Source organism: Pongo pygmaeus, chromosome 4 (assembly GCF_028885625.2).
Source record: "Pongo pygmaeus isolate AG05252 chromosome 4, NHGRI_mPonPyg2-v2.0_pri, whole genome shotgun sequence".
NCBI classification, from domain to species: domain Eukaryota; kingdom Metazoa; phylum Chordata; class Mammalia; order Primates; family Hominidae; genus Pongo; species Pongo pygmaeus.
The window spans coordinates 7,358,663-8,512,095 of NC_072377.2; the positions used below are offsets into that span (position 1 = coordinate 7,358,663).

General features: G+C 39.9%; 4 protein-coding genes, 1 long non-coding RNA gene and 1 other non-coding gene across 23 annotated transcripts; 4 read left to right on the forward strand and 2 right to left on the reverse strand.

Annotated features, from left to right (window-relative positions):
- Positions 1–36,048: 36,048 nt before the first annotated feature.
- Positions 36,049–54,695, forward strand: LOC129037255 (uncharacterized). Its single transcript, XR_008502764.1, has 4 exons — positions 36,049–36,398; positions 42,420–42,519; positions 49,701–49,827; positions 54,081–54,695. It is a non-coding gene; the product is annotated as an uncharacterized LOC129037255 (long non-coding RNA).
- Positions 54,696–58,677: 3,982 nt separating this feature from the next.
- ADCY2 (adenylate cyclase 2) lies at positions 58,678–489,308 on the forward strand. 5 transcript variants are annotated; one of them, XM_054487682.2, is made up of 26 exons: positions 58,867–59,317; positions 77,224–77,421; positions 183,109–183,270; positions 289,588–289,737; positions 351,907–352,055; positions 357,017–357,128; positions 359,823–359,950; positions 367,944–368,102; positions 368,923–369,055; positions 370,432–370,608; positions 374,091–374,134; positions 378,376–378,456; positions 385,772–385,841; positions 388,394–388,491; positions 405,088–405,172; positions 407,394–407,459; positions 418,867–419,004; positions 428,141–428,260; positions 434,400–434,569; positions 445,916–446,000; positions 451,197–451,355; positions 463,831–463,977; positions 466,118–466,225; positions 478,553–478,667; positions 482,169–482,293; positions 488,497–489,308. In XM_054487682.2, exons 1-26 carry the CDS (start codon positions 59,108–59,110, stop codon positions 488,647–488,649), a joined length of 3,342 nt encoding a protein of 1,113 aa, XP_054343657.1. In that variant the 5' UTR covers positions 58,867–59,107; the 3' UTR covers positions 488,650–489,308. The 5 variants fall into 5 exon arrangements, with proteins under 5 accessions (XP_054343660.1, XP_054343663.1, XP_054343661.1 ...); XM_054487684.2 differs by lacking the exon at positions 407,394–407,459 and having other exon boundaries at positions 58,868–59,317; XM_054487685.2 differs by lacking the exons at positions 463,831–463,977; positions 466,118–466,225; positions 478,553–478,667; positions 482,169–482,293; positions 488,497–489,308 and adding an exon at positions 455,432–458,359 and having other exon boundaries at positions 58,678–59,317.
- A 4,000-nt stretch (positions 489,309–493,308) lies between these two features.
- CFAP90 (cilia and flagella associated protein 90) lies at positions 493,309–519,878 on the reverse strand. 2 transcript variants are annotated; one of them, XM_054487693.2, is made up of 6 exons: positions 519,759–519,878; positions 517,318–517,509; positions 513,188–513,301; positions 512,712–512,985; positions 497,251–497,367; positions 493,309–493,822 (listed from the first exon to the last, which is right to left on the reverse strand). In XM_054487693.2, exons 3-6 carry the CDS (start codon positions 513,208–513,210, stop codon positions 493,643–493,645), a joined length of 594 nt encoding a protein of 197 aa, XP_054343668.1. In that variant the 5' UTR covers positions 513,211–513,301; positions 517,318–517,509; positions 519,759–519,878; the 3' UTR covers positions 493,309–493,642. The 2 variants fall into 2 exon arrangements, with proteins under 2 accessions (XP_054343668.1, XP_054343667.1); XM_054487692.2 differs by having other exon boundaries at positions 512,712–513,301.
- FASTKD3 (FAST kinase domains 3) lies at positions 519,821–530,876 on the reverse strand. 4 transcript variants are annotated; one of them, XM_054487689.1, is made up of 7 exons: positions 530,805–530,876; positions 528,482–529,943; positions 527,734–527,819; positions 524,654–524,828; positions 523,417–523,486; positions 522,986–523,100; positions 520,992–521,373 (listed from the first exon to the last, which is right to left on the reverse strand). In XM_054487689.1, exons 2-7 carry the CDS (start codon positions 529,917–529,919, stop codon positions 521,281–521,283), a joined length of 1,977 nt encoding a protein of 658 aa, XP_054343664.1. In that variant the 5' UTR covers positions 529,920–529,943; positions 530,805–530,876; the 3' UTR covers positions 520,992–521,280. The 4 variants fall into 4 exon arrangements, with proteins under 4 accessions (XP_054343666.1, XP_054343664.1, XP_054343665.1 ...); XM_054487690.2 differs by having other exon boundaries at positions 530,196–530,852; XM_054487691.2 differs by lacking the exons at positions 520,992–521,373; positions 530,805–530,876 and adding an exon at positions 519,821–520,002 and having other exon boundaries at positions 528,482–530,798.
- Positions 530,877–530,948: 72 nt separating this feature from the next.
- Positions 530,949–563,658, forward strand: MTRR (5-methyltetrahydrofolate-homocysteine methyltransferase reductase). 10 transcript variants are annotated; one of them, XM_054487695.2, is made up of 15 exons: positions 530,949–531,001; positions 532,596–532,749; positions 535,204–535,357; positions 537,084–537,201; positions 539,805–540,183; positions 545,041–545,163; positions 548,154–548,307; positions 549,070–549,158; positions 551,646–551,826; positions 553,891–553,933; positions 555,247–555,433; positions 558,257–558,375; positions 559,393–559,485; positions 559,594–559,776; positions 562,449–563,658. In XM_054487695.2, exons 1-15 carry the CDS (start codon positions 530,970–530,972, stop codon positions 562,591–562,593), a joined length of 2,154 nt encoding a protein of 717 aa, XP_054343670.2. In that variant the 5' UTR covers positions 530,949–530,969; the 3' UTR covers positions 562,594–563,658. The 10 variants fall into 10 exon arrangements, with proteins under 10 accessions (XP_054343670.2, XP_054343671.1, XP_054343673.1 ...); XM_054487696.2 differs by having other exon boundaries at positions 530,956–531,051; XM_054487698.2 differs by having other exon boundaries at positions 530,963–531,051; positions 532,602–532,749.
- Positions 563,659–655,263: 91,605 nt separating this feature from the next.
- Positions 655,264–655,426, forward strand: LOC129037758 (U1 spliceosomal RNA). The gene has a single exon (XR_008502980.1). It is a non-coding gene; the product is annotated as a U1 spliceosomal RNA (small nuclear RNA).
- Positions 655,427–1,153,433: the final 498,007 nt, after the last annotated feature.

The window sequence follows — 1,153,433 nt, forward strand, 5'->3', positions numbered from 1 at the left end:
GCAGGAGACCAGAGTGGACATTGTGACAGGAAGTAAGGGAGAAGAGCCCAGAGTGAAGGACAGTAGATAGGAGCAGGGACAAAAACAGGACATTGTTGAGATGTCAGAAACAGTCTCAGGGAGGCACCTCCTCTGTACACAGAGCTATAGGAGACCAGCGCATACTAGGCAGGTCATGGCCACGCTTCAGCAGCTTTGACCTGCAAATTGTAATATCTCTTATGGACACAGAAAGCAGAACCAAGTGCATCCCATCTAGTAATAAATACTAAATGCTGCCTGCAGAGTTAGGGGCAGGCCAATGAAAAAGTGCCCCATGAAAGAGCCTCCCTCTAAAAATGGCCCACTGCAACATCTAGAGGAATATCTGAAATAACAGTTAACATCCTAAGTTAGAAGGTCAACATACAGCCAGCTGGTTCTGGAGAGCACAGCAGAACAAATTAAATACAACCAATAATTTTAAAAATATAGCAGAGATGACAGAAAGATAACTAACTCAATATTTTAAATGGGCAATGTATTAGTTCATTTTCACACTGCTATGAAGAAATACCCAAGACTGGATAATTTGTAAAGGAAGGAGGTTTAATTGACTCACAGTTCTGCATTGCTGGGGAGGCCTCAGGAAACTTACAGTCATGGCAGAAGGCAAAGGAGAAGCAGGCACCTTCTTCACAGAGTGGCAGGACAGAGTGAGTACAAGCAGGGAAAATACCAGATGCTTATAAAACCATCAGATCTCCTGAGAACTCACTCACTATCACAAGAACAGCATAGGGGAAACCACCCCCATGATCCAATTATCTCCACCTGGTTCCACCCTTGACACATGGGGCTTATGAGGATTGCAATTCAAGATGAAATTTCGGGTGCAGATACAGCCAAACCATATCAAGCAATGAGCTTGAGTAGACATTTCTCCAAAGAAGACATACAAATGGACAATAAGCATATGAAGAGTTTCTTAACACTTTTAGTCACTGGAGAAATTTAAATCAAAACTGCAATGTGATACCACTGCATATTCATTGGATGGCTTATTAAAAAATACAGATAATCACAAGTCCTGACTAGTTTGTGAATTTGGAGCCCTGTGCATTGCTTGTACGAATATAAAATGGTGTGGCTGCTGTGGAAAACATTCTGACAGCTCCTCAAACTATTAAATATGGAGTTACCATATGACCCAGCAACTCGCTCTTAGGTGTATACCCAAAAGAAATGAAAATTTGTACACAAATGCTCATCATAGTATTATTTATAATAGCCCAAAAAGCAGAAATCATACAAATGTTCCCCAACTGATGAATGGATAAATATCACATGGTATATTCATAGAACAAAATATTACTTGGCAATATAGATGAATGAAGAACTGACGTGTGCTATAATGTGGACAAACCTTGGAAACATTAGGGCAAATAAAAGGAACAGTCACAAAAGGTCACAAATGATATTATTCCATTCATATGAAATGTCTAGAATAGGCAAATCTTTGGAAACAGAAAGTAGTGACTGTCTAACGGAGAGGTTGGGAGAGGTTTTTGACGGGAGGAATAAGGAAGGAATGATACTAATGAGTACAGGATGTGATTTATTTCTGGGGTTATAACAATGCACTGGAATTAGATTGCTGTGATGGTTGGATAACTCTGTTAACGTGCTTAGAAGTAAGTGTTATACTTTCAGTGGATGAACTGAATTGTATGGTAGTGGATTATATCTCAACATCCTGGAGACAGAGAGAGTGAGAGAGAAAGAGAGAGAGAGAGAGAGAGGAAGGCAGAGAGTGAGATGGAGAGAGAAGATATTCCTGAATTGAAGAAAGATCTATGTGTGCATCGTTAAAGGAGATCACAGCATTCTAAAGGAAAAGTGAAGAAAGAAAATATTCATGGCTAGATAGATCCTGTGTTCTTTTTCTGAATTACAAAGATAAAGAAAACATTGTGCAAAAATGTTTCAAGGAGACAAACCAGAATGGCCCTTGGGTCTTTGCCTTGCCTCTAAAGACTCTAACATGTAATAAGAGTGTAATGCATATAACATGACTGGAGAAGTGGGATTATACAGCAAACATTTTGCATTCTCTTCTTTGAACTAAAATTATGCTGTTGAATATGTTCAAGTCTAAATATATTTATCTATAAAAGCATAAGTCTTTTTAAAATAAAGGCAACTCCTTTCTTATGACAGCAACTTGGGTTCATCAGCAGTGATTAGAGAGCACAGATAAGCAAACAGGAGAGATGTCATCTCTCAAAGACGGAACCCTGTGGCATTCTAAGGATCCTCCCAGTGCAGGGTGCCTGATACCACCTGGAATATGCTGCACAGTGCGTAAGGCCCAGCATCCAAAATGAAAATTCAGGCCCTCTAGTTCAAAAGTTTTGAAGATGGCCATAGCAGAACATTTAATCAAGCTTGCTGCCCTTCTAAGTTCAGTGCCCTGTGCACTGCACAGTTCTCATGCCTGGGAACTCATGTCCTGCACCTAATGAACAGTTAATATGTGTTTGCTTAAATGGATTAATAATGGATACATTCTAAGAAAACTTAATTCACTTGTCTTGTATTCCTAGTCAAGTCAAAAGTTAACAATCCCTAAAATAAAAGGATGTTCCACCTTACTACTTTCTTCCTCTTTTAAAATGAAGCAAAACACATATTTAAGTAGAGTGAGTGGGAGTTTAAATTTATCCTCATCCAATGCCTTTCCTGAATATGCTTGTATCAGGACTTTGACACACACAGGACCTGCAGACCTAACACTTGCTGATGATCGGCCCACGTTGCCACAGTGAGTGCCTGGTCATGTGCATGGCATCCTTTAGGCAGACACCAACTCCTCATTGTCCCAAATAGCAGAGTTCCCTTCCTTTTCCTGGCTGCATAATATTCCCTTGCACGTGTGTGTATATGTGTGTGTATAATATATTTACCATATTTTCATTATCCATTATCTGTGGATGGACACCATTTCTATGTCTCATTTACTGTGAATACCACTTTATTGTTTACTTGAAATTTGGTAAGACAGCAGATTTTATGTGTCCTCATCATCACACACATAGGAAGAGTGCATACAAATCATCACATTGTACACCCTGAATATATACAATTTTCATCAATTAGATATCTTACAATAAAAAGTTTAATAATTAAATAAAAAACATTTCCTGCATTGTAATGTCTCTGGGACCAGCACAGAGCATGGCTTAGGGAGAAGCTCACGTAAAACACTTATGGATTGAAACAGAATTCATCAGGTGCAACATAAAACTGCTGAAGAGATAAGTAATGCTTTCCATTTTCTGCTCTCACTTGGAAAACACTAGTGAGAGGGCCAGACAATGACATGAAATATAGGAACTGCCCTGGTGGAAAAGGGACCTCAAATAATCATTCATTTATCATCCATTCCATTTACCATTTTATCCATTCCATTGCCATTTCATAATAGGAAATTCTGTAGAAACAGAAAGTAATTACTGGGTGCTTAGGGCTGGGGGAGAAAAATGTTGAGGGAGAATGAGGTTTCCACTCATGGGGAAACCCAGATTTCAGACCTTTCAGCTGTGTGGTGGGGCTTCAACCTCCTTATTATAAATTTCATGTTTTGGATCATCTCTTATGCATCTGTGCTTTCTGGGAGACAGTATCCCTCCCTATTGGCAGCAATGAGCTCTGTGGCCTCACCCTTCCTTTGGTCTGACAATGGAGGAGACAGATGTCTGCTCAAAACAGAATGGCCATGAAGATACAGCTCTGCTGGGAGGTTGGGCTGACCATTTCTCAGTAGGCAGAACTTGGCTCAATTCCTTCCCTCTCAGATATCACTAACAATGCTCCACAATATCTTCAACAGAGAAGTGTAGGTGAAGAAAGACTCTCATCATTGAATTTTTTTCAAGTAATTACTGTGGACTAATTATACAATTGTTTAGTGCCTTAGTTTTTCCCTCCTCAGCATGTGTGGATTTATATTGGTGCTAATTGCATCCAGGTGTTCTAAACACCACAGTTAAGCACAGGCAAAGAGAAACTAGAAACACATCAAAATCTGAAGATATATTGGGGCAGAATTCATTGAACATTTTCTATTGTTGTTGGCTTAAATGACTCTATCTTCAGACTTGAGTGTTTTTTAATGTTAATAACTGAAAAATGTTTTCTTTTTCCAGTGTAATCTTGAAATTTCTAAAAATTGGGTTATTATCTTGCAGTTCTTGATAAAGAATAGAGTCAGAAAAACATAAACTAAGTGATATGGTTTGGCTCTGTGTCCCCACCCAAATATCATCTTGAACTGTACTCTCATAATTCCCACATGTTGTGGGAGGGGCCTGATGGGAGATAATTTGAATCATGGGAGGTTTCCCCCATACTGTCCTCATGGTAGTGAATAAGTCTCATGAGATCTGATGGGTTTATCAGGGATTTCTGCTTCCGCATCTTCCTCATTTTCTTTTGTCACCACCATGTAAGAAGTGCCTTTCACCTCCCACCATGATTCTGAGGCCTCTCCAGCCATGTGGAACTGTAAGTCCAACTAAACCTCTTTTTCTTTCCAGTCTCTGGTATGTCTTTACAGGCAGTGTGAAAATGGACTAATACAGTAAGTTGGTCGATCCACTAATACAGGAGTGGGTCGTTGATGAAAAGATACCCGAAAATGTGGAAGCAACTTTGGAACTGGGTAACAGGCAGAGGTTGGAACAGTTTGGAGGGCTCAGAAAAAGGAAAATGTGGGAAAGTTTGGAACCTAGAGACTTGTTGAATGGCTTTGACAAAAGTGCTAATAATGATATGGACAATGAAGTCCAGGCTGAGGTGGTCTCAGATGGAGCTGAGGAACTTGTTGGGAACTGGAGCAAAGGTGACTCTAGTTACGTTTTAGAAAAGAGGCTGGTGTCATTTTGCCCCTGCCCTAGAGATTTATGGAACGTTGAACTTGAGAGAGATGATTCAGTGTATGTGGCAGAAGAAATTTCTAAGCAGCAAAGCATTCAAGAGGTGACTTGGGTGCTGTTAAAGGTGTTTACTTTTAAAAGGGAAACGAGCATAAAAGTTCAAAAAATTTGCAACCTGACAATGCGATAGAAAAGAAAATCCCATTTTCTGAGGAGAAATTCAAGCCAGCTGCAGATATTTGCATGAGTAGTGAGAAGCTGAAAGTTAATCCCCAAGACAAGGTGGAAAATGTCTCCAGGGCATGTCAGAGACCTTTGCAGCAGCCCCTCCTGTCACAGACCCGGAGGTCTAGGAGGAAAACATGGTTTCATGGGCAAGGCCTAGGGTCCCTGTGCTGTGTGTAGTGTACAGGCTTGGTGCTCTGCATCTGAGCTGCTCCAGCCATGGCTGAAAGGGATAAACATAGAACTCAGGCTGTGGCTTCAGAGGGTGGAAGCCCCAAGGTTTGGCAGCTTCCACATGGTATTGAGCCTGTGGGTGCACAGAAGTCAAGAATTGGGGTTTGGGAACCTCTGCCTAGATTTCAGAAGATGTATGGAAATGCCTGAATGCCCAGGCAGCAGTTTGCTGTGGTGGGGGGACTCTCATGGGAAACCTCTGCTCGGGCAGTGCAGAAGGGAAATGCACAGTTGGAGCCCCCACACAGAGTCCCTACTGGGGCACCGAATAGTGGAGCTGTGAGAAGAGGGCCACCATCCTCCATACCCCAGAATGCTAGGTCCACCTACAGCTTATACTGCGCACCTGGAAAAGCCACAGACACTCAACACCAGCCCATGAAAGCAGCCAGGAGGGAGTCTGTATCCTGCAAAGCCACATGGGTGGAGTTCCCCAAGACCATGGGAATCCACCTCTTGGATCAGCATGACCTGGATGTGAGACCTGGAGTCAAAGGAGATCACTTTGGACCTTTAAAATTTGACTGCCCCACTGGATTTCAGACTTACATGGGCCCTGTAACCCTTTGTTTTAGTCCATTTCTCCCACTAGGAATGGCTGTATTTACCCAATACCTATACCCCTATTGTATCTAGGAAGTAACTAGCTGGCTTTTGATCTTACAGGGACTTGCCTTGTCTCAGACGAGACTTTGGACTGTGGACTTTTGGGTTAATGCTGAAATGAGTTAAGACTTTGGGGGACTGTTGGGAAGGCATGACTGGTTTTGAAATGTGAGGACATGAGATTTGGCAGGCCCAGGGGCGGAATTATATGGTTTGGCTCTGTATCCCCACCCAAATCTCATCTTGAATTGTACTCCCATAATTCCTATGTGTTGTGGGAGGGACCTGGTGGGAGATAATTTGAATCATGGGGACGGTTTTCCCCCTACTCTTCTCATGGTAGTGAATAAGTGTCACAAGATCTGAAGGTTTTGTCAGGAGTTTCTGCTTTTGCATTTTTCTCATTTTCTCTTGCCTCTGCCATGTAAGAAGTGCCTTTCACCTCCCGCCATGATTCTGAGACCTCCTGCCATGATTCTGAGCCTTCCCCAGCCATGTGGAACTGTAAATCTAATTAACCTCTTTTTCTTCCTAGTCTCTGGTATGCATGTCTTTATCAGCAGCATGAAAACAGACTAATATACTAAGCAAAAACTGGCACACCCAGAGCGAATAGGAGAGCTTAGTTTCTAGAACCATATCCCCTGCCTCCTCAGGGACAGGTCTCTTAACCAATCTGCAGGGCACCTGTTAAGGGTTGAAGTGTGTCCCTTACAAAGGTATGCTGAAGTCCTAACCCCTGGTACTTGTGAAGGTGGCCTTTTTGGAAATAGGGTCTTTGCAGATATAATAGGGTTAAAATAAGGTCATTGGAGTGTCCCTAATCCAATATGACTGGTGTCCTTACAAGAGAAAGGAAAGAGACACAGACACATGGGGAGAACACCACATGATGGCAAAGGCAGAGATGGGAGTGATGCATCCACAGGCCAAGGAATGCCCAGGTCAGCCAACGGCATTGGAGACTGAGAGAAAGGCCTGGAGCAGACTCTCCCCTAGAGCCTCAGGAGAGAGCATGCCTTGCTGATGCCTTGATTTCTGATTTTTCACCTCCACACTGGGAGGGAATGTATTTCTGTTCTGATGAGCCACCCAGACCGTGACCCGTTGTCACAGCAGTCCCAGGAGATTAACACCAAGAGCCTCTTCCTGGCACAATTATCAGAAGCTGCTCAGAGGAAAAATTGGGTTTTAGGTAAACTTTAAATAACAATCTTAGCTTGATCTTTTTTTTTTTTTTTTTTTTTTTTTGTGATGGAGTCTTGCTCTGTTGCCCAGGCTGGAGTGCAGTGGGGCAGTGTTGGCTCACTGCAAGCTCTGCCTCCCGGGTTCACGCCCCTCTCTTGCCTCAGCCTCCCGAGTAGCTGGGACTAGAAGTGCCCATCACCAGGCCCGGCTAATTTTGTATTTTTAGTAGAGATGGGTTTTCACCATGTTAGCCAGGGTGGTCTCCATCTCCTGACCTCGTGATCTGCCCGCCTCGGCCTCCCAAAGTGCTGCGATTACAGGCATGAGCCACCACCCCCGGCCTCAGCTTGATCATTTTTTAGGGCATTCCAGATAGCAATAATAACACCTTCCATTTATTGACCATCTTGTGGCAGGAATCCTTTGAGCACTTCCCTACTTCCCTAGAGTTCTTTCATGAACCACATCAGCAGCTCTGGGTATTGCCATTTGCAGAATTGAGGAGGGTATGGGAAGCTGAAGTTCGGGGACATTACTTTGCTGTGAATTTGCCATCAGAAATGGTGGTGTCCAGGATTGTATCAAAGCCATATGGCCATGAGGGTTTTGCTTTGGGTAAAATTGGGATAACTTTTAGAGTTCTGTAAAATGGGAGGATGAATTGGACCTTCCTCCTAGGGCGAGGCTGGATGAGTTTCCACATCTCAGGACACACAACAGGCTGGGCACAGCCACTGCTGGGTAAAGGCTGCCACTGATATTATTTGTATTATTTTGTTTTTATTATAGTTGTCGTCTTGTTGCTTGTCTGTGCTTCTGAAATTACAGTTAAGTGAGCATCCAAAGGCTCTTCTCAATCCCAAAGCCCACCCCTCTGCTTCTGCCCTTCAGGTGGTGTCAGTGGAGCACTGCGTGGTTAGGACTTTCAGCCTAAGAGACAATTGATGAAAGTTAATGGACACTTCTTTGTTATACAACACGACTAATGTCAATGGCAAACAAATCACTGAAAAACAATGACCAATAAACCCAACTGAAAGATTTTTCCATTGAAAATAAAATCAACAATGCCTAATCTACTTGGATTTCAAATGAAGTCATAATTGCTTTTTGCTGAGACTACTCCAGTTACCCAATACCCTGCACCAGTACTGATTAAACAAATCTATGGACTTAAACTTGGGAATTAGTGAAGGGCTTTTCTTCGGGCAAAAAATTGTACAAACAATCCCTAGGATGTTAATCAATGAAACAAATTAACAGTCATGAGCCCAGGCTCAGAACCTGGTGTACCATGGATTCAAACACTTGCTGTGCCACTTGGCTTCAGATCTTGAACAATTCACTGAATGTCCCATGTGCCTTACTTTGCTAATCCCTATAATGGGGATGATGATAGTACCTGTTTCATTGGATTGTTGGGCAGATTGTGTGAGTGAATATATATAAAATGCTTAGAACAGTGTCTGGCATGTAACAAGTAGTCAAAACAGGGTTGACATTATTATTATTATTTAGATGTTTTGCAAATTACTAGTTTTGTTTTTTCAAATATCTATTCTTCTAAACACTTTTTTTTTTTTTTTCTGGTCAGGCACAGTGGCTCATGCCTGTAATCCCAGTACTTTGGGAGGCCAAGGCAGGCAGATCACTTGAGGTCAGGAGTTCCAGACCAGCCTGGCCAACATAATGAAACCCCGTCTCTACTAAAAATACAAAAAAATTAGCCAGGTGTTGTTGCGGGCGCCTGTAATCCCAGCTACTCTGGAGGCTGAGGCAGGAGAATTGCTTGAACCCAGGAGGTGGAGGTTGCAGTGAGCTGACGTCGTGCCACTGTGCTCCAGCCTGGGTGACAGAGCAAGACTCTGTCTCAAAAAATAAATAAATAAATAAAAATAAAATAAATAAGCACATTTTTTCTGCATATTCCTTAGAGATAATTGAGTTATGAACTGGGTAAGACTCCAGACGGAGCCCAGTTGCACCTTTGCTTCATCTATATTCCCCTTTTCACATGTCCCCCACACCCCTGCTAGGATGATTGAATATGACAGAGAGACATGGCTCCCTCATGCCTGTGCTTTAGAGAACTAGCTCATCCACTTCACCCATGGCCTCACTGAACTCTGGGCTGAGTAACTAGTCCTCTAGGGTTGGAGGACTAAAGCCCAGAAGTGGGCACCTAAAAATAAAGAGGAGATTTTCTGGTGCATTCTCTTCCACCAATGTTCTAATGCAAAGTCTATCAGGAAATCTAGGTTTATATATCTCTGAAGAGTGTTTATTCAATTTACCAAAAAGAATACAAAATGTATAGTAAGTTCTTTCTAAAATATAAGTGTTTCCATTATCTTTGATGTATGAGTGAATAAAACATTGATTTAGACAATGAGGCATACGCCCAGGAAATGGAAATACAACATTGGTCTGGGGAAGGGATTAATATTTATTGATCACTACTATGTGCCAGACATTTTATATACAACTTATTTCAATTTCAATTTCACATCAACCCAGTACAGTAGGTTTGACACCAATTTTTTTAAAAAGAGCATTTATTCTCAGAGTTGTTGAACAATCTGGACTGTATTGCATGGCTGAGTAGTGAGTTAGAGTGTCCATCACTTCATCTGGGGCCCTCTTGCCCTCCCAAAACCCAGCCCCCAACAGCCCGTCCCACTGAGCAGCTGGAGTCCATCCTGTAAGGCAGCAGGCTTTTCACATGATTGCCCCACTTATCATTTACTTTGCCTCTCTTTAAATTGTACCAGATTAACAGCCAGTTAGTCTCCCCAGGGCCTCCCCAGATTCCAAGTAGATCCCTCTGGCAGCTCTGCTGTGCTTGGCATTACCAGCGCTCTCTGAGCTGAGACTCAGCCTCTTCCTCTTAACTTGTGCAGCCAAAGTTCTCTGCACACTTCATCGGCAGGTTCATCTTCTCAGTGAAGCCTGTAGAGATGGGAAACAAGTAGATACAAAATCACATATGAATTTAGATTTTTTTTTTCTAAAGCAATAGGAAAATTTACTCCTCTATTTTTCCCATTTACCCCTCACTTTAATTCTGTTTTCCCTTTCTAAGTTTACACAATAAGCAGCTAATCCCACTTGCTCTCTCTTTTGGGCCTGGAGTTCCTTAGGGCAGCTCTCTCACCCCACAAAGGAGCCAGGAGTTCTCTGGCTGCCTCCTTCCTAAGCTTGGAGGGTGCATTGCCCTGCTTTTCTTTCTATGTGGATGCTGAAATCTTCTCAGCTGTATCATGGTTGAAAGCTTCATTATTCCTTTTGCCTGTAAGAAGAGCCTTAGATTGAAACAGAATATCTAATTACATTGGAAGGAAAAATATCGACATTCATTTATAAAATATCTTCCTGGTAGCTTCCTAGACAGACATTCCGTTTAATGAACTAGAGAGCTACTAGCTTCCCTCCCATCACTGCAGAAATTGTACAGGTAAGATGCCAGGGCTGGCAGAGTTAAGAGGCAGTGGTTATGTAGCTCTAGTTTCCTAACATACTCGGGCTATGTTAGAATAAAAAAGTCTTTGAGGTCTGGTGCTGGCTGGGGCAGGGGCCAGCTCTGATGAAAGCACGCTGCAAGCTTCAATAGAGAAACAACAGGGGCCCGAGCACAACTTCAGAAAGCAGTTGCAAGGACTACAGATATTTCCTTTTTTTTTTTTTCCAAGTTTGAGGATTGAAGCTAGAGCATCTGAACTTCAGGAAAAGAAGGACCAGCGCAAGGAAGGCTGAGATGATTTCTGATGATCATCAGAGCAAAGGAAGTGCTGAGCAGTGAATGAGGCTGTCTTAGTTCTCCCACTTGAGCTTGAGAGCAGCAGTCAGGAGCTGTCTGCATCTCCTTTCATTCTCCTTTCATTCAACGTTATGTAACAGTCCCTCTAAAAGGGAAACTATCTACCTAGCTACTGAATTAATTGATATCCTTGAAGCCCTGGGGGAACCTCTGTGGGCAGCCATGTTGCTGCCTCAAAATTGGAAGAATGAGAAATCACTCAGGGGAATATAATTTTGTATTGTTCTTCATGAGACAGGAGAGAAGAAGGGAGTGTTGGGAGTTCTGGACTGGAAGAAATGTGTGTAACTAAATATAGTAATTGCATTATTCAGAACAGGCTTATGCTGCAGTTGTATTTATTGCTGCATGAAATTTTTTTTTCTATAAGATTGAGCCTATATTTATAGGATCAAAGTCAATAATTTTTTAAAATTATTATTATCACAAAAGTATTGGGAATGCCCTTGAACTTGTTATATTTTTAAAAGTGTAAAATTGCATTCTGATTCTGACTGAAATTAGTGGGCTCAGGCACTCACTGGGGGCTATGGAAAATACACAAAATACACACAAACTTCCATACAACTTTTAAAACAAACTCAGTATTGATAATGAGACTGCTTCACTAGATAACACAAGCAAAAGTATGGGTGTGCTAAGATATTCAGAGATTTAGGTCAGTCCTCAGGCAAGACAGCAGAGTAGGTTCTTCCTGGTATCTATTTTAAGAATCTAGCAGCAAAAGAAAATGGTAGAACCATTAGGGTATTCTTCATGGACGGTTGGCTGTGAGAAAATAACGCTGTCAAGGCTGTGCTTTGCTAAACAAGTAGGCTTCCGTCCACGTGTGCTCCACACCCTGATGAAAATGATCAGAGTTCTGCCTTGACGAATGGCAGCCATTCCGTTTCTATTCCATTGAAAGGCAGCCCCAAAATGGCATCTATTGAAGAAATCAATGAAAGAATGGTGTTTTTTTAGTTGAACTATTTATTGAGATAATTGAACATTCACTTGCATTTGTAAGTAACAATATAGAGAGCTCCTCTCTACCCTTTATTCATTTTCCCCCAATGGCAACACTTTGGAAAATTATAGTGCAGTTATCACAACCAGGGTATAAGACATTAATACAATCCACCAACCTGACCCCGATTTCTTGGTTTGCTTGTATTCATTTGTATGGCGTGTGTGTGTGTGTTTAGTTCTGCATAATTTTATTACGCATGTAGGTTCCTGCTTCCTGCATGCACCAGCACAGTCTAGATATCTACATACAGAACAATTCTGTACGGCTTTTCCTTCTTTTAAAACCACACCCGCCTTCTGTTGGCTCCACTCCTAACCTCCCAGGGCCTAAGTCCTGGCAACTACTAATCTATTCCTCTGCATTTCTAACATATTGTTATTTCAGAAACATTGTGCAAGCGGAATCATATAGTATGTAAACTTTTGGGGATTAGCTTTTTTCACTCAATGTATTTCCTTAGAGATTCATCCAAGTTGTCAGGTGTATCAGTAGTTTGTTCCTTTTACTGCTTCATGGTCTGTGATCTGGATATATCATGGTTTGTTTAGCATTTACCTTCGAGGAACATCTGTGCTGCTTCCAGTTTGGGGCTATTATAAATAAAGCTGTGATGAACATTTGTGTGTAGTTTTTGGTGTGAACATAAGTTTTCATTTCTCTGGGACAAATGCCTGTGGGTGCCATTACTGGGTTATTTTGTATTTTCATGCTGGGTTTTATAAGAAACTGTCAAATTGCTTTCCAGATTGTACCATTTCACATCCCCACCAACAATGTGTGAGTGATCTGGTTTCTCTGCATCGTTGCCAGCATTTAGTGTTGTCGCTATTTTTTATTTTAACCATTCTAGTAGGTGTGTAGTGATAACTGATGATGGTTTTAATTTGCATTTCCCTGATGGCTAATGATGTTGAGCATCTTTTCATGTGGTTATTTGCCATCTGTATATAATTCTTGGCGAAGGTCTGTAGGTATCTTGCCCATTTTCAATTTGGATTGTTCAGTTTTTTACTGTTGAGTTGGAAAGCTCTTTTTATATGCTAAATATTAGTCCTTTGTTGGACGTGTGGTTTGCCAAGATTTTCTCCCAGTCTGCCACCTGTCTTTTCATCCTCTTCATATGGTTCCTCTTAGAGAAAAAGTTTTTACATTTCACAAGGCCTCATTTACCACTTTTTTTCATGGATTGTACTTTGGCAGCAAGTCTAAGTACTCTTTGCCTAGATCCCAAAGTCTCCTATGTTTTGTTTTGTTGTTGTTGTTGTTATTTTTTACTAAAAGTTTTATCGTTTTAGGGTCTACATATAAATTCATGACTTATCTTGACTCAATTATTGTATGAGATATGAGGTTTCATTGCAGTTCCTGTTGTTGCCTATGGATGCCCAGTTTCTCAAGCACCGTTTTCTGAAAAGGCTCTCCCTCCTCCCTTCTTCTCTCAATTGTTTTCATACCTTTGTCAAAAGCCAGTTGAGCATGTCTGTATGTGTCTATTTCTGGGGTCTGTATTCTGTTTCTTCAGTCTATGAAAGGAGAGCTTTAAGAATTGTTCTGAGACATGAAAAGCCCACTCAGTTCTGTTGTTTGTTTGTGTCCCTTGAATAAGCATGCTCTGCACTTTTATTTTCTCATATGTATGCTAACTTCTATGTGTGTTTGGAAATGAAGATGATACACGAGCTAAGAAGAAAGTACTTAGGCAGATAATGAGGGTACAGAGTCCTCAGTAAGGTTTTCCTTTCAATAAAAAGCAGCCCCCAAGTCATTTTCTTTTCTAACAAAGAGCAGCCTGTAAAATTGAGCTGCAGAAATAGACAAGCAAGCTGGAAGCTTGCACAGAAGAATGTTGGCAGTTGTGCCAATAGGAATATACAACCTGTGAATAGGCATGTTCAAAACGGTGGCTCCATTTTCTCTTTTTGCCAGCCACATGTACAGCAAGGAGCAGGGAAGATGGCACTAGCCAAGCAGAAAGTCCATTTGCATAATAAGCAATGTCACCTGAGCACCATGTCAATGTCACACCTGGTGGAACCAATATGTGGGCCCTACGTAAATCAGACACTGCCCCCTCAAGCCTGCCTATAAAGTCTGCTGTAGTCCACCACTTTTTCCTTTTCAGACACCCCTCTCTAACAAGAGAGACAGAAAGCTGCTCTCCTCTCTTCTTTCTTCTGCCTATTAAACTTTCTGCTCCTTAACCCACTCCATGTGTGTGTCTGTGTCATTAATCTTCTTGGCAAGAGACATTGAACCCCAGGTATTTACCTCAGACAAGAATGCCACTTCAAAGACACACACACCTACCCCTTTACATATATACATGCATATAAATACACACATATATATTCAGGTGTGTATGATATACACACACACATATGCACATACATCACACACACATATATATGTATATCTATATAATTAAAAATATAAAACTCTCGTGTAAGTTAATTAGAGTAAAAACTCATCACATCATGAGTTGCCTATTAAAGGTTTATGATTTTCTTATTTAGAAATAAATTTTCCAGGCCAGGTGCAGTAGCTCACTCCTGCAATCCCATAACTTTGGGAGGCTGAGGCAGGCAGATTGCTTAAGCCCAGGAGTTCAAGATCAGCCTGGACAACATAGTCAGATGCCATCTCTAAAAATAAAAATAAAAAATTAGCTGGGTGTGGTGGTGCACTCCAGTAGTCGCAGTTACTTCAGAGGCTAAGGCAGAAGGACAGCTTGTGCCTGGGAGGTCAAGGCTGCAGTGATCTGTGATCATGCCACTGCACTCCAGCCTGGGAAACAAAGTGAGATGCTGTCTTGGAAAAAAAAAAAAAAAAAAAAAAACAATAAATTTTCCTACGTTACACTTAGAGTAACAAAATTTAAGTTGTAATTCACTCTACTTGTACCTAACATTAATTTTATAATTGTTCTGTCCCTATTTCCTTATTTTTTACTGTCATAATAATAATGGCTAGTAGTTGGGGAATAAGAGTTTTCTTAACTCAAGTTATACATTTTGAAACTTAAGTGAAACTTAAGCTGAGCACCTATTAATCATATTTTATGTCCAAGGAATGGAATTTCCCTTTCTTTTTTCAAAATCGAATTGAAATTTAAAATCTGATAACAAATTGATTATGAGCAGTGGTAAATCAGATTCATATTTTGTGCTGAAAATTATATGAATATGTGTGATTATAAGATATAAGGGCATAGACACACATACACATTTACTTAAGAAAAAAGTCATTGGTTCATGATGCCAATACTTGTTAAGACTGCAAAAAATATTGTCCCTTGAGAGCTGAATTAGTGAAATCCATGTAGAGGTTAGTTCTCAGCACAGTTCTCCTAAATGAGGGAATATTTTTCAAGTCAAAGTAGAATTCTTAGTATATTTTGGACTAAATATGAAAGACAAATATAACAAAAAAAAGTCATTAATAAATCTAAAACTGAATTATTTGTGTGGGATTCCAAAAAGTGAGGATTTGAAGCTTATCATATCCCCAGTATTTCCAATGGAGCAAGCAACCTGATGAACAAAAATTATGTATATACATATACCTTATATTATGAGGAGAGAAAGAGAGAGACAGAGAGAGAAAGGGAAATATTAATGCATTAATGCATTAAATTTTTAGGTTGATCACACTGGTCATTCAAATAACACTTTATTTCCTAATTTTCTCATATTATGCACATGAAATAATCTTACAATTTCTATTGATTTCCCTTTAGCACCGATGCCATGGAGAAAATGTGTCTACCCCCAACTCCCGCTAACAAACATGGTCATTTATTGGCCAGTTTAGTTCCCATTTTCAGTTAATAACTTGGCTTTCTTGTCTACACGTCAGACCCTTGTGAAGGTTGTATAGTTGTTGCTGTGAGTGGATGCCCTTCAACCCTAACTACACGCACAGAAATCAATTTCTGCACCCACAAAGCTGAGGATAAGACCCTGGGCTCTGGCCCCCTCCAAGGCTGGGTACCTTGGGAGACCTGCCCTGAAATCAGCTGACCATGTCATAATTGTCATCTCATCTCATGCCTCTTGGTCACTGCCACACAGAGTATACTCTGTAGTGAAGGAGAAAATAAAAGGCTGTAGAGAATCAGAGCCTAAACTATCTGGTAACCATCGAAGGATATTTAGAATTAATGCGCTTGTACACCTGATGTCTACCTCTTGTTGACTCATCAGCTTCATCTTGTTTATTTATCTATTCTCCTGCAAAACAACTTCTCACAAGAAAGGTTGGCAGTCTGCTGTAGACTTCTTGGTCCATTTCCTTTTGCATTGGTAAACTTTGTTCAGACTGAATGGAACTTGCTGCCTAGAACATTTTGCCTTGATTAATGCCGAATAACTATGTCTCTTACAGAGTTGCAACTATCCCAACTCTATCTACAAATACATCTTTACTAAAGTGTTATTTTTTTTTTTACTGGATATAATTCTTAATAGACTTTATTTCTTAGCACATCTTTCGGTTTCCTGCAAAACTGATCAAAAGGTACAGAGATTTCCCACGTACCCACTCTGCCCCCACACCTGCACAGCCTCCCTCATCATAAAAATCCCCCACCAGGATGTATGCTTGTTAAAACTGGTGAACCTACATCAACACATCATTAAAAGATTATAGTTTACATTACAGTTCAATTTTGGTGTTGTACATCCTCCAGATTTGGAAAAATTTATAATGACCTGTATTCACCATTGGAGTGTCATACAGTGTAATTTCACATTGCTGTGGTGTTCATGAGCATGGTTTTGTATTTTACAGAAGTATCGGTGTTTGGCCTAAAAATGCTTTGTGCTCCGTCTAGTCATCCCCCACTTCCCCCAACCCCTGGCAACCACTAACCTTTTCACAGTCTCCATAGTTGTATTTTTCAGAATGTCACATATTTGGAATTGTACAGTAACCAGCCTTTTCACATTGGATTTTTTCACTTAAACATGTGTTTAAGTTTCCTCCACACCTTTTATAGCTTAGCTTGATAGCTCATTTCTTTTTTGTGTTGAATAATATTTCATTGTCTGGATGTACCAGAGTTTATTTACCCAGTCACCTACTGCAGGACATTTTGGTTGCTTCCAAGTTTGTCGGTTATGAATAAGGCTGTTGTAAACATCTATGTACATGTTTTTGTGTGAGAAGAAGGTTTCAGCTTGTTGGGATGATCAGACCCCAACACCAGGCCATGGGGGCTACGAAGTCCATTGGAGTCAAAGGAATGAGACAAGACAAGTTAAGAGTGAAAGTGGGTCCAGGGGGCCAATGCTAGTATGGAGGCTGCAAAGGTCCCAAGTTCTGGGAGACCACACTATTTATTGGTGATCAAACAAAGAAGCAGGCAGTGAGGACATGGGGGTCAAAAGGAAGTGGTGCATCAAGCATTTGATCTATAGTTGTGTCAGTTTAGCATTTTCTTTGAAGCATATGGAACATGTTTGGCTACTCAAGATAATGGGGAACATGTCCTTCTAACTCAAGATACAATTGATTTATGATCCTGGGAGAGCAAGAAGCAAGGAGCCAGCAAGTCTGAACACATTCCAGAGACCACGAGGGGTTTTATGCCCTGAGCCCTGGATTCCATCCAAGCCACAAGGGGTTTAATGCTCTGGGCTTAGATTGTAGTGTGGCAGGCCAGCCTTCCACCCTTAAACATAGAGCTTGGTGTTCCATAGGCCACGAGGAGTTTTAGACCCTGGACCCAGGACATGTTCCAAGACTCTTTTTATATTATGTCAAGACTAGCAAGTCCTGCCTCAGCTCTTCTACCAACACAGCTCCTTTGGGTAAATACCAAGGAGCATGATTGCTAGATCATATGGTAAGGGTATATTTAGCTGTGTAGGAAACACCCAAACTGTCTTCCGAATGGGCTGTACCATTTTGCATTTCTCCAGCAGTGTCTGAGAGTTTCTGCTGCTCACATCCTTGCCAGCATTTGGTGTTGTCAGTGTTCTGGATTTTGGCCATGCTAATAGGTATGTAGTTGTATCTCACTGTTGTATTAACTTGCATGTCCCTGATGACATGGGATGTGGAACATCTTTTAATAAGCTTATTTGTCACCTGTATATCTTCTTACATTAGGTGTCTGTTAAGATCATTGGCCCTTTTTAAAATCAAACTTTTTGTTTTTTATAGTTAAGTTTTAAGAGTTCTTTATATATTTTAGTTAATAGTCTTTCATCAGATATGTCTTTGCAAAGATTTTTTCTCAGTCTGTAGCTTGTCTTGTCATTCTCTTGATAGTGTCATTCACAAAGCAGACTATTTTAATTTTAATAAAGTCCCATTTATCAATTCTTTCTTTAATGGACCATGCCTTTGGTGTTGTGTATAGAAAGTGATTACTGAAGCACTGGTTATCTGGATTTTCCATTATGTTATTTTCCAGGATTTTTATAGTTTCACGTTTTACATCTAGATCTGTGATCCATTTTGAGTTAATTTTTGTGAAGACTAGAAGATCTATGTTTAGATTTATTTTTTGCATGTGAATAACCAGTTGTTCCAGCACCACTGGTTGACAGAGAGTACCTTTTCTCCATTCTATTGCCTTTGCTTCTTTGTCACAGATCAGCTGACCAAATTTATGTGGGTCTATTTCTGGGATCTCTGTTCTATTCTACTGATCTATTTGTCTGTTCTTTTGCCAATACCACACTGTCTTGGTTACTGTGGCTTCAAGTCAGGCAGTGTCAGTCTTCCAATTCTGTTCTTTATTTTTTTTCTTTTTTTTGAGACAGAGTCTCACTCAGTCACCCAGGCCAGAGTACAGTGGCGCGATCTTGGCTCACTGCAGCCTCTGCCTCCTGGGTTCAAGCGATTCTTCTGCCTCAGCCTCCTGAGTAGCTGGGACTACAGGTGTGCACCACCATGCCTGGCTAAATTTTTGTATTTTTAGTACAGATGGGGTTTCACCATGTTAGTCAGGATGGTCTCGATCTCCTAACCTCATGATCTGCCTGCCTCAGCCTCCCAAAGTGCTGGGATAATAGGCATGAGCCACCACACCTGGCACCCCAACTCTGTTCTTATTCTTCAATATAGTGTAGGCTATTCTGGGTCTTTAGCCTCTGCCTATAAACTATAGAATCTGCTTGTCTGGATAGAATTCCTTCAAATTTTTCAGTTTCCTTATTTTGCAAAAACTTATTTGGTTTTTCTTTCCTTCAGGTGATATTTTTGTTATGGTGAAATCCACGGCTCTGCTATTAAAAATGTGGTCTACAGATTGTTGGCTCCCATGAATCATTTGTTGCTGCTCCATTACATAAGTGCAGAAAGTGACAGCAACCACATGGAAGGTTTTATAGTAATTTAACATTGCTGTGGCATCCATAAACATAGTTTTGTATTTTACATAAGTATCAGTCTGTGATCTATAGGAAATTAAAATTTTGGCCTTTGTGCACAAATACTGCAAAAAAAGCATGGTTCTATGATACTATTTTTAAATTAGTTACTTGAAGATTTTCTCAAGCAGCTGGGAATTTGCTTGTGCTAACATCTAAAAATATAAATTAAGTGTTATTTTGATGTTTTAAAATTTTATATCCAGTGAAATCTCTTTGACTTAAACTATCCATCAATATGTAGATGTTTGGACAAAAATAATGATTATGATATCAGAGATTTAAAATGAAAAGTCTTATTTGTCTCAGTCATAAACATTTCTATTAAATGCATTAATTTCTTTTTTATCAACGCTACTGAGTAAGCATATTTGGATAAGGATTTCGCATCACCTTCTGGACTTTGATTCTCTCCACTGAGTATAAGTAGCACAGGGGAGAAGAACATATCTGTATTAATACTAGATGGTTTCCTCAAAACTGCACTTCTTAGAAATCATCTTCATTATTTTGCTCATTTTTAGATTAGCACTAAAAACTCAGTAGAAAAGTCTTACATTGGGGAATCATAATAGTTTACTAAAATGTCATTCACCAGACAATATTTTTTCATTGTACAATAAACGTCAATTCAGTAAGTTTGTTATGAACTCTTGGTGTACCAGAGAATCATTCAGTGTGCTATAAGAGATTACAAAGAAGTCAATGATACTATCCTTTTCTGGAGAGATGACATACACAAACAAAAATGCTAATTGCCAATTAAGGGACCAATATGAAAATGAAGAAAAGCAAAGGTGGTGTAGAGGATATACTTCCATGCTGCAAGACCTCAGAGCAAGGGAAAGAGCCTTCCAAAACAGAGTTAATTTAATAGTTTACTTCTATGTCCAGAATCTTCATCTTGGACTTAAAAAGACCTGCAGGATTTGATTTGACAGGGGGAGAAGAGTTTAGAGCCATCCAAAATGGATTTTAGAAGTAGGAGATAGGACAAGACTGGAGTTTGGGGATTTGAAAGATGCCTAATAGAATAAAAGCTGTTTATTTAGAACTAAATGTGGAGGGGAGGGGATGAGGAGTAAAAGAAAACACTGGATTGTTGTCAGGTGTGTTTAATGATAACTTGGATGTTAAGATGGGAGCTTTTGGCTTTGAACCAAAAGCAAACAGGAAACTTCTTTGGTAGAAAAGCAGCAGAATAAAGGCAGTAGGTAATACTCTATACAGTCTCTATATACACTGTGTGTGTGCACTTTCCAGCCAAACCTTCAGATAAAGATGAGGTTACAACAGATTTAAAATTCTAAAGCTCTTGAGCATGAGTCAAGAGTCACTGATAAAGACCCATTTGTCAATTTCAATTGCCCGGGAACAGTGTGAGAAGGATAGTCAGAACTCTGGGGAAGTGTATTTGTTCTCCATCAAAAGAAGTCAACTATATAATTATCACTCCACAGTTTCTAATTTGTGATTAAAGGTATGTATAGTTGATCTTACTTCCTGGAAAACTAGAGAAGAAAATAAGGGAGAAATGGAAAAAGAAAAGGAAAAGAGAAAAAAGAAAGAAGAAAGAAAGAGAAAAAAAGAAAGAAGATAGAGGGAAAGAAAGAAAGAGAAAGAAAGACAAAAGGAAAGAGAAAGAAGGAAAGGAAAGAAAGAAGAAAGGAAGGAAGGAAGGATGGAAGGAAGGGAGGAGAAATTATTAAGTATTAATACTTTAATATGGTATTAAGTATTACACATAATTTAAGAATTATTTAAAGTATACAGGAAGATGGGTGTAGGTTATATGCGAATACTTTGCCATTTTATATAAGGAACTTGAGCGTTTACAGATTTTAATATCCGCAGGGGACCTGGGGCCAATCCCTGTGATACCAGGGGATGACTGTACACTGCAATGTTGTTAGCATAGCATACAGCCTATCATTGTAAAGTTTACCAAATTTTCCAGCACTATGAGGAAATATCAGCTATAAATACAAGCACATTACTTTATGTAGGAATTATACTCAAGAGTAAGAAGTTATCCACTTTCATGCCATCTATGCTGAAGCCCAGAGAGAGTTCAGGACCTAAATTCTTTGCCCTAGAGAAGGCAGCTCTTTGACAGGACATCTTGGGTATCTGAGGAAAGAATGGGAAATGGGATAGAATTGTTAGGTGCTGCCAGATGACTCGGGGAGGCCAAGGTCACACATCAGCTGCCACCAGTGCAAGCGGGAATGGACCATAGGTGGAGGTAGGACAGCCGCCATATTTGAAGAATTAAAGACCCTGGGTCCAACTGTTGCTCTATTACAATATTTCCTTGATTAAACAATACTTCAGACACCCAGTTTAAGTATTGCTCCTGGAACCATTCATTAGAATAAGTATATACCCGCATTTTATTACATCCTGCAGTGTATCTGCCTATAGAATCAGAATTTTACATCCTTAGTACAAACCTTGGCGCCCTGCACCACTAATCTGGGTCTGACCACAAAGTTATCCACATTAGGATGTTGCTCTATAAATTCAACCTTTCTGCAGCAACTGTCTTCCTGTGCAACTGAAAAGGTTTTAAAAATCTCAAAGCATCTGTTGGGTATTTTCTCTAAAAAAAAAAAAAAAAAAAAAAAAAAAAAGAGCATTTTCACACTTCCTCCTCAAATCACACAATTTGTCTGTAGAATGCTACATAATTCTTGCTGTTGCCTTATACCTGCTTTTAACTGAGGCCATTTTTAACACACTGCTTTGTGCTTATAGATCCTACTAGCTCAGCAGTTTTAGAAGAATATATAATAAAACAAGTAGCAAGGGTTTAATGCATTTACTTCTCTCCAAAGGTTTTCCACATTGGTGACAAAAACGCTGTATGCTTTAGTTAATGAACATAAATTGAATAAAATGAAACCACTGAAACACTCTGACAAGTATAGAGACACCAACATAGGAAGTCTTGCAATTTTCGCATTGTCCTTTCAATAAGTTTTTACAATAGGAAGACATTTTCTCACCTGATTGGAAGCTCATCTGAAGTATCCATTGATTAAGTTACCTTTGGGACAGTTCTGCTCTTCTGCCTCATGGTAATTGCCATATCATGCAAGATGTAAGCAACGTGCTGTTCTGCTTTCCTACGGAAGCAGGGAACACTGGCTGTAGAGGATGCAGGACATCCTCTAGGCACATTGCAGGTTCTCTGCCTTTCTCTGCAAACTTGGAGTGCATAGAACTTTCAGTACTGGCACTTTCTAAGGCACTTGATGGCCTTTGTAAAACAAAGAGAAAACACAATGTGTATCTTTTAACTCAATAAGGGTAGGTAGATTTTAAAAATAATTTAAACATATTATTTTATCTGTACTATTTGAAAAGACATTGTACTAAGTAATAATTCAAGGCTAAACATTAAATCTATAGAGTTTCCTAAAAGGGATTCCTAGAAAACTTCTAAGAACAAAAGGAAAATAAAAAGCATGCGAGAAGCACCACATGACACATTAATTATTGGCAAATAAAATAAACATAATAAAACTTCATTCTACCATTTTAATGTCATGGGCAAAATCAGTTTCTAAGAAATCCCACGAATCCATAGACATGTTCTTTTGGGCAACAAAGGAATCCTATTAAAAATGAAGGCATTAACAAATCCACATTCATTGGTAGAGTGGCTCACACATCTTCCATTTCTACTCTTATTTCTTCTGGGCATTGACAATTAAACTAAATTCTTTCTGTAAACTTGAGTTAGTAGCTGGGCTTGAGGGAAAAAATGCATAACATTACTCTATAACACACAATTTTGTTGGTCAGCCTCCATTTTATCAAATTATTATACATCCAAAACTTAAAAGAATACCATCTAAACAAATTTAATACATTCTCTATTTTCAAGTATATTTGATAGAAAATGCTGGTGATATTAAAGACCTGACCTGGTTTGGAATTGAGAAAGGGAGTAAAGCATGCATGGTCAAAGGTCTAAGAAAGATACAGAAGTTGGAAGATGTTAGGGAGGCAAGATTGTCACAGTAAGAGCGCCGGCTTTGAAGGTGGAGGAGCAGCCTCTGAGCCAAGGAATGTAGGGGGATTCCTGCTCCAGAAGCTGGAAAAGGGAATCGATTCTCCACTAGACCCTCCAGGAGGGTAAACCCGTCTGACACCTTGACGTTAGCACAGTAAGACCCATGTCAGACTTCTAACCTCCAGAGCTGTGAACTAAGCAAGGTGTGTTGTTTTAAGTTCCTGAGTTTGTGGTAATTTATTACAGCAGCCATACGATGCTAATACATCAACCAAAACCAGAACATGCGAGTGTCTGAAAAACGAATTGCTGCCTGACTACCTTCATCAAAGAAACACATACACTTTTCATTGAATCGCTGAAGAAAGGAAATTGTTGAGAAATGTCTAGATGGGATTGTCTTTTGATCGTAAGTCCCATGTGACCCAGACCTGAGACAGTGGTGCCCTGACTTGTTCCTGGTCACTGTGTTTGCTATGGGTATGGTGAGGGGCCCAAGCCAGCCAACCATTCCGGTCAGCGAGACTTAATTGCCACACATTTGCTTGTGCCATCGGGGAAGGGGAATTCTCTCTGTAGTTGGATAGCTATTATGCTAAGATAGATTGTAAGCCTGGAGAGGGGGAGGAGTAGCCATCCGGAGACCTCTAAGGGAGAACCTAAGTCCTTCTGAAAATGAAGCCAACACCAAAGAAAGCAGAGCTGAGAAGGGAAAAAAGAGAGACTGAGATGATCCCGAGGATTTCATCTATGCCCTTGAGTCATGTCTTGGCAGACTCTTAGACACTCCAGTTCTACGGGCCAAAACATCTCCTCTTCTCATTTTACTCGCAACTAAGACTCCTCTGTGGGAAAGAAACAGTTTTCTGTTTTCTTTCCTTTTCTCTTTTCTACTTATATGCACACCATTGCTGTCAGGGTGGGCATTCATGTATACAAATTGACCATTCAAAAAGATGGTGTAAAATAAAGGCACCTAAAAAACCCCCAAAAAGTCAGCAATGGCCCTCTAACCAAATGTTTATTAGAAGAAGCCTGTGGTATTTAAAAGGATGAATATAACCCAAGAGATGAGTCCAGAAGTAGTCCAGACCCATCAGCACTTCAGAAAGGCTGAGAAACAACAGCAAAAAGCAGTGGAAACCACAATTTTTGCTGTACATAACTCTAAGCTTCAAAAAATGCTTTCTGTTTATTCTCCAATTCAGTAGAAGGTCCCTCTCTGGGTTATAGATAGGACTATATCATTATCTTCATTTTGCAGATGAGGAAACTGTTGTTTAAAGACATTATTTGACTAGGTTATTGATCTAAGGCTGTCCTTGTGTTAGGCTTTATACCTGGACTCATTCCTGACCCCAAACTTTCCAAGGCTGAAACTTGTTTTCTACACTGGTGACAGTTCTTTGCACCACACTGTGTGCTATCTTAGTTATTTTTTTCCCTGTAACATAGGTGTGCACTGAGTTCCCCTGGAAATACTTGGACAGGGAAGATACCCTGTATAGGATGTTTCTTCGACAATCGACGTTTAGAATAATGTGGTGTAGAATCAAATAGAATATTTATGTTTAGTGTTTCCTTAACCCAATAAGTGCTGAACTGCAAATCAATAGAAGAGGCAGCCTGTTTCAGAATGAAAAGGAAGGGTGTTCATTTGTTTTACCACCTGCTTCATTGTGACACAGTTTGTGGGCCAGACTGCAAACAAGACCTGTCAAAATCATGCATTGTTCTCTATCCTCCTTGGCTCCATGGTGGATTCCACCTAAGTCTCCCATCCAATTCCTCGCCAGGATTACTGTGTTAGATAGAGAACTTAAATGCAGCAACTCCTTGGTGTCTCAAATACTGAGAGTGTGGGTTGTATAGGTTTTTCAAAAAGTGAGGGAAGTTCAATTTAGAAAGGCTTCAGAAACAGAGGCAAATTTTCACTGTGTTTACAACAGACATAAAGCATGACCCAAATTCATTTACTGATGAATGAGCTTGAATGTCATGAACTTCAATTACTTCTGTAGAACAGGGGCAAGAATGCTTTTCCCATCTTCCTCCTAGATGTTTGCTTTGAATGCATGTTTCAAACACTGAAAAGAATTATATAAAATTAGCACCATCAATAGTGTTGATACTGTTATGAGATGCTATTTGAAAAGGGCAGAGAGAACCAAATGAGTTTGCATAAACTTTCAGTACTACAGATGACCCTCTTTGAACAAGAAGGCCATTTGTCTTCTACATTGGGGACATAGTCCTACTGATGGGAGCACAAAACAGGGATTGTTCTTCTAGACAAGAGAGCTTGTTGACTGAGTCCAAATGTAAAGAAAGCTTTTTTAATAGAAGAATAAAATGCACAGAAGTTGATTAAAGTCTGGATTCTTTCCCTGGCAGGAGTTAGAATAATTTATGCATTTTCCCTCTAAAGTTTCCTGTCTGATTACACCGAGGAGAACAAAGTCATTAAAGGCAATTACTATGTTAATAGACAAGAGATTGAGAATGCTGAAGGTTGGGTAAGTCCATCTTCCTGTCACACACAGTAGTTTTCCCTTCTGCCTGTAGGTTTCCAAATGAATATGAATTGATAATCAGCATGTTTCATATTCATAATGCAATCAAAATGCATATTTGATTGAATGCCTCATTTAATAAACCAAGAAAATATTCATAACAGTTGTGATAATTAGGGTTTTTTAATTTTTATTGAGGTATAATTACATATAGTAAAATGTGAAGATCTTAAGTGCATACTGTGATGTTTTTTAAAAATGTATGTACCCTTGGAAACAACATCCAGTAAAGACATACAGCACTGCCTTCAACCTAGAAAGTCTTTCATGTTTATTGGCATATATTCTCTTTCCCATATCTAGAAAGACCACCATGCTGAACTATGTTCCCATAGATTAGTTCTGCATGTTCTGGAGCTTCATAAAAAAGGAAATGTCTAGATATCATATCTAAGTCTGCCTGCTTTCATTCAGCATAGTATTTCTGGTATTCATCAATGTTGTGTGCACCACTAGTTCATTTCTTTCTACTGCTATTATTCCATAGTATGAATATATCACAATTTGTTTATTTATTCTCCTGTTGATGGATTTTTGGATTGTTTAACATTCTTGCTATTGTAAATAAAGCCGCAATAAACACTAGTGTACAAGTAGTTTGTGTAGGCATATGTTTTCATTTCCGCTACAGAAATACCTTAGAGTTAAATTGCTGGATCATAAATAAGGTAGGTGCACATTTAATTTTATAAGAAACTACCAATTAGTTTTCTACAGAAGTTACACCATTTTGCATTCCTACCAGTGAGCATGAGACATCCAGTTGCTCTATGTCCTGTCTGGCATTTGGTGTTGGAAGTCATTCAAATTTAAACCACTCTAGTGTCTGTATGGTGGTTTTAATTTGCATTTCCATGATGACTAACAGGGTTAAACATCTTTTCATGTCTTTTATAGTCATATTTATATCTTCTTTTTTGGAATATCTGTGAAAGGAAAATAAATTTTGGGACTCCCAAATCACTAAGGGAAAGGGAAAAATCAAGCAGGGAATTGCTTAGGGCAAACCTGCCTCCCATTCTATTCCTAAAAAAAGGTAGCTAGTAAGATAACAAAGCGACATACCTCCCTCACAAGGAATTTCCTCCTGGACAAAGGACAGACAGAACTCAAAGTCATCCCTCTGTTCACTGAGATAAATGCATATGCGATTGCCCCCTTTGGAAAGGCTAATCAGAAACTCAAAAGAATGCAACCATTTGTCTCTTATCTATCTATGACCTGGAAGCCCCCTCTTCGCTTCCAGTCATCCTACCTTTCCAGATGGAACCAATGTACATATATGATTGATGCCTCATGTCTCCCTAAAGTCTACAAAACCAAGCTGTGCCTAGACCACCTTGGGCACATGTCATCAGGTGTGTCATTGGCGTGTGTCCTTAACTTTGGCAAAATAACCTTCCTAAATTGACTGAGACCTGTCTCAGATATTTGGGGCTCACATATCTATCCAACTCCTCTGAAAATTTTTACTGGATTGTCTGTCTTACTGTTTTTGACATGTAGCAGTTCTTTATGTAATTCAAATTCAAGTCCTTTGTCATATATAGGTTAGGAACATTCCTCTTAGTCTATGATGCGCTTTTTTTTTTTATTATTTTTTAACACTCTTTTGAAGAACAGAAATTTTTAATTTTCATGAATCCAGTTTACTTTTCTTTTTTTCTAATAAAGTGTTTTGCAATCTCTCTGAGAAATGTTTGACTACATATATCACAAAAAGGATTCCCCTCAGGTTTTTTATAGAAAGTTTCAAAATTTTAGCTTTTATGTTTCATCTGTAATCCATCCATTTCTGTTCATTTTCAGGTTAGGGATAGATAAAGTTTCAATTGTTTTTATACGAATAACCAGTTGTTCTAGTATGATTTGCTAAAAAAGACTTTCCTTTCCCTCATTGAATGACATTGGCACAATTGTCAAAATTAATCTTTCTGCATATATGCAGATCTGCTTTTGGACTCTATTCAGTTTCATTCACCTATCCTGAAACCAGATCGCACTATCCTGATGACAGGGTAACTGTACAGTACTCTTAAAATGAGGACTGTGCGCGGTGACTCATGCCTGTAATCCCAGCACTTTGGGAGGCTGAGGCGGGCGGATCACGAGGTCAGGAGATTGAGACCATCCTGGCTAACACGGTGAAACCCCATCTCTACTAAAAATGCAAAAACAAAATTAGCCGGGCGTGGTGGTGGGCGCCTGTAGTCCCGGCTACTCAGCAGGCTGAGGTAGGAGAATGGCGTGAACCCGGGAGGCGGAGCTTGCAGTGAGGCGAGGTCGTGCCACAGCACGCCAGCCTGGGCGACAGAGTGAGACTCCGTTTCAAAAAAAAAAAAAAAAGAGGACTGTGGACTGTGCATCCTCCAAGGTTATTCATTTTCAAGGTTGCCTTGCTTGTTCTGAGTTCTTTACCTTTCAATGTAAATTTTAGTATTGATTTTGGTGTTTGTTATTATTTCCAAAAGAAGTCTTCTGGGATTGTTAAGACGTATTTTAAAAACTTCTCTCCTTTATACTTACCTTCCAAACTACTACAGCAAAATGGGGATGGGGGGGCGGTTAAAACAACAGTTCTCACAGTGTTATACGAGAAAAACTGGAGACTCCAAATTTTTCTTAATAATCCAAAATCAGTATTTGGTTTCTCAATGTCATGAGTATACAGAATATAGAAAGATCATTGTTATGGTTTCAGATTTTACATTGCAATTAACCTTTAAAGAATTACTATATTTTGAGATTTGATGTGGTAACCAAAAAGACTATTTACAATTATCTGAGAAGGCTATTAAAATATTTCTCCCTTTTCCATCTGTATATCCATAGTAAGCCAGATTTTCTTCATATATTTCAACCAAAATGACATAACACAACAGATTGAATGTAGAAGCAGATATGAGAATCCGGGCATCTTTTATTAAACCAAACATCAAATAGACTTACAAAAATTGAATCAATACCACCCATATCACTATTTTTTTGGTTTGGGAAAATATACTTTTCATTAGAAAAAGTTATGTATACATGTGATTGGCTTAATAAGTTTAAATAAATGAATACATGTTTTTAAATCCCTCTGTTTGAATTTCTCATGTAATAAAAACTGATAAATAAAACCTACATCAACCACAGCTCATGTGATTTTAAGCATATTTTGACAATTCTTGAGCAAATTCTAAAATATAATTTTCTCAGAAACCTATCTCTATGTATTTCATTTTGAGGAGTGGTATTATATCAGGTTAGAAAGCAATAACAATGACTCTCGTTTTAGATACATTCATTCCTTCATTCCTTTAGTTAGCACAAATTTTATGTATACATAATCCATCTTCTAGAATATGTGCTTAATTCAGCAGAAGGTATACATAATTGGACTAATTTAATCCAAAGTAACATTTTTTATAACTCTGAGTAAATACAACCAGACAGGTCTGAGTATTTCTTTGTGTTAAAATGTTTGTACCCAAAGAAAAGAGTTCTATTTTTTTTCCTTCAATTTCTTCTCTGATAGTTCTTTTCAAGAAAAAAACTAGATATTTAATTTAATTCATGGATTCTAGAATAGTTTGGATATTTTAGAAAACATTTGTGTATTCGTACCAATGACAATTTCATCTCTCCCATCTCTCCCATCCTCCAAAACTGTAAAAACATTAGCCATAAGTACTCTTGTTATGGATTCATTTATTCAATGAACACTTATGGAGTGATGTGATGGAATTTGTCTGAAGGCTATCTGCATTCAATAAAGTAACTGTGAAATTCTGTCTAAAATAAACATTTCTTTTTTTAATGCAAAGAAAACTTGGAAAAACTAAACCATCTAGTACGTACGTGGGTTTCTACGAAGTAAATTCCACTCCTATTTAAAATGACAACTCTACCTTTTCATTTTGAATCAACATCCTACACAAAATTATATCCTTTATCCAGATTCATATGTTCAAAGTCATACTCTTCATACAACAGAAAAGCTGTAAAAATGCTCTTAACATTTTGTGCAAATCCAACTTCAACTTTAAAAAGAAAAATCTAAGATATAATAATTACTCCCACACAAAAATGATGACAACAGGCTCTGACATATAAATAGGTTATAAGCTTGGGTGTCCATGTGCCTTGAGAGGCTGATCTTTGTCAAAGAACACAGCCACTTCCCTCACCAAGGCGAGGGTGCACAGGCACCTTCTCACATTCAGAGTAAAGAAAGCCTAGTGCTTTGGACCTAAGACATAGATAAGGGTAATGGCATACCTGATACATCACATTAAAGACACAGCAAGAGAAGAGGGTGGAACCACCCCATGGAGGCCAGCCTTAGAACCTACACCCCTGCAAGAGGATGGCAAGTATGGGGATGACGTCAGCAGAATTACTGCAGCACTGAGAATGGTGAGAAAGACAGAGACCTTAGAATCCCCTTATATAGTTTGGACGTTTGTCCCCTCCAAATCTCATGTTGAAATGTGGTTCCTAATGTAGGAGGTGGGCTTGTGGGAGGTGTTTGGGTCATGGGGGCAGATCCCTCATGGATGGCTTGGTATTGTCCTTGCAGTAATGAGTGAGTTCTTGCTCTGTTAGTTTGTGCAAAAGAGCCCGATACCTCCTCCTCTCTCTCTCTTGCCCTGTGATATGCCAGCTCCTTCTTCACCTTCCACCATGATTGAAAGCTTCCTGAGGCCTCACCAGAAGCCCAGCAGATACTGGTGCCATGCTTGTACAACCTTCAGAACCATGAGCCAAATCAATCTCTTTTCTTTATAAAGCTACCCAGTTTCCTGTATTCCTTTATAGCAACACAAAAATGGACTGACACATCCCCGGTGTAAACCCCTGAAAGAGACGGAAATGGTCATCTAGTCCTCGGGTGGGCTCATTCAGTGATAGACATTCACACTGCCACAGCTCTTTTCTTAGGTGTTGGTTTTCACTGGCCAACTTAATTGTCCTTTAGTTAACTTTAAACCTGCCTTCATGTAATGTCCACCGATTCTTCCTTCATGAGATAAGAAAACAGTCACTGGCATATTCCAGGGTCTGCTTCCCTAGAAGGTGGCCAGGGAGCAAAGTTGGATGTGATTTATGAGTGACCATTCCAGGATCAGCCACAGTCACAACGGGAAATAAACCATTAACCTATTTCCAGTGAAAAGGGACTCAGAATTTTACTTTTGCCTTTGGAAGAATAGAAATATAATTGGTCCTTCTGAATTAGATCATCTGGTCCTCAACAATGTTAATAGTTCATGCCGCCTCCCTTGGGTCTCTCTTAGGTTTGGTGGAGGAAGATTTAAGAATAAAATGAACAATTCAGTTTTGCCTAAATCAGACACAGTAAACTCCTCGTGCAGCTGCCCATGGTTTGGCCCCAAAGGAGCATCTTCTGAAAAACGATGGAAGGAATGCTTGGGTTTTGCTTGACTTCATTCATAAATGAAGACGTTCCCACCCATTGTCTTTGGTTCCCGTTACTTATTTATGTAATGTTTAAAGGTGGCCAGACATATCGATAAATACATACTGGCTCAGGCTGATTTTCCGTAAGAGGAATTGTGGTTGGGGAGCAGGAAGAGGGGCAGATTCACTAGCAGGAAATCACCCTGAAACCTCCTCAGCTACTTACTAAGAAGATGCACTGAATCCACATGTGCTGTGTTCTCACCCATAGGTACATGCAACATGGCTCATGCCGCAGGCTCCTTGCTGTTTGTTCAGTCAGTAGTTGTTGAGAGCTAGGGTGTGTCAGGCACTAAGATAGGCAGGGAGGACAGGGTAACAAACAAAACGCATAAATAAATGTAATGCTGTGTAATACTCACACAGTGCTTCCACAGACGCCAGGCATTCTCCCAAGCACCTTATGGATTTCAACTCACTTGATCCTTGCAAGGACTCTATAAAAAGGGTACTGTGGCACAGAAAGAGTCAAGTGATGTGTCCAAAGCCACATATCTAATCAAAGATGGAGCCTACAATTTAGTAGAGTGGCTTTCAAATGTATTTGATCTCTTACCCAGAGTTAGAATAGCTTTTACATCATGATTCGGTATACAGGCACGCACACATGCACACACACACACACAAACACATGCACAATTAAATACATGTATCTGGAATTAAAGTGTCACCAACAATATGTATTTTACTAAGTGCAGTGTACTGTCATATTTTCTATGCTCTTACAATGTATTCTAATGTTATTAAAAGTATCTGTCCCCATTGACTAAACTGATGTCAAGAGTCCCTCCCTAATAAGTCACAAACTGAGAGTTTAAAAATCACTAATTTTGTGGTAGGATCCTGGAGGGACATTAAAAGGATGGTCACAAAACAACTGTAATTTTTTAAGTGTGATATAGAAGCTCTAAGGATGGGGCTGGGAGTGGGAAAAAGAAAGGTCCCTCTGAGCCTAGGAATAAAAGGCAGGAGTGACTGGTCTGGATAAAGCCTGGAAGAGCTTTCTAGGGTTCTGTGACCAGTAGGAGGGGCCTGCGCACAGGCTTTGGGAGAGGAAGGAACTTGGTCCAGTGAAGAAACAAGAGAAGGCCAGCGTGGCTGGAGAGAGTGGGCAGCCGTAGTGGGGCATGGAATGAGGCAGGAGAAGGAGGCAGCCCCAGGTTACAGGAGATTTTGAGGCCATGGTAGAGTCTGGCCCGGAGTGATGAGCTCCAGAAGCAAGTCATTAGGGAAGGGTGTACAGAAAAATGAGAAGGCAGCATTGAGATGATCCAACTGGACCTTGCATTTGCTTTGTGCAGTACCAGTCATGCTTGGGCCTCTGTGCTGTGCTGTGTGTGGTAAGCACTGTGGGGGTCTCTCTCCTAACAGCTGCACCCAGCCCCAAGCTGCTGAGTTTGGCAGCTGATGGGTCACAGCTGCCGTCTTCTCTATTTATGGCCTTCTGCAGGACAGGGACTGTCTTGTCTTGGAGACCACATATCCCTCTTCCCTGAGCAGGTAGGGCATCCAGCAGCCGATGGCCAACCACCATGGTGTGTCAAAGACTGGCCACCTGGCCTGATGCAGGGTAACTGTGGTGCAATTTGTGGACCTGCATCTAGGGAATCTGACTCAAAACATGCATAATGGGCCAAGGTCAGTGGCTCACACCTGTAATCCCAGCAACTTGGGAGGCTGAGATGGGAGGATCATTTGAACCCAGGAAGTTTGAGACCAGCCTGGGCAATATAGTGAGACCCCATCTCTAAAAAAAAAAAAAAAAATTAGCCAGGTGTGGTGGCACACCTGTGGGAGCAACTACTGAAGAGGCTGAGGTAGAAGGCTTGCTTGAGCCCGGGAGATCGAGGCTGTGGTGAGCCATGATCATGCCACTGCACTCCAGCCTGGGTGACAGAGTGAGACTTTGTCTAAAAAAAACAAAACAACAGCAGCAACAGCAACAACAAAAACGCATAAAGACTGATAAGGCTAGACGAGAAACTGGCCTAATATTATGAACAGATATGATTTGGAATTTGATTAAAATGTGCTTTCTTTACCTGAATTTTGCATTTTGACCAGTTCTGACTTTTGCACTGTTACAGAGCTAGGAAATTATTATTACTATTTCAGAGATACCAGAAATACCCTCTCTGTTTCCTAATGTTTTCTTAATAAACCCTCCCATCACCACCCTGAATCGGAAATTCTCTCTACCATAGGGCCCTTCGCTACTTCCACCACCATGGTCTCCACCGTCACCAACTTCATCGCTACCACTGTCACCACCATCATTATCACCACCACCATCACCATCACCATCACCACCATCATTACCACCATCACCACCATCACCACCACTATCACCACCATCATTATCACCACCACCTCCACCATCACCACCACCACCATCACCACCACCACCACCATCACCACCATCACCAACACCACCACCATCACCATCACTACCACTATCACCACCATCATTATCACCACCACCTCCACCATCACCACCATCACCACCATCATTACCACCATCACCACCATCACCATCATCACAACCATCATTATCACCACCACCATCACCATCACCATCACCACCACCACCACCATCACCACCATCACCATCACCACCATCATTATCACCACCACCTCCACCATCACCACCACCACCACCATCATTACCATCACCACCATCACTACCACTATCACCACCATCATTATCACCACCACCTCCACCATCACCACCACCACCACCATCATTACCATCACCACCATCACTACCACTATCACCACCATCATTATCACCACCACCTCCACCATCACCACCACCAACACCATCATTACCATCACCACCATCACTACCACTATCACCACCATCATTATCACCACCACCTCCACCATCACCACCACCACCACCATCATTACCATCACCACCATCACTACCACTATCACCACCATCATTATCACCACCACCTCCACCATCACCACCACCACCATCATCATTACCATCACCACCATCACTACCACTATCACCACCATCATTATCACCACCACCTCCACCATCACCACCACCAACACCATCACCACTACCACCATCACCATCACCACCACCACCACCATCGCCACCACCATTGCCACCACCACCACCACCACCACCATCACCACCATCACCACCATCACCAACTTCGTCACTACCACTATCACCACCATCATTATCACCACCACCTCCACCATCACCACCACCACCACCACCACCATCAACACCATCACCATCATTATCACCACCACCTCCACCATCACCACCACCACCACCACCATCACCACCACCACCAACTTCATCGCTACCACTATCACCACCATCGTTATCACCACCACCTCCACCATCACCACCACCACTACCACCATCACCACCATCACCAACTTCATCGCTACCACTATCACCACCATCGTTATCACCACCACCTCCACCATCACCACCACCACCACCACCATCACCACCATCACCACCTTCATTACCACCACTACCTCCACCATCACCACTACTTCCACCAACACCACCACCATCATCACCACCACCACCATCTTCATTACCACCACTACCTCCACCATCACCACTACTTCCACCAACACCACCACCATCATCAGCACCACCACCTCCACCATCACCACCACCACCACCTTCATTACCACCACTACCTCCACCATCACCACTACCTCCACCAACACCACCACCAGCACCACTACCTCCACCAACACCACCACCATCATCACCACCACCACCTCCACCGTCACCACCACCACCACCTTCACCATCATCACCACCACCACCACCACCACCACCACTACCTCCACCATCACCGCCACCACCACCATCACCACCACCACCTTCACCATCACCACCACAACCACCACCACCACCACCACCTCCACCATCACCACCACAACCACCATCACCATGACCACCACCTTCAACACCACCACTACCCCACCATCACCACTACCTCCACTATCACCACCACTACCAACACCATCATCACCACTACCACCTTCACCATCATCACCACTACCACTATCATCACCATCACTACCTCCACCATCACCACCACCACCACCATCACCACCATTACCTCCACCATCACCACCACAACCACCATCACCATGACTACCACCTTCAACACCACCACTACCCCACCATCACCACTACCTCCACTATCACCACCACTACCAACACCATCATCACCACTACCACTATCATCACCACCACTACCTCCACCATCACCACTACCTCCACTATCATCACCACCACCCCCACCATCACCACCACCACCTGTACCACAACCACCACCACCTTGCTGATTGGTCTTCATCCAACAGAAGACATGTTGATTTTTCTCTCAAGGCCTCACATTAAGAGACTCAGAGAATGACCTGTGATATGATATAATTTCAGGGCTGGGTGACTAAGTCTGAGCCAGATGCAGGTGCATCAGTAAAGGTCATATGCTCTACAGAAAGGGAGATGGCCTCACAGATGCAGAGAGAAGCAAAGACTTACAGTGGCTATGACCTCAGAAAGGAAAAGAATGTTGTGGTTCTTGGTTCCTGATAGGCCCCTCAAGGCTGAACCTCCTTACATGTTGGAGCTTTAAAGATACAGCTGTATCAGGCCAGGCGTGGTGGCTCATGCCTGTAATCCCAGCACCTTGGGAGGCTGAGGAGGGAGATCGAGACCATCCTGACTAACATGGTGAAACCCCATCTCTACTAAAAATACAAAAAATTAGCCGGGTGTGGTGGTGTACGCCTGCAGTCCCAGCTACTCGGGGGGCTGAGGCAGGAGAATCGCTTGAACCCAGAAGGTGGAGGTTGCAGTAAGCTGGGATTGCGCCACTGCACTCCAGCTTGGGCGACAGAGTGAGACGCCATCTGAAAAACACAGCTGTATCAAATCTGCTTGTGCTTTAGCCATCTGAGAGGTGAGAATCTTCTGTTTTTGTTATTTGCAACCAATTCTTAAATAAGTAACAATGTCAAATCAAAATAATCATAGCATATTATTAAAACATTATGAAAATACGTGGAGATATTAAATTTATTTAAGATATAAGCTTATGTAGCAATATTTACGTGGACATCACCCTTGCTTCTTATATCCAAACCAGAAAATTCATAGAGTTGACTTAATCGAAAATACAGAATTTAAATCTTCATCTATTATCTTCAAAGTAAGGTATTAAGAAAGAATAATCCTATGATTCCCTCTCTTTACTAATTTATAGTATATTGCATGATGAACACATTTGACTCTCAAGTCAACAAGGAATGAAAGAGATTATGCTGATACAGTGCAAACATGTTCTTACTGCAGCCAAAGCTAAATTGGCTGGGGAGAAATTGTGGATGATCATAAGTAAAATATTTCTTCCTTCATACTTAAAGACGACAGAGAAAGAGAAAACACTGTAAAGGCAGCAAGATCATCATCTTGCACTTAATAAAGCTGAAAAGGTTCAGCTGCTGCTTCCAGCAGAACTCAAAATGAAGAAGTTATTTGTATCTTATTTTTCTTTAGCTCTTTTTACCCTATACCATACAGAGGTGTCGGCCACAGGGGAATGTCCAATGAATCATCTTGTTATGTTGCAGAACACAGAGGGCTTCTCTAGATTTTTTTAAATGTTTTTTGAGAAATAAAAGAGCGATATTCCCGACTCTTTCATTACTTCCTCACTGAGAGTTAACACATTTAATTTCTGCTTGACAGCTGGGCATGGATTAAGTGTGTTAAGCAGTTAATCCCTTATCTTTCAAACCTAGAGATTTCCCCAATGGCATCTCAAAGATGTGCTTACAAGGCAATGTATATTTCATTAGTTACTTACTGAACTGGAACTTGGTTCCCTGAAGGCTGTTACCAGGTGTTTTACCAGGTGACCAACATCAAAAATGACTTATTTCTCATTAATTCTCAGTAAGCAGTTGAAGCAAGGCCCTGATATGTTTAAATGATGTGTCTATATTGGCATAAATAACGAATATATTCTTGTTATTGTTTCTAGTCCTTGACTTAACATCAGAATGCTTTCTTTTTTTTTTGAAGATTTTAAAAATATATTATAAATGGAACACATAGTCATTTCAGAAAATGTGGAAAGTAAAAAAAAAATTGTATGCATAAGTCACCAATACTTCCACCATCCACAGTTTATCACTTTTTTTTTTTGAGACGGAGTCTCGCTGTCACCCAGGCTGGAGTGCAGTGGCGCGATCTGGGCTCACTGCAAGCTCCGCCTCCCGGGTTCACACCATTCTCCTGCCTCAGCCTCCCCAGTAGTTGGGACTACAGGCGCCCGCCACCACGCCCAGCTAATTTTTTGTATTTTTAGTAGAGGTGGGGTTTCACCATGTTAGCCAGGATGGTCTCGATCTTCTGACCTCATGATCCGCCCGCCTCGGCCTCCCAAAGTGCTGGGATTACAGGTGTGAGCCACCGCACCCGGCCCACAGTTTATCACCGATAAGGTTTCCTTGTGTGCTTACCTTAAACATTTGAAATAATGAGTGATCAATATTTTAACTATTCATTTAATACTATGGAATAATTTTCCCAACTTTTTTGAAAACATGAACATTAGGGATAGCTTAGCTTAAGTGCTCATCTCATACTATCCTTTTAGATACTGAGTAACCCTAAATGTGTGTACTTTGATTGCACTTGTACAAATTTCAGCAATCGTGCTGATTTTCAATAGATACATTATATGAATCATGTGAATAAAATTCAGTGATATCTTCACCAAGCAGAAAACGATGTCCTCTGGCCTCCTACAGTTCCTAGGATACCTGCCTCAAGCCAGCTCACCCATCCACAGCACCACTAAATATCTAATGTCCTGAAACACCAATTCCTATGGAAACCTCACCAAATGGACAGTGAAATGGGAGGATGATTAATTAAAGATTTTACTTCTCTGATGCCTGAGATTTTTCTAAACACATTTCCTCTGTTGTTTTGTTCTAGAGTGAATTCTTTTAGTGCCTGAGACTACATTGATTTATGTGGCTGATGTAAACAGGCACACACATCCAATTCTGAGTCTCTTTCAGGAAATACACAAAATGTATACTACATTCCTCTTCTCATAGATGTAGCTTGATTTTTTTTATTTCTAGTTTTATTATAGTAGCATTTCCCCATTAGCCTTCAGCAGGAAATGACAGTGTACTTTTAAAATAACTTTATGTGTTAAAAGGATTTTGGTTGAGATAATTTAGAATTAAGAAGGAATAAACATATTTTGTAAATGTAATGTTCCAAAAGCCGTCTTTGGATCCCAGCCTAAAAGGTTCTGATTCTTATCACAAGCACTCTTTTTTCTTTCTTTCTTTCGTTCTTTTTTTTCTTTTCAATCCTAAGATAATATCTTTCCATCTTGCTGGTCTTGGGATGCAGGTTCTATCAACTTTAAAGACAGGGTTCCATAATACAGTTGGTTTGAAATATTCAGGGCAATGACCCTGCAAGGCCAGTAAGAACTGGCCTGGGTCTTCCTTGCCCTGCAGAGGATGTGGCTGGATACATCAGAATGATAGCTTCAGGGGCATGAGCCTGCCTGGCTCATTCTCTATATTTCTCTGATAAGGATGGGGCAGAAGAGGAAGTCAGATCAACAAAACCTACTTTTGTCAGATCATGAGCTACTGCTAGATGCTTCACGTACCCATGAACTTACTTTATCAAACACATCCACTTATAATTGAGGTTCAGAGAAGTTAAGACATGGCCCCAGGCCATTACAAAGAGTGGAGCAGCATCAGGGCTGAGTCCATGTACTTAACTCCAAGCCCAGGACCTTCCACTCTTCCATCCCTCCTCTCCAAGGTCATAGAACCCAACCCCTGCAACCTGCCATGGCCTCCTCCCTTGCCTGTTAATTCTTTCCTTGAGCTGTTCACTTGCAGCTTTCCCACTTGGACCACCCTTCTCCGTGTGAATGCACGTTATCTCCAACACCTTTACCTTTAGTTTTGTGTCAGCTTCTCTTTCAGTCTTGCCCAGCTCTCTCAGAGTGTTTCCACTTTCTATTGCCTTCTCTTTTTATTTCCCTTTCTTCCTTCAGAATACTATTCTTCTGAAAGAGCAAAATTAGTTACATCAGCAACCAAGTGTAAAAACAGTGTTATCAATAATATAATGACATTAAAAATATCCTCAATCAGGCTGACACTTGAATCCTCCTTTAGGAGTCCCTGGAGGTCTCTTGACCAGGGCACAAAGGCAATGCTTCAGACCTCTGAGGAAATTTTCCACAAGATGGGGTTTGAGATGGGACAGGTGACAAGAACTTCTTGGGGGAGAGAAATAAGGAAGGGAGGAAAGAGAATAAATAAATGCACAGCTTTAAGTTTAACTTCCTCTTTGCTTTCTCTCTGCCTCACATTGGCGCTCATCCAGGGCTTGTTCTCTTCCTAGCATTAGGGGGGTGACCTTCTCCCATCTCCTAATCACTGTCATCTCCCTGCCTTCTTGCAAAATTTTCTTTTCTCCCCAGTTGTCAGTAGTTCTATGCAAATTCTTCTCAGGAAACAATGGTTACATGTATACACTGCAGACACAAAAATATTGGCCAGACACATGCAGAGAGTGTAGCCCTATTAAGAAAGGGCACTATTCAAATATCTTGCAGAAAATCTAGCTAGTAAATGTTCACTGATGATCATGTTTCATGAAGTAGAATGACTGGTGAGCTGAGTGCTGCATCTGCCTGGATAGCCTCTTGTCTCACTCAGCCATGAGGCATCTTTCTCACTCCCCATTGCCGGCATTCAAGAAGCATATGATGAATCATGTTCTTTTCCATCATTTCAGGGCTGACATTAGTCAACAAATAATCAGAACTGAGCACTAACACTGCAGGCCCAAGTTTATGAAGACACAAGAGTAAGTTCTGACCCACAATTGGAATGATATCTTATGGGAGGCTCCGTGGTTCACATCAAAGCACAAATAAGGCAAGTTTCATCTCATTTCATCCGATTTTCATAACATTGTGAATTCATATCTTAATAACTTCAGACAATTTTCTCAAATATGTATTATCTTAGTCATAAAGGGAACAATGAAAACATGTTACTGGATATGACGCAGAAAAACAAATCTAAGTAACTGCACCATTAGTGATAGGTTACATACAAAGAGAGACACTGTTCATTTTCTAATAAAGTGTAGCAATTCATATTGCCTTAATTGGACACTTTCCAGGTTCTCTGTTTTTCCTAAGTTAGGTTATGCAACTAAACCCACCACTCCAGGGAGATGAATTACAATCATTTTAATAGGGGAGTATAGGCTGACCTTGGAGTTCTCTAAATTGTTCAAAGTGAACAGGAAGTAATTATAATGGGCTGCAAGTACACTCAGGGAACTTACAAAATGCTGTTGAAAACTCACACTATAGCTATTATATGATAAGATTTACTGCTTGGTCCTTCAAACTTCAAACTTCTATCAAATTAACAAATAACATTCTTTAAAGAAGAACATCAGGAAGATAGTTCATGTATGATTCAGGTAAACATTATCAAATGCCTGTACACAAACGCACACAAAAATCGTGGCACAACATATGGGATGAGTAAATAAAACCACAGAGGAAATGCGTGCCTACATTCACACCTGCCATTCTGTGGGAGGTCTTCAATGAAAATGACCACCAAAGAACTACCTAGAAGAGCCCTGAGAACATTGTTCCTCCTCTCAGGAATGAGTGGGGATGCTCAGTACTGTGTGTAAGCTCCTGTTCCAAGGCAGAGTGATGAATGGACAGCTGCAGACACTCATTCTGGTTCACCATGTGTCTATGTTCCACTGGAGGATCCGTGGCCTCAGGGACATCTGGGCAGCACTCAGGATGGGAGGGGGTGGCTCTATGTCCCAGGAAAGGAAGAGGTAGAGGCCTTTAGAGTTTGCTGTACCTGGGGCTTATGTGAAGCGCGTTCTCCCACTCACAGCCTCTAGCTGACCTAGGTTTCTGAGGCTCCCAAAACAAAACCTCTGGAAAGAATGGGGCTCTATCCTCAGAATTCTGAGATTCTGGAAGGTAACCATACTGAGGTGGAGAAGAGGCATGAGAAGGAAAGAGAATAAATCAGAAAGTGAGAGAAATACTCTATAGGATTGGAGTTTAATGAATTGTGGTATGCACTTGCTAGAGTATTTTACCTATTTAATTTTGACTAGAGACCTATGACTTTATCATGTGAATAACTTATACTTTAGGCCATTACCTAGCACAACTAAATTAAATATTTACTTCAAGGTGAGATTTGTTGGATGAATATTTAATGATAGGAGCTTTATTACTGAAAATTATGTCATTTTTTATCAACACTGATCTTTTAGCTTTGTATCTATTACTTTTTCATTTATTTTAGTATCTATAAGAAAGATGTATTTTATTTTTATTTTCACACATTGTGTATTAAACTGAACATTTTATATGTTCCTACTGTCTATTTTTTATTTTCGTAGAGATGGAGTCTCCCCCATCTTGCCCAGGCTGGTCTCGAACTCCTGGCCTCAATAAATTCTCTCACTTTGGCCTCCCAAAGAATTGGGATTAGAGATGTGAGTCACTGTGCCAGGCCCTCAGATCTTCCTATTCTTAACAGTGCTTTTACTATTACTTTCCTACCCGTACCATAACTTGATTTCAGATCAGAGTTTCCAATCAGAAGTTAAAATGTCATATTGAACTATTTTCAATACAAATGTTTGTGAAATATAGGAAAAAAACATGGTCTAAGAAATTTTGAAATGAATACATATCCTAAAATATAATTTTAAAATGTTTGATATTATATATACCACAGTCAAATTTGGCAATCCTTTAAATGATATATTAATGATTTTGTTGTTTTAGAATAATTTTGTCTGAATTTATTTCTATATAAATATTCCATCCTACAAAATACTTCTTATTTTTTTTCACATACAGATCTTAAGTGTGCAATGCAATGAGGATGGAGCAATGTATACACCAATCAAGGCAAAGAACATGTCCATTACCCCAAAAATTCTCTTACACCCGCTTCCAGGTGATGCCCCTGGCAACCACGGGTTTGGTTTGTAGCATCAAGACTTTACCTGTTCTTGAATTTCAATATATGGAACCAGGCAGGAGCATAATTAAGCTCTTTTTATTCACAGTTCTTGAGATTCATTCATGCTGTTGTTTGTATCAGTAGTCCGTGTATTTTTTAAATTAGTGAATCATATTCCATTGTATAAACATACCACAGCTTCTTACATTATTCTGTTGATGGACGCATGGCCTCTTCCAGTTTTGGTTGTTATGGGAAAAGCAACTGTAAACATTCTTAAGGCTTTTTGTGGGCATTATTGTTTGTTTTTGGTAAATACCTACTAACAGTGGAATTGCTGGATCTTAGGGTTGGTGTAAGTTTACATTTCTCAGAAACTGCTGAACTGCTTTCCAAAGTAACATTTTGCATGTAGGAGAGTCTTAATTCCTCCACAACCACTCCAACATTGGGTGTATTGATCTATTTGATGTTAGCCATTGGAGTAGGATGAAATGCTTTTTGTGAATGTAATTTTGGTTTAGCTCATGAACAATGGTATTGACCATATTTTCTTGTGCTTGGTGGCCACTGGTATATTTTCTTTTTGAAACATATGTCTAAGTATTTTGCCTATTTAATTTTGATTTTTTTTCTTTTTATTAAGCTATAAGAATTATATAAATTCTGGATCTATGACAATCCTCAAGTATACATATTGCAAATATTTTCTTTTATAATGTGGTTTACATTATAATTTGTTTAATCATATATTATGAACAGAATTTTAAAAAAATCACATCCAATTAATCATATTTTTCCTTTTATGTTGAGTCCATTTTGTGGACTAAATATCACTGCTGCTGTACCAAAGTCCTGAGGTTATGCTCTAATATTTTCCTCTAGCAGCTCTCTAATGTTAACTTTTATATTTAGGGCAGTGATCCATCTTAAATTAATGTTTTAGTGATTTGTTATGTATTCTTGACAAAATGAGCCTTTTAATATGTTTTTTAAGTCTTTCATAATCTCTGGTAATATTTCTAATCTTGAATTCAATTTTGTCTGATATTAATCTAATTCTACCAGCTTCCTTATTCTTACTTTTGTATGCTATATCTTTCCTCCATCTTTACACAGTTCTTTATCTGAGATTTTAGATTATGTAGCTGAACCTGATTTTTTTATCTCATCTTCCAGTCTCTGCTTTTTAACTGGAGTATTCAGTCTATTTATATTTAAGGCAATTACTGATATGATTGGTCATAGTTCTTCCACCTTGCAATGCATTTTCATTTTGTCTCATGTGTCATTTATTCCTTTGTTTCTCCCTTCCTATATTATTTTAGGTTAGATTATTGCTACTAGAATTCCAATTCAATACTTTGATTGAATTTTGTTTCAATATTTAGTTCAACTGAAATCTGTACTTGTACTGAATTAAAAGTAGCATAGTAGAAATAATCCAAACCAAATGAGAAAAATATTTTAAATTATACTTTTTTAGTTATACATTATATTTCTTCTTAGTGGTTATTTTAGGAATCAAAATATGCATTCTTAATTTATCACTGTCTGTTTAAAACTATAAATATTACTTCACATACATTATAAAAGCTGTCAGTGTATAAATTAACCTATCTACCTGTGTTTTGCTAGTGTCATAATTTTTATAAAGTATTTGCTATAAACTTCACATTACAATTAAATAATTTTTGCATTAAATATCTAGTTTTCTCTTAGATAAAATAACAGAGGAAAAAATACCGTCTTTTACGTCTGCCCACATGTTTCTTATTTTATTTTTATATTTTTGAGGAAGTCTTTCTCTGTGGTCCACGCTGGAGTGCAGTGGTGCAATCTCAGCTCATTGCACCCTTCGCCTCCCAGGTTCAAGAGATTCTCATGCCCCAGCCCCTCGAGTAGCTGGGATTACAAGTGTGTGCCACCACACGCGGCTAAATTTTGTATTTTTAGTAGAGATGGGGTTTTGCGATGTTGGCCAGCCTGGTCTCAAACTCCTGGCCTCAAGTGATTCTCCGCCAGTTACCTCCCAAAGTTCTGGGATTACAAGCTTGAGCCACCCTGCCAGTTGCATCTACCTACATATTTCTATTCTTTCGTGTAAATGTACATTTCCATCTGATATCATTTTCCTTCATGCTGAAAATGTTTTATGGTACAGGTCTACTGGTAATTAATCTTTTTCAGATTTTATTTATCTTAAAAGTCTTCATTTCAAATTCATGTTCTGCTTGATATGGACTTCTCAGTTAATGAGTCCGAGTCTGTGTGCATGTGTGTATATGAGTGTGGAATGCTGATTTCCAGAGTTGTGCATTATTTTCTGGTCAGGGTTGTTTCGATATATCCATTCTGCTTTCACAGAAATCATAACTCTTAGAGCACTATTTAAAAATATTAACAATTCAAGATAGCATAAATCAACTTTTATTATTTTTTTTCAAATTCATATACTAGGCAGGAAGTAAAAAGAGAATTAAATGTACATTTGAAACAAAAGTATATTTGTAAAAAATCTTACATTTACTAAATTATAACGCCAATGCAGATGGCCATTAAATTAATCCTTACACTGGAATTGGTATCCAGTTAACAATAATTCTCATCATTATTTATATTGGCCTAAATTCATTTTATCTTTGCAAAATAAAATTATGGAATTCTAAAACCAATCATTAGTTGATAGGGAAGGTTGCCAACAGAAAACTATAATTCATAAATACAAACATTTTATTATTAAGTATCATAATATATCATTTATTTGGTTTTAGGTGAATAAAACAAGTTACCCCAGGTTTCTCTGCATGTATGAAAGAAAATAAAAATGTTATGACAATACAAAATATGGATGATCACTACTATTTATTCATTTTCTCTAGTGCCATTGGTGTCTTGATTCTGTAATCCAAACTCTCAAATTAAAACGGATGCTTCACATTTTCTAAAAGTATTCTTTTTGGGGGTTGAAGAGTGTTTACTCAGGAAACAGCCTCACAATGTTACGCATATTATATCTGTATGATGGATAGATCCCATGAAAATATGTCAAGCTTCGCTGGCAGGCAAAAACATATGGTAAGGGTTAGACATTTACCATGTGTGAATTTTCTAAGAATAAGTGGTAATAAAACTAGATCTGCTGTCAGTCAGCTATTCGGCATTCCAAAGGATAAGTGCACATTAAATTCATGGTATTATATTCAGAATTTTAACATAAATAGCACTCCCATAGAGTAGCATGATAATGTTTATTGTTTGCCTATTTGTGGTGGTCACGCTTATTAGATTTGGTCCAAGTGTCTTAAAATATTGAAATTGGAAAATCAGAAGTCATCTTGTCCAGTCTATATCTATCACAGATCTCATTCTTCACATTTACTAACTCCCTAGAGAATCTGTTACATCTTAACTAGCAGAAGGAGAAAAGTTCTTTTATTGTACCAAGATGTATTTCTCCTAATTTTCAAATTATCATTTTAAATTTTATCTCATTGAATCTTCTCAGATAAGCTTCTTTCAGATGTTAGCTCAGAGCTCAATACCAGTTCCTACTGTATATCCACTATTTAGATAAATGATGAGATCACAAGCCTGAAAATATTTCAAAATAGCTCTTTAATTTTACTAAAATTAAACCAGAAGTTTTTTTTTTTTTTAAATTTTTCCTCGAAACCATGTGCCACTGTAACCCCAGAAGAGGTAAGGATATACATTGCTAAAAACAAAGAGAACACTGATTACTTTTTAATCTTAAAATTGACCTTCTTGACTTCTTTAGCAAAGCAATGATTATCAAAGTCTTTGTCGGGAGAGAAATGACTATTATAAATTTTTTTATCTCCTCTGGGATGGACACAGCAGCTTGTCAGTTTAACCAGAACTTTTCTCTTTTTCCTTGCTAACTCAACCAATATTGATTTTGTTTAGGCATCTGCTCAGCACAGGCTCTGGAGAGGCAGGCTCCAGGGAGTGAATCCTCATGGATATTGGCATTATGGTGATCTCATTTCTCTTCCTATGATTGGCTGGAAGATATGTACATGGCTTTGTTCTGGCCAATGGCTACAGGCAGAATTCTTCTTTCTAAAATGTCCTGGAGGCGAAAACCCTTTTGTTCCCATGACATTTCTATTCAGAATTCTGTTATGGGAGTACAGGACACTTCTTGCTCCAGTGGTTACTTGTACCCAACAGGTGACAAGCTTAGGGAAGAGTAGTCATTGTGCCAAGGATGGTACAGCAAAGTGATGAATGGCCCTGGGAATATAGGACCTCATGGAGCCACCTCCAGACATCTTGTTGGATGCAATTATTAATTACCTAGATAATTGAGTCTTGGGTGGTCAGGAATCCTCTTCCTTGATGCTGAAAGCCATCCTAACCACTACTGCACTTTTAGCACATCAAAAGGCAGGCCTGCAGACACAGATCTAAGAATTTCATTGAATTCCAAGGACAGAGAAAAAGAACCTATGAAGAATAGGAAGTGGAAAGCCCCAGACTGGGTAGTAAGAAGAAAGAAAGGAGGGAGAGCTAGGGAGGATTTGGAAGCGGGGAATGTGTTCTCTTAGAACCTCCATAGGAGGAGGCAGATGTTAGAAAAATTTAGGACATGTGTGATAGTCAAAACATTCAACAACCAGTATGGCACGGGCACAGCCCTCAGTGTGGACTCGTGTCTTGTACTCACAAACGGTGCTGTATCAGAGCAGCACCAATAGTGCCTGGCAGGCTAGCAGGGGGAGAATCGGTTTGCTGCTGAGAACCTATCCCTGACCCCCACAACACACACACCCAATTTTGTGGCATGGACATGCCTCAAAAATCCCTGCATGCCTCTGATTGTCAAGAGGCCCTGAAGGCAGCTGGGGTGAGAGCTAGCCATCTTGCCTGGGTCTATCAGGGTGCCAGGCAAAGTTACCTTAGTCAAGGGTGATGGAAAAGAGTCCGTGAGAGCTGATGGAAGTCTGGAAAGACTGGAGTGCCACCAGACCCTGACTGGGGTAGCCACAAGTTACACTGTCCATCAGCCAGTGCTAATGCAATGCCCAGGGCAGACACACTTCAGAAGCCACTGGCACAGTGAGCCTTTCTGACAAGTGAGGATCACAGAAGCCCCTGGGTCTGAAGCTAAGATTCCTCTTGCATAACGAATCTCCCCTTCCCCTCACTCCTAGGGGACACTTTGGTTAAGTTTGGGAAGGGTGGGCAGATCTTGAAAGTGGAGCTGCTGCTTTCAACTCAGAGATTGGGTTACGTAAAGGGGTTATATAAATATAACCCCATTATATAAATATAAATATAACCTTTTTTATATAACCCAATCTCATAAAAATACAATCTGTATAATTCAAGATAGTGTAAATAAACCTTTATTCGTATTTTTCAATAATAATATAACCCAATTAATCAATAATAATAATGTATAAGAATCGGTAATAATAATATAACCCAATCTTACATAAATACAATCTGTATTCATACAGATATATCAATATATAATATATAAAATATAACCCCTTTATATAACTCAATCTTATATGAAACAATCTATAACACCATATATATGGGGTTATATAATTTATCTGTATATAAATTTTTATAGATATATTTATATATAAATACAAATTTATATACATCTGTATATAAAGGGTTACATAAATATAAATATATAATATTTATATTATATATAAAGGGCATTATACATGTATATATAATAAGAGGTTATATATAATTATAACCCCTTTATATAATGCAATCTTATATGATACACTCTGTAACCCCAGTTACAGATTATATTAGTCTGTTCTCACACAGCTATGAAGAAATACCCAAGACTGGGTAATTGATGAAGGAAAGAGGTTTACTTGACTCACAGTTCCACATGGCTGAGGAGGCCTCATGAAACTTACAGTCATGGCGGAAGGCAAAAGAGAAGCAAGGAACCTTCTTCACAAGGTGGCAGGAGAGACAATGCGTGCCAAGTAAAGGCAAAAGCCCCTTATAAAACCATCAGATCTCATGAAAACTCACTTACTATCATGCGAACAGCATGGGGGAAACCGCCCCGGTGATTCAAGTACCTCCACCTGGTCCCACCCTTGACACATGGGGATTATTAAAATTCAAGATGACATTTGGGTGGGGACACAGAGCCAAACCCTATCACAGATCCCGATGGATGGCACTGCACTCCAACAACTTCTTCTCCTCCCTACCCCAGAGATGGGGCTCTGTGAAAAGCTGAAATCACTTATAGAAAAATAAAGCTCAGATGAGCTCTACTTGAGAAGTGTGTTGCTGGGAAGCATTTTTTTTTCCGAGTTACAGTATCAAAAGAAAGCTCCATCAGGCACACTGTGCAACACAGAGATTCTGAGCCCAGGTTCTGCTTGGTTACTCTTATTGCCATGCTCTTAGTTCCTCACCATCATTTCTTAGAGTTCATTTCTGAAATTAAATACACATTCTAAAATAATCAAGTCTAGATTTTGTATGTGCTCATTAATCATTTTAAAATTTGCTATGTTTTAATTATCTTTAGTTGCTTACTCCCACTATTATTTAATTGAAATTTATATTCCACCTATTTTTAAACCAGTTGGAATTATCTTTTTAATTAAGCACTATTTGAAATAGAACAATCAGAGGACTGCCATCAATCCACTAATCCTTCTTGAGAATTGGGTGGGGTATCAATCAATCGTCAGTAAATTAAAAAACAGAAAAGCTTCCAGATGGCTAAAAGAAGCTACAAAACTCAAAGGATTACAGGATTACATATGTATAAAAGTAAAAATAAGTAAATTAATTAAACAAGATCATGAATGTGGAGTATCCAGTCGTCTGAGCAGCTTAAACAGTGTGGTCCTTTCCCTAAAGGACTTATACTATAAGAACTTGTGTAAGAATATTATAAATTATTCTGGGGCAATGATCAAACAGAAGGTAAATAGGCACAAGTAATCATCTTTTAAATGCTTTAAAACATTTTAGACATTTCAATGGTTTATTCATCTAACAATCACTGAATTGAAAGCGTTGAGTGGAACAAGTATCCCTTCTGCTTCTGGTTATGGTAACCTATTTAATAAGAAACATACCTGGACAATAGCAGTTCAGCATTTCTTAATACAAATCTCCATGGTTATTTGTCTTGCTCTGTTGCCCAGGCTAGAATGCAGTGGTGCGATCTCAGCTCACTGCAGCATTGACCTCCTGGGCTCAAGCTATCCTCCCACCTCAGCCTTCTGAGTAGCTGGGACCACAGGCATGCATCACCCTACTCGGCTAAGTTTTGTGGGTATTTTTGTAGAGATGGGGTTTCACCATGTTTCCCAGGCTGGTTTTGATCTCCTGGGCTCAAGCTGTCTGTCCACTTCACCCACCAAAAGTGTTGGGATTACGGGTGTTGAGTCCCCTTGCCCGGCATAAGAGCCCATTCTTAAACTTTGGGCTCTAAAAGAAGTCTAAGTACCAGGCTAAGTACAAAAATCATTTTATAAACTCCATTTTGCCCTTTTGTTTAGATGTAATTCACTGAAACATGACTGATAGACCCCGAAGAAGAAAAGGGCCGAATATTATTTGGGTCAAGAATACTTTACTCACAGGAAGCAAAAACATTCTGAAAGGTTCCAAATGAAAGAAGACATCTGATGGGCAACGTGTGAATCACTGGACTAATCTGATTTTGTTATGCACTTACACCTGTGATTCCTGGTGTCAAACTTCTCAAGTCCTTTATCCCTTGAATTTTCCTGTAAAATACCATTGAAAGAGGGAAAGAAGACGGCTAGTGGATACTTTTCTACACCATCAATGTAGAGGGTTGGCAACAAGGACTTAACAACTTAGATTTGTAAAATTTTGTCCAAAACAGACATAATTGTATTATTTGCAAATTTAAAGACTAAATGTAATTACATACTTTTCTCTTCATATAAAAAAGTAAACGCATCGCTGTAACAACACATAATTACAAACTGTACATCTTAAGAGTAGATACTTTGCACTCTAATGAAACTTGATATAACGTAATTTGAATCAATACTGAGCAACCTCCAAGCCTGATATATATTTTCTATATTTTAATCTAGATATTTTAATATTAATATCTTTAAAATTTCTAAGTGTATATTTTTTAAATGTTTAAGATAAGTCTTCCATTTGTTGGCTCCTCGGAAGAATATATTTAGAAGAACAGCTCCCTGCAGCAGGGAGACAGATTTTTTTTTCCCCACGTGTTAGTTATTAGACCGTAATGCAATAATGAGGGTCTAGGTTGAAGATTGCTTTTTTATTCCTTTAGCCTGCTGAGCATGAAAATGTCTTCAACGTTTCTCAGTAACAATGTAAATACAGCTTGTCTTGATAGAGTTGGCACATTAACCATATCTGGTCATTTGGAGGCAATTGGCCACATAAGCCCAGCAACCTTCCCTAAACATTGTCCCAGGAATCACGTTGTACTGAAATAGGAGATGAGAGAAGTACATTTCAGGTGGCTTATGTGCAGGAAAAAGCAGATTCTGTCTCTTTCAGGAAGGTTCAATTGATTATTCATTTGAAATATCAATTATTACTCTGACAGTATTTTCTTAACTAGTTTTTATATAAAAATTTAGTCATTATTTATCTGTGTATTCATCTTATTTAAAAAACCCCAATGTTTAGAATTCCTTGTTCATAGTGATACAAATGATCATGCTTTTTAAATAATAAAGAACAAAATGAGCCTGCATGCTAGTCATCGTTATAATGCATTACTAAAAAGATGTACTCTCAAAATGTCTTTTACTTAACCCTCCCAGTACCCAAAATATTGCTTAACAATAGTGGCTTGCTATTTTAGGAGAGTAATCAGGATTGAAATAGTGTTATAATCAGCTAATGGTGCTGAGAGTGGGTGAAGGAGGGAGGTCAAGGAGAGCCCCAGATGTAGATGATGAGAATCAGCTCTCTGCACAAGGGAAGTGGAGGCTGGTGGGTAGGTGAGAGTTGGTGTGGGTGGGTGTGGGTGAGGGGTGCCGTTGCAGACAAAGGAAGAAACAGGGATATAGGTCCAGAAATGGGGGTGGGAGTAGGGTGGTGGCAGAACCTTGAGAGGCTCCCTGCAATTATTTCTGGAGCCTAAAGCAAGAGGTATAATGGCATTAGAGGGTTAAGCAGGGCAGCTGCAAGCAGGAAGGAGATGATGGGGGAAGAAACTGGGGGAGACTTGAGAAAATACTGGGTAACATTGGCAGGAACAACAGTTGTTTGGATGTGGGCCAGTGACAGAGTAAGAGCAGGACAATCCAAGCCTCCTGGAGCCAGGAGAAGGTTTGTTGGGTTCAGACATTGAGTTCAGTTTCAGACTTGTCACTTATGAGAGCTGAGGGTGTGGCTGGGGTACTATTTGGAAGAGAAGTGCACAGTTACTTAGGCATGAAGATACTCATATGTATCGTGTCCTGCAGCACTCAAATGTGCTACTTAAAATATTTATTATGGTTTCTTTTTGAAGTCTTCCATTTAATAGCAAAAAATCCTGAATTTATTATAGGGAATCTGTAACTCAGTCCATGAATATGGGGCCTTACAGCATTTGAAATTAAATTTAGAAATATTTCACATTTTACAAAAATGCCAGGTGTAATGAACAAACAAAATCCAGCAAACAGCAAGCCTATTCTGAGCCGTCGTTCTTCTTACTACCCCCTACACTGGTCTTCACACTTGGCAGTGTGGCCATGCAGGGAGCTCACACATTATACTGCATCCTACCTCTGCCTTCTTGATGTCAATGTCTCAACACAGTTAAGCTGCAAAGAGGATGAAATTCTTTTTTTTTTTTTAGATGGAGTCTCACTCTGTCGCCTGGGCTGGAGTGCAATGGTGTGATCTCGGCTCACTGCAACCTCCACCTCCTGGGTTCAAGCGATTCTCCTTCCTCAGCCTCCTGAGTAGCTGGGATTACAGGCCCCTGCCACCACGCCTGGCTAACTTTTTGTATTCTTTTTCGTAGAAACGGGTTTCACTATGTTGGCCAGGCTGGTCTCGAACTCCTGACCTCATAATCCACCTACCTCGGCCTCCCAAAGTGCTGAGATTACAGGTGTGAGCCACTGTGCCTGGCCGAGGACGAAGGTTTAAATTAACACTTTATAAATCCTGGGAGACTTCATTGATATTGCCCAAGATGTATTACTGGCAACACACATGTTTTGCCCAAGATTTGTTGCTGGGAACTCACAGTACTAGATGCCATTTTCTCTTGATAAAAAATCAACCTCAATGATATTTTCTCCAGATAATCTCTTTTCCTGGACACATTTATTTTATCATTATTTCTTCAGTATCTCACCTTTTATGTACTGTTACCCTTTGCTCTATTGGTCAAGTGGAACTGGTAGCAATAGAGGTTCAATCTTTCATGAAAACCTTGCCACTTTAAAATTTGAAAACATCATGAGGTTTTTAAAGATATAGTGGAGGGTACTGTTTAATATAGTATAACAGCAAACATATAAAGACAACCTCTTCAGGACCTGGAAATATTTTTGTCAAATGAAGTTTTGCTTAATCTACTGCCATTACTCATCAATTGAACTCAGTTTTTAAAAGAATGAAGTTGTCTGTGTCTTTCTTGATTTATTCATTCATTCCTCTAGCACATACTTATTAAGCACTTATTATGTGTTTTGCGAATTTCAGGTAAGAAGACTATAATGAACAAAAGAAACAAAATCTTTTGCCTTGACAGAACTTACCTCTTAGTGAGGGAACACAGGCCACGTTAATATAAAAGTAGGATTTGTGGGTGTTTACTAATTGTTATGACACACCACTAATACTTTTTTTCTTGCTTTATACCAAAGGAAATAGTACTTATTATTAAATAATTAGACAAAATTCAACAACCTTCTTGGTGCAGTTCAATTTTATTATATTTATATATTTTTAATTGGATGCAAACATTTTTTTTCCTTTCAGTCTAAAAATATTGATTAAAATCCATTCCTTTACCCAGCGGTGGTACAAACATGTTTGAAAGAGTCTTAGAAAAATTGGTCCATTTTTTATTTTCTTACTTTAAACATAAATCAACTGAAGCTTGGAGATCTTATGTGACTTCTCCAAGGATGTATAGTTGATATCAGAGATGGAACAAAATCCAGTACATTAAGGAAGAAATTCTGAGAATATTCACAATTACTACACTACAGTGTGGAATAAGACTAGAAGTGAACTTGATTTATTTTCAAATTAAAAAAAAAATCATGAATCAAAACATGTGAAGTGGCTTAAAATCATACGTTGGTTGAATTGAATGAGAAAGGTGAAATTGGACAAAAACATGCATGAACTAAATCTTGGCATGGTTCCATAGAGTCCATGTCTTGTCCCTCAATAAACATTTTTTTTTTAAATTTTAGAGCGTAATTAAGTTACTCCTTAATGACTATTTTAAGGGACACTTACAAGGGTATAAAAATAAAAGCCAAGGTATCCGAACTTTCCATTTACGTAAGCTTGCTAAATAAGCCCCTCTTCCTGCACCTCTCTAGGCAACTGATCCTGAGCACACGTCTCCATGGTGGCATGAGTCATTGCTTTTTAGATCACATTCTCCGAGCAAGAGCCGAGAAATCGATATCTCTCACAAGGTTGTAGACGTGCTGGAAACTGATTAGTCATTAACCTATTGTCACTCCTCCCAGCGCTCATGGAAGGAGTTGCAGCATGTCAATGGATTTTGAAAGAGTACCAGGATTAAACTTCTCCATGGCAGTGGGCATTTGTGAAAGGTCTGTTCTGAAATACCAGTACCATCTTCTCACATGTTAAGGGCCAAAAATCTCAGTAAGTCACTCCAAATCAGGTTTTACAGATCATTTTTTGAAATATTGATTCTGGTATTGTCCCTGAAAATTTAATTTATCAAATAAGCCAATTAAGTAGGGTCTTTTAAAGGCATGTAGGGACAATTCAGCACTGGATGGACAAGAAAACGAACATATTAATCTTACAGTCAGCAACGTTTTGTTGATGCTTTGGAAACTGAACTGCAAAGAAGTACTTAAATGAACTGAAAGAGTTAATTTGACTTCTAAGAGCCATAAACTGGCTTGGGTTGGGTGGATTCTGTATTCCCAGACTCTGGTTCAATAAAAATGTAAATGTTATCTGGGTACACAAAGCATATTTCATGGTGATAATGAATCTGTTGACATACCGTTCATACTTTATTATATAAATTTTAGTAATGTATTTGCCAGAGAGAAAAATGAATACACAGGGAAAGACTCTGTGCTCAGCTCTACAATCTGCCCCGGGTTGGCTGGCACACGTTCGCTTCTGACCTTGGCGCAGTTTGCTGGGCTGCCTTGATTTAATCAATCAGAGCCCTGTGGATGTTGAGAGGAACATGACGGCGTCATTGACTGAGCTAATCTAACTGGATTTGAAATAGGAGCTAGAAGATGGGTTATTTTTAAACCAAAACCCACTGATGCATAAACCTATCCTGCAGTGTGATTGCTTAGATTTATAATCGATTAGGTGTGTCTTAGTGTGTATGTAATCCCTGAGAGGTGACCACATTAGGAGGGGATAGGTGGCTTGAGTTCACAGGCAGAGGAGGCCTTGTCCTTTGGCTGGCCTGCCATAGGCTCTGCCTGCGGGCCCAGACTGGAGTGCTGTTTGGTGTGATCTGTTACCAGCACGGGCTTTCTAATTTGCAAGGCCGCGAGCAAAATGGACATGCAGAACCTTTTGATCAAAAATGTTGAAGAATTTCAGGGAAACTTAAACCAGCTGAACCTGAAACCAGCTGCACAAGTCACAGATCCAAAGTCAGCCTTGCTTGCTGGGTTATGAGGATAGAGGGCTGCCCTCTAGCGTTACAGGAAAGAAGAATTCTGCTTCCTGATGTTTGCTTTTTATTTTTTCTCCCACAGGCCCAGTTAGAGATTCCCCAGTAGGTTTCTTTTTGCCACAAATAAATTGCTACAGAGTAAATATATGGGAGAACCCCTTGCTCTCCACGCCTTACACTTGGAGTGGCAGCCTTGCTACCCAGAGACACAGAAATGAACCAGAGGTCTCCTTAGGGTCCCTTTAGTTTCAAGAGTCCACATTCCACGCTCCTGGCTTTGTACTAAAGGACATTTTTCATTTTACTTCATATGGCCTGTAAGTTATTATTTTGTTTCTTTTTTTCTTTTTTTCCTTTTTAAAATAGAAACTGTTGTGGAGAACTTTTTAAAAGGCATACTTAGCGCAATCGATTCTAAAACATGAATACAGAAACTGTGATGATCGTACTGTTTCACTTTTTTTTGTATTAAACATAAAGCAATGACAGAAGCCCCCATAAAAATAAGCATCGAAACAAAACAAAGATCAAACAAAGTCTCAGAGAAGCCCTGACATATTCTTGATTTTTATATTATTTTCCTTCTAAGTCCTGTGTCTATGATGATGAAATTTAAATTGTAGTGTTCAGGAGGAAAGGAGGAGTAGGAATGTTGATTTTTGTTCCTGTTTCACTTCTTGTAGCCTTACTTTTCAAAGTAAATTGGAAACTATTACAAGGGTCCCAGGATCCCTGTCTTTCCCACCCCCTCACCCTGCCCCCTTCATCCAGCACATGGTAGGCACAAAATGTTAGTTTAATAAACTAATGGAAGGATGAGTGAATTTAAAAAATTCAAAAGGATCAAGGGCAAAATAATCTCCATGTCATTACATTGTAACAACATTTCTTAAAAGTCTTAAGACTCCCTTTACCATACAGAGAATATATATATGGTATAGATACTGGATATTTAAAAGATTCCACTTCCCTACTAGGAAGAAGGAGACAGTAATTAAGCATTTCCTTTTCCTCATAAGTTTTTCAGCTCTTTTCGCATAAACCTAAATGACAGATTATTTATTTTTTCTTCCGTCTTGAGTGGGTGAAGGCAAACATTTATCAATACAAGGGGTAAAGAAGAAGCAAGGATTGGAGAGAAGATGAATAATTAGTCTGTTGCTAGCACAGGAAAGGACTGGAAATGTGCAACTCTGCCCGCCCCAGAAAGACCAAGCACACAGCCGGAGGAAGACAGAACCAACACAATAGAAACTGTGTCCAGCTTCCCACTCAACCGTGTTTCCTTGGAAGGGATTGGGTTCTGGATATTTATACCGCGGATTCATCAGTGTTGTCTGTCATGGAAGCTTGCTCTCAGAACCTTCAAAAACCTAAAATCTGGGAGTATAGTAATCACATCCTGAGGTTCATAGCAAAGCACTGAGCCCAAAGCATCCAGCCCAGTGAGGTTTGGTGGGAGGGTCTGAGGTTGAAATTATCTGGGTTACAGTCACAGGAGGGTGTTGGAGTGGAGGGCAGGCAGGACAGGGTGGGGACAGCAGCCCATAAACCCTGCAGGGAAGAGAATTTCTTTCTGCTGCTAGGGCAGGATGACCCAGGGTGGGAGGTGAGCCTTGGGATCTACAGGAGGCTTCAGGGGGACACCCTCCCACCCATTGCCTCCTCCTCCACTCCTTGTTTCCAGGTCCTCAGAAGGAGGGAAGTCCAGGGACCAGAGAGCCTGGTGGGGCCGGACCTGAGGTCCTGCACGCAGCCCTGGGCCCAGTCTCCTCGGCCACCTCCCTGCCTCTGGTCTCTATGAGCTCTGCGGGTGAGCTGTGCAGCTCCTGAGACCTCATCCTTAGGCTCCGTGGGCACTGACTGATGCTAAAATGAAAACCTCTGGAAGGATCCGTGCCCGGCCTGGCCCTGTGCTCAGGGTAACGCAGCTACCTAGCTTACAAGCCCTCTGCCAGCGAGGAGGACAGGACAGCCAGGGAGGCGGGGCATGGGGCATTCGAGAAGGTTTTGAGGTCTTAGGTGGTGACAAAGGCCGAGTCCTGAGAACTGGTCATCTCCTGGAAGAGATGAAAAGTGCATGGAACAGCCCTCTGGGGCTGCCCTCTGGGCTGCTCGCCGGTGGCACGAGAAGGGAGGGCTCTTGTGCCTTGGATTCCTTGGGGTGAGGCTTTGGGGGAGGAGGTGGGATTTGGGGGCTCTTTGGGCCGGACCACACTCGAATAGGAGGAAGCTTCCAGAAGTGTGGGTTCCTTTGGTGATAAGTGATGAAGCCCCTTCGGCCCCCAGGGCGAAGGCCAGCGGCCTCCGCTCCCACGCGTGTCGGGAGGGGACACTGTCCCTGATGACATCCGCCCCCACAACGCTCCTGCCAGCTCTCTAGCGCCTCCTGCGTCCAGTCCCTCAAGGTGACAGGGAGGGAGCTACTCCCAGGGCCGACCCGCCCGCCCGCCCCCGCGCCAAGCCGCTCTCCCCGGCGCCCCTTTGCCGCCATCCCCGCTCCGCAGAGGGGCTCGGCGAGGACCACGACAAGCCACGGGGCACCTCTGGAAACCTGTGTTATGACAGGCTTATATGGCACCTCCAAAGTATGACTGAAGCTGAGCGTGGAGGGCGCAAGGGAGGCTGCCCCCGCGAGGCCGTGGCGGGGGCTCCCAGTGCAGTCACTGCCGCTTCACTTCCACATGGTACCAGTCTCCAGTTAGGTCCCCTGGCGTTTCCGCGCCCTGCCGCCCTCTCAGGGAGCCCCGGCCCTCTCAAGAGAGTGGAGAGGGTGGGGGAGCCCTCAACCCTGCTACGCTGAGGGGAAGAAGGGCTGGACGGCAAACCGGTGCCCACCGCGGGGAGGCGGGAAGGGTAGGAAATCCTCTCCAGCTCCCCAAAAGAGTGAAAAGGAGGGAGTCCCCCGCTGTCCTCTGACCCGCGTACTAAAGGAGGGACCCCCCGGGTCCTCTGATCCCGGCTGCGCTCTGTGACTGTGGGGGAGGGTGGGAGCAGGCCCCGCAGCCCACTAAGGGGTGGGGGGAACAGGAGGGTGGCAGCGTCCCTGCCCGCTGAGCTTGAGGTAGTGGAGAGGAGCTTAGGAGCCCCGCGGTGCTCCGAGCAAGGTGGGGCGGGGGAGTGGTGGGGGTAGGACTCCCTCCCTCCACCCCTTAGGCTGTGTTCTCACTTCGTAGCGGAGAGGGCTGTCCCTCCCACCCCACCCCACCCACGCTGCACTCGGGATAGGGCAGAGGAGGTGGACGACCCGGTGGCTGAGTGTGGGAGGGCGCCGGGCGAGGACGACCCCGGGCCAGGGCGCAGCGGGAGCCCCTCAGTCAGCCACTCCCCCCACCGTCCAGCCCCCGCCGTCCCCAGCCTGCAGCCGGGCCGTCGGGTGGGGGCTGACACCGCCCCTGCACGGAGGCCGGCTGCGCGCGGGGCGGGGAGCGGCGGGCGGAGGGCCCCGTGGAACCCGCCCCCTCCCGCGCGGTGGCGGTGGCGGTGGCGGCGGCGGCGCCGGGAGCTGCCCCCGAGGCCGCCGCCCGGCCCCCGCCCGCGCGTCTGCGCGCCCAGCCCGGGGCGCCGAGCTCCGCCCGCGCCGGAGGCCCCTGCGCGCAGCTCCGGGTGCCGGCAGCCGGGCCGGCCGAGGCGGTGCGGGGGTGGGACGCGGGCGGCCGCGGCGAGCGGCGCTGCCCGGGCCGGGCGCGCACGGCGGGCGCCCTGTGAGCTGCCCCGATGTGGCAGGAGGCGATGCGGCGCCGCCGCTACCTGCGGGACCGCGCCGAGGAGGCGGCGGGCGGCGGAGACGGGCTGCCGCGGTCCCGGGACTGGCTCTACGAGTCCTACTACTGCATGAGCCAGCAGCACCCGCTCATCGTCTTCCTGCTGCTCATCGTCATGGGCTCCTGCCTCGCCCTGCTCGCCGTCTTCTTCGCGCTCGGGCTGGTGAGTGGCCTCCCCGCGGGTCCAGCGCCGCGCCTTCCCGGGCCCCGAGAGGACCCCGGCCAGCCGAGCCGCGTCCCGCTCCGGGCTGCTCCTCGGCCCGCGGCAGCCCCTCGGCCCGCGGCTCCCTGCTCCTCCTGCTGGCCCGCGGCCCGGTGGGCTCTGGCAAGGGCTGCGGGCGAGAGAAAAGTTTCCTGGGAAGGCTCTTCCCAAAATAAAGTTCCCGAGGTGTTCACCAGGTGGACGCGCAGGGCGTGTGCTTTTTGCATCTTTGCGCACCCGCTGGCAAACTGCGCTTTCCGCCGGGCACCGCTGCCCGCAGCGCTCGAATAGGTCTTTCCCGAATCAGCCCTGGGCTTCCTGGGCGAGTCGCTGTCTCCTGCCCGGTTCCACTGGCATGGCCCCACAGTTGGCATTTTAGTTTGAATTGGGCGTTATTGAACTCTGCAGAAAGCCTGCCTTGGGAAAGTGGTAATGACAAGGAAAATGAAGAAGAAAAATTAAGTATACATCTTTGCCTTTAAATCTGTATGCATTTAGCCCTTTAGCCCGATAGACGGAAAGTGATGTGGTGTTGACTTGTGAATCAATCTTTCATCTCAGAGCCTACAGTTAAGAAGCGTTTGGGATGGACGATTGCTTTCCCGTTTCTAAAGAAGTAACGTGTTTAGGGTTTTGGACAGGTTATTAAAGTGGATTTCATCACTAGGAGTATAATGCAGCTCAACAGCTGATGTCAGTTTTGCCAGTTTATATTTTTCAAGCAGAAATCCTTGGCTCGCTCCCTTGAAAAGTGAGGGGAAGTCTGTAGATGGCGATAACTTCCTGTTACTGATCTCTGAGTGTGTGGTTCAAACTTTTGCACTGCCTGTGACATGCATGTGCAGATTTTGTGCGAGGCATTGATTATCCAGTGAGTTTTTTTTTTTTTTTTTAGTCAGTGGTTGATCTGTGAATGTCTCCACTGGGTGATGTATTTTGAGCTTAGAATATAAGTATGTGCCTATATTTATACGTGTCCACCACCAAAGAAGTGGATTTTGCTTATATTTCACCATGCATAAAATAGGTATTTGGCAATTTGTTTAGGATATCCGGAGCCAGATGGTGTTCAAATGTTATGCATGGGAAGAATTGTTACCATCATGTTTTTAAAAAATAAAAAAATTCCCCCACACCGCTCAATGGTAGCTGTCTACTGATTGAGTTCAATGAGGTAAGAATAGAAAATAGAATGTAGGAGGCCATGAAGTCACAGATCACACACTGGCTCTTGTACTATCAAACCTAGAGCAGAGAGTACCTTTTGATCCCTGTAGTCTAGATACGAGTCCGGAGCAACCCTTACTCTCTCCACATGTAACCAGCCTTCTATGCTCTCTGGAATGGCATTTTTATCTCTCTTTACTACTTTTAGGAACAAAAAGGACTTGGGGAGAGACTTATGCTCAGTCTCACGGGCAAGCAGGATCTCTAAAGTCATCTACTTATTGTTTTTTACTTGCCAGGAAGAAAAGAAAGATCAGAGTTTTCCTTTGGAAATCTGTTCTGCTGGGGCATTTCGGCTTGTGATTCTCTTGAACCTGTAATTCAAACCTGCTCTGGTTTGTTCTCTTCTAAATGGAAAGGAGCAGGTGATGACCTATTTATAGCAGCATTAATATATTTAAACACAAGTGTAAAGTTCATGCTTCCCCTGCACACACCACTTTGTTTTCTGTGATGGAGAATTCTAATCTCTTAAATCTCATTGATAGAGATTCTTGAATGGGTCACGCAGAGATTTAGCATTATTGGGCTTAAAGCACCCTTCTTTGAATTGTCTTTGTTCTTTATATTTGTGTTTCTATATTCAATTCCTTTATGTTCCATTTTGCTTGGTGCATCTGTGGTAGTGGTATCCTTTTCAAAACGTTTTCCAAGCATCTCTACTTGTCCTTGATAAATCAATCATTTTCATGCTCCTCTTGCCTTCAGCTAAATCATTTTAAGCACAAAGTGGGCATTTCCCACAGCATGGCTGTCACCTATGGTGAGGCCCAGAGAGAGTGAAATGAATCCTGTTCTTGGCCATACCTAATTCATGGTCTCATGTCTACTATGTGCACCCTTCAAAGAAATAAGCTGTGCAGAAATGTTCCAGAATCAGGGAGGGTTACTCAGTCTGATAGAAAAGCCACCTTCAGGCAGAGACCAGCTGCAGGACCAAGTCGGAAGGAGCTATGCCTAGGAGAAATGTGCCCTGTGTTCTGAAACTGGACCTGAGTCGGGACTGGGATGATGTTGGGCTCTCAACAGCCTGTTTCTATTTTGATTTTAGAAACACCATAACCAGCATCTCTGCTTTCCAAAACATGTTCTCCATCCAGATAGTCAACGATGGCTGGGGTAGGGGCATTTGAAGGTAGAATAGGGCTAAGGTAAAGCTGTGTTCATGTAATTAGAGATGAGTTCATTTCTTGGGCTGGCAGGGCTTCACTTCAGAGAGGTCTACCTCGGGAGGTGGGAATGTCTGCTTTGGGACCCTGCCAAGGTTTCCACGCTGGAGCACTTTACTTGAATAGCTGGGCTGTCATGCAATTCAGGAGCTAAGCAGATCTATTTTTGCTGCCTAAAATCTTGGACAGATTCCTTTTTTTCCCCTTGAATCTGCCTGATTTTGATTTCCATTAGACTTTCATCAGTTCTTATACAAGTTTGGCAATTTTCTTAAAGCACATCCCTAGCCTCCTAGAGCATTTGGACTACAAAATGCTCTTAGCATAATGCAAATACATAGAGTTTTTTTGCTGTATGTAATTGCCTTTGTAGAAGTGATTTGGAATACACACTAAAAAGAAAAAAGCAAGCTTCATTTTGATTTAATATTTCCCTAATTGATATTGTTCACAAAGTGATTTCATTTAATTTCAACCTTTGATCAATCCTTGATTCTGCATTGTTGGCCCTAAAGTTAAAGTAATCCTCAAAGTTTTATATGCTGTAAAAGTAAATCCTGAATTGAAACTTCACAGTCTTGGTTAATTGATTATTTACTACATGAAAATTATTAAGTAGTTTTAATCCCATATTTGTGAAGAATTATTTGAAGACATGAAACTCAGTAAATATAAAATTTGATGGCATGTCTTGAATTTAGTCTGTTTAATAATATGAGTAATAGTTTCTGCTGTTTATCATGGAGAGTATTCATGAAAAATCTGATTAATAATTTTTTCACCATCAGCTTGTTGAGTGCCTACCAAGTGCCAGGAATGGCAATAATGCTGGGCATGGGGAACAAAATAAACTTGACCCCGGCATCAGAAAACTTAGAACTAATGAAATGAAATTTTAAGTCGTAAGTCTTATCATGTCACTTGGTTTTTAATTTTTTTTCTTTTTCTTTTTCTTTTTCTCATTTTTTTTTCTCTTTCTACTTTGTTTTTTGGAACTGGTTTTTATTACTGAATGCACGAAAACCCTTTTTCAGAATTTAATACTCTCATTTATTATATCCAAAATCAGCCAGCTGTTTTCACAATTTGCCTGTCAGTGTTAAGAAAGGTTGATATAATTTTTTTTTTATTTTGTCAGAATACCAGCTGGCTCCAGCCAGATTTGTTTTGGCTAAAATTTATGATTAGGAATAGTCAATATTTCAATATAAATGAAAAAATTGTATTCCATAATTTAAGTAGTCAGAGAAATAAAGTAGATTTTTTTTAAAAGTTTTTTTTAGTATGATACTGAAATAAGGGTATGCACTTTTATTAACTATAAATAGGTAATATATGTGACTGAGAATATGGCCCACCTTGTTTCTTTTATGGTGATGTAATGAGCTAGATATTTAAAACAATAACTAGAGGTATTTTTATTATGAATCAATTTTCCAGCATCAGATATTTTTTCGAAGGGCAGATTTATCAGTGAGGTTCTTTTGTCTGTACATCGAGAAAGAATCTTATTTTTCCAAAACAAATTAACATAGCTAATTATTTGTAGAGGCCAACCAACTTTATTATTGCAGACAATCTTTCAGCACCCCAATAGGTGGAAGAATCACCTCCTTCCTTGGGGGTTGAAGGATGGGAGGGCGGACAAATGTGCCCAACATCCCCTCTAAGAAGCAGGAAATTCTGTGCATGGTTTCTCTAGTTTCTCTTGTGGAAGGGAATAGAGCATGTTCTTAGGTATTGCAGTAAAGGTAACTAAAGATTCATCTTTTTATGTATTTCTATACATGCAGGAAATCTTACTCTGCAGGTGCTTGTAATTTGCAACCAGTAATTCTCTAAGTCGTTTTAGTTATAATTTACTTGTGGTATAACAAAGGCCAAGGAAAAACTGTAATTTTCTGCAGGAAAGATGGTTGCAATTTAGAGGACTAGCCAAAAAGGATTTGGAAGCATCCTTTGGATATTGAAATGTATGATTAAATATATACATGGCACCTTCCTTTCCCATTTTGAAAGGACAGTGGAGTGAAATAGTTGAGAGCATCTGCCTGTGTGGGAGTTGTGGCTTTGTCCATTTCCACTTCTGTAACCTTGGGAAAATTGTTTAACCTATGTCTCAGTTTCCTTGTTTGTAAAATGGTATGGTACCTGCCTTGTAAGCTGATGGTCTCAATTAGTACATGCAAAGCCCTTAGAACAATGCCTGGCATAAAGTAAGCCTCCAGGCCTGTTAGCTGTTGCTAGGTCTTTGTAGCTGCATTTTCACTGTTACTGTGAAAGAATACTCTAGTCACATTGCATTAGAGCCAGAAAGGTGCTCATTCTACAGATGACGAAACTGAGACCCGGAGAAGTGAACTCATCTCTTCAAGGTCATGCAACTGCTACGCTGTCACAGGGTCACAGGGAGTTTGACTTTCCCTGGGTTACTTTGCTAGAGAAGATTGAAGGTCTAGAATTCCCAGCGCTGGTTTTGGAAAATAGCAAGTTTTCTTGTTGAAATTTCTTACTGATATGAACAGCCTCAATCTTCATTCTGTGTAACGGAGTTACCCTTTAATGTTTTTCTCTTCCAGAGTTAAAGGAATTCAGTAGAGATGCTTCCTCATAATTAATTCACTGACGTGCTGGCATTATTTATTTTCATTATGCTAAATGTCCCCAGTGTCTTCCCCATCAAGTGGAGCCTCTAATGTGGCTATGCTTTTGTTGTCTGAGAAGTCCTGGCATATGCACCATGGGTGTGAGAATCATTCCTATTAAGCTGTGATTCTTACTGATAATTTAAAACCGAATATTCTACTAAAAATGGAACAACACTGTTAAAGCTGCAATATTCCTGTGTTGAAGGTGTTTTGTGTGATATATTTCATGAGAAATTGTTAGTGACAGGAGAGTCTGAGCTGGATGTTGGGCATACTCCACTGGTATATGGGTTCTTCCTACCACTTGATATTGACATCGAGACAATTCATTGAACCTGACTGATTTCTTCCTTCATTGAGTATTTAGAGCACCTGGGTTGGGGGTGCAAGCACTGTGATTGACATCACCCTGGATGGCACTCCACCCTGAACTGGCTCACCCCTCGCATGTCGACATGATCCCTTAAATACTGTTGATTGCTCTAGGGCAAGCTATCATCATTATCATTATCATATCTAAGGACCATAAGAGCTGAGGGCATTCACCTCTGACCCTCTCCACTTTCTGGATCTTCCTGACTGCCTCCCCTAATCTTAAAGTCTCTTCCACATCTCCGTGCCTTATATCCAAACGTTTGGGAGGACAGAAAAGGGTTAAGTTAGCTCATGGGTTTGCTCCATTTGACAAAATTAAGCCTGTGCTAAATCTTCAGTCCTTTTTTGGTATAAGGATGCGATAAAAAATCACAAGGGAGTGGATGAAGAGAGGGTTAGGAGAAGACTTTGCTTGTTCAACTGTTTTTGGCAATGTTAGACATAGTTCCTTTGGTTCCCTCTTTTTGCTTCTGCTTATACTTCTATCTCCAGGAGCCAGATGCAGGTGAGAGTGGGGTAGATACAGTAAGAAAAACCTCAACCCAAAAACCATTGTGGGCAGCTTTCCCAGCTAGTTTTCTGACTCTGCCCAGAGTTCTAGAACAATTGTGCCAAGACAAAGAGAATGAAAACACAGACCTGACCATGGCTCATAGAGATGTGTAAGGCAGATTGTATCTCAGAGTTGAACCAAGTCACTTCTGAAAAGCTTGATGCTGGAAATGGGAAATTTCAATTATAGGACAATTAAAATATGTTGAGTAAATAATTTATTGCATTTGAAACATATAGACAGAAAGTATAATACAATTGTTTCATTTTAAAAGATTGTAATTCCGAAGATTTCTCAAGATGGTCATTATTTTCTGGGAGAGTCCTGTGAATAAATCAGGTCTCTAGGGTCATCACCCCATAGAAAGTTCCTGGTAGAAAAGATGGCAGATCAGCACTATTGTAACGGGAGCCCTGCCTGCAAGATCTTGGAATTATGAATTCTACCCATTTATATCAATGTCCTTTGCTGTCTCTCAGACATAATGATGCTGGGGTATTGCAGCTAGGACAAGCCAGAGCTCAAAGGTGCTGGTTTTTATTCCTGTGTGCTTACTCCCAACACTGAATTATTTTATGTGTGTGTATATGTGTGTGTGTTTTTTTAGTGTCCTGTATTTTTTTTTTAGGTATATAGAGAAAAAAAGAGCAAATAATTAAGATATCAAGTTACTAATGATCTGTGGACATTATGAAAGAAACAAAATTTTAGACTAGTCCATTACTAGAACTAATTAAAGTTATTAATGTTAAAAATTAAATACAGAGATCAGGTTAATGTGAATAAAACAGATAATGAGGAAATGTTAGCATAGTTCAGACGTATGGTCAACCTAATGTCTAACTCTTTCCCATCATTGACTTGCAGTGAATTCAAATACACAACCTCCATGCTCTTTGGAATTAAATTTTAGGTGCATAAAATAGAATTACTCATTTGATTAATTTGATTAATATTTGATTCTCAGGCATAATCCTCATTAATCTCTATGTGGCTCATTTATAGTAAAATAAATTTTCATGAATCCATTTTGAACTAGAATATCTCTAATAGCAAATTTCTTTCTATATGCTCAACTAATTCCATTCTACTCTCTATCCTCAAATGTAAACTTCATATTGAAATTGGGTTTTATCATTCTTTTTTTTTAAATTTTTTTAACTTTTATTTTAGGTTAAGGGGTACATGTGCACATTTGTTATTATAGACAAACTCCAAACACCACATGTTCTTACCTGTAAGTGGAAGCTAAATAATGAGAACAAGTGGGCACAAAGATGGGAACAGCAGACACTGGGTTTTGCCATTCTTTTACTTGTCTTTTTGTTCGTTTTATCATATATAGACATATACACATAAATGATATATATGTGTGGTGTGTTATAGAAATTGAGATTCATTTACCTATTTTTTCCTTGTGGAGAATCAATTGCCACTGATCCATTTCAATTACTTTCTTCACATCCGTCATGTATCAAAATTCTACATATGGTTGGTTGGTTATGGGCTGTTCTGCCCCATTGACTAAGTTTTTGTTTTGTTTTCTTTTTATCCTTTCAATGCTACACACACACACACACACAATTACTAAAGCTCCGTAATAAGTATTGTTGATTTGTTTGTGGGGAGAGTGAAACTTCTGCTTCAGTATCTTTGATAGTAGTAAGATTGTCTAGTATTTCTAATTTTATTTCTTGGGTCAGTTTCAATAAGTTGTTTTTCTAGAAATTTTTGCATTTCATCCAAATTCTCAAATTTAACTACATTCTCATTTTGATAATAATGTTCTCCTTTTGATGTTTTACATATGCTTTATTTTTGATTTTTATTTATAATATTGTTTTTATATGCCTTCATGTATAATCTTACCAGATGTCTTTTTAGCTTTTTCAAGAACCATCCCTCTTTGTTTATCTTATCCATTACTTCTTTTGTGTGTGTTTTTATCTTTATTATCTCCTGTTACGTCAGTCAGAACATATTAGATTATGTCATGGAAACAACTCCAAAGTCTTCCTGGATTAACACAACACAACAAAGGTTTATATTTTGCTCAGGATACACGGTAAAGATGATTCAGTAGAGGGACTCTGCTGACAGTCCTGTCACTCAGGGTTTCAGGATGAAGGAGGGCACATCCCACAACACACTTCTTTCCTAATTGTTGCACCAAGGAGGAAAAGCTTGCTTCCATGTCTAACTACTGGCGATGAACACTTTCCACATGAAAGTGACACATCACTTTCATTCATTTTTTATTGGCCAGAGTAAGTGTTCTTAGTTGTCTTTGGTTGCCTTAAAAACCGCCTTAAAAACCACCATAAAATTTAATGACTGGAAACACCACCAACATCATTTATTTTCCTCCTGAACCTGCAATTTGGGCACATTTGCCAGTGGTGGCTCTTCCTTGCCCCATGCATCGGCTGGGGTGGTTTGAAGGCTGGGGCTTGCCTCCCTTGAAGGTTTGCTCGCTTCCCTGTCTGGTGGTCATGCTGGCTTGCAACTGAGATTCAGCTGGCACTGCTGGCCAGAACACCTTCATGTGACCTCTCTACATGATTACTTGACTTTCTCTTGATATGGGAGCTGGTTTCAAGAATGATCATCCTAAAAGAAAAAGATGGAATTGCATGACATTTTTATGACCCTGTCTCTCAAGTCAGGGAATTCTGCCATACTCTATTGATTGAGGCATCATGAAGACCCTCTCAGGTGGGTGGTCAGTCTAAGGGGATAGAACCTAACTTGATGAAAGGAATGTCAAGCATACATGGGATGAAATGTAGATTGTCCCCATGTGTGGAAAATACCATATGCCTGGAAGAAGGGTGTATCAATTAACTTGTGCTGTGTAACAACCAAAAACTTAACAGATTTGAACTACTCTTTTTTTTTTTTTAGCTCATAATTATGTGGGTCAGGTCTTGGGTCTTCTGACCTAGGTTTCCCAGTTGATCTCTGCTGATCTGTCTCATGTTTGTGTGCTCTACTGGCAGGTTAGTTAATCACTGGATTACTCAAAATAGCTACATTTATGTGTGTGGCCAGTTGGCAGGCTATCCACCATGGCTGTTGAGTGGGGTACCAGGTCACTCGGCTGTCTCCTCTCATTTAGCAGGCTAGCCTGAGCTTCTTTGCATGGAGTTCAGGGGCTTGCAAAGAGCAAGAGGAAAGGGGCAAGCCCTACTGCCCAAGTCTTTGTTCAAGTTATTGCTTGTGCCATGCACCTGACATTAGATTGGCCAAATGGAGCCACATGGCTAGAGCCAGACTCAGTGTAGGAGAGAATTACACATGGGCATGGATACAGGGAAGGGGATTATTGCAGCCAATTGGGATTTTTAAAAAAGCCATAACAGAAAAGCAAACTAGAATGCTGAGCAACCCTAATTACTACAGCAGTCCACCTACCTGGTCACCCAATATATAGTTTATTCCCATTTATTTATTTATTTATTTAGAGACAGGGTCTTGCTCTGTCATCCAGGCTGGAGTGCCATGGCACGATCTCAGTTCACTGCAACTTTGACCTCCCTGGGCTCAAGTTATCCTCCCATCTCAGCCTCCTGAGTAGCTGGGACGCAGGTGTGTGCCACCGTGCCCTACTAAATTTTTTTTTTCTTTTTTTTTTTTTTTTTTGTAGAGATGGAGTTTTGCCATATTGCCCAGGCTGGTCTCAAACTCATGGGCCCAAATGATCTACCCACCTCAGTCTCCCAAAATGCTGGCATTACAGGCATCAGCCTCTGTGCCAGACCAATTTATTCCCTTTTTAAGAAAATATACATACTCCCTTTTTTAAGAAAATATACATACTCCCTTTTCAAGGGAGATGACCCTAAAGTCTTGTCTGTGAAGGGCAGTAAGCTCAGAATCTAGGATCTCTAAGGGAAGGGCACTCTTTTGTTCCAAGGGACCAATGAATGGTCTTTTCTCCATCAAGCCTGGGTGTGGCTTCTGTGATCTGGAGATCAGTGGTCTAAAAAGACTTGTTATCCGCCATCTACCCAGCCACCTCATACACCTAGGATAACCACAGCAAACCCTTCTGCTGTCCCAAAAGAAGAATGAAACTCATTGGCCCTTGGTTCACAGCAATTCTACGTCCACCTGGGCAGGCAGGGTGAGGGGCCCTGGCACAGAGACTGGAGATTCTTCTTCATTAGAACCAGACTCTTGTTTAGGAGATAGTCCCCTTTTCTTCTGTTTTATGTGGCCTTTGAATCTTCCCCTGGGAGGTCCTTCTTCTTTGTTTACCATCCTCTTAGCTACATTTGAACTGAGTATTTGGATATTACCTTCTTGGGGGCTGAGTGACTTTCTCACCTCTTGACTGCCATAGATAAGAAGGCACAGTTTCTCTTAAGTCTAGAACATCCATAGTTCAGGTTAGTTTTTTTTTGAGGAACACAAATCTCTCAAAACTTATTCAACCTCATAATATCAATAGTCACAGCCAGAGTTCTTTTCAAGACATGCTTCTTGAAAGGTTTGCTATTTTTCTCTGCCTTCTCATGCTATGTCTATCTCTCTCTCTTTCTCTCTTTCAGCTTCTATGTACTTTAAGCCCGTATGGGAAACACACTCTGAGTTTACTTTTCCCTGTGCCATTTTGTTCAGTTGAAATAATTTCCTGGCACCACACTCTTATTTAGAAGTTAACTTCAAGGCACCTTTATCCATTTGGTTTTCAACAATGTGTTATCTGAGGGTCGGATGAACTCCAACAGTGGTGGACATCGCAGATTGCATGGTGACTCTGTGGCCCATTGTCAACATTCAGACCATTCTAAGGTCTGGTAACAAGACAGCAATTTTTTCTTTCTCAAAAGAGGAATAATTATCTGCACAGTTACTCAGAAGTCTTTGTAAGGCACTGGTTTGGGTGCAAAAGTCAGAACGTTCAGGGAAATCTGAAGACAAACATGTTGTATTAGCCGTTTTCACACTGCTATAAAGAACGACCTGAGACTGGGTAATTTATCAAGGAAAGAGGTTTAACTGACTCACAGTTCTGCATTGCTGGGGAAGCCTCAGGAAACTTACAGTTGTGGCTGAAGGGGAAGGGGAAGGGGAAGCAAGGCATGCCTTCTTACGGTGGCAAGAGAGAGAGAGAGAGCAAGCAATGGGGAACCGCCAAACACTTTTAAACCATCAGATTTGGGTGGGGATACATAGCCAAACCGTATCACATGTCTAGTCAGCCAAAGGGTGGCGAAAAGGGTGGCGAAAAGCTTGGTGAAAAGGTCGATGGGCATCTGTTGCTTCTGTGTATCCGCTGACTCTGTGCTTCAGCAGCCAGTGTCTGCTGGGCCCCCATTCATCAATTGGCCACAAGTTGGGAAGAAGAGCAGGACATAGAGCCAGGGAGAGTGAGGATGTGCAGAAGCTGGCCTGGGACCCCGTGAGTGTCCATCGTCATGTCTGACCATGAAGACTTGCTTCACTGTTGCCTCAAAATTCTGGCACAGATTGTGGCACAAATTTCTTTTTTTTTTTTTTTTTTTCGAGACTGAGTCTCGCTCTGTCTATTCGGCTGGAGTACACTGGCATGATTTTGGCTCACTGAAACCTCCGCCTCCTGGGTTCAAGTGATTCTTGTGCCTCAGCCTCCCGAGTGGCTGGGTTTACAGGCATGTGCCACCATACTCAGCTAATTTTTTGTATTTTTTTAATAGAGACGGGGTTTCACCATGTTGGCCAGGATGGTCTTGATCTCCTGATCACGTGATCTGCTCACCTCAGCCTCCTAAAGGGGTGGGATTACAGGCATGAGCCACCGTGCCTGGCCCCTTCTGTTCAGTTCTAACCAAGAACTCTAGAGGGAAGGGGATTCTGGGAAAGGTAACAAACAGCAAAACTGACACCTAAGCAACTCAGTTCAGTATTTGAACTTGTAATTTTCCCACCAGACACCACTGTTACCACACACTGCAAACGTTGATGTGCACTGTTTTCATTATTCTTTAAAAATTTACATTAGGTGGCTATTATTATTATTATTATTATTATTATTTTGAGACAGAGTCTTGCTGTGTCACCCAGGCTGGCATACAGTGGCACAATCTTGGCTTACTGCAACCTCCGCCTCCCGGGTTCAAGCGATTCTCCTGCCTCAGCCTCCTGAGTAGCTGGGATTAGAGGCATGTGCCACCATGCCTGGCTAATTTTTGTATTTTTAGTAGAGATGGGGTTTCTTCATGTTGGCCAGTCGGGCTCGAACTCCTGATCTCGGGTGATCCGCCCACCGCAGCCTCTCAAAGTGCTGGGATTACAGGCATGAGCCACCGTGCCTAGCGAGGTGGCTATTATTAAAAAGTAAAAAAACAAAAAAACAAAAAACAAAAAACAAGAACAAAAAACAGATTCTGGTGAGGTTGTGGAGAGAAAGGAACACTTTTACACTGTTGGTGGAGTGTAAATTAGTTCAGCCATTGTGGGAGACAGCGTTACGATTCCTCAAAGACCTAAAGACAGAAATACCATTCGACCCAGCAATCCCATTACTGGGTATATACCCAGAGGAATATAAATCATTCTATTATAAAGACACATTTATGTGAATATTCATTGCAGCAGCATTCACAACAGCAAAGACACGGAATCAACCCAAATGCCCATCAATGGTAGACTGGATAAAGAAAATGTGGTACATATACACCATGGAATACTATGCAGCCATGAAAAACAACAAGATCATGTCCATTGCAGGGACATAGATGGAGCTGGAGGCCATTATCCTTAGCAAACTAATGTAGGAACAGGAAACCAAATACTGCATATTCTCACTTGTAAGTGGGAGCTAAATTATGAGAACACATGGACACATAGAGGGGAACAACACACACTGAGGCCTATCCGAGGAGGCAGGAGGGTGGGAGGAGGGAGAGGATCAGGACAAATAACTAATGGGTACTAGGCTTAATACCTGGGTGATGAAATAATCTGTACAACAAACCCCCAGGATTCAAGTTTCCTCTGTAACAAATCTGCACAATTACCCCTGAACTTAAATGTTAAAAATAAAATAAAATTCATATTATGTTTTACTTTTCATTCTAAAGGTTATTCAGAATTGTGCTTTTTATCTTATATGTGGTAACTTTTAATTTACATTTTTGTGATGAACTTTTAAGGTAAATTATGCTGTAATCAAAGAACATGGGTCTGTGTGATAACGTTTCTTTGAAATCTTTGGAGGTTGCCTGACACATGATTTTTATAAATATTCCATATGCACTTCAGAAGAATATTGTTCCACCTAATGGTTGCGTGTGGAATTCTGTATTTTTCAGTTAGGCCAAGATTACTAATTATGATGTTCGGATCCTTTAACATCTTTTCTTGTTTGCATTTTTATTTTATTTGCTTGGCCTATCAATAGCAAGATGGGGAGCTGAAATTGTCTGCTTTTAGTAGATTAGTTTACTTTTTTTCCTCTGATTTTATAAATTTTTGCTTTATACAGTTTGAGGCTATTTTATTAGTTTTATAGATGTTTAAAATTATTATAATTGCCTATTTATTCCTTTCACACCTCATGGTAAAATGGAGTATGACTATGTATGTAGATAAGAATAAAAATTGTCTATCTATCTATTTATCTGTATACATATGAAAAAATATATCTCCACACATCCATTTGTAGTCAAATGTTTATCAGAGCTAAAGGCTGATTTCATTTTTCCTAGTAATTTTGTGGTATACCTGTGACATACGAAACACCCAGAAGCCACACCAAATCTGGATGACTGCATGTGAAGAAGCTGGCTGAGGGACATTCGGCTTCTCCCACTGAAAAATCACAGCAGAAAGTGATGGAAATTGGTTTCTACCTTTGGTCTTGCTAACTTCAAAGCATTTCACTAAAATATAATTTTTTTAATTAAATAGAAAGGCAATATTTTAGACTGTCTTTTACCACCTACATACGAAATAGTACTGTTTAACAAAAAAAAAGAAAAAAGAAAAAGTACGTTGAAAAGAAAGAAAATACAGATAAGCTGTTACTGCATGGAAAAACATCTAAGAAGCAAAGGAGTTGTCACATAGGGAATAAAAGTGATGGGTATTTAATAGGCCTAGCAATTAGAAGCCATCTGAAATTACCAGAAAATGGATGGAAAATGAAGGGATAAAATGCTTAGAGTGGAAGGAACCCATTATCATCACAGTGGATGATACCATAGTCAAAATCTCCTGCTTTAAAGGCATTTTCATGCATTTCATTTAGTATGCATTATATGGTAAATTTTATTTTACCTTATTAAAGCCATTTTAAAAAAGACATTTTAGTATATTTCAGGTAATATTAAAAGGATTTTAGTACATTTTATTTAGTTTGCATTATATGGTATTTTTTTCCACAAAGGGAGGAGGGGTTAGGATACATAGGAATATTTAATTGGGATTGATGATGGTTTTAATGTTTTAGTTTGCTTATTTTAAGCTAGTCTGTCTGTTTTATATTCTAATGTTTGAAAACAACTCAATCAGAAGAACATGGCCTCGGGGTGTACCTTGCTGGCTTCCTTCCTTTCTCCATCTGCTGGGAGCTGGACAGGAGAGAGGAGGAGCTGTCATCCTAGGTCTGAGGGTATCTCTTTATTCCATTGACTTAGCCTAAGAAAAATGCATGATGCAGGCAGGCAGGCCAGGGAAGACTGTGGCCTGTAAGCTCGTACATCCTTCAGTGAATACTTTTCGGTTCTTCCCATGACACCCTCATGCAAGGTTCTCAAAACGCCTTCAGAGTTAGCATTCAAAGGCAGATACAGAACAAACTAGTGGCTGTTCTCTTCCTTGAAGAGTCTCTGTTTTTCAGTGGGCCCAGCTTTTGCAAAGGTTAGGGTCACAGGCCTCACAAGCAGCAGCTGACTGTCTCAAGCCGTTGGCCATCTGAGCCTCTGGCTCACCCTCCGAGGTGGGGGTGTGTGGTCTGAGGATGATGCTCCTCCTCTGCTGTGCAGAACCCACCTGCTAATGTCACCCATCTGGTGAGGGCAGGCACACCACCAGCCATCGAGGATCATGACCTAGATTAGGACTTCAGAGGTCGAAGTCCTCTTTATAGTTTGCAACTGCATTGTCATAAAGATGTATGTAATCTTTGACCCTAAGAGTTTGTGCGTTTTTGGCTGCTCTCATTTTGAAAGAAATTTAAACATTTTTGCAGGACTCTAAGAGGGTTGTAGGACCCAGACACTGTGCTCACTGTGACGAATGATGGAGAAGTCACCTGCAGCCCTGACAAATCACATCTCAGGGATCTGATTTTTAAAAAAGAGAGAGAAAAAATAGAGAGTTTGCAATTTAGAACCAAAATCAACATCAAGTCTTACACATACTTTACCCAGAAAAATAAGACATTGGGTCTCTGTCTTGTTGACAGAGAGATCCTTTAAAAGAGAAGCACGGGAAAGCTCTTACAGGTCATTCTGTTTCTCCTCTGCTTCCTGGAAGGACTATATCAGCATCTTCTTGTTCCCTGGTTCCCTGCTTTACTAATTGTCACTTTACAGTCATGCATATTTTTGCACGGTTTTTCAGTCTTTCTGGAGATCTAAGAGCCAGTAAAGTCAATGATTGTTTCGTCCCTGCTGGGATAATGAAATGACTGGAAAAAAAAGTCATACTAGGAAATAGGTTTCCTGATTATTTACTGGTTAGTTTTCTGTCCACAGCTCAGTGAGGTTCATTTGGGGAGGTTTAAATTAAATCAGTTTTCATGGCTCCATGTGTGTAGTGATCATCATCTCAGATTTGATGTCCTCAGATGACACACTGTCATGTCCCACGTGTCCATTTGTTCATGGTGTCTGAGTGCCAGGGAGTGCTCGCAGCCTGGCAGACACCTAATACCCTTTTGCAGTAATTGTAAACTGTGTCTGAGGGTAAGAGTAATAACTTAGGCACTTAATCGTGGATAAAAATAGCAGTGGAGGGAGAGAAAAAGAACATCTCATTTGATCCACTTGTTTTCTGCCAATTCTGGAAACACACACTCTTTTGGCCACGGCAACAACTAGCCCCATTCGGTTGATCTCACTGTCTACTGCAGGACCACAGACCCACAGGCCATCCCCGGCTGGAGGCCTGTCTCACCCATCAGCTGGACAATCCATGGCAGCCCTTCTCCGTGCCTCAGTTTCGTCAGCTGTAGAATGGAACTAACACTAGTGCCCCCCACCCTGCCTGCCCCCACCAGGATGGTTGTTGTAAAGATTAAAGAGGTTAATATATGTAAGCCTGCTTAGCACAAGTAGCACTTAACTAGCATTTACCATTCTTGTTGTTCCTCTTGCCTCTTTCCCGGGCATCATTTAACATACATAATTGTGGGAGAGAAAGGGAAACGATGTCAGTTAAGAGGGCTTGGATGCTTGTTTTTTCCCTCCTTGGGAACCAGGACCGCGTGTGGATTTTTGGCTGGTCTGCTCTGTTTCCCCATCTCCCTGTGCTTCGTTGCTTGGTATTTGCATGGAGCCATTTCCAGTGTGAAGTTAGAGCTGCCAATGGGTGGAATGAACCTTGTGCCCACCTGTAAAGAATAGAGATCACCAGACAGACAGTCCCTTTGTAAGTCCCAGATATGGTCCCAGCCTTGGGTTTTTTTTTTTTTTTTTTGAGACGGAGTCTCGCTCTGTTCGCCCAGGCTGTAGTGCAGTGGCGCGCTCTCGGCTCACTGCAAGCTCCGCCTCCCAGGTTCAAGCCATTCTCCTGCCTCAGCCTCCGGAGTAGCTGGGACCACAGGCGCCCGCCACCACGCCTGGCTAATTTTTTTTTTTTGTATTTTTAGCAGAGACAGGGTTTCACCCTGTTAGCCAGGATGGTCTTGATCTCCTGACCTTGTGATCTGCCCGCCTCGGCCTCCCAAAGGGCTGGGATTACAGGCGTGAGCCACCGCACCTGGCTGGTTTTTTTTTTTTTAATAGAAGTGTCTATGGATATTTCTGTAACTAAACATGTTTGGGTGAGGATTAAAGAACTTAACACTGTGTTCTGTTCCATAGTAAACGCTGCCCATAGCAAGCTTCCAGCATAATGTTTTGCAGAAGCTGAAGCCTAAGCCCAGGCTTGTGTAATCAAATGAAACATAATGTCTGTATGTGGAGTTGAACTTGTGTAGAATGGAAATAGTGGGTCTTTGTCATGTGGTAAGGAAGAGATAAATAAAAAAAAAATTGTGTGCCAAAATAAATGTAAAGAAATGCATTAGTAAGAAGTGAATAATAGATGCCCATTTTCTTTTTGCTTGTTTCTTTTTGCCATGTTTGTTATTTTATTTTCTCCACCTCTCTTGAGAGAGAAATAACAAACATGGCGCCCTCCTCTATGCATTTCCCGCTCCCTCACTTTCCATATTCAACACTTTCTGACCCTTTTCTATTAACCTATGATCCCATCAAAACATTAATTGCCGTGCATTAAAATAAAAGCTCATCACTTTAAAGACAGATAATTTTAAAAGAAGTTTTTTAAATAAAACATTTAAAATCCATTTGGAAGATAGTTTTCTAAGGCCAGGGTATTTCTGCTCCTCTCATTTAGGGAGGGAAGTTGGTTGTCTTATTTTCTCCTGGCATTAATGTGTTCTTACGTTCACTTCTGAATAAAATCCATTTCTGCATTTATCAGGGAAGATGCAACTTTGATGAGATATTGTTTGTCCTATTTTAAATATCCAACATTGGATTATCTATTTAGAAAAACATGCTTATTTATTATGAAAGTTGAATTTTAAATGTTCAAACTGTTCTACTTTCAAAACAATTTCTTAAACCCAATATATTCTGACATTGACAAGTGTTGATAACATTTTAACAACATAAATCATTGGTATCACAGTGTCTCTAAATGGTAACTTTTCCATGTATTTTTTTCTCTCCTCAGGAAGTTGAAGACCATGTGGCGTTTCTAATAACAGTTCCAACTGCCCTGGCGATTTTCTTTGCGATATTTATCCTGGTCTGCATTGAGTCTGTGTTTAAGAAGCTGCTGCGCCTCTTCTCGTTGGTGATATGGATATGCCTTGTTGCCATGGGATACCTGTTCATGTGTTTTGGAGGCACTGTCTCTCCCTGGGACCAGGTAAGGTGTGAAAATATTTTTTGTACTTCTTTTATGTCTTGATTTGTGACATACTTAGTTCTGTAAACAACTTGGCTTTAAACTATAAGGAGGAGTCCTATAACTGAGAGCAGAGTCTGTTTTTTTCAATTTATATTGCTAAAATTTATTTTTAATCAACAAATTATAATTGTGTGTATTATGGGGTACAAGGTATATGTATTTATATCTGTATGTATGTGTATATGTATATATATGTGTGTGTATATATGTGTGTGTGTATAATTGGATACATACGTGTTTAATATAAAATTAAATCTAATTATATGCAACATGTCACTTCCATAGTTTTTTGGTGAGAAGCTTTAAAATCTACTCTTTAAGCAATTTTGAAATATGCAATACATTATTATTAACTATGGTCAGCATGTTATGCAATGGATCACTGAATCTTATTCCTCCTGTCTAACTGGAAGTGAAATAAGCCAGGCACAGAGAACAAAGGCTTTTGAAATAGCTGTCTTTGACTCATGGTCAAAGTCACTCTGTCCCCATTTTAGCAAACCCATCGTACCACAGCCAAGGAGCTGGCCGGGGCCTCATACTGTCACTTGTTTGGGATAGCTGAGCTTCAATTCTGTCCGTAGCCTTGCTTTACATCTCGAACCACAGTTTCGACAATTCAGTCCTTCTGTTTCCGGAGTGCCTTGTCTAGGCTTCCTATTTCTCCAGGTGCCTGCAACCCTCCAGGACTGGTTGTTGTCCTTAAATTCCTTCTCAATTACTAGAATTTTCCTACTTAAAGACCCTTCCTACTTCTTTGACACTGATTTTCCCTCCAAATGGTCACAAGCTATGGAAAGGGTGGCTTCAGATACCTGCTGAAAAACCCACATTCATTCATTTTGCACCTGTTGAGGCTCTGGGCCTCAGGTCATATCCTGAGGAGAGTGTTGTCTAACTATTGGCTTTTTTCTGTAGTGCTGCTGCTATGTGGGTGGCTGCTCCCAGCATATTCATCTGACAGCATGATAAATGGTGTGTTGTCTAGGGGACAGGCCTAGGCTGAGATGTGAGCTACTAGTTTAGAGCTTGTCAACCAAGACATGGAGTTTTGAAGCCATCCAGGGAGAGGGTGACTGAGTAGCTGAGAGGGCTGTCACAGGGTTGGTGGGGACATTGAGAGCCAGGGGTGTGCCAGGAACAGGATCTGGAAAGGAATAGAGGAGCCCTGATGGGGAGAAGAGAGCCAGTGAGGGTACACTGCTGTCGAGGTGAAGCAGGGAGGGTGTCCAGGGTTTCCAGAGGGTGTGGACAGAATGGCTCAAATGCCATGTCAAGGGACAGAATGCTGTTGGTGTACCTCACTTGGAAAGAGCCCAAAGATGAGCTGGACAGTGGGTTCTGTTGGTAAGTAGTCATGTGACCTCTGCCAAGCCATTATTCTCTTTATGCCTCCATTTCTTGTGCAAAGGGAGGAGGCTGGACTAAGTGAACTCAAGTTAGTCTTTATGGCTCTAAGAGGACACTGTCATAGTGGACACAAGACCCGGCGGGCGCCATCACCTCTCCTTTATCACTCTCCCACTAGACCCCCTTGGAGGGCTGGGCGCAGGCCCCCATGCTCTGTCTGGCTTCTTCCTCTCCCTCACACTCCCCGCTCTCTCCTTCACTCTCTGTGCTCCTGATGCCACTTACACTCTGTCCTTCCCCACTCAATTAGAAATCCTGGCTGATACAATTAGACAAAATACTACATAACAGTAAGGTAAACATGAGACGGAGAAAGAAAATTCTAATTATCTGCAGATGACCATACTATCTATACAAATAAACTGGGAGTCTCAGATCAACTAACAGAACGCACAAGAGAGCCCACCATGACTGCAGGATTAATATAAAATCAATAGTATTCTTATGCATCAACACTGACCAATTAGAAAAGGTAATTGTAAAAATTACTGTTTAAAAATTTTCTCCCCCAGCAGCCTAGACATCCTGTTGCGTGCATACTGGTGCCCAGGTAATGTAAACAGGAGAACAGTTAAGATCCTGCTGGTCTGTTGCCTGGATCTGGTGGTCTCTCCTTGCACCAAAGCCATCTTGTTTTAATGTTACAGGTTTCTAGGAAGACTTACTATCTGGAAGGCCAAGTACCTCTTCTTGTTCAGAATGTTTTTAGCTCACTTTTTCTTACGGATCAGTTTGTCATGTTCAATGAAAAGTCCATTTGGGTTCTGGATTTAAATTATATTGAATTTCTAAATTTTTGTTATGAAAGATATTTAAAGCCTAAGAATTAATAAAAGGGTAGTATAGAAAACATCCAGAAATATGCTCTTTTTGTGTTTCGTCTTTTCATCAAATGGCATGGCGTGTCTCTCAAAGAATTCTGATTACTTTTTGTGTCCTTCAGAGACTCTTTTTTTTCTTCATAAAATCAATAATAATTTTCGTTAGACTCAATCTTAGGTACCTAAAGTCTTTTTGTTGTTTTATAAACAGAATTTTTAAAATTACCGTTTCTAATTGGTTGGTGTTTATATATAAGAATACTATTGTTTTTATGTTGACCTTACAGTGTCAGTGGGCTCTTCTGGGTTCTGTTACTTGATCTGAGACTCTCAATTTATTTGTATAGAATTTCCTTTCTCCCTTTCATATCCTTAATTTACCTTATTCTGATGTAGTATTTTGTCTAATTATTTTAGCCAGGATTTCTAATTGAGTGGGGAAGAACAGAGTGTAAGTAGCATCAGATGTTTAACTTGATGGAAACATGGAAGATTCCAGTAATACAATGTTTGCTTTATCATTGTTACTATTTATAATAGAACCAATTAATCAGGATAAGGTCCTTTTGTCTGTCTGGAATGTTCCTGTCCACAGGTTGCATGTCCTTAGAACGATCTTTCCTAACCCCATCTGTCACTTCATAAGGCAACATCACTCACCTTGCTTGAGTGTTTCCGTGACACTTAGGGCAACTTATAGAACCTTAAATTACAGGACACACCCCTCTCTTTGTTTATTGATTGTCTGCTGCTGGAACATAAACTTCTGGGCAGGGACGTGACTGTCTCTCCAGTGTCCTATCCTTGCCCTTAGCAGAATGCTGTCCAGCCATTGGCAGCCAGTAGCTACTCATTTCATATGTTCATTGACAGATGACTGTATTTTCATCTTCAGGTTTGTTGTTGTTATTGTTTGTATTTTAACCTTTTTTGCTGCTGTTGTTTTATAACTGTATTTTGTTTTTTTGACACCATCTGCCTCCTTTTAAAAATCTCCCCAAGGATCATAAACATGCTTGTATCATAGTCGTTTTCTCAAGACTGACTACTCTCAGGTGTTGAATTTGTTGGCCAGATTTCTTGGTTTTAGCTCTCCCTGTGTACCTTGACATTTTTACTTTTACTTACATCTTGAATTGGAATATATTCACCTCTGCCCCTAATATAGCCCCAACCATTCAGTGGTTGTCTTTCCCACGCCACTGGGGCCCTGGATCGTGAGTGTATATGAGGCTCAGCCCGGGTATTCCATGTTAATTTTCAGGTTGGGAGGCCAGCTCAACCTGTGGCCTGGGGATGTTTCTGGGAGGAGCACAGCTGTGTCTGCTCGGCCCTCTCACCCAGGGCGTGATGCTCGGAAAAGGCCACAGCCAGGCTCAGTGACTGTAGCTATTTTTGCCCAGTATTCCCAAGCCAGAAGCATTGGCAGGGTGTGTGCCTCATGCGGTAGACCGGCTCACACCTCTTGGAGAGACATCGAGTCCTGCCCCTCCTAGAGGCTGAAGTCCTGCCCAACACTTCTAGCTGCCCCTGTCCATTCTATGGGAATGGGGATTTAAAATGAAATTAAAAACAAAAGTATACCTTCTGGGTTTTTTTTTTTTTTTTTTTTTGAGACTGAGTCTCACTCTGTCACCCAGGCTGGAGTGCAGTGGTGCGATCTCGGCTCACTACAACCTCCGCCTCCTGGGTTCAAGCAGTTCTCCTCCCTCAGCCTCCTGAGTAGCTGGGATTATAGGCACATGCCACCACACCTGGCTAATTTTTGTATTTTTAGTAGAGACGGGTTTCACCGTGTTGGTCAGGCTGGCCTTGAACTCCTGACCTCATGATCTGCCTGCCTTGGCCTCCCAAACTGCTGGGATCACAGGCGTGAGCCACTGCTCCCAGTCCTGGTGTCTTTTACTACAGACTTCACATATGTACACCCCTTAATTAGCCATTAGGAAGTGTTGTGGCAGGTTCACTTTGCTTAAGAAAGCAGTGTGCTTAGGAAAGCAGGCTGCTTTCAGTATCCTTTAGAATAGAATGGTTCCCACTGGAAGATGGTTAATTAACAACATAGTTGTAAAGTGATGCAGGAATGAGCCTGCTGTGCAGTCAGAGGGAACAGTCTATGCAGGACCACTCTCACTGCTGATACTAATTGCAAGCTGGGGGGTTTCCAGGACTACCCAGAGATTGGACAATTTTCTAGAAGAACTCACAGAACTTGTGACAGCTGTTATCTCTGTGATTAGGGATTGCTACGTGGGGAGAATACAGACGCACTTTGGCAAAGAGAAGGGCCCGGGAAATCCACCAGACGTGGAGCCCCTGTCGTCCTCTGTCTGTGGAGTCATGGCTGGTGCTGCTCTCCTACAACCACATGTCACAATAGCCAAAGAGAATTATCTATTGCCGAAGCTCAACTGAGCCTTTGATGTCCAGAGTTCTCCACTGGGGCTCAATCACGTCCTGCCTGCACAGCTGACCTTTAGTCTCCAGCCTTCCGAAGGTGAGGCTGACACTTTTATTCTCCAGCCCCTCTGGAGGCAGCACTGACATCACAGGGCTCTAAGTTCCCATCATAAACCACATTCAGACTGTCCTGGGGTCTAAGCCCCCAGATAAATAAACATACTCTTCTCGGGCAGGACATTCCAAGGGCCTAGATCACCTTCCAGCAGTTGAGGGCAAGGCCAGACCTCGTATAAGGTTAACTCTAAACTGTACAGTGGCTTGAGTGTAGCTCACAGTCAGCAACATGCACGAAGCACAGACAGCTAGCACGTGCATGGTCTGGACCCAGTGCCAGGCCCTGTTCTGAGTGCTTCCCTTACATGACTTCACTCGTTCGTTTATGAGCGGGGCACCATCCTACCCCAGCTTTCCAAGTGCAGAGACGAAGGCACAGGAGGGAGGCTGAAGTACAAAGGAATTTGAGCCCAAGGGGTCTGCCTCCTGAGGCTGGCTCTCAGCCAGGAGACCTGTGCTTCTCAAACGGGAGCGATTGCACCCCCCGGGAACATGTGATTGTGTCAGGAAACATCTTCCATTTGTCACAGCTTGGCGGGGTATGGGGGAATGCTACTGTCATCTTGCGGGCAGAAGCTGGGGATGCTGCTAATCACCATACAATGCACAGGACAAAGAATTGTGCAGCCCAGTGCTGAGCCTGAGAAGCCGCATATCACCCAACATGGCCTCTCTGTAATGCCTTTTAAATAACCAGCTCTTAAGCCCTCAGTGAGTGGAATTGTATGAAGTTGCCACGGCACGACTGAAGAGTGATGTTGGCAGTTTTGATCAGGAAAAAGGAGTGATTTTTCAGTGTGTGCCCCTGAGAAAGTATAGGCAGCAACAAGGGTGGGGACCCTGGGGGTGGGTCAACAACCTGGTTTGGGAGGAGTCACTGGGAAAATAAGGAAAATGGAGGGAAAAAGACCCCAAACCTTCAAGAGATTTGCCCTCACAGGTTTTGACTGTAAGGGGTGGGGTTTTCCAAACATCGTTATTTTAGTTCGGCACAAACCACCCCCATCCCGAAGGTTCCCTCTGCTCTGTGCTACTGGCACTCAACCCAGCTGATGCCATTCCACGTAGCTGCCTCCCAGATGAAAACTCTTTTAAAACAATATAACCTCTGAGTGAGGTCTGCGCAGTAACCTGCAGAGTTTCTGGCTCCAGGAGTTCAGGGCAGCATTTGCATTTGACAGGAAAGTCTTTTTGGCCTGCCTCTTGCCTGACTGCCTTGTGAAACGCCTTTCATTTGTGCTTCCAATTCCCCATTGATAGAGCTGTTAGGATGGCTGTGAGGGTGATGCTGCAATTGTGTTTCATTTTTCTGAATGGTTTAAAAATACATGAGCATGTTGAACTCAAAATTAGCAGAGGAGTATGTTTTCTCTGTCCTGGTGCATCTAGTAAGTGGGATCATTTTTATTTTTAAGAAATCAGTGGCAGAGTGTATGGGGTGTATCTTTCTCTCTCTGTCCAGCTCAATTACACAACACAGCAAGGATCTCTACCCATAATTGCTGTGGCACCCACCAGTCCCACCGGAAGGAACAGGGAAGCTTGGAATTCCAGAATGTGTTTATTGGAGTCCTGTCACTGATTTCAAAAAGAGCAGTCATTTGTCCCATGGGTAGACATTGGATCTGTTTCTAGTGCTGCTGTAACTAAGCCTCTTTCAAGTTGTGTTCCATGGCTTAGAACAAATAGAAGATATTTATTGTCTCAGCTCTGGAGGTCAGAAGTCTGCAGAAGTCTGAAATCACAGTGTCAGCAGGGCTGTATTCTTTTGGAAGACTCTAGAGGAGAATCCTCCCCTCCCTCTTCCATCTTCTGGTGTCACTGGCATTCCTTGGCTTGCAGACACATCACTCCATCTCTGCCTCCGTCTTCACGTGGTAGCTCCTCTGTGGCTCTTCTCCTCTTTTTATGGTGACACCAATCATATGGGATTACAACCATCCTAATGACCTCATCTTAATTGGATGACATCTGCAAAGACCCTGTTTCCAAATAAGGTTACAGTCACAAGTACTGGGGTTTAGGACTTGAAGCTATCTTTTCAGGGGACACAGTTCAACTCCTAACTGACAACGTTCCCTAAGTGGGTGCTCTCTGATAGTAGGACAGGCCTTTCCATCTTGTGGAGTGCTGCTCTGAGGTTCACTCCTCCTTCTTAGATTTGGAAATTGCTCTTAATGTCGGCTTTCCCTTAACCTTCAAATCCACCTTGAAATTAAATGTGGGCTATGAAAGTTTTGAGGCTTTTATCAGGTTGGTGCAAAAGTAATTGGGGTTTTTGCCATTATACAAACCTGTGTCTCTAAGGAATTAGAGACGTTCTTGTGTGTGAATGTCATGTTGAAACAAATCAACACTCATGAATGTAAAGAGAAAATAACTGGTCCAATCACATTGCTGTGTAAATAAACAGAGTGCTGTCAAGTCATGTTAGCATGCTAGACGTTGTTGATTTATCTCTGCCCTTCCTGTCATGGAAGTGTTTCTTGTTGGTTCTTACATTCATGACATTGATTAAATCCTTCTTGCCTGTTACATTAAAACAAACAAACAAATAAAACTTTGATTCACTTTGTAAACTCTAAGCTTTTAAGTGACGTTTTATTTAATGATTTTGTTTTTCTTTCTTTTTTTTTAAATTGAGAAGGGGGTCTTGCTATATTGCCCAGGTTGGTTTTGAACTCTTGGCTGCAAGCAATCTTCCTGCCTCAGCCTCCCAAAGTGTTGGGATTGCAAATGTGAGCCACCGTGCCCAGCCTGTTTAATGATTTTCTGACAAGCATGGATCTGCTTCATCTCAGCTGATAATTACTGACTTAGGACCCTCCTCTGAGATGGTTTTTTTTCAGGCAGGTTGAATTGCCTGGAATGTCTTCTGCTCATTCATGGGCTTAAAGAGTCATCAGTGTGGTCAGGAAGGATAGGAAAGCTGACCCACATTTGCATCTGACTCCAGCTTTCTGCATTTCTCTTGTACTAAAGCTCATTGAATAGAGTTCAATAGAAACTTCTATTCCTGACAACCCCATTTCAGCCTTGGCAGGGAGACCATGCTGAAGTTATTTTACAGATTTGTTAAATTACCACCAACTCGAAAGGCTAACATTTTTCTCTACAAGGAGAGACTTTCTTTGTCCTGTTACCTAAAAGGATGTCAGACATTCAGCATGTGCATGTGTGTCCTTTCTTACAAAAATAGGACATCAGTGTGCAAACATCTTTTTTTATTGAAAATGAGCAAAAATAAAAGAAAATAAAGGCTTCTCTTAGTCTTTGAACTGGTGCGGAATCCTTTTGCTTTTCCTCTAGTGCAGTCACTTGGAATGTGACCAAAGAATGTATTTACCACTGGAAGAACTGAGTAGCATATGAATGAAAGTAGAAAAATGCAACCTAGAAAGCCTGTCTCTGTGCACCCAAGAAACTCTTCTCTGTGTGCTGCTCTGTGCCAGGATGATTTTTCAGTGCAGGCATTTGGACTTACTATGAAGAAGCACACACCTGAGGAAAATTAAACAGTAATTAAAATTATTTCCATTAACAATAAAGATGAGGATATGTTTTTGTTGTTTAATAACCATGCTTATCCTGATGACACCTGTGCATTTGAGGGAAGTGCAGCTGAGCTGGGCTCAGCCTGCAATGTGTTTATTGGGAGACCTCCATATTTCTGGCTCTTTGGAGCAGAGGAGGCATTTCTGAGTTATCCCTACTGTGAGTTCCCAGCCAGAGTGTTGAGAAACCAAACTGGCTGATGTGGTTTGGCTCTTTCCCTACCCAAATCTCATTTTGAATTGTAGCTCCCATAGTCCCCATGTGTCTTGGGAGGGACCTGGTGGGAGGTAATTGAATCATGGTGGATCTTTGCCATGTTGTTCTGGTGATAGTGAATACGTCTTATGAGATCTGATGGTTTTATAAGGGGGAGATCTCCTGCATACACTCTCTTGCCTGCCACCATGTAAGACGTGACTTTGCTCCTCTTCTGCCATGATTGTGAGGCCTTTCCAGCCATGTGGAACTGTGAGTCTATTAAACCTCTTTTCTTTGTAAATTACCCAGTCTCTGGTATGTCTATATTAGCAGCGTGAGAACAGACTAATACACTGGCTGTGCCTCGAGCTGAGGATTTACCCTAACCCTCACTTGGGCCTTCCTAGACCTGATCTTCCTTGAATGGACAATTCTGTTGGTCATTCTGGAACATTCTCTCTGCTCATTTTCCCTGTAGTGCTTTTCTTAAGAGGAGTATGGGCTCTGGTACTGAAAATTGGCATCATGACTAAACTGTCCTCTGGCCTGCACACAGGCTTTGTGATTCTCCTCCCACCCCCACCTCTACAGCCAGTGTGTGTTAAGGAGTCCGATGTAAATTGTTTGGATAATGGATACCCTAAAACCCTGATTCACCACTGTGCAATTTATGCGTGCAACAAGATTACACTTGTACCCCATAACTTTGTACAAATAAAAATAAATAAAGACTGTGTGGTCTTTGAGACATTTTTGCTCGCTGCTCTGTTCCCAGTGCACAACACAGCACCACACACGTAGTGATCACATCGCAAAAATTGTGGGAACAAATGAGTGTACAAATACTGCATCTGTGCACTTGCCCCTTCTACCATAGAATGATCAGAGTCACTTCCAAGGTCCTCCAGTAGCAGGCACCATGTGGTTACTTTGCATACACAACTTATTTGATCTGTATATCCCTGTGAGGTAAATATATTATCACTTGTATCTTGCTGATGAAAAAATTGAAGGCCAGAGAAGTTAACCAACTTCCTCAAAGTCACACAGTGAGGAAGAGGACCAGAATTTGGACTTGGCATTCTGCCACCATCACATGGAATCTCCAGATGCCCACTGTCGTTGGTGACTAGGGTGTCCCCCTCCTATTGTGCCCTGGCACATGACAGATTATTGTGTGATGTGAAAGGGACATATTTGTGAGTCTGGATTGTTCTATTTGAACCACTTTTGGGTTGATGTTGTTTGGAAAAGCTTCATGGGGAGGGAGCAGTTTCTGCAGAGATGCCAAAAATATGGTACTCTCACTGTTTCGATTTGCCAGATGATATTTCCATTTGGAAGTATTTTTCACTCCTCACATGAATCAATAAGAGAAATAGCACTAACTTGGCCCAAGGAATAATAATAATAGCCCATGTATGTATTAGGCAGCATTACTGTAGGGGAATCAACTAAAACTGAAATTCTACTTTCTCCTAAAGAGATTTATTATACATAGGGTCCTTATAATTGTACCTCTTTGTGCTGGTTTTCTCATCTGGGTCTGCCCTAGCTCCTATATGCCTGTCCTTGGCCCCATTCCTCCCTGTAGGAAAACCTCATCAGGTTCAAAGGGCACTGGAAGGGCATTCACCAGGATGCCACACAGGGTTCAGTCCAGCCACTTGCCAGCTTCTCCCTGTGCGGTGCCAGCCGTGGGTCCTGTGACTTCCCTTGAAGCCTGCCCAGTGCTGCTCACTGTCTTGAGAGCCCCAGACCTGTGTGTGCAGCTCTCAGGGCATCTGGAAGAGCCTCCTAGGGAAGGCAACGCAACGGCGCAACAAGGAGGTGTGAGTGGGGTCTGGGATTTGCAGTGTTTTCCTGAATGAGCTGGACTTTTACAAGGGAGGAAAAATGTTCTCTGAGTTTCCCAGACATCTATTTTTGACTTAGTTTCAATGGAGGTGTTTTCAATGGCAGCTATCTTACGGCTTCTGCATCATCTCCCTTGTGTTTGTCATGGAATTCCAACTACTTGAGCATTACGTCTTGGATGCTGTTGTTCTATCCCAAGAAACATTCTTAAGAGAATTTGTGACGAATACAACTTCGTCTCCATCAGAATAGAGCTGTGTATATGTACCCATGCAGGCATGCAGAGAACCTGCTGGAATGTAAGAGAGTGAATTATAGACTCCAGGCTAGAGTAGCAAATTCTCAGGAAAAAATAAATTCAGAGTTTAAATTATTTCCTATGAAAAGTTGCTAAGCAACACTTCACTAAACTCTGGTATTCTGTATTTCAAATATATTTTTTCTTAGCAGCAACTAATATTATTTTCACTCAAGTCGTAAAGGGAGGAGTAAAGTACACACCTGCAAATCCAATAAAGGCATTTGCCTGCTGGAGGCTTCACAGTAAACTTTTAGATTCATGCTGAATAAGTATGGGGGAAAGCAGTTGAATATTTTATACCATCATGGTATTTTTTTCTTGCTCTCTACATTTGCAGTGCTTTGTTAATGTGTGTTTCTCGTTGGAACTGTAATTTTCATATTCGTAGAATGAGTTTGGGTATTAACAGGTACTGTAGATTTTAATTAACTCATTGCTGTACCATCAGCTTCCCATCAGGCCCAGCCTTTGTGTCATCTTGCTCACAACTGGTATTCCCAACCCCCAGGCGAGAGACAAGCATGTGACTCAGAGGCGAGGTAGTGAAGTCCCTGGAGGAGTTGCCAGAGATGAGGTGGAGAGGCCCCATCCTGCATAAGGAAAGTCCATTTCATTCTTTTAAACACTGCTCTGGCCAGACAGCTTACCTTCTATTTTTGTCCAAAGATTACTGCCCTCTAATAGGAGTTTTAGCCAGAATAAAACATTTCTCTGAGTTAAAAGTGAATATTGAGTTCTCATCGTTTACTTTTTAGAACTATTTGGCCTTTGTCTTAGTCCATTTTGCTGCTATAACAAAATGCCACAGACTGGGTAATTTATAAATAATAGAGATTTATTTCTCTCAATTCTGGAGGTTAGGAAGTCCAAGATCAAGGCATCGGCAGATTTGGTGTCTGGCGAGAATGGCTTTCTGCTCCCAAGACAGTCTTGTTGCTGTGTCCTCACATGTCAGAAGAGATGGAAAGACCAGGCAGCTATCTGAGCACTCCAAGGGTATTAATTTCATTTATGAGGGCGGAGTTGTCAGGGCCTAATCACCTCCTAAAGGCCCCACCTCTTAACACTGTTGCACTGGGGACTAAGTTTCAACTTGAATTTTGGAGAGGACATAAACATGTAAACCATGGAAGCCTTGGATTGGAGTTTGTGAGTTTGTAATCATTTCCAGATCTTAGCTTCAGCACCATAAGCATGGAGATGTTGGTATTTCTCTCTGCTTGTGGAACATGCCTGGGTCTCCCCCAGGAGATCTAGAGCTGCCAGCACTGGCTTCTACCCTCTGTAATGGCTTTGAGGTCATGGCTCCTCTTGCCATCTCTAAAGAGTGTGACCCAAATGAGGAATGGCCATGGGAGGCTCACCAGGTGCAGAATTTAGGAGAGAAAAGCTTTGCCAAGAGTGGTGAACAGAGCTAGGATGCTGTGTTAATATGCCACTTTGCAGTATTTGTGGTTGTCTGCTGCATTCGTGTCCCAGGGCTGCCAGAATGAAGTACCACAAGTGGCTGGCTTAGAACAACAGAAATGTCTCAGTTGTTGAGGCCAGAAATCTGAAATTAAGGTGCAGTTCCATGCTCCCTCCGAAATCCTGGAAGAATCCTTCTTGCGTCTTCTCAATATTCTGTGGTTTGCTGACAGTCACTGGAGTCCCTTGGCTTGCAGCTGCGATACTCCAATCTCAGCCTCCCTTGTCACATGTTTTCCTCTATGTCTCTGTCCTCACATGCCAGTTTCTTAAAGGACACCAGTTATATTGAATTAGGAGCCCACCTGTATTAGTTCATTCTCATGCTGCTGTAAAGGACTGCTCAAGACTGGGTAATTTATAAAGGAAACAGGTTTAATCAACTTACAGTTCTGCATGGCTGAGAAGGCCTTAGGAAACTTACAATCATGGCAGAAGGTGAAGAAGAAGCAAGGCACCTTCTTCACAAGACAGCAGCAGGGAGAAGTGCAAGAGGCTTATGAAGCCATCAGATCTCGTGAGAACTCACTCACTATCACGAGAACAGCATGGGGGAAACTGCTCCCATGATCCACTCACTTCCCATCAGGTCCCTCCCACAACACGTAGGGATTATGGGAACTACAATTCAAGATGAGACTTGGGTGGGGACACAGCCAAACCATATCACCACCCCACAACAGTATGATGTCATCTTAGTTAATTACGTCTACAATGACCTTATTTCCAAATAAGGTCACATTCTGAGGTTCTAGGGGGTTAAGCCTTTGGCATATCTTTGTTTTGGTGGGGAAGGGGACCAAAATTCAACCAGTAGCAAGTACCAAGGAAGGAACTCAGATGTGGGAATTGTGAGAATTTTATTTCTACTTTTCCATTTGCTTTGGAGTATTTGAAGCCCCAGCGGACCTAAAATTCACATCTAGACCTAGTCTGTATGCAGAATCCACTCCATGTGGCATGGCTCCTTGTGCTAAATGCAATTGTGGAGCCCCTTGTTCAAAAATTATTAAGCATTTGGGAGGCCAAGGTGGGCGGATCATGAGGTCAGGAGATTGAGACCATCCTGGCTAACACGGTGAAACCCCATCTCTACTAAAAATACAAAAAATTAGCCAGGCATGGTGGCAGGTGCCTGTAGTCCCAGCTACTGGGGAGGCTGAGGCGGGAGAATGGCGTGAACCCGGGAGGCGGAGCTTGCAGTGAGCCGAGATCATGCCACTGCACTCCAGCTTGGGCGACAGAGGGAGACTCCATCTCAAAAAAAGAAAAATTATTAAGCATTTAAGAACAACAACTACGGAGCGTTAACCAAAGGCAGGCCCCCTCTAAGACTGAGCCCTGCGAGGCTGCACAGGCCACACCCCAGGGAGCTGGGCCTATCTGCTATCATGCAGAGGGCAGGGGTCGGGGAGCTGAAAGGTGATTTCAGCTTTCAGGTTTTAGGTTTGAGAATCTGAGGACCACTTACATTTTCTGTATCATGACTTTGCTTCAGGCAAAAAATTCATACTAGCAGGAGGGAATCTCCAGCCATCTGAAACACAGGGAATGCTGCTTACCTCAGAGAGAATCAATGAGAAAAGTAGAGGAAACAAGGCATAATTTTTAAGTGGCTGCTTATCTCTGTTTGGGGGAAAAACACCAAAAACTATCTTAAGCCAAAGATAAGAGTTTTTTTCTGCTAAACACATGTCTTTTCACTCCATGATACATGATTTATGACCATTTTCATTTGCTTAAGTTCAGCTTCCATTTTAAAGAAAAGCTTTAGTTCCCAAGTTTCCATTAATACATACCACTCTGTGTACTGGTATAAATTATGTTAAATTGAATTATTTTTCAATAAGCTGAGTTTCATAATTTTATTGTCCGATAAATTCAAAGCTGAGATTAATAAGTATTCTGTTAAAACCAGTGAGGGGATAATTTCATTCCCAAGTAGACAGTGTTTTGTATGTCCGTGTTCAAACATGATGCAGAAATTGAGTCCTGATTTACCTCCCCACCTTGAACAGCTAAAAAACAGGACAAAATACTTGAAACAATGGCTTTAAGACACTGGTCAAAGGATACTATGGGAAATTGACCTTGATAAGAAGGGGAACAAAAGAAGTGAACTCTAGGGATTGCTCCAGTTTCCTTTCGGGAGAGAGTCCGTGGGCTGTGACACAGGGAGGGGACCCAAACAGAGCCCAGCTAATTGCACTGAGTTGAGGAAACAGAATTCTGAGTTTGGGAAGACAAAGGTGCTGAAATTCTCAGGATGGAATACCAAGAGGTATGAGAAGAGTTGCACAGACAGAGAGAAAGAGAGAGCTCTAGCGATTTGTAGAGGGTCCCACCAATTCATCAGCAGAGTACTGACAGGCACATGCCTAAGAGCAATCTACTGAGGCCAAAGAAAAAAGCTCCAGGAAAGAGCAGGTGAAATAATTTCTGGTACTCACACAGGCCCTGAAAGAGCAGGTTCAGTGAGAAGGGGACATTGCCTACTGATAAAGGAATTAGTACATCAGGAGGAGCTAACAGTTTCAAATACCTGTGCCCCTAGTAAGAGAAGTTCAAAATACATGATGTAAAAATCCACGTTTACTCAGAGATTTTAGTAGCCATTTCTCAATAACTGCTGAGACAAAAAGAAAGAAAATGAATAAGGATATAGGAGATTTGAAAAGTCACTTTAAACAAATTGACCTAATTCATCTTTATAGAACACGTCCCAACAATGAAGAGTGTGTTTTCTTTGAAATGCATGTGGAACATTTATTTACTAAGATAGACCATATTCTGGGCAACAAAGTGTTGCCAAGTTTAAAAGGGTTGTTATCATACAAAGTATGTGCTTTGGGCATAATGGACTTAAATTAAAAATCAATAACATTAAAAAGTCTGAAAAATTAATAAATAATTGGAAGTTAACCAACACAGTTCTAAATAACCCATGAGTCCAAGAAGAAATTAAAGGGAAATTAGAAAGTATCTTGAATTCAATGAAATGAAAACATGATGTATCACGATCTGTGGAATGCACCTAAGGCAGTGCTTAGCAGGAAAGTGATAACATTAAATGTTTATGCTGAAAAGAAGAAAGGACTGAAATCAGTAACTTAAACTTTCACTTTAAGAAAATGGAAAATAAATTAAAAGGAACAGAAAACAACAAAATTGGAAGCAGGAAAACAATAATCGATGAAATCCCAACTGGTTCTTTGGGAAGGTTAGTAAAATTGGTAAAACTCTAGCAAGACTGATTGGGAATAAAGATAGAAGATAAAATGATTGATATTAGGAATATGAAAGGGGTTATTGTTATAGGTTCTACAGACCATAAAAGTTTAATAAGGAAATATTATGAACAAAGCTGTCCATTAAATTTCACAATATAGATAAAATGGGCAAATTTATTGAAAAGCGAACCAGTAAAACTCATTCAAGAAGAAATAGATAAATGAAATAGCTCTATATGTAGAAATAATTTGAATAAGTAGCTAAATATCTTCCTATAAAGAATGCTCCAGGTCCAAATGGCTTCCCTGGTGAATTATACCAAAGCTTAAAGAATAAGTAATCTCAATTCTACAGAAATTCATCCACAAAATAGAACAGGAAACATTTCCCATCTCATGTCATGAGGCCACCATTACTCTGATAAAAGCAAAGACATTCCAAAGAAAGAAAACTACAGACCAGTATCTTTCAGGAACATGGACACAAACATTCTAAACAAAATTCGAATCAAAATTTATCAAGTGATTACCACATTTAATCTAGTAACACATATATATCTATATGTTCATGTGTGTGTGTGTATATATATATTATATATATATTAGATATATATATAAAGGATAGCATGAACAAATGTAGTTTATCTCAAGAATGCAGAGTTGGTTTAATATTTTAAAATCAATTTTTATGATTCACCACCTTAAGGATAATTTCAACAATGGTGCACTGTGTGTCACCATTTCAGCAGATGCCAAAAAGGCATTTTGTATTCTTACATATTGGAATCATCCTGTTAGAAATGGAAAAAAAAAACATTTAATATAAACTCAAAAATAGGAAATACTTAGAAGTAAATTTGAATAGATATGTGCGATTTCTCTACACAGAAAACTGTAAAGCGTGGTTGGGAGAAATTAAAGAGCTAGATAACTGGAGAGAGATTCTGTTCATGGATCCAATGACAATGTTAAATCTTAATTCTCCCCAAATTTAACCAACAACAAATGTTAATTCTCCCCAAATCTCCCCAAATTTGATCAACACATCCTGAGATTCAGTGCAATCCTAATTGAAGTCCCAGCAAGCTTTTTCATAGAGAATAGGAAGCTGGTTCTAAAATGTATATGGAAATGCAAAATACCCCTTAAAATTTGAAAAAGCAGAAGATGGAGATCTTACCCTACCAGGTTTCATGATTTATTATAAAACTATAGTAATCAAGATAGCATGATATTGGTATAAAAATGGACATTTAGGCCAATGGGATACACTAGGCTATCCAGAAATAAGTCCCATGCATATGTGGTCAATTTATTTTTGACAATGTTCTAAGCCAATTCAGTGGGAAAAGTATAAGCTTATCAGTAATAGTTGCTGAAAAAAAAACAGATGGTTTTGTGCAAAAACTAAACTTCTGCTCTTACCTCACACAATGTATAAAAGTTAACATGAAATGGACCATAGATGTAAATTTTAGATTGAAAATTATTAAACATCTAGAAGAAAACATGAAGAAAGCTCTTAGTACCCTTGTGTTAGAAAATGATTTCTTGAATATGACACAAAAAAGGTGGGAACTATTAAAAAAAAACCCTGATAGATAAAATTTTATGAAGGTTGTTTTGATTTGACCAAAATTAAACACTGTTACCATTCAAGGGCATTGTTATGAAAATGAAAATGCAAACCACAGGCAGGAAAAAATAGTTGCAAATAATTACAAAATCTGACCAAGGACTTTTACTTAGGATATATAGAGCAGACTGACAACTTAATAAGACAAATAACAACAAAAAACTAGCAAAACCTTCAAAACATACTTTATCACAGAAGACAGATGGATGGCAAATACTCACATGAAAACATGCTCAGTATTATTGATAGGGACAAGAGGCAGGGAAATTCTGGGCAGAAGAGGGTGGGTCCCTGGTGAGGGCCCCACCCTCAAGCATGAAACTGTGGCCCAAAGTGAGAACATACATCCCTGTTTTCTCGCTGGAGTGTTGCCTTTTCCAAAACCACCCATGACCACCCCACCTCTGTCCTGTGCCCATAAAAACCTCAAGCTCTACTGGCAGAGAGAGGAGAAGCAGCTGGATGTCAGAGACTAGCATTGAACGTTGGAAAGAAGTGTCTTGACTTCAGAGGGACAGCTATCTGACAGTGTAGCTTTGGAGAGGAGTCCAGCTGGGGATGGCTGCACTCTGGGGGAAGATTACTTTTCTTCTCTGTCCCCTTTCAGCTCCCCTTCCCACCGAGAGCCACTTTCATTGGCAATAAAATCTCCTTTATTGACCATCTCCAATTTGTTTGTGAGACTTCTTTCCTCCTGGGCGCTGGACAAGAATGTGTGTGTGGGTGCAAAAGGCTGTAATACTGACCTTCCACTGAGCTGTTAATACTAAAGCTGTCCGCAGATGACAAAGCTAAAAGAGCACTGACTGTAATACTGCTTCTGGGGCTTCAGGGGTCGTGGGTTACCCACTAGACGCTGCTGCAGGGCTGGTACAGAGTTTGTTCCTGCCAGCACCCAAAAGCATTCACCCTGGCTCCTGGACCCGCTCACCTTCGTGCTCCATCCCAAGAGGGGTTGAGCGCAGCAGGTTCGAGTGACTGGAGTTCACCCCAGCTGGCATGGAAGTGACTGGCAGTTCCGGAGCCCACACTTCAGTTCCTGCCCATGAAGGGGTGAGGGAAAAATCCTGCTTCATTCTTAACTATTAGGCAAATGCAAATTCAGAGCCCAGTGAAGTACTGCTACATACAATTTAGATTTGCTAAAAGTCAAAAGCTGGTTGTACATAATGTTGACCAAGACATAGAGGGATGGGGTACAATGGGCACAAGGACACTTTTGGGGTGATGGCTGTGTTCTTTATCTCAATTGTGGTGATAGTTTCACAGGTATTTATGTATGTCAAAACTCATCAAATTGTACACTTTCAGTGTGTACTGCTTATTGTACATCAGTTATACCTCAGTATGGGTGTAAGATGGTGTATAGGGTTTTGTACCATACAAAGAATGTTCACATTTTTCATTTCCGGCTATTAACACATGTCTTCAACAGGTGTTATTCACATGGCAAACATGAAACAAAACAAGGCTGAGATACAAAAGAGATTTGATGACTTGCCAAAAAACATGTCCAGGCTGGAAACCACTGCTCCTTCCTTCTTTGCATTCAGATATGCTCACTCCATCACTCTTGGCCTTCCCTCTTCCTTGCCTTTATCAAGGATTGTGAAGTAGAATAAAGTTACTGAGATGGTCTAAGAAAATGGCAGTATTTCTATTTTTATCAAGTTTACTTAAGGAGGAGACGATTCCTTGGGCAAACACATATTTTATTAGTTTTTTTAAAAACATTGTAAAATCAGTTGCTGAGTTTTAAAAAAATTCAGTCTCTCTTCAACGTCTTTAACTTAAAAAAACCGTACATGGTTTGTGTGTGTGTGTGCGCACACCCACATACAATGCCTAGGTCACCAAGCTGTATTTCTTTAATATTCTTGAGATGCAAAAATTACTTTTATCACAGTTTTTACTTCCTGATGAGGGACGTAGCCAAAGAACGAAATATTCTAAGAAGCATAAAAACCATAAAACACATTACTCCAAAAATTGTGGAACAGTTAGATAACTTTTGTTTTTGTAAGCAGATAAGCCAAATTCCTTGAAGAAAGAAAAAAAAATGGAAGATTTATTTTAATAAATCAAATAATAGAATTGAACTGTATTGTATTGGCCCAGATACAAATAAAGAGACCTTGGGAACAGAATGGAGAGCTCAGAAAGAGACTTGTTTATGTGGCGGGGTGAAATTAAAACAGTGAGAACAGGAGGGAGTACTTGATACATTTAAAAAATTAATGAAATAAATTAACGAAAGAAAAAATTGGCTATCTTTTGGAGAAAATCAGATTCCTACTTCTGTCATGTCATGTCTTCATGTCATACAAATTAAAAATTCGTTAAAATACAAATTAGTTAAAAATACAAATTCTAGGTGGATTAAAATCTAAATAAGAAAAGCAAACTAGTAAAGTTTTCAAAAAAGTGCAGAGGGAAATCTCCTCATGACGTCAATATAGGGAAGAATTTCCTAAATATGCATGAAAAGCAAACATTTTAAGTAAAGAAAGAATGATGACAAGTAAATGCAAAAGAAAAGACCCATCCTAATTAGTTCTGCATATTTGCAGCTACCCACTGGTCTTACACGCATGCATGGGACTCCTGGAGACGTTTGTTCCTGTCAGCATTGTCTATTATAGGAAAGGAAAGAAAGGAATAGCCTAAATGGTAATCAGCTGGGAACTAGATAAATCGATTTGGCATTTTCATCCAATGAAATGTTAAGTTAGAGTCAAAGGAATAAAGTACATCTGCATATATCAGATGATGTCCCATATTCTTTTAACATATGGGGCATAGTTTAACTGCAGATATAGTACGCTGTGTGTGCTGCATTCACTGCCTTGCATTCCAAGCCACTTTCACCTTAGAGACAGCTTTGAAGAAGATGGGATTCACAGGCTGGATATGACATGGATACTTCTTTCTTTATTGAAAATTGGAAGCCACCCAGGTCAAGTGTAGGACATATAAACTCCACATGCTCTTAGGATGTGCACACAAACTCTAAGTGCCATCATAGGCTGTTTAATAAATGCAGAAGCATGCTTTTGTAATTGGGAGCATATCTACCTGCTAGTTTCTGGTGTAGCCTCTGCAGGCTTTCCTCTGACTATTTGTGAGTTTCACAGGGAGGAAAAGGGACCTAGCCCATGCAAGATGGAAGTGGGATTCTACAAAGTGTGTCTCCCACATTGTGGTTATAAAGAGCCAATGGTCTCAGCCAAGACTCTTTCAGCGTCTGTGCTGTGGGAGGCCTGCATGGGTCCAAAATCTCTTTCCTAGCTTTATAGGGAAGATTTGAGAGTGGTGAATTAATTTACTTTCATCTAAATGCCAATTTATTATTCAATTGCTATTAAGAGAATGCTCCTATCGCTAACCAAAATATCTTCTTTCTGGTGTTAGGTTACCTGGGAAACCCATTCAGTCGGGTGTGTTTTGAGGATCAGATCAGAACAGAGGGGATTATGTGCTCTCCTTGTGTGTTTTCTTCAGGCTACAGCAGAATCCGAGGAGTATCACTGTCACACTATGTGGTCGCTATGTTGTGCCGTGGTCTTGGGCTATGTTATGTGAAGATTCTGTGAGATAAGTGTCAGTGCTTCTCCAGCATTCTCAAGTGAACTGATGTAAGCTCACTTACGTTAAATTTGGCCCAGGGAAGGGAATGAATGTTTTTGGAATACTAGCATTGTGCTTAGCCATTTGTGGAAAACCTGGGCTTAGTTTTGGCTACGGCTTTTCTTCTCGCTGCCTGATGCCTCTTCACTCATGACTTAACACATCTGCCAGTGGGAGAACCTATCCTTTTAGTCATATGACATAATCAGAATTTCCAGCAGAAAAGCCCAGCAAGTTCTAGATTCTGTGGCCAGCAGGGACAGTTCAGGGCATACAATAGCTCATTTCTAAGTGCAGGAAACACTCTCATTGCATATAAGCTGTTAATTACACGAACATACTTTTCCTTAAGAATCCAAAAAGATTTCTTATAGTTCCAATTGGAAAATCATGGCCCTGAGAGTAGTTGGAGAATGTGTTGACTATTAAAAGAGCAGCTTAGGTTTCTTTCTCATTTTGAGCCAAACTCTATTTTGAGTATAGGACATTGTCCACGTGTGTCAATAGTAGGACCAAACAGGACTCAACTTTACTCACAATGCTGGGATGTTTACGTTCAACAGAATTTAACATCAGACTTGGGCATTTGTAGCTGTTAGACATGAACAAAGTTCTCAGATAACTGAGCGGTTTTTTCCCACCCAACAGTGACTTTGTAATGGTGCACTTCTGTAGAATGAAGGCACTGTAAAATTTTAGAAGCCTTCAGAAACCTCAACATTTTAACCTTGGTTTTTGAGTAGAGTCAGAATGGAGTGAAAATATAGTCAGTTTCCATTATTTGCAGGTTCCATATTTGTGAATTTACCTACTCTCTGGAATTTCTTTGTAACTCCAAAATTAATTATTGGTGTCATTCACAGAGTTCAATGATAATTAATCAACACTATATTAAATACAGTATCTTTAAACAGAAGCACACATAAAACAAGGTTCTGCATTGATTTGCTGATGAAAATATTGTGACCGGGGTGCATAGGAATGTAACCCTGTATTTAATTGATCAGTTTTCTCTAATTCAGTGTCCATGGCAACTTTATAGACATAACTACCTCAAGTAAAAAGAATTGACCATACCTTAGCTTGGGAGAAGTGAACAATGGCAATATCAATAAAATAACCTATGGAAATGACATTGCAGTTGCTGACTTCACATTCTATCTCTATCGTTGCTTTCTCCACCTTCATATCTGATGTACTGAAACAATATATGCCTTGGCTTCGATGTCTCTGTGAGTTGTGTTTTTGTCCCACTCAACAATTTAAACCCGTTGTTGACATATAGTAAACCCGTGATTGTATTAGAAAACCTGAAGAACAGGTCCATGCGAAGGACTGAGGAATTTCAGGATTAAAATTCTGAGACAAAGATCCCTAAGTCTGCATGTCTTTGATAAATGATCCCTGGATGTTGACAGTGACCTTCGCTCATCAGCCACCAGTGCCTTTGGCAAGGAATTGCCTGCAGGTGGCGGATCAGGTGACGCATGATCGCGGCACTCTCATGGGCTCCTGAGACAGCCATGTAAAGAGAGCCTAAGGATAACATGCCAGGCGTGTGCAGCCTGTTTGGGACACTTTTGTGATGGGAGTGGGTCTGATCCAGATAAAACCACTGCCTCTTCCGCAGGGCGTGTGCTGGGGAATCTTTTGATGTCAGGCCAGCTGAACTTGTTGGAGCCGAGCCGCCTTCCCCATGCTGAGTGGTGTGAAATCAGCTCCACCTTCACAAGGGGCTGTTTCTGTCCCTCTGGTGGTATTTAAGGAGAGAAGGGGCCCTCTAAAGGGGCCACTGGGATCAGGCCCAGCTCTGCTTTGCAGGCACCAGCTGTGGGGCCAGTGCTTCCCTCCATCATGCAGAAGGTTGCAGGAACTCAGGCCAGGAGGTGTCATTAGGACATATTACAATGTGCTGGACAGGACTTTTACAAAGTGCTGATGTTCCACAGCAGCTCATGCATGTAAGGGATTGGCTTATGGGTGCTCAGCCTCCCCTGTGATCTTTTTCAGCCCCCTCAAGCTACTACAGAGCTATGTAAAATGATGGTATTGGCTTTGCAAACCCAACTTTAAGACATGTTCCAGCCTCCCCTCCTGAGACAGGCTACCCAAGGCCCCTGCAGGAGGGAAAATTGGGGAGCCACAGACCACATGTGTTATTGCACACTGCTGTGAGGAGTATGGAGTGGAAGTTAAGAGCACAGGTCTGCAATCCACTGAACTAGGCCACTTTCAGTGTCACCGTGTGCACGTTACAAAGACCCTGGTCAGGGAAACCACTTGTCCTCAGTTTCCTCATCTATAAAATCATAATCATAACAGCAGCAGCTCAGAGGGCTGTGGGAGATTTGCAAGGATAGTTCTTAGCACAGTGCTGGGCACAGCATGATAGGTACTCAGGACATTTTAGTGATTGCAGTGAGTCTTCCAGTGTCCCAAAATATCTTTTCCTGAACTCTGAATGTGGTACAGCTCCTTTGTTCAACAGGTGCGTAATAAAGATACTGATACCAATGGGATCTAGGCTGCATTTGAGTAACTTTTTAATTAGCAGTTTGAACAGTATTTCTTGTGCAAAATTTATGTGCTGAAATCAGAAAGCACAAGAAGAGTATAAACTTCTGCAGTAATGACAGCGGTGTGCAAATTTTGAATGAAGCACAAGTCTCAGAATATCCCTTTCCTTTGTTCTTCTGACCCTGTTGGCAAGATTTTTGTGCTCCTGTGGTCTGGCCACCATTTCTTAGGCTAAACCCTGTGCAATGATCATCTTGATAAGAAGAGAAAAGAAATGTGTTGGCATTTTCATATAACTCAACTCACTGATTACAATCTATTTATTTCCCTTTTGTGTGGTGCCTGGCTGGCTAGAGGCATTTCTTACATTGTTGTAAACGTCAACTCCATTTCAGCCAAGAAGGTCCACCGGAAGATTCCAGATGGAAGGGTGATGGACAAGATATTTTTGAAAGCCTCAAAACTGACTCCTGTTCTCCTTGTTAGGGCATTGTGCTTACCCACTATTATTTATTTCAGTTCAACAAGTAATTATGGAGAGGCTAGGCCCTGAAATTAGAGCAGGAAACAGAAGGAATGAAACCTCTTGCTCTTATGGAGCTTACACTCTACCAGGAGAAGGAGCAAACATAACATGCAACGCATCAGTAAGTTATATACTTGTTGGAAGATGGCGAGTATTGCGGGGGAAATAAGCGAATAATATGAAGGAGACTGCAGTGCTGGGGTGGGGGTACCAATGATGACTTGGATGATGTGGGAGCCCAACGTCCTATAAAGAGACGGCCTCAGGGGTGTGGCTGTGGTTTAGGGGGACAGCAGGGAGGCGTGAGTGCTGGAGCAGCAATAGCCAGAAACACTGAACTCTGAGTTTGGTTTTACTGCTTGCCTGCTGTATGTGACTTAATTTCTTTGAGCCTCAGTTTCTTCATGTGTAAAATGGGCATAATGAAACATCACAGGTCAGTTTCCAGATTTGATGGTTAATAAATCCTTTAGTATTTACTGCATGTGTCACAGAGAAAATGCTGAGTGAACAGTCGGAGGTTCTGTTAGGAGCAGCAGGGTGGCATTTGTAGGGCCTGATTCTGCCATGGGCTGTGAGGCTCGCCAGCTGACGTGAGAACCCTCAGGGTCCCCTGGGTTGAGAGAGGACAGCAGCAGGACACAGCACGTTGAGCAGTGCTCTCAGGCCAGCTCACCTGGGAGCAACACAAGGCTCATTTCCTGTCTTTTCTCTCCCACCAATGCTGCAAAATATACCAGCACCTGGACACTGTGAGTGCATTTCTCTGTTGTTGGTGTGACCACAGAGGGAAAGCAGAATTAGGAAGACATCATTACCATGAGATAGACTTTCTTACGTATGATCTATTTTTTTTAAGAAAATCATTTTATAAAGAAGTAGAGTGTATTAGTCTGTTCTCACACTGCTAATAAAGACATACCCACTACTGGGTAATTTATGAAGGAAAGAGGTTTAATTGACTCACAGTTTTACATGGCTGGGCAGTCCTCACAATCATGGCTGAAGGTGAATGAGGAGCAAAGACACGTCTTACCTGGCGGCAGGCAAGAGAGCTTGTACAGGGGAACTCCCATTTATAAAACCATCAGCTCTCATGAGACTTATTCACTACCATGAGAACAGTATGTAGGGAGACCACCCCCTGATTAAATTATCTTTACCTGGTCCCACCCTTGACACTTGGGGATTATTACAACTCAAGGTGAGATTTGGGTGGGGACATAGCCAAATTGGGTTAAGATACACACACACACGCACACACACACACAAGTATGTGTGTACATATACATTATGCATATTGTAACCTCATTAATAAGTATTAACTATTCTCTATTAGAATGCTTATAATTTATTAAGTTCATATCAAACAAAATGGAATAATGGTAACTACTATCAATGAGAAAGTGTCACGGAGAAAGTTCCAGAGTCCATATTTTATACACAATCCATCTGATTGTAGGAGACATTGTGGAAGAGTCCAGGGCACTTCATGTCATGGATGAGGATGGAGAAGAGCAGGAGGAGCTAAGCTGGCTGCAAGTTTTGAATGTGGCAGAGAGGAGAAATGGGAGACACAGGTGGGAGGGAGTGAAGGAGTTTACCACTCTACAGGTGAAGAATTCCGGGGGTGAGAGGAGAGTTCAGAGCTCAAGAGAAAGGTTGGTTTAAAAGTAAACCTGCGATTGTTCCAAAGCTGTGGAATAAGATGGGTGAGAGGTACAGAGAAGAGGGGTGGACAGCATCCACATCACAGGAGAAGTTCCAGCTATGTGTAGTGACTGTGATGTCAAAGATGAGAGAATTTAAAAATGATGAGAATAATGACAGATGTCAAGAAGTCCTAGGTCTGAGGAGAGGGTGCTTAGGATTGGCTTAAATTCAAGTTGTTATAATAGAGTGGACATCTATCCAGTCAAGATGAGGATTTTATCATGCATTACTTTTATATTTATTAAAAATGAGCCCTCACTTAGAGATCGCATTAAATTATTTAGCAAAGGATGTTCTTGGTTCTCTTTCACAGGGAGCTAGATGATTCACTGAAGAAATGCACTGTGCGCACTCAGCTTTTATGATTATGTTCTAAAATGTTTAATTACAGAAGCCTTTGAAGTATTTTTTCCCTAAGCTACTTTAAAAAAAAATCTTTTCATTTTGCGTTTCAGAGTTGAAACATGCATTTTTGCAGATGAATGATTAACGGGACCTATTTTATACTGAACATTTTGAGTCTAGGCCTTTTGTACGCACAAGCTACATGGAAACAGCATTCTCTGTCCCTTATTCAGCCTAATTCAGCCCTTCCAGAGTCCCCCAAACACCACCATGTTGCTTTATAGGAGGAAACACAGTGAAAGATCCGCTAATGAGGATTAAAGATGCTAGTGATCCTTCATGGTGAGAAATTTCTTAGAGATAGGAAAAAACCTAGGAAGCAGCAGATGATTTTCAAAATGTGAAAAACAGAACTTATGATACAAAAGAAATCAATAAATGCTGACATATAACCGTGTCGGATAAGCCAGAAAAAGGGCAGTGTGGCCCAGGAGTTGAGCAGAAGAGGCAGGCACATGGAGGGTTATGAGAGGCTGAGCCAAAGAGCCCACTGGAGCTAGAACAGCCCTTTGAGGTAGAAGATGCTGCTGTGTCCACGTTACAGGAGAGAAACCCAAGTCATAGGAAGTCAGTGCAGGCAGGGAATGGAGCTGCAGAAATTGAACATGGTTTTGTACCTTTGGAGGATGTGAGCTCAGCCAGAGGCTATGGTCAGGGTGTAGAGGGCAGGATGGTTTTGGAGATATGTTCTTAGGAAGAAAGGAATTTTGAATGCCTAAAAAAAAAATCAAGTGACTGAGGGACACAAACTTCTTGACTTCTGGGGATTTCCAAGGTTTGGAGTTGAGGTGTCCAGCAATGTCTGGTCAACTGTTCACTGAGAGCAGTTTGGCAAGACTGATGCATGGGAGACGGGATGGAATTGCAGCAGCAGCTATTGTCACAACCTACTTCCTGATGGCTGAAATCCCTAAACTGGGGTATAACAAGTATCAATTGGTGCCTTCGAGTGAAGATGCTTAGCTGAGTGATATTGCATGTTGTATTGATGAAATTCAATTATTTTTAGTGGTTTCCAAAAAATAATCAGTCAATGTATAAGTTAATGGACATGTACACAACATTTTCTTGACTTGATGACTAGAATGATAGCGTGCTGGTAAACCACCTGTCAGAGGAAAAAAAATAAGGAAAAAAAGCCCTGATTTATAGTGGTTGCTGTTTTCCAAGGCATAACTATGCCCCCATGGTTCATTTCAAGCTGCCACTGGCTCCCAAAATTCTTATATAACCACCATGATATTTGTGATGGTTAGTTTTATGTATTAACTTGGCTAACCATAGTACCTCGTAATTCAATTAAACATGTGTCTAGGTGTTGCTCTGAAGGGATTTTGTAGATATGGTGGCACATCTCTAATCAATTGACTTCAAGGAGGTGGTTCTTGAAATTCTGGATGGGCCATCAGCTGGAAGGCCTTAAGAGCAAAATTGGAGGCTTCCCAGAGCAGAAGACATTCTGCCTCAAGTCTGCAGCCTCAGCTCCTGCCTCAGTGTGTCCGGTCCACCAGCCTGCCCTCGTCATGTTAGACTTGGCAACTGCCACAATTACATGAGTGAATCCCTTAAACTCTCTCTGTTTTTCTGGTATAGGTCCTATGGATTCTATTTCTGTGATAGGACCCTGACTGATACACCATTATCACACTTAACAAAACTAACAATGTCTTCTTGCTATGACACAATCCAGTCTATATTCTGATTGCCCCAGTTGTCTCAAAAACATCTGTTGTTTGCATTTGGTTTGATGTAGTCAAAGTCCACATTAGGGATATTAATTGCATTTGCATGTTGTGCCTCCTGTGTGTCTTCTCATCCAGACTAGTGTCTCCTCTTTTGTTCCTATCCAACTTGATTCCTCTAAATTGCTCATCTTACAAACTCTGTCTTGGGTTGTGCGATGCCTCACATTCTGGATTTGTCCATTTGCTGTCTCCTTGGGCTTTTAGCTTGGGTCTGGGTCTTTGTGCTGAATACATTCTGTAAACTGAGCGATACCTCTAATGGCTTCATTAGATTTGGTTTAACTTTTGTTTTTTGGAAGTGAGGACACAAATGCTGCCCTGGTGGTGTGTGTTCCCACTGGTTGTGATCAGGAGACATAGTGTGTCTTTCTGTCCCAGTCTTCCTGGGACTGAGATAGATCAGTGGACTCAGAGGGTGACAAACTGATGCCTCCACTGCTCCCTCTCTCACTGCCCTTTCATTTCCTGGTTTTATTTCTCACTCACCCTGGTTTGAACTCATTATTTCATTTGTTTCCCTTCTTTTCTTGAAATTATCCTGTAAGGAACTTTCACTTATGAGTAGGGCTAATTAGTTTATCTGAAATGAAACTTGAATAGGAAAATAGGAATAAATTGTTATCTTTCTCAACAACTGCTAATTTTCAGAGTAAGGAATCTGTGCCCTGTTACTCAGTGATTAATTTTTCTGGGGGGGTGCTTTCTTTTTGGAGAGCATCACATAAACTCTTGGATTGATACTCCTGAATATTATCCTAAATGTTTTTATGTATTTGATGTGTTTCTATCAGTTACAGCCATTATTTTTGATGCTCAAATTATCCCTTCTTTGGCTAGTCAGAGCCCCATGACGTTCACTTCTGCATCCTTGGACACAGCCTGTTAGTCTTCCTTAGCTTTTGGATTTCTGCACAACAAAATACCCCTGACACACCCTCCATCTTTCCTTTTCCACAGCAGGGATGGGAATGGTGTTTAAGGAGGGCTCATTGCTCCATGTCATTGTTTTCATGTATTTTTAGGAGACAGAACTAGAAACGAAGTGTTTTTGAGGAGAAAGAGACCATGAGTTTATGCTGACATTTCTTATTTAAATTTGAAATTATGCGATTGGTACTTCATGCCAATCTTATGCCTGAATATACCCTTACATTTAAAAATCTATGTACTCAACACCTTTAAATAATTATTTATTCTTGTTTTATTCTAGAATACATATGTGAGCACATACACATATTTATATATAATATACATTTTTGAAACACCAGTATTAACACTAATACTATGACCACTGATTGAGTGTTAAGATTTTTTTGTTGCTGTCTCCATTCTAAAGCTGCCTTTCACGAAATACATACGGTCAGAACATTGTGTTCTGACATCCCTTGGAACATTTTCTTGGTGTTTTTGTGATTCTTCCTGATATATAGTTGTGTTGACTTTGTTTTAAATTTTCAGCAGTTTTCATCTGTAAAATTTAGTTTGACTTTTTGGATATATAAAATGCATAATTCCAAACTTATAACTATATGGCTATCTATGTATAATCTCAGAGAGATTTCAGGTAAATCTTCCTTATATCTGCTCTTTTTGTCCTGTTCTCTTCAAGCCCCTTTTGGTGGCCAATTCTGCTGGTTTTGGTTTTTATCTTTTTTTTCTTTTTTGAGTCGGAGTCTCGCTCTGTCTCCCAGGCTGGAGTGCAGTGACGGGATCTCAGCTCACTGCAAGCTCCGCCTCCCGGGTTCACTCCATTCTCCTGCCTCAGCCTCCCGAGTAGCTGGGACTGCAGGCGCCCACCACCACACCCATCTATTTTTTTTTTGTATTTTTAGTAGAGATGGGGTTTCACTGTGTTAGCCAGGATGGTCTCGATCTCCTGACCTCGTGATCCTCATGCCTCGGCCTCCCAAAGTGCTGGGATTACAGGCGTGAGCCACCGTGCCCAGGCTGTTTTTATCTTTTTAGTTACTCCTTTTTTTTCCTCCTAAAGGATATTCTAGAGCTAACACTCTGTATCAGTATATAGAGCTCATTTTTTGGCTGCATGTACTGTTTATCTTAATTCATTAATCATTCCAATATTGATTGACATTGGAGTTATTTTCAATCTTTTAGCAATGCTACAATGAATAATTTTTTCCATTTTTACCCGTGTATCTTTGGGATGGTCTCTAAGGAATAGGATTTTTAGGGCAAAGGATGAGCATGATATTGCTAGATATTGTCCATTTCCCTCCCCTGGGCTTGGACTGCTTTTCTTCCCCACTAGTGCCTAACAGTGCCTGGGTTGCAGCTTGCCAATCAGGAGAGTACGTTATCACACAGTTAGAGATACGACATCCCAAGGCAGATTTGATTTGCATTTTGTTTGTTATAAGTGAGCTTGAGCAGCTTTCCATGTGTCCAAAGGACATTTGAATTTTTTCTCCTCTCCACTGTTCGTTCATGGTCTTGCCCATTATTGGATTAGGTTGTTCTCCAGTTTTAAGAGTTCTTTATTCATAGGGATATTTGTCATTTACCTTTGATTTAAGTTGCAAAGATTTTCCCCAGTTTTTACCTTGTCTTTTGCATTTTGGTGTGATGTTTTGCATATAAGAGTTCTATTTTAAGTTTTTATGTAGTTAAGTAAATCAATCTTGTAGTGTGTTTGGAGACATATTTAGGAAGTCTGTTTCCCCTCACCCCCACTGCTGGGTTATAAAGCAGTGCACTTTCATGAGCTCAGTTTTACACTTAGATTACTGATTCATGGGGCATTTGTCCCTGTGGAAAGTGTGACATGCATATCCAGTGTCATCTTTATCTATGTGGCTACCCAGCTGGCCCAGCGCTGTTTACTGGAAGGTCACCCTGCTTTCCTGTGCTTCATCTCCACTTGCACTCAGGTCATTTCATCGATTTCATTTTCTTCTGTTAGCCTCTGTGGGTGCCAGGACCACTCTGTTTTATTTTTGAAAATTATATGTTTAATATCTGCTAGATCTTTTATAATATTACACATTTTATAATGGAATTTCTACCCTCAGAAAAAAATTAAAACATGTAGATGTTTTTATGGGGATTGCATTAAAATTATAACTAAACCTAAAGAGAAGTGGTGACTTTGTGATCTCATCCAAAAACATTACATTTTCCATTTATGCATGTCTACATGAATCATTCTTTCAGGAGTGTTCTAAGTTCCTCATACAGGTTTAGCACGTATCTAATTTCTCTGCCTAAGCATTGCGTTTTTTGTCATTCATTCATTCAATTATTTTATTATGTAAAAGATATTTTCTGACACTGTCTTCTCTTTTTTTCATATTTTTGTTTTAAATTGGGTTTATTGATTTTTCTCTCTTAAATTCATGTTCTGCTATTTGAAAGAATCCTCATATTGTTTTCAACAGTCTTTTAATGCACTTTTGAATCTTCACACAGTTTTATCTGCATATAAAGATTGTTTTATGTCTTTTCTCCTTCAATTCCGGTGCTTCTAATTGCTTTCTCTTGTCTCATTGCATCGTCTAATACATCCATTACCATGTTTAATAATAGTGGCGACAGTTGGCATCTGTGCAGTTTTTCTCACTCTAGTAGGAATCTCTCCAGTGTTTCCATATTAAGTAAGAGCTGGCATTTGGACTAAAATTTTTATATTTACATAATTACATTCAATGTTAAGTAAGCATCCATCATCTCCTCTTTTGCTGGGTGTTTTTATAAAGAATTGTTGTTGTAGTTTGTTAAATGCCTTTTGATGTTTTTGGAAATGAATTTCATAGATCGTTTAATATCAACTGTATTTAAGAAATTTGATTGTTCGTTGTAGTCTCTGGCATTATAAAGCACCTGTATTTGTTTTCTTTTAAATAATTTTTATCCTAAATTTCATGATGTGTGATATCAAATTCTAACTTCAGATTATATTTTATTGCTTTTGCCTGGTAATTTCTTTTACATTTCTTTGTTTTTAAGCTTTCTGGGATATTTCAATTGTCTTTGTTGCTTGAGGCCAAGAATTCAAGACCAGCCTGGGCCACAGAGCAAGACCTTGTCTCTGAAATAAATACATACAAACATACATACATACATACATACATACATAATAAATGTTAGTCTTTGGTATACAGAATAGAGTTATTGTATTGTAACCCGAAAGTCTTGTTTTAATAGGTGAGAGAGGGCCATTTGCGTTTATCGATGCAGTCAGCATTCTTGGTCTCAGTTCTGCTGTGAGTGAACACACAATTGGATCCATACCCACATGTGTGCACAGTATAGATACATAGTCTTGCCATGTGGTCTATTTGTTTTGCTTTTGTTTTATTTACTTATTTTAAAAGGGGAGATGGTTTCTTTTGGCACTTAGAACTATATTTTTCTTTTGCTGTTGCCTTCTGTGAATACTCTTCTACAATGTTCTTCTACAATACCTCTTTGATAGGACTATTGGCTTCCTGCTCTTATAAGCACTACCGAAATTAATGAGTATCCACAGAACCCGCCCTTTCATGTTAAGTTCATCCTTCTGAAGGATGCTGCTTGTTTTGTTAGCTGCAGGTGACGTATGTGTTTCTTCACTTTTGGAGCGCGTCACAGTTATGCTGTCTGTCATCACTCTTTCCCTCAGTTGGTCATCTGGTACGAGGGCTGAAGTTAAATAGGCTCAGTGCCCACCACCCGACCTTACTCAGAAGCTTGTTCTGGGGATCCTTCCAGAACAAAATCCCCCAAGCTCTTCTGCAACTCTGGGATTTCTCCTGTGGTCTCACCTCTAATTTAGGCTCTTGATGTCTCTGGTCTGGACGGCCCTGCACACTGAGGTCTAACTGCCTGCGACCCTGCCTGGCCACGGCTATTTCTGCCCCTCAGAGGAAAGGGCTTGCAGCATCATCTGGCAGTGGGCATCATCCTGGCAGTGGGAGAGCAAGTGTCTCATAGGGATCCCTTCACTTCAGAATCTGGTTCAGGGAATTGAGAGCTTGGACCTCAGGGCCTGTCCAGCTCTGTGCTGGTACAGGGTGACTTCCAGGTCTGGTCAGGTAATCTCCAGACCTACCCCCACCTTATGTGATTTCTGTTTTTCAGCTTTGTTTGTCTGCCTTTCTTGTAGCAGAAATGTTCATTCCCACAGCCTGCAGCTGGGCAGTGAGTGGGAAGCCAGGGGGTCCTGCGCAGTGAAGAGGTCGAGAGGCAGAAGGAGGCTCTTCTGAGAGTAGGAAGAGATCGGCACAGTGGGGAGCTGGATCCTGCAGACAAGGGGCTTCCAGGGCCAAAGGTGGAAGGTGCTATTGTACCAGATCTCAGCAGAATTTCTTGCACTTACAGTTGGCTTAATGAGGAGGCTGGAGGGAAAATCCAGAAGAAAAGTGTCCAAAAGGCCGGAGCAGAGCCTGGGGAGGGAGCAGGACCTAATGGGGCTGCAGAAGCTTTTCCTGAGGACCTGGGGCTTCCTGCAGAAGGGAGGGGGCAGCTGCAGAGCTTGGCCAAGACCTCCACAGACACGGGGACCAGAGGGTGTCCCCTGAGGAGGCCTCCTAAATATCTTGGCACAAGCACCCCCTGAAGTTGCTCTGCTTACAACAGCCCCTCTTGTGTGCAAACCCTGTGTGCTCTCTGGGGACACCTGGAACTCTGGCTTCTTCTAATCCCACAAGACCCTGAGGTAGGGATGGGGTATTTCTGGTCATTGCTTCCCTCAGCTGCAGCTCTGGAGCTCTTTCAATATGAAGAGCTAAGTACTCTGTCCTACTTGTCTCAAAGGAGTTTTCAGGAGAATACTTGAAAGATGCACAAGGGTCTCTGAAGTATGTCGTGTGCCAGACCCAGGTCAGGTGCTGTCTGTCCTTTTCCCTCGTGCTCAGAGTTTCTGGTGCAAAGAGATTCTCCCCTGAGTCTCTCTCTGTCTAGCAGATGGCTCTGACTTATTTTATGTAAGGCCTGTAACAGCTGTAGGTGTGTTGGTGTTGATCAGATTCATTCATTATTTTTTTTTCATCAACTTTTAAGTTCTGGGGTACATGTGCAGAATGTGCAGGTTTGTTACACATGTGAACATGTGCCATGGCAGTTTGCTGCACAGATCATCCCATCACCTGGGTTTTAAGCCCAGCATCCATTAGCCGTTCTTCCTGTTGCTCTCCCTCCCCAACCCCCTGACAGATCCTCGTGTATGTTGTTCCCCTACATGTGTCTATGTGTTCTCATCATTCAGCTCCCACTTATAAGTGAGAATGTGTGGTGTTTGGTTTTCTGTTTCTGAGTTTGCTGAGGATAAAGGCTTCTAGCTCCATCTGTGCCCCGGCAAAGGACATGATCTTGTTCCTTTCTGTGGCTGCATAGTATTCCATGATGTATATGTACCACATTTTCTTTATTCAGTCTATCATTGATGGGCATTTTGGTTGATTTCATATCTTTGTTATTGTGAATACTGCTGTAATGGACATATGTGTGTATGTATCTTGATAACAGAATGATTTATATTCCTTTGGGTATATACCCAGTAATGGAATTGCTGGGTCAAATGGTATTTCTGCTTCTAGATCTCTGAGGAATCACCACACTGTCTTCCACAATGGTCGAACTAATTTACATTTCCACAACAGTGTAAAAGCGTTTTTTTTTCCCTCTGCAACCTTGCCAGCGTCTGTTGTTTTTTGACTTTCTGATAATCGCCATTCTGACTGGTGTGAGACGGTATCTCACTGTGGTTTTGATTTGCATTTCTCTAATGATTGCTATCTTCTCAAGTTCAGATTCTCATGAAGCAAATCCATCAATTCATTCAATCCAGAACAACCAATTTTTCTTTTAAGAAATGTTGTCCCCCAAAATAGACTGAGAAACAAAAACATGATTCTCCTTAAAATGAGTACTTGAAATGTGTTTTCGGTGTATTCGGTACTATTTTTGATACTTGGGTGAACAAAAGAGCATCTCTGCCTTACCTTTTCCTATGCAGAACTCTATCAGCCTGGTACTTTTTAGTATAAAACAGAACAAGAACAACCAAGAGGTGGCAGCTTCACTTTCAGGCTGTGCTACTAAATATGAATAGCCAAAAAATACGTAAAAATAAAATGGAAAATCTGTATTCCCCTATTGAAATAGTTAATGACTCACTATAGGAGCTGGAAAGAAAAGGAGTTGATTTTCCACACTGGCAACAGCCAACTCCATATACAGTATAGGCACACCTCATTTGATTGTGCTTTGTTCTATTGCACTTCTCAGATACTGAATTTTTTACAAATTGAATGTTTTTGGCAACCATGTGTCAACCAAGTCTATTGGTGCCATTTTTCCAACAACCTGTGCTCACTTACGTCACTGTGTCCCATTTTGGTCATTGTCACAGTATTTGAAAAGTTTCATTATTATTGTATCTGCTATAGTGACCTGTGACCCGTGATCTTTGATGTTATTTTAAGTGTTTTGGGGCACCACGAACCGCAGCCACATTTGACAGTGAACTTAATACATGTTGTGTGTCTTTTGACTGCTCCACTGACCGGCTGTTGTCCATCTCCCTCCTTCTTCTCAGGCCTCCTTATTCCTAGAGACACAACAATATTTAAATTAGGCCAATTAATAACCGTACAGTAGCCTCTAAGTGTTCAATGCAAGGAAGAGTTGCATGTCTCTCACTTCAAATCAAAAGCTAGAAATGATTAAGCTTAGTGAGGAAGGTATGTCTTAAGTCATGATAGGCCAAAAGCTAGACCTCCTGCAGTAAACAGTTAGCCCAGTTGTGAGTCCAAAGGAAACGTTCTTGAAGGTAATTAAAAATGCTACTCTAGTGAACACATGAATGGCAAGAAAGCAAGTCTTATTGCTGATACAGAGAAAGTTTGAGTGGTCTGGCTAGAAGATCAAACCAGTCACAACATTCCCTTAAGCCAAAGCCTAATCCAGAGAAAGGCCCTAACTCTCTTCAGTTCTGTGAAGGCTGAGAAAGGTGAGGAAGCTGCCGAAGAAAAGTTGGAATCTAGCAGAGGTAGCTTCATGAGGTTTGAGGAAAGACATCATTTCCTTAACATAAAAGTGCAAGGTGAAGCAGCAAATGCTGATCCATGTTATCTGAATGACCTAGCTAAGATCATTGATGAAGGTGGCCACACTAAATGACAGATTTTCAGTGTAGACAAAATAACTTTCTGTTATAAGAAGAGGTCATCTAGGACTTTCATAGCTAGGGAGAAGTCAATGCTTGGCTTCAGAGGTTCAAAGGCTAAATCTCTTATTAGGGACTAACACAGCTGATGACTTTAAGTTGAAGCCAATTCTCATTTACTATTCTGAAAAATCCAAGAGCCCTTAAAAATTATGTTAATTTTATTATGCCTGTGCACTATAAATGGAACAACAAAGCCTAGAGGACAGTGTATCTGTATACAGCATGCTATTGGAATATTCATGAACTACATGAACTTAAAATATTACTGAATATTTTAAGCCTACTGTTGAGGCCTACTGCTTAGAAATACAAAAAGATGCCTTTCAAAATCTTACTTCTCACTGACAATAAGCCTGATCACCCAAGAGCTCTGATGCAGATGTACAAGGAAATTAATATCATTTTCATGCCAGCAAACACAACATCTGTTCTGCAGCCCATGATTCAAGGTGTAATTTCAACTTTCAAGTCTTATTACTTCAGAAATACATTTTATAAGGCTATAGATGCCATAGACAAGGATTCTTCTGTTGGATATGGGCAAAGTAAATTGAAAATCTTCTGGAAACAAGTCACCATTCCAGATGCCATTAAGAATATTCATGTTCATGGGAGGAAGTCAGAATGTCGACATTAACAGGATTTTGGAAGAAGTTGAGTTCAACCCTCATGGGTAACTTCGTCTTTGTTCAAGGCATGGAGGAAGTAACTGTGGATATGGTGACAGCAGCAAGAGAAATGGAATCAGAAGTGGAGCCTGAAGATGTGAACAAATTGTTGCAATTTTATGATAAAACTTGAATGGATGAGTTGTTGTTTCTTATGGATGAGCAAAGTAGTTTCTTGGGATAGACTCCACTCTTGATGAAGACGCCATAAACATTGTTGAGATGACAACAAAGGATTTATAATATTACAGAAATTTAGTTGATAAGGCAGTGACAGGATTTGAGAGGATTAACTGCAAATTTGAAGGAAGTTCTAGTGTGGGTAAAATGCTATAAATTAGTATCATATGCTACAAAGAAATTTTTTTTGAAAGAAGGAGTACATGGATGTGGCAAACTTAATTTTATTCTTATTTTGTTATGTCTTTATCCTTTTAAAATTTTTTTATTTCAATAGCTTTAGGGGTACAAGTGGTTTTTGGTTAGATAGATAAGTTGTATAGTGGTGAAGTCTGAGATTTTAATGCACCCATCACAGAAGTAGTATACATTATACCCAATATGTAAGTTTTTTTGTTCTTTGTTTTTGTTTGTTTTATTGAGATGGAGTCTTGCTCTACTGCCCAGTCTGGAGTGCAATGGCACATCTCGGCTGACTGCAACCTCTGCATCCCAGGTTCAAGCGATTCTCCAGCCTCAGCCTCTCAAAATGCTGGGATTACAGGAATGAGCCACCGTGCCCAGCCCCTGATGTGTAGTTTTTTCAATCCCTCATCCTCCTCCTGCCCTCCCCATTTCTGAGTTTCCAATGTCCATTATATCTCTCTGCATGCCTTTGCACACTCATAGCTTAGCTTCCACTGTATGTTATAAGTGAGAACATACAGCATTTGGTTTTCCATTCCTAAGTTACTTCCCTTGGAATAATGGCCTCCAGTTTTATACAAGTTGCTTCAAAGGCATTATTGCTTTCTTTTTTATGGCTGAATAGTATTCCATGGTGTATGCATATCACATTTTCTTTAACCACTCATCAGTTGATGAACACTTAGGTTGGTTTCATATCTTTATAATTGTGAAATGTGCTGTGATACACATATGCATGCAGGTATCTTTTTGATATAACTTCTTTCCTTTTCCATAGATACCCAGTAGTGAGATTGCTGGATCAAATGGTAGATCCACTTTGAATTCTTTGAGAAATCTCCATATTGCTTTCTATTGAGGTTGTACTGATTTATATTCCCATCACCAGTGAATAAGTTGTTCCCTTTTCACCACATCCATGCTAACATCAATTTTTTTTGACTTTTTAATAATGACTATTCTGGTTAGGGTAATGTGGTATCTCATTGTGGCTTTAATTTGCAGTTCCCTGATGATTAATGATGTTGAACATTTTTTTCATATGTTTGTTAGCCATCTGTGTATCTTCTTTTGAGAAATGTCTATTCATGCCATTTGCCTACTTTTTAATGGGATTATTTGTTTTTGTCCTTGTTGATTTGAGTTCCTTGTAGATTCTGGATACTAGTCCTTTGTTGGATGCAGAGTTTGCAAATATATTCTCCCATTCTGTGGGTTGCCTGTTTACTCTGATGATTATTTCTTTTGCTGTGCAGAGGCTTTTTAGTTTAGTTAGCTCCTATTTATTTATTTCTGTTTCTATTGCACTTGCTTTTGGGGTCTTTGTCATGAATTCTTTGCCTGAGCCAATGTCCAGATGAGTTTTTTCTGGGTTAGCTTCTAGAATTTTTATGGTTTCATATTTTAGATTTAAGTCTTTGACCCTTCTTGAGTTTATTTTTGTATAAGGTGAGAGGTGCAGGTTTAGTTTCATTCTTCCACAGGTGGCTATCCAGTTTACCCAGCATCATTTATTAAACATTGTGTTCTCCCCCTGATTTATGTTGTTGTATGCTTTGTTAAAGATCAGTGTTATTGTAAGAAATTACCGTAGCCACCCCCACCGTCAGCAACCACAGTTCTTGTTCCTGGCGGTGAATCCCTATGTGTCTGCAGCAGCCTCAATTCTTGCCTCCTCAGAAGAAAGGATTCGACTGAGGAGGCAGAAGGCAGAAGGAAAGACCAAGGTAAATTTTAGAGCAGGAGTGAAATTGATTAAAAAGCTTTAGAGTAGGAAGGAAAGACGGGAAGTATACTTGGAAGAGGGCCAAGTGGGCGACTTGAAAGACGAGTGCATGGTTTGACTTTTCGACTTGGGAAAGTATACGTTGGCATACTTCCGGGGTCTTGTGTCCCTTCTCCCCTGATTCTTCCCTCGGGGTGGGCAGTTTGCATGCACAGTGGCCTGCCAGCTCTTGCGGGGGGAGCATGCACAGTGTGTTTACTGGAGTTGTACTCATGCTCACTTGGGGTGATCTTCCCTTACCAGCTGAATGTCCCTAGGAGGTCATATACCAGTTAAATTCCACCATTTTGCCTCTTAATGCACCTGTGTGAGCCCACTCACCCGACTCCTGAGATCTTATGAAGAAGCTGATGATCACCATGATCACCATTTTCAGGTTTTTTCTATCTACAGGGAGACTGCTTTTCCCTGGTGCTGGCTGCAACCAATTATTATTTTAGAGAGAAAGTTGACAACTGCCTGAACATCACCTGAGGGTCACCTGATATTTCTAGTTGGGTGGGGGGTGCCCTCTCCTGCCCTGTTCATGTCTGACCAGTTGTTTTCTGTAGCACCTTGAGTCAGCGGCTGTCAACATTGAGGCAAGACCTTTCATCAGCAAAAAGATTATGACTTGCTCAAGGCTCAGTTAACGGCATTTTTAGCAATAATGTGCTTTTAAATTAAGGTATGTGCATTCTTTAAGTAGTGCTATTTAGACTATAGTATAGTTTCAACATAATTTTTATATGCACTGGGAAACCAAAAAATTGGTGCGACTCACTTTATTTCGGCATTCTTTTTATTGCAATGGTGTGGAGCCCAACCTACAATATTAGTGATGTATGCGTCTATTTACTTTTCAATTCCCAATGGAGAAAACAGTTTTCAGATGTTTTCTAATTTAAAGATAAATTTATCCTTGATTCCTATCTTGCTGCCTCTTCCAAATATTGGTGAACACTTCTTTTTTCATATAATCTGGCAAAAGATTTTTATAGAAGTATTTATTCATGCAATGTTATAAAACAATGTTTTGTTGCAAAAATTATAATGTAAGTACCTTAACATGCAATGAAGGAAACAAAACTCACAGAGAATTCCAACTTTCAGAGTTGACACTATGCTTGTTTTGGAAGTTCCTATGGGATGTTTATGATGTATTTGAGCTCATATTCTATCTTCAATTTAGTAGCTTGCCTTTTTCATATGTGTTTAAAATTCTTTGTAAGTGTTAATTTTTTGTACAATATACCTAACTCTCCTTTGGTTTTTAGATATTTAGGTTATTCCAAATATTCTCATTATTATAATCATGTTGTGATAAATGCCCCTCATGCATAGAGCATTTTTTATGTGCTTTTTGATAGTTATTTTTTAGTATTGAATGTAAAAGTGAAGTTGCTGGTCCGAAAGAGTGTTTATATGGCTATAGAGTAGACATCCAACAGCATTGCCAGAACTTTCCACATTCTATACCCCACCTGTGAAATTGGGTTTTCTTCTTTTCTCCCTACACAAACTTAGCGTACTGCCATCTTTCCTAGGTTCTCTTTGTGTGTTGTATGTTGTAATGAATGTCAGCTTGAAGGATACAACAGAAGGATAAAATTAGCTAAGTCACCACAGTTAGACTTACGTTGCTGTCACTGTTGATATTTTGTTAGTAAAGAGAGGCTAGACTTATGCTGCTGTGTGAAAACACAAGTTAGATTTAGGTTTAAAAGTCTGTCTGAGATGCTGGTCAGTGATCACATACTGTTCCACTAAAATTTGCAACACAGCTGATGAAAGTCTCCTTAAACTATGGACATTTGAGGGAAAAGTTCTCACTAAATGTGATATCACACATTATCATAGGGGATCAAAATTATGTGATTACCTATTCAATCAAAAACATAATCACAAATGTACATAATTTGTTTTAAAATATCACATATATATTATAAAACATGTAGGAATATAATGAATATAATAACATAAAATGTACGTATTATAATTCTATATTTGTTATATTACATATGGTATGTGTATATATACTGTATATATTATATAACAAATATATAATTATAATACATACATTTTATGTTATATCAATTATTAACATAATTATGTTATTATAATATATGATATACAGTATGTATTATATAAAAATATATAGATATATACTATATATTATATAACACATATATTCTTATACATTATTATAATATATTATAATGGCACACTACATATTTATAATAATGTATTATGTACATTGTTATAAAATTGCATAATATATTATAACATATTAATGCATTTATATAATATATAAGCTATATAAGTTATTAGGAAAGCATAGTAGGAATAAAATTTTAAATAAAAATTTAAATTTTAAATTTTAAAATTGTAAATAAAAATTTTATCTGCCACTTTCATCTTTAAGAAATGAGGCCTTGAGATAAACTATTTTATAGTGTCTGTAGGAAGGAAAGTAGTCCTATTATATAAAAATGGTAGTTGCTTTAAAATTATTCATTACCTATATTTATAGTTTATAAAATAATGAAATTTAAAACTGCCTTAAATTGGACTAATAATCATGAGTTTGAAATGAAAACAGAATAAATAATGTTCATTTTAAAAGTAAAAGTCAGTTTTCTAAATTATGAATTTGGTATTGATTTAAACGAAATGAATTTACATTGAAGAATTGTATATCTTTAGGGATTCAGTGTTCAGTGATGATCTGTTGGATGCACAGATTGAAGGAGACTGGATAGAAATAGCTTCCTGTGCCTCAAAAAAAGTCAGGAATTACTGCCAGGAAAACTCAGAGCTTCAGAGAGTGCAAATATATTTAAGTTATTGAAGTAAGACGCTTGAAATGAAAATGTGTACACTCCATAAACCATGGATGGCATCAACAACATGAATACTATCTGAAATATTATTGCAATCAGGCTCAAGAAATAAATGTTCCACTTGCTGTGATTTTTAAAATTTAAATATTGATTGTATATGGAAATACTGCTTATTCTTGCTGTAATATTTAATGTGATTCATATTCTTTACACTTTTAAAAAAGCTTTAAATAGGATCATAAACTGTTGTATTGGGGGTAATTCATGAAGTGTTGATGACTGTAGGAGGAATAATCTATTGTTTTCCAGTTTAATGTTCATGTTGCCCAGCATGTCTCCTTAATGAATATAATTCCTTTTTTATATTAAAATCTGATAGGACTTCCTACTCTAATAGGGGTTTTAAAAGAGATGTGTTTATTCTTCTAGTTTTATAAGAATAGGATTTTGTAAGGGAGGGAATATTTTATTCTCATTCCACTTGTTTGTAGAAAACAGTGATTGTCAATGTGTGGAGCCAACACCAATAACTTGATTAGCAAAAGCTGGGAACTTGTTGGAAATGCAAATTCTCAGGCTCCACCCCAGAACAACTGACTCAGAAACTTAAGAGGAGGTCCCAGCAATCTGCGTTTAACAAACTCTACAGATGGTTCTGATGCACAGGACAGTTTGAGAACCAAGAATGTTGAAATTTTTTACAGAATGTCCCTACTTGAAATTTACTATACTCATCTGCATTGATGCTTCAGGTTTTAGGAAATAGATTGAGGTTTTGGATGAAAACCTGCCATATCAGTTAGCTTTAGTACTATAACAAACCACTCCAGAAATTAGTGGTTAAACAAGCATGCGGGCTTCCCAGGTGATTCCTCTGGCCTGGCTGGGCTTCCTTGTGCATGTGGTCAGCTGCTATTTAGCTGGGGGCTGGAGAGCTCGGGGTGCCCTCAGCTGCGAAGCCCGGTCTGCCCCATCTGTGGCCTTTCTTCCTGCAGCAGGTGGCTCCAGGCTCTTCCAGGATTCCTAGAGAATGAAAGGCGCATTCAAGGCCTCAGAAGCCACCTGTGTTCCTTCTGTCCTTTTCTGTTGACTACCCCAAGATTCAAAGCCAGCCCAGCGTCAAGCAGTGGTGGAAAGGACTCCACCTCTTCAGGGGAGGGGATGCAAAGTCACACCCTAAAGGGGAGAATGGGCATGGAGGGGATAACATTTTTGCACACAGTTGCCCACACCTGCAGATCAGGATCCAGGCCAATGCCCTATTGGCTAAGGAATTCTGGCCCTCGGTTCTGTAGTCCATTCAAATCAAGAGTGGGGACCAAAAGGCTTCCTCATTTTTCTCTGAAGCTGAGAAGTAAGAGGCAATCAGTAAAACAGAACACAGTGTGTTTGCAGTCACCATGTCGTCCTGTTATCAGTGAGGATGGCAGTCACCATGTTTGCAAAAGTAAAATAAATCTCAAAATTTGATGAATAATAGCAGACAAAAAAAAAAGTAGAATCCAGTACAAATATATGCCTTTTATTTCAAGCATAGTTTCCTCACTTTTGGCCCTGGATTTCCTGTATGATTTCTCAAATGTATTATTCTAAATGATGACCTGCATACTTTTGTGTAGAGGTTTCTTGGTTTTACATGTCCTCAGGGATACTGGGGGAATGGTGGTATATAATAGTCATGAATAGACTTGAGTAATGGATAGTACTCTGATAGGATTCTGCTGCTGCTTACATTATAACAGCATGGTAAGTAAAAGAACAGAAAAAGAGTGGGAAAAATATATTCTTGATTAACGAACTTTGGGCCAAAAAATAATAGAGTCCTTTATCTTATTTACAAATACAACAGTTTTGAATAGTTCATGTTATACTTTAAATTATTAATGAGAATAATGAACAGTTTTGTAATGTATAATGAGGAAGCAATATTAACTTGCATTAACTTGCAGTTACTTAGTTATTTAGATAAAGCAGTTATTTGCAAATCATGATCAGATATATTTAACTAAGATATAATTTATATTTTTAGAGATGCTCTTTTATTTTTCCCTCCAATATGCGTTTAGGAAAAATAAAACATGTATTCTGTGATATTGTCAGTCTGCTCTGAACTTCAGCTTTCTCGTTCCCAAGTTCTAATCATTTCCAGCTGGCATATGTTAATGGCGTTTCTGTCTAACATTGTGGCTGTCTAAAAGAAGTACAAGAAAAAGTCTCTTCCCACAGGGAGTTTGATACCATGCAACACAGATATCACCATTATCACACAATTGTAAGGCAATTACAGAAGTCAAGACAATATGGCAAAGACTGTTTACCTAAGACTCGATAGTACACAAAACAAAGAACACATGGGCTGTTTGGCAGTTATGTGGGGTTGACTTTAGCCTGAAAAAAAGTGTTCTGATTGAAGTAATGGCACGTCACACAAGAAGGGCTGATAGAGGGCTGCTCATTAGGATGGCTACTCCAGGGACTGGCCAGAATGACTTTGGGTGGTGTATCAAGTGGCCATTGCCACAATTATGCTGTACAACCACTTGCCCCAAGACCAATGGCTTAAATCATGAAGATGCGTTTTTCACTCAGATCTGTGCGTTGGCTGGGATTTGGTGACTGTCAGCTGCCCTCACTCTAGGCTGTAGGTGGGTGCAGATCTTCTGACATAGTTCTGTTTTCCCCATGGACCGGGAGTTCCTTGGGGGATGACCACAGGAAAAGGACCAAGCCAATTCTGCAAGCAAATTTAAGCCACTGTTTCATCAAGTCCACTAGCAATGCATTGGCCACGGCAAGTCACATGGCCCAGGCAGACCTCAGGGTGCTGGAGTGTTCTCTGCCCATTGAGGGAACTGGAGCAGAGTGAACACTTGCCTAACCCAGTTCAAAGGATTGTTTAAGTAGGACGAGAATAGTCACGGGTGTCTTGCAGCTGTTGTTTCTTTTCACGGATGTGCACAGGTGAATGTAAGGTTTATTGTCATTTCACATTCTGATGGTTAACATCAAACCCATAGCTCACGTTTTGAAGACACTTTTGAGATTTGCTTTTCCTAGTAACTCGCCTCCAAGCAGTGGGTCTTGTTTAGTAGTGACGATCTTGAAATGGCTAAATTTCTTCTAAGAATAGTATTGGCAACTTGAAGAGTAGTTGGGATCAGTGTATGTTCTTGCCTTAACTCCAAAATTAAATGGGTTATAGTTATTGTTGTGTATATTTGGTAATGTACATTAAAAATAAAAACCTCTAGACATGGCACATAACATTAGCAACATATAACCTTAATAAGTCAAATAAATGAACTATCTAGCAGTTTAAGAGGTAATTTTTTTTTTTTTTTTTTTTGAGACGGAGTCTGGCTCTGTCGCCCAGGCTGGAGTGCAGTGGCGCGATCGCGGCTCATTGCAAGCTCCGCCTCCCAGGTTCACGCTATTCTTCTGCCTCAGCCTCCAGAGTAGCTGGGACTACAGGTGACTGCCACCACGCCCGGCTAATTTTTTGTATTTTTAGTAGAGATGGGGTTTCACCGTGTTAGCCAGGATGGTCTCGATCTCCTGACCTTGTGATCCACCTGTCTCGGCCTCCCAAAGTGCTGGGATTACAGGAATGAGCCACCGTGCCTGGCTGTTTAAGAGGTAATTTTTAAACATTTTTTTTGCAAAGTGAATATTTAATCCTATTACATCTGCTGGGCTGTGTGCCTTCTAAAATTCTACTTAGCAGAATTGATAAGCAGGGATCATTTAAAAATTAAACAACATTTTTCATTTAATTAATTTATTTATTTGAGACAGGATCTTGCCCTATTGCCCAGGCTGAAGAGCCATGAGGCGATCACAGCTCACTGTAACCTTGACTTCCTGGGCTCAAGTGATCCTTCCACCTCAGCCTCCCAAGTAGCTGGGACTATAGGTCCATGCCACCATGGATAAACAAGCAGCTTTTATATACAGTGATAAAATGCTGCCAACATACACTTGGCTTTTTTACTATAGTTTTTTTTTTTAAATTTTTTTCAGCTGAAATATAAATGTAAATGTTCAGTGTTATCTAAATTAAAACTCTTGAGTTATGATCTTTGGAAATTTATACTTAATGTCCTAGGAGCATGGTATTAATTCAGTAGCTGTGGTTGATGTGTTTCTTACAAGCAATCTTCAAAATGAAGGTGTCAAGAAGAACCTGAATGTGGGTTCACTTGGGGTTGGTTTTTTCTTTTTGTACACTAAATGTCTTAATTTGTTTTTTTGTGGACATGGAATTGTACACATGAGTATGTATTTCTTATGGGATTATGTAGAAACTATTGTAACATTCTGAGCCTTTCTTCCTTTAGACAAAGGGCAGGGAGGAGACACAAACTTGCAAGTAGTTGGACGTGGTGATGGGAGTGGCCTGAAATGGGGATGGACATTATAAGTTCTTTAAGTTTTGTTTCTATCATTCGAGAGTAGGTTCCTCTGCATTTACAAGAAAAGCAATCTCAGCCACAGTTGTTTATATAGGAGAGAAGTCTGTCTCTGTCTCACATCACTCGAGTCCAGAGTTTGGAATCCTGAGTTGGTAGAGATCCTTCATGGCCCAGCAGAGGCCTGGCTCCTTGCTGTCCACTGCCCCCATTCCCATCATGTTCTCAGGGGCAGCTGGTCTGAGGCCACCACAAGGCATGACACCTGGGGCGAGGGTTCTCTCTGTTCTTTTCAAAGAGACTTCCAGGAAGAAACCTTACAACCTTAGAGACCTGTCTGTCTCTCATTGGCTGAATTTAGTCATATGATCGTATCTATGGGGAAGGGACTAGGGAATGTAGTTCTTTGGCTGAGTTAGCAAAGAAATGAGCTTCTTTTTCTTTACTAGAAGGGAAGGATTAATACTGGAGGCAACTGGCAAGCTCCGCCTCAATGCACATGGCACAGTTTGTCTTTAGAGAACATTCTGAATGTGTAGTTATAGATGCCTATTGTGATATGCATCAAATCCCAACATTTTAGGTACATTCAGAGTGCATAATAATTGAGTATAATATTTTGCCTTCTCATAGCTTTTATTTATTTTATAAGCTGCCTTGAAGCTATAATTCTGTTTCCACATATGTGCCTTTGGCACATCTTAGAATCCGACATAGTTTCCCAGCCAATCAAACCATGTTTTTAAAAAGAGCTGGGAATTTCATTGAGCCACTCTTTTGTATGGGGCTCTTTATGGAAAAATTAAATTTGGTTTTAAAGAAGGAAATTCCTTACAGTTTTGGAGTAGAAATTTATTAGATAAATCTTCAAGTTAATCTTCCTTGTGAATTTGAGTGATGAATGCTGGTTACACTGTCCAAGCAACTTTAAAAATGTTTCGGTTTTATTTCTGAACTCACATTTGAAATATTACTTGATTGCTAGTGACAAAAATGATTTCTGTTTAGATCTCATATTTAAGCATCTATGATAATGAAAACACTTTAAAGGAAAAGTCCTATCATTCTTGAGAGTTTGCAACATTGTCAGAATCTCCCTGAGAAGGAATGCCATGGAGGGCAAGGCTGCTTTCTTGTCTATGATTTGATCTGTTGGTGAGAAGTGAGGATGACCACTTTTCCTGTCGGTCGGTTTATGGTGTCTGCACATTTTGATAGCAGATCATTGCTGTTCACTCTTTCTCCTTTAAATAGAGCAAGTGGAGTTGTCTACAGAATGCAGCCTGAGTATTTGATTAGGCCTAATGTGTTTTAATTAACAGCAGCAGAAGAACCCAAACACTGTCTCTTAGTGCGTCTAACCTTATTATTTTCAAGTAGCAGTTGAATAACACTTGGAAAAGAGTCATCAATCTCTCAGACTAATTAATGGAAATGTTTAAAAAATACTGGCAGATGAAAGTAATAAACATGTCAGTCCCCAAATTGTGTTTTTCAGCCACTGATTGATAATGCTAGGTCAGTCGCCAAGTTTTAATTTCTTGATTAAATGGCATTCCCAATACTGCTATCTTCTTGACATTGACTAAACTTAATAAGTAATGTAATTGACACTTCATATCTCTTACAGGAAATACTTCCTCTCATTATTAAAAAATGCAGAGTGTTAAACATAGCTACCAAAAATTAAATCATTTGACATTTTATTAAGGAAAACTTTTAAGACAATAATAGTAACTGATGGCAGTTATTACCAAAAATACCTAAAGATTTGGAACTACCTTTTGAATTGTTAAGGTGGTGACATTATATCCAGTGTATTTTTAGTATGTGATTTGCTTTATTTTAGTTCTTTTTGAGTGTCAGGTGCTCATTCGTGGTGTAAATAACAATTCTCTGTTAGGCAGGTTTCCCTATTTGATCACGTGTGTGGGTTGGATTAGAAAATAGACATTAAATAAATTGATTGGTATCTGTGGCCCTTGTCCTTAGCAGGGTGGATTCCTTCTGAGAGGATATTGCAGTGTCCAGAGAATGAAGGGGTTGAGCAGATGAGACCTCCCTAGCTGATGCAGCAAGCCTGAAAGGAGAGGGGATGAATTCCAGAGATGCGTCAGAAAGGGGAGTGGCATGGAGGGCTTTGTGATACTTGGATAGGTTTGGGCTGTCCATGAACTTGAGATTTATTTATTTATTTATTTATTTTTTTTGAAAGTGATGTTCATTTTGAACTGATGTTCAAATGAACTGATGTTGGCTGATGTTTTCCTTGGAGTCAATAGCAATAGTGTTTTCTTAAAAAAGTTGTTTGAATAAACATGCCTATAAAATTGGCTTTTGAAACCAAATACAGTACCTATGCCTATTACATGCCATTGTTTTTTGGTTTCCCCACATCAAAGGACTGCTAACGTCTTTTAAAATCTTCATGCTATCATTGTGTCTCTGCTAACACTGCCCCTCAATTCTGTGAGGATTTATTCAGTGTCCATTACACAGTCATGAGGAGGACAAAAAGAACAATCGTTCTGTGGTGCATGCGGTGTAGTGGTGCTCACCACAGGCCTGGGATGTGTTTCTTTTTTACCCTTGTGAAGTAATTATTATAAGTCCTCTCCTTTGCACTTGAGGGGACTGTCACCCAAAGAGGTGGTGTAATCAAGCTCTTTGCTGTTGGGGCTCAGATGTAGACCCAGATCAGTTCAATTCCAAAGCTCAGATTTTTCAACTTGAAGCTGTACTGTTGTTTCTCATTCATCACATGGATGGGCTTATGCTGAGAGCACAAGGTGATAGATAAAAAAAAAAAAAAGAATGAGATCGTCCTGAAAAGGAATGTGCTAAGCATGTAAATGTCTCTATAATAACATAGTAAAGAAAATATAAAATTATTTACTCTTACCCTCCAGAAAAATTCATGGCGGTTGAAAGGAGAAAGAGAATTAATTTGATTGAAAGATTAAAAATGTTTCTTGGAGACAGTGGTTTAAAAGGTGGGATAGGATCACAGGAAGAAAGGACAAATGCTGGGGGAAGTAACAGCAACAGCAAAGCTACAAAGAAAGCAATGGAGGATGACTTAGGGGACGGGTCCTGCGTTCTCCATTTTGGCTGCTGTATTTTGGTGCGTCTTATATAACACCCAAGTAAGTTTGTATTTTATTTGGTATCAAGGGAAGCCATTGGAGATTTCGAATAGAGAAATGGCATAAATCAATAGTTTTTTAGGAAGTTCATTCTACAAACTGTAGATTCATTTTATTTTTCTGTTGGTACTAGTTACTTCCCCAAAATATCCTGTGTATTTTGTGTGTGTGTCGTCTACCCTTTCCTCTTCATTGTAAGCTGTTTGAGGGCTGAAGCTGGGTCAGATCAGGCATGCACCTTGCCTGTTGTCCTCCAGCACACACACTCTCTCTCTCTCTCTCTCTGTCTCTCTCTCTCTCTCTCGGAGCTCTGCGCTGCTGTGTAAGTTGTCTGATTACACTGAGAGCGCCATACTGAAGGGCAGGAGCTCTGATTCAGAGTCTCAGCTGAGTGCCTCTTTCCACCCATCCTATAAGGTGCCAAACATGTGAGTGAAGCTGTTCTGGACCATCCAGACCAGCCAAACCATAGGTCAGAGTGCCATCTACTGACCTACGGCAATGTCACATGGAACAATAGGTTCTCCCAGTTTGGCCCTGCCCAATTCCTAACCCGCAAAATTGTGAGATAACCATTGCAGTTTGAAGCCACCTAGATTGCGGGTAGCTTGTTATGCAGCAGTAGATAAGGGGAACCAATAACATCAGTTCACCTCAGCTTAGGGCATGGACCAGAGCTGGGGTGGGGTGCAGGGCTCTCTGTTACACTCGATATGCAGTCAAAAAAGTAGTTGATTGAACATTGGATGTGAAGGAGTCAAAATGACCAAATCTAAATGACAAGAGTAGGTGGTGGTAAGAGGAGATTTTAGGTGTGAGAAGTTGATGGGATATTGTGTTGACAATATTAAATTGATTAAAATCTTGATATCCCTTTGGATGTCGAACTAATGTCACAGAATTAAATTTATGATCTTTATTAGTCCATTTTCACACTGCTGATAAAGAGACTGATAAAGACCCAAGACTGGGTAATTTTTAATGGACCCACAGTTCTATGTGACTAGGGAAGCCTCACCATCATGGTGGAAGGCGAAAGGCACGTCTTACATGGCAGCAGGCAAGAGAGAATGAGAGCCAAGCGAAAGGGGTTTCCCCTTATAAAACCATTAGATCTCATGAGACTTACTACTACAAGAGCAGTATGGGGGAACCACCACCATGATTCAATTATCTCCCACTGGGTCCTTCCCACAACACGTGGGAATTATGGGAGCTACAATTCAAGATGAGATTTGGGTGGGGACACAGCCAAACCATATCATTATCTTTCCTTCTAAAGGGAACTTCCTTCATATGGTCTCCTTCATCTCACATAATGTCAGCTGGAGGTCTGTAGTTGCCTGGGTCAGACACCTGGGAGTGCTCCCTCCTGAGTCTTTTTTCTCACATCCCATATGGATGCTTCCTAAGTCCAGTAAGCTCCACATTAAAGCAGAGTCAGTATCCACCTTCCTTGTAGTTCGAAGTAAGCCACTTTCTCCAGGCTGTTAGTTTCATTTTCTCCTGTCCCTAAATCCCTTCACAAGCCTCCGTCTAACTCTGTGCTTCTTTGATTCACAGCGCGTGCACAGGTGTTGCAAGCTATTGGTAGAGGCTCTGCAGAGCAGGTATAAGGTGTATTTGGGATGAAGTCCCTGAGAATGCAGACACCTATGGTTTTTCAGATAGAAGCTACTCAGATCCTTTTTAATTACCATGTTTTTATTTTTACTGAAGTGTTACTTATATGCTGCAAAGTGTGTGAATGTTAGGATGACAGTTTTACAGCTCAATGAAATTTTACATATGTGTATGTATAGATAGATCTATAAATATATACCAGTTCTAAATTATTTTGGAATAAATCCTCCTTTCTCTTAGCTTAGAATATGTGTAATGGGGCTGGCTGGCTTGCCCAGAGAGTTTCACTGAAGAGGGGGTGTTACATTTGCATGTTTTTTGACCTATGCTTACTGAAAGGTCAATGAAATTTGGGGAAAGAAGATCATAGACATCCAGACATTCTTCATTGATATGTCATTGGAGAAAATCTTAGAAAATAAAAAGTCTATTTTCTACCTTCCAGATGACGCCAACTCTATGAGTCCTACCTCTTTGAAATAGCTTTTCCTCCTTTTAGAACTAAGAATCTTTATTAGGTGCCATAATGAGTAAAACACTTTAAGATGAAATTCTTTATTACTGCTGCTATGATAAATTATTAGCAATATAAGACAAATGTTTATCTATGACTGCTTTGAATATTAACTTCAGCTATATCTTGTATATTTTTTTCTTAGTAAAATCCTCCAGATATGCCTCCAAGTTTTCTTTTTGTTATAACCTCATGTGGTGGCCTGTGGAATATTATTTTTATTTTTATTCATATAGTTCCAGACTTGTTTGTACATAGCAACTAATATCTACAGAGCATTTTCTATGTGCCCAACCCGCCCTAGATCCCTTACACATTAACTTATTTATTCATTTCAGCAGCTCTAGTGAGAAAGGTGATATCAGCACCCCTTTTTACAGGTGAAACCGAGGCACAAGGTGTTAAGTGCTTTGCCAAGGCCACACTGCCAGTGCATGGCAGAGCCTGCTTTTAAGCCCTGCCAGGCCAGCTCTAGAGCCTCTGTCTCTAACCACTGTGCTATCCTACCTTGCAATGAGCATTTGGAAGAGAAGGGAAAACACCACAGTCCCCCTAGGAAGCCACAGACTGGCTGCTAGAGCCCATCATTTAAGGAGGCTGGTGAATTTAATGAGTTTCTCTTGACTGTATTTTCAAGGTAAAAATGTAAATAATAGAGTCCACATCATTTCAAGTTGAATCAGGGCCAACTGTAATTTAAGGAATGAAAAAAAATAATAGCAAGTAACACACACACCATGCTTTTGTGTGCCCGACAGCATTCTCATGGAGGACTTTTACTTGCTCAATCCTCACACCCACCCCATGAGGCACAGACAGTTCCTGAATTAGGATTTTTCAGCTTCATGATGGTGTTAAAGTGGTGTGCATTTAGTAGAAACCATCCTTCCTTCATGATGCTGGGCAGTGCCAGCATCCTGATCAGCCTGGTCAGCCACGCATTTTTGAATTAGGATATTTTCAATTTACCATGGGCTTATCGGGATGTAACCCCATTGTAAGTGGACAAGCACCAGCCCTTGTTTGGAGATAAGAGAGAGCTTAAGTGAATTGCCCAAATGCCAGCCAGTTCATGACAAATCCAGGCTGCTAACCCAGATAGTGGCTTTGAACCTGTGCTCTTAACCGCTCAGCTATCTTGCCCCTTAAAACAACAATGGCAACAAACATGTTCATAACTTACAGAGAAGCAGAACTCTTGGATGCTGATAGCCCTTGAGGCATCAGCCAACTATGTTTTTATCCAAGCTCCCTCTTCTACACTTCCAGGCAATTGCCCTTTCTCTGCAGGGTGCACGAGTCCTGACAAGTGCTTAGTGTCCAGGAAGCTTTGGTGATTACTGTCAGCATTGACCGCCATGGAGAAGGGTCCCCACGTGACCATGGACGGGCGGGCCGTTTTGTGCATATGTGCAACTTGTGCTAAGTGGCCTTCAGAGTTCTTATGACTTTTTAATCCAACTTTGAATCCTCAGATTTCTGCCTCTGGAAAAAATTCTGTGCTTTGGCAGTGTTTCCTGATAAATGGCTTTTGTGGAGAAGGAAATAATTTATAGGATCTTTCTAACAAAAATAAGTGGAATTTTCAAAGAAACACTTTTATTTTTACATTCATTTGTATTTAAAACTCCTTTAGAAGACTGTCGTATTCCTCTCTCTCTATAGTCTCTTAGAGGAAAGGGCATATGATGAAATAAATCATTGCTGCATGGATATTTCCTTAATGATGTTTTCTAATGCATATTGGGAAATAGTTTTTCTAGAACTTCATCCTGACATTTCAGTTGGTTAAATGATAGTGCAAATTGCTCGAGAGAAGTCCAGATAAGAATGAATGTAGATTAACAAAAATCTCGCCACTTTATGCAAATAAAATGAAAAGAAAAACTACTGGTTTGTAAACCATAATTCCATAAGAAGAACAGTCAAATTAACTTCCCATTTTCTTTAAATGTTATAAAAATATCCATGAGTGATCTGTGTGTGGTATTGATTATAGAGACTGTTATAGTTGTCCTTCAGGAGAAGAATTTAAAAAAATCAATCCCTTCCTTATAAGTTTGTATGATCTCAGTTTAATCAGAAATAGAGCAAATAAATCAGTAGCCTTTTGAAGAACATACTCGGGAAGGATCAGATTTGATGGGATGGGATGATATTGGAATTAAAATCGCAGACAGGGCATGAGAGACTTACAGAAAATGAGGTGTGAATATATGAATGAAGGACTCTTTGTGAAGTGCTCTTTGAGGAAAGAACAGTGATGGACTTGGCTAGGCCAGGACATTCCTAAAGAAAAGCTGCCCAGTAGGAGAGAAGAAAAAGCATTCTTAAATAATTTGGGCATATTTCTTATCAATTTGAGAGCTAAATGATAGATCAAATATATTCATTTGTATTGCCACTGAAGGTGTGATTCTGTGATTGTTTTTTTCAGTTTTATGGAGTATAATTATTAATTTTTTTGCGATTATAAAATTTGGTTAATACTATGTCACCAATCACAAAAGTTTGTTAGCTGAAAAAGGAAGAGGCTAATGGTGGGTGGGTGGGAAATTATTGCTCTGAATTTGTATCTTGCTGCTTAGCTAAAACCTTCCTATTTATCTGCCAGGTCTAGAAGTTAGCATAAAAGGCAAGGGCATAGAGGCTGTGAATTCACTCTATTGAAAAAACTCTATTACTTTGTGACTTCAGGCCAGACATTTAAACTCCTCATGTTTTCAAGTCATTGGAAACCAAATGCTAAAATGACTGTTTAAATAACACCTTCAAAAAATGTTTGAGTATTTCATGTCCTGGAAAGGTTATGATGTAATTTTTCAACAGCCTTGTAAATTCATGCCAAAGCTGTATCACTCCACAGTATTTGATTAACCCATATTGTCCTTACAAGGTCAAGGCAGAAGAGTGGTCAAATCTGCCTTCTTCTTTACTTTATTAGAGTAATGTAGCCCTAAGTGAGTGGTTACTTTTATGACAATTTCCATTTTCTGGGAACTTTAATAAGTAGCATTCATTTATTTCTTGATTATAAATGTAACCTAGGCTTTTTTGCAGAAAATTTATAACCCAGGCAAAAGACCAACATTAAAAAAATAAAATGACCAATTATCTAACCAGCCATTCCTAAGTACTAGTAATTTTTTAGTGTTAAGACGCAGTAGTTTCTGCTTTATACAATATGTGTGACTGTATGAGTACATTCATTTTTATACATTTAAAACTGTGATCACAAAATTTATTTATAATATATGATTAATGTTCTATTCATTATAGATGATAATCTTAATAATATTCTTCTGACATGAATGGCTCTATCCTATTTGTCATAACCTAACAGTCCTTTATTGTGCGTCACCTAACTTCCAGTCTTTTTCTAAACCTGCCTATATATATATATATAGAGAGAGAGAGAGAGAGAGAGTATATATATGTTTTATATATATATCTCCCAGATCATTTCATAGAATAAAATTCTGTAAGTGCTATTTCTAGGAGAAAGAGCTTGCACATTTTTTTTAAGCTTTGGCTTTAGTTTTATTTCATTTATCCTATTCTGATGTTTGACATTTCAAATCCTTTCTTATTATTCTATGGTTTTTTTGCCGTTCATTCTAGTTTATTTTTCATGGGTCACTTGAGAAACATTTTTCTCCAAATTCCTTTATAAGTTTTATTGCCATTGCAAGACAGCTAAAAGTTAATTTGGGAATAATAACAAATTCACAATAATAACTCTTCCTATATAAGAACACAGTGAAACTTTTTATTTATTTTTTTTATTTACTCATTCTTTTTTTCTGATTTGGTAAGGCTCTCAGTATAGGATGATGTGACGGGTTCTTGTGTACAGAATGGGAGACTTTGTTGGGTGACGCTGTCCATGGGCAGCTCTTTCCTGGAGTGCTGGCCCCTTCCCTCGCTGCAAAGAGAGCAGAGTCCCCGTCATCTCAGCTGCAATGTTCTGTTTAATTTCATGCTCTCAGGGCTGAGGAGAAATCCCTCTGGGTTTGAAACCTTCCTGTGAAATCACTGCAAAATGTGGTTATTGTTCCAACCTCCTGCTTCTGCCTGGAGTGACTTCTAAACCCAAATCTTTACACAGACATCATACATGCACACCCATACAACATACACATTCGCCACACACCACACATACATGCATCACACATACATATATATGCATACATATACAATGCGGGTTCATTGTTTTCTATATGTACTTTCTATAGGTTTTCATTCTGTTTCTCTCCAGACCCATGTTATTCTCAAAATTTGCATGAGGAAATTTTACCCAAATTTTCTGTCATCAATGATATTATTAATTTTGTGCATATTTTAAATAATTGGCCAACTTAACTTTATTTATTTGAAAACTTGTTCACTTATTTTGGTTAGTATTCTGAAAAGATAAGTCTTCATTGACTTTCCAATAGTTTTATCTCATGATTTTTTTTATCATCTCATTGGTTTGCCTAGACCTTAGAGAACAATAAATAGCACAACTGCTAGTGGTGTTGCTGTGTTGTGGTAATTTTTATGGACATGCCTCTAGAATTTCGTCAAATGTGACTAGGATAGTGGTTGTTGATTGTAATTCAATATACAGATTCTTTAGTGTTTTTGTCTCTCAGGGCTCACTTGTTATTTCTGCATACATCTCAGCTTCTTTCTTTCTACATTTTGTTTAGTTCTTTTAGAATTATTTTTATTCCTTTTTTCATAGATGGCTTTTTCATGGATTGTAGTGAAAGCACAAAGTACGTATTATGTAATATATGTATTAGACAATATAAATTAGACTATAGTTTTAATTATAACTAATTATATGAAATTATATACATATATTACAATTAATATATGCATATATTATATATTATATACGTTAGACTATATAATTGTATATTAGACTATGTATATACAGTTTTAAAAACTACTATGTATATATGTGTGTGTGTGTATACAAATATATATATACTTTAATGGCCCAGAACATATTTTATTTTGATGAATATTGCTTCCATTGGTAATTAAAGAAAGAAAGTATAGTCTACCATTATTGGATGAATTGTTCTGTAAAGGAATTAGGGTAAGTTGGTTGATGGTGTTTTTTCAGGTTTCTCCTCGTTACTGATTTTCTGTCTACTTAATATATTAATTATTAAGACAGAGGTGTTGATTTTTCCAACTATGATTTGAGTTTATTTGAAGATGATCTATAGCTTTTGCTTTATGAATTTTGAAGCTGTGTTGCTAAGTGCATGCATGTTTGTTTCTTATGCCTTCTTCATGAATTTGCTCTTTTATCAGTAAGTAATGTCCTTTTTTATTATTAATAATATTCCTCATTCCAAAATATACTTTGTCTGACAAAATATAGCCACTCTAGTTTTCTTTCAATTAGGGTTTATCTTTTTTTAAATTTTTTAACTTTTACCCTATCAATGTCTTTATATTTAAACTGAGTTTCTTATAGACAGCATACATCATGTTGGGTATTACTTTCTTATCCAATCTGTCTGGCTTTTAATTAGTGTGTCTAACCATTTTAGAGTGACATAATTATTGGAAAGGTTAAAGACTACAATTTTGGTAACTGTTTTCTATTTGTTCTTATGTTCATTTGGCATTTAAAAGTCCTATCTGCCTGTTTCTTGATTATTTTTAATGATTTTAAAAAATCCCCCCTTTTGGCTTATTATTTATACCTCTTAACATTTTTGGTGGATACACTTAATTATAGTCTACCTTTAAATAATTTTATTTCCCTTCATATGCATTTAAGGCACTTATAACAATATACTCCCAATTTCCCCCTCCCATTTTTGTGCTATTTTTATATATCTTATTTTTACCTATGCTACAAATCTACAATATGTGGCTATCTTTGTATGATAAAATAAATTATATTTTAGAATTATTTTAAAAGGTAAAAATATGTTTATGATTATATATTTTACATTTACTTTATTTCTGGAGATCTTCATTTGTTTGTGTAGATCCAAGTTTCTGTACTGTAGCTGTGCTGGTGATAAGTTCTATATGTTTTGCTTGTCTGAAAAAAAAAGTGTCATTTTTCCATCAATTTGAGAGACATTTTCTTCTGTATATATTCTGATTTGACAGCTTTTTCTCTTCAATATTTTAAAGATGCTACTCCATTGTTTATGTTCTTACATAGTGTCTAACAAGGAGTCAGGTGTAATTCTTCTCTTTGTTCCTCCCTCTGTAATGTATTTTCACCTTCCCTGGAGGCCTCTTTTTGTTTTTGTTGTCTTTTTTTGTTTTGAATTTCAGTGGCTTGAAATTGATGTGTTTGGATTTTATTTCATTGTATTTTCACTTATCCAACTTGGTTTTCTCTGAGCTTCTTGTTTGGATTTACATCTTGACATATTTCATTATTTGTAGAAGAATTCTCAGCTATTATTTCTTCTGTCCCATTCTTTCTGTCTTTTCCTTATGGGATTCTGATCACATAGGTTAGGCTGCTTGGTATTGTTGCACAACTCTGGAATGCAATGTTCTATTTGTTTTTCTCTGGCTTTCTTTTCCTTGTGCTCACACAGGATTAATTTGATTAACCTATTTTGATTTCACTGATTCTTATCTAAACTTTCTTGAATCCACGCGTGAATCTATCAAAGGCTTCTTAAACTCTATTTTCAAATTTTTATTTCTAGCATTTTAATTTTTCTCTTATGGCTGCTGAAATTGTCCATATGTTTATGGATTTTGCCTACCTTTTCCAGTAGTCTTTAATATATTAATCATAGACATTTTAAATTCCCTTTCTGATATACATATACAATATATGATGCAAGGGAAATATGCATATATATATATGCAAGTATATATATATATGGTTTATCTTTTATCAATTCATTTTCCCTTGCATTTTTATGTGTCTCATAATTTTTGTTTGAATGTTAGGCTTTATGAATAGGACAGCAGAGACTGAGACAGATCAAATTTATGCCTAGAAATTAGCATACCTCTCCTTCAGCTAGGCTGTTAGTTATGGAGGACTGAATCAATCTTGCTAAGAATTCTGCTTGGTTTGGGTTTTGTCTTGCAACTTCAGTACACCACATTCTCTAACTTTAACTTGTCCTTAGGGTGTGTTCTGATTTGTTGGTTGGTGAGTTTTTAAAGTGTTATACTGGTTCCTGCTCCACTCTCAGCTTTAGGCTTCTCCTGTGTACCCTTTCCCCCAGAGAGGGTCTCTGTGTTTACTCCTGCCCTTCCTGAGTTGGTTTATACACTGCTCCTACTTGTTACTCAGACTTGCAAGCCCAGTAGTGGGTCTCAGAGGAGGGGGATTCTCTGTTGTACTGGCCTTGCCTCAGTAATAGACAGCCTCTGTGTTCCCGGAAGCCTGGGATGGGTTTCTCAGTGGTCCTGCACCTCCCCCAGCATAAGGCACATTCTTATAATCTGGACACAGGATGCCTTCCTGCCCCTTCCCCAGACATAGAGGGTGTCAAAGTCCATTTATGTTGTTCTAAAGGAATACCTGAGGCGGAGTATTTTGTAAAAAACATAAGTTTATTTGGCTTATGATTCTGCTGGATGTACAAGAAGCATGGCACCCACATCTTCTGGTGGGGGCCTCCAGCTGCTTCCAACATGGCGGAAGGAGTAGGAGAGCCAGCATGTGCAGACATCACATGGTGAGACAGAAGCAAGAGAGAGTTGGGGGAGGTGCCAGGCTCTTTTGAACAAGTAGCTGTGGTGGGAACTAATAGGACAAGAATTCACTCATTATCTCGAGGACTGCACCAAGTTATTTTTGAGGAACCCACCCTCATGACCCAAACACCTCCCACTAGGCCCTGCCTCCAACATTGGGAATCAAATGTCAGCATGAAATTTGGAGGGGACAAATATCCATATCATATCAGAGGGCTCTTTTAAAATACCTTTACCTTTCTCCCAGGTGTAGTAGATCTTCACCTGCACCCTGGGAATGACAGGGTATCATGCCTTTTCTTAGCAATTTAAGGCCTTTACATGAGAAAGGTCAGTCCTCTGTTTCCTTTCTGCAGTGGTAGGCATTCTCTTCTCCCTGACTTGAACTATCAGGAGAGATTTCAACCTCTCTCTGTTCTAGCTCCCAACCTTTCTTATGAATGCTTGGTGGAGGCCTGTGGAGAAAAGCCTGTAAACAGGAATGTGCTCTTCTTGCATCTCAATTCCCAGGGTTCTCTCCTTTCAGGCTAGCCCTTGGTCTTAGCAGTTCATTAAAGTTGCAGCTGACATCTTACCTGCCTGCATGGTGGCCCTGTCTTCCATTCATTCAGCCACAAATGAGTCAGTATTCATGCCATTCTCCCCTGGGAAGCACCTGTCTTTCTTAAGATTTTAGGCCAGTTCATTGCTGTGACCTCAGCTCTCTGAAGAGTTCAAGGAATGATATGAATTTGTAAGTTATCATGCTTTTTCTTTGTGATAGGCTGGGAACAATGCTCTTTACAGGTAATTGCATTCTAACCAGAAGCCAGAGCTCTTACTTACTTAACTTTACATTCTCAATCTATTCATTAACTCATTTGTTGAACAAAGCAAGATTGAACATGTAGGAAGCTAGGTACAGAGCTTTCTCACGAAGATACTGCATACAAGGATAGACTTGGCCCTGCTTTATGGTGCTCACAAACATATAAGAAAATAAAGCAATAATGCAATGAAGGGAAAAATGGGAGTGCTCTGAAGGAGATTAACAAGATGCTGTAATAGGGAGTCAAAAGGATCTGATGTGGGAGTGGGAGTGTACTGGACAATGCTCTTAAGGAGATGAAATGGTGCAGAAATCTGAAGGCTGAAAAGAAGCAAGGCTTAAGAGTTGTGGTTGTGGCAGTTTTTGGAAGGGATTTTGGAGACAATTTTCCAGACAGAAGATATCAAAGAAACCCGGCGAGGAGACTGCTAAAGGAATGAATAAAAGGCCACTGAGCCGGGCAGAGAGACCCCCTGAGGAGAAGTGCAAGACAGGGGTGGCAGAGCCAGGTTTTGTAGCTTGTGGAGGTAGTGGAAAGAAAGAAGCTTGGGTTTTACTGTAAGCACACTGGGAAGTGGCTAGTGGATTGTACAAGAATTCACGTATCAACTGGGATCCTAATGGAAATAGATAACACCTCTCTGGTGGGGTGGTTGGAAAGTGTTAATGAAGCCGGTGTTAACAAGGCCTAGGCCAGTTTAAGAGAAAATAACTCGGATGATGCGGCCCCCAGGCCAGCCACAATGGGCAGCTGTTACCAGCCTAGCCTGAGTGGGGAAGGGTATCCCTGGACCTGGGCCACAAGCCTCCAGAGAGCTCCCGGGAGGCGTGGCTTTGGCGGGAGAGTCGCTGGCCTGGGTGACCCAGCAGGGGTGTCCTCCCACCTCCTGCCTGGGCCTCTGGTGGGAAACCCCATCGGAAGCCAACATGGAAAGGAACCCAACATGGAAAGGAACCCATTGGCCAGTTCTGACAGCTGCTTCTCCAGCACATAGGTGAAGTGCGGAGCACGGATATGAAGAGAAAACCAGAAATGCAAAGACCGGAAGTGCAAAGAAGATCAGAAGTAAAGAGAAAATCCCAAGTGGGCAGCAATGAGGCGAACAAGTCCTGAATCTCCTCTGAGGGGTCACTGTATCCATGGTCTGGAGAATGGAGAGGGCGGATGTGAAGTCAGGAGCAGGGAGAGGTCCTGTGCTGGAGGACAGGGAGAAACTTGAGTTTTTTGTTTTGTTTTTGTTTTTCTTAGATAGAGTTTCTTACTTGTTGCCCAGGCTGGAGTGCAACGGCACCATCTCGGCTCACTGCAACCTCTGTCCCCCAGGTTCAAGAGATTCTTCTGCCTCAGCCTCCCAAGTAGCTGGGATTACAGGCACGCGCCAACACGTCTGGCTAATTTTTGTATTTTTAGTAAAGACGGAGTTTTGCCACGTTGGCCAGGCTGGTCTCGAACCCCTGACTTCTGGCGATCCACCCGCCTCAGCCTCCCAAAGTGTTAGGATTACAGGCATGAGCCACCGCACCTGGTGAGATGTATTTTTAAAGGAGAACAAGCGTGACTTGTTGAATGAGATTTGAAGGGTGAGGCAAAGTCAAGAGCAGCTCCCAGGCTTTGGAGAAGGGCAGAAGCCTGCACTCCTTTCCGAAATGAGGAGACTGTGGCGGGACTGAGTTCGAGGGAGAAAGCTTCAAGGATATTTTGGAGATCTAAAGTCTGAGTGGACTTTGGAACAGCCAAGTGGAGATGTCATACTTCTAATATATACATTCTTCTAAGTAAAAAAATCTTCTCATATATGAATAATGTATTTAATGAGAACTCATTTTTGAAGTTCACCATAGTTTTTCAACCCGTTGGTACTAATAATATCAGAGAGGAGGAGACAGACAGTGACAGCACGAAAAGAAATACCGCATCTTCCTGTGCTCTGACACTTCTGGTATCACTGTAAGCCCAGGAACTTTAAAAGTACTTCTTGAAAACCCATTTTAGCACTGAAAAAATTCTCCACATTCAATGAATCTGCTAAAGCTTGTTCCATATTTAGTAGGAGACATCTGGATGGGGGTAAAAAAAAAAGTATGAATGTTGGAGCTTGGGGCTGGGTGACTGGGTGAGACCCCCCAGGAAGCCGGCATGGGTGGAGAAGACCCAGCCCACAGGCCAGGCTTGGTGGATCCCCCACGCCTGGACATCGCTGTGGGAGGACATGGAGCAGCCAGTGAGGTAGGAGGAAAACGGTGTCCTGTGAGGAAAGTGTGGGGAGTTGGCGATGCCAGAGTGGTCAACAGAGCCTGACACTCCTCAGGGACTCAGGAAGAGAGTCAAAATGTAGCCCTGGAACATGTATGTGCCCTAAACACTGGGAACTGGCTTCTTCTAGGCCTCTTCCCTTTGGGTGTCATCAGGAACCGTCTCAGTGTAAGGCCACCAGTCTGCTCCCAAGTTTAGTTCCCAGTGACCTACAGATGGAGACCCCTGAAGAGATCCAGATTTCCCAAAAGCTGCTTCTCAGAGCTGATTCCTATGGTTCTGTCTTGTCTACACAAGGATGGACAAGATCAACAGCAAATGGATGATCTCCAGAAATCTCTTCATTTCCACATTTCAAAAAGTTCCACTGCTCACATTATTCTCTTATTTATAAGTCAGTGTCTTGTTTTCTAATATATAAGCAAAAATATAGTGCATCTAATTGAGAACATTTATGAAGTTCACTCTTTTTGCTTTTTGCAACTCAGTAATAATATCAAACAGGAGTAGCCAAACTTTGGAGGAGCAGAAAAAGAAATATTGTGTCTTGCTTTTCTTTGACACCTAGAATATTACTTTGTGTCCAAGAAACTTAAGAGTACTTCTTGAAAACCATAAAATTTTAGCTCTGCAAATATATTCTCCAGCATCAATTTATCTAGTAAAGCTTGTTCCACACGTAATATTACCTCACTCATGTTCTTATATTTATATTTATCTCCACTTTCTTCTGTGTTTCCTCTAATGATAATGGATTATAAAGGCAGAAGGATCCTTTTGCAGAAAAGGCTTGATTTTTTTCTTTACAAAGAGACCCCCATTAAAAGAGCCAGGCTAAATCAAGAGACAGAAAATATTGAATTTTTAAATGAAAATAGAAAAGCTATTTAATATCCTTAATTCTAGCCTAGTTTCTCATATGCCCTCACTATGTGCTTCAGAGTATTGTCTGCATATTCTGGAACTGTCAGTTTTAAAGGAATACATAGATGAAGTGGTGCATTCATTTATATTCTACTTGCAGAATTTTCAACCTTGAGTTGGAGGGTAAAATAGAAATAGAGGAGCTCTTCTCTAGTTCAACATCTAGCACCTGCTGTCAGTCACATAGCAGGTGCCAGAAAACACAGCACCTGAGAGGAAATCTCTAAGGTTGCATACTTCTATTTAACACCTTAAGTGTGCACCAGAGACAGCTCAGGCCGTTCCTAAAGGCCCTGGTATTTTTCTTTAGATAACTTTTAAAGATTTGCTCTTATCCAGTCTTCAGTTTACATGCATTTCTGTGTTTTTAGATAAAATACCTTTGTGTAAAATATTGTTTGAGGCGTAATCAGAACTAAGGCTAGAGAATTGAAACCATCTCTGGGCGAAATTAACTGATGTGAATGGGGATTGAACCCGTCATCATCGCCGTATCACTGCTCTGCTCTTAACATCTAGTGATTTAAATAAAGCAACAAAAATATTTAATTACATCAGATATATGCATTTACCCTGGTGGCAGTAATTATTTTTTGTGAATGGACACAGCTGTGAACCTAGGGGCATTTACTTCACTGTATTTAGTCTTTTAACCCATATGGTGTCTGGAAGATTTAAAATAACCAGAAAGAATTTCTTGACTGACTAAATGAATATAAAATATTGGCTGATATAAGTGACAGTGGTGTGGTATTTCTGTAACTTTGTACATTTACTTTATCAATATTCTGGACTCAGGGCCTATTTATTAATATCTCCTTCTGGGGTTCTGTGAGCAGTTATAATCTACTGCTTCCAGGTGAGCAGGGTTGTCTTTGTGGGTTCTCTCTCTGAACTGTTGGGTACACTCTAGGCCTAGTTGACTGATAACAAAAGGGTTAACAAGGATCTGGATTCTGCTAAAACAAACATGTAAACTAATGTGGCCATTAACTAGCATATGCAATTGAAGCAGCATATGAGGAAATGTTATTCCATATAAAAATAGTGCCACCTTTTACATTAATTTCTCATATGTGTACTTATACATTTTTGTGTATACATAAGAGTGTATATATAAACTCTATAATTACAGAATATACTTAACATACCAGAAACTCAAATATCTGTTGAATGAATATTGTATCTTTGCTGTTTAATAAATGTTTATTGAACCATTTGAATGAAAGGGGAAACATATTTGATAAGGTAATATTGTTTTGTCAGCTAATGTTTTATGGTAAGGCTAATCTTTGAAAGCACACAAAGGCACCTCTATTTGTACAGGATTACTAAACTCAACACACACTGATGATGTTTTTTTAAAGGGAAAGTTCCTGGCCTGAAAAACAATTGATACTGAAAGTGTGTTTATTTTTCACTGATGACACATTAGAATCATCTAAAGGGATGATAGATTTTACATTATGTATTAGAGTCGTAGTAAAACACTAATCCTTCTATATGACCACAACTGCATACAGGACATTTAGTAACAGTCTGTGATCCAGCGTGAATGTGCGTGCTTTTAAGTTTAATTTGATAGTTTGGCATGTCATTTATACAAGTAAAATGCCTGAATTTAGAATTAATAAGCTCTTATAGAATTAAATATTTATCTTTTATTTTATAAAGGCATAACTTTTTATCGCTCATATTATTGTCAGTGTTTGGATGATTAAAACCTGGCAAGAACCATAGATTTGTGATGTATTATTGGTGATATCCTTGGAATCGAAAGTAGATTATTATATACTTGGTTCATGAATTATAGTTCATGCACTGGTGTGTTTAGGGGTTAAAATCCAGGATGAGGACGTCTGGAATAAAAGTATAACTTCTTAAAAAGGGGCACATTTGAATAAGAGTGATAAGATTATAAATAAACCATGGTGTCCCAGAAACATTGTACTGGCTCATTCTTTATGATTCAGATGCTGGGATCATAAGGTTATTTACTCAAATGTAAGAAGAAAATCCAACAACTGTCTCAAGAGTTATCTGATTTTAGCTACAGTCTCACAGCTTAGTAAATCTGTTCCATCAATAATAAAATGGAGCAATCATTTTATTTTAATTTTTAATTTTTGTGGGTACATAGGTGTACATATTTATGAGTTATGTGGGATATTTTGATACAGGCATGCAATGCATAATAACCACATCAGGGTAAATGGGGTATCTATCACCCCAAGCATTTATCTTTTGTGTTACAATCAAATTATACTGTTAATAGTTATTTTAAAATGTACAATTGAAATTTTTTTTACTATAGTCACCCTGTTGTGCTAGCAAATGCTAGGTCTTATTTATTCTTTAAGTAATTTTTGTAACCATTATCCATACCCACTGTCCCCTAAATCCCCCCAGTTACCCTTCCCAGCCCCTCGTAGTCATCCTTTTACTCTCTAGCTTCATGAGTTCAATTGTTTTAATTTTTAGCTGCCGCAAATGGGTGAGAACATGCAAAGTTAGTATTTCTGTTCCTGGCTTATTTCATGTAACATAATAATAACCAGTTCCTTTAACAAATGTACTAGAAAAAAACAAACCACCCCATTAAAAATTGGGAAAAGGACATGAACAGATACTTTTCAAAAGAAGACATGCATGCAGCTAATAATCATATGGAAAAAGCTCAGCATCACTGATCGTTAGAGAAATGCAAATCAAAACCACAATGAGATACCATCTTACATAAGTCGGGATGGCTACTATTAAAAAGTCAAAAAATAACAGATGCTGGCAATGTTGCAGAGAAAAAGGAGTGCTTATACACTGTTAGTGGGTGTGTAAATGAGTTCAACCATTGTGGAAGACAGCGTGGTGATTCCTCAAAGACCTAAAGACAGAAATACCATTCGACTCAGCAATCTTATTACTGGGTATGTACCCAAAGGAATATAAATTGTTCCATTATAAGGACACATGTATTGGAGTATTCATTGCATCACTGTCTGCAATAGCAAAGACACTGAATCAACCTAAATGCCCAACAATGATAGACTGGATAAAGAAAATGTGGTACATATGCACCATGGAATACTGTGTAGCAATAAAAAAGAATGAGATCATGTCCTTTGCAGGGATATGGATGGACCTGGAGATCATTATCCTTAGAAAACTAACACAGGAACAGAAAACCAAATACCATATGTTCTCACTTATAAATGGGAGCTGAATTATGAGAACACATGGACACATAGAGGGAAACAACACACACGGCACACACGGGGGCCTATTGGAGGGTGGAGAGTGGGAGAAGGGAGAGCATCAGGAAAAATGACTGATGGGTAATAGGCTTAATACCTGGGTGATGAAATAATCTGTACAACAAACCCCCATGACACAAGCTTACCTATATAACAAACCTGCACATGTACTGAACTTAAAATAAAAGTTGAATTAAAAATAGTAATGCTTCCAAAGATTGCTTCCAAATCTTGGCTATTGTGGATAGTGCTGCAATAAACATGGGAATGCAGATATCTCTTTGGCATGTCAATTTTATTTTTGGGGGGTATATACCGAGGAGTAGGATTGCTGGATCATATGGTAACTCCATGTCTAGTTTTTGAGGAACCTCTATGCTGTTCTCCATAGTGGCTGGACTAATTTATGTTTTCATCAGCATTTTACAAGGGTTCTCCTTTCTCCACATCCTTGCCAGCATCTGTTATTTCCTGTCTTAAGGATAGTAGCCATTTTAACTGGGGTGAGATGATATATCATTGTAGTTTTGATTTGCATTTCTCTGATAATGAATGATGTTGAGTATCTTTTCTGTTTGTTGTTGTTGTTTTGAGACAGAGTCTCACTCTGTTGCCCAGGCTGGAGTGCACTGGCGCGATCTTGGCTCACTGCAAGCTCCACCTCCCGGGTTCACGCCATTCTCTTGCCTCAGCTTCCTGAGCAGCTGGGACTGCAGGCGCCCGCCACCACGCCCGGCTAATTTTTTGTATTTTTTGGTAGAGACAGGATTTCACTGTGTTAGCCAAGATGGTCTCGATCTCCTCTCCTCATGATCCGCCCACCTCGGCCTCCCAAAGTGCTGGGATTACAGGCATGAGCCACCACGTCCGGCCTATGTTGAGTACCTTTTCATATGCCTATTAGCCATTTGTGTGTCTTCTTTTGAGAAATTATTCAAATCATTTGCCCATTTTTCAATTGGATTATTAGGTTCTCTCCAATAGAGTTGTTTGTTATTCTGGTTATTAATTCCTTGTCAGAACAGCAGTCTGTATATATCTTCTCCCATCCAATGAGTTTTCTCTTCACCATGCTGATTGTTTTGTGTGTGTGTGCAGAAGCTTTTTAACTTGATGTAATTCTGTTTGTCCATTTTTTTGCTTTGATTGCCTGTGCTTGTGAGGTATTACTCAAGAAACCTTTGCAGTGTCCTGGAGTGTTTCCCCCATGTTTTCTTTTAGTAGTTTTATAGTTTGAGGCACTATATTTTATTTCTAAATTTATTTCTAAGGTGGTCCAATTACTATAGGAAGTTAGTCTGAGATGAAGTTCTGAAAATCATGATTTATAGTGAATTATTATAGCTCTAAGTCTGTTAATATGTGTATTTTCCCTCCTGACTCAGAAATGGTATAAGATTTAAATTTTCAGAAAGTATTGATCTGGGGTTAGATGGCATCTCATTGTGGTTTTGGTTTGCATTTACCCAACAGCGACATTGAGCATTTTTTCCATAAACCTGTTGTTCACTTGTATGTATCCTTTTGAGAAATGTCTACTCAGATCTTTTACCCAATTCTTATGGGATTATTATTATTTTATTTCATTTTTTGCTGTTGGGTTGTTTGAGTTCTTTGTGTATTCTGGATATTAGTCCCTTGTCAGATGAATAGTTTGCAAATATTTTCTCTTATTCTTCAGGTTGTTTCTCACTCTGTTGATCATTTCCTTTGCTATACAGAATCTTGTTAGTTTAAAATAGTCCTATTAGTCTATTTCATTGTTGCCTGCGTTTGAAGATGTGGAGTGAACTCTTATGTACTGTTGGTGGGGACTTTTATGTACTGTGGATGTAAATTAGCACACTCATTATGCACAACAGTATGGAGGTTTCTCAAAAAACTAAAACTAGAACTACTATACGATCTAACAATCCCACTACTGGGTATTTATCCAAGGAAAGGAAATCCTAATATCAAAGAGATACCTGCACCTTGATGTTTATTGCAGCACTATTCATAATAGCCACGATATGGAATCCACCTAAGTGTCCATCAGCTGATGAATGGATAAAGAAAATGTGAGATACATATATAATATATATATGTATATATGTATATATGTGTATATATGTATATATGTATATATGTATATATGTGTATATATGTATATATGTATATATGTGTACATATGTGTATATATGTATAATGAAATGCTATTCAGTCATAAAAATAATGAAATCTTCTCATTTGCAGCAACATGGATGGAACTGGAGGTTCAATGACATAAGCTAGGCACAGAAAGATGAATACCACATATTCTCACTCTTATGTGGGAGCTAAAAACATTGATCTCATGGAGTAGAGCGTGGAATGATAGTAAGCAGAGGCTGGGAAGGGTGTGAGGGAAGAGGGATGAAGAGACATTGGTTAATGGGTACAAACATACAGTTAGATACAAGGAATAAGCTCTAGTGTCCAGTAACACAGTAGCATTACTATAGTTAACAGGAATTTATTATATATTTCTTAATAGTTAGAAAAGAAGAATTAGAATATTTCCAACAAAAAATGACAAATGTTTGAGATAATACATATCCTAACTATCCTAATTTATTATATATTATATCCATGTATCAGAATATCACATGTACCCCATTACTATGTATAATTATTATGTATCAAAAAATTTTGAGAGTGGTCATCTACTGGGACCGTGATTCAAGAATCTGCAGGTTAGGTAATCCTTCAGAGAACATGCTAGCCTTTCAGTGATTGAAAACTGCAGTACATAAAAAAAATGCATTTCATCTTAGAGGGACCAGTGGCATTTGTTTCATTATTAACCAGAGTACTGAAAACATTTCATTTCATGAATGTCATGTAAAAATGTGAGAGGGTCACCAACAAATTAAAGTAATACATTTTGAAAGCTTCTTCACGTTAAGACTTTTCTGTACTGTTCTGACATGACCTCGGGTGTTTGGAGCCCAGGGAGATGACATGGCATGGGAGTGCCGGGTGGAAGGTGCTAGAATGTGCCATTGAGTGACATTTTACAGGTGCTGCCTTGCTGGCCCTGTCCATGGTCTCATGCACCCCCACTGGAATACACCTTCTGTACCTCCTCTCCTTCCTCCTATGAGTGGCCTCCTGTTTCCATCTTTTCCTTCCCAAATCTGGTTCAATACACAAAATGTGATTCAGTTGTCTTTTACTCTATCAAGCTTTACTGATCTGCAGTTCTCGCTCTTAACTAATATTAATAATTTCCAGTATTATTTGCTTGCATATTACTGGGAAATTTACAAACATTTTTATGAAAATCTTATGTTATTGAGCTCAGATTGATATTATCTGATTATCAGATAATATTGATAGACCAGATTTTATCTTTCAAAGGTGAGGAAACCCAGGTTCCAAGAAGTTAAATGATGCTCCTGTAAGACATCAATATTTACTTTAATCCACCTGTCAATTGATGAAATAGTCTTCCTCTTGACAAAATATAATGTTAAATCAATTATAATGTCCCAAGCTTTTATTCTACTTATATACTACTGAGTTGAAAATATGATTATTGGTGCTTTGAGAGGTCTTCTAAGTGACCAGCTAAATAAACAACAAATATACAGCATTCAGAATTTATTCATAATGTAGTAATACCCAATTAGAAAATGGATTAGGGAAAAATAATCAAATTTGCAAGACCTACAAGGTTTTTAAGGAATGCACTTTATAACAAATGTGCATCATCTTCCCAGGGAAAATAATGAAATCGTGTGAGTGTGCCTGTTGACCTAAAAGAAGCCTTGAATGAATGGAGCACTGCTGCAGAGAGACCGAAGCTCCATTACCCTTCCTGGAACTGCCCAGAAAGTAACTGCATTCAAAGGACAATTCCACGTCTTCTCTCCTCTCTGTGTCTATTCTCACTCCCAGATGATGACTTTGTTTCTTATCGTATGCCACTGGAAAGGTTTAAGCAATCTGAAGAGCTTCCACCACCACATCCAAATAACTACACTTCTATCCTCTTTCTTCCTATCGTGAACTATGACGTGCCTGTGGCTCTCCGATCTTGGGCCAGCTTCTCTTGGGCACCAGTTTTCAGGTATTCTCAGCTACCCAGCTGTTTTTGTTTTCCTTTCTCTTCTGCATCCTAAAAATCTCTCTAGATGTTTTCCTTCAGCACACTTACGTTTTACTTCTTACATGTTAAAATTCAGCACTTCAGACCCGATTTCTCATAAACGGCCATCCCATTCTTCTCTTCTCATTGATAACAAACTCTTTGAAAGTATCGTCTATGCTCCTTGGTCCCAGTCTTCCCTAGACCCCACGCCAGTCTGGAATGGATGACGTCAGAAAGGAGGTAAGAGGAGACAGAGGAGAGCACAGGTCACAGAATGAGCCCATTCAGCAAAACTGCACTTAAGGTCATCTTGACAAGGTCACCAGTAACTTACATGTCACTAACTAAATCCAGTGGACCGATTATCAGCCCTCTTTATACCTGCTGTACACAGAGAGTTCCTTTCTCCCTCTGAAACTTGAATAGATACGCTATGCAGACATTTAAAACTTTTATAAGTCTAAGTAGAAAACATAGACATATAAAGAATTTTAATAAACTATCAATTGGAAAAAGTACGTGAAAGTTATCTGAAAGGCAAAAGGTTAACATTCTTACATATAAAGAACTTTTTATGTTTAGTAATAAAATCAAAATAAAATAGACAAAGACATGAATGTAAATTTTGTGGAATAAAAAAAATGCATGAAAAAATTAAGTTTAGTTTCACCAATAATAAATAAATTCAAACTAACATGTCAGGGATATGACATGCTTTCAAAACAGGAAGAATTATAATACAAAGCAGAAGAGACACGCACATATATTGCTGATGGAGTGAAGGTTGCTACAAATTCATGAAAAGGATTTTGGTGATTTTTTTTCATATGTCTTAAAATGTGCATTTCCTTTGACACATCAGTTTCACATCTGGTGAACTATCCTAAGAACATAATTATATAAATATGCAAAATATATAACTGAGTCTTCATAGAAGCATTCTGCAGTAGAGAAGCACTACATTTTAAAAAACTATGGCACATTAGTATAAACTATGATATAAAGTTTTATTAACATTCTAGTTGTGATACATCATTACAGAACAATATATGTAGTGCAATCTTGTTTTTGTTCTTTATATTAGAAAAACAGATAGAAGGAGAAATATCTAGATAATAAAAGGAGTGATCTATGGGTATGGATGTTAGAGATATTTACAGTGATAATCCCCCTCATTTGAATCTTTTACATTTATTTTAATAAATATCTATTATTATGAAGATAAAGTAATAAAATAGAATAAAACACGGCATTCTTTTAAGGGAAAGTTCTGAGTTTAAATCCAAGGTGAAAATATATGTGATATTATTCATTACGAACAAATAAGATGAGAGAAATTGAATGAGTTCCTGGGGAAACTTTGTCTCTAGGGGGCAGGTGGGCATTCAAAGTGTGCACTGCCTGACTCTCGCTATCTCTTCATTATAGTGCTGTTGCAAATTTTAAAGAGTTTCATGAAGTATCGTAATAGTCAAAGTTTATACACAGACATGATACACCTATGTGAATGGGCACACAAATATACATATATTTCCATGCTTATACACACAGGAGTTAACATGCACACACATATATATATACATACACGTATTTCTAGTTGAGTCTTCTGGCACATCCCTGATACTTGGTTTATAAACTTTCTGTGTGAGTTTCTCCAAGTTATTTTTAAAATGAATTTTAAGGGCAGTTAAAACAAAGCTTTTGTGTTAGAAGCTGAGAGTTTCAGACAGTGTTTAGGGAAGGGCAACACCCGCTCTTTGCAGCAGGGGATAGCTGCTTGAGCAACGGTGAATGTCTCCGGCACCTCTAGGCTGATTGTCACTGTGGAAACAGACCTTGCTTTATAGGAAATGGGGTAGGGTGCCTGAAGTATCATGCTTAGCTTCACCTTGCTCACGTAGCAACTTCCATCTCTTGCCTCCATAAATTCTGGCATTTTACAAAGAGAAATTTACACACAAAAAAATATATATTGACTTTGGAGTACATACTGCCATTGGAGCAAGCTGACTTGAAGGTAAAATGAGATCGATCAGAAGTTTATTGCCTGTGAGCTAAAATTGAGACAGTGCCTGGCAATGACTGCACAGGTCCAAGGTAGGCAAGTCAGAATAAAGGGGCATGTGCGTTGGAGGTCAGGGTTCCTTGATAAGGCCAGTTCCTGGAAGGGAATGGCCTCAGTCTCCCATGTGGTGGAAGACAACATGCCTCTGGGGACCAGACACCATGCTAAGGTGGCAGTGTCATGGACACAGGCTTCCTCTCAGTGGTTTCCAAGCATTAGTTCGAGTTCATGACTGTGAATGAAAGATCTGTCTTTCAAGATGTCATAAAAAGGCTACATGTGTGATTGCTTAGCCTGGGCTGTCAGGAAAGTATTATGGTCCTTGATATGACACAGCTGTCCACCCATGCTGGATCTCTGGAATTCAGATTCACCCCTTCTCCAGACCATCACAGCCAAGTGCCTGCCCAACCTGTCAGTCCCAGTGCCTGCTTGTCATGCTGTGGGTCATACCCTCCACATTCTCGGAGGAGCCTTCTCTGAAATGACCCCCACCATCACCACTGCCACACCCAAACGTGAAGGTCCACATTCCTTTCCCAATGCTGTTTGTTACCATAGCACACTGTTTTCCTTTTATGGGCCTCATCATAAACAGATAACCTATGTCTTTGGTTATCATTTGTTAAAAGAAAGTCTCCTCTTCCTGTCCAGAAGCTTTGTGAAGGCAGAAGCAATCTCTCCTTTGCCACCCAGAGCCTGACAGAGTCTAATACAGAGAGAGCTTTCCATTGTGGGTGAGGAGACCGCTGATGAGCCGTGTTGGATCTTCTTCATGTACTCAGCCCCTAGATAACACATTTGGTTTGTTCAGTGGCAAAGCACTTGGTTCCCCATAAAGTCATTATTTTCTTCCCATTTTCCCAATGAGACATTTAAAATGTGTTGCCTGAGGTCATGGTGCTGGGAGAAGATGAAGATTATTCCACTTTTGATGAGAATAACCCATCTGACATGAAACCATTTAAAATATGGTACTTTTGAGTCATCATCTAAATTGATTTCTTTGTTTTCTTTCAGGACCAAAATATACGTTCTTATGTGACAAGTTCAGACTGTTTATTTAGAGATTCTTTTATTGGAAAGCTCTAAGTGGTGTAGGTGAAAACTTGTGTATTCAAAACACACATCATTAAAAGGGCTTTTTAATGTTTGGATTCCTACTGAAAGGAGAGAAAAAAACATTGTGATATTAATCATAAAAGTTAAAAGTAACCAAGTGGTCTTATGGTATGGTTTGGCTGTGTCCCCACCCAAATCTTACCTTGAATTGTAATAATCCCCATGTGTAAAGGGAGGGGCCAGGTGGAGATGACTGACTCATGGGGGCAGTTTCCCTCATACTGTAATATGGTGGTGAATGAATCTCATGGGATCTGATGGTTTTATAAATAGAGTTCCCCTGCACAAGCTCTCTTGCCAGCCACCATGTAAGACACCCCTTTGCTCTTCCTTCGTCTTCCACCATGATTGTGAGGCCTCCCCAGCCGTGTCGAACTGTGAGTCCATTAAACCTCTTTCCTTGATAAATTACCCAGTCTTGGGTATGTCTAATACATCTTGACTAATACATCTTGCTAGGATTTCCAGGAGGTATGTGGGCTTGGGGATCACTGACTCCCTCCATCCCCCTGTCGTGTGGGGAATTCCTTGTGCCCCTGTCCCTCAAGCATATTTCTAAGGGACTTGCACTTCTCCTACTTAGCTCTCCCTCAGAATTTCTGCTTCCATTAAATTTTTAACCCTCCTGTATCAAGGCTGCATTGCATAGTGGCTTTTCTTTTGTCTGCTCATTTTTTAGGGGCAATGGAGAGAGTATGACACACGACACTGGGGAGCACGTTGAAATGGAAGTTAGGTGATCAAAAGGGCCTGACCACTGATGGGAATTTCTCCCAAGGCCCTTCCCACGAGGCCAGTGTCCTGAGCACCCTCGCCCCTAGATCCCTTTGCCCATTTCTTCTAGAATCCCAAAGCCCCTCATCAGTGCCCAGCCCACAACACCAAGATTCCTGGGAGAGGTTAAGCTGTGAATCTCCTCCTCAGGCTCATCTGTGGTCCAGACCTGCCTGTGCAACCCCAAGGGACCCATGAATGAGCCTCCCCTGAAGAACGAGTCATCTGTCCCTCATCAGTAACTGACACGTTGACATTGCTCTAATGTGAGCTGACTCAAATAGCTGAGTTCTGCCTTCTCCCCAGTTTACCATTTCTGTAAGAAAAATATGCAAAACACAGACTTGCCTGCCCTGCCCAGAGCACTCCTGAGGCCCGGCTCTCCCACTCCCATTTCTACTGTGAAACATGCATCTTGGGTGTCTCAGATACCCCCCTTTGTTGCAAACTTTCTAAAATTATGCATCTGAGTCTCTGAGGCCTGTTAGCAGAGTCCTCACAAGAAACATACAAGGACAAGTAGGACAGCAGGGCCCCTAGCACTCCTAGGAGGCACTCGCCAATCCAGGGACTATTGCACCCTCCACTTTCTCCTTTCTTTTTGACATACTTACATATTGAGTGTTGCAGTTTCCCTGGTTCACCTTGCCACTCAGCCCTTCCTTGGGTTGCTTCTTCAACTGGGGCTGTTTTCTTTTTCCTCATCTCTTGGCTTATCCTGGGGCCACTGCTGGGTCATCTTGGCATGATTCTATCACATCCCTGTGCCTGGCTAGGCATATGGTAGTGAATGAGTCTCATGAGATCTGATAGTTTTATAAATAGAGTTCCCCTGCACAAGCTCTCTTGCCTGCTGCCATGTAAGACATTCCTTTGCTCTACCTTCATCTTCCACCATGATTGTGAGGCCTCCCCAGCCATGTTGAACTTTGAGTAAATTAAACCTCTTTCCTTGATAAATTACCCAGTCTTGGGTATGCATCTCCAACCCCAACTGGAGGAGGGACATTTGGACTGAGAGTACCCAGGATGTAAAACATAGAATATCCTCAATGCAGTGCCCTCTGCACTTGCCTTTGCTATTTCTGCTTCAGTGTGTGTGTGTGTGTGTGTGTGTGTGTGTGTGTGTGTGTGTGTGTGTGGTGGGGTGGTGGGAGGTTCACTCTTGGAGACCCGGGTTAGCAGACCTGAGCTGTCCTGTGATGACTTAAGATGGGGTGACTGATATGGAGACTTGAGCTGCGTATAGCTTCAGCATTAGAATGCTATCCTGTTATTCCTGATTTCTGTGCTTTTTGGTGAATCTTGAATACAGATTTAACATTTCATTTAATGCAGAAGTAAAGACTCTAAGGAATGTAGTGGTAAAAATGATCATTCTTGGTGGGCTGGGGTACTGTTTCTGAGAAGAGGCAATGTGCTATGTGATTGGAGGTTCATTATTACTATGACAGTAAGAAAGAGTTTTCATAGATTAAAATATACATAATTGACATTTGTTCTTTTTCCTTTTACAACTAGTAGGTGTTGTTTAATAAGAATAGCTTCTATAAGAGTTGTTCTTTTATTCCATTAATACCATGGTTTATATCTTTAAGAAGTTACTTTCCATAATATTAAATGGAACTGTTTTCAAAGGAGAGTATTTAACTGTTTGTAATTCATTGCAAGCTGATTACTGTGTGCCTCACCCACTCATGACCCCTGTAGGATGAATAGGAAGCAATGCATGAACAGAGATATGCCTGCCACTGAGAGGTAGAACGGCCTTGATGAGGTGAATTTAGCACTAGACATTAGGAGCAATGAGGCCACAGAGGCTTTAGCACATACACAGACATGGAAATTCTCCTAGTCTGATTTTATTGTCCCAATCTGAAAAATAAATGTAAAGAACAGAAATGTACCTTATAGGTAATCAGCACATATACTTCAAAGGCTGTAGCCAGTAAACACACACACACACATACACACATGCATGCACACACACACACACAGGCACACCATCATTTTGGGGATGGTATTGCCTGATAGATGGTTGAGTGTCTTAAATCTACTTGGTTTAGGGTATACCAAGCAACCTTTCCAAAGGCCACCTGAACAGACATGTCACTTAACTGGAAATTTAGAGAAAACCCATTAAAAATGTTATAAATCACAGTCACCCTAAGTCAGGTGTCTGTTAAATAATGGTGTCATTTAATATGATACAAGTAAGAAATAGAAACTTTGAAAATGAAATATATGTAATTGAGGACATAAACTTGAGGGAAAGGACGATGCTATTGCATTAAAAAATAACATGCTCCTTACAATTAAAATACTAGTAAGAAAATTACAAAGTGCACAAAATTAGATTAATTATGTTATGTGGCCATCCAGGAGGTACAAAATTAAACAAGGGAAATGCCTAACTATAATTGATAAATGGTAGCTGAGTGTTTTACTTGGTTTATCAACAAATTATAATTTTATCTATTTAATAACTTGAATTCTATGATACTCAGGATGTATTCTCACATATCTGTGCTTGGTTCAAAAATGATCTAATTAAAAATAATTTTTTTTTTTTGAGATAGAGTCTTGCTCTGTTGCCCAGGCTGAAGTGCAATGGCACCATCTCAGTTCACTGCAACCTCCGCCTCCTGGCTTCAAGCCATTTTCCCTACCTCAGCCTCCTGAGTAGCTGGGATTACAGGCTCAAAATGATGTATATATTTTTTATCACATTACCTACTTTCTTCCATTTATCTTTGTGTTTGTAAGAGGACTTAGAAACTAATAAAAATGCTAATTATATAAAATTGATCCCTGGTGAATCTCATAAGGGAACAAGTTAACCCATTATTATTTTTACTTTGAATAATCATTTTTTGTTCTTTTCTTTTTGTGCATTATGTATAGAAAAACAGTTTATATAATTTTGGTAGATAATTTAAAACATAAGCCATTGATATTTTTAGGTCTAAAATTGATGTTAAAATGACTACTTTATGTAACAAATAAGTTATAGCACCTAACTGGGTTGTTGACATCATATTATAATATGAAACTAATTTTTTATATTCTTAATGTTTATCTTTCTTTAATGATTACTATTTCCATTTGGGAAAATTTAGAATGTGTTTTTTAAACCAAACAAGTTGTTTTGTTTTATTCATCTATCTATTACTATATTCTGTTTCCATGTTCCACATTGTGGTCATTTATTACATTTTAAAAAGAACTAACTGAACTTCCTGTGTGTGCCAGGCTGTCTGTTGCACAGCACTGAGTAACACAGGGGCTCTGCCATGAAAGAGCACAGGTGTCATGGGGTGGAGGGCACGTGGGCCAGGGTGCCAGGTGCTGTAGATGTCTGCTTCTCAGCAGCAGGGATCACCCTGCTGTACTGGACTTGGGTTTTGAGTAGGAAATTATTGACCAGGTTGAAAGGGCACGAGGGATCCTAGAAAGGGACCATCACAAGGATGGAGGTGAGAAGAACACAAATCACTGTGTCATGCTGTGGCCACAGGACAGGGTGTATGTTGGTCAGTGACATGTTTGGAAGAGGGACCACAATGGTAGGTGGAGGTGCGATTGTAAAGACCTGTAATGTCACACCACAGGATGGAATTTTTTGCATAAGCATTGATTAATCATCCAGTCTTTTTGGGGCATTGGAGGAATGTGATCATATCCATGTTTTAGCAGTTTTGCCATGGGGAAGTTAGATTGCAGGATGTTAAGACCAGCCCCTGGGAGTTCAGTTAGACAATGACTGTAATAAGCCTTCAGAAGATGAACAGATATTAAAGGAAGGACTGTAGGAGTCAAGAAAGGGAGCCAGAGGCAATGGATATTTGGAGAATTGAATCATCAAGCTGTCAGATCTTATAGATCAGTCAGATGTGGGAGCAACTCTGAGATTCCTAAGTTAAACACCGGGGAGGAAGGTGGTGCCTTTAACAGAGATTTGCATCTGAGAGGAGAAAAAGGCCAGAGGAGGGAGGTTAATGGAGTGGCTTGCAGAGTCCAGTTTGGGGAGGTTAATGGAGTGGCTTGCAGAGTCCAGTTTGGGGAGGTGAAGGTGTTATAATAGTAATGAAGGGTAAGTAGAAGACACTATAGTTCTGGAAGTCAGAGGAGGATGAGCTGCAGTTATAGATCGGGGCTCTTCTACCTGCATTCAGTGGTGCAGTAGTGATGCTGTGGCTGTGATGAGACCCCTGCTAAGGAAAAAGGACATAGTGAGGAGCTGTGAGGGCCTGGGCTGCATCCTGAGTTCATGGCCATTGCTCTTGTGCTCATCCGGGGTTCTGAGCTACGTCCTGGGAAGAGTGTGTCTGTGGGGAGACAACTTGACATCCTCAGTGTCTCAGGGCAGTGGCTAATGGCAAAGAGATTGCAAACCATTGATGTAAGAGAAGGTCAAGGAGTTAAAAAATGAAGAAAAAGAAAGCAGAAGTAAAGTAAGAGGTATGGGAGGAAAACCAGGAGTCAGCACTGATCTGTAAGTTTGGAAGGAAAGACAGTGAAGAGAAAGCCTGGGTCCATCTCTCCAAGAGCAGTCAATGAGGGCATGGGCAGCCTTCCAAAAGGTTCTCAGCAGGGCTTTGAGGGTAGCAGCTCTTCTATGCATGGAGTGGCAGGAAGATGAGTAAGAGGAAGTGAGTGCCTGTTACTCCTCTAAGGAGAGGACAGTGGAGTGAAGGAGAGAGGAGAGCGGGTATCGGGTGCCTTTATATAGAAAGGAAGAAACATGAGCCTGTTTTTAAACTGTAAGGATCTGAAAATTGACACAAACATGGATGGACAAGGAATAAATAATTGTTGGAAGTCTGTTGTTTAAGGCTGGAAACGATGATGTCTACAATGTGGGGTTAGAAGGGGATCCCTTCCCAGAAGATGTGAAGACAGTAGGCATGCAGCTTTGGGATGGCAGGAGTGTGAATTTGAGGAGATTGGCTCTTACTGTCTTCTGTTTTCTTAGTGGAGAGAGATAGGACCACACATAGAAAGTGATGGAGGGATAGTAGTGGAGCTGGGAGCTTCAGGAGTTCAATCATGGGATACAACAACTGCTCTGAGGTACACAAATTGTTGCTGATTCATCCTAAGCAACAGAGGAAGTCTTCCATCTCTAGCATCCCTGGCTAGGGGAAGGCAGGTTGAGGCAGAAAGGAAATTGAGTCAAATAAGTGCAAGTCTGTACCCCTGGCCCAGGTCCATAAACCCAGCAGCCAGCCCTATAACACTCTCTCCCCTGTCCAGGTGGAAACCAGAGGAGGATCCTCTGGAAAAGCCGAGCTGCAGAGAGGAAAGGTCCCCAGGTCCCTCCTGCTCTGTGCGATGTAGGCTTTGTTGTGCCTCAGCAGTCAAATACGTGCAGACAGGGGCCCCTAGTGATGAGAGGCACAAGTTGGTGCTGAGCTCTGGTGCTGAGATGCACCCTGCTTTGCTGGCAGGCTCAGGTGCTTTTTACCATTCGGTTCACCCATCCACGGGAATCACCTGCTTCCTGCTGTTGCCCTACCTCCAGCTCAAGCCTCTGCAACCCAGTCTCACCAGGGTGGGCAATCTTACTAAAACTCCAGTGTGGTCAAATCCCACCCCCTGCTTGGAACCCTTCTGTAGCTCCTCATGCCCCTGATCAATTCTAAACTTCTTGCTGAAGCTCATGAATCTGCAGGTGCTTTGGCCTCTCCTTCTCTCTCTGCTCTCAACTCTACGCTTTCCCTCCCTCCGCATATGCTGCACTCTACTTTGAAGTCTTTGCATGGAACATTGTGCTTGTTGTAGTATTTTCCCTGTTATTCAAAACTGAGCTGTGTACTTCTTACATGTGCTCAAATTTCACCATCCTTAACCCATCCTAGTGAGCAAGATCTGGATCCTGTTTCCAAGGGCTCCTCCAGGCCTGGCAGATGGTGGGGGCTCAAGGCTAATGGGAGTGAACTCTTTAATTAGTGTTAGTGATTACGGAGGCAGAGACTCTCAGCTCTATTTTAATGTCACAGTAAGGACTTGGTAATGCTCTTGTAGGTTTCCAGCAAAGTGTGAATTGCCTGGAGACCTACCAGGGTGTCAAGTAACAGAATTCAACAAGGTGTTAAGAACAAGAAAAAGAAACAGACTTCATTTTGATTAGTTGAACTTGTAGGTTTGACTAAACTTTGGACAGTGGAAAAGGTGTTGTAACTGTTGGCTCCATCCTTCCAAACCAAGCTTCTCTGAGAGAACACTGGACCAGCTGCCATGTTGTGGATGTGCCAGTGGCTGTACCCAAGGCTTGGCCACACCCCATCTGGGGAATTGTCCAGCTTTTCCTCATCTCTGCTGTCACTTTGCTTTTACCATTTCTTGCTCAGATTTTCCGTGTCTCAAAGATAAAACGAAACTCAGGAAAACCCATATTTAATATCCTGGTGACTATCTTTAGTGCAGTCTAGTCTGTTAGCCATGTTTAGGTGCCTACACATGTATGTTAGCCCTAATCACCCCTGTGCCTCACCTACATGTTCTGCATCTGACTTCACTCCCGAATATGCTCTAAATAAAAGGAGTTAAATTGGCTTCGTGGGAACTTGTGCCCTTGTTCCTTGTGTGCCAGGAAACACCTGTATCTCTGTGTCAGGAATCTCGAGCTTCATTACATCATCAAGCTCTTTTGTTTGGAAGACTCTAGCCTGCTACCATGAACTCTTAAGATAGGATAAATTAATTAGCTTTGGAAATTAATGCTATAAGCATAAAAGGGGATATTATTGCAGAAGAATAACAGACCTTAATATCAGAAATTTTGCTTTGTTCCCAGAAAATGAATCTAAATCTATTTGCAAAGGAGGATAGTTATTTTTACACAAAATGACCTAAAATGAGTATATTTATGAATTGCTTTTAATCTTGAGGAGACTAAGTTATTTCATCTGTTGGTAATAAAAATTTCTTCTTAAATAGTGTTTTATTTCCAATGCAGTTGGTCTCATTACAAGTAAACCTGGAACAATCATACTGTACCTTTTTTCCCTCTGGAACGTTATGCGAGTATGCTAAATCTGAACATTTTGACATCCTTATCTAAAAATAGTTTGTGAAATACTTTTCATTTCTTAAATTTAGAAATAGATTTGGAGGCACTTTCAATGAATTATTTAGCCAGTCAGTGGAAAGTTTTCATTTTAGAAAAAGGAGTAATCACGTAGAAGATGACTGAATTTATAAAAATAATTTTCTTTCACGCCTACCAATACATGTGTGTTCTTTCTCTGCAAAGTAACCCATTGTAAGTGCAGTTCTCCTAGGCAAGCACTGAAGGGTGGTTGTTGCTGCTGCATAGTCCAAGATTAAAGTGTGAATGGCCTGTTTAAAATGTAAGAACCAAAGATTAGAACTATCAGAGGTTGTCTAAGACTTATGATTTTTCATTAAATATTTGATTTTGAAGGCAAACAACACACCATGCAAAAGGACATGCTGAAAAATAGTTCTGATAAGTCCACTCTAATTTATAGGGGAGAGACGCTTAGTAAGATAAAAAATCAAAAGAAAATTTCATGTACACTTTATAAAATGTTTATATAAACAACAACATTTTAATAAAAATCGCTAACTCCAAATTCTTAGGAATGTAACATTGGAGGAATTATCATTAAGATGAAGACCAAAGAGGGTGTGTGCTCCTAATTCTGTTGGGTAACACTGTACTTAACCAAGCTGGTTGAACAAGGAGAAAAATGAAAGTATACAGAAAGGGTAAGAAAAAATGATCACTAATTGTGGCTATTACACATTGACCTTGATATATAATAGCTGAATGAATTTGGCCAGGTTATTTAACCTCTCTAAGCTTTAATATTTAATTTTTCAATTGAGAATATTAATACCATGTACTTCACAATTTTGTTGTTAAAATAAATTGGATAATGCATATAAGATATTATTTTACAATAGTTGACAGAGAGTATGCCTTCTGTAAATTTTAGTCATTTTTAGTATTAGCTCCTGATAAACGAGAGACTCAATTGAAAACCACTAGCATTAATGGAGAGATTAATTATGTTAGGAGTGAAGCTTGACTACTTTCCAATATATAAGGAACAAAAAGTTAGCAAATATAATGGGGCAATAACTTTATTTACATTAATAATATATCTAGGAATATTTTATATGACTATATCAGCAATAATATATCTAGGAATAAACATAAGCAATGGTCAGAATTTCCTTGGCATTAATCGTTTTATGTCAGTTTTCTCAGGTACTTAATTGACCCTTAAATATATAGACTCAGGTCCTTATTAATTTCCCAACTACACTTGAATTGTTCAGAATTTCTTGAAGAAAACTATAAAACTTTAAGGAATGCCATAAGAGAAGCTATCAATGCATCCAAAGATAAAGCACATTCCCACTTATGAAGATGCAGTGTTCTTCAAAAAGTATCAAATTCCCATCTTTAATCTCTCAATTGAAGGCAGTCTCAACCAAAATACACATGTAAGTATGGGAAGATTAATCACATGTCACTAACAATATGGAAGATACACAAACGAGAATAACCAGGGCAGTTATATAAGCAGATCTGTAGAGAATTACTTGAATTTTTGTGATATTAAAATGTATAAAGTTTATAATTAAAAGAATAAAAATGGATAGCTGGAACAGAAATAGTTTCAAGTATAAATGCATCATTTCAAATCAGTGGGAAATTAATTTGAGTCTTCAAAAAAAGTGTTAGCTAACCATTTGGGAATAAAAACAGGAAATTACAGTTTCCAGTTTCAGTATTCTAGTGTCAGTAATATCTAGTTGAGGCGGCCTCATAATCTAAATTTTTTCATACATCCCTCCAAAAAAATTGCATCAATAAGGAGAGCAAATGAAAGCATCCAAGAGTCGTTCATAATTCATCCGTAATGCGGAGAGAGAAATTAGCAAGCACCTATGTAATTTTTATGTTGAGAAATCAACTTTCACGTACAAGCTACCAGCAGAGCCAGATATGGAAACCATGCTCAGGTGGAATTAGGAAGAAATTGCACAGAAAAAAAAAGTTGCCTGAACTAAACAATCTTCTTAGTGAAACAATTTACTTAATTTGGCACAAGTTTCTTATATTTATTTAACCAGTTACCAGTCTGTAGACAACACTTTGAGTAGCACCAGACTGAAGGACCAGAATTATCTAAGAAGAAATGACTGAAAAATATAGACAAAAGGACTTAGGATGTCCATTGAATAAGTGAATATACTGAGTTCTGCAGTGTATTCATTGAAACTGGAAGCATAGGTGAACATTTACAGTGTTTTCTAGCACACCTTCATTTTGTAAAACAAAAACAACAATAATAGTAAAGACAATATTATCTCTTTTCAAACTTTATTGATACTCTAGATCTGAGAGTAAAATGAAAGTAGAGACAAGCATGGGAGAACAGTATATGTAAATGTTATTATTTCTGAAAATATAGAGATAATCAAACTTATAAATGGGAGTAGTATTGACAAGGATATAGAGTAAGTAAAACTTTATTTTCGTTTTTTTTTTTTTTGAGATGGAGTCTTGCTCTATCACCCAGGCTGGGGTGCACTGCCACGATCTTGGCTCACTGCAAACTCCACCTCCCAGGTTCACGCCATTCTCCTGCCTCAGCCTCCCAAGTAGCTGGGACTACAGGCACCCGCCACCACGCCCGGCTAATTTTTTGTATTTTTAGGAGAGACGGGGTTTCACTGTGTTAGCCAGGATGGTCTCAATCTCCTGACCTCGTGATCCAGCTGCCTCAGCCTCCCAAAGTGCTGGGATTACAGGCGTGAGCCACCACGCCCGGCCAAGTAAAACTCTTATACAATGCTTTTGATAATGTAAATTGATTCAACTACTTGAAAAACTGTAAATTAGTATCTACTATAGTTCAACATGTGCACAGCCTACTGCACAGCAATTTCATTCCTCAGTTTATATTCAACATAAATGTTAAAATATATTCGTCAAAGATATGTACAAGAATGTTCACAGCAGCACTGTGGTAGTAGTTTAAATTAGAAAACTACCTACATGTCCACTAGCAGAAGAACAATGAAATAAAGTGTGCTATATTTACACAATGGGATGCTAGACAGCGATGAGAATGTAGCAACCATAATGATTACATTCAAAGACATGGATAAATCTCATAAGTATAATGTTGGCCAGAAAAAGCCAAGCATAAAAGGATATATGTTATATGAGTCCATTCATATAAATCTTAAAAACAGCCAAAATTATCCATGGTGTTTGAAATCAGAGAGTTTTTTGTTGTTGTTGTTGTTGTTGTTTTTGTTGTTGTTGTTGATGAGATGGAGTCTCGCTTTGTCTCCAGGCTGGAGAGCAGTGGCGCCATCTCAGCTCACTGTAACCTCCGCCTCCCAGGTTCAAGCAATTCTCCTGCCTCAGCTTCCCGAGTAGATGGGACTACAGGCACGCGCCACCACACCCGGCTAATTTTTGCATTTTCAGTAGAGATGGGGTTTCACCATGTTGGCCAGGATGGTCTCGAGCTCTTGACCTCATGATCCACCCATCTCGGCCTCCCAAAGTGCTGGGATTACAGGCGTGAGCCACTGTGCCTGGCCGAGTGGTTTTTTTGTAGGGTAGTTGCTGGAGGGAGAGGGGCACAAAGACAGGTTTCTGGAATGCTTGAGATATTTTGTTTCTAGGTCCTGATTATACAACTGTGTTCACTTTGTAAAATCCATCTTCCTGTGCAGTTAGAAATTTTGTACTTTTGTATTTTGATGCCACACTTTAATAAAAGGTTCACAATTGAGAGGAAAAGAGAGAAGAAAAATAAAGTGAGTTCTTTCATCATTGCTTAAGTAATAAATGAGAGTCAAAGGATATAATTTAAAGCTAACAAAGCAAATAATACATACCTATTTAGGAACAGAGCACTAAAGAAGTACATATATGTGGGTGGATATATATATATATATATATAAAATGTTACCACTAAAAAATACAAAATATATATTCTAGCTACAAATAAGTATAATGAAAAAGCAAAGAAAACTGCCCATATAGAGAAAAAACACAGTAAATACAGTATTATATACACAGTAAAATTAAGATAAACTGCTTGGCCAAGTTGGAAACTTTCAGTCATATCATTAAATGTAAATGAGCTTAACTCACTTATAAGAGAAAATTTAAAAAACTACAAAATAAAACTTAACTCTATGCTTTTTACAAGAGACTCAAAGTGATTCTGGAAGGCTAACAAAGAAGAACTCTCAGTTGTCTCCTATGTTTTGTTCCTTTCACATGCCTCATTATTGTGGGATCATTTGTGTTTGTTTTTATGCACTTACTTGCACTGTAAGAGGCTCACAGCTGATCTTGGATGTTTCTTGCCCCAGTCCTAGAATCAGCCATTTCTCCAAGGAGAGTCAAAGCTGGAAGTATTTGAACACCATTGGGTTATAATCATGAGTCCACACTGAAATAAACAAGTGATTAAATAGATAAATGAGGAGGACTGTCAACTCTTTCCTGCAGAAGAATTCCAAATAACTCATGTAGATACTCTGTTTTTAAGGAAGGAGAGCAGAACCGCTCACTCCTTAAGTATGGGCTTCACAGGGTAACTTACTACCAAAGAGTACAGTGGAAAGTGAGAGGAAAAAGGATAATTTACAGTGGAGAACTCTGACAAGCATTACCTCAGCCCATTAACCAAGGTCAACACCAACAGCAAAAACTCATGTTGACAGTGTGTCCCCATGCTATGATGTGATGAGAATGGCATTTTACCCAGGTAGTCTTTCTCCCTCAAACACAAAATCCCAGTAAAATCAGAAGAAAAAACACCAGACAACTTTCAGTAGAGGAATATTCTACAAAATAGCTTATTAGTGTTCCTCACAACTGTAAAGGTCATCAAAAACAAGGAAAGCCTGAGAAATTGTCAGGACCAGGAGGACAATCCGGAAACATGACAACTAAATGGAATGCAGTTATTTCTAATAAATATTTACATATGTGTTTCTCAGCTGTGGCCATAGAAAGTGAATGGAAAAACGTGGCACCCTGGGGAAAGGTCACTCCACACACCTAGCTCCTGCTTAAATATTCTTCCCCTTAAAGAAACTAGGATCCTTGCAGAAGTTCTTGATTTAGGTCTGAGATGAAAAAGCATTCTTTGAAAATGATCAACACAAGCTTCATCAACAGGGAGAACTGCGTCTCTGAAGTGGGTAAACACTTCTAAGTTCGTCAAGTGATTTCACAGTTGGAATGATGGTGCAGGGTTTCTGAAAACGTCTTTACGAGTGTTTTTAAGGATGACTTTCAACATCTTTTTTTTGTTCGCAAGTAACAGCTACAATTTAAATAAAAGCTTTTTTTTTTTTTTTAAAAAAAAAAAGGTCTACATTTTCTTCCTTCATTGGACTTCCTGCTGAGGCTGTTGACAAGATGTTTTGTTTAGTGCTTATTCTATTCTATGCTTCCATATGAAGCAAGAGGAATACAGAAGCCAAAGTCAAACTTGGCTGCTTTCCCTAGAGGTCCTAAGCACACATGCACAGCATGCACTCGATGGAAACACTTAAGCATGCAGAAGCGTTTCTAAAGATTAACAACCTTGAGGCATAAGACGGTGTCATTCAACAAAAGAAATTATTAAGATATTGATGCTTTTCAATCAGAATCATGGATCTTTTTCAATGTCAACTTTTTTGACATTTTTTAGTTACATTTTTAAATGGTGTAATCTGGCTTGGGAAGAAGTTTAGTTTTGATATAGAATAAAAAATCAGAAATAATTTTTAGGAAACTCAGTGGGTGAGAGACCATGAGGAATGATAGTGACATAGGAGTAGATGTTTCCTCATATCCCATCAAAAAATAATGAGATTTCCATCCCCCCTAGTAACTTCAAGTTATGTTACAAAGAAAAAAGAATGTTGCAGGGGGCAGTGAGTGGAGACTTTTGAAGAGAGAGGGCTCACTTGGCCTTGAGTCCACCTTCAGCCTTGGTTGGCCTGGAAGTCCAAGGGGCGTCCACCAGGCAGGGAGCCTGCAGGATCAGTGGATTATTTGCTTCCTCCTCCTGCCCTCAGGCTAGGTCCAGTAACAGGAGGACCTACACCCTCGTCATTTCAACACCCGGGCATCGCACTAAATGGTTCCTTCACCCAGATGCAGAGAGTCCCTTTCCTAAGCTGGGGAAATACTATTCACGGTCAATGGGAGACTTTCAACATGGCTGATCTACCTGGGAAGGAAACCAGACACAACCACGCTGTACCCTGGAAAAGGAACTAGGGTGGCGGATGAATTAAAAGCCGCTCTCTGGTCCTGATATGTGCCTTGTGCTTACAGAGCAGTGTTTACATCCACACTTCTTCAAAGACAGCAACAATGGTGAGAAAAAAGGATGTGATCCCTGATGAAAACGACACACACCAAATGCAAGTGGGACTCTGCCCTCCCTCTGCCCAAGCACACTATGCTATTTACTTGGTAGCAGTCCCCAAATTAAGGCAGGGCAGCATTAGAGGCTGTTTCCCACTGAGCCCCACATATGAGGCCAGGGAGCAGCCCCTGCTATGGGCACTTTCGTCAGCCAGTGATGACCAAACCCCTCCAGTCCAGAGAGTGGAGAAAGCATCCATCGTCTCACACTGCCTTCCTCACCTTGAAGCCACCTCTTACTCCCACTGTGGACCAGGACAGAGAGGCAGGCTTCGGGCTTCCAGTTTCCTCAGCGTCACAAGGCCCTCTTCTTTGCTTCCGGCCTGATCTCTTAGCCCTGATGGCCAATGGTACCAAGAGAAAGAGGTGGGCTTAACGAAAAAGGAAATTAAATTTGGGGGTCATTCAAATATATGTTCATTAGAGATTACTTAGTGGAATCCTCGTGTTCTGCGAATTCATGGTTTTACATTTCTCTTCCAGGATAATTTGCCCATACATTTTTCTAGCAGCTCCTTTGAAGCTTTTCAGGAAAAGTGTGAATGACCCTGATACTAATATAGCTTTTCCCAATACTGTGCTTGACACGAGTAAAATCACCCAGCGTCCTTGGATATCAGTAGAGCAAAATCGTTTCATGTGAAGAATCTCCAGCACGATGCTTTGCAGGCATCGTGCCTCTCCCTAGAAAGTTCTTCTTGAGGCAGTTGTATTGATATGGTATTGATATAATATGATAAAGCTGTTGTCCTTCTGAGTTCCTGTGGCACTCCCTGTGGATAATCTGCAACTCCTGTGCCTTTGTGAGAGCTGTTTGTCTGGTGCCTACTGCAGCCCCAGCTCCATGAGATTGAGATACATTTTCCTTTGCTCCCCTTGTATCCAGCGTGGAATGCAGAGCTGGGCACACAGAAGGTGCTTGATAAATATGGTTTAATGAATGAAGAAATGAAATGACGTTTGATCTCATTGGACTTCATCTTTACCCAGAGTATTTGTTCCTTGATTTCCCCTGAATTCATGTCAGTCTCATATAAGTCTCATATAAGTGCTTTTCATTGTCAGTCTCATATAAGTGCTTTTCATTGTTCTAACACTCTCTTCTCAAGATTTTAGAAGTGCCTGAGAAGTATGCAGTGAATTAGGTATTAAATTACTTGGCCATTCAAGTGCATCACAACAGATGCAGAGGTAAATGTTTATAAGTAGAGGTGACGATGAGAAACCAATCGCTCGCACCCCTACCTCTGCGTACTCTTTCAGATGATTATTAATATATTTGAACTTTTTAAGTAAGACAGGCTTCATGTTAAAGTCATGGCAGTTTAATAACTGCATGTGAGTTTTAGGCTGAGCATAGGGGCAAGAAAGCTGCCAGACTCCCAGGTTTTGACCCACATGCTGCCGCCTGCCGTTGGGGGGATCTGGACAAGGTGCTTCACCTCTGGATTCTGTTTCCTTATCCATTAAATAGCTCATAGGACTATCGCACAGTTATGTCAGCTGTGTCGATGACTATTAACATAGAGAGGAAGAAAGCATGGCCCACGCAGCTGTGGTGAAATGGAAAAGTGTTTCAATAGTAGAGATCAGCGCCAGTGTGCATGTGGGCACTCATGCAACAAGAGCACATTGCATGGACACCTGGTTCAACCCACAGTCAAAGACAAGTCTTTAACATCATTTAACCACTTTTTAAAAAGAAGGCAGGGGTGGCATTTCAAGGAGAGAGAACAGAATGCAGGCAGGAAAGCACAGGCTTTTTCGAGAGCAGCAGACACACCCGCTCACTGTCCTGGGTTTGTCCTTTGCGGGAGTTTACTGCCGCAGAAAGCAATCAGTGAAAGGCACGTTTCGCTGAGGTTTTGGCTGTGCTCCTGATGTAGGTGTGCTCTTATGTGAAGAGCTATTTCAGCTGCCCTGGCTTCTGGGATTGAGAAAAACACCTGGTGGGCTTCCAGAAAAAATATCAGCCGAAGGCGTTCTGACTCCTAGAGCTTCATGTTGTTCCGGGTGTGGGTTAAATGTGTGCCCATGGCTACCTCTTAAATGAAGAACCTGTTTGTGAAATGACAGAGCGAAAATCCCTTAAAATCCAGAAAAATATAAAAATAAATAAAAATAAAATGGACCCAGACACAAACCCAAATATCAAATGTTACAGAATCTACAATACAATATTCCTTTTGATAAAACCAATTGAGTCTGTTTCAACATCTGCCTTTTTAAAGGGATAGAATTGTGAAAATATGCAGAGTGTGAAATTTTCCCATTTCTCTAGTTAACGTTGGACTCTGGGACATAATGCCTATGAAGGCAGGAATTTATATACACCTATTAATATTTAGGTAATAGTCAAGTCATTATCACCTTAAAAATAAACACTGTTCAGCAAGAAGTACCATGTTTTCTTACTTTGAAGTGATTTCTTTGTTTCTCTCTCTTTTTTTTTTTTTTGACAGGGTCTTGCTCTGTTGCCTGGGCTGGAGTGCAGTGGTGCAATCTTGGCTGGTTGCAGAGACAGGGTTTAACTGTGTTTCCTAGGCTGGGCTTGAACTGCTGGGCTCAAAAGATCCGCCTGTCTGTACCTCCCAAAGTGCTGGGACTACAGGTGTGAGCCACCATGCCTGACCAAAAATTGCAGCCTTATCATTATTATTATTTTTTAAAGTATACTACTGCATTCAGAGGAAGAGAGGGTTTATTTATTTTTTTAAGACAGGCTCTCATTTAGTCACCCAGGCTGGAAAGGAGTACAGTGGCACCATCACAGCTTACTGCAGCCTCAGCCTCCCAGGCACAAGCGATCCTCCCACCCCCGCCTCCCGAGTAACTGGGACCACAGGCGCACACCACCATGCCTTTCTGTGGCTAATTTTTGTGTTTTTTGTAGAGATGAGGTTCCATCATGTTACCCAGGCTGGTCTCAAACTCCTGGGCTCAAGCAACTCTTCTACCTTTGCCTCCCAAAGTGCTAGGATTATAGGTGTGAGCCACCGTGCCTGGCCTGAAGTGATTTTAAAGTAATGCAAAGCCTGTTAAGGTGTGTAGTTTTTATTGGTTTTCATGATAGCAGTGATTGAATCTCATTGTTTTAAACAGCATGGTACATGTTATAAGGGTGTTATAAACCTGAAACTTAATCCTGGGTGTAAATAAGGCTTAGAAAGACCACGTCCTGTGCAAACCATGGAGTCCCATATAAATGCGAGGGAACTGCTGGTGCAGTAGGCAGTGGTGCTTTAATTATTGTCAGGCAGTGGACTTGCTCATTAGAGGCCCCATTTGCACGAACATACAGGGGAGAGCACAAGGATTCAGGCAACCATCCTCCTGATGGGTTGGAGCCGAGGACTGTGCAGGAAGATGTTATGTAATTCAAGAAAGCCCCACTGAGCCAACGCAGATGCTAAAATAATTCGTGTTCATAGCTCACGGATATGCATCTTTCCTATTGAGATTGTCCTCTTTCAGTAAGGAGAAAAGCAAACAAAGGCATTTAGAACTTGGAGGGTCTTTTTGTGGTAAGAGCCCATTCTACAATACACTGCTCCACTAGATGCTGATTTATGTCGTTGTTGAATACACAAGTATAAAACGGAGTCCCAAAACAATATTTGTTTTTAAATGAATAATTCACTCATTTTCCCTGCATGAGCTTTTCTCATCTGAAGCGCTGGCCTTTCAGATTAAATAAATTTAATGTTTCAAAAGAATATGGACATGAATATTCATAAGGACCAAAACAGTGAATATAAATAAAAGCCCTTTTATATAACATTTTATTTTTTTTTTATGAAGACCTTACCTTTTTTTTTCCCCCCACTTCTGAGATGGTATAATTCAAAGCAATTTTCCAGGACACCATTTCTTCTACAAAGCCAACCTGTTATTGAGGGCGTGATCACTTATTTTCCAAATTGTTTCATTCATCACTATTTTCCTTTACATAAATAGAAATAAGGTAGTATTTGCCAATGGCATCGTCTATTAGCCATAGATTCAGCCTAGCATGGTGCCAAACACTCAACAAAGTGTGTAAACAGTTGGAAGAATGCCAAAAATGAAGTTAAAAAAGATCATGTACCTTCAAGAATGTATAACTAGTTTTTACATATAAAATATGCAGACTATTTTTAGATGTTTTTATATATAGGCCAGTGATTTAAAAGTTAAAAACTGTCATACATACAACACTTATGTTATTATATACTGGATAAACAAGCAGCAAAGATTCCCTTATCCCCAGTCCTTAACAGTAGGATGAAACAGCTGGCATTTGAACAGAAGAAGAAAGATAAATAACAATGAAGGCCATAGTTACCATTGCCCGAGAAAAAAATGGTTTAAGAAAAGCCAGGGCACTGTGATATTTGATTGATTAATTGTTTAGATGGAATCGTCAGTGTATTCCTAGTTAAGTAATTCCTAAGTCCAAGTGTATTGTTTTATAATACTAGCTACCTAAGTGCTGTAACTTTCTCTTTGAACACGTGGGCTTAGAATAAATCCTTGATTTAATGGCAGTGTATTGTATAATTTGTATCTGAATACTAATGAAAGTGAAATTGGAGTAATTGCGATAGAAAGGGGTAAATGTGTGATGCGTTGTTCTTTTTTGCTCTGTCGCCCAGGCTGGACTGCAGTGGCGCAATCTTGGCTCGCTACAAGCTCCGCCTCCCGGGTTCATGCCATTCTCTTGCCTCAGCCTCCCGAGTAGCTGGGACTACAGGCACCCGCCACCATGCCCGGCTAATTTTTTGTGTTTTTAGTAGAGACGGGGTTTCACCGTGTTAGCCAGGATGGTCTCGATCTCCTGACCTCGTGATCTACCTGCCTTGTTCTTGACTGATGTCTACACGCCGAGTTACAGAGGTGGGGATTTCTTCACATGCGGGAGGGCTTGTGTTCTTCTGGTGCAGATCGAAAGGGAGCCAGGCAGAGATAAAAATGGTAACAAAGCCACTTTTGTAAAAACCTAGGGTAGAAAGTTACTTACTACCTTCTGAAATAAATGATTAAAAAATCAAAAGATACATTATTTTCTCCTAATTATGTAACTAGAAAAAATAAGAAGGAGACACTTTCTGATAAACATAACTTTACCTGGTTGCTTCCAAATAAACTTTCTTTCTTTGCATTTGATGAGAAAGGTAATTTTTAAGGAAAAGGACCTCCTGGTGTTGGAATGAGGTGTTTTTGTTAGGGCAGATGGATTCTCAAGGTTCTGTGTATTTTGAACAACGTGAATACCCCGTGTACTGAGTGAGCTTACCTCATGGTGTTCCATTAACCTTCAGGGATTATGTAGGAATAATGTTAGACTTCAGCAGATCATGGCCTCTTTTTACTTTGCCTTATGACTTTAGGCGACTACTTAATCCCTCAGTACCTTGTTTTTCCCAATGTAAAATTAAAAAAAAACTTGCCAATAAAGCCTGCTTATAAAATATTTTCAGGTAGACAAAAGATCAATTTTAAGCTGGACAATTTTTTTTTTCTATATACGGAGAGATATTTGTGTAATATTTCACTATTTTCAGTTCTTCTTCTGATGTTTCTAAAGACTTTATCATACAATTCAAAGAGCTCGGGAAGCCTGGACATTATAGGTAAATGGCTACCTTAGAAACTGTGTTTACCAATTACTTTTCCAATGGGTTAACATTTTGCTTAAGTCCTTCTTTGCCAGTCACCAGCATAATTACCAATTTTAACGTTTGTGTTACAGTAGCATCTTACTTCTGACAAAAGTTATATTAGTTAGGTTTCTGCTCAGATAAAGAATACTGAATAACAAGCCCCAAATCTCAGTGGCTATTGCAATATAATTTATTTCATATTTCACACCCGCTCGTCTTCAGGTCGGCTGAGTTTGTCTGATCTCTGTTAGCCTTCTCCACAAGCTCAGCAGGAAGGATGAACTCCAGAATTTGGTTTGGGTCCAGATCTGCTCCATGTGTATTTGACCCAGGACTCAGTTGAAGAGATGTGACTTTCTGGACCACAACTGTCTCATTGTGGAAAGTCAGAGCTCCAAGATGGCTGTCTAAAATATGGACTGAGGCTTCTAAAAGCCTCAGTTCTGAACTGGCAAGGTGTCTTTGCCACCCATATTCCATTACTCAATGTGAGTCACACAGCCAGGTCTATGCTCAGGTGGGTAGGGAGCACACTTCACCTGCCAGGTTCCATGGCCAGGTGAGGAAGGAGAAGGAACTGTGGTCTGATCTGGCATTCCACCACATCTTCTACATTAGGGAACCGAGGAAAATGCAAGGAAGGGGCCATTGTGTTTTCATCCTCATGTTGGCCAAGAAAACCGCCTCCAAAAGAAGTCTTTCACAATCTGAATAGGTACTGGGGGACACAGGAGTACTATGTGGGAACGGTGCAATATTATTCCAGGCCCAAGGAACAGAGTTTGCTTTAACTATGAAGATAGAGATGATAGCCCACATTCAGTCATAAGACAGTCATTTGTTAATTATTGGTAGAAAGTTTGCAGACTTTAACTAAACAAATTAGGCTTTCAGAGAGATCCTGAAGTTAATAATGTTTGTGTTAGGGAAAAAAAGAAGGTTTGGGAAATCAATGGACAAGTTTGGAAATAGGGCTTCACTCTGGGAGACTTCAGAGATCTTAAGAGCAGGGACCTTGTTGCTATCTCTAATAGCTAAGAAAATGCATGTATATTGTAGAGTTAAAACCAGTACTGGTGAATAAATGAATGCATGCATGGTGAATGGAGAGGGAAGATGACACATATGGCATATGGATAGTCACAGCAAAAGGAGGAATCAGGATTAGGAGAAGAGGAGGAGAAATGGGGCCAAAATCCATAGCCACCGTCCTTTTGCCCAACGTAGAGGCTGAGGGTTCAGAACAGATGAAGAGCTGGAGAAGACAGTCAGCCATCTGTATTCCCTTAGGACACCCATTTTTTTTTTTAATGTTATATCCTACTATTCTTTTTCTCAAGCTTTTTAAAATGCATGACATACCTCCTACCTATTTTAAATTTAAAAAAGCACAGTGAAAGTTGTTGTTTTACCTTTGATTCCATCATCAATCTCTCTAACTCTGAATAACATTTTCAGAAGAAGAATGAAAGCTACCCAGTGATTCTTGATTTGATCATTACTCTTTTGAAGCCCTGGCTTTCCATCAAAGAACATAATATGTATTCTTTTGCTTAATAATATAATATTTAAAGAAATATTTTCACATTCTATAGAGTTGATATTCTAAGCCTAAGGTAAATGTATGGTAAAGATAAAATCTTTTATACAATCTAGTCATCGACATGTTCCTGAGCTTTTATCTTGAATTATGATCATAAAATGTTTTATTAAATAGTATAAAATGAATTTCCAAGAATTTCCAATTATGCTTTTCACCGTAAGAAAGATGGCATTCTACTTAAAATGGTCAGGTATTGAATAAGAGATATTATTTGGTGATGCAAACGGACAGTTTGGTTACCTTTTCTGAAACAAGGGCTGTCCGTCAGTAAAACTGAAGTAGCAGAATGGGGTAATGATGACACAGAGAAGGTCTGAAAAAGGCCAGAGTCTCATGTCCTCTGTAATTTTTGATGTGGTCCTTTTTCTTATTAAGTAGAAATGAAATTTAAAGGAAATATATATTTTTTCAATGGTTTTTATTTTAAAATCAACTTGGTTTGGAGGTGTCAAGAAATAGAAACTAGTAACCAAGTCAAAAGATGCATAATTATTCTTCCTAGTTCACTGATTCATTGATTTAGTCAACGTTTATTTAGCACCAGACTTTGAGTAGAACTGCATGGCAGAGCTGAATGCATGATCCTTATCTGGTTGGAATATTGGAAACTCCCCTGCAGTGGCTGTCACTATAGCAAGAGTAACTCTGATCACGGGACTCACTGACAACCCTTCGGAGCAGTGTGGATCACTGGCACAGCACCTGGGAAGCGGGGTTACCGTAGAGTCTGATTCAGTCAATTTAGGGTGGGGTCCCAGAGAGTATATTCCTAACAAGCTCCCAGGCGTGGCTAGGCTCAGGCCCAAGCACCATACTTGGTGTTAACAAAGATCTTGAGCTCCACAAAATCAAATAGGATGCAGGGTCATTGTTGTTCCAGGGAATCATGGGAAGTACTGAGGATGCTGGTACCTCCCACTCTCTCAATGGACTGGGGAGAAAAGGGCAGATGGTGCATCTCTCCAGGTAAAAGTCATGAGACCCAGGTTAACAAATGTACAGAACATACAGTGGATGCAAAGGAATTGATTTAATTTTCATTACTTGTTCTAAGGTGGTTTTACTTACTTACAGTGTGCGTGGGTCTTTTAGTGAAGAACATGGTATGAAGAGTTGTGATACTCTGCTTTGTTACTGCAGAGAGGTTAAGATAAGCAGGGATAAAATGACTGCCATTGAGGTGCTGCCTGAGGCACTAGGGAATTAACACATGTGTGCAGCACCTGACACATGCCCTGGACTTCCATGTCGCTGAGAACCTGCCTCTGCTCAGTCAGCCTCCTTGGGGCTTCCCTACTCATAACCTTCAAGTGTTACTATGCCTGAAGTGTTTCCTTCCTTCTTTCAGCAAATCTTCATTGAGGTTTTTTAGGTGCTGGGTAGAATTCGCAGATGCAGGGACCCATCCCAACAGTGTCCTTGTCCCCATAGAGCCTGCATATGTATGGGGGAAGACAGAAGATAAAAATTTTCAAAAATATAAAAAAAATTAAAAATGTAAAAATAAACATTCTAATTGCAATAATGACATAAAGAATGTAGGGGCCGGGGCGGTGGCTCACGCCTGTAATCCCAGCATTTTGGGAGGCCAAGACGGGCGGATCACGAGGTCAGGAGATCGAGACCATCCTGGCCAACATAGTGAAACCCCGTCTCTACTAAAAATACAAAAAATTAGCCGGGTGTGGTGGCACACACCTGTGGTCCCAGCTACTCAGGAGGCTGAGGCAGGAGAATTGTTTGAACCTGGGAGACGGAGGCTGCAGTGAGCTGAGATCACACCACTGCACTCCAGCCTGGGCGGCAGGGTAAGACTCTGTCTCAAAAAAGAAAAAAAAATGTAGTGTGATTAGCAAGAAAGAAAACGAGGGGTTTTTTAGATAGGGAGATCAGGGGGATTCTCTCTGGGGAAGTGACAATTGAGTGGTAAGCTTGAATGACTAGAAACAGCCAGCCAAGGAAAGATTTGGGGAAGGACTTTGGGGCAAAAAAACAACCAGTGCAAAGGTCTTGCGGTTGCTCAGGGACCAGCAGGAGGGAGTATGAACATGGCGGTGATGGGAGTTGGTAGGATCGGAGACTGGAGATAGCACCAGGACTAGATCATGAGAGATCCTTATTGGCATGATAAGGACTTTGAATTTATTCTAAGTGTTACGGAAAATCATTGAAGGGGCCAGGCGCTGTGGCTCACACCTGTAATCCCAGCACTTTGGGAGGCTGAGGTGAGCAGATTACTTGAGGCCAGGAGTTCAAGACCAGCCTGGACAACATGGTGAAACCCCGTCTCTACCAAACATACAAACATTAGCCAGGAGTGGTGGTGCACACCTGTAATTCTAGCTATTTGGGAAGCTGAGGCAGGAGAATCATTTGAACCTGGGAGATGAAGGTTGCAGTAAACCAAGATCACGCCACCACACTCCAGCCTGGGCAGTAGAGCATGACTCTGTCAAAAAAAGAAAAAAGAAAAGAAAACCATCAGAGGGCTATAAACAGAGGAGGATTACTGTTATCAGATTTAACTTTTTAAAATATTGCTTTGACTTCTGTGTGGAAAATCCATTCTAGGGGACACTGGTGTAAGAAAGGCTATTTGGATGCTGTCGTAGGAATCCAGGGATGATCATGTGATTTGGATGATGTTGTAGCCACAGGCAGGAGGGAGTAGATGGGCTCTGGATGTTTTTGTAGGGATGGGAAGAATGAGGAAGAGAAAACTATTAAGAATAGTTCCTAGGTTTGGGGATTAGGGGTTTTATTAAATGAGATGGGAGAAAGTACAAGAAGGACAGAGATTCATTGGAGTTGGGGCATAAAATATTCCTTGTGAAAATTGCGTCCACATATTCCAGGCCTGTTTTGATAATCTAGAGTCTCTGTGTCATGTCTTCCTGTAAATAATATTAACAATTTGGTCATAAGGTCTGTGTAATCCACTATGGTATATGAATGTGGGAATTAGGAGTTAGACCTTAGAGCTGAGCCAGTGGAGCTCAGCCTGCAGCCCCATGTGAAGTTCTGTGAAGCATGGGGAAGCCAGAGTCATTGAAAAGAGAATGGAATCTAAGAGACCTGTGGAAGCATCTGGAAGCATCAAGACCTGAACTGTTGCTGAAACCTGGTCCAGAGATCCAAACCTCTGTAGAGGAGATGAGGAGATGCCAGACTGGAGACACAGTAGACCCTTTCTCTTGGTTGTATACTTGTGGGTCCGCCTGGGTCTTTGATATGGGATGAGGTGGTTTCTCAACTGAACCAGAGCTGGGATGTGATGGAATTTCAGTGGGGAAGAATATGTGGAAAATACATGTCACACACACACACACATACACACACGCACACACAGATCTGGGGAGAGAGGAGAAGGGAAAAGAAGTTAAACTTGAGAAATAGGGAATCATAAAGAGATACCCAAAGAATCTGTAACACTGACAGTTTAGCGTTAGACATTGGGATGGATGAGGTTTCCCCAATTAAACAGAAGATGCCCTTACACAGTTTGTGATATTTATATGAAAAAAACTTGTGACTCAGAGTAATCCTTATGTGAAGTATTATCAAGGAACAAGATAAGAAAATAATCATCTAGGTGAAAACATGTTTATTGTTTTGCAGATTTTGTTATCGAAAATGTTAAAGTACATTTCCACTATACAGCTTTCTAGTTATGTTTCCAGAAAGTTTAAACAATGTTCCTAATTAGTAAATGGTATCAAAGTCATCAGTATTCTCAGTCATCAATTCTTTGAGATATAGATGACATCCAATGAGAAAACATTACTTTGAACTTAGAACTTACCATTAAGAATGCTCAATTAGATTAATATGTTTAAGAATTCTAAATTTCCTTGGACTATTTTTACTAAATTTTGGCATTTCTAGTTGTATTCTGCAACAACAATGAGATACAATGTATAAGAACTATACCCCGGTACTATTGTTGGAATTCCTATGGCTTTTGGTAAAATCTGTCTTTGAAAATTAAGTTACTACTGTAAATACTATGGTATTTCTAATTTCTTAGATATTTTGGAGAGAAAAATGGTATTAATTGCTCTGCCTTTGGTTATAAAATACATTATGTTCACTGAGATGTTATTTCCTTTAATGTTACTAGCCTAACAAAAATAGGAAGTATTTCTCTGATGGTGTGTTCTCCACAGAACCACTGTGCTTTCTGTAGCTAATCTTGATTAGCTTGCTGATTCTGCTTGCTTATACATTCCAGGGAAGAATGCAACAAATGGAAACACTCCATTCATATATTAGAGTTGAGTGTCATTTGAAAGAGAAAACCAGAAGCTTCATCTTTTAATCTATGATTGGCATATTTGGGAATATTTTGGCCTGTCATTGCACTCTGAAAGAAATACTGAGCCACACTGTGAAAGTCCATGGGCCTTGAAGCAGAGGCCTGAGACAGAGTGGAACCCTAATAGACCTGATGTGTGTAGAATCAAGTCAGGACCTATCCATGACTCTGGTCTACATTTGCTTAAGCTGTACCTCAACTCTTCTCCATTTTCATAGTAATTTTATGTCCAAAAAGTAAAAATAGAATATTTCTATCAAATTAGTTTGGACTTATAAATTGTAGGTAACCTTGATATTATAGACACTTACCTTTCATGTCTGACTCAGGAATGGAACATGGGATGTGAAGTGGGCAGAAAATACTTGAGATCTAAACCCTGGTTTCATTACAGCATAAACCTGATGTTATGGGTTGAATTGTGTTCTCCAAGAAAGATATATTGAAGTCCTAGCCCGCAGTACTCGTGAATGTGACCTTATTTGAAAATAGGGTCTTTGCAGATGTCATCAGGTTAAGATGAGGTCATACTGGATTTAGGCTCAGTCCCAAATCCAATGACTGGGGTCTTTATAGCAAGAGGGAAATTTGGACAGAGATACATGGAGAAGAGAACGCTGTGCGGAGGCACAGACACATGGGAGCAAGGCCATATAAGATGGCAGTGGAATGATCAGAGGTTGCTCAGGATTGGTGGGAGCCACCAGAATCTGCAATAGATTCTTCCTTAGAGCCTCCAGGAGGAACCAACCCTGCTGACACCTTGATTTTAAATTTTTAGCCTCCCAACTGTGAGAGAAAAGTTTTTTGTCGTTTAAAGCCACCCACTTTGTGGTAATTTGTTACAGCAGTCTTCAAGAAGCTAATGAACTTGACGCATGATCTGAAGAAGCCATAAAATCATTGGAGCAGCTCGTCTTCCAAGTCCTATGCTTTCTGCAGCCTGCCTTTGAAGAGATGGATTAAATGGTCCCTTCCACTCTACTGTTGTTTGACTGCACAATTATGACACTGCCTCTTAAAAAATTCAGCTCAGAATCTCATTAGCACAAGGAGCTCTTACTGCACACTCACCCAGGGGGTTATGCCCACCCTCTAGAAAGAAGATGAGCTTGAGCTTGGTTCCACAAAAGAGCTTTCTTCATGAAAAAGTGGTGACAGTGTTCATGTTCTCCTTCCCTAGTGAGTTTTTGTTGTATCAAACTCTTCAAAAGTGGCCTTCTTTGGAAGATCTTATGTTTTGGGGAAGGCAGGAGCAGATGTGCTTAGTCAAGAGAGTTGAGTGGGGGACTTGCAAGGGGCCAACTTCTCTGGGCTGAGAACACGGGCTGCCCAAACTGAGGCTGCTCCTGATTCAACCCAGTATCTGCTGTTGCCTGCCATAGGCATCTGACAAATGTCTGTCCAGTTGAGTGTTTCAGTGTAATTGATCTACTAAATAGAGAAATGGTAATTTGAAAATTAGCATGTCTATAGCTAATGGCGAGTCCAGTTGGAACAAGGAGGATGTTGGAATGTTTTTAGAGATGCATTTGGTGAGTAGATGCTAATGAGGTGGTCACGGCTTGGTTCATATTAGGATGTATAATAGTCTTTCCTGCACACAGCAAATATTCATGAAGCATCTACCATATGTGAGGTACTGTCCTGGGCATTGGGGTCTTGGCTATGAGTGAATCAAGTTCCTGGTTTTGTCACTATGCTTACCCGTGTCAGGGTAGAAAATTAACAAATAAATGGGGACTTTAAATGCTGTGAATAAGTAAAGCCAATGAAGAGGACTAGAGGGTGTGGGTGGAGGCAGGGGAGGGTTTTCCATTTCGTGCAGGTGGTCTGAGGCAAGCTACAGGAGGTTTTCATCCAAGGGAGAAACACATGAGACCTGTGCATTCAGAATCATGCATCTGGCAGTGGAATGCTGTCTGGGTTAGAGAAAGGATGGTGTTGGAGCAAGGAAGAACTGAAGGAGCATTACTGCAGCAGTTAGACAAGGGCTCCCATCCTGCCAGGAGGGAGAGCATCAGTGGGGAAATACTAGAGTCAAAGATGGTGCACCCATCTTTGGAATATTTTGCAGCTAGTAAAAAGTAAATAATGTATTTGTGATTATAGACCTGGAAAGAGGCCCATGATGTATAGTTAATTGAAAAAATGCAAATGGCAGGGTATTATATATAAAAGCACCCAATTTTTATAAATATGACATCAGTAAGACATCCCATGAGTGCGGGTATGTGTTTCTGTAAACTTGGTATCAGTCAGGACCAGCTGAACTGTGCTTAGGAATTCCGGGCTTAACATCACAAAGGATTGTCAACCACTCACATGAACACAGGTTTGTGTGGGTCAGCTGAGAGACTGTGCTGCTCAGTCTGGGTCTGGGGACCCAGACTGGGAGAAGCCTCAACTCCGTGTTTCCATGGTTGCCAAGGAGGCAAGAGGACATGGCTAACAGTGCATGAGCTTTTAAAGTTTCCACTCGCCCCTCACCTAACTGAAATGACAATAGTGAAATGCAATTATATTACATGCCCAGAAGGAAGAAAGCAATAGTTATTTGTAAAGAGTCCTGATGGTTACCCGAGGCTTGGAGAAAGGCATGGAGTGGACACGAAGGAGGAAGGGTACACACTCTGTTTCCCTTGTTTGAAGCAGTGCAAAGAGGGAAAGAGGATAGAACTGTATTTCCTAACAAACAGAAATGCCAGGAACCAGCTCAGTGAGGTCAGGATGGAGAGAAGCAGACAGACAGAGACAACCCACTGGTCTGGAATCCTAAAATGAGAAGACCTGTTTTTGAGTGTGGGTGTGAGGAGAGAATTTTCAAAGGTGGATTTCAAGGATTTGCACCTGGGTTATTGGAGACAGAGCCATTATGGGCAGACTTGGGTTATCCTGCAAGACAAATAGGTTTAAGAACATAAAGAAGCTCTTGGTTGATTTGAAACTTGTGGAGCTTGAGATGCAAGTAGAAGATACATAGGAAGATAGGCATGTCTTGCAAAAGGCAAGTGCAGAGCTGGAGTTAAGAGACACACTTGAAACTGTTTTATTGGAATGAGTGCTGATGCCTCAGCTATTGGGCAAACTTCGGGTTTCTGCGCAGGATCACAGGAATGAGATCCCTTGCTCTGCCCTCTTTAGCCTCTAGACAGAGGTGCATCTAAGGGGAATGTCATCCATGGGGAATGTCCCCATGGTAACATGGAAACCCAAGAGATAGTGTTCGACTCTCTGGAGCTTTTTACCCACACATTCTTTACATGTGCCAAATCCATTTTAGTTTTACATATGGCCCTATTTGAAGTTGCATTGGAAAGCAGGCTTAAAAAAAATGAGAACTCTTTGAGATTAATAAGAAGTGAAGAACATTCTCCCTGTGGGACTCAAAGCTGCAGTTGAGTTTCTTCCTCCCTGTCCCGCCTGCCGAACACCCCCCAAGCACCACTAGCCAAACTCCTGAAATGCTACCACGGAAACCTCTGATTTGATTTAATGCAATTTGCGCAATTGACCCTTGAAAATTAATTTTGCCATCTCATAATGAATACTTAACAGGGACTCCTGTATTCGGAAAACTGAAGATCTGTTTTCCATTTGGTTCTTGTGGATAAGCCTTCCACAGACGTCCATTTCAAGGCTTGAAATATTTGCAGAAGTATATTTTAATGGAGATGGTATTAGAATTTTAAAGTTATCCAAAATTAAGCTACTCAAAAGTTATGATAATTTTAAAGAAATGCTAAAGGTTTTTGCATAGAAGCAATATGTAATCATAAAAGAGAGGTTCTCTTTTGTAATTGTCAACTCTGGTACCTGAAATTATTCATTTAATACCTGTTATGGGATATAAGATTTTACATAAATGTTATGTGTAGAAAAAACAGTATCTTAATCAAACATACTTTCTGTAAATTAGGAGGGCAATACAGAGATTCCAAAGTAAATTTCATTTGCTCAATAAGCTATAAATACACAACAATTGATTTTCCCGTTCCTAAAGAAACTTTTCTGATAGCTCAGTGGTTCTCAGTCAGATTCGCTGGAGACCTGGGAAGGGATCTGCACAGCACACCACCAGTGTGTGCTGTTGGTAGCTCTTAGTGGTTTTGGAAGATGATTTTGGGGCTAGAACTCATGCATGTTCCTTCCTTGGGAAGATGAAGTGAGGGAGGTTCCCCAGCCTGCTGTGTAGATAGAGCATCGCTTACTACTAGTCCCTCCAAAGGCATGCCTGATATGTCTTCCCAGCCAAACTTTGCATTTTTATACATAAACGGTCTAAGACAATAGTTTTTGCCTTGGTTTCACATCCCAAATATGGAATGGAACAAGTGGAATGCATATGATGCTAAATAATAATGCTTTACTGAAAAAACCTTCAGAGTCTTTATTTTTAAAGAGGTGAAAGAAAAAATATTTACCAGAGAAAAATATTGCTATGGCAATGTGTTCCCCCACAGTTTTTGGCCTGAGGGCCCTTTTAAATATAGATTGAATGGGAGGAGACGGGGGCATGAAGCAGATGGTCCATGCCCAATCTGGGCTTCCTGATGAGGATTCCGGGTCATTTTTCCCACTCACAGTGGGTTTCTCCTGGCTGTCGTCCCGAGACGGCTGGACTCACAAGAATTAGAGAAGGTGCTTCAGAGTCCACCCCGTTGTCTCCTCACAGTGAGAGCAGGTGCCCTTCTCTCAGGACACAGACTGTGAGATGACAGCTGCATGCATGACCATCTCTTCTGCTGGGCCCTGAGGGCCCTGAGAGCTGGGGCTCTGTCCTGCACCCTCCACCTCCAGAACCTGGCTGCATTCACAGGAGCTTCACACAGGCTTGCAGAATGAATGCTTCTTCAGGTCGGAGTGCCTTAACAAGCATTCATTCAGCAAGCCTATTCCAAAAAGCTTGGAGTGCCAAATCGAAGAGTGCCTTTTCAGGACCCACATTTATTTTTAGACTATGTCTCCTTAATCTTTCCTGTGCTCTTTTGTGTATGACAATTACACAAATACAGCTGATCAGACACCACCCTGGAATAGTGAAGTGGTGACAGATGGTTCTTTTCAGGTTGTAATACGTGGTGCAGATTCCCAGGAGAGAAGAAGCCTGGTTTTCTCCCAGGCTTCCCTCTTTAAATCCGTCGGGAGCCCAGCTCATTGCCCACATTCTTCTCAGGAGCTCACATCCAGACTTGGTACCAGAAGCGCTGGCATGATTGCACCACGTCCTTCCAGCTGTGCAGCGCTTGAGCGTCCCCTTCAGGTGACACAGGTCACACTGTGAAAGTGGGGCATGCTTTCCTTAGCTTCCCTTCTGCTTGGAGTCAAGAGCTGCATGGGAAGCTGGCCACATGTCCCATTCCCTATTTCCCTGACCTCAGTCCCTTCCAACTGGATTGTTCACCTTTTGTCCTTTTTGATGTTCTTCTCTCTCTGCTCCTTTTGTAATGAAAATGATCTTTTTTTATTACCTACTAAACCATTTTCTTTTTCATGCCAAACATTTCTTTGAGAGGTTTCATGTTGATTGTTTTGATTAAGCTGAAATTCACACAACATAAATTACCCAATTTAAGGTGGCATTTCCAATGTTGTGCAACCAACACCTCATCTGGTTTCAGAGAAGTTTTCATCATCCCCGAAGGAAACTGTGCACCTAGTCAGCAGCTACTCTCCGTTCCCCAGCCAGTCCCCTTCCCCCAGCTCCTGGCAACCCCCAATCTGCTTTCCATCCCTATGGGTTTACTTATTCTGGATATTTGATGTAAATGGAATCATACACTATGAGGTCTTTTGCCCAGATTTTGTTCACTTAGCATGTTTTTGAGGTTCTCCTGTATGGTAGCATGCATTCGCATCTTGCTCCATGTTAAGGCTGAATAATAGTCTATTGTGTGGATATACCACATATTGTTTATTCATCCTGTGATAAACATTTGTGTTTCCACCTTGGGGTTGCTTGCTAGGAAAATGATGTTATGAAATGGGTGTACATTTATCTGTTTCAGTACCTGTTTTCAATTCTGTTGGAAATATACACAAGAGTAGAACTGCTGTGTATGTTTAACTTCTTGAGGAATTGCCACTCTGAGTTCCCCGGCAGCTGAGCCATCCACAGGCTGTTTTATTTTGTTTGTTACATACCTGTGCTCTCAGCATCTGCTTTCACTAACTCCCCTTGATGACGCCTGACCCTCCTCCATGGGTCTCTACCCTGTTCACCCCTGTCCCCAATGATGCCTGTCCCTCGTCTGTGGGTCTCCCTTTGCAGTTTGCTAGGTCACTTCAAGAATCCTCAGTGCATGTTCTAAAGCAAAGATACAGAACCCTGATAGTTTAGGACCAGCTTTGCATCCATACTCATGGAGTGGTTTGGATACCAAAGTGAAGTCCCAAAATTTTTAAAACAAACTTTTCTCCATCACAACGATTAGTCTGTTATTGTAATCCAGTGGACTTATTTGCATCGACTGCCCTATTTTGTCCATAGATTATTTCTAAAATGAGCACGTCTCATGCTGTTCTATGCAGCCTTTAATGGGATCGAACCAGGAGGCCCTTAGAAACCAGAATATTTGGTGACTCTTATTGTTCTTCTTCTCTGCCCGTAGGTATCGTTCTTCCTCTTCATCATCTTCGTGGTGTACACCATGCTACCCTTCAACATGCGAGACGCCATCATTGCCAGTGTCCTCACCTCCTCCTCCCACACCATCGTGCTTAGCGTCTGCCTGTCTGCAACACCGGGAGGCAAGGAGCACCTGGTCTGGCAGGTGGGTGCACCTCCACATCCGTGGAGAATGACTTTCCACATCCCACCAGGGGGTGAGGCAGGTGCTGCTGGCCCATTCATGGTGTATGTAGTGTGGTACCTGCAGCTGTTCCCTTTCTGCCCCTTGAGGCTGACCGCCTGTAACACTGAGGAGCCAGCCCCACTCCACTGCCATTAGTGGGATCCACAGTCACTTAGCAGTTAGCAACTGTAAAAGTAATGTTAGCAGGAAAGTTGGATGTGACAATTCTATTTTGCAATTGCTGGGTGGTGGTATGATTTTGATGATCAAAAGGTGTTCTTACATGTTATAATTCAATACTCATATTTATAGTAAAGTAACTTATACGATTAATTTCATAGTTTGTTCCCACCTTTGCTCTACCTTGATATTCAAAACTGTCTTTACAAAGATAAACATTTTCTTCATTTTAAAATTTTCTGTCAGGTCTATGAGCATTAAAAAAATAAAGTAATTCTTTAAAATGTTACAACAACAAATTTTGCCTTACTAATAAATAGCATTTCAAAGAAGCCATTCTATTTAATTAGTTACAAGCATTTTAAATGCTGTTTGATTTCTAATTATGTACACCTATAAACATGAGGGTGATTTGGAGCTATTCTTAACATTCTCTGTTTTACCTATTAAAAGCACGTTTAATTTGCTCTGTGGAGATCAACTGCAACAAATGCAGCCATGACATAAAATGCAGTGGGGCTGAGAAAATTGCAGTTGTGACAGCACTGTGCCATTCTAAAGGAACTTTAGGCACAGGTCACCTAAGCCCTGCTGGGTCTGAGAAACCAGTTTTTCTTTCACTTGATGTGCTCTTTCATTTGGAAACTTGAGGTGGAAGTGAAGGCTCACTCTTGGGTCTATAGTAGTCTCTCTCAGTTGGAAAGCTTTCTGGGGATCACTTTTTTCAATGCTTATTTCCTACTGCTTATCACATCACATTCATTAAGAGTAGCCAGGAAAACCTGCATTCATTAGGCATCTTTTGTCCACACTGACTGTAGAGGCAGTGGCCTCTAATTTTACACAGTGGGCTAGAGTTTCACTATGGCTTGTTTGGATATTACTAAGAAGCGTCCACTCCCAGGAAGAAGAGGAAGGCCATATGGCTCCTCTCTGCATTGCCTTTGACACATGCTAGGAACCAGCACCACCTGAGACAGACAGAGGCCAGCCAGTAACTAATCCAATGAGAGAATGAAGGTGGGTGTTTTATGTTTATATTTAAATGACAAAGGTGGTATGTATTCAAGGTGTGCAACATTACGATTTGCTATATGTATGCATTGTCTAATTGTTGTCACATTCAGATTAATGAACACATCTATCACCACCCATGCTGTACATTACATCCCCAGCATTTATTCATCTTATCACAGAAAGCGTGCATCCTTTGACCAACTTTTCCCCATTTCCCCCAACCCCTAGCCCCTGGAAACCACCCTTCTACTCACAAGAACAATCTAGCCTTGCCTGGGATGAAGTGCAAGAAACACTCCTGTGGATACAATCTCTACCCCAGCCTTCACTTCCTGTTTCTGCACTTCAGAGCCTCTCCTGAGGGTATCTGTGGGGCATTTCTCCTTTCTCCTATAAATTCCACTCTTCCGTCTTCTCATTTATTTGAGCTGTTAAGCTCAACATTAGGCGTTCACATATGGGTCAGGGTGGTGGGCATGTTTTTGCAGTAGAAATGAGAAAACAGCCGGGCGCGGTGGCTCACGCCTGTAATCCCAGCACTTTGGGAGGCCGAGGCGGGCGGATCACGAGGTCAGGAGATCAAGACCATCCTGGCTAACATGGTGAAACCCCGTCTCTACTAAAAAAAAAAAAATACAAAAAATTAGCAGGGCGTGGTGGCGGGCACCTGTAGTCCCAGCTACGCGGGAGTCTGAGGCAGGAGAATGGCGTGAACCCAGGGGGCGGAGCTTGCAGTGAGCCGAGATCACGCCACTGCACTCCAGCCTGGGCAACTGAGCAAAACTCCGTCTCAAAAAAAAAGAAAGAAAGAAAAAAAATAATGAGAAAACAATTTTCTCAGCCACTTTATATGCTGAAAATAACTGTGGGAAATCCCTTCTCACATGAGCAATCAGACACTAAAACATGCCATGGCTCACAGCACCTTCACTATTTGGGGTACCCTGGAACACATCCCTTGTACTTATCCTTTCTGCTCCTTCAGGAATAAATGAAGTGTCTGCTGGTGCAGATGTAATAGGAGAAAAAATATTTCAGAAGAAGAGGTTTTAATACCTGTCTGTAAGAATCAAACAGGGTTAAAACAAAAAAGGGAAAAGGAAGGTGCTGCATGAAGAACTTTGTGTATCGCAGGTCACTGAATACTATATTCTTTATTGAGCTGGGTTTTTTTTTTAAGCATTTTTATTTTCCTGCATTGGTAAAAAAAAAAAAAAGAGGGAAAGATGGAACCTTAAATTTTTATTTACTCAGTTTCAAAAACCGACAAAGAAAAATACATCTTATCAGCAAACAGCCAGAGATGGGATAATTCTAAAATAGCATCAAGAATAAAAATGCTTCACTCCATAGTATTTTATAAAGGAACAACACCCAAAAGAACAGAATAACATGAAGTCCATTTCCCATTTTCTCAGAAACAATTTCACAGTAATTCCAAGAGCTGGGAAAGGTGGAACACGAGAACAGATTTGAAATGGGAGGTTTGTAGGTAAACATCACAGTAATGAAGAAAGGAGCTTTCAGTACCCTTGGCCACTGTTGGAAATATAACCTAAAAATACCACTGGTTTGAGGTTCCAGAAAAACACTTTATTGAATTCTTTTTATGCATGGTGTATATAAATTAGAATGATACAAATTTGGTGGTTGTATTGCTGCAGTGTAATTGTTGAATGTAACACTGTGTAAAATAAGGATACTGGCCTGATATGAAGACAGAGGTTGCCCACAAACCATAGTCAGTATCACCCTGCCTTCTAAGCCATCAAAGGAAGGAAGAGTGCATTTTGTTTAGCACAGATCCATATTAGGAAGTTTTTGTTTCATTTTATTTATTTGAACATTGGCAATCCACTGATAGCACGTAGAACTTATCTGTTAATCAAAATATTCACTTAAGATAAATCCATGTTCTCCTTCCCTGTTGCATAAGGGAGTTCATTGTTCTTGGGAAATTCATTTTACCGGCATTTGCCTTGAAGTGGAAGGCATTCTCAGGCTATGATATATCACCTGATTAAGGAAATTTAATTAATAACTGAAAATTATGGATGGTATTCCTTAACACATTTTCAACCTGAAGTGTAATCACTAATATATTTTGTAACTTTTGTTTTGAAACAATTACAGACTTACCAATAAGTTGCAAATAGAGTACAGAGAATTATTATTTTTTTTTGCTAAGCCATTTAGAGGTAAGTTGCCAATCTGATGCCCCACCACCCCAAAAGCTTTAGTGTGTATTTACTACAGTACCATTCTCCTACATAACCACAAGACACCTGCCAACACTGGGAAGTCCACATTGCTCTATGACTTCCATCTGATGCCCGGACCCTATTCAAGTTCCTCCAGCTTTCCCAACAATGTCTTTCATCACAGAAGGACCTCGCTCAGAAGCATGGCATGACACATGGTAATGTGTTCTCCAGTCTCTTTGATCTTCTACAGGATGGAACAATTCTTTAGTGGTTCTTTGGCCCTATGATTTTAACACTTTTGAAGATTGCAGGACTGTTATTTTGTAATATGTCTTTCAACTTGAGTTTGTCTGATGCTTCCTCATGAATAGATTCCGGTTCTGCATCTTTGGCAAGAATCACAGAGTGATGGTGGGTGCGTCCTCCCGGAGCGCAGTCAGGGCTGTATGGCTTCTCTTTGTCTCCTTACCTATGGTGTTCACTTGTATGATGGCTCTGTCCATCCAACTCTTTTACATAGAAATTACTCTTTTCCTCTTTATAATTAAGACATATTTTGTGGAAAGGCACTTTGAAACTAGGCATATAACTTGTTTCAATTTATTTATTCATATCTATACAGTCTTGTATTTTCCTATTTTATTAAATCGATTATACACCATTAGCATCACTATTTTATTTATTTATTTATTTATTTATTTTTTAGAGATGGAGTCTTGCTCTGTCGCCCAGGCTGGAGTGCAGTGGTGTAATCTCGGCTTGCTGCAACCTCCGCCTCCCGAGTTCAAGCAATTCTCCTGTCTCAGCCTCCCGAGTAGCTGGGACTACAGGCACACGCTGCCATGCCTGGCTAATTTCTTTTTTGTATTTTAGTGGAGACAGGGTTTCACCATGTTGCCCAGGCTGGTCTCAAACTCCTGAGCTCGGGCAATCTGCCAGCCTTGGCCTTCCAAAGTGCTAGGATTAGAGGCATGAGCCACTGCACTTGGCCACCGTCACTATTTATTTTGATGCCCACATCGTCTCTGCTTTGTGCAGTGGGCACCTCTTCAAGCTGGCCTCTGTGTCCTCTTGACACATTCCCACCATCTTTGGAGCCCTTTCTTGCTTTCTAGTGGAACAAGATCTTTCTGGCTGATCTTATTCCTGTTTGCTCCAGGCCTAAAATCAGCCCTCTCTGATTTTAGGGTCCTGATTCTGATGAAAGAATCAGGAGGCCTGACTTTTTTTCTTATTCTTTTTTTTTTTAGTGAACAGCATTTAGAGGCATGATCTAGGCATTAGGTGTTGGGTGTCACTGCACCAAGGTGAAGTCCACACATATTTACATCTACATTATAGATGTGTGTGTGTGTGTGTGTGTGTGTGTGTGTGTTTGTATATACTAATAGTCATGACTTCACAAGGACATTTCCACTTCCAAGCAACCATAGGTTTCACTTCAGTTTTTGCCCTTTCAATTGCAGCTCCCTTGACCAACCGTAAAAAATATCTAGCTTCCATGATTTATGATAGATTTCCTTTATTGGACCAATTTGTGTCTGTAACCAGCCTCCTATTTCTGCTGCCATCCCCTCCTCATGCACAGTTGCCTCCTCCCTTGGCTCCTGCTCTGATGCCTGTACCCAGCTTGTACCCTGAAAGCATGTCCCCCTCCCTTGCCCAGGCTCTGACACCCCACACATGTGTGGATCCCCTCCCCTGTCCCAGCTCTGATACCCCTTGCGTGTGTGGCTGCCCCTCACCTGGGTGTCCTCTCCCCTGTCCCAGCTCTGACACCCACGCGTGTGGGGCTGCCCCGTGCCTAGGTGTCCCCTCCTCTGCTCAGGCTCTGTCCCCCTGCGGTTGGCTTTCCCATTCTGGATGCGCCTCACACCCAGCTTTGTCATCTTTGGATGAATTTGGCCTCCCCCATCCACTGCTGGTGCAGATGCTTCCTTACGGGGCCTTGTCTGATGGCTTTAGGCCTGAATCATGCAGGAAGGAAGGAGAAGGACAAGAAGAAAAGGGAAGGCTGGGAAGGGAAGCAGGTGGTAAAATTGGTTCACAAGTACAAAAATGCAGGTAGAGAGAAGGATAATTTCTAGTGTTCGATAGAATGGTAGGGAAATTACATACAACAACAATTGTATGTATTTTACAACAATTCATTATATATTTCAAAATAGTTAGTAGAGAAGAATTGTAATGTTCCCGACACAAAGGAAGGATTAAGTTTGGAGGTGAGGGCTACCTTAAGTACCCTGATTTGATCATTACAACTTGTAAACAAGTATTGAAATATCATATATACCCCCAAAATATGTACAACTATTATATATCAATAAAGAAAAAAAAAGGGAGAAAAGGTAGAACAAGAAAGAGAACTAACACATTTTGAACACAGCAATTATTAGTGAAAGAGGAAGAGATATTTTTAAGTCACTCTCTGATTTATTTCATACTGTTCTCTGCAAGTTTTTAAAATAATTGTTTTTTCTTTGTTATCCTAACTGAATTTTGAAGAAACATTTTTCTGGAATCTGGGATTATGAAGACATGCTGGAATCCCTTAATGATGAAGGGAAGACAATATTTAATTATCAGAAAACTTAAAGAGAAGCAGTTTTATATTAGCCGCGTTAAGAATATATCATTTCTATACAATACATTTAGTGTAAAAACCAAAAGCCCTTAGTAATTCATGATTAACTAGAAAATAAAAATTTTACTTATATCATAGGATAACATGCATTTGACTGTAAGTTCCGTGATAGAAGCAAGGAGTCTTTTTTGCTTACCATCATATCAAGGCAAAGGGAAATTAGGACTAGGAAAAGAAGATGTGAAACCCTCCTCTCCACCCACCTGATGTTGTGGCGGCTGCCTCCTGCCTGGTCCCCAGGGGTGGTGGCAGTGGTGCAGCCCTCAGAGGATATCAGAGGCTGGGATCGTGCCTTCCAGCCAGGCTCAGTGGGTCCAAAGGTCAGGAGCCTTGGTCCAGCCCAAAGCTTGTGCGTGTTTAGTGCTTATTTCATCGTACATATACATCGTGCCTGTTCTTCATTTGCTGTACTTTTGTAGGTTAGTATCACTGTTGGCATAATAATGAGCCAACCTCAAGGAATTTCCATATATTCCTATTTATATATCATGATTGCACTTTGTATTTGAAACTCACTTTTCTTACATTTTTATTTCCTTGCTATTCATAGCACATTCTGAATTTTCATTTCATATATCTTTTATTTTCCCTTGAGAGAGAGGGTAATTTGAATATAGATTTACTTAAGCAAGCCAGTTATGCAAGAATCCATATTTATTAAAGAAGCAAAGCTAAGGAGTGCTTATTGATTTTATAACAGGATTACTTATATGTTAGATAAATTTTATAGGACTCGTTTACACTGTGGATGCTTTAATATATTTAAGTTGTGATACAATTTGAAAAATTTTAGATTGCACCTAATACAGCAAATCATCTATACCAAGTGTGTAATCAATAGCAATGTGGATTTGTTACATAACTGAGTCTTTTGAAGTATAATTCAGAAAGTGTATATTGGAGTCTGGAATTAAATTGCATTTAGGATCTAATCTGAGAAGCTCAAAGGAAAAACAGCAGGTTACCAGCTGCCCGGTTTCTGGCTGTGGGAGAGACTAATTGTTAGGAATCTGGATCTCTGTTCTGACTGTTTGTCTTCAGGGAACATAGGGTATTAATTTTTTTCACAGGAAAAGAAAAAGGAGACTGTACCATTGTCCATTCTGTATAGCATGAAGCTATTGATTGAGTAGAATCCATCTCTTAGGTTTAGCAAGCCATTGCTTACCTGTTTCAAAGGCATTAAAATTGGAAGGAATGGGAGTAAGGATTGGGAGGAGCTAAAAATAGGAAAGTGCCTAATGTGACTAAATCCTAAAGCAAATCTAAATGCATTTCTCATCCCTGCTTTCCTTTCTCCTCCCTGGTCCCTTCCCAGGCCTGACACCTATACCTTGGTAGAGTTTTGGTAGGGCCAGTGGACAAAACACCAGCATTAACATTTAATGCAGGCCATCAGACTTTAAAAATGCACTGGCAATTTCTAGAACAAAAATACAAGAAAGTTAGAGACATAGAACTTTCATGTTGGTAACTAACAATTTGACTGTAATGGTAGAATGAGACCTAGGTTCATTTTCAGCATTTTGGAGCTGTTTTGTGGAGGGCATTGAGAGAACAGAGGTACAGGGAAGCCCTATCATAACATGAATTTCTCTTGGAGATTTGATCAAATGAGCACAGAAAAGAAGAATTTATTTAAAAATGAAAAGTGACAGCCATCAATTAACTGTCTCTATCCTCTTCTTGATTCCATCATCTGTACCATGTATTCTGTTTATTCTAAGCAATGGGTTTATGTCGAATATGATACTTTACTACAAGTTGATTAAATGTTGGCTAGAGGCACCACTCACTAATGTTTCACTTGGCATCTTGGCAGTGATTTTTCTCTTAATTTCCCCAATCCTTGCATCTTTGGTCCATTACTTACAAAGATAACGAGGCTCTGCTCATTCCAAATGTTTGTTTTTTAGGGAGGGAGTAGTTTGTGAAAGATACTAATTCTAGGCATCCACTAAACCACCAGCAATCAATCTTCGAAACTGTGTAAGACAATGAGAAAATCAGCATCCCCAATGCGAGTCACACAGGACAGACTCCTCCTATGTTCTTGCAGCACAGAATGATGAATCTACTAAGTTATATGAACTGAAGAGAATCATATATCTGCAGCTTGACTTCAACAAGAGCACTGCTCTGGTTCTAAGAGATTCTCTTTAAAGAGTAAGGAGAAACCCAGTGAGTTGGTGCCATGGAAGGAGGATGTACACATCATCACTTGGAGACAGTCCAGGGAGAGACAGAGCTGGGCTGATCCTAGTTATCTGTAAAACAGAAATGATTATCATGGCCTCTTCCTAGGGCAGCAGGAATGAGGAAATGAGGGATAAATGAAAAGGACTTAAGTGGGCCTGGTGCATAGTTAGTGCTCAGAAGCATCAGGTATTAAAGATAATAACTACTTGATGGTAGACCACAACGTTATTATGTTTTCAGAGTGCAACAAGCTGGGCAGGCTGGGAGCAGAGGGAGGGGATGTGCTTTCTGTTTTTGCAGCAATAATCGCAGCATTCTTTCTTTGAGAATAATGTGCATCAATTTTTACCTCTCCTAGGAGATGAGAGATCCCAGTGGCCAGACTCTGGGCTAGTTATTTTTGAAACCCCTCTCAGCATCTCGTGAATGTCTGGACATGGAAGTGAGTGTGGGAGGGTGGGAAGAGCAAGCATTTTGTCCTCAGGCAGAATCTGGGTTGGCTTCTGCTTCTCCTACTTCACAGCTGTCTGCAGTGAACATGGAAGTAGATGTCCTAGGTACCCCTCAAGTAAACATTGGCTTCCTGGCCATTGAGAGTGTTGTCTGCAGCTGGCTTTCAGCCATCAACTTCTTTGGGGAATGCTTGAAAACACCTGCCAGCCTGAGGTTGTGCCCCTGTGAGGGTGGCCCACATCCGTGACTGATAGAGTTGAAGGTATAAACTCCTTCCATTTTGATCAATTGCAGGCAATTCTGACAGCCATTTCAGCTCCAGGGTGTCTGTGAGTTTGCTAGTTGTTGCACTTGCATAGCAGGTTAGCTTCTCCCTGTGCCCAGCACCACTTCTGTCTTTCCCTACAGGAACTGATCCTGAGGGCACTCCCTAATAAACACAACCTCATTTCAGAATCTGCTTCCTGGAGAACCCAAGCTGCAACACTGCATGAGCTTAGCCTAATTCTTTAGCTTGCTCAGTTTTCAAATCTGTAAAATGGCAGCAGCGATGGCCAACTTCCTTGTTTGGTTGCTGGCCTTGGTGCTGATTAGATGTGATGACCTCTAAAAAGAACCTGGAATCAAGCTAATCTGGTGCTTAGCCATCAATGAGTAGTAGGCAGCAGCAGCAGCAGTAATGTATTTTGCTAAATTTGCATAATTTTAGATAAGTTTTTAGAAACTGGATGTAAAAATGCTTTGGGAAATATGTTCATAATCAAAACCCAAATGACCTATGAATTGAGTAAGGCAAGAGTTGGATCATACATGTGTAAGACTGTCAGAGCCCAAGTCTGGTTCTGATTGACTGCCCTGACACTCAGGCTGGAAGACCATGGCATGATCATAGCTCACTGCAGTCTTAAACTCTTGGCCTCAAGCGATCCTCCCAGCTTGGCCTCCCAAAGGAGGAATCTTGGCTGGGATTGTAGGTATGAGCCACTGCTGAGAAGCTATTTTAAATGACACATCTCAGAGCCAAGTCTCCCAGTCCCAATACCTCATCCAGATAACTATCTATCCAAAAAACAACTCTGATCACTTCACTCTCTGCCTGAAATTCCTGGTGGCTTCATCCTCTGAGGATGATTTCATTCATCCTCAGAATGAAATCCTGGTTCCTCTGTGGACCCTTCAATAGCCTCAATGTACCTTCCTAGCCTTGTCTTCTATTCTCCCTGCCATGGGAGCCCCAACAGTGCCATGCTCATTCTCGTCTCCACGTGTTTACACATGCTGTACCCTCTGCCCAGAGTGCCTTTCCTACCCCTTCCCTGCCTGGCAAACTCCTATTCAACCTTCAGGACTTGGCTCACAGGACTGGCTTCTCAGGCTGCAAGGAGCTCCCATAGCACCCCATACATGTACAAATATCCCTCAGTCATGGCTGAACTTCATCCTAGCAAGATACTAGAAGCCTACGCTACACTGATGAGTGCAGTTAGAAAGTTCTGCTAATGCCTGAGGGTCTGAGCTCCTGAAGGTTAATGGAATAGCAGGCTTTGAAAACCCTTGAGACACAGTTCCTCAAATCACTCCTTGGCATAAATAAGGTGGAGAAATATAACAGTAGGCATATGGAAAGCTGGTTATCTTAGATTATCATGCCACTCTTTGTCTAGAGTGTTTTGTTTCTTAGAGAAGCCCACTTCTGCTACCCAGACGACCTGGAGGTCTGCCGTTTTCCTCTAACTCTGACCAGCTTCATGGTACCTTGATAATATGGATCTGACCATGCTACATCTAAGTTTTGTTGTCTTGAAGAAATGCACTTCTATAGCTCCATGTCTTTGAATCTCTTCTACCACCCCCCAGATGAGAAATGGTATTGGTTTCCAAGGGCTGCTCTAACAAATTACTACAAACTTGGATGCTTGAAACAACAGAGATTTATAAATTCTGACATTTATTATCTCACAGAAATCAAAACCAAGGTGTTAGCAGGGGTGGTTCCCCCTGGAAGTTGTGAGGGAGACTGCTTTTGTGCCTCTTTCCTAGCTTCTGGTGGCAGCCAGCAGTCCTCAGCATGCCTTCGCCTCAGTCTTCATAGGTCCCATCTATGCCTCTGTCTTCACATGTCCTTCTTCTCTTTGTCCCTGCATTTTCCTCTCTTCTGTCTCTTATAAGGACACGATTGATTGTATTTAGGGGCCACTCTAAATCCAAGATGATCTCATTGCAGCATACTTAATTACTTCTGCAAAGACCTTATTCCAAAAGAGTCATATTTTGAGGTTTCCAGTGGACATAACTTTTGAGTGAGTCTACTTTTCAACCCAACACAGATACCGATACCCACAGTTGGACCGCGCTTGTATTTCTTTCCCTCCATGGGTTATTGCAGACTGTTCCATGCATTCTTTAAGGCTAGAGAGTCTGTGGGGTTTCCCTTCTCTTGCCTGCTTAGGCATTACTAAGCTCTGTAGTGTACAACATATGAAGATAGCTTCTTGGTAAGTATTTATGGTAACATAGGAAAATAAAGCAAAACTACAAAAATTCAGAGTGAAGAAACATATGGGAATTTCACCCTTGTTGAAACAAAACTATCATCCGTAGAGCAAACGGAGAAAGCGTTCTTGCCGGATGATTGCAGATAGGTAAGGCAACTGAACTTCTATTCTTGATACTCCTTGCCTAGTTTACGAACAGGTGATATGTTCACATTAAAGAGAAAGAAAGAGAGAGAGAGTTTCATAGGATTTTCAGTGCATACACTTTTCCTCTAGCCACTTGTGAGTTCTCTCATTGTTTGTAGAAGTTTTTCATTTGATCCCCTTAGGTTTTCTGGGTAAGTAGTCACATCATTTTCAAGTAGATTTCCACTTTACATATTTTAAAACTTTCTTCTCTTTCCAACTGCTTTGCCTTGTTCCTCCAGGAAGAAAAGAATTATCAAGGCAGTCATAGTAGACACATTTGTCTAATTTTTTATTTAGTAGGACTAATGTTTTCCCTTTAAGCTGTCTCCTAGCTTTTGGGTTAGGTTAAATAAATGTTATAGTGTGAAGGAAGTAGCCATTGGTTCTTATTTAGAGACTCTTTTGTTTTTGTTTTTAAGTGTAAATCTAGAACTATATCAAAAGACTTTTTAAAACAAATCATTCATGGACAAGACTATATGATTTCTCTCCTTTTGTAACGTGGAACAATTCTTGGATTTTCAGAATTCTCCTCAATAGGTCATGTTGTGTTTTTCTTTAATTTGTGGCTTGATCCTTTTGAGCAATAACTCATTAAGGATTTTGCATATATCTCAATAATAATAATAACAAACACTTATGCAGCTCTGGCCATGAGTCAGAGATGATTCTGAGTGCTTTATTCATGAGCTTCTTTAATCTCAAATGTTTTTATATACACATATATATGTGTATATAAACATTTGATATATATACATATATGTATATATGTGTATATAAACATTTGATATATATACATATATACACATTTGATATATACATATATACATATATAAACATATATGTATATATACATGTATATATACACATATATACATATATGCATATACACACTATATTAAATATTGTTTTCTATTTTTCCTGTGAAAATATTTCTGTGTAGACTCACTTTCTCTTCAGGATGTTGTTTTTGTCAAAGATATTTTCTTATAAATGCAGTCTCTTTCATTCAAGGTTTAAACTGTATTTCGTAAAGTTGAGTAATCTCTTCTCAATGTTAATTCCCTCTGTATTTGTGCTTGCTTTTGCCTGGTTAGTTTCTTATTTTTGGGATTTGCTCTTTCTCTATTGATTCATGATTCACCTGGCTGATGATTTGTTTGTTTTATTTCTCCAAGAAATGAATTTGGGATATATTTATTATTTTTATTGTTTTACCATTTTTATCTTGATTTTTTAATTAATGTTTTCATTTTGGTTCTCTTTTGTTCTGTATTTCTAACATCTTAGGTTAGATGCTTAACACACATTTTTTTCTCTCCCATTTATTTACATAAATATTGAGGCTATACATTTTTCTTCAAAAATGACTCTCCCTCTATGTGTCTGATGTGCTCATTATCATTATTTTCTATATATTTTGCTAATTTGGTTGGGATTTACTTTTCACATAAAGAAACCTGTATTTTATTTTCAGGCAATAGGAGATTTATTTTCTGTTTGTATTATTAATTTTAGTTTTACTGCATTAAGATTAGAAATTGTCTATGTCCTTTCTTTTTGTAAATATGTTCTTATAATATGAACTACATGTTGGTACTACCATTGCTGCTTATTTCCGCCGTTAGCGCCAGAACTTACTGAGCATTCATTGTGTGTGAATCCCCATATCACGTGGTGCTCATCAGTCCTAGTGGTTCCCATAGCCAATGGAGATGCTGACTGTGGGATCTTCGTGCTGCTGAGATAGACTGTCTCCTACAGATATTCCTTGATAATGTCATTTTATCTGGAGTCCAGCCTCCTGAGTCTCCTGAATCCAGCAGGGGCTCCTGCCAGCATTCATACCATTGTCAACTCATTGACTTGGCTTTCCTACCTCTGGGCAGGCCCCTCACTTTGGACAAGCACATCTCTGCTCCCTACTGACACCTGCCTTCTAATCTGTGTTCTCTTCTAATGTCTTTTCTTGGCTTCTACTCCTGGGCACTGCTAGCTTTTGGTAGCCATCACACCCATGTTGGTGGCTGAGGGTTCTGTCAATTATGTAATGTTGTTGGAAACATAAATTGCATGTGTGTTTCTCATTTTCTTTGGTGTTCTGAATAATTCCCACGTGGAGAAGAGGAAATGTTGTCTTTGTGTGTCTAACTGGAAATGGTTTTTAACCTTTTCTTTAGTTTCTTAAAAATTTACTTTTTATGCCATGTCTGAACCTCAAACTCTAGACTGAGATATTAAACATAAGATGAGAGAGGGATGAAGAAAAGCAAAGATAAAGAGAGTGAGCAGAGTTTTATCATAATTTAAGATACTCTTCTAAGATCTCTAGCCATTGGCTGGTTTATTTGGTTTAGTAGAAGTTTAGCAGGTTTGAGTCTCAGCGTTGTTTTAAGGACTCATGCAGCTCAGCCTGATGTTCTAATCCCTGGGCATTCCTGCTTTCTTTTCCTCTTTTGAATTGCATCTGCCAGAAGACAGACTTGTTTCTGGGCAGACAAGAAGCAGAGCCAAGGCAGTGGCAGTGTCAATGTCCCTGGACTTAAGTGGCTAGTGGTAAATCACTGATCAGAAGATAAAGGTTGACGTGGTGGGGGCCTCCCCCTGTTATGTTCCTGCTGTAACCTGCTCTTGGTTATTATTAGTTTCTACAGGACCCCTCGTATCATAGTCATATCATATTTCACTCTGCTTATTTCTATGTGTTTCCCACCTCTCCTTCTGTTGCACATTCCCTGGGCCTTGAGATGAGCTTCTGAGATCTTTGGCAGAAACCAAAGCTTTGCTTTTGTTTGTTTGTTTGTTTTAGAGATGGAGTTTTGCTCTTGTCACCCAGGCTAGAGTGCAATGGTGCAATCACAGCTCACCGCAACCTCTGTCTCTCAGGTACAAGTGATTCTCCTGCCTCAGCCTCCTGAGTAGCTGGGATTATAGGCACCTGCCACCACGCCCAGCTGATTTTTTTGTATTATTAATAGAGACGGGGTTTCACCCTGTTGGCCAGGCTGGTCTTGAACTCCTGACCTCAGGTGATCCACCCGCCTTGGCCTCCCAAAGTGACCAAAGCTTTATAACAGTTTTATTTGCAGTGAGTACACATAGTATTAAATGGATTCATGCTTGACTAAATCTAGAGTGCTTGAATAAATGCATCACTCTAATGCATGATCAAATGTAGACAAATAAAAAGCCTCCAGGTGTCTTCAGAATCGCCAAACCAGGGCAATAATGAGCAGTTCTTTCTTGTTGCACTCACCATCTCTAAGCATGACAGCTAAATGTAAAGTAGCTGAGTTAGTGGCATCCTTTAAAGGTAATCATGAAAAATGACCACGCCTCCGGCATCCTCAAACTTTGATGTTATTCTCTTGTTTTCTTCAAGATGAGTGAGATCCATACATGGATTTACATGTCTTTCTGAGCTCTTCACATTTATACTATTATAGAGGGATCGGAGGGAGGATACGAAGGTGATTGAAGCAATAAGAAATCGGATATGCAAAGAGAAGTTCAAAGATCTGGGATTTCTTGTCACTGGCAGAAAAATGAGCTAAGTTTGAACTGTTGCTAATGATATTAAGCTGACCCATAGAAAGCATCGTGGCTTGTGTGTGATTCCAAGCAGCCCCCGCAATGTTTGTCTCTGGAACAGTAGAGATCACCTAACTTTAGCTATTTAACTAGTCAGAGAAGGTCACCATTTTGATTTCCTATTAATATAGAATAAAAGGCATTTTCAAAAATACTACAGGAGACGCTGAGGGCATTAATTGGAAGTAAACTGTCTTACACCTAGCTCAAGAAGTTTTGTCAGTGCAGTATTTTACTGCTCCAAGCTGTGGCTTATAAAACTCTGATGTAAGGCTTATTAACAGGTTAAAGACTGTGTTTCTTGATTTAGTACAAAGGAGTTTCTCTGAGGCAAAGCTGAGCTTTCTTCTGGCCAATCCTCCAGACTTTCCCTGCTGAAGATTATCCAGACCCTTATGGGGTGGAAGTCCTATATTGCAGACATGGGGGTGCCCCCAGTGGAACACATTTCCACCCTCAGACCAATCGTGTAGGGCAGATTTGGCCATTACAGTACTGGAGATGATAGTCGTTTAGACAGGGGTGGATGGATCCCAGCTGAGAAGAAGAGGCGACTTGAAAGCCCTCACCTGTGCAGGTAGAGTGCACCACTCATCACTGTCATCCCCCCACACATGCCCCAGCGTCGGTTCAGGAACAATGGGGTCAGTTGATTCTCATCTTGATTGATTGCCTCCCTTGAAGAATTTTCTCGGATGACTTTAGGAACTGGGATCTTACCCATGCAGTACCTCAATATATCATTGCAAATTAGTTTCCCAAAATTTTTAGTTCTTTTTGTTGCTTGATCTTCTGTATATCAAAACCCATTCTAGATTTTTGACGCAACTGGAGTTTACCTTTACCTACTCATCTAGCAGTGTTTTTCATTCTCAGCAAACTATCACAAGAACAGAAAACCAGACACCACATGTTCTCACTCATAAGTGGGAGTTGAACAAGGAGAACACATGGACACAGGGAGGGAAACATCACACACCGGGGCTTGTCAGGGGGTGAAGGGCTAGGCGAGGGATAGCATTAGGAGAAATACCTAATGTAGGTGATGGGTTGATGGGTGCAGGAAGAGTTTTTTTTTTATAAATAAGATTTCACATTGATCTAACATATTTAGAGTAAGAACAGTCATTTCTAAACAAAATTTGACTTTAAGTAATCAATGAATCACAGTTATTTACTGTCTTTAATTCTGTATCCTATGGAAATAAAAGAATTTTGTGGATTTTGATTAAAAGTCTCAGTGAGTGTGTAGAAATTTTATTCTGGTTTTAGATTCTTATAGGAAATCTTACAAACTATTTTGAACTTACATTTTGGACCAATTTAAAATTCTCATTTCTTATTTACTATGTTTTAAAATCTAATATTCATAACATCTGCAAAGTAAAAACATTTCCATTTAATTACGGGACTTTTGATTTATACATAATTTAAAATTCATTTTTATTCCTGGCTCCAGGTTTCAATACGTGTTTGTCTTAAGTGTTAGAAAACTCATTGTCTCCGCTTCAATGTCCCATAAGCTTTCAAATTAAGCATTTCCCAAAGTCAACTCGTATTTTCCTGCTCAAGTGTCCTCCGTCTCTGTAGATGGCACCACCATCCTCTGTACTTCCCAGCCTTTCAATGGAGACTCACTTGTCACCTCCTCCATCACACTCACCCCTCCATCTTGTTAGGCGCCAGATTCTGTTTATTGCGCATTCTTTGCTCTCCTCCCAAGTCACTTTCCTGCTTTTCATCCTCTGCCCCTGCCCTGGGTCAGAATGCATCACTTAACTGCCTGGGGAGCTGCGGGAACCCCCAGCCTCATCCTTTGCTTTCCAGGTGCTCATTCTAAAACTGAAGTCTGCCTTTATAATCCTTCAATAGCTTTTTAGTACCTGCGGAACAACGTAGTCCACATCTCTTGGTGCAGCATGCAAGGCCCTGTAGGACATGGCCCTGAAGCCTCCACAGCCTGGCCCCTCCCTTCCCTCGCATGGATTCTGAGCTGTGCAGATGCTGGGCTCCTCACAGGTCCCGACTGTGCTTGGCCGTTCCTCTTCTCGCTGTTGCTAAGTCTGTTTTATCTCCATCTGGGGCATGCCAGCACTGTCACCTGGCCAGTGCCTAGGTGTCACCCACAGAAAGTCCTTGATAGCCCATGAGCCCATCCCAGAAGCTCACATTTGAGCTCTCAGAGCAGTCATAATTCTCCTCTCACCTGAGTAACACTGGGTTCTCTTTCCTGACTCCATCTACCCTGGGAGCTCCGTGAGAGAAGGAACTTTGTCTTTGATCTCAGGTACATAGCAGATAATGCTTACTGGTCAGACATAATATAAAATATTTTTTGTTGACTCTCCCAGAACAAAAATACATGTTTCCCTTTTTCAAAGATAGCATGATCCATAATAGAAACAGCTTTAATTTTGGAGTCAGGAAGACTTGAGCTCCAGTCCCAGTTCTGCATGAATTGGTTGTATGAATTTTAGTAAGTGATTTAGCTTCTCTGGCCATCTGTTTACTTATCTGTAAAAGAGGACCAATAATGGAATATGACTGAGGATTAGGGATTGGGAGTATGTAATTCCCAGCTAAATGCTTGGCTCATGTTAAGTGTCCAATAAACAGTGGCTGTTTATTAGGTTATGGCTTTCTTTCTCTCTGCCTTATTTTTTGTTTATTTTTCGGTAACACACACATCATCAGCCTTTAAGGTTAGGAAAGAACTTCTGCTTGAAATATTTAAATGGGAGAAAACATTTAAGTTTTCTCATTTAAACTTTGACATTTTAAATGTTAATACATTTAAACATCAAGCAAGATATCCCATAATGGTTTTCTAGAACAGCTAATTGATGAATCATATAAACCTTAATGGGAAGAAATGCAACATTATGTCAATTAGATCAACAGTTAAATGTCCAAAACTGCAGAAACCATTATGTAGCATGAAAGGCAAGCAAAAAGAGTAGTTCACTGGTTTTCAAAACAAATTTTTTGAATATAAATTTCTTTTTTCTTTTTTTTTTTTTTTTTTTTTTTTGAGGCAGAGTCTCACTCTGTCACCCAGACTGGAGTGCAGTGGCATGATCTCAGCTCACTGCAACCTCCGCCTCCCAGGTTCAAGTGATTCTCTTGCCTCAGCCTCCTGAGTAGCTAGGACTACAGGCACATGTCACCACACCCAGCTAATTTTTTATCTTTAGTAGAGACAGGGTTTCACCATGTTGGCCAGGCTGGTCCCAAACTCCTGATCTCAGGTGATCCACCTGCCTCGGTCTCCCAAAGTGCTGGGATTACAGGTGTGAGTCACTGTGCTCAGCCTTTTGAGTATAAATTTTAGCTACATTGTATTTTTACAAATCAGATTACAGTTTTGATAAGTCTGTCTCTTGTTAATTAAGATAATTCGTTACATTGATGTCAATTGCAAGTTCATTGAGCTATCCAGCAGACATATTTTAAGCAACTGCTATATTCCAGTACTTTTTAAAGGACTACCAAAATGCGTGGGATTGAAAAAAAAAAACCTCATGCACCTTAGCATCTACTAGGAAACCTGTGTTCTTAACCTCCAGAAATGTGGATTCACTACAGTTTGCAGACAGTAACTGCTTCCTGTATAATAGAATTGTTCACTAAATAATTAGCCATAGTCAAGTCATGTATACTGTACCAGATTCTGCATTTAGAACCCAGAGGATGCCTTAAAGTAATATTGGGCCTTTCCAATCACTCAACTATGAAGTTGTCAATAGGTATTTCGAGTGAGATTATGAGCAGCAATGGAAGGCTTGTGCATGTTCCAGAACAGGGACTGACAGTCATTTTCTGGGAAGAGTCAGAGAGGAGACATTTTCAGACTGTGGGCCATCTAGTGTAGGTGGCTGCTACTCAGCTTGGCTCTAGGAACAGCTAAGGACAGCACGTCAGCAAATGGTGTGACTGTTGGCCAACAAAACTTTATGTACAAACATAGGCAGTGTTCAGGCTTGGCCCATGGGTCTGCTCTAGGATAACAAACCGTAATCGTATTTCCACTTTCAGGAGAATAATTTATCACCCCACAAAGTCCTTAACTGTCTGCTGTTAAAATTATGTTACTAAACACAGTTAATTATTGTTTCAAAAACTTATAATATGTAACTTCCAAAACAACTCTTTCTCTTGAAAATATGCCCCCCACAACATGGATGGAGCTGGAGGCCATTATCCTTAGCAAAGTAACGCAGGAACAGAAAACTGAATACCACATGTTCTCACTTATCAGTGGGAGCTAAATGATGAGAACACATGGACACATAGAGGGAAACAACACACGCTGGGCCCTCTCAGAGGGTGGAGGGTGAGAGGAAGGAGAGGATCAGGAAAAATAACTAATGGATACTAGGCCAGGTGATGAAATAATCTGCACAACAGACCTGCATGGCACATGTTTACCTATGTAACAAACCAAAAAAAAAAAAAGAAAGAAAGTATACCCTCATCTGTTTGTTCTTTGAGTCTAAGAATAAGCTCACTTGTGTTAAATCCCTGGTGGATGTGAGGTTTAGTTTTTATCTAATTGGTCTCAACACCTCCACTCTGGCTGTAAGATTTTTATCCTTTTTCCATCTCTAATTTCCGCAATACCCCAAATGTGTCTGAACATCCTCTGCTGGATTTTAAGCAGATGCTTCGGATTTCATGAAGCACATTTACATTTTTCGACACTGTGGAAGTGTCTGGGCAATTTAGGCACACATGCCATAATTTTTCAGCTTGCAGGGCACTGTTAAATATTTCCCCAAAGAGTCTCCAAAGAGCAGAATGAATATTCAGAATATTCCAGGACACACTGGTGAGCATTTCTCCCAGTTCATGTCCCAGCTGGGGTCTGCATTGGAAGAAGACAGGCTCCTGTCAGTGAAATAAGACTGCTCTTTATTTTACTAAAGCATTGCTGACTCATAGTGCTTCTCCTGCTTTCCCACCTTCTATTCTCTCTTTTGAATTTGGTCCGGATTCAGGGGGTGGGAGCAAGGGAAGATCAGAGACTTCTTAAGATGAAAAGGCACTCGAGGACTTCCGTCCTGTACTTTGGAGTTGTCATAGCAGTCTGCTTGTTCAGCCTCAGGTTTCACTCTCTCAGCTGAGAACGTTCTCCTAATGCTCTGCTTCCCATACAATGGCCTGCCTATAGTCAACCCTCCCGACCAGTGTGCATGATCTCGGCACAGAGTATCAGTTACTGGAGCCATTTACATTTGCATCAGCTTCAGTTTCTCTCTTCATGAAATAAGCAAGTGATTTTAAGTGACTTAAGCTCCTGAGTCACAATCTAGTTTCATGGGGTCTTAAAAGACCCTTGAGTTATTTTGTATAGAATATCTGAAAATGTAGCCTGCAGGGTTTTCATGGTCTGCCCAAAGCTGGTGTCTAAAAATAAGATTTAAGCTGACTGGCAGCATGAGAAGTGCCCAAATCAGCAGATGGTGTGAAATGCAAGACTTGTGAAATGAAAATATATTCACCAGAATACACATCCTTTCCCATTTATTAAAGGTCTGATGGGAACACATGCTCCTAGTAGACACACAGTGGGCTGTTTAATCAGGGGAATGTCGGAGGTAGAGGGTGTCTGTCTTTGAGCAACATTCTTGATGAGCTCACACACGAGCTCCCCAAGGACAAGACATTAGTGTAGCTGGGAAGGCTGTGTCACCTGGGGACCTGGCCCCAATGGAGCAGGTGGCCCACAGTGGTCAGGTGACCCATATTCATGTGAAGGGGAATTTTCAGGTACACCTTTCAGGGGTCACCCTTGGTTCTAACTGCCCTGCATTTTAGATCAAAGGCTTGTCGGGTGACGGAGGAGATGCTGGGAGCCCCTCTAGAGCAGCTAGTGATGTCACAAGTCTGGAGGAGATACTAAATCTGATGGAAATAGAATACAGAGTCCAAAGAGATTTCATCCAGTTAGAACACGTGACAAATTGTTGAAGATTAGAACAAAAATAATAAAAATACATGTAAAACAAATAATATAAACTCAAGAGCCTCTATCTTAATGTTCTTACTATGAAATGCAACTATTTCCATGAAATGGATGGATAATAATGAGTGGGTTAACATTCACTCATTAGTTAGCTTTGAGCTGACTTATGTTAACTAGCATTTACTTTTCCAAGCACTTTACACATCCTGACTCATGTGATCGTCCACACTCTACACAGCATGACACGTCGCCCCTTCTACTTCAGAGGGAGTGGCCAAAGATGACTCAGTGGCTCAGCTTGTAAGTGGAAGATGTAGGATCCGAACTTAGGCAGGCTGGCTGCAGAGTCCCCCCCCATCAACCTACTCTCCTGATGTTCCAAATGGTCCAAATAGGAGACTCAGCTTTCTCAGAACTCATGTGTTGAAAGTAAAATGTTACATGATTTACGTGTAATGGCACGTAATCATGTAACTTTTTAATTTAAACAGTAAATTAACTGTAAATAAACTGTAAATTTACAGTAAATAAACTGTAAATTAAAATCATGTAACATTTTAATTTAAACATTTAAACAGTCTTTAATGGCAGACTGGGGATGAGTTTTATTTTTGTCACAGGGTCCATAACTGGGTTATACTTTACAAGAAAGACAGGTAAAATATTACGGAAAAAAAATGGGTCTCTTCAAGGCCATTGAGGCATTGCCGGTGTCCCTGATTCAATTATTTTTGTGGAGCCCTGAGCAAATGCCCTCATATTTAAAATGAGGAGTTTGGAGAAAATGATCCTGAGCTCTGTTCCAATTCTGTCCTTTCATGATTTGCTAAACAAAGTGTAGTGCATTTATGTAAAAACTGTGTAAAAAAGGAAGACGGAAGAAACTCATGGTCCACTGAGAAGTGAAAGGCCTGTGGTAGCAGTATGGCTATGAAATGATAGCACCCTGGCATTTGCTGCGCAACAGTGCTAAGAAACTGCATTGTTGCCCTCAAGGCCTTCAGCTGATTTGGTGAGGCCTACCTTCATTATCAAGGGTAGCCATTTTTACTTAAAGTCAAACTGATTGTAAATGTCAATCACTTCTGCACAATACCTCCACAGCAACACCTAGATAATTGTTTGAGAATAATTAGGTAGCATAGCCTTGCCAAGTTGACACATAAAACTATCACAGTCCACCCCTTGTCAACTGGACACTCAGGCACATCCACTTTAAACCATTTCTCTAGACAAAGACAGTAACAAAGCCATGTTTCTTCATAGCATGAAACAACTGCCCTGCATACTACTGAAAATACACTGACATCCCCAGAGGGGTGTGCAGACTCTTTGGAGTGCTGTTCACTTTTTTATATCCTGTAACTTAAATACTGTGCTATCATTAATGCATCCTATGTTATATGATAAGATGATAAAAGAGGAAATAAAAATATGCATATATATGTTTATGTATAGATATATACAAACACGTACAACACGTATGTGGAGTACAATCTTCTTACAAGGTATCAAGCAAATTTTTATTACATTGCTTGGTGTACATCACATTCAAAGGCATCATTAAAATAAATATGTTCACCATAATGCTATTATAGTACAGTGTCTTAAGCTAATTGATATTTTAATCTAATTAATATCTTAATCGATTAATATTTTAATTAATTGGATTAGTATTTATTTCAATATTTTGATTTACTTTGTTTCTTTGAAAAAATAAATCTTCTTGTATTTGAGTTGACCCTTTTAGATCAATTAGTAATATGTAAATCCTAAATTTTATTTTGGCTCTAAAATGCTTTAAACCTGAAGTGAGTTCAGCTGCCAGTCCTAGGTTCCCCAACAGTTATTGCGTCCCTTCACACATGTGAAACTGATGAAGGTTTTATTAGGTTGGTGCAAGAGTTATTGCAAAAACCACAATTACTTTTGCACCAACTTAACAGAGGTGCATATCATGTTAGATCTCTCTTCCAAAACCAAGGGAGAGATGCACTCATAAATAGCAGGGACAGAGATCAAAATGTCCCCATTGGCCGGGCGCGGTGGCTCATGCCTGTAATCCCAGTGCTTTGGGAGGCTGAGGCGGGCGGATCACAAGGTCAGGAGATTGAGACCATCCTGGCTAACATGGTGAAACCCTGTCTCTACTAAAAATACAAAAAAATTAGCTGGGAATGGTGGAGGGTGCCTGTAGTTCCACCTACTCGGGAGGCTGAGGCAGGAGAATGGCATGAACCCAGGAGACAGAGGTTGCAGTGAGCCGGGATAACGCCACTGCACTCCAGCCTGGGCGACAGAGCGAGACTCCGTCTCAAAAAAAAAAAAAAATTGTCCCCATTAGGCCCAAGAGCAAGTCAGCTCCCTAGCACTTAACCCTATCCTTTCCCTGCCCCACTCTGGGTTGAGCCCCTTCCCCATGACAAAGAGCCCACCCATCAGAACATTAGCTCCCGATGGAAAAGAAACAGGCAGATCCTGCAGAGCTATTGAAGACCAGCTGAGGCCAGGAGGCAGCATTGGTTTCCAAAGCTGCTATAACAAATTACCACAAGCTTGGTGGCCTGAAACAATACACATTTTAGTGTTGGACGCCAGAAATACAAAGCCAGTTTCATTGGGGTAAAGTCAAGGTGTTGGCAGGGCTAGTTCCTTCTGGAGACTTTATGAGAGAATCTCTATCCTTGCCTTTTCCAGCCTCCAAAGAAAGGCTGCTGCGTTCCTGAATCATTCCACCCCTTTCTTCTATCCTCACATCTCCGATTTCTTCTTTCATACTCCTGCCTCCATCTTACGAGAACCCCTGTGATTAACTGGACCCACCTGCGTCATCCAGGATGCTCTCTCCATCTCAAGCTCCTGAGGTTCATCACGTCTGCAAAGTCCCTTTTGCCATGGAAGGCAGCATCCACAGGTTCCAGGGATTAGGATGTGGATGACATTGGAGGGCCCATGGCTCAGCCCACCCCTGGGGATTAGAACGTGGACATCTTGTGGGGAGATTGTTCTGCTCACACTCAGGCCCATACCCTCCTGGGAGGAGAGGTGAGTAAAATAAAGGAAAAGAGTGGGAGAGAGTTTCCAGGGAAGTCACTCCTCCTGGAGACATGAGAAAAGGGAATCATGCAGAAATAAAAAAGAAATGAAACCCAGGAGAAACCTGCCTGTCCCCACCTGACTGACTCCCACGGAGAAAGCACAAGGAACCCTGAATGTTTGATGGGTATGCATTGGGGCCAGGCCTGGGCCTGCCTGCCCTGAGTCCATCCATCAAGCAGCTGGCTTCCTCTGGGCTAGCAAGGAAGAGGGCTGCAGAGACCAGCGAGAGAGTGAGCATAGGAGCAAGATGGGAGCCATAGTCTGTGGAGCCTAATCTGGCCAGTGACATCTGACCCATCACTTTTGCCTATTCTGGTCATAAGAAGGAGGTTACTGGGTCTCACCCTTAAGTGGATGGGATAACATCAGAACACAGATATCAGTAGGAGGTGGATCTTGGGCACCATCCAGGAAACTGGCTGCGCAGATGCATGCCCCTCCGCTTGGTGTCCTCAGGCATCCCTCTCTACAGTGCTTCTGGGAACCATATTGGATTTACCAGGGTCAGTATCCACTAATGTGGTGCCTTTGGTTTCTCTCCTTTCTACAAGGAAAAGAAAAATAGTTTATTAGGGAACCTGTTTCCTACTGGTGAGTGTTTGAGTGTCCTGGATACTTAAAAACCAGGGTAAGTTTCACCTTCCTGTTAATGAAAGAGCTGGTTATGGGAGGATCTCTGTGCCTGTGTGGCCAAGGAACAAGCACCCATTGTGCTCTTGACTCGTAGAAGTTTCCAGTGAACGAACACTTTGTCCAGACCTATCCTGCCCCCGCCCCAAAGTCACTGCTTAGAAAAGGGGTTTATTTCTACAGTGTTTATTTTTAAAGTGTCTACGATTCTGTGCTTGGAGAAGCTGGCCTGTCCTTCAGAAGGGCAGTTAGTTCTTTCTGAAGGTCATTCTGACAGTGACATGGCAGTCCTTCAGCATGCGGTCGGTGGGTTACACGCCAACCGATAAACAGCCCTTTTGCTCCTTCCTTCTTTCCCACAGTTGCACTTCCTAGGTAATCCCTTCCCTATGGGCAGTTCAGCCATGGTAACTGGAGGCTGGGAGATTGAATGTACTGTGAGAACCACCACAGGTTTTCCAGGCAAGGTGTCTGCACTGGGTGTGTGCAGACGGGGATCACTGCAGACCAAACATTTGAAGAAATTTCTTCTTCCTAATGATCATTTTCTAGAACTATTGACAGAAATTCACTTCTTCTGTCTTAGGAAGCCCTCCCTTAAAGATAAGCTTCTTCCCTCCCATCAGTAACTCCTTTCATGTATTTGAATACTGGTGCCATACAGCCCTCCTTTAGGGGACACGAAATGTTTTCAGAAAAGTACCCTAATAAGGTTATGTTTTCTTGTACTGATTCCTATGGTCCTTTCTTTACAAGGCAGAACAGAAATCCAGTTCATCTAACGCTTTCTTTTAGGTATTTATTTTCCCAGCCATGTCCAGAGTTGGCTTTGAATGAATGGTAACGCATGACTAAATACATCGATGATAATAGAGATGGTGACTGACAACAGTATTTATTCAGGGCTTCCTATCTGGAGCAAGCAGTTTTCAAGGTGTTTGACGTTTTCTGTTCTGTTAAATCTTCGTAATAAGATCCCTACCTCCTTTTTTCTGGTGTGAAGACCGAGCCTGGGAGAGATGAAGTGACTGGCCCAGGGCACACAGTGTGTAAGTGGCAGAGCTGGATTTGGGGGCAGGCATGTAGATGCCACCTTCTGCACCCACAGCCAATGATTCCCCTTTTCCCAGAGCATTCAATCAGGCTCCAAGTCTGGGTCATTCCAGAATATACCATGAGGCTCCACACTTGCTTCCTTCCCTCACTCCTTCACTTAGATCTTGCAAAAGCAGGCTGGATCATGTGTTATGCTTAAGATGCACAACCTGCTAGACTAAAATCAAAATGCCTTTGCAGGGCCGTCCGTGGGCTGCGCTTCTCCAGCTCGCCTCTCTTTCAGCTGTCTTCTCCTTCTTTCGTTTACAGAATGCACCACACCTCCTCCAATGCAGCATTTCCTGGCTCCTTCTTCTTCCTTGGGGCTCAGCTTTAAATTGTCACCTCCTTAGAGAAACCTTACTTTATGGCCCAGGCAAGTCCCCATTTTCCTTCTCCTGACCCCATTTGGCATTCACCATATCAAGTTTACATCATTATTTGTTCAGTGTCTTTCTTCCCATCGTTTTTTTAAAAGTTCCATGGGTATATGAGAGTGGGATCTACTCTCAGAATATGCTACTCCTGCACACTCCCAAATGGTGAATACCAGAGCTGCTGCTACTGATGAGGAACTACACATAAATAGGATGTTCCTCAAGGGAAGGCTGGGGGTGTCACAACACAAGTGGGTAAAAGCAGGACCCACAGCAGAGACTTCTGGCTTTCTTACTTGATTTATTCTCTCATCCAATGCTATGGTGCCTGGGCTTCAATACGGACTCAGGAAATACTCTGTGTCTCTATGAATTCATAACCTAATGGACAAGACAGACATACTTGGATAATTACAGTAGTCCCCTTTCTTTCCCTGCCAATGAAATTGAGCACCAGGCCTGGGTGGCGTGGGTGGAGAGGCCCTAATGCAGTCCAGGAGATCCTGAAAAGCTTCATGGTGCAGTCATAGGTATGGGTCTCACATCCTGTCTTTCTTACCTGAGGACACACGCTGACAGACGGGCGTGTCCGGGGAGAACCTGCCAGGTGCCCCTGGTTCAGATGCAGAAAGGTGGGCTTTCTGGGAATTTCTTACAACCTTTCAGAATTAAAGAGCTTCTGAGCTTGCCTGTCTCCTTGTTTCCTGTGTTATCAATGGCATGCCTGGCATACCCAGTTCCAAGCAGGTGATCTTTAGCTGTGCCTCTCTCAGAGTTGACACGCAACGTTTTGTAGTGAATAGGTGTGTCAGCAGGGGCCGACCTGCTGTCTACTTTCAGTCACTTCTCCCATGATTTCGTTTTTGACAATGGAGCTGCTCCTCCCCACACCCTCACCATGTCAGACTTCTTGCAGAGGGACTATGCAGTCGTCCATCCTGGAGGGACTTTCCCACAGCTCACTGCTTTCCACTGGTGAAGCCCATGGACAGCATTACGCTATTTCCTATGCTCTGAGATTCAGGAGTCTTAGTTATGAGAGTGGCCCCAGCACGCTGCTCCTCCTTTATAAATGCCTCCTAGTTTCTAGGAACCCCATATTCTCCCTCTGGGATCCATGCAAGTTAAGATGAAACTGCCACTAGTTCCATTGACACCTGCCCATCTCAGGGCTGAATCTGAGCAGCATTTGTGAAACTGTTTTCTTTTCTGTATAGGGCCAAATTAAACAAACATATCTTGTCAGTTTTGTCTGGGAAGTGCAAATATTAGCTACTGAAGTTTGTATAGGTGAACTATTTCTTTTTAAATTAATTTTTATCTTCAGTATAAAAAGAAAAAATAGCATTATCTACTTAAAGTAGTCATGAAGGGTCTACTTTGTAAAAATATTTTTATATATTACTATAGTATAGATAACATAAATTTATATGTTATAAATTGTGTGTATATATATGAGTGTGTGTGTGTACATGTATATATATCATAATGTAAAAGCCAATAATTTAAAACTGAGTGAGAAAATAAAATGCCACATAGAAATCATTGTAAGAATAAAGATTTGTAGCGAATTTTTTTTAGAACAGCTGGTAGAATGAGCATGAACCTGCATGTCATTGTGTTGTATGTCTGTGTCTGCATGAACAACTTCTATTTCAGTTTTGCACCAGCAGCTCTAATTATTCTGTCCCTTCAAGAATAAGCTATTACAATCTCAGTGTTTGCCAGTAACTTTAACAGTTGTTTTCTTAATAGCAGTGGATCTGAAATGTTTTTTCAGGCTGAAGTGCTCTAATCCCTGAAATATGTTGAAAGTGGAGTCCAGTCGACACAGTATGTGCATACTTTAGGCCCTGAAGAATCTTCTTGGCAGCTTGCCTAGAACCCCAAAGCCATCTGTAATTTGCATACAAATGAACATTGTGAAATTAAAAATAAACATGCAACCATAATATTTACTTGTCTGCCTTTGTTTCTCACTCTGGGAGGAGAGATAGTAGGCTGAGTGCATTCATTTGTCCTAAAACCCTAGGGCTGAGTTGTTCTTACTGCATCTGCAGTTAGCAGCAGATAATTACAGGTGGTGTTTTTGGAGGCGAGGATAATGATACTGAAAAAACAAGTTAGAAAGACATTCATGAAGCTGGTAGTGTTACATAACTGCTATAGGCTCTGTCCTGTTCACATTTTCTTCTAGTTCTTACAAGGGACCATCAGTGCCATGAAGTTGCATATGAAGCAGGAGTGGCGAGGTGATGCTGCTGTAACAAATGACCCTGAGATCCCTGTGACTGACAGCAGAGCTGCTTTCTGTTGCTACATTAGGTTTCTGTTGTGGATAGTGGGCTGCAGTTCTCACACCATCCTCTTTCCTCCAGATCCCTGGCGGAGGCAGCACTCCCATCTGGAGCATTGCTGGGCTCATGGCAAATGGAAGGGAGATGGCAGAATCCTGTGATGTCCCTAAAGCTTCTGCTCAGAAGGGGCTCTGGTCACTTTCACTGATCATACTTTAGCCAAACTTTGTGTCAGCTGGGCAGGAAAATGTAATTCCTCGAATAGGAAGGGGATCACAAGTCACAGGACCATGGCTGAAGAAAATGGGATGGGAAGGTATCACCCTCTCAAATTTTCTCTGCATTTTAAGACACTTTCACAAGCAAGTGCTCATTTGCTGTGGACCTTGGCTTCACCACCACTTGAATCTGAAGAGTTCTCTCCCTGAGATTATGACTCCTTTGGCTAAATTTTGATAGTCTTGTTTTAAGTGCCAACGTTTGTTTCTCATTTTTAGGGCCCTACGAAGTAGCCCGGATATTTTCCCTTCAAAAATTCTCATTGTGCAGGAACGTGAGATGCAGTCCCCCAACAAGAGGCCAGGCAGCGTGTGAGTGCTGGGATGTAGCCCTAGGTCATACCTGGAAGTAGCTTTCTCTAGCCACTATCCACAGGATCCTGGATAGACCAAACTTTCTGTCAGCTCCTGCTTCAGATAAGTCTATTTCCAGTACTTGCATGATTTATTTTTCTCACAGCTTCCCTCTTTGGAATTCAGAATGTTCTCATCTAGTGGCCCAACAACTGGCTGCTGTGTCTCTCCACGTGGTTTTCCTGGGACCCCAGAGATATTCTGCAAATAGAACCCTGAGGTCCTGTTTTGGCATTCCAGCCTTCCAAAAGTAAGAATACAGATTAATCCTCACCCACTATGGCCCTCTCTAAAATTCTCTCTACTGAATTGAGTGGTTCACCTTTCACTCAAATGACAACTAGGAACTTTTTCACTATTAAAATTGGAACCCAAGCCTTCTTTGTTTTGTGAATTGATGAAGAAATTTTTTTAAAGAACAAAACACATCTTGATTTTTCTATAAATTCCCTTTTACTTATTACTGAGAAAGTTAACCATTAACAGTCTACTGGGTCTAAAAATCCCTGTCCCCAGAAGTATCATTAAAGAAGAAGTATGAGTCCAGAATGAGCATCACTGTGGAAAATGAGACTTTGACTCTCCCATTGTTCCGTGGGAATATCTCAATGGCAGTGACCCTGAAGTGAAAATTGCATCATATGAAGAAGTACTTTGGATAAACATTTCTTCTCTAGACATCTCTGTCAACTTTGGGATGACCAAGCCTGTTGTCAGGACCCCATGAAATGTCTATGTCCCTCTTGGCCATGAACTGTATTTTCTCCTGCCTTCTATTATTCTGGAAGAGTGTTCTTGCCCCACAGCCAGCATCCCTGTGTCTTGTCTCCCTGCCTCTGGGCCCAGTCCACTCCCTGCATTACACCTTGGTGGGCTGTCATCACTTACCTGAGGCAGCGCCCATCCCAGCATGGTATCCCACGCCCTTCATCCTCACCTATGCGGTTCCACTCACACTCAGCATCTCAGCCACACTGATCTGCTTAGAAATGCCTGAGCCACCTGCTCCCTGGGGCCCCTGGAATCTGATAGTGGACACTCCATGGCATTCTCTCTTGTCTCTGTACCCTTCTTTTCTCACAATTTCTATTCATCATTTTAAAATCAGCTTGAGAGTCACTTGACTTAAGAAGCATTTCTTGACAACTCACAAGGAGAGCTAGGCCTCCCTTCTTCCCTTCCTTCCTTCCTTCCTTCTCTTTCTTTCCTTGACCTACACATACCAAAAATTCAAAATATTCTGCAAAAGTTTTAACCTTCTGATCTTTGTGTTCAAGGGTCATAATTGCTTTTAATGAATAGAGCTTCCTTGTCTTCAAAAATCAGTCTTCCCTGCATCAAATTTCACTCTCTTGGTAGCTCTAAAAATCTTATTTGGGGTTGGGAGATGCAAAGGAAAGAAAACTATTCTGAGTTCATGACAGTTAGGATTCAGAGCCTGCACTATTTATGTTCACAATTCTTTTAATTCTCCTGACAATCGATAAGGTTACTATTTTTGTCCCATTGTAAATATTGACAAACTGAGCTTCAGAGGGTTGAAATGACTCAACCAAGTCTCCATTGCAGGCAAGCGTCAAGATCAGTGTTCTTATTTTGCATTGTCCTGTAACTCAGTAGACACAAGCTTCCATCTAAAGACTCAAAAGTATTTAGAAATAATATCTATGATTTTCCTTTAAGAATACATTAATAATTTTATCAATGTGTTCTTTTACTTATTCCAAATATTTAAGAAAGTCTACAGTGTATCAGGCACTAGTGATTCCCAAGGGTTGAATTATCAACCTCCAAAGGGTTGAACAGCCAACACTGATATCCAAACAAAACCAGTATCAGTCTTATCAGCAATGGCAGATTGTATTTTTGTAGGAAGCTTATTTCAAGAGATGGCCATAGATCTTTTTTATCACATATTACTGGAAATGTTTCTTTGAATGTCCAGTATGTAATTATTAACTGGTTGAAAAAGATTTGGAGAGACGTACAGAGGTCACAGATACCTTTGAAAGCCACTCCATAACTAAACCTTGTCTAAACTTATGCCCAATATCTTTTTCTGTATGTATATGCCTGTGGGAGATGTATTATTTGTTCATTGTGTATACTTAATTTTATTACCTGAACAATATGTCAGCTAAAAATAATGAAATCAGTACAGAGTTGTGCCATTTAATTAAAATTACTATCAATGGCTTAATGAGAATCCTATAATATTTGGAAGTAGATTTTTAATAGACCTATTGATTGGAAAGAGTAATAAATTGGTCATAATTGCTTTCAGTGAACAGAGCTTCCTATTAGGTATAGAAAGGGTTCTTTCATGAAACCAGCTGAAGTACTAGGATAAACTTCTTCAAATAAACTGACTTGTTAAGACAGTGGAAAACAAACTTTTCTCCTTAATCTACATTTTAATTACATTGTTTTTAAAAACATCCATCTGAAAATGAGGGCCTGGGATTCTGAGTCTTTCATCAGTGAGAAGCAGTATTTTGATGGTTGACAGACTCTTTCAGCATCTCTGCACATGCCAGGACTAAGGAGAAGCCGTCTTTCTTTATTGCAAATCTTTTTTTTTTTTTTTTTTTTTTTGCTGAGGGAATAAAATCATCCACATACTATATTTAAGAATATTAGAAGAAATTTGATCTGTTGTGCCTAACTTGTTTGGAAGACTTTGAATACAGTAATGTTAGTCTTTTTAGAAATATTTATTGAACACAATACTTCTTAAAACTGTTCAGTGGCAACTTCTTCCGATCCCCAAAAATCACTTTCAGGTCATTCAAGTAAAATGGTAGAAAGAGCTCTGAAGAAAGAAGTGTTAAGTAGATTCTCATAATATTTTGTTATTTTGAATTATGAATGTACCAAATAACTTGGCCTTATTAACTTTTAGGAGATCTCAGCATTTTTTAAAAAGGCTATATTTTTTCTTAGGTTGCCATTTTGTACTAAAGCTTTAGAACCTGTATGGCATTTTAAAATATTTTTCTGATAATACATTATTTATTATTACTCTTTTTAAGTGGGAGGACCTTCTATGGCCACCCTCCATCCTACTAGTAAAGAAAAAGGCTGCTGTTGTGCTGGTCAAGCCTGGGGCTTTAAACTGGCCACTCAGGGGACAGGTTAGCTATTGTTTTGTAGTCTGACCACTTTTTGTTTCTTTCAGTGCCCTTTTCCTTTCTGGAAAGCCTGATAATAAGACCCAGACTCACACAAGTTCAGTATTCTCAACAGATGCTTAAGCCCAAAAACATGCTGGTAAGAGAAGATGGCCACAGAACCGTTTAAGTTAGCATTTCAGTGTTAACCCACAATCTCTGTCCTCATTAGGGAAATGTTCCATATCTTGACTGTTCTGGTGCCTAAATAGGATCCCAGATTCATCAAAACTCATCAAAAAGTACATGTAAAGTGTTGCATCTCATTATATGTGAGGTTAACCACAGTGGCGTTCACTGCAGTCTTCGGAGGAGCGCAGTTCTGAAGGCTGCTGGCCTTTGACCTGGCCCGGTGGAAGGCCCTTCTGGGCTTTCTACTTAAGTTAAAGAAAAGGCTTGAGCGTCAGTTGTGCAGACTCAACTTGTGTTAGGAAAATCTGGGCCTTCTTTTCAGGCTTCCCAGAAAGGAAAAAGAAAGAAAAAGAAGGAAAAAGTGGGCAGACTATACAAAACAATAGCTCACCTGCCCCCTTGCTTCCAGATGGTCTTAAATTAAACTAAAGTCAGTTGGGCCTGGGTAATGATTTTGAGAAGCATCACCAAGACCCTGCAGACAAGCATGACATTGCTGCCGATAAGCTGAGGGGACAGAAGCAGGGAGGGTGTGGTGGCTATTAACTGTGGGGTGCCCCAGGGCATGGCGAGAGGGCCTCACTCCCACTGTGCATGAACCCTGTGGTCAGGGACTGAAGGTCGCTCTCTCCCCAGCCAGTGCTTGGGAGCACCCAATCCTCTGATTCAATCCAGAGCACCTAACCCAGGGTGTTCCCAGTGGGACACAGAGCTAGAAGCACGAGAGTGACCTCTATTTCCTTCTTAATATGGAAAGGAAAATATGAGGGAATAGCAAACATGTTAAGGTTAGAAAAATGAGTTCTTGCTGGAGTTACTTTGAAAATCCCACTATGGCATGAATTATTTAAGAAACATGGAGGGCTTAGAAGTTACACAAGTGAAAATCAGCCATTCAAGCATCTTGTGTCTTTAAAAAAAAGGGCATTGGAGAAAAAGGGCAGGTTTAAATAAACAGACAAGCAAACAAATAGGAATTTGTTTATTAGTGATTTCACTTCTGAAAGTAGTTATGCTAAGGCCAGCCAAAGAAAAGAAAATGATTAGTCAAATGTTTTCAAATGTGCTTAAATTTAGATTTTCTTTCAAACGAAAAGTAAGTAAATAAAGGGATTTGTCTTGATTTTTCAATAGAGGCATTAGTTATTCTGAGCACTTTTGTCCCACATGAGAGAACTTAAGGGTTCCAATGACATTCTAAACAGTAAACATACTTTTGCATTTTAACCATAATGGGGACAATATGCTATTCTTAATAAAGAAGTGGTTATTTGGGAGCTGGAAGTACATATTTGATTTTAATTATAATCAACAAATGTTTACTTGCCATAAATAAGAGTCTGGGTGGGGTTTGGTTGTGCATTTCCATATTGTAGTTCTTTTAAAAAAATATATGTACTAAGCTCTTTGTAAGCTCACGAGACTGCAGATTTGATCATTTAAGGCCAAAAAGCATGTCTGTTCGGTGGCCAGATCAACTTCCTTTAATCATCAAGTTTTTTGTTTTGTTTTGTTTTAAGTTCCAGTGAAGAGGGTCTTGGGTCAAATCTGCGTTGTTTTGCAGGTCAAGTGTCAGGCTCTGGCTAGAAATTCAAGCCTAGAGCACATGGTTCATGATAGATTTCATAGGATCTAGGAACCTTCTGAAATTCTGTGAAATATTTTATATATATGCAAATGTCTCAACAGTTTTTGTTAGCTATTCATAGAGGTAAGTGACTATCCCCAGAATGTGAAGGAACGGGAACTATGCTGTTTCTTTGCAACCTGGTCCTCTCTCAGCTTCCCAGGTGTCATCCAAAATGTATCCTTTCCACTTCCCCACAAGATGCTTGAAGGAAGGAAGTGGCAGTTTCATAGTCAGTTCATCCTCAGATCAAAAGTCATGCCTTGTTTATGCCATTAATACATGAGTGGGTGTGCACTGAATTTATCAATGTCCCTTTCTATATTTGAACTGTTTTAAGATACATCTTGACAATCATGTATCCAACTTACTGTTATATGATGACCCTGTTGAATCTGCATGTGGCCTACAAGGATCTCTTCCTTGGAAAGTTTTATTGTACAGGGAGTTAGATGCATCTTGCACTCAGTTACCGCCATTCATTTGTTCAGCAAATATCCATTGAATGCCTGCTACATATTTGAATGTTTGCTTTCAAGAACCTATTCTAGTAAAAATTATGAAAACTTAAGTGGCACTTGATATTTATGTTTTGCAATATTTGTGCTTGTTTGTGTTTTGGGGTAGAAATGGATTTTTGGCAAATTGTTCAGATCTTTAGCTTTTACGTTGGTGAAAGTTAATTCGTGGTATAATTTCCATTGCTTAACTCTAGATAGAACACAAATTTTATTTGTTAACTGTTTGTATGTTACAGGTATTTATTTAAGTATAATTGTATATGCCCGTGGTCAAAAAGCACTTTAAATACACAGGAAGCTAATTTGAAAGATGAACTTAAAATGAGAGCGTTAGGTACTTTCAAAGCATGTATAATTTGTTTTAGGAATATGGCATTCCCATAACTTTAGGCTCCATTTGTATCTTATAAATTTATGTGGTTGCACCATTTGCATGTATCTTTTCATGTATCTTTTTGAATTATACATATCTTTTCATAATGAGACTTAATTTTAAATTCTAATTCATCTCAGGAAAATCAGTGATCTCCCTTCTTTTACAGACACATATGTGAGCACACACATACACACACACACACACACACACACACACACACAGAGACATGATTCTTGGGTGATAATCAATAAAATTCAAATGAATAAAACAAAAACTTTGCATTATATCTCGTGTTATAGACCTGTACTGCACAATATGGTAGCCACTAGACAAATGTGGCTATTTAAAATTAAATTTAAGATAAAAATGATAAAAAATTTAGTTTCCCAACCACATGTGCCACTTATTTGTGGTGAGCGGCTACCATATTGGGTGCTCAAAGAATATAATTTATGTAACCCACCGCCAATAGCTATGGATTTAGGTAATTCCCACTATTTCAATATTCTAAATAATTCTGTAATGAACAACCTTATATATAAATTTTTACACATATTGATTGCATCTCCTTTGTGTGCAGTAATTCATTCATCAGTCAGTGAATAGTGTAGAGAAGCCATTGTGTCCCTAGAACTGCTCTACAGGAATAAATAAAAAATAGTTGCAGATCTGTGGTACCATGAGACTTATGTTCTGGAAAATAAACAACAGAGTGAAAAAGAGTGAATGAATGAACAGTAAATTTGTGAATAAATTTGCATCACAAGAGTTCTTACTAGGTATGTATTAGTTGAGCCATTATTATGATTGTAAACATCTGTTCTCAGTATGTCGTGCTTTAATTCTGCCAGTGGTAACTTTTTTCATATGGGAAGTTTCAACATTATATGTTTTTGCCATTATGGCTTATGCTTTTGTGAGAACTTTAGACCAGGGGTCCCCAACCCCTGGTACTGGTCCATGGCCTGTTAGAAACTGGGCCACACAGCATCAGGTGGGCAGCAGGCGAGCTTGCTTTACTGCCTGAGCTCCACCTCTGTTAGAACAGCAGCAGCATGAAATTCTCATAGGAGCGGGAACCCTATTATGAACTGCACATGCAAGGAGTCTAGGTTGTGTGCTCCTTGTGATAATCCAATACCTGATATTCTGAGGTGGAACAGTTTCATCCCGAAACCAACCCCGCTGCCCCCCTCATCCGTGGAAAAATTGTCTTCCACAAAACTGGCCTCTGGTGTCAAAAAGAGTGGGGACTGCTGCATTAGACCCAAAGAGCACCAACTACAAAGAAACGATAGATCATTTTAGTTCACTAAAATTTAAAATTTTATTTGTGCAAAGATGCCATTTTAAAAGTAAAGAAACAATCAGGACCAGGAGAGGATTTTTCAATGAATACAGCTGATGAAAGTTATCTCACCTATAAATCATGAAGCAAAAACAGTTTATATATATATACAAACTTTATAGATATAATATACATAATAATCATACATATATATGTGATATAGATATGTAAAACTCATATATATGGAAAAGAGATGGCATTTTTAAGTGAGTGTATCTAAATGACAAGTAAACAGGGGAAGAGATGCTCAACCTCCTTAGTAATCAGAAGAATGTACATTGAATAACAAGGAGGTATAATTGCACAACCATGGGACTGGCAACATGTTAAAGTCTGACATACTTGAAATAGCCTCACAACATGTTTGTTTGTTTGTTGTTTAGCTTTTATTTTAAGTTCAGGGGTACATGTGTAGGTTTATTATGTAGGTAAACTTGTGTCCTGGGGGTTTGTTGTACAGATTATTTCATCACCCAGGTATTAAGCCTAGTACCTGTTAGTTATTTATCCTAATCCTCTCCCTCCTCCCACCCTCCATCCTCCAATAGGCCCCAGAGTGTGTTCCCCTCTTTGTGTCCATGTGTTCTCATTTGGCTCTCAGTTATACGTGAGAGTGTGAGGTATTTGTTTTTCTGTTCTTGTGTTAGTTTGCTAAGGATAATGGCTTCCAGCTTCATCCCTGTCCCTGCATAAGGACACGATCTTGTTCTTTTTATGGCTGCATAGTATTCCACAATGTACCACATTTTCTTTATCCAGTCTACCACTGATTGGAATTTAGGTTGATTCCATGTTGTTGCTATTGTGAATAGTGCTGCAATGAATGTACATGTGCATCTGTCCTCATAGTAGAATGATTTCTGTTCCTTTGAGTGTATACCCAGATACCCAGTAATGGGATTGCTAGGTCGAATGGTATTTCTGTATTTAGGTCTTTGCAGAATTGCCACATTGTCTTGCTTGAACTCATTTACACTCTCACCAACTGTGTATAAGCATTCCTTTTTCTCCACAACCTCACCAGCATCTGTTTTTTTGTTTTGTTTTGGTTTTGGTTTTATTTATTTATTTTTTTTTTGAGATGGAGTCTCACTCTGTTGCCCAGGCTGTAGTGCAGTGGTGCAATCTCGGCTCACTGCAACCCCTGCCACCCGGGTTTAAGTGATTCTCGTGCCTCAACCTCCAGAGTAGCTGGGGTTACAGGTGCATGCCACCACGCCTGGCTAATTTTTGTGCGTTTAGTAGAGATGGGGTTTTGTCATTTTGCCGAGGCTGGTCTGGAACTCCAGGGGTCAAGCAATCCACCTGCCTCGTTCTCCCAAAGTGCTGGGATTACAGGCATGAGCCAATGTGCCTGGCCTGTTTGTTTTTACTTTTTAATAATAGCCATTCTAACTGGTGTGAGATGGTATCTTATTGTGGTTTTGATTTGCATTTCTCAAATATCAATGATGTTGAGCTTTTTATTATATGATTGCTGGCTGCATGTATGTCTTCTTTTGAAAAGTATATGTTTGTGTCCTTTGCCCACTTTTTAATGGGGTGGTTTGTTTTTTCTTGTACATTTGTTTAAGTTCCTTATAGATGCTGGATATTAGACCTCTGTTGGATGCATAGTTTGCAGAAATTTTCTCTCATTCTATAGTTTGTCTGTTTTCTCCATTGATAGTTTCTTTTGCTATGGAAAAGCTTTGAAGTTTAATTAGATTCCATTTTTCAATTTTTGCTTCTGTTGTGATTGCTTTTGGCATCATTATCATGAAATATTTGCCAGTTTCTATGGCCAGAATGGTATTGTCTAGGTAGTCTTCCAGGGTTTTCATAGTTTTGGGTTTTACATTTAAGTCTTTAATGCATCTTGAGTTAATTTTTGTGTGTGGTGTAATGAAGGGGTCTGGTTTCCATCTTCTGCATATGGCTAGCCAGTTATCCCAGCACCATTTATGGAATAGGGAATCCTTTCCCCATTGCTTGTTTTTGTCAGGTTTGTCAAAGATTAGACAGTTGCAGGTGTGTGGTCTTATTTCAGGGTTTCTATTCTGTTCCATTGGTCTGTGTGTCTGTTTTTGTACCAGTACCATGCTGTTTTGATTACTGTAGCCCTGTAGTATAGCTTGAAGTCAGGTGACATGATGCCTCCAGCTTTATTTTTGGTTAGGATTGCTTTGGCTATTTGGGCTCTTTTGGGGTTTAATATGAATTTTTAAATAGTTATTTCTAGTTTTGTGAAGAATCTCAATGGTAGTTTAACTGGAATAGCAATGAATCTATAAATGGCTTTAGGCAATATGGCCATTTTAATGATATTGATTCTTCCTATCCAGGAACATGGAATGTTTTTCCATTTGTTTGTGTCATCTCTGATTTCTTTGAGCAGTGTTTTCTAGTTCTCCTTGTACAGATCTTTCACCTTCATAGTTAGCTGTATTCCTAGGTATTTTATACTTTTTGTGGCAATTGTGAATGGGAGTTTGTTTGTGATTTGGCTCTCAGCTTGACCATTGTTGGTGTATAGGAATGCTAGTGATTATTGTACATTGATTTTATATCCTGAGACTTTGCTGAAGTTATTTATCAGCTTAAGAAGCTTTTGGGCTGAGACTGTGGGGTTTCCTAGATATAGGATCATGTTGTCTGCAAACAGGGATAGTTTGAATTCCCCTCTTCCTATTTGGATGCCTTTATTTCTTTCTGTTGCCTGATAGCCCTGGCCAGAGCTTTTAATGCTATGTTGAATAGGAGTGGTGAGAGAGGACATCCTTTTCTTGTGCTGATTTTCAAGGGGAATGCTTCTGGCTTTGTCACATATGAAGAAGCAAGAAAGACCATACTGCTGTTGGGGGTGAAAATGAAAAAGCCTACTTCAGAAACATAAAACTTTTATGAAAATTTGGAGCAGAAATGGCACTTGCCTGTTACACCTGGAAAGACTAGTGAGTTCTCCCAAGGAGACAGATTTTAGAATATTTATTTCAGCATCATTTATGATGGTAAACAACTGATAACAACTAATAAGCCTCCATTGATAGGAAAGTGAATAATTAGTTGTGGTTTATTCAAAGACAAGAGCATTAATCAGAGATTGATGCCATGAACTAGATATATGTGCACTAACAGAGACGGTTATTCAAAACAGCAAACTGAGTAAAAATAGCCCATTGCTGGAAACTGGGTAAATGTCAAGATGCCATTTTGTAAAATTAAAACATAGAGAACAGTCCTGCGTTTTGTTTATGATGAGATCCACATAAGGTGAATGTGTGGAAAGAGACTGGATGCCAGTTGCCTCTCTGGAGAGAGGGATGCTAGGTGTTGCTCACTAGCTGGTGATGGTACTGTGTGGTGTGTCATTTTTAAAGATGGTATTATAGCAAGTTTAAGGTGTTTACTATATTATTTTTTCTGTACTCTTCTGTCTTTTGAATGTTTTCAATTTTAAAAAGCAGTTAAAAAATAGTAACAAATGTTCTAGTGCAAGGGAGAAAATGCCACTTAAAAATGTCTTTATCTCATATCTACCTTGAAATAACTGCCTGCCTTTTTTTTTAATGGTGTTGACCCTTTATGCACATGTTTGATATTCATGTTATCATTTTGAGCTTTATTTTTTTGAAATTTGTGGTGTTGAGACTTCTGCACCAGCCTCAATTGAAGGTGTTCACATATGTTTCTTATGCAGAACAATAATGTGAAAAAAGTCTGTCCAAATTCACTAACAGATTTTTTTTTTGAGACAGATTCTTGCTCTGTCACCCAGGCTGGAGTGCAGTGGTGCCATGTCAGCTCACTGCAACCTCCACCTCCCAGGTTCAAGCGATTCTCCTGTCTCAGCCTCCTGAGTAGCCAGGATTACAGGCATGCACCACCGTGCCTGGCTAAATTCTGTATTTTTAGTAGAGACAGGTTTCGCCATGTTGGCCAGGCTGGTCTCGAACTCCTGACCTCAAGCGATCCACCTGCCTCAGCCTCCCAAAGTACTGCGATTACAGGCATGAGCCACTGTGCCCGGCCTGCTTATTCTTTCTTCTTAAAAATATGTTCGTAGTTTGTTTTCATTGTTGATATTTTGATCCCACATACTTTTTTTTTTTTGTGAGTCCAGTTTATTGAGGTATAATTTACAGATAGTAAAAATCATACTTCTTTTTATTATTATTATTATTATTATACTTTAAGTTTTAGGGTACATGTGCACAATGTGCAGGTTTGTTGCATATGTATACATGCGCCATGCTGGTGTGCTGCACCCATCAACTCGCCATTTAGCATTAGATATATCTCCTAATGCTATCCCTCCCCCCTCCCCCCACCCCACAATAGTCCCCAGAGTGCGATGTTCCCCTTCCTGTGTCCATGTGTTCTCATTGTTCAATTCCCACCTATGAGTGAGAACTTAACAGTTCATAAGGAAAGGTTACGATTATGGTTAAGCATGACCTGAAGACACATGCTTGCATGCTTGGGCTCCTTCTGAAACTTGATACTATTTAGTGATTTTCATTTTTTATGTTTCTATTTTTTCAATGCTTTTAACAGATATATTCAAACATTGTCATGAATTGTCTGACGGCAGGGATCTGTTCTGAGAAATGCATCGTTAAGGCAATTTCATCATTGTGTGAACATTATAGCATGTACTTACGCAAACCTAAATGGTGTAGCCTGCTACACACCTAGGCCGTGTGGCACAGCCTCTTGCTCCTAGGCTATAAACATATGCAGCATGTTACTGTTCTGAATGCTGTAGGCAGTTGTATAACACAATAGTAAGCTTTTGGGTATCTAATCATAGAAAAGGTACAATAAAATACAATATTATACTTTTATGAAACTATTGTTGTATATGTGATTTGTCATTGATTGAAACTTTCTTATGCAGTGCGTGGCCGTATAAAATGTGAACTTTTAGAATGTGAAGACAAATAATAAATATGTATCTTTACAGTAATATTAAAATGTATAAATAATTTCCGAATGCACGTATTTGCAAGGTGTTGAAACATGGTTATTGTAACATAATGGAGAATGCCTGCTTTAGCTATTACACAAGTTATATGTTTGGCATCTAAGAAGATACATGTCACTGTGTTGGGGACTCATTCTCTTTTAGGAATAAACTGTTCATATTGTTGCCATGATGCCATTGCAGCTACCTTTATGCCTTGCTGTCTTCCCTCCAACCAGACTGAATTATTCAGATTCTCCAAGTTGCCAATTTTGATTAGGTCTAAGCTAATTTTGATTCTCTATAATACTAAGTCTTCACACTCAGGAATATCATATTGCACATTTAGCAATGTATTTGCGTGATGTTTTCTGTATACATCCATAGACTCCGTAGTATGTATGTAGGCCTTATACATTTCTTGTTAATTTCTGAGTGTTTTATATAGTTTTGTTGATTCTGTGAATGGGTTTATAATTTTTAAAAAATTATGTTTTTAACTAATTATTGTTGATATATAAGAAAAACTCTCAATTTTAATATTTGGAGCTTCTAACAAGTCAACTACTTGAACTTTTAGTAACCCTATTGTTTTTGTTCTGTTTTTTCCACATAGATGAACATGCCTGTGAATTATGACATGGTATAATTATATTATCATTTATAATAATTTTTAATATTTATATCCCTGATTTTATTTTTTTATTTACATCTATGTATCTGATGAAGTTAAACTCTGGGAAAGATATTAAATAAAAGTGGTGAGAGTGAGCATCCTCATAGCATCTGATAATAATGGAAGGGACTCTCTTACTTATCTTCAGTATGATCTTTGTAAAATTTTATTTACCATGACAACTCATTGTTTAGGGCCATTGTTGCACAAAATGACTAGTGTCGTTTTCTGTGCTGAACAGGAAATGTAGTAGTCCTTTATATTTCACTTAAAGAGTTTACACAAGTAGTTTCTTTGAATCATTTCCATCCTGGAGCATGCGTGCACAGACACACACGTGTACACAGACAGACATAGACAGACAGACACACACATGGCTTAGTAGTGGGAAACAGATGACATTGGTGAGCACAGGTTTCAAAATAGCAAAGGCTGTTAGTTTAGCTAGAAACTACAAGACTTTAAGTTTTTACAAAATGCCTTCCTTTTCTTTATTCTCAGTGGGTTTATGAACTGTTTTCTAGACTGAGCCTGGGACTCCAATAATAAGTCATCAGATTTTCTTTTCTCTGTTTGCTAGAACCACCTTTGTAGGGCAATATTAGGTTCTCATTTCAGTTAAGGAAAATGGCAAGACATTCTTATTAACTACATTTCCTTTATTTTATTTTTTTAAATTCTGTATCTCAGGTTTAATCAGCTTATTTTGCTATCCTGCTCATTGTTTTAAATGCATTATATTGGTCTTGTTCTCATTCCTGATATCTTGGAGACAAATTTAGTGTTTGATCTCACCATATTTGGGATCTACTTATGAAAGAGGTGATCTCTGATATTTATTTTTAAGAAAGTAGAGTTAAAAGGAATTAGCAAATTACATGGTTTTAATGGAACCAACATGAACTTACTATTTATGAATGCCACTCCATCTGTATCCTCTGTCTTTGTGACTGGGGAAATCCTCTATTTTCCACAGTCCTCTAGGGTCCAGCAATATAGAACTTCACAGCAGGTGAGTAAAAAATAAAATATGCAGAGGAAACTAGCGATGAGCATACCCTGCAAAAGAAAGCTGCTGATTGTACCCTGAGGCGCCCCTGAGTCCACAGTAGCTTCTCAGAGCCTGGCAGGCTCTGGAGACTTGGGCTATGAAGATCTGCTGCAAAGCCACTCGTTTTTTTGGAATCACTTGCTTAATTCTTAAGATCAAAATGTGCGGGCTGCATGTATTGCAGTCTTCCTGATAACACATTCATAGCAGTCCTAATCATGAATATGGAGTAGAGTGGAACTTCATATATAGAGCTTTCTATTACCTAGACAAAAGGTAGCATATCCCTGTGAGGGTGCACCTTGGGTCCTCCTGAAAAGCACAAGGCAGAGGCATCATAAATGAGAACATGGGAGCTTTATAGCTTTTTAAGGCATCCAGTGCTTACTTTGCAAGTTCCTGGCCTCAATTTTACTTTCTATCTTAAAACATACTGCTGTTGGTTCTCTTCACGTCCTAAGTTTTAGGGGAGTAAGGACCCTTAGTAACCCTGCAGCACCTTACCTGTTGTTTATGTTCCATAAATATTGATTGTGTGAGTGCGTGATCAAATAGGCTGGATACTACAGTTGACTTAAACAAAGACTCCTCTTGCTTTTATCATAAGTACCATCCCAATCGCTTCCCATATGGAAATTGCACATTTAGACTAATTCTGGTCACATGCAATGCTTATGTCCTTATTCTTATTTGATTTGCAAGTGAATTTAATTAAACAGATCGTTTGTTTGAAGATTAATTCTGTAAAATATAGTCTTTGTAAATATATTCAAGACCTTCTTTTCTCCCCTTGAACATGGTAGCTTTAGTTACTTAGATAACACCTTTCCCCCAAAAGCAGTTAACTAGGGTTAGTTATCTGTTGGTCTAGTGCTATTTCTTCCTATTCTGTGAGCCACCATAGCCATGCAGCATGAGGACACATTTATATGCTAGGTTAAGGAGATGACAAATTTAATATTCTCTTCTTATTGTAATGAGGGATGTATTACGATATGAGTGATGTACTTACTGAGAAGTTCAAGGGATTCATCGTGATCTAAGTGCAAACAATAACCATGGCCTACTACAGGGTTTCCAGCATGCTGGGCACTTTTCTTAGCCCTCTGCATATATTAACCCATTCACTCCTCACAGCAGGCCTGGGAGGCATGGAGAGCGTGACTGATTCATTCCAGGCCACCCAGCTGGCAGGTATTAAAATTGGAAGCCCGTCCTGTGTGCCATGTCCCTGCCTGTGATCTTCATAGTTGCATCAGGCTGCTTCTGCAAACTCGAATCGCTCTCTGCTCATAGTTATTGTTTCTCTAGATTATGAACTAGTTTTTCCTGCACCTGAAATGCTCATCCTGCCACCCTGCCTGCTAAGGGCCTTGGGCTTTGAGGAAAGGTACATTATAAATCACTTGGGTCCCAGGCACCGCCACTACCTAACAGAGCTCAAATAAAGCATAGTGAATGTCACCCCAAAGCAAGCAGAAGGTTTTTTTCTGTTCTTGAGGATTCACAAAAATAACAACCTAATGGTGTACAAGACTATTACCAAGAGATAATGAAAAAGCATCATTGGAGACCACAGATCATGATGAATTCAAGAACACACATCATTACATAAAGGTTTCTCTAAGGTTTATGCAAATTTCCTAGCAGTCATGCACATGTAACAGTCATCACTTTATTTATCACTTAACAAATAGAAATGCTGAAGCAGGTGGATGTGAACTTGCTCATCTCCAGGCCACTCAGAGCCTGGAATAAACGCACATGGGCTGTAAAGCCCTCATGCCGGTGGCCCAGCTCACGTGCTGGACTAGAAGGAAAAGTTTCTCCTTTCTCCTTGCTGGGCTCCTTCAGGGTCGGTCTTTTTACCTTCAGAAGTTAATTGCAAATTCACTTGATATTATTCAAGAGCCTTTCAAAGCACACATAAATGAAACGCTGGGCAACTCATTAAGACATTTATCAGAAGTGCTTTCAGTTTCTTTTCAAAGCTAGAGAAATGAATGCAGAATTGAGTAGTTCTCATTAGACTTATCTTTCTTATGTGCTAAAATAACCGCAGAACTTACAGACACCCTTGGTTGTAATAATTTTTATGGCCTCCGTTTTAATATCAATAGGGAAAAAATGAAGCCTCGGTAAACACTATTTTGAGCCGCTTATTTTCTCCAACATCAGTTTTCTTCTCAAGATTTGGAAACAGATTGTGGCAATCCCAAAGTTCAAAAAACAAAGTCATGCTCACACAATTGTAGTTTGAGCTACAAATAAAATTGATTGTAGGCCAGTGGCTGTCTTAGCACAGAGTCCAGGGGGCATGTGGCTATATAATAACATAGACCAGTATCTGCCAAATGTGTTCACAGACCCAAGTCTTTGAGGACACCTCTACAGGCAAAGAGCCTGTGTCCAGATGGTTTTGGGGGATGGCCACATGCTGTCTGCTCCTCTAAGAAACCACATTGCCAAATGACAATTAACAGCCCTTAGAATCCCAGAGCACTGAGTCCTGAGCAATCCAGCTTTTCCCAAATGTATTTGACCATGGGAACTTTTTCCATTTAACATCTAATAGTATCCCTAGTTCTCAGAAACCTGCTTTGAGAAACCTCACTTAGCTTTTTTCCAAATGAAAGAAAAAGTAAATCTAGTTTTATATTCAAAATAATAAGCAAAACTCACTTTGCAAGAAGGATTTTTCTCTTGGAGCAAGTGAAACGACTATGCAAGTGTTTATCAGGGAGGAAGAACTTGGGTTCAGCAAGGAATTGCACCAAGATGGGTCAGCGCATTCTGAAGGCAGCTATCAAATACTCATGTGCGAAGATGCCTTTCCATCAACATTAAGAGAAGGGGACACTGGGCTGGGCACAGTGGCTTAAGCCTGTAATCCCAACACTAGGAGGTCAAGGCAGAAGGATCGCTTGAGCTCAGGAGTTCAAGACCAGCTCGGCAACATGATGAGATCTTGTCTCTACAAAAATAAAAAAATAAATAAAAAAAATTAGCCAGGCATGGTGATGCATGTCTGCAGTCCCAGCTACTTGGGAGGCTAAGGTGGGAGGATCGCTTGAGCCCAGGAGTTTGAAGCTCCAGTGAGATATGATCGAGCCACTGGACTCCAACCAGGGTGACAGAGCTAAGAACTTGTCTCTAAAAAGAGAAAGAGAGAGAGAGAGAAAGGGACATTATTCTTATGAGTAACAGACTCATAGAACACTCCCAAACTCTGTTTCTTCTAAGTGTGTTTGTAGAAATAAGCCCCACTCTGTAGATGTCCGCTTCGCAATAGCCAGGAGGCTTGGTGTCATGAGATGGCATGGCATAGAGGGGCCAGTTCTTTCTAGGTGAGATACTAAATGCGTCAGGTTATGGGACCTCAGATTCCTCAGTGGCAAAACAAACAAAGAAAAAACAGAATTAGTAACTGTATGGTTGTCCAAATGTTCTGGGATTTTGCCAGTGAAATTGCAAAGTAGCATTTGGAACTTTTCAAATATCATAGTGTTTTGGCCTGGGGGGAAGTATTGAAATGGCTAAGAAAATAGCAACTGTTCATTATAGTTTATTTCAAGTCTGTCTTGACCAGTTTCAAGTGACTTATTTGTAAAATGCATTTTAAAATAATTCTAAGTAGATTATATTGCCAATTCATCACTTAACAGATACCTACATTTGTGAGATTCTTTTCAATCTGTGTCTATCATTGGCATAGTGTTTACTTAGAGATAATCATGATAGAAATATAATTTGTTCTCCACTTTTTGGATAACAGTTTAGATAAATTTTTGTATGTGTCTAAATCACTTCTTGCTTACCATTTTATTGCTGCAGGCTTTGATTTTTTAAAGGTTTTCTACTGTATTATCTTTGAATTGAAGGGCAGTAGTTCTTGCTGCTTATGTATTTTGAATTAGCTCCCTAGAACAAGTAGAATTAGTTTAAAAGACTTCTCTCTGGTTTCTGTTGATCAAAGCACAATAAACTTATCTGCAGTGGATTTTAGCATTTGCTTATTTTTTTTCCTTAAAATGATAAGTTAAAACTGATACTTCAGGAATTTATGTCCTTTTTCCTTTAATTACCAATGAAGCTGACATTTTCTTCAAGGGCTGTGTTCTTCTTTGTAGTTCATATTGTGTAAACTTTGATCTTCTGGCCTTCTTTCTAGCTGTATAGCTTCCTTTGTTTGTGTGAAGTATAAATTTTTTCTCAATTTTTCAGCCATGATGCAATGGACTGGGCTTGAGTCAGGGTTAATATGGTTGTGTTGAGTTTAGCTTTATTTAAGCAGTTTGGAAATTCAAACTTTACCAATCATATTTATTTCTGATGTTTCTCAATTCCTGTTTAGTCTTGGTTTTCTTGGGATTCACTGTATAGAAGTACATAACATTTATATAATTGCCTCATTTCTGTATTTATTCAACACACATTTTCTTATTTGGTCAGCATCTATGAAAGAATTCACTATGTTAGATCACAGAAACACAAGAAAAATCTAACCTACACTGAATTATCAAAAAACAGTGGATGTACAAAGCTGAGATGCAACAAAGTGCTCTTTCTTCCTCTCTTTCTCTCTCTCTCTCTCTCTCTCTGTCAGACGTCTTCTGTCTTTAACTGCCTTCTTTTTGTGTGCTCACCTTTTTCATTAGAGCTGGTTCTATCCCTTTAAGAGAAAACAACATTCTGGGTTTTGTTTTTAATAGTTTGTGATCTGATTTTTAGAAATATTTCACTTTGTGTTCATTTGGCACTCAATGTAGTATGGAATGAGAACTCAAAATCAAACTACAGCTTTCCTTTTATTCACACACATTTCTCCAGCAGCATTTATTTCATAGCCAGTTCATGTCCACATGGTCCTGGCGGTCCTAATTGATATTATATTAACTGATTTAAATATCTTGGGCTCTGATCTTTGGCACTCCAGCCTTTCAGTCTTGATACGGTTTAATCAGATGCATACCTCTTAATTAATCCTTACTAAGATATATTTAAAAGAAAGTTGAGGAAGCACATGGTATTATCCTTAATGTTGGTAAAATAATTAGCTGTTGACAGCCCTTGTTTTTTAAAGTTATTTCTCTTGGGTCATGGAAATTTTGTTGTATGAGTGCTTTGTGTCACTTCCAGAGGTGTTCCATAGTTTAATGGTGGAATTTCTCACTGGGAGTGAAAACAGAGTCCAAGATGGGAGGTGTTGATGCATGACCATAGTGTTGGCTTCTAATAAAGGCTATGGTTTCACACCAGATAGGCTGTTTGATGCTGCTGCTACCAGAACTGGAATTTTCCCCTTCTTGGAGATAAAATATGGGACTTTAGAGTTTTCTAGTTAAATCAAAAAATTCACCACCTCTCCTCACAACACAGTGCATAACCAAGGTGAAATTTTATTTCATTCTATTCAACTGACAACAGTTCTATAAAACGTCTTATTCTTTCTAGCTGCATAGCTTTCCTTGTGTGTGAAGTACATTTTTTTTCTCAGTTTGTCAGCCATGGTGACATGGATCTGCATGAGTCTAAGTGCACATCTGTAGACTTCCCATCTTTTCCAATTAAACTGGGCAGTAAAACCTGCAGTGTCTGTACATGGGCTGTTTGTCAAATAGACTAACGACTATGGTAGACTGCAATGTGCTACTGAAACAGAAGCTATTTTGCATTAAGAGGTTGATTCTACTTAGTAGCTATAGACAAAGAGCTCATTATGCAGGTTCCATATGGTCTCATGGAGGGACAGAGAGGGAAATGAGCAACCCAGTTCGGTGTGAGGGATGATGTGAGCAAGGCACTACGGACACCAAAGAAAGAGCTTTTCAACACCTAAGCAACACCTAAGGCAGGTGGGGATGGTTCCAAAGCAGAGGATACCACAGGACAGAATCTGGATAACAGAGAGATCTAAGAATGCAGGTATGTTCAGGAATCTCACACCTGCTAAGGGCGGGTTGACCTGGCTGTTGGATGTGGGTGAGTGCTTGAGGCTTGAAAAAGACTTGGGCCAAATCATGAAAAACACACATAGTTCATCACAAATAATTTGGCCTTCGTTATGGGCACTAAAGAGATAATTGCCTTAAACAATGTAAGGATATGATCCAGGATTGCTGAGGAACATGCCTATTCATCTGTCATCTACACACTCCACAGCTGCTGCCCTAGAGGTTTATTTAGGGTTCTTCAGTTACCAGGGTACTCCAGTTAGTTAGCTCCCTAATTTCCTTCCAACCCTAGGTCACCAAGCCACTTGGAATATACAAGACTTTTTCATATTCCATTTGCCTAACTTCTTGCCTAATCATTTCTCTGAACTGTGGTCTCAATATGACTCTGACTTCCTGAGCTCCAAGCCCATAGTTGAAATGGTGAACTGCTCAGGCTTAAGAGAGACAGAAAGATTGGTTTTCTGCCTTTGGAGAAGGAAAGAAGACTGATGTAATTGACCCAACTGGGGTTACTGAGCATTGAATCTCAACTTAATTTAGCTGTGCTGTTTCAGTCCTCTACTCACACGTGTATGGGAAAGTTCACTGTGGTTTGAAAATGAAGAATTTTCAATGGATAAACATTAATTAATTATTAAACCATTAATAATCTCGAACGTGCAAGGGACCTTACATATCTTTTAAACCAGTATCATTGATTTTCTAAAAGGAAACTGATTGAATGACTAGATTAAGGTCACACAGTTACTGTAAGTGTAACCCTATGACTTCTGCTTGAAAATTTCACTTAAGCTTTTCCCTGAATGATTAAATTTCCAATCAGATCATAATTGGGATTTGTTGAGGGGCTGTGACTACAAAGTCTGGCAGTCACATATTTCTGGGGCAAAATGAAAACATAGAAGATCTTAGATCAAGCCACTGGTTGGTGCCTTGACTTTTTGACCAGAACAGCTGAACTGTGTGTTAAATATCATCATGAGAAACTTAAATGGACCAACCAAAATATTTTAACATCCTATAATTTTGTTGTAATAAATGCAGTTTAAAAACCTTTTTTTCTTCAACATTTCATATAACCACTGCAATTTAAACTTCTGTAAGTCTATGCAACATTGATCAGGCATTCCCTCTTAATTCAGTATGACCTGAGAAAGTGAAGCAACGTTTTGTCACCTCTGAACATGGGTAGGAGTGACTAAAAGTGGACCAGAAATGAGGATGAGATGAAGAAAAAATGCAGAAAAAAAGAAGATAATACATAGCTATGTAAGCTAAGGAGTAGTCAAGGGACAAAAAAAAAAAAAAAAAAAAAAAAAAAAAAAAAAAAAAAAAAAAAGGCTTGTGTTTGGGAGTAAAAAAGCCACAAAGAGATGTCTAAATATATTTGAACTCCACACTACAGAATTTCACCCTCCCTTCAAGAATGTGGCTTCTAGAAACTTTCTTTCAAGTCACAATAAATTTATCACAATTCAAATATTGTATTGGTTCAACTTAATTTCATGGGAATAAAACTCTGATACTATTTATTTATGTTTAAAATTGTAACATAGAAGGGCACTGACATCTGTCCTTGGCTGTTGTCAATGTTCTTTCATTATGAAACCCTAGGCCTTCAAGTTTGCAAGATTGAGAAACACTCTCCTTGTTAATGCATTGATTGTTGATTCTATCAGAAATAGGCTTTGCTGATATGTTATTAGAGACTTACTATAAAAATTGGAAGCAATAACTTACACTTTGGTAAATATATGCTATGGGATTTTTTTTTGGTATGGAATCTATTAGTCACTGTTCTCTAGAGAAGCAGAGTCAATAGGTTCTCCAGATAAACAGAAGCAGTATATATTCTGGATATGTGTCAGAAGAGATTTATTATAAGAATTGGCTCAGGCAGTTACGGAGGCTGAGAAGTTCCATGATCTATCATCTGCAAGCTGGAGAAGCAAGAAAGCCAGTGGTCCAATTTGGTCCAAAGACCTGGAAACTAGGAAGCCAAGGGTGTTAAGTCCTGTTTGTATCCAAAAGCCTGAGAAGGAGTTCTGATGTCAAACAACTGGAGGAGATGGACATTTCAGCTCAAGGGGGAAGAGAGAATGAATTTGCCCTTCCTCTGCCTTTCTGTTCTGTTTGGATCCTCAGTGGATTTGGTGACACCCACTCACATTGGTGAGGGTCATCTTCGTTACTCAGCCTGCTAATTTCAGTGTGAATCTCTTCCAGAAACACACGCATGCACACACCTAGAATTAAAATTTTGTATAGTTTGTTGTTCCGTATTAAGGATTGTATTAATTATTGCTATGGCCAGAATTGTGTCACCTCTCTCAAAGTTTTTTTTTTTTTTTTTTTACTTTTAAGTTCATGGGTATATGTACAAATTTGTTACATAGGTAAACATGTGTCATGGGAGTTTGTTGTGCAAATTATTTTATCACCCAGGTATTAAGCTTAGTACCTATTAATTATTTTTCCTGATCCTCTCCCTCCTCCCACCTCCTACCTTCCAATAGGCCCCAGTGTCTGTTGTTCCCCCTGTATATCCATGTGTTCTCATCATGTAGCTCCTACTTATAAGTGAGAACATGCAGTATTCAGTTTTCTGTTCTTGCATTAGTTTGCTAAGGATAGTGGCCTCCAGCTTCATCTATATCCCTGCAAAAGGACATGATCTTATTCTTGTTTATGGCTGCATAGTATTCCATGGTGTATATATACCACATTTTCTTTATCCAGTCTATCATTGATGGGCATTTAGTTTGATTCCATGTCTTTGCTCTTGTGAATAGTGCTGCAATGAACATATACGTGCATGTGTCTTTATGATGGAACAATTTATATTCCCGTGGCTCTATACCTAGTAATGGGATTGCTGGGTTAAATGGTATTTCTATCTTCAGGTATTTGTAGAATTGCCACACTGGTTGAACATTGTCTTCCACAATGGTTGAACTAATTTACACTCCCGTCAACAGTGTATAAACGTTTCTTTTTCTACACAAACTCACCAGCATCTGTTACTCTTTTGGCTTTTTAATGGTAGCCATTCTGAATGGTGTTGGATGATTTTTCATTGTGGTTTTCATTTGCATTTTTTGAATGATCAGTGATGTTGAACTTTTTTTCATGTGATTGTTGGCCACATGTATGTCTCTTTTGGGGGAGTGTCTGTTCATGTCCTTTGCTCACTTTTTAATGTTTTTTTTTTCTTGTAAATTTGTTTAAGTTTCTTATAGATGCTGGATATTAGACCTTTGTCAGATGCATAGTTTGCAAAAATTTTCTCCCATTCTGTACGTTGTCTGTTTACTCTGTTGGTGTGCAGAAGCTCTTTAGTTTACTTAGATCCAACTTGTCAATTTTTGCTTTTGTTGCAATTACTTTTGGCATCTTCATCCTGAAATCTTTGCCAGTGCCTATGTTGTGAATGTATTGCCTAGGTTGTCTTCTAGGGTTTTTATAGTTTAGGGTTATACATTTAAGTCTTTAATCCATCTTGAGTTAATTTTGTTTATGGTGTAAGGAAGGGGTCCAGTTTCAGTCTTCTGCATATGACTAGCCAGTTATTCCCCACAAAGTTTATTTGTAGAAGTCCTAACCCCCAGTCCTCATAATACGACTATATTTGGAGATTGAGTCTTTACAGAAGTAATTAAATTTAAACAAGGTCTTTAGGGTGGGCTGTAATCTGATATAACTGGCATCTTTATTTGAAGAGGCAATTAGGACACAGACACACACAGAAGGAAGACCATATGAAGACACCAGAAGAAGACGGCCATCTACAATCCAAGGAGAGAGGCCCTAGAAGAAACCAACTCTGCCTACACCGTGATTGTGGACGTCTAGCCTTGAGAACTGTGAGAAAATAAATTTTTGTGATTTAATCTACCCAGTCTGTGGTACTTTGTTATGACACCACTAGCAAATCAATGCAATAAGGTTTAATATAAGTTTTGCTCTTATCTGAAGTGAAGCTTGTTTTCTTTAAAATTCACCTTTTGAAATTAGTGATATAAGATAACAAAGCACACGGTAAACATGCAAATTCATGTTCAGATGAACTGTGAGAGAAGGATTGAAGGTGTTTTCTGTGGAGGGTGACTAGGGGGTGTCAGGAGTGTGTGCTCACATATTTCACAGGCATGGATGCATGGTTCTAGAAAGATAGACACAGGGGAAAAGATGTATATTTGACTACATGATTACTTATGTACATTAAAATTATTCTAATCAACAATACAAGTTACATAAAAAACTGGGAAAACATTTGCAGCCTCTGGGATACGGGGTTGATTTTCTTAATGACTTAAGAAATGTTTCCAGCAGATTCCTACAACAAGGTAATGGGGCAAGAGGCAAAAAACAAACCCATGGCAATGGGCATGGAGTAACTGGCTCTGTCGCACATACATATAAATACCATAGCTAACAGATGCAAATATCTTATTTACAATGTTTAAATTAGAGCATCCTTAGGCAAAGTGGCAAAGCTATGTGATGTCTAAAGTTGATGAGACCCATACAAGTGGATTCTCTCATATACTACCTATGACCTTTAAATTAGATCCCAGATGTAGAGGACAATCTAGTAAAACATAGCAATGCTTTTCACATGGAGGACATCCTTTGAGTCACCAGGGAAGCCTATAATCATGTATCCAAGAAGTTCCAATGAATGCATGCAAAAATTTAGTTTCTAAGAATGGTTATTGGATTAGAATGGCAAAGATTAGAAAGAATTAGGTGTCTGACACTAGGGAGTGGGTTAGAGACCTTTTTTTTATACCCAAATAAAATAATATAAAGACAGTGAAGACCAACAATATGAGAAAATTCTTATATTATTGTGTGAAAAAAACAGGTTTTAAAATGATAGCAATAGTACAATTCCATTTGTGTAAAGAAAGTGTCTGTGGCAGGGTGTGGAGACTCATGCCTGTAATCCCAGAACTTTGGGAGGCTGAGGCGGAAGGATCACTTGAGGCCAGGAATTTGAGACCAGCCTGAAAAACATAGCAAGATTTTGTCTCTATATAAAAAATATTTTTAAATTAAAAAATAAAAAAGAGAAAAAGTCTGTATTTTAATATAATCTTTGGAAGGATGCACATTGAAATAAAATCAATTATTTTGAAGTGGTGACATTATTGGTGATTTTTTCTTCTTTTGGATTGTCTGTTTCCCATGCATTAAAATAAATGAAAAAAACACAAAACTGTTTTTAAAAAACCTCAATTTTAATTTATTTAAATGTAAGAAAGATGTTCAAGAAACAGTAATGTATGATTGCTTAGGTTTCATAAAGATGATGATTTAGAATTTTTGAAGTGCAGTGCTTTTGCATTCATTTTCCAGCAGTTTATTCATTCTTTCATTGGTTCATTTTTTATTGGTTCCTTTTTTGTTCTTGTTTTATTGATTTAACTGAAAATTATCTCTTATTTTAAATATTCTGAAGATTTAGGACTTCCTTGGTCCTAAATATTCCGCAGTCGTAGATACTCTCTTGCTGTGCATACCTTTGATAAAGCCATTCATTTTGTATTTACTCTTTTGGAAAACTGCCAACCTTACATATCCAATTATGGATCAGTTTTTTAAAGTCATTTAAACTGTATTTTTATATTCAAATATGTACCATCGACCAACCTTAACAAAATGTTCTAACACCAATGCTAAAAAAAACCCCTGTAATTTACTGTAAATAATCAAGTTTATGAGAAAACAAAATCTGCATCTTTAAAATGAATTACCTCTAACATAATATTGCTGTTTTTCAGTAATTAAGAAATATTAAGCCTGTCTGTGAATGCGTGTGTATGTATGTCTGTGTATTTTTGGCAACCGGAGATACTTCTTTTCTATTTTCTAAAGCAACAAGGAAGGATTATTTAGACTGAAATATTTTGAAATTGGTGCTCTGGCTAGGTATGATGTTCTGGGTTTAGACTCCTCTACCAGAAATCTGTGTGTTTGGGCATCCTCTGCCTTCCCTCCTCCCAGCCCCCATTGGAGCGGAGCCGAAAATGTTTTCTTTCTGGCTCATTGTGCTGCACACAGGCCCTCCCAGGAGGCGAGTAGCAGTAACAGAGCTGTCACAGGGCTGCCACAGATGGTTCTGTGCTAAATCTTCAGCCTCGGTTTATGACTCCTTGGGGGAGGGACAGGGTTGGCTGGAAAGTGTATTCATGTAAACTCCAGAGATGCTCCAGTAGGTGAACGGGCAGAGGCAAGCCCGTTAATTACAGATGGAAAATGCTTCCCATTCCTCTCTGTTGCATCTGTGTTTTTCTGGTTGGCATTTGGAATGGACAGGACAGTGACATGCTAGATGTTTTAGGTGAAACAGGCTTATACAAACTAAGGCAACTTTTCATGATACCTTATGTAAAAGCTGGTATTATAATCCAAGAACTGCAGGGGCTCTTGGGTAAGTAATAACAACAGGCCCTTTGAAAGTGCTTGCTGTGTGCCAGACACTAGACAAGGCAATATTATTCAACATATTATTTTGTTTTAAATGAACCAAACTGTACTGTTTTTTCTTTGCAGAATATGAAACTGAGGCTCAGATAATTTAAATAACTTGCTTAAAGGTCACAGAGCTTGTAAATGAAGATAGAAAATGAACCATTTTACCCACATCCCCTTCCCCACCAACACCACTGTTAAGAGCTTTCCTGACTAGAAATTTATTCTAAGCACATCCCCAAACATTAAACAGAACTTGCTTAATAAGTAGAGCTAGCAACCTATTTAAAATTGGCAGACTATTTTAAGGAAAATACATGTGCAAGTCTGGTTTTCCTGAATAGACTTATCTTTACTGAAAAGGTAACTTTTTTACATCATAGCATTGCTTAATGTATATCTTAATTAAGCAGTCCCAACATCTCAAGATACTCAATTCCTTCCCCCCTGATTTGCCCTGAATATGATTCTGTTTTCATTTAGTTTGTGATACGAAGATTGTTAGTTTCTCTATTATTTTTTCATAGACTATTGGATATACCAAACATTAGTCAGTCTCTGCTACCCAGAGAAATGTGGTTGTTAAAGTATTCCAGGGTGGACAGGGAAAGCCTTTTAAAGAGGTGACATCTTATTCACACTGCAGGATCAGAAAGAGTCTTTCAATTTTAATTTCATATCAGATATATTACCAAAAAACGTAAGATAGTCTTAAAGCATGTGCATGAAGCTGTTCTGTGGTCTGTAGAGGACTTTAAACTGGATTGATCGATTTATAATGCACTAAAAACAATTTTACTATCCATCAAATTTGCAACTTACATATGTATATGGGATTTTGATACTCATATAGCTGGGATAGAGATGTATTTTAAAAGGCAAGGGTGTGTATGATTTGTACCCAAGGAATAAAGTAAGTTGATAGTGAATTTGGCACTGGGGGTGGAGCCAACAGCTGGGAGAAGTGGTGAGCCTGGCTCCAGTCATAAGTCCAAGAACAGCTGATGAAACTTAGGAGAAGACTGTCTCATGACATTCTAAATACCCTCTGTGTATGCCGTGTCCCCTAGACTAATTTTTTAGAATTACCTGTGTTAATGATAATAATAATAAGAAATCAATGACAACAAAACTTACAAAATTCAAGGGCCGTAGTTTACCTCTAAAACAGGAGAAAAGGTGAAATTTTGGGTTTGTTACTTGACTCCCATTGACCAGCGAAAAGAAAAATGTTTGGTTAAAAGCACTTACAGTTTGATTGCTGACAAGAGTAAAAGGAAAGTCAAATTCTGGGGCCCATCATGGAGCGAAATGGGCAACAGAGAAGGACAAGAGATTTTCCCACCTCTTGGCTTGGTCTTAACCCTGTAACTGTTATAGCTAAGGCAGGAGGGCTGGTGGGAACATACTTACCTGCGTCTCTCATAGGCACCATCCTTAGTTCTCAGCAAAGGCATCATATTTTCTACAGAGCTCCCTCCAGCTATCTCAAATAAAAGCCAACAGACTGAAGGCTCCTTGCTGTGTATTTTGTGCAACCTTGCAAAATTTATATGAACATAATATTCATTGTTGGAAGATACATGAAAGGAGAATGCTTTTAATGTGGATGACTTGGTGTTTTGCTTCTTGGCATGTAATGTCTGAGAGCACTTTGAGAAATTCCAGCCAGAGGAGACCTTCTGAAATGTTAACTTTGCATTGATGTGGTGCCAGTGGTCAAATTGAAACAGAAGTCTTGAGTGTGTTTCCAGTGCTTTTTTATTGAGAAAGTTACATAAATACAGCACGGAGGTTTCCCCAGTGTAAACACTTAGCTCTTTATTCTCACTGTTTCCACACCCTGAAATATCTTTCACACCTTCCTATTTGCTGCCTAGGTATTTTTAAAAGAGAAATTATTCTTTTTAGCAAGTTTTTGTTTGTTGATGTATTTTGCATTTTGTTGTTATGGTGGTGGTTTAGGTATTTTTGCAATAAATTTTCTGTTTGTTTATCTGATTTCTGTGAAGAAATAAAATATTTTGGAATTGTGGGCATCTTATTTTAGGAGCTTACTTTTACCTAACTCCAAAGTAGGAGCTGTCTTAAAGCTAGGAGGCTCCTCTGTATTTCTAGTTTTCATATTTGAACAGTCAACGTGCCAACCCATGGTGCCTGACATCCCCTACTCCCATTCCTGATGCTCCTTGATGCTCCCAACAGAGTAAGTTCCTTGCAAACCTGTGGTGGGAGGTCTTTCATGTTGGGCACACAGCCACTCTGAGTCCAAATACGGTCCATCCTGGTTGGCTAGTGTGAGTAATGGGAACCCTGACAGCGTGCTGGGTTAGGACTAGGACAAACAGAGAAGAACTCCACGTAAGCCACTCAGACATATCTCCTATCGAATTGAGAAAGTCATTGTCTTTAAATATAAAAATCTCATCTTGGAATGATAAGTCTTAGGAAAGTCATTTATTCTCTGTGTCTCAGGCTCTTCATTTTTCCAGTGGGGTAATATAGTTTCACTTCCGTCAAGCCAATCATTCTATACCTAGCAATACATATCCTGGACAAAATATAAAACAAAACCACCTGAAGGCACTGGAAAGTGACCCAAAAGAAACAGAGCTACATAGGAGTCAATTCTTAAAGGAGACAAACAGCACCTGGATGACCTTTCTCTTTTTATAGATTTTGGCCTTAGGGGAAACCCCACTCAGTGCCAGTTGGGATGGATAAAATTTTAAAAAGGAAATCTATGTTTTCCCTGGATTATACTACTGGAAGAGAGAGTTCAACATCACTACAGTAGCTAAACATGAGGGAAAACCCTAAAAAAAAAGAGATCCACAGAAAGAGAGATAACAGCCAATACTGCATATAAACTCGACACCTGAGACTGGCTGTTGAAATAAGCATGATCCAGCCAGCATCCCAGGAGCACAGATGAGAGGATAAAATAACAGAATGGAGATTTCAGCTGCTGCCCGCTGTGGGAGAGACCAGATACAGAGTTTGACTCCTACTAAAATGAAACAAAACAATCCATATTCTCCAGAAGAATGTGACAGAATGTAAGGTCTCTATAACATGTCATTCATAATGCTTGGTCTACAATTCAAAATTAAAAGAAATAAAAGGTAGCTTGATGGGGATGGCATTGAATCTATAAATTACCTTGGGCAGTATGGCCATTTTCACGATATTGATTCTTTCTACCCATGAGCATGGAATGTTCTTCCATTTGTTTGTATCCTCTTTTATTTCATTGAGCAGTGGTTTGTAGTTCTCCGTGAAGAGGTCCTTCACGTCACTTGTAAGTTGGATTCCTAAGTATTTTATTCTCTTTGAAGCAATTGTGAATGGGAGTTCACTCATGATTTGGCTCTCTGTTTGTCTGTTATTGGTGTATAAGAATGCTTGTGATTTTTGTACATTGATTTTGTATCCTGAGACTTTGCCGAAGTTGCTTATCAGCTTAAGGAGATTTTGGGCTGAGACAATGGGGTTTTCTAGATATACAATCATGTTGGACTGTAAACTAGTTCAACCATTGTGGAAGTCAGTGTGGCGATTCCTCAGGGATCTAGAACTGGAAATACCATTTGACCCAGCCATCCCATTCCTGGGTATATACCCAAAGGACTATAAATCATGCTGCTATAAAGACACGTGCACACGTATGTTTATTGCAGCACTATTCACAATAGCAAAGACTTGGAACCAACCCAAATGTCCAACAATGATAGACTGGATTAAGAAAATGTGGCATATATATACCATGGAATACTATGCAGCCATAAAAAATGATGAGTTCATGTCCTTTGCAGGGACATGGATGAAAGTGGAAATCATCATTCTCAGTAAACTATTGCAAGGACAAAAAACCAAACACTTCATGTTCTCACTCATAGAAAGGAATGGAACAATGAGAACACATGGACACAGGAAGGGGAACATCACACTCTGGGGACTGTTGTGGGGTGGGGGGAGGGGGGAGGGATAGCATTAGGAGATATACCTAATGCTAAATGACGAGTTAATGGGTACAGCACACCGGCATGGCGCATATATACATATGTAACTAACCTGCACATTGTGCACATGTACCGTAAAACTTAAAGTATAATAATAATTAAAAAAAAGAAATGAAACAAGGAAAAAGTGACCATGTTAAAAAAGAGACAATCAGTGGAAACCAATGGGACCATTACACAGAATCTATAATCAGCATGCAAGAATTTTAAAGTGGCTATAACTATTCACAGTATCAAAGGCATGGAATCAACTGAAGTGGCCACCAGCAATGGATTGGACAAAGAAAAGGTGGTATATATACAGCATTGAATTCCACAGAGCCATAAACAAAAACAAAATCATATGTCTTGCAGCAACGTGGATGCAGCTGGAGGCCATGATCCTAAGTGAATTGACATAGAAGCAGATAAGCAAATACCAAACATTCTCAGTAATAAGTGGGAGCTAAACATTGGGTATTCATTGACATAAAGATCCTAGGAGCTACTAGAAGGGGAAAGGAGGAGGACATCTGTTTAAAAACTAACTATGGGTACTATGCTCAGTACCTGGGTGATGGGATCAACTTTACCCAAACCTCAGCATCTTGCAATATACCCACATAAAAAACCTTTACATGTATACCCTGAATCTAAAGTAAAGTTAAAATTACTTTTTAAAAAAGAAATTATAATCACTCTAAAAATGTAAAGTGGTTATAATTAAGTTTTTAAAAAGGAAGCAAAAGAAAGTAGAGTGAACAATAAGACATAAATTTAACAGAGAAATAGAAACTATAAGAAGGAACCAGATTAAAATAACTGGAAATCTAATTTGCAATGTTAATATATTAATGAGTGAGATTAACAACATATTGGAGATGACAGAAGAATAGTATTGCACATAAGTAGGACCACTAGAAATTATCTAATCTGAAGAACAGGGAGAAAAATGATTTTTTTAAGACAGCAAAGGCTCAGTAATCTATATGACAAAAAGCCTAACATATTTGTAATGGAGTCACAGAAGAGGAGTGAGAGAGTACGGAGAAGAAAATATATTTGGAGAAATAATGGCTAAATTTATCCAAACTGTGGGGGAAAATAAAAATACAGATTCAAGAAGTTTAGTAAATGCCTGGCTAACTAAATACAAAGAACACCTCTACCAGACGTGTCATGGTCAGATTGATGCAAACCAAGAGAAAATCTCAAAGATAGCCAGAGAAAACTGACATATCGAAGGGAAACAATACGAATGACTGTTGACACTTCATCAGAATCAGTGAAGCCACAATAGAGTGCGATAACATTGTTAAAATGCTAAAAGAAAACAAACGTGTTAGACCACAGCTCTAACTCTAAGTGAAAATATCCTTCAAGAATTAAGACAAAATGAAGGCATTTTAAATGAACAGTAACTGAGAGCATTATTCACCAGCAGACATGAACTGTATGGGAAAGTAAAGGAATTCCTTCGGACTGAGTTTAAATGATGGGAAGTTGGATTGCCAGGAAGGAAAAACAACATTTGGAAATTGTAAAATGTTTGTAAATATTTAAAAAAAAAAAACCTGTTTTATCTTAATTTAAAAAACACATATGGAAGCTTAAGATGGATGTGATAACATCATGTTGAAAAATTTGTAATATTTGCATTGTAATACATGACAGGGATAGTATATAGTGTATGTGTACACACATACAAACACACATATATTTCATATATAGTGTATACTGTATAGTAGAATTGGAATGAACACATAGAGTTCCAGGATTCTCATACTATATTAGGTGTATAATATTAATCCTAAATCAACTTTAATCACTAGAGCAATCACTTGAGTAGTAACGCAAAGAGGTATAGCTGCAAATCCAAGTGATTAATTGAAATGGGGTTAAAAAGAATAATTTACAGAAGGAAAGAGGAAAGTAGAGAAAGACGAACAGCCAGGCATGGTGGCTCACACCTGTAATCCCAGCACTTTGGGAGGCCGAAGTGGGCGAATCATGAGGTCAAGAGATTGAGACCATCCTGGCCAACCTGGTGAATCCCCATCTCTACTAAAAATACAAAAAAAATCGCTGGGTGTGGTGGCACGTGCCTGTAGTCCCAGCTACTCGGGAGACTGAGGCAAGAGAATTGCTTGAATTGCTTGAACCTGGGAGGCGGAGCTTGCAGTGAGCCGAGATTGTGCCACTGCACTCCAGGCTGGTGACAGAGCGAGACTCAGTCTCAAAAAGGAAAAAGAAAGAAAGAAAGGAAAAAGAGGAACAGAAACACATAGGATGAACATAAAATAACTAGTAAAATATTAGCCCTATGTGAATAATTGTGTTGAATGTGAGTGGACTAGAAACACTGACTAAAAGACTGATATTTTCAAAATAGGTAAAAAGCAAGACCAAGTTATATGTTGCTTGCATGAGGTGCACTTTAAGTATAAAGACATGGGTTAAAGATAAAAGGCAACAAAAGATAACCAGGCAAACGGGCACTGTAAGATTGGAGTAGCTAGGTTAACATTATTTAGAATAGGTTTCAAGACAGATCATTATCAGACATTTTACAATAATATCATGCTGCATTCATTAGGAGGACATAACAGTTGTGGACATGTATGAGCTTAAAGTATATACCTGAAAACAATGGTTAAAATGAAAAACAGTAAGAGACAAATCCTCTTAAAATGAACCAGTGATACTTAGAGAACAAAATAACACCAGTCTTACACAAACCATTTCAAAAATTAAAAAGGAAGGAACTCTTGTCGACTCATTTTATGAGGCCAGCATAACCTAGATACCAAAACCTAACATAGATAGTAGAAAAGAAAATGACTGACCCATATTCCAGATGAATTTATACACAAAATTCTTACTAAAATCTTAGAAAATAAAATCCACCAATATATACAAAGGATAATATATTTTGACCATATTAAGTTTATCCTAAGAATAGTTTAACACATGCACAGAACAAAGGAGAAACTCTATATGAATATTACAATAAATGGGAGAATTACATGGCAAAATTTAACCCTCTTATATGATTAAAACACTCAGCAGTTTAGAAGAGAAAGTAGAAATTTCAAACTGAAAAAGGGCATATATGAGAAAAATAAAACTAACATTTTACTCAATGGTCAAATATTAAACACTTTTCCTCTAAAGTCTGGAACAAGGAACTTCTATTTAATATTTACTGCAGGGCATGCAAATGAAGAGAGGCCAGAAAAAAATGGCATAAAACATAGCAAGGAACAAGTAAAACTGTCTTTTTCGTAGAAGATCAATTATGTATATAGAAAATTCTAAGAATTTGATTAAATAACTAGTAGAATTAATATGCAAGTGTAGCAAGGTTGAAGAATACAATGTCAATGTACAAAAATCAGTTGTGTTTTATATATTGGTAGGAAAAAATGTAAAATAAAAGTAAAAATCTAATTTCCTTTACAGTTTTTTCAAAAATTATAATATCTAATAATGAATTTAAGAAAAGACAAATTAGATCTCTACATTTAAAATTACACATTTAAGACATATTTAAAAAGACCAAAGTTAACAGAACAGTGTACTTTACTCATGAATTGGAAACCTCAAACACATTAGGATGAAAATTTTCTCAAGATTGTTGTACATAGTGAATCAATCTTAATGGTAAGCTCAACAGTCTATTTGTAGAAATTTATAAACTGATTATAATATTTATATTGAAATACAAAGGACTTAGGGTAATCACAGTGATCTTGTAAAAGTATAACAAAGTTAAAGTATTTAACTTTGGTTAGCTTTGCTAATCAGGATACAGTGGTCCTAGCATAAGGATCCACCAATAGATCAATGTCCCATAAACCCATAAAAAGGGACTCAAATTCAGCAGTCATCAAGGAAATGCAAATTGAAACTAGAATGAGATAACACTACCCACATATCAAAATGACTCAATTTAAAAGAATGACAGCACCAATTATTGTCAAAGCTATCGGATAACTGGACCTTTTATATATTGATGGTAGATGTGCAAAATGGTATAGCCATTTGGGGAAAAGATCTGGCAATTTCTTTCAAAATGAATCACACCTGCTCTGTGACCTAGCAATTCAACTTCTAGGTATGTACCCAAGAGAAATAAACACGTGACCACATAAGCTTGATTCCAAATAGCAAAAACCAGGAGCAGCTGAAGTGTCCAGGAACAGAATAATGGCTATACAAACTATGAAGTATTCATACACTGGAATACAGCTGAGGAGTCAAAAGGAACAAACAACTGTTACATGCAACATAGATAAGTCACGAAAACATATGCTAAGTGAAAGGAAGCCCAATGCAAAGTGTACTGTGTGATTGTTTTATATGAGGGTAAGACTGGATGAAAAACAGCAGAACAGTGTTTGCCTCTAGGAAAGAAGGAAAGGGAATAACTGGGAATGGGGTGATTTCTTCCATAGTGGTAATGTTCCACATCTTTATAGGGTTTTTCTTTACTCTGATGGATGCATTTGTCAAAAATTATTAAATGGTACTAAAGACCTAATGTAAAGCATAATTAATAATATTGGATTGAGGAGGTGATTATAGTCCTAAAAGGCACAATCCCAAAAACAATGATAGCGAATGTTGAAATCCTGAAGGATCAAAACCCCAAAAATATCATTTTGGAAAAAATACGTTTTAAAGATATTAGTTTATATTCCTAAAAGGGGGTTTACTTGAGAACATATAAAAACATGGCAGAACACTTCATAGGTCACTTTGCACAATAAAATAGGCAATAATCTGCATATTTTTGCATAAATATTCAGGTATAATAAGGACACTAGTATGACTGTAATAGTTTTGAGCAGATGAACTGTGTTCATAAAGAAATAGATCAAAGAGAAGAATGTATAGACACATATCACTATGTTTGGAGATTGTGTGCACCCAGCTTTGTAACTGTGGTTGTCTGAAATGCCGTGACGAACAACCAAAGTCTTTATGTAAAAATGTCTTTTGCTGAAATTGATAAAAAATTATGGTGGGTCACCACCACAGTTGCCCAAAGAGCTGAGATCTTGTAAAATTTTTATTTATCACAAATGTAGGTGTACAAAAAGATCACATCTTCATTTATGGAGAAAGTTTCAACATTTTTACAAATATATCAATACTTATACAAAAAGTTAACTTTGTGATGATGCACTTTTGTGGACGCAAATTTGCCAAAATGCGTGAAATGAATTAGAACTCTCTAAAATTCTCTACACTGTTTATACCTTCGCTATTGAAAGTGATGCAGAGATGAAATACACAGCATCACAAACTGTAAAAATAATGCTGACAACGTAAAATAGTGGAAAAAAATGTTTTCTAAAAAGAAACAACTGAAAATCTAAAAATAATGTTTGACTTATGAAAAAGTATATTACAGGGGGCTATGGGCACGACATAGTGTATAAGAGGTGGCCAGATTTCACCATCATTAACTATATTTAGAAGTCTTGCATCACAATGAATAGCTGCTTTTTTTCTTTTAGGACCTGGGGCTCCTCTGAGAATATGTTCACATTCATTTTCTACGTGGCAATTTCAATTTTTTTGAAATTCTTCTATGATTTGGTCAATATACATCAAGACGAGCATTCCCTGTCAAATTCTCCCATCTTCTGTGCCATGCCTCTATGTTGTTTTGTGTATGTGGAAATCCATTCCACACGTATTCATCCACAGACCACGAATTTAGTGGAAATGATAATGGTGATAGAATAGCAACATCTTGCATGTCCCTTTATCCTAGCAGGCACATATTATTTTCAATCCAGTCAGGAACTTCACTGGCTTCTTCAGGCAAATGTGGTTTTAATTGATTAAATGCTCCTGGAATGTCATCAACTGGAATGAATGCTAATGCAGGCAAATGACACGTTTAAACTGAAGTTTTCCATAGTTACTGTATTTCATAGCCAATCTACAAATCTGAATTTTCTCTCAAATGCAAATAAAGACAATAAAAAGTTAATAGTTCCACCTAACATGATGCAACTAACATAATTTTCCTACCTACAACCCAAAATACACTAATCCCTTCCCCAGAATTCAGCTTTCAAGATTTCCACATTTAGCATTATGGCATTCAAGTTTGTGTCTTTCGGGATTATTATCCAAACCCATTGGATTGCACACCAGAACTTTGCTAAGAGTAGCATTTAGGTGTTCTTACCACCAAAAAAAGGTAACTATGTGAAGCAATGGCTGTGTTAACTTACTCGACAGCAGTCATCATTTCGCGATTTGTATGTACATGGTGAAACACCACGCTGTACTCCTTAAATATATACAGTTTCTTGAAAAGAGTTAAAACGTAATTATATGCACAATTTTACCTCAAAAATGAATCACAACCAAATTTTCAACTCACTCAATGACGTGCATGCTGAAGTGTGTAGGGGTAAAGTGTCCTGATCTCTGCAAGTTACTTTGAAATACATTAAAAAATAAGATAGATCAAGAGACGGAGAAGTAAGTAGAGGAAAAGATACATGATAAAGCAAATATAACAAAAAAAATGTTCATTGTCAACCTCTGAGTGTTCACTATTCAATTCTTGTTAATATGTTGGAACATTTTCAGAATAAAATATTGGGGAGAAATTAACAAAATACTCAATAGTAGTTAAGAAAATTAAAGAAAATGTGGGTAATAGTAATGAAATGGGGGAATTGCTCTAATGAGTCTTATGAGAATTGAATAAATTAGTACAGGAAAACTGGTCAGAAAGGCCCCTCGCCCACCAGAAGCACTCTTCCCCACTCCCTCTCATCGTCAGTATTCTTAGCACATCGGTGCCCACTGTTATAGGTCAGGTTGGCAGCCACGGGGGAAAAGGAGAGAGTGGAGGGTGAAACCAGGGCTGCTCTGATTCATGAATCGCTGCCCTTGGCATTTCATCTCTTTAGCCTCCAACCAGCTCTACAAAATAGATGATGTCCCTGTTTTTACCTGGAGGCTCTAAAAATTATGCAGCTTGATGGCAAATTATGCAGCTTGCCTAGTAAAAAGGAGAACCCAAGTTCTTTCCAGGGCTTTCTACTTGCCCTCTTCCACGGATATGTTGAAAAACATTAGATCATCCCTTCTCATGCTAAGAGGAGTTATCCTAACATAACAGACCAAAAAATATGTTATTGCTGAACCCCAATTATGTGGATGTGTTCCTTTTTTCTTTTTTTTTTTAATCATGTAGGGAAAAAGGGCCCAGGGAAATTGAGGGAAAGTGATGTACTGCTACGTAACTAAGTAATGCAAAATTGACTTTTTTTTGAGACGGAGTCTCACTCACTGTGTTGCCCAGTCTGGAGTGCAGTGGTGTGATCTCAGCTCACTGAAACCTCCACCTTCTGGGTTCAAGAGATTCTCCTGTCTTAGCCTCCTGAGTAGCTGAGATTACAGGTGCCCAACACCACGCCTCACTACTTTTTTTGGTTGTTGTATTTTTAGTAGAGACCGGGTTTTGCCATGTTGGCCAGGCTGGTCTCGAACTCCTGACCTCAAATGATCCACCCACCTTGGCCTCCCAAAGTGCTGGGATTATAGGCATGGACCACTGTGCCCAGCGTTTCAAAAAAAAAAGAAAGAAAGATTCCTGTAGGTGTTTGTTCTCCTTTGTCCTCTGGTATATTTGCAATAAATTACCATGCTACTACGAAAATCTTTCAACTGCAATTATCAAAGATTAAATTTTCTTAGTTGGCATTCTTTTAAAAGCAACCAAGAAAGTATTCTTCTTGATAACACTAACAGGGGCTGTTTCAAATCTGTGACTTTTTTATGCTGACTATCACAATGTTTTAAAACTCGAGTTCTCGTTTAGTGAAAATACATCATTCATTTCATTGTTTTCTTAACACACAACTTGTATTCTAGTAACTGGTAAAGTCAAATTCAGCCAACTTGGCTTATATTTTTCCCTGTATCATGACTGGTAGGTAAGATTAGCACTATATTTAGAAAGGGAAAGTAATGTACTTGTTTTATTTATCTCGTTTTCCTTTTGTTCTGGCAAACCGATATGATAAATTTGGATTAATCCGTGGCAAGCTGATCATGGCATTTAAAGGTTGAGAAAAAAATTATACTAAATTATTGATGTGGAAACTCAAGCCAGAATGGTAATTTTTTAAAACAGCCACTTTCAAGGTCCCAACCACATTACCAGGCCTGTCCTTTCTGTCAGCTTCTCCCACCTTCATCCATTCTCATCCTCCTGTCTTCCTTTCCAGATCTCAGTGCAGGCCTATGTCGACACCAAACGATTCTGTGTCAGTTCCTGAGTTCTGACAAATGTGAGGGAAAGGAACTACGCAGTTAATTCAACCCGTAACATTTGCTGCAGGTCTTCATTTTCGAATAGGAGACAAGGTCATCTAATGAGCCGCTGACAGGAACCCGCCGTGCGTCTCGGGGATGTCTTCAGGCAGCTCACCGGCTGTCTTTAGCTTGCCCAGACAGGCCCGTGATAAACTCATCAAGAGTGGCTGAGAAAGGCCTGCAGCAGGGTGGTGGTGTAAGTGTGTGGACTGTGGTAGGTGAGCCTTGGGGAGTCCTCTTTAATTTACGGCAAAGGCAAGTGAAGGTCATTTGAGTGGAGCTCCTACATGGATCCTATTCTATGTCTGTGTCCATGTTTATATCCGTCGCCACATCTTCGTCGTCTATCCCTGCAGATCTCTATTTGTAGATGCAGTATCATCTCATTTATCTATCTGTAGAGATAGTATTTATGTCTGTACATAGACACACAGGTATATAGATAGATAGACAAAGACATAGATATAGGTGATATAGATCGTTTAATCCCCTAGTTTACAGGTGAACAGTTTGAGGCTCAGATTTGAAGAGAGTGTCTAGAGTTATAGACCCAGTGACAGGTGGAGTCAGGTCCAAACCCTTTCCTGCCCAGGCCCGAAGTGCTGGCTTTCAGCTGCACAATACCATCATTCACAGGACTAACTTCAACTCATCCCTTGGGACTTAAGTCAGGGATCACCTGCTGCAGGGTGTCCCCACTCGCCCTGCTTCATTCCCGAGGTGGCATCCCTCCTCCCAGGTGATCACTTGGGGATCCTTGTCTAATTGCTGTCCAGTGGCACTAAGCAGTGTCATGAGTTTGATCTATTTATGTGGCATCTTCCCTACTCTGTTGCGAGATGCTTGATGACACATAGCATTTTCTTTCATTTCAATTTTATTTTTACTTTAAGTCAAAGCATTGACATCTATTATAAATATCATACATGATGTAGTAAAAAAAATTAAAACAGTCTTCCTTCTCAACGACCAGTCTCCCCCAGAGTTCCACAGTTGATGGGCTCCTGTACCTTCTAGGGAACAGGTGGGATTTATCTTTCCATTCCTTGAATCTTAGGTAGGGCCAGGTGCCTGAAATGTGGTAGCGGATTAAAACCTGCCTGGATTACTTCACGGATGAAGCCCTTCGTCTTTAATTAAGAACAAAGTTATATTCAGAATGACAGCAATCAATTTAGAAAATGATTCCTATTTATGTTATGGACAAGTAAGGGAAAGATTTGGAGAAGGAGCAAATAAAAGAGAACATAAACACAGGGTCGTAGAAGAGGATATGGAAACATTGAGAGAACCGTCATTAGGGGTTCAGCTGCCAGAAGTCTGGGACTGCTGATGTCTCTTCTTCTACTTTCCCATTAAAATGACCAGGACAGGCCAACAGTCTTATTAAAATTATTGTGTCAATACTAGCTAATACAATTCGTCAAGAGAAAGAAAAAAGCTGTAAGTATTAGAGAGACAGTATAAATTTATTATTACTACTATTACAATCCGTTATTGTTATTGCAAATAATATGTTGATACCAGAAAAACCCAAGAAAATTAAGAAAAGTAATTAGAAGCAATGTAAGAGGCTGATAAGCTTTCCTTATTTCAGTAATATGGTTATAAAAATATCATAAAAGAAAGGATTCTATTAGAAATGTTTTTAAAATGCAATGTTTTGGAAAAAAATAATGAGAAAAATAGAAAACATGTACAAGAAAACTAAAATTCTTTCCTGAAACACATAAAAAAATCCACATAAATAGGGAGTGTGGACATACCATGTTATTGGGTGGAAATAGTACATATTACAACAAGACCAATCTTTGCCAGATTTATTTATAATGGTAAAAATACTAATCAACAGCCCACTGGGCCTTTTTTGGTAATTGGATAAAATAATGCTGTATTTTATTTTTAAAAGTAAACCAGACATGGTATCTGAAAAAATGCACCATCAATTATGGGTTAAGAACCAGTGGCTAGATCAATGGACTGTTGCCACTGATGGCAAGCTTTTTCTGTAAAGGCCGAGACAATACTTACATTTTCAGCTTCATGGGCCAAACTACTCATCTCTGTTGTTTTAGCACAAATGCAGCCATAGACAACATGTAAATGAGCATGGCTCTGTTCCAATGAAACTTTATTTATGTACACTGAAATTTGAAATTTATGTAATTTTCATGTGTCACGAAACATTATGTTGCTTGGGAATTTTATTTTAATCATTTAAAAATGTAAAAATCATTCTTAGCTCTTGGGCTGTACAAAAACAAGCTGCAGGACTGATTTGGCCTGTAGTTTGTAGTTTGCCAATCCCTGGAATAGATCAAAGAGCAAAGAAACAGATAATACGACACGTAAGTAAGGAAAATATTGTAAAGGAGGAAAATAAAAGTTATCCGATAAACAGGTATTAGGAGTTGGCTCCATCACTGAGGGAAAAATTTATGTTAAACCTTCACTATCCAAGGTTAATTTTAATCACCTTAAAATTAAGAGTGAAGTGCAGCAGGTAAAACTAACCGATTTGCAAGGCACTGTAATGGTCCTTAATAGCCACTTGATAATTGCACAATAACCTTGACCATTACAAAAATTAATAGCATTAAATTGCCTTATTCACCCTAATTTATTTTCTAAAGGGTTTGCTAGTGTCTGATTTTTTTTAGACTTTAGTAAAAGGCTAGGGAAAACAGATGAAAAACATGCACTGTAACCAACAAAAGAAAAATGATTCCAATTTTGTTTTTACAAAATATACATAGACAAAGTAAAAAAGACTGGAAAGAAATAAACAATGTCCACTGGCAAAAAAAAAAAAAAAAAAAGATAAAAGAGAGAAAGAGAGGAAGGAAGGAAAAGAAAGAAAGAAAAAAGAAAGGAAGAAAGAAAGAAAGAAAAGAAGGAAGGAAGGAAGAAAAGAAGGAAGGAAGGAAGGAAAGAAGGAAGGAAAGAAAATACATACCAGTGAATATCTAATTTTGTAGTGAGGAAGACATTTCTAAGTCTAAAAGGGACTCTCTCTGGGCCCTAAATTCTGCACCTGTTTTCCTGAGTGTTCCTCCTGTTTGTCCACTAAATTTCAAGCATCTGTGAAGGGTTTCCCTCTTGCTGCCCCATGGCACAGAGATGGGCTGTTGGGGGTAACCAATGATACAGCACTCAGGAGCTCACAGCACTTTTCATTATTTGTGCATCCAGAGGAAACACTACTAAATCCCCTTTTTCCTCTCCCAGATACATTAAAGCCATCCAATGAAGTAAAGCCTGGGTTATGCAACGTTAAATGGGTCCTTTCACAGCTGATTCCAAAAGGCCTCTTGGTCATGAACTGCTTCATCCTTACCTGTCTATTTAGGTGTTAGCCACAGGTGGCTCACAACCGTGTGGCCAACACTGGTACGTCTGGCTGCTGAAGAAATCCAAATCCCATGGCCAAGCAAGGATTTAGGCTCCGTCTGCTAAAACCAAAATCAAAGCCGACAGGAGCTATTGGAAATGAGATAAAATGAAATGAGTCACTTGGGGAGTCACCGCACTTCAACTAAGTGCAAAGGACGAAAAGGAGTAATAAGGTAAAGAGAGGTATAAGAAAGCTAAATTTGGGACACTTGCAAAAAAGTATAGAATATGGGGATTATTAATTGATATTGTAAATCTTTTAGTTTTGCCATCTAATTTCATTTACTCAGATAATGATAGAAGCTTTTCTTGACAGATGTAACAGAGAACAGAATAAATTGGAGACATACTGCTGCAAAATTAGATTACATTTAAATGTTGGCTATTCTTTTTAAAATTCTGTTTTTAAAAATAGTTTTATAATCATGTAAGTCATTCTAGGATCCTTATGTTCTCTTTATCCAAAGCCATATTTAAATATCAAGACTTTTGTGCTTGTTTTGATTTAGGGGAAAAAAATAAGTGGTTCACTTGTGACCATGTTAAAAAAAAAAAGCAAGATTTTTCTCTCTGTAGATAACTTAATAGTTTAAGTGTGTTGCCTGTTTTTTTGTCATCAGAAAAGGTGAAATATTACACAAAATTATTTGACAAGACCATACAATAGTTTCATAATAATACCAAAAGTAATGAACATTATGGTGTGGACAAAGTCAGCCCACAGGAATCCATGATGTAAATGTGGTTATGTTTAATATATAGAGAAAAGGGTCCAGTATGTTTTTGCTTCTAGGCATTTAGAAAGTTTGGTATTAATTTATCTTAACCATTAATATAGTCAAGACTCTTATTATTTATTTCTGTAATTGGTTTTTGAAATATTTTAACATTAGAAAAATAAATAATATTCAAATGGAAAAAGTGGTTATTTTCCAAATCTGTGGTATTTTTATATTTTAAAAGTAATTCAGTTTTATCATGATTTCATACACATCTTCAAAATTATAGTAGGCAAATTTTGGAATGATTTTGTTTTTAGCTTTTGAAATTGCTCATGTGATTACTGGTGACATTATTTAATTAGAATAGTTTATGGATTTATACTTAATTCAATTGATCACCGTCTAAAGTGTACAGTTTACATTTTTTAAGGGAAAGTAAAATATTTGTGGGTTGATATACCTATGTCAGAAAACTCAGAGACAGAGCTTTTTTTTTTTGGCTTTTTGTGCAGTGAAACTTCTTTATAACTTACTACTCCTAAGATGATACTCTTGCAATTTTTGTATAACACCACCCTTTCGGTGTAGGTTCTATGAGAAAGTTTAAGAAAGTAATGATCACATTTATAGTTCTGCACATGAACAGGACAGGTGATGTGAACATACAGTCAGGAAACAAGTTGGAACCTCCCATCCACAGGCTACTTACCATGAATGAGTCTTCTGAGGCCTTTTATTTTAATTTGATCATTTCCAAACTAGGTCTAATATTTAATGTCTCTTATCTGTCTACCTCAAAGTACTAAACATACTCATTTTGATCATGTTGATGGTTATACAGCAACGGTGTAAGTCTCCATTCTTCCTATAATACTCTCTCTAGGACTAGAGAGTTAGAAGGAAGAAGTGGGGTACCACGTCTCAGCCATGAGCCCTCAAACCAGGAGAGCCAGGTGTTCCAGCTCTGGGCAAAAACCCCGGAGGGCAATCCACGCATAGAATCAAACACACCTAGATTAGAAGTCATTGGATGTTATGTCTCTTAGTTTTTGCCAAGGACTAGTAAAAATGGTATTTCATTTTAATTTATTTGCATTTTCCTGGCTGCTGGTGAGACTGGGTTTCTATTTATATGTTTACTGGCCATTTGGATTTCCTTGTCTCTGAAGTAACTTTTTCAATCTTCTTATCCATAGCATTGTTTTCCTTTTCAATTTGTAGAAGTTACATATTTAATAGGAATGTTTAACTTTTATTTTTAATATGTGTCACAAGTATATTTATCCAAACTTGGCATTTTTCTTTTGCCTTTGTTTACAGTGGCATTCACTACTCAATTTAAACATGCGGTATGCACATATGGCTCTTTCCTCTTGTTGCCTTTAGGTTTCAGTCTTGTTTAGAAAAGTATCTCCCATTGCCAATATTGCAAAGAGGGTCTCCTAAATAGTCATTAGTATATTTTTGCTTTTTAATTCAAATATAATTCATCTGGAATTCATTTTTAAATATTATGAAAACAGACCCTAGAAATGTTTTCTTTCACATGGAAGCTGATATCGTTGGATGAATAAAAAAAGATTCTATAGTAAAAAAACTGTTTGTTATTAATAATGATGGGTGAAGTAAATGAGGAATAGATTCAAATAGAATGTTTCAGCACCTATAGGCAAATAAAATATAATTCGATTGAAAGAAAATAAAATCTGGAGACATGGCAATGGAGACTCCCAGTGGGAAGTCGTAATGCCCAGCAGTGCCCATTCTTTCCTACCTAATGCACTAGGGGAACTGGAAAAAAAAAAGTTAAAATTTACAAAAAATAAAAAATCTTGAGAACATATAAGAAAACGATAAGATAAGTAAAATAGTAAGGAAGACCTTCCTTCCATGTAATGATAACATACTGTGAAATCAAGGTTGGTATTGATGCCAAAACAATCATCAGTTAACTATTATCCTGTCAATAAACATAAACAGAGGAAAATTCTGAAGGAGAGCAGTTTTGGAATAAATTAAATTTGAACAAAAACTGGGCTTCATCTTGTACCAGGCAATGAAGAAAACCCTCCTTTAACTGTGTAGAACATGAAACACCCCCCAGCCCACTACAGCACCTCCATTAAATAGTAATGAAGTATGACTTATTTCCTTCAGAAGACAAAACTTAACAAAAAAGAGAATTCCTCCTGGGATTGTGTGATTTACCATGTTATACGTGATAGAATGCATAGCCTGAGGTTTTATGTTACTCACATTTTATAGGTAGATATTTTTGGCACCAAGCCTTGTATATCTGAGAGATAAAATGCAGATAGGTTTGGGGACCAATAGCAGGAGGGAGAGCTGTGGAAGCAGCTGCCCAGCGCCCTCTGGGGGATGAGTGCAAATCGAGGAAAACCTTGAAGGAGTGAGGTTTTAGAATGAAGTAAATTTGAACAAAAATTCTGGGCTTCATCTGGGACTAGGCAGTGGAGAAAATCCTACTTTAATTATATAGAGCACCAAACACACCCACGCACAACCCACGCATAAAAGTACCTCTATATTATTTCAGTGTAAAGTGTGAAACTAGCTCATGAACAGGACATGTGACAAGAAAGTGAACTTGTCTTGCAGGAGTTTTAATTAAAGAGGTTGTTGGCTTGATCCTGGCCAAGGCCATTCACATGCAAACAGAAAAGGCGTGGAGTCTGGGATCTTCCTCTGCCAACCCCACGAGCATATTCATTTCTCTCCTCCTATAATGTCACACAGGACTTTGTTACCAACAGGGATGGAGCGTAGGAGAAAGAAGGAAAGGATAGGACGAGAAAAGAAAAAAAATAGCCAAAATCTGCTAAAACTCACTCAAAAAGAAAAGACTGGGACTGTCTTTGTTATGGAATACTGACCCAAACAGATACATATCCATTCAAAAATATCCATTCAACATAGACTAGCTAAATGCCCCCAGGCCCTTTTTCAAGATGTTGGGGAAAGCTATACATACCAATGATAAAAACTCTGTTCTGATGACACGTTCTAATTGGGGGAAGATGAGACAATAGACAAACGTGAAAAAAAAAAACATGATGGTACGTGATACTTCTATAAGAAGAAAAGTAAAGCAGGAAACGCTATACAGAGCTGGAGAGAGGAGATGTAAAAGTGTCATTTGAGCTGAGAACTGAAGGATGCAGATACTTGGGTTAAGAGAACTCTAGGTACAAACTGCAAGAAAACCAGTGTACAGTACAAGACAAAGCAAGCCAGCCCTGAGATTGGAGAGGTGGACATGGGTAGACCACAAATAGCTTCGGAGGCGTGTTAAAGGCGCTGACTTTTGCTCTGGGTTGATTTGAGAAGAATTATGAGTAAATGAATGACATGGTCTGACTTTCATCCAATCTGGCACTGGTTACAGTGCCGAGATGAGACAGGTGGAGACAAGGACAGGGCCTCAAGGGCAGTTTAGAGGCCACTGCAAATCCAGACGAGAGGTGATGGTGGCTTGGACCTGGGCATTAGTGATGGAAGTGGTAGGAGGTATTCAGTATGTGAGCTACACACATTGAAATATCTAAATACACCAACCAATCAGATGTGGAGAATGAGAGAGAGCCAGAGGCAGCTCATAGGACCCCAAGGTTTGGGGGATGTTGGGCAAATGTGTACCAGGTCAACCTTTGAAAGTAAAGGAAGCTGAGAAGCTCAAATGCCATTCGAGAGAAAGCCCCAGATGTTTTCTAGCTTTTGAAACAATAAACAGTATTTTGCTGAAATGTCCCAGTTTGTAAGTAGCCAGGAACTCTTGTGTGACCCTCTCCGCAGCACCTTCCTTGCACATTGCAGTCTGTAATTAATTATTGACTTAATTAATGAGTTTATGCATTTGTTGTTATTGTCCCCAACCAAAACATAAATCTTGATGAGAGCAGGGGACTTGTCTGTCTTGTCTTCAATAAAATGTTTGATGAACAAATGACCAAATAAATAAAACTTCACCAGGTGGGTGGGATTTTCTATGTTTGGGAAACATTCATCCAAAAGAAAGGATATAAAATTATGAAAGAAAAATATCCAAAGCTCTTACGTAAAGAGCTGGCCCCGTTAGCCTCTTAGACTAACATCATGAACCTTATTTCATAGCAGGAAGAAAGATTATGTCTAAGGAAGAACGGAGCCTCAAGGCCAGCTTCAAAGGACAGAGTCCAGAGCCTGCTTTTAAATGCTATCTGTTCATGCTTCTCTAAGCCAATTATTTGACATATTGGTATATCATTCTAAATTGGTTTGCCTTCCCTTCCCCTTTTAATCTGTTTTCTTTGTCCTTCAAGGCAAAGTGCTTTACAAAGGGACAGTGGTTTTGTTCATTATCTAATTTTAATTATCCCCTTATAATGACTACATTGCAACAGGTACCCAAACACCTGATCACACCCCAGTGCAAGTTCTTTGAAATAAAGTAGGAATAAATTTTAAAACAACAGTGTTATTATTAAAGAGTGAGTCAATACTAGCTTCGCCTTTCTTAAAATTAAATAGCACATTCCTTATTGGCCATCGCTAATTTGGGAGCATTTATTTTAATACTTATATACTGTATTAATATTTTAATGAGTCATTACCTGTAAACCTTTGTGTTAATGTTTAAGCCTTAAAAATATTTTGGAGCATTTAAATCTATTTTTTCCAAATATACATGAAATGATATTAGTTCCTGGCTTCATTTTTAAAAACATAGCATGAACCTTCAAGGAACAACCATCCTGTTATTTTCTTTTATCTCGCATATCTTCTTGTTGGAGAGAGAAATTCCTCTCTAATGTTCAAAACTTAGGAGTGTTTGACATCTCCTAAGCTCTGGTGTCTCTACATTACAAGTGACTTAATTTTTAAATATACTCATCTCTTAGTAGCCAAAGGAAATTTGTTACCAGACCCCCCACCTCACAGATACCCAAATCTATGATGCTCAAGTCCCTGATATAAAATGGTGTATAATTTTTGCATACATCCTGTGCACATCCTCCTGGATACATTAAATCACCTCTAGGCTGTTTATAATATCGAATACAATGTAAATGCCATGTAAATAGTTGGCATACTGTATTGTTTAGGGAATTATGACAAGAAAAAGTCTGACATGTTAAGTACAGACTCAATGTATATCTTTTAAGAAATATTTTTGATCTGCAGTTGGTTGAATCCACAGATATGGAACCCATGGATATGGAGGGCTGACTATAGTAGCAAATTATATAGACATATGAGAAATTTTTTATGGTGATGCTAGTTTAATATAATCCTTTCTTAGCTTCCTCCAAGTCTAGCGACACACTGTCTCCAGAGGCCTTCTGCAGCAAGATATCTCTGCAGGAACCCAGCCCTGCTTAGGAAGTCCCCTCCCCTGCAGGGGTGGGGCAGGGTGGTGGACAACACCCTATCCTGTGTCTACCAGCACTGGCTGACTTGAAAGCCCCCCTTTAGCTTCCCCATTTGGGGAAATGTTTTTATATATTGTTAAAAGAAAAACTTTAGACAGAATACATTTAACAGTTTATTTGAGCATCAAAGGATTCATGAATCAGGCAGCATGCAGAACCAGAAGAGGTTCAGAGAGTACCACTCCAGCAGTGTGGATCATGAGCTTTTTATGGGCTTCACTCAGAACTAAGACAAAGAAGATACAAAATTACAGCTGGATGGTTTCCAGCTTCATCCATGTCCCTACAAAGGACATGAACTCATCCATTTTTATGGCTGCATAGTATTCCATGGTGTATATGTGCCACATTTTCTTAATCCAGTCTATCATTGATGGAAGCTGGAAACCATCATTCTCAGCAAACTGTCACAAGGAGAAAAACCAAACACCGCATATTCTCACTCATAGGTGGGAATTAAACAATGAGAACACTTGGACACAGGAAGGGGAACATCACACACCAGAGCCTGTCGTGGGGTAGGGGGAGGGGGGAGGGATAGCATTAGGGATATACCTAATGTAAATGACGGGTTAATGGGTGCAGCATACCAACATGGCACATGTATACATATGTAACAAACCTGCACATTGTGCACATGTACCCTAGAACTTAAAGTATAATAATAAAAATAAATAAAAATCAAAATTACAGCTGGATAGGAGAAGTGAGTGCTAGTGTTCTATAACACTGCAGGATGACTGTAGTTAACAATAATATATACTTTCAAATAGCTAGAAGGAATGTATTGGATGTTCCCAACACAAAGAAATGATCAGTGTTTGAGCTGATTGATATGCTGATTACTCTCATCTGATCACTATACATGATATGTATCAAAACATCACTATATGCCCCACAAACATGTACAATTATTATGTGTTGATTTAAAATGTTTTTAATTGAAAAGAAAGAAAATATATATAATTGGTTACAGTGAAGATCCTAGATAGGAGTTAGCTGGTGGTTTCAGATTGGTCAAGTCCCCAGTTTGGTTTTGCTGTTTACAATTGGCTACAGTTTCCTTACCAGGAACTAAAAGCTCTGGAGCCATTCTTGTCTAATGGCCTCTTAGTTAAAAGCTTTTAAACTATGTGTGTGTGCGCGCGTGCATTTAGAAAATTTTCAGTAGGTATTATTTAAATTCTCAGTAGCTGTTATTTAAATTCTCTGCAGATATTATTTAAATCCTCAGTAGATGCTGTTTTGCACTTATATTTTGCTTTTCTTTACCGAGGAATTTATTTATTTTCTGTCTCTTCCAGTCTTCCATAGTGAGTAAGCTATCATAGTTCCTCTTGCAGGTACAAAACAATTTTTTAATGTTCATTTCTCAAATGGATAACTAGACACACAAAATGATAACAGCCTTGCCAATGGATACTTTTTGATGATAACCAAATGCCCGATCCAAAAACTCCCCCCGACCAGTTAGTCCACCTCTGGGGTATCAGAACCCAAGGCAATACGAAACTCCAGGTCCACGGGAATAAATATCTCCACTGTTTCCTCACTAACAATACAGTCGTTATTTACAATGGAGTGATCCAATTACTTGAGTGATTAGTTTGTCAAAGGAGTTGTCTTCTAGTGAGTTGAGAAAATGTGAACAACGAAGAAATACCTAAAATGACAACAAAATTTCTAAAAATTAAGAGTGTAATTCCCTCATCGGAGGCAAGTGAGTGGGTGGCTGAGCTGGGAGCTCTGGAGTCAGGCTGTGCAGTTCCCTGGAGATCCCCGGGGAGGTCACCTCACACCTTTATCCTCACATCTTCATCTTTAAGACGGGAGTTAAACCCGTTAAATGAATAAATATATATACAGAGCTGGAAACAGTGCCTGGCACTCAGTAAAAGCTGCATCTACCCCACCTGTGTTGTTGCTGTTGCTACTATTGTTATTGTAATTATTTTATTATTGTTATTAACTAGTACTCATGGAATTAGATGCCACAGACAATGTAATCTCAAGGTTGGGGCCTATACTGAATCAGTAAATTAGAGTAGTCACTGTTTTAAAAAATTTAGTCGTCATTTCATTTCAAACAGGAATTAAGAAGGGCTACATACAAATGATACAGCCAAGTTAAACATATTTCTACAAGTAAGAAAGGGAGTCCAGGAAAACTAGCGAATGAGGAAGTACAGCTCCATGAGCCACTTTTTGAGCTCCTGTAAGAACCCAAAAGATTTGTCTCGGGTTGCAGGTATCCAGGGAGCAAAATCCAGAAATTTCTATTTATCTTGGTCTTTTTTTTAGCTGTCTGAAGGGCAAGGAAACAATATTAGGCTTTTACTTGCTCCCTCTTTGCTCTGCCAGCTGCTATTTCTGTCTTATGCCTGAAGGCAGGAGAAGGAACGGCAGCAGGGCCAGGGTGAGGCCAGGGCTGCGGTTTGGGCTGGATTCAAAGCAAACGTTCTAGCCAGTGCAGGCAGAAGCTGCACAGAGACCTCTTTGAGAAGTTGGGCACCGCAGGCTGCGCCCAGCTGGGCCCAGAGGCCCCCTCTCCAGGGAGCAGAAGGTTGAGCTGCAGTGAGATGCTTCTAGGCCTCTGCTGCTTACAGGGTTTGACCCTGCCATCCATGATGCTTCCCTTCAGGAGCAGTAGAATACGCAGGATAAAGAATGCAGTAGTGGCGGGGCGCAGTGACTCATGCCTGTAATCCCAGAACTTTGAGAGGCCAAGGTGGATGGATTGCTTAAGCCCAGGAGTGCAAGATGAGCCTGAGCAACATGACAAAAACCCGTGTGTATAAAAAAACTTTAAAACTCAGCAGGGCATGTTAGCTTGTACCTATAGTCCCAGCTACTCGGGAGGCTGAGGTGGGAGGATCACTTGAGCCTGGGATGTTGAGGCTGCAGTGAGCCATGATTGCATGATTGCACCACTGTACTCCAGCCTGGGTGACAGACTGAGACCCTGCCTCAAAAACAAAGAAAAAGCAGTAGTAGCGTAGAGCTGGAATAGATATTCATTCATTCATTCTCACCCACTCACCCCATGATAATTCATGGAACACCTTCTGTGTACCTTGCCCTGTGCTTGGGGATGGAAAAATCCTTGCAATGTCTTAGTGGAAAATTCTATTGAAGGAGCTTTCCTCTCCAGTCAGCAATTCAGCCCCCAGCCAGGCCCTGGAACATGCCCAGCACAACGTATACATAGGTCAAACACTACATAGAACACATAAATGTACATAATTATTAGTGGTCAACTGAAATACAAGATATGCATGGTGTGGTGGAGTGCATGAGAGAGGCCACCTTTTGCAGCTTGGGCTGGACTGGGAGCTAAGAAGCTTTCGTCTTTTTGTGCCTCCTGTGCTGAGTCCTACAGTCACTTCCGTAGTGGCCAAACGTTAGAGAAAGGGAAAGGTGGGAGCGGGAGCAAGGAGGAGGGCAAAACCTCGAGGCCAGACTCATGGGTAACCTCACCTTAGAAGCAAGGTGGCTGCAGGGTAGGGGTGAGCCTAAATATGGACTTCTAGAGAAAGCCTGAGTCCCAGCATCAAGGACATCCTGTACTATTTTAAGAAGTTCACACCATACTTGACCTTGTAGGTTCTTAAAGTATGGCTCATGGGCTACCAGTAACATAATCCCCTTGGAGGTTAATTGCAATGCATATTTTTGTACTATATCTCAAACTGATCAGAATTTTCTGTGGGGGGTTCTGGAATTTTGTATTTTAAACACACATCCTTAGTCTTCATTATACATAGGGTAGTTGGAGGGCCTGACCTGAAGGCAGTGGAGAATTGCTGGAGAATTCGAGGCAGAAGGCTGCTAGGTGTGGGTGCTGGGGGTTTGAGTTGTTTCCAGTGGACACATGATAGGATTGTACTTCCCAGCCCCATTGCACTCAGGTGACTTGATTTCCAGTGAAACATGAGCAGCAGTGATGTGTGACACCTCCCGAAAGAGCCACTGCATCGTCTGCCCTCTGACAGTGATTGTGGACACCTGCATTGAGATGATGCCCATGTCAGCCTGGGTCTCCCAGGTGCCTTCATTAAGCAGAGTTCTCCCCACCCTCTGTTGGAATCCATGGTGGACTTCAAAGTTGAAGGAGACGTGGACATTTTTTGTGTGAAGATGCTGAGATCTGGGAGCTGCTCATTGCCACAGCATTGCCCCACATGTCCTGACTGAGGCAGGTGGTCTTGCGCTCATTTGCTGCATTTTGGTGACTTCTGACAGATGGATTTGTGTAGGGACAGCCAAGGGGCAGAGATTTGTGCAGGGACAGCCCCCGGGGACAGATGGATTTGTACAGGGACAGCCCAGGGGCAGCTGGATTTGTGCAGGGACAGCCCAAGGGCAGATAGATTGAGTAGGGACAGCCCAGGGGCAGTAAGAGTTTTTTTGTGAGAATCCAGAGTTGATTGAGAAATAGAGTAGGAGAAGCAGGAATGAAGAGGGGGAGGACACAGATTCAAGAGATATTTTGTGAACAAAACTGAGAGCTTACTGATTGTTGATGAGTGGTGTGGGAAAAGGATAGGTCAGGAAGGAATGTCCTGTTGCTAGTTTGAATGATTGGGTAGTGGGAGGAGACACCAAATGCATAGAGAGAATGGAGGCAGCATAACTTCAGGGAAGGAAGATGGGGAATTCCTTTTGTCCATATTCTAGAATGTGCGTGAGGCCACCAGGGGGATATCAGGCAGCTGGCTATGATTGATCATCTGAATTATGGAAGGAAGGGAGTCTGGGCTGGAGACACAGATTTGGGGGACATTACACTGTGGGGGATTGTATCAACCATGGGAGCCAACACAGTCACTTAGATGAAATCTTGTGAAAGTAAAGGCGCGATCCTAGAGGGTTTCAAGGTGTGTGGAGCTAGAGGAGCAGAAGAGTCACAAGGAATCATCAGTGAAAGAAGATCTCAAAGTGCAGTATGGAAAGAGATCGCCAAATAGGAGGAAGGAATTACAAATGTCAAAAGTCTCCAAGAAACACAGGAACAATGTATATAAAGGCTTAAAAATACTCCTGGGATTTGGCAATTGGAAAGGTTGTCACTGACTTCATCGTGCATATAAAGGAATCCCAGTGGGCAGTGAGTTAAAGGGTGGAAAGGGAGGAAGGAGCATAGACCACATTATCAGCAGGCGGGCAACACAAGGAGCACCCAGGCCGTTTGTTAAAAGCAGGTTCCTGTGCTGGGTCCTGGGATGCTGACTTGCTGGGTTCTATGTGGGATGGACTTCAGGGTTCTGCAAAGCTTCCCTGAGGAAATATGGTGCACACTTGAAATTGGAACTGACTTCTCTTTCAAGAAACTTGATAGAGATGAAGAGGGAAGGCATGGAGTGGAATCTGGAGAAATGCAAGCATCCCCTTCAGTGGCCGAATCAATGGGAGAGAGGGAAGGGATGGAGCTGTAGTGAGGCTCCAGAGGAAGTTTCTGGGAGGGGTGTTGGGTCAAGATGGAGAGGTTGTCCTTGAACAGGAGGGCACAGTGGACTGGAGAAACTGGTATGGACATGGCTACAAATGTAATTGGAGCCATTGGCAAAACCTTGAGGAACTAAAGGATGGCCTCAGTCTTCTAGAAGTAGAAAGCACAACTATCTCAAGGCACAAAGGCAAGGGCTGAGACAGGGGAGACTGGAGAGGATCTGAGATGGTCTCAGAGGGAGACGGTCTCAGAGGGAGATGGTCTCAGAGGGAGACGGAAGTGAGAGGAAGGCTGTACTTAGTGACTTGCTGGTGGTGCTGAAAGCATGCTGAGATTGGAGACCATGAGGCTGGAGTGACTCAGTCTTAACATCCGTGGGGAATCCTCTGGAATTGTGCTCTGAGTAGAAGAATGGATAAGACAATGGCATCCATCAGTGATTCATGACTGGCTGGGCACAGTGCAGGTGGTAACCAGGGGTCTGGTGGGGGGTAAATTCAGACCATCTGTGGTGAGTTCCCATTAAATAGGCTGATAGATTAGCAGAAAATGGCAGGGCCTGGGGAGCTAGGTCACTGTGAAGTTTAGAGTGAAGCCAGGCCATAGGAGGCTGGAAAGGAAGAATGGATGATAAGGAATCGGAGATTTCTGAGAATAGGTTCATGTAATCAGAAAGTTCAGAATTATGGCCTTGGCAATTGGGATGAAGGTCACTGGTGTTACAAATTTTCAAGAATTTTTGGGTGGATTATGTTCATGAATTTTGAAATCCTTTAAAATCTCTTGGAAGCTGGTACCATGGAGGCCTCTAGACTAGTCTCAAAGCCTTCAGTGGATGATGTTGGAATTGGAATTCAGGATGACTGACTCAGTCCCGTCTTTCCCAGGGTGAAGGATGGAGACACGTGGTCAAAGCCTTTGCGCAAGACTCAAGGCCAAATTCCCCTCATTGTCCCTCAACACCTGATCCAGGTTTTTCTTTTGACAGTAGTTTTTGAGGCCAATTTAATATTAAGTTATTAATAGCTCAATTTTAAACAAATATCGTGATGAATTAAAAAGAAAAAAAAACTGTGGAAGAAATTCAGGAACAGCCAACTCCATCACACTTGCATGTACCTCAGGCCTCTGTATGGGGCAAAAGTCAGCTAAAGGGACATTTGAAATATCTGGTACTAAGATTTATGTAGGATGGTAACTTTTGTACAGACTCTAGAAGTTCACCTGTTCCAAACTCTCACCTTCAAGTCATGGTCATATTGAAACTACATGGAACTAAGCCCCAAGAGGCAAGCTCAGTTTGCCTTAAAGAGAATAAGAAACTTCTTAAACAATATGGCCTTCTGCTGAAGGAAAATCACTCATTTAATGAATGAGACAATCTACACCATTATCCAACACAGAAACCTCAGGTCTGTCATCATGTTCCTTCCAGACCCTTCATTCTTCTCTTCACTCTGTTCCAAGCACCCCGTTCTCTCCTTCCCTTCCTTCCTTAGGTGTCATGCCTTCCCGCATTTCCCTCCTGCTCCCTCAGCAGTGATGCATGCTGCGTGCATCAGAGTATCCATTGCCTAGGGCTGCTGTAATACATTACTACAAACTTGGTGACTTACAACGTGACATTTGCTCTCTCATAGTTCCAAAACCCAGAAGTCCAAAATCAGGGTGTCAGCAGGGCCATGTTCCCTCTGGAGGCTCTATGGGAGGATCTTCCCTTCTCTCTTCCAGCTTCTGGTGACGCTGGGTGGTCTGTGACTTGTGGCTGCATCACTGCAACCTGTGTCTGTGTCTTCACATGGCCTTCTGCACTGTGTTTTCTCTTCTTAGAAGGACATTTGTCATTGGATTTTGGGTCTATTCTAACCTATGATGATCCTATCTCAAAATCATAAACTTAGTTACATTTGCAAAGGTATAATTTTTTCCAAGTAAGGTCACATTCACAGGTTCCAAGTGGACATAATTTTTGGTGGAAGAAGGGAGTCACCATTCAAACCACTACAATCAAAAAATGGCAATTGAGCACAATCTGCTTTGATGCCCTCCTTTGGTGATATATAACTCTCTTAACCATATAATAACTCCCTGAGGGAAAGAATGTGTCTTTTATTTCTATGGCTCTTTCTTGAATGTTCCACCAGGTACACTCCAGGATGTCTTTCCCATTTCAGCTGGATTTGCCTCTTCTCAGCTTGCAGACCTTCATGCACAGGGCAGCCTCACTCCTACCTTTCAACATTTTGCTCAAGTTCTACCTGCAAGAAGTCTCCTCTAGTTGGTTCCACACAATGCTCCATTCACCTCTCCCCCTTAAATTTCTCTTGGCATTATTCCCTTCATAAAACAGCTAACTTTTCTCAGGTTGGTCTGAATTCCTTCTCTGACTAGTTTGCCAGTTTATTTAAGGTATGCCGCATACATAGCTTTTGTAGGTGGTCTCAATTTATTCATTTGCTTCACACCAAACTCACTGAGCAAACTCCATGTAACAGAAGCTTATCCTACAGCATAGGCAAGGCTGTGTTTACTGACTCAATTGGGCTGTCCCAAATATATGAGTCAGCCTTGTATTTGGCTCCAAGAAACAGAATACCAGACTACAGAGGATTAAACAAATGGGAATTTATTTGCTTCACGTGAAAGGAAGTCCAGACATGGGGGCTGCTGGCTTTGGTCTGGCAAATTAATAAAATCAGGACTGATGTCTGGAGGAGCCCATTGGCTTTGCTGTCACCCTCATAAGGAGGCTGCTGCAGATCCAGCCATTTCATCTGCACTCAAGGCAAGCGGAATAAGTAGCAAAGTAGAAATGTCCCATGAATAGTATCTGCTCTTTTTTATTAGGACATTAAAAGCTACTTACACAGAGGCCGTTCCTTCCTGAGGCTGACTTCATTCACATCTTGTTCCATCACCCTTTCCAGTCACAGGAGAGCCTGGGAAAGCCAATGTGTGGATGTTCAGCGTCTGTAGTGGGAGGTAGCCAGGTAGAAGGGGTGGGACAGGTCTTGACGAGCTGATCAGCAGTGTTTCCTGACTGTGTTGCCAGAGCCCCTACAGGGCTTCTGCCACCCAGGTTGTGCTGGTGTTCACATGTCCTCACTGCCCCACCTCTTACTGGCATCTCCTCCAATGCCAGAATTGTTCAGAACAGCTGTTGATGTAGTAAGCAATAATTAACTCCCAAGTTGATAAATCACGTGGCTGCAGAATTTTTTTTCCTTGAAATATACAGGTGAATGCTGCTTAGAATGTGGTGCTGTAACCACCTCCTCGGACAGAGAGTGTCCATGCAGCCATTTTGAAGCTACTGTTGAGCCTGAGGAAGGGTGTTCTTTAGACGGGAAACTCACCATACGTAGGAGCATACCCACAGATGTTCTAATGACTGGTGTTACTGGAGTGTGTAGAAGACACCGTCGTTAGGGCCAGTGAAGGTTCCAGTATGGCATCTGCTTTCAAGCAGGAGAAAATTCTGGGGTAATGCTCTTTCTTGATCTCGGTGTTGTTTATGTGGGTTTATTCACTTAAAGATTTATCAAGCCAGACACTTAAGATATATGTACTTTTCTGTTCATATGTTTTACTTCGATAAAAATGTACTTCAAAAATTGGATTGGAAAATAGAAAAATAAATGTGGCCCAGGTTTGGATATGGAAACATTTTTTTTAAAGGGAGAGAAAATTCTGACTGAGTGACGATGTTCCCCTTTGGGCTTATGTCCAATGGTGATGTGGAGGTAAAAATGAAAGGGAAGCCTGGAAAAACACAACTAATTATGTGGATATTTTATCTGCATTAACTATTAATGCAAAATTTAATTTATGCAAATATTATGTAAGAGATTATTTTACATTTAAATCTAAATTTGGTCCATGATCATTTAAATGCAACATTTATTATTACTGAAGGCTCTACCCGGGCACCTTCTTGCAGGCTCTGAAGTGTGATCCCCTCATTAATCCAAACTTTATCAGATTTGCTAACCCAAATGCTATCATACTCAGCAAACAAAAGAAACAAGAGAATGATATGTCACATCAGAATACTCATTTAACTAGTTCTCACTTGATGCTTGTTATTTTTCATTTATCATTGAAGCTATGGAATATTTGCTATTTGCTTTCAGAACGAAATGTATACATACACTATATGTATAAATGCTATAATTCCAAAAGAGTGCATTTTTAAAAATATTCCTTTAGAAGTTACAGGGAAACCTGTCCTCCCAAGAGTATAATCTTTGATGTCATGTGTCCATACTGTCTTCCATTCCATTCCCACCCCTGTTCTTAGTTCACCTGTTGCTGTGGGTCTTCTGAAATTCCACCTGCCCTGCACACACAGGGCACCTGAGCCTGGGCCTCAGCTGTCTTTCTTTGAGCCCTTTGATCCTGTTCTGCCTTCGCTTCCCTCCCTTTTTGTCCCACACCACCTCAGCTTCATCTGAGTTTACTTTCTGGTTCTCTTAACTGAGTTGCTCATCTCTCTTCCCTATTCAGTACAGCAGCCCTCCTGATGTAGCGGAAGGATGACTTTCTTTTGGTTTAAAAAATTACACCAGGTCTCACATTTTTGTCATTCCTGTGGAGGAAGCTCATGCTCATTAGCATCAGCTATTATTCATTCATTATTACATTCTCAGTTCTTCTCTCCACCTGAACTGTTTCTTTGTTCTGGATCTGGAAGAATTCACGTTTAGTCATCTGCTTCTTATCTGACATCAGTTTCTCTGTTGGTAGTGCACAACATATTCACTTGGGGAGATTTATGTTTTAAAAAGTAATAACCCACTGACACTCCGGAGTGGGCTCCAGGCGCGTGTGCATCTTTTGCAAGTGCCAAGTGATTCCACTGCACAGCCTGCTGCACCCCTGAGGAGCCATGAGCTCTCATGAGAAAAACACCTTGGTGGAACTTTATTTTGCCTTTCCAATAGCTAACAACAAATCAGAATATGTATTTGCGTGGCACTTACAATCAATGACATGATTTAAAATATTACAAGTCTTTGTTTCCCTAACGAGAGCATAGTTTATAAATGAAATTTGCATTTATATATGATGGTGATGTTTTTATTTGATTCATTATAGTTGTAAGCATTGGTGAACTTTATGTGCAGAATTGGCTGTAACTTAAATATTACCAAATGAGAAAGATACATAAGTTAAGAAGGCCATATTTAAATCTGTGGCTAGTGGAGTCATAAATAAATTGGTATTAATTTGGTGAATGATGTGATCACACCAAAGATGTATCTCCTGGGGAGGCCTGTCAACACAGGTAGCATCCATCCTCTTGGGAGAGGTCACTCTTCTGAAGGAGTGGCCTTCAGCCTTGAGAGCTCTGAAGTATGATCCTAGGAGTAATCCATCCTTTATCAGACTTGGGATGCTGATTAGTTTTAACTACTTAGCAGGCAGAAAAGAATTAATTAATTACAGGCACAAAATGCTAATTAATTAAACTCAGAATGCTAATTTGTTAATTTATCATGAGGAATATGACTATCCGATAGACCAGACAGTTTATGAAACTACTTCTTAAATTGTCTCTATAGTAAGAAACCACCTTATCCAAAGATCACCTGTGAGCAGGGAGATAACACAGTTGGAGGGCTGATTTAAATGCTTAAAACAGGCTGGGTGTGTTGGCTCACACCTGTAATCCCAGCACTTTGGGAGGCCAAGGCAGGCAGATTGCTTGAGCTCAAGAGATCAGCCTGGGAAACACAGGGAAACTTTATCTCTACTAAAAATATAAAAGTTAGCCGGGCATGGTGGTGCATGTCTGTAATCCTAGCTACTTGGGATGTTGAAGCATGAGAATTGCTTGAACCCAGGAAGAGGAGGTTGCAGTGAGCCGAGATCACACCACTCCCCTCCAGCCTGGGCAACACAGTGAGACTCTGTCTCAAAAGAATAAAAATTAAAGATAAATGCTTAAAGCAGTATTTCTAGATCTTTTTCTATTAGACTCCCTCCTAAGGAAACTCTTTAGATATTTTTATTCCTACCTGGCCTCTCATGAAAATCTAATGCCACAGGTATATTGCGTATCTGTTTATGTGATGTGTGCATTTTTGCCCTCCCCAAGAACCATTGTTTCCCTCTCGGGGTACAATGACCTCTGTTGAGAATGCATAGTTTAAGACATCAAACTCTGAAAGCCTAAAGTGTATGCATTTCTGCTAGAGGGGTGAGCCAGCCATATGGACCAGGTACTGAAGTCTGCTGACAGGATACCTTCTCTTCTAGACAGTGCCGTTTTTTTCCCCCTAAGAGACAGGCCTTTCTCCATGTTTCCATAATTGAAATCTTCACCACCCACTTCCCCTTTTTTATGCACATATTCTTTCTTTAGATATTTTAGTTTACCCAACAGATCAGACTCAAATCTGGCCAGTCTGGGAAGGTTTCATTCCCTTTCAGGTGACAAAACATAGCTTCATGGTTCCAGTTTAACTCTGATAGGATAAGCTCAGGTCCAAATTCTTCATGTCTCTTCTGAGTATCATTTTCATGGATTAACTGAAGGGACGGCAGGTATATATCAAGGCATAACCCTGATATTCAGGGATGATATTTTACGAAGCAATTACAAAGCTTTCTCACTAAACAGGAGAGGCGGAAAAGTAGATTGAATTGATTTAGGGCAAAAACTCACATTTTAATATAAGCCCATGAGGGCAGGGCTTTGGCCTTTTTAAAAAGTTTTCTTAAAATTATAGTTTCTATACTTTGAGCAGTTTGGGGTACATAAGAGGCTGTCAATAATACTTGTTGAATGAAAGAATATATTTTCATTCAATACATGAATTAGGATATTTCCAATTCTTAGGTACTGAATCATAGGTATATGTGGGATTTTATTTATCCATTTAATAAATACTTATCAGTACATGTCCCAATAAGTTCTATATGGATTACCCAATCTATATATAGGGGAATATAAAACAGGTGGGATCTTGACCCTCAACAAACATAGAGCAGAACATGAAAGGCAGACAATAAGCAGATGGAGAAATGCAAAACATTTACTTTTGGCAAATGATGTTGGGGAAGTATCAGGGAGTATTACTCTACTGATGTTGGAGAAGTATCAGGGAGTATTACTCCAGTGATATTGGAGACATATCAGGAAGCTGTCCTGGAGAATAGCAGGAAGGCATTCAGAGAGTGTGCCCAGGGAGCCCCTGACATACAAGCCAGGAATGAGCAGAAGGAGTTCCACACAGGGAGAGAGCCAGGCACGAGATTGCCAGGCAGAGAAAAGTGCGTGTGCAAGGCCTTGAGCCTGGCCAAGTTGGAGCACCCCAGAGGAGGGCTTCGTGCCTAGAGTGGAGCTGAGACAGGGCATGAATGGAATTTGCAGATGCAGACAGGGGTGGGTTGTATAAAGAATTTAGGGTAGGATACTTTCATGAGAAACATATTAAATTGGAGAGGCCTAATTTTCTGTGTCTAGTCCTCAGAAGAAAGATGTAGGCTAGAGGTATATCTTTGGGCATTGGTGTTACTTCGATGGTGTTGAAGAAGTTAGGTATATGGATGATGCTGCAAGGGAGAACTTGGGGGAATTTAAAGAGAAGTAGACCTGGGCAGTGCCCTGGAGATTGCCAACATTTGAATTAAGGCAGTGGATTCAGTGAGATGGGCTGACCCCAGGGTGCATGATGCCAGGGCAGCTGAGGCAGGCTGGGATTCTCCATAGGAGAAAGAGCCCAGCTGCTGCTGAGAGAGACACTCAGGAGTGAGGTCAGGAGAGAGTAGGTAGGAGACATTGGGTTTGGCAAACTTGAAGGTAACTGATATTCTTGCCTAGAGTAGTTTCGGTGGTGCCTTGGGTTGCTACATGAAATGGATTCAGGAGAGACAGGGATCAAGAAATAGAAAGAGCTTAAGTAGACAAGTCTTAGAGGCTCAGCTGTAAAGGGAAATGAGAAATGGAGAAGATGGAAGGATGTGTGTGTTAAGGAAGGGTGTTGTTAGCTAAGGAGTAGGCTCACTGGCTGTTGGGAATGATTCAAAGAGGGAGAGAGGGATGCCGTAGCATTAAGCAGTCAGGAGTGAGTTAGCACAGTGGCTTAGACTCCCTGTTGCCTGGAGACAATTGATAGAGTGATGGTCCAGGCCTATGTGGTTTTCTTATGCATTGAAGTGGAGTTAAAAAGTGCTTTTCTTGCAAATTATGGAATTTGGTTGTCAAATTTGATCTAAATAAAGGAATTTTTAAATGCATAATCTAAAATCAAACTGGTTTTCTTCATTTCTGTTCTACTCCCAAGTGATTCTGATGCCAGGCATGGTTTTTTTTTTTTCTCATCAGCATCTTTCACTGCAGTGATTGCTATAGAAATCCTTGAGGTGTGAAAACTGTTCCTTGTAGCAAGCACAGAATTTAAATGTTTCTGTTAGGAAAACAACTTATAGGGCCACCTGACTATGGGAAGCTCTGCACTCTGTATCTCTCCTCTTTCCAGTGTAAAGATGAGTTATGAGGACACTCTCTCTCCTTTAAACTGTGGGTAAACTCTTTTGCTGCTTTTATTTAATGTTATATGTGACATAGCCTTATTAAATCATAAGAAATATATTAAATGTTTCTCAAGTAGTTAAATAATGAGAAAAGTAGTTAAATAATGAGAAGATAAATATCATTCTGATCTGTTAAAGTTCATTTTATATATGATACAAAAAAACTTCATTAGTTGTTACCTAGTGTGCCCACTCTTTATTAAGGTCCTTAAAAAATTGGTACCTCTGGACTAATAGTTTTAGTCTTGATTGTTAAACATCTAATTGTTTTATGCTTGATTTTTTAGTTGCAGGTTTATTATGTAATATATCCACTGGAAAAAATGGAAATGAATATTTTTAACATTTTATACTCATTCTTCAAAATTCTAGTAGGCTTGGATGGATTTCTATTTTATTTCTAGCTTGTAATACCTCTTCACACCATCAGGAAGCATGTTAATTCATCCCAGAAATGCATTTAGACTTGGGAACAGTGGAGAGTTTATTTTGACCATGACAGTTCCAAATGAGGGTTGGGGGTTTATCTCTTACTTTCTTTATAAGCTGAAAAAGTGTGTGTGAAGCCCACCATATGGAAAACACTGTCATGCTTCCTAAGAGAAGTGTACCCAGTAAGCATAAGTGTGTAATTTTTTATAAATCACAATGGTTTTGTTAGGCAAGTAATCCAAAGCTCATCTAGGCACAACAATGAGATGATTCTAGAAGTTGGACCTAGACTCAAATTAATGTGGCAGAAGTTTTTTCTTGTACTATCCAATGCCTGATGACATGGGATAAGTCTCAGAGTAATAAGGGGTGCGTGAGACGTCTTATTCCAGAAAAGCAAATTCAACTGAAAAGAGTTGTTAGCAATACACAGAGCTCTTAATCGAATGTTTTCTTTTTCCCTAAAACATAATAGTTTCCATTTTTTTTATTCTTAGAAGTGATTCTGAATTTCTCACAGTTGGATACCAGCAAGAAAAAAAAGGGCCTAGATCCTATAAAAAGGAATCATTTCCCATTTAGAAGTCACCTAATTAGGTATTTAGAACATCATGCACTATAAATAGGAAACCTCATGTTATTTCCTCAAGAAAGACAAGTCTTTTTGCACTTCAGTGAAATGACAAAATAGTCAAATATGTGGCTTTTTGGTTTTTATGCAATGCAGATACAGGGTGTCTTTGTTTGGGCTTCCCAGAAGCAGGCCCTGAGATAGGGATAAGTTGAGGGGGTGCCTAGCACAAACCCTGAACCATAGTGAGGGGGACAGGATAGGGAAGGAGGAAGCTGAGCAAACGAGAGTGATGGTTTTGGGTGAGGCCTCACCACAGTCTGATCTCGTGGGGGGCACTGGAGTTTATTCTACCTTGAAGCAGGAACACTGCTGTATTTGTCAGTCATTGACTATATGAGGGAATGGCTGATGACGGGAGTCGTTGGCTGCTCTGGGAGGGGACAGGGAAGATGGGAGTGAAGGGTGAGAAGGAGGGTGGTTAAAACTAAGAGATAGCTCCAGTCACCCAAGGGCAACTGCTGGATAAGATTGCACACGAGGCTGGTCGCGGTGGCTCATGCCTGTAATCCCAGCACTTTGGGAGGCCGAGGCGGGCGGATCACAAGGTCAGGAGATCGAGACCATCCTGGCTAACACGGTGAAACCCCGTCTCTACTAAAAATACAAAAAATTAGCCGGGTGTGGTGGCGGGCGCCTGTAGCCCCAGCTACTTGGGAGGCTGAGGCAGGAGAATAGTGGGAACCCGGGAGGTGGAGCTTGCAGTGAGCCGAGATCGCACCACTGCACTCCAGTCCTCCAGTCCTCCAGCCTGGGTGACAGAGCGAGACTCTGACTCAAAAAAATACATATATATATTTATATATTTATATGTATATTTATTTATATATATAAATAAAATATATAATGTAAATTATGAGTTAATGGGTGCAGCACACCAACATGGCACATGTATACATATGTAACAAACCTGCACGTTGTGCACATGTACCCTAAAACTTAAAGTATAATTAAAAAAAAGAAAAGATTGCACACGAGAGCTGTTAACTCATAAGCTGAGCTCTGAGACAGGCACACTGGAGAAGTCCTAGGAATCCCAGGAAACCAGAGATGGAGAAGGCACAAATAGCTCAACTACAGAAATGCAGGCTGATATGGTGTGTCCTGTCACCAGAGCCTCTAGTATAGGGGCAGTTATCACCTAATGAATGACACTTCATGAAAGGAAGATATTCTGACACCAGCTGGTGGCACTAACCATCCTGCATTAGGGGAGACCCCACAAGTTAAGGGCTCAGAATTCCACCAGGCTGTCCTTCAGATGCCAGCCATGCTTGGCAGGGGGGTGGGGGTGGGGGTCCCCAGGTCACCTGCATTTCTAACCAACTGACTACAGATTCCAATTTCCATGACCTCCCCTGGCACATCAGTGTGTTCATCAACCACTGAGCTTTGGTGTACAAAGTTTTTCTTGGGGTTTCATCTCATAGGCATGACTGACTGAATCATCATCCATGTGATTGAACTCACTTTCCAGCTCCCTTCCCCAGAGGTTAAGTTTGTGTTATGTGGCTCAAAGCCTGACTCCTCTAATCACACAATTGTTTATGCAGATGATCAGCCATCCTGAGCCTCATCTTATCTTGTAGGATAAACTCAGGTATAATCCAAGAGGCTCACCAATAACAAAACCATTCCTATTACTCAGGATAGCCCAAGGATTTAATCTTCCAAGAAATAAAAGACAAAAACCAGTCATATTATTTACTATACAAAAGAATATGCCTCCTTGAAGAGTAGGCTTTACGTTAAAGTTACTTGTAGACAGAAGAGAACTCAAGGAGGTAACCCAGAAAGCACTGGGAGGACACGCTTTGAAGAATTAATATAACTCTAAATTTGGCCAGTTTGAGCAGTCAAAAACACATATTTAATTTACTTAATATTATCCATAGTCATCAAAGCTAATTCTAAGTTGACACAAGATGAGCTTCACGCATCTCATGAGTGTCAACAGAGACCCCAGATCACAATGAACAGAAAGCAAAATTGTTTGAGTAAATTTGTGAAAGGAGGTTATGTTGAAATATCTCACATCTCATTTTTTTAAAGTTTGGTCAGGCCTCCTACGATTAAGAACCTCCATCTCTCTATCCCCTCTGAGTGGCCCATCTCTGCCTCTGTGTACATCTGCCCCGTCCTTCCTTTCCCCAAAGCCAGCTTCTTGGTTCACCTTTCTGTCTGTACAAAATTTCATTACAGAATTCCCAAAATGGTAACTTCAACTGCCAGGTTACCTGGTCTTCATCTTGGTGCCCTCAACCTCTAAGACTCAAACCTAATTTCCTGGAGACAGAATCTGATCAGCCCAAAAGTCCACCTTTGGTTTTGTTAGCTGTGATTTTGCACAAGGTTGAGGTATTGAACTTGGGATGGGTGGTCCCTGTTTGCTGCTCCAGACCCATAGTCACTCTTCTCACCCTGCTGTCCTGTGGAAGTGAATGTGAAGCACTGTGTCACCAGCTCCTTTGCCCTCTGGCTTCAGGTTGGGTCAGGCAAGTGGGAGGCATGGCCAGGGGACTGCAGGGCAAGAGGAGAATGAGGTCAGGGATTGAGGCTGTAACAGCCCGTGTGCTAGGACACAGGTTTGCAGTGACTGCTTCCACCAACTCCTGTTGGGTAGCTGACTCCCCAGCAGTAACACCTTTCTCCAGGTTCTAGCAACATCTCCCTCCCTGTATTAGTCTGTTTTCTTGCATTGCTATAAGGGACTACCTGAGACTGGGTAACTTATGAAGAAAACAGGTTTAATTGACTCACCATTCTGCAGGCTATACAGGAACCATGGCTGAGGAGGCCTCAGGAAACTTGCAATCATGGCAGAAGGCGAAGGGGGAGCAGGCACATCTTCACATAGTGGAGCAGGAGAGAGAGAGAGAGAATGGGGAGGTGCTACACACTTGTAAACAGCCAGATCTCATGAGAATTCACTATCACAAGAACAGCAAGGGGGAAATCTGCCCCCATGGTCCAATCATCTCCCACCAGCCCCCTCCTTCAACACTGGGGATTACAATTCAACATGAGATTTGGGGGAGGACACAAATCCAGACCATATCACTCCCCTTGCCTCCTCAGATCCGTATGTGGTAACGAAACTTCTGTTGCTATCCCTGGGGTACTTCTGAATGCCTTGTTGGTTTTCCAGCCAATAATTTTTAACTGTCACTTCATGTGACTTATAGCTCTTTCTTGCAAGCCATCTTTTTCAAGTGAGAACTTGAGCAAATCTGGACTCATGGGGTATGTTAGATGGCTACTTCTTGCCTCAGAAGAAGAAAAATGAGCACAGAAAGGAAGTATCTGCTACTATCTCAAAATTTTTGGAAGAGAATATAGATAGCAAGTTCATCATAGTTTTAATAACTATTTTATTTAATTAATTTGTATATTTATTTACTTCATCAGAACTTTAGTTCTTTGGTGACGTGGTTTTCAGACTGTGTTCCAAGGCACCCAGGGGCACTCCAGGATATTATAAAATTTCAAGGGAAATACAAAGATGCTCAGCAAACTACTCTTGAGATAGTTCATAGTTTCAACATTAGATCATGCAGCATTCCTTTGTTGACATCATGTCTTTGCAAAGCTGGGTTTTTGTTGTTGCTGTGAGCAAAAACCAGTACGATGCAGATATTAAGATGCAATGGGATATGTAGGTGGCAGTATTGAATCAGAATCCATGTTCTGTAAAGTTATGCAACACTCAACAGACACATTGGCCACTGATCATCATTAGTATTTCACCATGATTATTTAAGAATGAAATAAAAATATTATATCTTATTTTCATATATGGTGGTGCTAGTGGTTTTTGCATCAAGTACTAAGTTGTTTGGGCATAATACTTAAGTTGCTATGACCTCACTAAGTAATAAACAAAACTCCTGGGAATTTCCTTCAGTCTGGTAACATGATAAAAAAAATTAATGAGTATTATGAACCAGGAAAACTCAGGAACCTCTGCATTAGTGGTTTTATTTTTGCAATTAGTTTTATAATAATGTCAGAAGAAGTATAATAATGTCAGAAGAAGTTTATCACCAGTCTTCCTTCAATCACAAGCATTTGTATGTTCTTATATAGAAAACTAATGATGATCCCAATGGCAGAAATTTCATAGCCCTCACTCTGAGAACCTAGTGGCTGCAATTAAAATCTCACTTCTCCAGCTCATGAGAAGCCTGCCTTGCATCATCTAAATTGTTTGTTTGCTTTGTTGAGTTCTATTGTTGTCTTATTTTATTGCACTTATTCTAATGACATTGATTTATTTAGGGGGAGAGTACAAAATTTAATTGATTAAAAATAAATGCTCAGCAAATGTTTTGTGGAATGACTAAAGGGTATTTAATGAATACCCCATCTTGGTGCACATTAAACCATCATGGGTATTACATGGAATTTCTGCAAAAGAGCTACCAGCCCCAAATGTCTAAGGCTTGCCCATTTTGACATTCCAGTAGATTCTCTGGTGATGTGTAAATAAAATGTCTTTAAAACTTAATGTCATATTGTGATGGACTGAATTGTGTTCCCTCAAAATTCATATGTTGAAGGCTAACCACCTCAGAATGTGACTGTATTTAATCATAGGGCCTTTGAAGAGGTGGCTGAAGTAAAATGAGATCTTTAGGGTGGGCCCTAATGCAATCTGACTGGTGTCTCTATAAGAAGAGGAGATTAGGACACACAGAGACACCAGGGTTGTGTGCTCACAGAGAAGAGACCCTGTGAGGTCACTGAATTTTTGTCCCCTCTGAAACTCATGTTGAAGTTTAATTGCCATTGTAACACTATTAGGAAGTAGAACTTTTACGAAGTGATTAGGTCATGAGGACTCTGACCTCATGGGTGGGATTAACACCGTTATAAAAGGGAGTTAATCCCTTTTATTCCCTTTGATCTTTTGTGTTCTGCCACGGGAGACAAAGCATTCCTCCCCTGCAGAGGCTGCTGTGTTCAAGGCTCCTTCCTGGAATGAGAACTGCCAACCCTGCCATCACCTTGATATTGGACTTTACAGCTTCCAGAACTGTGAGCTGGTAAATTTCTATTTTGTATAAGTTACCCAGTCTGTGGGCTACTGCAGCATAAAATAGGCCAAGTCACAGCAAGAAGGCAGCCGTCTGCAAGCCAAGGAGAGAGGCCTCGATCAAACCTAACTACAACTTGGCCTTGGACTGTAGCCTTCAGAACTGTGAGGAAATAAATGTCTGCTGTTTAAGCCACTCAGTCTGTGGTATTTTGTTATTATTATTATTATTATTATTATTAGCAGTAGTAGTCATAGTCATAGCATACTAATGCACATATTTAGCAAAGCCCACTCCTTTTGATTGTGGTCTTTGAATGCTATTGACTGGGAAAAGCAGCTGCAGTCTTGTCCACTTGGGAAAACGTGAGATGTCACTTGGTGTTTGGGGCAAAAATAATACATGTTCTCTGACAGAAATTTACAAGAAGTCAGAGTATGGTGCCAATGGGTTTAAAAATTTGTCTTTGCATTCTTACAGAACATGGTTTTCAGGAAAACATACACCAGGAGAGGAAGGAAGGTGGTTGTGGTAACCCCAAGAGTACACTGTGGGGAGAGTGCTTTTGAGTACCTTTCAGTCTTTGATTCTATCAAGGGAAGCAGCGGCCAGGCATGCCCTTTCCTAATGAGTATGATTAATGAAACAACTAAAGTTTCGTTTGTAATAGAAAAGTTTTTGTTCTCCTCTTCCCAAATGGTTTCAGTGATGCATCCTTTTATAATTACATTATGACTTTATGCAGAATATTTTGGTCACACCAAAAAGGACATTCCAATTCAAAGTAGGCCTCGTGAATCACAGCACTCAGTATTTTTCTCCTTTATTTGGAGTCCATGACTGTTTCGCAGGATTTTGCAAGCTGTCATTTCCTTACGGATGTGCTTACTAATATCACGTTTAAATCCCCAGGTGAGATTGGCCGTGGCATCCCTGCGTTGTTATTTCTATACCTCTGCGCAATCTTGTCTCTCCATTGTCTTCTTACGTTTGATGTCAATGTTTAGGCCCATATCCTTTCATCAGGTGTTTTCTGATTCAGTCATAATCAGCGGGGCGCTCTGAACTTTTTATGTGTAATTCCAAATTGACCTTCTATTGTATAGATTATAAATGGGGCTATAGGTAGGTCACAATGCCAGTTGCAAATGTGATAGCAATGCAACCTTCTCCTTGTATCCACAAAATACATTTTATCCCTTCTTGTGTGCTATGGCAATAGAAGGGTAATACTCCACATGTTCACCCTAAAATGGAGTATTATTTTCTCCTAAACTAAGCTGCATAAGTCAGACTCTCTAATAGCCTTGGTCATGCTTTTAAATAAAACTAAATACCTGTCAGCTTTTAAATTTTTAAATGAGTGGGTGTGGACCACATGTGTCACCTATTAAGTGGTGGTGAATGAAGAGAATTAGAAATGGTGTTTAAATGAAGCAAAACTTCATTGATTCAGATTAATTAGAGAGATGATCTGTCTAAATTAATGAAAAGTCTGAATTAGAGTGTGTTAAAATTTCTTTTTTAAGCATTTAAGTCCACAGAAATCACCAGAACCAGGCAAAGTGTATATTGGTTGGTGCAGATCCTTAGGAGAGCTGATTTAAGACTAGAAAAATTGTTGTTTTAATTGGTGTATAATTTTATGTTTCTAAGTTTTTGAAAAGCATTGAGATGCAGCACTTAAAAATGTGTCCTCCTGTTGTGTCATTACTTTGGGAGACAGGGTTTGGGAAGACACAGAGACCAGCATTTTTAATAAGCCTCTTGGAAGATCCAGGACCATTCAGTAATTTGGGTTTCTGAAATAAGCAGGTCAAACATCTTTGGAATAATTAACACTCACTCAACTATCTGAACTCAAAAAGACCAAAGAGATAATGACTTCTATAGGTATCAGTGGCGATGTAAAGTTTAGGTAATCATTGACTTGTTGCCTGACCAAATATCAGATGCAATTATCCAAACATCAGGCTGGGTCAGGAGACAGTGTTTTGGCTGTCTGGACAGAGACTAATGCTCATAAACATGCTTTGTAGTCTATAGGTGCTCTCGGAATTGGGCTTGAAGCTGTGTTGAGACAGAAGGTAGTAGGGAGAAGATCTGGTAGTGTTGCTTTGCAGAAATGGTCTGCAGAATAGGTCAAGGATGAAAAGGAAGCATCTGCCCTATTTTGGATGCAAGCAAAGTGGAATATGAGTTTTGGTGATAGTGATTCTCTCTGCTTTAACTTATCATAAAGGACTAAGAAATCTCCTGTGGAGAAATGGAAAGCTCTGTGTAACTCTTTAAAGATATTCCATCATAGAAATTGATGACAGTGTTCCTTTTTCCTTTTCCATTTTTATCTTTGTAACTTCCTCATACAGCTCACTTGTTTCATCTTCTCTTTTCCCGTAGTGGAGAGGAGTTAAACCCTGAAGCTAAGATTGTTCTGTGTGCTTGAAATCAAAGACAGAATGGACAGAAGAGTAAACAGGGTGACAGTACCCTCCTCTGCAGAAAATAGGGAAGCCATAAATCTTCATGGCTTGTGTTGTTTTCTTCTATGGAGCCCTGAGTATTGGAAACTCCGTGCTATTCCCTTTTCTCTGGTTCTAAGCTATAATCAAGTGAATCTTCTCCCCATCAATTTCAAGTTTGCAGTCACTGAGCTGAGAAGTACAAGTCTGGATTTCTGCATGGTTAATTCAGCTTTCTCTTCTTGGAGGGAAACTGTGTTCTCAATGAATTAATTTGTGGGAGGAACTTTCTATCACGATCTGAAGATCTTCTAGGCTTATCTCTTCCAGTTGGCTTTTAAAGAGTTGCTGGAGCAGTTCAGAGAGGAGCAAAGAGCCCTCCAAGCTGCCATACTCTAGTTATTAGCCAGACATGAGACCTATCTACTTATAAGACCCTTTAGCCCTTCAGTCCAAATATATCTGGAAAAATAACATGATGCCTGCTATTCAAAAAGACTTAATAGCAACAGATGTGGTATAAAAAGAATAAAGAAAATAATAATCATGACCAACAGTACTATCTACTTTGTAATGGAAACTTCCATGGGAAATCAAATTGCATTTGACTCCCAATTTTTGGTTCTAGTCTTTTAGCCCAAAGCCCTAATAACATCCATTGTTGAGAAAGTTGGTGTTTCAATCTTCTTTATGCCTTACTGTCTGACTCCACTCCTCCTCATTTGAAGGGACTTCAAATTAGAAGATCCTAGCACATGTTCTAAGGATCACTGGATGTCATTAACCAAAGCACAGTGTTCCTGATTGTCACTAAATGACTGATAAAGAGCAGAAACCCTGAGGCCACTGCACATAGCAAATTTAATTCTTAGAGGGCTGTGAAAAATGCTAAGGAGATGGGATTGGGATTCTCTGCAGCCATGTCTGAGAGATCAGTTAAGGAAAACTATACCTGATCATTTTCTCCCCCAGGCAAGAGCATTGCTTTCTGTAAGCCAAATTGGATGCTTATGAGATGTGAGCTTACTGAATATTCATTCCCAGCTCTCTTCATCATGTCCTTGTCTTCCCTTTTATTTTCCTTTGACTTATAATTGGTGTTTTTGCATATTTGTGATCTGCTTTGTTTTAAGCTGATGACCTGTGTCAAATGCTATAACTTTTCTCCTTTGACACTGTGCAGTTAGTTCATAGAAAAAAAAAAAAAACAAAACTGTCATTAAGTGATGGCCTTTCCCTCATTACCAGGAGCCTGGCTTTGCCCTCAGCCTGCAGGGTGCTGCCTGGTGTCTGCTTGGGCCATTTTAGTTTGCCACCCCAACATGAGGTTAAGAATTAGAATAGTAAACTCTTTAAAATGCATAATATATCAAAGCCAGAAGGAGGGATCTGAGTGGTCGCCTAACTCATGTGATAATTTCTCAAATGTTTAAAGACAATGACCTGATACCCTTAAATGTTTTCTTCCCAGGTGAAATAATCCTCAGAGGGGTCACACTTGTGCCTCATGACCTGGGTGAGAGCAGCCTGACCCTCCCCTCACTCTCCTCTAAACATGCAGAGATGCATGAGCTGAACCAGTAAAGGCTCCATGGGCGTATGGTCTCCAAGAACTTAATGTAACTTTAAATGATGAAAGCACTTTACAGCATAAACACAAATGCTTTATAAAGAAAAAAATTAGTTTCTTAAAAAATAACATGTGTCTCTTTAGAAATTCCTCAGAAACACCTTCCCCGTGCCCTAGAGGGGGTTGTGTGTATGGTGGAGAAATCTGACTGTATGCGTATGAATAGGGGCTTTGTAGAATATACAGGGACAATCCGGAGAGCCTCTCCCAGCCTGGCGACAGCCCTCAGGTCACTTAATTTTTTGTACCTTTTGTTGCCTCATCTATAAGATGAAATAATAAAAGAAGTCCATTCTCCTGATTGCGTTGCTCTCTGTACTTTTAAAGGTGAAAAGATAGACGGTATATTTAGAAGGGCTACGGTGGTCATTATGAAAGGAGCAAAATAATAATAATAATTTGCTAGTAGACACCACCCTTCCCAGAAGTACAGGATTCATTAATTTGTATCCTCTGAGAAGCATGTGAAGTGTTGACAAATCACCCCACATTTACATCAAGAGAAGATGGGGTGCAGCGCAGACAGCAAGCCTCTGTGAGGATGTGTGGGCACAGTTCCACTTACGCAGATTCCAGACCCCGTGCATGCTCGATTTCAAGACCTGGTTTTAATCTTCAGGGTAAACCTTGACTGCTATTATTACCTTAAATAATTTATTTTCCTCCTAAGACATCTCTGGAGGCCAAGTTCCTCTCCTGTTTTCTGACAGATGTGAAGGTAGCTAAATGAAGCAAGAAGGTAAAAGGAGACATCAAGATGGTATGATGCTATAAAACAAACTCAACATTGTGGAAATAGGATTGTTTGTCAGAGGTTCTGCTTAACAGTCTTCTGTAAAATAAAATGCTTTGATATTACTTTTGAAAAGAAAGTTGTAACCTAATCACTTCCTCGCAGCCCTAGGTCTTGTATAAAGTCATTCCATGTATGCATCATTTTAAAAGAAAAATTATTTAGGACATCAATTGTATTTGTAAATGTGTGTCATTATCAAAATGCCAAGGTCAATTCAATTAACCTTAGGATATAGGGATGAAACCGGGTATCAGGAACAGGCTTATAATTTGATAAGTTTTCCATCAGAAAAGACATATCATATTCTATTTGACATTAAAGCCCTACGTTGTATATTGCTTAAAAGTTTTCCTTTGAATATATAAATTAAAAATCAGTAAATGCATTCTTTCGCATTATCTACAGACAAGAGGGGTTCAAATTACATTTGTTGGAAGCAATGCAGCATCCAGAATGAATGACTCCAAGAAGGTTTTTCCTTAGCTGCCGTGGCAGTGCAAGTGTGCCAGTAGAATGTGGCAGTCGGAGAGCATTGGCTGGAAGACAGGCAGCAAGAAATGCAAAGCCTCATTGCTCTCCAGGGGGCCTCCTCTTGCTTGGGATGAGCTTCTGTTGTCAAATGTTTGGAAACCTCTCAATGGACAAGAAACGTTTGCCTGGTCAGGTACACTGGCTCTGTGCACAGGGCCAGGCAGCACAGCGGGGAGCACCCTGAATTCAGTCTACTGTTAGGATTCTGCCACAGAGGGGGCACTACCCTATACAGGCTGCCCCAACGTGGGGGAAGAAAAGCCTATGGCAATAAAGGAAAAAGCTGTGACACTCAAGGCCAACTGTTCTGTTACAACAAGGCCCTCTGAGCCAAGAGAATTCAGAGGAAATAAGTGGGGAGTGGGATTCTAGGAAAACAGGACAAGGCAGCACTCACATTCCAGAGGATAGAAACTCATATTGGAGCCTCAGTGTCGGTATCAAAGTACCCCATTTCTATGCCCTGCAGAGGAAGCCCAGGGACAGAAGATGGCTTCATTCAGTTCTGTTGCTTACACTTGGTTTTTATTTTGGAGGAATGTACTCCCTAAAATGTTGACGGGTTTGCTTTGAAGGCATTTTCTGAGGAGGAAGAGAAAAAGCTCTCATGAATAATCACTGAGTTGTTTTTATTATTATTTCAGCTACACCTAATAAGGAAGGAGTTAGCATTTTCTAACACTGAGCAGCATGGTTTGCGTTGGCTTCTCTCATTTCCTGCATTCTTTGGTGCACTGTTCTTCAAAGCATATCCAGCAATGACAAGGTCTGAAGAATTTTTAGCAAAGCAGATGGTCATTTTGCAGAAGCAAAGTATGGCAGGACTTAATTGACAATGCACCATTGGACATGGTGCTGAAATCAACTCCTGTTCAGCTAGTGGAGGGTCCCCTCTAATCAGAAGCCAGGAAGGTCATCCGGGCTTTCCACATGCTCCAGGACTGACATTCTCAGAAGAGGTGATGCGTCACAGTATGGCAATAGGAAGGAAGAGAGCCCTGTGATGCTAGAAAATCTGTAGAAGTAATACTGAAGACTGCCACATTGCTCCGAAGTGCTGGGCTGCTACACCTGCTTACACACAGACTATGAGCACATAGGCCTTCCACACAGAGCACGTGTGTTACCTGCATATCACCTGCACACACGTCACTCAAGCATGCATTTCACACACAGATTACACACAAGTTATATGCATGTATGCACACCACATGCATATACCACACACAGATCACACACACAGAGCAATTCCCAGTAAAGATTTTAATTATCCATACTAATGTGGAGGAGATAAAATATAGATGCATAACTGGACATTATGGGGGTTAGCTGTGAGAATGTGGGTGAGTTTTAGGAACTCTCTGGCCCCAAATCTCTGTGAAATGAGTGAGTTACATGGAACAGCATTGAAGGCCCCTTCTAATCTGCATCATTCTGGACCCCGCTTCTATTGTGCATTTGCATTTATTCAGAGAGAAACTCATCACATCATTCTTTTAATTTCTAACTCTGTCCTCTTTTTTCTCTGTTTCCCAAACATTTATTTTGCAGGACTTGAGGAGGCTAATAATTAATATCACTGTTTTCCTCCTGTGTTCAGAACCCTTTGAGAGATAGACCAAGGCATTGGGTAGATAGAGAACAAAATGTCACCTTATTACACTTACACCTATTTGGAGAGTACAGTTAAGAATAAATGATCTTGCTGATTATCCCCTGAGTTTACCCATCTTTCCCTACAGCCATCTGTCCCCAAATCAAGGTCTTTCCCAGCACAGGGGCAAGTGGCCCACTAGGTCCACTGCTTGGCTGAGAATGCAGAACATGGAGATGACCACCCACTTCAGGGAGGAAGACCCTGCTTATGGGGGAGGATGGGGTAAGATGCAGAGGGTTCAAGATGCAGAGGGTTCATATCCTTTTCCCAAACCCTCAAGTTAGACCAGTTTATCCTGCTTTCCTTGGGAGGAGTGACCTCCCCCACTGCATAGAGAGGGAGGACAGCTATGATTCTCTGTTCAGTCCTGTCACAGGGAACCTTGAAGATTTAGGAATAAAATTCCCATAATGGGTTCCAGCCACTCCTGCTCACCACGTTGGATGATTAATGTGATAAAGTGGTCTGTGTTATGGGGAGATTCTTAGGGAGGAGCATAGGATATTTGGAACTGATGCCACTGACTTGTTATTAAAGCCACTACTGACCTGTCTTGGTGAGAATACAAGTCATGTGGAAATGGAGGGTAGAGTGGATTTTAACCAGATATGTCTGTCCACTCACAGATAGACCTGTAGGTCTTGCCGTGAACACACAAGAGCTTGCTCTATGTAAATAGTGTGTTACACTAAAAAGACCATTGCCATACACTGTTGATGATAATGTAAATGGAACATTTCCTGAGAGCAATTTTGCAATACATATCAATAACTTAAAAATACTTATGGCTTTTCAGTAACTGTGTCTGAGGAAATGATCAAATAGGAAGCCAAAGCTTTATACATGAGGTTGACCACTATAGCATAACACAAATGCACAGAATATTAATAAGTATTGAACAATATGGACATATCTAAAGGATGATACAGTCACAGAACTGAATATTATCTAAGCATTTAAAATGCTGTTTCTACAGAACTTATATAAGCTAAAAAATATTTTATTAAATGTTAAAGCAAAGCACAAAACTACATTCAGAATGAACTGAAGCTTCTTGGAACAAGATAGAGGTCTTGACAAAGTAAAGTATGCCACCAATTTTGAAAATACAGAGGAAAATGGAGTAGGCAGACAAGGCCATATGGACAGCAGAGTGTTCTGCTTGGGCAGGACAATTAGAGATTATTTTTAGTTTGTCTTTATATCTTTGTTTTTCTCCCAAATTATATGAACATGAATTGTTTTAATCATTAAAAGAATAATGAGTTATATGTTTTGAAAGACTACCATATTTCTACATAAACAAAAGATAATGGGTGAATGTCACTTATCCAGGCTCAGCAAATGCAGTTTTGGTGTGAGGGCAGTTTGTATTAGTCACCTAGTATCGCAATAATGCTGCATAACAACCATGAAATCTCAGAGGTACACAATAATAGACTGCAGGTTGACTAGGGCAGCTCTGCTCCATGTGTCTCTCATCTTGGGACCAGTGGGCTACCCGGAAGTGTTCTTTTCCTAATGAGGTGCAAGAGAGTGACCTGAAAAACAAAAGGTCTCCTAATCCTGGGCTGGATCTGGCTCATGGTTATTTCTGTCCACATTGCATTAGCCAAAGCAAAGCAGATCTCATGGCTAAGCCCAAAGTCGAGGGAGGGACTGCAAAGTCATCTACCAAAGGGCATGGATCCAGGAAAAGGGCAGAACTCTTCTGGAGATTGATGTTTTCTGTTAAGCAAATAAAAATGATACATTGGAAACAGAAGTAAAATTAACTTCCTGCAGTTATCTCTCTGAAGACTGTTGCTAATGTGCACTTTGTTTTGATTGTATTCACAAGTGAGAAACAGTTACCCTGTTGAGCAGCTCTTTCTGTCTCTTTAGATCTTGGCCAATGTGATCATTTTCATCTGCGGGAACCTGGCGGGAGCCTACCATAAGCACCTCATGGAACTTGCTCTTCAGCAAACGTATCAGGACACCTGTAATTGCATCAAGTCCCGGATCAAGTTGGAATTTGAAAAACGTCAACAGGTAATGCATGGTTCATCTTACATCCACATTACTTTAGGCATTATTAAAATGATGCTGTTACTATTAATGTTGAGTGTGGTTCATTCATTCATGAGCTTCAGAAAAACCAGAGAAGAAACCCTGGGCTCTGCACCTGGGGAGTGTCTTAGTCTGCTTAGTGCTGCTTTAAAGGAATACCTGAGGTTGGGTAATTTACCAAGAAAAGAGGTTTATTTGTCTTATGGTTCTGCAGGCTGCACAAGAAGCCTGTGCCATGTCTACTTCTGGTGAGTGCCTTTAACTGCCTCCACTCATGGATAATGGGTAATGTGCAGGGATCACTTGGCGAGAGAGGAAGCAAGAGAGAGGCAGGGAAGGAGGGGCAGTGCCAGGCTCTTTTGAACAACCAGCTCTCATGGGAGCAATAGAGTGAGAAATTCCCTCAAACTCCCTTCCCAGGGAGGGCATATATGTGTCCATGAGGGATCCACCCCCAAGACACAAACACCTCCCACCAGGCCTCACCTCCAACACTGGGGATCAAATTTCAACATGAGGTTTGGAGGGGACAAACATCTAAACTGTAATAGAGAGTTATGATCAAAAGAGCAAAGACTGCATCTTCCCCATGCAGCCTTCAGACCAAGGGACCCAGGATCACCCACAGCCACATACGCCAACCATCATCAACAAGTGGCTGGGGAAGTCAAATAAGAACAGTTCATGAAGATGCTCACTTCTGGTTAGTGTTTGTGACAAGCATTTGCACCAGCAGAAGTATGAGCCTCCCCCTCCTCGCCCCCTCACCGCACTGTGCCATCACAGCACTTCCTACAGCACCTGTTGTCCACATAGGATGAAATGTTGGAGTCTTCCTCAGGGAGGTGATTGAAGAGTCTGGGGAGGATCCAGGTGTCGTTGTTAGGGGCATCCTAGGTTGATTGTTGTGGGTGACACAAATGCACATCAGGGAAATGTATAGACTGCAAGGAAGCATTACAGAAAACAAACAACGGAGACAATAGGAGATGTGCGGGGACCAAGATACACCAAGGATGGTGGAAAGCAGGCACAACAGATGTACCTGGAGAAGAAGCCATAGAGGGGCCCTGGATTTGCTGTGCTTCACTCCGGGTGATGGCAGATATCCATGTGAACAGCTGTGTGTTCCTGGGTTTGTGTATTTCTCACTGGGAACCCAGTCTGTAAAGCTAATAATTAGCATGGCTGGCCATAAACACTGTGCTCCCCCTCCCTGTGGGCCTTCATCACATTACCTAAGCTCTTAGCAGTGTTTGGCATATCATGGATCCTTAATTATTGTTTGTGAAGTTGTATTGAGTTAGTTCACTCTATAAAATTTCATCAAAGTGTATTGTGGTGGGAGCAAAAAATATATCCTTTAAATTTTGGCACTAGTCCTTTGTCTGTGTGTGGACTGCTGAATGGTAATCACATTCTTTTTTGAAAACAGGGATCCAGGATATTAGTTCATTCATTCAACAAATATTTAGTGAACACCAAGGCTGTGGCAGGCATGGCTCTAGGCACTGGGATATAACTGTAAACACTGCCTTTGCATTGGTATGATTGGCAAATATTATGGTTTCTTTTTAAAAAATACATTTTGTCTTACCACCTGTATAGCAAAGGTATTCAGGAACCGATGTTTTTGTTTGTTCTAGATGTGTGTCATATTCTGAATTCAAAATTAAGAGACATAGTTGTTAACTTGGGACTATTATCCAGTTTATTCTTATATACCTATTTTCAGTAATGTTTTACATCTGGGTTCTAGAAAATTCCACAGTTTCGACAAGTAGCACTTAGCATTCATGGGTGGTCCTGCTGTAGTGCATGCTACAGGGTTCAAATGTTTTCGGAGAGATGGTTTCCTTTCTCAAGCAGTACAGACTGGAGCAAGTTGGGTCCTACAGACATGTTTAACTTTTTTTTCATCAGCTCTGTAATCTCCTTCAAAATAGCACTAAAGCTACAGAGAACAGAAATTCCAAGTAGATGGATTACATAACCTAATATTTTTAGGAACAGCTTTGATAAAAGCAGTTTCAGGTCACTGACCTCACCTGCACATCATATTTCTCTGAAGAGGCCTGAGCAGCCGAAAGCACATGGCATCCCTTGCCACAGTGAGCTGAGGGTTAGAGGAGCCACACTGACCTTGTGGAGCTCAAGAACTGGACCATCATGGGAGACATTAGAAAGACATGCATCTACTAGTTTCAGAAAAGAAGCCAGTGATTCTTTTAAAAATAAAGAAAGTGAGAAGAAAGTTCTTAAAGAAATAAGAACTGATATTAAATATGTTTAATAGAATACAACTTTACATCTCAAGAGCATTTTGTCACCATCGTTGGAAGTCCATTTCCAGAGTCTACTCCTAGAATGCAGTACCTTTCTTGTTAGGGCTTCAGAGAATATGTGTCTACGACGAGATGTGTTTGTACTTTTCTCAGACCAGCATGTAATTAAATGGGAAGAAGAGATTATCTTGGTTTAAAAAAAAAACATCAGTAAGATATAATCTGATAGATTTAAGGAAACTAGTAAAAACTGGCCAGTGGCAATGTGTGTGACCTTCATAGAAGGGAGAGGCCCCTGAGACACTGAGGCCCAGTAGGGCCACTGATCAAATTCAGGTTTGGGTTCCATGTGTCACTTCCTGCTTGCCCTGCACCACAAACCACCTTTCGCTTCATCCACAGTCACTGTGGCAAACAGTAATGTCCTTCAAAGTTCTTCATTCAGGAAGGATATGTGTTGACCAGCCAGAAAACAGTTTCAGTCATTGTTTAGATAAATAAATAGCATCCAATTTAATGTACACATTAGCAGCTGCGTCAGAGAGAGCTGGTGCTCCCAGAGGTTGAGAGGCGGCCACCTTGGGAGTTCCTTGGCCTCGTTTCACAGCCCCACTCTCTGCTGTCCTTCCTCTTTGGAGAGGATGCAGTGGCGGGTTAGCCCAGGAAGCCGTCCCTCTTCACCCAGGATGGGTGGCGGGGTACTGAAACTATTGGGACCTGTCTAAATATTCTGAAATATTTTCAAAATTGCAAAACCCCATGCTTTCTTTTCTTCAAATTTTGTGGTATTTTTCAGATGCAAGTGAGATGAATTTCTAAAGACTAAAGCCCATGCTTGAATAAAGTGGCTATTTGTACTATAAGATTTTGAGGGAAGAAGGAATGAAAAATGTTGCTAGAGATTTTCTCAGAGTTGTGTTCTTGCCCTAAAAGTGTTCTTATTGTGAACAATAAAAATCATGACTCTTTACAAGGTAGGGAAAATAATGCATTGCTTTGGAATTGAGGCCAGCTTTAGAAACTGAAGGTATTCACCTGTCTCGAGTTTTGACTTTTGTCTTAAGTTTCATATCCCACAGTAAAATCCACGGCTGTTTCCTGAGCACCGTGTAGTGTGGCAGATGGCTCTTATCAGACCTGAGAAAACATATATTCAGTGAGTGTTGCTCTCTGGGGTATGTAATAGGCTCTTAGGAATTAATGAGAGCTGGATTCACAGCAAAACAAGAACACTGTTTGCTAACTGCCCAGGCAGTTGAAATAAATGCTGTTTCCGTAGGAGTAAAAGCCAGGTTTGCTATTTCATAGAGGGAGAATAAACCCTCTTTAATTTATATATTGTCTTTGTTTTAAAATAATTTAACAAATGTTTATGTGATTTACTTAATCTGAACCATTCTGTGGATGAAATATGACAGAACATTCCTTTTAGTAAAAAATACTAGTCAAGCGAGGCTCAGAGACCCCAGGCTATACCTGGATTCTGTGACTCTCTGTGGGGGTTAGTGAACCATTAGTCTTTCTGGCTGTCCTTGGATGCAAAATTGTTTTCCTCTCTGCAGAATTTAGTGGAACAAGAAAGTGATCCTTGGGTGGTCATGGCTGGGTAGATAATGACAAATTTACCTATTTTTAATCCTAATGTGATAGCAGGTATTATAATGGCTTTATTGAATGCATTTTATGGCTCATTTGTTTCACAAGGTGAAGAGTTTTTGAAGTTTTTCTAGATTTGGGCTGCTAAAATTTGGAAAAGCAAACAGAAGCAAGTACTATTTCTTTAAGTTTTTATAATATCCCGGGTAGTTTATGTAGTACTCTGTGTGTACTGTTGTATCAGACTCCTATTGCTGCTGTAACAAATTTCCACAAATTTGATGGCTTAAAACAGAACAGATTTTTTTATCTTACAGTTTCAGAGGTTACAAGTCCAAAATCAGTCTCACTGAGCTGAAGACAAGATATTAGCAGGGCTATTTTTTTCTGGAGATTTTGAAGGGAGAATTCATTTCCTGGCCTTTTCAAGCTTCCGAAGGCTGCTTGCATTCTTTGGCTCCTAGATCCTAGCCCCTTTCCACCATATGTAAAGTCAGGAAGATAGACTCTTTCAATGCTTTCTCTCTCTCCTTCTTTGTCTTTTTTTTTTTTTTTTTTTTTTTTTTGAGATGCAGTCTGGCTCTGTCACCCAGGCTGGAGTACAGTGTCATGATCTCGGCTCACCGCAACCTCTGCCCCCTGGGGCTCAAGAGATCCTCCCACCTCAGTCTCCCAAGGAGGAGGGACTACAGGTGTCCACCACCACAGCTGGCTAACTTTTGTTATTTATTGTATTTTGTATTTGTTTTGCCATGTTGTCCAGGCTGATCTTGCACTCCTGAGCTCAAGCAATCCACCCACCTTGGCCTCCCAAAGTGCTGGGATTACAGGCATGAACCACTGAGCCCGGCCTGTCTCTGACTTTTGATTCTGCTGTTGCATCTTCTTCCTTTCCTCTGACTCCAACCCTCCTGCTTTACTCTTACGGCTTCTGTAATTACACTGGACTAACCAGGCTAATCCAAGATAACCTCACCGTCTCAAGATCTTTAATTTAATCACATCCACAAAATTCCTGGTTTGCCATGTAACCTAACATAGTCCCAGATTCCAAGGATTAAGATGGAGATACTTTTGTAGGACCGTTAGTCAGCCTGCCACTCTCCGTCTTCTTTATTCCTATAGCAACTCTAGGACCTAAGTCCTTTTTCCCATTTAAACCGAATAAAGAAACTGTTCACATTACTTGGCCCAGATCACTCAGTGAGTAAGTGTAACTTCCAGGGCCCTTCTGTCTTTCATGTTGATTTTGCATGGGTTTTCTGGTCTGATCTCTGGGAATGTTAACTGGAGATTTTCCGGGACATGAAGGACTCTTTGATGGAAGTCCTACAAAGAGTAGGAACCACTTTGAGCAACTTTAAGCATCCGAAATGGTATCCTGCTAAGAAGGCAGTCCGTAGCTGTTCTTCCATTGAATTCTCATGCACTAACATGAAGCAACAGAAATCAGCTGCCGTCCTACTCCCTCTGTGAGGCATGGGGAGGGTCTGATGCCAGCCATGCCATCCCCAAAGATCCCTCCAGGGTCAGCTTTCTTCTTCCTGGAGGCAAGAAGATTGAACAGAGGAGTCTGCAGCTTTGTCTGCTTGGACATGTGGTGGTGAGTTATTCAAAACAGTCTTTTACCAACCCCATCTCTGCATGTTCAGTTTACCTTTTGCCAATGAAATGGACCTTACGAGGACTTATCAATGACAAGACTAATTGTTTTACCCAATTGTCTTAACCTGAGTTGTTACATGGACTTGAGGTGAGGCATCTCAACAGTTATGTACTTTTTCATAAAGCCAAGCTGGACATTAATAGTATGAGAGGAATTCAAGCCAGTGAGACTTTCTCACTGCAGTTGCTGAAGAATTAAAGCAGCACATTTTAATATAAATGTCATGCCTGAGCTTTGAGGTGCAGGGCTGGGGGATGCGCCCAACAGAGAGAGCCTAACAGGAGAAACACACATCGTGCGGCAGGTACAGTTTGGCTCAGATACAAAGGCCCCTTGCCTGGGTTCTGACATCTCAGACCATTAATTAAACTCTCCCACACCGCCCGCTTATGTTTTTGAGATCTCCACTTTTCATCTTTTATTAAATCATTAGTTGTGTCATTTTTTTCTTTGGTATCTCTTCCTTGATAAAGAGGCTGTAACTTCCATCCATCTTGGTCATCACATTTTTTTCATTCTGTAAATGATTAGTATATACTTTTCTCTTTGGCATCTCTTCCCCAGTGCAGAGAGCATAGCGTAAGCCAGTGTTGGTTATTGCTTTTATCTCAGCTTTCATTAGTGAAACATTAAATGATGTGGAAGACGACACATACACTTTACTTGAAAACTGAAAAAAAAAATGAAGAGCTGAGATGTTATAAAAGGTTCTCATCACAGTGTTTGCTATTCCAATCCATCAGAATGAACTTTAAGAAATATTTTCAGTTTGTACCACACTGTATTATATTGGTTACTTAAATTCTCATGAAGCTCAGATGTTATGCCTCACTGAGAAATTCCAGTACAAGATGTTTCAGGATGCTACAATTTTGCCATGATGTTTTTGGATGCTTTTAAATGAGAAACGAAAATTAATTCCAGAAAATTGTCAATAATCCTTAAATCAAGTCTGCAGTATTTTCTGAGAAGTCCTTTAGTTAGAATGGTTGAGATCACTACATATTTGAGAAGATTGCAATGAAGATTGTGCTATGACTGTGCAATCAACCTCCTTTAAGGAGGAGTCAACAGTTACAGATCCAAGATCCAGGGGGAGGATGAAGGAACTCTCAGGAATCACTGTCTAGTCTTGATGCCTAACAAAGAATATAAATGCAGGCCATTATAGGGGTTTACAAAAGCCACATTAGCAACTATTTGTTCATTCTTTAAAAAAAAAAAAAAAAAGGACATTTTGGCAGGGCGCGGTGGCTCATGCCTGTAATCCCAGCACTTTGGGAGGCCGAGGCGGGCGGATCATCTGAGGTCAGGAGTTTGAGACCAGCCTGGCCAACATGGTAAAACCCTGTCTCTACTAAAAATACAAAAATTAGCTGGGTGTGGTGGTGAGCACCTGGAATCGCAGCTACTCTACTTGGGAGGCTGAGGCAGGAGAATTGCTTGAACCTGAGAGGCAGAGGTGGCAGTGAGCCAAGATCACACCACTGCACTCCAGCCTGGGCAACAGAGCGAGACTCTATCTCAAAAAAAAAAAAAAAAAGAAAAAAAAAATAGACATTTTGCTTTAAAGGAAAAAATAAAAATAAAAAAGAATTATAGCAATTAATTAAGCAGAGATTCTTTTAATGGTTAAATATTTGCAGGTGTCTATTTACATCATGGCAGTAGAGAAGCCAAATGATAAAATTAAACCTTCTAGAAGTTTCCTCTGTATAAGAAACTTGAGCAAGACCTCCTGCTCATGTCCACAGTGAAGAAGCAACTCACCTGTCTTGTTGAAGAAACACCTGGAAACAGTTATATTACTCCAGATTATCACAAGCAGATTTTTGTTGATAATACTCAAGAAGCCCCCACAACCAGAAGTCGTGTACTAAGGAGAGGACCTGATTTTGATGTTTCTGAGAGCCCTAGAATTTTCACTATTTCCTGGGGACTGCCTATTTTTAATACTCTGTGATATGGTACTTTGACGCTAGTAAGAATGTTTAATAGGCAAAGAATAATCTAGTGAAAAGATTCAAGAAAATTTGACATCACTTGATAACAGTAAAATAAACCCAATAAAAAGCAATTCTAAAATTAGCCCTTTTGTTTCATTAAACATTCTTGTGATATTTGTCACATATAGAAACAAAACTCAAGTCTTCTGTGATTGCCGTCATTTTTCTTCCTGCAAATGTAATCACAGATAGGCCACTATGCCTTTTAATGGGGGGGAAAGGCATTTTGAACTTACTTTCATGGGGCTGACTTCAAAATGTTGAAGTTACTGATCGTGCATATTTAATAGTATATTACCATGAGCATAGTTGCAGATACATATACCTCCTATGGCACTAGTGATGTGTTTACTGAACCGAGGTATCCATATATATGTCTTCAAATGGTATTATTTTTGGAGATTTTACTTTTGGGGTTATCTGAGTGCTGTCAAGATTTTAGGAAATTTTATCCTAGAACTTCTGTAGAAGAGTACTTTAATGTATTTACGTATGATGGGCCATTTAATATATGTGTGTTACTGGATGTGAAAATTCCTCCTGAAGACTAACGCTGTCATAAATGTGGACTATATGATGCACTCAGAATGCAATGCAAGAGGCATGTGAGATAATGATACTCACATAAACCCATTCATACCCTTTTCAAATTGCATAGTATTTTTACATATGTTCTTCTGTTAAATACAGGATTATACAAGATACAGAAAAGCCCTCTTCTCCTATTTATCAAATTTACAGTTTTTTTTTTTTTTTGGCTTGTTAGGTGCTGGCGATTTTCCCAGGTTGGGGAATGCAGAGGTAGCCAAGACTAGAGGTACCTGTTCTCTTTGTGCTTAAATTCTAATAGCAGGGGACAGACTGTAACTTATCAAACCCATAATTTCATGAGAAGATATAACAAGATAATGTGACGAAGCATGGTGGCTGGAGAAGACCAAGAGGCCTGTTGGAGAGGCCAGGCAGGGAGGCTTCTCTGGGGATGTGATATCTAGGTTGAAATACGAATTGCTGAAGCTCTCAGACCTAGGAGGGCCTGAAGAAAAATGTTTCCAGCAAAATAAATGGGAACTACCAAGGTCTTGAGTCAGGAGCCAGGTGGCCTGTTTGAGAAACATAGGGGTCAGTGGGACAGTTGGGGAGAGAGAGGCAGGAGCCAGACTACACGCTGGGCCTTGGAAGGTGGGTCAAGGACTTGGGATGTTATATTGAGTGGGAAGTCACTGAAGGGTTTTGAGTAAGATAGCAACGTAAACTGATTAACATTCTTAGAGGATCCTTCTGGCTCCTAGTAGGGGATGGGTTGGAGAAGGGATGAGTGTTAGGAGGTGACTCCTTAGAAGCCATGGGATACTATCGCAGCAGTACAGGCTGGATACAGGAATAGCTTGGGTGAGAGTGGACAGATTTAGGACATATTTTAAAATTGATTTAGTATGGGTTACTTTTGGATTAGATGCTGAGTGAAATAAAAATAAAATAATGAAGAGAGCCTTCTGGGTTTTGAGCTTGCATAACTGGATGATGGTTGGTGTGGCATCTAACATTTCAACATCTTGGTCACATTATTTATTGGGAGGTAAGGTACAGTAGAAATCCAGAGTTGAGTTTTTAACAGCTAATTTCAAGATGCCAAGCCAGCAGCTGTAAATAAGATCTGGAGTTAAAGATGTGAACTTGAAAGGCATCAGCATATAGTTGCTATTTCAAGCTACAGGACCAGATGAGATGCCCCAAGGAGAGAGTGGGATTAGAAAAGATAAAAAGTGTCCAGGACCAAACCTCAAAGCACACGAACATTTGAGCAGGAATAGAGGAAGATGAAGCCCAAGTCACTGAGAAAAATCAACCAGTTATATAGATGATTTGTTTTTTCCTAATTTAGTCTTGAGTTCCCTCTCATGATAGTGGCTGTAAACTCTAGCCCTGCCCTGACGGGGATCCTGGGGATGTGGTTGTGGGTGTTTCCCATATGCCTTTCATGGAATCCTTCTTTGACCTCACAGATGGCCTGATTCCTAAGTGTCCAACCTGTGGCCAGGTGTCCCTCTCACGGGAAGCTTGTTTATCCTGACACATGCCCTTGTGGCTCTCGTCTGACCTGTGTCCAGTTTATTCCTACGGAGACAGCCACTCTCCCGGAGAGCCCTGACCAGGAAAGAAGTTAGGATGGGGTAGAAAAGGCAACTCATCAGAACCCGTGAAATGGCAGAAGCAGTTTATTGTTTACAGATCTGGATAAGAGAGGGCACAGCACCATTTGCAGGGCCAGCAAAAAGCAAGGAGCCATCCGGTACACACAGGCTCAACCAGCAGCTGCAGAACAAGAGACAGAGGGAGCTCTGGGCCAAAGCCTTTATTGGGGTTCAGGACATTATGCAATCGGGTTTCTAATTGGTGGGTTTAGAACAAGCGGGCACATGACCCTATGGGGTCATGCTGTGACTGAGAGAAGGTCAGTGTGGGTGGGATACCTGTGCAGTCTATGCAGGGTGTGGGGATTAGTAGGGTGTATCCAGCTGTCCCACGGGGAGGTGGTTACCAGAAGGCAGTGTACAAGGCAGATGTCTTGATTGACCACCTTGAGAAACTGCAAGGAGGTGGGGGAATGGAAACTGTGTCAAACATGATTAGGCTTTGCCTGAGTAAGACCAATCTAAATTTAAAATTGATCCCAAACCAACAAAAAATTATAAGAATTCACTACAATAGGGGAAAAGCCAGAGAGAATTGTTCAATAGAAGACAAGAGAAGAAGGTATAAGTGGGATAGTGGCCAACATAGTCACATATTGAAGAGTCATAGTGAGAAGAGGGTAAAGAAGTGGCCGCTGGTCTTGAACAAATGGTGGTCACCAGTGGCCTGGACAATACGTTTAAGTGAAGCAATCGTGCTAAAGTGACTGAGGTTGGGTGAAGAGGAGACAGGAGGTGAGGAAGCCATGAAGTGAGTTCCCACAGCTCTTCTGATGTATGTAGCAGGGAAGAGGAGCCAAGAAATGCTGAGGAGTTTGTTCAAGATTTTCTATGCTCATGGCATAAATCAAAGTTGTATAACATATCTTAATATGGCATCTTTGGTAATACATTTTAAATTGCCTGTTAATTATTTCTAATTTATTACATTACATAGTTTTCCTAATGTGTTGTATTCTGAATCATTGATTCTAAGGAAGGGATGGGCACAAGGGTTGGTTGATTTTTATAGAAAGGCAACAGTTGGGGCTGGGTGCGGTGGCTCAGACTTATAATCCCAGCCCTTTGGAAGGCCAAGGCGGGCGGATCACCTGAGGTCAGGAGTTCAAGACCCGCCTGGCCAAAATGGCGAAACCCTGTCTCTACTAGAAATACAAAAATTAGCCAGATGTAGTGGTGAGCGCCTGTAATCTCAGCTACTCAGGAGGCTGAGGCAGGAGAATCACTTGAGCCCAGAAGGCGGAGGTTGCAGTGAGCCAAGATCACAACACTGCACTACAGCCTGGGTGACAGAGTGAGACTCCGTCTCAAAAAAAAAGAAAAGAAGAAGGAGAAAGGCAACTGAGTTTGCTGCATTACATTCATTACAGTTACTAAATAATCACAGCTGTAGTCCATTGTAGCTAATGTTCTGGTAATAGCTACTAAAAAGGTTTTAATCCAAATAGAAACAAAGGAAAAGTTATTTAAAAATAGGCAAATAACCTGGAAAGCATGAAAAGGAATAAAATGTCAACAAGATTTTAGGTAAAATGAAAAGAATACATTAAGACAGAAATTCAAGCCTCTACTAAGTTTAACTATGTTTTAGAAGTATATTAAAGCAAAAATATAAAATTAAATGTTAAAAGTAAACCAACTGATCCTCTAGGCAAAGGAATCTGCACATATCAGTGCATGTCACGTTATAACCATATTCCGGGAAAGAACTGCTATCCAGAGCTTGAGAGTTTCAAGGTTGGGCAGTTTAACTACAAGCACAATCCTCATTATAAATATGGTAAAAGCAAGAAGGCTAGGAGCTTCTCCTCCAGATAAACATCAGTCAGCAGCCAGTAGAATTATTAGAGCTGAAATGCAAAAATAAAAAAGCCACAGGTGGCAGCTCCAGCCATCATGGGTTAAACGTGAGAAAGCAGCAACAGATATCCTGAGCCTTTCTCACTGCTGTGCTGTGGACTTGGGCACCTGGTGATTGAGCAGATTCAAGGCGACAGGAGGTTAGCAAATCGTGTTTGGCCTCCAGATGGAATTTTCTTTGTTATCATATATTTTTGTGTGTGTGGTCCTATTTTCTATACCTTTCTGGCTCCTCGTGAGGCAGATTCTCCAGGAAATTAAGACTTTATTTTCTAAACCAGTAGCATAGAATAAAAACAGGAATATTTTATCATTGACTATAGAATGAGTTCAGAGCCATCTGATAGAATTTGAGGCTCAGCAGCCCGCACCTATGACCTCTGCCCTGAAGAAAATGACCATCCCTTGGACAAGGTTTACTTAGTAGTGTGGACTCTGCCATTCTAGTGTGTTTCTGTTCCTCCGGGGCAGGAACCAATGATTGGAGGAAGAAAAGTGCATTTGAAAGAAAGAAAACACACTCCCGGCATGAGGCATGATGCCAATGATGAAAGAAACAAAACACACTCCCAGCATGAGGCCAATGTGTGTAAGTGCCTTGCAGAAGTCTTAGCACAGACTCTTCCTGTGACTCTGCCAGTCCAGGGATCACTGGAATGCAGCAGCCATTTCAGCAGACATCAGAGAGTTTGATCCTGGATGAAGTGACTCAGAGATTCATTTCCTAGGGTCATCAGCTTCCTAGCCAGCCTGTTTAGGGCCCATATCTGCCATCCGAAAACCAGGCTCTGAAATCTTTGGCGGTGATACAGTTTGGCTCTGTGGCCCCACCCAAATCTCATCTTGTAGCTCCCACAGTTCCCATGTGTTGTGGGAGTGTCTAGCTGGGAGATCACTGAATCATGGGGGTGGGTCTTTCTCGTGCTGTTCTCATGATAGTGAGTAAGTCTCATGAGATCTGATGATTTTAAAAACAGGAGTTTCCCTCCACTGGCTGCCATCCATGTAAGATATGACTTGCTTCTCCTTGCTTTCTACCATGATTGTGAGGCTTCCCCAGCCACGTGGAACTGTAAGTCCATTAAACCTCTTTCTTTTGTGAATTGCCCAGTCTCGGGTATGTGTTTTTCAGCAGTGTGAAAATGGACTAATACAGGTGGCAATGGCTATTATTTCATTATTTTTCTTTAGAGTATTAGAACCTACTACAGTGCCCTGCATGGAGTAAGTGAGAACATATACTCTCCAAACACCAACTGACAAAACACAGAAATATGTTCTGCACTAGCTTGCTCTTTCTCTCTTGCTCTCTCTCTCTCTGAGCAACCTTCATAATATGTATTAATCCATACATATAATTAATTATAGAAGTATGGGCCTGGGAGGAAGAATAAAGCATTGTAAATCTCTGCTCTTTATCCTTGCTTGGTGTTTGAAGTTTCAAAATGACCAAGAGTCCACTGCACAGCAGTGAGAAAGGCTCAGGACACCTGTTGCTGCTTTCTCACATTTAACCCAAGGAAATGGCTGGAGCTACCACCTGTGGCTTTTTTATTTTGTAATAATTAGTTATTATCAGTAGTCCTAAAACCATGTCTTCCAATACTTTGTACTCCTCATCATTTATAGCAATCCTTGGACTCTTGGGTTATTCTTACACCATTTAGTGTCTCCATTCGAAATCTCTCCCTCTATCTTTTCTAAATTCTATGCAGGTTAAATGCAATTTTTGCACACTCCATACCTCATGACTGCTCTGGATGAGCTCAGGTATTATTGCATACACCTTCTTATTCATTATGAGGCTAACTTATATCATCATTCACAAAAGTAATACTTGGTCATCTTGAAGCTTCAAACACCAAGCCAGGATAAACAGCAGAGATTTACAATGCTTCATTCTCCCTCCCAGGCCTGTATTCCTCTAGTTTCTAGTGTAATTTTGGCTGACATATTTCTATGAACTTGAATTATTTTAGCCTTATTGTTATAGAAGTGATTAGTCTCCTTCCAGTAGGGAATGTAGACACGGAACTTTTTTGTGTTATGAAAGATGCAATTTTTATGTCGAAGATAAAACACAAGCTCAACATCATCCCAGCCTGTTAAATTAATCCAGATCTGAGGAAGAACAAGCATTTAAACTAGTCTTTATTAAAACACTTGGCTGAGGGATACGATTGTGACGACAGTTTGCAGGGTAATGAATCTTTAAAACAGTGTTAGATTTTGACATTGATAAGTACAGTACTTAACATAATTATTATTCCAGATTTCCACTGGTGAATTTTATTAACGAGTCAAGGAAAAAAATGTTTAGAGGAATACTTACTAGTGGCCATTGCAAGGAGTGGATCAGTACAAAAAGGCAAATGTCAAACCACAGATTCTACCCTTTAAAGAGGCATTTAGATCATGATCAAAATCTGGGCTCAGAAGACATAACAATTTTATATGAGTGGGCCTCTTGAAAAGATATGAGTGGAATTGTGAATGCTTTATTGAAAAACAGAGGAAAATTTTTCCACTATAGAGCAATGTACTTCATCAGCTGACAGAAATGAACATAAAATGATCAGATCATGTACAACTGAATTCCCATGAGACTAATAGCAGACTTGACTTTTTAGCAGGAGAAATTGGGGGCCTCTTTTCAACATTCTTAAAGAAATTCCAACAAAGAATTTCATATCTCACCAAACTAAGCTTCGTAATCAAAGGAGAAATAAAATATTTTCCAGACAAGCAGGCACTAAGGGAATTCGTTACCACTAGACCAGCCTTTCAAGAGCTCATTAAGGGAGTTCTAAATGTGGAAATGAAAGAACCATACCTACTACCAAAAAACACTCTTAAGTATATTTTTTTAATTAGAATTTTTTTTTATTTTTTTAAATCCTTTTTCTTTGTCTACAGAGACTGTGGTAGGATTTTTTTTTCAGATTTTCAAATGTATTTCTTTAGCCTTCCCATTCAGAAATGTTGGATTTTTCTATTTATGAAAATATGCCATTAAATCCATCAGCATGCTTTTAGTGTTTTCTCTGCACTTTCTAAATAATTTAAATGTCTATTCTAAAAATTTTATAGGTTAGCATGCTGTAGCAAACAGATTAATTTTTTCAGCATGAATTTTACCTGATTATAAATAATATCCAGGAATACTGTTGGGATGTACATTTATCTTGTATCCAGACACTCAGTAAATTCTCTATTCACTCTAGTGCTTTCTACCTGAGCTCATATACATTACTCTTCCACAAACTACACTTTTTTGTTTTCATCCCCTGAAATTTTTATATTTTCTGATATCCAGAGATACCAAAGCTGTGTTGAATGACATTATTCTATGGAGCACATTTGTTATGTCTGTGTTCACAGGAAAGGCTCATTGTTTTGGTTTCTTTTTTTTTTTTTCCACAATAAAATTTATAACACCTTAACAATATTTTGGTGATTTTTTTTTCTAGCTTCTTTAAACATTTATCTTTTAATCCATAACATTTTGATTGCCTTCTAAATCTAAACATAGTTTGCTCTTTGGAGAAATAAATGTAGTCCATTTTTATTTGTGGTAAGAATTGTTATACCATATCTAGTGTCTCTCATTCTGTTTCCTGATACTTAGTGTTGTTTCCTAGTCTTTCTAAATTTTATTTTAGTTTTTTTTTAATCTCAACTAGTGAGGGAATAATTTTTTAAAATAATAATCACATTCTATTGTGTGTTTTCTTTTAAAGTATTATTTTTAAGACCTCTTTTCTTTTTCTGGCATGTCTTCTGAGCATCTTAGAATACCTTACCACATTTTAACAATATAATTATTTTTTATTAAATGGCTCCAATAATGCATGTCTGTGTTATCCCTTGCTGATACACATTCCAGTTTCTCTTATTTTAAAATAAATAAACTAAAAAAGTTATATTTTCTTAAATATCTCACAAGTAGTGTCTTCATTCTTGATTCCTTTCACTCACCACTAAATTTCTTGAAAAAGTAGTTACTTTTCTTTTTTACCTTTCCTCAATACTTACCCACTTCTTAACTTTGCTGTTGAACTGCCATCTAAATTCACCATTCAACTGAAAACACTTCCTAAATTTAAAGGCATTTTCCATCCTCCTCCTTGATTTCCTCAGTGTTTCCTTCTGCTACCCACATTTTTGTCTACTTGGGGAAAAACTATTATTGAGGCATCACCTGGTACCAATTCAGTTCTCTGACTTCTTTTTTCCTCTCCATGTCCTTTGGAGACACCATTTCTATTCCCACCCACCAAACACACACATTCTCTAGGACTCTGCACAGGGGCACATTTTCTCCATATTTATGTTGGCCAGCTTTTAGCTCATCGCACATTTTTAGTCACCCTGTCTGGATTATTGGCTTTCAATTCAGTAATTCCTGTATCTTGTCTTGAGTTTCAGATCTATATTTCATTAACACCATAAACTCAGAATGTTCAAACACCATTTTTGCCCAAATCCCATTCTTCAATCACCCTTTCTATTTCTGTGTATGACTGCACCTTTTTCTCTCCCACCCCAACTCGAAACCTCCCTTTTTGGCTTTCACTTTCTCTTCTTGTCCCCCATAACATTAATTGCTCTGTTATATAGTTCTTCGTACATATTGTAGTTTCTATTTGCCATTCCCAAAGCTACACCCTTAGCTTAAGTTTTCATACACTCCACCCCACCAAATTCTTGCCATACAGTAGTATCATATTAATCCTCCCAAGGCACGGTTAGTCTCAGAACAAGGCTGAGTCTGTTAACACCCTAGTTAATAATGCAGTGCCCTTAACTGATGTTCTTCTTTGAATCGTTTGTTGAGAGGGACTATTCTGTCCTTGTTATGAGCATGGCTGTAGTTTCATGCTCTTTGGTTGTGAATCCTTAGAAACCCTTGATAACTGTGTGTGTGTCCTTAGGAAAGTTACTTCATCATTCAAGTCCTTGGTTTCCTTATCTGTAGAGCAGAGATAATGACATTACCTGCCTTAGTCAAGTTGTGGGCATCTTACACATTTTTATAATCACTCAAGGTGCATGTGCTTATTAAAGATATATATTTTTTGAATTGCAAATGGCCTAAAGAAAGTCCATGGAAAGTAGCCAGTGCTTTATATCAGGATAGATGGATGGCTGAGGCCTAAGTGGTGTGTTCCTGGATTCACTGGAAAGTTTCAAAAAGTGATAATAAAAGCGGAGCTGGCATTTGCACCTTCAAAATCCTCGGAAAAGAAAGCTGGCCCAATCCATAAAGGCCAGGATATACTTTTTCAGCCAACAGACAATGAAGAAAGAGACACTGAAGAGCAGTAAGATTAAAGGACATTCAACCTTCATTACCAATGAGACAATGTCCAGTGTGGTATAAGAACTTTGGGAAGGAGGAAGACTGGTTGGATCACCAGGGTACCAGTGAGTGAACAAATTCCTAATCAAATACATAAATTTCTGCCCAGTAACATGTTTATCCCCATTCTTCTTTACGTCATTATTTACAGACATTTGTTTATGTTGAAAAAAATGAGGAAATGATAAGATGCTCCCCTTATGAGCCTGAGTCTTCACTTATTCAACAGGCTTTCCAAATAACCATGCTAGACTCATTGCTGTGCTGCTACTATTTCAGTGTTAGGGATAAAGAAAGGAATCCTAACAGCTTCTAGAGAGAAAATAACTAGGTTATCTGCCATGGGACAAGAGTCAGATTTGCATTTTGCATAAACAATACCAGTTGTCAAAAAACAATAAAGCAAACATCTTAAAAATACTTAAGAAAAGTATGTTGCACTTCAATTTGTATGCGAAGTCAAACTACTATTTGTAAATAAGTTTAAAACAAAGACTTTCAGGCAAATGTGGATTCAGAAAATGCAACTTCCGCACGTCTATTATGGCATGGCATTAGTGGATTTCCTCCAGTGAAACAAAAATGAATTCAAACAAAAGAGAAAAAAATTGGGATTTTTAAAAAAACATCATAAGCAAAGAAATGAGTAAAACCTGATTAAGACTAAATAATTGTAGTTACCTAATGTAAAATAACACTGTTAATTAAAACAGCAAGAATAACAAAGCCAGACATTGTTTTTAATCAAATGATTTTACCTTGAGAGGTATTGAGGTAATGGACATATTTTCTAGGAGAACTTATTATTTATATATATAAAGAAATATATATATATACGTGCATATACACATATTTATATAAATAGTTTATCTCACTGCTTTAAATCACAGTAAATGCTTTACTTTTAATTTCACACAGCTTTAAAGGAGAAAATTAGATTTTTATATTCATCAAAGAGGATTATGGGTTAATAAGCTTAAAAGACTCTCTTATAATGGTAATTCAACATTCAGTGTGAAGGAGAAAGGCATAGTTTATACAAGGACAAGACCTCTCCTTGAATGATGCAGTTCAGTGCTCTGAGCCTTCACTATTTTCTTCCGTCTATGTGCAATAAAATTTCCATTTTAGGACCAGGTAAATAATGCTTATTACATTTAAGCTGTGAAAGCCAGAATTCCCTGAAGCACATCGTACAGCTCAGCATTGTTGGTGTTTGTGTTTTCATAGCATCTTTCATCTGAGGGAACCAAGTTCTGCATAAATATACCGAATTTCACATTCCATAAAATGATCCCATATTGTTGTATTATCACCAGCAAGGCATAGGGTGGAGAATTACTGGGTTTTCGAGAAAAGCTTGAGCAAATGGGCAATTTCGGCCATGATCTTGAAGGCCAGACTCAAGGACAGGTTTTATTCGGGAACACTTGGTCTTGGGATCGCCTGCGTTCGCTGCCCCATATTCCAGCATCATCCTCTGATGTGTTCAGTCTGAACGAGTTCCCCATAAAAAGTTATTGTAAGAAAGTTTTGTGCCCTGAAGAAAGGTGAGACCTTCATCCTATTCAGGATTCCCTCACTGAGCAGACTCTTTCCTTGTCCTTCTTTGGAGGTGTGCGAATGTGCCTTTCAGCTTCTAACACATGCCTTTCAGCTCTGCCTTATATGTGACCAACCCTGGATTTTTGGTTCTGTTCATTTGGGATTTTGTTCTGCTTGTTTGTTTGGTTGATTTTTAACACTCTGTGCCTCAGTTTCCTGACCTGTAACATGTAAGTAATGATAATATCTGCCCCAGAGGATTCTTCCTGAGACAAATAGGAGGCATCAGAGACACAGAGCAGGCCATGTCAGCAATGATAATATCTGCCGCACAAGATTCTTCCCGAGACAAATTGCAGGCATCAGAGACTTAGAGCAGGCTTGGCAGCCAGCACACAGTTTACGTGGGCCCTGTGTGCTTGCAGAGGTTCAACCCGTCTCCACCTGCTTTCCATGACCTGTGAATGTATGGTTTTGCACCAAAATTCACATATCATATACACCTCAGAAATAGCCCTAAATATTTCAGAAAAGGTAGCCTCAAAGGAAGCTTTTGGAAATGTTCAATGCTTGTTGACACAGCTTAAAAATTAAGAAAATGGCAACTAGAGGAAGATCAACAGGTACCGAGAGTGAAGGTTATAAACCAGCTAGTGTGTTGCCAAGCATTTGGCCTCTTACTCTTGCCTTCTCTTCCTTCTTCACCATCATTTGGCAAAATTTAGAAATTCAAACATCTACAAAGACTCATCAATCCTACCTGCTGTAGGTCCAACTGTCCTTGACTTTGATGTTTCCTAATGTTCTCTTTTCCCCTCTGTATTGAAATATTTCAGACTTGAAGTATAAAGCAAAAGAACAAATAAGCGGACCTTCTCCTTTTCTTCCTCCGTCCGATTAAAGGAGCCTGGGGAAAAGGTGCAATGCCAAGAGGGATTTAAATGTGCTCTGGACTTCAGTTTCCTCCTGCGTAAAATAAGGATTCTAGAGCTTATCATAATAGGTTTTCTTCCAGCCTTAATAGTCCATGAGATTTCACATTTTTCTGGTATTATTTTCAATCTATTAGAAGCCTTCCAAGAAAATTATATGACTGGTTGTCTTTTTTTTCTTTTCAGTTTTACTGTATCTCCAATTTTGACTGTAATTTTCAGGTATTTTCTATGAGTCCTTTCACTCTTTCCTATCTTTTCTATCTTGTGGGCAGAATGTTCCATTCTTATGGCACATTACTCACATCCTAGCTAATTATTTTCAGTAACTGTAAATACTCATGTGTGCTCATTCTAAAAAACTCTTCAGAGCAAAGCATAAGAATGTAAGTTTCTTAAGCGAAACTTCTTTGCATTTATGGGGAAGAATAGTATGACATGATGGGAAAATAGGATTTTGCCATTAAGGTTTGCCATTAAAGGTTCTACCATTAATATTATCAATTGCAGTCCAAGAACTTCACTACTCTTCATACTAGTGTTTCAAGTAATAAGCACTCACTACGACAAATGTCATGGTAATAGAAAAAGCCAGGGTCTCCTAATGATTTAAGAAAGCCTTTGCCAAGTAAAATCCCTGGGGTTAGAAACACTGACTTACTGTGAGAATTAAAATATATAAATATGTATACAATACACCAGTCTCAGGTCATAACATCCAGAAAATATTAACTATTGACAAAATGAATTAAAACCATTTTGTTTCATTTAATATAATTTTGATAAGCAAAAAAAGGCATTATTTTAAATTTGTGAAGTGAGTCATTTCTTTCATTGTAGGCAAAATAGATTTTCTGTCACATTCTGAAAACTAATAGAATTGGAAGAAGGTCTTTTGCCCATGGTTATGGCTTAGGCAAACAGTGATAGCTCAGAAGATAAGCTATAGAACTTAGTGGACATAAAACCTGTCTCATAAATTTAAGAGCTCTGTGATAAATCACTTCTTCAGCTAAGAAAATGCTATCATTTTTACATCTTCAGGGTTACATAGTGGGATCCACTTTTAGAGATATAGCCTCACTAAAAGAATTTCTTTGTTCTTTTTTCTAACAATATGAAAACTTTTAAAATATGAAAAACATAAGTAATGCCATTTTCCTGCTCTGCTCCTCATTTGGGTAACAACTGAGTAAAATGTTTCCCTTTATCTCCTAGAACCACAAATATTGTGTTGATGTGAATTGGAACATTGATATTAAAAACAATTTCCGTTGCTTGCATTCTGATTTGCTATAAGATTAAGCCTGGATATTTGAACACTCTGGACATTGCGTTTATTTATGGATGCATCATCAGTTTAGAGCAAGCACAGTTGAGCTCTCAATGTTCTTCATTAAACATGGTAAACTTAACAAATTCTAAGAGTCTGGAGGATCTAAACAGCTTTTACTAAGCTACCTATTATCATGTACATTTCTAGAGAGAGAAAGAGAAGAATGAAAGTACATATTTTGTCTTCTGTTTATTGTATTTATGTGGGAGAATAAAAGCTGCAGACCACAGCACGCAGTGCTTCAGAGGGAGAGGACTTGGCAGGATGCCTTGCTTGCCTGACCCCTCTGAAGGCCAGAGTGTACCAGGGCTTAGGTCTCCGGTCTGTTCTCTGCCATTCACCCTTAGGGATCTCACCCATTCTCACTGCTTTATAACCATCTACACACTAATAACTCCATAGCTCCTATCTCTGCCCTGAAATCCAGACTCAAAGTCCAACTGCTTAATGTAGTCTTCATTTGAATTAATGAATATCTCAAACAAAACATGACCAAAACAGAGCTCTTGATGGCCTCCTAAACCAACTTTCCCCCTCTTTACCCTTCTAGGTAAATGATCCTCCATTTACCCACTTTCCCAGGCCAGAACTCTAGGAAGAGCCATACTGGACTTTTTCCTCTCACTCCTCGTATCCAAACCATCTGCAAATGGCCCCAGATCTACCTTCAAAGTAAACCCAAAGATGCTATTCTTTCCCCCTTACCATCCTCATTGAAGCCAGCATTCTTCTCCCTGGACCTCAGCACTCACTGAATTGTCCTTGTTCACACTCCTGCCTACCTAGTCTATCCATACACAGCAGCCACATTGAGCCTTTAAAATAGTTCATTAACTGGCATTACCCTCATCTTAACCCCAGGGAGTGAAACCCAAAGCCGTCACTTTGGTCACAAGTCCATGTGCAGGTACACACACACACACACACACACACACACACACACACACAAATGCACATTCTCCTCCTCATCACACTTCCTTTATTTTACTGTTCCTGAGTGTGCAGGCTCAGAAATGAAAACTGTCTAGAATGACGGCCGCCACTATGAGGCCATTGGTGTATGACAGCTGCCATTGCCATAAATATTAATTTATATCCTTTGGTCTTTTGTACCTCATGAGAAGAATTAGATTCGATTAGGTAAAATTCAGGGATAGTAATGTCTTAAAAAATACTTTACAGTACCAACTACATAAGTGGAATGTAGATTTGAGTAGCAGAAGTGCGCCTCCAGACACAGGATGGAGGAACCCCACAGAGGCCTTCCTCCTTCCTGAGCCCACTGCGTGGGAGCCTCTGTGACTTTATTTTCTATGCTCCTGCCCCCTGGACAGTGGCTTGCGATTTCTGTATATTCCAGTATTGCTGCTGCTGTTTTTCTAAATGAAATAATGAGGACAGAGTGTGAACTGTGATTTTCTCTTAAAAATTTCAATTCTTTTGAGCCTCATGGAGTAAGGGTCAATTTAAAACGAAAATAGAGTTGAACAAAGACATGTTTTCCCCATATCCTAACAAAATGGAATTGAGCAAGGTGGGATGGCTTCTGGAACAGAAATCATTCTCTGTTTGTAGGGTGGTTGCCCAGGGAGTAATGTTTGTATAAAAGGGTGCTAATTTACTGACAAGACATTGCTCGGTGGTTAGGTTACCACTCCTTGGTGACTTGGCAGAGAGGAGGCCTGTGGAGAGGAATGGAGCCTGGGATTCATCCAGCAGCTCTGCAACTCTGCTTCTTCTAGATTATGTAGCTGCCTGCATGATCAGTGGCAGGTACTCATCCCAACCCAGGGGTCCTAATTTGAAACCCAGCATCAAAGCATTCTTCTTTAAAACTGTTTGTCCAGCAAGTGTATCCGAGGTACCAAAGATAGAGGAAACAATACAAAAAAGTGCAATTTGTTTGATGGCCAGTTCTTCTAGTAAATTTTAATTTCATGTCTGTATTAGTCAGGGCTCTCTAGAAGGACAGAACTAATAGGATAGATGTATATATAAAGGGGAGTTTATTAAGGAGTATTGACTCACACAATCACAAGGTGAGGTCCCACAATAGGCCATCTGCAAGCAGAGGATCCGGGAAGCCAGTCTGCATCCCAAAACCTCAAAAGTAGGGAGGCCAACTGTGCAGCCTTCAGTCTGTGGTCGAAAGTCCAAGAAAACCTGAAGTCCGATGTCCGAGGGCAGGAAGCAGGAGAAAAAGATGAGGCTGGAAGACTAAGCCAGTCTAGTCTTTCCATGTTCTTCTGCCTGCTTTTATTCTGGCTGCACTGGCAGCTGATCAGATGGTGCCCACCCAGATTGAGGGTGGGTCTGCCTTTCCCAGCCCACTGACTCAAATGTTAATATCCTTTGGCAACACCCTCACAGACACACCCAGGAGCAACACTTTGCATCCTTCAATCCAATCAAGTTGACACTCAGTGTTAACCATCACCTTGTCCATTAATGAACATCTCTTCCCACCTTCACCTTTATTTATTTATTTATTTATTTATTTATTTATTTATTTATTGAGATGGAGTCTCGCTCTTTCACAAGGCTGGAGTGCAGTGGCACGATTCTGGCTCACTGTAACCTCCGCCTCCTGGGTTCAAGCGATTCTCCTGCCTCAACCTCCCAAGTAGCTAGGACTATAGGTGCACACTACCACGCCCAGTTAATTTTTGTAGTTTTAGTAAAGACAGGGGTTTCACCATGTTGACCAGGATGGCCTCTATTTCTTCACCTTGTGATCCACCCACCTCGGCCTCCCAAAGTGCTGGGATTACAGGCGTGAGTCCCCGCACCTGGCCTCACCTCTTTTAAAAATCACTTTAACCCTACTGAGAGTTCCAACCCTGAGCAGGAGATATGCCAACGTTTATCACAGACATAAAAACCGATCAACATAACTATTAACAGTACAAGTTTTAAATCATTCCCTGATTATAGCTATGGGCACTTCCTTTACCTTTCCCATTAAGTAGTGACATGTATAAAAATGAGTCCTTTATATTACAGGAGAGCAAGAGAACAGAAAGAGAGAGATCAATAGGAAAGATTGATACAAATTGCTATTTTTCTTGCTGAACAAAAACTCAGTTTTCAAGTATCAACCATAAAAAACGTTTTCCATTGATCTTTTTTAAAGCATGGTCGTATAGTAAACATTATAACAACAATGCAGACAACTATCCCTTTTATCTACTCTTTAGGGTATGATGCATTTTGGATATGCTATTTAAAAACTGACATTGTATTCTCTGTATAATTGTTATCAGTTGAATAATGATTCCTTAATTTTATATACAAGGTCTATAGAATTCCTTTTGTCAGGTTAACCTCATTTTACACCAGGAGCGCAAAGCTCAAAGATGTTGAGTGTATGGCTCTTAGTGAGGTGAATGCAACTGATCTGACACTGATTTTACTTGGTTAAACACGTGCTAAGTCAAGCTGTTAATGCTGGGCATAGGTTCTTCATGAGTGCCTGGGGTATTATGCTCCCTTGCCTTCTACAAAGAGACCCTCTCTTGCTCTGTGGCGTGCCCTGACCAAGACACACTGACCTGTCACTATTACATACATTTTTCAGTGAGCTCTGTGAAGAGAGCAATAAAATATCATCCAGAAGGAGAAGAAACATGTAGAAAAGGAAAAAAAAAAGATGAAGAAACAAGTTTTAGAATGGACAAAAGGAGTAAATTCCATGATGCTGAGTTGTTTCCATGTTACTGTATGCTGGAAATGATGTTGTTTTGATTTCATGAATCTGTTAACCCTGTGGGTGTAGACAGGGAGGGCTCACATTTCAGTGCAGAATGCTGGTAGTTCTGTCAACAGGAGTTAGATTTTATGCTAAGTGCAATTTCTAAGAGATATAGTTTCAAAATACTTCCTTTTCTGTCCCTTTGCTTTTGCCATGACAACTCTCATACCCTAAGCAGGCAGTGTGGACTCTGGAGCCGGCCAGCCTGGGCGTGGGTTTCACTCTTGTGAGATGTCAGGCAAGTCGCTCTTTGTTGAGACTTTGAAGATGTAAAAAGTCATGATGATAATCATCCCCATGCATGCTGCAGTGTTAGGGAGGATTAAATGAGTAAAAAATGTGAAGACGGCTAACACGGTGAAACCCTGTCTCCACTAAAAATACAAAAAAAAATTAGCCAGGCGTGGTGGCAGGTGCCTGTAGTCCCAGCTACTCAGGAGGCTGAGGCAGGAGAATGGCATGAACCCAGGAGGCGGAGCTTGCAGTGAGTGAGATCGCACCACTGCACTCCAGCCTGGGCGACAGAGCGAGACTTTGTCTCAAAAAAAAAAAAAAAAAAAAAAAAAAAAAAAATGTGAAGAGTTTGCTCTTTTCCTGGCACACAGAGCTTAGAAAATATTAGGTAGTTTATTACAAATATTTTATCTTGATGTTGGCATCTAAAACAGTGAGGATACTGATCTAAATGAGAAATATTTGCTGATTGATTTAAACAAAAATTGCCTTAGATAACCTTCTGCAATTGACACTTTTTTCATGTTTTATGAGTATAAAATATTATTATGTGGGTATTTCCCTATCACAAAATATCATGAGCTTTCAAATTCTTATTACTCCTGGGGGAGGAGTCAGTTTGGGGGCAGATTAAGAGTTCAGTTCTAGACTTCATTGTGAGGAGTTTGGTAGAAATCCCAGAAGAGCTGTTGAGAAGACCAGTGGAGCCACACGTCTAGAGGTCATGGACCTGGGCTGGGCCAGAGATCCGCATTTGAGAGAAGCCAGCAGAGCAGTAGCATTTACCACCCTGAGGCTAGGCACAGTCACCACGGGACTCCTGACATTCAGAGAGCCAGGAGATAAAGAGAAGTCAGGAAAGGGCCTTGGGAAGAGATGGCGCATCCAGCGAGAGGAAAGACAGGTGAGCATGGTGTCTAGACAGAGACAGCCCAGTAGACAGGGTTTCAGGAAAGAAGAAGGCAATGGCCTGTGTCCTAACAAGAGGAGCTCTAGTGGGGTGGCGGGGAGAAGCCTCACTGCAGCACAGAGGCCAAGAGGGAAAACAGGATCGAGAGAAGGTTATTTTAAAGATGAGGGAATGAGCAGCATGCCTGTACACTATGGAATGACCCAGCAGAGAAGGAAACATGGATGTTGTAGAGAGGTAGACTGTTGGAGCCACATCCTTGAGTAGGAAGGAAGGGACGGGTTCCTTCCATGAAGCTCTGACAGGAGCAGGAGCAGATGTTTCCCCCTTAGAGGAGGGATGTAGTGACATAGGCGGAGATGCTGGCAGGTGGTTGTTTCTCCTGTCTTTTATTCGAGTTATATGTGTTTCTGCCTTCTCATTTTACAAGTTTATCATTTCCTCATGCTCTTTGACTTACTCCTTTTGTGTCTCCAAACACCGCACCTTCCTTGCCTCCACCCATGCAAACACAGAGGGGTGGGAAACGTGGGCAGTTAATAAACATTGCTGCCACTGAAAATGTGAATGCCCAGAGGAGTGTGCATGCCCAGGACTGCTGTCAATATTAAGGGGAAGCAGCCTAGGACATCTCGAAATACTGAAAAGGAGGCCGAGATCTTGGGACATGGAAATCCCCGTTTAGGGGAAAAAATGCAAATAAGCATTGCCTACCTGGAGAGTGGCACCTTCTGAAATGCATACCTAGAGGATGTGACTGGCTGAAACATTCATGTTTCAAATTTTAGATGCCCTTTGAGATCCCCGTTAGGTTTTAGACACTGAGAGATCTAGAAATGTTGTTTCTGAGTTTGGGGTGGATAGCTCCCAAGGCTTTTGTCACGGAAGTCGTCCTGAGCAGGCATTTCCCATGACTGAGGGCTGGGACTAAGGAACCAACAGTGACTGTAAAGTGGTTGTGTAGGAAAGGGGCTCTACGTTCATGGCACTTTACCTGGTTGTGTTACTTTGTTGCTTGTGGTGTTACTTGTGAGTGTCTGAATGTTTTTAGGACTGTATTAGTCAGGGATCTTTAGAGAACAGAAGCCATAGGATATATACAGGAAGAGATCTATTGGGAAGTGTTCACTAACACAATTGTGGAGGTTGGGAAGTGCCAAGACCTGCCTTCTGCAAGATGGAGGCCCAGGAAAGCCAGTGGTGTGACCCAGGCCAAATCTGAAGGCCTAAACGTCCGGGATGTAAAATCCCAGCTCACGAGCAAAAAGACCGACGTTCCAGCTGAAGCCAGGAGGCTGGAAGCCAAAACAGGGACTAATTCCTCCTTCCTCCACCTTTTGTTCTCTTCTGGCCCTCAGTAGAGATTGGGCAGTGGTCGCTCACACTGGGAGGGCAGTCTACTTTACCGAGTCCATCGATTCAATCGCCAGTCTCATCTGCAGACACCCTCACAGACACATCCAGAAATCATGGCTCATCTAGGCACGCCGTGGCCCAGTCAAGTGGACACATAGAATTCACCATCATGTGGCCCAATTAACAGAACTATAAGAAAGTACATGTTTTATTTGTCAGAAGTAAATGTACAATTAGAAAGATGGTGTAGGAATTGTGGGGAAGCAAAACAAAGCCCTCACCCATCTGCATCTGATCACCTTTTGAAACACCCGAGTCTCCACAGCATGGGTTCTGGAGCTCAGCTGTCTGGACCCAGATGATTCTTCACCACCTGTGAGCTGTGTCGTGTAAAATGAGGGTATTTGTGACGTTAACATGGAAAGCAGTTAACACAGCACCTGTCTCATAGACACCTCTCCTCAAACATGAGCTGTTATGTTTTTTTCATTTTCTTTTCTTTCTTTTTTTTTTTTTTTTTGAGAAGGAGTTTCACTCTTGGTGCACAGGCTGGAGTGCAATGGCGTGACCTTGACTCACTGCAACCTCCACCTCCCAGGTTCAAGTGATTATCCTGCCTCAGCCTCCCAAGTAACTGGGATTACAGGCATGTGCCACCATGCCCAGCTAATTTTGTATTTTTAGTAGAGACGGGGTTTCACCATGTTTGTTGGGCTGGTCTCGAACTCCTGACCTCAGGTGATCTGTCTGCCTCGGCCTTCTGAAGTGCTGGGATTACAGGCGTGAGCCATGGTGCCTGGCCAACTGCTAGTGCTGAAACACTTCCCTAGATGACTTGCATTGATCCTATGCTGATTCTACTCTTTAAAATTTTTCAGGATTTTTTACAACAAAATTAATCAATTGATTCCAAGTAATAAGCACTCTGGGAAGATTAATTGGGAAAATTCACTAAATGACATTATTGAACAGAAAGTCTATATAGAGCTATAAATGCTTTTTAGTCTGTCATGTCAAAGGGGCCCTGAGGGCCTTCCTCCTTGTCTGGGTAGCTGAGCAGCCAGTTGTCCCGTCCCCACTCACAGCACTTGAACCAGAGTACAGAATTCTATATGGCAGCATTTCATCATCTCATTACATAAGCAAAGTGGGAAGGATGTGAGGGAGTGCACTGTGACTCAGGCAGATGTGCGATTGTAATCCCCCTGAAGGGGGATGACAGATCCTGAGTTCAGGTATAGTCCCTAGGAATGAAAGCATCTGATTTTAGAGTCTGCAGTCTTCTATGACTGAGCTGTCAAATTCTGAACACATAGTAAAGGTTGAGTATCCAGAATCCGAAAATCCAGAATCTGAAATGCTTCCGAATCGGAAACTTTCTAAGTGCCAACATGATGCCACAAGTGGAAAATTCCACACGCCAGTGCTTAACACAAATTTCATCATGTGCAATTATTAAAATTGTATAAATTATTAATATTGTACAAAATTATTTTCGAGCTATGTGTATAAGATGTATATGCAAAAGTGGATTTCATGTTTACACTTGGGTCCTATCCCCAAGATATCTCATTATGTGTATGCAAATATTCCAAGAACCAAAAAATTCTGAAATCTGAAACATTTCTAGTCCCAAGCATTTTGAATAAAGGATACTCAACCTGTAATAACGTGCTCCCCGAAATGAAGGAGTTTGGAAAGTGTAAGTCCACTGGAGGGCTGAGGAGGCAGGGTGCTGGATAGTTGAAAATCAGTGAAGCTCATTGAGTCATTGAGTGTCTGCTTCCTTTATCACGCATACTTTTCTGTGTATGCAGAATGTGTAGATTAGGGCAATGTGTAGATTAGGGCAAAGTCTTCTACAAACATGGGAATAAATATGTGCTATGATGCTGTCTTCCCTGAACATTAAAGTGACATGAAGTGATGATCAGGGTTAAATATGTCACAGTGGCTCTCCATTCCCAAGCCAATGCTATTCTTGCCTCCTGTATCTTTCATCTCTGTCTGTGCTCCACCCCCACACCATCTCCCTGCCATGCACACATGTGTACACATGCCAGGACACATTTTTAATTTTCAGTGCATAAACAAAGTACTTAATAGGGGTATGCTCTTTCATTCTTTCCTGCACTAAGGGCGAAACACACGTGAGGGTTAATCACCTACGTTCGCAAATCAAGGACCAAAAAGATGTGCCTCCCCCGCAATAGAAATGTCTCCTCAGCATGAGGTTTCCAGGGGTCACAAGTGTCTGTTCAGATATGCACAATCCAGACCTTTGCTTTTCCCTCTCAGCTGAAATTTAGATGCCCAAATTCCCAGCAATTAGTTCTCCTGAAAAGCCATAAGAACCAGGCAGAGGAGACAGCTGTGACTGAGGACGGAGGCAGCTCCCAGCTCCCACTGAGGCTGATGGATGGGAGGGACCATTCATTGGCAATGAGTGTCCCGGACCCCAGACCGCCAGGTGCAGTGACATCTCTGCCTTCCTCAGGTCTCCAGTGGTGAATGCAGGAGTCCCTCACCCTTCAACATGAACCCTCTTCTAGGTTCAAAGAGGCAGATATCAAAGCTGGTCAGCCAAAGACTTTTTCTCAACATGGAGATCTTCAGTTGTATCCAACCAATGCACTGCACTGATGGACTGTTTTGAACCCCTGCACACTGGGTGGAGAATATCTCTACCTTTCCTGAGCTGAAGTTTCTGTTTCCATATAGCTGCTGTCCTCTCCAGGTTTTTCTCATGAACCAATTCCTTGAATCCCTTCTCCTGAAGATTTGTCCACTCTTGGGTTGTGCAGTTCTTTGACATGTTCACTTGCTTTTTTTCTATAAGTTTTTGTTTCTCCTTTTCACCAGTGAAGAGAATTGTGTGTGTGTGTGTGTGTGTGTATATATATATATGTATACATGTATATATATGTATATATGTATATATATGTGTGTGTATATATATATATATATATATATATATATATATATATATATATATATATATTTGAGATGGAGTCTCACTCTGCTGCCCAAGCTGGAGTGCAGTGGCGTGATGTCGGCTCACTGCAATGTCTGCCTTCTGGGTTCAAGCAATTCTGCCTCAGCCTCCCAAGTAGCTGGGACTACAGGCATGAGGCACCACACCCACCAAGAAGTGTATTTACTGCATTGCTTCTGTAAAAAGCACAAATCTAAGGAAGCAGAAGCATTAAATTGTATAAATCTTAAGTGTATTAGTAAGGGTTCTCCAGAGACACAACCAATAAAATGTGTGTGTATATGGAAAGAGATTTCTTTTAAGTTTGGTTCACACAATTATAGGGGCTGGCAATTCCAAAACCTGCAGGGTGGACTTACAGGCTGGACCGAGGGAAGAGCAGATACTGCAGTTCAAGTTCAAAGCCCGTCCACTGTATCCACTGTAGTATTCCTTCTTGCTTGGGGGAAATAACTCTTTTTCTTTAAAGGCCTTGAACACATTAGGAAGAACAATTTGATTTATCACCAATTTAAATGCTCATTTCATCCAAAAACAACTCTTATAGAAACATCTAGAAAAATGCTTGACCACAACATATTTGGGCACCATGGCCCAGTCAACTTAACACATACAATTTACCATCACACTGAATTTTCTTGGTGATTTGGTTTAAAACACTAAGATGCAGTTTATGCAGAGTCTTTTGAAAATGAAATATTTCAATGTGCTAATACTCAGATTCTGAGATGAAAGAAACAAGAAATGCTGTTGGCTAAAACTTTACAGATGTTTGCTTTTCAGCATAGGTATGGTTTTCCTTATTTTGCAGCTGTTCACTCTATTCAATCCAGTTCCAGTTAAATAATGTGTAACTTAACTAATTACACACATCTCTCCAATGCAGTGCAATTTAAGATGAGATTTGGCATAAACCAACATGTCTTCTTTGTGTGTATGTGTGAGTGTGTACATTTGTGTTCTATTTATCTTTATAGTACCCAGATTGCTGTACTGTGTTGGTTATTTCATTGTGTTTCACCAGCTTTCCAATGGAAACAGAAACAGTCTGGTTAAATTGACGCCAAACTTATTGTCTCTTTCTCTGTAAATGTGCTGAAAACCTCTAGCAATTGGTGTTGAAACCCACAGCTCTGTGGTTTCTGAGAGTTATACTTGCCAGTTAGTCTTCTTATGTCCATAGCTTGTAACAGGACATTTGTGGGACCAGGAAATTGAGTTACTAAGGATAAGTAATACCTCTGCTGTGAGCCGACACCACCAGAATGACCCAAGTTACAAGAAACAGTTTCATTATTCTTGTGCAATTTACATGAAAGTAGAGATTCCTAGGAGTAGTTGGAAAACTCGACTTTGCATTTAGAACTGTGGCCCAGCTACACACAACTGTCCAGGTACTTGGCGAGAGCCTCCATTTACATACTACCTGCTTTCCAAACTGGTGTGCATAATAAATTGGCTATAACCAGATGACCTGTGTAAACACAGTAATAAAAGATGGAGCTACTTATGTAAGTGGGAACACCAAATACAATATATTCTTACTTATAAGTGGGAGCTCAACATTGAATGCACATGGGCACAAAGATGGAAACAATAGATACCAGGGACTGCTTGAGAGAAGGTGGGAGGGGCCATGGGTTGGAAGGCTACCTATGAGGTACTATGCTTACTACTTCCATGAGTGGATCATTCGTATACCAAGATTCACCCACATGCAATTTACCCATTTAACAAATCCGTACACGTACACCCAGAACTCAAAATAAAAGTGGAAAAGAAAGAAAGAAAAGGATGGAGGGAGGGAGGGAAGGAAGGAAGGGAGGGAGGGAGGGAGGGAGGACTATGAGAAAGGAAAAGGGAAGGAGAGGCTATATTGAGCTGCTCAGATCCTTCTCTGAAGAGTGAGAGAGGCATGGGCAGGACAGGGTTGTTGGCTCTGACTTTGCTTCCTTTACATGTGGATTAGTGAGGCAGTCAGGGTTCTTCAGAGAAACACAAACAATGGCATAGGTGTATATATAGAGAAGGAAATTTACTTTAAGGAACTGGCTTATGTGATCACAGGTGCTGGCAAGTCTGAGATCTGTAAGGCAGGCCAGCAGGTTGGAGAGTAAGTTAAGAGTTGATGCTGCAGTCTGGAGTCAGAAGGCTGGAGACATAGGCAGAATTTCTATTTTACAGTTTGGAGGTAGAATTCTTTCTTCTTCGGGGGACCTCAGTCTTCACTCTTAAGTTCTTCAGCTGATTGGATGAGTCCCAACCACGTTGTGGAGGGTAATCTGCTTTACTTAATCTGTCAACTAATTGTAAACGTTAATCACATGTTAAAAAAAAAACTTTCACAGTGACATCTATACTACCATTTGCCCAAACAACTGGGCACAATGGCCTACTGAAGTTGACATAAAATTAACCGTCTCAGCTCAGAAGCAGGGAAGGGTAGCTATGGGAGGTGAGGAAAGATTCTTGTACATGCTGCTGGAGGCAGAATCCAGTGTCCCAACACCAAGGAATGTAGAAACTCAAAAAATCTTCACCTCATGACTGGCTTCCCTAAGTCCCTAGGCAGTATATTTCCTTATTTGTAAAGTTTTTTAAATTTTCTTTGGCTACTTGAAAACCAACAAGGGTGATTTGGACAGGGGTATATATCTCTAAAGCTTGGGGCATCAAACTGTTTTGACTGTGCACACCTATGGGTAAATATTTTTAACCAGTCGTTATATATATTTGCTTATTCATAAATTATATGTGCTAATACTTACATAGATCATAAATCACAAGTTAAAATTAAGGGTAGACAAAGATTTAAAAAATACTTTAAAAGATCTACTTTTTAATAGCTCAAAAATACTTTAAACCTTTAATATTTTTGGTAAGAGTCTTATGATGGAAAATGCATACTTGGCAAAAGGGAAAAAGAGGGAGAAAAGAACCACAAGACAAACAGAAAACAGTGAACAAAATGGCAAAGGCAACCCCTCCCAATAAATAATTATATTAAATGCAAGTGGATTAAACTCCCAATCAAAAGGTATGTTTAGGAAAATTTTAGTTAACACTTTGCAATCAAATACTTGTTACAAAGTTTGGTTTATCCCAACACTTGGTTTTAATGGTCAAATAAATGATTCAATGATGCAAGGCTCAGTGACCTGGCTTCCAAATCACGATACTCACTTCTCAATCCTGTTCACACTGACATGGAAGTTTTGATAAAATTCAGCTGATCTGTCTCCATCTTTCCTGATGTCAGTCAGTTCTGGAAACTCAACCAAAAAATATTGTATTTTTATTTTTAAGCAAGTGGATTTAAGACTCATTGAATCTTTATTTGGAAGATTTTTAACTGAATTTAAAAATTCTTTTCCTAAGGTATATCACTGTGTGGATATGAGAGTGTTTAGAGTGTTTTTGTCAAGAAAATCACATAAAAAGACATTTCTAATTGCATGCTTTTCACAGATGATATCTCCATAGCATGTTCTTTTAAATAGATCATTTCTCACCTCATCTCTATTTTATTTTGAAAGCAAAGTTCCTTTTGCTGTGCAAGGTAACATATACACAGGTTCTTGGAATTCAGATGTGAATGTTTGAGGAAAGCCATTATTCTCCTTACCACGCATAGCCTCCTCACTTTTGTTAATCACTGTCGCTCAAGGGACAACATAAAAGTTATTGGTACAGCACACACAAACACCAAAAGAAAAAAATAATTTTTAGATTTTAGGGAGACAATACTGGGGTATAAAGGATAACAGAACTCCTTAGTTTAGGATATCAGCATTTCCCAAGCAAGCAAATGTGCAAAATTTAGCAGCCATCAGTGTTCTGGAAGCAAGGGACCATTGGCGAATATACCTCTCCTCATTTCAAGGTCACAGGCAGAAATGCAACTGAGACTCCTTCATCCAACTGTTGCTAGTGCAGATAACAGCTGCTGCCCCCTCCATGGCACAGTGGCCACCAGCATGGAAGAAGCCTGGTCAGTCTTTTCCCAGCCTTCCCAGCAGACAGATGTCCTCCTGCCTCTCTCTGCACGGCCAGCCTCCTGCCAGCCCAGCACGGCAGCACTACCTTCAGTTCTATTTTTAATTTATAGTGTTGGGACCATGGATGTTTTAGTAGCATTTCACACAGCTTAGAGCACATTTTGAGTTAGGTCTAGAAAAGCATTGCCAAGAATACTTATTCTCTTACCCCCAAAGCCACCACGGTTTCCTTCATCATCCTTAGCCTCGGTTACCTGGATGCTGTTGCACACAGACCACCCTATCCTGGTTGTCAGCCTGCATAAAGAATCTCCTGAAAGAGATTTTCGTGAAAGGACTTTACAGAAGGCAGCAAGAGCACAGAGAAGTTCTGGGTACACTGCCTTTGGCATGCTCAGAAGCAGGTCCAATCCTAGCACGAGCAAGGAAATTGATAGAACCACAACAGTTTACCCAAACCATCGTCTGTTTAAAGAGTGGTATGAGGTCTTCACCCCATGCCTGCTTCTTTATGTCTGCAGTGAAACTCATACATTCATTTTGAATTAGCAATTGATTGTCAAACATCTGTTTAGTGTTGGATTAAGTAGATATTAGAGACCTAATGGAGAAATCCAGCAATCCAGAATCAACGAATATATCAATCTGTTTATCTCTTGGTTTTTATATCACTAGCAGAATTCTTAATTCTACTACTAAGCATCTATTAAATTACTACAGTAGACAGAGTTAGGTACATACCTTCTAGATTGATACAGATTTAGCCACACCAAAAAAAAAAAGAAAGAAACTCTACACCAGCACCAACTCATCACCCAGGCACTCCACATAAAGCATAAATGGCCCAGTGAAAAGCAAATTCCAGGAAGCCCCAGGCACTGACCCTATTCACACCTAGCATGAGAGTCACCCCATGTCTCTGGGTGCACTTTTGTATTTGGCATCCTGCCCATTGCAGCACCTCCCACTGGGGGGCCTGGAGCCTGGTACCCAAGCCTCAGTGCCCACCAACAGACCTCAGGACTGTGCACTGTAACTGAGAAACTCTGAAGATATTCATGGCTTCTGCATTAGTGAGCTTGGGAATCTCATGTTGGAGGAAATAAGTTAAGGGTGTTTATTTGGGTACTTTGGAAGAGCCTGGAATGTGGATTACTTAGGGCCTGCCACTTTCATGATCCTGATCATTGAATCTTGTTTCTTCTGGAAGACCAGCCAGAGCCCTCCATAGATGGATCCCTGTGTGAGGCTGTTGGACGAAGCATATTTGGTCAGGCCCATAGGCTTGGGGTTGGGATTCTAGCAAGTGGGGCCCTGAGATTAAAGACAAACACCGGAGGCCAGGCACACCCTCTGCAGAGTTTTGCATAGCTCAGAACTCTCTCTTGGAAGGAGGTTCATGCTCTGTGCTATACGGGAAATTTTCTTTAAACTGGGAATTGCAGAGGTCAGAAAGGTATCTGAAGCAACTGAACAAGTTCAAGCTGGAAGAGGATTTCCGAAGTGCGACTCTTTGGAGAGGCCATTGTGTAGATCCAATGCCTAAAATACCCTTTGCATTCCTTGGAGCTCAAGCTGGAAGCTTCCGGGTTTAGCATGACAAAACCCTACAAACTGGAAGTGGGTTTTCAAGGTAACACTAGCAGTTTCTGTTTATAGAAACCATCAAAATTGAGGTTAAATGAACATTTCAAAAGAACCTGTTTGTAAAGCTTTCTAATAAAAACATTTAATGGCAAAAGATGGGACCAAATAACCTAAAGGACATAGCCACAAACTGTTCAATGTGAAAAACATGTGAATTTTCTTTCTCTTAGCTGAATTGAAAACTCATTTTAAAAATTTTACTTCAACTCTAAAGAACTATTTTTTTACAACTTTCACTTTCCTCCAGTAAGACTTTCACTTTCAGAGAGTGATGGTAAGGGAGGACTTTCCCTTTAGGAACGGAAAGGAGACACTCCCTGCTGGGGAGCACTGGCTTGACAGGCTTGCCATTGAGAACTAAGCTCTGATTTTTTATCTTGCCCAAGTTCCTATCTAAGAGGTCTGGGGAGTCATGCCCTACAAACCATAAATTCTCATCACATGGGTTTTCTTTGACCATGTATATCATGACTTACTTTCCAATCTGAGCATAACGAGGAAGAAAATCAAAATGTTTTACCCCAAAATATATTTCCTTGCCATACCTTGAAATTGCCCTGCAAAGTCTCTTGTGGGAAAAATCCACCTTCTATAGAGAATCCCCATTTTTTCCTTCTTCCTTTCCAGATCCAGGAAGTCATCAACTAAGAGACAGGCACCCTTTTAGGTCTAATAAGAAACATTTTACAACCTGCCCTCTCTCTGAAGTCTGCTATCTGAGAGATTCCTCTGCACAATACAACTTGGTCTCCATAATCCTTTACCTCAACCTCAACATTCCTTTCCATTGATCCCAGGTCTTCAGATAAACTCAAACCAATTGTCAACCACAAAATGTTTAAATTTACCTATAGCCTGGGAGCCTCCACCCCCTCCCACTTACTTCGAGTTGTCCCACCTTTCTGAAGCAAATCAGTGTGTTTCTTAAATGTATTTGATTGATGTCTCATGCCTCCCTAAAATATATAAAACCAAGCTGTGCCCCGACCACCTTGGGCACATGTTCTCAGCACCTCCTGAGGGCTGTGTCACAGGCCATGGTCACTCATATTTGGCTCAGAATAAATCTCTTCAAATATTTTACAGAGCTTGACTCTTTTCATCAACACCATTGTCCTTTCCTTCCCTTCTTTGGCTGCATTTAGAGGCAGCAGTGATCACAGCTGCCTCCTGGATGTCCCAGTTGTCCATCTGGATGTCCACCAAGATAGTTTCCCAGATAACAGCCAGACCTTTCGATCCAGCCGGGGCTGGCCTTTCCCATTGGGAACTCAGCAATGTAATTTGTCAGCACCCCAAACACGCACCCCACTCTTGCACCAGGCTCACAGACACTAAGGCATTGAAAGCAGAAAGTAGATTATCTATGAATTGATGTTGAGCAGTCCGACCTCACCCATGTGAGACTCTCCCCTTTGCAGGTCAGTTATCTTCATCATCATGCCCCACCAGCAGAAATAAGATCAAGTGGAGCTTTGGGACGCCTTGTCGTGACAAGGTCACACCTGGACATGGATGATGGTCTTGAGCCCACCTGGCCTCTCCTGGGGCCTTTCCTTAGGTCATCGCTGGAGAAACACTGGCCGTTTCCTTCTCCTGCTCTTTTTCCTTGCATTTCAGCTGCTGCCTGGCCACATGATATTACTCTTTAAGATATCTGTTCTGGGTCTATTTATGTTTTTTTTTTATTTAATTCTTTTTTTTTTTTTGAGACAGAATCTCACTCTGTAGCCCAGGCTGGAGTGCAGTGGTGCCATCTCGGCTCACTGCAAGCTCTGCCTCCCGGGTTCACGCCATTCTCCTGCCTCAGCCTCCTGAGTAGCTGGGACTACAGGTGCCCGCCACTACGCCTGGCTAATTTTTTGTATTTTTAGTAGAGACAGAGTTTCACCATGTTAGCCAGGATGGTCTCGATCTCCTGACCTCGTGATCCACCCGCCTCAGCCTCCCAAAGTGCTGGGATTACAAGCATGAGCCACTGCGCCCAGCCCTTATTTAATTCTTAGGAAAAAAAATCTCTAATCACTTTGTCCAAATTCTATGACAGATAGGAACCACCTCCGTATATCACCGACATGTTAAAGAGGCCATTTCCTAGGCTGCCAGGAGGAAAGGAACTAGCATTTATTTGTGCTCCTGTTACACCAGGACCATTTCGTCACCCAGGCTAGAGTACAGTGGTGCGATCTCGGCTCACTACAAGCTCAGCCTCCCAGGTTCACACCATTCTTCTGCCTCAGCCTCCCGAGTAGCTGGGACTACGGCGCCCGCCACCATGCCTGGCTAATTTTTTATATTTTTAGTAGAGACAGGGTTTCACCATGTTAGCCAGGATGGTCTCAATCTCCTGACCTCATGATCCGACCGCCTCAGCCTCCCAAAGTGCTGGGATTACAGGCGTGAGTCACTGCGCTTGGCCGGGTGGAGTTTTCTTTATGGGGCTGATGATGATACTGAGATTCCCATACGTGAAGTCCAAGATTGCACAGCTGTGTATAATTTCTGCATTGGGATTTCAGCCCCCATTATCTGGTTCTAAATGCCCAGCTCTTTCCCACATTGGGCCTCAGTGCCAGTGCTGGCGGTGCCTCTGGCTCTGTGATCAGCTGATATTGCCCTCCTGGCTTCCTGCCTTCCTGCTCCATCCTTTCCCACTGTGGGTCAGGGTCATGGATTCTATTCCCTAGCAGTTGGTCTTCCCTCCGTGTGCTTGCGTTTTTCCCTGGAACATAACTCTTACAAAACAGCTACCAAGGTAGCTGGTTAATTACTAGTCTCAGCTTCATGCCCCAGTTCCTCTGCATAGACTAAGGACTCCTCAGGGATGGGTTGTGTTCTAGGCATCTGTTTGTCCTCAGTAGCTAGTGCTGTCCTGGAACCTGATGGGATAGTCCAATGTATATCAAGAGATGGATGGATGAAGAACGGCAAGACTCATACTCGGGTAAATAAAAGAGCATTCAGAGCATATGAGCAAATAAACTGTCTCACAAGCTGTCAGAAGGGGAGAGGATTACTGCAGCTACTTCCAGGCTTTTCCACTTTCCTGATGAGGGAAAGTGCAAGAGTAAACAAATAATAGGTGTCTCGGCGGGGATGACTGACATGTCTTGGAAAGGAAAGCTTCATGTTCTTTCTTCAGTTCTGCCTTCAGGCTTCAATATGTAGATGTTTTGCAAAGGTCACGTGTTCCACTGTCAAACCATCAGAAAGTTTCAGGCTAAAGAGACCTCAGAACAGGAGAGCCAGCATTCTTGGTACCTGTTCATCTGGTTCCAAACTCCAAAAGATATCTACATTTTTTTGAGTAACTGTTCCTCAGTATTTAAGATGTGTGATTCATTGACTTTTCTTAATACTTTTAACATGATAATATTCCCTTCCAAGCTCATAAAATAACATGTCAAGACTTGTTCAGGAGTGAAAAGACCATTCTGTCTGTCGGAATGAATACATTCTACACTGATGTGGGTAGCACAATGAGGTAACCATTGTATATGATAACAATTTTGTGTATCATCTTCCACTAACTAAACTTAACTAAATTTTTATTGCCTGTAAGTAATTAAATCAATTAAAATGAAAGTATTCCATAGTTGCAAAGGATATTGAAGGTGAAAGCAATGCTTATTTAACCTCCCTCCCTCTATTAAGAAGACGTTCTAAGCGTTGATGGTGTAGACATGGGTTCTGCTCACTAGGATAGTATCAGGGATGCAGAGATGATGCCATGGTGATCTGGTGTGACTTCTCTAGAACAATGATTTCTTCTTTGCTGACAGCTACCTGTCTGTGCCATTTCAGGTAAATGGGCTACTCTCCTGGAGAATAAGACAGGAAAAATGAATTGTATGATCCCTCTAGATTTCAACACAAACAACTCCAGTGAAAAATTAGTGAGGATGAGAGGAAATATTTTTTCTACAAAGTATGTGCTTCATTATTTAAGTTGTCTGAAACTATGGTGTGATGATGTGTCAATTTGGGTAGGCCATGGTACCCAGATATTTGGTCAAAGACTAGATGTTTTTGTGAAGGTTATTTTTAAGATGAGATTACCATTTAAATCAGTAAACTCTGAGTAAATCAGATTACCCACTATAATGCGGGTGAGCTTCATCCATTCAGCTGAAGGCCTGAAGAGAAAGACTGAAATCTCCAAAGGAAGAAGGAATTCTGCCTCCAGGCTACCTTCAGACTGCTCATCTGCCCTATGGAATCTTACCTTGCCAGCTCCTGCAGTCACATGAGCCACTTTCTAAAAATAAATGTTCTCTCTCTCTCTCTCTCTCTCTCAATAGACAGATAGACAGAAATGGACACATCCTATTTTTTCTGTTTCTTTGGAGAACTAACAATACACATGGGTACTTCAAAGATCACTAGAAATCAGAAGAATAACATGGAGAAGTTAAAAACAATAAGCACACATTTGAAAATACTGATCTAGAAAACAAGAGTTTTTGTTTTTTAATATAAATATGTTTATGTGGGGAAAAATAATTGATATGAACAGAAAGGGGTTTTTTTAATGGTGGAGAGAAAAGAGTATGGCATTAGTTGTCTTATAGCTAAGACATTTGTCAGACAAAGGTTTTCTTGTCTTTCATCTTCCAGTCATCTGAGATCAGCTTGGCATCAGAAGATGCCAGCTGCTCTGAAATTCTAACCCAAAGATGTGAAGTGTGATGAGGATGTGATGTTGCTCAACAACCTGTTCAGTCTATACTAATTTTGGAATAGCCTGAAATCCACCATAGCTCCAGTCTTTACTAATTTAAGAGTAGCCTAGAATCCATGTCTACTCCACTATTTTCCTGAAACATAATTCTATATTGAAATGTGCCTGATTCTAACTGCACCCAGTATGAGGAGCCACAGCAGGCAGCCATCCTGGGCCCAGTGGTGGGAAGCAGTGCACCTTGTGAATATTGTGGGAATCACCTGAACTGCTGACACTTCTAAAAAGGAGCAAATGAACAAGAATTAGAGGGAATACACTGGTAGGAACAAAAGGAATCAAGAGTATAGATGAGCCAAGTCCAAATTCCAATAGAGTAAATAGCCAAGAAAAGCAGAAGGAATATCTCTTCCCCTCTAAACTAATAAATACTTACCTGGGTCAAAGGGTGGTGAGAAGCCAGACAATCTAGGACTGTCCAGGTGTGTGAGTCTAAGCAGGAGTTCCCAGATGGACATGGTGGGTCAGAGGGCTGAGTTTGTACACAAAGCTCAGGAGACCATTCAATGGGAGAACTGCAAATCAAATGATATGGGGAGGATCTGGGTGCATTGGGATCACAATGAGAGATGAGAATCCAGATCCCAGAAAACTTGGTATCCCTGGCCAAGGAACGTGCATTTTACCATTCAGATGGGTGGTTTTCAGTTTACGTGGCATTGGTTAGTGGGTCATGAAATCAATTCAGTGGGTTGCAATTTGCATTTTTACAGAATAGACTAGAATAGGAAATGTCAGTGAATTTCATGTAGAAAAGGTAAGTTTTGGTGGGGGGAACCAGTTGCTCCAGTTACATCTCTCACTATTTATTATCAGTGTGTATGCACAGGGTTTTCTTCCAGTCCATCAATCCTAATCACACAGGTCAAAAGCCACTGCTGCCGGCAATGGGGAACCACTGAAGAGTTTAAAAGTGAAAGCAGCAGGGTTAGCTTTTGCATTTAGAAAGATACTGTTGTTTCAGAGAGAGGATAGATGACAGGGGCAGGGTTATGTAGAGGATGGCTTTGGGATACTGTAGCTCTGCCACCCCCAGGCAATGTGAGCTTAGGTCAGTCATGTTCCTCAATGGTTCGTGGGCATAGTAACCATTCCCACCACATGGGCTGTCTGTGTTTCTTATGGCCCAGCACATGGTGCCTGGCACAGGGTAACCACTCCAGACAGATGAGTTGTCACCAATGTTATTTTTTCATTTACTTAATGTTTTGGGATTTAATGTATTTATTTTCATTCATTGCCCAGTATATGAAAAACACTGCATAATCAACCTAAAGATAGGCCATGTGGACTATGAGACCTGCAAACACTACAGGGAGGCATGGCACTGAGGGCCTTTCAGTGGTGAAAAGTGGTGGTGCCCCTCCCACTTTTCACTCTGCCTCTTTCCAACCAGTTTGATTATTCCATGTCTACCTAGTTTAAGAGACTGTGATAGCCCAAGCCGATGGGACTGAGCTTGTGTCTCATAATAATATCCATTTTCTCAATATTGATTGAGTGGATATTTTGTGTAAAGTATTTGATCATTTAAAAAATTGTTATATTTATTTTTGTGACAAAATGTACATGGAATGAATGGCTTTATTCAACACCTATACTACTATGCTATTATTTAACCTATTATTTAACCTTATGACAGAAAACTAAAACTTGGTTTATATACTAGGAATATGTGCTCAATGGTACATGGAACATGTGTACACATGTGTGTTATAAAATAGCCATCCCCAACCTTTTTGGCACCAGGGACCGGTTTTGTAGAAGACAATTTTTCCACAGATCAGGGGAGAGGATGGTTTTGGGATGAAACTGTTCACACTCAGATCATCAGTCATTAGATTCTCATAAGGAGCATGCAACCTAGATCCCTCCCATGCACAGTTTACTATAGCGTCCATGCTTCTGTGAGAATCTAATGCTGCCGCTGATCTGACAGCAGAGGCGGAGGTCTAGCGGTAATGCTCACTCACCCACCACTCACCTCCTGCTCTGCAGCCCAGTTCCTAACAGGCCAGCCAGTCTTTGGCTTGGGGGTTGGGGACTCCTACTCTAAAATGAACTCTATTGATCCCATATCTGCTATTCCATATCCCATGTGATAACTTTTCTAAGATTCCATCTCTGGGTAGTGCTTTATTTCTTCTTGATGAAATCAATCTTTAATGTGATTTTAATTATTTTACAGACAGATGTTAGGCAAGAGAGGAATTTTGCAACTAGAAATGATCATGGCCACTTCAATTCTTCAGCTATGAACAGCACGCCTATTTGTATTTTAAATCCAATCTTGCATCTTCTTTATTTGTATAACAAACATTAGAAAACATTTCGATTGATCTGGTTTTCAATGGAATCATATTATTAAAATTTTGCTTAAGATATGTGTCATAATGGGAAAAAAAAGTTAAGGTATTTCCCAACTTTTTCAGCTGGTTATTTGGGGCATTTCACTACAAATTTTGGCAATTTCCCAAAGGCAAAATGCTACAAATTAAAATTCAGTAAAAAAACAAATATATTCAGTGGTTTTTCTACTTAATGATCACTCATGGACAATGATGCTCAAGTGAGCATGGGATAGTCAACAGGGAAACGGAGGAGGATTTATGTTTAGTATTAATTACACAACTGAGAAATAGTTCTCTCCATCAAAGAGCTGCCTTGGAAACTTCTTATTGTTCACTATGAGTGTGGTGGAGACATCCGTGACAGCATATGAATCAAACTAATTGTAACTCTTACTTGGTTATGAAAAAAAATGACATGTGCGTTCTTCTAAATTAAGTCTTTCTCACACAAATTACTGGTTGCCACCGTAAATCAAGCAACATGTGTTCTGAATTCTGACTGCTAGAGAATTAGCTATTGAGTGGGGAAATGAGATACTTTTGTTTGCAGCTACACTCAAGTTGACTTTTTTTTTTTTTTTGGCTTTATCTAAAAATACAAGTTGCAGAAGTATTGACTCACCAGCTTCTACAGCTGTTAGTCCGGCCCCTTCATTTTCAGGTGAGGAAAATGATGCCCAGGAAGGTTAGGTGGTAACCTGGAGTCTCATTCAAATGAGTGGGTGAGCTCAGACTTGAATTTCCATTTTCTGGTTTTGGTGCAGTGACTTTTGTGCTCTCTGATGGCTACCTCAGTAGCAAGCAGTCACCTAAATTCAGACGTGATCAGGTCCCTGCATAAGCCCATATACTATCAGGACACAAGGAGGTGGTGGGGTGGGATTTGATTCAGACTCTTGACTCCAAAGCTACCACACTCTCTTTCTCAGCTGAGAACTCAGTGATAACTTGAAATTTATTATTTTCTAAAAGATCTATTGTATGGCTTTTATTGCAAGGTACAACATGTTAAGTAAGCTGTGAGTGTCAAATTATGGAGACAATAGTAAAAACGCCCTTTGGATGAAGGATATAACCTTTATTGTCCTTAATTCAATTGTCAGTGACATTTTTAATGTGTCTGCAATGCCTTTAACTTTGAGACTTTTCAAGGGAATTTTCTCTGTACTGGGAGTCATCAAACTACAGCCTGTGGGTCAAATCTGGCCTGCCACCTGTTTTTATGTGGCCTGAGTACTAAGAATGGTTTTTATATTGTTAGATGATTCTTTTCTTTTCTTTTTTTTTTTTTTTAAGAGACAGGGTCTTGCTCTATCACCCAGGATAGTCTAGAAGGCAGTGGTGCCATCATGGCTCACTACAGCCTCGACCTCCTGGGCTTAAAGGATCCTCCTGCCTCAGCCTCCCGAGTAGCTGGGATTACAGGTGTGAGCTACCACTTCTGGCTGATGTTTTAAAAACTAAATATATGTATTTTATTACAAATGAAAATTATATGAAATTGTTTATTTTTCATAAATCAAGTTTTATTGGAACACAGCCACACTCATTCATTTGCACATTGGCTATGGCTGCTTACAGTCTACAGTGGCAGAGTTGGGTAGTCATGGCAGAGAGGCCATGGTGCTCCAGGCCTGAACTATTCACTTATGACCCTTTACAGGGGTGGTGTGCCAGCCCCTGCTCTGTTCCACCTGAATGGAGGCTCGAAGTTCTGGGATGTCATCCCACAGTGTTGTGACTCTGCCTCTTTCCTCTGAGGCTGGAGACACTATAGTATCCCACACCTCACAGAGGACATGCCTCCTTGGAAGGGTCAGGAGTACAATATCATGTAATTTTATTAACCAAGTTACTTCATCACATGCTTAAGCAAAACCGAATTTTATAAACTTACAATGATTGGGTGCAGTGGCTCATGCCTATAATCCCAGCACTTTGGGAGGCGAAGGCAGGTGGATCACTTGAGCTCAGGAGTTCAAGACCAACCTGGGCAACCAAAAAAAAAATACAAAAAATTAGCCAGGTGTTGTGGAACATGCTTGTGGTCCCAGCATCTCGGGAGGCTGAGGCGTGAGAATCACTTGAGCCAGGATGTGGAGGTTGCAGTAAGCTGAGATTAAGCCACTGCACTCCAGCCTGGGTAACAAAGTAAGACTCCATCTCAAAAAAAAAAGCCTACAATGTGCACGAAACCTGATGTGATAGCCTGTGTTGAACCAGCTTCTGCACCTCAGCACTGTGGGCATTGGAGTTGGGTACTTCATCAAGGTGGGGTCTGCCCTGTGTACTGCAGGATGCGTAGCAGCATCCCTGTCCTCTGCCCACTGGATGAAAGTAGCCTTTCTCCAGGCTCTGCCCAACATCCACTTGTGTGGGGAACAAAGTTGTCCCTGGTTGCAACCACTGGTTTAGAGTGAGGCCCTGCAGGAAAGCCAATAGGCAAGAGGTGGGAGACAGGGGAAGCTGAGACCCTGACAACACGTAGTAGCCAGAGGCCTTAGAGCAGGACTGGACAGTGAGTTCATGAAGGGCAGCCTCCAGGGCTGTTGTATCCTGGAAGCTGTTTCCATTCTTTTTGAGGCATATCTGTGAGGCCACTGGAATGTGTTCTGGGATTCCTACCCCCCGAGAAACTTACATTGTCAGGGTACCTAAGCACTCTAAGTTCTTTACACCCATGTGTCCAGTGGGAGAAAATGATCAACTGGAAGATGAACGAGGAGGAAGGGCTGTTCCCTGGGTTCAGCCGCCCACTAGCAGGGGCCCCAGAGGGTAGGGTCCAGTCTCAGCATGTCTGTCTTCAGCTGTCCCTAGCTTCGGTGTTGGATTCACCCGCACTGCTCCCTCCTGGCCCCCACGGTGTCACCTGTTGCACTTGTTGTGGTAGTAGTGGTGGAGCTGTTTTCTGCTTCATTTGGGATCCAGTAGGAGCATCGTTCACATCTTACCCCTTTTCCCGCCGTATGGGAGGCGATTCAGTGGTTTCGGTGTGGGGTGGGTGCAGTTTACATACTTAGTGCTCTATCTGCTTTGTGGCGGGGCAGAGGGAAGTATTGGTGTGGGGAGGGAGCCCACAGGACAGCAGGGCTGGCTTTCTCCCTGTGTTTGGTTACGCGCCATTTCGAGTTTGCTCACCCCCTGAGGGGAGCAGATCTCTTGCCATGGAGAACAAATTTGGGGTTCCATCCATTCCTCAGCCTGGAAGGCTTCATTTCTAACCAAGAGAAGCTGTTCCATTTTATTTATTTTTTTGAAAACTTTCTCTGTTTCCAATCAAGCAATGATTTTCATCATCCTTAGGTCTGAAATTGAATATGGCTGTTAGCCCCACTTTGTGGGTATTCAGAAGAATTCTCTGACTTTGTCGGTTCCAAGCCGCTGCTTGGAGGGGTGGGGAGGATTAAAAGTCAAGCACACCTTCATCTTATGCTCAGCTCTGGAATCTTCTTTCTCCTCTTGGCCACTGATTTTTGAAGTTTATAATACTGAACCATGACCTTTTTTGTGTCGTGGCTGTAGTGGTGAATTTCCTTTGTTGCATTTTAGAAATGTTGGTCTATTTTGGCCGGGTGCGGTGGCTCACGCCTATAATCCCAGCACTTTGGGAGGCTGAGGCGGGTGGATCATGAGGTCAGGAGATCGAGACCATCCTGGCTAACATGGTGAAACTCCGTCTCTACTAAAAATACAAAAAATTAGCTGGGTGTGGTGGTGGGCGCCTGTAGTCTCAGCTACTCGAGAGGCTGAGGCAGGAGAATGGCATGAACCCGGGAGGCAGTGGAGCTTGCAGTGAGGCGAGATAACACCACTGCAGTCCGGCCTGGGCGAAAGAGCGATACTCTGTCTCAAAAAAAAAGAAAAAGAAAAAGAAAAAGAAATGTTGGTCTATTTTGTTAGGTATTGTATAGGGAAGTTCTGCCCAATCGTTTTAATATGACACTAATATTTGGCCACCCATATTCATATCTTTATGGTTATCAAAAAATGGAACCATAATTATTGATCATTAAATAAGTGAAATAAACATCTGGAAGTGCAAAGAATGTGTAAATAAAATGCATTATTTCTGCCTGCCCTTCCCCCACCAAATGATTTGGAGGGCAACTGGGATGACCAATGTAAGTGAAAGAGTTAGAGAATAATTAAGTGACAAGGGGCACTACTGACTATGCGCCATCCTAATTCAGAGAAAAGAAGGATGCATGTAGGCTTGAACTTGTCAAAAGAGACTTTGTGCCTGTCGAGGCTAACATATGAAGGTTTTCTGCAAACCAGGCACTGTTCCATTGTAGATATTAATTCCTTTAACCCTGCGACCCTACCATTGTGGGGCAAGAGCAGATTTTAAAGGAGAAGTAGGAACAAAACCAAACAAAATATATCAGGAGAGACTATGCAGGGAAGAATCAGCAGCCACAACTCTCTAGAATGTTAATGAAATGGTGGGCAGGTGTGTAGGTGAGACTGGATCCAATTATGAACTTCATGGACATGTTTAGGCTTGAGGTTCTTTTAGCAGTAGTAGAGGACACCAATGAGTTTACTAGGTAATTGATATCGTTGGTATTATGTTGATAATGTTAGCAAGTTAAGACTAGCAAGTGTATAGTTTTCCCGATAAAGAACATTTAGTAGCTACAGGAGAATATTTGTGAATTCAAGTATATGATGTTTTTGAAATAATTACTTTGAAAGTTAATAGATACTTCTGTTTTACTTTTCAGATGTGTTACTTTAAAACAAGATACTCTATTCTGTAGCTTTGCAGTATTGGGTAAATGATGAGTGAGGATCAGACATTTGATGTCAGTTTCAGTCTTGAATCCAAGTTGCATAAAAAGCCTCAGATTCATCTACTGAATTGAGAGTTTTGAACATTTCTTTTAAGGATCTTCTGCTCTGTCATAATTGCTTATATCATATGCAAAGAACATCTTGCTACAGGTAGTGCTATGGTATGCTTTTATCAGCTAGCAAAAAGGTATTTTAGTAAAATCACTAAATAGTCACTAAATAGAGAACAGAACAGTCCCAGATATTTCAATGGATCACTAAAGGATGAATCATGAAACATACCTAAATGTCATTTCATTAATTTCCTTCTTTCTTTGTTCAAAATTGTTTATTAAATCTTCTCAAACCTGTCTAATTTTTGTTTACTTTAAATTTCTTGACAAAACGTCAACATGAATTTAAAAAAAAAACACTTTCTGAGATAATTCATATGGATTTACGTCTACAACAGTCTTAAAATAAACTGAAAGTGAGTCACTGCATTTGTAGACAGCTGCTTCATTTCCATTGTCTGTCTTGTTTGTTTTAAGGCATTTCTAAGAATTATTTGCCAAATGTTAATTTGAGGTAGAAGCCACAGTGTGAGCTGAGTGATAATAATTTGTGTATTCACCCTATGTCCTCCTAGAAGGACCAATCCTTCTGTGTCTTATCCTGTGGAGTTTCAGTCCAGCCTTGGCCATATGTTTGGACAAGAATGAACAGAAGAGAAATATATTGAATATAGAACTGGCCACAAGGTGAATTCACAGAAATTCAAACTGGAATTTAGGTAGCTGAAACTGGACTTGAAGTTGGAGTTTCTGTATTGCCTGCTCTCAGGGCCCCTTATGGAGAGGACCTGAGCCCCCAGATTCACTGTAGAAATTATTTAACCCAGCCGGGTGCGGTGGCTCACGCCTGTAATCCCTGCACTTTGGGAGGCCGAGGCAGGCGGATCACCTGAGGTCAGGAGTTCGAGACCAGTCTGGCCAACATGGTGAAACCTCATCTCTACTAAAAATACAAAAAATTAGCAGGGCTTGGTGGTGCGGGCCTGTAATCTCAGCTACTCGGGAGGTTGAGGCAGGAGAATCGCTTGAACGCAGGAGGTGGAGGTTGCAGTGAGCCAAGATCACGCCACTGCACTCCACCCTGAGCAACAAAAGAGAGACTCCATCTAAAAAAAACAAAAACAAACAAAAAAAAGGAAATTACTTAACCCTTGGTTCCGCCAAGCCTTTGGAACCATGAATGTGGGAGGAGCCTGTCATCCAAGCTGTGGCAGATGGAAAACGTGAACGGTTCCTCTCCACGATTGAATCTGGGAGGGCTTGGGACTTGCGTTGACTAACAGGAAATGGGGTAGTGACTGTGAATTCTGGAGTCCTGGCCTTATAAGTTCTTGAAGATCCTCTCTCATTTTCTGGGACTGCTGCCCTGAGAACACCATTAGGGAAGCCAGTCCAGCCTGGCAGAGAATGAGTCTCCACATGGAGAAGACCCAAAGTCCCAGCCCATGGCCAGCAGCAACGGCCAGAAAGACACGTCACTGGGGCCAGCTTGTAGGGTCAGCCCACCCTCTAGCTGAGCACAATCATGGGATTGTTGACAGCAAAACCAGGAGGACCCAGTACCTAGCCACCCAGCCCACTGAATCAGGAGAAAAAATCCATCATTGTTGTTCCAAACCACTAGTTTTGGGGTGATTTGTTTTGCAGCAATAGATGATTGAAATATTAATGCTTCCTAAACCAAGCCAGGCTTGAGCTCAAGTCAGTGTGGGTGCATAGCTGGTGAGAATAACACATTATTTTCCTTAGAAATCTCTGCGTAAGATTTAATATTTTACCAGACTCAGCTTTATACATGTCAGTTTAGTACTCTTAAACATCTGTTTACTGTTTGATAAATATTTTTGTTGGCATGACAAAGTTGAGAATTCCTGAGTTTGTTTATGCTAATGTACTTATTCAAATTAATCAATAAATATTTTTTAATGTAATATAGCATTTTCTCATTAGCCATGACTTCCATTTCCATGCTGATCTTGATTTCTGTGTCCTGGCAGAAAACTTGCCTTCTTTTCACTTTGGCAGGGCTGCAGTTTATAAGTTATTCATTCCCTTTTTGGCTCTTCCACACTGCATTCTGGGCCACATGTCTTCCGTCATGGCGTGTAGCTGGAGTCAGCCACAGGAGTAGCCTTCAACGATGTGATTAACATGAGTGCTTGGACCTGTACCTGCAGAATAACAAAAAGGAGAATGTTGCTTCATCAGCCCTAGAAAGATCAGATATCAGAAGACCTTTGAGATACACATTGGAAAGAATTAAAATACTCTTCCTTCTCTGCAGTTCCCCTGGAAATCTATGCATGGATATCAATAATGCATATTGTGATAAAATTGAAAGAGAGAGATGTACACACACACATAATATACATAACATATACATATATATTTATATACATCTTCCAATCATTTCTTCTAATGGAGAAAACACATAGGTGTTTAACAGTAACCAAAAATAGAATTCAAAGTGTATTTACTTTTCTGCTGTCACCCTCAAGGATGTCTTACCATTTCCTTCTGACACTTTATTGAATGGGAGACACCTAGAACTGAAAGAGACAGCAGTAATATACCTCATCATTTCTCAGGCGAAAGGTCAAGAGGTTATGTAATTTACCCATTGTCCACTTAAAGAGTGACAGAGCTGAGGCCAGAATGTTCTCCTGGCTTGTGTCATTGAAAAATCAGATTATTTAATGAGTTTCTCAGTGAAAATCTTATTCAAAGTGTAATGAGGCATTCGGTCACACAATCATGCATTCACTCCTGTATCCATCCAACAAATGTTTATTGTTTGTCTTCCTATGCCAGGCAATGGCCTCTGTGTTCTGTACTGGGAACAAAATATTGAAGAAGGCACAGTCTGGGCTCACTAATGCCTATGCTTGAAGTAAACAGGTGACTTTGGCAGAGTTCAGGGGCCATTAGCAAGGTGAATGTTGACAACTAACACAGCACACAGCACCTAGCCTAGCTGTGGGTGGGGAGGGCATCCTTAGGGAGGAGGTGGTTGAAAGTTTGTCTGGAGAATTGGTGGGAATAGCCTTAGCAAAGGAATGGGTGGAAATGACGTGATGGAACCAGCCATCCAGGTCCCAGGGGGAGCTTGCTCCAGTGCGGGTCTGAGGCTGCAGGTGATTCGGAAGAGCTGGGTTGCAGGGTCAAAGAAAGGAGGAGGAGGAAATAAAGAAGGTGGGATGCCTGGGGTATATCATATCTTGTAATATACTGAAGGGCTTTGGCCTTGTCCCAGGTGTTAGAAGCCTTCAGAGCTGGAGCTGAGCTTATTTGACTGCTTCCCATTTTAGAAAGACCCCCACTGCAGAAAAGAAGGTGAGGGAAAAGGAGGACAGGAGGAAGGAAGCCAGTTAGGAGGTGATTCTCTGGGTGACAGAGGTTGCTGAGAACTGGGCAGAGCAGTAGGTTGAGGAAGGGGCAGGTTCTGAAGTGTGAATGTCAGGAGCCTGCTTCACTGGATGTGGACTGGTAAGAAGGAAAGAACAGTCAGGTATGAAAGCAGGTTTCTGCATGGGCAGCTGGGCACCTGAGCAGATACTGACTGCACTAAGATTATAAACGGAGGGATAGCTTTTGGAGGGAAGGTGACAGTTTTCATTTGTAAACAGCTGCATTTGAGTTCTCTGCATGTGACAGAGACCAATGGATTGTCTCCCAGTACTCGTTGTCTTCTTCTTCCTCTGTTGTAAGACGATCTCTGTGGCTGGGTATGTCTCACCCAGAATAGAGATATGTCACTGCATCCCTTAGTGCTGGGTATAGCCAATGGCATGTGAGAAGTGATGGTGTACATCCTAGTGATATCCTGGATAGGTGCCATTCTGGAGTGACAGGGGCAAGACAACAATGAAAGTGATGGGCCACAGAGTCCAAGGTGGAGAGGAACAGAGGTAAATGAAGGGGAAGAGTATAGGGGAAATTAGTTAGGTTAAAAGTCCAGAGGAGAGGTCTTATATTTAGAGGAATGTTTCTCAACCAGAGGGAGACTGCTACACCCACCAGGAAACAGTTTTCAATGTTTGTGAGCAGTCTGGATTGTCATAAAAGGGGTTGGGGGTCTTGCTGACATCTGGTGGGTAAAGGGTACTAAAGTCTAGTCTATGTCTCAGTCTGTTGGACAGATGCTGCTAAATATCCTGCAGTTTGCACGTCAGCCCCCCACAGCAAAGAGCCATGTCTCTCAAAATGCCGATAGTGCTGAGGGTGAGAAACCATGGTTTAGAGTATAGGCAAATGCGGTAAATGTGTGCAGTGAACTCGCAAGTCATTAAGGAATGGCAAGGGCTGTGGTAAGCTGTACAGTGCATGACCTATCTGAAGGGGTTCAAATTCTTTAAACATGTACACATAACTATGCACTCTGCAAGCTGATCAGAGTACATCTGACTGACCAGGCTCAGCTCACAGGCTGCCATTTGCCTTTTTCTGGACTTAAAATTTTGACGAGTCTTAAGAACTTACATACTCAGATTCAGTAAGCGAGTGAGAGAACACACCCAATCAAGATTTCCCAATGCATTACATAGATAAAGTAAACTTGAGTTTTCATCCTATGTAACTTGCAAGGAAATGCATTACGTGATTGATTTCTTAAATTCTGTAAGCTCTAAGCCATGGTTTATTTTTGTCAGGTAGTGGGGCACATGACAGCCTGTTTTTAGCTAATATTTGATGTGATTTCCTCCAAAGACAAAGCTATTGGTGGAACTCAGAAGGAGGAGTCCCTGAAAGAAAATCTGCATTCTAATTACTAAGAATGCATTTTCTAAAGACAAAGAGAAAGCTTAAACAATACCATGTGCCAGCAACATAGGTACACAAATAAGATATGTATGTGTAGAAAATTGATAGCCAAGCAAGCTACAGCAGAAGAGCACCTTTATTTTTGAGTTTGAGCAGCAGTCATTGAGTTACATTTAATAACATTCCAGGATCATGACAGGCTTTCAGCTTTCTGATGTGATGACTTCCCTGCAGTTGCCTTTTGCATCTTTAATCCTTATCTGAAGAAGCTCAGGACATTGCTTCATGAGCAGAGTGAGAATTAGAACAGTTCTGCAGCCTTTCTTTCCTCACTTATTATTCTTTCCTGAAAAGTTGTTATGCAGAAATGACGGGTACATCTCTTGGTATCAACTACATCAGTGCCCACAGGGACAATTAGTGTTTGAAGACAGGCACAATATTTAAAGGTTGTTATCTGCTGGGTTGTATCTTTGGAGGCTTTTCTGTGGGGGCGGGCATGGAGCACTTAATTTATCAGAACAAATATGCAGAGATGTGGACATCTGCCTCAGTGCGGGAGTGTCCTAGGCTCACCTTCCCAAGCATTCACAGCAGAAAATGTATGTGACCGCTTCAGGATTCAGTCATGTGTTCAAGAGAGAAATGCAGTGCAGTTTTTTCCAGAAACCTCCCCAGTTGACACTATTTTCAAAGGAAGCCTTCTGATATTGGCTACAATTTTGCTCTGGGCCCCAACTCTCACTCAGGAGGTGCTTCCAGCCTGGACTGGCTTGGCTTGGTGGGGAGAGATTGGGAGTTTGCCGACAGTGTGGGATACTTGTGGTACTCTCCTCAAGAGCAGTTTTGCTTTGGGTTCAAATCTCCGATTTCAAAAGCGTTAAAAAAAAGGGGGCCATTGTCCCCACTGAAATAAAAGAAAATCAGTCATGCCCTAAGCCACTTCGGTATGGAACGATTGCTCTCCTGTCCCCAGCTGGAGCTATGTTATTTATTCTTGCACCTATTTATGTATTGTCTCTTTTTCCTGGGTACAGTTTAGCAAACTGGTTAAGAGCCATTAACCACGAACTACTTTCCTCCCACTGGTTCTAATCCCAACTCCTCCACCTCCTTACTTTGGGTTGTTTAGCAAGCCGTGCAACCTATTTGGTCTCCAATTTCTTCTTCATAGAAATGGGAGAAATAATAATATCTACAACATTAAGTGCTGAGAGAATTAAGCAAGACAATACTTACAAATTGTTTACATGTGGAACTGATACATGGAAAATGGTTGATAAATATTTGTTGAGTGGAAGAAAGAATATTGAATTAAGAGCACAGTGTCTGCATGCAAGTAGAGCAGTTCTAAAATCGCCTGGGAATAATAGGAGAGGGTGCATTTCTGTGCAAAAGAAGAGACCCGTTTTTTCAGTCAACAACTTTGAACACTGCAAACATGAGTTTATAGACCCCCTTTAAGGTGAAAGTTAGCAGAGCTATTTCAGGGTCTGGTCTCCCCTCCCATGGCTTTGCCCCCTTCTGTTGCTCATCCTCACCCCTTCAAGCTTCTCTTATACTCATGATGGTTTTATAAATTCGAGCTTCTAAGCTTGGCAGCACAGCCTACTCCAAAAGAGAACCGTGAATGTGGGAGGAGCCTGTCATCCAAGCTCTGTTTCTCTTCACGACTGAATCTGGGAGGGGCTGATTCTCAAGGATGAAGGGAAGTGAGCCCACAGTTTCAGCATCATCAGGGAGGGAGCTGGAGTCTGTGCCCCTCCGAACAGATCATAGTGTTGCCTCCCTGAGTTTAGGATGGTGATGCCATGCTGCCAGCATTCTTAAGGATGGGAACCAGACTGGCTGATTAATCCCCATTACTTTTGCATCCAATGAGAATTAAAACTTTGACTGGAGAATATAACAACAATAATCTGCATGTAGGATAACATCTGCCACGAAGTAGAATGAGTGAATTCTCATGACTCCAGCTTTTAGTTAGAGAAAATCTTTTAGAGACATGACCTCTGGTTTTTATTTTGGAGGAAGAAATGCACATTAGTACAAAGTTGTCCCCGTACTCGGTGGGATCATTCCTGCTCTGTGTAATTCTGACACCCCTGAAATGACCACATTCTTAGCCTTTTCTTCCATGGACTGCAAGGCAGACAAGTGGGGGTTACCAGTGTGGGCTTCAAAGTCATGAGGTCCCTGCCCTGAAGACTCCTCACAGGTGGAATGGCCTTGCCAAGGCTCAACCTCCTCTTACTCTAAGTGAGGGAAAAGAATCAGCACTTCACAGAGGGGCTTTCCAGAGCTTTTGCCCTGAAGCTGCAGCTTGTGAGTGCACCATGTGAGTGAATGAGCAACCTCTCCCCAGGTCAGAGCAGCTGAGAAAATCCTAAGCACTCAGGGACGGAGGACATAAGTTGGTGTGCACATACTTGCATGGATTTGCATATGTCTCAAGAGCTAGGGTAAGTGGTGATAAAAATGGCCCCCGAATCAAAGTGGCTGGCAACAATAGTGGTTTCTCACTTGTATTTGTCCACTGTAGGGGGACTGCCACTTTGCACCATGAACAGGATCCAGGTTCAAAGTCACTATCTGTGACACTGCTGGTCCCAAAGAGGAGGGAAAGGAAAGCATGGTGAGGCCCATAGTGGCTCTTAAGGCTTTTGTTAGAAGGAGCACATATCACTGCTGCTTACATGTCACTGGTTCTACCAAGATACATTGCCTCCCAGGGGGGCACGGGAGGGAGGATCAACACATTTCAGAACGATAGTCCAGTCCATTGCAAGTGTAGCACATACATAACTGCATCATGTGTCTGTCATCTGTAGCATAGAGTTGCTCTGAGGGATTGCATTTGAACATAAAAAATATTCCATTTTGCTCCTTGGGACCTTTCATCAAATCGATACCAATGTGCTACCACTTTTTCCTTCTTCTTCTTATCTCCTTCTGTCAATGATATTATCAGCATCTCCACCTTGTCCTCCTCCTCAGAAGAAATCCAAAGGCTGGCTCCACCACCTGCCTGGCCTTCTGTACCTTATGTTGAGGGTTTTTGGCCAATGCCCAGGAGCGTGGTCTGCCTTCACCCATTCTCTCCCCAGTGTGCCTCCACTGGCATTGCCTGTGTCAGGCTGGATGGCATTGCTTACCTATGGATGGATACTCTTTGAGAGGCAAGTCACATCAGACTTGGCTCCCCTCTTGAGCATTTTGCTTTTTCACTTCATGATGTGTGAGTGTGGCAGTCATGTTTGCAGGACAAAATTCCCCGTTGGGTTATTTTCTCACACTGGTGCTAATCCGTGCTTGCTCAGGCTTTGCAGGTGCACCAGCCTGCGGGGCTTGACTTGGGTGCTGGTGTGCCACGAGGTGCCCTGTGCCTACTCCAGAGAGCACAGCTGCAGCTCTCATCTGATGACCTCCATAGAGTCTTATCCAAGGATTGAATATTTTTCCACCTTTTGAGTGATTCTCATTTCCCTAGAGGCTCTATTTTAGAGAATTGAATTGACTGTTGATGATAAACAGTTCCAGTTTAGAAATACCAATTTACTGTCATCAGTGACCATAGACATACTTTATAATTTGACTTGATTAGCACTTTCTTCTCTAACCGTTAACTGAAGAGTCATCGCATGTGAGTGATAATTTCATTCCTTCCAGCATCTTTTAACAGTGTACTCTCTAAAAATGTTCTGGTCATCTCCTTGAACCTGCAAATCCAGCTGGATGGAAAGAGCTGGCTGTGAAGCTGGAAGACGAGTTCCATCCAGTCTCAACTTGCAGGTGACGACCACCTGGCTTCAGTCCCTCGGAGCCACATCTATGTCTGTTGTGCCTTTTTTTTTTTTTTTTGTCAAAACATGTTTAAATCTAAATGATATTATATGTGACCAGGGTTTGTTAAGTGAAATAAGATATTCATGCAAGGAAAGCACTTGCTGTCTTATAAAAGGGTCACCTGATTTGCTGAAATGCCTAGTGATTTTAATACACAAAACATTCCAGTTTCCTAGGCTTGAAAGAAGTAGGCTGACTTTCCCTCTGCACACAGATGTGAAAACACGGGCCTTTAAAGTCGCTCCTCAGTAATCTCAGCCCTTCTTCATCCTCCTCCCACAAGTCAGAGACACTGCAAGGAACATACGGCCCAGACTCAGCCTCCTCCCTGGGTGCTAGTTCTGGATCCCACTTGGAGTCTCCTTGCCCTCAGGCCATCTGGACTTGCAGTCTTCACCACTGTGTGGGGATTTGAGCACTTTGGTTCTTTCCTCTGCATGGTGCTAGTGGTTGGGCACTTGGGTGCAGCAGGATGTAGTCATCTCTAAGATGGTGGAAGGTAAGTTCTAGAAAGGGCCTCCCATGGTTCTTTGAAGAGCTGCACCCTTACATGGACATGGAGGCCTTCAACTCCTTAGCCCAGGAGACCTATTGTCCAGATGACCAAGCTGGGCCTCAAAGGCTGACCGATTTAATTGAGGTGGCAGAGAAAGGATGGAATCCCATCTTCTCCTGCTTCAGAGCCATTTCTACTATCCATCCCATGTGAATATGATGACCAGTTTTTTTTGGTAAAAGTCAGAGAAAGATAAAGCAAGATCTTTCAAATAGTAAGAGTGAGAGTTTTAATTGATTGATATGAAGCAAAAATTCTACTGAGGGACCTAAGAGAAAAAGCTGAATTTTGTAATGGGAAACAGCAACAGTAGCAGTTGTTGGGAGAACAGGGTGATGAAGGCTGAGGCTGGAGGAGGACCATTATTGTCTGAGACTGGGAGACGTGGAGCCTCCTGCAAGGGAAGATGCGTGATAGGAGCTGGGGGAGGTGCAGCATAGGCAACATTTTGTGATGATGGACAACTAGCTTTTTGATACTGGAGGACGTTATTAAATGATTTCTGTTTCCTAAGTACACGGGTGAGGGAGCCACAGGTGGCCCAATGGCTGCTTAGGGATCTGGTGTTTGTCCACTCTGTTAGCTACTTTCTTTTAGAAGGAGAAAAACTTACAACATCCTATATGTTTATCCCATTGATTTAGCATCCTGATGTAATTGAAATTGAATTTAAAATAAGAATTAAAAAAGAAAAACTTAAAGATTCATATGAAAGGAGTGTTTCATTGTTATCCTCCCATTTGGAAAGTAAAGGAGCTTTAAGTATCTATTACATGCATGATTTATTGAAGGAACAGGGTATAGTATGTATTTCTATATCTTAGCTTAAAATTTAAGTACAAGTCTTCTTTGCTTCAATTGGATTTTCCTACCAATTGAAATAGTCTAAAAAGAAGACATAAAATATAGTTACAATGTCTGCCTTGCTTCATTAGTTTAGAAACACTTCAGAGCTCAGATTGTTCTGAACTTTGATCACCAGTACATTGAAATTTACTAAATTAACTCTGTATCTCTTATATCAGACATAATTTAAAAGAACAAGTTCTAAGAAAAATGTATTGCTAATGAATAATAATTGGAGGTTTAACAAAGGGATGTGTTAAATGGAACCCCCAAATCAAGGGCAAGTTATTAATCAGACAACCATTGAATATGCTGGAATTAGACAAATTCTCAGTAGTTGCATGAGCTTTACTAGAAAGAGAAAGAAGTAATAACCAGTGTGCATCAATCAGTTTAATGACAACTTAATTTTTCAAAAGTATCCTTAAGGAATTTCTCTAACAAACTTGGGAAAATAATGTAGCTAAGTTGTACCCAGTATATTAAGCACTTAAGTGTGTGTGTTGCTTTCAGATAATTTGGCAGGGCACACAGCTACATTTGCAAAATGCTAAAATATTAATGGAAGTATTAACATTGTCAGATTTTACAAATTGGGCTGAAATTTATCATGTATGCCATAATAGTGGTCTTTTCCTTCAGATCAGAACATTTTTAAAGAGGAGAAAGACAAATTTAAAAGGAGTCTTGCTTTACCACTTTTGAGCTCAGGCTTTTTTCGGAAACTCATTCAATTGCCCAGCACTGTGATCACCTAGAGGGCATATGCACACTCAAAGCATGGACCCTGAGCTGTCACCAGGTGCGGTGCTATCTACCATCCACCAGTGGTGCCAGCATTGAATGATAGGGGAAGGCGTGAGTTCTTTTATTAGGCTAGGTGGCAGTTACCAACATCTTCATTTCAGTCTAAATTCACATGGATTCTTTAACACTTCCAACAAAAGAAAAAATTCTTGTTTTGTACAACATATGAAGTTTACTTTCTGTATTTTTTAAACCACCTATTAAGTCAGTCATTCTTCTACATTTGGGTCTAAAATAAAGATTTTAACTTACATTTGGTTGTTAAATGAGGCTCTGGGTGTGGAAAAGGATTACTATATTTGATTCTCTTTTTTTGATCCTAGAATCTGTATCTTTCAGGAAGGACCGGCTCTGTGTGATTTGGGGTTTAGCATAATCTTATTACAGAATATAGGAGGAGGAAAGACGATGCTTGGAAAAGTCTGTTAGATTTACCACAAGCAGATCCTAAGACAAGGGTCTGGGTACCGTAATTTAGTTGGGAAGTGGTTCTCTTTAGCAGGGTGAGGGTGTGGGACCATGAGGTCCACTCCCTCCAAAGAGGGAGGTCAGCTCATGAAAGGGGCCGATGGTGGAAGCAGGGCTCAGTCTTGCCTGGGACTCTCTGAGCAATGTGCCGACCATGCTCAGATTTCTCACTGAGGGATGTTGATGCAAAAGCTGGAGTATTTATTCGTCAGCTACCTCTTCATTAGCGGACACACAGGAAACCATACATTCAGGAAGGAACAATCTACAGTGACCCCCAAGCAAGGAAGAAGCGAATATGAGTAGGATATTGACAGCCTCAGCTATAGATAGCTAGAAACTCATGTAAACACTGAGAAAGTTGACTGATTGTTTTAAATTCAATGGAAGATGGTATTGAATCCACGTACACACAGGTTATCATCATAAGCTCTGCTAATGGAGAGTTATGTACACTGAGCACCTGTGGCTTGATGCATTTCATCTTGTCTCAGCCCTTGACTCATTACCCATCAGAAAGAGTACAAAATGGGTTTTAACCTAATCAAGCCAATCTTAAGACATCTCTGTAGATGTACAGATGCTACTGGAATTTCTAAATAGATAGCCTAGATCCAGACCCATAATTATTTATAGTCTACATGTTAATATTCCTTATCACTGCTTTAGAAGTTAACATTTGTTTTCAACATCTACTTGCTTTGATTATGACAGATTCAAGGGGAAACCTCAAAGCCACATGCCTCTCTTCTCCCATCAGGGGCTCCTCTGTTCATGTCTGAGGATATGACCAGACAGATCTCCTGATTTTTTTTTTTTTTTTTTTTGAGACAGAGTCTCGCTCTATTGCCCATGCTGGAATGCAGTAGCACAATCTCGGCTCACTGCAACCTCTGCCTCCTGGATTCAAGCGATTCTCCTGCCTCAGCCTCCCGAGCAGCTGGGGCTACAGGCGCCTGCCACCACGCCCAGCTAATTTTTTTTATTTTTAGTAGAGATGGGGTTTCACCATGTTGGCCAGGCTGGTCTCGAACTCCTTACCTCAGGTGATCTGCCCGCATCAGCCTCCCAAAGTGCTGGGACTACAGGTGTCAGCCACCACGCCTGACCAGGTCTTTGATGTTTGTGGATGGAAATTTCACACTTTCCTCACCAGCTTTCCTCTATTGGTATGAATAGACTTTAGATATTATAACTCCTTTGTATGTAATATTTTGGTCTCACATCCAATTATTCCATCTATTAATCAATAAACAGAAATAATAGGAAGTGGCCACCCACAGGGTGCCTCACTGTAGTGTACACTGAGGACCTGCAGAAATGGAATTCAGTGGAGGCAATACTAGCAGAACTCAATCCCTAAACTTACAGGACAACTTCTATCTGCTAAACACTTCCATGGGCACATCACGAGTTTGATTACCTTTAGAGTTTCCCAAAGGTCTAACCATTTCATGAGTCACAGAGGCCAAAGCATAGAGAAATTGAAGACAAGTGGCAAGTTTATGCATTTTGGGGATGAGTAGCCAAAAGTGAGTAGATGATGGAGTAGTTCTTTATATCAAGACGATGAAAGCTAGAAATAGAAGCACATTAACTTAGTACAAACCCCCTGGTTTTTTCAAGTGGGCTCTGAGACGAGAGCTGGATCAGGCCATGCCCTTTCAAAAGCGCTAATGGTAAATCAAAGGAGAATGCGACAGGGTCTCTGGTATCATATCATTCATAACCAAGGCTTCAACACACAATGCACTTGCTGTCAGACGAGACTAGATGGACAGGCTGGTGTTTGGAGGAAGCTTAATGCCTGACTCTTGGGAAACAGAAGGGCAACTGAAGCAGAGCAGTCTCTGCATCCTTCTTTAATTTACCATTAGTGCTTTACAAAGGGCATGGCATTTATTGGTCAAAGATGGATACTTTCTGAATAAATGAATAAGCGAATGAATGAATGAATGAATAAATGATCAATGCTCAGTTATGCCAGTACATGGAGAAACTAGCTTCTATACACTGAGCTTCCCCCATGACCACATACTGTGTTTTCTGTTGCCTTTGCCCTTGTCTTTCCATGGAGGGATGAGCCGGGGGGAGGATCATCCCATCTGCATCAGAGTGAACTCCTGACCCACCCTTAGCTCTCTCAGTGGAAGTTTCCAACAGCCACCAAAGTGATGTGCACTAGGAGTGGACAAAGAGATAGACACCTGGCCCTGTGAACCTGGAAGCAAATCCGAGCTTCCCCTCCTCCCCTAATCCCTCATCAGCTTACCAAAAAAAGAAAAAGAGAAAGAGAGACAATGTGATAGATAAAGATGTGATAGATAAAGTGTTTCATTGAACAAATGTTTGTTTATCAACATTGAATATCAGTTGCTAAACTCTACAATAGCTAAAGAATATGATGATTTCTAAAATGTATTAACATTAAAATTCTCCAGGATGGCTATATGTCCTGAAGATTACCCTTCTGTTAGGCTTTTCCTCCAAAAACTATTGTGTATTTTCATTGAGGAGAATGAGAAAATGCCACTCTAACTAAAATAAGTTTATGTTAAAATGAGTACAATATTGTTTACTAATATTTATTGTTTCCTGGACTTACTGAATATAAAGACCAAAAGTACTCAAAAAGCTCATATGTTATCATTTCCTTGTGTTCCACCTGTAGTTTCTTATGGATGACATTTTACAGAAGCTAACATTTCTGACTCCATTTTTATAATAGCTTAGAATTACTAAAGAGGATTAGGTGCTTATCATAGAGGAAATGAAATTTTTGAAAGCGTTTATCTTATTTAAGAAATGTGGAATAGGTGGAATATCAGCTGTCTTTCTTAAGTGCAATAAAGCTAGTATTTTAGCTCAGAAATGAACATGCAGGCGAAAATGAGTGTTTTCTATCTCAGACTGACCCGTGGTTTCTGAAATTTTAATATTGTTTCGGCTTTGCTACTTTAAAATCAAAATAGATTAAAAAATCTTTAGGGAAATAACTTTGCTTTCCTTTATTCTTCATACTGAAGAACACACACTTAGAATTCAATAAATAATAAATAATATCATGATACAGTCTGACCTTAGAAAATCTCTTTTTATTCCCAATATGTATTTCTAGAATCTATATTTTAGCTTCCAGGAAAGAATTCCCAAATTGGCCTTCCTACAAATCAGTGAGGATCTCCAATGTTATTTGGTCATCCCCCGAGGTGTCTGAGAGACATTTGTTCCTCCTTCCCCACCTTGTACAGGAGCGGCTTCTGCTCTCCCTGCTGCCGGCCCACATTGCCATGGAGATGAAAGCCGAGATCATCCAGAGGCTGCAGGGCCCCAAGGCGGGCCAGATGGAGAACACAAATAACTTCCACAACCTGTACGTGAAGCGGCATACCAACGTGAGGTATGACGCTATGCTTGCTCCTTGGCTGGTCTGGGAGTCTGTTTGCCTGACTGGAGACATTTTGCCTGGGATCTCACACCTCATATCACCATCTCTCCTTTGTGACAGTGGATCCTTTGCAGGGGAAATAATCACACAGATTCTGCCATCCCACTCACCTGTTCCTGCCTCTCGGGGCCTTCACATTAAGATGAGAAAATAGGATGCTGTTTGCTGTGTTGGATTGAGTTGTCCTTCACAGCCCTGGCTTCTGTAGCCAAGCATCCATCACAGAAAGGAGTGAGGGGGACAGCGGGGTCTTCATTCTGGAAACCCCGTGGTCAGATTGCAGTAAGATTGGAGGGAGAGTCTGTGGGATCTCCAGGCACAAGACTGAGTCCTCCAAATAGACTTTGCAGGAGCAGGGCCTCTGTGAAGACAACACATCCCAGGGAAGCTGGGTGTTCCTCTCTCTACCAGCATGATGAGTTTCTCAGGTCTGGAAGACCAGTGACCAAAGTCACAGAACACTGATGTGCACCTTAGTTAATTTACCATGAAAGTTACTGCTTTTCTGAGACTGGTATACTCATATCTACTTCTCAGGAGTCGTTCTGGGAATTACAGTGCCTAGAAAACTAACATGTTATCATCATGGGATTATAGTAGGGAAAGAGATTGATGTGGGGCTTCTGTCTCCCATGAGCTCTAGAGAGAAATTGTAAGGAGGCCTCACTTCAGGCTGGAGAGGATCGTCCCTCCCATTTCTCTCCTGCTTCTGTCTCCGAGCCACAGCAAAGTGAGGCCCACCCAGACCATCTCGACTTCTGTGCCCCTCCCATTCCCAGTACCACATCTTTCGGGGGTTTGTTCTTTCATCCACTCAGTATGTTAATACACTGCTTTGCATTCTAGCTGGGAGTATGTGTCCATTCTTGCACTGCTATAAAAAAGCTACCTGAGACTGGGTAATTTATAAAGAAAACAGGTTTAATTGACTCACAGTTCTGCAGGCCTTACAGGAAGCATGACTGGGGAGGCCTCAGGAAACTTACAATCACAGCAGAAGGTGAAGGGGAAGCAGGAACGTCTTACGTGTCCAGAGAAGGAGAAAGAGAGGGAAGGGGAAGGTGCCAAACACTTTTAAAGAACCAGACCTCGTGAGAACTCACTCACTATCATGAGAACAGCAAGGGGGAAATCTACCCCTCTGGCCCAATCACCTCCCAGGCCTCTCCTCCAACACTGGAGATTACAATTCGACATGAGATTTGGGTGGGGACACAAATCCAAACCATATCACTGAGTTATCGCCATAAGTAACCTGTGCATGTATCTGACCTCATCTGTTATGTTTTGATGGTCTTAGTTTAGTCATTAGAGTTTTTAGAAGAGTGAGGCTGCTTCAGGTCTATGTTTTTTGAAGCTTGTTAATAAGAAACAAATTTAACTGTTACTTAAAGACATTGCTAGGACAAATCTCATTTGACACCAGATTTTAGATTAGCTATATAATACCCAAGCATACACAGATGTCAGTGTGATATAGGACATATCAGGAAGGAGGTAACAGATATGTTATGAATGGCATTCATATGTGTATGAATGGCATTCATATGTGTATGAATGGCATCTAAGGAAGCACAACTGGATGGATACATGATAGTAAAAACTAAATACATTTAAAGAAAGTTCACACATGTTAAGGAGTAAAATTATTTAAAATACTGGCTTGCCTTCAGGTTTGTGAGCATTTTGCCTATACGATTATAGAAGAAACATTTAGTTATCTAAGTGTATTATGCTATTAATGGCTCTTTCTAGCCTTAAATGTCTGAAATTCAGCAATGCCCCTCCCATCTTGGGAAATATTTTTAAGTCACTTTTTGACCACTCAAGTGTACCTGACCCCTTGGCCTTGTCCTCCCACTTAAAGAATTTTCCCATCCCTTTGTCTCATGACATTGCATTCCCTTAGTTTTCTTCTGACAATCTGTTTTGTTCTTTTCTTTTCCCTAAATCAAGTCTCTCCTGTAAATGAGAATATGTTGGGGGTTCTCTGTTACCTCCTCTCGGTTTCTCTCCAGTCCTCTTCCAGGACTTTAATTCCCACCTAAATGATGCTCATACACAGGCCTCAACCATAGCTTTCCATACTCATGTACTTAACGTGCATCTAAGACACCACCATCAAGCATAGCACAACCAAAGTTGGACTACTTATCTTCCCCTACACACTTGTTTTGATTTGCACAAACCTAGATTTCTGAACTCTATTGCTCAGCCAGAAACAGGATCTTCATTTTCAATGCTTCCCTCTCCCAGACAACCCCCGCTACAACATCAAATTAGTGACAAATCTAGTTCATTCTTCTTCCTATCTCCCATGTCTGTCCACTTCTATTTCACCACCTTATAGACCTTCAGTGGGGCTTTCCAGGGTTCCAAGGATATAGTTGTAACTGAACTGCCTGCATCCAGGTTGCCACAGCAGGAGTGATGTTTCTAAAGTGGCAATATGGTCAGGTTCTACGAGGCGTTTTTCTTCCTCTATGGTCCTATAAGTACACGTGCTTTCTCTACCATAATCCTTTGCAGCTTTGTACCTTGCATCACAATTGCCTGCTTTTCTTTTTTCTTTTCTTTTCTTTTTTTTTTTTTTTTTTTTTTTGAGACGGAGTCTCACTCTGTCACCCAGGCTGCAGTGCAATGGTGCAATCTCGGCTCACTGCAACCTCCGCCTCCCAGGTTCAAGCAATTCTCCTGCCTCAGCCTTACAAGTAGCTGGGATTACAGGCACCTGCCACTGTGCCCAGTTAATTTTTTTTGTACTTTTTAGTAGAGTTGGGGTTTCGCCATGTTGGCCAGGCTGGTTTCGAACACCTGGCCTCAGGTGATCCACCCGCCTTGGCCTCCCAAAGTGCTGGGATTACAGGCATGAGCCACCACGCCCGGCCACCTGCTTACTTTTTAAATCCCTTTGCTGTAAAATAACCTCTGGACCAGCTTAAGCTATCTACAGGTAGCCTATCTCAGAGCTGCTTTGTTCACTGTAAGTTTGAGCACAAGAAGCACTGTGGATGACGTGAGCAAGAAGGAAGTGGAGTCAACTGCCCATCCACACATGCTACCTCCCTGATACTGCTTTGAATCAGGGACTCTTTCTCTGAGCGAGCATCGTTCATCCTTCCTCTTGCACAATGGCTCAGCACTTGTGATCCCTGCCACTATAAATCAGCATGGAAGAAATAAGGATGATTTCTACGGGATCATCTGAACAGAGTGGAGGGTAAAGCTGCCCTAGAAACCCTGATTTTCCTGTAACCATCAGAGGTCTCCCACAGGTCGTGTCCATCAGCAGAGGAGCAAGTATTTCCTCTAAGGTGCAGCCACACATCCTGGGCTTAGCAGAAGGAGCAGAGTATGGCCAACAGCAGAGTCCTGCCCTGCTCTGGCTGAGACCCTGCTGACTGGTGCCCCTTTTTATACATTTTTTATTGTTGTAAAATATGCATAGCATAACATTTACAATTGCAATCAATTTTAAGTACACAGTTCGGTTAGATCACAGACACTTACGTTGTTCTACAACCATCAGTATTATCCATCTCCAGAACTTTTTCTTCATCCCAAACTAAAGCTCCGAACCCATTAAACAATAACTCCACACCTCCCCCTCCCCCAAGTCCCAGGAAACTGCCATTTTAGTTTCTGTCCCTATGGTTTGACTATACTGTGTGCCTCATATATGTAGAATCATACAGTATTTGTTCTTTGTACCTGGCTTATTTTACTTAGTAGAATGTTTTCAGGAGTTTCGGCACATGTCAGAATTTCATTTCTTTTAAAGGCTGCCTGATATTCCATTGTATGGATAGACCACATTTTGTTTATTCATCCATCTGTCGATGGACATTCGGTTTGCTTCCATCTTTTGGCTGTTGTGAATACTACAGCTATGAACATTCGTGTACAAATATCCATTCAAGTTCCTGATTTCAGATCTTTGGATATATACCCAGAAGTGGCACTGCTGAATCATATGGTATTTTGTTCAATTTTTTTGAGGACCGAACATATTGTTTTTCAGAGTGGCTGCATCATTTTACCTTCCCACCAGCAACGCATGTGTACTCCTCCAGGTTCTCATCCACAACCATTATTTGTATGTTTTGTAAGAGCCATCCTAATGGCTGGGAAATAGTAGTTGTTTTTGTTCCATGGGACATCTTAAGGCATACATATTCACTTTGTGAATCTCAAACCACCTGCAGAAATTTAGGCTTCTTTATAAGACCTTGATACAAATCAGAAACATGTTATTGTGTAGGAAAAGTTGCAGTGCGCACACAGGTGCTGTGTTTTCCTATTTTAAACACATAAAAAGCTCTGAGGAATCTCACACTCGCCTTCCCTAGTGTGTACATCCCGTGAAGGGAGCTGCTCTGTCATTTCCTAAGAGTGACCTTCCCGGCCTCCTCACTGTCCAATCTGCCCCTACTCTTCTCTCTCATAACACTGTCTCGTTTTCCTTTGTAACCCTTTTTATGATTTGTGATTGGACATTTGTTGATGTTCACATTTGTTCAATACATCCTCCCAGCTAAATTCTGAACGTCAGGAAGATATTCCATGTCTGCGTCATCCTGGCAGATAGGAAGGACTCCAGAATCATTTAAGTAATCTTTTATAAAAAGAGGATTATTTTTCCAGTTTCTTCTTTGACTCAATACAAACAGAATTTTTAAAAATTATTTTGCTGCTTCACTCCCCATCTTAATTACAAAAGTTTAACCTCAAAAAATGCTTAACAAGTTCAAAAAAATGTTTATATATTCTTAATCTGAGAAAATGACATCTTACTCATGAAAATATAAAGTGTAAGCAAAATTACATGATTTTAGTGGAAAAATTATTATTGCTTTCTTAAAAAAATGTATAAACTGGAAAACTCTGTCTCCTCACCTCCTTTCTTCCCACAGCATCTTATACGCTGACATCGTTGGCTTTACCCGGCTGGCAAGTGACTGCTCCCCGGGAGAACTAGTCCACATGCTGAATGAGCTCTTCGGAAAGTTTGATCAAATTGCAAAGGTGAGTATTATGGATCCTCTTCCTCTCTGAAGATTTCTAAACTCTTGGTTTCGTTTTTCTTCATCCACCTATCAATAGTTTACTTTTTCATAAAAGCATCCTTTAGGAATGTTGTTTGTAAAAGTTGTTGGATTTCTTTGCTATTGATCTTTCATAAGCCTCAAACCTGTCTCAGGGATGAAAAAACGCCATGGCATATCATTATCACGTTTTTGTCTATTTTAAATCTTCCCCCTATGTATAATTCAGCACACATATAATAAATACATTCCAGGCAGTGAGATTCCATTTGCAAATCCCTCTACATGGTATTATTTTAAGGTGCTCTTTTAGGCATTTCCATGTCAAAGATCTGGTAGAATCATTTCCACTCCTCTAGTTGCCAACATCCTCTATTCCTATTGTTAAGCAGGACCCTGGAAGAGCTCCTGAAATAGAATGCATATCTTCCATGCAAAGCCTTCACTTACTCTTGTCTCATTTTAATCCTTTGATTCTTGTGCCACTTAAACAGAAATGGAAGTTTAGCATCTTCCATTCATATGCTCTTCATGGGAAATTTCACAGACAGGAAATGACATGAAACTGTCTGAAACCACACTAGACCCTGTTATTTATTAGAACTGCCACAGTTGCTGGTGGCAATATCAATGACAAAAAGTTTCTTCCTGCAAGCCCTGTACTTCTCATTAAATGTTTCTGGTCAATTCTCTCTTTGAATTGTTCCCAAGAACCACAACAAAAATGCTTCATTATGCCTACTAATATCAGTTATTTAGCTATGGAAGAATAGATCCTAAATTTAGTTCACTGTGTGATTTAGATCACTTTTAAACAAGACAGAACATTCCAGCGGAGTCTCTTCGGAAGAAATCTGGCTTGCAGATGTTAGCGTGATCATTCTTGGGCCAAACTCCCCAAGGTTTTTGCCTTCTGTAGTTCCACTGACCATGACAGCTCTCGCTGGAGATTACAAAAAATCAGTAAAAGCACAGCTCTGCTTCCTTCCTTTACCAAGCCAGAGGAAGGGGGTGAGTTTTGTGGGTGTTCATTTATAAGAAAAGAAAGGTTTGAAACTTAAATGATGCCTTAAAAGTTTGAATTAATAAAAGGTCATTTTTGTTGGACTACCTATTCATGTTAGGAAGAAACGTTTCAGTCTTGGCTGGGAACAGCATAACTCCAGTGTTCAGATGACATTCTCTTCTCTACAAGCCTGTCTCGGTGAACAAATTTCCCCTTCTTAGAGGATAAGGGCCCACCCAATTCCAGTTCTACCTCGTCTTAACTAATTAAATCTGCAACAGCCCTATTGCCAAATAGGTTCACGTTCACAGGTATCAGGACTGACTTTAACGTGAATTTGGAAGGACACAATTCATTACCCATAACAGAAGTACTCAAGATGACTTCCTCTAATCACTGGAACAAAGGAGTATACACCCTTGGCTGACTATCAGCCATTGGTTTATCCATCATTGGTCAGAGGGACAGTGTGCCTTCGACATGAGTTCATGGCTCACAGTTCAATAACGGGGGGTTATTGTCGGCAAACAGATACCCCAGTGCACTGAGTACTATGTAAAGCACATAACCTTACACTAAGGAACTCAAAACCATTGCCATTCGCTGTTAACTGTCATGTTTTCTAGTCTCAGAATATCTGTTTAGGAAGAATGGGAGGGAAGCTTGATTAATATGTAATGGTTTGCCTTTTTCTTATTTATGATATTGTCATCAAGAATTACTAAGCACATCATCTGTAGTACTATAGATACATATGAAAGTACATCCTGGCTTATGCACTATCAGACAGGGAAAAAATATGCAAAATATTCAGCAAATCTAACACATGCTTGAGAAGATGTGTTCACTTGATTATTTCAAATTTGTTCAGTTTATACATAAGCCTATGTTCATGTTAGAGAAAAAAATGCCTGCATTTGGTACATCTTTTTTTGCTTTTCTTTTTCTTTTATTTTACTGAAGAGTCTGTAAGCTGCATCAAAGGGTTAGAAACAAATATAGGATCAACATGTATGAATGCAGTTAATCTAAATATTAAAATATAAATACAAAATTTAGCCCAGAAAATAATGAGGTAGTCAAATTTTACATTAAAACCATCGAGCCTAAGATGAGAATTAAGTTTTAAATTACTTGGCAGTATTGAATGGCAGCTCATTAGGTGTGATGATGTCTATCAGAAGCAACATATCTGCAGGTAAGAATCTGCTTTGGATTTAAAATAAATAAAAGAAACCATAAGCACAGTAGGGAAGGACTTGAGATTTCTAATTCATACTGAGTGCTGGTCATCATTTTCTACTCTGAAAGACTCAGCTGGGCATAGAATGTTTTATTTCACCCTTAATGTTTGGAGCTGCTCAGACTAAAGAGATTGGCCCCGTCACCATCATTCTCTGCTTCTATGAAGTGTAAATCATTCCAGAACATTCTCCCTTCTTTCTCATTTTTCCCTTTTTCTTTCTTTATTCCTCTTTGGAAATCGGCATGTAGGGGAGGGCAGCTCATTCTGGTTGAGTAATGAAGGGAAGCCCAACTGGTTCTCATTGCTCTCTCCAGACGCCCCTGAAATGGTGTAAGCAAAGCTGGTGCTTGATGATATTACATGAATCTAGATCATTTTGCAAGTGCTTAATGCAACTGAAATTCTGTAATTTATTCTTCCAGGAGAATGAATGCATGAGAATTAAAATTTTAGGAGACTGCTACTACTGTGTATCTGGACTCCCTATATCTCTCCCTAACCATGCCAAGAACTGTGTGAAAATGGGGCTGGACATGTGTGAAGCCATAAAGTAAGTGGACTGCTTAGTAAGCATTTTGTTATATGCTTTAAGTTCTGGGGTACATGTGCACAACGTGCAGATTTGTTACATAGGTATACATGTGCTGTGCTGGTTTCCTGAGCCCATCAACTCATCATTAACATTAGGTATTTCTACTAATGCTATCCCTCCCCCCACCCCCTCCCCGACAGGCCCTGGTATGTGATGTTCCCCTCCCTGTGTCCATGTGTTCTCATTGTTCAACTCCCACTTATGAGTGAGAACATGCGGTATTTGGTTTTCTGTTCCTCTGTTAGTTTGTTGAGAATGATGGTTTCCAGTTTCATCCATGTCCCTGCCAAGGACATGAACTCATCGTTTTTTATGGCTGCATAGTATTCCATGGTGTATATGTACCACATTTTCTTCACCCAGTCTACCATTGATGGACATTTGGATTGGTTCCAAGACTTTGCTATTGTGAACAGTGCTGCAATAAACATATGTGTGCATGTGTCTTTATAGTAGAATGATTTATAATCCTTTGGGTATATACCCAGTAATGGGATTGCTGGGTCAAATGGTATTTCTAGTTCTAGATCCTTGAGGAATCACCACACTGTCTTTCACAACAGTTGAACTAATTTACACTCCCACCAACAGTGTAAAAGTGTTCCTATTTCTCCACATCCTCTCCAGCATCTGTTGTTTCCTGAGTCAGGAAACAACAGTAAGCATTTTTTTAACTGTCTAACAATTTGGGGTTGTAAATCTCACCTGTGACTATTTCTGTTGTTCTGCCTACTGGCATTAAATACATTATTGTGCATTTAAATATAATTGTGCAGAAACCCATTTATTGGGATGTGAGTAACGCAATGGAAAGTAAGACTTCATTAAGTGTTTAGTATTATTTTTGTTTGTTTGTTTGCTTTTGAGATAAGGTCATGGTCTGTCACCCAGGCTGGAGTGCAGTGACAAGATCACAGCTCACTACAGCCTCTACCTCCTGAGCCCAAAGCAATCCGCCCACCTCAGCTTCTCAAGTAGCTGGGACCACAGGCAAGCACCACCACATCCAGCTAATTTTTGTATTTTTTGTAGAGACGGGGTGTCTCTGTGTTGCCTAGGCTGGTCTTGAACTCCTAGGCTCAAGCGATCTGCTTGCCTTGGCCTCCCAAATTGTTGACATGACAGGTATGCACTGCCTGACCCAGCCTAGTATTGTTACTATGAGCCTTAGATTACAGTGAAACTGAGTTGGAAATCTATAGGGAAGGACAGTTTTGTTTGTTTCAAAGGTGATTTTTAAAAGAAATTTTGAACGTCTTCTTTGATCTTAAGGTGAGAGTGTGCACATTATCATCTTTCCAATTTCTGACAAATTCTGTGGCTTCACACACATTGTAAGGGAAGAGGTAGTTTTTACAAACAGACTGCAGTTAATGTAAAAACCAATACAAAAATATTTTCATTGAGTCAAAAATGCTCCGCTCTGTGAATTTAATTTTAATTTGTATTTGTAACGTATGTTTTCTGCATTGTATCTGTAATTTTTTTCACTGTGATTCCAGAGAAGATTTGCTTACCTAGAATAATGATATCATTACCATTGACTGCTACAAGGTAAAAATATAAGGTAAAAGGGTAATTTTTATTACCAGCATCACAATTATAGTAGCAATACCTTCTTTAGTAATGCCCTTTGTAGAAGCCACAATATTCTTATAAATAATAAAGCCTTTTGTTTGCTGACTGCATGATTGCAATATTGTACTTCATTGGGTTTTTGATTGTCCATTTTGGTCAAATTATTTGACCTTATCCTCAACTTTTTTTTTTTTTTTAATCTGAACAGGGTTGGAATTGTGAGCTTGATGTTCTCATTCCTTGTCTCAGGATTAAAGTAGAAAGGGCTTTATGTGAGAATACATCAAATCCTGTTGTCACTGTGTTGGTCATGTGCTGAAGCGACTAAAATATTAACAGGTGACTTCCCCAGCATGGTCCTGGGAAGATTAATGCCCCCACTCCCCACCCCCTCACACCCACCGCGCGCACACACACACACACACACACACACACACACACAGCCTCAGCCAATGAGATGGAGAGACCCGCATGTTCCATATTCACTAGCTCCGTAGCAAACTCCTGCATGCTTCTGTCGGACAGATCAGAAATGGGAGGGAAATGAAGTCGATGAGGGAGTTGAGATGGAAAGAGTGGTTAGTGTGAACTCAGTTTCCTATACAAAATGCATAGTGTGAGACATAGCCATAATTGCTTCTTCCCATAAGTAAATCATATGTACTCTCTGATATATGAAAAATAGTTTTTAGCTTTTTTTCAAAAGTAACTACTTTTAATTCTATGGATCTAGATGTAAGTGAATCTAATCAGTGGAACTATTGGATTGAAAAAAATATTTTTTTTTTTTCAAATTTGTAACCTGCCGCTGGTGACAACCTCAATGTTGGTTTCAAACATAAGGTGAAATGAATACTATTGGAGGGAGGTATTTGTTTTATTTCCTTTTCAATTAGTTGCGGAAAAGAGTCTTACGAAGGGCAAAATTATGTGCATCAATAACACATTGGATTAAAGAATCCACCCATTTACTAAAGCCTTGTTTCTGCTTTTGAATGAACTGTTTCCAGTTCCATAATGTTTGAGTTATTCCAATGTCTTGAAGATGTTTTAGGAGAAAGAATCCTTACATTACATGCACTGGCATGTCACCAGTTCATTAGAAATACTATTACATTTTTTACTGTGATAAAATATGTATACCATAAATCTTACCCTTTGAATCATTTTTATGTGTATATAAAAATGTACAATGATACATAAAAATATACAGTTATGTGCAGTGATGTTGAGTAAATTCAAAATGTTGTGTAACCATCACCACTGTCAACTTCCAGAACCTTTTTATCACCCCAGACAGAAACTCTGTACCCATTAAGCAGTAACTCCCCATTACCCCTTCTCCCACTCCTGGCCATCTCTATTCTACTTTCTGTCTCTATGATTTTTACTATTCTGGATATTTCATGTAAATGGAATCATATAATATCTTTCCTTTTGTGTTTGGCTTCTGTCACTCAGCCTAGTGTTGTCAAGGTTCATTTTTGTGGTGGCATGTGTCAGCACCTTTTGATGCTTTTGATGACAGCATAATATTCCCCTGTGGGTATATACCACATTTTATTTATTTTTGATCATTGATGCATCAGTAATATCTTATGTGTGCAGAATCTCAGTAATGTCAACAGGTTTGAGGGACCTCTCCCAATTCTTGCTGATCCCTCAACTCAATCCTCAAGTCAGGCAATGGCTTTGCGTCCCTGTTACCTGCCACTTCCAGTACAAGGGATTCCACATTCTTCCTCTGTTTGTTTCATGTATAGTAGACAAGGTGATCAATAAAATGGTTATTATGGTCTGAGCATGGTGGCTCATGCCTGTAATCCCAGTGCTTTGGGAGGCCGAGGTGGACCAATCACCTGGGGTCAGGAGCTTGAGACCAGCCTGTCCAGCATAGTGAAACCCTGTTTCTTTTTTTTTATTATACTTTAAGTTCTAGGGTACATGTGCACAACATGCAGGTTTGTTACATATGTATACATGTGCCATGTTGGTGTGCTGCACCCATTAACTTGTCATTTACATTAGGTATATCTCCTAATGCTATCCCTCCCCTCTCCCTCCACCCCACGACAGGCCTCAGTGTGTGATGTTCCCCTTCCTGTGTCCAAGTGATCTCATTGTTCAATTCCCACCTATGAGTGAGAACATGCAGTGTTTGTTTTTTTGTCCTTGCGAAAGTTTGCTGAGAATGATGGTTTCCAGCTTCATCCATGTCCCTACAAAGGACATGAACTCATCCTTTTTTATGGCTGCATAGTATTCCATGGTGTATATGTGCCACATTTTCTTAATCCAGTCTACATTGATGGACATTTGGGTTGGTTCCAAGTCTTTGCTATTGTGAATAGTGCCGCAATAAACATATGTGTACATGTGTCTTTATAGCAGCATGATTTATAATCCTTTGGGTATATACCCAGTAATGGGATGGCTGGGTCAAATGATATTTCTAGTTCTAGATCCTTGAAGAATTGCCACACTGTCTTCCACAATGGTTGAACTAGTTTACAGTCCCACCAACAGTGTAAAAGTGTTCCTATTTCTCCACATCCTCTCCAGCACCTGTTGTTTCCTGACTTTTTAATGATGGCCATTCTAACTGGTGTGAGATTGTATCTCACTGTGGTTTTGATTTGCATTTCTCTGATGGCCAGTGATGATGAGCATTTTTTCATGTGTCTGTTGGCTGCATAAATGTCTTCTTTGGGAAGTGTCTGTTCATATCCTTCATCTGCTTTTTGATGGGGTTGTTTGATTTTTTTCTTGTAAATTTGTTTGAGTTCTTTGTAGATTCTAGATATTAGCCCTTTGTCAGATGAGTAGATTGCAAAATTTTTCTCCCATTCTGTAGGTTGCCTGTTCACTCTGATGGTAGTTTCTTTTGCTGTGCAGAAGCTCTTTAGTTTAATTAGGTCCCATTTGTCAATTTTGGCTTTTGTTGCCATTGCTTTTCATGTTTTAGACATGAAGTCCTTGCCCAGGCCTATGTCCTGAATAGTATTGCCTAGGTTTTCTTTTAGGGTTTTCATGGTTTTAGGTCTAACATTTAAGTCTTTAATCCATCTTGCATTAATTTTTGTATAAGGTGTAAGGAAGGGATCCAGTTTCAGCTTTCTACATATATCTAGCCAGTTTTCCCAGCACCATTTATGAAATAGGGAATCCTTTCCCCATTTCTTGTTTTTGTCAGGTTTGTCAAAGATCAGATGGTTGTAGGTGTGTGGTATTATTTCTGAGGGTTCTGTTCTGCTCCATTGGTCTATATCTCTGTTTTGGTACCAGTACCATGCTGTTTTGGTTACTGTAGCCTTGTAGTATAGTTTGAAGTCAGGTAGTGTGATGCCTCCAGCTTTGTTCTTTTGGCTTAGGATTGACTTGGCGATGCGGGCTCTTTTTTGGTTCCATATGAACTTGAAAGTAGTTTTTTCCAATTCTGTGAAGAAAGTCATTGGTAGCTTGATGGGGATGGCACTGAACCTATAAATTACCTTGGGCAGTATGGCCATTTTCCCTGTTTCTACAAAAATACAAAAATTAGCCAGGTGTGGTGGTGCATGCCTGTAATTTTAGCTACTCAGGAGGCTGAGGCAGGAGAATCACTTGAACCCAGGAGATGGAGGTTGCAGTAAGACAAGATCACACCACTGCACTTCAGCCTGGGCAACAGAGCAAGATTCTGTCCAAAAAAAAAAAGTTTATTTTGTTATACCCCCACCCGCATGAAAGGGCAGCAACAGAGAGAACATCTCAGCACGTTCCAGGAATTGTTTGTTCACTTTCATCCTCTCTCCCGTGCAAGGATGCACATTTCCATTCCTGTTCATTGAGCCATGAGGTGGGATGGGTACCAGACAGGAATTTTCATTTTTTAAGCCGGTGAGGGGAACATGCACACCTGGCACTTGGGTTTTTGCCAGATGGTCTCAGTGTCATAGGAACCAGCAGCATGAGTCCCAGACAGCTGCCTGCTCTTCCCTCTGTGTTCACACCTCCACACTTAGCAGCACCTCATTCCCTGCTAGCCCAGGCACCACTGCAGAGGCACTTCAGCTGCAGTTTTGGAACATTTCCAATGCTTAGAAACATTTCTTTTTTCTGCCATGAACATGTAAATTATTTTTAATCAAGTAATATTCAGGACCTTGATTTTATAAGGGATTAAGCCTTCTCTTAAACTGTACTGCTTACCTACTACTGTTGCAAGCTTTAAGCAATGACTTCAGCGTTTTTCTACAGATCATATAAATTGCATATACATGCAACAAAACATGTGGCTAGTTGGATGGGCGCGGTGGCTCAGACCTGTAATCCCAGCACTTTGGGAGGCCGAGGCAGGTGGATCACGAGGTCAGGAGATCGAGACCATCCTGGCTGACACATTGAAACCCCATCTCTACTAAAAAACAAAAAATTAGCCCCGCAGTTTGGCGTGCGCCTGTAGTCCCAGCTACTCGGGAGGCTGAGGCAGGAGAATGGCATGAACCCGGGAGGCGGAACTTGTGGTGAGCCGAGATTGCGCCACTGCAAAAAAAAACAACATGTGGCTAGTTGATTCATTTGAACCCACGGTCAACTCATTTTTAAAAGAAGACAACATGGAGACGGTTTTAATGTTTTCACCAGTCAGCTCGTTAAGGAGTTCAGCTCTGTCAAATGGACAATCTGAGACTCCTTTTTTCTGCTTCCTTGGCTCTCTGCTGGCCTATTTTGGTAAACAGAAACGTCACGTGGTTGGAAATGTCCTCTCAACAACATAAAATGTTAGGAACAATTATGGGTTCTCTAACGAATTTTTCAGAATCATCATTGCTCAAAGACAGAAGCACAGTACATTTTTCAAAAATGACCTTGGTCCATTAGTAAACTTGTATGAAGTTGTGCTGTTGCATTGGGCCTTGAACCCTTTGAGAGGTAAACAATCCACTTGGAGGAGATTGTGTCCACCCAGGCTGAATTTCTGCTGAGGGCCAAGATGGAGACAGACAGGGAGTGCTAATTGCCCTCAAGGCAGTTAGAGGACAGAGGCAGCAAGGCTGCCTAGACCAGCCTAGAGAGGAGAGCACAGAACGCCTTTCTGAATGGGGCTGTGTCTGAGCCCGGAAGAACAATGCCAGCTGGCCACATGACACCAAAGAGAGGCTTGGGGGCATGGGGAGCAGGAAGAGGAGTCATTATAAGCAAAGTCTGGAGGAAGGGACGCCCCAGTGCTCGCACAGCCACAGCCTGCAGATACAGGGCAGAGGGGTGGGGGTGGGTCTCCTTGTCCTGCTGATGCTCTGGCTCGTTTTGTGGGGCGGGAAGGAAAGGTTTGGATGACTTGCATAGAGCCAAATGGGTAGATGGCTTTTTTGCAAAAACAAGAAAGGAAGACAGTGAGGGAAAAAAAGGAAAGGAAACGGGAAGGAAAATATCTTTCTATATTCTTTTTTCAGAGTGCGATTTATTTTTATATCGTGGGTCCATTTCGTTTGATCATTTTTAGCATGCTAAAATGGTATCATTATATCATTTAAGCATGACATACATGCCTATGCCATTTTGAGATGTTAATGATTCGTTTCACTACGATTCACAAGTAGTGGTGTCTTTCTTTGATTGTGCTGCAGTCGGCATCATTGCTTCCCTCCACATTGCCTCTTGGGGTAATTCTTCAGATGTAACTAGAAACATCTTCCTGTATACTTTTTTTGCAATACTACTTTAATGTATTCAGCCAGCAAGAACAAATAAGCATTGCCAAGCATTTCCATTTTTTCTTCATTGAAGTTCATCATTTTTCTCTGTTAATGAGTTGGTGATAAGGTCCTAAAAAGTATTTTTTCTCTTTTCGTTAAAGAATGTGCACAACTGGAAAGGCTTAATGTCGTGATTATTTTGCTAAAAATTCTTATGTAGGCTAAAATCATTATTAAGCTCACAAATGAGCTATATTGTTCTCTTGTTAGCAGAAGATATTCATTGGAGAGGTACATTGTGCTAAGCACTAAAATTGCAAACCCTGTTTAAGACTGTTTCTGACATTACAAGGCAATGTCACGTGATTCTAGTATGAAAATGCAGACATGTGCCAGCACATGGTAGTTGCTTGATACATATTCATTGCAGAAGTAAAAGTTATAGCCAAAATGTTTTGTCATCACTATAGTCTGGCCTGATCTGGCTTTAATAGCAAGAACATTGGTCTAGTCTGGAGTGACTGGAAGGAAAAACCGTTCTTAGCTCAGAGGAGTGATCTCCTCCCATAGGAAGGTTTATGGTCATTTCCGACAGTTTGAAAAATTCTGAATAATAAAATACTGCGAAAATTGGCCAAGAGTTAAAGGAAACAGTGGATGTTACTTGATCATAATCTTACTTCCCTTTTCTTTAGGAAAGTGAGGGATGCTACTGGAGTTGATATCAACATGCGTGTGGGCGTGCATTCTGGGAATGTCCTGTGTGGCGTGATTGGTCTGCAGAAGTGGCAGTATGATGTGTGGTCACATGATGTGACCTTGGCCAACCACATGGAAGCTGGAGGGGTCCCTGGGTAAGGCCAAGCATTGGATTTCTTTCTTCAGGCAGGCAGCACTATTAGGAATGACAGATTATCAGCCTAATGACGGAGTGCTCAGTTTTTGATCACTTCTGTTGCTTCTGTTGGTATCATGTTACTCATGCCCAATGGTCTCTTATGTTAAGCAGATAAAGATGAGTTCTCAAGTCCCTACACCATGACCCCTATTGTCCATAGTTCAAAGACTGTGAATATCAGACAGTAAATTACAAACTTTTACTTATTTGCAAATGTATGAATAGAGATCTGATTTAAAGACGTTTTACAAAACAGTACAGATATGGCATCTGTCTAGAACTGTTGACCTCTAAAACCATTATATTAAAATAAGTGACTACAGCATTCTTCTCTGGGGAGAATAACATATTTCAGTCAAGAGAATCTTTATCAAGGGCTATAGTTTAGAGAAGCAAGAGAGCAAGCACTGAGAAAGAAAATCTACATTATTATACAGATTAGCATACTTCCTAAAATGCCCATGACATACATTTCAAAGATATTCTCACAAAAATTCAAGATAATCAGTTGTATTTGCTGTAATTCACCACACCCACCGTGCAGGTTTCTGTGAGTGCAGAGAAGCTCCAAAACTAGTAGTGCACGACCTCTAAGAGCGTCTTTCCAAAGCAGTGGTCAATAGAATATAAACTTTAATTGCGGTCAGTGCTCCTAAGAACATGTAGGTTTTCCTTCATTTGGTGGATAAATTATTTCAGAAATCATGAGCAAATAGAAACCTTTCTTCACACTTATCCTTTTATGTCTTGACTGTGATTTTAAAATGCAATTTCAGACGTGTTCACATTTCTTCCGTCACCCTGGAGCACTTGAATGGCGCTTATAAAGTGGAGGAGGGAGATGGTGACATTAGGGACCCATATTTAAAACAGCACCTGGTGAAAACCTACTTTGTAATCAACCCCAAGGTCAGTATCATTTTAAGAGTCTACGATGAAAAGGGAGGAGGAGCAAATTATTGATATTCATAAGTGTTTTTAGTCAATATCCAATATAATTCTTTGCTACTCTTTGTCCCCAAAATATTTTAAATGCATATGGTGGTTTAATTACGGAAGATGTTTTGTAATTATGAATTCAAATACTTATTAAATGAGCAGTTGAAATGCATTGCTTGTCTGCAGGATGAGGGTGTTGATGCAGGTTGCTAGTTCAGGCCGTCATGTGTGTTAGTTGGTGTATTCCTTGGTGGATGCTGCATCTGAAAGCCTCTCAGTGGGCACAGCTGTTGACACCTGTCAGTTGGGAAATTAAATAAAGAGAAAATGATTGACTTAGGACTTTAGAAGATAAAAATCCAATTAAGTAAAATAGGATGAACATATACAAAAAAAAGAAAAGAAATATTTGAAAGATTAACACATAAATATTACATCAACATGCTTGCGAGATTGTCTGTATGCATAAGCATATTTACCTTCCGTAACATAAGAATATCTATTGCCTGGAAGATGATCCACCCCATACAAACAGTGAGAAAAACTATCTCTTATTTCATTCACACCACATTTAGGCCAGATCAAGGGGCTTAGAGTTCTCATTTCCTTTAACCCTTCTCAAATTCCTGCCAAATGGGTATTATCACTATTTACAGATTAAGAATCTGAAGCTTTCAGGGGTTATGTAATTCTTCCCAAATTACACAGCTGGTAAATGGTGCAAATATCAGCAAGAAAGACCTCTGAACCATGAAAACCAATATCATAAAATCAACAAGATCAACTTTATGGACATTTACTTATGGTAGCATCTGGGAAGCCCCAGTTTCACCTTTGAAGACAAACTTTCAACTAGCTTGATGATCGATCTGGAGATAGATGTGTGGCAAGCAGCAGGAACTGGGAGGTGATGGGCGGCGGAAGGCTCAAAAAATACATGTACAAAGAACATTATGTTCAGGTAAAGAACACCAAAACACGATGTTTGGGGCTATGTAGCATTAGAAACAGCTACAGTTATCACTTTAGAAAAACACAACCATCAAGAAAAAGCTAGACAGGTCAGCACATTCTGTTTTAAGAATTTACTTAATAAAAAATGTCCATTAACATGTCATTATTTTTTTCTAAGTCTCAATTACATGTATGTTTTGCTAGCTGAAAAAAGATTCCCTCAACTTAAATAGTGTGTTCCCCAGTAACACTGAAGGAATAAGGACAGAAAACACAGAGGGCGAATAGAGGGCTGTCAGGAGGAATGACCCTAGTCCAATGAGGTTGATGGCAAAAGGATCATGTGTGGCCCTGTGCTGTGCCAGGTGTGATGCTTTGTTTCTCACCCCAAGGGAGAACGACGGAGCCCCCAGCATCTCTTCAGACCTCGCCACACCCTCGACGGAGCCAAAATGAGGGCCTCGGTCCGCATGACCCGGTACTTGGAGTCCTGGGGGGCGGCCAAGCCCTTTGCACACCTACATCACAGGGACAGCATGACCACAGAGAACGGCAAGATCAGCACCACGGTATGCCCTCCCCTGCCTCCAATGCCTGAGCACTGGGGGAAAGCTAACTTCCCAAAACCAAAGGCTGGGCATCTCCTGCCAAAATAACTCCTGTCTGTAAGAAACAAACTTATCACCTTCTTCTTCTCAGAGAGGCCCTTATGAACAACCATCAGGGTATGAGTGAGCTCCATGCCGACATTGCTAAGGGTTCCACCCTAGCGTGATTTTGCATTATAGCTTCATAACCCAAGACAGTGCTATTTACAACTGATAGTAGCAATTAAATACAACTATTTATTAATTGAGGGGTTTTTTAAGAAAAACTTTTATCATGAAGTAGAAAGCCTTGAGATTCTTAATAAAAAGACAAAGGCATGATGCCCTTGGAGTTTAAGTAGTATCATCAAGCCCATTTCTTCATTGCCCAAATATCCAGGCTGTGTTGGCAGCAGTGGATACTATCTTATTATGGTTGCATGTTTCCCTGCAACTTCCAGCATATGAGAAAGCACTGAAGCTCCTTACACCAGGGACATCTGCGATAAGATGGCTGCAATGGAGAAGGAAAATAGAAAGGCCCATAGGAGGAGAGAAAAGTAAATACAACCAAGCACTTAGGATAATCCCCATAGTATTTTTAGATTTTAAAACTATCTGGGGGTAAAATTTCATGTATAATGCTATTAACTGTGCTAAGGATGCAGTTACAGCTTTTTAAAAATATAATATTACATAATTCTTATTGTCTAATGAGAAAGAACATGCCAGTTGTCAGGTGAAAGTGGAGTTTTTCAGTCGCCCTGGGCCCCCACCTGTCCCAAGGTCTCAAAGTGACACTCCCATGCCCAACAGGCAGGGGCTCAGCATTTATGTTTTGGCTTACTTATATTTCTTCTCCCAACTTCTCTTCATCTTTTTTCAACTAAAAGTAAATGTGACTATCAGACGGAAGACCATGACCCATCAAACAATCCGTAAGACTGCACAAGTCCTAGCACTTGCATTTTAACAGCAAAGGAGGGACCATAGATAGAAAAACAAATAAATGAACAAGATCATGTGAGGTGCTGATGAGGACCATGAGGAAGATAAAACTGAGTGATGGCATCCGGAGTAAATGGGATGGCCACTGCAGTAGGTCAGCTGAGGGAGTCTCAGAGGGAGAAATGAGTGAATGGGAAGAGGAGGTGGCAGAAGAACAAAGTCAGTGGCGCAAACATGAAAGTGAGTGTGGTGTCCCCTGGAGACAGAGAGGAAGCTGCTGTGGCTGGAGCATCATGAACAATGAGCAAAGGGAGGTCATGGGGTGAGATGCACCATGGTAAAAGTTTATATTGCATTCTGTGTGCAATTGGAAGTCATGGAGAATCTTAGCAAGGGAGGGTCATGATATAATTTAGGCTTTGGAATAATGGAGCAAGAGTGCAGGGGTCCCCGGTGAGAAGGATACCCCCTTATGCTAAGAGTTTAGCAGTGGAAGCAACGAGAAGCAAATTCAGGGGCTAACGTGAAAGTACAGCCAATAAGACTTGGTGATGGATTGGATATGCATGAACATTAGGAACAGAGATGAATCCAAACTTTTTGGCCCCACAGCTGGAACAATGATGATGCCATTAATTGAGATGACAAATACAAGGGGGAAACCAGATTATTTAAGATGGAAAATTAAGACTTTTCTGCTGGACATCTTCTAACCTATAGTTAAGTGCAGTGAGGATGTAGATGGTTGGATCTGCAAGTCGAGAACTCACGGGACAGGTCCAAGATGGAGGCATGAATGTGAACGTCATCAGGTTGTAGATGATATTTGAAGCCATGGGACTAGATAAAATCATCAAGAGGAGAACAATCCAAGGTGGGAGGCCTGGGGCATCTGGGGCCTTCCAGCATTTAGATCTGTTAGAGAAACAGCATCCTAGGACTCCAGTATCCAACCAGTGAAAGCCTATGTTTCTGTCACTCATGAAAAACGATAATTTGGATAAGTTAGCCTCAGTCTTGCTAGTTAGTGTTATGTCTGATAACTACATTTCCCATTGGGATTTATTGTACATCAGCAATTGGTTGGTTGGTCGGTTGGTTTTTAAGGAATAAGAATCATATATAAATACTTGAATGTGATTTCCTGTGCTGTTTTTCATGTGTTCCTGTGGGGAAAAGGCTTAGTTTTCCAGGTATATTGTTGTTGTTGTTTATTTCTTATCAGCCTTTATTGTCTTAAGACTTAAGAGTGACTGTCTCTTTTATTATCTGAGCGTAGGATCCAGGAATGGTTTCAGTCTGACTTTAATCTGGTGTTATGTGTTGATGAAGATGCCTTCTTCAAGATATGGCCAGAACTGTTGAGTGCCTCAACTTCAGAAAGTTGTTTATAAAAATCAAAGACCTCTTGAACGAACTCTATTTTCTTAACCATCTGGTCCCACCTGTTGTAGATTCAAAGCCAGGCTTGGATTGCCTTAGTAGCAGTATAGCATACTTTAAGAAAGTCTCAAGTGTTTGGTGTTGCATTAAGCCCAAACCACTTTGACTTAACTGTGTGTCTCACTCACTTTCAGAAAGACCTCATCGGAGTTTTCACTTATAAATCCCAGGGTCAAACAACTGACATTGCCGAAAGTGATTCCTTTATCTAATCCCCTATGCAGAACTCCATTCACTCTTGATTCAACATTGATAGAGCCCTTGAATAATATAGTACTTTACTGTATGGAATGAAACTTGGAGCTCAATTACTTTTTCAAAAAAATCTTTCCTTTCCATAGGCTAAATCCATATCCTAATATAACCTTGGAAATCAAAGCAGCAAACCAAAGTTTCTTTGGAGCAGTTTTGTTCCAACTTTTATTTTCATTCCCACTATAAATGTGTAAAGGCAATCTTTCCTTAAAAGCCTATTATTGAATATTTGACAGTGGCTTTTCCACTGATAAATTCTGTCTCTCTTCCATTTCTCTTTTGGGAACTACCAGCACCCCTTTGCTGATTTCTTCATTTTGTCCGATGGTTTGTGATTTCACATACTTAACCAACGGTGCTGTTTCTTAACACCCCAGTTCAGTGATGGGGATGACTACAGATTTTGTGGTTATATTTTTGTTCTTTCTACAGCATTTTCTAATATTTGTCTGATACCAAAGTCCATTTTCACATGGTTATAGGTTACTGATGGTAACTCTGATATCAGTCCCCAGCAGGCCACTGTTTGAAATCAGATCTGATAATAGCAGGCTATAAATCTTAAAACTCCAGACAACAATCCTGATGCTTCTAGCATCCAGAGTTTAGAGATTACACCAACATTCCAAAGATAAACTGAGTTTACACCTTGATTCACATTTAGGATTAAGCTCTTTTTCTCTACACGAGTAATTAATTATTTGTTACCTAAATGTTACTGTCCATGATAAAAGAGGAAATATGTTTCACCTCATTATCATTGCAACATTCTTCTTGAAACATGTTTTGACAATTAATAATCTTTTTTCTCAATATAGGATGTACCCATGGGTCAGCATAATTTTCAAAATCGCACCTTAAGGTATGGTACCTCTTTGACTATCTGATTTTTTAAAGCTTATTGCTCTTTATTCATTTCTGAGAGTAATTATCATCAATTATGGTAATTTCAAAGGCTACTTCTGAAAGAGCGGCTCCCCCTGAAAAGCCCTATTAAATTGCTTTCAGCTTCTAAAAATAGAATCATTGGGGTCTTATTGTTAGAATTGAGAGAGGGAGAAGGAAAACACCACCTGATACTCATTTTAGAATGTTAAACTGTTTTCCTAAAGTGACTCTTCTTAATATTAATGTGTGGTAAAAAAAAAGAATTGTCTTAAAATGGGTATGTTGCTTAAAATTACATTTTTCTGCCTGTAATCCCAGCACTTTGGGAGGCTGAGGCGGGTGGATCACTTGAGATCAGGAGTTTGAGACCAGCCTGGCCAACATAGCAAAACCACGTCTCTACTAAAAATACAAAAAAAATTAGCTGGGTGTGGTGGCATATGCCTGTAATCCCAGCTACTCAGGAGGCTGAGGCATGAGAATCACTTGAATGCGGGAGGCAGAGGTTACAGTGAGCCGAGATCGCACTGCCCCACTCTAGCCTGGTCGACAGAGTGAAACTGTGTCTCAAGAAAAAAATTACACTTTTCTGTTGAATTCTAAAGGTAAAAGCAAGATAAATCCAGTCTGTCTATAGTGAAATAAAGCGTTACCCACTTTGCTCAAAAAAAGAGAAAAGCTTCCCACAAATGTCTCCAGGCGCCCTGTCACAGCCACTGTAAAATCCCAGGCACTAACTCCTTTTTTCCCATGTTCCTCTATCTTTCGGGCTCAGAGTTTTACTTTAATTTTGGTTTGGGAGTTAATCAAATCAATATTAGGACATTTAGATAACCAGTGTAAGATGTAGTTCCAAACCCTAAGCCAAGCTTTCTTTCTCCCCAGAGAGGTCAATTTATTGGAGCTATTGATAGTTTTATAGAAACTAAGGAAAAATATGAGATCTGACCTATTTTCTATAGAAAAGGAATTGTATCCAAGTAAAAATGAAAAATAGGTTGTAACCTGCTGAAACAAGGCAACAGGGCACGTTAGCCCAGGATCCTTCTAAGTAGCTGTTGGAATGAGCTCTAATTTGGACTTTGACATTTTAACATTGAGATGTAACATTCATAGTCTTTATGTTATGAGGATAATTTGGTTATTGAGCTTTTGAAGCATTATATTTAAGTGGCATATACTGTAATAAAGAGAACTTAAGCTAATTTGAGGCATACTGGAGAGCCCATAAGACACCTGGAGACCGCACGGTGCCTCTGGCCAATAAGATGCTGACATATCTATGAGCAACTGACCACAGAAATGTCACCGACTTCCTTTCACTTTATATTCACAGTCTCTTCTGTTATCTGTCTCTCCCTTCCAGCAATCCTGCTTTAAGAGTCTATTTATAGAAGTTACAGTGGGTAATGTGTCATGGAAGCCCAGTATTACGTGGGGCAGCGTAATCCAGGATGAGTGCTGTCTGGAAGTCAATGATAAGAAGCTGTTGTTTTTATTTGCGCTAGGCTATAGAAACTCTAATTTGGTCTCTGCAGCATTACTGCAAGGCAGAATCTGTTGCCATTATCATTTTAGAAGGGAAGAAGCTGAGGCACAAAGGGATAGGAGAATGCCAGAGTCACATGGCTGGTGGAGATGAAGCCAGCATTTGTGCCCAGGCTCTGTGACTGCAGAGCACAAGTTCCTAACTGTTCTTCAGGCTTGCCTGCTTTACTAAGGGCCTCTTCCATATTTATTCCATTTGTCTCTGTAGTCATTGATCTTTGGTGGCCTCAAGGTCTCCTGGAGAGAACCCCAGTTCTGAGTCAGACTTACCCAGGATGCCCAGGCACTTCCGGGCTTTGTAACGTGGACTGCCTCATAATACCTGTCTGAGCCTCCAGCCTGGCCCACACACTCCTGTCACATGTCCCTTCCCATGCCTGCTTAGGCCTATCAGCTCAGGCAAGGTGTTGGCACGGGTCTGGGGAAGGAGCCAGGGAAACAGAAAGGAGATGTGTTGGACACAGGGGTTGGGGTCCTAGAGCAGTGGGAAGGCCAGTGGTGGAGCCCAAGGGAAGGCATCAGGATGGGAAGATGAGAGATGCTGGAAGTCAGAGGGAGAGAGTCCTGGAGGCAAATGAAGACTCCTGGTGGGAGGATCGTCAGCCCCAGGGAACCTTATCCTCTCCATGGCAGAGGTCGCAAGACTGCAGAGACAAGAAAAGTGTCTGTATGTCAAGAATTATTGTCCGGATAATCAGTGAATTCAAATAATGCAGAAAGCATGCATTTATTGGCTACTTTGCGTGTCACATTTACAGCATTGAGCTCTCTACAGGCATCATCTAATCAAATCCTAAAACAGGTTAACAAAGGCAATACCATTGTTAGCACCAGACAAAATATCAAAGAATTACATTTTCCTGTAAGACTCAACATTCTTACACTGCTCCTTCTTAGACTTTGCAGAAGAGAAAGCCATCAAATTGAAGTCAAGAAGCTCAAGTCTAGATGTGGGACTGATAAAAGTTAAATGAAGGGTCTAAGGTCCTACAGGTCTCAGTTATAAATGAGAATGTGCAAGCCACACTAGTTGCTTGGTAAAGGGTTCCTTGCTTTTTCTTTTTTTTTAAGGAAAATAAAAATTAATTTGCCTTCTTCAAACAACTAGGAATTTGATATGCTAAAACCTCTTAATTCAGTTGGCTCAATATCTCTGGGTGGATCACTTAATATCATTCATTTTATTTTTTTAACCAAGACTGCTCTCAGCCTGTTTGAAGAAGACAGGGCCCGAAGGCACAAATCCACAAACTTAGGATGATGGAATTGGAAAACTCGTCCATCTCATTAATGATAATTCTGTGAGATTTAATTACAGATAAATGTGACTTTGCATATTTAATGCTATTCTTATCTATATGTAGAGGAAATTCTGAACTCAGAAAAGTGTGATTTTTATTCCAGATTAGATGGTCTATTCATTTGTAATCTAATAAGCCATAACACAGAGAATTCATGCCTAAATCATGATGTAGGCATAGGCTTGTTCAGGCTAGCAGGCTGTGCTTTTAATCTTTGCAGTGGATATTGAACTTCTAAGAATAGGTACTATTTTGGTTTTCTCCTGACATCATTCTCATGCAAATTGTCAAATTAACCTTGGAGAGCTCTTACTATTTGGCACAATTTATTCAGAAAGTATCTTATATTATGGCTAAAGGTTATTTGCTTCTGCAACTAAGTGAGATGGTCTGCAAATAAAAGTGGAGTTTTCTGTGAATAGTACTTTGAAAACTGAGGAGCATTTAAATACATACGATTAAGCTTTGGTATACCTGAAATAAGACTGTAATTCTGCAAATTTTTGAGAGTCGACCAAGGAAAACACGAAAAAGGAATGACTATTTTGTCAACCAAGCCACATTTTTACAGGGGAATTTCTAGAACCAATGTATTCTTTCATAAAATAAAGTTTATGAAGGCAACAAGTCAAAAGCTAATACATCTCCTAGGAGAGAAAGTTACTTTATCTCAAATACCAAGTATATATCTTTCAGTGTTGCCTTGTAAATGCCTAGTAAATTTCACTGTGAGTGAATAAGGAAACATCTTTACCATCCCAAAAACTTTAGTTATTCACTTAATCCAAAGAGTGGCTGGATGTTAATAGAGAAGAGCCTGCTCATAGGCTGTTGTTTCTTTTTCTACTTGATTGACCGAATTAAACAGAGCTTTTGACATCATAGAAAAATAGGCTTACTGACACAGAAAGACAAATTTGGCATGTTCTCACTCATATGTGGGAGCCAAAGAAGTTGACCTCATGGAGGTAGAGAGTAGAATGATAGATACCAGAGACTGGGAAAGTTGTGTGGATGGGAGATGGGTGGGTACCGAGAGGTTGGTCAGTGGGCCCAAACTTTAGTTGGATAAAAGGAATAAGTTCTAATGTTTGATAGCAGAGTAGGGTGACTGTAGTTAGCAACAATGTACTGTGTAATTCAAAGTAGTCAGAAGAGAGAATTTGAAATGTTTCTAAAACATAGAAATGATAAATACTCAAGATAATGGATTCCCTAAATACCCTGATTGATCATTGCACATGCATGCAACAAAATATCATCTGTACCTCATAAGGATGTAAAATATTAAGTATCTCTAAAAAATTGGCTTAATATTTATTTTACTAATAATATCCTTACCCATAATATTCTGTTTTTCATATAGAACCAAGTCACAAAAGAAGAGATTTGAAGAAGAATTGAATGAAAGGATGATTCAAGCAATTGATGGGATTAATGCACAGAAGTGAGTACTTCTTTCTCTTAAATTATCATTCATCTTTTATTATGTTCCAAATGTATTTTATCATAGGCTCTGCAATAGTCACCATGACAAAGCCAAGTTTCTGAGACCATTCATTCATTTCACTTCAGTTGTCCCTCAGAATAGTTTTTGTTAAAAGTATTTCTTACATCTTTTTAAAAAATATTTAATTCCTGCCTAGAAAATATTCCCAAGTTGATTGCTGATAAACAACCTGAGGTGTAATTGGAAAGAGGAAAATTACAGCACGATGTGTCCAGCAAATAATATTTTTAAAAGATAGATTCTATATGGGAAAATCTTCAGATTTTAGCATGTGATACTATCCATCCAAAATGCATCTGTTCTTATTACAAAATTAATGTTGAGGTACCTGTGTTCTAAATCCTGGAAGAGAATTAGCATTGGTGAGCAATGAGAGGAAGACTGATGTTGGGGGCACAAAATGTCATTTAGCTTCTGAGGCCAAGAATTGCTGTTATGGTTTTAAATGGTCCAGAGTTGTGGGAGGGAAACAATTTGAAGAACGTGATGGCCTTCTCAGCCTGGACAGAATGACTGCGCTCATCACCCTTCGTGTTCTCCTTGGGTACGTGTGTCATAACTGAACCCATGGAGAGCAGAAGGCACATGGCTCAGTATGGTGCCTGGCGCACGTCAGACATTCCATTCCTGTTTGTTGAGTTGAACTGTAGTGAAAACATCAGGAGGTCCAAATGAAAAGCCTTCACAGAAAAGCTTCCATCCTTATGGAGACCTATTTAATTTTTATCATGAAAGCTGACTCTTAAAAAGTGTAAATGATTTTCACCTAGAGTTCTTTGTCTCTAAAATTAAGTTACAGGGCCTCAAATAGTGCATGGCTTTGTGAAATGCATGCCTGTTTTAGTTTTTTTTTTTTTTTTTTTTTTGGGGGGGGGGACAGAGTCTCACTCTGTCACCCAGGCTGGAATGCAGTGGCACGATCTCAGCTCACTGCAAACTCCACCTCCCGGGTTCACGCCATTCTCCTGCCTCAGCCTCCCAAATAGCTGGGACTACAGGCGACCGCCACCACACCCAGCTAATTTTTTGTATTTTTAGTAGAGACGGGGTTTCACCGTGTTAGCCAGGATGGTCTCGATCTCCTGACCTCGTAATCCACCCATCTCGGCCTCCCAAAGTGCTGGGATTACAGGCATGAGCCACCGCTCCCAGCCTTAGATTGTTCCTTGTAGGTATTTATTATTGAATATTTACAGGGCTTATGAAAGAATCACATGAGTGTGATATGTGTGTCTATGGTGGGTGTGTGCCTTTGTGTGTGAGTGTGAGCGCATATTTTCTAAGCAATAAAGCATCTCGGTCAGGCAAGAGTTGCCATTCGGATGTGCTAGAACGCTGAATTATCACCTGTCTAGATCCCCTTCCTGTGCTACAAGTAGGTGAAGCCTTCTTCCTGTCCCAGAGTGTCCAAGGCCCACAAGCAGCACCAGGGCCAGTGCTCTGTTTTGCCTGGCACTAGGGTCAGTGTGAAAAACAACCTCACCTCTGCCTCAAACCGTACACACACTGAGAAATAAATAACTTCCTGCAATCTAACAGCAGCTAAAACCTAGGGAGGCACCTGATCTCATAAAATATAGGTGGGAGGACGCATTCATTCAAGCAGAGGAAATAGCATCTGATACTGTGTGACTCGCCAGAATAAGACACAAGATCAGAAGAAAGAGGGAATCTTCTTATTTGACAAAAGTTAGCAAATAATGATAATAATAACGTTAATATTTTAAAAACTAATTCCTAAAGTTAACCTCAGCGTATGTTCACACAGGACACCTACCTTTTAAAATTATTTTTGTATGCACCTTTTAGAACATTCCTACCAAACAAATCATCAGAGAGTGCCACCATTGGCATTGCTTTATTGTTGTTAAAGTTGCTTTTAAATTGTGTGTTTGCTTTGTGTCATTTAGTATTTAAATATATGTTTAGTTAATACCTTATGTTTTAATGTAGTTTTAGTCCAAAGTAATGCTTAGTGCTGGTGTAACTGCTTATGTTGTAATTTTCCCAACATGTTTCAGAAATCGAATAGAGAAAAGTGTGCTGTACTCAAAAAATAAAAGGGAAATTTTTCAAATGGAAGCTCTTATGCATATATTTTTTATTAACCTCAGTTACACTTTGTTATGCCTTACTCATTAACTCCTCTTGTTCTTTGACATGAAGTTCTTCTGATCTTTGAATTTTCACTTGAGGACTCAACTGGGGCTCCAGGCTTGATGTACCATTCAGTTGTTTCCTGCTATTGCCATAAAACAGTGATTTCTATGCAGATTTTTGCTTATTCATTCACTGATATATTGAACACGCATTTGTTTAAAGATGACTGATGTCACCATCTGCTCAGCCTTTCCCCAGTGCATGCCATGGTGGTAGGGAGCTCCCTGGTGTCTTGTCTTAGAAGGACTCCAAGGACACTCATACTATCAGATCAGGACCCCACTCTTATGACCTCATTTAACCTTCATTTCATTCTTAGAGGCTCCATCTCCAAATACAGCCACACTGGGAGTTAGGGCTTCAAAGATGAACTTTGGTAGGGGACACAAACTTGCAGTTCATAACAATAAGAAAGTGGTCTTCTCATTTAGTACCTCCTTTGTGGCAAGGACTTGCATTCCCATATTCCTCAATAAATCTGGGTGCAGGTGTGGGTGTACCCAAGCCCCTCTAGTAAGCATAGTATTCAGAATTTCCTGTATTTTCCTTAACCTCTTGACAAAAGAAAAAAAAAGACCTTAGTATAAATAAATAGAGAATCACTTATTGTGATAACCCAGGATGGGGTTGACTTTCTTCATGCCATAGACCACTGGGGTCAGGAAAAATGTCAGGAGGCCCTAAATCAAGCGCACACACATTCCCTCTCCCTTCTCTCCTCTCCTCTCCCCTCCACTGATCTTGTCTTTCTCTGTAGTTCCAATCCCCCCAAGTAATAGTTGACCTAATCAGCGCACACAAATCTATTCCCTTCCAAATATCCAAATCACATTTATCAATCTCCTTGTTTTCTACAAGTCAAAATATTCCCAAGTCAATTGCTAATAAATAACCTGAGGTGTGATTGGAGAGAGAAAAAATTACAGCATGTGTTCAACAAGTCACGTTTTTTTTTATTATTGTACTTTAAGTTCTAGGGTACATGTGCACAACATGCATGTTTGTTACATATGTATACATGTGCCATGTTGGTGTGCTGCACCCATTAACTCGTATTTACATTAGGTATATCTCCTAATGCTAACCCTCCCCTCTCCCCCCACCCCACGACAGGCTCTGGTGTGTGATGTTCCCCACCCTGTGTCCAAGTGATCTCATTGTTCAGTTCCCACCAATGAGTGAAAACATGTGGTGTTTGGTTTTCTGTCCTTGTGATAGTTTGCTCAGACTGATGATTTCCAGCTTCATCCATGTCCCTACAAAGGACATGAACTCATCCTTTTTTATGGCTGCATAGTATTTCATGGTGTATATGTGCCACATTTTCTTAATCCAGTCTATCATTGATGGACATTTGGGTTGGTTTCAAGTCTTTGCTATTGTGAATAGTACCGCAATAAACATACGTGTGCATGTGTCTTTATAGCAGCATGTTTTATAATCCTCTGGGTATATACCCAGTAATGGGATGGCTGGGTCAAATGGTATTTCTAGTTCTAGATCCTTGAGGAATTGCCACACTGTCTTCCACAATGGTTGAACTAGTTTACAGTCCCACCAACAGTATAAGAGTGTTCCTATTTCTCCACATCCCCTTCAACACCTGTTGTTTCCTGACTTTTTAATGATTGGCATTCTAACTGGTGTGAGATGGTATCTCATTTTGGTTTTGATTTGAATTTCTCTGATGGCCAATGACGATGAGCATTTTTTCCTGTGTCTGTTGGCTGCATAAATGTCTTCTTTTGAGAAGTGTCTGTTCATATCCTTCGCCCACTTTTTGATGGGGTTGTTTGATTTTTTCTTGTAAATTTGTTTGAGTTCTTTGTAGATTCTGGATATTAGCCCTTTGTCAGATGGGTAGATTATAAAAATTTTCTCCCATTCTGTAGGTTGCCTGTTCACTCTGATGGTAGTTTCTTTTGCTGTGCAGAAGCTCTTTAGTTTAATTAGCGTCCATTTGTCAATTTTGGCTTTTGTTGCCATTGCTTTTGGTGTTTTAGTCATGAAGTCCTTGCCCAGGCCTATGGCCTGAATGGTATTGCCTAGGTTTTCTTCTAGGGTTTTTATGGTTTTAGGTCTAACATTTAAGTCTTTAATCCATCTTGAATTAATTTTTGTATAAGGTGTAAGGAAGGGATCCTGTTTCAGCTTTCTACATATAGCCAGCCAGTTTTCCCAGCACCATTTATTAAATAGAGAATCCTTTCCCCATTTCTTGTTTTTGTCAGGTTTGTCAAAGATCAGATGGTTGTAGATGTGTGTATTATTTCTGAGGGCTCTGTTCTGTTCCATTGGTCTATATCTCTGTTTTGGACCAGTACCATGCTGTTTTGGTTACTGTAGCCTTGTAGTATAGTTTGAAGTCAGGTAGCGTGATACCTCCAGTCACATTTTTAAAAGATATATTCTATATGGGAAAATCTTCAAATTTTAGATACTATCCATCAAAAATGCATCTGTTCTTATTACAAAATTAATGTTGAGATACCTGTGTTCTAAGTCAGTAGTGGGAGTGGAGGCCACCTCAGAAGATTCACAGAGGTGATTAAGTGTGTAGGAAAAATATACGCTTCTTAATTCTGAAGAGAAGGTGAGAATTAGGCCCATCCATCAGTGCTGCAAGGGAGAAGCCACAAGCCAGACCCAGTGTGCTTTGGCAAAGGGAGGCAAGTGTGTCCACTGGTGGGGACTCAGTCGTGTCCCCAAGCACAGATCTAGTGCTGGGGTTCACGAAGCACCACATGGGTTCTGGGGACTTAAGGCAAGGAAGCCTGATCCCAAGCCCTTGCCGTCCACCTGCAGGTCACAGGCCATGGAAACCTAGACTGGGTACATGCTGGCTGAACTAGTAAAGGAGGTGCTGGTTTTATTTTCACTTCCTTAATTTCACTCTCACTCCCAAGCTGACATTTTCCAGGAGCATTTATAAACTATATTTTTTTCAGTAAAGGAAATATTGTTTTTAGTAAGTTATCTGCATATATTATTCATAGTTTGATAAAGACACCGTTCTGAAAGTGTGTATGGTTAAAATTTATCTTAAGTTGTATTTTCTGCTCATTTTAATGTTAACCAATCTTTGATTCCTCCATCTAGTCCTGTGAAATAGAATAATAGTTCTGCAGCTGGTACGGTTATAAGAAATACCAAAAAAGTTTGTTTCCCTACAGCTTATACTCTTGAATCAAAGAACTATGCAGCCATAAAAAAGAATGAGATCCACCAGGTGTGGTGGCTCATGCCTGTAATCCCTGCACTTTGCAAGGCCGAGGTGGGCGGACCACCTGAGGTCAGGAGTTCAAGACCAGCCTGACCAACATGGAGAAACCGCATCTCTACTAAGAAATACAAAAATTAACTGGGAGTGCTGGCATGCACCTGTAATCCCAGCTATTTGGCAGGCTGAGACAGGAGAATCGCTTGAACCTGGGAGGCAGAGGTTGCAGTGAGCTGAGATCACACCACTGCACTCCAGCCTGGGCAACAAGAGTGAAACTCCATCTCAAAAAAAAAAAAAAAAAAAAAAAAAAAAGCATGTCCTTTGCAAGGACATGGATGGAGCTGGAGGCCATTATCCTTAGCAAACACAGGAATAGAAAACCAAATACCACATGTTCTCGCTTATAAGTGGGATGAGAGATGAGAACACATGGACACATAGAGGGGAATGACACACGCTGGGGCCTGTTGGAGGGTGGAGGATGGGAGGAGGGAGAGGATCAGCAAAAATAACTAATCGGTACTAGGCTTAATACCTGGGTGATGAAATAATTTGTACAACAAACCCCCATGACACAAATTTTACCTATGTGACAATCCTGCACTAAATAAAAGTTTTTAAAAAAGAAGTATTTTTATTGTTCTCACTTTTAATGGCAGTCAGTCTAGAATAAATTACTGACTTCCCTGCCCCAGTCCAAAGTGCCCTGCGGATGGTCTAGTTCCTGGGATGTTCAAGCTAATCATGGTGTGTGCCTGGCAGTGAGAGTCTTCCAAATTACTTGCTTAAAACAGATGTTTAAAAGTCAGACAATGTGGTACAATGCATACTTCCATATAATTTTTATTTATTTGTCAACAACTGAGAGATGCATAGTATTTATGCATGCGTTTTTATGTTTGCATCAACCTATTCTGAACGGATTGCTAATTATATTAGTATTTTTATCAATTTTTTAAAAACTCTAGACAGGCGCGGTGGCTCACGCCTGTTATCCCAGCACTTTGGGAGACTGAGGCGAATGGATCACGAGGTTGGGAGTTCACGACCAGCTTGGCCAACGTGGTGAAACCCCATCTCTACTAAAAATACAAAAATCAGCCAGACGTGGTGGCACGTGCCTGTAGTCCCAGCTACTTGGGAGGCTAAGGCAGGAGAATTTCTTAAACCTGGGAGGCAGAGGTTGCAGTGAGCTGAGATCATGCCACTGCACTCCAGCCTGGGTGACAGAGCGAGACTCTGTCTCAAAAAAAAAAAGAAAAAGAGAAAAGAAAAAACTTTATTCAAGCATGACTTTTACCTTCTAGAAATGAAAAAAAATGACAATGAAAGTATTTTCGCTAAGTCTGAAAGAAGCAAAACCTTCTCACCCAAATCTTAAAAAGCACGCTGATGGTTTGGATGTTCTGTGATCTGTTGCCCTCTAGAGCCAACAAAAAAAAAAAAAAAAAAAAAAAAAGGTGCTTCTCTAGGAACTAGATCCTTAAGGAGGTGAAACCACTGTGTGATTTTGGAAAAACATTAGGGAATCAAATTATTGATGTCTTTACTCCTTTAGACGACTTATCTCCCTTGTTATTTAATTCAGATCCCTTGAGTTTCAATTGATATGACAGTTGGTTTATAATCTAGAATTTTCCAAGGAGGGAAGTGTGTGATTAGGAATATTCTATTTTCAGATCCTGTTAGCAGTATCCAGATTCCATATCCAGTTAGTTGGCACCACATGTTGTTTTTTTTTTTTTTTTAAAAATGCTGTTCGGAATGATACACAATAAAGGAAGAAGAGTGCAAGTCATTTTAAAAAATAGTTCCAGATGTTTGATTGGAGATTCAGTTTTATGATGTGTTGGTCCTTTCTATTTCTAGGCAATGGCTCAAGTCTGAAGACATTCAGAGAATCTCACTGCTTTTCTATAACAAAGTACTGGAAAAAGAGGTAAGCTTTTTTCTTCTTCAAAATCATCAATCGGGTTTTCTGAAATTTGAATTTCTTCATGAAATTGTGCTCATGTTTTTTATATGTGACATTTAAACTGCCTCTGACTATATTCGAACTCCTTCTGGCTTTTCTGGTGGTTCTTTCGTGCATATATTGCTTTATTGTATTTCTTGTTACCAAGTTTCTATCTTTGGTCAGTCACCATTCTCAACCCTCTCGATAGTAAATGGTATCTGCAATGTGTGCGAACTATCCCAATTAAATGAAAGATGTGGGAAATAATATCTACTCTTCTCAATGTGAAATTCTCTCAGAAAAGTCTTAAAAAAAACAGAATCCTTCTTGTTAAATCAACAATGTCTTTACACAAATTATTTTAATATTTTGACCAAAATATGAGCTTTACATTCAGTGCTTTTTCCGGATAATTAGAACTTTTAAGCTTTATTGCATCTAAATACTTTCATATTATGGCTCTTAAAGTAAGAGCTATTTCAGGCACAAATAAGTAAGCAGACATTTAGTTTTTACATGTCAAGCTATATATGGGTTTGCTAAAATGAATTCAGTTAATTGTTGCAGAAAGGACAACCATTCTTCTAGCTCAACTTTATTTTATTCGCCTTTTGTTTTTTGTTGATCTAGAGAAGGAACCAGACTTAGAAGTAATTTGCATCATCCAACTATACAATTACAGGCCTAGTTTGAACAAAAGTTACATTAATGGTAGCATTCGCAGCTCTGGTATTAAGATTATGTTGATAAAATTTAGTGCATTATTTTATGAATATCAAATAGAAATATTAAATATGATAATTCCTTCCAAAATCTATGGACACACCAAAAGTTTTTTTTTTTTTTTTAATGTTGGTGGTCAAGAGGATCTATTTTCTACTGCTAAGTAGAGGACTCTGACCATTGACTGCAGACAGTTTACCAAATTGATGCTTGTTATAATGCACTACTATTGACCACCTTATCCTTAATAACTTTAGCAAATATTAATGGCTACTTATTGCTTAGCTGCTACATTATTTCTGTCCTGATAGAAGTCCATTTCTTTGTTAATACCACAAAGAAATTCCTACTCATATCTCTGCACAAAGGCCTGAAGAAGTTAAAAGATAAAGATTTAATTGAGTGCATAGAATGCAATCACATTTCAGCAATGATGCTAAAGTAGCTTCTTCATGAGCATGGAAATTATGCTGGCTACTAAGTCACAAAATATACCCCCCAAAATTCTAGAAACAGAAAGTGATCATTTAAAACTGCAGCTTTACATTCCCCATGTACACATATTTGCGGATGCCAACTTTAAAGCAAATTTTAGAGAGCAGCAAGACTTAAGCTCAGTTTTTGTCCATCTATCCCCAGTCTGCCCTTCAGAGAGTGAGGTAGAGCAAAAGGTCACAAGAGCTATCAGAAGAGAAATCTCTGGAGACCCCTCAGAGATCCCTCATTCAGCACTAAACCAGGGAGGCTAAAATCCAAGAAATACATATGTGTCCCTACAACTTGGGAAAGTTTATGCAAATGTAGCCAATGCAAACTGACAGTATTTTCAGGAGGTTTCAATGGCATTGGCACAAAATTTTATTTCCTTTAATTTTACCATACAACCTTTCGTAAGGCAGTTGAGCCTCATGGTTGAGAGTCTGAGTTCAGAGCCTGGTGAAGGTCCTGGTTTCCCATGCACTGTATCTCACTGATTGTAGTCAATTGTTCCAGTCCACAGTTTCTTCATCCAAAAATAGGGGCTGTTGTGTGGGTTGAATGATTAGTACAGGGAAAGCAGGGAATGCAGGGCACTGTGCTGAATGTGGCAGGGGTCATCATCAGCATCGTAACTATAGCCCTATCTGGAATTTTTATCCCACCTAAGTCAAGCAGGGTCAGCCATAGGTAGGCAGCTAATGCTGGTCAGCTTATTCATGGCATGGGAAACCATGTGGGCCCCCTGCTGAATGCACTGAATGAGAGAAAGGAAGGGGAACCCATTGGCTAGGCTCAGAACAAGCCAACTAAGAACCAAGTTGGCAAACCTTTTTGGTCTTGTAACTTTACCCATCACCTCTCAATAGCATTAAGACAAATAATAAAATACTAAAATAAATGAGTATGTCTTGCATTTCCTCAGTAGTATTCAAAAGCAAAACAGTATATGAGAAGTCATGCCCTTTCCCTCAGTAGTCATAGACAACAGACCCTCATGGGACCCAGGGCACAGGCACGATTCACAGTTCACTCACTCAACCTTCTGGTCAGGTGCCTCTCTCCTTACTAGAGAGATTCAGTTACTTATAGATGGGTTCGAGAACAGTTCCACTCATAAACTGTGGTCCTTGGAAGTCACTCCTTCACAGTTCGTGTAGGGGAAGGAAAAACTCATTGCTGAGATGAACAGGCTTTTTCCTTAGCTCACGTTGGCTGCAATCTGCACAATTTCTGAGTGTGGTGCATGCTGTGGGTACAACTAGGCTGCTGGGCACTGTGTGCAGCTCTTCTCTTGGAGAACTGTCACTCACAGTTTCCTTTCTCCCCCTCAGTACCGGGCCACGGCACTGCCAGCGTTCAAGTATTATGTGACTTGTGCCTGTCTCATATTCTTCTGCATCTTCATTGTGCAGATTCTCGTGCTGCCAAAGTAAGTACTTCTGGTTTCCATTGGGATTCTCACTTGGAGTGCCTTTCCACTGGAGCCCAGTTATATTTAAAGGTGTGAAAGGATGCCAATGTTTAGACAGAGGGGTGATTTAACATGTCATGGTAAAGGGAGAGTAACTCAGGACCTCGGAGGTTAAGTGGCCCCCATGTGTCTTCCTTAGCATAATGTTGGATTTTCAAAGTGGACATGTTAATTCGAACTTCTAGAGATTTAAAAAAAAGTAATTTAACCTTCTTGTTTTGATGTTGGTATTACTCTGATACACAGTCTAGGAAATGTAGCCCAATAAACTTTAGCGACAAAGAGTGCCATCCCCAGATGTGGTTTCTAATAAACAAATACCATTATCTTATATTGAAAGGGCATGACCTTTCACTATAAGACACACTTTGCCCACCCATCCATTTTGTCCAAGTTCTGTGTGTTTCACGGCCCTCTCTTCTCTGAAATCCACTCTGCAGCCATCTTTGATTGTTATAGGTCAGGGTTCAGCCGACCTCTCCCCGGAGAGACGTGGGTGCAAATGGGAGAATCTGAGCAAACCATATTTCATGCTTCGAGGTGAATTCCTTCTGGTTCCACTTAACGGTGAAAAATGAATGCTTTATGATCCCTAGGTCATCTTTCTCTTGCACCTTCTTAATTAGTTCAAGACCAATCAGGTGACTTTCTTCAAGAAAGCTAATTCTCATTTTACAATCTAAAGAAAATTCTTGTCCTTCTTTTAATAACTGGGGATATAGAAAGAAATTTTAAGATAGATTTTTTTTTCCTTCTGATCATATATTTTTTTCTTTCTTAACCTATTTTGTTAAGGTCAAAGCAACCATTTTCAATCTAGTAGAATTCAGTTATGTGCTTGCATTTAACTCTCACGGTGCAGCCAGCCTTTGTGGGCAACTCAAACTGCTTAGATTGAGTAGCGCTTTGTCTCATGAACATGCTGAGCAAACTACAAAGAAGTTGTCTGTTTCTCCGCCTCTGTACTTCAAAGGATTTTCTTCTGGGCACTGAGCCAAATAGCCAAAAACCACTTTTGAGATACAAGTGGTTTTTGATTACATAGATGAATTGTAAAGTGGTGAAAGTTTTGTTCATGTATGTACACTTCCTTAGCAATGTGCTCCCTTACGGAAGGGGTTTCCAGTAGACTTCTCTTCCCATGAATTGGAGGTGTAATACATAGACCAAAGGAGCCCTTCTTCAGGACTTACAGAATCTTCAGTGAAATTTCCCAATGTTAACATATCAGTTTTCCATTCAAACAAATATTAACAAATTAAGCTCCTTAGTGTCAGGCCTGTACCATGGTACTGGAGAGAAACAGCCATCCCAGTACACACTGGCTTATAGACTGGTAGATCAGAAAAGCATTTTGAAAGCTACATATGTGAAATAAATATTACCTAGGGAATGGGTCCTTATTGTTACTCTTACATAGATAGATTCATTAATTTTTCTACATCTTCCTATTGGACGAGCATTTCTATATTCTCTACATTATAAGTAATACAGGATCTGTCTCCTACTGGGAGGTGCTGGGGGTGGGGAGAGTGACTGGGGGCATTTTAAAAGATGCCTCCAAAGAAGACAAAAAGACTTCCAGGAACCAGGAAAAACATTTCATGGGATTTCACTTTTAAGAAACACATCCTTGTCATGTTTTTGCTGGCTTGGCTTTGATTTTCTTGTCTTTCTTCTGTGGTGTTGCATCTTTATGAGGACCCATGGACATTCATTCTCTCAAGCTTCATCACCCATTATTTTTGTGGGTGCACACAGGTTGCATTTGCTCTAAGGAAAATCCACAGCCTCATCTAATGGAGCCCCCAGACCTGCACTTGCTGTAACAGCCTCAGGCTTCTTGTTCTGTGACTTCTTCATTTTTCTTTCATGTGAATATCTTCATTTTTTTCTTTGTCTTTAAAAAAATCTTCCTAGGAAGTATTTCAAATATACAGAAAAGTACAGAGTATGATATAATAAACACACACGTGTCCACAATCCAGACTTTTGCAAATGTTTACCCTGTGTGCTCTTTACTGTAGACACAATTTTCCACCCTCTAGACTGTTATTATTTGGGTATGCTTCCTTTAAACAAAACCTGGTTTTATTTTGGTTTTATTTATTCGATTTGATATCTTTCTTTATATTAATCTCTTCTATATTTATTTTGTCATCTGTATTTTGATTTTATAACTGATGTGTGTGGACCCACTTCTACCATTTTATTTTGTGTTTTATTTACCTTGCTTTTCTTTGGTCCTTTTTTCTCTTTTTTCTGATTTCTATTGGATTGATCAAGTTCTTTTATTCTTTTATTTTTTTATGGTAAATTAAAAGCAACTTTATTAGAAAGTAAAGAAATAAAAGAATGGCTACTCCATAGGCAGAGCAGCCTGTTTATTCTTTTATTTCTTTTACTGGTTAGGAAGTAGATATATATTTTTCATTAAAGATTACTATTAAAGTTCATAGAATATACATCATGTATATTTTTCTTTTAATGATTATCATTACAATTTCAATACATATTATTTATATTAAAGAATAAAAATATATAATTATTTACAATATGTATTGTATATTTACATGTTTTTAATATTATATATTTTTTGTCAATATCTTTTGGGATAGAAGTGGTTTTTGTTACATGGATGAATTGTAGAGTGGTGAAGTCTGAGATTTCAGTGCATTCAGCACCCAAGTAGTACACACTGTACCCAATATGTTGTTGTTTATCCCGCACTCCCCTCCTACCCTTCCCCCTTTGGAGTCTCCATAGTCCATTGTGTCACTCTGTGTGCCTTTACGTACCCACAGCTTAGCTACCATTTATAAGTGAGAACATACAGTATTTGGTTTTCCATTCCTGAGTTATTTCACTTAGAATAATGGCTTCCAGCTCCAACCAAGTTGCTGCAAAAGATATTATTTCTTTTATTTTTATGGCAGAGTAATTTTCCATCGTGTATGTACACTACATTTCATTTATCCATTCATTGGTTGATGAATGCTTGCGTTCGTTCCATGTCTTGGCAATTGTGAATTGAATTTTAACATTTATGCTTAATTCAATACATTCTAAAGTTATTCATAATCTCATTTCAATGTAATGATTTCCTAGGATTTTAGCTCTGACAGTAATTATAGTCAGTGTTTATTTAAACCTGCCACATTCTTTACCAATTAATTTGCTCATCAATCCTTTTTAAAAATTATTCATTTCTTCAAATTTATTTATTTATTTTTTTGGTGATGTATATGATTTGTTAGGGTTTTTGGAGGGGGAGTCTATGAGTAACAATAGCTGCCTTTTTTGTTTATATTAAAATTTCTTTATCTACTTTATTTCACAGTTCTTGAATAATAGTTTAACTCGGCATATAATTCTAGGTTAACTTTTATTTTCCCTCAGAATTATGATGGCATTACTCTGTGGCATTACATCTTCTATTTTTGTTAATGAAGTATTTCTGTCAGTCTCATTACATTCCTTTCTAGGGAGTCTGTCTTTCCTCTCTGAGTGCTTTTAGGTATCTTTTTTGCTTGGGGGTCGGGGGGCGGTATTTTCACTATATTGTTGCCATAAGTGTATTTATTTTCATCAACCTAAGTGACTAGGTTTGATTTTTCAATCTGAGGACACATATCTCTGCTCAGTTCTGGAAAGTTTTCTGCCTCTATCTCTGACATGTTGCTGTTGATTGTCTCGATTGTCTATTCTTTCCTCTGGAGTTCTTGTAGCTGCATATTGTGTTCTCATCCTGGGCTCCAGGTCTTGTCATGTTTCCTCCCAGTTTCCACTTTTTTATTTCTTTGGTCTGCATTCTGATAAATTCTTCACCCAACATTGAGATTATAATCTTTATGATTATTGTTTTCATACCTAAGAAGTCTATGTTGTTTGTCTATGTTGTTCTTAAAACCTAACCTTTTTGTATATGTAATTTTATATTTTGCCTGTGGAGTTTTGTTTTGTTTTCCTTGCAGATTTTTTTTTTTTTTTTTGGACAGAGTCTTGCTCTGTCACCCAGGCTAGAGTGCAGTGCAGTGGCACAATCTCAGCTCACTGCAACCTCCGCCTCCTGGGTTCAAGCAGTTCTCCTGTCTCAGCCTCCCGAGTAGCTCGGATTGCAGGCACCCAACATCATGCCTGGCTGATTTTTGTATTTTTAGTAGAGATGGGGTTTCACCATATTTGTCAGGCTGGTCTTGAACTCCTGACCTCAAAGATCTGCCTGCCTTGGCCTCCCAAAGTGCTGGGATTACAGGCATGAGCCACCGCGCCTGGCCTACTTGGAGATTTTAAACATATTATATGGAAATATCACTTCTTTTATACTTTTTGTTATTATTTTGAGATAGAGTTCTGCTCTGTCACCCAGGCTGCAGTGCAGTGGCACCATCTTGGCTCACTGCAACCTCTGCCTCCCAGGTTCAAGCAGTTCTCCTGCCTCAGCCTCCCGAGTAGCTGGGATTACAAGCACCTGACACTGCACCAGCTAATTTTTGTATTTTTAGTAGAGATGGAGTTTCGCCATGTTGGCCAGGCTGGTCTCAAACTTCTAGCCTCAAGCAATCTGCCTGCCTCGGCCTCCCAAAGTGTTGGGATTACAGGTGTGAGCCACTGTGCCTGGTGGAAATTTTATTTTATTGTGTTCCTTAGGGTTGATAAATATGTGATTCTGCCATTTAGTCTATCTGTTAAGTCTATCCTTGTATTATCTGTAATTTTGTCTGTATGTTCATCAACAGCAAGGATTTGGGTCCATGGTAGTCTTGTATGTTCTGAGTTGTAACGGCATCACTATGGGATAGACTTCAGTGTATCTTTGCCAGATATCTCTGGGATTCACCAATTCAAGTCAAAATATTTTATTAAATCCTTAGACTAAGGTTCCTGCATTAAGGAGGTCGAGTGAATTTGGGTCAACACCTATTGGCATGGAACAAGATTGGTAATCCCAATTTTCAAAACTGACCTTTTCTTTATGGCCCCAGTCAGATGGTTATCTTCCCTAAAAATTACCAGACTGGTGGAGAGGTTTTCTGTTTCTTGTTTTTTGGCGGGACAGCCCTTCAGGGCCCCTGCCTTTATTCAAGAGTTCAGTTCTAATTTCATATTAGTCAAATGCCTGGGAGCATCACCTTCCTTGGGTAGATACCAATCCTACACCAAAAGCAGGTATTAGCCCCTGGTTTCTCCTGGGCCATTTAGCATCAGCACCTCTCAGCAGTCTGCATTTGAATACCTTCTATGTACTAGGAATCTCTTTCTTGCCTATTATCTCATCTCTTTAAAGAAACCATTTTGCTGTATTTTATGAAGCATTTTTGTTAGAATAATGGTGCTTCTCACTTCTGCTGACTTGTTTTCTTAACTCATTAATTATACTTTTGCTTTGTTTCATTTGTTTAGCTTTTTTTGTGGTAAATTGCCTCATGTGTTTTTGAAAAAGGGAAAGAAATAATTAAATGAGTGAGTAAATGAATGAATGAATAACTAATAATGGAGAAATATGTTAGCTGGAAAGGACCAGTAAAGGGAGGTGTTTTCCTGAAAGGGAGCCCAACATCATCCTTATTCAGCCTATAATTGTTGAATCTGGCTCTAGTCTCAGAATTTGAATAGATAGAATTAAATTATTGGTTGACTCCTCTTTTTGGAGCTGCTCTCTCACTCTGTCTGCCCTGTAGTATAACTTTATCAGAAATGTGAGCTACCTTCAAAGACCAAAAATGATCAAGTATGAATTGCTTTTTTTGTTTTTAAGTAGTTTCATTCATCTTATCTGCCAAACTAAATGGATTATGTTTAACCAGTCATGAGGGCAATTGTTAAAACAAGGATGAATTTTTTTCTAGCACAATTTAGGTAAATAACGTGCATGTGTTTCATTAGCCCAAGAAAAACTAAAAATAATGATGTTTTACTTAAGAAAAATTAATAAACCAAATTATAATGTTAAATGTCTTAGAATTATTATTTCTACTCAGATCTCTAATATCAGTGTCATTACTTATTTCAACACTCAATACTAGAGGTGGTAAAACGTGTTCAAATCCTGGGATAGGTTGTACAGAGTGATGTAGACAAGTCTTGCTGCTGGATTAGATATAAGGAGTATGAAAAAGTAAGTTTTGCAGGGTTTTTAATTTTGTTTTATTTTGTCCTGAACAACTGGAAAAAATGCTGCCATTTACACAGAGAGAATCCTGGGGCAGGCACAGGTTGGGGAGGGACAGCAAACTCAAGGGCTCAGTTCTGGACATTAGATACATGTGTGTGTTACACATCAGGTGCTGGAGTTTCACACAAAAGGGAGTATGTGACCTGTAGAATTTATAGAACTTCCGTTGAACCCCCTATAGCTCCTATAGATTCTACAGAGCTGGGTGGAGATACAGTCTGAAAAACCCACACCTATGTAGTATTTAAATCCAAGAGATGGGATGAGCTCCCCCAAGTAGAGGGTATAGGAAGAGAAGACTCTGTACTTTCTGGGGAATACAGTGTGTCTGAAAATTCAGATCTTCAGCCCTTGTCATTGCTGTAAAGGTAGAACTCTTCTTACTTGGCCAAAGATCATCTCTTTTTTCTTTCCCACATCTCAGAACCTTCAAGTGTCCAGAACATCTCAAAGCTAAGTCCTCTCATCAGAGAAAAGCTACTGTAATGGTGATGAATATTTCAATTCCATTTCCTCCTTTCAACTTTTGATTCTTTCTTTCTTCTTTTCTTTTTTACTGAATTCCCTTTCACTTTGAAGTTCTATCATTGAAAAAAGAGGAATTTTTATTTCATGCTAACTTATAATTAAAAGAAAAGTTTGCTTCCTTTGGTTCTTATCATCCTGACTGAATCCCACGCCACAGATGTGAGTGGAGAGCTGATGAGAGGCTTGCTTTAGGGAGGAAGTAAGGGAAGTGAAGTCAACCAGGAGAGAGTCCGTGAAAGTCATGACATTCAATAGAATGCCAAAGACTCATTATTTACCCAGAGAGGTGGCTTGTAATTAATACATTTCGTAGGCTTTTTGAGGGGAATGTGTGTCTCCACTGGACTTATCTCATCAATAAATGTGTTTCTTATCCCTGTCAGGGCCACCTTTAAGCAATTCATTGACTGGGAAAAAAAGCAGAAAGGAAGGAGGACCTTGTCCAAAATCATCCTCTTCCATATTCCATAACAATGTACTTGAGTAAAGCACCAAAGTCAAAAATGAACACTAAAAGTAATTTTTCTTGCCTCATGACAGGGAAGACTCAAGTTTGCTTTTCAGTAAGTACGTAATAAGTTATGCTTCAGGGTTAAAAAGAAGCAGTTTTGCAACTGGGCTGTTAATTAAAATTGATTAAGTTACACCAACATCTTGGTATACTTAATGGACCTGAACATGCTTTTGACAGAACAGGCAGGATAAGTGGTTATAATTAAGAGCATTTGACCAACCGTTACTTTGTCTCACAGTATTTCTTGTTCCCTGGTGTTTTAGTCCATTTGGACTTATCTAACAAAGGACCATAGACTGTGCAGCTTAGCAGCAATAGAAATTTAGAAGCCATGGTTCCAGAAGCAAAAGTCTGACATCAGGGTGCCAGCATGAGTGGGTTCAGGTGAGGTTTCCCTTTCAGGTTGCAGACTACTGTCTTCTCCTTGTATCCTCACATGGCAGAAAGAAATAGCTAGTTCTGCAGCCAGTTCTCATAAGGGCACTAATGCCATTCATGAGGTCTCCACCTTCATGACCCAATCACCTCCCAAAGTCCCCATTTCCCTAATACCATCACATTGGGGGTTAGGAATTCAACAGATAGATTTTGGGGGACAGAAGCATTAAGCCCATAAGAACTCAGATGGAAGAGAGGTCCATCTGAACATAAATGCCAGTATGCCACAGACTAGAATACTGAAGAGCCTGAAGTTGAGCATATTGGTGAGAGTTTGAGCCACCCCAAGTCTGAATCTCAGGTTGTCACATACTTTTCTATATACAAGACCATATCACCTACAAATTAAGATAGTTTTACTTCTTACTTTACAATCTGATGCCTTTTATATTATTTTCCTGCCCAGTTTCCCTGGTTAAAGCCTCCAGTACAAAGTTAAATAGAAGTAGCCACAGCACACATCCTTTCTTATTCAATCTCAGGAGAAAAGCATTCAGCCTTTCACCATTAAGAATGATGTTAGCTGTGAGTTTCTCATGGTGACCTTTTATTAAGATAAGGAAATTCCATTTTATTAATAGTTTGTTGAGTGTTTTCATTGTGAAATAGTTTGGATTTTGTCAAATCCATTTTCTGCAGCTATTGAGATGATAATGTGTTTTTTCTTCTATTCTATTAATGTGATCTATTAATAGGTTGACTGATATTCAGATATTAAAGCAACCTTACATTTCTTGGGTAAACCCCACTTGGTATTGATATATAAACCTTTTTACTTGTGGCTGGATTCAATTGACTAATATTTTGTTAAGGATTTTTGTATCCACATTCATAAGAGATACTGATTTCTACTTTTTTTTGTGATGTCTTTTGTATTGGTGTCAGGGTGATACTGGCTTCAGAATGAGTTAAGAACTGTTCCCTTCCCTTCCATTTTATGGAATAGTTTGTAAAAAATTGATATTAATTCTTCTTTCAAAGTTTTGGGCCAGGCATGATAGCTCACACCTGTAATCCCAGCACTTTCAGAGGCAGAGGCAGGTGGATTGCTTGAGCTCAAGAGTTTGAGATCAGCCTGGACAACATGGCAAAACCCCTGGGCAAAGGGGCAAAACCCCATCTCTACCAAAAATACAAAAATTGGCCAGGCATGGCAGCACAGGCCTATTGGTCCCAGCTACTTGGTAGGCTGAGGCAGGAGGATGGCTGCAGCCCGGGAAGTAGAGGCTGCAGTGAGCTGTGATTGCACCACTGCACTCCAGCTTGGGTGACAGAGCAAGACTCTGTCTCAAAAAAAATTTAAAAATTAAATGAAAGTTTGGGAAAGTTTATCAGTGAAGCCATCTGCACATGACTTTTTCTTTGTAAGTAGATTTTTTTAATTACTAAGTTAATCTCTTTACTTTTTGTAGGTAAGCCTATTTATATTTTTCATTTCTTCTTTAGTCAGTTTTGTGTGTCACAACATACTCCTAAGAATGATCATCCCTGCTTAAATGGGCATGTCATACATTACAGCAAATCAAAAACAGATAGTCAGCTGTATTAGTAACACTGTATTCCTTTATCAGCTCTTAATAGATTTTGACATTTGAGGAAGGAGTAAGCAGTGGTCATCAGATACATTCACAAAAAAATGTTAACAACTCTTCTGGGATGCTCTTCGCTGTGTCCAGCATATTATTATAAAATAGGAAGAGTCACATTTTAACACCCTTATTGTTTTTCAGGTCTATTTGACCTGACTTCAGAATGTCTCTGTCAACTCTCTTCATAGTGGAATAATTATTCAAAAAAAAGAAACATTGAAGTGCATTTTAGGAAACAAAGGCCTATATAATTCATTGTAGTACAAGAATCCATTATTTAAACTCTGATTCACAAAAAAAACCTTATGATTTGTTAGTAGATTAACACATAATTAATCTACTCTAAATCAGTTGATATGTGTTTAATTGAAGGCCAATATAATTCCATAATCCTTTGTTCCATTTATAAAAAAATTAGAGCATGGCATAACCCAAGGAATATATACATATTTGCTCAATACTTCTAATGATAAATACTTCCAGTAAAAACTTTTTTTTTGCTGTTTTCAAAAGAAAAAGGAAGGAATTTAGAGAAGTCACTGTTACAGTTCTTCCCTAGGTTTCTACCTAAATATTAATGATATTATAGTGCCCAGAGAAAGCTTTATCTAGTTAATGGATTAGGCTCCAATAAAGAAAACAAATTGCCTTAGGTATTTCGGAAAGGGAATTTAATAAAAAGAAGTATTTACAGAATGGCAGAAAAGCTGATAAACCAAATAGGGGGTAGTATACTAGCCATGATATTAGCAACAGAAGAAACCTCCTACCACTTCTAGACTTGTAAGGAAACAGGATAGAGATGTTGTTAGCAGAAACCCAGGCTCCAGGGCTTTCTTGCAGATGGTAGAACCATGCAAAGCTAGAGCTAGACGACGGTAAGGTGTTGTCTGACAAGGATCTGGAACTTTAGAAAAGGCAGGAGTTGCAGGCCACTCAGAAAATGGCTGCTAAGTAGAGAGTAAGAGAAATACCCAATCTCTTTCTTTCCATTGCCTTCCAGTCTCCCACCAGTTCTCATAGGCCAAACTAGCTAGAAACATTTGACAAAGAGTCTGAAATGAAGTCTCTAAGAGATGGATAGAAATATACCTGAAAGCAAACAAGAAATTACCAACACACTTAGTGACAAATTTTCCTAAATTTGTTAAAATCCATCACTCTCCAAAGGCAAGAATCTCTATGAACATCAAGCAGGATAAATATGAAGGAAACCACATGTGGCATATTATAGTCACACTTCTGGAAACCAAAGGAAAAAAGAAAGAAAAACATTAAATGCATCCACAAAAAAAGACAGAATAAATGGCTGCCTTCTTATCAGAAATGATGGAAAGCAAAAGACACTTGAAGATCTGTAAACCACTGATAGGAACATGATCAACCCTGAATTAAACATTCAATTCAAATATTCCTTTTCGAAGTCGAGATGAAATACATTCTGCAAGTAAAAAAAGAGGGAATTCATCACCAGCAAACCTACAAGATATGCTAATGGAAGTTCCTCAAGCTAAAGTGAAATTATGTCAGAAGGAAACATGAATCTAAGGAAGCAATGGAAAGTATTGGACATGCTTACTTTATGAGAGAGTATAAAAGACAATGTATTTATCTTTCATGTCTATAAAAGACAACAGGTGATCTGATGCAAAAACAATGACATATGACATATACTGAGAATTCTTATGAGAATGGAGTTAAATTATTGTAAGTGTCATGTATTTTTTGAAGTGGCACAATATTAATGCCAAATAACTAATGATAAGTTAGTAAAGCATGTATTAAGCCTTGAGCAATCACTAAAAATAAATGAAGTATAGCTAAAAAGCCAAGAGGAAATGAAAAATACTTTTAAATATTTAATTAATAAAATGACAATAATGGAAGAACAGAAAAACAAAAATAAATGAGACAAATATAAAACAGATAGTAAAATGGTAGGTTTGAAATAGTAGCAACAAATGTAACAGACCACACTATACAAATAAAAGCAATGGGGCAAATAAACAATAGATAGCCAGAGGGTAAGATTAAATTCAAACATTATAAATCGGAAAGGACTAAACACTCCAAAAGAAAGTATAACCAAGCCACATACTCTCTACAAGAGATGTCCTTTAAATACAAAAGTTAGGTAGCTTGAAAGTGAAAGGATGGAAAACATATGTGATGTAAACAATAAGCACAAGGAGGCTACTATACATATATTAATATCAGACAAAGTAGTTATGAAGGCAAGAAATATTAACAGAGATAAATATAGATAGTAAGTAATGATAAAAAGGTCATTTCACCATGAGGCATAAAATCATAAAATGTGCTTATACCTAATAACAGATCCATAAAATACAGATATGAAAGCACTTAAAACCATAAAACCATCTTATGCATATCTGACAAAATCAAAGAAAAAAATGAGACAAATCTACATCATAATTGGATATTTAGTATCTCTTTTCTAGTTCTTATTATGCCAATAGGAATATATAGGAGGTCTGAACAACATTATCAACTTCCTAAAACTAATTGATGTTTCATAAAACACTAAACTGAATTGAAAAATACTTGTTTACTTAAAGTACACATGGAACATTAACCTACAAAGATATTACTTATACTAGGCCATAAATCATCTCCATAAATTTGAAAATACAGAAACAAATATGAAGACAAAAAAAAATATAATCTGATGTCTAACCACACTAAAATCAAATTAGAAATCTTTAACAATAGAATATTTTAAAATATCCCCAAATATTTTAGTGTTAAACTATGTGCTTCTAACCCAGGAGTCAAATATGAAATACAAGAAAAATGTAAAAATGTTTAAATATCAAAATGTAATGTATCAAAATGTGTGGAATTGCAATTAAAGCAGCAATTAGGGGGCAATTTATAGCTTTAAAATGCTTCAAAATTAGAAAAGAGGAAAGAGTTGAAAATCAGTTGTCCAAATTTCCATCTTAGGAAGCAGAAAAAGATGAGCAATTTAGAATCAAGCAATTAGAAAGGAATAAATACTAAAAAGAAGAAATCAATAAAATAGGAAACCATCAGTAGTGAAAATTAATAAAGCCAAAATATGGCTCTTTGAAAAAGATTTTGAAAATTCCTAAACCACTAGCAAGACTGATGAAGAAAGAGAAACAGGGAGAAGATCACAAAGCACCCAAACTAACAATTTAAGGGAAAAAAGAGGACTCAATACAGACTCTACAGATATTAACAGGATATATATGAAATGCCATAAATTACTTGAGGCCAAACAGATTTACAATTTAGATAAAATGAGTTTCTTGAAAAGACTATTTACCAAAAGCTGAAACATAATAGAAAATTTAACTGTGCATGTATCTATTACATTTATTGAATTTGTTTTAAAAATTTTTCCCACAAAGGAAACTTCATACCCAGATTATTTGTGTGTGAATTCTACCCAACATTTTAAGAAAATAAGATAGAAAGAATTGGTCAAATATTAACAAATTTTATATTTGTGAATGGATAAAATGTCTTATTCATGGAAAGAGGCTAAAAGATTGGGGCTACAAACCAAAGGCCACATCTACATCATGTGTAGGAAATCTAGCTGAAATAAAATGAGAAAGTTTGGAAATAAAGAATATAGAATAGCTATTCCAGGAAACAGCTTATAGAATAAAGGACATATCAATAATATAAATTCCTGACAATAAAGAATTCAAATGAAATGTATTCAGCATTTTAAAAAAATTTTATTATGATTCAGGCACCAAAAATTTAACAGTCATAAATATTTATGCACCTCAGAATCTCTTTGAAATAAATAAAGTAGAAAGTGTTAAAATGTTCAAATACGTGGACAAACCTACACTCCTAGTTGGAAATGTTAATATATTCTAACATTGACAGATCAAGTAAGCCAGCCCATTAGGGATTTGACTAACTCATAAGTTTCCTTCAATAGTTATATTTAGAGAAACACTTTGTTACCAGCATAAAAAATACATATAATTTTCAAAAATTCGTAAGACATAAAAGTTGAGCATATTTATCACATCCCAGAAGAAAAACAAATTGTCAAAGTGAAATAATAGAGGCCACAATCTCTGATACAATCGAATTAAATTAGAAATAACAAGAACCAACCAAAAATAATATTCTTGTGGAATTTAAAATTCAGACTTCTGAGTCACTTTTAGTATTAAAAGAAAATGGAAATTGAAAGTGTAGCTTTTTAGAAAAGAGTTATAATGAGTAGCTATGAATTAAAGGTTGTGGGATTTGGCAAAAGCCATAACTAGTAGAATATTTATGTCCTTAAATGCACTTGTTAGAAAATACAAAAGATTTTCTAATAAATGACAATCCAAGATAAAGCATATAAGTTTAAATAAGGAAGAAGAAAGGAATTTTTTAAAGTTGAATCAGAAACTAATTAACATAGAAAAAAAGAACAGACCTTAATAATAAACCAAGAACTTATTCCTTGAGAAGATCAACAAAACATGCAAAACCTCACAAATCTGATCTAAAGAAAATAGCATTAAGCATAAGAAATTACAAATATGGAGAGTTTTTAAATTATAAGAAAATGTTATATAGAATATTTTACATCTGAAAATCTAAATGAAATAGATAATTTTCTAGGAAAATTATCAAAATTTACTCAAGAAGCAGAACCAATAAACATGGCAGAAATGTGACATGTCTATTTCTAAAACAGAACCTGGATCAGGAATACAATTGGGTAGACATAAATCCAGACACCATCACTTAATAGAAGTACAACTTTAGGAAAGTTATAGAGGTATAACTTAGGCAAGTTCCTCAACTTCCCTGTGTATCAGTTTCTCTTGCAAAATGAGGTAATAATACTAACTACTATATAGGATTATTGTGAGGATAAAGTGAACTATATATGTACATATATACATAGCACTTGGCACATAGTGAGTACTCTATAGATGTCAGAATGTAGCATCAGCACCACCACCATCACCACCACCATTATCCTCATCACCATCCCTATCACCATCATCATCACCATCACCATCCCTATCACCATCACCATTACCATCACCCATCATCATCATTATCATCACCATCACTAGCCTCATTATCATCATCATCATCATCACCACCATCACCATCACCATCATCACCATAACCATCCCTATCACCATCACCATCATCATCATCATCACCATCACGATCAGCATCACCATCATCATCACCATCATCACCATCATCATCCTCATTATCATCATCATCACCATCACCATCACCATAAACATCATCACCATCACCTATCAACATCACCTTCATCACCATCACCATCCTCATCGTCACCATCACCATCATCATCACCATGACCATTATCATCACCATAACCATCCCTGTCGCTGTCACCATACCATCATCATCCCTATCACCATCACCCATCATCATCATTACCATCACCGTCATCACCACCATCATCACCATCACCATCCTCATCATCATCATCACCATCCCTATCAACATCACCATCACTATCCCTGTCACCATCACTGTATCACCCACTATCATCATTACCATCACTGTCATTATTATCATCATCATCACCATCATCATCATCATCAGATAATTTTATACTTGAGTTTTATCAAACCTTCAAGAAGATATCATTCATTCAGTATTTAAACAGTTTGGGGCCTAAAAAAAAAAAAAGACGAAATGTTGTTTCTAAACTCAGCCTTATGAATCTGGCATTACCTTGACACCGAGAAAAAGCTAGGAGAGCATAATGCCCAAAAAAAAAAAAAAACCTGTCAGAGCTCCTTCGTAAAACAGAAGAGAAGATAGCAAATCAAAGCTCAGCAGATGAATCACTGTGGTCCCCTTTAGTCATGAGGATGATGGCAAGCGCCCTCCATAGTTCTGAGATGTGGACTGGCACTCCTCCCGCTGCTGCAGGATCACATCTTACTCATCTTTGTGTCAGAACAGCCTAGCATGAGCCTGGCCCATGAGACTAGTCAACAATCTAGGTGTATTTGGTATATACACACCCTCCCGCAGAGTCTTATCATCACTCATAAAATCTGAACAAATATTATTATCAAGCCAGGTGTTTGAAAGCCTGTGAATCATGTCCAGGACATGACTCAGTGCCCATAAAGTCATTAATTGGGTCAGGTCCAATTGTTGGTTTGAACTCAAGTTTTTGTAGATGTTGTTTGATGTGTGTCCCTGTGGTCACCTCTCTTAATGGAGTAGGTATCTGAGATAGAGAGTTGAGGGTGGCTTCTCATCATGACAGCATCAGGAGCTTTACTCAGGGCACTAACTGCTCAATTTGTTTCTCTTTCTGTGGGGCTCACAGGAGTGCACCTGCAGGAGGATGTCAGCTTGTGGCTGGCTTATATCTGGTTCTTCCATCCCATACGTCGTTTCTGGATGTTATTCCTCTTCTTAGCCAAATCCTCTGTTTCTTCACTGTCTCTAGCCAACCTCATTGGCATGAGGTTCCATTTTGGTCTCAGACACCATACAACCTCTCCTTGGATGTTCCATTTGCATTTCATCTTTGATGATTCACTGTGCTTCAGTCCTTTTTATACCTCTGAAACTTCTATCCTTGGATTAAACTAACTTTTAAAAGGCTTTGAATTATTTAATTATTTAAGGGACCTTTCGGATACATATACAATTCTTATAAATAAACCTGTAATCTATCAGTAGCAGGATTTGCAACTCGGTAGGCATGTTTTTCACATGATCATGGATGCTTTTGAGTTCATTGGCTCACTCAAGCATGTAAAAAGCCTCGCTACACGTTTTGCTGCATCTATGTTGAACAAAATAGGTTGAATCCGGTTTCATGAGATTGGGGAGGGTGAGGACTCAATGTCTCCTGGGTCAACAGGAACAAGGGTGGAACTTGAGGACTTCCAGGCTATCAAGGTGAGGCTGTCCTTAAGGCGGCAGCTGCCAGGATCTCACTGGCAGTGAAGAGGCCACCGAGATGGGGGATGTGGCCAAGTGCCACATGAAACTGCCAGGAACATGGGCAAGTCATTTAAAAAGATTCTTTATCCTTCATAAAGAACTGATGCTTATGAGGCAGTTTTATTGAGTCAGAATAAGTTAATTGGCCATCGCTGTGTGGACCCTTTTCTATGGACATGTGTGTGGCATTTTAGCTCCATTTTTATTTCTCAAAAATTTAGTGAGGATTGCAGTCCGCATTTAATAAAGTCCTCATTAACCCAAAAGTATTACTGGTAGCTTTCCAGAATGAGAGAAACGATCTCCACCCTGACTTGCTGCTTTTTGTTTCCCGGTAGAACGTCCGTCCTGGGCATCTCCTTTGGGGCTGCGTTTCTCTTGCTGGCCTTCATCCTCTTCATCTGCTTTGCTGGACAGCTTCTGGTAGGTATTCAAATGTGGCGCTTCTTTGAAAAGTATGCTCATTTCATGAAAGCTGATTTCTTGCCTAAAACTTTCCAAAACAAGGAGTTTATTGCTTTACCACTTCAAGAACTCCAGATCTCAGTTAAGGAAACACGCACCCTTCAGGTCTACAACCAAGAATATAGACTGGGACAGCTCATGCACAACCAAGACACGAATACGAAGATGATTTAAAACGTTCGATGTCACATCAGAAGTTGCATTCTTGCTTATTTGGTTCTGTCAATATATTTTTTTCATTTCCTCTAAGTTTTCAGAGTATTTATAGCAGCAAATGCAAGTATAATACGAGACTTTCAGCGTACAGGAGAATTAAAACTAACACAGGAACAGAAAACCAAACACTGCCTGTCCTCACTCATAAGTGGGAGTTGAACAATCAGGACACATGGACACAGGGAGGGGAACATCACACACTGGGGCCTTTTGTGGGGTGGGGGAAAAGGGGAGGGATAGCATTAGGACAAATACCTAATACATGCGGGGCATAAAACCTAGATGACGGGTTCATAGGTGTAGTAAACCACCATGGCACATGTATGCCTATGTAACAAACCTGCACATTCAGCACATGTATCCCAGAACTTAAAGTAAATTTTAAAAAAAAAGTAAACCTAATACATTGCTACATCCACTTTCAAGCTATAAAATGTTGGAGTAGTTGAGGAAAGCATATGTTAAAATATCTTTTATTAGTGTTTAATTTAAGCCAATCAGGTTTAAATGCTAGTTCTGGATATACAGATTAAATCTAAAATTGAAAGTCTAAAGCAAGTGTTGCTAGCTGGCCATAGGTCTATGAGAGCATCCTAAGAAAGCAAACAATGGAATAGAAGGCCGTGAAGATAAGCCACTGTTTCGTTTTGTTCAATGGAGATGAGCTGGGACAGACAGGCCACTCTGAGCTTCTCAACAGCTCTCTTCCTTGCCCCCATGGGCATTCTCAAGAGAAGCTTCAGAGATTTTTTTTAATAAGACTTTTAACATGATAATTAATAACCTATTATAAAAAATAAATAGAAATGTTCTTTAAAATATTTTTCAATGGATGCATTTTATGTGAGTTCTACAGTTACAGACTATAGTCTAGATATTTTCACATTGTCAAAATTGATTTCTTTTGCTGGTTAGACTGTAACAAACGCATTTAGAGACACTGCCAAGGAAGCCTCCTGAGGTTTGTGGTCTGTCTGTTACCTCTCAGGACTATTGTGGCTTCTATGAAAGAATTTTTTCTCATTCTGCATGGGTTTACAGTTTGCATCTGTGGCTTTATTGCAATGTTGTTTTGCTTTTCATAAAACACTACTACTGCTAGCAACAACATCAGGACAACGCAATAGTGGGCCTCTTAGAATCCTCGTCCTCCCTTCAAAAGCTCTGAAAAGCGGCAGTCCTGACCCCCAAGCTGTTCATTGCATTCCAGTCTGATGTGCTGAAAGCCTTTGGCCAAAGCTGGTTAAGATTCCAAAGCTTGTCTCTGTCTTTCCGCAGTCGACTGTAAGCACTTTGCCCTCTGTGCCTTATACCTTTGCAAACTTGTGTGGATTTTGTTTACTGTATGATAGTTTAGATGTTTCAAATTGTATTGAAAGCTCTTCCAAAAATGGGACTGTGGTTTCTGCTTTACCCAAATGCACACATAGCATCTCGATTCTCTGAAACCCCCTGAAGACATTGTGGGTTGTATAGAAGAGGGAAGACCCTTGGTTAATATGAATCCACTCCAAAAGGCCCTGATGGAACTCTTTGGCAAAGTTTGAAAATGCTTATTGTAGAAAGAAGCCTGGTTTTCTATGTTCCTGGAATCATCCCTCAGGTGGAAAGGCACACAGGCTCCCCTGCTGTCTTCCTTGCCCCCATAAATCTCCTGAAGCCCATTTCTCAGGTTTCCAAAATAGGAACCATCATTGGTGGTTCCACTGGAATTCCCAACCTAGTTCTAAGTAAGTCAGTTCAGATCATTGTGACTAACTAGCCATATTTATCATTTTCTATCCCAGGGAATCTGGTCTTGGATATGGGGGCATGATATTTAGGGTATCAAGCTGACTTTTTTTCATTCTACTAAGTTGTTATATTAAAGAAACATAGAGCTGGGGGCAGAAAAAAATATCTCAGGAACAACTGTGCTGCGTCTGTGGGAAAGCATTGCTCCTCTCTGATGCCTCCCTTTCAGCCTTGCTGGAATCCCACGCCCTGCTGCCGCTGCCATAACTCCTCCTGTGGTCAGCCTGAAGCCCCGGTAAGCTGTCAAGGTGACATCCACAGCTCTTCCTGCCCTCCCATCCCTGGAGCTTCCCAGGACCCTGGCCTCCACAGGCCACATGCTAGGAAGTTCGTTTTGACTCCGTGGTATCACAAAGGGAAGATTTCAAGGCTACAAATAAATTGGTGCTTACCTCCTTCTCACAAGAAGCCTGGATGGTGTCAAAGTGCCCAGGAAGCCTAAATGTGACGACACTGGGTCTTCCCAAACTTGATTCCATAAGATCCGTGAATGAGGCTCCCCCTAGTGGCCAGCTGCAATTCCTCCTCCTTGGATGTAATCCCTGAAAAAAATCAAGAAGGAATTCTTTTCACTTTAATAATAGGTCCTTTTTTACTGTTTAAACCATTCTGTAAGGATTTTTTTTAATTTGCAACATCAAATATATTGGTGTACAGCCAATTTAAGAGGGCTTAAGTGTACTCTGCACTCTGCCATCCAAATTCAGTCAAAAACTGCTCATCACAAATATTCCGCAGTGGTGGTGGAGAAACATTGTCGCTTCCTAAGTGCTCCTTCCCTGGCTTCTTAATAGCTTCCCAGTTGTGTAAGGTGTTATATTGATTTGCATTTATTATGAATTAAATACTGAGTTTATTAAAGAGTACTTAATACCCAAAACTTACCTTCCATTAACATATGGTAACTTTGTGAAAACTTCGATGCCAAAGGCAATATTTGTGCTCTAATACCAGCTTTCAGTTCTCCGTATGAAGAATTAACATAAAATATAATACTTCATAAAGGAAGCTGAGGAGAGGTCAGCCTGGCTAATGTTTTCTTCCAAGAGCTTTGCTTCTGTCATTCTCTGTTGCACAAAAAGCGTAGTGCCAATAAATCAAATTGATTGCTTGTTTTACAACTGGCCTTCATAAAAAGGTAGAAAAATATCGAAATAGGCAAAAAAAAAAGGGTGATAATGATGAATTGCAGATTTTTTTTCTGTTGATAGAAAAATCATACAGCTATTTGTTCAGTGACATGTTCTCAAACACATGGCAGGCATTTCTTTTCTGTGATCATTATTTCTGTGAGAAGCCCAGCCCTTGCCTCCATCGGCCCCTTCACTCCCACCTGAGTCATGTCCCATGCCGGCTCCCTGCTACCCCCACATTGCCCAGGTCTCAGTTCTTGTGCACGTGGGTGGGCCCAGCCACCGGGCACCTTCCAAGAAACCTTGAAACTGCACCAACTCCTGCACCAAGCCCTGCTTTTTACACCGTGGGACTGACAATCTGTGTCACGTAGCTTAGCCTCCATCGCATAAGATCTCACTGAGACCTCTAAATTGTTTCTGTTTCCCCTTGAATGTATAGCGTTCCTTGTACTGTAGCGTTTTTATGGGGTCCTTTCTTACTTTCTCCTCTCAGCCGGCTCTGGTTAGCACTCCCTCATCTCATGGAGGCCAACCTTTCTCAGGCTGAGTTAGGTGTCCCCTACAGAACCTTCTCCAGATGTCCCAGCATGGGGACAGGCTCTATGTGTAAATGATCGTGTGGATGAGAGGAGGAATGAGAGTCAGTGGCCTTCATCACACTGCATCAAAATGCCTTGTTCACATATGCCGTGATTCCTTGACTCTGACGTGCCTCCAGCTGTCTCCTCGGTTGGAAATTATCGTCTAACTTTCATAATCCAACTCTGAAGAGCCCGCCTTTGCACCACCAACTCCCCTCGTGCTGGCTGGCCGGGATTCCCATTTTGCATTATTACTTTTATTCTTGTGGATGGAAAGATCTTCAGCAAGTTCACTGCAGCCCTGTTTTGTTCCTTGTACTACTTTGGGCACTTGAAACACAAGATACATATTTAATATCAGTCTGCTCGAAGAAATGTTGGGTTGCACCCAAGTGCGGTTTCCTGGCACCACTGCTCAGAAAACGTTCCACCCCCATTCTCACCCCAACTGGACTCCTTCCGAACTCAAAGCTCTGAATCCAGCTCACAGTCACGGCATCCTGCTCTGCATTCTGGCAGGTTCCCAGCCTCTGCATCTGGGCCTGGCATCCTGATGTTCTCGCTTGTTGGATCTCCTTAGACACCTCTGCCTCAGGTGCCTTCCTGGGCCCACATAGCAGCCCCTTCATCTCACCATTGCCAACTATTCTCAGGCAGAGAAAGATGTGCCCTAAGGGACCTTCTCCAGATGCCCTAGCAGGAGGGCAGATTCTATGTGTAAAGGAATGTGTGGATGAGAGAAGGGATGGTGAGTCAGTGGCCTTCATCACACTGCATTGAAATTTCTTGCTCACATTCACCATGATTCCTTGACTCTGAAATGCTTTCTACATCAGATGCTACTTAGCACTACAGAATTTAAAACTCAAGAGCTGAGAGAGAACCTAGAGATAACCTCACCCAGCCTCTAATTTTGTGAATGAGGGACCCAGGACTCCAAAGTTGCCATCCACTTAAGTGAGTTTTTATTTCCAATTATTTAAAATAAACATTTCCCCCCACCCTCCAACACACACACACACACACACACACACACACACACAAAATGCTGAAGAGGCTGTAATCAGGCCTCTTGAGGAAGGAAATGGAGGCTTTGGAGTAGAATCAGGAACGCAATGACTACGAGGTCTGCAAAGGTTTCCTATTCTTGGGTAAGAACCTTTGGAATAAATCCAAACTATCTATGATGGGCAAGATCCCAATGAGTGGTTCTGATTCCAGCCTCATCATAGTTTATAAGTAGTAAATGTTATATTAAAAATACCTGCTCACTCTGCTAGGTACTTAGCTTCTACTGACTCATTTATGCTCACAAGAGCCCTTGCAGGTAGTATCTATTTGACAGTTTAATAGAACGGGGGCTCACAGATGCTACATAACTTGCCTTCCCAGTAGTATATAGCAAGTAGATGTTGGAGCCGGAATTGGAATCAAGCCTTGGAACCTTATAGTAGAGGCAGGTTGCAGAGGGTGCCAGGCTGTGTATGGGGTGAGTCACAGGCAGACGGTGCCCAGCACTAGGCAGGGATGCCCATGTTCATGGACATGGACCAGCATGGCACCAAAGTTGCCTTGTGGTGACTGCTCAGCACCCATTGATCAAAATCACATTGGTAAGTCATGGTAACCTCACATAGTACCTATTCCTATTCTTCTCTACTCTAGTTTCCTAAAATATGTTTTTCAGCTGTTGGTCCCATTTATTTAAAACTAGGTTCTGGGCAAAGTGTAAATTCATCTTAAAAGACATTTGGTAATTTTTTAAAGTTAATTTATAGTTGTATTTAGATTAAAATAATCTAGTAAGAAAGTACTCACTATTATAATAATACTTTACAAAATGTTTTATACATATAATAGTCCTTCAGAGTATTTTCAGACATTATTTTATTTGATAATGAAAATAATCCATTTTATCTAGGCAGAAGCTAAGACTAGAATAAGAGATTCAAGTTCACATTTTCATTACAATTGGCAATTAAAAATAGTACTAGTTGTCATTGTAGCAGTAATAGTAATAAGTGCACATTCACAGTCAGATTTAACTTTCTAAACTACCTGAGGCAGACTTACATTTCTATGATAAATACAAGAGAGTGACTCTAACCAAAAATTCCACCAAACAAACCAACCCCCAAATCACCTTTAGAATGCATATGCTGGATACGGCAAATGAAAATTCCAGAAAATATCAGAAGAAATTTTTCTCTCAGTGTTGTTACCTTCTGCTTTCGATAGCAGAGATAATACGATGCCAGCCCACCAACGTTCTTGCAGGCAGAGATAAAAGTGCAAATACAGAGGTCGCCTTGGGAAAGGGAAAGTAGGTCATACAGCTAATAGAAAAGCTTTCTACCCCACAGCGGTGTTTTTCCCTTGAAGTCTGTTTTCTCTCCTGTCAATATCCCTCCACCATATTTTATTTTTGGTTAGTATTTGCCTGGTGTTCCTTGTTCCATCTTTCTACTTTCAGCTTTTCCTTGTCAATGAAAAGGATATAGGTTTTAGGTGTGTCTCTGGTGAACAGCATGTAGCTCTATGTCCTTTTCTCTGATCCAAACATCTCTCTCTCTTATTTGACAAGTGTGATCCATTTACCTGTATTATAATTATTACTAAAATCTTTTAAAACCCAATTTGTATCTTTTTTGCTTCTACTTGTTTTTCCTTTCTGCCTTCTTTTGGACTCCTGGAGTTTATTCTCTTTTATTCTCTCTAGTGACTTCGAACTTATATACTCTAGTTTGTTTTTTTCAGTTATTACCTTAAAACACATAACATGTACACACGATTAACAAAGTGTATTATTAATAATATCTCCACTTTCTTGTTGAACAATACAGGGACCATACTCTGAGTCTGGTAATTTTTCTCATCTTCCATACTAGCATGGTTTAAATTTTTCTAAATTTAAACTGCTCAAATTATTCAATGTTTATTCCTGTTTTTGTTAAACAATGTATTTGTTTACATTTTTTTCCAAATACCATTCCACCTTTCTGGACTCAGTTTCCATATTACTAAAATGCTTCCTTTTATAATCCTTCCCATGAGGGCTTGTATATAATATACCCACTCAGATTTTGTATTTTAAAAAGTCTTTATCTTTTCCTCATTGTGATTATTTATAATTTTTTCTAATATTCTGAAAACAGGATTCCATAATTTCCTGGCCTGTGTGGGAATGAGATTAACTCTCCTGTCCATCTAACTGTTGTAGACACTTGGTCCCTTATCTCGGTGGGAGTTTTTGTAGGATTTGCTCTTTGTATCATGGGCAGTAGATTCTGTGTGTCAAAGTGCAGCCTGACTTTTATTTTTGAGACTCAGCTGTGTATTCTCAACCACAGACCTCATAATCTGCTCTAGGTCTGCAACGTCATTGTCCAATATCTCCTTGTGTTTTGTCTCTTCCCTGGTCTTTCTGTTCTGCTTTTTTCAAACTTTTATCAAAGGTATGTTGAATCTCTTCATCATATCCTCTGTGTCTCAGTCTCTTTTTCCTATTTTCCACTTCTTTATCTTTCTGTGCTATTTTATGGTTTATTTCCTGAGATGTTTCTTAGCCTCTCCCATTCACGGGCAGTTCATCCAGTTCCTTAATAACCATTTAGTTTCTAATTTCAATATCTACATTTTCATCTCTAGAAAGTTTGTGTGGCTCATTTTAAAAAATACTTGTTATTTTTCCTTAACAACTCACTCATTCATATGGATTATAATCCCTCTTTTGTTACTTTAATCTTAATTTAGAAGCTATTTCAGGTTGTTGTCGTATCTGCAGATCTCGTGGTGCTAATTCCACTACTTCTAATGTTTTTTGACTCTTCCTCACATGGTCCATTGCCTTAGGTACTTTATAATTTGGTTTTTATTGTGAGGTTATGTTCAGGAGGAACTGCCCCAGCCCCCAGATGGGACATCCCTGCATGCTGTAGTCTAAAGTATCATTTACCAGCAGTGTCATTCTTGCTTCTGCCATAGCCCCAAGGATTTTCTCTGGTTTTGACCTAATTAACAACCCTTCAATTTGGAATTCTTGTTATGAATCAGGTAATGTAATTTCAAACCCAGCACTTTAGGGTTTGGATTGATCCTTGGAAGCTTATTGATACTTCCCTGAGCTAGTGAATTGGGCTCTTCTAGACTTCTTTGTACAGAAGGAATAGCGGTTTGAGGCTCTGGATTATATTCAAGAGTCTTAGTTGCAGCTGCCCACGTTTTGCTGGCCCAAGGAAATATCTTCTTTTCCCTATGGGTGTTAAAAGCTCACCCCCTAAGTGCCATAGCCTGAGTCCTGATCCAGAACACTCCTGGACACACCCCACAGCCTCAGTTCCTTTATCACTGAGCTCTCTCTTTGTTTCTGTGCCCTGGTAATTTCCCTTTGAGTCCATCATTAAAAATAGTAAACAGAATCAGCACGTATTTGATGAGTTCCTACCATTTAACAAACACTATACTGGCCTCTGGGAAAACAGAGACAAGTGCGATGTGGTCACTGTCCTCAATCAGCTCTGCATTTGGCCAGAGACAAGCATGTCAGCAAAAATGATGCAATGTGGTACCCAGTGGAGCAGCAGTGCAGGGATGTGGCTCACCCAGGGCGAAAGGAAGAAACAGGTTGATTTTGTAAAATATGATTGATTGGCATAAAGAAGTCTTCCTATGGGAAATTAAAGGACAATTAAATAATCAAAATACACATCACAGTCTTTGTGACATTAAATGTTACAAGTAATTATTGCTTCGGCTTGTTCCTGCCATTCAGAATGACAGTGCTCAGCTAATTAAAATGCCAAAGTAGATGTTTCTTTAGGCAAATACACAAAAGTACATGTTTATATGGAACATGAAACCACTATATTTTCCAAGCAAGATTTTTAAGATGGATTTTGTTTTTCCAATAATAATAGTTTGCTTCTCAGCCACTCTGATATCTTTATAAATTTTCTGCATTTTTTTTCATTTTATTAACTTCACTTAATATGAGCTTCTACTTCTCTTCAAGTGTCTCATCTTATTGTTAAAATGGAAACTAATGAAACTGTAAATGAAGTCTACTTTTATCATGATTAAGTTAAATTATGAAGAATTAATTTTAGAGTGAAAAATTTAGATTTAACTTAATTTGAGAGACTACCAGTTGTTTCCATTGCAAGTGGATCAAAACAAGGGAAGAAAAAGAAAGGAAAAAGAGGGAAGGAAGAGAAGCTGGCTGATATTTTTGGTGGAGCATGTATGAACATTTTGTTTTTCTGAGGAGGATCTGCATGTACTGGATTAAGAACATTGGGATTCTTCCCACGTTTTTCCTACCACACCCCACTGCTCGTTGTCCCATCATCAATTCTGTGATAGGATTTTCCTTTTTTTTTTCTTTTTCTGAGACACAGTCTTGCTCTGTCACTCAGGCTGGAGTACAGTAGTGCGATCTCAGCTCACTGCAACCTCTGCCACCCGGGTTCAAGCAGTTTTCCTGCCTCAGCCTCCCTAGTAATTGGGATTACAGGCACCCGCCACCACACCCAGCTAATTTTTGTCTTTTTAGTAGAGACAGGGTTTCACCATGTTGGCCAGGATAGTCTCAAACTCCTGACCTTGTGATCTGCCTATCTCAGCCTCCCAAAGTGCTGGAGTTACAGGCGTGAGCCACCGTGCCTGGCTAGGATTTTCCTATAAATTTATATTTCTTCTTTTATTACATCTCCCACTACATTTAGTACCAATCCCTTGTTTGTTAGTGGATGAATGTGATATTCACATCCAAGTGCATTTCTAGAAGGTACACGGTGAGCTCACTATAAGTAAGAGCCGATCATGGGGTTCAGTGAGATGATCAAGTAAGGGAGGAAACAGATGTGGTTGAAATTATGCCAGGAGTTAAACCAAAGATCAAAGCAAATGACTCTACCAACTGGGCTCACAGCAGGCATTTTCTCATTTTCAGTTAATAGTGTCTTCCAAATAAAGGCCAAAATATTTTTTGAGATGTTGTCATTTATAACATTTAATTAGGATGGTCGGTATTTTGATAAACATTTTTCCACCAGGGCCTTTAATACTTAATCAGAAACAGGATAAACTGAAGCCAATGATCATATCAAGAGCCAAGTTGTAATTTTTCTACAGAGCTACAAACTGAATCAAGGGTCTCCATTTTTCTTAATCAGATTCCTTCCGTTTTAGGATCTTAGTCTTGTTTCTCCTCTTATCCCCATCATTCGTTTCTTCTGCTCCCCCTACCAGCTTGGTCCTCCACTTCCTCTTTCATCACTGTCATTGCATCTGTCACCTCTCTGTTCTCTTCTACTTTCTTGTCCTTGCCAGCAGCAATGCCTACGAATTTTTACACTTCAGAACAGGTTTACTTACCTTGTCACTGCTTGGTGACAAGGAAAGATAGCCGCCTGTCTCCCTGACCTCTGGAACAACACATTTGGCGTAAGTTTTAAAACAATTGTGAGGGAGAACTTTGAGGTGTTCATAGAAAATGCATGGGTGAATAATTGAACCAAGTGCATCCTGAACCTGCTGTGCCAAACCCATGTCTGCCAAACCCCCATACGTCTAGTAAGTAGCTGCAAGTGCTGCCGATTCGTCATTTTGCCTGGCATGTCACACGAACAGAAAAAAAAATCCTGCCTATCTGCCCAGGTCTGTTTTAGTAAATTACTAGCCTATGAGCAGAATATAACATATTCCTATTAGATAGCATATTTGACAAGATTATCACCACGTATTTTTCTAAATCTTCAAACACAGTAACTTGTTTTAATTTTGTAATTTCAAAAATTTGTCTGTGTAATAACTAGATAATATTTTACCTAATTGACAGTGATATGCAATCTTAGCTAGATGTACATTTTCCCCTGAAGTCATAAATGTTTTAAATGTTCTGCTGTTAACATTTTCATTATCATATCTATTGATAATTTCACAAATATAAGAGCATTGATTTTAATAATTTTCTCTTAAAGGTACTAATTGTAGTCAGTCTGGATGTGAATATATAAATGCTGTCTTAATTTGTGAGAATCAAACCAAATGCCATTATCTAATGGAATCTGAGCTAGATGAGCATATTTCATTTGAAGCTCAGCTCTTCATATTGTATTATAGGTTGGTGCAAAAGTAGTTGCGGTTTAAATGTAATGGCAAAAAAAAAAAAAAAAAACTCAGCTGCTTGGGAGGCTGAGACAGGAGAATCGCTTGAACCCAGGAGGCAGAGGTTGCAGTGAGCAGAGATCGTGCCATTGCACTCCAGCCTGAGTGGCGACAGAACAAGACTCCGTCTCAGGAAAACAAAAACAAAAACAAACAAACAAAAAAAACTTTCTTCTATGGAACACAGATTTGACTGTGTTTTGTGATATTAGTATTATTAGAAGTAGCATGTATTAAACAATAATGATAACCATTCGTGGGTGGATGTTTAATGATAACCATTCGTAGGTGGATGTTCTCTGGCTACCTGACCGTCTAAGATGCTGCATGTTCAGAGCATTAAGGGACATCTTACTGCATGACAGATTTACTGCCATCACCAACCCCTATCCAAACCTGCTCTTGAGTAGAAGCGTCAAGTACAGATCTGGTTCTTCTGTTGCCCGTGATCAGATGCCCTGCAGAGCTGGGCCCAGGGCGCCCCCTGCCGCCAGCCAGCAGTCCAGCTCTGGGCAGCCTCTGCGGCTGAGGGCAGCACTGGCTCAAGCTCCCTGGTAGGTACTCAGAGAAATGAGACGAGGGCGCAGGAAAATCAGCCCAAGAAGTGAACCCGGAACCTGGTCCTGTGTCTCCCTCAGGGGGGCATGTGCGCTGTACACAAACATTCTTCATCTTTTCCTATCAGGAGCTGGAAGGAAGAAAAAAAAAAAACATGGTGGAAAGGAGTAGAGAGGAGGAGATTTTGTTGTTGTTTACATAGATATAAAGCAAATAGGATTTTGGTCATTAAAATGTTTCTAAGAAATATTGTGTTTTCTTCATTGAAATAACAGGAAGAGCTAACACTTGTAAGTCCTGTTGCACACACCTTCTCTAACTCGTTTAAACCTCTGCAAAGACAGAGGAGGCAGGTACTGTTATTATCCCCGTTTCAGAGAGGAAGAAACTGGGACCCCATTTCAGAGAGGATCATTAACTTGCAGCAAGTTTCCCAGCAGTAGAGGTTTGAAGCTAGGCCATGGCTGATTCTTTACCCTTCTCAACTCCTCTTTCCTGTGTTTAGATGATCATTCAACTGTTGTATCAACATTGAACATACAGCAATGCTTAGGGCAACAATAATTTTAGGAACAATACAAAAAGAAGATGTGAAAGAAGTAGAGAACTAAAAGCGCAGCCTATTTGTGCTGTTCAGGAATATTCTTTATTTGAATTTGAATTTCACAGATGTCACACCAGCTTTGTTTGCCAATAGGTTAACTTAGTAGTATCGATCAAAGGGCATAATTTATGTTATTCCTTCTTCTGAATTTCTTGAAATCATCACCTTTTTTTGTTTCCAAGACACATAGCCTTGGGACCACAGTCTCGTTAGTGTGAAGATAAAAATGTCAATCCCTGGGGGACTTTTACGTCCTGCTTATCATATCAGATAATGTATGCAAATTATGCCCACGCAGCATCTGCATAGGCAGAGTTGATGTCACCCACAGTTCAGTGGAACTCTGTGTACTGCTCCACACTCATACCTGGGAGAATATGGTGAGAATAAGGTGAGGATCCTTGGAAAGGTGGCCCTCAAGATGGGTGAGCTCACGCACTGAGACCCCATGGTGAATGGGGAGCAAATGCTGGCTGTCCTTCCCCAAAGATCTCAATTCCTTCTTGTATCATAAAAGCTTCCCCAACCCCCACATGTACAGCAGCATATTCACAACAGCCAAAAGGTGAAGCAACTCAGTGTCCATTTTATGAATGGATAAAAAAAAAAAGTATGGATTCATACAATGGAGTTTTATTCAGGCTTTAAAAAAGAAGGAAATCTTGGCATAATGCTACAACATCAAGATCCTTGGGGACATTATGCTGAGAGAAATAAGCCAGTCACAAAAGGAGAACTACTAGATGGTTCCACTTATACGAGGTCTTAGAGTAGTCACAGTCGTGGAAACAGGAAGGGGAATGGTGGTTGCCGGGGGCTGGGAGGAGGGAGGAACGGGGAGTTGTTTTTCCATGGGTATAGGGTTTCAGTTTGGTAAGATTGAAAACCCTAGAGATGTTACACAACAATGTGAATGTGGTTGTCACTACTGAACTGTACACTTGAAAATGGTTTGAAGGGCACATTTTATATTATGTGTTTCTCAACACTGTTAAAAATTGTTTGGAGGGAAAAAAGGAGCTTCTCTGTGTGGGAGAAAACCCCCACAAGACCAGACGAGATCACACAAAGCCATCATACCTCATGCCTGAGATTTTCAGACACCGTATTTGTGAGTTCAGGCGCCAAACTAAGTCTGTGGCCTGGGCTGTATTCTTGTGATCTGCTAATGCAGCATTAAAAGGTTTAGGAGATGTGTTGATCTCTTTCCACATAAATCAGCTGGATAAATGATAGCTTTCATCATAGCTGTGATCAGAGACCCAACACATCCCCCAGGGTGATTTAATTAACTGACATTTTTCCTTTGAGAAAGGAATCACTTAAAAACATAATTTCAGGTCTGTTTTAAAAGACATACAAGCACATTGTACCTTTGTCATAGGCATTTAATTTGTTCTCAATTGGTAGCAATGATGCCAACATAATTTTAATAAGGTTTGTGACTTTGTATGGGTCCCCAGGGGAGGATAGAATCTACACGTTTAGTCTGTGAACAATGTTGGTGCTTCTTGTGGTTGTAAACATTGTCATCAAGAAACTGGAGAGAAGTCATCAACTAGCAATGCTTCTCTTTTTCTTTCTCTTTTCTCCTAGCAATGCAGCAAAAAAGCCTCTCCCCTGCTCGTGTGGCTTTTGAAGTCCTCGGGCATCATTGCCAACCGCCCCTGGCCACGGATCTCTCTCACGATCATCACCACAGCCATCATATTAACTATGGCCGTGTTCAACATGGTAAGTCCCAGAGCATGGCCCTGTTCAACTTGGTAAGCCCCGGACCATGGCCGTATTCAACAGGGTAAGCCCCGCACCATGGCCGTGTTCAACAGGGTAAGCCCCGCACCATGGCTGTGTTCAAGATGGTCAGCCCCGGGGTGAGTCAGGGCTCACAGGAGGCAGGGCGTTCTTCCCTTCTGGGACCTGTCCTGTGGAATTTTGGAAACTTGCATTTAGCTCCTTTGCAACACCAATTGCTGCCTATTAAATTTAGCATCTCATGGCTACAGCAGTCATTTCTCTAAGGAAAGGGATGCTTTCACGGAGCCAGCTTGAGAGACTGGGCAACTCCTTGGAGCAGTTCCTCACTTCCTTGCTCACGGTGGCCACTCAACAGGCTATAGAAGTGACTGCAATGTCTTAAGGATAGTCATGAGGGACAAAGGAACCCTCAAACTAAGGAGAGTGCAGTGTCCTGCCCTGGAGTTTAAAAGACGCGATTGCAACACTGTGCTCCCCGTCTCACCAGCTGCGCGACTAGAAAGACGTTTTCATTGAACTCCGCAGGCTCCATTTTCACTTCTTTGAAAGTGGGAACCAAGACTTCTCTACCAAGGTGGTTCTGAGAATTCAATGAGCCAATGTTCCCACCACACTTAGGACAGTCCTGGCCATTTTGTAACTATTGAACCAATGGCCACTCTGACTATATCAGTCTCATCAGTGCTGGTTATCTCCCCACAATAGACACTTGGTTCATCAGGGTGCTTTGAGACACGCCCTTATTGTTCTCACAGCAGCAGCAGCAGCCATAGGAGATCTGATGCTTCCTGTAGTGGAGGCTTCACTCACTGTGGGAAATGCAGAGTGTTAGGAGATATAGTCCTTGCCTTCCAGGGACCCAAAGCCAGGTTGTGGTGACAGACCATATGTTATTTCATAATAATAACATCGTTTTTATAAGGTAGAAAGCATTCATGCAGCAAAATGTAATATTTACTGTATATAAAGATGTGTCTGGTACGTGCTGGGTGCTCAGACCCCAAAGACAGTTCTCTGTCTTCCAAGAGTAGAAGTAGGAGACAGACAGCTGGGTAACCTCATCATCAAGTCGTTCTGAAATGAGGAGGCGAAGACAGCAACACAGGCATGAGGGGAAGGGAGAGCAGGGCCTGCTAGATGGAGTCCTGCAGGGCGGAAAGGAGGAGACTGCCTCACCTGGAGGAAGTGAGGGGCAAGGGCAGGTGGATGGAAGGGGAGAAAGAGGGATGTTTGGATCTGGGACAAGAGCAGAAATTCATATTAAGAAGTAGAGAAAAACAAAGCTGAAGAAGTGGATTAGGACCTTCAATGTTTACGTGGGGTCAGTCCTCCAGGTCACGCTAGAGATCATAAATTCCTCTCAAACACCTGCGATTCAGGTGAGGGTGACGCCACCTGGACCCCAGATGGGCCAAGCACTAGCATCAGGGGTGGGATGGCCTCTCCATCGCTTTGTGTTGCCTAGAAATTGATCTTAGGGACTCCTGCAAAGGGGCCTTCAGAGAGAAGCTGTAGCTTGTCCTCCCTACTGTCTAGAGGTGAATGTGTGCGATTCCCGAAGGTTTTCCTGTGTCATGAGTTTGGGGACAAGTATGCCAGCAGCCCTACCTCACCTGCCTGTGTGCCCCAGCTCCCTCTCAGGAGCTCCCCAAGAAAGAACATGAGGTCAGCCCTGATGTGGGGCTCCCCAGGCATGCGGGCCACTGAAAGTTGCCACCACAGCTACCTCCTCCAGCCACCCGCTCAGCCTCTGGAGCAGCTAGTTCAAAGGCTCATCTGTTGCTGGGGAAGGAGGGGCTCAGCAGGCAAGTCCATGCAGGCCACAGCCTCCCAGGGCTAATGCAGGCCCTCGGCTGGCAGTCCCCTGTGGAGAGGTCCTGACGGGCCAGGTCCACCACTGGAAACCCTCCTCCTGCCCTTCTGTAAGATGAGCGGTGGCACAAAGTGGGTCTCCCCTTCTTCCTGGATGTTTGCATCACCTGAGGCTCATTTTCTGCTGCAGGGATCATGAGGCCTCCCTCTGGGGGAAGAGGCCTCCTCTTCTAGGTCTCAGGCGTGCCTGGATGGTGAACGTCATTTATTTCCAATTAGGGCTTAATCCAGAGTGAATGGGAAACAGCTGAAGAGGGAAAATGTGCCATGTCTAGACAACAAGCAATTCCCTGGGGTACCACTGGGCTCCAGAAAGATAGAAACGCCAGGGCTCAGGTGGAGACCTGATCCATTCATCCACCCGAGGCACCTGCTCATGGGAGCCAGACTGGCCAGCCGGGGGATTCTGCCTGAAGAACAGGGTTGGGGAATGGGGGCAGTGGGGAGTGGTGTTCTTGCTGTGGTCCCAGAGCTTTCTTCAGGGGAAAGCCTCAGGGCGGGGAACTCAAGATGAGAGATTTAGGACAGGGAAAGGAGAGGCTTTCTTGAAAGATCCTTTCTGCAGACACACCACGAGCCACAAGAATGCCTCAGCTCTCTGCATAGGCAATTTCCTAGATACTGCAAGGATGTGAAGAAATCACAGGGGGGGAACCTGGACAGAGAGAGAGGCAGGCAAGGGGCACTGGCCTGAGATGCCAGAAACATGAGTGTGTTTTCTAAAATGGGTTTTTTGGGCTCGACTTTGTAACCTGCATTTATGCATTAGTCCTGCTATTCCAAGATCCAGCTCCCTGGGAGAGCACACTGCCAAGCACCAAGTGGACTTTGGTAGGTGAAAGCTGCGAGAGAGACTGGGTCGGAAGTTGACTCCGTAGCCAAGGGGCTGAGGATGAAAGCACACTTGAAGAGGAGCAGGGTGCACAAGCTAAGGTTCTGATTTACTCAGAACCCTCAGGTGACTGACATATGCCCATAAAATTAAGCCTCCTCCTGGCCTGTCAGGAGTGTGTTCACCGTGCATGCAGGCAAATTGAGCACACTTCCTGAGAGTTGACCTTCACTGGCCAGTAGCAGCACATATGAGTTAGGGGACAATACATTTAACATCATATGCACACACTTAAGTGTGAGATCATCTTTTTCTTTTCTGTTATTATATAAATTTCAGTTGTGGAACATGATGTTTTGATATACATATAAATTGTGAAATGATTACTATAGGCAAGCAATTTAACACATCCGTCACCTTCCACATAGCTTCTTGTGTGTGTGATTAGAGCACCTAAAATCTACTCCCTTAGCAAATCTTGAATACAACAGAATATTATTAACCAAGTCCTTCAGCTGTGAGTTAGAAATCTAGATGCATTCATCCCACATGACTGCAGCTTTGTACCCTTTGACCTACATCTCCCCATTTCCTGGCGTCCCCAACACCTGGTAACCACCGTTCTACTGTTCTACTCTCTGTTTCTGTGTATTCAACTTTGTTTTATTCCACATACGATATCATGCAGTATCCATTTTTCTGTACCTGGCTTATTTCACTTAGCATAATGTTCTGCGTATCCATCTATGTTGTTGCAAATGACAAGATTTTTCTCTTTTTTAAGGCTGAATAATGTTCCATTGTGTATGTGTGTGTAGTGTGTATCAAAATTTCTTTTCTTTTCTTTTTTTTTTTTTTTTTTTTGAGATGGAGTCTTGCCCTGTCATCCAGGCTGGAGTGCAATGGGGTGAACTTGGCTCACTGCAACCTCCGCTTCCCAGGTTCAAATGATTCTCCTGCCTCAGCCCCCCAAGTAGCTGGGATTTCAGGCACCTGCCACTATGCCCAGCTAATTTTTGTATTTTTAGTAGAGATGCGGTTTCACCATGCTGGCCAGGCTGGTCTTGAACTCCTTACCGCATGATCCACTGCCTCGGCCTCCCAAAGTGCTGGGATTACAGGTGTGGGCCACCATTCCCATCCCAAAATTTCTTTATCTAATCATCCATCAATAGACAGATTGTTTCCATATCTTGGATGTTATGAATAATGCTAGAATGAACTTTGAGGAGATCTTTGTTTTTTTTCACATGCCCTAGGAAAGTGCCTTCCATTCGTTAGTTATTAAATGAAAGAATGAGTGAATGAATAGGTAAGCATACAGCCCTTTAAATAAGAAACCATTTCTTTTTGTAACATCTAGTTTGACCTTATAAAACCAGGATTTATCACCTAATTCTTAAAGACGATATAAATGAGAAACAAATCTGGTTTGGAAGCTAACTCTATTTTGTATAGCATAATTAGTCATGATTGACAGACGGTTCAGTCACTGTCTATAAATGTTTGACAAGCTGATCATTTAGGAGGAGACATTCTTTCAACAGTAGCTACGATCCTTTAGAGAGAGAACAACTGCCTTCAGTAACAGAAATATGTCTTCCAATGTTGTTTTCCTTCCTCCACAGAAGACACATTAAAAGTATGATGAATGACCCTTGAGATGTATTTCTTTCTCAAAAATCATTCATCACACTTTTTAATACTTTTAATGTGCCTTCTGCAGATTTTCCACATACTAAGCTGCCTTCTGTAGCAGTAGGAGCAGGAAATAAGCTAAATTACCTTCCCCCACTTTTCCTGTCTATCGATTAATGGGGAGAAGAAATCAGAGCTGCTCAAGCACTGAATTCCTCCAAGAGTGCAGACTCAAGCACTGAATTCCTCCAAGAGTGCAGAAAAATACCATTTGTGTTGATACCTGGTGCCATGAACCACACGGGTGCTCCTCTTGTACTTATATCAAAGAAAAATCATAAAACTGTAGGAAAGTTGATGTTAGGTACAGAGAGGAAGTAACATGACCTAGCTGTAGAGCCTTGTTTATAATGTCTTATTAATCACAGAAGAGGCAGGACTTGTCCATGGGGTTCTGCCTCTGGCCACACCTGAGGATCTGCAGATGCCCTGGGCTCCTGTGCTCTGACTGTGTGAGGCAGAGGCAGTGCACGGGGCCACACACAGGTGGTGCTGATGCAGCACTCAGACTCCCCAGGCAGACAGGCAGGTTAGGAGGGAGCACCTGTGCAGGGCGGTGCAAGGGAAGTGGACTCCTGTCACTCATGTCAGGAAGGTGACACCTTCTGCTGAGGACGTGAGTGAAACCTAGTCTTTACCTACATGCAGTTCAATGGTCCCAGGGTTGTTTCTGTCTCTTTTTACCTAGTCCCACTTTAACCTGTCCATCCTGGAGCAGTTTCTAGTTAAAGGAGTACAGCTTTTCATGTTTTTCTCAGTATTTTTTTGTTCTGAACACATTTTGCAGACTGATGGAGCCCCATCCCCAAGTAGTATTTCTATTTCTCAGTTGTTAACCCAGTGAGACTAATCCAGGCATCAGACTCACATTTCAGCAAGAATAACAGTTCTTTGTGTTGGTGGAGATGGGGGGCTGTGGGAGTGCATATGCTTTAAGTCACTGGGAAGAACATTTAATTTGCTCTCAGAAAACTTCATCGTTTTAAAGTCATAGCCTCAATCATGTCCTCATGTATAGCACCTGTGATTTTTTTAAGTTTTCCCTTTGAGACAAAGAGTGCTTTCATTTTCTTTCTTTGTTTTTTTTTTTCTGTTTCTAATGTATTTTTTTTTTTTTTTTTTTTGAGACGGAGTCTTGTTCTGTCGCCCAGGCTGGAGTGCAGTGGTGAGATCTCAGCTCACTGCAAGCTCCACCTCCCGGGTTCACACCATTCTGCCTCTGCCTCCCGAGTAGCTGTGACTACAGGCGCCCGCCACCACGCCTGGCTAATTTTTTGTATTTTTTAGTAGAGACGGGGTTTCACTGTGTTAGCCAGGATGGTCTCGATCTCCTGACCTCATGATCCACCCACCTCAGCCTCTCAAAGTGCTGGGATTACAGGCGTGAGCCACCACGCCCGGCCTCTAATGTATTTTTTAATTATGTGAAATATATATAACATAAGGTATATTATTGAACAATTTTTAAACATACAATTTAGTAACATTAAGTACATTTGCAATGTTGTGCGACCATCACCACCATCTATCTCCAGAGTGCTTTTCATCTTCCCTACAGCACCTCTGTCTCCATGAAACACTCACTCCCCATCCTCCCTCTCCCCAGCCCCAGGTCACCATTGTGCTGCTTCCTATTTCTATGAATTTGCCTATTCCAGGGACCTCACATGAGTGGAGTCACACAGTATCTGGCCCTCTGTGTCTGGCTCCTTGCCCCTGGCATCGTGCCCTCGGGTGTTCCTTTTCTTCTGGAAGCCCCAGTCCCTCTGCAGCAGGTGAGCCTTGGTTTGCCCTGCGTTTTTCCAGCCAGTGGCAAGCGCCCTTATTAACTGCCTCTCTGTCATCGCCTGCCATGACTCTGTACCTCAAAGGGGAGAGATGCATTAGGAGTAACATGTGACCGCTTGAGGCTGCCCTGACCTGTCTCTGCTGTTGACTGGGTGGATGGGCTGGTTCATCTCGAGGCTCCACGTCAATTTCCAGTCACTGATATTTATTCCCAGCCTGAATTTTAATGACCCTTACAAGAGCCAGGGTCAACGGGAACAGTGTGTTCAGAGAACTGGCTTTTTAAATCTCATTACTCATTGGTATTGAATGCCAAAATGTCCGAGTCAGTTTTATTTCCAATGAATTGTGCGATTTTAACAGGATATCTTAAACACTCGATGTTTATCCATGTGATACCAACACCTCAATCAAAAGTGGAGAAAAACAATTGGTTGTCCATGCTTGTTTCATATATAGTGTTTTTTCCATCTTAGTCTCCAGCTGGCTGTTGAGAATCACTTATGAGTGGCCGAATGTGCTGCCATTTTATTCCTGACGTTTTGAGAATGTCGTCACTTGATTCCTCACAGCATTTTGCAATTTCTTCTGAGAAATGTCCAAGAAATTTACTATAAGTAAAGCATATATAAATCTGTGAGCCACCCAGACAAGGCGTTAGCCATAGTTAATTAGTAGTCTAGTCAGGTAGACTTCTAATTCCCACCAAATGACAAACACAATGATGTCATCAGGCATAAAACAATACTAAAGCACCTGTTTACTATTTAATGTGATTCAAAAAACGTAATTCTGATATATTTTAAATTGCCTGAGAAATGTAAAATTTGCCAGTAAACTAAAAATATGCAGTGTTCATTAGCATTTTATTTAGGATGTTTTGAACAGAATGATGACATCATTGTCCCAATTGTGACAAAGGATGTAGAAAATTAAATTGGGTCCAGAGAAGAGCTCCCTAAATCATTATGATGCTAAAAATATTTTCAGTGGAGAAAGTTGGGGCAGTTTTACCTGGAGGGAAGGTAGGCAAGGGATTAGTAACTCTCTTGAGTATTTGACTGGCTACAATTAGGGAATGACATGAGTTTGTTACTTTAAAATGCAACGAAGACAGAGGAAGGGAAGCTGATTCAAAATTGTAGTATGATTTTAGACAGAATGAAGAGTTTCTTGAATTTACGGGTAGTTGATATTAATAAATACTAGAAAGACATAGCAGAAGTGGGTTAGGAAACGTGTGTAGTGATTGGAGTTTTCTCTTGTACTTCAAGTTCAACCATCATATTTATTGCAAAATCTCCTTGCAAGACACATTTTTCACAAAGTAAACTACTCATTCATTGTGTGTCAAGAATGCAACACTTCATTTTACCTAGTTTTTTGCCTATAGGTGATATAACCAAGAAGTTTTTGTTAATTATTTTAAGATCCTTGGCACTTAAGACTAGTAACACCAAGCTAAACAATCTCCTTTTGTTTGCCATTTATTGATTTTTTAATATTTAAATCAATTGAATTTTTGGTCTATCAAATCTAAATCTAAATCTGTACCCTTTTGGAGCCTGATGTTTGCCAAGCAATTATTCCATTTGTTTTTTTTCTAATCCCTGGTATAAGTTTTTCCAAAATGTTAGCACATTTGTAGTTCAGCCAGGGATGTGACGATTTTTACAAGTTCTTTCATCATACATAAAGAAATCTACTACGTTTCTTTGATGCTTAAATCAGCATTTTGCCAAATTTAATCAAATGATATAATGGGCAGAAATACCGCATCTCGTATCTCTATTGACTATGAGAGGAATGTTCCCAAGAATAGACTAAGTAAATGTCTTCTTATCTGTCCAAATAAATTAGTTTAGGTATTTGACAAGAACTATGCAATCCAGAGAAATAACTCCACAGAAACAAACAAAAGCAACCATAGAAACTATAGGGAAGTTTTGCTTTTTAAACCTTGAATGTGTATGGTTAACCCTATGCAGAAAACACAAGCTGTTTAATAGGTTTGTGGATGAGATTAATTTCTTTCAGTAAAAGGAGTGGGCTGAAGTCATGATTCTCTGGTTTGTTTCCAGAACATTCCTCTGACCCTTAGCCACATGACAGAAAAGTGGCTAATCCTTGGGCATTTAGTCTGTGTGCAGCTTCTGTAGGACAGAGAGCGAGTGAGCGAGAGAGAGAGAGGATGAGAGAGATAAAAAGAGAGATACAAATTTCTCCTGCCTTGCTAACAGGTTGATACTGTCCTTCTGATGCTTATAATGGTGACCATTACATAAGAGCTAATTATTTTCTCAGCATTACCTTTTTTGTTTTTTTAGTTTAAATTCCCTTTCCAGAAGTCCTGAAAACATCCATCCTTTTAAATTTTTCACCCCTTATGATCTGAGTTGCCAAGCACTCACAAATAATAGATACAAATGTCCAGGCTGGTGATTGCATTTTGCCCATAAAATTAATTTTCATTCTAAACATCAAAAATTCATAGGACTGTATTGACTCATTTAATGTTTGAGCCAAGATGGCAAAGATACTGGGGGAAAAAAACATTCTGAAGGCTCCGATTTGATGGTAGAGAGGTGAATGTATACATGGTGATATTGGCTTCAAAGGTGATATCGGTTTCAAATGTAATTCTAACCACGCCCTCTGCCCAGAGCTTTGTGTACTTTTAATTTACTGTTTGATAGAGGTGCCTCCAATTCCTTTAATGTGAATTTTGAAGTTCTGGAATTCTCTATTGAATGTATAGGACAATAAATTGTTAACTACTTATTCAATAGAAATTCCCGAGTCCACATAAACAATCCTGTTTACTGTGCATAAGGAACACAGAATTCATAAAGTTAGCACCCACCTGCTAGTTATTTAATTTAATTTGCACTAATTCATTGAAAAAAAACCTTCTCTTTGCAGTTTTTCCTGAGTGACTCAGAGGAAACAATCCCTCCAACGGCCAATACAACAAACACAAGCTTTTCAGCCTCAAATAATCAGGTGGCGATTCTGCGTGCGCAAAATTTATTTTTCCTCCCGGTAAGAACATTGCAATTATGACTGCTTTGGTGGCTCTCCTGTATGCTCGTAGTCTGTATAACATATATCCTTTAGTCTCAGATCTGTTCTAGACTTTGCATTTTCTCTCTGGTATCAATCCCTGAGTGGTCCTGAATTAACAAATGTCAGCCTCTGCTAGAAGTCCAGGCCCTTGGGGACTGGCTAAACTTACATCTGAAAACTTACAATGTTATGGTCATGCTTTCACCAGTAATGTTTCCTTCTTCTCTTAACCACTACAGCATTTCAAGCATATTTCCTACCATATGGCATTCAATTACAAGGCACTATGTTTCTGGGTTTCTTACTTAGAGACATTGCTAATTGTTCCAGTGAATTAATATTATCCCCCTTAAAGCTGTGATAAAACTACCCACATCTCATTATCTTCCCTCTTCTTTGGCAACATACGTTGCCCAGTGATTCTATTCCCTAGTAATTCTTGTTAACTGACTCATCTTAACCAGTGTCACAAAGGACCTAGGTTGAAACTTCAAAACTTATTAACACATTAGTCTTCTAAGTGGAGAGTTAAGTCAGTTATTTACTGCTTAACAACTTTGTTCTTCCATAAATCGTTTTTGAAAAAAAAGTTTTGCTACTGTCCTTTTTACTTTCCGAATAATTATCTGAAAGTAGTGCAGATTGTGCTCGTTTAGTTTCCATCTCAAATAATGGCTTTTGAGAATGCTAAGTGAACTATTTTGGGGACTGAAATTGGTAATTTAATATGTATGCTTTCAAAATTCCTTACCAAAATTTTTAACTCCATTAGCTATGGCAATAAAGTGGATTTATTTTCCTATTCCTCCTTCTCTGATTTGCTTCCTTGATATTTTACTCTGGTCCTTTTTCCCTTCCCACCATTTAATTTCTTGGTAAGCTCACAGCTCCGTGCACAGATAGAAGTGGCTTCTGGGCCGGGCACGGTGGCTCACGCCTGTAATCCCAGCACTTTGGGAGGCCGAGGCGGATGGATCACGAGGTCAGGAGATCGAGACCATCCTGGCTAACACAGTAAAACCCCATCTCTACTAAAAATACAAAAAATTAGCCGGGCGTGGTGGTGGGTGCCTATAGTCCCAGCTACTCAGGAGACTGAGGCAGGATAATGGCATGAACCTGGGAGGTGGAGCTTGCAGTGAGCCAAGATCGTGCCACTGCACTCCAGCCTGGGCGACAGAGCGAGATTCCATCTCAAAAAGAAAAAAAAAAAAAGAAGTGGCTTCTGGTGTTCTTTCCTGGAGGCTTCTGAGGCCTTGACTAGGTCATGGGCGAAGATGACCAAGGTCCAAAAGCAATGTCCCCATGGGCTTGGGAAGAGGGGGGTGGTATAGGTTCATCCCCTACCCAGAAGATCCTGCGCTTCAAATTAGGTGTTATCATAAACTCCAGTGAGGGCTAGGTGTTGACTTCTCTATTTAGTTATGTGAAAAGTGAAAAGCTGGAGTCAGTGTTAGAGTTTATTGACTGTAATCTCACTGTGGGCCATTTGTGGGCCATTTGGAGGTCTCTTTTTTAGAGAAATATTTAAATTAACGGTGTGGCCTGCCTCTTCCTCCTTGCTCCAATGGTGTTAGCATCCGTATGATCCATAGGCTGGATGCTGGGAAGAGAGTGCACTGACCCAAGTAGTCCCCCTTTCGCATCCACGTGGCACTTTGAGTTGAAATTTTTAACATGAAGATGCATTTCGACAGGAAAAAAATGTATAGCTGCAATATTTTTTTAAATCTCTCCTTCCACTATGTTTGAGCTGAACAACTCACCACACTTGGCATCACTAAAAGAATAAGGAAATCATTATGAATTTCATTTAGGTAAATCTATATAATATCTTATTTGCAATCAAAGAAAATTATTAAAAACTTAAAGTGGGGAAAGGCAACATTTATTCAACCTTTAAAGATTCTGAAAAAGCACACAATAGGGTCTCTAAAATCTAGGTGGGATTTAGTAAACGGGCTACTATCTTTCCAATAATGAGGCCTTGAAGATCCTGGCCAGCGTTGCCAAGGAAGCCCCAGGTCTGCATGGACTGGCTGCACAGAAACCACATTGTGAACTCACGGGTTTAGCAGTCCCCGAGGAGCCTGGAGACATCCTGGCTTCCTCCCTAAAGGATCCCAGGGAACAGTAGAATAGCCGTTTTGTGGGTGTGTGCCAAACAGGCGTCATTTCTCTCAAACCCCATGTTATGTGATGCCTGAAGTTGACCAGCAAGCTGAGAAGTATGCCCAGTTCACTGCTGGTGGTGGTATAAAGTGATATAACTCTTCTAAATGGTAATTTCAATAGTTATCAAAAAGCACAAGACAGACTACTTTTTACCCTGTAACACTAATTTTGAAAATTAATTTTAAAAGTGAAAAGGTTTACCAAAAATGTGTTTGTGCATGTGTTTACATAACATCAACAAAAAGAAAGCAAAAGAAAGAAAACCTAAAAATTTGAAAATGCAAATTTTAGAATACATTTTATTGTAACACACGATAAGATTATGCTTAACCACCACATAAGACATTTTTAAAAAATTAATGACATATAAATGCGTATTCATAATAAATTATTCATTGAAAAGTATTGTTTTAAAAAATACAAAACAGTATGATTATAATTTTTTAAAATAATACTACCAATAATAAGTAGCAAGAAAAAGGCTGGAAACACATATACAAATAATGAATAGTGGCTAAAGTGGATGTTGGGGATTATCAGAGACCCTTATTTTTATATATATCCTTTCATATATTTTCCAATTTTTAACATCTGGTGTATTGTTTCTGTAGCGGGAAAACATAGTCCTTTTAAAATACCCAAATTAGCCATAAAGATCTTTGCCATGTAAGTTGTTTTTACCACAGCAGGCACTTGGTATGCATTACGTCATTTCATCCAAAAATGACCCTGGTGAAGTAGATATTATTGGGATTCTCGTTTTGCAGGTGAAGAAGCCAAGACCCAGAGACTTTAGTGTTAATAAATTACTCCCGATAATGGTGGCTGTTACCTTACTATAAAATGCAAGTTGGTTTCAATGATTATGTCAAAACTGATAAACATTACTAGCAATCAGGTTACCAGTAAGTACACTCCGATAGAAGTCAGTTCAGTATCCTACTGCCAGAATCGCTGACCATCTCGAGCCTTCCCTGGTCGGCTAAACCGTGGAGCCAGGACAGGCTCCCAGCCTGGCATCCTGCAGTGTTCTCTCCCACACATCCCTGGATGGCTATTTGCAGGTTCCCAACCTACCTTTTTATGCCAGATCACCTCTTGCACAGTCTCCAAGCATTCTAGAAAGCCATTTAACAGAAATGGACTAAAAGTATGCTTCCCATTACCATACATATTTTAGTAGTTGTTCTGAAATGTGAAAATAAAAATTTTAAAGCTTAAGAATGAATTTTGAAATGTGAAACCTTAGCATATTTTATAGGTGTTGACACCTAGTTCAAAGGTTCAAACTGTGAAAACCTTTAAAATTTTACCCCAGGTCCCCACACACCAAACAATCCACATATACCCATTGATACATACACACCCTCTTATAAGTGGTTCCTTATTCTGCTCTCTCCTTCGATTAGGCTGAACTGGTTGATAACTTTCATTTAACAGTGGTTTTCAAGCATAATTTTAGAAACAGAGCTGTTTCAAAAACCAAAACTTACAAAGGACTTTAGTTTATAGTAATAATAGCAGAATTTGCAAGCTTCTCATGGACTAGGCTGTTCTAAACTCTTTTGTTACTTAATCTTCGTGAAAATTCTCCAAGATGGGTGTTATCATCATCTTTACTTTGAGTGACTCATGGAAGACACAGGATTGCCTTGTTAAGATCAGCTGCTTTGGAGAATCCGATGGGACAGGATCACTGAATAAGAGCCTTGCCCCCACCAGTTCTTGGGGCAATTTCCCGGGTTTGAAGGAGCAGTTTTAAAATACTCAAGACTATTGATTAAATGGCTACTAGGTTATAAATAAGGGCTTCTCAAACTCTTTGTGAAGGCCCTTTTTTCATTTTGCTTTGTTTTGTGTTTTTAATTTCTAATCTATGACAGACTAATGCTTTTGAAAAATGTAATGGTGAATCACCAGCAAAATGAACTAAAAAGGAAGCCATATGAAATGCAAGCTCATATTTCATTATATTCAACAGAAACAAGCTTACTCTGCCAAGTTTCTATCCACATTGTGTACCTGTCTTGCAGAACTCACTGCTGTACTTTGAGTGGTCTTGTTCTAAGCAACATGGAGCATTAATGTACCTTGTATCAGAGTCCTCAGACCTGCCCTGAAGTAGATACTTAGTAACTTCTCTAAGGTGACAAGCGCAGAACTCTCATAGAAATAAGGTCTCCTTTCAAAGAGCATGCTACACCCCTCTTCCCTCTGAGATGCTGCCTGTCCACCTGTTCACAGCTCTGTTGATTCTATCATTTTACTACATTAACCCACATCATCTCTTCTTTTCCTTTTCCTGTTCTCTGTTGTGGGAGGGCATGAGAGGCAGAAGAGTGGAGACGACATCAGGCAATTGCAGCTAAGAAACTGTGCTTACAACACTCTGTATTCCTTAAAATGCTGCCACCTGAAATGAAGGGTGGCCTTCACATTCTCATGCAAAGGAAGACTTTAACTCTCTAAAGAGTGACCTAGTTGGTGTGTAATCCAGTGCGAGGTGCTGGTCTTCCTTTTGAAGCCACAGTGCCAGGTCGAAGTCCTTACTGATGGGATTTCTACTCATTCCTGCTTGAGTGCCTCCACTCAAACATGCCCCTTACAAAGAGAAAGCCTGCCATATGATCACTGCAAGCTCCTATTTCCAACTTTTCTTTCTTCCTTCCACAAGAACAGGACTGTTGAGCTAATATCAGTAGCCTTCCACATAGCTTAATGTAGATGGCTTTAGCTGAGGAAATCAAAGGAAGAGTTCAAATGACAAAACTAAGCAGTTCTTACCAGGCTTACTCAATATGATGAAATTAAAATTGAGTAGTTTAAAAGCTGGGCTATTTTTAAAGACAAGGTTTAAAAAACATCAATAAGATCTATGTTTTATTAAAAGTCTTAATTTTTTTTGAGTGTTGTCTCTGTTCTAGGAATGCTGAGATAGAAACACAAACCCTTGTTCACAAAAACCCCATGATGTAGCAAATAAAGCCTTTCTGAGGATGGCACCTGTTTCCCTGCAGTGAGTCCCTCCTGGCGTGCAGGACTCTGGGCTCTGTGCATTACTTTTTTATCTCTGTTGTTTTCAATGACCTACAAGGAGAATATGATTACCCTCATTTTACAGTGTCATGCAGACCCTGTGATATAAGCATGTTAGGTCACTGGCTGAAAGTAAGTGAGCTAATGAGTTAGTGAAGGGTTGAATTCAGAGCTATCCAAAGCCTATCTGAATGGTGCCTGCCGTGGTAAATGGTGAGGAAATGGCTCACCTGGGGCAGGCCTGCCTTCAGCTTGCTCTGCCCTAAGATAGAAGATACCAGCTCTCTGGCTCCCACTTGCTTCTTCCACTTTCTTCTGGTGCCTGTCAAACTCCTGGGGGATTCATGACTGACCCTAGTCAAGGCTTTTAATTTAAGTCCTTCTGTTTTAAATAGGCCCTCTGACACACAAATTTCTCTTTTAATAAAATGTCTGGGCTTCCTTATGCTTTTAACAGTGTTATCTGTAATGATTTATATTCTCTTAATGAATTAAAGAATTGAAAGGCCAAAAGAGATTCCATAGACTTAACTTACATTTAAGGAATTTATAGGAGGCCACAATGTTTTCATTTTCAAGAAATAAATAACACTGGCTTATAATGATGTGTCTTCCATATAAGTTTTTTTTTTTTTTTACAATTTATTTCTAAAAAGTGGCAATATACATGCTTCTTTTTATTTATCATGCAAGGTTGGGTCGGAAAACTTTGGATGATTTTTTTTTTTTTAATTTAATGTATCCAGGCATTGACCACTGGGTCAAAGATAAGAAACAAGCCTCTGTCTTCACAGCCAGCTTATATGTTGACCAAATGAGATTGGCGTTGGCCCCTGATTGTAATTGTTTCAGCATTTCTCAGAAGAGATCCTAAGTATTTGTCTGGTGTCCTTCCCTGTTTCAGTACTTTATCTACAGCTGCATTCTGGGACTGATATCCTGTTCCGTGTTCCTGCGGGTAAACTACGAGCTGAAGATGTTGATCATGATGGTGGCCTTGGTGGGCTACAACACCATCCTACTCCACACCCACGCCCATGTCCTGGGCGACTACAGCCAGGTCTTATTTGAGAGGTGAGCCACTGCCTCTTCCTTCTCTTACTTTAGTTCTTTCCCAGCCTGTGGATAGCATGAGCGTGTGTTGAGTAAATGCAAGTTAGCGATGTCATTGTCATTGATAAATCATTCTGAGAGAATTTCTTTGAAGTGATGCTTCAGAAAGATAATATGTGTTTTTGTTATAGATTACATCTGATTATGTATTCCCAAACACACACAGAAGATGTGAAGTGGTTTGGAGAGAAGAACTGTGTTATAACTGTACTATGCTGATAAAAGTAATCTGAGATTGTCCACCTCAGCACTGTTGACATTTTGGACTAAATAATCCTCTGTTGTGGGCGCTGTTCTGTGCGTGGTAGGTAGGGTGTTTAGTGACATCCCTGGCCTTTACCCACTGAATGCCAGAGTCTCTTCTGCCCCAAGTCATGACAACTGAAAATGTCCCTAGAAATTGCCAAATGTCCTCAGGAAGGCAAAATGGCCCTCAGTTCAAAGCAAAATATTGAAAAAATAAGTAGCTGTATTCACAAGTTACAGTGTTACATTTTTCACTAGAGATTTTCTAAAATACTGTTATGGGGAAGGGGAACTATCAGTCCTGAAAATTCTTTGTTCTATGGAGAAATTGACTTCCAAGAAAATATATGGTTGCTTTAGGTCTTTCAACCGTAAGCCTAGATGCAGCAAGAATGATTCTATCAGGTGCACTCACTCAGGTTTATAACTGGTTTCCTGCTACCAAATTACTTCCATAAGCTTATAATGAATATTTGTTTGAAAAAAATTGTTTTAATAATTATGATACTCTCCACATCACATCTCAAAAACAAAACAACATTTTGTAACAAGTGTTAGGTTTATTTCTGAACCCACCAGATGTCAAAGTATTTTCTAGGAGTGTTTTGCACTGTCCTCCATCTTATTTCTATATTTATTTTAAAATATTTAAAATATGCCTTAAATATTTGCATTGATTTATTACTCCAGAAAGTTGTTTTGTGTTGACAGTACATGGCCACCTATTTCTCCACTGGAGACCCGGTGTTAGGAATGGCAGTCATCGCACTGTGTAGACATTTCTTACCAATAAGAACCTTTGCAGAAGGTGCAACCCATTCTTTTCACCTAATTTAATTTTCATTATCCTCCACACAATGAAACTCTACTAATCTGTAATCAAGCTTAAGGCAGTGGAGTTGCAAAAATGCATAATTGTGTTTATGATTCCTTAGCCAAAATGAGAAGGGAAGTTAATTTTCCAATAAATTGTCAAAATTGCCAACTAAACATGTTTTACTATTGCTCTACTATATCCAGAAAGCCTGTGTTGTATTCCTAAATAAATGTAGCATTATTGATTTTCACACGCAGCTGATAACGCTACTAAGTTTCCCTTTATTAAATTTAAAGCACCTGAATATGTTATGCATCCGAAGCAAAAGAAGAAATCAGATTAGCAAGTTTCTGGTGTGGAGAGAATTGCTTCTGGGGACCTCAGTGAGGCGCTTGAGGAGATACGCAATCTCTGAGTGGAACCCTAGCAGCAGGAGACTAGTTATCAGGTTGAAGAAAAGGAGTTTTGCCTTTAGATCACATTCACTGTATTAAAGGTATTTTGTATTTGCGCTCAGTTTGTCTTTGCAATGACCTTGAAGCTAGGGAGACTGACTTGAGAAGCCTCAGCGACTTGCCTTCACTTCCATCAGTAAAGCCAGCATCCTCCTCGGGGGCACACACCTGTCTCTCACTTCCTAATTTTTAAAAAAAATTTTGTGGATACATAATAGGTATACATATTTATGGGGTACATGAGATGTTTTCATACATCTTGCAATGTGAAATAATCGCATCATGGAGAATAAGGTATCCATTCCCTCAAGCATTTATCCTTTGTGTTACAAATAATCCAGTTACACTTTTTACTTATTTATTTATTTGAGGCAGAATTTTGCTCTGTCGCTCAGGCTGGAGTGCAGTGGCACAATCTGGGTTCACTGCAACCTCTGCCTCCTGGGTTCAAGCTATTTTCCTGCCTCAGCCTCTCTAGCAGCTGGGATTACAGGTGCCTGCCACCATGCCCAGCTACATTTTTTAAATATATATATAGATATATATCTATCTATATATCTATATATATATATAGATATATATATATCTATATATATATATAGATATATATATATCTATATATATATATAGATATATAGATAGATATATATCTATATATATATTTAGTAGAGACGGGGTTTCACCATCATGTTGGCCAGGCTGGTCTCAAACTCCTGGCCTCAAGTGATCCACCCACCTCAGCCTCCCAAAGTGTTGGGATTATAGGCGTGAGCCACAGTGCCTGGCCTCTTTTAGTTTTGATTGTTTGTTTGTTTGAGATGGAGTCTCACCCTGTTGCCCAAGCTGGAGTGCAATGGCATGATCTCTGCTCAATGCAACCCCCACCTCCCAGGTTCAAGCAATTCTCCTGCTTCAGCCTCCTAAGTAGCTGGGATTACAGGCACCCACCACCATGCCTGGCTGATTTTTGTATTTTTAGTAGAGATGAGGTTTCACCATGTTGGCCAGGCTACTCTTGATCTCCCGACCTCAGGTGATCCACCTGCCTCAGCCTCCCAAAGTGCTGGGATTACAGGCATGAGCCACCGCACCCAGCCTTTGTTATTTTTAAATGTACGGTTAAGTTATTGTTGATTATAGTTGCCTTGTTGTGCTATGAAATAGTAGGTCTTACTCATTATTTTTTACTACTTCCTAATTTTCATCAGAAGTTCTGGCACTTCTTGAACTGATCCCTGAACAGGCTGCACAATATTATCAGAAGCATCTTCAATGGAAAGATGAGTCTTACTGATGCAATAGCAGAAAAGCATAATACCTCAAAATCAATGAATATTCTATGATGTCCACTTAAAACTAACCCCACATGGGAGACCCTTAAGAGTGGGAATTTAGAAGCCCCCCAATTTCTCCAGCCTCATTGCCTGTTTTACGTAACCCTGTGACTCGTGCCAGAGGTAAAACCAATCAATGTCAATATTTTCTTTCTCTTTTCTGAGATGCAAGAGCTTTTCCCCATCAAATAATTGACATCAGTTTTCTCATCCTTTGCCTTGCTTATTGATGCTGACACACACTTCCCAATATGAAAGTGAGATCCTAAAAAAAAAAAAAAAGCTGTGTAGCATGGTGCCTTGAGAGTGAACATCACTTAATCCAAAGCCAGAGGTGCCCCTGAGGGCGGGAGCTGGCTCACAGGACGGCCAGGCAGCATTGCCTTTTCTGATTAAGCCCATCTGTGCCATTGAAGTCACGGCATTTTGTCCTATCCCTTTGGTGACCTGTCTCTGGGCACCACATTCTTGCCTCATTCTTACTCCTTGCCTTCTCTCTTCTGTTCTGGTCTGCTTTCTGGGACCCTTGCTTGGCTGTGGCAGGTCAGTGTCCTTCCTGTCCACCCAGGCCCCTAGACCTGCTCCTCATTGGCCTTGAGTGCTCCGACGACACTGTGATGGTTAATGTTAGATGTCAACATGATTGGATTGAAGGATGTCTAGATAGCTGGTAAAGTATTGTTTCTGGGTGTGTCTGTGAGGGTGTTGCCAGAGGAAACTGACATTTGAGTCGGTGGACTGGGAGAGGAAGACCCACCCTCAGTGTGATGGGCACCACCCAATCGGCGGACAGCGCAGCCAGAACAAAGCAGGTGAAAGAAGGTGGGATAAGCTAGCTTGCTGGCTCTTATGGTTTTCATCTTTCTCCTGTGCTGGATGCTTCGTGCCCTTGAACATCAAACTCCAGGTTCTTTGGCCTTTGGACTCTGGGACTTGTACAGCAGTATCTCCAGGGTTCTTAGTACAGAAGGCTGCACTGTTGGTTTCCCTGGCTTTGACGCTTTCGGACTTGGACTGAGCCACTCCCAGCATCTCTCTTTCCCTGCTTTGCTGACGGCCTGTCATGGGGCTTCACCTTGTGATCCGGTGAGCCAATTCTCGGTAATAAACTCCCTTCTATATATATATATATACATCCTATTGGTTCTAGCCCTCTGGAAAACCCCAACTAATACATAGACCTCCCTCAAGCTTCTGGCTTTCACCCCTTGGTGTGCCTGAGGACCAAGCAGCTCCTCTGTCCTGTTTCACCCAGGAAAGGTGGAAGGTACCCATCCTGGATGAAGGGGACATGGCCTTTGTTGCCTGTTAACCCCTTTTCTGTGATATACACATATGGGCTGAGGACTTTAACACACTCTTCTGAATCACGCAGAAGAGAAGATCTCAACCAAATACCGTGGCTTATGAACAGTGCCTGCAACTGTGCCTGGTGTCTAGTACTCAAAAAACATCTGTTGAATGAATGAACAAAAGCACGTCATGCTCTCAAACGATGGGAAGAGCCTGACACCGGCTTCCTGAAATCTCTTCGCCTCACCTGCTTCCCTGAAGACAGAGTCTATCTCCAGATCACTGAGGATGTGTCTTTTAGTATCCATATCAGGTTCTGTTTATATCTTTATATTTCAAAGGAAAGTTCAGGGAGGGCATCTCTGTTTAAAGGCAGTGCTGGCCATCTTCCTCTATACTTTGTCCTGCGTATGACTTCATCATGGCTCCTGTGGCGAGGCCTTTTCAGAACGAACTTGGCATTGCTCATGGGCAAGGCAACAAGATGTTACAAACCAATGGAGTTGGCAGAGGAAAAAGGAGAGGTATGCACTAGAAAAACTTCTTATCAATGAATAGTTAAGAAAATGGTATTTAAGACATTCTTACACATTCAAGAGTGTGGAAAGTAGACTTTTCAGGAGGAAAAAAAGACCACTCAGAGAGAGTGTGCCATTGAAAATCCATTAGGAAGGACGTCAGGAGGAGTGACCTGCTGGGACGTGATTCGGATAAGTCGCCTCCTGCTGAAGGTAGCTCGGGAGTTTCTCAGATGTTTCCTATTCTTTGGTGCTCACAGTAGTCCTCCATATTGTCTGTGAATTGATCAATAATGGTTGTGGTTCCTATCTATGACACTGTCTCCCAAATCCCTTAGCCAGAGCTGTTGAGACACCAACTGCTCTTCAAGGTGATGGTGATGTTAATAACAACTGATGTTGCTGGAAGCTGTTTTTGTCTCAAAGACACTTATCCTTCCCATGACAAAGGCTTGCTACTGTGTCTGCAAGAAGTTGTCAGATTTTTCCTGAGTTTTTTTTCTTGCAGAACTGAAAAGTCTCAAGGGATGGGTGTTACTTCACTTGGACCAAGCCATTATGTTAACTCACCTGGAGGCTAGAAATGTACCTTTAATTCTAGAGACACATGTACCTTTAATTCTAGGGACATGGAGAATTAAATGTACCTTTAATTCTAGGGACATGGAGAGCTTGAACAAAGCAGATAACTAACAAGGATCCCTAAAGACCAATTAGTTCTGTGCTGGAACTTTAGCCCAGTAAAATAAGTACTTTCTGGAAAGCACATAAATACGGTGTTTAAGCAGCAGTGATAAACAGTGCTTAGCCTCATCCAGAAGCTCTAGATTGCAACTGGCTGAAATGTCTGCAAAAGTTTACCTTCCCAGCCTTAGCAACAGCCTCCTATCAGGAAGAGCACTGGAGATGCTCGGACTTGCACCTGTCATTGAGATGCATGAACTAAGCACCTTCCTTGTATTTTTCTGCTTTCCTTGATTTTCCCGTGTCTCATGGAAATCCCAATGGCTGGAATTTTGGATATTGCGATGTATTTTGACAGTGTCCTAACGAGGGATTGATTGATGATGAACTGAAGGAAAGTCTTGAGGAAGAACAAGAAAACCGATCCCACACAGGAAAGGTCAGGAAGAGCTGCAGGCCTCACCCTGGGGCAGATGGTCTGTGGATATTCCCAAGAACCTGAAATTGTTTTCATGTCTTTTCTTTAAATGAAGAATATATTTCAAATTTGCATTCCAAGCCATAATATAGTCAAGTTAATATTGAAAATATTTTCAATTCCTTTCAGATTTACCATCTCTTTCCCCACTCTGCCTGTTTCCTGCACCCTATGCCATTTCAGAAAGTGAGGAGCACAGCATGCTTTTCTGTGCCTGATACCCACTATCAGGGCAGCAGGGAGGGAAGCAATCCCAGCTGCCTAACTTTAACAACAAAGCAAGTCGTCCTAGGGCTATGCAGGGTCTAACAAGCTTCTTTTCCTTCTATAAAGAGCAACTGTTAGTGAACTACTTCTCTATCTGACCTAAAACAGAAAATGTCCTGTGGTTTAGACTCATCTGCAGGAAGAAACTCGATATTTAGGCTCTTTTGTTTTGTTCTGTTTGATTTTAGAATGGGGGGAGGGATTCACAGGGCCTGTGGCATAGACTCCACAGAATGTGCAATGCTTCTAATCATCAGTTCTTCCATGTGATGCTAAAGCCATGCCCAGCCCAACCACATCAGATCGCACTGAGGTAGCAGTGGCTTCCGACTTAAAATCACTCTTCTTCACAAAAGGAAACCACAACTGCATTAATCAGGACACATGATTGTCTCCACAGCAAAGGGCCAGCACTCCCAATCCAACCCCCCAACACACACACACTTTCGTCATCTCTTCTGACCTGCCACTGCCTCCGGAGCTCGTTTCTAAGCAGGAGCCTATTCCTTAATTTGTGGTTCTGCTGCAGCACTGGCATGTCTGGCTTGGCATTTATGAACACAGCTCTGAAAAAATGGGAGCCTTTGAGCCATCTGTCCCTGGAGGATGTTGGGCCATCTTTGCTGCAAGTTCACATGGCATTCTGGTCCATCTGTGTCCAAGCCAGAGAGGAGAGAATGCCCAGAAACCCCTTAGGGAAGATGAGCCATTTCCAAGCCAGCACAGTCATTTGTCCACTCATTTATTCATTTTCACAACACACTTGTATTGAATGCCCTTGATATGGAGCATGGGAACCCTGGCTGAGCTGTTGATCCCATACTTTACCAGCCAGCCATGGGCCAGGAGGAAGGTACTGCCTCAGTGGCTCAAGTTTGGGAGAAGAGTCCAAAGAGGAAATCCACAGGATCTGCAACAAACACAGCAGGAGAGGGCACCATGAAAGTAGACCGAGTGTGTCTTAGCAATTCCCTGCTGCTTCTCAAGTCAGAGTTAGATGAAGATTTTCTGACAAGGCATGGGACTGACTTATTTTGCCTTATGCATCTTAACCTCAGATTAGTTTTCTGGGGTGTTTTATCTTGTTTTACGCAGGACAATGTTGTCTTCTGGCTCTGTGATTGAGGTCCCAATCCCTTGCTGAGTGAGGCTCAGTGAGCAGACTCGTCCTTGTGGCATTATCAATTCGGACAAGACATTTGCTTTCTGCATCGTTTGACATTGACGATTCCTGAGGATTTGGGGGTCACTTGTGGACAAAGCCAGGCATTTTCTAACGTAATGGTGTAACCAGAGGCAGGAAAGAAAGACAAAAGATAGATTAGCTGAAGACCATGAGGATATTGTGTGGGTAAAGGGGAAGGAAGTCATTGTCTCCTTGTTAGCCTGGTCTTTATGAGCCGTGGCCCTCAGTGATCAGTGAACCAATTTTTTTATTTATCCCAATTAGTGACCTGAGAAGATACGATTTTACCTCAGCTAACCACTGTTAACGACACAACAGAAATTAGACTCCTTTGGGTACTTTTCTTTTTCAAAATATTCACCCACAGAAATGTAAAGTTTTTGAAGGTGGGATAATGTTTGTGTCTATGTGCCTGGACTGCTTTCCCTCCTGAGAATCTTGAAAATGTCCTTTTTTACTCCATCTGAAGTGTCTGCCTTAAGGTTAGAGGCTGGTTCACTAAGCAATTCCTCCATCTCCCTCACCAGTACGTTGGGGTGTGGTGTTCTTTTGGACTCCTGAAACTTGATGAGCAAAATGATTACTCCATTAACAACCTCAGGCAGAGGACCAACTGCAGACACCTGTGTGGCACGTGAGCATCTGAGTCCCCAGTGTCTGATTTTTAGATATGAAAGGAAGTGTGTTCCATCACATTTTGGCTACCATTGTTGTGTTGGAAATCATATAGTTAGAAACTTTCTCAGTTATTTTAGCTGTATCTTCTCTACTTCATAACTCAATGACGGTGCCACCCTAACACATGAGAGTCCAAAGTAGATTTCATCCTTAAAACATAAAGGAGAGAGAGAGAAAGAGAGAGGGAAAGAGAGAGGGAGGAGAGAGAGCTCATACCCAACTAGCTGTGCAGCTCATATTTCTCTAAACAGCTGACGTGATTGGTGGTCTGAATTGTGTCCCCCAAAATAAGATATAAAGCTTCAGTCCCCAGTGTCTCAGAATGTGACCTTATTTGGAAATAGAATCATTGCAAGTGGAATTAGTTAAGATGAGGTAATGCTGAAGGAGGGTGGCCCCTAATCCAGTATAAGTGATGCCCTCCTAAGAAGATGGCCAGGTGAAGAGACAGACACACAGGAATGCCACGTGATGATGAAGGCAGGGATTGGAGTCACGTGGTGGCAAGCTAAGAAAAGCCAGTGATGGCCAGCAAACCACCTGAAGTGAGACCAAGGCAAGGAAACATTCCCTAAGAGTTTCAGAAGGACATGGCCCTGAGAACATCCTACTGTCAGACTTCTAGCCCCCACAACTCTGAGATGATACATTTCTGTTATTTTAAGTCACCTAGTTTATGCTATCTCATTATACCAACTCTAGGAAGCTAATTCAGAGATCAACACAACTAACTACTCTGCCAGAAAGATGTCCTGGGATTTTAATGTACCTCTCCCTGTCTCCCACCATGCTCCATGCTCCTCCTTCTCCCCGCCTTTCCCATGTACACACAAAGAGTGAGGTGATCTAGGAACGGATCTACGGTGGAGAAATGTCACTGAAACCATAGGGGCCCTAACAGCATCCATCCACAAGTGGCCCACACAAGAGAGAAGTCCTTCAGTAGAAGCTGGCAGTTCTCTTTTGCTAACGGAATGAAAGAAGTCTTCAGAAATCCAAGTGAAATCCAGAAAAGCCAGATGGAGTCCCTAGTAGTTGTCAGAGAACTTCAGAAGAGAAAAAGGTGGCCGTGTTTTGGTGTGCCAGTTGGCTCTGTGGGCTGCTGGTGCCTCGTGATTCCTGGGATCCATTTAGGTCTGCACTTTCAAATCCACTCCCCAGTCCTGCAGGGAGAGCCTCTGCTGGTCTAGCTTCCTCCAAGCTCCCCCTCCACCCACGGCTATTCCTCAGGAAGACTCAAGATCTGGGAGATGGGTGAGCAGGGTATTTCTACCCCCATAAACCAAGATTCAAATGCATTAATGTGAGGACTCCCCAGACAGGATTTCTCCCAATAGGTTGCTTGTGTGAATTTTCTGTCTGATTAACTGAAAACCCAGCCAGGTCTTGAATTGTCTAAGAGGGTCCTACCTATGTCTCTGTCAGTGAGAGGGATCTAAGCTGGCTCTGTATGTTTGGGGCATCTGGTCCTTTAGTTAGAAATGCAAAGGGGACTTGCGTTCTGATTTGTTGCACTAATGAAGCTCCTATAAATCCTGGCCTGAGATTTACTCTTAGTTTAGGAATTATGGGGGTGGTGGGTAGAAGAAGGGGATGTCATAGATGCTTTCTCTGGCCCCTTGGAATTGTAAAGTAATGTGATGTTCACAAAGCAGCATGCCAATTAAAAACTCAGCCTACACTAGCTTCTTAGGATGTTGTTAGCTGTGTGGTACCACTTTCACTATTCAATATAGCATGAACATGGTCAATATAGGGTAAAAAGAGTTTAAAATTCATGAAAGTCAGAGTCAGAATTGGTTTTAAACATCTGCACCCATCGGTCACTTCAGCTGTGCTGTTGGACACCGCAATCATAGGCTCAGGAAGGAGCAACTTCATCTTATAAAATCAAAGCCAGTGAAACAAGAAGGCAGCACTGCTCCCCAGCGTCATTCTCAGAGAGAAATGGTGACCTCCTTAAGTTTCACGAGCTCAGATTCCTCCAGCCGCCGCAGGTTTGGTGGGGAGGAAAGAACTCCTAATGCAAGCACAACCTTATTGGAGAGTTCTCTGTGGCTCTAAGCCCATAAGCCACTGGGACCAGGCAATTCTCTTTCCTCATTCCTGCAGGAATCCACCTTTTCTTTGCGCTTGAGTCTTTCATTCTGTTAATAATATTCTCCAGTTTGTGTTTCCTTATCTTTTTCTCTAGTTTCTTAGCCCCACCCCACTCCCCTAACTTATCATTCTGTAATTAATGTTAAAAATCACAAGTACCATTTGGAAAGAGTTTCCTATGTGTCAGGCTCTGTGCCAGGGATATAAATATTTAATGTAGTGGCTGAAACAGCCTGCATGGTAGGGGTTGGTACCCACCTTTGACTGATGGGGAAAGTGATGTTTGAAGGGGTTTATGCAAGGTCCTGTAGCTCAGGATTGAAACCCAGGCTCTCTTGCTTTAAAGCCCGCCTGGGCTTTTTAGTACTACACCAAAGCCTCTTGTTATCTCATTTGTCCTTGAACCCCCCACAGAGAAGCTGGAAAAATAAAAAAAGCAAGGACAACACACAAGCAGAAAGTGATGACCTGCTGTTTGTAGTTGATCAAATGCTATCGATGCTGCTTATGTGACATGGTGTCCATGCATTATCCACTTTTATTTTTCGAGTCTTAGTTACAGTCCTATGTGGGAAATGTTCACATGTCAGCATTTGAAGGATGTGTGGTTGTTCACTGCCTGGAATGTGATAGTGAGGATTGGGGGAGCCCACCCAGTGTAGTGACATCTTGGCAGGGATGCATGACTGATGTCATTTATTATCAACTTGAACCTGAGGTCACTCGGGCAGTGTACCCAGAATTTTCATCTCTGTTATGCCTTTGTGATACAAAATCATATGAAAGAGTGAATAAGATTGGATGACTGCTTGAAAGTTATATGAAACTGTGTAATTCAGCTTGCAGAAATTAAGTTCCGTGCTTCATGTTTATACCTCACGTGATTACTCATTTCAAGCATACTGTCTCTTTCCGAGAGTAATGATGAAAACATTGAAGAAACCATAGATCCAATTACCCATATTGATCCCAGAAGTATAAAGAAAATGTTAATATTCTTGTATGTCTTCTTTTCATATTTCGTATAGCTTGATATAAAGTAGGAAGTCTGTATGATTTTACTGTGCTCTCAAAATAGGGATTTTTGTTTTGTTTTAATGCAAGCTGGGTTTGGAAGGAGATTTGAAACATGTGTTTGGCTGGTATATGATGTAGACAGGCACTAGAGAATCTGATATTTGTTGATATTCAAATTCTAAGTCCTGTATGCATGTTGTTTTGTTGCGTTGTTGTCTGTCTGTTTTTTAATAGACCAGGCATTTGGAAAGACCTGAAGACCATGGGCTCTGTGTCTCTCTCTATATTCTTCATCACACTGCTTGTTCTGGGCAGACAGGTAAGAAGTCTGTTTATACATATGTATGTATACCTTCTCTAAAGTGCTGTATTAATAGTGCTTTGCTGTGCATTGTAGTTAACCTTCTTGGAAACAGACATCTAAGAATCAGAATCATCTTATCACTGAAGTTAAAACTAGTTAGTACAGGGTGTGGATGCTTTGATATAGACAAAAGGAAAAATATCTTTCTTTTTTTCCACAAAAGGCAAATGTTATGAATGGCTGAAATTTTAATCAGTTAATTTCCTGTTAAATCTCAAAACAAATTTTGTAGGTTTTGTAAGCCTACGAAAGTGTTCCTTCAATAACTGACACTATTTGAAAAAAAAAAAAAAATCTCCCCTTGACTAGGGCTTTCATTTGCATTTCAGAATATGTAGCACACTTGTTTGAACTGGGCCTGAATACCTTTGCTGTCATTTGCAATCATTCCTAGAAATATGATCCCCTGTTAAAAAGTTTTATTTTGCAATGCAAATGAAACTGTTCTTCCTTCTTTGGTCCCTCCACCCCTTCTGGTCTCCCATAGAGGCTGTGGGTGCAAGATTTTTCAAGACAATTATTCTTCCTCTGCCTTCAACAAAGACAGTTGCCCAAAGACTACAAGACTCATCTGAAGCCAAGCACCTCTGCCTCGTCCACAGTCTGTTTTAAGTTCTATGAAGGGTGGTATGAAACAAACAAAAAACAATGATTTATGTATTTGGAAAGAACCCATGAAGAAGCAATGCCAATTCAATTAAATCTGCCCAATATCTAAGAGGTACACTATATACTTATGAGTTTGGGTCTGGCTTCCAGTTGGCTTCCAGTTCTCCCCACCCAAAAGCTGTTAGTAATTGCATAGACAGTTGGACCGAGTCTGGATCTGGCTGTCAGGCCAGCAGTCCGGGACAACTGTCCTCCTCTAGCTTCCTAAGCAATGTGAGCTGCAGCCTCCCTAGGAGCTCATGGTGCAGCCCTCATCCATCTCCCTAGCACCGAGCTGTCCTGTCCTGCTGCAAAGCTGTTTGAGGTCCCTTCTTCCCACCCCACCACCCCTCTTGCATTTTCTCTGTTCTGCATTCTTCAGCTTGCAGTTTTGACAACCTGCAACATATCCAGTTCTTTTTCCCTGGTTTCTCCTGCAACCCATTTTTCTTTTCTCACGACTGGCCATCTTTCTGCTCTCACTCATATGGCAGGCATGCTCTCCCTTGAGTACCTTATAATTTAGATGTGAGAGAATTGCACTTCCTTGAATAATATCACCTAGATGATCATTTCTCAGAAAACAATGCAGCCATCTCCTCTGTGGGATCACCTGTTTCTCCATTTCGTACTGGAGATGCTTTTTCCTGCTAGAATCATCTCTCAGATTCCTTCACAGCAGCAAATTTTAAGAACCTAGTATCAAATTAAATTATCCCAACTTTGTTATTGGTCATTGAGATGATACACATTCAGTACCACTACATAATTATGGTTGAGTCCAATGGCTGACAGTTGATCCATTACCCTCTAATTAAGATGAATAATCAAAAGTGTTCAATATTATGATTGAGCACTAATTTTACACAATTGGGTTGATACCAGTCTCATAGGGAGTCATTCCATTTTTGTCTTTAGTGTAGCAAAAAGTAATATTTACATCTAGAGGCCTAGAAAAATTATTACTCCCTCTAAAGGATTTACCATTCTTCATAACCATTCTTTAACACCAGCTATAAATCACCAAATCTATATAAGACACTGTGGGAAATACCAAGGTGAGCCAGGAGGCTGACCTGCAATCCAAAATCATTGAGTGAATGATTTACTAAGGCCCCAAGTCTTCTGGGTAAGAACTTTGAAGTCTGTGATACAGTGCTTTAGTACTCCCTTCCCCGAAAGGAGGGGAGGTATATCACAAAACACTCCATATTGGAAATAAGATTTTTCAAGTGCCATAAGTCAAGCATTCATGGCCTCAGTTACTGTATTTCCTGACTGGTTTATTAAATGATAGTATATGCATTTTGCAACCTATTTTCATTGTTATTTGTCCTGCTCCATGACCATCTTTTTTGAAATGATGGAGATAAGTTTGCTTTCTGAGCAAATCAGTATACTAAATATTGCTTTAGGTGTCTAAGTAGCCTTGAAGAAAACATAACACATCTCTTGTGCAACAGGTACAGTACTACTTGCTGTACTAAAGTCTAGTTTATGATAGATGTGATAGCCAACTCAGGGGTCTCTTTTGAAAAAGAAAGAAGCTTAGTGTCTCAGCAGAGCTTAAACAGCAGCACATTGAGGTGGGATACATTTATACTATAAAACCAGGGGACAGTCTACATGACCTCAGAATGAAGCTGTTGTTTTGTAGGAAAGCTTAGAACCCAAGCATCTACAGGGTCACCAACTGCCCTGTACTCCAGCCCAGTGACTGGTTCTTCTGCCTATGTAGAAAGATGTGAAGCCCTCCATTCCTCAGGTTGTTTTCAGAATCAGAAAATCTCAGAACTGCCCTTGAGGCTGTGCTAGATGAGAGCCCCAGCAGGGAGGGTCATGGGGTCCCAGGCATGTCCTGGAGGATTCGCCCGGGCTCTTCCTTCTGTCTCACTCATTGTTGATAGAGCCAATGAAAAGCAAATTCGGTGTCTCTTCATGGGATCTGGGCCCCTGAAAACCTGTAGAGTAGCCCCAGGCAGAATCCGAGAGGTGGGTGGCAATCCGAGGGATGGGAGGCTCTTGAAGCTGAGGAAGCCTGTGTGTCTCTCCCTGTTCCTCCCCTGCACACAGAATCCTCTGTCTCCTCCGCAGCACTGCCCTCCCCGAGTCACCCAGGCAGGGGCTTCATCCTGGCCTCTGCTAGACACTTGTGCATGGCCTCCCGCCGTGTCTCTGAGTCAAATCGCCCCCTCCTTTCTCTTGTAAGGACACCCGTCTTGAGGTTTAGAGCCGACCCTAGATCCAGGATGATATTATCCTGAGATCTTTAACTGAATCACATCCGTAAAGACATTATTTCCAAATCAGGTCACATTCGCAATAACAAGGGTTAGGACTTGGAACTATCTTTTGGAGGATTATTATTCAATGCATTCCATTTGATTGGGGATTTTTTTTTAAGTCTTTTTTGAGGGAGCCCTTCATATGAGCTGCTAATGTGCCAGCAGCAGTGTCTAAACGAGCCTCTGTTTAGACAGAGGATTCTAAACAGATTGCATTGCTTGGGAAGGTGATAGATGATTGATAGATGGATAGATAAATAGAAAGGTAGGTAGGTAGATAGATAGATAGATAGATAGATAGATAGATTCGGCAAAATGTCATTTCGGTTCAGTGCAGCTGGTTCCAAAATACTCTGATTATTTTTAGTAGACTTACAAAATGCTTACCTGTTATGCAATAACAATGGCTCTGAAAACCTGAGCAACATCCTAGCATGGCGCACGGAAACCTTTCATGCTCACTTGGGTTGGACTTGCTGCCTTAACTGCTCCCTTGGAGGTGGTTTCATCTCATGCTTCACTTTTGTCTAATTTGAAGTGCGCACCTGTGTTTTCTCAATGCCCCCACCACTGGTTGCATCTATAATTTTAGTTTGAAGCCAGACACACCACTGATTTATTTTTTTAAAAATCCATTCTTCAAGTCAGAAGGCTTTTCTAGTCAATGTAGTGCATAATTTCTATCAGTCCATGGTGTGGAAATTCTGGCATGAATGTGAAACTTTAAATATAAACAAACTTTTATTTTTGGGGTTTTGTTTTTGTTTTTTGAGACACAGTCTCGTTCTGTTTCCCAGACTGGAGTACAGTGGCTCAATCTCGGCTCACTGCAACCTCCACCTCCTGGGTTCAAGTGATTCTCCTGCCTCAGCCTCCTGAGTAACTGGGATTACAGGCGCACACAACCAAGCCTGGCTAATTTTTGTATTTTTAGTAGAGACGGGAATTTGCCAGGTGGGCCAGGCTGGTCTCAAACGCCTGACCTCAAGTGACCCACCCACCTTGGCCTCCCAAAGTGCTGGGATTACAGGCATGAGCCACCATGTCTGGCTAAATGCTAAATATAAACAAACTTTTAAAATATCTTTTTGGCAGTTTTTTGAAAATACCTTACTACATGAGATAAACATAAATGCCACACCAGAGGAGGAGGAGTTTTCCTAATGTATGGCAGATAATTTGAATCAAACATAACTAATGAATGACCATTGTTCTTTCAAATTTCAAAATGTGGATTTTAAATTTTTTTAATTCCCATTTGTGCGTGAGAGGCCATCTGTGTGCATGTGTGTGTGTTTTGTTTTACTTTGTACTGTCATTGGTAGAATTAGTCAACTCAACAAAGCAAACCAAAAACTCGCAGTTAGCTCTTCTTTGCATTTATTTGTCAATAAGTGACTATCTGTGTGAAATATACACTCTCCACTAAGCCCTTCTATTACAGGAGGATCCATTCAAGACTATTTCATTATATTAAATTATTTACATCATAGGAGGCATAAAATGATGCCAAGACTCTTTGTCAGTAATTGGGCCTCTCCATTCCTACAACGTTAGTAATAACTACTTTTAAAATACATTATATTTTAATACATTATAAAGCATGAACACAGGTTTTTACTAACAGGCACTATCTTAATTAATATCAAAATGAACTTTTCTCTAAATGTAACGAATGGCATTCTGTCAGAACAGCACAATCCCAAGTGGAAAAAAAGTCCATATTTTGCAATGATTACATAATTGTACAATTTGTGTTAGGGAAAAACTAATTTACAAATGCTAAAGGCAAACTGCCATAAACGAACAATACAGTTTTTATTCAAATCATCAAAAAATGCACTCTCTCTACAGAGGTATTTTTCATTTTTCATTTATTCATCATTTATATTCTACAATGCCTCTTTTCAAAAAATAATTTAAGCCATCTTTTAGTAGCATAACTTTGCAGGAAGCTTTAATGGCACTTTGAATTTAAGCCTCCATATAGCTGATTTCCCTGTGTCTGAGGCTGGTTCTTGTTTTTTGCAAATCCATGTCAGAGGTTGACTGAAGGACATTTCAGGGACACAGAGGGCTTTATAGGGAGGGTGGAAGTTCTGTTTGGGGGTTCTTTTTTCAGTTTCATTTTGTTCTTTTTGTTTTCTCTTTAAAACCTCCACTCTCTGGCAGGACAAGATGCCTATTGTTTCTTTACCTCTGTGTCCTCTTGTAACAGAATGAATATTACTGTAGGTTAGACTTCTTATGGAAGAACAAGTTCAAAAAAGAGCGGGAGGAGATAGAAACCATGGAGAACCTGAACCGCGTGCTGCTGGAGAACGTGCTTCCCGCGCACGTGGCTGAGCACTTCCTGGCCAGGAGCCTGAAGAATGAGGTCAGACCAGGGGGGGCTGGGGGCTGGGGGATGGGGCTGGATGCTGTGATGACCTGGGTGAGGGCTGAAAGCTTCTTCAGTGACATAAAGGCTGCAGTACTTCGCACATCTGAGTGTTCAAAATGGCCAAGATTGGCTTGAATTGTTCAGTTTTCAAGAAAATATTGATTGGTTGTAGAGATATCAGTTGAGAATAGTGGGTTAGAATGACCTCTAAAAGTCTGAGTTTGGAGGTGGATTCATTATTAGAGATTTTTTCCCCAATCATGTAAAGTTCTGAATGTCTATTATGAGGCACTAGGATCCCAAATATGCCTCCAAAGAAGCCACTGCTCTCTCCCCAGTGTGGGAAGAGGCCTGCCTTACCAGCATGCAATGGAGGCTCAAACCAAGAGGCAGCGTTAAACCATGCCTTCCACACGCCCCCTGTTTCCCCACACTCAGCTTCCCTGAGAGCCTTCCAAGGCTTTTAGAATTTCAAAGATACCAGATACACAGTGAGTGTGACAGGATTTAGGAGTTATCTACGCAAGAGCAGACCAAAGACCTGAGTCCATCCGTTAGAGTGGATGGAAATGGGAATTTCATGGAGTGTTTATCCGAATGGATTAGCTAGAGTTGCAAAGACTACAATGTCAGTTAAATATTGAAATGGGTTTTGAAGAGAGATGTTGTGAGATGTCTTTAATATTGTATTGCTGAAGTGCAAGAGAAAGCAGATGTGTCTACATTTAGACTTAACGTGAGAAGGATGTATCTGAGCATCCACAGGATGCAAAGCCCTGCGCTCAGTTCTGTGGTGTTTCGCAGATGTCTGAGATGTGTCAACCAAGAAGTGTCTGAGACAGGTCTCAGTCAAGTTAGAGGTTTATTTTCCAAGGTTGAGGATGGTGCCCAGGAAAAAGAAACACAAGTTACACTAGGATTCTTGGCCTGTGCTTTTCCCAAAGAGAGTTCTGAGGACTTCAATACTGAAAGGGGAAAGGGTGGACAGTAGGGGAAGGAGGAAAAGGAATAAAAAGAGAAATGGGGTAGACGGGAGGTGGTTACATTCTTGTGAGGCTTGATTAGTGCTCATTGAAACCACATTTTCCATGTGAAAAGAGAGGAGTCAGAAAAGCCCATTATGCCTTCCTCTGCTTGAGCCAAGGGATGATTTCTGGTCTGGTCTTTGTCCAGTATCTGTGAAGATCAGCTATTAATTTGCATTGCCAGGATGAGAGTCAACAGAACTCTGTTTTCTGGTTAGTTTTTTTTGCGGGGTGTCTATTCTGAAAGATTTCAGGGCCCACAAGGAATTCTTTCCTGAGCAGTTGTGAGGGAGGCCACCTAGGGTGCTCTGTGGCCCTTCTATGTTGCAGCCATCCATGTGGGAACAAAAAGCAGGTAGTTTCTTGCATGACCCAGTTCCCAAGCTTAACTTGTAGTGAGTTTGGGGTCCTGAGATTCTTTTTTCAGAGGTGTAACCCCTGTTCTTAGGACATTTTCACTGAGGTGTGGGAGGCATGCGCAAAAGAGGCGGGGGTCACCTGTAGATGGATGAACTCCTTAATGGATAAGCTCAACCCAGATGATACCAGAACACAAAGCAACCTGCAGTGAGAAGCCTTGGAACAGTATTTTTCTGTAGCGGATTTGAAGTTGGCATTAAGAAGAAGGTGCCAGGTGGCAGATGAGGTGCTAGACATCACCACTCTCATCTTCCCGGAAACATTCAGGGCACAGTGGGTCTTCCAGGGCTATACAACAAGTCTCATGGCCCGCTGGCTTTCCTGTCTCTTCTCCTGGTGTTTATTACATTTGGTGGGTTCTTCAGCACCTGATTTTCCTATTGATCACAGGTAATAAAATCACGATGTCTATTAAAGGGCCCTCTGTTCTCGTTAACAAGGGTCTCCAGCCCATTTTTAAATTCAGCAAGGTCCCCATGTTTCCCGTGCCCTGTAGCCAGGCTGGTGGTGGCCCAGGATACAGAGATGAATGGGATTAGGGTGGCCTCATCCTCCGTGGGCGCCTCCTGGGGATAGGATCCTGTTATCTCCAAGGACACGGGGGTGTAAATATGGTACTCCAGAAAGGCTGCCACCATGAGGAAGTGGCTTCTGAATCTGGAAAGAAAGTGCTAGAAACTAGCTGGGAGAAGGGGGCCAGGGGGAGAGAGGAACAGGGAGAGAACATTTCAGGCTCCAAGGGGCTACTTTTCCACAGGTGCCAGGAAAGTGCCTAATTCAAGACCTGAGAAGAGCCCACTGGAGCAGGCAGGAAGAGAGCAAAGGGAGATGAGTAAGGGAGCTGAGGCCGGGCACAGTGGCTCACGCCTGTAATCTCATATTTTGGGAGGCCAAGGTGGGTGGATCACCTGAGGTCAGGAGTTCAAGACCAGCCTGGCCAACAGGGAGAAACCCTGTCTCTACTAAAAATACCAAAAAAAAAAAAAAAAAAAAAATTAGCTGGGCATGGTGGTGGGTGCCTGTAATCCCAGCTACTTTGGAGGCTGAGGCAGGAGAATTGCTTGAACCTGGAGGTGGAGTTTGCAGTGAGCCGAGCTCGCGCCATTGCACTCCAGCCTCAGCGACAACAGCGAAACTCCACCTCTAAATAAATAAATAAACATCTTAAAAAGAATTTGAGAGCTGATAGGAGGGTCCCTTCCTGGACATGGGCTCAGAGGAAAGCTCTGGAGCTTGAGAAGCTCTGTGAAGGTCTGTGGGGAGCACAGAAGGTACACTGGCCCCAGGGTTCAGCCTCACAGCCCTGCAGAGCCCTGTCTCATGTCCTGACAGCCTCCCTGGGCCAGACCTCCAGGAATAGCAGGTTCTCTCTGCTCTTTCTTGTTTGCTTGGCTTATTCTAAGCAAGCATCAGAATACAGTTATCCTCCTTGGAAATAATAAGGAAAGGCAAGATGGGGAAGGAGAATAAAACCTAGAGCTACACAGTGTGGCCTCAAATCTTACTCCCAACATTGTCTGTTCCTGTGAACATGAGCTGGTTACTTCCCTGTCCGAGCCTCACCGTCCTCATCCATAAAAGAAGAAGCATGGTGCCTTGCCTTCCAGTTGCAGGAGGCAGGCTGAGGGACATCTGCATGGTGCCTTCGCACTGCAGCCCCCCAGGTGAGGCGGGCATTTCACAGAGGTGTGCACGGCACCCACATCCACACAGGTGGGATATGCATGAGAGGGAAGACAGCAGCGAAGTGCGGGTGTTCGCAGCTCACAGTGAGTCCTCCATTTCCTTCGTGGCCCTGCTGTGTACCAGGGACCTTCATGCCACTGCACAACCCTCTGGTGCTCCTGAGGGTGACGTGACATTTTCCTCCAAGTTTCCTAAGGAGTGCTGCTGTTGGGTTAAAGACACACAGTGTCAGCTGGGTGCGGTGGCTCAGGCCTGTAATCTCAGCACTTTGGGAGGCCAAGGCGAGCGGATCATGAGGTCAGGAGTTCAAGACCAGTCTGGCCAACATAGTGAAACCCCGTATCTACTAAAAATACAAAAACAAGTTAGCCGGGCATGGTGGTATGTGCCTGTAATCCCAGCTAGTAAGGAGGCTGAGGCAGGAGAATCACGTGAACCCGGGAGGCAGAAATTGCAGTGAGCCGAGATCGTGCCTTTGCACTCCAGCCTGGGCAACAGTACGAGACTCCATCTCAACTGCAACAACAACAACAAAAAAGACACACACTGTCTCCTGTAGCATTCACCACCCTGCGAGCTCCATGGTGTAAGGCTGAGTAGTGGGGCAGGCAGCACGGCCTAACAGGAGCCCAGAGTGGGGACTCAGGACCTGGGCTGAGCCCTGGTTTTGGCACTGCCTCACTGCAAGGGCAGCTCGGGAACTTTCCAGGAACAAAGCAGGAATGGGAACATTTAGATGAAGCCAGCTCTGGGCTTTGTTTCTGTATTTGTCAAATAAAGAAGGTGAACCCCTTGGGGGTGTCATCACAGCCACTGTAGCCCTGTGTGTACATGGGGACCTGTCTTTAAGCATTGAAATAAATCCGCCTGCAGATGATCAGTGCCTGTTCAAAAAGCTTCCAGTTGCAGCACCTGAAGATGGTTCCTTTCTTCATTCAGGAAATACAGGGTCCTCAAATCTACACCTGACTGGGGGCAGCCTACAGCCCTGTAGGAAAATGAAAGAGCTTGGTTTCAGAGCTCTTCAGACTTGGACCAGCACGGATGGCTCCACGTTCCGTAACAGGCATGCCAAGGATGTTTGGATGATGCTCAAGGCCAGTGATTCCTGCCTGGTAGGCTTGCAGTCTCGCTGCTGACCTGACACGGTTCTCTGGAAGGGAGAAGAGTGGACACTGAACCTTAAATCAGAGCATCATCATTCCCACTATGATGCTGGGAAATGACATGATCGTGTCATTCTGCTCAGCTGGCGGGCTGCAGGGTTCTCTGTATTTAATCACACAATGCAGATCTTCCTTTGGCTGTAACATTTCAAATTTTACTCCCAATTTCTGTCTAAAAGGGTAAGCAATGGGGGTGATGGCTACTCTAGCAGCCATTGTAAGACTTGGGGACTAAACTATAAAAAGGAGCCCCCAGTCCCCACCACAATCAGAGCAGCCACATGCTGTCTCCTCAAGGACCCTGTACTCCCCCAGGGGAGGTTTGCTAGCCAGTTGCAGGAACAGTGAGTGTGGGGAGATTCTGGAGGCTTCAGTCCCCATGGGAACAGCACTGCATGCAAAACACAGCCCACACAAAGGGCCTGAGCAAGAAAGAGAGGCACCAACCCCCTGCCAAAAGTTCTCAGAGTTCCCACAGTGAGTCTCAGAAAGGGAGAGTTTTGTTTGGTTCTGAAAACACATAATGAGGGTGTTATAAGGAGAGCCACCTGCGTGCATAAAGCATAGCAAAGTCGTGCCCCTCCCTTCTGTGGAATGTCCCCTATGGCCGTTGGACCCTGCTGCCCTAAAGTAGCCTCCTCACTGGACAGAAGAATCAATTTCCTTGACCTAATGATGTAATATTAACCTTGCAATCCCAGACCAGGTGGGGCTAATATTGTGTGGCCTTGCACAGCTGAATGATAACGGTGCCCATGCTGTTTAAGAGTGTAGCTATCATCAAGGTTTCTGTCCCCTCTACAGTGTCAGGACCAAATACTGACATCCTGCCTGAGCTCTTTCCCTCCCTAAGGTTTCCCTGAGCAGAAGCCCTACCCCTTACTGAACCTGCATGGCAAAGTGTGGCTGATGCTGGGACCAAAGAAGTCCCTGCAGACAAGAGCAGCGCTTCTGAAAGTGAAGGACCACCTGCAGCACCTGCTAAACAGGCTATTCCTGGTCCCCACACAAGCCTTCCTTGACATCCTGGGCCCTGAGAGGTGACTGAGAGCAAAGCATCTGTCCCAGCCCTGGCACCTCTTGGTTGTGGGGCCTCAGAGTCCTCTCAGAGACCATTACCAATTTTTGAAGCAATAATTTAGATGAAGCTCTTAGAACTGTGCATGGCATGTAGTAAATACTGTTAGCTATCTTTTAAGCAAATATCCCAGATTCATGCAAAACTTAAGAATCACTGCCCCTGGGAATTGATCAAAAGCTTTCAGAAAGGGCTCCTGCCCAACATTTTTAGAGCCCGAATAAAGTGGAAAACAAAACTCAATGTAATCACTTCGCTCCCGTTCCTGGCATTGGATAAAAAGCACTGTGGGCAGCGTCTGCTTTCCCAGCCCCCTCTCAGCAGGGTGGGCCAAGCCCTGATGCTGAGTGCTCAGTGCCTCTGAATGCAGAGGTCCCGGGGGAGGCTTCTGGGGTGTGGGGTGGATGGGAGCAGGCCCTCAGCCCCTTTGTGTAGGTTACCCCGGCATCCACCACACTAATCCATTTCCACTAAACTCTTGGTGATACTGCTCTGTGAGTCTTCTGGAAATAACACAGGAAAACAAGACTTTGGCAAAAGCAAATATAGCTATACTTCACCAATATTGCCGGTTTGGTTCCAGACCTCTGCAATAAAGTGAATATCACTATCAAGCAAGTCACAAATTTTTGCTTTCCCAGCACATGTGAAGATTATGTTTACACTATACTGTATGTTTTAAGTATTCAATAGCATTATGTGTAAAAAAATGTACATACCTTAACTTTAAAATACTTTGTTGCAAAAAATGCTGACATGGACACACAAAATGAGCACATGCTGTTGGGAAAATGGTGCCATTAGACTTGGTCAAGGGAGGGCAGCAGCAAACATTCACTTTGTGAAAGACGCAATATCTGTGCACTGCAATAAAGCAAGACGCAATACAACAAGGTCTACCTATAAGCCAAAAAAAAAAAAGGACTTGAAGTCATGTTTTATTTCCCTGCATGGGATCAGCTTATACCTGCATCCTTTCTGACTTAACTAGTGAAATACTTCATGCATAAACAGGATGGGAGCTGCTTCCCTGCAGAATCACTGCCCTGAGGATGAATGGCCTCCTGGGACCAAAACCGACAGGTCAGGACTCTGGGAGAGACCAGGCAGGCAGTTCCATTCCTCTCTGTGGCACAACCTGTGGTTGCTGATGACTTTTTGAGTCCGGGGCAGGGCGTCTTTGGATAGCCTCCACTCCATGGCTTCTGGAACAATCCTTGGAAAATGGCACAGCTTATGCCAAGACCTGCATTAACACAGATCATGTCATTTTTGCTCTCCTACCCACTGCATCAATGCACAAAGGAAATTAATTTCCCTTCAGAAATAGGGAGTCAAGAATGATGTAATCGCTGTAACAATCAATTCTGAAAAGGTTTTATTTCAATGGAGAAGTGCTCATAGGCCTGTGCTCGGGCTCATGGGCATAGGGTTGGCTGCCTGTGTCTACCCTGGCTTTGCAGTGCCTCTTCTTTCTCCTGGGCACTTGTGTTACTTAAAACTTCCTGAAGCTTCTCCATCAGCTGCTAACTGTCATGGCCAGATTCAGCCCACACAACCCTCAGGCTCATCAGGAGAGTTCTGTGCACCCAGATGGGAGCCTTCTCTCTTTCGGAAGCCTGTTCTCCCTACCTCTGTGTGTGGCAGGAACATTTCTGAAAAGTCCCTTCAATGGGCATCAAAGCCAGTTCTCATCACTTGGGGAGAAGACTGCATTTTGTCACCAAATCGACCACGTGCCAAGTCCCCGGGTGGTAGAGGATTGTGAGCCAGACAGCCTCATTTGGAGAGAGCCAATGCCTGATCAAAACAAGCCACATGAGCCATGGATGCCACCACAGAAATTTGGGAAATGCCCCTCATGTGCAAACAGCACCTCCCTTTCTGCTGGGGAGAGCCCTCCCAGTGACGACCGGGCAGATCACTCAACAGCGCTGAGCTTTAAGCTCTATGCCCATGCGTCCTCTGCAGGAGGGTCAGGCTAGCATGCCCCTGGGGTTTCAATAGACATTTCTGTACTTTCTAGTCATTTGACTCCCCTGAGTAAATTAGGCATTAACTGACAGTTGGGGACACCAGGTGCTTAACGGTTCCCACGTCGGTCAACTCAGGAAACGTGGAAGATCCAAAGCTTCTATGCAGCCCAAGTCAGTGAGACAAAGCACCAGTCTGGTCTGGAAGGTGGGAGACCTGAGCACCGGTGGCAGCTCTGAGTGTTTTCTAGAACACTCCAACCCCCATGCCCACCTGGATGAAAAGCCCCAGACGTCTCCACACCTGGGCCCACGGCACCAACTGCGCTTTATTATGTTTTCTTGATTTTCTCTGTCTCTCCCACCAGACTTTATGCTCCTTAAGGGCAGGGCTTGTGTTCTTTTTCCCTGTGTCCCTAACACCTGGTATGAAGCCTGGCACACAGCAGGCCCTTTGATAAGGCACATGTGTGTGTAACAGGGTGTCAAAGGGAATTTCAGCCTGTGACACTAGGAGACACTTGCTCTCTTATTCCAAAGGAGGCATTAAACAGTGTGCAGAGCTTACAAATGCCTTCTTTGACCTGCAGGGAGCTTATGAATTGGCCAGAAGACTAGAGGTTGAAAGAGGGTTTGGGCAGAATGTAGTGGGGATGAGCCCCCTCCGAGAGGGGAAGGTGGGGATCCCCCCTCACCTCCAGCCTTGTGAACAGGCCAGAACTGCTCAGCCTGGCAGCACCCCATGACTTGAGTCTCTGAGTGGTCCTGGGAAGCATCTCCAACTGGGGGACACCGATAGCAGGCAGGTTCTGATACTTGGAAATGCTGAATGCAGGTGCTGATGGAGCATCTGGGCACACAGGGTGGGGAGCTGTGGTTTGGGACATGGCTGGACTGTCAGTTGTTTGGACAGCAAAGGGTGCTCAGTGTTGCCCAAGGATCAAGCAAGAAAAAGAGAATTGGTGTAGGGTTGTTTTAGATCCAATGTTACAAAGCTGCCTGGGGGACGGAGGGGAGGCAGTGGGAGGTGAAGGCACCTCCACAGTGAAACTCGAAGAAATAGCCCAAAAGCCTGGACCTGAGAGGGTAGTGAGGAGCAGGAGGGACGTGCATGGCCTCCATCATGGAAGACTCAGGGTTGGGGGGATGTCCAGGGATGGGCGAAATGGCAGGGAGTCTTCCAAAAACCCATGAAGACATCCACAGGAGGAAAGCCAGGTTTGAGTATTCAGGGAGCGGGATGCAGCTAATAGGAAGCTGTCCTGCCTCACAGCCTCTTCCTCCTTCCCCTGTTCTCCATTCTGGATGGTTTGGAAAACCCAGCTAGCAAGTTAGGAAGAGGGGAGGTGGAAGGAGTGGTGGAGAGAGAGTAGAAGCCAACTGATCCCCCTTCTCCACCTGCAAAAGGCCCACACTGGGGAAGAGCACAAGCCATAGGTACAACGAGGGCAAGAGTTTTGACTATTTCTTTTTTTTTTTTTTTTTTTTTTTGAGACGGAGTCTTGCTCTGTTGCCCAGGCTGGAGTGCAGTGGCACAATCTTGGCTCACTGCAAGCTCTACCTCCCAGGTTCACACCATTCTCCTGCCTCAGCCTCCCAAGTAGCTGGCACTACAGGCCCCTGCCACCACGCCTGCCTAATTTTTTGTATTTTTAGTAGAGACAGGGTTTCACCGTAGTCTCGATCTCCTGACCTCGTGATCCACCTACCTCGGCCTCCCAAAGTGCTGGGATTACAAGCATGAGCCAATGTGCCCGGCCGAGTTTTGACTATTTCTTGGACTGGGGCCTCTAATTATGGATGAGAGGACGTTGCATTACACACAGTGACATGCAGGGCCAGAGTAGTCCCGAGTGTTCATCCAAGATAGGGAAGATCTAGCCACACTCCAAAAACTGAAAGGGGTAGTGGCCACAGAAATGCAGTTGCTTTGTGATTATCTTTTCATGCCTTGAGCTCGTTCAACAGAATGGTTACATGTGAATGAGTGTTGAGGAGACATCTAAACTCACTTTCAATTCTAAAGCTCAGTAATACTTTTGGGTAGCTATATGCTGACATGGGTCACCCATTCTAGACCTTGAATTCCAAATTATCTTCAAAGGCTGCCCACCTGCCCTACTCCAGCCCCCAGGTCCTCTGGAAGTCTAAGACAATCTCAAGTCATCTACCAGTCAGCATGCAATCCTCTCTGGCCCCAAGCCCAATGGAACCACATGAGGGAACCTCTCACGAGTTCAGTGCATGGTTCTCAGCCCTCCAAGTTTCACAGGCTCCAGAGAATTTAAGAAGCCTAGAAGTTTCCCTGGTTTCCCAGTAGTTATAGTCTTATGGAAGCCCTGAATCTGAGGACCAGGTGAGCAGTGACCTGAGCTCACCCTGGGCATTCCCTCAGAGCTTCCAAGTGACCACTCTGCCAAAGAAGGTGGGTGATCAGTTTGTAGTCCAAGCTCTCCAGAAGCATTCACAGCCTGCAGAGAATGCAGGGATTGGTCCTGGCCCTTCCCCTCAGCCAGCTGAGAGCCTTGGTGGCAACCCGAGCTCCCCTGAGCTCCATTTCCTCATGTAATCTGTCATTCTTACTCAAGGCTGCACAGCAGAATAACCCAGGGAACTTTCCAAAACAATGCCTGTGCTTGGAGCCCAGCCTAGGGGATGAGGGTCAGTTGGTCAGTGGGGAGGCCCAGGCACCTGCCCTCTTGGAAGTCCCATTAGAGATTTTCCCGTGCAGCCCCATTTTGGTCCTGTGTAATGAAATGACATGTCAGATCCAAACTGCCCATCAGTTCAGTCTTGCATTTCATCATCTCCAACTTCAAGACACCCTTAAAGACTCCAGAGGAAAAGACAAAGGTAAAGTGACAGGACCCGCAAGTGTCAGAGGCCCTGTGCTACCCCCAAACCAAGCAGTGAAGCCCATGATCATCCCGGAGACTTGATAAAGTATAAAGTGTAGCATTTACAAGGGTGGATTCTACTGTCAGACTTGATAACTCCAGCCTTGGGCAAGTAATGTAACCACTCTGTGCCTCAGTTTCTTTATTTGTAGGTGGAAAACTCTAGTACCAGCCTCATAGGGTTGTAGTTGTGGTGAGTTCATACACGTAAAGTGTTCAGAGAGGTGCCCGTCCTACCATGTGGTGAGCACTCAGTAAGTGCTAGCTATTATCGTGCTTATTCTTGTCATCATTATCATTCCCCAAAGAGCACTCTGGACAGTGTCAGCAGAGAGTGGGGAAATGCAGGATATAGAAAATATGTCCTCGGCCAGGTGCAGTGGCTCACACCTGTAATCCTAGCACTTTGGGAGGCCAAGGTGGGTGGATCACAAGGTCAGGAGTTCGAGACCAGCCTGGCCAACATGGTGAAACCCTGTCTCTACTAAAATAAAAAAATCAGCTGGGCATGGTGGTGCACACCTGTAATACCAGCTACTCAGTAGGCTGAGGGAGGAGAATAGCTTGAACCCGCGAGGTGGAGGTTGCAGTGAGCCAAGATCACGCCATTGCACTCCAGCCTGGGCAATAGAGTGAGACTTTGTCTCAAAAAAAAAAAAAAAAAAAAAAAGAAAGAAAGAAAATATGTCCTCCCCTTGCTAGATGCACCCTTTTCCTCAAGCACAGGGACGTCAGTGGAGTTTATACCACTTTTATAAAACTGACATTTTTAACCCACACAAGATCCTAGGGGGTTCTCATCCCTGTTCTCTGACCCCCCGGCTGCTGTCAGCATTGCCAGCACTGTGCCTTGGCTGTCATAGGCTGCCTACCGAGGATATGAGTGTTCACAAAGGCAGCTTTGCAGAGAGAGAGAAAATACAATTCTGCACAAGAAACCAGCACAATCATATTGAGCACAAAATAGAAAAGAAAACCTTGATTTCATTGTTCATGTACTTTGTACAGATCTTGAGGCAGTAGTAGGGATTATAGAGTGGCTGGTCCTGATAACCAGAAAAGGAAAAAGTCCATCTTTTTCTCAAAACTGTTGTGACCTTCAGTTGGGTTGCCCTGGCTCTGATGGGTTTGTGACGGGACCTCCCTGGGGAAAGAACAGTTCCTCTGAGGTGCCACCAAACCTTGGAGTTATGATACTATTTAAGTGCTTGCTCTCTGTAAAGGAGTTCATCTGGGTACCCCAAAGAGCAGGGCTTACTGATAATGTTCATGTAGAATGGATTCCCTCGCCCTGCCAGACACACAGGAAGCACCAACCATTTTTCCCTCCCCTCAGAGGGCAGCCATCTTGTTTAACAGAACTCTCCTCACCTTTCCTGGACAAGAAAGCGTTTCCCATGCTGCGCTGCGTCCACAGTGTCTCCGGCCAGTCTGCCTGTGTCAGGGCCATCTCGGGGGTCTGAGGAGCCCTTGCCAGTGGAAGGGCAGATCCTCCACACCTCGGACTAGCCCCCAAGACCACCTAACAACTCTTCCTTTCTGGAACCTTCATTGAATTTGAAGGTGTCACTGTGTTGGGAAAATTATGGAAACACCTTGAAATTGTGTTTACAAGACATTGCAATTTAACTCATGTCTATGGATAAAGAACTATGAGCTTCTTCCTATTTAAAAACAAAAGAATATCCTGAATAAATATAGTCAGTGTCTAATATAATATAAATAAGTAGACTGAGGAGCTCTATTGGTTCTTTCTGGTGTAATAAGAAGTAACTTGATGAATTCCATGTGCTGTTTTCAGGAGACACTGAAGAGGAAAATTCATCAAGACTCCCATCCAAATACTATAGCCATAACGAGTTATTTCAGGACAATCTGAGAGTTTGGGAAATTATTTTGTTTCCCTTCAGTTGTTTAAAGGACACTTTTTACTAAGCCAGAACTCTGTGGTCTCTTGTCATTGTCTCAAGTCAATATGACAGAGAGGTTTAACTGGCAAGGCACCTCTTCTTAACTGGTAGTGGCCTGAATCCAGCTCATTAGAAGCTTTCCCCTGCGAGCAGCGGCAGCGTGTGGATTGGGCCGAGGCTGGGGTGGGACAAGTGGAGTAGGCATTTGGGTGATGTCTGTGTGAATCCCGGCATAAACAAGCCACTTGCCTGTGGAGTGTTTCTGTCTAAAGGTCAGTCTCCTAGTGATCAGCTCTTGCTTTTCTTCCAAGCAGGAGCTATACCACCAGTCCTATGACTGCGTCTGCGTCATGTTTGCCTCCATTCCGGATTTCAAAGAATTTTATACAGAATCCGACGTGAACAAGGAGGGCTTGGAATGCCTTCGGCTCCTGAACGAGATCATCGCTGACTTTGATGATGTAGGTACTGAGAGTTGCCCTTGAAGGGCAGGAGTACACCCAGTCTCACACCTGTGCACTTGAAGTTACTTCAGGATAGTGGCCTATCCCAAAAAAACTTGTCCTTTGGCATAATTTCTGGCAGATGGCATTAAAGCCTTTTGCTTTATTTAGGTCTCTGACTAATTTGAGGTAGACAAATACATTGTATTTTTGAAGCTGGTATGACTGCTAGGAACAGCTACCAAAATCTGTTAAATCAAATGTGTATCCAGTGTGCTAGTAGATTCTCTACAAAGGCTTGAATTTGACGTAAAATACTTGCCCATCCTTTTCTACATAAAAAGATAATGAATTGTAATAGACTATTGGTGTGTCTGTGCCTACTTCAATGCCTTTGTCAGATATCAACTTGCACTATGCATGGATGACATTTTATTGAAAATACAATCTGTATGGGGGGATAATACAACATACTTTAGAAGGGACAGAGTGTCTGTTTTAGAATTTGAAATAGGTGTCATTTTTCAACTTTCTACATAGAGAAGAGTGTGTTCTATTTCCCAGTAAGAACAAACGCCCCTCTGGTTTAAGGATATTGCAGCCACACTATTCTTATCACTATCTTGCAAAATAGAAGAAAATTGACATCTGTCCAGGAGCATGTGTTAATGATGATTCATGGAATTTTGAAATACATGATGAGATTACATAACACGGTGGTTTCAGGCAAACCTCCTAAATGTCTTGTGGGCCCTGTGCATTTTCTCTCACCACCATCATCACTGTGAGGTCGATGCTAGATATTCATGGTGACGTCATGACCGCCAGCGATTACCACTGTGATCTTGGGTGCATCGTGACAAACAGCGGCTGGGGGTCTCAGCTGCTCCTCAGTGAAATAAACATTCCCCAGTACTAACGGGTGAGTGACAGTGGATATGTGGATAGGTGATACAGGGATTTGCTCATCTGTCTTAAATTATTAGATATGTAATCCTGGAGGAATCTCCTCTGAAATCAAGAGATCCAAGGGAGGGGCAAGAAAACGCTCTTGGTCTCCCGTCAGTGCCATTTGAGCCCTGCCCTCCTGAGTGGGTACAGACCTTCCAGGGTGTCCTTCACGTGCAAGCCCATTCCTCTTCCTTCCTACAGCTTCTGTTCTTATCCCTGCCTTTCCTCCATCCCAGCTGAAAGCCTAACTCAGCAGACTAAGGAGGAGTCAAGTGGGATGCTGATAACTAATTCCAAGACAAGAAATAGTAGGGCTCGGGCCAGCTGTGCTGGCTTGTGCCTGTCATCCTAGCACTTTAGGAGGCCAAGGTGGGAGGATCGCTTGAGCCCAGGAGTTTGAGACCAGCCTGGGCTACATAGGGAGACCCTGTCTCTGCAAAAAAATTTTTAAATTAGCTGCACGTGGTAGTGTATGCCTGTGATCTCAGCTGCTTGGGAGTCTGAAGCAGGAGGTTCACTTGAGCCTGGAAGATGGAGGCTGCACTGAGCTATGATCACACCACTGCACTCCAGCTAGGGTGACAGAGCAAGACTCTGTCTCAAATATATATATATATATATACACGTATATCATATGGCTCCTCTTCTGTCTTGCAAACAGCAGCCTTCTCACTTCTCTTAGGCCTCCCATGGAAGGGAGAAAGAGAGAGAGAGAGAGAGGGAGAGCTGGCTTCTCTTGCTAATATATGTATTAGGCTAGGGCTGATGACAACCATTTAGATCTTTATTCCATCCACCTGAAGCACTAATACTTGATCATAAATAATTCTGACCATGCAAGAAAGAGCTCACTCATCGAATCATAATTTTATATTTATGCCTTTCAAATGCATAGTCAGGAAATTTATTCAAGCCCATTGTCATTTGCATCATAATTCATCTTGGTTCCTTCACTAGCGAAGTTTGAATGGTAATTCGTGTTCCTTGGAAGTAAATCATTATGCTGTACTTTCCTCCAAGGACATGTGCTGTATGAAATACATGAAGTTTTCATTCCTGGAAAAGCCCAGGGCCCAAGGGTGCATACGCAGTGGTTGAAACAAGTCATGGCATTACTGTGAACCAGCATTTGAGAATGTCTCTATAAAATGCTCAGCTTCAGGTCAGCATCCAACTGAGTAACTGGATGGTTGTCATTGCTTCACAGCTTCTTTCCAAGCCAAAATTCAGTGGAGTTGAAAAGATTAAGACCATTGGCAGCACATACATGGCAGCAACAGGTCTGAGCGCTGTGCCCAGCCAGGAGCACTCCCAGGTAAGACGTGTTGGCCACTTAATGACACAGGTGAGCCTCAGCCCCATTCACAAACCACCCCCGGACCAAAACAGCCATGAAATGCCCCAAGAACTGTATATTTTTTACAACCTAAAGCTCAGAGTCAAGGTCCTATGAGAGAAGATGAAAATTCCAGACTTCTTAGAGCCAGAGAATCTGTTCACAGAACTCCTTCTGCTGGCCAACAGGAGAAGAAAAACCAATCAGTAGCTGCTTGTTAATACAGATAAATACTCAATGAAGTAGAAGATGAAAGCTAGTTATTTGAAGGAGACTCAGTAAGGATGGATCCAGGTCTTTTGATTTAAAAGAATATAGTCAAGGCCGTGTGCAGTGGCTCACATCTGTAATCCCAGCACTTTGGGAGGCCGAGGCGGGTGGATCTCTTGAGCTCAGGAGTTCGAGACCAACCTGGGCAACATAGTGAAACCCCGTGTTTACCAAAAATACAAAACAAAAATAGGCAGGTGTGGTAGCATGCACTTGTGGTCCGTGTTACTCGAGAGGCTGAGATGGGAGGATGGTTGAGCCTGGGAGGTGGAGGTTGCAGTGAACTGAGATCGCACCACTGCACTCCAGCCTGTGTGACAGAGTGACACCCCATCTAAAAAATGAATTAAAATAAAATAATGTGGTCAAAAAACAAGTTGGCCACATGGAAATTTCATTGAAAATGTCATTTGGGCAAAATTGAATATCTTCAATCAACTAAGGTTTTCGAGATTTTCTCGTGTGTGTGTGTGTGTGTGTGAGAAACAGAGAGAGAGAGAGACAGCATGTACGTAGACATGCTTGTGTAACTTGTGGGAATATTAGTAGGGGCTTGTAAAAAAGACCTCCTTTCCCCTCAGGACAGTGGCCTTTGCTGTGGAGCCTGCCCTCTGCTGGGCAGACCACAGAGAAACTGCACTTAGCAGAACACACTTTCTGTGGACAGGCAGGTTCTCAAAGAGAAGAAGGGCTGAGTTCCATGTATGAGCCCCTCTCCCATAACCACCTCCCATGGGAAGAGTGAGAGTGGGGAGAGAGGCAGCAGGCACCATAACAGAGCTCCCTCTTCCAGGAATATCAGGAGAGGGTCCTAGTTTCCTGCTTAACATTCATGCATTCATGGGCAAAGAGTAGAACGTGGATAGACGTCTGACTCAAGATGGAACCCTAGCATTCTTCCAGTTAATTGGAGTGATATGTATTCCATTGGTTCTCCTCTTCAGGTGGTTGCCTTCAGATTATTATTTTTTAACGAGTATGCATTACTTCAGTAATAAAGAAAATAAAAGAAACAAGCCATAAAAGAAACCCCAGAAGAACCTTGCCTTTGAATTCTGAGCAACACCCTCTCAAGCCATCATGGAGTCTGTGGCCAAAGGAAAACTGTTGTACCCTCTGCATGGTGTTGTAGATTTTTAATGGTTAGGGTTTTTTCCAGAACATTAAAGTGTTAAAAATTGAAAAAAAATGTAAAATCGAGATATTAAAATATACAACATTCTTTTAACTTTAAATATTCTATTTATAACCCAAACCAGAACTAATTACAATTTTACTTTCCTGGCTTTCATGGAAACAAATATATGCTTCTCCAGTGCCTTTAATGTTCTGGAAAACATTGGCCATTAAAAAAAATAACATTAAAATATGTATAGAAACAGGCATTTTTCTTATTGCCTCAGGCTCTAAGATGCTCAGCACAACACTGTCAGGACCTATCTGTCTTAGTCTGCTTGGCCTGCCAGGCAGCATACCACAGGCTGGGTGGCTTAAATGACAGAAATTTATTTCTCACAGTTCTGAAGGCTGGGAAATTCAAGACTGAGGTGCTGGCTGATTAGGTGTCTGCTGAGGGCTCCTCTTCTGTCTTGCAAACAGCAGCCTTCTCACTTCTCTTAGGCCTCCCATGGAGGGGAGAGAGAGACAGAGACAGAGAGAGGCTGACTTATCTTCCACTTTAAAGAGGGCACCAGTTCTGTTGGATCGGAGCTTCATTCTTATCAACTTAGTTGACCATAATTACCCCCTAACAAAGCCCTGTCTTCAGTACAGTCACCTGGGAGATCAGCACTTCAACATATAAATTTTAGGGAGGACACAATCCTATCCACAGCAGTGTCTTTATTAAAAATTTCATTATTTTAGTTCATCTTGAATTTTTCTGCATTGATTTTGATTTTTTAAAATATTGCACTAGGATATTATTTCTCATGATTGCTGAGCTTTTTTCTCCTTCTGAAGTTTCACTCCTGGGTGAGTGCCTCACTTACCTCATCCTCATCCAGCTATGACTTGGAGGCTTCTCCAGCTCATCTAGTGAGGGCCGTCAGGAGCACTTCACCCGATCACATCCACTCCAGCCCTTTGCTCTTAGACAGCCAACTACCAATCCTTTGGCAGGGCCTTGGAGTGGGAGATCTTTTGAGGCACTACCACGTGAAGACCTGTTCCACATTCAGTTTCACTCTACAGCCCATTACTCTACAGCCCAGGGTGCATGTCTGCCTGTTCTTTCTGACCCTAACTCTGCCTCCATCAGACCCAGTCTCCTGGATCTTCAAGAAAAGTATCCAGGTCTTTTATCTTCCTTTCTGTAGCCACACTTTATAGACTAAGAGTTTGTATCCACTGCCTTTATCTTTCACCTTCTACTTTCTCTCTACGCCTCCACAATCCTGCCTCACGAGTGCCATCAGGAATTCTACTCTCGATGACCAAAAAAACACTTCCAGATTCCAAAACTCCAGTCCAATCACATTCTCTGAGTATTCGTCCTGGGTGACGCCCTGTCTGTGGGTGGCCGTTGCCTTTGCTCAGTAATCCTCCCTTGGCTTTTGAGCCCTCCCATTGTCTGGCCCCAGCCTGCGGTCCCTCTCTTTGGGACATTGTAATATTCTTTCCTCAACCCCTCTTCTCCATCAGGGACCTCTCCTAAGACTTTATCCATCCCTTCTGCACATTCTCTCTCCACCAAAACCTCTATCTACTGTCTTGACCATTGGGACAGACTTGGATCACTTCCAGCTTCCTGTAGACACCCTGCTTTCTAACACTAGTGCCATTTTCTTCTTGTCCTCCCCACTTTGGAAACAGGGCTCCAACCCTCTGCCCCAGCTCCATGCCCTGACCCATCCCCTACTTCTCCCTACAGTCTCTACACCAGCCCTGAAACATGCATGTGCTTTTGTGCAGACCAACCTGGGTTCTATCCACATCCTTTCCAGGTAAGGTGCACCCATGACCTGTAGCAGCACCAACTGTGGTGGTTGTTACAGTGGTTTTCACAGACAGCCCCAAGCCTGCTGTGTTTCTGGGGTGGGCTGGGGACCCCCATTTCCACTAGTTTACCCAGGTGATTCTGATGCTCACAGAAGATTCCCTGCCTGGTCAAGGAGCCTTTCAGAGTCTCATCAGAATGCCAAGGCTCCAACTTTCATAGAAGACTTTCCTGTGCCCCGACCTGGGGAGCTTTTCCTCACCTGGCTGTCTGGGTCCAGATCTTATTTCCTTTCTTCACTGTTTGCTCATTTTCAACTTTCCTGGAAGTGTGTATATGTTTCTTAGCCACCATCCAGACTATAGCAGGTGCCATGTGTTATGCAGTGGCCTTCAAAGTCCCCAGCAGGACCTTTAAGTGATCACCCGTGTTTGTTCAAGGAGTGATTGCACCTGTGCCCACTCCACCTCCCAGACAGTGTTTAGCTTCCTTCACTGTTTTACAAACCTGCCACTTCCAATGCAAACCCTCTAATTTCTTTCCCTGACCTTGAACCTTTACTGAATGGCTCCTGAGCCCTTACAACAAGCCTAGGAGGTAAGCAGTAAAACTCTTTGCCCATTTTAAAGATGGAGAAACTGAGGCACGGAGCAGTCAAGTAACTTTCTCCATGTTCTAGGGAAAACAAGTAGCCATAGAGTAGGGCTCAGACCTGGGTGTATCTGTCTGTCCAGAGCTCTGCACGGCAGCCTCTGGTGCTGCCTCCTGTTGTCCTTGGCTCACCTGCCCCTCCACCAGCCCCCACCCTTTCCTGAGCATCCCTGCATCCCTACATTTGTGTCTATCCTATTCACTCATCACTGCTCCGAGCCCTTTAGCAAATCCCTTCCCAGGAGCCCCATTCCTCCACCCTTAGCTGCCCCAGCAATGAAACTTGTCTTCTTAGTTATCTTTGAATGGCTTACTGACTTCAAACCCAGCCACTGTTGTTAACACATTACTGTTTTCAGGGTAGAGTTGAAAGAGCATGAATATCAAATGAAACTGCTTATTACTTACTATTATAGCTAAGTGTTCTGCACTTCTGTTACCTTATGCATGAAATGGTGATCACGCCCGTTGCATGAGGCTGTTGAGAAGACTATATTTAACATGCAAAATACTTAATTGACTCCACGGGCATAGTAAGTAATAAAAATGCTAACAGTAATAATAATATAGTTGTGGTTTGTACTGTGTTTTGCATATTGGTACCATTGCTGCCTCAAATAGAACAGAGATAAGGGTTTTGGGACATTGAAATATGATATGTAGTCATATGGAGGGAAATTCTCTCAGTACTGTATGTGCTATTTATGATTAGAGCATTTAATTAGATTCTTTATAAGGGCATCCTAGAAATATTTTGAAGTGCAATGAAAGGAAAGTTCATTACAATTGATTTGGGGAAAATAACATACCTGATAAATATTCATGCTAATATTAGTTACTTTTATAAGAAATGAATGTCACTTTTACCTTTTGTAACGTGCCCAAAATGGGCTTAAGCCTTTGCTTCTCTAGTTATAAACAAAATATTTTCTATTTATTGTTTAGCCAAATCTTTAGTCTGGCAACAAAAGATATTCAGTTTGCAAAATATATGGGGTAACCCAAGGAATAATGTCTTTTTCTTAAATCCAAAAAGAGGCAAATTATCTGGGTAATAGCCTTTTGAAATTTAGCCTTTATTTGTAATTACCTCGGCATTTTCTGTTTGCAGTAATAACATACTTACCCATGGAGAAACACGTGCATAGAAGTATATTAGCACCTAGTGAGGCAGGGCTTTTGTGCCTGGCTCTGTTTTTCCTCATTTGTAGTTTTTAAATGAAATGATCCATTCCAATTTTAAGCTTAAGTCAACAATGTGGCTAAACGGTTGAATTACATGTAAGAACCGATTGTTGTTTTTAAAAGAAACAGGCATTTGTCAAGAAAGGAAATATTAAACTGGAAGTGGGCTTTCATTCATTCCCTGAGCACACTCCCTGAGGTGTAGACACCCTGGCTTGGATTTAGTGGTCGGTAGAAAATGAGAGTTTGCCCATCTCAATGGCCCTTCGTTTTGCCCTCAAGACCTCACTCTCTTCTGAGCCTCATACCTGCAGCCCCTGCTTGTTTCTTTCCATGGACTTTAGAGAAAACTGGTGGCTGTGGTATGTTCTCCTTGACTTGTAGAGTTGTGCTTTTTTTTTTTTTTAAAGGATATTTTGCCGGAAAATGATCCAGGTACTCCTGAAAATTGATGGGTTATCTACCTGATTGGTGGGTTATCTTCCTGATTGATGGGTTATCTACCTGATTGATGGGTTAGCTACCTGATTGGTGGGTCATCTTCCTGATTGATGGGTTATCTTCCTGATTGATGGGTTACCTACCTGATTGGTGGGTTATCTGCTTGAATGGTGGGTTATCTACCTGATGGGTGGGTTATCTTCCTGATTGATGGGTTATCTACCTGATTGGTGGATTATTTGCTTGAATGGTGGGTTATCTACCTGATTGATGGGTTATCTACCTTGTTGGTGGGTTATCTGCCTGATGGGTGAGTTATCTACCTGATGGGTGGGTTAACTGCCTGATGGGTGGATTATCTGCCTGATGGGTGGGTTATCTACCTAGTTGATGGGTTTTCTGCTTGATTGGTGGGTTATCTACCTGTTTGGTGGGTTATCTTCCTGATTGATGGGTTATCTACCTGGTTGGTTGGTTATCTGCTTGAATGTTGGGTTATCTACCTGATTGGTGAGTTACCTACCTGGTGGTGGGCTACCTGATTGATTGGTGGGTTATCTACCTGATGAGTGGGTTATCTACATGAGTTATCTACCTGGTAGGTGGGTTATCTGTTTGATTGGTGGGTTATCTACCTGATCTTCATTCTGATGACAACAGCCAGCTGGAGCATAGAAGCAGCTGTTCATTAGACTGGGAGTGTTCTCCACTACCGTAGTCCACACCACTCCCTGTTGCCTCATTCCTTCTGCTGCACTCCAGAGCCTCACCTGTTCCACATCTGAGGGGCTTTTCAGATGTGGAAATCTGCCCTAATCAAAGATTAGAGATAACTCTGATCTTAACAAGTATGTAAATAGTTTTGATCTTTTTCAAACAAATTTTTCTAGGAACTGAAGTCAAAAACAAAGTTTAGGGAAGAAAACTTTCATTCTGACCCATGCTTTGATTGTAGTATTGCTGTAATATGCAGTACCTCTAGCCATCACTGACAATTTCTAACAGGTTGACACCCATTTCCCCCAACAACCTGGAAGGAAAGAACTTGCACTTCTGGAACAGACGGAGGGGAGAGCAGGGGAGCAAGAGGAAAGGGGAGCTGTTCTCCAGCAAGGTGTCAACACTGGTGCTGCTTCCATTCTTAAAAACATCTCGGCTGGGCGCGGTGGCTCACGCCTGTAATCCCAGTACTTTGGGAGGCCGAGGTGGGTGGATCATGAGGTCAGGAGATCGAGACCATCCTAGGTAACAAGGTGAAACCCCGTCTCTGCTAAAAATACAAAAATGAGCCGGGCGTGGTGGCAGGCACCTGTAGTCCCAGCCACTCGGGAGGCTGAGGCAGGAGAATGGCGTGAACCCGGGAGGCGGAGCTTGCAGTAAGTCAAGATTGTGCCACTGCACTCCAGCCTGGGCAACAGAGCAAGACTCCGTCTCAAAAAAAGAAAAAAAAAATCTGAGTTTTTGCTTTCTTTTCAATTATTTTATTTTTTAAAACAATTATTTTATCCAAATATTATCTAAAATAAATATATAATTTTATTTACTTATTACATCTAAACAAGTCCAATGGCAGGCCTGGGTTTGTGGGCTGAGGGTCATCACTAGTTCATAAGCACGACCTCCTGCTCCACTGGCTCTTGCTGAATTTGCTCCATTATTCTGCTCCCTCCATCCCCCAAATCAGACCCTAGGCTCCATCTGAGCCACCTCTGAGATTCCTACACTCACCCTCCTAGCCTATTGGCAAAACTGAGCTGACAAAGCAATGAACAGGAAACATTTGCTGTCCACATCCACTGACTCCCGAAGACTGCTCCGAGTTAGGACCGCCCGGCTCACCTGTTAGGACCTTTATGTGGCTGCTGTGTCATCCAACAGACATTTTCTCTACTGACTGAGCCAAGTTCCAGGTACATGCTGGTGACTGCTCTCAGAGTTTTACAGTCTGGGAGTGAACCGGGAGTACAAACAGCAATTCCTGTGTGAGGTGGGCACAGAGAATCTGGGAAGATTAGAGAGATCCTGCCACATGGACCGAAGAGGAAGCTAGGAGTCATTCAGAGACCGTCCCTGCCAGTGTCATAGTAGTCAAGGGGTCCATTAAAACTAATAGCCCCAATTTCCTTCACTGGTAAGAATCGAAAATAGATTAGGTCTCTGTGGAAATGAAAAGCAAAAAATCCTAAGTCTGTGTATTTTTGTGCAAACCCCAAAGCTGTCATGATGTGTCAGAAGAAGAGAGAAATTTCCTTCTGCTCTTATGCTGTTAGCAGGAAACTCAAAACTGAAAGAAAATGAACTGTCCCTCTTCACTATACATACAGAGAATCTCAAAGACACTTAAAAGGTCAGGCACCTTGGTCGTTGTTAAAGCTGTAAGTAAGAGGCAAAAGTACCACACTTAGCCATAAAACAATACTAGTATCTTCCTCCTAGATGGCTGTCATGTCAAGCAGAGTGACATGCATCTCTACACTATCACGAAGGAGACTAAGACCCAAGACCCAGGGATGCAGGCTGAATGCATTGCTTGTATCCATTTATTCAATCTTAACTGAAACCTAATGAGGTAGGGAGTTGGCTGGGTGCGGTGGCTCGTGCCTGTAATCCCAGCACTTTGAGAGGCCAAGGCAGGTGGATCACCTGAGCTCAGGAGTGCGAGACCAACCTGGCCAACATGGTGAAACCCTGTCTGTACTAAAAATACAAAAAATTAACCAGGCATGGTGGGCACACAACTATAGTCCCAGCTACTCGGGAGGCTAAGGCAGGAGAGTGGCTTGAGCCTGGGAGGCGGAGGTTGCAGTGAGCCAAGATGGTGCTAGTGCACTCCAGCCTGGGGTACAGAGCAAGACTCCATCTCAAAAAAAAAAAAAAAAAAAAAGAAGAAAGAAAGGTAGGGCGTTATTGTCCCATTTAACAGGTGAGGAAAACTGAGGCCCAGAGAAGTTAAATGACTCTACCAAGGCCACACAGCTAATGATTGCAGAAGCTGGAGCTGAACCTATTTTTGCCTGACGCAGGCAATATTCCATTGGCAACCCTCTCCCAGGTAAGCTGATTATCACAGTATGCAGTTTTTTATGCTCGGCTGGGAGAAGTCTGATGAGATCTCCTTGAAGCCCGTCAGGAGAACAGAATGCTCCTTAGATAACAATCCCCATTTATCTTCCAAATCAGATACAGGGAAACTTGAACACCAGAAGTTTTTCAGCATAGAACACAGGGCCAGACACATAACAAATGCTCAGTGAATATTTATGGAAGGAAGAGGGAGAAGAGAGTACAGAAGAGGAAGGTTATGTTTATTTTAGCCTAAAAAATTACCTCGGTTATTACCAAACAGACACTTGGGTTATAAAATCGTCTTGGTAAACATGCATCTACTTTAAGCAATGTTCCTTGCTGGTGAAACTTCCAAAACAACCAGTTTATAAAATGTGTTTCAGGGAACTGAGTGAGTAGTCTCTCTGTGTAGCTGGAAGCCCGTTAAATATCTGGGGATATATAACATAAATTATTCAGATCATAGGAGAAATAACTGCTTCATACTGCCATCAGATATTTATCGAGACCCAACTTATGAAGACTTGTTGAAATGAATGAGTTCTTCTAGAGACTGAACATAATTTTTTCTAGGGTTTGCTAAGCCCAAATGAGTTACTGATGTTGAATTAAACTTCATTCCCAGAACTCAATCTCTTCTTTTATTACTGACGTCACTTAAAACCTCCAGTTTAAACCAACTGTGTGAAAACAGATTGGGCAATAATTTCTCAAGGAGCGGAGCTTGTTTGCTGCACCTTGGTTTGGTAAAAAGCAAAATCATTTCTCCCATGGCAAATATGTCCTCCCTACTTGGACAGCTGTAATTTTTACTACACAAGATTTTGCTTGTTGATTTAACAGCTTGTGCCTCCTATTAAGGAGCACGATGTTTTCCAACTGACTGCACAAGCCTCCAAATCAGGTTTTCCCCATAAGTCGTGAGACAAAAAAATACTAGTGAGCTATGATAGAAAAGACTAACTGTTCTTAAGAAATGACTTCTGAAATTCCACCAAAGTTAGCTGACAGTCAACTTTGTAACTCCAATTTTGTGGTTATATGGTTTTTCTCTCATGACTCTAAGTTGAGAATTTACTGCAATAGTTCTATTTCCTTTGACTTTTTCTGGAATGATATAATTCACCTGAGGATAGGAAGATGTCTTTCCCTCTTGAACAGAGATTTAATTCTTCTTCTCCATTCATATTTATACTGTTTAGTGCAGTGATTCTCAACTGGGAGCAATTTTAATCCTCCCCCGACCCCCCGGAGCATTGTTATTGTCAATGGAGACATTTCTGGTTGTCACAATGGGAGGTGAAGGATGCCCCTGACGTCCAGTAGGCAGAGGCCAGGGATGGTGTTAAACATGCTGTGATGTGCAGGACAGCCCGCAGAACAGAGAATAACCCAGTTCAACCCAGTTCAAGTGTCCATGGGGCCAAGGTTGGGAAACCCTGCATTACTGCAATCCCCGTGCTCACTCCTTATTAAACACTGTGTAGAGCGGATGAATAACCCCTCTTCATTTTCCTCTCCCCTTTAGCTACCACCTTGGTAGTAGCTTTTCTCTACCTTGCTGTCACCTTGAATAGGTGCTTATGTCTACAGTCTCCATCTATCTTCTCACCCATCCCTTCTGAGTCACTGAGAGATGGGCTTTCTCTTCACTTTCCGTAGAGGATGCTCCCCCAAGGTCAGCAGGTGGCTCCTCTTTGTCCCCAGACCCTTCTTCATCTCTGATTTACCTCCCTTTGGGCTCCAATGCTCATCTCAGAAGTCACTGCCTAAGGCCCGCAACAGCCCCATGTTCCGTTTCTCCTGGTCTCTCGGCTGTTTCCCAGTGTGCCCTGCTGGTTCCCTCCCCCCGACCCATGTCCTAGCCGAGGGCATATTGCCAGCTCAACCCTCTACTATCCTATTCTCCTTTCTTCTCTTGGAGCCCTCACATGCTGTAGTAGGCACATTATGATCCTTCCTGGGTGCATGCTCTTCAAATGCACAGTGGTCACCTTTGACCTTCCACCAAAACTTAATGAGTCCATGTCTGCGTTCCTCGCAGCCATTTCCTCTTGGTGATCCCACTGCCAACCTAAGTATAGTCATTCAACAAGCATTTATTGCGTTCTTCTTCTTTGTCAGGGACTTTATTCTGCTGTGGAGACACAGATTAATAGAGCAAGGTCTCCACCCTGGTGGAACTCACAAACCAATGAGGGATGCCGACTTGAAAAGACACAAGGCACTGGCTTCCGTGCTAACACGGACGTCCATTCGGCCAAGCAGCCATGCCCAGCAGGCCTGGGACCGCATGTCAGTGAAACCCCAAAGGCCCAGCAGCTCACCAGGCAGGCTGGAACAGAAACCGTGCTCCACACCACTTTGGTGCCCAGAATCATTAAGTATTGGGGGAGCAGGAACCTTCAGGACGTTTAAAGGAATTAAATGAATTCTATGCATATACTAATAATGTAACAAAAAATAGAAACTTTTAAAAAGGTGAAATTCCAAATATAAATATAGTAAGTGCTACAAATTCATGTTAAATATAAACAGGTAACAGGAATGGTAAACAGAAATTAATAGGAAATCTGCATAGAAATATTCACTTCTTCCCACTGGGAAATCTTCAGGACTTCTCTCCTTCAGCTCTGTAATTCCCTCGTCCTCGTGGGATGACACAGCCCTCAAGGACGAGTAAATGAGGAAATTGTTACCCTGCATATTAGTTTGCTGGGGCTGCCCTAACTAAGTACTGCAAACGGGGGACTTAAACCACAGAAGTTAATTGCCTCGCTGTTCTGGAGACTGGAAACCAAAGATCAAGTCGTCAGCAAGGTTGGTCTCTCCTGAGGCCTCTGTTCTCCCCGTTTCGGGGCTCTTTCCTTCTTCTTGTGTTTTCACACGGCCTTCCCTTTGTGGGTGACTGGGTCCTAACTGCCTCTTCTTAAAAGGACACCAGTCATATTGGATTAGGGCCCACCCTTATAAGCTCATTTTATCTTAATCACCTCTTTAAAGACCCTATCTCCAAATATGGTCATATCCTGAGAGACTGGGGTTAGGACTTTAACATATGAACTTGGAGGGACACAATTCAGCCTAAAAACCTCCATTTCAAGGCCTAAGAGGGCAAATGGAGGGGGATGTTCCCAGAACTAGAGAGCGCTGCAGTGCAGAGACAGTAGCTGTCACCCGGGGCAGTAGCGCTTGTCCTCCGTGAAGACTGACCCCTGTGGAAAGCCTGCGGTGAGAAGGGAAGAGGAGGAATGAGGCCCCAAACCTCCTCCCCGCTCTCTTTTTCCACGGCACCTCTCACTGGGCAATCTCCACTGGCAGCCCAAGGACAAGGAGCGGGCACCCCCTAGCGGTCAGGCCACCAGAGCCAGAGCCCAGCAGAGAAAGGCAAAGGCCGGCTGTGGAGGGGAAAAGAGGGAAGAAGGCGCCAGCCCCTCCTCAAAGCCAGCTTCCCTTGGTGATTTCTGGACTAATACAATATAGGTTCCCCGTAATCAGCCTTAGCCTGCATGATGCGTTTGGCCTGAGGGGGCCTGAGACACGGAAGTCAGTGTCTTCTAGCACCTAACGTCTCCCCTTGTCCACACAGTGCTTCCTTGAGATGGGATTTGATTCTTATAGAATGTCTGCAGTGCCTTGTAGCATTAGAATTTGCCAGCGTTCCTTTCGGCCTAAAGCTCAGGTTTGGGACAAAGGGGAACAGTTTCCAGCTGTGATGCTCTAACTTCCATCTACCTGTGTGTGTTCGTTCTCAGGAGCCCGAGCGGCAGTACATGCACATTGGCACCATGGTGGAGTTTGCTTTTGCCCTGGTAGGGAAGCTGGATGCCATCAACAAGCACTCCTTCAACGACTTCAAATTGCGAGTGGGTACGTTCTGCAAAGAGGTCTCAGTTTCAGTTGTGTGGCAAAGATGTGGAATAAGGAGTAAGTCATAGGAGATATTGATGATCCTTTCAGTGTTGGAGTAGAACAATTACAAATGCATCCCATTGCAAGACTGGATGACAGAAGGAAGGACACTTTTGAACAAATTAGAAAAAACCCCCCTTTGGTTGGACCTAGGCTACCTGCACTCAGTCAAGGTCCTGTCTACAAACACGGCACGCACAGCCTTGAGCCGTCCTGCATTGCTGATTCACTGTGAGACATCCACTAAGAGCTGCTGCATTATTTTATGGGCTGTTGCCAATGAAACTGGGACCTGCCACTAACTATAAGATACATCCATATTTCAGAGATGTAAAAATATTTTCTTTAAAAAAGTGGATCTTAGAATTGTTGCAATACAGTTCCATCTTCCTGGGGCCACAAGCTGTAAGAACACCAAATGTGTCATAGGTTCTGAAACAGTGACAGCTTTTCAGATTGTGTTCAAATCCTAGAGAAAAAAAAATCCAGCTTTCTTTATAATATTGTTAAAAAATAACCTTTAGGCCTGGTGCAGTGGCTCATGCCTGTAATCCCAGCACTTTCGGAGGCTGAGGTGGGAAGATCACTTGATTCCAGGAGTTTGAGACCAGCCTGGGCAACATGATGAGACCCCATCTCTACAAAAAATAAATTAGCTGAGCTTGGTGGTGCATGCCTGTAGTCCCAGCTACTTCAGAGGCTGAGGTGGGAGGATTGATTGAACCCAGGAGGTTGAGGCTGCAGCAAGCCATAATAGTGCCGCTGCAATCCAGCCTGGGTAACAGAAAGAGACTCTGTCACCAAAAAAAAAAAAAAAAGTAACGTTTACTTGGTTGAAAACAAAGGCTTCCTGATTTCTAAATTTTTAACAGACTTTAAGTTGATTTTTTTTTAGCATGTTTCATTACTTGCCTTTTACAAATTGTTGTTTTTTTAAATGTGTGTTTTAAGCCATCAAGTCAACACACAGCTGGGTTGCGATGTGTGCAGTTACTTGCAACCATTCAGATTTCTAAGAGCTTCCTTGACCATTTTATGGTTTTCTTGGCAACACATTTTGCTTCTTCTGAGACTCAGTTTATATAAGAGCAGTTCAGGCAGCAAATTCTATCTGAATGGTCTTTAACGCTCTCTTACATACAAATTTCAACTTTAAAAAGAAATCTGAATATTTAAAGCCATTTTTTTCCTTTGCTATGGGTATGTCCTGAATTTCATATAAATCTAAAATATGTTACATCTCTTTCACAAATGAGATGTGTTTCTCCACTTGTACTATTAGTTGTCAGTGTTTAATCACATTTTTCTTTTTTTTTTTTTTTTGAGGCAGAGTCTTGCTCTGTCACCCAGGCTGGAGTGCAGTGTCACGATCTCAGTTCACTGCAACCTCCACCTCCTGGGTTCACATGATTCTCCTGCCTCAGCCTCCCAACTAGCTGGGATTACAGGCATGTGCCACCACACCTGGCTAATGTTTGTATTTTTAGTAGAGACAGGATTTCACCATGTTGGCCAGGCTGGTCTCTCACTCCTGACCTCAAGTGATCTGCCCACCTCAGTCTCCCAAAAGGCCATATTTTTCTTTTTACTTTCTCAGTTCTGTGCATAGTAAACCCCTCTCGGGGGCTCTACCTTACACAAAGATGAGATGACCACACCAAACATGGGCATGTCCCTTTGACCCCAGAGACTCTACACTGTTTTGACAGCTTGGAAAATGGGCTCCTCAAATGTTGCTACTATGCCTCTTAAAAAAAAAAATGTATTACATGGGCATATTAGTCAGGGTTATCTAGAGGGACAGAAATAATAGGATAGATGTATATATAAAGGAAAGTTTATTAAGAAGAATTAACTCACACAGTCACAAGGCGTGGTCCCTCATTAGGCCATCTGCAAGCTGAGGAGCAAGGAAGCCAGTCCGAGTCCCAAAACTGAAGAACTTGGAGTCTGATGCTGGAGGGCAGGAAGCATCCAGCACAGGAGAAAGATGTAGGCTGGGATGCTAAGCCAGTCTAATCTCTCCACGTTCTTCTGCCTGCTTTTATTCTGGCCATGCTGGCAGCTGATCAGATGGTGCCCACTCACATTGAGGGTGGGTCTGCCTTTCCCAATCCACTCACTCAAATGTTAATCTCCTTTGGCAACACCCTCACAGACACACCTAGGAACAGTACTTTGCATCTGTCAATCCAATTAATTTGACATTTAGTATTAACTATCACAATGGGAGAATGACCTCTTCTATTATCAAACTTACGGAGACCAAAATAATATTGCCCTGCACTGCAGCATGGGACCAGAACAGCTATTTGCCAGTCACATGTGCTACATCCAAAGTGCCATTTTCCTGGTCTAGATTTCAGTGATATTGTTCAGATTCATGTGAACTACTGAATGGACCTCCTTCCAGTGGTGTTTATTGACATTAAATGCCTACTTTACCCTGATTGTCCAATAACTGATAAAGTCTATACCTCAACCCCATGTATCAGCCTTGTTAGATTTCTAAGGAAGCCCGAACTCAACGTTTCACTTGGCCTTTGAGTCTTCCTTTCCCCAGACCCTCAGTCTCTCCCAGGAGGGGGCTTCCCTGCTTGACCTCCATGCACTGTGACATCCAGAGGCAGTTCGGGGATAGCAACGTGGAAGAATAATATTGCCAACAAAAGTGATGGGACAAATAATGAGGCGAATTCACTCCTAGCATCCTTTTCAGCGTATCTAACTGTAGAATCAGTTGGAACCACAAATCGAGCACACATCTACACTAACTAGAGATGGCCCTGTTGCCAGCAATAATCAGTCCAGGCTCTTCCCCACCCCTAGAGCTGCTGACCAAGCAGAGATGAACAGTGGCCAGAAGAAAAGCTGAGCTGACAGATGCAAGACTGGAACCGCAGGCCAGTGTCCAGCAGCTGACCCCTGGGTGCTCTGACCTGTGCCAGAGCTGGAATAAATTATTTGAGATGCCTAAACTGGAAGTGTGTTTTCCTGAGTATGCCACAAAACCAAAGGAGAATTTATTTCTTACCTCTTTTGTACCTGCAAAGGTACTGCTTGGAAGAGTATTGGGGCTGTTTCCTGACCTAACTTTCCATTGCAAAAGGGAAGCTTTGGCCTGGCGTGGTGGCTCACTCCTGTAATCCCAGCACTTTGGGAGGCCAAGACAGGTGAATCTCCTGAGCTCAGGAGTTTGAGACCAGCCTGGGCAACATGGCAAAACTCTGTCTCTACCAAAAATGCAAAAAATTAGCCAGGTGTGGTGGTGTGTTCCTGTAGCCCCAGCTACTTGGGAGGCTGAGGTGGGAGGATTGCTTGAGCCTGGGAGGTGAAGGTTGCAGTCAGCCAAGATTGCACCACTGCACTCCAGCCTGGGTGACAGAGTAAGACCCTATCTCAAAAAAAAGACAATGGCTATAAGATGAATCTTGCTAACTCAACTCTGATGTGGCACAGGTATTAACCATGGACCTGTGATAGCTGGTGTGATTGGAGCTCAGAAGCCGCAATATGATATCTGGGGCAACACCGTCAATGTGGCCAGTAGGATGGACAGCACTGGAGTCCTGGACAAAATACAGGTAATGCAGTGTGTGGTCTGCGCTGCCTTCATCAACCATGTCTGTTCTCTTGGGAACCATAAATAAGTATAATAAGGATACTAATATATTAAAACAAAGGAAAAAAGTAAACCTTGAAATTTACTTAAATCTTTTGGAGAACAATTTTTGGGGAAATGTCAGTTTCTGTATTGACTGTTAACAACAACAACAAAATTCTAACAATATAAAGGCAATTGCATCTGTGAAAACAAATGATCCAACAGCAACCAGCATGATGGCACAACAGCCCTGAGCATTCGGTACAGGAGTGGTGCCCTCTTCCACCTTTATTACTTCTCCTGGTGCCAATACCTTGAAAAGGACTTTGCAAATGAGAGGGATCACATGCAACCAAAACCAGATACAACCCCTCACCTTCTTCTCTCAAGCTGAATTGGGAGGAGGGGAAGTGGTAGGCTTGGGAGAGGCGGGAGATGAAATAGAAGGTTGATATGAATGGCAGCTCTGGAATCCACCCAAGAGGGAGAAAGGAAGGTCTAACAAATGAAAAGCAGTGGTTAGAGAGAACTAAAATTATTTTGTGTGACTATTTCCGTTGTTCATTAAATCAATTATAATCATGGTTAAAGTAACTATATTACAATAGCACTAATAATATCATAGTTTTAAAAGTATTTTAACATCACTGAAAAGATAATAGAAAAAAAAATCTGTTATTAGAACTATGCTGAAACTATCACCCAAGTTACAAAAGAGCAGTGGTTCTGCCCAGGTTGACAGTGACAGAATCAAGGAAGAGCAGGAAGAGAAAGAAGGGAGGCTACAAAGACAGAAGCTCTGTCAAATCTGTTCTTCAGTTTGCTCCGCACCCACATCTTGTGCTCCTCCCACGTGCTGATTAGGTGCTGTGGCTACAGCATGAGCAAGTCAGACTCAACTTTGCCCTTGTACAGCGAATGTTCTCTTGGAGACGACCGTTATCCACCAGAAGTAACGGTGGTGCCACTGCAAGTGTGACTGTGCTGGAGGACTTCAGCTGGCCTGTGTGGCTGGGGAAGGCTCTGGAGAACTCGATTTTCAGACGACAGGCTGTGTAAGAAAGGTGTGGAACTGGAGACAGTGTGTGAAGACCGCCTTTTCAGACATGAAGTGAGCTGATGGCGCAGAAGGGGAAGGGAGTTCAAGGCTGCTTTCAATAATTATCCTGAACATGGGCAATGCTCACAGGAAGAACAGAGTGAGGGGACCAGTGAAAATAAAGGTGGTTTGAGGTTCCCCCAGTGAAGGAAGGAGATTGGAACAGTGTGTGGTTGGAGAGTGGGCTCACAGCTGAGTAGCAACATCTGCAGCATTAATGGACAAAAATGAAGAAGGAAGGGTGCAAGAGTGGAAACAGGAAGCTATGGTTCATTCCAGTATTTGGAAGAAAGAAGGGGATCTCAGCTAAGAAAAGAATCATAAGAAGATGAAGAGGTGCATGTCATTACATTTTAAATCTACCATTATACTCTTGGTAATATATGTAGAATGGTATACATATTCACAAGGTTAAGATGTAACTGTAAAGCCATTTTGTACCATGGTTTGGAAATTTTGCTTAAACTGTGGTTAGAGATTACCTTTTTAATTTTCACCATTCAACCCACACCCAAATCCACTTAATATATTTTGGTTAATACTAGAATTTCATTCAATTTTACCATTATTACGCCGAGAAGCTATCCTGAAGCTTGCTATCATAGTGACAAAATGGCACGCCAATGTAATATCTGTCCCCCTCAGAGGCACAAACATCTAGCAACACAGAAGGTGTTTCAGTGAAGAGCTTGGAGATACCAAGGTTTTATGGTCCTTCCTTACCTTCTTCAAAATTCTGCTTCTATTAATAGCTAGAAATTAGTGAAATTCAATCTGCCTTCCAGTGAGCTCATCAGTGAGCTGATCATCAGCAGCTGGAACACGTACACCTGATTGTGCACAGTTCCAGACACCCAGAGAGAAGGGCTGGGATCTGCAAGTGAGAAGCGTGTGTGCACGTGTGTGTACATGCATGTGTGTGTGTGTCTGTGCTGAACACTCTATTTGTCTCACTCTCACAAAGCAGTGGATTCACGTCTCACTCCCATTATGTTACATTCTGGAAAATGAATTTCTGCTAAATGGCAAATTTATATGAAAGTCACCGGACTCTCACAATAGGTTTATCATGGTGGCCTTCTGGGCTTTTGATGAATCCCTATAGTGTGTGTCTCAGCTTAGCCAAGACACGCAAATAGCCTTGCCTCCTAAAATTGACTGCACAGACTGGCACCGTCCTTTCCTCTTTAAAAGACCGTCCCCTCCATTGTTGTCAGAATGGGCTTTTATTAAACCTCAACTTACCTGCCTTTCATATTTACCCCACCTCGTTCATTCCTGTGGTCTTTCTAAAGGATATCTTTAATTTTTGTATGGAATGGAGGAAACATTACTTCTAAGTGTCTGCCTTCTTTTATTTAGATTGAGTCAACACTTGCTACAAAGTAAGTAAAAGTCCAACAAAGAGAAGGAAGAGATAAAAGAAAACTAATGGGAGGTGGAGAGGAAATATTCCAACCAAACTGGCCATTGCCAAGGATCTGCTCACGAGATCAGACTTGGAGTGAGTTTCCAACACCGGCTCCAGCTGCCTCCCCTCATGCTAGGGTGCAAGACGAGGCTCTTCTCCCTGGGGCTGCAGCTGTGGTCATCATCTGTGGAGACTGCTCAGTTGCCCAGCCAGAACAAGAATCGTGGGGCGTTTTGGCAGCCTAGTCTAATCATTTCCTGATGGTACCAAGGCTTCCGGGACTTTCTGCATAAACATCGCTAGCCACTTCCAATGCCCAGGGATGCTCCTACAATCCTGGACAACCCCGGGTCTTATCTTGGCAGGGAAGAGAGGCCTGCCCCTACCAAGGACTCACTTTCCCACCTGCAGGCCAGCCCATGTCCCCAGCACAACACCCGGAATACTCCGAAGATTTATGGCAGTTTTTAATATGCTTTCTAGCTCCCCTAGCAGCTTTTAAGCACCTGGGATAAGTATCAAAAGCAATTTGAGCGAGGCAGGTCATGGAGAGTGTTCCCTCTTGGAGATCGTAAATCTCCTAGGGGTCGATGTTTGAAATGAGTTTGAGCTCATGTGTGTCTCAAAGAGGATATTGGGCTTCATAAAGCTCCATGTGACTCAGGGCAGGTCAGCCACCTGCACCTGCTCCATGACTTCTGATCCCTGGAGGGAAACAAGACAGGTTTCTGCCTGTCAGTAGGGAGCCATGTTTGTAGACCTGTGTTTGCTTCCTTAGCACAGAAGCTGGAAGGGCTGCATTTGGGTAGGTTTTTAATCCCGAAGGTGTGGCTCACTTCCCCACTCCAGTAAGCTCTCTTTTCCATTTATGTGCAAAAAATAGTAGTGAGATGCCAGGAAAATAAAAAACGATGCCCAGACCATTAATAAGCTTCTCCTAGGCCTGAGGAACGGGTTCTTTTTATTAAAGAGCATTTAACTCCCAGCATGCTTTCTAGCCTGGAAACCCCAAGAACAGCATAGCAAGCCCACTCTGCAATGCTGCGGGCTTCTCCTAGGCCTGGAGGCATAGTAACCAGTGCGCATCGAGATGGACAGCTTCTTCCTCCCGGTTTCCCATTAATCATGCGGTGCTGATTGGCGGGTGGTTTGGCATTATGAACACCCATGGATAGTTTTAAAATGCCAGTGACATTAGCACCAGTAAATACCTCAACAGTTAACCCCCAAAGTACCAAAAGATTGGTTTGTTCTCTGTGTGGAAGGCCACTTGTCCAATGACTGCAGAATTTGCAAACCTGAGTTTCTTGGTTTTCTTCATCTTCTTTCGGTTCTTATCCAATACACAAAGCACTCCCTGGGCTCCTGCCCTCCTCTTGGGACTTGGGCTGGACCAGAGCAGCAGGACATGGGCATCTGGCACCTGTGCTTCCTTTTCCTTTCTGCTCTGCTCATCAGGGTCCTGAGGACCCACATGTGGATCTTGTGCTAGGGGCTGTCCTTCCATGACATTGCAGAAGGGTGGATGATTCTTCCATAGCCCGTCCTTAAGATCTGTGCATGGAGGATTCACCCTGGTTCTGGGTGTCCCTGGATGCTGTCCTGGGCTCTCATGAGCACAGCCCCTCATGGTTTCCTTGCACTTCTGCCTCTGCCCCAACAGCGGCGTCTGTCCTCAAGGCCCCTCTCAGTCTCCAAGTCCAAGGAGGCTGGAGCTTTGCTATTGACATGGCCCCCACCTTTGCACCTTCCCCAGGACACACCACAACCAAAATTGTGCCATAACAACACTGCTGTGTGCCATAACACTGCTATGTGCCAGAACAACGCTGCTGTGTGTCGTAACACTGCTGTGTGCCACAACAATGCTGCTGTGTGCCACAACAACGCTTCTGTGTGTCATAACAGCGCTGCGGTGTGCCATAACACTGCTATATGCCAGAACAACACTGTTGTGTGCCATAACACTGCTGTGTGTCATAACAGTGCTGCGGTGCGCCATAACGCTGCTATACGCCAGAACAACGCTGCTGTGTGCCATAACACTGCTGTGTGCCATAACAACGCTGCTGTGCGCCGTAACACTGCTGTGTGCCACGACAACGCTGCTGTGCGCCACGACAACGCTGCTGTGCACCACGACAACGCTGCTGTGCGCCATGACAACGCTGCTGTGTGCCATAACACTGCTGTGTGCTATAACAACACTGCTGTGTGCCGCAACAACGCTGCTGGGTGACATAACAACAAGGCTGTGTGACATAGCAACGCTGCTATGCGCCATAACAATGCTGCTGTGTGCCACAACAACACTGCTGTGTGCCATAACAACGCTGCTGTGCCACAACAACGCTGCTGTGTGCCATAACACTGCTGTGTGGCTTGCAAGCTGCCCAGCCCTGCCACACCTGCCTGGCACAGGTTTGTCACTCCAGTGCTGGAGGTGGCCAGGGTCTCACAGGTGCCCTTGTTGCAGCCATGCCAGCTGCTTTCTCGGATGAAGTGGGAGGAGATTGCTCCTTTGTGCCTTTTTCTCATGGTTCTAAAGCAGCATTACCAGGGCTTTCTGTCTGCCCAAACTCAGATACCTGCTAGGGGACACTGGGTGGAGGAGCAGGTAGCCAACAGAGGGGTCTTCCCTGGCCTCAGAAGCTGAGGCCTCACCCTCAGACCACGCCTATGTGCCTCACTGGTTCTCTGCTTTTGCAGCTCCTCCACACTCAGGCAGCCTAAGCCCAGGCAGGTGCGGGCCCACAGTCCCAGACAGGGTGTCCCAAGGAAGGCGCAGCACACGCGGAAGCTGAGAGAGCCAGTACGGAACAGTGCATCTCCACTGAGGAGGAAGCCGTCAGAGCCAGCAAGTTCACGGCCATCTGACCCACAGGGCCTGGACATGGTTTGGCTGCCGGGGCCCTCGCCTGTCGGTGCAATGGCAGGAAATAAGTCGTCCTGTCAAGCCAGCGGCCTGCAAGAGGGGCTGCCCTCCTTAGCCCCCCATTTCAATGCAGTGAAGCGAGGAGACCTTTGAGACTCGACTGGGAGCGTCATGCTCATGAGGACACCAGTGCAAATTCCCACAGTTCTTTCAGTTTTAGGTCACTTCACTCACAGGCATCAAACCTGACAGACGCGACCATTTGCAGGGGTTGACAGTGTTCAGTGCTCCTTCTCAGGGTGTTCCTCCCATGGACACTGAAATCTATGATTAATGTTTATTATTTCATGAAAGGACATTCATGACAATGTATAAACATCATCCAGAATCCCACCACTCCAGCCTATTTTGGTTTACTCTTTTTCCAGGTCTCTCAGTGTGAATACATAACATCACGTGGTTGAAATCATAGCCTGGATCCAGGCTCAATTCCTTTTCTGGGTGAAATGGTTCGACATTGTCTCATCCATGATAGCATCATGGTGGCACCGTAGTTTACTGGAGTACTTGAATTTTAGGTTGTTTCCAGTTTTTCACTATCCCAGCGCTGAATTAAACAACATTGTCCTTTACAACCTTTTTTTCTTGTGGATTACTCTCACTTTTCTACTAACTTCTCAGGAGTGGAATTCCTGGGTCAAAGAGCATGGTGCTTTTTTTAGCTCTTCATCCTTGAGTCAGATGGGTTGTATCAATGTATGTACTAAGCCCATTTTCCCATGTTCCTGTGCCTTCTAGGTTACCGAGGAGACGAGCCTCGTCCTGCAGACCCTCGGATACACGTGCACCTGTCGAGGAATAATCAATGTGAAAGGAAAGGGGGACCTGAAGACGTACTTTGTAAACACAGAAATGTCAAGGTCCCTTTCCCAGAGCAACGTGGCATCCTGAAGAGTCACCTTCATTTTGGCAAGAAGACTGTATTTTCAGGAAGGTATCACACACTTTCTGACTGCAACTTCTGTCCCTTGTTTTTGATGTGCGTGCTGTCTGTCCTATGGAGCCTCTGCAGACTCGTTCCCATGACCCAGTGGCATACCGTTTGGTGTCTGATGTGTGCCCAGATTGTTCTGCCACTTGCACTGTGCTTGCTCCCAAGCAAAAGGGAAAAGAAGTGCGCATGATAGAAGAAAAGTGTTGAGAGAACTAACAGAGGAGAAAGGTGAAACACACACATTCTTAAGGCAATAAAACTAGGGGGTGTATATTATCTTCTGGTGCATGTTCTTTTCTGGAAAATACGGTAGCTCGCCAACCGCATCTGCTGGTCTGATATTCAAACACACAGTATTCGTGAATAAGTTGATTCTGTCCCCCACACGGAGTCTCTGCTCACCCATTGTCTCATTGCCAGTGGTGTCCAAGGGCCCCCGTTGGGACCCACGGCTCTCTTCCCTCTGCTCCATGTGTCTCATGCCAGCAGCACGTCGCCATCCATCACCAGAATTAGTCCTCACAGCCTAGGACCAGTTTTGTATCAAACTCGTCTGATGTTTTGATGCCATTTGTCTTTTGTAAAGTTAATTCATTAAAAGTTTTATGTACTTTGATTTACAGTGCCTGTATCTTTTATTTTCCTGTCTTCTTTCTCCTGTGATTTGCTCCAGAATTAAAGTTTGTTTTCCATCCATTCTCCCTTTTGACACAGTTGTTTCAGAAAGAGCTCTCCAGAAGCCAATACTGAGATATAATTCAGATTAGGACGCAGTGTGTGATGCAGATAATTGGCTACTCAGCTCCTGGAAAGCAGGCAAGCATGTTGAATGTATCTAGTGGTCTGATTTTAATTTGGGCATCTCTAGAGAACGCTTTCAGGGAAAAATACTTTAATAGTAAAAAGATTCTCTGCGAGCAACAGTGCCCCCTCCGTCCACTACGCTCCTGTCTACAGGAATGTTTTGCTGGAGCTAACAGACATAGACTGCAAAAGAATAATTTGGAACCAGCTATGCAAATCAGTCTCACAATAGCGTGAACTAACCGAGAGAAGTACTAAGTCCCACAAACTGCCTGTTAAGTCTGAGAAGGCTAAAGAAGACACACAGCCAACGTTCATGCATTTTTAAAGACAGAAGGCCTTGAAGAATTTGTTCTTGTAAATCCAACACAAGTTGTTTGGTACTTTTAACATAAAGAAATCATACTTTGCCAAATAGTGAAAAGTAGAGCAATCGTGTGTAATCTAATGTTTAAAAGCAAAACTGCAAATTGTAGCCCAGTTGGTCAAACTTGTTTTCTTTTTATAACTCATGGCAGGCATCTGTAAGAGGTAGAGGACCCAGATGATCTCTTAGGAAGCCTTTTCTTCGTGGGAACTCGAACTTGAAGCACAAGTTCCTGGTTCAAATCCCGGCTCTGATTTTTTTACTGGCTGTGTGACTTTGAACACATCTCTTAGTCCCTCTTAGGAGTACTTTCCTTATTGGCAACTCATGGAATCACTAGTGATTAAACGAGGCAATGACTGTGAGAGAACCTGGCAGGTGCCCTGTGGCACATTCACAGCACGGGCGCAGCTGCTGTGCCAGGACTGTGACTCATTCCCAGTAAAAGGCACTTATCGAAGCTGATAACCGTCCTTCATCACCGAAGTATGAGTAGAGCATGACTTATTTAGTATTCTGCCTCAGTGGGGATTTTTTTGATCCTGTAATCACAACTCGGCATTGGCCTTAATATACCTAAATCTCCAAAAACAGTGATTAAAGCAAGAGAATTATTACAAGGGCTTTTCTCTTTCCTCTAATCGAAATCTGGACTAGTCTGGACTAGGATACCATAGTGTTTTCGTGAGCTCAAACTGGCCTTGGTGTAAAATGTGTAAGGATGAGCAGCAGGCATACCTCGTGGGTTCTTCCTCCGTTACATCCTGCTACACTCATCCACAGGTCACCTTAGTTCACCTACCCTGAGTGAACACCCGCAGCTGGGTGGGTGGCCCACCAAGTTCTCATAAACAGAGTCCCTCCCATTCCCCCACGGGGTGCACTGAACTTGGGTTTGTGCTAAAAAGAACTCAAAAGGAGAACCGTGCTCTCCCAAAGCCATATCACCAGTCTTACCAAACAATAGGCTTTTAAAAGCATTCAGAGTCATTGTCAGAATCCACTGTGGGAAGCTCTGTGTGCACCTGGGCCCTTCTAGGTGTGGTCCCATAGCAGCAGCCTTAGCATCCCCTGGGAACTTATCAAAAATGCAAATTCTCGGGCCCCAACCTGAAGGAGGACCCTGAATTTGAGATCCCTGGGGCGGGGGCCCAGCACAATTGCTGTTTAGTGAACAGGTTCTCCAGGTGATTCTGATCCCTGATCAAGCTTGAGACCTCCCTCCCTCCCCATTGTTTTTGCAGGTGAGGAAACAGGGGCAGAGTAATTCAGGCACATGTGTTCAGAGTTCCACAGCTGATTAGCAGTTGAGGCCAGGCTAGAATGGAAAACTGCCTGTTTCTTGAATCTGAAAGAGCATTATTCCTGGTCAAAGCTCCTTAAAGCTCTGGGCAGCTAAAAGCATCCCTTTGAGCAAAAATGCCAGGCAGAAAACTGGCAGTGCACCTCTCATCAGCCCAGGTCCCAGTGCCATTGGTTTAAGGAAAAAAAATCTCTCCCCAATGCTCTCCTTAACCTTTAAGTCTTACAGGAAGCCTTTCATAGAAATTGCCTCCAGTCCAGTTGCCTAAAAACCCCAGTGTTTTACATATCTGTTTGTTTAGAAGTGTCTAAGTTTTGTCATCAATCCACGATGTTATTCTTCCTTCCCAACTCACTGTGCTCCTAAAGGCAGCAACCATTCCTCTTTCCTTTCCTCTGGATACCAGGTAACATCATCAGGCCGGGTGCAGTGGCTCACTCCTGTAACCCCAATATTTTGGGAGGCCAAGGAGAGAGGATCACTTAAGCCCAGGAGTCTGAGACCAGCCTGGGCAACATAGCAAGACCCCATCTCTACAAAATATAAGAAAATGAGCTGGGCATGGTGGCACGTGCCTGTAGTCCCAGCTACATGGGAGGCTGAGGTGGGAGGATCACTTGAGCCCAGGAAGTCCAGAACGCAGTGAGCCTTGATTACACCACTGCACTCCAGCCTGGGTGACAGAGTGAGACTCTGTCTCAAAAAAGAAAAGAAAAAAAAGAAAAAAAGAAAAAGAAACATAATTGCCCAGTGATGAAAATTTGATAAACCAAAACAATCCATTAATATAAGAATATATTATGTGTGATGACTTTAACAAGCATTCATGCATTGGCTTTAAATGATAAACATTGAGATACCAAGAGAAATACACTTAATTTTCTCTTACGGCCTAACAAATGTGAGATCTTTTGAAATCTTGGCCAATTACAGCCCTGCCTTTTGAAAGTCAGTATGTAGTAGAAGGTGAAGGGAGTAAGGTCTGACTTAAAGTAAATGAAAATAATTTAGTTTGACTTTAATTTATTACAGTCACTTACAGATGCCTTGTCTTTGTTGAAATCAAGTCTGAATAATGAATAATTTATAAATATTTCTATAACCCAAACTTTATATATTTTCTATTATGTTACTATAAATATGGTATAATGCACCCAAAGGCATTCGAAATAAACTACTGCCATTTGTTTGAAATAAATAAAAGACACCTACACTGAAAAACTGTTTTCAAAAAAATAAAGAAATATTTAGGAGTCACTCAGCCTTGAAATTGCTGGAATTCAGTGTCATTTATTTTTAGAGAATCCTTTTTGCATATTCAAAACAATAAAACCAGTGATGGAGCAATCAGTATTGAAATTAATTAGGCCACCTGCCCATTCACTGCTAAACTGTGGGAAATTTAATCATGGTAGATGAGAGATGATTTCTTCCAAGGGATCCATTCATTAAAAATGTAGCTGATACTTTAATACTTGGGTAAGTTTCAAATTATCTCCAAAAGTAAGTATTTCCAACTTAGGTTAAAAGCGACTGCTTCCAAAAAGAAGACTGTTTAAAGTCAAGTCATTGCTGTGATGGCGGGGCACTGGGTGGGACATGCACTGGGTGCCTGTGTTATGCCTGCGCTCCAGCAGCTCATTGCCTTCCGCATGAACTCTTCTAGGTTTGGAAATTCCACTTTAAAAATGAGGAAATGTCTGCTCATATAGATGATATGACTTGCCCTAGAACACAAATCTAGAAAATGCAGCAACCAGAATTTTACCCGTTTGTTGAACACCGAAATCTAGTCTCTTCCCATGACTGGCCCCCTCTCTCTGAGCAGTAATAGTGAGCATTGCTGGCCACCAGGGCCACCCATCCTTACTAGGGCTCCTGGTCCCAACTGCACAAAATTCTGTTATTTGTGATTCAGACCTCTGGAAAAACAAAAATGGAATTTCTAGAGTTCAATTGTGCCAAAAGACAATTGTCATTACATCTCCTCTTGGAGAAAGGAACATATCAGGGTTGTTTGTGTTACCAGGCAGCAGGAGTTCCCCTAACTCTTGGGAAAAGTAACTGCACCTCACTCCTGTGACTGCCTCCCCAAAGAATCCTGGCAAATGTAGAGCCAGTGAACAGAAACCAACCCAACCATTACCGAGGGGAAACAAAGTTTTCATTTTATTCAGGTGCTCACAATGAATCGGTCTTCAGATTCATTTGATCAAAAATAATTCCAGTTGAAAATCATCACATCAGAGACTCTTCACATGTACCAAAGGTGTTGTTGGTCAGGCTCCTAACCCCAGCAACCTGAGGGAGGCTGCTAAAGTGTTCATGTGTCCCACTGTAGAGATGCAACACAGGCATAGCCAAGCTCCTAGGTGTCATGAGAAGGGGAAAGCAGGCTCCAGACGCCACTTTCTCTCCATGCAACCTTGCCAGCCCACAGGGTATCATGACATGCCCTGTGGGCCACAGGGATGCTTCAGGCTGGAGCAATGTGCCCAAAGCCGGGTTCCTTGAGGCTGGGGATGTCGTTCTTCCTGTAGAAGTCAGCCTGCACGTGGTTGGCGTGGCCAAAGTCCCGGTTTAGGGGCTCAATGGGCTGATTGATGCGCTTCCCATAGACAGAAGACGTCAGCACTCCAACCCGCCTCTCCTGTTCCTGGTGAAAGTTATCAAAGCACATAGCACCACTGCATTCGCCAGCACAGCTCACCCGTGCATCCATCAGCCTGGGTCCTGGGAGCTTTTCCTGCCTGGGTCCCGCCACGGTAGACCAAGAGGGAACTTCCACGCTGAAGCCAGGGCCTTCACAGGGAAGTAGCCTATGGCGGGGAATCATGGAATTTGCTAGAAGGCTGGCTGGTGTATTCATTGGACATGTTGGGAAACTGTGCCGGACCATTTGCTCTACCTGTTTGTCCCTGTGCTCTTCCTGGTCATTTCCCAGCTCCTGCTGCTGCTGGTCTCTCCCCACCACCCAGATCCTGGCTCAGATGTCCAGGTCCTCCCTGGCCCCTCCCCTCCCCAGCTCCCTGCTCATCCCTCTCACTTTCCCCATCTTACATCCTCACATGGCTTCCTCTTCCCACATACCACTCATCACTACCTAGAATTTGCTCATCATGTCTTTTTTTTTCTTTTCTTTTGAGAAGGAGTCTTGCTGTCGTCGCCCAGGCTGGAGTGCAATGATTAGATCTCGGCTCACTGCAACCTCCGCCTCCCAGGCTCAAGCAATTCTCCTGCCTCAGCCTCCCGAGTAGCTGGGATTACAAGCGTGCACCACCATGCTCAGCTAATTTTTGTATTTTTAGTAGAGACGGGGTTTCACCATGTTGGCCAGGCTGCTCTCAAACTCCTGACCTCAGGTGATCTGCCCACCTCGGCCTCCCAAAGTGCTGGGATTACAGGTGTGAGCCACCGCACCCAGCCCATGATTTCTTTGCCTTTTTCTCTCTTCCTTCAGGAATGGCAGCTCTGAGAGGGCTTTTTTCTGAAAAACTACGTGCCACAGTTTTCTCCTGAGGAAAACACTAACTTTGCATCAACTTAGAATGCACACATGTGCTGGTTACAGTGGCTTGGTAACTAAACTTGGAAGAAGTGTTTTCATGTGTGCAATTTCAGCTCTGCAAGACCAACTTTTCTAGAAAAATTATGAAAGCCAGGACTCAGAGGTTAAGCAGAGACTTGTTTTATCTGTTGAAGGGAATGTCTTAGCTTTGCTGTCCTTAAATTGTTAAATTCTAAAGAACCAAACAACAATATCAAGAAAAATACACAATGACATGACTGAATAGAGGGAACTATAATAGTACGTTAGCCTTAGCTTCTTGGCACAAAAAGAGGAGAGCTGCATAAAGAAAATTACATAAAGCAGCTGAGCACAATATTAAATATATATGTGTATGTGCACACATACACACACATGCATGTACACACATATGTACACTCATGTACATGCATACAATATACATATGTGCATGATATATATACATGTATTCACACATATATACACACATAATATATACACATCCACCTACATATGCACATATGCATGCATCTATTCACACATTTACACACATTCACAAGCAGGCACACACACATGCACACACATATACACACATATATAATAGATACACACATACACACATGCATATACACAAACACATGCACACATATATACACATAGGTACACATATGCCCACACACAAACATATGTACACATATACAAATATACATATCTGTATATACATATACACACATATATACATACACACGTACACACATGTATGCCTATATACATGCATACACATATACACAACAGTCATGTGCCACATGACATTTTATTCAATGATGGATCTCATATATGACGATAGTCCCGTAAGGTTATAACATTAAGTTGGTGAAAAAGTAACTGCTGTTTTTGCCATGAAAATGTCAAAACCTAATAGAACTGCAAAATTCCTATCACCTAACTAGTGTTGACATAGTTATCACCTAACAGTTATGACGTAGTTATCATGTCATAACTGTTGTCATGTTGTAGCGCAACACATTCGTCATGTGTTTGGGTGATGTTGGTGAAAATAAACCTACTGTGCGGCCAGTCATATAAAACATAGTACATACAATTATGTACAGCTCCTAGTACTTGACAATAATAATAAATGACTGTTACTGGTTTATGTATTTATTCTACTTTTTATCACTATTTTAAGAGTGTACTCCTTCAACTTATTTTTAAAAGTTAACTGTAAAACAACCTCAAGCGGGTTCTTTAGGAGGGATTCCAGAGAAGACATTGTTAGCCTACGAGATGACAGCTCCATGCGTGTTGCGTGACATCGCTTTTGAAGACCTTCCAGTGGGACAAGATGTGGAGGTGGAAGGCAGTGATACTGATGATCCTGACCCTGTGTAGGCCTAGGCTAAGGTGTGTGTTTGTGTCTTAGTTTTTAACCAAAAACTTTAAAACCTTAAAAAAATTAAAAATAGACACCTTATAAGATCTAAAGAAAAAATATTTTTGTACAGCTGTACAGTGTGTTTGTGTTTTAAGCTAAGAGTTACTACAAAAGAGTCATAAAATTTTTAAAATTAAAAAGTTTATAAGGTTAAGAAGTTACAGTAAGCTAAGGTTAATTTATTATGGAAGAAAAAAATTTAAAATAAATGTAGTGTAGCCAAAGTGTACAGTGCTTATGAAGTCTACGGTAGTGTACAGTAATGTCCTAGGCCTTCACATTCACTCACCACTCACTCTCTGACTCACCCAGAGCAACTTCCAGTCCTGCAAGCTTCATTCATGGTAAGTAAATGATACATAAGTGTATTATTTTTTATCTTTTATACTATATTTTTACTGTACCTTTTTATGTTTAGATACAAAAATACTTACCATTGTGTTATAATCATTAACAATATTTTATACGGTAACACGCTGTACAGATTGGTTGCCTAGGAGCAATAAGCTGTAGCATATGGCCTAGGTGTGGAGTTAGCTATGGCATCTAGGTTTGGGTTAAGTACACTCTGATGTTCACCCAATGACAAAATCGCCTAGCAGTGAATTTCTCCGAATGAATTTCTCAGAATGAATCCCTGTTGTTAAGCAATGAATGACTGTACATACACCGTCCCACCACACACACACACACACACACACACACACACGTACAAGCATACCTCAGAGATATTGCAGGTTTGGTTCTAAACCACGGCAATAAATATCACTATTAAGTGAATCATACAAACGTTTTGGTGTTCCAGTGCATATACAAGTTACCTTTACACTATACTATAGTATATTGAGTGTGCAATAGCATTATGTCTGAAAAATGTACAGATCTTAATTTGTAGATACTTTACTGTTAAAAAATGCTGACACAGAGATATGAAGTGAGCACACGCTGTTGGAAAAATGGCACCAATAGACTTACTTGACATAAGGTTGCCACAAACTTTCAATTTGTAAAAAAATACAGTATCTATGAAGCCCAATAAAGTGAAATGTAATAAAACTAGATATGCCTGTATAAAGTTTTGGTAATCTGTTGACAACTTGTTAATATTCTGTCTTAATATTACCTCTTCATTAACACGAAGTCCCAGACTTTTTGCATGTTCTCTGTCATCTCGGTGCAACTTCTGATCATAATCTAGGCGCCTCTTAAAAACACAATCATAGAGGGAAATAATTCCTGTCTAGGAAAAAAAAGAGAAAGAAAGCCATGGGTTAATTTGAAGGCTGGGTCATTGAGGCCCGATGGAGCACAGATGCCAGTTCTTTCCCAAGGGAGTCTGGAGGTGCATGTGGTGAGTATGTGGTAGGAAAGGTCACCTCACCAAGCAGAACCAGCTGTGACGTGGAACAGGGAGAAGCCCAGGCCTCACCAGCAAGAGAAGGTTGCTAAGAGGCCCAGTATGAAGCAGGGACATTTTCATGGCACTTCTCAACTTTCCCCTCCCTTGTTGAGAGAGGTGGCTCCCCAAGCTGTCTTGCTGTCTGACTACATTGCTAGAGCTCAAACTTTAAAATAAAAATGTATCTTAGTCCATTCAGGCTGCTATAACAAAATACCATACAGACTGGGTGACTTATAAGCAACAGCAGTGTATTTCTCACAGTCCTGGAGACTGTGAAGTCCAAATTCAAGGCCCTGTGAGATTGGATATCAGGTGAGGGCTCAATTTATGATTCACAGATGATGTCTTCTCCCTGTATCCTCATATGCTGGAAAGGCAAACAAGCCCCCTCAGGCTTCTTTTATAAGGGCACTAATTCCATTTATGAGAGCTCTACCCTCAGGCCTAATCCCCTTCCAAAGGCCTCACCTCCCAATACCACCACATTGGGAGTGAGGCTTCAACATATGAATTTGGGGAGACACAAACATTCAGACCATAACAAAATGACATCTCTAAGGTTATATATGTGTGTACTTTTCCCTCATTTCTACTTGTCTTGTGTTCTCAAATTTTCTATAATAAGCTTGAGCTTCTTTGAAAAACAAACAATACCTACATACTAGGATAATGAAACTTAACAGGAGTCACCCTTTAAGTTGCTAGTGCAGGAGCCAAGGGCAGATGTTTTCTCTGCCTTCTGAAGGTTGCCTGAAAATCAACTGACAGAAGGGAGATTAAAAGAAGAAAGGGCATACACATTTTTATTAATGTGCATAGGAGACATCTCAGGGTGATTACCCCACCACACCATGGGCTACAGATGCTTGTATAGCCTTCTTCATACGAGAAAGGAAGATGGGGAAATGCGGATGATTTTAGGGAGGTAGTAAGTTATTTTTAGGGGGATACAATGGGCTTGGAGAAGATACAATGGTCTGGGAGAAAGTCTGTTTGGCCCACAGAGCAGACGATGGTCTGTGACAAAAGTCTGTCCAGGTGTCTTAACAGACTTCAACCTGTCTTCCCATGACATGAATGCAGCTAATGAAAACTCACGGAAGGTACCAGGGGTCATTGCTTTCTTCTTTGGTGAGTCTAGACTTTAGGCAGATAAGCGAACTTTAGAGATCAACTTCATCAAGTGCTTTGGGAGAGACAAACCATTGAGAGACAAGAACCAGGGGCGGGGGTAGGGGATGGTCAGAGAGACCTTGAGCCTTCTTCTTGAGGCCAGAGTGTCAGAGTGGCATATTTTGGTGTATTGGTTCCTGAACTCTAACACTAGCCGAGTGTCAGAGTAGCATATTTTGGTGTATTGGTTCCTGAACTCTAACACTAGCCAAGAGTCAGGCTGTCTATGTGCAAACCCCTCTCTTGAGAGATAAAAGTATTTTTTCTTTAATCATATGTGATAAGTGTAACACTTGGTAATCCATATATATATGAATACGTATATTATATATAATATACACGTATATATCATACATATGTAATTTACATACACACACAGCTCTGATGGATTAGAAAATGACCCATTAACAGAGCTATTATCTGTATTATCTCCATTTTATCATCCCAACTTTTTCTGAGTACAAAAGAAAATCTTCCTTGTTCGGTATCTAGTAAAAGAAAAAAGAATGCATGTGTTAGCTGGTCTTTAATCTTCACCTTGTAAGTGAGGCTTGTCATTTATGTTATTCCAGCTGCCTTAAATCTTCCAGCAGCAAACTCAGACATGTCTCTGTGGAATTTGGGAGCATTAGGTCTCTAGCTTATGCTTGGTTGGTTTTGTTTTTATTTTTTTCCCAGACAGTGATGCTAGAATGATTCCCTCCAACAGAAGGATACAGAGGTGGAAGTAGGCAGTGAAAAGGATGAAAGACTTACATGTAGTATGTTGGAAAACACGTAATGCCCACTCACACTGACTGCAGGAACTTGGCACTCTGGCCAGTAATGGGAATAACTAGAGCATAACGTAGTTTTGGCCAATCCTTAGCAAATCATTCATAGATCATCTGTCATGTGCAACATGCTGTGCTCCTGCTGAGGGAATTTAGAAGATAACTCAGACGTGGCTACTGTCCTTACTCAATGAACCATCTAGTAAGGAAACAACATGGTCTTTAAGAATTATTACTTTAAGATTCATAAGAATTCCAACAGCAACATGTGTAAGGCCCCTGGCCAGCCATGGCAGGGATCCTGGTGTGTCTTAGTTCAGAGTCACTCTAATCGGCTTGAAGGAGGAAAGCAACCTCCAACCAGGAGCTGTGGCTTCTGCCTCTGTGCCTCTGCTGGCCATTTTATGAGTTCGCCAGACACAAGCATCTCTTATCATTGTCTTCAGTCTCGCTCAACTTCTGGACGTGTTCACGTCAAACCATCCTGGCCCTCATGTCTCCTGATGGCAACCTACCCTATAGCTATGTACCCATAGAATTTTTTAAAAGCCTGAATCAATGGAGAATTGATAAGCCATTCAACATTTAGTATTGTGACAATTGGCTAGTTTTTTGGGCCTTCACGTCACATTATAGCCAAAAGTAAATTCTGGATGATGAGAAAAATAAGAGAAAAAGAAAACCCATTAGAAAACTCATACACATGAAAACAATAGGAAAAATGTCAGAAAATATCAATCACTTTGACTACATACAAATTAGACATCTGCTTATCAAATAAAATGAAAACTTTAAAACATTTTAAGACATGATAGAGAAATCTCGATATCTTTAATATCCATAACAGAGGCAGCTGTTGGTGCAGAAGCTAATTTGCTGCTGGCCTGCAGAGGCTAAGCAAACATTTTTGGGATGGGCCACCCAGTAACACACAGGAAGCCCAAGTATACCACACACATTCTGCAAGGATGAGGGAGGATAAATTCTCCAGAGTAAAAACATTGCCATCCAGACCTTTCCTTTGAGATTCAGAGCCACTGGCCAGCCAATAGCATGGTCTCCATCACCCCCATGCCACTCCACATATGCCCAATATTTTAAGGGATTCAATAGTAGCCAGGCTTTTGCTCATCATCTAGCTGTTCTATTGCCTTTGGAATCCCTCCTGACCTTGCTGACCCCGTTCCATGCATTTTGGGGAGAACAGCTGCAGTGTCCAACATGAAGACCTAGTCTCTAGAACTGAACCCCTGGGAGAAAGCTACACCCACGGCCAGGAAGCACTCTCTCCTCCTGCACCCTGAGAACCTTGTGGCAAAGTGGAGTTGTCTGGTGGCCCCTCAAACCCTATAATGCTCCTTGCAGGTGGGCAGCCACCCTCACCCAGTGTATTAGTCTGTTTTCATGCTGCTGATAAAGACATACCCAAGACTGGGCAATTTATAAAAGAAAGAGGTTTAATGGACTTAACAGTTCTGCGTGGATGATGTGTGGGGAGGCCTCACAATCATGGCAGAAGGTGAAAGGCACTTCTTACATGGTGGCAGCCAGAGAGAGAGCTTGTGCAGGGAAACTCCCCTTTTTAAAACCATCAGATCTCATGAGACTCATTCACTATCACAATAACAGCACAGGAAAGACCCACCCCAACAATTCAATCACCTCATACTGGGTTCCTCCCACGACACATGGGAATTGTGGGAGTTACAATTCAATATGAGATTTGGGTGGCGACACAGCCAAACGATATCATCCAGGTCTGAGGGACAGCCCCCCGAGTGGGTGGCACGAACAGCAGGGAAAATAGATCCTCCAGTGGCTGCCTGGTCTTGTATTTTCTTCTGCACAGTGCTTTTAATCAGGTCCAACCCTCCTGAACTGAGTGAGCCCCTACTGGGGTGCTTGGATTATCCTGGGAGAAAAACTCTGAAGAAGGAAGAATGGACTTAAGAATAGAATGAGAATGCAATTACTGTTATCAGAATGAGAAAGGATATGTTCATTCATTTTGTTCCCTATATTAAGAAGTCCAGTGTAATATGCAACTTCACAGAGAAAATGCCTATTTCTTCTCATTCTAATCAGGTCTCCTAAAACACTATAAAAGTAACCACTATGAGCAGCCATGCCTGCCTCACAATCCCTGGATTAGTTGCCAAAAGTCTTCTACATCTTAGTGTTTACTAGGACTCTCACTGCTTGTGGGTGTGGAGTGATCAGAATCTTAGCAAGCTTATTTTTGTGCAGATTTTGCATATTCAGAACTTTCCAGAGTAAAAGTGAATTTTTCTATCATTGAAAAATAAGGACCAAAAAAAATAAATTCATCAGCAGGCAGGCAGCCTCGCTTTGAAATGTGACTATCCATTTTCAATAACTAATCAAACTGAAAATCTGCCTTTTCCCTGGATTTTAATTATTAATCTTTCTTTTTTTTCTTTTATTCTTGTATGGCTTGAAGCAAAATGATACTAATAAAAACCAAATGGGATTTAGATGCTATCATAAGACAGAGTTGCTGAAATTACTGAAATTTTGCCATTAAAATCCCTCAAGGAATTGTCTGTTTCACAGATGATGTTCCCTTAAAAAAAAAAAAAAGAGAAAATACCCATTTTTTACCTTGTGGTCTCTCCCTTTGTGTTTTGAATGTTGTTAAAATGTAGCATGGCCTTAGCCTGCTCATGGTGCTTGATCACCTACCCTCAGTTTCCCTCACAGTGACCTCCACCCCGATCCTGAGAAATTGCTCTGGTCCACAGGCCTGGGCGGATGCCGTGGGTAGAGTGGAGGCCTCCAGTTTTCAACCTCCACAGCACATTAGGCCTACTACTGTGCAAGACACTATGCCAGGCTCCAGGACAGAAATGGGGAGTCCCTACCTTAAAAGAGCCCACAGACTGAGAAGAGAAATTAACCCATTAGTTATGAACCACAGAAAAATATAAATGGAATAAGAGAGGTGTGCACAAAGCACAGTAGCAGAAAAGAATGAATGATGGGCAATTGCTTGGGCCGGGGGTAGGAAGTGCAGGTGACTGAAGGTGAGACGGGAGACCGCACCACACTGCTGTAGTTAGAACCACTGCCGAACAACCTCACTGGATGTGATCAGCTGACTTGTGTCCTCCAAGCATTCACATGTTGAAGTCCTAACCCCCAAGAACTCTGAATGTGACCTTATTTGGAATAAGGTAATCGAAGATATAGTTAATTAAGGTGAGGTCATCCTGGAGTAGGGTAGACCTCCAAGCTAATATGACTGATGTCGTTATTGAAAGGAGAAATTTGGACATGAACATTCAGAGGGAAGATGATGTGAAGAGACACTGGGAGAAGATGGCCGTCAACAAGCCAAGGAGAGAGGCCTGGAACAGAGCCTTCCCCTCACAGCCCCTAGAAGGAACCAATCCTGCTGAATTGCAACAAAGCAAAAATCGACATATAGTATCTAATTAAACTTCAGACCTCTGCACAGCAAAAGAAACTATGAACTGCATAAACAGACAACCTACAGAATGGGAGAAAATTTTTGCAACCAATGTATCTGACAAAGGTCTAATATCCAGCATCTACAAGAAACAAATTTACAAGAAAAAAAAACCCCGTTAAAAATTGGGCAAAGGACATGAACAGACACTTCTCAAAAGACATACATGTGGCCAACAAACATACGAAAAAAAGCTCAACATCACTGATCATTAGAGAAACGCAAATCAAAACCACAATGAGATACCATCTCACTCCAGTCAGAATGGATATTGAAAAGTCAAAAAACAACAGATGCTGGTGAGGTTGTGGAGAAAAAGGAATGCTTATACACTGTTGGTGGGAGTGTAAATGAATTCAACCATTGTGGAAGACAGTGTGGTGACTCCTCAAAGACCTGGAGGCAGAAATACCATTCAACCCAGCAACCCCATTACTGAGTATACACCCAAAGGAATAGAAATCATTCCATTATAAAGACACATGCACATGTATGTTCAATGTAGTACTACTCACAATAGCAAAGATATGGAGTCAACCTAAATGCCCATCAATGATAGACTGGATAAAGAAAATGTGGTACACATACACCACAGAATATTATGCAGCCATAAAAAGGAATGAGATCACATCCTTTTCAGGGACATGGATGGAGCTGGAGGCCATCATCCTTAACAAACTAACACAGAAACAGAAAACCAAATCCCGCATGTTCTTACTTATAAGTGAGGGCTAAGTGATACAAACATAGGGACACATGGGGGGCGGGCAACACACACTGGGGCCTGTCAGAGGACGGGAGGTGGGAAGAAGGAGAAGATCGGGAAGAATAGTGAATGGATGCTGGGCTTACCACCTGGGTGATGGGATGATCTGTACAACCCACCATGGCATACGTTTACATATGTAACAAACCTGCATATCCTTCACAAATTAAAAGTTGGAAATTAGAAAAAAAAATCCTGGTAACACCCAGCTTTCAGGCTTCTAGCCTCCAAAACTAAGAGAGAAGAAATTTCTGTTGTTTTAAGCCATCAAGTCCATGGTACATTTTATGGTAGCCCAGGCAAACACACTTGGCAAGAAGTAGCCATCATGCCCCATGACTCCTCCCAACCTGAGAAGCACTCTTACTCCCGGAAGTTGCACACACTCTCACACAAATAACTGGGGTAAGTTTTTGAGCAAACTGGGGCCCTAGTCCTTTATTTTCTCCTCCCTTTCAGACTGTTTAAAGCATTAATTCACTCTCCACCATAAGGTTGGACTAGTAAGTTCTGTAAGAAAGAAAAAAAAAAAAGAGAAAAAAATTAATACCTTTTGTCATGTAATTGTGGCAGGGGTAATGCTATGTGCTCATCAAACATACTACCTCTTCCAGAACAAGCAGAAGATGCATTTCCCAGTTTCCCTCACAATTAGGCTGGGGCCAGGAATGTGGGTGACTCCAATAAATACTACTTCTAGTCCTGGTCCATAAAAAACTCCCAGGCAGCCCTCCAAACCCCCTCTCCCCACTCACAGGCTAATAAATTCAGAGCATCCAATAAATGACTCTAAAGTCCCAAAAACTTCTAGGCCCTAGTAATAGTGAAACCATGAAAAAGAAGGCACTTGGATTTCCAAGCAATTGCACTAAGAGCCTCCCTGGAGAAACATAAATGTTGGGCTATGAATGAGAAAAAAGTAAGCCTCTATGATGTCATGGTTATTTTGTTAAGCCTGTTGGTGCACTATGTTTAACAACCCACTTTCTGGAGAAAAAAAAAATCTGATTTGTAGTATTTGATGATTTCTGTGGTGTAAATACTTCGATCATGGTCAATTTTAGGCTACCAATTAAATGCAGAGCTTAGAAGAAATGCTAACAGTTGGCTTTTGTGAGTCATATAAGCCAGCTCCAGCACACCGGGGGTTAAGACTCTTTGGGTTTGGGGTGTGTTTCCATAGCACATCCTAGCCCACCTTGTCTGATATGCTAATCAGCCTATGAGTGGGCTACCTCATTTCCTGTCCTCAGAAGCCACAGCACTATGACCTCCTCATCTTGAGGCTTTCCGTGAGTTTGCTTGTCCAGGGATAAACGACCTACTTTTAAAACTGAAAACCCCCAAGGTGATCCAAAACAGTTTCCTTTGATTCATCAGGGCCTCAATTTACTTCTAATAAATCCAGAGCATCTCCTTGGAGGTTTGGTATTGTGTGAAGCTTAATGAGGACATTTTCATTAATTTTAACAGCATTCAAAATTCTGTATCTCTGAGGACTGTTGCTTGCGAAGGACACAATGTTAGGTATTTTTGAAAAGACAATACTCAACTATTCTCTTTGGGTTTTTGTTTTTTCCTGTGGAAAAGATTCTGTGTCCTCTCCTGGTACATTAATATCGCAAGTTTTAGAAATTCTTATGCATTTTCAAATAATCTGGATATTTTACCATTGGACTGAAGTCAAGATAATTCCTCCCTCTGATCTTGTGTCTGTGTCAAATTCTAAGAGTGTTCTGACTCAGAGAGTTCTACATTCATCTATGTGCTCAACTTGTCACCAGTTGGAAATTTGGTGATTGTGGAGTCAATTGTTTTTCCTCTTCCACTGATACCAGCTCCCTACTCACCCCATCACCCCCAGTCCAGCAATTCACAACTCAGGAAGAAACAGTGATCCACAGGGGCTGAAACTCGAATTCAATCTTACATGTTCCTCTTGGTCAAAGTCATTGGGAAAAATGTCTCTTCTTGTGTCATTTGCTTGTACCCCTTAAAAGGGGGTGATTTTGAAAAACTAAGATATGTTATTAAATGAAAAGGGCAAGCTGCAAATATATGTCTAAATTTGTGTGATCTGTGTGTGAATATGTTCTTGTATAAAAAAAATTAGATACGTATCTTGACAAACATGCACTCAAGGAAAAGACACAGAGCACATGCTCACACAGGAGTTTTGATTCATTGGAACATGGATCCCTCACTCGGTGTTTCATACCATGTGAAACGTCTCTGCTAGAACATGCCTGCCTCCCCTTTCCCTCATTCCTCTCTCATACATGGGTTTGCAAGGGAAACTGGGTTTTGGGCTCAGCCCCCCGACCAACCCCTTTTTAAGGAGCTACCTGCCCTGGAGGAAGATATTCAGCCCCATTCCCCCAAGCCCTGAGTTTTCCAAGGGCAGGTCACTGGATAGTGAAAATGCAACTAGAGAAGTAGAGAAGAAACTATAGCCCGCTGCCGTTGTTGATACCAGAGGAGGAGAACGAGGACAGGGATAAGCAAAGCAGCAGATAATCCAAACCAAAACCCCCTATTTAGTCTAAGAAGCAAATTTTGTAAATCGGTGACTTATCCCTTTGTTTTAAAAATTGGCTTTCCGATTATTCATTCCTCATTTGTTCATGCAACAGGTATTTATGGAGTTCCAACTATGAGACAGGCACTCTTTTGATTGCTGAAGACATAGCTGTGATAAAGGTAAATCATTGTCCTCACAAAGCTCACATTTAGTGGGAGAAAACAACAAGATAAGTAAAGAAAATACTTAGCAGGTTAGATACTAATAGGCAAAAGGAGAAAAATAGGCAGGGAGAAGGAAAGAGGGATCCATGCAGAGAGGTCATAATTTCACTGGGCCAGTACAAATTCTTTTGGAAAGACATGTAAGCTTAAGAGTCTGCTGGATAATGGAGAGTTGCCTAGATATTGACAGGCAGATCAGCAACAGAACTGAGTTCACCTTCCTCACACAGCCCCCTTGGAGTGGCTGAGTGTGTGTGGTAAAGGTGCTTGGTTCCTAAGCAGACATGATCCATAGAGGGAGAACCTAGGGAGGCTCATATTGAGCACTGTCTGTATACTGACAGGCCCTTCGGAGATTCCCCTTTGTGCCCCTGGACAGTTAGCATGTGTATTAGTCCATTTTTGCACTGCTATAAAGAACTGCCTAAGACTGGGTAATTTATAAAGAAGAAGATGTTTAATTGACTCACAGTTCTGTATGGCTGGGGAGGCCTCAGGAAACTTACAATCATGGCAGAAGGCAAAGGGGAAGCAAAGACCTTCTTCACGTGCTGGCAGGAGAGAGAGAAAGAGAGCAAAGAGGGAAGTGCCACTTTTAAACCATCAGATTTCCTGAGGACTCACTCACTATCATGAGAACAGCAAGGGGGAAACTGCCCCCATGATCCAATCACCTCCCACCAGGTCCCTGCCTCGACACGTGGTGGTTACAATTGGAGATGAGATTTGCGTGGCGACTTATTGCTAAACCATATCAACATGCATCTGTATAAGGTGCTTGGCTGCATTTGGCAAACGGAAATTCAGTGCTCAGGGAGGTGGAGTCCTTGATGCATAAAGAAACAGTCAGCTTCTGTCCCCAACATACACAGAGAAGAAAAGCCAGCTAATTCCACCAAACCTAAGGTGGGGCCTTTACAGCAAATCCTCACTCGGGACAGAGCTATCCACAAGCCCCCTCAGCATGAGGGAAAGCGGATTCTAAAACCAGTTATAATTGCTTTAAATGCAGCTCTTAGACTTTGAGGAATTTAATCAAAACCTTCATAAAATGGCATTGTCCTTTGACTGCTTTTTCATTTCAGCGGCAGAAATGCTGCACAAGGCAGAAGAAGAAAAAAGTAATTGAAAAAACACCGTTGAACGGAATCTGCTTTGCTGCCGCAGGAACCATATTTTATGGGCAAAGCCCACACTACTAGAACTCTCTAGGGAGCAGTACAGGAGCCGATCACATTTTTGCTGGCAGCTTTAGATGACAAATTTGTCTTACAATTCAGAGGCATTACTGGGGTTTTAAATAAGTGTGCAGCCTTCAGTGAATCCACTCTGTGGGCTCCCTGAAGGGAGCTTCTTCAGAGGATTAGAAGCCACAGATTGACACTCACATTTTGCCTTCACCTGTGTTAATTTCTGACAGCAAACGAGGGTCAGGGATATGAGGTTTGCCACTGGGATCCAGCACTTAGTGAAAAGAAGCTCTAAATAATCACTAACAAAAGCAAATCATAATAATAGCTATACTTACATTGGGCTTACTATGTGCTACTTTGCATTGATTAATTAAAGTCATTCATATAAGACCTCTATGAAGTTGGCACCATTTGCCTTAAAGGTGGGTAGAGTGAAACAGTGTGTGTTAATATGGCAGGTCCACATGGCTGGTCAACATGGAGCCAATATTTTTACCCAGGATGACTCAGCCTGTGCTACCAACTAATCAGTACACACACTACTGTGTGCCACACAGAAATAAACTAAATAGAGTAGTCCCATCAGGCTGCTATAACAAAATACCCATACACTGGGTGATTTATAAACAACAGATGTTCATTTCTCAAGGTTCTTGAGGTTGGGCAGTCCAAGATCAAGGTGCTGGCAGATTCGGTGTCTGGTGAGGGAGCTTTTTCTGGTTGCTACATGGCATGTTCTCATTGAGTCCTCACATGCTGGGAGGGGCGAGGGAGCTCTCTGGAGTCTCTTTAACAAGGGTGATAATACCATTCATGAGGGCTCCACCTTCATGTCCTCATCACTTCCCAAAGGACTGCCTCCTAATACTGTCATGTTGGGGGTTGTGATTTCAATGTATGTATTTGGGGGGAACACAAATATTCAGACCATAGCATTGTCTTAAGGACTAATTCTGTACTGTTTTTACGACTCAGCTTGATTAGGGCCTGAAATTATTCTTCCTCTTACTATTATTATTATCTTTGGGAGACAGAGTCTCACTCTGTCACCCAGAGCGGAGTGCAGTGGTGCAATCTCGGCTCACTGCAACTTCAACCTCCTGTGCTCAAGTGATTCTCCTGCCTCAGCCTCCCGAGTAGCTGGGACTAGAGGCATGGGCCACCATGCCTGGCTAATTTTTGTATTTTAAGTAGAGATGGGGTTTCACCACGTTGGCCGGGCTGGTCTTGATTGAACTCCTGATCTCAAGCGATCCACCCTCCTCGGCCTCCTAAAATAGAGCCTGAAATTATTTACAGTAAATTTAGGTGTAACTGAGTTCTCTAGAAAACCTGTGATGCAGAATTTACCCTCTTTATTCCAAATAGTCTCCAGGTCAGAGAATCAGTTTCTTTGGTCCTGCAGCTGATTAAATCCCAGTTCATATCATCCTGAGGAGTGGATTATTTCCATTGGTAGCTATTTGTCAAATGGGCTTCAAAATGCTTTTGTTATTCTTGTTGCTTTCAAGGCTGTTTTAATTTAGATGTTAACATTTATGTAGCATCATTTTCTTTTGCGTGGTACTAAAGGCCTCAGGACTTGAATTTGTTTGTGACCTCAGTTATCCAAACTGCATGGAAAAAAATTGTTTTTTCAAAAATCCACTTTGCATTAATTTGTTCTAAGTTCCATACCTACCTTCCAGAAGGTAGTGATACATTACAGCAGCGGGTGGGAAACTTTTTCTGTAAAGGGCCAGGTAGTAACTGTTTTGGGCTTTGCAGGTCACATGGTCTCTGCCAAATCTACACAACTCTCTGCGGTAACCACAGACACGCAAACACATAGGTATGAGACTGTGTTCTAGGAAAACTTTATTTATTAAAATAGGCAGCTGGCCAGATTTGGCCAAGGAGCCTCGGTTTACTGATCCCTGCATTAAAGGGACAGATTTCTGGCCCACTCCCAGCGGACCTCCTTCCAAGTGATGGAGTCCCAGTCACTTCACACTTCGGGCATCTCTCTGCCCTTTGGTTAATTTGGTCCCAGGAAGGTGGAGACGTTAATTAGACTGGTAAATGCAAGAATGAACTATGCCTGCCAGGATCAATTTCACCGCCTTTCCCTAGGCAGTAGCTGGCCCACAAGGGATGCAGATTCTGCTCTTTTTCCTGGTGCCCCCATCTTATTTACAGGACCCCTCAAATGGCATTATTACCAATGTTTGTATTCTGTCCAACAGCCAGATGAATTTTATTTCCTTTCAACAAAACAGCATAGAACAAGTTAACACAACAAGGCTGCTTACTTTTTCAGCTGTTTATCTCATGCGGTGCATTACTGCTATGCATTAATCATAAACTGATTGGCAGTCACATGAGTATTGCATACTTAAAATGTAAAATTCATTTAATAAATGAGATTATGTATAGGTAACAGTTCTTTCAAAATATATTGCTCCCAGGAGGAAAAAAATGAAGTCCCTGGTGGCAATGAGATTGGGAACTTACCATTCCCTCGTGTTTCCCTCCTGTCTTAATATTCAGAGGATAATCGAGCCTGGGAGAACAGGCAAACAGGGCTGCAGAGACAGATCTGATTGCAAATGTCCCTTTTCCCCCGTCCTTGTATATTGCTCAAAGCCAAGCAGAGAGGAGCTATCAGATACCAGAGATCCTCCTGGGAACAGGCTGAGGTTTATGGCTGCCGTATTTGCCAGCTGGGGCTGCACAAACTAAGTACCATGGATGAGGTGGCTTAACCAACAGAATTCATTGTCTCACAGTACTGGAACCAGAAGTATGAAATCAAGCAGTTGGCTGTGAAGGAATGCCCTGTTCCAGGCCTTTCCCTGAGGCTTGTAGGCGGCTGTCTTCTCCCTGTGTCCCTTTACATCATCCTCCCTGATGTGGTTTGGCTGTGTCCCTACCCAAATCTCATCTTGAATTGTAGTTCCCATAATTCCCACATGTCCTGGGAGGGACCGTCTGGAGATAATTGAATCATGGGGGCAGTTCCTCCCATCCTGTTCTGGTGGTAGTGAGTTAGTTCTCACAGGACCTGATGGTTTTATAAGGGTCTTCCCTCTTCACTGTGCACTCATTCCTCTTCATGCTGCCACGTGAAGGACATATTTGCATCCCCTTCTGCCATGATTTTAAGTTTCCTGAGTCCTTCCCAGCCATGCTGAACTGTGAGTCAGTTAAACCTCTTTCCTTTATAAATTACCCAGTCTTGGGTATGTCTTTATTAGCAGTGTGAGAAAGGACTAATACATGCATGTCTGTCTCTATATATCCAAATTTCCCCTTTTCTCAAAGACACCAGTCATACTGGAATAGGGCTCATCCTAATGACCTCATTTTAATTTGATTATCTCTGTAAAATTCTATCTCCAAATAAGTTCACATTCTAAGGTACTGCGGATTAAGACTCCAAAACAGAAATTTCAAGGGGACACAATTCAACCGACAGCAGTTGTCTAAACCAGAAACACGATTGCTTCTGTTGGTGAGGCTGTCCAAGAGTGCTTACACTTTATGTGTGGCATGCAGGCCAGTGTGTGCTAACCCAATCAGAAGGGGAATTTATTTAGGGTCTAGGATTGCGGGGGCGGGAGTGGGGGAAAGGAAGGATGCATTTTCTGGGAACACCTTATACACCATGAGGAAACGAACTCCTTCCACCTAGACACCTGGCTAATCTATATCCTCTCTAGCCACTCAAGCCACCAGGACAGCTAGAATTAGAAAGGCCTGTTCCAGTTACGCCTGCAGGCTGAGGGTCCTCAATGAATGCTCCTTTTCAGTAATGACTCCCCTGCCTCTGCATCCTGAGCAAGACAAACTGGGGACATTTAGGCACAATGGTGAGAAGAAAGGAGTAGATGACCCTCAACTGGCTTTGAATTTGCTACTTTTCCTGCCTTTGGCCGCTGGTGGGAGACGCAGGGTGCCCAGTGGCCTTTGCAGTCTCGCAGAGCCTATCCCAGGAAATGCACGGGCCGGTGTGGCCAGGACAGAACAGAGGGACCACTCTCAGTCCAGCCCTCCCTGCAGGCGGCTCGCCAGCTATTCCTTCTGGTCTTCGGTTTGCAGGAGGGCAGACGGTTTCCCGCGCCCTGGACCATCCGGGCGTAGACTCGGCGGCAAGGCCTTGTTTCCTTGCTACCCTGGGCCTGCCGCAGACGGACCCCAGAGGGAGCCGCGCCCAGCCCGCTGGGCCGCCCGGGCTTCCCGCGACCCCCTCCAGACCCCGGGCAGAAAGAGCGCCCTGCTGTCCCGACAGAGCCACTGTGCTTTTGAGGGATCCTGACACCTAGTGGCTCCCGCTCCCTTCGCCGAAGAGCGCCGGGTCCCATCTGAGAATTCCCGCGACCTCCAGCCCCTGATCGCAGCTGAGACACCCATTCGCGCACCCGGCTCCTCCCACATCCTCGTTCCCGGGGCGGGGTTCAGCTGACCCTGGTAGTCGCCTTAGCTGTACTCTTTGGGGTCCAGGCGCCTCGGGCGGGAGCTCACCCTCCCTGTCTCCCCAGCTGACCCTGCCGCGCCCCCTCCATCTCTGCACGCTCCCACCCGGCCCCCTCCACAGGCCGTCCAGCCCCGCCCCTCGGAGCCCACCCCTGGTAGTGAGGCCCTGCCCCCAGGGTCCCTGCCCGAAGGTGCGCTCCTCCTCTAGGGCCCCTCTAAGCTGTGAGGTCTGTCCTCGATCCCTAGCGGTGCGGCCCCTCTCCTCCCAGGGCCCCTCCTTGCTGTGAGCTCCTCTCCTGTCCCCGGCGGCGCATCCCTGCCCCCAGAACCCCTCCCCTAAGGTGAGCCTCGCCCCCAGGCCTCCTCCCTTAAGGTGAACCCCACCCCCAGGCCCCGCCCCTAAGTTGAGCCCCGTCCCCAGGCCTCTTCCCCTAAGATGAGCCCCGCCCTCACGACCTCTCTCCGAGGGAGAGCCCCGCCCCAAGACCCTTCCGCTGGGGATCTCCTCTCCCCCGCTCCTTCGCGGCCGCCCGCCCATGCCCAGCCGCCCAGCCTTCCGGTCTCCGCGCCGCGTCTGCGGTCCTCACCCGCGCCGGGCGGTAGTAGTAGCTGTGCTCTTTGGGGTCCAGGCGCCGCGGCGGGATGTAGCTGAAGGCGGACTGCGCCGAGACGGGCGGCTGCCTGGGCTTGCCCCGCAGCGTGGACGCGGTGGTCTCCTCCTCGTCGTCCTCCATGCCTCCCCCGTCCAGCGCCCCCTCCTTGGCCGCGGTCCGTCCCGCCCGCCCAGGGGCCCAGTCGGAGTCTGCCGGCTTCAGGTTGCTCGGCCCCAGCGTCCAGTTCGCGTCTGTGTTCGGTCGTTGCCTGGAAACCGCCACCTGCCCTGGCGCATTCCCGCTCCAGGGTGGAGCGACCCTCCCCTCCTCCCTCCTGGCCCCTCGACTACACCCGGGGTGGGGTCTCTCCTTCCTTCCTCCTCGGGAGGAGCCCGGCTGGGAGACGCCGCGGGGACTACCCATTTCCAGCCCGCTCACCTTTCCCATGCAGCAGCCCCTGCTTCACTCACTGATCACTCCTTCGCGAGACCATTAGTGACTGAGCACCTAGCGCGTCGTGTGTCAGGAGCTGGAGATCGAGCGTTGAACGGAGCAGGCCTTGTCCACAGGGAGCTTACAGTCGGCTGGACAAGACAGATGAAAGACATGAAGAAGCCAAATGACTTGCCGAGGCTCCAGGGCAGCGCTGTCCAATAGAACCATGATTAGGGCCACGTGTGTCGTTTCTTATTTGACTCAGTAAGTCCAAAACGTTATCATTTCAACAAATGGCACTAGCTGCCTTTGAAGCGCTCGGTGGCCACGTGTGGCTAGCAGTTACAGTATTGGCCAGTGCAGGTGTAAGGCTGCATGAATTTACAGAATCTGGCAGAACTCAGCTGCTGTGGACAGGGCTCTTGCAATCCTTTGCCAATGTGGTTACCTTGGCCCTTGATCGGAATGCTGGGTCAATACCTGCGTTTCGTTTGTTGAAAATGTGTTAAGCTGTGTACCCGTGATTGGTGGGTGCATAGCCAAGAAAAGTTAAAAAAAAAAACAAAACAAAAAACCATGATGACCAAGGCTTGGGAAATGCTTTAGCCAGGGTGCCTGGGAAGGCCAGCCTCGCTGAGGAGGTGGTGTTTGAGATGAAGCATAGCAATAATGAGAAGCCAGTTCTGTGAGTCTGGCAATCCCTTCCAAGCCGACTTGGTCCTCTGAGGCAGAGGCAATCTTGTGTTTGAATGGCAGCAGGAAGTGGGGTGGTGTGGCCTCATGAAGCCAGAAACTGGTAGGAAGTGAAGGTGAACAGATAGGCGGGGGCCTGATGGAGAGATCTTACAGACCATGGAAGGAGCAGTGCCTTGCCTTCTCCCCCACCCCTGCAACTAGGTAGGAATCTCTTGTCTGCCATTCTATGATGCAGGCTGGTGGCTTACGATGCCTCTCTCATTCTGAGGCACCTGGTGATCCACTTGTAGAGGTCTCCAGAGTCCTAGAGATCCTTCTGGGCAGGATTTAAGACATCCCGGTGCCACCACGCTTTTTCTCGCTTTTTTTATTGACATCTGTTTCTCTCATGGGTCCCCATGAGCTTCCTGAGAAACCCATGTGCCTTCTTTGTCCCACTAACACATCTTTTTGCTCCATGGGCAGGCAGAACATGAGTCAGCCATGAGTCAAGGGTCAGACACCTGCCCACCATGTCTCTAAGCCCCAGGGGACCTAGCAACCTCACTGGAGCCACTTGGAGAGGGTGACATATCCCTGGTGCTTGGAGATGGAGCACCATCTCTCCTACATGTGAAGTGAAGGAAAAGGGGCTCTTATTTTTCTCCCATGGGCTGAAGTCATGAAAGGCATGACTCATACTTTTTTGGCCTCATTAAAGCAGCAGCCAAATATGTTTTTTTTTTAAGCCCTTATAATCTACTGCCTCTCTCGACCTCTCTCAATGTCTCCAAAGACACAAGAGAGGTCAACTAATGGTCACAAGATTTTGTAAGCTTTGCATCGGTGACCCGGTATCATACTTTGGAAAGTGAAGGTACTTGAAACCAATTATCTTGGGAATTCAGCTAAAATTGAGACTGAGATAATTTCTTAGTAAAAGAAATAAGTAAAGTTGACACAGTTATACAGATGTGAATCTGCTAACTTCAATTTCAGTAGGTGACATTTTGTCATGTCCTAGACCAAGAGCTCTTGAAGGCAAGGCTACCTACATCTTTTTCTTCTTGGATGGAGATATGGTTAGGCTTTGTGTCCCCACCTTAATCTCATCTTGAATTGTAATCCCCATAATCCCCACATGTCAAAGGAGTGACCAAGTGGAGATAATTGAATTATGGGGGCCGTTTCCCCCATGCTGTTCTTGTGATAATGAGTTCTCACAGGATCTGATGGTTTTATAAGGGGCCCCTTTTGCTAGGTGCTTCTCCTTCCTGCCACCTTGTGAAGAAGGTGCCTTGCTTCCCCTTTGCTTTCTGCCATGATTGTAAGTTTCCTGAGGCCACTCCAGCCATACTGAACTGTGAGTCAATTAAAACTCTCTCCTTTATGAATTACCCAGTCTCAGGTATTTCTTTATGGCAGCATGAGAACAAACTTATACAGATGGCTCAAGTCTGGCATACAGTAGGAACTCAAACATTTGAGTCTGAGACAAGGGCCTGAGTTTATTTGGGAGGTAATTCCAGGGAACAGGAAAGAGGGACCAAGAGGAGTAAGAAGCAGGAGAGACACCAAGGATGCACTACCCAGGTCACTGCTGAGGGCAACTGGTGCATGGCCATGAACGTTTCTGAGGGGCCTGGAGAGGCCTTGAAGAATTGACCCAGAGGATCAACATGGAGGCGTGTTTCATCACTTGCTCCTGTCTGCTCGGTGGAGGCTCACTCCTTCAATTGTTGACTCCTGAACTTGTACGACCACTGCCCCAGGGCCTCACAGTCTCCCCTGCAGTGTCTTGCCTCCTTGGTGTCCGAGGAGCCCTGGGGCTGACAGCAAAAGACAGGGGCATGTACTGGAGGTGAGATGCTTCTTTCATGAGGTGAGTCATAGCCCCACGGAATGGTCCACCAGAGATGAGGGTGGAATGAGATGTGAGGCCCTGAGGATGCAGGGCAGGTTACCAGAGACAGATGAAACCATGGGCAAGGCAGACTTTGGCAATTTTGATTATTAAGAGGCTTTAGTTCCTTTTTTTCAAAATACTCTTTTTAAAAAAGTATTTTCCTATATGATCTTATTATATATTCCCAGGTACATGAGTGGAATATAAGGTCACAGAGTCATACATTTAGGCTCCTCATGTCTGTACTTGTACTCAAAAGTTCTGTGCAGGAGAAGGGGAGGATGAAAGAAGCATGAAAACCTTCCTCTCAAAGGAGGCAAATTAATAGAGTAAGGACACACACTGGGGCTGGGTTAAACATAGTGTATTAGTGAGGGTTCCCTCAAGGGACAGAACTAATAGGATTTATATATATCTATGTAAAGATATATATTATATATATTTTTTATATGGGAGTTTATTAAGGAGTATTAACTCACGTGATCACAAGTTCCCTGTATTAGTTCGTTTTCACTCGCTGATAAAGACATACCCAAGACTGGGATGAAAAGAAGTTTAATTGGACTTAGAGTTCCACATGGCTAGGGAGGCCTCAGAATCATGGCAGGAGGTGAAAGGCACTTCGTACATGGCGGCAGCAAGAAAAAGTGAGGAAGATGCAAAAGTGGAAACCCCTGATAAAACTATCAGATCTCATGAGACCTATTCACTACCACGAGAATATGGGGGAAACCACCTCCATGATTCAAGCTATCTCCCTCGGGGTCTCTCCCACAACACATGGGAATTATGGAGATTTGGGTGGGGACATAGAGCCAAACATATCAGTCCCACAATCAGCCATCTGCAAGCTGAGGAGCAAAGAGGCCAGTCTGAGTCCCAGAGCTGAAGAACTTGAAGTTTGATGTTCAAGGGCAGGAAGCATCCAGCACGGGAGAAAGATGTAGGCTGGGAGGCTAAGCCAGTCTAGTCTTTCACGTTTTTCTGCCTGCTTTTATATTCTGGCATCATTTCCAAGGCATTCAAGCCAAATTGAAGCAAGTCTCTGGATCTGCCCTTTGGTTTAATAGGAAATACAGCAGATAGATACAGAAACAAGTTAGACAACACCAAATCAACAGTGTGGGATATTCTGCAGGGCAATTGATCTAATTTCTCCAATAACTCAATGACATGAAAACCAGGTGAGAAAGAGTGGCAGTTAGAGACATAAGAGACTTCAGTGGTACAATCTCTAAAAGTCATATGTGGACTTTGGATCCTGATTCAAAAACATCAACAGTTAAAAAATATTTTTGAGATAGTACAGGAAATTTAGAATATAGACTAGACATTAAATGATGACAGGGAATAATAACTAATTTTGTTATTTGTAACAATGGCTGAATGGTTAGATAAGAAAAAAATGCTTATCAGTTATAGATGAATACTGAAGTATTTAGGATAAAATAATATGATAGCTTGGATTTCTCTAGAAACATTCCAGTGGAAAAAAAAAAGAAAAAGTTAAAGAATAGATGAAACATGATTGGAAAATTATGGTAATTTTCATGCTGAATAGAGGAACTTGCAAACTTATTATACCTTTTTTTTAGAGATGGGGTTTTGCTCTGCCCCTCAGGCTGGAGAGCAGTGGCATGATCATAGCTCCTGGCCTCAAGTAATCCTCCTGCCGTGGCCTCCCAAAAGCACTGGGAATACAACATGAGCCACTGAGCCAGCTTTTCTTTCAATTCTTATACTTTTCTTTCAATTCTTATGTGTGTTCAAAATTTCCTGTAATACAAGCAAAAACAGTAGGGTTATTAAAAGAGATTGTTTCTTGTAAACATTAGAACCCGAAATATCAGCTCCACCCACACACTCTGAGCACTCTGTATCGGAGACTGTGGGACTGGGAGGGAGATGTTTGCTTTTTCTGGGATGGGATTACAAGTACTGGATGAAGGCAAAATTTCTTTTGATGGAGCCCAACGTGGGGGGAACATCAACATAAAGGCAGGTTTCCTGACTCGTGCAGCAAGGGAGACTGCACACCACAGGAGCCTAGAAACATCGAGTCAAACACAGGACTAGACAGGGCTGTTGTAGGATTTGGGGAGGGGTGAATTCAGGTAAAATTTAATGAAGCTGAGCTGCAGAGACTCAAGCACAGCAAGTTAGTGTGCCAAAGAGTTAACAGTAACCCTGACCTAAGAAGCCGATTCAGGTCCCTCAAAGGGAAGAGAAATGTGGAACGTTGCATGCAAAATTCCCATGTCTAGAGCTCTGCAATTGAGGGGGATATTGAAGCTACTTCTCCATTGGTCAGATTGGCCCATGTGGCTCAGCTCATATAGACAACAGTTAGATGTTCCATTTTACTGATCTGATTTCAAACAACAAAGGCTTTAGAGAACAAAGTTTCTTAGCACTATGTCCTTGATGATAATTAACAAAGGCAGTTGTCAAAGGCTCACAGTGGCACCCCTAGAAGTCCTGACCAGCAAGTTAGCTATGTTCCTTCTTATAGACCATGCCTTACATGAACCTTCACCGCAAGCTGTACGATAAAGTTTAACTGAGAATGAAGGAACACGTGTACCAATAACAATAATCGCATCCGATGTTCACTGAGTATTTACTATTTTCCAGGAATTGGGCTAAACAGCTTACAAGATGTGTCTCATTTCACTATCTACACTAAGTATTTGGACTCCAAATGGGGGTGGGTATATTCCCAGTTTGGGAGATCTCAGCCCTAAGGGGATAATTTGCCTGGTTCCTCACTGAGCCAAGACCCCTCTCTGGATTTGCGCCCATCATCTTCTGGTAGGTATACTTTTTTTTAAAAAAAATTTTATTTATTTATTTATTTTTAGAAGGAACTGACTGCTTCTGTTTTCCCAGAATTCTATCAAATATTTAGCAAGTGTCCACATGTACCCAAGCGATACACATTCCTTACATAGAGGAAGGTAAGGAAAGGTAAAGAAGACTGCCTGTGTTGTTCAGGCAGAACTGTCACCACACTCTTCCACAGCTCCTGCCTGCCTGCCATCTATACACACACTCACAACACACACTCACAACACACACTCAGAGAGGATCCACTCTCCCCTCCAGAGATCTCTAGTTTCAACTGCTGCAGCCCAATCAAAGTCCTGAACTTTGGTGCCCCCTATTGATAGGCCCAAAGACTATCACTGTTGCTGCAAGGGTTGTGCTAGTAAGTAAAACAATTTTTTTTCACTCATTTTTCTTGCTTTGCTTTACTTTTGAAAACAAATGTAGAAAGGTTATGCAATTATTAAAAATATTATCAAATATATAATTGCAAGAGCCATCATATTGAATATGTAATTGCAACTGACACATTCAGATCACTTTTGTTTGTACAGGTATAGACATACAAATGAATTCATCAGCATGAGAATTCAGTTTAAAAGGACTTAGCTTTATGATTCGACAAAGCTTGTCAAATTCGCTCGTTAGTGACACCAGCAACCTTATATCTATTAGCCTAAATTATTTTCATGTACTTCAGGATTAAAATTTGAACAGGGCCAGAGGCAGGTCTAGCTTCCCTCCCTGGGCTAACCCTGTATGCTTTACACTGGGTGTTCCAGCCATTGACAATTGCGCCCCTAGACCCTGCTCTCTTCCTTCTAAAACTCAGCTTACAAATCACTCTGAGGCTCTCTCTCACTGCCCAGGGGGGGCTTGAGGTCTCTGTGTTCCCAGAGGCTTGCCTGTGTGTCAGGGTGCCAGAGGCCTCACCACTCCCGTCACCTGCTCACTAATCTCACCTGTTTCAAGCCCCTCAAGGGCAGGGGCTCTTTCCTATTTGGCCCTAGAGCTGGAGCATTGAGTGTGCCCAGCGTGATCAGAACTGTGAGTGTCTGCTGAATACGTACGTGAAGAGGGTAGGGGACAGCCAAATGAGACAGGCTCAGCAGAGGCTGTAAGTGAAAACTGCAGAAGGAGGAGCATCTGATTCTGATGAGCAAACAGGGAAATGCTTGCAATGGATGAGATGGACTTACATCAACAGCAGAGGTGAAGAATGCTTGTGCTGTATTTTTCTTCATAGCATTTGTAACAGACCGTCATTACCTCTTCGTGTGGCTCTTTAATTGGTTAAGTCCCTTTCTGCTCCTTAAACTGTATGCTTTTAACCTCACACCACATTTCTGGGTTGAGTTTCGCACCAAGAATTAGCTGAGTCATAGGGAGAGGTGTACAGCACAGTGACGGTGGACCAGAGGCCAGGGAGGGAACCTGAGTTCACTAAAAAGGCAGAAAAAGACACAGGACTGGATATCAGCTGCAAGGAGGTGTGAAACGGGTTTCTGAGGCCTGATATGATCTGGAACAGATCTTAGGCTCAGTGTCAGGAATGCCTGTTTTAAGTCATCTAAGAGCTGTGAAAAAGTGTAAATCAGCTAATTACCCAGATTTCAGAGAGCTGTGAGAATCCTTCCAAGCCAGGTCCCAAATGAGCGGCAAGGTCAGCTGGGTACCCGGATACATCAGAATCTACCGTGCTTATCTCCTGCTCAATCTCAATTTGCTTCCATTGCCTCTCTCTTTCTTTGTAATTGGAGACAAAAAGTGATCTTAGCTCATCTAGTTTCTATTTCCTGTTCTAAAGATAAGTAAATAGACCCAAAAAGCTAAAGTGAAGTAAAAACCATGATGGGGCAGACGTTCAGACTAATATCAGCTAACTTGCACTGGTGTGCTTACTCTGTGCAAGGAACTTTTCTAGGTGCTTTATGTAATTATCATCTCAACCTGTTACAGGTTCAATTGTGTCCCTCCTCCCTCCTTCAAAAAATACACTCTGCTACTGCAGTCGGCCCTCTTTTCCTCTTCTCCCTTGAAACTGTAACCTGACTGTGATGAGGCAATGAAGGATCTGCAATGAACTAATGACAATTTAATTCAGTCTTGATTTATAATTTAGAAGATCCCCCCTCTAATCAAACACCTCCCCAAAAAACCTACCTAAATTGCTTTTCCATTTCTCTAAATGTTTATTAAAAAAAAGTTTCCATACTAATATATCTTATTAACTAAAAGATTGTTTCTGCATAATTCTATAATATTTATATCCAAAGCACTGTACTCTATTTCTCATTGCTCCTTTTCCTTACGGTAAATCTCACTTCCACTCACAGCCTACAAAGAGATAAAATTTCCTCCTTACATCTGTTAGAAAACAAAAGGTCTCTAAAGAGCAAAATATTTTCATTTAGCAGATAACTATGACAAAATACTTAAAAATAACATTTATTCATTGAATTCCTTTACTGCACATGATCAATTGTTTGATGTACAAAAAGTATCTATGACACTAGCATTAAATTAAAATTAATTTTAAATTTTACCACAATAAATGTATACATAGTATAAGGAAAACTATAGATGCTTTCAGATCACCAGTCTAGAACATATTCTGCAAAGTGACTAATTCACATTATATTTTTCTTTTAATACTGAGTTCCATAAAAATGCAAGTTCTTTCATTTTTTTGAGTTCTGAAGTCAGTATTCATTCTTGTGACTAATGAACAGTGTTTTGAGAAAACAGTTTTCTTTGTAAATATTCCACCAATTCACGTCTTGATTTTAGCATCCCAATCTCATGATAGGGGATCTGTAAAGGTAGAAAAGTAAAACTGGTCAAGATCCTTCAAAATCTGAGGTTCCTCTGGCTATTGGTTACCTTGTTTGTTTCTTACACGCTTCCCCACAGCGGAATGTAAGCTCCTGAAGGCAAATATCCCAACCAGCTTCTCCATCCTGTATCCCTAATGTCTAGAACAGTGCCTGGCACTGAGAAGGGGCTTGGTAAATATTTGATGAATTAATATGTAGAATATGCAAATAAAAATTAAACATGATATCTTGTTCTCCAGGAGTTCACAACTTGGGTGGCAATATAAATATAAAAAACAATAAATATAAAAAACAAGCTGTAGGTTGGTGATCTAGTGCTAAGAGGGAGTGGGCATTTCATTAGATGAGGGTGGGGATGCTGACAAACTGCTGGAAGGTAGGTATTCAGAGAGCTGGAGGATGCAGCAGGGACAAAGAGGGAATGAAGAGAGAGACAGCAGGAGGCGCAGCGAAGGAGAGAGTCTGCTCAGCTGGGAGCAGAGGGGCCAGGTAGTAATCACGTGCCTGGAGCCCGGCTGCAGGCCAACCATGGAGGGTCTTGAATGTTAAGATATAGAGAAGTTTTTACTTTATTCTGTAAGCAGTAAAGAAACAATGAAGGCTTCTGAGTAGACACTGGCATGATTAGTTTTAGGAATATTCAGCTGGGGATGTGCAAGATGGAGAAAAAAGTCAGCAGATATGAAACCATAGTGCTGCCTAGTACTGACAGCTTAGAGAATTAGGGCAGCTCTCATTCTCACGCACTGCTGAGCCCTCACATAAGACCTTCTTCCATTATCTACAGTGAAAATACTTAAAAGGTCTTAAATATTAAGTGTTGGTGAAGCTCCTTCTTTTAATGGATTATCTTGTCCATTTTTATTTATTAAATCAAGGAGAAATTAAAACAGAACATATATTCCAACAATTGAGTAATTCTAAAAGCAGGGTTAAGCATAGCTTATAACGAATATAGGTATGCCCCACTTTTGAAAAATCAAAGCTCTGAAAATTCTGTATTTCAAAATATAAGTCAAGAGATTTAAGCCGAATTAACAACGTTGGGATTTAAACTAGACGTAAGATCGGTGGTCCACTGGGCTGGCAGACCAGTTAGTATTGTAAAAGCAAATTAAAATGGAGCCTGTGCCTGAAAAATCCCTGAGCAGACCAAGCCAGTTGGGCCTTGAAAATAACCTTAACTTTGCTTAAAGTGCAAATGTTAAGCAAAATTTAACTTGGGCTATTCCTTGTAAAACTTCTACTAGAGAAAAACAGAACTTAAGCTCAACCAATCAGAAGCATCTCACAAACTAAAAATTATATAACTAGGAACTTTCCACAGAATAGTTCAAACAAGGCAGCAACAATATGTAACTGTAACCAGTCAAGTAGATTCTTTGTGTACTTGCGTTCTTCCTATAAAAGCCTCCCTCTTGTGTTCCCAAGCCATTTCGGGTTTTGTGCTGTCCAATTCAATAATTGCTGTCTGATCAAATTCTTTAAAATTTTACTGTGCCTCAGATTACTTTTTAACAGTAACCGGGAAAAAAAAATTTGAATTAGGATTTGCTTTTGGGAAACAAAAAAAATAGGTGAAACCGTACCTGAACAACTTGATAACCAAGTAACTGTAGGTGTCTTTGTTTAATAGCTTCTTTTCCCAGTAAGTGTTTGCTATTGGAGCAAAACCTTTTTGGACCATCAATACATAGTGCTATCCTGAAAAATAAAAAAGGAGAAAAAAACTTAATTTTTAAAATAATCCAAAATATTTATTACATATTTTAGTTGCCAAAGTTTATTTGGGATTTGGCTATTACTATGTGCCAATATTATTTTCAAATGAATCATGAATTTGATCTTATTAATATTGTTTATAAAATATTACAAGGAATTTCCCAACATGGTATTCTGAAATGTAGTATTTTAAATTCCAGAATCATATCTATTTTATTCACCTTCTTGAGAAAAAGATACCACTGCTTATTAGCCTCAACAAGTCTTGTAATGCGAAAAACACAACATTTTCCTGTACCTTTTATGGATATCTTCATTAACTGTGGATGGCAATACAAATCCTTCTTCATCTAATTTAATTTCAACATCTGGTGAGAGAAGAAAGGAAAAATTCCTCGTGTGATACCCTCACAAACACTATCTTCCTGTATTCATTCCTTTGCTTTGCTTTGATTCCTTCCACATTGCATTGATCAATTGGACTGAAGGCTGCAAAGTAACGACCACAACCAAACAATGGTGAGAATTTTAATTGAATTGGCTTTATGATCAATCAAGTCAGCCTTAAATTAAGAAAGCTCAACAACGCTAAACCACAGAATGGGTTCTGAAGTTATCTGGGGTATGACAAGAACCATGCATGGTTTCTCTTTCCCCTTATAATAGGTGGCAGAGATCCTTCAGTCCAGACTGTGAAGAAAACCCTTGAGTTAAGCCATTAGACATCTATGCAACTCATAACTTCCATCATTCCAACTTGCAGTGCCTCCATGGTAAGTAAAGAAAGCATGCCACACCCAGACACCTGGTCTGCGAGCACAGAAGCCTTCGCTGTCCTTCCCCTCTGGTAAACTGCAGTTCCTTTCGTAAAGAGAAGAGAAGTGACCATCTGAAGCCTATGAACTGCTGTCCTTTATGAGAAGGCTTTCTTCTACTTATCAAGTTAGAAGAACTGTAAGGACGGAAGACTTGGAGTCTCTAGTCAGTGCTGTCCAGGAGAAGTTTCTGTGATGTGGAAATCTTTATAATGGCGCTGTCCAATTTGGCAGCCATGAGCCACATGTGGCTACTAAGCACTTGAAATGTGACTGAGGAATTGAATTTTCTTAAACTTTCAATAATTTAAATTTAAATAGCCACATGGTCTAGTGGCTACTATATTTGGACAGTACAAGCCTAGGTTATAGTAGTAGCTAACAATTAGTGAACATTTCCTACGTTCCAGGTACTATTTTATTTAGACCTTAAATAAGTCTTTGAGGTCAATATTACTATCATTTTACAGAGGAAGAAGCAAGCAGAAAAAGGTTAAATACTCTGCCCAGGACATTCTGCTACTACATGGCTAATATTTGAGACTTAAACCCAGACAGTCTTGACTCAACAGCTCTGCTGCTAACCCCAACTTGCCTTCAGGGAAGGGACCATTCCATTTTGCATTTCCAGAGAACTTCTATTGCTTCTAAGTCCCATATATCTCCAAAATCGAACAGGATGCTTAGGTTTAAAACAACAAAACTCCTTATACTACTTACCTATTGTATAACAATAGGGTGTCAACACTTTTGGAGCAAAATATAATCTTGCTCCTAAAAGGTTAGTCAGCCCGATCTTCACATATCTATAAAGCTGAGAATCCACAGGGGTCTCCAGGGAAAAGCATGGGGTAAGAAATGACTTCACTTGATATTTAGAAAGGAGTTTTGGACCCTAAAAAATCATAAGTGCAAACGTGAGAAAGAAAAATAAGATATAACAACAGAAAATAAATTGAAGGTTACCTAGGTAGAAAAGTTTGATATAACATTACTTTATAGGCATGATACTTTTCCAGGAATTGGGACAGGCATCTCTCTCAAAATGACAATGCAAACTTCTCTTGTTACAGTGCAAGTCTAATAGTTCAAAATGTCTTTTATATGTGTTTTTACAGTAGTCACTGGTTACCATAAACAGAAAAAAAAGTAAAGAAGGAAGGTAAAACGGAGTGAGGAGGGAGTGAGAAGAAACATAATAATGCTAACAGTTCAAGAAACATTTTTAGAACTGAGAATTGTCCCAAGGGTCTTAAGTACACACAACTAAAGTTTTCAACACAGGTTTAATTTCTCTAATCTGAAAATCCAAAATCCAAAATGCTCCAAAATCTGAAACCTTTTAAGCACAGACAGGCTGCTTAAAGAAAATGCTCATGAAGCATTCTGGATTTCAAATTTTTGAATTAGGGATGCTGAACTGGTAAATATAATGAGAATATTTTAAAATATGAAAAAATCTGAAAGCTGAAACACTTCTGGTCCTGAGCATTTTGGATAAGGGATACTCAATCTGTAATGGAAAACGTGATATAAATGACATTCCAATTTAGGAAGAAAAGGATAGCAATATAATAAACGATGCTGGAGAAAATGGTTATTTATTTGGAAAAGAACTAAATTAAACTTCTGTTATCCGTTACAGACTCTAATAAATTCCAGGTGTACAACATGTTGACTATAGTTAATAAGAATGACTGCATGCTTGAAAATGGCCGAGAGTACTTTTTTATTTTTATTTTTATTTTTTTTTGTTTTTTTTGTTTTTGAGACAGAGTTTCACTCTTGTTGCCCAGGCTGGAGTACAATGACGCGACCTCGGCTCACTGCAACCTCTGCCTCCCGGGTTAAGCGATTCTCCTAACTCAGCCTCCAGAGTAGCTGGGACTACAGGCGCATGACATCATGCCCGGCTAATTTTTTGTATTTTTAGTAGAGACAGGGTTTCACCATGTTAGCAAGGCTGGTCTCGAACTCCTGACCTCAGGTGATCCACCCGCCTTGGCCTCCAAAAGTGCTGCAATTACAAGCATGAGCCACTGCGCCCGGCAAGAGTACATTTTAAATATTCTTACCACAAAATAAAATGATAGGTATGGAGGTAATACACATGTTAATTGGTTTGATTTAGCCATTCTACAATGTATACATATTTCAAAACAACATGAACACAATAAGTATATACAATTTTTATTTGTTAATTAGAATACATAAATAAAAATTCAATTTTACTTTTAGATCAAAGATCTAAATAAAATTTAAAAGATATTTTTAAAAATGTAAAATATTCATGCTCTTGAGACAGGAAACTCGGAAGTCATAAAAGACAGATTCAACTACAGAACATTTAAAAATACATCATAAGTAATATTAAAAAGTAATACGAGTACAAATCAGGGGAAAATATGTACAACATTCATAATAGTTAATATCTGTTTTACAATGAGTCCTTAAAGACAAACCATCCAACAGAAATAAATTAAGGTGTAGAAAGGCAATTCAAAAGAAATGTAAATGGCCAACACATATTTGAAAATATGCTAAACTTCATTAATGCTCATTAAAATGCAACTTAAATATATGATATGATATCCTCTTTCATGTAGTTGAGTAACACAAATTAAAGAGACTACTAACACACTGCAATAGAAGTGGAGGAGACATGGCCACCTTCATTCATTGCTGGGGAAATGTGACATCAGTAACTATTAGGGAAAAAAAATCTGCCAGTATCCATCAAAAATTAATCCAGTAATCACATTTTTAGGAATCTAGTTTATATATGAAAAAAACCAAAAAGGCTCTAGTATGACAGGATTTGCAAGAATGTTTATTATAGCATTCCTGATAGAGACGAAAGTTGCAAAAAACCTCCAAGTGCATCAATAGTAGAATAAACACCATGAAATATCATGCCTTTCTAAAAAGAATGCATGTGATCTGTATGCACTGGCCTCAAGGGATGGCTATGATATACTGGGCATAAAAGCAAACTGTACTTTGATTAGTCAGTCTCATTCCTTGAAAAGAGAAAAAAAAAAGACAGTGTTTATGTATCTGTATACATTTGGGTGTAGAAACTGCTTTTAATACTGTTCCTTTAGAAGTGGTAAGAGATTGGGGTTAACTATTATTTATCTTTATATAACTTAGTACTGTCTAAGCTGTTTTAAAAAAGGGGTATTTTTCCATTCTTATTACCTTATTTCAAAAATCAGATACTCTAAACTATGATTCAGAGTCAAGTAGAGAGAAGCAGAGAGAGAATGTCATAGTCTGGTGCGCTATTTCTGATTCTACATACGGAATGGGATAGATAATAGGATAAATCTTTATAGGTCTTTATGGGAAGAGCGAACTCTAGATAAACTAAACTCTATTAGATAAAAGTGAAATTTCTGGCTTGGCTTAAAAATGTACTGTACTTGCAAATAATTTAGGTATTTGTTCAGTCCAGACATTCACACTTTGGTAACAAACAGCTATGGGAAACCTAGTAGTAAACTTAGTACTAAAACCCTGTAAAACCTTCAGAGAGAATGGAGAAATACTGTAACTCACATGCCTGCAGCACTTGATAAAACCTCCTAAGAAATCTTACACAGCAGGAAATTGTTCCTTCAAGAACAAGAACACAAAAATGGGGTCCATTTATCAAAGAAAAGCCTATCTGGTGGCAACTGACTCCAAGTAAATGAAATTCTGCTTTTTCAGGTTATTGAGACAGATCAGAAGTAAAGGAACTTAAAAGGAAACTGCACCCATGGGGAAATAAAGGCACATATAGTTCATGCTTTTACCTCATAGAAAGGGCATTCCAGGACTGAGGCTAAGAAAAGTTGGGTCAGTTGTGCCCGACTCAATCTGTCCAAATGAGATTTTTTACCTGAAACAGAAAGCATCCCAGTCATAGTTATGTCTGAATTGAGGTAGGTATGAGAGAACATCATGAACATTCAACATCAATTTACACACTCCAGACAGAAGTATTCTATTTTTAAATGACACTATGAAATGAACTTGTTAGAATTAATTATGCCCTCCTCTTGCCACCAATGAAATTGACTTCCAAGAACCCAAGCTCCTAGCTACAGAATACAATTAAAAGAGATAAAATATGTTCACAGAATTAGTGGAAATTTCCTTTAACTATGGAGTTCCGGAAATTTGACCTATTTGGGTGGCCTTGAATTAAGATGAATAATACCATCCTCTCAACAACAACAACAACAAAAGATACAGTTGCTCACTCATCAAAAGTTCTAACATGTTAATGTGGCTATTTCCACTGCCATTACCATATCTCCTAAGAATGCTGCAATTTCTCAGATAAGGCAAAAGTCAGTTTATCTGAGACAGCTTTCCTCCCTCTACACGATTTCCTAGCATGCTTTGTGTTTATGCCAGCATCTGTTAACTTCAGGTCTCATCTTCAGATCACTGTGGAAGAAAAACTAAAGGCAACACACTACCTTTATATGTGACTTGAAACCACTGCCAGTTCAAAGGTTACTTTTTTCCAACTGTCAGAATTTATAACCAACTCACCTTGCAGCCGTTGAAGGAAAAAAGGATTGAATATTTTTGCCATAAAGTTGACTGGATGGCATTCATTAAGTGAACATGAATGAAGAAGTTTCAATAATGTTTTGGGTGGAAAATAATTGAAATGAGTGAATAGCACGTTTTCCAGCTTTCTAAATAAAGCAGAGGCATTTGGTGGCAAATAATTGAGTTTCCCAAATGGTTCCATTAATGCAGAAATCTGACTAGGTGAAAATTTTTCTGTTTGGCAAACAAAAGTTTCTGCCACTGCATTGAGGATGGGTTTTGAAAGAATCAGTTCTCTACTGCAGTACTCCATGACTCTGCAGACAACTTCAGGATCCAACGTGAGGCACGTCGCAGCTACACGATGCCCTAGGGCTTTTGTAAAAAATGTGTCATGGTGCCCAAAATATATGAACGCCTCCAAGACTCTCCTAAGCTCCTCGTTAGTGAAATGTGGGACATGCCTCACGACATATTTGCTCAATTTTGTAATCAGAGGAAATGCTTGACTTTGATCAAGAACCACCAGGGCAGTGAGCATCTGGCTAATCAATTTAGGACTCAGGTTGGAAACTACTGAAAGGGAAAAGTTGTTTATCTTATTTAAAAATGTTTGGTGTTCATCCACTTTTTCAGTACATGCCTGCAAGATTCTATAAAGGGCCACAATATCCTCTGGGGTAAATGTTTCCAATTTTTCACCTTGCAGTTGATTTATAATGAGTTCTAGTGTCACACAACCTGAACTGTGCAGTCTAATCAGACTTTCCCCAAGAATACAAAGATTGCAAACTTCCATGCCACCTTTTTTGAGACGATTTTGGCATTCTGCCACCAGGTTCAGTAACAGGCTACTTTGAGGATCCACATGCAACAGAATCAGAGCTTGCAAAGCAGTCACCAAACTAGTGTTTGACAGCTGTGAGGGCTCCTTTTCAAACTGGAAGCATAAAGCTTGAAAGATGCTATTCTCCAGTATTTCTTTTGGCAGCCCTTGGTCACCATCCTTTTTTTCCACTTCACAAATTCGTTGTAAAGCTCCTGCTGCCATAGTGTCAGGCAGGGTTTCCATCGTGCTTATAAAACTTAGCACTTCTTCTGATGAAGTCAAGTTGCTCAGTCTCTTGTAAAACATCTGACTCTCCTCATTTTTAACATTTTGTTCAAGCCTGTCGCAGTCAGATACTTGAAAGAACACTGGCCCACCGAGTGGATGAAGGTCATTTCCATTTTTCGAATGAAACTTTTTACAATGGGCATGATGGAATCTCACCCTGAAAGGCTCAGGTTGTCGTGAACACAACCAAGGGCACAGACGCTCCTTGACTACCTTGTGAACATGATTTAGAGGTTGATTTTTTAAAGCAGCCAGAGCTCTATGCATCCGAAAATCAGATAAACGATAAAGGTTCTTCCTCAAGGTGATTAATGCCATACCATCAGATTCTCAATTTGATAACTAAATTAAAAAATTTAAAAAGACATGGTTAAATACGTTAAGAACATGATTGACCCAACATCAATGTTTATGAAACTACAAACGAGTATCGAGTATCTGAAAAAAAAAAAAAAAAAAAAAAAAAGGATGGATAACATATAAACAGCAGAGGAGCAAAGTCTCTGTATCCTAGAGTTAGAAGAGTGGCTGACATTGAACAATAACAATCGCTATTACTTGCTAAACACTGTTGTAGGTATTCTATTAACTTACACAGATTCAGTACCTTTACCATCATTTTACACGAGGAAGAAGTTGAAGCGCACAAAGTTACTTCGCCCAGTTTATGCAGGTGGTTAAGTGGCAGAGCTAGGGTTCAAACTCAGGCATTGTAGCTCTTAATGGTGGCCCTTAAACGTTGGTTGAGGGAAGAAATTGCAATTGGATAGAAATCAAACAAAGAACAGGTAAAGTGGGCAAAATTAGGCGAGGTTAGAGCAAGGCAAGGGTAAAAACGCGCTGGAAAGGCCCTAAGCTGTTGGTTTCCCCTCGGTGTCAGGAGACGGTTAGTGTTGAAGGAAAGGGTCTACTTTGTCAATGGAAACAAGGTAGGAAAAGAAAAAGCAAAACATAGATCAATGAAGGGAGAAGGTGGGGCGGCCAGTCCAGATCTAAAGACGCCGCGGGGGGATTTGGCAACACGTGTGTGCAGGACAGACAAACGGGAGGCCCCGCGGCGCGTCTTCCTAGGAATGAAAGGGATCCGTGGGGCGAGCACCCCCAAACTCGGCGCCCCGGGGGCCTGCGCTGAGACACGGGCCTGGCGGCGCAGCCTGAGGAGAAAGCCGGCCAGGTCTGACGCCCAGCCGGACCAACACCTACCGCGCTCTGCCGGCCAACCACTCCGGGTGGTCGCGGAAGCGCCTGGGCATCGTGGGCTTCCGTAGGAAACGCGGCGCGGGGCGGGGCGCGAGCACGGCTCACGGCGGCGCAATGTGATTGGCCCAGGTCCCCTTCGGAACTTTCTATTGGTCCTGGGTACCGAGCATGGGCGCTACGACAGTGCGCGCTGGCGCAAGGTTAGTGGAAGTCGCGTTGTGCAGGTTCGTGCTCCGCTGGCGCGGCGTAGGTGAGCTGCCTGTTGGCTACGGTTCCCGGATTCCGGCCGCTCGCCGTGCACTAATCTCCTGGGAGAGGCGGCCCGGGGCGGGGGTGGGCAGCCGGCTTGCGCGCGTGGTTCCCACGCCTTTCGGGCTCCGGGGGTCGCCGCGGGCTCGGGCTCGGCCTCGGCCTTTGGCCTTTGACCTTTGGCCTTGGTGTCCTCGGGAGCGTGTCCCTGGGCTCGGCGTCGGCCTCTGCCCGGGGAAGGCCCCTGAGCAGTGTGGGGTCTCTCCTCCTGTTCTGCCTTTGGTTCTAGGCGCTTTCCAGGCCTAGGGAAACCGCACTCGGGGACGCGGGGAACTGGGGAACATGCCGGGTTGGGGCGGCGCGCTCCGGGGAACCGGGGACGTTCCGAGCGCCCACCCGGCGGGACGCGGCCGTGAGCTCTGCCCACCGCCTCCGCGCCGCCCCCGGGGCTGCTGGGGCCCGGGCCTCCGCTGAGAGTCGTGGGAAAGTGGTGCCGGATTGTGGGGCGGTAGCAGGGGTGAGGGGTTGATTGATCCTGGGAAGCCCTCAGGATGTGTGTTTCATGGGAAGTGATAGAAATTTTAGCTGTAGTAAGGTTTTCATTATCGTTTCCACCGTTTTCTGTGAGCTGTCAATGTGTAGTGTTTTCATATTGTTTATTCACTCATTCAGATAACTTATCGAGTACCAGTTTCATGCCAGGTGCCGTTCTGGGCGGTTCATTCACCAAAAGCCAAGATTTTGGTTTGGGTTTCAGTTTAAATCTGTCTCTGCAAATTGACAGCCCACAAGTTTTAGCCGTTAGATGAGTATGGAAAAAAAATCTGTGAGTGTCGTTTGTTTTACTACTGCTTATCTCTTGAGGAAAAACGTGTGTTAGCAAAATGTTTAAGTGGATTGGAAATATTTTTTCGTTGTATGCATCTGTATGTATATACGCCCATACACTCACATATTTTTGATTTGCATTAAATGATGAAGGAGAGTGTGTGCTTCAGTTACCTTTGGTACTGTGATTAGTTTGTTTAGCATTAGGATCAAATAAGAACCAAGAATCCTATCATTTTAATATAGTTTTTACTTTTATCTTTTTTTAAAAAGAGGAAACCAAAAGATATTTAAGACTGTTGTGAATGATACTGTGGTTCAAGTTTTGTCCAGGTTCTTGGCTTGTGCCACATGGTTTTTTAGGTAGGTGGTAATAGTCTCATTTTTAGGATAAAGGTGCTGTGGTCACGGATCATTTGGGGAGCTTGTCTACAGGGTTGCAGTTATGAACCACAGATTCAAGCCCAAGTAGTTCCGAGCCGATCATCTGATTTCTGAGCCTTGGAATTAGAGTTTCATTCGTAAGCTCTCCTTAATTTGATGAATTCTTATTTAGGCTCATTTGAGATTAGCGCTAAAAACAAATTTAGAAAAGGCCATTTCATATTATGTGTGGGTATTGTTGCATTGTTTCTTAAAGCTTGAAGGAGAATTAATATGTTTAGGTTGTTACTGCTTCATTAAAAAGAGGGTATCTCTTTTTTCCCCATTTTTCAGTTTCAGTGTTACATGCCTTGAAGTGATGAGGAGGTTTCTGTTACTATATGCTACACAGCAGGGACAGGCAAAGGCCATCGCAGAAGAAATATATGAGCAAGCTGTGGTACATGGATTTTCTGCAGATCTTCACTGTATTAGTGAATCCGATAAGGTTAGAGCCGTTACAGTGGATTTTACCGTTTTCTGCTTTGAAGAATTTTGGTTGGGAAGTGATATTTATGAAACAATGAAAGGACACTAAATACCACCAGATAGTCTTTGTTTTTTAACAGAAATGTATTTGTTCAATGGTATAGTAAGATATCACCAGCATTTTTTTTTGTAATATAGAAATGTGCAATTGAATTAGACTAAATGGTCTCAAAAATTGAAACCAGAACTCCTTAACTGTAAATGACTGAAGTAGCATGTGCTCTGTCTGTTTCACAGGGTGGCTGTGAGAACAAGTGAGTGTGTGTTTGCCTGCTCAGGTGTGCTTTCCACCTCTTGAATCTCAGTGTCCCACTTTTTTCCCCAAAAGAAAGGCCTGCCGTTCGTGTTAGAGTTCCTCCTGATGAAGGACTGCCTAGATTCTTTTGTGAAATAAAATTTAAAGTAGTAGTATAAAGATCTGGAAAAAACTCAGCTGCTTCTTCAGGGACTAGTTGTTTATGTTCATTCTCTGCAGAAGTTCCTACCTTAGGGTATATGCAACTTTACCATCTTGTGTTCTTTTATTTAGTTTGCTGCTTCCAGATTATACTATTTCAGACAATTCAGGCCATAACAGTTGGCAGGGGCTTTATACCACAAGATGATTTGCCAGCCACTAAGCAGTTAAAATTCACTTCAACATTTCAGAGACTGCCCTGCCAGTGCTCTCTCACCCAAGTGCACAACCCTCTCTGGCCTTTCCTGAAACTCTAGTTCAGAACACTAGACTGTGTGCAGCTCAAGTGAATTATAAACCCAGCTCATGGAAGGAGACTCACCTGGTTCCTTTATGCAGCCCTGCCATGATAACTCTGGACACCAGAGAAAAGGGAGCTTCCTAGAGGAGACTGCCAGTCAGCAGACTCTGTCATTCTGCAGTAACTTAAGTTCACATTGCAATGCCACATGATGAAGTATCTGAATCTGTTACTTTGAACAAAACCAGAGCCATCAGTATCATAAAACTAGTCCTGATTTGGCCCCTTGTGGTTGACCTCGGTAAGTTGATCAGCAGGTGTTTTGGCAGTCAGATGAATGGTGAATTTTTTTTTTTAACACCAAGTTAGTCATGCTGTTTATCCTCCCTGGCTGATGGTTTCCTCTCGCTGTTCATAATCTAATCTCCTTCCCAGTTCACATAGTCCTTTTCAAGGTACTGACATTACTTATACAAACTGTGTATGTAGAGTTTAACACACAACTTATGTAGAGTCTTGGAAGCATTAAATACTTCGGTAAAAAGTTAGCTCAAGTCATTACCTCTTTTATCAGTGTGAAAAATAAGGTGAATTATTTGGAGCCAAATTCGTTGGTGTTCATGGGCAGTAAAGCTTGTGGAGTCTTATAAGTAAGACAAGGAAGTGTTCTATTTGAAATACTTAAATTTACACGAGAGTAAGAATAAAGAAACTTGATTTGTAAGAGTTTATAGCTCAGCTTATAGCTAATGATATTCTCAGAGTTAAGACAGTGAAATGCTCTACATGAAATATTTAAACTTACGTGAGAATAAGAATAAACTTGATTTGTAAGAGTTTGTAGCTCGCTTATAGCTAATGATATTCTCAGCTCTCTGGAAACCTGAGGGAATGAGCGGTTCTTGATCGCCAGGTCCCTGATTTAGAAGGGGTAACACTTTTAATTTCCCAGTTTTAAAATGCCCTGTTGTCCCTCTGCCTTAGTGTCACATGCAGTCACATGGCTGGTTTTATATTTTGCTGAAGATTTCAGAGCTGTTGTGTTTTTATTGCTGTCTTTCTTTACCACAGTATTCTACTTGTTGCTTCCTTGTCTTGGCATTCTAATCCTGAGTGCTTATGTATCAGTTCTCTTTATTTCCGAGTCTCCCCATCCCCATTTTAACACCTCTTTCCTTGCTTTTTTTTACTTTCTTATGAAAAGACGTTTTCACCCAGTTAGCTGCTGTTTCTCCTTGGCAGCTCATCACAGTGCCTAGGTGCCTCATCTTGGCTCTTAGCAGTGCTGATTTGCCTTGCAGATTAGAGCTCATGTTAATGTTTGGCCCATGACTCAGTGGCAAAGAGTTGACTATATTCTGTTTCCTCTCATTTTCTAAAAATGAAAGGCTGGGACTAGATGGAAACCTGGGATGGGTACTGTCTGTGCCTGTCCCTGTCTCTCGTACACAACATGAAGAGAAAGACGTGTTAATTCCCCCCAGCCTCTTGATGAGCATCAACAAAACAGACGCATGGTTTCCTTGAATGACATCCTGCGTTAGGCAAATTGATTAAGCTGAGAGCACCTAGTCACTGGACTGGTCATCTCAAAAAAACTGGCAAGGAGGAAAATTGAAATACAAGACAGGAAACTAAGCTGATTGCTTTGCTGTTGTGTTAAATCAAGAATGCATGTAGTCTTAGGTCCCTGACTTGATATCCTTGTTTCGTAGTATGACCTAAAAACCGAAACAGCTCCTCTTGTTGTTGTGGTTTCTACCACGGGCACCGGAGACCCACCCGACACAGCCCGCAAGTTTGTTAAGGAAATACAGAACCAAACACTGCCGGTTGATTTCTTTGCTCACCTGCGGTATGGGTTACTGGGTAATGGACTCTCTCTTCTGATCTTACTATAGTATACTATTGATATCTCTGGTATCTAAATTATCTTTCAGAACTATGAAGTGTGATCATATAGGTTTTGTTTTTCTTATGTAAATATTATGTATATGTATATATAAATGTATGTAATGTGCTACCTTTTCTGAATCTTCCCGAGACTTTACCCCAGAGCCACACCTCTGCAGAACCTCTTGAGTAGCATTTTAATTAAGGGTGCACCTCAGATGCAGCCATGAAACATTTTCAGAATAGCAGTGGCTGGGCCTCATCCTAAACCTACCGAAACAGTCCTTGAAGAAGCAACCCTTCATGCCATTCCTCTGTTTAGAAAAGCAGAACAAAACAAAACACTCCCAACGATTTTGATAGCTTCTCTAAGAACAATTCTCCCAAAATGAATGATTTTTCATTCCCCAGCTACACATCAGGATTAGCTAGGGGAGTTTTTATTAAATTCTATGACTTAGGCCCACCTCCAATGATTCTGATGTAATTATTCCAAGGTAGGGCCCTGGCATCGTTATTTTTAAAAGCTCCCAGGTGATTCTAACACGTATCCCTGGTGAAGAAAAACTGACTTAGGACTCTGTGAACCATAGTTTAAAACTGTTAAAGGATCAAAAGGACCAGATCAGCACAATATGATACCAGAGGGGAATTGAGGGTCTGCATTCCTGACTTGTGACCTATATTGTTTTATCTTTGAGGATTTTTTTTTGGAGAGGGTATCTAGCAAGGATGGGTCGAGTATAATAAATAACTGATTAGAAATTTGAGATTGTAACCCTGGCAACGATCTGTCATATATAACATGTTCAAGAGAGTATTTCACAGTATTTATAATTTTTTTAACCTCAAGTTTTTATACTTTCTGTATTTTCAAAGAGAGAACACGTACTTGTTTGAAAATCCAGAAAAGACAGAAACAGAAGCCTGTCCCACTGTTCTAGTCAATGTTAGGCCTAAGCGTGGAACCACTCATTTCTCACCCTTTTGTAGAGAAAGAACGTGGAGATGACTACACAACTGAGGAATTTAAGCTTTTTTTTTTTTTTTTTTTTTTTTTTTACCATGAGACATAGAAGCAATTCTTGATTTCCCCAACACAGAAACATACCACGTCGTTAATTGTGGTTATTTATATGGCTGGTGTACCTTTCTATATCAGGAGTCAGTAAACTCTATAAAGGTCCAGATAGTAAATATTTTAGGCTTTGCAGGCCTGCTCAACTCTGCCATTATGAATAATATGTACACAAATGGACTTGACTGTCTTTTAATAAAACTTTATTTACAAAGAAAGGCAGTGCATGGTATTTGGCCCAGAAGCTATGGTTGGCTGACCCCTGCTCAGTATCAGAAAAAATGTACAGATGACAGATATTGTGGTTTTGCAACCTGTCTGATCCTTGTTTTAAGATTTCTGTATTTTTACACATAGTCATGGAGATGAAAATGTGAAGTCTTTTCTTTCAACAGTGGCCAATAAGTATTTTGTTCGTTATATCTGGTACTTTTATATTGTAAAATAGAAGAAAACTGCCTACATGCATAGTATTACTCAAGGAGAATAAAATGTGAAGCTCTGCATTATTACTTCATCCATAAGAGCATGAAATAGTATTATTTTAGATATTTTATTTACCTAGTCTTTGTGTCCTTAAATTTAAACCTTATTGTGCATTAATTATGTATTTGGGCTCTCTAGGTCTCGGTGATTCAGAATACACCTACTTTTGCAATGGGGGGAAGATAATTGATAAACGACTTCAAGAGCTTGGAGCTCGGCATTTCTATGACACTGGACATGCAGATGACTGTGTAGGGTAAGGGCAGCGTTCTCTGTTTATTCCAATAAGCCCTCTATACATAATGGAAGTTCATTTATAAAACATGTTGGCTTTTCACTTAACACTGAAATTTTCCTCATGTTTTACTTTTGTTAGCTTTTTAAGCTTTAGGACCCAAGAGGGTCAGCCAGAGATTGATTTACCTATTTTGCTGATTTTCTTTTGTGTCCGTCTCATCCTTGTCAGTATGTGCTAACGGCAAGAGTTAGAAAAGGTGCCACAGTACAGTTATCTTTATTTTAAACAGTGTAGGTATTTGCAGAAATCAGCTTGTTCTTTAGGAACTTTATTCGTGCATGCGCTTTTCTCTGCCATGCACATGGAGCCTTTGGATTGGGCTCTTTACACGGAGGGAGGCTGGTGAGCCACACTTCGCTGTTAGAGAACACAGGTCTGTGGGCCTTCGCTGCAGGCTGCATTGCTTGGCGTGCTCTTACCCTCTGAACGGCCATTTGCCACCATGCCAGTCAGACGTTTACAGATGCATACTTTATCTTTTCGTTGCTTTTATTCTTGTTTTTACAAGTCAGTATTTCACCCATTGTGCCACCTTTCAAATCATCCTGATGTGTTTATTCAGTGGTCTTACAGATATTGTCCTATAACTTACTTAGCCTTCAACTATTTTAGCCAGATAACAGCACACACCCTTGATTTTTTTCTAGTAGGTCCATGTGTTAATTTAATTTTCACTCACTATGTTACTGAATAATCTGTTTATGAGAAAATTACAAATTCAGCAAATGTCTTGCTTTTCGGCATACTGTATTTCTGCTGAACTCATCCCTGTGCCTACTTCTTCCATCTTTCCCTTCAGCTGTGATGCCATGGGTTTTTTCCATATCCCCAGCACACATATTCTTCCTGATTGTGACAAAGCTTTGTGACATTTCCTTGGGAATTCACTTTTAGCTGTGTACCTTTATATTGAGCTTTTTTGTTTTGCCAGAAGCTCATTGACATTAAATGCTCAGTCTTGTATGAGCTGTGTTTAACTGTTAATGTAATGCTTGTGTCATCCATTAGGCCCATCACTCATCTATATTTCACTTCTCTTCAAAGGCTGTCATTTTCTCTGTTGATTTATTGGTGTAAGTATTAAAATGCTTGACCGTATATTTCAGTAGACTACAGTGCTTAGATTTTCAACCTAACTACCTTACTTGAATTTTTCCTTTTTCTGAAATGAAGATATTTTCAAGACATTCTTGCTTGATGTGCCACCACACTAAATGGGGTTACGAATGCACACTTGAGTCCAATACCTGGATTCAAATCCTTGATCCCCCACTTACTGACTGAGATCTTGGTCAAATTAGTTAAGCTTTTTGTTCCCCGGTTTTTGCCTCTATGCAATAGATAACAGTAATCTATTTACTGTGTAAGCTTCGTAGGAGGATCAAACGGATTAATACGTGTTGTCCTCTTAGAAGAGTGCCTGTCATCATGTAGTAAACACTCAGTGAACGTTAGTTCTCTTCATGGTTATGCGTACTATCACCTTAATATTTCTGAAGTTACGAGAGTGATATTTTAAATGTAGCTGTTATTATTGAACCTGTAGTTTTGTCAACTTGTTTTCACAAAGGCTCCTCAGGGCAGATCTAATGTGTAACCATATTTTGAGCAGTGTACCACATGAGCACTTACCGAGCACAGTGAAATGGCAGCCTGAGTCATAATGAGACACAGGCCTGAAATCTGCCTCCTCTTAATATTCATTTCGCTTTAGGAATTAGAATTTAATTGAACCAACCTCCTTTGAGCTGTGATTAAAAGTGGTGTTATTTCCACAGCCCTGACACGGTCTTATCTACTGACTCTACTTAAACTTCTCTGTTCAGGGAATGGCTGTTGTTATCATAATTTGTTAATAGTAGGTGGATTGCCACATTTAAAAAATCTATTTATGATGAATTCAACTTTCCCAAAGGATGGTTGCTTTTTTTTTTCTCCTGTTGTCAGCCTCCCTGGGAATTTTACTAAAATAAAAAAATAAATAAAATTGTTCAGAACTGAGAGAAGGGCTTTAACTATTTATTTAGTCCAAGGACTTGGCATTAATCCGTAGTAATTTCTTGGTGATATTTTAATCTGTAGGAAACAGATCAGTAGATCAGTAAATTGGCTAGGCAAAAAAAAAAAAAGAAAAAGAAACAGTGCATTTGATTGATGGAATGAGAATTTGCAGCATTATGGTAGCCTTGGATTTTGGTTAAGTTCTGTTAGCATTAGTATGCCTATTTAAAGTTATATCTTCTTAAAATAAAGTTTACCAATTCTGGAACATTAAGAGGAATTCTGTTCTTATCATCCTATTACTAGAATATCTTCCTATCCCTCTTCATTTCTTTTACTTTTATACATACTCATGTTTTCAGCTACAGTGCTAATGAACACATAATATATCCTGCTTTTTAAAACTTAATCATGAAGTATTTTTTGTATTCTGAATGGTCTTCATAGTGTTTCTAACAAGTGCATACTTTGCCAAATGGACAGACTGTCATTATCCTGTCCTGTGTTCAGATGGAGAACTTAGGCATTTGTTTTGTTTTTTCTTTGTTTTTACTGTCCAGCTTAGAACTTGTGGTTGAGCCATGGATTGCTGGGCTCTGGCCGGCCCTCAGAGAGCATTTTAGGTCAAGCAGAGGACAAAAGGAGATAAGTGGCGCACTCCCGGTGGCATCACCTGTGTCCTCGAGGACAGACCTTGTGAAGTCACAGCTGCTACACATTGAATCACAAGTCGAGCTTCTGAGATTCGATGATTCAGGAAGAAAGGATTCTGAGGTTTTGAAGCAAAATGCAGTGAACAGCAACCAATCCAAAGTTCTAATTGAAGACTTTGAGTCCTCACTTACCCGTTCGGTACCCCCACTCTCACAAGCCTCTCTGAATCTTCCTGCTTTACCCCCAGAATATTTACACATACATCTGCAGGAGTCTCTTGGCCAGGTAAGGAAGTTTTTCTTTATGCTGTAGATGCTATTTAATCATGGATGTTTGCTTTGGGCTTTTTAATTATTATTACATTAGAAGAGAGGTCAACAAACTGTGGCTTACTGGCCAAATATGGCCCAGAGCCTTTCTTTTATAAATAGATTTTACTGGAACACAGCCATGCCTATTCATTTGGGTAGTGTCTATGACAGCTTTTGAGCTACAATAGCAGAGTTAGTGGTTACCACAGGGGCCTGCAATGCCTAGGGCATTTGGCCCCTTCCAGTAAAAGTTTTTCCACCCAGGTATTACAAAAGGTCTTGTATTATTACCTCTGTATTTGAAGAAGTAAATAGTTAAGAACTCAGTTTCGTCATCGTTTTGGACAACTAACAACTTGGTTTCTCATTTTAGATGAGTCAAACAGAGATAAGTTGTGTGGGCAGTGAGTTGAGTATCACGTTGCATAATAGCTAATTTCTCCCCACAGTCAGTGTATGGTACCCTGAAGTTTTTCTGACCTGCTTAAAATAAGTTTCCAGAGCAGGCGATCTTTGAATGCAGGGCTAAGTCCTCTTTCTGTTGAGTGGCTGTTTGGAGTTCCACATGGACTTTCCTTACAAAATCCACACCCTTACTGCAGCTGTCACCAGTTTTAATTTCTTGTTTTTTTAATGAAGACAGATATAGACATTTAAGAAATAATTTGGATGCAGCATCTTTCTTGTATATTAGCACTGTTTGTAAACACCTGGTACAATAGCAATTTTTTTAGCATCTTTTATAGTGTCTTTCTAAAGCTTTCATGTAAGTGTGGTTTTGTGTATAAACAACTATGGGCTATTGTTTTTGCACTTGTACTTCATTATTTTGTGAATTGTTTAAGTGAGATAATTGCAGTAAGTGTATCTCCGTCTGGTTTGGGAACAGACACAACGCATGCCTGGACTGGTAGGAGCAGAGTGCAGTGTTGCACCAGAGACAGAATCAGTTCATGGCAGCGGGGATAGAGATTAATCATTAATCTGACTAGGAGTTTTAAATTAGCCGGAAGATCTGTTAAGAGTTGATGGGTTTTTTCCGGGAGGCGGAGGTTGCAGTGAGCCAAGATTGTGCCACTGCACTCCAGCCTGGGTGACAGAGTGAGACTCCGTCTCAAAAAAAAAAAAAAAAAAAAAAAAATTTCTGGGTTTTTTCTTAATAGAAAGTGTCATTAAATAGGCTTGAGTTGTTAATAATGTAGTTAAAAGATGTAACAAATCTGAAGTACTTAAAGGAGACAATATAAATATGAAATAATATACTGAGAGAGTAAAGAATTGGAAAAAAAACAGTGTTTTGTAGGGCATCCTTTTGAGACCATTGCCTTGAGGCACAGAGGGGTTGGAAGTAGGATTGGGCACAGTGAGAAGCTGAGCTGCGATGCAGTCTCAACAAAGGCCTCAGTCAGCTCCTCTCCATATGGTACCTTTCTCCCATGCGGAAGTATTACCTCTAATAACCAGAGGGTCTTCTGGGTTGTGTGGTAGAGCGGCAGGACCTGTTAATGAGCACTGTCACTTGGACCTGCTGTAGAGCCCTCTCCTGCTCTGGGCCCCATGCAAAGCTGGTGGCCTTTTCTGTCACCTGGTATTTGGGTCTCAGCAGTCCTCCCAGATATGGAATGTGCTACCCACAGATCCTGAAGAGACTTAGCAGTGGTTCTGCTTCTCTCTAGGAGAAGTGAGATACAAGGTGCACTAGTGTGGCCTTTACTTGGGAGGGGATGTCCTGACGTGCACCAAACTATTAGAACCCTAAAAATTGTGCTGACACTGCAGGCCCTTTAATTGCATAGGGCATGGGTCTTACCAAGGACTCCGCTATTCTGGCCACTCCTCTGTGCTCATTCAGTCTGATAGCACAATGCCCCTGATAGAGTAGGCTAGTGTGGTGCTTTGCAGATGCTCCACATTTATTCAGACTCTTATAACAGCAGGCAGGACTTATAATAGCCCCGGGTCATAATTGTAAATTTATACATTGTTCCAACTCAAAGTGAACTGTTTCTGATCCTCTTTAGTGATAGGGTTGGGAAGGAGCACTTTGACTAAATCATTGTCCGTGTACCTGAGGCCATGCTAGTCTACTCTGTCAAGGGAAACCAGCTTGCACGGAGGCTACAGCGGACCTGTTACTTGTTTGAGTTTCCAGTAGTTCAGTGTCATCCCCCAGGACTTGTGTGGTTTTTGCAGTGGTCAGACTGGTGAATTAAATGGAGATATGATAGAGACCATCCCCTGTGTCCATCAGCTTTTTAAGGATGTCATTTCTCTCAGGATGCTATTTTGTTTCTCTTGTTCTATCTTGGTGTTTAGGGAGGAGGATGGTGTCGAATTCAGACTTCTTGGCCTTCCCTATGATGATAGATCTTACATCATAGGCCAAGAATTCGGTGTTGCCCTGTGCCAGCTGCTGAGTGGCCACTGGAGGTCCTGGGCCAGGACTCCATTTACCGCCTGGCCCCCATGTGCCTTGCTGTCATAGATGAGCTGTGCTGACGCTTTGGGTCTGTGGGTAACAACATTCATTTGAACCCCCTCTTAACAGACCCTGGAATGTTTGCACATTCCCCTTAGCCCAGTGTACATTTCCCCTTTGGGAGAAGGACTGCAGAAGCCATTGCCAAGTACAGTTTCTATAGTGTCTCACAGTCCCTCCTCCTAGGGAGGGACTTGTCTCCTACAGTCAGTGGGTTGCAGGTCCGGAAACACGGCAAAGGATCGTTTTTATTGGAGCAGATGCCTACAGCTCGTTTTACATGCCTCCTTGATTTCTTTTCATTGTAAGGATTGATCCAGTGCCTTTGTGGGCTGCACATTTTTTACATCTGTGTTCTGCCCTCCTCAATTTAGGACCTCAGCTGTGTGTTGTGTGCATTCTCTCCTAGCTCCTGTAGGGGCATAGTGCTCTGTCGTATACTTCCTTAGGGGTTAGTCCCTTACCTTCCTTAGCTAGCCCAGTGCTTTAGTGGCCGAGTGTCTCGCAACAACCCCAGTTATTGGTCTAGCAACCAGAAGAGGGGATGGGGTGTGGTAGTGGGGGTACAGGCATATGTTGTGGGCAGAGGTCTTTACACCATCCACATGTGAGAAGGGAGTTCTTACTCTTCATGGGAGGGACTGGCCGCATCTGCAGGCTCAAAGAGTTCAAGGGAATCTGGGTAGGAAGATTTTTAAGGGAATCTGGGTAGTCAAGATTTTTAAGGGGTTCTGGGTAGTCAAGATTTTTAAGGGATTCTAGGTAGTCAGGATTTTTAAGGGAATCTGAGTATTCAAGATTTTTTTCCCAGTTAGTCCTTGGCTTTCTCTGCCTTCACTGTCATGGGCTGCATGAGATGACTGTGTCTTTCTAAGCTCCTGAGGATGTCCCCTGGCTTAGTTCTATTTTAGTTTTACTTAGTTCTTAATTGGTGATTTGTCATTTAAGCTTTTTGCATTTTTTTTCAAGTGTGAGTGAATTTTAGCAGTAGCCCCCCAAGTCCCACCAGTCTTCTCTTCTACTGTTTCTCTATAGTTCTCAAGCACCTGATGGATCTTGCAAGGTAATGCATTTGCTTCCACTGGCTCTCCCTTCTACTTACAGTTGCATTATTGCTGTGTGCCAGTGCCATCTGTCTGCTCTCTCACTGGTGTGGTGTTCTCATTGTCAAACAGGCAGATGATCCAGCTCCAGACTCCATTTTAGCATCTTTCCCAGGCTACCCTGGCACTGACTGTCACAGGCTGGTTCCCAGGAATCAAACAATGAGATGTTTTTAGGGCATCCTCTTGACAGCATCATCTTTGGGCATGGAGGGATGGAAGCAGAATTGGGCACAGTGAGAAGCTGAGCTGCTGTGCAGTCTCAGCAAAGGCCTCAGCCAATCCCACAGGGTTTTCTGGAGCTGGTGGGTCTTCAGAGTTGTCCTAAGTTGGAACGAAGAGGCTGGACCTTTGTAGTCTTTGATGAGACATTGGATGTGGGTTGGGGCACATCCTGAAAGGAGGTGTGGGCAGGGGCAAGGTGTGACCTGAGAATGCTGAAGTGGTTCTTGCAAGTGGCAGAGATAGTCATTGTCAGCACTGCCATAGCCTTTGCAGAAGGCAGTCTTCTTAGGGGTACATCTCAGTACCCCCACATTATGGCTCCCAGACGCCCAGAACTGACCTTCATCCCAGCTTTCCCATATAGCCACTTATCCACAATTAATTGACTAGCACTGTTAAAATATTTTGTTTTTAAACTTAGGAATATAGAAAAGGAGTAGGGAGTATTATAAAGAATTGGGATTTTTTGCAGTTTTCCAAGACCTACTATGTCCAGTACAGGAGCTGCTGGCCACATATAGCTACTCAAATTTAAATTAGTGAACATTTGTTAAAATTAAGAATTAGTTTCTTAGTGACACTAGCCATATTTCAGCAGCCATATGAACAGCAATTGCCCCACGCTAGGGAGTTCCTGTGACCATCTACACACACATGTTGCATTCTTAAACATCCTTCACATTCTTCAAGATCTCCTCTCCTTCCTGAAACATTTGCATACATACTGTTTCCCTTTACATCGTTTATTAGGAAAACTACTAGATCTTTACATGAACATGCCAGTATTTTTATTTTCTATGTGTATTTCAGAAATTCTAATGTCTAATAGATAAAGAGTTTGAAATAGAATTGAGCTTCTCTCTTCTGAAAAGGTAGCTCCGTATGTCTGCCCTCATTTACCTTGGAAATGAATACTGAGTAGCCAGGAAGTTTTATAAGCCCCTATGGATCTTCTGTAGTCACTAAGTGAAAGAAGGGTATAATTGAACATTGCACTTACATTTTGTCACATTTGTTTCTCAAGGAGGAAAGCCAAGCATCTGTGACTTCAGCAGATCCAGTTTTTCAAGTTCCAATTTCAAAGGCAGTTCAACTTACTACGAATGATGCCATAAAAACCACTCTGCTGGTAGAATTGGACATTTCAGTAAGTTGCAAAATTTATTTCTCAGCACAGTAATATTGTCAAGATGTGCAGAAAGAGTTGTGTGGTGCTTGGTTACATATGCTGAGTTGCGTGGTGCTTGGTTACATATGCTGAGTTGCATGGTGCTTGGTTACATATGCTGAGTTGCGTGGTGCTTGGTTACATATGCTGAGTTGCGTGGTGCTTGGTTACATATGCTGAGTTGCGTGGTGCTTGGTTACATATGCTGAGTTGCGTGGTGCTTGGTTACATATGCTGAGTTGCGTGGTGCTTGGTTACATATGCTGAGTTGCGTGGTGCTTGGTTACATATGCTGAGTTGCGTGGTGCTTGGTTACATATGCTGAGTTGCGTGGTGCTTGGTTACATATGCTGAGTTGCGTGGTGCTTGGTTACATATGCTGAGTTGCGTGGTGCTTGGTTACATATGCTGAGTTGCGTGGTGCTTGGTTACATATGCTGAGTTGCGTGGTGCTTGGTTACATATGCTGAGTTGCGTGGTGCTTGGTTACATATGCTGAGTTGCGTGGTGCTTGGTTACATATGCTGAGTTGCGTGGTGCTTGGTTACATATGCTGAGTTGCGTGGTGCTTGGTTACATATGCTGAGTTGCGTGGTGCTTGGTTACATATGCTGAGTTGCGTGGTGCTTGGTTACATATGCTGAGTTGCGTGGTGCTTGGTTACATATGCTGAGTTGCGTGGTGCTTGGTTACATATGCTGAGTTGCGTGGTGCTTGGTTACATATGCTGAGTTGCGTGGTGCTTGGTTACATATGCTGAGTTGCGTGGTGCTTGGTTACATATGCTGAGTTGCGTGGTGCTTGGTTACATATGCTGAGTTGCGTGGTGCTTGGTTACATATGCCGAGTTGTGTGGTGCTTGGTTATATATGCTCAGAAGAATGAGAGGTCTCTGACAGGACATCTCGCCGTTTTATTCCTGACCCATGATGTTTTTCTCTCTTGTATTTTCACACCTATTTTCTTTCCACTTCAGGGGAGGGCTAGGGTGAAGAATGGCTGGAGGAGATTCAGCCTGAGAGGAAGATGCTGGCTGACTCAATAAGCCATGAAAGAATAATGGGCTCAGAACAGCATTTTATATCTAAGAGGCCCAGGAAAGGAAGCTGTCCACTCAGGTCAGCCAGGAAGTTAGAAATAGAGCCTAAGGTCAAGCGAGGTGGCTCTTGCCTATAATCCCCAGCACTTTGGGAGGCTGAAGGCGGTCACTTGAACCCAGGAGTTCCTGGGTAACATGGCAAGACCTTGTCTCTACAAAAAAAATACAATAAGCAGCTGGGCATGGTGGCGTGTACCTATGGTCCCAGCTACTTGGGAGGCTGAGGTGGGAGGACTACTTGAGCCTGGAAGGTTGAGACTATAGTGGGCTGTAATTGTGCCACTGCACTCCAGCCTGGGTGACAGAGTGAGACCCTGCCTCGATTTTTTTTAAAAAAGAAAAGGAGTAGAACCTAGACAGGCAGGTTAGGGTTAATTCCTCAGAGCAGTGGTTTTGATTTCTTGAGAATTTGGAAAAAATTATGGACTTTCCCGAAAAATGATTACACTTGTCCCTTAGTATCTTCGAAGGATTTGTCCCAGGACCCCTTTCAGATACCCAAGTCCTCAAAGCTCAAGTCCCTTATGTAAAATGTTAGAGTATTTGTATATAATCTATGCACATCCTCCCCTACACTTTAAGTCATCTGTAGATTACTTACAGTATCTAACACAACGTAAGTAGTTGCTATACTGTATTTTTAAGTTTACATTATTTTTATTATTATTTTTTATTGTTTTTTCCGTCCCAAATATTTTCCATCCAGGTTTGGCTGATTCTGAGGATGGAGAGCCTGAGGATATGGAGGGCCAACTTCTACAGAAACATTTACATACAGTTTTAGTCTGAGCTGTGCCTCTATGCACCCCCTCCATGGGCCCCCTTCCTACCCTCCACACCCTGCTGGAATCCATCGACCTTAGGTTAAGAAACTGACTGATAATCCTAAAACAAGTGTTTGAGTACCTCTTCAAAGTCATTTAGCTCAACCGTTTATTTTATGAAAGTCTTGAGAGGTTAAGTGGGTTGTTCTTTCAGAAAAGCAAGGGCACATTAAGGCTGTCTGTGTAGATTTAATCAAACTTCCTGGCAGAAAAAAAAATACAATGTGCCAAAACTAGATGGTTTTGCATCCATAAATATTAATACTATGTACACCAAAATATTTTTTTATTCTGGTATTTTACATTTTTGTCATAAAGAGGCAAGGGTTGGTCTGTGCTTAGTCCAGTCTGTCTCCCTTGCTAGCCAAGAAATGTGAGCTTGTGTCATTGTGAGAGGCTCCTTCCCAGAGCCCTGGCCTGCATCTGTATCACTCTGGGGCATAGAGGCAGTGGGCCTAGTAATAGACTTGACTTGGGAAGTGGTGGCTTTTTCAATCCATGTTTGCTCACAACCAATATCAAGCCAGATGGTGTAATGTTTTATACTTAAGGAAATAAAGTACCCTTTCCTGTCCCCTAAAGGAAAAGAGTAAAGTAAGGGGAAGAAAATTGAAAACCAATGCATTTGACCATAATTAGCTTTTGGTCATAATATATGTTTTCGTGTGTGTGTGCATGTATGTTTTTGTAAGAGGGATTTTTATATTTACATGGGTTATTGAAAACACCATAGGACCTTACTTTGTAGAGAACAAGGAAGGTCTGACTTCCATTCTTTAAGTATGATAAAAGGCAAAACACTGGATAACTACCAGATTTCTTTTTAATGGTAACTGCTAATGATGAAAGTATGTTTATTTGGTTAGTTGGGCTTATTTTTTAAAACAACTGTGTTTTTTTTTTTTTTTTGAAATTCTGTTTTCTGAGTTCATATATTAAAATCATAATATTGAAAACTATATTTTTGTTACCCTACAGCTTAAACTATGTAACACATATAATGTATTTTTTTTTTTTTTTTTTTTTCCAATTTGGCTCTTCTCTAGAATACAGACTTTTCCTATCAGCCTGGAGATGCCTTCAGCGTGATCTGCCCTAACAGTGATTCTGAGGTACAAAGCCTACTCCAAAGACTGCAGCTTGAAGATAAAAGAGAGCACTGCGTCCTTTTGAAAATAAAGGCAGACACAAAGAAGAAAGGTAACAGCCCTGATGCTGTGACGTTGGGGTGTTGTGGGCCAGTGGACTGGAGCTGATGGTGAGAGTGTGGCTCTAAGGTTCAGGGTCCTGTGTGGTGGCCGCACAGATGCCTGGGGCTCAGCTGCGCATCAGGGTCTGGGAACACAGGCATACACTGGTATTGCTAGTTTCTTAACTTTCATGTTAATTACACTGAATAAGAAGATAATGGATGTTCTGATTATTGGACATTTGTGGACATGAAAACTGAGTGTAAATGTAGTTTTTGAGAAGCATTGGCCTAGGTTATTTTTAAAAATTCTTTTCCTGTTATATTTATTTCTCATAGTATGTTTGTTTTTGCTCATTTATTATATAAAATAATTGCTTTTTCCATAATTAAGAGAAGTTATTTATTTTTCAAAATATAAATATATTATTTACTTAGAATCTTGAAGTAGTCCTAAATTGATTTTTTGAGAATAATAATGCTAATGGAGTACTGCTGTCTTTTTAGCTTTTTGTTCCTTAATTTTAAATAATTTTCCTTTCTTTTATTTGGCCTGTCTTGAATTTATAGTCTTTTTATGTTTTTGTAAGGTGGAGTTTTTTTTACTGTATTCATTTTGGGGAATTTTTTTGGCTGAATAAACATTGCCACAAGTCATGTTGCACTTTGATGCGCTGTAAAGTACTACAGTAATTGTGTTTTGGGGAGTGTGTACAACATTTTATTCTTTATCTTCTATGTCATGAACCCCTTTCCCGTCTTTACCTGAAAAGGAGCTGCCTTACCCCAGCATATACCTGCGAGATGTTCTCTCCAGTTCATTTTTACCTGGTGTCTTGAAATCCGAGCAATTCCTAAAAAGGTATTTTTTTCTGTCTTCTTCAGGTAACTATTTTAAAATATGCTTAGCTTTATTTAGGATTGATTAAACAAATCTAGAATCTGACCTTTGCAGTCTTAAAAAATGTGATCTTGATAGCATGTTTTTAATATTAGTTCTCAAGGGTGTGTGCTATCATCGTAACTATCATATACAAATCTTTTTATGTTGTATTTGCATTTAAATTTTTGTTTTCTATTGAAATGAGGGCTTAAATAGGGTTTTTTCTTAGTCTAAATAGGGCTTTTTCTTTGTCTTACTTTTACTAGTTATTAACTATGTAGCACATTCCACAGTGATGGAGGTGACTGCAGTTGACCTTGTGTTACCCAGCTACACATTGCTGCTGCTGCTTTAATTGGTGACAGAAAGCTAATGAGAGCTTAAGATTCCCCCCAACCACCATTTGCCACTTCCTACAGTTGTTAAGATCTACTTTGTGTAATACTAAATAACTATTTATTGCTGTAACAGAATGTTTCAGGAAAAATGGAAGGGTTTTGGTAGGTAATAATCAATTTTTAGATTAACTTGGAGGTAGAATAATTCACTAGATGTCAGTATTGTACCAGGAACTGTTTTTTTTTTTTTTAAACTACTTGTAACTGATTTCTTCTAACCAGTTCCGGGAAGTGGCCATTAATGGATAAAATTTTTCACATGTGCCTTGCCACACTTGTATTGTCAGTGAGCATAAAGAGTGTTGTAATTAGGCCACCATCTCTCCCGTGTGGTTTTCGTGTCATTTTATTAATGTGTTTATTGCATTTCTAGTCTTGGGTGAGTAAAGTACTTTAGAGAGAGGCTCAGCTCTCTCTAAATAAATATATATATATATTTATATGTATATATATTTATTTATATATATTTATATATGTATTTATATATTTATATATGTATTTTTATATATATTATATATTTTTATGTATATTTATATATTTATATATATATATGTTCCATCTTCCTTTCCTGATAATCAACTCGAGATGTAATTTGAGTAAATTTAGAATTAATTTACTGTAATGAAAGCTTACCGATTAAGTCACGATTTTGGTTCAGCTCTACCGCTTTTAAAATTTGTGTAAAGTGTGTGTGTATGTATGTATATGTGTATATATGTGTGTGTGTATATGTGTGTGTATGTATATATTTGTGTGTGTGTGTGTGTGTGTGTGTGTATATATATATATATCTGGGTTTTTTCCAAAAATAGTATGCTCATTGGAAAAATTCTGGATACAGAAATAAATAACCCAGGAAACCAAAGTATTTTATAATCAACCACTCAGAGTTAACACTTGAATTTTGTTTTCCTGAGGAAAATATGGGTATCTATATTACATGTGCTGTTCTATAACTTGCCTTTTTAACTTAAATCAAGAATCTATATATTTCAGGATGGAAAGAGTTTTAATGGATACTATGGATACACCATTATTTGTTGATGTAATTATGGGCAATTGAGTCATTTTTGCTTTTTCACTATTAAAAAAGAAAGGCAAACTTTCTTGTACTGTATTAATTTTTGAATACTTACTTGAAGTATATTTGTAAAACAGATTCCTTGGAGTAGAATTGCTGTTTTAAAAATATTTACATTTTAAATTGTAGTAATGTTTGTCAGGTTTGTCAGCTTGTTCTCCAAAAACAGTGCAGTATTTCCTGTGGTAGTACCATAAGGTTTTTGTAGTTCTAAAGTGAAAAAAGTATGTTAAAGGATTTAAAATTGTCACTGTTTTAGCTTTTAATTTAGGAAATTGTATTGGCTTTACAATTTACAAACTGTTATTGGTAGATTGTTTTATTATCTTGCCAAAGTCTTTGCAGAGATTTGGGGCGTGCTTTCAGCAGTGTTTCCTGAGTCCTTGTTTTTGTTCAACGCTGAGTTTGGCACTTGGAGGAACACGTGTAATTTGTTAGTGTCCGGGTATTTTAGACAGAGATTCTTTAGCCAAACCTTTGGAAACCTGTGACTCCTTTGGAAACAGTGATTTTGTCCCCCCTGTTAAGGAAGTCCAGGACACAATCATCTTGAGCCATGGAATTTAAAGTAGCAGTACCCATTAGCATTTCACATAACATTTGATGCAGATAATTACTGAAGTGCTTTGTTCGTAAAGAGCCCTTGAGAAATAAGCTGTGTCTGCGTGTAATTAATAGCTTGTAATTGCATTGAAATAAAAAATTCTTATTAGCAAGTTTGATGTTTTGTTCAGGAGTTTAGACTTTGAGAATTGAGATTCAGAATTTTATTAGTTTTATTTATTTATTTATATTGTGGAATTTTTCTAACATTTCAACATTAAAGCAAATGGTAAATTAAATTCCCTCCTCCTGACAATAGATCCTAGTGGCTTTCTCATTTTTTCTTGGGTAATTGAGTGCATCCCCAGGCAGACATTTAACTGAATATTCTAATAGCTCTACCCACAAATTGTGTCATAATTTAAGGCGGGCTCCTTTTTGTAGGCATTTTTGCGAGCCCTTGTGGACTATACCAGTGACGGTGCTGAAAAGCGCAGGCTACAGGAGCTGTGCAGTAAACAAGGGGCAGCCGATTATAGCCGCTTTATACGAGATGCCTGTGCCTGCTTGTTGGATCTCCTCCTCGCTTTCCCTTCTTGCCAGCCACCGCTCAGTCTCCTGCTCGGTGAGTAGTCGCTTTCACAAGCACCGTGGTGGCTGTTCTTGCACTGACAGGCGGGCCACCTTTCTGTAGTAAAGAAAATTTGCTATTCTTGTCTCACCCTTTGTATCCTATGCCTAAAGAATACATCTAAATGAATGGTGGTGATTGGTAAGTAAACATCTTATATCTTGTCTTCAGGGTGCTGTGACATCTGTGTGCCCTTCCAGAAGTCACAGAATTCCCCTTCCAAACTTTTGGTTTTCTTTTTTTTCCTTCCAGCAGTGTCACTATCATTTTCTCTCTTAATAGAGTCAGTTGTTACTCTCTTTTTTTGGCTCAGAATTGAGCATCTTTTCTAATTTAACTTTTTTCAGAAAGGTTGTTTAGCTAAATGTCTAAAAATGAGCTTTCTATAAAATTTTCTTTTTCAAAGTTAACGAACATCATATTTAATTGATAGAGGCTGATGCAGTCTGTGCTGTGTGCAGAATGCAGAAATGCCCCCATCTGAGCAAGTCCAGATCGAGGGTCCTTCAAGAGCAAAAGGGGACTGTGTTGTACCAGTGCAAGTCAACATACTCATGGTACTGCCAGGCAGAGAACCATCATCCCATTTCAGATGAAAGGTAACCCATTTTTTTGCCCAGAGTGACTCTTCTAGTCCTCATACTCCAACAGAAGAGACCTCAGCATTGTCCCTGAGCAGTCGATGTCCTAGGTCCTCTCTGTGGCTCTCAGGAAGGGATTGAAAATGCTTGCTAGGGGTGAAGACTAAGCGCTTTATAGGACTTCAAAGCCTTTTTTACTTTCTTGTGCTTGTAATTTTGTCATCTCCTTTCCCGTAGTGGTAAGTAGTCATGCCTTTAACATTTGCATTTTTCTTTGGTGACACCAAAATGTGTATTGTCCTTTTTACTCTTAGGCCAGCAAGATCCTTTTCGATGCCCAGTACAATTAAAGGCATCCTCCTTTGCAAGTCAGGGCCTGATTTCTCCTCCTTTTTCTTAGTGTTCTTTCCACTTAGGACCTCCCCAAAATGGTAAGACCATGTTGCTGAATGAGGCTGCTCTTTTCGCCATCCTGTCCTCAGGCTGGCCCTCTCACGCTCTCCAGTGAAGTCTTTGAGAACCATCAGCAGGAATAGGATGACAGAACACAGGGTGGGGAGTTCTAAGTAGTATTAGAAGGTTCTCTTATCATATACTAATTTATTTCAATTCTTTTCGTAGAGTTTTTGTTACCTTTTAGAATGTTTGGAACAATACCACATATTACGTAGTTACATAAAAAAATTAAAGTCATTGGGACTTATAAAAAATATTATTTTTTAATTAAGAAAAATTAAAATATCTAAAGCTTGATATTAAGTTGAACACCCTACTAAACCTTATTTTGATGTTTAAAACTATGCCATTATACATAGACCTTTTCAAATTTTCAATTAAGTGACTGCTAAAAATAAAACATACCAAAACATAAAACATTTCAAGGTTTATTAGTGGATAGTTCAATATTTAAATACAGATTATTTAACCTGCTTTTGAAAGAATACCTACGTATTTTGAAATCACTGAATTTTTTTGATAATTTTTTAAAAACCAAACACTTTAATTATTTTAAATGTAAGATGGAAAATATTTCAAGCCTTAGTATTTTCAGTAATTCATGAAAGAGTAGCCTTTAATCTTTTTGGGATCATGACTTTATTTTAAATCTGAAAGCTGGGCACCTCCCTGCAGAAAACTGCACATACCCAGTAAGGGTTTGCTGAGCTCCTCACGTCTGAAGCCAACTCATGGACCCATTCCTAGAAGCCTTTGCTTTCAAAATTAGCCTTTGGGTAGAAACACTGATTTAAGAGTAAGAAAATGCATCTTATGTGGTTTTTAACTTTAGGAGTTGAAAGAAAAAATAGTAATATTTTACTTGAACACAAAGTTTATACATGCTCTTAACTATGATTTAAAACTAGAACTTGATTTATTTTGAGTATTCTAAATAAGACATGGATTTTGTTTTTTTTTTTAGGTAAGGTTATTTTCAGTAGTAGTGAATTAATAATTGCTTGTTTTTGTTTTTTTCTAGAACATCTTCCTAAACTTCAACCCAGACCATATTCGTGTGCAAGGTACTAATATTTATTCAGATAACATATAGCATTGTTTCTCCAAAATCTTAGGATACTCAGGCTTCCAAATCCTTAGAGTTTACTAATTTATTCAGTGAAAACTTACCTGATTTATGGAAGACAGTATCAGGCATAATAAAGCAGAAGAAGAATCACAGAGCTCCTGTCCTCTGGGACTTCATAGAATTTAAGATCTGGGGTGGCTTCCCACGGCCCAGCACTATGTTTCCCCACTTAGGAGTCTCAGGCTCCTCCACGTGCTTCCTGTGTTCGTGTGCCCAGCCACCTTCACTAAGTGGCAGCCGAAGGCAGGGGAGACAGAAAAGTTCCACTATAAAATATTTGATGAGTCCGGGCATGGTTGCTCACTCCTGTAATCCCAGCACTTTGGGAGGCCGAGGCGGGCGGATCACGAGGTCAGGAGATCAAGACCATCTGGCTAACACGGTGAAACCCCGTCTCTACTAAAAATACAAAAAATTAGCCGGGCGTGGTGGCGGGTGCCTGTAGTCCCAGCTACTTGGGAGGCTGAGGCGGGAGAATGGCGTGAACCCGGGAGGCAGAGCTTGCAGTGAGCCAAGATCGTGCCACTGCACTCGAGCCTCGGCAACAGTGATACCCTGTCTCAAAAAAATTAAAAAAAAACATTTGATGAGCACTGGCTTATAGGATTCTCCCTGTGGCCTTCGTTCCATTGCACAGCCTCTACCATTTTCCCGTCTGGCTCTCTTTTGCCTTTCAGTAATAATACAAGAAGGTGCACCATTCTTTTGGTTGAAAAGGGAATTAAGAATGAACTCAAGTTCTTTTGCATTATTTACTCTGTAATGTGAAAAGAAATCTACTTTTGTAGGGATGTCTTTTAAAGATGTTTTTACTTTGAATTTTTAGTTTTCTCCTTTCTGGGTGTATACTTCAGTCACTTTCAAGTTTTATGATCTTACCAGTAGATAATGTATGGATATTTGTTAGAATTTATCCCGATTTCTTCACATCTTTATAATAAATATTGAGTGAATGAATCCTTTACATGAAGATCCTTAGGGCATATTAGTTTTTATAAATCTCACCTAGTCCTAGTGCAAGCAAATAAAATTGGAAACTTTCTTGAATAACAAAATGTAGGGTGTGAGAGTGTGAAGGTTGGGGGCAGTTTTTAATTACGTAATAATAGCTTTCCTCTGTGAGGATTTGGAAGGTAGATTAGAGCCTATAAGGAAATATTTCTAAACTGAATAAAAAAAGGATTGGTTTGACCCATATGTGTAGTAGTACTGATATCGAGTTCAAAACTTGTCTGTGTATCTTTGCAGCTCAAGTTTATTTCACCCAGGAAAGCTCCATTTTGTCTTCAATGTTGTGGAATTTGTGTCTACTGCCACAACAGAGGTTCTGCGGAAGGGAGTGTGTACAGGCTGGCTGGCCTTGTTGGTTGCTTCAGTTCTTCAGCCAAACATACATGCATCCCACGAAGACAGCGGGAAAGCCCTGGCTCCTAAGGTAAGAAATTAGTACCTTAACCTCAGCATTGTTAACTCATACTGTTTGTTTGATTAGAAAAAACAATGTTGTCTCGCCCACATCATTCATTACTATCATAAGAAAATTTATGCTGTTCTTGAATTTTAAAATCTCTATTGCAAGAGCAGAAAACTGTTTACTTCCATGTACTCTTTAACTAGTGTGTGTATTTTCTGAATGTGTAAAGCATGAATTTTATATAGTACGGTCTTTGCTTGTCCTATTCATGGAAAAGAAGACCTTTTATGCTGATATTCTTGGTACATTGGCCTGGGGAGGGGTGGAGAACAGTCTAGGAAGTATTTAAGAGGGGTGATGAGAGACAGTCTCATTTTATGTTTAAGATGTATACTGCCTCTCAAATAAGTAGTTTTACATTGGGAGTCTGAGGGCAACTAAAGATTAATTTTATATTGTCCAATTTTGGCTAGTAGGATTCCCGTATCCCTGTTTCTCTGCTTTCGTTATCTGTGGTGTCTGACATCTGAACTTGTGCCATTATTGAGAAGACATATGGCTGTAAATACTTTTACAACACCTAGGAGTAAAAGGTTATGTGATTTTCTCAACAGATTATGGACACTTTACACCTGGACTCAGTGACATCTTTTTATGTTTTGATACGGCACTCAGCAGAATTTCAAGACCATGTGTGTAGGGAACAATTTAAAGTTGTCCACAAGAATGGTTGAAATAAAGCAACATTTCAGGCTTATCATGAAGTCCTCTTTCTTCATGGTAATGAAGAAATCAGTGATTCACTTGGAGTGTTGTCTTAGGAGAAGTTTGGTTTCTTTAAGTTAGTAGAGTTGAAAGGTTCATAGACCTCAATAGTGCGAATTAAGACTTCCTGGGATATACTTGAGAGGATAAGGGATGATTGCTGCTTGAAATTGCCCTTTAGCTTGATATTTTTCCAATCTGCTGCCTGGAACAGAGAGATGCTTTATTGTGTTCTCTATACATCATATATTCATTATACATCAAAATATTAGGAACCTTATAGAAACTTTCTTTTTTGAGAAGAAATATTATAGTACTGATATACAAGTATATGTCACTTGGTGATTGTATAAAGATAGCAGATGATCTCCAGAACATTAAAAACAATGTGTGTCCATCGTGTATTGTAAACACTAAGCATGGGTGCCTTTCGCCTACTCCTCCTTTCCTCCCTCCCTCTCTTCCTCCTTCCTTCCCCATTTTAACAGATTTTTATTGACTGTCCAATCTATATGCAGTAGAAGTGCAGATATGAAGGATATAATTTAAAACTATCTGAAATTACCTGTGCTTTTGTTGTGTTTTATTACAAATTATACAGAATGTTGACTTTTGCACGACCCATCACAGGCCCTGCCCTACTATGGCAGCTAGTACAGTTGTTCACAGATTAACCTTGCCACTGATGTTCAGCCTGGCTGTGTGAACAGAAGGACATCTGCCACATCTAAGCAGGAGCACTAAGCCTGTGGGCGTGGCGTAGCTTGACTCTCTTCTTCCTATCTGCCATGATACTCTCTCCATATAGACCCCCAAGTGAAGCAGCCCCACAGCCTTCGAGGAAGAGAGCCCCAGAACGTAGAAAGTGTGCTGTTGTCACAGGATCTTTGTACATGTGTTTTTCTTTTCTGCCAGGAACATGCTGTGGCATGGCTAACTCTCTTGATTCAGATCTTGGTCAAAGGTCTCATTGTAGACATGGGCCTTCTTTGACATTGGTGTTTGAATTAGCAGCTCACTGCCACACCCATCATTTCCTTACCCTGTGTAATTTTGCTTCCTAAGACATGGGAAGTCGTTACCCATCATTCTGTGGATATATGTGATAATGTGTATGTTTATTTTCTTTTCCTTCCACTAGAATGTAAGTTCCATAAAGACAGGGGTGTTGTTTTGTTCATTTCTGTATCCCTAATGCCTGTCATAGTGAATACTTTCAGTAAATCTGTTAAATGAATGAAGCAAATAAGGCTAATGTAATGTTAACTAGTTTCATTCCCAAGTAAGAGCAGTAATGAGACACAGCTTTGCCATTCCTTCATTTAAAAGGTATGGTGTTCAGGCTCATCATTACTTCCTACAGTTGTCCTTGAGTTAAAAGTTAAAATGTATACAGTTACACCACCATGCAAGGTGGAGGGGAATCCTGTCATTCGTAAACCTCGGTATCACTGTGACTTTTGCATATGACAGTGAAAGTGGAAGTGAAACATACTCAGATTGATTCAGAAATATCTTTTGAAATTTTAACAAAAAGATTTTGATAATTATATGATTTGTTTAGTTATAACAAAAATAATTCTGGGTAATAGTGGACCCAGAATAGCAAATACAGCACCATTATCTAGAATATTTGGAGCAGCCCCTCAATTTCTTTTTAAGGTGCCTGACTTTTATTTAAAATTTTTCAACCTCATCGTGATGCTAATCTTTATTGTCTTCATATTTAGGGTACATTTCTCCATAATATATCCTATTGTCTGCCCACCAGAAAGCAGATCTTATCCATAGACCAAGAAACATGATTTGATTATCTGTTTAGAGTTCTACCTCAAAGACACCATGCCTATCATTTTTTAAAACATTTTTTATTTGAATAGGAAAGAAAAATTTGCAAGACAAACTTCTTTCTGTAGTGACAAATGTGCTCATGGTTTCAATAAACTCTAGTGCCGCTATTTAGTGATGTTTCTTTGATGGGAATTTTCCCTTTCTGATTTGTTTAGCAAAGATCATCTTGGTTATATACTCTTGCCTAGGTTTTCTTTCATACTTACCACATTTGGTGTAATATTTCAGATATCCATCTCTCCTCGAACAACAAATTCTTTCCACTTACCAGACGACCCCTCAATCCCCATCATAATGGTGGGTCCAGGAACCGGCATAGCCCCGTTTATTGGGTTCCTACAACATAGGTATGTTCTTTTTTTGGCTAATGGGAAAATGTATTCCCGAGTAACCGTTTTTGTTTCTTTAGTCATTTTGAGGATAATTGGACTTCGATTGTAAAATTTTTATTTAAAAAATTATTATTCAGTGTGCGATAACGTAATTTGTCACCATGGGAAAAGTAAACACACAATGTTGTAGAGATTGTGCTTTGTACTAGAACTTCCTTTTTTACTGTGGCACTTTTAGTTTTTTCTTTTCTCAGCTACACTGTGGTTTATAGCATATGTGGTTGGGGACAAATATTGGGCATACCTTCATACTGTGATGATATACAGCTGTTGTATCTGTCCCTTAATTGGATACAATTGGTAGCGACAGAGATCCAATTTTAGTAAAAGTTTCAACATTAAACTCAAACATCAGTAATTTTCAACAGAATATTAATAAGTTTAACTTTATATCAGAAGTATTTGATATGAAATAAGTAAAATAAAATTGTACTTCTGTTTATATTTGTGAAGTAATGAGCAAGTCTTAGGTACTATTCGTCAGATAGTAGAGTCCTGTCCTTTGGACAGTTATTTTATTTCGTTTTAATTTTTTCCTTAAGGAAGCAAAAGCATAATCACAGATGTCTGTGTCTCATCAGTGTGTTCACCATTTCATAGACACTTTACACATTCTGCCTTTCACAGCCCTGAGCCACTTTTCCCTAGTACAAGTTCATTTATTCATAAAATTGCTATTAATGTTATTGAATGTAGAACTCTCTAGATCTCACAGTGTGATACTTTGAATTGTCCTCATTTTGTGTATGTCGTATGTAGCTGCCTCTCCACACACTTGCCTAGTGTGGCATCTGCTGGAGTGGCCATGACAGCCTGTGGAGAGTAAAATGCTAATTAAATGACTGAATGTTCAATTGCAGAGATGGATTTTACAAATCCATCTGAGTTTGTTGGTGGTAGTTCCTAATGAAAGAGATTGATTTTACATATTCTTTATATCACACACCTAAACTTTTTTTTTTTTCCACTTAGAGAGAAACTCCAAGAACAACACCCAGATGGAAATTTTGGAGCAATGTGGTTGTTTTTTGGCTGCAGGCATAAGGATAGGGATTATCTATTCAGGTATTGTACAATTCCAGTATTGTACTCAACCACTGAGTGTACAATTCTAATTCTCAGACTTTTTCAGCTTGACAACCTTTTAGTGATCCATTATATATTATATTTCAGAAAAGAGCTCAGACATTTCTTTAAGCATGGGATCTTAACTCATCTAAAGGTTTCCTTCTCAAGAGATGCTGTTGTTGGGGAGGAGGAAGCCCCAGCAAAGTATGTTCAAGACAACATCCAGCTTCATGGCCAGCAGGTGGCGAGAATCCTCCTCCAGGAGAACGGCCATATTTATGTGTGTGGGTGAGTCATTATCGTGCCTAAGTCGGGTAGGAGAGGGCCATCAGTGATGTCTGTAGAAGAAACAAAGGACCGAGAAGCCAATAATCTAGATATGTAGGGATAAGACATTTGATTCTTAAGTACAGGAATAGAAATAATAGTTCTGAAATGATTTTGGCATATTTAATAGCCCAGAAGTTGTTATTATCAGGAAAATAGTGGTGAAAGTTAATGCTTGCATTGTACATTCTTGGTACCATTTTCTTACCTGTTTTTAGCCTCTGAAAATTACACTCATGTTACTACATTAATCATGTGACTTGAAATCTCCAGATTGATTTTGTTGTGTATAAGAATAGGTGGTTTGTGCTGTTGTGAACTATTGATAACTAAGAAAGAAAAAGTATGATTTTTTGATGCTGAGAATGTGGATACTAGGATTCTTTTTCTTCTAGGCATAATTCGTGGTGATAAAGTTGAGATAAACCCAGAAACATTCTGTGTTACTAAATTTGATCTACTTTCTGAGGCAAGATCTGTTACAGGAACCTGTAATTGCCATGGAAAAATTGTTTAACGCTTATTTGCTTATTTTGATGAGACTCAAAAAATTTCTGCTAGTTAAAAAGGAGTTTTGAAGTAAGAAATTCACTTTTTCATCCAAACACATTCCTAGGATTTAACACATTCTCTAAGTCAGGTTCTTTTTTTTTCAACTATAATGCAGAAGACAAAATACTGGCGTTGTGACCCAGAACATATGGATAAAGATAATTGAAACAAGTTTCATGAAACAAAGCAACATTTTCTGTTTAGTTTTTATAACACATTCTGATCATTTCTCTTCCATTTTATTTAGTTTGCTTTAAAAGCTAGCTTTGGCTACTAAGTTGATTTCATGTCCTTTCAATAGATTTTGACTCCTAATTGAAAAACATTGCTTTAGGTCGATAAAGGGCAGAAATTCTAGACACTGTTTTGGTTTACATTTTCCTTCGCTTTTAATGAAGTATTTAATCTGCATTTTGTTTGGCAAGGACAGTGTCGTCGGTGGTCAAGTACAGGCTGGAGTTTTAGAGATGCACCTCTAAACAGTAGAGGCAGAGTTCATTGTACAGATCACAGATAATTGGTCATTGAGAACTTGGAGAATATCTTAAATGTCCAGACTCTTAAAACATTATTCCAGAAATAGCTCCTCCCAGTCACTGGTGCTTTACTTGTCACGTTTGTGAAATGCACTTGGAAGCATTAATAACAGTGGTCAGAGGGCTCAGAAGGAAACCCTGGGGCACGTGAACATTGATGGTCCATCAGGGAAGCAGGAACAAAGTAGACAGAAGGAACAGCTACTGAAGAAGCAAAATTGTCCCAAAGCCAAGAGGGTGCTGTCTCAGGGAGGGAGCCTGTACTACTGATGAGTCAAATGAGAAGACAGTGGAGCAGGATCGTGGGGTATAAGTTCCCTGAGAATAGTGGAGGGGAGAGCCTCTTGAGACAGGTGAGACAGACACCTCTCAAGAAATTTCACTGTGAGGGGCCAGGACATGTTCAGTTCCTAACATAGTAGAATCTTGTCTGACACTTTGCTTCATTCAGCAAACACCTGAGTGCTGGCTAAGTGCTTGGGCATATTCAGATGTCAGTAGATACGAGGATATATTAGTTTTTCTGTTGAGGAATACCTGAGACTAAAGAAAAGAGATTTAATGGGCTCATGGTTTAGGCTGTAGAGGAAATATGGTGCCAGCACCTGCTTCTGGTGAAGACCCCAGGAAGCTTCCACTCTGACAGAAGGCAAAGGGGGAGCAGGCACCTCACATGGCAAGAGAGGGAGCAAGAGGTAGGGGGAGGTGCCGCACTCTGAAATAGCCAGATCTCTCAGGAACTCAGAGGGAGAACTCATTACAGCGAGCATAGCATCAAGCCATTCATGAGGGATCTGCCCCCATGACCCAGACGCCTCCCACCAAGCCCCACTTCTAACACTGGGAACCACATTTTAACATAAAGATTTGGAGAGGGCACACATCCAGACTGTATCAGAGGATAAGTGAGTTACACTTCCTGCCCTCAAACAACTTACTCCCTGGTGAGAAAGCTACATATAAACAGACGTTTCTAACGTTGGACGTGTTCCAGAGAGGACTGCAAGAGCACCCAGGAGGGGTACCGCCCTTTTCTTGTAAATTGAAGAGTTAAGATGTAGAAGCACTTCAAAAGGACCTGGCGCATACTAAGTCCTCAATAAAGGTGTCTGTTACTAACTGTATGTGTATAAAGACCTAGAAGTGTGCGCGAGATCTGGTTCCCTTCAGGAGCACGAGTCTACTGTGTGCTTTGAGAGTGGAGGGCAGGGAATGAGGGGTGAGCCGGCAGGTGGGCCGGAGCCAGGCTGGACCTCAGATGCTTCTCTGACACCTAGGAAATCCTTGGCCTACTGTCGGGACCTGGAGCCTGTGGAGGATTGGGAGCTGTAGAACTGTGTGGTCAGCTCTGTCTCCTAGAATAGTCACCGTAGGCAAAGGCCTGGCCTGGGCATGAGTGAGGCTGGGAGATCTGTGTGAGATGTTCCGAGAAGAGGGAGGGAAGAACTATGGTGGTACAGTCAAAGGGAATTAGACTTGTGAATTAAGGAGGATTTAGTAAAAATGCCTGTTTGTAAGCAGTCATCTTATTATTTTCTTTTCTAGAGATGCTAAGAATATGGCCAAGGATGTACATGATGCCCTTGTGGAAATAATAAGCAAAGAGGTTGGAGTTGAAAAACTAGAAGCAATGAAAACCCTGGCCACTTTAAAAGAAGAAAAACGCTATCTTCAGGATATTTGGTCATAAAACCAGAAATTAGAGAAATAAGCTTTTTTGACTGAAAGTGCTAAAAGTCAGCTTTACTAGTGCTGAGACTTTAAATTTTCAAAAGAAAATTTTCTTTCAACATTTCTTGAAGGAGATGGAGTGGGGATTGGATCATTTAACAATATAACAAAACTTCCTGATGTGATTTTACATATCTTCCATCTATGCCCTTCCTGTGCCTGTGACTCTCCCCAGACTGCCCTGTTGACTTGAGCTCTTCTGAGCTAAGGCAGCCTTCAGTCTCCATCAGCGCCTCCTTTACTCGCCAGAGAACTTCACAGAGACTCTGTCCTTCCATGCAAAGGCTTCCTGAAATAGGGAGAGTGACTGAGTAGCCCATTCTTGTGACTTACAGTGCCAACATTTAAAAAAATATGAAAATGATTTATTTTTATATGATGTATACCCATAAAGAATGCTCATATTAATGTACTTAAATTACACATGTGGAGCGTATCTGTTATATGTTTATATAACTATCAAATGGTTATTTGTTACTAAAGCTATATTTCTGATAAAAAATATTTTAGGATAATTGCCTACAGAGGGATTTATTTTTATGATGCTGGAAATATGAAATGTATTTTAAAATTTCACTCTGGCGTATGATTTATCTATCAGCATTACTTTTTTTTAAGTCACAATTTCAGAATTTGGGGACATTTGCATTCAATGTACAGGTACCAGTACGTACATATTTTAGTAAAAAGATACAACCTTTTTCTTCTCTTTTCACTCCTTTTATTTCTGCTGCTTGGCACATTTTTGAGTTTTCCCACATTATTTGTCTGCATGATACCACTCAAGCAGTGTCCTGGACCTAAAATACTGACTTCAGTTAGTATCCTTGGATTTTTAGATTCCCAGTGTCTAATTTCCTGTTATAATTTGCCCAAACAAAACAAAATATTATGATAACCTTTCTCCACTGTTCTAATATATATTGTATTTTTATTTGATAGCTTGGGATTTAAAACATCTCTGTTGAAGGCTTTTGATCCTTTTGAGAAATAAAGATCTGAAAGAAATGGCATAATCTTAAAACTTGGTAAGTTTTTGTAGCTGTGTGATCTCTTCATTATTATATATTTTATAATAGAAACCAATCTAAAAATATGGGATAGGAAAATATACTAAGCAAGTACTATGTAACATACATAATTACATGTGTAGGTTGTATGTATCAGCCAAGATACACAGGGTGAAAACATTAAAAGAGACAAAAATATCCCTTATTAATAAGATACAACAATCAAGAACTTGTGTCCACCTACCAATACTGTCTATAATTACATGACCCAAAACTTTTATCTATAAAAAGAAACTGACAAATAGTCAATCATAACTTGGTGTTGGAAACTGACCTAAGCCAATTTGCTTATACACAGCATCCAAATTATGTCTAGAAACTGCTGGATTATCTAAGTTTTAGGTGGGTATCGTTCAACTGCTCCCCACAGCCTTACGAGCTAGGGATAGTGAAAATACATTTCATTGTAAATGCTGCTGTGCATACAGATATGTATTTATTATCTATTATTTATTATTTTTATTATTTATTATTATCTATGATTTATTAGTAATCAGGCACAAAACAGTTCTACTGTCCTAGTTTCTAAGCCTAATGAAGTTCCAGCTGTCTCTTTAGGCACTCCACCACATCTCGCAGAAGAGTTTACTCGAGGTGCGTCACAATGTGGATGTGACTACTCCAGGGGCAAAATTTTGTCCTTACTATGAACCATCCTCTAACCTAGTGACTGGACATGCTATTTCAGTTAAGCCTCAGGCATCACCCTAGGGCCTTGCTAGATGAAGTCTTTAACCTTGTTTATGTAGGGGTAGGGAGTAGTTAGCAGTGAGGGACCTTTTCTAACCTGCTATTCTAACAAGCCACTGTAGCGCTCATTATTTTTCATAGCCAGTCTTCATACTGATCAGTGATAAAATTAACAAAAGAGCTTGTAGTAGGCAGTTCTGCAATGTGACATTTCTGATTAGAATGCTCACTGCATCTAGAGGGTTCCTTTTTGTGGTTCAGACTTATACAGTGTTTGTGGATTATTCTAAAGTGAGTTACACTGTTGTACTGAAACAATCATTCTATTGAGTCATAAACTACCAGATAAAAAATAAAAAGAATTTGGATTTCACCGCAAACTATATGACATATATGCTACACCCAACAAACTGGGCACCCATGTTGATTTCAAATACACTTGAACCATTTTAAATCATTGACCATGAACTAAGCCATAAAGGAAAACTCAGCAAATTACATGAAATAAAGCGTTGTTCACTGACTCTAACGTAATAAAAAACCAACTGCAAAAAAACCCACAAAGGCCACAGTGGAACATTTTAAACACATGCAGATGATTCATAGCTCAAATTATTAAATGTACACATGGAATTCAGGCGAACAATACCCAGGGGGAGAATTCATCTATTTCACAAAGTACTGTGCAACCAGTGGCCAAAATAGTTAAAACACCTTTGTTTTCAGGGAGCTTTACATTGAGGAGAGACGTAAAATAATAAATCCATGAATTGCATGGGGTCTGAGAAGGTGATAAAGGCTATGGAGGATGACAAGTCAGAGTAAATGGGATGTGTGGCCTGCAGTCTTGGAGGGTTGGTGTGACTTCATACTCAGGGAGTCTCTGAAGGTAAAAACTTGAAAAAGATAAACGAGCCAGCCATCATGAGTATCTTGTGGAGGAAGAGGTCAGAACGAAGACCCTGAGATAGAATGGTTACAGGAAATGTGTCTTAATCCAGACCCCAAGAGAGAGTTCTAGGATCTCGCACAAGAAAGAGTTTGGGGCAAGTCCATAAAGTGAAAACAAGTTTATTAGAGAAGTAAAGAAACAGAAGAATGGCAATTACAGAGAGCAGCTCCAAGGGCTGCTGGTTGGCTATTTTTGCGGCTATTTCTTGATAATATGCTAGGATGGATTATTCATGAGTTTTCCCAAGAAGAGGGGGGGATTTCCCCAGAACTGAGGGTTCCTCCCACTTTTAGACCTTAAAGGGTAACTTCTGGATGTTGCCATGGCATTTGTAAACTGTTATGGTGCTGCTAATCCATTATAATTAGCGTATGATGAGCAGTAAGGACTACCAGAGGTCACTTGTTGCCATCTTGATTTTGGCAGGTTTTGGCTGGCTTATTTACAGCATCCTATTTTATCAGCAGAGTCTTTACACCCTGTATCTTGTGATACCAATCCTGCTGCCCTCCTATCATCCTGTGATTAAGAATGCCTAACCTCCGGGGAATGCAGCCCAGTAGGCCTCAGCCTCATTTTGCCCTGCCCCATTCAAGATGGAGTCACTCTAGTTCAAACGCCTCTGACATAACTGCCAGGCAAGTTGGAACAGCAAGGAGGGCATTGGGTACTGAGCAGTGACAAAGGGGGAGACTAACAAGTAATGACTACAGGAGAGAAATGGGGAGGTCTGATAATGGTTTCAGATCGTCATAAGATTTTGGCTTTTACTCTGAATACAAATCCATTTGGTCAGTGTTAACAGTGGAAGGTATTTGAGTTACCAGCAGTGAATCTGTATGGGTCTGCAGCAACCTCAATTCTTGCCTCCTCTAAAGAAATAATTCAACTGAGGGGCATAAGGCAGAAAAAAGACCGAGGCAAGTTTCAGAGCAGGAGTGGAAGTTTATTTAAAAGGCTGTAGAGCAGGGAAGAAAGGAAAGGAGAGAATGCTTGGAAGAGACCCAAGCTGGCACCAAGGTCAAGTGCCCTGTTTAACAGTGATGTTAGGACTTTATAGGTTGGCACTTTTCCCACGATTCTTTCCTTAGGGTGGGCTGCCCGCACACTCAGTGCCTCCCTTACCCTTGGGAAGTGAGCACCTGCTGTGTGCTTAGGAAGCTGTGCGCATGCCCATTTTTAAAAGTTAAACCACAGGCTTTATTCTGACTTGACTTTTCCCACCAACATTTTTCTGTTCTAGAATTTCATCCAGGACATCACATTGCATTTCGTTCTTTTGCCTCCTGAGTCTTCTCCAGTCTGTGACAGTTTCTCATCTTTTGTTGTTTGTCATGACCTTGAAGAGCCCTGGTCAGGTATTTTGTAGGAGGTTCCTCAATTTGGGTTCGTCTGAGGTTTACGCATGATTACACTGGGTTTCTGGGTTTTGAGGAGAGCACACTAGCAGTTTTTTTTTTTTTTTTCTCATCATTTCATATCATGGAGTATATGGTATAATATGATTAATCACTAGGGATCTCAACCCTCATCCCTTTGGTAAGATGGTATCTGCCAGTTTCTCTATTATGAGGTTACTCTTTTTCCCTTTTCATATGACATTGTTTGGAAATGAGTCACTAAGTTCAGCCTACATTCAAAGGAAGAGAAATTAAGCTCCACCTCCTGGAGGGGTTACTATCTACATGTATAATTTGTAATTCTTTTGCAAGGAAAAGCTGTTCCTTCTCTCAATTTATTTATTTATTTTATCATGTATTTCTGGAAGTATGGACTCATGGATATTTATTTAATACTTTGGGTTATAATATAATACTGTATTACTTATTTTATTGCTCAGATGATCATATGTGACGTCTCTCAGGGTGACTGTTGTGTTCCTTTGCCATGCTCTCCTTTTTTGTTGGGGAGGAGGGCCAAGCCATTTTACTAAGGAGAATGGAAAGGGAGACAAAGAAGTGCTGATGACAGTGAGATCAGACATCCTTGGCTGGGCCAGAATCTTAAAAGGCTTTGCAGTTGCAGAACTATTTTTGTTTTTTAAAGTTTCACATATATATGAATGTTGTTTATACATGATGTTTTGCGATATGTATAATTTGTTTCACTGTTTCAGCACTTCGTTTTTTTTGGTAGTCTAAAATGCTCCAGGTTGCCCTTGTTTTTTACCTGTCCCAGTGTTAAGAATCAACCATTTCTTCAGTAAGTCACAATTCCTTTTATCAGAGAACCCCTGACAACCACTTAGCTATTTTCCATGCCTATAGTTTTGCCTTTTCCGGACTGTGTGATATAACTGGAATTATACAACATTGAGCTTTTTGGGTCAGACTTATTTCACTTAGTGAAATATATTTAAGGTTAACCCGTGTTGTTGTGTGAATTGGTATCTGGTTCGTTTTTATTGCTCAGTACTATTCTGTTGTATGGATGTACAGTGGTTTATTTATCCATTCGTTTATTGAGGGAAATCTTGGTTGCCTCCAGTTTATGACAGTTATGATTAAGCTGCTGTAAACATTTGCATACATATTTCTGCATGAACGTAAGTTTTTAATTTACTTGGATAAATACGTCAGAGTGGGATTTTTGGGTCGTATGCTAAGTTTTTCTTCTAATTTCTAAGAAACTGTCAAACTGTTTTCTAAAGTGGCTGTCTCATTTTACATTCCCATGAACAAGGAATGAGAGTTCATGGATTTGTTTTTGAGAGACGTTTTTAAGAGTTCAGCATTGTTAGAATTTGCTTTGGTGCAGTCCATGTCTCCAGTCCCTGTGCATTTAAACAGTAATTCAAAATTAAAATGATAGCATAGAAATTATAAACAACACGAAGAAATACAAATAGAGTTACTTTAGTTCTGTTATTGTGTGTGTGACCACTTGAATTTTTCCTCATGATGACTTTTGTTTAAACATTTGGAAAATTATTTCTTTCAGTCTCACCTCATAGATGAAAAATGCTTCAGAATATAGTTATAACTGTGAAAAGACTGTTCCTGATGTTATGATATGCTCACTATGAAGCTTTGCATGCACTACAGACAAATGTTGGAAAGTCTGTGTCAACTTCAAGGGCAGTGAATTCTGAAAGTTAATGTGGACACAAGAGTTTCTTCTCAGATTTCCTCCTCTGCTGCATTTTTTTTTTTTGAGTTATCTTCTTTTCTGGTATGAAATTGTAAATCAAGTAAGTTAGATATAAAAATATTTGCAAACAGTCAAAATCAACTCTAAAAATGATATAGTGAAACTCAAGCTTTAAAATTGTTCCTTGAAGAGCAGCACACAAAAATTGTGTAGAAAATTATTAACTATGTAACAACAACAAAAAAGTCAATGACATTTAGACAGAAAAAAAAAGAATCAAATTTCTGGGAAGAATATTAGGGAAAAGAACAACAACTGCTGGCCTTGCAGTAGCAGAAGGAATTGCAGGATGTGTTGAATATTTTGATAATTTCCACCAGGAACTAGATACTTCTAAAGCGGTGGATTAAGCATTCTCAAGTTCCTTAATGTTAGCCCATTTTCTTATATTCTTTTAGCAGAGAAGAAAAACTTTAGAAGCTTTCACCCACTATAATAGAAACTTATGATGAATTTTCTGGTGAAAATATCTTAGAGGAATTCCTTCTATTGCAGAGATGTTTGAAAACTATTATAATCCATCCTGAAGAAAGAAAAACATGAACAGTATTTCAATTTCTGGAGCTTATTGTAAAATGTAATTTTTATGAATCTCTGAAAACTCATCCTCGTACTTAAGACTTTTTCCAAGTCTTCATACATCTATGAGTCCACATGAAAAAAACTTTTCAAAATTAAAATTTAAGAAGTAAATTTTTCAATTCAATTTGAGTGAAGAAAGCTGATAAATTCTCTTAAATATCCATAGAATGTGAATATACAAAAATTAATTTTTGTAAATATGCAGAAGTTACAGATCAAAAGCAGACACTATAATATAATTCACAAAGGTGTAAGACCAATATGTAGGTGTAAGTTTCCCTTGTTTTCCCAAAAAACACATTGGTGCAATTAAAAAGAATTTATCGCTTTTTATCTTTAAAATTCTTAAAATTTATCCCAATAAACATAAATTTTGGGGGTATATCTGCTAATTTAATACCTTTATATAATTTGTAAAGATAAAATCACTGTAACTAGAATACCCATCACCTTAAATATTGGTCTTTTCTTTATGCTGGAAACATTCAAATTATTCCCTTCTGACTATTTTGAAATATTTAATAGATTATTGTAAACTATGCTAACCCTACTGATCTATCAATCACTAGGTTTTATTTATTCTAACAAATTGTATATTTGTCCCCATTAGTCAAACCTTTCTTCATCCTCCCCTTCCCTCTACCCTTCCCAGGCTCCAGTAATCACCAGTCTACCCTATATCTTCATGAGATCCACTTTTTTTTTAGCTCCCACATATGAGTGAGGCTATGCAATATTTTTTTAACTTCCTTCTTAATTTCTTCATAGACCCATTGGTCATTCAGAACCGTGTTGTTTAATTTCCATGTGTTTGTGTGCTTTCCAAAGTTTCTTTTGCTGTTAATTTTTAGTTTTATCCTATTGTGGTCTGAAAAGATACTTGATATGATTTATACATTTTTGAATTTGTTGATACTTTTTTTGTGGCTATTCTGGACTTTTGGGGTCTATTCTGGACCTCTATATGCCAGTGTTTTTATTTTTATGAATCTATTATAGATTTTGCATTGTAGTTACTATGTGGCTTACAAAAACCAACTTATACATGTAAAAATTTATTTCAAAGAGGTGAAAACTGAGATCACACAGAAAAGAAAAGAAAAAATGAAAAAAGCCTGTATACTTTAACTTCATCCCCCAATTTTGGCTTTATATTGTCTCAATTTTCATATTTTTATACTGCCTATTTCTTAACAGGTTGCTGTGTCTATTATTGTTTTGATAGACTTGTCTTTCTTTCTTCATACTAGAATTATGAATGGATTGCTCACCATAATTGCAGTATTAGTATATTCTTGGTTTTCCATGTACTTAATTCTATCAGTGTGTGTTATACTTCCAAATGTTTTCTTTTTTCACTGAAGTGTTTTTATTTATTTTAGATTGAAGAACACCTTTTAGCATTTCTTGTAAGATGGGTCTCTTGGTGGTGAATTCTCTCAGCTTTTGTTTGAGATATCTCTCATTCATATTTGAAGGATTGCTTTGCTGAATACAGTGTTCTTGAATGGAAGTGTTTTTTCTTTCAGAACTTTGAAAATGTCACCCCACTCTTTCCTGGTCTGTATAACTTTCATTAAGAAGTCTGTTGCCCAATGAATTGGAGTTTCTTTGTGCATTGTTGATTTTGTCTTGCTGCTTTTAGGATCCTCTCTTTTTCTTTGGCTTATGATAGTTTGATTGTTATATGCCTTGGAGTAGTTTTATTTGGATTGAATCTGTTTTGGGTTTGCTGACCTTTCTAAAGCTGGATATTTATCCCTTTCTTAAGTTTTGGAAAGTTTTCTGTTATTATTTTTTTGAATAAGCTTTCTATCCCTTGCTCTTGCTCAACTCCCTCTTGAATACCACTAATTATTAATTTTGATCTTTTCGGGTAATTTTCTATATCTTGTAGCCAATCTTCATTTGTTTTCATTATTTTTTCTCTTCTGACTATTTATTTTCAAATGGTCTGTCATAGAGCTCATTGATTATTTCCTCTCCTTGACCTGATCTGCTGAGAGCCTCTAATGAATTTTTCATTTTGGCAAATGAATTTCTCAGTTTCAAGATTTCTGTTTGACTTTTTATTATGATTATTTCAATCATTTTGTTAAATTTCTCTGATAAGTTTCTGAATTGCTTTTCTGTGTTATCCTGAATATCACCGAGTTTCCTTAAAACTGCCATTTTGAATTCTTGGTCAGAGAGTTCACATATCACATTTCATTAGGGTCAGTTGCTGATTCCTTGCTTTGTCCATTTAGGAGAGATCATGGTTCTCTGCTATTGTTTCTGTTGGATGTACATCTGTGTCTTTTCATTGAAGAATTAGTTATTTATATTAGTCTTCGCTGACATTTTTGTTTTTTATTGGATATATTTTCTTAGAGATCCTTTATAATTTACCTTTTGATATTTTTTCTTTTTTTCCCCTACTAGGGTGCTGCCCACTTTTCAGCAGTAGATGACACCTTAAGACCAAGTTTGCCTTGGTTCTAGTAAGCAATCAGAGTACCACCTATCTCAAATCAGAAGGTTTCAAAGGGGTATCCCAGTAGTATGAGAAGGCTGGGTGTTCATGCCCAGAGGACCTGTGAAACAAACCTCTTACAGCATCATGCTACTGAAGAGCCACTCTGATTTAGTGTCTTAGTTGGCCAAATTACAGAGCAAAATTTTCAGGCCTAGGGTTGGTAGTTCCACCTTCCCTCTTTGTCTCTGGCTGTTCTCAGGGATATTTCTCCCTTCAGACACTACTGATAGTTTCTGTGGGCAAAAGGGAAAGGTCTCCTACTAGGGTGCCCTGAATGGTGGGGAAGCTGATTGTCCACCTTGATGTCCACTTTTTTCAGTGTAGAGACTGTATGTTGAGGGAAAATTTTCCACAGGCTTTGTGATGGGCAGATTGGGTGGAGGGGCATTATGAATATGGAAGTCTGATTCCCTTACTGTCTGCTTAAAGTTTGTTTACTTCTCTGTGATTCCAGGAACTGTCTCATTCTCATATCTGAGTCCTGGAATATTACTGGTGATAATCTTGGCACTGTGTATTTGTTTCTGGGTTTCTGTGGGGAGGAGGTAATGAGGCCAACTTGTTTCTACACCACCATTTTGGAATGGGAAGCTTTCATTTAAATTATAATACTTATTTTACTTTTTATTTTTAACTGGAATGATACATACATAGATGAAGTTCAGTAAAACTTTTTTTTTAACTGACTGTAAACATTTTTACTGACTGTTTTACTGAGTGTGCTTTTTAATGACTGTAAACATTTTTACTGTGTTTCTTTTCCACCATTATTAATATATGTTTCATTACATAATTACTACTGAAAAGAATTTTGTCACATAAAGGATGTGAGTGATAAACCATTATCTGCTTGGGTTTCAAATGTGTTATGGATAACACTGCTGAACCAAAGCATGACTTTTGAAAGAGGAAGTACATGGGATCATCATAATAAATAACACAGTGTCCTGAGTGATGAGCTTTCTATTATGCTACAGGAAGAATTTCATTAAAAATAATAATAGAAAATCATTTAAAAATTTTACCATTTTCTTAACATTCTATATTTTTCTACTCCGTTAAAATGCAGGTCAGAAAATGGAACATTTCTTCCCTTTCACTATTTCTGCCATTAAAAAATAGTACATTTTCTTGATTGTTTGGCATCTTAAACTACCTTTATCCTTTTGCAAGGTAGACTCTTCAGCATCTTTTTTAATCACAACAGATTAGAATATATATGATGGTACTTTGGAATATATGAATTACATTTTAATTTCTGAATGTTTATCTTTTTTAGTGTCATATATATATGTATGTATATATAGTACTTGTATGGCTTAAGGCTTCAAATGCTACTCAAAACAGTATCGACACTAAATCATTTTCTCTGAAAACACTCCTTCCTGTGTTTTGAGCTGGGCTCTGGGTAAACAAAAAAAGGAGTAGAGCTTAAAAATTTTTCCTGTATCTCTCAGTCTACTGGCCTTCTCGTTCAACCAAGAACTTTGATTTGCAAATTTGGTGTTACAGCCTTTGTTAACATTGTCCTCGTTTGAGGAAATTATTAAATCTTTATCAGCCTTTGTAATAGGGTAGGCATGTTAACCTAAATGCATAGGAATTTTGATAGTGGTTCATTAGTTTATTTAATATATGTAAAGTGTTTAAAGCTATATCTGACACAAAATAAGTATTTAAAATGTATGAGTATTTATGCTACTGTTACTGCTATTACTATTACTACTATCACTTCTACAAATGTTCCTGGAGAAACACCAGGTTGATGGGTGTGCTCTGAATTTTGGAGAAGTATTTAATGTACAACAAGGTCATTTTGATGTTTTTAGTTCTCCTGGCAAGTGCCCAGCTCATCACATGGTTCCAGAGCAGACATCTGTCTCCATGGTCCTTTATTCAGTAGCAGTTAACTCATCGCCTTTCACAGCTTTAATTCATTTTCTAAAGGTTAACAGCCAAAGAACAGGTTCAGAAAAGGTCTAAATCATGTTTTTATTTTTCCAATTGGATGACTTTAACAAAAGATCATGACTCCATTGTGTATAAGAGCAGTTAAATTCTGCCTTTGTTTCAGAACATATCTGTAGGTTATTAAGTTTTTCTTTTGCTTCAGTATTTTCAAGGGGAAGTGAGAAAGTTGTAATTTCTTTGTAAGAAGTTTGTCTGTAAAATATGTGAGCTACTGTCACAAGCTACTCTCACAAGACCCAGTACAGCTGAGGGCCTTAGCTGCTGTATCAGTCTGTTTTCACGCTGCTGATAAAGGCATACCCCAGACTGGGCAATTTACAATTTACAAAAGAAAGAGGTTTATTGGATTCACATTTCCACATGGCTGGGGAGGCCTCATGATCATGGTGGAAGGTGAAAGGCACTTCTCATATGGTGGCAGACAAGAGAAGAGAGCTTGTGCAGGGAAACTCCCGTTTTTAAAACAATCAGATCTTGTGAGACTTACTATCATGAGAATAGCATGGGAAAGACCCGTCCCCATGATTCAATTACCTCCCACAGGGTCCTTCCCACAACACATGGGAATTCTGGGAGCTACATTTCAAGATGCGATTTGGGTTGGGACACAGCCAAACCATATCATTCTGACCCTGACCCCTCCCAAATCTCATGTCCTCACATTTCAAAAGCAATCATGCCTTCCCAAGAGTCCCTCAAAGTCTTAACTCATTTCACTGTTAACTCAAAAGTCCACCATCCAAAGTCTCATCTGAGACAAGGTAAGTCCCTTCTGACTATGAGCCAGTAAAACCAAAAGCAAGTTAGTTACTTCCTAGATACAATGAGGGTACAGGCATGGATAAATGCAGCCATTCCAAATGGGAGAAATTGGCCAAAACAAAGGGGCTACAGGCCCCATGCAAGTCCGAAATCCAACAGGGTAGTCAAATCTTAAAGCTCCAAAATGATCTCTGACTCCATGTCTCACATCCGGTCACTCTGGTGCAAGAAGTGGGTTCCCATAGTCCTGAGCAGCTCTGCCTCTGTGGCTTTACAGGGTACAGCCTCCCTCCTGGCTGCTTTCATGGGAGGGTTGAGTCTGTGACTTTTCCAGGCACATGGTGCAAGCTGTCGGTGGATCTACCATTCTGGGGCCTGGAGGATGGTAGCCCTTTTCTCACAGCTCCACTAGGCAGCACCCCAGTGGGGACTCTGTGTGGGGGCACTCACTCCACATTTCCCTTCTGCACTGCCCTAGCAGAAGTTTTCCATGAATGTCCTGCCACTGCAGCAAACTTGGGCCCAGACATTCAGGCATTTTCATACATCCTCTGAAAACTAGGTAGAGGTTCCCAAACCTTAACTCTTGACTTCTATGCACCCACAGGCTCAACACCATGTGGAAGCTGCCAAGATTTGGGGCTTGCACCCTCTGAAGCCACAGCCCAAGTTGTACCTTGGCCCCTTTTAGTCATGACTGGAGTGGTTGGGATGCAGGGCACCAAGTTCTTAGGCTGCAGACAGCAGAGAGACCCTGGGCCTGGGCTCACAAAACCATTTGTTCCTTCTAGGCCTCTGGGACTGTGGTGGGAGGGGCTGTTGTAAAGGTCTCTGAGGTGCCCTGGAAACATCTTCCCCATTGATTAACATTGGGCTTCTCATTACTTATGCAAATTTCTGCAGTCTGCTTGAATTTCTTCTCAGAAAATGGGATTTTCTTTTCTATCACATTGGTCAGGCTGCAAATTTTCTGAACTTTTATGCTCTGCTGCTCTTTTAAAACTGAATGCCTTTAACAGCACCCAGGTCACCTCTTGAATGCTCTGCTGCTTAGACATTTCTTCTGCCAGATACCCTAAATCATCTCTCTCAAATTCAAAGTTCCACAAACCTCTTAGGGCAGGAGCAAAGTGCTGCTAGTCTCTTTGCTAAAACATAACAAGAGTCACCTTTGCTCCACTTCCCAACAAGTTCCTCATCTCTGTCTGAGACCACCTCAGCCTGGATTTCATTGTCCATATCATTATCAGCATTTTGGTCAAAGCCATTCAACAGGTCTCTAGGGAGTTCCAAACTTTCCCACATTTTCCTGTCTTCTGAGCCCTCGAAACTTTCCAACCTCTACCTGTTACCCAGTTCCAAAGTTGCTTCCACATTTTCGGGTTTCTTTGCAGCAGCACCGCACTCTACCAGTACCAATTTACTGTATTAGTCCATTTTCATGCTTGTGATAAAGACATACTTGAGACTGGGCAATTTACAAAAGAAAGAATTTTATTGAACTCACAGTTTCACGTGCCTGGGGAGGCCTCACAGTCATGGCACAAGGTGAAAGGCATGTCTTTCATGGCAGCAGACAAGAGAAGAGAGCTTGTGCAGGGAAATTCCCCTTTTTAAAACCATCAGATCTTGTGAGACTTATTCACTATCACAAGAATAGCATGGGAAAGACACGTCCCCATAATTCAATTGCCTCCCACTGGGTCCCTCCCGCAACACGTGGGAATTATGGGCGATACAATTCAAGACGGGATTTGGGTGGGGACACAGCCAAACCATATCAGCCACATACACAAATTGTTTTCCCATTTGTGCTCATACTTAATAGCAACTACAGATAGATAATCTATAGTTGTAGCAAATTATCACTCACCTGCATTTCTGCCTTATTAACTAATGATCAAGAGGGACTGACTCAAGATGCTTTCGTTTGGAGTTAGACTGGAAAATTCCAGAGGATGAATGTGGTTTGATCCAGTAAGATTTGGGAATAAACTGTGATTAGGCAGCCATGTGTGGTCCTTAGTGATGCACTGATGTGCTTTAATAATTTTAGATCCAACAACTAACACATGTTGAAATTCTATGGGACAAAGTTATTGAATGTGAAATACAAAAAATAAGGGAAAAGCGAATGGGAAATACTTCTTGCCCATATTCTCCCTTGAATATTAGATCTACAGTTCCACTTGCTGGCTAATCAAAGTGTTGTAGCTGAGAAACTCAAAATACTCCCCTACTGAGCAGTAAATGACCTGGTTCTCTTAAAAGAACTTAAATAGTACCTAAATAGGGCTGAATTTCTCCCTCAATGCTTCAGAGCTGACCTGAGCCAAAGTCCCAAGTCAATTAAATCTGCATTATAACCCTGTCTCTCAGTTTTCCCTATGTAACACAGAACAGGTTCAATATGGGAGATGCATCCTTCAGTGGATGAAAATCAACCAGAGCACAGAGCATGGTTAATGTAAACCATTAATCAGGATACCGAGGTTTCAGACTACTCCCTAGGAATATTCTGCCTTGGAGAAGGAGAGGTGAAATTTTATAGAGCCTTAGCGAGCGGGTAAGCCTAAGTTTAGCTAGTTTCTGGAATAGTTAGTCCAAGATTATTCTTAGAAGAAGGACGTTCTGGCGTTTATCAGTCTTTATTTGAGCAGCTTCTGTTTAGCAAGAGAAGTTGGGAAGGAACAGCTATGGGGCCAAGATACTGAGGCTGCATCGAAAATGTTCTGGTTTGACTGCCAAATCAACCAAAATAAAGGCAACCAACGGATCAGGTTAATGGAGTGTCTCTGAGATGGACAGGGACCCTTCGCACTCCTGCACCAGGACAGCGCCCAAGCATCTGGAGGAATCTGCACATTCTATTGATGGCAATGAGGAATCAAATCTGGAATGCCAGGAGGCAAAGTTGGGTGGAGGCGCCCTCACATTCCCATAGCACCTGCCCTTATTCCAGTTTACAAGCATGGACCTGAATCTAGTGAAGCCACTCATGGGCTGCTTTTCAGCCCCCCTTGAAAGAATCCTTCTACTGGGGCTGGGAAAGAGCAGCCTGGTGACTTTTTCCAGCCTCTTGGCATCAGCTTGGGTGGGAAGGCTGGGTGGGCAGAGGAAGAGTCTTCTGAGGCTGGAGAAAATCAGGCAGAGGCACCTCAGGAGGAGCCATGTAGCTGTACAAACAGAAACATTATTGGGAGCTTCAGCTAAAAAGTTTGGACCTGTGTGTTTTTAGTTTTATATACATATTTATCCATCCATCCATCCGTCCATCCCTCCATCCAACAAATGCTCAGTGAGCCCCTGTTACAAACCTGTTCCTTGCTAGGTGCTCCACAAAGAATGCACAGCCTAGGGTGGGAGACAATTATATTAATTGATAAATTATTAGATAATAAATTGTTAAATAAGATAAGTCACACTGTAAACATATTGAGAATTTCTGTCCTTGTCTGTCTCTTCAGGCACTCTTATCACCACTCCTAGTCTCAATTTATTGAGACTTCAGCAACATAAAGCTGCTTGTTTCTCCTGAAAAATATGCCACACTTTCAGGCTTCCATTCCTTTTAAATATTGTAACCAATGTTTGGAATGACTCCTATTCCCAATTTCTGCTTGTTTACTTGGCCAATTTTCCCATCCCTCAAAACTCAGCCCAGGAGAGGCTGCTTGGTGTAGCTGCCATGATTCCGGCTCATTTGGTTCCTGGCTGATTTAACCACTGCCTGTTGTTGTCACCAGACCACTAGCCAGTGACCATACTGGGTTGACACTGTTCACAGGAGGCCACCTCACTGAGCTCTAAGTTCTTTTTTGGCCTGGACCATAGCACTGCATCTTCATAATCCCTGTGAGTGGTGCACTGTGGGTTACCCAAAAATGTTTGCTGGAGAAATGGAATGAACTAATGGTGTGCTCTGGCAACAAGGAAGATCAATTAGCCAACTCTTGTTTCCTCATCATTCCACAATCATCCATAGGTATTTCTAGTGTGTGCCAGGCCTATGCTGGGAGCTGAGGTCACTGTGGTGAGTGTAGTACCTCTCCTCAGAGAGCTTTCCCTCTGACAGACGTCAAATGCAGTATCAATAGTCACAGAACAGTACTCATATGATCGTGAGGCTTTGGGTTAAAGACCCTATGACCGTGGGAAGCCCAGGTAGAAGGGATGAAGGTGACAAGGCCCCATCCCAAGCTGTGGCAGGGTCAAGGCAGAAGCAGGGATTAGAATAGGAGAGGGAAGGAGCCTTCAGAGAGGTGTCAGCAAACAAAGCCCTGTCCATGAAGATGAGGTTCTTTTTGCTGGTTGTAGTTATCCTGCAAGTGTCTGGGATCTCAGTGGAATAAAAGGCCAGCCTCCAGACAAATGGAAATAAGTCTAGGAGATGAAGGAAGAAATAAGTGAAAAGGTTCCCAAAGCAGGCAGTTTTGCAAAGGGAGCAAGCATAAAATTGAAGAGGTATATGAAGGTCTTCTTCAATTTACCTTAATAATAGAAGTATCTATTTCCTTGGCTTTCAGAATTTAGCCCTCAGGGCAGTTAAATTGGAAATGATAGCGGTATTGTGTAATGTTTACTTTGAACCACACATGTAAGAATGATTTAGGAACTGGATTCTATTACAAATGCCCACAGAAACCTCTAGGGCTCCCTCATCCTGCTCACATTTCAAACAGCTTGTCTCTCCACATCACTGCAAAGCTGCTTTTCTTGGGAGAATTCATTATAAAACTCGAAGGGCAGTTTGGACAAGGGCAACCATTAGGGTAGATCACTTACAAACTGGTGTAGGTATTGAAAAATGAATGGGAATAAATACTGTTTGAAATACTGCAGGGAAGCTTACATGCCTCAGCTTCCTGGTGTGAGATCATTAATGTGCATGATCCTAGAATGAGTGGGAACGTGCCCATTTAGGCTTATTTCCATAGAAATGTCATTGGATTTTTTTTTGTTAAAAACCAAGGAAACTCGAATCACAAAGTTGGTTCCAAGGCTGGCTCCTACACCATCTTGACAAGCCATTCATTCTCACACCATCTCAACAAGTGACATCATCTTGACAAGACCTTCATCTTCCTCTGTACATCCAGGCAGCCGAGCTCTATGAACTGGAGCTTTCCATCTATAGTCTTCTGTTTCTTAGTATGCAGGTTATACAAGTGTTAACTCATAGTATAGATTGAGAAAAAAGAAAAACTACCAGCAAATGTTCTATTGAGACAAAAAAGATATGGGAAAGTGTTTTCAAAAATTATAAAGTTCTAGGCAAATGGCTGCCTTCTTATTACTAGTATTATAACTTTTGTTAAATATTTGATCGATTCCTCACTTTCCCTTAACAGAAATATTATGTTTAATGGACATTGGAAAGAGAAAATGTTGTTGAATTCTGAAAGTTTAGGTAAGTTATTGTATTAGTTTGTGAGGACTGTCGTAACAAACTACCACATGCTGGGTGGCTTAAACGAAGGAAATTTATTTTCTCACTGTTCTGGAAACACAGAAGATCAATGTCAGCAGGGTTAGCTTTTTCTGAGGCCTCTTTCCTTGGCTTGTATATGGCTGTCTTTTCCTTGTATCTTCACATGGTATTTTCCCTGTATATGTCTGTATTCAAATTTCTTCTTCCTGTAAGGACACCAGTCATACTGGACACCCTAATGACTCTATTTTAACTTAATTACCTTGTTAAACACCCCATCATCAAATATAGCCACATTCTGAGGTACCGGGGGTTAGGACTTCAACGTATAAACCTGGGAAGGGGGATATAACTCAATCCATAACAGTTATTGAATCACAGTTTTTACAGCTTTATTGAATGATAACTGTCATAGAATCAACTGTACATGTTTAAAGTTCACAATATGGTGACTTTTGACATCCACATATCACAGAGTTGAAATAATGAACACCAAGAACTTTTTTGTGACCCTTTGAAACACATACTTTCCATCACTTCAATACCACTGTTGTTGCAAACAACCGAGGGTCTGCTTTATGTCACTATAGAGTACTTTACATTTTCTAGAACTTTCTATAAATTGAATCATATGCTATGTACTTTCCTTTTTTCTGACTTCTTTCAGTCAGCATAAGTGTTTTAAAATTTATGTTGTTGTGTGCATTAGTAGTTTATCCCTTGTTATTGCTGAGTAATATTCCATTGTATGAATATATCATGATTTGCTGATTCATTCACCATTTGATAAAAATTTGGGTTTTTCCAGTGTTTGCCTATTTCAAATAAAGCTGCTGTGACTTTGGTGCACAGGAATTTGTGTGACTATATGCTTTTATTACTTCAGCAGATCCCTAGATATGGAATAACTGGGCCATGTGAAGATAATGTTTTTAGAAACTTCCAAAGTGTTTCCCAAAGAGGTTGTGCTACTTTATAAGAGACGTTTTTATTTTTATTTCTTATTTTTTTGTTTTACATCCTCACCAGGACTACTTGTTCTGGTCAATCTCTTTTGATTTTAGCTATTCTCATGTTTGTGTTGTGTTATCTCATTGTGCTTTTAACCAGCATTCTCCTAATGACTACTGATGTTGAGCTTATTTTCAGCTGTTTACTTGCCATTCATTTATCATCTTTGGTAGAGTGTCCATTCAAAACTGTTTTCCATATTTTATATTTTATCATTAGGTTGTAAGAGTTTTATTTTATATATTCAGAATACAAGTTTTCATCAAATATATATTTTTTCCCATTTGGTGACTTACAGTTTCATTTTTAATACATATTTGGAGAGGAAAAATATTTAATTAAAATGAAGTCCAAAGTTCTTTTCCTTTTTTTAAATTGTTAATGCCTTTTGGGTTCTACTTAAAAACATCCACCAAGCTCAAGGTCTCTAAGATTTTCTCCTATGTTTTCTTTGGGAAATGTTATGATTTTTTCTCTTAAATTTAGGTTTATGACCCATTTTCAGGTAGTATTTATGTATTATGTAAGGTAAGGGTTGTGGTTCATTTTTCATGCATATGGATAATGGATATCCAGTTGCTCCAGCACTATTTATTTAAACAATTAGACTTTCCTTATTGTATCACCTTGGTACCTTTGGCAAATTTGAATTGCTCGTCAGTAGTTGACCTTTGAACAACACAGAAGTTAGAAGTGCTGATTCCCTGTGTAGTCAAAAATCCACATATAATTTTTGACTTCCCCTAACTTAACTACTAATAGCCTGCTGTTGACTGGAAACTTTACCAGTTTCATTATGACACTCGTTATGAAGCTTTTTATCCTCATTGTCTTCATGTTGAATACAAATAAGAGGAGGAGGCAAAAGAGGAGAGGTTGGTCTGGCTGTCTCTTGAGTGGCAGAAGTGCAAGAAACTCCACATATGGTGGAACTGCACGGTTCAAAGTTGTGTTGTTCAAAGATCAACTGTACAGTGTGGCTGTGTTTCTGGATTCTCTAACCTGTTCCATTGATTTCTGTGTTTATCTTTATGCCCATACAAAACTAGCTATTATAGGTTTAGAAAGTTTTGAAATCAAGTAGTGTAATTCTCCAACTTTGTTCTTCTGTTATAAAATATGATATTTCTAGGTTCATTGCATTTCCGTACAAATTTTGGAATGAGCATTTCAATTTCTACAAAAAAATTATTCTCAAACTTTAAATTGCACTGGGAAAAACTGACATCTTTACAATACTGAGTCTTTCCTTCATAAAACATAGGATATTCTTCTATTTATTTAGACATTTAATTTCTTTCAGCAATGCTTTATAAATTTTAGGGTACACATTTTAGAAAGTTTTTGTCAAATTTATCTAAATATTTCATTTTTTTCATGTGCTTTTAAATGGTATTTTTAAAAGTTTCAATTCCCAGTTGTTCATTGCTGGTGCATAGAAATGTAATTGATTTTTGTATATTGACCTTTTATTGTGTAACCATGATAACTCAATTATTAGTTATAATAGCTGTTTTTTAAATGGCTTAAGATTTTCTACATAGATAAGCACATAATCTGCAAGTAAAGAAAATTATACTTTATTATTTCAGTCTTCACATACTTTATTTCTTTTTCTTGTGTTATTGCACTGGCTATAACATTCAGTATAATGTTGAATAAAAGGGGGAGAAGAGATATTTTTTACTTGTTTCTGATCTTTGGGGGAAAACTTTTTTTTTTTTTTTTTTTTTTTGAGATGGAGTCTCACCCTGTCGCCCAGGCTGGAGTTCAGTGGCGCAATCTCAGCTCATTGCAAGTTCCGCCTCCCGGGTTCACACCATTCTCCTGCCTCAGCCTTCTGAGTAGCTGGGACTACAGGCCCCTGCCACCACACCTGGCCAATTTTTTGTATATTTAGTAGAGACAGGGTTTCACCGTGTTAGCCAGGATGGTCTTGATCTCCTGACCTCGTGATCCGCCTGCCTTGGCCTCCCAAAGTGCTGGGATTACAGGCATGAGCCACCGCGCCTGGCCCATTTTTTTTATCATTGCATATGACATTACCTGTAGGGTTTTCATAGATTTCCTTTATCCAGTTTCAGAAGCTTCATTCTATTTCTGAGTTGCTGAGAATCTTTGCCATTAATGGATGTTGGATTTTGTTAAATATTGATGGCATGTATTGAGATGTACATAGGGGTTTTCTTTATTGGTCTGTTGACATGGTAAATTAAATGGCTTAATTTTTGAATAATACAGTAACTTTGTCTTAAGATAAACCTATGTGGCCATCATATTATCCTTTTTACATATTGTCAGATTTGATTTAAAATGTTTTTTAAAATAACTTTTATATCTATTTCCATGACATATATTGGCCTGTAGTTTTCTATTTTGCAATGTCTTTTTTTTTTTTTCTTAATCAGGATAATACTGACCTCACAGAATGAGTTCTGGGGAATGTTCCTTCCTTTCTTTTTCTGAAAATATTTGTGTAGAATGGGTATTATTTCCTTCATAAATGTGTGGTATAATTCACCAGTGAATCTACCTAGAGTTTTATTTGTGGGAAGGGTTTTATTTATAAATTCAATTACTTTAATAGGTATTGGAATATTCAGGTCATCTACTTCTTTGTGAGGAAAATTTGGTAGTGTGAGACAACTTATTTCTTTTTGAATTAGTTTTTTAAGGAATTTGTCTTTTTCATTCAAGTTGTAAAATTTATTGACTAAAGTTGCTTATAATATTTCTTCATTATCCTTCTACTGTCTATAGAATCTGTTGTGATGGATTCTCTCTTTTTTCAAATGACTAGTCAGGCTAGAAGTTTATCAGTTTTATTTATCTTTTCAAATAACCAGGATTTAGTTTCATTGGTTTTATTTGTTGTGTTTCTGTCATCTGTCATTGATTTCTGCTCTTAACTTTATATTTTCCCATCTTCCACTTACTTTGGATTTAATATGATATTTCAACAAAATCTTGTTTCTTAAGGCAGAAGCTTAGGTAACTGATTTGAAACCTTTCTAATGTAAGTGTTAACACCATAAATTTCCTTTTAATTACTACTTAAGTTGCATCTTATGATTTTTGATGTCATGACTTTATTTGAAAATACTCTAATCTTCCGTTATTATTTCCTCTTTGCTTGATGTATTATTTGGTAGTATGTTGTTTACTTTACAAATATTTGTAGATTTTCCAGATATCTTTCTGTTATGAATTTTTAATTTAATTTCTATGGTTGGAGAACATACTTTGTATAATAAAAGACTTTGAAATGTTTGACACTTCTTTTATGACCTGTAATATGGTCTATCTTTGTTATGTTTCATGTTCACTTTTAAACAATGTGCATGTATAGAAACTTTTATAAATGTTAATTAGCTCAAGTTGATTTTATGGTGTTGTTCAAACCTTCTATGTCCTTGCTGATTTTCTGTCTACATGTTTTATCAATATCTGAGAAAGGGGTGTTGAAATCTCCAGCTATAATTGTGAATTTAATCTCTTAATTATTTCATTTTTACCAGGTTTATTATCTTGATATATTTTGAAAACGCATATTTTTATTATTATGTACAAAAAATTTAGAATTGTTATTTCTTTTTGATGAACTGGCATGTTTTCATTATGAAACTGCCTTCTCTCTCTCTCTAGTAATGTCTCTATTCTTAAAACTAGTGTTTTCTTAAAACTGGTGTTCTGCAAACACCATGGAAAGCTAGTTGTGTACTTTTTATTCTAGGTGAGGGCAGACACATCAATTAGAGATAATAAGATTTATAAGTGATTTGTGGTTTTGATTTGCATTTCTCCAATGATTAGTGATGGTGAGCAATTTTTCATATACCTGTTGACCATTTGTATGTCTTCTTTTAAGGGATGTGTATTCAAATCTATGCCTATTTTTAAACCAGATTCTTTGTTTTTTACTAAGTTATTTGAGTTTCTTTTATATTCTGGCTATTAATTCCTTGTCAGATGGATTTTGTAGATTATCTCTTCACTTTGTTGATCATTTCCTTTACTGTGCACAAGCTTTTTGCTTGATGTGATCCCATTTGTCCATTTTTGCTTTGGTTGCATGCACTTTTGGTTTTATCAAGAAATCTTTACTCAGACCAGTGTTCTGGAGAGTTTCCCCAGTGTTTTTTTTCTAGTAGTTTTATAGTTTCAGGTCTATTATTTAAGTCTCTATTTTGATTCAACTTTGTATATGGTGAGAGCTAAGGGTCTAGTTGCATTATTCTGCATATTAATATTCAGTTTTCCCAGCACCGTTTATTGGAGAGACTGTTCATTCCCCAGTGCATGTTCTTGGCCCCTTTGTCAAAAACGAGTTGACTGTAAATACATAGACTTATTTCTGGGTTCTCTATTCTGTTTCATTGGTCTTTGTGTCTATTTTTTCTGCCACTACCATGCTGTTTTGGTTATTACAACTTTGTAGAAAACTAAAATAAAATATCATCTCACCCAAGTTAAAATAACTTTTATTTAAAAAAAGGCAATAACAGATGCTGGAAAGAATGTGGAGAAAGGGGAGCCCTTGTACATTGTTGGTGGGAATGTAAATTAATTAGTACAGCAACTATGGAGAACAATATGGAAGTTGCCCTCAAAATAAAAGTAGAACTATCATCTAATCCAAAATAAAAGTGTCTATTAATTCAAAATAAAAGTAGAACTATCATCTAAACTGCTGGGCATATATCCAAAAGAAAAGAAATGAGTATATCAAAGAGATATCTGCACTGCCGTGTTAATTGCAACACTGTTCACAACAGCTTCAAGACATAGAATCAATCTAAGTGTCCATCAATTAATGAGTGGACAAAGAAAATGTAATACATATACACAATGGAATATTATTCAGCCCCCCAGAAAATAAAATCCTGTCATTTGTAACCACATGTCTGGAACTGGAGGCCATTATGTGAAGTAAAACAAGCCAACCACAGAAACACAAATATTGCATGTTCTCACTAATATATGAGAGCTAAAAAAGTTGACCTCATGGAGATAGAGAGTAGAATGAAGATTGCCAGAGGCTGGGAAATGTAGCGGGGAGGTGGGGGATAGAGGGGTGCTGGTTAATGGGCACAAAAATACCGTTAGATAGTAGGAATAAGATCTAGTGTTTGGTAGCACAATAGAGAGATCATAATTAACAATAATTTATTGTATATTTCAAAATAACTAGAATAGTGAAATTTGAATGTTCTTAACATAAAGAAATAATAAGTGCTTGAGGCAATGAGAATATCCCAGTTACCCTGATTTCATAACTACACATGGTATGCTTGTATCAAAGCATCACATGTACCCCATAAATATGCACAACTGTTATGTATTCACAAAAATTAAAGATAAAAAGATTTATGGGTGAAAAAATTGTCTATTTTTTCAGGCCCCATTTGTCAAAAGGAAGCTGAATAGTTGGTTTTAATATGTAATATTAAATAGGGTGTATCAACTGTTGTGTTCCTGTGGTCTTTAGAATATGAATATGTAGAAAACAAAAGTTGAAAACTTAAATTTAGTTCATTATTTAGTTTTTTTCTAGAATGGTGATTTTCCTAGTTTGTTAACTATGTTTTAGCCAATTTTGATTTTAACTATTAAAGTCTTTCCTTTAATGGTTTTAATATGGTGTTGATTTTTGGTTATACAATTTTATACAACCAAAGAGTCACTTTGTTTAAGAGATCCTAATATATATGGAAAAATAGAAAGCCTTCATCAGTCTTATTTTGGAGAGCAGGTGGGCCCCTATGCTACAGGCTTTCCAAAAGAACTCAAACAGGTACTGCACCCCCACCTGAGGAATAATGCTGTATACATGTAAATCATTTCCTATATGCCACAATGGACATCTGGGTCTTGATGTGAACCAAAGCAAAGGTCAGTCTGTGGAAAATGTTAAGTTTTTGCTCTTTTTCTCCTGTTTACTTTTATTCTTTTATTTATAGTGAAGATAATACTGTTCTAGAGAGAATTATTAGCTTTCACCTTATCAACACCTGGATTAAATATTGGAATAAAATTGTAAGGGTGTGATCTTTCTTTTCTATTTAGAGATAGGCCCTCACTATGTTGAACTCAAGCGATCTTCCCACCTCAGCCTCTTGAGTAGCTGAGACTACTGGTGTGTGCCACCAAGCCCAGCTCATGACCCACTTTCAATTCTCATCTTCCAAAAGAAAAAGATTTCTGGACTCACGGTATGGTGTGTTATCCTTGAGGGCTAAAACACGTAGGAGATGTCCCGTCGCTGGCAGCTTGCTGTGGGTTTTGTATTTGGGATGGCAAAGAGCATGCATAGGCTCTTGAAGAGGGACTTTATTTGTTCAGGTGACTTCCTTTGAGCTCTCCTGGATTAGTCCATCTCTGCAGGAAATGGGACAACACTGGCTTTGATAAAACCAAAGAGCTGAGGCAGAAACACTGCCCACCACTGCAGGCACTGTCCAGGCTCCACAGCCGGAAGTGTGCATTTTACTAGGCAACCAGCACAAGCATGAGGACTTGGCTGAGGCCAGTGCTGTGATTTTGGCCCGAGGGGCAGTGCTGGGCAACTTCCCTACATCCTCCCTCAAGGTATCCCTGACCAAAAGCAGATGTACAAATAAACACACATAAAACCCAAAGTAGAAATATTCAACACCTGGCTTAATATTATAACTTTTAGTCATAAAATAAGCTTCTAGAACTATAAGTCATGTACAAATAAAAACTACTTAAGTATTTTTAAAGAGAAGCATTAAAGTGAGCATCCTTCTGTATTCTTTGTTCTCCCAGAAGAATCTGTAGCAAGATCCAGGACTTAGGAGAGAGGACATGTGGAGGTCAGTTATTTCCCTACTTACTTTCTGATATTTTCTAATGATTTCTTTTTTTAATCTTTTATAAATTGTTTCTTGGTCTCGTGGCCAAAATTGAGACTGGAGACACTCCATGGACCCCAAATGCCATGTATGTTAATTATAAATATGTGTTATTAAATAATTGATGGCTAGATAATACCTAGTTGAAACATCACTGGAGTGAAACAGAATTGAAGCATTTATGTACATTGGCATTGCAGATCCATGACGGTCAGTGCCAAGTCTCTAGTCCTCTGGAATGAACTCAATTTTAATGGAGCATGAAGATTTACCTACATATTAGAGGCATTCTACAACCTTGGATGAAAAAAGAAACCACATTCTCTGGTTCAATTCCATAATAAATTTGGACTTTTCAGTCAATGCCATCTGTGTGCCATGAAAGTGCTCACCTATGTGTCAACTATTACTTGGAGAAGAGGGGCTTACTGTTAGCAACACAGATGCTCTGGTCGACCCTGTCTGGGCTAAAAAGTGGGAGTTTTTCAAGGGCCTTGAGCAACAGGTAAATGACACAAACCCTATTTCCATCCTAAAATGCTGCTTCTGTGTGTCAGAGCCAGCAAGGCCAACTGATTACCCAACTCATGTTGATATTGATCAAACTTATAGAAAATTTAATTACTCCATAATCTTCAGAAATGATGTTTTAACTCTTTAGGCTGCTGATATTGACACATCAACATAATAGGCAGATGAGAGAATGGATGGATTTTATTTTAGAACTGACAGGTTAAAAACAAGCGATTATCTGACAAAGCTGCTCTAGGATGCTTAGGGAGACAATGTAGACTTTCTTCTGTTTATTGAAAAATCAGACTTTGCTTAACCAACAGGATGGTTTCCATCCCTGCTTACTGGCCAGTAATGGCAAAAAAACACGTTCAAAAGAAAGCGCCACACCAAGCAGATTCAAAAACGATTTAATGGGCACTATTTTTCTCTACGCAGAAAATGTGCTTCCATTGAAATTTTTCATCTTAGAGAGCTATTTTTAGTTGCATGAGACACAAAGACTATATAATCATCATAAAGATGTCAGCTGGCCCCAGCCTTTCCCAGGCACCTGCTGGAATGATTCATTTGACTAATGACACAGTATCTGCATATGGAGACCATCATGCATCTTCCTTATGTTATAATGAAATATGAGTTATCAGTGTAGCAGGAAGTATTTCCTTCGGTACAAGGCATTGACCCTGGGGAGAGCTAACAGCTAAAGTACAGAGAAGTAAGAACTTGTGTGAAAGCAGCTCTTGCTTATCTAAGTACAGCTTCAGTGTTAAAGTCCCAGTGGCTGCTGGTGGAATGCCCCCTGGATGCTTTATCCAGCTGTCCCAGGTTGGGAGTTCTTCAGCCCTAGAGGCTTCATGACTGAGTCAGGAAAGGCCAATGATTCTGAAACCACTGACCAACTAAGCTGCAAGTGAAAAGTTGAGGTGGTTGTCAGGGAGTGGCTGATGCTTGTGGAATGTTCTAGTGCTGTCATCTGGGATGATCCAACCCTTAGTGCTGAGTACATTGGGCGCCTGTGCTGGGAACTGCATTGCCCACTGGGACTTCAGTGGTCAGGAGTGTGTTGTGAGTTCTGCCTGACAGCGAGTCAGAGAGAAGGCAGCCTCCCTTCACAGTGTGTGCACCCAAGGGGGCAGATCCAGCTCCAAAGTCCTGGGTTCCTGGAACATGGTGTCTAAAACAGCCAAGGAGCAGGACTTAGAGGGAAAAGCTCAGGGTTTAGGGACAAAAGGGGATAGTCAACCTCTGCCAGTAGCACAGTTGAGGTCTTGATGGCATCTCCTGACCTGTGGCTCAGCTTCCCGTAGGGCCTCTTGGACACTGCAGGGTTACATGAGGTTCAGGACGGACTCAGGCAGAGCCCTGGAGACCCAAGCCTGGTGGGAACTCAGTGAAGAGTGGCCGAGTGACCCTTTGACATCAAACCCCATGGCTGGCGCTGGCAGGACAAAGTCTCTTCCAGGTGGTGGGGATCATGAGCACAGGGAAGGTGGCTGGGAAAATCCCTGGGGAGGAGGCTGGAGTGGTTAATGTGCAGACACCCCCGGCCTCAGGTGCAGGGGAAAACCTACAGGCCCTTCCCATTGTCCTGAGATCCCTGAAGGCTTTGCTTTGCAGCCAGGTGGACTTGCCTGCCATTGCAGTGATGCCCAGCAAGCATTTCACTTCTCTCACTGGGCTGCTTCTGTCTGTGGATAGGCTTCTCACCCTGCTACTCAAGCTGAGGCCTCTGAGCTAGGGCAGCCCTTCTCAGATACCTGCCTTGTTCTGCACCCACAGGCTGAATTGTTCAGGAAGGGAAGGAAGGGATGGGGAAGGGAGCCAGTACCACTTTGCTCCTGTCCCCCCAGGGTTCAGTGTGTTCCACATGATCACGTCGGGTTCAGCCGCTCCATCCTCAGCCTGCTCATCTATACCTACAGTAGCAGCACCAACAGCAATCCCACAATGCGACTGTCATCCACCCCGTCTCGCCTACCCTCCTCAACACCAGCATAACCAACCACACCAACAAACTGGACAAGTACGACTCGGTGGAGGCCATCAAGATAAGGAGTTGGCAGCATCAGCAGCAGCCAGGTGTGCACAGAAGGCAGGTGGACGCGGGGACTTTCAGCAAAGCTCTGTGGGGGTGGCGTTGGTGGCGGAGTTGGGGACAGGTAAGGGTTCCCCTTATGAAAAACTGCCTTTCTAGCTTTGGGGCGCCTGTGAAACCATGGTGTGTCACCTTGGGTACATAGATTATAAAGGAACAAAGGAAAAGCAAGAAATAAAGACCTACCCCATGTTGGGTAATTGTCCAGTGTCCAGCTCTGCCTCAGCCCAAACTGTGGCTTCCGTGTCCCAAGGGACAGAGAAAAGGCGGCAGGATGGAGAGGGTGTCGCTTCAGCACCTGCCTCTAGATGGCAGCCTGAGACAACTATTGTATCGTTATCAATTACACCTTCAGCTCTCTTTCCAGAGCAGTAAAAGTGCCTCGCATACTATAAGGCAGCTTCCCATTTCTGGTGTGAGGTGGCATGTTCTGTATTTTTTCCCCCATTGGACAATTAAATCCCTAGTTTTTAAAGCAGACATTTTGTGTGGAGGGCCAGCCTCCTAGTCCGCAGGAAGAAGGGCTGCGAAGGACATCAGCTTTGGACTCGGCCGACCTCGGTCGGGTCAGACGCTCACACCCTCTAGGCCTCCATTTCTTTATAAGCTGGGGATAACGACCTTCACTTACAGCAGTGTTGTGAGGATTTCGTGAGGCAATTTCTATAAAATGCCTTCAACAGTGCATGACACTTAAGTGCTCATGAAATTGGGGTCTTGTTTGAGGGATTTCATGTGGTGGTTATAGCTGGAGGCTTGAAACAGGATGCCCTACAGACATTTCTTATCAAAGTGGCCCCAGGTGAGGTACTTGGCCTCCTGTGTCTCAGTGTCTTCATCTTTCACACGGATGAAAGGCTGTGTATTTCCATCTTGCTGTAGGGTTTAAATGGGTGAATGTGCTCAGCAAAGGGTAGCTGGTAGTCTTACTTGTGCCTCGACGCAAGGCTGCAAGGGAACCTGAAGAGACATGAAAGGCTGCGTTCAACCTCCACTCTCACAGCTGTGGATGAAGGGAATTCTTCTGAACTAGGTAAACCAAACATGATTTTCTCATTCATTTGATTATTTCCCTTAAAATCCTTAGGGAGTGTTGTGATTTCCCCTCTGTTGTACCCACATCATCTCCCTTTGTAATTAAAGTTTCTTCCTACTAGTTTGCCTGTACTCCCGGGGCCTCTGGTTGAACTGGGGTAAAGAATCCATCAGCTCCTCACATGAGTCAGGTGAAAGTCCTGAAGTGAAGCATCGTGAATTACTCACACAGCCCTCACGGCCCCTCAGAACTGGGCTCCCAGAGGTGAGGAGGAGAAAAAGCAACTGATTTTACAAGGAGCTTCCACATTCTCCTGTATAAAGAGGTCTTGAGAACTTTCCAAATGAACTTCCAGGACAAAAGAAGTGGATTTGGCTACATGTGATTCCAACATGAATGCTGTGTGGTCACTCCAGGAATCTGGATGGTCATTTAGCTGGTGCTAAGTTCTCTCTTGGGATGTGGAGCCTTTTGAGTTAATCAGAAGTCTTGCTGCCATTTGAGCAGACTCTGGTGGCACTGACCTGTCCCCTGATCATTCATGAATCTCTCAGACCCCCCTGTCCCATGGCTGGCTTATGCCAACCATCTTCATCATTCTCCAGTCATCCCAATACTTACCCTCCACCTGTGAGAGTGTAATGATTTGAAATTTCAGCTTACTTTAACATCATGAATGAGGAAGGTTATATCCAGAAATAGGTACAATAGTCACTTTTCAAACAAACTGCACATGGAACAAATGAATAGTAATTCAGACATTTGCAACATGAGGAATTTAGCTGAAGAAGGTCTTTCAGGAACTTATGAATGTACCTTTCTTTGATAATCAGAAATCTACTTATATGTCTACAGAACTTCACAGGGTAATACTTGGTAACATTCTAAGTGTCTCTTCATTGGAAATGAAGCATTTGCTGAGTTTCTTGAGTTTGCTATTATAATAAATAATGCTTAGCTTCTCTTGAAAATATTGTGGCAAAAGCAGAAAAATAGACTGGAAGAAATAGAAAAATGTTTGCCAATTCAGTTACTAGATGATAAGTTCTTATTGAAGTGAATAATCTGTGGTAAAACACCATGAAAATGCACATTTTAGCATCACAGGACTTTTGGAGAGAAGTTGAGTCATAACATAATAGTCTCTTTCTCAAAGTCTACTTATTGAGTATTTTTTAAAACATTTTTTTCCTAGAGTTTAATAATAAAACGATTCTAGGGGAAAGAAGCAAATACTTCAAGCCACATCACAGAAACACCTCTTCTAATGCCTACTTTCTGGGTCTCGATCATTCTGATGAATTCCAGTGAATTCTAAGAGCTTTTATATTTTTCATCTTTCATAATTTCCCAGTGCCCTAAGTATACGCTCAGTGCCTCCCCACGTTTCCAAGGCTTCAGAGGTGAAGAGTGATATATTGCAAGCGCACTTCAAGCCATGAGTGCCCATCCTTGCCAAAAATCACATCCTTTAAATGCAACAAAAATTACACATGGCTGTGTGACAATTCAGTCTATGATACAGGAGCACAGCTGGAGGAGTCACGGGAAGCACTGCAGGTCACAGCGTGAAGTTGATGATTGTGTTCCACCAGTTTCCTCTAACAAGTAGATTGTTTTCTTGAGCTTTTTTTTTTTTTCTTAAATAATAGTCTTATACTTTTGGAATAGTCTTATTTTTATTTGAAAAAGTCTTTAGGAACAGGACATCTTCTCACTTTTGATTGAGAATATTCAAGATGTTTAATTCGAGGTAACAGGCATTTTGTCTGAGAATCCATTCCCCTCATCCCCGCCCCAAGAGTGCCCGGGTTCGTGGCATTTGATAAAATGAAGAAAATAAATGTGACCACACAGTTATTCACCATGGATCTCCCATGTTCCTCTGTCTGAATAACACTGTGGAATTCTTGGAAGCAGCTTGTGTGTTTTAATCTTGGAAGCCCAGGAATTCCACCTGGTCCGCACCGGCAGAAGCTACAGTAGGCACCCCACCTTGCTCCTGATGCAGTTTCTGTGCCATTGCTGGTGGAGGCAGCGGAGCAGAGGCACAGGCACAATGAAGCATGGATGTGTTCTGCAGATTGCTGCTAAACTCGCCTTATTCTGACTTTTGGATTTCATGACATTCCAGGGAGCTTCCTGCCATGCTGTTGGCCTGGAAGCCCACCTGACTGGTCCATAGTGACGTCCTGAAGAGCCAGTCTGTAAAATAACCAACAACTTGTTTAGCTTTTGGATAGACTCCACACCTCCTCTTTCTCTGCAAAGCAAAATCTTGAATATTTATGGATACCAATTAGGGGAATATTGAAAATAGTGAAATATAATTAAAAACAACATGTATTTTTCATGTTATGAAAAATATTGAAAGAACTGATATTAATGAAAATTAATATTTTATTTTGCATCTCCCCAGTGTAACTAATTTGTGGCAATCACCCTCTTTACACAGCAGTAGTGCCGTGTAAAGCTGGCTTTCTGGAGTCTGCTGGATCCATATGAGGTGTGATCCCTGGTTTCCTCTGTTACTTGCTGCATCCGAGCCAGGGGAGCAGGAGATGCTCAGCTCTGGTACCTTTTATTTTATGTCAGTGCTGCCTTCCTGCCTGCTCAGTTCACCCACCCCCGTTTCCCTCCGTATGGAGGCAACAGCATTTCAGGATGTACCTTGGGTTGTCAGGGTAGCTGCAAGTAAGGGTTTTTATGATTCTCATGGTCTCATTGATACAGACAGGAGACAGGGAAATACTGGATAGAAGAGGGTGGGTCGCCAGCGAAGGCTCCACCCTCAAGCCTGAATACCTGTGGCCCTAAGTGAGAACAGGCATTCCTGTTTTTGTTCCCAAAAAGTTGCCTTTTGGCCCACCATGCGTCCTGTCTTACACCCCTATAAACGCCGAACCCCAGTCTCCAGAAGCAGATGAGAAGATGAGGAGACAAGCAGATGAACAGCAAAACGATGCAGCAGAGAAAGAGAGAAGAGGAGGAGCCTCTGAATGCCAAGAGGAGCTTGGCTGTGGATGGTCAGAGAGGAGTTTAGCTGCTGGATGGCCAAACTCTAGGAGAAGATCCCACTCTATCCCCCTTCCAGCTCCCCATCCATCCTACTGAGAGCCACCTCCACCACTCAATAAAGCCCCCACATTCTCCACTCTTCAAGTCCCTGTGTGACCCAATCCTTCCAGGATGCTGGAGAAGAGCTTGGGATACAGAAAGTTGTCACACTGTCCCTCTGCCCTTGCAGAAAGGCAGAGGGGGCACAGAGCTGGTTAACACTTAAGCCATCTGCAAGGCAGAGCTAAAAAAGCATTGTAATACTGGGGTTGTGGGCACCCACCCCAGATGCTACCGCGGGGCCAGAGCCCAAAGCTCTCACCCCAGCTCCTGCACCTTGCCATCTGTGTGGTCCCCCTCCCTTAAGGGGGGTTTGAGCTCACGGCGGTGGAACAGAGGGCAGCACCCCTGTGAGGGGATTGAATGCCCTGTGAGGGGAACCAGGGAACTCTCCTGTCTTGTCATCACTGATCATTGATAAACATTTCAGATTGTGATAACGTCATTCATAGAGGTTCCCAAAAAGAAAAAAAAGAGATAAATTTATCACAAACGGATCCATAACCAAGACATCTTGATTTCTTCTAGTTTTTGATGATTATGAAAAAAAGCTGCTATAAACATTTGCATGCCAGTTTTTGTGTGGTCATACATTTTTAAATCTGTTGGGGAAAACCAACAGGAGCACTATTGCTGGATCATATGATAAGGTTATGTTTAGCTTTGCAGGAAAGTACGAAATTGTCTTCTAAAGAGGCTGTATGACTTTGCATTCCCACCAACAATGAATGAGAGTTCCTGTTGCTCCACGTCCTCACCGGCAATTGATATTGTCAATGTTTTGGAACTTAGTCATCCTAGTGGGTGTGCAGTGGTGTGTCATTGTTGTTACCTTTTAAAATTATCATTTAGCAGAAGAGTGATTGGTTTAGAACAATTTTAGCTGTATTCTAAGCTATATTCTCGCCAGCCGTGGAAGAACTTTTGTTTTCCTATGACTCTATAGCTTTTGCTCATGTTTTCATGACTCGCACTCCTCCTCTTGCTATTACATGAACCATCATGTGGCGGGCATATGCAGTGCTGTCTACCACCTCTACTGGAACCTCTTTCATAACGCATCTCTTCTTTAGGCTGGAAAGTTTGGGGTTCCTGCCAAAACTTTCTGGGGACACTTGTCACAGTTCTAATTTCTGTATAACTTTTTTTTTTTACTTTTTCTTTTTTTTTATTTATTTTTTATTATTATACTTTAAGTTCTAGGGTACATGTGCACAATGTGCAGGTTTGTTACATATGTATACATGTGCCATGTTGGTGTGCTGCACTCATTAACTCGTCATTTACATTAGGTATATCTCCTAATGCTATCCCTCCCTCCTCTTCCCTTCTGTATAACTTTTTAATTTCTTTTTATCTTTCTTTTTACTGTAAGAAATGCAATTAAAGACCAATACTTTTAAACTTCACCAAGTACCTCTAAGAGAAACCCGATGTCAAATGACATTAATCACAAACCACAGTTTAATTTCTATGGTTGTTTCTGAATACAGTTGAAGATTGGCTGGTTTTTGTGAGGAAGCTGGCTTTAGTCTTACATTTAAATTCTTTGAAAGTGACTTCCAGTGCTATTCAGGGTCCTTTCTTGAGGCTAGACTCATCACCATCTAATATTGATTTTACAGTGCCCTGACAGTTTACAGGAAGGAGAAGGACAGAATTCCTGCACACTGGACAGCACGTGGCCTTCCCCATAGCTCCAGTGACATGTGGCTTTGGTGAAACTTGGGGCTTTGTCACCTCTGAATGATGTAGACTCAGTGAATTCTAAGGAACTCAGGGACACTGGGTCAGGCTCTGCCACACAGAAGAGCCACAGTCTCCAGGCTCATGGCGTTCCCTCCAGAACTCCCCATTCCACTCTGAGCATATTTCTATGCTGCTGCTTCTTGTGACTTACATGAGGCATCTCAGCTTCTTCCTGTTTGTAGGGATGTTTCCCTAACCCTGTTCAAGTAGGTTCTCACTAGAATTAGCATGCATATTGGAGTATAAAAGAACATTTAATAAATATGTGTGTTTGTGTGGGGCCGAGGCTCTAAAGGAATTGAAAGGAGATTATAAACAGTGAATGAGTGTGAGGGCATCCCTGCTGGGGAGAAACCTTTGTCCCTAGAGAGGGTTCTTTCATGTTCATGTGGTCTGGGATGAGCCAGGGGTCTGGTCCCATCGGCTCACAGGTGACATCAAGAGAAAAGAAGCAAATGGAGGAAACGGTCAGATAAGTAGGTGACATGAAAGGTGGGACCTATTCACCCCAGCGAGTGCTATGGACAGTTCCCGGGGCCTGTGACCCACTGCCCAGGTCCATGGGTCTGACCTTTGGACTCTGCCAGGATCAGCTGCCCGGAGTGCCAGAGTTTTAGCCAAGGGTGTCCTTAATTCCTTATTTATCAGCAAAAGAATGAAAATCATGGGAGTCAAAGCTTATTTTTCTGAGTGTTCCCACTGGAGTGTCTGGTGGAATTAGTGGGTCATGCCATCAAAGTCATGAACAAAGTCTCAACAGGGGCTCTCCATGTCCCCAACTGGCCGTCTAAGGGGATACATTGGCATACAATTGAATATCAAAGGAAATTTTACCTCAAAATATATCGTCTATACTCGGCTAATCATTTTGTGTGAATACTTTCTTAATGAACACTGAAGGTGCAAGCTTGATAATGTTTGGATTTGCAAATATCTTTAGGATACTTGAAAATGTTTTTCTAACTTTCAGAATAAATCAGGAACATTAACACTGTCACAATTTTGCCCCATGACCATCAACTTTCTTTAGCCCCAGGGTGTCTTTTACAGTTCCATGTTTGTGTGTGTGTGTGTGCATGAATTTTTAGAGTATCTTTATTGCTTTTACCTGAGTTCAGCATTTCTGCCTCAAAAGATGGTTATGGGGTACAAAACAGCAGGTAACAGGTACCGCTAGCAGATATGATGAACTGCGTCTGACTCAAAGCAGTTGTTCTCCATTTTAGGGGGGGGCTCACGCTTTAATCCCACAGCTCTAGTAGTACATTTCTGCATAAGTAGAGCATTCCGATGGCAACCTTAAATCAACTCATGTGTAAAACCTTTGTCATTCTTTTTAAAATGATTGCATTGGTTCTGTCCAGTACATCTATTCGTTGATGGTGTACTTGGTGATTTCTTTGGACAGAACATAGTCAATATTTGATTACCAATCAGCAGATTATCTATGTCAGACACCAGAAAAACATTGAGTCCCCTGCTTCAATCAGTGGGTGTGAAATGGGAGAAACAGAGTAATATTCACTTTGACCTGAGAAATTCACAGACCGTAATGTTAAATATTGGACAATGCATTGTCATGTCGGATACAATATTTGCAGACAAGGCACCATTTTAGAATTTATTTCTGCTGTGCTTCTCCATCCAGGCCATGAATAATAATAGATTTATAGTTGATTTAAGAAATTTTTATAACTCAATAAATGCTGAACTAAAGCATTCAGATTATCTGCTTTGAAACTGTAAAACCAAAGAAAATATATTGCTCTAATCCTAATTGTCTTCTTTTTGGATACTGAAAAACAGTGAAGGCGATGCGTTCTCCCAGCCTGATTGCCTCTCTGCAATGTCGAAGTATTGGCAGTGATTTCTAAAATAGCAATATTTTATACACTTTTTAAATGAGCTTAATATTAAAATGAATTATACATTTCTCTGAGAAGATGGAACAATGTTTTATTCAATTTTACTATAGTTTATTTTCAGAAATTTGGTATAAAAACATCAGGAATAAAAATCTGCTCTCTCCTGAAAATATGGTTCATGTAGAAAAGTGGCTTAGAGATTAATAGAAACCTAATTTAGAGACTGACACCAATTGTACAGTTACTAGTAAATGTCATTTCATACAGTCTGTTCTAAAGATCATATTAGCTCATCCACTAAAAAAATCAAGCTTATTACTCATGATAAGAGTTGATATCAGATCTAGTTCAGATAAACTTATCGTACTATGTTGACAAGATAAAGCTAGCTAGTCAAGACCACTTTCACAAAAAAAAGAGAAAAGTAGTACAAATTCTTTACACAATGCTAGTGGCAAAAAACCACTCTATGATATTTATTAAACTAAAATGTAGGTCAGACAAAAAATTGTATTCCACCTCTTATTTAATTAGTAATCAGAGGTCAGCAGTTCAAATGTGTTCCCTTTCCTTCTCAACTGTTTGGCAATTTAATGCTATGTAACGTGAAACACGTAAAATGTCTCAGTGCTAGATAAAGAGTCACAAGGTAGAAGGGAGATAGGGATTCTGGAAAATCCAGACTTTCCTTCTAACCTGTTGCTAAGGTCACATTGCTGGCTTTCATCTCTGTAAGTGTAGACAGCTCAACTTCCTACAAGAATTTGCTAGTGCCTGTTTAAGGTGATGGTTTATCATTTCACCTGGATGTTACTGGTTTCAATTAGAAGCAGAGGATTGACTGGATGTACTTTAAAGAAAATTGATTTTATAATTCTCTTTGAATTGAGAATAGAAAATGAACAATGAACGCATCAGCACTCTCCACCGTAGTGCCAGAAGAGCTGCAGGGGGTACTTAGAATTTAGGTTAATCCAGTATTCAGCATCCCAGAATATGTTGTCACTCTAATTTTACACCTTCCCAAAACAAACGAATGAATAAACAAACAACTTCCAAAACCACTGCAGTGTTTTACACTAGGAATGTCAGCATGACGCCTATGGAAATTGGAATGTGTTACTCTTTCTCTTCAGACAAGTCCATAGGTACAGAAAAAAGCAGACACAGGCTCGTGACAGCTGGCATAGATATGGTGCAGGGCTAAATGAGAGTCACCTAGAACATTGCCTGATTTTTACTTTTTAAAGTCAATTTCAAACTGCTTCACAAATTTACAGAAGAGCTCACCCTTAGTTTTGCTTTCTCCCAGTACGGTGACTGTTGACCAACCTCAAACTTGAACTTAGGCACTGTTAAAGGTAATACATAAGCTTCAATCTGAGCATCCAGATTCAACACTGAAACTCTATATCACCTGCAAAAATATGTGTAAATTCAGTCCAATGTGGAATTCTTTGAGATGTGTGACAACACCCTTGTGTTATACCACTTCATGTGACTTCTGAAGATATCATGAAATACTAAATGCCTCTTCCTGTGTTAAATTTCTGTTGCCTATTTTGTGATGTAACTATTTGGAATTGTTTCATTTTGTCATTGGATGTTCTCTAAAGCCAAATTCAACCCTTGATAAATGTGCGGGAAGTTACTGACCTCACTTCTCTCAAAAATTATTTGAAAAATTCAGTCTATTAACTCTAATAAACCTTTCACTGAATGAGACACCTTTGCCTTTGTCCTCTCTTTAAATGAAAAAATACAATTTCCTTGCCCGGTTTGAATGCTGGGTTTTCTCCCTGGTTCATTGGGCACAACATATATTTTCTCAGTTCTGAAAATCTTGTTTTTATAGTTATTCAATATCTTGTTGTTAGACATGAGAAATATAAATTTTTCGTGGTCGTCACTTTTGTCTCTTCTGTCCATCAATTTACTGGTCAATGCTCCCTGAGAACTGTCCAGGTCTGTATCTCAGATTGTTGCTTAATGATACCTGACAGAAACACTGTTTCCAGAAATCAGTTTAAGACACAAATTGTCACAGCACAGGCAGGGAGCTCATTACCTGCCACGTGATATCAATTATGGAAGTCAGAGAAGGGGTGGGTGGGGTTACCCAACCAATTACTGGAAATCAGCTCACACCTGCTTCAAACTTCAACTAGGAGGAAAGCAAACCTGTTTGTAAGAGAACATTAGCTGTTATTATAGAAGTGAAAACATCGTATTCTCCACTGCTGTTAGTGGATTGCCAGTTTCTAGATCCCAAACCTGTTTGTCTTAAAAAACAAATTCATAGCTAACAATGCAGCAATTCTTCCTTTTGCACCCCCTTCATCTCTATCTGGTTAATATTTTTTAGGAAGAAAAATAAGAAAATTCTAATGTTTTTGTTGGTCTCATTTGATTGTAGGTGAGCTTTGAAATTAATCCTACCATTTAGGAAACAATTTAATAGCATTTTACTTTGCATAACCTCAAAGTCCCCTGTCTCCCCACATGTGCTAAGGCATGATTACTACCTGAAGATCCATGTTAACCTTTAAGAAGGGCATTCATCGGAGCCTGACTGCACACGACCTCCTGGGCAAACCCTGGAAAGTGCTCTGTGTGATATTCAGATGCTAAGGCCCCTTGAAGGGAGGCCCTCATGGCACCAACTGAACGGGAGCACCCAGCTTCGTGATCCTTGTGTGATGTCCATGGCAATAGGAAATGCATGACAGGGAAAGTTGGCCAGGTTTTCCATTTATAAGGAGTTGGTGTCAAATTGATACAGTTTGGATCTGTGTCCCCACCAAATCTCATGTCAAATTGTAATCCCCAATGTTGGATGTGGGGCCTGGTGGGAGATGACTGGCTCGTTGTTGGGGGAGGTCCTTCATGAATCCCTTGGTGCTGTTCTCATTATAGGGCTCTCACGAGCTCTGGTTGTTTAAAAGTGTGTGGCTCACTGCTGTCTCTTACTCCTGCTCTGACCATGTAAGATGTGCCTACTTCTATCCCAGCACTTTGGGAGGCTGAGGCGGGTGGATCACAAGGTCAGGAGATCGAGATCATCCTGGCTAACACAGTGAAACCCTGTCTGTACTAAAAATACAAAAAAATTAGCTGGGTGTGGTGGCAGGCGCCTGTAGTCCCAGCTACTCGGGAGGCTGAGGCAGGAGTATGGCATAAACCTGGGAGGCGGAGCTTGCAATGAGCCGAGATCACGCCACTGCACTCCAGCCTGGGCGACAAAGCGAGACTCCATCTCAAAAAAAAAAAAAAAAAAGATATGCCTACTTCCCCTTCCACCATGATTATAAGTTTCCTGAGGCCTCCCTGGAAGCAGAAGCCGCTATGCTTCCTGTACAGCCTGCAGAAATGTGAGCCAATTAAACCTCTTTTCTTTATAAATTACACAGCCTCAGGTATTTCTTTATAGTAATTCAAGAATGGACAAATACACAGATCCTCTTGAGGAATGATGTATTGAGCTGGGTTATAGTCACCCTCTCTCCAGCACACTGAATTCTTCTTTTTTGCATAAACTTGTTTTGTTTTGAATGAATTCCTGCTATCAATCAGCACACACAACACAAACATGTCTGACTAAGCAAAATCACTCCACTGAGTGACAGCCTTATTTCAATATTCATAATCCCTTTAAAAATATATGTACACTCATACATACATGTATGTGTACAAAGGCCCTCTTGAAATGAAGGCAAAAAGAAAAGAAAAGAAAATGACCAAACCCACAGCAATATGAGCTAATGAAGCAAGCATATTACAGTGATTAAACTGTATCTTAAACTCCAAGTAATAAAATATTGACATTTTGAAGAATTTGAATAACAGCTTACACTTTTTTTCTGTCAGTTTAGAGATGAATTGGGATGAAGAAGTGTGTCCTGACACAATCTGCTTTTTGGCAACTTTTTTTTTTTTTTTGAAACTTCCTTTGCAACTCTAGTGATCTATATTCTGAAATGATGGTTTCATGTGATGCTTTTATATGTAAATTTTTATAGAATCTGCTTCATTTTTTCCTAAATAAAATTTGAAATATAATCTAAAATTTCTGTCTGTACCTACTTGAAATACATAATATAAGTTTCCATTTAAATTTTCACCTTTAGCCCAGCTTATTCAGGATAGCAAAAATGGTTGCGTGCACTCACTGCATCACTGTAAAAGTCAAATATAAGAGGAAATCATTCTTAAGATAATATCTGGACCAGTTTTATTTTTCTGGAATACAGTTGATTTACTGTTTTCTATAGGACACGTCAAAATAAAATCTGAAATTACTTTTCTCTGATTAATTGGTTTTGCATAAACTTCCTCGTGGAAACATGAAGGTCTCACTGTACCCCGGAAATCATAGTTAGAACCAGGAAATGATAACGTAATTCCGGGCATTGGAAAGCTGTTAAGGTTTCTGTAAAATAGAGCTGTGGACTCACGGGACAGCCATGTCTCTGAGAAGGGGGAGAACTGGACAGGGGAGAGAGTTGGAAAGGTTGTCAGAATGCTAAAGGAAGAAGTTCTGCTTGTTCCTAGCCCAGGGGAGACAGATGGGTAATAAACAGAAAGGATTCAAATAAGCTGAAGTGTAACTTTTTTTTAGCTTGTTCAATGCATGCAAGATTTCAGTTATTCTGTTTTTCTTTCTTAAATATGCAGTACCTACTCCTGGAGTTTTTTCGACAAACCAGTAGTTTTGTCTTTCTAAATTTTGGTGATGGCTCAAAGGCTTTCCAGATAGAAACATGGGCATGTCCTCTGGAGCTCTGGAGCCCGTATCTGAGTTCCCAAAGAAAGATTTGGGTTTTCTGTACAAGTTTTCTCCTAAAAAGTTTAAAATAGTAGATTTATCCACTAAAATGATAAAAAAATAGATTGAGAGATTTTAGGCCTGTTTTACACAAGAAAACAAGGAGAGTTGGGAACACTTTTATATTTACCTCTTATAGGTTAACATGTGATATTTCTATAGGTCTCATAACTTTTGCTTTTAGATGAAGTGGTTGTGTTTGACTTGATCATAAATGGTTTAAATTATAAGAGATGCTATAAATCCTGAAAATTTCTATAATTTAAAAATCTCAATGCATTAATTATATGACATTTTGTACTTCACACCATTAATTAAATAAGTCAAAAAACCCAAGCCCATCCATCAGAATTTAAATATCTTAACATTTTCCATTTTGGTGTGTTGACTCAAGCTACAGAAAACACAGCATTATTGTTCTTATCCAACATTTCAAATATCATCAATTCCTAGTAGAAAACTGCTAAGCAAATTAGTCTGCCGGTTCTAAAAATATGTCAAAACAGACATTGGCATTTTCCCATGATATAAGCAGTAATTTTAAAGAGTTTGTAGACTTTATCCATCCTTCCTTCCTTCCTTCCTTTTTCCTTCTTTCTTTCATTTGCAGTTTATTGTTGATAGAATATAGGAGTGAGATATATATATATATATGTTGATATAGCCCCTTCAGGGTTTTGGCCAGTGGGAGGGTGATAAGGTGGAGGAAGCTGAATCTGGCAGGTGGTGAAGGAAATGGGCAGGGGTTCTGAGCTGGGTGGTGGCCACTGATGGGGACAAAATACACATCCAGTGAGTTCCCAGAGCTCAGGGCTCCCAGATGTCATATAGCTCATTCTACTGCTCACCATCCACATGGCTGTTCAGAGATTATCACCTCCCTAACCCTCGCAGTCCTTCAAAGCCCTCACTCTTGCCCTACAATCCTTGCTGTCCCCCTCCTCTCTCCTTCTCTCTTGCCTGGCCCTCTCACCTTTGTATTTCCAGTATTGAAATGAATGAATGGCTTTGTAGTAAGTCAATGCAGTCTAGGCTGTCTATGGTCATTGGATTGGGAATGAAAACTGAGAACGCATCACCTTTTTCATAAGGCTCTCCTGACCTATTGGGGTCAAAAGAGACAGTCTAAATTAAACCTTGTACTCTCAGGGGTGCCTCCTCCCAGAAACATTCCAGGCAAAACATTTTCCTTCTGTTTTTTCATGATTCGCTCTTTTACTCAACCCCCAGAAGAGCAGAAGAGCAGCAGTAATGGCCCTATGGATGCTGATGCATTTCTTGGCAAGGCTGGAATGAGGAATCTGATTTGGGAGGGTGGGAGGAGCAGAGGAGATTCACCTAAGCCATTCAGGACTTGTAATACCTGTGCCCAAGCACCATCAAGTCAGGACATGTGGACAGCTGTGGGGCCATCATGGTCCACTTTGATTAGCCCACAAACTTGAACCTGAGCCTCCTTCTCTGGAGGCTTCAATCGTGGACAGCAGCTCCTTCCAGAGTGGTCCAGCATGCGTGTGTCTTTTCCTACATCTTCTCCAGCTGCGATAGCACAATGTGGAATCAACCATGCATGCTGACTCTGCCAGAGACAGAGACTGTAGTGAGGAAGGGTATAGTCCTCCTCCCACATCTGTCCTAAGGGCAGCTCCAGTGCCAAAGTTACTGCCTGCTGGACAAGTCTGCTTGACACATAGGCTGCAGGGAGGGTAATCTGAGCTGTGATGGATATTTCCTAATTAAGTAGCCCCTAGTGCCTAATCTTCCTTAGTGAAATTTGAACTCCATGACCTTGGATAAGAAATTGAGCAGAACTCTTAAACTTTTACCCCAGGATGAGTCCTCACTATTGTAGATATGATCAGGCATGAGAGCTGGTCTGTGAAACATTGGAGCTATGTCCTGGGGTGATGAGATGTCCATCTAAAATACAGGTATTACTTTTTGAATAAACTCCAGGGACCAACATATAGACTTCCTGGTAATTGCACTATAGATCCTGATGAAAGGCGTCCAAAGATGTCACTCACAGGTTTTGTATGAGAATTGTAAATCCAGTGAGGAATGGAATGCTGAAAAAGAAAGGAGAGTCTAGGATGAGTATGATTCCAGTGGACATGATTAATTTTGGCCTCTAATAGTAGTGAGGACAAAGGAAAGGAACAAAGAAACCCCAAGTAAATCCTTAGCCAACAGAGATTTAATAAAAATAAAAAATTGAGAATGCCGATTTTTATAAAATTAATATATTCCTAAACTTTTGAAGTTGATATAAAAGTGGCTAAAGGAAGCCCAGGAGACATGATTTATATAGGCATACAGTATTTTCTAGATTTGAAAGGCTTTTGTTAACTCCCTCACAAGAGACAAAATATGCGATCCATACATAAGGTGATAGGCAAGAGCATTTACAAAGGTCTATGAGACCTTTGTAAATTTATTTTACGAAGGTCTGTGAGAGGGAAGCAGTCTCTAATTCAACAACCAGCTCCTAGAGTATAAAGGTTAGCAGTTGGAGCGACTGAGTATATCAATTCCTTTCTAATGGCTGGGAGAAGGAACAGGTTTCAGGGTGGCCAAATGTGAGAGCACAGTGCTGTTTATGCCAGAGGGAACCAAGGGAAAGAATGGAAAGCTCCCTGAAACTCAGCTGTAATCCAGGGAACAGGATTACATTGCAAAATAATCAGGCACGCATCAGTGCTCTTGAGAGGCATCCTCTAAGCTGGGGCCAGGTCGGGCATTATCCATCCATTCCGCCTCCCAGGAGAAGCTCTGGACCTCACTGGGGACAGCATAAGGCAGCACCTGGGAAATGTACATCTGTGGTTAGAGACAGGCAGAGAAATTGAAGTTGTTTTAAGGAAAGAATAATATAGAACAAAAAGGCCAAATGCTTAGAGCAAGACCAGCCCTCATCAATTATAAAGTCCTTGCCTGGCTCTGCTTTTGAGTGGTTTTTTGACGTGAATAAATTTGGGGAAATTTGAAAACCAACTCGTGCCAGCCAAGTGCCTGGAGCAGTGCAAATGGAGTCACACATGCAAGTCTCAACGTGAACTGAAAATATGATCTTACATCTGGTTCTGCCACCTTAACCGTGCTGAGAGACGCTGAAACACTCACTGCTTCTAGCTTGGAATATGCCAAGAAATGGGAGAGTCCGTTTAAACCCACAAACTTTTAGTAATTTAGGAGATGTAGTGTTGATAGAAGGAAGTAAAAGATTCCAATGATCTGCCCTCAAGAAGTTCACAATACAGTTAGAAAAACAGAGACCCTAAATTTACTGTTACACCATGGCCGGAATTACACCACCAGTGTGGACTTCCTGTGCCCTGGGAAACCTGGAGGGGGAGTGAGTGGGTAACTAGGAGCAGTGTAATTTCTTAAGTGATTTGATCTTTGAGGGGAACTCAGGTCTTTGAGATCATTTACATTTTAAAATTTAAAATTTTACAATGTAAAATTTACTGTTACATTTACTGGGGTGCAGCCTAGTGAGCCTGCTGGTGCCCTCAGCTGCATGAGCACTTCTGCTCCAACCCACCCACTTCCTGCCACTCTCCCAGAGGGATCCGGGTGAGAGAACATTGGCGTGTACACTGGATATGAAGTGTGGATGTGCATGAGTGAATTCTGGATTTGTGGGAGAACAGCATCACATAACCATGTGCAGTTTGCAGACAAATGTGGGATGATGTGTCCTTGAACACAATAATAGAATCACTGCATGTGCAGAGAGTGGTTCTGAAAACCTTTTCATAAAAGCGGAGATCACATGGGAAATGACTGGATTAATGAGGACCAGCATGATAGACTTTTTAAAGGATTTTAGTAAGGCTAAGAAATGCCTACGCTGAGATGTGACTGGCATTCATTAAGGAATGCCCAAGTTTAGCGCTTTTCTTTTTTCTTCTCATCATCCATTTCTTATTGTCTTCACAAAATGGAAGGCATTTATCAAATCAGGTCAACTGACTGCATCCAAACATCTCACTGCTGGGGAGGTACTGGCACCTACCTGGATAAACATAATTTTGCAAAAGTCAAATCTTTCGCATCAGCTGAATCTCAATATGGATCTATTCTTGGTAACGGCAATCTCATAGAAAGATATTACTTTTCTGAAAATTCAGTCATTCGTCGTATGTATATGAAAAGTAAGACTTTGCAAAGCTTAAGCAAATTTGTTAATTACTAGCTACCCTGCTCTTCACTCGGTAGGCTTAAACGAATTTTCTAAGGACTAACTGTCCTACTCTTGGCTGAGTATTCTCATGTGTGAAGCACTAGCTGAGGAGTGATGTCGTGCAGAAGATCTAAGTCTACTGTGTACAACTCTGAAGTAACAATCAAGGAGCGTCCTCAAGGCCTTGTTGTGAAGTTGCCGTGGGGATCACGAGGTAGCCCCATGAGATAGAAATAATTGGCTGCTTTCCTGAAAAGGTAAGAATTGAGCAGATCCTGAAGGGCAGATGTTGACAATCAATAGTTGTGCTTTTTATGCAAAGGAAAGAGTATTAGTGGATGAAAGGCAGTGAGATTGCATGTGGCGTGTTGCAGTGGTTGGTGGTAAACAGATGAGTTTGACAGGGACAGAGCATTTCTGTGGAGAGAAGCGTGAAGGAAAGAGAGGAGTTAGACCTGGAAAAACCTCACGATGAGGATTTTGTCTACCTTTGTCGCAAAACAAAAAGAAAGAAACAAAAACAACTCTCACTCCTGCAGACAAGTGGCTTTCACTTAACTTTTGTTTCATGTTGTAGAGCTTCCTTCTTTCTGAAATAAAAACATTTATGTGGAACACAAATATGTAGAACAGTTAAAGGCAGAGCTGGTGTGGCCGTGGGGTGGGAGGGATGTGCTCTTCCTGCCCCATTACCCATGGGCCAGGGGCTGCCAGCACCAATAGAAACCTCCAATCAAATTGCTGCTTCTGAAGGAATCTGCACCCTGGAAGCCCTCCCTGGGAAGTGATAATCCATTCGTAGATCCAGAGGCAATGACTACAGCACAACCAGGTGGAAAAGGTTTTGTAATTGCAGAGTGAGAGAATGATGATAGGTGCATTGAGAGAATGAAAGCTCCCTCGGGTGGGAGACTGTGCCTTTTTGTTATAAATGGACCCTATATTGTCTGTGTCCGCAAATGTCAAATTGCAAAGCCTGCATATCAGGATACTGGGGCCAGTGCTCAGTGCTTAGAAAATAACCAACTGTCCTGTTTATCTTAAAAGTCATCACTGTTAACTTTACAGTTTAGTCAGGTTATTTCATTTCAGAAACTACAGTTTGCCAGTGTAGTAAAATTAAAATGGGACCCAGGTAACAACAAATCCTACTGTTGCGCTGTGTCAGAATGGGGAGCTTTTGAAGGTCATCCTTTGTGACAAACTATCAAAGTCATTTGGAAACAACAATGAGAAATGAGATATTACCCAACGCAGGTGGAGACAGAATTTTGCTCACTTTGGCAAGGATAATTCTGCCAACAGAAATAAAAGATCAGATGCTTGGAAACAACGGAGAGGAAGGGGTTGAGGGAAAAATCCAGGGCATGTCTAAATCGTCTGAATCCTGTGTTCACGTTATCAGACATGGACACCAATGTCTACAAAAATTTGACAGCCTAAAGTGGAAAAACAAGTGAATACGCCTAACTTTCAAATGGACATGTTAGAAAGAAGGTTGCCAGCTTTTGTCTCTTTGGGAGAAGGTTATTGTATCCACTAAATCACACTGGGTTTACCTTTTTGTGATAAGATGGATTTTGAAACACTTTCCCATAGGAAAGCTGGTCTACATTGCTCTTGTTGCCCAGGCTGGAGTACAATGGCGCAACCTCGACTCACTGCAACCTCCGTCTCCCAGGTTCAAGAGATTCTCCTGCCTCAGCCTCCAGAGTAGCTGGGATTACGGGCACCGCCACCATGCCTGGCTAATTTTTTATATTTTTAGTAGAGACGGGGTTTCACCATGTTGGCCATGCTGGTCTTGAACTCCTGACCTCAGGCAATCCACCCGCCTCAGCCTCCCAAAGTGCTGGGGTTACAGGCGTGAGCCACCACGCCCGGTCTACATTGCTTTTATATCACCTCCAAAGTACGGCTGCCAGCATGCCCCACATCCAAGCTTTCCAATTCCCTGCAGCCCACTCTAGTAACACTCAAAGAATAGCTCTAAGGAAATAAAAACTACAGAAAAAGTCGTGATAGCCAACACTTTAACAAAAAATGCCTAAAACCTTTTAAACTAAATTGTTTCTTAAAACAGAAGATTTTTCCAATTAGAATTAAGGCGGACTGTACTGAGGTTATGTCAAGGAAATCATTTTTTTCTGTGTTTAATTTACTACAGTTGTATTTAATTACACAGTTAACAGGAAGAGTAAGGAAAATCTCAGGTGGGTGATCTTCAAGTAGAGTACTCAACACCTAGGCATAAGAAACTTTGGAGTTTCCTGTATATTCTCTTTTTCAGACACACAAGGTCTCAACCTTTGCTATAAAGAGATACTACATTTGTTTTGAATACTGAGAAAAATGACATTCTTCAGTAAATGCACATGGCAACTCATGTATAGAAACAAGCTCCTTGTTCAGTGGACCTTCCAGTAACCATGGCAGCCATGAGTCTCTGGGATCATTTCCCTTAGATGCTGCCATGAGAATTCCAGTCTGTGGGAGATGGCACTAACATGGAGTGCCTTCCTCCTCAACCTCTCAGCAATGTACACATGCCAACTATAGAAAAATGCTGAATAAGTTATAGTTAATGTAAAATAAAAATGCGTAGCTGAGATTGCAATAATGAAAAATAAAACCACAGGTACCTAAAATGAGTGGGGATTTCCATCGAAAGCCTGAGTGGGTATTGAGCATGTTGAACATGAGAGTGGAACACCTCTGTGGAGACATCAGAAACAAAGATTGTCTTGAGTACTAGATATTCAGTGTTCCTACAAGGACAGTTATTTTCTTGAGTTTGGTGGGAAGAGACTAGAATTAAACCTGTTTATGTAAGGCCAGAATATAAGGACTAAAAAACATCTGCTGTTCACTGTCTTTTTTTTTTTTTTTTTTTTTGAGATGGAGTCCCACTTTGTTGCCCAGGCTGGAGTGCAGTGGCACCATCTCAGCTCACTGCAACTGCCGCCTCCTGGGTTCAAGCAATTCTCATTCCTCAGCCTCCTGAGTAGCTGGGACTATAGGCACGACCACCAGGTCCAGCTCATTTTTGTATTTTTAGTAGAGATGGGGTTTTGCCATGTTGGCCAGGCTGGTCTCAAACTCCTGACCTCAAGTGATCTGCCCACCTTGGTCTCCCAAAGTGCTGGGATTACAGGTGTGAGCCACCGTGACCAGCCTCTGCTCACTCTTTCGGAATCTAGTACCCACGTGGCAGAACCTCCTGCCTTAATATGCATGGGCTTGGGGTTCTTCATTTATCCTACATGAAATGAAGAACTCGGTCTGGAAAAGAGACTAGAAAAAGAATGAACAGAACAGAACTAGAAAAAGAATGAACATAGATGGCTTGCATGAAGTGATTATATTTAATTGCAGTCTCAGAGGAGAGACAAAATGAGGGGAAGAGTTGAAGAAATAAATGGCCAAAAATTCCCCAAATTTAGTGTAAATGATAAACCTACAGATCTCAGAAAGTCAACAAAATCCAGGCAGAAGAAAAATGAGAAAAATCACACTAAGGGACATCGTAATCACATTTCTAAAAAGTGATGATAAAGAGAATATCTTACAGCAGCTAGAGAAACATACAAACACATTTTATACAGAGAAACAAAGATGAGATTACAGCAGACTCCTTTTCAGAAACTATGTAAAGCAGAAGAATATGGAAAAAATATTTTTGAAGCAGCTGAAAGAAAAAATAATCTGTCAGAGTAGAAGTCTAATTTTAGTAAAAATATCTTTAAGTAGGGTAAAATAAAGCCTTTTAAAAATTTTGAGGTCAAACAAAAACTGAGAGAATTCATTGCTAGTAGAACTGCACCAAAGAAAATGTTAAAGCAAGTTCTTCGAGAAGAAGGAAAAAATACTAGAGGGAAATATGGGCCTCCACAAAGAAAGGGGGAGTGCTGGAAATAGTAAGTATGTGGGCAAAATGTAAGATATTATTGTCATTTTTTAAACGCTTCAAAAGAAAATGGAGTGTTTAAATAAAGTTACATAGTGGAGTTTTAACATAGGTAAAACAAAGATGTCTGACAATATCACAGGGGAAGTGAGAGCAGAAACTACAAGTTCCTGTTACAGGTTTTGAAGTAGATCCACGTGTATATACTCATACATGGTACAAAGCAGCCATGGTAATTCCATGCAGGAAACGGTCTCTTTTTTTTTATCAATAAACAGTAACAAAACAGTTTTGTATTCACATGCGAAAAGTTGAGCTTTGTTGTTTACTTCATGTTATATAAGAAAATGAACTCCAAATGGATCACGAACTTGAATTAAAGAGCTGTAACTTAGAATAAAGCATAAGAGATCATCTTTGTGATCTTAGTTTAAGTAATTATTTCTTAAAGAGAACACAAAGAGCATAAATCATGAAAGAATAAAATAATGAATTGAACTTAATTAAAATGAAAACTTTTTTAAAAAAAATCAAAGGACACTGTTAAAACAAGAAAAGGCAAGCCAAAGATGGAAAATATTTGTGGAACATATTTTAAAGAGATTGTATCTGGAATATATATAAAACACAACTCTATAATATGTAGACAAAAATCTAATTCAAAAATAGGCAAATGATTTGAATGGACATTTCACCAAAGAAGAGATACAGATCTAAAATAAGTACATAAAAAGATATTATCATTAGTTTTTAAGTAAATGTAAATTAAAACCACAATGAGCTACCATTACACAACTACTACATGAACTGAAATGAAAAATACTGGCAATGACATGAATTGGCAAGGATTCAATTCAGAGTAAGTGAAACTCATGAATTGCTAGCAATAATGCAAAAATAATATTGCTGCTTTGCAAAATATCTGGCAGTTTCCTATAAAGCTAAACAGAAAGTTTAGCAACCCGGTGATTTCCACTCGCTCCTTAGTAAATGAGAAATGAAAACATATATCCAACAAATATTTTATGTGAACATTGATAGCAGCTTTCTTCATCATTACCCCCAACTGGAAACAACCCAAATGTCTATCAACAGGTAAATAAACTTGCAAATTATTATGCATCATGCAATTGAATGCTACTCAGTAATAACAACTGCATATATACACAACTACATAGGTAAATCTCAAAAGCTCTGTACTAAATGAAAGAAACCAGACACACAAAAGTTACATGAAGTATAATTCAATTTATACGAAGTTCTAGAAAAGGCAAAACTATGGTGACAGAAAGCAGGGCAGTGTTTTGTGGAGGAGAAGATATTGATTGCGAAGAAGCTCAAAAGAATTATTTTTGGTTGATGGAAATGTTCTATATATTACTGTGATGGAGGTTACACAAATGTAAACAATGCAAGCTGATTGAATTATACACTTAAAATTGTACATTTTATTTTATGTAATTCATAGCTCAATAAAGTGGATTAAAAAACCTAGTCTAGGCCAGGTACAGTGGCTCACACCTGTAATCCCAGCACTTTGGGAGGCTGAGGTGGGCAAATCACGAGATCAGGAGTTCGAGACCTGCCTGACCAACATGGTGAAACCCCATCTCTACTAAAAATACACACACACACACACAAAAAAATTAGCCGGGCGTGGTGGTGTGTGACATTAATCCCAGCTACTCAGGAGGCTGAGGCAGAAGAATCGCTTGAAGCTGGGAGGTGGAGGTTGCAGTGAGCCGAGATCGTGCCATTGCACTCTGGCCTGGGTGACAGAGCGAGACTCCATCTCAAACAAACAAACAAACAAAAATTAGTCTAGAATTGATATCAGGAGTCTAGGCAGAGGCAAGTATAATATTAGCCCACAATGAGGCATCCACCACTGGGGGCAAAAGTATCTTTAGCAGAAGGTGGGCAGACTTAGGTATTGCATCAAAGGTAGTATTTGGGACTAGCCATGCTAACAGATATGAGATGTTATCTTATTGTAGTTTGGATTTGCATTTTTCTGTTAATGAACGATGTTGATGATATTTTCATATACTTCTTGTTTTCTTTGGATAACTGTTCAAGTCCTTTTCCCAGTTTTTAATTGGGTTGTTTGTTTTTTGCTATTGATTTGTAAAAGTTTCTTACATATTTTTGAAATTAACCCCTTACTATAGATCCACCCTTATAACCCTTTTGGCACCAAAATCACAGGCAATAAAAACAATAATAGACAAGTGGGACTATGTCAAGCTGAAAAGCTCCCACACAGCAAAGGAAACCATCAACAGAAAGGCAACCTACAAAAAGGGAGAAAGCATTTGCAAACCATGTGTTTGAACTATTTGTTAAAACAGTTAGTTTCCATTAGCTCTTACTGAAACATTTAATTTTTATATAGTTCTACAGAAACATGCATCACATACTAGGAATTTAGACACCGATTTCTTTAAAATATAACTGGTATTTTTCAATACTATTGTTTATTTAGTAAGTGCCTTTTTTATATCAATAGGGGCAAATAATGTTAAAAATTGCTGAGTTTTATAAAAAGAATTTGAACTTACAGAGGCTATTTTGCCAAATGTTTGCCAATAAGAGTAAAAGTACTTTGTAAGAAAATGCACATTATTTTCTGAAGAAAGACGTTCTGTTTTGTGATTTTGAGCACTCTAGGTCATCTATGAAGAACTGTAGTTTCTTAAATATCAAGCCTTATGAAAATCGCTCTTGGCTTCATAGAAATTATGAAATGATGGGTTTATAGAAATTTTGCATTGATGAGAAATAAAAAGTGTAAGTTCTCAGAATTCTCTGATAATGGCATTTTAAAAATACAACCAAGGAGAAAGATCTTTTGAAGACTGAAGCCATGATTTGGGGTTTAGAAGTATATGACTAACCCCTACATAGACTAGTAAATCCACACTTCCTCTCTAAGGGGGCTCTGAACACTTTCCAGCATCTGGCGTAGATAAAAGAGAACTGAAGATAAGTCTCAACTTCAGGGGGGCAGAGGGAATGATGACCACATGGGGAAAGATAACAAGTGTAAGAGTCATTTTTCTGACATTCATTTAGTTGACTTACATTAACATATCAAATTAAAATAAAGTTGAAAATAATGAAAAGCTAATTTTGGAGAGGGGAATTTTGAATAAATTTTGGACTAGAAATGAACAGATCTAGCTTTATGCCAGGACCAGCCTTTGTGAAACCTTGAAGTAATACCTTAGTTTCTCTTTTTAGTTTTTGCAAGCTCCTTGCAATTTTCTTTTTTATTTTCTTTTATTTTATTATTATTATGATTATTCTTTAGGTTTTACGGTACATGTGCACAATGAGCAGGTAAGTTACATATGTATACATGTGCCATGCTGGTGCGCTGCACCCACTAACTCGTCATCTAGCATTAGGTATATCTCCCAATGCTATCCCTCCCCCCTCCCCCCACCCCACAACAGTCCCCAAAGTGTGATGTTCCCCTTCCTGTGTCCATGTGTTCTCATTTTTCAGTTCCCACCTATGAGTGAGAATATGCGGTGTTTGGTTTTTTGTTCTTGCGATAGTTTACTGAGAATGATGATTTCCAATTTCATCCATGTCCCTACAAAGGACATGAACTCATCATTTTTTATGGCTGCATAGTATTCCATGGTGTATATGTGCCACATTTTCTTAATCCAGTCTATCATTGTTGGACATTTGGGTTGGTTCCAAGTCTTTGCTATTGTGAATAATGCCGCAATAAACATACGTGTGCATGTGTCTTTATAGCAGCATGATTTATAGTCCTTTGGGTATATACCCAGTAATGGGATGGCTGGGTCGAATGGAATTTCTAGTTCTAGATCCCTGAGGAATCGCCACACTGACTTCCACAATGGTTGAACTAGTTTACAGTCCCACCAACAGTGTAAAAGTGTTCCTATTTCTCCACATCCTCTCCAGCACCTGTTGTTTCCTGACTTTTCAATGATTGCCATTCTAACTGGTGTGAGATGGTATCTCATTGTGGTTTTGATTTGCATTTCTCTGATGGCCAGTGATGGTGAGCATTTTTTCATGTGTTTTTTGGCTGCATAAATGTCTTCTTTTGAGAAGTGTCTGTTCATGTCCTTCGCCCACTTTTTGATGGGGTTGTTTGTTTTTTTCTTGTAGATTTGTTGAAGTTCATTGTAGATTCTGGATATTAGCCCTTTGTCAGATGAGTAGGTTGCAAAAATTTTCTCCCATTCTGTAGGTTGCCTGTTCACTCTGATGGTAGTTTCTTTTGCTGTGCAGAAGCTCTTTAGTTGAATTAGATCCCATTTGTCAATTTTGGCTTTTGTTGCCATTGCTTTTGGTGTTTTAGACATGAAGTCCTTGCCCATGCCTATGTCCTCAATGGTAATGCCTAGGTTTTCTTCTAGGGTTTTTATGGTTTTAGGTCTAACATTTAAGTCTTTAATCCATCTTGAATTGATTTTTGTATAAGGTGTGAGGAAGGGATCCAGTTTCAGCTTTCTCCATATAGCTAGCCAGTTTTCCCAGCACCATTTATTAAATAGGGAATCCTTTCCCCATTTCTTGTTTTTGTCAGGTTTGTCAAAGATCAGATACTTGTAGATATGTGGCATTATTTCTGATGGCTCTGTTCTGTTCCATTGATCTACATCTCTGTTTTGGTACCAGTACCATGCTGTTTTGGTTACTGTAGCCTTGTAGTATAGATTGAAGTCAGGTAGCGTGATGCCTCCAACTTTGTTCTTTTGGCTTAGGATTGACTTGGCGATGCGGGCTCTTTTTTGGTTCCATATGAACTTTAAAGTAGTTTTTTCCAATTCTGTGAAGAAACTCATTGGTAGCTTGATGGAGATGGCATTGAATCTGTAAATTACCTTGGGAAGGATGGCCATTTTCACGATATTGATTCTTCCTACCCATGAACATGGAATGTTCTTCCATTTGTTTGTATCCTCTTTTATTTCCTTGAGCAGTGGTTTGTAGTTCTCCTTGAAGAGGTCCTTCACATCCCTTGTAAGTTGGATTCCTAGGTATTTTATTCTCTTTGAAGCAATTGTGAATGGGAGTTCACTCATGATTTGGCTCTCTGTTTGTCTGTTATTGGTGTATAAGAATGCTTGTGATTTTTGTAGATTGATTTTGTATCCTGAGACTTTGCTGAAGTTGCTTATCAGCTTAAGGAGATTTTGGGCTGAGACAATGGGGTTTTCTAGATATACAATCATGTCATCTGCAAACAAGGACAATTTGACTTCCTCTTTTCCTAATTGAATACCCTTTATTTCCTTCTCCTGCCTAATTGCCCTGGCCAGAACTTCCAACACTACGTTGAATAGAAGTGGTGAGAGAGGGCATCCCTGTCTTGTGCCAGTTTTCAAAGGGAATGCTTCCAGTTTTTGCCCATTCAGTATGATATTGGCTGTGGGTTTGTCATAGATAGCTCTTATTATTTTGAGATACGTCCCATCAATACCTAATTTATTGAGAGTTTTTAGCATGAAGGTTGATGAGTTTTGTCAAAGGCCTTTTCTGCATCTATTGAGATAATCATGTGGTTTTTGTCTTTGGTTCTGTTTATATGCTGGATTTCATTTATTGATTTGCGTATATTGAACCAGCCTTGCATCCCAGGGATGAAGCCCACCTGATCATGGTGGATAAGCTTTTTGATGTGCTGCTGGATTTGGTTTGCCAGTATTTTACTGAGGATTTTTGCATCAATGTTCATCAAGGATATTGGTCTAAAATTCTCTTTTTTTGTTGTGTCTCTGCCAGGCTTTGGTATCAGGATGATGCTGGCCTCATAAAATGAGTTAGGGAGGATTCCCTCTTTTTCTATTGATTGGAATAGTTTCAGAAGGAATGGTACCAGTTTCTCCTTGTACCTGTGGTAGAATTTGGCTGTGAACCCATCTGGTCCTGGACTTTTTTTGGTTGGTAAGCTATTGATTATTGCCACAATTTCAGCTCCTGTTATCGGTCTATTCAGAGATTCAACTTCTTCCTGGTTTAGTCTTGGGAGGGTGTATGTGTTGAGGAATTTATCCATTTCTTCTAGATTTTCTAGTTTATTTGCGTAGAGGTGTTTGTAGTATTCTCTGATGGTAGTTTGTATTTCTGTGGGATCGGTGGTGATATCCCCTTTATCATTTTTTATTGCATCTATTTGATTCTTCTCTCTTTTTTTCTTTATTAATCTTGCTAGCGGTCTATCAATTTTGTTGATCCTTTCAAAAAACCAGCTCCTGGATTCATTAATTTTGTGAAGGGTTTTTTGTGTCTCTGTTTCCTTCAGTTCTGCTCCGATTTTAGTTATTTCTTGCCTTCTGCTAGCTTTTGAATGTGTTTGCTCTTGCTTTTCTAGCTCTTTTAATTGTGATGTTAGGGTGTCAATTTTGGATCTTTCCTGCTTTCTCTTGTGGGCATTTAGTGCTATAAATTTCCCTCTACCTACTGCTTTGAATGCATCCCAGAGATTCTGGTATGTTGTGTCTTGGTTCTCGTTGGTTTCAAAGAACATCTTTATTTCTGCCTTCATTTCGTTATGTACCCAGTAGTCATTCAGGAGCAGGTTGTTCAGTTTCCATGTAGTTGAGCAGTTTTGAGTGAGATTCTTAATCCTGAGTTCTAGCTTGATTGCACTGTGATCTGAGAGATAGTTTGTTATAATTTCTGTTCTTTTACATTTATTGAGGAGAGCTTTACTTCCAAGTATGTGGTCAATTTTGGAATAGGTGTGGTGTGGTGCTGAAAAAAATGTATATTCTGTTGATTTGGGGTGGAGAGTTCTGTAGATGTCTATTAGGTCCACTTGGTGCAGAGCTGAGTTCAATTCCTGGGTATCCTTGTTGACTTTCTGTCTCGTTGATCTGTCTAATATTGACAGTGGGGTGTTAAAGTCTCCCATTATTAATGTGTGGGAGTCTAAGTCTCTTTGTAGGTCACTCAGGACTTGCTTTATGAATCTGGGTGCTCCTGTATTGGGTGCATATATATTTAGGATAGTTAGCTCTTCTTGTTGAATTAAACCCTTTACCATTATGTAATGGCCTTCTTTGTCTCTTTTGATCATTGTTGATTTAAGGTCTGTTTTATCAGAGACTAGGATTGCAACCCCTGCCTTTTTTTGTTTTCCATTTGCTTGGTAGATCTTCCTCCATCCTTTTATTTTGAGCCTATGTGTGTCTCTGCACGTGAGATGGGTTTCCTGAATACAGCACACTGATGGGTCTTGAGTCTTTATCCAATTTGCCAGTCTGTGTCTTTTAATTGGAGCATTTAGTCCATTTACATTTAGAGTTAATATTGTTATGTGTGAATTTGATCCTGTCATTATGATGTTAGCTGGTTATTTTGCTCGTTAGTTGATGCAGTCTCTTCCTAGTCTCGATGGTCTTTACATTATGGCATGATTTTGCAGTGGCTGGTACTGGTTGTGCCTTTCCATGTTTAGCACTTCCTTCAGGAGCTCTTTTAGGGCAGGCCTGGTGGTGACAAAATCTCTCAGCATTTGCTTGTCTGTAAAGTATTTTATTTCTCCTTCACTTATGAAGCTTAGTTTGGCTGGATATGAAATTCTGGGTTGAAAATTCTTTTCTTTAAGAATGTTGAATATTGGCCCCCACTCTCTTCTGGCTTGTAGGGTTTCTGCCGAGAGATCCGTTGTTAGTCTGATGGGCTTCCCTTTGATGGTAACCCGACCTTTCTCTCTGGCTGCCCTTAACATTTTTTCCTTCATTTCAACTTTGGTGAATCTGACAATTATGTGTCTTGGAGTTGCTCTTCTCGAGGAGTATCTTTGTGGCGTTCTCTGTATTTCCTGAATCTGAATGTTGGCCTGCCTTGCTAGATTGGGGAAGTTCTCCTGGATAATATCCTGCAGAGTGTTTTCCAACTTGTTTCCATTCTCCCTGTCACTTTCAGGTACACCAATCAGACGTAGATTTGGTCTTTTCACATAGTCCCACATTTCTTGGAGGCTTTGCTCGTTTCTTTTTATTCTTTTTTCTCTAAACTTCCCTTCTCGCTTCATTTCATTCATTTCATCTTCCAGGGCTGATACCCTTTCTTCCATTTGATCGCATCGGCTCCTGAGGCTTCTGCATTCTTCACGTAGTTCTTGAGCCTTGGTTTTCAGCTCCATCAGCTCCTTTAAGCACTTCTCTGTATTGGTTATTCTAGTTATACATTCCTCTAAATTTTTTTCAAAGTTTTCAACTTCTTTGCCTTTGGTTTGAATATCCTCCTGTAGCTCAGAGTAATTTGATCGTCTGAAGCCTTCTTCTCTCAGCTCGTCAAAGTCATTCTCCGTCCAGCTTTGTTCCGTTGCTGGTGAGGAACTGTTCCTTTGGAGGAGGAGAGGTACTCTGCTTTTTAGAGTTTCCAGTTTTTCTGCTCTGTTTTTTCCCCATCTTTGTGGTTTTATCTACTTTTGGTCTTTGATGATGGTGATGTACAGATGGGTTTTTGGTGTGGATGTCCTTTCTGTTAGTTTTCCTTCTAACAGACAGGACCCTCAGCTGCAGGTCTGTTGGAGTACCTGGCCGTGTGAGGTGTCAGTCTGCCCCTGCTGGGGGGTGCCTCCCAGTTAGGTTGCTTGGGGGTCAGGGTCAGGGACCCACTTGAGGAGGCAGTCAGCCCGTTCTCAGATCTCCAGCTGCGTGCTGGGAGAACCACTGCTCTCCTCAAAGCTGTCAGACAGGGACATTTAAGTCTGCAGAGGTTACTGCTGTCTTTTTATTTGTCTGTGCCCTGCCCCTAGAGGTGGAGCCTACAGAGGCAGGCAGGCCTGGTTGAGCTGTGGTGGGCTCCACCCAGTTCAAGCTTCCTGGCTGCTTTGTTTACCTAAGCGAGCCTGGGCAATGGCGGGCGCCCCTCCCCCAGCCTCGCTGCCGACTTGCTGTTTGATCTCAGACTGCTGTGCTAGCAATCAGCGAGACTCCGTGGGCGTAGGACCCTCTGAGCCAGGTGCGGGCTATGATCTCCTGGGGCACCGTTTCCTAAGCCCATCGGAAAAGCACAGTATTCAGGTGGGAGTGGCCCGATTTTCCAGGTGCCGTCTGTCACCCCTGGAAAGGGAACTCCCTGACCCCTTGCGCTTCCCGAGTTCCCGAGTGAGGCAATGCCTCGCCCCTGCTTCGGCTGGCACAGGGTGCACTCACCCACTGACCTGTGCCCACTGTCTGGCACTCCCTAGTGAGATGAACACGGTACCTCAGATGGAAATGCAGAAATCACCCGTCTTCTGCGTCGCTCACGCTGGGAGCTGTAGACCGGAGCTGTTCCTATTGGGCCATCTTGGCTCCTCCCCCCGCAATTTTCTTTTTTCATGTAAAGTTTTAACTTTTATTTTAAGTTCAGAGGTACATGTGTAGATTTGTCGCATAGGCAAACTTGTGTCTTGGGGGTTTGTGGTACAGATTATTTCGCCACCCGGGTATTAAGCTTAGTAGCCATTAGTTATTTTTCCTGATCCTCTCGCTCCTCCCACTCTCCACCCTCTGATAGGTCCCAGTGTGCATTGTTCTCCCCTAGGCGTTCATGCGTTCTCATCTTTAGCTCTCACTTATAAGTGAGAACAGGTGGTATTTGGTTTTCTGTTCCTACATTAGTCTGTTAAGCATAATGGCCTCCGGCTCCATTTATGTTCCTGCAAAGGACATGATCTCATTCTTTTTTATGGCTGCATAGTATTCCATGGTAAGTAAGTATCACATTTTCTTTATCCAGTCTGTCATTGATTGGCATTTTGGTTGATTCCATATCTTTGCTATCGTGAATAGTCTTGCAATGAACATACACATACATATGTCTTTATAATAGAATAATTTATATTCCTTTGGATATATACTCAGTAATGGGGTTGCTGGGTTGAATGGTATTTCTGTCTTTAGGTCTTTGAGGAATCACCACACTGTCTTCCACAATGGTTGAGCTCATTTACAACAGTGTGTAAGTGTTCCTTTTTCTCCCTGACTTTGCTAGCACCTGTTATTTTTTGACTTTTTGTAATAGCCATTTTGACTGGTGTGAGATGGTATCTCATTATGGTTTTGATTTGCATTTCTCTAGTGATCAATGATGTTGAGCTTTTTTTTTTTGAGATATGATTGTTGGCCACATGTATGTCTTCTTTTGGGAATGATATTCTGTATCCCCATATTGGTTGGGATGGAATGCTGACTTCATTTGCAACACAGCTTTGAAACTCAGACCTTTTTGAAGACATGACCTTAATTTCATCTTATACACTGCAAAATCTGTTCAGAGTTGTGGTGATGGAAATATATATTGTTGCCTGTAGTGGTCTTAATACTGTTCCCCACCAAATTTATGTCCATCTAGAACCTTGGAATTGATCTTATGTGGAAATAAGATCTTTGAAGAGGTAATGAGCTGAGGTTCTTGAGATGAAATCTTCCTGGGATTAGGGTGCACCTGAAACTCAGTGACAGGTTTCTGTATAAAAGGAGAGGTCACAGAGAGACATACAGGCAAGAAAACCATATGAAGATGAAGGCAGAGATGAAAGTTATGCTGCCAAAAGCCAAAGAACACCTGAAGCCACCAAAAGCTTAAAGAGGCAAGGAAGGATCCTCCCCTGGATCCTTCAGAGAGAGCATGGCCCTGTCAGCACCTTACTTCCAGACTTCCAGCCTCCAGAACCATGTGAGAATAAAGTTCTCTTGTTTTAAACATCCAGGTTTGTGGTAATTTTCCACAACGTTCCTAGGAAACTAGGGTCCTACCTCAGATATCTTTTTGTTTCCATCTCATTTCTAATTATTTGGTAAAATTCTTAGTTTCGGTGTCGGAACCATAAACATGGTGAGTCACAGATTACAGGGCCAGGACCTGAGATATGAGGCAATGTGCAAAGGTGAGGGTCTTTGTTCTTGGAGCAGTCTCTGGAAGCCCCTGGTCAAGGCAGAGTCAGAAATCCAGGATCGAGGGTTTCTGCCCCAGCCACACACATGTCTGCTGAAGCTCTACTCATCACTCTCACCCCCGCAGCCTCACACTGCTCTCTGTATTGTTTCTGTCCTCAGGGGAGCTGCCTTACCTTGGGGACCCTAGAATTAGGCAGTGTCCTTGAATTAGCCATGCCCTCCTCTGCACCCACAGCAGAAAGGCACACCTATTTCACTCTCGACATCCTAGAGTTGAACCCATTTTTTCCTCCTGAACAGTCCATGGAAATCTTGACACTTATCAGAGAAATGGGGAGACAGGATTAGCTGGATAGACAATGGCATTAGTCCAAGTCAAAAGGCAAAGGGAAGTTTGACTTTTATAGTATTTTCTTATTGATGAAGATGAAACACAGGACCCTTAATTAAAAATTTTCCCCATATTTTCTTATCTCCACATATGCCTATGCATCGGTATTTGTATGTTGGACACAAAGCACATACATTTGATGAAAAAGAGTGAGTGGGACTATAGTAGTCATATTTCACATGAGCTCAGTGCTTTACATATATATTTCATTAGGTTTCTTCTACATCGTTCTTCAGAATAACCTCCAGATTGGACATTAGAGTATAGATAATATTTTCATCTTCTCTATTTTGCAAACAAACCAAATTAAATTGTTCCTATTCCAGACCCTCAGTTAGGAAATGACTAGAATTGAAATCTGCTGGCACTTCCCACAGAGATGTTTCCGTCAGCTGGACTGAAATTGAAGATAGACAAATTTGGTTTGGCACATTCCATTTCAGGCTGTGGTTCTGAGCCCTGTGGGCAAAGTGAGTTCTATCAAGAACTCGAGAAGGTAGAAGGTCAGAGCCAAAGCCGACAGGACTAACAAGTACACCAAGAAGGCAGGTGGTGAAGAATCTGGAGCGGCCTCAGAAATCAGATCGTCAAGAATTGAAGGACCAGGGCCAACTGCAAGAAAACTGATACAAGGCAATAAAACAGAAAGCCCATCGCAATCTGAGTGGCCATACCATGCTTTTAACCTAGGTAGTAACAAGTATGAGAGTAAGACACCGTGCAGGCTAAAGAAAGTAGTAGGCTTTGGCAAATGGATGTTGTCAGCTAGTTCAAGAATGTAAAACAGGTCAGTCAGGGTGGCTCATGCCTGTGACCCCAGCACTTTTGGAGGCTGAGGCAGGAGGGATGCTTGAGCACAGGAGTTTGAGACCAGCTTGGGCAACACAGTGAGAACTTGCCTTTACTAAAATAAAAATAGAAAATATTAGCCGGTGTGGTGGTGAGTGCATGTAGTCCCAGTGACTTGGGATGCTATGTTGGGAAGGATCACTTGAGCCTGGGAAGTTGAGGCTGCAGTGAATCATATTCACACCACTGCACTCCAGCCTGGGCAGCAGAGTGAAACCTTGTCTCAAAATTAAAAGAAAAAGAGTCTAAAACAAGGAAGGTCATTTTACACATATTGTATTGCCATCCATTTTGTAATTACATGTATATCAGCATATATGTGCATAAAACACTTTAGAAAGATAGATGAAATATTTAATAACTCTTTAAGCGTGTGGTTTTCTTTCATGAGCATTTGCTAATTTGATACTTGAAACAAAGCTACTTCCCTTTTGAAACAAAAGCAACAAGTGAGAAAACACAATCTAATTCTAGAAAATAAACGCATGAGCTGCAAGAAAACAATAAACAAATATTTTAAAATTAAAAGGGTATGTCAGAAGTTTTGATGAATTATATAGAATACAAAAGCATAATAACTTTCTGTGGGAAGGTTTAATAGAATGCTTCGGGGATTTATCATGCTCTGATTTTTTGCCTTACTGAGAGAATTGCAGCCATTCAAATAAAATTCCATAAGACATTAGAAATGTCTTAGAGTCTGACTGCTGAAGCTTTGAATTATGCGGAACCGCAGTTTAGCTGTTTGTGCACCCTTTGTTTGAAACTCTCATTGGTACCTGATAAATACACACATACATCCCTTCAGTCCCTTAAAGGAGCATGTCCAAAGCAACCGCTAGCAACATCACTTGCCATTATCACAGCATCGTTCTTCATGGCCTGAGACCAGTAGTTGAATAAAGTAGTAGACAGCTGCAAAATGAAAAGGTAGGGAGTGTGGGCAAATCACCTACTGAGTATACAGACTGCATGTGTAAGGCTTGGAAAAATCCCATGGAATTTTTAAAATTTGTGTCTTTCTTCTCCACTAGGTAGGAAGGGGTTTGGCACCTTTTTCTCCATATGTTGTATCTGTGGCTGGGATGTAAAAGTTGCCAGTTCAGAGAATACAAATGGAGTCACATTGCTTCCCTAGGAGTTCTGGGGAGGACCTCTCCGGGCACATTCTGCGTTGGCAAGTTGACACACAGCTGGGCATTAGAAGCTGGGAGGGCAAGCGAGGCTATTTCATTGCAAATTTCCCCTTTAGGGACATTTAGGTGATTCTAATTGTTTATGACTCTGAACATCATTTTGCCAATCACATTTTCAAATGGCCTTGAATATAGGTCTCTATTTGCCATTTGGGAGATTTTTCTTATACATATTTCTATGAATTTAGGATGTAACCTATTAAAGTTTAGTGGCAGAAGCATATTAACCTACCATATTACTCATAATAGACCATTTCTAAAAAGAGTATGTTTATTTAAAAAAGTGCTAGTGTCTCAAGATGCCTGTCAGATAGGATCTTTTTCTTTCTTTTTTTGCAAGTTCAAAAATGTCTATCTGAGACTGGCAAGAGCAGAAGAGATTTGTCAGCTCCAAGATTGAAGTTCCAGGGGTTTCTGTTCCAGCCACACGCAGGCCTGCTGAAGCTCTGCTCATCACTCTTAACTCTCCGAGACTCCTGCTGTGCTCTCTGTGTTGTTTCTGTTCTCAGCGGGGCTGCCCAACCTTGGGACCCTGGAACTAGGCAGTGTTCCTAATATCCACACCCTCCTCTGCACCCACTGCAGAAAGGCACACGTATTTCACCCTCAAAGTCCAGGAGTGGAACCTGTTCTCTGCTCCTGAACATTCCATGGAAATCTTGACATTGTTATTAGAAAAATGGGAAGGCAAGATCAGCTAGGCAGACAAAGGCAAACATCATGTCAAAAGGCCAAGGGAAGTTTGACTTTTATACATGTTTTCTTATCGATGAAGATGTAACACAGGACTTTTAATTTAAAATCCTCCCTGTGTTTTTTTTATCCCCACACATGTCTATGCATCAGAATTTGTATGTTGGACACAAAGTACATAATTTGAAAAAAAGAGCAAGTGGGATTATAGTGGCCATATTTCACATGAGCTTAGTGCTTTATATTTTATTAAGGTTTCTTCTACACCATTTCCTATTAACATCAAAATAACCTCCGGATGGGACACTAGAGAAGATAATATTTTCATCTCTATTTTACAAACAAACTAACAAACCAAACTGACATGTTTCTACTCCAGACCCTCAGTTAGGAAATGACTAGAACTCAAATCTTCTGGCACTTCCCGCAGAGATGTTTCCATCAGCTGAACTCAAATTGCAAATAGACAAATTTGGAATTTTTATAGTATTTGAAATAAGTCTTTAGAATATTGGCAATTTCATTGACCTAAATGACTTCAAACTCAAAACACTTAGCTGTAGTGAAAAGTTTATATATATCATTTACATTTAAACACACTGTAAAGTCTCACTATTGTTTTCAGATGGCATATGTAGATATCTACTTGTTTTCCACTAATTCACAAGTATTTGAAGAATATGCATGGAGCAGGTATGCGAATGTCAGGAGTGAAGGATGGAAAGGGTTAATTAAATCTAGTTCTAAATGTTGAGAATTGTATGAGGTCAGATAAAATAAATGTGAGTAATTAATCAGCCTAGTGGTATAATAGTAAATATTCAGAAATAGCAATAGAGCAAAAATAATTGGTTTGTGTCGTAAAATTATAGACTATTTGTCAAAATGACATTTCTATGGGAAATTATTAAGGATATACATGTTTAAAATTTCTTGAATAATCATTTTCTTATGTGTCTTTGGGAGACTTGGAAAAAATTTTCTTAGTGTGTTTATAAATATTTTTAAGACATCTTTGGGCTATGTTTTAAGGACCACACGCCCTATTACTTTTCTTCTTCAGCTGCTCACCCCAAAATCATCTCAGGGACTAGACCCTTTCTTGCCTTTGACTCTTTTGTCTTAAGGGAGCTGAAGCCCCAGAGACCCTACCTTGTACTTTACAAAGCTCCACTTTCTCAGCTCAGCGGTCTAACCCACAAGCCACGTGGAGGGCCTCGTGGGATGGGAATACAGTGACCAGCAGTTACACAAGATCCACTCCTGCCTTAGGAAGAAATACGATAAACATATGAGCACCAGTATCTTTTTAATATAATGATTTATTTTGCACTGGGTAGATACCCAGTGGTGGAATTTCTGGATAGAATCACATTTACATTTTTGTTCTTTGAGAAATGGCCATACTGTTTTCCAGTGATGATTGCACTGTAAGTCCAGACTTCTCTGCTACACGATATATCCATGTAACAAAACTGCATTTGTTTCCTTTAAATTTATACAAATAAAAAAATTTTAAATGTGGCTGGAGAGAAATTGTACATCTTTTTTTAAATGACTGGACATGGCTTTGCTCAGACTGAAGTCCTGGGCTTTCCTTCTATGTCCAGGACAGAGAGACTCTGTAGATGATTGGCAAAGGCACGGGAGGAGGCGGGTGAGGGAAAGTGAAAGACAAGGTGGAGGGGAGCTGGGGAGAAATCAATGTGAAGGCGAAAACGCTTTTAGTTCTTACAGACTCTTACAGTTTTGGGTTTAGGGAGCGCTGCATGTTGGAGATGGAACTAATATCAAAGAAATGAGCTGCTTTAAGCCTAAAGGGAGTCCAGTGAGGCTTTTTACCTAATTGCACAGCCTGCAGCTCCCTAGACAGAATAAATGCTAAATAAATCAGTGCTTGGAACTGTGTGTGTGTTTGTGTGTGTGTGTGTGTGTGTGAGAGAGAGAGAGAGAGAGACAGAGGGAGAAAGAGAAAAAAGAGAGAGAGAGAAAGGATGCTAAGGGCACAAGTGCATTTTTTTGGGAACCAAAACAAAATATTTTTTGGCTTTCTAGACGTAATTTTATAGTGTTGCTAAAGTGGTGCTTTTACATTTTGTTTAGCTCAAAGGTTTTTGCTAAAATATGTCTATTTTCCTAGGACAAGCGGTAAAGCTTGTCCTCATTGTTTTCCAACTAGTTGACAGCTAACACAACTGGAAATAGCAAATATCACCATTCATAAACTAACAGAAATGCCTACAATTATTTCCAACTACTATACGCCGTTCTGGGCAGTACTTACTTAATATAAGGTCCTAAAGTGTCAGTGAAATTTGATAAGGATATTTAGGCCAATAATGTATTTTAACATTGTTGTAAAAATATTTTTAGTAGACAGTTTTGAAGGCCTTTCCATATGTATATCTGAACTCTTACTGTGACAAATACTTTTTTTAAAAAAATGTGGATGTGGCAAACATGGTTATAATACCAATGTGGGATAAGGGTGTGTGTGTGTGTGTGTGTGTGTATGTGTGTGTGTGTGTGTATTCAGGGCAATAGGAAATTACACATTTAATGTGATATCAGAAATCAGAAGGATAAAGTTCTTTACCTGAAAAGGTGACTCAGCCTATAGAATGTGAATAGAACCAGAAGATGAAAATGATTAAAAAAAAACAAAAAAATGAAATATTGGTAGGTAGATTGGTGTAATGTCAATCCTATGAAACAATATATATGAAAATGCTTTGCAAACATGCAAATATACAAACATTTGCTATTAGGAGAATTCCATGTAACAGTTTGAAAAATAAATTGGACTCATTTAAGAATGGTGAAAAATTTAATAAGCTGAGAAGACAAACTGATATGAAGTTTAACGAGAGAAAATGTATAACCTGGATTGTCTATTTCGTCAGGAAGGGGAAGGAAATAGACACCTACGATGGCTTGGTGTAGGGGGAATATCCAGAACCCACACCCGACACTGGTTAATGACGTGGGGATGGTCAGAAATGTTCTCTATTTGCTTCTGTCTACTTCTGTCTCTTAACATTTTAATACAGAAACATATTTATCGAAAACCTTTAAAGCTGACTCTTTATATTGTAAAATTCATAATTATATAACTTATTATTAGTTTAAAATGTTATTCTGGGTCCTTTGACCAACATCTCCCCAGCCCCCGCCCCACCACCAGCCCATCCCCTGGTAACTTGCATTCTACTCTCTGCTCCGATGAGTTCGACTTCTATAGATTCCACATATATGTGAGATTATTCGGTATTTGTATTTCTGTGCCTGGCTTATTTCACTTAGCATAATGTCCTCCAGGTTCATTCATGTTCTCACAAATGACAGAATGTGGAATTCCTGTTAGATGGGAGGAATAAACCAAAACCATCTATTGTACAACATGATGCCTGTGGTGAATAACAATGTATTTTTGACTGAAAATGGCTGAAGAACAAATTTTATTTTCATTTTTATCTTTTTTTTTTTTTTTTTTTTTTTTTTTTTTTTAGTTTTTTTGAGACAGGGCTTTGCTCTGTTGCCCAGGCTGGAGTGCAGTGGTGGGATTACGGCTCACTGCAACCTCCACTTTCTGGGTTCAAGTAGTTCCCCTCCCTCAGCCTCCTGAGTAGCTGGGACTACAGGTGCATGCCACATGCCCAGCTATTTTAGTATTTTTTTTAAGAATAGATTTTTTAATGTTCTCACCCTAAAACAAAGTGATATGTATGTGAGGTAATGCACTATGCTAATTAGCTTGACTAACAGTTTCACATATTTTAAAACAACATGCTGTGCATACTAAATGTATACAACTTTTACTTGCCAATTAAAACAGTGAAAAATAAAGATACTCTGGGCAAGGTGGCTCACACCTGTAATCCCAGCACTTTGGGAGGCTGAGGCAGGTGGATCCCTTGAGCCCAGGAGTTCGAGAACAGCCTGGACAACCCGGCGAGACCTTTTCTCTACAAATATACAAAAATTAGCCAGGCATGGTGGTGCTTAGCTGTAGTCCCAGCTACTAAGGAGGCTGAGGTCGGAGAATTGTTTGAGCCAGGGAGGCAGCGGCTGCAGTGAGCCATGATTGTACCACTGCTCTACAGCCTGGGTGACACAGTGAGACCCTGTCAGAAAAAAAAAAAAAAAAAAAAAAAAAAAAAAAGCAAAGCAGAGAAAAGAAAAAATATTTTAAAAAAGTAAAAAGTTAGTTTCTAAGAGAAACCCAAGAAATTCAGGCTTAGCCTCACGGTGGGTTTTAGGTCTCATTTAATGAATCCAGGCCAGCTCAACAGTGTCTTCAAGAACCAGCACTCCTTTTACCTTTACCTTCTGGCCCCTGTTTTCTTAAAAAGTGTTTTTCTCTCTTACGGTCAAAAGATGGCTGCCCCATCTCCAAGTATGTTATCTGTTTTCCAGAAAGGGAGAGAGGGAGGGATGGGACATAGGAGGAAATGAGGAGAGGGTGGTCCTCCACCACACCAGGATTTTTTCAGAAATCCGCAGCTGCCTCTGCTTCATTGCATTGACTAGAACCCCTAGCTTCAAGGAAGTTTGAGAATGGAATTGTCTGCCTGGGTCTATTATGATCCCGAAGAAAATCAAGCCTGTAAGGAAGGCAGGTGTTGAGGACGCACAATATGAAGACAAAGAGCAAGACGCTTCGTGCTATCCTTTCACGCAGTGGTAACTGCAAAAGCCTTTTGATCTTCATGTTTCTTAGGATAAACAGGGTAGAATGTGGATTCAAAATTCTGCAAACCAGTTCCTTCTCTCTCTCTCTCTCTTTTTTTTTTTTTGAGACAGAGTCTCACTCTGTCGCCCAGGCTGGAGTGCAGTGGCGCGATCTTGGCTCACTGCAAGCTCCGCTTCCCGGGTTCACGCCATTCTCCTGCCTCAGCCTCCCGAGTAGCTGGGACTACAGGTGCCTGCCACTATGCCAGGCTAATTTTTTGTATTTTTAGTAGAGACAGGATTTCACCGTGTTAGTCAGGATGGTCTCGATCTCCTGACATCGTGATCCACCCGCCTCGGCCTCCCAAAGTGCCGGGATTACAGACGTGAGCCACCATGCCTGGCCACCAGTTCCTTCTCTCTTAACGTTATAGCAAGCACATTTTTCCATGCAAGATGCTCTTACATATTCTATTTTGTCATTTTCAGCAGACAGTGTAATTTCCATTATATGAAGGCCAATTGTCAGTTTTGGAAATGTAGGTGGTTTCCAGCAGTCACTGTTAAAAACAAGACTGTTATGAATGTCTTTGTAGACATGCACACCATGCTGAAATAAGGATACGTTCTTGTAAACAAAGTTACCAGATCAAAGTCAAGCACCTATTTCAGGCTTCTGATGTCACTGCTATGTTGCTCTCTGGAAAAGTCCACTTGATCAACAGTATGTCATATTGCCTATTTCCAAGCACAACAGTAGCTTTACAGATTCAGTGTTTCATCTCTGCCAGGCTTATTGATGAATGCCATCTAGCATGTTGAATGATTCTGAGATGATGAGCCCATTTAGTTAGAATAAGGGGAGGCCTATCTGTAGAAAAGGCATAAACCATCTCTACTCAGAGATCACCCTACCTGCCTGTGGGGCAGTGCCATGCTTGTGTGAAATAAGGATGTAGTTGGTGCATCCCTTTAGGTAAGTCTCCGAGTTGGTCATGGAGCATCAGTCCTTTCCCCCAAGGATACTCTCTCCAAGTAATTTCTGGAAGCCCTAAGAGGGTGACCCTGCATCCCCACAAACAAGCCTGACCCTTTGCCATTTTCCATGGGTAAATTACCCCTGGCCAAAATGCAGAGCGTGCAAATTCTCGGAGAACCCTCCTGCCTTCAGACTCACAGGAACACTGAGAACTCCTGGCCCGTCTCAGAGCTGCTGTTCCTCCACACTGTAGGCTGGTGCTGGGCAGACGCCAAGAGGGAGAAGGGGCCTCCCCCAACACTCAGAGGTGAACTTGAACAACAGTGGTGAAGGGAAATTCTCAAGCATGAGCCTGGGAAGCTGAAGGTTGGGGGCTGGAACAGCCTGAAGTCTCATTTACTCACATGAGGGGCTGTCACACGGGACCCTGGCTGGGCCTCTTGCCTGAAACATCTCCCTGTGGCTTCTTTATGTGGCCAGGGCTTCTTCACAGTGTGTCACTGGGTTGCACAGGTGAGCATCTGAAAGTGAGAGAGACAGGTCCAGAAGTCAGGTGCATCACTTTGACTACATCCTGTTCATTCACCTGCCAGGTTCAAGGGAAGGAGAAAAACCATCCACCTATAAATGGGGGAGCACACGTGGGACCAGAAATATTGCTGCATCTTCAATGGGAAAATACTTTCTGCAACACGGATGAGAGCTGTCAATATTATCTTCATTTTGCCATCAACCTGCCACGTTTCAGGGAGTTTTCTACTTGTTCGAATTGGCAATTTTCCACCTTCTCTTTTTCTCAAATATAGGTTGCAGAATTTGAGTCACACACAGCATGAGGGCAAACAACATGGGCACAGTGGACTTCAGAGAAGCATTAATGAAACTTTAAATTGCACCTGGCCTCAGGATATCCCACACAGTGTCTGTGGCAATGTGCAAATTTGTGGTATATGAAATTAGGAGTGTCTTATTTCAAACTCCAAATTGGCCTTCAGGAAATTGCTTCTGAAGTTACTGTATTAGTTTGCTAGGACTGCTATAGCAAAATAAAACAACTAAGTGACCTGAACAGCAGAAATTTATTTTCTTACAATTCTGGGGGCTGGAAGTCCAAGATCAAGGTGTTAGCAGGGTCAGGTGTTAGCAGGGTTAGATCAAGGTGTTAGAAGGCCCTCTCCTCGGCTTCTGGATGGCCTCTTCCTCTGGTGTCTGCACATCGTCTTCCATCTTTGCATGTTTCTGTCTTAATCTCCTCTTCTTATAAGGATACCAGTCCTATTGGATTAGGGGCCACTCTAATGACCTCCTTTACCTTAATTAACTCTTTAAAGACCCTATTTCCAAATATGGTTACACTGTGAGTTACTGGGGTGGGGGGCTTTAGAACTTGAATATACAAATTTGGGAAGACAAAATTAGCTGCAATAATCACTGCTATAGAAAGTCTTATGACAGTGACCTTGTAGGCTACTGCAGAGTCACATTTTCATCTGCCTTCTAGACATTTTGTGTCTGATAATCCTCCTTTCCTCAGTGCTTCCTAATCCTGATTTTTCTGTGTCTGTTTAGAATATCTCATCGTCTCCAGGCATCAGGACAAAAATGAATAAATGAAAAATAGTAACTAAACAAAAATCTCCAGTGTTAACTATAATTTTCTGTCTTTTTTTTTTTGTATCCTGTTTCTAAGTCCTCATGATTATTCCTTTGATGTAACTTCCATTTTTGTCCCTTCTTACTTCTTCATCTCACTTCTGGCTTTTCTCATTCTCACATGATAGTTGAACTATAGCCTTATTCTCCTAACTGTATGGCAGTGAGGTTCCCAGCACAGTGCTTGACCTAGCAGTGCCATCGTATTTTCTTTCAGTAGCATGATTCTCAAATTCTGTGATTTTGGGGATTGTGTGGGGGTCATTAGTGCTTTTCTTAGACAATTTCCTGGCTCTTCTTGAGGACACGATGAGATTGCAATCTGCCTCTTTAAAAGTGAGGGTGACTTTCTGACTTGCTCTGACAGTGAAATATGAATGGAGGTGACACATGTTACTCCATGGTGGGGGTTTTAAGAACCGGGGTGTCCTTTGCTATGCTGCTCTTTTGCTCTGTCAGTGTCTGAGCCTGTAAGGGTTCTGAGAATGCCTGCTGCATCCTCCTGGGTCCAGAAAAGAGTCTGCTGATGAATTGTCCATGAGGGCATTGGCCTGCCTGCTGCTTTAGGCTATAGACATTAGGGGTGGTTTGTCATGTCACCAGGTCCTACCCCCAACCTAGCTAAAGCAGGCTGTCAATCTTGGGCCCTTGCCTGGCTCTCCCTTCACGGGGGTTGCATGAGATCTAAGCTGGTTGATCTGATTACCCCTATCTGCCAGGATTCCATGACACCTGAGACCCTATAGGGGCTAACCTGAGTCCTTTCTCAGGGGTGGAGAATGTCACTGGGAGAGAACATATCTCTCCCTTTCTGAGCTTCCAGAGAACAAACATGGAAGAGCTTGCAGTTGCTAGGTCCTTCTTGCCTACTCCTTGAAGAAAATGTGCCCAAGAAAAAAACCACCACTGAGGAGAGCAGAACCCAGAAATGGAGGCGAGGGTGGCGGCAGGGGGGCAGATTTCTGATGATGTAGTTTTAGTACCCGAGCTCAGGAATCAGCACATCTGGACTCTGTGTGTGTGTGTATGTGTGTGTGTATGTGTGTGCATGTGTGTGTCTGTGTGTGTAAAGTGATAAGCTTTCTTTTGTGCCTCAAAGTTAGAACTGAGTTTCTTACCCTCACTAATTCCCACTTCCCTCCAGCCCCAGACCAGTGAGATTCTTTCAAGGTAAGTGTACTACAGGCTTCTAAGCTACTCTTTCTAAATTACCAATGTCATCGATGACTCTCATGCTTAAATATTCCCAACGATTTAAATTTTTTTTGCAGAAAAACTTTCCAAGTCCAAACTCCAGCTGATAGTGCAGCCCTGACACATGCGGCAGTGCCCTCCAGGCTCACCTCCACCTGTGGCTTTGCAGCAGCCTCATTCAGTGAGTAGCCTGAGCATCCCTTACACTTTGCCATGCTCCTCCTTCTGCCCATGCTCTTTTGTTTATCTGAACTGCTCAGCACCCTCAACTACATTGAAAGACTTTGTCCTGTTCTTCCCAATTCAAGTCAATAGCCAAGCATTCAATAGGCTTTCTTTGGTTTCTAATCTTGACATTTGGAAATAATGCTTCTCTCCCATGAACTATAAGAATAGCTTGGCGTATTGGAAAGAAGTAAATACCTGTACTTCCTGATTGCTTACTGCACCCTTGGGGACTTGGGCTGTGTTCTCACTGGTTAATTTGGAGCAATATTGTTACTGGAAAGGGGTCCAGATTCAGACCCCAAGAGAAGGTTCTTGGATCTCACACAAGAAGGAATTCAAGATGAGTCCACAGAGTCAAATGAAAGCAAGTTTATGAAGAAAGTAAAGGAATAAAGAATGGCTACTCCACATAATCCCAGCACTTTGGGAGGCCAAGGCAGGCGGATCATGAGGTCAGGAGATAAAGACCATCCTGACTAACACGGTGAAACCTCGTCTTTACTAAAAATACAAAAAATTAGCCGGTTGTGGTGGTGGGTGCCTGTAGTCCCAGCTACTCGGGAGGCTGAGGCAGGAGAATGGTGTGAACCCGGGAGGCGGAGCTTGCAGTGAGCGGAGATTGCGCCACTGCACTCCAGCCTGGGCGACAGAGTGAGACTCTGTCTCAAAAAAAAAAAAAAAAAAAAAAAAAAAGAATGGCTACTCTACTGTGGGTTTTTGTTGATGCCCTTTATCAGGTTGAGGAAGTTCCTTCTAGTCCTAATTTGTTGAATGTTTTTGTCAAGAAAGGATATTGGATTTTGTCAAACAGCTTCCCTATCGAGACGATCACATGGTTTTTGTCTTTTATCAGATTGATACAGTGTGTTACATTAATTTATTTCAAACATTAAACCAACCCTGCATCCTCTAGGATAAATCCTACTTTTTAATGTGCTTAAAAAAAAAAAAAAGAAAAAGAATGGCTACTCCATAGGCAGAGCAGGGGCAGGAGGCACTGGTTGCCCATTTTTATGGTTATTTCTTGATTATATGCTAAACAAGGGGTGGATTATTCATGAGTTTTCTGGGAAAGGGGTGGGCAAGTCCCGGAACTGAGGGTTCCTCCCATTTTTGGACCATGTAGGGTAACTTTCTGAAGTTGCCATGGCATTTGTAACCTGTCATGGTGCTGGTGGGAGTACAGCCTTAAGGACAACCAGAGGTCACTCTCGTCACCATCTTGGTTTTGGTGGGTTTTAGCTGGATTCTTTACTGCATCCTCTTTTTATCAACAAGGTTGTTATGACCTGTATCTTGTGCCAACCTCCTATTTCATCCTGTGAGTTAGAATGCCTAATTGTCTGGGAATGCATCCCAGTAGGTCTTAGCCTTATTTTGCTCACCCTCTATTCAAGATGGAGTTGCTGTGGTTCAAAGGCCTCTGACAATATCACCCCTGCTTTTCTGTTCTTCAGACTTGTTGAGGAAATCAGCAAGAGTTAATGCTTTAAAACAAACTAGGCAGACTGAGAAAAATTTTCAGTAGTACTTATCTCTCACTGTGCTATTTGTGAATATTTGTGTGTCCATCATGTCTTATGACCGTACCTCCTCAAGGAAAGACTGATTAGACACACATTTTTAAAGTGTTTGGCAGAGCAGTGTCTTGGCACAAAGGGGTCTCAATGCAATCTACTGCATCAATGAACGGACCATGGAAGAATGTGATGAACAGGTAGCTCACTCATACACTATAGCTTACTCCTATGTTATAGTTTACCTATACACTATAGATTTTAGAAATTTCTATCATTAAAAAAAACAATTTCAATGAGAAGTTTATAAAACTTATAATCTTTAGGAAAGTGATATCTTTGGTGAAATCAGCATAAAACGTTTTGTTGTTTTAAAGTGACCATAGAAAAACATGTTTTGATATTGCCTCTTTGATTTCTGTCACCTTATGATTTTTTTTCCTGGATTCAAGCAGACACACAATTTCTCTGGAAAAAAACTGTTTCTCTTCATAAAATAAAAAACAAACAAACATTGCATTCACAACTCTGTTCCCATAACTGCTTGATGCCTCAGATTTTGTGAGGGGCACATCCCTCCCATTTGTCTCTTTCAAAAATAAAATCTATGGCCCTTGGCTTCTGTAAACTCTTTGGAGAAAAATACAAATCTTGAGACACTGTGTACTTTGTACTCCTGCAGTCATACAGTCATTTATGATCATCAGTGAGCTCCTCAATCACAGGAAATTTCTGGCTGCAGCAGCAAATGTCTTATTTTACCTTTCTTCCTAGACAGAGGAACATCCTTTACTGTATTACAAAATCCTTGAATATCTTCACAATGCTATAAATCTCAACATGACCTGTATTTGTCCTTAATATGTTGAATGAACAAAATACCACAGCTTGACTTGCACTCAGAGCTGATCTAGTGACAGCTCTTTCCTCCCACCTTTGAGGAACCTCAAGCAGGAGGGCAAAGTGCATTTCTAGGTGGCAGATCTCACTGGGGCAGGGACAGGGGCAGGGGCAGGGCTGGCCCTCCAACTTCTGAGGTACAGCCAAATGCTACTTTTGCCTCCTGTGTAGAGTCCTGGGGTGGAGTCTCCTGAGTGGGCTTTTGTCCCCACACATGTTGGAGCATTCTGTGTGTGTGAGAGTCCATGTGGACTGCCTCCCGCCGGTGTCACTTAGGTCTCTGAGCCCCCCTCTCAGCTATGCAAAGGGAATGAAGTTCTCTGAGCTCTGTGAAGCTGCAGAAACCCATTCACCATGACCCATGCTTGGTACTGTCTTCAATTTTATACCTGCTGCCTGCAGACAAGACTCATCTTCTGGTTGAATTAAGGATAGGTATCAATTTACTCATCTCCTTGGGCTACGTCCAGGTTCATGGAGTGCTGCTGCACTTGATGTTGGTTTGAGTTATATATGTTACCTCATATGTATGTATATAAGGATATATATATATCTGTGTGTGTATATATACACACACAGATATGTTGGTTTGAGGTTATATGTATATATATACACACACACACAGATATAGATACACACGCATTTATATCTCTATCTATATAAGTGGAGAGAGACAGACAGAGAGAGAGAGAGAGAGAGTGCACCAGGAGTATTGAATAAAGAGATGCCATCAATAAAACCTAGTGGGCTGTACCAGGTGTATTTTATCAACAAAGAAGAATGCAGGTCCACAGTGCACAATTGTGTATTATGACAACTAAAACTAAGATCGTTTCCCCCATGTTCTGGAAGAATTTTATCTCTTAAGTACAAAGGAACTGTTCATGAGCTGCTATTGCCCTGCTGAGGAAAGGGATGGTGATTAAAAGCATCAGTGAAAATCCTGGAACTGACCCTTTCATATTCAGAAGCCACTGTGGAGGCTCTACCATGGGCAAAGCATTATCGTGGGAGCTATTTGGGATTCAACGATAATCACAGATTATGTTCTCCAGGAGTTCATAATTTATTGTGTGTTTATGTAAGAACACAAGGGAGACATTTGGTAAGTTCCAAAGGAGTGGTGAAAAGTAACAATCTAATTCAGAATAGGCAGCCAGCTTCCCATGGCAGGTGTAGAAGGAAGATCTTATGTCACATCTTTTGATTTCTGCAAAGCAGTGTAAATTGCTTATTAGAAGGGGCTAACGTCATACCACATGCTCTCCTGCAACTCAAGTATGGGAGGGAAGTTCTACCTGTGGATAATGATTTCAAACATGGATGCCCATCACAATTCTATTGGTTGGTGTGAAAGTAATTGCAGTTTTGGATCGTGAATTTTAAATCATTACAACTAGGCTCAAACACATCTTTATTAATCAAAATTGGAACCATTATAATCAACACATTTTTGCCAATGAGAAATGTTTGTTTATTCCTGTAGCATAAAAATCTGTCCTTTGGGATTCCACAAACTCTTGGGAAGCATTCTCTGCATCCTGCTGGTTGTGGAAGCATTTTCCCTGCAAAAAATCGTTGAGATGCTTGAAGAAGTGGTGGTTGGCAAGAGGTGGAGTGAATATTGTGGATGAGGCAAAACTTCATAGCCCAATTTGTTTAACTTTTGAAGCATTGGTGGTTCCATGTGCAGTTGGGCATTGTTGTGGAGAAGAATTGGGCCCTTTCTGTTGACCAATGCTGGCCATAGGACTTGCAGTTTTTGGAGCATCTTATTGGTTTGCTAAGCATACTTCCCAGATGTAATGGTTTTCCCAGGATTCAGAAAGCCGTAGTGGATCAGATCGGCAGCAGACCACCAAACAGTTATCATGACGTTTTTCCGGTGCAAGTTTGACTTTGGGAAGTGCTTTAGAGCGTCATCTCTGTCCAGCCACTGAGCTGGTCATCCCTGGTTGTCATATAAAATTCACTTTTCATTGCCCGTCACAATCTCATTGAGAAGTGGCTCCTTGTTGTTGTGTAAAATAAGAGGACGACATTTCAAAACCATTTTATTTTTAATTTTCACTCAGCTCATGAGTCACCCACTTATTGAGCTTTTTCACCTTTTCAATATCCTTCAAATGTCAAACAACCATAGAATGGTTGATGTTGAGTTCTTCGGCAATTTCTTGTGTAGTTGTAAGAGGATCAGCTTCGATGATTGCTCTCAATTGGTCATTGTCAACTTTGGCCTCTACGCTCCTCGTCTTCAAGGCTCTCATCTCCTTTGCAAAACTTCTTGAACCACCACTGCACTGTACGTTCATTAGCAGTTCCTGGGCCAAATGTGGTGTTGATGTTGTGAGTTGTCTCTGCTGCTTTATGACCCATTATGAACTTGAATAAGAAAATCGCTCAAATTTGCTTTTTGTCTAGCATCGTTCCCATAGTCTAAAATAAACATAAAATAAACAAGTGTAATAAGCCATTATTGAAAAACATAAAGTGAGAAATGCGCATTAAAATAATATATAACATAACCACATTTATTTAAGAATGTATTCCAATATCAAATGGTGAATTCCAACAATGCAAAAACCGCAACTACTTTTGCACTAACCAGATAGTCATTGCTTCACTTAATATGTAGACATTCCTCATATAATAAGTACAGTGTCAGCCTACGCATTAGAATCTATTGAAGTATATCAAACATTAAGGAATTAATCATACTTTGATTTAAGAGATTGAAAAACTTTATGAAAGTTTACAAAAGTGATGTTATTTAACGTTGGATTTTAAAACAATACTTTTGACCTTGGTCACCTTCAAACGTAAATTAATCTTTTTTGGCCTCCTTACTACAATGATCTTTACCCCATTTCCACTGGGAACACCTGTCGTGTTTGATCGAAGGACCACATTTTGTGGTCCTGCAGAATTTATGAAATGAAAGAGCTAACTGAAAAGAGGCAGCTTTAGCCTATCGATGACTTTTTCCCAAAATTTAAGGTCTAATATTTCCTCTTTTAGACTTTTCTTTATTTACAGAGAGACTTTGTTTTATTTATTCTTATGTCCATCCCATGTAAAAAGGTCTGTGCTTTAATTACTGATGTTAAAAATAAATAATAAATAAAGCGAATGAATAAATACCAAGAGAATGTTAATCTTTTCCCCTTTTAATAATCAATCATGCCATATATTGAAATGCTGTTATAAAAATTCCTAACCTCACATAACTTACATGTGCATAAAATGTGCATTGGCGTTTTGTGGCAACTGTAACTCAGTATATTGCAGACACAGAGGATCAAATTCAGCCAGTGATGATACCATGGTGAACAGTGTCCTGACTGCCGTAGATAAGGTGGTATTTAATTATGGAATTTTAAATCTCGGGAATTTTGTTAAATTGAAGGAAAAGAAAATGGGTAATAGAAAGCAGATATGAAAATTCAGAGGGCTGGAAAACCTGTTAACACATCTGCCAAGGAAGGTAGAACTCCACTACAATGAAGTAGGCAGCACTTACAGTATTGCTTAGGAAAAAAGGCATGCTTTTCCCATAGTGAAAAGAACAACATAACTATGCACAAAAGGAAGGACACTATTAGGTGTTAAAGAAAGCTTTTCATCACACATTTTGGGGAATTAATGTTCAGATTTCCTCAACACCAAGGGCATCCATCCTTATTGGCCTGATTAGACACTCAGGGTGTTCAGCCAGATCTTGTTCTATTATATATCACTGTTTCCAGTAAATCATGATACAGTGAAGTTAAATTAGCCTTAGAAGAACCCATAAGAACCATCATTTTAACACAGCACTAAACTTTACCCCTGAAGTCTTCTCTGTGTCTCATGTTATTGTCTATGGAAATGCATGCTTGTCGGCTGATGTGGGAAAATCTAATCTACATGAAACATGAAGTCAGCGAATGTGCGAGAAATCTGAGTCTAATGGAAACATTGAAAGGTGTGTCATGAGAAGCGGCTTACAAATAACAACAGTTATAGAAATTTGTCATTACTATTGAAAAGAAACATTTATTTGGTAAACTTGATTGCCTGCAAAAGAACATAATGATGAAATAGAAAAGTGACTCCAATCACATTAATTTGCACACAGAAATAAGAAGAACCAAAAGCAGCAAGTAAGATTGTGGTATACAGAAAAATGGCCCCCAAAGATGTCTACATCTTAATCCTCAGATCCTGAGGTTATGCTGTACTATGTGGCAAAGGGGAATTAAGGTTGCAGAGGGAACGAAGTTCGGTCATCAACTGCTCTTAAAATAAGGAGATAGTCCAATGTTGCTTGGAGGTGGGGTCCAGTGAAATGACAGGGGACATTAAATGTGGAAGAGGGAGGTGGAAGAAGTAGGCAGAGTGAGAGATTTGAAGATGTTGCAATGCTGTCTTCAAAGGTGGAAGAGGCCAGAAGCCAAGGAATGCAGGTGGCCTTTAGAAGCTGGAAAAGGCAAGGGTCAGCTCCTCTCCTGAGCCTCCAGAAGGAGGGAAGCCCTGCTGAGATTTTGACTTTAGTCCAGTGGGACCCATGTTAGACTTCTGACTCTTGAAACTGTAAGATAATAAATTGGTGCTAGTTTTAGCCACTAAGTTTGTGGATGTTTGTTATGACAGCAAGAGGAAACCCATGTAAATATGTTTTTATACAATTGTAGAATGTATACACAATACTGCCTTCAAATAAACTGAATAAGAAGCAGCGGGTCAGAGTTAATTTTTAATGGAACTGCTAATTTTGGGTCAACACTGAAATAACTTAGGGTTGTGTCAGGAATGTGCATAGTTACTCGCTTCTAAAGGGAGGACTTTGTGTGGGTGGTAGTGGAGCCTCACTGAAGTGAGAATAAAATATCTGTGCTCCTACAGCTGACACAGAAAAGTAGAGGCTCATTAACCCATAGGATTGGGGGGGACATGAGAATATGCATATGAGAAATTACTTTCCCTGTATCAGCAACTCTAATAAATAAAGAAAATATCGATAAAAAATTATGTTGAAAATTCCAAGTATAGGGAAATAGCTACAATTTATTGACATGGAATTAAATAGTGAAAGCATATTCGTGAACATTGCTTAAGGAAAAGATTAAGTAAAAGTAGGAATCGAATGAATATACTTGTGTTATTCTCTAGCAAAAATGAAAGTTTGGGCGAAGGGTAAGCCAGATTCTTGTTCTGCCCCCTGGAGAGTGGGTCTCTCCGGTCTAGTATCAGAGCCAGCTCTTGAGGGTGCCAAGTTCCTACCACGCAGGAGTCTCTGCTTGCCTCTGAGATAGATGAAGCACACCATTTCTAGCTGAAACTCCAAGCACAGAGTAGAGCATGTTCTGCTCTTGGCATAATATATACATATCTCTGTCTTTTCTATGTGTACAGAGTGCCTTCAGTAAGAGGGCACTTCACAGGGGCTTCTTGGGTGCCCTTTTGATCCGAAGTCTAATCTTATCAGATCTGATGACTGGGCAGTGAGATGTCAGACAGGGAAGGGAATGGCTTTTTGGAGAGAACTTGAAGAGTATTTTCTATGGTTGATTAAATTGGGAAAGAGAGTTCTTGCTCTTTTTATTTTATGAATACATGCAGAATGAAAAGACTGGAAGAGTCAGCAAAATGATGTTAGTAAAACTCTTCTCCAGCTAAAGTGCACAGTGAAAGAATTAAAGCCTTAAATGGTGGCAATCCAGTTTTATAGTTTGGAAGGAATAAAACAATGTGATCTCACATACGGATATTGAAGCACAATAATGCAAATCTGTGTATGGCTTTGTTGTAGCATATTGCTACCATCATTTATATAAATACAGTAATAAGGATATTTGGTTCATTTTGGGAATTATTGTTTTATTCTTCAAAACATGTTCAAACAGTATTCAAGCTTGAGAAGCATGGCATAATTTAAGAATATAATTTTTAACCAGGGTCTAAGAAATTGTCTCATTTCTCTCTCTGTGTAGCTATGTGATCTGAAACAATACAACTAATATTTTGTTATTTAAATTTTATCACACTAATGAAATATGCCACAGGGATATTGTCAATCTGTATGCATAAGTTTGTCAAAACTATGCAACATCATGATGATGTTCAGTTAGACTCATTAAACCTCAATTTCTTCTTTCTTAGACTCAGTCTTTCCAAATATTGCCTCCTCCATCTATCCTAATTGTGTCCTACATATAAAAACCAATTTACATTTTTACTTGTCAACATATTCTTTCCAACATGAAAACAAAAATTAATGTCTCTGTTTTATACTATTTCTCCCCTTTACTTGGTGAAAATTCCTTGAGCCTGTGGGCCAAGTGTTCAATTTTGTACCCTCAGAGAACTTAGAGTAATACTAAGTATGCGGCAGATGATGAATAAATGGTCTAATTTAGTTAACAGCATTTTAGCAGCAGTAGTAACAGTGGCAACTGCATAGATATTTTGAGGAATCTCACCACTTTTGTTACTTAATTCATCTCTAAAAGTTTTGTTTTAGCTGGGGAATCAGTAAATAACTTTATAAAATATTCAACATTTGTGCAGTGTTTTGCCCATAAACAGGTGATCATTTTTATACAGCAGAATTGCAAAGAATTTTCCTCTTTATACCTACTGAGTTACAAAGGTAAATTCACCCATTTTAAATGCCTTCATTTCATTCAATTCAAGTTGACACATTTATAAGTCATATTAGCATTGACTTTAAGTAATAATGTTTAAGAGAAGAAATAGAAATTTAAGGATAAGTAAGCTTTTTCAGTTTCAAAAAATATAAATTAACTTGATTAAATCAAGGATAAAGGAAGTTTTTAGAAGGCTATGATTTAGATAATGAGATGAATAAGGAAACTAAATTGACAGGTTCAGCATTTTGAAGGATTTCTCTGTGATGTGCTGGTCTTGTATGCCCCTCTGCTTAAGGGTTTCATTACAGAGTAAATGGGATGATTGATATGGTTTGGTTCACATAGATACAATGAAGGAAGGGGTCCTTTAAGCCATTGCTAAAATAAGGGGTGATGGATGATGGACTGCAGAAATGACAGATGTCCTTTACATAAATAACCAAGTTTCATCAAAGAGAAGAAAAATAATCATGAAAGCCTTTAGAATCTTATGTTTTTAAATTTAAAAGGTAAATTTTCATAAATCACCATAAATATTAGCATTAAAGAAATTTCAAAAAGAAGTTATGTTTTGTTCAAGAATTTAATTTCTTATGCTGCCCACAAAGCAACAGGAAGAAGGTACGTTAGAGATGTTGTATGTTTTACTCTGAAATAAAGACCACTTCAAACACTATACTTTGTGATATTTATTAAAATTGCTTCATGAGAGAGAAAATACGTAGACCAACAACTGCTCGAAGCATCCTACAGGAAAGGGAATGATGCCAGGCAGCAGGTTATAGGAAAGGGTTAAGTGGCAGCTATTTTTCCTATGGAAGCATCTAGCTTTATTTAAGATCTTATGGATTAATCAGGGGGAGAAAATATCATGTTAGAAAAATTAACAAATAGCTTTTATAAAAATAATTTTAAAATTATCCTTAAAAATTTTCAAGAGATAAGGCTCTAACAGTAATTTTTTAGTACTCTAATTCAAGAAGAGCACCTTTGGAGACAGAATGTAAAGAGCAGATTGAGGGCAGAGATTTAATTTTTCTTGTTTATCTTAATACTCAGATCCCAGACTAGTTGTTGGCACATTGTAGACATGCACTGAAACATGTATCAAAAATAAATAAAATAATATATAGAAGATTGCTGAAGAGCAAAACATGCTGTTCTAGTGGTCCAGTGCCGTAATCAAAAGTAACTAGCTGTATGACTGTATGCAACCTTGAACTTTGCTGGGACTAATTTTTAGATGATGGGATTAAATTCAATTGCCTTCAAAGTCTTTTTCAGTGAGGCTTAGTAAATGAGCTGCAGGATCACCATCGCTCAGGAGTTCTTCTCCAGCAGCTCTCCAAATGCCGCATATCATCAGGCCCCGCCAGATTCAAAGCAAGCTTACTTAACCAGGGAAACAGAACACCTTCTCTCTCCTTTTCCTTCCAGGCATGGTTCTACTCTCCTCCACTGCTGATAGTAAAGGGTAATGCATTAACAGATGAAGCCTTGAAATGGAACTCTTCAACAGTGTATCTTTGAAAACTAGAAGTAAGTGATGTGAACACTCTGAGGCAGAGGGCTTCATCCAGCAGTTCTAGGCAAGAGAACCTCATGGTTTTAGCTAAGTATTTTTGCATCTTTTCACTTCCTGTTTTTTTTTTTTTTTTTTTTTGAGATGGAGTCTCACACTGTCCTCCTGGGCTGCAGTGCAGTGGTGCAATCTCAGCTAACTGCAACCTCCGCCTCCCAGGTTCAAGTGATTCTCCTGCCTCAGCCTCCCAAGTATCTGGGATTACAGGTGCGTGCCACCACGCCCAGCTAATTTTTTGTATTTTTAGTAGAGATGGGGTTTCACTATGTTGGTCAGGCTGGTCTTGAATGCCTGACCTCGTGATCCACCTGCCTCAGCCTCCCAAAGTGCTGGGATTACAGGCGTGAACCACCACACCCGGCTACTTTCTGTTCTTAAATCTGTGAGGATGGAGCCTCTATTGACCACCTTCTCCTATCAGTATGGGTCACATTTCTCCACTTCTTTTAATGTCTAGTAATTTTGGATTGTTTCCTAGTCATTGTGAGTAATATGATGTAGAGACTATTCTGCTATGTTCCTCTGAAGGGTGTTGAGTCTTTGCTTTAGCAGGCAGTCAACTTGATTGGATTCAGACTCCAAATTCTGCCTCCCTCATAGGTCGGCAGCAGGTAGTCTCTGTTCGGTTTTTATAACCTTAGCTGTGCTACTTGAGATCTGCCTGCCCATGAATGGTTCAGGGCCCAGAAAGAGCTTTGGGTAGAGTTTATATCCCAAATCTGGGGCTGCCTATCTCTGGCTCTCTTTTTAGCTATTTTTCTCATCACTTTCGAGCTGCTGTAGTTGCCCCAATCTCTATGCTTTTATTCCTCAAGCCATTAAGGTGGCACAATTTCATATGCATTATAGTCATGTCATTGGCAGCTTACTGAGGCTCCCTTTCAGATAAAAAGCTAAAAAAATGAGGAAATTGGAAGCATATGCAGTGCCACTTCTTTTTTCCACGTGCCTATCTATCTAGTGTTTGCCTTCCTTTTGATCATCCTACAGTTCCTTCAAGGAGTTGGATTTTTAAAAAATTAATTAATCAATTAATTTTTAATGTAAATAGCTTTAGGGGCACAAGTGGTTTTCGGTTACATGGATGAACTGTATAGTGGTGAAATCTGGGCTTTTAGTGTACTAACTACCTGACTATTTTGTTCACAGTTTACATAATCATCTTCAGGAGAGCTAGTCCAATATGAGGTACATGGTCATTACCAGAACGGGAGCTGCTGAAGCAAATCAGGGATAATCACTTCAGTGTTTAAATTAAGTAAAGGATGTAAGGGGGTGGGAGTGAGGGAAAAAGTGAAGAAGGAAACTGTTTCTTTTCTCTCCAAAGGGAGATGTGTCTATGTCTCTATATTTGTACTATCCAAATTGAGCTTTAAGTTATTGGGCTTTTGTTCTGTTATCAACAAAGGTTAATATAAAGAAGAAGAAATTGTTGTGAGGATGATTTCCCAGGGCCCTAGGGCAGAAATTACCTGGGTAATTCCAGCTAAGTCTAGAATGCTTATGAATCAGATCATGGAAGTCTTGTAAATATATCCCCCAAATATAGAAGAATCAGCTGTTGGTGTAGTAAGCAAGGTTTTACCCCTTATAGCTCCCATGAGCACATGTAGACAAGGGTCATTTGAAAAGTCAGCCCTTCACAAGCTAGATAACTGTATTAGTCCATTTTCATGCTGCTGATAAAGACATACCCTGACTGGACAGTTTACAAAAGAAAGAAGTTTAATTGGACTTAGAGTTCCACGTAGCTGGGGAAGCCTCACAATCATGACAGAAGGCAAGGAGTAGCAAATCACGTTTTACATGGGTGGCAGCAGGCAAAGGGAGAATGAGGAAGATGCAAAAGTGGAAACCCCTGATAAAACCGTCAGATCTCGTGAGACTTATTCACTACCACAAGAACAATGTCAGGGAAACCAACCCTATGATTCAATTATCTCCCACTGGGTCCCTCCCACAACATGTGAGGATTATAGGAGTACAATTCAAGATGAATTTGGTTGGGGACACAGAGCCAAACAATATCAATAACTATGCTCAGAATTGAAGTTGTCAGGTTTCTAGATTTGTGCTAAGCAACAGGTGTCTACATTTTTTTTTCTCTCTTGGAGGTATTTTAAAATTTCTGCTTCCTGTTAGGATGGCATTTCCCCACCTCCATCCATTACACTTAAGTGGAGAGTCACTAGGAAACACAGATGAATGCAAGCTGGTCAGGCATTAAGAATAGAATGAAACCCTAGTTGTTAACTATATAGCTTCTTGCCTAAACCAGGACACTTTTGGCACTAATGATAATTATGCCAGGACAATTCACATAAACTGAGAAAATCTTGGGGAAATATGACAAGTGGTCATCCTATTGTTGATGTTTTTATTTCTTCTCTCCCACCCTCCACTGAAGCAGGCAGGGGTTCTCAAATCCAGCGTATTTATCTCCTTCCTGGAAGAGTTATGCTTGGTGGACCCTAACTCCGTGTAGGTGCTAACATTTTCATTTCATTCATGTCTTACCTTTGCCATGTTATGGCCTTCTGGGGACCTGGAATCTGTATTGATCTCTTGTCCAGCTTCCTGTGATTTTTTTTCTCTACAAAGCTAACAAGAATTTCTCCCAGCAATGCAGCTCTTATTTATTTCCTGGACTAACGAGAATGAAAGCTTGAGTCTAATGCAATCCTACTTAAAAAAAAGTCTCTCCTAGCATTTACTGGGGACAATTGATATACATTAATGTCTTTACCATAACATTAAAAAATGATCTAAAGCATAGGTAACAGAATTCAAATGGAATCTATTATCCCTAGTGATGTCCAGGGGTAGCTGCCATGGGAGCAATCTGGAGACCATTTGGACTTCCCAGTTGTGGGTCTGCATTTACATTGCAGCTTTATATTCCCCAACACTGTTAAATATAACACTCAGACATCTTTGATGGAGCCCAGAATATTTTACAATTTAAGTAAAGAAAAATTGTTTTTTAATTTTGTTATGTAAACACATAGAAAAATGGAATCCGATGTTTAAATAGTTTGCATAAGTTAAAAATTCCATTTTGGCATCCGTAATTTTTCATTTGGTAGTGACAACTGATGTGGTTTGGATATTTGTCTCCTCCCAATCTTATATTGAAATATAATCCCCAGTGTTGGAGGTGGGGCCTGGTGGGAGGTGATTGGATCATGGGAATGGATTTCTCATGAGTGGCTTGGCACCATCCTCTTGGTGCTGAGTGAGTTCATTCAAGATCTGGTTGTTTAAAAGTGTGCAGCGCCTCCCCCACCTCTCTCTTGCTCCAGCTCTCACCATGTGAGATACCTGCTCCCCCTTTGCCTTCCACCATGATTGTAAGCTTCCTGAAGCCCTCACCAGAAGCAGAGGTCAGCACCCTGCTTCTTGTACTGTCTGCTGAACTGTGGGCCAATTAAACCTCTTCCCTTTCTAAGCCACCTCGTCTCAGGTATTTCTTTATGGCAATGCAATAATGGCCTAATACAACTACAGACCCACCGCAGTAGCACAGAATGAAGCACTTACACCTTTGAAAAGGTAGAATCCTATGGTAGTAACAAACTTCAGAAATGCATTTAATTATAATTTTGATACTTTCCAATTTTTATTGTATTACTGTTTTTAATGATTTTTCAATTATGATATTTAATTCAAATTTTTTTTTTATTATACTTTAAGTTCTAGGGTACATGTGCACAATGTGCAGGTTTGTTACATATGTATACATGTTCCATGTTGGTGTGCTGCACCCATTAACTCATTTACATTAGGTATATCTCCTAATGCTATCCTTCTGCCCTCCCCCGACCCTAGGGACATGAACTCATCCTTTTTTATGGCTGCATAGTATTCCATGGTGTATATGTGCCACATTTTCTTAATCCAGTCTATCATTGATGGACATTTGGGTTGGTTTCAAGTGTTTGCTATTGTGAATAGTTCCACAATAAACATACATGTGCATGTGTCTTTATAGCAGTGTGATTTATAATCCTTTGGGTATATATCCAGTAATGGGATGGCTTGGTCAAATGGTATTTCCAGTTCTAGATCCTTGAGGAATCGCCACACTGTCTTCCACGATGGTTGAACTAGTTTACAGTCCCATCAACAGTGTAAAAGTGTTCCTATTTCTTCACATCCTCTCCAGGACCTGTTGTTTCCTGACTTTTTAATGATTGCCATTCTATACTGGTGTGAGATAGTATCTCATTGTGGTTTTGATTTGCATTTCTCTGATGGCCAGTGATGATGAGCATTTTTTCATGTGTCTGTTGGCTGCATAAATGTCTTCCTTTGAAAAGTGTCTGTTCAAACCCTTTGCCCACTTCTTGATGGCGTTGTTTGATTTTTTTTTTTGTAAATTTGTTTAAGTTCTTTGTAGACTCTGTATATTAGCCCTTTGTCAGATGGGTAGACTGTGAAAATTTTCTCCCATTCTGTAGGTGGCCTGTTCACTCTGATGGTAGTTTCTTTTGCTGTGCAGAAGCTCTTTAGCTTAATTAGCTCCCATTTGACAATTTTGGCTTTTGTTGCTATTGCTTTTGGTGTTTTAGTCATGAAGTCCCTGCCCATGCCTATGTCCTGAATGATATTGCCTAGGTTTTCTTTTAGGGTTTTTATGGTTTTAGGTCTAACATTTAAGTCTTTAATCCATCTTGAATTAATTTTTGTTAAGGTGTAAGGAAGGGATCCAGTTTCAGCTTTCTACATATGGCTAGCCAGTTTTCCCAGAACCATTTATTAAATAGGGAATCCTTTCCCTATTTCTTGTTTTTGTCAGGTTTGTCAAAGATCAGATGGTTGTAGATGTGTGGTATTATTTCTGAGGGCTCTGTTCTGCTCCATTGGTCTACATCTCTGCTTTGGTATCAGTACCATGCTGTTTTGGTTACTGTAGCCTTGTAGTATAGTTTAAAGTCAGGTAGCATGATGCCTCCAGCTTTGCTCTTTTGGCTTAGGATTGTCTTGGCAATGCGGGCTCTTTTTTGGTTCCATATGAACTTTAAAGTAGTTTTTTCCAATTCTGTGAAGAAAGTCATTGGTAGCTTGATGGGGATGGCATTGAATCTATAAATTACCTTGGGCAGTATGGTCATTTTCATGATATTGATTCTTCCTATCCATGAGCATGGAATGTTCTTCCATTTGTTTGTGTCCTCTTTTATTTTGTTGAGCAGTGGTTTGTAGTTCTCCTTGAAGAGGTCCTTCATATCCCTTGTAAGTTGGATTCCTAGGTATTTTATTCTCTTTGAAGCAATTGTGAATGGGAGTTCACTCATGATTTGGCTCTCCGTTTGTCTGTTGTTGGTGTATAAGAATGCTTGTGATTTTTGCACATTGATTTTGTATCCTGAGACTTTGCTGAAATTGCTTATCAGCTTAAGGAGATTTTGGGCTGAGATGATGGAGTTTTCTAAATATACAATCATGTCATCTGCCAATAGGGACAATTTGACTTCCTCTTTTCCTAATTGAGTACCCTTTATTTCTTTCTCCTGTCTGATTGCCCTGGCCAGAACTTCCAACACTGTGTTGAATAGGAGTGGTGAGAGAGGGAATCCCTGTCTTGTGCCAGTTTTCAAAGGGAATGCTTCCAGTTTTTGCCCTTTGAGTATGATATTGGCTGTGGGTTTGTCATACATAGCTGTTATTATTTTGAGAAACGGGTCAAATTATTTTATTTTTAAAGGATATGAATTTAAAATTTATGTATCCAGAAGGTACATTAAGAATTCTTCAAATTCTTCTTCACCAATTGCACTGTTGATCCAACTTTTAATTTAGCATATTTCTTGCTTGATTTTACTGCAGAAATTTGAACTGGAGTCTCAAGTTCCTGCCCAGAAGTTTTGTTTTTTTTTCAGTGCAGTGTTGGTAAAATTAACTAGAAAGCCAGGAGTGGGGATGGGAACATTCTTCCTTTAGGCAGATACAAACTCCTCCCACATATGGATGGCCTTCTACTCAAGGAGACTCACATATCCAGGTTACTTGCCTGGCCTGGTGGACTTTTAGTTTTACCCTCTACTATAGAAGTTAATTTAAACTCCTTGAGAGAAAGTTACAGTTAGAGTGAGAATTTTCTGAAACAGTGTGCTTAAAATCTCCAGTGGAATTGGAAACATAAACTGTGGAGAGAAACAGGTGTCAAGTTGCCTCTTCACTTTCACAGTTATCACCAGCCTTACCAGGGAGAATTTGGGACACAGGAACACATGCCTGTCCAGAACTTAGGCTTTGGGGATCAGATCATTGGACTCTAATGACCAACCCTAGCACTCGTTTGGTGTGGGTTGGACATGTATATGAACTGATCAAACCTTGATTTCTTCCTCTGTAAAACAGGAATTCTCAAAGCTTCATATTGGGATTAAATGAGATTAAATGAAATAATGGATGGTACATGTCATTGTTGGTCATAGGGAAGTAAAAGATTGAATACACCAAGGGACAATGGTCAGATCATCTATAAAAATAGAACTGTGACCCAGGATCTGCAGCAACCAGCCCAGGAAACTAACCTGTTTTCTAGCCAAGCCAGACTTGTAGGATGTCAGACCAGGATCTCTGGGCAAACAATCCAGCAAAACAAACAATATTCCCTGCAACAACTGACCCCAAATGGCCAGAACTTGACTAATAACTGACAGCTTTTGAAATGTGTGTCCCTTGTTACAATTTAGGATCAATCAGAGAGAGCCAAATATGCACCCCTAACCAACTGAGTGCCTGGATTCCAGGTAATCCCACCTGCAGCTTCCCCAGGCCAACAGCCTCCAATCAGGACATTCTCGAGGCCTTCTTTTCCCACTGTGAAGCTCTCCCTCTCCTCTGCCTGCCTTTGAATTTGCCCAACACAAGTAACAGAGGCTGACTCTCTTGCTCTAGCAAGTAAAGAATAACAGACTTGGCTTGTTCTCATTCGGTTGGCTTTTGTTTATTTCCACAGCATCATTCAATAAAGATTGTGAATCACATAAACAATGCAATAATTTGATTAAATATAAAATCAATGAATCATCAAGTAATATTTCTGCAGAGATTCAGTCTAAATTTATACAGCTTAATTTATGTTTCTGTTTTTCTTAGTTTTAACGGAATCGTTGATAGCCTCAAATTCATCTTATTTTGCCGAATGATTTTCTTAGTAAATCATTGATGGGAGTTATACCTGGCTTACATTCCATTTTACTGGTCTGTAGTGTTAGTTAACTTTGCAAACCAATGAATTGGTTTTTTGTCTTCTAAGATCCCGAAGGGCAAACTTTCTAACTTGTCCAAGAGAGAGCCACAGGAAGGGACAGTGCCTTTCACATCAGGCTGGGTCCTCTCACTTCCTTCCCCTGATCCTTCCAACGTGTCACAATACACTGGGTGAAATTGGTTTGGGCTCTTGAATAGACTCTTCACAAAGCCTGATGGATTTCTTGGCTTAGTCCCCCGTAGTTGTGGAAGTGTATATGAATGGAATCTTTGCTGATTCATTCTAGTATTTTTAATGGGTATTGAATTTGTGCTATTCATGTCTGGATTTCTGAGGATTTTCCTTTTAGTCTTTTTTTTTCCTCTCATATGAAGACATTTTTCTATGCCTTATCAATCTCTTGGATCCTATTTGCTTTTACAATAACTGCCGAACCCCCAATAATTACATCTTCATGGTCACAATTCTTAGAAGAATTTGTGGTTTCCCCACACATAAATGTTCACTTGGGGCTCACAGAGACTTCCCAGTGGCCACATCTAGATAAAGCATGAATTCACAAATCCAGACAATGCCCCATAGTCTGACACTTTTCCCTCTGAACATATGTTTCCCCTTTGTCCTCTCAACTTAAAAACAACCAAAATCTGTAAGAACAGATCTCTGACCTCTGACTAGCCATAATGCATAAAACCCCTTATGGGAAAAAAACACAATTTGGTCATGATATAATAATTTGTTACACAAAACTCTTCTACCCCAAGTTTAGAGGAAAGCAACAGAAAACAAAAACAAAAAATCACTGAATGTGGTTTCAATAGTGTCAATGGAATGGTGACAATTTATTACAGTAACTTAATTAATTGCTGCTCTTAACAATGGGTAGTATGGCACAGAACTCATTACAAGTAGCCTGAAAATCTGCTGTTAATTTTAACCTTAACATGCGAAGTCCTAACAGAGGAGATTCTGATTAGAAGGAAAATAAGTGATTTATTTTAGTCATCATGAAAGACAGTGATATATTTTCAATACTTAAAGAAAACCGAAGCTGTGTGTTTCTTTTCATATGATCATAAACATAGATGTGGAAAGGAGAGGAGACGAGACACATTTCATTGGATTTAAGGTTCTGTGACAGGAGAAAAATATTGGAAAAGTAGCCATGGGATAAAAGAACTCAGCATCAATTTATATACATATAAATCCACTTAGCCTCAACTTGTGCTGCTAAATTACCTTCCCAAGACCTAAGACCTGCTATTATGTGTGTATGGAATATGAAATATGTGCTATACCTATGAGGCAAGTGATTTTCTTGCTAACATAAAATCATGCCAGGTTAGGGAATTCCAGGAGTTATCGGAGTTTCTAAAGGGATGTTTTAGAGAGAAAATATGTTGATTGCATCAAGAAACTGCATGAAAGAACATGCTGATAAAGCTGAGTTCATGCTCACAGTGGATAGCAAAGAGGGAGAGGACATCACAGTGAAGTGAAGGCAGGATTCTCAGCTCTGCCCAAGGAAAAAGTGCCTGCTCTGGGATTTTCATCTCTACAGTTGTTTCTGGGATAGAATATAGGTGCAATCTCACCTGATTATATCAGGAATGCCATGTGGAAGAAAGATTATGTGTATCCTCAGAGACTGAAAATGTTTATTTTCCCAAGACAAAACAATGTAATATAACTTGGAATGTTCTTGTAAAATCTAGATTTGTTTTGATTTGATAGGAAGAGAAAGCTGATGGAATACCGTGCAGGGATGGTGAGTAGATTTATTTTATATCTAAAATGAGTAGTCATTTGTTTTTTCAAATCATGACTTCAAAAATCAGCATGCAGACTTGGCTGGGAGAGTTCTCTGATGGCTGGAAGGTGTGTGTGGGTGTGTTTATGCACATTTTGTTTTTTATACTAGCTGCATTTGACCTATTTTTCCCCACACTGGGGATGGCTTGTTGGGCCCATGAACACTTTGAGGAGCAGGTCTCTGCGAGGGCATTTTCTGAATCAGAATGGCTGGTTGCCCATGTAGCAATCATGAAGAAGGAGATGCAAGTTGAATGTAAAGAAGGATCCTTTGACAGACAAACCAAACTGACACTAGCTTATGGGAAAAGAGAATGCACTAGGTCATAGAACAGAAAATTCTAGCTTCAGATATGGCTGGATCCAGGGGCTCAAAGGCTGTGGGTATCTCTGTCTCTTCTGTACTTCTGATGGGCATTATTCTTAGGACAACTCACTTCTTGCTGCAACCAAGTGGCCCTTGGTCAGTTGGAGACCTGTTTTGTCCATGGTGTAAATATGTAAAATAGGGTCAATAATCCCTGTGCCACAGGGTTTACAAGGGTCAAGTTAGACAATGTAGATAATGAACCCAACACAGCACCTAGTGCAGGATCAATACTCTAGTTCAGTATCTAGCACATGGTGGAGGTATTCTTTGTGTTTTTAATAATCATCATATGGTCTTTCTGGGATTATCAATGTCCTATAGATAAATTAGACGTTGTTCTGATTACAGGATTTCAGGAAGATGTGCTTCTCTGTGATAAACACCACATCAAGGAGAACAGTGATGCTCTATCTCCAGCTCAGTACAAAGGAAGGACTTTCTTTCTTTTTTTTTTTTTTTTTTTTTTTTTTTAGACAGAGTTTCACTCTGTCACCAGGCTGGAGTGCAGCGGCATGATCTCAGCTCACTGCAACCAAAGGAGTGCAAACCACACTTTCAATGTGGTTTCTGTGCTTCATTTTCTCCCAGTTGCAACACATGTGCCCCTTCCCAGTTCACGTCTGCCTTCCTCCCATTCACTCTCATACCATGATACCCAGTGAGCACAGCTATAGCCCAGGGGGAAGATGGGGCCTACTCCCAGGGGCTCATCTGAGGACCTTGTGGCTCTTGTGGCTATTCCACACATGGGTCAGCCAGGGTTTGAGGATTCCCCTGAGGATCATGGCTCCCTTCTCTTGGCACCATAACTATTATGAATTGCAATATTATGGGTATCTTTAACCCATACCCAGTGTATTAGTCCATTTTCATACTGCTATGAAGAAATACCCAAGACTGGGTAATTTATAAAGAAAAAGAGATTTAATGGACTCACAGTTCCACATGTCTGGGGAGGCCTCACAATCGTGGTGGAAGGTGAAGGAGGAGCAAAGGCACGTCTTACATGGTGGCAGGTAAGAGAGTGTGTGCAGGGGAACTGCCCTTTATAAAAACATCAGATCTCATGAGGCTTATTCACTATCACAAGAACAGCATGGAAAACCCACCCCCATGATTCAGTTACCTCCCACCGGGTCCTCCCTACCACACATGAGTATTATGGGAGCAACAATTCAAGATGAAATTTGGGTGGGGGCACAGCCAAACCATATCACCTATTGCCAATTATTAAGTAACAAATGAATATATAACAACTATAGAAAAATGTAGAAGTTTTCCATGTAGAAAACATATTCTAATCACAGAAAAACTGTAGAAGACACTGTGATTGGTCAATTCAATATTTATCACTACTTTCCGTTCATTTAGAAGGACACTCCTGTGTTGGTTGGTTAGCTACATGTCCAGCTAAAAGTCTCAATTTTGTGGGCTTCCGTTCATCTAGTGGTGACCTTTTGACATAGTTCTGGCCAATGAGAATCTTAATTTTCTTGGGTGATGCTCCTAGGAAAACTGCTGTTTTCAGATCAAAAGAAACAGACTCATTTAGCAGGGGAGACATCATGATCACAAAGGTGATTTTCCCACGGCAAAGCTTATCCATTGCACTCCACATGTGCTGACCCCTATCATTTTCCCAAATGTGATAAACTCCACTGCATAATTGTGGCAGTAGGGAACTGCATTTACACTTTCCCCTAGTTAAAGAAATAAGAAAATAAACAGATCGAGCTGGATCACCATTTTGGCCCCACTTCCGTCTCATGTGTCTGGAATACAAATGTGATGCCTAGAGGTAAAACTGCCATCCTGTGAGCATGAGGATGGCGCCACACCCGACAGTCATAGAGCAAGAAAGCAAGAGGGGCTGGTTCCCTGGGGACAGTTTGGAATTCCATTTTCTATCCATAGCTGTATACCTCTAGTGTTCACTTATCTGAAGGAAAAGGGGTTTGGATAATTCACTTTTGCAAGTTTGTGTTACTTGCAGCTTAAGAAAACCCTAATGGGTACCAAGTCTAAAATATTGCAAGGGAAAATAAAATGCAAAGAATCTTAGCAAACATCATAAAAGACACCAACAAAAATTTGGCCATGGGCACTTTTGAAGGGCATAACAGTCAAGTAACTGATACACACAGGCACACACACACACACACAAGCACAGGCACACACACATGTATATGCAAACATACACACAAATATACATGCGTATTCTTCTTTTCCATTGATATTCTACTATCAGTGGACATTAGGAGTGCACATAGAAAAATGTCAGAATAAATTAGTAATTTTTTCTCCTTTATTCATTTTTTAATTGAAGAGGAGAGACAGCATTAAAGTTTCCTCAGAAAATTTGTATAAATGCCCTTATTAGAAAGAACTAGCACCCTAGGAGTTTTCTTTACCGTCCTATGGCTGGAGCAAATGACTTTCTATTTTGCTCTGTTATTGCCAAATTGCAAGGATCAGTGAACATTGATAATTGAAGCATGAAATGGAGGCCACTTTTACCTGAATTATAAATTTGTGCAATTGCTCTTGGAGAAAATAACTTGCCAACCTAACTCTGCAATCTGAACTAGGCTATCAGATTTCATAAGAAATAAATGAGTTGGTCTATATTAACATAATATTTTATACACATTTAATTTTGTTATTTTAAATCATCAACAAGATAAATGTATAAAGACTGTTACAATCTTAAGAATCATGCAATAATGTCACTGTCAGATGAGACGAATTTTACTCTTATTGGAAACAATGTAGGTCAGATGTGAATGATATTTTGCCTTTTCCTTCTGTTCATGCTCACCTCCTATTTCTAAGAATGGTGTGTGGAAGTCGTGGAAGTAGAACACACAGTATCTCAATGAGGAATTTTGTGCCTCTCCCTGGTTCTTGGCATGAGAGGCCCAACTACTGTTCATGGGGGGGAAAAAAAGACATGCAAAATTAAAAGCTGAAGGGGTGAAAGTAGGCAACTTAAAAAAAAACACACACAGAAAAGTCCCCAAGAAAAGCCATTCAAATACTAATGGCTTTTGATTTGACATTGAATAATAGAGTTATTTAAAATAGTAGTTCAAGATACGAAACAAACCCACAGGAGTTGAAGACTTTTGGTAGCGCTATGAGAAGCTGGTATGTGAACAATTGCATCTGGATGTTGCCAACCTAAGGAGGACCACCAAGGCCATCTCTCCTCATTCCTGTAATCCCAGCTATTCCAGAGGCTGAGGCAGGAGAATCGCTTGAACCCTGGAGATGGACGTTGCAGTGAGCCGAGGTTGTGCCATTGCACTCCAGCCTGGACAACAGAGTGAAACACCATCTAAAAAAAAAAAAAAAGAAGAAGAAGATGAAAGAATTATAGCAGAAATACAATAATTACTTTGGAATTGTTTCTTGTAAAAGGTTTCTAAAAAATGGATCATAGTTTTCTGAATTATGTCCATTGTTTAAAAAGACTTTTACCAAACTATCTGAAAAATAAAAATGGAAGACAATGCACAACAATAGTGCTATTGTGTCTCAGGTTGATTTTCCTGGGTGCAGACCCTGAGATGATGTTTGAGGGGCAAGAGACGACGTTTGAGGGGCAAGATGTTCATTTGCACTACCACCTGTGAAGGGAAAGGGAGGAGGCATGGTTGGACAGAGGTAAGGTCCAGGTGTGATGTCACCAAGCCTCCCTGCATGATGGGCAGCCGGGCTGGGGAATTGATGGCAGAGTCATCCTGCAGCAAGCTCAGGGCTTTGCTTCCACCTGTTCAGCTTCTGGATATGGGCACCCAAAAAAAGGGGTGACCATGGGCAGGGTGGCTCACTGCAGCTGAGGCTGACCCTGGAAGGGCTGCGAGCTGGACCTGGTGTCTGCTGACCCCACTCCCTGCCTCTGGCCAGTCAGTTCTTCCTGAAGAAGGATCTAGAAGTGCATTTGTGTGTCTAATGAAGTGAAACATACAATGTTAAAATTTTCAACAGTGGGAGTTCTCCACGCTTTCTTTACATTATCCAACAATTTAAAAGCAAATGGGCTGTGCAGTGTCTCAGTCCTGTAATCCTAGCACTTTGGGTGGCCAAGATGGTAGGATCACTTCAGACCAGCCTGGGCAATATAGTAAGACTTCTTCTCTCCTGCTACTCTTCTACTACTACTACTACTACTACTACTACTACTAATAAAAATGAGCCAGGTGTGGTCGTGTGTGCCTGCAGTCCCCGCTACTTGGGAGGCTGAGGTGGACTGATCATTTGATCTGAGGAGATCTAGGCTGCAGTGAGCTGTGATGGTGCCCCTGCACTCCAGATGAGACTCTGTCTCAAAAAAAAAAAAAAAAAAAGCAAATGGCCTTACTTGTAATTTATTAATAAGGGTCAATTATTATTATAAAATTATTATAAATATATCAATATATTTGCCTAATCAATATATTAATTAATATATAATTAATTAATATAGTAATATGTATACAATCCATACGTTCATTATAAGTGTTAAGTTATTAATTGATCCGTGAAATGTGGACTGAAGATCCTGGAGACGGCCCTCCTTACAGTTAAACCTGGTGCTCTTTCTCTGGCAGGGACTGTGCCTCTGTGACCCTGAGGCTGGAATCCCCCTGCAGGAGTGGAAAGAAGTCAGAAGGAGCTTGGCTGGCTGAGCACCCGGACTGTACCCCTGAACTTCTTACTTGAAGAAAACCCCTAATATGTCCACTCAATCGTTAGGATAATTTGGAGCATATGACAGTGGCTCCCCTGCTTCTGCACACCCCTAACCCGGAATTGGAGGGGATAATTTGCGTCACTACAAAAAGCTATCATGGGCGAATGGTTCTCTTGACCGCTCAAAATACGTTTTCAATTCCATTTTCCAGCAGAGGAGCTGGAGTCTCTGGAATTTATATGTCCCATGCCTCTGCCTTCCACCTAGCACAGGACAGGACCTCCGAGGGCGGTGGCCCTGCAGAGAGCCCTTCTCTAGGACTGGGCACCTGCCTAGGGAGCCTGAGATGAGGTCGGCCTTGGCTCATCACCTGGAGAGAGTGGATCTGGGAGGCCCGGGCAGCGCTGCGCAGAGCCCAGCCTGAGTGGAGCCCCAGAGGCGGGGACGGTGGAGCCTCGCGGACCCTGGCTGGGGTCGGGGCAGAATCCAGGCATGGGGCGCTCCAGGTGAGACGAGGAGTCCTCAGCCCGGTCTACTGTGAGGCCGAGGGACCCTGAGACAGGGCGGGCTCTGGCCACTAAACAGCAAAGCAGGCGGAGGCATCCTATGCCATTCCCTGTGGGAGCCTCAGACTCTCAGGAGTCCTGGCGAGCCCCGGGGTCTTTGGCCACGTTTGGACGGGTCGGGTGGGGCCAGGATCCAGCATTTCCCCAGGGCTCTGAGGAGAGAAGGGAACGGGAAGGTTCTGGTCATGTCGGAGGTGTGTGGAAAGTTGCTTTTCCAGTAGAAATATCAACTCTCACATTTACATTTAGGCACTTGACAAACTTTGAAAAGCTTTGAACTTTTGTTTGGCATTGAATCCACATCATCTGTCGCCCATGTAAACACAGCAGAATTCCATAAGAACTGGGTGGTGAGCCCACACTCTCTACGGGGCTCCAGCCCCATGCTGCCTCTTGCTTGGTTTCTGACATTAACAACGGAGTAGAACATGTTGTCATTTATTTGTTGACATCGCGGATGAAGGAGCAGAATCCATTTTGCAGGGAAAGATGTAGAGACATTGATTGGATGTAGTCACAGGGGATCACTGGGTGCCTTAAAAAGAGCGGTTGCAACTTCGTGCTGGGGTAGGAGAGACTTGAGTGAGGTGAGGACTGAGTTGCGGGTGGGGATGAGGAAATGGAGAGAGCAAAGTAGCAGTTTTAAGGAAGTTTCTGGTGGGGAGAAAGAGTTACATGAGTAATGACAGGGATATAGAGGGCTTTTTTTTTTTTTTTTTAAGATGGAGTCTTGCTCTGTCTCCCAGGCTGGAGTGCAGTGGTGCGATCTCGGCTTACTGCAAACTCCGCCTCCTGGGTTCAAGCGATTTTCCTGTCTCAGAGTAGCTGGGATTACAGGCGCCCACCACCACGCCTGGCTAATTTATATATTTTTTAGTAGAGACGAGGTTTCACCATGTTAGCCAGGCTGGTCTTGACCTCCTGACCTCAGGTGATCCGTCCGCCTCGGCCTCCCAAAATGCTGGGATTATAGGCATGAGAGCCACCTCGCCTGGCCAGATAGAAGATTTTAAAGCAATTTTTAATGCTGATGAGTATACACAGAAGATAGATTGAATATACAGTCGAAAGGAGATAATTTATAGACCGGGGTGCCTAATGATTGAGAGGTGGCATGGATGAGTTCCATGGTATCTGGGGAGAAGCTGAGCTGAAACAAAACTGAGGCACCTGCTCCTGGTTAATAGGAGAGAAGGAGAAAATGGTGAATGAAATGCAGGTGAGTTTGTAGAATGGCAATACAAATCTGAGCTAGATCAATGGCTAATCTCTTAAAGAAGTTAGAAACAGGGGCTTCTGTTGAAAAATACACAGAGCTTTCAGAAGTGAAAGTATTTGAAATAATCATTGCAGAGAATAGGAAAATGAATTCATTATAGCTTGCAGACTTTAATAGATTGGAAGGGAATGAAGTCTCTTTCTTTTCTGCTTTGTTTTAATCTAGAGATACTTTTTCCTGAACATTTCTATGTTTATTGTAAAAATATACCATCTTTTTAATTTACAGAATTTTAGAAATGATTGTGAATGAAAATATAAAAAAATCTTCCCTCTGAATATGAGGTGGCCTATCTGTCTACTACTTATTGTTTTTCCCATTTGCCATTTCTATAACAAGCTGGTAGAGTTTGACATATACAGTGGCTTCAAAAAGAAATACATATGTCTTTGTTTGCTGTTGCTTATTATGGAATACCTGAACCTGGGTAGTTTATAAAGAAAAGGGGCCAAGTGCATGCTGAGGGGCACATGCAGTCTGTCTTCTTAAAAAGCCCCCAATCCCATTCCCGTGAAAACCCAATGAATTAATTAATTTATGTGCCCTTATGACCTATCATCACTTAAAGCCCCCACCTCTCTATACTGCCAGATGGGAAATTAAATGTCAGCAGGAGTTTTGGAGGAGACAAATATTCAAACCATAGCAATATAATGAACAAAAATTAAACAAAAGAATAAACAATTATGGTTTAGCAACCCTCCTTTTGCCTTAGAATGAAAATGACTGGAAAAGTTTTTTTTGATTCATGTAATTCAATGTAAAAATAATGAATAAAAAGACAGTGAAAGATAACAAAAACAAGCTGCATTTCTGAACAACTGTATAAAACTATGACTTTATATTTCAGAAGTATTGTATTGTAACTTTCATGTATCTTCCACTTTTTATTTTACTGGAAACAGTCACAATGATTGGTTTCTTATTATTTGGTTCAGGTGCCAAGGAAATTTAAATTCATATTAATCCATTGATCTATCTTTCACTTATTATTTGTAAGATGTAAAAGAATTCTGCATATGCTTTTTTTGTTGGGTATACATATTAAAATACATTTTCACTCTGATCTGCATTTCTACTTTCTGATATTGAATTGTCCATAATTTTGATGTAATTTATCACTGTCTTCTTTTATAGTTTTTTTGTGTTCTGTTTAGAAAGTTTTGCCTGTTCTTAAGATAAAAGATATTCTTGTATATTACCTTTTAGAAGCTTTATTATTCTTTTATGAATTAGATATAAAGTCCACTGTGAAGGGATTTTTGTCCACTGTATAAAGTGGGGGTCAATATATTATTTTATTGTGAATATCCACTTTAGCCATTATAATTTATTCAAAATCATAAATAAATCATGATATTCTTTACAACACTGCAGTACCTGCTTCTGAATAAATTACATGTCCATTTATGTGTAGGTCTGTTTCTAGATACTACAATAGTCCATGCTCTATTTATCTCTGTCAGTTGACATCTTTCTAAAAATTCTTTCAACTTTGCTCTTCTTCTTCAAGCTTATCTTGGCTATTCTCGGCCATTTGCATTTCCAAATGGATTTTTGCTTCATAATTTACATATCTCTATAGAGATCTGCTGGAATTTTAATTGAGATTACATATATCAATTTGAATAAAATAGAGATCTTTAAACTATCGAGCATTTCAATTCATTTACATGGTATATCTATGCATTTCTTTGTCCTCTTAAATTTCTCTTAATTATGTTAAATAATTTTCTACACAGAGGCCTTACAAAACTCTTGTTAACAATTATTCCTCACAATTTCAGGGTTTTGTATTATTATAAGCAATATTTTTAAAATTTTATTTTCTAATTGTTTGCTGTATGCAGAGATATAATAGATTTTTGTATATTGATCTTTGTTATGGACTTAATTGCATTTCTTAAAATTCATATATTGGAGTCTTGATCCTCAATACCTCAGAATGTAACTGTATTTGAATTTAGGGACTTTTAAGGAGTAAGTAAGGTTAAATGAGGTCATATGGGTGAGATTCTAATTTGATAGAACTAATGTCTTTATGCAGAGAGGAAATTTGGACACAAAAGAGACAGCAGAATTAAGTGTTCATGGAGGGACAGCCATGTGAAGTAGCAGCAGGCAGATGGCCATCTGCAAGCCAAGGAGAGAGGTTTCTAGGGAAACCAGTTCAGCTGACACCTCCATCTTGGACTTTTGCCTCCAGAACTGTGAGCAGCACATTTCAATAGTTTAAGCCTCCCAGTCTGTGATATTTTGTTATGGCAGCCCCAGCCCAATAATAGAACTGTGTATCCATAAACTTTGTTAATATATGCATAATATATATTAATGTATATGTATAATATATACATAATGTATATAAATATATGCATAAGTATATAATGTGATCTCTGCAAATAGTGACAGATTTATTTCTTCCTTTCCAATCTTTAAGCCTGTTTTATTTAAATTTCTTGTATTATTGCCTCGGCTAGGACCTCCAGTACAACAACACTGAAGAAAAGTTTGTTTCATACATCAGTCCTGATCTAAGGGCAAAGTTTCAACAGTTTCCTATTATGTGTGTTTTCCTTTGCAAATTATTTGAAGTAAATTTTTAACACATAAAATTTCACTCTATTTCTATTTTCAAAAGGTTTTGTCAAAATATTGGTGGAAATTTTTCAAATGACTTTTTCTGAATATTTTTCAGATTCAGAAAAAGGTTGCAAGATATTTTACATTTTTGTTTTTATTTTTGTAAATCCCGTCTGCCAAGCTTTTTATTTGGAGTATGTAATTGGTTTGTACTTAATGTAATCACATATACTCATGCTTAAAAATGTATCCTTTTCTTATTAGTTTTTTTATTTTTAACATCAGTTCTATATTTCTCCTTTTCTTTATTGACTATTTTTTGTTAAATATTTTTGTTGCTCTTTTTTTCTAAAGCAATACTTTTAACATATACAGTTTCTTACTATTTTGAGTAGTTACCCTAGAATTTACAACATGAATCCATTATTTATGAAGTCTGGTGTAAATTCTTATTTACCTTCAATGATCTTCAGCCCTTTTAACTCCATTTAGTTACCTCCCTCTCATATCTTGTACCTTTGTTGCCCTGTATTTCATTCTCTAGATATTTCAAGGCAAATGCATTATTATTATATATATATGCTTTAGGTTTACCTACATATTTATCATTTTTTCTTGCTTTTTATTATTCCCATTGTCTTTATCCTTCCTTCTGGGATAATATTGTTTTTTCTAGGAAGTATCCATTGGTTACAAATTCTACCAGGTTTTACTTGTTAGAAAATGTCTTTATTTTGTCTTTGTTTATAAGTGATGCTTTTCATGTGTATAGAAATCTAAATGTGTATAGACATCTAAAGTGACATTTATTTTCTTTCAACACTCTGAATATTGCATTATCAGGTTTTCTGGCCTCTCTTGTTTCTATTGAGAAGTCTTTTCCTTGAAAATACAGATAGGAGCCTAAGAGAGATATGGGGCATGGTGAAAAGATACATGTGGAATTGGCACTCTAAAATAGAAGAGGAGAAAAAAAGGGGGAGGGGAATCAATATTTGAAAAATTAAGCCCTAAAACTTTAACCAATTGATAGATATCAAACCGCAGATTAAAACTCAATAAATCCTAAATCAACTATGTATAAAGAAAAACACACCAAGTTTAGCATAATAAAACTGATGAAACTGCATACAGAAAGAAAATCACAAAACAGCCTTTTTTTGAAGGCACACATAAACTAGTTATTTATTTTTATTTTTCAAGGCCTTTCTAATTGTTCTGGGTGGAAGAGTTGGTCTGCAGCAAGCTAATCCACAATGACCCAAAATAAGAAAATACACTGATGATAGTTTTTTAAATTTTTATTATTTATGTATTTATTTTTAAATGCGGCCAGGTCAATATGAAGTCAAATAATAAGAAAAAATGCCCACAGGAATATCATGTAATACATGCATGATTTTCATGCATCCATTATCCCTTAGTCCACAGAGTGTGCACTAGCTCCTGGCATGGAAGGATGGTGGCCCATGGGCCCATAGCCCGTATGGAGTGGTCAGGATGCTCACGTTAAAGAGACCAAGACTGGGAGTCCATGGGGTGGCTGGAATCTGACTCTGCTAAGTGTGAGCTCTGGAACCCTGAAGGAATCGCCATTTTTTCTCCTTATTTTCCTCATCTGTGGAATAGGTCTACTAACAACTCTTCCTTCCCCATGGTATAGATGTCTTATATAAACCTTGCAGCATTATAGAAAGGGGATTTAAAGCAGATTTTTTTCCTCCTTATAATTGTGTTATTCTGTATAGAGGACAGAGATTTCTGTATGAGAAGACAAAGCCAAATGTATTCTCTGGATAATTTTGTGTTATCTATAGAACCGGTGCTACTTAAAATGCCCATGTTTTTTCAGTCCTTAAAGTTTCATGAACTTTAGGGGCTCATAGAGAAGATAAACTATGTTGACACCATTGACTGTTTGCAGGTAGCTCAAGGTACAGTTGGTTCTGACCAGCCTGGAAACATGAGACACAAGGTCAAATTATCTATTCCTCAGATCTGTTTCCCAGGAGAGAGCACCTACGGGAGGCTTGGTGTCCCAACAAGGTCACTGCCAGAGCTTTTTGGAAGTTGGAAGCATCTGTCTGAACCTTAGGAAGATTCATTCGAGTACTAGAGAGGTGAACATAACTCATCTCCCTGAAACAAGTTGATTCTTAATTACTCACTGCTCTAGTCACATCTCAGGTTCTAGAGAACGGAATTAATGCAGATATGTAATCTTACTAGTGTTGTTGTTATCAGCATTTTTTCTTTTCCCTTTCCTTCCTTCCTTCCTTCCTTCCTTGCTTCCTTCCTTCCTTCCTTCCCTCCTTCCTTCCCTTCCTTCCTTCCTTCCATTCCTTCCTTCCTTCCTTCTTTTTTTTTTTGATGGAGTCTTGCTCTGTTGCCCAGGCTGGCATGCAGTGGTGCAGTCTCGGCTCACTGCAACCTCCTCCTCCCAGGTTCAAGTGATTTTCCTGCCTCAGCCTCCCGAGTAGCTAGGACTACAGGTGTGCACCACCAGGCCCAGCTAATTTTTGTATTTTTAGTAGAGGCAGGCTTTCGCCATGTTGTTCAGGCTGGTCTTAAACTCCTGACCTCAAGCGATACACCCAACTTGGTCTCTCAAAGTGGTGGGATTAAAGGCATAAGCCACTATGCCTGACCTCAGTATTTTTTTTTTCACATGGATTTGGTGGAAATAGCATCTCTAATACTCTTAACAGCATTCAAAAATGGCACTACTATATTGATGTAATGGTGTAAACTACAATTTATCTTCATGTATACATGAGCGAATGAAAGATAGCATGACAAAATGAATCCATCACTTCACAACTTGAAAAGAAAGGGATTTACAGAACCAATTGCTGTGCAAAATTCCCCTACAGGATGAGTGATTACAGATGGCTCATGTGCTCCTAGTGAGAGCAGCCATCCTTCCTCCCTGCCAGCCCTGAGAATAGAGAATTATGAAAGCAGATAAGCCTGAAGGAAAGGAATTTAGGGGGTATTATTAATAATAAAGAGATGATGACAAGTTGAAATGTGGTGATGATCAAAACCTAAAAGCTTTGTAACTCCAAATTGTGACGCATTTTATTGAGAAACTGTGTATGGTTTTATTGGTATAACCACAGTGTAAAGTTTCCTTTTATAATTGCCGTCCTTGAAAAATGGCTAAAATTTTTATTGTGTTGTGGTTATACAAACCTGCCATTTTTTTTGGTAAACTAATAGTGTACTTGCCATAAAGGCAAACAAAAGAAAAAGAAACCAAAATACAGGCTACAAAATAAAAGTAGGGTATAATTAAAATAATTATTATAACAAATTGAAGGAATAAAATATAAATTGTTTAGGAATGGCCCATGTAGGGAAACTTCAGAAAAATACCAGAAGCAAAAAACAACTTACGATTTTGAGGCTGAAGTATAATCACACAATCTTATCAGACTCAATTAATATGAGAGAAATTTGATAGGACAATGAAATAACTAATACTGACTAAAACCCTAATCAGGTTTCTCTCTTAGCACCAACTAATGCCTTGCCTTCATTTCTTTTTGTGAAATTGGTGGATTACATTACTCTTTCTGAGAGAAAGGAAGAATTATCAAGACATTTCTAATAAGATTCGCCCATGCATGGGGGTTCAAATAAAGAATCTCTTACGTGCTCTTCCTGGCCCTACCTCTCCCTCATCCAGCCCTCTTCCTGTGTCTTTCTAATGTCCCTGCCCCTTTGCTCTCTAAGGTGTGGCCATGATGGCTTCTTATCTGAGGACAGTGGCATGAGCTCCTCCCCATGCCTAGGCTGCCTCTTCCACTCTCCCTGCCTCACTTCCATCTTTCCTGCCTATCACAGCATAAACCTCACCCTGCCAGGTGTCCTGGACTCCTGGTCTAAATCAGTCCCCTTGCCCCAGCTATTCTTTTTCATGGCTGCCCAATCTCTTCACTAATAGGACCTTCCACATCTTGGATTAATGAATATATTAGTTTTCTTGTGTGTTTATTATCTGTCTGCCCTGCTTGATAGAAATCTCCTTCAAGGCAGGAACCAAATTCCTTTTGGTTACTAGACATGGACTTCGTGCCTAGCACGTGGCCCAATGTTGTTCCTTTAAATATTGACTGCTTGGAACATGGTGCAATGTCCTCAGTCACTGTAGAATGAGATTCCATTAAAACCTGATGATTCCTTTGTGTTAGGCTCTAATTTCTTTTTAGAAAAACTTCAGAACACTTTTATTGATTGCCTTTGAATCCCACGAACAGCTGTGAAGTTGAAGGGATAGTTGTCCCTATTTTATATAGGAAGAACTTGAAGCCAGAAATAAAATAACTTGTCCTAAGTTACCTGAAAAGTGGCAGACTCTGGTCTTGAGTCCAGTGTTCATGTCTAGTAATATTCTTTATATTAATAGTAATAATCTGTCATTGAGTAAGTACTGCCCGGAGTTTAATTCATCTTTTGATCCTACTATCAAAACAATATTCTGATTACCTTTATAGAGAAGTGAGAATACCCACAGCAATATCTATTTCCAGAAGAGCTTCTACAAATTCTGGCATCCTGGAAGCCTGCAAAATGCTTGAAAAAAACCTGAAAAATAATAATGATTCCTCTGCTAGATTCTTCCTATACAATATCATATTCTTTCCAGCAGTGGAGAGAGGAGAATTGTCTCCTTCTTGTAGAAATGAGAAAAACCAAGGCTCAAGAAATTATGGAAATTGTCTTTGGTCACACAGCAGATAAATATAAAGATTAGATTTGAAGTCAGGTATCTATGATCTACTCCAAAGCAACACTTGATCCGCTGATCCACAGAATATTAGACCTCAGAGAGTAACCCTTTGTGCCTCCAAATTAATTTCTCCAATAAAGCAAAAGACATTGACATCCTAACAAAGAGTCTTCATATCACATAAATATCTATGTTTACAATGACCCTCCTAAGTATTCCTTAGCAATACTTACTAATTTTTTTGCAATTAATTTACAATTATTTTTGCATATTAATTCATTTCTTTTCTGAAAGACAATCATCAGTTTTGATGAGATGTGAAACAAGCTTGAATTAAGGTAATCAAACAGGCTGTGTTATTCTGTTTGGACTACCATAACAAAGCCTCTCATTCAGTCTAAAAGAAAAAGCATGGCCATATATAAACACGAAGCCCATTCTAATGGAGAATATCACAATAAAAAGAAGCAGAGAAGGCAATCACAGATTAGCTGATGGGAATGCTGCCTCTGTCTGTGAACGAGAGGTTTCATGGTGGAGTAATATGGCTGCTCCACTTTGAATGGAGGGAGCTGGAAAGTGGGAGGACATGAGCCCAGAAATGGGAACGCCCAGGTAGTGTGGTCTCAGGATGCCCATATTGTACTCTTAGAGAAACTAGTGAGGAGATTGTGAAGGGCTTGGGGTGTTGGGCTGAGGGGCGTGTAGGCCACAAGGAAACATGCTGGTTGGATGAGATGGCCCCCACCCTTGAGGGGCTTCTGCCTGATGTGGGAGATGGACCTGATGGACCGATAGAGTCGATGAAGTGGTGGATGCAATTCCAGAGACATGCACGAGCTGTTGAGAGAGCCAAGAGGAGCCTTTCCAAGGTCAGACCAGTAGATGCTTTCCTGGTAAACAGAGTGGATAATTAGGGATACTTGCAAAAACAAAGTAATTTTACCATTATTAGTAGTGAATATATTTCCTTTTCAAAATTATGTTACAAAGGGGAATAACAAAGCTGTGGGTTTCAATTAGTTTACATTCTTATTTTGTTCTAAAATGATATCTGGTAATCTGTTATTCCAACAACTGACTTTTCCTAATTGGAAGAGAGAATATTACTTTTAATGCTTTAACTCAAAATGTCCTAAGCTCTACAAAATGAATATATATATATATATATATATTTAAGTTAGAATTTACAAATGCCAGATCAACAATTTACTTCTTCTGGGATTAAAAACCGTTTGGAAGCTTTGCCTTTTAATGAAAATAATTTCAGTCATATTAATAATTCATTGTTTTAAACATTGAATAAAATGATTTATTCAAGAACAGAAAATATTCAAATTTGCTTTAAAAAAAACTTGTGAACAATTTATGCTATGTGGTTTGCTAATCTAACTGTTGAGTAATTGGTTTATCTTTTTAAAAATCCAAAAGTGAAACTGGAAAGCTCAGGCTTCGTGTTCCATCTTTGTAATTGACATGCCGTGTTAGGTTCCAAACTGGTTCCATATCTTTCAGGGTTTTGACACATGAGAAGAATTTTAACCTGGACTTTCTCTCTAGTAGCAATAAATGTATGCAGTAAGCAATTCATGGTGCCACAAGGAGAAAGAAACCCACGCTTTTGTCATAAATACAAATCAATTACTTTTGCTTATTTTACACCTCTGAATCATGTATTTATTCATCATTAAGATTTTAGCGTATATAAGGACAAAGTGTTAGCTACTGAAAATAATGCAAAATGCTAAGAGATAAAGAGCTTTTTTCATAAGGGCACAGTCTATTTAGGGATACTAAATATGTAAATAGATGTGTATGATAAAAGGGAAACAGGACAAATTCCACTGGAGAGTCCACAACTTTAAGGAAGACAGAGGAATGGGTGACTGCTTCTGCCTGGAGGGTCAGTTACCTTGGAAATAGGAGAAACTGGGTTTGTCCTTGAACGCTGATGTTAGAGTGGAACTGTTCTTTCCTGCCTGGATGTTTCCTTCTGTGCGGGAAGAGCCTAATGAGTGTAACACGCTGACCTCTGTCCCCCTTTCCTCTCTCTGTACTAGGATTTATGAAATTACTGCATTGATAATTAATGAAGAATGTCGCTGTTGACTGTGCGCCTCCCTTTTTTGCTCTGGGGTGTGAGCTTGCCTGCAGGGAGTGCGGTTCTGCTCTGCTGGTTTAGGCTTTGTCTTACCTGGGCCTGTGGCTCTTGTCCAGAGGCCTGTCCCAGTTGGTCATGACTCATGACTGGGTGGATAGTTCTGTGAAACTCTGAAATTAGTTGGCTCTGAATTAGAGTTTCTAAATTCAGAATTAGAAACTCTGAAATTCTGTGTTAGAACCTACCAGGCAGCCATTGAAATTCCTCGTCATCTTGCATGGAAATGGGACGGTGTCCTGGCACCAGGCTAAGCTGCATTTTCCAGCCTCCTTTGCTGTTGGACTTGTGCTGCCTGGTGAGGGAGTCACAGCCATGAGACATGAGAAGTGACACCAAGGCTTCTGAGCATTGTGTGTGACCTTCCTCTTCACTCTTTCCCCTACAGTGGCTGGATGCAGATGAAGATGAAGCCCTGCGGATGGGTGTGCTGTGAGTTGAAATGATCCTAGGCTCTGAATCCTTGTGCGGAGTAGTCCTACATGCCAACAAAACCACGTGCCTTGGCCTGCAATTTTTATTAAGTATTCGCCATTTTTTTCATATACATAGTAAAAACATATAGAGGGTTGTAACCATCCAACGAGTTCACCTTGCCCACTGCCTGGACAGAGCCAATTGATCAAGACAGGGGAATAGCAATGGAGGAAGAGTGATTCAGGCTTAGCCCGCTGTGTGGGAGACTGGAGTTTTGTTGTTACTCAAGTCAGCCTCCCTGAGCCTTCCGGGATCCGCATTTTTAAAGACAATTTGGTGGGTAGGGGCTCGGTAAGTGGGGAGTGCTGATTGGTCGGGTTGGAGATGGAATCATAGGTGGATGAATTGAGGTTTTCTTGGTGTCTTCTGTTCCTGGGTGGGATTGCAGAAAAGATTGAGCCAAATTACAGGCCTGGGTGGTGTCAGCTGATCCGTCGAGTGCAAAGTCTGCAAAATGTCTGAAGCACTGATCTTAGGCTTTACAATAGTGATGTTATCCCAGGAGCAATCTCAGGAGGTTCAGACTCTTACAGCCAGAGGCTGCATGGCCCCTAAACCTTAATTTCTAATCTTTTTTTTTTTTTTTTTTTTTTTTTTGGGGAATAAAGAATAGAATTATCTTTATTCATAGGTGACATGATCTTATATATAGAATACCATAAGTAATCCATAAAAACTACTATATTTAAGAAATTAATTCAGAAAAGTTGCAGCATACATCAACATACAAAATCAGCTGTATTTTTATATATTAGCAGTCTTTTTTTTTTTTCTTTTTTTCTTTTATTATTATTATTATTATTATTATACTTTAGGTTTTATGGTACATGTGCACAATGTGCAGGTTAGTTACATATGTATACATGTGCCATGCTGGTGCGCTGCACCCACCAACTCGTCATCTAGCATTAGGTATATCTCTCAATGCTATCCCTCCCCCCTCCCCCCACCCCACAACAGTCCCCGAAGTGTGACGTTCCCCTTCCTGTGTCCATGTGTTCTCATTGTTCAATTCCCACCTATGAGTGAGAATATGCGGTGTTTGGTTTTTGTTCTTGTGATAGTTTACTGAGAATGATGATTTCCAATTTCATCCATGTCCCTACAAAGGACATGAACTCATCATTTTTTATGGCTGCATAGTATTCCATGGTGTATATGTGCCACATTTTCTTAATCCAGTCTATCATTGTTGGACATTTGGGTTGGTTCCAAGTCTTTGCTATTGTGAATAATGCGGCAATAAACATACGTGTGCATGTGTCTTTATAGCAGCATGATTTATAGTCCTTTGGGTATATACCCAGTAATGGGATGGCTGGGTCGAATGGAATTTCTAGTTCTAGATCCCTGAGGAATCGCCACACTGACTTCCACAAGGGTTGAACTAGTTTACAATCCCACCAACAGTGTAAAAGTGTTCCTATTTCTCCACATCCTCTCCAGCACCTGTTGTTTCCTGACTTTTTAATGATTGCCATTCTAACTGGTGTGAGATGGTATCTCATTGTGGTTTTGATTTGCATTTCTCTGATGGCCAGTGATGGTGAGCATTTTTTCATGTGTTTTTTGGCTGCATAAATGTCTTCTTTTGAGAAGTGTCTGTTCATGTCCTTCGCCCACTTTTTGATGGGGTTGTTTGTTTTTTTCTTGTAAATTTGTTGGAGTTCATTGTAGATTCTGGATATTAGCCCTTTGTCAGATGAGTAGGTTGCGAAAATTTTCTCCCATTTTGTAGGTTGCCTGTTCACTCTGATGGTAGTTTCTTTTGCTGTGCAGAAGCTCTTGAGTTTAATTAGATCCCATTTGTCAATTTTGGCTTTTGTTGCCATTGCTTTTGCTGTTTTAGACATGAAGTCCTTGCCCATGCCTATGTCCTGAATGGTAATGCCTAGGTTTTCTTCTAGGGTTTTTATGGTTTTAGGTCTAACATTTAAGTCTTTAATCCATCTTGAATTAATTTTTGTATAAGGTGTAAGGAAGGGATCCAGTTTCAGCTTTCTACATATGGCTAGCCAGTTTTCCCAGCACCATTTATTAAATAGGGAATCCTTTCCCCATTTCTTGTTTTTGTCAGGTTTGTCAAAGATCAGATACTTGTAGATATGTGGCATTATTTCTGAGGGCTCTGTTCTGTTCCATTGATCTATATCTCTGTTTTGGTACCAGTACCATGCTGTTTTGGTTACTGTAGCCTTGTAGTACAGTTTGAAGTCAGGTAGTGTGATGCCTCCAGCTTTGTTCTTTTGGCTTAGGATTGACTTGGTGATGCGGGCTCTTTTTTGGTTCCATATGAACTTTAAAGTAGTTTTTTCCAATTCTGTGAAGAAAGTCATTGGTAGCTTGATGGGGATGGCATTGAATCTGTAAATTACCTTGGGAAGGATGGCCATTTTCATGATATTGATTCTTCCTACCCATGAGCATGGAATGTTCTTCCATTTGTTTGTATCCTCTTTTATTTCCTTGAGCAGTGGTTTGTAGTTCTCCTTGAAGAGGTCTTTCACATCCCTTGTAAGTTGGATTCCTAGGTATTTTATTCTCTTTGAAGCAATTGTGAATGGGAGTTCACTCATGATTTGGCTCTCTGTCTGTCTGTTATTGATGTATAAGAATGCTTGTGATTTTTGCACATTGATTTTGTATCCTGAGACTTTGCTGAAGTTGCTTATCAGCTTAAGGAGATTTTGGGCTGAGACAATGGGGTTTTCTAGATATACTATCATGTCATCTGCAAACAGGGACAATTTGACTTCCTCTTTTCCTAATTGAATACCCTTGATTTCCTTCTCCTGCCTAATTACCCTGGCCAGAACTTCCAACACTACGTTGAATAGAAGTGGTGAGAGAGGGCATCCCTGTCTTGTGCCAGTTTTCAAAGGGAATGCTTCCAGTTTTTGCCCATTCAGTATGATATTGGCTGTGGGTTTGTCATAGATAGCTCTTATTATTTTGAGATACGTCCCATCAATACCTAATTTATTGAGAGTTTTTAGCATGAAGGTTGATGAGTTTTGTGAAAGGCCTTTTCTGCATCTATTGAGATAATCATGTGGTTTTTGTCTTTGGTTCTGTTTATATGCTGGATTACATTTATTGATTTGTGTATATTGAACCAGCCTTGCATCCCAGGGATGAAGCCCACCTGATCATGGTGGATAAGCTTTTTGATGTGCTGCTGGATTCTGTTTGCCAGTATTTTATTGAGGATTTTTGCATCAATGTTCATCAAGGATATTGGTCTAAAATTCTCTTTTTTTGTTGTGTCTCTGCCAGGCTTTGGTATCAGGATGATGCTGGCCTCATAAAATGAGTTAGGGAGGATTCCCTCTTTTTCTATTGATTGGAATAGTTTCAGAAGGAATGGTACCAGCTCCTCCTTGTACCTCTGGTAGAATTTGGCTGTGAACCCATCTGGTCCTGGACTTTTTTTGGTTGGTAAGCTATTGATTATTGCCACAATTTCAGCTCCTTTTATTGGTCTATTCAGAGATTCAACTTCTTCCTGGTTTAGTCTTGGGAGGGTGTATGTGTTGAGGAATTTATCCATTTCTTCTAGATTTTCTAGTTTATTTGCATAGAGGTGTTTGTAATATTCTCTGATGGTAGTTTGTATTTCTGTGGGATCGGTGGTGATATCCCCTTTATCATTTTTTATTGCATCTATTTGATTCTTCTCTCTTTTTTTCTTTATTAGTCTTGCTAGCGGTCTATCAATTTTGTTGATCCTTTCAAAAAACCAGCTCCTGGATTCATTGATTTTTTGAAGGGTTTTTTGTGTCTCTATTTCCTTCAGTTCTGCTCTGATTTTAGTTATTTCTTGCCTTCTGCTAGCTTTTGAATGTGTTTGCTCTTGCTTTTCTAGTTCTTTTAATTGTGATGTTAGGGTGTCAATTTTGGATCTTTCCTGCTTTCTCTTGTGGGCATTTAGTGCTATAAATTTCCCTCTACACACTGCTTTGAATGCATCCCAGAGATTCTGGTATGTTGTGTCTTGGTTCTCGTTGGTTTCAAAGAACATCTTTATTTCTGCCTTCATTTTGTTATGTACCCAGTAGTCATTCAGGAGCAGGTTGTTCAGTTTCCACGTAGTTGAGCGGTTTTGAGTGAGATTCTTAATCCTGAGTTCTAGCTTGATTGCACTGTGATCTGAGAGACAGTTTGTTACAATTTCTGTTCTTTTACATTTATTGAGGAGAGCTTTACTTCCAAGTGTATGGTCAATTTTGGAATAGGTGTGGTGTGGTGCTGAAAAAAATGTATATTCTGTTGATTTGGGGTGGAGAGTTCTGTAGATGTCTATTAGGTCTGCTTGGTGCAGAGCTGAGTTCAATTCCTGGGTATCCTTGTTGACTTTCTGTCTCGTTGATCTATCTAATGTTGACAGTGGGGTGTTAAAGTCTCCCATTATTAATTTGTGGGAGTCTAAGTCTCTTTGTAGGTCACTCAGGACTTGCTTTATGAATCTGGGTGCTCCTGTATTGGGTGCATATATATTTAGGATAGTTAGCTCTTCTTGTTGAATTAATCCCTTTACCATTATGTAATGGCCTTCTTTGTCTCTTTTGATCTTTGTTGGTTTAAAGTCTGTTTTATCAGAGACTAGGATTGCAACCCCTGCCTTTTTTTGTTTTCCATTTGCTTGGTAGATCTTCCTCCATCCTTTTATTTTGAGCCTATGTGTGTCTCTGCACGTGAGATGGGTTTCCTGAATACAGCACACTGATGGGTCTTGAGTCTTTATCCAATTTGCCAGTCTGTGTCTTTTAATTGGAGCATTTAGTCCATTTACATTTAAAGTTAATATTGTTATGTGTGAATTTGATCCTGTCATTATGATGTTAGCTGGATATTTTGCTCGTTAGTTGATGCAGTCTCTTCCTAGTCTCGATGGTCTTTACATTTCGGTATGATTTTGCAGTGGCTGCTACCGGTTGTGCCTTTCCATGTTTAGTGCTTCCTTCAGGAGCTCTTTTAGGGCAGGCCTGGTGGTGACAAAATCTCTCAGCATTTGCTTGTCTGTAAAGTATTTTATTTCTCCTTCACTTATGAAGCTTAGTTTGGCAGGATATGAAATTCTGGGTTGAAAATTCTTTTCTTTAAGAATGTTGAATATTGGCCCCCACTCTCTTCTGGCTTGTAGGGTTTCTGCCGAGAGATCCGCTGTTAGTCTGATGGGCTTCCCTTTGATGGTAACCTGACCTTTCTCTCTGGCTGCCCTTAACATTTTTTCCTTCATTTCAACTTTGGTGAATCTGACAATTATGTGTCTTGGAGTTGCTCTTCTCGAGGAGTATCTTTGTGGCGTTCTCTGTATTTCCTGAATCTGAATGTTGGCCTGCCTTGCTAGATTGGGGAAGTTCTCCTGGATAATATCCTGCAGAGTGTTTTCCAACTTGTTTCCATTCTCCCCATCACTTTCAGGTACACCAATCAGACGTAGATTTGGTCTTTTCACATAGTCCCACATTTCTTGGAGGCTTTGCTCGTTTCTTTTTATTCTTTTTTCTCTAAACTTCCCTTCTCGCTTCATTTCATTCATTTCATCTTCCAGAGCTGATACCCTTTCTTCCATTTGATCGCATCGGCTCCTGAGGCTTCTGCATTCTTCACGTAGTTCTCGAGCCTTGGTTTTCAGCTCCATCAGCTCCTTTAAGCACTTCTCTGTATTGGTTATTCTAGTTATACATTCTTCTAAATTTTTTTCAAAGTTTTCAACTTCTTTGCCTTTGGTTTGAATATCCTCCTGTAGCTCGGAGTAATTTGATTGTCTGAAGCCTTCTTCTCTCAGCTCGTCAAAGTCATTCTCCGTCCAGCTTTGTTCCGTTGCTGGTGAGGAACTGCGTTCCTTTGGAGGAGGAGAGGTACTCTGGTTTTTAGAGTTTCCAGTTTTTCTGCTCTGTTTTTTCCCCATCTTTGTGGTTTTATCTACTTTTGGTCTTTGATGATGGTGATGTACAGATGGGTTTTTGGTGTGGATGTCCTTTCTGTTAGTTTTCCTTCTAACAGACAGAACCCTCAGCTGCAGGTCTGTTGGAGTACCTGGCCGGCCGTGTGAGGTGTCAGTCTGCCCCTGCTGGGGGGTGCCTCCCAGTTAGGCTGCTCGGGGGTCAGGGGTCAGGGACCCACTTGAGGAGGCAGTCAGCCCGTTCTCAGATCTCCAGCTGCGTGCTGGGAGAAGCCAAGATGGCCGAATAGGAACAGCTCCGGTCTACAGCTCCCAGTGCGAGCGACGCAGAAGACGGGTGATTTCTGCATTTCCATCTGAGGTACCGTGTTCATCTCACTAGGGAGTGCCAGACAGTGGGCGCAGGTCAGTGGGTGAGTGCACCGTGCGCCAGCCGAAGCACGGGCGAGGCATTGCCTCACTAGGGAAGCGCAAGGGGTCAGGGAGTTCCCCTTCCAGGGGTGACAGATGGCACCTGGAAAATCGGGCCACTCCCACCTGAATACTGTGCTTTTCCGACGGGCTTAGGAAACGGTGCCCCAGGAGAGTATAGCCCGCACCTGGCTCAGAGGGTCCTATGCCCACGGAGTCTCACTGATTGCTAGCACAGCAGTCTGAGATCAAACAGCAAGTCGGCAGTGAGGCTGGGGGAGGGGCGCCCGCCATTGCCCAGGCTCGCTTAGGTAAACAAAGCAGCCTGGAAGCTGGAACTGGGTGGAGCCCACCACAGCTCAAGGAGGCCTGCCTGCCTCTGTAGGCTCCACCTCTGGGGGCAGGGCACAGACAAACAAAAAGACAGCAGTAACCTCTGCAGACTTAAACGTCCCTGTCTGACAGCTGTGAGGAGAGCAGTGCTTCTTAATTTCTAATCTTGTAGCTAATCAGGTTGCCCTACAAAGGCAGACTGATCCCCAGGCAAGAAGGGAGTCTTTTTGGGAAAGGACTATTATCAATTTTCTTTCAGAGTCAAACTATAAACTAAATTCCTTCCCAAGGTTAGTTTGGCTGATGCCCAAGAATGAACAAGGACAGCTTAAAGGTCAGAAGCAAGATGGAGTCAGTTAGGTCTGACCTCTTTCACTGTCATAATTTCCTCAGTTATAATTTTTGCAAAGGTCGTTTCAAGGACAGAAGCAATTATATTTCTAGGCTAATTTAGTCCTGTATTTGCAGATCCTGATGACTTGAGATACTGGGTAAATTAGTAAACACAAACAGCATCATTTGGTTCAATATAGAGCACCTCATTTAAACTATTTTATTAATTAATGACAAAAATGTAGCAATTAGGTTATTTCTACCATCTCAAAAATGGTTAAATTGCTCTAAATCATTCTGTTTCTGATTTGTTGTGAACATTTTGGTGAATTGGCACACAGTTGACTCTCACAGTGACAGGGAATGCCCTGAGCAGGTGCAGTGGATTTCTTTGACCTATGCGGCAACACCTGCCATGGCCCTGAGATACAGGGTAGTGTGCTGTTGTTGTTGCATGGTTACAGCCAGAGAACAGGAGTTTGGGAAAAGTGGATAAGGAAAAAACTCTACCTCTTACAAACTGTACAACCTCGGCAAGCTATTTAACCTCCATGATCCTCATTCTCTTCATTGGTAAATCAAGAGCAAACAGGGTTCTCACCTTATAAGGATATTAAGGGATGTAATTTATGTGACTCATATGGACAAAAGTCGGCTCCCAGCAGGTTACAGATCAGTCATAGATATCATCAAAGTTGTTCTAAATGATGAGAGACTCCCATCACATCTGCAGGTGGCCCTAGGGAGATTCTGGGTCAATGCCCAAGTTTGAAGTAAACACAAATGAGGCAAGCAATCATGAAAATTCAGAGGTAGAGGGGTGGAAAATATGTTCAGGAATGGCCAGGCTGAGAAGGTGATTTTTGAACAAAGACCTGAAGGACATAGGGGGATTAAGGCCCTGTACACACCTGCTCAGGCTGTCACAGCAAATCAGAGAGTGGGTACTTAAATAACATGAATTTGTTTTCTCATAATTCTGGAGGCTGGAAGTTCAAGATAGGGGTGTCAACAGGGCATTTGCTCTGAGGCCTCTCTCCTTGGCCTGTAGATGCCATCTTCTCCCTGTGTCTTCTCCCTTTGTCTTCCTAGAGTCTTCCCTCTATGCATGTCTGTGTCCAAATTCACTCTTCTATATAAGGACACCAGTAATACTGAATGGAGGCTTCATTTTAACTCTACCTCTTTAGAGGTCCTGTCTTCAAATACAGTCATGTTCTAAGATAGTGAGGATTTCAACGTATGAATTTTGGGGCATACACAATTGAGCTCATCACTAGAACTAAGAATAGAAACTGCCTGGTGGGTTCTAGAACAGAGACCAGTGCCCTCCCTAGGACAGAGGGTAAGGATAAAGGACAGAGAGCATGAAAGAGATATGGGCCAAAGCAGACAGGCCAGGTCAGCTGGCACAGGGGTGGGGAGGATCTGGTTTTACTCTGAGTGATGGGAGCTGATGGAGGAGGGGCAGGGCCTGATTTAGATCTTAAAGGGGCCCCTCCATTCTGTGGATAATAGGTGGCAGGGGGTCTGTGCAAGGCCAGCAAGAGCCATAGAGCTGCCAGGAAGCTACTGCTATTTGATGCTATTCTCAACACAACAGTGCTTGGATCATGGACCTGAGGTGGATGTCGTAAGGAACGATCACATTCTGGGTCTATTTTGGTGTCATATAGAAAGGATTGGCTGAGGGACTGGATGTGAGGGATGTGAGAAAGAAGGATTTGTTTTGACATATGTATACATTATGGAGTGGCAAAATTGGCCTAGTTAACATTTGCGTTACCTCACACACTTACCGTTTTTTAATACTTAATTCTCTCAGTGATTTTCAAGAACACATTGTTATTAACTTTATTCTTTATGTTATAGACTGGATTTCTTGAACTTATTCTTCTTATCTAACTGAAATTTTGTGTCCTTCAACCAACATCTCTCCCATCCCATACTTCCCACCCCAGCTCTTAGCAAACACCATTCTACTCTCTGCTTCTACGAGTTCAATGATTTTGGATGCACATGTAAGTGATAACATGTATTTGGCTTTTTGTTCCTGGCTTATTTCATCTAACATAATGTCCTCCAGATTCATCCACGTTGTCAGAGAGGACAGGATTTCCTTCTTTGTAAAGTCTGAATGGCATTTCCTTGCGTATATATGCTACATTTTCTTATCCGTTCATCCTCTGGTGAATACTCCAGTTGATTTCATATCTTAGCTATTGCAAATAATGCTGCAGTGAACATGGGAGTGCAGATATCTCTTGAACATGCTGATTTCATTTCCTTTAGATGTATGCCAGCAGTGGAATTGTTGGATCATTTGGGAGTTCTAATTTTAATCTTTTGAGGCGCCTCCATACTGTTTTCAATATGGGTGAACTAACTTACATTCCCACAAATAGTGTGCAAGGGTTCCTTTTTCTCCACATCCTTATCAATGCTTATCTTTTGTCTTTTTGACAATATCCATCCTAACAGGTGTGAGGTGATAGCTCATTGTGGTTTTAATTTGCATTTGCCTGATGATTAGTAACGTTGAGCATTTTTTCAAACATCTGTTGGCCATTTATATGTTTTCTTTTGATAAATGTCTATTCAGGGCCTTTGCCCATTTTTAAATAGATTGTTTACTAGCTATTGATTTTCTTATATATTTTGGATATTAACTGCTTTTCAGATGTATGGTTTGCAGATATTTTCTCCCATTTTGTAGGTTGTCTGTTCACTCTGTTGATTGTTGACTCCTGTGCAGAGGCTTTTCAATTTGTTATAATTTCATTTGTTCATTTTTGCTTTTGCTGCTGGTTCCTTTAGAGTCCTATTTAAAAATTAATTGCTTAGACCAGTGTCATAGAGCTTTTCTCCTATGATTTCTCCTAGTAATTTTACAGTTTCACATCTTATGTTTAAGTCTACAGTCCATTTTGAGTTGATTTTTGTATATGATGTCCAAATTCCTTCTTCTGCCTGTGGGTATCCAGTTTTTCCAACATCATTTATTGAAGAGACTGTCCTTTACCCACTGTGTGTTCTTGGTACCTTTGTTGAATATCAATTGACCTTAAATGCATGGATTTATTTCTGGATTCTTCAGTCTATCAATTGGTCTATCTGTCTGCTTTTATGCCAGTACCGTGCTGTTTGATTACTATAGCTTTGTCGTATATTTTGAAGTTAGGTAGTATGTTGTCTCCAGCTTCGTTCCTTTTTGTTCGAGATGTTTTTGGCTATCTGGGGTCTTTTGTGTTTCCATATAAATTTTAGGATTCTCTTCTTATTTATATAAAAATATTATTGGGATTTTGATAGAGATTACATTGAATCTGTAGAGTGCTTTGGGTAGTATGAACATTTTAAGCATATTAATTTTTCCAATATATGAACCTGGGATATTTTTCCATTTATTGGTGTCTTCTACAATTTATGTTATCAATATTTTATAGTTTTTGGCATACAAGTCTTCCACCTCCTTGGTTAAATTTATTCCTAAGTATTTTATGTTTTTGGTAATATTGTAAATAGGAATGTTTGATTTTTTGTCAGGTAGTTCTTTGTTAGTGTGTAGAAGTGGTACTCATTTTTGTATGCTGATTTTTAATCCTGTTAATTTACTAAGTTTGTTTATCAGTTCTAACAGTTCTTGGTGAAGTCTTTAGGTTTTTCTATGTATATGATCATGTCATCTGTAAACAGGGAAAATTTGACTTGTTTATTTTCAATTTGGATGCCTTTATTTGTTTCTTGTGCTTAATTTTACTGGCTAGGTCTTCCAGAAATGTGTTGAATAAGAATGGCAAGAGTGGGCGTCCTTGTCTTGTTTCTGATATTAGAGGAACCTTTTAACTTTTTCCCACTGAGTATGATGTTGTTGGTTGTGAGTTTGTCACATTTCCTTTATTGTTTTGAAGTACATTCCTTCTATTACTAAGTAGTTGAGAGTTTTTAAGTCATAAATGGATATTGAATTTTGTCAAATGCTTCGAGTAGGGGTTCCCATGAACCCTCTTTAGACACAATTTGCTAAAGTGAGTGACTAATCTTGGGGAAACACTTACTTAATTTACTGGCTTATTGTAAAGGATATTTTAAAAAATAAAAGTAAACAACCAGATGAAGAAAAACATACGGCAATGTCTGGAAGGACATTGGAGCACAGGAGCTTCTGTTTCCAAGGAACTGGGGTGCACCACACTCCTGCCCTGTGGAAGAGTTCTTATTCACCTTTCAGCAAGTCTCCAAAAGCTCAGCTGCCCAGAAGCTCTTTGTACCCTCTCCTCTTGGCTGTTAATGGAGACTTCATGGAAGAGGCATGATTGAAGATTTACAACTGTGTAGAGATGTGATTGGCCAAAGAGGGTATGATCTACTACTAATAGACCAAGTAGGAAAGCACAGCAAGGCCTGTCTGGATTCTTCTTGGCCTCTCTGTGCAGCATTCCTTCCTCTAGGGTGTGGAGCAGGACCCCTTCTGGAATGGGAGTCTTATGACCTACAGTTAGACAAGGAAGGTCAGAGAATTTCTTTACAGCCAGCTCCAAGAAAGAAAGGCAAGGGAAGATTAGAGCATATTTTTAGTTCCTATGCCCTGTCCTGGGGAGAAAAAGAAGCAAGAAGAAGGAGGGCAGGAGAAGGTCAAAGAAAGATTTTGTTTTCTGAGGCCTGCTTCTGAGGCCTAAATGCCCCAAAATTATAACTAAAGACTATCTTTCACGTTTCTTGCTCTGAAGCTGTTCTACAGATGCTTGAAAAACAAGGACAAAAGGCCAAATACTTTTACAAAAGATATGCTTATTGTTTTAGTTACTTAGGAAACAACAGGGATTACAAGAGGAATTATGAATGAAAACCAATATATAAATATCACAAAATCACAGTTCTTTATTCTGTTAATGTAGTATATCACATTTATCGATTTGTATTTGTTGCACCATCCTTGCATCCCTGGGATAAATTTAATATGAACATGGTGAAAGATTTTTTTAATATGCTGTTGAATTTTGCTTGCTTGTGTTTTATTGAAGATTTTTGCATTTATGTTCATCAGAGATATTGGCCTATAATTTTCTTTTCCTTTTACTTTACTTAACTTATTTATTTATTTTCTTATTTTTGAGACAAGGTCTCACTCTGTTGCCCAGGATGGAGTGCAGTAGCATGAACATGGCTCACTATAGCCTCAACCTCTCAGGCTCAAGTGATCTTCTTGCCTCAGCCTTTTGAGTAGCTGGTTCCACATGTGTGTGCCACTATGTCTGGCTAATGTTTAAGATTTTCTGTAGAGATGGGGTCCTGTTATGCCACCTAGGCTGGTCTTGAACTCCTGGTCTCAAATGATCCTCCAATCTTGGCCTCCCAAAGTGTTGGGATTATAGACGTGAGCCATCATGTGTGGCCATTTCCTTTTCTTGTGGTAACTTTGTCTGACTTTGCTGTCAGGCTAATGCTGCCCTGGTAAAATGAGTTTGGACATATTCCTTCTTCTTAATTTTTCGGATGGGTTTGAGAAAGATTGATATTAGTCCTTTAAATGTTTGATAGAATTCAACAGTGAAGCCGATAGGTCCTGGGCTTTTTGTTGATAGGAACCTTTTTACTACTGATTCAATCTCCCTACTCATTAATCTGTTCACTTTTTCTGTTTCTTCATGATTCAGTTATGGTAGGTTGTATGCCTCTAGGAATTCATCCATTTCTTCTGTATGATTCATTTTGTTACTATATAATTGTTCCTAGTAACCTCTTACGAGTTTTGTATTTCGTTGGTAGCAACTGTAATGTCTCTTCTTTATTTGCAGTTTTATTCACTATTCTCTCTTTTTTTAAGTCTAGTTAAAGATTCATTGACTTTATTTGTTTTTACAAAAAGCTAACTCAAAGTTTTGCTGAACTTTTGTGTTTTTCTAGTCTCTGTACCATTTATTTCTGATATGGTGTTCATTTTTTCTTTCTGTCCATGGGCTTCGTTTATTTTTTCTTCTAGGTTCTTGAGGTGTAATGTTAGATTTTTAATTTTGTTTGATATAAGTATAGCTACCTCCAGTCCCTTTTGATTTTTATTTGTGTAAAATTTTTTTTCACTTTTAGTCTATGTATTTCCTTAACTGTGATGAAAATCTCTTGTAGATGATATATAGCAGGGTCCTGTTTCTTTCCATTCAGCCGTTATATGTCTTCAGATTTGACAATTTAATCCATTTACATTTAAGATATTCATTGATATGTACTATTGCCACTTTGTTAATTGTTTTGTAAATCCTTTCTTCCTCCTTTGCTATCTTCATGATTAGATGATTTTCTTTAGTAGTGTGCCTTGATTCTTTATTGTTTTATCTTTTGTTATTTGCAACAGGTTTGTGCATTGTGGTTACCATGAGGGCTTATGTAAAACAACTTATAACAAGCCATCATAAGTTGATAGCAACTTAACTTTGATCACATGAAAAAACTCAATATTTTTCATTTTTATTCTACTTTTCCCCCACATTTTATGTTGACATTACAATTTGTATCTTTTTATATATCTTTAACAAATTATAGCTATAATTATTTTTGTTTTTTTAACTTTTGTACTAAAAACATACTTTTACCAATGAGTTTTATATTTTGATATGTTTTCATGCTATTAATTAACTTCCTTTCCCTTCAGCTTGATGAACCTCCTTTAGCATTTCGTGTAAGATAAGCCTGTTGGTGATAAACTTCCTCAGCTTTTGTTTGTCTGGGAAAGGCTTCGCTATAGCTTGAATGTCCCCACCCTAAAAAAAATTTCACAATGAAACTTAATCCTCAATGTGGCAATACTGAGAGGTGGGGTCTTTAAGGGGTGATTAGATCATGAGGGTTCTGTCCTCATGAATGAATTAGTCCACTCATGAATTAATATGTTAATTCATGATTAATAGTCATGGATTATCATGGAATAAGAACTGGTGGCTTTTCAAGATAGTGAAGAGAAACCTGAGCTAGCACATTAGCACAGTCAGCCCCCTCACAATGTGACACCCTGCATTGCCTCAGGACAGCACACGGAGTCCTTACAAGCAAGCCTCCATAACTCTAAGAAGTAAATTCAATTTCTTTATAAATTACCTAGTTTCAAGTATTCTGTTATAAGCAATATAGAACAGACTAAGAGAGAAAATTGGTACCAAGAGTGGGGATGTTGCTAATAATAAATACCTGAATATGGAGAAGCAGCTTTAAAATTGGGTAATGGGCAGAGACTGAAAGAATTAGGAGGAGCAGGCTAGAAAAAGCCTAGATTCTGGTGAGGACTCAGAAGACAAGAAGACCAGGGAAAGTTCGGAACTCTTTAGAAACTGAATAAGTGGATGTGACGAGAATAATATGGGCAGTATAAGCTATTCTGACAATGTTTCAGATGGAACTGAGGAAGATGGTATTAGAAACTGAAGTAAAGGACATCTTCGTTATAAATTAGGAAAGAACTTGGCTAAGCTGTGTCCATGCCCAAGGCCTTTGCAGAAGGCTGAACTTGAGAGTGATGAACTGGGGTATCTGGGAGAATAAATTTCTTTCTTTCCTTCCTTCTTCTTTCCTTCCTTCCTTCCTTCCTTCCTTCCTTCCTTCCTTCCTTCCTCTCTCTCTCTCTCTCTTTCTTTCTTTCTTTCTTTCTTTCTTTTTAGACAGTCTCACACTGTCACCCAGGCTGGAGTGCAGTGGCACGATCTCAGCTCACTGCAACCTCTGCCTCCTGGGTTCAAGTGATTCTCCTGTCTGGCAGAATAAATTTCTAAACAAAATATAGAAGGAGATACATGATTAATTTTGGCTACTTTTGCTGAGATTCTGGAGCAAAGGAATAATTTAAAAACAGAATTTGTAACTAAAAGGGAACCAGAGTGGAAAGATTTGGAAAACTCTCAGCCTGGCCATATAAAAAAGTGGAAAAGCATGTTCGGCAGAGGAAATCAAGGGTATAGCCCAGTGGTCATTTACTAAAGAGATTAGCATGGATAGAAGGGAGCCAGGTGCTATTCTTCAAGACAATGGAAGAAAGACCCTGGAGATCTTTTAGAGGTCTTTGAGGTTGCCACTCCCGTCACAGTTCCGTAGGCCCAGGAAAGCAGAATGATTTCAGAGGACAGCCCTGGTGTACTCTCCACAGGCTAAGGCTCATTACCCAGGGCTGCCTCAAAACTCTACTACCCACATGTTGGCAGAGTGCTCTGCTGTCACCCCAGCAGTCCCAGGTTTGGCTTGTGCTGGAGCTCTGAAATGTACAAGTCATAAAATTTTGTGGCATCCACCTGGTGCTAATTCTTCAGGCTTTCAGAAAGCAAACACCGTAGAGACTTGGCAGCCTCCACCCAAATTTCCGAGGATGTTATCAAAAGTCTTGAGATCCAGGGCAGAGACTTGTCATTAGGGAGAAGAAACTGAAGAGAGGCCCTACTAAAGCAATGCTGAGTGGATATGTGAGATTGGGGATGACACTGAGTGTTCCAACTAGGTCAATGACTAGTGGAATCATAGACGCAGGGCTGCCACCAAGATCCCTGAACTGCAGAGCTACCAGCATGTAATGCTGGTCTGAGAGAGCTGGGTGGCACTCAAGCCATAGTGGCCTGAGACCTTGGGGTCCCAACTCCTGCACCAGTGTGCAGAGGATGCCAGACATGAAGTCAAAGGAGATTATTCGGGAGTCTTAAGACCCAATATCTGCTTTCTTGGGCTTTGGACTTGCTTGGGGCCTGTTACCGCCTACTTCTTGCCTATTTCTCCCTTTTCCGATGGGAATGTTTACTCTATGCTTGTTATACCATTGTATCTTAAATGTAGATAACTTGTTTTGATTTCACAGACTCAACAGAGGATATTTCCAACTTTGAAATTTTGAGTTGGTGCTGTGACAAGTTAAGACTTTGGGGATACGGGTAAAGAATAAATCTATTTGTATGTGACATAAACATGAGCTTTGGGGACCAGGGGTGGAATGATATGGCTTAAATGCCCACTCTCCAAACTCATGTTGAAACTTAATCCCCATCATGGCAGTATTGAAAGGTGGTGCCTTTAAGATGTGATTGGGTCATAAAGGCTCGTTTTTGTAAATGGATTAATCCATTCATAGATGAACAAATTAGTGGGTTAATGTATTATTGAGTTATCACAGGAGGAGAACTGGTGGCTTTATAAGAAAAGAGAGAACTGAGGTAGCACATTAGCACACTAAGCCGCCTCACCATGTGATACCCTGTGCTTTGGGAATCTTGAGTCCCCAAAAGCAAGAAGGCTATCACCCAATGTGCTTCCCCAACTTTGGACTTAGACTTCACAACTAGAGATAATAAATTCATTTTTAAAAAACACAAATTACCCAGTTTCAGGTATTTTGTAATAAACAACAAAACTTGGGCTAAGACACTTTATTTCTCCTTTATTTATGAAAGACAGCATAGTCAGGTACAGAATTCTTAGTTTGCAGGGTTTCCACCCACCCCCTTTAGAACTTTGATTATATTAGTCCACTTTTTCCTGGTCTATAAGTTTTCTACTGAGACTCTTAGCTTTACTAGAACTACTTTACATGTGATATGCTTCTTGTATCTTGCTGCTTTCAGAATCTTCTTTTTCTATTTGATTTTTGACAGTTTGATTATAATATGTCTCAGGGTAGTCTTGTTTGAATTGAATCTTATTAGAGACTTTCGACCTTCCTCTACCCAGATATTAATAGATTTTTTTCAGATTTTGAGAGTATTTCTGCTGTTACATTAAAAATAACATTTCTGTCTCTTTGTCTCTCTCTTTTTTTGAACGCTTATAATTCAAATATTTTCTGTGTATGCTGTTATATGAATTCTGCAAGCTTTCTCCATTCTCTTTTCTTCTCTAACTATATATTTTCAAATAAGTCTTTGAGTTCACTGATTGTTTCTTCTGCTTGACTAATTTTGCTGTTGATAATCTCCATTGCATTTTTATTTCATTAACAATATGATTTTTCAGTCCTAGAATTGGATTTTTAAAAAATAATTTAATGTCTTTGTTAAATTTCTTGTTTTAGTTGTCTATTGTTTCCCTGATTTTGTTCAGTAGTTTATATTTTCTTGAAGCTCACTGAGCTTTCTTAAAATAATTATCTTGAATTATTTGTCAAGCAGTTTACAAATTTTCCTGTCTTTAGACTCATTTACTGGCTCTTTTTGTTGTTGTTGTTCCTTTGGTAGTGTCATGTTTCCCTGATTGTTCTCCACCATTGTAGTTGTGCATGATTGTCTGCACATTTGAAGAAGTGGGGACTGTTTTTTGTCTTTGCAGACTTGTTCCTTCAGGGAAAGCCCCCCTTCACCGGTCAGCTTGTCCAGAGATACTGAGCAGGCTGTCTACTATGGTCTATGGGTAGGCTTGCTGCTGAATCTTCAGACATGGCCTGGTACCTGATACCTGGGTCAAGAAGTAGGTGGTCCTGGTGCCTGGGTCTGTGGGGTTGTGCCTGGAGCCTGAATGCACTGGCAGGGGTGGAGGGCAAGGAGAAGGGAGAGTTTTTGATTGTGTATGTGGGAACTTGCCTAAAGCCTGGGGTGGAGTGACCTAATACTGAGGTGGACCTTGAGCTTGAGGCTTCAGGAGCCAGCCAGACACTTGGATAGGCCTGGCACCTGTATCCACTGAGACACACCTGGAGCCTGAGCCCACTGAGGCTAGCCTACATACTGGGGTATGGGGACCAGCCTGAAGCCTGAGTTCACAGGGTCTATTCTAAAGGCTGGGTGTGCAGGTGCTGGCCTGGAGGCTAGGTTCATGAGGGCTTGCTTGCGTACTGGCTGGCCTGGAACCTGGGTCCACAAGGTTGGTCCTGGAGCCTGAGTTCATGGGCATCAGCCCAGTACTGAGGTCTAGTGGGATGGGCCTGGACCTTCAGTCTGCTGGATTGTGGGTCTACTGGGACCCACTTGACATTAAGCAGGCCTAGTGCCTGTTTCAGGGGTACTGACCTGGGACTGGTATGCAACCAAAGCCTAGAGCTCTATAAACTGACCTGGCTCTGGAATCTGGGGTAGGCCTGGATCCTGAGGCCAAAGGGGCTCACCTGGTTTTGGGTAGGCCTGGAGTCTGTATCCACAGCATCCTTTCTGGAGGATGGGTCCATGGATGCCAGCCTGGCAGAGGGGTGGGTCCAGAGACTGAGCCTACTGGCAAGGCCAGGAGCCTGGGCTGTAGGATCTGGCCTGGCACTGGGGCTGGCCACAAGGCTCAGTCTGAAGCCAGGTGTCTTGGGCCATTGGGACATGGCCAGTGTTGGATTTTACTGGGGCAGGCCTGGTGTTAAGGTTGAGGCAAAGCCTAATGCTCACTTCCCACTCCTCTGAAGATGGTATTAATAAGTCTCTTCCCCCTGTGCTGCCTGGGGCTTGGCGAAGGGTGACACAGGTAATATCAAACTGTCCTTATTACCCTCATCAATGAGTCTTTTGTTATTCACAGCTACACCTAGGTGCTATAATCCCTCACCTGGTTTCATTAGCTCTTTGAAAGTATTTTTTTGCATGGACAGTTGTTCAAATTGACTTTTCTGTGGGGGAATAAGCATTGGAAAGTCTGATTTTCCTATCTTGCTGATGTCCAACCTGCCTTCTTCTTATAAGGAAGGACCTGTATAATTACACTGGGATCACCTGATAATTCAGGATAATCTACATTAAGATCCTTATCTTTATCACATCTGTAAAGTCTCTTTTGTCATGTATGATTACATATTGACAGGTTTCAGGGAATAGGATGTAGGTATCTTTGGGGGCTATTATTCTATCTACCACATTTATAAAATCCTTAGAACAATACCTGATATGTTCTATGTACTCATGTGTCATATGGTATTACTGCCTCCTTTTTATTAAAATACAAAGGGTACTGTTCTGTGCTCTCGAACAGAGTCAGCAAGATTTCTGCAAGGTCTCTGGGGAAGGAATTTCATGTTTACTGTTTCACAGCTATGTAGCTATTAACATATCTTTATCTGCTCTTCCTGTAACTAGTATCATACACTTTAAATTAACATTTACATATGCAATTTTCAGTCACACATCTGACTGTATTGCATTCAGAATTTATTTTAAGCTATAAATGTCACCTCTATAAAACCACAGTATTAAAAAAATCTGTTAAAACATTTATGTCATAGGTTCTAATTGTGCTTTTAAATTTTTCATTAGTTATGAGATGTGTTCCTCAATACAGGCAACTGAAAGGCATCAATAATTCAATTATAAATATTTGATAATAACAATATGTGGATAAAACAATTGCTTGTCAATTTTGATATATAAACTATTTTGAGGCACAGTATCTCATGACAATCCAGGCTGTGATTATATTTTGCTAAACCAGGACTTCTCAATTTGGTTCTTACAAGTCATATTATTTTTTTCAGACTTGTCTGCTAGTAAATTTATGCTATATGAACAATAATTGTAACTAAACAATAAATTTTCCAATAATTATATTCTTTTGCAAAATTTGGAATAAATTTAGTTACACTGTGCAAGTGTTGCAGTAAATATCTTTAAATTGGGCCATTTTGCTTTTCATTTCCTACAGTTTTAAATTCATCAAATGACCATTTCTTTTGTCTCCAACAATAAAAAAAGAATCCCTGCAATAAAGTCTTGTCCTTGTTTCGGTCACAAAATGATTTGGTCATGGGTAAGTTTTGGCATATGGTGGGGGAGGCAGCATTTTCCTGGTGGACAGTGTTGGGAGGTAGCTCACCATGGGCCTCTCTCACTCCTACGTATCTTGCTGAGTGGTCCAAAATCTCAATGCCCTGACTATTCTTTCACCTGTACCACCTCTCAGGATTGTTTATGCAGCTTGCAGTACTGAAGAGATGAAAATATGCAGCCACGAATGTACTACATGGTTCTTGCTGAAAGTGTTCTTTCTCTGACAAATAATGGGGTTGGTTACAGCTTACACAGAAGTAGCAGATTCCATAAGCTCAAAGTTTTTCTCCTATTGTGCACCCCATTTTCCATGCAGCTCCACTTGGACTTCTGCAACACCCAGTGGGATTTGTAGCTCTAGGTGCCAGTGGGACTGTGGTAATAATCCTGCTGTTGCCAATACTATGAGTCATAAAGTCCTTTGTTTCTGGCCTAGGGGTTGTGTATCTTTTGTCAGCATCCAAAGAATGCAGCAAGTTAACTTGATCATTTATCATCATTCTGATGGGAGTGCTCTTCCACACTGACATAGCGTCAATGTGGGGTAATATCCTTATGGATGATTATTGTTGAGAGGCTATTTTGTCAAAACCTTCCACTCCAATGAACCACTACTTGTCAAGTTGGCCTGAACTGCAGATGCTGGACATCACTCAGCTGGTTCGTATTAATCAAGTGCCTAGAAGTGGCTTTAGAGAATAAAACCATGAGGGCCTTAACAGGCCTAAAGAGAAACCCCCTTTTCCAGTCTCCCTCACCTAAACAAGAGTCTTGGCCCCAAGCATGGAGTCTGGAATTGGAAGGGTAAGCACCCTCATACCACTTTCATCTTGCGTCCTAGACTGTGCTAACCGGTTCCTACCCAGACGGCTGGTGGGATGAGATCCTATCTTGCCGGGATCCCATGCCTGGCAAGTTGCAGAGCTGAGATTCACCGTGTTCTAGCAACAACTCTTGCAACCTCTCTAATCACGAGGTGATGAATAGTCCATAAAAATGCCCAAATCTCAGAAATCACCACTTAGGAACTTAGAACACTACCTGTTCCTCAAAAATCTATTGAAATTTAAAAAAGCCAGAAGATGCCCAAAATATTCATTTTCTTTGGTTCATTTGTACAATAATTTATGTTCTGAAAATAATAAAAAGAATGAGGATTAATAATATTCATCTGAGAATCTCATTTTTTCATTCATAAATTACACATGTAATTGATAAAATTTGCCTTTTTCAATTATGTCTTTTTTTTTTTTTTTTTTGAAACGGAGTCTCACTGTGTCTCCCAGGCTGGAGTGCAATGGCAGGTCTTGGCTCACCGCAAGCTCCGCCTCCCGGGTTCACGCCATTCTCCTTCCTCAGCTTCCCCAGTAGCTGGGATTACAGGCGCCCACCACCACACCTGGCTAATTTTTTGTATTTTTAGTAGAGACAGGGTTTCACCGTGTTAGCCAGGATGGTCTTGATCTCCTGACCTTGTGATCCACCTGCCTCGGCCTCCCAAAATGCTGGGATTACAGGCGTGAGCCATGGCACCCAGCCTTATGTCATCTTTAATATTGATCATTCTATCCAATTATCAAAGAGAAGATGAATTAATTTATCCAGTCTCCCACTGGAGCACAGATGAGGAGTGAAAACATCAGCAGGTAGAGAGGGGCCCCTAAGCTGCTGTGGCCACTGTGTGAGAGGGTGCGATACGGTGCCTCCCTCCCTCCTGCAAGAAGCCTAGTGTCCAGCCAGTGAGAAAACAGACACCTGAAAGTGAGTTGCTGTCCCTCACTGTGGGACACCAGGTGAGGGCAAGACGGTCTTCGAGGAGGAGCAGTACAGAGAGAGTGTGCTCGGCAGTGAAGGCAGACCTCATGGTGGCTGCAGCAGGGAGAGGACTTTGTGAAGACGCAGGCTGCAAATTGGGCTGCCCAGGTCCATGGGTGCTGAGGGTGGGGCAAAGCCTTCTGGAGAGGGAGAGAAGCAAGGACAGAGGCAAGGATGGCGGGCATAATGCGCAGAGATTGGAAGATGCACAGAAATGGCTCCAGAGAGACAGGCGGACTCATTACGAGGGAATTTCAAAGTGAGGTCGAAGGCTAAACTGGAGCCAAGCAGTTATGGTTGAATATTTGTGTCTCCCCCCAATTCATATGTTAAATTCTAACCCTCACGGTGATAATTTTAGAAGATGGAAACTTTGCGAGGTGGTGAAGCCATGAAAGTTGTATTAGTTGGTTCTTGCATCACAGTAAAGAAATACCTGAAGCTGGGTCATTTATAAAGAAAAGAGATTTAGTTGGCTTATGGTTCTGCAGGCTGTACAGGAAGCATGGTGCTGGCGTCTGCTTCAGGTGGGGGCCTCAGACAGCTTACAGTCATGGTAGAAGGCAAAAGGAGAGCTGGTATATCACATGGCCAGGGGGAGGCCAGAGTGAGCAAGAGAGAGTGAAGGGGACTTTTAAACAAACAGATCTCACATGAACTGAGTGAGAACTCACTTGTCACCAAGGGGATGGTGCTAAACCATTCAGGAGGCATCCACCCCCATGATCTATTCACCTCCTACCAGGCCCCATGTCCAACATTGGGAACCACATTTCAACATGAGATTTGGAGGGGACAGACATCCAAACCATTCAAAAGGTGGAGCCCTCATCAATGGTATTTGTGTCCTTATGAAAGAGAGCTCAGAGAGCTAGCTCACTCTTTCCACCACGTGAGACAGCAATAAAAGAAATCAGCAGTCCGCAGCCAAGAAGAGAGCTCTTATCAGAATTTAACCCTGCTGGCATGCTTATCTTGGGCTTCCAGCCTCCAGAATTGTGAGAAATAAATTTCTGTTGTTTATAAGCCACACAGTCTTGGGTACTTTGTGATACAGCATGAACTGACTAAGATGTAAGTTGAGCAGGAATTTGATGACTAACTGAATGGATTTTATTTTATTTTTTAAGAATTAGAAGGAGAAAGAAGAAAAGAAAAAGAGGAGAAGGAGAAAATGAATGGAAATTGCACACTTACTATGAGTCAGTCATGGTACTGGGTATTAAGAATATCGTCTGATTTAACTTTCTCAAATCTTGAGAAGGGTGTTTATACACCTTTTACAGAAAAGTGGTTGAAGCTGAAATATGTTCAGCCTATGCTAATTGGTAATAAACAACTTTTTGAACTCCACTGATGCTTGAATTTTCACTCTGCTGGAAGTTGTCAGGTCCAAATTTTAAAGCAGACCTGTCAGCTTCAAACCATGAACTTCTGCCATTGTACTATTCTGCAAAAAATAATATGACTTCAGTTCCTCTGGCATTAGTGTGTAGCAAGATCAGAGTGGGAGAGGTCAGAAGAAGGAGCACTCTGGTGATGATGATTATATGTACCATTTATGGTGCACACAGATGTCCCAGTTGCTACCTCCAGCATCTCTCATTTTTTCAATAATGTGCAAGCTCAGTAACATATACATTTTGAAGAAGTGAGAATTAGAGATGTCAAGAATGTAAAACTATCAAGGGCAAAGGTTGAAATTCAAAATAGGACTGACTAGCTTCAAAGCCATAGGGTTCAAATCTCACTACAACATCCTAGGGCACTGTTCAAGTGAGATGTCACAAGACCAGGTGCATAGTGGAAATGGCGGGAATCAAAACAATTGTCTTACCTAGTTGGATGTACCAGGATCACCTTTACTTGCCATAATGCTCCTTGGACACACCAATAAAACTTCTCTTCCTCCCTCTTTGCTCCCTTTACAGTGCAGACAAAAAGTACTAGATGGCAGCAAGATGATAATTATTTTCTGAGAATGTGAGGAAAGGGAGAAGGCTGAATGTCAGTGGAAATCACGTTCTGGTTACTAAGAGAGGAATTTGATTCTGGCCATCTTAATACAAAATGGGATTTACTGGAATCCTCTCATGTGCTTGGAGGAAAAACTGAAAGTCCATGCTTGAGAACTGAACAGGCATCAAGGGGGTCTGGACAGTGGTGAGCAGACCAAAGGTCATGCCATGGGAAGATTTTGGTCAGCACAACATCATCATTGCCTCCAGGAATAATACAGTCACCATCTGGCTCCATCATCTGAAGTCACTTGCTCAGGATATAAAGTCCTAAGAGAGAGCATTTGGTTTGCTATGCTTGAGTTAATGTCTTCAAACAGGCCCATAGAAACAACTTTATAACCCTGCATCCCTTCCATAGGTGCAGAGTTTTCACCAGTGACTCTGGGAAGGAAGACGTAGAATAAGTTCCTTGGAACTCTGACCAGACAGGAATCAACATTTTGTGATGTCATGTAAACATATTCATCTAGGAACTTAGCTGGCATGCAATGCAAAAGAGGGCTATGCACATATCAAGTTATTTCATTTTCTCTGACTTCTGCAGGGGCATTCCTCTGGCTTGACTTCCTAATGGAGTGCTATTTAAATCACTGCGACTGGCTGACTGTTAATAGTGCTGCATGGGAAGGAACTGGAGACTAATATTTTATTCCAGCGTTAATTTAAAACCATCTGAAAACTGACTTCCTCATAATGAATCAGACTTAGCTGGGAGCATGATACATTTAATTATAATGGACTTCGTGTGGGTATTGCCAGTCATTTACATATTCACTGCGTCCCATGAAGTAGTTTTTCTTAACATTTTGAATGTTAAAACCAAGGAAAGGCTAAAGCACAGAAAGGAGAAATAACAAATTTGTCTATAATTAAAAGGTGAACAGGTCTCTTGAGCAGGTCTCCTATTTACATAAACTTCCTGGACTTAGTTCAGTGGGTGCTTCTCTTTATGAATGTACATTGTTACTGAATTATAAACAACCTGATTCTCTCTTCTGTGAAACGTTTGTGGTATTTTCAGTTGCATGAAGCCAACCCTAACTGTGTTGAGTAGTAAGAAAACCCAGAGTTCAGGCTCTGGAGGCCCAAGGTGTTGCTGGCCTTGCTGAAGGGTCCCATTGCTTAGTGGAGTAGTGAAGGACCCAGGTTTCCTGCCTCCCCTCTAGGCTTTCTGGTCTACAATCGAGGTCTTCCCAGGGCTGCTTCCCTGAGGATGGGGGCTGCTAAGATGCAGGGGATTCCTCATTCATACCTGGGCATGAAGATGACTGTTCTTGGGCACTCTCTTGGGAGAATGAGGAGAAATTTCATCTGCAGCCAGTGGTGAATCTCTTTATATCCCATTGGCCTAAACTGTCATCTCCACTCTGCAGCCAGTTATAAACAACAGGGATGAGCTAAATCTGATTTGTTCAGATGACTAGGGGCCATACCTGAAATTAGGAATTCTATTAAGTTAATACTTAAATAAAATTTTGAAGCATATTTGTGTCTGGAGCATACCAACTGAGCAACTGGAACTAGGAAGGAAGGAAAGAAAGTGGAATCAGCTGCTGATAAATTACTTAGGATGCTTAGGGAGCATTATGTCCAATAAAATCAGGATCTGTTAAGGAAGAAAAATAGAGAAAAAGATGCAAAGATGCTGGTAGATAAAAATTAAATATATATATGTATATATATATATACACACACACACACAAATATATTCCTATGTGTGGGTGAAAGTGTGTTAATAAGAAACAAACACCAGATACTCCTTATTTACTTATTTTTTGGTGATTTGGGAGCTTATCCAGGAAAGAATAGAGCATCACTACCCTCAACTCCTATCTGATAAAGAAAGGTCTTCATTTTATTTTAAAAAGTCTGAATACGGACTTTCATAAGGATGAGGATGGGGTAGTAGCTTTTTGCAATAGTTCTATTGAGGAACATGATTCTTTATTTTTTTCAGAACTGAGATTAGTGATTTGAGCTGCGGCAGCAGGGTTAACTGGAGAAAGTGGGAGGAGGGTGGTGGATCTGACAGGGCAGAAACCTATATCCTTTAGGAAATAAGAGACTTTAGATTTTCTGTTTTTGCTTGTGTCACCTTAATACAGAAATGTATTGAGACATTTCTCCATTTCATCTAAATTGTCAAATGTATTGGCATAAAATTGTTCACAATATTCCCTTATTATTAATATTTGTAGTAAGGATGTCCTGTCTCTCATCCTTGATGTTAATAATTTGTGTCTTCTCCTATTTTCTTAATCATTCTAAGTAAAGGCTTATGAATTTCATTGATTGTTTCAAAGAATTAGCTTTGGTTTCCTTGATTTTTCTCATATTTGTCTATTTTATATTTGATTAATCATGTTTATTTCTGTTTTATCATGCTTTCTACATTATTTTCAGTTAATTTACTTTTTCCTTCTAGGTTTTTGTAGTAGATAATTAGTTTCATATCTTTTCCATTTCTTTTTTTTTTTGAGATGGAGTCTCAATCTGTTGCCCAGGCTGGAGTGCAGTGGCATGATCTTGGCTCACTGAAGCTTCTGCCTCCTGGGTTCAAGCGATTCTACCCTCAGCCTCCTGAGTAGCTGGGAATACAGGTGCACACCACCACGCCTGGCTAATTTATGTATTTTTAGTAGAGATTGGGTTTCGCCATGTTAGTCAGGCTGGTCTTGAACTCCTGACCTTAGGTGATCTGCCCACCTCGGCCTCCCAAAGTGCTGGGATTATAGGTGTGAGCCACCACTTCCGGCCTCCATTTCTTATGTAAGCTTCTAGTACTATAAAGATTCTTGCAAGCATTGATTTAGCTGTATCCAACAAATGTTGGCATGTTTTCATTTTCACTTCATCCAAAATATTCCAATGTCCTTTGTGCTTTCTTTCTTTATCCATAGATAATTTTAAACTGTATTTTTTAATTTCAAAATATTTCCAAATATTTGGGATATTTTGTAGATATCAGTCTTATTTCTAATTTAATTTTGTTGTTATTAGGTAATATAGTCTGTATGACTTCAACACTTTTAAAAGTTTTGAAGCTGGTTAGTAGCATTCTGTGACTTGCATAGGAAAGACAGGGCAAAAAAGGGCAAAAACAAAATAATATGTATAAAATAAGGCCATGTCATAAAAGGCCATGTGTCTTATATATAACATTTGGGATGTATCCTATGTCAGGAGGAGATTTTAAACAGAGAATAACATGATAAATATATAATAATTTTAAAATTAAACAAAAAAATTAAAATTCACATAAAAAGAACATTTGTTGTAGACGTTTGCAAAAATTTGGGAACAAGGTTGTTTGAAGATTTGTAACACCAATTATAGTAAATTACTGATAAAAATTATGTATGATAGTTTGAAGATATAAATAAAATGTTTTTATCAAGAAAGGATGTTGAACTTTGTCAAATGCTTTCTCTGCATCAATTGAGATGATCGTGTAGTTTTTATTGTTCATTTTGTTAATGTGATGTATAGTATTTATTGATTTCCATATGTTAAATCAGCCTTGCATCCCAGAGACAAATCCCACTTTGTCATGGTGTATAATCTTTTGATGTGTTGTTGAGTTTGGTTTGCTAACATTTTATTGAGAAATTTTGCATCAATGTTCATCAGATATATTGGACTGTAATTTTCTTTGCTTGGGATGTTTTTGGCTTAGGTATCTAAGTGATGTTGGCAGTATAAAGTGCTTTTGAAAGTATTTCCTGTAGCTCTATTTTTTGGAAGTAGGAGTATTGTTATTAATTATTCTTTGAATATTTGGTAGAATTTAGCATGAAGCCAACTGGTCTAGGGATTTTCTTTGTTAGGAAGTTTTTGATTATTTCTTTAGTCTCTTTATTTATTATTTATCATTTCAGGCTTCCTATTTCTTCCTGATTTTTTTGGTAAGTGGTATTTTCCTAGGGATTTATTCATTTTCTCTAGGTTATTTAACTTGTTGGCATAGACTTGTTCATAACAGTCCCTTATAATCCTTTTTATTTTTGAGGCATCTGTTGCAATGTTTCCATTTCTATCTTATTATCTGAGTATTTTTTCTCTGTCTTAGTCTAGCTAAGGGTTTATCAGTTTTATTTATATTTTCAAAACATTAATTTTCCTATAGTTTTTTCTACTCACTAATGTATTTCTGTTCTGATCTTTATTATATTTCCTTCTTTCTGCCAACTTTGGGTTTAGTTTTTCTTCTTTTTCTAGCTCTTTGAGGCATACTGTTAGTTGTATTTATTTGGGATCTGTCTTTCAGGCATGCAGATATCACCAGAGAGAGATAAAACAATATGAAATATCAAGAAAACTGACTAGGGCATGGTGGTGCATGCCTGTAATCTCAACACTTTGGGAGGCCAAGGTGAGAAGGTCACTTGATGCTGGGAGTTTGAGATCAGGCTGGGCAACATAGCAAGGCCCCATTTCTACAAAAATAAGTAAATAAATAAATAAGTATATATTTTTAAAAATACATTTTTAAATAAAGAAAATATGATATCACCAATGAAACAGAATTCTCTAATAACAAACCCCCTAAAACAGGAACTTATAAATTGTCTGAAAAGGAATTCAAAATAATATGCTTAAGGAAAGTCAGTGAGACCCAAGAGAATACAGATATACAATTCAATGACATCAGAAAATCAATTCATGATGTTAATAAGAAATTTAACAAAGAGATAGGTACCATAAAACAGAAATCCTGAAGCTAAAGAAATGAATTAATTATAAAAAAATTAATTAAATAAAAAATTAAATAAAAATACAACGGAAAGCTTCAACAGTATCCTAGCTCAAGCAGAAGAATCTGTAAACTTGAAAACAGGTCCTTTGAAATTACTCAGTCAGAGGGTACAAGAAAAGAAAACAAAAAGAATGAAAGAGAGTGAAGAAAGCCTAATGGACTTATGGGACACCATTAAGCGTACACTTATTTGCAGTATGGGAGCTCTAGAAGGAGAAGGGACAGATAAAGGAACAGAAAACTTATCTAATAAAACAATTGTTAAAAACTTTGCAAGTCTTGAGAGAGATATAAAATTCACATTCATAAAGCTCAAAGTTTCCCTAACAGATTTAATTACATTATAATCAAGTTGTAAAAAGTCAAAGGCAAAGAGAACATTTTAATAAATGCAAGAAAAAACAAAAACATGTCACATATAAGTGAATTCCTATTAGATTATCAGTGGATTTCTCAGCAAACCTTGCAGGCCAGAGGAGAATTTAAAGATATATTCAAAGTGCTGAAAGGAAACACAAAAAACCTGACAGCCAAGAATGCTATACTCAGCCACGTTTTTCTTCAGAAATGAGGGAGCAACATTGTCTTTCCCTAAGAAGCAAAAGCTGAGGGAATTCATCACCACTAGACCTGCTTTACATAAAAAGTTTAAGAGAGCTGTTCAAGTGAAAACAAAAAGATATCATAAGAACATAACAAAATATGAAGCTCACTGGTAGAATTAAATATATAGTTAAGTTTAGAATACTGTAGTACTGTAATGGTGGTGTGTAAATCATTCATGCCTTTAGTATGGAGGCTAAAAATCAAAACATTAAAAAATAACAAAAGCTATGGTATGTTGTTAAGGAATACATGATATAAAAAGATAAAAATTTTGATTCCTTTGTTTTTGAAGGATTGCTCAGGGTACAAAATCGTAGCTTGATGAGTTTTTTTCAACATTTTAAATATTTTACTACACTGTCTTATTGTTTGCATGGTTTCTGAGAAATCAAATGTAATTTTTACTTTTGCTTCTCTATATGTAAGGTGATTTTTTTCTTCTAGTGTCTTTCAATTTTTTTTCTCTATCTAATTGATATGATTTGGCTGTGTCCCCACCTAAATTTCACGTTGAATTGTGGTTCCCATAATCCCCATGTGTCATGGGAGGGACCCAGTGGGAGGTAAGTGAATCATGGGGACAGTTACCCTCATGCTGTTCTCGTGATAGTGAGTTCTCACAAGATCTGATGTTTTTTTAAGGGGCCTTCCTCCTTTTGCTCAGCACTTCTCCTTCCTGCTGCCATGTGAAAAAGGATGTGTTTGCTTCCCCTTTTGCTGTGATTATAAGTTTCCTGAGGCCTCCCAAGTGATGCTGAGCTGTGAGTCAGTTAAACCTCTTTTCTTTATAAATTATCCAGTCTCAGGTATGTCTTTATTAGCAACGTGAGAACGGACTAAGACACTAATTTTTTCAGTTCGAATATGATGTACTTAGGTGTAGAGTTTATTTATTTATTTATCCTGCTTGGTGTTTTTTGAGCTTCCTGGATTGTGGCTTGGTCTCAGATATTAATTTGGAGGAAATTCTTAGGCATTAATGTATCAACTATTTATTCTATTCCTTTCTTCTTTTTCTGGAATTTTATTTTGACCTATTTTGTTCAGCCTTTTTTTCTTCTCTTTGATTGTCAGTTTTGTAGGCTTTATTAACATATCATAAAGTGAAGAGATTATTTTCTTAGCTGTATCCAGTCTACCAGTGGGCACATGAAAGGTATTCTTTATTTCTGTTACAGTGTTTCTCATCTCTAGCATGTCTTTGTGGTTCTTTCTTAGTATTTTCATCTCTTTGCTTACATTGCCCTTCTGTTTTTGCTGTCTGCTTTACCCATTAGAAGACCTCAGAATATTAATCATAGTTGTTTTAAATTCATCATCTGACAATTCCACTATTCATTTTATATCTGGTTCTGGTTCTGGTTCTGATGCTTGTTCTGCCTCTTCAAACAGTGTTTTTTTCCCTCTCTTTCGGTATGCCTTGTCGTTTTTCGTGTAAAAGCAGACATAATAGACTGTGTAAATGGAACTGTGGCAAATAGGTTTTGAATAATGTAATGGTAAAGTATGGGGGAATCTTTTTATAGTTTCATCATTAGTTCCCGGTCTTTTAGTGAGCCTGTGCCCCTCGGCTATGAACTTCAAAAGTGCTGTTCAGAGTTTTGTTTTTGTTTTTGTTTTTGTTTTTGTTTTACTCCCTTAGAGGGTACGGGATGGCTACAAGGAGGTAGAGTTGGATATTTACCTTTCCCCAGGCCAGTCAGTCTCTGATAAAACCACAATAGATGAGGCTGTGCCTACAACAGTTTCTTTTGAAGGCTGGCCTTGTTAAATAGAAAAGAATGCCCTGCACCATGGCACAATGGTTCCTTGGCTTTCTCCCCTGCCTGAAACAGGAGGGGGTTTTTCTCTGATTTTCGTGATGAGAACCATGGCAGAGGTCTTGGAAATAAAACTCATAAAAATGTGGGAGGCCCTTCTGACTGTTTCCTCGTCTCAGCCTTGCTCATTCTGAATCTCCAGCAATTTGTCAATTATAGTTTGGGTATTTCTAAGCCAGTACCAGCTCCTGTAGAGGTTTCTGCTAATGAGCTTCTGATATGGAAAGTTTTGATTCTCTGTATTCATCTTTCTGTCTCTACAATATTAGGGGCAGCACTTGCCCTGTTGCCTCACTTCTAAGATGGATCTAAGAAGAGTTGGTGATTTTTCCATTTGTTTAGGTTTTTACCAGTTGGAATGGGGTAATGACCTACGAGCTGCCTACATGCCAATCCAGGACTTATTTATTGTTCTTTACTGCTTATTTTCTATTTTTTTCTGCTCTCGTATTTACAATTTTCTCCCTTCTGCTTACTTCACATTTTACTTGTTCTTCTTTTAGATTCTTAAAATATAAACTTAGGTCAGTGATTTAAATCTTTTATTTTTATTCATATAAGGAGATAAAGATACTATTTTCTTCTAAGTTCTGCTCCAGCTGCATTCCATACAGTTAATATGTATTAATTTATTTTTCATTTATTAAAACATTTGTAATGTTCCTTGTGATTTATTGTTTGACCCATGTATAATTTGGAATTCTGTTGTTCAATTAGCAAATATTTGGGAAAATTTTCAGATAGTTGTGGTGAATCCTAATTTAGGTGTGTTTGGTCATGGAGCATATACTGCGTAATTTCAATCTTTCAAATTTATTGAAAACGATGTTATAGTTACTCTTGCACTTAAATGCATATTCTGTTCTTTTGGGACAAAAGTGTTTCATAAAGGTCAATTAGGTCACTTTAGTTGATAGTGTTACTGGGTTATTCAAATGTTTTCAATCGTTATTGCTTTTATTGTTCTAATGTATAATGACACTTGAGATAAACTGTTAAAATCTACCACTACCATTGTACACTTGTATCTTTTTGCTTTTATTTGACATAGTTTTTTCTTCATGTATGTGAAAGCTCTACAATAGATATACATATACAAATATACAGCATTTAATCTTCTTGATTTATTAGCTTTTATCATTACTTAAATATCTTTTATAGTTGTCTTGAAAATGTTGTTCAATCTCAGTATATCTTTTGGAGTTTGTTATAATTAGTATTTACAATGGTGTATACATCTTTTTTTGGTATACTTTCGCCGTGTTTTTGTATAACACTTATCTCTTATACTCAAAATATTGTTTTAATACCTTGCTTTTTACAAAAATTCTGATGTAGTGTGTTTATTTTAAACTGGACTTTTAACATATTTTTTATTTAATGTAATTTCTACTATTTTGGGGTTTAACCTTTCTTCTTGCCATTTATTTTCTATGTACCCTATCTGTTTATTGTTTCTTTTTTTCACTTTTTTTTTTTACCTTTTTGGTGATCAAGTAATTAACTTTTGGGTATTCCATTTTTATCTTCCCTCTCGGTTTATTAGCTATAACTCTCTTCATTTTTTACTCTTTTTAGTATGACTGTCTTAGAGTTTTAATATACACTTTTGACTTATGGTGGTTAACTTTTAAATTGTATTATAATGCTTTGGCAGAGTGTAATGACCTTGCAAAATTGTACTTCAATTTCCTCCTTCCCATTCTATATGCTTTTTGTCCTTCTACATATGCTTTAAACTCCAAAGTATATTATTATTGTTGTTGTTCTTTATTTTTATCCAAAATAATTTTTTATATTGTGATACTTGAAATCCCTAAAACCCCTAAAACTCTTTTCCGCTGTTTATGAGTTTGAAACTATTTTCAGAATACCTTATTTACATTTTTACTTTCATGCTATCATAGCATATATTTGCATTTTCAGAGGCTACATAACATATGGTATTGTAACAGATTGAATGCAAAAATAGGAGAATCTAACTGTCCCCTCTTAAGTCAGACATTAAAGAAATTTGCAAAGATATACAGTGTCACTTTTTTTGCTAGTAATTTTTTTGTTTTAAAAAGACAGTTATATTTATTTAAAAAGATTTTTAAAACATGTATGGAATTCTTGTTATCTTTAATATGTATTTATCTGTTTTCATTTCTAATATGTTAAATGTATTAGCAGCTATAAATTATATATATGAAAAAAGCTCTTTGTGAACCTCTGTGAATTCCAAAAGGTTGCTACGAGTTAAAGGTATCTTAAGATTAAAAAGTTTGAGAATAGATTATTGAGCTTTAAAATAAATGTTTCAAATTCTGAGACATTTACTTATGTAGCTACTATTTCCATGGTTCTGCCTTCCTTCATGTAGATGCAAATTTCTATCAAGTGTTATTATCCTTCAACCTGAAGAAATTGCTTTAACTTTTTTGATACAGGTTGCTGGCAATGCATTGCTTTTGCTTTTGCTGTCTAAAATGTCTTTTTTTCATCTTCATGTGAAAAAAAGCTGTATGAAGAATTCTAGGTTGAAAATTGATTACAGAAATTTGTGGTGAACATTATAATGCTTACCCCTTGCCCTACCAGTGCCCATTTAGAAAAACTAGTTACCCCAACTTCTGAAAATGGATATTTGGGAAGGTCAAAGTCAGCTGTGTATTTAAAAAATTAAAGCAGTTGAAATGAGTGTGACAAAGAACATTACACATGTTTTTAATTTAATGTGATAAGCCTGCCCCCACTTTTTCTAACCAACTCATGCCATATCTGCAGAAATTAAAATATTTCCAATTGTGTTCTCCTATAAAATTTATATTATTGACCTGACCTCAGTCTTTAAGATTTTCATTTTCAGACACCTGCAGCTGTCAACACCTGACTTCTAGAATTTTTCTTGAAATTTACAATTCTAACTCATGTTAACGGTATGTGCATTTTTGAGAAAAAGCTACAATGAAGTAATTGGATAACCTTTTACATTTTTTTCACTGTATTTATACTGCTAACAGTGACATCAATAAGACTTACTTTACAATTTTGTAGTATGCAATGTCACAGAGAAATGATGTATTTTATGTAGTGTCTGAACACAGATGTTTTCTTAGAAATTCTAAAGGAAACTAATCTTTCTCCCTTGATGCTAATGACTTTAGACATACTTTATCAACAAATTCAAACCCTAGACTTTACAAAGCCAATTGTTATGAGAAGTAGGATCTATCTAGTATCATTGAATACTAAACAAAATTATGAGAATGGCTAGTAAAGTGTGTCCATTGAAGTAAATATATGTTTAACAGAGTGCTTGCAATATTCAGGAGCTCAAGGCTGCCTCCCTTTAAAGGAAGCAATGCTTTAAGGGAGAAGTGGAAAACCATTATGAAGTGAAAAAATATTCCAACAGATTTCAGATGCCTTTCAGCTGTTCTGGATTCCCTGTTGATAACTGTCCTATTGACATGAGTATTCCCAGGAGGGCTGTGGTAAAAACTAATGCAGGTTTTATTTCCCGTGCCCTTTGCTCTCTGCAAAGAGCCAGTCTACTAAAAACACGTACATCCCAGCTCCACCGGGTTTCTCACTACCTGTATTAGTCTGTTCGTGTGGCTATAATAAAATGCCCTAGACTGGGTAATTTACAAAAGATAGAAATTTATTTTTAACTGTTCCAGAGGGGTTGGGAAGTCCAAGATAAAGGCACTGGCAGATTTGATGTCTGGTGAAGACCCACTCCTCACAGATGGTGCTGTGTAGGTCTTCTTACATGGCAAAAGAGATAGAAGGGATAAATAGCTCCTTTGTACCTCTTTTATAAGGTCACTAATCCCACTCACTTGGGCTCCACCCTCATGACTTAGTCACCTCCTGAAGGTCTCATCTGTTAATATTATTACATTGGGGATTAAGTTTTAACATAGGTTATATTAGGGGGACACATTCAGACCATAGTACCAACCAGGCACACAGCACCCTTCTCAAACCCCTGTCATCAACCCCAATGTCTTCTCTCTGCCTCTATCCAGTTCTACTTGTCCTTCAGGGCTCAGCCTAATGACCATAACTTCCATGAAATCATCTCATAGATTGCAGATGAAATCAGTGTTTTGTTTTCATTGTGCAATAAAAGGAGAATATTGCTTTTTCTTTACCTTAACACCCCCTGGGTTGGTTGTTTACTTCTTTGTGTCCCTCCTGAGTTTGCATAGGGATTACTGTCAGACACCACTAGCACATAGTAATGCTAGAACATGGGATTTACTGGGGAAGACCGTAGGAGCTGAAAACTAATACAGCACATCCATGAGCTCTCACCATCCCACCTCTTAGTCTTCATATCCTGTGGTGGCCAGCCTGCCAGTATACAACACCTCCATCCCTTTAATAGTCTTCAAATTTATAGGGTCGAAAACAAGGAACACTTGTTTGACTATTACTAGTAGACAATACCTAGTTTGAGAAGTGGCTTTTTCAGGAAGGGTGAACAGTGTCTGATAGCCTGCTCTTTCGTTGAGAAATTTCTTACATGCTGAACTCTGCTAAGCTATCAAAAGAGAGAAGGAATTTGCTTTTAATGGCAAACTATAAGTAATTTGTTTTTAATGGTAAACTGTTTTGTTTCTTAGTAGTAAGCTATAAGTAAGAGCCATGCCTTGCTGATTTTTCTATCCTAAGTCCTAGCACATAGAAGGTCTGGATAAGCATCAAGACCCAACATGTTTTCAACATGTGGCTTGTATGGACAGAAGAACGACATACCAAAATGAAGACATGTCTGGGCATCTGTAACAAATGTGTGAAATAGCCTTCACCAGACTTTTCTGCAGACATTCCATTTGGGTTTTCACCAAGATATTAATGATTGAACAACAACCTGATAGTGGTTATCTCAGACTTCCACTAAAGGATTGAGACTGTACATCCAGCTGTCCTTGTGCAAGAAACTGTATTTGAACTTCAGCCTTCAAGATCCTACCAATATCTCCTAATTGTGTTCATGTTTCCTATCTTGTTCACTATTGCTTTAAACTTTACATCCTCAGTGACTATTACTTTTGCTCCTAAATCTTTCTCAAGAATATCAAAGAGTGTTTTTCCATCTATTTTATCATGTAATTCTTCAATACAAGTACTCACTGTTAAGAATAATAAAAAAGAAAGATGCAGTTCCAGCTATCAGGCAAGTTAGGGCTCTGATTTGGCTCTGGCAGATAAGAATATTTTAGTATCTTCAACACAAGAAAGAGAACAAAGGCAGGGTATGTTTGCTGCTGTCACTGCTATGATTCTAAAGTTCAGCCAAAGACTTATTAGCATTTCAATGTCCTGCTTTATAACACATGAACCAGAGGCAAAAATATAAGAAATCATACCAGAAATGACAACACTAGGTAGAGCTTTGATCGAAAGACTTGTCTAGACACAGGACACTTGTGATTTTGATTCAAGTCAAGCCAGGATGACACTAGCCAGGATACATGCTTAGGGAGGCTTTGATTCTCCATTTACAAAAAGTTGAAGTTTCTTCCCAGTTAGATTCCACAATTTCAGAAATTGTTTAGAAACTGTTTAGAAATAGTGTCTCATTTTTTTCTCTTAGATTATTTCTGTCTCTTTGGTGGATATGTTGTATCTCTGGGCTTAAATTTAGAGCCTTAGATAGATCTCTCTGATATGTGATAATTTTTTTTTTTTTTTTTTTTTTTGAGATAGAGTCTCTCTCTGTCGCCCAGGCTACAGTGCAGTGGCACTATCTTGGCTCATTGCAAGCTCTGCTTCCCGGGTTCACGCCATTCTCTTGCCTCAGCCTCCCGAGTAGCTGGGACTACAGGCACCTGCCACCATGCCCATTTAATGTTTTTGTATTTTTTAGTAGAGACGAGGTTTCTCCCTGTTAGCCAGGATGGTCTCGATCTCCTGACTTCGTGATCCACCCACCTCGGCCTCCCAAAGTGCTGGGTTTACAGGCGTGAGCCACTGCGCCCAGACGATAATTATTTTTATTAGTCATGTATTTCCATTAGCAAAATGCTGTGCTAATAATCTTGATATTTTAATTCTTCGTGTAATTTTTTGCATATTATCTCATTGAATGTCATCTAACTCATTCATTGCCATAAGCATTGGCTAATAACAAATCTCAAGAATAGAACGCTAAACCTAATAAAATAATCCCAAAGGTGAAAATTGACTTTATTATATTTCTGTGAACCTTCTCCTCCTTGAAGTCTCTCCTTGAAGTCTAATTCACTGACCACTGAGTTGCAAAATTAGCTCTCACTACAGCTTTGTCTGCTGTCATTTTAGAGACATATTTCCAAAATAAGGTAATATTTTCAGTTCTCAGCCTCAGAGTCAGAAAATTTAGGAACACACTGAAATCTGTAAATCTCAATGACCAAGTGAAGTCATAAATACATTTTTATAGTTGCCACACATTAAAAACCTATTTAATTTTTTAATAAATAAAATATTTACCCTCTCATAATCATAATTCTCATCATATATTATCCCAAATCCCTCTCAGTCAGCACTAAATATTTTAAGTTTCAGAAGCTGGGTTATAAGATATCAGTCAGAATGAACTGTTTTACTAAAGTAACAAATAATCCTAAAAATCTCAGTGGCTAAAGATAACTAAGTTAATTTCTAACTCATACTACTTTTCCAAGGTGGGATGGCAGGGATCCTCTGCCATTCATAGTTATTCAAGGTTCACACTGACGAAAGCTTCAACACAGTACATGTTTTCACAGTTCCCACAGTGTGTAAAAGGAAATGGGGCAAGTCATGTATTGGTTCTGAAAGCTTGTAACCTACAGTAAACTATTCCTTGTCCATTCACATATCAATGGCCACAGCAAGTTACATTCCACATCCACTTTTAAAAGGGGAGAAAAAGTTCAGCCCTGTCATCTGCTGGGAAGAGGGTGGAGAAGATGCATATTTATGAAGTCTCTAATGACAATCACACAGATAACCCAAAATGCATGTTAGCAGGGAACCTAACGATAACCCAGCTTAACCCATTCAGTTTACAAGTTGAAAATATGTGAGTGATTAGATGCTTGGACCATCTGGGTTTCTCCTAAAATTTCAGGGCTTCTGGTGAAATCATTAACTCCTCCAGGCTCTGACACATCTCTAGGCATTCTGCTTCATGATCGATTTTTGAGTAATAAGCCTCTCTTGAACACCTGGAGTAAATTCCACTTATTTATGGTGTGTAATTCCCTTTATATGTTGCTACATTCTTTCAGATATTTTTTGCATCTACATCCATGAGGGGGATTGATGTGTACTATTCCTTATGGTACTGTCTTTGGTTTTAGTATAAAGGTATTTCTGGCTTCATAGAGATGAGTTGGGTAGTGTTCCCTCTTCTATTTTCTGGGAGAGATTGTGTAGGATGTGTGTTCATTCTTAAACATTTTGTAAAATTCTCTAGTGAAACTATTAGAATCTGGACCTTTCTTTTTGGTGGCAGAAATTTAAAATTATGAATTTAGATTTCATACTAGTTATAGGGCAATTCAAATTTTTTCCTATCCCTTGAGTTATAGTAGCTTTTTTAAAGATTTAGAACATTTCATCTAAGTTGTCAAATTTATGTAGGTAGAGTTGTTCATAGCATTCTTTTGTTATCCTCCAAGTGTCTTCAGAGTCTGCAATGATTTCTGCTGTTTCATTCCTGATATTGGTAATTTGTGTCTTCTCTATATTTTTCACTGTCAACCTTGCTAGAGGGTTATCAATTGTATTAATCTGTTAAAAATAAGGTTTTTTTTCACTGAATTCCTTTATTGCTTCTCTGAGATTGCATTGATTTCTTTTATCTTTATTGTTTCTTCCTTATGCTTGCTTTGGGTTTATTTTATTCTTTTTCCCGTTTATTGAAGTGGAAAATCAGATAACTGAAGACCTTTTTTCTTTTCTGATGTAAGATTTAGTAGTATAAATTTTCCTCTCAGCACTGCCTTGGCTGTTTCTCACTAGTTTTAATATGTTATGTTTTTACTTTCATTCAGTTCAATGTGTTTTCTGATTTCTTTTGCATCTTTCTTTACCATCTATGAATTATATAGCAATATGTTCTGCCCAGGCTTTGGTAACTCATGCCTGTAATCTCAACACTTTTGGAGGCTGAGGTGGAAGGAATGCTTGAACCCAAGAGTTCAAGACTAGCCTGGGCAACATAGCAAGACGCTGTCTCTATAAAACAAACAAAAAGAGGCCGGTTGGAGGGGCTCATGCCTGTAATCCCAGTACTCTGGGAGGCCGAGGTGGGCAGATCACCTGAGGTCGGGAGTTCGAGACCAGCCTGGCCAGCACGGAGAAACCTCATCTCTACTAAAAATACAAAATTAGCTGGGCATGGTGGCGCATGCCTGTAATCCCAGCGACTTGGGAGGCTGAGGAAGGAGAATCTCTTGAACCCAGGAGGCAGAGGTTGTGGTGAGCCAAGATTGCGCCACTGCACTCTGGACAACAAGAATGAAACTCCATCTCAAAACATAAAAATAAAAATAAAAACAAAAAGATAAAAAGAAAATTAGCTGGGCATAGTGGCATGCACCTGTAGTTTCAGCTACTCAGGAGGCTGAGGTGGGAGGATCTTTTGAGCTAGGGAGTTTGAGGCTGCAGTGAGCTGTGATCCTGCCACTGTATTCCAACATGGGACACAGAGCTAGTCTTTTGTTTCAAAAACAAAAGCAAAATTGTTCTTCGGTTTCCCAATGTTTGGAGATTTTTCTTTCTTTCTATTGTTAATTTCTAGTTTGAGTCTGTTGTGGTTACAGAACACCCTCTGTATGATTTTAACTCTTTTGAATTTGTTAAGGGTTGTATTATGACCTATATTATGGTCTCTTAGCGTATGTTTCGTAGGCATTTGAAAAGAATGTGTATTCTACTGTTTTGGGGTAGAATGTCCTATAAATGTTGATTAGATCCTTTTGATAAATGATGTTAAATTCTTCTGTATAATTGCTTATTTTTGGTCTAGTTGCTCTATCAATTGTTGAGAAAGGTGTTGAAATCTCCAACTATGATTGTGCATTTGTATTTTTCTACTTCTAATTCTATTGGTGTTTGCTTTATACATTTTGTAACTCTGTTGGTGCATAAACATTTAGAATTGCTATGTCTTCTTGATGAATTGATCCTTTAATCATTATATAATGTTCCTCTCTGTCTTTACAATTTGCTTTGCTCTGAAGTCTACTTTATATTAATTTATCCACTCACAGTTTCTCTTCATTTTTCTTTGCATGGCATATCTTTTTCCATTTTTTTTTTTACTTTCAATCTACATGTATTCTTACATTAGTGGTAATATCTTATAGATAGCATATAGTTATGTCATATTTTTAATCCATGCTTCTAAACTTTGTCTCTGAATTAATGTAGTTAGACCATTTATGTGTAATACAATTTAATAAAATTAATATTTTATATAATGATTATGTTATAGTTTAAGTCTAACATTTTATTTTTCTGTTTATTGTGTTTATTATTTTTCTATTTTGTCCTGCCTTCTTGTGTAATACCTGAACATTTTACATTTGTCATCTTTTATTTTTACTGTGTTCTTTCTTTTCTCCCAATTTTCTATGACTTATTCTTTTAGAATTTCCTTTCTTCTTAGATAAATTCTTTTAGTCATTATTTTAGAAAAATTATGCTGGTAACAAATTCCTTCATCTAAAAATATCTTGAATTCATCTTAATTCCTGAGGTACAGTATGTTTTGCTGGATATTAAATCCTGAATTGACAGTCATTTGATTTCAACACTTGGACAAAGTACTGCTTTCTTCTGGCATCCATGTTTTTTGATTAAAGGGCTGCTGTCATTTAGTGAAAAATGAATCATTGTATGATTTTGCTTTTAAGATTTTCTTTAGTTTTCAGAAGTTTGATTGTAATGTGTCCTGGTATGCATTTTTACATTTATTTATTATTTTTGGGATTCACTTAGCTTCTTAAGTCTATGGCTGTTTTCCTTTTGCCAAAATTGGAAAAATATAGCCTTTAAAAAAAATACTTTTCACCTCCACTGCCTCTTCTCCTCTGCTTCTGAAGCTCCAGTGACATGAGTGTTATAGATTTAGTTATAGTCTCACATGTTCCTGAGGCTCTGCTAGATTTTTTCCAGTCTATTTTTGCTCTTCCACTCAAACTGGGTACTTTTTAATTGCTCTATGCTCAAGCGCCCTAACTCTTTCCTCTCTTCTCTCCGTTCTGCCATCAATCCCATCCATTAAAAAAAAACTTTTTCTTATTGAATTTTATGTCTAAAGTTTTTGTTTTTCTTATATCTTCAATTGTTTTCCTTTGGCTTTTAATATTATCGTTGGTTTCAAGCATATTTGTCATTGCTTTTTGAAACATTTTCATACTGGCTGGTTTACAATCCTCGTCAGATGATGCTAACGTCTATGTTATCCCAATGTTTGTGTCTGATATTTTTTTCTTATTCATGTTTAGTTCTTCCTGGTTCTTTTCACGAGATAACTTTCAATGAACTATGAATATTTTGGGCATTATATTGTAAGACTCTGGTTCTTATTTAAAGTGTGTTTTAGTAGATCTCCTCTGCTACCACTTCAGCAGGGATAGCAGTACCTTCTCAGTGCTGCCTGGTGGGGCTGGAAATACAGGATTTCCACTTGGCTTCTGTTGCCATGATAAATGGTGAGGAAAGAGAGGCCTGTAGGGAATAAGACCAGGAGTCCAGTCTTCCTGCCAAGTATCTGCTGGCTGGGAAGTAGAAGAGGTGCCTCATTATCACTTCACATGCAGCTTCCACTGACTGTAGAGGTGCACGGCCCCATCACCATTAATGGACTTCCCAGGCAGCCTTCTTTAACACCATGTCAGTGAGGAGGAACAGCCATCTTGGTACCATCAGGTAACAGTGGAAGTTCTGGTTCCCCCATGGCCTCTATTTCCACCATAGGGGAATCCCTTACTGTCTGGCAGAGAAGAAAACCTCCACTCAACCTTCTCTGATATCCCTGCTCTGGTGTGGGGCATGTCGTTATAGCTGAGCAAGGGTGGCAGCCTAGGCCTTTGCTGGAGAAGGTGGGTGTAGGGCTGCAGTATTTTCTGTGGTGTTCATAGTAGAGTAATTACCATCTAAGAGTTTGCAGTCCTACTAAGCTACCCCTTTCCTGGTCCTTTGGTTGGAGAGAGCAGGCTTTATTTGGGGCTTTTTGTTTCTATGCCTATTTTTGTTTCTTGAATGCTGGCTTCTCTATGTCCCAGTCTTGAATTTATGAGACAAAAAAAACAACAAAACAACAACAACAACAACAACAAAAAAACAACCCAGGGAACTCATCACTGTGTCTTCCCTTGGTGCTGATGCTCACTAGCTGTGCTGTCTTCAAAGTCTTTCCATGTTTGCTGATGTACACTGTCTGGGGTTTTCAGTTGTACTCAGCTGGAGAAATAGAAAAGAAGTATGTCTACTCCATCTTCCCCAAATCAGAATTTCGCTGCCTTATTTTAAAAATTAGTTTGGGGACTGATTTAAAAGAAAAGCCTTTGGAACAATTGATTGCCATTAAGTACCTATCTCACATTAAGTCAGAAAGTTATAACCCTGGGTGGACTTTATTGTCACCTGGGAAGCTTTAGAAAATATTTCAGTGTTCAGGGCCCAGAAACTAAGTAAACCAAAATCTCTGAGGGCAATGCCCAGCAAGGGAATGCTTTATCCTCATATGGATTTTCTGTGTAAATTGAAGAGCACTGGCTCTCTGTGATGGTGTCTACCCAAGGACCAAAGTACAAAAGCAACAGTTCATCTTCATTGTCACAAATGTGCCGCAGGTGAGAGGCGGGTAGTATCTCCATGGTAACCAAGCCTCAAGCTCTGTGATTTCCAGGGTAGCATTAAGTTATTGCTTCTTGCTCATATGCAGTTCTACCCACAAGAAAATGCCAGTTATGTCCCTTAGTTGACAAATAAGAAATCATGACTTTTGAAAAACGTATTTTCTTAGAATGTTATTTAGATTCTTGCAAACAAAAGGCCAAAATGAATCAAACAGATAAGGCTTCTCTCACAGAAGGTCCCTGTGCGATGCGTGTCCTTGGCTCCCAAAGGCTACATTCAAAGCAGACATTTAAAAACAAAACCAGAGAATTTCAAGATTTTTCACACTGATCAAATGCTGTGGTTGTGTCCCCTAGATATGAGGATTTTTTAAATAAAAAAAAATAGAGAAGAAAAATATTGGGCAGAGCTATTGTCCAGGCATGACAGAAGAAGTAAGGCTTACTAACCTCACTTATTATCTGGCCGTGTCATTATCTCTAACAGGTGAGTGGAGTATTCAGGTCCAGATAAGCCAGAAATGGTGCCTGTGTTCTTACACTTAGTGAAGAGATGTATTAGGCTTATGAAACAGCCACCTTTAGCAATGCTAGGAAGGTATGAGCACAAGACACCAAGTATCGCTGGGATGAAGAACTTTTGCGGGTACAGCAGACGGGAGTGGGGCCCAAGGCCTTTGCTTGGGCTGGGCCAGTGGTCCTCAGGTGGCAGGAAGGCTGCAGTGGGGTTGGGTCAGCAGCCAGTGTCTGTGCAGGATAAATCTTCATGCATAGGTGAGTGGTTCTTGCCCCCAACAGTGAGCTGGGTGGTCTTCGTGACACGACTCTCAATACCAACACCTGTAGCTCCAGTGAGCCTACCGAATTCCAGATGGACCCCCTGGTGCTCATTCTATTTCTGTTCCATGGTTACAGTCTCCTAAATTGCTTCATTCCAAAACATCTTCCTGATAGCCAGTGATGCACACTGCAACTGAGAAATTCTTCTGTTTGATACCAATTGGATCATACCCCTTCCCTGGCTAGAAACCTGCAGTGGCTCCACCTGTTTCATGGATTGTCTGTGCAACCCTGGGCTCTGCCGCTGGAATTGGAGGGCATTACGACCCTTCCTGGAACATTCTTGGTACCAGAGATGCCAAAGGTATCGACATATACTTTTTTGAGAGGAGATGGTTCATGAGCAAAGCCACCCCCGTGAGTTTTAAGTGCCATTCCCAGAGAGGTGGGTAAAGTTTGGCCCATTAGAGGTTTGAGTGGGTGTCCTTTCTCAGATAGCTATGGACATGTGAACAAGAGAAACTAGTAGATCTTGAGCTGACCCCCAAAGAAAATGCCTTGAAAGGGCTTGGCTTCTTGAAAGCATCTCCTCAGAACCCGGGAATTGTCCTGGGTCAATTGGACCCCACACTTCCATGAATGCTGGCCCACATGTAAAGCCTTGGGCGGGTGGTTCTACAGGCAGTAAAGGAAGAATGGTGGGGACAAGTGAGGCCTCTCTACCTTTATCTATGCTGAGGAGCAGCTTCCTGAGCAGCAGCAGCAGTACCAGGGAGGAGGACAGCGACCCAGAGAGGGCGGGGCCAGAGAGGGCAGGAGGGGCTGTAGACCTGAGGAGCAGGAGACTCAGAGAGGGTGGGAGGGGCTGTGGACCTGAGGAGCAGGAGCAGAGGCCGTATCTCTGGAGCATCAGGCAATACACTTTTCCCTCTTCCCATTTATGACCTGGAAAGGACTGACCTCTGAACAGAGGGGAGGAAGGCCCTTAGGTCATGTGGTTATTGAGCTAGGTTTTCTTAATTGGGCTGTTAAGGCCATTTACAGACTCCTTTTAATTTGTCTATTTAGTCCCCACTATTCCAGTTGAGTTAAAAACTGGTGATTGTTAAAATGTGTCATAAGCTTTCTTTCCTCTATAACTTTTTTCCTCTTGTCTACCTAACTTCTATGACATCCACAGAAATTATATGTGGATATAATATCCATATGTATTACATATTATATTACATTGGATACATCATATATTTATCTAATGTATACATTAGATATATCTGATATGTATTAAATATATTATCTAATATGTATCTGATACATTATCTTTCTATCATCTATTCATCAACCTCTTTGAAATAATCTCTTTCATGCACTCATTACTCCTTTTCCCTGAATTCTTTCTTTATTTTCTTGAGCAGAAGATTCCTTGTTCTCTCAACCCCTGTGAGTGGTTGCATGTCTCATTTTTGGCACCAATTTCAGGTGACCTTGTACTGTTGTCTTTTCTGCATATCTTTCTTCTGGGAGATCCCACGTCTCATTTTAGGTAGGAAATATGTCTTCTTCTTTAATGCCAGTTGCAGTTCAGACTGTCATGTGCAAATTTAAAGAATTAGTGACGTGGAGGCTGTGAATTCATTGTCCTCTCATGTTAAAGTCAGGTTTTGCACCACTAGTCTTGCTTCTTGCAGCAAGAGTCATCTTCTATATGCAATCCTTCAGTGGTTGTCCTTGGGCTATAAAATGAGCTGAAATATTTAATTATGCATTTAAGATTCTCTATAAGCTGGTCTCATAGTTCTCTTTATCTTTCCCCTCATGCTTTCACACCCCACGCTCAGCAATCTAGAAACTCAACAACTCAGAAAGCAGAGCTCCTCCCATCTCCCTTGCACCATGCCTTTCATGGCCGGTGACTCTGTGAATATAGTTTTCTTGGGAGAGAAGCTGCTGTAAGTTCCTTTCTTTTGCTCATTTCTTCCAGAGGTCCTCTCCTCCCTAATTATCCCGGAGTTTGCAATTTTTGTGTGTGTGAAAAATTAGACCTTGGCCCATGACCTTGAACAGTAGGATAAAAACAACTCCCAGAAGCTTAGCATCCCAATAATGGGACTTTAGGCATAAATGGGTTAAACAGCAATCTCAAGCTCCTTAGATTTTGTGACTCCTCTGATCCTCCTTTTACCCGATCCAAGTGTTTTCATCTCTGTTTAACACCTCGTTAATCTGCCCCATATTTCAGTGGGTGGTTTTCAGAGCCGTCTCTGATAAAGTGTGGTTCTCCTTTAAGGAGGGATGCTGTGCCTCAGAAGTGCAAGTGAAAATATATACCTAATGCTAGATGACGAGTTAGTGGGTGCAGCGCACCAGCATGGCACATGTATACATATGTAACTAACCTGCACATTGTGCACATGTACCCTAAAACTTAAAGTATAATAATAAAAAAAAGAAATTATCATCCTCCATCTGAACTGAAAAAAAAAAAAAAGAAAATATTAAGACTGACAAAGACTTGAAAGAATGAGGATAACTGATGCTGGTACAAGGTGAGGAAACAAGTATTAGAGATTGATTAAAGATTTAAATGTTACATGTTAAAGCATAAAAGTTCTAGAAGTAAATTGAGCTTCCTATATTGTAAGATGGTAATGGAAGATTTTCTAAGCAGGCAATAGCACTGAAACATGAGTAGAAATAGGTGACTTAATTCATTTTTAAATATTCAAAAATCTTTTATCATGAAAGATTTAAAACAATAGACAAATCAAGACAAATAGCTGCCACATAACAGAAATACCCCTTCCAAGTTAAAAGACAAACTCCTAGTTTAAAAAAGGAGCAAGCCATATGAATGGGAAATACTTCAAACAGGAAATTTAAATGGTAATAGTTTAAAATTTATCTAATTAGAGAAATTTACTAAAAATGGTAGAAGTGGCCGGGTGTGGTGGCTCATGCCTGTAATCTCAGCACTTTGAGAGGCCAAGGCAGGTAAATCACTTGAGGTCAGGAGTTCAAGATCAGCCTGGCCAGTGTGGTAAAACCCCCTCTCTACTAAAAATACAAAAATTAGCCAGGCATGGTGGTGGGTGCCTGTAGTCCTAGCTACTTGGGAGGTTGAGGCAGGAGAATGGCTTGAACCCTGGAGGCAGAGGTTGCAGTGAGCTGAGATTGTACCACTGCACTCCAGCCTGGGCGACAGAGGTAGACTCCATCTCAAAAAAAAAAAAAAAAAAAAATGGTAGAAGCATTGGCAGGAGGCTGTTGGAACTAGCACTTACATAGTGTAAGAATATTTATGCATTTTTAATCTCTCATCAAAACCCTTTGCATATGCATATTCTCCTATCTAGAAACTGGCCAAGAGCTCACAGATGAAATATGGCCACCATATTGTTTATTTTATAGAGTATTGTCTTATACATCCACAAATACAAAATTGGCTGAGTGAATTACCAGAGTGGATGTTTCCCATAGTACATAGTAAATCAATCAGCCAATCAAAGCATATTGCACGTGTAGTTAGCCCTCTGCCCCATGCCTGTAGCTCCTGCATTATGGCATACTGTTTTATGGACTGATAAAGGAACCTTTAGTTTCCACCTCCAACTCTTGGTGTCTTGACATGAGACTGGTCCAAAGCTGTGGGACAAGCCCTAGCATTCAAAGCTGCAACCTGTCCCTGCAACCCCCCCACTTCCAGCCAAGAGCTAGCACTAAACTTTCTACTGGCTAACTGGTAATTCAGAGTCCACACTAAGTGGTGCTACAGAAAAATAAAAGTACGTTTTTTGCACATGTGAGTCTGTGGACTGAAATTTCTATCAGTTATCATACGTCATCACATAGACCTAAAAAATGGGTAATATCAGAATTCCCAGGCAAGAAAGCTGCCCTGTTAATTTCATTTACAAATGACAGAACTTAATGGGAACGTTGATATATTTACATTGCACAGAGACAGTAAGAAACAGTGTGGACGACATCCACATTATAATATTTAGTGAGGATGTTTATATATTGATAGCTTATTGAATCTCTCTCCTCTTCCCACAATACAAATGCATTCAAAAGAAATTTTAATGGTGTTTGGAAGTAAGAATCATTAAGCAAATAAATTCTAGTTACTGGCACTCAAAATGTGGTTCCTGGACCATCCACCCAACATCTCGTGGGAGCTTGTTAGACTTGCTGAGGTATGGGCCTCACCCCAAATCGCCTGAAACAGAATTTGCACTTTAACAACATCCCCAGGTGGCTCCTAAGCCCACAAAAGTATGAGAAGCTCAAGTCTGGGAAACGACTCTCAGCCAGATGAGAACAGTGGATGAGGCACACAGAAGACCTCTGCCAAAATCCAGTCATAAATGGCAGCTCCGTTTGAGCCTTGGTGTTAGAACAGGAAAATATATAGACCAGTGAATGTGACTCTTCAATTTATGTGAACTGAACTAAATATAAACCTCAAAACTTTCTTCATGTTGAAATCACCTAGGGAGATTTTTAATGATGCTATGTTGCAGCTTTCCCCGCAATGATCACATCAGTATCTCTGGGACAGACTCAATCAGTGTTACCTTAAAAATTCTCCAGGTGATTCCAACATGCAGCAAACCTTGAGAAACCCTCAAATTCAGCCCCCATGATATTGCTTTTCCTCCTCCTGAGCTCCTCTGACAATCATTCAGAAATACACGTTTCTTCAAATAATTATTTGTGTATGCTCTTGTAATAGTAAGTGGCCACATAAATTGTGCAGCATCTATAAGGAAACTGATTCTAAATTTCACTCTGGTAATAGCAGCCATTTCTTAAACAGCCATTGAAATGGATGTAAAAGAGTACCTAACATTTTTATTCTGTAGTTTTTTTCTTGACACAATTCTCAAATATCTTATGTCTCATTTTATGAATCATTTTCACAAAGATAGGTGCTGTTCAAACATTGAATTGTTTCATTTTTTAAGTCCTATTCTTACTGTGTTTCAAGAACCTCCTAAACTCTTTATCAGAGCCTGTGCCTCTTTAAAATCTATGCACTGTATCTGGGAAAAAGGTATATTTTCAAAGAATATTCTTTTCAACTTTTAATTTTTTCATAGCATTAATTCTTACATCTGAACAGATGAATAAATATTGTTGACTGTGCACTTGGTAATGGCCAAACCACTTTGCTAATAAGAATTTAGAGTAGGTGGGGAAGGGGGTGTTGATTTGAGTGAAGACAGCAGGACTAATTAAATGGAGTAGAATTAAGCAAATTAACAACAGCAAAAGCATATTTAATTTTGAAGAGTTAATTTAGTCTGGCCTTGATATGTTAATGTGTGATTCTGTTGGCAAAATATAATGGCCCTAATTCATGTAAATTTTTCTTGTATTAGAAAAACCCCATGAAATACAAAAATTACCTGAAATTCTTTCATAGATATAATGTATTATAACTGGTTTCAAAACATGAGAAAAAAATGGACAATTAAATAACTAGGATAACCAAGACATGAAGAAAACAAGAATTTTTTTGTACAAAATGAATCTTGTACATTATATTATGTAATATAAATTATGTAATGACCATCACATTATAATGCAGAGGATTTGAATGACCTCAAGCACTGAGTTTTCAACCTTAAATAGAACTATATGAGATATACCAATCCATAGATATAAACATATGTTTATTTAACGTTCAACATGATTTCTAGTTTTCTGGCATTGGTTATAAATTTAAATAATGCTTACTTCCAAGTTATCAGAAGAGGACAATGAGAAATATAAGTATGAAAATCTGGAGAAATGCTTCTTTTCAAGCACGAAACTTATTCAGTCACAGTACTTTAAAAATTAGGGCTTTCTGCCCAAATAAATGGCAGAACTTTCTATTCATTCAAAGAGCGACCACTTTATTTCTGTGTATTTTTCCTCTCAAGGATACAAGACAATACGCCTTCCAGTTTGACGCCATCGTTTTTGGAGGAGCACTGAGCAGGAGAACATTTTCTCATTAATCTTTACAATGTCCTGTGAATGGCTTCCAAGCAACTGTTATTATCCTTTGTTGACTGAAGCCAAGTGAGGACCTGAGGTCACCTAACACTTGCTGCTACAAACACTGAAATTGTGGGAAAGCAGAGATTGAAAGAAGCAGAGAAAACCCCTTGCATTGTCACACAGGGTTCTTCAAATACTTTTTATTTTTTTATAAGCATTTATCTTTGCATGTGAACAGATTAGCATTCATCCATATCTAAATTTGGCTATGTCTTCTTGCCTTATGTGCCATTTTTAAAATTGAAAACTTTACATTAAATGCACATTTCAGAAGTACAAGTTCAATACACCTTGAATAAATGACAGATTTTCTGTGGCTACAGCTCTTGACTATGAATCACATCCTCCTTTTACTCCCATTTCTTTTCTCTAGGGATTTTCCCTGATCCAATGGAATTATAAGGCAACAATGTTGGTAATCACCTGATGAGTTCAGATCCTTTCTCTTATAAGAGTTTAGTGTGAAAATACAATTACTAATATGAATAATATATATGTATATATATGTGTGTGCATATATATATATATATGTACATATTTCACGCACTCTACTTTACCCAGGATGAATTTTTTAGAGAATTTAGGCATTCTAAAAAGGTAAGATGGATCAGGAATGGAAAACTGAATAGTAATGAAAAAGCAAGAGTGAAGAGACAAGAAATGATAAGCTATAGTTTGCACAGCACCCTAATGTAGATGTTTAAAATTTAAACATAAATGATCTTCGTTTGATTTTGAGCCTTGTAACCATCATGCAATCTGAAGTATCAGCACCACTTGGCTTTAATTATGTAGACAAAGTGTGGAAGGAGCAGAGGTCCTAATACAGCTATGGCACAGAGTGGTGAGAAACCAAATACCCTTCTCATGACCTCAGAGCCATTCCCTCTGTTCTCTAACAAGGCAGGAAGGTGGGACTCACATTTCTTGTTCTGACCAGAAGAAGGATTTTGCATTGCTTTTGAAATTTCCTGTAGTGGGCAATTGCAGTATGAGACGCACTGAATAAAGCCAACAATTCGTTTGTGTTGGTTTTAACTATTATTATTATCAGTAATATTTTTTTTCTGGTCAGAAATACTGTAGTTTCCTGTTACAGTGATTCTGGCAATATTATTGCACATATTTTATTTTCATCTCTGAATTTAAACCAATGCTCTAAATTTTTATATCTCTAAAATAAAGTCATTCATTTCCAAATGAAACTTTTCCTGAAATCAATTTTAGGTTGAAGAATCAGAATCCGATATGATCTTGGCTGAAGACGTGGCGGTACAAAGATAAAATCTAGCCAGACTTCAGAATGAAGGAACTGGGTCTACTCATGTTAATGGAGATGTGAGGTTGCTATCCTTCTTAGCAAAGTGCACATCAGCAGCCCACAGGGAAGGTAGTGGAAATGGGGGCCTGATTAATGTGACCTTAATGATTCTTTCTGGTTGACGTTCTTTGAAGTCAATATTAAGATCACTCAAATTCTGGGCAAGCTCTTGCCAGAAGTGGAGATGTGAGAGTCTGTTTGAACCAGGAGGGTTCACCTGCCCAGCTCATTTTCCTCACTTAGTGGGACCCCCTTCTCCCTTCTTCCGTCACCAGCGTCCTCATAATTGGACCACTTTTCTTTCTACTTGCATTATCATTTAAGAAAAGCTCTATGTTTATTCGTACTAAACTGTAATTGACTGATAAATAGATCACAGAGCTTCCAAGTGTTTTTATCCATTTTAATGGGTTACTAGCTGCTAATCTGTCTGCAGCTCCTTTAAGCACTCCAGTTCTTGGCATTAAGGTCAGGTGTGCCTGGGATGATTTAAATATTTATTCTTTTAATTTTGCTATATCCAAAAACAAGTTTGTAGAGTGTTCTTCTAGATGCTTTTTTATTCTTTCCAAAATTTTGATCTTATTAAGAGCTATTAATAGTTTCCACAAATCCTTAATGTTTAGCTCCTACAGTGGGCCGTATCATTTGAAGTTGAGGTGCCACTATACCGCCATGGTTCCAGATAATGGGAACTCTTGCCGTACTTCTTATTATTTCTACCATCTGACCATTTTGTTCAGACCAGCTGAACATAGTGTGGCCATGGCATGCAGACTGAGAGGTACAATTTAAGCTAAACATCCCCTTAGGGGAAGAATTAATAATGATTCCATAGGAATTGTTGTGCAGCACCTCTGCCTATTCTGCAATGCAATCTTCCTAAAAAGGTACGTTCATTTTTTCTGGTCAGGTTCAATTTTGTTTACAGGTAGGTTTCTGAGGGCGGTATGCCTTAATTATAGGAGCAGATTTATTATGGTAAATACTGAGATCAGGAAGCATGTGTAACTGCGTCATAGAGTGATTACATCTAGGCATTGTTGCCGGCCAAGATTGATAAACATGCCAAATAAATATAATTGTTCTCTGTATCAGCCCTTATTGAAGGAATACTCATGGCAGTGGTGATCATCGCTATCATAGCTACCATTAAATTACTCGTTGTGACTGGTTATTCCGCTTTCCTCAGGTTTTCTTCTGTCATCTGTGACAGCTTCTTGATCTGTCCCCAGGTGGGTGGCTGTGTTGAATGGGTGTTGCTCATGACAGTTGGGGTCCTCCTCAGTGTCAGTCTCGACATGGCTGCAACCAGGGCATCCTCGGGATCCTCCTGGAATCTCTTCCTTGGCACCTGGCTCATGATAAGGTTCCAGATGTCTTGATGGTATCCAAATTGGCTGTTGACTTTGGCCTGGAGAAACACAAGCATAACCTCTACCTCAAGTTATTATTTTACCTATTTCCCAAATTTTGTTATTGGATCTCTCCACCAAACCAGTTATTCTGCTTCTGTCTTTGCAGCTGGTTTCTGTAGATGCTGTTCAGCTGCTGATAACATCTGGCCTTTGGGCAGGCTCAAAAAATTTAAAGTTAAAAATGCTAGATTCAATTGTATATGGGCTGTCCCATAATCCCTATTTCTCCCCCTTTTTTGTTTTTGTCATCAGTTGTTCATCTGTATGAAATCATAACTTAGCATTTTCAATTAACTGTGTGGAATGAACCACGTATGAAGAATCAGAAATCCCATTAATAGGCATATTAAAAGCAGTCAATACCTCAATTACAGCTACAGGCTCCGCTTTTTGAGCTGAAGTATAGGGTGTCTGGAAAATTCTACTTTTTGATCCAGAATAAGAAGCTTTACCATTACTAGACCCATCTGTGAAACAATGAAAATGCTTAGCAGGCTGCAGTTTGTTTACCGCAGGAATTGTAAATGCAAACCGTTCACAGTCTTGCTCAGCTAAGGGGCTAGTAAAGAAACAGTCCTTTAAATCTATGACTATTAAAGGCCAATTTTTTGGCATTATAGCAGGAGAAGGCGATCCTGGCTGTAGTGCTCCCATAGGTTGTATAACTGAATTGATGGCTCTTAAGTCAGTTAACATTCTCCATTTACCTGATTTTTTCTTAATTACGAAAACTGGAGAATTCCAAGGGGAAAATGTTGGAGCTATGTGCCCATTTTCTAATTGTTCAGTAACTAATTTCTCTAAAGCCTCCAGTTTATCCTTGCTTAGCAGCCATTGTTCTATCCAAATTGGCTTATCTGTTAACCATTTTAAAGGTATAGGTTCTGGAGGCTTAACAATGGCTGCCATCAAAAATGATATCCTAATCTTTGGCGGGAACTTTTTCTTTCCGCTTGAAGCAGTTCTTTCAAACCTTGCAGATTTGTTTCTAGTCCCATACCAGGGACATACCCCATTTCATGCATTGTATGTTGACTTTGAGGGCTATATAATTGTTCTGCAATTAGAACATGTGCTCCCCATTGTTGTAATAAATCTCTTCCCCATAAATTTATAGGTACAGAAGTTATAATTGGTTGAATAGTCCCAGGTAGTCCATCGGGCCCTTCACAATGCAAAATATAGCTACTTTGATATACTTCAGGGGCTTTACCAACTCTGACTATGTTAAATTGAGCGGGTTGAATTGGCCACGTGGACGGCCAGTGCTGTAGAGAAATGATTGAAATATCCACTCCTGTATCTACCAAACCTTTAAATTTTTTTCCCTGAATAGTTGTTTCACAGGTAGGACGTTTATGAGTAATTTGATTTACCCAATAAGCTGCCTTTGCCTTGTTTATTTATGCTTCCAAATCCTCCTGTTTGTTTAATTTCACTTTTCCCCATTCCCACATTCAGCACAATCAGGAGCTGTGCTATGCCCTCTCCTGGCTCTGCTTTCCAGGAAACAGAAGTAGATATAACAATTTGAATTTCCTCATGATTCCTGTATGTATTTGTACCCCTTTTAAACTTAAACTAGACCTTCCTAAAAGTAATCCTATTGTCCCCGCTGGCAAGGGTCCACAGACTAGTGCTGGGACCTTTTGCGGGGTTCCCCAGGTAGAAGGCTCACAGCTTTTGTGCAGCATAAATCTACTGCAGCACTACTGGCTGTGGTGGGGACAAACATTGTACAGGGGTGAGGGAATGACCTGAGCTGGAAATGCCCCAGTTTGGAATGGGGCCCGGTATGGGCCCCTCATGGCGTTTCCCAAAATTGGTTTACCATCTTTATCAAACTTAGAGTGACACTGATTAGCCCAATGTTTTCCTTTTTCACATTTTGGACATATTTCAGACTCAGCAGTTTTCTTTTTTCCCCTATCTGGCAGCCTGATTCGCTGATTTTTTTCTGTATTCATTTTTAGTATGACCATGCTTCCCACAGTTAAAACAAGCTCCAGGAAATGGAGTATTTCCTTTATCCACTCTCAGTCCTGCCATTGCCTGTGCCAACACAGTAGCTTTATGCAGATTACCTCCGATACCATCACAGGCCTTGATATAATCAACTAAATGTGCTTTCCTGAATTTAAAAGGAAAAGGCTCAAATGTAGCTATAATATTTCCCTGTTGATCTGGGGAGTGTATTCTAACAGAGAACTTCCAAGCCTCTAAATCACCCTGTCTTCTAGCTTGCTGAATTCCTTCCCGAATAGAACTAAGAGCAGTCACTCACGGTGCTACTAGAACAGTCACTAGGGCAACTACTTTTTGCCCAGTGTCCTCCAGAAAAGAAAGATCTGGAGGGTCTTTATCTTCAAAATAATAATGAGGGGGTGCAGAAGGATAAGGATGAACCTCTCCCTCCTTTGCCGCTTTAGCTTTAGCTGGCAAATAAACCTGCTCTGTAACCTCTTCTGTTACTTCGTTATACTCTCCCTCCTCCTCATCATCAGTGTGAAAAAGTTCCAAGGTGGAACGAACCAGACCCCACAATTGTCCCATTGTTACCCTGATGCTTCCAAGATCCCCTTCTTACTCACCACAGGGATTGCTTTAAGAGTACTTGGGTGTCCTTCGGCTAGTTGCACATTATCCAACCGACACTCCGGCCACCCTTCTACCTGAATTCAAGCCCCCATGATGGACGCCACTTGCCGAGACCAGCTCAGTTGGGGAGACCCTAACCCAGCGATGCTAGAGGAATTAAAGACACACACACAGAAATACAGAGGTGTGAAGTGGGAAATCAGGGGTCTCACAGCCTTCAGAGCTGAAAGCCTCGAACAGAGATTTACCCATGTATTTATTAACAGCAAGCCAGTCATCAGCATTGTTTCTATAGATATTCGATTAGCTAAAAGTGTCCCTTATGGGAAATGGCATTAACTAAAACTATCCCTTATGGGAAATGAAGGGATGGGCTGAAATAAAGGGGTGAGTCTGGCTAGTTATCTGCAGCAGGAACATACCATCAGGCACAGATCACTCATGCTATTGTTTATCGTTTAAGAACAACTTTAAGTGGTTTTCCACCCTGGGCGGGCCAGCTGTTCCTTGCCTTCATTCCAGTAAACCCACAGCCTTCCAGCATGGGCGTTATGGCCATCATGAATATGTCGCAATGTTGCAGAAATTTTGTTTATGGCGAGTTTTGGGGCCAGTTTATGGCCAGATTTTGGGGGGCCTATTCCCAACACATGGAGTCAAAGGAGATCATTTTGGAGCTTTAGGATTTGAATCCAGGCCTGCTGGATTTTGAACTTGCATGGGGCCTATAGCCCCTTTGTTTTGGCCAATTTCTCCCATTTTGAATGGCTGCATTTACCCAATGCCTGTACCCCCATTGTGTCTAGGAAGTAACTAACTTGCTTTTGATTTTACAGGCTCATAGGTGGAAGGAACTTGCCTTGTCTCAGATGAGACTTTGGAATGTGGACTTTTGAGCTAATGTCAAAATGAGTTGAGACGTTGGGGGACTGTTGGGAAGGCATGATTGGTTTTGAAATTTGAAGATATAAGATTTGGGAGGGCCCAGGGACAGAATGATATGGTTTGGCTCTGTGTCTCCAGCCAAATCTCATCTTGTAGCTCCCATAAGTCCCTCGTGTTGTGGGAGGGACCCATAATTGCATTATGGGGGCAGGTCTTAACTGTGCTGTTCTCATGATGATATGAGATCATCATGAGATATGATGATTTTAAAAATGGGAGTTTCCCTGCACAAGCTGTTTTTGACTGCTGCCATCCATGTAAGATGTGACTTGCTCCTCCTTGCCTTCTACCATGATTGTGAGGCCTCCACAGCCATGTGGAATTGTAAGTCCAACAAGCCTTTTTATTTTGTAAATTGCCCAGTTTGGGGTATGTCTTTATCAGTAGCAGCATGAAAACAAACTAATACAATTGCATAACATCTGAAAAAAATCAGAAGCAATTCTTACCTTTGCTGCTCTCTATATATGGTGTTTATCCCCTCTGAGTTTCAAATTTTCTTTTTTTAAAATATTTGACTTTTTGTAGTTTAAAAATAATATGACAAGGTGTAGTTTCTCAGACATTCATCTTGGATTCTCTGAGCTTCCTGAATTGTAGTTTGGTATCTGACAAGTTGGGAAAAAAATCTCAGTCATTATTGCTTCAGATTTATCATGTTTCTTTCTGTCTTTCTTCTCCTTCTGGTATTCCCATTAGCTACATATCACAGTTTTCAGTTGTCCTAATGTTTCTAGATGGTATGTTTTTTAAAATTAATTAATTTTTAAACTTTATTTTGGGTTCAGAAGTACCTGTGCTTGTTAGTTATATAGGTAAATTGTGTGTCATGGGGACTTTGTGTACAGATAATTTTTCCACCCAGGTAAGAAGCATAATACCAAATGGGTAGTTTTTCAAGCCTTACTTTCCATGCTGACTAGCTTCCTGGGACCAGCTTCATGGGAATGTGATATGTGCATTCCAGGTGGCTCCATGCTTGGTTTAATGCTTTTCTGTCGCTATGTTGAATTTTTTTAATACTTCCTTAAACAACGGCCTTACCTTCCACTTTGCACAGAACCTTGCAAATTATGAGGCCAATCCTGCTGGTGAGAAAGGTGTTGGTAGAAGAAGAGTGGTCTGAACGAATGGGCGTTTCATGGTTTCTGCAGCTGCCTTTTGAAGCCTTGCAGCTAGGAGTATGTTGGTTTGTTTATCCCTCACTCCTGCTCCTTGGATCCTTAAACATCTGTGCTGCACTCTCAGATGCTGAAAGGATGTCACTCTTCTTAGATAAGATTTGAACAACAAGTTCCTGAAAGGAATGGTTCAACACAGTGATTGTTAAATGCATTCAGCCTCTGATTTCCTTTTTTTGATCTACTTAAGCTTATGCCTCATGTTCTGGAGCAGGGATCAGGAAGCTGACTGTACAAGAATGCAGTTGTCTGGGGAGAAGAGAGAAGAAGGCATAGATTTCTCTCTGCTCAGAACTCAGCAGCAGCTGGATGGTTTTATAGTACTCTTTGATGAAGGTGAATATAGAGATACCCTTGAATATGACAGTTGGATAAAAATCCAGCAGTCTCATAATCCATCAGGCCACCTGGCCACTTGCTGGTGCAGATTCAGAAGCTCTCAGGGAAGTGTGAGAGCCAACAGTCCACGGGAGTCAGTGGGCACGAGCAGAAGGTTGCAGGGGAGGGCATCAGGCAGGAGTGTACACCCACTGTGGCCTCAGTCCTGGGGGGAAAAAGAAACTGCTGGAAGAACTGGAATATAAAATTTGAAAAACCCTTTATTTGGCCAAATTTCATTGCTATACATAGTTATTATTTTTTGACCCCACAGCAACCCTTTTAGATAGTTCCAGCTGGGGAAAAATGAGAACAAAATGAGTAGCGATTAAATGCAATCTGGGGCATTTGATCTGTAAGAAAGTGAGCGGGAATCAGAAAGCCCTGAAGGGTCCTCCACCTCTCAAGATACCTGCGCATGGAGGATCACTGCACAAAGGAGGCAGGAGCGCTTGGCAGACGGGGGCCTCCATCTGCTGAGAATGTGGCATAACTAAAACACTGGGTACAACAGTGCAGAGAGCTTCACCCATACAGAAGAAGGAAGTGAAGTGGGAAGAAACAAAGCATGAAAACTCAGAATGAATTTAGTAACATGATTGCATGACTGCCCAGTTAGCAGCTTAAAAACAGAGCAATACTGTCACAGAGGCTTAGGAAATTTCTTATTCCAGAGAGGAGGGGAACGTGCCACAAAATAGGCCAGTTCAGGGTTAAAGAAGCTAGGAAGAGATGCCAGAAAAATTTGGAGGGTAGGTGGTTGTGTGGAGGACGCAGAATTCCATTTCCTATGGCCTAAGATGTAAAGGAAACCTGACTGTGAACACTTTCCTTTATAACAGAAAAACATAATACTTAATTTGCTGTTGTTGTTGTTATTCTGTCACCAGGCTGGAGTGCAGTGGTGTGATCCTGGCTCACTGCAACCTCCACCTCCAGGATTCAAGCAATTCTCCTGCCTCAGGCTCCACAAGTAGCTGGGACTACAGGTGTGCGCCACCATGCCCAGCTAATTTTTGTATATTTAGCAGAGATGGGGTTTTACCATGTTGACCAGGTTGGTCTCGATCCCTTGACCTCGTGATCCATCCGCCTCGGCCTTCCCAAGTGCTGTGATAACAGGCGTGAGCCACCACCCCTGGCCAAAATATTTTAAAAATATTTTATTATTATTCTGACAGTGCTTGTATATCATTTAAATAAAAATGGAAAACATATCCCCTTGCTTTGATAGAAGTGATAAAATGCCACATAGAAGACCAAAAGCATAAGTAGACTGCCTGCAGAGCATTAGGGGAGGGGCCCTTAAAAAGGGATACCCTGAAAAAAAAGAGACACCCTAGGAATGTGGGGGTCTGAGGGAGCACATTTTCAGCCCATAAGAGATCATATAAGGGAGAACCACTACAAGATGCCTACAGTTAGACTTGCCCACAGTTAGTATTTGAAAAATCAATAACTTCCCTTTTTAGGAACATTTCTGATTTTGAAGTATTTTCTTCCTTTGAAAAATTTGTTACAGAAATGCATTAGTTATGGCTTGAATTATAGCACTATATTAAATAACAAATATCCAATATACACATTTTTAAAGTTTATTTTCATGGAATAATTAAAGCTATGAAATTACAGTAGATTTTCAAAGCATAAATAATCCTGGCCATATTCTCTGCCTACAGTTTCCACTATGAAATAATGTTAGGTCAAAACAATGCAAACAGAACAACAACAAAAATCAATTTAAACAAAATAAGACAAAACAAAACTTTTATACAGCATTTGGGTGGAAAAGAAATTACAACATTGAAATATTGCCATAAATGTTCCATCCAGTTTTTAAAAACTTGGCCAATTTTAGGTCATTTAATTCTCATATAAATCTTAGAATCAGCTTGTCAAGTTTTTTTAAAAAGCCTAATCATAGTTTGACAGAAAGTTTATTGAATTTATAGGTAATTTGGAGAGAATTGACATCATAACACTATTTATTCTTTTCATCTTTTAACATAATGTATTTCCCAATTTATTTAGATTTTCTTTAACTTTTCTTCCAATGTTTTGTAGTTTCTAGTTACATATTCTGCACATAGGTTAGTCAATTTACCCTTAATTATTTTATGTTTTTAATTCTACTTTAAATATTTATTTTTTAATTTCCTTTTTTTTGTTGCCAGTATATAGAAATAAAATTGATATTGCATCCTGTGACCTTGCATAACTCATGTATTAATTCTAGGATCTCTTTCATAGATTCCTTTGTTTCTTTCAATAGAAGTCATATCTTCTGCAAATAAAGACAGTTGCATACTTACCTGTTTGATTTATTCATTGCTACATAACAAATTACCTCAAATAAAATGTCATAATTTGGTACAAAATAACATATTTAATATCTCAGAGTTTCTGTGGGTTAGGGATGTGGATGTGGCTTAGCTGGGTCACTCTGGCTTAAGGTCTCTCACGAGGCTGCATGTAGGCCACCAGCTGGGGCTGTGGTCTCATATGAAGGTTAAACTCGGATAGGGGGGTGTCTGCTTCCAAGCATACTCACTGGGCTGTCTCCAGGCCTCAGAAGATCTGCTTCAAAACTCATTCATATGGTGGCTGTCAGGCCCTGATTTCTTGTAATGTGGACCTCTCCACAGACCTCCTGGGTGACTTCATGCTATAGCAACCGGTGATTTGACAGAGAGAGAGAGCCAGAGACTGCCCAGCAAATGCCGCCATCTTTTTAGAACTTCATATCAAGAGTGACATTCTTTCACTTCTGCCACATTGTGTTTGTTAGAATCAGATGGGTAAGCCCAGCCCACACTCAAGGAGAGGGGATTAGATGAAGGCATGAGTGCCAGGATCAGAGATCCTGGGGAAGGCCCATCTTAGAGGCTTCCTCCCAAATTTTCTAATTTTATGGCATTTGTTTTATTTTCTTGACTTATTGATTATCTAGGACTTCCAATAGGATATTTAATAAATGTACCAAGAGCAAATATCCTTGTTTTTGATTCTGCTCTTAAGAGAAAAGCAGTGTTTCACCGTTAATTCTAATTTTACATGTAGGTTTGTTGTAGAAGCATTGTATCAGGTTGAGGAAGTTCACTTACATTCTTATTTTATTGATGTTTTTAAAAATATTAATAGGTGTTAGACTGTATCAAATAGCTATTCTTAAACTGTTGAGACTATAATGCTTTTCTTTCTTTCTATTAATGAATTATTTCATCTATATAGAAAATTATGCTGATTGGCATTTCAGTGTTACGCTAACCTTGCATTACTAGGATATCTCTATATTTAAATGTATCTACTTAGAGATAGGTGATAGATAGACTGCAATTAGTGGTTAAAATAAATTAATGTATGCATTGGGTTTTTTCCCCCAAATTTGGAATGTTAAACTTACGTAAGAATAAGATTCTGTGCGAGGGTATAAACAAGGTGGTGTGATATGCAATGGCCAATGAGGCTGTGTTCATTAATAAAGGCACACATTTGTGAAGGTTGGGGCTCATTCTGATGGAGGAGCCACACTGAAAAGATGGAGTATGTTGTCTTACGTGGTCAAGAAGTGCAGGGGTGGATCAGGCTTTGGTGTGGCTGGATCAGGGTACACAGGATTCTGCCTCTTCCTTTATCATAGTTTTGGTTGGTTGTGCATGGCTTCTTTTTGCAGATAGACTTTCTCCATATTGAGAACAAACAGCAGTGGGTACCCCAGATCTCTTATCCTTTCAGGGAAGAGACAACTTGTCTGCCTTCAAATTCCATATAGTAATCTCAAGCAAGACCCAGATATATGTTTTTGGATCATTTCTCAATGCCGTGTCTCCCATTGTAGCCATTCTCCTTCTTTTGTTGGAAAAGAACACAGTGATTGCCAGTCCCACCTCTGGCCCATGTGCTGCTGGGGATTGGTCCCTAACAGGATGAGAGAGAGCAAGCAGACATCATGAGGAACAGGCAGGCTGACATTAGTGTAACCACCATGCTTTGTTTTTCTTGAGGCTGTGTGCTTCCATGAAGAAGCAAGCATCTACTATGAGACAATTTGGCTCTTCCTGAAAAGTCTAGAAGCAGGAAGAATTAGTTAGAGTTGATATCAGATCTGCTATTATAACTTACAAACTTTTCCTCTCACCCACACCTATTGCCCCATATATATATGCCCCAAGTCCTAAATCTCAGATTCATGGGGGGTATGTCAATGAGAAGCCTTGAATCCAGTTTATTTTTTCACTCTCCATAAAGAAGTCTCAGAGGTGAGAGAATAGAACTGAATTGATAAATATCTTTTAAAAGCAGTGTGACTTTCTATCTGCATTATAACAATTTGTGTATTATTTCCCTAACCAAATGATAAACTCCTCAAGGAAAGAGTCATGATTGATTCATCATGGTGTTTTTCATATGCATAGCTCAGGAAGGACTCATGATTTTTTTTTAATGAATAACATCTTAGTGCCTGTATTAGGTTCCCAGGATTGCTGAAACAAATGACTACAAACTGGGCAGCTTAAAACATCAGAAATTCATTCTCTCACAGGTATAGATGCTTGAAGGTCCAAGATCAAGATGTTGGCAAAGATGTGCTGTCCCTGAGGGGTCTGAGGGAGGCTCCTTTCTTGCATCCGCTGGGCTTCTCATGGTTGCTGACGGTCCTTGGCTTTCCTTGGCTTGCATCATTGTGAGGTCTGTCTCTGTCATCACATGGCATTCTCCCCTCTGTGTCTGTCCCCCTTTATGTCTTCACAGGGCATTATTCTCTCTGTGTTTCTGTGTCCAAATTTTCTTGCTATAGAAGGACACCAGTTATTGGGTTAGTGCCCACCTTAACCCTTTTCCCGCGTGTCTGGAGAATGCTTGCCTGCACACTTGTGGCTGCAGTGTTTACTCCCCATGAGATAACTTTACCATGAAATATCTCGCTTTTATTATTATTTTTGCATCACTCTAGAATATCGACTTTGGAAACAAAAGACATCATTCTATTTATAGCGTTCTGTTTTTAGTAGTGTTATTTCCATTTATGACATGTAGTAATTCTTGATCCCTGAAAATGTCAAATGCTAGAAAACAGCATTCCTATTCCTGATGTTAACACAATTCTTAAACTATTGTTGGCTGAAGATTCATTTGATGTTAGTTACCTTCAGAAATGTTTTGATTATAAGTGCACCAGTCGTATTGGATTTCTGACTGGATTATTTTCACATTGAAAATCAGTCAGATTTGCTTCAACCTCAAAGAGCGTGTTTATGTAAACTTAAATAAGTGCTGACAGTGAGCTGCACTTTTTTTTTCTAAACAGAAAGGGTTAATGCCGTGTGACCTCATTTTAACTTGGTGACATTTGCAAAGACCCCATTTTCAAATAAGGTGACATTAAGAGGTCCCAAGGGTTAAGACTTCAACATAACTTTTGGAGGATACAATTCAACCCGCAATAGTGCCTCATTCTCTAGTCCTAAACTCCAGAAAAGAAAATAAGCTTTGATACAATTCTTAAATACTTGTATTTTCATTAAAATTTTTTTGATGATCTGAGATGGTGTTGAAAACATGACATCATTCCCTCACCAATATTTTAAAAGTCTGATTGCTTTGTTTCAGTGACTAAAAAATGGAAGTGCTAATAGAGTATTGTGTTGGATGAGTGGTAATAGGGCCCCAAACAGAAGTGCAGCCTCCTGTTTCCTGGGCTGTGAATCGATATGTTAGCCAGGGACTCCTTCTAAGTGTGTGGGTGTGTTTCTGCTCACACTGATGTGGCCAAGTGGGATCAATTGCAGTCAGCATAGACAATTCCTGATGAGTCTGGATGCTTAAGGAGACCCATATTGATTCTCAGTTGCTCGTTTTATTCAGCTCCCAATTTCTGCCAGCTGATGGGTGGCTGCTGTTCATGTGGAGCTGAGAAATGTCGAGCCATGTTATTACTGAGCTCTTTTCTATAGTGCTGTACAGGTGGCATCTAGTTAAGATTTTACTCGGGCTGAAAGCAGTCACCATATGTGACAGGAATGCAGATGTTGAAGGCCTATTAGCCCCAACTCTGTAACTGCAGTACATTGAGAACATGTGTCTTTCCTGATGGGTCAAAGGCAGACTTTATTTCATGAGGTCTTTGGAATTATCTGAAGATTTATACATTATTTTTCTGATAGACTCATCACAAATGCCTGAGAATGCATGTGATAAAATGGTTCTCCATAGCTCAGAAAACCACCCTGCATTGTCAAGTCTAATTATGTGACAGAGAGAGTGTGGAAATGAGCTGCCCTGAGCAAAAATAAAGACCTTATTTTGCTGATAAAGATCCTTAGATATAAAGTAAGACTTACATGTTCCAGGAAAGGTGTGATGGGTTCAACTGTATCCCCTATAAAAAAGTGCTATTTGGAGACCTAATCCCTGCCACCTCAGAATGTGAGCTTATTTGCAGAGATAATTTTTACAGAGTGTATTAGTCTGTTTTCATGTTGCTGTTAAAAACATACTTAAGTCTGGGCAATTTACAAAATAAAGAGGTTTAATTGGATTTACAGTTCTACATGGCTGGGGAGGCCTCATGATCATGGTGGAAGGCAAGGAGAATCAAGTCATATCTTATGTGGATGGCAGCAGGCAAAGAGAGAAAGCTTATGCAGGGGAGCTGCTCTTTTTAAAATGATCAGATGTTGTGAGACTCATTCACTGTCACAAGAACAGCATTGGAAAAACGTGCCCCATGATTTGATTACCTCCCACTGGTCCCTCCCATCACTCATGGGAATTCAAGATGAGATTTGGGTGGGGACACAGCCAAACCATATCATTCCACCCTGGCCCATCCCAAATCTTGTGTCCTCACATTTCAAACCAAATCATGCCTTCCTAACAGTCCCCCAAAGTCTTAACTCATTTCAGCATTAACTCAAAAGTCCACGGTCCAAAGTCTCATCTGAGACAAGGCAATTCCCTTCCACTTGCGAGCCTGTAAAATCAAAAGCAAGTTAGTTACTTCCTAGACACAATGGGGGTACAGGCATTGGGTAAATACAGCTATTTCAAATGGGAGAACTTGGTCAAAACAAAGGGGTTACAGGCTCCACACAAGTCAGAAGTCCAATGGGGCAGTCAAATCTTAAAGCTCCAAAATGATCTCCTTTGACTTCATGTCTCACAGCCAGGTGACACTGATGCAAGAGGTGGGTTCCCATGGTCTTGGGCTGCTCTGCTCTGTAGCTTTGCAGGGTACAGACTGCCTCCTAGCTGCTTTCATGGGCTGGCATTGAGTGTCTCTGCTTTTTCCAGATGCATGGTGAAAGCTCTCAGTGGATCTACCATTCTAGGGTCTGGAGCATGGTGGCTCTCTTCTCACAGTTCCACTAGGTGGTGCCCCAGTATGGACTCTGTGTGAAGTCTCCATCCCCACATTTCCCTTCCACACTGCCCTAGCAGTGTTTCTCCATGAGGGCTCCACTCCTGCAGCAAACTTCTGCCTTGGCATCCAGTCATTTCCATACATCCTCTGAAATCTAGGCGGAGGTTCCCAAACCCCAATTCTTGACTTCTGTGCACTGGCAGGCTCAACACCATGTGGAAGCTGACAAGGCTTGAGGCTTGCAGCCTCTGAAGCCACAGCCCAAGCTCTACATTGGCCCATTTTAGTCACAGTTGGAGCAGCTGGGATGCAGGGCACCAAGTCCCTAGGCTGCACACAGGAGAGAGACCCTGGGCCTGGCCCACAAAACCATTTTTTCCTCCTAAACCTCTGGGTCTATGATGACAGGGGCTGCCACAAAGTTCTCTGACATGCCTTAGAGACATTTTCCCCATTTCTTGGGGATTAACATTCAACTCCTCCTTACTCATGCAAAATTCTGTAGCCAGCTTAAATTTCTCCTCAAAAAAGGGATTTTATTTTCTATTGCATTGTCAGGCTGCAAATTTTCCAAACTTTTATGCTCTATTTTCCTTTTAAAATGAACGCCTTTAACGGTACCCAGGTCACCTCTTGAGTGCTTTGCTGCTTAGAAATTTCTTCTGCTAGATACCCTAAATTATCCCTCTCAAGTGCAAAGTTCCACAAATCTCTAGGACAGGGGCAAAATGCCACCAGTCTGTTAGCTAAAATGCAACAAGAGTCACCTTTGCTCCAGCTCCCAATGAGCTAGCTCCTCATCTCCATCTGAGATCACCTCAGCCTGGATTTTATTGTCCATATTATCAGCGTTTTGGTCAAATGGTTATTTTATTATTTTATTATTCAGTTATTTTATATCCAGCTGGTACATGTGCAGGTTTGTTACATGGGTACATTGTGTGACACTGAGGTTTGGGGTATGAATGATCACAGCACTCAGGTAGTGAGCATCGTATCCAATAGGTAGTTTTTCAGCCCTTTCCCCACTTCCCATCTCCCCCACTTAAGAGTCTCCAGTATCTGCTATTTCCATGTTTATGTCTAAAGCCTAACTCCCACTTGTGAGTGAGAACATGCAGCATTTGATTTTCCCTCCCTGGATTAATTCACTGAGGATAATGGCCTCCAGCTGCATCCATGTTGCTGCAAAGGACATGATTTCCTTCTTTTTTATGTCTGTGTAGAATGCCATCCTGTAAATGCACCACAATTTCTTTATCCAGTCTACCACTGATGGGCACCTAAGTTGATTTTATGTCTGTGCTATTGTAAATAGTGCTGTGATGTTGAATTTCCTTTCTAAATAATGTAGAGAATTTAAACTCCATGGCACTCTACTAGGTGAACCATTATAACCAAAAGCTTTTAAATGGTGGCTTATAAATATATAAGCCACTGATGGCTTATAATGGCTTGTAAGAATAACCACTAATATGATTCAATTATCTCTGGTGGTGACAAAGTGAAGTATAACATCTGGAGATTCCACCAGATTAAAAGCAGCAGGTTCTCCACAGGACGCTCTATTGGTCCATTAGTTATCCATCAATAACAAAGCCTTATTAAAGGATAATGTGAAAGGTAAAGAAAAAAACTAACAAAAAACAGATCATGAAGACTACTTAAATGATCATTGATTCTCCAAACTATACATTCATGAGATATCTGTAATCAGAGATATTTGGATATAGAAAAGTTAACTTAGAAAAAGGTATTTCTGAATATGATCATCTGACTTTTCCATTTGGGGGATATCTACATATTCTAGATCTTAGTCAACTTCTTAAAAAGTTAAAGCCATGGGTCTAGCCATATGTAGAAAACAGAAACTGGACCCTTTCCTTACACCTTATACAAAAATTAATTTTTCAAGATGGATTAAAGACTTAAATGTAAAACCCAAAACCATAAAAATACAATTCAGGACATGGGCATAGGAAAAGACTTCATGACTAAAACACCAAAAGCAATGGCAACAAAAGCCAAAATTGACAAGTGGGATCTAATCAAACTAAAGAGCTTTTGCACAGCAGAAGAAACTATCATCAGAGTGAACGGGCAACCTACAGAAAGGGAGAAAATTTTTGCAATCTATCCATTGGACAAAAGTCTAATATCCAGAATCTACAAGGAACTTAAACACATTTAAAAGAAAAAACAAAGAACCCCATCAAAAAGTGGGCAAAGGATTTGAACAAACACTTCTCAAAGGAAGACATTTATGCAGCCAACGAACATACAAAACAAAGCTCATCATCACTGGTCATCAGAGAAATGCAAATCAAAACCACAACGAGATACCATATCACATCAGTTAGAATGGAGATTATTAAAAAGTCGGGAAACAACAGATGCTGGTGAGGCTGTGGAGAAATAGGAATGCTTGTACACTGTTAGTGGGAGTGTAAATTAGTTCAACCATTGTGGAAGACAGTGTGGCAATTCCTCAAGGATCTAGAACCAGAAATACCATTTGACCCAGCAATCTCATTACTGAGTATCTATCTAAAGGATTATAAATCATTCTACTATAAAGACACATGCACACGTATATTTATTGTAGCACTATTTACAATAGCAAAGACTTGGAACCAACCTAAATGCCCATCAATGGTAGACTGAATAAAGAAAACGTGGCACATATACACCATGAAATACTACTATGCAGCCATAAAAAAGAATGAGTTCATATACCTTGCATGGACATGGATGAAGCTGGAAGCCATCATTCTCAGCAAACTAACACAGGAACAGAAAACCAAACACTGCATGTTCTCACTCATAAGTGGGAGCTGAACAATGAGTACACAAGGACACAGGGAAGGAAACATCACACACCAGGGCCTGTCGGAGGGTGGAGGGCAAGGGGAGGGAGAGCATTAGGACAAATACTTAATGCATGCAGGGCTTAAAACCTAGATGATGGGTTGGTAGGTGCAGCAAACCACCATGGCACATGTATACCTATGTAACAAACCTGCAAGTTCTGCACATGTATCCCAGAACTTAAAAAAAAGACAAAAAAATCACTGGGTGTGGCTGGAAAAAAAAGTTAAAGCAATGGGCAAAGTAGTTATGCGAAGCCTTGGGGAGCAACAAAAAGGACAGTTTTATATTGAAAGAATAATATCTTACCTTTGGGGAGAACAGTGCCAACATCCCATCTGTTAGATAAGATAGGCATCTATGAAGCTATGATCTTCCAAGTTCTGGGTAAGTAGTTAACCATCTGTATCAATCTACTGATGCTGCTGTAACAAAGACCACAAACTAGGGTCTTAAACACCAGTTCTGGAAGCTAGAAGTCCAAGATCAAGGTATCAGCAGTGTTGGTTCCCTCTGAGGCTATGGGGGAAGGTTCTGTTCCAGGCCTCTCTCCTTGGCTTATAAATTGCCATCTTCTTCCTGTGTCTTCATATGGGTCTCTGTGTCCAAATTTCCTTTTTTCTATAACCACACCAGTCATATTGGATTTCATTTGATTTACTCTGTGATATGGTTTGGCTGTGTCCCCACCCAAATCACATCTTGAATTCCTACCTGTTGTTGGGGGACTGGTGGGAGGTAATTGAATCATGGGGGCAGGTCTTTCCTGAGCTGTTCTCGTGGTAGTGAATAAGTATCATGAGATCTGATGGTTTTAAAAAGAAGAGTTCTCCTGCTCAAGCTCTCTCTCTTTGTGTGCTGCCATCCATGTAATATGTGACTTGCTTCTCCTTGCCTTCCTTCCACCTTGATTGTGAGGCCTCCCTAGCAATGTGGAACTGTAAGTCCAATAAACTTCTTTCTTTTATAAATTGCCCAGGCTCAGGGATGTCTTTATCAGCAGTGTGAAAACAAACTAATACAGTAAATTGGTACCAGTATAGTGGGATGCTGCTGAAAACGTACCAAAAATGTGGAAGCAACTTTGGAACTGTGTAACAGGCAGAGGTTGGAACAGTTTGGAGGACTCAAAAGAAGACAGGAAAACCATAAAAACCCTAGAAGAAAACCTAGGCAATACCATTCAGGACATAGGCATGGGCAAGGACTTCATGTCTAAAACACCAAATGCAATGGCAACAAAAGCCAAAATTGACAAATGGGATCTAATTCAACTAAAGAGCTTCTGCACAGCAAAAAAAAACTACCATCAGAGTGAACAGGCAACCTACAGAATGGGAGAAAATTTTTGCAACCTACTCATCTGACAAAAGGCTAATATCCAGAATCTACAATGAACTCCAACAAATTTACAAGAAAAAAACAAACAACCCCATCAAAAAGTGGGCAAAGGATATGAACAGATACTTCTCAAAAGAAGACATTTATGCAGCCAAAAAACACATGAAAAAATGCTCATCATCACTGGCCATCAGAGAAATGCAAATCAAAACCACAATGAGATACCATCTCACACCAGTTAGAATGGCGATCATTAAAAAGTCAGGAAACAACAGGTGCTGGAGAGGATGTGGAGAAATAGGGACACTTTTACACCATTGGTGGGACTGTAAAGTAGTTCAACCATTGTGGAAGTCAGTGTGGCGATTCCTCAGGGATCTAGAACTAGAAATACCATTCGACCCAGCCATCCCATTACTGGGTATATACCCAAAGGATTATAAATCATGCTGCTATAAAGACACATGAACACATATGTTTATAGCAGCGCTATTCACAATAGCAAAGACTTGGAACCAACCTAAATGTCCAACAACGATAGACTGGATTAAGAAAATGTGGCACATATACACCATGGAAGACTATGCAGCCATGAAAAATGATGAGTTCATGTCCTTTGTAGGGACATGGATGAAACTGGAAACCATCATTCTCAGCAAACTATTGCAAGGACAAAAAACCAAACACTGCATGTTCTCACTCATAGGTGGGAATTGAACAATGAGAACACATGGACACAGGAAGGGGAACATCACACACCGGGGACTGTTGTGGGGTGGGGAGAGGGGGGAGGGATAGCATTAGGAGATATACCTAATGCTAAATGACGAGTTAATGGGTGCAGCACACCAACATGGCGCATGTATACATATGTTACTAACCTGCACGTTGTGCACATGTATCCTAAAACTTAAAAGTATAGTAATAATAAAATTTAAAAAAAAAAAGAAGACAGGAAAATGTGGGAAAGTTTGGAACTCCCTAGAGACTTGTTGAATGACATTGACCAAATGCTGATTATATGGACAATAAAATCCAGGCTGAGGTGGTCTCAGACGGAGATGAGGAGCTCATTGGGGACTGGCGAGAAGGTGACTCTTGTTATATTTTAGCAAAGAGACTAGTGGCATTTTGCCCCTGTCCTAGAGATTTGTGGAACTTTGAACCTGAGAGAGATAATTTAGGGTTTCTAGCAGAAGAAATTTCTCAGCAGCAAAGCATTCAAGAGTTTACTTGGGTGCTGTTAAAGACGTTCAGTTTTAAAAGGAAAACAGAGCATAAGAGTTTGGAAAATTTGCAGCCTGACAATGCAATAGAAAAGAAAAATCCCTTTTTTTGAGGAGAAATTTAAGCTGGCTACAGAATTTTGCATAAGTAAGGAGGAGCTGAATGTTAATCCACAAGACAATGGGGAAAATGTCTCTAGGACATGTCAGAGACCTTTCCTAAATTACAAAAAACAAAACAAAACAAAAACAAAAAACAAAAAATAGAAAGGAAATCCAAAATGACAAAATGTATTAAGTCTTGATTTAGAAGTAGAGAAAAACATAAAAACCATTCAGTTAGTTTAATTTCAGAGCACTAGCTTGGTCTTCACGCAGCACCCTGAGTGAAAGAGAAACGTCCACAGGCAGCCAATTGCATTACGAGGTAGCTCGAATTTTTGTCAACGTCTACCTTATGTTGAGAAAAAATTTACCTTCCCAAAGTTTAAAGTAACTGTCCTGCATATAAATGAGAATCATTTCATGTTAGGATTTGCTAGAAACTTGGATTCAGGTAAAATATCTCTTAGGTGCCTGCTCCTGGGGCTAACATGCTGGCTGCCTTCAACTTCCTGTCTTCATTCAACTTTTCTTCAGGTGACAAAGCTGGCTTAGCTGTCTCAGCTGTAGCTGGTCTCATTGGAACATTTTCCAGTGTTGCCTTGTCTCTGAACCCAAGAACAGAAGGTGGGATTCTGACTATGGTTCTGTGTGGTGCTGAGCGGAGCAGAGTGGAAGGTGATTGTCACCTACCTGATGTGAACCTTCAGCATCCACTGAGGCCACATCTACACATGGCCCACATGGGAGGTGGGCCAGAGTGTACCATAAACAATTTCAATTTTTGGATTCTGCTGATAGTTACATGTAGTTCAGAACACAACTTAATATTATAAAACAACATTGGCAAACTATGGTCTGCAGGCCAAATCTGTTTTTGTGGATAGTTTTATTGCAACACAGCCACACCTATGTTACGTATAGTCTGTAGTTGCTTTTCTGCTGCGGCAGCAGAGTTGAACAATTGCAGCAGAGATGGCATGACCTGCAAACACTAAATATTATCAGGCCCTTTACCAAAACAACTGCCAACTCCTTGTTATGGCATGTCATGTCTATGCTTTTTGCCCCCAAAATATTTGGCTATTTTATTATCTCCCTCCAAAATTGTAGTTGAATAGAATCATAAAATCGGAGAGACCTGAGGGAGCTATGGTAATCCCAGCACTTTGGGAGTCTGAAGCGGGCAGATCATTTGAGGTCAGGAGTTCAAGACCAGCCTGACTAACACGGTGAAACCCTGTCTCTACTAAAAATACAAAAAAAATTAGCTGGGCGTGGTGGCGCATGCCCATAGTCCCAACTACTGGGGAGACTGAGGAAAGAGAATTACTTGAACCCAGAAAGTTGCAGTGCGCCGAGATCATGCCACTGCACTCCAGCCTGGGCGACGGAGCAAGACTCCATCTCAAAAAAAAAAAAAAAAAAGGCTTTGAAATATTTTTTAAATGTGCATTTATTTAAATGAATTCTTACTCTGTCAAAGTTAAACTTATTTTGTAGTTTGGAGGTTTGGAGCAGGCTGAAATAAGTCACCTCCTTCTTCCAAGGGAGGCCTTCAAATCTGTGATATGCTATGAGGTTTTCCTTTAGTTTCCTCTGTGGGTGGACCATCTCCTGGTATAAAGCAATCCTTTGAAAGGAGCCTTCTAGGCCCCTCCTGGTACCCTGGCTTCCTCTGTCTCTCATCAAGGGTTCTCAGTTGCATGGTAGAGGTGTTCCCCAGGTACCTTCTTATTTCATCTCTCTAGCTTTGGCTCATTGGCACAGACCTCAGTAGGTTTCTCATTTTGTACTTCACTTTGGGTTTATTAGAAACACCAAGTTTAAAGTTAGGACAAGCTATATCAGAAGTAGCTTACTGAACTCTAAAAAGTAATCTGGTTTTCTAAACCTGAGTGCATCTTTTTCCATAATATTTTTATTGCTGTAATGAAGTTGTGACCTATGAATGCCATACACATCAGCTCTCTCTCAAATAGAGAAAGTAGAGAGAATAAAATCGATTTAAAAATGTTTTTATCTCTATCTTTCTCTCTCTCTTTCACTAATTGATTTCTACCTTCAGAGCTGCGGATCATGGGAATTTGTCTGGCTCCCCAGAGACACCCAGATGCTGGGGTGAGCCACACAATATCACTTACAACCTGTGATTCTTTAAGGTTTGCTTCACACTATAGCATTTCATAAAAGATGTGCATTACAGCTTAAATTGCAGTCAATTTTAGATTAAATGAAGTAGGGTGTTTTGGTAGTGAACAGATAATTCTAAGAAATAATCACATTTAAATTTATTTCTGCTCTGGGAAATATTCAGTGAATTGGAAAAAACCGTGTTGCAATACATTTTAAAATAGGTCTTGCTATGAGGGTATTCTGATACTTCTGGCAGCATACACATTTCTCCTCTATAAGATAATTGCAAATTAATATTAACACTTGGACTCAGTCCCTTGACAGCTGTGAGAACACAAGACTTGCAGGATTGGCTGCTTAAACATCAAGCTGTTTTTCAAAAAGAAAGCCAAAGAGAAGATTCATAAAAATGAATTGCAGTAAGGATAAACCCACAAGGAGATAATATATATTTTTAAAAATCACTATGCCTTAGTGAAGAGAACTTGTGAGGGCATTAAACTGGTCTCACTGACTGTCTCCCTTCCCTGGCTGTGGTTACTCAGGGGTCGGGAGCCTGCATAGAGTTGCAGTCATTATTTGTTTACCCTTTGACTGTGCAGATGACTGTTTGCCCCTGGGAGGCAGAAACCAGGTAGTCTGGTACTGATTTTTCATCTACTTTAACTCTCCGACACTCTTCTGGAGAAATGATCTAGTAATCTAGTAATAACAACCTAACAACTAGATTAGTAAATGTCTCCTGACTGGAAAAGAAAAAAAAACAAAGGAAGATAGTTAAGTAACTGATGACCTTAGGTAACTGATGGCCTTAGCAGGGATGATTTCAGAAGACAGATGGGAATTACAGAATTTGCAGTTTGAGGCTGGGTGCAGTGTCTCATACCTATAATCCCAGCTACTTGGGATGCTGAGATGAGAGGATCACTTTGAGTCCAGGAGTTCAAGGCTGCAGTGCACCATGATTGTGCCACTGCACTCCAGCCTAGGAAACAGAGGGAGATTCAAGAAAGAAAGAAAGAAAGAAAGACGAAAGGATGGAAGGAAGGAAGGAAGGAACAAAAGAAGAAAGGAAAGAAGGAAAAGGGAAGGGAAGGAAGGAGAAGGGAAGGGAAAGAAGGAAGAAGGAAGGAAAGAAAGAGGAAGGAAGGAAGGAAGGGGAAGGGAAGGGAGGGGAAGGAAGGAATGAAGGAAGGAACGAAGGAGAAGGGAAGGGAAGGAAGGAAGGAATGAAGGAAAAAGGAAGGGAAGTAAGGAAGAAAGGAGAAGGGAAGGGAAGGAAGGAAGGAAAGAAAGGAAGAAAGAAGGAGGGAAGGAAGGAAAGGAAGGAAAGGAAAGAAAGAAAAAGAAAGAAAAAGAAAGAGAGGTGATTTGCAGTCTGGTCAATGAATGGAAGGGAAGAGATACTAGATATGGTCACTACAGAAAACTGGAAATTTGACAAGAATCAAGGGGAGAAATAGGTCAACTGTATAAGAAGGAGAAGGAAGGATACAGCTGAGGAAATAATTATTTTTAAGGTGGTCTGAAATTGAGTAAGTTTGCTCATGGAAGGGGCCTCGGAAAGGCAGAAACAGCTGACACAGCTTTAAAAACTTGAGGGCACAAGGTAAGATAAATGGGGTCAAAGGTGCTAGGTGAGGGAAGATCACTTATCATGAGAAGAGATGTTATTATTCTCTATGATGGGAAGATGTTGATGAATGGCTGAAGTCCAGGATCTCTGCAAACTCCGCTAGCTGCCTGTGGACATCTGTGCAGAGGCCTAAGGGAGACAGAGCTGGCAAGTCCAGCAAATGTATGTTTAGCTTATTATTTTCAATGTAGGCCCAAATGGTCAATGTTGGAACACGACCTGATGAACTGGTCTGGTCCAAGTGTAAGAGGCACAATTTTGGTACCAAAGCACCCTGGATGAAAGCCTCTGTCTCCTGCTTCCTTTCACTTAGGTGCTCCTCTCCTTGACACACTCCATTGCTTCCCTTTACCTCCACAGTTTATGGAGAGATAAGATGAGGAAACACCGAAGGAAAAGTGCCTTGGGAGACACTGCATCCTTCTCCTAGCACAACTTGTCTAAGTCATGCATTTCTTTCCTCCTGCCTTCTGCATTCTGCCCTGGTGCTGACAGCCCTTCCAAAAGGAAGAAATCTTCCCAGGTATTGGTTGTGTCCTAAATAGCTGAGAACTGAAACTATCTAAGTGAAAGGCTTAGTAGACATTAATCAAACCAAAAAGAGAGAGATAATTATGATATACAGAGAGAAGAATTTAAAAATAGTGTATGAAAGGAGAGAAATCTACAAGGAAGAAATTCTAAAAGAAACAATTCTGAAAGGAATTCACCAGGTGGATTCTGCAAGTTTTTTTTTTTTTTTTTTTTTTAACAGAGTCTTGCTCTATGCACAAGTTTTAATCTTCACACTCAGACATCTACTAATTGCACCATCATGTACCAACAGTGATCATGACCTTGAGTCTTATTCTGGCCATTCAATATAGAGGAGTGAGTGAAGCTCTGAATAAACCAGGGGTAGGGGAATGAAAAAAATTATAAATAGATAACCTGCGGATGGGAAAAACAGTGATTGGAACAATGGAAATATTGATTGGGAACAGCAGAGAGTCACTAAAGTACAGTCACATACTTACATCCCATTCATTCATTCATTCATTCATTCAATGCTGAGTGGATTTGGATAACTGTTTACTCAAGACACACCCTGTGCCTGTCTTCCCTGTGCCTGGCAGTGAAAATGCTCATGAAATGATTCCTTCTGTGCTCTTGAGGAGTGTCCAGTCTAGTGAGAGGGACAGCTGAAAACTAAGTGATAGCATAATGTCACATGTGAAGTGATGGCTTGAATAAAAGTACTTATTCCAGCACCAGGAGGTGAAGAAATGCTTTCCTGAAAAAGTCACTCTAATCTGAGAATTGACAGTACCCAGTTAGGTAAAACAAAAACAAACTGGTAAAAGTGTACCAGGCCGGAGGAGGAGGACAGGGTGTAGAGGAGAGGACACCAAGGCCCAGAGGAAGGGCAGAAACTGACCCATCCGGAAGATAAGCATGGTTGGAGCCCAGGATTCCAGGCGGCGACTGCATTTGATGGAGTTAAAGAGTGGTGCAAGGCTTAGATTTTGACTTGTGGCAGACAGAAATCTTTGAATTGATTGGCATTTTTAGAAGAATCACTTGAGATTAGCTGGGGTAGAGATTGGAAGAAGTGGACCAGTGACCAGAGACTATCCAAGGGGACAGGTAAGAGGGGCTACACCATGGTTGCATCCTGTAAGGTGGATAAAGGCAGCACATTTGTTCACATTAAGAAGGTAGACTTGACGAGAGGATTTTTTTCCAGGGGGCAGGGGTTGTGAAATCTGGCTATAGACTAGTTTTACTTGCATGCATTTAATTGAAAGTGCTCCATTATCCTTGCCCAGGAATTTTAATTTCTGTTAGCATCCGCACAGACAGCCAGAGTGGAGGGGCAGTGTGGGGGCAACCACAGGCTGAACAGATGTTTATGTGTGAGTAGCTATCAGTGAAACAAGATGACTGCATTTGGTGCAAGATTGAAACTTGCACAGGCATAGCGTGACAATTTCTATATTGGCTTCCATTTCTTAAGCATCTGCTAGGTATTTTACATATTTAACTGTGCTCTCCCTCTGTGTATGAGAAAAGGGAATCTTGTGGGAATCAGGCAAGGTTCTCAGCCAACTGGCTGTAAGTCGTGGGTGAGAGTCAAGGTCAGGGGCATCTAACTCTAATGGCTGTGTGTTAAGGAGAAAGCCTTGGGCCCACCTTGATTCTCCCACTGGGAAGGGAGCTCCTAGTGTGAGTGCTGCTTACTTCAGCCTCCTCACCCGAGCCTGAGCTGGATCTCTGGAAGAATGAGCTGGGCGGGCTCACTCAGCCTTGTCCCTGTCCTCTTTGGGTGCATCTGCTGCTCAGCATGCCTGCCCCACAGGTCCTCATCAGGAATGAGGGTGATGCTCCAAGGAGACCTCTACCCATTTACTTCTCTATTGATGCAGAGTCCCAGGTGGGGCAATGGGTGGATTGTAGGGGGGCCCTTCGGAGACCCAACCCCTGTGTGGGACATTCTGTGTCACACACATACTGGTTTGTGTGTTTTCGCTCCTGTTAGTGACTCTGGTACCGAAGGTCCGCCCTCCTCCTGCCCTGGATCACGTCACTCACCATGACCACAGCCCGCTGATGTCAGGCCCTTGGGTGAACACCCACGAGCATCCGCTGAGACACAGGGACCCTGGGACCCAGGCCCTGATGCCAATTCTGGCGCCAACACCAAGGGCATCAGCCTCCAACTGTGGAGATTTCTCTCCATTGTGCCTGAATCCTTTGACTTACCTTCAAAATAGTATAGGCACCTTGTACGACAGTTTTACTGTTGGTATTGGAAATGCTATGAAACCAACATATCAATGTACTGTGTTTGTTCAGAGCAGGTTTTCTTGTATTTAATATTTCCTCCTGTCATTTTCTTTTTGTGATTCCTTTTCGTATAACCTTTAGTGCTGAACTTTTGTCAGAAGTTTCTGCCTTCACTAATCTGTGCATGAGAAGAAATTAAAGTCATTTTACCCTGAATTTGTCTTACATTAGAAATATTTTGTAGCAAATGAGTAAAAGCAGCGTTTTTTTTGAACAAAAATTACAAACAGTTATGAAAAAAATGTACTAAGGCAAAAAGGAAAAGATAAAAGCAGCTTAACTAGTGCTGGTAATATTGACCTTAATTCCAGTGATTTGTCTCCAACTAGGACTGTGATGAGGAGAACTTTCCTATTTCTGGTGTCAGCTTTGGCAATTAATTGAACAAACTAAAACCCCTTAGGCTTTTAAGGATTTTGTTTTTTTAAAAAATATTTTCTCTGTGTGCTGGGAAAAGCCAAAGCCATCGTATGGAGTTGGATGTGTGTGTCGGGGATGTGTGTCGGGGGCTTTTTTGCTCTTTGGTCATTGATTTGAATGAAGATTTTTGAATTATTGAGCTTTGCATCTGGCCCTGATATTGAACCATCTATCTTGTGTGGATCAGAATATGCTTCCTACACATCAATCCAGTTTGCAAGAATCATCTACAGTGAATGATTTGGTTCCAGGCAAATATGGTTTATGCTCTTAAAAGATACAGTGGCTCACTATAAAGTAATAAAATTGAAACAATAATAATTTTCGTTTTCCCCTATTAGTTTAAAATGGAGGTGGTGTCTAGGGGCGAGAAAGGTATTTCATTTCTTGAAAGCCTTAAGAAAGTCTATTATATTGTAGAGGAGGATATACCGGAGAAAGAGCCAGATCTGTTTCTCACATATTAAGCAGTTACATTTTTTCCCCTAATAAAAATGTCTAACATTTTTTCCTTGTGACATGGATAAATACATAATGATTTTACAAAGACGTTTACATCACAGAGAAGCACAAAAAAGAAACAAATCACTTGAAATATCAGTGTTCAGTGCACAGAAATATTTAATGATCTTTCTTTCAGATATTTACATATACATGTATGGACATGTATATATCTAAATATACTATTTATAAATGCGCATCAAATATTTAATAATGTATAGAATACATATACATATAAAAAATAAATGTGTATGGGTTAAGAAACAGAGCACATATAAATAAATGGACACAAAATGGGACATGTGTCTTTCTCAATGTATTTAAAAAACAATTCAACATTAATTTTCAACAATTTAAACTCAAAATTCTACTTTATCTTTCCAAATGGAAGACACTTTTACCGGAACAAGAGTTTAAATATTTTGTATTATTTGGAATTACTACCTACAATTACTCTATTTTTAAATTTCTTTTAGAGCAGTTGGAAGAGCTAACCCTTGTCCTGTTCCACTTCCACTAAGCAATCTTCTCATCTTAGCTAAAAAATGCAACAGCAAATTTAAGAGCAGCAATTTTTCCTCAGGAGCAATGTTTTTTTCTGAGTGCAGGCAAGATGTGATATCCTCCTAAAATCCTCAAATGTACCTTTTCGTTTCAGAGTATAGACAGCCAATATTATGTTTTCCAAAATAATATAAAGCCAGTGAATATACAAAGAAACTAAAATGGCTGTGCAACATTACAGGCAATATAAGAAGTACTTTTATTTTTATTTCTACTTAAATAAATGTTGTTCTGCTTAGTGGAGGTCTAATTTATTATTCATTGATGGGTAATTAGCTTGCTTATTTTCCAGCTTCATGTCTCCTGGCTTCATGTTGTTGATAAATCTGGACTGAATTTTCCTTTGTTTTCTTTTCTAGCCCTTGTGCTTTAAATCTCCAGGCATTCCAGAAACGACATCTTTTCAACCTTTCAGGTGCTTTGCTAAAAACGCTTTAGTTCATCTATGAACTCATATTCTATGAGTCCCGAATGGACCGTTTCATAAGTCCAGCTTACTTTTTATTGATTGGTTTTAACATTTATTAAAAACCAACAACTAGCTTTGTTTTCAATGAATAACAAATCAAAACCAGCTTAAACTGAGATACTTATTCTCAGCTCCATTGAAGAAGATGCATTTCTCCCTGGATTCAAGGCGTGATCATTACAAAACAATACAAAAATTTGATACTCTGAATATACTTGATGAAATAATGAAAAACACACTGATTATCAATGTGGAATCTCTGTTTTATCTTCTTTCCCTGTTAATGTTTTGTAGCATATGCCTAATACTACAGAATCTTTGGGTGCTTTTCTGAGGCTGAAGGAAAACTAGGACATGCTCGTGGGTGTTTGCATAGAAACATTAAGAGAGGACTTCTACAGATGACAAAGATAATTTTCCAGAGGTGTCACAAATATCTGGAAGGTCATTCCCTTTGTCCCCTGACATGCACATTCTTCAGTTAAGAAGTTTTAGACATCCTGGGTCTCTATTTAAGTCACTAAGAAAAGCTCAAGGCAAGAGTCTCTCTGCAGATGCCGTTCTTTTTAGAAATGAAAATATCTTGGCCACTGTATATGTTAGAAATGACTGTAAAATGCTTTTCACAGTACTACCAGACATTTTCTCTTTGGTTCTGTCTTTAATCTTAAAACTGGGAGATCACAAAAGTGAAAATCCATGAAGAAACAAATCATAAGACAGTTCTTCCAATTTTCTCAGTCATTTCAACGTCTTCTTTTGAGAAGTTTAGAACAGGTATTATTTTCATTTTTTAATGTCACAATGAGGTCACAGTTTAGGAGTGACAAGTTTCCCTGTCTCAGCTTCGTCTCTTCTCCCTGTAGATTGTCTCCCTACAGAACAGCAGCAGCAGCCACTGTAGACAGACACAGAATGGACCAAAGACAAAGGTCAAGGTAGAGGATAAAATCGTCTCCACCCCTGCTTGCCCGGGGCCTTAGCTGAGCATCATTGTTGGAAGAACTCAACCAACGTTAATGTGATACCCCTGGCAGCTCTTCCTTGGGTCTGAAAAATCTGTGGCAAACAAGCTTCCTAACATGAACTTATCTCCTCAGTGCTCAGGGTTAAAACAAGTTTTCCCAAAAAATTAATGAGTATTTCCATAAAGGATGAAAATATTTTAAAAACTTGAATCACACTTCAAGACAAAAGCCTGAAGATGGAGCTTTAAGTCCTGACTCCCTGCCTGAGGTTCTCATCTGTGGAATGTTCCAGCAGTTGAGTCCATCTTCCTGTTTTCTGTATGGTTGCTTGCCCCCTAAGTGAACACATTTACCTCTTCTACAGAAAGTCCTGGATTGAAAGAAGCTGTTTTGGGGGACCTGAGCTGTCACCACTTGTTTCCTCAGAGAGATTTGGCAGAAGGGGTGGCTGTGTAGCCCTGTCCTCTCCCTGCTCCTCAGCAAAACCTTCTGGGAGAGGCTTTCCCCAGGGAAGGAGGAGGAATGCTCTTCCTGCGAGGGTGGCAAACGGCAGCCGAGCCCCCTGGTTAGAGCTTCCAACAAGCTCTCAGTGCCCAGCTGTGCGGGATTTCTTCAAGGCAAAACGGAAACGGCTAATTCAGAAATCTCTGTGCTTTTATGCTGATTTTGTTACTTAAGTTGCTTTAATACCTGTATGAAAGCAGAATCTAAAATTAGCAAATGGACTTTTCTAAATCACTTCATTTTCTTTCAAAAATAACTTAATTTTTTTTTTTTTTTTTTTTTTTTTTTTTTACCTGAAGTGATCAGCATTGTACGTTCTGAAAGTATAAAGGGACTGAAAAGACAGGCTGAAAAATAAAGTAAGAAGAAGATTGTACAACATTGCTAGCTGGCTTTTTTTCCTTTGATAAGGGAACCCATGCAGTCAGCTGAGAGCTGCCACCAAGATCAACGCCCTGCAGGGCATGGATGAGCAGGATCACTGGGAGCGCTGTGTTTACAGGGATTTCATGTTTCATTTTGAAGGGTTGCCACATCACTTTCCCAAGTTTTGCGGGGCAGAGTGAGGCTTCATCGAGACACACATCCATGGACTGGGCGAAATTCCAGTGTCCATTATTTCCCGGGGAAAGTAAGAGGCTCTCTATCCCTCTTCTTACTTCTGCATCCCCCAGAACACACACACACAGTCACAGTCACACATGTTTTCACCAAACAAGGCCTCACTCTCACAAAACACTCACAAAGGTACATTGACAGTCTCACAGGATCACAAACATGCACTAGAAATCTGACACAAACACACACATCCAATCTCTCTCTGTGACACACACACACTATCTCACACACACACTCATCTGCTCTGCTGAGTCATCAGCCTTGAGTCTCAGCCTCAGCCCTTGTGGGGCCTGCCCTGTTGGAGGCTGTTGAACACAGAGGGAAGCTGAGGTTGCGCTGTCTACCTCCTCATTACCACAACGATTGCGTTCAGCATCCTTCATTAGCACAGGAGCACTAAGGGTTGGAGAGGACGTGCATCAGCTCTACACACATAGCTTCTCACATTGGGCACTTGAGACGTGTATTTGCTGGGACACTTGGGAATGAAATGGCTTGTGGAATTTAGTCTCGTGTCAGTCTTCAGCTTTAAGTTTTAAGCGATCCTGCTCTTGGAATAAATATTGAGGACAACGTAGAAAACAGCTTTTCTTCAAGGACGTCTGAAAACCATGTGAGAAGCATTCTTTGATAAACATTCTCATCCCAACTGATGGAGGGAAAAGCCAGGAACAGGGTCCCAGGGAGGCCAAAGGGGTTCCCAACTAGGAATGAGGGGCCATCTCTTCAGGACTCTGCTGTGCCTCAACAGCAGGCAAAGGGGGCGTGGTCCCTGCCTTTCCCCCACCTCACCTGCCCTTTCCCGCCGGAGTAAATGGGGTGAGAGCTCCGCTTAAGCCTCAGCCTCCAGGACTCTCCATCATACCAGCTGCCTCAGGCAAATTAAGCACAGCAAATGCTGCTCTGTTCAGGGATCCTCCCTGTTTATTGAAAGACGGTGGTTCTCAAATCTGACCTTCTGGGACACTTACGATTACCCTTGACTTTTGAATCTTTCCATGATGATCTGGTAAGAGTCGAGTGTGGATTTCTTGGTGACGTGAGGTCTCTCCCTCCACTTTCGCCCATGGATTTGAGTGATGGTCACCCCTCATTGACTCTGTGCGGAGAGCTGGTGCCTCCTACAGCAGAACAAGCAGGAAATAGCCCAGCAGAGAGCAGCTTACAAGCCAGAGCAGCCGCAGAGGCAGCACAGGGCAGAGCTGGGCGGTGAGGAAACTGAGCATCAGCTGCTGGAGCAGCTGCCGTGAGGGAGCTGGCTGGGTTCATCTCAAGATGCTGTGCTGCTGGGGCCGATCACTGGTGGGAGGTCCGATGCTCACCGGTACGTAACGTGACCTGTGCACGAACCGTGTGGGAACTGACCTCCTTTGTTTCAACAAACAGAACTGCATTTCCAACTAAAAAACCCAAGTGTGAAATTTGTAGACACCGTGTATCAGAGGGAAGAACTTGAGAAGATTAACTAAACTTCTGGAACCTCAACCGCTTTCCCTTGTGCACCTCACACCTCGATGAGATGATGAAATGTGATACTGCACATATCGATGGTGGGGAAAATGTTGTGTGTCATTCAGAGCATTTGTCAGACGTTTATTAAAGTCTCGTTTCAGGTTTGGAGGGTACTATTTAGAAGTCTTAATTTCTGAATTGGATCCTATAGTTATCTCAGGGTTTAATAACCCGTCAAAAGCATAGCAGAGAAGAGGAGTATAATTTTGCCTGCTCATATGAGGCACTATTTATGGATCTCCCTTGGGGTCCTGAGCGGAAGGAGCTGTGCTAAGAAATACTTTGGCTCGAAGTACCCAGCCGTTGTAAGTGGTTTTGGGTGTGGACTCTTACTGCCATGGTACTAAATGATTCAAATTGTAAGGTGGCAGGCAGGCAGAGGTCACACTTTTCTGATAAATGTTAAACTTAGTTACCTTCATTATATCAACATTATCAAAAGCGATTGTGTGTCTGTTTGTTTATTGTGGTAGAGGCTGCTCTAGAGCCGCAGCCACATCGTGGGATCTCCGCTACTCCAGCTTTCCTGCACATTCCAGGCTTACAGATACATGGAATAAGTGAATGATGAACAAGTGAAATCAGTAACATTCAGTCCAATCATGATCAACTGGTCTCTCATCTGAAAGCCACAAAGGTCAGAGATCTGCTGGTCTAAACCCTGTTTTGTTTTGAGGAGGATGACATCCCAGTGGATGGATTTACTAGCCAAGGCCATCACTTTACCGAGTGTCTAGAAACCGCCATCTGGAGGCCCCTAGGGCAGTGCTGTGTACCCCTGTCACCCACTACAGCCTTCTGTGAGTCCTGGCAACCTTCAAAAATGTACCTGAGGTGAAATAATGAGACAAAGGGCCTTAGTTCTAAAGTACTCAGAAGCAGTGAGTTTGTGTGTTCTGATCACCTCTCCCTGGCGCTGTGAACTGTCCCCGTTCTTACAGCACAAATGCCCTGCTAGCCTTAGATTTCCTCCTGAGGCTGCTGGGCCTGAGTGGGACATGGGGTTTCGTCCGAATGTGCCATCCCAGTCAGGTGCTTGATGCTTGATGCTCTGGCTAAGGAACGAAGGTGTTTGGACCCTGAAGGGAAGTTGGGACCCCAGTACATCCTTCCCTGGAGGTAACACAAAGTGTTCTCTTCACTCAGCACAGACAGGACTTCTGTAAAAAGAGAAGTGAGCCCCGAGAGCCACAGCTGCCCGCCCTGCCTTCACGGCTTTCCTTTGTCTTCCAGGTGGAGACGCACTGACCTGCCCCAATACCTATTGTTGTTTGTTAAATTACTCCAAGATAGTTATAGTAAATGGCAAACACCCATTTATAAGCACAAATCATGTCAGATGTTCAGGACCAGCACAAACAAACAATCAAGTAAACAGCACCCTCCTTGAATATGTGGCAAGTGTGTGAGGATTTCATGAACCTGTCCTGCATTTCCAGATCCACCCTGAGGCTTCTCCAGGGACACAGCCTGTACGCGGGCGGTTTTACCTTCTGTGTCTGTTTGTCATGGTCCTCTTGTCCTAGTGCTCATCACTGCACGTTCCCAGCTCCAGCAAATGGCCAACGTATTTCCCTCCACAGCCAAGGGCCTGACGGCTCAGCCCCCCGGTGGCAGGTGGCCCTTCCATGGCTGAGGTCACACACCCAGCATCGCATCCTGCCCTTCTCGGAGCTTCGGGCACCTTCGGCTCGTCTCCAGGGATTGCACTTGCTCCTGCTGCCCACGGAGGTTTCCTTCCTGTGATTCCACTCGGAGGGGGCGCTTTTCTTTCCCGGCTTCAACCATCACAGAGCTGCTTTGTGTTCACTGGCAGCTGCCACGCTTCCCTGAAAAGGCGGCTTCTGTTCTGCTGGAGATGAACTGATTCGCTGGCAGCCAACTTAAACAAGGAGGTACTTTGAGAACATTTTTTGAATCTGTCTTTTTCTCTTGATATTCAGCTTCGTAGTTGTGGGACTCTAAATACTCGTGGGGTTTAACACAAGGCCTAGGGGCTTTTGAGGATTTCAAAGTGATTCCTGTATCCAGTTATGACCACAGAACAACGTCACAGGGGAGAACAGGCCATGCATTGTGACATTTTGCACCGGGCAGCATCCGTTACCATGTCCCCAGTGGATGCCTTCCTTATCTGTAATGAAGGCAAAGTCACACTTCTGGTTTCCAAATAAATAAGCTGACAGCTTCTTTGATTGCTGGGAATCTTCAAGGCTCTCATTGACTCTGAGCATAAGCTTGGCTCCTCTTTTCCTTGTGATAACACAATCATTCCTGTTATTTCCCCCTACTGTTAATTTTAATCTATAGTACCAGAGAGATACTTGTATCATTTAGTCCTTTACTGGGGTACAGTTGATAATGGTGTTTTCTTTAAAAGAAATAGCAATGCTCAATGCCCGTGTTTCCCCCTTCCTCCTCAATCCAATATTAACACGTATTACAGAAACTAAATGAGTTCTCTCTTTAAATTACACTGATATTCAGTTACTATGTGGCATCCCCTCAATAGAGGTCAGCCAGCTTCTCTCTCATCACTGCTCCTGTCTGCTGTGTCACAAACATTCCTCTAGTTAAAAGGACTAGGACTCAAATCCCCACACCCCTTACACACCCTCACTGTGGTAGCTTTCTTCTTGTCCACCACCCTTTACTCTGTGAATGCTAGCCTCCTAGTAGCCAGTTGTCCAGGCGGCCTGGTGAACTGAGCCTCCTGCCCAAGGGCAGGAGGGAAGCAGTCCCTTCCCACACTGAGTGGCATTGCCTGAGTGCTCAAGAGAATGCAGTGGGAATGACACTGTGCAACTTCGTGGATGTAGCTTGTACCTGCAACCCCACAAGGTTACTTGTGAAGCTTGAGGTGTAAGGTCTACCCTGAGGAGAAGGAGGGTACAGATTCTGAAAGAGTGCCTTTTAAAATGAAGGACTTATTTTCCCTGATGCATGCTGTATTACATTTTCTGACATGATGAAGGGACTGGGCTTGAGACCATTTAGTTACAGAAACATAATGTTGCACATTTTTTTTTGTATTCCTGAGGTTGTGGCCACTACAATAAATACTATTTACTTTACAAAATTTTGAATTTTTCAGCTTACGTGACTATTTTCGATTCTGCAGAAATCCACTAACGTAGTTAGAGCTCAATATCAGGTTTCCTGAATCAAAGTTAAATGCATTAAAAAAATTCTGTTCATAGGAGCACCTCCCAAGAGGGCAAATGGGAGGTATATCTTGGCCCTTTGTGCTCTCAGATTATTTTTTCAAGGCCTGTCTTGAGAATGCTGAGGAAGGCCTTGACATTTAGCTGTTCCATATTATCCCATTGTTGTTCTGGACACTTATTTGCTAGTAATATTGGAGAGATCAGTGCTGTGGTTTCTGCTACAAACACTTAGAATATGGTATCATCCTCAAAGTTAAAAAAAATAAATATTTGTGCTTTGTTTTACTTTTCATTGGCTTTCACTCAATGTCATCAAGCAGCTGCAGTTCTTTCTCCTAGATGGGTTTATCCAGGAACAGACAGTACTGGAGGGAAGCAGGACGGACAGATGAGCTGGCGGGTGCTGGACAGAGTGCACGTCTTACCCAGGGCGTTGGACCAGCCTTCGGCTTCAAGCCCACCTCTGCCTCCCACAGTGAAATCCAGTGATGAACACATGCCCGGGAAAGAAATTATTCAGAATATTCACATTGAAGAGTGAGAGGAATGAGAAACACTGAAACATAAAATCCACTCCAGCCCAGATTATCTTTTTTAAATGTACATTGTAAATTCAGGATAAATAAGTGAACAAAAACGTATGTATATATTATGGCTTTTCAAGATAGTGAGGCAAATCCTTGGGCATTAAGCAGCCCTAAATATGGCACATGTATACATATGTAACTTACCTGCACGTTGTGCACATGTACCATAGAGCCTAAAGTATAATAATAATAATAATAATAATAATAATAAAAAGAAAAAAAAAGAATTAAAAAAATAAAAAATATGGGTTAAATCCTTTAGTCCATTTGAAAGTTTCTTTTTAAACCTGGGCAGCCTTAAAACCAGTAGCTTTATGATTTGTAGGTAACGGGTCTACTGTCTACTGAAAAATGGAGGGAAATATGCTATTATGTAATTATACAGTGAAAATAGTGAACCATTCACTATTCTAGAAGAATAGGGCCCATTACCTCTCTCACGGTGTACTCTTTGGTTTATTGTTTCCTTGTGTGCGTCTCTGACTTGTCCGGTTGTTTCTGTCCTTATTGCTTTGGTGTCTGACCTCCTTCCTTTCTCACTTAAAGAAGGAGCATCAGAGGTATTAGGGTAGAATTTCATCTCATTCCCTCTGTATTAGTCCATTTTCATGCTGCTATGAAGAAATGGCCGAGACTGGGTAATTTATAAAGAAAAAGAAATTGAATGGACTCACAGTTCCACATGGCCAGGGAGGCCTCACAATCATGGCAAAAGGTGAAGGAGAAGCAAAAAGCACATCTTACATGGTGGCAGGCAAGAGAGTGTCTGCAGGGGAACTGCCCTTCATAAAACTATCAGATTTCATGAGACTTATTCACTATCACGAGAACAGCATGGGGAAGACCTGCTCCCATGATTCAGTTACTTCCCACTGGGTTCTTCCCACAACACATGGGAATTATGGGAGCTACAATTCAGGATGAAATTTGGGTGGGGACACAGCCAAACCATATCATCCCCCTTAATCTCATTTTCCTTGATTGTATCTTTCCATTCAAGGTCAAACTGATATTTTCTAAACTCATATCTGACCTTGAAATATCCACTTAAAATATTCAGGTGATTCCTCAGAAATACAGAAAATGTGCACATTTTGTAATGTGGCTTCAGGCCGCGTTGCTGCGGGACTCACCCCAAACTTTGGTCGACTCCTTCCATTCTCTTCTCCACCTTTAATTCCTCATGCTCCATCCACAGGAGGGTCTTTTCCTCAAAATCTGAGCATGTTCCAACCTCTGAGCTTGCTCTCTGCTTTTCCTCCTTTCTAAAAACTCTTTATCCCCTTTTCTGTAAGTCAAATTTCCCACGTAAGTGCAAACACTATCTTCTTGCAAAGCCTTAAAGCCCCAGCTTTTTTGGGTAAAGTCAGTCTCCTATTCCCAGGCTGTGTGAACAAAAACCTAGGCTAGTCTGTATGCAGAAGACCATCATGTTAGTTCCTCAAGGCCCGAGGTGAACATAACCTACCCAGGGAGCCCTTCTAACTTCCAGACATAGATGTCTACTCCATAATATTCTCTAAAAGCCTCTGTTTAAGCACATTTAATGACCTCCTGTGACTAGATCTCTCTCCCCGACACTGCCAATGGACTCTTGAAGGCAAGTAACATGTCCTATTCTATAATATCACCTGCCACAAATAGGTGCTTAATAGACGTGTGTTGAGCTGTTTTTTTTTTAATAACTCTCCATCATCAGACAATTATTCTGTACATATTTGCTATAGGACAATGCTATTGTATTATTGTAGTATAACATTTAACCAGGGCATAGTCATGGAGGCTTGGCCAAGCTGGAGAATTTGCTTTCTTGGAAGCCCACTCACATGGCTAACAGGCAGCCTTAGTTCCTCTCCACTGTGGACCTGCTACAGAACTATTTGAGTGGCCTCATATCATGGATGTTAATTTCTTCTGGTCTAAGCAATTAAAAAGCCCAAAGCAGAGACTATAGTGCCTTTTATGACGTAGCCTCAAAAATTATGTACTTTCCTGTTCACAGAATTCTCCACACAGGGTAGCCCTGATTCTATGTGTGAGGAAAAACACAGGACATAAATCCTAGGAGGCAGCAATTATTGGAAGCCATCTGGAAGCTGGTTGTCACGTCACACCCTCTGCTCCCCACACCACCCCTCCCCGAGGAATGTTGTTCCTCTAGCTGCAAAACATACTCACCACCCTCAAAGTTCCCCAGAGTCTCAACCCTTTATAGCATCAGCTTAAAATTCTAAATCTCATCAGCTGCCTCCAGTTCAGGCATGGCTGAGGCTCTCCAGGTGTCCCTGAGTAAAGTCCTTGAGTATAGCACCTCTCCATCTGCAGACCTGTGAGCTCAAAAGAAGAGTTTATTTTCTCTTCCCTCCCCCAGCACTCACCTGACATATTATGGTAGAAAAAAGTAGAGAATAACTGCTATGGGCCCTCATTCAAAAATGGATAAAATGGTAGGCACACATAACTCACTGTTAAATAATAATTCTGAAATCTAACAAGCTCATTGAGGGTCAGAATTTAAATACTGAGAACTAGCTCCTGAAACTTGACTTTTAATTACTACCCCATGCCATCTCTTAAGACTTTACATGGCTTTGTAAATTTTTATTGGAGTCCCAAACCTTGAACATTCTTTGCAATTATTTGTTACTACTGCCTTTTCTTTTAATACCACGGTCACTGCCATGTTTTATGGAAGCTCCATTTTCAGACACAGGCTTCAGATTTACGTCTGTTGCATTTTAATTGGCCAAGAAGACTGTTTCAGACAATATTCAGCAGAAACCTCCAGTGAGCCAAGAGAACTGGCTATAAGCTAACTTAAAAAGTATTTGGAGAACATTAATGTCACCTCCTGATCAATCCCAGACAATGGCTATTGAGCAAGAAAAGGATTCTCAATATAATCATAGGAGCTATGTCATATCATATGCATTATGTTGCTTAAAAATTTGCTTGTTTTTGCAAGTCTTCTTTTCAGAATTCCTTGCACAACCTTAATGAAGATAGTTGTTATGAAAAATCTGGAGGAAGAGACATTAGACTTGTTCAGATTGACTGTATTAGACAGACATAGGAAAGTTGATCAGAAGTCAACATGCTGGATTTCATGCAGCAAGCTCCCAGCAGAGTTCTCTAGGAATGGAATAAATTATCTAAAAATGTAGTTATTATCTGTTCCCTAGGTTTAAACATAAGCTGGATAAGAATTTGGTTTGGATTGACTGATTAATTAAACAAATATTTACTAAGTGCTTTACGCATGCCAGACACTGTATTGAGTACTGGGGATTTAGCAGTAAACCAAACTGACTGAAATCTATCGTGGGTATTAAGTCTTAGCGAAGAAAAAAACCAAATTCTAATTAGAGGATACTAAACATAAAAAATAATATTATCTATGGTATGTATCATGTATTATCTATGTAACCTATATATTTGACATATATACCATATATGATATATTATATGTATATATTATACATATATAATGCATATATAATATAATATGTTATATATAAAATACATATATCATATATATTACATATTTCCTGGTAAATGTAACGGAAAGAACGTGGTATAAGGGTGACAGAGAGTATGATAAAAGCAGGAGTCACCCTTTCATATCATGCGGAGAAGACCTTACTCAAAGAGTGGCCATTGGGCAGCTTCATGCATCAAATCATAAAGAGATAGTTGTGTCCCGGCAGTGGACAGGGCAAGTATGAAACCTGTGAGGGAGGAGAGTGCTTGCTGTTTCCAACAAGAGCAAGGAGGTCAGTGCGCCTGGGGAAACGCAAGCCCAGGGCGGGAGGATGGTACCTAACAGCTGAAAGGAACAGGAAGCCATGAAGGCGATTATAGTGACTTTGTTTTTGCCTTTGAGCAAGATGTGAAGACTTGGAAGGTATTGGGAAGAAGTGTGTGGTGATCTGACTTACATGTGAAGAGGATGACGCCAGCTGCTGTGTCGGGAGCAGCACTCAAGGAACAAATGTAGCAGAAGACCAGTTCCTATACTACTGCCATGATCCACAAGAAAGCAAGAGTAGGGGCTTGGAGAAGGTGCTGGTGGTGGGGTTCTTGCATGTATTCACCACCTAGGACCAAAAGTATTTGCTGAAGGGTTGCAAGTAAGTGTGAGAGAGAGCAGATAAGGATTATTCCAGGGTTTTTGGCTCAACTGACTGAAAATAGGCTTGTTTTTTACAGAGATAGGATAGAATTCTGGAGTAATTATTGTGTGTTTGTGTATGTGTGTGTGTGTGTGTGTGTGTGTGCATTGGGGGGATCAGGGTTTCTGCTTCCAACATGTTATGTTTTTCAGATGCCCGTTATACCTATCAGTACAGATATTCAGAAGATAGTGAGATTTACAGTTGGGTGTTCCTTGGAGAGACCCAGGCTTGAGATACATTTATTGGTCATCAGATTATAGATAGTAGTTAAAGGCTTGGGTGCGAATGAGATCTCCGATGGGTAAGTGTAGAAAGAAAAATAAGAGGCTCCAGGGAAGCCCTCAAGGATTTGAAGAGTTAGAGGCTGAGATAAGAAGGAACAAGAAATGAAGAGTTTTTCCATTAAGATATAACAAAAGAAATGCTGATTGATGCGTATCCTGGAAGACAAGGGAAAATGCATTTTGCGGAAAGAATGAATGATAATTAAATAAAGTATAATTAAGTAAAAGCAAGTTTCATATTAGACTACTGAATTTAGCAACTGGGAGCCCACTGGTGATCTTGGAAAGAGCAGATTTGATAAAGAACAGGTGGCATCAAAAACTTGACTTTGGTGGGTTCAGAAGGGTGGGAAAGGAAGGTTGGAGGCAGAGGAACGATCTGGTACCTAGGGAGGAATGTGGAGCCAGGAGACAGTTATATATTTTTAAATATGCATGAAATCAGAGATTGTTGATATTGTAATGGAGGTGATCCATATGTAGAGGAACACTGATGAAGTAGGAGAGAAAGGAGGGAAGTGCTGGAACAATATCCATGGTTAGGAAAGAGGAAATGGGCTGCAGCTTACTTGCAGGATGATTTGCCTTGGGACAGTTCATCTGTGGTTCCAGGAGAGAAGGCAGAGAATCCAGCACATAGGGCACAGTTGCACATGGGTGGGAAGGTATGGCGGTGGAGCTTTGCAGAAGCCCTCTTCAAATTGCTTTTCTTTTCTCAGTGAAAGGAAAGCAGGTCTTCCACTGAGAGCCAGGATATGGGGAGGAAGAGAGATTGAAGAAAAGAGAGAAGGGTGTAAGTAGGCAAACAGAAGAAAGAAATTTACAAGGATTATGAGGCAGCATGACAAGCCACTGGATATTAGAAATTATGACTTCAAAATGAGAACAGTTAGCTTGTTTTGTTTGTTTTTGCCCAGCCACATTTAGCCACACTGGTGCAGAGTTGTGTATTTCAGTTCCTGTTGTGGTTGCTGTTTATCTTTTGAGGAAGCATGTACAGAGAGACCTGGAAGGTGGATGAAAACCTTGATTAAAGTGAAAAATCCCAGATTTTAAGATGAATAACAGAGGATCAGAGGGCATGAGACAGCTGTTGTCAGACAGTGAAGAGATAGGAGGAGAACTAGACTTGAGGTCCTTGTAAGAAAAAGGATTTATGGAGTGGGGCTAGAGAGGGAGTATGGTAGAAATCTGGGAGGGTAGATGTTAGAGATCAGCCTTCCCAAAATTGTGATTAGGATGGTATCGCAGCAGTTGGTAACAAGATCAATAGTTTAACCATCCAAGTGAGTGTTGAGTTAATTTGGAGCAGAAGATGGTTGGAGAAGAGAACAAAGAATTGACTGAAATATCAGTTTATATGGAAAAATTCATCTTCCTAGATATTGAACAGTGATGGCAGGGTTGGTATTGGGGAGAGAAATTATGAGTTGTTTTGAGTCAAATAGTAAAGGGCTGGCACACAGGGGTTGGTAGAAGACAATAACAGAGTGGGTGTCGTGCAGTGTATTCCGATATCTGAGATTCAAAGTTAAGGAGGCCCAGGAGGGAGGGAGGGGCTTGATTTGGAAACAGTAAAGAGCAACAAAGAACAGGAAGACACTCCTTTAAATCCAGGCTCAGCCATATGATATATTGATATGGAGGTGTCTAGAGAGATCTTATCTAGGGCTGTCCCTCCTTTGAAATAAATTGATGATGTTTGAGAAGATGGTTTGAGCATTCACTATATCACTCTTTAGAATACGCAGCCTATAAAGTAAGCTATTCATTCAAATGTGTGGATATATGTATATGCACACACGTATATGCACCCATATATGCACACACACGAGAATGAATAGTATAAATTCATTTTTTTCTAGTGAAGATGTTTTTTATCTGTACACAGAATTTGTATTTAATCCCATTGTTTAGGCTTCTTCTATATTTACTCTGAAATCTCTACAGTAAATGCTCAATTAATCTGTTGATTGGTTGATATAAGCAGAACTTAAAATCGAGTGGAAAACTTAATGCTATACAGTATCATGAAACAATTGAAGTTAAATATGATTTTGAGAGAATTAACAGGATTTTACATGTGGAATGGAGTAATAAATTTGCAAAACTTTCTAATTTTTAGAGCTTTTGTAAAAACAGAATGAACTATCTTATGTGACTGAGAGTGTTTTGTTTTTTGTTTTTTTTCCCAACTGATATGAAATGACCACTCCATTAAGGACACTAGAAAGAGAATCCAGGCAAGACAAGAATGTGAACAATTAGTTGTTCATACAAGAATTGAAGGAAGGTCAGTTTTTGCAAAGGTCCTTGGCCTTTGATCCCTCACAGGCATATTTTCAGAAGTCCAGGTGACTCCCCCCTCTATCTCTAGGTGCCCATGTTATTTCCTTGGAAGCAGAGAAGCCTCTGATGTAAAGAGCTCAGGTCTTTCTGGATCACTGAGGGTCATTTGTGGTACTTCTCTCATCTCACATGCCACTTAGACCGTTTGTACATGCTATTTAGACTATTTTTGGTGTGTAACTAGGCTAAGAACAAGGCCATTCAACCAAAAATATTTTCCTGAAGTGACATTGTCTTTGTGTGTGTTCCGGTGTTTGAGGGAGATTTTAAAATTTCTTTATTTTCTGGAGAGTTCAGGGACTGCTGAACCTAACAGACAATAACAGGAACCTCATTTTTGTGCTATTCATTTACAGACTTGTCAGAAGTTGATGTGCAGCAGAGAGTAGCAACTCTGACAATAAAAGGGTGAGAGCGTCTCTTTTTATTAAAGCTGAGATTCAGAAGACATTTATAGAAAATTCAGTGTCTTTTGAAAATGTGGCATAGTGGATAATGACTATTACTTTTGCTTTACAATGTATGTAGAAAACTAGAAATAAAAAAAAAAAAGAGTTATAGGAGAGAAAAGCTACTAAAAATATCCAGTAAGAAAATACACAATAAGCCTGGTCTATTCTGCTGACCTTTTCTGGTCAGTTTTCACATAATTTCTCCACTTGGATTCTGGAGAAAGTTATTTGTACAGTGACGTCATAGGTCATGGTTGTAGGAGGAGGTGTAGCGACTGGGCACTGGACATTATCGATTTCAGCTGGACCCTGCTAAGTTCAGACACAAAACATTGTTTCTTTCCTTGTTTCCTATTATGTGAAATGAGGATGTTAGTTTAGATATACGTGAATCAACAAAATATAATGTGAACCACACTTTAAGAATTTGGTTGCTACATTAAAATAATTAAAAGGAAATAGGTTCAATTAATTTTAACAATATATTTTATTCAGCTCAATATATCCAAGACATTATCATTTCAACATGTAACCAATATAAGAATAAGTATTTCCTGGCTAACACGGTGAAACCCCATCTCTACTAAAAACACAAAAACTTAGCCGGGCATGGTGGCGGGCGCCTGTAGTCCCAGCTACTCGGGAGGCTGAGGCAGGAGAATGGCGTGAACCCGGGAGGTGGAGTTTGCAGTGAGCCGAGATTGTGCCACTGAACTCCAGCCTGGGTGACAGAGCGAGACTCCGTCTCAAAAAAAAAAAAAAAAAGAGTAAGTAGTAAGCGGATAGTTTCTATTCCTTTGCCTGTAAGGAGTCCTGAAAATCTGGTTGATGTCTACACTTACAGCACATCTCAGTTGAGACCAACCGCATTTTAAGCACTCAGTGACCACAGGATGCTAGTGGCCACCATGTTGGATGTCCATAGACAGTGTCCTGGCTCCTTTCTGGTTTGATATTGTGGGCATCTAAGTAAAATAATTATAATAGTTTAGTAGCCCTAATTATATGTCAAATATTATTCTTAACATTAAATACATTGACCCATTTAATCCTAGTGATAACATGAGAAAATGGATACTATTTGTTGTGCCCATCTTAGAGATGACAAAGCTGAGGCACAGTAGGTTAAGTAAGTTGTCCAAGGTCACATCCAGAGGTGATGAGCAGAGATTTCAACCCTTAGGCAGCTCTAGAGGTTGAGAGAGTCCTGCATGGGGACTCTCTGCAGTTCTGGATTCTGTCACATGGGGTGAGGTGTAAGAGACCATGGCTAACACGGTGAAATCCTGTCTCTACTAAAAAAAAAAAAAAAAAATTAGCTGGACATGGTGGTGGGCGCCTGTAGTCCCAGCTACTTGAGAGGCTGAGGCAGGAGAATGGTGTGAACCCAGGAGGCAGAGCTTGCAGTGAGCCGAGATCGTGCCACTGCACTCCAGCCTGGGCGACAGAGTGAGACTCCAAATCAAAAAGAAAAAAAAAGAAAGAAAGAAAGAAAGAAAGTGTGGTCAGACTTACATCTCAGGGTATGAGGGTCATTACTTTTGTCACTTCTTCCTGAGGCGGTGGACTGGTTCTCAGCTATTAGTAAAATGACTTGCTGCACACCTGCCGGAGTCCCAAGGGGCGACATAGATCACACGTGAGTGCTTTTTCCTTGTTCAACTCCTGAGTCTCTTCATGAAGAGGTAAGTTATGGGAACATAACTCCTTGAAAATCAACTTCTCCTTCTAATTTCAATGTTTTTCTCTCCATTGAAATTGAAGTTGTAGCTCCTGATGCCTCCCCCACTCATTGTCCTTTTGCAAAAATTGAACATCACTGACCGATGAAGAGAAAAAGTTTATTAATTTTAACCTTATAATTTGAGGGTTAATAGCTGCAATCTTGCTGGACCTGCATTCCCCCATGAAGCCTGATTTTCAGTTAACCAGAAAGTCTTTTCATTAGAACAGTGATATTCCCTGAATGTCCACAGGCTACCATGATAGTTGATTATGTTGGCACTGGAAGTGACAGAGTCTTCTTTTGGGCTGCCTTTTCTTTCAATTGAGCATGTACTACTCCCACGTCATGAAGTTGTTCTGGAGTCACGTAGGGGTTGACTTCAGGGTAAGATTGGGTTCAAGGCTTTGGTTCTCTTAGGTTCCACAGGAAGTTAGGCCAGCACTTGGATGGGTTCCCTGGGAGGTCTGGCTATGATTCAGCTCTCTATAAAAGGACACAGAAAGTAAAAGGTTGGCTGGCCACAGCTCACAAATTTATCCAAAACTGGAGATGACAGACTGTGAATGGAGGTGAGAGGAGGTGAGTTCAAAAGGAAAAACCAAGCAGAAAAAACAATATTTATTAAAGCTGTAATAAATACAGCACAAATATTTATTAACATTTATGAATATTCAAGGATTAATATGTATAAAATGTTGAGAAAATGAGCTTACAAAGGCTCAAAAAATCACTAAGTCTAAAATCTCTTTTAACTCCAAATCTTCTCTTGTAAACCTTGTACCTCCTGCTTTCTTTTCTGCTGAAGGCCCCACACAGAGTAGACCCTGGAAAGAGGTTTGTGGCTTCTCCAAACATCTTTCCCCTCATTCTTCAACCCAGCCCAGCATGCAGCTTTTATATCACATGGGGCCATATTTATTTGCTTAATTTGGATGATCTCCTGTAATTCACCTAGAGTTTCATGAACATCTATGAACCCTGCAGGTCTTGCTATGTCTTGCTGACCTAGGATCTGGCACAGGCTCATCTTAGGGACCCAAAAAAGAAACCTGCTGATTATGGACCAGATGAACAATTACAAGAAGGGCTATTACGTGGGAAGTTTCAGAAGTCTGAGAAAGGTTTTCAGGCTTCAGCCATCCTATCAATTCTGTGTAAGAAACTGAATTGACAACATGTTTTTATCTTTCAAAAAATTTTATTTTGTTTTATGTTTGTATTAGTCCATTTTTACACTGCTATAAAGAACTTCCCAAGACTGGGTAGTTTATAAAGGAAAGACATTTAATTGACTCACCATTGCACATGTCTGGGAAGGCCCCAGGAAACGTACAATCATGGGGGAAGGTGAGAGAGAAGCAAAGGCATTTCTTATATGGTGGCAGGTGAGAGAGCGCATATGAGTGAAGAGGGAAGAGCCCCTCATAAAACCATCGGATCTTGTGAAAACTCACTCACTATGACGAGAACAGCTGGGGGAAACTGCTCCCATGATCCAATAACCTCCCACCAGGTCCTACCCTCAACACATGGGGATTACAAAAATTAGTAGCATTTCTATACACCAATAACATTCAAGTTGAGAGCCAAAACAAGAACACAATCACATTTGCAACAGCCACAATTCAGGATTACAATTCAATATGAGATTCGGTTGGGGACACAGAGTCAAACCATATCAGTGTTTTAAAGAAAGCATAATACTACACAATTAAAAGAATGAAAAATTTCAAAAATAATATTAACTTTTTAATAAAAGTGCATTTTAACTATAGTTACATTGGGTTTAATTTTAAATGTTGCTAAATAGAAAGGAAATTGTTTAAAGTCATAAATTATCTTTCCAGGAAGCCCCATGTGATTTATTTTTGGGGTGTGCATGTATCTTACTTGGTGCAGAATGTTGCAGATTACTTGCTCTGTTTCAAACCATAATTTTTGAAGACATTCACATCATGAGCCTAAACAGATCATTTTGTGTAATAATATATGGTTTCCTGTAGAAAGTTAGTTTTTGTTACTGTTGTTTTGTTTTTTTTTTTTTGAGATGGAGTCTAGTTCTGTTGCCAGGCTGGAGTGCAGTGGCGCAATCTCGGCTCACTGCAACCTCCACCTCCTGGGTTCAAGCACTTCTCCTGCCTCAGCCTCCCAAGTAGCTGGGAACGACAGGCGTGCACCACCATGCCCAGCTAATTTTTGTGTTTTTTAGTAGAGACGGGGTTTCACCATGTTGTCCAGGAAGGTCTTGATTTTCTGACTTTGTGATCTGCCCACCTTGGCCTCCCAAAGTGCTGGGATTACAGGTGTGAGCCACTATACCCAGTCAGAACGTTTTTAAAATAGTTATGCTGTTATTGTAAGTGTTTCTTTTTTATGATATACTTCTTTTACATAATTGTTATGAAGAAGAACATTGCATTCGACAAAATAAAAATATAGCTGAATGCAGAAAAAGTGTTATGATAAAAAATACTTATAAATTTATGTAAGCCAATATGTTTGTTCAGTTTAGAATTGTGAATTAATTTTTGTGGGGTATTTCCCAAAGAATACTATATATAGTAGAATGATAATCCCACTTTATATCTTATTTCATAATATAATATTGTGATATTAATTTAAGAATTGCAGGGATTTTCACATTGATCTTTCTATATTCACTTTCTTCATAGGGTGAATAAATTATTATCCTTTAATCTCAATCTCAGTATCAGGTAAAGTATCATATTAATATAATTTCCTATTTCTTATTATTTTAATGTGGCAATAAGTTATTTTGATTGTTGGTTAATGAAAGCAAACAAATTTTGAAAGTTTGCATTTTGTTTTCTACATAAAGAGGCAACTCAAAGACTCAGTCAAAACTATTATATTTGTTATCTTCTACAGCCATTTATACTCTAACAAAAATTTAAGATAATGTTTAAGAAATTGATTTTTAATTTTATAAAAATACCTCAATGATCCCCTGATAAGCTTTCCTGAAATGTCTATGTTCATGTAAAATATGCTTAAGGATGAACTGCAGTGAATTATTTTAGTTATCTTCTAAGTAATTGTAGCTACAATTTATATGCACATTTCTAACTTTCACTTATTTACAAAAGTTTTTCTGTATTTCTAAATCTGAGACTATTACAAGTGAGCTAGTTTAATTCGGTATAATGTACACTATTTCCCTTCACTGACAATATGATTCTATACCTTGAAAACCCTAAAGACTCTGCCAAAAGGCTCCTCCTGGAACTGGTAAACAACTTCGGTAAAGTTTCAGAATATAAAATCGATGTACAAAAATCAGTAGCATTTCTATACACCAATAATATTCAAGTTGAGAGCCAAAACAAGAACATAATCCCATTTACAGCAGCCACAAAGAAAATAAAATACCTAGGAATATAGCTAACCAAGGAGGTGAAAGATCTGTACAAGAAGAACTACAAACCACTGCTCAAAGAAATCAGAGATGACACAAATGGAAAAACACTGATACTCATGAATAGGAAGAATCAATATTGTTAAAATGGCCACACTGCCCAAAGCAATCTACAGATTCAGCACTATTCCTACCAAACCACCAACATCATTTTTTACAGAATTAGATTAAAAAAATTATAAAATTCATGTGGAACTGAAAAAGAGCCTGAACAGAGAAAGCAATTGAAAGCATCAATAACAAAGCTGGAGGTCTCATGTTACTTTACTTCAAACTATAAGTAACCAAAACAGTATGATACTGGTACAAAAATAAACACATAGACCAATGGAACAGGATAGGAAACCCAGAAATGAGCCATCTGATCTTTGACAAAGTTGACAGAAATAAGCAATGAAGAAAGGGCTCCCTATTCAATGAATGGTGCTAGGATAACTCCCTAGCCATATGCAAAAGCATGAAACCATGTAACTATTATATCTTGACCCATGCATTTCCTTACATCACTTTGCAAAATGTGAGTACCATGAGGACAAGTATCTTTGCTGTTTTTTTTCTACAGGATACTGGCTTATCCTAGGTTCCTAGAAGAGTGCTGGGAACATGCTTGGCCCTCAATAGCCATTTGTTGAATGAATGAGTGACAGTATGGGAGAAGCATCTAGGCTGTATGGCGTCTGTGCACTTGCTTCCTTCTCTCCATTTCCCATCCTGAATCCTAGCCACAATCCTTACAATTTCAAATCAACTTCTCTCACCTTTGCACAATACAGCAAACTAATATCAAGCTCTTGTTTTCATTTATAATGACGTATCACTTAGAATCCCCCAAAGAGAAAGATTATTCCCCAAATCAGAATTTCATTCTTTTCATCAGTGAAACTACAAAATAATTTGCTCAATTATTCTTATGTTATTATATATTGTATCGATAAATGTTTGTGAAAGTTTTTTCTCTTGTTAGTACTTATAGAATTTTTAAAATTTTGACTCTTGGCCTAAAAAACCTATAATATTTAATATCTGGTTCTTGACAGAAAAATTTGCCACCCGCAGTATAGACAAACATACAAATTTGTGAAATGCAGTTAAACAAGTCTTAGAGGAGTACTATCACTTTAAATGCTTATATTAGAAAGGAAAGGTTTCAGAATAATAAATCAAGTTTTAACCTTAAAAAGCTAGAAAAAGAAGAGCAAACTAAGGCCAATAATAGTATAGAGATGAAAAAAACAGAATTTAGGTTCGAACACAGTATTTAAAATGGGTGGGGAATTTAAAAAAGTATTTATACCTACACAATTTACAAAATTGTGGATAATGTAACCACAATGTAAACTCCAGTTGATAAGAAACAATTCCCAAGAATGCAGAAGTGTACTGTGAAAATAATTTATAATTAAAATTCTAGGTGATTTTAAATTTGACACATAATTTTACATATTTTTGGTGTCCATGTGATATTTCAATATATTATATGCATACAATGCACAGTGATCAATCAGGGTAATTGAGATATTCATTACCTCATACATTTATCATTTCTTTGTGTTGGGAACATTCAAAATCCTCTCTTCTAGATATTTTGAAATATGTGATAAATTATTGTTAACCAGTCACCCTACTACTGTGCAATAGAATACCAGAGCTTATTTCTCCTATGTAACTGTAACTTTATACACATTGACCAATCTCTCCCTACCTACCCCCCGCCCTGGCCCCCAGCCTCTGGAAACTATTTTTCTACTCTCTACTTCTATGAGATTACATTTTTTAGTTTCCATAAATAGAGAGATCACGCAGTATTTGTCTTTCTGTGCCTGGCTTATTTCGCTTAGCATAATCTCCTCCAGGTTCATCCGTGTTGCTGTAAATGACAGGATCTCATTCTTATTTTAGGGCTCAATAATATTTTGCTGTGTATATATACCACATTTTCTTAATCCATTCATCCATTGATAGACATTTATTACTAGAAGAAATCATAGGCAAATGCTCTAAGTGATTGTTTAAAATATATGAGAAATAAGAAATTAACGAATATGAACATGTGATGGATTTGTCTTGTTCAAGTTAGAGAGGCTTCACACAAAATTTAATTATTGATGTTAAATAAAAAGTGTGTTTAAATGGTTTTTCCCTAAATGTGAGTCAAATGGAAGACTAGAAAAGGCTAAATGTTATTTTTTACAATGAATTTGAATGGTATAGATTTATTGTCAGTTTTGGACAAAATAAAAACCCAGCTAAAAGCCACTTACAAGGACATATACCAAAAATACAATGACACAATATATGCTGAGTATGTTAGAAGCAGTAGACTAATCTTTTTATATAGATCACCTCATTTAATCCTCAAAATGACATTATGAACTAAGCACAATTACTGACCCATGAGTTTGACTCCAGAGACTATACTTTCAATAACTCTCCTTTGTAAAAAGTAAATGCATGGTAAAAAAAAATCTATCAGGAGTAGGTTAATACAAAGATAGCCTGGCAGTTGTAAAATCAAAACTCCAGCTGAAAAATATTAAATGGGACAAATGGAGGTGAAAATTACAGTCCACTAAGAACACAGATAATTCATTCTATCACTACCAATAGAGTTTCTAAATACTCGAAACAAAAAGTACGTGGCATGGCATACTAGGAGAAATTGATAATCCAATTTGAATGTATGACATTCAACTTTTAGAATTCAAAGATATAATGTGAAAAAACCCACAAAAATATAACTACAAGAATGGGTTTGATATAATGGATACACACAGCATTTATCACAGGGAAAGATGAAGGTCCATAATGAATGATTAACCCCTTATATTCAACAAAGTAGATACATGACCACATAGAAAAGCGTGCAAAGTAAAAATAAGCACATCAACAAAATGTTAATATATTTATAAAACAATGCCTTATCTCACAGTAATCAGGGATGCAAATTATAAAATCAATAATATATGTAGTATGTATATATTATATATACATACATATATAGCTATCAATCACCTTGGCAAAAAATAAACTGATAATATGAAGACAAAGCAGTGAAGAAATGGGCACTTTCATTTGTGAATAGCATTTCATAGACCATTTAAAGAACAATGGGGTAATGCCTATCAAATATCGAGTGTGCATATCGTGTGAACAGCACTTTTACTTTTGTTATCCATCATGCCTTGTGCCCTAAAGGCATATGTACAAAACGTCCTTCGCAACCTTCTTAGTATTAATGATAAATTGAAAACAACCTGCATATCGGTCAATAAGAGGATGGTTAAAAATTTAAGTATATCCACATTATGTTGTACCACACAGACATTAAAGGGAATGAGACACAGCTGAATGCACTCTTATGCATTACTATGACTGTAAAGTGATTTTGTTGTTATAAAATAAGATATATATGACATTTATTTTTTTGTATATATATAGAGAGACTATCTATTCGTATGAAAATATGCCCGCTATTAAGAGTGGTTGCTCTGGGGGAAGAGAAAGCAAATCACTAGCTGTGTGAGGCGGAGAGAGTGAAGGAGCAATTTCTGTTTTTACTTCAGTTCTGGATGGTTCTGTTGTTTTACAAAGAGCAAGACTTCAAAAAATCCTTTGTAAGTAAAATAAAGCATGGGTGTATTCCAAAGCCCAGAAAATATCGTTTGAGCAAGCAAATATTGTTTTATGTTAACCTTTGATTTTGTATTTTTTGAGAACTTATATCTTCAATATTTGTAAAGGCTTTAACAATATTAGGAATTTAAAAGTCTATTCACCACTAAATTAACTTTTTAAGTTACATTTTTAATTCTTTTGGATACTGGATTATTATTTACTTTGTACTTTTGAGGATTTATTTTCAATTTTACTAGGTAAAGTCCCTGTCCTATTTTTTTTAATCATGTGTTTGGCAACAAAATTATGGAGTAAGTTGTCATGGTAATAAGATAAAGACTCCAAAGGGGATGAGCAGAGTTAGGCTTGTTCCTGTATTGCTGTGGATAGTCTGTATTGTTGTTTTGCTGTGCATATTCTGCATTGCTGTGGATGTTCTCTATTGCTGTGGATATTCTGTATTACTGTGGATATTCTATATTGCTGTATTGCTGTGGATATTCTGTATTGCTGTGGATATTCTATATTGCTGTATTGCTGTGGATATTCTGTATTGCTGTGGATGTTCTGTATTGCTGTGGATATTCTGTATTGCTGTGGATATTCTGTATTGCTGTGGATATTCTGTATTGCTGTGGATATTCTATATTGCTGTATTGCTGTGGATATTCTGTATTACTGTGGATATTCTGTATTGTTGTGTTGCTGTGGATATTCTGTATTGCTCTGTATATTCTGTGTTACTGTGGATATTCTGTATTGTTGTATTGCTGTGGATATTCTGTATTGCTGTGGATATTCTATATTGCTGTATTGCTGTGGATATTCTGTATTGCTCTGTATATTCTGTGTTACTGTGGATAGTCTGTATTGTTGTATTGCTGTGGATATTCTGTATTGTTGTATTGCTGTGGATATTCTGTATTGCTCTGTATATTCTGTGTTACTGTGGATATTCTGTATTGTTGTATTGCTGTGGATGTTCTGTATTGCTGTGGATATTCTGTATTGCTGTGGATATTCTATATTGCTGTATTGCTGTGGATATTCTGTATTGCTCTGTATATTCTGTATTACTGTGGATATTCTGTATTGTTGTATTGCTGTGGATGTTCTGTATTGCTGTATTGCTGTGGATATTCTGTATTGCTGTATTGCTGTGGATATTCTGTATTGCTCTGTATATTCTGTGTTACTGTGGTTATTCTGTATTGTTGTATCGCTGTGCTTATTCTGTATTACTGTGGATATTCTGTATTGTTGTGTTGCTGTGGATATTCTGTGTTGCTGCATTGCTGTGGATATTGAGTGCAGAATTTACCTTAGCACATACAGCAGCCCTTCCACAAGTGACTCACCCTGGGACACATTCACCCAAGCAGGCTGTAGAGAATGGCTGGTCACATCCTCTCCCCTGGATTGAAAGACACTCTCCGAATGGTACTTACCACACCTCATGGTGTACATATTCATCCCTTAGTTAAACTCTTCCAGACTTTCTTTCAGTTTGCCTGAGGTCACCAAGCCGGCACCTGGGCAGGGAGGTTCAACTTCATCAGTTTCAAACACCGGCCCTGCCAGCATCCCCGTCCAGGTACTTCTGTCCAGCGTTGCAGGCACCACCTCACCCGAGGGTATGATGAGCATCATTCATTATTCTTCCTTTTGCTCATGTATTTGCTCATTCACCACACCTCTAGTGATACCCACCACATACTTGACGTGGCCCTGAGTTCAGGGAATTGGCATGCAGTCCCAGGCCCCACTGGAAGCTCCAGTCCCCAGGAGTCACACAAGAGTGGGTTTACACCTGCATCTTGTGTATCTCAACACTCTGGGGACCTTATAGCTTTGGATCAAGAGCCTTGGAAGGAGAAAGGCATCTGCAGCCCCGCATCCCACCCTGAGTGCAGAGACCAGAGACACATAGAGACCCCAGGGTTCTGGGGATTCAGCCTGCATTGTCTCCACTGTCACAGAACCGAAAACCTAAGTCTCCAACTTTGCTTTTTGTCTCCAAACTGTGTGCTCTGCTGGGTCAATCGGTTCCTCCTTGTGCCCTGGGTCTGTCAGGCTTCCACGCACCATGGGCTCTGTACCCTGCGGGCTCCTGCAGAGAACTTTCTCCTTCAGCTCCACGGGGGTGTAGTAGGGGACCTAATTTGCTTCACTGGGGGTGCCTGTCTTGTTTTTCTACCGTTACACCAGCACTGACAGACAGTCATTGTGTTTTCCATAATTAGTCCCACAGAGGCATCTCTTCCCATTCTGTTCTCTCAATTTGTTTATTTCGTGGCTTATTATTATGCAGAGATATTATGCAGGAGCACAGGAGACAGCATGCATCCCAGGCTGGGTCCTTGGCCCCACTTTGCTGGAGAGGGTTGCCCCGAGATAGAAAGTGGAGAAGCAGGAGGAAGGAATTCCTCTAAGGCAGGAGAGTGCACAGAGTGTGCAGGGGAGGGCGTGGGGCTGGCAGGTGGGGCCAGAGGAGTTAGGCAGGGTCAGATGAGCAGGGTACTGGTGTTCCTCTAAAGACTCATCACACTGCAGGTTTATGCAAAGCGGCTCTCTAATTTCCAACACAGAAAACAGTGGATGGTCAAACACAACACTGAGATAACAGCTGCAGCTAAGATTGATTATTTTGTGCCACTTAAAGAGGGGATAATGACTTGGGGCAAGGAAGGCAGAGGGGTTATAGGTAGCAAGGGCAGAAGAGTGGAGCACAGGGGGTCTGCTGGGGCAGCTGGGAGTTCGATCCATGGCAGGCGGCCTGGCTTTAGGCAGCACAGTGGGGCCTCCACACAGAGACACCGGCGGAGGGGCTGGGACCCAGGGCAGCAGATTAACTGGCACCTGAGCTTGTGGTTCCACCAAAAGCAACTTTCCTGTCTCTTGTGGCCCCCTGGAGGGATGTGGTGCCGTAGTCTTTCTGCTTTCTTCTGTGATTGCGCTGGCAGAGAGGCAAGTGATTCAGAGGACTGTGACTTACGAGGTGTGTTTGCAGGGACAGTTGCTCCTTTGATGGAAAATGTAAGGGGGTGGGCCAGTGTTGAAGCCCTCCTGAGCATGGCTACCGTTCCTATCGGCCTATGACTAGGGAAGCCCAGGAACTAACACTGCTTTTGGATGTATGCATTGCTTCAGCTTTATTTTTTAAGTTTTGCCTTTCATAAATTGCGATATTTTGTTTTTTTTCTGCACCTGCTCAAATGTTTAAAGACAATGATTTGAGAAGTCATTTATTCAAATATTGTTTTTAATGAATCAAAATAAAAATGGCATCATTTTCTTCATTCTTCAGAAATTAAATCCTTTTTGTTAAGAATTTTTGTCTTCTTCAACCCCAAGCACGAACCTGCCCTTATTTTCAGGTCATCTGGAAACAATGATGATAATGACTAAAACTTCTCAGGAAAGCCTGGCTAGCTGGAATCCTTTATCATCATGATTCAAAAACACCCTGGCTGTACTCTTTGAATATAAAATAACTGCTCTACAAAATGAAGAGAGAAGTAGCTCTCTCAGGCCTCTGCTTGTGCTCACAGTTTTCCACTCTGAAATCTGGCTGTTTTCCTGGTCCATGTCATCTCTCACCTTCAGCTCAGGGCACCCTCACCCCAAGTTTCAGCCCAGGCCTCTCCCCTGGGCTTTGCCTATTACATCTGTTAACTTAAAAAACCAAAAGACAATTGGCTGGGTGCAGTGCCTCATGCCTGTAATCCCAGCACTTTGGGAGGCCGTGGTGGGTGCATCAAGAGGTCAGGAGATCGAGACCATCCTGACTAACATGGTGAAACCCTATTTCTACTAAGAATATGAAAAATTAGCTGGGCGTGGTGGCGGGCACCTGTAGTCCCAGCTACTTGGGAGGCTGAGGCAGGAGAATGGCATGAACCCGAGAGGCAGAGCTTGCAGTGAGCCGAGAGCAATTAGAACATAGTTCATTCTTTAAAGGCAGGGGGCATGACTTCACCCTTGCCTGGTATGGCCTTAGGTTCTGTTTATAATTTGGTGTCTTATTGTCACAAAGAGTCTGTTCTGTCAGTTTTAGGATCTTTCTTGTAACATAAATGCTGTTCAGTTGTTGTGTCTCAACTCCAAAAGGGAGGGGGCATAATGAGGCCTGTCTGACCTCCCATCCCGTCATGGCCTGGAACTCAGCTTCAAGGTTTTTCTGGGGTCCTCTTGGCCACAAGAATTCCATTCAGTCAGTGGAGGACTTGGAATTTAATTTTTAATTTACACATCCAACACCCTTGGTCCTTCAAGGTATGTGGTGGGTGCCAGAAACTCCCCCTCTCTAGAAACTCCACGAGTCTGTTTCTCTTGACTGAGTCACCATCTCTCCATCCAGATGCATAGTCTGCCAAGATCAGACACTGGCAACCTCCCGCCTAATCCCCTCCTCCTCTATCCCCACATCCAGTTAGTCTCAAACTGTGATTAAGCTGTCTCCTAAGTCATTTTTCAGGTCGTTTGTCCTTCCCTGTCACCATGGACACTGCATTTGCTCTTCTTGGCACACTTGACTACCTGGTCTCCATTCTACCCTGTATTTCTGCTAGAGACCGCTAGAGTGGGCACCGTCTGTATTCCCATCATGAGTCTCCCTTACCATCCGTGCCTGTTCCTTGGCTATGTCCAGACTTCTTAATCTGCTTCTTAACAGAGTGGTTCATACTGATGTGTGCAGCTGTATTTCTTATGCATGTGTGTGCGTGTGAGTGTAGCACACAGAAAGGGAAAATGAAGGAAGAAAGCCTGTATTTCTGGGCAATAAATTTTCAAAGACTATAATAACATATCTGAACATGCACCTGGGTCTACACTCTCTAATCAAAGCATTTTAATACATAAACTGAAAAATGGTTTCAATCATGTGATAAGAACAATAGGTCAGTTGTCTACCTATCTATCTGTCCCTAACTCGTAAGTCATGGATTATGGAAACACATAGTAAAAAGTCTGAATCTGATAGGGGGTGACTGTGGTGTGGCTTTGTTTTCTGTAGCCGCTGCCAGTAACGTTCTATGTCAAACCTTCCTTCACCATTTTGTAGCAGTTTCTTTAATTCCATCTTGACCATATCCACTAGATTTTAGAAATCCATTCAGTTTTAAATCCCAATCTTCATCTCAAAGTTTCTCTCTCCCCCATGCATGGCCAGGCTGGTGGCTCCAGGAACCTGTACTTGGGAGGGGTCTGTCTGTTCTTTCACTCCTCTCCTTCCTGCTCCAGCACTGGTGAGTGGAGAAAGGGACTATGGAGTTGTTCTGGGACCTCCCTTCCCTTCCTTTTGCAGAGCCTAACTTCTCTGGTTGAGGGTTCCGGGAAGTAATGGATGGGAAATGTCAAGTACATCCTTATTTTGTTGACGTGGTGCAATCCTGCCAGTCTCTGCTGCCACTGATGATAACCTCTACTGGCCATTCAGTTCCTCTGTGTCTTGGGATGCACATTCTGGCTCTCTCTCTCTTCTTTTTTTTTTTTTTTTTGAGAGGGAGTCTCACTCTATTGCCCAGGCTGGCGTGTAGTGGCGCGATCTCAGCCTACTGCAAACTCCACCTCCCGGGTTCACGCCATTCTCCCGCCTCAGCCTCCCGAGTAGCTGGGATTACAGGTGCCTGCCACCACGCCCGGCTAAATTTTTTTGTATTTTTAGTAGAGACGGGGTTTCACCATGTTAGCCAGGATGGTCTCTATCTTCTGACCTCATGATCTACCCGCCTCGGCCTCCCAAAGTGCTGGGATTACAGGCGTGAGCCATTCTGGCTCTCTTGTAGGATGCATGGGTAAGTTATTTTGGAGTTCAAAAGGTGAATGCCTGGGATAGGGTAATTGGAGGACTCAGAATGACTGCTGGGCACAAAGGGCAGAAGACCGCACCTCCAGATTTTACCAAGTATGGAAATATGAGGGCAAGGTTCACACAGGTCTTGGTATCCACTGCTGCTTTTCCCTCCAGAGTGAACAAGCAGGCACAGTGAAAGCCAACGGAGCCATTCCTTTTATTGAGAATCCTCGTGGTGATGGTGTCTGGTTGAAGCTGATTGATGAGATAATAAAGAAACTGATCTGGAGCACACAGATGGTCACACATGCATGGTTCCTCTCTTTGAATTGACGTCTTAGCAAAAGCCCTCTGAGGCCCGGGGATTGCAATGCAGAATAGACACAAATCCACTTGAGTCAGCAGAAATCTGCTGTATGTGCACACATGCTTGCACATGTAGAGAAGACACCTGGAAGGATGCACTGGGCTTGTCCAGCCCGTCATCTGACTCAGGAGGTGGGCCTGAGGAATGGGTGGTGGAAGAAGTTAATTTTCACCGTTGCCCTTCTGTTCATTGAAGTCTTGTACCTTGTGTGTATTACCTATTTAAAATAAATAAAATCCAAAATGAGAGAGAGAGAAATAATATAAAAATACGAGAAAAATCACATGGCTTGCTGCTTTCATTAAAAATAAACAAACACACACTAGAGAATGATACTTGCATATGAAAAGACTCACACTGTGGTTCCACATCTACAGAGAAGCCATAAACACAGGAATGTTTCAGTTGCTCCTGTTCTATTCTGCTTACCTGAAACCGTGCCAAGTTAAGGGGATATTTAGCAAAAACCCTTTCAGGTTATCCATAAATAAAAATATATGTGAATGCTATTCTTTTTCTTTCAATGCATTAAAAATCTTTGATTTAGGCATAAATAGCTAACAGGAGCGAAGGGGAATTATTTTTCCTCCTAAGCTTTTCCAGTGAAAGTTATCTTTGGCTCAAAAACAGCTAGAGAAATTTTTGGCTAATATTTTCAAGAAGTTAGAAGTGGCTAAGAACAAGAGTTTAGCGTGAAAGTAATTCCTCAGCCATAGCTAATGGTATTCCACAAATCTCTCATGCAATTCAGAAGTAAAACACAGGCAGAAGATTAGACTAGAGAACAGCCAGGGTAGAAATGGGCCATTTTTAGTACAAGATGGCTTTCTAATTCTAACCCAGTATTTCAGATTTATTGACTGATCAACCTAAGCTCACATAAGCGTATTTTTCCAGAATTAAAATATACTTAAAAAATATGTCCCTCATTAAAAAACATTCTAAATAACTCAGGTTAAGGTACATCTCTAGCAAGCATCATGCCAGCAATATTCACGCCCTGCCCCATCTCCATGCTCTAGAATGATGTGCCTTTGCCCTTAACCCTATCACAAATAGATCTACCAGCTACTAGAACTAGGTTTCATTGTACAGATGTGCAAAACTTTTTTTAATCAGTCTCTTATGTAAGGCCATTTGAGATGTTTCCAAGTTTTGCTGTGATGTATTGTAATTAAATAATTGCCTGTTCATCTTTGGGCAATTCCTATTACGATAAATGGATTTTAATATTGAATCAATATTAAATATTTTTAATATTGATTCAATATGTATTCCTACCTGCTGTCCTGCTAAAAATTTTTCCAACTGTGGTTGCCAAGGTAAAAAAATCAATGTCATACTTCAAACACGTTACTTAGACTAAATACACTTAACAATATTGTAGACTATATAAATTTAAGAATATTTTAGGCTATGTAATTTTAAGAGTATTTGAATTTTTTATTATTGCAAAATATTATTCAGGCACCATATGCAAATTGCAACTCTTTCCAATTTAAGGATGCTTCCAAAATCAACTACACACTTGAATCCAACTAAAAGAAAGTATATTATCCACATTACTTGGGATGATACCTTGTGTATACATGTCTCTTTTGTTGATGTTAGTATGTAAGAGGAAAAATTTAGTGAGATTATTCAATTGTCTTTTCTTTTACCTAGGTGTTGTTACTCTTCAAATCCACACCATACTCCAAAGTGCTGTCTGTTTTAAGCCCTTCTGGGAGCACAAACTTCAAAACTCCGTGGAATTCAGACATAAGTGCTTTTGTTTCAACAATATAAGCAACAGTTGTGGAGAAATGTTTCCCTGGGCCTCACTGATGTTAGTAATATAAGCAGATGCTTACAGTTTTGCTCTCGCTGGACCTGCCATAAATGTGAGACCTTGAGTGAGAGAGATGTACATGTGTTCTTTCATAAATTTTTGTTCTTATAATACAATGGACCCTCTAAATTAGGGCCAGCAAACTTTTCCTGCAAAGGACAAATTGGAAGTATTTTAGATTTTGTGGGCTGAGAGGCAAAATTGAACATTTTATGAGGGTACTTTGTTGTGTTTCAATAAAAGTAATTTATGGACACTGAACTTTGAAATTCATAAAATTTTATGTGTCACAAAATATTTTTATTCTTTAGATTTTTAAAATCCATTAAAATTTTAAAAAAATCTTAGCTTGAAGATTGTATAAAAACAGGTGGTAGGCCATATTGGGCCCGTGGGCCACAGTTTGCCGCCCTTAGCTGTAAATTCAGAGCCCAAGGCAGGTGTCTCTCTTGATAGAAAAATATTCCTGGATCCTTAAAAAAATCCAGTGCAGGAGTTGTTTCACCCACAATAAATTTTGAATAAACTTTTCCCTACAAATACTGTTCTGGTAGGACTTATTTCACCACCTATTTTTCATATTTTATACTTATTAAATTTTGTGACTATGTGGTAGAGAACTATTCTCTTTGTTTTTAGAGCAGTGTTGGGCATACAGAGAGTACAGAGAGTTCCCATCTATTTCCTTCTCAACCCTCTTCCTCTGATTTGCTTCTGTTATCAGCATTTTACATCACCATGGTACTTTGGTTACAATTGATGAATGAATATTGATCAATTATTATTAAGTTCAGAATTTATATTAGAGTTCACTTTTTGTGTTGTCCAGTTCCAGTTCCAAGAAAAAAGTGTGGAAAGAAGTGCATTGTAGAGACATCCTCATAAGTGAAATCCCCTTATAAAACCCTCAGATCTTGTGAGAACTCACTATCATGAGAACAGCATGGAGTTAATGGCCTCCATGATTCAATAACCCCCCACCGGGTCCCTCCCATGATACATGGGGATTATAGACACTACAATTCAGGATGATATTTGGGTGGGGGCACAGCCAAATCATATCAATGGAATTTGAGGGAGGTTCAAGGGGACGTGCTGTATGACTTTCCAGAAGGACAGGCTGGAAGCTCAGGAGGGATTTCTATGTTACAGTCTTGAGGAGATGTCTCCTTTCCTGGGAAATCTCAGTCTCTGCTCATAAGGCCTTCTCTACTAATTGGATGAGGCCAACCAATATTATAGAAGGCAATCTACTTTACTCAAAGTCTACTGATACAAACTCTTAATCACACCTGAAAAATACCTCCACAGCAATATCTAGGCTGATAATGGACTAAACAACTGGGCACCGTAGCCTTGCCCAGTTGACATAAAAATTAACCATCACATCCAAGAAAACATACTTGAGAATGCCAGTAGCTCACAGCAGCTGAAGTAAAGGCCTGGCACCTAACCTGCAAAACATGGCTTCCTGTTGTTCCTCAACCTGGCAGTGATTAACCGAGTGCTTTAATGTGGTAGCTTCTGTCCTTCTGTACACGTTGCTGTTCTTTCTTTCCTGTTTTCTCACAACTTGACTACCTTGTGTGTTCAACATGAGTTGAGTGATTGCTGTTCTATGGGTGAAGAAAGTCGCCTTCTGGACCACTGGGGAAAAGACCCCAGGGACACACGACCTTTACAAAGTTTTCCAGAGGGAGATACAGGTTGCTGGCAGAAGTTAAACTCTGGGGCCAGACACATCTTGAATTGGATCCTCCCCTCCGTTGGCCCTTAGCTGAGTGATATGGGACAAGATTTTTAGTCTCTCAAAATCTCAGTTCCCTCTCTGGTCATGGGCAGACAATAAGTTCACTTTGAAGATTGCAGTGAGGGTCAAATGAGGAATCACACTCAGAGTGTCTTTTGCTTCTGAACACGGTGGAGCTAATTTAATGGTCTTTTTGTGGGGAAAACCCATCTCCTGGTTACTCCAGGTCATGACCTGCCCGAGGCTTGCCACATCTCCTCACCTCTCCGGTACAAAAAATAACTGCAGCACAAAAGGCCGGGGTTCCTCTCTGTAGAAGGCAGGCCCCTGACTTTCATCAGGATCTTTGAGGTGGGTGCAAATATCATGGCACGGTCAGATCCGATGTTGCATACTGGCCCTTCTTGGAAGATACTGTGGTGGAGGCTTATATTTTGTCATGTGAACCTCGAGGGCTACACCTGGCTGTTATGCCATTGACTTTTTATTTATTTATTTATTTATTATTTATTTATTTATTTTATTTTTGTATTATACTTTAAGTTTTAGGGTACATGTGCACAATGTGCAGGTTAGTTACATATGTATACATGTGCCATGTTGGTGTGCTGCACCAATTAACTCATCATTTAACATTAGGTATATCCCTAATGCTATCCCTCCCCGCTACCCCAACCCCACAACAGGCCCTGGTGTGTGATGTTCCCCTTCCTGTGTCCATGTGTTCTCATTGTTCAATTCCCACCTATGAGTGAGAACATGCGGTGTTTGGTTTTTAAAAATCATTGTGCAGATTCATCTACAAAGAGTGCATGGATGCTTCTGTTGTCTTCTGAGTGAGGAACACTATGCTGGGTTACTAGGGCCTCTGCAACCTGTGTGATTCTCTGCGTTTGGAAGAGATGTGGGTGTTGCCTTCCTATCATGGCCTCTGTGAGAGGATTTGGCCTGTGCCTGGTCTGTTCCTCTGAAACAAGTCCCAGCAGAGGGGAGTGCAGCAGGTGCATCCCCGCTCCCTCGGTGAACAGGACGGGCCTCATGTCTCCAGAAGCCCCATTTCACTAGTTGCAGTTTGTCCTTCATATTTTCTGTATCCAGTCTGAGTTCTAAGAATCTGAATTCCAATTAGGATGTGATAGTTGCCTCCATCCCCTGGCCCCATTTAAATAAGAATATAGTATAATTTTAAAATAAGGATAAATTAGAATTTTAGCTGGAGCTCTTCAGGTATTTTTTCCCACCACTCCCACCCCTTTTTTTTTGGTTGTCGTCTTTTGACAACTTCCGGTGATGAGGAGTGGCAGTTTGCAGAGTGATTATTTGGAAGCTTTAATATTTATCATCATGTGTGAATTGTTTTTCAAGAGGGTGTGACACCTCTGACATGAAACCCTCTGCAATCTTAGCTTAAATAACACATCAGTCCCATGGAAATCATAGATTTTAGTATCAGTCACAACAATGACTAATTAAGTTTCGAGTGTTGAGGAAGCAGTTATGGTTTGTCACTTTTTCTCTTTGCCTTTTTTTCTATTTCTAAGTTATCACACTAATGGCAGCTCAGAAACACCTGCTACAGAAAGGAAACTGCTCAGGGTCTCATTTGGACCTGTCCAGAGCCAGGCCTGTGGCTCTCCCACTGACCTGGGGAGGTGGCGATGTGGGACCCCCAACTCCTGAACAGACATTCTTTGTCAGAGTGATGGTGGTAAAGACCAGTGATGAATCAGGCAGAGGATCTCATGCTTCACAGCTCGCGGATTTTAATGTTCCATATGGAACCACTGCAGCATGCCCCATTTCCAAATTAAACGAAAGGAGAAATTCCCACAGGCAAGCAAATGCAGCACTCTCTCTGGAGCGGCATCTGTTCTCCAGACAGCTTTGAACAAGGTTTACAGACCTGAGAACATAGTTCTGCAGAAGAAGGAAAGCATCTTAGAGGCGCTGGCACAGGCTTTCCTTCCCTTCCACCCACAGCCTGACACTAACCTGCTGCGAGGATCGGGGCAATTTTACTGTTCTCTGTTCTCAAGCGAGCACATCTCCTTTCTGTTGCTTCCCAAACCAGGTGATTACAACACAGCCAGAAGTTGGCAATGGGAAATAGGGAAGCTTTTACTCATACTTAATGTGTCCTAAGCACTAGCAACATAGACAATAATTTTAAAAGAAAATACAGCATCTATCAAAAACTCAGCAAAAGGACCTCTGGAACTTCCCTAAAGGAAGAGCATGAAAGTGATTTAATAGGAACACAGACTAAATCCCCAAGGTCAATACTTTTATTTCCCATTATCATACAGAACTACCACATAGAGGATTCATAGAAAAATTAAAAGCTCCCAACGAGTCACTAATAAAATTTTTTTTTTTGCCTACAAATGAGAGAAAAATGAAATTCCCAATCCCTTCACAACAACCTCTCTAGTGATGATTTGCTCACATCTATCTAAGATAACTTCTGATATATACAGCAGGGGAGTGACTTCCAGTTCAATTTAATGTGCAGAAGTAGTGCTCTGGCTGACCTCCATGGCATGCCAATAGGTCACCTCCTGCTGTCCCCAATTCCCATATTGCTCCCCCAGGAGAAATAAAGAGCAGCCCCTCTCTGCATGATGCATCAGGTCCACTTGAACTTGGGGGGATGAGAACTCAGACTCTTCATGGCCTTCCACCTCCTCAAAATCCTCCTGATCCGCAGCCCTAGAGCATGCCAACAACCTCATGGTCCATCTCCTTCTTGGAGAATCACAGAAAGATTGGATCTCATACAACAGACCCACAGGTGAGAATGTTCACAATCTCAAATGGTGCTTTGCTTACTTTACTTCAAATGGACAGCTACAATGGTAGCTTTAAAATTTAAATAATATAAAGTGTAATTCCATACCCCCATTTGTAGGATACTATAGCTAACATTATGGTGAACTGTAATGACTTCCATGAAGATTATCCCACACTGAGGCAGATTCAGAATCCATCTAAACAGGGCTTCGAATATCTGAGACACCTGAGACAAACTGCACATTGTCAAGTAGGTAGACTCCAGAGACGCCCAGACCTGTGCTTGGATTCTAGTCCTGCTTGTTAGTTATTTAAATGATTTTGCACTGATTACTAAGCTTATTTCTTCATCAAAAATGAAATGTATTGAAATCAAGGTTGTCTGGGAATTAAATGTGAAAATGCATATAAAACAGTTCACACATGCTAAATACCTGTTATTACCAGGTATTACCTGGTAAACACCAAATTCAGGAGATGCCATTAACTTCTTAGTTTCATTTTCAGTCGTGATACAGATGGGGACAGTTTAGTGCTGGGGTGGGGGGTGTGTCCCTGTCGAGGGCCGCACTCTTGATCCTATGCTCATGGACCTAGGTGAGGACAGGCACTGTTCTTTTCCCACCCAAATGTTGCACGTTCCAAGACCACTCTCACCCACCACGCCCCCTCTTCTGTGCCTATAAAAACCCTGAGACCCTGGCGGGCACACACACAAGCGGCTGGATGTCAAGAGGAACACAGTGGCAGGAGAACATACAGACCCTGACAGGCCATGGACGGTGGAACAACGTGGACACTAAGGGAAATTTTGCGGAGGGTGGTCAGAGGAGAGCCCGGCCACTGAGCAGCCCGACTCCAGGGGAAGACCATCTTCCCACTCCATCCCCCTTCTGGCTCCCCATCCATCTGCTGAGAGCTACTTCCACCATTCAATAAAACCTTGTACTCATTCTCCAAGCCCACGTGTGATCCGATTTTTCTGGTACACTAAGGCAAGAACCCTGGGATACAGGAACCCTTCTGTCCTTATGATAAAGCAGAGGGTCTAAATGAGTCCATTAACACAAGCTGCCTGCAGAGGGCTAAGCTGAAAGAGCACACTGTAGCCCATGCCCACTGGGGCTTCGGGAGCTGTAAACACTCATCCCTAGACAATGCCATTGGGTTGGAGCCCAAAAATTCTCCCCATGACCTGCCGTGTGCATGATCCCCTTAGGAGTTTGAGCTGTGGGGCACCAAAGAAGTGACACACACCCCGTCGCACACACTGAGGGGGATAAGGGAAAACCTTTCCCATTTCAGTAGCAGTTTTGGGAGAAAGGAACAATAGCTGGTATTATAATAAAATTAAACACCGCTGCAGTTCTATAAATTTCCTAGAATCAATATCAGCTAAGATATTTTAGCTATAATAAGGTTCTTTCAATTTTTCAAAAGCCAAACTCTGGCTAACGAAAATTTGAAACTATTTTCAGCTAAAGATAAATATGATATAGATCTGAGGAGGTTAGAGTCCTACTATAGCAAGCACCTTCCTCCCCCTCGGCCCCGCCATGGTCTTTTTTGTAACAGAGTTAGAGATAATTCACAGGATGTAAAGATCTTCCTTTAAATACAAAACATTAAAATTAGAGGAAATTTTAGAGGTCATTCCTTTCAATAGACTGCTTCTCGTAAGAAGCGCTAAATGAACTTGGGGGTGGGGCTTAGCCAAAGGGAAAATGGGGTGAATGGCCTTCAGTTATTTGCAAGCTGTGCTGCCACATGCCAGAGTGACAAAGCTGTGACAGCAGGGGAGGCCAGAGGGAGAATGAGGACAGTCTCAGGTGTTATGATAGAGCCAGTGGTGGAGTTTCACTGGAGCAGATTTTAGAACAGAATGAGGCACCTTTTCATCAAGCACCTCTTTTCTTCTTTTAATTTTGTTTATAATTGACACATGATAATTGAACGTATTTATGGGATACAATGAGATGTTTCAATAGGAGTATACATTGTGGAATAGCCAAATCAGGATGATTCACATAGGCATCACCTCATACATTTATCATTTCTTTGTGGTAAGAACATCCAAAATCCTCTCTTCTAGCAATTTTGATACACAATATTGTTAACCATAGGCACATTATTGTGCAATAAAATACTAGAACTTATTTCTCCTATCTAATGGTAACTTTGCCCCAGTTGGCTAACCTCTCCCTAATTGCCTTACCCCCTATCCTCCCAAGCCTTGTAATCACTATTCCAGTCTCTACTTCAATGAGAGATCACTTCTCCAGATGCCACAAATGAGAGAGACTGTGCAGTGTTTGTCTTTCTGTGCCTGGCTTATTTCACTTAACAAATGTCCTCCAGTTCATCCTTGTTGATGCAAGTGACAGAATTTCATTCTTTTTGTGGCTGAATAGTATTCCTTTGTGTGTATGGGCCCCGTTTCCTTTACCCATTTATTCCTTGAGGGACATTTGTGTTGTCATGTCTTGGCTGTTGTGAATAGTGCTGTAATAAATAAATAAATGTTGTGAATAGTGCTGCAATAAATAAATAAATATTTACATTTACTAAATGTAAATAGTGCCGCCAAAAATATGCTCCAAAAATATGCTCCAATTAGGCCATTTTCTCTCTAAATGGTGTGGTTTCAAATGCAGTTATCAATGCAAAAATGATTCCTATTGAGCTCATTTTCTTGTGCGTGGAATCAAAAACCCCACCAGCTGCATCATCAGCCTGTTGAATCCCCACAGGTGAAGATCGAATGTGATGTCACACGCCAAGCATTCAGTGGGTATTCAATTAACATCGTCTAAAACTAAAAACGAAACAAAAACTTTAAAAAACTTCATTTGGAAATCTTAGTTTCCTGACAAACTTTGAAAATTGCCTATGGTGAATCTGATTTACGGTGAATCCACATAAACCAGCAATTTTAGAAGCTATCACCAGGTCAAAGAAAAAACTGAAGGGCTCTGAAATGGGCAACAACCGGCTGTTCAAAGTGAAAATAAGAATCTTATTTGGCTGGGAGCGGTGGCTCACATCTGTAATCCCAGCACTTTGGGAGGCCAAAGCGGGTGGATCACAAGGTCAAGAGATCGAGACAATCCTGGCCAACATGGTGAAACCCAGTCTCTACTAAAAATACAAAAATTCGATCGGTATGTTGGCACGTGCCTGTAATCACAGCTGCTCGGGAGCTGAGCCAGGAGAATTGCTTGAACCCAGGAGACGGTGGCTTCAGTGAGCTGAGATCGTGCCACTGTACTCCAGCCTGGCAAAAGAGTGAGACTCTGTTTCACAAAATAAAATAAAATAAAATAAATAATAAAAAAAATCTTATTCTACCATGTATATGTTACAAAGGGCTAACAGGTTATATGAGAATAATATCTTTTATTATTATTGTCTGGATATCATTTGAAATATTACGTTTTGTGTACATTTATTTATTTCAAAATCTGAGAATTAATTCAATCGTCTTTCTCACACAAACCACTTTTCGATACACATCCCCCAGAAGTAACTCTCATGGTGACTTTTGTAGCAGTCATTTTTTTAGGTACTGTGCTTTATTGTTTTATCACTGAAGTCACTGCAGCTTACTCTTGTCCATTTCATGCTTCCCTCTTCTTTACAACCTCCCTGTTGAACATCCTGGTCATTCACTTCAGTTTCTCCTCAGCTAAGGACTGCTGCCTGTACACTGTGGCTGTCCGTCAACCTGCTCCTCTGTCTTCCTTATTTCTAAAAAAATTGGCATCTGGGCCATCTCTAGTACCATTCCTTTGGTGAGACTGTTGTTGGAGTTATGTTCTTTCATTAGGAAGAAGTTTATATCTGATTGTCTCTCTTTTACTGATGCCAGCAGCATTGCTGCTTAACGTCTCCATCATTAATCCACTGGGCTTACAAAAGGATGACACACCAGTTCTATTATTTATATTGTATTTGTTAGTTTGAATACTCTTTAAATACCTCTCCTTATCTCCAATTTAGTTGCTCGGTGGTGTCATTCACATATGAAAGGCAAGATAAATGCTTATTTCTCTTTATTTTACTTAGTGTTTAAGATAATAAATCAGTTTCTGTCATCCTCTAAAGATAGATCAAGCTTTGTAGTTTTTCCTGAACATCGGGTTTCTGAAATCATAATTTATACACAGTAAAAGTCATGCTTTTAAGGCATATGGCTTTATGAGTTTGGTCAAACATGTGGTCATGGAAATACCACCAAAATAGAAACAGAACGTTTCTATATAACTAATGGTGTTGGGCATTTTTCCTGTGCTTAATTATCACCCACATGTTTTTTTTCTTTCTTTTTTTTTTTGAGACAGAGTCTCGTTGTTTCCCAGGCTGGAGTGCAGTGGCGCGATCTCCGCTCACTGCCACCTCCGCCTCCTGGGTTCAAGCGATTCTCCCACCTCAGCCTCCCAAGTAGTTGGGATTACAGGCGCCTGCCACCACGCCTGGCTAATTTTTGTATTTTTTAGTAGAGACAGGGTTTCACCATGTTGGTCAGGCTTGTCTCAGACTCCTGACCTCAGGATCCGCCCATCTTGGTCTCCCAATCTTGTTCATTAAAAATATTTGTTGTTGTCTTAATATTAACTTTTGAGAGTTTTTGACCTGTTCTTTATACAGATGCATTAAAAGTTTAATATGACTTCCATTTTCTGATTGTTGAACTTCTATGCTGAATGACATTTACGCTGTTCAACATTGCTTTAAAGTAAAATTAAGCACTCTCACCTTAGATTTAATTCTGGAATGAAAGTGTTCCTAAATAAACGTAACTGGAGTGGAAGAAAAACTAAATTATGAGAAAAATTTGCAGCTATGTTGCAGTAACATCCAACAGCTAAGAAGTTTACCTAACATTTTAAAATTTTAAAATTTTGATATGCTTGTTAAATCCTTTTAAAAATCAGGTTCACTGAGACGTAATTTACACAGCATAAAATTTACCCATCTTGAGTGAACAACTGAATAAATTTTAGTGTATTTACAGAGTTGTACAACCATCAACCCAACGTAAAATTTAAAACATTTTCATTAGTTCTATTAGTTTCCTGGGCCTGCTGTAACAAATCAACATAAACTTGATGGCTTAAAACAACAGAAGTTTGCTTCCTCACAGTTCTGGAGGCCGGAAGTCCAAATCAGTCTCATGGGGCCCAAGTCAAGGTGTGGCAAGGCCATGCTCTGTCTGGAGGTTCTGGGGGATCATCTGCTGCTTGCCTGTCTGGCTTTTGGTGGCTGTGGGCATTCCTTGGCTTGTGGTGGCATCGCTTCAATCTTCGAATCTTCAAGGCTAGAATCTACAAACGTCTTTCTGTTCCATCTTCACATCACCATCTCCATTGTGTGTGTGTCCATTCTCCCTCAGTCTACCTCTTATAAGGATACATGTGACTGCATCTAGAATCCACCAGAAAATCCCGGGGTAATCTCCTCATTTCGAGATTCTTAATTTAATTAATTACACCTTTTGCCATATAAAGTAAAATTAACAGACTCCGGAGATTTAGAAGTGGGTATATTTTCAGGAATGGGTCATTTATCAGCCCACTTCATCACCCTACAAATGGGCCTTGTACCCAATGACAGTTACCACCCACCCTATTCTCATCCTCAGCCCTAGGCAACCACTAAACCACTTTCTGTCACTATACAAATTATCTCAATGCAGAACAGGCATTATACTGGATTCTGATATGTTGAGTTGTACTGTCTGTATATCTGTTTGCGGACTTTGGTCCATTTAAATTAATTGGTTTGAGAGAGGCAACATTACCAGATTGTAAAATAATTCTGTAAAATATAAAATTATAACTTTTAGTTACAACTTTAGGACAATATTCGTGTCTTCTAAATGATTATTATATGTGATTCTGCATTTTAAAAATATTTTTCAGTTAAAATGTCAATCAATAGCAGTATTAAAGAGATTTTAATCACAACAACAGCTTAGTGTCTTTAGTTATGCAGGCAAAGGCTTACAAATTCTGGTCATAAATCAACAAAAATAAAACAATTTTTCAGACAGATTCAAGGAAACCACACATATTATGTACATTGTTCCTTCATAATTTATTTTTATTTATTTCATTTCCAATAGGATAATCAATGGGTAAGAGACATTCTTTAATGAATAAAATATGAGTATTTATTGTTAATTCACAGGTATAATAATCTCATATAATTTTATTTAAAATCATATTTGTCTTGGTTTTCGTATCACATAGTTTAGTCTTCTGAGAGCTTTGCTATCTCGGAACTAAGAGGACAAAACTTAGATATTATTGCTCATCTTCAGTAATTATATATTTGTCCATAGTTCAGCAAGAAAATGCAGAGGTACCTTAAATATTCATGGAATTTCACCTACTCAATATCCACGAAGGCTTAATGGACCAATTAAAATATGCCAAGCAATGACCGAATGGCTTGTCCGATAGATTTTAGTTTGCAAATGCACAAAACCTAATGCTACTCAAGTACATTTTTGTTGAATTATTAAGTCATGCTCATTTAAAAGTGCAGTTTTTAATTTAAACGTGAATAGCTCCAGTTGCAATCATGCTATTGTATTAGTTTTCTAGGCTGCTATAACAAAATACCACAAGCTGAGTGACTTAAACAACAGAAAATTATTATCTCACAGCGCTGGAGGCTACAAGTGTGAGATGGAGCTGTCAGCAGAGTTGGTTGCTTCTGAGAGCTGAGAGAGAGACCCTGTTTCATGCACTCTCTGAAGTTTGCTGGCGATCTTTTGTGCTCACTGGCTTTCAGAAACATCACCCCAATCTCTTCTCCATGTTCACGTGATGTCTCCCTGTGTGTTATCTGTGTCCAAACTTCTTTTTGCACAGACACCAGTTATATCAGGTTAGGGGCCACCCTACTCCAGTATGACCTCATCTTAACTAATTACATCTGCAATGACTCTATTTGCAAATAAGTTCGCATTAAGAGGTACCAGGTGGCCGGGCGCGGTGGCTTATGCCTGTATTCCCAGCACTTTGGGAGGCCGAGGCAGGCGGATTACCTGAGGTCAGGAGTTCGAGACCAGCCTGATAAACATGGAGAAACCCCGTCTCTACTAAAAAATTACAAAATTAACCAGGCGTGGTGGCACATGCCTGTAATCCCAGCTACTCGGGAGGCTGAGGCAGGAGAATCCCTTGAACCCGGGAGGCAGAGGTTGTGTGAGCTGAGATTGCACCATTGCACTCCAGCCAGGGCAACAAAAGCGAAATTCCATCTCAAAATAAATAAATAAATAAAATAAAAATAAAGATAAATAAAATAAGAAAAGAGGTAACAGGTATTATGACTTCAATATAAATGTTGAGGGGATTCAACACAATGCAACCCATAACAGCTGTTAATGATACAGTACATGTTGAGAAACAGACTTTGTGACTGTCAAGCACAATTGGTAATAATTGAGAAACTGGCTTTACATGGCAGCACACTCTTGCAGAGGGGCCGATGCCCCAGCAACACACCCTTATTACAGGTCTGTTCATTCACAGAGGAAACTCAGGTTCACTTTAGGTTACCACTTGGAGGAGTTCACTTACATTCTATTACTTCTTTTGTCATTCCAGGCTTCCTTTTGAGACCCACAAAGTGCCAAGTGCTGTAACTCTTCCCAGTTTCCCATAAGCTCATACTGTGCCTGACATGACTATTCAGAAATTCTATACATGCCACTTCCATTTGGCATTTTGAACTGCATTTCATAATTACATGCTTGAAAACCCCTTGCATGAAAAGTTGCTTTGTGGAAATGAAATTATAATACCGCAGTAAATCTCTAATTATGTGAAAATGTGCTATTCTTATCATCATCTGGTTTTATGAAGTTTTAAGTATACTCTATTTAAAATTTTATGGTAATGCTGCCTATGTTGTGAGCCCTTTTGTGCCAAGCTTATTTTAGAATCAAAAAACTGTGTGAAAATATATGATCTATAAAATATCCTTGTCACAGGTATAACTACTGCCTCAAATGGTGCTGAAATTCTGGTAAAAGATACTCAAACCTCGAAAACATAGAAGACAGTCACTAGGGCAGAGATGGTTCAAGCAGGTACCCAGAGTTGAGTCTAATAAGTCAATAGGTCAATGGAAACAGAGGTATATAATAAAACTAATTAACTTTTAAGCAGTAATGGCACTTTGGGGAAACACATGAATCTCTGTAACGATTTTTTTTTCTGCTGTAAAAATCCATGCGATTTTCAAACTTAACTCAAAACTGATTTTGTAGGTGACTTGATGATGACAGTGGTGTGAATCCGGTTTGAATTTCATAGATTGTAAAGGACAAAGAAGGCAGCTGCATTACGGTGATGAATGTCTATTTAAGATCCCTTTAATCAGGTGCATGGGTCAACATTCTCACTGTGTCTTTCTGCCTTCCACTCATTCACTGAAATAAATACACCAGCTATTGTTAAGTACGAGAGATGAAAACATCTGGCTTCAGAAATCCTAGGCCAAAGGCAGACAAATAAACATTAATTCATTTAATATTCAGTCAAACTGTTTTTAGGGATAAAAGTTATCTCACTTTCCTGGCTTAAGTCAACTCCTGAAAATCTCTTGGCTAAGTGACTTAAATAGAAGTCGGTTCAGAAGAGCACTTGTTTATTTTCTCCTTAATGACAAAAGACTCCTAGCACAATGTATTGGGTGACTGCAGACTGTTCCAAATAGGGTGAGTCAAAAGTCTTTTACTTTAATAGCCAAAGACAGGGACACGAGGTACACATATTTGTAGGAATTTAAGTAAATATTACTATGTGTGATATAATGAATGATAAGTATATTTCACTGGGACTTCAATACCTTTCATCACTTTTTATGAGGTATGATTCTCCAAAAGACGCAGAACACTAAGGCCATTCCTTGTGGGCTCATGGCTAATGTGAATTACAACAACAGAAAGCAAAAGATAGGTAATACCTTAGTTTAATACAGACATGAAATTAGGTTTCTTTTAGTCAATATTTTTGTCCTGTGCAAAACTCAAGCATATTCACAAGTATAGAATACAATATTTTAAAGGTTAGGAACAATCTATCAAGCGTATAACTATGTTGAGGAAGTATTAGTTCATGTTGCATACTAATCCCAAGATTAATTTTTAAAAGTGTAATATCAAAGTGGACTTTAATGTTTATGTTTTGATTCTTTATTTCTTAGGCTCTACGCACCAGTATCACTGTCCCCTTTTCTGTCATATGGAATGGTCACTGGGGGGTAGCTTCACATCAGGGACTACACCTTCAAGCCCCCTTTGTAGCCAGATGGGGATGTGAACCTGTTTCTGCCTGTTGGATGTGAGTGGAAGTGATATGGTCACTTCCAGCCCAAGGCAGCTGAAAAGCAGGTACATCATTCAACTCTCCAACCACCCACCATCTGCTGAATCATGTGGAGGACTCAGGCCCAAGGGGATGGGGAAGGTGATACAGCAGGTAGTTAGTCATGAGTGGTGCAGTAAAGGGCTCCCCAAAACCCAGCCAATGAGGAATGTCAGGCCACAATCAGGTGATGGTCCTGCAGTTATCGCTGGCTCTCTAAAAAAAATGATAATTGGTCACAGCTGACACCAGGGAGAGGCAGTTTCCTGATGGTCCAGCAGTTGTCACACTGGTTCTCTAAAATAATTGGTTGCAGCCAGTGCCAGAGAGAGGCAATTTCCCAATAGATAAAAACACTTGAAATTGGTAATCAGCAGCTTCCAATAAAATCTCAGGAATTGGGCAAGTGAGCTTGAGCATGCTCATTAAGAGACAAAATGGCCGAGTATGACTATGACCGTCCAGGGACATTCCACCAGAAAAGGGAAGAAAGCCTCAGGTGGGCATGCACACAACTTCCTAAACACATTGTGCATGCCCACCTCCCAGGTGCAAGGATGGCACCACGCATGAGGGTGGCTCACCCTAAGGAAAGAATGAAGGAAAAAGAGATGCAACACCCCAGAAGTAGGACAACATATAAAACCCCAAGTCAAAAAGTCAAATGCCACACTTGACCTCCAAGGTCCCTGCTTGGCTATCTTCCAAGTGTACTTTCCTTTCTTTCCTGCTCTAAAGCTTTTTTTTTTTTTGGAGATGGGGTCTCGCTCTATCACCAGGCTGGAGTACAGTGGTGTGATCTCGGCTCACTGTGACCTCCACCTCCCAGGTTCAAGTGATTATCCTGCCTCGGACTCCCAAGTAGCTGGGACTACAGATGCACGCCACCACGCCGAATTCATTTTTGTATTTTTAGTAGAGACAGGGTTTCACCTTTCACCATGTTGGCCAGGATGCTCTCGATCTCTTGACCTCATGATCCGCCCGTCTTGGCCTCCCAAAGTGCTGGGATTACACACGTAAGCCACCATGCCCGGCCTCTAAAGCTTTTTAATAAACTTCCATTCCTGCTAGGAAACTTGCCTTGGTCTCTTTTTCTGCCTTATGCCTCTCAGTCGAATTCTTTATTCCGAGGACGCAAGAATTGAAGTTGCTGCAGGCCCATAAAGATTCACCTCTGGTAACTCGGGTATTCGCCACACCTAACAAAGGCATAAGATGAACTAACCATGGTCCCCGAGTCACCGTGTGCAGTAAAGCCACACACCAACCAGAGTCTCCCACATCATGTTATTAGGTGCATTTATGGCCCTCTCTTTGGTCAGCTCATACACACCACTGCCTTTTCTAAGAACTTCCCTATGTTGTCAGCAAAGCCAAGAAATAGAGTGCTCCAAATCTCTTTTCTTGAATGGCTCCAGGTTAGAATTTGACAAAGAGGGAAATTCAGATACAACTGGACTGCTGGGCAGACACCAGGGTCACTACAGTTTCCTGGGGCCATTGGGGAAAGTAGCAGGGGCAGAGGGGAGATTGGGAGCCACCTGCTTTGCTAATCTGAGGGAGGCAGTAGGCCCCCGGGGAATCCTGAGCACCAAGGAAGCATCTCCATGGGATTTTGAGAACCACTCGCTTCAAAGACTCAAGCTGAGCGGTCCAGGGGAAGGTTCCCTGACTTTTGTGGTAGGTTTCCTAATCTTCAGCTATTACATAAGACCTAAATCCTTTATGAAACCCTTTACACCTGAAATACTTAGAGTGGCATCTGCTAGTGTTACTGAAGCCTGCAAACTATGAATAAATTTCTATGTGTCCTGCTGCTAAATGCTCATCCTCACAGAACTCAACATGGGTTTTTGGTTGTGTCCTCTTTGTTTGAAAAACACAGCCTTTATGAATACATATTTGACTTTTCCTCTAAGCCATGTCCTTGCACTTGCTGTACTAATCTATGTCATTTATGGACAGCCTTAATCTGCATTTCATAGATACAACGTCAGTTCTTTAAACACACAGGTCCACTTATCATTCTTAATTTATAATCTCTCTCTGTTTTTGAATACTCATAAGTCTTTACCCTAATTCTTTACCCACATTCTTAGAATGTGGAATCATTCTCTGTATCAGTCAAAACTACTCTGAAGAAATCATCTGTTTAATTCTCACAACACTCCTATGTGGTAGGCAAGAACTACGGAAGAGGATAATCTTTTGTTAATGGGTTTTCCTCAAATTTCAATTTTCTAATTTATGTAGCAGAAAATAAGCAGTAGTCTCACAAACTAATGCATCTATAAAAAATAATGGTTGCTAGAAAACAAAGAAACCTATGTTGCATATATATTGGAAAACCCACAAATAAGTAATAGGTTTCAGGTTTAAGTAGCTATGAGAGGCAGGACTGTATGGAGAGTAAATATAAAAGAATCAAGTAAAAACATTTTTAAAATCAATTACAGAATTCTGTAATTTGCTAATTACAAAATTACCATAAAATCAGTAGCTTAACTAAACACAGGCAACAGCTAGAAAATTTAATGACACAAAATATTGTATTTATAAGAATAATAGACATAGATAAAATAACTTAACATAAACTTTACAAAGCATGTATACAATGCAGAGAAACAAAACTTTAAAATTCTACTGAAGGACACAGCAGAAGTTAAATGAAAATGAATATCCTAAAGCTGGATGGAAAATTAAAAACCTGATCAACAAGGCGCCGAGAAACCAGTTTATATAAATTAGCGTATACATATATTCAATGAACATTCAGTGCTCATCCAATGAATGTAAAAGCAACAGTTTTCTCACATACATAAGTTGATTCCGAAGTTCTTTGGGTAAATAAGTGTGCAAGAATATGTAGGGCAGTGCCAAAAATGAAGAGTAATAAAGTTGAAATAATTCTACTTGGTATTAAAAACCTAATAGAAAGCAACACTAATTAAAATAGAGTGGGCTGGGCACAGTGGCTCATACCTGTAATCCCAGCATATTAGGAAGCTGAGGTGAGCAGATCTCCTGAGCTCAGGAGTTCAAGACCCACCTGTTTAACATGGCGAAACCCCATCTCTTAAAAAAATAGAAAAATTAGCCAAGCATAGTGAAGTTCACCTCTGGTCCCAGCTACTTGGGAGGCTGAGGCAGGAGGATCTCTTAAGTCTAGGAGGCAGAAGTTGCAGTGAGCTGAGATTGTGCCACTGCATTCTAGCCTGGGCAACAGAGCCAGACCCTGTCAAAAAAAAAGAAAGAAAGAAGGAAAGAAAGAAAGAAAGAAAGAAAGAAAGAAAGAAAGAAAGAAGTAAGAAAGGAAGGAAGGAAGGAAGGAAGGAAGGAAGGAAGGAAGGAAAGAAAGAAAGAAAAAGAAAGAAAGGAAAAGAAAAGAAAAGAAAGAGTAATACCAAGTCACAAAGAGACTAAACAATCAATAGAACTAATTCAGGATCTGTAAATAAGCTAAAAAGTATAGGAATTTCATAAACAAAATAGAGTTTAATAGAGTTTCACTTTTAAATCAGTGGGCAAATGTGGGTTAGTAAATAAATGTGATCAAGACAACTCCCTAGCTATTCGAAAACAAAAATTGAATCCACACCTCACCACTTATACTAAAATAAATTCCAGATATATCAAAAGTCACTTAAAAATTAAAACCATAAACATATTAAAAAAACATATGATGTAGTTAAAAATAACCTTGGAACAGGAAAGGCTTTTCTAATTATTAATAAAAAGCTTTATGGGAGAAGACATGTGGGTTTATCTAAATAAAAAACATCCAAATAACAAATAAAAATGTAATAACAGAAAAAATGTCAAAAACAAAAAAATGTAAAAAACAAGGAATTGGAGATATATGCCTGAATGACAGACAAAGAGAGAATAATGCTAATTATTCATCCTACCCTTATAGGAATGAGGAATCCAGGGAAGAGAATGTGTGTGTTAAGATCTCAGCTTTGGAGAGTCAGGATCAAACAGGACCACAAATGTGAGTTTAAGACTTGCTTGATACAATTAAGATTAAAAGGAAATGGCAGGTACCCGAGGCAAGTGTGACTGTGGCAGAAGAGAGCTGAGGATTCCCAGTAATAATCAATGTTCACAAGTGAAGAATTTTTACAAGTGAAGAACTCTCTCCAGAAGGTAGAGCCTAGGAGAGTTGGAGTCTGTTTAATTTAGAGTAAATCTATACAAACAGTGGAAGGACAACTGGAGACTCTTCCCACTGGCCAGCATGTCCTGGGCAAGAGTCCTTGCATGGAACTTAATTCCAGGCTATAGAGCACTTCTGAGAACGTGGCCTGGTGCAAGTGTCCCCTCTGCCATTCCCAAACCTTTGTCAACATGGCTCACTAAGATCTCCAGCTACATTGCTTCAAGATGATGCCTCCCAGTTCCCAGGTTGCTACTGTTTCATTTTACTGTCTGGTTTCCCTCTGAGGTCTTACTATCTGTAACCTTGTATCTAACAAGTAAAGCTGGAGGTTTCTTTCACTCTTCCAATCACTTCTAAGGATCTTTGCCTGCCCTTGATAATATCGACAGAAGCACTTTAAACTATTGATATGGTTTGGCTGTGTCCCCACCCAAATCTCATCTCGAATTGTAATCCAAATTGTAATCCCCATATGTTAGGGGAGGGACCTGGTGGGAGGTGATTGGATCATGGGGGCATTTTCCTCCCTGCTGTTCTCCATGCTGTTCTCATGATAGTGAGTTCTCACTAGATCTGATGGTTTTAAAGTGTGGCACTTCCCCTTTGCTCCCTTGCTCTCTCCCCTGCTGCCTTGTGAAGAAAGGTGCCTGCTTCCCCTTCCTCATGCTTGTAAGTTTCCTGAGGCCTCCCAGGCCATATGGAACTGTGAGTCAATTAAACCTCTTTTTAATTTTTTGTATAAGTTACCCAGTCTCAGGTAGTATATACTGGTGTGAAAATGGACTAACACAACTATTAAATAGTTCTGTTAAGTATGATAAAGTCAGATTACGTTTCATTTATAAATGCAATTAAACTATGTATTTCCAAAACATGACTGAGCATGAAAAACCAACAGTTTGCTATCTGAGAAAAAAGCAAAGCAAAACACCTCAAGCTGATCTCATGTCCACAAATAAAGCCACATCTCCATTTTCAGCTGGAGGCGTTTCTAGTCTAACCAATCCACACAAGCTACCAACGCAATGGCAGAGACTAAGAGTTTGGATGTTGCAAGAACCCCAGCAATTTCAGACGCTGAAATCCAAGGGATGACAGCATAATTTCATAATAATGGTTACTGGTTATTAAAGTATTACTCCACCAGGATTTTACCTCTATAATGTGAAACATAGCTATTACAGTAGCAGTATACCATCCTTCATTAGACAGTAATAACTACTCTTACTATACTTTAATGCTGATATGCTGGATTAATAATATCCTGCATATTAACATGAGAGAAGCATTACAGGACACAGTACTCCATCTGCACAGAGCTATAGGGAAGCCGTAACTTCCTAATGAGGCAGGGATGGCGCCTGAATAGCAATTGCTTTGACATCACATGGATCTAACCTTTCCTGCACTTGTACTCTCTTCATGACAAAAATTCGGAGACACTGCAGGGGAAATGATGGAAACAGCAAAAACTACCAGCTCCAAGCAATACAAGAAATACCGCCAGCTGCATTTTAGAGATAAACTAACATATTCTGATATGTTGATTAAAATGGCAATAAAGATGGCCCTAAAGCATATATGGAAATAGGAAAATGTGGTGCCAGTTCTGACTGGGAGCATTCTAGGGAAAATTTCTAAATCTTGAACTGCAATTTTTCTCTAATCAGGAAATGGTTAAGTCCCAGCAACTGTTATGTAGTGTAAACATAATAATTGAGAAGATTTTGTAAGAAGTAGAAAATGTCTATAGCTTAATTATTGAAAAAATGAAGGCAACATTTTTCCTTCACTTTATTACAATGACATGAATTATATGCACATATATATACATGTGGGGATATGTGCAAAAATGAAATTCACTGTATACACAGGTTAAAATTTGAGGTGTACATTTTTTATCCCCTTTAATCATTACTTTTATGGTATCTTAATGAAATATACATACTAAAATTGGAATTTTCTATTTTCCAAAACATGATATGTTATTTACAGAACTGTATTATTTTTACTTTTGGAAAATAGAAAAGGCTGATTTTATTGTATATAGAACAACAAACAATGACCTAAATGATAAGCTTTCAGAGATCTGAAAATGATTTAGCAACTTCCTAAAAGTTCTCCAAGATCTGTCAGAGTCCACAGAAGTGGACCACTCCACTGAGAAATACCATGGATCGTCAATGGCACCAGACATTCACCTCAGCATAGGCACTGCCCTGCCACCCCTTGATCCTCCTCCTGTGGGGATGGTGCAAGCATTGCTAATTCTTTTTTGTTTGTTTTTGTTTTTGAGATGGAGTCTCGCTCTGTCGCTCAGGCTGGAGTGCTGTGGTGCGATCTCGGCTCACTGCAAGCTCCGCCTCCTGGGTTCACGCCCTTCTCCTGCCTCAGCCTCCCGAGTAGCTGGGACTACAGGCGCCCACAACCACGCCCGGCTAATTTTTTGTATTTTTAGTAGAGACGGGGTTTCACGTGTTAGCCAGGATGGTCTTGATCTCCTGACCTCTTGATCCACCTGCCTCGGCCTCGTAAAGTGCTGGGATTACAGGCGTGAGCCACCGCACCCGGCCAAACATTGCTAATTCTTAGGGTGTTGTGAATGTTTATCAAGACATGTGAAGCCTTCTGTGGAGTGGCAGAGAAAATATTGATGAATCTTTGGACAGTCACAATTATTTGACTTCTAGAAACTGCTTACATTTGGACATACTGCTGGAGAATACAAACAAAATTAAAAACTAAGCTAATGTTGGCTCAATTTAGCAACTGTCAAGCAGCATTGTTGGCAACTGAGTTTGGTTAACTGCCTTATCCCAAGCAACACAGCTGGTGACTGGTCCAGACCCTGCATCTTTAGGAAAAAGGAGCCCATGATCATACCGATACCCTTCACGGCTTTTAAGGTTGCAAAAAGTTATGGGAGTGGTGATAATGAGGATGATGGGAGGGCATGGCCGGAGGAGCCTGGGGTGGCTGAAATAGAGGCTTCACATCAACTCGATGAGGCCAGACGATAGAAGATTGAAAGAGGAATGACCAAAATCTGTCTGATAACTACGAAAATCCTATCATAATTTCACCAGCTGCCCATTTTTCATGCCATCCTACATATTACCTGTTGCTTTCACACACAAGGTGAGAGTCAGTGGCACACACAACAATGGTTCTGGAGAGTGTTCAGAAGACAGAGTGACAGAAGGAAGGAGCAGGATGCAGGAGCTGGGACAACAGTTGTGTGCCAGCGATGTGTTAAATGGGGTTAATTCATCCTTGTCCACTCTCTCCCTCTCAGCACATTCAAGAGAATTAATATTATCAAGATGAGCTGAGTATACAAGATAAATATTCTACATGAACTCAATTCAGTATTATAAAACTCCATTCCCAGCAGTGAGAGCCCCCAGTGAGAAACAATTCTGACTTTTATTCAAATTGCATAGTTTATTTACCCCAGATGACTCCATCTTGGGATGGAACTACAAATTAATAGGGCACTTTAAGCATCATTCTTTTAGCAAAGTCAAAAGTGCAAAGAAGATTTTACACATTTGGCTTTATCTTGAATTTGGTGAGGCCTTGATGCTCTCAGTTGATTATAAATAAATGGTCCCTAGGTCAAGATTATCATACTAAAGGTAAGTCGCCTAATTTGATTGCCCTCAATGAGGTGCACCTGTCTGCTGTTACATTGATTGGAATTTGGCCTTACAAGGAAAAAAGGCAGCATTTAGAGCTTCATTTTCCCTCTTGCTTTTTAGCGCACTCTACATTTATTTATTTGCTTTTCAAGATTATGTCCAATGGAAAATGACTTTGCTGAGTCACAGAAAGATAAAATACAATGCTGCCGCTCATAAAGTCTTTTTTTGGCTGTTCTTTTCTGGATGACTGGGCTACTTTCCCAGGATTGACTTTCTAAGAAAGTAATCAACCTTTTTTTTTTTTTTTAGTGCCATTTGTATTTATAGAAAAATTGTGAGGCTAGCACAGGGAGTTTCCATATACCCTACTCTAAGTTTCCCTCATTAACACTTTACACTAGTAGGGTGTATTTGTTACACTTAATGGAATAATATCAATACATTGTTACTAAATCAAGTTCATTCTTTATTCTGTCTTCCTTGTTTTTTTTCCTAATATTATTTTTTTCTCCTGAATTCTACCCAGGGTACATATCACATTTAGTAGCCATGTCTCTTTAGAGTCCCCTTGGAAGTGACAATTAATCAGGCTTTTGTTTTTGGTAACATTGAAATGTTTGAGGAGTACTGATTAGGTATTTTGTAAGATGTTCCTCCATTGGGATTATTCGCATGTTTTGCTCATGATTAGACAGAATTAAAGTGCATTCTTACCACATCATATCAAAAGTACATCCTATCAACTTGACTTACTACCATTGATTGATATTGACCTTGATCATCTGGCTACCATAGTGTTAATCTAGTTTCCCTATTGTAAAGTTTACTCTATTTCCACTTTCCATACTGAACTCCTATGAAGGAAGTAACTAGGTGCAGCCCACACTTAAGGGATGGGATTGACGTACTGCTTCTTTGAGAGGAGAGTATCTACACAAATGATTTGAAATTCTTCTGCACAAAAAAGACTAAAAAGAGATTTGTCCCTTCTCCCCCATTTATCTATTTATTGAATTATTTTTATCAGTGAAGACATATGGATTTTTTTTTAGTTTGGGTTATAAGCCAATGCTATTCTATTTTGTTTATCGGATTGTTGCATATATGGCTACAGGAACTGACTCTCTATTTCAGAGAGATCTCAGACTCACGGGCCAGCCTACAAGGGACAGGTGTGATGGGAACGGCTCAGCCTTCCCCAGGCCTGCCTCCCTCCCAAGCACATACGTTATCTGCATGATCAGTTCCAGTTTTTCAGGGACTGGCACTGGGACTTGGGGCACTGTCCCCTTGCCAGACCTGTCCACTGTGGTCTGCAAGTCCCTGGATTTTCTCCAAGTTGCCATGAAAAGAAGACAAACAGATTCAGGAATAGAGGATCTCCCTGACCACCATCAGCATCCTGCACTTTTGCTTCCTATACACAGGACATCCACTCACTACAGCAGGTGAACAAGAGCAAAGATGAACTCAGGTGCCCCTCCCTCAAGGAACTCTTTTAGGGTAAAGGAGGCTAAAAATCCTGCAGTATAATCACAAGGTTAAAACAAATCCCTAAAGATATTCTTAGTAGTTGTGCCTTCATAGAGTCCATAATCCACTTTGAACAAATTAAATCTTCTTGCCCATTAATTTTCAAGGTACCTAAGAGATCAGTTTTGTGCATTTACTTTACTTCTATTTTTTTTCTGTGCGATTTCAAGCCTCTACTTCATCTTGGTAAAATTCAAAAGGGGACAATGAACAGATAGAAAGCCAATAACATTCTTTAGGATCTTCCAGAGACTTTAGGCTGAAACTATATTCCATTAATTTTGTTTAAATAGCTTTTGGATTTATTCTTTTTCATAGAATAGAAGTAAAAGTAAAATCTGACATGATATAAAAAATACATTGTTCTCTCAGCCTTTTTTGTGTCTCTGTGATAATCAAATTTTTCTGATCTTTTCAGCAGTTCACTAAATATATTACAGAATAAATTTAGAAATGGAAGGGTTGAATTAAATAGCTGACACCCAAAATGCTAAGTATTCTTAAGATAGGTTACAATGAAATAGACTTGTTTCAAACCTTACCTGGAGTGACCACCATCCTATTCATCATCTGTAGTTCACTAGATCAGAAATTGCTTTGCTTGTATTTCTTTTCTATCTATTTATTACAACAGCTCTACTATAGCAAGCCATGAGAAAGGGTGTTAGATCTTGACATTTTTCATATCTCTAGGGTACTTTCTAACATGCATCGAATTCAGATTTAATTAATTATGTGAATAATGTAAATGTGAAAATAATTTCCTGCTCTTGATATATCAAGCTCAGCAGAAAAATCCCAGCAAGAGAAATGCAGTGAAACTAGGTCCACCTTATTATTTTTGAAAGCCTGATTTGCTTAGACCCTTGTTAGTTCAATCCGTAGAATGACACTGGTATTCACTGAATTGACATGGCAGTATTCATAGCAGCACCATCCACACTGGAAATACCCCTTTGGGTAAATTGTACCTAAAGAAGAAAAACCTTTGTTTGCAATGCATATATTACTATTTTTAATTTTACTTTAAATAAATAATAAATTATAAAATATATAATGTATATTAATAAAGTCTATATTATATTTATTATAATACAGTATGTAATTTTAAGTAAATCATACATAATATTGTATATTCATAAATATATTTAATATATAAGATAGTATAATATCTAACTAACCAAATGTAAATCAATCATAATCTAATGCTTCTAAATATAATTTTAATTTAAAAAGTACTAATAAATCTACAAATGATTTTATATCATCACATAATTGCAAGAGAAAGAATTTTAGTAGAACTTACTTTATAACACTTAACTGTTGCAAGACAAGTTATAAAATGTAAGGTATGCCTGTATTTAAAGTTTAGTAAGTATTGATTCACCATCAAAACTTTAAAGAGTAAACATGTAAACATATGTATGCACAAATATTTCCTAACTAACTGATGTTTAAACACATTGTGATGAGTTGTATCTTGCTGGTTTTGTAGACTAAATCTGGTTAATTGCAAGACAATCTGTAGTAACATGATGTAATTAACACTATCACAAGAGAAAGACTGAGTTGTGACAAAAATACTGAGTAAGTACAGATTACATAGATCCTTTATTGTTTTGAAAGATTCCAAGGTCAAAGACTTTTTGAATAATAATTTCAGAAAAATGAGTTCTTATATGAATTAAACGAGGGCCTATGTATCAATTTCAGAACAAAAGAGATACCATACTTATTGTGGCTGACATACTGTGAAGGTGGCCCCTTTTCTTTCCTACTGCATGGTGTTACTCTCTATGCACTCTTTTCTCCTGGAGTTGAGTAGGACTAGTTTGAAATGAGTAGAACATGGAAAAGATGCTAATATATACGTGATTATGTGTATGTGATTATGTTACATAAAAGCTATGACACATGTTTTACTGAGAGGATCTTCCTGGCAGGCTTTGAAGAAGTCAGCTACCATGTTGTGAGCTGCCTATGGGGAGTGCCACAGGAAAAGAAACTGAGGTTGTCTCCCAGGTGACTGAATGCCACCAGCAACCACATAAGCAAGGAATTAAATCCTTCTCCTCAGATGAGCTTTCAGAGATCACAATACTAGCAGGCATCATGATTATAGCCTGTGAAACCCTGAAGCAGAGGACTCAACTAAGTGGTGATTCCTAACTTACAATGTGAGAGAATAAATATGTGTTGTTTTGTGTCAAGATCACTAGGGTATCTATCTATTAATAACTAACTATCTATCATCTATCGATCCATCCATCTACCTATCTAATTCATTGTTCTGTCTCAATCTCTATGAATAAATTGGCTTGTATCTATCATCTATCTATCTATCGATCTATCTGTCTATCTATCTATCTATCTATCTATCTATCATCTATCTGTCTGTCTATCATCTATCTCTATCTCTATCTCTATCGCTCTATATGTTTATCTGTATCTCTCTCTCTCTCCATGAAAAAATTGGCTTGTGCAACTGCAGGGGCTGCCAAGTCTAAAATCTGATGAGTTAGCTTGCTAGCAGGCTGAAAACTCTAGGGCAAGAGCTAATGCTTTCAGTCTTGAGGCATAATTTTTTCTTCTTCAGAGAAACTTCACTTTTGCTCCTATTGCCATCAATTGATTGGATAAAACTCATCCACATTATTGAGGATGATCTCCTTTATTTATGGTCAACTGATTGTAGATGTTAACTTTCTACGTCTGTTGTTGTGTTGTTGACAGCAACACCTAGACTCATGTTTGGTTACATAAGAGTAATTGGCCAGCCATGTTTGCCCATGAAACCAACCATCACCCTAATCACACATGGTTTCCTCTGGCTACAGATAGATGTTGGAAGTCCACAAAGCATGTCTGTGTCTGTGTGTGTGTGTTCTTTAGGAAGGTGTGGAAAGAGTATTTATTTCAAAATTATCTTTAAAATATTAACCTTCATAAATATATAAAGCACCAATCCAGGTAGATTGTGAAACTCTAAAAAAATGGCTGAGTCAAAACAAGTGTTGTTACTTTAAGAGGTAAACATGCTTTAGCATTTAACACTCACATCATAATAATGATGATTGCAAGCATTAATGTGGATGCATAACAGTGGCAGCAGCAACCAGGCTTATGTATCTGACCTGAAGGATGAAAATTGGCAGTGTCCCTAGAAATAAGAAAACTTAAGGATAATTAGACCTGTTAGTAATTTGCTTGTGATAGGTCAGAGACATAGGGCACTACATTGCTGAACTCACTCTCTTCCACCAGGAGATATTCACTAATTTGAGTTTTCAAGGCTGCCATTCAGAAAGAGTGTTTTTGAATCAAGGTTGCAATTTAACCACTAACTCATTGACTCCTTCATTTATCATTAACGGATTCATTTATTTATTACTTATATTAAATAAGACCCTTATATTTAGTTACCCATGGTACTGACCCAGAGGGAGGAGAGCAGAATTAGACACAAATCCTGCTTTCATAAATGCTCCCCTTTGGTATTTAACACTCTAGTGGAGAAAGAATTAAGGAAGCATGTGGTCAAGCCAGATTCTGATCAAGGTGATACAGAGACAAATTAGGTGTGCCAGGGGCAGAGAAAATGCACATCGCCTCACTTCCTTCTGGGATCTGTCTTGGGTCAATGGGAAGGCTTCTCTGCATGAGGCAACACATTTATCTGTGTAACCCTGGCCATCAGAACTGCATTCTCTCTCGATCCTCATGGCCTGAGACTTCATTAGGAAGACTGGAGACCGAGACTTAGAAAAGCTACAGGTGAACAGTCATCACTTGGAAGACGCTATGCCACTTTTATCTGTTTCATTATTTCCTGGCCCTAGAGCACTGTATCCTGGTCACCAAATGGAGTGAACATTTTCTGAGTTCAGAAGTCTAAAATATCTAACACAAATCTAAATTTCCAGTTGACTTGAGTAAAATTCCATTTGGGGATCATGCACTTATTCCTACAATTTTAGCTCGAGCCATTCTGGCTGAGGCATCATTTTGATAAATGGCCCAGCAATTGGTTCCCCTCTGATGGTCATATACATATCAGAGAAAACACTATTCATTTATATGTGAAAAGCCAAAGAAGAAATTCAGGTTTTAGACAAATGTGCCAATTGTGAAATATCTCATGTGGACATCATCTTAAACCTCTGGGTTGATTCCAAATGAATCATCTGCTCTTGCCATGAACCTACTGTCCATATGTTTACAAATAAAAACATGAAATGCAAGTAGGCTATCAAAAGATAACATCACATGTTTCAACTGCCACTCAGTGTTTCTTTCTCCCATGTCTTTTCTATTTCTCTGTATCAGCTTTTGCTGTACCTGAGAGTATCGAATATAAAAACCATATGTCTTGTATTTTGTTTTGAAATGAGCAAAAATTCTAATTAACAATGATCCATGGTAATAGTTTTAAAAATATTTTTTCTCATTAAAATTAAAAAGAATTCAATCTATTTGATTCAACATGCAGATGGATGTCTGCACACATTCTTCCTTATTGCTTTATTTTTCATTATATAATTTTATTTTAAAAATCTAGTTTATTTTTGTTCACAACTAAAAATACAGTCAGAAAAGCTTAACAAAGCTCTGTGAATATTCTGTGTATGTATGAGGACTACATTGAGTGTTTTTCCCAAACTAGCAAGATAAAAAAATAAAATTATCTACAAGTTAAATTATGAAAGAGTAAAAAGAAAGATTTGTAAAATGGATGAAAACAAGAATTTATTAAAAAAAATTATCTTACTGAAAAAGAATAGTAAGCCAGGCTTTACTGTTGCTAACTGAAGGAATTGAGGTATCTAAATATAAAATTTTTCTTTAGGAATGGATTTCGTAAAAGAATGAATGACCACTTAAAGTCCAATTGGCCATTACCCATCTGGGATGCTCTTCGTGATAAAATCACAAGAGGGCAAAGATCGCCAGTGCTCAATGCTCTTATTGTGCCTGATCCTGCCTTATCCTGCTGTCCACCTGCACTGCCGTGGAGTGTGCATACAAAGGACAATAGAAAAAAGCAGTATCATTTACTTAATATCTGGATAGTAAATAATCCAACGCAGAACTGTGTTAAATACAGGGCAGGATTCATGGCTTAAGCTCAATAATGAACCAGGGCATTTTTTTTTTTCATTTCTCCTCCCATCTAACCTTTGGAAATATACCACTCTCTGGATGGCCAGAAAGAATTGGGAAGGGGAGTTGGAGTTTTGTCAGAGTTCACAGGGGTCTCTGATTCCACCTAATCCTCTAGAGACAAAAACCCAGTGACATTCCCATTAGATATAGTGTCTCAATAAAAGCTTTGGAATCAAATCAGATTGCAGATAGTACATTGAAATAATAAGGTAAGATGCAGGTTATGTCTTCTACTTTTTGTAAAAATACTATTGATGTCAGTGTATAAAATAGTTACAAATGTAATTTGTCATACATAACTACTGTATATATGAAAAAATCCTGATGTGTAAGAATAAAATCTAAACTGTCGTGATTTGTTTTCTCAGAGAAAAGAGCATGTGATGAAGGACTCTCCACTTCTGCTGTATCATATTCTTTGTATCACTTGAATACTTTAAAATTTACATCTATTAATTCATAAATATTAAATGCCTACATCAAAAATTCTAAAAGAGCACAAATTGGCAATCTAAGGTCACACCACAAGGAACTAGAGAAACAAGAACAAACCAAACTCAAACCTAGCAGAAGAAAAGAAATAATAAAAATCAGAGCAGAACTAAATGGAATTAAAACAAAAAAATACAAAAGATAAATGAAACAAAAAGCTGGTTATTTGAAAAGATAAACAAAATTGATAGACCGTTAGAGAGGTTAACCAAGAAAAGAAGAGAGAAAATTCATATAAGTTTAATTAGAAATGCAACAGGAGATATTACGACCAATACCACAGAAATACAAAAGAACATTCAAGGCTACTTTGAGAACTTTTACACGCACAAGCTAGAAAACCTAGAGGAGATGGATAAATTTCTAAAAACATACAACTCTCCTGGATTAAACCAGGAAGAAATAGAAACTCTGAACAGGCCAATAACAACAGCAAGACCGAAATGGTAGAAAACAAAACAAAACAAAACAAAAGGAAAAAAAATCGTTAAACAAACAAACAAAAAATTCAGGACCAGATAGATTCACAGCTGTTAGACGTTCAAATAATTGGTACCAGTCCTACTGAAACTATTCCAAAAGATAAAGAGGGAATCCTCCTAAATCATTCTATAAAGTCAGTATTACCCTAATTCCAAAACCAGGAAATGACAACAACAAAAGAACTACAGACCAATATCCCTGATGAACATAGATGCAAAAACCCTCAACAAAATACTAGTTAACTTAATCCAACAGCGTATCAGAAAGATACTACATCATGATCAAGTGGGTTTCATACCAGGGATGGTTTAACATACACAAGTCAATAAATGTGATACAACACATAATAATAATTAAAAGCAAAAATCACATGATAATCTCAATAGATGCAGAAAAAGCATTTGACAAAATTCAGCATCCTTATATAATTAAAGTCATTAGCAAAACTGGCATAGAAGGGACATAATTTAAGGTAATAAAAGCCATCTACAGCAAACCCACAGCCAACATTATACTGAACAGTGAAAAGTTGAAAACATTCCCCCTGAGAACTGGACCAAGGCAAGGACGCCCACCTTCACCACTTCTATTCAACACAGTACTGGACATTCTAGTCAGAGCAGTTAGACAAGAGAAAGAAATAAAGGGTATCTAAATTAGTAAAGAGGAAGTCAAAGCATTGCTGCTCACCGATGACATGATCATATACCTAGAAAACCCTAAAGACTCATTCAAAAAACTCCTATATCTGATAAATGAATTCAGTAAGTTTTCAGGATACAAAATTAATGTAAACAAATCAGTAGCATTGCTATAAACCAACAGTGACCAAGGTGAGAATCAAATCAACTCAGCCTCTTTTACAATGGCCTTAAAAATAAAATAAAATAAAATACATAGGAATACACCTAACCATGGAGATGAATGACCTCTAAAAGGAAAACTATAAAACACTGCTGAAAGAAATCATAGATGATGATGACACAAACAAATGGAAACACACACCATTGCTCATGGATGGGTAGAATCAATATTGTGAAAAAGCCCATACTACAAAAAGCACTGTATAAATTCAACGCAATTCTCATCAAAATACCATCATTATTCTTCACAGAACTAGGAAAAAATCCTAAAATTCATACGGAACCCAAGAAGAGCCCATACAGCCAAAACAAGACTAAGCAAAAAGGTCAAATCCGGAGGCATCACAGTAACCGACTTCAAACTATACTACAAGGCTATAGTCACCATAACAGCCTGGTACTGGTATAAACATAGGCATATAGACCAATGGAACAGAATAGAGAACCCAGAAAAAAAAGCCAAATACTTACAGCCAACTGATCTTTGACAATAGACAAAAACATAAGGTAGAGAAAGCACACCCTATTCAACAAATGGTGCTGGGATAATTGATAAGTCACGCGTAGAACAATGAAACTGGATCCTTATTTCTCACCTTATACAAAAATCAACTCAAGATGGATAAAAGACTTAAATCTAATACCCAAAACCATAACAATTTTAGACAATAACATTGGAAAAACTCTTCTAGACATTGGCTTAGGCAAAGACCAAGAACCCAGAAGCAAATGTGATGAAAACAAAGATAAATGACTTAATTAAACTAGCAAAGTTCCACACAGCAAAAGAAATAATCAGCAGAGTAAGCAACCTACAAAGTGGGAAAAAATATTCACCAACTGTGCATCCAACAAAGGACTAATATAAAGAACCTATAAGGAATTCAAACAAATCAGCAAGAAAAAAACAAATAATTCCATCAAAAAGTGGGCTAAGGACATGAATAGACAATTCTCAAAAGAAGATATACAAATGGCCAAAAAAAAATATGAAAAAATGCTCAACATCACTAATGATCAGGGAAATGCAAAATCAAAACCACAATGTGATACCACCTTACTCTTGCAAGAATGACTATAATTAAAAAATCAATAATATATGTTGGCATGGATGGTAGAAAGGGAACACTTTTGCACTGCTTGTGGGAATGTAAACTACTACAAGCACTATGGAAAACAGTATAGAGATTCTTTAAATAACTAAAAGTAGTTCTACCATTTGATCCAGCAATCTCACTACTGGGTATCTGTCCAGAGGAAAAGACGTCACTATATGAAAAAGACAAGTGCACATGTGTGTTATATATATATGTGTGTGTGTATATATATATATTTGTGTGTATGTGTATATATGTGTGTGTGTGTGTGTATATATATATATATATATATATAACTCAGCCATAAAAGGAATGAAATAATGGCATTTGTAGCAACCTAGATAGAGTTGGAGACCACTGTTCTAGGTGAAGTAACTAAAAAATGGAAAACCACACATCGTATGTCCTCACTTATAAGTAGGAGCTAAGTTATGAGGATGCAACGGCATAAAAATGATACAATAGGGTTTGGGAATTTAGAGGGAAGGATAGAATAGGGGTGATGGATAGAAGACTATACATCGGGTACAGTGTACATTGCTTGGGTGATGTGTGCACCAAAATCTGAAAAATCACCACTAAGAAATTATCCATGTAACCAAGCACCACCTATTCCCCCTAAACCATTGAAATAATAAAAAAGAAAAAAGATAAATAACAAATCACAAATTAAATTTATAATTTTCAAAAATTCATTAAATGTGTTAAAATAGTAAAAATATTATCTTACTCTCTTGTATACTATAATGATGGTAGATCTTTATTATACTTATTCATTCATTTATCCTTTAAAGAACTTTTGTTCTCCAAGGTAACATAGAGACATAGATTATAAGCGTTATGAAGTATCTCTTCAAGCCGTGGTGAAGTGTTCTACACCTGGGAAATGGGACATAAAGTTGAGACACAAATTAATTTCACATTTTCAACTTACATCTGCTTTTAAGAACATATATGGCAGTGAAAATTCGGTAATACAACACTTTTAAAAAATTCTGGGACTTAGCATGGCTGATTTTCAAGGTGGGTATGTAAAAATATTTTAAAATGAAGTGCTATAAGCTCACTACTTTTTATTTTCATTTTATTTTTATTTTGGGGGATACATGGTAGGTGTACATATTTATAGAGTGCATGTGATGTTTTGATACAGGCAAGCACTATGAAATAAGCATATCATGGGGGTATCCATCCCCTCAAACCTTTATCCTTTGAGTTACAAACAATCCAATTACACTCTTTATTTTAAAGTCTACAATTATTATTGACTATAGTAACCCTATTGTGCTACCAAATAGTAAGTCTTATTCATTTTTCTACTTTTTGTATGCATTATAAGCTCATTATTACATTTTAAATTTTTTTATTTTTAATTCGGGTGGATACATAGTAGATATATGTATTTATGAGGTACATGAGTTGTCTTGACACAAGCATGCAATGCGCTGTAATCACATAATGGAGAATGGGGTATCCATCCCCTCAATCATTTACCCTTTGTGTTACAAACAATCCGATTATACTCTTCATTATTTTAATATGTACAATTACATTATTACTGAACTAGAGTCATCCTGCTGTGCTATCAAATACTAGGTCTTATTCATTCTTTCTAGCTATTTTTTGTACCCATTGACCATCCCCAACTTCCCCTTACCACCTCATTACCTTCTCAGCCTCTAGTAACCATCCTTCTACTCTTTATGTCCATGAATTTAATTGTTTTGATTTTTAGATCCCACAAATAAGTGAGAACATGTGATGTTCATCTTTCTGTGCCTGCCTTATTTAATTTAACATAATAATCTCTAGTTCCATCCACGTGGTTGCAAATGACAGAATCTCTCTCTCTTTTTTTTTTTTTTTTTTTTTTTGAGGCAGAATTTTGCTCTTGTCACCCAGGCTGGAGTGTAGTGGCACGATCTCGGCTCACTGCAACCTCAGCCTCCTGGGTTCAAATGATTCTCATGCCTCAGCCTCCTGAGTAGCTGAGATTACAGGCATGCGCCACCACTCCTGGCTATTTTGTATTTGTTTAGTAGAGCCAGGGTTTCTCCATATTGGCCCAAGCTGGTCTCAAACTCCTGACCTCAGGTGATCCCCCCCACCTCGGCCTCTCAAATTGCTGGGATTACAGGCATGAGCCATGGTGCCTGGCCAGAATCTCATTCTTTTTAATGGCTGAATAGTTTTCCGTTGTGTATATGTACCACATTTTCTTTTTCCATTCATCTGTTGGTGGACTCTAAGGTTGTTTCCAAATCTTGGCTATTGTGAACAGTGCTGCAACAAACAGGGGTGCACAGAGATCTCTTTGATCTACTGATTTCCATTCTTTTAGGTATAGACTCAGCAGTGGGATTGCTGGGTCATAGAGTACATTATTACTTTTTTCAGTATTACTATCATAGCATTTCAGGGAAATAATGGCTATGGTCATTATTTATAAAACCTGTCTCGTTCTCTGAGCAGTGTGGCTTTGTAAACTGTGGTGAAGACTAAGCAAGGAGACATCATCTGTTACTTCACTGCCATGCTACTAAAAAATACATCTTATATTATTAGAATTAATAGGGACATTAACATTTTCAGTGTATGTCGAACCAAAAATGAACTTAGGAAGTAATGCTAGGGTATATCAGAACACAGCCCGGACTTGGTATTTTGTTCAAATGGCATTTGCTTATTCCGTGACTTCAAGTTACCGAAGTTCTTTGAATTTCACCTCTTCCCTAAAACTCATTGTATGAATCAGATAAATTGGAGGATATGGAGTTCAAACACACTCTAAATCCTCAAGTGTGAATAAAAAAATGCCAGTAATTATTTTGTTACTATTGACTTTTAAAATTTGTTATAAGATCCGTGTATCTTTTCTTTTCAAAAATTAATATTTTAACAATATATAATTAGAGAATTATACCTAAAATACAATACTATAAAAACTGTTTTACCTTTTTTTGCTCCATCAAGTCCATCTTAATCATACACCAAAATTCAATATTTCCTCCCTCCTTTCCTTTTCTTCTTTCTTTCCTACCGTCATCTACCCCACTTCCTACCACCTTCCTACCACCTCATTTCTGAAACCCTGTGTTTTCCTGAGGCCCTAGCAGTTACATAAATGGATTTTTTTTTAACTTTTCATGGACGTTTCATTTTCATGAGAACTGGTGAATGTAATATTTTTCTTTAAATTGTGAACATGTTGCTGACATCTGTTCTGCAATAAATGACTTTAAGTGCAGCAATTAACCCTTGAAACAGCCTGCTGCACTATGCCATTGCTCTCTCTACAACACCAACTGGGCATATAATGTCCTCTACCACTGAGGTTAGTACTCTTATTTCTATCTGTCAATTATTTAGCATTCTTCATTTTAGCCAAGCAGGTAATAACCCTAGTATAGTTGCTTTCAACAGCTGGGCATTAAAATCTTGTGAAACATACTACAAAAGATAACCAAGGACATAAAGAAAAATATTACATAAAGTTGAACACAATGGAAAAAATTAATTGGAAGGTTGAATGAAATTTTCCAATAGCAATGTCAAGGGAGATAATAAACATTGGTCAACCTCACACTTTAGTAACATCAGAGAACCGCATCATCCTCTCAGTATAGATCACTACATTTATGAGTTTCCCATCAGGGATTGAATATTTTGCTAATTATAAGTCCTCATGTAACAAACACATTTTTTACAGGTTTAATTATTATAATAATTTGAAAATTCTTTATCTCATTGAATATTAAATTTTGGGAATCCCACACAAGAAATAAGAAGCAGCCAAGTCCATTAAAGTCTTCTTTGAACTGAAAATTATTTCCATATTCTATGTGGTACTCTTTCACTCAGTTCTAATTCCATATAGAAAATTGTTACTGAAATATAGTCCTCAATAGTAAATAATTTTAATTGCATACATCATGATTTTTCAGTAAAAACAAAAAGAATATACTGGGTTGAGCCAAAGAAAGTATCAGAAAATGATGTATTCCTAAGTATAACAGTGTAATAATATTCAATTCATATTATAATACCTGTGAGGGATTCCTGTGAAATTTTCTGTCTCTCTCTCTCTCTCTCTATATATATATATATTTTTTTTTTTTTGAGACAGTTTCGCTCTGTCACCTATGCTCGAGTGCAGTGGCATGATTTCGGCTCACTGCAAACTCCGTCTCCTGGGTTCCAGTGATTCTCCTGCTTCAGCCTCCTGAGTAGCTGGGATTATAGGCACCCACTACCACACCCAGCTAATTTTTGTATTTTTAGTAGAGACAGAGTTTCTCCATGTTGGCCAGGCTGGTCTCAAACTCCCGACCTCAGGTGATCCACTCTCCTCGGCTTCCCAAAGAGCTGGGATTACAGGTGTGAGCCACCACTCCTGGCCTAAAATTCTAATTTAATAGAAATTCTGATCCAAATAGAAGAGAAAACAATGTGAATTCTTTTCTTCACCTCCCAAAAACCTCGTTCTCACCAGTTTTTATTAAAGAACATTGTCCCCAAAATGAGTGTGATATTTTCTAAGTGTTTACATTCTCACGTATGTACCAGGAATAGTAAAAATAATTCATTCTACATAAAGAAATATTTAAAATAATGTCATTTTCCTCTAATAGCTTACCTGAAGAAATCCTTCAGAAACCCAATATGCACATTAATTGAAATGAGTGCCATTGGTTCAGTGAATAATTCTGAGGCTTAGGTAAAGACAGGATCATCACATTTGAAGATTCATTCTAGCCCTTTTGACACCGGTCTGATCATTGTTCTCAGTGGAGTCTAGTTCTTTGGATGTTTCTGAAAGTTTATAAGAGTGAAAGTATGCAAATACTAATGGGTATATGTTGCTCAATAATTAAACTCAGCTAAATAAATCATTGCCAAATCTTTTATTACATCCATTCAAATTTTCAAAATAATGCTTAAAACAAAAGATTACACAAAGAATTCACAGGAGTGGACTGAGAATAGTATTTTGATTATCTTCTTGATGATATAATAATAATTTGGCATTTATTGGGTGCCTATTCTACTCCAAGCACTATGCCTTGTGATTTATAAACATTTCGTTGAGTCCTTGACACTTTATGAGTGTAGTTGATGTCCACACTGATGCTTGGAGAGTACATTCAAAATGATTAATCTAAACATTAGTGAGCCCACAGATTTGTCACTGAATTGATCCACAATGATTTTACTCATTATTCTTGATGGAGAAAACTATTTATACATAGAACAGAACTTAGTTTTTAAAAAGGATGTAAAGGCAAATTCAGGATGAAATTGAAATTACAGAAAAAAGTGTATACCAGGAAATTTGAACTTTCCCTTGTGTGGCATTAGTGAGGTATCATTGAGATTAAGGCCTTTAGAGGAAAGAGGTGGAGGAAGATGTTGAACCAGGACTCTCTGGTGAACACCCCCCAACAGGAACATCAATCTGAATGACTATTCATGCACAAAAATACCTTTACAAGAGATAATCAGACTAGCTGAGGGATGATAGTACATGGTTTTAGCACAATAATAGCAAAGATTCCTTGAAGATGGTTGGAAGGAAAGTTTTGCATTACTCTTGTCACTTTTCCTTGAACCTCAGGCAGCACAGTGTGGAGAAACTGTCCAACTGGAGAAAAGTGAGGGAAGTAGGCACAGGACTTTGCCCTGGAATCCAACACTGGGCCCGCCATAGTAAAACTCAGCACTAGGAAGACCCTCATGGCTCCGTCTTCCAAGCTGCTACCTGTGGACTAAGTCTCTAGACCTGTCCTGGCATAGGGCAGGACCACACAGTGCAGAATTATGTGGCAAACTCTATCTTCAGCTCAAATCACAACCAGGCTGACACCAGTGCCCCCAGGCTCCAGATAGCCCTCAGCAGCAGGCAGGCCTTAGTCGTCTCTGGATTCAGATGTGCCCCTGTCCTGAGCTGGCCATATCTGCCCCAGGCTTCTGGCAGGACCACAGAAGCCACTGCTGCCTGAGTTTTAGGGATGCCCCATAACAGCACTGTCTACGCCAGCCCAAAGCTTCTGGCCTGTCACAGCACAGCACTTGCTGTAGTGAACCCTAGACATCCGGCAGTGCTACACCACCTGCAGCTGCCTCAGGCTTCTGATATGCCCTACTGCCGCATCTGCTGCAGGGTTTTTCCGGACAAAGCCAGTCTGCAAAGACTAGAATAAGAATCTGTTTCTTCAAATGCACAGACACTGATGCATAACCAAAAAGATAAAGAATAATCAGGGAAAAATGACATCACTAAATAAAAAAAAATAAGGTGCCAGTGATTGACCCAAGGAAATCGAGATGTATTAACTCTTTGCAAGGAATTTTAAATAATTATTATTAAAAGGCTCAGCAAACTTCAACAAAATACAAGTAATTCAATGAAATGAGGAAAGCCATAAATAACCAAGATAAATATGTAATATAGAGATGGAAACAAGATAAAAATGTAATATAGAGATGGAGATAATAATAATCAATAGAAATCCTAGAGCTGAAAAAATTTAATAAACTAAATGAAACATGCAATGGAGAAACTCAAGAACAGAATTGATCAAGCAGAGAAAAAATTTGTAAACTTGAATGCAGAACATTAAAAAATGTAATGTCAGAGAAAAAGGAAAGTGACATAAAATGCATGAAGATAGCTTACAGGATTTATGAGGCAGTATCAAAAAAGAAAACTTTTAAGTCATAGGAGTTAAAGGAGAAGAGAAAGATAAACAGATATGAAGTGTATTTAAAGAAATAATGGCTGAAAACCTTTCCAAACATGGAGAAAAATGTAAATATCCAGGTATAGGAAGCTCAAAGGTCTTCTATACAAATAAGATTACCCCAGGATTTATTATAATCAAGTGTCAAAAATCAAAGACAAAGAAAGAATCCTGGAAGCAGCAAGAGAAAAGGAGCAAATAATATATAAAGCAGTTTCAATATGAGTCACAGCAGACAGTAGCAATCATATAAGCCAGAAGAGAGTGGAATAAAATATTCAGAATGTTGAAGAGCGGAAAAACAAGAACATTGGCAACCAATACTGGCCCCAGCAGAGTTGCTGTGTTGAATAGATTTCAACTATACCTAATTTGTCGAGTGTTTTTTTTTAATCATGAAAGGATGTTGCATTTTTTTGAAATGTGTTTTCCGCATTTATTAAAATGATTATGGTTTTGTCCTTTATTCTGTTAATGTGATGTATTATATTTATTAATTTAAGTATGTTGAAGCATCCTTGAATATATGAGATGAATCCTAGTAGATCATGGTGAATGTTCTTTTAATTGTGATGTTGAATTCAGTGTGCTACTGTCTTGCTGGAGAGTTTTGTGTCTATATTCATTAGGGATATTGACCTAGAGTTTGCTTTTTTGTATCTTTGTCTAACTTGGATATCAGGGTGATGCTAGCTAGCCTCATAAAATGAGATTGGAATTATTCCCTCCTCTTAATGTGATTCAAAATTTTATTATTTAAAGCTATTTTTAATTCTCTTTTTTATATTTTACTTTAGCATGCCAATATCTTTATTTCCTTCATGCACATCAGAAAGAAAGCTTAAGCCTTTGGAGAGGTTTGTCTGTGCTGACAATTGCTGATTTGTACTCCAAGATGAAAAAGGAGACTTTGTAAAGAATAATTTCAGGGAAGCTGAGACTTTGATGAGCCCTTCATCATTTGATGAGGCAGACACTTCTAAACCAGACAAGACTGCTGGGGACTGATTGTAAGGCACTCCATGAAAGAGGAGAAATGGCTTGAGAATCTGAGCCAGTATAGTCAAAGAAGAGCAGAAAGAGTTAAACAAGAAAGAAGGTGACTTTCCCAACCCCTGTAGATAACTGCATCGCTTTCCATTATCTGGTGGATGGTATCAGTTTCTTGAATAGCACCCACAAGAGTGCGGTTATGAACTCCAAGAAGTAGTGGATTAATTGGAGGCAGAGCAGAGGGGCAGCAACAGACAACTGTGTCCTCTTGCTACAGAACATGAGGGGAGTAGTGAGTGAGTTACTGAGTCTTCCAAATTTGTTTTTTCTTAAGGTGGAGGATGAAACTGACCCAGAATAGCTGCTACCGTAAGAGGTCTTTACTGTGTTTATACACATATTTGAACTATGCTTTGTCAAAGAAAACCAATAATTTTCAGGTTTTAATAAGACGATAACTTTTCAAGAGAGAATGAAGACAAATGGTAAAAGAAGACAGGCTTATGAAAATGAAAAGTTTAAGTCATATTGTCTGTAGCTCTGATAGTTTAGAACGTTTTAGATTCTTCATATTTTTAAATATAATATCCCAGACATGAAAAATTTTTTATAAAGTTAATGGTTTATCTTGACTATCATTCTGTGTATTACTATCATTAAAAAGCATTTCTAAGCATTTATTTTGGCAGGAGCTATTCTAATGTCTTAAAAAGAGAATATTATAGATGGATCTTTACCCTTTCAAGATTGTTAATTACAAGAAAAAAGCATAAGAAGAAGCGATCTGCAGTACTAATTTTTTTCATCATTCTCTAAGCCTACTCATCTTAGTGTTTATCAGATAGTACAGGAAACATGCATAAGCCAAATGCACAAACACACACACACGTAAGTATCATTAGGATGCCTACGAGTCAAATTAAGCGATTTATTGGACACTGATTTTTCTGTGTGTCAGTAAATGGGAATAATACCTACCTCACTCTTAGGATTATTGTGAGAATTAAAGACAGCATAGGCTTAATAAACACTTGGTATTTGAAGTCAATTCCTATAGGGAAAATGATAAAACTGTGGTTACTCTTCATTAGCTCTTTAATAACTACATATTACGTATCAGTGAACTTGTTTTGGGGGAACAGCAGCAGAGAGAAAAATAATATATGGTTGTTATTTATATCAAACTAGTATCTGAAAGAAGTTTCTTTTTTATTTCCCCTTTTTTTCTTTTTAGAGATGGGGTGTCTCTTTTTTGTCCAGGTTGGAGTGCAGTGGTGCTATCATAGCTCACTGTAGCCCTGAACTCTTGGGCTCAAGCCAACTTCCCAACTTAGCTCCTGATGAAGGAAGTTTCATTTCAAATAGAATAGGTAAGAATAAATTTAATGAAAGTTATACCAAACCTATGCACTGAAAACTGTAAAAAATACTGCTAAACGAAAGCAAAAAGAAATAAGTAGAGAAATATATATGTTATAGGTTAGAATAATCAATATTGCTAAAATGGCAAATTTCTCCACAGATTCAATGCAATTCCAATCAACATGTTAGCTGTCTTCAAAGGATACAAAATATCAAATATGTAGCCTGAACAAGGCCAAAGATCTAACATCCAATAGGAGAGCTGTGGTTTATCATAGTGTATTTTATTCAGAATTTTTGTTAAATAAATTATAGCTTATTTTGCCACAGAAAGGAATAGGGGAGATAGATAATCATTTAAGATATGAATATGTTCATTTGTTTCATTATAGTAATTTTACTATATATATTTATATATTCTGTTTATATATAGTATATATTTCTAAATATACACATAAATTTGTGTATAGCTATGTATACTATATGTTTATATATACTGTATATTATATGTATTATATATACAATATATTATATGTGTTATATAATTATATGAATACTATATATTTATAAACATACTATATATTTATATATAAATTCATATAATATATTTATGTATATATTTATATATTCTATTTATATATAGTATATATTTATATATTCTATTTATATATAGTATATATATTCCTAAATATATACATATATTTATGTATATCTATATATACTCTATATATTTATATTTAATAAATACATTTAAATCTATACAAATATATATTTATATAGTTTATATAGAGTATATATGTTTATAAACATATATAGAAAGTATATATGTTTACATATATGTTTATATATACACTCTATAGATGTATATATACTCTATATATTTACATATACACTATATATATTTATATATACTGTATATCTTATAGCATCATATGGTATGCCTTAAATATACACAATAAAAATTGTTTTAAAAAATTAAATCAATAAACAAAATTCACAAACAGACTTGGTTATACTGTTGACTGATTTTCAACAATGATGCATAAGTAGTTCAATAGGGAAAGAATAGTCTTTTCAACAATATTGCCGGAATAACTGGATATATGCAAAAAAGAAAATGAACCTCTCCATTCAACTAACACTACATACAAAAAGTAAATGGAAGTGGATCATAGACATAACTGCAGAGGTAAAACTGAAAACATTCTGGAAAAAATATAGAAAGAGAACCAAAAATAATGACCAAATTGCAATGGTTTTCAAGTGGTAATGAGAGAAGAAAAAGTGGAGACCCCTAATATAGACAACACTTTTGAAGCATTTTTTAGTAAAAAAAGACAGATAAATGGGATAGTGGCTAGAGAAGGTTGTCAAGAGATGATATACAAATACACACACATAGGCACACACATATACACACAGATATACAAAGATATACACACAGAATATATAAATATATGTATATACATATATTAGTTTGGATGATGCTAACACGAGTGTATTTTTTTTTTACTGACAATTAGCTCATGAGCAGTTGACTTTTAGCAACTAATTTGATCTCTTGCCCTTTTTCTCCTCTAAAATGGGACAACATTTTATTCATGAGTTTGCAATGATGATTAAATTGCATAAAGTAACATCCACTTGAGTGCCTAGTAGGATGTTTTGCTCACAGCAGCCCCTCTATAAATAGAACTCCTCATTCCAACATGTGCTCCTTCAATCCATAAATCAAGACATGGCCGCATATGTGGTGTGTAAGCCCATGTGTGAGAAATGCTGGGATGTGCAAACACAAATCACTCTGGATCTGTTATGTGCTGGGGAAAGTTATGATCTTTTTGGAGTGTACCAGACAGTTAAACTTTATTGGTTATAAGATCTCACTTAGTGACTCTTTTCTATGATTTCTGTTTCAGAAAAGACCACTTTTCCACATCAACCTAGAGCTTTAGATTTTACTTATGCTGCCCCTTTACATTGATATTTGATTACTGTATCTCATTTAATCCTTACAAAAACTATGAAAGGAATCACTATATCAATTATGATATTGCACAAATAACTTTTAGCTGGTAAACCACTGGTCAAAATCCAGTCTTGTCATCCTGGTACCATTATTGGTTCCATGTCACTTTCCATACAGTTGGAAAAAAACCCACATTCACCCAGGAATGTGACTTATTTGGGATAAGTAGACTCTGGGGCTTGTCTGTCCTTTTCATTGGTCTAGGGTTGTGTCCCACTACATGGACTGGACTTTAGCAGGCTATGAGAATTAAATGTTCTAAATATTTTCCAGGACATTCAACCCTACGTTCTGTGTTCAAGTACATAATTCATTATATTAGTGTCTTGTTCTTTTCTTCTTTTCCTGTTTGCTGTCTTTTTAATCTACTTTAATTATTTTACATTACCTTTTCTGTTTTCTATTACATTTAATTATTTAAAATTTCATTTAAATATTTTTTGAGAATTAACAGAGAGTGTCATTTAAAAATCAAGATATTTCTTTTTGTATCTTTGGCATTCTTTTGAAATGAAATTATGAAGTAAAAATGCTGATATTTGGAAATGGCAATATGTGGTCTTCATATTTATATTATGAGTACCTACATTTGTATATTTATGTATATATTTGCTATCCTTTTCTAATTTTCCTATGAATGAAAGTTTAGAATGTCAAGTTCCTTAAGAATTTAAATTTAGACATGTTTCAACTACTAAAATGGGGCATATTGGTTAAGGCCATAAAATTAATAAAAAATACAGTTTCCATGGATTTATGCTACTTAACTATAATACATGGTTGTTTTATAATTCCCTAGGTGTAATGCAGCAAATACATTAGTATCTAATGCCCAAACCAGGCTGTAACTCAGGGAACACTTGCAGCCCACAAGATGGAGCCCCTGGGAGGTCTTCTGGGCTGGCTCCTCCCTGACACAGCAATGTTTAAGGATGAAACATGCCAGGCCAAGGACAGCCTCCCCATGCAGATGTGGGGCTAGCTGGCTGGGGACTGAGGACCTTAGAATACAAATGTCTATCCAGATCTGAGTTAAGCAAATTTTAGGTTTGAGTGAATATTTATCACCACAAGAGAGTGTTTAAATCAGAGTGCCTGGAAAAGTTAGTGGATTGGTCTCAGTTTACTGCACAATAAAATTTTATGCTCCTATTGTGAGGTGGAAATGGGACCTTGTCAGAGGTACAGTTACAACAATAAAGTTAACTTTATGATTAAATATATATGACTGGGGCCTATTAAATTATGCCTGGGGCACATGTAACCTGGTAAGAAAGCATGCATTCAAACACACCTCTGGCTCTTTAAAAAAAAAAAAAAAATTATCCAGAGAATATATTTCTTTCCATATGGGGGCATTCCACTCTTCGCAAAATTCTCATTCTCATTTTCTCACAGCTTCAAAGCCCCATATTATGCTGAATGTTACAGATGACCCAGTGGCTCAAGGCCAATCCACTGAAATTTCCTAGTCAGGTGGCTCATCAGTTCTTCAGAAATCAAATTTGGAGCAGCCAGCATATTTTAATTCATACCTAATATACCCTCTGTTGTTCATTTTCACTTTGATTAGCTGTCTCTCAACATTTTGGGATAGCTGTTTTTGTTCTTTGTTTTAGAAAATTTGGGTTACTGCAAATAGACTTTCTGTGTGTGTGACAGATTATCAAAATCTGGGTGTGTTAGTTCATCCTCATACTGCCATAAAGAACTACCCGAGACTGGGTAATTTATAAAGAAAAGAGGTTTAATTGACACACAGTTCCACAGGCTGTACAGGAGGCATGGCTAGGGAAGCCGCAGAAACTTACAATCATGGTGGAAGGGTGATGGGGAAAAAGGCACATTTTCATATATCGGAAGGAGAGACAGTGAAAGGGGAAGTGCTACACACTTTTAAACAGCCAGATCTCCTGAGAACTCACTCACTGTCATGAGAACAGCAAGGGAGAAATCTGCCCCCATGTTCCAGCCACCTCCCACCAGGTCCCTCCTGCAACACTGAGGATTACAATTCCACATGAGATTTAAGTGGGGACACAGAGGCAAACCATATCACTGGGCATATGAAGAGATGTAAAAGCACACAAACCATGCCATTTTAGATACCCCAAAGTTTACTCAGCTCAGTTTTTATTCAAGCAATGCCTTTCCTTACTATAAAAACAAGAATGGATTTCTAATTTCAGTGAACACAAGTTTTATATTCTAGCTCTTAGAACCATAACAAAAATACCTGACCACAGATAGAAAATATACAAAAGTTATCAAATGTCTAGGTCATCACCGATAATCTCTGTAGTAGGAGACAATAGTTTTGTCATGGTTTTTAATTTAGGATTTCTTTGTACTGTGATATTTCTGAGAAAGGTAAGGTTAATGTTGCCTATCCTATGTAAGGATGTACTGAAGCAGTAGATGACTTTGGATACTGATATTTTGACATCCTTCTAGGAGATAGACAAATAACTTTGATGGCTTAGAGAGGGTCCAGAGCCTCTATAGTTTTCTGACTCCCAGGAACCTCCATTCTCTCGACCTTATGGTTTGGGGCTCTGTTCTTGCATTTTTGCTGTCTCTGGGTTGCCTCATGGTGTGTCAGACATGAGCCTCAGCACCAAATGGGCCAACAAGAACCCTCTCAAATATAGAGCATTGGTAACCAGGTGGAACAGGTATGGGTTTGCAGGGAACCTGGAAAAGAGATTCTGCACCACCCTCTGGAGAGCACATTTAGCAATCCCACTTGGACATTTATGTACAGATCAGTCTCATTCAGACCTCAGACACGGGAGCTGCTCTTCATTCTTTCTCAGACAAAAATTGCCAAATACACTAAGGAATGGGTAAATTTACAATGGATATTCGTGGGGAGGCATACAAGTCGAAATAGCATCCTAATCTGAATACACTTGAAACTGAAGATAGTTAATCACTACTTGCGGAAAACCACGAAAAGTAGACTTTTTGAAAAATTCATTTAATGCTAAGTGTTATTTGCTATGATTATATTATCCAATGCTGAATTCACCATTTAACCTAGAAACTTTTATGCCAATACAAAATCAACAGGTGTTCTATTCAGTTCCTTGTTTTGACTCCCAAGTTCACTCAAGCCTTTTAATGCAGCAACCAAATGTCATGCATTTGGAAAATCTGTCATAGAAGACTGTCCAACTGTTGCTTTATTACTTTTTATATTACTCTAGAGAAGTTTAAAGAAATATGTGGAAAGAAATAATAAAGAACTCTCGTATATAGCTGTCTCAATAAAATATTATTTTTCTCAACATAGGCCTCTTGAGCCTATGAAATTCATATAAAATGTCTAACAATATAATACGTATATTTTAAATAACTTACCTTAGATAAGATATATTGTATACGTTTTTGGGCATTTACTCGTTCTTTTAGATGTCTTTTTTGCCTTTTCATAAATGCAATAGAAAAGGAGATTCTGTGTGATCCTAATATGTGTACAACATATTATTGAAACTCATTTTCACACTTAAAACAACTTCTTTAGCTTATAAACTTTTTAGTCAGAAATATGGAAACAATTACAAGTTTGGGCATGAATTAACAAAGAAAAGCATATGTCTACCCTTCACTTGCTTTTTGTATATCTATTTTCTTTTTTTTTTTTTTGAATTGTTTCATGCCAGGAAGTCTGTGCCATCTGCAACCCAGGAGAGAGTGTGAAATGAGTTGGGATTGAGTCGGACCTGTTTCTAGAAGTTGAATTCCAAGCTTAGAAATTTGAGATTAACCTGCTGACCTGTGGAAGAAGGAAAGTGATATCATCAAAGCTGCACCGCAGAAAGACTAGGCAGGGTAGGCAGTGTGTGTTGAAGCAGGAGAGAAAGTGGACCAGAGGAAAGCATGGGGAGGTATTGCCATGGTCAGTCTATGCTGTGGTCTCCAAATTGAGCTGTATGGGCCAGTCAAGGTTGGGGACGTTTTGTAACCTGTATGTACATTTATCTTCAAATCATCCTTTCAAAACGTATCCTTTGCACCTGTTTCATAATATACCTAATATGGTAACACTTGTGTATCATATGTGGGTGAATTCATGTAGATGTATTGTAAGGGGTTTCTCATAACCATTTACTGGTGGGGGGTGTGATTTGAAGACTGAGATTACGTTGTAGGTAGGGACAATGGAGTGGAAAGGATAGATGCAGAAAGCATCCTCCAGGTGGAGGGAGGGAGCCAATTGCTTAATGAGAATTTTGATATTTAAGGTGTGAAATGACATGAGTGCAATGAAGTCCAGAATTAATAGCTTCTTAATGGGCAGGTTTTCAGGACTTCCTGATCATGAAATCAGGTAATTCTCTTTCCTTCTTTTATAAATTATTACCAAGAGGCACATGAATGAGTTTACACATGGGCACAACTTCATTTGTGTAAGACAATCAAGGATGTATTAATTATGTTCTCCTAATGACTGAAGCTGGATTTAAGTGCTTTTTTGTACATTCTAAAACTAAGTCACAGTTGTATTAAACTCTAGGAAAATTTGATTAGTTTGATCTTGGTCCTTATAGGACAACAAATGTCAAGGGTAGTCAAAAGATGGCTACTTCTTCACCTTAAGAAAAGTTTTGGACTTTAGCTTTTTCATGTAGTGAATTTCCTTATTACATTAAAATATAAATCAATTTAAATTCTTGTAATTTGCATAAAATTCTTCAGAGGTAGACTGTAAGAGATCCTTCACTATTGAGCCTCGAAGTATGAATAAATTTAGGATTCTATTTTAACTAACAGTGGATCTTAAAAGTTATATTCACTATAGAGATCAATTGAATCCAGATTTTCTCTTCTAAGGCATGACATACATATATTACAAAAGTTGGCTTATAAAAGAAAAGCTAACATTGCTGGAATATGTAAATTGCCAGTTGAAAGAACTAGGAGAGTGCTAAAGGTATCAGAAAATAAAGTGAATAATTCTAGGACCAACATAGAATGTCTTTGACAACTGAAGAAAGAGCCTATGTATATGCAAAGCCCATTGCAATGGTTTTTCACTATCAGAACAAGGCTTAAGTAATCTGCCTTAACCTACTAATCCTTCCACAGTTTGAGTCTGATTCCAACCAAAATATGAAATGTTGCAACAAAATTAATGCATGGCCCTAAACAGCTGCTTTTCTGTGACTACTCACTCTCTAGCTCATAAAATTATGAGTTTTCTTAATCAATGCCAATGAATATTAAGTTGAGCCCCACAGTTGCATGGTTTTAGTACATAAAAGAGTGCATTGGTAGCCTGCTAATGTGATCTCTTTGCACAGAGACACATCAATTCTCTACTTCTAATACTAAAAGTCCATCCATAACATATACCATAAGAATGCTCCTCCAGAGTTATTTTGAGAATTTTCCAATTAAGTTTCGAAAATCACGTTTGATATGTAGTCCATCTTCTCTGTTTTTATCTATCACGTCTATGTCAAAGAAGAGTTTGCAGTATTATCTTATTGCAGAATGACCCTTCTCTCTAAGCTTTTAAAACTCAATTACAAAAGGTTCATATGAAGTGTCATTGGAAAGGAAAAAATAAAAGATCAAAACACATTCATCCTTAATTAAGTCTAAGAATCACCTGTAACAACAATATTAAAGCAGTATTCTACCTGATGTCTTTGACCTTCTTTGAGAAAACTGAGATCAAAGCTGGGTCCAGTCTACATTTGAGGCTTAGTGGAAAAAGCAGAGTATAAAATAGAGAAAGAGGAACTTAATGTAATAGTAAATTTCTCCCTGGTATTTTCTCCTTACAGAGTTCTCATGTGGCTGTGCCCTGCTGTGTTGAAAGGTACCCAGGAAGGGAAATATGGGAAATATGCACACAGCGTTTTTCAATCTCTAAAACAGGCAGCAAGAGAGAAAACTTTTTTGTTTGAGACACAACATCCTCACCACTGGTAAAGAAACACAATCTAGTTAACAGTTTCTTCTTTTCATTTTAGGTAATAAATAATAAAGTGTAGACAAGAAAACCTGATGCATTTGTTCCAATATTGCTATGCATGGCAAGTTGAATAGTAGCAGGCCGCTTCTATATAGTCATTACAAAGGGGGAGTACCTTTCTCCTTCAATATATTGCATGAGCCAAGTTATATTAAATAGTACACTGGAGAAAAAAATATGTCACAATTAACTGCGATAAATCCCAGGAATGCGAGAGTGGGTCAATAGGAAGAAATCCACTAGTAGAGTCCATTATATAAACAGGGATAAGGGAAAAATCCTATGATAATCTTCATAGCTGCAGAAAATGTATTTGACATTTTTCAACTTTGAAAAATTTTATTTATAGAATAAATAGGAATTGGTATAAATGTTGACATATATATGTACATATACATATACATGTGGGTATATGTACACACACATATATAGAATTAGATAAAAGAAAGTAATTAAAAACATAGGAATGAGAATAAAAGAATCAAAACTGTATTTATTGCAGATATTATAATGTTATATTTAAAAATTCACAAGAATCAATGGAAAATTACTGTAATATGAGAATTTAGTAAAATAGTAGGTCATATAATCAATAATCAGTTTATAATAATCACTAAGCATACATATATAGCAAGTAGAAAATATAACAGACTGATATATCATACAAAATTAATGGAATACATAAAAATGTAAGATGGTAGGCAACAGTACACTTCAAATTCTAAAATCTCTTGAAGAACATGAATTAGATCTAAACGAAATGAAAACATGTCATGTCTATTTTGCCACCAGATCTCTTTTGGTAATATGAACCACATCTCATATACCTCTGTCCCACCAGGTCTTGGTATAGCCTGCTAGAACCCATATTAGATGCTCAATATATCTTTTTGAATAAGGATGACTAGATATTCATGTGTGGATCTTCAGCACTGAATTATTTGGAAAATGTCAAATATTGAAGTTTTACATACCAGAAAAAGACCTAATCTGAGCCACTGAGATTTCCTTGAGATACAGAATTGACCTTTTAAATCTTTAGATACATATCTCACTTTTTATAAAATGGAGTGATTCTGCATATTATGAAATAACTTTTATCCTTATATAATGATTTTACTTTAATTTCCTTTCAATACTAAGTTACCCTAGTAAGTTAAAATATTTCTCAGTTGAATAATAAAGTTAAACCTCGTTTACAACCAACTTTCTTGTTCTGTGATAGGGTGATACCTATTTTTTCATGCTTACTGAGATATATGAAAGTTTCAGAAATTGGAATAAAATTTTTCAAGTAGACCTGGTAAAAACTTTATGGGGGAATTATGATCTGGTTGTGATTCACTGTCCAGGGATCTCCAGCTTCTTCAATGGTTATTTAAAAAGTTAATTAAGGTTAAATGAGGTCATAAGGGCCCTAATTCCATAAGACATGTGTCTTTATGAAAAGCAGAAGAGATACTGGACATCTATCTCACTCTCTGTTTCTCTAGGTCACGTCAAGACAGTGAGAAGGTGGCTGCCTGAAAGCTACAAAGAGAGGCCTCACCATAGCCAATCCTGTTGGTGCCTTAATCTTAGACTTCTAGTCTCTAGAACTGTGAGAAAATTAACTTCTGTTATTTGAGCCACCCAGTTTGTATGATATTTTGTTATGGCAGCCCGAGCAGAATAATACACATATAGTCTTTCATATTGTTAGAAAAGTCTCTCTTACCATAAATTAATTTTGATTTTGTTATCATTTCACCAGCATTTGTTGTTCAAAGCCTTAGTTTCATATGCTGTGCTAGACACTGGAGATACAAGGCAGAATGAGGACTTGGAGCATGTATAAGCTAGACCAAAGATGGCAAATACAGGGCTCTTAGCACCTTCCATTCCCTCCAAGGTCCTAACTGCTAATTGGTAACAACACAATTCCCCATGGAATTGAACATTACAATCTTACTAAACATAGAATAAGTGCCAAATAATCAGATTTACAATGTACCAGGATAAACGTGTTGGCTAGTCATGGTCCACTGCTATTGCAGAGACACCTGGAATGCAGATTGTTTTGCCAGGACTTATGTAAATTTAAAGAAAAAAAAATTATGAAAGAAAGACTTTGTGTGCAGTTGTGCCCATACAATAATAAAGAAGCTAGGTAGGCCTTCGGAATAGTACCCTTTTTGTATATTCATGGTTACCATATCATTTCTAGAACCTCAGACAGTTGTCAGATTTTCCTATTTTCCTACTTTATAAACTCAATGATTTCACAGTATCTCAGCACTTTCCTGCATTTACTTACATTCAACGGAAATGGAGATTATTCATATACCATCTGAAAATGCATTAAATTTAACTTTCACCACTCAATCACCCATTTATTGTTGTCCCAGAAAGTTGCTATACTTCTAAGACAACATAAAACTTTCAACCTGATGTTTATTTAACCAAATTCAGGATATTTGTAATTCATTCATTAATTACCCTCATTTCTCACTTCTAAATTGGTAAAAATAGCCTCTTTAGCATTTCTGCAGTATTTTTTTTGAAAATGATTATTTCTGTCTTTCTCAACAAAAAATATTATTTTACCTTTTGAAGCTTGCATGAGATCAATTCCACACAACTGAAAATGCCCAAAAGAGTCACACCCTGATTTTTTATTACTATTAATATAAATATATTGTAAGATTATTTGAACTCAACAATGGAGCTATATTATTACATATTTTGGCAGCTTGCTGTAAACAATGAAAGATAAGATGAAAATATAATTATGAACAGTTTTATCTAGAAAACCATGAATTATTTTCCTTTATTATTTATATATCTGACTATTGTAAATAGCTTCACAGAATTGGCTAGGATATAAATGAATGAAAACAAAATCTTCACAGTATTGCTTCCAATATGGCTTGGATTTATCCCCATCCAAATCTCATGTCAAATTGTAATCATCTCCAGTGTTGGAGGAGGGGCCTGGTGAGAGGTGATTGGATCATAGGGGTGTTCTCCCCCTTGTTGTTCTCAGGATAGTGAGTGAATTCTCAGGAGATCTGATTGTTTGAAAGTGTGTAGCACCTCCTCCTTGCCTGCTCCAGCCATGTAAGACATGTCTCCTTCCTCTCCACCTTCTGCCACGACTGTAAGTTTCCTGAGGCCTCCTCAGCCATGCTTCCTGTACAGTTTGTGAAACTGTGAGCAAATTAAACCTCTTTTCTTTATAAATTACCCAATGTATTAGTTTGTTTTCACACTGCTGATAAAGACATACCTAAGACTTGGCAATTTACAAAGGAAAGACGTTTAATGGAGAACTCACAGCTCCACATGGCTAGGGAAGCCTCACACTCATGGTGGAATGATGGAAGGCAAGGAGGAGCAAGTCACATCTTACATGGATGTCTGCAGGCAAAGAGAGAAACTTTGCAGAGAAGCTCCTGTTTTGAAAACCATCACGTCTCATGAGACCCATTCACTATCATCAGAACAGCATGGGAAAGACCTGCCCACATGATTCAATCATCTCCCACTGGGTCCCTCCCACAACATTTGGGAATTATGGGAGCTACAAGATGAGATTTGGGTGGGGATACAGAGCCAAACCATATAACCCAGTCTCAGGTAGTTCTTCATAGCAATGTAAGAATAGACTAATATAGCTTCTATTTTATTACACAGCTTTTTTTAAATAATTTTCAGTTTTTGTTGGCAATTATTAACTTATATTTACTTTTAAATTATTAATAAAGATTGTGAGATGACAAAATTCTGTATCTTTTATATGAAAAATAATACAAATAAAACATCAATAAAAACAAATAAGCAAAAGTAAACAAATAAAACCATATTAATATAGACAGACTCCAATTTAAGACCTAAAAAACCATAATACTATATATTAATTAAAATAACAATATTCTAAGAAAGTCTATTGGTAATTACTTTTCTTCAGTTAATAACATATAATTAAAATATTTAAGACAAAATTTGAGAGAAATACAAAGAGAATTTAACAAAAGCACAATCATATCTAACTTAGAAACTCAGGAAATAAATTAAGAAAATATGTTAGAATATTGAGAATTCAAAAATCACGTCTACATGGGTAAGCAAATATCACATATATATCATTTTGTTTTTAATAAATTTTAAAACAATGTCTTTTTGTAAGTATCTCACACATAACATCTTATATTCAATAAATTTAAGAACAAGATCTCTTCACACACACAAATGGATCTTTTTAAAACAATGATCACATATTTTTTAATTCCAAAAGGTAGAAATTTCACAGGCGGCTATCATGGAGTCATAGGCAATAAAGTTTGACTACAATAGAAAAGTAAGAAAAATAATGTTCTATAATAAATGCACATTTTAAACATGTTTTTGTTGAAAGAGATATTCAAAGGAGAAATTTAAAGTTGCATATAAATAAAAATTAGAACAGCATTTTAAAAATATGCTGGTTATAAAAGCAGAATATATTGGAATGTTTGCAATTACAAATACGTTTATTATAAAACAAAAAAGAATGAGAAAAACGAAGACAACAGGATAAAAAGCAGGAACATAACATTCGATGAAACAAAATAATATAAAAGGGAAGAAATAATAAGGACATGAGCAGAAATAAATTATATAAAAATTTCCAAAACAAAAACTGGTTCTTTGGAAGCTACAATAAATAATAAATATGTAAGTGAAAAGGATTACAAACGCCAGAAGATAGCACTGTATTTTCAAAGATATGATTAATTACACAGAAGATCTATTGAAGGCAATTAGAAAGTTCACAGTGATGGCTAGAATTAAGAATAACATAAAATACAAATTAACGTTTGCATGTAGCAGTAACAATAAATTAGCAAGTATAGTAGGAAAATCCCATTTATATAAGCAATTAAGACAATACAATTTCTGATAATAAGCCTAACAAGAGATTGTTAAGATCTTAATGAAAAAAATAATTTTAAAAAGTATAAAATTTTCCTGAAGCTGAAAAATAAAATTTGAATAAAAGAAGAGAGATATGCACATGAATTTGATTATAAGATATAATAAAGATAATTCTCCCCAAAGAGATCTGAGATATCAATACTATTACAATCAAAATTTTAGAAAGATTATTAGAAGGCTGATTCTAAAATACTGTATACTGTATGGAAGAAGCAATGCACAAGGAGAACCGGAATAAAATGGCAAAGTGAGCCTACCAAAGTTTAAACATTTGAAAGGAGCCCAGTGCCATGGCTCACAACTGTAATACCAGCATTTGGGAGACCAAGGCAGGAGACTCTCTTGAGACCAGGAGTTTGAGGTCAGCCAGGGCAACATAGTGAGACCTGTCTCTACACAAAATAAAAAAAAATTAGCTGGGCATGGTGGTGCATGACTGTAGTCCTAACTACTTGGGAGGCGGAGGTGGGAGGATCACTTGTGCTTAGGAGTTCAAGGTTTTAGTGAGCTATGAATGTGCCACTGTGCTCTAGCCCTGAGTGACAGAATGAGATGCCGGCTCTAAAAATATAAATAAATAAATGAAAATAAAAAATAGAAAATATTCAGCTTTGTAACAGAAGTAGACAAAAATGGTAATATCAGAAAATGTAGCTTAAAGAAGTGAACTCATGTTTCATAAACAATAGATGTCAGGCACAGTGGTTCATGCCTGTAATCCCAGCACTTTGGAAGCTCAGGCGTATGGATCATCAGGTCAGGAGTTCAAGACCAGCTTGGCCAACATGGTGAAACCCCATCTCTACTAAAAATACAAAAATTAGCCAGGTGTGGTGGCACACGCCTGTAATCCCAGCTACTCAGGAGGCTGAAACAGGAGAATTGCTTAAACCCGGGAGGTGGAGGTTGCAGTGAGCCGAGATTGCACCACTGTACTCCAGCCTGGGTGATAGAGGAAGACTCTGTCTCCAAAAAAAAAAAAAAAAAAAAAAATAGAAATTTTTGGATATGTATATAGTATTTTGCATATCACTATGCACAAATCAGTAACTGAATTATATATACACTTCATTAAATAAGATTCAGATTATTAGCTATCAGTTGAAAATCACTCCTCTCATCTGCTAGACAAGTAAATTATAAATGTGTTACACAAACATAAAAGAAACAAAAGAAAATATAGGAGTTTTTATTCACTCCCAATGATGGTAGACCACCAACCTATAGGAGACTAAGCCTCCCACCAAAACAGCCAGAAAATCCTGGAGAGGTGACAGTACACAGTACAGAGGCTGAACACAGTGTCAATGCCACTTTTCTTTTTAAATACATTTGCTGATTTGCAAGTGGAGATTGAGAGCTGGGAAGCTGATAAGATCTTTCAGGGTCTCACAGGACAAGGGAGAGAAAAACTAATAATCAAGATCTGCCAAAGTGGAGGGGTCCTCGTCAATACCTCCAAGCTTTTACTCAGGTTTCATAAGAAGGTACATCCAAGGCATGAGAGCAAATTAAAGATCAATTCACCCTCAGAAATACCAAACCTTTAAGTCAGTCCAATCCCTGATTGTATCATAGAAGTTACTTCCTACTCTAAGCAGTGACTGATAAGACTGAGTAGTAAGCAGTAATCACTTCAACATAAAAACTATAGTTCAGGAATCCAGACCTTGAGTTGGATTCCTTGAATGGTAATAGCCTAGGAGCACAGGCAAAATAAAATTTACTGATGTTAAAAAAGACTGAAAGTATAATATGAAAGTTGCACGTAAATGACCTTAATGCCTATTAAAGGCAAAAGAGCATCTTCTCTGCAACAAAAATGACACCACTAAGAAACCAGATTATCTCTATAATATTTGTATGTAATTTTAGTCATTTAATCATTACCAGATACACAAAAGACATGAACAAATGAGTGAAAATCAAACTAAATAAGAGATGAGAAAGTGGCATTGAATTAAAAGAGCTGTGATTAAAATGCTCAAGAAATGGAGAAAAAATAGAGTATTTCACAAGAGAACTGAAACCTTTTTTAAAAAAGAATCAAATAAAAATTCTACAGCTGAAGAATACTGTAGCTCAAACTAAGAATTCACTTGAACATAAAGGTTTAACAGCACATTAGACCTAGCTACTGAAAAAAATGTAATAAAATAGTTCAATTAAAAAAATACAGACTGAAATCAGAAAGTAAAAGCCAAAAAATAAAATAAAGTATAAGACACATATAAGACATGGTGAAAACATTCTGCAAATGTATACTTGAAGTTCCAAAATAGAAGACAGGAGCAAATTTAAAATATCAAAGGACAAAGATTTACCCAAACTGAGAAAAACCTTCAGGACACATATTCAAGAAATTCTGCAAAATCCAGGCAGAATAAATACAAGAAAAACACCTCTAGGTCTAGTATAGTAAAACTGTAGATAATCAGCATAAATAGAAAAAAAAAGTCTTACAAGAAGCTAAAGGAAACAGTGTCACATTCGCAAGAACAATAAGAAAGACAATAGCACATCAGAAACATTGGAAGCTAGAAACAATAAAACTATTAAACTATCTCCAAACTATTAAAAGATAATGACTTCTGCTTGGCGATTTCTCAAAGAACTCAAAGCAGAACTACCGTTCGACACAGCAATCCCATTATTGGATATATACCCAAATCATTCCACCATAAAGACACATACAAGTGTATGTTCATCACAGCACTATTCACAATACAAAACAAATGGAATCAATCTAAATGCCCATCAACAGTACACTGGATAAAGAAAACATGGCACATATACACTATGGAATACCACCCAGCCATAAAAAAGAATGAGATCATGTCTTTGCTGCAACATGGACGGAGCTGGAGGCCATTATCCTAAGGAAACTAATGCAGAAATAGAAAACCAAATACTGCATGTTCTCACTTATAATGGGCAACTGAACATTGAATACATATGGACACAAAAAAGGGAGCAACAGATGCCAGGGCCTACTTGACGGTGGCAGGTGAGTATTGAAAAGCCTACCTATTGGGTACTACACTTATTACCTGAGTGACAAAATAATCTGAACACCAAACCCCCATGGCACACAATTTACCTACATAGCAAACCTGCATATGTACCACTGAACCTAAAATAAAAGTTAAAGTAAAAAAGATGACTCCAGAGTGAAACTCTGCATCTGGTGAAAATATCTTTCAAATATGAATGTTAAAGAGCTATATTTTCAGACAAACAAAAACTGTAAGAATTCAACATCTGTTATTCTACATTAAAAGAAATATTAATTGGATTGCTTAAGAACAAACAAAATTTTAAATAAAAAGTAAAGAATGGAGAACATTAAAAGAATTGAATGAATGTGATTGCATTAAACACGAATAAGAACATCTTGAGAGGTTGAAAGTAAACACGAACTGAAAGACATGACAGCAATAGCAGAAAGGCAAGCGGGCGTAAGTGAAGGTAAAACCTTCTAAGAGGCTTGCATTGTCCAGGGTGCAGTAATGATGATAATTTATATGAAGCTTTAATGAGCCCTGGATATGTTATACTCTTTAGAATAGTGATTAATATAATAACCAGTATTATTTTATGTATGTGGGGATGTCAGGGACAACCGGGTACCTGACATGGCACAGGCATCAGAGACATTACTTTCCCTTGTGCCTTACATTTTATTTTGAAAATTTTCAAATATTCAGCAAAGCTGAGATTATTTTTCATTGAATCCCCTTTCAGCCTGTTTCTGCCATTAACTTTGAACCGCACTTCTATACATGTATCTATCCCTTGATCCATCTATCAAACAGTGTTTTATGCATTTCAAAGTAAATTACAGACATCAATATGCATGCATCTTCCTAAATATTTCTGCATGCATATCATTAGCTAGACTTCAATGCACTTAACCCTTAAACTACATGGGTTTGAACTGAGTGGGTCCACTTATGGGTGAGTTTTTTTTGTTTTTAACCAAATGCGTATTGAAAATACAAATATTCTCAGGAAGGGAACTCTTGTATACAGAGTGCCAGCTTTTCCTATATGCAGGTCCCACAGGGTCCCTTTAAGTATGTGTGAATTTTGGTGTAAGCAGGGATCCTAAAACCAATTTCCGCAGATACCGAGGGATGACTGGTATTTATTTACAGCTTTGTGTAAAGTTTACATTCAATGAAATGTGCAAATCTTAAGTGTATATTTGCTGAATTTTGACAAATGCCTGCATCTGGGGAAATGTTAATTTTATCTGAGAGAATATTGAGACACTGAAATTCATTACCAGTGCTGTGGTTTATATTAAGTCACAGGGAATCGCACACAGATGTAACGAAATGCCATCAGGGAAAGCTAGAATCTATATGTGAGGAAAATATAGCTAAAATTCAATAGTTTAAATAGCCAGTAGTACTCATATTTTTCATCTTTTCTCGTTTAGAATAATAAGTATAATAGCTTCTGTTGTAACTAGAATTTCATGTGGAAGAGATAAAGTTGTTAATTTCATTTACCTATCAATTACTCAATATGTTTACTCTGTACAAGTGTTACTAAAACTTAGGTTAATGAGACATGCTTTAAGGCTCTAAAGAAAGCCAACAATTTTAGATAAATTTAATTGTGTAAATCATAATTGCAATGTTGGCAAAATAAAACCATTGTCTACATATAGGCAATATATACATTATTCCAAAATATTATCAACAACTCTCGGAATACTAATATTGTTAAAGAACTCAGTTAATTGAATTACACAATATAGGTTTATTCTTTGAGCACTCTACTTAATTTTGAAAGTATTCCTAATTAAAACAGCCCCACAAAATACTCAATATGTTTTCTCTTCAATAAGCAAGCACTTTAAAATTTATTTATGTAACTTAAATGCATCCACTGCTAACTATAGCTGCCAGCAATAAGCAATCCATCATTTTTTCATACATGCCAGTGAATAGATAACAAAGCACATGCGCCTCTTTAAGTTAATTTGGTCTCCATATGTTGTCAAATCTTAGAGAAACAAAGACCTCATTTTACTTTTTAAAAGTGATTTTCCTACATATAGGAAAAGCTGGCACTCTGGATACAAGAGTTTCCTTCCTGAGAATATTTGTATTTTCAATACACATTTGGTTAAGAACAAAATCACATTTTAAAAGTGATTTTGGTTAGAATAGAAGCAGTTTGTTATAAATGGTGTAATTTATTCCAAGTTCTATCTCTCATCAAAGATATTTGTCGTCAGTAAATATTTAAAAACAAATCAGCCAATAAACAGTTTCCACTTTCCTCTTGTAGAGGGGTAGAGATGTGGTTGGTTTTGACCCATTTAATCCTATTGTCCTCTCTGCATCTTTTCTGGATAAAAGGGCTGGATCCACCCAATTATAACTAGATAACGGTGATCCAGAGAAAGAATGCAATTCACACGTGCATCACTACTCTAAATGTTTAGGATTCTGCTGCCTGTTTCTTTATGCATATTTTAATCTATTTTACTGTCTAGTATCAAGATTTATAAAATGCATATTTTTAGGCCTGGTACGGTGGCTCACACCTGTAATCCCCGCACTTTGGGAGGCTGAGGTGGGCGAATCACAAGGTCAGGAGCTCGAGACCAGCCTGGCCAACATGGTGAAACTCCATCTCTATTACAAGCACAAAAAATTAGCTGGGCATGGTGGCGGGCACCTGTAATCCCAGCTATCCAGGAAGCTGAGGCAGGAGAATCGCTTGAACCCAGGAGGCGGAGGTTGCGGCGAGCTGAGATCATGCCACTGCACTCCAGCCTGAGCAACAAAGAGCAAGACTCTCCCTCAAAAAAAAAAAAAAAAAAAAGCATAGTTTTAAATTCTGTGGGAACTACGTCAGTACTGCAGTTATATTGTAATCCTATAATAGAAAGTGCTGACAACTCAATTAGCTGCCACTAGAGGTATTTTTGGGAATACTAGGCCATTTTCTTTTAAATTTTATTATTATTTTACTTTAAGTTTTACGGTACATATGCACAACGTGCAGGTTTGTTACATATGTATACATGTGCAATGTTGATGCCAGGCCATTTTTAATTCTTCGTTTAGATATATAAATTATATTTAATATTGTAGTAAGAAGAGCAATATCTCAGGATAAATAATATGGCAATTTTCAACAAAGATAGCTTTTTCCTCCCAAAGCTGAGATTACACAACTCCCCCCCAGTTTCCTGCTTAAAATGTAGAAACACATAAAAATTGAAGGAATAACAAGCCCATGAGGCTTGTGGAAATGAGATTAAAGCTTAGTTTTTCATATTTCATGTCAATAGCCCTGAACAAGCAAAATGTCTCACATCAGGATCTTCACCCTAATCACCAAATTCAGAGTCATTAATCACAGATGAGAGTTGGAGAGAAGTTCTCTGGGTTTTCTCATGAAGTCATCTTAAATTTCATCTTGGGAGAATTAAGAGTCTGTCTTATCAGCATCCCTGAGCATGAGATCATCTAGAAATGATGAAAAAAGATAAAGAAAAGCCAAGAATTGAAGACATAAGGAAGAAATGTGGGACCTCTTCTAAAAGTGGAAATGATGTAAATGTCTGTGATAAGAAAATGGTCTCTCACTCTGAAGTGGGAATAATAAGTCTTCCCCAGAGTAACTAGCTACTGTAACTAGTTTATTTCTAAGACTGCAATTTATTGTCCTGCTTTTTGTTTCCCTCATTTTTTTTCTGTACATTCTTTTCACTATTTAGAGTAGTTACTTTTGTCATTTCGCTTTCTAACAATAGGTCAGCCAAAAAACAAAACAAAGCTCTCCTCTCCTCCCACCCTGGCTGAGATTGTTTCCCCAGCTGTGGGGATGCCTGAGTCCTCTGGGGCCTCCTTAACCTTCTCCAGCCTTTGGCACCCACATCTGGGTGCTTCTGTCATTTGCCTGGTCACATGCACTCCACATGACGTGGTTGCCACTCTTGGTGGCCACAGCTTCTATGTGAAAAGTGGGTGGGCCCCCTGAACTGCTGGTGCTTCAACCTCGTAGGTACAATACTGCTCCCCGCCAGCCCTCCCAGCAGGCCTCCACTCACAATGTCAGAATCATTCACGAAGCTGTCCTTGCAACACTGACATCAAGCCACCTCACTCTCTGATGCCACCTACTTTCATCCGAGGCCATTTATTTTTCTTCTCCCATGTTCAGAATTGTCTGACCATAATGACATCTCCCCCAAAGTGACCTTTATACTCTCTCACTACTGTTCCATGACCTGACTTCCTGACTCTCCCAGGTCAGATCCTCAGCCCCTCTTAAAACCCTGATGAAGGTATAACACTGGCCCAATAAATTTTGCATCTCAAGAGAAATGTTTGAACATACACTAGGGAAGCGTAGGCCTTTGCAACTTGATTGCAGAGCAGAAGGATGCCAGCACGTCAGTGTGACAGATGGAGATGTAGGTGACTAAGATGCCAAGTGTAGATGGGCCCAGCTCATGGCCATCAGGCAATACCCCAACACAGAGACATTGAAAATGAACCACACAGAAGACCCCACATTCCCTGGGTTGCTTTAGTATAGCGACTTAGTTGTAAATAAGGAAGGTATCAATATGAGAGAGAGGGAAAGAGAACTATTGCAAAACCCTCAAAAAGAAAGAAATGGCTTGAAAAAGAAAGCCTATGTCATAGCAGGATTTAACTATACAGAATCCTGCCTTAGAATCTGTGGCAGATAAAACAAGTTGGATAGTGAGTCCCGTGTTCTAATATAAAAATTTATTGTTACTTCAACTAAGCAATAACTGGCTACTTCAAAAAACTATTTTCAAAAGTTTTGCAAACACTGTCTCCATAAAACATCTAGTAGAGCTTTCTTAAACCACCTTTCCCTGCAAACTATCTTTCCCTGAATTATTTATCAAGGAGATAAACACACAAAACTCCCAATATTATTTTTACAACACTCTTACACATTAAACTTTTTATTTCCAACAGAAAAATTGCTTGGCTTTTAAGTATCACTCATGTTTACCCTTCTTTCTAATATCCTATAGAAAAAAATTATAGCATTGACATAAGTAGATCTCAGTTGTAAAGTTTTGACGGAACTCCCTTGCTGTGAAGCTTTTCTGTTAAGTGTTACAAATACTTTTCATTTTCAACAAAATTCTGTCAGTTAAAACAACAACAAGCACCCTTATACACCAGGGTTTACCTTGTACTGTTCAGGAAAACCACATGTAATATACTCTTGACCTCATTGATAGGTATTTTCTTATTTCCATAAAGAAACAGATTCTAACTGATCATTTTAAATGTAAGTAAGCAAGGAAGAAGTTCTCCAAGATGCACTGCTTTGTCTCCAGTTCTCTCTTAACTCAATTTTAAATCCAGACTTAGGAAAATTAAATGTATAGATGTGAGAGGAGTCTGCAAAGGTATATTTACACACTTGCTTAATCTTAAATTAAGATGTCATCCTACTTAAGTTGAAAACCCATTCAAATAAAAAAAGAGAACAATATTTTTTCTGGGTGAAGATCCAAAATAGTATGTTTAGTGTATTCAAGAATAAATTGTATCAGTCTCAGTACATTAATATTATAAGGATTGTACACAGATTTAACATGAGATACAGTAAATTATCTTAGGAAGAGTCAGCAGTGGTTATTAATAGCAGCATAATGCTTTTCAGTTTATTTCCCACAAAATCATATTTATACTAAAAATTACACTTGTTTGAAAGGTTCATTGAGCTATAAAGAACCTTTAAAATAGTTTAATGAATAGTCTTTGGTTGGAGTAATGTGATGAGGATTTTTCATTCAAAGCTCATGGTATTTAAAGATTATGGCACAAGTAAATAGAGAAGGTGAGATGAACTTCAATTAATTGTTGTCAGATGGGATGTGCTTTTAGAACTAAATAGAAAATCCAAAAGTTTTTGTGGAATCAAAAATTTAGGGCTGGGTGTGCTGGTTCACGCCTGTGGTCCCAGCACTTTGGGAGGCTAAGGTGGGGGGATCACCTGAGGTCGGGAGTTCTAGACCAGCCTGGGCAACACAGAGATACCCCATCTCTACTAAAAATACAAAATTAGCCGGGCGTGGTGACGCACGCCTGTAATCCCAACTACTCGGGAGGCTGAGGCAGGAGAATCACTTGAACCCTGGAGGCGGAGGTTGCAGTGAGCCGAGATCGTGCCGTCGTACTCCAGCCTGGGCAAAGAGAACAAAATTCCGTCTCAAAAAAAAAAAAGGGGGGGTGTATCTACCGTTTAGTGGAGAAATGAAGGCGACCACCTAACGGGGCATATTTGTGATGCCAAAGGAAGACATTAGCAGTTATTTTGCTTTTTTTTTAAGCCAAGATATTCATTCAAGAATCAAAAGCTAAAAGTCCTGGAAAAGCTGGTCCTTGTGATGAGAAGGTACAGAGAGGTAACGCTGGTGATGGAGTCCAACTAGTCTGATTTGTAAACTAATCTTAGAAGAGTAATTTCCAAAGACAAAATACCTACAAAATCTTTAAAGTCTTTCTAAAGTACCCCTAAAATCCACTCTCCTCTTTTGAACATAGAGCTACAGTACAATTCCAAGACTTTGTGCAACTAGGTGTTGTCGTGTGACTGAATCTTCTCATCGAAATGGTAACATGAGTGAGCACATACATGTTCACCCACTTCAGGGAAATCTCCCATGCGAGGTTCTCCATCCTATTCTCCTGCCAGCTGACCGGCATGGTGACCCTATGCACCCGTGGAAGCCACATGTTTAAAATGGGAAGCAGTGGAACAGCCTTGGACTACTGAATAAGAAAGAAATCAGATTGTATTGTGCTAGCCTTTGCATTTGGGGGTCCCTTATTGTAGCAATAGCATAGAATACCCTAATTAATACAGAAAGTGGTAAAAGTCCACGTCAAAAACAAATTATAACAAGTCACTTTTGGTTTTGTTTAAAATTATCCTCTTTTTTTTTTTTTTTTTTTTTTTCTTTTATTATTATTATTATTATTATCATCATTATTATACTTTAGGTTTTATGGTACATGTGCGCAATGTGCAGGTTAGTTACATATGTATACATGTGCCATGCTGGTGCGCTGCACCCACCAACTTGTCATCTAGCATTAGGTATATCTCCCAATGCTATCCCTCCCCCCTCCCCCCACCCCACAACAGTCCCCGAAGTGTGATGTTCCCCTTCCTCTGTCCATGTGTTCTCATTGTTCAATTCCCACCTATGAGTGAGAATATGCGGTGTTTGGTTTTTTGTTCTTGCGATAGTTTACTGAGAATGATGATTTCCAATTTCATCCATGTCCCTACAAAGGACGTGAACTCATCATTTTTTATGGCTGCATAGTATTCCATGGTGTATATGTGCCACATTTTCTTAATCCAGTCTATCATTGTTGGACATTTGGGTTGGTTCCAAGTCTTTGCTATTGTGAATAATGCGGCAATAAACATACGTGTGCATGTGTCTTTATAGCAGCATGATTTATAGTCCTTTGGGTATATACCCAGTAATGGGATGGCTGGGTCGAATGGAATTTCTAGTTCTAGATCCCTGAGGAATCGCCACACTGACTTCCACAAGGGTTGAACTAGTTTACAGTCCCACCAACAGTGTAAAAGTGTTCCTATTTCTCCACATCCTCTCCAGCACCTGTTGTTTCCTGACTTTTTAATGATCGCCATTCTAACTGGTGTGAGATGGTATCTCATTGTGGTTTTGATTTGCATTTCTCTGATGGCCAGTGATGGTGAGCATTTTTTCATGTGTTTTTTGGCTGCATAAATGTCTTCTTTTGAGAAGTGTCTGTTCATGTCCTTCGCCCACTTTTTGATGGGGTTGTTTGTTTTTTTCTTGTAAATTTGTTGGAGTTCATTGTAGATTCTGGATATTAGCCCTTTGTCAGATGAGTAGGTTGCGAAAATGTTCTCCCATTTTGTAGGCTGCCTGTTCACTCTGATGGTAGTTTCCTTTGCTGTGCAGAAGCTCTTTAGTTTAATTAGATCCCATTTGTCAATTTTGGCTTTTGTTGCCATTGCTTTTGGTGTTTTAGACATGAAGTCCTTGCCCATGCCTATGTCCTGAATGGTAATGCCTAGGTTTTCTTCTAGGGTTTTTATGGTTTTAGGTCTAACATTTAAGTCTTTAATCCATCTTGAATTGATTTTTGTATAAGGTGTAAGGAAGGGATCAAGTTTCAGCTTTCTACATATGGCTAGCCAGTTTTCCCAGCACCATTTATTAAATAGGGAATCCTTTCCCCATTTCTTGTTTTTGTCAGGTTTGTCAAAGATCAGATAGTTGTAGATATGTGGCATTATTTCTGACGGCTCTGTTCTGTTCCATTGATCTATATCTCTGTTTTGGTACCAGTACCATGCTGTTTTGGTTACTGTAGCCTTGTAGTATAGTTTGAAGTCAGGTAGTGTGATGCCTCCAGCTTTGTTCTTTTGGCTTAGGATTGACTTGGCGATGCGGGCTCTTTTTTATCCTCTTAACGCAGAAAGGAAGTGATCTTTTAGCTCCTGAGAGTGGGCTGAGGATGGTGGCTTATGCCTGTAATCCCAGCAATTTTGGAGGCCGAGGCAGGAGGATTGCCTGAGACCAGGAGTTTGAGACCAGCCTGAGCAACATAGTAAGACCTCATCTTTACAAAACAGTAATGATAAAAAGAAATTAGTCAGGTGTGGTAGCGTGTGCCTGTAGTCCCAGCAACACAGGAAGTTGTGGTGGGAGTTTTGCTTGAGTCAAGGAGGTTGGCTGCGGTGAGCTGTGATTATGCCATTTCACTCCAGCCTGGGTGATAGGGTGAGAACCTGTCTCAAGGCCAAAAAAAAAAAAAAAAAAAGGATATGTATGTGTTTGGCAAGTGGTTACTCAAAGTCAAGATGACATCTTCCTAAATGGGCCTTGTCTAGTCACTTGTGGTCCCACCAAATGTCCCCCCAAACAGCAGTCTGAGTGAGTCTTCCAAAATGGTTTCCTATTAATATTAAAATAAACCCTAAAAGTACCCAATAGGAACTGAAAAACCTTGTCCAGGTCTTCATCTTCTTCTGATGCTTCTCCCTGTCCCCCATCACATTGATGCTGTTTAGCTTAGTGAACTGGCCAAACTTCTTCCTGTTCCAGGACCTCCTTGGAATGCTTTTCCTCCTTTCCGCTTTGCCTAGTAAACTTTCACTGGCTCCCAATCTCACCTGAAATGTCAGTTTCTCTGCAGCCTTTTCCTCATCTCCCGGATGTGCTGATGTCACCCAGACCTCCTCACTGGGCTCCCACATTAGTAACAGGCTATGTATTTGTTCAATTATTTAACATCAACTTTTCTCTCTTGGGCTTGAAGTTCTGTGACCGGAATAACTATTTTTCTTGTAATTCTCTGCACACCTAATGCTAATGACAGACCCTAGAGGGAGTCCCCCAAAAATTATTTTTAAAACAAGAGTCTGAAGCAGAACCTGTGGCCTCATGAAGATCACCCCTTCCTTTGCTCTCTGGGAGGCCACAGGTATCAATCACCCTCAGGAAGAGCAGAGGCCAGGGTTGCAGAGACCTTGCCCCATTGGCCATTCCCCAGCCCCAGATTGTGCACTTTCAACACAACAAGTGCTGGGAACAGATCCTCCTCCTTCCTCTCTGGGCAACTCTGTACCTTACAGGGGCTTCATGACTGGGCAGGCTCCAGGACAAAGGATGGGGTGCTTGCCAAGCTCATACTCTCCCTGCTGGTCTAAGGAATCAGAGATCTTGCTATTGGGGTGGGACATTTTGTTTTATTCTTCATTATTCCCTCTCAATTTTCTCTTTCTTTTTGCCCTTGTTCCAAGCTCATCGTATACATGAGAAGTGAGCAACAAAAAATGAAGCGAAAAAAAAATCTTTTCTGGAATTCTGGTATTTAATATCTTATCCTCTGAGGGACATGGAAAGGGTGCCAGGACAGATTCAAAATATGGGAGAAAACAGCATGTTAAACTGGAACTCAGGCTGGCTGGGGACAGGGAGGAGTGAAATAGAAGATATGATAAGAGAATGGTCCCTGGGGACCTAGGACCAGTAATTTAGTCAGGAAATGACAACTCAGAGAAGACATCATGCTCAGCAAGGGCAGACCCTGTCTCCTCCCAGCCTTAGGAGTAAGTGCCCACTGCTGAGCCCAAGGGATACGCTAGACATATTTTCATGGTGTCTGAAGACTTTCTTCTCAATAGAGCCCAGTATGATCCCAGTGCATGGAGCTTCAGGCGTAGAACCTGAAACTTTGCTCAGATTCTATCCTGAGGTTGGGTAATGACCCAAGATACTGGTGAGCTCCCTGAGAAGGAAGATGGCACACTACACAACAGGCTGCATGGTAGAGGTGCCTCATAGAGAACCTCTAATGGTTACAGGGCAATAATGTGGGGTTAGAGCCCCCACAGAGAGTCCCCAATGGGGCAATGCCTAGTGGAGCTGTGAGAAGAGGGCCACCATCCTCCAGACCCCAGAATGGTAGATTTGTTCAATTATTTAACATCAACTTCTCCCTCTTGGGCTTGAACCTCTGTGAAGGGAATAACTGTTTTTCTTGTAATTCTCTGCACACCAAATGCTAATGACAGGCCCTAGAGGGAGTCCCCAGCAGCTTGCACCCTGCAGCTGGAAATGTCGCAGGCATTCAATGCCAGTTCACAAGAGCAGCCACTGAACCCTGCAAAGCCACAAAAGTGGAGATGCCCAAGACCTTGGGGGCCCACCCTTTGCACCAGTATGTGCTGGATGTGAGACATGGAGTCAAAGGAGATTATTTTGGAGCTTTGAGATCTATTGACTGCCCTGTTGGGTTGAAGACTTGCATGGGGTCTTTAGCCCCTTTCTTTTGGCCAATTTATCCCTTTTGGAACAGGAGTATTTACCCAATGCCTATACTTCCATTGTTTCTTGGAAGTAACTAACTTGTTTCTTATTTTGTAAGCTCAAAGGTGAAAGAGACTAGCCTTGTATCAGAAGAGACTTTGGATTTTTAGTTAGTACTGGAATGAGTTAAGATTTTGAGAACTGTTGGGAAAGGATGATTGTATTTTGCATTATGAGAAGAATATGAGATTTGAAGGGGCCAGTGCTGGAATAATATGGTTTGGATCAATGTCCTCACCCAAATCTTATGTTGAATTGAATTATAATCTCCAGTGTTGAAGCTGGGGCCTAGTGGGAGGTGATGGGATTATGGAGATAGAGTTCTCATGAATGGTTTAGCAATCTCCTTTGGGACTGTATAGAGATAAGAGTTCTCACAAGATTTGGTTGTTTAAAAGTGTGTAGCACCCCTGTTCCCTCTGTCTCTCCCATCTGCTTCAGCCACGTAAGATGCCTGCTCCCACTTTGCCTTCCACAATGAGTAAATTCTCCCTGAGGCCTCCCCAGTAGCAGATGCTGCCATAGTTCCTGTACAGCCTGAGGAATTGTGAGTCAATTAAACCTTTTTTTCTTATAAATTACACAGTCTCAGGTATTTCTTTATAGCAATGCAAGAATGGACTAATACAAGGTGCCAGAGGTAAAGTTGGAAGCAAACCAGGATTCCCTATGTACCTGTGAACATTTTCAACTGGACTGTAGGAAGCCATAATGCAGATATTTAACAGAGGGCTCCTCTTTTAAGAATCCAGCTATTAATTCCAACTTGTGCTTCACAGATTCTCATAGCTTATTTGGGCAAAGATTGATGTTCATTTCCTTCCACATCCATGAAACTATTTGAATTTCTATACCATTAGCATTAAAATTGTATAAGCCACTGAACAGGTAAATTGAAAAGAGAAAGAGAATTTCTCCAAAAAGTGATGAAATAGTAATTGTATTGGAGAACATATGAATTTTCAAGATGGTTCTTGAAAAATTTGTTCTCTGAGTATCAGGATATATAAGTTTACATCTTTTTGAGTTCTGAGCTAACTCTAATGAAAAATATATTGAAAATATGTGGGATGCCCCACCCTCCTATTGTAATGAAAGGTGTGTGCCTCATCCTATAGGAAAGCAACTACTTCCACTATATTCTAGAGGCTATTGTTCATACTCTGAAAAACATACACTATTCCTTTTGTATCCTTAATACCTCGCGTTATCCTGATTCATTTTCTAATGGTCTATCCTGATAATCACAACCAAACTGCACAAAAGAACTGTCCGCACCATCTGCTTCCATTTCTGCAATTTCTCCTCAATTTTCAATTCATTATAGTCTGGCTTCTGCACCTTCTCCCAGAATCCTTCTAATCGAGGCCATCTGTGACCATGTGTCATTAAACCCAGTGGACCTTTTCCCTTTTGCAACCTCACCTCCTTCCTGGATCCTGTGGCATCACACTTTTCTGGTTTCCCATCTGCCTTCTCCATCTTGTCATCAGTCCCCTTTGAATCTCTTCCTCAATGAACATTGTGTTTTTTGATGTTTTGGTAGTGGTCTTTCTCCTTCTGAACCTACATGTTCTCCTTGTCTAATCTTAGGCAACTCTTCAAGATCAATTGATGAGCTCATGAGTGCAAAGATTTCTCCAATATCCAATTCTCATGTAGACCAAAATCCTTAGCGCTAAACATATTGTTCCTCCTCTCTTACCCGTCTTTAAACTCGAAGTGTTTAGCACTCACCTCATCATTTCCCTTTGTCACTGCTACCTCCTTCCCCACCCCCACTAAGAATCTTAATTCTCTTCCGAACTTTCACCAACATCTTTCCATTTGCCCAACATAGAGGCCTAGACACATCCTTTCATTACTGGGCTCTCGGGTTCTGCCACATTGTACAACTTCTTCACGAGACTTCCATGTAGATATGATGACAGTGGCACTCCTGGGTTGCTCAGTGTGCAACCAGCACAGCTATGTGGGGTGCACTGGTCTCCTTCATCACCAACATTCGAACAGTCACCAACTATATTTAGCTTTGCTTCTGGAATATCTCTTGTATATATTCAATTTTTCTTCTATTCAATTTCTAGTAGAGCCTTGATTATCTTTTTCTTGGACTGTGGATCCAGCTCTCTGACTTGTTTCCTGCCTCCTGTGTTACCCCTCCAGTGTTTGTAGTCAGAGTGGCGTTTAGAAACAGGATTATGTTTTTTAAACTCTTGAATACCCCACCATCACCTTGTAGATGAACAAACCTCCTGATTCTCAAGGCCTCGAGATCTGGCCCCTCCTTCCTCATTTTCAACACTCTTCCTCCAGGGTCCGCACTTGCTGACGGCCTTCATTTGACTCAAGGGCACCAATGCTGTCTCTTACCTGCAGGCCTTTGCCACGTCCTCTACCCAGTACAATCTTTCCCTGCCTGCGTCCTTCACCCATGGTCAGGTCTCAGCTTAAATATCCATTCATTAGGGACTCCTTCTCTGACCCCTTGACCATGCAGGCCAGCCCTGATTGCATTCCTTTGTGCCCTGGGCTTCCCCCATTGTAACACCATTGGGCTTTATGGTGACTCCTGGTTTCATTGTCTCCCCGGAAATGGGGAATTCTTGTTTACTAGAATGTTCCCCCAATCCAACATAATACTTGGCACATGGTAGGTACCTAGCAAATTGCTGCTGTTGATTAAATATGTCTGTCAGTTCCTAGACTCTCAAATATGTGTGCCTGAAAAAAATCACAAAAATTTAAAACTCTTTATCTTGTGGAATACTATGATTTCTGAGACACAAGTTAAATATTTAAATTGCTTCTTCTCATCTTGATTCTAAAAAGAATGAGTTTCCAAAGAGTACATAAAAAATCAAAAGCCTCAAATTTTACAAAAGTTATATTTAACAACCTCTGAACTCAATTCTACACTAAAAATAAAGTTTTTGCTCAAGCAGAGAATTATGTGACAGCTTTTCTGAGGAAGATAAAGTGGTTCCTTTTTTTTACTTAGAATTGCTTTTCATTGATGTCCTTGAGATTTCATTTCTATGTAGGGGAAGGAGGAAAGAGATTAACAAGAAAAAAGACTTGTCATTTACTAACTTGGTGAATTTTAGCATATTTTTACTACAGAATATTTAATAGTCCAAAGACCTAACATTGTGGAGAAACATATGGTATATTGTCCTATGGTTTTATTGTTTTGTTTGGTTTGGTTCTATTATGTTTTTCCATCCCAGGGGAGTAGTTTATAATTTCATATCATTTATTTTTCTCACTTCCCTTTATAAATTATGCCCAGAATCTATAAATGACCAAATATATAATTGCATACTTGCTGACTACAAGTTCCAAGAGGTAAATATATCCCTACCTTAAAATGTAATGAACAAATATTGAATGCAAATGAATTATTAGAAACTCTTGGATATTTATTTGACATGTAAATATTTGAATTGGAACTTACAAATTAATACTGATATGTGTGTTTGATTATGTCATCATGTCATTAGCTGGTTACTATGCAGACTTGATTGTGCAGTTGTTTTATAATATCAATTCTTTATGTACTTCAGTGTTTTTGTGGTAACTGGTAATGGTCTTTCCTTTCTATGTTTAGCGCTCCCTTAAGGACTTCTTGTAAGACAGGTCTAGTGATAATCAACTCTCTTAGCATTTGCTTTTCTGAAAAGGATCTTATTTCTCCTTCACCTATGAAGTTTACTTTGACTGGATACGAAATTCTTGGTCGGAATTTCTTTTCTTTAAGAATGCTCGATATAGGCTGTTAATCTCTTCTGGTTGGTAGAGTTTCTGCTGAAAGATCCACCATTAACCTGATGAGGTTCCCTTTGTAGGTGACCTGCCTTTTCTCTGCAGCTGCCTTTAACATTTTTTCTTTCATTCCAACCTTGGAAGATCTGAAGACTATGTGTTTTGGAGATGGTCATCATGTATAGTATCATGCAAGAATTTTCTGCATTTCCTGAATTTGAATGTTGGCCTCTCACAGGGTTGGGACAATTTTCATGGATGAAATCCTGAAATACGTTTTTTGCTTGCTTTCTCCCCATCTCTTTCAAAGAGTTGTAGATTTGGTCTCTTTACATGATCCCATGTTTCTTGGAGGTTTTATTCATTATTTTTTATTTGTTTTCCTTTTTTCTCCATCTGATTGAGTTATTTCAAAGAACATGTCTTCAAACTCTGAGATTCTTTCCTCAGTTTGGTCAATTCTGCTGTCATTACCTGTGATTATACTATAAAATTCTTGAAGTGAGTTTTTCAGCTCTGTCAGATCAGTTTGATTCTTTCTTAAAATGGCCATTCATCTTTTACCTCCTGTGTCATTTTACTGTATTATTTAGATTGGGTTTCAACCTTCTCTTGAACGTTGATGATCTTTGTTTGTATCCATATTCTGAATTCTACTTCTGACATTTCAGCCATTTCAACCTGTTTAAGAACCATAGCTGGGGAGCTAGTGTGGTGATTTGGAGGCAAGAAGACACAGTGACTTTCTGAGTTGCCAGAGTTTCTGCACTAGCTCTTTCTCATCTGTGTGGGTGACTGTTCCTTTGGAGTTGCTGTCCTTTGGAGGGATTTTTTTGCTTTTATCTTATTTGATGCCCTTGAGGATTTTATTGTGGTATAAAGCAGGTTCAGTCAACTGCTTTGTTTATTAAAGATTTTAGGGGGCCAAGGTTCAACTCAGCACTCCTGGACTGTATGTTGTAACACTAGGGAGCTGGTACTGGGCCCCTGGCTTTGTTCTCCAGCCCAGTTGGGATTAGCAACCTGCTGCCCTGGAGGGTCTGAGGTGTTCCTGGTCCACTGGCCATAAGACTCTGATAGGTGGTGTTGGACAAAGCATTTCTTTGGGGCAGTGACCGTGGAACCGGTGCTTGTTCATGTGTGCTGGCAGCTGTGGAAGTGCAGTGGGATGGATGCATGTCAGCTGGGGTTCTGTACTGGTGGGAGTCAGGCTGTGGTGTCCATGAATGCGCTCATGTCTTTGCTGGTGGCAGCAGCATGGTGTGTTCCAGGTGCTGGAAAATGCCAAGCCAAGCTGCCGGCCTCTGTGCATGTGTTCACCTCAGCAGTAGAGATGGCATGAGGTTGGGGGCAGGGCTGCAGGAGTCTGTGTATGCGCTTGTGCGGGGAATGGCAGCATGGCCAAGTGCTCATGCATCACCAGGGTGTTGGGGCAAAAGAATGTGCCCATGCTGGCAGCAGTGATGTGGTAGTGTGCATGTACACACACGTGCTGTCAGGTGAGACGAAGCGAGGTTTGCCCACACATGTGCCAGCAAAGTTGTGAGGGTTAGTTATGGGCAAGTGTGCCAACAGTGGCACGGGGAGCCTGTGATAAGGGTAAAGTGCAGATAGGCTGATGTGCAATAGTGGGGACCACTCTGCTGGAGGTCTCTGACATTCTGCAGTCTGCTGGAGAAGAATCTATGATAAGGGACATGGGTTCCCGATGTCCCCGTCTCTCAGTGGCAGATATTCCTTCTGGCTTTGTCTAGTCAGTCATCTTGGTTCCAATCTGAACATCTTTTTATATGCTAATTTGCCATCTGTATATACTCAGTGAAGTGTCTGTTCAGATCTTTGCCCATCTTTAAATTATGTTGTGATACTATTGTTCTGTTTTAAGTGTTCTTTCTATATTTTGGATATCATTCATTTATCAGAACTATGTTTTGCAGTATTTTATCCCAGTCTGTGGCTTCTCTTTTCATTCTCTTACCAGTGTCCTTTGCAGGACAAAAGTTTTTAATTTTAATAAAATCCAACATATTTTTTGTTTTATGAACTTTGCTTTAGTGTTGTTGTATTTATCTACTCAAGAAATTTAAGGTCTTGTTAATTTTCTCTTATGTTTCCTTTTAGAAAGTATAGTTATGCATCTTACTTTAGAACTATGTTCTATTTTGAGAAAATATTTTTGTGAAAGTCGCAAGGTCTTTGTCCAGATTTATTTTTTCTTAAATATAGACATCTGGCTTTTTGCATTTGAGCACCACTTTTCCTTATTTTCTTTGTGTTTGTACTTTAAAAAATTCAAGTGACCATATGTGTGTGGATCTATTTCTCATCTCTCTTGTGTTCTATTGATGTGTCTAATATTTCTTTTTTCTTTTTCTTTTTTTGTTTTTTTGAGATGGAGTCTCACTCAGTCACCCAGGATGGGGTGCAATGACACGATCTCAGCTCACTGCAACCTCCATCTCCTGGGTTCAAGCAATTCTCCAGCCTCAACCTTCTGAGTCGCTGGGATTACAGGCCTACGCCACCACGTTTGGCTAATTTTTGTTTTTTTTAAGTAGATATGGGGTTTCACCATGTTGGACAGGCTGGTCTCGAACTTCTGATCTCAAGTGATCCACCCGCCTTGGTCTCCCAAAGTCCTGTGATTACAAATGCGAGCCACCATGCCCCGCCACAGTATTTCTTATATAGTAGCCTTTCTTAATTATAGTAGCTTTAGAGTAATTCTTGAATGCAATTTATCCCATGTTGTTCTAGCAATGATGTTTTAAAATAGGAAGTTTAAGACAAGTTTGTTTTAAATGAGGAAGAAGTATAAAACAACTCTCAGATTCCTTAAGTCCGTAGTTTCATAATTGTTTACAAGAATGAATTAGAGAAAAAAAAAGCAAAGCAAAGCAATCAGTTTCAGAGCTGAAAGTAAATTAATGAGGTATAATTTGTTTGTTTGCATTTTTGCAGAAGTTTGAAATATAAATAGCTCCAACAAAATTTAAACTAATTTGTAGAATGTAGATATACTAACATTTATTGAGGGAAGCAACAGTATTTGGTTTTGGATTGATGCCAGGAAGACACTCAGGATTTGTATCCACTTGTTATTTCCAATAGAGTTTTCTACCAAGATTCCTTTTTTTCTTTTGGAAGCAAGGTTTTGCTCTGGCACCCGGGCTGGAGTGAAATGGCATAATCATAGCTTATTGCAACCCTTGAAATCCTGGGCTCAAGTGATCCCTCTATCTCAGATTCTTGAGCAACTGGGACTACAGGTGTGAGCCACTATGCCTGGCTAACTTAAAAAATTATTTATATTACTTTTTGTAAAAATGGGATCTCACTATGTTGTCCAGTTCAGTCTTGAACTCCTGGCTTCAAGTGATCCTTCTGCCTTGGTCTTCCAAAATGTTGAGAGATATAGATGTGAGCCATTTCACCCAGACTCTATGGATATCTTTTTTAGACATGAGATTTTGTTTTTGTAATTACAATAATAATCTACAAGAGACAGTCTTCTACAACTCTCCACATACTTCTGTGAGACTTATTTTGGATAGAGTAACTGTACATCTCATTGGAACTGGGCAATTTTGATTTACATCTATTGCAGATTCATTAAAGTCATTTTTATAGCATCTTTTTACATGCAACCATAGATTTTAGAGCATAATCCTGGGGTAGAAATATTGGATTTCAGTGATACACGTATTCTATTTCAATAAATACTTTAAAATATTTTTCAAAATTCAACTCCACTTTATGCAAAATACTCTCAATAAACTAGGTATTGATGGAATGTATCTGAAAATAATAAGAGCTATTTACGACAACCCACAGTCAATATCATACTGAATGAGCAAAAGCTGGAAGCACTTCCGTTGAAAACTGGCACAAGACAAAGATGTCCTCTCTTTCAACATAGTATTGAAAATTCTGGCCAGGGCAATCGGCAAGAGAAAGAAATAAAGTGTATTCAAATATGAAGAGAGGAAGTCAAATTGTCTCTGTTTGTAGATGTCATGATTGTATATTTAGAAAACCCCATCATCTCAGCACAAAATGTCCCTTAGCTAATAAGCAACTTCAGCAAAGTGTCAGGATACAAAATCTATGTGCAAAAATCACAAGCATTCCTATACACCAATAATAGACAAACAGATAGCCAAATCATGTGTGAACCCCCATTCATAATTGCTACTAAGAGAGTAAAATACCTAGGAATACTACTTACAGGGGATGTGAAGGACCTTTTCAAAACAAACAAACAAACAAACAAAAAAAACTACCAAACACTGCTCAAGGAAATAAGACAGGACACAAACAAATGGAAAAACATTCCATGCTCATGGATAGGAAGAATCAATATTGTGAAAAAGGCCATGCAGCCCAAATTAATTTATAGATTCAATGCTATCCCTGTCAAGCCACCATTGACTTTCTTCACAGAATTAGAAAAATCTATTTTAAATTTCATATGGAACCAAAAAAGAGCCCATATAGCCAAGACAGTACTAAGCAAAAAGAACAAAGCTGGAGGCATCAAGCTACCTGACTTCAAACTATACTACAAGGCTACAGTAACCAAAACAGCATGGTACTGGTAAAAAAACAGATATATAGACCAATGGAATAGAACAGAGGCCTCAGAGATAGTGCCACACATCTACAACCATCTGATCTTTGACAAACCTGACCAAAACATGCAATGGGGAAAGGATTCCATATTTAATAAATGGTGTTGGGAAAACTGGCTAGCCATATGCAGAAAACTGAAACTGGACCCCTTCCTTATACCTTATACAAAAATTAACTCAAGATAGATTAATGAATTAAAGACTTAAACATAAGAACTAAAACCATAAAAACCCTAGAAGAAAATCTAGGCAATACCATTCAGGACATAGGCATGGGCAAAGACTTCATGACTAAAACACCACAAGCAATGGCAACAGAAGCCAAAATTGACAAATGAAATCTAATTAAACTAAAGAGCTTCTGCACAGCAAAAGAAACTGTCATTAGAGTGAACAGGCAACATACAGAATGGGAGGAAATTTTTACAAGCTATCCATCTGACAAAGGGCTAATATCCAGAATCTATAAAGAACTTAAACAAATTTACAAGAAAAAAATAAAGAACACCATCAAAAAGTGGGTGAAGGATATGAATAGACACTTTTCATAAGAAGACATTTATGAAGCCCACAAACATGAAAAAAATCTCATCAGTTGGGCACGGTGGCTCATGCCTGTAATCCCAGCACTTTGGGAGGCTGAGGCGAGCGGATCATAAGGTCAGGAGATTGAGGCCAATCTGGCCAACATGGTGAAACGCTGTCTCTACTAAAAAATAAACTAATTAATTAATTTAAAAAAAAGCTCATCATTACTGGTCATTAGAGAAACGCAAATCAAAACCATAATGAGATACCATCTCACATCGATTAGAATGTCGATCATTACACACCAGTGCACTCCAGCCTGGCAAAAGAGTGAGACTCCTTCTCACTCATCTCAAAACAAACAGAAAAACAAACAAAAAAACAGAATGGCAATCATTAAAAAGTCAGGAAACAACAGATGCTGGAGAGGATGTGGAGAAATAGGAACACTTTTACACTGTTGGTGGGACTGTAAATTAGTTCAACCACTGTGGAAGACAGTGTGGTGACTCCTCAAGGATCTAGAACAAGAAATATCATTTGACCCAGCAATCCCATTTCTGGGTACATACTGAAAGGTTTATAAATCATTCTACTATAAAGACACATGGACACGTATGTTTATTGCAGCACTGTTGACAATAGCAAGGACTTGGAACCAACCCAAATGCTCATCAATGACAGACTGGATAAAGAAAATGTGGCATATATACACTGTGGAATACTATGTGGCCATAAGAAAGGATGAGTTCATGTCCTTTGCAGGGACATGGATGAAGCTGGAAACCATCATTCTCAGCAAACTAAGACAAGAACAGAAAACCAAACACCACATATTCTCACTCACAAGTGAAAGTTGAACAATGAGAACACATGGACACAGGAAGGGGAATGTCTCACACTGGGGCCTGTTGTGGGGTGGGGGACTAGGGGAGGGATAGCATTAGGAGAAATACCTAATATAGATGATGGGTTGATGGGTGCACACAAACCACCATGGCACATGTATATCTATGTGACAAACCTGCACATTCTGCACATGTATCCCAAAACTTAAAGTATACTAAAAAAATTTTTTTAAATAAAAAATAAAAAGGCAAAAAAATTATTCAAAAGTACATCGTCAGTTTTCACTCACACTAAAATTTTGTTTACATAACTGCCATGCCACTATCTGGTGTCTGACTTTATAAACTTTGAGCATTGAGATGGTATGAAGTAATATCTCTATATCAAATAAAGTCTTTTCTTAGAATCAATAAAGTTGTGCAATTCACCTGTGGTATCAAGAATTCAGGATTCCTTACCCCCAAAATTCCCTCTTAAGGTTTCTGATGATGTATCTACTTGGTTATGACTGCTTTTTATGTTGATTTTTGGTGGTCATTAACATGTTCTAGATCAGGATTCAACAGTCTACAACTTGCGAGCCAATAAAATACTTTTAATAACAAAAATTCAAAATAATCATTGACAAGCTTATGGTCTAAAAGTGAGTACAAAATGCTTATGTAAAAGTCAAAACATAAATCCATAACTTTCCAGAAAAAGTAATAGGAAATACCAGAGGAAACTAAGATACTATTTGCTTTAGCATTAGTCTACAACCCACGTGGGATTAATTTAGAGATAGAATTATTTATGAATAAATTGTAAACGTCACAAAAGAATGAGTAACTGGAGGAACATAACATTATAAATATGTCTATATTCCCCAAATTAATAAGATATTTAATATGTTCATTAATAACCCAGTGATATTTGATGAGTATTGGACAAAATATTTTTAAAATATATGTAAATATAAGAAAGTCTCCAAATTGCTAAGATAATTCTGTAAAAGAAGACAAGAGATATCCCTCCAATCTTGTAGAAAGTACAATTCAAGCCACAGTAATAAAGGCTGAAAAATACCCTGAAAGCAGTGGTTCTCAACCAGACGCAATTTTATCCTTCATGGGACATTTGGAAGTTTGGAGACATTTTTCACGTCACAAGAGTGGGGAAGGCGTGCATGTGGTTGACGGAGGCTGGGGAGCTGTTTAATACTTTAAAACACAGGATATCTGTAACAACAGAGAATTATCTAGTCCGATTGTCAGTTATTCTGAGGTTGAAACACCTTGCTGTAAAGGAATAGAGAAATGGACTCATACTGTGGACAGACTGTGATAATGGAAAATTTGAGTTACCCTATAGGGAAAAGAAAACTAGATCATTAATCAGACTAAATCTAAAACAATGCTTCCGGATGGATTAAAGATATAAACATAAATGGCTGAAGTATGGCACTATTGTAGAACAACACAGTGAATATCTTTCGAGTAGTCTTCCCTAATCTGAAGTCAAAGTAAGTCCTACAGTAATTATTTGACTGCAGAAATATTAGTATTTACCTGGTTGCTTCTTTGATTAAAACCTATCATAAGAATCTCAACGCCTACCAGATGAAGTTTAAAATTTTAGCCTCTTTCCACTCGAGGAAACAATGGTAACACTTTCTAACATGTTAGTTTTCTCTGCCTTTCTTGGCCTCTGATGGAGTCAGATGCTCTGATCCAGGTGCTATATATATATATATATATATATATATATATATATATATATAAATAATACATATACACTGAGCTATCACTGCACTTACAATCCTTCGTTAACTTTTTTAAAAGTCTTTCTTTGCTATTAGATGAAGAAGTTCTCCTGGGGTGATGCTGGTGACCCTCACATTTCCCGCCTTGCACTGAGCACAATGTCGAAGGTGAAGCAGCCAGACCCATGTTTTCAATTTAATGAATTGATTAACCTTTATTATTGCCATGTGACCTCTTTTCTCACCCTCTCACAGGCTGACAAAGATGAACTACTACAATCAATTCTATAACTACAAACTCAGACCTATTAAATAAAAGTTCATTTCTGCTTCTCAATCTTGGAGACTATTGTGGGCCTCACTAAAAATAGACAAGTGAAAAATTCTGAAATAAATGTGACTTAATAACACAACTTAGAAACCAGTGCTCTTATAATCAAATGGATAACTTAATGTATTATATACCATTAAAATATTTCAAAATAGAATCAAATCATGACACAAACCCAAAGTGAAAAAAGCATTTTATTTTCATACAGATTTTATCACAGTTTTATTTGTCTTGGACATTGCACATCAAGTCCTCTTATTCATTTTTATTTTAGTCAGAAAATATTTTTCAGAACCTTGCCTACTTTTGAAACAACGTCATTCAAAGTAGATGTTAGTGGTCCAGTTTACACTTTAGATCATGTACAGGCAAAATAAGAATGAACGTTGAACACAAGATGTGGAAGGGGTGCAAGTTAGTGTCTACATTTAGAACCTCCAGTAGTTCTTACAAACATAAGCTTGATTTTACAGTATAGGAGGGCTCAAAGACCTGTACCATTGCCACATGGTGGGGCGTGTATGCTCCTGTGATGGCTGAAAGGCGATCTTGTGCCTCATTTACACAATGATTGGTTTTACCATGTAATGAGAAAATCTCAGCAGGCTACTAGTTAACTACCAAGCCTTGTTATTTTCAGAGTATCTTGCATCTTTCCAGCAGTAGCTTATTTAGGGAAGGCAGGTAGGAAATGTCCTCCCACCTAGGAAGCTTCAGAACATGTTACAGTAGGTAATTAGGCAAACATGAGCCGGGCAGAAGAGGGCCCCACACCAGTATTGCCAGGAGACCATCCAGTGATGGTCAGGTGGCTGTTAAACTGTCTCTTTAAAATAATAATTGGTTGTAGTTGGCACCAGGGTGAGGCAGTCTCCTAACAGATAGAAAAGCCTGAAACTGGTGATCAGCAGCTTCCTAATAATATCTCAGGAGTTGGATGAGTGGGCTCAAGCATGCACACTGAGAGGCAAAAATGGTGGCATCTGACTGCTATACAATCTTCCTCCAGGAACATTCAGCTGGTAAGGGAAAATGCCTCAAGTGAGTATGTTCACAATTCCAGTAAACACACTGCACGTGCGGCCCCTCCCAAGTGCTGGCAGATCACTGCACATGCCGACAGCCCACTGCGATGAAAGAATCAGGGGAGAATGGACACAAGACCCCAGAAGGATGCCAACGTATAAAACCCCAAGTCAAAGCAACCTATGTACTTGGATCTCTCAAGTTGCCCGCTTGGCCCTCTTCCAAGTGTACCTTACTTCCTTTTGTTCCTGCTCTAAAACCTTTTAATAAGCTTTCACTCCTGCTTTAAAACTTACCTCAGTCTCTCCCTCTACCTTATGTTCCTTGGTCAAATTCTTTCTTCTGAGGAGGTGAGAATTAAGGTTGCTGTAGACGACTATAGATTCACCAGTGCTAACAAACACAGTTTACTGAACTGTTGCAGGTTCCACCCTCACTTCCGTGAAAGCAACGTGAGCCACGTGACCCATCATTTCAGTAGTTTCAGTGGTGGGATGGCATGAAAAACACAATGGTGAAACTCATTCCTTTTAAATGACAGATCTGTACAAGTGTTCCTTCCTACTGAGATTCCCATGACGTTCGTCTCCAGGGTTGTGTTAGAATTTCTCCAAGAAAGCTTGTCCCAGCGCTTTGAGTAGGAGCTGCACTGCAGGGCTGGGATGATGGGTTGGAAGGTCGCTGTCACTAATATGAGCTATGGTGACTTTGTGCAGTGAATTGCAAACAGTAATTCAGCTGAACTAAATGGGAGCACTCATGAAAACTTAAGGCAAAGGGGAAAAAGGAGTTGGAGTAGACATGAGACTCAGAAAGGTCATGTGGGATTTCTTGAGAAAGAGCCCCCTCAGGTACTCAGATGATGGCTCATGGCAAGACTGAAATTATTGCCAAGTTCGCTAGTGAGTGGGATTGAAGATAATAAAAACTCCACATTGTTAAAAGCCAAAAAGCCAAACTTTGTGCTATGTTTTATGTCAGAATATGTGCTTATAGAATGCCACGTAGACCAAAGTTCACACTTATTTTTTTTTCTCAATTTGAAAAGGAAGTGGGGCCTGGATGTGAGACATGGAATCAAAGGAGATCTTTTTGCCCTATTGGATTTTGAACTTCCATGGGGCCTGTAGCCCCTTTGTCTTGCCCAATTTCTCCCATTTAGAACAGTTGTCTTTACCCAATGCCTGTACCCCATTGTATCTATGTCTCACATACCACACCGTGTATTTACATTGGAGTTAGTTTTTCCAAGCTGGAAAAACAAGACCCCTCAGCTGTCAGATACCAAACTGGATCAACATTACCAATACATTAGTAGATAAATCTCCATATTAGTTCTCATGTTTCTATTACGTGTAACTTACTTTTTAACCACAGCTTTGCTTTAAACTATAATTAAAAAGTCAACTGAATCTCTGTGAAAACAAATGGCTCCTGAGATTTTGAAACTACCAGAAACTACCAGAAATTTAAACAGCCTCAGGAGACAGCACCTACAGGAACAATGACAAGCCTGTAGATTGCATACCGAAAATTACTTAGTTGTTAACTAAGTATGACTTAGAATTTTGATAATAACTTTCAGCCAGTAGGGTCATTGTGAAGACTTTAAAACTGCTGTGCAAGTCAGAATGTGACTCAGCCACAGAGAACAGAGACTTTTTCAATCTGAGGGCATGGGGGGAGGTGGGTCCTTCCTAACTACCTTGTGGGGGTATGGGAAGAAAGAATTAGAGAAAGATCCCCACTCTGGGAAAGCAGATTGCTTGTACTGCTTTATAATGAGTCTCCAGGCTTGTCCAAACCATGAGGGGGATCCCCTGTGTCCAGCATCTGTGTCAGTGTACCCCCAGCCTCCCCCAGGGCCACAGGCACACACACACCTGCACACTCAAACCTGGACTCTGAGATAACAGGTGCCCAGTGCAGTGTCGGAAATGAACCCCATCTGCAAAGTCTCCTAATAGGTCACTATTCACTTGAAGGACTGAAAACTTAATGGAGTATCAAAGACCTTTTAGGCAGCAATCTCTCTGTAAAGGAACTCCTTCACTTACCCTGCTTAGACAGTTATTCACGAAGATATGACACAGTGGATATGTGAATGAGGTTGGCCTCATCCATGCTCTTGTTATGATATCAGTGTCTTCAAGGAAGGCAGTCCATGTGTGATGCACCTGGGGAAGAGCCAGACCCAGTCCCTGGCAGAAGTCACTGCCCTCTGGCCTTGTCTCAATTGTTCATCCCACCTGCTACACATCCCGTATCTAGGACCACAAAGTGAACTTGGGGGACTCTGTCTGCTATGTCTTAGCCCCCTGGGAGGATGCACTGGAGGCCCCTTTATGATCCAGGACCTAGAAGTGGAGAATACACGTTCACAGCCCATGAGTGGCCCAGGACTATGGCAAACCTCAGACAGGGGTCCCCATGCAGCTGCAGACAGGATGAGGGGGATTCATGAAATGCCCTGGGTCTCAGAGGAGTGGGGCACTAGAATAGAGAGGCAGAGAGAGTGTGCCAGGCCCTCTTGGTGGGAACCATGGAGATGGCCTCAGAGGGAAGCTGGTACAGGAGGAAAGTGGCTGCATCTGGGTGAACTGTGACTCTGGGGAGCCCATCAGGTGCCGGGGCAGCACCTGAGGCAGTTTGGTCAGGTTGAGGCAGCACCACAGGGTGGGTCACTGAGCAAGAGCCCAGCTGCGGTGAAAGTAGAGCATGACAGAGAGCGATCATCCCCGTCCCCTCTGTGGAGCAGCCTCTGGAGGTCTCAGCTCCAGGTCTTCCCTCCTGCCTCAGCTCCTGGGCAACAGATGACATTGATGGCAGTGACCATGAGGCTCCTCCTCATTCCCCAACAATTCTCATGCTCCACTGTGCACAGGGGACCTCATAAAACACAGAGGCTGACTCAGTCATTGGCCTAAGTGTGGGCATTTCCACCAAGCACCCTAGTGATGCCCATGCTGCAGGCTTAAGGAGCTTGCTGTGGGCACCGCAGGACTTGGGACTTCACCCCTCAGGGTGGGAAGCTTCTCTTCCTCATCTGGCCTGTGCTGGAACCCACAGCGAGCGGCTTCTTGGAGCAGAATGTGCAACTCTGACAGAGAGTAAATTCTTCCCGTGTTAAATTGAGGATTGCGCAACCCCTGATACAGCAGTCTTGCTGATGCAACTTGCTGCAAAGAGACACCCACACTTTTCCCAGGGCTGAGAAGACAAGCAGTTGATAGTCTATGTTGTGGCTGTACTTGTGAACCTGGGAGCTGGCAGGCAGGATCACTGAACCCCTCCCTCAAATCTGAGGAAGTCCGAGGGCTGTGATCCCTGTGGTCAGCTGGCCGAGGCATTCTCCCTAGAAAGAGGCCTCTGCATAGATTCGAGTTTCACTGATTTGCTGAAGAATTGTTAGGATTCTGTCCAGGAGGGGCAAACATTCCACCCTCACTCTCATCAAGCCCCAAAACGTGTGGGTTTGGATAAATCCCAGGGATCATCCTCAATTGGCTCATTTAAAGATAGGAAAGTCCGGGCACGGTGGTTCACGCCTGTAATCCCAGCACATTGGGAGACCGAGGCAGGTGGATCACAAGGTCAGGAGTTCGAGACCAGCCTGACTAACATGGTGAAATCCCGTGTCTACTAAAAATACAAAAATGAGCTGAGCATAGTGGCACACGCCTATGACCACATCTACTCAGGAGGCTGAGGCAGCATAATCACTTGAACCTGGGAGATGGAGGTTGCAGCAAGACGAGATCACTCCACTGCACTCCAGCCTGGGTGACAGAGTGTGACTCTGGCTCAGAAAAAAAAAAAAAAAAAAAAAGATAGGGAAGCAGAGGCCTTTGGAGAGGAAGAAACTCCCTTGGGATTCACATGTTGAGTTTGAGGTTGCACCAAGACCAGTGTCAAGCGTGTGGCACCTTTTCCTTCACAACACACGACCTGAGACACTAAAGTTGACAGTATATTCTGGATTCAGTTAGATGCCTTTAGCTCATCACAGAAACCTTAAAACAGTGTTTTTTTTAAAAAATAAATTACAATGCAAGGAAAAACTGGATTCTTGTAAAACAGTAAATACTATCTATGTATGCAGGTTTAAGAATAAAAACAGATGTGTCAAGAAATGAAGTAAATCACCTATAGTCTGAACATAGTAAGACAATCCTGTCTTGTTGCAGACTGAAAGTTTGTGTCCCCCAAAATTCATATGTTGAAATCGAATCCCCCACTTGATAATACTTGGAGGTGGGGACTTTGGGAGGTAATTAGGTCATGAGGGTTTAGCCTCATGAGTGGATGAGTGCCCTTACGAAAAGAGGACAGGGAGCCAGCTCACTTTCTCTCTGCCATGTGGGGCACAAGACGGTCTTCACCAGAAGCTGACCATGCTGGCACTCTGATCTCAGACTTCCAGTCTCTGAAACTGGGACAAATAAATGTTTGCTGTTTACCAGTCGGTGGTACTTTTCCCAGCAGCTAGAGTTGACTGAGACATGGCTGGAAAAGAGGCCAAGCATCATTGTGGCCACATTTCTTCTCTTCTTAGAGCCAACACTTCCTCAGGGGGCACTTAACACCCCTATCCCATCACACTCCACTTACTGAAGCAAATTCTCCCACCTGATCACATACAGATGGGCCGGCTCTGAGGAGACATGCAATCTCCTTGAGAAACTCATCACTCTTGAAGCACGATATGAAGCAATGTCCTTGTAGTGCTCACCTACATGGATAAATGGCACCAGTCCTCTGATGGGAAAATCCACAGGAAAAGTTCAAGTCTTGACCCTAATTACAGAAGCAATGAGCTCACTGTAGTCATGAAACTCTGAGTCTAGAAGTGTCATTTCCACACCGAGCCAGGCAGTTTCTTTATTCCCTGAACCATATGTTTATTTCTTAGCTGAACTATTCTGTGAGTGGTTGTCAAGAACTAAGATTTGTTAAATTTATTTATTTTTTGCTTTTCTCTCAGCTCAAAATAGAAACATATGTTCATCACCTCCACATATGAGTAGTTCAGCATGAACTGTTTTTCTCATTTTATTCCAAGCAGATCAGTCAAAATAGTTCTCATTTCAACGTTGACCTGAAAAAATAAGACATGCATGACTTATTTTATTAATTGTGTTTCCTTTACAAACTAGCAAATTAACTTAATTAACTGAAATATGGCTGTGCAAACTCAGTGGCACAACGAGCGGTACCTTCAGGTGAGAGATGCTAAAGGCATCATTAAGCCTGTGGAAGCAACATGAAGAGACACATCAGAGGCATCAAGTCCCAGAGTTCATTCCATTCCTAATGGAATCTGGGACTTTTCATCTCCAGTGTTCTGTCTTTAATGGGGCCATGGCTTCAGCTGAGAATAATTACCATCTGAAGGCAGCTCCCAGGATGATCCATGGTGGGCTGGAGGAGCTGACACAAAATTTGCTTCTGGGTCAGCCCAGTGGGCATTGGACATTGAGTGTGCTGCCAGATGCTTCCCTGCAGGGGTGAAAGATCAGGAGCAATGAAGGCTATTGAGGAGCTCAGCTGTCATTTAGGGGCATTTAGGAAGGCAGATGGCCACGTCTTGGTCCAAAATTGATGCCATAGGTTGAGAGGTTTCTATAAAGGAATCTTGGACTTACATGACAAAAAAAATAAAAAAGGATAAACAGTAGTTATCACTGCATTGTATTTCAGAAACAGAGTATTTCAGGACCTGAGAAGAAAAGGAAGGCAAAATGATCTATTTGGTACCAAGCTCACCTGTGTGTCCCCCAATCTCTCTGGCTCTCTCTTCTCTGTCTCTCTGTCCTTGTCTCTGTCTGTCTGTTTCTCTCTCTGTATATATATTTGTACTCACACAGACATACACATGCATATATATGCAAGATGTATTATTTAGTTATCACAGAAACCCTATGAGTTATGCATTTAAGTAACTTTATTTTATCTAGAAATGGAGGCTTAACTTGTTGTTGTAACTCATGCAAGTTTCTATAGATATTAAGTGGCACAGTAAGAATTAAAGCTATCTATCTACTTATGTCTATTTATCTATCCATCATCTATTGATTATATATCAGTCATTGTCTCTCTCTCTATATATATATGTATATATTATATACATATCAATTTTTATCATTGGTCTTATTTTTACAATCTAGCCCACTGCCTGGCACAGATCATCAGATCAAGCACTCCATGAGTTGTGTTCACCAAGTCCTGCTCTGACCACAACTACCACGCCCATGCTCTTCCCCCATGTTCTTTTCACCACATCCATGTGTCTCACCATTTCTGAAGATCCTGGAGGTCTTCTCTCACCATTTCTTCTCCAGGAGCTTCATTCTCTTGTGAGATTTTCCATCTAAGGCTAGGAGATGATAGAGAGGTCAAGGACCTTCATAAATAAATTACTATCTATGACTAGCACTATTCTTAGCCTTGGAGAGGCAGAGATCAATTAGGAAAAGGGGGTACAGAAGAAATGATTATTATAGTGCCTGCTTCCAAAAAATGTACTGTCACTCATTCATTCACTCCACACACTGTCACTGAGCACATACCTCATGGTTAACATCATTCTGGGTGGTGGTGACAAGCATAAAAAGCATCTTTGCCACCTTTGAGAAGCTTCTATTCCAGTGGCCCCTGTGTCTGGCCCCTTCAGCACAGCCAGCTCTCCTCTGCATCATACCTGTGAGCCTGTCAAAGTCAAATATTGCTGGATTTTTGCAGGACCTGCCCCAGCTGCTTCACTCTCGTATTAGTATCAGTAGTTAAATCTGTAGTGGCTGTCCATGCTGGGGCACACGTAATCTCACAGAAACCCTATTAAATGTGTACTGTCACTGTCTGCATTTCACAGGTGAAGAAACAGAGGCTCAGCCATTTCTAAAGCACAGTGATAAAGCATGTGAACTGTGGGATTTCCCTACCTGGGTTCAGGTGCAGCCCTGACACTGACAGCTATAGGGGTTTGGAAAGATTACTTATTCCTTCCTCACCTCAGATTCCTGGTTTGTAAAGTGGTCATAATATTGACACATACTTTAATGTGGAATTGGTATAGGAATTAAGTGCATTCATACATGTTTAGAACACTGTCTCGAATTGTATAATTGTTTTGAGTTGAATGATGGTACCCCCCAAAAAAGATATGTCCAAGTTCTAACCCTGAGAAGACGACTTTGGAAAAAAGGTTCTTTGCAGATGCACTTTTAAGGATCTCAAGATATGATTGTCCGGGATTAGGACAGGCCTAAATCTGGAGAAGAAGGCCATGGGAAGATGGAGGCAGAATTTGGAGTGATGCTTCTGTAAGCCAAAGAGTGCCACGGGTTGCAAGGAGGCACGTAGCGGATTCTCCTTCAGAGCCCCTAGAAGAAACAGACCTGCCCATACCTTAACTGTAGACTTCTGGTCTCCATACCTGTGAGAGTATATTTATGTTGTCTTCAGTTACCACATTTGTGGTGATTTATTATAGCAGTCACAGGACACTAATGAGGTAATTAACACCCCCCACACCCACACAGACTTTTTAAAGCCAAATATCAGGTGTGACACCCCAAGGGCTCAACCTGCATCACATTTTGTCACCCAGGTCTTGACCTCATGACCCCCAGATGCTGGTTCTGCACATAAGCATCCATCCCTGCTCTTGACCCTTCTGTTGGTGACCAGGCTTCTTTCTATACCTTACTGAGCTCGGCTTCCCACCTGGTACTCCATTCTCTGTTTACTACTGCTTTGAACTTTCCCCGGGAACTTCAGGTGAAAGATACACCTTTGCCAGATGCCTGCTCCTTGCAGAAACTCCCACTGGGTTAGCTCCTTATCTTCCCTTCCTCCTCCTCACCAGGTGGGTGCTGGGGCATGGCAGGGGAACTCAGCCATTGATAGCCTATTGAGTTGCAATGTGTACACTTAATGCATAATTAGTGACTAGTTCAAGTAGCAAATAAATAGAAGCTAAGCTGAATATAATGCAAAACAGAGGCAGCATAGACACTATTTGCTGCAGTGGTTGCAGAGAGCACAAGGAGGAAGAGAAATATTAAGATGTGCAGTGAGGAGCAAGGGGCCCAGCCAGTCCAGGAAGCACCTCAGAGCTCAGGGCAGGGGAAGGGACAGAGAAGGAACAAGTTGGCCAAGACAGAGGGACAGATGAAACTAGGGAAGTCTTTCTAGGTGGAGGGTTTTCAAAAAATATGGATTCAAATGGAAATAAAGAGTCCAATTTTCTGTACTGTTAAAATTTATAAAATATCTACATCTAGCATCCTTCCTTTGACCTATTTCAAGCCACTGCATAAAATATAAGAAATAACTTAAAGAAAAAGTTCCAGGTATTATTTATTTAGAAATCAGTGTTTGTAAAGTTTAAATATTTTAGAAAAGCATTTCTCTGTGATTTGTCAATGTGTAAAACACACCAAGTGTTAAAGCGAATTAGTCCCAAATTCCCACTCATGATAAAGAAGAGAGACACCAGCAGTCCTGACATGACAACTGGTCTCTGACTCTCTGGCTTGGTTATTCAATTTACAGAGCAGCTGAGGAAGTGAGCAGGTATGAATAGCCCTTAATAGTTTCTCCAAGTGTGACAGACAGAGCCACTCTGGTCTCCGACCCAGTTGGGCTCAAGAAATGTTAATAAAACTTCTTCTGGCAAAAATAAAATGATATCAGGTGGATGTATCAACCAAATCAATTGAAAGCACTGGAAATGGTAACCACATGTAAAAATATGTAAAATTATTTTAAAATGTTATTTACATCTCACCGTCGGATAATGGATTGCTTAAAAATAAAGCAATAAATTATAGCACAGAGTTTATAATGTAGTTAAATTAAAGTGTATAACAACAATGGAATAAAGGCCAGGAGAAAATAAATAACACTGTTATGAGATTTTTGTACTATATGAAGGGGCAATATATAACTTGAAGTGTGTCTGTGATGTATACTACTATAAATCCTAAAGCAGATACTAAAATATGCAAACAAAAAAGGTAGTAAAGGAGGAAAAAGACAAATAGTAGATGGGAAAAACAGAAAATAAATATGACAGACAAACATAACTATATCAATAATTATATTAAATGTAAGCAGGCGAAACACTGAAATTAAAGGAAAAAATAGTCAAATTGAATTAAAAAGTAAGACTCAATGATATGCTACTTGCAAAAAAATTAAATAAAATTTTCCATAAAAATCAATAGGGAAAAGTATACCATGATAATGCAAACCAAAATACAGCTGCAGTGGCTGTATTTATTTCAGCCAAAGTAATTTCAGAGATGATAATAGTACTTCTATTCTCTGAATAAAGGTAATACAATTCTATCCAGGAATAAAGAAGACTAATTCTTAGTGATTGTGGAATCAATTCATCACGTGGACATAATGATTTTCATCATTTGTGGTCATTTTAAGCTTCAAATGTTGATCCCCTGTTGTCAACCTTTGGTCAGAGTTTAGTCACTACCCCCACCGGCCACCCAGCAGGTGCACCTTGTGTGGCTGTAAAATTTGGAAAGTAGAGAAAGGGGACTGGTGACCTCAGCATTCAATTAACATATTTTAAAATAATTCTCCTGTTTCTAGAAAGTTGTTCTGCTCTCAAATATCTCTGAGATTCCAAAGACCCTCTGTTTTGCCTTTTCAAGAGCATGAATCTCCATCATTCTGCTGTGATTGAGAAAGACAGTTTCTCAATGTGCAGATGTGAAGAAGGGGACCCAGGGATCTATTTGCTTCTTAAACATAACTTAATTTGTCTCTCTTATTTGAGTCCTGGTATCAGTTACTGTTTAACTAGAAGAGCAGTACCACTATGAGTAGTGGGATGAGGGATTCATTATAGAAATCAGATTGGCACAATTAGGGGAGAAGCTGGAGAAATGAAGGTCTAAAGGGGAACTAGAACATAAGAGGAGATTCCCATCAGTAAACCTGAGCAGCCAAGCACATCTGCTGCTGAGGCTAGGCTGCTCGGGGGCTGGTGGAGAAGTTCATACCAGAACTCTGCGATCCCCCAGAAAAGCAGAGCAGCACCTGACACCCAGGCATACCCTGGCATTATCAGCCAGATCTTGGTGTTTTTATGAGCTGGTGTGGCATTCATGGCTGTGCCTCAGTGCTTTCCTGTTGAACATAAATGATTTCACAGAACATTAATATGAGACGAGATCACTCTGTGACTATGATAGATCAAGACACAACAACAACAAAGATAGCAAACAAACAGACCATTCCAGAATCATGCCTAAATAGAGACAAAACATGCATATCATCTGAGCTGCAAAATACAAAAATCTCTCTTCCTCAGCTAATATGAGTGGCTGCTTTATTATTATTATTATTAATTACTGCTTTAGCATCTAGAATACCCTCCCATAGGTAAGATTTATTGAGGTACCAATCATAGAATGACCTTCCCTCTTGACTGCAGCCAACAGAGACCAATTCCCTACTTCACTAAATCCTTTCAAAACCACCAAGCAAAGCCCACATCCTATAATAGGTTCTTTTTGACCCCCTTTACTGGGACACCTGGCAATTCTCCATGGTGTGTGTGCCCTCCCTCATGGTGACAAATGAGAAACCCAGCTTACTTAAGTGCAGGTGAGCTCTTGGAGGCCTTTGGCTGGAGGGCACTGACATCTCACAGCCCAGCATGTGGTGAAAGACTTGGGGCCACTGTGTTCAATAGGGCCAACAGTCAGGAAGAAGATTTGGATGAAAACAGAAGACAGTGAGGACTAAACGCCAGGAGAAAAGAAATGGAAGTATATTGTTGTGAGGTTTTTGTACTATATGAAGGGGCAATATATCACTTGAAGGGTGCCTGTGATATTTACTACTATATATCCTAAAGCAACTACTAAAATAAGCAAACAAAGAAGGTAGTAAGAAAGGAAAAAGACGAATAGTCAATGGGAGAAATCATCTGGCAGCTCTGCACCTTACCTGCTTCCTCCCCTGAAATCTTTGGTTGCCACCTAGCTTTTGCCTCCTTAGGTCTCGGGAAAGGATCTTTGTTGGTTCCTCTTATGCAGAGCCATTGGGGAAAGTCAAATGGGCATTCCTGCCTTGTTTGACGAATCCTCTGTATTCTCACTGCAAGGTCAAAAATTCCTGGCTTGTTTGAAGAATCCTCTGTATTCTCACTGCAAGGTCGAGATTTGGTCTTCTCAGGTTTTAAAGCCAGCTATCACATAATCAATTTCTTCTTCTGCTCCCATGTTTTTGTTTGTTGGTTTTTGTCTCTCATTTTCCCTGTTCTTGTTTGTCTTATTTTATTAAAATATCTGCACTGGAGGTTTCAGTGGGGTGCTGGGATAGAGTGAAATCTGCTGCATTGTTAATTGAAAATCGCTGCTCAGAAGTCAGGCCTTTTGTTTACCATTACACAGGTGCAGAGAAGGCTGGGTGCTTCCCAGGGGCTTGTGCCCTCTGTCCAGAGTGAGGAGCACCCCTAGTGGTCAAGCCAGGGACTGCATCCACCAGCCCTCTCATCCAAGTATGGCCACTGGGTCTTGCCCATATTATGTGGAAAGAAGTGAGTTGTGTTGCTTTTGGGAAGGCGTATTTTAAAAAATGACTTTTTTTGTTTGTTTGTTCCTTTAATCAACAAATGTTAAGATTGTTGGCTTTGCTTTGGAATCAGCACAAAAGTATAAAGTTAATTAGCACACATTCCGAACAGGGAACTGTGTCATATCAAGTAATAAAGAGTAAACCTAATCATCAAAGTCAGGAGGAAGGAAACTTTTCTTGTGAAAGATAGAAGTAAATATTTTCAGCCTTTTAGGCCATGTCGATATCTGTTGCATAGTATTTGTTTTTATAAAGAAGGCTTTAAAATGTAAAAAATCATTCTTAGCTCACAAACTGTACACTTAGAGAACCTGTACAGGATATAGCCTGTGGGCCCAAGTTTACCAGTCTGGGCTCTGAGTGACTGGAGGATGTAAGAAATGAATCTTATACTAATAAGTAAGACCCTTCAGGGACCATGAATGGACACATTCCACTTTAAGGCTGTGAGATACTTGAAGGCAAGAATCATATTCTATGCTTTCCTCTTTACAATTATTTTATCTCATACGGGGCTTTTAATTTCATTAAATTTTGACTCTCACATTGGTCTGTACAAACCTCTACATTAGATGCTCTAGACTTAAGAATCAAATAGATGACCCCCAATACAATTGAGTTAAATGAAATGAAATATAACTAATTCAAATTATACCGCAAAAGTTGAAATAATAATTACAGAACAGAATACTAAGCATTTTATAACATATAAAATTACATAATATATAAAAATGAACCTCTATTGAGTTTCAGTAGAGGTTTTATTTCGTTGGAACCTCATTGTGATTCAGTGGTAGCCATTGCTACCATTGAAAATCTGTGTCACTCTTAGTTTTTAATATCTAAATGTGGAAGCCTAAATGAGAGGAAAGAATGATGCTTATTTTTCCTTTATCCTGAAACATGTGGAAACATAATAATAATATTTTAAAAATTTTATATAATTCATTTATTTGAATCAAGACAAAAATAATATATATTTTGTCTGATGAGATATGGTGATCTCCCCTAGGGATTTGATAAAATTGGGTATTTTTATCTTCCCAAGATCATTTTAAGAAATGTACCTATATCAAATTATTCTGCACTTAAAAATTCATTCACATATATCAGAGATTGGGCAAGTCTGGATTCCAAGAGAAAGTTGAGAGCTAAGCAAGATTCAGTAAGAGCCATATTTTTTTTCCCTTGAGCTATGATTAAGTTCTTTGCATCTGTTGTGTGAATATCCCTGTCAGACTGAACAGATTGGAATTCCATCCTATGAGCAAAACCAAAAGCATCTGGCTTTTGCTGAAAAGTGCAACACAGAAAGCCATCTTGAAAATACAACCAGTTGTCATGCCGGCATCCTGCAGTTAGGTTAGCAGCTGGGGACCCAAAGAACTCATGTGGATTTGTGACACCATAATAGATTTTGAGTCTATGTAATTAATGAATGAATTCCTAGTAGATGCGTTGCCAAACTAAGAGATCTACATTATTTTTATATTTTAATCTATGCACCACATGCCTGGTTTCCTGAGTTTAGGCTCTGGCAGTAGCTATCTTTGAATTGCTACAGCTTCCCATAAGGAGCTTACCTCTCTGCGGCAGTACTTCTACTACATTGAATCCAAATTTTCACTTGAATAAATACAATTGGATAGGTCCACAGTGAAGAAAAAATATGATTATAGCAAAGAAACCCAGTATAATGAAGTCCACAGCAGCTTTGTGACTTACCTGTTGCTTGGGGTTCTTAATGGTAACAGAGTAAGTCCTGAGCACACATTGCCCTGCTCTGTGAGAAGGAAGATCTGCATGTGGATCCAGGCTTTTATGTCTCTACTGTGTCCATCATGTTTATCTTTTGCTCTGGGCATTTTCTTTCTAACCTCTTTAGTCGACTCTCACAGGACATGATTTTCATGAATGTGCAGTGGTGCAAGAGAATTTTCTTTACTCCGCGGGGGCATCTGAGGTTATTTTCAGTATGTGGAGGGAAACAGCCTGCATTCAGAACAGACTCAAACAATCCTGACAGCTTCTATTAGAAACATATTGACTATAGACAAACAAATGATTATTTTTACAAAGAAATTTTGCTTACTTAGATCTCTGATATCATGGTGAAATCACAAGTCTAATTAGCACTAATCATTAGGATGATTCCACAAATGCAGTTCCACCATCTTGGAGGTCCTCTCTACTAGGAAAACGCATGTTAAAACATTACATTTCAAATGACAATTGATATCTATTTTTGAAGGATAAAATAAAGTATTATAAAAATATTGATCATCACTCTTTTAAGCTTCATTGATTAAAACATAATTTAAATATTTTTACTTTAAGTGGAAAATGTGGCTTACAAGTACACAGACATGTTTAAATATATTAAGTGCTGAAGTTCAAATAAATAAATCAAAAGAGAATAGCTAAAATTCATCATCTTCTCTATTAAACCGGACGTTCTTTCTGACTTCCTTAGTGCATAAATAATGCACATGTTTCTCAGGGATTCAGCTCCAGATTCTAGCCTCCGTCATCTTTTTGCCCATCTCCATCCTATACTATGCACTTTTGACAATTCTCGCTTTCCTTCTATTTCTCTTGCTAGATTATTATCGTCTCTCTCTATTACCAAGGTCCCTAGAGCAATCTTTACTCTCCACATCTATGCAATCTGAGTTCACACAACATGCTGCCATAGAGGAACTTCTCCAGGCACCATGCTGATAAGGTCCATATCTTGCTCAGACACCTTCCATTTAACCTTTAAGCATTTTTGATAATTTGTTTAATTAAAAGGCACCATCCTTCTCAGGCGCAATAGATGGGTCACACAAGTTGCTTTCTATTTTCATTGCCCCCTCCTGGGAAGCCTGGGAGTGCCTAACTTGTCCTTAAACTTTTACGAAAGTCTTTTCATAGAGATCCCTGCACTTACCATTGACTCATCTCTTCCTACAGCCACCACTCAGTCAAAGTTGCTATATCTTGGAGAGAGGCTAACCATATCAACTGGATAACTCTGCAGGGTGATACTGTCCCAAGGGAATTGAAAATTTAAAAAAATTACTTTTTTTACATATGAAGCACAGATATATATATATGCATGTATATATGTTTATATGTATATATGCATGTATATATGTTTATATGTATATATGCATATATAGATACATATGTGTATATATGTATATTACATATAATATACACACATACAGATAGATACATATACCCCTATATATACATATACACACACAAATGCACAGTATATATCTGAGTTTGTATGTAGATAGGAGCGATCTGAGAAGAAGTGTCTAAAATATCTCATTAGTGGCGTGACAATGACAGAAAGGTTGAGGAGCATTGCCATCGTGCTATCTAAATCCAATGAGGTTAACAAGCTCAGGTTTCCCTAACAAGCTGCAGTGAGCATGTGGCCTCATGGCCAGCAAGACCTTGGAGCAGAGAGATTCGTTTCCAGTTGTTAGGAGTTGGCCACTGACAGGAGAAAAATCCTTATACTGTATCACTACACTACATGTCAAAATGACTAAAGATTGCTCTTTTAATTGGCAAATGGGTAGAAAGATTGAAATTCAATAATCCCATCAAAATAAGCAGTAATGGCCCAGTGCTCTGTCCAAGTTCTTCCTTCCCTTAGCAAGAAATATTATTTAATGAATAATTAATGAAATAATAAAGAAATATTTAACTAATATTAATGATAGTTACTGTTTGAACATCAATTGTGGATATGTCATGAGGCTGAGATTCTTAATTCTATTTTTTCTTTTAAGCCCGGAAACAGCATTATAGACGTGTATTGTTATCACCATTTTACAGGGGAAGAAACTAAAACTTGAAAAGCTGAAATGATTTATTGACGGTCAAAGAGTTCGTTCTGAAAGCTAAGATTCAAACCTGGGTCTCTTTAATTCAAAATCCTATAATCTTACTCACTAATATACCAGAAAGATAACCTATTAAAACTATCTTGGGAGGCGGAGGCGGGTGGATCACCTGAGGTCAGGAGTTTGAGACCAGCCTGGCCAACATGGCGAAACCCCGTCTCTACTAAAAATATAAAAATTTAGCCAGGCATGGTGGCGTGCACCTGTAATCCCAGCTACACAGGAGGCTGAGGTAGGAGAATCACTGGAACCTGGGAGGCAGAGGCTGCAGTGAGTTGAGATCATGCCACTGCACTCCATCCTGGGCAACAGAGCAAGACTCCGTTTCAAACAAAAACAAAAACAAAAACAAAAACAAAACTCCTACCAGTAGAATCCAAGAAGTGATGTTCCATGTTAAGGGCAATTTCATCTCCAGGGAACTGGAATTGGGAACCAGAAGGTAAGAGGCACAGAGCAGAAACTTCAAAGCGGGGGTGCAGGGCTGGGGGGGTGTTCCCTACCAAGTCTCTAGAATTATGGGTAAGAAACTTCGTTTCCACTTGGCCTATAGCTGAATTCTAGTTCTAAGGACAAGCCGGGATTTGTTTTCAGGGACTAGAATGTCTGCAAACTATCCAGCTGTATCTGTTTTTACTGTCAAGCATTTATGTTGACTCAACAATGTTTAACAGATAGACTCACCAAGTAAATGCTGCTTGTCAGCTTCCTGTTAGCTCAGCTGGCACTAAAAACCACAGCACTTCTGAGCCAGTACTGCACAAGTTCTGCAGTGCTCAGGGTGAGTTCCTCACCCAAACGCATCCGAAGGTGGCCCAGAAGTGCTTGGCTGAGTGGCTGCAGGTGGCTAAGGGCTTAGGGAAACCTATAAACGTGGGAGATTACATCAAGAATTACATCCCTCAGAGAAGGGCTGCTGAGAGGGGAACCCTGGCTGTTTATATGAGTTCTCTGGAACATGGCAGGCAAAGTCTCTACTTAGCCTGGAAAGCAGAATCCACAAATAGCAAAAGGGGCAGCATCACAAACCCCAAATGTCTGAGGGAGGGACCCAGGCAGCTTTGTGCAGCAAGATAACCACACTACAAAACTAGTCAAGTCACAAATGCCAGGCTTTCCAGGATTGAACAAGTTTGGTCAATGCCAATTGTAGAACAACAGTCTACAGTGACCACGGCTCATAGACTAGTGATCCCCACACACAGTGACCCTGATACTTCTCAGCCCCTCAGGGTCAAGGCATTGCTAGGGTTCCCCAGGCGTGACAGTGGTCCTGGTAAGGAGTCGATGTAAATAGCATCGTAAGTGAGAAACCTGCGGGGGAGAGGTTCTTCTCCCCATGGTTGTCTTAAAGCAGAAGCTCAAATTGCCATCTCTTCAGAAAAGCCAAGAGTACTATTTTGAAGTCTGCAATGTAGGGAGCAGTGGTCTCCTATATTTTTGGATCCCCATACAGCAAAAAGTTGGGGTAACATCTTGATGACATGTTGAAAAATGCCGTATGATATTTAAAAGTGTGTATCATATCTGTTCTAATATTTGCAATGGCGGGCAGAGAAAGAGAGAGAGTGAATATTATATGGTCTTTGAAGTTAGGTAATCTTTCCAGCATATGAAATACTAAATTTTCTGATTGCAAGTATATTTAATCCGTCTTTCTCTTCTGTCGCTATCTCTGTCTTTTCTTTTTTATACTAAGTAAACTTTCTCAGCCTAGAATTTGAGCCCAGCCAGATCCTCTCTTGGGTTGGAGATGATGAGTGCTTGTCTACTCTTAGCATCCCGCAGACCAAGACAGGCAGTGAAGCACCTGGCCGGCCTGACACTGATGATGCATTTGTTGTGGATCCCAGCAGGCCATGACTTTGCATCCATCAGTCCATCATGGACTGGCAGACAGTAAGAGGTGGCTGTGGGAGTGAGCCTCCAAAAGGCTATGAAAACTTTATTGAAAAGTCAACACATGAGATGATGTTCGGATTTTGTTTCTCAAATGTTTATATATTTTATAATCATGGAGCTAATTGTTGAAATTCTGTAGAGACTTGTGTCAGCAGAGAAAAGATTTTCTAGTCAGCTTTCCTTTTTAAGCAAAATCTTGCACGGATTTCACTATGTAAATCGCACCCATGGAAGGCTGCCTTGGTGGAAGGAAGTGGGACTCCTGGTGTCCTGGGTTCAGGCTCAGTCTCACACTGCCCTCAGTGACCGCAGCACCCCCACCCCCAGGGATCAGCATGGTCAGGAGCTGGGAACAGGTGGACACGTCCTGGGGCCTAGTTACAAGGGCTTGTAGTCACAGTTTGTGAAGGCCCCAAAGGATTTTATATTAAAAATTCTATAGAGATTAGTAGTCTTCCCAACATAGATTGGGGAATTATTTTAGAAAGGTTAAGGGGCATCCCCAAAGTCACACAGCTGAAAGAGGAGTCAGTATGATCACCCAGGTCTGTCACCTTTTGGTTCAGTTGTGTTTACACCACCATTGCTTCCCATTAAACAACTGTACCGTGGGCTGAGGGCCAAATTACTGCATGTTGCTCCATTGCTCAATGTTCCTGTCGTGCCAGCATAGCCCTAATAAAGACATCTGCACACAAGAAGAGGCTGTGGGAAAGTACTCAGGGTCAGGAATCCAGATGAAAAGAGGCTCTAAGAGTCTTTTGGATTTCCTAGGGCTTCTAACACTAGGATGTCATGATAAATGACTTTATCTTTTTACTCTGATACTGTTTTTGGTTGTGACATTTTCAGAAGTTTGTCGCTCACAAAAGTTCACAAATACAACTACAAATCTCTACATAATGCTCATATAATAATTAAATTAGCTTTTCTTCTCTTTAAAATCAATGGGACACCATTTATATTTCTCTTAGTTGCTCAGAGCTATTTGAAAGACACATAGCTTTAAATCTAACTGTTATCCCATGGCTCTAACTGGAAATATAATTACTTTAAGGAGTCACAAAAATGGTTAATTAAAAAATAAGCTTGACTGAAAGTTAAATTTGGATTTTCTTGGCAAATAAACAAAAATGAAGCTGCCATTATTTTTGTACAACAATGCTTATTTGCAAGTCTTTCTCTTCTATTTTATTGTAATTTTCTATGAGTAACATAAGCATTTCTTAGTAAATGAATGAAGGAATTTATTAACCATGAGTAAATGATTGTATGCCTTTAAATAAATTGCCTTTGAGTTTATACAGCATCTACATTAAAATAAGCTAGGGTAGTGTCCCAAAGGGTTAAGACAAAACTTCTGATAAAATAAGCTTAGTAAAATATACACACAGGAATGTGAACACGTTCTCATTCTTGAGTTCATTTTCCACTCTTTTCAGGTTAGCTTGGGGTGAATTAATTAAGTCTGCATCCTACCGGGCAAAGTCCTTTCCTCATTACTTTGTTTCTGCTCCCCTCTCTTCCTGTTGACGCTGATGGACCACCAGGCCTAAAATAGATACTACTTATTTTCCACCTTTTACCCCTCACTGTTCAAAGTAATGCATGATGTTTTCACTGTAAGACTCCATTAACACAGAACTCATTAAAGCCACAGATAATAAACGAATGTACAAGAGCAAATATTTTGTTGAGTTAAAGATACAAATGATACAAATAATACAAATCACAAACAGAAAGATAAATATCATACAGAAAATTTTACCCGCTCTCTTTTTATTATGGAAGAGGAAACACCTGATGTGTGTCATGCAGAAAGCAGTGCCTGCCCTAGTGATTATAGGAGTTTCTGTCCATTGCTGACCTTGTATATGAAGCAACACCATTAGTAATCTTGGGACTGTTGGTCTCACGGCCACTGTTCTAATAAATATGAAACTAAATTTATTAAAGAAGTTTATGTGAAAAATGTGTGCCAGATTCAGCAGGCAACTGTACCGATACAACTTTGTGAAAATTGGATACTTTGGAATTGTCTGCTACCCAAATTGTATCCCAAGAAAATCTCCTGCCTCTACATATTGAGAAGTTTAGAACTATAATGCTGTAGTCATTGAGTGAAAAATTAGTTCGCAACCACATAAATACTCCACATCCTACAAAAGGGAGAAAACAAGAAAAATCAAAGCAAGCTAACTACCAGCAACATGGAAAAGTGGAGATAGTTTGTTAAACACCAGGTGTTCAGTCTAAACCCTGCTGCTTACTGCACAGAAAGCCAATCACTGAGACAATGAGTATTGTCAAAGAAGAAGGCTTTATTCAGGTGCTGTAGCTGAGATGAGAGATGAGTCTCAAATCCATCTCCATGATCAACTAAAATTAGGAGTTTATATAGCAGAAATGTAACTACATACAGGAAAACAGGATGGGGGCATGATAAAGAAGAGAGAAGTTGGTCAACAGGAAGCAGGTGGTTGGTTAGGCAACCATGATGGGTGAGGAGCCTGTTTCCTCATTGTCCAAATGCTGAGTTTCAATTCCTTGATATTATCTGGGAGGTCTGATGATTGGATTCCTGAGAAGGGAAGTCAGATAAAACAACTGTAACTTTCTCAAGTTTTAAGACTGTGAGTGTCAATTTCTATGTTCATTCAAAAGAAACCACAAATATGAGTTCTGTGGGTCCAGTTTCAAGTTGACTGGCTTGTAACAAATGATACTTCATGATCTGAGAATACAACAAAACTAACTTCTGTATATGGTATTAACATGCAGATTGTAAATTTATTAGTAAATGTCCTATGTAATCAGTAATAATCTATCATTACCATTTTAATAGAATTTACTAAGCAATTTTGGATTTACACTCAATCTCTGTATAACATTCCTACAGGATAAAAAAGAAAACTATTTTATTCCTCTTATAGATGAAGAAACCAAGGCTCAGAGACATTCAATGATTACATGAAGTCGCTGCTCATAAATGATAAAACTCGTACCAGATCTCAGGTCTCCTGACTTTTACTCAATGTTTCTCCTGATACGTGGTGCTAAAAATGTGTCAATGCATAATGCAGTAAATGAAGTGATTAATTTTATGTGTCAACTTGAATGGGCCACAGAGTGCCCAGCTATTTTGCCAAACATTATTATAGGTGTTGTTGTGAAGGTGTTTTATGGATAAAAATAACGTTTAAATTGGTAGAATAGTGAAGCAGATTGCCGTACATAATGTGGATGGGCCTCATTCAACCATTAGAAGGACTGAATACAAAATTCCACCTCCTGACAACCTTCAAACCAGGACTTGAACTGGGACACTGCAGATTTGGAAATCTCCAGCCACCAAAATTGTGTGAACTAATTCCTTATACTAAATCTCTTTTTATATATTTACATATGTGTATATATATATGTGTGTGTGTGTGTGTGTGTGTATGTGTATAGGAATATATGTATACCTATAGGTCACCCCCACAAGATAGCAGCTCCTCTAGACCAGTGTCGGTAATGTGCACGCTCCCTGAATCAGGAATCCTGAGACACGTTCCATAAAAGAAGGTTATTGGGGCCCATATCAGCATTATACTCTAAATATGCAGTTCAAAGTTTCTGTTATATCAGCCAAGAAATAAAAAAGAGACTTTTAAAATGCTGATACCAAGCCAAAAAATATAGTGCTGGAAATAAAACCATAGGCCAACCTTTTGTATGTATAGGAATATAAAAATTCTAAACATAATATTCGCAAACTAATGCCAGTAAGTTAAAAAAATTATACTTCTCTTTTAATCTGTTAACTGGTTATAGATGTTCTTGCTTCCCTTTTTAAAAAAATTTTAGTTGTTAAACTAAACTTGAAAATTTTTAAAAAAGGGAAGCAAGAACATCTATAACCAGTCAAATAACAGATTAAAGGAGAAATATAATACCAGCATCTAGGCTGATTAAGAAGTAGTATCCTATAAAATTCCATATCAATCTTGGTAAAATCTTCACACTCTGGAAACTAAAAGAAAAGTTTCACAGAAAAGTGTATGTATTAGTCCATTTTCACACTACTATAAAGAACTAACTTAGACTGGGTAATTTATGAAGAAAAGAGGTTTAATTGACTCATAGTTCCACAGGCTTAACTGGAAGCATGACTGGAAGGCATCAGGACACATACAGTTATGGCAGAAGGCAAAGGGGAAGCAGGCACATCTTTACTATGGAAGAGCAGGAGAGAGAGAGAGCAAAGGGTGAAGTACCACACATGTTTAAACCATCAGATCTCATGAGAACTCACTCACTATCATGAGAACAGCAAGAGAGAAATCTGCCCCCATGATCCAAACACCTCCTACCAGGCCCCTCCTCCAATTGGACATGAGATTTGGGTGGGGACACAAATCCAAACCATATCAGTATAAAATTCAGGGTGCATATAATCCTTAAAATATATAAGCATTACAAAGAAAATTAGAGAAAGTTACTGAACTCATTTTATAAGTTATTTTTATAACCTTGATAGCAAAAATAAAAGAAAAAACATGGGCCACTTTTATGTATAAACATAAAAATTTAAAATAATAAATAAAATAATCATAAATCAAACCCAGGAATAAAATACGATTAATTAGGGCTTTTCCCAAGACCATTAGAATGTTTTAAGTTTAATATTACTATTTACATGAATTAAATGAGAAAAAAGATCATCTAAAATATACAGAAAAATAATATTCAGCAACCATCAGAATTGATAAATTGCTTAACAAATTAGAAATAGTAAAAGACATTTTAAATTGTAGCAATGTGACTACAAAAAACTAAAATGAATAATATGCATAGCATTAAACCATTAAGATCATTCCCATTAAATTTAAAGTCAGAATCACCGCTACCATTCAGCAATGTGTATAAAGTTCTTATCTTGTACAATAAGATAAAAAAATAAAATAAATATAAATATATTGCCTAATTGCAGAAAATAGGATTAGCTACATAGAAAATAAAAGTATATAAGCTATTAAGACAAAGAGATTTAAGCAGTGTTTTCTAACTGTGTGATTAAAGAAATATCAACAGCAATTATCAGATCAAAAATAATTTTAAAAATAAACTCATTCAGAATAGTTACCAAATTCTTTATTGGGAAAGGGAATACAGAGATGTATAAGACCTTATGGATAAGGTCTCTTCTTCTTAAACAATCTAACCTATCAAAATTAATTTATTCAAATAAAAAAAATGTGAACAAGTCAAACTGGATCTGATCATTTTCCTTTGACCTTGCTAATGGAACTGGGGCTGCAGCAGCCTTTCCTTCTTGCTGTCTGATTTTGAGAATGCTTACCTCGTTGATATATGGAGTGACTTACAAACATTGTTTTGAGGTAAATAAAGCTCAGCCTCAAATTCTGGGTGCCTGGATTTGAGTTAATCTCATTGCTATAAATATGTTTAGCACTTTTAGTAAGGAGTATTGAAAGGGCCAAGAACGGAAAGCGGACTGCACTGACAGCTCTAATATTTCATTTAAAAACAAACTCTCCACTTTGGGCAGTGGTGACTCTTTTGTTTAAAGAACATATTGGTGAGCTTTAAACCAGTAACCCCCAACCTCTCCTATCTTTTAACTGCCTGGGATTCTTTGTCCTAATATGGTCTCAGAAATTGCTTTATAATCAACAGCCAGTTAGGAGGTCCCATCAGAATGAAGTTGTCCTCCTTACCATTTCCACTTGATATAATTCCAGCCAAAAGCAAAGGGACTTCCATTTACTTAATGTGTGTGCTTTTGTTGGCTAACACGCAGTTTATGTTAGACTGGAAAAATCTCAAGATGCCCTTTTGCCCTCTGTGAGACTTTTATGGGTGTGGTAATTCTCAAGTAGGAAAAAATGGTGTTAAAACATATTTTCCATGTGGTAGTGTGCTGTTTCTTGCTTGTTTTCAAGAAAGTACAAATGAGTTCTAAGCTAAATGTAATTAATGCAAGATCAACAGTCGTGATTCTTATGATTTATTTCCTTTATACATTTGGGGTTATTTTAAATAAATGTTGACTATGGTTGCAGTGACAACTTTCAGTTTTTCTAATATATTGTCTTAATACTTTTAAAAAAAGGAAATCTCTTGTTATCTGTGAGAGGATCAGTAGGTAAAAACAAACTAGGGAGAAATTTGGCAATTATTCACTAAAAATGTTGTCATGTATGTCAAGCATTATCCAAAGATTTCATTTCATTTCTCGAAATACATCCCTGAAGTGAAAGGAGAGGAGTATAGATGAAGCAAATATGACCATTACTATTGGACCAGTTATTATATGCATGGAGATTAATAATACATTTTCTACGTTGTTGTGTATGATTAAATTTTTCATAATAAAAGCAATTTAAAAAGATGAGCTAGGCCGGGCGTGGTGGCTCATGCTTATAATCCCAACACTTTGGGGGGCCAAGGTGGGTGGATCACCTGAGGTCAGGAGTTCGAGACCAGCCTGGCCAACATAGTGAAACCCCATCTCTACTAAAAATACAAAAAAAAAAAATAGCTGGGCATGGTGGCGGGCACCTGTAATCCCAGCTACTTGGGAGGCTGAGGCAGGAGGAGACTCTCCTGAACCAGGGAGGTGGAGGTTGCAGTGAGCTGAGATCGCACCATTGTAATCCAGCCTGAGCAACAATAGCGAAACTCTGTCCAAAAAAAAAAAAAAAAAAAAAAAAAAAAAAAAAAAAAGGCTAGAGTCTATGATCCTTACCAAACGAACGCAGGAACAGAAAACCAAATGCCACATGTTCTCACTTAAAAGTGAAAGCTAAATGATGAGAACTTATGAACGCAAAGAAGAAAACAACAGACACTGGGCCCACTTGAGGATGGAGAGTGGGAGGAGGGAGAGGAGCAGGAAAAGTAACTATTGGGTAGTGGGCTCAATTCCTGGGCACTGAAATAATCTGTACAAAAAATCCCGTGACATGAGTTTACCTATGTAACAAACCTTCACATGTACCCGTGAACCTAAAATAAAAGTTAAAAAGAAAAAAGAAAAAGAAAAATGAAAAGCCTTGCCATTTTATAGTATCCAGGATTTTTTTCTTTTTTGGTAAATCTAGACGATAAAGAACATGGTTTTGTAAAACACAACTTAGTAACAATGAGAAACTAAGCTTTTTATTTTTCTTAATCAACCTTTAAGTACTTCCCGAAGATGTTTGAAAGTTCTCTGCTACACGTCATGAAAACACATTTCTTTGGAACAAATTTTTTAAACAATGATTTTACACTGGAATTTGAAGGCTGCAAAGTATGAGATGGGCCATTCCTTTCCCTAAGTAATATAACTATCTTTACTGAAAATATATTTTCTGAGTTAAGAGCTTGAGCCAAAGTTCAATTTCCAAGCTATTTCCTGCAGTGTCTGTGAGCTGGAGGCAAGGTCTTGTTTTGTTTTGTTTGTTGTTGTATCTCCTGTGTGAAGGTGAGTGCCCTGTTCATTACAGGTGCCCAAGAAAGACTTGTAGCGCAAAAAGCTACAAAATACGTTACTCCTCTGGCACTGGGACTGATCCATTTTTCTGTGTATTACATGTCTTTCCATTAAGAGTTTGCATTACAAGTGAAATACAAAAAAAAAAAAAAATCTTTTACTTTCTAACACCATTTAGAATCCTCTTTCCTCTAGTTGCTTAAACTTTCCTTTAAAACTTACTACTACTGGAATCTCCTGAGAAGTGGAGAGGCCTCTCATAATTACCTGCTAGATAAATGGCAGGCTGGAGCGATTTTCCCCTGGCTGCCGTGGCCGTTGGTGGCAGTTTGTCCCAGGAGTTTTCAGAAGTTCAGGAAGTCTGCTGAACATCTGAGCTGTATTTGCATGTGGGCCAAGCAGGCACCGCACCATCAGGGAAGGACCTGGATTGGAAATGGAGAGGTGTGGGGTGCACTGGCAGTGGGGCCTGTAAGTACAAGGTGAGTCCAAACTTGCATCAAACTGCCTACTTTGGCAATGGTTGAAATCAAAGGTGGGTTACAGGACAGTGATACTGGGTACCAAGCGGACCTGCTGCAAGTCACCTCTTGTACCACCCAGATCTGTTTACCACCAACATTAAGTCTTTAAAGCAATAACTGGCTGTAATGTCTACAAAAGGGGAGTTTATGAATATGTGGTATATGCTGCCTCTAATGGAATCCCTAAAGATACAGTTCAAATGGATGCAAGTCACAATAACTAGCACTTAAAAATTAGAGAAGTCTTCTTAAGCTGCTTGACACACATGGCCCTCTAAAACCATAACCATGTGGCTAACCCCTGTATCTTCTTGACATGTGACTTAGTAGGGCATACAAGGCATCCTGGTCCCCTGCCTGACTAACATGGTGTCATCAGTCCAGTGGCTCAACATGACTTTCTGTACAAGATCAAGGCCATCAAGGTCATGCTCTATATTTCTACAGAGAAGATGGATGAAAGATGGGGTCATTAAACTTGTCTAAGGTAAGTGAGTGATCATGTATGGCTGGAGCTGCTCATCTTAAATGAGAATGAATTTTCATCCCTTTTACTTATGGGGATTGAAAAAAATGCACCTGTGTGACTCTTTTTCCTGCATAGGAAACCAATCCAAAATGTAGTGGCTTAAAAGAACTACTTATTTAACCTTTGGTTTTTTGGATTCATAATTTTGGCCAAGTTTATTTGAGGGATTCTTTTTATTTGTTCAGGGCACGCTCATGCATGGGTGATCAGTTGCTGGGTCAGCTGGGGTCTGGACTGTCTAAAGTGGCCTGAGCTGGGTGCCCTTCTTGGTTCTACAATGTGTCTCATCCCATTGTAGGCTGGCTTTTCTAATGGCGGGAGAAACTCAGGGCAGGAGACAAGAGATACTCTGTAGAAAGGAGGTAAGTTGCGGCCAGACCACTAGGTACAGCAATGACCAGAAGGAAAGAGCAGGCCAAGGGATTTGAGGTGGAGCATGAAATGTGACTTGCTCAATGGCTGGAGACAGTAGTTGATCCTAGAGCTTGAAACAGTGCTTCATCTTCAGCTACCTCAGTAGTCACAATTTCCATTTTAAATTTTGGGAATGTTTTTGGTTCCTATTTGATTTACAGTTTTGAGAACCTCCTCATTTGAAAATAAAATTGATGAATATTAGATGAGAAATATAGAAAATATATAATGCTTTTACTTTGAAAAGTCAGCAGGAAATACTAAAAATTTGTAAATATCATAAACCCTCCTATAATATGATATTGCAACACAGCATGTTTGTCTTATGAGCAGAGCCTCAATGCTGTGATGAGCAACTCCCAGTTCTCAGGTGTTTAACACAATAGAAGTCACTTCTCATGTGCAAGTGTTCAGTTGTGATTGCCCTCAATGTGATTTAGGGTCCCAGACTGCTCCCTACAGCCTCTAAGTCCTCTGTTGGGTCCTCTGCAACCTGGAAGCAGAGGAGGGAGGTGAGTGAGTAGAAAGGTACAAGGGAGTGATGGTGAATCAAGCTAGAACTGATTTCTATCATTTCTGTACACAAAACACCAGCCAGATTTCAGACACAAGATGGACACAAACCACTTACATAAAGTTTTAAGAGGAAAAATTAGTCTATAATCTCTGAAGACAGAACAGGAGTTACCTAAGGGAGAGAGAGAGAAGAAACTACTCAATGAAGATCATGAGGGGGACAACTGTTGTGCCAGAATTATTCTATTCTTAACCTGGGTGATGGGACATGGGTGTGAACACTGTAATAATTCACTAAGCTGCACAATTATGCATTGTGTAATTTTTTATATGTGTGTTACACCTCACATTTAAATTTTTAAAATAATTTAAGTTGTTTAAGAAATAAAAAGATAAGTCATGGACCAGGAGCAAATATTTGAAGTCACGTATCTGACAAAGGACTTGTATCCAGAATATACAAAGAACTCTCAAAACTCAACAATAAGAAAACAACCCAATTAGACAGTGAGCAAAACATGTGAACAGACACTTCACTCAAGATGATATATGGACAGGTGCAGTGGCTCCTGCCTATAATCCCAGCACTTCGGGAGGCCAAGGTGCAGGGATTCTGGAGCCCAGGAGGTCAAGACCCATCTGGATAATGTGCGGAGACTCCATTTCTACCAAAAACATTATCTGAGCATGCAGCATACGCCTCTGGACCCAGCTACTCTGGGGGCTGAGGTGGGAGGATTGCTTGAGCACAGGAGGAGGCCGAGGCGCTGTGTCACTGCACTCCAGCCTGGGCGACAGAGCAAGACCTTGTCTCAAAAAAAAATGATAAAAAGATGACCAATAAGCAGATGAAAAGATGTTCAACATCATTAGTCATGAAGGAAACACAAATTAAACCCATAATGAGATACATACCACTGCACACCCGTAAGAAGAGCTAAACACACACAAACTGGCCTGACATATTCTAACTTTTCAACTTTGAATGTGATGCTCAGACTTCCCTCTTTGATATGAAGAAAGAGGCTGTAACAGATACGCAGTGCACCTAATTACTTTTTCCATGCACTTAAATGTATCTTTATTTAAATCCAGCATTGCAGAGCTATATATTTATTTAAAGTTACTTTTCATGCTCACAGATTGGCTTCCAGAGAGCTGTATTTTGGCACTCACTAAAGACCGTGTTAAGAAAAACTCATTCCAGTGAAACTCACCGTTTTATTTGCCATAGGGATGCTATTGGGAATTTTTTTCACTTCGCTTCTAAGGGAAAACTTCTCACAGACCTAAGTAGCCAGATTGTCAGTGCTTGTCTTGGGCAGCACCAGGAACCTGAAAGTGTCACCTGGGGCAACTGTGGCTGCGTTAGCTTGAGGACAGAGCCAGAGTGGTGGGGCAGGGGGTGGGATTGGGGATGGGAGTCCCTTGAAGAACTGTAGCATGCTTTGTGTCCTAAGCAGCCTTCCTAATGTCCAGAATCCACAATCCACAATCTCTTGAGAAGACAGGTTGTTGATGCCTGGATGTTCACCTCCTTTAACATACTGCTAACTTGCTTTAGCCCCATCCCATTTTAGATGTGGAACAGCTGATGGATGTCAGACCATCGCCTCTATTGTCTTAAGTTTTGGTATTTTTCCTATGATTCCTTCACAAATAAAATAAAGATGAAATGAAATGAAATAATAAATGCAAAATGCATTTCCCTCTTCCCCTTACACACTAACAGTAGAATACCCCCTCTGACAGATAGAAACCAAACAGAAGAATTAATTTAAGAGAAGGGTAAGACAAGACTATTTTCTCTCTCCTCCTTCAATCTCTATTTATTTTACATGTACACAAATAAACACATATCCATATTTAAATGTTTCACATAAAAATTTAAAAGCCTAAATGAAAAATATATATAAGAGCCAGTTGCTGATTGTACTATAGCAGACTCTGGAAAACATTTGGGTCAACTAATGACTTGTTTATGATGATCATTTAGATACTTCGTAAATGTAGCTTATAATTTCAATAAAGGTGGTATAATTATGTTTTCAATCTTCCTGAAAAGCTGGGCACCCACATAATGAGGACTGTGGAGAGATAGGGATATCAGATATCTCAGTAACTAAACCACTGCCTTACTTCCCTCTAAAAACTGAAGATAATAAATGCCAGGGAGTTCATTAGGTTCTTAAGCCTCGGCAGTCAGCCTCCTTCTTCGCTCTTCATGGGGAGGGACCCAGGCATCTTGGGGCTCTGGTCTTGCTCCGCCTTTCCCACATACCTACTCCTGCTTCAGGGGGAGCTCCGGGAAGGGGGCATCCCTGGACCCAGCTCTCTCCTGGCCTAGCCCAACCCAGGTGTTCTGGGTCCAGCTGCTTGGGGATGATGACACTCAGCCCAAGGGAGCTGCCATGGTGCAGGATCATGCGAGACACAGGACCCGAGCCCAGCCAGGCCTCCCAGGCCCTCCCTGAGATGTACACCTGGACAGCAGTCCCTGGGCTGTGCTAGGGGTCCAGTCTCCATCCAGCAAAGGAAAATGTTTCCTTTCTTTCAAATCCCACTAGGGGCTTCGGACATATAATGTCCAAAATTTTGAATGCGATATAAGGCTAAAATGCTTGTGCCCCAGCTGGGGCCTCATACAGGTGGGAAACACAATGCCCAGCCCTAAGTTTCCACTGTCCTTCCTCAGCCTCCCAATTTCTTCATCTAGACCTCCAGGATCAACTTCTTCCTTAAACGGGTTCAACTCAAGATTTCTTACCTTGGCTTTAGTTCTCAATCTAAATGGTATTTCGAGCTGACTTTTATTTTTGATCTTTCTGTGGGTTTTGTGGGACCCACACCAGCAACCCAGTTCCACTCACCCTTCTATTACCAGGTGCCTTTCACCTGGGCCCTCTTGCTGCGGGTGAAGCACTCTCCTCCATCCTCTGTCTGCATCCTGGGTATATGGGAAGGTGGTGATGTTCTCGGTGACTCCCTGATGAGCCTGTTCTCTGCTATAGGTAGCCAAGACAATCCCATGCCTTTTTCTCCCCACAGACTCTTGGCTGCTTCTTGGGAATCTCTTGAGCATCCTTTGCTCTGACCCTCCCTGGTGATGTGGCTGGCCCAACTCTGCCCTTGGAGTTTTGCCCCAGTTCACTGGCCCCTTTCCTGCAGAGGTACGTCTCAGGCTCTCCACAGGGATTCTTCACAACAGGCCTCTCCTGATGGAGGTGAGAGTGAGAGCATGCCCACTCTTTCCACTTGGAGACAGCTCATCCTTTTAAACTCCCCCTTTGTTACCCACCTCCCACACCAGCCTTAAAAAATTACTGTGGTTTGGGCTTAAGCATCCTCTGAGCAGTTTTCAGTCAGTTACATTTGAAGTAATTGTCTGGGTTTGGTAACCATCTGTGTTAGTTCCTTCTCACACTGCTATAAAGAAATACCCAAGACTGGGAAATACATAAAGGAAAGAGGTTTAATTGACTTACAGTTCCACATGGCTGGGGAGGCCTCAGGAAACTTATAATTATGGTGGAAAGGGAAGCAGGCACTTCTTACATGACAGCAGGAGAGAGAGTGTGAGCATGTGAAGGAGGAACTGTCAAACGCTTATAAAACCATCAGATCTTGTGAGAACTCACTATAAGGAGAACAGCATGAGAGAAACTACCCCCATGAGCCAATCACTTCCCACCAGGTCGCTCCCTCAACTCTGGGGATTACAACTCAAGATGAGATTTGGGTGGGGACACAAAGCCTAACTATAACACTATCTGGTAGTACAGTTTGGAACTCCATTCAAAACTTTCACTTATACACACTAGGATTCTTCAATCTTATTAAATAGCAAATGATAAAATTTATTTTGTTTTCCTAATTTCCTCACTCTTGTGTCCTTATATTGAGATAAATCATACCATTTTACAGACAAGCCCTTTTATTGGAGCAAGTCTACTTTTAATGCTATACATATCATGGATCAATAATGAAAATAAATTCATGAGAAAGCCAGGGGCATTGGCAAGATGGAGGCCCCTGAATGCTCCAGGGAACCTAATAAAGAGGTTGATGTCATGTTCTCCTGTATTTAAAGCTCAGTTCTCATTGACTGGAGTGGTAATAATTACAAAAGAAAGATGATCTTTAATGGTCTTAAACTCAGTAAATAGAAACAGCAATTTTTCCAAGTAGGAAGATGCTATGGGCTGAATTGTGTACTGATGTGGTTTGAATATATGCTCCTGCCGAGTCTCATGTCAAATTGCAATCTCTAATCCTGGAGATGGGGCCTGGTGGGAGGTAACTGGATCATGGGGGAAGAGCTTTCATGAATGGTTTAGCATCATCCCTCTTGGTATTGTCCTCATGAGAGTGAGTGGGTTCCCACGAGATCTGGTTGTTTAAAAGTGTGTGGCAACACCCCTCTTCTTGCTCTTGTCAATCCAGCCATGTAAGATGCCTCCCTCCTCCTTCACCTTCTGCCATAATTGGAAGATTCCTGAGGCTTCTCCAGAAGCCAAGCAGATGCCAGCACATGCTTCCTATATGGCCTGTGCAACCATGAGCCAATTAAACTTTTATTTATGAATTACCCAGTCTCAGGTGTTTCTTTATAGCAATGCAAGGACTGACTAATACATGTCCTCTCAAGAATTCATATGTTGAAGCCCTAACATTTAGTGTGATGATATTTGGATATGGGGTCTATCCTCGTCACTTTGGTCTGCTCTAACAAATGTCATAGACTGGATGGTTTAAACAACATTTATTTCTCACAGTTCTGGAGGCTGACAAGTTCAAGATCAAGTGGCTGGTGTCTGGTGTGGGCCAACTTCCTGGTTCTCTGATGGCTGTCTTCCTGTGTATCCTCACATGGCCAAGAAAAGAAAGAAAGGGGTAAGCTCTCTGATGCCTCTCATTCCAAGGGCATTGATCCCATTCATGAGGGCTCTACCCTTATGTCCTAACTACCTTCTAAAGGTCCCATTTACAAATGCCATTACATTGGGGGTTAGGATTTCAACATACAAAGTTGAGGGCAGGAATTCAGTTCATAGCAGGGTTTTGAGGAAGTAATTAAGTTTAGATGAGGTCATGAGGGTGGGGCCCTCATTAGGGGATTAGTGCCCTTATAAGATGAGACACCAGAGAGCCTGCTTCCTGGATCTGCCATGTAAGGACACAGTGAGAAGGCAGCTATCTGCAAGCCATCAGAACCCTGCCACATGGGAACCCTGATCTCAGATTTCCAGCCTTCAGAGCTGTCGGAAATAAACGTCAGTTGTTTAATTCACTCACTCTGTGGCATTTTGTTATGGCAGCCTGAATTGACTAATACATAAGATAAAGGACATTCCTTTGTTACCAAGGGCAGCCATGAAAAAGGAGTCTAGGAACTTAATGACAGACAATAGAAGAATTTTCTGCCTTCAATTTCTGCTCCCATCATGGCTGTGAAGTAAAGACTCTTTTATCTGCTAAAGGCAAAGGCAACAATATCCAGCAGGGAAATTTGAAGGGAAATTAAGTGTTTCCGAAAATAATCATTTAACAGTTTGTCATCCACATGGGTAAGTTGAAAATATCCACTTGCCTCTGTACTGATGGAAACAGAAAATGAGAGGCCATCAGGCAAAAAAGCCCACCAGAGCCAATGTTCTATGCACTTCCTGTACAAAATCATCCCAGGAACTGGACAACTCTTGGCCAATAGGAATCTGTGGCTAGTCCTTTAGATTTCTTTCAAAAGTTGGAGATTTAGTGGTTGGAAGGAAACGATGATGCTGGGGACACATCCTTGCAGGAGAAGAGAAGCTTGACGGTGCTGGCCCAGGGCCTGGGAGGCTGCATTCTCTCTGTTCTGATTCCTGCTGTTGATTTTCAACTGAGCAGCAGGACCTCTGCCCCAAGCATAAAAACTGGCCACTGTGGAACAAAACAGACAGCAGAGAACAAAAGTTCTGAGGAGTCCTTTCCAAAATCACATGCAACTTGGGAATGTCCACTTTCAAATTTTACTAGCAGTTTCTGGTAAAATTTGGAGTCCTCTTCCCTGAAGACACTACACAAGTTGTAGAATTCTCAGGAGATAGGATAGAGTTGTGTGTACCTTAAAGAGACTTGTAAATCTAGTTTGTGACTTTTGACTTTTTCTGATTGATTGACAGATGGATTATAAAGGATTTTAACAAGTGTTGATGCCAGGGAACAGCATCATGCTTCCCAAGCCCTCTCCAGCCCCTCCCAGCACATGCGCTGTACATACTGCTGCAGGAAGCCTGGGGACAGCACAAATGCACCTCATACCTTTTCTCTGAATGCCAGCATCGAATGATTCCATATTGCTTCTACTCTGGGTTCCCAGGAGGAAAAAGAGGCCTTGGCCTTGAATGAATTGTAGAATAATTTTCTTTTTCCCCAGAGCTGAAAGAGATAGATCTTATTTGCAATGCTATGTCACTATCCCTCAGGCAGCTGGTTTCAGAATATATAATGTGTTCAATTGTGTTTTTGTTTTCTTAGAAGGAAAATGTGAAATGGGTTTTTAAATAGAGGTATACGGTTTTTAAAAACAGTTTTATTGAGGTATAAGTGATATACAAAAAATTGCACATATTTAATGAATAAAATTTGATGAGTTTGGACATCCACCTGCACCTGTGAAACCATTACCACAATCAAGGTAATAGACATGTTTGTTACTTCCAAAAAGTTTCTTGTGTCCCTTTATCTTTTTATGGTAAGAACACTCAACATGAGAGCTATGCTTTTAATGCATTTTTCAGTGCACAGTACAGTACTGTTAACTATTGATATGGTTCAGAACAGTGTTTGCGTCAAATTTCATGTCAAATTGTAATCCCCAGTGTTGAAGGTGGCGCCTAGTGGGAGGTGACTGGGTCATGAGAGTGGAGTTCTCACGAATGGTTGAGCACCATCCCCCTTGGCCACAACAGTGAGTGAGTTTTCACGAGATGTGGTTGTTTTAAGCCTCCAGACATGCTTCCTGTACAGCCTGTGGAACAGTGAGCCTATTAAACCTCTTTTCTTTATAAATTACCCAGTCTCAGCTATTTCTTTACAGCAGTGCGAGAACAGACGAACACAACTGTAGGGACCCGTAAGTAGCAGCTCTCTAGAATTTATTTGTCTTGAACGACTGAACTTTACACCAATTGAACAACAATGTCCCCCTCCCTCAAGCCTCTGGTACTCAGTGGTGGATTTGTTTTTTATGAGTTTGACTATTGTAGATACCTCGTATAAGCAGAATCACATAGCATTGATCCTTCTGTGACTAGTTTATTTTACTTAATGTAATGTTTTTCAGATGCATCCATGTTGTCACGAATGGCAGTATTTCCTTCTCCTTTAAGGTTGAATAATATTTAACTGTTATTTGTGTATACCACGTTTTGTTTGCTCATTCTTCTTGATGGACATTTGTGTTGATTCCACATCTTGGCTATAGTGAATAATGCAACGAGCATGGGAGTACAGGTATCTTTCTGCAACACTGATTTCACTTCCTTTGAATATATACCCAGCGTGGAATTGCTGGGTTATATGTAGTTCTCTTCTCAATTTTTTGAGAAACCTCCATACTGTTTTCCATAGCAGCTGTGTTTGATTGTCTTAAAGCCATCTTCCTTACGGTTATCTGGCCCAAGGTGATACTCACACCAGGTGAAGTGTAAAGAAAGACAACTTCTCTTTCCTATAAGATTCTTTCTAATATTCTTGGCCTTCTGAACAATGGCTAGTGACACATCTGTGGCCTGTGTTTACAGAGTTGCTATCATCTCTGAAAATATTTGAACTTGTGAACCTGCAGCCCAATGGGCTTCTTCAGCTCTCCCTGTCAGGATAGCATCTCCGTGATCACTTCTCCAAAGCCTGCTTTCTTTTGTCCCTACTTAGCGAAGGCTCTGTGAAAATTTCTGAATTCCAGAGGAAGGGAGAGTGCCTTGTAATATTTTTATAACACAGAAAGCAGAAGCGGCATTCATATGCACTAAGACATATTTACAATCTCATAGGGGAAAATAATGCCATCGTAAAGGACATTTATCCTTTAAGGTCAGCAGAGGAAAAGATACTGAGTCGATGTCATTATTTTCTGTATAATGTATACCTTGTGTAGAAAAGATAAGTTCGTGATTAAAATTACAGTTTTTACATTTTTCTTCCTTGTAATTTGTAATAATTCTTGGTAAGTAAAACTCATCCTAAGTAAGCCACTATAGGAATGTGGAATAATTTAATACTAAAAAGTCACCTTAGGAGAAATTTAGCTATTTTCAAATTTGGATCTCAGGTTTAACTAGTCTTTAATCACTACTCTTTGCATTCTTCAAAAAACAATCTGCGTGTATATGTGTATGTGGTGTGTGAATGTGTGTGGCGTGTGTTCGGTATATGTGTTACGTGTATGTGTTTGTGTGTGTGTGGTGTATGGGTGTGGTGGTGGTGTGTGAATGTGTAGTGTGTGGTGTGTTTGTAGGGTGTGTGTGTGCATGCGGTATGTGTATGTGTGACTCAGTGTCTTGTAGAGTGTGAAGTATGTTTGTGATGTGTGTCTGTTTGAAGTGTGTGTGTGCTGTGTATGTGGTATCTGTGATGTCTATATGTGTGTAGTATGTGTCTACGTGGCATGTGTCTGTGTGTGTGCATGTGGTGTGGTGTATGATGTGTGTGTGTGCTGTGTATGTGGTATATGTGATGTCTGTATGTTGTGGTCTGTGTCTATGTAGCATGGTTTTTGTGGTGTGTGGTATGTCTGTTTATGATGTGTTTGTGTATGGGCAGGTGTTTTATATGTGTGCCTGTGTCTATGTGGGGTTTATATGGTGTGTGTGTCTGTGTGTATAGGGTGCGTGTCTGTGTGTGGGGTCTGTGTGTGCAGTGTGTGTGCATGTGGTGTGTAATGTGTCTGTGATATGTTAGTGTATGGGCAGGTGATGTATATGTGTGTCTGTGTAGTGTGTATGTGTCTATGTGGTGTGTATATGGTGTGTGTGTCTGTGTATATGGGATGTGTGGTGTGTGTCTGTGTGTATGGAGTGTGTGTGGTGTTTATGTGTCTATGTGGGGTGTGTGTGGTGTGTATGTGTCTATGTGGGGTGTATGCAGTGTGTGTGTCTGTGTGTATAGGATGTGTGTGGCATGTATCTGTGTGTATAGGGTGTGTGTGTGTGTATGTGTCTGTGTGTTTAGTGTGTGTGCATGTGGTATGTATGTGTATGTGTGTCTATTTGGCGCATGTGTGTGCATGTGCACCTTTTGCCTTCTAGTGTGAATAAGCATGAAGAAGGAGAATTTTCTACTTGAATTAAAGGAGAGGCTGCAAAGCCTCCTAAGCCAAAGGGTGGCTCACGCACCTTCCTGGGAACTTACAGCATTTTATCTTTTCCTGGGAAGTTCAGAAGACCAGCCTAAGGCATTGAAACGTGAAAGTATGAAATATGTTGCCAGCCCAACTGCGTTTTCTCACCGATGTGAGTGTCTCTGGGGTTCTGAAGGACCATTGTGAGCCTCCATGGGGCAACCTTCCCACCTCAAGGAAGGCAGGTAACTTTCCAGTCATTTAACTGCAGTGTAAGTGAGGTGTTTGCTGTGTTTGTTTGATTTTGGTTTATTCCGGGTCTCTTTTTAAACTTCTTTTGAAAACGATGAACTGGTGAAGAAAAGATGCCTGTAAGACAGTGAACACAGGCAGGGGTGAGGAGAGGAGGTGCTTCTGCACTGGGAGACGGTTTTTGAAAGTGAATTTGGTTCCATACAAACCACCTTCTGTGACGGTGCAGCCTCCCACGCGTGACTCATGCTGCCTTTTAAAATTGACTGTCCTACTGTTACTGAGTCTTCATTATCAAGTTGGTTAAGAGGCAGGACAGATCATTTTCCACACTGCACAGCCAGTCCCTGAGGCAGCAGATCCTATAACAGGAGCAGAGTTTTGGAGGTAAGGATAGGTCACCTCTTCCTGATGCATTGCCTTATTTTGTTAGCAAATAGCAGAGTTGTGCTTTTTCCAGCAGTGATGCTGATAACGTTCTCATGCCAAAAACGTACCAAGTCAGATCATATCCACTGTGATTTGCCACACTGCTTGTCATACGAGATACCCCAAACGGGGCTATATTTTGAAACTGAATGAGTGACAAAATGCCAGTTGATTTCTTTGATATTCCCACAGAAAGAAATTGACTCTAATCCACACAGAACTTCCAGCTATTTTTGACGTAGTCTTCTTTCAGCTGTGTTTGCATGATTTATGAAAGATGATTACCCAGCTCTAAACATGCAAACGACATCCCTCTCTTTGAATAAGCCCACACATCTGAGAGAAGTTAGTAGTTGGTAGAGCAAGAGATACTAGTTGAGAACAAAAGCTTCTACTGCCAGGAAGGAGGGAAAATCTGAGCAGGCTGCCCAACATAAGGTCTGATGGAGAGAAATAAAACTGTGTTCACTGTCCTTACAAAAGTCTTTGTCCAAATTAAGGAATCTTTATTTTAGCTCTGTGAGACCCATGCCAGGCTTCCAACCTCCAGAACTGTAATGCAGTAAATTTATTTTATTTTTTATTTATTATTATTACTATTATTTGATACAGAGTCTCACTGTGTCACCCAGACTGGAATGCAGTGGTGCAATCTCGGCTCACTGCAACTTCCACCTCCCAGGTTCAAGCGATTCTCCTGCCTCAGCCTCCCGAGTGGCTGGGATTACAGGCTTGTGCCACCACACCCAGCTCATTTTTGTATTTTTAGTAGAGACAAGGTTTCACTAGGTCAGGCTGGTCTCGAACTCCTGACCACAAGTGATTCACCCGCCTCTGCCTCCCAGTGTGCTGGGATTACAGGCATGAGCCACTGTGCCTGGCCAGTTAATTTATATTTTTTAAACCACTAAATTGGTGGGAATTTGTGAGAACAGCCATAGAAAACGAATCCACTGTCCTTACTCACCTGAGAGCATGTGTGTCCTTCTTTTCTTTTGTTTCTGTTTTTTGAAAAGAAAGAGGTAGCAGCCTCCCCTGGGGCACTTTGTCCCCCTGGCCCTCTGTGCCTTGGTCTGCTCTCCTTCCCCAAGCCCCATTCCTGCAGTTTTTATAAATCTTGAGCTAACCACACTGTCATCTGTCCCTCTTGAAATCAGGGTTTGTGGCCAGGCACAGTGGCTCACGCCTGTAATCCCAGCACTTTGGGAGGCCGAGGCGGGCGGATCACAAGGTCAGGAGATCGAGACCATCCTGGCTAACATGGTGAAACCCCGTCTCTGCTAATAACACAAAAAATTAGCTGGGCATGGTGGCGGGCGCCTGCAGTCCCAGCTACTCGGAAGGCTGAGGCAGGAGAATGGTGTGAACCTGGGAGGCGGAGCTTGCAGTGAGCCGAGATCGTGCCACTGCACTCCAGCCTGGGCGATGGAGCAAGACTCCGTCTCAAAAAATAAATAAATCAATCAATCAATAAATAAAAATAAAAATAAAGAAATCAGGGTTTGAAAAATGGAGTGTTGACTCTTTATGCCTAGGATAACAGTTACTTTTTGCAACAGTGGCACATTCTGATCCCAAAAATCACCTCCGCCCTGAGCACCAGTGGGATGGAATGGGCCAGTGTGTCCTGCCCACGCCCTCTCAGCTGCTTGCCACCTGGCAGAGGAGGAGGGTTTCACCTGCTTTCCCCCATGATGGAAGGGGCACTGCTGATGGCCCACAACGTGTTTTACAAAATATATCTTTGGTATGTTTACTCATTTGTTCATTTAAAAGTAACTGTTGCATCTTTACTAGGTTTCAGGCAGGTGGAGATAAATAATTGAGGAAGATACGGCTTTGGTCTCAAAAGATAATGTCTCCACAGGGCTTATGAGGCAACTTGAGTTCTGTGGGTTAGGACTTTCCAGGAATAAATTAATAGGTGTCTGTGTTTTCAATTATTGAGGGCAGCAATTCCTCTATGAAGACCCTGAACTTTGTAAATAGTGAATGATTTTCAAATACTTTCAAATAAGAGGGTTTTGCTCCGTGGATCTCAACAGAGATCCTGGAGTTTTGGTCTGAGGCGTGGTGTGAGAATGAGTTTTTTCTTGCTCTCTCTCTCTTTCTGTTCTTCAGGTGACTGGAATGAGTGGCCTGAACTGGGAACAAATTGGGCTGATTTAGCCTTAGGTCAAGGAAGAAGTAAATTACACAAAGAGACAATAGGGAAGTGAATGAATCAGTTAAGGAGGAGCTGGAGGGATGGAGGAATCTCTGGAAGGGAAGGGAGAAGGTGAAGCTTAGGGACCTGTTTGGGTGGGCCAAGCTCTTGCACCTGGAGATGGGGCCTGGCTGGTGTTGGGACAGCTGTGCTCTGAGTTGGGAGATTTTGGCCACCAGGAGTCCGTGCTCACTGGCTCTGCCTCAGGCCTTACGGCGTGTCCTGATCATCCCTTATGACCTGACTGCCCGGCTCGGGCTTTTGCCTCGTCACAGGCCACTGCCTGTCTTCAGCCTTCCCTAATACTTTACAATATATCTATCCTTCTATTCAGTAGCCAACATTTTTTTTCTGTAATCCCTATTATCTTTATAGTCCAAAAATCCATAGCAAGTCATTATCCCTGTAATTCTTGGAGGTGAAGGATCTAAGAACATTTAGTCTTATTAACATTAAAAAATGTGTTTATCACGATGCAAAGATATGAGTCATTATCTTGTTTCATAGGTTGAAAAACTACAAAAACAATATAATGTTTATTCTGCAATTTCTGTAGTACTTTTTATTAAGCACTAGCTGATGTACAAAATTCTTAGTAATTTCAAACATAATTTATAAGTGTGTATATACAGGAAATCTGTAATTTAATAGTTAAAAGGAGTACTATGAGATGATATTTTATATTTATATAACAACAAAATCTCTTTGGATTTATTTTTAAAATGAGACAAAAATAAGGCCCTTCTCTGATCTTTTTCTTGACTGTACCAAAATTCTACACTCCACCTGACGTGTCCACTCTGCAGCTGTCCCATGCGCACGAACAGCAGCCACTACCCCGCTACCATGTTGCCTCCACCGCCGCCTCCTCTCTCCCATTCTGCTCTTCTATGAGGAAGCTGCACTTGACTCATGGTGCTCGCTTTCCAGCGGTCAGAGATGGGGCCCATAGACTTACTTCCTTTTGGTCTATCTTTCCACAACTTTCTGTCTGGGCTACTCTCTAAAAACTTTGAACATTAGGGACATTCTCCCTGCCTTCACTTTTGCACTGAGATCCATCTCCCCATTGCCTGGTGCATGTCTGTTGCCCCTGAGTCATCTACCGCCTGTTCCCAGGAGCTCCCAGGCTGCCTGTCTTGTCCCTGACCAGCCTGTGACTTAGGGCTAAGTCACACACATTTGTGACCTGGCCGTCTTTGCTCATGACCCCACTGGGGTGACAAACATCTACAACTTCAACCTGAATAAACTTGACTAAGACCAACAGGCAGCTCTGTGCACGGGTTCTGAGGGGGAAGGTACAGCTGAGAAAGAGATGGGAGACAGAAATACTGAGAATAGAAAATCCTCCCGCACATGTGCTGCTTTCCATTTCTCTGCAAGAACAGCAATTCACCTCTCCAAAAGAAAGTTAGGAAGATAAATACAAAGAACATTGCTAGGACTCATGACAGATGCTTTTAAAAACCTGGGATGGAATAGAAGAAAGAACTTTTTAAAAGGAAAAAAGATACAATTGCTATTGAGGTCATCCAGAGCCGGCTATGTGAATCCTGTGATCCCAGAGCAGCAGCATAGCCAGAGCTGGTCCTTCTCCATCTCCCAGAAAATATCCCATTGTTCTCTGAGATCACCCAGCCTTTGTTCAAACCAATTCAAGCTAAGGGTATTTAGCTTTGAAAAGGAGCCAGAATCTCTGGTTCTGTATAGTTGGTGGGGGGGGCTAATAAGAGGTACATCTATTTTTCCAGTAAGCCTAAGAGTTCCACAAGGATGTGATGTATTAGTTTCTTGGTGCTGCCTTAACAAGCCACCCATGACTGGGTGGTGTAAACAACAGATATTCATTGTCTCCCAGTTCAGTTCCAGAGGCCAGAGGCCAGAGGCCAGAGGCCAGAGTCCAAGCTAAAGACGGTGCCAGGTTTGGTTCCTCCTGAGGCTATGAGGCAGACGCCGGTCTCTGCCTCTCTCCCAGCTTCTGCTGGTTTCCTGGCAATCTTTGCTGTTCTCTGACTTGTAGAAGGATCACTGCATGTCTGCCTTCATGTTCTCATGGTGTTCTCCCTGTGGATTTGTCTGTCTTTATGTACAAATTTCCCCCTTTTTTTTTCTTTTTAGAAGTGGAATCTCACTCTGTCATCCAGGCTGGAGTGTAGGGGCATGATCCTAGTTCACTAGCTCACTGCAGCCTCGAAGTCCTGGGCTCAATTGGTCCTCTCACCTCAGCCCCTGAATAGCTGGGACTACAGGTGCACACCACCATGCTCAGATAATTATTATTATTTTTTTAGAGGCAAGGTCATACTGTATTTCTCAGGTTGGTCTTGAACTCCTGGTCTCAAGAAATCCTCCTGTCTCAGCCTCCCAAGTCACTGGGATTATAGGCATGAGCCACTGCACCCAGCCAAAAATATCTCCTTTTAATAAGGGCACTGGTCATACTGGATTAGAATCCACCTTAATGACCTCGTCTTAACTAATGTCATCTTCAATGACTCTATTTCCAAATAAGGTCACAGTCTAAGGTCCTGGGAATGGGACTTCAACGTATGAATTTTGGAGAGACACAATTCAACCCATAACACCTGCCATCCCACCACACTGATTCCTTGGACATGAGTGTTCTTCTAAGGGAAGTAACTGAGGTGCTCCTGTCCCCTCCCAGTGACCAGATATCCACAGTTGTGATGATAATCTTCAGGATATTCCTGTGTCTCTGCTGCACATGTCCCTAAAGTATAGAACATGAAGGGTAACCCTTGGGTATTGCAGATCCCCAGCAGAAGCCCAAGCTCAGCTTTAACAAACATTTCAGACAGGATAACTTTCCACTTAATGAAACAAAACCTCTGCTGTTTTTTATCTGAATACAGACATCTCCATTAGTGAAGATCTTTAATATTCAATATTCAACATATGTTTTTAAATATTTCCACCTTTTAAATATTAAGGCTTTCTCAGGCTCAGAAAGCACAATTGCTACAATGTTATCAAAGGAGCCCTTGAAATAAATTTACCACACCCAGCCAAAGGGATAACCACATACATGTTTTCCTTTATAAGTTAAAGAACTTATAAGTAATCTAAGTTACTGTACGCCAAGTTCTACATAGCCGATTCTCAACTATAGAAAGATTACTTTTATTACCAAAACTTTTATGAGACAGGACAGAAGCCAGGGTAACTATGTATAGCAATGTGCCCTGTAGAATAAATACCTGCATAATTGTTTAGCACCTTTGAATTCTGAATCTGCTTAACAAAGGCTTATGCAGGTGGCAGGTCTCTGAGAAAACTATCCTAGATGGAACAAAAACTTGGCTGAGTAAATGGAAATATTCACAATAGAGACCAATTTAAAAAAGAACATATTCCAAAGTTATCCAAAGCTACTATTTCCCTTGAAGCCAATTATATGGTACTCTATTATGGAGGTTTATATTTATGGAGTTGTTCAAACAGATAACGGCCTTTAAATATTGTGCTTAGGTCCAATTTGTGGCTAAAAAAGAGAATACATATTCCATAAAGTGGCTGAGATTGGAAACTCTCTTTAAACCTGTAATTCAGTACAGGTCAGCTACATGTAGTTTTGCAAGAAAGAATGTTCAAACTCTTGTAATTGATATCTTAAATGAAATCTAATTGGTATCTTAAAGTGAAAGAGTTTTTCCAACCAGAAGTTCTTTAATATATGGTTACATTTTCATTGCAGCCTGCATGCAGGGAGCTGACTTAGCTCGCAAGCCTGTTCCATGACCTGGTGTCTTTCTTGGAATGCTCCTTTCCATAGCTCTGTCTCTGGTCTCCATGCTTCTTACTGAGCCCCACAACCCTGACCCTTCAAAATTTCTCTTTCCACCTCTGTCACATGGAGATAATGAAATTCCATACCTAGTGGGATAGTCATGAGGCGAAGGTGGGATAGCTTGGGAATAGACACTTTGTAAACCCAACGACTTCTCCCCTACCCTAGGACTTTCGGGCAGTGTGATTGCCCTCAGATTCAGCACCCAACCTCTGGACCAATTTCATTGAAATTCATTTCTGCAGTAGAAACATTGGCATTTTAAAAAGAACTATGGCCAATTTCTGATCCACATGTCTCCTTCCTCTACTATAAGGTAAAAATCTGGAAAAAAAAATCAGATATTTTTAGAGAGATAAAATTATAAGATAGTTGATAATCATTGAAAAATGATTTTTCTTCCCAATAGCTTTGAGTTTCAAGTTTTCCAGAACTGTACATAAGAAGAAAAGTACTGTTGAAGATAAGGGAAGAAGTTGACACCCATTCTGATAATAATTTTTTTCATTAATATTTTTGAAGAATTGATGTTGACATCTGCTCTAGGATATATGATCAAAAATTTAAAAGTCAAATAGCTTTACCAGTACCTCTCAAACGTCCACGTTAGAATAAAAAACCACCACTGGGAAGGGTTCTGGGGGGAGGATGGGGGAAAGTTGGTCAATGGATACAAAGCTACAGCTGGATGGGAGGAATGCATTCCAGTGTTCTGCAACACTGAAGGGAGACTGTGGTTAAGGATAATTCAGTGTATATTTTCAAGAGGCTGGAAGACGGAATTTTGACTGTTTGCAACACAAAAAAAGATGAATAATCAGGTGATGAATATGCTAATTATCCTGATTTGATCATCACATACCATATACATGCATGGAAATATCACTCTGTGTCCCATAAATATGTAAATTTTTTTCATGTAAACTAAAACTAAAAGGGAAAAAAACTTCAGAGATTGCATCATCAACTGATTAAAATTACTTGGAATGTATTCCTTTATTCTTCTATTTTAATTCTTATATTTTAGCTGTATTTCTTGAAAGACTATCTTACTGAATATAATAAAATATGTTTGACTTTAACAGGAATAATTAGTCTAATTATGCTTAATGTATTAGTGTATACTTTTGGGATGGATTTACCAATTTATCATGGGCTTCTCATGATACTTGTATGCTCTTAGTTTTTTTTAATTATCTTCTTCTGTATTCATTCTACCTTTTACCCTTTATACTTTTGATAGGGAAGTGCTGGGAAGGGAAGAGTGTGATCCCTTTAAATGATATGGAAGTGGAAGGGAAGTGCTGGGTAGAGGAGGGCACAGTCCCTGGCTAAGGCTCCACCCCCATGGACCTAGGTGAGGACAGGCACTTCTGCCTTCGTGCCCAAATGTTGCATTTTCCAAGACCACTCTGGCCCTCCATACCCCCATCTTGGGCCTATAAAACTCGAGACCCCAGCAAGGCAGACACACAGGCAGCCAGACGTCAAGAGGAGCAAGCACATCTGCAGAAGAAGACACAAGTGGCTGGACAGTGAGAGGACATCGAGGGGGTGTGTTGGGGGAAGAGTACACCAACAGATGGCCATGGATTGGGGAGACAAGCCAGACAATGGCTGGGGCAGTTGGAGGAGAGCTGGGCTGCTACTGAGCAGCCCAATCCCAGGGGAAAACCCTCTCCCTTCTGGCTCCCCCATCCTCAGATAGCTACTTCCATTCAATAAAGCTTTGCACTAATTCTCCAAGCCCAGGTGTGATCCAGTTTCTCCAGTATACTAAGGCAAGAACCCGGGATACAGAAAGCTCTCTGTCCTCCTGACAAGGTAGAGTGTCTAATTGAGCTGGTTAACACAAGCCGCCTATAGACTATAAACTAAGAGAGCACCCTGTAACACATGCCCACTGGGGCTTCAGGAGCTGTAAACATTCACCCCTAGAAACTGCTGTGGGGTTGGAGCCCCAAAGTCAGCCTGTCTGTATGCTCCCCTAGAAGTTTGAGCAGTGGGACACTGAAGAAGACAGACACACCCCCATCACACACCCTGCGACGGGGATGAGGGAACCTTTCCCATTTCACTTTGAAGGATGTACACTAAGTATTTCTTAGTTTTTAGCTTGGAAACTATAGGATGTTCTAAAAATCTACCGGAAAAAGAGTTGAAAGCTTCCATATGAACATGAGTGAAATGTGTGCAGGTTACCTATCACCTACTATCAAATGAAAAACAGAATGAAAACAGTGAGACAGTGAGGCTCTGGGGTCTACAGTGTGCATTGTATGTTCATAGTCCATCTGCATTGCTGACTGGCTGTGGGATCCTGGGCAAGTCACCCAACCTCTCTGCACCATTCATTTCCTCATCGATGAAACAAGGGCAGTGCAGGTGTCTCTGTCATGCGGCCCTTTGCAGGCTAATACACATGAAGCTGTGGGTCAGAGCTGCCCCCAGAAAGCACAGAATACATGGTATCCAGATGAGCGGTGGTGAGTTCATCCCCAACCATCCAATGCTCCTATTTATGTCTCTCTAGTATCCCTGAGCACAAGGGTGCTCATGATGTGTTCACCTTTCTGTCTCTGCTTCTAGTGTCTGAGTTTTATGCAAGCAGGAACTATGACTTTCTTCCTTTCCTCCCTGCTGCTCATAACTCAAGAGCTGCTCAGCCAACATTGGTCAAAGGATTCAAACTTTCAGCTAGACAGGAGCAGTAAGTTCAAGAGAAACGTAACTCAGCATAGTGGCTGTGGTTAGTAACAAGGCATTGCATTATTGAAAACTGCTGAGAAGCTAGATTTTAAGTATTCTTACCCCCAAAATATGATTAGCACGTGGAGCAATGCATATGTTATTTAGTCTGATTTAGCCATTCCACAATGTAAACATATTTCAAAACAACATGTTTTACATAAAAAGATATATAATTTTATTTGTCAACTTAAATAAATAAGTACCTATATGTCAAAAAAAGAGAAATGTTCAGCAAATGGCTATTTTTTTTTTTTTTTTTGAGACAGAGTCTTGCTCTGTCACCCAGGCTGGAGGGCAGTGGCATGATCTCGGCTCACTGCAACCTCCATCTTTTGGGTTCAAGTGATTCTCCTGCCTCAGCCTCCCGAGTAGCTGGGACTACAGGCATGAGCCACCATGCTTGGCTATTTTTTGTATTTTTAGTAGAGATGGGGTTTCACCATGTTGGCCAGGCTGGTCTTGAACTCCTGACCTCAGGTGATCCACCTGCCTCAGCCTCCCAAAGTGCTGGGATTACAGGTGTGAGCCACTGCACCCAGCCACAAACGGCTATTGAATGAATGAATGAGTGAACAAGTCCTGCCAATAAAAATTTTCAGTGTTTCCATAATTGAGAATAAACTCACATACCTAATGCAGAAAATACTCTATAATCTGTCTGCAGCCCACATTAAAGGCCAGGTTCCTCTAGGGATACTTATTGGTATTTAGTCTTAAACATCAACTGAACTGTTTGTAGCTCCCAAAACATGCCTCATGTTTTTCTGTTTTTCATTATTCTTTCTTTCCCATTATCATGTACTTTCATCCACATCAGTGAGTTAGGTTTAGTAAAACACATGGAGCTAGCCTAACTCAGAACTGATTAAATATACTTTGGAGAATTTATTTAAAATAATTCTATACATGATTTTAGAAACTGTAAATTAATGCAGGTTCATAATCACAATGAACCAAATATGGTTAAATCATATGCAATTTATAAATAAGTGCTGTAAATATTATTTGCAACTTGTTCAAAATTAGCCGAAAAATGTTAAGCAACAAATTCACAGTTTGGAGCACCAAAAAAAAGATTCAAGCATTCAAGTTTCTAATTAATGGTACTTACTGGAAAAATAACTTGTAAACAGGATAGCCCTGGAATTTTTTCCTGTAAAGGCAAGTAGGAAATAGTATAACATTTATTTTTAAAATTATAGATTGTGATAGCATCTCACTCCAGTTAAAATGGCTTTTATCAAAAATACAAAAAATAGTGGATGTAGAGATAAGGGAACACTTTTATAGGGTTGTGTGAAAGTAAATAAGTATAGCCACTATCAAAAACAGTATGGCGGTTCCTCAGAAAACTAAAAATGGAACTACCTTCTGATCCAGCAATTTTACTACAGGGTAGATACCCAAAGGAAAGGAAGCCAGTACCTCAAAGAAGTAGTTCCACCCCCATGTTTCCTGCAGCACTGTACCCAATAGCCAATGTATGGAATCCACAGGTGTTCATCAGTGGAGGAATGGATAAAGAAAATGTGGTCTACACACATGATGAAATATTATTCAACCATAAAAAAGAATCAAATTTTGTCATTTGCAGCAACATGGACAGAACTGGAGGACATTATGTTAAGTGACATAAGATTCCCTCAGGTGCCTACACTACCAGGGCCCTAGGTTTCAAGTACAGAACTGGGCGACTATTTGGGCAGACACCGAGCTAGCTTCAGGAGTTTATTTTTCATACCCTAGTGGCTCATTGAATGCCAGCAAGGCAGAACCATTCACTCCCTTGGAAAGGGGACTGAAGCCAGGGAGCCAAGTGGTCTTCCTCAGTGGATCCCACTCCCATGGAACCAAACAAGCTAAGATCCACTGGCTTGAAATTCGTGCTGCCAGCACAGCAGTCTGAAGTCAACCTGGGGCACTCGAGCTTGGTGGGGGAGGGGCATCACCATTACTGAGGCTTGCATAAGTGGTTTTCCCCTCACAGTGTAAACAAAGCCACCAGAAAGCTCCGACTAGGCAGAGCCTACCACAGCACCACAAAGCCGCTGTAGCCAGACTGCCTTTCTATATTCCTCCTCTCTGGGAAGGGCATCTCTTAAAGAAAGGTAGCAGCCCAAGTCAGGGCTTAAAGACAAAACTCTGATCTCCATGGTTCAGAGCATCTGGGGGAAGGGGCGGCTGTGGGTGCAGCTTCAGCAGACTTAAATGTTCCTGCCTGCCAGCTCTGAAGAGAGCAGCAGATCTCCCAGCATAGTGCTCCAGCTCTGCTAAGAGACAGACTGCCTCCTCAAGTGGGTCCCTGACCCCTGTGCCTCCTGACGGGGAGACACCTCCCAGCAGGGGTCAACGGATACCTCAGACAGGAGAGCTCTGGCTGGCATCTGGTGGGTGCCTCTCTGAGATGAAGCTTCCAGAGGAAGGAGCAGGCAGCAATCTTTACTGTTCTGCAGCCTCTGCTGGTAATACTCAGGCAAACAGGGTCTGGAGTGGACCCCAAGCAAACTCCAGCAGACCTGCAGAAGTGGGGCCTGACTGTTAGAAGGAAAACTAACAGGCAGAAAGCAATAACATCAACATCAACAAAAAGGACGACCATGCAAAAACTCCATCTGAAGGTCACCAGCAGCAAAGACCAAAGATAGATAAATCCACGAAGATGAGGAAAAACCAATGCAAAAGGCTGAAAATTCCAAAAATCAGAATAGCTCTTCTCCTCCAAAGGATCACAACTCCTTGCAAGCAAGGGAACAAAACTGAACAGATAATGAGTTTGATAAATTGACAGAGGTAGGCTTCAGAAGGTGGGTAATAACAAACTCCTCCGAACTAAAGGAGCATGTTCTAACCCAAGGCAAGGAAGCTAAAAACATTGACAAAAGGTTAGAGGAATTGTGAACTAGAATAACCAGTTTAGAGAAAAACATAAATGACCCAATGGAGCTGAAAAACACAGCATGAGAACTTCGTGAAGCATATAAGTATCATTAGCCAAGTAGATCAAGCAGAAGAAAGGGTATCAAAGATTGAAGATCAACTTAATGAAATAAAGTCTGAAAACAAGATTAGAGAAAAAACAATGAAAAGGAATGAACAAAGCCTCCAAGAAATATGGGTCTATGTGAAAAGACCAAACCTACGTTTGATTAGTGCACCTGAAAGTGACGGGGAGAATAGAACCAAGTTGGAAAACACTCTTCAGAATATTATCAAGGAGAACTTCCCCAACCTAGCAAGACTGGCCAACATTCAAATTCTGGAAATACAGAGAACATCAAAAAGATATTCCTCAAGAAGAGCAACCCCAAGACACATAATCATCAGATTCACCAAGGTTGAAATGAAGGAAAAAGTGTCAAGGGCAGCCAGAGAGAAAGGTCTGGTTACCCACAAAGGGAATCCCATCAGATTAACAGTGGCTCTCTCTGCAAAAACCCTACAAGCCAGAAGAGAGTGGAGGCCAATATTCAACATTCTTAAAGTATAGAATTTTCAACCCAGAATTTCATATCCAGCCAAACTAAGCTTCATAAATGAAAGAGAAAAAAAAAAAAAAAACTTTACAGACAAGCAAATGCTGAGGGATTTTGTCACCACCAGGCCTGCCTACAAGAGCTCCTGAAGGAAGCACAAAATATGGAAAGGAAAAACTGGTACCAGCCACTGCAAAAACAAACTAAACTGTATACTATGAAGAAACTGCACCAACTAATGGGCAAAATAACCATCTAGCATCATAATGACAGGATCAAAGTCACACATAACAATATTAACCTTAAATATAAACTGGATAAATGCCCCAATTAAAAGGCACAGAGTGGCAAATTGGATAAAGGGTCAAGACCCCTCGGTGTGCTGTATTCAGGAGACCCATCTCACATGCAATGACACACATAGGCTCAAAATAAAGGGATGGAGGAAGATTTACCAAGCAAATGGAAAGCCAAAAAAGCAGAGGTTGCAATCCTAGTCTCTGATAAAACAGACTTTAAACCAATAAAGATCAAAAAAGACAAAAAGATGGGCATTACATAATGGTAAAGGAATCAATGCAACAAGAAGAGCTAACTATTCTAAATATATATGCATCCAATACAGGAGCACCCAGATTCATAAAGCAAGTTCTTAGAGATGTACGAAGAGACTTAAACTCCCACACAATAAGAGTGACAGACTTTAACACCACACTGCCAGTATTAGTGTGAGACAGAAAATTTACAAGGATATTCAGGACTTGAACTCAGCTCTGGACCAGGCGGACCTAATAGACATCTGCAGAACTCTCCACCCCAAATCAACAGAATATACATTCTTCTCAGCACCACACAGCACTTATTCTAAAATTGGCAACAGAAGTGGAAGTAAAACACTCCTCAGCAAATGCAAAAGAATGGAAATCATAGCAAACACTCTCTCAGACCACAGTGTAATCAAATTAGAACTCAGGATTAAGAAACTCATTCAAAATCACACTACATGGAAACTGAACAACCTGCCCCTGAATCACTACTGGGTACATAACGAAATGAAGGCAGACATAAAAAAGTTCTTACAAACCAATGAGAACAAAGATACAACGTATCAGAATCTCTGGGACACAGCTAAAGCAGTGTTTAGAGGGAAATGTATACCACCAAAAGCCCACAGGAGAAAGCAGGAAAGATCTAAAATTGACACCTAACATCACAATTAAAAGAACTAGAAAAGCAAGAGCAAACAAATTCTAAGTCTAGCAGAAGACAAGAAATAACTAAGATCAGAACAGAACTAAAGGAGATAGAGACACGAAAAACCCTTCAAAAAAACCAGTGAATCCAGGAGCTGGTTTTTTGAAAAGGTTAACAAAATAGATAGACAGCTAGCCAAACCAATAAAGAAGAATAGAGAGATGAATCAAATAGACACAATAAAAAATGATAAACAGGAGATTACCACTGATTGCAACAGAAATACAAACTACCATCATAGAATACTACAAAACACCTCTATGCAAATAAACTAGAAAATCTAGAGGAAATGGATAAATTCCTGGACACATACACCTCCCAAGACTAAACCAGGAAGAAGTCAAATCCCTGAGTAGACCAATAACAAGTTCTGAAATTGAGGCAGTAATTAACAGCCTATCAACCAAAAAAAGCCCAAGACTAGACAGATTCATGGCTGAATTTTACCAGAGGTACAAACAGGAGCTGGTACCAGTCCTTCTGAAACTATTCCAAACAATAGAAAAATAAAGACTCCCCCTTAACTCATTTTATGAGGCCAGCATAATCCTGATACCAAAACCTGGCAGAGACACAACAAAAAAAATAAAATTTCAGGCCAATATCCCTGATGAACATTGATGCGAACATTTTCAATAAAATACTGGCAAACCAAATCCGGCAGCCCATTAAAAAGCGTATCCACCGTGACCAAGTTGGCTTCATCCCTGGGATGCAAGGCTGGATCAACATATGCAAATCAATAAATGTAATCTATCACATAAACAGAACTAAGGACGAAAGCCACATGATTATCTCAATAGATGAAGAAAAGGTCTTTAATAAAATTCAACATGCCTTCATGCTAAAAACACTCAATAAACTAGGTATTGTTGGAACATATCTCAAAAAAATAAGAGTGATTTATGACAGTCCCACTGCTAATATTGTACTGAATAGGCAAAAGCTGGAAGCATTCCCTTTGAAAACCAGCACAAGACAAGGAGGCCCTCCACCCCTCCTATTCAACGTAGTATTGAAAGTTTTGGCCAGGACAATCAGGCAAGAGAAAGAAATAAAGGGTATTCAAATAGGAAGAGAGGAAATCAAATTGTCGCTGTTTGCAGACAACATGATTGTATATTTGGAAAATCCCATTGTCTCAGCCCAAAATCTCCTTAAGCTGATAAGCAACTTCAGCAAAGTTTCAGGGTACAAAATCAATGTGCAAAAATCACAAGCATTCCTATACACAAATATCAGACAACTAGAGAGCCAAATCATGAGTGAACTCCCATTCACAATTGCTACAAAGTGAACAACATACCTAGGAATACAACTTACAAGGGATGTGAAGGACCTCTTCAAGGAAAACTACAAACCACTGTTCAAGGAAATAAGAGAGGACACCAACAAATGGAGAAAGCTTCATGTTCACGGATAGGAAGAATCAATATTGTGAAAATGGCCATATTGCTCAAAGTAACTTAAAGATTCAATGCTATTCTCATTAAGCTATCACTGACTTTCATCAGAGACTTAGAAAAAAACACTTTAAATTTCATATGGAACCAAAAAGGAGCCCATATAGCCAAGACAATCCTAAGCAAAAAGAACAAAGACGGAGGCATCACGCTACCTGACTTCAAACTATACTACAAGGCTACAGTAACCAAAACAGCATGGTACTGGTACCAAAACAGAGATATAGACCAATGAAACAGAACAAAGGCCTCAGAAATACTGTCAGACATCTACAACCATCTGATCTTTGACAAACCTGACAAAAACAAGCAAAGGGGAAAGGATTCCCTATTTAATAAATAGTGAAGGGAAAACTGGCTAGCCATACACAGAAAACTGAAACTGGAGCCCTTCCTTAAACCTTAAACAAAAATTAACTCAAGATGGATTAAAGATTTAAATGTAAGACCTAAAACCATAAAAACCCTAGAAGAAAACCTAGGCAATACCATTCAGGACATAGGCATGGGCAAATACTTCATGACTAAAACACCAAAGGCAATTGCAACAGAAGCCAAAACTGACAAATGGGATCTCATTAAACTAAAGAGCTTCCACACAGCAAAAGAAACTATCATCCAAATGAACTGGCAACATACAGAATGGGAGAAAAGTTTCACAATCTGTCCATCTGACAAAGGGCTGATATTCACAATTTACAAGGAACATAAAGAAATTTACAAGAAAAAAACAAACAACTCCATCAAAAAGTGGGCAAGAATATGAACAGACACTTTTCAAAGGAAGACATTTATGTGGCTGACAAACATATGAGAAAACTCATCATCACTGGCCATCAGAGAAATACAAATCAAAACCACAATGGGATACCATCTCATGCCAGTTAGAATGGCAATTATTAAAAAGTCAGGAAGCAACAGATACTGGAGAGGATGTGGAGAAATAGGAACAATTTTACACTGTTGGTGGGAGGGTAAATTAGTTCAACCATTGTGGAAGACAGTGTGGTGATTCCTCCAGGATCTAGAACTAGAAATACCATTTGACCCAGCAATTCCATTACTGGGTATATACCCAAAAGATTATAAATCATTCTACTATAAAGACACATGCACACATATGTTTACTGCAGCACTATTCATAATACCAAAGACTTGGAACCAACACAAATGCCCATCAATGTTAGAGTGGATAAAAAAAAATGTATACACCGTAGAATACAATGCAGCCATCAAAAATAATGAGTTTATGTCCTTTGCAGGGACATGGATGAAGCTGGAAACCATCATTCTCAGCAAACTAACACAGGAACAGAAAACCAAACACTGCATGTTCTCGCTCATAAGTGGGAGTTGAACAATGAGGACACATTGGCACGGTGCGGGAGCATCACACACTGGGGCCTGCAGGGTGTAGGGGGCAAATGGAGGGAAAGCATTAGGAGAAATAACTAACATAGAGGAAGGGTTATTGGGTGCAGCAAACCACCATGGCACATGTGTACCTATGTCACAAACCTGCACGTTCTGCACACGTATCCCAGAACTTAAAGTATAACAAGAAAAGAAGAAAAAGAAAAAGAAAAGAAAAACAAAGCTATTAATTCACTGTGGCTAAATACAGCATTTTACTTAAAACTAAGTCTCTTAGAGACACTGTCCCTTCTCCTCAGCTGAGGTCTGATACTGAAACTCCCTGCTTACAGACAACGTCATCATGGTGCAGCCCTGAAGGCCTCACCTGGTTCTCCTGAGGAAGATAGCAAATGCCTCACTAGGGTCCCTTTTTGTTACAACCATGAGAGAACGTGCTGTTTCCAAGGCTGCTTAGAGGTGTTAGATGTGGACTCAGAGGTCTTGAGTTTGCTCAGACGAGCTCGCAACTTCTCTGATCTGTTTCCTTATCTGAAAGTAAAGATGATAATAATTTACACTGAGAGTAAGACCTACTCCACGTATTTTATTGGAGTTGAATGAGACAACGTAAGCGGGAAAAATGATGAGATGTTACAGTCCAAATTGTGCTTCCTCCAAAATCATATGTTGCAGCCCTATCGCCTGGTACCTTGGAATGTGGCTGTATTTGGAGAGAGAGTTTTTAAAGAGTGAGGAAGCTAAAATGAACCCATTAGCATGGGCCCTAACCCAATTTGACAGGTGTCCTCATAAAAAGAGGACATTCGGACACAAAAAGAGACAGCAGGGATGCACACACACAGAGGACAGATAATGTGAAGAGACAGAAAGAAGACAGCCATCATTATCCAGGGAGGCAGGTCGCAGAAGAAACCAGCTCTGTCAGCACCTTTATCTTGGACTTCGGGTATTCAGAACTGAGAGAAAACAAATTTCTGTTGGGTAAGCTGTTACTGGTGGAGGGTGTCCACGTTCTTGGTGTTTGGAACAAAGAGCTGGACAAAATGCAGAAACAAAGCAAGGAAAGAATGAAGCAAGCAGACGTTTATTAAAAATGAAAGCACACTGCACACGGTGGGAGCAGGCCAAGCACAGGAGCTCAAGGGCCCGGCTACAGAGCTTTCTGGGGTTTAAATACCCTCTAAGGTTTCCATTGGTTACTTGGTATACTCCTCTGTAAACGAAGAGGGTAAAGTGAAGTTACAAAGTTATTTACTTGGTGTACACCTTATGTCATTTACTAGGTGTCCGCCCTATGTAAATGGAGAGGATGAAGTAAAGTTACAAAATCATTTACTAGGTGTCTGCCCTATGTAAATGGAGAGGATGAAGTAAAGTTACAAAATCATTTACTAGGTGTCCGCCCTATGTAAATGGAGAGGATGAAGTAAAGTTACAAAATCATTTACTAGGTGTCCGCCCTATGTAAATTAAGATGACGTTTCCTGTCACAGCTGAAGTGTTTCCGTTTGATTCAGTGCTAGGAAATCCTTAGGTTCCAGGCTTCCAGGCCCTATTGTCCTGCCTCAAAGCCACCTAGTCTGCGATATTTTGTTATGGCAGCCCTAGCAAATAAGTATAAATTGCAAGACATTAAACAAATATTATTATTGATTTGAAAAATATACACATCTTGCATCTTCTGCTGCATAATACAATGTTGTAGGAACACCACTGAAGCCTTCCACCTCACCATCAGCGTCCTTTTCTTGTGAAACACATCAGGCTTTTCTTAAGGCACCCCGACTTCAGATGACTGAAATTTGCTTTGAAGAGAAACACCATTTCCCAGCTTCCATTTCCCAGCCTCCCCTCACTTACGCACTAGCAGTATGACCTGGTCCCTAATTTCCATAATCCAATTTTATATCCTCTAGCCCTCTGATGGCAAAAGAGAAGAAGATTAAGGGGAAATAAATATTTATAAATGAACAGGGCAAAGGTTCACTATGCAATATAGTATAATTAAATATCTTTTTCTTTAAAGCAAAATATTTTCCTTAATTTTGCAGGTACTTTATACTCGGTGAAAATGATAATGTGTCTATTTTTATGCTACGTGATGCTAAAAAAGAATACAAAAATCTTTTCCATTAAACGATAGTAATTTAAAATCAATATCAAAATAAATTTATAATTATATGTACCTAGAAATGCTTTTGCCCTCAGACTCTCTAAAGCACCAAAATGTGATCTGTTTTTCATTTTTCTTGCTGCCTAAAAACCTTTTAAAATGTAATCTCTGCTGTTTTATCAGAAGATAGATTACTTGGGCAGTGGATTTGGATCAGGAAAATAAGCCCCTCACTTTTTTCATCAATATTTCATTTCCACCTGGATTGCCACTGACACCTGCCCCTTTCAATAACCACTGAAAATTAATTACTGAGTCCCCCAAATCACAGAGTTGTGTTTAAATTCTGAGCCTAGACCAAAAACTCTCCAAAGACTCCCTTCTACCTAACTCCCACTGTGCCCAAAGGCAAGTGATTTATTTTTACCTTGTTTCCACATCAACCCCCAAGAGATGGCTTCAGAAATTAATCTAAACTCCAGGTCAGAGCCCATTGCCAAAATTCCAAATATCTCCGGTTTCCAAAGATCCCTAGTTAATAGTTTGGGAATTAAAATAAATCAATACAAAACAAAAACCTAGATTGCTGCAAAGAGCTAATAGTTACTATATTTCTCTAGTTGGGATATATTTTTTTGGCTTATTTCAGGTCCTCATAGCACAATATTTGTATCTCTGCCTGCCTTGAGTCAGAGTCACTTATGAAGATTATTTCCCTGCCTGAAGATGCTGAGATTCCGGAAGTTATGAACCATCATCACGCTTATCCATTGAGCTTACCTTGGCTACCCCACCACTACCCCAGAGGAATCTGAAATGGCATTTCCCATAGAGAAGAGCTCATCAGGTATCTATTGGACTCAAGAGTTAGAAGCAAGCGCAGTGTCTCAGAAAGACAGGTAATCATGGAGTTATCGGAACTTTTCCTTATGGCTTTCATTCTCCATCCTCTATTGAACACATCCAGGCTGACACAAAGACACTATTACAGATAAGGTAACTGTCCATCGGCCATCTTCTAAGAGACATTTTGCTCCAAGCGACCTAATCATTGGCAGGAAAGCTCGTGCTTTGCTTGTTTTTGCAGAAACGTTTGGCAATGTTATAGAAATTGACATTTTTAAACAAATAACGGAAAGATTGCATCGGCTCCAAATGTAATGCCATATTTAAAAAACACAGTTTCATGTCTTACTGGGATTTTTAAAAATGAAACTTGGGCAGAGCCCCAGAAGAAGACCCCGTGACAGTAACTTTATAAGTAAATCAGGGCTGGTGAGCCCCCCAACTCCATCCCACCTGCACCTTAGTCTGCATTTCTGCTTCCGAGAAAGAGTGTCACCCCTCATCTCAGTCCTCAGAGAAGAATTCATTTGACTCAGCCCAACAGTGTCACTGCAAAGGGAGCTGTTCCTGAAGGATCAAGGGTATGGGACTTTTGCTCTAGGTTCCACATAAAATCCCCAGGAGACACATTTGTTTTCTCACAGATAGGGTTCTCTGGAAACTGATGCTGAGGTGGACTTTGGGTACTGAGATGCTTTCTAGGGATGAACATTCATAAAAGGAAGTGGGAGGAAGCAAGGTGGGAGAGAGACAAGTCGAACTATGATGCCAAATGGACAAAGCCTTACCCAACCCCACTGGGAGCCTTGGGGCTACTAGTGTTCTTCAGAGTGTCCTGAGCCAGGCTGGTGTGACTGGGACTGCCTTTGTCTCCAGCTGCAGGCTCTGGGCAAGGATGTGCAGTCAGGTGAGGTGACTATCTACAGCTAAGGGCAGACCCTGAAGAAGTCCATCTCAGGAGGCTTCTGGTAGCCATGTGCCCCAAAGCCAGACTTGGAATCTTTCGTGGAGGAGACCTGAAGAGCACATGTCTGGGCCATGACATTCTCCTCAAAGCCTCATTAGCAGCCCACACCAGACCTTCCATCTACCTTACCTCTACAGCGTGCACAGCTCCTCTGCTCCTCTGTGGTTCCCATACCCTTGATCCTTCAGGAACAGCTCCCTTTGCAGTGACTCACTGTTGGGCTGAATCAAATGAATCCTTCTCTGGGGACCGAGATGAGGGGTGGCATCCTTTCTCTGAAGCAGAATCACAGCCAGCGTGTCTCTCTCCTCCATTGCACAGGAAAATGCTGCTCTTTCTCAAGTGCTGCAGTCAGCACCTGATGGAGCTGACCTCCTAAGAAGGCAGTGCATCAACTCTACTGAACCTCTGGGTTCTCACCTCTGCCCAACTGCCTTTTTAAAACATTGCTTCACCTGGATACACAACTTTCAGAAAACACTATTCTAAGAGTTCTGATAAATACAGTGCTCCTCATCTTCTTACAATTATATATACTAAAAATTATATGTAATAAAAATCTCAGTAAGCAAAACAAATAAAGAACTTCGCTGGATGAGTATAAGCCTGAGACAAGCATCTCAGTCACAAACTGTTGCATTATAAAAAATTAAGACCTAATACAATGTGTAACTATTTGAAAATAAGAAAAATGATTGCACATAGTGTGTTATCTATGTTTTTTCCAGAAATATATATATATATGTAAATATAAATGCTTACCAGGAAAGCACAAAATCATTATAATTTCAACTACAAATTGGTTGGCTAACAGGCTCTAAATTGTTTTATGTGAAAATAAATTAGGAGGCAATTAATAGAAATCAACAGAATTGAAATAGATGGAAAAACTCCTGATGGTTTAGGAGAGAATGAACCTTATAGAACCCAGTGAGGTCTGTGAAACCGAGTGCAGAAAAAGAAGAAAAGAGGTGCTTCTTGGTGACAGATGAGTCCACAGTTGGAAGAACATCATTTCTCTTCAGAAGTGCCTGGCAGAGTGGGGTTCAAAAACTCACTGGCAAAATAAGCAGGCTAACACCTCTGAGCTAAGGTGCTAGTCACTACTGAGACCAAGAAAACTCCACAAAAACTAAGAGAAAAGAAAGATCAGGAATGAAGTTTAAGAAAACTTTTTGTATACTGAGAGATGCTAAGTATAATAGTATCCAAAGTATTCTCCTGGGATTCCAAAGCTCTCATTTCCAAGGCAGTTTAGGGAAGGCACTCATGGAATGTTTATCAGACACAGTACAGAATGTTAACAAAATAAATCTTATGCAAGCTTTCTAAAAGGTTCTAGTAGATCTCTTCTGTGTCTTCTAAGAGGCAGAAAGCAAGAAAACCAAGAAAACAGACATTCTCTAGAATTCTTTTATGTGCCAACACAGAGCCAGCCACTTCCTGAGAACTGTCCCTTTAGTGTCCAGCAACCATTCATTTTACAATTCTGGAAACAGAGACCCAGAGAAAAAAATAACAGTTTTGAGGGCTTACTGAAACTAACACTCATAGTCCAGAGCCAAGTCCAGGCTTGTTGGCTTCATAGATTTGTGCTTCATTCTGGGTAGAGGCATCACTTTGCTCTGGGAGCCCCTGGAGAGCTGGGCTCAGTCTGGAGGGTCCTGTGGTCTCCCACAAAGATCACATTCTGTTCTCTCCATCACATCTCCTCCTTCACTCTGCAGCTACAAGTAATACGAAATTTATATATTTAGAAACCGTAGGAGTGGCCCCTTTGTTGGCTGTTCAAGGCTAGCTCAGACAACTCTTTTGTGACCAATGTCCCTGCAGGCATGTATATTTCACTACTTGCCCCCAGTTTTGGAGAACCCATTCCTTGTATCCCAGCCCAGCTTCCCAGCAAGTGACAGGAAAGGATGATGTTCACAGTTCAGAAGCCCCCTCTCTGGGGTCAAGCTGGCCTGGAGGACTCTCACTTTCAAAGATGGCATTTTACACATGAGTTGATGCAGCAATAGAAATGTGTGTGTTTTGGAGAATTTAAGGATGTCTATTGAATCGAACTATCTTCATCTACACTCAAATTACACTCAAACACATCTCAGCCAAGATTAAATAAAAACTTCCACTGTATGCAGACAGGTCCAATTTATCTAGATTTCCAATGTGCTTTAGAATTTCCCAAGGTATGTTCTTTTTTTTTCACCTGGATCGATTGTTCCCATTTTGTTGCATTCCCTCTGATTGGCATTTAGAGTGTGTAACAATTAACTCTGTGCTGGGGCTTTGTAAACTTTCACCGATCAACGTGTGAGGGGAAGCACTTGCCCAAGCCTCAGAACTAGGCAATGGGAGACTGGGCTGTCTGCCTGTGAATCTCCACACTACATAGCCTCATTTACTTACCTACCTGTTTCTTCAGTACTCGAAGGTCAGGTTTGACCAATAACGTCTATTTAGTTCCAACTATTAGCATGTTTAATTTCCACCACACAAACAGAATAATGAACAAGGTATCCATCTTAATCACCCATTTGTAAATATATAAAAAAAAAACTTAAATTGAAGTGGGATGCAATTACAGGGAACGAAAAAATAGAGGAAAGAATAGATAAATAGATGCTTATGAAAGAGCAGTGTAAAGAAAATGCACATTCAAAGCAACGTATCTCCTTTTCCGATATGCCCTCCCAGCAGAGTGAATTTCCTTCTTATTTTCCCCTACTTAGTGACCTAATCTCACCTCTTCTCTTTCTCAGGTTGCTTGTGAACCCCACATTATCTCTCTGTTATCACCTAGATTGGCTGAACAGTTAACTTCTCCTCATCTTTTCCTCACAACCTCTGTGATCTGAACACACCAAGATCCCAAGCAGAACAATGGGGAATTCCTTTTATTGGGACATTACATTTTTTCCTTGGCAATTGAATAATTTTTGCTATTGTTATACAGCTTAAAGTATGGGTGTCTTTAACGTCTGAGCTTGCACCAGATACATTTCTACAGAGAGCCCTTAGCCACGCTTCACGCATTCCCTTACCAGCAGAATGTCTGATAAGGATTTTCTGTGGTCCTTCCAGTGCAGTGCTGGCCTCTGAGGCTACCTTCTGACATGGCAGGGTGGAGCCTCCAACTTAATCCAGAAGGAAGAGGAGAGGGCAGGATTCCCAGCACAAATCCCTGCTGGAGAGTTGCTATACTATTAATAGAAACTTAGCCTCAAAGGGATGGGCAGATATTCAGAGGAGAAAGAGGCTTTCATGTGCCGTCTTCAGAATCAGTGCTTGGTCAAATAGTTTCATTGATGTTCAACCAAATGGTTGTAATGTACTGGATCCCGAATATACACAAGTGTTTGGGTTACAATACAGTTCCTTGATAAGGAATATCAGCTTTCTCGTAACATTGTGCAATTATTGGCAGCTTTGCATTTCAAGTTGAAAAAACCAAACTATTCTGCTAGGAAAGCAATTCATCCAGTAAGAATTTTAATTTTATATAAAATCATATTTGTAGCAAACTCGGCATATTGACTTTTACCTTGTACTTATGGAAAATGCGGGAAGAAGGACTTTGCTCCCCATGAAAACTACTACCCCCTGATGGCAACTGGTCACTCAGAGTGTAGGAATTGTGGTTACAATTCCATGTTGCTTCACTGAATTCTTTGCTCTAAAGAGTTTTCATTTGTTTGAGTTGGACACCCCAAGAAGAAATCTACTTTGGGGGTGCTCACTCCCCTTTGTCTTAGACAATCTTTGCCTTTTATCTCTCTAGATCCAGTAACTCACACATAGGCTGGTCTATGACAGGCACCCAATACTGGCATACCTTAGAGATACTGCGGTTTTGTATCTGGACCACCATAATAAAGCAAATATTGAAATACAGTGAGTCACATAAATGTCCTGATTTCCTACTGCACATAAAAATTATGTTTACACTATACTATAGTTTACTAAGTACAATAACATTGTCTAAAAATTATACATAATTTAATTTAAAAAATACTTTATTGCTCAAAAATGTTAAGAGTCATCTGGGCCTTCATTGAGTTCTAATTCTTTTGCTAGTAGAAGTTCATGCCTCAGTGTTGATGGCTGTTGACTAGTCAGCATGGAGTTTGCTGAAGGTTTGGCTGGCTGTGGCAATTTCTTAAAATAAGACAACAGTGAAGTTTGCCACAACAATAGACTCCTCCTTTCAGGGAAGACTTTTCTACAGCATGCCATGCTGTTTGACAGCATTTTGCCCACAGCAAAACTTTCAAAATTGGAGTCAATCTTCTCCAAACCTGCCACTGCTTTATCAACTAAATTTATGGAATATTCTAAATGCTTTGCCATTGATTTGTGCCAGGACAGGACAGGCTGCTCATTCTAGTGGTCCAATAATGATATGCAGACAGACTGGGAAAGAAGGGTTTATTTCTGCAACCAGTTGCGGGGAAAAGGTCAAAGTAACTCAACAGACCAATTCAAAGTTAAAAGCTTTTTTTTCTTTTCAGTGCTTAGATATAGCCTAAGTTCTATGTCTACATGTGAGTGTGTACCTACAAGAAGGAGTTTCATTTAATCAACAGCTAATCTTTAACTAGGGCCTAAGGTCTGGAAAACTTCCTCTAGAGTTTTGGAAAATTTCTTAATCTTAATTGGGCCCTGGTACAAGGTGTATGTGTTAGAACACTTTTATTATTCAATCAGACTTTACGGTCTGAGAAAACCCGGGTGGGGTCTTAATGGATTTTATTTTTTTCTTTTTGCATTCCAGTCCTTGAACTTCGACACCAGTTATTCCAGTTCTTTAATGCTTAACTTACACATTCATTAAAATTATAGTAAAGGGTTAGTGGAAACTGACTACTCTGGTTGCTAATGGAAACTGGCCTGCCACAATTTCAGCAACGTTCACAGCATCTTCACCAGGAGTAGATTCTTTCTGAAGAAACCACCTTCTTTGCTCATCCATGAGAAGCAATTTCTCATTTGTTCAAGTTTGATCATGATATTACAGCAATTCAGTCCCATCTTCAGGCTCCACTTCTGATCCTAGTTCTCTTGCCATTTCGACCACACTTGCATTTACTTCTTCCACTGAAGGCTCAAAGTCTTGAAGCCCTCAAAATCATTTATGTTGAAGAAGTTGGCATTAACTTCTTCCAAGTACTTGTTAATATGGATATTTTGACCTCCTCCCACAAATCATGAATATTCTTAATGACATCTACAATTGAGAATCCTTTCCAGAAGTTATTTAATGTACTTTGCCCAGATCCATCAAAGGAATCACTATCTACAGCAGCTCTAGCCTTATGAAATGTATTTCTCAAATAATAAGACTTGAAAGTCAACCTCACTTCTTGATTCACGGGCTGCAGAATGGATGTATGTTATTAAGCATGAAAACAACATTAATCTCCTTGTACCTCTTCATTAGAATCCTTGGGTGACCAGGTACATTGTCAATGAGCAGTAATATTTTGAAAGGAATCTTTTTTATGAGCAGTAGATCTTAACAGCAGGCTTAACATATTCAGCAAACCATACTATAAATTGATATGCTGTCATCCAGACTTTGTTCTTCCATTTATAGAGCACAGGTAGAAAGACTTAGCATAATTTTTAGCAGCCCCAGGATTTTCAAAATGGCAATGAACTTTGACTTCAACTTAAGTCACCAACTGCATTAGCCCCTAACAAGACAGTCAGCCTGTCCTTCAAAGCTCTGAAGCCAAGCATTTATTTCTCCTGTCTAGCTGTGAAACTTCTAGATGGCATCCTCTTCCAAGAGAAAATTATTTCATCTACATTAAAAATATCTGCAAAGCACAAAGAAAGAGGTATGCCTTTAAGTGTCTTCCAAGGAAGTCCATGATTCTACCTCTTGGAATAAGACCCCATGTAGTGAATTAATATATACCGCATGCCTAATAACTGCAGGTAATTTTCAATGAGATAGAATTTATTTCTCTACATCATGGTCTTATAACTCCATAAACTAAAAATCAAAATGAAACATAACTGAAACTTCCTTGATAACTTGGCTGTGTGTTTGCCTAGTGATTTTTTCTTTTTTTTTTTTTTTTTGTTGAGACGGAGTCTCGTTCTGTCACCCTGGCTGGAGTGCAGTGGCGCTATCTTGGCTCACTGACGCACCACCTCCAGGTTTCATGCCATTCTCCTGCCTCAGCCTCCCGAGTAGCTGGGACTACAGGCGCCCGCCACTACGCCCAGCTAATTTTTTGTGTTTTTAGTAGAGACGGGGTTTCACCATGTTAGCCAGGATGGTCTCGATCTCCTGACCTTGTGATCCGCTCGCCTCAGCCTCCCAAAGTGCCGGGATTACAAGCGTGAGCCACTGTGCCCGGCCTCTTTTTTTTTTTTAAATCTAGTTTAATTTTAAGTTCAGAGATACATGTGCAGGATGTGCAGGTTTGTTACATAGGTAAACATGTGCCATGGTGGTTTGCTGCACCTATCAACCCATCACCTAGGCATTAATCCCAGCATGCATTAGCTATTCTTCCTGATGCTCTCCCTCCTCCTTCCCCCAAAACAGTCTCCAGTGTGTGTTGTTCTCCTCCCTGTGTCCATGTGTTCTCATTGTTCATCTCCCACTTATAAGTGAGAACATACAGTGTTTGGTTTTCTGTTCCTGTGTTAGTTAGCTGAGGATAATGGCTTCCAGCTCCATCCATGTCTTAGCAAAGGACATGATCTCTTTCCTTTTTATGGCTGCATAGTATTCCATGGTGTGTATGTACCACATTTTCTTTATCTACTCTGTCATTGATGGGCATTTGGGTTGATTTCATATTTTTGCTATTGTGACTAGAGCTGCAATGAACATACAGGTGCATGTATCTTTATAATAGAATAATTTCCATTCCTTTGAGTACACACCTAGTAATGGGATTGCTGAGTCAATGGTATTTCTGGTTCTAGGTCTCTCAAGATGGATTAAAAATTTAAATGTAAAACCCAAAACTATAAAAACCCTAGAAGAAAATCTATGCAATATCATTCAGGACATAGGCATGGGCAAAGATTTTGTGATTAAAAACACCAAAAGCAATTGCAACAAAAGCAAAAACTGACAAATGGGATCTAATTAAACTAAAGAGCTTCTGCACAGCAAAGGAAACTATCATCAGCGTGAACAGACAGCCTACAGAATGGGATAAAATTTTTACAACGTATGCATATGATGAAGGTGTAACATCCAGAATCCACAAGGAGCATAAAAACATGTACAAGAGAAAAAAAAACTCTGGGAAATTCTCAAAAGAAGACATTTATGTGGCCAAGAAACATATGAAATAAATCTCAGTATCACTGATCATTAAAGAAATGAGTATCAAAACCACAATGAGATACCATTTCATGCCAGTCAGAACAGTGTTATTAAAATGTCAAGAAACAACAGATGATGGCAAGGCTGCGGAGAAATAGAAACACTTTTACACTGTTGGGAATGTAAATTATTGTCTAGTGATTTTTAAAGCAATCAACTTACATGTATTCAGTACAAGTTATGTGTAAGATTCTATGCTTTAAATACACATCTCCTGACTAACATGGAAATTTGGATAAAAGCAATACCAATCCCTCTAAGCGTGGTTGTTTTGTAATCATAAAATGTTCTGTAGAATTATCGGTTCTGGGAATGGCAGGGCACAGTACAACACTTGAATAGCTGAGCTCTTTGTTACTGGAAGCCACATATGAGAGAAGGCTGCTACACAGGGCCATGCAGAGCCACACTTGGGGCAGGGTGACAGCAAGCTTAATTATGGCAAGCAGACTGGGATTAGCTGGGTTCCAGAGCTCCCTGTGGCTGGGCTAATTTGATGACTTATTGGGCTCAGCATAGGGCTGTCCCTATTTATGGGCTTTTAGGATGGGTACCTTGTGGCCTGGCACATGAAAGACACATAAGAAAAAGGGTTAGTGTATGAACTTAACAGCTGATCAAGGAGGGGAAATGCACAGCCTCTACTCAGGGCATCAAAACTGGGTAAAGACAGTGTTAAAAAAAAAAAGAAAAAAAAACTAAATAAAATCTTGTATTACAATGATGCAATATGTATCTTGACCTGAAAGTCAAATGATGGCAATTCCTCTCCCACCAGAACTTTAACAAATCTCTTTAATGCCGCAATGTGTTTATGTCTTTTTTGAGTCATGCGGAAATGCATGAGTTACAATGTTTTTGCAATTGGGTTGAGAAAGAAAATAATCACAAGTGCTCTTTGAAGACATTTTAAACATTGTTACTGGCATAAAAACTGAAGTTATGTTCAGAGTTGAGATAGGATGATTAAAATACGGTGAGTTCTGCCTGTTATCTGAAGGCATCTGTGGACAAATTGCTATTGCACCCATTTCATAGTTTGAAGAAGTGAACAACTAATGGCTCCTCCAGGGTCATTGCATGAAAGAGCATAGTCAACAAATGCTTCAGGGTACAAGCCATAATTTAACAAAACCAGCTTGTGTGCTTGGGCCAGATGGTGTTTTGTAATGGAATTATGGGGCTGTATCATCACCGTATTTTCTAAGTGCAACTTAAGGTCTTCCCTAAACCCCATGACCAGTGTGAGAAGGCCGTCTATAAACTCATTAGAACTTTGAAGAAAAGTTGACTTGGTTTTTAAGAGAGTAGTAGCACCAGAGATTTGATTCACTTTTTAAAAGTGGATATTTAATTAGAGACATTAAAAATATTCATTTCTTTTCTCATAGAAATCTTAAAGTAAATTTTCTCCTATTTGTACTTAGGAAACAAATATCATTATGCTTTATATCATGAGTTACACCAAATAAAGACAGTCTTATTTAACACCATACACACAGATATCTAGATATATACTTATATATCTATATGTAGATATATCTATATATAGATGTAGACATATTTATGTATATGTATATACATATGGTATACAAACACATACACTAATTTTGTTATTGGAGGAAAGTCAGTTTAACTCCTCCGAATGGACCTGATGATTTTCTTTTCCAATGGATGGAGTTGAACAAGAGCATCTTTAAGGTCTTATTTATGTTTTACAGCCTTGGTTATGTTAAGAGTAAAAAAGAAAAATAGAAAGAGGGTTTTATATCTTATAGTTACAGAACATCTCTACTTCTTACATTTTAATTTGTTCAGCGAAAGAGACAGTAGCTGTTCTCATGTCCTTGCTTTTTTTCAGAGCTCATAATTTAATATATTTGCATAAAATGAGGTGGGGAAAGCTAGCTAATCTCCTTTGCTTGTAAAATACCTTAAGGAAATTTTTTATTAGTCTACAAGACCCAAGGGCAAGTGTTAATAATAAATAATGAGAGCATATGGTAGAATGACTGATTCATTTGTGGTCTACCAGTTGTAACCCCTTGTGGGGAAAAAAAAAAGAATCCAGGCAATAATGTAAAAACAGTCCCTTACAGTGCCAGAATCTCTTAAGCCTTACACTATTTGATTCATCTTTAAAATCTCTTTCCAATTAAACATGCTGATACTTGGAATTAAATAAAAGCCTTGGAGGGGAGGCGAGACTTTTGCTTTAAACATCATTTAAATTACAGACATCCTAGATTTACGAGCTGGAACTGAAGATTTCCTAAGATCAATTACATCATGCATTTTCAAGAAAGATGTAATTCCACAAAGCCGCTGTGCAAAGCTCAGTAACAATTACCATCAAGAAATACAGATTAGAGACCACACAGCAGTAAAGTACATCAAGATTTCTCTTCAGAGTACAGGAGATTTCAAAGTAGCCCATGCTGAAGCAATGATTTAGGATTTCCACCCTTAATCTTTTAGCCTACCAAAATAGTTCCTTAATGAATAGAGGAGTTGAAAATTTTTGTTTGCATATCAGTTTCTTACTAGCTTTTATTATTATGAATCCACATCTCTATGAAATATTCTTCAGCCCTGAGAAGAGATTTACAATTCAAATATTATTTTGAAGCATCCTATTCTTGCAAGAAAGTAAGATCATGCCCTCGAGGGGCTCCATCTGCTAGCAATTAGAGCTTTGCCAAAACATTCAAATAGCTTAGCGCGTACACACTTCTCCGGAAAATAAACTGCATTCTCTTCTTCTTTGCATCTCCAGGTATAACCTGGTGACTGGCAGAATTTGGCCATCAGCAAATCTCTGTGCGGTGGCGGTTCTTGAAGACGAGGCACCAGGTTGCACACTTCTGTTATATTTCCTTTGCACCCTCTAATGGGTTGAACACCTACTTGTCCCACAGGCAATGTGATGGGCGATTGCTAGATTTGCACAATCTTCTTAAATTATGATTCTTTGTTCATTGAAGCTCAAAGAAAACAGTGCATGACTTCCACGTTCCAGCTGCTTATCAAAACTCTTTCTTTGCATTCAGGCAGAGAGAAGTCTGGAGCTCCAGCCTCCGTTTTTTTCTCAGGGACATATGTGAAGTGTCATCTCATTTCCTTCCCCCCAAAATAAAAAAAATGGGGCAGTTATGCAACAAATCAACTTTGTGCTATTTCCGGGTACATGAGACTGTCCATGAGATGTGCTTTGAATGCCAAACACCGAATATATAGTTATTTTTTAAAGCTTTGTTGAGATATAATTGACATACAATAAACTGCACAAAATAAAGTATACAAATTGATGTTTTGACATACATATACATCTGTGAAATCATCATTATCCTTAAGATAGCAAACATATTTATCACCCTTCCAAAATATTTTTTGCACTGTATTTATTTGAAATTTCCAGCTTTATTGAGATATACTTATGAAAATTATAAGGGTTCAATGTATACAATGTAATGATTGGATACACATGTATGCTGTGAAATGATTTACCACAATCAAACGAGTTAACATATTTGTTACCCAAGGTCATTGCTTCCCTTTTTGTTTCATTCTGTTTTTGGTGAGAACATTCAAGCAAATTTTAAGTATACAATACAGTATTGTTAACTATAGTCCCCTGAATTTACTTATCTTGTGACTGAAAGTTTGTACCCTTTGACCGACATCTTTCCTGTTCCTCTGCTCCCCTGCCCTTGGTAACCACCATTTTATTCTCTGTTGCCATAAGTCCAACTTTTTTAGATTCTACATATAAGTGAAGTCAGGCAGTATTTGTCTTTCTAATTTTGCTGATGATGAAAATGGAAGAATAATGTAAATTGGGACATTCCCTGAAAATGTGGGACATACCTGGCTTTAGGACTCAGAATATAATAATTATCATAAAATTTAAAAATCCATTTTGCTACAATTGTGAATCATCAGGATTAGACTAAGCCAAAAGAAAAACAATCCAAACTTAAAGCAAAAAAGAATAAATTCTTTTAAGTCTAAAATAGAAAGTTCCAGCATTCTGATTCCCAAACCATCTCCTCAAAGTAGAAAAAGCATAAGCCAACTTTCAAGGGAGACTTTATTTATTTTCTCTCATGACATCGTGAGTATGATATGTATTGGACAGAAATAAGACGTGGCTTTGGCAAATATGAGTTTCCAGACATCCACATTGTGACTACTTTGCTGTACACAATCAAATGTCATCTTTCTAATGAAATAGGATGCAGGAGTAAGAAAAGATTCTGATAAAAGTCAAGTTGATATACTAGTCAGCCCCAGTCACCTATAACTTATTCTCCTAGCACAGAAATTACATTCCATGCAACATATGCATGGAACACTATATTCACAAATCATACCAATGGTCTACCACCAGGAGGGCCAGAACAGTACAAAAAATTAACAGAAGTAGAAGTGGACTTTCAATCATCTGTGGAAACTGCCTCCTTCGGACTCCTGGAGACTCGCTGGAGGGTGAATTGCAGGAGGTGGGAAGGACAGGCTATGGCTGCTAAAGTGAGCAAAGTTAACTGATTCTGGAGGAAACTGATCACGTGACCCGGGCCACTGGGCTACATTCTCCTCAAGGCACAGTGTTGGTCCTGTTATGTTACCAAACTCCAGAGGCTTTTCTGTTCCTGGTATTGAGTAAATTCTCAATTAGAATTTGTGTAACCTGAATTTATTAACCACCGATTATAGTTAATATGGGACATGTATATACTGTCCACCAAAAGCCACGCTTTGGAAGGAAACTGGTTTTGGAATCAGTGAAAATAGGATGGGAGGGTCCAAGGAAAGACTAGAGTGAAAAGAATCATGATGTCTCTGTTATGACAATGAAAATGTATTCATCTACAAGGCAGAGGTGAGGATAGTGCGATGATATTCCTGGGTAGTTATTAATCCCTCTTACAATATAGAAGTCTGGGGCTTCCTAGAAAACCATGGCAAACCAAGTCTACATGTACACAACTTTTTCTTTCCCATGGCTTCCCATCACCAGTAGACTATAGAAAATCACATAAATCATAAGAGTGCTGGCTGTGCCATGGGGATTTATATTGCTTTTCTCCCAGTCCAACTTCCATTCTGCCCTTTTCTGATAATAACAATAACCTCAGGTTATTTTTTTGGCTTTGGGTTTTTTCTTTTTTTTTGAGGAAGGAGCCCTCCTTAGGGGGAGTGACTGTCTCCCTAGGAAGGCTCATGGGATAGAGGGATTTCCCAGGATACAGGACTTTTAGTGCTAAAGCTAGGTAATTCCCAGGAATTGGGAAGAACCAGTAATTCAGTTTCCTTCAGAACTTGCCCAGTGAGAATATGCATCACGCTGCTCTTCTCCTTATGCTCCACACTGCAGGCCAATCAGAATCTCCCTCTTCTGGAAACGGACAAGAAATATAGCTTGGTTGCCATTCCAAAATAAAACCAAGACAAAACCAAAGATACAAATATTTGCAACTATGCACCCTGAAGGGCTTGTCCATTGGGTCTCACTTCCTAGGACCTCTAAGGTCTCTGGCTCTAAGGACTGATTGTTTAGCCACCCTGACTCAGTTTAACCAACTCTTCCTCTCACCAACCAGAGTGAGCATATGTTACTTGTACCTCCAAACCTCTAACTGGTCCAGAAAATGACACCTGGAATTGAGTGGGACAAGTGAGAAATGTTAACTATGGGATTGGCTGAGGCAAGGTAAGTGGAGGTTGTAAAGGATTTTTTATTCCATGCTTGTCCCATGCATTCCATAATAGAGAAATCTGTTATGTGGTAGCATTTTGTTAAGTAGTTTTCTGTTGTGTCTTGGGACTAATGCCAAGTGCCAGTGGTGTCTGAACTTTATAGGATTTGATAGAAAGATGTCAAGGTGTTGCAGTCTCTAAAACCAATGAGGGAGGAAAACACAGATTTGCAGAGAGAGGAGCTTTCTTCCTAGGACCAGTAATCTAGGGTGACCACTGTGAGCATAGTATTCAACTTTGGAAAACCCAAACTTCCCACTTCTAAATTAAAATTGGTGGTAGTTGAAGACTGAGGACAAGAAATATACCTGAAGAAGAGAAGAGGACCTGGGCTATGCCTGGTTCTTCCAGGTCCCCAATTCCTGTCTGACAAATACATTATTGCATATGGCCCTCCCTAGGATTACACCCCCAGCCAAAGTGCAGACTCCATAGTTTTGACTTACCTTCAGGTAGAGATCAAGTTCATACTCAACTGAACTCTGTGGATCTGGGCACATATTTAAGGCTTTTTCTAAGAGGCAGGGTATCCCACACTTGTCCTGGATACAAGAAAAATAAATACTTCTTGATTTAGTCTCTCATTAACTGAGTTGACCAAAGGCAAATCAATGGAAAGTCAACTCCAGCTCCACAGGAGCTGTGTTGTCAAAGACACCTAGACTGTGCTGCAGACTGAGGCCTGGGATTGTTTAAACTGCAAGATAATCCTGAGGCCCCCAAAACCCAGAGGAAGAAGGTTTCTAATGTGGACTTCCCTAGAAGGGCTAGAACCCTGCTACCTCTCTCCAAAGGGTCCTTGGGAAACAACAGACAAGGGTGGGGGCTTCCAGTGGGCAGATTCACCACCCAGAGCCCACTCCTCTGCCAGGGCAGTGAGTCCTGCTCTTCTGACCCAGAGGGATGTGGACATTGCTCTCGGCCAGTCACCATCATCATGGTCTCTCAGCTACATCTCTCTCCCCTTTCCCAGTGGCATCTGCAACTGTACACAAGGCCCATGATGGCTGCTGCCTCTGAGGAGGAGACCGGGAAAGGCTTCCAAGGATCTTCAATGAAATGTCGACATCTGTTGATTTGTGGTGGATTCATAGTGTAGGTTATATTGTTCTTTGTTTTCCTGTATTTTTAAAATCTTTCTGAAAGTTAGCTCAAAACACTTTTGTTACTCTTAGTGACTAGCTATACATGATACTTCGCTATTATTGGTGATTCATTCTCTTTGCCTGGAGTAATCACTCCAATTAGTAAAAAGGCTTTACCTTTCTTTTTCATAAAACAGTAATTACCATGTATAATTCATAACAATGATATGCATACAATTATGTACATAGGTATATATGTATTTTTGTGTGTGTGTGTGTGTATGTGTGTGTCACCATAGTCTGAAATCTGAAGATTCCCTGGACAAGAATTAGAATAAGGAACACCTATGTCATTCTTTTAGGACTTGCTTCAGCTGCTGTCCCTTCCTCTTTCCAGGGTGACCCAGGAAGGTGATCAGGTTGCTAATGTTTTTTCTTCATATCTTTTCTGGATTGAAAATGGGAATTTTTTTCTCACTTTCTTTAAGCTTCAGGAGAGATTTTCGGTGTGGCTTTAGTGACAAAGCTCAGGAAGAAATCAATTAGAGAACAACGCAAATCAGTTATAGACAACACAAGAGAACCCACTGCTAAATTATGCGGAAGACCCCAGCAGCGGGAGAAGTATGCAGGAGACTAATTGCAAGGCCACACAGATGAGGCAGCCAGGAATCACTGAATCAGCGAGAAGGACCTCAGGAGTTAGAAAATGCATGGATTGCTAAGACACTTGGATTCAGTGACAGTGGGGAGCATTTATTCATTACATCATAGGAAATCAAGCTTGGGTTCTCTGTTAGTAACTGTGGTTACTCTTGTGGTACAAACATTGCTCTGTCTGTGTGGAGAAAGCTGCACCCAGCATCTGGATAGTTTTGTCATCGCGGGTGGTCAACTGATGAAGATTTGCACTTTAAACCTCAGACCTTGTTTTTAAAGAGTATGGAAGAGCACAAAGACCACTCAAATGAGAACAAGCCACACTATTTATTCAACCCTTGATACAGCATTATTATCCTGATACTATTGCTTGTGTTTAGTGGAGACTTCAAGACAGACAGGAAAAGCAAATGCTTCATAATGAAAAGCAGGGAAGCTCTGAGTCTACCCTGATCAGAGGCTGCTGGCCTGGGGAAGCTGGAGGTGGCTCCCTAGACAAGGCATCCTATGGGATTCCTTACTGGTGCATACCTCGGCTTCCTCTTGTGGGTCCTGAGTCGGATTTGGAGGAAAAATTAGGGAAGTTCTTAGTCACTGACAAAGTCTTGACCATTCTGAGCCAATTGCTACAGAGGTTGTGGGTCAGAGTTCTGTTGGCAACCTGGTCTGGCCATTGTCTGAGTATATTCAGTCTCTCAAGAGGAATAAGCCACATTTGTTACCATCGTTTTATAAAACATTAATAATGCCTTTGAGGCTCACTAATAAACGGTGCACATGAAATTTCCTAGAGGGAACTGAGGGCTGACGCCTAGTCGGCTAAGTCTAGGAAAAGGACCATTGACAGTTCCCTAAACAGCTCCCAGTTTAGGAAGAGAGGGACCTGGATTCAGTCCCAGCTCTGTCCCAGGCTGACTTAGGTAGACAGTTGTGTCTCCCTTGGCTCAGCTGTCTCACACATAAGATGGGAATAGTAATACTTATTGAATGCAGTTGTATTATTATCAAGTATTTGTATTATTGTGAAACTGTGGAAACAGAAGCTCAGAGGATTTAGAGTATTTGCTGGAGGCCCTGGAACTCGGAAAAAGTAGCCTGGGGCCCAGTTCTACCTCTTCCCTTCAATCAGGTGTGAAGATAAATAAAACCTCAGAAGGGAGAGGGCTCTGCAGGGCTGGAGGCACTGAGCCAGTGTGCTGCATTGCTGTAGATAGTTCAGTCAACAGGAATAGTGCAGAGATAGGAAAGATACAACATTTATAGAACATGTACACGATGAAAAAAAAGTAAAATTTATCGATCTACGTGGAGAGCTTCACCATGTTGGAAGAGGGATTAAAATCCAAAACGATTTGTAGTCAAAAACAGGTTTTAGCCCCATTCAAATTTCTGTGGTTGTGCCTTTTTATTCCTGTAAGCTTGATCTATGCTCAAGATTTTAGTTGCTTTCAAAACCAGAGTAAATATCACTAAAGTGTGTAGGCCAAATTTCTTTGAAAAAGACCATTTACAGCTAGGAAAAAAAAAAAAAAAAAAAGGTGTAACATACTATTTAACCACAGTAAGCTGCTGCAGGAATCCTGAAAATCAGAATTCTCAAAACCCAGCAGATCAGAAATGGTTCACTTGGTCCAACCTCTTGCAAATGACCAGGATACAGGTCCACACTTTCTGGGGTGCTGAGCCTTAGGTAAGCTGCCGGGGCACATCTACTGCCCAGGGGAGCACACCCAGGCACACCCAGGTGGTAGTTCTCGGGCAGGTGGAAAAATGACCCAGGCTCAAACCAGCTCCTGAGCATGGTATTTGAGGAAACAGGAGTGACCACCCTGTGATTCATCCCACAGCCTCTTCCACAGAGAAGCAAGAGAGACAAGTGAAGGCCCTGTGTCCTTCATCACAGGCCCTGCACACTCCCAGAACCCAACCTTTCTGTGGTCAGATGGGAAAGGTACTGCATACAGAGACCTCTCAGGACATAGAACTGGCCAGGGCCCAAGAGGAAAGAGATTTTGGCTTGGCGGTTACATGCAGTTTGCTGCAAGCAGGGTACTGTCCTATGCGGTTTATGTGCATCTCACTTGACGACCTTATTGAGCAGCAGTTACCAATTTCATTTCACAAAGGAGGATGTTAAGGACCAAAGGGGTTAAGGAGATTGCCCTCACTCTGGTGATTATAGAAAAAGAGAAAAGACAATACCATTAAAAATGGTTGGAACAATATAGTAACAGCGTATTTCAAGAGAAGACAAGGTAGCACTTTTTGTAATAAATTTAAAAATCCATAAGAAATGGATTTTATAAGGATATATAGATATTAAATTACATATACACACATATACTATACATATGTGCATAAACACACTCAATTGTGTGAAAAACTGAATAACTTCTTAATAGTCATGGAAGGTTATCAATATCACTTGTGAATATAGGTTCCTGGTTTGTAAATAAAATACTAGCAGATCTAATTTGAAAGTATAATAAAATAAATGAAAATTATGTTTGTGATGCAGAGATATTTTAAAATTGGAAAATCTATTAGTCTAATTCATCAAATAATAGTTTATTTATCCTCATGGTTCCCTAAAAGAACACTTGATAACATACAATGAAGTTTTAATGAGCAGTTCATAGTCAGGTATGTTTATTCTTTTATTTCCCTGAACAAAAATGTGTTTAGATTTTTGTGTTTATTCACAACCTCAGTTCTGTAAAGGATAGAAGTTACTCATGGATTCTTCCTTTCCAGGATACTCTTTGGTGTCCTTAAACAATTAGGACTTCCAGTGGCTGCGTTCTCCAAATAGTAGATTTGCATAGTCATGTTCATATTATTTCAAGTGGGATATGCAACTCGTCCTTGCATTTTTCATCTAGCCATCAACACCTGCCTATGCTAATTAATAGAAAAATGCATCCACATTTGATAAATTCAGTGTATAGATGCACCTCTCCAGTGTTGTACTGATTAAATCATTTGCAGAATGTGTCTTTAAATAAATGAACTCCCTAGGAAAATATATGTTGACCCAGCATGAATGTTGAACATTACTATAAAATAAGGTTATTGTGGGCCGTATCAGGAAGCACTAGCATGGGAGTCTAGAGATCTGGTTCTAAAATAAGACCTTGCAACTCTGTGGTTCTTACTGCTTTTCCCAGATGTTGAAGTGGAAAGACTAAAACATGGCCTACAAATGGAGATAAAGACATGTAAAGCTCTTGGCAAAAATAAGACACTCAGTAAGTGATAGATTCAATCAAAATCATTAGTAGAGATGGCAGTGAAATTTCTACTGCACAATAATGTAAAGATTGTAAGGGAATAGAAACCCACTATTAAAATCCCACTAAAATAAGGGGATTTTATTACAAATCTCATTTGATGGCCAAGACCATTAACCTCTAATCTCAGAACAGATGATATTGTAACTGAAGAGGAGAAAATATGAAATATGTTAGCTACATCTTCAAATAAAATAAGACCTTAAATCACTACTTAGAAATACTGTGATTCTATTTAGCTTTTTACTCTCTTTGACAGTGAATTCAGGAAGCCTCTAAGTACATTTTTAACCTCATAAAAAAGTTAAACCAAGAAGAAAAATTATAGTTTCTATGGAAATAATTTTCTTTCAAGTAGTCATAGGAATAGAACAATAAAATGTAATTATGTGAAAATGACTTATGTGTAACTTTAAAGAAAGCCTGTGGAAGATATTATACAACAGAATATGATTTTCTATGGGGCATACATATTACTTTGGCCAATTTATTCTGTCCTCTTACTCATACCTAAGTTTGAAAGAAATGATGTAGAAACAAGTCATTAGCATTAAAACCGAGCAATTTTGAAGACAAAAGCCAAGCCCATCATTTTGCACAGAAATGTTTAGGGAAGTATCATATGAATACAACATCACAATCCAGGTATTTTGAAATGGTTAGTTTCTATTTAACTCCCCTTACCACTCTAGCTGTCTCCAAGAATGATTATTATGGTGAGCTCCCTGTTTTTTTAATAATAGTAAAGAATCCAACACACTTTATAACCCAGCATCAAGATCTTGGTTTCTAAATAATATTCTCTGCTGAAAGAAACCAAGATTCCTTGGAAAATTGGCTGACTCTAGAGGTGGACCAGAAAAAGCATAAGATAAGTATAGAACATCTTAAATAATAGTCTCTGCTGAAAGAAACCAATATTCCTTGGAAAATTGGCTGATTCTAGAGGTGGATCAGAAAAAGCACAAGATAAGTATAGAACATCTTATTGCACCAGAAACTACAAATTCCTTAAAGAATCATGGGGACATATCAAAGGAAGCCAGGAGCCATCTTGAAGAGCTGCGTTGGCGCCAATCTGTGAAAAATTGAGCATCAAAATAAGTATTTGTTGTAATAGACAATTGAATAAGATAAAAATCACTAGTCTGCCCTTATGTAAACAAACATAAATAGGAAGAGTGAAAGCTCTCTCTTACAATATAATGTAAACTAATAAATATAGAAAGAATGACAGAGCTAGGAAATCATTAAGGATGTTAAAACTAGTAAGTAGGTGAAAGACTGAGGAAAAAATAAGATATTTTTATTCTTTCAAAGTAGCAACCCATAAATTATCCACAAAGGGAAAATTGTGATCCTACAGTGAAGAAACTTGGCTGCCCACCCTCTAAGTTATTAAAATTGACTTCAGCAATTTTAGGACAATTCAATGTTATGTGCCTCCTTAAATGATATTCACTAAAAAGTGCGCCATTTCAGAATATATCAAATTAGATGTATCAAATATATGTAAAAATAATTATAATAAATATCTATTTTTCCTAGCTGCTATGCTACTGTGTTGACAACTGTGTTATGTGGTCCCACCTATGTTGGACATGATAGCCTAAAAGATATAGAAGTCTTCACATTGTTAATGGTTGCTTCTCAGAGATTATATGGTTTTTCAGACTTGGTGTCAAAAAATCTTTATGCAGAGAAGTAGTTGTAATGTACTAAGACTAGTTTCCTCGAGTGAGTAGTTAGTTGCAGAGGCAAAGGAGGCGGTTGTAGAAGGGGTGATTTGTAATAAAATATTCCAACTGCAGCTATCACACTGGGCATCAACAGCAGCCCATCTCGCTGTAGCAGCAGGATGACCGCAGCTGTGTTTCTTCATGCTGGTACAAACTTGTTTGCTTGGAGCAGAGTATTTTAAGGTTTCCCATGGGGCCAAGTAATTTTGCAGGGGAGACACGTATGGAGGGGAAGCAGCGTTAGCAGGGAGAGTAGATGGTGCGGTACAAGGGGAGTGGGATGGTTTAGTGGCTTCTGGGCCCAGCTCAGCCAAGCTTCCTACATGTTGGTTTCTAGGTACGGGGAAGAGGGCTTCCTGCTCCCTGAAGGGGGAAGGCAGTTCAGTTCTCTGGGAGGGAAGCGTTCCATAACCGTCCGCGTTGCTTCATGAAACAAGTTATTCCAGTCCATCTGGTGGTCAACCCTATCCCATGAGATGCACTTGAGACTCCCTGGAGTTTCCAGAGGCACAGAGTGTTAGCTCTGGAGCAGACCTCGGTGAAGGAAGAAGCAACCTCTCAGTTTACACATCAAGGCTCCTCCTTAGCGTCCTCTGAGTCACTAGGAGTACAAGTGCCACAGCACAGCAAGAATGTATTTTAAGACTCAAAGACCAGGGCTCTTGGTCTTGGAATCTTAAAATACAATCCTACAATACAAGGTTTCTGGAAGATTACTTACCCAGCACTGGTATCTCAGAAGGTGAAAAACTTTCAGGCATTTCACTGCTGGCATCAAAATATTTTAAGTGCTGATAATTTTCACAGAATGTACTCAGGGCCTTAAAGACTCTTTCCAAACCCTCTAAGGACATGTTGTGGGGAGAGTTTGGTTCTTAAAAATATGTTGCCATTGCTTTAATCCCTTGGAGTAGGATTGGCTACAATGCAATTGGCATATTCGGCACTTTCATTTTCTGTTCCTGAACTACAGGCTTTTTTTCTCAACTTTTTACACAGCTGATTTCACTCTTCAGGTTAGTTCAAATGTCACCTCCTTAGAGCCAAGACCTGTGCAAGTCAACCTTTCTCAGTGACTCTTCTTTCTTCACCCATTTCCTTCAGGAAACTTTTCCCATCTGCAATTATATTGCTTGTTGGGTGCTCCCTAGTTTGTGAACTGCTTCCTCCCCAACGGACCATTGTGAGGACAGGGACTGTGTTGTTTCCCTCACAGCTGGATCCCCAGACCCTGTCTCAGTTCCTGGCAAGCTTATCAACAAGAATGAAGGAATGTAGTGAGCACCTGCTGTGCAGTCCTCTTCCCTGCATTCCGTGTGGACGGTTTTAAGTGAGTTCCTTCAAGGAGACTTGATTTTCAAGAGATGGATGTGATTCTGCGGTTGCCGGTAGGACACTCACATGAGCTTCCTACAAGCAGCATCCCTGGGAATGGTGGCGAGCTGGCCAACAGTGTCAGGCGTGGGAATTGTTCAAGCTGAGGCCACAGAATCAGCTGCGTCCGGGGCCTCATGAAGAATCCAACTCCAAGCCAGTGGCTGCTGAGGCCACTCCTGGTTCACCGACCACAGCCCTCTGAGATCTTAGAGGGCTCCCTCGTGGTACACAGCCCTCAATGGAGGTTAGCAGATGGAGTTGCCACAACGAAGTAGGTTGGAGAAAGAATTTATAGTAAATGTTCAAAACTACTGTGTTTCTGCGTGTGGTTTCATGTCAGCTTTCTGATCTGACACATATACGAGTAGATGGATTTCTCAGGTCTCTCTCCACTGTAGAATTATGGAATCTAGGGGCTAGCTTGTAAATAGAACTCTGGCAGCCTGGAAAATCAACTATTTTAATGTCAGAGTATACAGTGTTCTCTATAATGTTGGTACTCATACAAGAGAGAGGTGGTAGGAAGAAGGAGGGGCTGAGGGCTGGTCCCATGTGATGGAAAGAGAGAATCATCTCATTGGGGTCTGAAGTACCACTTGGTTTTTTTTTTTTTTTTTTTTTTTTTAGACAGAGTCTCTCGTTCTGTCACCCAGGCTAGAGTGCAGTGGTGCAATCTCAGTTCACTGCAACCACCACCTCCTGGGTTCAAGCGATTCTCCTGCCTCAGCCTCCCAAGTAGCTGGGATTACAGGCGAGTGCTGCCATGCTGGGCTAATTTTTGTTATTTTCAGTAGAGATGGGGTTTCACCATGTTGGCCAGGCTGGTCTTAAACTCCTGACCTCAAGTCATCTGCCCACCTCGGCCTCCCAAAGTGCTGGGATTACAGGCGTGAGCCACCATGCCTGGCTTCATATACTGGTTTTATGCTAAATTATTTGGATAAAAATTGAGACCTATGTTATAAAAGAATCAATACAAGGTTGTGCTTTGGTCGAAATATTAATATTCTTTGATGTTCCACAGTAAGGAAAATGTTATATGGTAGAGATTTAACATATTTTGATGATGGAAATTCATTTGCTCCTAAATAGGAAGATTATTTTCTATATACTTAATGTGATCTTATATTCTCTGAAAATGAGCTTAAATTACATAATATCCCTCGATGAGAAGGCAAATCTGTTTGCTCTGTGAGAAATATATACTCAGTATTTGTCAGAAAGCCTTTTGTGGGCAAATGAAAATAGATACAGACAGTCCAAATCATATTACATAATTCTGTCACATAATTGCAAAGGGTGTGTAGTAGATTTGAATTAAGCAGCACCTAAATAGAAATATTAAGTTCTTATGCTGATTTCATTTTACCTACTACTCACTTTTTAAAAATTGTGCACTGGCACAGATCTCAAAATAAATCAGCTTGGCTAGGATACAATTCTTTGGGTACATAGAAATAAAGATCCCCTCCATCGTTTCCATTTAAATATATATTAGATTAAATTTACAGTTAACTTACACTATCAATAAATATGTAATTCTAGAGCACTATTTCCCATAGGCAGCAATTAGGTTAGATTCCCTTCTAATGTAAAGCTATGTAGTATTGAGGTAAACAGGGCAGAAGGAAAAGAAATAATAACTATGATTATTCCTCAAAGGGGCTGACAGAGACAGGCCTGGTGGTACATGCCTGTAGGTCCAACTAACTGGGAGGCTGAGGCAGGAGGATCACTTGAGCCCAAGAGTTTGAGAGTAGCCTGGGCAACATAATGAGATACTCTATCTCTTAAACAAAAACAAAAACAAAAACAAAAAACACTGAGGAGGGAGGAGTACTGATAGATGCAGGGGAGTTAAAGTGCCCTAAGGTCAACCTACAAAGTCATTGCCCTCTAGCATTTAAGCCAGAACAGAAAAGTCTTACCCTAGGCATTCAGGTACATTTTACGTTTGATTCTCAAATTTGTTGGTCTATGCAACAAATATAATCTTGATCACCGTCCATATCCTCAGACACACAGGGCTTAAAATACCTGGCTGCTAGTCAAAATTTTATAGTAAATTGGTTTGTAAAACTTTATAGTAAATTGTTGACTGAGTGAACAAAGCACTTGAGTAGTAACTGATAATATTTGGTCAAACAACAAATCAAACTGATCAATTGTTTAAAGATATACTTCTAAATAGGCCAGGCAAGGTGGCTCATGCCTGTAATCCCAGCACTTTGGGAGGCCGAGGCAGGTGGATTGCCTGAGATCAGGTGTTTGAGAACAGCCTGGCCAACATGGTGAAACCCTGTCTCTACTAAAAATACAAAAATTAGCCAGGTGTGGTGGTGCACGCCTATAATTATAGCTACTGTGGAGTCTGATGCTGGAGAATGGCTGGAAGCTGGGAGGCGAAGGTTGCAGTGAGCAGAGATCACACTACTGCCTTTCAACCTGGGCGACAGAGTGAGACTCAGGCTCAGGAACAAAAAATTACTTCTAAATAATTAATTCTATAGTCTAAAGACACAGACAAAGTTCCTAGAAAGGAGCTAGCATCAACATTGTTTCTGTACTGGATGCCCATTATTAATTTTGTTGACATTTGCTCAATACTCTCACATAATATTTTGTTAGCTATTAGTAATTCTATATATTCAATACTTCTTCTGTAACTTCAATACTAAGTGAACATGGAAAAGGGAAAGCCAGGCTGAGGAAATTGAACACAAGAGACAGATATGGGGTCCCCATAATGGCAAATTGAACAGTCAGTACAAGAGATGAAGGAGATTGAAAATGGCAGGCAAGGGGCAGCTGCTGCCAAGAAATGCCTGCAGCAGAAATCAAAAGATTTGGAAGTGTACGTTATCTGCCCTCTCCCTCTCCTTCCTCACTCACTCCCTGGTTACCACACACTCCGGGACTGAGTATGCAGTAAAGCAGCTAGATGTAATTAAGGGTTAATTGCTACCTGAATGGGCAGAAATGCAATGACTAGTAGGTGAACAGGGGCCAATCTGAGGCCAATTATCTGAAAACTGTTCTATCGTGACAAAATAAACCATTTAAGGGCAAGTAGAGTGGTATAATAATAAATAAAAAAGAAATCATTTAACAGCAAGTGGAGTAGCTAAGAACTTTTAAAAACGTTCTTATTTAAACTAAATGTGTATAAGTACTTGTAAGTGAGGTGACTAAAAACAAAGGTGAATTTCAGTTAGCGGAACAAATCTTTGTTATATAAAGAACTGGCAAAAATTTTCTGCTCTAGAATAGCCTGTGAAGTTGGCCACTCCATCATTCTAGAGATGAGCTGGGTCCTCCTGCCCTGCCTGGGGCCGCTGTTTAATTATCCTGGCTGAAGGGACTCTCATTGTTACAGGAGAAGAAGAAACCTAGAACTCCTTCTGGAATATTCTAAATTGTCAGCATTGCTACTTAGTATTTCCTAGTCCAAAAGCTCATTTGGTTACCATGTCTTTTCCTCCTTTCCTTATTTTTGTCTTTTGTTTTCTATACCTAATCCTCACTGATTAATCGATCAAACATTAAAGGAGGGTCTGTCTGTGATTTATCAGACCTTTCGCCTCCCAGGCTCAAGCAATCCTCTCACCTCAGCCTCCTGAGTAACTGAGACCACAGACGCGTGCCACTACACCTGGCTAGCTTTTGTGTTTTTTGTAGAGATGGGGCTTCGCCATGTTGCCCAGGCTGGTCCGGGACCTCCTGGGCTCAAGTAATCTGCCGGCCCTGAGTTCTATCTTGATGCATCTTAAAAATGAGGAGAAGTTGTCCAGGCGAAAGGAGAAGGGTGACTATACAGAGGGAGCAGCAGCCCTCCAACACAAGGAGAGGAGAGCTCTTATGTCCTCAAAACTGGAAATTCTTCCTGATTCCCCTTTCTCCCTCTTTTTCCCCTCTTGCTTTGAACGCCACACGAAGAGGCTGAGGAAAAGCTAGGACTTTTGTAGAAAGAATCAGTTTCCCGTCAGAGCCCTCACAGCTCAGGAAGCAACCCCCTTCCCCCAGGAAGCAATCTCCCATCATAAGCATCTCTCAGCTGCTTCTGCTCCGGCGTCCGTCCTCCAGTGGGCTCCGGGTGCCAGCACCGCTGGTTCTCTGCAGTTCCCAGCTGATTGGCTGATAGGGAGCTTTGGAGGCTGGTGGAGATGAGCCTCCGGGCGTTCACCTGTGCACACAGACGCAGGGATGCAAGATTTAAACAACCATACTGCAAAACCCATTCCCCTTCTTTGGTCAAAGAAGGAGTGGGGAGTTACTGAAAACAGGGAAAGAGACAAATAACCAGTAGAGCCAACGCGGCATGACTAAGCTGGGAGCCAAAGAAAGGCAACAGAGGAAAGCAGACCCTGCTGCTCTGTGGCTGTGTTCTTTCAGGGAGGGTAGCGCAATGTGGGCTCTAGGTTCTTTTGGGGTCTACCATTATACAGAAAGGGAAGGAAGGAAAGGAGGAAGAAGGAAAGGACAGACATAAATAGGGAAAAAAGGACAAAGGGCTCTTCAGTGCCCAGCAGGACAATGTTTTTTTATTTTTATTTTTATTTATTTTTTATTTTTTATTTTTGTTTGAGATGGAGTCTTGCTCTGTCACCCAGGCTGGAGTGCAGTGGTATGATCTTGGCTCACTGCAACCTCTGCCTCCTGGGTTCAAGCGATTCTTCTGCCTCAGACACCTGAATAGCTGGGACTACAGGTGTGTGCCACCACGCCCAGGTAATTTAATTGTATTTTTAGTAGAGACGGGGTTTCAGCATGTTGGCCAGAATGGTCTTGATCTCTTGACCTTGTGATCTGCCCACATGGGCCTCCCAAAGTGCTGGGATAGGTGTGAGCCACCACTTCGGGCCGGCTGTCATGTTTTTAATTAATCACAACCACTTTTGGAGAAAAGTGTATATTCTGTAGCTTAGAGCTGAGAAAACAGACTCAGCAGTGAGTAAGGCATGGCTACTTTCTTAAAGTCTGGTTCCTTATCTTTAAATGCTGTAGACAATAATTATTAACACTGAAAAAGAAGAAAAGACAGTTTTGATTTCAACCACATAAATGAATATTCACAGAAGCATATCATAATGAAAAATTCCACCTAGACTCAGAAGCATGAGGGAAAGTAGCATTACTATTCAAACTTTTGGGGCTGGGTGCGGTGTCTCACGCCTGTAATCCCAGCACTTTGGGAGGCTGAGGCAGGTGGATCACGAAGTCAAGAGATCAAGACCATCCTGGATAACATGGTGAAACCCTGTCTCTACTAAAAATAAAAAAATAAATAAAAATAAATAAAAAAAATTAGCTGGGTATGGTGGCGTGCACCTGTAGTCCCAGCTACTTGGGAGGCTGAGGCAGGGGAATCGCTTGAACCCAGGAGGCGGAGGTTGCAGTGAGCCAAATTCGTTCCACTGCACCACTCCAGCCTGGCAACAGAGCGAGACTGTGTCAAAAACAAAAACAAGCAAACGAAAAAACCTTTGGAACTCATGTTCCTAAAATGATAACATTCTGCTGAAACACAGAAATGTTTAATTTATGCTGATGAGCTTCACATACAACATGGGACTGGATATTTGTGATATATCTAAATTGTAGATTGTGTAGATTCTCCTGTTTAATATACACATTAACATTTAATTAAAAATATCTACAGAAGTTAGAAATTATTGTAGTTCCATCCCAAATATCCCTATTTTCTAAAATTACTATCTATTTTATTTTTTAATGCTTAGACAACAATTATTTCCACCGAAAATATATAAGGAACAATTCTGATTTCTGCTGCATAACAGATCCATATTATGATTAGCATAGTATAATCCAAACTCCATGCTGCCTCGGAAACATGGGCAGAAGGAATATTACTTTTTAATCCATTGAGTTCGTTTTCTAAAATAATGAAAAATACCTGAAGGACAGATAAGACGTTTAATTTATGCTGATGAGGCTCATCTTGCCTTCATACTGAATATAGGAATCCAAATGTGAGCTGATTTCACTAAATTGTAGATTTAGGTATTCTAGAGTGCTTAAGATAGGTGAGTGTTCTACAGAAGGTAGAAGTTGCTGGGCAAGTATTGTATCCACAGCCTAAATTTATCAGATAATGAAACCACAATCACACAGGAGAGGAGAGGGGCCAATCTTTCCCCATACTTGTTTTCCCCTCCCCAAGAGCTCCTCTACCCAGCCCAAGGAGCACAAGCTCACAGTCATGTGCCTTTAGAACCACGAAGGTGGTACATGGCACCTCAAACTCTGGGTGGATGTTTGCTGCTGTAGCCCCTTCCCAGCTGCCAGCCCTGGGTCCTTTGTGATGCTATGACCCTCAGAGGAGCATGAAACTGAGGCACTGGTCCCATACACAGCAAGAGTGAGGACCTGCACATCCAAAGGTGGAGGCCTGCTTCCACCCTTCCTCGGTCCCCTAGCCTTGTACAAAGGGCTCACAGAGCTGAAGCTGGCACTTCTTTGCCAAGGGACAAGGCAAAGAAGACACCCTCACCCACCTCCTTGTTATTTTTGTCCTAAGAAAACAGAGTCCTGGCATATTTGGATGACGCTGGACCTCAGGTTAATCAGTGAGCCTGAAGCAGAGGTTTGATGGAGGGGAGAGTTAATAAAAAAAAAAAAAAAAAAAAAAGGAAATAACTGTAGAAAAAAATGTTATAAAAAGGCTTAATTCCTTGGTTGGGATGTTGGGATTTTTATGATGAGAAAAAGAATCTAACATTTTGGGAATCTGAAGAACATGTTATCAAAGTGGATCAAAGTGGAATTCTGAGCTGGCTGCAGCAAGGTGGATAAACTTGAATTAGGAAAAGAGAGGAAGAGGGGAGGAAGAAGACTTGGGGGGAAAGTGAAAGAAGAATAGTCAAATTGGGGTTAGTTAAGGAACACTTGCAAAGATCCTGGTATCAGGCTGACCAGTGCGGGTGGATGTAGGGATGGGGCAGAAATCAAAACAGGGAAAGAGAACATGAAGAATTCCCTGGATATGGACATGAGGAGTGCAGGGAGATGCTGAATCAAATGTGACTCCGATAAAGGCACACCTTGGTAATGTGAAAAATCCCCACACCAGTGGTGGAAATATACAAAAATCTTGGGAAGATCTCTATTCAGACCCGGGGGCTTGTGGAAGATGCTGGCTTCAGCGTTAGACACTGGACTTGAGGAGGGGTGGGGACCTCGTTATTTAGCCCTGCAGGGCTGGGCTGGAGGGACTTGGGGTGGGCTGGACCCTGTCTTGCTGTGGACCTGGATAAATTGTCCAAGGGGAAATGGAGAAATTAGACGGGCTTTTTTTTCCACCATGAACATGTACTACTGCATATTGCAAGTATGCATACCAATACATATTTATGAAATGATAACCTAAATGCAATTATTTCTAAATTAAAAGTCTTTCACTTTGTTAGGTTTTGATAAACTTATACTGGGTTTGGATTAGTATAAGTTTAATAAACTTGTACAGGGTTTTGTCCCTTTATACAGTTAGGGTAACTGCAATATTTTTTATGAAATATTTTTATTGTATATGTTTGAGGTAGCAACATAATGTTTTGATACATATACATAGTAAAATGATTACTACAGTCAAAAGATTCATATAACCATCACCATCCACAGTTACCTTTTGTGTATGTGTCTGTGTATATTGAGAGCTTAAATTCTACTCTTTCAGCAAATTTCCAGTATGCAATACAGTATTAACTACAGCTTCATGCTGTACATTACATATCTAGATGTTTTCAGTTTACATAATTGCCAGTTTATACCCTTTGACATTCTTCTCCCCATTTTCCCTCCAACAGCTCCTGGTGACCACTGTTTAGGTTCCACATATAAGTGAGATCATGAAGTATTTTCCTTCATATATCTGGCTTATTTAGCTTAACATAATGTTCGCCAGGTTCATTCATGTTTTTGCCAATGGCAGTATCTCTTTTTTTGATAAGGCTGAATAATATGATATTGTGTGTGTCTGAGTGTGTGTTTGTGTGATTGTGTGTGTGTGTATGTACTCCACAATTTCTCCATTCATCTATCAGTGGATACTTAGGTTGTTTCTGTATCTTGGCTATTGTGAATAATGCAACAAAAAACGTGGAGCGCAGATATCTCTAAGGGGTGTTGATTTTTATATCTTTGGATATATATCCAACAGAGGAATTTCTGGGTCACATGGTAGTTCTATTTTTAATTTTTTGGGGCACCTCCATATTGTTTTCAATAATGACTGCACCAATTTACATTCCCATCAACAGTGTTTAAAGGTTCTGTTTTCTTTACAACCTTGGCAACACTGATCTCTTGACTTTTTGATAATGACCATTCTAATAAGTAAAAATAAATAAAAATATCTATTCATATCCTTTGCCTAGTTTTTTTAAATTAGATTATTTTATTTCTACTATTCAGTTGTGTGAATTATTTATATATTTTAGATATTGATGCCTTATCAAATATATGGTTTGCAAATATTTTCTCCAAATTCATAGGCTGCCTTTTCATTTTGTTGATTATTTCTTTTGCTGTGTAGAAGATTTTTAGCTTGATGTAGTACTACTTGTTTCTTTCATTTTTTGCTTTTGATGCCTGAGCTTTGGTGTGATATCCAAAAAATAATTGCCAAGATCAATATCAAGGAACTTTCCCAACATGTTTTCTTCTATCAGTTTTATGGTATGTTTAGGTCTTTAATCCATTTTGAGTTTATGTTTGTGTATAGTGTAAGATAAGAGGGTAGTTTCATTCTTTGACACATACATCCAGTTTTCCCAACATGATTTTTTCGGAAAGACTATTCTGTTCCCATGTGTCTCCTTGGTATGCTTGTCAAAAATTAGCTAACTGTATGTTCTCTTTCCTTCTGGGATCTATAGTCTGTTTATTTCTGGGCTATCCTGTTTCATTGGTCTATGTGTCTGTTTTTATGCCAGTACCATACTCTTTTGATTACTATAGCTTTGTAATATAATTTGAAATCAGAAATGTGATGTCTCCAATTTTGTTTTTCTTTCTTAAGATTGTTTTGATTATTTGAGATCATTTGTAGTTTGTTACATTTTAGATTTTTTTATTTCTATGAAAAAAGGCACTGGATTTTGATAAAAATTGCATTGAATCTGTATATTGCTCTGGGTAGTAGTTTAACAAAGTTAATTCTGCCAGTGCAAGAACACAAGATATCTTTCTATAATATTTATGGCTTCTCCAATTTCTGTCATCAATATTTCATAGTTTTCACTATACAGATCTTTCACTTCCTTAGGAAAATTTATTACAAGCATTTTATGATTTTTGATGCTATTGTAAATAAGATCGTTTTTTGATTTCTTTTTCCAGGTAGATTGCTATTGGTATAAATAAGTATAACTTATTTTTGTGTATTAACTTTGTATCCCACTACTTTACTGAATTAATTTATTAATTTTGGCAGTTTAGCGTTTTTTTGTAGAGTCTTTAGGATTTTCTGCATATAAGATGATGTCATCTGCAAATGGGGTCATTTTACTTCTTCCATTTTGACTTGGATGCCTTTAATTTCTTTCTCTTGTTTGATTTCTTTTGCTAGTACTTCTAGTACAGTGTTGAATAGAGGTTTTAAGGGTGAGCATCCTTACCTTGTTTCTGCTCTTACAGCAAAAGCTTTCAGTTTTTTTCCATTAGTTACGATGTTACTTTTGTAATTTTTATAAAAGGGCATTTATTTTTATACACCATGACCAATGGGACTTATTCATGGGATGCAAGATTTTCTTAAAATATGCAAATTGATCAATATGATACATCACATTAACAGAACGAAAGATAAAAACCATATGATCATCTCAATAGAAGCAGAAAAAGTATTTGACAGAATGCAACATCCTTTCATAATATAAACTCTCAACAAAATAGCTTTAGAAGGAATTGTTCATACCCTACTAAAAGCCATTTATGAAAAGTCCCAGCTAACATCTTAATTAATGGGTAAAAGCTGAAAACTTTTCCTCTGAAATCTCGCATTAAGGAGGAGGATGGTCAATCACTTGCAATTTCCAATACATGATTTTCAAGTGGTACAGGTTCTCTATGGCATGAAGCAATTTATTCCACTCTGTGTTATTCAACCCAGAAGTTCAAGGATTAGTGAGAAAGCTGAGATATTGAAACCAGCACCCCTGACATTGTTTAACAATGTCACGCACAGCAAAGCTGGCTTTGAATACTATTATTCCTCTGGAATGTTTCAGTTTCATGCAAGGAAATTTTTCAAAAGATATAAGGAAAAAACAACTATAAGGACATTTTAAAATGTCTGTTTTTAAAACTTGAAGCTGCAACAGAATTTGACAATTGAACTTTATAGAAAAAAATGGTTTTTTTTTCTATATCTTTATCTGGTGAAGTGGTTTCATGTAAAGGTTGATTCAGCTAACAATTCTTTATCAAAATGGCAGCCAGTAAGGTTGTAATGTTGAAAATAAGTTGGGTGATGTCTGCTCTCTGACTGAGGTGATTAAAGCAGAGACAAGGCCTCGAGTGACTGATATTGGGCCTTACCTGGAAAAGTCCCTGCCCTTTTCTAAATCTTACCAGAGGAGCCTTTTTCTCTGTGGAGGGGATCTCAGTGCAGCAGATGCTGCAGGTCTGAGGGCAATTGGGGCCTTAATGACATCTCAGGGCAGAGAGAAGGGGGCTTGCACTGGACTCAGGGAACCTACAGCTGCCAAGAAATAAATTTGGACTCTACCTGCCCATTTTTCTCCGCATAGTTAAACGACCTAAAATGGACCAGGAGCTGTTCCCACACCTGAAGGTATTACAAAATCTCTTTCCATTAACGAGTTCTGCGGACATCTTTGCTACACAGGGGCACTGCAGTTGCAGTAGAGTTAGAAGGACACAAACTGGGCCAGCGTTATTAAGAAACTGCTGAGTTTGAGGTTTTTAATGAGGACCTCTGTAAATGTACATACATTGCAAAAAAATAATACTATTTAGGAATATTTAACGCATCTTTGTATATATCTGCTCTCTTATTTCACCAGATAAGAGTGAGTGTATTTTAAAGCAATACGTAAGTTTCAGCGTTTATGATCTTGTCTTCAGGCACAGAGTTGGAGATCTTTATCATGGCACATATGCGACAGTATCCGTGGGTTTTAGCAAACGATGTGATGCCCAGCATTCCCTACAGGGGGCGCAGTTCTACAAACGTGGTCGTATGGTGTAGGGCATTTTGATTTTTTTAATTATGTATATTCAAGGTGCATAACATGATGCTTTGATAAACATCTAAATAGTGAAATGATTACCACAGTCAAGCAAATTACTTGATTTTTTATTATCAGCTTCCGCTTACTACCTTTAGATATAATTTTGCTCCTTTTGTCCTAAAGAAAGGCGCTTGTTGAGTGACTGCTACATGCATAGAACTCTAACTCCGAACTAGAATTTAGCTGAGAAAAGTCATAAAAGGTTGACAGCAAAACAAAAAGATATCGACTATAATAATCACATACAAAAATCACTGCTATTATTAGATTTGCTTTTTATTTGTGGGATATTCTTAATTAACTTAGAAAACACAAATTATGCAAAAGATGGGGAAAGTACATCCATCTATACATACCTATACCAGTACACCTATATCTATACATCACCCATCTGATACTCAAACCTTAATTCTGCATGATCTTGGACTTAAAACTTCTCATCTGTAAGATAAAGATTAAAATATAACATTAGTATAGGTTAAATGCTAATAAAATCATTAGAACTGGATCTGGAATATAGTTAGCATAAAATAGGGTTATTATTTGAAAACAAAAGGCCAAAAGACCTGTAATGAGGTTTCAGAAGCTTCATCACGTGGGTGGTAATGGGGACAGCCAGCTACCAGGAGGGGGCTGAGCTCAGGCCCTGTTTCTCAGGGTGAGAAGGACCAGAACCACACCACCCACCCCCACACCCCGCCCATGGTCACTAGATGCTGCAGAGCAGAAACTGGCCCTGGGGTGATGTCCCAGCAAGACTCACAGATGAAAAGGTCATGCAACCAAGAGGCTCAGGTGCACTTTTGCCCCCTACAACATTCTTAGGAGGGCAACTTTGGATCACAGAAAAGATGTTGTCTTTGACATACTCATATTTGTCCTGTAGCATACAAATAAGGACTTGATTTTGCTCCACTTCAGAAAACAGAAAGGAAATTCTGTCCCCCAAAGAGCCAGACCTCCTCTAATGTAGCCTAGCACTAAACCCAGAGAGACCCCAGGTAGAACACAGCCTTTCCCTAGAGTCCCATTAGAACTTGGAACCAGAAATAAGGAGGAAGCTGACCCAGGCTGGTCCATCTCACAGAATTGGTCCATGCGACGGGCCAAGCACAATTTCCACAGAAGAAAAATACAATATTCCTGGCACATCAATTTCAGGGTTTATTCCTTGAATTTGTATTAAGGAAATGATGATGGACTAGCTTTCCCTAATCTAAACTAGCTGGTCTTAAGAGTCCTTTCTGGAAAGAACTGCCTGGAGTTGTGGTGCCTTCTGGGGCATACATCAGAATTTTCATCTCTGAGAAGTTAATTGATCTATGTGAGATCCAAATTTCAGAGCCTCCTTAGCCCTAGACTCCAACCCACCATGTGCAGATATGCATACAAATGGACCTAAATTTGCTGAGAAAAGTGCTTGCAGTGTTCTTTCTAGTCCCATTTTGTTATATGATAGTCAGTCCCTGCACAATTTGAGATTGACAAACAAGCTTGTTAAGGAATATTTCGGTATGAGCATAAATAACAGTGAATACGGCCAGGCACGGTGGCTCATGCCTGTAATCCCAGCACTTTGGGAGGCTGAGGTGTGTGGATCACCTGAGGTCAGGAATTTGAGACCAACCTGGCCAACATGGGGAAACCCCATCTCTACTAAAAATACAACAATTAGCTGGGTGTGGTGGCAGGTGCCTGTAATCCCAGCTAATTGGGAGGCTGAGGCAGGAAAGTCACTTGAACCCAGGAGGCAGAGATTGTAGTGAGCCGAGACTATGCCATTGCACTCCAGCCTGGGCAACAAGAGCGAAACTCCATCTCAAATAAAATAAAGTAACAGTGAATACTACAACCTGATTTTCAAGATGAGCACTGAATCTGGCACTGGAGGGGAGGGAACAATGTGTGAGGGATTATCATTAAATTGGACATACATTAATGGTCCATTTCATTTTAAGTAGCAGAAATTAATAAAAATCCTCTGAAATTTTTCTTAGTTAAAATTATACATTATTTTTAAAGAAAATAAAATCTATACATGGGTTTTTCTCCAATAATAGTGCATATTGGAAACCTGAAATTCTGCTTAGCAGTGTTTTGTCTTTAGAGATGTTTTCCATAGGGAGAAGCCTAAACCTAACTTCTAGGATGTCAGATACATCCTTATTTATACAAAGTGTGTGGTTCATGAAGACAGAAGACATCTGTTTCACTTTATCCTAATGCATTGGTTAGGGAATGCACTGTCTGGAGAATCGAGGGAGAGGCAGAGTCTTTATTTCATGGACACACTCTCATGATCTCATGACATAAAAAGGTCACAGGCACTCAGCTCTCAGGGCCCTGCACCACACCCAGAACCCAGATATCCCCTTGGAACTGGAAGACCACGTGGGGTCAGTCTTTCTCCTCCTGTGGAGATGGTTCCTCTGAGTTCCAGGGTAGTTTCAATTAGAATAATGTTTAAGGCATTTTCAAATACCCAGGGAATCCTGCGTAATGCCTGATAGAGAAGAGATTCACATCCTTGGTGGGATTCCAGAGGGTCAGCTTAGGAGAGAAGCTAGGAAATTTTACTCTGGATTTATCTGAAATTATTCAAATGTCAGTACTGCTGAAGATTAGAAAATAATTTGATGACATTATGGGCTGTGTATCAAGACTGATATTCTAGCATTATAATCTCCAATACCATCAGGTGGAGTAGTTGCTACACATTGGTTGATTTTTAAAGCTGATAGAGTAAAAATATTATGCTGCTATCGCTAATGTGGTGAGGAAAATGTGGGCAAGTGGGCCATCGGTGACAATTCATTGAAATCATCTTGTTTTTATATTCTGTGGCAAGTTCAGTCAATCACTTATCTATATCCCTATAGCACCCCAGACCAAAGCAGTTGTCCAGGATGGTGACCGCCTTCCAGGAAGTACCATGACCTGAAGCCAAGTGGAGCTTCACAGGTCTTTGTTTTTAGCTGGATCACAGGTGGCTTTAATAATACTATAGCAAAAATCATCTCAAAACAACTTTGAGCAATTCAGTGACACAAAACCCCTTTATTACCAAATTCCATAACAATTCTCTCAAAATGTGATTCAGTCCTTTCTCATTCCTGTCATATAAGGAAATAAATAAAACAACATAATATATGAAGTCTTATTTTGAATCAGCCCTGTAACGCCCTTCCACTTCTTATGTAAGATGCTGAGGCCTTGAAAATCATTTTTTATCGAGATAAAATGTAATATGAAAGTGTTGCCATATTTGTCTGAACTCTCCATGTTTCCCTACATAATGACATGTGTTTTAATTACCCCCTCTGTGAAGCTATAAAGTCTCTTAGAATAATTCACTCAATATATCAAGTAATTCTACCAATCCTCAAAGCCCACATACACGAGGGGCTAATTTTAGGTTAATTTTTCTTCGTGTTGTGTATAATGACTTGTAGAAGAGAGTAGGGGCCTCTGTTGAGCAAGCCAACTGTGTTGTGACCACATCTCCAGCTTTGCAGCCCTTCCCAGTGAAGAGGGCAGCAGGGACTGTGTCCTGCTCTTACATGAAGAAAATCGTGAAATGCGCTCCCATGAGGCAGCTCTCTACAGGGATGAGGTGATGCTGGAGAATGCATCTCAGAAGTGACAGCAAAATGAGATTCTAATGTCAGAATCCTGGCTCAAGTAGAAGTTCCACCCTGCCATGGCTGGAGCTAAGGCATCCCCACGGTGGAGAGGAGGTGGAGCGAGGGCAGTAGAGGAGAGCAGGTGGTCCCTGAAGACAACAGATCCTGAGAGATCAGTCTTACATATCAGAATAATTTATCCTACTTTCCCATACAGAGGAATGTATGAAGGGGGAGGGGAGACACCACAGGATATCTCCAAAGAGCTATCTTCACATGAAAGCAAACACCAAGGCAGGATAATAAATATTCACTCTCCCTTTCAGTATATTACCTACCCCTGCCAATGTTCTCCAGCCTCCCATTCTCTCAACTCATTGGGGTTAAAGTAAAAGCCTGTGGTGACCTGAGATGTGGGCCTTTACCCGCAGTGAAGGAAGAACAGTCCATCACGACAATCCTACTCTCAACTTCCTGAGCTCAATCCCCCGGTGACTACCCTGTTTCCTGGAATGTTTCACTTAGGTTTTTCCTGGAAACAGTAGTGGGCAGCATGGATTTGTCCCGCACAAGCTCCTGAAATGGGTCTGAAGAATACAATAATTAAAATAACTTCAGACTTATACTGATCCGAAGTTTAAAAAAAATCTTATTCTACTTCCCATTCCAAATACTGTATTGTCAAAATAGTCCACCAGTAATTCTGTAAAGAGTTCCAATTACAATATTAAGAAACTAAAACAATAAAATATGTAAAAGCATTTCAATGATAAAATTCTGACTTCAAATTTACATCTTAAACCCCTCCCATTCTTAAAATTTTACAAAAATGTTAAAGTTCAAAGATTAAGTCACCTTGAAAGTTAATTTATTTAAGTTAAGATTCATGTGCCTTGCTCCTTCAAGTTACAAGTCCAAAGAAATTAAATTCTAATTTCTTATTCCACTCAGTCTGATATCCAGGGATTTTGCTGCCTTTGTGAAAGTTTAGAAATGTCTTGTGGTAGATGTCTGAATTGTTAGGTCTAATTGGAGGTGTTCCTTTTCCATTAAGGATCTTTGTTTCCATTTGCACCTGCCAGTAGCACTCCAGGACTGGCACTGATACTTTAAGCCTGGAACTCCCTAATGTTCTGTGCTCTGTGTTAAACCCACAATTCAGCCACTTTGCATTTTCAAAGGCACAAATACTGTTCTGTCCATCAATGCCTTAAAACCCAGTATACGGAAAATTATTTCTTTACCCTCGTTGCTTTCTTTCCTTGGTTGCACCTGCTCACTAAAATCTGTATGGCTCACCAGTCTGTTGCTGTCCTGTGTGCAAGAGTATATGGATGAATGATATTGCCCTCGTCATTTAAGTCAAGCAATAGCAGCCTGCCTCTGGAGCCCCCACCTTGTGGCACAGTCACCTCTCTTTTAAAGCCCACACTTACCCAAAGGCCCTAGTGGTGTTTTCTTGAGCTCTCAGCAGCCCTATCTTGGTTTAGGCCAAATAGTCCTCACATCTCTTGTGCTGGTTCAAGTTCTCCAAGAAGTAGACTGCAACATGGGATGAGATGTGCAAGAGATTTATTGGGAAAATTTTCTACAAGAGTAAAATGGAGCCAGAGTCATATTGGTTATTTAAACACTCAGAAACAGAGTCCGTCATCTAGGAATAGAATTTCCAGGGAGAAGAGGAAAGAATCCAGGATTTAGCTCTTCAACTTCTCCATTTAGAGGTGGAGAAAATGAAGAGGGGTCAGGAGGGTAAGGGGAAAGTCAAAAAACAAGAGGGGGTGAAGCCACAGATGCTCAGAGAATATGAGGTTTAGTAGAGTTGACTGTAGTGACACACACAAAAAAGAAAATGAGCACTGTATAGCAACATATAGCATGGTGGTGATTTTGGAAAAGTAGCATTGGATTTTAATGGTTTTGGTCTCATAGAAGCAGGGGTTTTTGAAAACTGGAGACAGAGGATGGGTCTGGAGTCAGCCCAGGGAAGCTAGGAGGACCTCGACCCCTCTTTCTGGCCTAGAGGTGTGTTGGGTATGAGGCAAAAAGAATCCTTTTCTGAGAAATGGGTACTCGATGGGCAATTAGGTTTCAGAGTTATGAATAAAGAAATTTAAAAATGACTTCAAGGAGAGTTTTACCAATCACAGAGGATAAAATGACCAGGGCACAAGGAAGGATCTGCTAGGAAGGAGAGCAGAGGATGGCTCACATCTCAGGATATGTAGAAAGGTATGGAAAGATTAAGGTATGTAGAAAGGTATGGAAAAACTAAAGGCAAACAGAGTGCCCAGGAGCCTGCTTGTACTCAAGGTGGATGGAGATATGAGGCATGAGTGGGTGTTCCTGCCAGATGCTGTCCTAAGGGACATAGGCAATTGTTGTCCTGGTTGCAAGGGCCTCAGTATTCACCCAAGCCAGTCAGTTCCCTCAAAGAGTCTGGGTGATTAACCGCAAGAGATGAGCCCCTACTAGTGACAAGATTTCATTAATTAACACTGTATTATTCCAATGTTCATTTATTATCAATGAGTGTGTTATTTCAGTGATTTTTTAGTAAAGATAAGCCTAATTTTTTGTATGTTAATCATGAACTGTTTTCAATAGACATCTTTAAGAAACACACTTTGTTCTTTAATGAGTATAGCTAATTACACATAGAATATTCTCTTCTGATGACTTGAAGCCAACATATAGAACATAAACACCTGTATGGTGATTATGATACGGAGCTGTTGAAGTAGGAGATGGTTTGTCCTTTTTCCGATTGCATCTAGAACAGCTACTCAGAGTAGCCTATGGAGCTTCAGCATCAGCATCACCTGGGAGCTTGTTAGAAATACAAGTCCCCGTAATCTTCCCTAGATCTATTGAAATCAAATCTCTGAGGCTTGGTCCTGGCACTATTCATATAATTCTGGTATTCCAATTTCAGTTTTGGGTCTTAGTCCATTTACAGAATATAAGGAAAACTAGTGACGCCCCCTAGAAAATAAAATGTGAACCCATCCACACTCAACATTGCAATCCATTTCCAGGGCCTCCCGTACATTTTAGGATAGAAATGGTCCTGGGACTTCCTCTGTTGTGTCAATAAGAAAGTGAGAGCTCAAGGACCCCTGAGAACACTCTTCTCCTCCTGGTTTTCAAGTCTACCAGTAACAATATGCTGTGCAGAAACCTTAAATCCAACTCTTTGTAAGGTTCTTGGCAGCTCTAAAACCCTATCTGACTTGTGGTTGTTATTGTTTTGTTGTGCTTGACTGAAATGCATGATCCTGCTGTGAATGGTTGACTTTGCTCAAAGTTCAACCTAATTTAAATAAGATGTTATTGAAAATGACTGGTTAACACAGTGCAGAAATTCACTTTCAAATGGAAATCAAATGAAATATTTCAGTATACATATACATTTATGTTGAATATCTCAACATTCCTTTCCAAGTTCCTATTGTAGACCTACCCAGATGATTTAGTGAGCAGGATGTAGAGTGATTTGTTGCTTTCATAAAATGTTTGCTCTGAAATTTTTATAGTAAAATTACATCACTACCTGAATCAAATAGCAAACTTCTGCATGATAGATCTTACTCTCTAGAATAGCAATGCAATCTGTACTTTGCCTATCACTAGAAGATTCTTCTAAGTAGGGTAATACACATTGCAATTTACAAAATAGATTAGAATGAGTCTTTGAGTTCCATAGTATATTTTCTTATGCATGCATATTTATGCCATGTATCCAAATTTACCGAAATTCTGTGAGAGTTACATTTATTTCCACTGGAAAAATCTGTAGTTATTTCATTTAAAAATGATAGACCCCACCACAATTCTAAACTCCCAATGCTTTTGTGAAAGTTTTGTAAAGAAATATATGCAACTATGAAATGTACAGAAATATGACTTTAAGTAAATACAAAACTGGATACTCTCTTTCCCTAGGTATTCTACCTAATGTATTTGGCTGGCTGTCCTCTGTGTCAATTAAAAGGGCTGACTTGGAGCAGCCTTACTGGTTTTCTTAATAGCCAAGGACTCATTTTCTCTCCCTCTGTCTCTATTCTTATGGACTCATACACACTTACCAACCTCCCACTGTGTACTGACTATCTACACACAACTCCTGCAGTACATCCCAAACCCAATTCATTTAGACAAACCAGTCCTCCTATTCTCCTTCCCAACCATCTGAGGGTTACCATTGAGATTCCCCAAATCCAGTCTTTAAAATTTTTTTATTTAATTTTATCTTTTAATTAGTTAGTTAAATTTTTAAAATTTATACATAATAACTGTACATATTTATGGGCTGCATGGGGATGTTTTGATACATATAACGTGCAGTGACCAAATCAGGGTGATTAGCATATCCATCATCTCAAATATTTATCATTTTTTTTGTGTTGGAAATATTCATTACCCTCCTAGCTATTTGAAACTATATAATATACTATTGTTAACTATAGTCACCTTACAGTGCAACAGAACACTGGAACTTATTCCTCCTATCATATGCAATTTTGTATCCTTTAATGAATTTGAGAAAATGTGGTAGGAGGCTGACAGATGTGACAATACAATTGATGAAGGAGGGGTTTTAAATCTCTTAACCTGTGACTGAGTGAAATCCAGGATCAGAAACTTTCAAAGTAGAGTAACAATGCATTGGGTGACCATAGCATACAGACAAGTGAGATGAAACACAGCCATGCCATAAGCTTTAGGAAGGAGGAATATTGAGCACTCAGTGGTAAGGTACCTGTACTACATGTGAAGTGGTTTAGGGTTACTTGAAAGTGATATTAAATTACTTAAAAACGTACACTGCCAATTCTGGAGAAACCACTAAAAAGGTTAAAAGAGAAATATCATTGATACTTAAGTAAACCTACATGTAAAGGAATACCATAAACTCTAAAAAGATATTATTCACTTTATGTGTACATCTGTGTGTCTTTGAGTGTATGTATGAATATCATATGAATGTATCACAAAAACTAATATAAACTAATAAATGAGCCAGTGCCCTACAAGAGTAAGAAAAGACAAATACAGAATTATGTGGAAAGAAAGACATTAATATTGTCAAATTTTAAAATAAAATATATTTATTTCATTTCAAGATAAATGAGGTAGTATGAAAATTCTCCTTTAAACAATATTCCCAGTTAAATCAATCAAAGTATAGTAAATATAATTGCATTTACCATGCTGCCATTCCAATAGTTATTTTCCAGTTTCTTTTCTTACTGTTATGAAGAATGACTCTAGTCCATTGTTCTCTCCTTTCATATCAGTTAAAAAATGTAACATCCTTGTCAACTCTTTGTTAGGGTATCCTTAAGCCAACTCTGAGTAAAAAAGCAGTATGGTGAGTCAGTAGCTTTAAATTCTTTGTATGAATTAATAAAATGGTTCAGAAAACAGCACAGAGTTTCAGTTCTAGAAATATTAAAATCTCTGGAATAAGTAATTGCATAGAAAATAGAGGGCTTAAATATAACTTTAATGATGCTGTTGGAGTTTTCAATAACCCTGGAGAGAACATCGTAAGAAATAAATATCTCTAATTTCTATAAGGAGAGAGTGAAAAAGGAGAACACATGTAAACTATCAAAATTTAGCCTTATGTATCTTGAGGAGATACGAAAACAAAAACTGAAGCTGCCACTAGCCAATTCCAATAATGTGTTGGTGAGACATAGAGGATTATCTGAGTGATATTTTACCCAAGTCTTCATATATGTTTTCTCAAAAGGAATAGCTGTTAAGATGAGTTGTTCTAAGAAATAAGAACCAATGTTACAAAAATAAACTAGAATGGAGTAAGTTGATAAATTATGCTTGGAAATAAGAAAGGTAATTTGTTGATTAGATGTCATATCACAAGAAACATACCTTAGTGAAGGTAGGCAGAGGGAAGGTGACATGGTTAGAATAGGAAACAAATTATGAAACATCAATCTGGCTTTGATTCTAGCCTTACTGTGCTACATACAGATGAAAGGGAAACAGACCACACGCTGCCCCCATACTCCCTGCACTGCAGAATGCCCCACAGGCTTTATTTTCGGTGCAGTGAATCAAAACATCAAAATTGCAGAGTCTGTATCTTGATTAAGCTCATTCTGCAGCCACTATTATCGAGAACAAATTATGTGTGAATCTCACGCTTATGGCATCAATAAAATTTCAGGTATAAAATGACTATTTCTGTGGGTATTAAGGAAGGGGACAAGGACGCTACGTGTACCATGCACAGATTAACCAGCATGCGCATGCATTCATACACACATAATACAACTCTTGGAATCCAAGGAGTCACTAAGTTTTGATCATTACCAAATGGTAAATGGTCACTTATGGACTCTGTGGACACTGTCTCCTTTAATTCGTATTGCATATGCAATACAAGTTTTCATTGTTTTCTTACACAAATTGCTGTAAGTAGAAATATGTTTGAAAGTGAAACAGCATATTTGGAGACTGTTTGAGTAATGAATCTGAATCTGTATGGTTTATACCTTCATTCTATTTGTACAGTAATGGAACATTCCTATTAACCAACAATATATGATTCAAATCATATTTGCTAATTCATTCATTCATTGATCAGACATCTACTGAGTACTGAATCTGTTCTGGGCATTAAGCCACATTCTGGGGATATAACATTGGTGGCAGTATTTCTTCATTTAAAGACTTCACCACCTAGTTATGGGCATGAACAAATAGCTAAGCAAAATAAGTCAGGCACAGAAAGATAAATATCACATGTTTTCACTCATATGTGAGAGCTGAAAACAATGTTGAGCCCATGGAAGTGGAGAGTATCATACTAAAGGGTGAGAGGGGTGCAGAGGAAGGCAGGATAGGGAGAGGTGGGTTAACAAATATGAATTTATGGCTTGATAAGAGGAATATGTTCTAGTCTTCTCTAGCACTGCAGGAGGAATGTGGTTAACTATAATTTATCGTATATTTCCCAAGAGCTAGAAGAGAAGATTTTGAATGTTCACACCACAAAGGAATGATAAATGTTTGAGGTAGTGGATATGCTAATTACTCTGATTTGATTATTGCATATTGTATACACATATAGAAATATCACTCTCTGTCCCACAGACTTGCATAATTATTGCACGCCAACTAAAGGTTAAAAGGAGCAAAATAACCTAGCAATCACCATGCACACGTAGGCTCTTACTGGCAGGGTTAAGGAGAGACATCTTTAAGTTTCCTTAAGGAAGCACGCCTGAGATGTGTTAGAAAAGGAGAATATAGTGATTCAGGTGAAGAGTGGGCAAGGAAAAAAACCTTCCAAGCAGAAACATAGGGTGTACAAAGGCTGCAGAAAAGAGAGAGCCTGGACTCTTGGAGAAGCTTCCAGCTTTGATGTAACTAGGAATAAGGGTTTCACGAAAAAGAATGGGGAGACATGAGGGTTATGTTATGTTAATTTTGCAATTTTTATAAAAGTAGAATCTTATTTTTATTTTCAAAGGTTAATAGAGAAGAATTAGCCAGGTCAAAAAAGGAGGTAGTGATATCAGCACAGCACAATAATTCCTATTATAAATGTAAGATATTAACTTAAGTGTCCAGCAATGGATGACTGGATAAAGAAAATGTGGTATGTGTGTGTATGTGTATATATATGCACTGTATATATGTGTGTGTATATATATATATACACACACACACACCACTATATATTTATATATATATATAGGAAAGATGGATATTGAACATATATATAGTGGTATATATAATATATATAATCAAATACTACTCAGCCACATAAAAGAATGAAGTCATGTCTTCTGCAGCAACATGGATGAAATTGGAGACCATTATCTTCAGTGAAATCATTCAGAAACAGAAAGTTAAATATCAGACGAAGGGCAGAAACAGTGCTATGATGGGAGATCTACATTTAGTTCCTCAAGGAGTCTACATACTGTTTTCCCTAGAGGTTGTACTAATTTACATTCCCACCAGCAGTGTAAAAGTGTTGTTTTTTCACCACATCCACACCAACATCTATTGTTTTTTGGCTTTTTAACAATGGTCATTCATGGAGGAGTTAGATGATATCTCATTGTGGTTTTAATTTGTACTTCTCTGACAATTAGTGATGTTGAGCATTTTTTTTCATGTTTGTTGTCCATTGGTATATCTTCTTTTGAGAATAATCTATTCATTTCATTCACCCACTTTTTGATGGGATTTTTTTTTATTATTTGTTTTATTCTTATTGATTTATTTGAGTTCCTTGTAGATTCTGGTTATTAGTTCTTTGTCGGATGCATAGTTTGTGAAGACTTTCTCCCATTCTGTTGGTAATTTGTTTACCCTGCTGATTATTTCTTTTGCTGTGCAGAAGTTTTTTAGTTTAACTGTGTTCCATTTATTTATTTCGTTGTTGTTGTTGTTGCATTTGTTTTGGGGGTCTTAGTAATGAATTATTTTCCAAGACCAATGTGCAAAAGAGTTTTTCCAATGTTATTTTCTAGAATTTTTATGGTTTCAGGTCTTAGATTTAAGTCTGTGGTCCAGCTTGGCTTGATTTTTATATGAGTTGAGAGATGGCGATCCAGTTACATTCTTCTACATGTGGCTTGCCAGCGTTCCAGCACCATTTATTGAATAGGGTGTTCTTCCCCCATTTATGTTTTTGTTTGTGTTGCCAAAGATCAATTGGCTGTAAGTATTTGGCTTTATTTCTGGGTTCTCTATTCTGTTCCATTGGTCTAAATTTCTTATTTTTATACCAGTACTATGCTGTTTTGGTAACTACAGTCCAGTAATGTGATGCCTCCAGATTTATTCTTTTTGCTCAGTATTACTTTGCTCAGTATTCTTTTTGCTCAGTATTCAGGCTCTTTTTTGGTTCTATATTTTAGGATTTTTTTTCTAGTTCTGTTAAAAATGATGATGGCATTTTGATGAGAATTGTATTGAATCTGTAGGTTGCTTTGGGCAGCATGGTCATTTTCTAAATATTGATTCTTCTCATCCATGAGCTTGGAATGTGTTTCATTTGTTTGTGTAATCTATGATTTCTTTCAGCAGTGTTTGTAGCATATTTCTAGTTATTTTATTTTTTTGCAGCTGTTGTAAAATGGATCAAGTTTTCTATTTGATTCTCAGCTTGGTTGTCATTGGTGTATAGTTGTGCTACTGATTTGTGTACACTGATTTCGTATCCTGTATTTATCAGATCCAGGAGCCTTTTGGACAAGTTTTTAGAGTTTTCTAGGTATACAATCATATTATCAGTGAATGGTGATAGTTTGACTTCCTCTTTTCCAATTTAGATGCCCTTTATTTGTTTCTTTTGCCTGTTTGCTCTGGCTAGGACTTCCAGTATTATGTTAAATAGAAGTAGGGAAAATGAGCATCTTTATCTTGTTCCAGTTCTCAGGGGGAATGCTTTCAACTTTCCTCCATTTAGTATGATGTTGGCTATGGGTCAATTGTAATATATCACATAAACAGAATTAAAATAAAAAATCATATAATCATTTCAACGGATTCAGAAAAAGCATTTGAAAATATCCAGAATCACTTTATGATAAAAACCCTCAACAAACTTGTTATAGAAAGGAATTACATCAAAATAAGAAAGAGCAGCTAATTTTAAACTATCACTTCTGCACCAGTCATCAATATACAATCTCAATTCAGCATCCCCAAATCAGAAACCCATCAGGAGAAGTATACTTGTCCAATAATAATGAGAGTTGATAAAACTTTTCTTAGTGATCACTGCTTCTTATGGTTTACCTTTCTTTATTTGTTTAAATCTACTGGCCAGCCACCTTAAAAATTCCCAGGAAGAGAGTGCAGTGCCATACTAGATGGATGTGGTTTATACAGACAAAGACACACACAGTTTTATTCTGTATGTGATGGAGCATGGAAGAATTTGTCAACACAATTGTATTTCTTAACATATAAATGTATTTGTGTCTTCAAAAACCACTGGGTTTGCTTGATTTCTTATGTCATAGCAATGGCTTTTTGACATGGTAGTTTCTGCTAACAATGTTGGACACAAACAGAATCAAGTCATCTGGTTTATTCAGTTTGAACTTTTAGTTCAGTTTGTTAAACAATACTGTCTTTCAGACAGAAGAGATATGTGCCTGTAGCAACCCAATAAAAGAGAAGATTTATGCTCATCTCAGGTTTTTTTCTTGTAATTTAAAGAAGTCACCTTAAAAGACAAAACATTGGTCTCCTTATGTCCTGCACTGGGGGCTGGAACTCTGAGTCAACAGGAGACGTCTAGTGAAGCAATAGAGACACGTTCACTTCCTAATAGGTAGCATATTTATCATTCTCTGCTTGATTTTAGCTGTGAAGCAACCCACTCACACAGCAACACTGGGGAGGACATTCAAACTGTCTAGCAGTGAACGGTCTTAATGATGAATGCAACTGTACCATGAGGACGATGACAATAATATTTAATTGAATTAGAATCTCAGGCAGACAATTTTTGTCAATAATTAATATGTTGTTGGGTCAATAAGATAGCTGCATTGTGATCGATATCACATCCTAAGGCAGTAATTGCTGAGCACTTAGATATAATTTTGAAGATCCAAAATGAGTTGTAATATGTTCTTTCCCAAAGCAGCTGGGTCAGCATTTTGCTGAAAGATGAAATTGTGTATGTTAATGTTTGGTTATTTTTTAGTGATTTGCTTAGGACACTGAGACAAATCAAGGACAAAACTGAGAATATAGCTTTTGTCTCTTAGAATATAGTTGTTGTGCTTGTTCCACAAGCATTCATTGCCAGCAACTCTATCAACTTAGGTCAGGCTGTGGAGAAGCAGATAAAATGACCTTGTAGCAATGATTCCCAAACTGGGATGCCTAGAGTAGCAGCATCAACATCACCTAAGAGCTGGTTAAAATGCAAACTCAGAGTTTTCTGCCTGGATCTGTTGAATAGAAAACTCTGGAGGTGGAATCCCCAAATCTGCATCTTAACAAGCCTTCCAGGTGTTGGTGATACGTTCTAACATTTGAGAACTAATGACATAAAGGAAATATAAGAACACCGGAGAACAAGGAGGTTACATGTAGTCATGTCTGGCTGATTTCCCTATAAGCACTCAAAAAGACTGGGATTTCTACATAGAGATTATAAACCCAGACAAGCGTTCACAGTTTAGAAGTGGAGGTTGACAAACACATAATCACACAGATATCACAAAGGGAAAACAGCAGGTGCTACGGGATTCCATAAGATCATGGGTGGGTTGAATTGTAGGTAAATCAAAAAAAATTGTATCTAGTTAAGATATGAGGGATGAGTGGGGCTCATCTAGGTGGAGCCTGGCAGAGGAACATCTAGGTAGAGGATGGCTGTGAGGGAAGTAGGTGAGGGGAGGAAATGCTGGGGATTTTGTAAAATAGAATAAAAAGGGCAAATGGGACTTTGTGAGCAATGAGAGATGTAGTTGAAGGAGTGAACAGAGACCAGGATATCCAGGCCCATTAGGCCCTAATCTTTCGCTCACTAAAAATTTGAATATGAGCCAGGCACGGTGGCTCACGCCTGTAATCCCAGCACTTTGGGAGGCTGAGGCAGGTGGATCACGAGGTCAGGAGATCGAGACCATCCTGGCTATCATGGTGAAACCCCGTCTCTACTGAAAATACAAAAAATTAGCTGGACATGGTGGTGGGTGCCTGTAGTCCCAGCTACTCAGGAGGCTGAGGCAGGAGAATGGCGTGAACCCGGGAGATGGAGCTTGCAGTGAGCCGAGATTGTGCCACTGCACTGCAGCCTGGGCGACAGAGCGAGACTCCGTCTCAAAAAAAAAAAAAAAAAGTGAATATTAATAAAGAGAGAGAAAGGTTAGATTTTTGGTTTGCTTGTTTTTGTTTTTTGCTTCTTTATATTATTTTGGTTACTGCATAGAATATATGCAAAGGAACAAGAATAAATGTGGGGAGAACAGTTAGTGGACAATTACATTAGTCCTGGTGACAGCTGATAGTGGTTTGAACCAACTAATGGTGATTTGAAAGAAGTTAATACATCCAAAATATCCAGAGAGTAAAATCAGGGTGTGACCATTTTATTGGATTTGTGAGATGAAGAAGAAGGAAGTGGAAAGGCTGACTCTGAATTATCTGGCATTAGACACCAGGTGGATTGTAATGCCATTTATATTCATAAAAATATAACTATAGAGGCTTTGTTCAGTGATGTACAAACACAGAACAGGCTTCCTTTAAATAATCACTATCAACTTTTCCTTTTTGAAATTAGATGCTCATCTCCACTACTGTTTTAGATATCAGAGAGGAATTGCTAATTAACGATGTCCTAGTACCCCCTTATAAATGTCAGCTTTATCCTGGATCTGTCCAGTTATTAAATCTCACCTTTATTTTGGTAAAATATTTTATTCCACTTTAGGAGCATTGCCCTCTCTTACTGTCATCTGTGCTGTGAGACTTGAGATGGAATCCACTCATGTGGCTACCTGTACCTATGTAGGAACAGCAGGCGAGTAGGGGTCATTCGTCCACTGATAATTGTTGCATCTGATTCTGGAGCTGGTGAAATGAGTAAAGCTACTGATGTCCTCATGGTCACCTTGTTTCACATGGGACTATAAAATATGAATGCCTGGCTTTGCCTCCACCTTGGTTTAAGTGATCCCCTCTCAGTCTCTCCTCTCACCTTCCTAATTTCAAATTTGTGTGTTAAAACCTACTCACCAATGCAATGGTATTAAGAAGGTCTTTGGGTCTGGGCACAGCGGCTCACACCTGTCATCCCAACACTTTAAGAAGCTGAGACGGGTGGGTCACTTGATGTCAAGAGTTTGTCACCAGCCTGGCCAACATGATGAAACCTCGTGTCTACTAAAAATACAAAAATTAGCTGGGCATGGTGATGCGCCTCTGATCCCAGCTGCTTGGGAGGCTGAGGTAGGAGAATCGCTTGAACCCAGGAGGTGGATGTTGCAGTGAGCCCAGATTGCACCACTGCACGCCTGCATGCCAGCCTGGGCGACAGAGCAAGACTCTGGCTCAAAAAATAAAAAATAAAATAAGAAGGCCTTGAGAGGTGATTAGATCATGAGGATGGAGCACTGTTGGATGTGATAAATGCTCTTATAAAAGAGGCTGCAGAGACCTGCCTTTAATTTTTTTTTTTTTTTATCATGTGAAGATGCAATGAGGAAGTGGCGTCTATGAACCAGAAAGCAGGTCTTCACCAGACACTAAATCTATTGGCACCTTGATCATGGAATTCCCAGGCTCTAGAACTGTGAGAAATAAATTTCTATTATTAATAAGTCACACAGTTTATGGTATTTTGTTACAGAAGCCCAAATGGACTAAAATAGGAGGATTGATTCAGAGAATCAGGAATTACTTCGTGCCCAATTAGATAACTATATTGAGAAAATTTTACTTTGAACCCATGTATTCGATGAAAAATGCTTCTCATAATTCGAAGTATCTGACTTTGTATTTGAAACCTCTGATGATGACGCTGGTGTTAAACCGGCTTCTTGGGAATATTTTTCTGCTTACAGAAGCAACAACACATTAATATCAATAATTTCACTCTTTGTTAATGTAAACAGAAACTTGGAATAAAAACTGAACAAACTAATTTAGAGAACCAATCATGTAACCTAAACAAAAAAGCATAGTCCAAAGAACAATGTGCAAACCCAACTGTTACAGTGGCTCATGGCCTATTCGTGTTTTTGGACACACTCTACTTAAAACACCTATGGACGTTGGAGTAGACGATTATTCATCTTAAGCAGATTTGTGTTTTCTGGGTTTCAGGTGATCAAAAGTATCACTATAAACTTCCATGGTGGATGGGAAAACATTTTGTGCAAATTTCGTGTTTACTACCAATTGTGTTGAGATATTGAAATTCAATATGAATTTCTAATTGAGCATGCACTTTCCATTTTTAAACTCATTCATAATAGAGGAGTTTCTTTTAAAATTACCAAAGAATAAAAATAAGTAACCATTTAATCCATTGAATCAAGAGTGTTCAAATTACTGCCCACCTGTTCTTGAGTATATTAGTGAGGTTGAATTAGTGAAGTTTCTTAGAGTGTAATCTCCTTGGGCAGAGGAAAGAGAGCCCAAGTCATCACAAAACAGAAGGCCATCTTGGATGGCTTTCCTCTACGTAGTTCATCTAAACCATTGAGTGCATCCTCCATTATTAGAGCCAGGATGGGGATGGAGAATAGAAATCATGCATTAACATCTCCAGCTGGCATTAATGCATATGGTTATAGGCTCTGAGGGACAGAGACTAAGACATATAACTATGATTTGTTTATGTATCTAGTCAGTGTTCTTCATTACTGATGACAGATAGCAAAAAGACATTCCCATCGATGTTCCCCATTCAGAATGGGACAGCACTGTCCTTCCCAACAGCAAGAAGGGGCTCTGCGGCTGGAGGAACAGGAATAGTGGCTGAGAGGGCAGCACTTTCCCCCTCACTGAAATAGGCACAGTATATTCCCATGACCTTAAAATAACTTGCAATATCACAACACAGTCACATAGCCCAAGAAAATTACTTTGGAGTATATAGAAATTGTAGACAAAAATCTGTCATTGAAAAGTCATTTGTAAAAGGTTTTAAGACAGTATAATTGTGTAAATTTGTACTGTTCTACCATCAAGTTAGATTTATTCCCAAATACCACTGAAAGTCCAGTTACTCTCTGAATGTAATTCTATTCAAGTGGGACCTTGCAGCCCACTAAATGGATGAGAGAAAGAACTTTGACTGAAGACTGTCTAAGTGTCAATACTAACATTTTCTCTCCCCGAGCTATAACCAAGATCTAAAGTTTTGATTGGGGTCTTTGTCACTTTCATCCTCAGGGCAGATGTAGAAAGAGATGCTAGAATTCAAAGACATCATTCAATTTGTTCCCGAAAGGGGTTGATAACTGTTTCCGATCTGAAAAGAATCATCTGTGAAGACGAGCATAGAGCAAAGTTTCAGTTTTCATTGGGGACTTAAACCTCATGAAAAAGTCTATTTTTTCTTCATGTTTTAGCTATGTGTGTGTGTGGTGTATTTATTTGCCAAGAACTCCTAAGGGTGAAGAATATTCCATTAGTTAATCTAAAAAAATGTCAAAATCAGCAATAGTTTGTAACTCAAAAGCTTACTAAACAGTTTGAACTCTCTAAAAGTAGATCAGGATAAAAGAAAAGTGACTACATATTATGGCTGGCCTTGGTGAAGTTAATGGAGTTTAGATGAAGACAGTTCTCTAAAAGAGAATTGATACAGTTTGGATATTTGTCCCCAGCCAAAACTCTTGTTGAATTGTAATCCCCAGTGCTGGAGATGGGACCTGGTTAGAGGTGTTTGGGTCATGGAGCGAATCCCTCTTGGCTTGGTCCTGTCTCTGTGGTAGGGAGTGCTCACTATCCCCCACCCCCACGCTCTGTCTCTGTCCTGCTTTTGCCAAGTGTTGCGTTTGCTCCTGCTTCTCCTTCGGCCATGATTAAGAGTTCCCTGAGGTGAGTGATGTCAGTGTCATCGTACAGCCTGCAGAACCATGAGCCAATTAAATTTTTCTTCATAAATTACCTAGTTTTAGGTATTTCTTTATAGCAATGCAAAAATGGCCTAACGCAAGAATGAATTCAGAAACTTTCGTGTATTCCAAAGGCTGCAGTTAGAGGCAACAAACAAAGAACTAATTTTCCCATTCTCAGTGAATATCTACCAATTATGGCATTTTGTGTTCCAAAATGGTACTGAATGCTTTACATACATTACCTCATTTATTTGAAAAACAATAACATAACTTAGATATTATTTCCTTCTTTCCACAGGTAGAGAAATTGAGTTTTAAGAAAAAAATATCTTGTCTGAGTATATAATGCTGGCAGGATAACTTAGTACAGAATGCTGTCTTTGGGCCTTAGTTATTATTATTTTAAAAATCATTATAACTCCAAAATGTGGAGGCATCATAACAACAAAGGAAGAAACAGAATTTCAGAGCCAAAAATTCTCATCCAGTTTAAAGGGGAAAAAAAATAGCCACCAAACTTTTAGGGATCCAACGTCACTACCAAGGCCATTTTTCATGTAGCTAGATAAATAAATAAATAAATAAATAAATAAATAAATTTATTCTAGTTTACACATCCCATTGGTGAAACCGCTCCATTTTGACCTGAGAAACTGAACCGTTCAAGAAAATTAAGCTTCCTCATTCTAATTTCAACTCAACAAACACCCTTCTCATTCTCACACAGGCATGTGTACATGAGAGATTTTTTTGTTTTTAGATAAATTCTCACTGTGTAGCCCAGGCTGGAGTGCAACAGCACGATCTCAGCTCACCGCAACCTCCGCCTCCCGGGTTCAAGCAATTCTCATGCCTCAGCCTCCTGAGTAGCTAGGATTACAGGTGCCTGCCACCTGCCCAGCTAATTTTTGTATTTTTAGTAAAGACAGGGTTTCACCATGTTGGCCAGGCTGGTCTCAAACTCCCGACATCAGATGGTTCACCCGCCTCAGCCTCCCAAAGTGCTGGGATTACAGGTGTGAACCACCATGCCCAGCCAAGATTTTTAAAAACTCCAATGAACTTTCAATACTTTGACCTTGGCCAGGCACGGTGGCTCACACCTGTAATCCCAGCACTTTCGGAGCCTGAGGCAGGCAGATCACCTGAGGTCAAGAGTTTGAGACCAGCCTGACCAATATGGAGAAATCCAGTCTTTACTAAAAATACAAAATTAGCCGGGTGTGGTGGCATGCACCTGTAATCCCAGCTACTTGGGAGGCTGAGGCAGGAGAATTGCTTGAATCTGGGAGGCGGAGGTTGTGGTGAGCCGAGATCATGCCATTGTACTCTACCCTGGGCAACAAGAGTGAAACTCCGTCTCAAAAAAAAATATTTTGACCTCATATTGTATCAATAAATGGCTTTTGATTATGATTTTGTTTCCCATGCAGCCTAACCAGAGAGGAAATATCCTGATGGATCTTGACAACACCACAACTTCCAACCTTCACAGGCACTACATGATATTGTAAGACAGGAGCAGGCATTCACTGTCCAGTCAAGGTACATTTAGTATGCATGAGTCAGTCTCTCACAGTCTCACGTCCTCAGGCACCAGCAAAAGAGAGTTTACAAAGCAGACGGCCGCTCTAATTGACTTTCCCCTAAATGGCATATTTGAATTCTAGATGAACCTTGGATTACTATCTATAGGATGGACAACAGCGCTACCATCTACAGTATGTAAAACACATACACAGTTATTGAATCTTTCCAATTTGGGAAGTAGATAGAACCTGTACCTCTCCCACCTACAGACAGGGAAGCTAAGGCTCATGGAGATGAAGGTATTAACTTAAGGTCTTATATTTAGGGACAGAATATGCAAGGGAGACCTGTGCACTTAGGTAGAGCTTTCTGTTGTTGTTGTTACATCGATCTTTTTAGTGTTTTATCTTTCTTGAATATTTTTTTATTATACTTTAAGTTCTGGGATACAGGTGCAGAACATGCAGGCTTGTTACATAGGTATACACGTGCCATGTAACATGGGTGCCATGGTTTGCTGCACCCATCAACCCATCATCTACTTTAGGTATTTCTCCTAATTCTATCCCTCCCCTAGCCTCCACCTCCCGACAGGCCCCAGTGTGTGATGTTCCCCTCCGTGTGTCTATGTGTTCTCATTGTTCTACTCCCACTTATGAGTGAGAACATGTGGTATTTGGTTTTCTATTCCTGTGTTAGTTTGCTGAGGATGATAGTTTCCAGCTCCATCCATGTCCCTGCAAAGGACATGAACTCAACCTTTTTTATGGCTGCATAGTATTCCATGGTGTATATATGCCACATTTTCTTTATCCAGTCTATCATTGATGGGCATTTGCATTTGTTCCAAGTCTTTGCTATTGTGAATAGTGCTGCAATAAACATTTAGCTATGCCCCAGAGATTCTGGTACATTGTGTCTTTGTTCTCACTGGTTTCAAAGAACTTACTTATTTCTAGGTAGAGCTCTTTTAACTATTCTATGTGACCTTTCACATAGTTTTCTTTTAAAGGTCACCTCTGTTTCTCTGTATTCTCATGTTTCTCTCATATGCAGAATAACCACCTGGGTGAAGATTGTTGATATCATTATTAAGTCAAGGACGGGGCCTGAAAATATGTATACTTTATAATCTTAACTGATGATGATTTTGGTACCCTGGAGGACAAATACTGAGTCTTACGCCTCTTTTTCTAGGCTCTTAATTGCATGAAGTCTGCTTTGTATATAACAGGCACTTAGTCCTTACCTGATGATAATTAACATCATCATGATTAATATCACAGTGATACTGTTATATTCATTCCCTATTTATTTAAAGGCTTTGAGTAAGTTTAACTACATTAAGTTTTGATTTTCTCATATTTAAAATGGGGCTCATACTAGCCATCCTGTAGTCTTGAAAGCCATGAAAGTCTTGTAGCCATGAAACTACAGATAATTTTTGTGAAACACCTAGAACACTTCATAACCCATGGGAGGTTAATAAGTAGACACGGCCATAGTCACCTCACCTCTGTGATTATTTTGTAATCATCATTATCTCTCATTAATGTTTCTTTTGCTGTCTATGGAAACTCACACACAGAAATATAATAGATATTTAATAATACGAGCTTGATAAATGCATGTAGTTGATTAACTGATTGTCAAGGAATGGAGGCTGAAGAAGAAAAATTACTAGAAGAGCTCTGGGAGAAGTCAAGGTTTCTATTCCACCTAATTCATTCTGTTTGTCCCAGGTAGACACTCCTACCTTCTTTGCTCTTGCCCAAGGGCTGTCCAAAAGCCGTCATAGGATCTTTCATTCCAGAGATTGCTCTAACTATCAAGCTCTAATGACATGAACCAAAACCTTAATGTGATCCCTGCTTAGAAATACATGGCATTTCAATCCTCATGCAAAGCAATGTGAGACTACATTAAAAGTATACTAAGACACAACCTGTTTGGGGGTCTACTGACTCAGTCTTAGAGTTTCATAAGAATGGAACATGGAATGGGAATGGGAATAGGAAGAGAGTTGAGGCATATTGTGGATGCATGATGGTATTTTCCAGAAAATCTCCTACACATGGGCAATAATTTTGGAGGCAGGTTGAATATTCTAAGGTAGCTAGTCACTGAAACTGGCTCTTTCATTTCTATTTCATAGAATTCCACTTAAATGCAATGTAATGCAGGTTGAGAACTTTCTGAGTTCTTGTTAGGAGGTGATGTAAGGCATTTTACTATGTTAATAAAACAAGAAATCGTCTTTTCTGGCTGCCACTCTTGAAAATGTTATCTTCCTACTTTCCCAGTTGAGCTCCAAACAATTGTTTTTACTGAAGTCTATTTGGCATTATTAGAATTAGATATTTTGTCTTACTAAGGTTTTCATTTTACTCTGAGGTATTACAGAAATTATTTTCTTATCCTGTGGCTTTGATAGGTTTCTTCATCTTGCCCTAAGGGAAACAAATTAATCTTTATTTCGTTGTAAGTAGATATAAATGTAAGCATCCACATCTACTAAGAGTAGGGTTATGTGTCAAGGATATTAACTGGAAGAATATTTGATCTTTTAAATTGATATCAAGGCAGCACACACAAAGTCTGAAGCTCAGTGAAGACCTTCATAATATTCCAAAAAGCTTACATATAAAAACTTCCTCAGAAAAAATAATATCAACTGCAAGACTGTTCCTTCTATCTGGAGACTTTTAGTCATGTGTCTGTTCATGGGAAAAGGGGAAGATGGAATTAGTTAGCATGAATATTAAAGAGAAAACTGGGATGGAAAAGGGTGACAGAACGTCAACCAGTGGCCTAAAGAAAGAACCACAGAGAACAAAAAGGACCATATCTCTCCCCTGGCCAGCTTTTGAGAGCTTGTCCTTCCTTAAGGATGCGCCTGAGAGATGAAAAGAATGGAAAAGAATATGAAGTTTTACAGCCTGCAAAGTGGCCATATTGGAGGAGGCTAAGCAAAAGGCAGTTGGAAAACGGGCATCAGAATGATTTACTCCTGTGATTACAAAGAGGTTGGAGGTGAGGGGTAGGCCAGAAACCAAAACTTCTGATCACAAAGGCTGGAGTCAAGGCCTGGGAGGACCACGGTGGCTGAGGCTCTGTGTCTTAGAAGCTGATATGTTGGGGAATCCCAGATAGGGACCCACTCACCATGTGGCACAGCCAACAAGCCGTGAGAGGAAAACTGGGCCACTTCACCAAAGTAGCTATGTCAATTGGCTCCTGTGGGGGTGAGGGGTGGGGGCTAGTTCTCTCTTGTTCTTAAGGAGGTTGTACCTGCAGGACAGGAAAAGCACTCTTCTTGGTCCTAACTACATTTACGTGTGTATGTGTGTGTGTGTGTGTGTGTGTGTGCTGGTTCTTTTTTCTTCTTCCTTAGGTGGTCATCCCCAGGCAATCTGCTCAGTTGGGACATATCTCCATCACCAAAACCCGGCTTAGGTTTGGTGATGTCTGGAGGGAGAACCTCAACCTAGAACATTTTCATAGTATGCAGGGAAACCAGAGTGAGAATGTAGTCATTTATGATGGGGTTAAAAGTGGTAGTATTTCTAGTACCATGGATTTTCTTAGAACACTCCCTTCCATTGTATAAGCTCACTCATGAGATCATAATGTCATATGAAAATTTACTTAGTGAGCAGAACTCGTTAGAATGGAAAAATTGGAAGATTCATGAGATATTTCCACCAATCCACACATTACAGATGGTTATCTGCCTCTATAACCAGGAGCAATACTCTAGAATCAAAACATTTGATTCCTTCAAATTTCTTCCTAGCAGATACTGGGTAACTCAAAGACTTCAGCAATTTCCTTTTCACCCCCTAGAATCGAAAACTTTCCCCATCCTAACTTTTTAACAACAAAGTAATTATTGCAACATATTATGCCATTAAGAAGGTTATTGGTTGTTTATCTTATGTCACCCTGTGTTTCTCGTGAAAGACACCCTAGCCCCATCGGCAGGACAACACAAACACCTCTCAGGGAAAGCTACCTTTGCCATCAGCTGATGTCCTTCATTGAGTATAGATTTCTACTTGTTTCAGTTTCAGAAGTGAACATTGCCTCACCTAAAGCCCCTGAACTCCAGGAGCACCTTTCCCATCCTGTGAGATTTCTTGGTGAAACTATATTGTTGGGTGTAAAGCAGTGTAATAGGGCATCAGCAAGTGAGTCACCATGATGTCATGATGGCCGGCACCGATCTTCATTGCATCACAAGGCCGTGCTGTGACCTCTTTCTTAGAGGATCCTTAATGTCATTCTTTTCACTTTCTACCCACTTGTGAAGCTACCCCCTTTTCTTTTGCATTTAGATGAAGCTGGGAATTACTCAAAATACTGGAATAAACAGAATGCAAGGTTTGTAATCAAACAGAGGTGGAGCAGTCCCTTGATGATGGCACATGGGGTCCCCTACACCTGGAACCAGGGATCACCCATCTATTAAGTACATTCCTAGGGTATGTGTGCGAGGAACTCTGAAAGCAGAAATGACCCAGAGGCATCATGACAGAATTGCATATATGTTTCAGAATTGGGTCTTCAGAAAAAGCTGCTGTCCTTTGCTTCACTCTAAACATGAATTAGCCTTAAAAGTAGCCCACAGGTTTTTTGGGAATGTTTGTAAATCATATTTCTCAATAATGCTCAGTGGTAGATGTACCAGAAGATTCAATCAATTACCTTAACTAAACCATGTATGTTGGGCAATGCAATACATGCCCAATATATAACACTTTACAAACCCTCAGCCAATTGAAAAAGAAAACAAACCACATAAACTTTATTGCAGACAAAGGTAAATTGGAGATGTCACTTAGGCTGAGAGCCATAAGAAACTATTCCCTGAGTTCCAGAATTAAACTGATTTCTCCCTCTAGTACCAACTAGTGTTGGAGTGGGGAGGCTCCAGTGAGGGACCCGCACAGTAAGACTTGCAGAGTAAAGGAGCTCAGGTGACCTCGTGCTTTCTCTGGGTAAATCCAATCTCAAGTGAGAAAAGGACAGAGCCCAGCTGAGCATGCCGTTACTCTCCCCAGAGTGAGCAGAGGAGTCACTCACCTCTGCCACAACAAGGCACAGTTAGTTACACCCACTGGGTTCTATTCACAGGAAGGAAACACCAGGAGATGGAAGCAAGCTGTTGCCACAGCTATGCAGACTTGGTTCAATCAATAGTCTCTTAAACACCTGAGGTTCAACCTGTTACTAAACAGGGAGATTCCATACCAGATAGGATAGGGTGGTGATATTGTGATGTCTCATGTCGTATGTCAAAGCTAAGGCTGAGATCATGAAGAACGTAGAGGTGACATAAGATGTTTTGATAAATTATGCCTTGAGAATAGGCAAAAGAAATCATTTCCTAGTTAAAAGCTAAAATCAGCCATCAAACACACAGAGCAGAATGTCAATTCTGTCTTTAGGGAATGAAGGAACGTGTGAACAGGCTGCCCAGGCATAGTTGAGGGAGAGCACCCATCTCAGGGTCACACAGGGGAGAAGCTGGGCAAACATCGCATCAGCGAAACATGCTCCGGGAAACAGGTGAATCCCGAGCCTACACTGAGGGAGCAGCCTGCCTCTGCAGGCCAGGCAGTCCCTAACAGGAGGGAGAGCTCCTGGCCCTCAGTCCCAGCTTGCTTTGCTGGAGCAGCCAACTTTTTCTGTACCTGCCAAGCTCCTCTCCAAACTAACACAGGGGATCTAGACTTCTGCAGAGACTAACACCACCCTCTACATCTTTCCATCACAATTGATCTCAGGGGAGGTTCTAGAGTTCCTGTGTGGGGGGAGCTTGGAGGCAGCTCTCTGGACACAAGGCAGAGGACTAGGGTTATTATTCTTATCTTGAAAGTGCTTCTGATAAAACCCCCTCATATTGTAGATTTAGCTTGGCATGTCTTGAGGTAGGGAGAAGTATCTTCATTTCCAGTAGCTAAAGACCATAAGAAATATGCTTCTCGTCAAAGTTAAAGGTACTGCTTTATTGCAGCAAGGGAGACAGCATGGCATGGAGAACCATGGCATCTCAGTGACAGGGGCTTTGAAAGGATGTGGGTTTGCGTATGAGATTTTGGAAATGGCTCAAGGAACCATCATTGTGCTCTGGACGACGCCATCAGAAAGCAGTGATGATTCTGTGGTTGGCGCTCCCAGTGAATCCTATCCAGGTGTGAGGAAGCAGCAATCACTCATAGTGGCTGGGAGAGAGTGATGTTTGGTCATATGGGGTTTTGTGATTTAGGCAACATTATTACTTTTGTCTGTGTTCAGAGGTGATTGCTGGGGTGCGTGTGTGTGGTTGGTTGGTTTTTGTTTTTTTCTCCATAATAATCAGAGCGGCTTTGTCTGCTGCTGATGTTTTATGAAACTGTTTATGTGCAACAGGAGGCCCACCTGGCTGAGCTGATAAAAACACACCCAGCGCCAATTGTTTTATAATTGTTTTTGGTCTCTGGTGATTATGGAAGGACTTAATTCCCCTCAAGCCACCCATGGGAACTCTGCTCTACTCTTGGTCTTTCAGCCAGCTTGTAAACCACATAACTTAGCATTATGCTTCATCTCTTTAAAGAATAATAGTGCTGATAACGACAATAACAATCAGAGTTGGTATTAACACACACACTGCAGGGTTACCTGTGGAGCCCTCTCCACATACACTCAGGGCTCTCCCTGAGCATTCCTCTTGCTGGCCAGGCTATGGCAAAGTCCCTTTAGGTGAGGAGCCAATGGCATCATGTTCCAAGGATCACAACCACCTGGAATCTGGTTAGAAACTCCTGTAGGGAGGAGAGGATTAGGGACAAAGTGGTGTTTAAGAAAGCTCTCCATGGCCGGGCATGGTGGCTAATGTGTGTAATCCTAGCACTTTGGGAGGCCAAGGCAGGCAGATCACAGGGTCAGAAGTTCAAGACTAGCCTGACCAACATGCTGAAACCCTGTCTCTACTGAAAATACAAAAAAACTTAGCCGGGCATAGTGGCACGTGCCTGTAATCCTAGCTACTCAGGAGGCTGAGGCAGGAGAATTGCTTGAACCTGGGAGGTGGAGGCTGCAGTGAGCAGAGATCGAGCCACTGCACCCCAGCCTGAGCGACAGAGGGAGACTTCAGCCAAAAAACACACGAAAAAATGCTCACCATCACTGGCCATCAGAGAAATGCAAATCAAAACCACAATGAGATACCATCTCACACCAGTTAGAATGGCAATCATTAAAAAGTCAGGAAACAACAGGTGCTGGAGAGGATGTAGAGAAATAGGAACACTTTTACACTGTTGGTGGGACTGTAAACTAGTTCAACCATTGTGGAAGTCAGTGTGGCGATTCCTCAGGGATCTAGAACTAGAAATACCATTTGACCCAGCCATCCCATTACTGGGTATATACCCAAAGGACTATAAATCATGCTGCTATAAAGACACATGAACACGTATGTTTATTGCGGCACTATTCACAATAGCAGAGACTTGGAACCAACCCAAATATCCAACAATGATAGACTGGATTAAGAAAATGTGGCACATATACACCGTGGAATACTATGCAGCCATAAAAAATGATGAGTTCATGTCCTTTGCAGGGACATGGATGAAATTGGAAATCATCATTCTCAGTAAACTATCGCAAGGACAAAAAACCAAACACCGCATGTTCTCACTCATAGGTGGGAATTGAACAATGAGAACACGTGGACATAGGAAGGGGAACATCACACTCTGGGGACTGCTGTGGGGTGGGGGGAGGGGGGAGGGATAGCATTAGGAGATATACCTAATGCTAAATGATGAGTTAATGGGTGCAGCACACCAGCATGGCACATGTATACATATGTAACTAACCTGCACATTGTGCACATGTACCCTAAAAGTATAATAAAATAAAATAAAATAAAATAAAATAAAGCTCTCCTCAACATCTTGCCACACAGACTGAGGGGGAATATAGCACTTATCAATTTCATGTGCCCAGGACCCAGCTCTAGAGATGGTACCTGGAGAACCATCATCACCTTTCTACAATGCTCATATTTAAATAAAATATTAGGATCCATTCAGCCCAGATTTGTGATTTGATAGCTTTATTACCTGGGAGGAAAAATATTTGCTGACATAAATGGATACAAAAGAGAGTGGCAGTTTCAAGGAGAAACAGTGAAAACACACAGCCGGCTAGAATTTTACAAATCATTAGATTTGTTTACTCTATGAATATGCAATTCATTCAGAGTAATTAATCTGAAAGGGAACATTAGTTAAAATTTATTTGTGTTGTTCAGGTGCCTGAGCAGCTTAAAATCATCTTCCAAGGAGAATGATATCTGAGATGATCAAATAAGTATATTCTGTGGATTATGGACACCAATAATGTTGTTACTCAGAAGCTCAAGCATACTTCTTGCTTCTTACTCTGTTTTTCTATTTCCCTGTCTCCCCTGCCCTAACTCTCTCTGGATGCTATAGATAAAGAGGAAATTTCTCTGCATGTCTCTGTGCCAGCATCAAGTGCGCCTAAGGTGCAAACTGGGGTGTAGCAGTAAGCTAAGGAGTGGAGCACTAAGCTAAGGAGTCTGACTCCAAGTGTCTGTCATTACTACTGCCACTGTGCTAATCAGAATCTGGAGTCAGGTCATGCCAACTCCATCCTCAGCCCATTATCTGCCTATCTCAGCCCAAGCTTAACTCTTGATGACTGGTGTAAACCTTGTTGCTCACACAATTTCTCTATACCAAAGTGGTCAGGGGTCTTTCTTATTCAAGATTGGCAGATATGTGAACCACAATCTCATTTTCCACCTCTCTGCTCCACGTACCCCATGCTCCCAGCACACAATTTTTCATTAGTCCTTAAACAAGCAATGCTCTTGGCAGCTCTTTGCTTTGTACATGCTGTGCAGCTGCCCAGAGCATCCTTGCCACATCTTCTTACAACACTCTAACAACTCCTAAAGACCCAGATGGAGTTCCACCCCTTCTGTGAAATTTTTTCCCAAATCCCTCCGTTTCATCATCTTCTGTCTCTCATAGCCTCTGTAAAAGTCTCTGTGAGACCATGGACCACTTTTACTGTGGTTTGCTCACACTTCTGTCTCTGCCTGATCACCTACCAACTCTACATGGGCTTGAAAAGAGACATAAGTGTTCCATGTATTACCCAAATATGGTCTCCCCAGGATCACCCACAGCATATAATTTTCAGAATTTTTTTCTTCCACCTCATCATATCATAATATATTAAGCGTCTCCCTATTTGACATTATTGGGGCTCCATAATTTTGTCACAGCTCTAGTTTACTTTTTGCCATGTAGTTTTAATGATATTTTTTCATGCCTCCTTAAGATTACAAAGAAGCCTTCGTATGTTTTCTCTTTGGAAAGTAAAATATTGAGAAAAGAATCGGAGAACAAGAGATTTATAATTTCAAAGTTGAGCCCCCAAAGCAAGTATGAAAAGGTATTCAAAATTTGAAAGAGGAAAGAAGGACTAGATTTATTTTTGTGTGTTAGCTCACAGTGTTGATTTTTTTAACCAATGGTAGTTTTGGGTAACACAGAAGCCACAGCTGAACTCATGAACTAAAATCCTATTGAACTTTAGATATTTCTCTCCAATAATCTCATGCTTTTTCTCCTTTCTTTTTACTTTCACAAAGCAGGGGGCTATACTGGTTCAATATGAGAGTTCTCCAGAGAAACAGAATTGGTAGGAGGTACATAGGTAGATAGATAGAGTTATCATGAGGAATTGGCTCATATGAATATAAAGACTACAAAACCCAGACCCAGGAGAGCCAACAGTATGTTCTGTCTCAATTTGAAGGCCTGAGAATCAGGGGAGCTAATAGTGTAATTTCCAGTCAGAATTTGAGTCTCAAGGCTGGAAAATATCAATGACCTAGCTTGAAGAGAGTCAGACAGAAAATGACTTTTTTTTTTGTTACTCAGTCTTTTGTTCTATTGAAGCCTTCAACAGATTAGATGAAGCTCACCTACATTGTGGAAGGAAACCTGTTTTACTCCTTCTATCAATTGAAATGTTAATCTTATCCAGAAACACTGTCACAGACACACTCAGAATATTGTTTGACCAAATATCTGGGCACCAATGACCCAGTCAAGCTGACACACAAAAAAAGACCTTTCCCAGTTTTTGTGAGAGATCAGAGATTGATCCTAAAGGAGAGAAAATAAGAAAATAGAAAAAACAGACAAACAAACAAAACAACAAAACTTCTTTCCTTAACCAATATGCTCACCATTTCTGACCCTTTAAAACAGGGTTTCTGGACTTTGCCCCTATTGATATTGGGGCTTAACAATGCTCTGTTGGGTAGAAGTCTTCTCTATTGTAGGATGTTTACCAGCATCCACTACATGCCAGTAACACTGCTCCCCAAGTTGTGCAACCAAATATCCCCTGGGGGGCAAAATCACCCCTGGTTGAGAACCACTGCTCTGCAGCCGCAGTTCCCAAACTGTATGCTTAGGGTCCCTGGGGCACTGAAGGAACTCTCAAGGGTACCAAGACATGTCTTACAATTTCTAGGGAAACACAGTGACATTTGTCTAACCACCACAGGAACTACTAATCTGAGGTAGTTTATAATGTTAACATTAAATGACTGTATTACTTTTGGTAATATTCTGTATTTGTGAATCTGAGTTTCAGGAATAGCAAAGTACTGCATAAAAAATCAGTGTGGAGCAGGAAGTTAACATGGCAGTATCCAATCTGATTCCAACGTTGGGAAATTCGTTCTGTGCAATAGTGGTAACATCATAATTCAAATGTTTACAAAATTTTTTGTACTTAGCTGTAAAATTAACTGAATTGCAGGTATTTCTTTTGCCCTAGGAGTCCCATGAACAAACAATTGAGGTGATACAGCTACCATGAACCAAGATAGTTTGAAACCTCTGCCCAAGGTCCAACAGATGTGCCCATTCCTAATATATGGTGAGGAATCACCTTTTGTATATGTATTTTTTTTCAAAATTTAGTATGTATACAACACTAAACATAATTTTTGGGGGTGACATATGTGAGGGAGTCTGGATATAAGTAGATACCATAATTCTTTTTACCCACTCATTTGAAGATGAGTTGATAAAGCTGCCCATAACATTGGTATTGTTAATAAGCCCAAGGACATTTTGAGGGTGTTTACGAGACTATTGTAATTGACTTTCTCTTTTAGCTATACTAAATAACGTGCACGATATTACAGAGACCTTGGCTATCACCTCCACTGTACACAAAACACACTTAATAATTTCCTTGGGATTCAACAAGGTTTTGTGTAGTATAAAGAAGCAACCCTCCTTTAGAAGGGGAATCATTGAGACAAGAACCAGGAAAGGAGAAGCATTCTTGGCCTCAGGAAAAGCTGATAGAAAGAAGGTATCAAGAAAGATGAGGAAAGACAGAAGATCCTACAGCTAAGAGAGGAAAAGTAATACTGTAGATGCATGTAAAGAAGACATTTCGGGGCCAGGCGCAGTGGCTCATGCCTGTAATTCTAGCACTTTGGGAGGCCAAGGCAGGCGGATTGCCTGAGCTCAGAAGTTCGAGACCAGCCTGGGCAATATGGTGAAACCCCATGTCTACTAAAATACAAAAGAAATTAACCGGGCGTGGCAGCATGTGCCTGTAGTGCCAGCTACTTGGGAGGCTGAGGCAGGAGAATTGCTTGAACCCTGGAGGTGGAGGTTTCTGTGAGCCAAGATCATGCCACTGCACTCCAGCCGCACTCCAGCCTGGCGACAAAGCGAGACTCCATCTCAATAAATAAATAAATTAATTAATTAAAGAAGACATTTTGATGCCTAGTTAAATGAGAAAAGACAATGGTGGCTAAACACAACAAGTGGGGGCCTGGAAGAGAAAAGAATCTAGAAGATGTATTTCAGAAAAATATCCACATAGAGGATAACATTGTGAGAAAAAGGAAAGAATATTTGCATTAGAGGAGGAAGAATTAGAATAAAATTGGATACCCTTGGAGAATAAATTTCTGTATCTTGACCAAGCTGAATTTGATGGAGTATGGCCCTATCAATAAGAAAACTGGACAAATAAATGCATGAAATTTAATCAGCTTTGGTAGATCATGTTTACAAAGATGGCAGCAAACAAACATATTACCAACCCCACATGCTCTTTCACAATGTAACTTTGTCATCCTTGATTTAGAGATGGAATCAAATTTCTTTCCTCTTGAATCTGGGCTGGCCCTGTGGCTAATCTGAAGGTAAATCATGTTCTGGGACTTCTGAGCTCAGGCATTAAAAAGATCTGGAAGCTTCTGCTTTTGTGCTCTAAGGGAAATTGGCCATTATCTAAGAACTTGAACTAATCTCAAATGACCGTACTGCAAAAAGACCAACATAGCCACGTAAAGACATCATGTGGGGCAAACCAAGGATCCAACCCTCAGTCCCCGCTGAGCTCCTAGCCAGCCACCTGGAGTGAGGCATAGGAGTGAGGCCATCTTGGAAATGGAACTTCTAATCCTAGTAGAGTCATCCCAATTGAGGCCATACAGAGCAGAGTTCAGTTGTGTTCAATGAGCCCTTACCAAACTGTATCATTTTGAGCACATCAATGTTATTTTAAGCCACTGAGTTTTGCAATGTACAATTTGAGGTTCTTTAGCCTCAACAGATTATGTAAATACAGATGTATATAAATAGTGGTTGCCCCAACTTACTGGGCTCTTGGCTACACTTGACTTACTTAAGTTAACTCCCATAGGCTTTCTCTGAATCAGTTAGGGCCCAGATAAGAAAACAGGTACCACTCTAGAGAGTTCAGGCAGGAGAAATTCAGTACAGGGATTTGTAGCATATGAGAAAGAAGAAAGAGAAAGCAAATGCTAAGCAACCCAGGGTGTTGATAAACACTAGAAAGCTGCTAACATCCCTGGGACTGAGCAATAGGAAGGGGAAAAATAACCAGAATCCAGAATCTAGAATTGTCTTATGGAGACTGCCTGGTGGAAGTGGGGACCACAGAGAGTGAGGTTGACCAGAAGGAAGTGGAGCCACAAAGAAGATTCAGTCTTTTTTTTTTTCTTAGATGGAGTTTCGCTTTTTTCTTGTTGCCCAAGCTGGAGTGCAATGGCACAATCTTGGCTCACTGCAACCTCCGCCTCCTGGGTTTAAGCCTCTGCCTTCGTAGTAGCTGGGATTACAGGGGCCCGCCACCACGCCCAGCTAATTTTCTTTCTTTTTTTTTTTTTTGTATTTTTAGTAGAGATGGGGATTCATTATGTCAGCCAGGCTGGTCTCAAGCTCCTGACCTCAGGCGATCCACCCGCCTCTGCCTCCCAAAGTGCTGGGATTACAGGCATGAGCCACCGCGCCCGGCTGAAGATTCGGTCTTCTTTAGGACTCCTCCTTCTGTCTTCAATTCCCCTCATTTTCATTTGATCCAGTGTATGACTGCAGTGACTGATAGGTTAAAAAAACAATTTAAGTGGAAAACACTATGTTATATGCAAAATTATCCAACACTTGGGATAAGAAAAGTCTGATACAGTTTTATAATCATATAGGAAACCCCCTCTTCCCTGAAGCTTCAGTCTGCATTCAAATTCACTTCTGATGAATTAATTGCTGAGTACACTGCCCAGACACATCAGGAATGCAGATATGTACTGACCTCACCAAGCTAGAGTGACACTGTTGTCAGGGATAGGGTCACAGATAGGTGATCTCACAAGTGGGGGCCCTGTACTGCGTAATTTCCTTTCCTGTTGAGGAAATTTGAGGAAGTGTGATTCCTAGAGCCAATCATTTGATTCATTATTTTCCCAACTCTTTCTTGTTTACTCATTTCTCTGACATCTTCCGATAAACTTCATATGTCCTCCTGGGCTGTAAGAAGACCAACAAAGCCTGTAAAATGTTCTTTCGCAGTCCACTGAACCCCCGGGTTATGTGTTTTGTTACCTTGGATTCTTAGGGTGTGCAGCCTAAGTCCAGCTCAGGAGAGGAGATGGTGAAGCAACCTTGCAAAGGGACCACACCCTGTGAGGAATTAGCCTCTTCAACACTGGGTGGGAGGGGAAGGGAGATAACCAGAAAGGAATGATTAAAATCTTAGCCAAGAACCCAGAATGAAATGGGAACCTGCTGGGATCAACCTCGGAAATCTCTAACTCCCCGATCACAGTCATTAAAATGTGCCTCCTGGTGGTGTAATATCGATCCTTATATGTCTCATCCTTTATAAGCAGTAATCACTTTACACAAAAATATAGGTCAGTCAATAAGAAGAGCCTTTTCAAACAATTAAATGTGCTGGTCTGATGTCTCTTGGGATATCAGAATCTTTAGGAACTCATGAGCAATTTCATTATTGAATCACAGTGGGGAAAGGAAATTAAAAAGTTAAGGATTTAAAAAAATACAAATGTAAGAATATTAAACCAATTGCCTATTAAGACATCCTTAGTTGATTTAAAGCAACTTCTTCATTATCCTAGTTTTATATTTTGGCGAGAAAACAAATTTCTGTATAAAGTATTTTGCTATCTTAAGAGCAAAGCTTCTTTATCTACAGTATTGTTATAGAAAATTTTTGTAGAAATTTTTTTTTATGTTTTAAAAATGAATCCACTACAATTCACAATTGCAGAAATATGCATCCAACCTAAATGCAACCAACAAGTTGATAAAGAAAATGTGGTATATATACACTATGGAATGTTACTCAGCCATAAAATGGAATGGAATAATGGCTTTTGCAGCAACTTGAATGGAGTTGGAGGCTATTATCCTAAGTGAAGCAACTCAGAAATGGAAAACCAAGTATCATTTGTTCTCATTTATAAATGAGAGCTAAGCTATGAGGTCACAAAAGTAAAAAATGGTAAGATGGACTTTGGACACTCATGGGGAAGGCTGGGAGGGGGTGAGGGATAAAAGACTACATACTGGGTACAGCATATATACTGCTTGAGTGACAGGTGCACCCACATCTCAGAAATCATCACTCAAGAAGTTATCCATGTAACCAAACACCAGCTGTTCCCCAAAAACTATCGAAATAAAATTAAAAAATAAAATAAAGCCACCACTAACACATTTATTTTAAAATTGAAATTTGCCTTCAGTGGGCCTCTGGAAACACCCATCACTGGCCATCCTACAGAGACGAGAACAACACAGTGACGAGGAGGCAAAGGAGAGGCCTCCTCTACCCTCAATCGTGCTACCCTCAATCGTGTAGCAGGAAGCTATGAGCACCCTGTTTAAAGCATTTTCTACTACGATAACCATAGTTTCTTCCATTTACTCTCCTTCCTGAGTGTACTAGCATTACATCTCAGTGACCTAGGAAGGAATAACCAAAGGAAAGTTTAAACTCTATGCCTCTCTTTGCCTTGTGAAAACCCTGAGGACTGTCTCACTGAAGGAATCCTGCAGAGCTCTCCTGGAGCAGAAAATCTAAAACCAACCCTCTTAACATCACCCTTCTTTCAAGACACGATGTGATGTTTTATCCCTATAGCAGCCACCTCTCCCCCCACCCCCCATCCCCCAATATCTTTGTACTTTTAGGCACAAGTGACATAATTCCAAGTCAGGAAAGAGTCTGGATAAAAAGAAGCTTGGCAGTGGTGGCCAGGATTCAGGCTGTGCCTGGACAGTTTTCTTAGCTCCTGTAAAATAATTATTTTATTTCCCCACCACTAATGACAATCACGGTGATGTCCCCACGCTTCTGATGGGATTGGCCACATTCCAGTGACTGGCCTTGGCAGTTTTCTTGGTTCAATAGTCAGAAGACTTCGATTTTCAACATGTGTGTTATTTTCCCCTTTTAAAAGTTGAAATCATGTAAATTTCAAAAGATCAAGTAAAAACATGCAGAGGAGAAAAACATATATCTTTCTAATAGATGGACATTTTCCAGAAACAAAATATTTGCAAAGTATTTTAAGCTGGTCATGGAAACAATGGTCTGCACAGTTGCTCCCAGTATTATTGATGACCCAGTCTCCATTTGTGTAGCTGGCAATTCTCAATGGTTCAGCAACATTGAGTTGGGGGCACCAATCTTAGAAATAAGAGCTGCCATATACTGGGACTTAACCTAGTAAATGATACTGTTAATCCTAGTTAAGCTGAAGTCCAAATAATTGGAAAGCAAAGAGTAGTTCATGGATGCTTCTTTATGCTCCTTAACACTGTGAATTATTTCTCAGTGATGTTACCTGAGAATATTTATAAATACCTGAAAAACCAAGGACCAATCATTTTCAGAATTAAATCAAATTAGAACGCAGAACTAAGAAACTCACTCAAAAACACACAACTACATGGAAACTGAACAACCTGCTCCTGAATGACTACTGGGTACATAACAAAATGAAGGCAGAAATAAAGATGTCCTTTGAAACCAATGAGAAAAAAGACACAACATACCAGAATCTCTGGGACACATTTAAAGTAGTGTGTAGAGGGAAATTTATAGCAGTAAATGTCCACCAGAGAAAGCAGGAAAGATCTAAAATCGACACCCTAACATCATAATTAAAAGAACTAGAGAAGCAAAAGCAAACAAATTCAAAAGCTAGCAGAAAGCAAGAAATAACTAAGATCAAAGCAGAACTGAAGAAGATAGAGACACAAAAAACCCTTCAAAAAATCAATGAATCCAGGAGTTGGTTTTTCGAAAAGATCAACAAAATTGATAGACTGCTAGCAAGACTAATAAAAAAGAAAAGAGAGAATAGTCAAATAGATGCAATAAAAAATGATAAAGGGGATATCACCACCAATCCCACAGAAATACAAACTAACATCAGAGAGTACTATAAACACCTCTATGCAAATAAACTAGAAAATCTAGAAGTAATGGATAAATCCCTGTACACATACACCCTCCCAAGACTAAACCAGGAAGAAGTCGAATCTCTGAATAGACCAATAACAGGCTCTGAAAATGAGGAAATAATTAATAGCCTACCATCCAAAAAAAAGTCCAGGACCAGATGGATTCGCAGCCGAATTCTACCAGAGGTACAAAGAGGAGCTGTTACCATTCCTTCTGAAACTATTCCAATCAATAGAAAAAGAGGGAATCCTCCCTAACTCATTTTATGAGACCAGCATCATCCTGATACCAAAGCCTGGCAGAGACACAACAAAAAAAGAGAATTTTAGACCAATATCCCTGATGAACATCAATGTGAAAATCCTCAGTAAAATACTGGCAAACCGAATCCAGCAGCACATCAAAAAGCTTATCAACCACGGTCAAGTCAGTTTCATCCTTGGGATGCAAGGTTGGTTCAACATACACAAATCAATAAACATAATCCATGACATAAACAGAACCAACGACAAAAACCACATGATTATCTCAATAGATGCAGAAAAGACCTTCGACAAAATTCAACAACTCTTCATGCTAAAAACTCTCAATAAACTAAGTATTGATGGAACATATCTCAAAATAATAAGAGCTGTTTATGACAAACTCACAGCCAATACCATACTGAATGGGCAAAAACTGGAAGCATTGCCCTTGAAAACTGGCACAAGAGAGGGCTGCCCTCTCTCACCACTCCTATTCAACATAGTGTTGGAAGTTCTGGCCAGGGCAATCAGGCAAGAGAAAGAAATAAAGGTATTCAATTAGGAAAAGAGGAAGTCAAATTGTCTCTGTTTGCAGATGACATGATTTTATATTTAGAAAATCCCATTGTCTCAGCCCCAAATCTCCTTAAGCTGATAAGCAAATTCAGCAAAGTCTCAGGATACAAAATCAATGTGCAAAAATCACAAGCATTCCTATACCCCAATAACAGACAAACAGAGAGCCAAATCATTAGTGAATTCCCATTCACAATTGCTACAGAGAATAAAATACCTAGGAATCCAGCTTACAAGGGACATGAAGGACCTCTTCAAGGAGAACTACAAACCACTACTCAATGAAATAAAAGAGGATACAAACAAATGGAAGAATATTCCATGCTCATGGATAGGAAGAATCAATATCGTGAAAATGGCCATACTGCCCAAGGTAATTTATAGATTCAATGCCATCCCCATCAAGCTACCAATGACTTTTTTCACAGAATTGGGAAAAAAACCTACTTTAAAGTTCATATGGAACCAAAGAAGAGCCCGCATTGCCAAGACAATCCTAAGCGAAAAGAACAAAGCTGGAGGCATCACACTACCTGACTTCAAACTATACTACAATGCTATGGTAACCGAAATAGTGTGATACTGGTAATAAAACAGAGATATAGACCAATGGAACCGAACAGAGGCCTCAGAAATAACACCACACATCTACAGCCATCTGACCTTTGACAAACCTGACAAAAACAAGAAATGGGGAAAGGATTCCCTATTTAATAAATGGTGCTGGGAAAACTGGTTAGCCATATGTAGAAAGCTGAAACTGGATCCCTTCGTTGAACTTTATACAAAAATTAATTTAAGATGGATTAAAGACTTAAATGTTAGACCTAAAACCATAAAATCCCTAGAAGAAAACCTAGGCAATACCATTCAGGACATAGTCATGGGCAAGGACTTCATGACTAAAACACCAAAAGCAATGGCAACAAAAGCCAAAATAGACAAATGGGATCTAATTAAACTAAAGAGCTTCTGTACAGTAAAATAAACTACCATCAGCATGAACAGGCAACCTACAGAATGGGAGAAAAATTTTGCAATCTACCCATCTGACAAAGGGCTAATATCCAGAATCTACAAAGAACATAAACAAATTTACAAGAAAAAAAAACAAAGAACCCCATCAAAAAGTGAGCAAAGGATATGAACAGACACTTCTCAAAAGAAGACATTTATGCAGCCAACAGACACATGAAAAAATGCTCATCATCACTGGTCATCAGAGAAACGCAAATCAAAACCACAATGAGATACCACCTCATGCCAGTTAGAATGGCAATCATGAAAAAAAGTCAGGAAACAACAAGGGCTGGAGAGGATGTGGAGAAACAGGAATGCTTTTACACTGTTGGTGGGACTGTAAACTAATTCAACCATTGTGGAAGACAGTATGGAGATTCCTTAATGATCTAAAACTAGAAATACCATTTGACCCAGCAATCCCATTACTGGGTATATACCCAAAGGATTATAAATCATGCTGCTATAAAGACACATGCACATGTATGTTTATTGTGGCACTATTCACAATAGCAAAGACTTGGGACCAACCCAAATGTCCATCAATGATAGACTGGATTAAGAAAACGTGGCACATATACACCATGGAATACTATGCAGCCATAAAAAGGGATGAGTTCGTGTCCTTTGCAGGGACATGGATACAGCTGGAAACCATCATTCTGAGCAAACTATTACAAGGACAGAAAACCAAACACTGCATGTTCTCACTCATAGGTGGGAACTGAACAATAAGAACACTTGGATACAGGGCGGGGAACATCACACCCTGGGGCCTGTCATAGGGTAGGGGGAGGGGGGAAGGATAGCATTAGGAGAAATACCTAATGTAAATGACAAGTTAAAGGGCGCAGCAAACCAACAAGGCACATGTATACCTATGTAACACACCTGCACGTTGTGCACATGTACCCTAGAACTTAAAGTATAATTTTTAAAAAAGTGTTCTAATAAGAGTTAATAATATCTTCCCTTGGTAAACAAACCACTGGCTCTTTTTTCTTCCTTCCCTTCCTCCCTCTCCTCCCTCTCCTCTCCCTTCCTTCCTTCCTTCCTTCCTTCCTTCCTTCTTCCCTCTCTCCTTCCCTTCTTCCCTCTCTCCTTCCCTTCTTCCCTCCCTCTCTCTCTCCCTCCCTCTCTCCCTCTTATTTTTGATGCTTTTTGTTATTGTTTGTATCATTTTCCTTATCGGCTGGGAAAGAATAGGAATGTTAAGAAGAAGATGTTTCCAACACCACTTTGACCGACCTTCTGCCGGTATCCTTGGAGTCCTGGCCTCAGGGACCACCCAAGACAGCGGAAAGTGCAGAGGAGCTAAGAACCAGCTCTAGCTGACTCCAAATCTAAGCTCAGACAATGTAGAAAATTTGCTTGTGCCATTTATTTTTCAGGGCTCAGATTTTCACTTTTGAAATGCAGATGACGACTCCCGAGCAAGTTTTTTATGGAATGAGTTGAAACTCTATGCAAAGACCTTAGCTCAGTGTCTGCTCTATTTCTTCAAAAGGAAGAAATATCTGTATTTTACTAAACCATGATTGGCTTTATAAAAAGGTATACATATGCAAGTAGGAAAACAAATGTAGGGCCTATTTTTTCAAATAGTGAAGAGTAAAATTCTTGAAAATATCTTGAAATACACCCTTTCTATCTATATGCCCTTGGCTGCAATTTGCCTCTACTGGAACTGTCTGTGTGGATGGGAACTCAGACGATAACCATCACAGTCGTGATGTTTCAATGTTACCACCATGGAGTTTACCCTGTCTTAGACATAACACTAAATATCTTCAGATTCAATCAAGTTACTTTTAGAAAAGTCAGGGTTTAATAGCTCTACAAGTTTACATCTAAAACTTACCATTACTTTATCTACAGCTGACTTTTGTTTGTGATAATTTGAGAGCATAGATTTGTTTTGTTCTGGAAGTCAATAAATATATTAAAAAGAGACAACTTTTATGACTTTTGTGCCACACTGTAACTGGAAGAGGAATAAGAATTCAGGAAACAAAACATCATCCACCTACTGAAAGATTCATACCTTCACCTTCCTGATGATTTGAGAGTTGGAATTTAATCACATCCCCCAATGAGTAATAAACTTCACGCATGGAGTGTGTCTGCCATAAATTTTGATCAGCTCACCTACATGTTATTGCTAGAGGCATGAAAAAAGATTCTCCACCAACTCAGTACAATGCAATGTTTGTTTCCATTTATAAAACCTTGGTTTATTCTATTTACCTTGTTTTCCATGAATAGAATACATTTAAATAGACTATGATTGGGGCAGTTTTAAGAGCATAATATTCTGAAAATTTTCAAGACTGTTAGAAAACTGTGCTAGTTTTTTAAATATTTCTTTTATTTTATATAGTATTTCTTCCTTATTTTACTAAGAAACATGTTTAAAAAATATGCTCAGTCAATAGACGTATACATGTATAGTAGTTATGGAAATTGATTTATATTATTCCAAGAATCTCTTATGGGTTACACATGTCTTTATCTAAATTTTCAGGAACCATATCTTCATTTTTCCTTAGTGTTTACCGTAAGGTCATCGAGGACTTACATAGTGTGTAGATTGTAAGGTCTGCCAACTGTGGAAGTCTAGACATTCAGCAAACTCATGGCATGTCAAATCTGGGAAAATTTCCCATAGTGATTTCATCACCAGAAAAGTACCATCTGTAAAAGTGCAATAAAAATCAGCTCACACAAATACTACAAACCCTAGTTTATATAGCTATAAACACGTTACTTATCTCACTGAAAATTATGAAAAATGACCCAGATTTCTTTGATAGTAATTTAAGCAGTATTTCTTAAATTATTTTTAAATATGTGTATGAAATAAGTTAACAGAAATATATCAACTAATGAGAAAAGAAAGTTAAAATAACATGAAAATCAGCACACAGCAATCCTGTTATCTTGGACCTCTGTGCTTTACCTTAAAAAATGTGTTTGCATGGCTAGTATATGTCATGTAATGTATATGGCTATAGCTCTGAAACAAAGAAGATTTATTTTCCCAAGTCTGACACAGTGATTTGGATATGAATTGAATGGATTTAGATGTAGAAATAATGCTAAACAGCAATGGACCAATTCAGAAATCAGACCTTTCCCTTCTGTTAACACGGGGGTAATTTATTACATAAGAGAGGTTAATCCTGGGGAGAAATTTTAAATACTCAGGGAATAAGTAATGGCTGGGCCGTAAATGATGAAAATGTGAATGTGTTACATGGATTCTGAATTATTCCTGGCATTCCCTGGGGAGAGAGAATAGAAGTAAGTTGCAATAAGTTGTGATACCTCCGAAAGGAGAGAGAGAAGGAAGGAGGCTGGGCAGCAGCCACCCCACTGCAGGGCTGCTCTGAGAAAGTCTGAGCTTTGTCAATGGGAGTACATGACGGAGATGACCCAGGAGAGAAACCCTGCATCAAGCAGCAGCAGCCTGCCCTAGTAGCTTTGCTGTGCTTATGTCTGGGAGCAGCCCACAGGAGCATGGCCTCAGTGTGAGCTCAGTGGTGAGGCTGTTGGCCAGTGGTGCTCCCTGTAGCCTGTTTCTTAAAGTAAGATCTGAATGGTGCACCCCATGACCACCATAGAGAATTAGTGTGTGATTGTAACAACACACAAAGTGTTATAAATTATATAAATATGCATACATGTCAAATTTTAAGTAAATATGAACCCCAGGTTAACCCAACAACTAACAGATACATTGACTACTAAATACTAATCATCCAAGCTAAAATGAGTTTACTACTAAAAAAAAACACCACAACCCCCACACACATTAACATTACTCAGTTTTCTTTATTTTTTAACACTTAAAAACACTTGTCTTAAAGCAGAATTTACAGAACTAGTATAAAGGTTTTGCTTTTTTGTTTCTTTCCTTATGAATCACTTTTTAAGCATATGATATTCTGGTTTTAAAATGGACATCTTTATTTTTTTTCTCAAAAATTACTCTTGAACACCTTTGGGAATCAATCACTAAGTCAGTGGCCCCTCATCCAAATGTTTGATATTTCAAACAAAATCTACATATTTTGCTTTAAGCATTTGCAATTCAAATGTTCATTCTTTGTGGTATTTCTTTATGATGACATACTCTCTTGGTAAATGAAATGACCATATGTGTCTGAGAAAAAGGAGTTTTTAATAAAAAGGATAATCCTTCCTTTCTGTGTAATATCTTCAAGCTAAGATTGAATAATAGCAAGGGACGGCAAAAGATTTTTACAGATGCTTCCTCAAACCCTCTTAAACCTGAAATGTTATGGAAGTGGCTTTAATGGCACTAAATATTGTGCTTGTTTTTCAAACCATGTTCTTTTGAGGAATCATTCCTGACTTCCCCTTGAATTATACCACAGGAATAAAAAAGATACCAGTTTAAATAAAACTGGAAAATTCCTTTATTTAAAAGCTTTGATTAATTACACAAAGGATAAGAAATGATTACCAAAGAGCCAGAGAGCTTGAAATCTGGGAGTCTCATACTTTTCACTTAGCACTGGTAACACAATTTAAATGTATTCACTTTCATACAGCTCTGCCCTTCTCAGTTGGAGCCAGAAGCCTGGCAAAAGTGAGGTGGATTAGTTGCTCTAAAACAATGTTTTAATAATCCTAATATATTTCATACTGAGTAGCTAAGTTTAAAGTATACGGACTAAAGCACAGAACAATAAAACAATACTTGTGAAAACACTATTTGGATAAATGCAAGATACATGTATATATAACCATATGCTGCATAACAGCATTTCAGTCAATGATGGGCTGCCTAGACAAGGGTGGTCCACTAAGATTATAATTGAGCTGAACAATTCTCATCACCCAGTACCATTGAAGCCATCATAGATGTGTGTACTCTATAGACTGCTGCTGCTCTGATTTAAAAAGAACTTCTGAAGGGTAATGTTTCCATCAAAGGGTTACTCCAAAATGAGCTAAATAAGAGAAAATATCCACATAGTGCTGCAAACACCCAAGAAGCCCCCTAAATACTTTCATCATGAGCAATGTATTTAAGGCCTCCCAAAACAAAATAATATTAGCATGACGTATATTTGGTTAAATGTCATAAGTATCTAAAAGCACTATCCTTTTCCAATCTCCTTTACAGAACATCACTAAGCTGACCTCTGTATTACAAGGCTAAGAATAATAATTTTTAAAGAGTGACAATTTTAGAATTTTTCACATTGGTATTTATGCAGGCACTGGTATTTCTAAATGCTAGACTCCCATATTGGAATTATTTCTTTATATTCAAACCTCCTAGACCACTTCTTATCAGTATGTATTTCAGTGACTCTAAGTCATTTGCCTTTTCTGTATTTTAGTCACACAAAATGATGGTAAAGAAAATCTGCTTTTCATTAAAAAATGGCAATTTTAGACCAATGCGTTTTAATATCTGTCTACAACTGACCTTCTGTTAGAAACATCTACCCTAAATCTCCTTCATAGTATGAGATCAGCATTAAGGAGAAAATATTCTCAGAAGAAAGCATTTCCTTGGAGAAGAACACAGAAAGATACTCATATATGCTTGGATTGGTAGAGCTGTATGAACAAAAACAAAGATTCATTTCCCAGACTCCCTACTCAACTGATTTCCATCAGGGCAGGTAGCTGCACATGTAAATTGTGCTCCCCACCTCCAAAGAGTGGTTCAGGGGTGTGGTCTGAGAAGCAGGGTTAAGGATTCTCTCCACCTGACCAGGTGAGGAAGGTGCTAAGACAGCATGTCCATCACTTAGAAGCTATACCTGGGAGAAAAGATTCTCAGAGATCCCTTGTCCATTTGAATATGACCTCTAGATACATAGGGGCTTATAGGCACTTTGGGGCATTTCAGATGATGGATCTCTACTAAACTAAGAACATCTGGATTTCCTCATTTACTGACCACTAAAGAGTGATCAGACAGATGTTCTGAGAAATTGCCAACCTGGACCGAATCAAACTGATGATTTGTAGAGGTAGAATTAATATCTCTTTCTAACCTCCTGGGCCAATGAGAATTCCTTAGCACTATTTCTTTTCTTTTTCTTAAAGCACAAATTCAGCTTAAAATAGACACCTGGCTATTTTACTGAAATCAAAGCAAGGGAAATCCACTTAGACTATACTAGTTTCCCAGACATTTTATAAGCTTCTTGAATTTCATGTTGAACTTAAGGAAAACTAGAAAGACATTTATGACAAGCAACTTACCACAATTTATCCAGTTTTTAAATATAGAGGCAAGTACACACTCACATGATTAAATTCAATAAACCTCAAAGATTTGCAACTTTACACACAAATGCACCTATATATGTATGTGAATATGCACACGCACACATCACACACATATGCACACCCATAAAGAAATAGATAATTTTTTAAAGTAGTTCTAGTTTGAAAAATTGCAAAGTTGTTTCAGGGAATATGTAAACAAATCAAAATTTAAGAATAAACTTGGAAATGTGACACTTTTTAGGTGTGTTCCTCTGTCTAGAATTGTTCCTCCGTCTTCTAAGGCCATTGAGGCTTACATCATCCTTAAGGCCTGAACATAGAGATGCTGCGGCCAACTTCTCTATCTCTCCTCCTGCAGTACTTCAACCGCATTAACGCTCTGTCTTGGGAATCTCCACTAGTCTCATTGACAGTATTATTTAGTTAGCCATTAATCACATGCTGTTGTCATCTATCAACACAGTCCTATTCCCTATAAAGCAATTTTGCTTAATAATAATTTTGACTTCTGCTCAGTTTTCTAATGACTGATTTACCTACAATTTGCCACCCTTTGATTAATTTTGAATTTTGTATACCTTCTTATTTGATTAATGCATTCTCTTGCTATCTTAAGAATATTTTAATAATTAGAGCACATTCTTCATTTTATTATTTCAGAGTTACAACATTTCAAAAAACAATTATGTATTGTTTTTCTTTGCTGTATAACAAATTATTGCAATCTCCAGGGTTTAAAACACAATATACAAGATATTTTACGGTTTCCATGGGTCTGGGTATAGGCACAGGTGAGCTGGATCCACTACTCAGAGTCTTTCCAGAGTTCAGTCCAGGCATGGGCTGCATTCTCATCTGGAGGCTTAACTGGGGAGAAACCCACTTTTATCCAAGTTCATTTGGGTTGTTGGTATAAATACTTTCCATGTGGCTTTTTGCTGGCTGTCAGCTAGAGGCAGCTCTTAGGTCCTGAGATCACAGACAGTTCCTAGAGGCATTCTGCAAGTGCTTGTTCGTGGGTTCCTTTTCAACATGACATTTGTCTCATCAAGCTGGCAAAGGAAGTCTTGTTTTAAGGGAGGGCCCAGTACCTTTTAAAAGCCCTTTTACCTGATTAAGTCAGGCCCACTGAAATAAGGTCTCCCTGATTTTGATGAACTCAAAATCAACTGATTTGGGACTTTAATTACATCTGCAAAGTCCTATGATCTTTAACATATTCTCTTGGCTAGAAGCAAATTACAAGGTCCCACTCACACTCAAGGAGTGGGCTTTATACAGCCAGACTATAGGAATCATGAAGACTATCTTATCGTTTGCTTGGCTACAATCTGCCCTCTGGCCCCAATGATTAATGCGCCTTCCATGGGGAAAACACTTGCACTGACTAGAGACCAACATCTCATCATCTGTCTATATTAAGTCAAGGCATGGATGAGGCTACTGGGTGAATTATTCTCCTAGACAAAAATTCCTCTCCATCTGTGAACTTGAAATCCTAGAGAGATAGTGGGTGGTGGGGCCCTTATATGATAATAATCCTAAACTACTATAAACATGACCATTGCAAAACGGGAGAATGGAAGGTAGAAAGGAATCACTAGGCTAAAGTAGCTCTGAAACCCAGTCAGGAAAATATTGGGAACTTCTTGATTGGATTTCAAGGCCTGGGAATAAATTCCTTGAGATTCTTGGCTCTGCTTCTTGTGCTTTTGTTTCTACTTACTGAATCATCGATCCTTTTTATGAAAGGTAGTGTGTGTGTTTCCAGCTGGTAATTTTATCAGCATGTTCATGGTATAGCCTATATGAGTGAAATTCAAAGAGACTCTTTAGAGTGAATTTTCTATCCAACCTTCTCACAATTCCATCTTAAGAAGATGTCTGGTATTAGATATACAGATGGTAAAAGTAGCTAATTCTTTAGCTACAAAAAATGCAATAAAAGGTTTATAAAGATAACATGAAAATAGGAAAAACCCTAACAGTCTCACTTATTAATAAAGATATAAAAATGCTAAATAAAATGCTAGAAAATGAATTTAGATAGTAAACAATAATATACAATGCTGTGAAAGTTGCAAGTATCAGGATGAAATTAATTTTGTCAGACCCATATAAAATAGGGCCAGGAAGGCAAGGAGGAGAGAAGACTCATGTGTACATGTCTGAGATAAGAACAGTTCCCAAGGACTTTTCAAAAACACTACAAGAAACCCCTTCACATCCTTCGTGCATCTCCTGCTTTGACAAGGTTTATCACTAGACATTCTTCAGGGCTACAGTAATTCTGGTAAGATGCTCTCAAAAGAATACTTGCCCAGTAGTAGCATCTCCACTAATAAATTCACAACACTTCTGGCTTTGAGCCTCTAGAATCCATGAAATCTGTTTCTAAGCAGTTCATGAGAACCTCTCCCTTTTTGTTAATAAAAGCTTCTCTTTATCCTTCCCTCACTGGATGCACTGGTGGTTTGCTTTCTGTACATTCCAGATTCTAATCCTTTTTTCTCATTTCTGAGTCAATTGAACATATTTGGGGATAATTTTCTCTAGTTTTTTTTTAGCTTAACAATGTCTTAGTAGTGCTTACCTTTAGACATATGAGAAAAGTGTAACATCGTATTATCAAGTAAAAGGAGCAAATCTAAGACATCCTCTACAAAGTCCATTAGAAAAAAATTCATATACATTCCTATTTTTTAAGTAAAATAGGAGTAGAATGATATCTCCTTACTATGGTATTAAATTTCTGTCTCAAACAAACATCACAAATATGTTATTATGGAAATACTAGCCAATATGATTAGATAAAAATGAATTATGAAGTATTATTTGGGATGGAATGCAGTGAAATTATCAGTGTGTGCAGATGGTATTTTGATTAACTAAAATAAACAGAAGACTTTAATGCAAAACTATTGCAGACACATGAAATGATGAGATAGGCAGCTTAAAAACACACATGGCAAAATCAAAAGCTTTGCTCTTTTTTGAGCTGGTAGATGGAGAACATGCATCTTCTGCCTGCTACACAAAATCCCACTGCAATGACAGGTGTGTGTGTGTGTAATTCATAAACAGGCTGGGGAAAGTGAATGAAGTCATGATGAGGTCATGAGGGGTTGGGAAGTTTTTGAGTAAATTTTTTTAGTAATGTTGGAAAGCAAATGGGATCAGAAAAATGGGGGAATCAGGTCAAAAAACAGTACAGGTCAAGCCTCCTGCTGCCTATAAAGTAGCTCCTCTTTCTCTCCAAGCTCCAGGGAAGTACCTGCTGCCCATCATCCAAATCACAGGACATGTGTGGGCCAAGTGCAGTAAGGATAGTTAATAAAATGGTGGTAGAGGCTGGGCGTGGTGGCTCACACCTGTAATCCCATCACTTTAGGAGGCCGAGGGGGCAGATCACCAGGTCAGGAGATCAAGACCATCCTGGCTAACACGGTGAAACCTCGTCTCCACTAAAAATACAAAAAATTAGCCGGGCGTGGTGGCGGGCGCCTGTAGTCCCAACTACTCGGGTGGCTGAGGAGGAGAATGTTGTGAACCCGGGAGGCGGAGCTTGCAGTGAGCCGAGATCGCGCCACTGCACTCCAGCCTGGGCAACAGAGCGAGACTCCGTCTCAAAAAATAAATTAATTAATTAAAATAAAATAAAATGGTGGTACAGTACCCGAACTACTGAATTTGTCACATGGAGGCTGGGATCACTACACATTGACTCTGTTTTTCCAACTCAAGCACAGTATATAGAACCTAGTAGCCAAGTAATTAATGTGTTTGACTGAATCCGTTAATGAAACAATCAATAATGTTAGAATGAGTGAGTGACGAATGCCATTCCCTTCTCCTCCCCCAGAACATTCCCTGCACCAAGATCTTCACAGGAAAACGCAAATACTGCTTTCCCAGTAGGATCCAGCTTCCATGAGATGCTGCCTCTTGCCCCACGAAGCATTCTCTACTCCCGTTTTCCTCCTATGAGCTCCCTTTCTGCCTGTTCCAAAGGCTTATTAAATATTCATTCATCAAATAACCAATGAGTCGCTGCCACATACACAGCCCTGTGCTTATGGAATACAGCCATATATTGTAGTTATTTTCTACAAAGATTCACTTACATGAAATTTTATTTTACCGAAAATACTTCTAATTTTTTGAAGAACCTCCCTACTAATTTACATTCCCACCCAGCTGTGTAAGGATTCCCTTTTCTCCACAACCTCACCATCTGTTATACTATACTATTTGTTTTCATAATCACCATTCTAACTTGGAAAAGGTGATATCTCATTGTGGTTTTGATTTGCATTCTTCTGATGTTTACTGATGTTGAGCATTTTAAAAATATATCTCTTGGCTATTTGTATGTCTTCTTTTGAGAAATGTCTATTCAGTCCATTTGTTCATTTAAAAATCAAGTTGTTTCTTTATTATTAAATTGAGTTCCTGGTATATTTTGGATATTAGCCGCTTGTCAGATGTACAGTTTGCACTTATTTTCTGTAGGTTGTTTTATCAACCTGTTGATTGTTTCCTTTGCTATGTAGAAACTTGTTAGTTTGATGTAATTTTGTTTGAACAATGTTGCTTTTGTTACCTGTGCTTTTGAGGCCTTATCTAGAAAATCTTTGCCCATACCAATGTCATGAAGAAATTCGTCTAGGTTTTCTTCTAGAAATGTCATAGTTTTGGGTCTTACATTTAAGTCTTTAATCGATTTTGAATTGATCTTTGTATATGGTAAAATATATTATTACTTTCTTATAATAATATTCTTTCTGATCACTTTCTTCTGCATATGGATATCCAGTTTTGTCAACATCATTTATGGAAAAGACTGTCCTTTCCCTAATGTGTGTTCTTGCCACGTTTTTCAAAAACCAGTTGATGGTAAATGTGTTGATTTATTTCTGGGCTCTCTATTCTGTTCCATTGGTCAATGTGTCTGTTTTTAATGCCAGTACCATGCTGTTAGGGTTACTATAGCTTTCTGGTCAGGTAGTCAGGTCTTGAAGTTTTTGAGGTGAGTTAGTGTGATGGCTCCAGCTCTATCCTTTTTATTCAAGAATGATTTGGTTATTTGAAGTCTTTTGAGGTTTCCTAGGAATTTTGAGATTGTTTGTATTATCCAGCAATCGCTATACTGGGTATATATCCAAAGGAAATGAAATCAGTATGTTGAAGAGATATCTACACTCCCATATGTACTATTCACAATAGCCAAGATATAGAATTAACCTAAGTGTCCACCAAGGGATAAAATAATAAAAATGTAGTGAATATACACAATGAAATACTATTCACCCTTAAAAAAGAATAAAATCCTGTCATTTACCACAACATGGATGAATGTGGAGAACGTTATATTAAGGAAAATAAGCTAGTGATACATGAATACTGCAAGGTTTGGTTATATGTGGAATCTAAGACAGTTGATCTTACAGAAGTAGAGAATACAATGGTGCTTAGCAGAGGCGGGGTTGCTTGGAGGTGAGGCTGATGGAGAGGTGGTCAAAGCATACATAATAACAGTTAGATTGGAGGGATAAATTTAAAAAGATCTCTCTTACAATAAAGTGATTATAGTTAAAGATGACATTATATTCTTGAAAAATATGAAGAGAGTAGTTGTTTTGTGCTCTCACCACAAAAATAACTTTTAGGTAATGCATTTGTTAATTAGCTGGATTTAAGCATGGCATAATGTATACATATTTTACATAATAAAATCATACGATATTATCTGGCAATTTAAAATTTTAAAAACATTAAAAATAAAAGTAGTTTTAAAAAATCTCCCTTAGACTTTTTATTGATGGAATTGAAATTATAAATGTGCCACTCCAATTATTGGTTCACTTTCAGATAAAGCAGTAACTCACTGCCCTTGACTGACTCCGTTTGTGACTTTGCCAGAATTATAGAATGTAGCATTGTATAAAAAGAGCAATTAAGAAAATCAAAGACAGATGCCTCTAGAGTAAAATCTATGAAAACCTACATTGAGTTTTTAATTTTAGCGGAGTCCCACAGGGTGACTCAAAGGAGACACTTGAGGCAAACATAGGACACACTGGCCACACTACACTTAAAATATTGTACAGCTTTCATGAGGATGGTTTCATAAGTAAACCAAAGAACAAAAGTTTATTTAAAAAATATTTGCCATTAAAAAAAAAACTATGATGGAGAATAGTCAATGAGATAACCACATAATCCTTAAAATTTAGTTCAAAGGAGAGGGATGTAAAAGGGATAAAAGAGAAGTCAGGATTCAAATGGAAAATGTGAGGCAGTAGACACAAAAAAGATCCCTTTAAATTGAGAATATTTTCAATGTATATGAATATTATAACAAGCTAAAATTTCTACTCCAATATATTTGTAATAATCATAAAATATTAATTTATCCTTTGTTCATCATTCAAGAAAATTATTAGTCGAAATTGATTGAGCTGGCATTTATTATTGGCTTTAAACATACCTTCAGTAATTTTATTCCAACTGGAATTCCTCTGAGTCACCAAAGTTAGGCTAACAAAAATATATAGATAAATAAGTAGACATATTAGTAGTTGTCAACACATAAAATATCTACATACCACCTGAAAATATTATATTGTTTTTCAAGTGATAACACTAAAAAAAATACCAGCTTCAATGTACAAATTTGGATTTTCCAATCACCGATCTTGTGCTTTAAATGCTGTGATATGGCTTTTCTTAGGCCTAGTGACTTTATAACGTTGACCTTGACATCCCTCCTTCAAGTTACTTCAGCTCACCCAGAATAAGGCATTGATTTTGGCCTACAGATTAAAAATCAGCCAGTTATAGTGAACCAATGGAATAAGATTGACTAGTTACCATAATATGTCCAACAATTTTAATTCTGACTGAAAAGGAAGAATATGTTTTGTATTCAGTTTGCCATCAACTATTTCTACTCCAGCTACTGGGAAAATTGAAATTATTACTTAGCTATTTTAGGGTCTACACAAAAATAAAGCAGCCTTATGTTCATTCTATATTAGCACTCTGTTTAGTGATGCTCCTTTTCTTGGAAATAATAATTTAGCTGACAATTATTAAGTACTTATGTAATTTGCACTGTTTTAGAGCTATATGCAAAATTTTGAATTTAGTTTACATAACAACCAAGCAAATGGAGTGAGTACTATTGGCATCACTATACAAACGAAAAAATGAGGCTTTAGGTGGTGGAGGAAGCTGCAGAGAGCCACATCTGATCAGTAGCAGAGTCAGGACATCAACTCAAGTATATGTGACCACAAAGTACTAGCTCCTATGTTTCCCAGCTACCTCCCTAAACACCTGTGTCATGCTTCTCCCCAAAATGTTTCCATTGTCTCCCATTGTTCTTGGGACAAAGATCCCTAAAGAGGCCCCAGACATTGCCTAATTCCTTCTTCAGCTACCTCATCTTGAGCTTAGGGGAAGTATTTAATGCAAAAATGAACAATAATAGCATCTCATCACAGAACTTCTGGTCCAAGACTGAACACATCTGTTTGTCTCTTCTTCTTCCTGATATTTCATTAAAGTTATAGTAACAGAGTTTCTGAAAGGCATAAACGCAAAATAATAAAGTATAGAAGGGAGACTTCAGCAGATAATATAATTGGACAAATGTTAAGAAGATGGAAAGATGCAGAAAGACAGAAGAAGTGGTGCAGGGTATGTCTATCTCAAAAAAGTGACTCATAAACCTGTCAGAACTAATAATTTCTTTTTATAACAAATTCTTGGTAATACTTCATTACATTAAAAAATGTATAAAATGCTAAGTAACGCATGGACAATTTTAAAAAATCAGTAGAATGTCTTAACTGTAACTCAAAGGAGAAAAAAGGAAGTAAGTAATTTATTATTATATTTAGCTCAATTTACAAAGTCTTGGGTACAATTCTACTGGAAGACAGTGAAGGTGTTAGAGGTTTCATATCTACATATAATAGTGGAACTCATCAACTGCAAATATAACATTCAGACAGGTATTTTTGCCACTTATACAATGCAAAAAGTTTGCCTTTGATATTGGTATTTTCTAAAATGGTGAAAGTCTAAATAGAAGAAAGTCATCTTTCCTGTCTTTCAAAATAGATCTATTTCTTGAAAATGCAATGTATATTACAACTTTGTTTAAAATATGCTGTTGCCATAGTTCCTAAAACAAACCTTGATTACTGAAAGACAATATTACATCAATTTGTGTTACCCCTCAGAGTTTCGATGGGCAAGGTTTTTAAGCTTAGAATTTTAAGGGTAGGCAAACTATCACACAAGGTAAGGATGAAAACATTTAAAGATATGTACTAATTCAGAGTAGTGCTTTCTTTCTTACAAAGCCACTTAAAGAAATACTTGAAAAAATGAAGCAATCTCTGCAAGAGAAAGAAAAGGAAATCAAGAAATGATTGATTACATGTATAAGAAAAGCACAGAAATTTGCAATATGAAAGAGGAACAGCTGATCTACAAAGCAACAAGCAGATGAGAGTCCATGGCTCACCTCTCAGGAGGCTGTACAGAAGGGAAGGGGGAGGTAGGTAGGTACTCGATAGAATGGACAGTGCTGCTGAAAGCTAGGGAGACCTTGAGTTCCAATATGAATTAATTGGTCCCATTTAAATTATAAACCTTGAAAAAAAGTTTAAGTGATTACAAATGGTAGATTAAAAGCACGACAAATAAAAAGATATAGAAAATTTTCTAAAAATGGCTCTTTCTTTTTTTTTTTTTTCTTGGTAAAGAAATGATGGTTGTCACTTCAGGAAAAACCAAAGCATGTCAAACTCAAAACCCAAAATTGTAGGAAATGTGGCATCTCTTTTTTTTTTTTTTTTTTTTTGAGATGAAGTGTCACTCTTGTTGCCTAGGCTGGAGTGCAATGGCACGATCTTGGCTAACTGCAACCTCCACCTCCCGGATTCAAGTGATTCTCCTGCCTCAGCCTCCCAAGTAGCTGGGATTACAGGTCTCGCCATCACGCCTGGCTAATTTTTTATATTTTTAGTAGAGACGAGGTTTCACCACGTTGGCCAGGTTGATCTTGAACTCTTGACCTTCAGGTTATCCACCCACCTCAGCCTCCCAAAGTGCTGGGATTACAGGTGTGAGCCACCACACCCAGCCTGTAGTATCATTTTTAAGCAATTGCTGAAGTACAAGAAAATACTGAGTTAATTGCTTACTCATTCTTCAGATAGAAAAGAGCAAGGATTGCCTCTCTCCATACAGAAATACTGATGCAAACTTCTCTCGCTCTGTGTGGACGTGCTGGACAGTGTGGCCTCCAGAAAGACAGGGAAAGTTCCAGAAGTCTGCCTGTGCATGATAGTTAATTTTAATGCATAAACTTGCCTGGGCTGTGGCACCCAGTTGTTTGGTCCAATACTAGTCTCTATGCTGTTTTGAAGGTATTTTGTAGACATGACCAATATTTAAAATCAACGTATTTAAGTAAAGGAGATTACCTTTACTTGGTGTGTTGGTTTTCATTCACACAATTGGTGGCCTAAAGAGTAAAACACTGAGATTTTCTCTAGAAGATGGATTCTGCCTCAAGACTGTAACATAGAATTCCTGCCTGATTTTCCAGTCAGTCAGTCCGATCCACAGATTTTGGACTTTCCATCCCTAAAATTGTGTGAGCCAACTCTTTAAAATCTATCTCTGTATCTATCTATCTATCTATCTATCTATCTATCTATCTATCTATCATCTGTCCATCTATCTATCATCTGTCTATCTATCATCTATCTGTCCATCTATTACCTATCGATCTAATGTATCTATCCAACTATGTATATAACTATGTATCTATGTAACTACCTACCATCTATCCATCCATCTTCTCTTGGTTCTGATTCTCTAGATAAACTGGCTGATAAACTGTGTTTTCAGGAATTCTCCCAGTGATTCACCTCATCTGGGTTCAGAGAAGTGGCTTTTCGTTAGGTCCCAAGTTACTTGTGTAGAAGTCAAAGCTGTCAGTGATTAGGTCAGATGAGTCTCTACACAATCTGGATCCAAAGAGGTGGAAGCCTATATTCATATAAATGCTTCTCAAAAGAACATGCTTGTGCCAGGAGTAGAAAGACAAAAGGAACAACTGATCTCCCTTCCTTATCCTGCAGACCCAATTCTGTGCTTCAGGTAATTTTCTTTCCCAAGGCAGCCTTGCTTCTCCGTGGCCTTCTTGCCTGACAGCTAGTGGTCCTTATTTTAATATTTGCTCTGGCAGCTCCTCTAGCCCACTCTTCACCTATCCCCTTCTAACTGTCAGTAACAATGAGTACTGACATATACTTCAAGGGTTTGCTTTTTAAAATTTCTTCCGGAAATTTGGTCAACCTGCTTCATAGTCCATTCATTTCCCCTGAAAAAATGTGAATAACTAATAACTGAAAGAAGAGGAAAAATGTTGGGGTCTTTTAAATAGTTTCTGTCTTAGTTCCATCACGTGTAGGGTATTAGTAATTTTTTTTCTAAATTTTTGAGCATCTATACAAAACAAGAAAAAATATTTGGCTTGATTATTGCATGAGTGGACTGGAATTTGCCCTTTCATATATCATTGGGAATCAAAAGGCAAATTATAACTGAAGTCATGTTTTTACTTGGTGCTGCTGCGATTTTTCTTTTTAGGTTGACTTGCTCCTCCCCATGGTTCTCTACTCAATGTCCTGTCAAGATGCCCCTGAAAGCTTGTTCTCCTCACTGAAGCCCCTTCCCAATGACTCTAAGGAAAAGCAACATGTTTTCCAGGAATGAGGGAGAGGAGATCTACCAAAGACACCAAACTCCTGACATGGAGTTAAGAGAAACATCATGGCACATTCTGATTAAGAAATAAATGACTGAAACTATATGACATCACCAAGACAAACGTGAGTGCTTGTGCTATTCTGCTTGTTATATGCATCCCGAGCCTGTTATCAAGAAGGCTGCAATCCTCTTTGAATTCAAGTCAGTTTAGGCTGTGTTTGATTAAAATTATCTTCCTCATATACTACTTCAGGGTAAAAAGGATAATTCTCACAGAAAAGCCCTGGAAAATCCTCTTGAATCTCAATAATGGGATTATTTCCAATAGTATGACTCTTCTAGCATTCTACACCTATTCTCTTCATGCTCTGAAAATTCTCTCAGGGCATCATTGCAGAAGGGCAATATTCTATGGTAAGGAAGGTGTCTTCTTGACTTTCCACTTTATAGCTACAGAGAGATTAGAAAAGCAGAAAACTGTTGGCCTCATGAATTCTAAATCCATGAACTCTAACCGCATGGTATTTTTTTTAACACAGCCCTTAGATAAGTTTAAATGAATATATAGGCATGATTCTCAAATTTAGTGGGCACAGGTCTCCTGGAGGGCTTGTTAAATGTTAGATTGCTGGGATTGTCCCCTGTGTTTCCCATTCAGTAAGCCTCAGATGGAGCCTGAGTATTCCAGCAAATTCCCAGGAGATGTTAATGCTGCTGGTCTAGAAACCACACACAGGAACTAATTTAGATAACGACAGCATTAAATTACATGTTATTCCTTTCATGAGACACTAAGGAAGATAATATTCTATTCATGATATAAGAAACAATATTATGCTTCTCTCCTCAAATTTTTTTTTGTAGTTTCAAGAATATTTAAAAGTTTATATACATTACAAAACCAGACAAAAATAGAGCTTGTCATTCCCTTGCTAACCTTGTTTCTCCTTATTCTGGATCTCAGCTGGGAAGTTTCAGGCTATCCTTCATTTATTTTTCAGAGTCTTGATTTTACCTTGCTATAAAATTGTTAAATTACCATCTGGACATTGTCTTATTCTTATTTCATATATATTACAAAAAGAGAAGAAAAATCAAAGTTATTTACTTACTAATACATTATCTTTATTGTGTTTTATTTATTTGTAATTTATTTTGAAAATATTGTGTGTTCAGAATTCCTCTATCCAGCTTACCAGATCTTTTCCACAAATGGAAAATATTCTTTATCTGGTTCCCAGAGCACAACTCACAACATGTTTAAAGTCAGCCTCCAAAATAAATCCTGGTCAATTTATTTAAGGAGCCTGCTCTTGTTGCTTAAGGAAATAATGGCACCTTGTGAATATAGATGGCATCCACTTCTGCATAAGCTACACATTACTGCCTGCAAATGCTGTCCATCTAAATCAAACTAATAATGGTTGGATTTTAAAAGGAAACTCTGGAGAAACTTACAATAGGTTATGGGAGGTTCTGGAAACTCGAAGACAAATGCAGGTGATAATAAAACTGAGGTCTGTCCCCTGTCTGAAGTGGCTTATACCAAAAATCTGAGTGAATACCAACACTCCATTTGCACGAATTCTGTCTTCTCTGTTTCTAACTGGTCTTTTCACTCACACTTGCTCACACTTGCCTCTTCTTCCTTCTCTTGCTTTGGCTCTTTCTTTCCACATTCCCATTCTTTTTTTCTCTGAACTGCTATGAGATCATGATCTCTTGAATTCCTTAGAATATTTTTTGTATGTAAATCCTACAATTTCACACGTTACATACAGCTCCATATAATGTCATGAATAACAAACTTGCTTCTTACATTTGCTGAAAATTTAACTCGAATATATTCTTTAAAATAGGCTACAGCTGTTACAATTACTTTAGAGCGGCTTTAAACTACACTGAACACCAGAATACCCAGAGAAACTGTTTAAAGAATTCAGATAACAGAGTCCTATCCCCAGAGAATTTTATTTAAAAGTTCTTAAGTGAGTTTTAGGAAGTTGCTCTTATAGTAAGAACCCTGGGTGTCTTTCTGCTCTTTTTTTTTTAAATAATGACTTTATTGATATATAATTTACATATCAAGAAGGTAGGGCAAGATAGCTGAATAGAAGGCTCCACCAATCATCTCCCTCCCTCACAAAGACACTAACTTAGGTGTCTACATAGAAAAAAAAAAAACACCTTCATAAGAACTAAAAAACAGATAAGTGCTCATAGTACTTTTTTACCTCCATGTCACTGAAAGAGTCACAGGAGACATAGAAAAAACAGTCCTTGATTTCTGATGCCACTCTTCCCTCACTCCTGGCAGCAGCAACAAGACGCTGAGGGCATGTCTGGGCACCAGGGCAGGCAGAACACAGCAATTGTGAGGCATTGGACTCTACTGTCCTGTTAGAGCAGAAAGGAAAGCTGGACTAAATTCAGCATTTAAACCAGCCCTAGCCAGATGGGAATCACTGGTCCCAGGGTCCAAACTTGAATTCCCACAAACCTCATCAGTGGGGGCCAAAGTGCTTTCTGTCTCCAAGTAAATTTGAAAGGCAGTCTAGGCCATCACGACTGCAACTCTTAGGTGAGCCTTAGGGCTGAACTAGGCCCAGAGGCAGTAGGCTAGGGGAGCATGAGACACACTGAGACACCAGCTGGCATAGTCAAGGAAGTGATGACCTCACACTTCCCCTAACCCCACACTGTACCGCTTAGGGCTCCAAAAGAGACCCCTTCCTTCCCCTTGAAAAAAGGAGAGCCGGGCCAATATGGCCGACTAGAAGCAGCAGCCTTCAGAGGCTGCCATTGGAAAAAACATAATAAGCTTGTAAATCCTTCATCAGCAACCAAAGTATCCAAGTTACCTCATCAAAACTGACTAGAAGCCTCGTGTGACCCATGGAGAGAAGGAAAACAGCGTGGTGTGGCAGCCCACCTGAGAGAGAGAGGGGCAGGGGAATCCCCTACCCCCAGCCAAGGGAGGTGGTGAGTGAGGTGCTACCCAGCCAGAGAAATTGCTTTTCCCACAGAACTGTGCAACCCATGGATCAAAAGATCCCACTCATGAACCCATGCCACTGGGGCCTAGCATCCCAACCCGGAAACTTGGAGATTCTTACAGCCTTTCATCTGGAATCTGCTTAAGCCTACCAAACTCCCAGTGGGAGGGGCAACCAGCACTGGCTGTGGCTGCCTGCTGTCTAAACCATTTGAGCTCCTTGTGGGAGAGGCAGCAGCCAGCAATGGAACTCTCCATTGCCTAACACACTAAGCTTCCGGGGCAGGGCAGCACCCATTTTCATAGCTCCAGATTGCACTTTTCCCCTGCTGGAGCCAGGGAGGCTGGACAGCTTGGTCCCAAGACTTGACCTCAAGACTTGTCCCCACAGCCCAACACACAGGCTGCGGCAGTCAGCAGCCAGAGTGCCTCTTCAGGCCTAACCCTGACTCATCCTTCCTCATTGGACAGGGCTTCCCTGCAGGAACTCTAATAACTCCAGCCAGAGGCTCAGGGACAGAATTTGTATCTCCCTGGGCCTGAGCCCGTACAGGGAGGGGTGGCTGCAGTCTCTGTGGCCCAGCAGACTTAGCATTTCCTCTTGGTAGTTCTGAGGAATCCAGGTAGCTCAGAGTTTCCTCCAGGCAAAGCACACCTCCTCCACTAAGGGACAAAGTGCTTTGTTAAATGAGTCCTGCTCCCCATGCTACCCAACTGGGGAAGACCCTCCAACAGGGGTTGACAGATACCTTATACAGGAGTGACCCTACTGGCATCAGGTTGGTGCCCCTCAAGGTCAGAGGTCCCAAAAGAAGCAGCAGGCACCCTTCTTTGCTGTTCTCCATCCTCCTTGAGTGACATCTCCAGGCATGGGAGAGAATTAGATGAATAGGGCCTGAAGTGAACCCTCAGCAAACTGCAGCAGCCCTACAGAAGAGGGATCTGACTATCGAAGGAAAAGCAAACAAGAGGAAGCAACAACAACAGGATCATCAACAACAAAAAAGACCCCCACAAAAATCCCATCCAAGGGTCAGTAGCCTATCTCGTTTTTTCATTTGTTTCAGAAGAAATAAAGAAAAGAAAAAAAAAAAAAGAAAGAAAGAAAAGTGGAGAAAGAAGAGTGGGGAGGACTTTGTCTTGTATCTTGGATACCAGCTCAGCCATAGCAGAGTAGTGTTACCAGGGAGGTCTTTGTTCTTAGTGCTCCCAAGACGGTGGCAGGCTGCTCCCAAGATGAGGTGGGCCACTCTCAAGATGGCGGCAAGCCTTTTGTTCTCTGACCTGGGGTTCTTGGCCTCACGGATTCCAAGGAATGGAACATTGGGCCATGCAGTGAGTGTTATAGCTCTATTAGAAGCTGTGGGTCACAGAAGGGAACCGTGGAACCCAGCGACCAGTGTTCAGCTCAATTAGGACAAACCTGGGCACTTAGCCATGCAGGAACGATAGTGAGTTTTAGCCCTGTGGGGAATGGCAATGGGCTCTTCGCTGGATCAGGAGTGCAGCAGACACCCTGCCGGATCCTGAGGGGTGGAAGTCAATGGCAGGTCTGGGACAGTGGTGAACAGCAGTGGTGGATAGTGAGCAAAACTCAGCTCAAGCTGTAACAAACATGGACCAGAAGAATGTGCAGTTGCAAGATTTAATAGAGTGAAAACAGAGCTCCCATACAATGGGAGGGGACCCAAAGGGGGTTGCTGCTCCCTGCTCAAATGCCTGGGTTTATATCCCGATCATTGTCCCTCCCCCTGTGCTCTCAGGCGATATATGATTTGACTATTTCTTTGCCTCCTGCTTTAGCTTAATTTGTATTTTAGTGAGCCCTCTTTACTACCTGATTGGTCAGGTGTGAGCTGAGTTACAAACCCGGTGTTTAAAATTGGGTGTGGTCACCTTTCCCAGCTAGGCTTAGGAATTCTTAATGGGCCTAGAAAATCCAGCTGGTCCTGTCTCTCAATAGGGCACTGAACAGAGTCATGAGGTCCCTGTTCCAGGCTCTAACTAACACATAACATTTCTAGACACACCCTGGGACTGGCGGTAACCCACTGCCTTGAAGGAGAGGACCCAGTACTGGAAGCATTTATCACCTGCTAAGTGAAGAACCTTTGGGATCTCAATTGCCACCAGCAATACCCAGGTAAATGTTCAGAAGCTTGGGTGAGCCTCTGAGAATTACTGCCTTCAGGTGAGACGCATCACATTACCAGCTGTGGAAGCAACAGGACAAAACTTCTGCTTGAGAAAAGCAGAGGGAAAAGTGAAGGAGACTTTGTCTTGCACCTTAGGTACCAGCATGGCTCCAGGGGGTTAGACTACTAAGTGGGCTCTTGGGGACCCCAATTCCAGGACTTGATTCCTGCACAACATTTCTGCATCTTCCCTAGGCAGGAGGGGATCCCCCTGCCCTGAAACATGAGTCCCAGGCTAGGCAGCATTTACCACAAGATGACTGAAGAGCCCTTCTGCCTTAGGGGAACATCAAAGTTAATCTGGCAGTATTTCTCATGGACTGGGGTGGTGGTGGTGGCTATGAGGTGAGGCTCGTTTGGAAATCGGAAGGAAGAATGGAAAGGACTGAGTCTTGTGGTTTGAGTGCCAGCTCAGCCACAACAGAGCAGAACACCAGGTAGATGTCTAACACTTATTAATTTAGTCCCTCACTCCTGGATAGTACCTCTGGACCTAAACCAAAACCTAGAGAACGTAGTCACCCTGAAGAAAGGGACATAGGCCTGGCTGGCTTTGCTATAGGCTGATTGTAGAGCCCTAGGGCCTAGAGTGAACAGAGGCAGTAGCCAGGGAGTGATTACAGCAGGCTTTGGGTAAGACCAGTGCTGTGCTGGCTTCATGTGTGGCTCAGCACAGTCATAGTGATGATGGCCGCAGGGTGCTTGTCTCACTTCATTCCAAGCTTTAGGTGGCTCAGAACAGAGAGAGAGAGACTCTGTTTGCTTGGGACAAAGTAAGGGAGGAGAACAAAAGTCTCTGCTTGGTAATCCAGATAATTCTTCTGTATATTGTCCAAAACCATCAAGGTGGTACTTCTACAAGTCTGCAAGTACTACGGTGTTACTGGGTTTGGGGTGCCCCCTATGGCAGACACAGCTTAGATCACATTCCCAAGTTCTTTCAAATACCTGGAAAGGCTTCCCAAGAAGGAGGACTATAAATAAGCCCAGGCAGTGATGGCTACAATAATACTTAACTTGTTAATGCCCAGACACTGAAGATCATCTAATAGCATCAACACCATCCAGGAAAACATGACCTTACCAAATGAACTAAAGAAGACACCAGGGACAAATCCTGGAGAAACAGACATGTCACCTTTCAGACAGAGAATTCACAATAACTGCCTTGAGGAAACTCAAATAAATTCAAGATAACACAGAGAAAAAATTCAGAATTCCATCAGACAAATTTAACAAAGAGATTGAAATAAAAAGAATCAAACAGAAATTCTGAAGTTGAAAAATGCGACTGGAATACTGAAAAATGCATCGGAGTTTTTTAAACAGCAGAATTCATCAAGCAGAAGAAAGAATTAGTGAACTTGAAGACAGGTTATTTAAAACTACAGAGTGAGAGGAGACAAAAGCAAAAATAATAAAAAACAATAAAGCATGCCTACAAAATCTAGAAAACAGCCTCACAAGGCTGAGTTATTGGCTCTTGTTTTTATTTTATTCATTCAGCCACTCTATGTTTTTTGATTGAATATTTTAGTCCATATAAATTGATTGTTATATTGATAAATAAAAGCATACACTTACCATTTTGTCATTTGTTTTCTGGTTGTTTTGGGTTGTTCTGGTTGTTCCTTCTTCCTTTCTGTCTTCCTTTCAGTGAAGATGATTTTCTCTGTTGATATGATTTAGTTATTAATATTAAAGAGATGTTAATATTAATATTGAAGCGTTAGTTAAATATTAAGAGTTATTGGCCTTAGAGAGGAGATAGGAAAAGGGATGGGGTAGAAAGTTTTTTCAAAGGTATAATAACAGAGAGTTTTCCAAATCTATAGAGAGATATCAATATTCAGGAAGACGAAGCTTATAGAACACCAAGCAGATTTAACCTAAAGAGGACTACCTCAAGACATTTATTTTTAGGATCCTAAAAGCAACAAGAGAAAAGAAGCAAATACCATACAATGGAACTCTAATGTGTCTGGCAGCAGACTTTTCATTGGAAACCTTACAGGCCAAGAGAGAGCGGAGTGACATATTTAAAGTGCTGAAGGGAAAAAAAAATGCTTTTATCCTAGAATAGTATATACGTGAAAATATCCTTCAAACATAAAGGAGAAATAAACACTTTCCCAGACAAACAAAACCTGAGAAATGTCATGAACACCAGACAAGTTCTACAAGAAATGTTAAAGGGAGTACTTCAATCAGAAAGTAAAGGATGTTATTGAGCAATAAGAAATTATCTGAAGGTACAGAACTGATTGGTAATAGTATACAGAAAAACAGAGTATTATAACACTGTAACTGTGATGTGTAAACTACTCTGATCCTGAGTGGAAGGAATAAATAGTGAACCAATCAAAAATAACCACTACAGCAACTTTTCAAGACATAGATAGTACAATAAGATATAAATAGAAACAGCAAAAGTTAAAAAGCAGGGGTACAAAATTAAGGCATAGAGTTTTTACTAGTTTTGTTTTTGCTTGTTTGTGCAGTGTTAAGTTAATATCAGCTTAAAATAATGGGTTATAAAAGAGTATTTGCAAACCTCATGGTAACCTCAAACAAAAAAAAATACAATAGGTACACAAAAAAATAAAAAGCAAGAAACTAAATCATATCAACAAAGAAAATTATCTTCACTAAAAGGAAGACAGGAAGAAAGAAGAAAAAGAAGACACCCAAACATCTAGAAAACAAACAAAGTGGTAAGAGTATGCTCTTACTTATCAATAATAACAATGAATGTAAATGGACTAAATTATTCAATGAAAAGCCAAAGAGTGGATGAATGGATATAATAAAAAACAAGTTCTAGTAATCTGTTGCCTACAAGAAACAAACTTCACCTATAAAAACACACATAGACTGAAAATAAAGAAATTTAAAAAGATATCACTTGCCAATGGAAACCAAAAAATAGCAGGACTAGCTATACTTATGTCAGATTAAATGGATTTCAGGACAAAAACTGTAGGAACATACAAAGAAGGTCGCTACATAATGATTAAGGGGTAAATATAGCAAGAGGATATAACTATCATAAATATGTATGCACTCCAATCTGGAGCACCCAGATATCTAAAACAAATTTTATTTGAGCTGAAGGGAGACATAGACACTCATACCATAATAGCTGGAGACTTTCATACTTTACTTTCAACATTGGACTGGTCTACTAGACAGAAAATCAATAAAGAAACATCAGACATAACCTGTACTGTAAATCAAGTGGATCTAACAGATATTTACAGAACATTTCATCTAATGGCTGCAGAATACACATTTTTTTCCCTCAGCATAGGGATCATTCTCAAGAATGGACCATATGTTAGGTCACAAAACAAGTCTTAAAACGCTTTTAAAAATTGAAATAATATCAAGCATTTTCTCTGACCACAATGAAATAAAACTAGAAGTTAATAACAAGAGAAACTTTGGAAACTATACAAAGACATGGAAAGTAGACTGTATGCTCCTGAATAACCAATGTATCTATGAAAATATTAAAAAGGAAATTGAAAAATTTCTTAAAGTAAATGATAATGAAAACACAACATACCAAAACTGATGGGATACAGCAAAATCAATAATCAGAGGAAATTTTATAGGTATGAGTTCCTACATCAAAAAATAGAAAAAAAACTTTAAATAACCCAATGATGCATCTTAAAGAAGTAGAAAATCAAGAGAAGACCAAACCCAAAATTACTAGAAAAAAAATAATAATAATCAGAGCAGAAATAAATAAAATTGAAATTAAAGAAAATATACAAAAATCTATGAAGCAAAAGTTGCTTTTTTGAAAAGTTACAACTGATACTGCAGAAATTCAAAGAATCATTAGTGGCTACTATGAGCAACTATATGCCAATAAATTGGAAAATCTAAAAAACATGAACAAATTCCTAGCCCTACACAACCTACCAAAATTGAATCAGGAATAAATTCAAAACTGATACAGCCCAATAATATGTGACAAAATTAAAACTATAATAAAAAGTCTCTCACTAAAGAAAAACCCAGGACCTGATGGCTTTACTGCTGAATTCTACCAAACATTTAAGAAAAAACTAATACCAATTCTACTCAAACCACTCCAAAAAATACCGGAGGTGGTGAGAAAACCAGACAAAGATATGTCAAAAAAAGAAAACTACAGGCCAATATCTCTGATAAATATTGATACAAAATCCTCAGCAAAATACTAGCAAAATGAAGTCAACAATACATTAGAAACATCATTTATCATGACCAAGGGGGATTTATTCCAGGAATGAAAGGATGGTTCAATATATGCAAATCCATCAGTATGATACATAATATCAACAGAATGAAGTACAAAAACCATATGATCATTTTAGTTGATGCAGAAAACCTTTAATAAAATTTAACATCCATCCATAATTTAAAAAGTCAACAAACTAGGTGTAGAAGAAACAATCCTCAACAAAAGTCATATATGAAAGACCTACAGCTAGTATCAAACAGAATGGGGAAAAACTGAAAGTCTTTTCTCTAATATCTGGAACACAGTACGGATGTCCACTGTCACCACTGTTATTCAACAAGCATATAATTTTGATTTTTAATGCATGTAGTTAAACATATGTTGGTTGCATAAATATAGTTAACACTTAAACAAAGGTATACTTTTTTAAAAGTACTCTCCAGCAATAAGTAATCTAGTTGGATCACTTACTAAGCTTTGAGTTTATGTCTTAGAAACTTACAAAATTATTGCACTTCATATTGAGTTAATGATTTTCTTTTCTCTGAACACATGTGGTAACTGAACAATACAAATGTAAAATTTTGCATATTACAAAGAACATACTATTACTTTCTAAGTGTTACTTCATTTTGGTTAACAGAGATGATCAAAGTAAAACAGTTGGGAAAATAAACCAAATCTTTTCACGGCGGAAAGTAAAACTAATAAAAAAATTGTCCTTGCTGGCAAAAAGTTTGAAAGCCTATAAAGTTGCCCAACTCCATCACCTAATAATTATATGAACTTGTATTTATACATACAAATCAAGTGATTTATAGAATATGCTACAGAAGACAGCTAAGACCAGAACCCCAGATCCACTGATGTGACAGACCTACATTCTTAACTCTGTATTTCCCAGAAGAAATAAAACCAAATTCCTCTTTAAATGTGTTTAGGGACTAAGGATCTACCCCCGACTGCAGGAGAAGACTAAGATGACATGATGACAGAATGCAATTTGAACCATGGACAGGATCTTGGACCAAAACAATTACCATAATTTTAATAAGATCTGGAGATGAGTTAACAGTATTGTATTAGTTGTCTTTTTTTAATGAACAATTTATTTAAAATGGGTTAAAATATTGCATTCTTTCACATCTAACATTTTCATATAGCCATAGCCAATAACTCAAAATATAGCAATGAGTTTGGCTTAAATCTTCTTAATATGAAGTTTACCAATTTTTTTAATAAAATTAATGTGACTTTTGGTGTAGTGATACACCCTTCATGAAAAAAGTCTTCTCCCTTCCACTAATGTGTTTCTGTGAATTCCATTAAACTAAAAACCATGGTAGCAAAGTCAGTGTTCTGAGATAAAGCACAAAAGTTCCCAATAGACCTGACCTGCCTGGTCTTTATCATGTATAAATTTGCTGAGAAATAATTTATTCTAGCCCAGACTCTCTGCTCGTTTTATCCAGTACTGTTTTGAGGACTCATCATCAGTCCTCAGCTTTAATTCCACATTGATTCTAATCCTCCCCAGTTCAGTGATTTGTAAGGCCACAGTGGCTGGAAGGAGATGCCCGAAGGTGACAGACCATTGAAGAAAACACACAATTACCCAGAGCTAGCAGCAAGGGCAGGGATGCAAAACTTTAAAAAGCAAAAGCAAGACCTCAAAATACATAACATTTGGGGCCACATATTTAAACAAGACTTGAAGCTTTTGTTTATGAAGAGTTACAGTGCTAACCTAGAAATATTTCCTATATTGATTTTGAAAGCAATAAAATTTATAACATGTTTGGAATAATTTTTATTTTAATGATTTATGCTAAAAAATGATGACATGGGATTAAAGGTGAATTCCAAATTTAACCAGCACTTACAAGGTAGAACAATAATTCATTCTCCACAGATAAAATGAAAGTTTTATTTTATCCTTACTTGGAGCTTTCAGATATGTAAGAAGAAATCTTTATACCTTGTGTACATTTTTTCAATTTATTTTTCTCTTTCAACTCAAAACTCTCAACAAGAAACAAAGACGCTGGTGTGAGTAGCCAGAGGGCCATTTAGTGGTTTGTTCTTACAGTGCATTGTCTCGGGCCTAGAATATAAACAAGCAATGGAATAAGATCTGCGGGCTTCAGAACATCCCACAGGGGACTGTGATTCCAGAAATCAGAGACCAAGGATGCCCTGTTCTTTGTCCTGCACTTTACACAGATCAGTGCCAACCCCACACTCACCTTGCTGGGGATGTGAACAGAGGATATATTAAACTGTGATAAATCAGTTTGTGGCTGTGGAAAAGTGCTGTAATGACAGAAGAGAGGACAGCTATGAAGAACATGCAAATCAATTACCATATATTTTTGAATAGAGCGAGGCTAGTTGTGAGTTGGCATTGCAGCCAGCTGGATGGTTACCCAAGGAGGCCTTAAGTAGAGGAAGCAGTTACATCAGCAAGAATAAATTCAGACAGATCTGAAGCTGCTTCACTTGCCAGCGTCCCCTTCAAATTTACCTTCTAATTACTCTTTCTAGGTTCAACATTGTTTGATATGTCATTTCTCCCTTTCCTTCTCTTCCCTTCCCTTCCCTTTCTCTTCCCTGCCCTTACTTGATTGAGATATGCTATCAAATTTGATGAAAGAGCAATTCTGTGGTTATACAGATGGATGTAAGAACATATAAACACTTTAATCTTATGTTTTTGTGAATGTACTTTTACATTCATTTCAGAACACAGATTCAAAAATTCTGAGGAAAAAAAACTAAGCTTTACATCTATCTTCTAGAGACCCTAAGGAAATCATCATTCTCAGTAAACTATCGCAAGAACAAAAAACCAAACACTGCATATTCTCACTCATAGGTGGGAATTGAACAATGAGAACACATGGACACAGGAAGGGGAACATCACACTTTGGGGACTGTTGTGGGGTGGGGGGAGGCGGGAGGGATAGCATTGGGAGATATACCTAATGCTAGATGACGAGTTAGTGGGTGCAGCGCACCAGCATGGCACATGTATACATATGTAACTTACCTGCACATTGCGCACATGTACCATAAAACCTAAAGTATAATAATAATAATAATAATAAAATAAATAAATTTAAAAAAAAATAAATAAATAAAATAAAATAAAGAACTGATAGTTATTATTCCATTATGTTTGAATGGCTTTTTTTTTCTCCCAAGCTAAAAAATACAGAGAACATGATATAATCATATGTGACTAGATACAGAAATAAAATTTATTAAGAACAAAGAACATGTGTGTAAATAATTGCCCAGGCAAAATGGCAATGAAACTGTTTTCCTCTTGCTCTTTTGCACTGTCTCAGTGATCTAAATGGTGCCCGATTATTTCTCTTCCCTGTCTTCCAATAGTCTTTCCTCACTGAACCTTTGGATGCTCCCATTGCTGTAGGAAGAATTATGTAAATAATTTTCACCAATAATTAAAACATGCTTGTTTCCTTCATGCTCTCTTCTTCCTCCCCTACCAGAGGCAATGCCCAGTAGGACCTTAGGAAATCCATATTGAAGATGTAGAAGCCTCCATCAGCCTGTGTCCTTCAAGCCCTCCCTATTCTTGCCCTCTGGTCCCACCCACAATCAGGAACACCCATGTGGCACTGTTGCAAGAACCAGAGCATACTTTTATTGTATTATATTGCTGAAATTTGGAGTTGATCTGTTACAACATCTAACAGTGCCTTATCAAACAGAGATTTGCTCTCACATCCTGACTCTGATTATTAAATAAACTGTTTGAGGTTCTATTACAGTGACTTTATGCCTCACCAAGTGGCTATGAGAAGAGTTGGAGGGGACGAAATAGGCATTCAGACAAGAGATTATTCCAGTCTTCTAGAAACCTGGTACTCAATTCATGTGTTCTTCAATCTCATGTTTGATCTTTACCAAGAAGCAGTGAGCAACCTACTTCATCGAATCTTCCATTACTTCTCCTGCCATGCTGCATTCCAGCTGGGACTCATAAATTCACTACTAACAAGAAACGTATTGTGGCCAAAATGAAGCAGAAACATAGTTTGCATTTCACAAGAGTACATCAGTGTCATAGAAACGCTTTTCCATTCCCAATGCACTTAAAGTAGATGGTTTGTGGACTGTAACATAATACAGCTTCTCAAGACACAATGCTTTTTAACACTTCTAAAACCAGGAATGAACAAGAATTTACAGATTTTTAAAAATTTCAGTTTCTTATAATAATTCATGTATGCATGAAATTCATTTTCCATAAAGAAGTGATGCCAACGACCTCAGCTGCATTCCTTAAAGAAGCATGTGATTGCGATCCTCTTGTTCCCAGTAGGTACCATGGTCATCTCCCCATGACTGACAGGAAGGACCTTCCTGAGCAGAAACAGAGTCCAGGCTGCCTGGAGGGGAGACTGGCTCCGCTCAGGGGTCTTGGAAGCATCAGGTGTTGGTGGGCAGGAGGATGGGGGATTCTGCCTCTTGTTCACCGCACACCAGCCGCAGAAGACCCAGGAGTTGTTTTGTTGGAAATAGACAGCAGGAAGGAGAGACTAAAGTAGAGATACCAACAATCCCTTAGATGCTATTGCAATTATCCAGGCAATTGGTGCTGGTGCCTTGAACTAGAGTGGTTGCCATGGAGACGATGAGATGCAGTAAGATTCAGACTACCTGGGGAAGGTAATGCAGACTGGCAGGGAGGACCTTCCATCAGTTGATTTAGTTGGAATATAAAGTTAATGGTAAATGGCTAACTCTCTTGCCCCATCATACCAAGTTTGCTTCTGTGCTGGTCTCATTCTAGCCTCTGTAATAAGGGCTGCAGAACCTGCCCTTAAACATGATTCCCTACATTAACTTTCAAAGAAGACTGAAAAAAAAAGTATTTTGCAAGTTTCCAGCTCTTCTGGATCCTTCAGCTAGGTATCCATGTGTCTCCTCATCTCAAAAAGTGACAACTCTACCTTCCAGGTGTTTAAGCCAAAGATCTTGGCGTATCTCTACACATCGTTATTTTCCTTAGACCGTATGACCAGTCTGTTATCCAATTCTGTCTACAATATGTTCCTATGATAGCCTGAATCTTACTGCTCATCGTTTCCATGGCAACCACTCTGGGCCAAGGCACCAGCACCTGTTGCCTGGATTATTGCAATCGTGTTTTAGGGTTGTTGGTATTTCTGCTTTATTCTTTCCTCCCTGCAGTCTATTCCAACAAAAACAAAAATCTGTTAAATTTATGAAAATGTCCCTTCTGTAATCAATCTTCTTCACTGGTGTCTGTCTCATGCAGGGCACAAACAAAGTCCTTAAAATAGCTTCAAAGGTTCTACCATCTTGATCCCTTACTCTCCCACCCTTCCCAGGGCTCTCTAGACATACCCCCAACTTGGGGTTCTAGCCTGGCTGCTCTCTGTGCCTGAAATGCTCCTTCTCACATTAGCTTCACACCCTCTCCAATCCCTCCCCCACCAGAATATTATGCTCCTCACCCACACCCTCTGCTTTGTTTGTCCCTTCAGAAATGCCACCATTTTACAAGTCACATATACAGTTTTTCATATATATCTATTTGTAGCACCTAAGAATATAGAATTTTGTCTCCTTGGTTTACTGCTATGTCCTAGTGCCTGAGACAGTGCCTACCAGACAGTAGGTGCTGAGTAAGCGTCGGTTCAACAGACATGTGTTTTCCCCACAAAAGAATTACTATTGTTGATATATGCTGTTAAATTAGTAATTGCAATATCAGAGTAGGCATTTACATTTTGTACAAAAAAAGTTTGTGTCCTTTTACTAGGCTGGATTCTGTTCTTGTTTGTCTTTTAGGGAGATAAGGAGAGGGAACAGGAATGAGGTTGCTGTCTCTTAGAGTTTGTAAACAATGATGACATGTTTTTGCATAGTTAGGTCAAATTATTCTTCTAGAAATTGTTGTGAAGAAGTTTAAAATTGTGGGTATGATACATGTGGACTGTTTTTTCTTATGTTTCTGGCTGTGTTTGCTTGTTCTGGCTTTTTTCGGTTTGTTTTCCTTTGTTGTTATAGTTTTAGGTTAGTCAGTGAATGGATAATACTCATGTAACATTGACTGTGTATCAGGCACTTGCAGGACCCAGATGGAGATAAAGCAATGGGTGTGCCAGGACCACAACTTTTCAAAAGATTAAGTTGCTGCCATACTTCACACACACATGCTGCGTTGTCTAAGATCAATGAAATTCTGATTACGGAAAAAGTTTTGGAAGCACAGTCACCTCGGAAAGTGGTAGTCGGCACAGAATAAATGATTATTTTGGGTGATAGAATTATGAACAACTGAATCTCCATTCTCATTTATTAGTAAACTGTTTATGAAAAGTAAGTCATGAGGTGAGGATAGATATGAGATTGAATTCTCTTTCCCCAGCAACACCAAATCATTAAACACATAGATTGTAAAAGTGGAGATTTACTCCAGGTGGTCTCTCATTTAAAATGTATATTCCATTAGGACATTAGCATGAATTACTTATTAAGATCCTTAAGAAATATACTTTAGATTGGTGAAATTGAAAGACAAGTGATGAAAGAAACACACACACACACACACACACACATATACACACACTCACACAGAATCTGGGCCTAGGGCCCCATGAGTAGAGGCTTCCACAGTGAAGGAGCACAGCGGGTACCACCCCACCTTGAAACTTTAGAGACGGAAGAACTCCGCCCAGTGGGATAGGTTTTATATCCAAAAACAGTGGCCCTGAAATTTTTCTCTCCTATCTCTGAATGAAACTTTTAGAGAAAAGAAAGCCTTACACCTCGATTGTCAGAGGCACTGATATTCCAGTTGTCATTCCACTACTGTTCACAAAATATGGAAAAGTTTCCTTGTGAGACAGAAAGGAAAACCAAATCAACCCCATCAACTAGTCCTCCATAGAAAACCAAGGTCAAAGATAAAGCCTCCCCACTATTCCCTCCACTGGCGGAATCACACACTGTGGCCCCAACTCACTCATGGAGGCCGCTGGGCTGAGGGTGCTGCTGGTTTAGTGTGTGTATCCCACACTGATACATGGAGCAAGAGGCAGAGGATGCTTCCTAAAGGCCCCATGCCTGTGGCCCTCTACCACGTACAGAAGTCAAAGAAAGATGAAATAGTGTCAGTGTCCTATGAATTTCTATACAGCCTGAAGGGGGAACGGTTGAGAAGCAGTTTTAGTATGCTTAATTTTAATGAGTATTTGCCTTGAAAAATAGAGGATTTTTATTATTATTGCTTTTCAAGAACATATGGATGACTTTTGGAGACAGAAATTAAACACTTCAACTACTAATAGAGAAATAGAGTTTTTAAATTAAAAAAAATTCAAATTTAAAGTGTAATACTTGAACACCTGTGGCTGTTTTTACTTAAATGGATAATTTGTTGCCTCCCTCTCAGGATTCCAAGAATGAGTTATCATTCTTCCTGGTTCCTTATTTTTGTTTCTTTTTTATAAAGGGAAAAGGGCTTTACTTACTCAAATTTGTTTTCCTGGAAAGAACGTTATTACCGTAGTGTTTGAAAAGATTTTTTTTTCCTCTATCTAGTATAGAGGCATACAGTTTTCTGCTACAAATGAAAATGCATATGCAAACATTAAATATTACAAATAAAAGCATATACAGCTCTAGATATTTTTTTATCCCTTACCCTTATTCAGAGTTTCCCAGACTGTCTGACCTCATTTCCAGTTGCACCGACACCCCCAGGGGCATAACTCTCTAAAGGAAAACAACAGCTCCCCACACACTCACAGCTCCACATGCCCCTGTGCAGAGACATCCTCTGCAGGGCCTGAGCCACCTGCCTCCTCCTGAAAGGCAAATCGTAGAGTCATTAGCATTGATTTCTCTGTCTGCAAATGGCAGCCACTAATTTTTATCACAGCTTGACAGTTGGCTTTTCAACATTTATATCTGCCTGTCCCTGGCCTCACTGCTTTGAGAATTCCATCATCATTATGCCTCAGCACACCTGTCTTTATATTATGTTACCCTTCATAGCAAGAAGCACTCCTTCAACATTGGTTTATTTACCTGATTTGTTACTCAAGGTGCTTTTAGCTCAGGTAATTTTCCAAGCTCCAAGCACATCATGCATCATCCATAGGAATGAAGATCCAAATCAGTGAGGATTGGGACTGCCCCAGAGCAGAGCAGCCCGAGGCAACACAGAGGACTGAGAATTTCCAGAGTATAGTTGGATGTTTAGTAGTTATTTGTGGACAGAATAAAGAAGGATATCCAATCCCTCCAAAGGGGCTCTCAAACACAGAAAAGCTTTACTGGCCACTCTACAACTAGAGTTGACCTCAGGTAGAATGAAGCCCTAAGACAAGGCCAGCCCTCCCCACCGTGACAGTTGACTTGAAGCATGCTGGGAAGTCCACTGCAGCAGAAACAGCTAGTTGCCTATCCAGGATCTTTCTCCAATTCTTCCATGACAACAGGGCCCTGAATTTGTTAACGGCGGTGAAATACCCAAGCTAAAAGACTGTAAAGTACCTAGCCTTCCTTGAAACTAATTTCTAGCTAGGGAGTTACATTGGTAAGACATGAAAATATGCTGAAAACAGGAACAGACATCTGTGTAAAGGACTTTATGTACTTCTTTCCTTCCTTTTCATGAGGAATGGAAACGAGATGGCTGGAGCTCCAATAGCCATCTTGGACCTCGAGGCAAATATGAGCATGTCAGCCTCTGACTTAGAAAATCAAAACAGAAAGATGAGAATAGATTGATTCCCTAGTGGTGCTGAAGTTGGAAAACTAGTTCTTGACTTTCAACCTCCATAATTTGTTTACATCAGAGAAAATAAATCATTGTAATTTCTTGTCTATGCCACCAGCAGACAGAATTCCTATACAATACAGTCTCCTATAAATAATACTCAACCCGTATCTGCACACATGCACACACAAACATGCACAGAGTAGATGTCACTAATTGACCTCTTCTGTGGGTTTCTTTAAAACTCTGTATGTCTGGAGTAGATGACTTATTAAGTTCTTAGTATACGACTAATTTTGTCCACAAAGTGAACTCTTCTAAGCAAATAGAATATAAATGGAAGAATCACATAGAGAACAAAATAAATCTTTTAAATGGGGAAAGAGAAATCATAGGTAAAGGAGGCAGAGATATATTTGGAAAAAATTACAGTCCTACACTGTGTGTGGCCTGTTATTAAATAATATCCAAATCATCCATATTTTTATTAATCAAGTGTAAAAACATGACACAAAGAATGAAATTAATTTCTTTAGTTGAATTGTGAATTTATGGTTGAATATTTTTTATTTGTAGTTACCATATTTTAAGCATTGAGTTAATACAAATCAGTTATATATGTTAAAAGGAGAATGCCCATGCTAGTTATGTTCCTCATCCAAGGCTTCATCAGCTACTCCTAGCATGACAGCATCATCCACATAGTTAACTAATATTTGATTAAAAGATTGACTCCAGAAGTAGCAACTGTAAGCACTTCAGCTCCTTTTCTCTCCAATGAAAATCAGATATATTTTGTTAATTAGTATTAAAAACACTGGATTTTATTTGGTGAAATTAGTAGTGTTTCAGATATGAGGACTGCTCAGTATCATAACGACACGATCCTTATTCCTACCAGAACCAGTTGTAAGAATCCTATGAGTACCTCACCCTATAGCCTTCAGAAGTTGCCCAAAGCCTAACTCTGAAACCATCTTGTATTTACCCATGGACTTGTAGGTCACCAGCTGCTGGAAGCTGACTAGATGTATACCCAGATTGGTCTCCAGAAAAATGTTCTGTCTGCTCCAGGAGAAGGTTTCATACTAGCTATGGAGGATGACCCAAAAGGACAGAGGACTAGGGATTTACTGAGTTTACTAACCAGGATGCATGACTATTCTAGACTTGCTTGCTAAATTAAACATTTATCAAGCACATGTTTTTACATGTAGCACATCTCATTTTCTGATCTATTTTCACCCAAAGTCAAGGTTGTGTGGAAGGAAAACTATAGACCTCACCAATCTTTGACTACTGGTGGTTACACACTTACCAATAAGATCCAACTAGTTATTCATGATGGATCTGCTTAGATCAGTTTACAACCAGCACCAATGACAGATAATACCACACCACAATTTGTTAGGCCTGCCTCCAGCCCCATCCCACATTGCACCTCCCATTACTGAATTTGAGTCAGCCTTCTCCTTTGCAAGGAAGACAAAGGAGATTATTCAAAGTGTTTTTCCACTGGACCCACCCAATAAAAGCTAGGTTTTACTATGAATTGTTTCAAGATAAGACAACCCTGTATACAATGCCAGTGTGCTACCTAAATTAAAGCCTCTTATCTCACCTCTTGCCTCTCTTTAGATCATGATCAAAGAAAGAATTATCTTAATTTACTTGTCTATTTATAATCAATCAATTATTATACTACTCTGTCATTATTGGGCAGGAAATGATTAATCATCCTTCTTGGGAGATTTAGGTGATGCCCAAGAAGGATCCTTGTTGCTCAGTTTTGGCATAAATAAGTATGTATCTTCTGTTTGAGCTCCAAGAAGAGGCAACTCTTCCCTAAAACATGGCCTAAAACAGCTCTAATCTGAGCTAAATTCAGGCACCACCACCCCTCAGCTGGTAGACAAGCAAATGCTGAATATTGGATTTTTTTCGGTTATTTTAATCATAGTCAACCCCACCTATCCTAGCTGTCACCATCCAGTTGACACAATTGGTTTCTGACTTCTTAACCCATTTATTTTATAAAAGCCTCCAGCCTCTTGTGTATAACTAACTCATTTACAGTGTTTTAAATGAACCAACAGAATTGCTCAAGAATGAATACACTTCTGCTAGGTGGCATCAACATTTCTACGTGCACCACGGTCTCCCTGGCTCCTCAGTCTGTTTATGCTCCAGAGCCCTCTTAGCATTGAGGATGTACTGTGGGCTACCAAAGCAGGAAGAGAGTGCCCGAGCTCTCCTCTTTGTGTAAGAGTCCTTGGTGTACTCCAGGATTGTATTGCTTTTACTCCCATAATTTACGGAGATTTAGAGCAAAAGCCCTTTGAGATTTTCTGACAATATTACTATGTGAGGCATTTGAAAACCAATCCAAATACTACTTACTCCCCAGAGGAAAAAAATTGGCCAGGGCTGTATTTCAACAGGGGAACTGACGTTCATTCCACCCCGGCATCTTGAAGCCTTCCTGCCTTTCCTAAGTGGCAGAAAAACAGTCAACAGAAGTCAGGGCTTCAAGGAAATAGATGGAGATCCCTGCAGTCACAGGAGGAAGTAGAAGGAAGGGGGAGCGGGCTAAATGATGGAAAAATATTTGTGAAGGTCACAGCCCTGAGATACAGGGTGACTAAAGCTGACATTTAATCACCTGTGTACAGAACAACATTTCTCCCGCATGCATTACCACCACACTAACAGGGCTCCAACATAATCATATTTATAGAACATTCCATCTGGTAATGGCAGCAAATACATTCTTTTCATGCTCATATGGAACATTTAGCAAGACAGACCACATTCTGAGCCATAAAACACACAATTACAAAATTAAAAGGACACAAAGCTCATGGTATACTCTCAAACTACAGTAGAATTAAACTAAAACTCAATAATGGAAAAATAGCTAGATTATTTCCCAAATGTTAGGAAAATTAACAAATTTCTAACTAACCCAAAGTCAAAGAAGTTTTAAGAGAAATTATAAAGTATTTTGAATTAAGGAAAACAAAATGTATAATTTATTAAAATGTGTGTGATGTGAAATTAGAGGGGAAGCTGCAGTGTTGCATGTGTATATTACAAATGAAGAAAGAGCTAAAATCAATAAAGTAAGTTTTCATTTTGGGGAACCAGAAAATAAGCGCAATTTAAGCCCAAAAACAGCAGAAAAAAAGAAAATGGTATTTAAAAAATAGAGCAGAAATCCATGGGGGGAAAAAAACAAAACAAAAAAAAAAACAAACAAAAAAAACAGGACAAAAATAGAGAACAGAAAAGATACCAAAAAGTTGTCTTTGGAAAAGTTCAATTAAATTGATAAGCCTCTCAACCGGAAAATGTCAGAAGAAGGACACAAGTGACAATTTCAGAAATGAAAGGTCATTACTACTGTAATTCTATGATTTAAAAGAATAATAAAAGAGGACTATGAACAACAGTACTAACAAATTTCATATCATAGATGAAATGCACCAATTTCTTGAAAGCTATTATCTGCCAAAACTCAAAAAAGTAGTAAATGACCTAAACAGCCCTATATCTGTTAAATAAATTGAATCAATAATGAATAATCTTTTTTAAAAAAACACTGTCAGGCTCAGGTGCTTTTTTAATTTTGGGGGGAGTCAGGGTCTCTCTCTCACACACATGCTGGAGTGCAGTAGCACAGTCACAGACACTGTAGTCTCAACCTCTTTAGCTCAAGTGAACCTTCCAGCTCAGTCTCTCAAGTAGCAGGTACTACATTCATGCACCACTGTGCCTGGTTAATGCTTTCTTTTTCAATTTTTTAAAAATTTTTTGTAGAGATGGGATCTCACTGGGTTGCCCAGACTGAGCTTTAACTCAAGCTCAGTCTACTGAAAAAAAAAAAAAACAAACAAACACAATCTTCCAATTCACCTGACCTGAAGTCCAAGAATTTATCACGATGTGGGATGGGGCCACTTGGGGTTTCAGCACCCAGCATTTTTTAGTGACCGAAGTAATGAAAATGACCGAAGTAATGACAATTTAATCAGGCCCACAAAAAAAAAACGTTTGCAGAAGCGATGAGTGGCTCGAAGGACATTGCGGCCAGTTGCTGACACCCAGAAGTCTGGTTACTGAAAGTGTCATCTAAGATTGAAGAAACATAGATTTTTTTCCCCTGATTCCTTGAAATTTCCCTTCCCTTACCCTCTAGCTGCATTAAAACTCCCTACTGCTGCTTTTTGTTGAGGTGGATTTGGGAGCTCTTGCCTTCTTACCTTCTCACTTTGGTCAAATAGAATAAGCCTTTCTGTATCTCCAAGCACCTGTGCGTGAGTGTCTGGCCTCAGTTGCATATCAGGTGCACAGGCCTGAGTTTGGGCTTCTACCTCTGACTTACAGCCTAGGATTTCATACAGCAGGAGTGGAGAGAATAACACACTCGTCAACAAGCCCATTCTGAGACCATTTTTACCCATTTTTAAGCCTTTTGGTCTCAGGGATGCCTAAGGAATAAGTTACCACTTTTTGTGAGGGAATAAGGCAGTTTAGGACCAGCTGAGAAAAGCAGAGCTGAAGGAATAATTAGGACTAAATCAGCCTAATTCACGAAGTCTTCTTGGTCCCAACTCTAAGACGTTCCTCCAAATCATCAAATGGAGCAGGGTGATGCTTGTTTTAGGCATCAGGCGAGCGTCCAGGGACACGTGAAGATAGCCTCGCACACATTGCTTTCATGCCCTTTGTAAACCAAGCCTCCCCAAAGAGCCCTTCCTTTCCTATCCTGATGTGAAGACTGACTGAGATAAACTATAGCAAGGTGAGAGAATTGTTCCTTACAATAAATGTAATCTCGAAGGCTAAAGTACCTCATTCACCTGGCTGCTTAAGGATAAGAAACTACACAGCACTTAAGGAAACGGATACATAGTTAAGAAATTAAATAACATTAATTACTAACACCTGTATCCTAAAGATGCCACAAGGGATAAAGTAAACCCTTGAATAGGATACATTTTAGGAGGAATTCTAAGGAAGCCCCACTTTTCAAAGAGCAAATTTAACTGCTTAAGAGCATATTAGAAGAAAAGATGTAAAATTAAAGCAAGTGAATTAGTTTCCTATGAAAACAGAGTCATATCTTACCAAATTTGAAATTATTATAATTATGTAATTTAATCATTTAGACTTCTTCCCCTGTAACTGCTTAACTTATCTCCAGAAGTCCTGACTTTTGAGATGTCTGGTCTTCTGCAGACAAACCATGTGAAAACGGATTCACTGACTCACAAGTTACAAAACCCTCAGGCAAAATGACCCACAATTAGCAACTGAGTCATTGTTACAGGCAGTTTGGGGGAATGAAATGAAATTTTCATCAACATTTTACACGATTCACTCTCCTTAACCTTGAAGAGTGGCTCCATGTTTTTGAGTAACATTGACAAAGATAATTGAAGGGACATATTTTTTTTTTTCTGAAACATCAATGAAATTGTTGTAAGCAAACTCAAGCCTGAATCCTGAATTAACATCTCCTCAATTTCCCACTCTAAGGTTGGCACTGTCGGTGGTAAAGGGTGGATGAAGAGACTGGTTTTCAGAGGATGGTGGCAGTGCTGTTTTCCCAGGAGATCTGTTGGGGAGGACCTAAGAGTGGAGAAGGAATCAAAGGAGAGGTCTCTGCTCTGCCCTGTCTGCTGACGGACCCTAACCCTGCAGTGGGGGCCTACCAAGCCCATTTGGGGGTCCCTAGGTTTTTCTAGACACCATCTCCTCTTCCTTGCCATCGTCCACTTTCTTGCTGGCCATCTGAATTTGTCCACAGATAATATACAAGTTTTATCATACAATTATCCTCTGGACAGGCAGCTGAAAACCAAAGCCTGTCTGAGTCTCCCAGGAGAATTACAGCACAAAGTTAGGACCTTCCTTAAGGTCTTTAGCATCTGTCCCTGGATAAGCGAGCAAGCCAATAGCTCCGGGTGCCCTGTGCAGCTCACTGACCTGAATTAATGTTTTATTTAAACTGTCCCCAACCTCCTTGTTGGAGGAAATTGTGCCTAAGGAAGTATGGTTTTATGCTCTTTCTTATGAACTCATGAAAGGAACAAATGATGATATATGGGGCTCAAATCAAAAATTGGTGAGAAAAAGTCCAGGAGTCAGGATTCACTTGTAAAGTGGACCTGTAAAGAGGTGAGAATTAGAACATTGGAAACAATATTTTCACTCCAGCGATGTGGGCTTTTTGGTTCCTATAACTCCTTCTTAACATGTTCACCGTTACCTATGCTAATAAACATTTTTAAAATATTTATTGTATTTGAGTAGATCTTAAATGATTTTGTGAAACTCAGACTCCTGATGGTTCCTGCAGAGGACTTGTTTGCAAACACAGTGAGCCCCACTGTGGATCCCTAAGTACACTTAGAGGAGACTTTGCGAAGCCGCTAACAAGCAGTTGCATACGTTCTTATGAATTTATCTTTGCTTCAAAATTTTTATCCCATTGTACATCCTGTGCTTTGTTTTACAAGCATTGATACATTTACTAAAGTTTCTCTGAATATTCCAAAAAGCAAACAAACCAAGTTTTCTTATGACTTATGAATCATCAGACCTCACCTTTCTCAAGACCCACAAAACTAAAAAACTAACCTGCAGGCTGAGGTGTGACCAGTGCCTGAGTCAGACTGACGGAGGCTGTGAGGATGCTGGAGGCCACACTGTCCACTCTGAGTGTGCCCTGAAGTTATCATGCCTGGACATAGGAACCAGTAGGACCCTGGAGACAGCATTGTGTCCCCACAGGGCCACCGAATTGCTTCTTCCCTCTCATCCTGAAGTCATTTTCCAATTCACCCAAATGATCGGCTGAGCTTACACTATAGTTTCCTGGTGGGCACACGATACGCCTGAGGGCACCCCCACCAGGCAGCCAGTCACTTATTGTCCTGCTCAGCCCTTGATAGCCCTGCTCCTAGGCTGGAGATCCAGATTTTCAACCTGCTCTAGGGTTGAACCCCAATCAAGAAGGAGCCCTGGAGTCCAGCTCTTCCTGCAGGGGCCTGCAGCTGCACCTCCCTGAGTACCGCCCTGTGGGCACCTGCAGCTGGCCAGTTCCTCCTCAGCCTTTCCTTGCTCAGGAGCAGCCTGGTCCAGCACTGCCTCCCTGGCTTCAGAACCCCCTCCTCTATGGACTCATGCTCCTTGGATCCGGCATCCTGAGTGGAGCCCAGCCCAGTCAGAACACTGGACTTGGTCCCTGAAAGCCGAGCCAGGGCAGCTGCTCCCTCACCTGGGAGGGCAGCCGAGGTCTTTGAGGGACAGCAACTTCTCTGTGGCAGGGAGGGCATGGAGAGAAGCCTCACAGGTAGCCTCCTCTCCCCATGCCTGATCTCTTCTCCCCATGAATCTTTCCCCTGAATTCTGCTGAAGACCAGGCCTCAAAAGGGGCACTGCCTTTGTATTTTGCCCTTTGTTTCTCTTTACTTCTAGAAAACCCCGAGTCTACCTCGGAACACGCTCTTGAATGTGACCCATCTAATGTCATCTTGACCCCATGTGCACTTCCTACAGGCATGCCTCCTTCTTCGTTTTGCTGCCGCCAGCGTGTCTGCCTCCAGACCCTCTTCCTCTATGTAGCAGAGGCCACTCTCCTTCTAAAGCAAACCTTGCTTCCTTTTGCTGGAAAACAGCAGCTGCTGACCCACAGAGATCCAGACTCCACAGGTGGCCCACAACCACCTTTACCCCATGATTTGTTTCCAATCTTCCTCGTAGCCTATCTCCTTACCCCACCACCTGCATGATTAGATTTCTCTGCAAGAGCAGAGATCCACCATAATGGCAACTCCAGTAAGAAAGCTGATTTCTGTCTTCTAAGAGAGTCTGCAGTGTGGCAGTCCTGGGTTGGAGGTGAGACTCCGCTGCATTTAGAGTCTGGGGATGAGGCTCCTTCCTTACTGCTCTGTCTCCCTAAAAGATGCCGTCCTCCTGGGCCTTCAGGTGGATGCCAGTGTGGGATTTTATTGGAATGCACAAACTCCTACACTGGCCAAGAAAAAAGGGGTGCAAAAAGCAATGCACGGGAATGGCTTGAGCAATGCAGGAGATGACGCCAAGCAGCCATGTGCCAGAAGGACCTGGGGAGCCCGCGGGAGGGCTTGGTGGTCAGCAGTGAACATAAGGTGGACAGTTTGTCCTCAGAGCCCAGTTACCAGGTGCATCCGCTTCACAGGGTTGGAGCCCGAATCTCTCTGTGCAAGGAGAGCATGTGGTTGGGCTGGTTTGGGTCTCACCCTTGACAAGAAAGGACATCCCACTTTGATGGCATTTTACCAAGACTGCACATCATTGGAGCTGTGAAATTCTCCAAAGCAAAATTGGGGTGCTGCTGGCTTGTAGAATTCAGATGTATGCTCCCCAGGAGGAAATGCCCACTGCTGACTAGAGATGGACAGTTCAGCAGACAACTGGGCAGGACATTATCCCAGCAGCAGGAGTGGGTAAAGAAACGGGCAGGCAGAGCGGGTAAGGAGGGAGTGAGGAGCTGAGGAGCTCGCTGGAGTGAGTGAGATGGTCATGGACACAGAGCAACAACTCAGCCAGAAGCCAAAAAATAGCCTGAAGGCTGCACCAAGCAGTTTTGATGTCTTGCGTATGGTGGGAGGCAACACGTATTTGTAGGGTAGAATGAAGGGAAGAAAGACTGATTACAGGGAGGCCACTTAGGAGGCGATCGTGATATTCAAAGAAGACTCAAAAAGACAAGCCAAGGTAGACGCAGTGGGAGTGATAATGCTGAAAATAGATTTATTTTGGAAAGGAGAATTTAAAACTGTGTCTTTTCCAGTGAAACCATTTCTCTGTTGCCCAGATCCAGTGCTGCCACTTGTGGCCACACAGGCTGTGCAAGGCACATGGAAATGAATGGCTCCCCTGAAGTTGTGGGATGAGGCAGCCCTGCCTGGAGCTTCTGACATATGCAGGCAAATAAATATCCAGTGCTTTCTCACAGAGATCTCCGGTGATAGGATAAATCACACGTCCCAGCAAAGCAAGGGAAGAAAGCCAAAAATATTGAAGGCAGGCAAGGAGAGACCAGCAAACAAAGGACAAATAAAACCATAAGAAGGATTTTATATTTGAAGATGATGGATCTTGAGCCACAGACAGAAGAGATGGATAGTTAGAAGCAGAGCAGCTGCAGAAAGAGGAAATCAGCAATGCATGTTTAATTTAACAGTTCAGGAAATCCAGTTACCATTTATTTTTATTCAAGCATAGTGGTGTGCTCTGCTATTCTCAAGAAATTATTTCCTTTTAAAAGTCCTGTTATTTGACTGTATCACAATAGAAATGGCTACCCATCGGCCATTCCCATCTCTTTCTCCAGTGCCTGTCTCCAGCTACAGAGGCCAGAGAACCAGGCACCCTCTTCCCAAACATTCTGCAGCTGGGAGGGGCCCTGTGGTCCCATCACATGGAGAGTGAAGGGCAGGGTGCCAGGCTTGTGGGAACGATGTTTCCTTCTCTGTAGAAGAGATTAGCTCTCTCCTTGCCCTTGTATCCCTGCTTCCTGCCTTGGCATGTTGAGATGTGAGAAGCCACTTTGCACCCATGAGAGAGAAGCAGGAGAGCTGTAGAGATGCTGACCCACGTCCTGACATCATGGGGCTTTGGAGAACACTTGGAACCACCTTCTCTCTCTTCAGATAAACAGTATATGCTCTTATGGTTTAAGCTGCTGCTTCCTGGGCTTTATGTTGCACACAGATGAAGATACCCGAGTTGATGCAGTCCAAAGTGAAGGGTGTAAACACATTGCTTGTATAACAAGTACTTGAATGGACATGATTCTGTAATGAGGTCTATTATTTAAGATTACCAGTTATCAAAATTAGATAAGTTATTCACTTTATATTTTACAGAAAAAAAATATTCTTGAATAAACCCAATTATATGATCGGCCATCTGATGATCAAATGTACTCAAGCAGTAAAGAAATACTACTAACCATTTCTTCTGGATGTTACTCCCTGGAAAAAAAGGGTAACATTTATAGAATTGATGAATAATTATAGTATTAAATAATTATTTTCAACATCTCAATCAAAATTATCTCTTCTCTTAATTGTCAATATTTACCCCACATTTCAATTTTTATAAAACAAACACAACTTTTTCATGATGTAAGTTTCAGTGGTTGGTTATTTATTAATTGATGATTTTTCCATTTCTAATATATGACAAGCATTTTGCTTCAGGAATTGGTATCTTTATCTCAGGTTTCTTTTTTCTTTTCTTTATTCCTGAAGTGAAATTACTGGGAGCTGGCATATCAAAGAAGTTCTGACCTTAAACAATTAGACAAACTAATTACAGTCAGGTTTTTAAAAGAGCAGGCATTTAATTTCCACAAATCTCTATGTTGCCATATTCTTATAAGTTGTTTCATGCCCCATGATTAGCAGGCAGTCTGTGACAAGAGATTTCTTCAAGGCATTGGGATGGATGAGCCTTTAATTGTCTTACAAGACAATTAATGAAATAAACGGGGATTTAAAAGTTTCTTTTAGGTCTTGGCATAAGTAGATGATGAATCAAAAAATGAGCCTGTCAGTCTTTGGGAAATGTGGTTAAATCTACTGAAGTAATACATTGAAGATAATGAAGTTAAATTTGCTGAATGATCTGTTGAATTTGCTATTGCATGTTTGGCTCCCAGAAATTGTTCCTTAAAAGACAAACAAAGAAACCTTCAAATCACAATTCTATTTCTTTATTTCTCTCTTTGCATGCCAGACTTTTAAGAACAGCAACACTTTGCATGGCCATCTCCAGCAGGAGGTAGTAGAAGAGTGCTGAAGTTGGTGGTAGAAGCTGAGCTCATTACCTGACCATAATTAATCTCTATGTGATCACAACATCCATGTTGACACAATTAACATTAATTTAAAAATATTGAACATGGATGTGTTAACCTAAATAGCAAACAGAGAGAGGCTCTCTATAAGTAAAAGATATTTACCGAGGCATGGGGCATTGCAAAGGGCACACATGTGCCTTAGTAAACTATGTACAAATTCAGGGAGGCAAAGGAAGGCTATGCTTTTAAAGAAAAAATGAAGAGTATTACATAATTATTTTAAAATGATTATTCTTGGCTATGTTGATCAATAACAAAGATGATGCTACTCCAAGGTTGGACAGGAAGTTTTTGGGGTGATGTCCTGGCAGAAGTATTTTTTGGTGTAAGTTCCTGAAAGCGTTTGTGCAAGGGTGTGGTTTTTGCAATGTTTTGTGATAGTTTTTGTTGTCAGGCATACAAACATGAGAACTCTTTCTTGATACCTTTCCTCAGCTCTATTTGTTAGAGTTTTTTTTCTTTGTATTTTTTTAACATAAATGACTCCTTTTTGATACTGACAATTTCCAAAGAGACAGTTCAGATTTTCCTAAAAGGCCTAGCTATTTGCAAATGACCAAACATCATAGTCATCAAGAAATTTGGAAAACTCAGAATTCCTTAAATCGCAGGTCTATTATTTAGGATAACCTGATTTCAAAGGTAGATAATTTATTAATTTTCTATTTTACAGAAAAGGATACTCTTGAATAAACCTGATTATATTAGATACGGAAGGTTAATTTTTCCTGAGTTTCAATGCTGTTCAAATTATACAATGGCTAACCTGGACTGCAGGTGAAAACCGCCAAGGAAGACTTAAAAAGCACACCCTGCCCAGTGTGAAAGGGCTTTCTGATGATTGTCATGTGCAGCCATGGCTGAGAGCATCCCTGGCTGGGCTAGCACTTGTGCCTCAATGCAGTGCTCTCCTTAATTATTAATTGAGTGAGCTCAGTTTTTGCCAGAAAAACATAAGTTGGACTCAGGAGAGCTTCTCTCTTTCATTTTACATAAGCCTGCTTTATTTGATGCATTAGTGAGCCAGGAGATGTAGACTGGTGCCTATGACAAAAAGAAAACACTCAGAGAAAATGACAGCTCACTTAGGTCTCTGGCATGAATTGCTGCTTTAAAGAAGGAGAACAAATCTTTTTTGGAATCCGAAAAGCAAATTGCTCATCTCTGCTTACCTTAAACAAACAAACAGCTAATCCTCGTGTCTCTGCAGTATTTGTAATATTCTCTTTTATATCCAAGGTCTGTGTGCCTCGATACTGTACTGTAGACAGGTGCTGTCAGGCCATCTTCCAGGCAAACATAGAAAGGAATGGTGATCAACAGTCAGGGGTAATAATCAACACAGGCCAAGAGCCCCAGTGATCTTCATTCTGCGTTCTTCCTGCTTCTATTTTTAGAAAGTTTGAAATGTACATACTTTATGTAGCCTGCACTGTGGAAAGGCCATCAGTGTTAGCTGCTCAGGTGGAAGGACACAGAGAATGCCCCGCTTCCATCTCCTTCTTTTCCTAACTGTGTGATGGTGAAAAGTTCTTGACTTGCTGAGCCTCTATTTCCTTGTCTGCAAAAATATGGCTACATGTGTCTGTGAGGGCCAACTACCAAAAACAAAGAAACAAAAATCCAAATATAGTACCTGGCACATAGTGGAAATAAAAGATATTATATTATTACTCTTTGCTGGTATTATACCTACACTTCATTTTCAATTGTAAAAAGCATCACACTTAAGCTAGTAACTAGTATTCCTCAGGGAACTGTAGTAAACTGACCCTTGATCATCTTCAGGATAAAAGACTTAGCATTGTATCTGTATCTCTTTGTGGTCTGCTACCATGTACTTGCAATACCCACTGAGGGATATTCTTAGGTCCAACTAAATTGAGATGTGCAGAATCACCACAAGCCATGCTTGGCACCCACTGTGCTTACACAGGGCAGAAGCCACAGCATGAGTGTGAAGAGACAGCTCTCCAAGGAGTTTCTGCACATCTTGCACACACACCTTCTGTTGTGACTGTCTTGTCAAGCATGATGTATGATGCATTGGTTATCCATGGATGGCCACGTGGCTCCAATGCACTCTGCAATGTTGCTCTAGGATAAACAATGGGATTCTTTTCAACCTTTCTCCTTTAAAGCTAGTGTGATTCTGAGGCTTTTAGTAGAAGACACTTGGGACTCTGCAAGAGGAAAAGACTTCCTGCAATTCCAGTGTGGAGCGAGGTGAAGATGTAGATGTGAGGACCTCAGGAGGGTCTGCCACAGCCACAGTTAGGATGTGGTCTTTCTGCATCCTGCAGACTTGACCTGGTAATAACCTTTCCACAACCATCTTGACCAAGAAACCAGAATCCCCCATCATCTGCCTGATTCCAAGGCCTCCTGACTGTGCTGATGCCAGGACTCCCTCTGCAAGTCCCCATGTGGCCACCTGCAGGAGCACTTGAAGCCTTCTAATAATGCTCCACTATCATGCACAGCCCACCCACCACCCTGTTGGTACACACATGCCTGCTACCCCTATGCCTCTCTGCCAATGTGCACTCACCCACGGCTGCCCTGCCACCCTACTGATGTGTGCTTTCCTATACCCCCCATCCACAGTGTGCTCTCCCATGGGCCCCCCACTACCTCCCCACCAAAGCATTTTTTCTGGCAGCTCCCATTGGAATGTTATTGCCAGCAGACTGAGAACACATCAGCCCCTCCAGCACAGAAGGTGCTTGACCTTGAAGTGCCAGAGAACAAAGAAATAGGCCTGGTCCCAGCCCCACATCAGGGTTGGAGCATGCAGCCCAGGAGCGCTGACCAGAACCTTGCTCCCTTGAAAAGATTCAGAAATGAAACCAATCAACTAAATGCAGCTTATATCACAGCCAAGCCCTAGAGGGCACCAAATAATATTAAAGCAAAGAGCCTCATTTAAGGGGTAGCAACTTTAAAGGTTAAAAGAACATCAGCCCAAATGGATGAGGGGAAAAACAAAACAAAACAAACAAAAACACAGTACAAGAATTCTGGCAACTCTAAAAACAACAATGATTTTTTAGCTCCAAACAATACTAGCTTCCCAGCAATGGTTCTTAATCAGATTTAAGTGGCTGAAATGACAGACATAGAATCCAGAATCTAGATGTCAAGGAAGCTCAATGAGATACAGGAAAATGTTGAAACCCAATCCAAGGAAAACAGTAAAATGATGCAAGAGCTGAAAGACAACATAGCAATTTTAAGAAAGAACCAAACCAAACTTCTGAAAATGAAAAACCCACTACAGGAATTTCACAGTGCAAATGGAAGCATTAATAGAATAGACCAATCTGAGGAAAGAATCTCAGAACTTGAAGATCACTCCTTCAAATCAACACAGGCATACAAAACATTTAAAAAAACAATTTTTAAAAATGAACAAAACCTCTGAGAAATAGGGGATTATGTAAAGAGACCAAACTTATGAATCATTGGCATTCCTGAAGGAGACAGAGAGAGAGCAAGAAACTTGGAAACATATTTGAAGATATTGGCCACAAAAATTTCTCCAACCTTGCTAGAAAGGTTGGCATGCAAACTCAGGAATTTCAGAGAACCCCCAGAGAGATGCTATACATGATGACCACCCCCAAGATACATAGTCATCAGATTCTCCAAGGTCAATGCAAAAGAAAAAATAATTATAAAGGCACCTAGAGAGAAGGGGCAGGTCACATAAAAAGGGAATGCTATCAGGCTAACAATGTATTTTCAGCAGAACCCTTATTAGCCAGATGAGATTAGAAGCCTATATCCAGCCTCCTTAAAGAAAAGAAATTCCAACCAAGAATTTTATAACAAGCCAAACTGAGCTTCATAAGTGAAAGAACGATTTTTTTTTTTAGATAAACGAATGTTACAGAAATTTTTACCACCAGAACTGCCTTACAAGAGGTTCCTAAGGGAGTGCTAAACATGGGAATGAAAGATGGATACTGACCACCACAAAAACACACTTCAGTACACAGTCTGCTGACACTATGAAGGAACTCTACAATCAAGTCTACATAACAGACAGTTAACAACACAGTGACTAGATCAAATCCTTACATTTCAATATTGACCTTGAATGTAAATCAGCTAAATGCACTATTTAAAAGGCACAGAGTGGCAAGTTGGATAGAAAAGAACAATCCTCCTGTGTGCTGTCTTCAAGAGACCCATATCATATGCAGTGACACCTATAAACTCTAAGTAAAAGGATAGAGAAAGAGCTATCAAGCAAATGGAGAACCAAAAAGAGCAGGAACTGCTACTCTTATTTCAGGCAAAATAGACTTTAAACCAACAATAATCAAAAAGGACAAAGAAGGGCATTACTTAATGATAAAGGATTTATTTCAACAAGAAGACCTACCTATTCTAAATGTATATGCACTCAACATTGGAGCATCCAGATTCATAGAAAAAGTTCTTAGATATCTCTGAAGAGACTTAGATAACCACTAAATAATAGTGGGAGATTTCAATACCCACTGACAATGTTAGAAAGATTGTTGAGGCAGAAAACTGACAAAAATATTCAGGACCTAAACTTGACACTTGACCAAATGGACCAAACAGAAATCTAATACTCCACCCAACAACAACAGGGTATACAGTTTTCTCATCAGCGCATGACACATACTCTAAGACTGACCACACATACATCCATAAAGCAGTTCTCAACAAATTCAAAGAAGTGCAATCATACCAACTACACTCTCAGACTATGGCACAATAATAATAGAAATTAATACCAAGCAGCTTTCTCAAAACCATATAAGTATATAGGAATTAAACAACCCGATCTTGAATGACTTTGAGGCAAAGAATGAAATTAAAACATAAATTTAAAAAAACCTTTGAATCTAATGAAAACAAAAATATAATATACCAGAATCACTGGGACACAGCAAAGACAAAGTTAAAAGGAAAGTTTATACTGCTAAATGCCTACATCAAGAAGTTAGAAAGATCCTAAATTAATTATCTAACATTATACCTGCAGGAACTAGAAAAACAAGAGGAAGCCAACCCCAAAATTAACAGAAGAAATAAACAAAATCAGAGCTGAATGTAACAAAATTGAGATGTGAAAATCCATACAAAAGATCAAAAAAACCAAAAGTTTACTCTTCATAAAAATAAGCAAGATCAATAGACTACTAGTTAGATTAATAAAAAAAATAAGGTCCAAATAAACACAATGAGAAATGACAAAGAGGACATTACCACCGAAGCCACAGAAAAAAAAAACCCTCAGAGACTATTATGAATACCTCTGTTAACAAAAACTAGAACATCTAAAAGAAATGGATGGATAAACCACTGGAAACATACCACCACCCAAGAATTAACCAGAAAAAAATTGAAATTCAGAACAGACTAATAAAATAGAAAAATAGAAAAGCAAGTTAGTTTCTTTAAAGATACAAAGGGAGTATAGGCATTGGGTGAATGTTCCCATTCCAAATGGAAGAAATTGGCCAAAACAAAGGGGCTACAGGTCCCATGCAATTCTGAAACCCAGCAGGGCAGTCATTAAATCTTAAAGCTCCAAAATAATCTTTGTTGATTCCATGTCTTACACCCATGTTATGCTGGGATGGGCTCCCAAAGCCTTTGGCAGCTATGCCCCTGGCTCTTCAGGGTGCAGCCCCCATGGCTGATTTTACAGGCAGGCATTAGTGCCTGTGGCTTTTCCAGGTGTACAGTGCAAGCTGTCAGTGGATCTACTATTCTGGGTACTGGAGGATAGTAGCCCTCTCCTCACACGTCCATGTCATAGTGTCCCGATGGGGACTCTTTGTGGGGACTCCAACCCCACATTTCCCTTCTGCACTGCCCTAGTAGAGATTCTCCATGAAGGCTCCACCCCTCCAACATATTTCTGCTTGGACATCCAGATGTTTCCGTACATCCTGTGAAATCTAGGTGGAGGTTTACAAACCTCAAGTCTTGCCTTCTGTGCACTGGCAGGCCTGACTCATGGAAGCTACCAAGGGTTGTGGCTTGCACCCTCTGAGGTCATGGCTTGAACTGTACCTTGGTCCCTTTTCGGCATGGCTGGAGCTGGAGTGGCTGGGACCCAGGGTGCCATTTCCCAAAGCTTCACAGAGCAACAGGGTCCTAGGCCTGGCCCATGAAACCATTTTTCTTCCAAGGCCTGCAGGCCTGTGATAGGAGGGGCTGCAGTGTAGATCTCTGAAATGCCCCAGAGGCATTTTCCCCTTTGTCTTGGCTATTAATATTCAACTCATCTTTACTTATGCAAATTTCTGCAACCAGAGGCTTGAATTTCTCCCCAGAAAATGGGTTTTTCTTTTCTACCGTATGGTCAGGGCAGATGTTCCAAACTTTAATGCTCTGCTTCCATTTTATACATAAGTTCCAATCTGTTTATGAATGCATATGAGCATAGACTCGTATTTAGAAACAACCAGGTCACTTCATGTGAGTGCTTTGCTGCTTAGAAATTTCTTCTGCCAGATACCCTAAATCATCTCTCTCTAGCCCAAAGTTCCACAGATCTCTATGGCACAGGCAAAATGTCAGAAGTCTCTTAATTAAAGCATACCAAGTGTGACCTTTACTCCAGTTCCCAAAAAGTTCCTTATCTCCATCTGAGACCACCACAGCCAGGACTTCACTGTCTATATCACTATCAGCATTGTGGTCAAAATCATACAACAGATCTCTAGGATGTTTCAAATTTTTCTACATCTTCCTCTCTTCTTCTGAGCTCTCCAAACTCCTCCAACCTCTGCCTCTAACCCAGTACCAAAATTTCTTCCACATTTTCGGGTATCTTTATTGCAGTGCCCCATTCCAAATACCAATTTTTTGCATTAGTCCACTTTCACACTGCTATAAAGAACTATCTGAGACTGGGTAATTTATAAAGAAAAGAGGTATAGTTGACTTACAGTTGTGCATGGCTGGAAGTCCACAGGAAACTTACAATCATGGCAGAAAGCAAAGGAAAAGGAAGGCACATCTTATAATGGTGGCAGGAGAGAAAGAAAGAGCAAAGGGGAGAACTGCCATGCACTTTTAAACTATCAGATCTCACATGGACTCACTCACTATCATGAGAACCAAAAGGGAGAAGTCCGTCCCCATAATTGAATTACTTCCCACAAGGCCCCTCCCCCAAAACTTAGTGATTACACTTTGAGATGAGATTTGGGTGGGGACACAGAGCCAAACCATATCACCTGCTAAATGGAAAAAGCCCTGGACCCACGTGGATTCACAGTCAAATTCTACCAGACATACAAACAATAGCTGGTACCAATCCTACTGAAATGACTGCAAAAAATTAAGGTAGAGGGACTTCTCCCTAACTCATTCTATGAGTACAGCATCATTATTATATTAAAACCTAATTATGACATAACAACAAAAGAAAACTTCAGGCTAATATCCTTGATGAACATAGATGCAAAAATCCTCAATAAAATACTAGCAAACCCCATCCTCAATAAAATGCTAGCAAACTGCATCCTCAATAAAATACTAGCAAACTGAATCTAGCAGCACATCAAAAAGCTAATCCCCCAGATCAAGTAGGATTAATCCCTGGGATGCAAGTTTGGTTCAACATATGCAAAGCAATAAATGTAATTCACCAGATAAACAGAACTAAAAGCGAAAAACACATGAGCATCTCAATAGATGCAGAAAAGGCTTTCAATAAAAATCAGCATCCCTTCCTATTAAAAATCCTCCACAAACTAAGGGTTTGAAAAACATATCTTGACCGGGCGCAGTGGCTCCTGCCTGTAATCCCAGCACTTTGGGAGGCTGAGGCGGGTGGATCACAAGGTCAGCAGATCGAGACCACCCTGGCTAACACAGTGAAACCCCGTCTCTACTAAAAATACCGAAAATTAGCTGAGCGTGGTGGCTGGCCCCTGTAGTCCCAGCTACTTAGGAGGCTGAGGCAGGAGAATGGAGTGAATCTGGGAGGCAGAGATTGCAGTGAGCTGAGATCGCGCCATTGCATTCCAGCCTGGGTGACAGAGGAAGACTCCATCTCAAAAAAAAAAAAAAAAAAAGAAAAACATACCTCAAAATATATACATGCCCTCTATGGGAAACACACAACCAACATCATACTGAATGGGCACATACTGAAAGCATTCTCCTTGAAAACTGGAAACAAGCAAGGAGAAAACAGGCAAGAGAAAGAGGGAGCAGCTGGAGGCCCTCTCTTGCCACTCCAGCTCGACATAGTACTGGAAGTCCTAGCCAGAGCAATCAGACCAAAGAAGGAAACAAAAAGCATCCAAATAGAAAGAGGGGACATAAAATTATCACTGTTTGCAGATAATATGGTTCTATACCTAGAAAACCCCATAGTCTCTGGACAGATGCTCCTTGATCTAATAAGCAACTTCAGCAGAGTTTCAGGATACAAAATCAATGTAAAAAAAAATCAGTAGCATTTCTATACAACAACAACATCAATGATGACTTCCAAATCAAGACTGCAGTCTCATTCACAATAGCCATGAAAAGAATAAAATACCTAGCAATACAGCTAACCAAGGAGGAGAAAGACCTCACAGTGAGAATTACAACACCTGCTCAAAGAAATCAGAGATTACACAAGCAAATGGAAAAACATTTCATATTCATGGATAGGAAGAATTAATATTGTTAAAATGGTCATTCTGCCCAGAGCAATTTATAGACTCCATGCTATTTCCATCAAACTACCAATGACATTTTTCACAGAATTAGAAAAAAAAATGCTAAAATTTATTTGAAACCAAAAAAGAGCCCAAATAACCAGGGCAATCTGAAGCAAAAAGAAAAAAATCTGGAGGCATCACATTACCTGACTTAAAAGTATACTACCAGGCTACAGTAACCAAAACAGCATAGTACTGGTATAAAAGCAGACACATAGACCTGTGGAACAAAATAGAGAGCCCAGAAATAATGCTGCACATGCACAACCATCTCATCTTTGACAAAATCGACAGAAACAAGCAGTGAGAAAAAGATTCCTTATTCAATAAATGGTGCTGTGATAACTGGCTAGCTATATGCAGAAGGCTGAAAGTGGACCCCTTCCTTATACCATATACAAAAATCAACTCAAGATGGATTAAAGACTTAAATGTAAAACCTACAACCATAAGAACCCTGGAAGATAACCTAGGAAATACTGTTCTGGACATAGGACTCGGCAAAGATTTCATGACAAAGATGCCAAAAGCAGTTTCAACAAAAACAAGAACTGGCAAATGGGATCTAATTAAACTAAACAGCTACTGCACAGCAAAGGAAACTCTCTACAGAGTAAACAGGCAGCCTACAAAATGAGAGAAAATATTTGCGAGCTATGTATTTGATAAAGATCTAATAACCAGCATCTATAAGGAACTTAAATAAATTAACAAGCAAAACCCAAACAACCCTGTAAAAAAAGTGGGCAAAAACATGAATAGACACTTTTCAAAAGAATACCCACATGCAGCCAACAAGTATGTGAAGAAAACGTTCAACATCACTGATTTTAAGAGAAATGCAAATCAAAACCCTAACTAGATGCAACCTCACTCCAGTCAGAATGGCTATTAATAAAACGTCAAAACATAACAGATGTTGTCAGGGTTACAGAAAGAAATGAATTTTTATATACTGCCGATAGGAGTGTAAATTAGTTCAGCCACCGTGGAAAGCAGTCTGGAGTTCTCTCAAAGAGCTTAAAGCAGAGTTACTATTCAACCCATCATCCCATTAATGAGTATATCCAAAGCAAAACATATTCCACCAAAAAGACACATGCATGTGTTTGTTCATCACAACACTCTTCACAGTAGAAAAGACATAGAATCAACCTTGATGCTCATCAGTGGTGGTTTAGACAAAGAGAATGTAGCACATGTCTACCGTGATATACTTACACAGCCATTAAAAAAAAACTCAAATTATGTCCTTTGCTGCAACATGGATGCAGCTGGAGGACATTATCCTAAGCAAGTTAACGCAGGAACAGAAAACAAAATGCCACACGTTCTCACTTATAGGTGGGGGCTAAACATTGAGTAAACATGGATACAATGATGGAAGGAACAGACACTGTGGACCACTTGAGAAGGATGGTGGGAGAAGAGTAATGGTTGAAAAACTACCTATTGGGTACTATGCTCACTACGTGGCTAATGAAATCATTTATACACCAAACCCCAGTGACATGCAACTTACCCATGTAACAAACTTGCACATATACTCCCTGAGCCTAAAATAAAAGTTGAAAAAAGTATCATCTCTGTTTAGGTAATCAAGATCTGAATGAATAAAAAGATCCTTTTACTGACTGATGCACACCAGGAGACACAGTCTCCAAACAAACTTTGAAGTGATTAAACAGGAGAAGAGTTTTATAAGGTTTTAGGAAATAAAATATCCTGAAATGTGATCTGCCAGCAAAACAATATACCTGCTGGCATGAGCAAGCACAGAAGCACAAAAGGTGACTTAACGTTTTCTTGAGAAAATTGCATTTAGTTATGTAAATTAGCTTTTACTGAGGTAAACTGGAATTTTCCAGAAGGGGGAGAATGGGGCACTTAAAAAATGTAGGAAAGATAAAAATTCAGAATCACTCCATAAAATATAAATCACTTCCTTCTGTTTGGCAGTGTGCCAGATAGATGCCTTGCCCTCTCAAACTCTTATCTCTGTGTATTTATCTCAGTTAGATAGCTGGGTTCAGTTTTGGTTCCTCCCTTCTTCTCCATGGGCTGGAAGACACCTTGAAGTACTAAGCAGGTGTAAAAAATAGTAGGTTAAGAAAAAAGAGAACAGAGTGCCAATGAGCTGCAAGATAACATCTAGCAACTCATGAATGCAACTCTTCAACCTCACCCCCTAAAATGTTCTTTCCAGGTTTTCACAGCATCAATGGTAGTGATGTTGCCAAATGTTAATATATCATGATTGGGTCTTAAGAGAGACCCTTGCATTTGTTTAGAATTTTGATTTTAAGTCATGATCTTGACCATTTGTCTTGTGAGCAGCTACATAGAAGGATTTAAGACTCTGGGTGGTATACAGTGTGTGACAGAAATTTTGAACAGACAAAAGGAGCATTAGTAACCCCATAAAATGCCCATGACGCAGGAGCCAACTCCTCCAGGGATCAGCCAGGAGAAGAAATCCCAACTATGGCTGTCTATAGAGTTCTTGGTTATAGATATGAAGTTGTTTTACAAATTGATTATTTTTATTAATTTTTCATTATCTGAACCACTTTATTGATCTTAAGTGTTCCTGAGAACTACCTGGTGACACAGGTAGAGCATTCTTCTTTGGCACAAGCCTCTTCTATAAGCAATGATGGCATCTAGTCCTGCTGAGATTTGGACCACAGACTTTCAGTTTTTAGTTCCTCTTTAGGCAGCAGATCAATTGTTTTAGTCTTATCTCATTAAAACAGTTGATCTGTTGCCCAAAGAAGAACTAAAAACTGAAAGTCTGTGGTTGATCTCTTGCAGACATTTTAAAAACCATAGAACACCAACCTCTAATGAGGTTTTCTGTTTCCTTTATGGCTGTAAGAGATACAGCCCTTAGGGCAGCATAGCATTTTCCAATGTTTTTCAGTGATGATTGAATTGTCTAGTTTTTCACCGAATGCTCTACCATTTCCTTTAGAAATTTAATAGTTTCTATTAAATATATATTTACCCAACTTGCCACAATCTTGTTTTCCATATCAAAAAGAAAACATTTGGAGATATTATAGGCCGAATGTCCGTGTGTCTCCCAGGATGCATATGTTGAAATCCTAACCCTTAATGTAATGGTATTAGAGGTGGCTTTGGAAGGTAGTTATGGTTATAAGAATGGGACCCTCATGAATGCAATTAGTGCCCTTACTAAAGGGAATGGAGAAACCTTGCTTGTACCTTCCACCATGTGAGGATACAATGAGAAGATGCCATCTATGAACCAGGAAGCAGATCCTCACCAGACACTAAATCTGCTGGTTCTTTGATTTAGGACTTCCCAGCTTCCAGAACTGTAAGAAATAAATATCTGTTGTCTAAGCCACCCAGTCTGTGGAATTTTATTCCGGCAATCCTAGCAAACTAATATGTTTTCCTACCTTAAGCAACTACAATGCGGATAAGACATATGAAATAATGATTTTCAACATTGTACAATACGCAGCACAGGACTATGATACATGAGAAGTGGAACACAGTCCAGGTGAGCTCTACATTTGCACCTGCTTAGTACTTCAAGGCATCTTCCAGCCCATGGAGAAGCAGGGAGGAACCCAAACTGATCCCAGTTATCTAACTGAGATAAAGACACAGAGATAAGAGTTTGAGAGGTCAAGGCATCTATCTTGCACAGTGCCAAACAGAAGGAAGGTTCAAAATGAGAAAGCCTCAGAGAGCTCTAGAGAAGTCTCTTCAAATTTTTAGCTGACTGCTGGTTACACCTGCAAGATAGGAACCTAACCAAGGGTGGGGAAGAAACAACTGGAAAGGAATAGCCAGAACAACTCCAGGAATTCACACAGGGGTGGAATAATTTGTGTTCCCACCAGCCAGAGTGGAAAGACCTTATGAAATTTATGGCATTAAATGCAATACTTAGAATACTAGATGGGTATTGCCTTAGAGGTAAGAATAAATTAGCCTGCTATAAAGGCTGCTCTCAGGCTGTCTTTAAAAAACTTAAAACCAAGCTTCAAAAAGATGAAACTGACTCTAAGTTTACAGTGTGTAACATATTTTTTTTTAAAGAGGTGTGTGAGTAACCTCATGAAATGCCCATAGCCCAGGAGCCAGCTGCTCCATGGATCAGCCAGGAGAAGCCCCAGCAAATAATTTTGCCACTCAAATATGGGACAAATAATTTTGTTCCAGAGCAAGCTCAATAATATTTAGTAGAACACAAAAACATCTAGCACCCAACAGGGTAAATCTCAAATGGCATGCATCTGATATCATTTTCCTTGTATGCAAAGAAGAAGATAATGTGACCAATAACCAGAAAAATATCAATTAATAGGGAAAACAAACAGAACCAATGGATAAGATAGAACCTACTGTAATAGCTATCAAGTGTTCTTTACATATTTAAGAAAACAGAGGCTGGGCTCCATGACTCATGCTTGTAATCCTAGCACTGTGGGAGGCTGAGGTGGGCAGATCATTTGCGCTCAGGAGTTTGAGACCATCCTGGGCAACCTGGGAAAACCCTGTCTCTACAAAAAATACAAAAAAAGTAGTTGGGCATGGTGGCATGCACCTGTCATCCCAGCTACTTGGGAGGCTGATGTGGGAGGATTGCTTGAACCCAGGAGTCTCTGAGACTGCAGTGGGCCGAGATCATGCCATTGCACTCCAGCCTGGGTAACAAATAGGACAATAAACAGAAAACTGGAAAATATTCAAAAGTGTCACAAGGAACTTTAGAGATAAAAAATACAATATCTGAAATTTTAAAAAGTGCTGGATAGACTTAACACCAGATTAGATATTATAGAAAAACCGAACTGTGAATTTAAAGACATTGCTATGGAGACATTCACAAGGATGATTGTAGAAAAAAAACTAGGTTAAGAAAAAAGAGAACAGAGTGCCAATGAGCTGCAAGATAACATCTAGCAATCCAAGCTAGAGAGAAGAGGGGAGAAAAAAAAGAAATTTGAAGAAATTAATAGCTAAAACTTTTATAAATTTGATGAAAATCTTTAATCTAAACTTCCAAGAAGCTCAAGAAATGCAAAAGGAAAAAAAAAATGATGGAAAACCACACCAAAGCACGACACTACAAAATTGCTGAAAACCAAATTTTTTAAAAAAAATCAGAAGCAGCCAAAGAAAACACACACATTCACACAAAAATAAGAATACAGAAGACATTCTTGTCACACAATATGCAAACTAGAAAACAGCAATCATTCATACATAAAGAGCTGAAGGAAATACTGTCAATTTAGAATTATTTACAAATAATTTCAAAATTGAAGGAAAAAACTGACTTTTAGACAAATACATCAAGAAAATTTATTGGTAGAAGAATTTCACTACAAGAAATATTAAATAAAGCTTTGTAATAAGAAGAAAATGGCATAATAGAAATTTGGATCTATGCAAAGGAACATAAAACATTGGAAATGGTAAATACAGGCATAAGTGTGAAGGACTTTTTTTCTCATTTTTAAATAGCGCTTTAACTATAATCTCTTCAGTATAATTTAAGTATAATTGGCTGTGGAAAGCAAAAATATTAACAATTTTTAGTAAAATTTAGAGCATATGCATAAATAAAATATATGGCAAAATGGCACAAAGAATGTCAGGGGAGATATTTAAATATTCTGCTGTAAGAATCCCTAAACTATATAGTATAGTGTTCTTTGAAGGTAGATTGTAATAAGTTAAAAATACATTATTATAAAGCCTGACATAATCATTAACAAACAAAAAGAGTTAGCTCAAATACCAATAATACTGATAAAGTGAAACTATATAATAATGCGAGCACTGCAAAAGAATCCAGTGCCAGGACAATAGGAAAAAATAATAAAATTAGAACACAAATATCAGCAAGGTAGATTTAAACCTAATTATATCAAGAATTACAGTAAATGTTAATGGTTGAACACTTTAAATAAAAGGCAGAGATTTTCATATTAAATGAAAACTTAGGCATGACTATAAACTTTCTACAAGAGGCTCACTTTAAGTGTAAAAACACAAATAGGTTATAAATAAATAGACGAGAAATATATACCATGCAAACACGAATCAAAAAGAGATAACTATATTAATATCAGATTGGCTATATCAAAATCAAAGTACTTTTTAGAACAAGAATTCCATTATTGAGAATGAAAAGAAACATTATTTAAGCTAGAGGTGTCAATTCAATATGAGGATTTAGCAATTATGTGTATGCATCTCATAACAGAGCTTTGAAGTACAGGAAGCAAAAACAAATAGGACTGAAAAGAGAAGTAAACAAATCTATAATTAGAGTTGTAGAGTTCAACATTCTTTGTCAATAATTGATAGAACAAGTAGACAGAAAATGAGTAAGAATATGAAGAACATGAAAAATATTATCAACAAACTTGATCTTAATTATATATACAGAAAATTCTACTCCACAGCAGTATAATATGAATTCTTTTCACATGCTGTGGAACAAATTTTGAGCAATAAAACAGGTATAAATAATTTTAAGAGAATAAAAATTATACCAAGTTGTATCTCTGAGCCAATTAATTACAAATAAATTATATTAACTGAAATTTTGTTTTTCTTTAATTAAACCATTAAATAATAATCAGTGACAAAAGGAAATCTGAAAAAAAAAACAAAATGTTTGAAAATTAAATGGTATGCTAATCAAAAAAATCACAACATATTAAAATTTGTGTAATATAGTTAAAGCAAAGTTTTTAGTGTGGTATAGTTTGAATGTATGTGTCCCTCAAAAATTCTGATGTTGCAATCTACTACCAAGGTTGTGGTATTAGAAGGTGGGTCCTCTGGGAGGTGATTAGGTTATAAAAACTCCACCCTGATGAATGAGATAAATGCCCTTAGAAGAGGGCTGGAGGATGCTAGGTAGGTGCTTAGGCCCTTTCATCTCTTCTGTCATATGAGGACACACCAACAAGGCATCATCTTGAAAGCAAACAGCAGCCCTCACCAGATACCCAACTTCCTAGTGCCTTGATCTTGGACTTTCCAGCTTCTGGAATTGTAAGAAATGCATTTCTATGTATTTATAAATTATCCAGTCTCAGGTATTTTGCTACAGCAGCACAAACAGATTGAGATAACATGCTTATATTAGAAAAAAAGGAAGGTCTCAAGTGAAGCCCTTTCTTCACTTTTCTTTCCCTTAAGTCTTCCTACTTAAAAAAGATAGAAAGGGAAAATTAAATGAAAACAAAAGTAAGCTGAGAAAAGGAATGTTGGAAAAATAAATCAATGAATATATTTTTGAAGTATAAACTAGCAACACCTCTCCAGGAGAACTTGCTCTTTTAATCACAGTGACAAGTATCTGATTCAATCATAAGTGAACACTTTGAACTTCAAAACTTGTTCAAAAATAAGTGCTTAAGTTGGAGGGGACGTTAAATGAATAAAATGACTCATCAATTGTTCCCCAAGTGATCCAAAATTAACCCAGAACTGTCAGAAGGGCAACAGGGAAGTACTGAAGTTCACTTTAGGTGCATTCGGTAGGTTTATTTGGAAAAGAGGATTCTCTGAGTTGCTTAACTTAAGTCAAGGTTTTAATTTTCGATGGTGAATTTCATTACTCATTTTATAATGGTTAACAATCTGGCATCTTTAAAAACAGGGACTGTTTGTTAGGTGTGTTGCTTGATTTCACATGAACCTATAAAACAACACTTAAAGCTCATAGCCATTTAGCTGAAACACGTATGACTGAGAGGACTACTTGTGTTGTTTCCTGAAGTAAAATTTGGGAATTTTGGTTGTTGTCATCAGGGACTGTTTTATCCTAAAGTTTATTAAATACACACATTCTTCACTTTCACAAAAGGAAGCCTCTGTTATATCTGAAAGTAACTTAACTTTGCAATTCATATATTTGAACTATTCTAGGCACATATAAAAACAGAAAATATATTTTTAAGTCAATGAAACTTATCCCATAGACCCTATCAGTAAATAAATATTTTTGAAAATTCTCCAGCTCTCAACTTGCAATTGTAATTCCTAGAGACTGCAGGTGATCATTTATATTTCCTAGAGGCAGACTTATGATGGATTAATTCCTATAATTCATCATTTTTCTCTTCTCCCCATCTGTGTCATGCATCATTTCTACACTTGATTGCAGAACTTCTGATGCTGAATTTTAGAAAATGCATAGTTTTGTGGCTATTTGCTGTACCAGATGATTATGTGTATTGATATTTTCTTTCTCAAGACTCTCAGGGTTATTTTTACAAAATTTGGCATTTTCAGTCAACCACTTTTCTTCATATTTGGAAACTTCACACTGAGATACTTCAAAATACTGAATGCAAATTTTGAATTTCCATTTTTATAAAGATGTAATTTCTTGTTTCACATAGGATAATCATGGATAGTTTTCTTGCAGAGAAATAGTTGGAAATATAAGTAAATGCATTTTAAAATAACTATACAATTAAGGAGTTTGTACTGTGACCTGTTTGATGAAAATCTACATGATTTGTTGCATTAGTGGAAACCTATCACATAAACATCTTTAGATCATCTCCACCAGCTATCACGTATAAGCATTCATTAAGGAAGAACATTTCTTTCAAATTTAGATATTAATTGACTGAATTTCCTCAAAATATTAACTTTATAATAGGGGGAAGAAAGGAGAAAGTTGGGGTGGCCTCCTACCCTCTCCTCTAGGCTGAGCATCTGGAACAGAGGTGATGCTAAAGAGGAGGGTGACAAATGGGAGGGAGTAGCATAGCAACTAGGATGGTTTTGGCTCAAAGTAACATAAATTGTAGTGAATCTTTGATCTAGCATATCAGCCAGTCTTTAGGAAAAGAGGCTCCTGGCAGAAGGACTCAGCTTTGCATCTCTTTCTCAGCTTCTGTTCCCATTCTTCTGGAGCCAGCATCCCTGCCTTGGCTGGCAGTAAGTAGGCAGCAGCTCCAATGTTACATTGCAACACATCCCAGAGGAAGAAAGAGACATTCTCTTAGAAACAAGGACACTTTTCATAGCAGCCCCTCGTGTTTCACTGGCCAGAATTGATTTGCAGGTTGGACAGCAGCTGTACCAAATAAAAATGCTTGACAGAAAGCTTGGCACCTTCCAGTCACCTGGAATTTCAGCTGCCACTCTAGAAGACAATCGTTGTAGGCTCAGACTCAGGCTGCAGCATTCATCTCAAGCACATGCCTTTTTTTGTTTTCCTCCGCAGACTTCTCTGAAGCCTCACTCCCTTCCCCAGGAAAAACGTCAACCAACAGGGATTCTGTAGAAAATGGACACTTGCAGGAGGCACCGGCATCTGTCTCAGCAGTCCCGGGGGAATCAAACTCTGCTACCTACATAATGAACCTTGTGGTGGGCTTTGCCATCTTCTCTGCCTCACTCTCTTCATTCCTCCCACCTGTGCAGCACAGTCATTTCCCTAATAAACTATGTGATCAAAGCCCTTGTCTCAGGCTCTCCTTAAGGGGGACTCAAGCTGAGAGGCAGCGTTACCACTCTCAATTCCTACTCCTATGATGCAGGATACAGTTCAAAATGGAAGGTGGGACCTTATATGTCTTTGAGGTTTTGAATAACTCATTAAGTTTGAATGCAATCGAGTCAGGGCTGGAGTGGCGCCCAGGGTACATTGCCCATCTTCAGGGGTGCTACTCACATCTATAGGACATTTTAACACCCTTGGAATCATTCAATTTACAATCTGCATGACTGTACACAGTGGCTTTGGAAGGACAAGGATTGGAGTGAGTCTTCTCTCCCAGGTACATTTGAATATTTGGGGCTACCCACAGAATCCCGTCATTTCATTAGATGCTCAGTTACACACTCACTGTGAAGCCACTGATGGTCAACCCTCTTTCTCAATAAATGACTGACTTTTTTCAGCTTTTGGTTTGGATGACTCACTTTATCACATTTGCTGCGGATCATATCCAGTTGGAGCAAAACAGATTTCTAGAAGCACGTTAGGGTTTATGTTAACAGTAGGAAAACTACCATCTTGTATCCTCAGTGACATTATTTGACACTAAACAATACATAGTTCATTGTATCACTTTGGAATCTTCACAGAATCCCTTTGCCAGCAGGTGTTGGTTTTAAAGTCTTTCAGTTTGATCATTAGGAGTCATATGTGGTTATTCGTTCTGATCAAGAAGATTCATATTTATTCATGTTCCATGTTGATATCTTTGAACATAGCTTTTGACAAACTATTTTGCCTTTTATGTGAGATTGCAATAGAGGATTTCGCTTTTGAGACACCAACATTGTTTATGTGTTTAGAATGCTTTGATACATCTCACCCAGCATTCACTTCTATGGTTTAATATGTCTGCTAAACTTTTGAAAGAGCCTCAGCTTAACAGCATATAGAGAAAAAATTCAATTACCAAGCATAGATGTCCAAAATTTTTCTTCCTTTCATGTATTGTATTTTCAATAATTAATTTGCAATATTTTTGCAATAATATAACAATTTATGTTCTATATGAGTTTATCTTCAATTTGTTTCCTAGTTATTGACAATTCCTTAGTGTTCCTGTCATTGTTAGTTGAGCAGACCTGATCATATTATATGAGAACCTAAGGGTTTAAGTGAGTTAAGTGTTTTAATAAAAACTGAAGTAATGAGAAAAGGAAGGGAAACTCACACCAAACTGCTCTGAATGTGAGACCTTCTGCCAGAACCTCACACACTGACTTTGAAACTCACAGTGCCTTTGGGAGGGAGGGACCATCACCCCTTTTGCAGATGAGGAGACTGCGATGCAGAAACAGCACCTGGTTTGTTGTACAACTTGATATTGGCAAACAAAATATCAAATACATGACTCCAAAGTAATAAATGACCTAGACTGTTGGCTAGTTTCTAGATAAAAGGTCCCCTTCAAAGCAAACATGCTTTGTGGCTGAAGATTTGTAAACTGCCACTAGAATATGCGTATCTATCATGTTACCAAATTTATATGACTTTTTTTTTTAACTAACAATCTTAGGCATTTAATTGAGATGATACATTTTTTCTAAGCAATCCGAAGAAATTCAGTGCATTATTCAACCTGTTTACATTCTCAATGGACCTAAGTCCACAAGACAAGCCGGAATAAGTAAGAAAAGCTATATGAGAAAGTACACTTCTCTTCTTGTTTCTACTATAAGTAAATAGATTGACTCTGCAGCAACAACACTGCTGTAAAGTAAACTTCCACAAAGGGAGTTGGGGAAAAATACCCTAAAACCTCAACTATAGCAGTCGTATTGGAGAAAATGTAAAGTTCTCCTGGATGAGAAAACTGTTCTTGTATTTATTTCATAAGCTTTAAGTCAATTAATACAAACATTAATTAAACAACAAATATGTTACCATTTTGAAGAAGAGCTTAAGCAGTTTTATTTCTAATCAAAATAAAACATATGCATGTTTGCATTTGAGATATGTTATACTCAATATAATTTTCATTATATTAAAATTTTATGGATGAAATTATTAATGCCAATAAGCAATGAAAATGTATGATGCAGCACGCTTTCAGCTTTCTTGGTACTGAAAAGCTCTTAGAAACTAAAGGGCAAGAAGATCCATTCTGTTCATGTTATTCCTGTGGTTTCCCAGCAGATGAGATAATTGTTCATGGGGCTGTAGACTCCATTTGTTAGACACCAAGCCACGGTATAGAAAGTGACATGCTTCAGCAAAGAATAAAGTTACCACATTTGATTATTTTTTGCACCAGAACATGCAGATGTTCATGGTAATTACCATAAATTACCTTCATATTTATTTTTTATAAAGTTTTAAACTTGAGCATGTGAAAATTCAATAAATATATATTACATATATGTATGTGTATATACATTTATGTACATGCATACATATGTTTATATATGTATGTATAGACTTAGCATGTATAGACTAAGATAGTTCTTGGTCTAAGGTTAGTTTAGGCAGACCAGGAATTATCTCCATAGTCAGTAACAGATTATATGAGAGCTACCACAATATCTTCGCCAGTGTGAAGAGAAAGAAATCTGGTTGCAACTCCTAATAACAGACATATCCTTGGGTCTGGGGTAGTGTCAGACAAAGCACCTTGTAACTCTCTTTCTCTGAATTTCCCAAGTCTATCTGGGATGTGTGGTTTTTGCATCTCACAAAAACAGGCTCTGCAGCAGCACAAAACCATTGCTCAGCCTCGCAAACCAAAGGATGGAAGTGCTGCAAAAGTCAACTGGAAAGATCAGTAGAAAGAGACCGAGCCAGACCTTCTCATACTGAGCTTCTCCACCAAACACTTGCCAGTGTCTCTCCGCATCCATTCTGTGGAGCCAGCCCCAGGGGAAGGCGAGTGAAGGAAACGCTTGGCAGACATCAATGCTCGGTCATTCTTACAGAAGAAGTAGGAAAAGCAACAGCAGGCCTTTTGAAAAGAGCTTGCACAAGTGGAACTTTATGTGACAGTTTAAGGTGTTAAAAGAAATATGATCTGCAAAGGCAAGAGCAAAACAAAGCCATAATTTGGGATTTACTCCATCTGAATTGGTACCAACTCTCTCTGACTTCATAGAATTACCTGATCCACACAGCATGTCAGGATCACTCTATGTTCTGTACCTTGGTGTGGACTCAGTGTGGAGAGCTCCTTCCAATTTTTCTAAACAAAATATAGTGACCAGAATTAAGCAACCTAACGTTTTTTTTCAGATTAGATGTTAGAACTGAGGAATTTCTGTGCTAGGTCATCCATAAGCTAACATTTAATTCAGAAAGCCCATACATTTCTCTAACCTTCCAGGATTTCCTCCAGAAATTCTCATTAAAAAGAAGAATTCACATGATTCATAGCATCTAGTTTATTCATCCAGTGTATTCAGGGCATCTAGTGTTTACAGAGCATTGTGTATGCAGAGCATTCATGCTTGTAGATGATTTAGTGTTTACGGTTTACTTTATGCAGAGCATCTAGTATGTGCATTTGTATTTGCAAAGCATTTGGTGTTTGCAGAATCTTTAAGATATCGTGTTAAGTGTTCTTACAAAAAATAACAATAAGAAATAAAAAGGGCAGAGGAAAACTTTTGGAGTGATGTTTTTGGTATTGATTCTGGTGGTGGTTTCATAGGTGTATACTCATATCAAAACACTTAAAGTTTTACATATTAGGTATGTACAGCTTTTTATATGTCAATTATATGTTAACTATTTCTTTTTTAAAAAAAGAACTTTTAATATTTATAAAAGAACCTTTAACGTTAATGTGTCCTGACTCCAGACTCCTAGCTCTGGAATGTGGGCTGAGAGTAAGGAGCAGGCTCCTCACCATGTCCATCTTTCCACTCTCCAACCCTGCACTGGGTTTAAACACGTGGGCATGCTCTGCATGGAGGGGCTTTTTGTTTTTGGAGTGATTGCACCATACAGGAGGCAGATGTGGCGCTCCATTCTGTATGTGCACAGATAAAGGGATACACGACAATGAAAAAAATGCTATACTCACAATGCAGGATGGATCTTCCTGTGCAGGAGAAACTAGATAAAACTCTTCACATAGGCACACAAACACTGGGAACATATAGAAGAAAAACATTTATATGGGCTAGGTTTGGTGGCTAACGTCTGTAATTCCAACAATTTGGGAGGCTGACGTGGGCGGATCACCTGAGGTCAGGAGTTCGAGATCAGCCTGGCCAAAATGGCAAAACTCTGTCTCTATAAAAAATACAAAAATTAGCAGTGCGTGGTGGTGCACACCTGTAATTCTAGCTACTCAGGAGGCTGAGGCACAAGAATTGCTTGAACCTGGAAGGCAGAGGTTGCAGTGAGTCAAGATCATGCCATTGCACTCCAGCTTGGGCGATAGAACGAGACTCTATCTCAAAAAACAAAAAAAGTTATATGAAGCATGGATCTTCTATACATACAAAACAAAAAACAAAGTGGGGCCAGGTGTGGTGGCTCATGCCTGTAATCCTAGCACTTTGAGAGGCCGAGGCGGGCAGATTGCTTGAGGTCAGGAGTTTGAGACCAGCCTGGCCAACATGGCAAAACCCTGTCTCTCCAGAAAATACAAAAATTAGCCAGGTGTGGTGTTGCACACCTGTAATTCCAGCTACTCGGGAGGCTGAGGCATGATGATTGCTTGAAGCTGGAAGGCAGAGGTTGCAGTGAGCCTGGATTGTGCCACTGCACTCCAGCCTGGATGATAGAGTGAGGCTCTGCCTCAAAAAAAAAAAAAAAAAAAAAAAAAAAGAAGAAAAAGAAAAAAGGAAAAGTAAAGTGGCCTTAGAACTATTGAGTCAACAATAAAGTATTCTCTCTCTGTCTCCCCGACCCAGGTAGATAGATAGATACACACATACATATATAACATATTTCTATTGTTTCAAGAAAAAGTAAACCATGAGATTTTTGAAAAAAGACCCATCCTATGTATTACAGATTATCTCTTATCTGGAATGCTTGGGACCAAAAATATTTGCATGTATATAATAATGAAAAATCTTGGGGATAGAACTCAACTCTAAACAGGAAATTTATTTATGTTTCATATATACCTTATACACATAGTCTGAAGATAATTTTATGCAGTATTTTAAAATAATTTTGTGCATGAAACAAAAGTTTGCGAACATGAGGTCAGACGTGGAATTTTACAGTTCGTGATGTGATGTAGGTGCTCAAAAAGTTTTCAATTCTGAATAATTTCAGATTTTGTATTTTTAGGTTAGGGATGCTAAACCTGTATTTAGGTTGTTATATATTTTCAAATGTATTTATAAACTCCTCAGAATGCTATCAGACAACCTCTGAAAAAATTCCAACAAATTATTCAATAAGAAATTAAATTTCTATCTTCGAGTAATCATCATATTATCAAGTTTCAAACACACTTCTAAGTGTACTCCTGTATTTCTGGCTTTTAACTACATATCCAAAATCTTATTTCTATAGGTAGACTAATTTCTCTGCATTCCTTAGTATTTCAAATGGAAAATGCATTTTTACTAAAATTCTCATGTGAAAAGTGAAATGCAATCAGAAAAAGAGATTCTCCAGTTTACTGCCTTTAGCATGTAGTAGATTTGCCTGAATATTGCAAAATTTTGTGATGTATATTTAACGATCTAAACAGTGACTTAAATTTTATAATTTAGGTACTAAGTACAGATTAGGAAACAGTAGAATACCTTTTTCTTCCTTTTCCTTCCCAGAGCATCCTCCTTTAGAAATAAGAGGCAAAGGTTCCTATCTGGGCTAAGTCAGTTACCTTTAATGCCATCATTGTCAATAAAAGCTTAACCCTGCAGGGCACTATGCAGAGGGAATTGCAAATATCTTCTGCTGATTGTCGGTGTTCACAACCTATGGTGCACATAATATTATGCACACAAGCCCAGGGTGTGCAGGGCAAAAAACACTGTATTAACCCAGTGGTTCACTGTGACTTTTACATACCAAAGGACATATATTTCCTTGAATTCCTGGAATTCCTTAATTCCTGGAATTACATATATGTCGCCAAAATAAGGACAAATAATATTTAGTAACTACGAAAAGTAATTTGGTGAATGTAGCTTCCTGATAGCAAATTCTGGGAAGTAAAAACTCTTTTTACCTCACTTCAGAAAAAAACTCCCTGATAAAAGGTAGAATACAATGTTACATTGAAGGCATCAACAGGGTGAGGCATCTTGAGCACTTTGTAATGTTTTAGAGAAGGCCGAAAGGTAGAAATATTAACAGTAACCATGGAGCAAAACCATTGCTTAGGAGAAGGAAAGGAAACGATAAAGAAACTGGAATAATTGTTTTAATGCTATACTAAGGATGAATTCCAACACTGTTTTTAAGAAATCAAGAAGGTCACAAAGCTCTGGGAATAAAATAGCATTGTCAGAGTTAAGCAGTGAGTACTTGTCTCCAGAGATTGGTATATCATCTTCTGATGGCCAAGAAGCCTGTGAATTTTCAGGGGCTGGTTATGATTCAGTGTGGAGTCTGAGCTAACAGGCAGGTGAGTCGTCAGGTAAAAGAGCTCATGAAACAAACATAAGCCAAGTTGAACGTGGAGATTTCATACATAATCAGAGGAATGGTTGTAAATGCCAAATTCCAAATAGTAAGATTGCAGTTTAACTGGGTGTTGGCATAACTAAATGTCAGGAATGTGTTGAAGCTGGAACCAGGGAGGACCACTGAATGCAGACCAAGGAAACGGTGTTCAAAAATGTAGGTTTTCCTCTTCAACATTAAGAATGAGTGGCTCTGGTGATGAAATATTCCTGACCAGGTTTATATGTATAAGTTGAGAAGACATTGTTACTATCAAACGGAGAGCTACCAAATGACTTGATGAATGTGGTGGTGTTTGTAAGAGAGAGAGGAAGGCTATATATATATATATATTATATATACACATATATATACATATATGTATAATCTCTATATATTATATATTTTATATATATATGTAGTTTGTAAGAGAGAGAGGAAGACCATATATATATAAAACCATATACATATGGTTTTTATAAAAACAAATATAAGATCTGTCACTTGTGTGAATATGTTGAGCAAAACAAATCAATAAATAAAGTTGTGTCAAAGTTAAAGTTTCATTTTGAAGGAGGGATGCATTCTTAGTTTCAGAGAAAGATTCCTTGATAGATCCTGGTTAAGGCTCTTGAGAATGACAAAATCAATTCATCAGGCAGATTGTTGTATAATGAGAGTACATTTCTCTGAGCTTTTCAGTATCAGAATAACCTAGGTATATACTCTGTGGCTATTCTTTCTTTTCTCTTTGCTTTAAAATTTTTTAAATAAAAGAAAAATGTTAGACGTTCCTGTAAAATACCGTATTCTTTCATTGTCCCAACACGCAAAGCTGAGCTGAAGACCTCTGGACAATCTTATTAGGTTAGTGCAAACGTTGTTGCAGTTTTTGCCATTACTTTAAATGGCAAAAACCATAATTACATTTGCAGGGACCTGGAAAAGCCGGTATATCATAGGTACACAAAAAAGTAACACTTTATTGTATATCTTTGTTTGCTAAGGGAAAAGGAGATACTCTTCTAATTAGGAGAGAGTAAATTCTGGATAAAAGTTTTAAATCCTAGTTGTAAAAGAGTCAAAATAAAATTGAAGATACAATTGATTAAAATAATTTCACTGGCAGGGCGCAGTGGCTCACGCTTGTAATTCCAGCACTTGGGGAGGCTGAGACGGGCAGATCACCTGAGGTCAGGAGTTCGAGACCATCCTGACCAACATGGAGAAACCCGGTCTCTACTAAAAATACAAAAATTAGCCAGGCTTGGTGGTGCTTTCCTGTAATCCCAGCTACTCAGGAGGCTGAGGCAGGAGAATTGCTTGAACCTGGAGGTGGAGCTTGCCGTGTGCCATTGCACTCCAGTCTGGGCAACAAGAGGGAAACTCTGTCTCAAAAAAAAAAAAAAAAAAAAAAAAAAAAATTGACAAAATGAAAGGAGACAAAAACTGCAAGATAACCTTGAAGGTGCATGTAGCACGGGATTTTCAAACAGTCTTAAGCATCTACTGGCTGCATTTCACAGTTGCTAACAAGTTGCCTTATTTTGTTTTTCTCTTAGAAGTTTCTTTTTCCTTTAAGCCATCCTTCTACAGTAGTCCTGTGAGACAAATCACACCAGGATCTTCTAGAGTGTCACCTTTTGAAATTGCAGCACCTCTAACAAGAGAGGTCATAGGAAAATAGAAATGACTGCACTGGTTTCGTCCCTTTGCATCTGGTTTTCACTCAAGATTCTACCCTGGGCCGGGCGCGGCGGCTCACGCCTCTAATCCCAGCACTTTGGGAGGCCGAGGCGGGCGGATCACGAGGTCGGGAGATCAAGACCATCCTGGCTAATACGGTGAAACCCCGTCTCTACTAAAAATACAAAAAATTAGCCAAGCTGCGGGCGCCTGTAGTCCCAGCTACTAGGGAGGCTAAGGCAGGAGAATGGCATGAACCCGGGAGGTGGAGCTTGCAGTGAGCCGAGATCGCGCCACTGCACTCCAGCCTGGGTGACAGAGTGAGACTCCGTCCCAATAATAATAATAATAATAATAAAAGAAGAAGAAGAAGAAGAAGAAAAGAAGAAGAAGAGGAAGAGGAAGAGGAAGAGGAAGAGGAAGAGGAAGAAGAAGAGAAGAAGAAGAGAAGAAGAAGAGAAGAAGAAGAAGAAGAAGAAGAAGAAGAAGAAGAAGAAGAAGAAGAAGAAGAAGAAGAAGAAGAAGAAGATGAAGAAGAAGAAGAAGAAGAAGAAGAAGAAGAAGAAGAAGAAGAAGAAGAAGAAGAAGAATCATCTACCCTGGAAGAGACTGCTCAAAGGAAAGCCCTTGAAAACCCCTAAGTCTGAATCCTCTGTAATTGTGAGAAAGCGTCTCCGTCTGATCCCCCTCCTCCCACCCAAACTAACGTGTGTTGCTGAGAGTCCCTTCATGTCAGGCTTGGTCACAAGCAACAGTGGGCATGGTAAGTGAGTTACTTTGGTGACTCTGGTTTTCCTTGTTTTTTTTTGTTTTTTTTTTGTTTTTGTTTTTTTTACAAATATTTATATACTGGAATACTGAATAAGTTCTTGGGATTTCAGTCTTGCTGTACTCAACACACTACTGGCTTTTACCAGATAATTGCCAGAATATTTTTTTCTTGACATTTTACTGGAGCTCTTGGGCCTCTAGTATTTTAGAGCACTGAAAGTCACCAATGAGTTTAAGATGCAATAAAAGTTAAAGTCTTAATTTGATGTACAATAGCTTATTCTCATTTTGCACTTGAAAACAATCATTGTTTCACCATGAATTATCCATTTTTCTATAGTCCTATTCTCTGATAAAAGAAATCCCTTTTATAATCTGTTATGAACTAGATCATCCATACTGCATCACGGTTTTTATGCTATAAATGGATTTTACAGTTTTTATGCTATAAATGTGTATTCACCTCATTTATTAATCAGATTTTCATTTTTTTCTATTAGTCAAATGAACAATACTTCTGTAAATGTTTTAAATATATCAACTTCCATCCCAATTTTCCCTGAAGGCAGCTTTATGCAGATTTGTGCTTGGATGTACAACTTACACTTTTAACCAGAGCAAAGGAGCTGGGTCCTTACTCATCCCTGAGCATTCAGCTTGGGATGGGTCATAGCAGGTGTTAGTTGATAGCAGAGTGTCCTTATTCTTGAAGCAGTGCAACAGAATGGAAGAACTCTTTGCCCAAATCGTCTGACATTTTAGAGGGTTTAAAAGCTTCCAACCAATCTTAACATGTGCAAGCTTCTGAAATAGCAGGGATTGAAAACAATTCAATCCATGAATGGTTTTCCACCTATCAAGTCGGGTTAAACAGTGATGGATCTGGCATAAGCCTGCCTCACAGGATTGTTTCACAAATAACAAAGCCTGCTTTATCAACATCATTGTTCAGTTGTACTCTCCAGGGCAAAGGGAGTGACATATTCATGGGTAACCAGAACACAGTGATGAAAGAAAGGGCTGATTCTCTTTGGTTTAACTTTAGGTTGTAATACTACCCAGTAAAACTTAATAAATCTGTTGATTTTATATGTTGAAATGTTAATCTTTTACCAATATCTGGCTTCAGGATTTTTATAAAAAGCTCCCCCAGTAAACTGCCCTTTGAAGTGATATCACCTGTTACAACCTTAATAAAATTTAATTAAAAGATCATTGTAAGCTATTTATCTTTCCATTAATTAAAACAAGAAAAAATATATGCCAGTGCGGCTGAATAAGAATTTTAAAAGCAATATGAAATTTCCAATAACCATTAACAAGATTATATTGTAAATGTGCAGAAAAAAATTAAAGATTAAAACTATTTTGTGAGGCTAAAAGCAAATGTCTAATTCCACATAAAGCAACCAACAGTTAATCTCTAGACTGAGCTGAAGTGCCAGCATGATGAGCTGATAAACACAGAAAATATCTCCTGATTGTGTTTATACGGCAGCTTTATTGAGGGTATTTTCAGTGAGAATGGTAGGTAGTAACAAAATACAATAAAACCTTGAAAATGTTCCCAAATGTGACATAGCATCATTAGTTAGAAACCATTACCTCATCTGACAATATCACAAACCTGGGACCTTATTAGCTCCCCCTCAGCCTTGTAAGTTTTGAGACCTGTCCAGCTGAACTCTAAGGATCAAGTCTGTTCCCCAGCAGACTCCCTTTCAGAATGTCCAGGGAAAACTGAAAGGATACCACGGAGAAGCTAAGCTAGATCCCAGGCTAAAACTGCAGGGAAACCGACCACACTGGAATGCGCAGATGGGGATACTGGGAGCAGAATGGGTTTTGTCCAGGTTTTGTCCCCCACACCTGGTGCACCTGAAGCAAATCCCATCAGTGGTACTGCAGGGAAACCAATTGCTTTGATAACAAGTTCTGGCTTATACAATTTAATTTTATGGTGGATTTTTTACTTGAAGTGAATCAAGTAAATGTGCAGCTCTAAGGTATTAGAGAATAAATATATTTTAATAACATGATGACAAAAAAAACCGCTTAGCCAAAGAATACGCTATTGGCAAATGTGTATTGAATTAAAATGTTTCAGACTTCCCAGCTTGTTTAAAATAACACAATTTAAATCAAGCAAACAGAGTAAGTAGAGTCACAAGTTTAATATAGAGTTAATTAGTCTTGGTAAAGTGCTCAACTGCACTTTCTAGAAACTGAGAAACTACATAACCGTATGCCCTGTGCAAAAAACAAAACAAACAACAACAAATGCCTTTGCAAATTAGGTGGTTTCCAATTATTTGTTTCCAAAAACATTGAAGGAAAACATAAGCCATGAGCTGATATAGATCAGTAAAATGAAGTTTTGATGCTAAACCACCACGTAATTTTTGATACATAACGTGGAAGAAATCCACAGAATTGGGTGGCAGTTATGCAACAAAAAGACTCATTTCCATTACAATATTTGTTTAATTAATTTGCTTATATTATTTATTTAATTTATTGCGTTATTGATTTTTATATGATAGTATAAAGTTATATACATTTATTAAAACTTAACAACTCTAAACATGAAAAATAGGAGTATAATTGATGCAAAACTTGTCTGTGTAAGCAGCATACATCCACTGAAAGCTGCACTGTTAAGGATAAAATTAAAGAGCCTGGGCTGCCACAAAAGGAGAAAAAAGACAAAGAATGAGGCCTGAGGTTTTTCCCAAAATAATGAAATACCTCAAACCACAAGTTAAAGAAGCTCAGCAGAAACAAATACCAAACAAACAAACAAACATAAAATCGCATACCTAGATATATCATATTCAAACTGCTGAACTGCCAGAGGAGAAAAGGTGATTGTATAGAGAAGAACGAAGATACAATTTACAGCAGATTTCCATCAGAAATTACACAAGCCTGATGGCAAGAAGTGACATTGTTAAGTTGGCAAAAGGAAAACAAACCAACCAACCACAACAAAATAAAGCTGTAAGGTGAGAAGCTTATGCCCAAGAAAAATATCTATCAAAAACGAGAAAAAAAATGAAGAGTTTTTCAGATATGCTATAACTGAGACAACTTATTTCAGCAGAATTATGCTATCAGAAATACTTTTCTAAATTCTTCTGACAGAAGAAACACAATACCAGAGAGGAACTTAGACACAAAAAATTAAGGCATCTGGAAGTGGTTAAAAATGACAATAAACATAAAATACATTTTTACATTGTTAACTTCTCTAAAGGATAATTGACTAAATAAAAAATTGTAGCAACATATAATGTAGAATATGTTTATAGAACTGTAACAATGTTTACAGAATATGTAACAAAATATACTAAAACAGCACAAAATATAAAGTATATTACTACAATGTTTTTACACTATCAATAAATCAGATGTTATTATTTGAAAATAGACTCTAATTACCTAAATGTTTATATAGTAAATCTTATGATAACCAATAGAAAAAATTTTTATTTATTTATTTGAGAGGGAGTTTCGCTTTTGTCGCCCAGGCTGGAGTACAATGGAGCAATCTCAGCTCACTGCAAACTCGGCCTCCTGAGTTCAAGCGAGTCTCCTGCCTCAGCCTCTCAAGTAGCTGGGATTACAGGCATGCACCACCATGCCTGGCTAATTTTGTATTTTTAGTAGAAACGAGGTTTCTCCACGTTGGTCAGGCTGGTCTCAAACTCCCGACCTCAGGTGATCTGCCTGCCTTGGCCTCCCAAAGTGCTGGGATTACAGGCATGAGCCACCGTGCCCAGCAGAAAAAAATTTAAAAAAATTAAAACATACATAAATAAGAAGCCAATAGTGGAAAAATATAATTTTTTAAAAATCTGATTATTTTAAAAGCAGACAAAAAGGACGAAAAAAGAACGATGAACAAATTAAACAAATACAAAGCAACACACAATAAGGATAACTTTAACCAAATGATATAAATAACTATATTAAATATAAATAATTGACATATACCAATTGACAGACAGAGATTGTTATATTGGGTAAAAGCAATATCTAGGAGTATGGATCTATGAGAGACCCACTTTCAACATAAGATATAGATTAGTTAAAATAATTTTTTAAAAAATCTTATTATACAAACACCAATCAAAGGGAAGCAAGAGTGACCATATTAATATCTTACAAATTAGACTTTAGACCAAGGAATATTGCCAACATGACTAGGGTTCTACAAGTGGTAAAGGTAAATTCATCAAGAAGATATAAAAATCTTTAATGTACACACACTTAAAAAGCAAACAACTAACCAAACAAAAAGCTTCAAAATGCAAGGAGCAAAATATGATATCACTGAAAAGAAGAATAGATAAATCTGCAATTGCGGTTGGAAGCAACAACCCTCTTCTCCCATTAACTGATACAGCAAGTAGCAGAAGAAGGAAGAGGAAGATGAAGAGGAGAAAGGAGGAAGCAGAGGAGGAGGAGAAAAAGGAGGAGACTTGGACAACAGTATTAACTATCTTGGCTTAATTGATATTTACACAGCACTACCTCTCAGGACAGCAGAATACACATGCTTTTCAAATGCACGTGGTACATTCACTAAGGCCACATTCTGGGCCATAATAATAAAATTTCAGCACAATAAAAATAGTTGAAATGATACAAAAGTATGTTGTTTAGCCATAACTGAATTAAACTAGTAATAAATAACAGAAAGATATCTGAAAAATCCCCAAATATATTAAATTTAAAGAACAGACTCTTAAATAATCCCTGTATTAAAGATGAAGTCTTAGGAGATGGAAGCCAGGGCAAAGGGAGGCCCATTGCTGTCTCTTTCCTCACTGGTTCCAATAAGAATGGTTGCAAACTGTTCATCTGACAAGGGATTGATATCTAGAGTATACAAGAAATTCAACTCAAAAGCAACAACAACAAAAAAATCAAAACAAAACAAATAATCCTATTAAAAAATAAGCAAATTAGCTGAATAGACAGCTCTAAAGAAATGACATACATATAGCCAACAGGTATATGAAAAAATGCTCCACATCACTCATCATCAGGAAAATGCAAATCAAAACCACAATAAAATATCATCTCACTCCAGTTAGAATGGTGATTATAACATTATAGCAAAGTTAAAAGACATAATTCAACATATAAACAAATAGTGCACACTCAGAAATCACCTCAGGTAATATAATTATACAGAGTTCAAAACTTAATATAACACAGCTGTCTTAATTGTAGATGTGGATCATTATGGGAATTAATGTAGATAAGGTATTTCAATACAAAACTACACCATTTTTTAAATGTATTAATGTTCAGAATAAAACATTGACTTGGCCAAAAGTAGAAGGTACTTTTTTAGGAAAGTAAGATAATTGTAGGCAATATGTAAAGTAGGATTAAATTTCATTAAAATGACAAACAGGTAAAATATTTAAAACTGATTTTTTACTTAAATACATACTATCTATATACCTGAGTGTGTTTATTTTAAGAAAAATAAAATTAATTTCATCACTATTTATAAATTGCCTTATTCTTTTCAACAGTCTAATGTTTAGGTAAAAAGAAAGAATAAATTCAAGATCATTTTTATGAGTGTCTTAGTAGAAATTTGGAAAGTTAAGAAAACTGAAAAAGGGGTCAGATAAAGTGAAAGACAAAAGACAGAACATTATGAGCATGGAAAGGCCAACTCTCATGGCATCAGGAGGTCATTAATTATGTGCTATGCTGCGATCTACACAAAAGGCTAAAATGGTGGTGGGTGTTTATTTTGTTCACATATAAAGAACAAATGTGAACCTTCTGGCTTGATAATTCATCACAGTTGAGGATCTAATAGTCATCAAGAGGTGTTATTTGAAAAACATGAAACTCTTTGTGACTGATGACAATCTTGTACCTAAACTATGAAGACTTTAAGAGTCTAATGTAGAGGGTACCAATCCCAGGCATCCCTAGTTGCTAATAAAGCAATGACTGAACCATCTCGGCCCCTTGGTTGGCTCAGAGCCTGGGTGGATACTTCCCATTTGATACGGATTTGGCTCTGTGTCCCCACCCAAATCTCAGGTCAAATTGTAATTCCCAATATTGCGGGAGAGCCCTGGTGGGAGCTGATTGGATCATGGGGGTTGACTTCCTCTTTGCTGTTCTCATGATCATGAGTGAGATCTCATGAGATCTGGTTGTTTAAGAGACTGTGGCACTTCTCCCTTCTCTCTCTCTCTCTCCTGCTCTGCCATGGTAAGATGGGCTTGCTTCCTCTTAACCTTCTGCCATGATTGTCAGTTTCCTGAAGCATCCCAGCCATGCTTCCTGTACAGCCTGTGGAATGGTGAGTTAATTAAACCTCTTTAAGGTAGTTCATTATAGCAGTGTGAGAACGGACTAATACACCATCCAATAAGCTTTCTCTGTTCTCTCCATGTCCACTCCCAAGCCAATGACTCTTCCAAATAAGAAAAAGCAAGAGAGGTGCTTCAGCATTGTCAATTCCTCAGGAGGGAGCTGGGATGAGAAGCCAGAATCCAACAATGTATTTGGCATCTAAGGAAAAGCCCCACTGCTGTTTTCCTTGGATACAATGACAGAGACACATCTAAGGATGGCAATGTATTAGCCCATTTTCACACTGCTGATAAAGATAGACCCTAGACTGGGCAATTTATGAAAGAAAGGGATTTAATCGACTTACAGTTCCATGTGGCTGAAGAGACCTCAAGATCATGGCAGAAGGTGAAACGCATGTCTCACATGGCAGCAGACAAGAGAAGAGAGTTTGTGCAAGAAAATTCCCACTTATAATTACCATCAGATCTTGTGCTACTTACTCAGTATCATGAGAACAGCACGGGAAGGACCTGCTTCCATCATTCAGTTACCTCCCACCGAGTCCCTCCCACAACATGTGGGAATTCAAGATGAGTTTTGGGTGGGGACACAGCTAAACCATATCAGGCAATATAAGAAAACCACACTTAAAAATCCTAGCAACTTGCGTAATGAGTCTCCAGAATACAAACAAGTCCAATAAAAAGTTGTTGGGGCCAGTGATCTTCTAGTTTGAAACATCATCCACATATATCAATATTTCTGTGTTAAAATGTTTTCTGGAGAAGAGATGGCTTCATAATGCAGATAACATTATTAAATCTGGCATCTCTGCCACCCTCCTTTCTCCACTGGATGCTCCTCAGGGAGGGATTGTTATATGGCTGTTAGATGAGTCAAGAGAATAAGCATGCCTCCTCTGTGCATCTGAGTTGGAGCTGCACTGCAGGTGTACACACTGGCACAGAGATGACTGATGGAGGCACCTCCTCCCAGGGTTCCATCAACCTCCCCAGGGGTTGTGTGCAGGAGGCTGCAGTGGACATCTGTGCCCACCTCTGATGTTAGAGAGCTGTGTACCTCCCGGGACAGACGGCCCACAATGATGGGAACTCATGAATGAATACCTGGGAAAATGATTAACCACTTCACTAATCAGAGAAAGCAGATTAAAATCACTCATGCGTCAGCTAGTTTGATACATTGTGGGACATATCCTAACTCCCAATGCTAGCATGCAGTGAAATTGGTCTTCTCATGCACTCGAATTAGCACAGCTCTTTCAGGCGGTGATTTAGAAGAGAATATCAAGAATTAAGCAAAAGCGAATACCTGCTGACTTACTATATGGTTTTTATGCTGAAGAATGAATGTGAATTTCGAACAAAGAAAAAATTTTAAATACAAATGCATTATTCTCAGTATTTTTATAACAATAAAAATTAAAACCAACCATTCACCAAAGACAGGAAAGTGATCAAGTAAATTATGGTATTTCCATAATATGCAGTTGAAATGAATAGTGCTTTTACATTATAGTTATAAGACCATATAGCGAATTTGAAAAAGAAAAAACGGTGAGTTATAGTATGTTCCCAACCATGTAAGCATGCATTTGGAAAAGTAGAAAACTACTGCTTAACAATAAAATGAACTACAATTGTCAACTTTGTCAATGTAGTTGTTTGACGTTAAGAAAGAGGAACAGCCACCCACATATAAAAATGTCAATGTGGGCTGGGCACGGTGGCTCACGCCTGTAATCCCAGCACTTTAGGAGGCCGAGGCAGGCAAATCACGAGGCCAGGAGTTGGAGACCAACCTGGCTAACAAGGTGAAACCCGTCTCTACTAAAAACGCAAAAAATTAGCTGGGCGTGGTGGCAGGCACCTGTAGTCCCAGCTACTCGGGAGGCTGAGGCAGGAGAATGGCGTGAACCCAGGAGGTGGAGCGTGCAGTGAGCCGAGATCGCGCCACAGCACTCCAGCCTGGGTGACAGAGCGAGACTCCATCTAAAAAAAAAAAAAAAAAAAAAAAAAGTCAACGTGTACACGTGTACAATTACTGACAGAACACACACTTTGAGTTGTTTTTGCTAGTGACATATACCATGACCAATTTTACTCTCTCTTCCCTCTCCTGTGCATTAAATTTCAATTTTGTTAATTTTTCTTAGTTTAGTTTTACTAAAAATCAGTTTAAACGAGAATTTTTCAATACATTTTAATTTAACAGAATATTAAAAACCCATAAACCCATAACTCAAATGGCACCATTTTCATGTTTCGTATTTTCCACAAGTTTATTCAGTCTATTCTGCTGCCACATGTATTTACATAACACTAATTAACTCACACACGATTGATAAACAGGGGATGAGGATGACAGGAAAAGTTGTGTTGTCTCATGCACTATTACGTACGGCCTGGAATAGGGAAAGTGGGATCATAGCCTTTAGTAGGACAACTTGGCTGTTTCTCAGGTAGAAGGCATTTCAGTTTTATATGAAGAAAAGTAAAAATGAATGACTGTGTCCAGGGTTCTTTCCCCAGGGAGGCTGCCTCCAGCCTGAAATATTTAGACCAGAGCAGGTCGCACTCCACCAGTGCCCACTATAATGGCCGTCCTGCTGGCTCACATCTCTGCTGTCAGCTGTGCTGTCTCAGAGCCTGCAGGTCAGCACTCCCATTCCACTGTTTCCGTGCATTTTAAATATGGCCAAAGTAAACCTCCAGCTGCCCTGAACTGCCACATCATCTCCCCAGGTACTAATTATTGTTTATATTAGTAGCCTATTTTCAGGGTGGCAGAGGTTTTTAGTGGTCTACTAATACACATCTTCATACAAATAATCATTTGATTCTATGGAGTATTTTCTTAGGAAAAAAATCCAAAAGCAGGGTTATATGTGAAAGAAATAAACTTTTTATAATTGCAACTATCTACGGCCATATATATTTACAAAAGATCTGTCCCCCACACCGCACAGGCCTCTGCTATCTCTAATAATCTTATTTAGGTAAGAGACCAATTACTGGACCCACGGAAGAAAGCAAGTTAGCCAGTCCTTACAGAAAAAAACTTGGGCACAGCTATCCTAAAAAACTTTTATTAAACTATTTAAATCAAGTAGTCCAAATACAATAACAAATTATTTTAAACTTTTGATGTCAAAAAATTAAAAACAAAACACCTATTTCAATGTATTACAATTATGATTACACATTTTGCTATGGTAAACCAGTTGAATACATGTGACTATCATTACCATTGAATTGTGCAGTTATCTATGGTAATTGCATTGGAAAAAGGAAATACAAGTATATTTACTGGGAGTCGCAGCCATGGCTGGAGAGCAATACTCGTAAACATTGAAATGCTTCCCATATGCTTCACAAAACCCACATTTCAAGTACTGTTATTTATTTCTATAGTGATACTATAATTACAATGGTGGTGTTGTCCATTAATTGTGTGTTTGTGTGTGTGTGTGTGTATATATATATATATCAGTAACATACATATCTTAATGTGTATATATGTGTACATATATACATATATCTATCTCTCTCTACATGTATGTGTGTGTGTGTATACATATATATCTATATATATATCAGTTGCATTTCTAATTCCAAAGATCTGAGCTGTCTTATTTCCAGCTCCATGTAAACATACATTTTGGACTCTATCCCAGCAGTTAGAAGCTGCCTTTTTGAAATCATTTTACTAGAAATAAGACTGAAAATCCCTAAACAATATGCCAGCAAGATTTCTGAGTAACATATCCCAAGTTGTTCACAAATTATTAAGTTCTCACATCCAACTGGAGGTTTATTTTCTTCAGTTTCCTTTTCTGTAATAACCAACTCATAAGTGTGTTTTGAGAATTAAATTATTTGTATTCATTGAGAACAATAAAGTTTCTTTAAGAGGGGATGCAATGGATTTTCTAATTTATGCCTCAACATAATTACAAATTGCTACATATTATAGATCTTCAGAGGTGTTTGAAAACAGTTTATATGGAAATTGTTAAATCCCTAAATGCCTAGTGATCTTTATTTAATAAAGCAACATGAGGTCACAATGTTTACTATTAAGTGATTCAAAGCAGTCCAGCTATGCATCTGAATCAATCAGTAATAATTTTTTGACTACTTGTATGTTCAAGGCACAGTGAGCAACACATGTTGAAGACGCAAAGAATAATATAAATGGCCAGGCACGGTGGCTCACGCCTGTAATCCCAGCACTTTGGGAGGCCAAGGCGGGTGGATCACGAGGTCAGGAGATCGAGACCATCCTGGCTAACACAGTGAAAGCCCGTCTCTACTAAAAGTACAAAAAATTAGCCGGGCGCGGTGGCAAACGCCTGTAGTCCCAGCTACTCGGGAGGCTGAGGCAGGAGAATGGCGTGAACCCTGGAGACGGAGCTTGCAGTGAGCCAAGATCGCACCACTGCACTCCAGCCTGGGCCACAGAGCGATACTCCGTCTCAAAAATAAAAGAATAATATAAATGTCTGGCAGTGTAGTGAGGGAGGAAGAGCACATTAACAAATGCTTCTAACAACACACCATAGAAAGGGATGCATATAACCAAACAACACAACATAGTAAGTGATAAATCTTGCTACAGGAGTTCAGAGGAGAGAGAGCAGAGAAAGCAGTTCCAGGAAAAGAAGAGGTTTTAGATGGCTTTGAATGAAACCCATTTCAGGTTAGCTGAGTGTAAAGAACATCTCTAGTCCTAGGAAACACCAGGACCGCAGGAACCACAGGTCGTATCGCAACAGCATAATGAGATGGGTGAGAAGAGCAGTTTAGGTGGTCTGTGGATTCCTTGAAGTGTCAAAGAGGCATAATGCTGTGAAAAAAATGTTGAGGGAAGCCTTAAGAAGAAAAGAATTTACTGTAGTGTACAGATTGTATTGGATATACCACAACTAAATACAATAAAACCTGTAAGAACAATTCACGATGCCCGTAAATATGTATTATAAATGGTTTAACTACAATTATAATTCAATTATTTGAAATAAGTAAATTTAACAAACAAATCTATGTGAACTACAAAGTACCTACTTATGCTCATTATGTATATCTTTCCAAAGATACTCAATGATTCATACTACATGCAAAGATATGTAGATGATGTTCATAATAGTATTTTACTTAGTGACTTGTCTTTACATACTAAAAACTATTTATTATTGACTTATCATTAAATTACACCCATTAAATGCAATAATAATTTTTCACATTTTAATTTGATTTAATAACAAATTTCATTCATTGATATGGACAGCCATTAACACTAAGCAAATTATTTTTAGTTAAAATATTAATAGGTGATGATAACACTCTGACTTTCCTAAAGAATGTGTTTTAAAATTGAGTCTGATACAAAGTTTGCAGTGATATCTTTGGAAAGAAAACAGTAGTCAGATATAGGCAGCAAAAGAATACAAATCGTTGAAACAACCAATCCAAATGGGCTTTCTGGAACCTAGTCATTGCAGTCAGTTCGTACCAGCTTTGGTTTCCGACCTGACATAGACAGTCCACTTTATCTCTCACCATGCTCAGAGCCCCGTGCTGTTTATGTTGGCTTTTCTGTGGGTTTCACGAATCTCAGCCATAATCGTGGTCATCTCATTCTGAAGTTTTCTCTAGAAGAAATACAAAAGCTTTCTGGAAAGCTCAACTCTGCCTGTAGGAGAAAGCGTTCCGAGGAAGACAGTCTCAGCTATGTCAAGGGACAATAAAACAGGATACAGGGCACACAATGGGCTTATGTGAGCCCTTCACAAGTCAGAGACATGAAAGCACTCACCAGGAGTGGTGAACAGAACGAGCTTATCCGTGAACCAGAGAAGGAAAGAAAAGCATCACTGGTCATTTTATTCGGAGAAGAGCTCACACTTAAGGTACCCTATCTACTCTATAATACAGGGGATTATAGGAACTTCTGAAGCTCCGCTTTCCACAGGTTCCTCTCCATAGCATTCAAGGATAAAAATGAAGATACAGTCACTTCTTTACCCCATTTTCTGTTTCTTTAAGAGAAACCTACCTGTTAGAGAGGATTGTATTGGCAGAATTAGAAAAAATACAAGAAGGGTCAACAGTTACTCCTGAGAAACCCACAAGGTGAGAGTATCAAGTCATGTATTTTGTAAATTGTTACATAAAGGTGTCTTATGTGCAACCAAACATTGCTATATCAGCAAGATTTGATTGAATTCTGAAAGTCAAAAACAGGGGAAAATGCACAAATACCCCAACTGACGCATCTCTGCATATATTCAAATTCCATAAATGTAATGTTTATTACTCAGAAAAAAATGGTTTTCTATTTTATTTTTTAAAAAATCTCTGTACTCAATAACAACTGCATCTCACATGGCAACTAGTAAACCTACATTAACACAGAGAAACACAATTTTCTTTTTTTTTTTTTTTGAGACAGGGTCTCACTCTTTCCCTCAGGCTGAAGTGCAGTGGTGTGATTTCCAAAGACAGATGTTACCTTCCATATGTACAATTTACCATCATATTTTCTATCCTATTTATTCTATTATGTTATATAATGTTTTAAATGTTTCTTCCAACTCATTACATTAACTATTGATTATGAATGTCAACTCTTTTTCTGAAAATTACTGCATTAAAATATCTCTGCAATATAGAAATAATTTAGTTGAACTGTGTCATGTATGGATAAGACTTTATAAATAACCTACCATTCTGAGTCACTCTTCAGAATCTGAACCTGCATCCACAGAATTTGGAGAGCATTCCCACAGCTCCTGTGGGGTAGCCAAGATGGTTGGACTTCAAGACTGGCTACAGGAGTCTGCTTTCACTTTCTCTTGTTTATTTTGTGTTACTATTTGCTTCAATTACATAATATCTTGGTAGAATCAAAAAGTGTTTTTATATGTGTTTTTGTGTTTAAATGTGTGGGTGAGTGTGTGCACAGGAGTGATTGACCAAAGGTAGGGGGAGAGGTGCTTTTGGAAGTGACAGTACAGGCTCTTTCCATAATATGTTGTAAATATATTTTATTTATTTTTATGCAGCAAATATAGCTTCGGTGTCAGGAACTTTATGAATCCTTGTAAATCCCTGGGAGCATACCTAAACAATTTGTATTCATAATTCAGTATATTTTTTCATTAAAAAACTAAATTGTGCAATACCAAAGACATGATCCAAGAAAAGAAATAATCAATGAGCTGGACTTCATTAAAAGTAAAGTGTCTGCTCTGCCAAAACAAAAACAAAAACAAACAAATGAAACAAAAACACTGCCTAGGAAATGAGTTACATACAAAGCACAGACTTATGGAGAAAATATTTGCAAAAGACACATTAATAAAGGACTGCTAACAAAAATATACAAAGAACATTTAAAATTCCACAATAAGAGAGTAAACAACCTGATTAAAAAATGAGCTGAACAGATACCTCACCAAAGAAAATATACAGATAGTAGATTAACATATGAAAAACTGCTTGACCTTATATGTCACAAAGGAATTGTAAGTTAAAACAATAAAATACCACTATGCACCTATTAGAGTGGCCAAAATCCAAAGCACTGACAACACCAAAAATGAGAATATGCAATAACAGAAATGCTCATCCTTTTCTGTTGGGAATGCAAAATGGTTCAACCATTGGAAGACAGTTTGGTGATTTAAAAAAATGTGTAAATTTAAGGGGTACGAGTGCAATTTCCTTAGATGTGTCTATTGTGTAGTGGTGAAGTCTTAGATTTTACTATATCAATCTTTCAAATAATGCAGATTTTACTCATTGAGTAATTTCTGATCAGCCTTCCCATTTTGTTCCCCCACACTTCTTAGTTTTTAATGACTGTCTTTCCAGTCTGTGTCCATGAGTACATATTATTTAGCTCCCACTTATAAGTGAGAACATCTGGTATTTGACTCAGTTTCTAATTTGTTTTACTTAAGGCAATGGCCTCCAGTTCTATCCATGTTGCTAAGACAGACATGATTTCCTTCCTTTCTATGGCTATAGTATTCCATTGCATGTATATACTACTTTTTAAATCCAATCATCCTTTGATGGACACAAAGTGATTGCATATATTTGCTATTGTGCGTAATGCTGTGATAAACATACAAGTGCAGGTATCTTTTTGACATAATGATTTCTTTTCCTTTGGGTAGGTACCCTGGATCAAATGGTGTTTCTATTTTAAGCTCTTTGAAAAATATCCATACTGTTTTTCCATAGGGGTTGTACTAATTTACATTCCCTTTTCTCTGCAGCCTCACTAAGATCTGTGATTTTTTGACTTTTTGAAAACAGCCATTCTGAGTGGTGTTAGATGATATCTCACTGTCTTTTTAATTTGTATTTCTCTGTTGATTGGTGATGTTGAGCTATTTTCCATATGCTTGTTGGCTATAATATGCATTATTTTAAAACATTTGTGTTCATTTTCTTTGTCCACTTTTTATTGAGGTTATTTGTGTTTTTTGTTGTTGTTGTTGTCATTCTTGTTGTTGAGTTCCTTGTACATTCTGGGTGTTAGTTCCCAGCAAATATTTTCTTGTATTCTGCAGGTCATCTATTCATGCTGTTGATTGCTTCCTTTGATGTGCAGTGTCACTTTAGTTTAAAATCCCATTTGTCCATTTTTTTTTTTTTGGCTTGTGCTATTTTTTGAGACAGAGTCTCACTCTGTCCCCCAGGCTGGAGTGCAGTAGTACGATCTTGGCTCACTGCAACCTCTGCCTCCTGGGTTCAAGCGATTCTCCTGCCTAAGCCTCCTGAGTATCTGGGATTACAGGCGCACACCACCACTCCTGGCTTATTTTTGTATTTTTCATAGAGATGGCGTTGCACCATGTTGGCCAGGCTGGTCTCAAACTCCTGAGCTCAACAGATTCACCCACCTCGGCCTCTCAAAGTGCTGGGTTTACAGGTGTGAGCCACTGCTCCTGGCCTGGCTTGTGCTTTTGAGGTCTTAATAATTAATTCTTTGCTTAGACCTATGACCAGAAGAGTTTTTCCTAGGTTTGCTTCTAATATATTTATAGTTTCAGGTTTTAAATTTAAGTTTTCATCTATCTGTAGTTGGCTTTGGTACATGGTGAGAGATAGGGGTCCCGTTTCATTCTTTTGGTTATGGCAATTCAATTTTCCCAGCACCATTTGTTGAAAAGAGTGTCAATTCCCCGTTATGTTTTTTGTTGACTCTGTCAAAAATCAGTTGCTTCTAGATATGTGGCTTTATTTCTGGATTCTGGATTCTGTTTCATTTATCTTTGTGTATATTTTTATACCAGATACCATGCTGTTTTGATGACTATAGCCTAATTTGAGGTCACATAGTGTGATGTCTCCAGCTTTGTTCTTTTTGCTTAAGATTGCAATAGATATTTGGGCTTTCTTCGGTTTTCATATATATTTTAAGATTATTTTCTTCTAATCCTGTGGAAAATGACGGGATTTTTGATAGGGATTGCACTAAATTTGTAGATCGCTTTGGGAGGTGTGATGATTTTTACAATATTAATTCTTCCAATCACTGAGCATGGGGTTTTTTTAATTTAATTGTGTCATCTACAATTTCTTTCATCAGTGTTTTCTAGTTTTCCTTATGGGTATCTTTCATTTCCTTGGTTAAATATAACCCTTAGTTAAATACCTAAAAAGACATTTTCTTTTTAGTTATTAAAAACAGGATTATCTTCTTGATTTAATTCTCAGCTTAAGTTTTTGCTATCTAGAAATGCTACTGATTTGTGTATGCTGATTTTGTTTCCCAAAACTTTACTGAACTCATCTATCAAATCTAAGAGTTTTTTTAAGGAGTCTTTAGGGTTTTCTAGATATAAGATTATATAATCAGCAAACAGATAATTTGACTTCCTCTTTTTCAATCAGGATGTCTTTTATTTCTTTCTCATGAATGATTTCTCTAGCTAGGACTTACAGCATTATGTTGAATAAAAAGTGGTGTAAGTGGGCATCCTTGTCTTGTTCTAGTTATTAGGGGAAATGTTTTCAACCTTTCTCCATTCAGTAGGATATTGGCTGTGGGTTTTGCATATATGGCCTTTATTATTTTGAGGTATATTCTTAGTTTGTTGAATTGTTTTTAATATATATCATGAAGGGGTGCTGAATTTTATCAAATGCTTTTTTCTACATCGAATGAGTTGATAATATGGTTTTGTCCTTGATTCTCTTTATGTGATAAATTAAATTTATTGAGATTTATGTATGTTATACCATCTTTGCATCTCTGGAATAAAGTTCACTTGATTATGGTGTATTACCTATTTGCTGTGCTGTTGAATTAAGTTTGCTGATAATTTGTTGAGAATTTTAACATCTATGTTCATCAGGGATATTGGTCTGTAGTTTTCTTTTTTTGTTATATCCGTATCTCACTTTGGTACCAGGGTGATTCTGGCTTCATAGAATGAGGGAAGCATTTCCTTCACCTTGATTTTTTAAAATAGTTTCAGCAGGATTGGTACCAGTTCTTTTCGTGTTTGGTAGAAGTTGTCTGTGAATCCATCTGGCCCTGGGATTGATTCAATCTCATCATGACTCATTATTGGTCCGTTTACAACTTTCATTTGTCTGTAATTCAATCTTTGGGGATTGTATGTTTCCAGGAATTTATCCGTTTCCTCTAAATTTTCTAGGTTGTGAGTATATATTGTTCCTAGTAGTCTCTGACGATCTTTAGTATTTCTGTAATATCAGTTGTAATGTCTTCTTTTTCATTTCTGATTGTGTTTATTTGAATCTTCTCTCTTCTTTTCTTGATTAATCCGGCTAGTTGTTTATCAACTTTATCTTTTCAAAAAACCAACTTTTATTTCATTGATGTTTTGTATTATTTTTGGTCTCAGTTTTATTTAGTTCTGCTCTAATTTTTTATTTTTTATTTTGATGTTTTATTTCTTTTCTTTTGCTAGCTTTGGATTTGGTTTGACCTTGTTTCTCTAGTTCTTTGAAGAGGTGCAACATTAGGGTATTAATTTGTGATCTTTCCAACTTTTTTTGATATAGGCACTTAATGCTATGAACATCCCTCTTAACACTGCTTTAGCTGTATTCCAGAAATTTTAGTATGTTGTGTTTGCATTTTCATTTGTTTCACTTTTTAAAATTTCTTTCTTAATTTTGAAATTGACTCAGAGTTCATTCAGAAGCATATTGTTTGATTTCCATGTATTTTTATAGTTTACAGGGTTCCTTTCTGTGCTGCTTCCTAGTTTTATTCCACTGTGGTCTAAAATACTTGATATGATTTTGACTTTTTCTATTTAAAATTATAATACTTATTTTTTAGCCTAACATAAAACTAAATATCCTCTTACCATATAATTCAGCAATCACATTCCTTGTTATATACCCAAATTAGTTGAAAATATATGTCCACACAAACACCTGCACACAAATGTTTACAGAGGCTATATTGATAAATTCCATAACTTGGAATCAACCAATATGTATTCTATAGGTGAATGGGTAAATAGCCTGTGAATATACAGATAATGGAATAGTATTCAGTGCTAAAAAGACATGAGCTACCAAGCTGTGGAAAGACATGGAGGAACCTTAATTGCATATTACTAAGTGAAAGACACCAATATGAAAATGCTGCATGCTGTGTAACTGCAACTATATGACATTTTGGCAAAACCATGGAGGTAACAAATAGATTGCTGTTTGTGAGTGGTTAGATGAGAAGACAGTATAAATAAGCATAGCACAGAGGAATTTAGAGCAGTGAAACTACTCTGTATGATACTATAATGGTGAACACATGTCACTGTATATTTGTCTAAACCCTTAGAATGCACAATACCAACAGTGAACTCTAAGGCAAAGTATGGACTTTGAGTGACAATGATGTGTCAATGTAGGTTCATCAGTTATAAAAAATATACCACTCAGGTGGGGGATGTTGATAATTGTGGAGGTTGGGAGGTTATGTGGCTACAGAGAGCAGAGTTTATGGGGAAATATCTTTACCTTTCTTTCAATGTTGCTGTTTTGTTGTGAATGTAAAACTTGTTCCATAAAAGTAATGACTTAAAAAAATTATTAACAGGAGTTTTAGACTAGTAGATTAAATTTGAATCTATTCCAGAATCTGACTTAAATAACGAATCTATTTGGAAATACATTTAACACTAAGTTAATCCCTTTAACTCAAATCCACAATACATATTAAGCACATGTTACACATGCCAAAATTTCACATTAAACTGTTGGCCCAATGAGAGAAGGGTCAGGCCTGCATCACCCTTTTCTGCATAGCCGGGGCCAGCTCAGCACTTTACAGGTATTAAGTTCAAGAAATATATGATGAATACATTAACAAAAGAAAGGCCATAGTCTTTACAGGCTAAACCATAGCCAATAGGAACAAAACTCAAAATATTGAGATTTAGAAAACATATTCATTTTGAAAGGAGACAATATGTTTTATAAACTGAATGCATGTAAAAATATCATTCTGAATGTTGTGTGTGATTCATGCCAAATGACTAGTGTGTTTCTGGGCAATGAAATACTTAGTAGGATCCTGAAATTTCTCTGTATTACAATGTGTGCTTTTTAGATCATGCAGATGCTATCTTTAGAGAATATATAGTTAATAAATGTGCCAACCTATTAACTCCACCCTTTAAAACTTTGTCCTTTCAGGCAATAATTGCTCTACATTTACCAAATTTTTATACTAATTTTCTTAAGGAGGTGTTAATTTTGTGGTCTGGATGAAATTATTAGAAGCTAACTGAAAAATAGTGTCTACACATGCTCACCCAAATGGAGGAAAAGTAATTTTTTAATATTCCCATTTTTTCCTCCAGGTTTAAAAAGAAAAATTGCAATTGTATTACTTTCTAATTTGTATACGGTTTATGGTTCTTCCCATTGTCTGTTTTATTCTCTCCCTAACTAGCTAATAAAACAAAATAAAATAAGCACCTGAGGCCCAAAAGTGTTCAATCTATTTTCCGCTGTTTTATATCAACACACTTTTCAGTAAGGGAGAGTTTCACCACCTCATAAAGATTTAGATATGTTATGAAATAACATAGTAATGATACGAGGGTCACAGGGTTCATTTGTTTATTCAACAAGTATTTACGGAGCCTGTCTAAAGACAGCCACCATGCTGGAAGATTAATAGAACTTGGAAATGGATAAGCCTCAGCCATACGGAGCTCCTGTTCCCATGGGCTGAATAAAGTCTAAACAGACGAAAGTGCTCAGAACTCTAGTTTTTGTTTTACAATGGACTGAGAAGCTCTTAAAGTCCCCCTCCACTTGACCAAACTCTAGACAGGCTTCTTCCTGAGTCTAGACTCTGACTTCCCTTTTCTTAGAGCATTTACTTTAGAAACCTTGCAATTAAAAATTCTTTCTCTACCCTTTGAGATGTAATCTTTTAAAAAGCCTTTTGCCAATTTTATAACTCAAGGATTATAAGTAATCCTTTTGATATGTAATCATCAAGGAAGATAGTGCCCCTATTTCAGAGTCTCTGTGGGAAAATAGAAGCCTAATTTCAACAGACACCAATTAGCAAATGTAGATGGCCTAATCACAAAGAAAAACACTTGTAAACTTAGGGAAAACTCAATGTGCTGGACACATTCCATAGATCATTAGTCCCCCAGATGTCCTCTGGTACTTTTCCACCAGCTCATCACAGCTGTTATAAACGCCACCACTCTGTTTTGGCAGAATTTAATTCAGACTCAATTCTGCCCTCTCTTCTTTATTGCAATAGCCTTCGATAAAATCTTCCTTGCCTGCTTACATTGTCCATTGCAATTCTTGCTTTGACACAACTGATGATCCTTTGGGCAAGTTGCTTATACTCTGACTCAGATTCCACATCATTAAAATGTTGATCCTACCGCCTGACCTATTTATCTCATTTTAAAAATTTTGATGAGTAAAAGGATAAAAATCAAATATATGTGTAAGTATTTGAAAAGCATAAAACACTAACTGTGTTGGGGAGCAGAGCAAGATGGCAGAATAGAAGGCTCCACTGATGGTCCTCCCAACAAGGACACTAATTTCACAACTATCTACACAAAAAAACAGCACCTTTTTAAGAACTAAAAACCAGGTGAGCACTCACAGTACCTAGTTTTAACTTCATACTGCTGAAAGAGGCAACGAAAAGGTAGAAAAAACAGTCTTGAATTGCTGATGCCACCCCTGCCCCATCCCCTGGCAGCAGTAGCCTGGTACAGAGAGCATTTTTATGTTTTGGGGAGAGGAAGAACTCAGCAACCATGAGGCATTAATTCAGTGCCACCCTATTATAGCAGAAAGAAAAACTGGACCACACTTAGCTGATGCCCAGCCCTGAAGGGAGCATTGAAGCCACCCCTAGCCAGAGGAGAATTGCCAGTCTCAGCAGTCGGAACTTCAGTTTCTGCAAGCCTTGACACCATAGGCTAAAGAGCTCTTGAGTCTGAAATGAACTTGAAAGGCAGTCTAGGCCTCAAGGACTGCAATTCCTGTGCAAATCCTAGTGCCAAATTGAGCCAGAGTCAGGGGACCTGGGGGGCATGAGACCTACAGAGACAACAGTTGGAGTGGCTAAGGGAGTGCTAGTATCACCCTTCCTTTAACCCCATGCTGCATAGCTTATGGCATCAAAAAAGACTCTTTTTTTTTCTACTCAAAAAGAAGAGAGGGAAGAGTGAGGAGAATGTTGTCTTGCATCTTGAATACCAGCTCTGCCATGGCAAGACAGGACACCGATCAGAGTCGTGAGGCCCCCTTTCAAGGCCCTAGCTCCCAGATGACATCTCAAGACATATCCTGGGACAGAGGGGAAACCTGCTGCCTTGAAAGGAAAGAACCATCACCTGCTAACTGAACCAATCACCTGCTAACTGAAGAGCCCTTGGTCCCTGAATAATCATCAGTGATAACCAGGTACTATGTTGAGGCCCTTGGCTGAGGCTCTGAGACTTGCTGTCTTTAGGTGAGTCTAAGCACATTAATAGCTGTGGTAGTTACTGGGCAAGATTTCTGCCTCAGACAAATGGAGGGAAAAGTAAAGGCAACTCTGTTTTGCACCTTAGGTACCAGCTCTGCCACTGGGGTTTAGACCATCAGCTGGGCTCTCGGTATCCCTGATTCCATGCCTGTCTCTTAGACAGCAATTCTGGACCCTCCTTAGGCCAGAGGGGAGCTCACTGCCCTGAAAGGTATGTCCCAGGCCAGGCAATATTCAACATAAGCTGACTGAAGAGCACTTCAGCCTTAAGGGAATAGTGGTGTTAATCTGGCAATACTTCTTGTGGGTCTGTGATGGTGGTGGCCATGGAGTGAGGCTCCTCTGCCTTTGGAAAAAGGAAGGAAGTTTAAGAAAGATTGAGTCTTGTGCTTTGAGTGCCAGCTCAGCTATAATGCAACAGAACACCAAGTGGACTTCTAAAGTTTTTTACTCTAGTCCCTGAATCCCAGACAGCACCTGTGGACCTTCCTAGGGCCTGGGGGAACATGCTGCCCTCAAGGGAAGGAACCAACCTGGCTGGCATTGCCACCTGCTGATTGCCACCTCAAGGCTTTAAGCAAACATAGGCAGTAGCCAGGAAATTGTTACAGCAGGCCTTGGGCAAGACCCATTGCTATGCTGGTATCAAGTCTGGCCCAGTGCAGTCCTAGTACTGGTGACCACAGTAGTGCTTGTGTCACTCCACCCCCAGGTTTAGGTAGTTCAGAACAGAGAGAGACACTTCATTTGTTTGGGAGAAAGTAAGATAAGAAAATAAGAGTCTCTGCCTGGTAATCCAGAGAATTCTGGAGCTTGTCCAAGACCATTCAAGGCAGTACATTTACCAGTCTTCAAGAACCACATTAAAGCAGATACAGCTTAGATCATAACACACAAGTCCTTTTAAATATCTGAAAAGCCTTCCCAAGAAAGGTAACTACAAATAAGCCTAGGCAGAGAAGACTATAATAAATGCCTAACTCTTCAATGCCCAGACACTGAAGAACATCTAATAACATCAACACAATCCAGGAAAACATGACCTCACCAAATTGACTCAATATGCACTAAGGGCCAATACTGGAAAAACAGAGATATGTGACTTTTCAAAGAGAGAATTCACAATAGCTGTGTTAAGAAAACTCAAAGAAATACATGATAACACAAAGAAGAGTCTAAATTCTATCAGATAAATTTAACAAAGAAATTGAAATAATTCAAAAGAGTCAACAGAAATTCTGGAGATAAAAATGCAATTGGCATACTGAAGAATACATCAGAGTCCTTTAGTAGCAGACTGGATCAAGCAAAAGAATGAATTAGTGAGCTTGAAGACAGGCTATTCAGGCTATTTGAAAATGCATTGTCAGTGGAGACAAAGAAGAATAAAAAACTTCATAATGAAGCATGCCTACAGGATCTAGAAAACCACCTCAAAAGGCAAATCTAAGAGTTATTGGCCTTCAAGAGGAAATAGAGAAAGAGATAGGGTTAAAAAGTTTATCTTTATCCAGATAAACCCTAAAACCTTGGAAAAACAAAGAATTCCCAAGTTAAATTAATTATTCTAAATTACAGAAGTTAAAAGCATTTCCAGAAAGCAGAACTAGTGTATATTTCCTCTAGGCTTCAAAACAAAATGCATAGGGTGGGGCTTTTAAACATTCACATTCAGTAGATACAAAATGTATTGATTTCTGTTTACCTATTCTCTTGCTTTTCTAATAGCTTAAAGAAACATCTGTATTTTTTCTTAATTGTGCAGAAATTATACCTGCATATGAAATAAATGGCCTCATTGACAATGGTTACCCACGGCAAGGCATAGAAGTTCATTGTGGATGTTGAGGCTACTAACCCAGAAAGCTAAATTGCTTTATTTCAAATTCTGTAGAGCCTGGATAGGTATTATTTTTGTTTCTGTTTGACTCCTCACTGGTATATCTGAAATACATTTCTGGTGTTTGTCTCATCAACACAGAGTCACTGCAGAGTAAAAGAAAATGTTTCGTATTTGTATCTGTTAGAGTTCCAAGATTATCAGGGAGGTAATGATGAAACACCCTCTTCCACTCACTGGGCAACTCATCACCATGGCAACAGATCATTATACAAAGTTCATCAATTCAGCTGGTCGTTATCCCAAAGCAGCAGACAGCTAATATGTTAACGAAAGTTCTTTCTCTTAACTTGTAAATGAGCAAATGAATTAAATTGGTCTTGGCACTGGGAGTTCAGCGTTACCTTTATATAGCAAAGAGGAATTCAAAGAAGAAAACAGGTCTTTTTGGCTAGCATATGCTTGAAAAGGAGATTTTAATTAGCTCAGTTATCAGTTTTGACTAAGGCTTATATTTCCCTAAAAATTATTTTAGCCATTTCAAACATTCTTTGGCATAAATTACATGCAGCATTCTTTCAACTTAAAGCATTATTCCAAACCACATTCCCCTATGCCACACCTTTGACATATACGCTCCAGAAAATTAGGTGCTGGGCGACATAGAATGCCTTATTCACTGTGACATTGCTGGCTTCCAGAACAGAGCCAGGCACACAGTAGATTCTTAAACAGATCACCTGGTACAATGTGTGGACCCTGGGACCCAACAGCCCAAGTTAGACTCCTGGCTTCCACACTTACAGGCTCTGTGGCCAAGAGCAGTTCATTGACATCTCTGCGTCTCCTCCCCAGTGCCCAGTTCACAGGGTTGGGGGCCACTAAGTGAGTTTATCTGTGTGTTTGCTTGGATGGTGCCTAGCACACAGAACACACTGCATAAGAATTTTCTATTATTACTTTACTGTTACTGTTTAGCATGCAGATAAGTCCTATTCAAGTTTTGTCTAAAATCAACAAGCTCCCTGCCTCTATGAATAATCAACACACATAAACCAGGAGGGGAAATGATATGTCTTTTACAGAGGCTCTTACTGCCTTACTGAAACACAAAGCAAAATACTCCTTTAAGTACTCAAAATCATAAGTTAATAGCATAAAAGACATTTGCCACTACATTTCCTGTGAATGGAAACCCAATTGTATTTAAAACAAGAGTGCAATCAATAGAGTCCTCTGGGTATCCTTTCTAAAAGCTCTTCCAGCCCCATAGCTTAAAATGTAACTTCAGCCAGACTGAAAATCATTCCATTAAGGAGGCAATTCAAGGTTCTGAAGGGAAATTACTTGCCTTAGATTTATTGTATCTAAATTACAAAGAAACCACCCAGTTGGTAACATCGGCAGCCCTTCTCTGACAGTCACCAGGCAGGCATCCAGAGTCTAAATTACCCTCTCACCCCCAGCAGTGAAATTTATACTGCATCTGGTCCCATTAGTATGGGTTGGGATGGTTGAGAAAAATCTATGCAAAGCACTTTTACACATCATTAATGTGAAAGAAAAAAAAGAGAACTGTGTACTCTATGGAATAAGAAAGTTAATTTGTCATTTTTCTGAGTTGCTGTATTATACCAGTTCTAAACTTGGAATGATGACATTCCAAGCTATTTGGTAGCTAGAGTTTTCTCCCGCTTTCTTCAGACATGATCTTACCTGTTTCTATGGCTTCAGAGACAACCTGAGGCTCCTATTACTGATCCAAACCTTCTCAGGTGTCAAAGAAGGATTTCCAGCTGACTCTTAGACCTACCACATGCAATTGGAACTCAGTGTATCCAAAATGGAGATCAATATCTCACTTTGGACCAAATCTCTCCACGCATCTAAAATTCTGAATTCATTTGCTAGGATGAAATATCAATCTGACTATCCTACCTTTCAGTTTCATCTCCTTTCTCTTCACCCACAACTGCAGGTCATTTCAATGTCTCCCCCTTTCCAGAACACCCCAGGACTTTCTAGAGCTGCATGCTTTGCATGTTCTGTGCCCTCTCTGCGAGGCAGCCATCTCCCCATCCCCCAAGAGCCAGCTCCCAGGCCTCTGCTCTGGGTGGAGGGGAAACCTTTTCTCACCTCCCAGGCCAGCTCAGCGCTCCCAAAGTCCGTGTGCTCATGGAAGGTATTCTTCCTTCAATTAAGATACTGTATTGGGTCAATCGCAGGATAAATGTCTGCCTTTTGTGTGATGTAAGCTTTTCTTTGCATGACTTGCTGAGTCGAATCGTCATCCATGACACCTTCATACTCTATGGACACACTAGGCTGTTGATCAAGCCTTAATGAATGAACACATAAGAATTTCACAACTGTAGAGTCATGCCTGGGAAGTCAATCTTTGAGCTCAGGGTTGAAATTTATCTCTCAATTTTCCTGGTTATCACCAAGGAACAGCAGAATAATCATGTTTAAAAATTATTTCGTGTATAGGTGTCCAGAGCAAACAGGTGACCGCTAACTTTCTATGCACCTCTCTTGCTGCCCACTCCACTGAAAGTTGCCCAAGAAGTGAGAAGCTAAAGTGAGGTGGGGCGGGGCAGGGATCTGAAAAGGAAGGCGTGACAGGAGGAGAGCCCTAAATACAGCAGAGTGGTTCCCAAGCTTTATGACTAGAGAAGCTACTCAGGGAGAAGGCTGAGATGAACCTTTCAGGTGCAGCCCCAGAGACTGGGATTTGGGAGGTCTGCAGTGGGCCTGGGGACCATCATCAACAAGAATTCCAGGTAAATCTAACTCAAAGATCTAGAATGATCCTTTGACCAACAATTAGGTGCTGTTGATTTTAGTCCACATCACCAAAGATGCCAACAGTGAGGTCCATGATGAAGGAGCTTTGAGTCTTGGTGACTATTCCTTAACTTCCTAAAGCCTTTATGTAAAGTCTGTAAAGTGTTTAGCACAGTGCCTCAGCAAGGGAAGCACTTTTTATGTCTTCATCATTGTTAGCATGCTGGTGAGGAGGATGAGGATGCCATGGCCAAGAGCCCTTCCTTCATCCTGGAAGCTCTTCTTTCCATGCATTGAAAAGTCACCCCTAATAGGTCATAACCTTAAGTAGATGCAGTGGACCTTCTGCCTGGCTGCACCTTAGACTCATCTTGGGGCTGTAAAACATTGTAAATGCCTGGATCCTGACTTCATGTGCAGAGACCCAAATTAATTGTTCCTGGTAGAGGGTAGGAACAGGTGGTTTTTAAAAGCTCTTGAGATCAATGAAATATAAATATAATAGTTGAAAACTACTCATGTGTAAAGCATGAGAGGAAATTGAGAGAATTATGGGTGATATTCAATTAATGATTAGATAATTCATTTGATTTTCCCCATTATCTAATTCAGTCCCATATACTAAGCCAGAAAATTTAGGAGACTGAAACTCTTATCCCAAACATTTAGGGGGAGATGTGAAGACATATCATATAGGCTCAACTTTGGCCAGCTACAGGGCCTCTGGTTAGCTGACAGCCTCCAGCTGTTAACTCCTTCAGCCTTCTAACTGGGTCATATATTCTTGGGGGTGGCCTCAGCCTGAGGTGGTGATAGTTGCCAGGGAATGTTCTTCTTATAGATGGCCACAGCCAGTTGCTGGGCAAAATAGTTGGTCTAGCTCCTAGCCATATTTTGTTCAAACCTTCCAGCAGAAACACTTTGCAAAAAGTTCCACATTGGCCTGGGAGAAACCTTTGACAGATCTGTGTCACATTCTGATGGCTCCCTCTGCCCAATTCTGCTTCTTCCTTACCTTTTCTTGTGCTTCTAGCTCCATCTCTGCCTTCTTTCTGGAGAACCCAACCTATAAAGGGGACATCTGGATTAGCAGACTCACTGAAACACAGAAGAAATCTAATGCACTTACAAATTAGAAAAAGGCAGTGGGGTAAGGGAGGGAAGATACTAGAACTCAAACTAGTGGGTGACAGGCCGTGGAGACGCATCTTCTCTTTTTATTCACGTTGACAGTTTTGCAGAATAGATATTGTGAATTCTACTTGGTAGATACTAAACCTGGGAACTCCAGTGGTCTAGAAATGTACTGTGTCACATAACTTATAATAGGTGAGTAAGAATATGATCTCAGGCATGTCCAGAACTAAAGCTTATATTTTGCCCTCTATGCTACACTGTTTCTAGGTTCTCCATTTCATAACAATTTTATCCTTGTCTGAACTCCTACTGCATTAACCATAGTCTGAAGAGTTCCCTTTGAACAAATTTGCATCATCCTTAAAGACTTCCTATGGCCAGATATAAACACACCCTGGATTATAATTGTAAATGTTTTAAAGTTAAGGACTACATTTTACGTTTCTTGTGCAGCCTGAACTTAACCTAGTAAACAATGTGCCCTCTGTCCATGCATATTAACCACATGAATAATACATATATAATGCGGATGGCCTTGTTCAGAGAATTGAATGATGTCAATGGCATGTAAACATGCTGAATATACTGGGTAGCATCCTATTGTTTAGCATTTATCAATGGATTTTTCCCTCCAGAAGCAAAAGTGTGTAATATGCATGTTATGCAAATGACATACCTGGCCAAGTTTGGCTTACTCACTTGACATCACTCTTCTGTTGTTTCTCGTCTTTCCCCAAACAAATAAAACGTTGATGTTGTCAGAAGTCCCCCACCCTCCCCTCCCTTCAACACAGCAGAGCAGCCTTGATGTGGCTTCTGATCAGGACTTATGTCCTCCTTCTTGTTTCCCCAAGCACAAAGACATGGCTGCCTCATGGCAAGGCAGGGACCCACGAGCTGTTCAGCTCTGCAGGTGGACCGCTCAGATGACCCTGTCCTTCTATTTCTGACTCAGAAATGCCAACCAATTGCCCTTGGACACAAATACTAATTAGTTCATTTATTCATTTAGTGAAAATTGAGAGCATAATTTGGCTCATGTTCCTATTTAACTGCTGTTGCTACGAAAATATCAAACTCAGAAGCTTTTTTAATATTTGGGGCTGGACTCAATGTCCACCAATTTCCTCTGATTTTAAAAAAATGAGTTACCTGGAAGAATTTCTTTTCACCTGCCCATGTCTGTCTGGGATGTGGTTCACAGCAAGTGATGTGTTTCCATTTACAAGTCCGGAATTACAAAGGTTCCATTCTTCTAGCCCAAGCATGAACAGGATCTGGCCATTCTGAGGGATTCTAAGTACTTCAGTGTCCTGCCTCCCACCAGGATGTAGCCTAGAAGGATGAAAGGGAGGGCCACACAAACTACTTAGGAAAGTGGGCTAGAGGCAGAGCTTCCAGGATCGGAAAATGCATGATCTGTCTCTGGGGAGATGATGGAGAGAGGAAAGTCTACACTTTTTATTTAACTTTCACTTTAGGTTCAGGGGTATATGTGAAGGTCTGTTACATAGGTAAACTCATGTCACTGGGGTTTGTTTTTTCATCACCTAGGGATTAAGTCCAATACCCAGTAGTTATCTTTACTGCTCTTCTCCCTCCTCCCACCCTCCAGTCTCAAGTTACCCCCACCTTCTGTTGTTCCCTTCTTTGTGTTTATAAGTTCTCATCACTTAGCTCCCACTTAGAAGTAAGAACATGTGATACTTGATCTTCTGTTGCTGTGTTAGTTTGCTGAGATTAATAGCCTCTAGCTCCATCCATGTTCTCACAAAAGACATGATCTCATTATTTTTTATAAGCCTACACTTTTCAACTGTGCCTTGAGGAATGAGCAAGTATTTGCCAAGCATAGAAGAAAATAAGGGCATGTGAGGGAGGGAGGTTGGCTTGATCAAAGTATTAGAGACCATGGCTTGTGGACATGTAGGGTTCAGTATCACTTAAAAGGGTGGTGCATTGCGGTGGAGTCAGTGATTCATCCTATCTGTCCCAGCCCATCTCTTCCATAGAGGCAGAAATGCTCAAAGCTCCTACATGGTTTGATTCTTCAGCATTTGATAAAAACCATATAAAGTTGTGATGGGCAACTGCAAATGTTATATTTGGAATCCAGAGAAGTGTTCTGCATATATGTGCTTTCACAATATAATTGATTGGTTCAAATGTAATTGAACTACTGAGGTCTGCGAAAAGAGTTTGGACACAATTTAGAAAGCTGTAGCAGAGGTAGTACTCAGAACCCTGAAGGACCAGTCTTTCCACACCTGACACTCACCTGCTCAGCCATTAGGTCCAGAAAGTGTTACAGGTACACCAAGATATTGATGCCTTCCACCTTGGAGAAGACTTCTACTCCTGCAGCCATGACAAACAGCTTTATTTGTTTCCCAATGAACCACAAAAACAATATTATTTCCTGTGGTTGTCATGATCGGGAAGCCCTGACTTAGGAAAATCCCTGCACCAGGAGACTTGGACAGAAATAGCCATAGCAGCACTGTTGGTGCTAGCAAAAAACTGGAAACATCACATATGACAATCAATGGAATAACATGAAACTCAGGATTACAAAGGGACATTGTATAGTGGTGAAGACTAAGAAATCTTGGTTATCTGCATGACAAAATAAAAATGAAAAATAGCAAGTCACACAAGAATGCATATCTTTCCATTTGCCTTCAGGTCAAACCACACAATGCTAAGTGACACTGCAACCACGTCTTTATGTGGCAAAATCATAAAAGAAAGTGGGGTAATAATCATTACCCAAAGCAGAGGAAAATGGGTTGGAAGAGTGTTCAGAGTAGACATCAAAACTGCTGATGAGGTTGTGCAGTAAATTTGGGTGCGAGGTAACACAACATTTTCATTTCATTACTTTATATTCAGTACATATGTTTAATACCATATTTTTTATGTATTTATTATTTATTAATAAAACAGATAACTTTTGCTGAACTCAAAAGACACAAACAAACACAAATAAGAGTAAATTATTAGCCCTGGCTAGACTACATGTTAACATAGCTGGGCGGGTCACTCAGGCCATGTTGTGCATATGCACAGACACCTGCAGATACACACATACACAGTAACAAGGTAGGCCACTATGTTTAGATGTTAATATGTTAAAGTAGGAATGTGGTGGTAACAGGTGAGAGGATGAAGGGGACACACTGTGATTCACCGCAGCACTCAGGAAGTGTGCTGACTTTCTTGGGCAATGCCTGGAGCCAAATTTGAAATGGTACCTCTACAACCAGGGTTTGAACATTGGATTGGGGGTCAGACAAGACAGGAGCCTCTGCATAAGACCAGGGAGTAGTTTTGGTGCCTTTCTGGTAAAGGGAACAGAAACAGTGAAGAAAAGAGTGAGTGGGAGAGAATGGAAGCCAAGGAGATGGCAGAAAGCTGCTGACTGCTCTATAAACCCTTCCTTGCCACCATTCAACCTTCAATAGGAGCTTCAAAACTCATGTGATGCTTGGTGTAACTTGTTTTTGTTTGTTTATTTGAAAACAGGAATAAGTGAGAGGACTGAGATTGCATTTGTTCAACAGTGAAAGAAGCACATCCCGCCTCATGTAGAGTCTAACCCCAGGGATTGATAAGAGAAATAATAGGGAGGGCTGTGGACATCCTAGGCATAAAAGAAATAAGGAGCCCAATATCTGGGAAGCAAGAAAGCCTTAGCTGACATCTGAGGGTCAGACATGACATATGTTCTTAAACATTCATGAGGAGAAACAATAGGTTTAAGTTCTGACCCACTGCTGAGATGTGAAGCTGAAGGATCCACACTAATGATATGAAGTCCAGGACTCTTATCTCTCTGGCTTCTGTTGACTTTCCTGTGTGACTCCCCAAATCTTTTCATGGGTGCAGATTTGCTTATGATCTATGAGGCATCCCAGCCCAGTTCTTACTGGCAGAAGGCCAATTATGAGTCTAATATGGTCTGGCTGTGTCCGCAGCCAAATCTCATCTTAAATTATAGCTCCCATAATTCCGACATGTTGTGGGAGGAGCCCGGTTGAATCATGGGGGTGGGTGTTTCCCGAGCTATTCTTGTGATAGTGAGTAAGTCTCATGAGATCTGATGGTTTTATAAATGGGAGTCTCCCTGCACAAGCTCTCTTGCCTGCCACCATGTAAGACACGACTTTGCTCCTCATTCACCTTCCACCATGATTGTGAGGCCTCCCCAGCAATGTGGAACTGTGACTCAATTAAATCTCTTTCCTTTAGAAATTACCCAGTCGCAGCTATGTCTTCATTAGCAGTGTGAGAATAGACTAATACAGAGTCTTAACCAAATTCACTGATTTCCCTAACTGGGATGTAGGTGGCTGAGAGGCAGCCCGGTCTCAACACTGGTTATACATCCTTCAGCCAACCATATAGACTGTGGCCATGGGTGCAGTCAGAAAGCAGGAGGCAGAGGACCAGGGGAAACAGAGGTCTGTGCCTGAAGATGAGGCAGGAGGGAATGGGCACCAAACACAGGGCACAGGAATGGCTCTGATTCCTCAGATGGGGATGTGTCTTAGGACACAGGACAAAGCTCAGGGACCAGAGCAAAGGACTGATCATAAGAGAAGATGTCAAAGGCCAGGTCACTCAAATTGGGTGAGAGGTGAAGGCCAGAAGGGCCCCAGAATCGGAGGAACTAGAGGTGAGGGTGAAGGGGTCCCAACTCTGAGAGTTAGAAGGTCCCAAAGACAAGCTTCCAGGTGAACCACTGCAGGTCAGCAACTCAACAAATCCCAAGACAACTGGCTTATATCCAAGTCATGCATAGAGAAATGAATGCTGCCCAGAGATATTGAAAAATGCCAAGACTGTGTAATTAATACAATTTCTAATTGAAGAAAAAATTATAGTTTAACTCAAAGAGCAGCAGCTCATTATGAAAATTGCCTTTTAAAGACCCAATTTACCAAGGACAAGTGAAGGTCTCTACGGTTGAAACTATTTTTCACTCTGAACCAGTGTTCTTTTGCTGAGGACAAAGTCAGATTTTAAAAATTAATTAAATGTTCACATTGAATCTTTAAATGAAACTCTAAATTCCACTAATTAAGCTTAGGGAACACTTACAATATGAAGGGTCAGATGTTTCCCCTAAAATTCCAGAAAGATATTTAGACATTCAAATAATTAACCACTGGAGGTTTTATTCCTGGCAAAAATACATGAAAAATGCTGTGATAAAAGCCTTTACATTAATTTGTGACAGTTATAATCAACTTCTACTGGGCTCAAACCTTTATAACTTTATGTGCCACCTGCTAATTGTAGACAACGCTCAATGTTTTATCACTTCTGGTCCCTTCACAAGTGAACCCTGCAGCTCATTCAACTTCCTTCATTTAGCAGGAGGTCCTAGTACCCTCTGCAGCTGCCACTGCCAGAGCTGGGTTCCTGTAAAGAAGTCCAGGCTAAAGCCACAGAGACTGTTGTGGAGGTGAGTCTGGCTGTAGCTGGAGAACAGCGTGATTGGACCCTTCCTATTTGTCTGTCCTGGGCCGACTGGTGGGTGATCTCTGCCGAATCCAACATGGGAGCAAAGAGAAACTGGCAGGCAGAGGAGGAACATGGTGAGAAGTGGTGCTCACTTTTCCCATTCCTCCTAACACAGTTCTACTATATTAGAAGTGACAGCCAGTGGCCACAGCTAGAAAATAATCTGTAGTGTGACTTAACTTGTGTATGACATTCCAGCAGACCACTGAACCAGACAGCTGAAGCCAAGATCATTGCTCTACTGTGTATTTACTACTGTGTGAAGTTGATTCCACTTCAGGTCTCTGCTTAAATTCCTGTCATTAAATGGAAATGTGTTGGTTTTAAACTTCAAAGAAAAAAAAAGACAACGTAGGAATGTTCACACACACTTTCTAGTTCAGGAAAGACATCCTCTTCCTTATCCAAATTTTGCTTTCGTCTTTCTCAACTTCATTTTAAGTATGAAATGGTTGCACATTTAGTTACTTTTATTATATTTTTCTGGGGCTCAGTATTTGAACTAAAAGCAGGAAATTGGGTCTACAATGTCAACACTGGTTTAACCTCAAAATTGTTCTCAAATGTTAAACATATTTTAGGGTTTTGCTGGATTCAGAAATCCAGAATGTGCACAGGACGTACTTGAACATCAAGATTTTTGATACGTGGGTTTAGCTAACATAATGCCAATGAGGATGATAATGATGGATGGTAAATAGATGAACAAGCAGCTGCTTTCCATTCATTCCAACTGTTTAATGCTTTAGCACTTACTAACGTCAGCCAAGATGGAAAAATGAAAAAAAATACTTTTTTGTGTTCATATTGATTTTTATTTGGTCTCCAAGGATCAGTTTCTTCATAATTATAATTTCAGATATTCTTGTCTCAGGGAATTAGTAAAGACTGCATTGATTCTTCATAAATGTCTCATTAGCAAAGCATCATGCCCTCAGCATCTCTGAAAAGGCATTTGCTTATCTAAAGGGTAAGGCAGAGAGAATCATAAGAACATTGCTTCTCATCATACAGCTGCTCTAAGAGACATTAGCTTTACCCATCCTAAGCATTATTCCAATTTATTATTAATGTTCATGACAGCTATGGTGTTACCTAACAACATCCTTAGGAATATCCTTTAGTAAGAATAACTCCATTTAAAAATCATAAAAGAAATTGTAAGAAGTATATTTTGGCTAATTACATGTTTCAAAAAGAGAATGAAAATATTATAAACCAAGATAAAAATAATCTGATTAGTCTCTAATTGTGGGATTATGCAGCTGCTGCTTTTGGAAAGAAGGAAGGAGGGAAAGAGAAGGAGGGGGGGAGAAATAGGAAGCAAGAAAGGGAGGGAGGGAGGGAGGGAGGAAAGGAGGAAAGAAGGAAAGAAGGAAGGAAGGAAGGAAAGAAGGGAGGAAGAAAGGAAGGGAGGGAGGGAGGAAAGAAGGAAAGAAGGAAGGAAAGAAGGGAGGAAGAAAGGAAGGGAGGGAGGAAAGGAGGAAAGAAGGAAGGAAGGAAGGAAAGAAGGGAGGAAGAAAGGAAGGAAGGAAGGAAGGGAGGGAGGGAGGGAGGAAAGGAGGAAAGAAGGAAGGAAAGAAGGGAGGAAGAAAGGAAAGAAGGGAGGGAGGGAGGGAGGTAGGGAGAGAAGGAAAGTGTAAAAAAGAGAAAAAGAAAAACGTTAAGAAAACATATGACTTTCTAGGCTGAAATACAGTCAAGAGATAAACATTGCTTTCCATATGCCCAGGAAATGTTTATCTTTAGATTTGGCTGGTGTTAATCACTGCGGCCTTATAAAGCTATTTTTCCAATTTCCATCCTGGCGGAAAGGAGAATGGAAGTGTCCTAAGTAACGCATGATGATTTGGAAATAGCCCATTTACTCTAATGGATTCAAAGTGGGAGCTACAATATTAACAGTTAACACATCACTCTTTTATTTCTATGCCTGTCAAATCTCTTTGTTTTATTATTTAAGGGAACCCTTAACCCTCATCTTCCCTGTGAAAGTTTATTTTAAAAGCAGTGATAGCTGATATCAAAACCAGACAAAGACATCCAAAGAAAACTACAGACAAATATCTCTTTTGAATACAGACACAAAAATCTTTAACAAAATACTAGTGAACCCAGAACAGCGACATATAAAAGCAATCATATACCATGATCAAGTAGGATTCATCCTAGGAATACAGTGGAGGTTAATATCAAAATTCATTAATGCAATACACTTTACCAATAGAAATAAAGACAAGAGAAACATGATCATATTAACTGATATGTAAAAATTATTTGACAAAATCTGAGATCCCTTCATGATAAAAGCACTCAGCAAACAAGGAATAGAGGGAAACTTCCCCAATGTCAGAGCATCTATTTTTTTAAAATGTTAATATCAGACTTAAAGGTGAAAGATTGGAGGCTTTCTCCCTAAGACCAGCAACTGAACAAGGCTGTCCATACTTATTACTTCTATTCAGCATTGTACTGGAGGTTTTAGCAGTGCAATTAGTCAAGAGAATAAAATTAAAGGTATCCAAATTATAAAGAAAGAAGTAAAGCGATCTTTATTTGCAAATATCAGGATTTTGTATATAAAAAAACCTTAAGGTATTCAGCAAAAATCTATTAGAACTAATAAAAGAGGTTAGCATGGTTACTGGATGCAAGCTTAACATATAAAAGTCAATTGTACTTCTGGACATTTGTAATGAACAATCTAAAAATGAAATTAAGAAGTAAATTCCATTTATAATAACATCAAAAAGAATAAAATTATCAGAAACAAATTTTAAAAAGTGTAAAACTTGTATTCTTATACTAGAAAATATTTTTGAAAGAAAACAAAGAGTATCTAACTAAATGTAAAAACACCCCATGTTTATGGATGAGAAGACTTAATAATGTTAAGATGAAAATACTCTCCAAATTGGCCTACATATTGAATGCAAGCCCTGTCAAAATTCCAGCTGGCATTTTTGAATTGACAAAGTGATCTTGAAACTCATATGGAAATGCAAAGGACTTTGAATAAGCAAACAATCCTGAAAAAAAACAAAGTTGAAGGACTCATATTTCCCAATATAAAAGTATAAAACAATAGAAATCTAGATAGCATGGTATTGACATAAGAACAGACACATAGAGTAATGGATAAAATTGAGAGTCCAGAAATAAACCCTCTCACATTTATAATCAATTGATTTGTGACAAAGTTTCCAAGACAAAATGGGGAAAGAAAACTCTTTTTAACAAATAATGCTGGGACTACTGATTATCCACGTGCAACAGAATGAAGTTGGATCATTACCTCACATCATATTCAATAATTAACTGAAAATGGATCATCCACCTAAATGTAAGAGAAAAAATTATAAAACTCCCCCTAGAAGTCCTAAATAACTGAGTGTCAGAGATGCAGTGTCTTCTATGGGAGAGATGCATTCACTTCGCCACCTGTAGGTGACTTCAGAAAGATTCCTTCCGAAGGATTCACCTAACAGGGTATTTGTTAAATCCATAAGGGCTGCAAACAGACATGGCAATGACCCTTATCTTTTACTTATTTATTTATTTTTTAAGACAGAGTCTCACTCTGTCGGCCAGGCTGGAGTGCAGTGGTGCCATTTTGGCTCACTGCAGCCTTTTCCTCCCAGGTTCAAGCCATTCTCCCACCTCAGCCTCCCAAATAGCTGGAATTACAGTGTGCACCACTATGCCTGGCTAATTTCTGTATTTTTAGTAGAGTTGAGGGTTTCACCATGTTGGCCAGGCTAGTCTCAAACTGCTGACCTCAAGTGATCTGTCTGCCTCGGCCTCCCAACGTACTTGGATTACAGGCATAAGCCACTGCACCTGGCCTATGGCCCTTACATTTTTAATGTGTCAAGTAGGGATATTGTTTGTTTATTCGTTTTCGGTTCATGGAGAGAATTACCTATTGAATGCCATAGAATATGCAGCATTTTTCCTTTGCTCCCCTCTACTACATTACTTTTTTTTTTCCAGTGGAGACGTTTACTTATGGAGCACTGGAGCAAATGGAAAATAAATTCAGGCAGGTCTGAGTAACCATACATAAAGCAAATAATCAATGCAATTACTTGTGTGGCTCAACCAGAGAAAAATATCCCCCTCCCCATTAAAATGTAAACAGTCATAATGATTGCAGCAGTAGGAGATATATTTTATTTTTAAACCATTAACATTAAAACTTATTTTCAGAGTTTTGCAGGAGTGAGTATAAGTGTCAGTTTAAGGTAGGGGAGGGGCCTCCAATAGATCTTCAGGTGTTTTCATTTAAAACCTTGCTAAACTGAATGCCAGACCCATGGCCCTCTTCTGAGGTTATCTTCCCTGCTCCTGTTGAAGAACTAAGTCTGATTTTGTCCTGTGTAACTTTGCTCCTATTCCCATAGTCAATCGTTGACCCTTACCCAAGAATGGCCACAAGCTGACCAGCAGCTTTCCACGTGACCTCCACTGGAAGGCTCTGCAGAACCAGAATGACAGTGATGAGGTGGGCCAATGAGATTCTCTTTTAGAAGAGGAAACTAAGAAGCAGAGACAAGTGAACATCAACTGTGGGAGCAGAAACATGTTTCTTTGCATTATGCCTAGTACTTTATGCAACCAAAGTAAGTATCACTTCCTCACAACCAAAAGAATATAATCAAAACTTAACAGATGATCAGGTAAAGGCTCTGGAAAGGATCTTGCTTAATTATTGAATGGGAAATGACTTCACTGACTGTTTCAGTGACAGTGAAATAAGTCACATAGCAGGAGTGATGTTTTGAAGTTGAGTCATTAGACTACAATATTAAAACCATATAAACAGATATTCAGAAATTATGAGGAGCTATAATTCTAAGAGACAGTTACAAAACTGCCAAACTTCCTTTGGATTCTAGTTATTACATCCAAATTGAATGAGAAATACATGTTAGAAAGGACAGAGTCAAAGAGCAAGAAAAGCAAGATGACTTAACCAGTGAGTTTAAAATCTTCTAATTTGTATCAGTAAGTTGAAACTGTGGGAAAATGTGATAGATGACTTCCCAACTTGCTCTAGGTTGTCATGTGGGTTGAATTTTCTTTCTGATATTCCTCGCCCGAACATTTGGAAGAGTCTTTTCTGAGAGATGTGTCCTTGCGTTTTCACTCAGTTTGTATTTTCTGAAATAGGTTCCTTGAGCTGACCTTCATTGACGACTAAGGGCCCTGGAGTTGTTGCACTTCAGGGTGGTAACCGCAGTGAATTCCAACAGCATTCCCAAGTGTAGAGGGTCCTGTCCAGCACATGCTCATCTCCTGTTTCTTCATGTGGTTCATGGCACCCACTGTGCCTGTCCTCAGTCATTGACTCTTTAAGACAGGTAGCACTGGGCCTACCTTTCTCCCTGGTTACTAAGGGTCATAAAAATTATGATTTTTAACACTAACACAAGCACTATACACAGGTCACAACCAATCTTCCAGCAGATGGAATTTATTTGGTTACTGAATACATTCAATTATAATAATTAGAGTTTAGTTCTAGCTTTAATATTTATACAGATGCCACAAACTATGTTAAATTTGAGTTTATTGAAAGCAAAAGAGGTAAGATTGAAAATCTCATATTGACGTGACCAAAGTTTGTTTCTAATTTTACTTTATGAGTAAATGCATGACCATTATACAAAAAAATTGAGACATAGGCTCACCACCTAAATCCAAGCACTAGTGGTTACCGGAGGCTAGGAATGGTAGAGGGAAGGCGGGGATCGAGAGGGACTGATTAATGGGTACCAAAATACACTCAGAAGAAACTAGACCTAGTGGTTAAGAAATCAGTGGTAGCATTTTCTCTCCTGAGTTTTATTTAAAAAATTATCATCCAACCTCATAATGTGTATTAGGAAATACAATTACATTCAACTTTACAGTAGAATCTTACCATACCACCTCCTTCAGTGACAAAAATAGAATTGGATAAAACTCCTTTGAAGACATATCCATCCTTTTCTATGGAAAGAAGTAACCGACAAGCATTAATTGTAAAGTGTGTCTCATCACAGTAAATGAAATGCAAGGGGATGGAGAACAGTTTATTTAATTAGACATCTTTATTACCAATGGATTGACTGAAAATATCCTTTTATAATAACACTTGCAGATTCATCTTCCAATTAGAAGATAAGTAGATCTTCTCATAAGTGCATGATCTTAGAAAAAAAAAACTGCTAGTGATTCTTAAGTCTGTTTCTAAATTATTAACTTCAACAAACATGTACCTACATTAGACTTGCCTTATAAATGTTCTATGAGGAGCAAGATCCCACGGTTCTCCCATAAAAGTGAAAACTTTGATTTAGACTTGAGCTTTAGAAATATATTTGGGTAAACATCATCAAAATTTCTTTGGAAAACAACATCATTATCTAGAACAGAGACAATAATATATGGTTTTTTGTATAAGAAAAAGTTGGTAAGTTTGATGAGAGTTGTGCTTAAACTCCAGCAGCTTCCATTAAACCTAAAGGACTTATATGAGACGAGCAGGATTTATATACAAGATGAGCCAGTTTTCTTTCTTTTTTCTTTTTTCTTTTCTTTTTTTGTCCACAGACCACACTGCTTTAGTACCTGGGCAACTGTCAATCAATATTGATCATGAGAAACACTAGAGAGAAAGGTTGAGAGTCTACAGATCTCAAATAAAGACAGGCAAAGAGGTAGAAAGCCAACCCAAAAAGAAAACAGTATGGTTGGTTACTCCATAATGACAGAAGCTGATTACATTCCCTTTAGAATGAATTAGGCTAATGACACACTTATAGAGTATAGCCTCATAGGTATTGTGGATTTGGAACTAGGCTTATACAGCTACTAAAATTATCAAGAAATCATATTTAAATACAAAGCATAATATAATTCGAGTTAATTGTTCTTATTTAATCAAACAACATAGTTATTTAATACAATTGAAGTAGTATGACATATATAAGTTGTTTTTTAATAGCATGTTTTTAAATTTTTTGCTTGAAAAAAATAATAAAAAACTAAATTTTTTCTTTAAATTCAGGTTAATTAGGAGTTCAGAGGAGGCAGAAGAAAGCCAGATTTTATTTTAAATTTGTCAATGAGATTGTTTAAAGGCAGAAAAGTTGTAACAAATAATTAAGAGTTGGTTCCATTGTTAGTACTCACTGGAATTATTAACTGAAAATGTATTACATCATTAAACTAAAAATCAACTAAATTTTATATAATTTATGAAGTTCACCCTACCTTTTCCCTTTTCTTTTATACATAACCGCTTACATATATAAAAACATTTAGGACAAGTTTTAAATTAAGTTTAGATTTATAAATTCCCATGACAGCAAATCATTTCAATACTAGAAAACATTTTAATGTGAGAATTTTCACAATTCACTGTTTGTTCATGACACTGAGATAGTTGCAAATTGCATATAAATGTTGAGAAAGATAATTTTTGGTAGAGAGATAAATCCATTACTTAATTTTCAGTGTCTGAAAGGATCTCATTGGGGTCTGCAAAATCCTATTATCCTCTCAAGTCTCATTCACCTTAGTCAAGGAAAATGCTACAGCCTGCTATGAGAAAAACTTAAGACTGCAACATCCCCCCAAACTAGGAAGGAGCTGAGAGACCAAAGAATGACATGGACCAGCACAGCATGGTGAGTAGCTGAGTTTATTAGCACTTACTTACAGGGCACTCCTGGAGGGCGGCAGGACAGCTCTAGAAATCTGGGCCACCTTCTGTCTGTGAACTGCTTTTAAGTGAATTTTCTGGCTCTTTGCCTACTGTATTTCAACAATGAGACTGTGTTTCTTGGTAAGTTTTCAAATATTCTCCAGAATATTTGGTTTCTCAGAGACATCTGCTCCTCAGCTGGGCACCATGGCCTTGGCTCACCGCCTGGCCTTCCGGGTTCAGGCAGCAGACATACATGCTTAAGTAACCTGGTGGGGTACCCATCACACTACACAGCCTGTCCCTCACTTAGCAGTCTAGCCTCTTTGAGAACTTGAGTTAAATGGCTTGAATCAGGAGCTGTAAGAAACTACACAGAGAGATAAAGTGAGGAATGGGATTTCAGCATTTGTTGAGTTAGTTGTTGAGCCAGTTGTCAGTCTAATACCAACATTTCTAGAGTACATAGAACACTTTTATTACAAAATCACTGTGGGAGTCATACTTCTGAATTAATAATGATAGGTAGCAAGTAACTATAAAAAGGCCATGTTCTATATTTAAAATATTTTTGGAAGGGAAGAGAGGGAAAATGGGGAAGGTCCCTGGTCATGTTTCCTTCCTGGTGTTCATGAAAAGACTAAGTGAAGATGATAGGTGTGGGTTCTGGGTCCCTGTCCACATCAGGGCTTCTCCTTTCTTTTCCTTGAGGTTAGGACAACCCCACCTGCTGTGTCCCTCAGAGCCTCCCCTACTTGGGGACACCTCTCTCTAGCTCCGTCATTCTTTCTTCACAGTGAAATGATGTCCATCTGTAGTTGTAAACTTTAAAAAAGCCAGATTCATAGGTCGTGGACTCTAATCTGTACTGAAAATAGTAACACTCTAAAAAGTCAAAGTTCTTAAGAAGTCAGTTCTTTTATTTTTTTTTTTTTTTGAGACAGAGCCTTGCTCTGTCACCCAGGCTGGAGTGCAGTGGCACAGTCTCAGCTCACTGCCACCTCTGCCTCCTGGGTTCAAGCAATTCTCCTGCTTCAGCCTCCTGAGTAGCTAGGACTACAGGTGCGTGCCACTACTCCTGGCTAATTCTTTTTTTTTTTTTTTCTGTACTTTTAGTAGAGACGGGGTTTCACTGTGTTAAGCAGGATGGTCTCGATCTCCTGACCTCATAATCTGCCTGCCTCGGCCTTCCAAAGTGCTGGGATTACAGGTGTGAGCCACCACATCAGCCAAAGTCAAAATTCTTAAAAATAGAATTTCATCTTTACCTCACACCTCTTGAAAACCACTGAACACAATGGATATCAGTCGTGGCCCTTGAAAACGCTTCTGTCTGTCATTGCTTCTCTCACCTCTCTGGTGGTTGTTTTTTCTCAAATGACAGCCCCCTTGCACCCTATCAACAATGTGATGCTGTCAGCCCCCTTCTTCGCTAGCTTGTACCTTCTCTCCATTTCCTTTGGTACTTTATTCAGGGGACCAACTCAGCCCCTCAGCCAAGTCCTCCCCTTTCCCTCAGCCTCTTGGCCCAGGCTCTAGGTCTGAATCTCAGAGGATCAGGGATGGGCTAGATAGAAACAGGGGCTCCTCCAAGGCCCAGGGAGGAGTATGATCTTGAGCAGGTGAAGATGGATGGTGAGGAGGGTTGAGGGAGGCTAGAAATTTCACAGATGCATTTCTCTGTGGCAAGTGCAAAAAAAAATGCAAGCTAAAGTCCACAGTAAAAGATCCTTGCCCACCTTGCATCCTCATCTGTTCTGCTGCATCTCTCCCCCATTCTCGCCCCCACAGAGTCCATCATCTGGAAGCGGTTCCCCAGACAGGTTACCATTTCCTGAGCTCAGTCCCTCCTCAACTCACTCTAGTCTGTCTCCACCCCAGATCTTCCATGAAAAATACCTTCCCTGGGTATTTTCCCCACAACATTCAAATTTACTGGACCCTTACTCTCTTCATCTTGCATGAGTTTCTAACACTGAAGTCCTTGCCCTCCATTCTTTATTTCTGCTTTACTTTTCCACATCTAATGTTTCAATTAACTTTATTTTGCGCTATTTGTCTCTGTTTAAAATAAGCTCCATGAGGGCAGAGATTTTGTTTATTTTGTTCATTTCGGAATCCCAAGCACATCATAGGTGCTCAGTCAATTTCTTGTGAAAGTGCGTGTTGAGTGAATCTTTTCAGCCATGCTGCTCTCCGTTTTCCTTGCCACCACACTGTTTTAAATTCCCCTTGACCTCACTCGTTGTTTAACTAGATTTCCTTTGCTGACTTGTCATTCTCAGTGAAGTCGTAAATGTTGGTGTTGCTGTGGGTTCAGTCCTTGGTTGCCTTCTTTCTCCACTTTCCTTTCCTGGTTTCATGACTTTGAACACTATTTAAAGCTATTGACTATCTAAATTATATATCCTCCCCAAGGCAAAGATGCTAATAAGAGGCAGGGAAAGGAAATATAGCCCTTGCAATTTTTAGAATACTAATGCTAAGAACAGAGTATTTGGTGTATTAAGGTTGTAACCTTTTATACCTGTGCTCAATCTAGAGTTGATGGTAATAATAATGCGACATTTTCTCCCAGACTCACTGTTATACCTCTGTTTGAATTTACCAACCACTTTTCATTCTCTATTCCTTTCAACATCTAAGGAATGATCTATAAAAACAAGCTTTCTCCGATTCAAAGCACTTAGTCTTTTATTTTTTAATTCAATATCTGGCAACACTTGCTGCTTGGATACAAGCTACAGGCTGTGACGACAGTAATAGTCAGTGCCTACATAGGCTGTTTCACGGGCAAATCGCCACTGTATATAAGCTGAGTGATTATGAGAAGGAACACTTATGTACCTATGGACTCCAGTTTTAGAAGCAGCAAGAGGTGTTTTTTTGTTTGTTTGTTTTTGTTTTTTGAGACAGAGTCTCACTCTGTCGCCCAGGCTGGAGTGCAGTGATGCGATCTTGGCTCACTACGAGCTCCGCCTCCAGGGTTCACACCATTCTTCTGCCTCAGCCTCCCGAGTAAGCTGGGACTACAGGTGCCCCTCCACCACGCCCGGATAATTTTTTGTATTTTTAGTAGAGACGGGGTTTCACCGTGGTAGCCAGGATGGTCTCGATCTCCTGACCTCGTGATCCACCCGACTCGGCCTCCCAAAGTGCTGGGATTACAGGCATGAGCCACTGTTCCCAGCCAAGAGGTTTTTTAAAATACATGAATCATTAGGTTTTTTCCTTCATTTCCTTGTTTTAACTGGAGAGCAGCTGACTTGCAGCACTAAGTGTGTGCATTGATATGTTAGCTGCCATTTGGCCAAATGCCTAGACACAGATTAAACAGATCAGAGGGCTTCTAGGTGCTGCTACACTATCAAAACCCTATGGACCCCACAGAAGCCAAATGGTTTCTAGGAAAGAAATCATTGATGAGATCCTGCCATGGTTGACTGGCAAAGCTCTGAGACTCAGATTAGCATGTATGTTATTTCTAAAACTGTGGTGATACTGTTTCCCTTCTCCGAAAATGTTCTTCAGGGTCCCCAACAAGCAGAGTCAATAAATTAGCCTTTAAAGTACTCACAACATCTGAAAACAAATTAAATGTGGAGAGAAATATTGCCTAACAAGAAAACATGCAAGAGCCAGGTAAATTTACTCATCTCATTTGAAAGTTGTCCACATCATTCATTAGTAATTTTTCCATCCTCAGAACCACCTTTGTGGTGTTCTCTAAATCATCGAAACAACGTTAAGATGGCTCTTTCCAAAATCAAATAGATGGCACTTGGAGAAAATGAAATTTTAGAGTAGTTTGATAAAAGGGAAATTAATTTTCTTTTTTATGTCACAGTTGTGTTATTAGGACAATAACAGAGAAGATGATTAGGACAATTCAGGAGCTGATTGAAGAAAATGATAAGGAATGATTCTTTCTCCCACCAAACTACCCCTTATCAGCTACTTCTGAGCTTGAGAGAGAAGAGGGTAAGGGAAAGGAAGAGGTGTCAGAAGCTTGGCATTTTACACATTTATCTAATTAGTCTCTGCCTCCCTCTCCAACTAAAGTTCAAGTAACCTCACCCTTCTTCTTTCGCCTGATTGCAGATACGCAGAATAAACACTCAAGATAGGAGAGGCAGCCCTTGGCCACTGAGCAGTGGGAAGAGCATCCCTTCTGTCTTCTGATGACAGGCATTGATAATGCAAGCTTGTCTTCCTCAGCAGCATCTCCGCTGGCTGCCATGGCTGGCTCCCATTGCAGAGCAATTGTCACAGGATGAGCATAAGAGGAGCTGTGCCGTCCACTGGCCGTGAGATTTGTCTCTGCCACTGACCGGCTGAGTGACATTTGCAGGTCACTTGCTCTCTTCTGACCTCAGTGTCCACATTGGTAAATTGGAGATTATAGTAGTGTCTAACCTGGAAAGTTGCTGAAAAACTACATGAGATACTGCATGTGTAGCTTCTGGTATAGTTAAAATGTCAGCTATCATTTAATTGTCCTGTTTGTCATATCCATCAACTAACTCTGCAACCTGGAGAAGTTTTAACATACAAACTCCAATCACAATTAGAAGAATATTATCCAAAATACAAACTATACTGACCACATTGGCCAATGAGTTTCTTCCTTAATGAGTAAGGACCTCACAGTCCATTTCAGTTCAGTGTCCAAGTCTGTGTTCAGAGATAGGTTAGTGCTTTTCTGGATGTCTTAAATAATATATTTGACTAATTTTTTAATAAAATTATATATGAGAATTTACAAAATAATTGATCAGCTATATGTAAGTTAATATTTTTAATTTAAGAGGGAAAAGCACAACAATGTTCTTCTATTCCTGTGTCTGTGTCTGGGGTTCCCCAGATAACCCCTAGGTTAAGTGATCTGCTAAGAGAACTCACAGGACTGAGCATATACTTGTGTCCTAAGACTTATTATAGTAAAGGGTACACTTTTGTCTTTAATCCATTTTGAGCTGATGTTTGCACATGGTGTAAGATGAGAGTGCATTCTTATTCTTCTCCATGCGGTGATCCAGTTTTCCCAACACAATTTATTAGAGACTGTTCTTGCCCGATTGTGTCTTCTTGGTACCCTTGTCAAAACTTAGTTGACTCTATATGCTTGTGTGTATTGCTGGGCTCTTTATTCTGTTCTACTGGTCTATGTGTCCATACTATACTGTTTTGTTTACTATAGGTTTACAATATAATTTGAAATCAGGAAATATGATGCCTCCAACTTTGTTATTCTATCTGAAGATTGCTTTGGCTATTTTGGGTCTTTTCTAGTTCCATAAATTTTATAATTGTCTTTTATTCTATTTCTGTAAAAATGCCATTCAATTTTTGATAAATATTACATTGAGTCTGTAGATTGCTTCAGATGGTATGTATATTTTAATAATATTGATTCTTTCCAGTAATAAATATGGGATATCTTTTCATTTATTTGCATGTTCTTCAAATTCCATCATCAATGTTTTACAGTTTTCAGTATAGAGCTCTTTCATCTCCTTGGTTAAATTTATTGTGAAATATTTTTTGCTCTTGATGCTATTTTAAATGGAATTATTGTTTTTTATTCCTTTTTCAGAGAGATTGCTATGGCTTAAAAAAACACAAATGATTTTTGTGTGTTGATTTTTATATCCTGGAACTTACTGAATTCATTTATTAGTTCTAATATTTTTTATTGGCTCTTTAGGGTTTTCTACATGTAGAATCATGTCATCTGCAAACAAAATTACTGCTTCTCTTCAAATGTGGTTGCTTTTTATTTATTTTTCTTGTCTTATAGCTCCAGATAATACTTCCAGTACTATGTTGAATAAAAGTGGTTAGAGGGGGCACCCTTGCCTTGCAGTGGATCTTCGAGAAAAGGCTTTCGGCTTTTCACCATTGATTATGTTAGCTGTAGGTTTTTCATAAATGGTCTTTATCATATTGAAAAAATTTCCTTCTGTACCTATTTTGTTGAGGGTTTTTGTTATGAAATAATGTTAAACTTCATCAAATGCCTTTTCTGCATCTATTGAAGTGACCATGTGGTTTTTATCTTTTATTCTGTTAATTCAATGTATTGCATTGACGGATGTGCAAATGTTTAGTTAACCTTGTATCCCAGGGATAAATCTCACTTTGTCTTAGTGTATAATCTTTTTGATATGTTGTTGAATTTGATTTGCTAGTATTTTATTAAGAATTTTTGTGTCTATATCAGAGACATTGGCATATAGCTTTCTTTTTGGGGTGCCTTTTTCTTGCTTTGGTATCAGGGTGATGCTAACCTTATAGCATAAGTTTGAAAGTAGTCCCTCTACTTCAGTTTTTTTGGAAGACTCTAAGAAGAATTGGTATTAATTCTTCCTTGTATATTTTGTGTATTCAGCCAGGAAGCCATCTGGTTCTGGGCTTCTCTTTGTTGGGAGGCTTTTAATTAGTACTTCAATCTCTTCTATCCTTTTATTATCTCAACTGTGAAAAATCATTACTTTTGTATTTAATATCACAGAATCCCAATAAGTGTTTATCTTTCAAGTTATATTCTATTCCAAATTGTGTCAGCTATTTGCATACATTTAGTAAACAGAAGAGGCTATCTATATTTTTAAGGTCAGTGAAAAAAATTAATAAGGATGTATAGTTATTAATACATCCAACTTTATTTGACACTTTTTAACATTCCAGATTTAGTAATAAGCCATCCAAAATCATGGTGGGAAGGTTGGTGGGGGAAGTAAATCATGGAGCACGCTACAGTGAAAAAACACTAATTTCATCTTTATTGAACAGTGAAGATATGCATTTCCTTAAGTTATTTCCACGGATTTCTCTAATTCCTTAGATTTGAGTACTCCTAAAACCCATTTAATCTTAGCACCACAAAGTTCTAAATAGAAAAGAGATTAATAAAATGACAAGGAACAACTGTGTTCTTATTTCCAAGAATTTCTAAGAGTCAGGCTTTGATGCTTATAGTCCACATGCAATTCCACTGAGGCACTTTATTTAAGCCATGAATGGATGCTACTCCCACCCCCACTTTATGGTCTTGTGTTTTATTGCTTTGTCTTATTTCCATATGGTGTAATCAGCCCTCTGCATCAAATCACTGTTGATTAACACGGCAGTGACTTCCTCTTAACAGTTAACACAAAACCTTTAAGGGTGGAGAACAGCCAGAGCTTACAAGTGCAGCACAACTTTATTTTAAATATTTATTGAATTTATAAATTATCCTGTAACGACACAGAAATCTGTATTCAGAGTCGCTGCATAACTGTGACCCTTTTTTTCTTTATTAATTAAGCTCTCTGTCTGTAGTTCAAGAAAACTACATCTTAGGCTAAACTTTACTGCAGACTAGATAGTATTAGAGCAATGAGCCCTCAACCACAGTGTGCGATGATACAGTTAAGGAGCCTTACTCTGTTCTATTTCAAGATGAAGAACTTAACTCATCAAAGTAAAATACAACAGTTTTGTTATTACCACTTTTTCACAAAGCAAAATCTACCATAATTAATATCCTTCTTGATTGGATGCAATTAAGATTTTAAAAAGGAAAAAGACAAAAAAGCCTGTCCCTGTACTGGAAGCCATCGACCACAGAACAGTCACCTAATCGCATTTACATGGTTAGTATGGACGAGATGGCAACACGCAGTGAGCAAGGATCAATGGCACTCACTATCACATACTGACATCTGGTCGACCAACAAAGCTGAGGTGGCTTTTTTGGTTTCCAGGCATTATCCTTCTACACTGACCTGACAAGCTCCCCATAACTCTCCATGGGGAGAGTCCAGAGAAACGGCAACATGTGAGGGGAAGGCAGATGAAGTGGAGTCGGGAAAAGAATAATCACAGAGCCAGGAGAAGGGGCAAAAGATTCAGGGTTCTATAAGGCAAGTAAGGAAAAGATTCTCAGAATACACAAATGGCACATATGACTTTAATGTTATCTTTATAGAGAGGAACAGAGCCACCGTTTGCATAGAAGACACAGAAGTTATAGAACTCCAGTCACTGACATTCTAAAGGAGTTACGATTTGCCATTGTGCCTTCTTCTCTAAGAAGACCTTCCAAGAAGTTGCCAAAATATCTGCACAATCAGGGCCCAGATGATTTGCTTGGCCCTGGTTGGATTTCCAACAAGAGAGACACATGGATGCAGCAAGAAAGCTGACCCAGAATGTGTCTGGGGAGGCTGTTGCCCAGCTGGGGGGGTGGCAGGGGGGAAACGTCACAGGAGCAGCAAGATGCATGTTAGCTGCACCAGCAACAGGGGTCTAATTCACTTTAGTGTTTTTATAACAGTGAAAAGTAATATAAACCAACTTTTTCCATGGCTATTGGCAAATTTTCTCCAATTTACATTTGTTCAAGTCAAATCAAAGTGTGAGAAAATACACTTATTTCTAAACCTGGATTCTTTTTCTAAATTCCAAGCCTGAGATTCCAAACTGATTCTTGCAAAAGATGACATCCACCTCAAAATTCATTAAGATGGCTATAATAGCTAAAATGGAAAAATCTAAAAATTAGTTAAAATATGAAACTTGTTTATAGAGGTGATGAAGTTAGAATTGTCAAACTGGTCTAAACAAACTTAAATGCTGTCTCAGAATCCAGCTTCCCACAAAACTTTTTGGGGGTCTGCCCTGAGTTACCACATAGGATTTGGGGCAGGGCTTCCTGTAGGACCGTGCGTCTCTATGGTTGTTTTCTGCAGGAAGGTAACTCTTCCCACTGCAAACTCCCCCTGCCTTTGAGTTAGCAAACAAACTGACTAGTGAGAAATGGAAACTGTAGTAGCATTCTATGCAGAGCATCTTCATCTATAATCCCGGACTGATTTGAATCCCAGCCTATGATTTGCATTAGCAACATCTTGACATTGTGTGCTACATAATTTCAATTTGTAAATAGCCAAGGATTTAAAATTAACACACAAACAAGCCTAGGGAAGAGTCCATTGCAACCCTGGGTATGATCAGATAGACTGGAATGCTTCCTGCTGCTAAGGGCCGGGAGCTTCTCACTGTGGTGGTCAGGAGGCCAGCAGTCCAGTCATGAGACCATTCAAAACGAACTCTGTAACCAAACTTCTAGATGGTTGCATTATATGAAAAGCAACTGATATTAACTCTAATTTTATGTAGGAGTGTATAATTTATGTAAGATCTTCTGTTTGACTAGATTTACATTCTGTTCACACATACTGTTTGGAATAAAAATCTTCGCATATAGTACCACCTGCACGGGAATATTTTCAATAGTGTGAGAAAGTGTGAGAAAATAAGTGTATTAAAACAAGTATTATGTTCTTAGAAATAAGTGTTCCATTCTTCATAAATAGAATGAGTCGACTCTTCTAAAATTAATGAATTCCAATTTCGTGAGAAATAATCAGAAACCTCCAAAACGAAGTCACTATAAACATAATGGACACGCACTTCACCTTCTCGTGGCCACTGTTATGGAAAGGGTCAGAAGCCCATGGATGTAAGAAATCTTGCTAAGTTGAAGTTCTGCAGTGACTCACTCAGACCTGCTCAGGAGCAGCCCCGTCACCCCGACACCATCTCTCCTCACTCCCCAGCCTATTTGGGTATTGATGAAAACCTTCACTGCCTCCTAGAATTATAAGGATATGGCTCTAATCTCTGTAGCATTAGCCTAAACATTTGTGATGAAAAACTAGGAACGCTTATGGAAAGGTCTAGTTTATTCACTCTGCAAACCTGCTCCATGCCAGGCACTCTGGGGGACCTTAAGGATAAAAATGGCAGAAAAGAGACAGAATTCCTGCCTGCAGGAGTGAGCAATACAGACAAGGAAATGGTCATTCTTTTTCTCCTCTTAAAACAAACAAAAAGCCAACAAAAATTTCTTGCTTGACCTCCCATGCCCTCCAGATGTTGCATCCATCCTCCACATCCCTTACCTCAATCACTTCTGGAGGAGCTGCTCCTAACAGCTGTGTCGGCCTGACTTTGGCCCACGCCCCTTCTCCTCCTCCCACAGGCTGGCCCTGAGAGGGAGCCGTGGCCTCCATCTGCCCCATCCAGTGTTCACCTCTGTCCTCTTCTTACTTGACTGCTCAGTGGCATGGCCTTCAGCTGGCTAGTCCCACATCTAGTGTTTTGGCCACTTCCCTCATGGATGCAGGGCTGACCCCTCCTGCTCAGTCTGCACTGAGCTTAATCATCACCTCCTGGCAGAGACTGATGCTGATCAGCGAGTACATGAGCCTGCCTGGCACCTGCAGCTACGTCTGTCTGTGCTTCCACTGTGTCTGTTTGCCATCATTTTCTGGCATCTCACTGGCTGGTCTGTTTATTATCTGCTGTCCCCACTAGAATGTAAGCCCCAAGAGGCCAGGAGATGCCTGCGTGCTCACCAGTTTACTCCCCAGTGCTTCAAATGAACTACACAAATAGTAAAGTTTCAGTAGATAGCAGCAACTTTATGAATAGAAAAAAGCAAGTAATAAATGTACAACTACAAAGTGAGTTTTTTCAAAGAAACATATTATTAGGATAAAAATGATTTCTTTTTTGTTTTCTGAGAAAGTGTCCGTTAAACTGAAATGGAAGAGTGAATGGGTTGTTTGCTGCATAAAGAACTGGTGGGAATAGGGAGGGTGTGGATGCAATCCCAGGCCAAGGGAGGCCGATGTGAGAGGACTGAACACAGGAAAAGGCTGGACAAGTGTGCAAAATTGAAAGGGCATCCCTGAAGCCAGTCTTCAGTATCCTCAGCATGTGAGCAATTAACAAAGAAGAGGTGGAAGTCTCCTGCCACACTCTAAGTTACCCTGGAAATTGAACAGGTCTAAATGTCATAACTTGATGAGCCCCATCCCCTAGATTTTCCATAAGACATTATGTTATTTGTGCTTAAGGGATAAGTTGATTCCATGGACCATGATACAAAAAAAGTATTGTCTTTGAACCAATCAGAAATTACCACGATGATTACAGGATTTTTTTTTAAATCACAATATCAAAGTGTTGTATTATCTTAAATTACCTAAACTAAATGGTTTTGCTGGGAAATGGCTATCTTGAAAAGTTAAGGAGCAATGGTGAGGGCACAAAGTATTGTCTTTCCAATTAAAATATGACCAAAGTATGAGAAAAGATAAAAATTCAAACTGTAAACAAGATACATAGAAGATGACAAAGATGAGTATTGTGGGTTTTGCTGGTTGCGAGGAGAGGTGGCAGATGAAAAGCTTGAAACTGAAATTTCTCATTTAGAATCTAAAGCCCCAAATCAAAAGATGGTAGAAAACTCCTCAGATGAGGGCAGAACTACCACTTGTGGCCAAACAGATGGTGTAGACAAACATGTCTCTGCTCTGCACAATATCAATGGCCAGATGGGAAATGTGACTATTGTCTTTCATGAAGGAGGGCACTGTAGTCACTGGCTGCACCACCTCATGCATCAGAATGAAATTCTGAACATCCTGCAAGCCCCTCTTCATCAGATTAATGTCCAGGCTCTGGTCCACAGTGCTGCACTGCAAGGGAAGACAGGCCGTGTTACTGGAACCAGGTACCTGGACACCCAGAGCTGACTGTGGCCACCCCAGCTAGAGGAGGGTGACTTGGAAACTGAATAAGCCACATGTGTAACTGAAGTGTGCAAACATGTGTGCTTCTCCATTTTTCTTGAAGTTCCCATCCATTTCTCCCATTTTAGAGTTGACCTTATCTTTACAGACTTTCTCAGCTCCATCATAAAGATAGATGATCAAAAGTGAAAAAAAAAAACAACATAGAGTGGATGTTACTGCTGACTTTGATTTGAACAGCATATGCATAGAGGCTCCTCAACATATTTTAAGTCACTTGGGAGCTATTTGTCTAAGTGCATATTATTATATCTTTTTGATAAATCAGGTACCCAAATTGAAAAATGCAGGTAGAACATAATATAGATTTATGACTTTCCTTGTTGAAGGAATGGGCCTTAAGGCCATGAAAATAAAATTATGCTCGTTTCATCTAGAGTGCATGTAATACTGTAATATCATTCACATGGGCTATAAAAAGTCTATACTGGCTTCTTAGTCCATTTGTACTATTTTAACAGAATACCTTAGACTGAGTAATTTATAAAGAACAGAAATTTATTTCTCATAGTCCTGGAGGCTGAGAAGTCCAAGATCAAGTTGCCAGCCCACTGAGTGCCTGGTGAAGGCTACTCTCTTCTTCCAAGATGGTGCCCTGTTGCTGCATCCTCCAGAGGGGACAAATGCAATGTCCTCACATGACATAGGCAGGAAGGCAAGCCAGCCAATGGCTGTCTGAAGCTTCTTTTATGAGGGACTTTGTCCCAATCATGATGCAGGAGCCCTCATGGACTAATTGCCTCTTAAATGCCCCACCTGTTAATTTCATCACATTAGCAACACCTGAATTTTGGAGAGGGCACATTCAAACCATAACACTTGATGTATTGCCTTAATTTATTATTGTATGTTAGAATATATAATAGACTTAATTGGAGAATAAACATGCTAGAAATCAGAGAAATATCATGCCAAATTTTGCATGGTGAGAATGAGGGAAGGAGAGATGAGAAAAGAAGGAGAAAAAAGAGAAATAAAGAGAGAAAGATATTTAAGTAGAGCAAAAGCATGAATAAGAAAGTGGCATCTATGAAGAAAAGAAAACCTGACCACTGCTGAGAATCTAATTCAGAGCTACATTGCAGAGGTTGGCAGTGTATCAATGTATTCTGTCAAGGAAGAACCAAAAATGCATAGGGGGAAAAAAAAGGTTAAGCTTTCCTGGAGCAGAGAACTGAATCAGGAAACCATAATCCTTTTAAAATTTATTTTCATTAGCTTAAAATCCTGGTACAAGTAATGGCTGATTCTCCTCAGAGTTTCTTATAAATTGGTTTGATAGAAATGAATTGTTTAGTTCATAACAATATGAAACTACAATTTATAGTATGGCATTCTAATACTTGGTTGTATTATTTTGAAAAATCACCATATTGAGCTATGACTGGCATTCAAAAAAGCTGTACAAATTTAACATGTACAAATTGATGAGTTTGGAGGTAAGTACACTTCCATAAAACTGTGAAAGCAAAATGTCTTGGACCCCCAAAATCACTAAGGAAAACTCAACTTGGAAAATGCTTAGGGCAAACCTGCCTCCCATTCTAATCTAAGTCATCCCTCTGCTCACTGAGATAGATGCACATCTAATTGCCTCCTTTGGAAAGGCTAATCAGAAACTCAAAAGAATGCAACCATTTATCTCTCACCCATCTGTGACCTGGAAGCTCCCTCTCCATTTAGTCTTCCTGTCTTTGCTTCAAGTTGTCCTGCCTTTCCAGACTGAACCAATGTACTTTTTACATATATTTACTGATGTTTTATGTCTCACTAAAGTGTATAAAACCATGCTGTGACCTTGGGCACATGTCTTCAGGACTCCCTGAGGCTGTGTCGGGGCGCATCCTCAACCTTAGCAAAATAAACTTTCTAAATTAACTGAGACCTGTCTCAGATTTTCTGTGTTCACAAAGCCATCACCATGATCCATGTCATGAATCTCTCCATTGCCACCAAAAGTTTTCTCTCACCTTCATATTCATTATTATCATTACTATTTTTTTGTGATAAGAGCATTTAACATAAGATTCACCCTCTTAGTGGTCAGCCAGAACTGGGTACAGGATGGTACCTCGTGAAGCTTCCTTACCTAACCTGTGAGATGCCACGGAAAGGTTGCAACATCAAGTCAGGTATTGAACCAGGTATGTAAACTCCATTCAACTCCAACATTCTCTAATTCTTCAGATTTTTAAATGTCATTTTATAGCATGTGGGACATTTTTATCTCATGCTACACAAATACCATTTGCTTTAAAAGAATGTCAAGAAGGAAATATAATTTATTATGTCAATCCTCATAAATTTGCAATTGGGACAGACCCCTATAACAAAAGACAGATTAAAAAGACAAAAACAAGCTAATTAATGTATGCTGGGCATGCCGTGCATGAGAAATTTCAATTAAAGGTAACAGAAAACAATGGCTTAGGACTCGGGCTTATATAGCACCTTCAGCCAACAACAGTGAATTTGTAGAGAAATAACAGGACAAAGGAAAGCAATTTTAGGCCTCTAAGCATGGGAAACTGTGCAAAGAGAATATAGGAATAAACCAAAAGGTGAGTTTTGTTTGCAGATACCTCTGGTGTCTTTTCTGAGCTGATAAGTCTCTGGTGGTTAATGTTTGTTCTCTCTGGTAGAGATGGGGCAGAATAGCTTTTGTCTTTGCAAATTTATGTTCTACTTTTAGGCAAACAGAGGAAGGGAAAAGAGCTTTGCTATGTCTTTCTTCTTAATTGTCTTCAGCTCAACAAACCCTCATATTTTGAGGAGATATATTCTGGTCTCCCACAATGTGTACCTCTAACCTGTTATAAAATCAAACAGTTTTAAGCATAGTATAGTTAAAAATACTTGGTTTTTATAATAGGTTTTATGAAATAATTTAAATCATAGTATATTAAAAATACTTGGCCTTATATCAAATTTCATAATAACATTTTAAATCATAGTATCAGGCCTCTGAGCCCAAGCCCGCACGGATACATCCAGATGGCCTGAGGCAACCGAAAAGTACGAAAGAATTGAAAGAGCCAGCTCCTGTCTTAACTGATTGACCAACCTTATGACATTCCATTATGACTCATTCCTGCCCTGCCCCAGCTGATCCATCAATCGACCTTGTGATATTCTTCTTCCGGACAATGAGTCTTATGATCTCGCCACCATGCACCGTGTGACCCCCTCCTCTGCTGACGATAGATAACCACCTTTAACTGTAACTTTCCACTGCTTACCCCAGTCCTTTAAAACTGCCCCACTCCTACCTGCCTTTGCTGACTCTCTTTTCGGACTCAGCCCACTTGCACCCAAGTGAAATAAACAGCCTTGTTGCTCACACAAAGCCTGTTGATGGTCTCTTCATACGGACTCGCTTGACATTTGGTGCCAGGACTCGGATCAGGGGACCTCCCTTGGGAGATCAATCCCCTGTCCTCCTGCTCTTTGCTCCATGAAATAATCCACCTATGACCTTGGGTCCTCAGACCGGCCTAAGAAACACCTCACCAATTTTAAATTAGGTAAGCGGCCTTTTTTTACTCTCTTCTCCAACCTCTCTCACTATCCCTCAACCTCTTTCTCCTTTCAATTTCAGTGCCACCCTTCAATCTTTCCCTTCCCTTAATTTCAGTTCCTTTCCTTTTCTGGTAGAGACAGAGGAGATGAGTTTTATCCGTGAACCCAAAACTCCGGTGCTGGTCACAGACTGGAGAAGACAGTCTTCCCTTGGTGTTTAATCACTGCAGGGACGCCTGCCTTGATCCTCCACCTTGGTGGCAAGTACTATCTCCTCTGGGTGGCAAGTATCACCCCCCTCTCTCTATGTCTCTACCCCTCTTTTCTCTAAATTTACCTGTTTACTATGGGCAACCTTCCGCCCTCCATTCCTCCTTCTTCCCCCTTAGCCTGTGTTCTTAAAAACTTGAAATCTCTTCAACTCTCACCTGATCTAAAACCTAAGCATCTTATTTTCTTCTGCAACACTGCTTGGCCCCAATATCAACTAGATAATGGTTCTAAATGGCCAGAAAATGGCACTTTCAATTTCTCCATCCTACAAGATCTAGATAATTTTTGTCAAAAACTGGGCAAATCATCTGAGGTGCCTGACATCCAGGCATTCTTTTACACATTGGTCTCTCCTTAGTCTCTGCTCCCAAGGCGACTCATCCTAAATCTTCCTTCTTTCCATCACGCTTGTCTCGTCAGTCCCAACCCCAAGTGCTGCTGAGTCTTCTGAATCCTCCTTTTCTGCAGACCCCTCTGACCTCTCTCCCCCTCCCCAGGCCACTCCTCGGCAGGCTGAATCAAGTCCCAATTCTTCCTCAGCCTCTGCTCTCCTACCCTATAACCCTTCTGTCACCTCCCCTCCTCACATGAGTCTGGCTTACAATTTTGTTCTGCAGCAAATACTCCCCAACCTGCCCAAAAATTTCCTCTTCAAGAGGTGGCTGGAGATGAGAGCATTGTCAGAGTTCATGTACCATTTTCTCTATCAGACCTTTCCCAAATTAATCAACACTTAGGCCCCTTCTCATCAGACCCCACTAAATATATACAGGAATTCCAGTATTTAACCCAGTCTTACAATTTAACTTACAGTGACTTAAATGTCATCCTAACTTCTACCCTTTCCCCAGATGAGCGGGATAGAGCTTATACCCTAGCCCAATCTCACACTCACACCTGTTGGTATCATGAGCCAGACCTTCAGGAAGGCATCAGGGAACTTCCCAGAGAAGATCCCCAATAGGAATACCAGACAGGCTCCCCAGGTATAGCTAGGCAAGATTATATGATTTCCTGCCTAGTTGAAGGGCTTAAAAAAGGCAGCTTACAAAGCTGTTAATTATGACAAACTTAAAGAAACTTCCAAGGTAAAGACGAAAACCCAGCCTAGTTCATGGCTCATTTGGCAGCAACCCTGAGACACTTTACCACCCTAAACCCAGAAGGGCCAGAAGGCCGTCTTATTCTTAATATGCATTTTATTACCCAGTCCACTACCAACATTACAAAAAGCTTCAAAAATTAGATTCCGGCCCTCAAACCCCACAACAGGAATTAATTAACCTTGCCTTCAAGGTGTACAATAACAGAGACATGGCAGCCAAGTGGCAATGTATTTTTGAGTTGCAATTACGTGCCTCCACTTTGAAAGAAACCCAAGCCACATCTCCAGCACACAAGAACTTCAAAACGCCTAAACCACAGTGGCCAAGTGTTCCTCTAGTACCTCCTCCCCCAGGATCTTGCTTCAAGTGCTGGAAATCTGGCCACTGGGCCAAGGAATGCCTGCAGCCCAGTATTCCTCCTAAGCCATGTCCCATCTGTGCGGGACCCCACCGGAAATTGGACTGTCCAGGTCTCCAGGCAGCCACTCTCAGATCCCCTGGAACTCTGGCCCAAGGCTCTCGGACTGACTTCTTCTCAGATCTTCTAATCAGAAACTCAAAAGAACGCAACCTTTTGTCTCTCACCTAATTGTGACCTGGAAGATTCACCATCAACACCCAAAGCTGAGATTCCAATTAAACTAGTCTCTGTATTCTCTGTGGCACGCATTTTAACTACTGTGTAAGTATTGACAATCAGCACTAATACATTAATACTTTTATGTGCTTCGTGCATGACTGCTAGTCCCCATGGATAATATACAGTACTATTACATAAATTTTCTCATCAATATTTAACACAATACCTACCAGATACAAAAAGTTTGGTAATCTGCAAATCTTGTCTTCTATCCAAGTGTGAAAGCTTAGATGAGTAAGCCTCCTACATGAAACCAGAGCCACGTTTCTGCATGAATTATTCGTTGTACTGTGTGATCTGACTTCCATCTCATCAACTCTAAGAGGCCGTGCTTTGTGACACTGATTTTACAAGGTGATTTCTTGTGAGCCTAAAAATGTAGACAGAAGGGGAGATTACCCAGTAAGGACTTCCTAGATCTGGTAGGGAACGAAAAAGTTTATTGATTCACTCAGTTTTACTGTGAGGAATTTTACAATAAAAACATCAATAATTTAAAAGCTTGCAATAGATGTCTGTTTTCAGCTTGGACATGGGAAAAGCTGATAAGAAGGTTACTTTAACACAGAAAGAAAAAACATCTGAACAAATTGCAAATCGATGACTTCCTGCACCTATCAGAAAGTTCAAGGCACAGGGCAAACAAGCACAAGCAACCTGAAATTTAGAGAAAGAGAGGGGCCTGCAGAGCGAAATAGAAACGGAGCATTTGCCTGCCTGGACAGACATCATCAAATCCTGCATACGCTGCAGAGAAAATTCAGCTACAAAGTTCCTAAATTGCTACAGGCTGAGCATGGGCTAGAATGGGACTGTGAAGCTCCTGAAACTGGCAAGCTTCCCCTCCAGAAACCCCAACATCAGCTCACAGGAGGCTCAGCAGGAGTCCCAAGAGAGCATCACTCATGGTGCCAGGGAGTGGAGCAGAACAGCAAGAACATGAGAAACTCTCCTAGAGTTATTTCCCACATTTATTATATGGTAACAAGCCTTAATTTGTAGATGAAACAACAACAAAAACTGCTTCCTTAAAGCACAGCACACCCACTGCTGCTGGAGGAGCAGAAAAGCAGCCACCATTGAAAGTTCATCCAGGCTGGGCGCAGTGGCTCACGCCTGTAATCCCAGCACTTTGGGAGGCCGAGGCAGGTGGATCATGAGGTCAGGAGATCGAGACCATCCTGGCTAACACGGTGAAACCCCGTCTCTACTAAAAATACAAAAAATTAGCCAGGCGTGGTGGCGGGCGCCTGCAGTCCCAGCTACTCGGGAGGCTGAGGCAGGAAAATGCCGTGAACCCGGAAGGCGGAACTTGCAGTGAGCCGAGATCGCACCACTGCACTCCAGCCTGGGTGACAGAGCAAGACTCCATCTCAAAAAAAAAAAACAAAAAACAAGAAAGTTCATCCAGACCCACCCCTTCTATCTCCCGTTGGAAACATCAACAACCACAGCCTAATCTCCAGGGGAAAGAGCAACGAAACTGTGACATGAGGTACTGATGGAAACCACTACAGCTGGGGAACAGAAAAGAAAATTTAAATAATAGTAATTAAAAATACCCTCTACCCCTGGGGCCCAGCACAACAGATGAAAGGGCAGGAGCCCCTCAAGTGAAGGCCACGCTCCGGCACCAGGTGCATAGTGTTTAATTAGAACATCAGAGCTATTCGTTCTCCACTGCAACCCCACAATAACTCTTCAGTAAAAATAACAGAGGAACACAACGATGAGAGCTGCAGAAGACAAATTATCTCTGTCAAGTAGTATAAAGGGAAAACTCATGAGCCCACAGAAGGGCCAGGAGTCATGAAGAAAACCTCACTGGCAAAGGAACTGACACTTTAAACACAGAAACTAGAGAAAGATCTCCTAGGGTAACTTGAAGCCTAGGCTGCCCTGAGGGTAACAGTCACAACAAAACCCTTCAAATCCAGTTTGACTCCTGATGACATTAGTACTAATCACCCAATTAATAATTTAACAGAAGGAAAGGGTGCTCAAGTTCAAACACTAAGGAAGGTATTTCAGTATTCACTATCCTGTACAGCTTATCCAAATTGTGTGTGAATGTGTCTGCCTTATAAAACAAAGGAACAACAAAAAATACAGTCCACAGAAATAAAGCAATTGCCAGAAACAGATTCAGAGATAACATAGATATTGGAACTAACAGGCAGGGAAATTAAAATTCCTATGATTAATATGTTAACATTTGTAATGGTAAAGATAGAGGATATGAAAGATCAGAAAAATAGTTTTAGCAGAGAGATAAAGAACTAAAAGTAGAACTTTCATTTGATCCAGCAATCCCACTACTAGGTATCTACACAGAGGAAAAGAAGTCATTATATGAAAAAGATACTTGCATGAGCACGTTTATAACAGCACAATTTGCAATTATACAAATATTGAACTAGGCTGGGTGCGGTGGCTCATGCCTGTAATCCCAGCACTGTGGGAGGCCGAGGTGGGTGGATCACCTAAGGTCAGGAGATCAAGATCAGCCTGGCCAACATGGTGAAACCCCATCGCTACAAAAATACAAAAATTAGCCAAGGATGATAGCAGGTGCCTGTAATCCCAGTTAATCGGGAGGCTGAGGCGAGAGAATCACTTGAACCCGGGAGGCGGAGGTTACAGTGAGCCGAGATCATACCATTGCACTCCATCTTGAGTGCAAGAGCGAGATTCTATCTCAAAAAAAAAAACAACAACCAGCCCAAATGCCCATCAATCAATGAGTGGATAAAGAAACTGTGGTGTGTATATATATATATAGATAGATATATATATGTATATTCCTTTTACATAGATAAGTCAGTTAGCAATAAATAGCAATAGGTAAATTTCCTTTCTCCAAAGCAGGGGAAAAAACACATGATATAGGTAATAAACTTGGATCTAAACAATAAAGAAAAAGTTTTTAAATGGGCTACATAAACATAAAATACAATTTTTTTCTTATTCTTAATTGCTCAAAACGTAACAATGTATTTTTTACCATTTATTCTTACCATCTGCTGTTATTTAAATTAGTAATCATAATACTATATATATAAAGTAAAAATATCGTTCTTTAAAAGATAAAATTTATGAAATTCAAGCCAGAATGGAGCAAGAAGGGGAGAGAGAATACAAATTATCATTATCAGGAATGAAAAGGGGAAATTATTGTTGAATACAGACAATGAAAGGATAAAAAGGATTTCTACAAACAACTCTGGTCTCTTTTCATAAATTCAGCAACTTAAATGAAATGGAGCAAGTTCTTGAAAGAAATGAACTACTGAACCTCATTCGAAAATAAATATTTATTTTCAAGGCACCTTATATATTAAGTAAATTGAAAAGAATGAAAAATCCAGGCACAAATTTTCTTTATTGCTGAATTCTGCCAGATGTTAAAGGAAGAAACAATATCATTATATATGATATCCTTGAAAAACAAAAAAAGAGGAAACTCTTTTAAACTCATTTTATGGAACCAGTTTTACTCAAATACTAAAACCAGTTTTACTCAAATACTAAAAGGTATTTTTTAAAAAAGAATATACAAATGAATATTCCTCATGAATAAATACACAAAAATTCTTAACTAATCAAACTGATATCATCAATATAAAATGATGATACATCAACATCAAGTGTGATTCATTCTAGGAAGGCAAGGCTGGCACAATGTGAAGAAATCAATAGTTGTAATCCAACATTTTAACAAACTAAGTAGAAAAATCCATATAATCATCTCAATAATTTTTTTAAAAAATCATTCACAAATTACTGTCTTTATTAATTATTTTAAACTAGAAGAAAACCAGGACTAGAAGGAACATCCTTTCCCTAATAAAAGAAATCTATAAAACCTTAAATCTAACATTAGGCTCAATTATGAGAGACTGAATGATTTCTTCTTAAGATCAATGACAAGGCAAATATGTCTTCTGTCACACTCCTATTTAACAGCTAATGTGGTTTGAATTCTTGTCCCTTTCCAAAGCTCCTGTTGAAATTTGGTTGCCATTGTGGCAGTGTTGGGTGGCAGGACCTACTGAGAGATATTTAGGTTGTGAAGTCCCTGCCCTCGTTAGTGGTTTAATGCCATTTTATGAAGGATTTGGGGGAGTGGGCTACCCTTTAGCTGTTCTGCCTTTCTGCCACATAAGGAAAAGTGTTTCCCCTCTCCCGAGGATGCAAAGTTCAAGACACCATTTTGGAAGTGGAGAACAGGTCTTTACCAGACACCAAACTTGCTGAAGGCTTGATATTAGATTTTCCAGCCTCCAAAACTGTAAGCCAATGAATTTATATTTCTTATAAATTGCCCAGTCTGTAATATTCTGTAATAAACTCTAATATTCTGTAATAAACAGTCTTCCTTAGCCTGATTGCCTATGTAGAATATCCCAAAAAAATCTATAGGAAAGCTCCTAGCACTAATAAGTGAGTTTACCAAGTTGGGGGATTCAAAGTTAATGTAAAAATAAAAATTGTATTCTTATGTACCAGTAATAAATAATTGGTAATAGAAACAAACAAACAAAAAAAATAGGCCAGGCGTGGTGGCAGTGGCTCACGCCTGTAATCCCAACACTTTGGGAGGCTGAGGCAGGTGGATAATGAGATCAGGAGATTGGGACGATCCTGGCAAACATGGTAAAACCCTGTCTCTACTAAAATACAAAAAATTAGCCAGGAGTGGTGATGTGCACCTGTAGTCCCAGATACTAGGGAAGCTGAGGTGGGGTAATCGCTTGAACCCAGGAGGCAGAGGTTGCAGTGAGTCGAGATCATGACACTGCCCTCCAGCCTAGTGAAAGAGTGAGCCTCTGTCTCAAAAAAAAGAAAAAGAAAAAAGAAAAATATATTTACCATTTATAAATAGCACCAGAAATAAAATACTTATGTATTCATCTAACAAAAGGGTGTACAAATTTTGCATTCTGAAGACAACAAAAGATAGATGATAGAAATGGAAGAAAATCTAAATAGAAATGTATACCATGTTTATGGATTGGAAATGTATACCATGTTTATGGATTCAATAAGGTTAATCTATTGATTAAGTATGGTCCTCTTTAAGAAAAAACCTGCAATGCTTTTAGAAAGATACTTGTAAAATTTATAAAGAAAGGCAAAACACCTAAAATATCCAAAATAATTCTGATAAAGGAAAAGATATGTAGAGAACGTACAATCCCTGATTTAAAAACTTGTTATAAATCTAAAGTAATTAAGACAGTAGTGTTTATGCAAAAGAGAAACACATAGATAAATAGCATAGAGAATCCAGAAATAGATACATACTAATACAGTCACTTATTGACAAATTGCAATGTTAAATCCATGATGATGTGTCTTTTAAACAAATAGTCCTAGAACCAGCATGTGAAAAAAAAAGGACTTCAACACATATTGCATTTCTTATACATTTCTCATTTTTTATCCAGTTAATGTCTTAAAAATTAACTGAAAATGAATAATAGGCCTAAATATAATTGTAAAATTATAACACTTTGAAAAGAAAATGTAGGACAAAATCCACATAACCTACCGTTTGGAAATGAGTTTTTAGATATAACATTAAAAGAACAATATATGAAATTTAAAAAAAAGAAGAAGACTTTATCAAACCTAAAAATTTATCTGTGAAAGCCTCTGCTAAGAGAAAAGAGAAACATGTCAAAAACTTGGACAGAATATTTGCAAATCACATAATCAGATAAAGGATTGTAGCAAGAATATATAAAGAACTGTTAAACGTAACAATTACATAAACATTCAATAAAAGTAGTTGCAAATATCTGATGAAGCACTTCATTCAAGATAATATATGGGTAACAAATGAGCATATGAAAAAATACTCACCACCATTAGTAATCAGGGAAGTATACATTTAAAACACAATGAGATACACTTATACCTTAATTAGAGTGCCTGTATATATATAAATTAATACTAGCAATTGTCAGATATGATGTGGAGAAACAGAAACTTGCATTCATTGGTGGTGGAAATCCAATAGTGTGAAACCACTCTGAAACATAGTTTGGCATTTTCTTTTACAGTTATACACACATTACCATACGTATATTGAAATCTCGAATACACACAAAACCTTATTTGTGAATTTTTATAGTAGCTTTATTCATAATTTCCTAAAAATGGAAATAACTCAGATGACCTTATGTGAAAGAAATGGCACACTACTCAGAAAAAAAGATCAAACCATTCCTGAACAACATGGATGAATCTTAAATGTATGTTGCTAAAGTGAAAGAAGTCAGTCCCAAAGGAAACATATTATAATCCATTTTACCTTAGGGTCTGCAAGAAGCAAAACTATAGGGACAGGAAAACAGATCACTCTTCTCCAGGGTTTGAGGAAGAGTAAGGTAAGGGGCTGGGGCACACAAGGAAATTTTCACAGGGATGAGACCATTCTGTTCTCTATGGGGCTGTGGTGAAGGATACAAGATTCTGTTCAATTCTGAGGAGCCATTGAACTTTATTTCATAAAGTTTGACTTTTCTTGTATCAAAAAAAAAATTACCAGGGTGTTAGGAGAAATCCAGGATGGAAGGCAGACTGTGACAGATGAATGTAACTCGATTACAAGTTTATGATATAAACTTAGGGTGGGAAAGGAATTCACCTGAGTAACTTTGAAAAACATTTTTTTTTATTATACTTTAAGTTTTAGGGTACATGTGCACAACGCGCAGGTTAGTTACATATGTATACATGTGTCATGTTGGTGTGCTGCACCCATTAACTCTGTGGATACTGTAAGGTTAAAGTCAAAAAAGCCTGTACACAGACACTGTGCTGTAGTTGGTAAATGTGTTTCTCTCAGGGTTACACTTTAGCAATTATGAAGATACTTTTGACGAATACTAGGGTTTCACAAATAAATATATTGTACATCATGTGAAAGTTTGATTTCTGGATTTCTCAATCAAAGAAAGGAATTACAAGTAATCAGTGAGGAAAAACTAGAATGAACTCTATAGTGCTAGATTAAGGTCATGGGTATCAGAATAAACTCATCTTCATTCTCTCTCTCTCTCTCTCTCTCTCTCGCTCTTCATAAATAAACATAGATATGTATATATATATATCTGTCGATATATATATACACACACATATATACATACATAAACACACACACACACACACACACACACACACACACACAGGCTCTGCCCACTTAAAGGGAATAAAACTACCTACACCCAGTAGAATTTAGCAGATCTAGCACCCAGATCTTGGCTTCAAAATACCATTCTCCAACACAAAAACAAATGTTTCCCAGAGAAATGGCTTATTCTATAATTAAACAGGGAAAACAAAAGATTATACTGGATAGTCTTGTAGGTACAGAAAGTGTTTAAAGAAAAGAAAAAAAAAGGAGGATGGAGATGGGAGTATATCCAAAGACATAAGAACATATCAACAGAGCTCTCAATGTTCAAAGCTGGAACAGTTTGAGCCACAAAATAAATAAAAAGGAATTGGATTATAACTCAATGGATAAAATAAATATTCCTGGGTCCATGCTGATATATAAGTTAACATACAATGCTGTATGTTATATACTAATTGTGTCATATAAACACATGATCTAATATGCTATATTTATATAACATAGCATATTAATTACAACAATTCATAAAATATATGAATTTTGTATATAATACATATCATATTAATATATTAATGATGTACTTGGGATGAATACTGTGCATGAATAATTTCTGTACTATTATAACATTTTAAATAAATCCATCTAATGCTGTATTCAGTATAAAGAACCATTTGGCTAACAGACCTAGAGTTGCATGTTTCATGTTGTCTTTTATCAGTAATCAGATTGAGAATGTCGTCTTGATTATTTAATTAAACTTTTTGTTTTGAGATCGTTGTAGAGTCACATGTTGTTGTAATAAACAATACAGGTAGGTCCCATATACCCTTTGCCCTGTGTAAAATCTGGCAAAACGAGTTTTGTATTACAACCAGAATATTGACATTGATACTGTCTGGATGAAGAGCAGCTCAGTCCCCACAGGGATCTCTCCTGTTGACTTTGCATAGCCATGCCCATCTCCCTCTCTCTCCCCACCCCAATTCCTGGCAACACAAATTTGTTCTCCATTTCTATAATTTTGTTGTTTCAAGAATGTTATATAAAAATAATATACAGTATTCCAATTCTTTGGGATTGGCTTTCCTAACAGAATAATTCCCTGTGGATGCATCGATGCTGTTGAATGTGTCCACAGTTTGTGCCTTTTTTTTTTTTTCTGAGACGGAGTCTCGCTCTGTCACCCAGGCTGGAGTGCAGTGGTGCGATCTCGGCTCACTGCAAGCTCCGCCTCCCGGGTTCACGCCATTCTCCTGTCTCAGCCTCCCGAATAGCTGGGACTATAGGTGCCCGCCACCATGCCTGGCTAATTTTTGGTATTTTTAGTAAAGACGGGGTTTCACCATGTTAGCCAGGATGGTCTCGATCTCCTGACCTCCTGATCCACCCGCCTCCGCCTCTCAAAGTGCGGGGATTACAGGCGTGAGCCACCACGCCCGCCCAGTTTGTGCCTTTTTATTGCCTAGTAGTATGCTTGGGATAAATGCCCAAGTGTGCAGTTGCTGAGTTGTACGTCAGTTACATGTTTAGTCTTGTAAGAATCTGCCAAACTGTTTTTGGCTATAGCATTTTACATTCCCATCAGTAATGTATGTGTGATCCAGTTTCTCTGAATCCTTGTAAACATTTGCTGTTGTAAGTATTTTTATTTTAGCCATTCTAACAGGTGTGTAGTGAAATCTCATTATGACTTTAGTTTGCATTTCTCTACTGGTAAAATATTTTGGACATCTTTTCATGTGTTTATTTGACATGGGTGTATCCTTTTGGTGAAATATCTCTTCATGTATTTTGTCCATTTGCTGGTAAGATTTTTTTTTTTTTTGCTTTCGTGTGTATTGCATATCGAGATTTCTTTATACATTCTTTATGCTATTTCTTTGTTGGATTCATGGTTGACAAATATTTTCTCCCAGCATATAGCTTTCTTTGGCATTAGGTTAGCAGGATATTTTACATATCGATTTTTAAAAATTCTATGATACATAAATTATCAATTTTCCTTTTATGAATTATGTTTTTAATCTGAAATGTAAGTTTTTTTGCTTAACTCTGAATTCCTAATTTTTGTCTTAGGCTTGTTTTTTCTATAATTTCTACTGCTTTCTATTGATGTATAGGATCCATTCCGAGTTAATTTTTGTGTAAGGCATGGCATCTAAGTCAAAACTTATGGCACATTTGTGAAAATTCAGTTAGGCAAATCAGGGCTTTTGATATTGAGAAGATGGTTTAGACCCATTTCTCCCTGTTTTCTTCACCAAATAAAACTCTAAACCCCGGGGATAATGTAAGAAGCAACCAAGGGAGACTTCTGAAAGGTGGCAAGAAGGGGATCTGGTTTGGGGCATCAGGATTGGAGAAAAGCACAGCGGCAGGACGTCATCCAACCCTCCACCCCGCAGAAGGCAACTCAGGTCTGGTACTCCCTGATCTCTAATGTAGCAACAGAACGTCCATTCCTCCCCCCATATTAAATATTCCTCCCCCACTGACAACATCAGGCAAACTCAACATCACTAGCAATGGGGTGATAAGGACCCTCACCAACGGTAAGTAGACAGAGGAATCTCTCTTCTTTTCTGCAGGTGAGAGTCTCCTCCTCTGTTGGGAAATACTGAGGTGCAGGTGGAACCAGAGAGGGAAACCCAACCCAGACAGTGAGCAACCTGGCCCAGGAAGACTATTTGACTCCACTGAACTAAGACTCTACTCCTCCACCCAGAAACACTAGGCAGCCAAGGGGTAACAGCACCCAGCTCAGGAAGTCCTCTACATCCCCAATGGCAGGAGGGATCTTGCCGTAGCAAGCACCCATCCAGGGAATCCTCTTGGTGCCTGCAGGCCTAAGACTCCTCTCTCTCGCAGAGAGACAGCCTGCATCTAGTCTGGGAAGACCCTTTTACTCCATCAGGCAGCACCAGCAGGGACTAGGATGGCTCAGGTGGCATTACGTAAACCAAGCAGATAAAGCGACACCTGCTGAAATAAAAAGTAAACTGTCATTGGAATCACAGCCTTCAAAAACATCACAGGTCCTGCATACTACACCTGATCAGAGTGGCTGCCTACTAAAATAAAATAGTTACATTAGATGAGTCTTCTAACATGATAGGCAAAATGTCCAGGATACAACACAAATTTACCCATCATGCTGAGAACCAATAACATTGCAACTTGAATGGAAAAAAAAATCAACAGATACCAACACTAAGATGAGTCACATGTTGGAATTATTTGACAGTGATTTTAAAGCAGCCATCATAAAAATGCTTCAGCAACTTACTATACATTCTCTGGAGCCAATGAAAAGATAGAAAAATCTCATTAAAGCAAAAGAAGTTATAAAAAAAGTCAATGGAAATTATAGAACTGAAAAATACATGACAAATTAAAAAAAACAAACAGTAAGCAACTCACTGGATGAGCTCAATAAAGGAGTGGAAGTAACAGAGAATGAACTTGAGGACAGATGAATAGAATTCACCCCATTTGAACAACAGAGAGAAGATAGACTGGGAAAAACAAAAATGAGGGAATGGAGCCTCAGGGACCTGTGAGGCAACAACAAAAGACCCAACATATTTGTTGTCGTAAAAGATGAGAAATAAAGTGGAACTAAAATGGTATTTAATGAAATAATGCCAGAAAACTTCATAAACCTGTTAAAAGACATACCACCACAGACTCAAGAAGTAGAGAAATCCAAATTAAGGCAAACACACAAAAAAATCTACATCAAGTCACATCATAATTTGCTTCTGAAAAATAAGTCAAAAAATATTGAAAGCAGCCAGAGGGAAATAATACTTTATCTACAGAGGTACACTCACTGGAATAGCAGTGGATTTTGTACATGAACCCAGGAGAGTAAGAAGGAACTGGGGCAACATTTTTCAAGTACTGAAAGAAAAGTTCTCCTTTTCAGTCTGAAGGTGATTCCTGTATTCCTGGATGTATTCTTCCATTTTCACACTGCTGATAAAGACATACCCAAGACTGAGCAGTTTACCAAAGAAAGAGGTTTTTTGGACTTACAGTTCCACATTGCTGGGAAGGCCTCACAATCATGGTGCAAGGCAAAGAGGAGCAAGTCACATCTTACATGGATGGCAGCAGGCAAACAAACAGAGAACTTGTTCAGAGGAACTCTTTTTTTTTTTTTTGAGACGGAATTTTGCTCTCGTTGCCCAGGCTGAAGTGCAATCATATGATCTCTGCTCACTGCAACCTCCGCCTCAGATTTAAGCGATTCTCCTGCCTCAGCCTCCCAAGTAGCTGGGATTACAGGTGCCTGCCACCAGCGCTGGCTAATTTTTATATTTTTAGCAGAGACAGGGTTTCACCATATTGGCCAGGCTGGTCTCAAACTCCTGACCTCAGGTAATCCACCCACCTCGGCCTCCCAAAGGGCTGGGATTACAAGCATGAGCTACCATGCTTGGCCGAGAACTCCTCTTTATAAAACCATCAGATCTCAAGAGACTTATTCACTACCATGAGAGCAGCATGGCAAAGACTTGCCTCTGTGATTCAATCACCTCTCTCTGGGTTCCTCCCAGAACATGTGGGAATTCCAGATGTGATTTGAGTGTGGACATAGCCAAACCATATCACTGGGGTTCCAAATGAGCGCATTTTCTTCTCCTTTTTTTTTAGAGTCCCCTTTTGCTTGTGTCCTGAATTATTTCCAGGGTTTACAGTTGTACTTCACAGGGAGGAGCAGGGAAAGAGACAAGAATATGCTACCTGTCCCACTGGAAATCTTATGACCTTTCTTTTAATGCTCTGTTTATTTCTTGTAAACTTGTGAGGAAGGGAAGTTCTAGGAACTTCCTTGGTTATCCCAGAAGGGAAACTTAAAATTTGTTTTGTGGGCTTACTTGAAGTCATCTTAAAAAATATATAAAAAGTATAGATGTTTCAGTAGGAACAACTTTTTACTTCTTCATGAAAGTTGAGCAATAAAATAACCATACACTTCTCTGTCCCCATAACTTCAACCTTGTGTGACCAAATTTTTTAGAAAAAAAAATGTCTGTGGTGATAGAAAGCAGATTAATACTTGCCTTTTCAGTACTGATGATTAAAGGCAGGTGATTGATTACAAAGGTATATGGGAAATATGTTAGCTGAAGGATATGTACTATATCTTGATTGGGTGGTAGTTACACACTTACATACAATTGATGAAACTTTATAAAGTACACAGTTAAATTGGGAGAACTCTATTGTACATAATTTATAGCTTAAGAAGGCTGGGAAAAGTAAGGTAGAGAAAAAAACAGTAAAAATGAAAATCTTTATAATACTCTGTTTTGTCTTAAATGGTAAAAAGTTTTCTAAGAAGTTAATCTCTTTTTTTTTTTTTTGAGACGGAGTTTCACCCTTATTGCCTAGCTGGAGTGCAATGGCACGATCTTGGCTCACTGCAACTTCTGCCTCCTGAGTTCAGACAATTCTCCTGCCTCAGCCTCCCGAGTAGCTGGGATTATAGGCACATGCCACCATGCCTGGCTAATTTTGGATTTTTAGTAGAGATGGTGTTTCTCCATGTTGGTCAGGCTGGTCTCGAACTCCCGACCTCAGGTGATCCACTCATCTTGGCCTCCCAAAGTGCTGGGATCACAGGCGTGAGCCACTTAGACAACACTTGTTCTTAATATAGTGAATGAGGAAGGGGTCACTGTGAACAGCTTAATGATCACTGTTATATTAGTCTGCTCAAGCAATCATATCAAAAAGCCATAGACTGGTGGCTTAAACAAGAGAAATTTATTTTCTCAAAGTTCTGGAGGCTGGAAGTCTGATATCAAGGTTCTAGCAGGGCTTGGCTCCTGGTGAAACTCCTCCTCTATGTGTTCTTACATGCAGAGAGAGTGAGGTCTGGTGTCTTCTTCTTCATATAAAGACACCAGCCCCATTGGATTAAGGCCCCACCCTTATACCTCTTTTTGTTATGGCATCTTTGGGGTGTCACTTTTCTGGCCAGAAACCTCTGTGACCAGTGGTGCCTCTGCTAGAGTTCTTGTCCTGTGTCCAGGAAGAATAAGGTATGCAGACAAGTGGAGGGTGAACAAGATGAAGACGAGCTTCATTGAGTGTTACAACAGCTTAGAGGAGACCTGCAGTGGGAAGCCCCTCTTTGTAGACAGGTCATCTGGAGTGTCCAGCTACCAGCAGAGAGGAGGCCCTGGAGAGGGTAGGTCCTGTCTGCACTGCCAGCAGGTCGTCCCTTTGTCTCCAGCTATCAGTGGAGACAGTATCTCCTCTCTGGAGCTGATAACCTATAGTCTCTGCATCCTTTGCCCTGCTCTGGTTGAACCCGGGACTTTCATGGGCCTCAGCAGGGGGAAGTACATATTGAATGGTCCATGGGCAGCTGTGGGCGGGCCCAGGAAGAAGCACCATGAGTTTCACCTCCCTTCTCTGGCAGGCCAGACCCAGGCATCAGGACTATGCCGGCCGGAAGATGGGGCTTCACTGGGCACCTGCCCCCTTCTGCCCAGGAGCCTGTCTGTCTCCCGGGGCCATCCATGGCATCCAGGCTGCTGGCACCAAGGGGCACCTGCAGGCCAGCACCCAGCCTCCCTCAGCCCCCACTCAGCTTCCTTTCCTGCACTCTTCCGTTCCCAAAATCCAGAGGGGGGCAAAGCAGCAGGGCGCTAACATGTCAGGACTGCCCCAAGCGTGCGCACACCCAGCAGGGCTCTGACAGCCCCCCGGGCTTGGCCCCAACTCTGCTCAGAGATGGGAGCTGGTGCCAGTAGTGGGGAGACGCCAGGCAGCAGGAGCAGGCACCTGTGTGCCTGCAAGGGTACAGGGATGCCTGGATTTTCAGCCCCGGTTTGGGCAGCTGCAGCTGTGCAAATGGGGGTGGGGGAATGGCGGCCAGGCTCCCGCCTCCTCGGTGGAGTGGGAAGCTAGGATCTGCAGCCACGACTTGGGCGGCTGCAGCCCCACTCAGGAGGGCAGGGCTGTGCGCCTACTCCCGGCTCCTGAGAGCACAGGGGTGCCGGGGTTGCAGCCTTGCCTTGGGTAGCGAGCTGTTGCACCTAGGGAGCTTCCATCCAGACAACTTGGAAGGGGCAGGGTTCCCGCTTGTCCATGACTCACCCGGCTCCATGGAGCACCACGCTCAGCTGTGCACCCTCACAGCCTGGGACAGTGTATCCTTTTCCTTGCTGGGCCTGGGGCAGGGGCAACATTACCCTGAGCTCCCCCTGTGGCCCCAGCACTCATGGGTGGCCAGAGTTTCCCCCTCGCCCAGTGGCACAACCTGGCCTGGCCCCATCGCAGCTGAATTGCTGGAGTGCGAGCTGTCTGCCTCCACCCCGTGCCCTCCCTGCAGCGGCCTGCATGATGGCAACAGTGTACCAGACAGCCCACCGCTGTCATCAGTTTGACTTTAGCTTTTTATTTCAATTTAGTCACATTGTGAATTAAGGCTTCAACATATAGATTTGGTGGGTGGGGATGGGGAAGACACAATTCAGCCCACAGTAACCCTACACAGAATATCGCGGCAGAACCCAACTTCTGAATTATGGCATATTGGTGTGAATAAAACACATCAGCAGACTGTGTTAATCAGGTTTCACATTAACCTGCTATTGCTAACATCAAAAATGATCAGCACAATTTGCTACACATTTTAGAAAAATACACGTCTTTCCATATTATAACCAGCAGAAATTCTTCATTACTGGTGACATAAGGTCTTTGACAAATGAAAGAGCTTTTCTGTATGAAAACTTAGGGCAGAGGAGGAAAAAAAGATAAAATATTATATATCTTTATTCATGTTTGTTTTACACAGGACGTGAAAACATTTTGTCTTCAAACAGGTATCTGAATATATTTTTAAATGATTTTAGTGCTTTTGAGGATAACTTGGAAAAGGTTTTATTCTAGAAAATTGAAATAAAATGCACTTTAGTGATTTTAGTGACCTAAATTTGCTTTAGCAATTACAGTGATTAAAGTGCCTGATGACTCTGTTAGTTTTGGGGACCAACTCTTACTCTTTTCTTTCTAGGTTGCTAGGGAAACCATTTAGGGAAGGAAAGGATGTTGAGAAGAGGCCACTGCTTTGCAACTTTCTTGCCTCATAATTAACTTAAAAGCAGGAAGATACAGCTGACAAAATTCTGTAAAGCTGTTAATTGAGCAAACTCAGGAGAAACTTGAGAATTACATAGACTTTCAATTACTTTTTTTAAATAAGTAAACAAAGCCAAGACCTCCAGGAACACACCTGTGGTTAGGCAAGTTAGGTGAGCACATACCAGGGAGAATCGTGGGTGTCTCAGGAGGAAAGTGTTAAAATGAACCTATTATAGGATTTGGATTTGGGTAAGTAATTCGGGGAGGTTCTAAGAGGTTTGCTCTGGATTAGATGTCATTAGAAAGCTGGAGGTTGATGAGGTAAAAAAAAAATAGCAGTCACTCATTTAGCAGAGAGCAGGAAGTATACGCCATTCTCGGGTGGCACAGTGACCTTGTTTTTGTCTCTGCTTCAACAGAATTATAAGGTGGCTTTGCTTTGTTTCACTCTGTCTTACTATAGTCTCAGAGTAACCTTGTCTGAGGTTGGTATTCTGATAATGTTTATGTCCAACGGGAGAATAGCCTGTTCCAGCTGTGAGTGTTAGGCCAACTTCTAGATGTCAGGAGATACTTTCCTCCACCTCAAATGTTATTTGCACAACATTCTGATGGATGATATAATGTATTGAACCTGTCTATGACATCACCTACATAGTGGAACACCTCAATTTACTTATTTTTTATTTATTTATTTATTTTGAGACAGACTCTTGCTCTGTTACCAGGCTAGAGTGCAGTTGCATGATCTTGGCTCACCGCAATCTCCACCTCCCGGGTTCAAGCGATTCTCCTGCCTCAGCCTCCCAAGTAGCTGGGATTACAGGCACATGCCATCACACCCAGCTAATTTTTGTATTTTTAATAGAGACGGGGTTTCACCATGTTCACCAGGATGGTCTTGATCTCCTGACCCCGTGATCTGCCCACCTTGGCATTCCAAAGTGCTGAGATTAAAGGCATGAGCCATGGTGCTGGGCCTCAATTTATTTTTTAAAAGTCTAACAACTGGATTTGATTCTATTTTCTGCATTTCTACCTCCCATTTAATAAGCAAGTGTCAGAATTTTACAGGACAATTAGAATAATTATAGCAACAATATTCAGTGTTCAAAATGAATGGAAATGTGTAGACAACAACTATACCTGTTCGAACACATTTTCAGAGACAACTAGGCATTTGTTGGGGCAATTGAGTTGGACATGTGCTTTGGTAGGTGAAGCTGAGTTGCACCAATGGACATATAATTAGTAGAACAATTAAAATGCATTATTTCAGTATAAAAGGAGCCAATAACATTGAGAATAATACACTCACATACACTCACTTAAAGACAGAAATAATGAACTGGTCTTCAGTGTTTAGCACCACAGTCTGAACTTGCACCATCTGACCCAGGGCCTCTGCATCCAAAGTATACAAAAAAGCACAGTAAGTCAAGAACACATGAATTATCTGAACAATACTCAAGAACAGAATTAGGATCCCTCTCCAGTGGCTTTGGATCAGAAGCTGGCAAGCTCTTAGAGATGGAGGCCCTCACTGACACGTGGAATGGTGAGCAAGTATTTATAGGGATTGGCTGAGGAGAGTTTTAGAAGTCACTGAAGGAGAAGAAAAATGTCCAGAGGGAACTTCATCTTGCTGCTCTAAGAGCTCTCAGGAACGTCACAGAACAAGCAAGGGAGGAGGAAGGGGCGATCACTAAAGAGCTTATTAAACAAGGTCACTGTTGGAGAGCATGTGATTTCGGTCCAGAGATGGTGTTTGATGTACTGCCCACCATGACCTTAGTGTGCAATGAGTATCTTAGTGTGTCTATGGCATGTCTGTTTTCTACTCCATGAAGGCGCCCCCCGTTCATATTTCTCATGTAGATTTGTCCCCACATCCTTCTCCTTCCATAGAAAAGCCTTGTCTGATGTCTCCAAGGCATGCTGAGCTTGCCTTTCTCCCAAATTTATTTTCAGAGTGTTTTAACTAAGTGTAATTTTAATAAAAATAGTCAAACAAATGTTATCCTATGAAGTAGGCAAGAAATAACATGTTTAAGTACATACAGGCTACTGTAGTCAAGAAGCCAACTGACATTTAGGAGCACATCGGTCACCGCAGTGTGGCCTTCCAAGACAATGCCTGGCCTCTGACTGCGGTCTTCAGTTGAATCAGAGAGCTCCATTCGTTAGACAGAAGAGACTTTTGAAACTAAGCCAGTAGCATCCTTATCCTTTTCGAAAGACAGGAAGAAAAAGAAATAATCTTTAAACTCACCACTGAACCATGGAACCTTCAGATAGAAAGTACCTCCATAGGCCTGCATTTTACAGATACAATGTGTGTGATTTGGGGGTAGAAGAGAGGCTTCAATCTCCCCAGAAAGAATAAAAAAGAATGCAAGTTGTTTTCTTTTATTTAAATATTTAAAAATCTGTTTCTTGCTAACGTGTAATTTGCCACAAATCTAATTTGTGTCAATTCTGAGATAATCAAAGAAATTATAAAGCAGGTATTGCTTTATCTTATTATTTATTTATTTATTTCTTATTTTTTTGAGATGGAGTCTCATTCTGTCACCAGGCTGGAGGGCAGTGGCTTGATCTCAGCTCACTGCAAGCTCCGCCACCCGGGTTCAAGCGATTCTCCTGCCTCAGCCTCCTGAGCAGCTGGGACTACAGGTGCCCACCACCACACCCAGCTAATTTTTGTATTTTTAGTGGAGACAGAGTTTCACCATGTTGGCCAGGATGGTCTCAATCTCTTGACCTTGTGATCCACCCACCTCAGCCTCCCACAGTGGCAGGGACCACTTTCTAATCAACAATGAATGTGAGTGAGAGATGTGAGGGTGTCTTTGTACCTTATTCTTATGGATACACATGAGCAGAAGATGTGCTAACTAAGCAAGGCTGAAAATAGGCATGAGCATATGTCAGCCTGCGGAATGATTTCATGTGTGTGTGCCTGGACATATGCATGGAGATACAGCTTTCATCACACATGCTTGGATAGCATATTTACTTGTGAATTTCACAGTTTCTTATAAAAATTCATGTACAAAAAAGAAATTATACCTAATTTAAGAATTTTGTTTTACAACTTTGTTTCCAAAATGGTAATGTAAAATAGTCACTGAGATTATTCAGAAAAAAATCCAAACTTTACAGAAACATTTGGCATTGAGATGATCAACAACAAAAAGATTGAAAAAGAAATTATTGTTATTCGTTGCCTGGTGGTATATGTAAGTTTCTTTACAACATGCATTTAGGAGTAAATAATTAATAAAATTTATAAATTAATAAAATTTATTAAAAAATAAAATAATTCATAAAATTATTTTATTTAGTATGGCCTATGTTTACTGATTATATTTTTAAATTACAAATGAACGTTGCTTTTATTTTTTAAAATAAGTTAGCCTGAAAGATGATAAATAGCACTTAAGAGTGTAGAAAATATGCAGTTGTAAAGATATGGAACATATCTAAGTCTCCATCAACCAACTAGTGGATTAAAAAAATGTGTATATATACACCATGGATTACCACTCAGTCATAAAAAGGAATGAAATAATGTCTTTTGCAGCAACTCAGATGGAGCTGGAGGCCATTATTCTAAGTAACTCAGGAACAGAAAAGCAAATATCATATATTCTCACATATAAGTGGGAGCTAAGCTATGAGGATGCAAAGGCATATGAATGATATAATGGGCTTTGAGGACTCAGGGAGGAAGGCTGAGAAGAGGGTGAGGGACAGAAAATTACCCATTGGGTACAGTGTAAATGCTCACGTGATGGGTGCACCAAAATCTCAGAAATCACCACTAAAGAACTTATCTATGTGTGTTAGCCTGTTTTCACACTGCTGATAAAGACACATCTGAGACTGGAAAATTTATAAAGAAAAAGAGGTTTAATGGACTCACAGTTCCATGTGGCTGGGGAGGCCTCACAATCATGGCAGAATTTGAAAGGCACTCTTACATGGTGGCAGCAAGAGAGAATTTGTGCAGGGAAACTCCCCCTTATAAAACCATCATGTCTCATGAGACTTATTCACTATCATGAGAATGGCATGGTAAAGACTCACCCCCATGTTTCAATTACCTCCCACCAGGTCCCTCCTATGACGCATGGGAACTGTGGGAGCTACAGTTCAAAATGAGATTTGGGTGGGGACACAGCCAAACCATATCACCATGTAAACCAAAACCACCTGTACCCCCAAAACTATTGAAATAAAAATAAAAATTTTAAAAGGAGCACAGAAAATATTTATAAGGGAAAGGTTAAAGAAAACAATTTTGACAGTATTAACTTGAATTCAAGAATTCTGGAAATATTTTACACAAAGCAATAAAGTTCAAAGATTTAAATTTGTATTAAAAATAAGATCTAACAGAAGGAATACATTAAACTATAGCATTATTTTGTTCTTATCAAATGCCCTCTTCAATCTTCAGCTAGAGAATAATCCATTTCATTGCTTAAGCCTTGATGCCTACCTATTTGGAGAAGAAACTGCTCCAGAGAAACTAAAGGATAGACCTGGACCAGGGTAAAGAAAAGGCAGAAGCACCTCCAAATAATTTCTTAAAGTACAGTGTTGAATGATTAATTGTGACACGACATTTACTGGAAAAAAATATTGCAGTCTTTTGGAGCATATTTGCTGAAACACCTAGACCAGAGTATTTTATAAATAGGGTGACAATATAATTTACAATTCAAACTGGCATGCTTTTGAGTGGGAAACAGCATTCTATATTTATGCCAGGACAGTGAAAAGTGTAAACCAGGACTTACTCCTCTTAGAATTAATCTTCAGACAATCAACACTTAACGATTTCCCTGATTTGATAGATCAATGATAACACAATTCTATGCAATACACTGAAGTTCTGTATAATGTATAATGAGGCATACCTTATTTGTGCAGCATTCATGTGAATTGCATCTTTTAGGTGACAGATTTTCCTAGGTTTGAGGCTACATAAGTTTGCTTCTTTACCTTCATGATATTTTTCTAGGGGAAGGGAGACAGCTGACAAACAAGAAGGGCTCACTAATCCATGGTAATTTTAAATATGTAAATTTAACCTAAATATTTTTAATAAGTTACTAATGAAACATGAGGAGCCTACTCTTGGTCTTTGTTTTTATTAGTCCTCCTTTGTCTTTGTGTTAAAGTCTGAGGTTCTTTTACACAAATATATCTTATTCCCAATCTCCATTTGTCTTTATTTCACTTGTTCTGTGACTGCCACTTCCATTTATGAATTATCCGCATTAGTAAATGTAATCAGACCAGCGAGCACCTAGGGCAGATGCTTCACATTTCCAGGGAACTCTTGTGTGGACCCTGCCAAACAGGCTCTCACTGTCCTGGGACAGAGCCCAACAAAGTCACCCCAGCCTGGCTGTTATTTGGCTGGTGAGAGTCAGTGCCTGCTCACAGGGAGAGGTGCTGACCTCCACAAAACACTTCTCTTCAAGTCAAACAGAAATGATTTGTCCTTCAATTAAGCACAGAGAGAGGATTTTTATTTCTTCCAGGAAAATTATCTTTAATCACCAGAAAGTTAATGACTGTTATTTTTTTAAACCACAAGAGAGTTTATTTCACATCTTCAAAGCAAGCCAGGAGAATTTAAGCCAATGTTTGAGTCTCCTTTATTTAAAAAATAGCTCATAAAATGATTTTATTGCAGTAAGAATACTTTTAGATACATGAGAAGTAAGTAGCTGTCATGTTAGATTATTTCAGTTGAGATTATGACCCTCAGAAGAGAAAAAACAGTGAAGTTCATTGTGACAACTGGGGACAGATTAATACTAGTTTACTGACAAACAGAAAATAAATTAGGATCATTTGGGGTAGACAATACTAACGTCCATGTTGAGCTAGTTAAGACTGGTGAAACAATTGTTAAAAGTTCCCATTGATGATGGGGTATAGTTCCCTCTTTTGAAGGCATACAGTTCAGTCTTCACTCAGGAGCTCAACTTTGCATTCTAATTTGGAAATATGATTCCTGTTTCCTCAATTTTCATTTTATTGAAGGCAAGTTTTACAGCATCTCTATTTTAGGTATCTCTATTTTAGGCATTAATCATTAAACATTTACTTCTTTATAGTAAACTCTCTTGTATAATCATTTAAAAAAGGGTTATTAACTGATTAACATTTTAAGGTATTAAAGCAGTATAGGTACATCCCTAAGCACATACATTTGTTTTTAAGAGAGATTTTGGCACAGAGAAGGGATCTGACTTTGAAACTTAGATTTATTACTAAACACATTATTTGGGGTTCCTGTTTTCTTCAGTGACACACCTGGACAACCCACTTTCTTCAGTAAATAACTAATTAAAAACAATTGAAAATAGGGTTTACAAAGAATTATGAAAGTCAAATTGTCAGTGTCCTCATCCTCAATTCATTTAAAGCAGATTAATCTGTTGTTTTCTTTTGGATCATCAGTAATATAGTTTTTCCTTCTCTTCATTTAACAAGTTTTTTCATATTTCTGCTGCTTATCAAGACCATTTGTCACATATTCATCCTAAAATTATTGATTCAGTGTGGACTATATTTAGGTTTTTAATAAAGTGCTGGGCACACAAATGAAAAAGGTGTCACTCTACTCATTAAGGAGTTCATAAATCAGTCATTAATTAATTTATTCAAAAAATAGTATTGCTTAGCAGTGTTCTCAGCTTTCAGGATAGATTGATGAATAAAAGCCATGGAAATATAAGTGCTTTGTGGAACTTGCTTCATGGTAATGGGAGACAATTACAATAATCATGAAAATTTGAAAATTATAGGGTATGTTAGAAATTGATAAGTGTTATGGAAAAAATATGAGTTCAGGAATGCTAGATGGGGAGTATCAATATTGAATATGTGCTCATTCAGAAAATGACACTTGAGCAAAAACTTAAAGGAGTTGAAGAATTTGACCAACTGGATACTGAATGCAAAAGCTTTACACATGGAGGGAAAAACAAATACAAATGTCTGGCATTTTACAAAAAGAGTCAGAAAGCCAGTATGGCTAAAGTCTTAGTGAATAGAATGAAGAGTAAAAGGGGAAAATATCAAAGAGAAATTGGGAAGCCCAGGGGAAGGATTTCAGGTTTTACCAAATTTGAAATAGGGAACTGGTTTAATCCATTTTGTATTGTTACAACAGAATACCTGAGGCTGGGTAATTTATAAACAAAAGAAGTTTATTTGGCTCATGATTCTGGAGGTTGGGAAGTCCAAGATTGGGCCACCTCTCTGGTCTCCTCCTGCTTCAACTCATGTTGGAAAGTGGAAGGGGAACAGGTGCATGCAAAGAGACCACAAGGTGAGAGAAGAAGAAAGAGAGAGAAATTAAGGAAGCTAGACTCTTTTTAACATCCCACTTTCATTGGAACAATCTCATTTCTGTGAGAGGTAAAACTCACTCCTGAGGGAGGGCATTAATCTATTTATGAGGCATCCACCCCCATGACCTAAAAACACCTTCCCTAGGGCCAACCTCTCAACACTACCACATTGGGGATCAAATTCCAACATGAGTTTGGTGGGGCAAACCACATCCCAACTCTAGCAGGAACTATAGGTTTTTAGCAGAGGATTGACTAAGAGTTCTAACACTGTAGAGGTAAGTACCATAATTTAGGATGCTGATAAAAGAGTAACAAAGACCTAATGAAGTCTGGGGAAAAGTGAAAATTCAATGGAGAATTAAAGGAGCAGCAGGAATTACCCAAGAGGCACAAAAAAACTAAAGTCAGAATTGATGCCATTTGTAAAGGAATAGAGGTAAAAGAGACCATGATACATTTAGGAGACCACACGTTGCTCCTTTACGGAGTGGTATACAAGTGAGGCAGTTGCAAGAGCTAAAGATGAAAAAGTAGACTGACTTTAGAGTGAAGGGACCCATGAAGAGGAAGAAAAAAACAAAACTGAAAAAGCAAGAGTGAGCAGTGGATGTGCCTGACATTGCTCATGCTCTCCTAGTCCCTGAGGATAGTGGACTGGTCTGTAGTGCATAGATAGGTGCCACTATGCATGTGTAATGAACAGTAGGTTATTATATGACCTAAGGCCTACGTAGCAAGGTGGCATGTATGGTGTAGTAAAGCATTATACCTGAACCTCAAATGTTAAATTTGAGCAACCTGGCTTCCAAGAGAGATGTTTCTGCACCCATGGAAAGATAATTACTTATGCTGGACTTTCAGGACAATGTGGGTGGATTATAAGAAGCTTAGTAAACTCTTATGCAAGACTTCTTGCAATTTGACAGGGCAGAATACCATCGCTGCCAACCAAGTGCATTTGTCATGGGGAACAAGGGGGTCTAGAGGACCTGAGATCAGTGAATGTCCCACAGACTAAAGTAACTTGTAAACATCTTCTGAAGACACAGTCTTTGTGCCTACATTACTCACTAAAGCTTCTCTAAGACTGTCGCCTCAGAGTGTTCTTTACGTAATTCTTCCAATCCCATATTTTTAGGGATTAAATCAGAATACCATTCCCACCAACCAAGTGCATTTTCCTTGAGAAACAACAAGAGACTCTACGGAGCAAGAAGAGATTCAAAGAGAGCCCTCAAGTTGAAGGAGGGACACCATGTTCTCTAAGGCTATGGGGCAAAAGGAGAGGTGCACGTGAACACAGTAAGCATTTCCAGGCATCGTCTGGCTGATTGATTGCACAAAGGCTCCAATTCGTACTCTCTCCCTATATTCATGTCCTTTGATACATCACTGTGCAGAGCTCTACTACTCTGACTTTGACAGTGGAATTTGCTTTGGCCAACAGGATGACAACAGACTTGACAGAAGTCTTGGAAAAGTGCTTGTTTTTATGTGCTCTCTCATGATGCTGCTCTTACCAGGGGACATGCCCTAACCAGCTGCAGGGGAGAAAGTTGAGTCACCTCAGTCATACCAACAAGACCACCCTGGATCGGCCAACTTGGAAGTGTTCACAGATTCATGAGTAAACCTAGCCAGGATCAGCCACCACAGATAAACGCCACAAACCCATGAACAAAATAAATCTTTGTTAATGAATGCCTCTGAGGCTTGTGGTTGTTTGTTATGCAGTTGTTTGTATGCTTCTAGGAAATGGATGCTTTCAGTTAAGAAGAGTGATTTGAATGTGTCTACACTTAGGGTAAACATGCTTTGTTGTTCAAACCAGGACATTTTGGCCAATGAAAGCAGTAGTAGTGTTAATAATTACACATAAATAAGACTCTTTCAGGCAAAGTAGGATATATGGTAATCCTATAACAACTTGAGAGCCTCTATTTCCCTTTAGGAGGGGGAGACAATGTCATATGATGAACATAAGAATAAGGCCAAGAAAGTCTGAAAAGTTGCACCTGCAGCTCTGGAAAAATTAAGGTCACAGTCAAGTAGTGAGACAACCACAGTTTAAGATTTTATAGTTATGGCACTAAGAATTGTGAAAGGAATGGTTGCTGAAATGGAACTTGGTGGATGGATGGGTGGGTGGGTAGATGGATAGATGGATGGATGGATGAATTGATGAATGGCTGGCTGGCTGGATGGGTGGTTGGATGAATAGATAAATGACAGAAGGAAGATTGAAGGATTGAGTAGGTAAAGTGCCTAACAAGTTGCTGGTACTGGAAATTTTGCGGTTGGGCTCTAACACTGGACAATGCCCAATACAAGAAATTCTGTTCCTCACAAATTTACAAATATCAGTGATGATGGTGAGTGACAGCCCCCTAGAGGCTTTTAGTCCAACTTAAAGTCTAGACACCCATTCCATAATGCTTTTCTTGTGGAAGAATTTATTAATAATTGGAAATAACACAGGCAGGTCAAGAGGTACACATGTGGCAGTGGAGGGGAAGCTGTGGCATGAATAAGAAGCACACACAAAAAAAGCTTCTGAAGTGAGAAGAGTGGGAGAGGAGACCAGGCAGATGTGAATGGAATGTTCAGGAAACCAACATGCTTATAGCTCTGGCAAAAGAAACGAGCCCCAAACTGAGAAAGTGCAGAAATGTAGGACCTGAACCAGTTATGACTGGTGCAGTGGCATTTTCTGAGTGAGAAGATCCTTCTAGACGAAAAGCATTGTCGGCGAAGCCAAATCTTTCCAAGAGGCCAGTTAAGATAATGACTTAAAAAATTCCTCGAGTTTTGTAGTTAGACCTTGTTCATATAGGGAGGATAGTTTCAGTTAAGTGATGGGGATCAGAAACCAAATGCAGAGGTATGGGCAGCAACTGGGATATTCAAAAGTTGTTAAAGGCAGTAGTTAATATTACTTATCATTCTCAAGAAACTTGGATGTGAAGAGGAGACAGGTGATAGGAAAGATTGCTTATTTCCTTTCCTGAGGATTTTATAGAAAAGAAATCATATTCCACTAAAAATGAGGAAACAAGAAAGACTTAAAGCTTCTTACTGCTTCTCATGGCACTTCCTGAACCCCTTTCCTTTAAGCAGCTCTATAAGTAACAAAATGTACTTGATCTCCATCTGCTAGACTCTTCTTCCTAGTTTCAGAGTTTGTTGAAAACTAAGAAAGAGAATATGCCTTTTTTAACTTTCTTCACAAGAACAGCAACAACAACAAAACAGGTGAATTGTTTTTAGCTTGTTAGTTGTATTGCTTAAAAATTAAAATATTTGAGCATGATTTTAAATTAATTAATAGGAAGTAGCCATTACAGAAGTAGCTGCAGCAGCAAGAAGAGATAATCAAAGCAACGCATTCCTTGAGAAGAGAGCACACAGAAAGAAATTGGCCACAGGCTGATAACAACGCTTCTTCCTCTGCACTGAGAGGTGAAAACATGCCGAGTCCATAGATGATGGTAGGTTATTTTGTTGGCTTCTGGGAACCTGGAAGGTGTCAAATGTCTCCAGAAGTACAAGACAAGAAAAGGCAGCTGATAATAAGGGACTAGAGAGGGTATAGGATTTCATTTCTTTCCGCATCCCCTTACCTTCACAATGTCCTACACATTCCCATGTAGGTAGCAAGTCCTTTCATAGTAGATCCTGGGAGCCACAATAATTAGTTGTCTATACCAAACATATTATTCCATCTTTTCTTGGGGCAAGGTAAATCCTCAATTTTTCAGGTATCTAACTCTCCCTCATATAGCTCTGGGGTAAATTTAGGTTTAATTCAATTATGAGGATCCTGTCCCTTTTGACAATAACTTGTGTAAGGGTAGGTGTGTAATGCCATGTCCAAGGAGATGTGAAGAATGGTCTGCTGGGGAGTTCTAGAAGTGAATTCACAGAAGAAAGATTTCCTCTTGATTTGATGAATGTGGTACCTGAAACTGCACTATCACTTTGCATCCATGGGATGCAATCATGACAAAAGCGAAGCAGGCACCTTCTTCACAAGGTGGCAGGAGAGAGAGAGATGTGTGAAGCCAGGAGAGCCCCTTATAAAACCATCAGATCTCATGAGAACTCACTCACTATCAGGAGAACAGCATGGAAGAAACTGCCCCCATGATCCAATCACCTCCCTCCCTTGACACATGGGGATTGCAAGTCTCTCCCTTGACACATGGGGATTACAACTGGAGATGAGATTTGAGTAGGGACACAGCCAAACCATATCAGAGTTTAAAGAATAGAAAGAAAAATAGATCTTCAATTTATGATAAATTAACATTTAAGCTTAAACATATTATATTTTTTAATGTCTTTATTTCTATGATTCTGGAGATATAGTTTGTATTCTTTATACGAAAGAGCCATGTGGTACCCTGCCAGACATAATTTCTCAGGATTAAATATGTATAATTTTGACTTGGGACCTCGTGTGACCTCATGTGATGAGTTAAGAGTTAAGATGCAGATGCACAAAACAGTTTATTCAGCATCCCAAAGGGAAAAAAAAGACACTCCCAGGCCCCTTCAGCTGCAATATATCTTTTCTGAAAATGCCCATATCTCTCCACTTAACTATGCCCACCAAAGATAATTAAATGGCAAGTGTGCAGGACAGAGGCACCATCAGCAGTTCCCCATGATATCCTACACGGAGCCAAGGTCTACACATGTATCCCCCTGGGTATTTTTTACTTATTTCCTGATCTGTGGTATAAAGGTATTGTCAGAAATGTCAAAATGGCCTGCCAATACCCCTTTGGATAACAGTGATATGAAAAAGAGGAAGCATTTGTATTTGTCTGTAGCACAGAATGTTAAGCTGTTGAAGAAACTGGGCAGCAGTGTAAATGTGAAACATCTTATGGAAGAGTTTGGTGTTAGAATGACCATTATATATCACCCTAAGAAACAGAAAAATAAACGTGGAAGTTCTCTGCTGAAAATAATCAACTGAAGTTAATTGAAAAAAATAGATAAATGCTGCTTAAATCTAAAAATGAAGATCTTAATCGTGTATTGAATAGAAAGAGTGGATCTATCAGTATTGCAGTAAACACATGACACTCAATGGTATATTGATCACAAAACAAGTGAGTATTTATCATGATGAACCAAAAATTGAAGAAAATGTAAGCGTTCAATAGGCTGGTTACAGAAATTTAAGAAAAGATACAACATTAAATTTTTAAATATTTGTGGTGATAAAGCATCTGCTAATCACAAAGCAGTGGAGAAATTCATGGATGACTTTGCCAAGGTCATCAGTGATAAAAATCTGATGCCAGAACAAGTTGATAATGCTGATGAAACATCAATGTTCTGGTTTTAATGCCCCAGAAAGACACTGGCTACAGCTGATGAGAGAGCCCCTACAGAAATGATGGATGCTAAGGACAGAACAGCTATTCTGGGATGAGCTTATGCTGCAGGCATTCATACATGTAAACTTGTTGTGATAGGCATAACTTGTATCCTTGCTGGTTTCAGGAGTGACTTTCTTACCAGTCCATTATTATGCTAATAAAAGGCATGGATCACCAGGGCCATCTTTTCTTACTGGTTTTACAAACATTTGTACCAGTGGCTCATGCTCACTGCAGGGAACCTGGACTGGATGACAACTGCAATATTTTGTTATTCCTTGACAACTGTACTGCTCTTGTTCCAGCTGAAATTCTCATGAAAAATATTTATGCCATGTACTTTCTCCCAAATGTGACTTCACTAATTCAACCATGTGATCAGGGTGTCCTTTGTAAACCAAACGTATCTGAGACAGGTCTCAATGAATTTAGAATGTTTATTTTGCCAAGGTTAAATATGTGCACCAAGCAAACATATCTGTGCCTTAATCCAAAGATTATTTTGAGGGCTTCAATATTTAAAGGGAAAGGGTGGATATTGGGGAAAAAGGAATAAATTTTTTCAAGTTGTGGGTAGATAAGAGAAAAATTGTTGCATTTTTTTTTGTCTTTGATCAGCCTTTCACTGAATACACAATTTACATGTTGGCAGGGATGGGGGGTTAGGGGGGCGGTGGGTAGAGGAATAATAGTCACTCATGCATTCATGTAGCTCAGTGAATCTGCATTTTTACATCAGAGGAAGCAATCAGATATGCATTTGTCTCAAGTGAGCAGACGGATGACTTAGGGTTGTGTCCTTTGTCCTGCAACTGTTTAGAAAAAGCTATCAATTTACATTGTCAGGATAAAATTCAACAGAACCATTTTAGGGTAAAGATCTTGAGCCCACAAGGAATTTCCAAGTGGGCAAATTGTGAGGAAGGTATGTAGCTTGCCTTCCTTACTTCCTTCCTTTCTTACTTCCTTTCTTTCTTTCATCTTTGTAGCTATCTTCTTTAGGAATAAAATGTGAGGCAAATTGTCTGATGCAATTCCCACCTTGACTTTTTCATTTGGCTTAGTGATTTGGGGGTCCTGAGATTTATTTTCCTTTCACACCATATACAGAAGAAGAGTAAATATAAAAACACTTTCTTGAACAACAGGCTAGCAGCAGTGAACAGGGGCATAGGTGTGGAAAGTTTTCAAAAGAGTTTGGCGTGAAAGATGCCATACATACTGTTCCAACACTTGGAACACAATAACTAGAGACACAGTTGTGCATGCCTGGTGCAATATCTGGCCTGCAAGTATGCTCAGTGATGATGAAGAACAAGGTAGTGACTTTGAAGGATTCTGTATATCAAGTTGAAAAAAAAGTCTGACCTCCTGCCATATGTGAAGTATATACCTTCCGAGTCTGTCAGTAGGCTGAAAGAAGAGGATATGGAAGAAGTTTTTACTATCCATGATGACATTTCAGTTGTTCATTCATTGACTGATGTGAATGGTCAAAATGGTTCTGAATCAAGGTGAGCATTGTAAGAGTGATGATGAAGATGATGTTTACACTGGAGAAAAAGCACCTATAGATGACATGGTGAAAATATGTAATGGGCTTATTGAAGGACTGGAGCATTGTGCATTCATAACAGACCAAGAAGTCACATCAGTTTATAAAATCAAAGACAGACTTCTTCCACAAAAATTGTTGTTAATGAGGCAGATGACTCTGGAAGAAACTTTAAAAACCACCCAGCAGAATGTCTCTCATCTCTAGAGTTCCCACTTCCTAGTCCCTGAACTGCTTCTGATGTTTCACCTAAAAATAAAGTAAAATGCAGTGTACAGTAATATTTTAAACAAAATGCCACATCATAACTGGAAACTGAATGCCTGCTGCTTGTTGCTGTTGTTGTTTAACAGCTGATACAAGTGTTCTGGGGATGCTACTGTGCTGCTTACTTACCCTGAACACATTAATTTTTCACCGTACTAATGGTATATATTTTTTACTGTTAATTACTTATGTGTGAATATGTGTAAAGAAATGATTGCTTATTGATAGCATGTAAATTCAAAGTCAGGAATGATGGGGATGACAAACAACCACAGATTGTCCATGTGGATGGCTGAGATTGTGACACCATTGCTTTCTGATGGTTCAGTGTGCACACATTTTATTTCATGCACAAAATTATTTAAAATATATAAAATTACCTTCAGGCTAGGTATATAACATACCTATGAAACATAAATAGATTTTATGTGTAGACTTTGGTCCTATCCCTAATATATCTCAGCATGCCTATGAAAATATTCCAATATCCGCCCCAAAAACTATCTGAAATCCTAGACACTTCTGGGTCCTAAGCATTTCAAATAAGGGATACTCAAATCTAGAATAATTCTGAGATTAGTTGAATAATCAGGAAATTAACAATTACATTTCTTCATTATGTTTATTAAAGAAAAATTGATTGGTACTATTAAGTTACTTTAGTAGGGCTGCTACAACAAAGTACCACAAACTGGGTGGCTTAAATCACAGAAATTTATTGTGTCATAGGTAGGAATCCAAGATTATGGTAGCTTCAGAGTTGAAGTAGAATCTGGCCCAAGATTCTCCCTGGCTCCTGGTGGTTTGTTGGCAATGTTTTGTATTCCTTGGCTTTCTGGAAGAATCTTATCTCTGCTTTCATCTTTACATGGCATTCTCCCTATATTGGGGTTTGTCTCCAAATTTCTCATTTTATGAAGAAATAATCTCCAAATAAAGTTAAATTCTGAAGTACTAGGGTTTAGGACTTGATCAGCTGAATTTTTAGGGGACACAATTCAACTCATAACAACCATAAATTTGTACAATTATATTTTTTGCTATGCTAACAATACTTCCTTATTTTTCCAATATGTATATTCCATGTTAAATTTTATTTGTTTGTTTTTAAATTGATTTATATAGAGATGGGGTCGCACCATGTTGCCCAGGCTGGTCTTGAACTCCACGCCTCAAGCAATTCTCCCACCTCACCTTCCCAAAGCATTGAGATTACCGATGTAAACCAATGCATCTGGTTATTTTGTTTAATTTTAGATTTCTTATCCAGTGCTTATCATCAACTTGGAGATGATATTTTCTTCCCTTTCATTTCAATATCTTTGCTATTTCAATAGTTATTTGTAGCCCTATAATAATATAAAATAGGGAAAAAATCTATCCATTTTAGAGTCAATTGATTTCTTGGTAAATGGTTTGAAAATTGTTGGTAAAAATTGAATTTGGAGATCATGTTTAAACTCAATTATGCATGCCAATATTGTTCCCAACACTATAAATAATCCAGTCTTGATTATAAGTTATCAATGATTTATTCACATTCACAATTCTTTTAAAAAATTAAACAGCAACTTCTTTGTGCACAAAAAATGCTTTTAAACTTGATGTTTTAAAATGATGTTTGGTTTATTTTCGTACTAGTCAGTTATCTCCAGAGAAACAGACATGTATATATAGAGAGAAATTTTATTTTAAAGAATTGGCTTACACAATTTTGGAAGCTGACAAGCATAAAATCTGCAGGTTAAACTGGCAGGCTGAAGACCCAGGAAAGAATTGATGTTACAGCCTCAAGCCTGAAGGCAGTCTGGAGGCAAAATTCTCTCTTCCTTGGGGAACCTGAGTCATTTATCTTAATGCCTTCAACTGGTGGAATGAGGCCTACTCACATTATGGTTGGTAATCTGCTTTACTCAAGGTCTACTGATTGAAATGCTAATATCCTCTAAAAAAAAATCTTCATAGCTACAATTTGACTGGTGTTTGACCCAAAACTGGCAAAACTGGGTACTATGTCCTACCTATGCTGACGTATAACACAACATATCACAATCCTGTGTTATTAAATCCTGTTAGGCCTCAAGGTGAAGGCCTACTCTGTGGTTCACACAGACAGAAGTGAAAGCATTTCGCACGTTAATAACTGATCACCATTCATACAGATGCACACACAAATCCATATCTAGTTTTAATATTCTTCCTGAAAAAAATGAAAAAAAAATCTAATCAGAAAAAAAGAAAAAGAAAGTTGTTCAAATAACTAAAACACTATTTGACCACTTACATTATGGTTTAGGAAAAAGTAACTTAATTAAACTGTTGCAATGTCTCCTATGAACTTAATCAATGCAAAATATGGAATCAATGTTCAATTAAAATCTCAATGTGTGTGTCCTATTTTGATGAGTGTAGGTAAATTTTTACCAGCCTAAATTATCTTTATAAAATGCATGCACAATTGCTGGGCTAGAGATTGTTTTTCAAACCATGCCAGAAAAAGTCAGATCTAGCTTCAGCTCAAGTATCTACCCTGCATGCAATGCATCGTACGTTCCAGTTACGGTAAACTATTCATCATTTGTCAATGTCGTATCTGGAATGCTGCCAGAAATGCTCTTCCATCACTCCTATCACCTATTTTCCTCCTAAAATTCAGCCCATGAATCACTCCATGTATCATTTTCTGATTTTCTTTAAGTCCTAAATTCTTGTATAATACCATAGAGTTTTGCATGAATTTCAGTGTGAGTGTGCACATAATATTAAACTGTGATCAACCATGCACCTATCCTTTGCTGGATTGTGCTGCATCAACTTGGCTAAAGTTATAAACTATATTTCCCAGTTCCTTGAGAAGCTCAAATATTTTTATTTTTTATTTTTTTAGAGATGGGTTCTCACTCTTTTGCACAGGCTGGAAGGCAGTATATATTTATAGCTCACTGCAGCCTCAAACTCCTGGG

What these genes read in the sequence shown, in the direction of transcription:
- ADCY2 (XM_054487682.2), top strand. Translation starts at nt 59,108, where the DNA reads ATGTGGCAGGAGGCGATGCGGCGCCGCCGCTACCTGCGGGACCGCGCC. An exon ending in TGCTTGTTCTGGGCAGACAG is followed by an intron (nt 446,001 to 451,196) that starts GTAAGAAGTCTG and finishes CTCTTGTAACAG; the next exon opens with AATGAATATTACTGTAGGTT. An exon ending in CGACTTCAAATTGCGAGTGG is followed by an intron (nt 478,668 to 482,168) that starts GTACGTTCTGCA and finishes GATGTGGCACAG; the next exon opens with GTATTAACCATGGACCTGTG.
- CFAP90 (XM_054487692.2), bottom strand. Translation starts at nt 513,164, where the DNA reads ATGGGAAAGGTGAGCGGGCTGGAAATGGGTAGTCCCCGCGGCGTCTCC. An exon ending in ACTACTACCGCCCGGCGCGG is followed by an intron (nt 497,368 to 512,711) that starts GTGAGGACCGCA and finishes TTTTTTTCCTAG; the next exon opens with ACAGGAATTATTTCCCTCTA. An exon ending in GACTTCGTGTTAATGAAGAG is followed by an intron (nt 493,823 to 497,250) that starts GTAATATTAAGA and finishes AACTTTCACCAG; the next exon opens with GAACAGGAGAGGCGGGTTGG.
- FASTKD3 (XM_054487689.1), bottom strand. Translation starts at nt 529,919, where the DNA reads ATGGCATTAATCACCTTGAGGAAGAACCTTTATCGTTTATCTGATTTT. An exon ending in TTTCCTTCAACGGCTGCAAG is followed by an intron (nt 527,820 to 528,481) that starts GTGAGTTGGTTA and finishes TTTCTGTTTCAG; the next exon opens with GTAAAAAATCTCATTTGGAC. An exon ending in TGGAATGCCCTTTCTATGAG is followed by an intron (nt 524,829 to 527,733) that starts GTAAAAGCATGA and finishes ATGATTTTTTAG; the next exon opens with GGTCCAAAACTCCTTTCTAA.
- MTRR (XM_054487695.2), top strand. Translation starts at nt 530,970, where the DNA reads ATGGGCGCTACGACAGTGCGCGCTGGCGCAAG. An exon ending in ACAGTGCGCGCTGGCGCAAG is followed by an intron (nt 531,002 to 532,595) that starts GTTAGTGGAAGT and finishes CCCATTTTTCAG; the next exon opens with TTTCAGTGTTACATGCCTTG. An exon ending in GTATTAGTGAATCCGATAAG is followed by an intron (nt 532,750 to 535,203) that starts GTTAGAGCCGTT and finishes CTTGTTTCGTAG; the next exon opens with TATGACCTAAAAACCGAAAC.